The sequence below is a fragment of the Ursus arctos genome, unplaced genomic scaffold, assembly GCF_023065955.2.
Source record: "Ursus arctos isolate Adak ecotype North America unplaced genomic scaffold, UrsArc2.0 scaffold_23, whole genome shotgun sequence".
NCBI classification, from domain to species: Eukaryota; Metazoa; Chordata; class Mammalia; order Carnivora; family Ursidae; genus Ursus; species Ursus arctos.
In genome coordinates, this window is record NW_026622908.1 from 10,292,193 (window position 1) to 11,375,796 (window position 1,083,604).

The 1,083,604-nt window shown below is 41.2% G+C and overlaps 3 protein-coding genes and 1 pseudogene across 4 annotated transcripts; all 4 read left to right on the forward strand.

Annotated features, from left to right (window-relative positions):
* The first annotated feature begins 11,848 nt into the window (after positions 1 to 11,848).
* SLC6A5 (solute carrier family 6 member 5) lies at positions 11,849 to 62,754 on the forward strand. Its single transcript, XM_048213864.1, has 16 exons — positions 11,849 to 11,866; positions 12,935 to 13,471; positions 16,252 to 16,390; positions 19,028 to 19,159; positions 19,502 to 19,675; positions 27,510 to 27,651; positions 30,698 to 30,830; positions 38,559 to 38,693; positions 40,423 to 40,526; positions 43,417 to 43,541; positions 48,431 to 48,543; positions 49,262 to 49,393; positions 50,352 to 50,451; positions 56,271 to 56,371; positions 60,232 to 60,399; positions 62,599 to 62,754. Exons 1-16 carry the CDS (start codon positions 11,849 to 11,851, stop codon positions 62,752 to 62,754), a joined length of 2,409 nt encoding a protein of 802 aa, XP_048069821.1.
* Positions 62,755 to 79,655: 16,901 nt separating this feature from the next.
* Positions 79,656 to 898,044, forward strand: NELL1 (neural EGFL like 1). Of its 2 annotated transcripts, XM_057317500.1 has the most exons (20): positions 79,656 to 79,885; positions 87,773 to 87,901; positions 155,586 to 155,736; positions 202,299 to 202,469; positions 241,320 to 241,416; positions 263,152 to 263,224; positions 263,835 to 263,917; positions 270,590 to 270,724; positions 271,678 to 271,780; positions 279,934 to 280,007; positions 285,665 to 285,764; positions 300,129 to 300,257; positions 464,983 to 465,108; positions 562,273 to 562,395; positions 683,705 to 683,800; positions 854,969 to 855,109; positions 878,147 to 878,340; positions 892,303 to 892,479; positions 895,829 to 896,053; positions 897,549 to 898,044. In XM_057317500.1, exons 1-20 carry the CDS (start codon positions 79,831 to 79,833, stop codon positions 897,597 to 897,599), a joined length of 2,433 nt encoding a protein of 810 aa, XP_057173483.1. In that variant the 5' UTR covers positions 79,656 to 79,830; the 3' UTR covers positions 897,600 to 898,044. The 2 variants fall into 2 exon arrangements, with proteins under 2 accessions (XP_057173483.1, XP_048073633.2); XM_048217676.2 differs by lacking the exon at positions 854,969 to 855,109.
* Positions 248,967 to 249,415, forward strand: LOC125282568 (60S ribosomal protein L26-like; annotated as a pseudogene).
* On the forward strand, positions 608,286 to 615,791 carry IDH3G (isocitrate dehydrogenase (NAD(+)) 3 non-catalytic subunit gamma). The gene has a single exon (XM_057317501.1). The coding sequence runs from the start codon at positions 608,892 to 608,894 to the stop codon at positions 610,059 to 610,061; it is 1,170 nt and encodes a 389-aa protein (XP_057173484.1). The 5' UTR covers positions 608,286 to 608,891; the 3' UTR covers positions 610,062 to 615,791.
* Positions 898,045 to 1,083,604: the final 185,560 nt, after the last annotated feature.

Genomic DNA, 1,083,604 nt, shown 5'->3' on the forward strand with positions numbered 1-1,083,604 from the left:
CTCCCAATAAGGTCACCTTCTGAGGTCCTGGGACTTAGGACTACAAAATATTTTGGGGGAGGACACAAGTGAACTCATAACAGTGTGGATGTTTCCATAGCTTTCCTCAGTCTCAGAAGTATCCAGTACACATGCTTATACGTGCGTGGTCACACTTGCTTACAGAGATTAAAAATCCCCTCAAAGGATAGAAGCCTAGAAGGTGGGCAGCATTTAATGAATGGTTTTGGGGGGGGGGCCTTCCAAGTGCTAGGATTCTCATCTCAGTAGGCAGATGCCAGCTTTACGTAAGCAGTTTATTTGAAGACAGAGCCTGCGGTGGCAGAAGCACAGGCTGTAGATGGACACCAGTCTGCTTCGACACCTAGGCTCTGTACGGCCTCACGTAACTCACTCAACTGCTGAGACTATTTCTTGGTCTGAAAAATCTGCCAATCTTAAGGCTGTGGATACGAGCTACCAAACTCAGTGTCCTGACCCTAGCAGGCATGCAAAGACCTATTCTCCTGATGAGTGGGGCACAGCTAATGCATGGGAGCCAGCTCAACAGCAGCACAGAATACTGGGGTAGTGGCGGTGACTCAGCTCTGCCCTCAATTGGATACACGTGCTGCTTGCCTCTTGTAGGTGATCTTGGCAGGCCAGAAAATGGGGTTCAAGAAAAATGGCCCATTGTTCTTCCAATCAACCAGAGTGGCAGGTAATCCTGCAGTCTGTTGCAAGGACACTGCCCCAGTTTGACAGAAGACTCTTGCTGCCCACCTGGGGCAGGCTCAGTTTCACATTGTATGGAACATGCAGTGTGTTAGGTAGGTTAAGTCCAAGTTTCTGTAACAAAGAAACCCCAAAGGACAGCAGCTTAAACTAGGTAAACGTATTTGTGTTTTATGTCGTGCTAAGACCTGGTAGGCAGCCCAGCCAGTCTTAACACGTGGCTCTTACTTGTGGGTCCAAAGTGGTGAATGCAGCTCTCATCCTCTCTCAGCCAACAGGAAGGAGGGTATATGCTCAAGGCTTTTAAGGCAAGACCCTGAGGGTACACAGCATTTGCTCATACCCCATTGGCCAGAACTTAGTGACAAGGGCTCACTGAGCTAAAAGGAATATTTGGATATGCCATCTTTAACTGGATTGCCAGGTGCCCGGCTCAACTCAATTACTGTGGAAGAAGAAGAGAACAAATTGTGGGGGATACAGCTAGCAAATCACCACATCTGGTTCATGGGATCCTTTCCTCTTTCGAGGTCCGTCAGTGGCCCTGTCCTTAGATAAGTGACCTTCTCGGTCAAGGTCCTCTTCAAGAAACACCCTTGTTCTACAACAGACACACAGACATGGACACCTCTGTGATTCAGAACAGATCTGTGGGCCTCAGGTCCACGTACAGTGGAATAGTAGACATTCACGTTCTAGAACTGCATGCTATTTTGCAGTTTACTTAGCTCTCACCATTCTATTATTTGATCTTCACCTTGGCTTTGAGAGTTAAGCAAGGCTTATTATCTCCATTTTACAAATGTAGACATTTTTCCAGTGCTATGGAAACTTGCCCAGCTCAAGTGCAGAGTACCCAGAAGAGCTGGGGAGTAACACCCTCAGGAACAATCTTCAGCCAGTAAGGGATGAGAGTCTGTGACAAATCGCCTCCTACCTTCCTTGTCGCCTGGTGGGAGAATTCTCACTTGTGTTCTACATGGCACCTCACAGGGACCCCAGTGGGACTAAACTACAATTGTCCACAGTGGTAACTCACTCACTAGCACTCTCTTACTGACCCTTCTCCCATCCCTGTCTTCCTTTCCTTGCTCCCCCAGCTGGGACCCCCTCCCAAATAAACCACCTACGTCAAAGGCCTTGTCTCAGGTTCTGGCCTCTTGGAGTCCTTTCCCAAAGCTTCCCAAACTGCAGCCAAGAGGTAGCTATCTCTTTCCCCTTGGATGACAGTCTATAAACATGGGTACATAGAATTCTGGCTGAGTCTGAAAACATGGGATAGATGGACTAATGGGGTCCAGAACTCAGAGAGAGGATCCTGATGCTGTGGGCGGCCTGGAATCCAGCCCACCTTGAAGTCGGCTCCATTTTGACCTTGACCTAGCCATTACTTGGTACCTTGAGCTTTAAATAGCTTTGAGTTGGTTTCTGTCCCTTGCAAACAAAAGAGTTGTGATGGGATGATGTTTATTTTCTTCTTTCTGTTTATATTTTTCTATAATATAATTTAAAAAAATTTTAATGCCCAAAATGACAGAATAAAGTTCTTAATGGAAAAAAAAGGTATTAGAAATGTCTTTGACAGTGTCACCTTGAATAACCCATGTGAGGGCACAACCCACCTTTTTCTCTTAGTATCAGTAAAACCAGGCCTTCATGAAACAATGGAATCACTGAACCATGAGTTGTCATAGGAAATCACACTCCCCAAATGCTCCCACAGTGGTGAATGACTGAGGGTCTTTCCTTTGTCAGCTCCACCAATCACCCAGACTCTTAGAATGGTTTGGATGTAGCTTCTCATTTGGCCCCAAAGCTGTGCCCAAGTTAATGACTTGGAAAAACATGCCATCATCCATATAATCTGTAAAAACCAGAGAGAGCCCTGAATCAGGCATTTCCACTGCAGAGGAAGCATTCACAAATCCTGCACATTTCAATAATGTTTGCATTATTTCTCACAACTCTTTAATTAGATCCTGTGTAAACAGATGGGCTTATTTCTTTGGCCCTAATAGTTGTAAAATTTGGATAGTGTGCATACTGACAATTACAAATATTTGTAGTTACCAAGTAATATTCTTTCCTCTTAAAAAATTCCTTTATGCTACAGAGAAAGCTTATTTAGTCTTTATGGACACATACTATGGCTTTTTGTTCCCATGGCTTTTTTTATAGCCAGAGGTATTCGCAGATTGCTGGGCATCACCAGGAAGAGGAATGGAAATAAACCACAGAGCACGGTCACCCCCTGCTCAGGGCTTCGGGACATCTTCATATACAACTCTATGTCCATGTCTTGCAACAGACCTCAAAAAAAACCGGTCCAGATAAGATAGACCTAATTTTCAAAAATATGCAATTCTTTTAAATAGTAACTTATATATAATCTATAATAAATATTGGAGGGGCACCTGGGTGGCTCAGTCAGTTAAGGGTCTGACTCTGGATTTCGGCTCAGGTCATGATCTCAGGATTGTAGGATCGAACCCACATGAGGCTCTGCATTGGGCACGGAGCCTGCTTAAGATTCTTTCTCTCCCTCTCCTTCTCCCTCTGATTCTCCCCTCTTCCCTCTCTAAATATATGTGTGTGTGTGTGTGTGTGTGTGTGTGTGTATATAATTTATATATTTTAAATTTATATATTTACATTATTTATATAATATAAATATATAACAATATATACAATATATAAATATTTATATTTATATTTATTATATTTATTTATATTTATATATTTATATTTATTATAATATATTTATATTATTTATATTTATTTATTATTATATTTATTATATTACATATATATTTATTATATTATTTTTATATATTATACATATAATGTACATTATATATATAAAACAATCCAAATGTGAAATCATTGTTTATTAGTTACACTGTGGCATACTCATACTATGAAATCTGTGTGGCAATTAAAAATGAGTAAAAATGATAATGTAGATTTTATGGCAATGGGGCAGAGGTATATCAACTATATAAGTGGGGGGAAAAAAGCAGATCACAAAAGACTATGAACAGCATTATCTCAATTTTGTAAAAACAAAAGCCATCTTTCTATACATGGAAGTCTAGAAAGTCTTATAGCAAAATCTTAATAGGATATATTTTGGGGTGGTGGAAATATATATTTTTATGTTCTTCGAGCTTTTCCAAATTTTCTGTAATGAACATGTATTGACCTTATAATGAGGAAAAACAAAATAAAAACAAAAACTAATTAAAATACAAAATAATATGTTTTAGAGAAGGCAGTAAGATGACATAAGAAATCAGGAGGCTAGTCTATGATTTTTAAGGCACTCATTCGAAAACACTAAGTGCCTACTGGGTACAAGTAGACATACAGGGCTTTTAAAAAAATCAAGCTTTTCTGCCTTTGAAGTGTTCACAATTTAGCACAGCACTATCTAATAGAATTTTCTGCAGTGATGGAAATGTTCTCTGCACTGCCCAGACAAGTAGCTATTGGGTACTAAGAATGTAGTTAGTGTGACTGAAGAATGGAATTTTACACTTTATTTTATTTTCACTTAATTTTAATTTAAACTTAAGTAGCCACAGGTGGCTAGAGGCTTCTGTAGAAGGAAAGACACACCTGGAAATAATTAGAATGCACTAAGTGCTAGAGAAGCACACAGGATGGAGATATTAACTTTGTTCATTAAAAGCCTCTGGGAGGAGATATATTTTGGGCAATGGGTCTAAAGGTATAGTAAGGAATTCACTCTGGAGGGAGAGCATTTTGGGCAAAGGATACTGCAAATGCAGAGGTATAGACATGACTGGGCCTGGAACTTTTAAGAAAGAAAAAACCCAAAAAACAAAAAGTCACCAGGCAAAGATCATGTCCCATCAAGAAAAATAGGGAAGGGGCACCTGGGTGGCTCAGGCATCTGCCTTCGCTCAGGTCATGACCCTGAGTGCGTCTTCAGGCTCCCTGCTCCTCCCTCTCCCTCTGCCCTACCCCCCTGCTCCTGCTCTCTCAAATACATAAATAAAATAAAAAAGAAAGAAAAAAAGATAGGGAGAATGATATCTAGACAACAATCCAGTAATATTAGATCTACAGAAAGAAGTCATTTTGTTACTTGTCTAAGGCAATAGTGTCACAATTCAGGCAGTAACTTTCAAGCCCACTAAAACCTGATATCTCAAGGTAGATATCTTTGTCTGAGCCAAACACTATTCTAGAAGTTTTCATATACTCTATCTCATTTAATCATCACAGAAACCCTATTTTACTGAAAAGGAAAGCAGGGCTCACAAGATGAGTAACCGCCAAAGAACACACAGCTAGTAAGTGGATGAACTTGGATTCAAACTCTTGGTTTAGGTCTAACTTTAAATTACCATCAAAGGATCAACATAGACAAATATGTTAACCCCACCCAGGAAGACCTTGAGACTGAAAATAGAAACACTCTGAAATAGAATGGAGACCTTAAGAGATTATGTTAAAAGATTTCATGTATCATTTCTAAACTCTAATGGTGATATCCCAGGAGACAACTACCATCATGATAAATTAACTCTAGGCTGTCTTTCAAAGATGGTAGACTGAGCTGGCCATCGTTTGATATGGTCTTGTCCTGTATTGAGTGCTACAGATTAGTGGAACCAACAGTACCAAATTTGGTGCCAATGTCCATGGCCCCTTAGGCCCAATTTACAAGGAAGGGTACCACCAAGTGACAAAATCATAAGGTCCTGAAACTTCTCTGTGTTACCTACTGGTATAAAGAGTCTTGAATTTTCAAAGTCCCATGTACTGGACCATTGTCTTCACCACTGTGCCTTTCTGAACCTCGTTCAAATTCGACTCAATAGCCTTGGTTAACTCCATCAACTGCTTTTATAGTGATTCTTCCCAACATCTGTTCCGCTCTACTTGTGGGAATTCCTGCTAGGTTTGCATGACTTTGAACTCATTTTTTTTTTTTAGTCTCACTAACTAGGACAGCAACAGAAGGCCAGGGGAAAAAGGAACATCCAAGAGAAAACAGAACCTTCTTTACTAACACTGTAGACAGAAAACAGCAAGTTTTTGTACTCATATATTAGAAATTTCTTATTTCCAATAATGAATATATTTGAGACTTGACCTTTGTTTCAAGGCTGGTATCTCCCATTTTGGGGTTAGGGAAATTTGAGCAGATGGATAAACAGGGAAGACTTGAACCTGGAAGGAGAATACTAATTAATTAACCAAACATGTGCAATTAGTAAAGCAGGACTACCTGAAGAATGATAAAAAAAAAAAAAAAAAGGAGCAGAGGAAAGAAGTGAATATGTTGTTTACTAGAAAGCATCGATGTTGTCATTATGGAAGAATTAGAAACCAGAAATTTTCAGTTTAGTGTAATTTTAGTTTATTTCATGGTTGAATATACATTAAAAGGATGGGGGTGGGAGGTTCAGATCATCTTCATGTTTTCCAAGACCACGTCCTCTAACAGTTCCAGCCCAGCAGAGCTAGGAGATAAAAATGCCAGGACTTTAGAAGGAAAACTAGCCAAATATTAGTGGCTCAGGTTCTTAATTAACTGAATTCCTTTTTCTGAGCTCTGCTCCTCAGAGGAAGACAGTAAAATAGATGGAGGCTGAATACTTTCTAATAGAAGTAGCCTGTTTTGTGAATATCCTCATTAATTAAAGTAGTAGTTTCGAGGGCTGAATTTAAAAACATTGTTTATACATTTTTTACATAAATTGATAAATACGACAATTATAACCATTTTTTAAGTATGGTCTTCCCCCTCTTTTTCCTGTTTTTGTGTTTTGTTTTTTTTTTACCTCTTCCCCTCTCTCTCCTCTCCACCCCACTCACCCCAAAGCCCACTGGCCACCAGTATGTGTGCCTCCACATTGTACTGGATCTCTCTCTGTCTCTCTCTGTCCATCTCTCTCTTTCTCTGTCTCTCTGTCTCTCTGTGTCTGTCTGTCTCTCTCTCTCTCACACACATACACACACAAAATGGGATCATATTATACACCTTTTAATGCATTTTGCTTTTCTCACACAATACCTCATGAAAATCTGTCTGAGCCAACTGTATGATTCTAAATCACGCTTTTTAACAGCTACAAATCATTCTATATTTTAGCTATGCTATTGATCTAATGTGGATATTTTTTCCCTGGGCCTTCATTTATCAACCATGCTATAATCAGCATTCGTGCACTGAGCCACTGTTTCTTCCGGTAGATTCCTAAGAGTGAGATTGCTGGATCAAAGGAGAGCACAGTCCCTTTCTTTTCCTCTCCCTTTAAAAGCATAGATGCTACTAGACTTTGTTTCTAATTTGCAAGTGACCTTGAGCACTCACTTTTCCTCCCTCAACCTCTGTTTTCTCACTGGTAAGGGAGACATGTGGGACTACAGATGCCCTTGAATGTCCTTTCCAGCTTGTTCTAAACTTATCTGCATCTGCGCCTGCGCCCACTGCCCTGTGTTTTGCTGCAGTGAAGTGAGAATCATCCCTACTGCTGACTCAGGAACAAGCGTCCTGCCTGTCTGAGTCTCAGGATTTGGAACCTACATTTTGCACACCGTCTAGTCGCTTAGCTGAGCCATGATTTCCAACTCCGGACTCTACTCAAATGCCTTGGGGAGGGAAGCTGTCCTTGATGCGTTCAGTTCTCCCTGACACCGAGGTCCAGATGAGAACTGGACAGCAAAGCTTATTACAGAGCTCCTACCTTCTGTCATATTTCTTGAGATTTACCTTGATCCAAACAAAAGGTGTCTCAGGACACATTCATAGCAGCCTCTGTGTTTGGAGATTTTTTCAGGATGCTCCCAATTTTCTTTTAATGAAGATAAATACTCGATTATTGTGTGACCAAACCACTGAATGAGAAGGGAAAATGTTGCACAATGATTATCTACTTTGTAAGGCTTTCTACTCTGTGCATGTCTACCCATTTTAAACCTTCCAGGCCAGGGAGAAGTAACCGTTTTATTTGCTAAATCTGATGGACTTGGAACAGATCATTTTTCCAAACTGAATAATAACAGTTGCTTATTGATAGCAAACCAGACAGCTGAGCTGTCTAGGCACTTCACATGCCTCCTCTTATGTAATCCTCAAACAACCCTTGCGGTAGATTAATATTCTCATCATCCTCATTTTACAGATCAGAATTTACCCCCAAGGTCACAGAGGCTAGGAGGTGGTGTAGTCTGTTTGCAGAGTCCATATTCTTAGCACAAAACAATACCGCAGTGGAACTGGGCGGTAGTGGGCAAGTGGGACAAAAATACTGGAGGGCTTCTTAACTATCTTGTTAATGCCACCGGAAACCCACAGGGAGCCCTCGCATCCTCCATGCATAGAGGTTCAAGGTGTTTACGGCTCAAAATCATCCGAATGCCAACACGAGCGCTCACATTATATCCCGAGTGGTGGGGTGGCCCGGAGTCAGCACAGATCTGGGCTCAAGTCCTGGCTCTGACCGCTGGCCTTAGGCAAGTTTCTTCGCCTTTCTCTCAAACTAGCCCCTCCGCTCTTTCTCACCTGCTGTCCCCAGGAAGAGAGGAGGCTGGTACCGAAAGCGCCAGCTAACATCAGAGCGGGCGCTGGTCAAACGGCTCGGCTCCTCTCCTTCCTGTCTTCCCTCGTGCGGCAGAGGGCAGCCGCCCTCCAGGCCCTCTCCTGCCTGGGTTCCAGTTTGTCCCCCGTGTCGCGGCACAAACACCGGGTCAGGACGGCCTCTTCTTCAGTGGACATCACCCTCCTCCCCCGCAAATGCCGGATAGACATGGGTTTTCAAGAAAATAGCTTTTTGTTTGCTTATCTGCAAGGAGCGGGGGGCACAGTGATCGAGGGCGAAATCAATTACTATTTTTCATCTTTGACAAAGTAATTAAGGCCATAGTGACTGGTTAATTCCAACCGAATGGCTGCTTGGTGATGGATGCGGATTTACGGCCTCTTCCGCAGCGGCGCGCGGGCGGGATTATCACTCCAAACAGGCGCTATGGAGGGCGGCGGGGGGGGGGGGGGCGGTGGGGAGGCCCGAGTCCGCAGGACTTGCACCTTTTATTCTAATTCTTTTTTAATACTGCGGCTCCATCCCGGCGCTGCCCAAGCTCTGACACACAGCCGCACGCCCGACGAGCTGCCCCGGGCCTCCAGCCTCGCCACGCTCGCTCCCTCCCGCCCTCGCACCCCTACCCTGCTGCCCGCCGGGGCCAGCCACCCCGCCTCCGCTCCGGCATCCCAGCGACCCCTCTTGGACTCCCTGCCCCAGACCCTCCCTCCACTCGGAACGCAGCCCCTCCTTTCTAGAATCTTGCGGCTGGAAGTGGGGTGAGGTGGGGAGCTCACTCAGCGCCTCCACCACCACGCCCCCACCCCGCAGTCTTGGAAGGGCCTGACGCGTGACGGGCACCACGCGGGAACCCAAGTGCGCACTTGGCCGGGGAGGGTCCGCAGGCGACACGTCAGGCCTGGGGGCTGAGCGAGGGCGGGAGCATCATTTGTGCCCAGGGCCGCAGTACTGCCGGCTCCCGCCCCAGCCTGGAACGTCAGTGCGCCCCGGAACGTCGGGTTGCAAGTGGACGCTCTACCCGCTCCCATACACTACGGGGGCGGCTCAGCTGCACGAACAAAGGCCAGAGCCTTTCCAAGTCGTGACTGCGGTGGAAGTCTGTCCTGGGCCCGCAGAGGGGGGCCTACCCAACCCAGGGGCGCGCCTCGTGGCTCGGAAGTAGGGCCTGTCAGGCCTGCCCCTTACACTTCTCGCATCTCAGTTTGGCTCCTTGGAAACTGGGGTCTGTTTCGGAAGAAGCGCCAAGCAGCCTCGCTCTGCTTTCCCCGTGGCTCCCAGAGTCTAGGCTGCTTCGCAGCGCCCATCGAGGCCGAAATGCACGCCCCTGCGGGCTTTTGGGCCCCGCCTGCTCTGTTGACCCTCCTACTGCCAGAGCCCAGCACAGTCCCACCCCGGTCTCCCTTACTCCTCCTCCGCGAACTCGCCTGGCTTCCCGAGGTGCGGGCCTCCTAAGAGAGCGCGACTGGGCCCCCGCGACGTCCCTGCAGGAGGGGTGGGGGAAGATTTTTCGGGATTTGAAAGCGACTTTCTAAACCTCAGTTTCCCGGGCTTCTCAAAGGTTGTTTGCCAAAGCTAAGCGAGATAATTCATGGAAAGCCCTTGCACAATGGTTCAATATTGAGAGTTTAATAAATGTTAACTCGAAACTAAAATAAAAAGCTGCCTGAAACCCGCAAGGCGACTCTCAAGGAAGGCTTCATCAGGGAACCCATGCTCGTTCCATCCTAGTACATGCAGACCGCGGGTCCCAGCTGGTTGCCCTCGGATGGGCCAAGCGGGCAAGCCAGTGAGCGGCTGCACCGGAGGTCTGAAGGAGGCGGGAGGGGCCTCCGTAGTGCCCCCGGCGCTCACCGCAATCTGCCGCCGCAGCCTCCCCCTGCGGCCTCCGCGGCATTGTCCTCCTGCCGCGTGGGGACCGCCCAGCCGAGTGCGACGGAGCCGACCCCGAGGCGGTGGGGCGGGCGGCGGGCGTCTGGGAAGGCTCAAAGTGCCTTCCTTGGCTCCCAACCCCCGAGGCCAGGGGTTCCCCCAAAGAGCCCGGCCAGAAAGGAGAGAGGGGAAGACTTTTATTACGCATCCCTTTCCAGGCTTCTTTGTAAAGGTGTCTTCCCCTTCTTCTGATTATAGCCATTACTTTGTACTAACAGGAGAGTACATCTTTTTACCTCTAGGGTCACCCCTCACTCCGCCGCAGTACGGTAGAACGTCCTATTCTCCTGTGGCTTCCCGGTTGCCCAGCCCAGCTACCTGGTTGTTGGAGATCGCGATTTGGAGGATCTCTCAGACCTTGCGCTTCCACATCAGTCCTGGCTGTGGTGGATTTTTATTGAGAGGGCTATGAAGAAAGAATGGGTGTTCTTTGACTTTGAAAATGACCTAAGAACGAGGTCACTGTTGGAAATAATTCCCTCTTTATTTCTCGGAAGTATTTTCAAAGGAGCCTAAAAAATACAATGAGAACGGTCATAATTTTACTCAGAATTTCTTTTGTGTTAATAGAGATAAAATAGGAAGGCAAATATTAGACCTCATTTGTAAGTGAAACCCCTAGTTTTCTGGGAGGGCTGTCTGACAGCCCTCAAACACTGATTGTCTGCGAGGGTAGGGCTGTGAGGATCGGAAGTCTGCATATAACACAGGCAGGTACACCCTTATAAACGAGGAACGAGTGAGCACCGGCCATCCCAGAGCTGTGGCGCTACGTGCAGACCCTCGATCTCGTGGTAATATTGTGGAATCCGCTGCCTGCCGATCAGAGAGGCAGCTATGGGATCTAGAGGAAGAGAAAGATGGAAACATGACAGTGATTTAATTCCTTCCCCCTCTCCCACCTCGTAGCCCAATCCGCTCTGTTGGCGGCTGCGTCTCGCCTTGGGTGCAGTGGGACGTGTCCCTCCCATGTTTCCCTTAATTAGGAGGAGGCAAACTTCTGTCATCCCCTCCCGCCGGCTTCGGTTTAGTAATCAGACCCACATGAGTCACGCCGAACACGCAGCCCCCTCCCGCCGGAGGGACAACTGGCCAGCGTACTCTCGGCTGTTGTCCCTTTAAAACTCGAATCCAAGGGGGTAATGATTTATCAAACTTGTATTATCAAGAAAATGTCAAACGAAGGGCACCTTGCTTTGCACTGACGCAAACCTGGCCTTTCCCAAGGAGATATAGAAAGCGCCTCTCTTGCTGGAGTCAAACCCAGTCTTGTCAATAGCTGGTTTCACTCTCCGCCCGTTCAATCTGTTGCCCGTGTCAGACATGGTGAGTGTTTGCTTTTGTTCTTTTAAGAGGAGAGGGAGCTGCGGGTGGAGGGAGGGCAGATTCGTTTAGCATACTTCTTTTTGAAGTGTTCTGTGCATTTTGGAAGAGGAAGGGAGGGCAATTCTCGAAGCGGTAGGTATTTTGTTCTTGTGAGCGTCACCTGAGATGGAAAAGAGGTTTCTGAGGCTGTGGTGGTTGGAGGGATCTCCTAACCGCGGTCCCGGGCACTGTCCTTGGTGCTGAAAGCCAGGTGCTGGTCCTGAGGCTGGTCGCTCAGTGTACTAGAGGCTATTGAGATAAGAATGCTTGCTGGAGCCAAGGTACTTAATGAGTACTGATCAAGCAAATTAATGAGTTCGGATCTGTGCATTTATGAAAGATGGTTAGACGAGATATGCGCGGTTGAGGTGAAGGTTATATGATCATTCTTACAGTATAATAGTAAATATTGGTGCTAATATTTAGGGAGCCCCAGAAGATAACACCAGGAGAGAAGGCAGACAGAAAAACCACCGCTGGCATTTCTCTTCATTTGAAACTCAACTGAGGAAAAGCAAATGAAAATTACTACTGAGTTTTGGCCCCCTAGCAGCTGTAGGGGCATGAAGAACATTAGACTCCTGTGAATAGTTATTGGAGGGAGAAGGGGAATCGAAAAACTTTGCATGTTGTTTTACCTATCTGGGAATCTGTAAGTGTGTAGGTCGTGTAAGATAACAAACCTGGTTACTAGCTTGTGTTTTACATCTGGTTTATTATGGTTGTTGTGGGGTTGTTGTTCTTGTTGATCACGATCCTTACCCCTGCCTTTGCTACCTGGAGGGCGGGGATGGATTTGGGATTCGCACAACCGATTTGGCCTGAAATACTCGCAGGTGCCAGGGCATCAGCTTTGTAGCCACAGCTTGCCTATAGCTCATAAAAAAAAAAAAAAAAAAGGCAATGTGCATTATTGAATGACAAAGGAAATGGGGCGGAAAATTAAAGAATCTTTCTGCAATAGTGATGGGGAGGTGGGCACCCTACAGCCGTGATGTGAAATCCAAAGAGGGTGGGGAGCTCATGGCTGTAGGGCTATTTCCACCCTCCCCTTCTCCCCCCTTCAAAAAAACCATTTCTGTCTATTTTCTTAATTTTCCCACCATCAAGGAGAGGAATATTAACCGCTTTATGCCATCTGGTTATTGACAAGACGAGCTAATTGAGAAATACAGTTTTTCTTGGAGAGGGAAAAAAAAATCCAGATTCCAGTTTATTCCCTAGATATTGTGTCTGGCCCTGAGTGGTGAACGTCTTTATATGTAGATACAGGTATTTTTAAAGCAGCCGTGACTTTTTTTTTTTTTTTTTTTTTTTTTTTGTGCACGAACTTCACATTGTATTTGCAGGATTGCGGTGCTCCCAAAGAAATAAATAAACAACCAGCCAACAGCCTGGGGGCTGCGATGGCGCTGGGCCACCACGATGGCCCGTGCGCGCCCAAGACCAGCCCGGAGCAGGAGCTTCCCGCGGCCGCCGCTGCGCCGACGCCGCGTGTGCCCAGGTCCGCTTCCACCGGCGCCCAAACTTTCCAGTCCCCTGACGCGCGAGCCTGCGAGGCCGAGCGGCCGGGAGTGGGGGCTTGCAAACTCAGCAGCCCGCGGGCGCCGGCGGCCTCGGCAGCTCCGAGGGACTTGAGCGAGGCGCACAGCGCGCAGGCCGCCGCTCCTTCTGGGGCCGCCGGGCCCGGCAACGCTCTTCATTGTAAGATTCCAGCCCTGCGCGGCCCCGAGGGGGATGCTAACGTGAGTGTGGGCAAGGGCACCCTGGAGCGGAACAATACCCCGGCTGTGGGCTGGGTGAATATGAGCCAGAGCACCGTGGTGCTGGGCACGGATGGAATCACGTCCGTGCTCCCGGGCAGCGTGGCCACCGCTGCCGCCCAGGTAAGCAGGTCGCGCTCAGCCCGCGCCGCCTCCTGCTCCCTAGGCGTGCGAGGCGACCCGGGCTGTGGCGGGTGCACGTGTGCTGATGGGGAGACCGGTTGGCAGTGCCAGGTAATGGATGCGGGAGGCAGCTTTGGGGCTTCGGAAGCTCGCACTGCGCTGGGGTCCCCAGTTCAGGGCGCAAGGGCTGTAGTGACCCTGCCAGAGATATCGAGAACTCAGGATCTGCCACCCCCTGTCCCTCCCCATCCTCGGTGGTCTCGGACATTCGGGTGCAGCCTCATTGAGCAGTTGCGGCAGATAGGTTTATGAAAACAGGACTCCCCCTTTTGTCTATGACTGAGTCTTCTCTTTAAAATGTTTTCTCTTAATTAAACAAATTTAAAAAGGGGCACCTGGGCGGCTCAGTCAAGTTGAGCCTCCCACTGGATTTCAGCTCGGGTCCTCATCTCAGGGTCCTGAGTTCGGGCCCCAAGAGTTGGGCTCCACGCTGGCGGGAGCCTACTTTAAAAAATAAAAATTAAAAAATAAATACAGAAGAACACCCCTCCCCCCCCCACCGCACTACGGGGATTAACAGTTAAAGTACTACAGCCTTTTCACTTAGAGTTACCAGCTATCACAGGAGAACTCTTTGAAGAGAGATGGGTTTACATGAAGCTACTTCCAAAGCTTAAGCTTCAGGACTCTTCCAAAACCCGGTACCTAATTTTGTTATCATAACTTTGTGTATTTTTGTTTTTGTTTTTGTTTTTTTTTTAAGGGGGACCTATCTCAATTGAATAAGCTCCATACCCCACAAACCTGGACCTGCCTCTGGATTTGATCCTTTATGCTCAACCAGAGGCATGAAAAACCCACAGAGCAAATCCCAATCCTGGGTTAGGCAACTAATAATAACTGATTACTATTACCCTCTCTCAAGTGGGCTCTTGTCTTCTGCCATTTCCCTCCAGTCCTCCTCCTTCCTCTGATCTCTTCCTTTCTCTGTCCTGTCTCACCTGCTTTAGCTCTTCCCCTTCCACCCCCTGCCTTTCTGCAGTCTCCTCCCCTTCCCTGGGCTTGGGGGCTAGACATGCATCCAGTGGTGGGTGCTGGAATCAAAACACCTGCCTGCCTGAGATTTCAGGTTTATGCAACCCTTGTGTTCACGGTCATTCTAGTGTTTGTACACACACACACACACACACACACACACACACACTCATCCACAGGCCCTCATTGCGGGAGCCCAGCTGTTCGAATAATAACTAGAAATGAACATACACTTGCCCCTGTTTTTGGAGTCCACTTCTGGAGCATTTGTCTGTATATATTAACTGCCTCTGACAGCATGTGCCCAACAGCGTGACCCCAGGTGGAGGCAGAAAATTGTTTCAAATGCCTTGCTTAACCTCCGCACTGCGGCAAAGGCAGCTGGAACTCCCACCCCTTTAGCTCGGGAAGAAAGGGAGGGTGGGTGGGGCTGGAGGTGGTGTGCTTGGGAGAGGAGTGTAGGGGGGGATGTTGCAGATGTTCAGAGGAGATGAGGCCCGGCATTTGCCTATCTTCAGTTCTGCCCATTTTTCCGTGCTTGTCTTTCTGACAGCTACCTTGGCCCTTCTCTCTTCCAGAGACTTCCTCCTCTGCTGATAGCTCCTTCACCACCCACAGCCTGTGCAACAGTGTGAGACATACCAGGTTGCTAGAATAGAAATGAAGTATGACTGAGGAGGCGGAAGCCGGGCAATGACTTGGGTCCCTGGAACCTTTGTGTGGTGTCCAGGTGTCCTGAACATTTTGAATTTATTTGAAGTGGCTTTACCCCCATCCTTTCCTGCTTAGTAGTGAGGCATTCCAGAATGAGGTACTGCCCCTAAGAGAGCATCTTAGGGTAAAGATGGAGATGTGAGCCTCAAAGGTCCATAGATTACTGGAGCTGGAAGGTGCCTCAGGGGATAGTTATTCTGAACCCCTCGTTTTAGAGATGGGGGCACAGAGGCTCAGAGAGAGCAAGTAGCTTGCCTGGGATTATCCACTGGTAAAGTTTAGACCAGAACTCAAGGCTTTCGCTGTCCTGTCTTTTACCATATCTACCTTCTCCGTTCTTCCTCTTCTTTCACACTCACGTCTCCCTCCTGCCTGTTTCCTTTTCCCTGGTGTTGAGAGATGCCCCCCTTAAATTAGCTGACCAGGCCGGTTCTGCCTGTTGGCTTTGGCAGAGAACGTGATTCAGGGGCTCTGGCTGGCTTCGGGCATTGCAGCTCTATTTCTGGCCTAGCAGACTCCAGAGGGAGAAAGGGCTGAGGAGCGGTTGTGCTGAGGGTTTTGGGGAGGGAAGGGTTGGTTAGGGATCTGCTTGCTGGGGATTCTAGGCATGATACTGGGGGGGGGGGGGGCTGCTTGCCAACTGAACTCTTGGTCAGGGGTTGGGGATGGAGGGGCCTGCTTGCAATTAACCAACAGGTTCAAGGTTTGGGGAAAGCTGCTTGCTGGTGTGCCCTGACTGCAGGATTTGGGAAGGGGGGCTTTAGGGGGGGTCTGTTGAAGAGGAACCTTCAGACCAGAATTAGGAGCCTGCTTGCTGAAAGACTCTCAGTGCAGGGTTGAAGGGAGAGGGCCCTGCTTGTAGATGCATCTTCTCTTCCAGATTGGGGTCCTGCTTGCCAATGCATCCTCGGTTGGAAAATGGGGGCCTGCTTGCTGGGAAAGACCCTCAGCAGGGGGGGAGGGGCGGAATGGGGCCTGCTTGCAGATCGACCCCAGGGCTGTTATCCGACAATGTGCTTTTCCGCCCCCAGGAGGACGAGCAAGGGGATGAGAATAAGGCCCGAGGGAACTGGTCCAGCAAACTGGACTTCATCCTGTCCATGGTGGGGTACGCAGTGGGGCTGGGCAATGTCTGGAGGTTTCCCTACCTGGCCTTCCAGAACGGGGGAGGTATGGCTTTTCCGGTCTTTCCGCCTGCGGCGGGGGCGGGGTGGGCACCTGCGGGTTGGGGAGGCGCACAGAGCCCCGGCACTGGGCTCGGAGGGGAGACTCCAAGCAGCCTCCTCACGCTCCAGCCCCATCCCCAGTGGGCCTCAGTGCTGAGTCAGAGGGCAGGAGCCATGGTAACTGATTGGTGCTAGATCCAAGAGGCTTTTATCAGGGATGGAGCTCAGGGCAGAGGTGGGCCTCCGTGATCCCCCCCCACTGAAAGAGCTCGGGGGACCAGGTCCTGAGCCAAGCGGGCATTGACACAGGGGAGTTCAAACTCGAATTTAGCTGGTTAATATTCTGGTAGCAGCACACTCTGTGCACCCACACAGCAGTAACTGTGTGGTCCTGGACACCAAATTAAGGACAGTTTAAGATGATAACCTGGAAATCTGAGCCTACACGGGAGACTTTGGGAACGGGCATTTGAGTCATGCGGAATGCAGGCTGCAGGCGAACCACACGGTGTGAATGGAGAGATGCTGGGGGTCGTACTCTTGAAAACCTCTCAGAAGTACCCACGCACGTACGTCCTCTTGGGCACAAGCGGGGCAGCTTTTGACTTTAGCCAAATCGTTTGGCAAAAACCGGTTTTCGTTTCATTGGTCTTCACTGGGCGGAAGAAGCTGCTTTTGAAGGAAAACCATTTCTGAAATGGTGAGGATGGCACTTAGGGACACACCAGCGGCCAGGCCTCTAGAATCCCCTGTACCGCTTGTGTACCCACCATGGAGGAGGGACCTGGCACATTCAGGGGCCTCTTTGCTTGCCCTCTCCACCTTGAAGCGTCTTGACCAGCGGCTTGCCCACCCCCACATCGCCCAAAATGACAAGTTCCCCTCTCGGAACCAGGACTCCCTCCTAGGACCAAAGAGACCCTCACCCCATCAGGTTAGGGGTTTTGTTATTTTGTTTTCTCTTGGGTGGGCTCCAGACAGTAGACAGGGGCTGCGCCACGGGACAGAAAAATATGCCTTCTCCCCTCCAATTCCAAATGAGGACACACTGACAGGTACTTACGAGAACTGCAGATACTTTGCAACCAGAGATACCCTGGAAACAGAAGAACGTGTGCTGGCCGCACAAATGTAGGCACCCCAGCTGAGTTTCCACTTGGTTTTCTGCAAAAGTTCCAGCCCAGGGTGCAGGAAGTGGGCCGGAGATGCTGTAATAAGGTTTCCAGTGACAGGGAGCGGCTGGGTACACAAGATGGGACTAGGGAGGGAGTTCAGCTGGTGAAACTGCTCCCGTTTTGCTCCCCCCTTCCCCAGCCCAGGCATCTGCAAAGTGTGGTTCTGTGTCTGGCCAGGCAGTTCCAGGAGCTCCTTGTGGAGCCTTGCACGGGGAGGGGGAGGCAGACTTTTCCCGCACTGCGACTCTGCCCCCAGCCCGCGGCACTGGGTGGAGAGCTCGCTTTCTCCTTCTCAGGAGCAGAAGAGAAGGATTGCGTAACCCACATCTTTCTCAAAACCCCGTCAGGAGATGCTAGAGCAGGATCCCTGGTTTTACTCCCCATCAGTTCGAGGCCGCTGCTGGGGCCTTCCCTGCCTGGAGACGCCCTGGCGGGAAAGGTCCCTCTGCCAGACAGGAAGTTGGAAAGAGCGGACCAGAGAAAAATCAGCTTTCCTTCCATGGAGCACAGAGTTCTGGGCTCTGTTATCCCTGATGCCCAAATTGGCTTTGACCCATGCAACAGTCTTCATGGTCCAATCTTTTCAAGGATCATGGCTGCTTCCCACTGCCTTCCTGCACAATCTGAAAGAATCGTTGAAGGGGAAGAACCCCAGAGAACCTCCAGCAGTTTGTGGAGGTCTCCCCGCTACTACCGTCCTGATTGAGGGGGGGCGGCCTTCCAGGGAATAAAGAGATAAAGGGTTGACAACCTCAGGGAGCTCCCAGTCTAGATAATATACCAAGTAAATATTGTCAAATGCTTAGTGCCCGTGCCTGGGGAAGGTACTGTGGGAGGACAGAGAAGGGAGGCTTCTTGGAGGAGGAAGCATTTGAGTTGACCTTGAAGGACGGAAGGGACCTCTGTGTGGGGAAGGAAGTTGAGAAGTGCGTGGTGGCTGTGGTGGTGGGGAGAGGGATGTTCTAGCCACTTGTCTGGCAGAGCAGACCCAGCACCCTTGCCAGGAGGTGTGCAGGAAACTTGGGTTATCACACAGAAGGGCTCCTGGAATCTATCTTAGCAGATGTTAAGTCCTTGGACGGTAGAGCTGCCCTGAAGATTGTACCAAATCTGACCGGAGCAGGGAGTCAAAGGTGTGGATTTGTTGCCTGGTAGAAGAGCTTAATTTGGGGACATTGAAATGCTATGATAAGAAAAAGAAAAGAAGAGAAAAGAATAAAACCTAACCAGCACACAACCCCTAGTGACCCATTCAGTGGGAAATTGGGAAGAGGCGTGTGTTTATGGGGTACTCTCACACTTTGTAGAGGGGGGCTGTTAAATGTCCCGGGGTGCCTGTGGTTGAGCTGGAATGTCAAAGGTTTCCTGGAAAACGAGGGGGAGCCAGCTCCCACCCCAGAGGGCGAATGTAGTCCAAGCCAGCTTTGGTCTCCCAGGGCTCTCACTTCCCCCTGTCTCTTCCCAAGGTGCCTTCCTCATCCCCTACCTGATGATGCTGGCTCTGGCCGGGTTACCCATCTTCTTCCTAGAAGTGTCACTGGGCCAGTTTGCCAGCCAGGGACCAGTGTCTGTATGGAAAGCCATCCCGGCCCTACAAGGTGAGTCCACCCTGCCTTCCAGCTTTCTCAGCCCTATCCTGCTCTCTCTGGCACCACGCGGCCTCCAGGAGGGGGATCTGCTTTTGTGAACAGTAGAATTCACGTTTTCCTTTATTGATGAGTTCCACCTCTGGGACCCACTGAAGAATGGCCCAAGGTTGCCTCTGGCATTGTTCTGTTCCCAGCAGAATGCCTCAACGTCCCTGATAGACAGAGTCCACTCCACTGTTTGTGTATCCATCTGTAAAAGAGAGCCAAGACCAGCTCCCCACCCCGTGCCCAACTGTAAGAATTCCCTAGGATCTGGGATGGAATAAATCCCCGGAAATTTTGCTTCCGCAGGCTGTGGCATCGCGATGCTGATTATCTCCGTCCTAATAGCCATATACTACAATGTGATTATTTGCTACACACTTTTCTACCTGTTTGCCTCATTTGTGTCTGTGCTGCCCTGGGGCTCCTGCAACAACCCTTGGAACACACCAGAATGCAAAGATAAAACCAAACTTTTATTAGGTAAGTTTGGATATACCTACATTAAGTGGTGGGCACAGACATTAAAACAAACAGCCACATATACTTAATTCTAACATTTATTTTATTTTTTAAAAATATTTTTTTATTTATTTGAGAGAGAGAGTGTGTGAGAGAGAGAGAGAGCACAAACAGGGGGGAGGGGTAGGGGCAGAGGGAGAAGCAGACTCCCCGCTGAGCAGGGAGCCTGATGCAGGATTCGATCCCAGGACCCTGGGATCATGACCTGAGCCACAAAGGTGCCCCTAATTCTAACATTTTAAAGAGCTCGTGATTCAGAGGAGGAATAATCAAAATCTTGTTTGTTCATGAGTAACTGGAGTGTTTGCTAAAATGCAGATTTACAAGCCCACTGGATGGTCCGATACATTAGATTTGGGTGGGGTTGGGAAATTTGCATATTAGCAAGGTCTCCAGGTGATTCAATTTTTTTTTGCAAGGTACAAGTTGAAGCAATGGGGTCTTAGAGTCTAGGAGAGTAATGCATGTGATCCTGGGTCCACACTGAACAAAATACTGCTCAGTGCATGACATATCTATGAGAACAGCTGCTTGGCCTGAAGACCTCTGATAGAAATGTACATAATGCAGTGCCTAGAAATGGGGATGTCTGTCTGCGGGGAAGTCAGGGAGAGTTCCTGAAGGTCCCTTTCAGACCTGAAATCCCCTGGGGCTTGAAGGCTTAGGGGGAGCTGTCTGCTTGCTGGGTCAAAGGCCAGCAGGTGAAAGTGAAGGGGAGCAGAGCAGACTTGGGGGCAAGACCCTCTGGTCTAAATGACATCTCTGCCCCTGATAGTACATGGGTCTGGGTCAGGTAACTTCTCTCTCTGGATCTGCACTTTCGTCATTTGTCAAGTAGAAGTCATCATATTCTTTATTGTCCCCACCTCATGGGATGCTGTAAGCCTACAAGAAACAAAGGATATGGGAACCCTCCAGAAATTCAGGTGCCTCAGTCACCTGTGGTCTCTGGTCCTTTCGATGGGCGTCAATAAGCAAGTAGTTTCTTGTTTTCCCAGCATATCTGTTATTCCCCTTAAGCTCAGTCTGTGCTGAGGTCAGACTCCCGCAATCTCTACACGATGGGCTCTCAGTGTTGGCCTCCACACTGGCTCCTTTGCCCTCAGAGCCAGCACATTGCAGACCTGGGACATTATCCAGTCCTTCGAGTGTGCTAAGAGAGAAAGGTGAACTCTTCCCTCCCACAGCCCCTGAGAGACGCAGACCTGAAGGCAGAAACGTACACTGCAGCATGTTACACACACGTTTACGTACCCGCGTGCCATGACCCACCTCCGTGACCAACCTCCACCTAAAGAGGTTTTGAATAAGTCTGAAGAAGAGCTAAAACTAAAGACATGTGCCCATTAAATCCAAACCCTGTGTACCTGGAAGTGCTCGGGCGGGGGGGGGTTGTGGAGGTTCCCAGGTGTGTGGCTCACGGATGGTATGACCAAGAGTGAGTGTCCCTTAGACTCTCTGGGCATCTGTACGGTCTCCATGCAGATGGGTTCTTGGGTTAGGGCAGCAGTTCTCAGCCCAAGCTTCCACGCACCAGAATCACCCAGGGAACTGACAAATCAAAACATCACTTAGGGTCCACTTCTGACCAGTTAAATCAGACAACTGGGGATGGCATCTAGGACTCTGTAGTTTTAAAGTTCTCCAGGAACCAAAGAACCACTAGGTTGGCGTTTGCCCACACCCCTTCATTAGGGTGCCCTTAACCATTTTTGGAATGGAGTGCCCCACCTTCTTGCCCTGCAGTTTCTGCCAGCCCAGTGGTCACCTCGGCAAAGCTGCTCTCTGAGAGAATGACACTCGGTAGCCGTTCACAGGATCACAACCAAGAATTAGCTGCGGAAATGGTTTGCTAGAACATTTTCCAGCATGTAGGATCTAGAGTGCACAAATACCTCAAGGTCATCCCGGAGCCTTGCTTGTCCTTCCCAGATTGTGCCTGGGAGGGAAGTCACTTTTCAAAGGAGCACCTGCTGAAGATGGGCTGCTGGCATGATTCAGGCTCTGTGGGAAGTGCCCCTCGAGACTTCCATCAGAAGCCACGTGGGACATGGTGATCAGTGTCCTGCAGCTGTCCTCTAGGAGGGAGAGTAGTTCAGAAACAACATTCTCTTCAGCTGACAATATAGCACCTTAACACCTAATGATAATGGCTAGCATCACTTCCTACACACCAGGCACCATAGGTAACCCTTTTATGCATATTACCAACGTACAACAAGCACAAGCCAACACATGGCTTTATTATTTTTTCCATTTTGCAGATGAAAAAACTGGAGCTCAAGGTCATAGAGGTAGCTCTGTGGTAGACCTGGGGTTTGAACCCAAGTTTGTCTGCCTCCCAAGGCCACAGTCCGAAAGCACCAGCTAAATGCTCCCCCGTCTACAAAGCAGCTTCATAAATGATGTCTCTGCTCTTCCTAATAAGAGCCCTATGAGTTCCAAGGGGCCAGAGACATGATTACTATTTTGCAGGTGAGAAAGTGAACTTGGCTCAGAGAGTGGAAGTGATAGGCTGTAAGGTGAAAGATAGAACCAGCCCTGACATTTAGGTGTCAGGACTCCTGATTCTCTGCTTATCCAGGGTTCCTGAAGAGTCCATGCTCCAGCGGGTTCTGCTTCACCAGTCCTGGCAGAGTGACATCAGTCCATGTGCTCCCTGTTTGTAGCGGAGATTCTGTGGGGTAAAAAGAAAGCCTGGGTGAACAGTAGTTGACTTAGTAGTTCTATTTCTGGGGATCTATCTTAAGAGGGAAAATCAGAGCTACAGATAAGGATTATACATGATTGCTCACGGCAGCCTCATGTACAGTCTTGGAAAACACTAGGAGCAACCCAAAGTCAAGTAATTATTGAATAACCCCATGGTTCAAATAATTTATAGTACATCCATAGGATGAACTATTCTATAGTCATTGAACATGAATATTTCATAAAACATGGGGAACTCTTCATCCAAATACACAAGATGTATTACCAATTTAGGACCGTATTTTTTTTTTTTAAGATTTTATTTATTTGACAGAGAGACAGCCAGCAAGAGAGAGAACACAAGCAGGGGGAGTGGGAGAGGAAGAAGCAGGCTCCCAGCAGAGGAGCCTGATGTGGGGCTCGATCCCATAACGCTGGGATCATGCCCTGAGCCGAAGGCAGGCGCTTAACAACTGCACCACCCAGGCGCCCCCTAGGACCATATTTTCTTTTCTACCTTTTCTATGATAGATACATATTTACTTTATAGTCAGAGTATGTACATGTATATACACGTGTGTGTGTGTGTGTGTGTGTGTGTGTGTTCTTTTTGAAGCAAGCTGAGCGTGTTGACTGGGCCAGGTATGTGGGAGGGGCTGCCCCTGCTTTTGTGGAGTTTCCAGTCTGGCTCACGATAGCTCAGGAAACATTAAAGGCAGAGTAATGGCATTACACAGCCGAGTCCTAGTCGACTGGTACAACCCATAAAAACGATGCAAGGTCTGAGCAGAGATAGCAATAGACATTTTTCACTCTGGGTATTCCCTGGGAGCATACAGACAGGTTGGACAGATTTTTAGCTCATGCTTAGCAAGTACTTTACATTTTTTCCTTTTTTGTTTTTTTAAAGCAAGGGATCAGTCCCCATCTTTCTTTGTGCAGCCCCTCCCTCTGTTCTTCTCGGTGCTATCTGCACATGGGTGTGTTCCGTTACTGGGACCAGGCTAGCCCTTGTAGAAGTATTGGTCCTTCGGGGTCCTGGGCTGACTTCAAAAAGGCGATGATGGTCTGATTTGCAGAGACAGCGGCAGGTTTATGCCCCCACTGCTCTGATGGACAAGTCAGGAGTTCAGATGGTGAATATTCCAGACTCTTTCCCAAATGGCCATTCTGAGAGAGGCTTGCTTAGGAAATGGAAAAAAATCCCTTCCCCTAGTGCAGTGTTCCCCTAATAATCTCCAGGCTCAGCCTCTCCCCGTAACTGCCCGACCATGAGATAGCGTGCCACTGGTCGCAGGAGGAAAGGATTGGATGGCTCTCATTTACGTCCTTCAGTCCCGGCAAGAGGTGTCTGTCCCATGGCTGGCTCAGCATCACTGGGGTCCTATTGCTCCGGAGGCTCACCTCCCCCACAAGATGCCAGGACCCTCTAAACCACCCAGCCCTGGCTCTGTCCTTGAGTAGAGGCTAGGCTTGCAGCTTATTTCTAAGTTGTAGGTTATAAGAGAGACTGTCTTCCTTAGGAGGACTCAACCCTTCAGGTCTCTGTAATGGAGAACAGCTAACCCATGCCCTGACAAGGGAGATCAGCGACTGTTCTGTGAAATGTAGGAGCTGGCTGGGTCATTTCAAATGGGAACACCATAAATACCATTTCTATTTCTGGAATGGCTTCATTTTCATTATAAGTTTAATTAAATGATCCCTTTTCTCCCTAATCTTTCGTGTGCTTTCATTTATTAATAATTGCCCGAGTAAAGAGAATCCCATTCCAACAGCTTTCAATTTAGCGCGACCCTGATCGCTGTTCTTTGTTCGGCGTTGCTGGGCCGCTGAGTGTGGCCGACGCGGCCCACCGTTCTTCCCTCCGCCGGCCCACCTGAAGGCGCAGGGCGCTGGGAAGCACGCTCCTGCCACCCAGTGGTGGGAAGGGATACTGCAGGAGGCTTGAGGCTGCGGGGAGCCCGCCGCAGTGACGCAGGAATGGTGTGACCTTGCACTGCCGCGGCGAGCAGGGATCCAGAGACATCCAGAGCCGCTCTCTAGGGAAGCTGCCTCGCGTGATTCACAGTGCCAGTTCTGGAAGCGGTCGATGTGGCATTTGCCTGAATGTTAGCGATGTGTTCAGTCTTAAGGGATGGACGTACTTTTTGGCAGGAGTTCAGGAAAAAACTACTGTGCTTACTTACAAAGAAAGGGATGGAGGCGGTCTTCTATTGTCTTTATTCAGATCGCTGCTGGGGGAAACAAGCGCTTCCTCTGTAAATATTTGATAGTTACTAGGTCGGAATCCCTCTGGAACTCTGTCAGTTGATTAGACTAAAGAAGGTAATACAGACTAAGAGGGTAATTTGAGGACATTAAAAAGCAGTGGCTCTCAACCCTGGGAGATTTTTCAGGAGACATTTGATAATGTTTATAGATACTTGGGGTTGTCACAATGGGGATGGTGGGGTGGTGGCGGTGGTGGGTGGATGCCTCTGCCATCTAGTGGACAGAGGTCAGGGATGCTGCCAAATGCCCTGCAAAGCCCAGGACAGCTCCCAACGCAGAGAATTATCTGGCCCCAAAAGTCAGTAGTAACACCGTTGAAAACCCTGATCCAAAGAACTCATCAGAGGGAAGAGTTTCTTATAATTGTTATTTTTAACATTTTATCCGATATAATGAAGTATTCTGGGAGGATGGGGGGAGGCAGTAGGTGATTTATGGCTGGCAAGTAGCATTGTGGGAGAGGATGCTAAGTACTAGAGATGCCGACCCCATAGAAAGGTATAACAACGATGACTGAGTTACGGCTAAAATTGATAGAGTCCAGCGGTGCTCTGGGCATTGTGAGATTTTTTTTTTTTTCATCCACGATGTCACTTATTTTGACTTTTGCAACTATCTTGTGAGCTAGACACAACTATTATCAGACAGTGGAGGCTTGGACAGATAAAGGAACTCATCTAAACTCTCAGGGCAGGGGAGCCTCGGAACCCACCGCCTTACTCACTTTCCTTTTCTGCGGAGGGCATGCATTGAGAGTTAATGCACCAGACCCGGGTGGCCATGTGCTCTTTTGTTGTTGTTGTTGTTGTTGTTGTTGTTGTTGTTTGGTCCATGATATTTAAAAATAATTTGGTCTTCCAACATTTAAAAATGGAGAGGTTTCATGTAAATATCCAAATTTTCTGCGTCTTTTTCCAGAACACCTGGAAAAGGCATGACGCTGGTTGGCTGGAACATTCTCCAGTTTGCCAGAGTCCCCGCCTCCCCTTATTACCCTCCATTTTATGCCTTCATCATTTGTGTCACCAGCCTGCCTTCTGAAGGTGTTCGAGTCTATGGTCCCTGCTCTCGGCTTCATAGTAGAGTGGCTGAGAGCATGGCTTCCAGAGAGAGAGTGCTTGTTTGCCTCCAGGTTTTGCTGTGTGACCTTAACAAGCATCTGCTCTTCTCCATGCCTCAGTTACTTTATCTGCAGTATAGACAGTGGCAATACCTACCTGGTAGGGGTGATGTGAGGCCTAAATTAGTTGGTGCATATAAAGCACTTACAACAGTATCTGGTATGCTTCATGTAAGTGTTAGCCATTGTTACTGCTGCTGTTCACTCCTTTGTAAAATAGTATCTTTTAGGATAAAATAGTATCTTGGTGGACTCTACTTAAACTATCCGTCAAGTGCTCAGTATTTATAAAGCTGTCAGAGAGGCATTGTAATATGGTCAGAAAGACTTCAGCTTCTCCCTATTTAAAATGAGCATAATAGGGGCGCCGGGGTGGCTCGGTCGGTTGAGTGTCTGACTCTCGTTCTGGGCTCAGGTCATGATCTCACACTTGTGAGATCGAGCCCCGTGCTGGGTTCTGCACTGGGTGTAGAGCCTGCTTAAGATCCTCTCTCTCTCTCCTCTGCCCCTCCCTGTGCTCTCTCTCTCTCTCTCTCAAAAAAAAAATAAAATGAGTATAGTAATATACACCTCCCAGATTTGATGAGGATTTCACGGGTAAGCATTGTTGAAGTGTCCAGCACAGTGCCTGACATACTAAGAGCCACACGGTTAGTCACCTTTCCCCATCCCAGCTTAGGTCAGGCCTTCTCAGCCTCGACACTCTGGCCATTTTCATGGGATAATTCTCTGTGGTGAGGGGCTGTCCTGTGCATTGGAAGATGTTTAGCGGCATCCGTGGCCTCTACGCACTAGATGCCAGTAGCGCCCTGTACCCCAGCTATGACAACTCAAAACGTCTCCAGACATTGCCAAGTGTCCTCTGGGGCACAGATTCGTGCCCGGTTGAGAAGCACCATGTTAGGTCTTCCTGGAGGCTCACAAACACAAGGCGTGGTCGCCGCCCCCGCTGCCCCACGTGAGTGTGTGGCAAGCAGATGCCGTGTGTATCTTACGGCAGGTACCGTCTGTCGGTTTCAAGGTGAACTCCTTAGTAAGCTGTCTGTGGTAGTAGTCCTTCAGAAGCTTTGCGTATGTCTAATTAAATTTCAGATTGCAGATTTCGATTTTCAAATTTCAATTGCTGATTCACTTCTGCAAGCCATTTGCTTTCTTCAGAGTCATAAGGATCTGGGTTTGAATTCCAATTCTCTTTCTTATTGTCTGTGTGATTTGAGTAGAGTTACTCAACCTCATTGAACTTTTCCCTCGCTTTTTTAAAGTCTTTTTTTTTTTTTTGCATTTACTTATTTTTATTTGAGAGAGAGAGAGAGAGCAAGCAGGGGGAGGGGTAGAGGGAGAGGGAGAGAGAGACTCTCAAGGAGACTCCACGGTGAGCATGGAGCCTGACGTGGGGCTCAATCCGGTGAGCCTGAGATTGTGACCTGAGCCAAAATCAAGAGTCAGACACTGAACTGAGCCATGCAGGCGCACCGCCTCCCATCTTAAAAGTGGAGGTAATAGCACCTTCCACCGGGCTGTTGTGAACATTAATGAGATAACACATGCAGAACGCTTGGCACAGCTCTGGCCACATGGGGAGTGCTCCCAAAATGACAGCCTCTGGTATCAGCACGAGACACTGCTGTGGGTACCAGGGTCTCCTGTATGACGTGTGTGTATTTTCTGCACAGCTCTCACCGTGCTTCTGCTCCATCCTCTCTCGAACAGATTCCTGTGTCATCAGCGACCATCCCAAAATACAGATCAAGAACTCAACTTTCTGCATGACTGCCTATCCCAACTTGACAATGGTTAACTTCACCAGCCAGGCCAATAAGACATTTGTCAGTGGGAGTGAAGAGTATTTCAAGTAAGATTTTTTTTTTTAACTTTCTGAGGGAAACGCAGTGAATGAATGAATTTTCAAGTTGTCGTCTAGAAGTGCAGATGGCCCAAGGGATGGGTTGCTTCCCTCTGCACCTTCCCTACCTACTTGAGTGATTCGGAAGGAAGGTTCCTTCCCTGGTTGGGCTTCTGAGAGCAGATTGTTGGTCCTCGTGGCTCTGGAGAGTGGAGGTGACTGCATGCTCTTGGTGCTGCTGTCACTCCTGATGTCAGTGACAGAACACTGCAAAACCTTCAGCCAATGTGGTCAAAGCAGACCTTCAGTAAACTAGGTGTTGGGTTTTTTTTTTTTTTTCCCTTCCCTCTGAACTTGAGAAGGGAAGAGAGGCAAAAAGTAAAAAAAAAAAAACCAAGTCATCGTCAATGATTTAGTTTAAAGAACTATTTTTTTAAAAAACAGTTTGCCTTACTTTTGTACTTTCTACATCCATTTTTTCCAGTCTTTAAGGATTGAGGTTCAGAAATATGAGGAAATTCTCAGCCATCATAGGAAGATTTAATAAAGTTTATGGAATGATTTCTTAAGGTAGATGAATGTGGACAGAGTTCAATGAAGGGTAAATAAGAAACGTTCTCCCATTAAGCTTTATGTCAGGGTTTATAAACTCAGATGTGTCAGGGGCTTGGCAGGGAGGTTTTGAAGTATGAACAAGGCGATAGGGAATGGTGGGGAGTGTGGCAAACTGGAGAGCCTGTCTGCCACATGGGAGGGAGGCTGCTGCTACTCAGCTCCAAATGGTCGTTGTCTTGTGGGAAGGTGGGCCAGTGCTGCCAGAGCTTCCAATTTTATTTTATTTTATTTTATTTTATTTTATTTTATTTTATTTTATTTTATTTCATTTCATTTTATTTTATTTTATTTTTTAAAGATTTTATTTATTTATTTGAGAGAGAGAACCCAAGCACGGGGAGCAGCAGAGGAAGAGGAGAAGCAGGCTCCCCACTGAGCAGGGAGCCCGATGTGGGGCTCGATCCTGGGACCCTGGGATCATGACCCCAGCCAAAGGCAGATGCTGAACAGACTGAGCCACCCAGGTGCCCCTAGAGCTTCCATTTTATAAGAGGTTGGAAATAAAATCCAAATTTTTATGTGTCTCTCCCATTCTAAATGTTAGCAAACTAATTCTGATAAAGCACTGGGGCCAAGTAAAGTCCACGTCAATGGGCCCCTGGTTTGTGGCCTTTCCTTAGATGGTAAGAAGTGGTCATTAATATCCCCAGTAGTTCTCCCAATTGCCATTAATTCCTACTCTGGGTTTTCTCTTCTGTGTGCACTCAGAGGGTACATGGAACAGAGCCAAAGGGGGAGTGAGGCTGAATGATGACATAATTCTTTTTGAAGATAATGTAGCAGTGAGAGTGGCTCACCCTGCGTACTGGGAAGCTGAGTTTGACCTGGTGCTTAGATGAAATCTGATCACATCATCAATGTGGTTTGAATGATTTGTAGGTTGGCTTTTGGTGGTCTTTACTAATCCTCTAGGACCAGTCTTCATTTCTAAGAAGAAATGTTAGCCTTTTGAGAGGTCCCTTATTAAAGCAGGGTGCCCTTGACATGGCCAAGGTGCCATGGAACTGTTGCCTAAATGGTTTGCCCATGTAGGGAGTCGGACTCGGGGGAGAGCCTTTTCATTGCTTGGGAAACATGGTCCCTAAAGTTTAGGAGCTCAGGTCAGTTCCAACCTTAATCACTTTTACTCTTTTTTTTTTTTTTAAAGATTTTATTTATTTATTTGAGAGAGAGAAAGATCACGAGCAGGGGGAGAGGGAGAAGCAGACTCCCTGCTAAGCAGGGAGCCCAACTCGGTGCTCATGACCTGAGCCAAAGGCAGATGCTTAACTGACTTAACCCAGGCGCCCCACTTTTACTCAACTCTTGAGCCCCAGTTGCTGCAGGGGTGGAGACAGAAAGGAGTGGGTCTGTTCTAAAACACATGGCTGTGCACTGCCCACAGCCTCCCCAGTGCATGCTCACGAGCGGGCTGGAGGGCACTGTTGCCAGCGAGGCCAGGAGTGGTGCCACCTTCACGTCCCTCTGCAGGTCAGAACATTCTGGGCTGACGTTTCTGCAGTCCCGTGGAGTGTGGATTCCGGCCGGCCCTTTGTTGAGGTCACAGAAGAGCACCCAGCTACAAGCACAGCGCTTACATCCAGGATGCAGGAGTTGGTCATTGCAGAGCTGAAGGGATTGTCTGAGGCACCACTCCGCGTCCCTATGACTACCTCCTGTCCCCAGGAGTGCGGCTGCCTGCATGCCTGCCTGCCCTGCGGCCAGGCTATAAGCTACCGCCGGGGGTGTGGGGGCTGCCAGGCAGGCCAGGGCTTCTGGAGCAGAAACACAGATGACCAGCAGCCCCCTTCTGTTTGCGTGTTCTCAGTCTTTGACTACATTCCTTGAATAAGGGCCAGCCAGCCCTGCTTTTCCATTTCAGCCAACCTCGGCCGGCGGACGTGCCCAACGCAACTGGAACTAAAGTACAGAGCAGCAGTTTTAGTCATTGAGCCTAGTGACTCTGTTTTTTACATTGAGAATTATGCAAATACAATTGGAATACAGCCTCATGAAAGAGTAGAACACTACAGAAAAAGACACAAAAATCGTCCTTGACAGTTCAGAGTTCCTATTAGTGGTGTGTCCTTATAGAAAGACGTCAGCCTTGGGACTGCCTGTTGGCAGGCTGGGCTGGGACCCCCAACGCTGTTGGACATGTCACACTTGTCCTGGGGCAGGTCCGGATGCCAGTGGAGCTGAGAGGCTGCCCAGGGACACGAGAGGCTTCCCAGCACATAATTAGGAACCGGGTAAATCCAGCTGGCCTTTTTGCAGACAGCTGTGGACTCGAACCCAGATCAGAGCATCCCTCACCCTGATCTCCTAAGGTCCCTAACTGGGAGGGTGAGGAGGGCTGGGGTTTATTCAAGGCTCCTGGCTCTGCAGGGAGATGAAACCTGCAGACCGTCACTTCCCTCCCTCCTCATTCCCCTCCCTGCTTTCTCTTTCCAACTCTTAGGTACTTTGTGCTGAAGATTTCTGCTGGAATTGAATATCCTGGGGAGATCAGGTGGCCACTAGCCTTCTGCCTCTTCCTGGCTTGGGTGATTGTGTATGCGTCCCTGGCAAAAGGAATCAAGACTTCAGGAAAAGTAAGAACTTGTATTTAACAACAACAACAACAAAATCTCTGGGACCCCCAGGGATGGTTGTGTCTTGGAGCCACAAAAGAGCCCTGGAAAGAGAGTCAGGATACATGCGGGTAATTCTGACTCTGACCCTGAGTGGCTCTGGGGCCTTGGGCAAGTGACTTCACTTCTGTCTGTAAAACGGGATAATAACACCTTCCTTTCAGGGCTGTTTTTTTTTTTAATGCAACTTTTTTTTTTTTAAGATTTTATTTATTTATTTGATAGAGAGAGGCAGCGAGAGAGGGAACACAAGCAAGGGGAGTGGGAGAGGGAGAAGCAGGCTTCCTGCCAAGCACGGAGCCCGATGCGGGGCTCGATCCCAGGACCCTGGGATCATGACCTGAGCCAAAGGCAGATGCTTAACGGCTAAGCCACCCAGGTGCCCCTCAGGGCTGTTTTGGGGACCAAATGAGACAGATGCACACAGAACTCCCGAGGGACCGTGTGGGTCCTGAGTAGCTTCCTTCCTCCCCTGTCGGGGGCTGCCACACCATTCAGCAGAGGGGACCCATGTCCTGTGATTCGGTCGCTCTCCCTATGCTCCTTCTGGCTTTTTGCTTCGTGGTCTGGCCGCCAGTCATTAATTGCTTCTGCCGAGAAGCTGGAAAAAAGACCAAAATTGTGAGTTGGATTCCTTCTCATCACTCCCACCACCATGTTCTGGACTTTTCACGCCCTTTTTGCAGCCGCCCAGCCCAACAATTTTCCACTTCACGTGCCCAAAGCCCTACATGGTGGTGGTCCTGCCAGTGGGACTTTGGTTGAGTAAAGACTTGGCCACTCTTGCTGAGCAGTTGCTAGGCTCGCCCTTTGGACAGGTTGGAATTCCCACCCCAGGCTCCATTCCAAGGCACAGAAAACAAGGAGTCCGGGAAAGCTCAGGGCACACTGGACGTTCTTGTAAGGGTCACACTGTTTCCCTCATCTTCCTGCTGCTTTAGAGAAACCCCTTAAACAGTTAACCTGTCACTTGATGATAACCACTATTATTTAATCATCCTAAGACTCATTTGCGTGGCTCAGGATGAAACCCAAGATGTCTTTCAGGCCCAAGGAATGAGTGTGATGGTGGTGGACTCAGACCAGAGGTTGTGGGGTTGATTTGGTCTAGGTGTTCCAGCCAGGGCTCACTGTGGAAGGGTCTCAAGGACATACAGGTCTGTACCACCTCCCACCTCCCAGGTGGGCTCCATTTCCCCGCCAGGTGCCCAAACCTGGCACCCATCAGCACAGAGCTGTCTGTCCTCTCCCTGGGCACATGGTCACGCTCACAGGTGCCTTTGGATAACAACTCTTTCTGCTGCCCGCCCTGTAATCTGGAGCCACAGGGACTTGGGCTCCAGCAGGATCGTCAGGATTACAAGGGGCCGGGGGTGCCCCTCAAATCACATAAGGTTGGGGGAGAAGCAGCCTGGGGGTGAGGAGCTGGGTTCTAGTCCAGGGCTTCCCCTGGGCTTTGGTGTGTAGGAACATCTCTACCTGGGCCATGAAACCTGGCTGAGCTTCTGATTTGCTCTTAGCTTTTATCTGTTTTTCTGCTACAATGAAAAGCAAATTTTCCTTGATCCTCACTATTGCGGAAGTCTCCCCATTTCTAAAGTAAAGGCAGTCAGGCTGGGTGATGCCTAAGATGCTGTAGCTCCAGCATTATTCTGTCTGAACACTTGCTGGGTCAGCTGATCTTAGTTTTCCTCTCCAGCCTCAGTTTCCCCTTTGTAAAATGAGAGCTGGGATCAGGTGACCCCTAAGGAGCCTGCTGGCTCGGAATGAGTGGTTAAGACTAGATTGTTTTCCTAAGGCAGCAGGAAGATGGGGGAAATGTTGAGATGACCCTTACAACAACGGCCCGTGTGTCCTGAGGTTCCTGGACTCCTTGCCTTCTGTGGTTTGGAGCCCAGCCAAGTGCTTGCTTGGCAAGAGTGGCCAAGGATTTGCGCAAACAGATCTCGCCGGCAGGATCGTCACTTACAACTCGAGATAGAGACAGGGCAACCTTGACCATGATTGACGTGGCCAGGTAGGTCTCTAGCAGACAGGTCTCCCAGCAGGATAGGCTAGAGGGGTGACTGCAGGAGAGGAGGTGGTAGGTAAGGAGGGGAAGGATGGCCTGCTGGCTCTAGAGTTAGGGCAGTCTGAGTTCAAATCCTGCCTTTATTGCTTTCTCATTGTAAAACTCAGGGCAAACTATTTGACCCACGGAGCCTCAGTTTCTGCATCTGTAAACTGGGAATAACAGTATATACCACATAGGATCTGTATAGGGATTAAATGAGATCAGCCACGTACAATACCCGGCATATGGTCCGTTCTTCACTAGCATTAGCTTTTCTCATGTTTGTGATGATGAACGACTGATGTATTGGGTGGGCACTGCGCCACTCTGACATCTTGAGAGCAGTGGCTCTAGTGGGGAAATGGGGAGAGAAAGGGAGCTCTGTTGAACACTGTGTGCCCAGCACCGTGGTAACAGGGATGTATGCATCAGTTCATCCATCTGCACAACAGTCTGCCAAGTAAGCACATTTGTTCCCATTTTGTAGATACGGAAGATGACACACATCAGGGTAGAGCAAATTACCCGAGGTCACACAGCTTTTAAGTGGCAGTGGTGGGATTTGAACCTAGGCCTATTGCCCTTTAAAGCCTGGACTCCTTCCACTACATGACATTCTTTCCCCAGGAGGGGCTGTTAAGAAGAGATGAAAATGAGGAGCTGTGGAGGCATTGTTTGCACAGGGGGGAGGAAAGTCCCCCCACGGGGAGCCAGCACCCTGGCATTCCTACCCCATCTCTGCACCACCAGCTGTCATTGCCAGGTGGGCAAGTCACAGGAGGCACTGGGGCCTCATTTTCCACATCTACAAACTCAAGGGTTAGAAGGAATGTTCTCTAAGACTCTTTTAGCTTTATTAGTCCATGATTTTTTAGGACAGTGTTACAGCTAGTTCTTTCTATTGATTTAGGATTTAATTCTTGGTGCTAGATTTTACAGGCTTCTGGTATGGGGACTTTTAAGGAGCCCTGGGCAGGTAAGCTTTTCTTTTAGATCTGCTAACTTATCATCCTGCTTCATTGAGAAGGGTTGCCAACTAAGGATCAATGATCAATTTTTTTTTTTTTTTAATGAGGAATGCCACCAGAAATAATGAATCACAATTTGTTATCTTGCCCTGGGGTGTGCAGACATTGATCACGGAGCCATTGTTTGGAAGCCAAGGTGAATGCGTGGCTGAAACTCCTCATTAGGAAAGGCTCCTTTGTGATTGAAATCCCATGATGGCCGTCAGATTGCCATTTCTGAGCAGCAAGGATACCCACCTTCTCCTGCAGCAAGATGAGCTCAGTTCCTCTTGTGTGGGGCCCTAGGAGACGAGAATGGCCGGTTGCTTCCTATGAGACCTCAGTCTAGAATTCCAGGGGCAGGGGTGACCAGCAGGCCGCCTGAAGGTCAGACCCAGCCCGTCTGAGCTCAGGGCCCACTCTGCCTGAGCATTATGGCAACAACACAAAGCTAACCTAATTAGCTAGCTCAGGCTGCTGGGACCTTACCTTACCACCTGTTCGGAGCTCCCACTGTGAGGAGGATGCTGCCACGTGTCAGGCCGGCAGGCTCACATCAACTAGTCACTGTCACTCCTGCCAAGTAGACCTCATTACTGTTCGAGCTTGATTCCTCTGACATTACATCCTGAAACGAGCACATTCTGAAGGCCCCCCTCCCCGAGCCCCCCAACACAAGCTGTGCACGGAATTCTCCAGGTACACCCGACTCGCATTTGAATATAAATGCCCAGGATTTATACACCAAACCGTGGTCCCTTTCAGTTCATCACGTCACCACCCACAAAGTGAGCGCATCGTCCCACACACCAGGGCCTGGACCTGGGTGAGGCAGGCAAACGCCTAGGGTGGCAAAGTTTAAGGAGACGCTCCCTCTTAGGCTCCTGCAAGTGTGGGGTCAGCCCCTGAGAGTGAGTGCCCCCTTCAGTGTGGCCCCCTTAGAGCCTCACTCACTGCACCCTAGTCCCAGCTCTGCCTTGCTCATTTCTGATCACGTGGCCTGCAGGGTGGCCTTGCTGGGAGGAGCAGAGGCTTTGGAATTAGAAAGCTTTGGGTTTGGATCTCGGCTCCAGCTGGGAGACCTTGAGTGAGCTGATGCTTCACCCCTTGTGACATGCGTAATTGGAGTCTCAGTTTCCTCTTCTGCAAAATGGGACTACTCACAGCTGATCCATAGAAGGCGCTCCAGAAGCGGCTGCGTGCAAACAGGCTCTAGTAGGTGGATGAGAACAGGTGTCCCAGCTGGGGAGACTGGTGCCATGCAGGTGGTTTTCTTCTGCTGGTCCCCTGCTCCCTGGGTCACCTCTTCTCCCTTGGCTCCTCCCATCCTCACTTCCTACCAGCCCCCATGATCAGGAGGTGAAAAGGATATTCCTTCATTTGTCACCTGCCCTACTGTCTTGTTGGGGTGGGGAGGTCAGACTGGTCAGGATCTTCTCCCCCTCCCAGCTCCCTCCCACAGCCAGGAGGACAACCCCGGGGCTGTCCTGGGGTGGTGAATTTCTCCTGAGATGTCAAATGCCTTTGGGTTTCACAATGTCTCTGTGCCGAAGGACTTTGCTTCAAGGGAAAGAGAGGTGGGTTTGGTGGGGGGGAGGGGGCTGCCCTCCCCCACAGCCCCTGGCAATCACGTTCCCTGACCAGTGGCGTAGCAGTGCAGAGAAAGGAGACCTGCCTGTCCCTGCTCGGTAGCCAGAAAGAAAGACTTGACCTTGATGGTAGGTGGGGTTTAGAGGAAGAAATGGCCCCTCCTGTTTCCTTAACTTGCAGCCTGGCGCAGTGGGGACTCTACCCTTTCAGCTGCTGAGGCCACGCCCGTTGGGCGTATCCCTGACCCCTCTCTCGTTCCACATTGTGTCGTCAGGAACTTCTGTCACTCTTCCAGCAAAAGCATATCCCTGGTTGGAGGTGTCACTGTCCCTTGTCAGGAGTACAGTCCGGCCTCCTACCTGCTGTCCCTGCTTCTCCTCTTGCGCCCCTGCAGTATACCCCCAGCAGAGCAACCCATGCCCGCTGAAATGTCAGATCCTGTCACCCCTCTGCCCAAACCGCTGCATAGCTCCCTACGTCCCACAGAAAAGGCCACACAAGGCTCGACATGATCTGTTCTCCACCCCCCCCACCTCTCTGCCTTCCTCTCCTACCTGTGCTCCCGCCAGCCACACTGGCCTCCTCCTTGCTCTTACTACAAGTCAGGAACACTCTCTCCTTAGGGCCTTTACGCCAGCGGTTCCCTCTGTCTGGACTGTTCTCCCACATATCCAGTTGGGTCACTCTCACTTCCTTCAAGTCTTGGCCAACTCGTCAATGAGGCCTTCTTCCCTGTCTGCCCTAGTTATCTTCCAAACCGCCCTCCCCAGCATGCCCTACCCCCCTTTACCCTGCTCTACTTTCTCTGCTTCCCAGTGCACTCGTCACCTTCTAATAGGCCACGGATAATATGATTATGACCACTACTGGCTGTCTACGTCCCTAGCTAGAATGTCAGCTATTTGAGAGCAAGCGTCTTTGCTGTGTTTACTGATATACCCAAATGCTTAATGAAATGACCCCAAGAGTTATATCTTAGTCTCAATCCTAACCTTCCCTCCACCCACCTCTGCAAGTCCCTGAATCAGTCCTCGTCCCCTGAAAACCCAGAGCCTGCCAATCACTGCCATTCTAGAGCCTCCTGCCAGGCCCTGGGGTCTGGGCGGCCAGTGTGTGGTGGCACCGTGTCTCCCTCCCAAGGGACGGGTGTTCTAGGCACCCCAGGAGGGAAGGCAGCAGGTGGGAATGTGGGAATGGGGGGCTCTGAGCCCACAGTGCTTGACCACCTCAAGGATCAGAGAGGGTTTGGGGAGAGCCGAGCCTCATCCTTGTAAGGTTCTTTGATGCACATTAGGGTTTCAACTACCCTGTGAGCAGAGGGCTGTCAGTGTTATTACCTTAAGGACTGGCGAATCCCGGGCAAGACTAATGTGGCGTTTCTGTTGCCAGTGCCCCCAGACCTGTCCCATCTTGTGTGAATTGTGGCAGTGTACTCCTCCAAGAGTCCCGCGAGGAATATGCTGTCATTATCGCCACTTTGCAGGTGTGGACACTGAGACTCAGAGAAGTGAAGTCGTTTCACGAGTGGCCCAACTCATAAGTGACGGGCCTGGGATTTGAACTCAAGCGTGTAGGCCAGCGTCCTGATCCCAAGCTCTTTCTTTACCCAGATGTTTGATTGACAGATAAATCCCATCCAACCACAGTCCCCAAGTTCTGCTGATGTTCCTTCCCAAATGTGCCTTGACTCTGGGCCCTCCCAGGAGGGAATCCAGGAGCATCCAGAAACCAGAATCCAGGAGCGTCCTTTGATCGGCATTCAAGGCCTCCCATGGTGTGCCCAAATCGCAGTAGCTCCCTATTTCCCAGAGAAAAGACCCATGCCCCCAGGGCCCCCATCACCCTTAGCCTCCACGCTATGCCAGCCTAATAGTGGGTCATGAGACCCTCACCCGCGTGCCTTGCCCACTTTCCTCCTCCACCTGCCACTCCCCCCCCTCCCTTAAGTTGTCCTTGGCCTCTAAATCCGGCTCAGGGGTCATCCCCCTGAATCTTAGCAAACTTGCAGGTTGAGTAGTGCAACGCCCCCCTGGACTTCACAGTGTCCCGGGTGCGACGGCGTGGCCCGTGAAGCAGACATCGTCTCTGGATCCTCCGGGTTCTGAATCCCTTCATCTTTATGCATCTAACACCTGGCACAGCCAGGTTCATAGCAGACTGCCAATAAATGCTTGTTGAGCTTGACCGCATTGAACGGCCATCTACTATCAATCAGGCTATGCTAGTGGCTCATTAATCCACACTATTATTTTTTTAAGAAAGGTGTCATCATGCCCAGTGTACAGAGGCAGAAGCAGACTCAGAGAGCTTATTAGCTCGTCGAAGGTCTCACGGCTCCTCAGTGCCAGATGTGTGGTTTCATTTGAACTTAAGTGTTTCTTTTATTATTATTATTCTTTTAAAGATTTTATTTACTTTAGAGAGAGAGAGTAAGCAGGGGGAGAGGGAGAGAGAATCTCAAGCAGACTCCCCACTGAGCACAGAGCCCGATGCAGAGCTCGATCCCACCACCCTGAGATCATGACCCGAGCCAAAATCGAGAGTTGAACGCTTAACCACCTGCGCCACCCAGGCAGCCCTGAACTTCAATGTGTCTAAGATCATGGTCTTTGCACCTCGCCGGGCTGTGTCTGTATACACAAGGATGGAAAGCTTAAGCTAAAAGATTCATCTCTAATGGTGGATGTGGGGTCCTCAAGCAGAGGGTGGGGTCGGAGCTGGGGAAGAGGGAGGCACGTAGCTTTCTTCCCTGGGTAGTTCCTCAGGGAGTTGTCTTCTTAGCAGCCTTCGCACTGCTGCCGACTCACCCACAGCCTTGGCTATCGCCCCACGGACTTTATTTCCGGTTCTCCCTGCTCTTGGGTCCCATGGCCTGCCCTGCGTCCCCAGCCCTGGCAGAGTCTGGGGGGATCCACCCGGATGTCCCCACATCGGGAGCTTGTGTCCAGGTGGCCGATCGCAGTCTACCTCTGTGGGTGCCTCTGCGCGCGGGCACACCCCGCTGCTGTTCCCACTCGCTCTTCCGGATGGCTCTTGCAGGTGGTGTACTTCACAGCCACGTTCCCCTACGTCGTGCTCGTGATTCTCCTCATCCGCGGAGTGACCTTGCCCGGGGCCGGCGCTGGGATCTGGTACTTCATCACGCCTAAGTGGGAGAAACTCACGGATGCCACGGTGCGCTTCTGCTTTCATTTACACCCTGGGGATGAGTCCCGCTCTGGGACAGCTGGACAAGAGGGGTCAGACTTCCTCCCGTGGGGTGGCTCGCTGTTGGTCACTTTTCCAAGGTCCTGATGACCTTGGGCCGTCGTGCACTCAGGAAATCTTTCATGAGAGGTGGGCAGCTGGGGGTGTTCTGACTCCTGGAGTAGGGGTCCCACGTTGCGGTCCTACCTCCGGGGCTGCTGTGCAGGCTGAAATGAAGAATGCCATCCCCGTATTCCTAGCATCAGGCCCCCTCACGCCACTCATCTGGTACTAACTATAGTGTGTTGGGAATGGAGTTTTGCTGGTGGAAAATAACAGCACAAACCACAGCAGTTATCACTGAAAGGGCTCAGACGCATCTGCGGACTTGTGGCGCACCAGCCCGGGGCGAGCACGCCCTGTACTGCCTCTTTGCCTCTCTGCGCAGGCGTATCTTACTTTAAAATTCCCAGTCCCCAAACCTCCCAAGGAGGGGTTCTTTAATACGTGAATTTTCTCACCTTAAAGAAAAACTCGCTTTTACAGAGTACATTGAGAACACGTAGCTTGGATTGGGTTTGACTGCACGTAACGGACAATCCCAGATAATGACAGCGTGAACAAGAGAAAAGTTTATTTCCCACGTGTGCACAGAAGCGGCCCCGGGGTCCATAGTGAAGCATTCCACGTAGTGAAGGCTCCACAGGGTCCCAAGATCCCGTCTTTCCGTCCTCAGTCACTCGCTTCTATATAGTTGCCAGACGTCCTGCCATCATATCAGCATTCCGGGGAGCACAGGGGTGAGGAAAGAGGTGGACATAGGTCCTACCCACCCCTTCTTTGAAAAAGGAGAATTCCCAGAAGTCCCACATTGCACGTGATTTTCATATCATGGGTCAGAAACTAGATCACGTGATCATCCTCTCCCAGCCGCTCTTGCCCTTGATGCTGGGAGGCGGTCCTTGCGCTGGACGAAGGGCTGCCTTCACAGAAAACCGTGGCTTTGTTACTGAGGAGTCTGGGAGAACAGATGTTGGGGCAGGCACAGACTTGCCAGCACACAGCACGCTCTTGAACTTTCTCTGTGCATATTATAAGTACGATTTTAAAACTGGATTTAATTTATAAAAACGATGGGAGGTCTATTCTACAAATCATATAAATCTCTAGCGCTAACCCCTGAGTGGCCTTCTGAAGCCTTACGAGGACAATGCAGAGAAATCACCAAGAGAACCAAGAGGCATTGCCAGCCAAGTTCAAGAAGGATGTGGCAGTGTAAGAACCACTGTGGGATGGTGGTCGTGCTTGGGGGGGGGGGGACTGTAGAACTTCAGATGGTTAATAGCGGCTGACATCTGTAAGAATGTCCATCTAAACAGATCTTTATCTTGTATCCATGACTGTATTTTGCTGTTGCCTTTTGAGAGTGTATGCAGCAAAAGAAAGGGCTCTCCCCCTTCTGCTCAGCTTTCTACACAGCAGGACGTGGAAGCATGAAATGTGTGTAGTTTGAGTTCCTCACGTTTGCTTAGAATTGAGCAGGTAATTTCCTGCCCTTTTGGTTTCCAGCACAAATGATGTATGTGGGTGCTAAAGTCAGCTTTCTCCGGACTGCCTTTCCCCTGGGGAGGTGATGTGGTGCTGGGCGGGGGAGACGCCTCTCCCCTGGGCCAGCCTCCTTCAGTGACCCCGGATCTTCTCCCCTTTGGCCTCCCAGGTCTGGAAGGATGCTGCCACTCAGATTTTCTTCTCTTTGTCTGCCGCATGGGGAGGCCTGATCACACTCTCTTCTTACAACAAATTCCACAACAATTGCTACAGGTACGTGGGGTCACTTGATATCCCCGAGACAGCTGGTGAGTGGGAATGAGAGCTGGGGACAGATCAACGGACTGAGTCAGCAGACACCGAAGGCCACATCCTCATGCTTACCCTGCAGCAGAGCCAGAGGGTTGCCTCTGGCAGAGGGGAAGCCACCTGCTAGGGCCTAGCTGCTGACTTCTGGTGGCGTGGACCCCTGCTTGCAGGGCTGTCTCTGACACATGGGCTCAGTGGCTCTTTACGGGATGGAGCTGAGCCTCTCCTGAGTGTGCTGTGCTGCTGGCTGTGTCCTGGGATAGTCACGTGTGAGCTATGGAGGTAGTCAGGTGGTAGTCTCCGAAGTATGGTCACCGTCACTTGGCAAGTATTTTTCTAGAGACCTGTATAAGAAAAGTAGCAAGGTACGGTGGGGGAAAGAGAACTCTGTTGATGGATATGTTAACTAATGGAAGTATTAGTAGATGTGGTGGGGACCCTTTCATAGTACGTATGTGCATCAAATCATCGGGTTGTATGCTTTAAATATATTATAGTTTGTATTCATTATTATACCTCGGTAAAGCTGAAAAAACAATGCAAAATTTGAGTCCCTTTCCAGATTTGCTAATCAGAATGTCTGGAGGTGGGGTGGGCCCAGGAATCTACATGTCCATGGGATCCTCGGAAGATTCTGATACATGGTGAGAGTGAGAACATTTGGATGGTGTGATATTAGACCAGGGCCTCTGCAACCCCAAAGACCTCCACCTGGGAGAGCCTGACAGCTCCTGGAGGAGGTGACATCTGAAAGTTAAATACATCTAGGCAAGCAATAAGAAAATAAGGTCCATTTTCCTGGAGAGCTGATTCAAAATAGGAAGGAAAGAAGGGAGGGAGAAAAGGAGGGAGGGAAGAAGGAAGGAAGAAGAGAGAGAAGAAAGGAAGGAAGGAAAGGGGGGGAAGGAAAGAAGGAGGAAAGAAGGAAGGAAGGAAGAAAAGACAAAGAAAGAGAAGGGAAGGAAGGAAAGAAGAGAGAGAGAAAGAAAGAAAGAAAAAGAAAGAGAGAGTGCCCAGAGTGAGATGGACTTGGATTATGACTTCACCATTTACTAAATCTCGAGGTGTGGGCAAAATACTTCGCTTCTCTGAGCCTCTTTCCTCTCATCTGTAAAATGCAGCTGATGGTATTTTGTGGAGAGGTGAGAGCCATGTACTTCACACGTAGTAGGCACTCGATGACAGCTGCCGTTGTTATTATGATAACGTATGAGCTATTTGGTGAACGGAGAGGAACAGATTATAGTTAAGCTGTGGCCGGAGCGGGGATGGCTCCATAGAGGTGAGATCTCTGCGGGACCACGTTCTAGCAGGTGCAGGGGAGGCGGGAGTGTACGTCACGGGGCGGAACAGCCAGAGGTGGGCGGGAGTGATGGAGATGTGGGTGGGAGCAGGTCCGGGGACTGGAGCAGAAGGTCGAGGCTAGAAGGAAACCGGCCGGAGCTCGGCTGAGGCCAGGCTGGAGAGAGCCTGTGTACGAGCTTGCGAGGGCTGCCGGAACAAGGATCACAGAGCGTGCGGCCTAAACAACAGAAATTAATTTTCGCACAGTTCTGGAGACTGGAAGTCCAAGATTGAGGTGTTGGCAGGGTTGATTTCTTCTGAGTCTTCTCTCCTTGGCTGTATGGCCATCTCCTCCCTGCGTCTTCACGCGGTCTTCCCTCTGCGTGTGGATCTGTGTCCTCATCGCCTCTCCTTGCAAGGACACCAGTGATATGGGATGAGGACGCACCCTGATGACTTCTTTTTAATTTAATTCCCTGTGTAAAGACCCTGTCTCCAAACACAGTCACATTCTGAGGTACTGGGGGATTAGAACTTCAGCATAGGAATTCGGGGGCACACAATTCAGCCCATAACAGCTGGAATGTCAGCGAAGGTGTGTGAACTTCTTTGGTCATGGCTGCTCATTAATTTATGACCCAGGGACTGGTCTGAATGCAGGTTGAGCGGGACGCGTTGCTCCGCACTTTGGTAGAAAGGAGGCTCTGTAGTGTGGCAGAAGGAACACGGAGCTGGGCAGGGAGTCTGGATTCAAATCCTGACCCATCATGAATGAACCCATTTCCTCCTTCTGTGCCTCAGTTTCCTCATCAGTAAGCTAAGAGGCCAGACAAGGTGGGTTGTTTACTTAGCACAGGCTCTGGGCCAGGCTCTGCACACAACCACCTGTGAGAAAGGCGGGGTCATTGACACCATTTAAAATCATAGTGGAAAGAAGTGACTTGCTCAAGGTCATACTGCCAGTGGGTGGGAGGATCAGGATTTGAATTGCCTCTGAGGCTCCGTCTGGCTTGACCTCTCTTCCCAGTCTAGGTTGGCCAGACAGGCAGGCTGGGGAACCGCAGCTGTACCAGTAGAGGGCGCCAGGGTGAAGACAGAGGGCTGGTCTCACCTGCCTCACCCCCTGGGCTTCTGTGTGCTCCAAATCCAGGCTGTCCTCAAACCTTGGTGGCCTTTCATGGTCCCGCCGCCTCCTCTTCTCTCATATGTGGTACCTATCCAGGAGTCCTTGAAAGGCTCCAAACCCTCCGTTTCTGCTCTGATGGACAGTCCTGCCTCTGCCACTTTGATGAGAGGAGCCCTGGCTCTAGAGCACATGGGGCTAGAGCTCTGTCTGACCCAGAGGCCCCGGGAACAGGGCAGTTAGGAGAAATGTTTTTGAGCCTTTTGGATTTAGAAAATCGACCCAAGGGGGTCCTTGGTCAGGACAGTGAAAACATGTTTAGAAATGGACATGAACACATATACACGTGTGCATACGAACACACAGGCACGTTTTATGTGTGCTTCCCCTTGTCCCTTCCGACTCGCGAAGCACACCTAATGGCAAACTCTTGTCTCCTCCCCCCAGGGACACTCTCATTGTAACCTGCACCAACAGTGCCACGAGCATCTTTGCCGGCTTCGTCATCTTCTCGGTTATTGGCTTCATGGCCAATGAACGCAAGGTCAACATCGAGAACGTGGCGGACCAAGGTACGGTCACCTCATGAGCTCCTGACCTATGCTATCTTGGGACGCTGGCCTTCTGGAATAGCCGCAGGGGTAATGGGAGAGCCCAGGGCCCCTTTGTTGGGGGATGGCAACAAGCTTGAGTGGGAAGCTCAGGCGGGGTTAGAGCTGGCCGGTGCCTAACCAGAGGGGTTGTTATGACAGTCCCATTCCTGCTTCCCTCTCCTCTCCTTTCTTTCCCTTTCTTCTCTGAAGTCAGCTCCACCCTGAATAAGGAAGCTCTCTACCTGTTGCCCCTGTTAGGGACAGATAGAGGCTTCTTTAGATGCCCCTGGAGCCGGTGTGGGCACGGACTACTGCATGACACACTCCTTGCAGAGAGCTCTGGACAAACCCGGTTCTAGTGCTGAAAGGAGCACTGACTTCAGAGCCAGCCTTTTCCTGACAAAGCGTTTTCTGTTGGTCAGGTCGAGCGTGCTCTCAGGGCCTTCTCTTAGTTAGTAATGCAGACCTGCGGTGTTTGTCCCCCCAGTGGGTGGGAAGCTTGGATAACCATGGTGGGAGGGAACTACGATAAAGGTTCACTTTCTGTCCAAGTGATCCCTGTGTTAATGGCTAACATTTGTATGGTACTTTCCAGTTTACAGAGAGCTTTCATTTTTATCTCACTTCGTCTGTATTTCTCGCACAGCATTTTGTAGGTAGTGTTTAATATTTTTATTTAACTCTTTTTATTTCCACCCAGCCTTACTCCGTGAAGGATTTGGGTGTTTACTAGGTTTCTGTGATGAACGGATTTCACTGTGGCTGTTGCCTGTTATTATGATCATGCTCTAATCAGGTGTTCATGGGCTGCGTCGGTGTCGGGACCGGGCCAGGGATGGACGTGTGGAGACGTGACAGTCCGCAGTGTGTCCCTGTGAGCAGCTCTCTGTGCCATTACCTTCCTTGGAGGAGCTCACTGCAGTTCTCAGATAACGGCTTGGCTTGGACGCCAGCCCAGGAGAGAGCGAAGCCCTAGAAATGTCACCTTCTTGGTGGGCTGCCGGCTCTCTGCTGGCTCCCCAGGGATAATTAATTATGGCTTCACCGGTGGGGCTGGTGCACAGCGGGCCTCAAAGAGTTAAGAACTGGCATATTGCAGGGGGGTAATTACCTCTCCCGGAAAGAGTGTTAAACCCCCAGGGAGGTTTGGTTTTGCAGCACTGCATTAAATTGGGCGTTGGGGAGTGAATGCCCCTCCCTCATTGAGAATGCTCAACTCCTTGGGGAGCGTGGGGGGGAGGGATGGGGGTCCCGGGGTGAGGGGGGAGAAGAAGGCCTTGTCTGCAGGGGTGCCTGTGCCGCCCCAGCTGTCCTCATGTCCTCCCAGTGGAGTCGCTGGAGCTGGGAGGTCCTGCCCCACTTTCCAGTAGATCTGAGGTGTTTGTGATTTTTGTGACATGACGGCCAAGCTCACTGTGAGCCAGTGGCCACGTTGCCGGGGTTATGAGTCCTGAGATGTGGGGCCACTTTAGATCATTCTTCTGAGCTCCTTCCTGTCCCAGAAAAGGGATTTGGGGGCACATGTCACTAAAACCCAAACAGGAGTTTGTTTTTCCTATACAAAGAAAGACGAAGACAATTGCCCGTGTTTCTTTCTGAAATGTCCCCTTTCCAGATTTTATTCACTTCCTCCGATTTAAATGGGGAGGAGAACACTTCCTACAGGTTCTAACAGCTTGTGTTAGCGTGTGGCCATTTCTCATCGTCACCAGCACAGGGACAGGCCCCGAGGGGAGCAGGCGCTGGCTCGTGAGGCCTCCTGTCAGACCCCGTGGGGCAGCTATCCCAGTTCATCTGAGTTTGCACACATTCTTAGATGTGATTTGCAGGATGTCTCATTTTCTCAGGGATGATGGGGGCTCTGCAGAATCCGGGACAGGGATTTGGGGTGGGCCTGCGTCCGTGCCAGCCCCACTCCCTCCTAGCTGGGTCACACGCGCACACAGACAGTCGGTACATGTTTGCTGACCCAACGTCAGTCTCTGTGTTCTGGTCTTTAGTCCAAAACAGGTTCTCTTTAATGACCTAACAGTTCTATTTTGTTTACCAGCCCCTTCGAAGGGGCTGTTAGTGTCATTTCTCCAAATCTCAGCCGGTTTTGAGGGGGACGAGGGCAGGACTGGTGATGACACCAGGCCATCCTCTGCTTCCGACATGAGCATAGGGAAGGGGCCATGTCCTTCTCAGTCATCCACTCCTGAAAAGCACCGTTTTGGGAAGTCAACCTTTACGGTCACTTGCCAATCACCTTCCTTACTGCCTGTGGCGCTGAGACTCATGGTCCACACCTACCTGGAAGCTCTACTGACAGCAGACCTACTCAGCCACCCTCAGAAAGACTGAGTTAGACCGTAGTCAATGAACACAAATGTGCGTGTTGGATTTAGGGTCCCGGGTCTAGGTCCCTCATCGTTCAGAGACACTGCTGACCAAAATGAAGACTCTCAAACGGGGACTGACCATCCATCCGATTGTCTGTCTATCACCTGGAGCCAGTCCTTCCTTCCAAAACACAGGGGTCCGGCCGTGTATTCTCTGAGAACTTTTCCATTTGTAATAGGCTTCACAGCAGAGAGGCTCACCCAGGGTGCTGGGATCGCACCGTCCTGCGTTGACCCGAGCCCTGGTCGTGTCTTGAGTGGTTCTCTAGGAGAAAGGACGACAGAGACCTCCTGTCCACGTTGCTGGCATGCAGAACCTCTTTGATCCCCTCTCATGGGAAGAGTATGAATGATTTCTCTTTCCTAAGTCCTCACTAGGTCCGGGCATTGTTCTGAGCCCTTAGTTGTATCAATACATTTACTTCTCACAGAATTGAAGGGACTGTTTATCCAGAGAGAACAAGCAGCACCTCAAGTCCCATGGCTGGCAGGAGGCAGAGCTGGGTTTGCAGCCCGCGGGGGAATGGAGCCTGCCTTCCAGCCACGGGGCTATACTTAACACTGCCTCCCTGTGGGAGAGGAGAGGAGCGGGACTCGGCCTCTATGGGACAGATGGGCCTCGTCTGGGGAAAGCTCTGCCAGGACTGTCAATCCATTTTTCCAGTAAAAAAACAAAACCAAACGGAACTGTACAAAATAATACAAAAATGTATTTTAAAAATCCACTCCCCAGCCATCTTAGATACACTGAGTTTGCTGAAAGCGATCCCTTCACCTGGGTACTTTAGGGAAGCAGATGTAATTGGAATAGGCCGGATGTTTTGAAATTGTTTCCTGCCCCCTAAAAAAGCAGTAAAGTCCAAAGGGCCAAATCCTGTTAAAGCAATCAACGAGGACCTCCGGCAGCGGCTATTTCAAGACCTTCTTGTCCGCTTTATGGGCCCAGCTGTCGCCACAGCACCGGACTGGATTCCTCCGTGTTCTGCATCTGAGACCTGTTTGAACTGTAGCTTAATACAGACTTTAATGGCTCACATAGGGAGCCTTCGGAGGCTGGCCGTGCCATCCGTTCAATAAATGCATAACGTGGGGCTATGTGAGGCATTCAAGGCTTTATACTTTAAACACCCCAAGGCCCTCGGCAACATTACAAACGAACAACCTGATAAATTCTAGTTTAAAAAGGTGCTGCTATGCTTGAGTTATAAAAACTCCAGGTGCTGCACTATCTGGTTTCCAGGCGTGTGCTGGCCGCGGATCAGCCCGGCATTCGCTTGTCTCTGCCCGTCACCATTCAGTTTTCTGTTTACAAGGAAATGCGTAAGTGCCGGGTCTTCAGCCACCGTGGGTCACAGTAATCTTCCCTGCGAGGCCGTGAGGCAGGTAGGAACGGCTGGCAGGCTTTGTGAGGGCAGAGAAATGGCAGCTCAGACAACCTCTGCCAAGACCACGTGCCATATTTGTGGAAAACCCCGAATCGGGACGGCTAGTGTCCAAGTTCTTTGTCCACTCGTAATAAAAGCGAATATTCTGTGAGTGCTCACGACGTGACAGGTATTGGTCTCCGTGCTCTGCCTGTGCTCTCTCATTTGTTCCTCATAAATACCCTGTAAGGGACTCTTCTATTCCCATTTTACAGATGGGCAACATGAAGGCTTATAGAAATGAAATAACTTGTCTAGGGTTGCATAGCCAGTAAGTCATGGAGTCTGAATTTGGACCCAGATCTGTCTGACCATTAGAGCCCAAGCTCTCTTCGCCTTTACGCTTTGCCTCACGGCCCCTCTCCCTAATTGATTACCCATGGATTGATGTAGCCCCATCTTCACCAAGCCTTTCTAAGGCAAGATAGTAAAAGTGGTAGATGGACTTGTGATTTATGCAAAAGGCTTCTCCTGGAGGAGTGACTAGGGAGGAAATGATGTCATTCCGGGCGTGGTCTAGCCTGTAGAGCTGGGTCTCTCAACCTCAGCACTCTCGACCTTTGGGTTGGGTCATTCTTTGTCGTGGGGACTGTCCTGTGCATTGCATCCCTGGTCTCTGCCCACTAAATGTCAGTAATCTTCCCCCCACCCCAGTAATGAGAGTCAAAACTGTCTCCAGATATTGCGCAATGTCACCTGGGAAGGGGTGGGGCCTAAACTCAGCCTTGGTTGAGAATTACTGTTCTACAGGGTAATTAGTATATGCTCCCCCAACTCATCAACACAAAGATGGGGGTTTTTGTGGTATATGCGTGGGACACAGCCTGGCTTTGGACTCCGAGTCTGCTTTGGCACTATTTTTAGCCTCCCCTCTGAGGTCCCCGAGGTGTGGACCTGATGCCCCTGGTCCTTCCCTTCAAGGAACTTGAGGTCTAACTGGAAAAGTGGAAGGAGATGAGGGAAAATAAGCAGCATACAATATGCGGAAAAACCCCTGTGGGCTTCCAGGTAGAGGGGGCCTGGAGCTGGGCCTGTTCGCAATCATCTGTCTTGTTCCTTTCAGGGCCAGGCATTGCATTTGTGGTTTACCCAGAAGCCTTAACCAGGCTGCCCCTCTCTCCGTTCTGGGCCATCATCTTTTTCCTGATGCTCCTCACTCTTGGACTTGACACTATGGTGAGCCCCTTCCCCTCCCCCTCTGACACCCGCCTGAGGCTCCTCCTGAACACCCCCTCTCCTGGGCCCTGCATCCAGCCTGTGGCCCCGAATGTTTCCCCAGGCGATACAGGATGGTGAGGCCCCTGTCCAGGGCTCAGGATAGCTCTGTATTTGTGGGTGACTCGTGGGATGGTGCAAAGAAGCCATCCTCCCTCCGTTCTGCGTGCAGGTTTTAGCCCGTGTCCTTCCTGCTTGGGTGTCATTTTGCCAATGCAAATTCTGTGGGGCTGGATCAGGGAGGATAATATGAAGTCGGTTTTAGGGAGATTGCCGTGGGGCTGAGACGGCCACAAATCTTACTGACAGGTGCTCAGAGTTTAGTGGTTGGATGCAGAGAGGGTTTTTTTTCAAGTAGAAGATCAAATTCGAGATAAACTGGAGGAAAGGAATTTGCATCTCATGAATACCAAGTGAAGCTTCAGATATCATGATGGATGAGCGTGAGTGCAGTCTCTGGGGGCTGGAAAGGCAGTTTCTCAAGTTCACATCCTGTTGGATCCTCTTGCTGGCCTTGTGGGTTGGACTCGAACAAAGCCCTCTAGACCCAGCAGGGGATGCATTCCTAAGAACAACCCAATACACACACGGCTTTCCCTGGTGGGAAACACAAAGGACTTGGGGAAGCTTTTGGGTTGGGTGGCTTGTCTGAGCTGTTCCTTTCCTGGCCCCGTTCCAGTTTGCCACCATCGAGACCATCGTGACCTCCATCTCGGACGAGTTCCCCAAGTACCTGCGCACACACAAGCCGGTCTTCACTCTGGGCTGTTGCGTTTGCTTCTTCATCATGGGCTTTCCGATGATCACTCAGGTAAGCAGCCTGCTGGCCACAGGCGTGGGGACAGCACACGCGGGGGACCGAAGGCTCATCCTTTTACCCTTCGCTCTCAGACTCATAAGAGTAGCCAATCCCTGTCACGTCTGTGTAGACAGCACCAGCTCATTAGGGATTCTGCCCACAGATGGAAACATGTCACCTTGGCTACTACCAAGGTTACTTGTAGCATCTTCATAATTGAGATGTAGCTTTCTTGAGCCAACAAGGCAGGTGTGTCCTACTTCAGGAAAATAGAGTACAGGAAAATCCAAATTTACTGACCAGAGAAGTTTCCAGTTGGTAACTCAATAAACATGGGAGTCTGACAGCAATGGGATTCCTTCTAGTCCTGAGTGTCTCAGTAAATTGAGTGTTAGCTCACTCAGCATCTATGTTGCTTTTGCTCTCTCTGTGACCCTGAGCAACTCACTGCTTCTGGGCCTTTCTCTTCTTCATCTGTGAAATGATGAATTGGAATAAGAGGCTCTCTAAGCCTCATCTCTTATAGAGAGACGTAAGCAGCAAGGTAAAGATGCAGGGGGATGTGGGAGGAATCCCCATCAACACCTAAAGGTCATATGAAGGTCAGTCAAATGCAGCTTTATGGGTAGAGATGATGATCTATTGCTTAAGGCAAAAATGAAGTCGTCTGCCTGTTTTCACCTGTACATCTTGAGACGCTGACCTTTGCCCTTTAAGAGGGAGATGTTAGATCACTTTTCTGTGCTTGTTCTGTTGATTGGCTGAGTCTCTCGAGGGCCTGCTCTGCTAACATGGCAAGGCCACCAGCCTGTGTTCTGGACCAGGTTTCAGTTACTACTGTGGAGGGGAGGGGAGATCCTTTGATGCCTTGCTTGCACCTGACTCTCCCTGGCATGGAAGCATTGGCTGTTCTTCCCAGTGGGAAGAGCCTGGATCCAGGCCCACTGATGTGGTTTCTCTTTCCCTCCAGGGCGGAATTTACATGTTTCAGCTTGTGGACACATACGCTGCGTCCTACGCCCTCGTCATCATCGCCATTTTTGAGCTCGTGGGGATCTCCTATGTGTACGGTAAGGGGACCGCCGTGCAGGCTGGCTGCGGGGAGAGCTGGGGGCATAAGGCATCCAGGGCGAGTAGGTTTTCCAGATTTACTAAGATAATGAAAGGGTTTAATTGCAGTGACTTAGGAGACATAAGAGAGCTGTACCTTTTTTCCAAACTTGCCTCTGGACCACCATGATCTGAATTTATTTGAGAAGCAAAGGGCGGCTGATGATGAGACCCAGAAATGCCTCTTTGTTTCAGAAACCTCTAGGGCCAAGCCTTTGGGTATAGTCTGGCATGTGAACAGTTAAGATCTGGGGACCGGGCCAGATGAGGGAAGAGGAAGGCTGCTTTGCAGGTGTGAAATTATTTCCTGGTCTTGCTAAGCAGGCAGTCCTCGCCTGTGTAGCTTGAGTGAAGAGTAGCTTCGCGGCTGCTCCCCAGATAGTGTAATGAGAAAAGAGGCCACCAGGCTCACAGATCCTTAGGAAACTTTATTAACATCATGGAAGTCTGTGAAGCAAGAGCACCATTCCGCTTCTCCCAGGAATAAACTTCCAGTTTCTTTACAGTTTAGTCTGTCTTATTATCACCATAGCAACCTGCATCCCATAATCAGTGGGGCAATTATCAGGGAACAGTAGGAAGGTAAGTCGGTAGATGCCATCTTTGCCCTTTGTGTGGAGGTGTTTGTGCTTGGTGGGCTCTCACTGGGTGATCTCCGGGACCCCGGGTGTGTCACCCCAGCCGGTGACACAAGCATGCTCTGCTGAGTTCAAGGAGCTCACAACTTCTTTGTGCCTGGAAGTCTCAGAGCCATCCCCAGACTAAGGCCTTCCTAAGATAGTTAAGGTCTCCATAGCAAAGTCCAGGAAGGTGAAAAATGCCAAGTTAGACTATTTGTTTTGTAAAACCAAAGAGAGATAGCGACACGCTCTAAGCTAAGAAGAAATGCAGGAGATCCCTTAGAACACAGGATATGCATAAAGGACAAAGGCCCAGAAGAAGGGTCAGGCCAGAGGGCTCTATGGAGCTCCCCCTTTTAAACTGGGGGCCCAACAAAGCCCCCTGGACTGCCAGGTATCCTTGGTGGGAACATCTTGCTTTTAATGTAAAGTTTCTTTTGGAAACGTAGCCCCTCATGGGGTCACCAGATGGTCTGTTGGCAAAGTCAGGACGGCACTTCATTTGCAACCCTGGTCCACGTGCAGCTGGCTGCCTTGACCTCCTCTGCTTGCTCTCTGTGTTCTCGCTGCTAATTGCCACAAAAGGCACACCTGTACAGTTCTGTTCTCTAAAACAGGGCTGCCTGGTGTGGATTACAAGCGTCATTAAAATAGAAACCTTTCAAATGTTCTGTTTTTAGAAGTGAAATTGCATCCCCCCCCCCCCATAAGCCTGGGAGTCGATTTCTTGGTTCTGAAGGACAAAATAATTCCTGAGTGCTTTAGTCCCTGGGCTGGGTTAATTTTCTTGGGACCATCCAGGAAACTGCCGGACTCCTAGGGAGCTAGCGTCTGGACAGCCTCCAGAACCAGGCTGACTGTGCTGAGCTCAGGATGAGCGTAGGAAGTGGGTGTGAACCTCTGATGTGGACCTGCATAGAATTTTTAGAGGTGAATCTTAGAAGACATATTTGAAGTAAACTAACATAAGTGCTGGAGAAGAAAGGAAAAGCCTGCACATGCACAGAACTTGTACTCTAGAGGGTGGTACATTCGTTCCTGAGAGGATGAGGCCCGATCTAAGGCAAGGTTAGTGTTAGGCCGTTGAACACCGGCTTGTGGAAAATGAAACGTTACTGTCTCCCTCTCATTGAGGGTGCAGGGTCCCCCAGCAGCATTTGCTAGGGCTCAGTAAACGTTAAGAATGACAGGCTTCAGTCCATTAGTAACACACACAGGAAAATGTGTGTGAGTAAATGAGCAGGTATTTATTAGGTGCTTACTGTATGCCCTGTGTGCTCCTAGGAAAGTGCGGAGGTCCATTCAGGCACCTTACCAGCTAGCTGCTAGGAAGAGCAAAGCCACGTCACACTTAACATGGAGAGGAAGGGCCGGCCCAGAGATAAAGGTGGGCCAGAGAGCCAGGGAAACCTCAAGAACGCAGCATCTCAGAGATAAAAGGATATCGAGGAAAATAAAGACTTAGTGGGTATTGAATTTATTGCTAACCAAGGTGAGGAAAATCTGAGCCGACACACAGGGTTTTGACTCTGAGGGCTGGGGCCTTCATGTTAACTATAAATGAATAATGTGAGGTGCACACAGGACCGGAGACCTAATTTGTGGGACCCAGTGCAAAGTGGAAATGCAGAGCCCCTCGTTGAAAATGTACTAAGAATTTCAAGATGGCAACAAAAGACCATTCCTTTGAGGGCGGCACCCTTCTGGGCTCAGGGCTCGGTGGGAGTGCACAGTTCGCAAGCCGGGAGGAGACTGTGGCCACATGGGAGGGAGAGCAGCCCCCTGAGGACCACCTTCGGACCAGGGCAAGGGTGTGGTTTATAGAGAAAGGAGCTGCGAGGCTGCACAGGTGGACGTGATTGGCTGCTCGAAGCAGGTTTTTTATTTCTCCGTTCGGGATTGGTTGGTTGTCAGGAGCTTGTTGTGAGCCAATTTCCGAGCCCCAGGTCTGTTTGTTGAGTCCAGAGTAGTAGCCATGAGCTTACCATTTTTTTCCCTGCTGGTTTTCTGCTAATTCGGTGATGAGCAATTGCTCAGATCCCTTTTGGAGCCTGTCCCAGCCCTCCAGGCTCAAGGTCACGCAGCAGGCAAGTCGCCATGCACGTGTCTCAGGCTCCATGAGCAATTCTTTATCAAGAGCTGGGCCTTGAAGGTAAGAGGGCTTTGGGTCAGTGGAAAGGCCAGAGCAGGCAGAGGAAGCCACATAAACAAAGGCCTCAAGGAAGGTAGCCAGGGACTCAGTAAGGGAGTCAGGTGGGGACTTGGGTGAGTCAGGCCCCAGGAGGGCTGGGGCTGGACAGAAGTTGGAGCCAAGCTAGTAGAGGCTGGAAGGGCTGGAAAGCCTGGCTCAGGAATGAGCGGGAGGCAGGAGGATGCCTCGTGGCTCCCAGCTGGTGCCCCTGGGCTGTATCTGTAGGGCCTGCCCACGGGTCGGCATAACGGGCAGAGCAGTCACAGAACCTGGAGCCAGCTGGGTGTCCGGAGCCCTCATTGAGGCCCAGAGAGGAGATGACTTTCCCGACACTGAGCTGGCCCTGGGACCCACGCTTCCCCCATCAGTCCCAGCACCACCTCTCAGCACAAACTCTGCCTCTTGCTGGAGCTGAGCACCCATCGTCCACCCCTACCCCGCTCCGGGTCTAGCTCCTTGGCCCCTCTGGGGAAGCTTGAGCAGCTTTACCGCCATGCCCCTCCTCCTGTAGGAGGCCATCGCCATGTCTTCCTCGGGTCTAACCCTGAGCCCCATCAAATCAGTTCCCCAGTCAAGCTGTATGCTGTCATCTCTTGGGGATGGACTACCAGAGAGGAATAAAACAGGACTAAAAATAACAGAAACTTCTAGAATCTTTGTTTAAGCAAGGAGACCTGCCCTCAGTGTCTTGGGTGCATTTTTCAGGGCCTCTGCGTTGACTTCTATTCCTTTGAGTCTCTCCCCTCACGCTCAGACAGTCGTGTCCAGAGACCACTCACATGCAGATGTTTGATAACACTAAAGACCACGCACGAATCACACATCCGAAGATAGTCAGGTCAATGGTTCAAGGCGTGCACTTCTTGCCTGTGAATACAAGGAAGCAACTTGGACCCTGTTTGTGTCCCGGATTGATCTCTCCAGCCCGCCCCCACCCCGCCCTGTACACCTCAAAAGCTCAGAAGGGGAATACCTTTCCTGAGGTCACACAGGGAATGAGAGGAGAGCAGGGGGTCAGCTCTTTGGTCCTCTCTCCCCGCCCAGCATTCTTTCCACTGCACCACATTTGTGGTTGACCCTGGCCGGGCTTTCTTTAAGGTAGGACAGGAAGCTGAGCTGCCTCCTGAGGAATTTAGAGTGCGGTGATTCTGGAGCAGATTGCGGAGCACCTGCCTTTGGTGAACCCCTCCCACACTGTCCTCTGTGCAGCCGGCGCCATGGCTGACCTCAGGCTTGGCTGTCCCCCGTCATGGCTGTTGTCAGTGGCCCGGTGACTCACGGTCATGAGAGGCAGCTGACGTGCTGGGTCTGGCCTTGGCACGGAGAAGAAGCCAGTGGCAGGAACAAAGGGCCACAAAAGGTCTCAGGATGCATTATTTTGGTGATGGTGGCCGGAGTGGACTTGCAAGGGTAAACTTTAGTATTGCAGTCTGACGCTGTAGGTACAGGAAGGAACACATAACTGAGCATACAGTTGAATGAATTTGTGCCTCCTGGTAACCAGCATCCAGATCGAGATAGAGTATATTATCGGGGCCATTTTTTTTTTAAGGGGCTGAGATGAACCCTTTTGTTCCCTGAAGGAATACCAGCCTCTGCTTTCTACCCCAGCAAGTGAGTGCTTTTTCACGTCCCAACTTCCCAACTGCCATGCAGCAGAGAGCAGGCGTTGAGGGAGAAAGTCTAGAGGAAAAGTCTGGGCTGAGGCTGGGACAGGGGCGCCGGCCAGGGGCAGGCAGCTGGTACAGTGGTGCACAGGGAGGGGATGGCAAAGGGTAAGAGACGGCAAGTAAGGGCTGGGAGGGGAGCCTCAGACACGGAATCCCCCTGCTCCTTATGGGGCTAAGGGCAGAGGACCCAGAAACCCCAGGGGGCTGGGACAGCTCAGGAACAGGAGGAGCAAGTGGGCAACGTCTCAGGCAAGATGGTCTCAGGATGTGCAGGGGGTTATTCTCGATAGGAAGAGGTATAGTGGAGTGGGTGCTTTGCTTGAGGAGTGGGTCTGCCCCTCTCGACCTGTAGCGTACCCACGTTTCACTTAGATGGCCTGAGGATGAAGGAATAGGGAGATTTCCTCCAAGGCGGCTGGGTCCCTGGTCAGAGCTGCTGACTGTGACGGAGCTTGAACTCAGGGACCTTTCCTGTCCCGTCAGCATGGTAACAGTGGTAACCCGCTGTTGGGAGAAAGCTGTGCTTCTGAGGGGCTCAGGAAACAATGTGAGAAGCAATCCCATTGCCAAACCTTCCTCAGCAGCTCCTCCTTCCAAGGAGTGGCTTAAAGATCTTGGTAAACTGAGAGTGCGTGGGGATGGTGGTTACGCGTGGCCACGAGAATGTCTCCTCTGCTTGATACTTCAGTGAAGTGACCAACACAGCAATGCTCCGAGTTCCAACAAGTGGGCAATGACCACTTACAGGTTACGACAGTTTTTGCCTATCGTCGTCGTCTCACACAGAGTGAAGACACATCAGCTCATGGAAGAGTATCCTTGGGAGGGTGGGGACAAAAACCGACATGCGGTGGCTCTCGCTCTGAAGCCCCAGGCTTTCATAATACTCTGTGCGTATTGACCGCGAACGTAACTGTTGTTGCCGGAGTGGCTGCTAAGCGCATAAGGCTGTCTCCGAAAACAGCCGCACCGGTGCATAGGCCGGGCTGTGACAGCGCCGAGACGCCCGGGCCAGGCTGCCACCGAGCTTTTTAGATGTCACCACGGGATGACATTTTTGAACCTCACCGCAGAGAGTAGTTAATATCTATTGAAATGTTCAGTTTGCCCTAATCTTCCTGGCAGTGAATCATTTTTCTGATGGTTTCTTGCATAATAGGGGTCGTTGGTGACCAGGCTGGGGTCATCTCTAGCCAATGGCACTTGAGTGAGGGGCTCTAGAGCCTGTCCTGCACCCTCCCTCCCCCTCACTCCCTGCCACTGCACCTCATGTTCCATGTCCACTTGTCTATTTGCAGGCTTGCAACGATTCTGTGAAGATATAGAGATGATGATTGGATTCCAGCCAAACATCTTCTGGAAAGTCTGCTGGGCGTTTGTAACTCCAACCATTTTGACTGTAAGGATTGCATGCTTTGTCGTGCACACAGGACCTTGAGTGTGGGTGTGGTGCTTTATGTTTGCACAAAGTATATTATTCTTGTATTTCAGAAGAGGAAACTGAAGTTCGGAGAGGTATAGAGACTCACTTAAAGGGGGGCTCGGCTGTGACTCAGGCACAGTCTGGAGCACTCTGATGGAACATTCCCCAGTGTATCTGTCTGCCTCATGTACCGAGAGCAGATAACAATCACATTTCCCACGTGCTAGCCATGGCCCCAGCTCTGTTCAAAGAGCTTTCTGGGTATCACCTCCTCTCTCCCTCATGGCAGCCTGTGGGGTTGGTGTTACAATCACCTCCATTTTACAGATGGGGAAACTGACACCCAGATGTTATGGGACTTGCCTAGCATTGCACACCGAGTCATTAGCAACCACAGCCTGAGTTCGAACCCGGGCAGTTGGCTCCAGAACTCTTGCTCTTAACCATTATTCCATACAGCTGTTCTACAACTAATATAGCATAAATTGGACTTTTATTGTTCACTTTTAGTGTTTTTGAGAACTATCTTATCATCCTTGAGTGTGATGATGACATTTTGAGATCATCTGACATTCATCTTATTAAAGATCAGAGCCCTTCATGCGTCAGTAAATCTGCAGAGGGACTTGCATGCACATCCATCACCTCCTTTATTGTGGTGTAGGCTGCAGGCTTTGCCTTGATCCACCCTCCAAGCACAGTAATTGACAGAGACCCTGCCTTTGCTCCTCCTCCCTGGCTTGTGATGGGCGTCATCTTAGCAAGGCTGCGGGAAGCTGGCTGTAGTTCTCGTTGGAGCCAGCAGGTGGCGCTAGAAACCAGATTAAGACCATTGCTTCACTCCACAGCGCCAGGTTCTCTAAAGGAAAACAAGACAGGATGGAAGTAAAATTGTAAAGAAAATATATATTTCCCCCTTTTTTTTTTAAACTGTCACAGAGTGAGTTTTAATCAAAACACCTCAACTGCTTTCTGAAAAGACATAAGTTTAGACAGAAAAACCATTCAGTGTTTATCTCCCTCTGCACTGACACGGGCATCATACTGAGGCCCACATCAAGGCTCACATTTTAGAGGCTGTAATTTGTCCGAAAAGCCCCGTGAGATTTGGGCCATGAGGGGTGAAAAGAATTAAAATAGATTTTCCCGTTTCTTGAATTCAGGACTGAAATGTATATATGAAGAGCTCGGATTTAGCTAATGGGTGGGGAAAAAACCCGCGAGACTCTCCTGCCTGGAGCATTCTGTCCCTGCTGAGCTCTACCCCAGTTACTAGTACGTCTGATTTGTTCTTGGGTGAGACTGAGACGTGCCTTTGCTTCCTGTCTTGGAAGAGATTAAGCTTCAGAGACTTGTATTATATTTTGCAGAAACGTATGACACAATTACAACACCCCGCATTGCTATTCAGAGACAGTTCTGTTTAGAGGCGGACACTTTGTGGGCATTGTCCCTAAAGCTGCTGGCCACTCTGGTTGGTTGGTGATTCTTCCTCCCATTTTACAGTTGTGTGCACTGAGGCCCGCGCAGTCTAAGGAGCTTGACCAAGGCCACAAAGCTTATGGGAGGCAGAGCTAAGGCTTGAATCCAGAGCTGGCTGGGCCTCGATAAATTTCTCAAAACTCAGTGCTTTCCTCTCCAAGTGGAGTTTGGCCAGTTTTTGGATTTAAAGAATTCTAATCTCTGTGAGCAGAAGGTCAGGGAAAAGAAATTCTAGGGACCCACGGGCTGTGTTTTTTGAGAAAATTTCTCAACTATGGTGTACTTTACTTGATATCCATTATGAAGCTCATAGCAGAAACCTGTGGAGATTCCAGAAAATTTCCTGAACCAGATTCCCCTTCTGTGTTTGGGAGCTAGGGACAAGTAGAAGTGGTCAATTCCATCATCATGGTCCTTCCTTGGCTGCCATCAGCAAGAAGTCAGGGTGAGCCTGACCCAGTGGTTGAACTAGCATCAGTCATGGCCAGGCCCATCTGAGGGAAGGGTTTCATCCAAGCTGGCCTGGCAGAGAGAAATGTATGGCAAGAGCACATTTGCTTAAATAAGTTTGATGTGATATTTGTGCAACTGGAAATGGGTACCAAAGGACCAAGCCTAACACTTGTTTTTTGCCATTTGCCCTTCTGTAAAATGGATATTTGTAGGATGCTGGAATGAGCTAAGATTACGGGTTTAAATTACTTCAAAACCTCTGAAATAAAATTGATCATTTTTATATGTGCCTTCTTGGATTTACAGAGCTATAAATATTCTGCATGCAATTATTGTATACATAGTCAGATCACGTTACTGAATTATGCGCACCCATAAGCAGATGTATTGCTATTTATATAGTAAATGAAATGGAGCAACTTACCATAATTACATTAGGCCCTACTTCCAATAGACTGGTTAATAAAGCTTATAACTCTAGGGGCGAATGTTTAAAAAGGGGCCTAGAGTAAGGCCTCGCTTTCCATAGGAGCAGTGTTTTCAACAGTTGTCTTCAGGCTCACGTTGCTTTGAATCAATACATTAGATTATTGTTGCATTGAAATAATCACTTGCCCCAGCAGCCCGGGCTTCGCAGCAATAACGTGGCTCCGCCTTACACTTGTACAGGGCTTCGCGCTCTCCTGAAACACTGCCATACACCATCTTTCCTGACGTAATTCCCTCCAGTCATTTTTGGGCAGTTATTTTACTGCCTAAGATAGAATGAGAGGTGTGGGGGGGAACACAGGCTGGAGGTCTCGTATCAGGTACGTTGTTCTGGGCTGGTGCCACTATAGGCAGGATGAACACAGGCAAGGACCCCGTTGCTCAGGGCGATGCTGCTCCCCAGAGGCTTGGCAACAACACTTAGCAGCCCTGTTCTGTCTCTTCGGGTGCCTCTCTTCCCGGCACACGTGTTCCCGTGCTCCTTGGCCGCTGCACTCCCCGTGTCTTCAGAGGGTTCTCCCGGCCCTTGCCAGGAGATCATGGGTGCAAAATAAATCCTGACCTCTCTTAGAATTGAGGGGAGACTTTTGAGTAAATACCAGACTCTTGTTCGCAGAAAACCCCTGCGTTGTGTACGCGATGTGAAATATGTCCATTTAAAGTGGAGAAGTCTGAGACGTGAAGGTCCCTCAGCGAGTTAGTGGCAGAGCCGACATTGGCCTGCTGGTCCCCACGCTCTGGACCCGCCGTTTGGGGACAAGGCCCGTTTACCTTGAGTCAGTTGCAAGTGGGCTGTGCACCCCTCCTGTGTCCCGTGGTTTATTATAGGACTCAGCTTCTGGCTCAGTCCCCGCTTTGCAGACCGCTCACGTGTCACTCTGCCGGCTTTAGGCACAGTACCTGGATACGGGCCATGCCCCGTGCAAGGAGAAGGCAGAATTGATCCAACTCCTTAAAACAAATTAAAATACATAAATGTGAAGGATTTCATTCTTATAACAGAAGCTTGATTATCCCCTATGGAAAGTACAGCCCCTTCAAACCCTGATGGGTGACACTAGTCACCTCAATGCGTATCCTTTAAATTGTCTTCTCAGCCTGGGCGTGTGTGTGTGTGTGTGTGTGTGTGTGTGTGTGTGTGTGTGTGTACACGTACACCCGTACGCCTTGCTCAGCTCCACGGGATGGCAAACGCAGGGTCAGCCATGGGTCGGCTTCATCTCCCTGAAATTCAGTTTCTTCATTTGGAAAATGGATCATTAATAATACCTCTCTTTCGGGGTTGGTATGGGTGTAAAATGAGGTCAGAGATAGGAAGGCACCAAACTCATGGCAGGGGCTCAACACATAGCTGTCAGGAATGAATACTTCACATCACCAACCTAACACGTGTGTTTCTCTTTTCTTCCTAGTTTATCCTTTGCTTCAGCTTTTACCAGTGGGAGCCCATGACCTATGGCTCTTACCGCTACCCTAACTGGTCCATGGTGCTTGGATGGCTAATGCTCGCCTGCTCCGTTATCTGGATCCCAGTTATGTTTGTGATAAAAATGCATCTGGCCCCCGGCAGATTTATTGAGGTAATTCCATCAGCAACTTTCTCCTGCCATCCCCTCCCCAGGGAAAAGCTCTGAGAGCTCTGTGCGTGAAAAAACAACAGATTCGGTAAACTTCTTCTCGAGGGAGACTTGGTGATTAAGTGATCACAGTTGCCACCGTTTCTATTAAACCCATTTTTATTATGTATTATTCCTCTAATGGAGAGGCTCAGCCAATCCGCAGGCCAAGCTGTTATTATGCTATTTCTCAGCGCAGTGACAGCTCTGGGGAGTAAACCATCAGAGTCCCCTGCCCCTCCCCCACAGTTTAAATCCAGTGTTTGCTTTTTAACTACATGTCAGATTCTTCCTTTCCTGAACTTCCTCTCTGTCCAAGTCTTCCTCCAAACATCTATTACCATTACATTTTAAATCACTACCCCTCCCTGTTGCACTGGTATTGAGGATGCCTGAGGGGTCCGAGCTGATGAATGCTTCACCGTCCCCACACACGGTAACAAAGTGTCCGGGCATGGCTGGTAGGAGGTGAGACTTGTCTTTGTTAATCCCTTGCTCATTTCTAACACGAAAGAATCCCCACCCTGTCTCCAGGGGAGACGGGAACGGACTGCCGCTTGTGGAGGCACCAGTGAAGCACGGTCAGGCTCTTGCAATTTATGAACAGTCACTTGCTCAGATGTGCTGGGAACAGCTCAGCACTGTGTCTGTCTTGCAAAACCGGAGGTCGGGCCTTTTGGACCAGACCAGGGCTGCTCCGGGTTGGCCCGGGGACCAGCAGCATCGCACTCCTGGGAACGTGTGGGAAATGAACATGATCTGGCTCCAGCTGGGCTCCACTGAACCAGAGTGGGGGAAATGGGACGCCGGTGTCTGTAGGTTACCCAGTGATTCCGAGGCACACTCAAGTCTCAGAGGCGTTGGGATAGACCGAGGCCAAGGAACACCTGCCAATAGAGGGTAGTGAAGAACAGCTGTAGAGGCTTTGCTCTTGGTTAGTCAGACTGAGGAAAGGAAGAGAGCATCCCACAGAGGCTCTGGAGGCTCCGGAGGGAGAAGCAACTTGAGAATAAGGTGTGTGAGTAAATGCGTAACCGAGGAGGTGGGGAGGTGGCTTTTACCTTCGATGGACTAAAGATGGAGACAAAGTTGACAAAGGGAACGTGGGAGACCCCTCGCTGAAGTGGGATTCCAGTTTTCATCCTCAGGGAATTGTCTGCTATCCCCTCCAGGTAAATTCCTGTGGGCCCTTTTACCCAGCGAGATGCCTCCCTTTTGCCTCCGATGAACTTCCCACCAACTGGCCCAGGAATCTCGTTCCCTCTGAACAGAAGCTAGCGTAGCCTCTGCTACTGTTGTCTCGGGCCGGAACTCCCTAAACTGATGAGTTGGCTCTATACATTTATTATGGTTAATTTGGGACACAAAGGTTGCAAACCGATGATTAAGGGGAGATTAAACTAACAGCTATAAGAAGCAGCTTCACTTTAATAGGTAATAAACATGTAATTGTTCGCCCTTATGTCGCCAGAAATATGTTTTCTTTCTTTTTTCTAGAAAATGTTCCCATCAAATAATGCTTTCTGTAAAAAGTTCAGTTGAAGGATTAGAGACGTTCCCATTATTTCTAGCTCGCCTGCAAGAACCCACACTGCTGAACCAAGTCAGAAGTATCTATTTTTGTCAACGGATAATTAAAATCTTTGCTCACTCTTGGCGATGTGTCTTTGGGGTTGCGCTTTTTTCCCTTGCCATTTACATACTTTGGGGAAATATGCTAAACAAAATCCAATTATTTTGATGTAACAACCTACTGTTGAGACTACAGAACAAAGTAATTGAGCGCATGTCCTTTGCAGACTGTGTTTGGCAGTGGAGAGAGAAGCTCGCGAATTCCCTTCGTTTGGAGGGAAAAAATGTATAATTAAAATCTGGGCCCTTTATCCTCGATTCATCTTGTGCAAGGCAAACCCTGAGCAGTTGTAATATTGCTCGCAGGGTGATGTAAATAATTTCAAGGGAACCAAGCTCAGTTTCCTCTTTAACGTCCTTGGCCTAATTAACTGATAGGGCTGATCTTCCCAACTGCTTCTCCTGGTGGGGGACCTCTTGGCAGGGGTTCCAGCAAAAGTGGTGGCCAGCAGTTTGGGGATAGATGGGTGGTGTGTAGGGGAGGAAGGTGCATTACTTCTGTGACCCTGTGTATCTTTGGCTTCTTTGCAGAGGCTCAAGTTGGTGTGCTCGCCACAGCCGGATTGGGGCCCATTCTTAGCTCAGCACCGTGGAGAGCGTTACAAGAACATGATTGACCCCTTGGGAACCTCTTCCCTGGGACTCAAACTGCCAGTGAAGGATTTGGAACTGGGCACCCAGTGCTAGTCCAATGGCATGGGATGGGCCAGACTTGATCCTGTTTTTCCTCTCTGCCTCCCCTCCTGGTTTCCCCAGCTTTCTTCCCGTTTTCTTCTCTCTCCGCACATCTTGGTTCATGTCCTTGCATGAGAGTGGTTATGCAGAAGAGTAAGACATGGCGTTGCATGCTGTAGTGAAGAGATAGACCACTTGAGGCACTCTTCGCGCGTGTCCGTGGTGTCAGTTTCCAGAAGGGTTGGTCTCCTGAGCACATGCTTCACCTGGCAGGAGTGGGTCAGCCAGGTGAGTGCTACCAGGGACGTCACGAATAGGTATGCGAGACTTGGTCAGTGGGGAGGTATCCACTGTGTGTTGTCGTTGGTGGTGCCCTCGAGACCTATAGAGGACGGTAGACTCACAAGACTGGTGTTTGGACTCAGTCGTGTTGCTGAGCAATGCAGCCATTTCACAGATGCTGAAAGTTGAGGAGAGTATATTTGGAGCATCAGCAGTGGTTGCAAAATGTTTTAGAATAAGACAAGTCAGTGAATTTGGACACCAGAGGTGGTTAAGTTCACATTTCCATTTACAGTTGGGGCTCTGTTTTCCTTCATTTGGACCAACTCTTTCAAGTGTGCCAAGAACTGGTACTTCAGTCTCTGGACACTGTGAATCTCAGTGAAGAGTTCTCGTCCTTCACCTGTCTTTTTTTTTTTTTTTTTTTTTTAAGTAACCGTATGTGTGAGTTCCCTTGGTCATTTCCTCCCCCTGTGCACAAGAAGCCATCACGTAACTTGTGCCTAGATATAGTCAGAGTAGAGGTCCGTTCTAGTTTCTACGCGACATTTAGCGCCATGGTTCAGTGTCATGATTCCATGTTTCTTCTCTTCAGAATGTCTTTCTATGAGCTGTGGATACCTTGTCTCTTAACCTCTGGGAAAACAAGACTTACCCTGGTTCTGTCTCTATATGTTTTACATATGTAAGACATGACCTCTTACATGACAGATACCTTCTCAATTTTTACTCTTTTTCATTCACAGTAAATGCCAACTGTGATCATAGAGGAATCAAAGAAATGCAGAGTTTAATAGAAAACAACCATGATATTCACTGTGCTGGTAGTGCATTTTAGGTCACTGTATTTACAGGAATTTCTGATAAATACAGCTTAGGTAAGTAGCAAGTGAGCCAATTAAGACTATAGCTTTTAAGACTACATTTAGCCGATTCAGTTTTAAGAGTTCCCAATTCACAATACTCATAACTGCGCTCTAATGAGAGCGAATCACATGTCTGCAGAGATTGGCGAAGCCGTGACCTTTATTTACCTTCTTGTATCCTGAACATGCGTATATGAAATTTTTTAAATGTGCTATGTGTTCATGTAGTGTGTACGCGTAGTGGTGTTTTCTATCCTTATAAATATCATACGAATCACTGTAGAGATGGTGAGTTTAGAATAGTGTGTCTGGATTTTTTTCCTTACAGTAATAATATCTAAACCTAAAATTGTTTCCTTTAGGGGAGACCATTTCAATCACTTTCTTATTTGTTTGTCTTCATATTACAGGGTCTCAGGCAAAGTTTTCAGTTTAAATCTTGTATATTGATGTGACATTTTCATCCTGTTCCACAGCAGTGAAACCTAACAGAAGACTGCATTGTAACATGTTTTTGTAACATGTTTTCTTTTCTTTTCTTTTTTTTTTTTTTAATGACTTCATTTATGGAAAAAGAGGTCTCAACTCATTTTACTGAGCTCTTCTTTTTCTAGGGCAAATATCATTGTCATTTGCCAACAATGACGTGAATTTCTAGGTTTCAAGAATTGCCCATGGGAACTTTAGAAAAGGAAACAAAGATGGGTTTTGAACTGTAGGTTTTCATCTCTTTTACCTGCAGTGCATGTTTGTACTTTCCTGCCTCTCTCCTAAAGCTAGAGCTTACTAGAATCTCTCACACAAATTAAACTGAGCCTCCCCTAGATGCAGCATTAGGAAGCTGAGCTATGGCCTCCTGTGTCCCAGTGTCTCCCATAGTGACCGTCTGCCCTGAACACTGGTTTCCCCAAGAAAGCCATATTGATGAGAAGCCCCCGTTACTGTAGCAGATTAGACAGAGTGGTACCCAAAAATTAGCCTCTCCAACTGATAACTGGTGGAGTGGGAGAGGCAGGGAGGAATCACGTAGGTTTGGAGATTATCTACAGCCTTTCCAATTTGAAGGCTGAAGAAAAGAGCTGAAATCAATTAGCATTCTCTCCGGGACTGGCATGCGTGTGTCAGCACGAATGATGTTTGGCTTCCCTCTCTCGCCTCTTGGCAAAAACTGGAGTTGGATGCTGGGTACCAACCCAATTTCTGGTAATTATTGCTGTTGTGATTAAAAGAAGGTGGTGGTAGGGGGAACCCGCCGGCTGCTGCCAGGTCTGTTTTCTACGAACTGAAAGTTGACTTGTGAGGGCAGGGACCTCCTTGCCGGCCACACTGCGCAGTGTGTTTTGCAGTGGGGGCAGCTACCTCGGTGCTCACTGGGATTTGTCCACGTTAAGACCCAGTAGCTGTTCCCTGAACAGCCAGAGTGTTTTTCCCTTTCCCTACAGTTTCCAAGTTTCACGTAAAATTCGCTTCAGGGGGAAAGGTTCCGAACTTATCTGGAAACGGTGACTTTGTAAACTCAGTTTTACCCATTTCTCGAGCCATATTCCACTCTGAGGCTTTCCCTGGCAGAGAGGTGTTCAGCGTCCGAGCTGACTCGTCATCGTGCATCGACCTTGGCTGCACCCCCCCCCCCCCAGACTTGGCTGGACGTTTCCACGCTATGTGTTTTCTTCCGTAGTCAATTGGAAGAAAAAAAATATGAACGAATAAAAAGAAAATGAACAGCATTGTGACAAACTGCTACTTGACTGTTCTCCTTCAAACTGAGTTAAAAACCAAGTTGCTGAGGATAAACTTTCATTTGTTCACTGTGCAGCATCGTGGGGTATTTTCCACTTGTGAGATTATTTCCCAGCACCAACAAATGCCAGAAACCCATTCAGAGAAAAAAAAAAGCCATATGTTAAAAGCAGTAACCTTGTAAAATCCTAAAAGGAGAAAAAAATGTGTATTTCTTAACTATTGGTGTTGTGGCTTCTTATGCAAATGTTTGTCTTGCATATTAGTAACTTTTAATCTCTTTAGGGCTGTGTGTCTGTCTGTGTACATGTGTGTCCAATCTGGTCTTATTTTGTTTGTTTCTTTTTCCTTTATATTTACTCGTTGCATGAAAGCTGTGGTCAATGCAAAATCTCGATGACCTCAATGTCTTTGAAATTTCCAATGTGTTTTTAATGTGTAAGAAATGTAATCAACTGGTATTTCAGTGAGCAGCACTTTAAAAAGAATTTAACACAATGATCTTGTAAATGGATAAGACTTGGGTTGTCTTTATGCTAATATTGCATCAGACTTGAGTTTCCCTGAATGAAGTTCTTATTCTGCTATCTACACGTGCCTCAGTTCTTCCGGACAACCTTCACCGGTCAGCATGGTTTTCCCATGCCTAAAATTAAAAAATTTTCTTTCTTTTCTGTTCCCTTGGCCATCAGTCACTGTCCTCTTGCCAGAGACTTGCACAATGACTGTTGCTAAATGTATGCGTGACGGCAACGTCCGACCGCTGCTGCCGTCCCTGGAGCTGGGTTTGTGACGCTCTTCTTTGAGGCAGATGACTGAAGTGAGAGCGTGCTGTATAGCAGGTTGTCTTGCAGGGACCAAAGGCCAAGGCCAGCAAATGAGCACGTCCTCTGTTTCACCCTGGGTGGGTATCGTGCAGAAAACTTCCAGGGCGGGAGCAAAGGTCTGGGTGAGTTTAATCTTGGTAGTCATTTCTCCACGAAGCGTCCCGAGAATTTGTAAAAGCGAAGCTCCCTGTCTTTCCCAGATTTTGCTTCAACCATACAGAAAGGCCAAGTAATTTTGAATTGTGGTCTCAGCTGGGGTCACCTCTGAGCAGCTCACAGCCAAAGAGACAAAGTCTTTTCAGATTGGGCGTGCATCACCTCTGAAAGCAGTGGTTTGATTTGCTTGCTGTGGATTAAATACATCTTCAGGTAACCATTTGCCTTATAGGTGTATTTTATTGTTAGGGTGATACTTAGCAATTAACTAGGACCTGTTTTGTCTTTTTTTTTTTTGGTCTTTCTTTTGCACTTTATGGACCTATCATGGGATAGGTTTATTCTGAAATTGCGTACTTGGCTAATGTCCTAAATGCAGGCATCTTAAGTGGTACTGTTGCCTATGAATAAAGATATGCTCCCTAATCAGGTCCTTATATTTTTTCATTAACTGTACATGAAGAAAATATATTATGTTACAAATGATGCATCATATATATATCTTACAGAGTACATATTATATACTGTACACTATTCATTTAAAAAGTCATTATTCTTGAGGCCCTACCTCAAATTTTGTATTTATGTCTACAAATGCAATTTATTGTATTATATATTTGCCTATTATATACCGATATAAATTAGAATTTATCTTAATAATGTATGAGTTCACAAAACCCTAAATAAATGTCAGTGTTCAAAACATGATGATTATAGTATCGTGTCTATTACAAACCCATTACCCACATTCTCTCTTTCTTAACAAATGGCCTTCAGGTATCTCCAGGATTGATCTATTTTATTGGGAGGAATCTGGAACAGAAATGGAAAACTGCCCTCCTGGGAAAATGCGATATTGTGCTGCTGCAGAAACAAATGCCAGTTAAATTGTTACACTGTTAACCAACAGAATGCACTATTGTTTGCTGAATTATTAATTACCCCTCATGGGGAGGAGGAGAGGGAGCGGGAGAATCCAGGTGACTCTGAACAGAGGGACTGGGCGAGTAGAATCCTTGGGTGTGTTTGAATGACCATTTTGCCAATCTTCAATTCAACTTTTTTTCAATTCAGCAAAAGTTTAATGTAGCTTCTGCATTGAGTTAGACCCCAGGCAAAACAGAATAAAAAATAGAACAGTCCCAGATCTCAAGGAACTCAGAGCCTAGTAGAAAGACTATTTCTGTTAAACAAACAAATCAATAAAGGCCATTCCCCCACTTAAAGTGGGCATTCCCTGCCCAGAGTTCGGCCCTGAGTTCCTATGCCACTGGTGGCTGGGCATTCCTGTCTGATCCCGCCAACCCAGAAGCTTGACTCTGTCCTCAAATGAATATAACACAATCACCCTCTGCTTCCATCTTCAGCTTCTGTGTTGACAGCCTACGGGGCTTGGCTGGGCCACCTTTAGAGGGGAAAGAAATGCCCTCACAAGCTGATTCTGAAAACCTGCCAAAAGCATGCGTGTCCATCCCGTGTAATGGGAGTGACACACACCCACACTCAGCCTTGTCCATAACCTTGCACTCGAGCATGGAGACTGAGTGGCAAATCCCTAACTCAGTGTAAGACCTTATGGTGAAAGATGAAGGAAGAGAGCGTGGTGGGACCAGAATTTGGTGCGGCCTCATCCTCCTTGGTTTCACTCCTGAAATCCTCTTGCTCAGTTGTGTTTTCTGTTGACTTTTTTTGAGAATTCTCAAGCATACATAAAAGTGGGGAGTATGGAGTAATGAATTCCCATGTTTACGTCACTCAGTTTCAACAATTATCAACTCATGTCCAGGTTTTTCTCGCTTATCCCTGTCTCCACTCTGGACGGGAATCTTGCAGTATTTCTTCGGACCATTTCAAAAGATCTCAGAAGCCATAGAATTTTACTTGGAAATGCTCTGTTGTGTTTTTATACTCCCTTTTAAATCGTCTTTCCTTACACTTGTGTGATGAGCAGTGGGTCATATGTAAGTGATGAATCACTGAATTCTACACCTGGACCCAATTTTACCGTATATGTTGACTAACTAGAATTTAAATAATAGCTTCAAATAAATAAATAGTGGTGCCTGGGTGGCTCAGTTGGTTGAGCATTCAACTCTTGATTTCTGCTCAGCTCATAATCTCAGGGTCTTGGGACCGAGGCTAGCGTCAGGCTCTGTGCTTAGTGGCGAGTCTGCTTGAAAGTCTCTCTTGCCCTCTCCCTCTGCCCCCTGCCCCCATGCGCACTCACATGCTCTCTCTCTCTAAAATACTAAATAAATCTTAAAAAAAAAAATTTTTTTTTAAATAGTCTTTCTCTAAACTGGGATAGTAATAAAATGTGGGAAGCACAGAGCTCACGCACCATGGCAGAATCAGTCTACTCTGGGATGTTAAAGAGGGATGCAGGGCTCTGTCTGGGAGGAGCTAGTGTGGTGTTCGCACTTACAACTCTCCCGTCTTCCTCCACCCAATCTGTCCTCTTGTTTTCATTTGTTTGACAGCTACTGGTCCCCTGTACTTTGCAGCTATTTTCCTACGTAGCTTATTCCTTTGATAGTCCTCTGCTTTTGCTCATGCTTCCTTCCTCCTTCTCTCTAGATGTCTCTCCTGGAACCAGAGATTCAGAATCTCACAGTTGCATGGAAGTCCAAGGCCATTCCCTGCAGTATCTCTGATACACAAGTTCTCATACAATAGTCTGTTTTGTGGGAACTGGATTTAGAAGAGACCCATGTGGGAGGAGTAGTCACTGTCTAGAAAATTCACCATGGGGACTCTTTACAACAGGAAACTCCTCCAGTGTCTTCTAAAACACCTCAACTTTACAAAGATTGGGTTTACTTCTGTGATTTACACATTCTAATATGTAAAACAGAGACTATGTGCAGTTGGGACACTCCTTTCTTGCAGTTTAGTGTAATCTGTAATTTTAGGAGAATCGTGATTTTCCAAGTCATTTAACTTAGTCCCCTTCCCCTTTACAGCAAACTTCTCCAAACACTTGTAGGATTAGGAGAAAATAATGACTAGAATATAGTATGGATCCACACTGAAGCAGACTCACACTTCCACGATTCATTGATTCAGTCTCTCATTTATTTACTTTTCCACTCTACTCAGGGTCTTCATTATTTATGTTTCCAGTACCTAAGAGTTTGTGACACACAGTAGATACTCAATAAATGTATTTTTTAACTGAATGAACAAATATTGAGTATTGGCTCTGTACAAGGGACAGAGCTCAGTGCAATAATGTGCAAAAACAAAACAAAACAAAACAAACCCAAAAACCATGAGTAAGACTAGATCCTTCCCTTCAGGTTACTCAGGCTGAGTGGAGCTTTAAGATTGGTATGTACATTGCCATAATATACAGTGGAAAGTGCAACGTGCAACAAAAGGATTTAGGATAAGAATATATGAAGGAGGTACAGAGGAAGAGATTTCTTCTGGCTGAGAGGATTAGGCAAGATTTCATAAGATAGGGATCTGGGGAGGATGTTGACCACAAGGAGGGTGTTAAGATGAGCTTTCCAGGTAGATGAAAGCACGTAAGTGATGGCATGGGTGTAAGACAGACCATCTGTCTTAGAAGTGATGGATGAAACTGGAAGATACAGTAAATGCTTGTGGGAAGTGAGGCCTGAGGCTGAAAATGTAGTTTAGGACTTAACAGTCAAATTCCTTCAATGCCAACATAAAGAGTCCGGATGCTGTCTGACAGGCCACTGGGAGCCATGGAAGGTTATTGAATAGTGGAGAGAGATTTCCTGGCAGAGGCAGCTATGATGCCGGAGAAAAGCACTGTCTTGGGGTCAAGGGCCAGCTCCTTTCCTTGTTTACACAGTCTCCATATTCTCGCTTATAAAACAGGAACATAGTTGCTGAGACGATTCAACTGAAGTTTGTATGTGAAAATGTAACACTGCCAGTGAATGTTGAGTGTTTACTATTAGAGTCCGATTTGTGCATTTGGAACGTTGACCTGGTCTCTGTGTCAAGGATGGATGAGAGTGGGGAGGAACTTGAAGCAAAATCACTGGTTTGATTATGCAAGAAACCAGCCCTTTCAAAATGTCAGAGGTGAACTCCAAGACACCAACCAGGGTATAAGTCTAGAAATATTTGGGGTCTCTAGCAGGTAATCTCCTTCCTGACTCATGTGACTGGGGCCACCAGGGGTTACATTGAAAAGTTAGAGCACTCCACGTGGAGATGACATGAACCAATAGGAATAGACATGGCAGGGGGGCTGGAGAATGGTCCTGGAGACTCTTGCCCTGCTAAGTGCTGCCATGTTAGTTTCTGGATCTTGGCGCTGTCTCAGAGTCCAGGGCAGGTGCTGGGGCAGGTGTGGCTCAGGGGTTTCAGGACAGGCTGCATAGTGTTTCCTCATGCCTTCTCCTCTCACTCACTTAGTGGAGGCTGAGGGATTCTGTGGTTGTTTATGAGGGATGCTCATTTGCACAATTTGTCCCTCATGTCCATCCCATGTGGGGGTTGGGGACAGACGCTCAGAGAGAGCTTTACGCCCTACTTTCTGAGGTAGCATGAATTTGATCTTTCTTGGCTGAGAGCTTTGACACAGACCATAATAAACAAAAAAATCACTCGGCCCCACCTGCTCAAAAGTGGAGAGTCCTGCTAAGCACGAGCCCATGATAGTCTTGATGTGCACGCCTTCCCTGTTCTCGCCTTCTTGGGAGAGCTTCACAACCCTACACACCCTGTGTCTTGACGTGGGGGCAGGATGAACTGGCACCAAGCCAGTCCTGGTATTCCGCAAAGTTGGTACAGTGCGAGAGAGAGTGGTGGAGACTGAATTTCTCTGGATTCCTGTTCTTCTATTCTTTAGTAACGTCTTCAATTTTAACTAGGCTTATTGTCACTCGGCCAAATGTGACATTTCCCAGTCCCCTTGCAGCAGGTATGGTAGATTGGCTGCTGACTCTACTTCTTCACCCAACCCTGAATCACATCCGGGCCAATGTCCTCATCGTGAACAGATGGTATTTCTTGCCCCTTGCCTTTAATAGCACGTGAGCAGAAGTGACAGTGTGCCCGTTTTGAGTCTAGACCTTAGGAGACCTGGCCTGTTGCCACTTGCTCATTTGTGACTCCTTGTGCCATGAGAAAAACATGTCCTGGCTAACCCGCTGGTCCAAGGCAGATGAGAGGCATGTGGGAGAGAGCCACTCAACTGACACATAGACCCGCTATGAGAAATCAATCAGCTCAGCCACTGTGGCCTGAAGCGGAAGTGCCTAGCTGAGACCAGCCCAGATGAGCTGAATCCTAGCCAGCCTGCAGATATGTAAGAATACATGCTTGGTGTTGTATGCCACTGAAACTTTGTGGCTGGTCGTTATGCAGCAACAGCTAACAGAAACATAGGGAATGGCCGTATGACTAAGTTCTACGTGAAGATAAATAGAAGCGATACATGGAACTCTGAGGTATGGTCTTCTTCTCTTTATTCTATTCCATGTTTGCTATCTGGAATGTGGATATAATGGCTGGAGTATCAGCAGCCATATTGGATCATAGGGATGACAGAGCAGAGATCTGGAAGGAGCCTGGATCCCTGAGTATTCATAGAACCAGCGGATGAAACGTGGACTGCCCAGCTCTAGAATCAAACATCTCTTATTGAAGTTATTATTGTTTGGGAGATTTTCTGTTATACAAAGCCAGATGGAATCCTCAGTGATACAGGTCATTAAATAAACTAGGAGGACTAGAAGGAGACCTAGGGAACCACTGGGAAATGTGGGAAAGTTTAATGTTACTTTGTTGGCAAGGAGAATTTTTTGTGGCCTGTGACTCTGGAAAGTAGTCTAAAAAGCATTGGAAAGGACAATTTCCATTTTATGTAGCTGACAGAGCCAGTCTCATGAACCGATGGGATAGGTTGTTGCCTAACGTGACTAGAGTGAGCTCTCCTGGTTCTAAAACCTCTTACTATGCCATCCCAGGGCCTGAAATTCCTTCAGTGGCTATTCATCTATTCAGTGGCTTTGGGTCATAGACTTGCTCATGGAAGCTGTTTTCAGTGAGGACTTCTCCGTCTGTCCTCGCTCCGTGTGAGCAGGTATGAGAGGATGCCTTCCTCCTAACTTTCCCGCAGAGTGATGGTAACACGGTTGAGCACATGGGACTTCTAGTAGGAATAAAGTATTGTTTTAAGGCCTAGATAAGAAGACCGGGTACACACTTTTATGGGCAGCCAAGTGACACTTTATGAAGGAGACTTTATGGAGGAAAGTTTGAAAGTTGTGGAGGGGGAGTCAGTCATCTCTTCCCCGCACATTTGGTGTCCATGATGAGAAATTTTCCTTAAACTCTTTTGGCCTTTTATTCCACTCCCTTCCTACTCCTTACAGAGGAGAGGGCAGAGCCATTGGTCCTCATTTCTCAATGAATTCTCTTTTACACTCTTGCTTCATCCACACCAATGGGAGCTGATGGCTGTGCCAAGGTCCAGCCTAGAGATGGCCAGTCCATTGGACTTCCACAGTAAGCTAGTCTCTTCCAGCATTGTGTCTATGTTCATAAAACTCATGTTTGGCCCCCTGCTAACTCTTTTACTTATCAGTTGGTCAAAACTTATGCAGGGAACAGAACTGCTATTTACTCCTCTCCCACAAGACCTCAACAAGGAGACTGACTCCCCGGGCTTCATCCCAGGAGAAGCAGTAGACAGTTCTGAAGCTTAACAATTCAGCACACAGATTCTGTAGTCATGCTGCTTGGGTTTGAAGCTTGGCTCAGCTGCTCCTTTGGCAAATGGCTCAGTTTCCGTATCTGTAAAATAGGTATAGTAATCCTGCTTACCGAATTGGGTTGTCTTGAGGACTAAATCCTTGGAAAGCACTTCTCTTAGAACAGTAACCCAGCCAGAGTTACATGTAATAAATGGAGCCATTATTATTCTGGTCAGGGTTGGGGCAAGGCCTGTTTCTGGGGGGACACTCTCCTGCTGGAGGGTGGCGTGTCTGGTTTCCCTGGTCTACAGGAATGGACAACGTGTGCTTCCTGCATGACAGTCCTTAAAATCTGGGTATGTGCACACCTTGGTTCTTGTCATCGGAACCTTGCAACTCCTCCAAGATTATTGATGTTAGAGATTAGGAGGGTTTCATCTGGAGAATTATGAGATGCCTTTATCTACATGTCTCTCTAAAGATTTTTCTATCTGTCTTCCTGCAGGTTGATACCTAGCTTTGGTCCAAACAGTGGTTGAAGCTGCAAGACAGAAGGATAATAGTTAACTTAGCAAAATAGAAGTCCCTCTAATTTGAATGTCATTTAAGTTTGAATGTAGTAATCGGAAGGCGACATTTTTCATGTAGAATTCATATATTCCTCTAGAGACAGAAGTACGTGCATGAATGTACTCATTCAACCCCTCTTTATGAGGGGTTGCATGCGTGCTTCAGGAAATGAGAATACCCACAAAGGTTAGGGTGCATGGTTTCCAGGGGTGCTGGGGCTGCCAGCTTGTGAAGGAGACTTGGGGTTTTTGCGTTTTCCTAGGCTCTGCCCCCAAATTGGCACTTGTATTAATTTCTAGGGCAGCCATATCATAGCAATACGAACTGGAAGGCTTCACACAGAAACTGGGACTCTCATAGTTCTGGAAGTTAGGAATCTAAAATCGAGGTGTTGGCAGGGCCATCCGCCTTCCGAAGCCTCTGGGGGAGGACCCTCCCTTGCGTCCTCCAGCTTCTGGTGGCTGGAACACTTCACTGCTGGCCTCCTTTGTCCCATGGTGTTCTCCCTGTCTCTGTCGTCCCATGGCATTTCCTCTTCTTAGAAGGCCATATTGAATTAAGGCCCACACTCGTGACCTCATCTCGACTCAATGACATCTGCAAAAACACAGTTTCTAAACAAGGTCACATGCATACGTACTGGAGGGTGAGGATTCCGAAATACCCTTTTGGGGGACACAATCCAATCTGTAACAGCACTATCCTCTGATTTTCTCCAGTTTTATAAGGAAGCTTGTTATGTGTCCACAGATGTGAAGGTAGTTGAAAGGCTGTTTGGACCAAGGACAGCAGTTTGGGCGGGGGCGGGCTGAGGGGCAGTAAATGAGATGCAAAGTTTCTCTGCCTCGGATCTGCCTCTAGCTTGTGGATTTCGTTTGGATGCTACAAAGAGTCCTTCTTGCTTGCCCTCTGTGGGATCCACTGTCCCACAGAGTCAGCAGTGGGGCAGTGCTGGGGGCCAGTGCGATAAGGCAGTCCGTTGCCTTGGTGATGACCAGTGAGAAACGTCCGTTCTCCATGCTGCTTCCGGGAGACCGTCCACGGAGTCATTCAGCTCCTAAAATGTGCTAGGTACTGTTCTAGGTGGGGAGATATATTGATGAACAAGAAAGGCAAAAATCCTACTCCTGTGGAGCTTGTATTGCACTGGCGAGACAGAATAAATAAGCCAATGACTAAATCATTATTTCAGATAATAGGAAGCACTATAAAAATAAAGCTAGGGAAGGAGGCAGACAGAGACCACGGTGAAATGAGAAGAAGACCCTTCTTTAGGTAGGGGCTCCCAAGGAGCTGACGTTCGAATGGAGATTTGAGAGACATAAAAAGAGACTCACACAAAAATTTATGGGAACAATGTTCCAGGGAGTGGGAGCAGTCCATGAGGAGGGTAGGAACTTGGAATGTTTGAGGAATAGCAAGAAAGCTGATCTGGAGGGGGCAAGGGGTGGGGAGTGGGCAGAGGCTTACTTAGTGAGATGTTTGGATGTTTTTACAACATGGTGGAAAAGTGCAGGGGTATTTTTTGCAACAGAATGGGATTGGACACATGGTTTAAAAAGCAGACTATGACTGCTTGGCGGTGGGGAGTGAATTGTAAGCAGCAAGAGAGGAGGCAGAGGGAATAATTGGGAATTGATGGCAGTGGACCAGGAAAGGGACAATGATGGACTAGAGCAAGGTGGGAGTAGTGAGGGGCAGTGAGAGGTGGCTGATTTGGGGTTTTTCCTTAAGGTATACTGACAGGGCTTGATGGCTTGAATGTGGGGGTATAGGGAAAGCGAGTCAAGGATGACCCAGGTTATTTGGTTGGAGCACCTGGTGAAGGCTGGTCCCATCTCTTAGAAGGCAGCAGGAAGCAAGTTTGGGAGGAGGGAAAAATCAAAAGTCCTCATTTGGCCATATTATAATTTTTTCCCCCATGACATTAAAGTTTTTTTTTTTAAAAAACAGCTTTATTGAGATACAATTTACATACCATCAAGCGAAACTATTTAAAGTGTACAACTCAACGGGTTTTAGTATATTAATCTGTGAGTTCTTCATTCACCACCACAATCCACGTTAGAACATCTTCATTACCCCCCAAATAAACCTTGTGCTCTTTAGCTGTCACCTGCTAATCCTTCCTTCCCCTTCCCCTCAGCCCTAGGCAGCCACTATGCTACTGTCTCTGTAGATTTGCTGATTCTGGACATTTCTTATAGATGGAATAAGATGTAATCCCTTGTGACTGGCTTCTTCCACTTAGTATAATGTTTTCAAGATTCATCTGTGTTACGGCGTGCACGAGTACTTCATTTCTCTTTATTGCTGAATAATATTCCACAGTGTAAATACGTCACATTTATTTATTCATTCATCGGTTGATGGGCACTGGGCTATTTCCACCTTTTGGCTATTATGAGTAATGCTGCTAAGAACGCTTGTGCACAACTTAGCGTGTGGACATTTGTTTTCATTTCTCTTGTGTGTGTACCTAGGAATACAATTGCTGGATCATATGGTGACTTTATGTTTAATGGTTTGAAGAACCATTTTACATCCCCACCAGCAGTATATGAGGGATCTAATTTCTCCACTTCCTTGTCAACATTTATTATCTGTCTCTGATTTTAGCTATCCTAGTGGCTGTGAAGTGAGAGCTCACTGTAGTTTTGATCGGCATTTCCCAGATGGCTAATGATGTTGAGCATCTTTTCATGTGTTTATTGGCTTTTTGTATATCTTCTTTGGAGGAATGTCTCTTCAGATCCTTTGCCCAGTTTTCAAGTTGCGTTGTCTATTTGTAATAGCTTCTTAATAGATACAAGTCTCAATCAGATATATAACTTGCAATTTTTCCCCTGTTCTGGGAGTTGTCTTTTCACTTCCTCTGGTGTCCTCTCGGAAGCACAAATGTTTTTAATTTTGATGATGTGGTCATATTACATTTAACACCTAATAGGTAGTTCGGTGGATAAGCCTGGGGTTCAAAGGAGAGAGTGGGGCTGGGGATACACATTTGAGACTCATCCATTATAGACAGTACTGAAAACCATGAAGTTCGATGAGAACATGGAGGAGTGAGTGTGGCTGGAAGAGAAGAGGGCTGATATTTAAGGGTCAGGAAGGAGAGGTGGAGAGGTAATCAAAGGAAGCTCCTGGCTCCTGGAGAAACCACGAAGGAAGCTATTCAGAAGGGAAGGGGTGGGGCGCCACCTTTGGCTCAGGGCATGATCCCAGCGTTCTGGGGTCGAGCCCTGCATCGGGGTCCTCCACTGGGAGCCTGCTTCTTCCTCTCCTACTCTCCCTGCTTGTGTTCCCTCTCTCGCCGGCTGTCTCTCTGTCAAATAAATAAATCAAATCTTTAAAAAAAAAAAAAAGAAGGGAAGGGTAGACTCGTGATATGCCATTGGGTTAATGCAGTCTCATTGCTTCCTCCACTGAGCACGGGTCCCATCGCGATATCCCAATATAGCACCTACACAGCCACGTGGTCCCTTCATTGCCACTACAGAAATTTGCTGGGTGTATTCTGTGAAAGTTACCTTAGCCGAACAGGTCTACACACTCAGAATCCCCACTCAAGAAATGCACTTATACGAGGGGATCGAAGTACTGAGTTATGTAGGAAGATTTATGACCTTATTGAGATTAACTCTTGTTATTGTTAATGGATATGATGCTGCAAAGCTTTGACAGAACATATGTCTTGCTTTATTTTTTAATGGAACACGCTAAAAGCCCCATCCCACAGGACCAACTAATTACACAGACTTCAAGATAGAGAACGCTAAACGCCTTACCCAGACCACATTTTCCCTTTGCTGGGGTCACTGTGACTTCCAGGGATTCTAGGATTTCTGACACCAATGAAAGGGCCTTTGAAACAACAGTTCAAAACCACTAAAGGCTGCTCCTGTTGAGGTGTATTTAAAAAACTGCAGAGGAGAGAGGGGCCGTGGCTCTCACAACACAACGTGGTTTATGGGTATTCTCATTCACAGTCCCAACTAAACTTGAACCCTATTTTCTGCAAGATGTGTGATTTTAATGCTGGCTTTAAAAGTAACATGCTCCAGGTCGAAGGAAAAAGTCCCTACTCTATAATGAAAACGCAGAGTCAAGGCAGACAGATCCCCTCTGGGCTTGAGTTGAATCCCAGAAGAGTTGGAGAATCACTTTAACTTTGACATCAGTTTACCTCTTAATCTTTCAGCTCAACTTCCAGAGTACAAGATACACTTCTTTGTTGACTTCCCTCCTTCCTCCTCAGCCATCAGGAGCTCGAATTTACCTGCTTGTTCACTTTCTTTTTCATCTGCCAAGGGACCACAACGTGAAGGGCCAAGTGGGACAGTGGCTCGCATACAGAAATATCCAGAAAAATAGGGCAGAGACCAGAAGAGCATGTAGAAGCTTCTCTCTTAATAAGCAGCGCTGCTAATTTGGTGACCTTCAGTAGGGTCTCCTGGGGTCCTAGTCATGTGGGGATTAGAAATATGGGGAGTGAGAGGGGGTGAAAGAAATGAGAAGGGCAGATCCTTATCAGTGAAAAGAATTCTGAAACGTTGGGACTGGTTTCCTGGAGATGAGGGAAGGCTGTTCAAAGAAGTTTCCCTTTCCTCCCCAGGGATTGCAAATATTAAAGGGGTGGGGTGGGCTCAGAGAGAGGAGCCCAGTGAGGCCAAGTGGAGGAGCTTTAAATCCCCGGGCGGCTCATTTGGTGTAAATCAGAGGTTCCGTCATCTGATTTCACGATTCTGCATCCTAGCTATTAATAATATTCCTGGATGGAAGTGCGACAACACCTGGGATATCTTTATAGGGAAGGCCGGGGTCCGGAAGGGGGTCACAGAGTAGGAAGAGGCCTTCTCTTTTTGCCCACAACAAAGTCTAACTTTCCTCTTCGGGGAATATTGTTGGGGCGGGGGAAGGGTCCCAGAGGCACTGCGAGAGAGGCCAAAACGTAACTATGAAAGGAGAGTAGGGCTTTTCACAGAACCATCAAGTCACCGAGAAAAAAAAATGGTTAGGAATTTCCCCTATGTGGCAGCATTTGCCCTGCAGAACCGGAAGGTTTGCAGATAGACTCCCCTAATCCCCCTGCATCTCATTCCAGCTCGGGGACCCTTCTTCGGTGCCCCCCGCCTCGGCGGCCTCCCTCCGCGCTCCCAAAGCGTGTGCCCAGAGAGAGGGGGGGGGTCCCCCCGAGAGAGGAGACGGAGGTACAGGTGGTGAGCACTGACTCGGCCGCCATCCCCCTCAGCCCATCGCCCCTCCCCTCCCCGTCGCCCGAGCGAATCCCGAGTAATTGTTTTCCGGGGAGGGGCTGGGCGCGCTCCGTGGCGCCGCCCGGGTCAGGGTTCCCGCGGGGGGGAAAAGCCCACTCGCGAGGGCTCGGCGGCTCTTCGTCTCGGCCGGGATGAACTGTGGCAACTTCGGCAGCCCCCACGGCGGCGGCGAAGCAGAGCCAGAGACAGTGGCGAGGCCAGCTCGGCCGGGCTGGAGAGCGTGAAGCCGAGGGGGCGCCTGGCGTCTTCAGCGTCTCCCTATCGGCTGCGCGTCCCGGGACTCCAGTTCCGGCGCTCCTGGTGGTAGCGGCTTCCGCGCCTGCCGCCGGGTCCTCGCAGGTCGGCGAGCGAAGCAGGAGAACCCGATCCCAGCGCCGAGAGCAACCTGCCGGAGTGGCCGAGCCCCGAGCTCCCGCCCCACCTCCGAGGCGGGCGCAGCCGCAGCGGGGACCGGGACCCGAGCCCCGCGCCGCCGCCGCCCGCGGTGGGGGGCGGGCTGGGGGCGGGGCGGCCGGGGCCGCCTTGCGGGGCGCGATCCCCGAGCGCAGCACCCGGCGCTTGCCGAGCCACCTCCCCCGCCGCCCGCTAGCAAGTTTGGCCGCTCCGTGCCCGGCGCGCCTTAGGATCCAGGCGCATTTGTTTCCTCCTGGTTTCCGCGCGCCCCGTTTGGCGGGGACCCTCGGGAGCGATGCCGAGGGATGTGATTTTAGTTGTGTGGTTCTGTGTGTGCACCGCCAGGACAGGTAAGCAGGGTTGGGGCGGTCGGAGGCATGCCGGGGAAAGGGGGAGCCGCGCCGCTGTGCCCAGTGCCGGCACAGGCGTCGGGAGACCTGGATTCGAGCTCCGCGCTGGTCCGGGAAGGACGGCGCAGCGTGGATGGGTCCCTTGGATCTCTCTGCCTTGCTCCAGGGCAAAGCGTGAGAAGTGGGACTCACGGGCTGGAAGATGCCCCCGTGAGTGCCCCCTTCCTTGGAGACGCGGCCTCGCGGACGCCAGAGTGAGGGGCGCGGCCGAGCCGGCGCACCCTCCTGCTCTTAGTAACCAGCTTCCGGGTCGAAACCACAGCAGGTTCGGCCCGCGAGTCCCACACCCCCGAACTTGGAAGGTGCGGTGGAAACCGGTCTCCCGGCGCGGGGCCGGGCCGGGAAGGGGCAGCGGCGGGAGTCGCACCCGCAGAGAGAGCCCTTCCGGCCGGCCGGCGGGCGCGGCCGGGGCCCGGGAGGGCACGGCACCGGGTGAGGGCTGCAGGCGAACCGCGGGATTCCGTGGTCTCGCTGGTCTCCTCGGACTCTCCCCAGGAGAACTCCAGGAGCATTTTCTCCCTTTCCACCCTGTCCCCAAGGGCTGGACGAACAATAATTCGGGGGAATTAGAACCGTGGAGACAATCCAGGGAGATTTTCTCAAGCTCCCAACCAGTTTTCCCTTGCTATAATTGCCGGTTGGGGATTGTGGAGGGAGGACTAGGATAATTGGCGTAATTTCTGAAGTCCCCACTTCGTTCTGCCTTCAGAGACGCAGTTGTGAGGACTCTAAGAGCACCTCCTTCCATCCGCTCCCACTCACCCCCAGCCCCCATACCTCTTGGGGTTTGGAGACCCGTTCTCAGCCGTCTTCTCCACGGGTCTAATAGTAGAGGTGAAGGTGGGGTGGGGTGGGGTAGGCACAGTATGGGCAAAAATACAGCTCTCCCATGCTGGGGGTGGGGGTGGGCGCGTGGCCAATTTTTATTCCTGTGCTAGCCAGCCTTGGTACGCGCTGCCGACCTTGCACCCCAGAACCGGCGTGTAGTCAGTTCTCCCTTTATCTTTTCTTCTTTTACCACTAGCATTTCCCTTCTCTAGAGCCATAGCCTCCTTCCCAGGCCAGGCAGCAAGTTTATGGGGGAAAGGGCTGGGGAGGGTGCCGTGCCTAGGTTGGCCGGAAAGTTCCCTCCGCCTGCGCCCCAGGCGCCCCTCTTTGGCAGTTAGCCCGCCTGAGGATACAAAGTTGGGCGTCTCAGAGCTTCTTGCTGGCCTGTTCGTTTACCCAGGTCTGAGAGGGTAGCAGTTTTCCCTTTGCTTAATGGAACAGCAACGGGTGTGGACTTCTCCAGGGACAAAAGGAATCCTCCTTCCTTTCCTATCTTCATCTGAGCTTCTGAAGGCTGCAGGGACGCCAAGGCTCAGTCCAGATTAGAATAGTTGCTTCTTGGGTATGGGCACATCGGGATGGGCTAGGCTTTTAAAACCAAGAGCGCCCTGGAAGAAATGCGCCCCCAGAAGATCAGGACGGGCGAGGCTAGTGCAGAACATGGGCGATCAGTCCCGTGCGCGGAGAATCTGGTGCTGGTGGGCATCTTAATGGAGGAACGGAAGAGAGACAAACTAGATGGGGGAGGGGGCAGCTTCTTGGTCATTTCACATCCTCAAGTGCACATCGTCACTGGTATGCCTGTCTTTTTTTCTCGTTAGTTCTTTGAAAAGTAGGCAAAAAGTGCCTCCATCCGGAATGGACTGTGTCTCCAGGGTGTATTGCTAGTGGAGACCTTTAAAACAGTCTTTTCCCCTTTCCCACACCAACCCCCTTTAAATCTTGTAAAAATTCTGTTGTAGGGAAGATTCATTCATGTATTTATTCACTCATTCAATGAACAGTTAGTTGAGCGCCTTGCTGGGTGCCAGGATTGCTTATGCAGAGGGGAAGCGACTTGACCCTTGACTTCCAGGAACTTAAAGCTTAGCTGAGAATCTAGGTAGAAACTGGAACCCCCTCTCCCCCCCTTTTTTTCCTACAGCTTGATGGGGTGGGGAGAAGGAGAGGAGGGAGTATAAGAAGTTTCAATGAAAGCAATACAGAGAAGAAATGGTAGGAATGAATTATGGGGAAGGGTGGTTGGTGGTCAGGGAAGGCTTTAATCAGGAGGTGACATTTGAGAGTTGTGTCTTGAAGGCTTTGCAGGGAGTTTTCCAGGTGGGCAGAGTGGGGAAGGCATCCTAGGCAGAGGGCAGAGCCTGTGCACAGGGAGGGGAGCATGGCAGGGTCTGCCCTATTGGTTGTGGCAGTTGCTAGGGAGCTTGGGTTTTCTGTGCTCCTTGGCACTTCTGGAACACCAGAGGCCACGTATTTCTTCTACAAAAATTATCAGAAGAATCAGGATGGGGTGGGGGGTTGGAGTTATAGCTGAAGACCTTCACTTAAACGATTTCTTGTCTCTTGAAGGGGTATGGTCAGCAGTTTTCTGGGGGGCAGCCTCTTTGATTTGCCCAGGAGCCACCACCCCTGCATCAAAGCTCCATCCTCTTTGGTAGCAGAGGCCGGCTCGTGATTAGTTTATCAGGATCCAAACAGCCGCTTGGAAAGTTGATTTGTCAAGGGGGACAGTTGTTGTCTGGGCTGTTAACAGTCTGGGATGAAATAAACATGTGGTTCACTTAGTGAACTGCTCAGATATCACCGCCTTTTAATGGAAATGAATAGATGCTATCAGGCCCATTTTAATTACAGCAGCACTGCAGTGCAGTGGCAGTTACATATGAAAAGATCTAATGATAGGTGTCACAGGAAGCTGCTTAAAGTGCTCATTGTTCAGGGAACTTGTTTTAAGAGTTAAATGGAGTCCAGATAGGAGGTGCTGTTCTCCAGGTCTTGTTATTTCTGGGTGAAAGATCATTCTGGGATTTCCAGGTACATACTTAATAACGAAAATTTAGAAGGCTACGTCATTGGTGGTGATAACATATTAAGTCCATGAGTTTTCTCCGACGGCTTGGCCGTGTAATTAATAGAAGAATTCCCTTTCCTGTCTGTTTTGGTCACCAGGCCAGGGTGGTGGTGGTGGTGGTTGGGGGGGTATGTAGGGGGGCAGTGGGGAAGCCCAGGGGGCCCCTTTTGCTGCCTTTTGCTGCCATCTGCTGGAAAGGAGAGCTTCTTCTTTTTGAAGCACTTATCTGGCTCTTCGTTAACTCCGAACTAAGAGAGCTGTGAACAGAGCCCCCAGCTTGCAGGGGTGATATGCAGTGTTTGGCTGACTTGGAACAGGCATAGAACATGTTCTTCAAGGCTACTGCTTTTGGGGATCTTTGCAGGAGTCCGGGGGTCCAAATCTGATCAACTGGTTGTGAAATCTTGCTATTAAGTGAGGTCTTGGAGCATCTCGTCAGCACCCTATTCCTCTGTGTCGACCAGGAGAAAACAGCTGCCATCGCCGACAGTGAGCCCGGAGTAGATTGGAAGTGAGCCAGGCACTGGAAGATTCGCTTGGGAGCTTAGGCCCAGGACCCTGAAGGTGTACTGAATGGTCTTTGGGCCTGAGCACTCCCTGGGCGGGACTGTGGCGTGGGTGGCCGGCAGCAGCAGGTGTCCTGGGAGATTGGGGTAGAGGTTCTGCATCCTAGAGCCAGGCAGGCCTCAAGTGCTTCTCCGACAGTGACACGCTGCCTTCCAGGTTTTAAAAAATGTTTCTTCCCCGGAAGCTTTTTATCCTGCTTAATTCCCATTCCCAGCTTCAGCCACTTGCAGAGCAGTTGTGGCCAAAGTAGAGAACTTTAATAGCGTTTCCTTGGAAAGGGCAGGAGCTCCATGCTTGGACAAGAAGCAGAAACATTAAAATAAAAAAAAATTATTTTTATGGAACCAACGCTCTCATCCTACATTAGGTTCAGGAGAGGCCATGTAAGTGCTACCTTATGAATAGATTTTCTGATTCCCTAGGCAGTGTGTAAAGTGCTGTCTTTTACACACCCTGCTATTGGCACAAGGCATTTTCATCCTAAAGGAGACCAATTAAAGGGGGAGAAGAAAAGTGTATCTGGAAGCCTAATTGATTTCTCTTGTTCTGTTTTTATGGGATGTTTTCATGACAAGAGCAATACAGTCATCTTAACCAGGGAATCCCTTCACTTGTGGGCTGTATGAGGAGGAATGAGTGTAGACTTAATATTTAGATTTCCCCAAGCACAGCTGGAGAGAGAAGCCCTTCCAGGTCAGTTGGGCACATGGAGGGCTTGGGAGGAAGGGGGACAGCTGTATGTTTTGCACAATTCCAGTGGTGTTAAGGACCAGGGAGCTGTCTTATGAGAGACAGAAGCAGCGAAGCCCAGCTGGGCACCACATGCGTGCTAGGCGTGTTCACGTAGTTATCACCCAAACCTCAGGAGGCTGGGAGGCACGTATGATCATCCTCATCTTACAGATGAGGGAACTGAGGCTCAGAGAAGTGAAGTTATTTTTCCAAGAGTTAGTAGGGGGAGGAGACAGGGCTGAAACTGGCTCTTGGTTCAGTGTTGTTTCCACAACACTTTGTGGATGGAGTGTGCTGTGTTCTCATTTGGGGACAGGGATCCAAGGGCACCAATGGGGTGTTCTGCTAGTTCTCCAGAATCTATTTGGATGCCTTTTAGGCTTGTCTAGTTGCAGGGCCGCTAGTCTGGGAGTATTTTAAGGATGATGATGATAGTGGGTCTCTAGTCCCTGCTTCGGTCAACGATTGCCACAACACTGTTGCATAACAAACCATCCCGAACTCACTGGCTTAAAACAACATTTATTTTGGTTCACGTGTCTGTAGGTTGTTCTGTTCCTGGCTCATCTAGGTCAGGTTTGGCTGGGCATGGTGCCAAACTCACGTGGGATGTCTGCTCCGTGTGTCTCAGTCTCCTCAGACCAGTGGAGCAGTAGGGCCGTGTTCTTTTCATCATGGTGCAGCAGTACAAGAGAACAAGCCACACCCCACAAGCATGTTCAGGTCTCTCCTGTAGCATTGCTAACATCCCAAGCATCCCAGTGATCCAAACAGGTTATATGGCGAGGCTCAAAGGCAAAGGATGCAGAGGTTTACTTTCACTCTAATGGAAGGTTGCAAAGCCATGCAGCAAGGGGTGTGGATCTGGGGGGGGGCGGGTAAAGATTTGAATCCAATAATTCAGTCGACCACGGTTTTTTAAAAGGTCGTTTCCTTGGCCTGAATGCCATCCTGTCGTCTGGGGGCATCCCTAGATATGCGTATCGCTCGGAGGTCATTGACCTAAAGCAGTGATGGTGCACACACTCGTCAGTTAATTATTTAGGTCCTAAATTCAGGGCGTACCAGCTGTTAGCCCCTGAGAGGGGCACTGGGGCTCCAGGGACACTGGGGCTGCAGGGACACTTCTGTCTTCTCGTGTCCAGCTAAGGGCACATTCCCCAAATCACTTTCCGAATTCCTAGCCAGAGAAAGACCAGCTTGGAGGTCCTCTGAGATCTCTCTTGATTTAATTTCTGCCACATAGGTGTACCACACTGTAGATCAGACTGAAATATGAGTTCTTGCCCTGCCTTTTCAAGGTGATCACAGAACTTCCGATATCTGAGCTCACTTGGAGAAAAACATCACCAGTCCCCGCCAGAGGCTCCTGGGGCTATGACTCGGGCTGGTAGACACCCACTGGCTCAGTCCTTTGCACAGAGCCGGTGTTTGATCAGTCTTTGTGAACAGAGTCCGTTGAGGGATGAGCAGGTTGGAGGGGAACTTACGTGAGATCAGGATGTAAAGTAGGAGCATCTCCTCCTTGTCCTCCTCTCCAACACACACCTTAAGCCCTCCAATGATTCCTATTGCAATTGGAATAATATCCATCTCCTTGCTGTGGCTCGAAAGGCAGGCCCTACTCTTTGGCCTTGTTTCCTACCGCTCTCTCCCTGCCCGTTCTGCTCCAGCCACACTGGCCTTGTCTCTGTTCCCCGAGCACGCCAAGTCTATTCCTGGTTTGCAGTGGGCTATTCTCTATCCCTGGAAAGCTGTCCCCCCAGATCTTGCCACTGCCAGCCCCTGCGGGCATTCACGTTTCAGCTCAAAGGAACCTTTCCTGACTGTCCTTTCGAAAGCCCACCCAGGTTGCTTTGTACTCCATGACTCTGTTTTATTTTCTGCATGGCATTTATTGCCATCTCAAATTATCTTACCTACTTTTTTTTGCCTTCTCTTCGCTCTGTAGCCCAGGAATGCGTGCTCTGTGAGGACATCTCCAGTGCCCAGCGCTGTGGGTTACATTGTAAGCACTCACTAATACCTGGTGAGAAGGTGCTGCAGGAATGAATGAATGCAGAATGAATAGAAGGTTTCATAACGGCCTGCATTTGGAAGAGGGAATGAATGAATGAATGAATGAATGCAGAATGAATAGAAGATTTCATAACGGGCTGCATTTGGAAGGGGGAAATTGAACCTTTAGTCAGAACACAAGGAGAAACCAGACAGAAACCAAGAGTGCCCTTTACGCACCGTGCCTTCAGTTTAACCCTTCGTCTGCCTTGGCGATGACAGGCTGCAGCCCCAAAGAGCCTTCCGAGCCCAACGTTCTGTTGCTACAGCAGCTCCTGTTTTCCTCACAGGAAAAGAGTGAGGAGAGGGTAGATATCCTTCCCCAAATCTGTGGGGTAAGGGGTGAAGGCGGGAGGACAGATGAGGTTGTAATAGCTGACGATGTCCTGATGAACATTCGCTTAGTCTCTCTGGGAAAAATCGCCTTTCCAGATCTTGCCTTGGCAACCGCATTACCATCAGACAGAAGTTGACAGCTGTTGCTGATTAAAACATTCCCAACCGCGCGATCAGAATTGCACTACTGAGATGTTAAGTGTAGGTAGATGCTGCCTTTATGAATGGCTTACCCACAGTCCCTTCCAGGGATCTCTAGCCTTATTAATACATATAATGAGAAGTCACTTCGCAATCATGAGTGTGTCATTGCACAGAACGCCCCCCTGGGTAGAGACAGCCTTCAGCTTTTGCCTTTCTCAGATCAGGCGATAGGGGACTCACGGCCTTGTTTCTGTGCACTAAGGTTCTCAACAGAGTTGTCAGGGAATTTAACTTCCCATTCAGGAATCCCCTTGGAGGGAATCTTCATCTCTTGTTTCTCTCTTTTGGCCAGTCCCTCCGCCACCCTTCTCCAGCAGGGACAGGAGCCCTCTGCATTGCCCTCCTCGGTAGCACGGCCGCGGTGCCTGAGGCGGAGGGAGCACCTTGTGGCAGTGTTGACTGGTGACCGTGGTGCCAGGTTTTGCTACTGCATCAGTTTCGGAAACAGGTAGATAAGGGCCACTATCCTGTAGCCACAGTCTCCAGATCTGAGAAAGTTGGGAAGCCCGAAGTTTCTTCATAACTCACGTGATAGCAAAAGCTACCGTGAGCTGGACTCATTTGGTGGCAAAACTTGACCTCAGTTGATAGGAGGCTATGTCTAGTCTTTGTTTAGCCAACTAGAGGAAAACATCATGCTCCCTGGTCCAGAAATACCGTATTTGATTATGGGGTACTGACTCAGACTTTGCTTAGGGTGTTACTTAAAATGTATGTAGGGCGTATTACCTTTCCAATATATGATACATTCCGAATCTGAAATATATTTGGTCCTGAGGGTTTTGGATAAGGGATTGTCAATCCACAATGAATGGGGAGTGAGGGTGGGGGAAGGGACAAAGAAACTACAATATCATGGGGCCCATGGAGCAAAGAGTTGTTGTCCCTTTCCACTCCAGGAGGTCGCATCGCCAAGCACTACTCACTGGCTTCCTTGTATTCCCTGCCACTCCGGGCCCCTCTAATTTCTGTTCTGTATTGCTGCTAGCAGTCTGTATTTGAAGCCAAGACAGCTTTTTGTTCCTTTTCAGTGGTGGGCTTTGGGACGGACCCCGACCTGCAGATGGATATTATCACCGAGCTCGACCTCGTGAACACCACCCTTGGAGTCACTCAGGTGCCCGGACTGCATAATGCCAGCAAAGCTTATTTATTCCAAGGTAAAGGCACCTCCTCCTTCGCACGGAGGGGCAACCTGGGAGGAGGGTCTGTCCGGGGAGTGCTCATGTGCTGTGTGTTAGAGGATTATCTCCGCTCTTTCTCTTGCGTTATTGTCATAAGTATGTTCAGAAATGCCAAGAGTGTTTGAATAACCAAGGGGTGTTCTCAGGGTGGGATGGGGGACTGGGGGCATGGTTGTGAAATACTTGGTTTGGCAGTGAAATATTTCCTTGGGTCTTTTGGTGGGGATCTAAAGTTGAGCGAAATTGCAAAGGTCTTGAAAGCCATTGGCCAGTCATATTATTTTTACAGGCTATGCCTTCAACTGTTACCTGTATCTTTACCTCTATCTATACTGTATCTACATCTATTCTTTTTTTTTTTTTTTTAAAGATTTTATTTATTTATTCGACAGAGATAGAGACAGCCAGCGAGAGAGGGAACACAAGCAGGGGGAGTGGGAGAGGAAGAAGCAGGCTCCTAGCAGAGGAGCCTGATGTGGGGCTCGATCCCATAACGCCGGGATCACGCCCTGAGCCGAAGGCAGATGCTTAACCGCTGTGCCACCCAGGCGCCCCTACATCTATTCTTATTTATATATGTTCTCCCCTATTTAATGGGTACATGAGCACAGAGCATGTTTTATGGCTGCATTCTCTTGGGGGTACATCTTACTTGGTTCTCAATTATCAAGGGAGTGTAGCGCACTTCTTTTTTAAAAAATTAATTACTTAATTGTGAGAGACAGACAGGGCTAGAGAGAGAGCAGAGCAGGGAGGAGAGAGAGAAGCAGGCTCCCTGCTGAGCAGGGAGTCTGATGCGGGGCTCGATCCCAGGACCCTGGGATCATGACCTGATCAGAAGAGAGACGCTTAACCAACTGAGCCACCCAGGCGCCCCGTGTAGTGTGCTTCTTAAAAGCCCAACTGCCTGAGATCAAATTCCAACCCTACCACTTACTGGCTTTGCGACTTTGGGCAATCCTTTCGCCTTACTGTGCCTTTGTCCTCATCTAAAATACTGGTACCTACTTCATGGGGCTGTTATAAGGATTAGAGGAGCTAATCCAACGAAGTGGTTAAAACAGAGTCTGATATCTATAGTAGATACCCAGTAAGTCCTAGCTGTTAATACGTAACTCGTGCTGTGTACCACGCAACATGTTAGGAGTAGGATTACGAGTAAGATAGGGGCAGGCTTACTATGAAGGGGATGTATGGACTGCCAAAAAGAGTAGTACAGGGAGATCTGACTTAACCGGGGTGGAGAGAGAGTAGCCGTCAGGTAAAGGTTACCCTGAAAACTGATGTGTCGACAGAGACTTGAAAAGTGAAAAGCGAGCCTGGTGTAGGGTGGGGTGGGAGTTCACAGCACGATGGGCAGGGAAAAAAGTATGTATGAAGGTCTGAAGGCAGAAACCAATAGAACAGTTCTCGTGTGGCTAAAGGGTGGCCAGCGGCTGGAGAGGCAGACAGCGGCTGGGTTACATTGGACCCCGTAGGCAGAACTGATATTTAGCTCATATCCAGGGGCTTAGATACACTGATAATTTACGGCCACTCTCCATTCTGGTAGGTGGGAGGCCATGTATGCTTGTGAATGATTGTATTTCTTATCCTCGCTTGTAGTGCCGGATTAGTGGTTTCCTACTTTCCTCTCAGAGCGGTGGGGGCCCTTTTGGAGGTTGCTGCCGGGGAGTGACCTGGTTAGATAGGATAGTCAGGCAGCTTGGGTATTCCTCTGTGAAAACTTCTGGCAGGGTTCTTTTAAGTCAGCCTTTTGTGAAGATAGCAAAAGGATTATTTTAGAATGGCTGGACCAATATTAAGAGATGAGATTTACAGGGGCGCCTGCGTGGCACAGCGGTTAAGCGTCTGCCTTGGGATCAGGGTGTGGTCCCGGCATTCTGGGATCGAGCCCCACATCAGGCTCCTCCGCTATGAGCCTGCTTCTTCCTCTCCCACTCCCCCTGCTTGTGTTCCCTCTCTCGCTGGCTGTCTCTATCTTTGTCGAATAAATAAATAAAATCTTAAAAAAAAAAAAAGAGATGAGATTTACATATTTACTGTGGAAATCACCTAGACCTTGTTAATGGTATATAATAAATCTACAGATATATGATAATACAGAACAAGACTACAGCTATGCTAATTTCCATTTACTCTTACCAAGGAATTGGTGAAGTCCCTAAGCTGGGTGTGGTTAAGAGAAGGTAGATGGAATTACTTTCCTTTTTGCCTTGTACAAGGTCTGCTCAGTTACTGTTGAAAGGTCATGTTTGAGGAAGTCAGAAGTCATCTCTATTTAGATATATCCCTACATCCCTTGAACCAAGTACCATGCATGGCACATAGTAGGTGACGAATACACATTTTTAATTGAATTACAATTTCCTCTGTCCCATGTGCTCCATAAAAGGCTTATTGCCTATCTTTTTTTTTTTTTTTTTAAGATTTTATTTATTTATTTGACAGAGAGACAGCCACCGAGAGAGGGAACACAAGCACGGGAGTGGGAGAGGAAGAAGCAGGCTCATAGCGGAGGAGCCCAATGAGGGGCTTGATCCCAGGACCCTGGGATCATGCCCTGAGCTGAAGGCAGACGCTTAACGACTGAGCCACCCAGGCGCCCTGGCTTATTGCCTGTCTTACTCACTATTCATTCACTTATTTATTCCACAGTGTGGGCTTCTTAGGCAAGAATTCTGTTACGTTGGGAGTTTTTTGCTTTGGCAGCTACTCTGGGATGTCTAGCAGGCTCCAGCCATGGGGAGGGATTTTCAGCTTCTTTGGTGGGACGAGTAACTTCATTATGGGAGGTTGACTGAGGAGGACTTTCTCTTAAGCACCCTCGTGATTATAATGGGCCTACCTGGATGATCCAGCATAATCTCTCCACTTAAAGATCTGTAATTTAATCATATGCTAGAATCCCTTTTGCCATGTAAGGTAACATATTTACATGTTCTCCAGTTAAGACATGGACATCTTTGGGGAGCCATTATTTTGCTTACCACACCGTTTACGCTCTAGCCCCCAAAGATTCATGTCTATCCCACACGCCAGATACATTCACCTCATCCCAATATTCTCCAAAAGTCTCAACCCATTGTGGTATCAGCTGAAAGTCCAAAATCTTATCCAATCTCATCAGCTGAAAAATTCCAAATCTATATCTAAATAATCTAAATCAAGTATGACTGTGACTCAGAATGTAATAAATTTGGGGGCAAAACTCATCTCTATGGATCTGTGAAAAGTAGGAAATAGGTAATCTGCTTCCCAAATACAGGTGGGACAGAAGTAGGATGCCTGGAATACATAGCCCTGTTAATAGAAACGAAATGGAATTAAGAAAGGGGCCACCAATCCCAAGAAATTTTGAAATCCAGCAGGGCAAACTCCATTGAGTTTCGGGGCTTGGGAATAATCCTGTGTGGTCCTTGGCTCTGCCTTCTGGGCCCATGACTCATTCCTTTGAGTTATTCCTTTTCAGGCAGAGTAGTATATGTTTGTGGTTGAGTAGTTTTATCAGCCTGTTTCCTCCCTGTAGAATTTTCAAAGTCCGTCAGCTTTTTCTCATTTCATCCTCTTCCAGTTTCCTTCAGTCCAAGTTGGCAGTGTTTCTTTTTTTTTTCTTTTCTTTTTTTTTTTTTTAAAGATTTTATTTATTTATTCGACAGAGATAGAGACAGCCAGCGAGAGAGGGAACACAAGCAGGGGGAGTGGGAGAGGAAGAAGCAGGCTCACAGCGGAGGAGCCTGATGTGGGGCTCGATCCCAGAACGCCGGGATCACGCCCTGAGCCGAAGGCAGACGCCCAACCGCTGTGCCACCCAGGCGCCCCAAGTTGGCAGTGTTTCTGCTGGTATAACATTCTAGGAAACTTTACAGTCTCCTGTCCATCGGACAAGAGGCCCCCCCCCCCCAGATCTTTCTTAGATAATCCCATTTCTGTTCCTGACCTGTGCCGAGATGGCCAAGGGGATCCATGGGTCACATACCTGATCTCTTCAAAGAGCTCTCTGTGTGATTGAATCTTCTGAACTTTTGATCCTTCAGAGGCACTAACAAAAGGTTCTTCACCTACCTGTGGTTTTTACCCCAGAGCAGAATTTCATGACAGTGAATCTCCTCATTTTATTGTCTTTTGCAGTCCACCTAGGCTGAGAGTTCTTCCATTCCTCAGGCTCTAGTTTCTTCCTGCTCATCAGCTCATCTCTCCATCTCTCTCTTTCCTCTCATCTTTTCCTCTAAGCAGCAAGGAGAAACCAGACTTTGCTTGGAAGTCTCCTCAGCTAAATGTCCAAGTTCATCTTTCACAAGTTTTGCTTTCTATATTACTCCAGGACACAATTCAGCTAAGCTTTCTGTCACTATGTAACAAGGACCCTGGGTCTTCTAGTTTCCATCCCTTTTTAGCTCTTACTACCAGTATTTTTTTTTTTTAAAGATTTTATTTATTTATTCGACAGAGATAGAGACAGCCAGCGAGAGAGGGAACACAAGCAGGGGGAGTGGGAGAGGAAGAAGCAGGCTCATAGCGGAGGAGCCTGATGTGGGGCTCGATCCCATAACGCCGGGATCACGCCCTGAGCCGAAGGCAGACGCTTAACCGCTATGCCACCCAGGTGCCCCTTACTACCAGTATTTTTAATGTCCATGTTTCTACTACTGGTCTGTTCACAGTGATTTAAATATTCTCTAAGATGGTATAGGTTTTCTCTACCATGCTGTTTACTTCATTTTGAGTTCTCACTAGCACAGTCTTTAACGTCCATATTTCCACTCACAGTCTGTGCAGGCTAGGCTTTTTCTGTCATGCTCTTCAAATTTTTTTCAGCGTCTGCTCATTATTCAATGCCAGAGCCGCTTCTGTATTTTTAGTTATTTGTTACAGTAACATCCCACTTGTAGGTGCCAAAATCTATATTAGTTTCCTGTTGTTGCTGTAACAGATTACCACAAATCTAGTGGCTTGAAACAAAACAAATTTATTATCTTACAGTTCTGGAGGTCAAAAGTCCAAAATGAGGTTTAGGGGGCTAAAATCAAAAGTGGTGGCAGAGCTGTGTTCCTTCTGGAGCCTTTACAGGTATTTAGACCATTTATATTTAATGTTATTCTTGACGTGTTTATATTTAAATATATCTTTTTGCTGTTTGTTTTCTGCTTGTCCCATGTAGTCTTTATTTCATTTTTCCCACTTCTTAGCTTCTTTTGGATTAAAGTTTTTTTTTTTTTTAATGATTCCATTTAATTTCCTTTGCTGGCTTATTTGCTGTAACTCTGTTTCGTTATTTTAGTGGTTGCTTTAGGCTTTATAATATACATCATTAAATTATTACAGTCTACCTTCAAGTAAGAGTATACAACTTCATATATATTATAAGAACATTTCCATAGTTCTTTTCTCCCGGTCATCAATCTATTGTCACACATTTTACTTCCCATATGACATTGTTACTTTTATTTAATTAGTCAATTATCTTTTGAACAAATTTAGATAAAAGAAAACCAATCACATATTTGCTCATGTAGTTACTATTTTCTGTGTTTTTCAGTCCCTCGGGTGGATTCTTATTTCCATCTGGTGTCATTCTCATCCTGTCTGAAGGACTTCCTTTAACATTTCTTGTAGTGCAGGTCTGCTGGTGATGAATGCTTTTGGATTTTGTATGTCTGAAGTATTTTGTTTTCATTTTTTCAAAGTTATTTGTGCTGGGTGCAGAATACTGGGTTGAGAGGGTTTTTTTGTTTCAGTACTTTAAAGATGCACTGTCTTCTCACGTGCATTGTTTCCAACAAGCAATCTGTGTCACCCTATCTTTGTTCCTCTGTAGGTAATCTTCTTTCTTCTGATTTTGAGACTTTCTCTTTGTCACGGATTTTGAGCAAGTTGATTATGATGTAACTTGGTGTGGCGTTCTTTATGGATTTTTCTCTCTGAGATCTCTTGCACTTCATCAGATTTGGAAAAAATTTGGCCATTATGTCTTTAAATATTTTTTTCTCTCCCCATCTCTCTTCTTTAGGGACTCCGATTACCTGTATGTTAGGCTGCTTAAAGTTGTCCCACAGTTTATGGATATTCTGTTCATTTAAAAAATTATAGTTCATTTTTCTTTCTGTGTTTTTGATGGTTTCTATTGCTATACTTTCAAAGTCACTGAAGTTTTCTTCTGTAGTGTCTGCTCTCAGTATCATTTAGTGTTTCTTTTTTACCTCACGTATTATGGTTTCATCTCTGTAAATTTAGTTTTGACTCTTTAAAAAATATTCCATGTCTCCATATAAGTTTTAGAATAGATGGAACACAGTTATAATAACTGTTTTTTTTTTAAAGATTTTATTTATTTATTCGACAGAGATAGAGACAGCCAGCGAGAGAGGGAACACAAGCAGGGGGAGTGGGAGAGGAAGAAGCAGGCTCATAGCGGAAGAGCCTGATGTGGGGCTCGATCCCATAACACAGGGATCACGCCCTGAGCCGAAGGCAGATGCTTAACCGCTGTGCCACCCAGGCGCCCCTATAATAACTGTTTTAATGTCCTTGACCGCTAATTCTGTTGTATCAGTGCTGGGTTAATTTTGATCAATTTTTCTCCTCATTACTACTTCCTTGCATGCCTGGTAATTTTTGATTGAATGCCAGGCATTGTGATTTTACCTTGTTTAGTGCTTATAAGTATTCATGTTATTTTCCTAGGACACAGTTAAGTTACCGGGAAACAATTTGATCTTTTCGGATCCTACATTTAAGGTTTCTCAGATAGCCCAGAGCAGTGCTAATGTTAATAGCTAGAGTAGAGCTAATTACTTCCCATCACTGTGGCAAGACCTTCTGTGTGCTCTACCCAATTCCCTATGAACTCTGAGTTTTCAGCTTAAGTGGTGGAAATAGGTAGTATTCTCTGTCCTGTGCGTATGTTGAACACTGTTACCTTTTGGATGCTGGTCTGTGTTTTTGGGTAGTTTTCTCATCCACTGAGTACTGATCTTGAGAGAGATCCATATTTTTTTCCTCTCTGCTGTTGTCTCCATTCCTGTATACTGTCCTGTGAATTTTAAGTGCCTTGGTCTCCCCTGACTCTCTGCTTCCTCACCTCAACTCAGAGAAGTTGCTGGGCTCTGCCTGAATTCTTCCTTTGACACAGCTTGGGACCTCTCCTGGAGCAATAAGCTTGGGTAATTGTAGGGCTCATCTCTGTTGTTTTCCATTTTTCAAGGATTACTGCCCTTTAGTAACTGATATCCAGTGTCTTGAAAACTGCTGTTTCATTGAATATTCATTTTACATTTAAATTCAGGCTAATTCAAATTCGAATTAAACATTTATTTCCTCGCCCGCACTAGCCATATTTTAAGAGCTCAATTGCTGTGTGTGGCTAGGGGTTACTCTGTTGGACTGTGCAGGTCTAGAGAGGCTCTGAGACTTTACTCTTTTACCACACCACATTTCATATGGGCAAGCTACAAAATCCTGTCTTTCAATATTAATTCATGATAGCAACTAGCAAGCTACTTAAGCTCACTGCCTCAGAGTACTTCCATTTACTCAATGATAAAGTGGGGTAATCATAGTATCTGCTATATATGGTTGTAGTGAGGATGAAATAAATTAATACGTATAAAGTGCTACACCTGTATTTGGTACATGGTGAGCTCTCATTAGATGTGAGTTCATACATTTTTAAGTAATAGGGTATAACTTTGGCCTTCTTCTCCTATGTGTATCATTTGTCTTGTGTGTTATTAGTGTCAGCTTTTAACCTGCAGTGGTCAATTGGGATAGCGGGAAAAGCAGAGGATTGGGGAGGGGGCAGAAGATTAGGGCTCAGGACTTTATACGTAATCATTTTTATCATCCTCACTACAACCACAGAAGGTAAGTACTTTTATTGCCCCATTTTATCAATGAGTAAATGAAAGTACTTTGAGGGAGTACTTAGAGGTGCCAGTGGATATGTCACTTAATGTTCTCAAGTGTCAGATTCCTCATCTGGAACTGGGAAGAATACACAGAGTGGGTGTAAGGATTAAATGGCAGTGTACGAGAAGGCGCTCTGAGAGGTGTGAAGTGTAAAAAACAAATTCATGATTCTTTCCTTCATTTATTATTATTCCTTCTCCTATTTCACATCCTAAGTCCGGCTCTGAGTTGATATATATTAAGGGAGTGAAAACCTTCATTTCAATGCTAGCCTATTAATAATATTGATGAATTTAAATAGAAAGCTTACCTAACTGGAAACACTTCTAAAATACCAACTCCAAAGCCTGATAGGATTTATTTTGGGGCTGACCAGCCTTTTAAGGTTGTCTTTGTCACTGCTGTCCTCGTAGAGTGCAGAGAATTGAATAAGTAAGATTTTTATTCCCTTCCTCCTTGAAACAAATTATATTTTACTAGGGATTGGGATGGGGGCAGAGAGGATGAATGGCTATGTGTAAGACTGGCATAGATCTTCTCTAAGCTGAAAAACATCTTAAATACCGGCTTCAGAGTTTCAAAAATCATTTTGGAAAGTCTCTGCTTTGCCTTGCATTGGACTCAGAGAAGATTTGAGGGTTCGGAACTCTACTTCTCTCTGACTGACAGTGCCTTGCTGTTAAGGGCTTGGGAGCATGTGTCTGTCCATTCGTGTCTCCTTTATAAAAGTGAGTTAGGATATGCATGCATGCAGATTCTTTTATGTGTTGCTTTTATTTTTTTTTTTCTGCCAGGAAAATGCTACCTTTCAGGAGTTCTATTTTAGAAGAGTTTCTAAAGAAGAAAATAGTATCTTTCAAGTAGTATGTTTTACGTGACAAGATAGAACAAAGGCTAATGTGGGTTACTTCAGAAAGATTGAGGCTTTTAGCACCTATTGGATTCTAGGATTTATGCTGGATGTTGTGGGAGACACAGATGAATAAGGCAAAGATCTTGACCCCAGAGAGGTTATAGTCTAGAGGAGCAAACACGGAATGCCCGTGGACACTCTGAGCTAGAGGGGAAGAGAGCTGTCTTTGTCGTGGATTATAGAGTCCCGAGTATGTTGAAGAGAAACTTCTCACTGGATAACTTGGGGAGGGCTCCTTGGAGGAGGTGGTACCTGAGACAGACCTTGAAAAATGGCCAGGAATTAAATATGTCGTTTCTGTGTCTTAAGAGCTCTGCTCTCGTGTAATCATTTTCGCAAAAACGGTACTCAAAGCTTGAGCTATAGCTCTTAATGCTTAGAAAATCTGAATAAGATGGAGTTACCCAAAGGGTTTGTTTAATGCTGATCTTCCACATTTCCTGCCACCCACTATTGCCCAAGTCTGAATTGTTTTTTCTGTTGATTGGATGCGCCTAGTCACTAATTACCTCTGGGAGCATTTACAAGTCAACCTCACTCGGAGGGGAGTGATTTAGTATAACTTTGCATTTAATCAATTAGTGGAGTGATTCAATTCACATACCAGCATCTCCCAAATATAGGTATTTTTGTTCATGCCAGAGTAAAACTCAAGCAAGCCATGGGAGCAGAGAGGGGTTTCAAGTTCCTCTCTGGGCAGATTAACACCCGCACTGGCATATTCTGGAAAATCATTCGGTGGCTATGTGACTTAATGTATATCGTAGAGAAAATAAATAATTTCCCAAATATGCACCCTTCTAACATCTGCACTAAAATCTATTTTCTCAGTTATGCTCCTTCTCCCATCATAAGGAGAGCAGAGATGGAGAGAGACAGCAGAGAATGTAAAAAGATGATAATTCTTTTAGAAACTACTATGTATATGTACCAATTCCATATTAACATATGGACCTTGGGCAAATTACTTTACGTCTTAGAATGTATCTGTCTCAGGACATTGGGTAATAATGGTAATGTCTATGATACAAGATATTTTTAAGGGTTAATTTAGATAATATAAATTCATTGTAAACAATAAAAAATATTAATCAGTATTATTATTAAGAGTTCAGCAAATATGCATTTTTTTCATTAAATGTTGAGCAGGTACCTACTACTATGTGCTGGGCACTTTCAAGTACAAGGAGTATAGTGGTAACCAAATCAGACAAAGTCTGGCCCTTTAAGGGGAAACAGCTTAAAAATAAGCAAATAAGTATAAAGTAAGTTCAGATAACCTTATTTTTTTAAGTTCAGATAACTTTAAATAATTTATGCATGTATTTATTTTTTAGAAAGCTTTTTTTAATTTATTTGAAAGAGAGAGAGAGAGGGAGAGAGAGCATGAGCCAGGGGGAGGGGCAGAAGGAGAGGGAGAGGGACAACCAGACTCCCTGCCGAGCAGGGAGCCCTACTCGGGGCTCAACTCAGGGCTCGATTCCAGGACCCTGAGATCCTGACCTGAGCCTAAGGCAGACACTTAACTGACTCAACTACCCAGGTGTCCTCAATTTATGCATTTAAATATAGGAAACTATTTCTGTTTCGTTTTCTTCCAAAGAGTATTTGCAATTACCTACTGTACTTAATTCCTAATGGGGATGGATAACTGTTGTCTGAACTGGATTTTTTTAAAAAGGAGAATTATTTCAACTCCTAAAGTTTATTTGTCTTTAGTCCTTCTATCAACACTCTTACTTTTGTACTATTTTCATACAGTATCATGCAGATGAAGAAACAAGATCTAGAGAGTTCCAGGAACTCACATTATCAGTGGTGACAGACATAGGATTTGGACTCGGGGGTCTATACTGGCAGAGCTTGTGTCTCAGCCCCCCACTCCGCCTCCTGCTTGTTTTTCCCTAACGCGTGAGAGCAGGAATGAATAAATAAATGCAATGTGATAAAGATACAGCTTCTCTTAAGAGAAACCAGAGGACATCTGCCAAGATATCTTTTGGCAGGTATTTTAAATCAACTAGGACAGATGGTTGTCTCGTCAGTTGGTGAATTCCATTGACTAGAATTTTAGGATTCTTTCACTTGGGGGGCCTGCTCAATACCTGCAGACGAATACCGGGTAACGGGTTTGGCAGCCCCAAGAGAACATGCAAGATCATCAGAAGTAGCCACGGGGCTGCACTTTAATACGTAGCCATTTAAAATGTGGTCTCTGTGGCCTTTTGCCCCGGGGTTTTCTAGAGAGGGCATTGTGGGAGAATGAGATGAGCCTTGATGCAGTGCTCTTTGATGAGTGCTGTGATTCTTAATTGGGATTTATTTTAACATATTGGGGCTAAATTCTTTTCTGTGGGAACACAACTCCAAAATTAGAATGCAAATCAGTGGAAAAAGGAGATTCGAGATGCAAATATTTTATTTAAATACAACATTTTGTGGATGCAGCCAGTGCCTGAAGTGGAGCCAAGATGTACTAAGAAGCGAGGCTGGCTCAGTCCTCTTGCTTACATTCTCTTAGAAAATAAGGCGCGCAAACTGCCTGGCAGCTCGGGTTGCAGAGTAGGCATGGGACCGTGTGCCTGAGGAAGCAGGTTCTAGAATGGCTCTTTCGCTTGACTGCTGGGTCTATTACTTCTCTGGGCCTCAGGTCTTTCAAGTCATACAGTTTTTTAACTTGACAAGGAGCTATTCTGCAAAACAAAAGAAAAATACATACAAGCACAAAGGATAAGAGAAGCAACAATGCTGTCACTGTCCCCCAGAATCAGCAAATGTTAACATTTTGTCATATTTGCTTAGAGCCGTATAAACAATTACAGAATAAGTTGAAGGCTCGATGTGCCCCTCACAGTTCGTTTCTTTTTTCAACCTCCCGAAAGGCCTTGCTAACATAGTGGATGAGTATGCAGTACGTGTGTGTGCGTGTGTGCGCGTGTATTCCCACGCTTATATAATCGGGAGGGGCTATGTATAGTGGCTAAATGTATAGCCAGGCTGTACAGAGCCACTGGATTGAAGCCAGGCTGCTTAGATTGAAATCCCAGCTCTGACTCTTGCTGGCTTTGTAATGTCGGGCAAGTTCTTTAACTTCTCTTTGGCTCATTTTTTCCCCATGTGTGATATAGGGATAATAAAGCATCTCTCTCATAGGATTGTCCTCTGGATTAAGTGGGTTGATTCATAAAATGTGTTAGAACATTATCAGGCAAATAGTAAACATTCAGTGAATGTTAACTACTGCTTATGTAAATGGCATCACACAGTACGGATCTTTCTGAAACTTACTTCACTCACCATTGTCCTTTTGAGGACCTATAGATCTAGTTCATTAGTTTGAACTGCTGCAGGACACCTCAGTGCATTCATCCCTTTGCTTTTTTTTTTTTTTTTTTTAAAGATTATTTATTTATTTATTTGACAGAGACAGTCAGCGAGAGAGGGAACATAAGCAGGGGGAGTGGGAGAGGAAGAAGCAGGCTCCCAGCGGAGGAGCCCGATGTGGGACTCGATCCCGGAACACCGGGATCATGCCCTGAGCCGAAGGCAGACGCCTAACAACTGCGCTACCCAGGCGCCCCCATACCTTTGCCTTTTGATGGAACCTTGGCTTGGTTCAGATTTCTTTTTTTTTTTTTTTGGTAAAGATTTTATTTATTTATTCGACAGAGATGGAGACAGCCAGCGAGAGAGGGAACACAAGCAGGGGGAGTGGGAGAGGAAGAAGCAGGCTCATAGCGGAAGAACCTGATGTGGGGCTCGATCCCATAACGCTAGGATCACGCCCTGAGCCGAAGGCAGACACTTAACCACTGTGCCAGCGGCGCCCCTTGGTTCAGATTTCTGACAAACACTATTTTAGTGTGCATTTTTGTGCATGCCTCCTTGCCCATGGTTCTTAAATTCTTAATTTATATACCTTTCCAAAGAGAGGATTCTTTAAGGGAATCCTTAATTGTCCCACAAACCATTCGTCCAGTCCTGTGGTTGGTTACCTCCAATAATGGAGGTAACACTATATCATCAGGCAGCCCATATTATTTTTGGGACTACTCTGTCAGAAATAATTTAAAGGAAGACACATTTTGGCTTAATGCAGTGCCCTTCCATTGCTCCCTCACTCCAGTCACATTGACCACCTTTGGTTCCATGAGCACACCGAGAGTTTCCCTGACCCACTACCATCATTTCTCCTTGCAAAAGGTCCAGAAGACCTTGTCCCTGCACTCTCTGTACCTGGCTCTTACTCTTCAATGTCACTTCCTCCTTGAGGCCTTCTCCTACCATCTTACCTGTGAGGGTCACCTGTTTTGTTATCAGTCACCACTTCTGGTGTTTAGTCCTTCAGAGTTCTTACTGTACATTGAAATGATATATTTCTTTTTGTTTCCTTTAACTTTGTTTCCTAGTCTATCATAGATCACTGCATGTCTCCACTTGTTTTGTTTTCTGTTCTAAATCAGTACCCAGCACGATGCCAATGCCTGGCACTTACAGTTGGCACTCAAGAAAGATTTGTTCAGGTAGAGGCACCTGCGACCACAGAGTAAGTCTACATCCCCTTCCCGTGAGGTAGCCTCTCAGAGATTTGCAGGCAGCTTTTCAGGTGTTCCGTCCTTACTTTCTTCAGGCTAAACATTTCTGATGACTTGCGCAGTTCCTGATGGGACAACATTTTGAATTCCCCCATTGTTTTTTTTTTTTTTTTTTTTCCGTTTGAATACCTAGCTATTTGTCTATGTCCCTAATGATGTTTGATGTCTTGGACTGAACATGGTGCTTCCAATAGGGTCTGACCCGGACACAGCAGAGCATCCCTTTCTTGGTCAAGTACCTATGTTCCTATTCATATGTTTGCATGGGGCCCTGTCACAATTAATTCATGATAAACTTATTATGGGCCACGATCCCACGGAGGTCGGTTTGTTGTTCTCACTTACTACTGCTAACCTCTGAGTTCTCCCTTCTCGCTCTCGTGCCATTGGTTTTTTCGATTCATGTTTATATCCTTATGTTCGTTACCATTAGATTTTATTACTGTCTATAAAGGGAGAGGGCTGGATCAAATCACCAAAGTCAGTTGCAGCTCTTAAACATGGAATTGGTTATTCCAGAACAGCACTGTCCAATAGAACTTTATGTGATGATGGAAACCTTGTGTATCCGCACTGCCCAGTACAGTAGCCACAAGCCACATGTGGCTACTGAGCCCTTGAATTGTGGCCGCTGTAACTGAGAAACTGAATATTAAATCTTATTTAATTTCAAGCATTTTAAATTTATTTATTTATTTTTTTAAAGATTTTATTTATTTATTTGACAGAGATAGAGACAGCCAGTGAGAGAGGGAACACAAGCAGGGGGAGTGGGAGAGGAAGAAGCAGGCTCATAGCGGAAGAGCCTGATGTGGGGCTCGATCCCAGAACGCCGGGATCACGCCCTGAGCCGAAGGCAGACGCTTAACCGCCGTGCCACCCAGGCGCCCCTCAAGCATTTTAAATTTAAGGGCCATATGTGGCTAGTGGCTACTGTAATTGGACAGCACAGTTCTGGAGAAAAACTTTCAGAATTTTAAGAGATGAGATGGTGTGTGTAACATATATGGGAAAACCAGCGTGGGGATAGAGTGGCCTGTTCAGGATTCATTTACGCAGTCAGTGGTTTTTTATTGATTTAATAGATTTTTTCTTTTTTCACGGAGCATCAGCAGTGTGCTAGGCACAGTACTCGGTGCTAGAGATTCAGCTGTGGAGAAGACAGTCTTAGCCCCTGCTCTCGAGGGACTTTCTGTCTGGTGTGGTGGTCCTCAGCCCTGATTTCATATTAGAACCACTTGGGGAACTTTAAAAAATTCTGATGCTGAGGACCAGCCTTTAAGAGATTATGATCTGCTTATAAAATAAATACATCATGGGGATGAATACTACAGCCTAGGGAGTATAGTCAATAATATATGATAACTTTGTATGGGGACAGATGGTAACTCCACTTATCATGGCAAAGATGGCGTAACATAGAGAATTGTTCAATCACTAAGTTGTGTACTTGAACCTAATATAACATTGTATGTCACTTATACTTATACTTAAATTGAAACATAGAGATTATGATTTATTTGATCTGTCTACTGGGGGAGCCCACATTAGACTTTGATAGTCTTATAAAAACTCCACTGGGGAGCCTCATTGGTAGTCAAGGTTCAGAATCTTTGGTCTAGGGGAAAGTAAGGACCCTTTTTATAAATAGGGGAAGAGAATCATGTTTAAAGTTCCCCTTTGATGAGGAGGTTTCCTGCATATTCTAAAGTCTCCCACTTGACACCCACTTGACATGACCCAATCCTCCCTCCCCCAAAAAGAAAGCCTTTAGCTGTCTGAAACATGGTGGTCCGTGAAATCAGTTACATGGTCTTATTTGTCGGGTCATGGTGACAAACCTGCAAATATATCCTCAAGCTGTGAACTTTATCTTCTTGCAAAATGTTATTATTAGTCTTCAAACTGGGTTTCTCTACGTGGTGCTTGTTTCATGTATAGTTTTGGTCAGTTGTCCAGATTCTAGAACTTGAGGCTAGAACTCAGCCCCCGTGGGCTGAGAAGAGTGAGACACTTGTCCCCCTGCCTGTCTCTAGGGAGACCATGTAGAAATCTTATCCAGTCATGGCAATAGCGTCGAAGCCTAGGACCCTGTGCTGGGTCTTTATACTTATTTGGTTCCTCTTGCTTCAGATATGCATGAACACAGAAGGCAAATAATTTGCTTTCCATACACCCAATATATAATGTTAGGTCAGGGCTAGAGTAACTTACATTAATACTTTTTTTGGAACGGGGAAGGATGGGAGATACACAATTATAACAATTCTGGGATTTAATGGGGGAGATGTTGTAAGGGTCCTTTACCTTAGGAACTGGGCATGTTCTTTTGTGCTTTGGAAGTAGACCTCCAGGCTGTTGTTTTCCTTGACTCTTGGTTTCACTTCTTTGGGAGTCCCTATTCTTCCATTGTCCTCCTTGGTGGCCGAAGAACTTGTCAGTCCACTTCTTCCCCATAGAAGGTTGGGGGCAAAGTGTTGTTTTGTTTCCTAAACAGTTATAAACAGTTTCTTAGTTGAAGATAGTTTGATGTTTGATGTCTTGGCCTGTGGCTAATAGCAACAAAGACTGGTTTCTTTCTCCATGTTCATCACAGAGCACGTGGGGCTTCTGGAACAGGCTGACAGAGCATCCTTTATGTAGAACATTGCAGGTCGTTGTGACCAAGGGAAAAGAGAGCATGGCTCTCTTTGGCTGTAAAACAAGAATAAAAGTTAGTCATTTTTGTCATCGATTTAATTCCAGTTTGCTGTATGTACCAAGGGCCACACTCGCAGTTACTTCCGATTATGTTAAGCCTATCAGGTTTTCATGGAAGAGCCAGACTTTTTTTGCCATTTTCTCAAACCAACAGGATTCACTGGCACTATCTTAATTTGTTCAGATTTTTTTTTTTTAAAGATTTATTTATTTATTTATTAGACAGAGAGACACAGCGAGAGAGGGAACACCAGCAGGGGGAGTGGGAGAAGGAGAAGCAGGCTTCCCGCTGAGCAGAGAGCCCAACGTGGGTCTCGATCCCAGGACCCTGGGATCATGACCTGAGCCGAAGGCAGATGCTTAACGACTGAGCCACCCAGGGCTCCCCGTTCAGATTTTTTTAAAAAAATGTTTTACTTATTTATTTGACAGAGAGAGAGAGAGCAAGAGAGGGAACACAAGCAGGGGCAGTGGGAGAGGAAGAAGCAGGCTTCCCGCGGAGCAGGGAGCCTGATGTGGGGCTTGATTCCAGGACCCTGGGATCATGACCCGAGCCGAAGGTAGATGCTTAATGACTGAGCCACCCAGGCGCCCCTGTTGAGATGTTTTAACAATGGGTGGGGTGTCCAGTCCTTCATTTGATCGTCATCTCAGGGCCGATTTTTGATTGACCTGTTCAGAGTATTTCTCAGTTTTATCTGTCATTGTAAGGAGAGGAGGAGAAGTTGTCTCTTTCAACCTTGTAAGCCCTGGCATTGGTGACTCTGTTCCCTTTCATCCCCATCCACGAGGTGGCCAATTCTCTTCTCTTTCAACTTGTATCAGTTTGCCGGGGCCACCATAACAAAGTACCACAGACTGGGTGGCTTAAACAGAAATGTACTGTCGCTAGGTTATGGAGGCCCAAAGTCCACAGGCAAGGTGATGGCACTTAGTTCCTTCTGAGGGCTCTGAGGGGAGGATCCGTTCCAAGCCCCCTTACTTGACTTGTAGATGGTGGTTTTCTCTCTGTGTCTCTTCAGTTTTCCTCTGAGTGCCTCTCTGTGTCCTTATTTCCCCTTTTCACAAGAACATCAGTCATGTTGGATTAGGGCCCACCCTCAGACCTCATATTAACTTGTTACCTCTCTAAAGACCCTGTCTCCAAATACGGTCACATTTTGAGTTACTGGGAGTTAGGACTTCAACATTTGAATGTGGGTTTGGGAGGATATAATTCAATGCATAGCACATCTCTTTCCTCTGGTCCTTGTCGAATGCAGTCAGTAGTAATCAAGACACTTACTAACTTTCTGTTTTTCAAGCTCATTGGATGCCTTTCTCTTCTAGTTTATTTCAGATGGCCGTTTTGTCAAAAGTTTCATCACTGTAGAACATGAATAAACATCTTTCTAGCCTCTGTGAATACTTTCTGCCCACTGCCAGAAGCCAATGCCACATAGCCTTAGTTTTTTTTTTTTTTTTGAAGATTTTATTTATTTATTTGACAGAGAGAGAGACAGCCAGCGAGAGAGGGAACACAAGCAGGGGGAGTGGGAGAGGAAGAAGCAGGCTCCCAGCGGAGGAGCCTGATGTGGGGCTCGATCCCAGGACTCTGGGATCACGCCCTGAGCTGAAGGCAGACGCTTAACGACTGAGCCACCCAGGCACCTCCACGTGTCCTTAGTCTGTTGTTGTTATATTGCGGTAGTGCCCCAATTCTCGAACCACTGTATGTGTTGATAGGAAGGCTACATGTTACGGTAGACAACCTTCAACTCTTAGTGATTTATAATATCAAGAATTTATTTCTTGCTCATGCCACAGGTCCATCATGAATTGGCCACCTCTCTCCTTCACATTTTCCTCTCTCGGAGGCTGGGTACAATGTCTACCAGTAGCCTGGCCATGGCTGTGGCAAAAGGAAAACAAGGTGAATGGTGAAACATTCAGCGGCTCTTAAAGCTAAAGTTTGGAAGTGATACGTGTGCCTTCTGCTTTAATTTCATTGGCCAAAGCAAGTCACAGAGTTAAGCTTTAAGTCACGGGAGATGGAGAGTTCCACTCTCCCCCAGGGAGGGGCGTAAATATTTCTGAGCCTGGTTACAGTCTAGCATTGTAGGCTGTTTCGATATTTTTAGAGAAGCAGAGAGAGTAGTGGAGAAGTCCCAAGAGTTGACACCTTGGGACTAGGCAGGTGGGAAGACTAGAGCCAGGAGTGAGGAGAAAGACTTCGGCCTTGGCCCTAAGCTCTAACTGGAGTTAGCACCAGTCGGATCTCTCTTTCATCAGAGACCAAGTGGGTTAACCTGCCACGGTTGAAAGAATCCTTGCAGGGGGCATCATGGGGTTTGTATCCCAGACCTTCAAGTAGCAACTCTGTCACTTGGTAGCTATGTGACTTGTGTCCAGTGACTTGACCTGAGTCTCTGTTTCTCGTCTGTCAAAGGGGACAGCAGCGTCATCCACCTCACAGAAGTGTTTTGGGTATTTCTTCCCCCCCATGTAGTAACTGTGTGACCTTGGACATGGTGCTTTTCTATGCTTCGGTTTCCTCATCTGTACAATGAAGATAGTAGTAATATGTATTCACAGGGTCGTTGAAAGAGTTTAACGATGTAGAACATTTAAGTCAATCCCTGGCTTGTAGAAAATGCTCAATAAATGCTAATTGTTGCTGTGGTCGTATGAGCCGAGGGGACACACAGTGCCAGACACACAGGGAGCACACAATAAATACAAGGTGATCACTTTCTGCGCTAACGTTTGATTGAGGCGTGCAAGTCTAAGACGCCAGAGTCAGAGAAGTGGGGACAGAAACGGAGAAGGACAGAAGACAGGTATGAGGGCTAATTACCAAGCAGGCCCCACTTTCCTGACAAAACGGATTACTCGGAGAGGTCATATAGTCACCACATCTCCCAGTGGTCAGTGCAGGAAGGGGGAAAGAGAAGAATTTATCTGTTGACTTCCAGATGCCCTGGACGCAAGGTCCCTCCATGCAGCGTCTACGTCCCCAGACAGCTGGACTTCCTGCGCTCGGATGCCGTGTGCGTGCTGAGAGATCTCCTGCCTCGGCAGCGGCAGGGAGGCCCTTAGAGCCTGAGATGGGCAGGGGGTGGCGTGGGTTAGGAACGGTTGCAGCATAGATGTGAGCCACGAAAGGACCTGGGAGCAGTCTGCAGGGCGGGCTGGAGTCTGCATCTCGGGGGGTCAGCAGCCATGTGGCCACGTCACCAGGGGAATAGTGGAAGCACTTGCAGGGCAGTCGGGCCTGAAAGCAGAGCATGTGTGTGAATCTGGGGTGTTCTGTAAATATAGTCAGGATCTTGGCCCCATTTTCTCACTTTACAGGTGAGGAAATTGATACCCAGAGCGGGGAAGGGTTTATTTAGGGTGATGCAGCTTGTTGGTTACAGCATCAACGTTAGAATCCAGGTTTTATGAAGAGTGAGTTCTGAGGTTTGCTGATATTTAGATTTCTGATTCAGTTCTAGCTTCTCTTTATCTATCCATCCACCCGTCCATCCATCCATCCATCCATCCATCCATCCATCCATCATCTCTGTGCTTGGAATTCACTGAAGGCCTCCCCTCTACCTGGTGCTGTGCTGGGCTGGGCACATCTCGCAAAAGCCCAGGGCACTGGGAGAAGAGAGCTGTGAGTGGTCTCTTTCTCCTCGCTTTATGGCCTCTTCTGCTCTGGCGGTTGGGAAGGCAAGCTGTCTGTGGAGTTGAGCCAGCAGGGAGGAAACTGGGTGCACTTAGACGCTTGATAGATGGAATGACTGAGGTTGTCTGGGCCTGGGGAAGGAAAACCAGTGTTTCCATCTCTGGCTTGAGCTCCACTGTATTGGCAGTGGCTCTGAAATGTGGGGAGAAGATGGATTTCCAAGGAGGACATCTGGCTTCTGTGAATCCCCTAGGACCTTAGACGTAGCATCCCGGGGGAGCCAAAGCGTCAGAGAGGCCTGGTGGCTCGCTGACTGCCAGGCACTGTGTAGGAGCTGGGAGTCACAGGCCCGTCCACGTTCTGATTCCCATCCTTTTTCTTTTTCTTTTCCTTTCCTTTTCCTCTTTCTCTTTCCCTCTTTCTTTCCTTCCTTCCTTCTCTTTTCTTTCCTTTCCTTTCCCTTTTCTTTTTTGTTAAGTGGAAGTGTAGTTGACACTCAATGTTACATTAACGTGTCAAGTGTACAACACATGGATTCAGCAAATCTGTGCCTTATGCTGTGCTCACCACAAGTGTAGCTACCATCTGTCGCCATGCAACGTTATCACATTGGCTGTGTTCCCTGCACTATACCTTTTATCCCCGTGACTTACTCATTCCCTAACTGGAGGCCTCTATCTCCCACTGCCCTTCACCCATTTGGCCCATCTCTTCCCTCCTTCCCTCTGGCAACCATTAATTTGTTCTCTGTATTTATAGGTAGGGTTCTCCTTTTTTTTGTTTTGTTTTGTTTTTTAGATTTCACATGTAAGTGAAATCATATGCTAAAGGAAGTGAAAGTGTAGTTGGAAGATAAGCAAATCTGTAAAAGATTATTAATAACACTACATCATTCGTATTAATAGCTAATAGTTATTGTGCTTGGCTAGGAGGGTCCTGTTGTATCTCAGTGGCCTTGACTTAGACTCCTTGGACAGGCTTAGTGAGCCTGTGGACCTCTTAAATTGCACGCGCATCTTTTTCTTGGGAAAGGGCCCATTGCTTTCATCGCATTCCCGGGGATGAGTGCAGTCTCTCACAAACGTTAAGCGCTCTATGGCATTTCATTCTTAGAGCAGCCCCATTCTTCAGATGAGGAAACCAATACCTGGAGAGGTTAAGTGGCGAAATCAATGCTTGAACCCAGGCCTCTTTGATCTCAAACCCTGTGTGTGACCCTCTTTGCCATGGTGTACTCCCACTGTATTAGTAAGGGGAAACTGAGGCCCATGGTGGTTGGTCCATTCCGCCAGCTCTGATTTGTGCCCAGAAATGGTGTGTGACTGCTGGTTTGCACAGAAAGTCAGGGCTTCGGGGGCAAACGAGAGACTTGGCTCCCTCAGCTGGGAAAGCAGCGGTCTGAGGGTGTTGTGCCTCCCGTTGGGTATCACGAGGCGGGTCGCGGTGAGCAGCTGTCCCTGTCTCCACAGAGGCAAGGGCCAGCGCGTGGCCACACAAGGAACGCAGTTTATACCTAAGGCAGAACTTCTTGATTTCGAAGTGCGTAACTGCAGGAGGGGTGATATCCATCAGAATTGGAACTGTCTGGAATAGTTTTGTCTAAAATCAGGGGAAGGGTACAGAAGTCCCAGAACACTTCCTTTGGTCCATTTTTCTCTATGGTTCAAAGTACATTTTATTCTCCTGATGTCCAGAGGTAAGTGATGAGTTAATTGGTGTGTCCAGGCCTGGGTTCTCTGGTTTCCTCAAGCTGCAGCCCCAGCAGAGGCCTTTGACGCCCACAGCACTTAACTTTGCTGTTCACCTTGAGAAATGCGGTTGTGCCCGTGCGGAGGTGGAGGTCTGTACTTCTGTGAGGCCCCTGGGGCTTCCATTGCTTTGTGAGTTCCTTCACACCTTGACAAGCTGCGAGCCTTTAATGGGCTTGGTGCACTTGGGAAATGGCCAGTTGAGGTTGTGTTGCGTGAATTGAGATCACACGGGGAAATCATTCTGTGGGGTTTACTAGGCTGATGGCCCTGGTTGAACGGAAGAGGAGGAGGGAGCTGGAGCCTTGGGAACTCGTGGCCGAAATAAGCATCCTGCAATAGAGAACAACGGTTTGGTTGGGCTGGAAAGGGGATCGCGGTGAGTGGGGGCACAGAGGCGCTGAGTGGGACGTGTGAAGTATGTGAGCGAGTGCACATCTCTGGCTCTGGGAGCGCGAATGTGGCCCTGGGGCTGAGCCTGGGTGTGTGCCTAGGAATAGGGTTGGGTATGTGTAGTCATTAAGACCTAGGTTTGGGGGCACCTGGGTGGCACAGCGGTTGAGCGTCTGCCTTCGGCTCAGGCCGTGATCCTGCCATTATGGGATCGAGCCCCACATCAGGCTCCTCCGCTGGGAGCCTGCTTCTTCCTCTCCCACTCCCCCTGCTTGTGTTCCTTCTCTCGCTGGCTGTCTCTCTCTCTGTCAAATAAATAAATAAAATCTTAAAAAAAAAAAAAAAAGACCTAGGTTTGGATTCCAGACCCACTGTTTACAAGCTAAGTGGGTTCGCTAGTTTGTCTCTTTGCATGTCAGCTTTCTCATCGCACGGAGTGACTGTAAGGATCAAAATAAAAGCCATGGGTGAACAGTGCTGGCTACATGCCTGACATTGCTAAGTGTTCAATCAGTGGCAGCTGTTAGTGTTGTGATGGCCGCAGGTGCGTGCAAACATACATGCTCAGGGTGTGTCTGGGTGCACGCACTCACATTAGCTGTGTCCCCAGCCATCTCAGTAGACTCTGTGCCTACAGGGCTTTCCCTCCTGCAGAATCACCTGTGTGCTCTCCAGACCGCCTTTTCCAGAGAAACATTGCACAGTGAGTCCCCACGGGGACCCATCCTTTCTAGGATTTGCCCTGATTTTCTTTGGGATTGTTCATGGTTTTTGTACTTTTTGAGTCTTTTCCCCACCTGCCATCATTTTCCAAGTTCTTTCCCAGTGTCAGCGGTGGAGGGAGGAGGTGACCCAGAGGGATGAGTGATCCGATTTATAGGGGTCCCACCTGGTACCACCTGAGATCTAGACACAGATTTGCCATTTCCTCCTGCCCGTTCCTTCATTGTTCTTGTGCTTCGTGGATCTGAATGAATGGAAGAGGACATGTGAGTTACGTTCCGCCTTGAAACTTCATAGCAGCTTTTTGTGGTAGATATGAATACATTTTCTCTATTTCGGGACTCGTATTTACCTTTTGACGTGATCTTATTGTCTGCGTGCAGCCACCGAAGGTAACCATTTCTTATCCCTAAAGCTTTTGTTAAAATGCCTGTGCATCTTAGAGTGAATAGCTTCTTAGACCTCCAGCTCAGTAATCATAGTCTGATATTTCAGTAGTCTGTTTTGAGGACTGTGCCCCCAACTAAATTGGGGGCAACTGTGAGGCAGAAGGGATTGGTCATGGGTCCTGAGCAGAGTGTTGGCACATCGTGGGTGCTCTACACAGGCTGGGTTGAATGGGTGGATCGATAAGGCATGGCTGGTGAGTGTCAGTTCCCCCCTGGACTGTGCTTTTTGTCCTCATTGACCATTTATGGTCTGGGGTCTCACTGTAGTTTTGCTGCTAAGGTCACTACAAGAAGAATGTAACTGGGGAGACAGTGCAGGTACGTGCGAAGACAGGGAGCCACATGGGGTATTCCTGATGTTCCTGGAGGACGGTCGGGTGGCAAGTGCTGTTGGGGGGCTGAGGATTCGAGCTGATTTGGGGCTGACTGGATCTGGGAGGACTTGCAAAAGGAGGAGCAGAAGGAACAGGGTTGTGTTCGGCTGAGAGGTGGAGGAGGGGATGTATGGGGGGGGTGGCCTGAGCAAAGGTGCAGAGCGGGCACGGTCAAGGACACTCCACGGGACAGCTTGGCTTACATAAAAGGTTCATGTGAGAGTGTGTGGGAGAAAAGTCTGGAAAGCCAGGTGGGGGCTTGGCTGTGAAAAGCTTTGAATGTCAGGCTTAGGAGCTTATCGCAGGGAAAGCATGGGCTTTGGTATCCTTGAGACCTGGGTTCATTCATTCGATCTTTCAAGACGTCATTTATTGAAATGCCAGGAGCTGTTGCCCAGTGCTGAGCAGACAGTGGGGGAACGTGAGGACCAGCCGCTGCCCTCTCAGAACTTACCTTCCTGTGGAGTCAAGTCCTAGCTTTGTTATTTACTACCTGGGTAAACATGAACAGGCCACTGAAACTTTCTCATTTCGTCATCTGTAAAGTAGGGATAGCCATAACTGAATGAAATAATGTAAATCAAATTGCCTGATACCCAGTTGGTACCACAATAGTCTTAACTCTCCTGTCCTCTTCCTCCTTGCCATCTTCCTTTCCTCCCCTTCTTTCCACAGGTGGTGGGGAGCTAGTGGCTCGGCTCTGTGCTGCTTCTCTGGGAGAAGGGTGCCTCACCTTCTCAGCTGCCCCTGGGACTGCCTCTTACAGTTTAGCCATGTCCTTGGCACTTGGCCTCATACGCTTGCCTCCTGGAAGTGGCTATAAATTGGCATAGATCAAGGCAGTTCACCAGCAACAGAAATTAACCTACAAGCACCTTTGAAGTTTCTCCAGGCTGACCGCAAGTTCAGAGCATGGTCTGAGCTTACGTGAGACCATGCCTAGAGAGAACCAGGTTAGGAGTGCCAGCCATGGGGCTCAGGAACAGATGGAGATAGGAGGAGGAGTCTGAGGAGGGGAGAATGGGAGATGAGAGGAGATAAATGGCCCCAGGTCTAGGGGGAGGCTCTACAGTGTGTGGGTGGCCCCTACACAGAAGTTTATTTTTAACTCCTGTAAGTGTTGGCTGATGCCCACCATATGCCCGCCACTGTCTCGCTGCTGAAGCTATGGCAGTGAACGAGAGAACAAATCCCCTGCCTGCACGGGGCTTGCATAGAATCAGAAGAGACGGATAAGAAGCACATGAGTGAAGATATAACAAGAAAATGTTGAATAGGGATGAGGACCATTCATTCATTTATTTATTTATTCAACAACATTTTGAGTGTCTACTATTTGCTAGCTAGTGTTCTAGGTGTTGGGAACACAACAAGGAAGGAGACAATCTTTACCCTCATGGACTTTGCATTCCAGTGGAGACGTAGTCAATTAACCAGTAGACGAATAAATATATAATACAGCTCAGCTAGTGGTAAGTGCTATTAAAAAAAAAAAGAAGACAACAGTACAGGTGACAAGAGGGTGCTTTTTAGGTCAAGTGCTTAGAAAAGGCCTTTCAAAGGTGATAGTAGAAAAGACGCCCTCCTGAAGTGATGGAAGAAGCCATATCACAACTGGGGAAGAGCATTCTGGGTAGATGGAACTGCAGCTGCAGGTGAGTTAGAAGAAAGTCTAGAAGGTCAGGGTGACTGACGTGGGAAGGGTGAGAATGACAGCAGCAGGAATTACGGTCAAAGAGGGAAGCAAGAGCCAGATCATAATTGGCCTCGGAGGGTATGGAAAGGAGTTGGGTTGTACTCTCCATGGGCGAGAGGCTGGTGGAGGATTTTGAGCAGGGCAGTGATAGATGATTTGCATTTTTGACATATGACCTGCTGCTCCATGGAGGATGGAATGCGGAGGGCCCGGAGCATACTAGAGAGATCGGCTAGGAGGCTGTCGCCAGGAGTCCAGGGGAGATGATGGCCTGACTAGGATATCATGGAGGAGGAGTATCATTCAGGTTTGGGATATATTTTGCAGGTAGAGACAACAGGATCTGTGAATTTGCAATGGCTTGAGTATGGGCTGTGAAGGACTTGGTGGGGTCAAGTCTGCCTCCTCAGTATTGCCATTGGGAAGACTAGTGGGGGTCCTGCTTCATTCAGTCATATTAGGTCATATTGTGTTTGAGGAGCTTCTTGGATGTGCGCAAGGAGATGTTGAGGAGGGCATTGGGTTCTAGAAGTCCAGAGTTAAGGGCAGAGATGGGGCTGGAGGCGTATGTCATCAGCATGAATGCGGGAGGGGGTGAAGGGAGTGTGAGAAGATCCTTCAGAGCAGCCTCTCAACGTGGTGGCCCTGGGCTACCACCAGCAGCAGCACCTGGGGACTTGTTAGAAATCCAAATTTTCAAGCTCCTCCCTCGACTGAGTGGAATCAGAAACTCTGTGTCTGGGTCCAGTGATGTGTGTTTTAACAAGCCCTCCAGATAATCCTGGTTTGAGCTCAAACTGAGTGTTGGGGAGCGAGTGGAGACAAGGTCCAAAGATTGAGCCCTAGGTCCCTCCAACAATTAAAATGAGGAGGAAAGGAGGAGCCAACAAGGGGGACTGAGAAAAACGAACCTGGAACTTAAGAGGAAAACTCCATGCTTTGTGGCGGATACCGAATGTTTAGGAAGAAGGTGGTAGGTAGTTGGGTCACATGCTGCTGAGGATTGATGGAAATGAGGACCAACCATTGTCCAGTGAATTTGGCAACATAAACACCTTTTCTTAGCCTTGACTAGAGAGCGGTTTCAGTGCAGTGGCTGGAAGGAAAGCTTGTTTGGGGTTAAGTCGAAGAGAGAAAGGAAAGTGAGGAAGCAGAGACTAGAAGTAGAGGCAAGTGTTTTACCGGTTTTGTTGTAAAGAACAGTTTGAAAGGGGAAGCAGCTGGAAGGTGATTTGGGATCTAGGGAGGTTTTGTTTTGTTTTTTTTTCAAGGAGATATTATAACATACTTGAAAACGGGGAGGAATCCTGTCGTAGAGATGGTTAAGAATGATGCAGGACAGAAGGGAGCTGATAGCGGGGGCGGGGGGGGGGGAGGTCCTTGAATAGGTGGCAGGGGCTGGAATCCCATTCGTGAGTAGAGGGGCTGATGTCAGGAGCAGGGCGAGCTGATCCTTGGTAGCAGGAAGGAAGGTGGGGGATGCCCAATACAGAGAATGATGCATACAGAGGATAATGAATATAGGGCCACGAGGCTGGTAGACTCACAGGTACAAAGATGAGGTCTTTTTTTAAATTTTCTCAGTGAAGTAAGAATGAGGTCATCAACCGAGGGCAAGGGGAGGTGGTAGAATTTTGAGGTGAGAAAAGAAGGTATGAAATAGAAGAAAATAAAATGGGGTGATGTAATGTGATAGAGTATGCCTCCTCACCTGCTCTCCATGCTCTTGTGGGCACGTGAGAGGGCAGGGAGGGGTTAGAGCTTCTCCCACAGGGGCCATCTTTGCCCCAAGAGCCCCAAGAACTCACTGGCTGAGGAAGGCCACCTGTTAATACACCGGGATGGCACAAATGTAGATTCCAAGCTGCCCCCAGTCAGGGAAAAAGGGGGGCACTCAGCCCAGGGTTGAAACTGAGCCCTCTCACTGTGGTTTGGGATAGTCTTTAAGTTCTAGAACCTTGGGGCTCCTGGGTTGACTCAGTCAGTTAAGCATCCGCCTTAGACTCAGATCATGATCCTGGGGTCCTGGGATTGACTTGCTTCTCTCTCTACCTCTGCCCCTTCCCCTGCTTGTGCTTGCTCTCTCTCTCTCTCTCTCAAATGAATAAATAAACTCTTTAAAACAAAAATAAGTTCTAGAACCCTGTTGGCTTTTCTCCTTCTCTAGAGAAGACAGTGATGCGCTTGGTCCTTGGGGGTTCTCAGGGCTGCACCCCATTGACTGTTGTTCAAAATGTGGCATTAGTTTATTTACTTTATAGAACATTCTTTATTTATTTTTAAAATTGTATTTTCACTGTAACAAAGGAAATAATCCTAAGTGTATAAAGCAAAAGTTAATAATTTGTAGACCTTTTCTCCCTCCACCACACCTCCATCCCCCAGGCCTGCATGGTCTTCTCCCCTACTATTTTTTTTTTTTTTAATTGTTGTACTCTTTTATTATCTATCCCCCACCCTCCCACTCCAGAGCTCATGCGCACTCTTGAGTCTGAGCCTGGTTGGAGTCCTGACCCTCCAGCTTGCTATTTTGACTCTAATATTGTTCTTCATGGAAGGGAACTGGAGCTGCCTGGATGTCACTAATTGCAAAATTTGGGGCAGGGGAACTTCACAATGGCCCTGGAGTAGCCCCCGCTTTCAGACTTATTTGGGTTATCCCCCAAAATGGCCAAGGTGGGACAATGTACTTCTAGAAAAGCAACAGCTACTGCCGTCAGTTGATACAAGTTGTTTTGAGAAATCCGTGACTACATAACACGCAAGAGGAAGATGACCCCGAGCAGGTTCCTTGCCTCGATTTTTCCATCTGTAAGGCGGGAGGTAATAATCGCATCCACCTCTTAGGACTGTTGGAAAGACTAAGGAGTGTCATTCCTGCAGAGGCATTAGCAAGCAGTTGGCAAATCATGTTAAGTGTCAGTCCTGATTCACGTCATTATTCGTATTGCTGTTTCCATGGAATACTCTACAAGGTTCTATGATAAATATTCCAAGTGCAAAAATTTGGAGTGGGAAAAAAATCAAATATTTATTAAGAGCTGCCGTTTTCTAGGCGTTGTGCAGTGCTCCAATTTGGACCCATCAGGAGTTATAGTTTATATTTATATGTGAATCGATTTGGTGGTGTTCTTCCACGTTAGACATAAGCTCCATCAGTTTAGCTTCTTTGTGGTGTTCAACTGCCATATCCTAGTAATTGGGATGGTATTTGTTAAATAAATGAAGCAATGAAAAGCACTCGGTTGAATAGCAGAGAGAGGTATTTTATGCTCACTGTAAGCAGTGTGAGAAAATGTAATAGAGAGGATTGTAAGACCATAGCAAATATTTCTACTGCAGGTTGGAGGTGTGCGTGTGTGTGTGTGTGCACATACGTGTGCATGTGAGGACAGGAGTACCCCCTTATTTGGGGGGGATATGTTCCAAGACCCCCAGTGGATGCTTGAAACCGTGGATAGGACTGAAATCTATACATATTGTTTCTTCCTATACGTACCTACCCATGATAAAGTTTAATTTCTGTAGCTTAGGCACAGTAAGGGACTAACAATGAGAACTAATAATGAAATAGAACAATTATGACAATATACTGTAATAAAAGTTACGTGAATGTGCCCTCTTTCTCTCAAAATATCTTATTGTGCTGTGCTCACCCTCCTTGTGATGACGTGAAATGCTAGAATGCCCACGTGACGAGATGACGTGAGATGAATGATTTAGGCATGGGACCGAGCTTTAGGGTCCTATTGGCCGTCTGATGATAATGTCAGGAAAATCATCTGCTTCTGGTCCTGAGCTGATCACGTGTAACTGACCCAAGGGGGGGGCGAAACCGAGAAGAAGGGAGGGACTACTGTGTGTTTTCCAGGAAAGCATCCCGGGCGAGGATGCTCTGAGCCTTGGTAGGTGGGAGACGTCTCATCAGATTGGAAAGCAGGCAGGAGGCCTTCTGGGCAGAGACGCTGGTACGTGGCCGAGAGCTGGCACACAGAAGTGCTCAGCCCTGACAGACCGAAGGGGTGGATGAACGAGAGAGGCACCGAGGCGAGGCACTGTCGGGTCACTGGGCTTGCGGGGGCGCCCAGGGAGTACGGATGATGGGGGGCACTGATGGTTTTGAGCAGGAACGCCCCAGCTTCGACACAGGGTCCTGGGGGAGAATGATCTGAGCTGCTGTGGAACCAAAATCTGGGTCACTTGGCCGTTCGTATTCTTCTAAGAAAATTCCATGTTTTCAAAGAGGCTGTTTCTTGTGTCCTTCGTTCCCCTCTGGTAAAGTTGAGTAATAGCCTGGGCTCCGGTCTTGGATCTGGATTCAGATTCCAGCTTGGCCAGAGCTAACTTCGTGACCTTGGACCATGTTCCCCGCTGTACAAGTGGGGGAAAAAATACCTATTTCTCAGCGTATGATACATTGCCACTGAGACACTATCTGGCTTTGTAAACTAGTTAGGAGCTGTGGAGATGCAAGGGGTGCGGCTTATTTATTTATTCCTGGGGGTGGCACTGCACTTGGCCCTGAACCCCAGGAAGTGAAGCCAGACTTGGCTTAAATGAGTGGATTCCTTGGAAGTGTGGTTTCCATGGGAGGAGGAGCTCGCTGCGGTATCAGAACTGGGGACAGACGTGCGAGGGCTTTTGTATCACTTAGAGCTGTGCTGTCCAGTACAGTGGCCACAAGTCTGTGGCTATCTAAATTTAAACTCATGCAAATTAAAGAAAATAAAAGATGCAGCTTCTCAGTCGCACCAGCCACCTTGCAAGAGATCAGTAGTCACACTGTATGGGCTACCTATCGACCAGCAGAGCTGGCCTTCTAGAAGGCTCTGTTGGATGTGCTCCCTGTGCACTGGATCCACAGAGAGCACCTGCCAGGGCCTGCCGACATTGCCTCGTGTGGCCTGCGGAGAAGAGAGCCCTTGGGTGAGGAGTGAGCTCATGTAGATTGATGTCCCTCTGTCCCCCATGCTGTATTCGGAGATGGACAGGACACAGACCATATTGTCAGATTGCTTCTTGGGAGCCAAATGCTCACCGTAAATGAATGCTGTCTCTGGGCCTCCTGCTGTGCTCTCTGGCTCTTTCAATGATCCCAGCAGACAATACCCCACTCCTTGCTTGCCTGGTGGCCTGTATTTACATTTTCTGCCAAGACGTAGAGCGAGTGGGAGCCACAGCATGGTAAAAGCACTTTCCCATTTCTGTCATTCTCTTGATAGTGTCTTCCCAGAAACCTCAGAAAGGGAAGTGACAGGGGGCCTTTTGCTCCACTGAGGTGCCATGGGCTTTGGGTGGCCTTCAGCTGGCTGATTTCCAGTCTCGGGGATGGACGTCCTTCCCAGCCATTCCCTGGGCGCCGGAGTGAGGAAGGGACCTCTCCTCCTCTGCAGGGCCCCCAAGGGCGGGGGGTGCTTCATGTAGAGTGGGGGATGGAGTGAGAAAGAAAGTTGTGAAATGGTCCAGAAGCCTCAAGTGGTCTGGAGGGGTGGTTTTTAAGGGACTCCCTCGAGATAGACAAGGTGACAAACAGTAACCCTGGTGTGCTTCACCCCCAGGCACCACCGTTATGCTACGAGGAAGAATCAGAGAGCGAACCTTTCATTCATCCAACAGATAGGTATTGAGCCACTGCCACTTGCCATGTCCTGTTGCAGGTGCCTCTGCTTCCTGCAGTCACGGACACCAACCCCTGTCCCCGTGGAATTTATGTTGCAGGGAGGCAAGAATAGCCAACACGTACCTCACCATATGTCAGACCTTGTCTAGCCCACGCGGTGCCCCCACTCACAGCTCTACCAGAGGCCCACTCTCATTGCCCCTGTGTTTTCAGAAGTTACATAACTTGTCCAAGGTCACTCAGCCGGGGAGTGGCAGGGCTGGTCCAGTCCACGCCCTCATTCTCACCCTGAGCTTTCCTGCTGCTCCACGAAGCCGGGCGGTCAGAGGTGTTTGTGGGTGCAGAAGGCCTGGGCGGTCTCTGCCGTCTCTGGGAGCAGGAGCCCCGTGTGTGTGATGGGCTCTTTCTCCTCTTTCTTGTGTCATTCCGCCAACCTGCAGGATCCTGACGCTTGCTTGGCCTTGGGATGCAATGTTTAGGGCCCAGCAGCTTCCAAGGCCGCCCCCGGCCCTGGAATTCCTTCGATTCAGGAGTCCTTCTTTCCTGCCGCCCCTTCACACATCGTGCTTGTGCTGGACTCCAGGCTGCAGCACAGACCAGCTTTGCCTTTCCTCAGCATTTGATTTCTGCAGACTTCAGTAACTTTTCTGTGTCAGTGGTGTCGGGAATGTTCTTTTCCTAGCACCTCTTGGTCTGTAGAAAAGGAACCCGAACCTACTTTTTCTAGTATTTCCTTTCCCATTCCCTCTGGTGTTTCCTCTCCCCTTTCTGCAGGTTTACTGGTACTGAGTTCTTCCCTCTTGCTTTCTTCTCTCTCTTTCCCACCCTTCCTGTTTTGACTTCAAGACCCAAACCAGTTTTTAAGCTGTTCCAGTCCTTTCTGGGTGTCTGCTGTTCTCATCCTGAAGTGCAGGCAGTAGCTCTTTCTGTGCCCACTGCAATCCCTGGAGCCTTCGTGCCCCCAGTGATGCTCTTCCCCACGCCTTGCTGCACGTCTTACTCTCAGAGCCCGCATTCCAGTTAAGGACTTTTGACCTTGGCCTCCTGGAGCCTGGCTTTCTGCTACCACCACAAGGCTTCTTTTTCTCTCTCAAGAAGGTGTCACAAGGCATCACCTGGCAGAAGGGCTCCTGTTCCTCTCTAACTGTTCATAGATGCTGCCGCCTTCACGTCGTGATTGAACTGCCCCCCCCCCCCCCGATCTCTGAAGTCTGTGCCCATCAGGACCTTTTTAACATCCCCGATTAGGAGAATAGGGGGCAGAGGCATCTTGGAATCCTCCTCATTAAGCCACCAAGATAACCAGGGTCGTTCTTTATTTTCATCTCTGTTGGTATCCCTAAGAACTTTCCAGAGATTGGAGCTTCCTTAGAGATTGACTTCTGGAGGTGGTGGGTACTTCTGAGAAAATACAGAGTAGCCACCCAAACCCACGAAGGTTAATTCTGCCAGAGAACACTCCAAGTATTGTATAAACCTTTCTTCGTCGTCTTCTTCTCCTTTTTTTTTTTTTTTACAGATTTTATTTATTTATTTGTCAGAGAGAGAGAGAAAGCACACAAAGGGGGAGCAGCAGGCAGAGGGAGAAGCAGGCTCCCTGCTGAGCAAGGAGCCCGATGTGGGACTCGATCCCAGGACCCTGGGACCATGACCTGAGCCCAAGGCAGACAGTTAACTGATTGAGCCACCCAGGAGCCCCTGTATAAACCTTTCTAAACTCCTGGAATTCTGGTACCTGGTGCTCATAGAGATAGGATGGGTATCTGGCCAGGGAACTGAAGAGTATATAATCCTCTGCTCAACCACTCACCCCTCCTACAAGGCCCCCAAGGGACATACATTGCTGGAATCATGCTTTTCAAAGTTTAATGTGCATGTGAAACTCCCGTAGATCTTGCTACCATGTAGATTCTAGTTCAGTAGATCGGGGGTGGGGCTTGGAACTCTGCACGAGGTGCTGATGCTGCTGGTCCCTGGACCACACTTTGAGGAGCAAAACAGCAAAGAGCCAGCAGAGGAGTATTTTTATGATTAGCTGGAGTTTGGCCCCAATTCTGATGCATTCTTCTATTGAGGTGGAGTTTGCAGGAAAACGATTTCTTTTTCCTTCCCTAGGCATCAGCCTGCTTCTTACTTGGCTTTCTTGGGGGTGAAATGCTGTGGAAAACACATCTTCCCAAGCTGGAGAGGGTTCTGCTGGAAATCCTTTCAGGCAGGTGCAAACACAATGCCTTTCGTCTAGACTCAAGGATCCTGGCATCCGTGGCCTAGTCTTTATCTCTGGCGCAGCCTGAAAGCTACTCTCTGCCCTGTGGTATCACCGATCTGTAGCGATGCTTCTTTTTGGAGATGGAAGAGATGTAGGAGGAAAAGCACCCTTTGTATTCTGTTCTTTTCTGTCTAGAATGGCTCTATGTACACTTTCTGAAAGCTGTACGAATCAGGTGGTCCTTACTGAGCTAGTGTAGTTTCCTAACTGTATCTGGTCGGAGACTCTACAGAGCCCCAAGGGCTTGGAGAAGCCATTAAATCCAGTGACTCTGAAGCTTTTCCAACCAAATTCCACTTACACAGGGCTTAAGACCCATGGGTCCCCTGCCAAACTGATCCCTGATTTCTAGAGGAGCCAAGTCATAACAATGAGATACTCCTGTCCAAAGTTTTTCTTGGCCTTTCTCTATTTTCTTTTGTGATTAGATGCATATCTTCTTAACCAACAAGTCAGAGCTCTGTATGAATCCTATCTGAGCCATGATTCTTCTTTAAGTTTCTTGTTACTGCCCCTGCCTCTTTCCCCTTTTGCCTAGGCCCATATTTCCCTTTGTCCTTTGTGGACTTGCGTCTAGTCCCTACACTTCCAAATGTTGAACTAAGCTCTGTTCTCAGGTACCTTATCTTTTAACCTCTTTGGGTGATCTCCTCTGATCTCATGGCCTCAAATACCACCTATACACTGATGATACCAAATTGCGATTTCCAGCCTGCCCTGCTTTCCCAGAAAGGCAGAGTTGAATACCTAACTGCCTAGTTAGCATTTCAAACATGAGATACCCAAACCACCCACCCTCCTTACCCCTGACTCTGGACATCTTATTCCTACAAGACTTCTTCATCTCAAAAATAGCTCCATCATCTACTCAGTTGCTGAGGCCCAAAATTTAGGGATCATCCTTGAACACTCTTATCTTCATATCCCTAATCCAACTGGAATCTTCTCTGTCTCCAAAACATAGTTCGGGTTAGGTCACTTCTCATTTCCATAGCCACAGCCCTACTCTAAGCTACTATCAGTGGCCTTCTAACTGGGGTCTTGGCCTCCGGTTTTGTCCCGTTATAGTTCATCTCACAAACAGAAGCCAGATGGTGTTACTCGTGCTTAAAACTTTCCCAAAAACGTACCAATACACGCACATTTCACACTAGAAACCTTCCTGATAAAGCTCTGCCTTATTCGGCTCCATCCTGGCTCGTCTGTATCATCCCTGTCTTTCTTGCTCAGTGTTATCAGACCAGTCTGCTCTCTGAACGTGCTGTATCAGTCGGCTTGTGCTGCACAACACAAAATTGTTGTGCACAACAATTTCTGGGGGCACAAAATGAGAAGCATTTATTCTCACTGTTCTAGAACTGCTAGTTAACTGAATCAGCTGATCAAGTCTGAGCTCAGCTGGGAGGTTCTGCTTCAGGCTGGAAATACAGCTGGACTGGGCTCTGCTTAGCAGTTTGAGCGCAAGGCTGTTCCGTGTGTGATCTTTTGAGAGCCCGGTGGGGGTGGGGACATCTCCCCAGGGCATGCTCTTCTCCTGGCAAGGCACAAGCCCAAGAGGGTAAGCCTCTGCTCACATCACATCTGCTCAGACTCCTTTGGCCAAAGCAAAGGCATTTGGCCGCTGTCAACATCTGGGGGCAGGGAGTGTATCCTGTCCATAGTGGGAGGAGGGCAGGAATGCATCTGCTGAATGAGCGCAAATGGTGATACACATCAAGCTTGTTCTGCCTCAGGACCTTTGAATTTGCTGTCTCCTCTGTCTGGGATCTTCATGAGCCTGCCTCTCTTTCTTCAGTTCTCAACTCTGGTTACCTTCTCACAGAGGCCCTTGACGGCCCTTGGTCTTGGCTAAAGTAACCTTGTCATCCACTCCCTACATAACCTTGTTTTATCTTTTTCATCTCACTTTATCGCTACCTGACATTACCTCACTTACTTGCTTTGTTCGTGTGTTTATTGTCTGATGAAATGCATGGTTTGGGGGGAGAGAGCCCTGCTTGGTTTGCAGAAGTATTCCAGTGCCTGGAACAGAACTTGTCACATAATAAGTGCTCAATAAGTATTTGTCGTCTGGCCAGCTCTCCAATTCTTATATGCCTCGAAGCCTAACATTGAAAATTACAGGCCTCAAGCACTGTGGATACAGTTACGTATCACCACATGTGGTAGGGTTAATCAAATGACCCACGACAATCTAAATTGATAATTATGGAGCTTAATTATTATAAATTTAAAAGCAGTCATAACTCAACTGTGAATTTCTTACCTATCTAAAGACTGTTCACTCTAATGATTGAACTCCCAATGAGCCCATGAGGGTGGCAAGGGCAGATATTATCCTATTTAATAAGTGAGGAAACCAAGACCTGAGGGGCCAGCCAGTGGCAGAGTTCCACTAGAATCCGTGTCTCCTGAGTTGGGGATGACTTCTCTGGTCATGTGGACTGTGGCCACAGGAAGAGGTTATCTTTCAGCAGTGTCGGCGGGCAGAGGATGAAGCACAGGGTTTGTGGGACCTTTGACCTTACTCCTTAGAATGATCCATAGATTGAAGTTCTTCGGGAATCATTAGACAAAGTTCTCTGACCTTTTCAAGAACTCTAGGTGGCGTGGACTAGTGATTTGAAGTCAAACAGATCTATGTTCAAATCCAGCTGTCCACTCACTAGGTCAGTGGTCTTGGGCAAGTAACTTAACCACTCTGACCTTAAACTGTTCATCTGCAAAGCAGGGATATTATATTCTCCCCCCTTTAGGTATGTAGTAAGGAATCGAAGCATGTGACACTCAGTAAGTAGTGGTTATTATTATTTCAAGTACTATTAATCAGTGCCCTTTTCTGGTTCTATGTATGCCAAGTGGGACTTTCAGATAAAGATATTGAGAGTGAAATTTTATTTACATGTTACAACTTGGATGAGTTTTAGATCCCTTTTCTTTTCTTTTCTTTTCTTTTTTTTTTTAAAGATTTTATTTATTTATTCGACAGAGATAGAGACAGCCAGCGAGAGAGGGAACACAAGCAGGAGGAGTGGGAGAGGAAGAAGCAGGCTCATAGCAGAGGAGCCTGATGTGGGGCTCGATCCCATAATGCCAGGATCACGCCCTGAGCCGAAGGCAGATGCTTAACCGCTGTGCCACCCAGGCGCCCCTAGATCCGTTTTCTTGATCCACTCACCAATTTTTATATTACTTACTTGTCTGTGGTGGTTTTGGTCAGTAGAAATCCTGGATATCTAAGACATAGAGTTTCCAGCGTGGTTCGTTTTTGGTTGTCCGTCATTGACTCTAGAAGGCTGGAAAGAACCTTTGAAGGGACTTTGGTCCCCTATGACTGAAGTCAACACCACAGTCCTCCCACTCTAGGCTGCATCTCGACAGAGGACAGTGCCTGGGATCTTGTGATTGTACGGAGATAAGAGTGATCTGGATATTAGAGGACATCTTGGCAGAGGACAGTGCCTGGGATCTTGTGATCGTACGGAGATAAGAGTGATCTGGATATTAGAGGACATCTCGGCAGAGGACAGTGCCTGGGATCTTGTGATCGTACGGAGATAAGAGTGATCTGGATATTAGAGGGAAAACTGCAGTTCGTGAGCATGCAACCTTCTTGGTCCTGGTAGTTCAATGTGTGATTTCCTTCCCTTGTGTGTGTGGCAGTCAGTAGCCCTATGCCCTTATCTGTCCAGTCTGTTGGCATCAGTGCGTGAAGGAAAGGCTGGTCTGGGAGGTGATGGAGTTTATACTCTTAGTGATTTTCTTGGTGGGTTAGGTAGCTCAGCACCAGTTGTTCTTATTCTTGCCATTCCTGAAACAGGTTGAGCTTGTACCGAGAACCAAGACTGCAACATGTCAGCCCAGATGCAAAACCCTTATTCCATGGCCAAAGATTTCCTCCTCCTGCTTATCCAGGAGTTAGAAAACCTAGTATTCCTTCAGTGACTTCCCATTACTCTTGGGATAAAACCACAAATTTTTTTTTTTTTTAAGATTTTATTTATTTATTCGACAGAGAGAGAGACAGCCAGCGAGAGAGGGAACACAAGCAGGGGGAGTGGGAGAGGAAGAAGCAGGCTCATAGCGGAGGAGCCTGATGTGGGGCTCGATCCCAGAATGCCGGGATCATGCCCTGAGCCGAAGGCAGACGCTTAACCGCTGCGCCACCCAGGCGCCCCAAAACCATAAATTCTTAAATGGTCTGTGTGGTATGGGCCCTGCCTACTTGCCCAGTAGTGTCTTAACTGCCCTCTTTGGTTTCTTCACTCCAGCCACATTGCTGCTTCAGTTCCTTGAATGCCTCATATTTTTTCATGCCTCTTGTGTAAGTTTTGTATACTTTGCCTGCAAGTAACTTATAGCTGACACTCAACTGGCTTAGATAATAAGGAAGATGTACTCACTATCTCATATAACAAGAAATCCTAAAGGAGGGAAGCTCCAGGTTGGTTAATTCAGTAGTTCAGTGACATCAGCCAAAATCAAGGTTTCTTCCCCGCCCCCATCTTTTTGTTTTATTATTCTCTGCATGTTGGTTTTGCTTTCTTCCTGCATGCAGATGCTTGCCACAGTTCCAGGCATCACATGTAAACAACACAATATACAGCAGCAGAAGAGAACGTATCTCCTCTGGTATGCCTCTTGTTACCAGCCGAGAGATCTGTTCTGAATTCTGCCATTGGCTGTGTGACCTTGATCTCTAATTACTAAATTTCCCTGAGTCTCTCTCCTTTATATACTCATGGAAAGAACTGGACCAGATAATCTTTGAATATATTTTAATTCTTTCCTTCCTTCCATCCATCCATCCATCCATTTATCCATTTATCCATCTTTTATTTGACATATATTTACTGAAGGCCTCTTATGTCCCAGGAATTGTTATAGGCAATAGAGCTAGAATAGGGAACCAAACAAAGTTCCTATTCTCATGGAATGTATAATGTTACAGGAAAGATAGATATTAAAGAATTACAAATAATCCAAGATCGCTATGTGATTTGGCTATTCTGGGGATGTCTGACCTTGGCTGAGTGACAATTCCTGACTTAGTTTTAGCTTTGGGAGCAGGGATGGGACAAGTTGAATGTCTCAGGCTATAGTAAACATCAAGGATGTGGTGGGCAAGAAATTACTAATGTCTTTTGGAAAACAGAAAAGAAAATCCAGCTTTCCTGCATTAATTTTTCTCTTTTGTAAATTGAGATGTAATTTACGTACAAAAAAATGAACAGATCTTAATTTAGTTTGTTGAGTCTGTACAACTGTATACACTCATAAAAACCATCACCCAAAAACAAGACACAGAAATTTACATTACCCCTCCCTCCCACTACCCAGCCTGCCCACTGCTTAGCTTTGCCTGTCTTTGGACTTTAGACAAATAGAATCATACTGTACGTATTTTTTGTATGTAATATTTTTGACAGTCAGCCATGTTGCTGCTATATCACGGATATATTTTTATTACCAATTAGTCTTCTATTGTATGACTATGTTTTCGTTTCTTTTGGGTAAATATCCAGGAGTGGAATTTCTGGGTCAGAGGGTAAATTAACTTTAAAGAAACCACCAAAGCGTTCTCCGAAGTGGTTGTTCATTTTACCATTTACCATCCCATCAACAGTGTGAGAGGTCCAGTTGCTCTACATCCTTGCCAGTATTTAGTATTGTTAGTCCTGTTGATTTGAGCTATTCTAATATGTATTTAGTAGTGTCTTATTGTGGTTTGAATTTGCATTACTCCGATGACTAATGCCGTTGAGTATCTGTGTGTGTGTGTGTGTGTGTGTGTCCCTTTCTTCTATCTTTGTGAACTATTAAGGTCTTTTAGCCATCACATTTTAAAAAAAATTGTTGACTTGTAGGAGTTCTTTATATATTCTAGTTATAAGCTCTTTGTCAGATATATGCACTGCAGATATTTTTCTGCCAGTCTCTGGCTTATCTATTCGTATTCTTGTGGGTGTTTTCATGAACAGAAATTTTAAACTTTGATGAAGTCCAAGATATGATTTTTTTCTTTTTTGTTTTGCTTTTTGTGTCTTATCGAAGAAATTCTTGCCTACTCTAGAGTTATGACGAAATTTTATCTTCTAATAAAGATAGATTTATTTACGGTTCCAGCTTTTATGTGTAGGTCTGTGATGCACCTGGAATTAATTTTTGTGTGTGCTGTGAGATAAAAGTTGAGGTTCATTTTTAAAAATAGAGATCTCTACATGAACTGTTGCCATTTGTTAAAAACATTTCCCTTTTCCTGTTATATTAATGACTTCATCAACAGTTGTTTGACTCCAGAGTGTGGGCCTATTTTTATATTCTCCATCCTGTTCCATTCATCTGTAGTTTTATTCTGATGACACATACTCTTTTGACGACTGCAGCTTTATTGTAAGTCTTTTTTTTATTGTAAGTCTTGAAATCAGATAGTGTAGCAACACCAGCTTTGTTCTTTTCTACATGATTGCTTGGTAATTCGAGATCCTTTTCATTTTAATTTACATTTCAGCATCAGCTTTTCAATTTCTTCAAAAAATTCTACTGGGATTTTGATGTGGATTGTATTAAATCTGTGTCTCGATTGGGAATAATGCATATCTTAAAAATACTGAGTTTTCCATGAATCCAATGAATATTATGTATCTATCAGTTTAGGTTTTTAAACTATCTCTCATCATTATTTTATAGTTTTTAGTGTAGTGGTGTTGCACATCTTTCATTGGATTTATTCTTGGATGTTAGCGTTTTTTTCTGCTTTAAATGTAATACTATTTAAGCTTTATGTTTGTTATTTTATAGAATTGCAATTAACTTTTATATATTGATCCTTTATCTTGAGACGTTGCTAAATCCACTTACTCTGTTATTTTCTTTCACATATTCTATAAAGTTTTCTTTATTTACAGCGATGTCCTCTGTTGATAATGGCAGTCTTACGTCTTTCTTTTCAGTCTTTTGTCTTTGATTTCCTTTCCTGCCTAATTGCACTGATTAAAACTTCTAATACAGTGCCGAATAGAAGGGATACTGAACATTTTTGTCCCAATCTTAGGAGGAAAGCAACATTTTACCATGAAGCATGATGTTACCTGATGGTTTTTATTTATTTAGTTAGTTATTTTTTAGATGTCCTGTATCAGAATGAGGAGGTTGTCATCTATCCTCGTTTGCCAAGAGGTTTTTTTATTGAAGTACCTGATTCAATATTTGTGTATATGCAAAATGATCACCGTAAGTCTAGTTAACATCTGTCACCATAGTTACAAAATTTCCTTTTCTTGTAATGAAAACTTCCAAGATCGACTTGCTAAGAGTTTTTTTTTTTTTTCTTTTTCCCCCCTATCATCAAGAATGGTTGTTGCATTTGTGTTAAGTGCTTTTTCTGTATTTATTGAGATGATCGGGTGCCAACTCTAGCTTTCTTCAGCTTTGGGGGTAGCTATTTCAACAGCAGGACTGTGGGAGGTCAAAAATTTATAAACATGTCTTATACAAATGGCAAAGAGAAACTGATGCTTCTTTGAGAATTTTCTCTATTAAAAAGGAGTATAACTGATGAGATCGCAAAGGCATTTTTCACCCAAGTTATTGCCCTTTAAACAGAAGATTTCAGAGATACGTCTCATGTGTCAGAAATTACCTTGGCTTTAAGATCTTACCGTTAACTGCGTCTGGAAGAAGTAACAGGACAAGGTAGGCATGGGCACTCTGCTTGGAATTGAAAGTGTAAGATTAACAGATGACACAGGGACACTTTCTCTCATTTCAGTCAGTGGTCTTCATATAGGACAGTGTGGTGCAAACAGGAATAAGGGAAAATTACTGCCCAATTTAGTTATGAAATGGAAAGAGAGCCTCGAAGTGATTTCAACAAGTTTTGGCGCTGAGGCTCAGATGCATCTCATTCAGAGAAACATGATGGATTTAGTTTTTATCATCCAGACTCTGTCCTGTGATCTTAGGGAACTCATGGAGAATGAGGGAGATGCCGAAGGGCTGGATGATGATGATGGTGATGATGATGATGATGATGATGATGATGATGATGATGATGATTAATGGAGAAGTTGTGGATTCCAGAAAGCATAGCTTAGTGATCTTAATAGCTTTTCTTGGCAAAATTCTAGATTTCTTTTTTAATTAAACAGATGGGAACATAAGAAGAGAAATTGTTGACTCCCCTGGAGCTGGTTCAAGAATCCACTCAAATGTCCCCTTTCTCTGATGGCTTCTTGGACTCTGAAAGGCAAAATCAGTTCAGTTAACTCTAGCCCTGACCATATATTTTCTTGTAATTTGCGTCCTTAGCTATTTGTCTCCTTTACTAAACTACTTCTTTAAAGGCCAGAGCCAGGTTTATTCTCTGTGTTATCTCCGAGTTTAGCGCAGTGCCTGGAACTGTGAAGGTCACATAAATGTGTGACAAATGAAACAATAGGACTTGCCAAACTCACATTTTTAAAAGAATCTTATGTACCAGCCAAACTTTTGTACTTGCAATAGATCAATAGCCAACTCAGGGCTTATGTAAAACGGAGAAATTTAGTTGGCTCATGTAACCAAAGTTAGGGTTAGAGGTGGCTTCCATCTTCTTGGATTAAAGAGCTCTATTGATGTCCTAATGACTTAATCTCACTTTCTCCCTGTCTCTTAGCTCTGCTCTGTTTTGGGCTGGCTGTATTTAAGTAGGTTGCTCTTCTAGGGAGCAAGGTGGTCCCTAGAACCCCAGGTTTATATCGTATTCTTTCCGGAACTTTAGTGGAAAGGTGCCTCTTTTTTGGCCAATAAGGAAAACAAAAGTTTTGGAACTATGTCTCATTGGACTGTCATGGGTTATATACCCATCCCTGAGCCAAACGCTGTGTTCAGGAGGATAGATGATGCTGATTCCCCAGGCCTAGGTCACATGTCTACTCATGCCATTGTGGGTGCAGTCAACATCTGAACCATATAGACAGAGGGTTGGGGAGTGGTGCTCTCCAAAGGAAAACCATGGTGTAGATACTAAAAAAGGGGGAAGTGCACGATGAGCAGAAAAAAACATCCAGTTACCTCTGGCTTCTTGACCAGTTTATCCATTGTTATCTTGCAGACAAGTATACTGTGATTTTGGTAGGGCCTTCAGCACAGTCTCTCAGGATGGTCTTTGGACAAGATCAGTAAATGTGAGCTTGTTGATAGTATAGTTAGGTGGATTTATAGTTTCTTGAACAAACATATCCTAAAAATGTTGATTCATGAATCAGTGTTGACCTAAAGCGTGGTCCCCAGGGCCATGCAGTCTGATTTTGTACGTAGTTCTGGGCTGGCAGTTTTCATCAGTGACTCGGATGAAGACATCATGGATTACTTACCAAACATGAAGTTGATGGTTCCTGGAATTTTGGGTTTCACAATTTGGTAAAGTTGCAGAAACAATTTAGGAAATGATGCAGGGTCTTCAACTTTTTATTTTTGCCAAGGAGGGATGCAAATATATTAATTTTCATCTATTCATTTTCTCAATATTTTACTAAGAAAAGACATTGATTACATCAAAAAAGGAAGGCCATGATCTCAAAGAAAATGCAGAAAACAGCCCTTGAGTGCTTTATTCTGACCTTAAAGGAAAATAACGTAATGTGTAGAGCGCCAACTACTGCAATATAAAAATTCGGTTTTCAAAATTACAGTGAATTTAATTTCTGTAATTTTCTCTCTATAGGTTTGTCATTTTGGAGAGTACATTTGACAGTGCATCATACATGGAGCTTTAATGTGGACTTGACTGTTTTTTAGACTTTGTGGGAAGTTGAGAATCATAGCTCTGCTGACAAAAATAGAATGACACCCTTATGCTGTTTCACCCAATTCAGATATTTTGCGTTACACCAAGAGAGATTGGGAAACAGCTCCCCCACCCCCAAGCCGCATACATGCACGTCTCTGGCCTGACATACCTCAGCCATTTCTGCTGCCTTCTTTTCCCGGCAGGCCAGGGAGAAGCTGCATGTCTGGCAGCGAGGTGCATAGGCAGGATGGTGGAGGAGGCAGGAAGGATGCTAGGGGGGCTTTCTCACCGAGAAGTCAGCCCCTACCTGGGATGCTCAGGAAAAGGCCTTGATCACCTTGAGCAAAGCAGGCAGGAAAGCAGCTGAATGTTCAGGATGCTGCAAACGAACAAAATGGAGCCCTCTTCTCTCACCCTCCCCCCCACCCCCGGCCAGCCCCAAACAGCCCAGAACCCACTTGAAGACCCCTCACTGGGAGCTGCCGCTGGAATGAGGAGGAGCTGGGAGAAATGGCTCCTTCACCAGATGTCAGAAACAGGGCTCTCAGTATCTCCACGGGCTGGAACCAGAAGTGAGACTGACAGGACGGAATTTTGTAAGGATTCATGTAACGGGCTTCCCAGTGGCGCAGAGCCTCAGCTACAGGAGAACAAGCCTGTCTCAGGAGCAGCTCATGTGAAAAAGGCTTGGGGTTTTTCATTGACTTGAGTTCAGTATGAGCCAGAAGAATCTATGCCGTCAGTCTTCAGCTACTTCAGTGGAACGTAACGTCGAGACCGTGGGAGATAACGGTGGTGCTATAGCAGGGTGACTTTGAACCAGAAAACGACTCCTTTCCTACTTGTGTTTGTGCATTACCAGCATCCCTTGATGCCAGTAGCACTTCCCCCTGAGTGTGACAACCAAAAATACCTCCAGATATTGCCAAATACCCGTCCAGACATTGCAGAGATGCCTCCAGTGAGAAACCATGGCTCTGGGCTCTAGTCTGTACGTGCCACGTGTCAACTATTCAGTTCTGGGCCCCGCCTCGTATGGGGAGAATTCACAAACTGGGTGAATTCCGGAGCAGTGGGACAGGCCAGGGTGAGGTGTGTAAAAACCATGCCATTCGAGTTTTGGAGAATGTTTCTTTAGACTGGAAGAGAAAGGACTCAAGGGATGGTGGCGGTAGAGCTGTGTGGGGAAGGAGAGCCCAGCCCTAAATCCTTCCCTCTTCTCTTTTTCCTTCTTTTTCTTTTTCTCTTCCAACTGTGTTTTTCCCGTGTAACTCTTTCCTACTGTCCTTTTTCTCCTTTCTCTCTTCCCTGGCTCCATTTTTCCTTTCCATCCACTTTTTTGTATGCCATTTTTTTTTGTAGTGAGAAAATATAGATAACATAATTTTGTCATTTTAGCCCTTTTTAAGTGTATATTCCAGAGGCATTAGATTACATTCACAATGTTGTGTGACCATCATCCCTGTTTCCAAAATTTGACCTCACCCCATAGGGACTCCACCCAGTTTTATCTTCCAGCCTCATCGCTGGGCACAGGGGCCTCTCCTAGCTGCCTTGCTGTCATCCAGCCTTGGATAAATCTCACCATCCGGGCTCAGCAGGTGCGCATATAGCCTTGCAAATTCCTCTGAGCTAGTCTCAGCTGGGCTCTGTTTGTTTACCCTCAGGGCTTGTGTGTCCCACTTGGTTTCCTTCCCTGCACTCCCCAGCAGCTGCTTCAGACCATTCCCCTTTTCTCATTTGGCCTTCCTCTGTCCTCCTAGTATACCATCTCTACTTCACCACCGAGACTTCCCTATTTGGGTTTATCTAACATGAATTTCTTCTTCTTTTTTTTTTTAATGATATGTTAGTCACCATACAGTGCATCATTAGTTTTTAACATACTGTTCCATGATTCATTGTTTGCGTATAACATGAATTTCTTAAGCTCTTTCTCCTGCAGAATTTTACCCTATGACCACCTGTCTTCTCTTCCTTCAGGCATGGTCTTTCAGGCCATGTGATCTTATTTCTTTCTCAGGCTACCTCTTCCACCAGAGCATGTAGTCATGTCTCTTGCCTTCAGAACCTGGTGTGAGAACCGTGTCTTCTCTTTCTTGAAATTTTGTTATGCTCCCCCTGCTTCTTCATAGCATGTTGTATTAGTTTGGGCTGCTGTAACAAAATAACCATAAGCTGGGAGTCTTAAACAACAGAACTTTATTTCTCATAGTTTTGGGTGCTGGGAAGTCCAAGATCAAGGTGCCAACACAGTAGGTTCTGGTGAGCATTGTCTTCTTGGCTTGCAGATGGCTAACGTCTTGCCATATTCTCGTGCGGTGGGGCTGTGTGGGGGAGCGAGGTTGAGATTGAGATTGAAATTGCAGGGGCAGAAGCTCTCTAGTCTGAATTATAAGGGCACGAATCCCATCATGAGGACTCTCGCCCTCATTACCTCATCTAAACCTAATTATCTCCAAAGGCTCCATCTTCAGTTACCATCACATTGGGGGTTAGGGTTTCAACATATGAATTTTGGAGGAACACAATTCAGTCTAGAACAATCCCTCATCCTGATTTCCCCTCATATCATTGCTCGTCTCCCTCTTTTCTGGTCCACATGCCAAGCTGTGGCCATCGTAGCCCTCCCATAGGACCCATTATGGCCCTGAGGGCATATTCAGAGTGTGGCTTGAAGAATCCAGACTTCTTAGCATGACATTTGAGATCTTCCATGAATCTGGCTTCAACCCATTTCTCACTTCACTTTCCTGATTCTAAACCTTATCCATCCTACTGCTGACCTTTGTGTGTGTGTGTGTGTGTGTGTACTCTCATGATGCCAGTCTTCGCTCTCGGTGTCTTGTCAGCTAGAGATGTCCCTGTCTCTATTTCAGCCTCTTTAACTTCCTTCATGTGTCCCACGTCTTTTCTTGACCAATCTTGGATGACCGCAGTTTGAATTAAATGGGTTCTTTCTCCCATGGGAAGATTCAGCATATTCCTTAAAATTTTACCTAAGCCACATTTTATTCTGCCTTATTTTGCACTTTGTTCATCTGTCTGTCTTCTCAGCGAGGGTGTAAGATTCCTGAGTACAGGGGCTCTGTTCACTTTGGTTCTTCCCCAGGGCTTTGCACACTTAAGAACCTATAGTACACCTGCTACTTGAAGAATGCAGAAGGTTTTAGATTTATTCTGTTGAGAAGAAGAGATCAACAGGACCAACTGGCTGGAAGTTCTTTATTTTGATTTAATCTGAGGAGAGACAGTTTGAATTAGAGCTCATCAGCAATGGGTGGGTTTATCCCTGAGGGTGTTCAAACAGACGCTGGGAAGACCGTCTCTCTCTCGGAGATACTATAGAGAGCATTCCTGAATTAGTGGGAAGGTGGGTCTCCGATCTTCTTGGGCAGTGTTTCCCCATTGAGGCACTGCTAATATTTGGGGCTGGATAATTCTTTGTTGTAAGGGACTCTCCTGTGCATTCTGGGCTCTGTAGCAGCATCCATGGTCTCTACTGAGTAGATGTCAGTAGCACCCCCCAGTTGTAACAATCAAAAATGTCTCCAAACACTGCCATATGTCCCCTGGGGGCAAAATCACCCTAGTTGAGGTCCACTGTTTTAGGGTCCCTTGTACTGGTGAGAATCTATGAATGTAATATTTTGTTTTTCTATTGTTTATGTAACGACTATCTTAAAAGCAGTGGGAATGCTGTAGATTGGGACAATGAAAGGGAGGTAATGGGGGAAGGAACTGATCTTTATGGAGCCCGTCCTATGTCATGACAGTCTGTGAGCTCAGGAGTTTTACCCCTATTTTATAGATGAGGAACTTGAGGCTCAGAAAAGTCATGCAGCTGGCAAATAGCACAGCTGGGTCTCAAATGTGGACCTGCCTGAAAAACTTCTACTTCATGCCATGAATGACTTTCTCCCCAGCTTTATCGATTTATCACTGGCCTATAACATCGTGTACCTTTAAGGCGTGCAGTATGATGATTTGATATATATTGCAAAATGATTACCACAGTAAGGTTAGTTAATACCCATCATCTCACATGATTATCTTTTTTTTTTTTTTTGTGATGAGGACATTTCGTAGCCACTCTTCTAACAACTTTCAAGTATATAATACAATGTTGACTATAGTCACATGCTGTACAATAGATCCCCAGACTTAATCCTCCTATAACTGGAAGAATGTATCTTTTGATCAACATCTACTCATTTCTCCCACCCAGCCTCTGGTAACCACCATTCTTCTCTTTCTTTCCACGACTGTGTCTTTTTAAGTCAAAGTGAAATCATGCAGTATTTGTATTTCTCTGTCTGGCTTATTTCACTTAGGGTAATGCCCTCAAGAACCATCTATGTCATTGCAAATGGCAGGATTTCCTTCTTTTTTATGGCCAAATAATATTCCAGAGTGTGTATATGTGTGTGTGTGTGTGTGTCTGTGTGTCTGTGTGTCTGTGTGTGTGTACCACATTTTCTTTATCTGTTTATCTGTCAATGGACATCTAGGTTGCTTCCTTGTCTTGGCTCTTGTGAATAATACTGCAGGGAACACGGGGGGTGCAGATATCCCTTTGAGGTAGAGATTTCATTTCCTTTGTGTATATACCAGAAGTAGGACTACTTGATCATATGGTAGTTCTATTTTTAATTTTTTGAGGAATGTCCATACTGTTTTCCCAGTTTACATTCCCACCGACAGTATACAAGGAGCCTTTTTTCTCGACATCCTCGCCAACACTGGTTGATAATAGCAGTGATGGCTTGTTTTAAGGGAGACTCTAATGTCAGGAGGATTCACAAAGCTGTGAATATGAATGCAACCAAAATATTGCTAATGACCACGAAACACCTGTTCTTGTTCCATTCTGCCCAAGAAGAACATTTAACTTTCATGTGCAAAATCTCAGGAACCCCAAGTCTTTCTGCGGTCCCTTAAAAGGCCCCTCACCACTCAGTATGATAGCTTTGTCCACCATTGGGCAAATTGTTCCTTTTCCTCTACTGTGGGTCAGTTCAGGAATCTGCTGGGAGGTTTGTCATTGCCAGGCCTGACAGAACTCCTTATGAATCACTACTTCTGTTCATGCTGTCCTTGATGCACCAGAGATGCCAGTCTTCATGGATCCAGTAGGTGCTTTCTCTGCTTGAGGACAGAGCTCTTCTCCCTGCTTTGTCCTGGGACCCAGCCCCTTGGAGGAGCAGAACGTTCCTAACTTAAAGTAGGAGAAGGACTCTTATTCCAATTACTCCACACTTCGTTTCATGACCCCCAATTATTCTTGCTTTGCCCAGAATCCATGAAATCTCTCAAGAAAATGCCTCATCTCCTGTGAGATCTTATCCCTCTAGACATAGAAGCTCAGATCCCTCTACACAAATGCCCAAAGGCCTGGAGAGGAGGGAGCAGGCCTCATTCTCTACCTTCAGGCTGCCATCATAACAAAAATCTTCTTTCTTCTTCCTCAGTTGCCAAACAGAAGTCTCAGAACCTGGCATGGCTGTATGGTGTGGGCTGAGGAGAGAGCTTGCCCTTATTTGTAGTGTCTGGGTCTCTACTCAGTGGCCACCATGCCCCTTACACATATGAAAATGGGGGTTTAACACTCGAATTGAGAAATGCCAGCATTTTCTGTGCCACCAGTGAGCGGTTTAGGCTGGAGTGCATGTAGTTGTAATGTTCTCAAGCGTGCTTGACTCATCCTTTTGGTTGGCTTGACGAGTGTGGCCAGTTCTCTGCTGCTCAGGCTGGGCCTAGAATGCCACTGATGAGCTACTGTTAAAGTTGTGATTGGAGAGCCCCAGAAACATTTGGGTGCACACCGGAGTGGGCTCAAATGCAGATTAGTCTTGTGTCCCAGACTGTGAGTCCCTAGACTTTATCTGGAAAAGTCGACCAGAAGAATGTTGTACTTTGCCCTGGAGGCCTGGGTGGGAGAAGAAGGCAAATGGAGCGTGGAAGGTTGTGCGGGCCTGTGAAGGAGAGAGGGAGCGACCCATTAGGGCCCATGGTGACAGAAGTCAGTTCCCCACTCTATCAGGCAAGACCTTGAGATTTGTCTTTTGAGATCTTTTGAGTTAAAAATCAAGATTTGTCATTCATACTGATACATGCTTGGGAATCTTTTATTTTTCTTCCTTTTTGCCACTAAATCTGAAGTTCGAGGTCTAATCCCATTAACAGTGTCTATTGAAGGTTTACACGCTGCTGCCGTATTCCCTGGCCTCATTTGGCCTCTTTCAGATACCAGGTCTGAAGGAAGGCAGGCTCAGCCCAGCATCTCCAAATGGTCAGCTCCTCAGAGCTCCAAACACTGTGATTGTGTATTGTCTTGTGGAAACAAAAATTAGCTCTTTTTCCTGAGTGTTCAAGCTGCTGCCTTATTTATCTGCCAAATATTCAGACTTGTCTTGCTGTACAAACTGCAGGCCTGTCTGGCATAGAAGTTGGGGGTGTGGGGCATGGAGTGGGTGGCGTTAGTTTTCATCTGCAACCCAGCACCTTTGGGTTGCCCGATGTCATAAAGTGTCAGTAGGTGGCGAGGCGCAGTTCATAGCGACAGAAGACAGTGTGCTGAAACTCACCCCCTCAGAGGTCCCAGCCTCAACTGAGCAGCCACTCACCCCAGCTTCGGCTGGTTTTAGTGCGTAGACGGAGGCACTGGCGAAGCTTGCCTGGTGTTGGGCGCACCTGGGTGCAGTTAAAAACAACGTAGACCCATCATTTCCCAAACTCCGTTCTCACTGTGCATTTTGCCCAGTACACACAAGAAAACAACATATGCTTAAGCTTTTGCGTGCTGGTTTGCCTGATGGTACCCGGGTTCATTTTCTGGAGGAGTGTTAGAAACGTTTTGCAGCCTCAGCTTAATCTTGGCTTTGTCAAGCTCCACAGACAAACCCACGACTTTGGGAGATTGGCGCACTACTCCGTCTTGGAGGTCTCAATCCCCGTCCTTCCAGTTCTAGGCAAGCAGTGACTTTTAAATGTCTTTTTGCACTTACATATTTTGAAACAAACTCTGGGAAAAAAAAATTGTGTTTGCCAGGGAACTTGGAAGCTGGCTGGTTTTATACGTGTGATAGAACATCTAAGATGCTCAGAGATTTGCTTTAAAAAATGAAACCTTGAAACTTGAAGCCTGACATCCCTGGGGCCATATGATAAATGCTGATGGTTTTTGCAGAGGCACACGTTCTTTTCCTCTCCTTTTCACATTTATTTCTTCGAAAGACGTGCCAGAGCCTGAACTTTGAAGGGACCCGGCAGCCTCTGCTGGGGAGAAGGAACTTCTCAAAGGAGAAACTTGTGGGTGCTTTCACTGTCTTGCCAGGTGGGTGCAGTGACGTGAATGGTTTCAAGATGTAAGGTCCCACACTTGGTGTGCTAGTTTGTGGTTCTGATTGTGTCTCCTTGAGTCAATTGTTTGATGTGTTGTTTCAGGCCAGTTTCACGGTTAGCAGAGCGCCCTTTGGTTTTTTGATTTGTACCCTAATTGTTTAGAAATGTCCTCATTAAAAGACAAAGTAAACCCAGTTTCAGGTGTTGTGTTGAAGGAGGAACTGTGGGGTGGTGGGAGGGGGCCAGCGAGATGGGAGAAACGCATGGGGTCCTTCTCTGCGATAAAAGCCCGTCCCAGAAACAAAGGCAGTCAGAATACAAAAGCTGTTTGTACACGGAGCACGTCCGCTGTTACGGATGAACCCTCTCCAATGGCTGCTATCAAACTTGTCATATTTTATTCATGAGTTGTGGTGTGCTTGGATGAAATAAGAAAAGCAAAGCTCCAAATCATAATTATGACATAAAAAAGATAAAATAGTTATTATTGTGACTTTTTTGAAGAATTCTTAAATCTCTCCAATCATTCATTTGGGAAAGTCGCACGGAACGACTGGGTGTGTGGCACGTATTTGTGCTGGTTGGGGCTCCCGGGCTCAGTGACACCCGGCCCCACACTGACAGACTCTTTGCAGAGAGTGAAGAAGAGCATAATTAAGGAGAGGCCTGCATCAGTAGTTGCACATAAATAGAAACGCTGACACGCATCTTTGCATTTAGCATGCTCACGTTATTACTCTGTGCTTGATCAAAATATTGTGCTGTTGCTTTTTCATTTTTATCATTTTTTAAAAATAGAATATGGGCTCTGGATTGTCTGGTACCCCTAGTAGGAGGATTTGGGGGAATAGAAGCCAGAAAAGCCCGTTTAAAAGTATACCTAGACCCCGTAGATGCTGTGGGACAGCAAGAAAGAGTTTAAGAAAGAAGCTGTTGGTTTACATCATGAGTATGAAAAAGCAAGATGAACCACGTTTTAAAAAGATGTATCAACCATACTGGGGAAAAAAAAAAGGCCAACTGTTGTTCCATAGGTTTCCTCTGCTGACACAGGGCTTAGTTTCTCCTCAGTCACTCACCGATTTATCCAGAGACACCTGTCCACCCACGCCTTCCTTATGTTCACGGCCTCCCAACTGTAGTCTCAAGTATTTATGGATTCAGTGCGAGATCTTTATTCACTCGGGATTTATTTTCATCGTACTGGATTCTGTCCACCTGTTCACACTGCTAGATTGTCAGCTACTTGAGAAGCTGGTAGAGGAAGCCCTCCCAGTGTAGCCTCTGCATGTGTGTGACTCCCATGCCGGTCTCCGACCCCTGGCACTCAAACAGGGAAGAAGGTGACAGCAACAAACATTTTAAAACTGTTCGTGTAGATGATTGCATGTCTTTGTCGTGTTGCTTCTGTGATATAAGTGTCATGACTATGTTACCATTTAATGGGAGAGAAACAGAATTTCAGAGGATTAAATGACCGTCACTTAGATACTAAGTGTCAGGGCTGGTGGCACATTCCAAGTCTTCTGATCTCAAATTCTACGACAACACAGGGCAGTGTTTTCCAATCTTTTCCAGAGCTTGGCACACGAAGCAAATGGCTAGCTATATTTGTACATTTCACTGGGGAAAAGAGAGGGGCTGTTTTGTTTTGTTTTGTTGAGATTTGCCGAAAGTACTCTGGTCACACCAAGAGCTGAGAGGATCCCAGGCTTAGTGATTCCTGTTATCGGGGCCCCAGCATCTCCTAAGAAGCACCTGAGTGGGCCAGGAAGGGCCTAGAATGCTGGGGATGGAGGGGCTTCATGAGGGGGTGGGGCTGGGTATATATAGAGTGTGGGCAGTTAGCACACGCTGGAGATGTGCTGGGGAGGGGCCGCAATCCCAGAAGCTTGGAGGGTCAGCCAGGTAACAGCTGAGCAGGGGAATGCAGCCACCTGGTGACGTGGTGCGGTACCCTGTGTTGCCTCAGCGTCAGCATTCACTGCATTGTTGCCTGTGGGAATGGGGGCCCTATGTTGCCAGGTCACCTAATTTTTTACTGGAGATCTGGATTTTTATATGAACTCTCGCAGTTTTTATAGTGTATTCCTAACACACACACTTATTCACATTTTTGTAATTACATAATGGTCTTAAAATCAGTAGTGTCTTACAGTTCTAATTGACAGCTTTTTGTTTTCCTTTCTAGGAGGTGTAAAATAATGGTGTATCTTCTAAACTGTGGCACCTTGGACTTGATGAAGTATGCTGTGTTGGTTAGGAGAGTGATGTGTAATAAGGGGGCTAAACCAGTATGATAACACTCCATCTAGTCCGAGGCTGGTCCGCTTGCCACTTTTGACCTGGAGCCAGGATACCAAGGAGGACCCAGTTCTCAGCCATGGCTACTTGTCACAACAGTTGTAAGACCATAACAAATAAATTCTGATGCTGGGTCCACCTCAGGCTATGTTCCTGACTTTCTGGGGAGGGGAGTGGGGCACCTTAAAGGAGAGCCCGGTGAGCTGCAGGCATCACTGGAAGAGAGAGACCCAGCAGCCTTAGTATTTAAGCAGTTCGCTTGTACCTGTATCACCTGATACATTTCATGTATCAGCTAGCCACAGCTTCCTTTTTGTTACTTCATTTAAACAGCAGATCTCACCAGAGCGTCTGGGTGGCTCAGATGGTTAAGCGTCTGACTCTTGATTTTGGCTCAGGTCATGAGCTGGGGGTGTGGAATCAAGCCCCATGTTGGGATCTGGGCTCAGCAGAGTCTGCTTGAGATTCTCTGTCTACCCCTCCCCCCTGGCTCGATCTCAAATAAATAAATAAATAACAAATAAAATCTTAAAGAGATTTAAACAGTAGATCTCACCATAATGGGGAAGCTGTCCAGCCCACTAGTACAGGGCAGAGTTTAGAGAGAAGTTCCTGGGCTCCTGCTTTGAATTGCTTTGCTTTCAGCATGAGACTTTGGAATCCTTTCTCTCTCAATCTTTGAGTGACTTGCTGGAGAAAAATGGTTTCTTTTTGTGAGACTTTATCTTGGAAGGTGCGTCTGTAGCTCTTTTGCCTATCAATCAGTTGGCAAGCCTTCAGTGAGACTTGGCTCTGCTGCTCTATGCCCGTCCCTGTGCTGGGTCCTGATGGTACAGGAAGAGTTTGACAGACACCTCTCCTTCTGGACCCTAGGTCTGGGTGCAGGGAGGAGACAGCCAGTGGTCTATCGTATTCATTCATTCGTTCAACAACTATTTCTTGTAGCTCCATGTGACAAGCACTGTTCTGGGTGTCAGAGATGCCGCAGAGAGAAGGCAGTGGGTCTGTCTTCATGAAGCATATATGGTCAGCAGAGGTGGATGACGACAGTGTAAATTAGTAACTTTAGATAGTAACATGTACATGAAGAAAATAAAATAGTCTTGTAGAAAGGGCAGGAGAGGACTGGCCTTAGGAAGGATTGGGGAAGGCTTTTCTGCAGAGATGATATTTGAGCTGATGCCTGAATGGAAATTGTCACCCATGCAATGATAGTATTATGAATGATCACTTACGCTATTAATGATGAAGACTTTTCATGTGCTAGGCACTGTTCTGAATTCATTATATTCATTATCTCATTTAGTCCTTATGCTACTCCTACAAGGCACATGGGTGTTATGAGCCCCGTTTTATAGAAAGGAAAACAGAGGCGCAGGGAGGTGAAATCACTTGACCAAGGTTATAGGTCCATTAAGTGGCAGAGCTGAGAATTGAATCCAAGCTCTTCTGCTCTAGCGCCCACATTCTTAGAACAACTGTTACAAAGGCACCTTACGTTCAAAAAAGTTTAAGGGGCTCAAGGATGGCCAGTGTGGATGGAGGTACCAGAAGAGGCCAGGGAGCATACCCAGGGCCAAAGCAAAAACTTCATCTTAATTTCAGCCTCAGTTGTAGCACCAAGTCATGTGGGGTCTTGCCGGCCAATGGTAAGGTGTTAGGGTTTGATAAAATGGTGTTATGCAGAGTGGTGGTTTTAATAACGGCCCACCCAAAGATATCCCTGTCCTAATCCCCAGAACCTGTGAATATGTTGCTTTACATCATAAAAACAACTCTGTGGGTGTAATTAAATGAAGGATCTTTAGATGTGGCCATGATACTCGATTACCCAGGTGGGCCCAATGTCATCACAAGCGTCCTTATAAGATGAGAGAAACAGGAAAGTCAGAGGGAGACGTGGCATGAGCAGGGAAGCAGAAGGTGGTCCTGAGGTGCTGCACTGCTGGCCTGGGAGGTGTAGGAAGGGGCCATGAGCCCAGGGAACCCGGAAAAGGCAAGCTAAATGGATTCTCCCCTAGAGCTTCTGGAGGGAGCCTGGCCCTGTCCACACCTTGGTTTTGGTCTGGTGAAACCCATTTCAGACTTCTGACTTCTTTTTTTCTTTAAAGCACTTTTATTTATTTTTCAAAGATTTTATTTACTTGAGAGAGAGAAAGAGACAGCACAAACCGGGTGAGGGGCAGAGGGAGAAGCAGATTCCCCGCTGAGCAGAGAGCCTGACACAGACGGGGCTCAATCCCAGGACCCTAGGATCATGACCTGAGCTGAAGGCAGATGCTTGACCAGCTGAGCCTTCCAGGTGCCCCCAGACCTCTGACTTCTGCAACTGTAAGATACTGAGCTTTTATTGTTCGATGCTACCAAGTTTGTGGTAATTTGCTTTCACAGCAATAGGAAACTAGTACAGGCAGCTATTGGAGGGTTTAAAGGAAGGGTTGAGGTGACTGATACACTGAGTCTGAAAAAGATCTCCATGATTCTCTGATAAGAAAGTGAGCGAGAGAGAAATTCGGGGGAGGGGGGTGGGGCAGAGGTGTTCTTCTCCGCTCCCCCACCCCAGGAGGAAGAGGAGTGGAGGGGTGGGGGCGGAGGGGGCCTTTGAGGCACCCTGACATCTAACTAGAGAGGAGGCAGTGGAGAGCATGAAGAAGCCTCAAGATGGCCCCAGCAGTTGTAGGAAAACCAGAATGCCTCAAAGAGGAGGGAGGGGATAACTGTTAGGTTGCAGAGAGGTCAGTGGGGCTGAGGACTGAGAACTGACCGTTGGGTTTGGCAAGATGCAGAAATGTGAGATGTGGGCAAATAAGTGGGACTGGTCCAGATAGCTGGAAATGCTGGCTGGCTGGCTCCCTCCAGCCTGTGGGTGTCGTCTTACTGTCTTACTCCCCGTGGTACAGAGCCTGCCCCAGGCCGCAGAGAACATGTTCCATAGTAGGCGTTTGAATTTTGGAGTGGAGGGTGGAATCCCCCTGCAGCTGGGGCCCCAGAACTCGTGCTGGTGCGGGAACGGGGTGGGGCCCAGAGGGAGGAGCAGGGTTTGGATCTGCCTGGAGAAGGGGCTGGAGCTCCAGGTGGGAGAAGTCGGGCTGAAGTGCTCCATGCATCTCCCGTGCCTAGCGCTCAGCTCACCTGTGGCCCGTGAGGGCTCGCACGGGGAGGAACTAACCCCCTTCTAGGAAGGGGTCGTTCGGAGAGCCGAAAGGAATATCTGCTGGGCAAGTCAGACCATACCCCGATAGAGAGGACTCCTTGGGAGCCCGAGGAAGCACCCTCTGAGATGAATGATCACGAAGGGGCTCTTTAAAACAGGGAAGGAGTCACTTAGTGAAAACTGGCCGCTCAGGTTGGTCGCCCTAGGACATGCAGGAGCCAGATTATTTGCAACAAGGATAAAAGACCCGTTTTTCCCCAAATCGACCTTTTTGTTTCTTCAGAAAAGCTTCAGTAAATGGGGATTGTAATTTTCGCCCTTAGTTGTAGATCTTGTTTGGGAAGGTGGTAGCGGAAATTAGCCGAGAAGGATCTGCGAGCCAGAGAGCAATTATGAGTTCAGGAGTAAGCGTTTCCAGTGGTTCACTTCAAGGGTGACATTAATGTTTAATATGATTGGAATAAAATCTCTAAAGAGGAGGTCAGCTTTCAAAAAAGCACAGCAAGAAGCCACACCTATTTCTTGGAGCTTCTGTGCAAAGCCTGGAGTTGGAGGTGTCCACAGAGCTTTACTGTCCCTGCTCAGCGCAGGGCTGAAAGGCCAATAATTGCATGGTTTCCCCAGGAACCCCAAAGCACAGCAGACACCCTGTGGCCAATGCAGATAGAAAAATACTAAGGGAGACCTCCCCAGCAGTGACTCTGGAACTAATTAGCTAACTAGGCATGTAATTAGATTAATGCACTTGATCTAAGAGCTGATGGTGTGCTTTTTAGGATGGTGGAAATAAAGGAGCTGAGGAAAAAAATACTACACTGAATTTCAAATTCTGACCCCTATCAGAAATCTTCAGGGCCCTTGCAGTAATGGAGCAAAGAACCTCCTCCAGCAGCCCTGGCCAGCAGCAAGGGCTACCCTGACAGGTGGCGTGATTCAAGCTGGGGAGGGGAGGGGGTTGTTGCTGGGCAGGTGAGGGTACCTTATTCATCACTTAGTTCCTGCTGGTTTACTTAGGACTAAAGCTGCTTTATGATTTCTCCCTGTTTTAGAACATTGTGGAAAAGATTTTTTTCCTCCTTCCCATAGCCTAGTAAGCCGGGCCCATATTCCTTTCTTGGCATACATAGTGACCAGGCCTGCCCTAACATAATAGGCCAATTATTTCTGGAAGGACCCCCTGTAGCTAGCTGCCCTCTTTCTCCTTCAGCTCATTTGGAGAAAACAAAACTGCGTGTTTGAAGCTTGCCAAGCCCCCTTGCCTTTGCCAGGTGCAGACTTGTGCAATCCTGAGGCCCCATCCTTCCTTAGTATCAAGTCACGCCCCTCACCTCTGACCACTGGGATGCCAATAAAGTAGATTCTTACCTCTCTGCCTCCCCTCATTCTCTGCTTCTCATTCTTTCCCTCATTCTGTCTGCCGTAATGCTGCCCCGTTGGTCCCTACGTACCAAGTCTGTGCAGTTTGTGGGGTGAGCTAGTGCCCAGGCCAACGGAGTCCTTTCTTGCTGAACCTCTTGACAGTTTGCTAATGAACAGAATGGTGGTCATTACGGCCCGTGTTGAAGCCGGACATCAGTCCACTAAACCAACTCTGTTCCTTATGTGTGAGAGGAGAACATTTCATCAGGAGTATTCTCCTGTGGTTGACCTCTAGCTTTGCGGGCTGTGCACTTCTGGAGCTCTTTCTAATCTGATGCCCAGATTCCTGATGCAAAAGTTGTGTGAAGATACTCGAAGGTGAATGCAGGCTTAGAGCTGTTTGCATATCCCCACGAGGGGAAGCCAACTCTGTTTTGAGGCTGGGCAAAGAAGTAGCCAGTGCGCTTTTCTATCAGGCTGTACACAAGCTCTTCCAGAAGAGTGTTGCTTTCTGCTTCTCTGTGCCACGACTGTCTTTTTGCCCACGGAGCCACGGGAGCTTACCTTTCAAACATTAGCTGTTCACCCTAGTAATTGCTCCATCCTCTAACTTAATGAAAACCCATTAAACCGAAACAATAATTAAAATGAGACATCATCTCTGTAGGAGGTTTGCATATTAAAATCACTGTGCATTTCAATGCAGGCAGATTTTTTTTCTTGAAAAACCGCATTTGAAGCAACACGTAAAAATGATTTATAATGAATAATCCTAAATTAGAGCTTGGCGGTTAAACACGATGCCCTACTGTTTACTATTGAATTTGAGAAGGTACGGCAAAGTCAAGGCTACTACGGCATTTAAAAAGTCTTTTATGCCCGAAAATTAGGACTGTGCACAAAAGGGAACTAATTATAATTGGGTCAGCTTACTGCTCCAAACTTCGTGAGCAGGCTGGAGATGGCACTCAATATATGGAGGAGTTTAGGGTCTTGGAGGAAGAATTCTCTTGTCTTGATTCTGTTGTGATGAGGGAAGCCGTGCAAAAAAAAAAAAAAAAAAAAAAAAAATAACTGCAGAAACGGACTCAGAAGGCACATCTTTGCCTCTTGCTGAAGGTGGGGTCTTGGACAAGTCCCTTTTCTAGGAGTCCGAGGCCGCCTCTTCAATGCGAGGCTGTTAGTGTCCACTCAGCGGTTTATTAGGACTATGGGCTGTGATCATGTGTGTGAACACATTGGTGCCTGTTAAAGCCCCCCCTTCAGTGTGTAGCTCTCTGGGGTGCCTTTGCAAATCTGGACAGAAAGGTCCTCAAGGGCGGCCTGGAAGTCCCTAGGAAGCACGTGCTATGTGCCCGGCTTCCATGTGTTCTCTCATTACTTTTTATGGAGGCAGGGCGGGTGGTATTGCCCCTGTGTCCTGGGCGAGGCAACTCCAGGATGAAGAAAGTGGAGTTAACCCAGCTCTTTCCGCAGCTGTGTGGTGGAGCTGGCATTCCAATGCCAGCAGGGCTGAGCCCGGAAGATGGCACGGTGCGGCAAGGGTGAGTTCTGGTTGGCCCAAGACCAGGGTTTGAATTCCAGTTACGCTACTTATTAGGAAACTTCTTAACTCTTTGTACTTCATAAAGTGGAGGTAACATCACTACTACTGACCTCACTAGGCTTCGGGGAGACCTAAATTAGGGTAAGCATTCAGCTCGATGTCTAGCACGTAGCAAAAACGCAAATGTTCTGGGTGTGGGCTGGCTGGACCTCGACTGGAGTAGCTGGGAGCCTCATAGATGATGACCAGTTTTTAAGAGCAGAGTGGCTACGAACTGCCTCCAGCCACAGGTGGCAACCGCTGCTCAGCTCCCTGTTGCCTTCTGGGCCGCAGCCATGGCCAGCTGCAGTGGGAAGTGTCTTGTGCTGTGGCGGTTGCCGGTGTAACTTGGTACTCCAACCCTCAGGACCCAAGGCCTGTCTCTGCTGTGCTCCACGTAAAGCAGATATTGTCATGTGTGTCCTATGTGGCATGTACTGTATGAAGAGTTGAATATGTATTGAATCCTCATACTATTCCCATGGAGTAGATGCAGTCTTACTCCCGTTTTACAGATGAGAAATCCGAGGCACAGAGAGGTTAACTTGTCCAAGGTCCTATCTGATAGGTAGTAAAGCTGGAATCTGAACCAAACAGTTGGGCCCCAGAGCCTGAGCGCTTCAACACTATCCTCCACTGCCCCTTAGCGGGGAGAGCAAGTCTCTGAGGAGGAGCTTTGGTCCTGTTCCGGGTTATTTCAGCCTTGTGATGCCTCCTGAGCATGCCCCGTTACGGCTCTGAACTAAACCATTCCCCTTCAGCTACATTAGTGTCTTTAATACTGGACTCTTAGCCCCTCGTGACTAGAAGAGGTCTTAGTTTTGTGTTCAGAGGAGTGCTCAAACTTTTAAAGGTAGTGGGTGAACAAATGAATAAGTGGATGAATGGATAGATCCTAGGACTGCCCTCATGTCTTTTACAAGACCCTGGAGAGAGTCCCGTGCTGCGAACGATGTTTTTGCTTCCACTTGATGCCCTTTGGTGCATGCAGCTTCATACAGTATGGTGGGCATGCCTTTGGGTTTATCAGTCTTGAGAGTGCGGATTAAAAATGCTACCCAAAGAAGTCCTCTCAGTTACTGCCAAAATCTCCCCCTTCTTGAGCTGTCATGGGCTCAAGCTGTAATGGGTCCATGCTCTAATGCCCCAGCTGGCTATCCTGGGAGCTGACGGGTCCCCTCTATTAAGGAGGGGCATGGTATTCCATAGGAAGCCAGACCTGGTTAAGGTTGGCTGGAGGGAGCATCTGATATCCTCACTGATTTAAGAGACACAATTATATGATAAAAAGCAAGGTGATTGGTGTTTTTTTTTTTTTTTCTTTAGTAGCTTGCCCTTATTGTTTCTCTTCTGTTTTTATATGTCCTAACATTTTAGCATACATTTTTTTAATGAGAATTCTCCAGTTTGGAAAATTGAGATCTGTGCAAGAAATTTTACATTAGCTCCCAATTATTGATCTCTTGATGGCCGGTGGTCAGTCCTATGTCTCTGCCATGTGTCAGTAAAACTAAATCTTAACGTATACTTGCTATGCCGTACACGTGTGCAAGTTTGGTATCATTGCCTAGGTATTTCCTATGTTCTAATACTTTTGCTATGCTTGTTCTACGTAATTTTCCATTGGGTATATATAGTCTGATTTAACTATTCTTGTTAGATAACTTCTCTGGTATACAATGCGGTCATTTTTTCCCCCTCTAGGTTTGTTGTGCTGTAATTGATAACCTGGTTTCAGGTGTACGACATAATGGTCTGATGTATGTATATATTGCAGAATGATTAGACAATAAGTTAACACCCATTGCCATAGTTAAACAATTTTTTAATAACTTTTAAGATCTCTTCTTAGCCTTTTCAAATATACAATACAATATTATAGTCACTATGCTGTATGTCGCAGCCCTACAACTTAAGTATGGGAGAAATGGAAGCCTGAACCTTATACAAGGTAGTTTTAATCGTATTAACGTCTTTTCATCAATCTTTTGTTTTCTTGCCCTATGATTCAGGTAAAAGTGGTGTTCATGCTTTACATGTCTTTATTCTGAGGTGCCCAACTGAGATGGGGGTGGAGGGATGTGGAGCAAGGAGGAGATTGGATCACTGGTAGGTTACAGTGCCAGAGGAGGAGTGATCTTGCTATGCTACTTTCTTAGTGACAAGTGGGTGCCTCGATTATCCTTACTGGTATTTTTAAAGGTTTATAAGAACTTTCGCTGCCTTAACATGCCTTTCTAATAAGTGAAATTAGAGGCACCAGAATCTTTTAATGGAGCTACATAGTAATTATGAAAAATGTGTCACAGGATTCCTTAGGTTGAGCTCCCCAATGGAGGAGTTGGGGATGCTTAGCTAGCTTTCTTATTCCTGAGACAGCTCATTATTTTAATGTAGTTTTTCTCAACAGGTTGGGGTTATAGTTGAGTGTCTTTGGTAAACCTTCTTTGTTATACTGTGCTCCAGATTTTAAAGTCAATGTAGGGCCTCACACGTTTGTTGCATTAATAATCTACCATGTGCCAGGCATTCTGTAGAGTGTGGAGAATCTATCGATAAACCATTCCTCGTGGGATTTTACAGTCTGGTGGGCATGATGGCCATTAATGAAATGATTATACACAATAAAATGATTACACACAAAGCCTTGATGGCTATGATAAAGTGAACACATAGGGCATCTGAGCTGGCTTGGGGTGGTCAGAGAAAAATTAACAAACTGGTACCCAAAGAAGAGCAGACGGAGAGGGAGACATGAGAATGTTAAGTGTGGAGAGACATGGCCCTGGGAAGAAAAAGGAGGCTTGTGCTGCTGGAGTGCAGGAGTGAGGAGGGGTGGGAGCAGCGAGAGGATGACCAAGTAGGCAAGGGTGCCAAGCGAATGCCATGGAGTATCATGGCAGACTCTGCTGGGGCAAGACACCTTTTTTTTTTTTTTTTTTTTTTTAAATCTCCATTCACTTGCTGTGCGAAGCTGTAAAACTGTGCATCTGTTTCTTCACTTGTAAAAGTGGGGGGGGTAGATAATGATATTTAGCTCAGGGATTGTACAAATAGATTGCTCATAGATATTGCCTGAGTGACTACAAAGTGTCCAGCACTGGGTATATGATGATGCTTTGTCCCTTTTCCCTGTGAGTCAAGCGTGGCGCTCACACACCTCGGTGAATAGTAGTTGTCGTAGGGTGAGGACTGTAGTCTGAGCACCAGCCTGCCGCGTGGGAATCTCCCCATGGCTTCCTAGCCCAGTGTCTTTTAGAAATCAAATTCTGTAAGCTTTAGTTTTCTCATTTGCAGAGGAGGAAAAAGAACAGTGGCTGCTCCTAAGGTTACTATAAGTGGTATGTGCAGAGCAGTCAGCCTTCTACTTGGCACCACAGCAAACTGTACACATGTTTACTCCTGATTCTGGCCTCTGGAGCTAACGGAGGTTTAATGGATGTCATTGTGAATTTGCTAGTGAAGGTAGAAATCCCTTACGCGTTAACCAGGAGTCTCCTACCATCCCTACTACTTTCTGCTCATGATTTCCACTTCTTTGAAAGCTGCTTGGATCAATAACCTTAGACCTTCTTAAGGAAGGGCTGGACCTGACGGTGGAGCGTATGCCCCCTCCCCACAGCCGGAACTTCTTCTGTACTCGGTAATGAAAAGTTTCAAATTGACAAGTGTTGCTTTACCTCTGGGGCCAATCTTACCACGAGGGACTTAGGCTAGAAGGACGTGCCGTGTCTCCATCTGGATTCTGCCATATGTGAGGCTCTCTGTGTAAGCATGTTGTAATTACTTAGATGTTCCCCAAATTCTCCAACAGTCAAGGCTGAGGTGGGCTGCCCGGGTGTTTGTTTTGTCATGTCTCTGGCTGCTGCTGTTCTTGCCCCCTCTACTCGCTGATCTGTGGGGAGTTTCTTCTGATATTAGGTAGAATAGCTTCTGTCCTGCTGGACTTCTAGCGAGAGAGAAGCTTGCAGAGAAGGAAAAATGTCAGGATAATGGAAGACACATGGGGTGTTCACATCCGCATAGCAATCCTGCAACGAGTGCCCTCTTCTCCCCCCCTCTCCTGCCTGGTAAATGCTTATTCATCTTTTTTGCCTCTGGCTCAAAGCTCTGTCTTCCACCGTGTCCTTCCCAGCCTCCACTGGCCCCCTCCTTTGTGCATTGCCCTAACCCTACCTGTTGTCCCCAGGGGACAGCCTTGCTTCTGCAGCTGTCCTCAAGGGCAGGAACTGTATTTCTCCTGGTTTCCCTCGTGCCCAGCAAGCACAGTGCCTGGCGCAAAGGAAACACAGGTATGTTTGACAGTGAACATCCTCACCCTGTCATCAGGCAAAAGGGAAATGAAGCTGCTTCTGTAACAGGCAGAGAAGAGTGTGTGAATATCCTCATTTAATTTCTTCAATCTCCTCCCTTCACCCAATACTTTTTTTTTTTTTTAAATCTGATGCTTAATCATCATGTTAGCATTTTTAGTCTTTAAAAATGACTAGGTAGAGCCATTTCATCCTAGGAAAGAGAAAGCACTTAACCCTTGCTGCTGATTTAGCACTTCTAACTAGATCACGTAAAACTTCTGGATGTTTGGAAGGACGACTCTTTAATGTAAAATGTTCGCTGTAAGTGGTGGTGGTTGTGTGGGCAATGACCTGATGGAATGGTAGACTCCATGTCTTTTGCTCCCGGAGGTCACAAAACCGCCTTACCCACCAAATTCAGATGCTTGCATCATGTGGCCTATTAAATCCCAAATGTCCAGTAGGAAGCAGGGGAAAGAGATGGAGTAGGCTAGGTCCAGGCTGGCGGAAGGGTAGGCCACCCTACCGGATTCCTGGGTTTTGTGTTGTTCATGTGTTCAGTCTTTGCCCCCATCAGCTGCTTTGCTGATGTGGAGGTTACGTGGACTGGAGTGGTGGTTATAAAAAGGTGGCGTTCAGCAGGTGGGAGGTGCCTGGTGCCAGTGCGTTTCCACTCTTGGAGAAAGCAAGTGCTCTTGGTCCCAGCTGCAGCTACCGGTCAGTCTGGCGAGTAGTGATGGGTTTGACTGGCATCTCTCAGGCAGAGTACACATGGGGGCCAGAATGGGAATGGCATGAGTGTCAAAGATAGGTATCCGACTTAGAGATGACATAACTGTCATTTTGAAGGTGGTGTGATTTGTACATTATGACTTGGTTCTCCCACCCCATTCTATTCATAGGTAACATGCTTATTCAATCCTCTTTATCTGTGTTCAACACACTTAGGTTTCAGTTATTTGATCTATGTTGAACACGTTTTACAGGTTTCTAACTTGCTATCTTTAACACCTCCTATGAGCTTGATTCATCCCACATGTTTTTCTTGTTCTCTCTAGCAGAATTGAATATTCTCCAATGATACAGAAAGCACATTATAATAGTTGCATATGGCAGTACGATAGTCTATAGATTCTCATTAATTGAATTCATCGGTTGCTCGTTTAACTCCGGGGGTGGGGGAAGCAGGTTGCTGCAGAGTAGGTGACCTATCACTGGTTCCAGTAATTGACAACTTTACATTTATGTTGATTTGGAAAATCAGCAGAGGAGAGAACTGTAGAAGCTAGGCGTTTCATACGTAGAAAACACCTTCGGTCCTGTCCTAGCTGGGTGGCTAGGAGCAGGGTAAGGTGATGAACAGAAGTGAACTGTCAAGTCCTAGGAAGAGCTTGAACTCCATGGTCTCCAGTCATTTACATTTTCAGATATGGAGTGTGAGGCTCAGAGAGGTAAAATGTCTTACCAAGGTCACATAGCTAATTATCTATAAAACTTGGTAGTCCTCAGTCCCTTGAAAACCTGGTCCAGTGTTCTTGCCTCTGTGTTGTAAGAAGTGGAATTACTTTCTGGTGTTCTTTTAGCAGCTGAATTATGGTAAGCATTTACTTGAAAGAGCTTTTCTGAAAATGAGAATGGACATAAAGTCTCCCTGTATGAAAATATATGTTTTTTACATTTCACTCCGGTGACTGCTAATGGGGTCTCGTTATTTCAATGTGCCAGTCATTTACAAAGAGAAATGAGAGGCCGGCAGAGGAAATGCTCGGTTTTGTAGGGGGGGTTGGGTGAGTAGCAGTGTGGTTGTATTGGATTAAACTGTTAGGTGGGGTGTCCTCTAAATAGGGGCCGGATTGGCCCTGAGCATGCTTATACATGATAAAAATAAATAGAAAATAAATTCATTAAGTTTTGATTGGATACCTGTTTTATGCCAGGCACTGAGAGCTGTAGATACAACAATGAATAAGTCTGCCTGTCTTTGTGGAGCTTCTAGTCTAGAGGGGAAAGAAAGGAAATACAGGGAAAAAAAAACAAACCATGAAACAAGAGCATAAGCAATACAAAGAAAGATTACAATGATCAGGTGGTACGGAGAAAATAACCAGAGTGGTGTGTGTTATATTAATGGAGAGCCTGCTTTGGAGGGAGTGACTGGGAGGTTGCATTAGCAGTTAGAGCTGAAGGCGCCAGGCATGGTAAGAGTGGGGAAGAGCTCTGTGGGCAAAGGGAGGAGTGGTACAAAGATCCTGAGGCAGGAGTGGGCTTGGGTGTGGAAGAAGAATATGAAATTGGAGGGGAGATGTAGGCAAGTCAGATGGTGTGTGAGCTCGCAGGCAATGCCAAAAAAAACCTGGATTTTTATTCTGGGAGGACTAGGAAGCCATGGAGAGTTTTTAGCAAGAGACTGGAAGGATGCTGATTTAGGTGTTAAAATGAGCTCTTGGGTTGCTGTGGGGAATGGAGAAGGCAAGGCTATATGGAGCAGGGAGACCGGTCAGGAGGCTGTTGGAGATGCCCCAGTGAGAGATGGTGGTGGCTTGGAGAGGAGTCCGAGTCGAGTTGAGGGGAAGTGGACAGATTGCCGATGTGGGAGTCCTCATGATTCAGCTCTTGGGTTGGATCTAGAGGGTAGAAGAAAAGGAAGATTCAAGGACAAGTTCTGGTCTTTTTGGCTTGAACTGGCTGGTTCTATTTACTAAGACTGGGAACTCCAGGAGAAAATAGAGGGTTGGGGGTGGTGGTGGGGGGAGAACAGGAGAACAGGTGGGCATATACAGTCTGAAATGGATATTAGACCTTCATGTGGTGATATGAAAGATATTGAATGTGTCTGTTGCTTAAGGGAGATATTGGGGTGGTAAATAGACACTTGAGTGTCATTGGCCATGGAGCTGGGATGATCTCCGAGAGAACAGTGTGAGAGGTGAGGACACTCATCATTGATATGCCTGCTGGAGGAAAGAGCTATGAATATCATGGCTGACTGATCATTGCCCCATTGCATTGGGCTCAATCTTCAGAACCTCTGAGCTCTCTGGGCCAACACTGCCAGTCAGTTAATTCCTAATAGATGCATAAAGAAGGAAACCTTAAAAAGGGGAAAAAGGAAACATGTAGGTTAATCTCAAGAGCCGTGTGTGTGTTCATTCTCCTGGCACTAAATTCTAGGCGGAATGTGTTAGGACTTGTTCCCAACAGTAGTAAAAATGTTAACCAACATTTGCTAAAGATCTCTAGTTCACAAAGCTATCACTTCGTACATTTAATAGATCTTGACTATTACCCTGCAAAGTCTTTGGCTGGGACTTTGTAGAAGGTGTAGATGCATTCCCTAAGTGGCTCTTATCTCCACCCTTGACAAAAGCTAAAAGCCTGTCACTTAACAGTAGTGAAGGCCTTTTTTGGGGGGTAGAAAAGCAAATGTCCCAGGTGGGTTTTCTGTGGGTAGGGTGCCCCGCCTGGGTTAGGTGCCTCCAAGATAGAGGACCAGCCTCACTTCCTGCCTTCCATAGGCTAGACTTCTACAGCTGGAAGATTGTGATGTTCTTTTCTGTGCTGCAAACTTGAAACAGCAACTCGTAGAATTACACAAGGATGGAGAGGCCCTGAGAAATCCCCTAGTTCACCTCTCCTCCCCTACCCCCAACCCCCATTTTGTAGATGAGAAGACTGCGGCCCAAGGTCAAGACCTTGAGGATCCCCCCCCCCCGCCCCGGCATTAGAAGCCACTCTTTAGGATGAGGTTCTCCAAGGCCCACGTAGTCTGTGATATTGCTTGGGCCACAGAGCTTTTGAACGTCTTGGTTATTTCTCCAGCTACAAAAACAAAGTAGTTGTACAGAGGATGGATGGGGTCGGGGTATGAGAGGAGGAACCAAACAGACCTTTGGTATTCATTTGTCATCCTCTGGATAGTTTTCTTTAATTTTGCTCTGTTGGTCCGTTTCTGATTTGAGGCAGTGAGCTGTACAATAATGAGAACACGTAGTTTATCACGATTGGGGCGTGGGGGGAGGGTCGGAGTATGAAATGCTGAATGTCTCACTATGCAGAACTCGGAGAAAGAGACTGCTGGCCAGGAGCAGGATGGGCTGGACTCACATGCCTCTGGGCTTGCTGAATTGGCTCCACTGCAGTATTTCATGAGTAGAGCCATCCACTCCACGTTTACAGAGAAATTCCAGGCACCCTTAGAGATCATGAACATGCCTTGTATTCTTGAAGCAAAAGTGGAATTGTCTGGCCTTATTAACATCAGTAAATCTTTGCTGGGTACAGAGCAGGGACAGGTTTCCCTCTACACATCGCGAAGAGAAAGAAACCGAGTCTGTGGGGAAAAGTACAACTGGAGGCTGCTGAGGGGGAATTTGGGTCCTGCTTAAACACAGGTTCTCTGAATTCAGGATCCATCCATCTGATTGTCTCTCACCTTTTTCACAGCAACTTAATCTGTTGTAGTCTGCCACATTGCTCTGTGTCCTGTCAAAATTTCTGTCAGCGAATCACTGGCTGGCCAATTATGAATTTGTCAAAGTGACAAGTGGTACAGTGACAGAGGTGGCATTTCGGGGTTTTGTGCTGAATGAATGCTGCTGGATGGAGGGGTGGGTGGTGCCTGAAAACAAAGTATTGGTAAGGTCGGTGGGGGCAGGGGGGAGAATGAAAAAGGCAACCTGGGTTCTCTGGACATTTCTAACTGTGCATCTTTTCTCTTTCTTATTTTCCCTCTCCTTCCTTCTGTATTCTCCTCCTCCACCTCGTTCTCTGTCCCCTTCTGTTCCTGCGTTTCCTTCTTGACTCCTAGATACAGAAAGGGAGATCCATGCCGCCCCTCACGTGAGTGAGAAATTAATCCAGCTCTTCCGGAATAAGAGTGACTTCACCTTTTTGGCCTCTGTGCAGCAAAAGCCATCGACTTCAGGAGTGATCCTCTCTATTCGAGAGCTGGAACACAGGTAAGCTGTACTTCTGAAAGTGTACTTAGAATTAAGGGACCCTACAAAATGCCTTGGAATTGAGAGCTTGTATCTCTAAGAGAACGTGTAGCTAGCTGAGGCCTTGTTGCTGTTGAACATACTGATGCATTTTCTTTGCATTAAGAACTTACTTTGGGCAAAGTGGCTTTCCTGTTGACTCTTCAAGGACCACTCCTGAGTTTCTTGCCTATCTTCTGTCTTCTGGTAGACTTGGCTCCTATGAAACCACATCCTCTGTCATATTGGCTTGAGGTCCTCAAGCAAGTTAGACTTAACACCCTTCAGTAGGCATTTATTATGTGTTTATGCAGGGACTGTGCTGGACACTGGGGATACAAGGTGAATTATAAAAAATTTCTGTTGTAAGGATCTCATAAGGCAGTAGGGAAGATGAACAAATGTCACTAAGTATTGTAGATGCAATGTTAGGAATGTATGTTTAAGGAATAAAGGTAGTAATAGTGCGTTCTGAAGGATCGTGGTAAGCTAAGGCAGGCTTCAGAAAGGATTGTGGTGGTCTAAAGGAAAGTGAGTATTCATTTGACAGGCTGAATAAAGAGTAAGGGGTGGGAAGGAGGGCATTCCAGAAATCACTTGCTATGATTTTTGGGAAGGAGAGGTGGGTGGGGACAGTGGTTGGCACGTTGTATGTGGGCCGAGGGCTGAGGAGTCTGGGGTGGGCAGGGAGGAGTGGTACTACAGAGCTAGGTGCCTCTGTAGCCACTATCCAGAGAACAGACGTGTCTGGGAGTTCCCTTATCCCCCAGGCAGCCTGTAGTCAATGATGGACAGAATGTGGGAGTTCAGAAGCCTAGTTCTTTTGCCTTGGAGGCCTTAAGGCCAGCCAGCTCTGCAGCTTGATTAATTCTCCAGTGCTACCTGAGATTAGGCTGGGTCTTCCAAGCCCTGCTCTCTTCCCTCCCCCGCCCCCCATACTTCCTTAGGAAATCACTCTGAAGTTCACATGTCAGAGTCTGCTTCTGGGGAGCCTGAATTCAGATAAACCTTCCTTTACCTATTTAGGTGGACCTATCTAAAAGCAGAACCGTGTAAAAGCAATTCAGTACACTAGGTCGGTGGTTAAGGAAGACCAACAGAGTGGCAGCTGTGGAAGGGCCAGAATCCTGGCAGGCCAGGAAGTCCTTCTGACCTACTAAGCAGGAAGAACAGTGGGGACAGTCAGAAGAGAAATGCGGAAAAATGCGGTTTTGGGGGTGGGGTGGAGAGGTGCAGACAACAGACTGTGGCTGGAGCAGAGGATCTCCACGTGCCTTTTTAGCAGAGGTGAGGATCCAGAGTTCTCTTTTCAATGGTGAGGTTTGATCTCTGCCTCAAACGGATGTGATGGGCCCTGATCCTTCTGTAGGGATGTTGACACACCCAGAGAAAGCAAGGCGGCGTGTGTTGGGAAGCCGGGACAGGTTAGAGGCCAAGTGTTCTGTGGACTCGGAGAAGGCATGGGAATCCTTGGTACTCCAGGGTGGAGGTGTCCAGCCAGTCTCAGCTTCACGGACCTGGAAGGGTCATGTGCTTGCCCCGCTTGGGCAACATGGTGGGGGTGGGCGTGAGGGTGGCCTCAGTAGGAGGGCCGTACGAGTGACCTAGTATAGAACGTAGAGGATCTTTAATCTCCATGAAAGCCGAGGGGGAGCCCAAGGTGAGTGAGAAGCAAGTGGAATGGCAGTCGTTGTGGTAGAGTGTGGACTGCAGAGCTGGCCTGATGGAGGCTGGAATTCTAGTTCTTGCTCTGCGGCACTGTTAACTCTCCGAACTCCTCTCCCTTGTGATGAGGGGAGGTGGCCATCTACTTTGCAGGGTGCCGAGAGAGTGAAAGAAGATAGGGCCTGGGAAGTGGACTGCCCTTAAATACGGACTTCTCCTTGTCTAAGCATAAATCTTAAAGCTACTTCTTGGATTTCTCTTTTCTTGTTTGGATTTTTTTTTTTTTCCTTAAGAAACCTAATTCCTTTTAGGAAAGGTTTAAAAAACAACTTGTGTTGCCACACAGTCCTCTGATGCCACTTTCTCCTCCCTCACAGGTTTCTAATAGAACCTGAGGATCCTTGAATGGAGAATCATCTGAGCATTTTTCATGGTAATAGGAAAACCTCAGGTCTTGATTCAAAAATAATAAACATAAGGAAATGGGAAGTTTCTCTTCCCCTTGGAGTTCTATGGTGCGCCTTTCTCCATGTTTGTTTGGTCTGATTAAGGCTTGGTATAAAGAATTGCCTGAATCTGTCATGCACTGGAAGACCTCGTTTCCACACTTAAGCAGATGTTCATCTAGTTAAGGAGACCTGGAATGTAAGAGGGATATATGATCGTACATATTTAGGAATTAAGCTATTATAAGCCAGCAGTGTCCCCATCTGTAATAGAGTATCTTCAGTAACTTTTCAGATTTATTCTCAGTACAACAGTGTCTAGAGCAGCAAGTTGTCTTGGGGACATTGGTCATGGACCTCCAGCAAGATGTAGAAGATGACCAAGGATTATGAGGCTTTTGCTTCAGTAGTGGAGGGTTGTGGGACCGGATAGGTTAGATAGAGAAATTGGAATCTGTCTGGGATCTGACAGCCTGACTGGAAGGTGAGACTCCCCAGTGCGTTTCATGGTTCTTTCCTGTGTGATCCTTGCTGTATCACTCATGACCCAGATGGATTAAACGTGTCTGCCACAACTGGGATATGGTGGGCACTTAGGTTTCCGGATAATTTTTAAAATTTCTACATTTCACTGTTTTTTAGTATTTTCAGAGTTGTGCATTCAACACAGTCCTTGATAAATTTCTGTTGTCTCCCGTAGAAATCCCATGCCCTGAAGGTGTCCCTCAACCATCTCCCCCATAGCACCCCAACCTTAGGCAACTGCTCATGTATTTCCTGGCTCTATGGATTTGCCTATTTTGGACATCTCATATAAATGGAATCATAAAATATGTGGTGTTTGTGACTGGCTTTTGTTTAGAATGTTGATGGGGTTCTTTCATGGAAATAGTGTATCAGTAGTGCATTTTTAAAAATTACAGAATATTGCATTGTTTGGACATACCATGTTTTATTTATCAGTTGGACATTGAATTTTTTCCAAGTTTTTGGCAGTTAGGAATAATGCTATGAAATTTCATGTAGAAGTATTTCTGTGGGCCTATATTTGTATTGTCTTGGGTATATAACTAGGGGTAGAATGGCTATATTGAGTGGTAGCTTTGTGTTTGTTGAATTGCCAGAATGTTTTCCAGAGTACCCATACCATTTTACATTCCCACCAGCAGTATCTGAGAGGTGCAGTTTTCCCAAGCTTTAATAGTTACTATCTTTCTCTTTGTTACAGCCACCGTGATAGATGTGAAATGACCCCTCATTGTGGTTTTGAGTTGCATTTCCTGATGGCCAATGATGTTTGAGTGTCTTCATGTTATGTTGCCTGCTTATACATTCTCTTTGGAGAAAGGTCTATTCAGATCACTGGCCTGCTTTTTAATTGGGTTGTGTTACGATATTGTGAGAGTTCTCGATAGACACAAGTCCGTATCGGATAGGATTTGTATTTTTTCAACTTTGCAGATTGTCTTCATATAAAGCCCAATTTCTTAATTTAGTTGTCCAGTGTGCCTATTTTTTTCTTCATGCTGGTGCTTTTGTTCTAAGAAATCATTGCTTAATCGGAGGCTATTAAGACTTCTAGGATTTATTTTAAAAAGCTTTTATAGGTTTAGCTTTTTAAGCCTTAGGTATATTTAAGTTTTTTTTTTTTTTTTTAAAGATTTTATTTATTTACTTGACAGAGATAGATAGCCAGCGAGAGAGGGAACACAAGCAGGGGGAGTGGGAGAGGAAGAAGCAGGCTCGTAGCGGAGGAGCCTGATGTGGGGCTTGATCCCATAACGCCGGGATCACGCCCTGAGCCGAAGGCAGGCGCTTAACCGCTGTGCCACCCAGGCGCCCCAAGTTTTTTTCTATATGGTGTGAAGTGTAGTGGTTCATCTTTACCTTTTTGCATATGGATAACCAGTTGCCCCAGCACCATTTGTGGAGTCCTTTTGTCCCTTGTCAAAGATCCCTTGTCCCTTTATCTTGGCTCCCTTGTCAAAGATCAATTGACTATAAATGGGAAGATTTTATTTCTGGGCTCTGAATTCATTGGCCTCGTCCTTATGCTAGTGCTGTTTTGATAATTGTAGTTTTCTAGTAAGTTTTGAAGTTGAAGTGGGAGCCCTCTGACTTTGTTTTTCAAGGTTGTTTTGGATATTCTAGCCCTCTTGAATTTCGCCATGAGTTTTAGGACCAGCTTTTTAATGTCTGCAAAGATGTCAGCTGGAATTTTCAAAGGGATTATGTTGAATCTGTAGGTTTCTTTAGGGAGTGTTGCCATCTTGGCATTATTATCCATGGACATGGAATTTCTTTCTGTTTTAGGTCTTTAAACAGTGTTTTATAGTTTGAGAGTACAGGTTTTACATGATTTTTGTTTATTTTTAAAATTATAGTGGCATCAGAAAGGGAATATCATAACCTCCTCTTGTTTGCTCATTGCTACTTTATAGAAATGCACTTGATGTTTGTATGTTGAACTTCGTATCCTGCAGAGTTGTTGACCTCATTAATTTGACTAGTTTTTTAGTGGATTTCTTTTAATACGTTCAAGATCTTATTTGCAAATAGGACAGAAAGAAATAAAATGATCTCTACCTGGTTGCCTTATTTTCTTGCCTCACTGGCCTGGCTAGCACTTCCAGTACGGTGCTGAATAGAACTGGTGAGAACAGGTAGTCTTGTTCGTGCTCCGAAGAAGGAAAGCTCTTCGTTTTTCACTGTGGAATGTGATGTTAGCTGTGCAGTGGATGTTCTTAGCTAGGTGGGAATTCCTTTCTATTCCTGGTTTGTGGAGTGTGTGTGTGTGTGTGTGTGTGTGTGTGTGTGTGTATCATGAAAGGGAATCCCCCCCCCCCAAGTGCTATTTCTGCATCTGTGGAGATAATCATGTTTCTATTCTGTTATTGATGTGCTGTATTATACTAATTGAATTTTGGATGTTTAACCAAGCTTGCATTTCTGGGATAAATCCCACTTAGTCATGTTGTATAATCGTTTTTATAAATTCCTGGACTTGATAGTATATTATTGAGGACTCCTACATCAATATTCCCAAGAGCTACTAGTCTGTAGCTGATGCCTTTTGTCTGGTTTTAGTGTCTGACTTCTGCCTGACCTGAAAGCTATGTGGAGTAGCCTTCTTCCCGCACCCCCGACCCCGCCCTTGCAAACCAGCATTTGCTGATTTTGTACTGTGTGCCAGACATTTGAGTTGTATATTCTTTTTTTGATGTTCCTCCTTGACTGAAGGATACAATTTTATATTTTGAAAATGTTTCTCCTATTTATCAGCTATTCCGTTTTTGTCTTCCATTGTCTAGAATCTCCACAGTAGTGAGGAGTAAAAAACCAATTAAAGGTCCTTACAAAAGACAGGAAGACCACAGACAATCCAGTTTTTAATGTGTTCCTAAATCTGTTTGATATCTCTGGTAGTTTCTGATCTATCCGTCTCTCTTACATATATTTATGTGTTGTCCTCATGTGAAGGAAATTTAGCTTTATTTCTGATATACTGAAAGACCAAAAAAAAGAGAAAGTGGTTACATTTTATTAAATGTCTTTTCTGGGTACCTTTTTGAGATAAAACATAAAAGGGGGAAAATATGCAATTAACATAACCACATTAGAGTCCATAATGTTGAACTCTTCCTGGGGAAAATCCTTAAATATTCTTACTAATATTGTTGCAATAATCCTAAATACAACATTAATAAATGATAGCAATACTAATAGCAGTAACTAGTATTTTTGCACTGATAAAAGGCATTGTCCTAAATGCTTGACACTAAATTCATTACACACTTATTAACTCATTAACAAGTGAGATAGTAAGTTCTGTGTGAGCTTAATTCAAGGCTTTTGAGTTACTCTCTGGACTTTAAATATATATGTAATACCTCTTCCATAAAAGTTCCTGGTAGAATCAGCCTGAAAATTATATGAGCTGATAATTGTTTTTGGGGAGGCTGAGAAATCTTTCATTACTGAAATGTTCATTTTCCATCTCTTATGGTATTCTAGGTAATTTTAAACTCTTTGCCAACTTATGTTTTGTCAATCATTTCATTGAGCTCTGTTTTCTGGGGGCAGAGATTTGGACGTTCTATTTTTTGTTGTTATATTTGTGGTTATATCTTTAATTTGCAGTGTGAAATACATGTATTTCCTTCTTGGCCAGGCTTATCATGGGATCGTGTAATTTATTGGCCTTTTAAATGAAAGTGTTCTTAGGTTTATTGGTCAAATCTGTTTTTTCATATTAAATTCATTGATTTCTACTTTTTACCTTCTTTTTGATCACTTTGTGTATTTTTAGTAGCTTCTCGGATGTTTTCAATATGTAGCAAAAGCACTGAAAGCTTCATATTTTCTTGTATTTCAAATGCAGCCCACTGCCATTGCTGTAGTTCTGTACTTTGTCCTTTTCTGCAGTTGTTAATTTTAGTTTGACTTCCTCTTTGATCCAAGTTGGGATATTTAAGTATTTAATCACTTTGAAAATTTTAATGTGTGACTTCTGGTTTTATTGAAGAAAAACAAGTGTCGTGAGATTTATAGATTTTTGAGATTGCTGAACTCTTTTTCTGTTGACCTTATACGTGTTAAATATTGGTGGCACGTTTAAACGGATGGGTAGCTCTTATGTGTATGTAGATACAGATAAAACTTCATATGTAACACTTCCCAGTTGTGTTACTCAGTTTCTGTGTGCATTTATTTTCTACTTGAACTGTGGGACCTGAGAGCGGTAGACTCCTAACTTCTAAGATTAGAATTTTGTCCTATTCTCCAAGAGTAGGTTGAAGGGTCATATCTGGAAAGGTCTGTGCATGACGTGTACCACGTTACGTTGGGCAGGACTGGGTAATTTGGTTTAGCATGTGCCAAAGATGCGAGAACATAGGCATTGGAATAGCTAGGCAGTCTCGGTCTTGATTGTGTGGGATGTTTCCAATTTAGCCTGTGCCCAAATTAGGGAAGTACCCTAGGTGAGAGACTGTATCACAGGGTTTTCTTTTTTCTTTAACACGTAGTCCTCTTACATTCCAGATTACATGCATACTATGTATGTATCAAAGATTCATTTTCTCCGTCCCTGGTTAGGGGTGCTTAGAAATTTCATGGCCAGTTTCAAAGGTTCCCATGGAATCTATTGTTCCAGGCACAGAGACTGCCTGGGATATATTGCATCTTGTACAAGACCATGAAAAGGGTGAAAGTGTGTGAATCTGGAGACTGAAATGAAGAATACCTTGGGATTTTTGTGAGGATTAGAGGTATTTGTAAAACCCCTCGCCTAGTTCTTGGTACCTAATAGAACAAGTGGAATTTTGATACTGAGGGGAAAACAGGATGCTGAGGGGAGGCCAGATAAACATACGGTTCCTTTTCTTTCTTTAGTTCAATAGTTAAAGGAAAATGATGTCTATCACCCAAACTCTTCTGGTAGAGTTCAATTTCCAGTCAAAAGTCCCCCTTGCTGATGAAGCACAATGGGGAAACAGCATATTGGATCTGAACGCTCTCCCCAGCCAACGTGTGCTCCGTGGGAAGTCGTCATCCAACTGCCTTTTCCAAAGCCATGGGCCAGAAAAACTACATTTACTGTTCTGGGAATCCGTTTCCAATTTCTACTAGGCTTCTGGCTACTCTCAGGCAAGGCTGTTATTGAATTAATGGTGGAAGGGTTCTTTCAGTGGCTGAATTCTTTTCTAGCCAAAGGCTGGCATCTCTCTCAGCTGGTGGGGATCCAGCAGTCAGAGGTGGACCATTGAGGAGGTTGTGACGCCTTTAAACCAGGAGTGCACTTCTTGGCCCAGCAATATGTGGAACCTCCCTGGGTAACTGAGCCAGTTGAGTTCCCATGAAGATCTTAAATGAGTAGATGAAATGAAATGGAAAACGTAAGTGTAAGGAGGATTGAACGCGGACCTGCAGGTAGCAGTTGAAGTATGCTCTTATGTAATGGGCACGCTGTTGTTCTAGATTTGTAATTTGATGGGGGTTCTGTTTTGTTCTTGTGTTTTACGGTACCAATAGAGCACATGAAAAGAGCAACAAAGATGAACCTGTCTTACTGAACTTTTAATATCATTGCAGATTTAGAGTTTATTTTTCCTGTTTGATGTGTGTTAATACAGAGCTTTGCTAAAATGGAAAGCTTAATTAACATAGATTAAATCTAATTGAACATTCTGCCAGTGTATGCACATCGATAAGATATAATGGTAAATCTTCTGTTTTTCAATTTTATTCCTAAATTGCAGAAAAAATTTAAGCATCATTAGGAAGCTGAAAGCCAGGGGTCTAAGAAAAAGCTTTCTTTCTTTTTTTTAAATTTTATTTATTTATTTGACAGAGAGAGACAGCCAGCGAGAGAGGGAACACAAGCACGGGGAGTGGGAGAGGAGGAAGCAGGCTCATAGTGGAGGAGCCTGACGTGGGGCTCGATCCCAGAACGCCGGGATCACGCCCTGAGCTGAAGGCAGACACTTCACCGCTGTGCCACCCAGGTGCCCCTAAGAAAAAGCTTTCTGTGGAACAGTTCTAGGAGAAGATTAAGAGGACATTTTTAGTTTCCCAAGGAGGCCTCTCTCCGTTGTAAAATGAAACTTTGTATTTCAAAATATAGCTCTTAATTTCCAGAGTTCTTTCCACTTTGATGCCAGATACAGCCAGATTGAACGGAGGACTATCAATTCCCAGATGTGTGAGCTTTAGGAATTAGTTTGCCTCCGTGTCCTTTCATGTAAAGTGACGGTATCCATTAGCATGTCATGGAATCCTTGAGGGGACCAACAGGAGCACTGAGTGAATGGTTCCTCCTACATCTCCTGTCAAGGCCCTCAACAAATGTTGTTCCCTTCCTCTCATGGCTGCTTTTCGTTTACTTAATTCTTCCCCAGATACTTCAGTAGGGAAAAGGGGAGGTATTGGGACCTTGCCACCATTCAAAATAGTGATTAGGTTTTCACATCAAGAGATTGTTGTCTAAAATAATGGGTTGACCTAACAGAATACATACGAGAATTTCTAAGCGGGCTTACGTTCTTAATTACGAATGATCTAAACCAACATTTATTTTGTACTTTGACGTAATTGAAGAGTAGAATGGAAGGTAGGAGGTGAGGGGAGGAAATTCTTAGAGTGTCACATGGTTTGGTGAAGCCAGCCCAAGAGAACATTCTCCTGGGGCAATTGAAAGTACATTTTCAGGGGCACCTGGGTGTCTTTTGGTTAAGTGTTGGACTCTGGGTTTCGTCGGCTCAGGTAGGGACCTCAGGATCATGACGCTGGGCTCCGTGTCGGGCTCTGTGCTTGGAGTGGAGTCTGCTTAAGATTCTCTCCCTAACCCCTCCCCCCCAGGTTTGCTCACTTGCTTGCTCGCATTCTCCTTCTAAAATAAATCTTAAAAAAAAAAAAAAAAAAAATTCCAGTAATTGAACCTTTTACATAAACTTGAATGTATAAGTTTCCTCCAAGGAGATACAGTATAGGGTGTATTTAAAAATAGATGTTTTTGGTTACTGTGTGGCTTCCATTTGGGAAGGGAGGGAACAACATCCAACCCGGAATCTTGCCCTAATGCAGCTCTAGCCGTGCTGCTTTTGAATTGAAGTGTTGCAGACAAGTCTCCACCAGTAGAGGCTTTGGATTTAAAACGATGTTCAGTTTAGACTGTAGGCCCCCTTTTCAGCATTTAAGAAATGTTAATGAAAACACACCAAATAGTGTGTGTGAGGCTACATGCTGGCATGCAGTGATGACGATCATTCAGCACCAGAACGGTGGCTAATGCTCCGATGGGAGGAATCCAGGAGCACAGTGCAGGGGACCTTGCCTTGCTCTTCCGAAAGGGCTTGAGAAGTCAGCTCACTGGGAGTTAGGCTTACTGGGCGAAATAGAATAACTAGAAATCTGGGGGCGCCTGGGTGGCTCAGTCGTTAAGCGTCTGCCTTCGGCTCAGGGTGTGATCCCAGGGTCCTGGGATCGAACCCCACATCGGGCTTCCTGCTGGGAGCCTGCTTCTTCCTCTCCCACTCCCCCTGCTTGTGTTCCCTCTCTTGCTGGCTGTCTCTATCTCTGTCAAATAAATAAATCTTAAAAAAAAAAGTGTAAAAAAGAATAACTAGAAATCTGTCAGAAGATAAGTGCAAGAGGGTTCTGGTTGTGGTGTGAGTGAAGGGGCAAGAGATGAGAGCTCAGATGCCTTCAAAGAACTGAGGGGGAAATGCATTGTGAATGGAGTGGGGGGGGAGCATAGGTAGGGCAGAAGGGGCAAGGGGGGGAAAGAAGGCAACTTGGAGAGTCAGGCAAAGGGGAGGATGGTGAATGGCTCAGTAGGCACTGTAAAGGATTTGGCCTTTCCTAGAGCAACTGGGAGCCGTGGAAGTGACTGAAGGGCAGCTGTGGCATGAATAGGTTTTTGGAGGATCACACTGGCTGCTGAGGGGAGAATGGTATGGATGGGGCAAAGTTGGAGACAGAAGGCCAGTAGCAGCTGTGAAGAGCCCCGGTTGTAGCCAAGAGAATGGGTCCTAGATGAGGTCAGATAATGGTGTTGCAGATGGAAGGAAGTTGATTAAGAGATCATTAAAAGGTGCAGTGAACTGGGTGTAGTTCAGTGTAGGATGGTGGGGGTCAGACAGAGAGGAGTCTGGGTGATGCCAGTGGTTCTAGCTCAGGCTACTGGGCTAAGCAGGAAGGGTGGGGGGCGTGTGCATGTCTATTTTTATCCCTGTGTTCATGTCCCATAGCATAGTTCCTTGAGTTTACTTTGTTCTAGTTTTTAGTAGAATAAAAATCTAAAAAAGCTAAAGAGGGTAATAAAGAACGGGAAATAGTCTTTGATAAATGGGATCCCTTGCTTCTGAATGGAGGCAGCTTCGTGGAGGAAACAGCTAAAAGCTGAAAATGTGTCTAAAGATTCTGCCCAATGCCAGTAGACAAGAAACCTGGAATCTGGGTTTATCCTTTTTCATTTTTACACCCAGCAGAGTGTCAACACAGCTTCAAGGGAAAGTTTCAAGGCTGCAGTGTGCATTAGCAAGTAGTAATTTTCAGACAAACGAAAATGAGTGGAGGGATCTCATGTCAAGGAAATAAGGTTTTTCAGGACCACACTAATTAAGTTAAATTTAAATCTTTGTCGGAAATGAAGCTGTTCAGATGACTTTTGACCTTAATCGAAGACCAGAAGCATCCTAGCAATAGACTATAATGTTTTGGGCAAATTGCTCATTCTTGTATATATGCATATTAGATTTTGGATTGCCTAGTGCCTGAGAAATGGAAAAACAGCAAATGTAGCCATTAACCTTTACTTTTTTTTTTTAGTAAAAAGTCACAATTTCATTAATATTTATGCATAAAATCACTTAAGTTCAATGGAATTCTAGAAAATTGAAACGGTCGTCTTTGACTTTCCTTGGAATTAGTGGTTGTGAAACACTTGAACGTCTGGGTAATAGGTATTCATTCATTTGGCTCCGTGGAGAGAAGTGTGGACAGCTAGCTAAGCCTTGTCACGTTTGGAAGATTTAACTCTCTGGCTTGCTGAGTTCTGGGTGGAAGGCACTCCAGACTGTCAGTCCATTGAGGGGGGTGGTGCAATGGCAGCATTGCTGGGCCTGCAGTCAGAAGACATGGGCTCAGGTCTCTGCTCTGTCCATGAAAACTCAAGAGCCCTTGATCAGGCCTCTCCCTGTACCTCCTCTTACTTGTCAAATTGGAATTCATCACTCTTCAATGACTAATCTGCATTATATGTTAATCTGTAGGCAGAAACATCGGATTCTGCGGTGAAGAGGGCAGGCAATTGACTTGTCTTCAGGGAGCTTGCCTTCTAGTGGGGCAAGTCCCATAAGTGGGACAAAAATGAAACCTAATGACAGATGTCAAGGAGGAAAATAGAGGAGAGATGAGTGACAGGTCAGTGGAGAAGAGAGGGTGCCAAAGAAGGCTCTGTGAGGATGGGACACTTAAACTGAACCTGAAGAGCGAGCCAACTATGAGGAAATCAGAAAGAGGAGTGTCCCAGGTAGTGGAGACCGTGGTTCTGCAGCAAGAGCCAGCCTGCTGTGCTCAAGGGTTAGACTTGGGGCTGGTGTGTATGGAACTTCATAAATTGGGGGCGAGGAAAAGGAGTGTTTCTGGACGAGGAGAGGCTAGCAGTTATAGCTGTCTTGACAATTTTAGTACGGGAGTGCTTCATAAATGACCAGGTGTTATTCATACAGGCCATATAATTTCAGGTCCCAAATCCCTTATCGAGCGCCAGCCATATGCCAAGAAAATTTGCCCATTTGTGAGAACTATTCCTTGGAAATAAAAATAACTTCAAATAATCTGAAACTACAATTACGTAAATAAATGAACTCAACTAGTGGGCTTTCAGACCCACCCCCTTTATTGACTGAATTGGTTGCCAATAATCGTAGTCTGGTCGGACAGAATTGGCAGTTTACCACCTGAAGCATTATCGGGTCGTCTGGAGACCACCAGAGCAAGGTTATTCCAGCCAGTGATGGTCTCTCCTGAGAGCTATAGGGTCTCCTCCCAGGAAGAGAGTGGTGATGCAGAGACAGGGGGTAAGGGGTGTGTGGGAGGAGGAGGTTCTTATGCGGGGGGGTGTAGTCCGCAGGGCAGAAACTGCAAGGAGTCGCAGTGGTGACATTGGCTAATTCCCGATGAAAGGTGGCCTTGCAGGATTGGAGCATGGACTTCATCTTCTACGATAAATGTCACACAGCTGGCCTGTAGTTGGCTTGCACAAATGCTTCGTTTCCCTCTTGTTACAATGACCTCTGTGGTATTCTTCCTCTAAAAATGTTTTAAAACTTCTGAATTAGTGGCTGACACTTAAAATTTGAGTTATTTGGCTTAAAAAAATCCAGCTTTCTGGCTTTTCATGGAAAAATAGTACCTGTCTTCTTTAGGTTGCCAGTCCTTAGCTGTCCTGATAGTTTCTCTGTGACTGTGAGGCCATGCGCTGGTTGCTGGTGTTTTTTTTTTTTTTTTAATGTAGACTTAAGAAAAAAAAGTTCTTGTACTATGTTTTAATTAAAAGAGAAGGATTGCTTAATTCAAGGAAACGACTTGATTCTCAGCCCACTTCTGTCCTGGAAGCTGCCCACCTGGCCCTTGTAGGCGCTGGAGATGCTGCTCCCCTCTGTAGGGGTTGGGGTGCCGGTGAGGTGTTCCAAATGTGGTGGAGGGACCTGCTGAGATGGGGGCTTTAGCGCTAGAGGTCATCGGTGGCTGTGCAAAGGACTCCTTTACCATGTTGGCATCTTTGTCACTAGAGGGGGTGGCCGGTTCAGGACGTGTGGTTTGCAAATGGTGGTCTTCAAATTGGCGAAGGAAGAAAGAAGCATGAGGGCAGCGAGCTGGAACTCGCAGAGAGTTCCATGGGTCCCACACACTACGCTTTCCAAGCGGGATTTATTTCTGAAGCTGCCTTAGATCGTGTCCCACAGATTACCTCCAAGAACTTGTATTTTCCGACGGCCGTGGTCACCACGTTTTCTTAAGTCTGATTCGGGAACTTTACAGTCTGCCGAGGCATTTCTGGCTGACTTTGGGGATAACTTTTAGTTTGGAAGACAGGGTTTAGTTCCTGAAATCATGGAATCCTTGGGAAGTGTTCATGATCAACTGGGAACAGGACAACGAATTATCCTATGATAACTGCCCTTGAAAACCTGGCCCGTGTAGTTCTTGTTGGTTTGGTAGAATTGGCTTTGTAAAAACAGATCTGCACGAGTTTAAATGGGACCGTGAAAATCACCGGTGCTGGGACATTTGTTTTCTTTCATTCTGCCCTGATTCGATTCTGGGTACTTGGCTCTCCGCTTGAGGAATATGCAATAATTTCTCTCTGGATACTGTATATTCAGTGCCTTGAGTTCCCTTGATTCAAAGGAGTAAGAGGAAGGGATGCTCTGCAGCGGATTCCAGCATCTCTCCTTGGAAGAAGCGCACATGAGTTCCTTTGGTGCTTTTTGACTTTGGTCTTAGAATCTTGGGCTAGAAACTGTCTGTCTGATGACCCTTCCTGCTGACTGCCTTCAGACTGAATTTCAACTTCTCTTGAGACCTAGGGAAAGGGGAAAGATAGATACCTAGAATGTGCCACTTGTTCAACCTTCAATATCTTTGTCCCCATCACCACCAGGAGGTTTTTTCATCTTGGAGATCAGGAAACTGCTGTTCAGAGAGGTTGAGTAATTCATCCAGTGTTTTGCAGATTGGAAGTAGTAGAGCCAGAAAAGAAGGCCAAGCACGAGAATTTGAAATAAGACCCAGATGGTCCTTAAGGATTTTGACCCACTGTGTTTCCAGTGTAATTTTTCATCTCTTGCCTCTGGCATTACTTCATGGGCGTAGTTAGTTTTGGTGAGTCAGATGTGTTGAGTTTGTAATTCCAGCCTGACTCCGGGCACACATCACTGACTAGTGTGAGACTTGGCCCAGATACATTCCAAGGACCACTGGCCTGCAAGATAGGCTTGTAAAACCACAGGTATGACCTTAAATAAATTTGGAAAGAGGACACTCCATCTCTTGGAGAATCAAGATAAATATTAGCATATTCAAGACTCTTTAAAATCATGTAGTAGGGACTAGGGACTATATGATGCACTTGAAGTGTATCCTTGAATTGAATCCTTAGAAAATGATGAAATAGGTCCTATTATCACTTCATGGATGAGATTGTTGGTTGCTTTGTCAGGGGTCACCCGGGTGGTAAAATGATGGAACGGGGAGTCACACCCAGGTGTCTGGTTCCTCAGCACCTTTTCTTCTTTCTTCTTCTTCCTATAACGATTTTATTTATTTGACAGAGAGACAGCCAGTGAGAGAGGGAGCACAAGGAGGGTGAGTGGGAGAGGAAGAAGCAGGCTCCCAGCGGAGCAGGGAGCCCAATGCGGGGCTCGATCTCAGGACTCTGGGATCACGCCCTGGGCCGAAGGCAGAAGGCCAAAGGCTTAACGACTGAGCCACCCAGGCACCCCCTCAGCACCTCTTCTTAACCAGTGTATTGCATTGGTTCCTTGAGCTTGGTTAAGGAACTACAGCATTTCCTCAACTTTATCCTGGAGTGCTTTGGGGGAGTGTTTAATATCATTTGGTTGCACTAGCATTCTAAGTAACACTAGGAAATACTGCGAGTACAGCATTGGTTTGAGGCAACCATGTGCTGTCCATACAGAATGAAGCTGTTTGATGGCCTTGGAGAGTCTTAGAACCCTGGACGTAGTGGAGTAGGTCAGGGTGTCCGAACCGGCGGGTAGAGACCGAGAGAGGCCTGATGAGGTTGAACCCGGGTAAGGTGTCTCATCAGTCACTGGCCCTTGCACTCTGTCTCCCTGTGGCTGGCAGCGGGATGTCGGCTGAAGAAGGCTGCCGTTGGAATGCTCCGAAGGTATCCAGTGCCCAGCCAGTCTTTGCTGGGGCACTGAGGGCAGTGTCTGGGGCGTGTGCCACCTGTCAAGTTTCAGAGGAGGAAGAGAGGGGCATTGTCTGCTTATGAAGTGCCAGATGAGACTCCATAATGCTTAGTTTCATATGAGGGTAAGATGAATCACTCCTGAGCTGTCTAGGCCATGAGAAACACAACACACTGGCTTTACTGATCTCAAATTATCCTCCTTTAAGCCACTGTGGATCCCAGAAATCAGAAATGAGTGGACTGTGTGGGAAAAATTCAGACACTGTAAACTTGCAGAAAGCCATGAGAATTTATAGGAATCTTTTCCCACTTCCTTTAGCAGGGGCTCTAAAATATGGTAAGTATAGCAAGTCCAGGGATTCAAGATCACATTTCATTGCGCAAAGTACCCGGGGCATTCTAAGAGTTATGTGTGATGGCTGGATGGTACCTCAGGGATGAAGAGCTAATCTACCTCCTCTTGAGCCCCTTCCAGGGAGACTGTTCAGGAAGCTCTGTAGTGGGTATTAGGGTAAGATGAGCTGCTCAGTCCAAGCTGTAGTAGCGATGGAACTTGAACCCCACAACAGTATTGAATGCCGTTCTGACGGGCCAAGAATTTTGAGCAGGCTTTTTCGGTAGCGACTCTTGCTGTTCGGTTTTTGGGACAGGAGTGAATTGCTTATTTCTGTGCCTGGAGCTCAGTGGTATTTCTGAGTAAAGCCTCATGTGCAGTAGCCATGGGGACATGCAGAACTTGGGAGGCCGATCCTGTCCCGAGAAGGATGGGTGGACGACGGCCAGGGCTGTGTGCCCAGGTGTGCCCGTGGCCAGTTCAGGGTCTATTCTGTGCTCTCCCTTCTCTGAAGTGTTATTAAATGTCTTTTATAAACTTGGTGCTGTGTCGGTTGCTGGGGAGATTGAGTTCTCCCTTTGGGGGAGATGGACCCATCAACAATTACAGCAGCACATTGCTTCTTTCCTCTGCACCCTTCGGTGGCTTCAGGATAAGATCCAAAGCGTTGACCACGGCTACAAGTCTCTGTGTGCTCCGTCCCCTGCCTGCCCCTCCCACATGGTCACTCAGCCACAGTAGTCTCCCTGAGGTTTCACAGACCTATCCAGCTCCTCCTTGCCTTTGTCCCAGGGCTTTTGTGCATCATTCCCTTGTTCGAGAACGCCCTTCTTCTGCAGGCTTCACTCCTCCCTTCGTTCACATGTCCTTTCCTGTGTTTACATCTTGTTCCAGAAGCTGTCTCTGACGGTCCTATCTAAAACCGCCCCTCCCCTCCCCTGCCCTATCCCTGCCACCCTGCTGTATGTTCTTATAAACTTTATCATCTTCGGCAGTGTTAGATTAACTCAATCTGTTAGATTAACAACTGAGGTGCAGAAACTTCAGTTTTGTTCATTGCTACATCAAGCACCTTGAGCGATGCCTGGCACCAACCAAAGTTTACTGAATGAATGGGGCGGGGAAGTCCTGTGGTAACACTGGTAGGAAGCCATTCTTCTAGGGAGAAGTCAAGGGAGGCTTTCTAGAGAAGGAGGCATTTGACCTGGGACCGGAAGAAGGAGTTTGTTGGACCGAGGGTGCATGGGTTGGGGAGGGAATGGGGGAAGGGAAGGATGAATGGTGTCTTACTCCTTCCACTCTGCTCCCCCCTCTGGCTGCCTGTGACCTATGAAGGGCTAGTATCATTGCTTAGAGTTTACTCCTGAGCGTCTCGTCCTCACGCTCCCATACCACAGTAAGATGTGTTGAGTGCGTGACTGAGCTTTAGTATGATTGTGATGAGGTTGGGGGGAAGGGTAGATATATTCATTCTTTTGCAGTGAGTATTAGCAGCTTATAACCAGCTCCTTGTGAGAAGTACACAGGGGTTTCACATGCTGGCAGCGGGACTGTAAAACATCTTGAATTGATTGTAGGGTAATAATGTCCATCTCCAAGAGGACTTGTTATGATTGTAAAATGTCCAACTGTTTTCATACGTTTAAAACTCAGGATGAAGTTAGCTCTCCACTTGGGGCTTTTCTCACTTTGACACTTGGAATTTTAATTGAGCCTTGGTAGCTAGATCTTTAAAATGAGATAATGTTCAAACACTGTAATTAAATTTTTAAAAAGGGCAGCAGTAACCTACATACTAACAGACTCAGGCTGTATTCTGTAGTGGTTCACGCGCCGCTTCATCTGAATATCGGGGCTGCTCTGTGATTCATTTGCATGTTACCGGGGAGTACTTGCTTAGCAAATGAAGGTGAGCCACCAGAAAGCTCGTAAATATCCTCAAAGAGATGAACCGAGGGTCTCTTTCTAGATTCCCCTGGGTAGGCAGTAATAATAGGTCCAATACTTTATTTCTGTTTTTAAAAAATGTACTTTATTGGGGTATGACTGTCGAACAAAAAGTTGTACACGTTTAACATGACGAATTTAGAGACTGGTGTGCACCTGTGAAACCATCACCATCTAGGCCGTGAATTTAGCCATCACCTCCTAAAGTTTCCTCCTGCCTTCTTCATTATTACTGTTAGTTTGTGTTTGTGAGAAGAAGCTCTTCCAAAATTCCACATACAGGATTCAGTGTCGTGACCATAGGCCCTGCTGCCCAGCTTTGCAGGCATCAGATCAGGCCTGTGCTTCATCAGGGTTAGGCGGCCTCAAGCCCGGACTTGAGAGCCAAGTCAAGCCAGGAATGGACAGGAGTGGATGAGCTGGCAGTTGAGGTCAGACTTGGGGACACAGGTACAGGTTGGATTTTTCGGCAAATAGTGGTTTGGAAGCCAAACAGGAAGACCCCAGGGGCATGCAGAAGTTGAAAAGGTTAAGGTCAAAGAATATGGCTCCATACAGTGGCATAGCCAGGACTCCTAGAACACTTGGGTGCTAGATACCAAAGCCTCTGAGAAATCAAATAGTATAGTGGACACAAGCCATTAGCCACAGGGTAATTTCATCTTCTTTCCTCAGGCCCTTGCAGGGTGTGGCATGGCACAGAGGCCTAACAGGTTGATTGAATTAGTGAGACAGGGAGACTTTTTGCTAGGTCAGGTGTCAATCTTAGGGCAGGTCTGCCCAAGGCCTGCAGGTGTAGACCACGAAACACCTCAGGGAGGTGCTAATAGACTCCTGTGTTTAAAATTATGAAGCTCGATTTCCTGCCAGATTTCGACAGTTCACCGGTGTCAGGAGTAGGAACCATACTTTGAATCCTTCATTGTATGTTGGGGCTGAGTCTTTAAGAGTGGTTTTGAGTTGCTAGATATCCAGGATTGGAAGAGCATTCCAGGCAAGGGGAATGGTGTTGACAAATGCAGGGTAGGAAGGTAAAGATTGCAGATGAAGCTAGAAGGTTGGTGGTGGTCTCATCATTAGGAGTGCTATGTTCTTGACTTTGCTTAAAGAATTTGGACTTGTAATGATACATGCTGAATGAATGAGCTCTTTGTGTAGACCATGTGGAGTCAAGAGGCTTGAAGTGGGTCCTGTTTGCAATGTGGAAGGTGATCTTTGAGGTGCTTCTAAGGTGTGTGACCTGGAAAAAACAGCTTTGCCCCAGGGATGTGAGCCATGATATGTGAAGGGACTACTATATGAAAGGGAGAAACACAAGGTCTTGAGGGAGAAGTAGTGGCAGGGAATGCTGGGAAAGATCCTAAGGAAGCGTTGTCTGTGCACACATTCCTATCCCGGTAGACTTTAAACCACAGAAGGCATGGTTGAATGTTTTAATTACATGAGGAGCTTCTGAGATAGAGATTTTAAGAATTCTATATCCCTTGAATCTGAATCCCCGGGAATTTAGTAGAGGAATCTGTTTTACATAGGTTTCTAGGTGATTCTGATGCCAGCATTCTGTGGGCAAGTGTGTGGGAAGTGTTGTGTAAGGCATTTCCAACTATGCCTTATGCGCTTTCTTGAAAAGGCTAGAGAGAAGAAATAGTCATCCAGCCAGGACTGGAAGGCAAGCCAAAGGCTCCTGGAAATGCCCCAGGGAACTCCGTGCACCTGCCATGGGGATGCTGTACTGTTTGGAATACGGGTTTGGCTGAAACAAAGATCAAAATGACAGTGGTTTAAACAAGGTGGAAGCCTTATTCTCTCTCTGGCAGCTGTGTGAATGCAGGCAGTCCAGAGTTTAACGTGCGAACTTCACAGGGTTGGAGAACTTGGCTCCTGTGTACTGTGGCCCTGCAATCCCCAGGCTCCTGCCCTCTGCCCCATGAGTCACAATGGCCTACTCCCCCACCTGTGCTAAGCCAGCAGGGGCAAGAACAGAAGCGGAGAGTGTGCTTCTCCCATCCCCATGGCCGGAACTTGATCCCACAGCTACACCTAGTTGCAGGGAAGGTGGATCGTGTGGCTTAATTCTGAGCAGCCATGTGCTCCCCTAAGATGCTGTTACTGAAGGAAGGAGAAGAGAAGGTACACTGGGCGAGTACGTGTGAATGCCTGGAGAATTTTTGTTGCACGATTCTGGGCGAGGTGCTGGTCGGGGGATTAGTTCCCTTCTAGGAGACTCCCCCAGAGGCTGGCTGTGGTAGGAGGCTGGCTTTCGTGGAAGTTCTCACCGTACAACCCTCCCAAATGAGAAGGCGTTTTGGCTGGAGCCCACCTAGATATTGGACTGATAGTTTAAGTATGCTTATGCTTTGGAGCATGACGTTTGTGTAGAAGAGACGGACAGAGTGGGGGGTCTCCGGAGAGTCTGGTTGCATGGAGATAACTAGCGTTTGCTGACACTATGCTTTTATGTGTTAAATACTTTCCATATGGGGTAGTATGATCTCTATCCAGATCAGAATTTCAGACCTGGCAGTTGGTTTAACTGTTCAGACTGAGAGGTGGATGCCAGGATTGCCAAGTAACAGCCTTCGTTTTAGGGCTGGAGTGCAGAAGAAGAAACCATGGCGTGGGTTATCTGAGTCTGTGTCCTCATCTGTAAGGTCGAGGTTGTAATTGTGCCTGTGAAGATGTGGACATCAGTGTATAATGACTAATTCCATGGACCCCCTTACATTGTTCTGTGATCTGAAGAGCCTATGTCACCAATGTCAAAATTATTTTCATTCTTAGGAGGATTTAAATTCAAACGAGACCACTATAAAACTCTTTAGACACTATCAATCCTCATTATGTTCTCAAATGAAGTGGTGGGAAGCTTTCTCTGTGACTTAGAGGGGTTCTTGGGGCTTATTTTAGGGGGCTGTTTTCTCACTGAAGGTTTGCGCTAGGGGTGGTACTATGTTTGTTGATGGAATAAACGAAAGCAGGTGTTTCTGGTGAGGCAGCTCTTCTAGTGGAGGTGCGAAGACCCAAGCTCCATCCACTTTGCCTTCTTCAACATGGGGTGCTCAGAGTTGCTCTGGGGGTTATCTTTATTCCAGCGTCCAGAAAGAAGATTGCATGTGGGACGTTTAGACCAGTCCTGGTAACAGCATGTCAGTTCTGTTGACATTTCCTTTGGCTGGAATTCAAGTACATGGCCATACCCAAGAGCAAGAGAGGTTAGGGAATGAGTGTAGTTCTGTGCCAAGAAGGGACATGGGTTTGGTGATAAGCTAGCGGTCTTTCCTACACGCTGAGTTGGTTTGTACCATCTTTCTTCCTTCTGAAAACTATCTTCTCTGTGGGGAGAGTAGGGAGGGGGGTGAAAAGAGAAACTTGACTTGCATCTGTTGTGGTGGGCACAGTAGTTTAATTAGGAACACGTAAGTCCCCAAGGAGGCTTTGCTAATAGCTCCTGCCTTCATGTGACACAGGGCCAGTGGTCTCTGTATCTTTGCTGGTTCCAGGAATGTCATGTCCTCCACGATATCCTAGATAGCAACATAAGGTAGAAAGAACATCGTTATTGTTACTTAAATCTGGGTCCAAATCTTAGATCTACTACTTACTGTCTGTGTTGTCAAGGTCAGATCTTATAGCTTGTATCTTCGAACTTCAGCTTCACTGTGAACCAAGGATAGTGATGCTTTCCTTATGGGCTTATTCTGAGGATTTGAAACCATGTCTGCCACACAGTAGGCACTCAATAATGGTGGTGGTGATGGTGGTGGTGGTGGTGATTATGTAGCTACTGTACTTTCTGTTCTCAGACTGAAGGGTGTGGTTAAAATTTTCCTAATGTCTTGCTTTATCTTGTATAGTCTTACGGCATATCTATTGAAATCAGTCATGTTCGAAATGCGGTCTCTACATCTAACTGTGAACACTTGTGACTCATTAAACTAGTGATAATGAAACAAGTGTGTCGTCATCTTAGTGACAGGAGCCATTGGTCTAGCTCTTTACCAAGGTTTAGAATAGAGGTCTTGTGCCTACTCCATTCTTATTCAGGATAACTGGAGATGATGAAGGCTTTATGGAACTACTTTGGGGTTCCTCTCCCCCAATAATTGGTGATCTCCTGACTTGTGCCCACTGCCTGCCCTCTGCCTTCCCTGCTCTCAGAGAGCTATCCAATCTCCCCTTAATTTCTGTGTCTTGCTATCTTTACCTCCTCATCATTGTTTCCCCCAGATGTCTTTTCTAGTCCGTTTGTGTCTCATTTTCTAGCTGTTCGCTGTAAGGTTTCACTTTTCTGCAACTATGGGACAGGTGGAAGGTGGATTTCACAATTGGAACCAGGGCGAATTGGTGGCTTTCCTTGATTTATTACAAGAATGACCCAGTGCCTGGGGGAGATGAAGAGAAGCCATGAGTCAAGGTTTTTGAGAAAAAGCAGACTGAAGAGAGACTGTCTAGAGGATCCAGTCTTTTTTCGGAAAGTAGGAAAAAATGTGAAATTTTCCATTGATGTGTCAGCTGCTTGTGTGGCCTTCTTGGCTCTGCCTCTTGGGGGAGCAAATAGTACTTTATTCTCTTTTCCTTTTGAACTAATTTTACACTTAGGCGGAAGTTGCAAAAAAGTTTTTCTATATCCCTCACCTGGCTTCCTGCGTTAACCTCTTATGTAACCATGGAAAACTTAGCAAAACCAGGCAGTTGACATTGCTCCAGTACTATTAACCAAAATATACAGCTTATTTGAACTGTACCAGTTTTTCCGCCAATCTTTTTTTTTTTTTTTTTTTTTTTTTTTTAAAAACAAAACAAAAACACCCTGCTCCGGGATCTGGTCTAGCAACCCACATTGATTCAGTTATTCCTCCTCCAAAGCATGACCGTTCCTTACACTTTCCTTGTGTTTCATGACTCTGACACTTTTGAAAGAATACTGGTCATTTACTTTGTAGAATGTTCCTCAAGTTGTTTCTGACATTTTGTTGCGATTAAATTAGGTATTTCTTGGGCAAGAATACTGGAGGACTGATGGGTTTTCTCTATGCATCACGTCAAGGGGTTCCTGGTGTTGATCTCTGTCTGTTTTATTACGAGTCCTGTTAGCCTTGGTCACGTGTTTAAGGTGGAGCCTCATAGCTTTTTTTTTTTTTTCCCCTGTAAAGTTTGTTTTTCCTTTTGAAGCCAGTTCTTTTAGAAGCAGTAATTGATGAAGGTCTTTTCCATCCCTCAAATGGGAAACTGCTTTTGAGACAGTAGAATGAGGTGTGTTGTGGGGGGTCAGTTTGTGGAAGAATGGGATTGGAGTCGTGCCTCGGGAATGCCTAGTCTTCTCTTGGCCCCATTTCTTCGCTCATCTAACTTCTTTGTGGTTTAAGTCGGCCAGCAGGATTTCTTTGTATATTTCATGGTAAGGTCTTCTGTTAAAGGATTTTCTTAGCATGCAAAAGTAGTTTTTCTAGGCCTCTTGATGTGGTGGAAAGGAGGAAATTTTTTTTTTTAATCCTTAAGAATGTGTTTCCAAAATAGGTATTTTATATGACTCTAAAATTCCTAGTGTGGAAAACAATTACTCCATCTTTCTGGGAGGCTTGACTTTTTTTTTTAAATTCCATCCTAATTGTATTTATGTTCGGTTATCCAACATAGAATACATCATTAGTTTCTGATAGTGTTCAACGATTCATTATTTGTGAATAACACCCAGTGCTCATCACAACACATGCCCTCCTTAATACCCATCACCTGGTTACCCCATTCCCCCTCCCCTTCGCTTCTGTAACCCTCAATTTGGTTCCCAGAGTCTCTCATGGTTTGTCTCCCTCTCTGATATCTTCCCATTCAGTTTTCCCTCCTTCCCGTGTGGTCCTCCACTCTATTCCTTCCTTATGTTCCACTATTAGTGAAACCGTATGATAATTGTCTTTCTCTGCCTGATTTATTTCACTAAGCATAATCCTTTTCCAGTTCCACCCAGGTCAGTGCAAATGGTGGCATTCATCCTTTATGATGACTGAGTAATATTACATTGTATATATGGACCACATCTTCTTTATGCATCTCGGCTCCTTCTCTAGTTTGGCTATCGTGGATATTGCTGTTATGAACATCGGGGTGCATGTGCCCCTTCTGTTCATTACATCTGTATCTTTTGGATAAACACCCAGTAGTGCAATTGCTGGGTCATAGAGTAGCTCTATTTTTAATGTCTTGAAGAACCTCCATATTTTCCAGAGTGGCTGTACCAGCTTGCATTCCTACCAACAGTGTAAGAGAGTTCTCTTTTCTCCACATCCTCGCCAACACTTGTTGTTTCCTGTCTTGTTAATTTTTGCCCTTCTGATGTAAGGTGGTATCTCATTGTGGTTTTGGTTTGTATTTCCCTGATGGCTAGTGATGTTGAACATTTTTTCATATGTCAGCCATTTGTGCGTCTTCTATAGAGAAGTGTCCATGTCTTCTGCCCATTTCTTGACTGGATTATTTGTTTTTTGGGTTTTGAATTGGAGAAGTTCTTTATAGATCATAGATACTAGCCCTTTATCTGAAATGTCCTTTAACCTCTTCGACATTGGCCACAGCAACTTCTTTCAAGACATGTCTCTAAAGGCAAGGGAAACAAAAACAAAAATGAACTTTTGGGAGTTCATCAAGATAAAAAGCTTCTGCACAGCAAAGGAAATAGACAACGAAACTAAGAGGCAACCCATGAAATGGGAGAAGATATTTGCAAATGACATTTCAGATACAGGGAGACTTGCCTTTTGACCGTAGCATTTGAAAACCATAGCCCAGCAAACTCTTTGGTTGTAGAGAAAGTTGTAGTTCCAACTCCAAGAATGAGTGTCTGCCTTCTCTTACATCCTCCTGTCTAAGACCAGAAAAGCATTTACCGCCTAGATACTTCCTGATAGGATATGCAGGTTGAAAGTCCTAACTAAGGGCCCTATTCCTCTTGTAAGACCTTGCTATAGGCACGTGGCCTGCAGGCCAGCTACAACAGCACCTGGAGCTCATTAGAAGTGCAGTATCTTAAATTACACGAGTGAAGTTATACGGTATTTGTCTTTCTCCGACTTATTTCGCTCACATGTGGAATTTAAGCAAAACAGATAACCTAGGGGAAGGGGAGGAGAAATGAAAATAGGGAGGCAAATCATAAGTGATGCTTAACTCTAGGAAACAAACTGTGAGTTGCTAGAGGGGAGGTGGGTGGGGAGATGGGGGTAATTGGGTGATGGACACTGAGGGTACTTGAGGCACCTGGCTGGCTCAGATGGTTAAGTGTCCGACCCTTGATTCTGGCTCTGGTCATGATCTCAGGGTTCTGGGATGGAGCCCTACATCAGGCACCCTGTTCAGTGAGGAGTTGTCTTCTCCTCCTCTGTTTGCCCCTCCCCCCACTCACATGCCTGCACACATGTGTGCTCTCTCTCAAAGTCTTTTTTTTTTTTTTTTTTAAGATTTTATTTATTTATTTGACAGAGATAGAGACAGCCAGCGAGAGAGGGAACACAAGCAGGGGGAGTGGGAGAGGAAGAAGCAGGCTCATAACGGAGGAGCCTGATGTGGGACTCGATCCCAGAACGCCGGGATCACGCCCTGAGCCGAAGGCAGGTGCTTAACCGCTGTGCCACCCAGGTGCCCCTCTCTCAGACAAAGTCTTAAAAGAAGGGCATCTGACGTAATAAGTACTGGGTGTTGTATACAACAGATGAATCACTAAATTCTCCCCCTGAAGCTTATAATACGCTATATGTTAACTAAATTGAATTTAAATAAAAAACAACTGCAGTTATCTTAGACCTTAGCCCAGACCTACTGAATCAGAACCTGCATTTTAACAAGAGGTGTCATGGGCACTGCAAAGTCTGGAGCACTTTGAAAAAGAAACCATTGCTTTCACCGTGTGGCTCTACCTTCCCGGTGCCCCGGGGTGAAGACAGAGGCAGCTTCAGGGTGATGGTGGTCAGGAAGCTGCTCCTGCCCTTAGTAGGTGCGGTGGAGATGGGAAACTGGAATTCGGGCATTGCAGGAAAAACGGATGGGTTTTAAAGTTCTTTTGGAAGGTGGAAGGGACTCTGGTTAGACCGGCTGGTGTGGGAGACACAGCTCTGCAGCTGGTCGTCACCTCCTCTGCCCTCAGAACTGCCAGAGATTTATTCTGCTCCAAGTTTGTGCAGAATAAATTATTCTAAAATCCATTTACCTGACAGCCAGTTTACTTAATGATGATTTTCCCCTAATGGTACTGCTGACATAAAATTCATGTTTGTGAAGTTCATAACCATTCACATGTGGTAGGGAGGGAAATTGGTTTTCATCAAATTTGGTTTTAGATAAGGCTACTTCGGGTGAATTTCACTTAGCTATATTAACTATAGGTAAATTCATTTTTAGATCACCTGATTGGAGGCGTTTTCTTTTGAGGGGTCAGAATTCAGAATTCAGGTGGTATCAATCACCTCACCTCTGGAATGTTCTTATTTCTAGGAGAGATACTGTCAGGGAGGCTTAGTAATGGCAACTGGGCTGACTGGGAACCTGGTACATTTATCGTACTGGCCCCGAGTAGTTTACCGTATAGCCCACCACATGTCGGGTGCTGTACTATGGAAAAAATGTTACCCAGCTGATCCCCATCTTCTAGGCTCATCCCTAAACCTAATTCTTCTCAGTCACCCTATATGTTCAGGGGAGAGCGTTTACAACCTTAGGTTTACCCTATGCTTTGGTGGCCTTATCTCAGTGTGACTTAACACTGATCTGGCTTATTCATAGAACTATGTTGCTTTCCTTCATAATCCATAGCAGTCCTCAATTTCACATTTATTGTAATTATTTTTTTATTGAACTATAACTGACACAGTGTTACTAGTTTCAGGTGTGCAATGATGATTTGGCAATTCTGTACATTACTCAGTGCTCACCGTAAGTGTAGTTACCATCTGTTGTTATATATTGTTGTTACAGTATTACTGTCTCTGTTCCCTGTGCTGTACTTTGCATCTCCAGGACTTATTTTGTAACTGGAAATTTGTACTCGCATACCCTTTATCTATTTGGTCTATCTTCCTACCCACCTCCTCTCTGACAACCACCAGCTTGTTGTATGTATTGGAGTCTTTTTTTTTTTTTTTTTTAGATTCCACGTATAAGTAAAAAATATGGCATTTGTCTTTGGGTTTTTTTTCTTAGCAGAATACTCTCTAGGCCCATCCATGTTGTTGCAAATGGCCAGGCTCTCATTCTTTGTCTTAGTATTCCATAGTATATACCACTTTTTCATTTACCTGTTGATGGACACTTGGGTTGCTTCCATATCTTGTTATAAATAATGCCGCAGTAGACTCAGGTGCGTGTATCTTTTCAAATTAGAGCTCTTGTTTTCTTTGGGTAAATCTCTAGTAGTGGAATTACTGGATCATATGGTATTTCTATTTTTATTTTTTGAGAAACCTCTGTACTGTCTTCCACAGTAGTTGAACTGACTTACATTCCTACCAACAGTGCACAGAGTTTCCCTTTTTTCTTTCATCTTCGCCAGTACTTACTTGTTTTCGATACTCATTCTGGCTGGTGTGAAGTGATATCTCACTGTGGTTTTGATTTGCATTTCCCCGATAATGATGTTGACCATCTTTTCATGTGTTGGCTATCTGTAGGTCGTCTTTGGAAAAATGTCTATTCAAGTTCTCTGCCCATTTTTTAACTAGACTATTTTTGGTGTTGAATTGTGTAAGTTCTGTATATATTTCGTTTACTAATCCATTATTGGCTGTATCATTTGGAACAAATGGAAAGATATGCCTTGCACCTGGATTGGAAGAATTAATATTGTTAAAATGTCCATACTACTGGGGTGCCTGGATGGCTCAGTTGGTTAAGCATCGACTCTTGATTTCAGCTCAGGTCATGATCCCAGGGATGTGAGATCAAGCCCTGCATCGGACTCCATGTGGGGCATGGAATCTGCCTATGATTCTCCTTCTGCCTCTTCCTCTGCCCCTCCTCCCCTCTTAAAAAAAAAAAAAAATGTCCATACTACTCAAAGCAGTTTACAGAGTCAACGTGATTGCTAACAAAATACTAACAGCATTTTTCACAAGATTTGTATAGGACTGCAGAAGACTTTGAATAGCTGAAGCAATCTTTTTTTTTTTTTTTTTTTTTAAAGATTTTATTTATTCGACAGAGATAGAGACAGCCAGCGAGAGAGGGAACACAAGCAGGGGGAGTGGGAGAGGAAGAAGCAGGCTCATAGCAGAGGAGCCTGATGTGGGGCTCGATCCCATATGCCGGGACCATGCCCTGAGCCGAAGGCAGACGCTCAACCGCTGTGCCACCCAGGCGCCCCAGCTGAAGCAATCTTGAGAAGAGCAAAGCTGGCGGTATCCTAATTCAGATTTCAAGATATACTACAGAGCTGTAATAATCAAAACAGTCTGGTACTGGAACAAACAGAGTCATAGATCAATGAAACAGGATAGAGAGCCTAGAAATAAAACTATGATTATATGGCCAGTTAATCTATGACAAAGTAGACAAGAATACACAATGGGGAAGACTGTCTTTTCAGGACGTGGTACTGGGAAAACTGGAGAGCTATATGTAAAATATGAAACTGGGCCATCTTTAACACCATACACAAAAATAAAATGGATTGAAGAGCTAAATGTGAAACCTAAAACCATAAAAATCATAGAAGAGAACACAGTAATTTCTTTGACATGGGCCTTAACATTTTTCTAGAAAAGTCTCCTAAGGCAAGGGAAACAGAAGCATAGAGTATTAGGACTACCTCAGAGTAGAAAGCTTCTGCAAAGGAAACCATCAACAAAACTAAAGGACAACCTACTGAACGAGAGAATATACTGGCAAATGATACATCTGTTAAGGGTTTTATATCCAAAATACATAAAGCGCTTCTACAACACCAAAAAGCAATCTTAATAAAAAGTGGGCAGAGGACCTGAAAAAACACTTTTCCAAAAAAGACATACAGATGGCCAACAGACACGTGGAAAGATGCTCAACATCAGTAATTATCAGGGAAATGCAAATCAAAACCACAGAGTTATCTGTTACCTCTCACATGTCAGAATGGCTACGACCAAAAAGATAAGTGTTGATGAAGATGTGGAGAAAAAGGAACCCTTCTGCTCTGTTGGTGGGGATGTAAATTGCTACAGCCACTGTGGAAAACAGTATGGAGGTTCCTCAAACAAAACCAAAGCAAAAAAACCCCCAAAACAAAAAAAACCCCAAACAAAACCTACCCACATGATCCAGTAATTCCAGCATTGGGTATTTCCCCAAAGAAAACAAACTAATTCAGAAAGAGATAGGTACCGCTGTGTTTATTGCAGCATTAAGTACAATAGCCAAGATCTGGAAGCAACCTAAGTGTCCATCAATAGAGGAAGACATAAAATACGCTGTGTATGTATGTACAATGGAATTATACAGCCATAGAGGAGATTGTGCTGTTTGAGACAAACTGGATGGACCTAGAGAGTATTACTTCTAAGTGAAAGAAGTCTGAGAAAAATACCATATTTTTCTCATAAGTAGAATCTAAAAAAAATTATGAACAAGCAGAAAGTAGAATCCTTCTTAAAAATAGAAGAAAGTGATGGTTGCCAGAGGGAAGGGGGATGGGGAGTTGGGCAAAAGAGGTAAAGGAGAGTAGGAGATGCAGGTTTCTGGTTATGCAATGAATAAGTAACGGGCACGAACACCCAGCTTAGTAACCTAGAGATACCGTAGTAGTGATGTATCAGGACAGGGGGTAGCTACTCTGGTGGTGAACAGCCCAGTGTATCAGCTTGTTGAATCATGAAGTGGTACACCTGAATCTAATGTAATTTTGAGTTTACTTGACATACAGACTATCAGCACAGGGCATTCTGCTGGCCAAGAGGATTGGCACTTAGCTGCGATCACTTGATGAATGAAGAAAGCATTCATTCTCCTTGGGCATTTTCAAAGACAGCAAATAGCTCAGCTACTCTTGGCAGCCTCTCTAGGACTGCAAAGATAGCCTGCTTTGGGTTCAAGGCAACACATCGGATGGCAGAACAGAGAGGCCGACAAAAAACAAAACAAAACAAAACAAAAAACAGTCAATACTTGATAAACCCAGAAGCTTGATTATCTCTGTATTTTCCATCCTGTGAGTCAATAAACTCCCTTATTTAAAAAACAAAAACAAAAACAAAATCTCTCAATAAATGTCAGTTATGTCAATATTGCTTTTACTAAATTACCCTCACAAGAAACTTTTATCTTCTACGTTAGTGGTTCTTGACTAGTGTCAAAGCAGTTTGATGTCTCATAATCTGTGAGGTGTGCCGTATGTGGTGCATTACTATTAATAAAAACCTGAGATTTATTTTTTATTTAAATTTTTTAAAAGATTTTATTTATTTATTCGACAGAGAGAGAGACAGCCAGCGAGAGAGGGAACACAAGCAGGGGGAGTGGGAGAGGAAGAAGCAGGCTCATAGCGGAGGAGCCTGATGTGGGGCTCAACCCTAGATCGCCGGGATCACGCCCTGAGCCGAAGGCAGACGCTTAACCGCTGTGCCACCCAGGCGCCCCAATAAAGACCTGAGATTGGTGAATGTCATTAATTACAAAACTGTTAAGTTTCTATCATGTGCTAGGCTCTGTGCTCAGCTCTGAAATTACAATGATGAGCAAAAGCAGACATGGTCCATGTGTTCCTGGAGTTTACAATGCAGTGAGGAGACAAGCAGTAAGAAATTGACCACACCACCGTCCATTTGCCTTCTTGTTTTCTTGGTTTCCTGTGCTGTGTTGAAGCTCCTTAGTTTGGTGCAGTCCCAGTAGTTTATTTATTTATTTATTTATTTTTAAATATTTTATTTATTTATTTGACAGAGAGAGAGAGAGACAGCCAGCGAGAGAGGGAACACAGGCAGGGGGAGTGGGAGAGGAAGAAGCAGGCTCATAGCGGAGGAGCCTGATGTGGGACTCGATCCCATAACGCCGGGATCACGCCCTGAGCCGAAGGCAGACGCCTAACTGCTGTGCCACCCAGGTGCCCCCCCCCAGTAGTTTATTTTGCTTTTGTTTCTCGTGTCTGAAAAGACCTATCCATAAATATGTTGCTAAGGCCAATGACGAAGAGATTGCTGCCTGTGTTTTCTTCTAAGGGTTTCATGGGTTCAGGCCTTTAGGTCTTTAATCCATTTTGAGTTTATTTTTGTGCATGGTGTTAGAAAGTAGTCTTCTGTGGTTCCATACAAATTTTAGGATTCCTTGTTCTAGTTTTGTGAAAAATGCTGTTGGTGTTTTGATAGGGATTACATTAAATCTGTAGATTGCGTTGGGTAGTCTGGACATCTTAATGACACTAATTTTTCCTTGAGCATAGAATGTCTTTCCATTTGTCCTCTTCAATTTCTGTTGCTAGTGTTTGATGGTTTTCAGGTCTTTTTAGTGCAGGTCTTTTATTTCTTCAGTTAGTTTTATTTCTAGGTATCTTTTGGTGCAATTGTAAATGGAATTATTTTCTGTTTGGTTATTGGTGTACAGAAATGCTACTGGTATCTGGTTATTTTGTATCCTGAAACTTTGCCGAATTCATTTATTCCAGTTGTTTTTTGGTGGAGTCTTTAGGATTTTCTATGTACAGTGTCATGCAATCTGCAGATACTGACCGTTTAAGTGCTTTACCAATATGGATGTCTTTTATTTCCTGTCTCTTATGGCTGGGATTTTCAGTACTAAGTTGAACAACAGTGGCAGGAGTAGACGTTCTTATATCCTTGTTCCTGATCTTAGAGGAAAAGCTCTGTTTTTCACCATTGAGTATGATGTTATGGGTTTTTCATATATGGCCTTTGTTACGTTGAGGTATGTTCCCTCTAACCCCATTTTGTTGAGTTTTTAATCATGAATGGATATTTAGTTCTGTCGGATGCTTACTCTACATACGTTAAAACGATCGTATGACTTTTATCCTTTATTTTGTTGATGTGGTGTATCACACCGATTCTGCAAATATTGAACCATCCTTGTGTGCTGAGAATATATCCCACTTGATCTTTTTAGTATATTATTATATATGGTTTGCTAATATTTTGTTGAAGTTTTTTATATCTATGTTCATCAGGGATGCTGACCTGTGTGTGTGTGTGTGTGTGTGTGTGTGTGTGTTTGCTTTTTGTTTTTGTGATGTCTTTGGTTTTAGGATCAAGTTAATGCTGGCCTCGTAGAAGGTATTGGAAAAGTTCCTTCCTTTTCTACTTTTTGGAATAGTTTGAGGAGAATCGGTGTCAACTCTTCCTTGAACATTTTGTAGAATTTGCCAGTACATACATCTGGTCCTGGGCTTTCATTTTTTTTTGGACGTTATTTGAATACTGTCCAGTTTTGTTACTTGTAATCTGTTCAGATTTTCTATTTCTCCTGGTTCAGTTCTGGAACGTAGCAGGTTTCCAGGAATTTATCCATTTCTTCTAGGTTGTCCTGTTGGTTGGTATATTTTTTGTAGTAGTCTCATAATCCTTAGTATTTCCGTGGTGTCTGCTTTCTCTTGTTTCTGATTTTGTTTGGTTCCTTTCTCTTTTTGAGTCTGGCCTAAGGGTTTATCAATTTTATCTTTTCAAAGAAGCAGCTCTTGGTTTCATTTTGTTTTCCCCTCTACTAAGTCTGTCACTTATTTCTGCTCTGACCTTTATTATTTTTTTTCCTTCTACTCTTCTTGGGCTTCTTTTCCTAGTTCCTTTAGGTCTGAGTTTAGATGGTTTGAGCTTGTCCTTGTTTCTTGAGGTAGGTCTGTTTTACTGTGTAGTTCCCTCTTAAGAGCTGCTTTCACTGTGTCCCAAAGATTTTGGACCGTGGTGTTTTCATTTTCGTTTCGAATGTATTTTTTGATCTTTGGTTGCTTCATTGATCCATTGGTTCTATTGAGTTAAATCCCATTGTGAGCTTGTTACATAAAACATACCTCTCACTATTGAGAGCTCAAGTCTTGCTAACAGAAGCAGTCAGATCACTAGGCCATGTTTCCTATGAAAGTCACTCTAAGCCTTCAGTACTTGGAGCCCTCAGCACCTTGGACAAAGGAGGGTTCTTTCCTGGGTCTGTTTCTAACCCAGCGTGCTGGCTGGCCTTGTGCAGTACAGTTCTTTGCCCATGACATCAGCCTTCCCAGTGACTCCCGTGGTTGTTTTAATGATGCGACAGGTCAGGTGCGTCTGTTTTGATTCTCATGGTTTTGTTATTGGAGTCTGGCTCAGGCATCATCCTTCTAGTATTGTCCTTGATCATGTTACTTCAGTGTGAGTTTCTTTCTTCACTTGTTAAATGAAGGTACTAGTTCCCCATTCATTAGATTGTTACAAGAATTCAGTAAAATAGTGTAAATAAAGTATGAAGCTGGTATGTGGTAAGAACTTGATAAATATTAGCTATTATAAAATCATTAATTAAACGGTGCTTTTATTGAATTACTTTGGGGACTTTCATTTTCTAGAACAGTGATTCTCAACTTCAGTGTTCAAGCAGTTTGATCTATCACCATCAGCTGTGAGATGTGCCATATGATTTATTACTGTTAATAAAAGCCAGATTTTTTTAATAAAGTATTCCAAAAAAATTAAGTCTTTACTATATGCTAGGTCCTCTGGTAGACTCTGAAAATGCAGTGATGAGCAAAAACAGACCTGGTCAGTATGTTCATAGGGCTTTTAATCAAGTAGGAAAGACAGATATTAAAAAAATAAGTAAAATACATATTTAGAAACAAGTACTGTGTTGGAAGGGAATGTAGTCCCATGAAAAATCTTGGGCAGTGATGGGAAGTGCCTATCAATGAAGTCTTACTGGGGGGGGTGGCATACAAGGTGACAAGGGAAGGGTGAGTAGAAGTTAACGAGGTAAAGAATGAACATAAGAGGATTGGGATACAGGGTGGAGTGTGTAAGTGCTGTGTTTTGGTGGGAGGGAGGGGGTATTTTCAAAGACCTGAAAGAAGGTTGGTATGTAAAGAAAAGCATGGAGAGTGTACAAGCTGAAGCTGGACAGTTGGGCAGGGGCCAGAGCATGTGGGTTCTTGGGGGCCATGTTGAATTCTGGTCTTAAAATTCTAGTCCAAAGCTCAATAGCCATGAAGTTACTGATCTGTAAGCTTAGGGTGGGGGGTGTTTGGAAGGGATTAGTGAGCTGATTGGAGTTGTTTTTAAAAAGATGACCTTGGCAGTAGAATGGATTGGAAGGGAACAGAGTGGATTCAAGGGGACCAGTTGCAAAGCTACGCAGTTGCTAGTAAGAAGTGATGGTGGCTTAGGTAAGGAGGTAGCAGTGGAGGAGGTGAGAAAGAGTACTCAGAAGTAGAAGCCATATGACTTGATGATGGGTTGTACATCAGGCACAGGGGACAGCAGTATCAAAGACAATGCTTCCGTTTCTAGCTCTGATTTTGATGTAGGCTATAGTGGATGAGGACCAGGTTTGGGGGGAAGGTTAGTTATGTCTTGAGTTTACTGAATTTGGAAAGATCAAAGCGGAGTTTGAGTGGACAGTTGGCAATTCAAGTATAGAGCTCAGAAGACAGGTCTAGATTGGAGATAAAAGTTTGTGATTCACTTATGTTTAAAAAAAAATACCCTAATATATTGGAGTGGATTCAGGGTACATTAGAGCCACTGATCTGAAGTGCTTTCTGAGAGGAGGGAGAAGGGACTGAAGTTAAGGGTCATGTATTAGAAATTGACACCTGTGGAAGTGTTCCATGCCTGTGAAATCACCTATTCTAGCAGAAAATGGTGTGAGAACTGCTAGGGTGCAGGGTAAAGGCCACATGTCAGGGATGGGCTTTATGATTGTTTCCCAACTCTGTGCTCTGCTTGCACACCTCCTCACTGCTGTCCATACCTGTTCTTTTTCTGTTACCTGAATGCCGGACACACTTCCTCTTCCTGTCCTCCTTTATATTTCCCCTTCCTGATGCACCTTTCTCACCCTTTCCAATTTTTTTAAATTCAAGTATAATTAACAGTTACTAGTTTCAGGTGTACAGTGTAAGGATTCAACAATTCTATACACTTCAGTGTTCATCAAGGTAATGTACTTGTAATCCTCTTCATTGCACCCATTCCTCACCCACCTTCTCTCTGGTAACCATCAGTTCTTTGTATTTAAAAGTCTTTTTTTTTTTTTTCTTCCCCTTCTGTCTTCATTTTCTTAAACTCCACATGAGGGCAATCATACAGTATTTGTTTTCCTGACTTAATTCAGTTAGCATAACAGCCTCTAGGTCCATCCATGTTGTCGCAAATGGCAAGATTTCACTTTTTTTTTTTTTTAAATGGTTGAGTCTTTTTCAATTGTGTACAATTATACTACATCTTTCTCCCTTTATGTATGGAAGCAACTCAAGTGTCCATATCTTGGCTATAGTAAATACTGTAATAAACCCAAGGGTGCATGTATCTTTTCAAATAGTGTTTTTGTTCTCTTTGGGTAAATACTCATTACTGCAAATACTGGATCATATGATTTTAATTTTTTGAGGATTACTCAGATAAGGAAAAATAAATATCCAAATTGGTAAGGAAGTAAAACTTTGACTATTTGCACATGACATACCATGTATAGAAAATCCTGAAGACTTCACCAAAAACTACTAGAACTGATAATTCAGCAAGGTTGCAGGAGACTAAATCAAGGTACAGAATTGTGTTGCATTTCTATATACTTTTAATGAAGCAGCAGGAAGAGAAATTAAGAAAACACTATTTACAGTTGAACCAGAAAGAGTAAAATACCTAGGAATAAGCGAAGGAGGTGAAAGACGGGTACTGGGAAAACTATAAAACACTAATGAAAGGAATTTAAGATGACACAAACAAATGGAAGGATAGTCCATGCTGAAGGATTGGTAGAACTGATACTGTTAAGATGTCCATAGTACACAGAACAATCTACAGATTAAAGGCAATCTCTATCAAAATACCAACAACATTTTTCACACAACTAGAAAAAATCTTGTAATTAGCATGGGACCACAAAAGACCCCAAATAGCCGTAGCAGTCTTACAAAAGAATGACAGCTGGGGATATCACAATCTCAGATTTTAGCATACAGTACAAAGCGAATCAGAACAGTGTGGTACTGGCACAAACATAGACACCTATAAATGGAATAGAATAGACCAGAAATAAACCCATGCTTATTCAATTTGTGACAAAGGAGGCAAGAATATAAAATGGGGAAGTAGTCCCCTCTCCCTTCAGTGTAAATAGTTCTTCTAGATCTATTACCTTTCTGAAACTTTCCTGGATCACCATTCAATAAGGGGATTTTTTTCCCCCCTTTCTAAAAAAAGTCGGGCTTAATTTTTCGGGAGGTTTTTGTTTTACCCCATCAAATGGGCTATAAATTCCTCGAAGGGAGGCATGTAAATTAAAGGACTTCATACTACTTGGTGCTTACTAGGTAACGTTTAGTGCCGTCTCTTACATAGAGTTTTCAGTCTTGCTTCCACAGAATGTAAGCCTGGCAAGCCTTAAGAAAATGGGCCTTTGACTAGTTGTAGTCTGGATTTGTGCTATAAAGGGATATTTTTCTCTTCTGATATTTTGAATGGGAGAATATAAAATTTAAGGATAAAGGATAAAGAGCAAGTTTTCTGTATAAAAAGTCTTGTTACAGTAAGTCAAGAGGAAAGTATAGAGCAGTGAAGATAGTATACTATTACATGTTAGAAGGGGAAAGAATAAACTAATATTTGCTTTTAGAGCATTAAAAAGCCTCTGGAAAGGAGGATGGTCTTATCAAAAGATGCCAAAACAATTGGATGTCCTTATGCAAAATGACTTTGCACCTTTCACAAAAATTCACTCAAAATGGATCACAAACCTTAAAATGCAAAACACTAAAATTTCTAAAAGAAAACAGGAAAATCCACATGACCTTGGGTTTGGTGATGAGTTCTTTACAGTATCAACTGTATGATCCATTAAAAACAAAACAAAACTGATAAGTTGGATTTTACTAAAACAAAACATTGTGCTCTGCAAAAGACACTATTAAGAAAATGAAAACAGTCATATCTGTTAAAGTATTTGTGTACAAAATATACTAAGAACTTGTATAACTCAACAATAAGTCAGCAAACAGCTCAATTTAAAAACGGGCAAGAAGTCTGAACAGGCACCTCAGCAAAGAAGATATATAAAGGACAAGTATATAAAAAGATGCTCAATGTCTCCCCCCCCATATCATTACATACTGATTAGAATGGCTAAAATTAATCTGACAACACCAATTGCTGGTGAGAATGTATAACAACAGGAACTCATTCTTTGGTAATTTTACAAAGCTCAGCATAGTCTTACTACGTAATCCAGCAATCACACTCCTAGATTTTTACTCAGTTGTTTTTAAAACTTATTTTCACACAAAAACCTGAATACAAAATTTAAGCTGCTTTGGATGGATGATTTTTGGTAGGTCTCTACAGTGGGATACTATTCAGTGATTAAAAAAAAAAAAATCCAAAGACATGAATGAATCTTAAAATGCATATTACTGAATAAAGGAACCCAGTCTGAATAGGCTATATACTGTATGATTCCATTTATGTGAAATTCTGGAAGAGACAAAAATAGAAGGGTTATACAGATGAATGACTTCAAGGGGTTTGAGGGTTAAATAGGTGAAAACCAGGATTTTTTTTTCAAGCAGTGGAACTATGGTGTGTGACACTATCATGGTGAATATGGGACACTGTGCATTTGTCAAAACCCATAGGAATTTCTTTCTTTCTTTTTTTTTTTTAAAGATTTTTAAATTTATTTATGTGACAGACAGCCAGCAAGAGAGGGAACACAGCAGGGGGAGTGGGAGAGGAAGAAGCAGGCTCCCAGCAGAGGAGCCTGACGTGGGACTCGATCCCAGAACGCCGGGATCACGCCCCGAGCCAAAGGCAGACGCCCAACGACTGCGCCACCTAGGCGCCCCCCCCATAGGAATTTCTAACACAAAGAGTGAACCTTAATGTATGCATATTGTAACAAAAAAAAAAAAATTGGGAGATTGAGGGTGGAATGTGGAAAGTGACGGAGCAGTCTAACTGTGTAACAAATAGGTAGAACAGCCTCAATGAAAAGGGGTTGGAGAAATTGCTGACCTGAGTAACTTCAGAAACAAGTGGTGTCAGTAAGACTAAAGGCAAAAGGAACATAGATGTTTTGTTCTAGTCAATAGTTGTTTACATGAGGATACAGGTTAACAGTTCTAAAATTACTGTCTATGTATGATGGAAGTGAGTAATAGAGGGTAGATTGGTGGGAGGTTATGGATAAGTATGGGGCAAAGGCTAGAATAATCCATATGGTAACAGATGAGAGTTTAAGGCATCAGTATAAACTTAATTTACATGTAGATACATACACATACGTGTGTGTGTGTGCGCACGCGTGCACGCTGGTTATTATACCACATACACATCTTAGTTCTATCAGCTAAGAGGGCCTCGAAGCAATGATACCCCAGTAGCAATGAGCCCACCAAGCACCCAGATCTTGGTTTCTAATATCATTTTCTCATAACAGCTGGGTTTCTTTGGAGAAATGGCTGATTTAAGACCGAGTCAGGAAACCCATGAGACCAGCCTTGAACCTCTTGTACCATAATTGAAGGAGGTGCTGCAGTGAAAACATAACTCACAAATGATGGAAGTATGTCAAAGGGATAGAGGAGCCAACTGAAAAAACTTCCAGTGGTCAAGCTGGAAAACTTTGGGCAAGCAAATAAACTGATACTGGATGGTAACCCAAAGAATTAAACAACCCGGAGCATATAGAGTGTTAGGTAAAAGACTGAGTAAAGAAATAACTGTAGAGAGTAGACAAATCTTCCACACCGTAGAACTCCAGATAATTTTGATACTCCGCCTTTGAGGAGGTGGGGCAGTCCCCAGTAGGTGAGTGTGGGCTGCATAGACTTCCTCCCGAAGAGGACAGTGTGGAGACGGAGGAGTAACTTCAGAGAAGAAACGTGACAGACGCTACCTAAACCGGGTAGATTAACACCAAGATTAATATCAAAACTAGTAAGTCGTGTTGATAGTATGTATTTTAGAAAAGTCATGAGAATTACACTTCCTTACCCAAACCCACAACTCAAGTCTATACGTAAGACAGCATCAGACAGATTCTAACTGGGGGAATGCTGTAAAATTCCTCGTTAGTTATTTCCAGTTTTCAAGGTCCTAAAGTCTGAACTGTCACCACTATAAGGTGTCTGATGAGACCTGTCGATTGAATCTAATGTAGTCTCCTGAATGGGATTGTGGAACAGAAGGAGAATATTACGTGAAAACTAAAGTAATCTGACTGAAGTACTGCTTTTGGATAACGCTTTATCTGTAGTGGTTCATTAATTGTGATAAATGTACCATATAGATGTAAGATATTAATAGGAGGAAACTGGATAATGGGGTATATGAGAACTCCCTGTTCTTTATTTGCAATTTGAAACTCTTCTCTAAAAATTAAAAAGAAACTTTGGAAGGATACACATGGAACTGATAAAAAGAGTTGCCTGGGAGAGACATTGGGTACTTTTTTACTAAGTACCTTAAAGATAAATTTTTTTGAACCATGGAAATAAAAAATTCAAAATAAAATTTTAAACTTAAAACATTAAGACTTCACCTTTTTTGAGTATATTCCTTTAAGTCTTTAAGAAAATTTAGAAATATAGAAAGTGCTATAAAAACGGCCAGAGTTACAACTACTATTATTTTGGTTCCTTTTTCCTAGACCTCGATATTTAGAAACCTCTTAATTTTGGGTTCTTGGAGACAAGGAGCTCTACTTAGGCTTCAGGTAAGAGGGACTTGTGTGATTATAGCTCCTTGTCTTGGGCTTGTTTATTTAATACTTCCACTGTATTTGAAGGCCTCTGTAGTCAAAAACTAGCCTTCCATTCTTCCCTATGTGAACTAGCTCATTGGTTGCTCTTATCTTTGAATTTTTTCTAATTGGGAAAGGGAATTTCCTAACTTCCCAAGGTTCCATGTCTTTTCTTCTGACTCTCTGTATGTGGGAAAGGGAGAAGCCGGCCCTTAGTTCAGTAAGCACAGCGCGGCTATTCCCATGCTTTTAGACTGCAGTGGAACTGTTTTGAGTAGGTATGAAGAATTTTATTTTCAAATTTCCTTTAACAGTGAATGTTTTATTTTCAATTACAGGCAATTTGTAATTACTGTCACTGTTAATCTCTTGCTAGATGTTTGCTAAGAGGGTTGAGTACAGAACTAAATGGTAAGTTTATAACTGCAAATGAGATCACCAGGCCAGGTCTAAACAAGGGAAAGGTAAAGACAGAGGAACGCTTCCTGAGAAAGGCAGGATGCGTGCACCCTTCCAGCAGCCTCACATTTCTGAGACTGTAGATTTCCATGCATGCAGAAACAAATCAGGGAAATCCTAATCACTAGTGGACACTAGGCACTGGGTAGGGAACTTGCAAACATGGTATCACGTTATTTTCCTGAAAAGAAACCTGTGAAGTAGATACTCTCTTCTTGTAGGTGAGGTTTAGGGAAATGGTGTGTCTTGTCCGTATTTACCCAGGGGATTCCATGCCTGAGGCAAGGATTGAACACGTGTCGGCTGGACTCTGAAGGCCCTTGTATAGTAGGCATATGGTTTCTGCTGTTTCTACTACTCCATGTTGCTCTGAGTGGAGGAAATAGAATTTGGGAGCAATGGAAATTCGTTCAGGTAAATTAGGTTTTTTCTTTTAACTCAGTCAAATAGCTCTGTAGGCTGGAAGAGCACTGGGGCCAGAAGCCATAAAAGATAACTGATTTATAAATGGACCAGTGAGGTGACCACTTCAGTTGAGTAAGCATGAAGCTTGAGGTTAACATACTAGGACCTGATACAAGAGAAATAATGGATTACTGAGGAAGATAATAGCATATTCTTTTGCTATTTCTTTAGCTTCTGAGAAGCATGCATTTTAAGAGATGGTGATTTATTGATACTGCCTTGCATTTTTTGGGCAGAATTCCATTTTTGATGGAAGAAAATGCATAGTCTGTAGGGCTGTAAGCAGAAAATAGGCACAATGAAATTTGGTCATCTGGCCAAGGACCCTGGGCATTTAATAGGACATACCTAAATTATAGTTTGAATTTTTAAAGGCATAAACCAGTATGCATGAAGTTAGTGTTCCAAAGTCTATTGATGTGTAACAAACTGTCTCTAAACTTAATATGTTTGCGGATTCCATGGGTCAGGAATTTGGACAGAATCCAGAGGGATGGCTTGTCTCTCTTCTGCAGTGTAAGTAGCTTCAGCTGGGAAGAGTGGACAGCTGGGGAAACCATCTGGAGATGTTTCCGTTTATACATCTGGTGTTTATACTGGTGTTGGCCTGGATCCCAGATGGGGCTTCCAACCAGAGCGCTTACGTGTGGCCTTCCCAGTGTTGTTTGGGCTTCCTTACAACATGGCAGCCTCAGGTAGTTAGACCTCTTCCACAGTGGGTCAGGGCTTTAGGCTCAAGCGTTCTGACAACAAGATAGAAACCACATGAGGTTTTATGAACCAGCCTTGGAAGTGACCAAGCATTACTTTTGCCCTTAAAGCACTTGCAAGCCCACCCAGATCGAGGGGAGAGGACATACATCCAAACCTTTCAGTTGGAGGAATATCAATATACATTGGAGCATATGTGATACGGGAGATAACATTATTAGTGTTTTGGGAAAATACCATTTGCAAAACGATACTGGACCATGCAATGGGGGTTGTCCTACACACGATGAGAGAGGACTATATTTATGTCCCCTGCGATTTCTATTTTTAGTTTAACAGTAGCCTTAACACCATGGGTACTTCTCAGAGTATTAGATGAATTACAGAAATCTAGACATAAGCTGAACCCTGAAGACTACTTAGTTCAGCCGTTTCAGACTATCTTTGGAGGTGCATCTCTTTTATCTAAATGTAATCTTACGGGAAATTCCAAATTATACCACAGAGAGTGAATCTTCTCTGGTGCCTAATCCTTTCCTTGTGCCTTAGACCCTAAAGCTCTTCCAAGGAATGTTGGGATGTTATGGATCACATTTGATCATTTAACAGATAGGAAAAACTGAAGTACAGAGGGGACAGGGATATTTTTGCCAAAGATATCATAGTTTGAAGCAGGTATAAGTTTGAAATCAAGTCTTGGTGTCCTTGGGCCAGTGTTCTTTGCAATATTACTTAAAATTATGCTATTGCCTCCCCCCTCCCCCAAAAATCACATAGTCCTTGAGACCCCTGGCCTGAATTTGGACACGGTATACCTTCCTCGTGTTTTTGGCAGCTTCTCTTCATTATCCCAGCAGTAGGCAAAGGGCCAGAAGACGGAAGTGAGATTCTGTACGAACACCTGTAGCAGTTTTAAAAAATGGTGATAACTTTCTCATGGCAGGAGGAATGGGGCTTGTGCTTCAGTCTGCAGGGACGTTCTTTGCCAGGATGGGGCATCTTGGGAACTAAGGCTGGGCGGGAGCTGATTCTACCTGAATTCTCTTGCCCTCTGACCTTGATAGGATCATACCATTGTACCTGGAGAGGGATAGAATGTGGTGAATAGAACATGATTCTGGAACTAAGTAGACCTGGATTTGAATCTTAGGAGTTGAGTTACATGACTTTGGGCAAGGCACTTTATCAATTTTGAGCCTCTGTTTTTACCTTAAAATGTGAACTTAATAACTACTATTTAAGGTTGTTGGCAAAATGAGAGGCAGTAATATATTCTTGCATAGTAGAAAGTAATGGGGTGTTGCCATTGAGAACATCCACTTTAATGTGTACCGGACTGGGGTTCAAGTCCTAGTTTTGCCACTTACAGCTGTATGAACTTCAAATCTTAAATTTCTTTTGTCTAATAAACTAAGAAATGGATCCCTTAGTATAAGTTTTAGGGAAAAGGACAAAAAGTCCAATGAAAATAACTTGGCTGATCTTGATCTAACTATATTAATTGGAATTATTCCTGAATTTTTTTCCTCAACATAGCATGAAATTCATGTAGTCTTGTAGAACTTCAAAGTAACTTTGTTCATAGTACTTAGTGGTGGGCTTTGGAGAATTATTCATGCTGATGGTGAGATAGGGTCTCCCTAGCACTTGAGCAAGGGGGTAAGTTAAAAAAAACAACCTGGCTGTATAAATACAGGGTGGGAAAGATCACCTTCATGACATTTTGTGTGAAACGGTTTGCATTGTTGGATGATGGGAAGGGAGGTCCTTGCAAGCATTAGGACACACTCATGGTTCTGCACAGCCCTGATAGTGTCTGTGTTGCTGGGTGCTATGTTGAAGAGGGAAACCGATTCATTTTACTACAGCTAGAGCATGGTGACCCACATGGGGAAGGATCTGGAAGGAGGAGTAAGGCAGAGAATCCATGTCCAGGAGGGCCTTTGTGGTCTAGGTGGTGTACCGGGGTATAAGGAAGATGCTAGGGATGTTCGGTCTGAAAAGGAGAACTGTGTAGTGAAGGTCCTTGCTGTTTTCCGCTATTTGCAGGATGAACAGACTTCTCTGGGGGCCACAGCAGTTCATTAGCTGAGTACTTGACTGAGGCCCAAGGCTAAGGGGAGAAGTGCTGTTTACCAGTCTGGCTGGTGATTTTATCATTCGTATAATTGGTCTTTCCCCAAATCCACAGAAGACCTCTAAGCCCTTGAGGCCTGAAAGAAGCAGACTGGTCCGGGGCAGAGAGCTTACTAGACTCGACTCTACTGATCACCTCCAGGGCACTCCTCCCCCCTGACAGCATAGAAGGGCTCTTACTTGCCCATAGCATCAAATTGCTGCTTTCTTCACCAGATCCAGCTGGCCAGGAAGTAAAGCAGCACCTGGTACACTCCACTGTGGTACTGCTTAAACTTGAATGGGCACGTGAATCCTCTGGGGGTCATACTAAAATGGAGATTCTGACTCCCCTAGGCCCTGGTGGGGGCCCCACAGTCTGAATTTCCACAGGTGGTGATGCTGGTGTGCGGACCGTACTTTGAATAGCAAGGCTCTACTGCACATCATGAGTCGTTCCTCCGGCCAAATATCATCAGGCCAAAGGACCACCTCCAAGCTTTGAGGATTAAGCCTCACACCTCTGTTAGCAGAGGCTGCTGTCTGGAAATACTGCCTTCTTCCTGTCCCAGCACCCGTGAAACCATCTTACCCAGATAGAACTGAGCCCTGCAGTGTCATTGTCACGTTTAGGACCATTTCAGCAGTTACTTGATGTGTTTAAAACAAACAAAACCCCAAACACCCCATTTCGACTTCATCTAAGTTTGGAATACAGCACTTCCTGCATGTGTGCACGATGCTGTCAGAAACGTCCCCCTAAGACACAAGTATCTATTTTGCCGAACAATAGTGCAGATTTCTTCTCTTGGAGCTGAGGTTTGAGGCTACCCTGAGTAACAGCTCGCTCCAGTGCTTGGTACAGTAATCTTTACAAGGTATGCTTATCACGAGCCCTTGCTCAATGAAGCCATAACCCCAGGAGCAATGATTGAACCTGGTTAAATATATCTGCTTCCCGTTTTTTTTTAAAAATTCTATCAGGTGAGCTATAGGAGCCCTTCTGTCTTTCACATTCTTTGTAAGGTCCTGTCCCTTCCCGAAGCAGTAGCTTATTGGTCAAAATGAAGGTCAAAATGAAGTAATTGAGAGATTTCTAATGATCTTGGTGAGGTCTTTTACACAAAACCATGCTGCTTTTCTTTTTTTTTCTCTCAAACTGTGTGGTCTTGGGTAAAGTACTTAATATCCCTGATCACCAGTGAATTCTGTAAAACAGGGATAAAAATATCTACCTTGAAGAAATTAAATGAGATGACATTTATAAAAGCAGTGGGTCCATTCCCAGCATGTGAAATGACAGCTTCCTTTGTCTTCCGTGTGTTTCTGACTTTTTTGTATGAGGGCCACATTCTATTTCCTTTGCTGCTAGTCTCAAAGAATCTTGAGAGCAGGATCTATATTTTAAATCCTTTTTTAGCCCTTTACTATGTGTTCAGTAACAAAATGTTGAATAAATTAATGAATGACCAGATAATCTCTAAGGTCTTTCTGACCTTTTAAATTCTCAGATTTTGATTCTTTCAATGTTCTAGCTGCTTAGAAGCAATTCGGAGAATTTCCTTAAAATGAATGTCTTCATGTTAAGGGATTTTCTTTTTTGCAGTCCTATAAAAAATGTATTATATTGTTACTAGTAAGTGCGTATCTGAGCCCGGGATCTGGCTGTAGTAGTATAAGTAACCTCCTTGGTTTATGACCTTGGGCCTGATTCTGTGTAGTGTGAGGTAGGTAGATCAGAGTCCGGTCTTCCCCAGCACTGCTGTCTTGGGAGGATCCTTGTGAAGGATAAGCAGGAAATATGCATTTGTTCTTGGTCATGTGACTTGGGAGTCCTGCATAATAGAGGCTGAGTTTCATGATCTATTCATTTTGGTGCTTGTAGAAGATGCTTTTTGTGTTTTAGATTAAATTACCGTCTGGTCAGTGGGTTTAGGCCAACTCAGCTGATTAGAAGAGAAACAGGAAGTTCTTTCAAATCTAGGGATGGAACCTGGCTCCCTACACAGGCAGGTCGTTGAGTTGTCTGTACAAATGAATTGCTTGGAAACAGTGCCAGTTGAGGCCATCTTTACTAGTTGGTCATTGTGCCTCTGAGATCGACAGCAAGCTGGTAGAAAACGCATGGCCTGTCAAATTTAGACCTGAGTTTAAATTATGGCTTGGGTAGATTAATTCCAGAATCTCAGTTTTTTAACATTTTAAGAAGGGATAATATCAGCCTTCTAGGTTTGTAGGGGTGATAAGTTAGGTAGTATGTTAAATGCTTAGTGCGATGCCTGGCAGTGAGATTAGGCCTGATTTAATGACAGCAATGCTGCATTTCAGAAGAGGCTTCGACTAAATGGTCTGCCACTCAAAGTATCAGCCCTGGAGCAGGCCTGAGGAGTGTCCCAAACTTCTGCATTTTATGAGGAAAGTGCAGACTGCAGTGGTGGTGCTGAGTTTTTCATGGATCTGGAAAATGTACTGACAATCTGGGGGAAGAAAAGACTCCTTGCATGTTTCATGACATGGTAATTTGAAATACTGGTCCCTATGTGAGTAGCTTCAGCCATTCCTCTCCTACTCCTTATCTAGGAATTGTTGTCCACTTAAAGGTTTTTGTCCAGGGAGGAATGTGTTTAGTAAAGTTATCTCGATTTATTTCAGTCCCTGATAATCCAACATGATTTCTGTTGTCCTTTAATTCTTGAAAAAGTAAGTATGACAGTAATAAAAATAAACATCAAGTCCATTCCACATGAATAGCTTTTTTTAGACAATAGAGAGTTTTGAACTGTACTTTAAGTATTAGAAGAGACCTGGTACCAAGCCTCGCTGATTAGCTTGTGGCCGATCTCTTCACAGTGGATCAATCAGTATCCATGTCAGAGGCTCAAGGTGTCACGGTGAGGTTCTCCAACAACAGGTGAATTGGATTCCATGCAGTACAATTGGTTTTTGGTTAGTAGGTCTTTGTGTCTTGTGTAGCTAATTGTAGATTCCGAGAAAGGTGGTGGAGAAGTAGTGAGGATTGATGACTGTGAGATCCAGAAGTAAAACCAAGTTTTTGTTCCTTTACATGCAGCTATTTTGAACTGGAGAGCAGTGGTCTGAGGGATGAGATCCGATACCACTATATGCATAAAGGGAAGCCCAGGACCGAGGCTCTTCCGTACCGGCTGGCAGATGGACAGTGGCATAAGCTCGCGTTGTCCGTTAGTGCCTCTCATCTCCTGCTCCATGTCGACTGCAACAGGTAGGTCTGTGCTTCTGTTCTTTTGTGATTCTGTCCTTGAAATTGAGCAGTGGGAAGGGGAAAAATATCAACCCCCTTCAGGCCTTACTGGGAAATAAAAACCAAGGGACCCTAATTGTGATTTAACCTACCAAATGGGCCATTAGATGTGCTGAAATGACCAACCGTAATATGCTAAGAAAACAGTTCATTAAGATGAAACAGTATCCTGTGATTAGGAACAAACGTACAAAAGGTTGATTACAGATTGGGGAATAGTAAGTACACCTCCGCGGACTCCAGGCACCAGCTGAAATTCCATGGAGCTGTGATCACAGTTAACTGTGATATATTGTTGTTGAGTTCGTTCCACTTGGAAGCGAATGAGCCAGTCTACCTTAGGATGAAGCTGAGAAGCCTGTGCCAGTGAAGCAGCTAATTCTCTTTCACTTCATCAAGCACAGCTTTGCTTAACTATCTTTTCCAAACGGAGGCTTCTTAAAGAGGCTGTGCTTTGAATCTTGGGGAATTAATGCCATCCATTCTCTGCAGAGGAATGAGCCTTTCAGTTTGCAATGGATGGCAGGACTGTTGGTGGGACCCTGAGGGGTTTCATCGGGCACTGGGAATTGGGGTGGAAAGGAGATCTCGTCCCCCATGTATGTCACTGGAGTCAGGTTTGTTTCGAGCTGAAAAAAGACTCTTGGTCTCCATTGGATCATTGGTGGCTGGACAGCTGGCTAATAGTGGTTGAAGGGAATGTTTTGATCTCTCTAGAATCTACTGAAAATCCTTGTGGGGCGTAATCTTACAGAGAACGTTTTTGCATTGCTAGCCGTGCCCATAGATTGTTGGTTCTTGTTAATGACACTGTCAAAGTTGTTAAAATGATGGTTCAGCCACAGGATTTTGTTCCATTAGGCCCAGGGTAAGGAACCAGTATGCTGGGGACAACCTCCTCTCTGGAACTGAGCAGGAGGAAAAGTAATCTAGGGTCAGTCAGCTCCAGACTACAGTTCTGATCAGGAGGTACTCGAATGGGCTTGCAAGTCCAGCTTTGCAGTTTCTTTTGGAAAAGGACCTGGAAGGGCAGGGAACAGAAATTACCGTCTGGCTTAAGGGAACTTCTGCCATCTTGAAATGAGTCCTGGTCCATTTTCATTTATTTAAGATGCTTTCTGGACTTGGGAAGAATTGTTACTTCAACCAGATTATAATTGTGTCTGGGCAGAGTTCCCCTAGAACCACTGGCTCCTTTTCATCCCATTGCCTGTCCTAACATGGGTAGCCTGGAGAAAACGGGCCCTCAGCTGCCACACTCCTTTCCACCTTCAAGATCTCAACGCCTCCTTGAGTTTTCTAGAATTCCAGTCCAGGTATCATTCTTCTTGTTGCCCTGCTCCCATCTGTGTGTTTCCCCAAATGGGAGAACAGAAAGGTCCTGCATGTCCTATGGCACAGGTCAGAAGGGGGCCTCACAGCTCTGGTTTAGTAATTCCCACCTGAGAAGTCTGGGGGATACTGCTGGTTTCTTGCTATGCAGTTTTTTGCTTCCTCCTTCCAAAAGTTTTATCTTCTTTTTTTCTAATAATCTCTCTGGAGAAGGAAAAAGAGGAAAGGAGATACATCTTTGCTAATGTTTCATACTTCCACAGATTCTCTGTTTCCTATGAAATACTCTTTCCTGACCTCTTCAGCCACTTGCCCGCTCTGAATTTGGGCAAGTTAATTTCTTTGCATCTCTATTTTTAAAATTGTGAACTGGGGTAATACTTATAGATGGGAGTGCTAAATGAGATATTCCATGTAAGGTGCTCTGGGTGGTGCTTAGTTTTTGATGCTCAGTGCAATGTTTGTTGTCGATTCTGCAAACTTAGGGTAACTCTTTGTCTCCGAACTTTCATACACTGTATGTCCTTCTTGGCTACCTTTGCCTTTCTACCAGGAAAGTGGATAGATGATGGGAGAGCTGGAGTCCACAATATTTTATAAGGTCAGCCCCATTTATAAAGAATGAGCTGAGGGGGATTCTGAATATCCCTTCATTTCTCTTAAAATTTATCATATTTTAGTTCATGACCTCACATGTCCTTTATATATGATCTTGGAAGGAGAATGTAAAGTTGTTGCCAGTTAAGGATTCATGGGCCCAAACACAAATGAGGTTTTCAGATGGGTCACGGGAAAGAAAGCCCGGAACAACTGGGCCACAGGAGAGGTAAAATTGATTTTTGGTGTAATTCCCAAATCTGATGACACCTAAGAATTACTAAGGAACTTATAAAAAAGATTGGGTCACCAGGCCCCATCTCTGATCAGCTAGATCTGATTTCCTGAGGTTGGAAACTTCTGAGAAGCTTTTTTTTTTTTTTTTTTTAAGATTTTATTTGTGGAGGGGAGAAGAGAGAGAACAAGGAGGGGGAGCAGCAGGCAGAGGGAGAAGCAGGCTCCCTCCTGAGCAAGGGGCCCAACACGGGACTCGATCCCAGACCCCTGGGATCATCACCTGAGCTGAAGGCAGACGCTTAACCAACTGAGCCACCCAGGCATCCCTGAGAAGCTGTATTTTTTACAAGCTCTCCATGTAGTTCTTACGCAGGTGGTTTAGCCTTGGTATATGGAATGGTATTTCAAAACCACTGGTTTAGGTGGAAGTGGGGGGGAGCTGGAGAAGAGGCTAGGCTGCAACGAAAAATGAGGGACCTGGGAAAGCCAAGTACCTGCAGCAGAGCCCCCGGGAAAGAGGAAGAAAAGATTAAGGAAAGAGAGGGTAGAAGCCGCCTTCACAAGTTTCTTCCTAGCAGCACTAGCTGATCCTTGGGTGGTGGAGACGCTGGTCCATTTATCAAGATGCTGGTCTACTACTTATATAGGCCAGTCTCCCAGAGAGTGAATGTCACAAAGGCTGATGTTTACTCTTGAAGCTATGCATTTCGTACTCCTGAGATTCTTTTTTATGGCTTTTCCCCTTAGGGTACACTTTTTTTCTCAAACTGTCACCCACTAGAGTTCTGCTGGCCAGCTGATAAACGATGATGTGATAATATTGAGTGTTGACTTGTGCTAGGCACAGTGCTAAGCATTTTATATGAAGTAATTCACCCCATACTCTTGTTACGTTCTTGCTTTGAAATGATGGAGCTGAGATTACATTATATGTCTGCCATCCTGTTTCTAGGAAGTGGCTGTACTAGGATTTGAACTCAGATCTGATTCAGGAGTGTTCTAAGTGCTAGGCTGTTCAGTCCACCAGTGGGGGACCATGGCACTGGACTTGTAAGCTGAGGGAAGGCCAGAGCCTGATTCAGTGTGAGCAGTTTGCTTCTAAGACGTGCAGGAGGAAAATACTAGATTACTGATCATTGGAGTTGCTTGGTAAGATATGGAATCTTACTTATGAAACTGAATGCGTTAGCATGGGGGAGGGGACATACAGTTATTGAGCATCGACTAGAGGCCTTAGGATAGTCATGTGGGGACAATTTTATTAAACCTATTTTACAGATTTGGAATTAGAAAGCCTCAAAGATCAATAACTTAGTCTCAATCATGTGTAATAAACATGCAGCCAAAACTTTGAACCGAGATCTGACTCCCCAGCCATAGTCTTTCTGTCCCTGCGCATTACCTCTAAAGTGTTCATGACCTGTACTTTCCAGGACATAGTCACAGGCACACGAGCGAGTCTTCCCAGGGGTGAAATTCTACAGAAGTTTCCGGAACCATAAAAACATTTGCAATAGGAAGATTTCCTGGGCAATTCCATTGCTCTGAGGAACTGGTATGTGGTGAGATTTTCCACCTCTTTGAGAATTGAGAAACAGTCTTTTCAGACCTAATTACACTAATTGTCATAAGAAAAGTGACCGCTATTTTAGTTGGTCGTTTTACACTTTCTGCTTGCTATGGAGACTAACACTTTTCTTCCTGCTTCAGCTGTTTAGCTGGGCCTAGTTTTGGAAGTTCCCAAAGTGTGGGTAGCAGATTACCTCAAGCTGGAAACAGAAAAGGAACCATTCAGTTGGGTGGCTAGCCTTGGTTATCTCCATTGCCCTGGGTTTTTCTCCAGCTGCCTTTATATTCGTGGTTCCCAGCAAAGACCAGAATGAGGCCTGCACTAACCTTCCTCAGATTTGCTATCCCATTCTCTGCTCACCCTGTGGCCTGTTCCTATTACTCAGAGCCCAGAATCCACTGACACCCGGGATTTGGTGCATACGTGTTCTGTTTACCACAAAAGATTTTCTTTCCTCCCCTTTGTTTGGTAACTTTTACCTTTCAGTCAACTCCTCGCATTAATGTATTGGACACTCTCTCTGCCAGGCCGTGGAGGATGCAGAGAAATAAGTCCTTGCCATCAGGAAGTTTGTGGCTTATTCACTCAGTCACTTTTAATTCTGAAACAACCAGGGCCCCCCATCGTGGTTGGCTCTGGTCCCCAGATAGCAGAGAAAGCATGCACTTGGACTGAAGCCCTGTTAGTAGACTGAGATGATAGCTCGTGATAGCAGCTGAGCAATGGAGAGAACTGAAAATGGTCGCTCCCAGCACCTTGATCTGGAAGTGACTGGAGCAGATCTTCTCAATAGCTAAGGGACAGACTCAGAAGTGTTTATCATTCAAATGGCACATTCATCTACCCTTTGGCCAGCACTTTGTGCCATATGCAGGTGTCCCTACTCTAAGCCAACCTCCTGTTGCCTCACTGCTGGAAGAAGTCTCTTACACATAATGCAGCAGAGCTCTGAACCCTGACCTCATTTGTTCAGACTTGTACAAATGTGCACACACATGTGCAGCTTGTCACCTCTGACAGGAAGTTAATGGTGACAGTCTAGATAACAGACTTACATTTTACTTTTAACACATGCTGTTTGTTTACTGCGGAGCACGTGGAATTTTTGCCTACAACTGATTTTTGAGGAGCATGCAGAATTAGAAAAACACTTACTATAAAACACTGAACAAGACGGTAATTCAACATTTTCGTCTAATATTTCAGAGTAACTTCAGGATATGAGCATCTGTTTCTCTAGGTTTTTGTTTTTGTTTTTTCCCCAAAATGAAATATGTTGATAAGGCATTTTCTTCCCAGGGAGCTCCTAAAGTATTTACAAACATCTTATTAAACCTAAATTCCTCAAGGTAGTTAAGCCACATGTATAACATACTACATTGGTTTTTATAAACATTTCCGCTACAGTCAGGAGGGGGAAATTAAGAGATGAGTATCAAAGGCCACAGCTTCCAAAAGATCCTGGGCAAGACCCAGTCTCCTGGTTTCTCGACTGAATAGATGATTCACTTCATGAACGGGAACACACGCACACAACTTAGTGAAATTAAGCTAAAATTGAGAAGCCAGCATAAGCCTCACGTCCAGCTAACCCAGCAGCTCCAGATCTTCTGTCCAGGAAGAGCGGACAAGTGAGCTGGAGAGATAGGATATACCTGTGTGTAAATTTAAGTAACCGTAGAAGGCACTAGTACAAAGAGATTTTGTAAGGCTGTAAGTGATGGATTGCTGGATTCCTGGCAGAGACACTCAAGTTTGGTAGATCACAGGAGGGAGAGCTGGAGATGTGGAATAGCCTCTTACCATCCCAGGTGAAAATGCATTACAATTTCAGCAGCTTTACAGTTTTGTCACTGTGTGATTTGATTCTCTACCGGTCACCTGGGAATTAAGCATGGACTGAGGTTCGTCTTGTAAGCATTTCAAAGGCAGTCATAGTGCCGGTGAGAGAGGAATGTCTATGTGTGAGTAGTATCAAGTTGAGGGAAGGCTTGCAGGGAGGGCCAGAGAAGGAAGTATGAGAGAGGGGAGGGAACGGGAAGGAAGAGCTCTTTTCTGTGGATTAATCTAAACTGAAATGAATGCTGAATCTTTGTCTTGGTTTTGCCATTTATAAAATGAGATTTACATACATTATGCAGGAGTGTGAAATCAGGCCATTTGTGGCTTACATTCTTTGAAGAGTCTTAGCTTGTTCATTCACTCATTTGCCGGGAACCATGCTTGCATCTGTAAAATGGAAATAATAGTGACTCTTCTAACATAGGGTTGTTGTAGGAATGTAGCAAGAGAGGGTGTGCAAAATCTTGATAATTTCAAGTTGCTTTATACAGCATCATGAAGTACTATAGACTTATGCTATCAGAAAAAGATGTTAAAGTACATTGGAAAGGAGTTCAATATAGTGAGATTTTCATCTTTATACAAACAGTATATTTCCCCATTTATACAAACAGTAACTCATGTCCCATGGATGAGGACGTAGTGTGTAATGTGGGTCTGTGGTGCAACGTAGGCTTTGAGGACAATTGGGTCCTCGAAGTTACTCTGATTGCCAAATTTTAGGTAACATTCTCCAATAATTTTGGTTCCATGGTTGGTAGCACAGCACAAAGGTACTTTTTTTTTTTTTTTAAAGATTTTATTTATTTATTTGACAGAGACAGCCAGCGAGAGAGGGAACAGAAGCAGGGGGAGTGGGAGAGGAAGAAGCAGGCTCCCAGCGGAGCAGGGAGCCCGATGCGGGGCTCAATCCCAGGATGCTGGGATCATGACCTGTGCCGAAGGCAGGCGCCCAAAGATTGAGCCACTCAGGTGCCCCAAAGGTACATGGTTTTTATACCAGTGGAGTCCCTTTTAAAAAATATGTAATTGCAGCATCTCTTTAAAAACGGGTAAATATGATGAATAGGGAAGAAAACCTTCTCTCCATTGTGGTAAGGTCTTTTGTTGATCCTAGCAGGGCCTTGAGAAAGCTGTTTGGTGTCTTTCCCTTTTTATTTGTGTGAGAGGGGAGGTGCAGACATTTACTTCCCCCTCCCTGTCTCAGAAGCCAAAATTATCACAGCTTTTATGAGGAGATACACAACCTGGTGAAGTTTTAGTGAGGAAACTCACCTGTTATAATTTCCTAAACAAAATAGTTTTTGCTTTTCTACTTGGAAAATCTGGCTTTTTAGCACAAGAATGTTCTGGACTGCAAACTGGAGCTGAAAGAGATTGTTAAATTCATAGGGCCTTGAGGAATTTGTGTACTGTCTCTGGGCCTTTGCTCTCTAGGTACAGTAAGGGGCTATCGGACCAGGTGATTTTTAGGTTTCCTTTTTTTTTTTCAAATAATTTTTATTTTGTTATATTAGTCACCATACAGTACATCCCCAGTTTTTAGGTTTCCTTCTAACTCTGACCTTCTGGGCATGTCTCTGATTTACTTAGTACATGCTTTTCTTTTCTCAATCTTCAGGACCCTGGAGAGCAACCCAGCCGCCTTCTCTTCACAGGGCCCTTTCTGTAGTATAGATTAGCAGAGGGTTTGCAATGACCTGAATTGATACATGGGTTGACCTTACAGCATGCTGCTGGTGAGCAAAGACTAGTAACCGTAAATGCCCAATCTTTCTTTCTCACTTGTCTCTCCTCTTGCTGGAGTAGGTGCTGCATATGCATTATTAGGTACTAAGGGATGTTGGCTTCTTGTTCTCTCTCATCTTGTGCTTTTTATTTCTTTGAGGGTTCTGCCCCAGGCATGTGACAATGGACAGCCTTTTGGGAGTGCTGGCTGACCTGGCGGTGAGGGCCTTGGTAGATCGATGACCTACAAGATAGAACAGTGCACCATAGCCTGCAGATGATGTATAGTTGCGCTGTTGAAAAACATTTCTTCTCAACACTGAAGGAAGGAAAAACCTTTGCTGCCATGCTATAGAGAATTAATGGGCGAGACTGGATCTAAAGATCCAGGTGGCCAATGTTGTAGGTTCTTTGGCAAAGTGGAGAGTAGCTACTTAATTGTTAGGCAGCCTAGACATTAGAGTATTGAATAGCTCATTCTGACTGAGCCTCTCTCATTTCTACCCATGCTGTGTACCCTGTGGCTTATTCATTCCAACCTCGTTAGGTAGGTTCCACATTTGACTTTGCCTTGTCTTTTAATGACATCAGTAGCAGACCTGTTTCTAATTTTGTCTTTTCGAGAACCTTCATCTTTTCCTCTTGTTCCCTAGAGGGCTTAATGAATTGCACTCCGGTGTTTTTAGATTTGTAAATGGAGAAGACTACAAAGGAATACAATATAGTCTATCCTTTATTTGACTTGTTGGCTACCTGAGGCCATGAGTAGATTGACAAGAAGGCACTTTATTGCATGTATGGGATCCAAGATGTATCCGAATAGAGAGGAAAACAGCACTGCATTTTCAACTCTAGTGATTACATCTACATGCCTTCAGATACATCCTGAGTTGTCATTGTATTGCACGGACAGGGGTCTACACCAGGTAAATGGAAGGGGAAATAGGCTGCAAGAGAAATAAATTTGTTCTTGTTGGAAACCTATCCATGCTTGCATCTTTATTGTTACAATTTCATTGTCTCTTTGAAGGAAATGCACAGTTATTTTTTAAAAAGGAAAGCAAGGAGAGAAAAGTCAAACCAGAACAATACATGTGATGGAAGGAATCTTGTCTTTCTAAAGAATACATTTATATATTGTCTCTGTTCCTGTTATGATTCACTTGTTGGAATAGAGCATTGGGGAATAGAAAATGCATGAGCCATGAGGACTTTTTAATTGGAACAAAAATTCCAAATACCGCATTCGTTTTTTAGTTAGACCAGGGGTACTAATGTGGTCATTGAATAGATTTCCTACACCATTGTAAAGAAATAACTCTTTCTGGAAACCCAAAGTAGCCAGAGTGGTTGGATACAAAGAAACAGATGTATAGTTGTACCTATTTGGTTGCTTTTTTTTTTTTTCCTCTTTTTTTTGGGGGTATGGCAGGGGTGGCAATGTGAGGACGAGGAAGCCATTGTTTGCCCTGCTCTAACCCTAAATTCAGTTGACGTTTGTCCCTCAGCTTGTCCTTCTTAATTTCTTGTATTTATCTCAGCAGAAGTTCCAGAGCCACTAAGCCATCTGGTTGGTTAATGTGTCTGGGCCCTCACTGGAGGGTTTTCCCCAGGCAGTTAGAATAGAAATAGTTCCCCTTGTCTTTAAAAGGCCCGTGTAATGCTGTTGTCGGCCACTCTTCATCAGGAATGTCAGGTTGCATCTTTACTCATTAGAGTCTATTAATCTGAGAGTATCACTTTCCTGGTAACAAATTTCACACACAGGAAGTTCCATGCTTGGAGTTGGGGCCATCAACTGGCTTCTTTGAGACACTCAGCATGCCTGTCTTAACTGGAATGGAATTTTATTTCCGCTGGAGGTAAAGGGCTCCAGGCCGTGACATCCAGGTACGTTCTCAGCATAGCACTTGACTCACTCATTCACTCCATGCATTTTTGCTAATACCTACTCTCCAGGTCTTATGCTGTCTTTGAAGCACAGGCAAGGAAGGAGCTGGGGAATATAGGATTCCGATTTCTTGAATTGTTTGACCTTTTTTTTTTTTAAAGATTTTATTTATTCGACAGAGAGAGAGACAGCCAGCGAGAGAGGGAACACAAGCAGGGGGAGTGGGAGAGGAAGAAGCAGGCTCCCAGCAGAGGAGCCTGATGTGGGGCTTGATCCCATAATGCCGGGATCACGCCCTGAGCCGAAGGCAGACGCTTAACCGCTGTGCCACCCAGGCGCCCGGAATTGTTTGACATTTTAGCCTCAGAGGCCCAGCACCATGCTGGGGGAAGCTCAGACTTCTTGCTTAGTCATTAGGGAGTTGAGGTCAGTGTTTTGCATTTCTTTAGAGATGATTCCTCTAATCGCTGGATCTGCACTGTAGCCCTCTGAAGTAGATCCTATTGCATCTTCTAGGGGACTTGGGAGGTGCTGAGAAGGGGCTCATCCAGGAGTATATAGTAAGTCTATGCAGGCTGTAACCAGCATGCAGAGGTCTGTCCTTATTTCTTGAAGGAGGTTATTCTCCACCAATCATTCCATTTTTTCCCTCTTTTTTATTTTTTTTTTAACACCCTCATGTGACAAGAGAACACTTGTAACTTCTCACGGAAAAAGTACGATGTATTCCATTTATAAACTGAAGAAAACAAAGGCCAAGTTACATGTGCTACTTTCTTTTTTTTTTTTTTTTTTAAAGATTTTATTTATTTATTCGACATAGATAGAGACAGCCAGCGAGAGAGGGAACACAAGCAGGGGGAGTGGGAGAGGAAGAAGCAGGCTCATAGCGGAGGAGCCTGATGTGGGGCTCAATCCCACAACGCCGGGATCACGCCCTGAGCCGAAGGCAGACGCTTAACCGCTGTGCCACCCAGGCGCCCCTATATGTGCTACTTTCTAAGATGGGGATGCTAATCACCTCATGGGGCCATTTCCCTGTGGCATCAAAATCTCCCTGGTTGTGCATTCCAACCACTGTTGGTCTTCAGACTCTCGATGGCTTCTGTCGTATTGTTTTTAGACTCTCCTTCCTTCCTGGAATCTGAATGTTGATAGGCAGGTTCATGGTCTCAGTACCACCGAGAGCATATCGGGTCAGGCCTTCGAATGGCCCGTCATTCTCGTGTGATTCGTATGGCTTTCATGTACCTCCGTGCTGATGTGTAATGGCCAAGGACCTAATCTTAAATCATGACTGACTGCAAATGAACCATTTGGCCATTTCTTCAACTGTGTGAGACATGAATTACAGTAGTCTCCAGTGTTACATGGGTGGTTTTATACTGTTTTAATACAAATTCTGATATTCACCCTTTCAAGGTGATAAACTCTGTGTTCTTTAAGGTGACTTTGCAATCACAAGGCCTCATTAAAACCTACTGGCAGTGAAATAGAGTTGGGGTTGGGGCATCCCCATTAGGAGGACATGGGTCATTATTGCTATTTTTATTGGTATCTAATTAGATACATACTAGAGCCTGCAGGAGCTAATAAGAACGAGGTGCAGGAAGTAGTGAGCCCTTTAAATTCAGAGTAATTTTCACTGGTAACAATTTTTCATAGACATTAGGGCGATACATCAGGACTTCACTTTGCAAACCTGATTACCAACTTCCCTTCCCACCCCAACATGTAGGTAAGTGCATTTAGTGGCCTCCTGTAAGTTTTGGGATTAAGGTCCCAATCCTTCATAGAGTTTTGAAAAATTTTGGTCTGGTCCAAGTTTCCTTCTTCAGTTTCCTCTTGCACTGCTTTTCCTGCTTCTCTGATCTCAAGTTCTTTCAGTTCAGTTCAGAGGAGTTTTTGATCATTTCACTGATGTCTGCTTTTCCCACCGTCCGTAAGCACCCTGAGAACTCACCACTGTATCCCCAATGCATATGGTAAAGCTGTCATTGTAATAGGTAGTCAACAGATACTCGTGAATACCTGAATGAATGAATGAATGAATGAATGAATGAATAAATGGAAGAGTACTGGTTTAGGAGTCTGTATTTGTGGCTTCTGACCTGTGATCATAACCTTCTAGATGGTTCCATTAATTGAGCCTCCTTGTTCTTTGCCTCTGTCTCCTTTCTGGACCGAATGGGCATCATTTCTACCCAGTCTGTACAGGGTTATAGGGAAGATCCAATGGAATGTGTGCTGTAAATTTCGATGTGCTTTCTAAACATTAGGTGCAAGGAGTGGTGACGATGAAATAATCCTAGTATTTCTACTTTGAACTTCTGAGGATTATTCTTTCCTTGAGGAAGGCAGTTAATCTATAAAAAGCTTTTGGTGATTTCCTGGTCTGATTCACAGCACAAGGTGAACCATGCCTCACTCTCAAGTCGAATTTACATGTGTCCTGTGTCCACAGGAGCTTTGGCAGCCATGAATGAGTGTGGGTGATCTACACATGGAATATGAACATAAACCCATCACAGGCAGGATTAAGGGCCAGTGTGCCCCCTCTGCTGGAGAGCAAACATATTGGGTGGTGCATGTTCTGGTCCTGTAAGGTAGCTATATCACCAGTATAAAATTCTGTGGTCTGCTTCTTGAAACTGCATTAGTTGCTCACAGTAAGGGCCTCCTATCAAGGCCATTAAATTAAGCCCCGTGGGCAAGGTTTTGTATATGTATATATATATATATTTTAATGAGCATTGCATGCAATTTTGGTGTAGCCTTATTGTGAAGCTCAATGGATTTTTCTTTAATTTTTTGAGACCATAAAAGGTGCTTGCCAGATTCACAAAATAAAATGTGTATAAGAAGCTATGAGGACAGAAATTCTAGGGAACTATGTGAAGGGTGGGATGGAAATTTACAATATAGGTATTTTTTAGCTTTCTATGATGGAATAATTTATCAGTGCCTTTCCTATGTAATTCTATGTTACAGTACTGAATAACAAAAACGGAGAGGTGAAAGCTATTTAAAACCATATAAGGGTTATCACCTTACTCTTAATTCCATTGTGCAGAGGTGATCATTAACAGTTGTATTTCCATTCTTTAGGTTTTTTTCTTTGCATATACAAGCACCTTTCCCCTGAATGAGGAGCTGGGCACTTATCCTTCCTCAGCTGCTTTCTCATTTAACAGAACAAAGCCTTGCCACATCATTGGTGTGGAGAGGGAACATATTCAGGAGGGACGAGGGCTGTTTTGTTACTTGTAGGATACTCTGAACAGTATGTGCCTTGGCAGTATACGTAGCGGTATTCACCTGCAGACCTGTAGCTGCCTGCTTTGGGCTCTACACAACAGTGACCATAGAAACAGGGCAGGGAGCCAAGAGCCCCTGCCCTTGATCAGCATGTTTTGTCTCAGCTGTGCACCTAGGGGAGACTATGGCAATTAGCCTCTGCTGAGATGGGGGTTGCAAGATTGAAGGGGGTATGTGATGAGGGTCAGATGCTTGGAGCGTGGGCATAATGCTAACTGTTGTTTGTGTGGCTGAAGTGGAGCCCATGCTGTCCCGGGTCAGGCATTATGTGAATGCAATGAGAGAAAGTATAGTGGTTAAGATCACAAGCTTTTGGAGTTGGACAACCTTGGATTTCAACTTCCGCTGTGACACGAGTTGAAGGATTTTTGGCAAAGTTAATTAACTTTCCTGAGCCTCAGTCCTAAGATAAAGATAACGCCTCCCTCACTGGATAACTAGTATTAAATAGGACCGCATACATGTTTTGGACATTGCTGGCTGCAAATAACAGTGGCTTAAACTGTAAGGATAGATAATGGTCACTTAAAGAAGTTGAGATGAGGCAGTGCCTGGGAGGAGTTTGTGCTCTGGTCATCTGGGACCAATGCATCCTTTATATCTTTCTACTCTTTTACCCTCAGCATTGTCTCTAGATGCTTTCCACTGGCAAAGGGGGAAAGGGTTGCTACAATTCTCATAGACTAACCATTCTTCCTTCCATGGTGCTGGCACATTGTTCCAACAAAACTGAGATACTTGGAGCAAAGAGGGGGAAATGGTTCTTGGGCAGGCTGTCAGCAGTGTGGCCGTAGCACATCAGTAGTTGAGCACTGTGCCTGGTAAGAGTTCAAGACATACCCCCATGGTCCTTGCTGATTCTGGATTTGATAGTGATGGTTCCTCCACATCTGAGCAGAGCAGAAGTGAATAGGACAGATCCAAGGAGGTGATATCAGTATCTGGTGAATCAGTAGTCCTTTATATACCCAGCTGTTTCTGCCCTCAGGCCATCTTTAAGGCTGTGATCAAACAGGAGAAAGAATGATTGGCTCTAAGTGGCCACTGTGGCTCCTGCCTTGAGTCCATCAACCCTGGTGGCCAGGGCAGCTCCTGTTAGGCCTTTGCTCTGGCAAACCTGACTTGTGCCTGTTGCTGCAGCCCCTTCCCCATGAAGTGCCATGGCAGACCCATCGAAGCCAGTGCCTGATGGTAGCTACTACCAAGGTCTTCCTTTCCCTTCCTCACTTGCTCATGCTTCTAGCTCTTGCGCTCTTGGCCCACTGATCCTGGCTTCTGATGCCTGCTGCTTTACACATATAGTTTGGCAATTGATTCAGTTTTCTTCTGTTTACTGACCTCAGAGCTTCAGGGCACCCCTGTCAGCGCCACTGCAGGGCATATTCCTCTGGCAGGATAGCTCTTCCTGCCCTCAGGGGAGATCCCGACCTTGGCTTTCGCTGATTCCCTGATGCTGACTCCTTCCTGTACTTGCATCTTGTTTCCTTGCTATACTGAAGTGGCAGATGGGATCCCCAGCTTGGTGGGGATGCTGCTTACCTCGCTGGAGTTCGAGCCAGGCAGCAGTGGAATTGGCATTTGCAGATGGGTCTAGGGTTTTCACTCGGAGTAACTCTGAAATCAGGATTCCAGATTTCAGTGGAGAATAAAATACAACCTTGACAGAATCCGTGAAGCTGTTCAACATACAAATTATGTGACTGAGCTTTTCCCTAAAGCTCATCCTTGCTAAGTGTTGTGTGAAAAAGGTGATCCAGTATTTGCAAGAAGAGCAATCATGAGGCTTACCTAAACTGTCACCTTCAGAGGGAGTGTGCTTAGGGATTGGCTCCCGTCATCTGTCAAGGGGGAGACAGTGGGATGGTGGAAGAAGCCTTGGAGTCTGGGCAGAGTATCTTCCATTTGCTTTTCCAGAAACCATCTCTCTTGCATCAGCACGTTTCTTCATGTAGATTCTTTGAGTTTTCTCAGCAGCAAGAACAGGCAGGAGGTGAGGGAGAGGGAGGAGAGAATAGGGTCCTCCCTAGCTCTTTCTCTATGGGGTCACCTTGGGCTGACTGAGTGTCTTGACTGAAAGCTACAGGCCCTATCAGATGGCCCTTTTTGGGTTCCCTGCCTTTTCATGCCCAGGGAAGAGATTCCCTAGTTGCCTTTTCATAAACTCTGTGGTAGTACACCATCCCTTGTGGTTTATCTACTCTCTGTTCATCCTTCTATAAGTAATCGATTTGTCACATTCTCTGCAAATTGCCAAACCTCTGTATTTCCCACAGAGACCCTGATTGTTACAGGTTCAAAGTCAGAGACCCTGGATCACACTATGGCTTCACTACTTCGTAGCTGTGTGTCCTTGGGCAAGTTTCTTAACCTCTTGGCATCCTGGGTTGCTCATCCGTAAAAGTGAGGTGCCAGTTATCCTTCCAGTTCAGCAGGAAGGAAGAGTGTAAAAGGTACATGGTGAGGTGTGTGCACTGATTTGCTGGGAGTTTGGGGAAAGCAGAAAGCTTTGAGGATGGAGCATGGAGGTCTCCACAGGGGCTCTGCACCCTCACCCGATCCTCCAGCATGGTTAGGGAGAGACATATCTGACCCAACAGATGACCCTTTGAAGCTGAGCCTGTAAGACCTCCTCTTCCGTTCATCTCAGCCTAGAATTCCCACTCTTAGAGAATACAGATGAGATCCCCTCCTATTACAAATGGTTTAGTGATGACATTAGCCTCTGTAAGACGCGCTCTCAGATTAGGCCTTTGGAAAACCTAATTATGTGGTCCGAAAAGAGGAAATTGTCAAAATGGTGTTAAGAGACATAGATGAAAAAGCCGATCCTTTGGCTTTTGTTTTTTGCTATTCAGAGTGCAGTATTGGCAAGAGTAAATCCTGTTACTTGCCTCCATGATAACCTGACACTGGTTGCTAAAAAAAAAAATGGCAGTGACATTTATATTGGAAATTGCTTGGGAAGGTCTTGTGCCTGAGCTTTGAGAGGGACGTGGCTCTGACTCTCGCCAATGAGTGTTAATCAGGTCAGTCATCTCCTCTTCTCTTGTCTCTGAAGGACTTCCACCATGTGAAATCATCTTGATCTTTACCTGTTCACAGTTTGATGGTGTCTCATTTTCCTGATCCATAGCTCTGATCTCCAGTGAATAGTGTTAGCAACTTCAGCTTGTCTTATTTTAATGCTGTGTCCCCAGCAGCTGGCTGGATGCTTGCTTGAGCATTTGCTGAATCAAGTGGATTAACAAACCAGGGAAGGAATCCTTTGCCTAAGTGGCTGTGTTGGACAGGAGAGAGAATTCCAGGCCTTTAAAGAGCTGATGTCTAGTATTCTTCCCACAGCACTAAAGAGCTTGGCATGAATCCACAATTGCAAGATATGAAATGCTTAGGGCCCTAACAGAAGCAGTGACACAGGTCAACTGTTAGAGGATTTGAATATGGGAAAATTGACTTCCGGGGAAACGAGGAAGGTAGAATGCGGGATGGTTTGAGTGAGGTTTTAGATTAGAGCCTGACTGCTGTGTTCATGTCCAGATTCCCTGTTTCCACTGGTTTCCCTTTGCCTCCTTCAGTTGGGTCACAGTTTTCTTATTTGTTTAAAAAAAAAAAAAAATCCTACATTGGGTGTTCAATTGTAGTAACAGAGTATATAGATGTATGTTTGGCACGTAATAAGCACTTAGTCATTGTTGATTTTTATTACCGGTGGTACTGCTAACAGTAGTGAAAGGAGGAGGAAGACAATTTGAAACAAAAATCATTGAATGCTAGCTGGTAGATGGGAAGACTTGGCTCCTAGCTCTTAGTCTGCTACTCAACTTTGTAACCTTCAAATACTTCCCTTCTCTTGGCATCATGCCTGCAAAGTGGAGACTTTGAATCTGATGCTCCCTGGGTGGTCTCAGACTATGAGTATGTGCTTAGAACCTAGGTCTTAAGGATGGACAGTATTTGTTAGCACAGTGTGTGTGTGTGTGTGTCTAATTTTTGTTATTTTCATTTTTTCTAATGCTGTAAGGTTATTTAACAGAAAAGAAAAGCATGTTTCTTGTGCCCCCTTGTGCCCAGAGCACATACAGCTTTTGGTACCAAATAGGTTCTCAAATACCCATTGGTTGGTTGGCTGACTAGGTTGGGTGTTAGGGGGTTAGAGTCCAAAGGGATCCAGAAGAGCAAGGAAAAGGTGAAGGATCGTTTCATTCCTTAATTTTGGGATTGTCAGTACACATTGAGGTCATCCTCCCCCATGTATACTTTAGGTAAAAAAGGGAAATGGAGGGCAGAAGGTAAGAAAAAGTAGAAAAGGACAAATATTTCCCAGATGTCTACTTTGTGTTAGGAGCTTACATAGAACATCTCATTAGATGTTCAGAAGGAGCCTGTGAGATGTGGGAGAGATGTTTTTCGGATCTCTTCATTTTCATTTTGACCACAAAGAGGTAGGCTCAGGGAGGGCTAATTTCTAGGTCTGAGAAATAGAAGGCAGGTTTGAGGTGAATTGAAACCCAGTCCTGTACGGCTCCAAATCCATCCTATGCTCCTCCTTTGTGAGGTGATTACTCCACATCTCTTCCTCATACCCTTGACACTTAGTCCTCTCCCTCACACATTCCTGATGAACCTGCCTCCTGTCTGACCCAGAAAGTAAACAATCAGAACAGAACCTTACTGGCTCCCCCTCACCACCCCTGCTGACCTGTCTGCTTCTGTATCAATGGGCTCTGCGTTCCCTGTTACTGTGCGTACTTGCCATGTTCTTATGTAGGGCCATTTCCCTTCCTTTGCAGAGATTCCCTTGATTGGGATGTCTCTTCAACCATTTTGTCTGGTAGCGTCAGTTCTTCCCCTCAACAGGACTCTCAAGCAGCATTAATATGTTCTATAAATCCATCATACATAAATAAAAACCTTTCCTCAGTCGCATACCCTTTTCCAGCTGATGGGCCCCATCTCTCTCCTTATCTCTATAATAAAATCTCTAGAAAAGCTTGTAAATGCTGTGTCTTCACTTCCTCCCCTCCCATTTTCTTTTGAATCCGTCCTAGTCAGGTTTTTTCCCACCCTGTCATGGCCCAAAGAAACATTAAAGTTACCAAAAACTTCCGTGTTGTCAATTCCAAGGGTCATTCTTTGTCTTCATCTTATTTGGCCTGTCAGCTGCATTTGACACGATTTGTTACTCTCTCCTTGAAAATTATCCTTCCCTGGATTATTGGGCCATCAATTGAAGTAATCTTTTCCTTTGTGTCACACTATAACTATAATCTATTAGCAGATTCGGTTAATCTTCATAATATATCTAGAATCTGACCACTTTTCACCACTTATACAATGACCAGCCTGCTCCAAACCACTATCCACTGTTACTTGTGTTGTTAAAATAGTCTGAAACAGGTTTCCCTGATTCCACTTTGACTAGGTCCCTGTTCCGAGTCTTTTCTCACCTCCTTGGCCTGAGTGCTCATTTAAATTAGGTCCTGAAAGTCCTTTACTCAAAACTCTCCAAACCTTTTCCCATCTCGCTTAAAGTGAAAGATGGAGTCCGTCGCATGGCTTAAAAGTCCAAGGTGCTCTAACTCTTTGCGGCTTCTCCATTCTCCTCCCTCACAGTCTTCCCTGCTTCCTGTGCTCCAGTCACATCTGAGTCCTTGATTTTGCTTTAACATTTCACACATACTCCTGCCCTACGGCCTTTGCATTTGTTGTGCTGCCCAGTATACTTTCTTTGTACCTGCTCCTGACTTGCTTCCTCACTTCCTTAAAGTATTCAAATGCTGTCTCATCAATGAAACAATCTAAAGTAGAAACTCTCCCACTACGTTGTTCACTCTTCACTTTCCTCTGTTTTATCTTCTTCACATTTGTCACTTTCTGTATTTATTAGATTAAGTGTTTGTACCTTCCCCCAAAATGGCAGGGATTTCCCCATACCCGTGTCTTTAGAACTCAGCACAGTGCCTAGCCCATACTAGGAACTATCTGTTGAAGGAAAGAATGAATGACCACAAAATATCGCTTCTTTCGTATCTTATATGACACACTGTGGAGCTCTTTGAGTTAAATGTACATTTGCTTAAAAAAAAAATTCAAGCAGATGTTTGACTTTTCTGAGCCACCAAATGGATAAGAAGTGGGGTTACTTGGGCAGAGAGGCCTGCAGGGCCAAAAGGATGGGTCCGAGGATGTTTTGCAGTAGGTACAAAACAGATGATTGCCGCCGTGGTTGGAAGTGCTGCTGGGTCTCTTTATTACTTGGGAACTGATGAGTGATGGGGAGTCAAGTGAAGCAGATGGGGTGGAGTGGAGGGCATCGTTGAGAAAAGGTACTAAGAGCTACCATCTTTTGAACAGATACTGCAGCCAGTCTACATGATGTTACAAGTATTTTATTTCAATATCCCCTAGGAGACATCTATCACCTCTTAATTTTGCGAGAGATTAAATGATTCTGCCAAACTATACTAGCTCAGGGAATTAGAACAGGACGTTATGGCACTAAAATCTCATTGGTGGGGAGGGAAAGGTGAGGCATAAGGAAGTAGCCCTAGGGTTCTCTTCAGATCTTAGGTTCTAATATACAGCTATATGTCTGGAATATTTAGAATCAAATGGTAAGTTTTCCAAAAAGTATTTGTCAGGTCCTTCCCCCACCTCCTTTTGAACCAGTATGCTGCTATGGGGGATATGGAATTAACTACATATTATATCCTCCAAGAAGCATTCATTGACATGATTATTGTTCATTTATTATCTGTTTTGTGTTAGGTCCCATACTACTTTCTGGAGATTGAGGTAATGATGATGATGATAAGAACATGAAATTCTTACTATATGCTGAGTGCTGTTCTAAGTGCTTTAAATGTGTTCTCTTAATTCTCACAAGAACTCTTAATTCTCACAAGAACCATATGAAGTAGGGAGTGTTATCTACTTTTTTTTCAGATGAGAACTAGAAAACAGTGGTGATATAACTTATATGCTGAAGATTATATGACTAGTAAGAGGCAGAGTCATGTTCTAAATCCAGTTAATTTAGTTAAGAATAAAGTCCTAACCATCTATACTGAAGAGAAGGTTCAAGTTCTTAAGGATTCCAGGGCATAGTTGGGAGATAGGCCGGTGCAAATAAACGAGTCCTATACCAGTGTGGTAGGTGCTACCATTGTGGGCAAGGATGCTATGAGACTATAGAGGCGGTGCTATTAATTTTGTTTAGGGACGGGGCTTAGGAGGAAGGATAAAGAAAAGCTTCCCTCATGTCTTGATCTAGAAGAATGGTGATTACCTACATCTGAATCTCTCCACCTTCTTTCCAAAAACAAAGGTCAAGGAGAACAAATAAAAGTATACATAACCACATTGTCAATATAATTGGAGGCAGAGAGTAATGTAAATTTCAACATGTCCAAAAATAACATCTTATAAAATGGATGTAAAACAGCAGAGGCATATAAATATAAAATATTTCAGCTGATACAAACTCTTAAAAAAAAAAAAAACCCAAAAACAGAAAACAAACCCAAACTCAGAGTAGAAAAAATACAATATTCCAGCCTGAATCAAATGTCTTTTAACAAATCTTTAGGGATAAGAAAATCCACTTCTTTTTTTTTTTTTTTTTTTAAAGACTTTATTTATTTATTCGACAGAGATAGAGACAGCCAGTGAGAGAGGGAACACAAGCAGGGGGAGTGGGAGAGGAAGAAGCAGGCTCATAGCAGAAGAGCCTGATATGGGGCTCGATCCCATAACGCCAGGATCATGCCCTGAGCTGAAGGCAGGTGCTTAACCGCTGTGCCACCCAGGCGTCCCAAGAAAATCCACTTCTAACCAGTAATTCAGACTGGAAGTGTACCAAAAAAAAAAAAAAAAAAAAAAGGTAAAACATAAGTTGACTAATACAGGAACAGAATGAAATAGTATCATTTTAGAAATGAAGATACAATTACAAAAACCCCAGTGGAGAAGTTCACCTGAAAGAGCTATAAGGGACATTAAGGAAATGTGTTAAAATCACAAAATGAATATGTAATAAAAATAAAAATGACCAGAAAGAAAATGGTCAACAGAGTTAGGTAAAGATGATCCAACATACATATAATTGAAATCCCTGAAGAAAAATGATAGAATATCAAATAGAATATTTAAAACTAATAGAAGAGAGGCAAAATGATCATGAAAAAACTAATTGGAGGACTCAGTTCTCAACTGCAAAATTTACTACAAAACGCAATCAAAATAGTGTGGTATTGGCATAAGATAGACTTATCGATTAATGGAACAAAGATCCTAAACAGACCCTCACCTCTATCATCAACTGATTTTCGAAAAGGGTGCCCGTACCATTCAATGAGGAAAGGGCAGTTTTTCAAGACATGCTGCTGCAAAAACAGGGTATCTACTTGCAAAGGAATGAATTTGGACTCTTTCATGTCATCTGAAAATTAACTCAAAATGGATCAAAGACCTTACAGGTAAGAGCTAAAACCTATAAAACTATAAGAAAAAAAATAGGGAAAAATCCTTATGTGAATTTTGACAATGATTTCTTGGCTATAACACCTACAAGCCTGGCAATAAAAAAAAAAATCAATTGGACTCAAGATTAAAAACTTTTGTGCATGGGGCACCTGAGTGGCTTAGTCAGTTAAGTATTCAGCTCTTGTTTTTGGCTCAGGGCATTATCTCATGAGTCCTGAGACGGAGCCCTGCATTGGTCTTTAAACTCAGTCGGGAGCCTAATTGAAGATTCTCTCCCCCGGCCCCTCCCCACCACTCACGTGTGCACGCGCGCGCTCTCTCTCAAATCTTTAAAAATACAAAACAAAAAACAAAACCTTATGTGCATCAAAGATGGAAAGGGAGAAAAATATTTGTAAATCCTATGTCTAGTAAAAAATATTCAGAATAAAGAACTACAACTCTACAACAAACAGCTCAATTCAAAAATGGGCAAAGAATTTGAATAGACATTTCTCCAAAGAAGATACACAAATGGCCAATTAGAATGTGCAAAAATGCCAACATCCTTCAAGAATATACAACTCAGAATCACAGGATAGCACCTCATACCATTAGGACGGCTATGATTTAAAAAGGAAAGTAATGTTAGAATGTGGGGAAGTTAGAACCATTGTACATTGCCGGTGGGAATGTAAAATGGTGTAGCTGCTGTGGCAAAGTGTAGTCATGCTTCAAAAAACTGAAATGACCCCAGCAATTCTACTCACAGGTATATCCCCAAAGGAATCAAAGGCAGAGACTTGGACGGATGCTTTTATACCAGTGTTCAGTGTGACAATTTTCACAATAGTCAAAAGGCAGAAAGAACACAAATGTCCATTAACATATGGATAAACAAAACGTATATACAAGGGGAATATTATTCAGCTGTGAAAATGAATGCAGGTCTAGTGCGTGCTGCCACACGGATGAACCTTGAAGACCTTATGCTCGGTAAAATAAGCCAGACACAAACAAATGTTCTGTGATTCTACTTGTTTGAAATAGCTATAATAAATTCATGAAGACAAATTGGTTAGAGGTTAATGGGCTGAGCGGTAGAAGGAGGAGGAGTTACTGCCTAGTGCTTGCAGGGTTTCTGTTAGGTGTGACGGGAGAGCTTCGAAAATGGTGGTGGAGGGATAACATTGTGAATGTAATTAATACCACTGAATTATACACTTAAATAGTTAACAGGGCAAATTTTATGTTAACTATTTTACCAAAACTTAGTGAATAATGTACTATACCCCCTCAAACCATTGAGGTATGTATTTCAAATGGACAAATTGTATGTGAATTCTATTTAAAAATTACAAAATGCAAGACATCAAAATCTAAATCTGCATACTGAGCGGGCCCGTCACGAATCTGGGAAAATTGACCCGCAAAGCCAACGCTGAGCTATATCCTAGTAAAACTATTAAATTTTAAATAAAACTATTCTCATGACTTCAAGGCAAAAAGACTATCATTTACAAAGCAAAGAAATTCAGGTTGGCATCAGACATTTTGACAGCAACATAGAAGACAAGACAAAAGTTGCATTTTCAATAAAACTCGAGGAAAAATAGTATGAGAAAGACTTCCCAGTTTAACAGCTGAGTTCAGAGTCTGTGTTTAATAATGGCCAGATAAGTGCTAGGAAGGGGTCTCAAACCAAGGGACCAGAAGGATGGAAGCAAGAGAGTGCATGAAACTTCCAGGACTTGCAAATAGGTCGGTATGGCTGTCATCTCTGTAAAGTCCAGTGGAGACTGCTGAGGCCTTAGATTTAATCAAATAATTCATTTGTTCATTCACTTAATTGATACTTCTTGAGTATTAGTAATGCCCACTTACCTATGTGTTACTGAAAGAGTTGTGTGTAAGATCTATATGAAAAGAGGAGGGGGAAATCGTTCTTTCTGATGGCTGAGTAATATTCCATTGTATATATAGACCACATCTTCTTAATCCAGTCATCTGTTGAAGGGCATCTCGGCTCCTTCTACAATTTAGATTACCCAACATTTGCAGCAACATGGACGGGACTGGAGGAGATTATGCTACACTTAGCATAATAATAAGTCAAGCAGAGAAAGACAATTATCATACGGTTTCACTCATTTATGGAACATAAGAAATAGCAGGAAGATCCGTAGGGGAAGAAAGGGAAGAATGAAGGGGGGGGTAAACAGAAGGGGGAATGAACCATGAGAGACTATGGACTCTGGGAAACAAACTGAGGGCTTCAGAGGGGAGGGAGGTAGGGGACTGGGATAGGCTGGTGATGGGTATTAAGGAGGGCACATAGTGCATGGTGCACTGGGTGTTATATGCAAATAATCATGGAACATTACATCAAAAACTAAGGATGTACTGTATGGTGACTAACATAACATAAAAAATTATAAATAGGTTAAAGAGACTAGGGAATGCACAAATTTTCATTTATGCATGGAAATGGTTCATGGCATTTACTTGAGTGATGTTACTGTAAGCATCCACTTTCAATTGATAATGTGCATTTCAGCTTTTCCATTGACCTAGTATCGGAAGTACAGGTGAACAGTTATCTCACTTAAAAGCCAAGCCCGTATGTTCATTAGGAATCACACAATCATGGCAAGATGGCTGCGTCCAGCACCTGAGAAGACTGACGAAAGTGCAAGAATAATTGAAAACCACTCTTCTTGAGAGTACCTTCTGTGCCTGACACTGGTCTGGGTACTGGGGAAAATACTATGGCAAATAAGAGCTGGTTTTGCCTTTCACTTTGCCCACACATCCGTAAATTGCTGATAGCATTACAGGATGCAAGCGTGGGTAGGCACCAAGATGTGGGGAGAAGCTCACAAGTTTTATCTTACTATGCACTGGTGAGGGGGCCATCCAAAGACTTAGTGCCATTTTTCACCTGAGTGTAGAATTTTAACTTTCAGTGTCTCTTCCTATACACTTTCATGTTAAGACACTTAAGTTGTAAGTAACAGATATAAACTTGAATAATTATGGGCATGATTATAGAAATGTTACCAGAAGGAAGGGGATATAACTGGATTACTGGGAGGAGCTGGAAAACCAACATTCGGGCGGTGAAACACCTTTATATTTGAACCATTTCACATCAGTATTGGGCAACAGTTTTCAAAGCAATTACTTTACAGTATCTCATTGAGCCCCCAGAAAAGTAAGTCAAGCAGCTATCATTTTATGTAAAAGGTGAGGAAATAATCTCAGGCAGATGAAGTGAATTTTCCCACATGTAATGATTAAACCTAGAATTTAGAGTAGAAGCCTTCTGATGATTCTTGGACCTTTTCTTTTCCCATTAGTTGTCTTCAAAACATTCTTTTCTTACAAGTATGCCAGATGTTTTTCTATCCTTCATTTTGGTTCTGGAATTAAAGGACTCACCTGCGTGTCCTTACTAATAGGCTTATTTGAGACCTCTCTGAAAACTGGCTTAAATTTATACCATGTAATCTGAACGCGAAGGGGCCCCAGGGAAGGGGATAATTAAGGAGATTAGAGGGAGATCTCCGTTGTCTCAGTGATTTTCTTATTATCTTCCATGAAATGCCTTATCAGAAATAGGCCATTATAGTTTAAATGACGAGAGGAGTTTGAAAAGGGTTTGAAACTCCATCAGACACTTTCTGAGCTTGGAGTTGTAGCCTCATTGTTTTCCAAACTCCAATTTTTCCTTCACAATGAACAATAACTTTTTGATTAAACAGCTGGCAGTTACTATTGAATGCCTCACATTTAATAACAAAAGTCTTCCTTCAGAACAGGAAATTTTATCTAAATTGCTTTGCTCTTCTTCGGTGATTGTGAACTTCTAAAGTCTGACAGGACTGATAGCATGAAAAAATAAAAATTTCTCTCAAGAAGGTGATTACTTTTTAAAAGAAAGGGCCCCAAACTAAATGAATAATTCAGCGTACTTGCCGCAAAGCAGAAGTCAAGGCACATGAGTTGTCCTCTCTGTAAACATTATTAAAAAACAATCAAGTTTGTATTGACACATTTATATTGGGAAGACTATAGACAACCGCTGAGAGGAGAAAAGCGTGAGAGTACCACTTAGTCGAGGACCTGCTTCATTAGTTTTGGTCTTAATAGGAGCAACTGCCAGTACTCAGTGCTATGTGCCAAGCGCAGTGCTAAGTGCCCTATATGTTAGTACCCCAATGTGAGTCCTTCCTGCCCTCCTGCTGGCATTTTCCCTCGGCTGAAGCCAACTGGAATCAAAAGGGAGAGGGAGAGAGCCTATCCGTGTGCTTTGGCACAAAGCAAGGCAAAGAGGGGCAACGAGTGTATCTGGAGGGGGTAAATGGGGATATCCAGCTCACCTTAATTTATATTCATAGCATTTTCCACTATTTGAAATTAAAATGTTATTTGTTAATTGTTCATCTGCACTATAATGCAGGCTTCGGGAGACAAGGGATAGAATCTTGTCGAAATGTGAGTGCCTGCCTGTATATTATCTATCCTTCCATCATCTACATAACTATTAATGGGGCATGATCAGGAGAACTTTTACTTATTTATGGGCACTCCAAAAAGATGGGATGCTGAAGGAGTTTTCTTTATACTGCTTTCTTGTGTTTCCAATTAACTAGAAAAACCTCTAGAAACAGACCCACGGAGAAGTTCTGCGACTTTGCTGCTTAAGGGAATACACTATTCCAATAAGGCCTCCATCAGAGCTTATTTTCTATAGTGAGGTTAGGCTGGTACCTAGAAGTCTGATTTTATGAGGAGCCTAGGAATCTGTATTTTTGAGAAGCTTACTAGGCTATCGTGTCTACCCAGGTTTGGGAACTGCCTATGGACCACATTGGTGTTTTCCAAGGTCCTGAAGAAGTATAAAGGTCGAAAATACAGGTTCCTGTCTGCCTGAATCTTGGGAGTGCTAATGTTACGGGTCAGAGTTGGTCTATGATTGTATCAGGACTTCAGGGAGGGAGAAAAATATTCCCCTTGTTCCTTACCATAGCTGCTAGACCCTGATATATTTCACATGGATTGTTTGGAAATGGTCAATTATGAAGCCTTTGGGGAGACATCCATTTGTTCTGTGAAGCTTTCAAATGTTACATGAGGATGTCACATACACTCTAGGCATGACAGATGGCTTTTGGGTGTTTAGATATTAATATAACAAGTAGCAGATGGACGTCAGATCACAACACCTTCAGTGTCCTTTCTGACCCTGAGAGTCCTGATTACCAATGTGTGCTTTATATGAACAGCAGGCTTTCGATTTAACATAATGTTTAAGTTTTCATCTAGCTGAATAATAAAATGCAGTTAGACTGAATTATCACTCCGGAGTATCAGCAAGTATTTTGGAGGCAGCTAGCTTAGGGTATAATTGAATGCTATGAGCAGTGCATTTTGTCTTAACTCCTGGGAAACATGGGACCAATGACTATGGCTTCTGTGTGCCATCAGTGGCAATACATAGGGAGTGATTTAAGGGGCTCTTACCCCCCTTTCAAGTTGCTGCCGCTGTGTTCTTAAGGAAATTGGAAAGCTGACTTTTGGGTACTGTTCTCGAAGCAGTTGAGCCAAGTAGCTTAGATGAGGTTTTTGTTTTTGTTTCTTTTTTCCTGAAAATGTTTTGAAGTGTCTTTTGGATTCTTCCATGAGGATAAGAGCATTGATCTTACCTAATAGCATTAATTCACTTTAAAAAAAAAAAAAGCATTTATAATTTACAACATAGGTTTATGTAGATTATCTGTTTTATGTTCATTGAAAATCTGTGTAATACATACCATTTATTAAAAATTTGAAGAAACCGAGAGCCTAGAAAGGTTCAGTAACTTGCCCCAGGTCACAAAGCATAAATTGTTTAGGTAAGACACCAACAGAGGTTTTCTGACTCTAGTCCAATTATCTTTCTCTATTTCATACTATTTAACCCACTGTTGAATATTTGACTTTGTAAGTGCAGAATCCATAGAGGATTATAAAGCAATATGACATGGTAGAAATTTATACCTGAGTTTGAATTGAGGCTTCATTATTTATTGAATGATATTAGGCAGGTCACTTAATCTCTGAACATCTGTCAATTGAGTATAGCAATGCCTGAATTTTAGGATTGTTTCAAGGATTATAAAGTATGTAAAGTTCTGGCATTTAATAGGTACTCATAGGCAGCTCTTCTGACTTTCGAGGCAGTGTCTGAGTTTGAGTTTAGTTTTCCTTGCGAAGTAAGTGTCCTCCACTGCTGGGACACCCTTCAGAGCCTAGAAGTTCACTGCCTCCCAAGGCTGTTACTTCCCTCTATGTTTTCTGTTAGAAAATTTTTCCTGTCTTGAGCCAAAAATGCCTCTTTGTAGCTTACACTTATTGGTATATATTTTACCTCTTTTAGCTACATAGGATGAGTCTAATCCCTCTTCTACATGACAGTCCTCCAAATATTTGAAGACTTTATCATGCTATCTCTTAATCTTTTCTTCTTCAGACTGAACATTGTTTGTTCCTTCAACCATTCATCATTTGATTTGGTTCGCAATATTCCTTTTTTTTTTTTTTTAATTTTTTTTTTTAAAGTGTGTCTGTGCAGCATCTGAGAAGTTTCTACAACTAAATGTGACTATCTCTGGACAGGTTGGCTCAGATTATAATGAGATAATTATCTTACAGTACAGTTTAAGATCACAGCATCCTTTTTGACAGCCTTATCCAAGCTCACTGCTGACCAAAATGGCTAAATATTTTTGAAAATGTTTTCCTGTTAAGTATTAGATCTTAGATTCTGTCTTTGAGAAACATAGTCCCTAAGCATAGAACCTTTCATTTTTCCATGTTAAATTTCATCCTATTTGGCCCTAATTCCTTCTTATTAATGTCTCTTTTAACCCTCATGGCATTATCCTAAATCTGGTATGATTGAAACAATCCTACCAACTTCTCATTTCCCAGAAACTAAAGCACATCTGGTATTACACTGCCAAACCATAAATAAAAACGCAAAATAAGACAGACCTAACAGAGCCAGGTATCTCACCCAGATCCACAGTCAGCATCATATTGGGATGACATCTGAATCATGAACTTTTGGCAGAGAGTAAGGGTTGGTAAGAAGTAGTGGGAGAGAGAGATTAAGGGCATAAAATATGGTTAAGAAGGGAAAATACCTTGGTATAGAGACCTAGATGAGGAAAGAAAAAGGAGATGGTACAATTTATTTGATAGATAACAAAGGTATGAATTAAAAAAAATATAAGTATAATTAACATACAGTATATTAGCTTTGGGTGTACAACGTAATGATTAAACAGTTCTGTACATTACTCAGTGCTCATCCTAAGTGTATTCTTAATTCTCCTTACCTAGTTCGCACATCCCCCACCCATCTCCTCTTTGGCAACTACCAATTCCCTGTATTTAGGAGTCTGCTTCTCTTCTTTGTTTTGTTTCTTTTACACATGAGTGAAATCATATGGTGTCTTCCTGTGACTTATCATTATATCTAGATTCATCAATGTTGCAAATGGCAAGATCTCATTCTTTTTTTATGGTGCGTGCGTGTGTGTGTTCGTTCATCTGTGGATAAACACTTGGGTTGCTCCTGTACGTTGGCTATTGTTAATGGTACAATAAACACAGGGGTGCATATATCTTTTCGAATTAGTGTTTTCAACTTTTTGGGTAAATAACCAGTAGTGGAATTGCTAGATCGTATGGTAACTCTATTTTTTGTTGAGGAACCTCCATACTGTTCCTCACAATGCTGACACCACCTTGCATTCCCAGCAACACTGCGTGAGGGTTCCTTTCTCCACATCCTTGCCAATGCTTACTATTTCTTTTTGACTTTAGCCATTCTGACAGGTGTGAAGTAATCTCATTGTGGTTTTGATTCATGTTTCCCTGATGATGAGTGATGTTGAGCATCTTTTCGTGTGTCTGTTGGCCATCTCTGTTTTCTTTGGAAAAATGTCTCTTCGTGTCTGCTGTCCATTTTTAATTGCATTATTGTTTTGGTTTTGAGTTGCGGAAGTTCTTCATGTATTCTGGATAACTCAGAAAAGGTATGAATTTGATGAATGTTTTCTAAGTGGATGAAGCAGGTCATGAGGACCTGATGGTCTCTGAGAAGATCTCCTCTCTCTGGAGAGAACCTCTTCTCTGGCAAAGTCTCCAGAAGTATTTGCTAATCTCATTTGAACACCGTTGCCCTTTCATTTACTGCAACAAAGGTATCTCCTTCCAGATTGCAACTTTGCTGCCGCTTTTTTGTTTGCATTTGTACGTACTCGGCAGCCAGCTGGCAAGGAACAGTTTGGAAACCTGCTGAGCCCTGCTACTGTCCTCCCTCCTGAGCTCGGCATGGATTTAGCTTGGAATTCAATTCTTACATGTTGGGGGCATACTGTATTCATTCCTATAATCCATCTCCCTGACTGGTCTGTTTTCTCTTGTATAAATGCCAGAGGTGCAGTTTTTTGAATCTAGTCATTTGCTGTCAGCTGGTTTTGTTGGGCAAAACCCGATGGGCAGGAGGAGACTGCGGAGCTCCTCTTTGGGGCATTCCTTTCATGTTTTTCTGGTACTGTGTGATGTGTGTTCCGTGTTAGCAGATGATCGATAGCCAGGCATCCCAACATGGAAATTCAACAAGTAGCTCATCAGTGTACACAGTTAGCAAACATTCCCGTCATGGTAGGTTTCGAGGACGTGTTTTGTAGATTGTCATGAATGCTCAGCAATTGTCAGGACCAAGAATACTGCTAACGATACCATAGATGCCTTGTTCTTTTAAGTAGTGGTGAAGAACTCTTCTCACATTTGCCCTATGATGCCAACACTGGGAAGATTGTGTTATGCTCCTCTTCGCCTAAGACCGAAGAGGACTTAGTCTCCTGTGCAAGGTCGTTACCACCGCTTAGCGAGTGGGGGAACAGCATGGGAATTGCCTTGTGTTGTGTATAGGGCACTCTCTCCAAGGAGCACCTGGTACTCACGAGGGCCCGCGAAAAGGCAGTGGAGGGCGAGGCTCTGTCTGGCAAGGGAAGGTCATGGCAACTTTCCTCTTGAGGGAGAATGTGAACATTTTTCTTCAGTTGCAGCCAAAGCCCAATATAAACCTCTTCATTTAGCATGTAATTTGGCTTTGTATCGTCTTATTTTTTTTTTTAAAGATTTTATTTATTTATTCGACAGAGATAGAGACAGCCAGCGAGAGAGGGAACACAAACAGGGGGAGTGGGAGAGGAAGAAGCAGGCTCATAGCAGAAGAGCCTGATGTGGGGCTCGATCCCAGATCGCCGGGATCACGCCCTGAGCCGAAGGCAGATGCTCAACCGCTGTGCCACCCAGGCGCCCCTGTATCGTCTTATTGAACAGCAGCATGGTACACGTTGATCCATACGCTCTACATCGGAAATTCATTCTTTTTTTTTTTTTTTAAGATTATTTATTTATTTATTCGACAGAGATAGAGACAGCCAGCGAGAGAGGGAACACAAGCAGGGGGAGTGGGAGAGGAAGAAGCAGGCTCATAGCGGAGGATCCTGATGTGGGGCTCGATTCCAGAATGCCAGGATCACGCCCTGAGCCGAAGGCAGACGCCCAACTGCTGTGCCACCCAGGCGCCCCTGGAAATTCATTCTTGTATGCGATCGGGGAAGGTACCGTGGAGTCCCTTCGGAGGTCTGTCTTTGGGTAAATAGAAACCCAGTATTCCTTCTTAAGTAGTGCTGTTGAAGCATCACATTGCTTTGTGTCGAGCTCTGAGGACTTTATCTGTTAACAGAAAATCGAGTTCTTCATAGAATATTGACTGGTCTTTTAAGCAGATGGGACACTTGCTAGGAGGGCATTATTAACCAAAGTCATGAATAAAGAGATGTTGCACCTTGGGAAGAAAATTCCTGATGCGAGCCCTTGATTCAGTGAGTGACATTCAGGAGAAGTGTCAGTCGGAAGCTGTTTTCATGTTTGGAAGTTTAATTTTGCATGGTATTGTATTAGAAATGAGCTACATGTTAAAATACCAATGTATACTAATGACATGCAAAATTCCCATACATTTTCCCAATATAGCTGAATAGGCAGTGCCTCGTTTAAGTGCAAGGCCTAGAAACGTGACGAAGTGGGGAATTGGGTTTTCTTTAGCCATAAGGACGGGTAGATTATAGATGGTTGTAAATACAGGATTTGTATCAGATAGCCTATGGGAATATGATAAATTTGGTCTGATTATAATACAGTCAACTTTAGCAGTAAGTCATGTGCTTATCAAAAGGGCTGCACTTGATCTAATTAATTTTCAAGTTACTATTTCTCTTGTTCTTTCTGGCTTTCCTGTTAGTTATCTGCCTGACAGATTCAAACTAGCTATCCCTATCTTTTTCTTTTTTGAGGATGAAAAACTGAGAGGGGTTCATCTTGCTCTTTTGTTCAGGCATCTTGTGTAGATCTCATGAAATGGGGATGGTGAAGGAAGACCCTTGAAAATCATATTTCACTTGCTTTCATTGACTATAGTATCTGCAGAAAAATGTCAAGTTTGTCCACCTGTATTTTGCTGTATTACTTGAGAGCTTGTATAACTGTCTGTAGCCCTCCTATCCTGAAGATAGTATCAGGGAGCATTCACTCATTTATTCGATAAATAGATGGTGCAGGCACCTACTTTGACTAAGCACTCTTCCAGATACTAGGGATACTGACGAGAAGATAGATAAGGTCCCTGCTTCCAAGATTCTTGCCTCTGGTAGGAGGAGACAGTCAATCAGGAAAAAGCCAAGACAATTTTGGAGACTTACTTGCTTTGATGAGAGAATAAGCTAAGTGATGAGTGGTTAGTAGCTACTTTATATAGGATGGTCAGGGAGGGTCCAGGGGAAGGAGACCACTGAGCAGATGCAAGGATGTTATGGTGGGGGCTTTGTTTCCTGCCTGCTCAGCAGGTAATTGGTGGATGTAGCACTTAGGAATTCTAGGCACAACTTGAGGGTCTAAGTGTTGGGCCCAGAGTACCGGAAAAGACCAGTTCCTTCTTCCCTGGTAGGGAGGTCTGAGAGAGCAGACCTCCTAGAGGTCTAGAATCCTAGAGACTCCCGTGGGTAGTGGGAGGTCCCTGGCCTACGTTCAAGTGCTGCAGAGTAGGTCCAGATGGGTCATCCCACGTGGGGAGGTTCTCAGATTGGTAAAGAACTAACTTAAAGGGCAGGCACGATATATATTTTAAAAGGGATGTATGAGGGCAGTCTGAAGGAAGAATTTAAAGTGAGGGCCTCTGCTCACTGCAGTCATCTTCATTTTCCCAGAAACCTTTTCTATGGATTGGCTAAAACCAGTTCAGATCCCAAATGATCCTCAGAACGTGCCTAGTACTGGACTGGGCAAAAGTATTAGGAATAATGTCCTGTCCTATTTTACTCCTATAAAAACAGTGTATTTATCGTTGGTTAGGTTATTGTTTATCTAAACACACAATGTAATAAATTAGCAAATCCTCTACCTCTTTTTTGAGTCTTTCTCTAATCTTACGTAATTTTTTTTTTTAAATCCAAGTCTTTTTTTTTTTTTTTTTTTTTAAAGATTTTATTTGTCACAGGGACACAGAGAGGAAGAGCACAAGCAGGGGGAGCGGCAGGCAGAGGGAGAAGCAGGCTCCCTGCTGAGCAAGGAGCCTGAGGTGGGACTCAATCCCGGGACCCTGGGATCATGACCTGAACCGAAGGCAGGTGCTTAACTGACTGAGCTGCCCAGGTGTCCCTAATCTTACGTAAATGTATGTTGAACTTTGAACAAAAGTCAAACTTGTTAAATGTCAAAGAACTTCATACTTCGGAAGGATGTAAAAATCCTAAGATGTTTGTTTAGGGGGCTCCCGTGTGGCTCAGTCGGTTAAGTGTCTGATTCTTGGTTTTGGCTCAGGTCATGATCTCAGGGTCTTGAGATCAAGGCCTGCTTGGGGCTCCATGCTCAGTGGGCAGTCTGCTTCTCTCCCTCTGCTCTTCCCCTTGCTCGCTTGCTTGCTCTCTATCTTTAAAAAAAAAAAAGATGTTTGCTTAGAATAATGTAGAAAAGTTTGATTTATGACTTGAAAGAATTAAAAGAAGCCAATGAATATTTTAAAACTAAATGAAAATACTGGAATCTTAGGATGTCTTAGAAAATACTTTGTCCAAAAATTGTTTTTGATCTACGGTTTAGTATCTAAGTTGTCAGTTTGCTCCCTAACTGAAGAGGTTAGACAGCAACAGAAATGAATGGTGTTAATTCCTTTTTTTTTTCCTGTTACTTATTCACTTGTTCTAGCTTTTAAATTTCTAAGTGAATAGAAATTTAGTACTATAAAACTTTCAAAGTGGAGGAAACTTACGACAAAGTGGATGATACATTCTTGAATTTTGACATTGACACTGCACATCTTTAAATGCACTCCGTGTGACGGGTGATGTCCTTCCTTTGAAGTGTATTCCAAAGCACAAGCAGGAGTCTAAGATATGGGTAATAGCCCATTTCAATAGATTCAGTCAGTGGGAGATGCGGCCAGTGGTCTGCGGTGGGTCCTGTGACTGGCGTAGCTCTGCGTTCTCAGGCACCTGTGAGTTTAACAGAAAGGCGGCCCCTACTAGGTGCCAAGGCATTAAACGTATTGCATTGAAGCCTCAGGGCAACCCATGCCATCATCAATAATAGTTGGCTTTTTTGTTTTGTTTTTTAGTTGAGGAAGCTGAGATAGAAATAACCTGATTAAGGTCCTACAGCTAGTAGAATATAGAACTAGAATATAAATCCAAATCTCTTTTATCCTGAATTCATGTCGTCTCTGCTACACCACGCTGTCTCTGGTATCTCTTGGCTTCGTGTGCATGAAAATACATTGGTCCTCTTTGATTTTCAGTGGAGCGTTTTAGGGCAAATAATATTGGCCACACTACAGAAAATCTTTATCTAACATAGAATTTTATTGCTTAGGTAGCATGCAGTTGGGTGTGTCTAGCTGGCAGGTAGCCTTCCACGTCATTTAGGAATCGAGAATCTTCCATCTTGTGGCTCTGCCTGCTTCTGAGCCCTCTGTCTCCTGTAGTCGGCTGACAGGCAGAAGGTGGAGGAGGGAATGTTGAAAGATGCTTGAGGGAGATCTTTTTGGGGAAAAGGCAGGCCTGGAACGGTTACACCTCCACTCACATGACATGGCCACCCCCAGCTGTGAGGTCGGCTGGAAATGCAGTGTAGCTGTGAGCCCTGGGGGACTAGAAAAAGGGCTTCTGGAAGAGCTAACCAGTGTTGGCTTCATGCTTTGGCACATGAACTTGTTTTCTCCTTTTCCTTCCTGATGAGTAAGTCAAGTTAGGAATTTTAACTGACCTGAGTGAGTAACACAGTTTTGGGGGTCTGAGCTCAAATACAGCTCTGCAGTTTACAAATGGCTTAACTACGGGCAAGTTATTTAACCTTGCTGAGCCCAGAACATCTACCTGTTGGTGGTGTTGTGAAGGATAAGTGAATGAGTAGATGGAAAGCCCTGCACGTGCAAGGCTTGGCACGCACTCAGTGCTGGGTGAGTGCTGGCTGTTAGGTCGGCATGTCCGCTCCACTTCGTTTTTCATCCAAAAATGTGCTCTGATGATCCCTTCTTGGGAAGGTCTTTTCTGATTATGACAGACAGAATTCTGTTTTTCCTTTCTGCCTTCATAGATCATTGCACTTCACCGAATGATAAGGTGTGTGCCTGCGAGTGGTCTTCCTGGCTCAGGCATTTGACCTGAGGACAAGGACTTGGCCATATTAATTTTGCTGTGTGTATCCCCGTAACCAGTACCGTATCACACACATTGTACACAATCTGATATTGATGTGAAGGAAACCTCATTAACCCAAATCCTAGAATATCAAGTTTCCAGTTCATGACTGCCCGGGAAACCAAGGAATTCATTTTGTTAGCTTTGACTTTTCGTTGAGCTTTTAAATCTAGGTGATGCTAGATTTAAGTGACGGATCAGTGTGCCTTACCTGCCTACCCACCTGAGCCAGTCCACTGAAACTGTACCCCAGGGGTCAGCCCTTCCGTCACGATTGTATTTGGCATGTCGGTGGCATAACTCCCTTTGTAAAAGAGGTACAGATCGGGATGTGAGAATCTTCCTAGTTTATGATGTGTTATCAGCATTAGTCTGTGCGGTACTCCTTTTGTTCATTCATTCGTCTTTCAGTCATTCACTTTTTCCCTCCCCTTTGCCCTTGCCATTCCCTTAGGAAAACACTACCATGTACCTTATGTGAGTCTTCAAGTTCGTAGGTGTCCTTGGCTAATAGATAAAAAATTGTTTTGAGTGTGTGTAGTTTTAGTTTACATATATTAAAGATCCTAATGCTTTTTTTTTTCTAACTCTCAAAACTATTTTAAAATAATTTTAATCTTACAGGAAAGCTTTCAGAATGGCACAAATAACCAATCCTACACTCTGCCCAGATTCTGTTTTCTGTCCGCACAGTGTGTGCTTCCATGTGTCTGTATTTATACATATACACACTGTTATTTTGAAACCTTTGAGAGGAAGTTGCAAATATCAGGACTTTACCCCTAAATACTTCTGTGCTTATTTCCGAATAACAAGGCACTTAAATATACATGACCAATTCTCAAAATCAGGAAATTGAACATTTATACAATGCTACTATATAATCTACAGTTCAAGTTTCACCAGTTTTCCCACTAATGTTCTGCATTGGATTTTTTTTTTTCCTGCCACCAGCTCCAAACCAGGACCCTGTCTCACATGGAGTTTTTATGTCCCTGTGTTTTCTTTTAATCGGCAAATGTTCCTCAGTCTTTCCTTTTCATGATGTTGACATTTGAAAGAGCACAGGCAATTATTTTGTGGAGTGTCCCTCAAATTTGGTTTATTTGCTTTCCTTTTTTTTTATTTCTTAAATTCAATTTAGTTAACATATACTGTATCGTTAGTTTCAGGAGTAGAATTTAGTGAATCATCAGTTGCATATAACACTCAGTGCTCATTCCATCACGTGCCCTCCCTAATGCCCATTGCCCAGTTAGCCATCCCACCACCCACTTCCCCTCCAGCAACCCTCAGTTTATTTCCTAGGGTTCACATAGGATTCCTCCGTGTGGGTATTTATTTATTTTTTAACACTGTTGCTAAGCTCTCTTCATTTTGCTCTGTCTGAATCCAGCTTATTGATTCTGACTGCTACATGGAATTCTCCAGGGAGGGTCTGCCTCTTGGAGTGAATTGGCAGGGCTGGTGTGGAAGGCAGCAGCCAGCAGATTTGGCATCAGGAGGGGATCTGATGGGGGCTGTTTGACCCCTGAAATCACACCCCTTTGACACAGGCACCAGGTCATTGTCCTGCTTTGAGCTGATGGTTGAGAAAGCAAATACCTGAGGCCCACTGTTTTTAAGAAGGAGCATTGATACTTGGGAAGATAAGGCATGATAGAAAGTTGTTTGTTTGTTTGTTTTGATCCTTCATGCACTTAATAAACAGTGATTAACAGCCTACTCTGCTCATTGGAGCTCACCTTCTGGCATCTCGAAAACCAAAAAGAAAGCATTGAAATTGAACGCTCCTCTCTTTCCGACAGATGCAAATGTTGTAAAATGAAAGGTTCAGATAAGTAGTTTGACAGTATTTTCAATGTATTAGTAAAACAACCTCATAGAAAATTATGCTTCTGCCTCTTTACCTAAATACAGCGATTTCCATTTCTTTCTGGTCTCCTCTCCTCTGCAATTCACCACCGGGGAAAATAATTTTTGCATCCTTGTCTCCATAGTTCATAAATAATTTTGTATTCGACTTCCCTCCAGTGAAAATTATTTTGTCTGTACTTTCCCATATTTCATAACCTGCATATTTGTCACTCTTAATGACTGTCGTAAATTATATCAAGGTGATCTATAACTTATCCATTTCACTTTTGTTGTAAATTTGGCTTGTTTCTAGTTTTTTGTGAATGTTAGAAAAAATCCCTTTTAAAAGAGGTATACTATAGCAGTGTCTTGGGTTAAAGCGGTTTTGACAGATTGTTTCATCGAAAATTGTTCATTCTAACATGTGAAAGATGTGGCATTCCTGTGGAGAAAACATAGCCTGTCTTCTTAAGGGAGACTTAGATTGCCTTGGTTCTGTTTTGAGCATCCATTTATAATGAAAGGATAATTAGTACAGACAGACCAAAGATATTTAGAGCTTTCTCCATGGAAAGTATTGTCAGGAAACAGCACTCTTCCAGTGCGGAATGAGAATGATGGACAGTGTGGCTAAGCTCCAAGGCTGCTGCGTGACTGCTCCCAACAGCAACATCTGCTCCTTCACTGGCTGTTTCACCATGGGTGGTCTCGCAGTTCTGGCCTTCTGAGAGCCCCTGGAGGAACAAGTCGCTCTTTGGCAGGCGGCAGTCAGTTCCCTTCCAGCTTTAACACCTGATGAGTGTCAGACCTTTGGAAGTACCTGGAACTGATTCCTTCTGTAGCTGCTCTGAGAACTGAGGAGTGCAAGGAATGGATGGGCCATCAGGAGTCATTGAAATTCCCTGATGGTCTCTATGGCACCCCACCCAGAACCTTCTGAGCATCAAAGGACAAGTTCAATTCTCAGGCAAGCTCCTCCTTCCCCTTCTCAGCAGAGAAGGTGTGGAGAGGCACTTGTTGGGGTGAGGGGAGGCCTTGATCAGCTGGTACCGGGTGGTTGCAGGGTCTGTTTCTCAGGGGAGCAGCAATCTCAAGATCGGTGACTAGGGCTCGGGAGGGCAGAACAGTTGAGATTACTCAACTGTTGAGTAGTTTCTGTAGGTACCTTCAGAGATCCTGGGGCTTTTGCCTCCTCTGTATTAGTATTAATTATGTCTTCATAGATCTTGTGAAGATTTTTTTCATATACAAGACTTTGTTTTTTGCTCCCTGAGGGCAGGATTTTGGATGTCTGGTTGGTTGCTCTAGCTCTTGTTGCCTCATGTGGAGCTTGGAGCATAAAAAGTGCTCAGTAAATATTTGTTGATGGGATGATTTCAGTTACTTGGTTTTGTGGACCGAGCATGTGGGCAGCTGCTCGCTTGCTGGGAGGAGTATAGCAGTATAGAAACGGGTAGCGGCTGGGGCACCTGGGTGGCTCAGTCGTTAAGCGTCTGCCTTCAGCTCAGGGCGTGATCCCAGGGTCCTGGGATCGAGCCCCACATTGGGCTCCTCCACTGGGAGCCTGCTTCTTCCTCTCCCACTCCCCCTGCCTGTGTTCCCTCTCTTGCTGGCTGTCTCTCTCTCTGTGTCAGATAAATAAATAAAATCTTAAAAAAAAAAAAAAAAAAAGGAAACGTGTAGCGGCCAGATAAAGCAAAGCCAGGGAGCAGTAGAGTGCAAAGGGGAGTGCATGGGCTTTGCAGCCAGGCAGCTGGGGATTCGCGTTCCAGCTTGACTGCTCCTTGTCTTAGCTTGGTTGACTCACTTGTGTTCTCTGGACCTCCGCTTTCTCACCCGTAATGTGGATCAAACCACTTGACTCACTGAGTATGTAAGGTTCATTGCTCAGAGCAGACACTTAAAAATGTTACCTTCTTCCTCCTTTCCCTGCCAAAAGGGTGAAAATAGAAAGCCAACAGAGGCCCAGTTCATGTGTCCAAGTGTTGTCAAGAAGTAGATGTCTACATTCATGTTACCTGTCATCTAAAACATGCCATATATTGCCTCCATCTCTCTACACCGGGAGTAAAGCTGTGAGGACTTCAAACAACACACATAACTTTTGGTTCTGTTTTGAGCGAACTCTTTATTAATAACGGTGTTCTTCGTCCCTACAGGATTTATGAACGTGTGATAGACCCTCCTGAAACCAACCTTCCCCCAGGAAGCAACTTATGGCTTGGTCAACGCAACCAAAAGCATGGCTTATTCAAAGTAAGCACTTCTTTCTATTTCTGCCACGTGTGTTTCCCCCTGTGCTTGGCATGAATAATTGTCCCAACAGTTTTGAGAAGTAGGTGCTTGGAAACTAGACAGAGTTAAGTGACTTGGTCAAGGTCACACAGTTTACTGCCAAGTATGCATAATGTAAATGATCTTTTTAATGTTTCTTACCTAATTTTGAGAGGCTTAAGATAATCTTCAGATTGGTTTCCATTCTCAGAATCTTGGTGTGGCTAGGCAGCAGGTCTCAACTTCTGTGAGCTTTGGTTTTCTTATCTCTAAAGAAGGTAATACAATGACTGCAGTGCTGTACTTCATAGGAACAGGACACAGTGATAAAATGAAGAAGTTAAAAACATGAAATTTTAAGAGAGTCTTGGTCTTCAATAGAAATGGGAGACTTTGGCTTCTGGCAATATGGTAGAGTAGATGTCTTAAAAAATTCTACTTCAAAATGCCTATAAATGCTGGATTAAACAGAACAAAAGTCTTTTAAGACGCATCATTGCACTTAAAGGAAATTCTTAGAGGCCAAATACATAGAGAAAAGTGAAAACCATTACCAAGATGTTGGGAACTTAAGTTTCTTTTCTGTTATTCCAATTTGATTGAGAGATAATTGATACATAACTGTAACTTTAAGGTGCGTAACTGTTTGATATACTTGTATATTGCCTAATGATTATCAGCAGTGTTAACTAACACCACCCTCACCTCACATAATTGTCAGTGGCTTTTTTGCCATGAGGACATTTAAGATCTACGCTCTTGGTATATTTCAAGTACAAGTAGTATTCACTGTAATCACCATAATGTGCATTAGATCCCCAGAATTCACTTGTATTATAATTGAAAGCTTGTATACTTTGACCAGCGTCTCCCCCTTCCCCCTAAACCCTCGCAACCAGCGTTCCACTGTCCCTATGAGTTCAGGTTTTTTATAGTCTACATATAAGTGATATTGTGCAGTGTTTGTCTGTCTTTGTCTCATTTCCCTTTGCATAATGCCCTCAAAGTTGATTCATGTTGGAAATGGCGGCATTTTTTCCCCTCATGGTTGAATACTCTTCTATTGTATACATACCACAACTTTTTAAGCCATTCATCTGTTGATGTCTTGGGTTTTTTCCATGTCTTGTCTATTGTGAATAATGTGGCAATATATATGGGGATGAAGTGATCTTTTCGAGGTAGTGGTTTAATTTCTCTTGGATATATACTCAGCTTAATCCACCCAGATGTGGGATTGCTGGATTGCATGGTAGTTCTATCCTTAATTTTTGGAGCAAATTCCATATTGGTCATACCAGTTTACATTCCCGCGAACAGTGTACAAGGGTTCCTTGTTTTCCACACTTGTTATTTTTCTGTCTTTTCGATGATAGCCATTTTTACAGATGTGAGGTGATCTTTCATTGTCATTTTGGTCTGCGTTTCCCTGATGACTAGTGATGTTGAGCACCTTTTCATGTACCTGTTGGCCGTTTTCATATCTATGGAAATTAATCTCTGCCCATTTTTTAATCCGCTTTTTTTGCTATTGTGGGAGTTGTTAAATATATTTTGGATATTAACCTCTTACCAGATTGCTGATTTGCAAATGTTTTCTCCCATTTCAAAGGGTGCCTTTTCATTTTGTTCATTGTTTCTTTTGCTGTGTAGAAGCTTTTTAGTTTGTAGATCTACTTATGAATTTTGGATTTTATTGCTTGTGCGTTTGGTGTCCTATCTGAAAAATGACTGCCAAGACCAATGCCAAGGACGTTTTCCCCCTGTTTTCTTCTAGAAGTTTAATGGTTTCAGGTCTTGTGTTTAAGTCCATTTCAAATTTTTGTGAGTGGTGATACAGGAATCCAACTAGTTCTTAGTGTGGTTATCCAGTTTTCCCAGCACTATTTGTTGAAGAGACCATCCTTATTGAATATTCTTGACTCCTTTGTCCAATAGCAGTTGAATATGCAGGGGTTTATTTTTGGGCTCTCGATCCTGTTTTATTGGTCTATGTATCCGGTTTTGTTCTTGTTTTTATGTTTTTTTGTTTTTTTCCAAATCGCTTTGATGACTGTAGCTTTGTGGCATGCATTTGGCCCTTGAACAAAAGGGGTTTGAATTGCATGGGGCCACTCACACGAATTTTTTTCGATTAATGCAGTACAGTACAATAAATCTATTTTCTCTTTGGTTTTTCTTAACATTTTCTCTCTAGCTTTAGTATAAGAATACAGTATGTAATACATGCTGCTTACAAAATAGATATTAATTGACTGTTTATGTTACCGGTTAGGAATTACAGTCAACAGTAGGTTATTAGTGGTTAAGTTTTGGGTGAGTCCGAAGTTAGCTGTGTGTTTTTGACTGCGTGGAGGTTGGTGCTTCTAACCCCTGCATCGTTAAAAGGCCTAACGTAGTTTGAAATCTAGAAATGTGATGCCTCCGGGTTTGTTCTTCTCTTAACATTACTTTGGCTATTAGGAGTCTTTTGTGGTTCCATACAAATTTTAGTGTTTTTGTTCTTTTTTTGTTTGAAAAATGCCATTTAGATTTTGATAGGGATTGCTCTGAACCTACAAATGGCTTTGGGTAGTGTGTACATTTTAACAGTATTCTTCCAATCCATGAATATGAGATACGTTTACATTTGTGTCTACTTCAATTTTTCCATTGAAGTTTTGTAGTTTTCATTGTACAGATTTTTCTCTTCCGTGGTTAAATCTCTAAGTATTTTACTGTTTTTGATGCTATTGCGAATGGGATTCTTTTATTTATTTTTCAGATATTTCATTTGTAGTGAAGAGAAATGCAACTGACTTTTGTATTTTTTTTTAATGGTATGTTAGTCACCATCGTTAGTTTTTGATATAGTGTTCCATGATTCATTGTTTGCGTATAACACCCAGTGCTCCATGCAATACGTGCCCACCTTAATACCCTTCACCGGGCTAAACCATCACCTCACCCCCCTCCCCTCTAAAACCCTCAGTTTCTTTCCTGGAGTTCATAGTCTCTCATGGTTCATCTCCCCCTCTGTCCCCACCCCCCTTCATTTTTCCCTTCCTTCTCCTAACCATCTCCCTGCTATTCCTTATGTTCCACAAATGAGTGAAACCGTATGATAATTATCTTTCTCTGCTTGACTTATTTCACTTAGCATAATAGCCTCCAGTCCCATCCACACTGATGCAAATGTTGGGTTATCATTCTTTCTGATGGCTGAGTATATTCCATTGTATCTCTGGACCACATCTTCTTAATCCAGTCATCTGTCGAAGGGCATCTTGGCTCCTTCCACGATTTAGCTATTGTGGACAATGCTGCTATGAACATTGGGGTGCATATGGCCCTTCTCTTCACTACGTCTGTATCTTTGGGGTAAATACCCAGTAGTGCAATTGCTGGATCATAGGGTAGGTCTATTTTTAACTTTTTAAGGGACCTCCACACTGTTTCCCAAAGTGGCTGTACCAACTTGCATTCCCACCAACAGTGTAAGGGGTTCCCCTTTCTCCACATCCTCTCCAACATTTGTTGTTTCCTGCCTTGTCCATTTTTGCCATTCTAAGTGGGGTAAGGTGGTATATCAATGTGGTTTTGATTTGAATTTCCCTGATGGCTAATGATTTTGAGCATTTTTTCATGTGTCTGTTAGCCATTCATATGTTTTCATTGGAAAAGTGTCTGTTTATATATTCTGCCCATTTTTTGATTTGATTATTTGTTTCTCGTGTATTGAGTTTGAGAAGTTCTTTGTAGATCTTGGATACCAGTCTTTTCTCTGTAGTGTCATTTGCAGATATCTTCTCCCATTCCGTGGGCTGCCTCTTAGTTTTTTTGACTGTTTCCTTGGCTGTGCAGAAGCTTTTTATCTTGATGGTGACTTTTGTATGTTGATTTTTATCCTGCAGCTTTGCTGACTTTATTTTAAAATTTTTTTGGTGGACTAGTTAGGATTTTCTATGTCAAGTCCTATCACCTGCAAACAAAGACAGTTTTACTTAGTCCTTTCTGATGTAGATGTGTTTTATTTCTTGTCTGATTGCTCTGATGAGGACTTCTATTACTATGTTGAATAGGAGTGGTGAGAATGGGCACCTTTGTCTTGTTTTTCATCTTAGAGGAAAAGCTTTTTAATCTTTCACTGTTGAGTATGCTATTATCTGTGGGCTTGTCATACAGGGCTCTTATCATGTTGCAGTATGTTCCTTTGCCCAATTTTTTGAGTCTTTTTATCATGAAAGGAAGTTGTATTTTGTCAAGTGCTTCTTCTGCATCTATGAGATGATAGTATGATTTTTATCTTCCATTCTATTGGGGTGTGTCACATTTACCGATTTGCATACGTTGAACCATTTTTGCATTCCAGGGATAAATCTTGATTATAATGTATGATCTCTTAATGTACCCTTGAATTCAGCTTGCTAGCATTTTAATTTTTACATTTATATTCATCAGGGTTATTGGCCTGTAGTTTTCTTGTAGTATTACCTGATTTTGGTATCAGGACAATGTCCTTAAATTAGAGATTTTGGGAAGACTTCCTCATTTTTTGGGTAAGAGTTTGAGAAGGGTAGTTGTTAAATCTTATTTAAATGTTGGGTAGAATTTGCTGATGAAGCCATATGATTCTGGGCTTTTCCTTTAAAAATCAAGGTATAATTTACATAGAACAAAATCCAGCCCTTTAAATATACAGTTTTGAGTTTTGGAAAATTGATAGAGTCATGTAAATACCATCATAGTGAAGCTAAAGGACTATTTCGTAACTTCCAAAAATGCCCCTGTTGTAATGCTTTTGATTCATCTCCTCATCCTCAGTGTCCAGCAACTACTGATCTGTTGTCTGGCCCTATAGTTTTGCCTTTCCCAGAATCTTCTATAAATCATGTATGTATTTATGTTGCGGTTCCCCTTCAGTAATTCAGTCTTCTTTGGGTCCTCTAATTCTATAGTATGGAGGTACTACAGTTTATCCATCCCTCAATTCATGGACTTTTAGGTTGTTTTGAGATTTGGGCACTTATGAATAAAGCCACTAAAAATACTCACAGGTTTTTGTGTGAACACAAGTTTTCTTTTGAGTATGTAGAAGTGGGATTGCTGGGCTGTATATGAGTGTATGTTTAACTTTATAAGAAAATGCCAGTGTATTTTCTAAGGTGGCTGTATGATTTTGCAATCCCACAACAATGTCTGGAAGTCCCAGGTAGAGCCTTAAATTTCAACAGTCTGTGTGGGATGGGAGAAATGCCTTAGAGCTCATGAAGCATTGAAAGATGGGACAGAAACTTGTAAAACAACCTAGAAGACTACACCTCCAGCAAAAGGAGAGACAGAAGAGTCTACTACTTAGCCATGGGAATCAATCTAGTAGCTAGCGTTCTCTACCTCAGTTTCACATAGGAAAAAATAGTTTCCTGGGGAGAATTTGAAACCATAGCCCTGACATCATTCAGCCTTGAAATTTGGATTTATTTTGCCCATGAAGCTCAAGAAATTAACTTAAAGTGGTCCTTGGTTGGGAATCTTGGGATTCTGGATGAAGAAAATTACCTTTGGGGAAGGTTTTCTTCTATGCAAACCTAACAGGGTTTGCATAGTTTAAGTTCATGCAAAGAGGATTTTTAAGCCATCATGAGTGGGAGTTTGAAGGAGCCATAATAAATTAGCCTTCAAGGGGCTGCAGAAATTGGAATTACAAGATAAAGAATTATGAAAATTCTGATGTTTTAAAATGTTTAAAGAAACAAAGCAACAAATGTGTGAGGACTAGAGAATATAAATATGATGAGGGAAAACCAAAAAGAACTTCCAGAAATAAGAAATATGTTATTGAAGTGAAAGAAAAATCCTCAGTGAACCCGCTAAACAGTAGGTTAGATACAGGTGGGGAGAGCATTTGTAGGCGAGAAAATATTGTCAAAATAATTACCCTAATTATAGTGTGAAGATAAGGAGAGGGAGCTAGGAAAGAGCTTGTAGAGAAGAAACACAAATATAGAAAAAGATATGATAGATGTTTTTACTGTGTGTATATTCATACATGTATATTTGAAAACTCCAGAAGGTTATAGAAGAGATTATAGGTACTATTAGAAGTATGATGGCTAAGAATTTTCTAAAATTGATAAGAGAGATCAATTCTCATTATTGCAATAATGTAGTCAAAGTGTTATTAGCTATTGCTATCTTTCAAGAAACTTAGCTGTTTTTTTAAGCTTCTGAGTTCTTTATTTAGGTCACAATTCTTCATGTTGATTAGATGATTTTTCTGGTCTGGCCTGGCCCTGATGATGTCTACCAGCGTCTCGTGTTGTCGGTGGTCATTGGCAGGTCAGCAGGAGGTGGGATGATTTAAGATGGCCTTTTCACATCTCTGGTAGTAGGCTGGCTGTTGACTAGTGTACCTCGGTTCTCCTTCGTATGGTCTTTCATGCTCTAGTGGCGTAGAGGCTACTTCACATGGCAGTCCTAAGATTCCAAGTGTAAGAAGAGAGCAAGCTCTAGTGTATTAGGGCTTTTCAAGGTTCGGCTTGCCTTGTCACGTTTGGACAATAGTCCAAAGCAAGTCATAACCAAGAGCCAAACTCCTAGTCAAGGGGTAAAGAAATAGACTCCATCCCTTAAAGGACTATTCTGCTGTATCACATTGCGAGGATATGGATACAAGAAGGGGAAGAATTTTGGACCATTTTAATCTATTACTCTATTAATCTATTATCTTAAGTAAGATAAATAGTCACACTTAGATGTATTACTGGAATAGTAGAGTCCCAAAGACACAGAGAAGATACTAACGGTAACCCTTAAAAGGTAAATTTTCCGCAAAAGAATAACATAGATTGAGCAGCTGGCTTTTAATCAGTAAAAGCAGAAACCAAACAATAATTTAAAAAAAAAATGTTTTCAAAGTTTTCAGGGAAAAAAACTCTCAAATGTAGTAACATATACGCAGCTTAATTGTCATTTGAGAATGAACATGAAATAAGAATTTATAGACAAAACTCTCAATTTTATGACTGATCCTCATTAAAGAAACTTTGCAGAAGAAAGTCATATAATATAAAGTACAAGGGGAATTGGTGAACAAATGGGGAGTATACCTGAACCTTAATCATTGCTTGATTAAATAATGCCCAGTTTTGGAAAAAAATTAAAATATTAGATAAAATGAGGATGGAGTTATCTGATTTAAAGTACTCTAAGGCCTTGTAGTCCAAAAAAGAATAGAGAAATTGGCTAACTTTTAGACTAAGTTCACATGTTAAAAATTTAAACTAACATCAAAATAATAGAAATATTACTTCCAGATTTAAGTATTTGAGATTTTTTAAGAAGTTCTATCACCCCAAAATAAGGCGAGAAAAAGGTTAGATACAATTCCAGTTCATAATATTTACTATCAAGTGATTTATACTTAATGGTTGAAAGTATGAGTGCTGTATTGGATTCATACAACTCAAGTCCTGATGTATATTGTTTATATTGAGACAATTAAAGATGCCGTCTTTGCTTTTGTGGCCATTGCTGAAGCTTCAGTGGCCAAAATGAACTTGAGTCCCTTTGTAATTTCTGACTGGAGCGAGAACCGTAAAGGGCATCAGTGCCCCTTCCCACATTTGCAGAAAGCTTGTCTTCCCTCCCAAAGAGCCGAGACAGAAGTACGACGTGCGATCCATGCCCATCTGAAAGGAGGATGAAGGACAGGTGGTGTGAGGACACTACAAAGGTCAGCAAACTGGCAAAATCATCCAAGTTTACAGGAAGGAAAACGTCATTGACAATGAGTGTCGATGAGCAGCAAGAGAAGGCAGAGGGCACAACTGTCCACGTGGGCATTCCCTCTAGCCAGGTGCTTCTCACTAGACTAAAACTGGACAAAGACGGTAACAAGGTTCTTGAACGTAAAGCCGAATCTCGCCAAGTAAGAACGGAAGAGGGCAAAGATAAGGTAGAAAGAATTGAGGTGGCTCAGGAAGAAAGCAATCTTCTATAGGACTTTAAATAAATCTGAAAACGAGAAAGGATTCCTAAATGTTGATAGTGAAGTGGTCGAAGAAAAAAAACAGACCAGACTAAACAAAAGGAAGTGGTAGAATGTTCTGGTATTATCACACTTCAAGGCCCCCAGATTTACCACATAATATTACCATTTATTTTTTTTTAAGATTGTTTTAATATTACCATTTAAAAGATGCATACACCTAGTATATAACCTGAAAATATACTTTGCAGCATTACAGAATATCCTGGAAGGATGGTCTTTTCACTACCGGGTCCTTGGTCAACTGACTATCCCTATGGGGAAGTAGCTAATCTTGACCTCTATTGCACACTACATGCAAAATCAATTCCAGGGGATTATAGATCTAAATCTGAAAGGTAAACTAATAAAGCCTAAAAAGATAGCATAGGGAAATATTTTTATGACCTTGATGTAGGAAAAATATTTCTTAAATGAGACATAAAAGTAATAACTAAAAAGAAAAAGGTTGATGTATTGGAATATGTTACAATTTGCAACTTCTTTTCTTTTTCAAAATCCATAAGAGAGTAGAAGGGCATGCCCTAGAATAGAAGCTATTGAAAGTAGTTATATTCTACAAAGGTAGAAAAGGCAAGAAATTCAATGACTAAAATATCCAACCTAAGATGTTAGCAAATGGAAATCAGAGTGAACCTAAGAAAGTAAAAAGCATGAGAAAATTAGCATATAAGAACAGAAATGAAAATAATGAGTAGGATACAATAGACAAGATCAGGAAAAGCACAATTCGGTCATTTGAAAAGATAAATCAAAGTTTGAGCAGGAAAAATTAAAAAAAAAATCAAATATTATGAAGACTAAAACAGTAATCACTAATTTTTTTGTAATGGAAAATTAGAGAAAAACAGGCAGTGTCCTAAAAACATGTGGATTATCAAAATGGACTTTAGAAATGATAAATGGTCTTAGAATCAATAAGGTTTTCTAAAGGATTCATGACACACAGTCTCCATCAGTTAGCTTACAGTGCATAGCAGAGGGACTCGAAGCTTAATGGTTTGAAACCGCTTACAAGTTTGTGCTTTGGCGCTTGGGCCTGGGCTGAGCTGAACGGTTCTTCTATTCTGAGTGGGTCCACTCATCTATTTTTGGTCAGCTGCTGGTTTTCTGGGGGCTGGCTGTACTGAACGGACTTTGCAAGGATGGCTTATCTCTATGTCATGTGATGTCTCATTTTCTAGCAGTCTAGCCCCCAAGCGTGTTTACCTGGTGGTTGATCAGGGCTTCCGGAGCTGGAGCAGAAATGTGCACAGTCTTTTGAAGTCGAGGCTTGCAACTTACACATTGTTATTTTGCTGCATTATATTGACCAATGCAAGTTATGAGGCCAAATTCAAGGGTGTGGGAAATATTTTCCATCTTTTCTAGGTAAAATGCTACAAATTCCCATTGCACAGGGCAGTAATCCAGCAAAGAGCAAAGGATTGTGACCAATTTTCATAATTTACCGTGTGTCTCTACCAAATAACTACTGGGTTCAGGCCGTTTTACAGGGGAGTTCTATCACATCCAAGGAAATGGTTCTAATCTTATTTGTATAAATTCTTATGGAGAAGAGAATGAATGAGAACACTATCCAATACCTTGATTTCCAAACTGGACATGGATTTTATAAAAAGAGAATTGTATAAGCCAGTATACTTTTGAACACAGATTAGATTAAAAATTCTAAAAAAAAAAAAAAAAAAAAAAAAGGCGGGGGGAGGATGTGTGGGGCCAGCCAAATCTAGCTGCGTCTATCTGGATATGTGCGAGAGACCAGGTTGGTTATTTCAACCATGCAAATCTATTTTTATCAATAAATTAAAGTGCACATCAAACAGAAATATCTATGGTTAGCTCAAGAGGCACAAAAAACACTAGATAAGTTCAGTACTGACTCATGATAAATTCTCAGCAAAACATTAAACTGAAAGTGTGCATAAACACACAAATCATTTATGTTGAAAATATTAAAAGAATTCCTGTTAAAATCTGGAATCCAACAAGAAACTGTATTATCATAATTTATTTTCAACATACTGTAGGCCCTTCTGGGAAAAACAACCCCCTCTCCCCAAAAAAACCCCAGAAAACAAAACCTTAAGGACTATAAAAAAAATATAGTTCTTTACAAATTATATAATTGTCTATGTAGAAAATAGGATTCACAAATTATTAGAATTACTAAGATTGTTCAGAAAGAGTGCTGGATGTAAAAAAGACAAAATCAGTTACAGTGCTGAAAAAAGTAGAAGCAACATAAGTGCAGTTAAATAGAATATTTCATTTATAATACCAAAATTTAACAGTTAAGAACAAATCAAAATAGATGCATAACAATTATGGAACAAATTAAAAACTTTATTAAAAATCATTGGAGAAGACCTAATTGAGGGCAGGTATACTATGTTCTTGGAGAGGAAGGCTTAAAAATGTCACTTTTTCCCAAATTGATTTCTAGATTGAATGATGTAATAAATTCCCAACAGGATTTTATTTTCTGACAAAATCTACAAGCTGATTATAAAATTCATAAGCGGCGGGGAGGGGGGGGGCGCCTGGGTGGCTCAGTCGTTAACTGTCTGCCTTTGGCTCAGGATGTTATCCTGGAGCCCTGGGATTGAGCCCCACATCAGACTCCTCTGCTGGGAGCCTGCTTCTTCCTCTCCCACTCCCCCTGCTTGTGTTCCCTCTCTTGCTGGCTGTGTCTTTCTCTGTCAAATAAATAAATAAAATCTTTAAAAAAATAATAAAATTCATATGGAGGCGCCTGGGTGGCTCAGTTGTTAAGCGTCTGCCTTCGGCTCAGGGTGCAATCCCAGGGTCCTGGGGTCGAGCCCCCGCATTGGGCTCCCTGCTCCGCTGGGAGCCTGCTTCTTCCTCTCCACTCCCCCTGCTTGTGTTCCCTCTCTCGCTGGCTGTCTCTCACTCTGTCCAATAAATAAATAAAATATTTTAAAAAAGTAAAATTCATATGGAAAAGACAGTATTTCTGAAGATGTAAAAGGAATGACTGTTTCTTTGAGATATGAAGTCTTATTATATAAGGTTAGAACAATCAATAGAGTTTGATAGCCATGTAAGGATTGTCACATGAACCAAGCTAATAGTATGCAGAGGCCAGGAAGAGACTTTATATGTAAATACTTGGAAACTTGGTACGTAACTGAAGTGGCATTCCTGATCTATGAGGAGAAGATGTATTCCTCAATAAATGGTTAGAAAATCATTGATTTGAATACTTCATGTATATACTAATTGCTGTAACTGATTTTTGTGTATAGTGTCAGGAAAAGTTTTAATATATTTGGAAACAATACACAAAAATCAGTTAGGATTACAATTGAATTAAATACCTGAATATGAACTTTGTGAGTGTCAGAAGACAACATGGGAACCATATGTTTATGATCTCAAGGTAGAAAAGAATTTAAGCAATAGTAACTATAAAGCCGTTAAAAATAATATTGAGAAATTTAATATACAAAACAAGATTAATATGTTTATCAAAGATTTTGGCCACCAGATCAATTAGCAAAGAATAATATCCATTAAAGAAATGCTAAAATCAGTAAGAAGCTCATAACTGAATCAGAAATCAGGCAGAAGATACAAAAAGGCAGTTTTCCAAAGTGGAATAGCCAATGAATTTATTAAAAGGAATTCAATTTCAGTTGTTATTTCAGAAATGCAGATTAAAATAATTATAAAATACCATTTCTTACCCATTAGCCTGGCGAAAGTGAAAAAGAAAATCTGATGGTCAGTGTGGGGGAGGTTAATCGAGCCACTGTGGTGGAAACTTGAATTGGCAGAGCCACTAAGAGGGGAAACTAGGAGTTTTTGTAAAAAAATTTAAGGTGTGTGTATCTCATGACACAGGACTGCAACCTCTATACACATTGAAGAAACTGTTAGTCATGTACTCAAGAAGTTATGATGTACAGTCATCATCACAGGAACTTTTACTTTCAAAAACTTGGGGGGAAGTTATCAATCAATAGGATGATGTTTAAATTGTAGTAGAATCATAAACACTAAAATTAAATGAAGTTGCAGGAGAAAACTAAGATATGAAATAATTAAAAAATGCAGGACATTTCAGGGGTGCTTGGGTGGCTGAGTCAGTTAAGCGTCTGACTCTTGGTTTCTGCTGAGGTCATGATCTTGGGGTCCCGACATCAAGGCCCGGTCAGGCTCTCCACTCATCGGGAAGTCTGCTTTCCTTTCTCCTCTCTCCCTTTGCCCCTCTCCCTACTTGTGCTCTCTCTCTTTCTAAAATCTTTAAAAATATATAAACCATTTCAACATATTGCGTATTTATACATCCACATATGCAAAAAGATAAAGACATGGGAATAAGCACTAAAGTCATAAGTGTTCACTTCTAAGAGGAAGGAATGGAAATTAGGGATAGACGCTCAGAAGGCTTCAACTATAGTGATATTTTAGTTCTTAAGCTTGTGGTATATTTATAGGTGTTTGCTTTTTTTGGCTTTCAATTCTTTTGTCATAAATACTCAAACATGTCATTTTCAGGGTGATAACTCCTGTATTTATGTATATGTATGTACACATCCATACCCATCCACACCCATATTTGCACACACATGGCTTTTCCATTTTCCCTTATTTTCCAAGTTTTTAAGAATCAACAAATTTGTCCAGATGTTTTAGTTCCAAACTGACTCACATTTGATGCTCTTTCTTGTTGTGTAAGCTAGTTAATTTTTGGTGAAGCTACACTTTTCTTGGGGGCCTTGGGTCTGTAATGAAGTGTACCCCTGGTTTCCAACCCCAGAAAGACCTCAAAATCACATTGGAAGACTTTAAAATTCAAACTCCTATGTCTACCTTGACTACTCGTTGAGTGAACTGTAGAGCCCAATAATTTGTATATTTTTAAAGGACTTTCTTATTGATTTTGATCGTTGGAAGGCTCAGTTATGAGTGTACTGACCTAGACATGTGTTGATGGTCTAGATTGCAGTTTTAACTTGGTCTCTAGAAAGATCCATGAAATGTAATATATGGTTGATAATTAGCTTCTGTTTTAGTGACTTCTTAGATTAGTGGCTCTCCAAATTTACCATGCATCTGAGTCTCTTGAAGGGCTTGCTAAAAGATAGGTAGCTGTATGACGGCAAAATGGCATAGCAGGCAGCTCGCTTCCAAGCTTCTGTCCCCCCCACAGAAACATCAAAAATAGGCAGAAATTGTCAGAACCAACTTTTGTCAAAATTTAGGAAAATAGTCAAAGGTTTATAGCAACGAAGTGAATTCTCAATCAAGAAAAAAAGCAGCATTAAAGAGTGGGAAAGCTTTGTGGCATTTCTACCTACCCTTCCCTCATGCTGATCTCAGCTCAGTGGCAGTCTTGATGATGTCAGTCCATGTTCTCAGTGTGGGAGAATGGTCCCTGGTTCTGGAGGGAGCAGAGCAAACCTTATCTACAAATTATTTGATATGTCTGTTCTGTCCAGGAATGCCTGAAGGACTGATACAAGACACTTGTCTAACTCTGAATCTAGGAAAATGGCAGGTGTTAACCTGAAAATATTGCACACATGACAAATACTTTTCAGTTACCTGGGGTGAAAGAGTACAGTTGACACATCATAGACCACTAAAGCAAGGATGAAATGCCAAGGGGAGAGATTCTTTGAGCAACTATGGCATTTAACAGCACCTGTGCTTAGAAAACCCATATGTGTGCCCAAAGCAAGATGCATGTTCAGAAAAGACCAGAGGAACACCCTTAGCTTTGTCTTTGGGCTGATCCCTAGGATCAGTGCAAGCATGGCTAAGTATTGAAGGAGGGAGGCTTCCAGTATATCTCTCCCTCTGTCCTTTCCTCTTTCTGTCCCTCCCTCCCTCTTTCCATCTTCTCTCCATCATCCCCTCCCTCTCTCCACCCCCCACCCCCACCCACGTTTTCAAGAAAGTCTATCTAAAAACTATCTGAACACAAGCTCAGGGACAGATGTCAGTGACCAGACATGACAAGGAATATAGTCTCTGTAAAAATAATTAGGAAAGTCATTCAACAAGTGCACTATTGTAGCATTCAACGTGAAAGAAAAACTGAACAAAAACCCAGGAAACCCTGGGGAAGAGAGAGAATTCTATCTCTAGATCTCAAGTCACTGAAATATTCAAATAGCCAGTGTTCAAATAAAATCACAAGGCAAATAAACAGCAAGGTATTGCTATTCACAGGAATAAAATTAATGGACAAAAACCATCCCTGAGGAAGCCCATACATTGGACTTAGTAGATAAGATTTCCAAAAACCTATACTGTGTTCAAAGAGCTAAAGGAAAATGTGATGAAGCACTAAGAAATTAGGAAAATTAGGTTTGAGTAAATGAGCATATCCATTGAAGGGGCAGGAGTTATAAAAAGGAACCAGACAGATAGTCTGCAGCTGAGAAGTACAACTGAAATGAGAAATTCACTGGAAGAAAGCAGATTCGAACAGGCTGAGGAAAGAATCCTTGGACTTAGAGACCGTTGAAATTAACGGGTCTGAGCTGCGGAAAGAAAAATATGTATACAGGGAGTCATATCCAGTTGAAATCATTCTACCACACACTTTCCCACTATGATGCCTCCATTTCCTTCATCACTTGGTGTGGGCTCCGGTGAAGGCAGGGCTGGCTTTATGGGCACTTGCCTCAGGGTGCTGAACTTAGAAGGCCCCATGATCGGCTTCATTCTCTGCTGTTGCTATCTTCAACTTTTCAATAATTTTTTGAACAAGGAACTCGGCAAATTATGTAGTTGGTTCTGGGTGGAACTTATATATGGGTGTTTATTATTGAGGACACTCTATAGATTGTAAGCTTTATCAGAGTTAGAACTGAGTCTGTTGTTCAGCAAGTATTGAGAATAGTACTGGGTATGTGGTTCGCAGACCGTACACTCTTAAATCGAACATATCAGCGACATATGTCATTTTATTGGTGGAATGGCAAAGTTCTCTCACGAAGATAATGCAGGTTATAGAAGAATATATATAAAAAGCACCTGACACTTAGTGGTTTGCAACATGTGTCTCGTCCCTTTCTTGGTTACGTAACGTGTTTAATGCTCCCCATATGGTTAACAGTACATTGTAGAAGTGATTGGTGCTTTTCCTGCCTTTGAGGGACTTCTGTTTCAGTTGCAAGCTTGTGATGAACAGGGGACAGCAGTTAGTCCTGTTACTCAGTCCAGCTTTCTGAGCGTGTGATTCCTTGTGGATGACAGGCACCTTGTCCTTAAGAGCCTAGGGACCTGATAGAGGCAGAAAACACGAGGACTGATCCTAGGCTTGGACAGTCATTTTGCTGCAGAGGTGGGTGGTCGGTGGTAGAAGAGTATTGACAATTGAGTGCTTCCTGTGTTCTAAATCTTGTGTGGCCCTACGTATATTATCTCTGTTAATGAGGTTTCACCTGCAGAGCCTACTCATGAGGTGTAGCTATTATCCCTCTTGTGTAGAAGGGGCAGTGGGACTTGGGGTTGAACAAATTGTCAGTCTCACATAGTTTGTAAGTGATAGAAATGGGGTTTAAACTTAGCTCTTCTTAAAGTTCAGAGTCTGTGCTCATTCATTGAAGCATTCATTCAACATATATTTTTTAGGGGCTTACTTATCATGTGCTAGTCACTGTGTTAGATGGTGGACACATTTCACTTCACAATGTCCCATGGAGGAGACATACTCTGTTGTCTTTTCCTGGAGCTCCCCCCAAAGGAACACGTGGTACCAGTGAGAAGTACCGGAAGGGGGTTGGCACTTCCACACCACTCCTCTGGGGAACAGTGTGATTCTCCTTGTTGCCAATAAGAGGAGCCTCAAGAAACGGGTTTTTTGAAGGAACCTTCCAAAACTCCCCTCCCTCTTAGAATTTTGTATGTCAGCCAGCGTGCTTCTGGCTGTCCTTTGGTGAGATGGCGCAGGTAGGGCGCATATGTCAGTGTCTCTTTATGGAAATTATCTGGGTCCATCCAGTGCTGCGAAACTCTGCCTGCAGAGGAGGGAAGCACCTCTTAGGTGAGACTTGGAATATCTTCAGGCTCTTAATATTTATCTTGTAGAAGCTGCCTCCTGGGTCCCAAGAACCATGCCTGCTTTCTCACTCCACAACTAAGTATGCGTATGTGTTTTCTGGTTAAAAGATCATCATTCTCTATTTTAAATATTAATATGTTACTTCATAGGCAAAGTAAAAGCAAAAGCCTACTCGTGTCAAACCTAATTTCTGGGACTTGATAGGTCTTTATGGATAGCGCAGTAAAAGTGCTCCTGGTTAAAGAGTGAGGGAGGGAATTAAGCTTGGCGCCTGGCATGTGAACCTTTAGCATTAGGTGATTCCTATCAGAGACCCCGAACAAAAGGTGGGGATCTCTTCCCTTTATAATAGCAGCTGTCTGAGAAAATAGCTGACCAGTAATGACAGGCTTATCCGAATCTTCTGATTGTCAAAAGTTTTTCATTATTGAGATGGTTGACTACCGCTCAGTTTCCCTTTAACAGATTCCAAACTGATTATGTGGTGATTTTTCAGAGGGTAAAGAAAGAACAAGTTTAGGTGAATCACAGTGATGCTTGAGTGGTTTGGGTGTTCTTACATAACTTCCATTCCAAAGCCATTCACTGAGACCAAGATAGGCTCTCTGTGTCTGTCTCTTTCTGTCCAGTGGACTCGGGTCCGAAACCTTTCCCTTACCTGGACATCACTGTCTCCTTAACAGCTGAGCTGTCACTGGGAAGTGGAATTGATTACAATTTTTTTTGTGCCACAGCTGCTGCTGTTTTTTTTTTTTTTTTTTTTAACCTCATCTGGTTCCCATAATTCCACAGATGGTAAACATATGTTTATAGGCACATAGAAAAAGAAGCTGTATTGGATTCCTCCCATCTCTAATTCATATTTTTCCTTTCATGCAGAAAGTCAAAGTACAGAGCTGGGGAATCTTATACATTTGTAGATTAATATTTCTGTGCATTAAGACTTTGGAAACAGCAGGACAGCTAATGGTATGCTAATGAGCTGACAGTTTTTATTGATTGTAATGAAAGTCGACAAGTGTCTTTCTTGGCTTTTATGCAAGCTGGAATATTTTATTAACTGTCTTCAGGGCAGAAATACATAATTGGTTGCATTTTGAAAATCCTCCTTGTGAGTTTCTCAAGTCTTACTTTTTGTTAGCCTGTTGCCAAAGCTTGGGTCCTTGCCAGTTTATAAACAGAACACATCTTCCTCGGTATATTTACATGCCCAGCAGGAACTCTCCCCACCCCCCTTCCCTTTCAAAGCAATTTGTTTCAGTGTTTTAGCATACAAAAAGAGAGAACCATTTTCTTCAATGTAAACAGAGATCCGCAGGGAAATAAGGGCTTTAAAAAAATTAGCATTTGTTTGGTGGCAAAGCTGCTTTTATTTGTATCAGAAAGCTCTGAATGTTAGAAGGTCTTGCCTAATCTCACTATTCCATACATAAGAGGGTCCTAATGGTATAATTTTTCTAATCTTTATTGCATCTTTGTATATTTCTTACTGTGGAATGAGAAATGTTCTTGGAACAATGGAAACAACGAGCGTTAGTTCCCCAAACAAATACACATAAGGTACGACCTACCCGGTGCAAATTTATTTAGTAGTGCCTTGTGAGCTGAGTGTAGGAGGTGGAGGCTGGCAACAGGTGGATTCAACAAAGGAAAAAAACATCCATTCCCCCCCTTCACCTGTACTAATAATGAAAGTTTATTAATGTGGGCTTTGCACTTTTGGGATTATTTAGATTCCCAGCTTTTAGCATTGCAGGAACAATGAGAAAATGGATTGTTCAGCAAATTAATAGTGTAAATAAGATTGCAGGGGAGAATATTAAGCTACCTAAAAGGATCTCTTGTTTGCCCTCACCAGAACACTATTTCAGCAAACGGTTGGCATTTAATGCAAATAATTTATGTTCGGTTGATTAAGTATCTCTCTGTTAAAGCAATTAAGATAAAACCTCATTTTGACAACAGGACCTTGTTCTAGCAACATCTTGTTAGCCCATGTAACTATGAGACTTTCTCAAATGATCTATTTCTCCTTAAACCCTGTTAGAATAGCTTAGCGCTGGTTTCGGGGTTAGTAGAGCTGTAGTTAATGGCCTAAGATTAAGGTGTCCTTTAGGAAAGCTACTTAGGTTGCCAATGCCTTAGGTTTTTCATAGGTCAAGTGACCGGTGATCTGGCCCTGCATCAGTAGCTCTCATTGGATGTATCAAAATCAGCCCGGAAGCTTTTTCAAAACATATCTGACATTCTCCCCAACCTCCTCTAAAATTCTAGTATGTACCCCTAGTTTAAAAACTGATATCCTACATGATCTTTACAGACTCTACCAGCTCTGAAAATATTGCTCAATATTCTCGAATTCATAGCTTTTAGGAATTTGATGCTTTTTCAAGTATTTATTGTGCCTGCTATGTGAAATATACGATAATAAAAGCTGCAGGGGACACTGAAATGAAAATATGACTTCGCCTTCATTGTGTCTAAAATTGAGTAATTCTGTTGGTTGCAATTCAGCTCCAGATCAGAGATTTTATTCATATATTAGGATTTGGATGATGCTATTTTCACCACTGTGAACTTTTAATGAATAAAGCCTCCTGCTTCTCCTCCTCCCCCAAAAGAAAACCCACAAATGATTGACAATAGAGCAGGGTTTTTTAAAGCGGGACTCTGACTTTTCATTAGAATCCTCTTGGATAGCTTTTAACAATGAAGTTTCTGGGGCCCTCCACCCTCCTGAAACAGAGTGAGAGGGATGACCCAGGAATCTGAATGTTAAACTCAAGGTTTTTACTCAAACTTGAGGTGTTTTACTCAGGGCGATTCTTAAGAAACTCAAAGTTTGGGAAGCACTGCTATGATTAATGATGTGAAATACAGCAAAGGTCTGAAAAAACGAGATCAGGTGAGGCCCGCTTGTAAATGCCCTGCCAGACTTGCATTTTTCAGTTAAGTGTAAATACATTTAAAGTTGAATAAGAACAAATAGGAATTCTTGTTCTTATTTCATCTTCGGGAGAAGTTGCGGACTTGAAGGAACATTACCATCAATAGAAACTGTCATAGATGACTTTGCTGTGAGAAATAAGAGCGAGCTTCTCTATGGGTTTATACTTTGTAAAACGTCTTTCATTTTCTAAAGAAAACTACATGCTTAGCAAATGCTGCTTTTGCCAAAGGTCCAGGTACAGAAGAGTTCATATGGCAATTCAGTGCAAAACCTTCTTGTTTCTGTTCTGGGGGAGGGTGCTAGGATATATATGCGTGTGTGTGTGCGTGTGTGTGTATACACACACATGCTCAGACTTCTTTGGGTTGCAGCTGGTGTTTGTACAATGTATGGCCATCCTTCTTTCAGTCTAGCATGGAATTCCATCCGTTCAAATAAATTACATTTCCACCTTGATTTATTTGGCAAGAACAAGTATTCATGCCAGTATGTGGGCTGACCCCCATGACCTTTCCTCAGAAACAAATACCAAGTACTTTGAATTTTGGTGTTAATGGGCATTGAGAAGCTGTCAGCTCTTATTTCTGTTTGTGTTCAAGTCAACATCATTGACCTTCACCTAATGATCTGTGTAACACCCCTGTGTGGGTCAGATTAAAAGTGGAAAGGCAGAAATGATGATGGGGGCAGGTGGAAGAAAGGTGTGGGAGAGGCAATTTGTAATTTACAATGTAACTAAAATCAGTAGTCACCTTTAAAAATAGGAAAAGGAGAACTGGTATGTACTAAGTTACATTGCTACTGAGTGAATAGAGGGGATAGCCTTTTCAAATGGATTTTCCATTCATTTTTGGAAAGGTAATTAATACTGTGACAAGTATACTCTGGGTTTGAGTGCCATTTCCACGGCTGATGAAAAATAAGAATGATTTAGGTTTTTCTGATGAACACGTAATAGATGGGCCTGATTTTGCCCGGTACATGTGCTTTCTCCACTTCCACATCTCCTGCAGCGATCAACTGTCCCCTTGTGCCTATGGGTCTGTTTGAGCACTGGAAGTCCTAGGTCCTGGGAAACACTAAATCCTGAGCAGACCTGGGATAGTCGGTTACCATGAATTCACCCAGAGTCAACCTATTCAGATCAGACAGATGATTTCTGATGTGTGTCTCCATTCTCTATAAGGGTCTTTGATGGAAACCTAGAGCTTTGTCTAATTTTTTGTTTACCTTGAAAGGTAGTGAGAGCACGGAAATCTAAAGTGTGACCATCTTGGTTTGAATGCCTATTCCACTGACCCAGAGGTTGAGTGCTGGAAGGACCTTTAGCTTTTGCATCCAGCCTTTTTCCCCCCAGAGAAAGCGACTGAAGCTCAGAGAGGATGGCTGGCTGACTGCTTCAAGTTTACTCCGTTAGCTTGAGATGGATCCAGAACTTGAGCCCAGGCCTCCTGACTTCCAACCCCATGCTTTTCTCCTATTTCTCAAATGTGCTTGAAAGGTGCCCTGGGCACTCAAAGGCATGAACTTGCTTTGAGAAACTGAGCAGCTTTGTGCCAGGGAGAAGCTGATTGGCTTAGGTAGTGCTCCACGGATTGCTCTCTGGAATTCTCTACAAGAGACCACAAATTCGTATTGGGCAGTGGCAGGGGCTTCCTCCCCATGCGGAGGCTGTCTCCTCTTAAAATCACAAATACTGCATCATCTTCAAAGAGGAAAAGGTTAATAAACATATCCAGTTCTGAGAAAGAGGTCTTATGATCCTGTTATTTCTATTCATGTTTCCAATTCATATTTCATTTTGAAATAAACAAGCAGAGAACAGCATTTGTCAGTTTAGAAGATGAGCACATAAATGTTACCCCCTCTGGAAGACTTGCAGCACGATCTTAGGCCTATATTTTATTTACAGATTAAGCTCAATATTCTGAACTGGCTTCCGCATATTCCATCTGTTCTGTAATCTCTCTTCCGTCTAATCAAGAAGTAAAAAAAAAAAAATCCCCTAAAACCAAAACCTTGATGTTCAACTAAAAAAATCCAAAAGTCAAGTCATTATTGTCATTGCAAGATGGTAGTCTCAAAGACTTTCTTAAATCAGGGCTGTTCTTCCAGGCTAAGTTACAGAATTAAAACACCCCCTCCCCCCGCCCCGCCTTTTACTCACAGTGAGATGTTGAGCAAGTTTTAAGACTCACCAACAAACACTCATGTTACTCAGCAGAGAGCGAATATTGTATGCAGTTCTCTCCGTGTTCATTTTATTTCCTCGACTAAATCAAAAAACTTTAATATATTTGTATTGTCTCTTCTCCCTCGCTTAAAAAAATCACTTAAGTTAGCAAAATTTAATGTTCCAGGATGACTAAGGCATTGAGGAAATTTTTGTTTCATCAGTGCTTTTTTGGTTCAATAGTTGAAGAACATTTACTGGTAGATCCTTCCTGTTACAGTGTCATTAACATCCACCAGGGGTGCCTAATGATATCTTTCTCAAGATGCGCGTACTTTTCGAGATTTCCACAGGAGGATGGTTTGGAGTAGTTCATTGGAGACTCAGGCAAACTTACCTTTAGAGTGAGGATACCAGTATTGTAAAAAATAATGTGCCCTGCAGAGAGCATGTGACTACACTGGGGCCATTGGAACTGGTGACCGTCATCTTGTTCAACACCTCTCTCTTCTGTTATCAAGGGAATCATCCAAGATGGGAAAATCATCTTTATGCCAAATGGATACATAACTCAATGTCCGAACCTGAATCGCAGTAAGTAGCAACTTGAAGCATTTATATATGTCTAATATCATGTAGCTTATTGGTAATAAACATGTCACCCGAAGCATAAAACTGTTGACTTCTGAGGTAGTGGGGATAGGGAGATAATTTATTATCTATACTATATGGTTCTGTGTCTTTGAAGTTTTAAAAAAGCTTATGTGTTTGTAGAATTACCATTGGAAGGTAAGAAAAAGACTACATTAGCCATTTGGGTTCTGTGGGTTGATACAGGAAGAGAGTTTTAATATGATAGTATAAATAGTAAACATTTATTTAAATTGGTTGGCTAAGATATGAGTTTAGTTTCTCCTTTTCTATATAATTCACATTTTTCCAGTCACCTCTCAATAAAAACGAGGGCTTAATTTTAATTTAAAAATGTCCTATTGCCTTTTCAGTTAATAGTCCTTTTTTCCTGTTTGTTTCTTTCCTCTTATTAATAAAAGGAAAAAACCGAGACCTGAAATCCTGGGTGATTTCACTCCAATTGCAAAGTAATACTTAACCAGAAAAGCAACATAGCCAACCAACTACTATTGTAAAAATTTCTTTATTGTATTAGCACTGTATTAACATTTCTTGTATTTTCTCTATTGAGCTTGTCCAACTTGCAGTGATTTCTTAAGCCTGGTGCAAGGAATAATGGATTTGCAAGAGCTTTTGGCCAAGATGACTGCAAAAGTAGGTATCTAAATTTCACTCGTGATGTTTCATTTCTTTCTCCATCCTATGTGGAATTTCAGGCGATACGCTATAATGGAAACATTTTTAGCCTTGGCATCTGCAATATGTTACTATAAAAACGGTCTATTCTTACTTGAAATAGGGCTACCTATAGTAAACATAACCATTTACCTCTTTGATACTATTAGGCTGTATCAAAATGTTTACTTGAAGAATGGTTGGTAGAAAAAGGCCATATGTATCACTGTAGATTCCCTGGAAGAGGAAAAGGAATTTGCCCACTGGCCATTCAACTAGTAACACTGCGAGATGATATATGGTCAGAGGCACTGCTGCTTAAAAGTTAATGCATTTTGAATGTAAGAATAATTGCCAATAATCAGAAGGGCAAAAGAGCCATTGCTAGGAACAGATTACTGTCACGAGAAGGCATTATATCACTTTTCTAAGATGTGATTCATTTCAGGACTGGTCTTGAGTTACACGGTGGAGGAGGCAAAGTTTGCCTTTTAACACATTCAGTTTTATAATTGTACATCTTTTTCTCTTCTCCATCATCCAATTAACAACTGTCTTTCGAGGATCTGCTGTTTGCCAGGCTCTGTGTCAGACACAAAGGAGGTGGTAATGAACAAGACATGATTTCTGCTCCACAAGGTGTCGAGGGTGGAGCCCTAAGTGTAAACAGTTAGGGGCTTTAATATGTGAAGTTTAGATTCGTAATGAAAAGCCCGGAGCCCTGTGTTGACAGTAATGCTGTCGTTATGATACCAATCAGTCCTGGACGGGAGTCCCAGCCTAGGGCGAAGAAGGAATTAGTTTGGGCCTAAGAGACATTATACTCTGAGAAAGGCAGAATATTAATAACAGTGAAAATGATACATTAATCCTATTCCACCTGCTCCCAGCCATCAGCCATGGCACATGGGGAAAAACAAACAAACAAACAAACAAACAAACAAACAAACTGTTGGGTAAGAAACTGGGAGGCAGGGCTGTTCTGGACCCATCGGTTGTGCTGCCGAAGATAAGGTTTCTCTTTCAAACTAGGTTTTTGGCCAAGTCGTCTTTTGTCTGGAAAGGAGAGACGAAGACCTTTGTGAGAGACCGTAAGACTTCCGAGCTGAAGGATTAGCTTTTCAGTTCAGAATACGTGGAAATGTGAAATGCAGCCAATTATTTGCCTTCCCATCTTGTGGCATATAGAGACTTGTATTTTATTTTGTCTGGAACAGCTTGATCTCAATAGTGTTAATTATATTTTAGCTTGCTACCGAATTTTTGGAACAAGAAACATGCCACTCAGTCTCAGGTGATTGTGGTTCCCCGGCTTGAAGGATGCCCCTTTCTTTCTTGTTCTTTCCTTCTCAGAGAATGCCATTTTTCTCTTTTTAGCCATACATTATCTAGGAGCCACATTGAGCCCTGTCCTCCAAACATTATTATGTAAAATGGGCATTTGTGAGGCAGTAGATATCTAATTGTGGGCAATTGCAAGCAGAAAATGGTTTCATCCACCTTCTAAATCCCGCCTCTGGCACTTCGGAAGATTTATAAGTCTGTTTCTTCCAAACCGTGAATAGAATTATAATTAGAAAACTGAGAACTTCCATTTTCACTGCAAAATTTTGCAATCTACGATAATCTAGAAGAGGAACGTTGGTAAACTTTTTCTGGAAAGGATTAGCTAGTTAATTTTAAGCTCTGCAGGCCAAGAGGCAAAATAGAAAATATTACGTATATATTTATTTAAATATAGTCACTTAAAATATAACCATTTGAAAATGAAAAATCATTCTTAGCTCACAGGCCTGAGGAAAATGAGTGGTGGGCCAGATTTGGTCCATGGGTCTTAATTTGTCAACCCCTAATTTAGAAAAAGCTGGAAAGTCAGTCGTAGGAGGTAATATTTATTGAGTATTTGCTGTGTGTTAGTAACAGTGTTTAAATGTTTTGTATTCCCTATCACTTTAATCCTCACAACAGTCCTGTGAGTGGGATTGATTTATTAGCCCCCTTCCCCGATGAGAAGACTCAGTTCCAGGAATGTTATGTTAACATTTCCCAAGACCATGGATGGTGGAGCTGAGACTCAGGCTCAGATTCTGAAAGCTGGGACTCAGGCTCAGATTCTGACTAAGAAAGTTTGTAGTTGGACAAGGGAGGATGGGAAAGAGAAAAGAAGTAAAGAAGGAATGACAGATGGAGAGAGGCAGGTTGGCTGCTACCAGAGTGGGGATGGAGAGAGAGGTGAGAACAGTGAGCAAAGCAAATTGAGGAATGTGTGTTCAGATGGTACCTGTTGGGAGTGAAACATGAGCATTGAGCTTGTAGAAGCTTTTGGAGGGGGAAAGTCAGGGCAAGAACAAAGCTCCTGAACTTACCCTTTTGGTTGTAGTTGATTGATTTCCTTGGAAATCTGTTGAGATGTCGAGTCCTGGGTTCCCATGGTGTGTGTTTCTGCCAGGACCATGCAGGGCCACCTTATATTCCATGATCTCCTTAAAGGTTTTCAGATCATAGAGGCTGCTCAGAATCGCACTGCAAACCTGGGATAGGCCAGATGAATTCTCAGCCAAGAATTCTTCAAGAATTCTCAAGGAAGATAGTTCCCTCTTGCCTGTGCCAAGGTCTGAACAGGAAGGTCTTCTTTGCTTGGTGCAAACCTTGTTTCCTTTATGTGTACTCTTAAACTGAGGATACAGGCCTTGGGGGCCGCATCTTTATGGAGGAGTTTCCTTTAAGACCTCCCAACATGGGCAGACCCTGCTCCCTACCTCCTCTCCCCTGCACCCTGTGCAGCCATCAAGGTGGGAACCTGGAGGCTCATTGACCTTTTCTCAGTTGCTGTTTGCCTGTTTATAAAAGGGTGACAATTAATTTTGCTTTTATGAAGATATGAGACCAGGCAAGTGAGACTTAAAGGTCTGGTTTGGTGGATGGCACACAGTAGGCACTCAATAAGCTGTGGTTGTTCATTTTATGTTGTTAAACCTAGAAAAAAATAGGCAGCCACGAGGGGAAGATGGTCTCTAAGAAGATGCCCACCTTGCCTTGTGGCTTGACATCACGAAGCCTGGCAACAGCTGCGAGTTGCTGTCAGATTCTTGGTCTTAGAGTTAGGTACCAGGAGGTCTTGGGAAGCAGCGGAGAGTCCTTACATGGTGTCCTAGTGGAAAGCCATGGCCTTCTACCAGAGAGCAAGCCCAGGGCAGAAGCTGGACAGGAGTTGGTAGCCATAATCCCATCAAACAGATGCAGACATCAGATGAGCCCAGGGTCTGCCCAGGAGGGCCTGCTGTTTCTTTTCTCTCTCCAGGACAGGGGGTGCTGGAGAATGTCTGTGCCCTTGCTGAGTACGGGACCAGCTTGCGCATACCTTCAGGTTACAGGTCAGGGTACATAAGAGCCCTCTTTGAAGAATCCTGGCATTCTGGCAAAATGAACCTTTTTTCAGGGTGGGGAAGGTGCAGGGAAGCTGTCTTCTGTCACCTTCCCTAAGCCATGTCCAAGACACCGCCAATCCCTGCCTTGCTCTGGAAGTTCTCTCAGTCTTGACAGTGTGGGAACAACCCCATTGCTGGGCCAGGTACCGCAATGTGATGGGGTCAGGACCTGTCTTGCTCTTGCATCCCACCTGTCCTGTAATTGCATTCCGCCTTCACGCTCAGGAAGAAGAGATGCTGGAGACCGGGAATTTGATTACTTCTATTCAAATCTTTGACAAATCTATTTATGCAAATCAAGCAGCACTTGGAGTGGCATTTCAGTTTGTAACATATTTAATTTTGAGACTTTCATTGTTGCGAGGAGCTCAATAGTGATTTTTCTGGTTAAGCTTAAAGGTTTAACGCAATAAAAGATTTTTTCCCTTCAATGTAGCAAATGCCAAATAAATAGTATTTCAAAGAAAGAAAAGCGCAACCCGCTGCATGACTAATGTACTCATCCATTTGTTGACCTCTTACTTTGAAAAAGGCCTCTGATGTCTGTCTTCGAATGTGTAGACTTAAGAATAAATGATTCTGTCCGTGGTTGCTTAGATAAATGCGTGAACAAAGGTAAGACTGAATAGAGATGTAGATTTGCTGCTGGATCTATTTTGGATTTGTAGGCATTCTTGGAGGAAATGGCAGGTAGTGTAGAAATAGCTTTTGAAAATGAATTTGGGTAAATTCAGCATGCTAATACCAGTGACAAATTGTAATTCATTTTTTGGTTCAGAGTTGTTTTGTCCTTTTATCCTAGGATTTAGCAGGGGGAAAAATGAAGGCAAAGTTACATATTAAGAGTCTTTGAAAAATTAGCTTTTCGCCTTAATATGTCTTCACTTTTGTGTCTGTCTCATGCGCTTTTCTTATTACGGAGATTAGGGCTTTTTAGTGTTGTCAGAAAAGGCTAAATATATTAAAAATATAAAGAGCTCAACAGGGAAACATCTGCCCTGAGAATGGCTTCCTTTAACACCGAGGTTTTCTTGGTATTGAGTTTTGTAGGTGAGCTTTTGTAGCTCCGTTTTTGTTGGACAGTATGGGAAATTGACAATACTGCCTTTAGGCAAATTCCTGGGTTTTCAGGAAACTTGGGCAGTCACAGAATTGCCTTTCGGGTCATTTAGTCTTTAAGACGTTTTTGGAGTGGTGCAGGCAGTAGATTGTTCCAGATTTTCAGAGGGAGGCTCATTTCTTCTCACAAATACCCTGTTCTCAGCTGCTTTTAGGAGGGATGCAGGTCTAGTTGAACTCTTTTTCACCCCAAGGTCATCCATCAGTCATTACCCTTTTGTAGGAAGTACAGGGGCTATAGAAATGAAGTAAAAGTAACACGCGATAAGTTGTCACTTCTTACCACCTCTTATATGTGGTTTTACTCACTTGACCTCACCAATTTCTAAGAAGTGTATTTGATGTGTTCCCTAAAGAATTCCCAAAGAACTTAATTATCATGGATTCTAGAAACTCTAATAAAGCTAGAGCTTTACATGCATCTGAATTTTTGGAAGGTTGTGCGTATGGGAGGGTTCCTAGGAAGCTAATATTTTAGGCATAGTTAACACCGAGTTTTTGGGGGGCTGATGATGGTGCATATGGTTTGTCTAGCATCCTATTTGCTTCTTTCCCTGCCCATTGGTACTGCCCACAAAAGGCAGATGGGGAACTGTTCTTCTTGAGAGAGAAGAACAGAATGAAAGAAGAGAATGAAATAAATGACAAAAGCTGTGGGTTTCCTTTTTAGAGAATGGTGCTCGGCAGTGCTGGTAGGAGTAATTGAGAGGAACATGTATGGAATGGAACCGTAGTTAGAGAAAGATGTTGGGAGTCCGCAACCCATATTCAACCATTATATCCAAAATATTGGCTTGAAATAGTCTTACTTGGATCAGAGATTGGCTTGATCTATGTGGGGAAAATATTGAAGACACAGAGGTGTAAGTATGGTTGAGAAGGAAAATAGAAACTCCTTGGAGTTTTATAAAGTAGTATTTGTTTTTCAGTCACGGCAGTCTCTAAAGAAAAGGGGAAAATGGCAATACAGCTATTGGATTGAGTTACACTTGAGTATGTGTGAGATTCTATCAAAGCTGAATTTTTTTGGCACCATATGTTTGAAGGCAAGTGCAGTAGCTGCATGGAAAGTGATCAGGAGAGAGGAGTGGACTCCTATCATGAGAGCTGTTCAGTGAACCTAGTGGTACTGAGTGTGGCCCAGAGCAGGTGTGAAGACAGGCTAACGTCAGATGTTTGAAGAGAGTAGATTGCTTAGGATGGGTTATAAGGCAAAACTAGGTCAAATAGGATGAGTGGGGAGAGAGTTCACAGCTTATACCAAGAAAGGTTTCAAACATCCAGAGCTAACCAAAAAAAAGTTTTTAAGGGTAGCGTTCTGCCACTGTAGACCTGCAAAGAGAGGTTGGTGAATCACTGGAAGGGCTTACTTGTCACAACATTTAAACTTTATAACCCTTTTCAAGTCAGAGATGCTAAGGTTCCATGATCACTGATAATAGCTGGGTGACTTAGGAAAATGAAAAAAAAAAAAACTTCTCTCCAAAATCCTGATCTTACCTAAGGGTTTGGTTGCCTCTCCTCACCTTTGAACACCAAGGTGGATTCCTGGGGCATTCATTCTGGGGGATCCTACGTAGGGGAGAAACTAGATCCTTGTATGCATTTCCCTTTTCCTGGCCCCAGCTCCCAGGAATTTTTCAGAAGAGAGGAAGCAGTGACTTCCCAGCCTGAAAACTGTGACACTCTGGTTAGTGTGCAAACAGGGAGAGAATGGTGGGAGATAAATGTAAGTGCATTGGAGCTGCTGATTAGATCTCCTGTAAACATTGTAATGAGTCCTTGAGAACGTATTCATTATGAGTGTTTCTGTGTGGGCTTGAGCTGGAAGCACACATGTTTATGTACACCCATGAGGTCCCTGAGATACAGTTTAATGTCTCATTTGGTGCTCATTAGACCATAGGAGTCAATATGTCTTCAGCTTAGATTGATTCCACCTTTTTTTTTTTTTTTTTAAATCTGGCTAAGAATGAGTTAGCGGCTCTGAGCATTTTTTTTTTCCTCCTCCTCCTTGGATTGCCCACCCCCCCCATTGCTGTTAGCTTTGTTAGAACTTTGCAACTGAATGAAAGTAATTACACCTAGTAACTCTTATTTGCAGTTAAACTATGCAGAGACAAGACTTAGTCAGTTGGAAAACTGTCACTGCGAGAAGACCTGTCAAGTGAGTGGACTTCTCTATCGAGATCAAGACTCCTGGGTTGACGGGGATCACTGCCGGAACTGCACTTGCAGAGTAAGCCTTTTTGTAAATAAACATAGTTGTAAGGGGGCATTTTCACTACTTACTGTATAATCTGGTCTTGCAATATACAATGCTGACTTCAAGAAGTCCTTCGGATCTTTCTACAAAACTTCTGCCCAGCAACCTGAGCAATTGTGAGGGGAACCTGGAAGTGTCATTTCATCTGTAAATACTTGGAAATTAAAATCAGCTTCTATTCGACAACACACTTTAATATGACCTAACGTTGTTACTAACAAACTTACTTTTTGGAGTTTGAGGATTGAGAGTATCAGATGGAGGAAGGGACTCTTGTGATTTTTAAGCATCCTGACAGTTAGCTTCATTCACAACTTTTCACTACTAGAATACATTTTAAAAGGGGGTATAATTAATTAGTTTTTAGATGTTTTTATTACAGTTTACAAGGTATCTGTCATGTGTTTCAGAAACTCGCAAGGCTTGCTCTCCCCCCTACCCTCACCCCAACTTCCAGGGTATCCATTGTTTGTATACTCCATCTGTTTCAGAGAATTCAAGAGCACCCCCAAAATTAGTATGTCAACTCTGTGCCGCTGAAATTATTTGATTAATATCTGAAGAATGCCTTTGTTTGGGGAAAATACAAAATAGATTGTTAGAGCCTCGATAATGATTGACAGGGTCTGCGAAAGGTGTTATTTATGTTCTTGTAAAAATAGGCTTTTATTTTCTGCCTAATCTACTTAGCCCACATGGGCAGGTGGAATGAAGCCAGTGATGTATATCAGAAAAGTAATTGAGGTGGCACAGGTTCATTTGGGCTGGAGAAAATACTTCATTTGTGATCCTGGAGTAGACTGGGAATTCCTCACATTGCTTCTCTTTGCCTGATGAGGTTTCTGGGATGAGAAGTGAGCTTTTGCCACAACGGGAAATTTCCAAGGGCACTTCTGAGATTCCTTTCCCTGTCCTTCCTTCTTCAGAGTGGCGCTGTCGAATGTCGAAGGATGTCCTGTCCCCCTCTCAGTTGCTCCCCAGACTCCCTTCCTGTGCACATTGCGGGCCAGTGCTGTAAGGTCTGCCGACGTAAGTACTGACTGAGGGTCAGAATGGTCCTATGGGCTTTGAGATCCGCCCTCCCCCCCCCCCCCCCCGCCAATGTTCAGGCCCCAGCTGATGAATATTGATGACATGAAGTACCAGAAGTTGATCTTAAATGTATGACAAGAAAAACTTCTATATTTTAATCTCTGATGTGCAGATACTTTACATAGGCTATTAAAAAAAACCCCTCATATCAACTCTAATTACTATTCTTCCCATTCTCTGTAGAAAGAACTGGTGTTCACAGGGATTAACTACTTGTCTAGGGTCAAACACCTGGTGTAACGGGTTGTATTGATCTGTGAGGTCACAACTGCAAAGCTCCGTGTGCTTTGATCCCTACCCTTCTGAATGATGAAGTTTAAGGCCCAGATTCTGTATTTAGGGTTTCTGAGGTCTTGGCCAGATTTCCTGTTACTAAAAGGCCTTTGTTAGGAATTTCGAGGTGAGCTTCAGTTACGATACTGACACGACTGCCTTCAGAGTTGGCTTGTCCAAGCTACAAGATTTAAATATTCTTACTCTGTTTTACAAAAAATTTTATCTGAAATAGTGCAGTGAGCCTGGAGACCAGCCGTAAGAGCCAAAGCTGTCATTAATCATTAAGAACGCTTGGTATGTGCCAGTTACTATGTGGGTACCTCACTTATGTTCGCTTACTGACTGCTCCCTGCAGTCCTTTCGGGTGGGGATTATTATCCCTGTCTTAGAGGGAGCTTAGGGAAGTTAACTCACAGACCTAGTAAGTGACCGCGGTGAGCTAGGAAACTAGCGGTGCCTGACTGCAAAGCCCATCGTCTTTTCATCAAACTGTAGGGTCTTCTGTAGCAAGAGTCTAGGTTAGAAACATGTCCTCATTCAAGATCATTTCTCCACCAAAAATATCAACGTCACTGGGTCTTCAAAACATTTGAACTCAGAGGAGTAAAGATGATGGAAAAAATCTCTCCTAATAACCACCACTTGGAAACAGTCACTCTTGAAATTTCAGTGGATTTCATTTTTTAAATTCTATTTTTGTGTGAAGTTGAGATCTTATTGTGCAGATAATGTTTATCCTACTTCATTGACTTCTACATATGTATGTGGACTGTGCCCAACATGAGGCTCGAACTCATGACCCTGAGATCAAGTTTCATGCTCTACGAACTGAGCCAGTCAGGTGCCCCCATTGACTTACTATTATCACTTAAATATATTCCTGTGCTTTAAAGAACACTGTATAAACTTTTTAAAAAAAATTTATTTAAATTCAATTAATTAACATAGTGTAGTGTTAGTTTCAGAGGTAGACTTCAGTGATTCCTCAGTCTTCTAGAACACCCAGTCCTCACTGCATCACATGCCCTCCTTCAGTCCACCCCCCAGTTGTATAAACTTCAATGATCTTGATGGTGTTCCATTGTTTGGCTCTTGCTTGCATAACTTATTTAACTATTCCCCAATTTTCCCGCTTTTCACTATTATAAATTACTCTTCAGTAATGTGCTTTGTATAGAAGACACACTTTGTATTTTATATTTTCTTAAGATACTGCTCTCCAGGGTAGCATCAGTGGCCAAAACACTGCCATTTTCAAGGCCCTGGTTGTATGTCCCATTGGCCCCTCAGACGTATTGGGGATAGTCAGTTTTTTTTTATTCCAATTCATTTGAGAGTTTTAAGTTTTGAAAAATATTTTAGAAAGTCACACGATTTTACCAACATGCTGATATACAGCTAACTAAAACATCTTTTTGTTTTGTTTTGTTTTTGCTTTTGTTTGGAATTCATAGCAATTTAGCTAGGCAGTACTAATTTTCTCAGCAGCTCTGATTGATGGTTTGATATGCTTGTAAGTTTAACAAAATGGAAGTAAAAATAAACACTAGTTAAAAAAAGGTAAACCAAAAAGAAATGCTATAAGGCATCTCTGGAAATTTCAAAGGTTAAGAACTTCTGGCTTCAAGCGTTTTCATTTCTTCATAGTTTTTAACGGAAACATGCATTAGGCGGTTGCTGAGTGCTGGTGCCTGGGGTGGTGGTAAATGGGATCTCTCTGCTGCAGAGGGCTCACTTTCAAGTTAGGTGATTTACAGTGTCTAGGATTCTCCGTGCAGTCACATTAGGCACATGGATAAGACACTATCAGGACATAGACGGATGGCTTGTGGGACAGTGCTGGGGAGATTAGCGGGACATCGGTAGTAGGCCTGGGGTGCTTCCTGGAGGAAGTGGAACCAAGCTAAACATTTCTAGCCTTCTGAAAGATAACTGTGGTGGGTTGAACAGTGGAGTGGAGCAGAGAAGAACCAGGATTAATAAAGCAGAGTTCCAACACTACTAGTAGGTAGAATTTCTAGAAGTTTCAAATACCTTCATATCAGAGAAAGGATGGAGATTTCCTTTGGTTGCCCCTTTTGGATGAAATTTCTTACACCTCTGTTTGGGTTTGGGGGGAGCAGTGTTCTGGGAACTCTGAGAAAAACAAACGGTTCTGTTGGCTGATTTAGTGTTCATGCAGCACGTAAAGATGGGGGCTTCTCTTTGGAAATAGGAAAAAGAATTTGGTTTGAGTGTTCATGTCTTAGTTCATTGCTTGGAAAAAGTGCTTTTCCCTCTGTTATGAGCAAAAGGCCCAGACACTCATGAGGTCTCCAAGAACAATGTAGCTTTCGTCATGGAGGTCTCAGATCCTGTTACTATGAAGTTCTTCTCTCTGTTTTGGAGGCATCAGGAAAAACTCAGGAGAATCTTCTAGATGCCTCATTTGTGGACATGATGGTCCAGAAGTTTATTCCCAGGGCCCCACTCTGACCTACTAAATCAGAATCTCTGAACAGCGGTGCCCTGCAGGCTTTTCTTTCCATAAACAGACTTGAGAACTACCATCAAGGGTGGGGAGTGGAGAGAGGATGATGGAGAGGGAATCTTCTGCTGTGCCACACAGCACTTGCGGAGGAGAAGAGGTGGTAGAGGGAAAGGAGATATTCTGTTTGATAACAGGGGTTCAGTAGGCGGGAAGTAGCAATCTGCAAAGGTGGGTGTGGGGTGGGTAAGGACGATCCTGTTCCTTTGAATTCATGGAGCCATTCATACTGAGCTTCCTGTCCCAGCACTGTCCTTCCCTCTGGGTATAGCAGTGTGCATGTGTGGACCGTTTGTTCTATGTCAGGCACTGTGTTGAGCCTTTCCAATGAACCCCCCCCCCCCCCGACCCCGGCTCTGTCCCCACTGTCTTCCTCATTTTACGGGTGAGAACTTGAAGCACAGAGAGGTCACTTATCCAAGGTCTCTCAGCCTTGATGGGGCCGAAGTAACACCCAGGTGGTCTCTGGCTCCAGAGCTGATGCTCTTAACCCATCTCCTCCGCACTGCGGTCCCCCCCCCCCCCCCCGCCCCTCACACCGCGCAGGGAGCGGACATAGCACAGAGATGGGAGCGATTAACTCCATCAGAACCATGTGTGTGTTAGGAAAACTTCACAGAGTAAGTAACAGCTGAGTAGGGTGTTATCAAATAAATAGGAGTTTGCCATGTCATCAAGGTAGGTGAGAACACACCTGACAGAATCCTATGTGCAGAAACTAAGGACACAGACATTGCGTTGCCTTTGGTAGTCAAAAGCAAGATTCAAGGGAAGGGTTGGGACATAATCAAAGTGTTGGACTAAGGCCACTGCATTGGGAGAGCCGGAGGCAGGGTGGCTGGGTATGGGATTCAGACATATTCCAGGTAGAGGTGATGAGGCCGTCAGGCACCGCCCGCCCGCCCCCCCCCCCCAACCTGGGGAGATGAAAAGAGGGGATGGATGTGAGTGATGGCCTGAAGGCCTGGCACACAGTAGGTACTCCATAATATTTTCTGTATGAGGCAGATACATTGGGGTGGAGCGCCTGTGAGGGAGAAGTTGCCAGGTTTTGAACAAGAGCCTGTAGGAGACTCCTGTGATTAACAGAACTGAGACAGGTGGAGGATGTAGTGCAGGGTGTGGTACATTCTGTTGGGCATCTGTGAGTTGGAGGTGCTGGGGGGACAGCCGGCGTGATGTGGGCATTTGCTCAGAGAGGCGGTATCTGGAGCCAGATCAGTGAATGAACTTACTGGGGCATGGAGGGTTCCTGGGTGTTAGCCTTCCTGATCTGCCCACCTCCTTTAGAGTGCAGTACGGAGTGCTGATTGTGATATTCTAACCCACTGATGGCCACGGGGTGGCTGGAGTGTGTGTAGGGTACACATACTAAATAAAGACAGAGCGACCTAATGTCCCTATCTGACAGGGGTGCCCAGTCCCACCTGTCAAGTGTTTATTCAGCGTGCACCGAGATGGCGAAAGTGTCCAGGCATGGCACTGGAGAAATGAGGTCCAAATTGGAAGGGCCCCGTGTCTGTGGGTGGAAAAAAGATGCAGTTGAATAACTATTTCTCTAAATCGTCAGTACATTTGTTTCTGACATCACCGAGAAGTGTGTGTTGGTGCCAGATTTCAATTTCACGGTCGTACACTGTGAAATATTCTAGTTTGCATGTCCTCAATGTGATATGAAAGGCTTCAGGTATCCATTTACATTTGTACTCCTACTGAAAGCTGTTGGAACGGAGTCCCAGATGCCCCAGCCAAAGGCACTGGAGCCTGACTCACCTTATGCTTGAATGTCCTCAGACAGCAAAAGTGAGCCTTTTGGCTGTAGATCAAGAGGTGGGATAATGAGGATTGATGTCAAGTGTATGGAGGGCAGTGACAGAAGAGGAGGGGTACGGTCAGAGAAATGGGGATGAACACGAGAAAGCAGGGGATGTTCTTGTGACCTACAGTGGTGATGGTGAAAGCTGGGCTCAGATCATTTCGTGGCGAGTTGATACTGTCATCATGTATACATCCTGCAGCAGTGCCAATGGCCGAGGCATGCAGCATGATGTTGATGTCATTCGTAGCCCCCAAAGCACCCTGCTATGTGAGGACGTAAAGTTTAGTGGACATTTAATTTTTACACAGGACCGGTGCATTTGAGGGATGTTTCCCTGTGTGTGGCCTGAATATAAACAGTAAGACATTGCTGTCTGCAGACAGACTCCTCCTAGAATTGCTATCAGAGGAGAGGAATCAGGCAAATGTCTTAAAACAGGGTAGCAAGTGGGCTTATACCATTCTGTGGGGGACAAAGGGCAGCATGAGGAAGAAAAGTCTATTTCTTTGCTTCCCAGCCTGGGCCAAGAAGCAGATGGCAGATCTGACAGCAGTGCATTTAGCAGAACTGTCATTCTGGAATAAACTGTCTTGCCGCGTTGGCGGCAGCTGTGTTTGGGAGTGTGGGACTTGATTGGGCAGGAATTCCAGGCCCTTGGAGGATGTGTGGTCTCCCCCCTGTGGATAGATAGGGGAATCTACATCATCATTAGGACCAATGAGTCATGGTCAACTGATTGATCAACAAAATTGAGGCATACACGATGGTCATGGATAACTTTTTAAAGGAAGGGAGGAGGGGTTGATCTAGAAAATTCTCTATTTTCTGGTTTTTTTTTTTCCTGATACTCTTGATATCTGCTTTTAATGTTTGAAACCACATTAAATAGCAGAAAGAACTCTTATTTGGGAATCAGAACTTTTGACTGGTTTTCACTACCAAGTACAGGCACATTAATTCTAAAATTAGTTACTGTTATTAAGCCCAGAGGGGCGCTGATCCTGCAGCTGGAGATGAGATGATGAAATAGACCTAGACCCTGACCGCATGGAGGTTACAGTTAGGAGAGATATATGATGAACTGGGCAACTGAGAAAATGTGAGGTGTTACAGCTAGATCCAGAGTACTGTGGAAGCACCAAGTGATGACAGTTGGCCAGTGCTGGAAGTCACGCTTACATTGAAACTGATGGGTATAGAGAATGGGGGGTTGCCAGGGGAAAGCGGATGAGGCTGCCTCTTCTTGAAGAGGATGATGGTATGTGCAGATCCTAGATGCAAAGGAGGAGGCGTGGCTAGGGTATTAGTGGAGGTTAAATGTTTGGGGGGTTGGGGAATAACTGCAGAGGAATTGATAAGCTGTGAAGCTTGAGAGAGAAGGAAGAGCTACTTGAATGGCTTTGTTTGCTGAATTAAGGAATTTGTTCTATATTCTGAGGGGATTAGGGACCCATAATGATTTTAAAGCATGGCCTCATGTTTGTAATAAACATGTCTATTGTGTGGGGAAGTATGTCTATTGTGTGGGGAAGAACTGAATAAGGTTGGGACCAGAACAAGGGAGACATGATAGGAGGTTCTGGAGTACTAAAGAGGAGGGAATGAAGATAGTTGCAGGTGGTGGGGAATAGACAAAGTAGGTTGATTTGAGAAATTAAAGGAGGGAGCATTGTTATGATTTGGATACTGATTGGTTGTGGGGTTGAGTGAGAGGGAGAGGTTAAAAGGACCCTAGGTGGTAGGGTATGGATGCTGGGGTAGGTAATGGTGCCATTCATGAAGGGAGATACTAGAATGAAACAGATTCAAGTTAGGTGTGAGTTGTTGCAGGTCCAGTTCCAACAGGAAGCAGACTCTGAAATGGAGATTTGCTTGTCCTTTATTAGGAAGGATCTGTCCGAATCACTTCTGGGGTAGAGAGAGATCCTGAAGGAAGCAGAATTGGGCAGATAAAGAGGTTGAACTGCAATACAGTTACAAAAAACACTTCAGTCATTCCTCTACGGAGTTCTGAAGCTGGAATGATCTTTCAGAGTCACCCTTCGTTGGGGCAAGGGGTGAGGACTTTGCCCTACCTTTGCCAACCACTCATTGTATGTGGGCTGTTCTAGGAAGACCATTTGACCTTGGATGAGGTGGCTCTTTTCAACCAAGGGCAAGTCCTAGATCACTGTTCAGTTGAGCTGGTGGTCGTCAGTTTCCCCAGCAGCTGCAGGGATGAGTCCTTTGGCCATCGAGGGGGATCTGGGTAGCAGGTCACAGCATCCGCTACGGGGTCATGATGTTAAGTATAACAAATCTCTGGGCTTTCCTCTTCCTGTGGCTAACAGGAGGTGTTGGACAAGTTGATCGCTGAGATCTGTGTATACTTGAACATTCCATGAGAGTTGGAAGATTGTAGAACTAGAAAACTACCAAATTAACCTGTTTTAACAGATGCAGAAACAGAGACTCTAAGAGCTAAGGTGGCTTTTAGAAGACACATCGTGCTAAAGATGCCTTAGAGTGCATGTCTTCACTTCGGCTTCTCCTGAAGACCAGGGTAGAAGGAGCCTCATCTGTGCAGGAGAGGGAGTAATCAGGCCTTTGCTTCCCTGTTTCTGTTAATGTGGCTGGGGACACCTTAGGGTCAGATCAAAGTAACATACCTGCACTCGTTTTAAAGTGAGTCAGCAAGTTGAGTGGAGGACTGAGTCCCAGTGGAATCTAAACTGAACGGTGGGAGTTCCATTTATGCTTTTACCTTTTCTACAAGGCCTGTCTCTCCTTCATGCCCTCCCTATTAGCCTGCTAAGCTCAGCTTTCCAAAGACCGTCTCTCTAGCGCATTGGTAAGTGTTTTACTGGTTTGGTTTGTATTTCTCAATGCTTTTTGAACTTACTAGGAGCATGGAGTATAAGGGGATGCATTTCCCATGGTCACAAGAGAAAAAAATGGTGCCCTTCTGTATCGTGGCTGAGGTTCTGATGAATGAACATTGAAGTCCCCTTTTACCTACCTGTTCATTTAATGACTGAAGTGTAAGAATCAAAGGTACTGCTATTGTCCTCCATGGAGATGACCACTGCTGCTTCCTTGTTTTAACTTCTGACCACATCTGTTCATTTTCTAGTTCCTCTAGCAGCGGTGACATTGAAATAGCTGTATATCCTCAGTGTGACGGACTCATGGCAAACGTAGTGAAGACGACCATTTGACAGGGACCTGACACTTGTCCTTACACTCTCCCCATGTCTTACTCCAGACAAAGGTATTCCTATCGTGTTTTAGCCCCACACCTGGCTTCACACCCAGTGTGGGGCTTGAACTGATGACCCTGAGATCAAGAGTTGCGTGCTCCACTGACTGAGCCAGCCAGGAGCCCTGTAAAGAGATTCCTATGGCTTAGATTTCACTGAAGCTAAATGGCACTTGTGAGGTCAGTTAGTTGCATAGCATGACTGACGTGTTTTTCTCTTTTTGTTACAGCAAAATGTATCTATGGAGGCAAAGTCCTTGCAGAAGGCCAGCGGATTTTAACTAAGAGCTGCCGGGAATGCAGAGTAAGTTTCCATCTTATGATCCCCATCCCTTGGGAGGGGAATTACTAGATACATGGATGGGCTTTGCTAGGGATCTGGAGTGGAGCCTGGTGGCCGGAGTGGGTCCCTGAGGGGAAGGACTCTGCGGTGGGCTGCCGTCCAGGAGGGGAAGGTCCCACCCACTGTCATTGTGCTGCTAGCTTGTGGTCAGCCGTGGATCAGGCAGCCTTGGGAAAGCTATTGAAGGATGTGAGAAGGTGAAGGGAGCCAGCAGTTACTAGGAGTTAGGGAGCTTGGCCGGTGGCCCTGGCAAAAGGTTCTGAGTTGATTTTGGGGAAATCAGTTTGTGATGCCAGCTCTGGGTGGTACCATTTCTACTCCCGAGTGTCTTATAGATGGTGAGAAAATGCCTGTCTCCTGCCTGCCTCGCCCTTCTAGTCCTTGGAATACAAGTGTAGAAGCAGAGATCTTCAGTAACCGTTCAGCTAACATACCTTGTTCAGCTGCTACGTACCAGCGTGGTACTAGATTCTGGGTGTGTAACGGTGAACGCAGCAAAGTCCCTGTTTTTGTAGAATTCGCAGTCTAGAGGGGGAGGCAGATTATAAAATAAACCAAATACAATATAATGCCAAATCCTATAAAAAAAAAAACAAAGGCTGAAGAGAGAGAGAGCTTTGGGGTGGGTGTGGGTGGTCTGGGAAGGCCTTTCTGCAGAGGCGCTGTTGGAACAAAGTGTGGGAGCTAGCCGTGCAGTGACTTGGGTGGGGTGCCATCCTAGGAGCGCAAGAGTGAGAGACGGAGGGGGCGGGGGCACGCATACCAGGTGGTGCATTAGGGGCAGCCCAAGTCCTACAAGGAAGCGCAGCTGGTTTGTGGGGCATCTCCAGAGAGGCTGACAGGAACCACTGTGCCTCAGAATAGCCCATCCTCGTAAGTGCTTGTAACTGTACCATTTCATTTACTTTTCGTCACATCCCTGAGGAAAAGAATCTATTTTAAAGATTGAGGAGAATGAGGCACGTAGAGACCTGGAGATGCTCTGGAGGAGATTGAATCCAGTTCTTTATTGGGGCCTTGGTTGAGGGGGGTGGGTAGAGGAAAGGCTCTTACCTCTTTCCTGTCTCTGAGGGGCCACAGTTTCCCCCCAGGGGGTTAGCTTCCTTGGACTTCCCTGTTGTATTTCCCATACCCCCTTCCTTGGCTTGCCACTGGGAATGGCAGAGATTCTATTGCTGCAGACAGTCTGGTGGGCTTGGCGGGGCGGTGGTCTTTCTACATCAGCCGATGCTGTGCATGGGAGCTCCGTAGTCTATGGCAGACGGCGGCGTGGTGTGGCAGTGGTATGTGTGTGCCTATATGTGCGTATGTATGTGCCTGCGAATGATTTCATCTTTTAAAAAGTCATGAATTCGTTGCTACAGTTCTTTACTAAATGATTACTTTGTATACAGAGAAGAGTCCTTGACCATAAGTAGCATTTCTCGAGCTTTTAGCATTTTTCTGGACACTATTTGACACATTTTAAACTTATTTTCTCCTGTAAACCTCATCATTACCCTATCAGGTGCGTGCTATGATCATTCCCATTTTGCAGATGAGAAAATCGAGGCACAGAAGATCAGTCACATAACTAGTAAGTGAGCCAGCTGGGATCTGAACCTGTGTGGTCTGGCTTTACAGGCGGGGCTCTCTCAGCCTCTCCTCTGCCATTTCTGATGGTGTTAGACTTATTTGGAAATAATTCTCATCTCAGAATTTTTGAGGGGCAGATTCAGAAGCCCCTCTAAATTGAATGATCATTTTCAGTCTGTGTGAGAATACCAGGTTGTTCAGGCTATGGCTCACTGATTCTTTTGATAAAGGGGTAGTATTTATAACAGGCCATGGAGGAGCCTTGGGGTACATGGATGGTGTCAGCAGGGCGAGGAGGTGATGGGCATAGTATGCCAGGACCTCTACTGTCTTCCCAGCAGCCGTTCTCAAGAGTTAAGCCCTAATGCCCAGTGGCACCTGTTGTCTGTAAGGAATCCTAGGCATCTACACTGTAAGTTCTATCTTTGGGAGGACTGAGCAAATAAATAATTCTTGGTCTTCTGTGGTTCAAATGCAGATACCCCTTGTTGACAGAAGGGTGCCTAGATATCCATTCATTTCCATTTTCCTAGGATCATTTTAAAGCTTCAGCAACACAATCAGACAAGAAACAAACCCTTGTTTCAAATAATTTCACCTAGTGTTTTTAGAAGTTAATAGACTTTTCTTTTTCTTTTTTTTTTTTTTTAAAGATTTTATTTATTTATTCGACAGAGATAGAGACAGCCAGCGAGAGAGGGAACACAAGCAGGGGGAGTGGGAGAGGAAGAAGCAGGCTCATAGTGGAAGAGCCTGATGTGGGGCTCGATCCCAGAATGCCGGGATCACGCCCTGAGCCGAAGGCAGACGCTTAACCGCTGTGCCACCCAGGAGCCCCATAGACTGTTTTCTTTTAAACTAAGATGAATAAACCCTTCTAGTAGTCTTGCTCGATTTTGTTCAATTATTGCTGCCCTTAAACATTTCTTTAGCGACAGTTTTTTGACTTAATGATGTGAGTTTTTATATAATTAGAAATTCAGGTTGAAGCACAGTGATTAATAAAGAACTTGAAAGTGTTTCTATTTGACCAATGACACGGAGACTGTCACTCTAAATGAGAAAGAACGGAAGAATTATATTTTTCCACCAACACAGAGTTCTAGGGGTCAGAAAATAACATACTATAATCAGGAGGATTTAAAAATGTTAATTATCAGGTACTTCTTACAGAAATAGTTTTGAAAATAAAGTTAAAAAAGGTTTTGTGCCTAATTATGTGGCTGGACTAAATGGGTATAGAGGCACTTACGCTACTGTAATCACAGTTCATATTATTTTCAAAATCATGCAAAGGGGTTTGTCTCTATTGAAACATTTGGAATTATCGTGCTCATTAAATATGTTAAAGGTTGATTAGAATTGTCTCATTTAATCAGCAGACAAGGCAAGCCCTTGTCATAAAAAAAAAACTTTTGTGAGTGATGATTTTTTAAAGAAAAGTCTTCATAGCATTTGAAATATTTCTTTGAACAAAAGCAAATCGTACTCCAAATGCCGAAATTTTGAATATGGAGGAAGAAGTACAAGGAAGAAAAAGGAAATTGCTCCAGAATCTCACCATCTAGAGATAATCTTGAACGGTTTTATTTTTGGCAGCAAGAATGAAATGTATCTTACTGTTTTGGTGTGGGTTCTCCTAAAAGCAGACCCTGCACTAAGGATTTTAATATGAATGCTTGATTAAAGTAGCCCTCTCAGAAGCAACCAGTAAGGGTGTGGAGGATGCAGGATGGGGAAGGGTAAGGAACCAGCAAGGGTGGGATTTTGGGTGAAAGGCCTCCCATTGATTCTAGGAGGGGTGTTGGAGTGTAAATTACACCCCAGCTGCGGGCTCCCCTTGAGGCAGAGAGCCTCCCATGCCTGTCAGTCCCTGGCTTTGGGTTATGGCAGTGGGGGTGGAGAACTTGTGGGTCACTGTCTCTGTTCCCTGCATGGCTGAGTGGATCCAGTGTCCAAGGAATGCCATTGAGGATGGCAAGGATAAGCCATTAGCGGCAAAGCATTCAGAAGCTGGGGGATGGGCACACAGAACTCCTTAAAGGGATCTGACAGTGTCCATCACTCTTATTTATGCAAGGAGACAGTAGAAAATAAAATACATTGATGTTAAAAGATAAAAGTAGAGGCATTAATGGCGAGTGAGCGGTTTGTTTTCCTGTGCATTAAGGCTTATGCTATAGATAGTAAGGTTATGAATGTCTCTTGGTTTGTAATGGTTGGTTTGAGTCCCTGTTGCAGGAACTAAGGTACAGCTGGTAGGCACAGCGGCTTAGGACCAGTGCCAGCTCTTGAGGCCTGGTACCCCCCAATGTGGCCTGGATTGAGGGGTGAGAAGGGAACTTAGCTGTGAAGGAGACTGAGCATGCGTAGCAGGCTGTGTTCTCTGATCTTAGGGCCACTTTAAAGGTAGGGGAAAAGCAAGAGATTTGGACAACTTGGATCAGATCAAGAAACCAAGAGTGAGGAGGACAAGAAGGCACTACAAGGAATGTTAGAGGCAGGACTGTCAGGCTGAAAAAAATGAGAAAGGAGAGGAAGCCATGGTGCAAATTATCCAAATGATGATAGTTAGAAATCAAATTGGTATGTTTATAATTGTTGATGTTCATAATTAGGAATGGATGTGCCTGATGAAGTGGGAGTTCTTGTCCCTTGGTCCACAGGAAAGATAGCGTCTCAGAAATGGGAAACTCTCTATCTCCCCTGTCCCTCCTGGCTGTCCAGCTCCATCCTCTCCCCCCACCTATGTTGAGAAGTACCTTTTCACCTTAAGTGGGCCTCCTTTTCTCAAGCTTCATTCTTAGCTGACGTCAACAGCTTCTTAGGAATAGGAGAAAAAACTTTATAACTTAGGTAAAATACTCTCAAACCCCCTTTTTAAAAATAGTAATTAATGGACTAATTTTTAGAATTCAGAGTACAATTAAATACAGATGCTAGTGATGTCACCGAAGAAGGCCTTTGGTGAATGAGGTCATAAAGATTCACCAGGTGTGGGGCGCCTGGGTGGCGCAGTCGTTAAGCGTCTGCCTTTGGCTCAGGGCGTGGTCCTGGCGTTCTGGGATCGAGCCCCACGTCAGGCTCCTCTGCTGAGAGCCTGCTTCTTCCTCTCCCACTCCCCCTGCTTGTGTTCCCTCTCTCCCTGTCTGTCTCTGTCTCTGTCAAATAAATGAATAAAATCTTTTTTTAAAAAAAATAAAGATTCACCAGGTGAATATTTAAAGTTTTATTGTAAGCAATTTTATTTACCTACAGCGGAAAATCTAGTGCTCCTCTAACCCTCATTCAGTGCATTCCTACTTGGATACCTTGGCTCTTGCCTGTTTTGTCTGCCAGGAAAGTCTCTTCTTCCTTACTCCGTTATTCAAATATGCCATCGTCTTTATCGTTTCTCCCTACCTGGGCAGCAGCATTCTCTTAGGACACATTATCGTGCCTGAACTGTAGAACATATTTTAGCGCTTACCATACTGTCCTAGGGGTTTAGTTGAGATTGTTTGTTCTTCCCGCACTCCATCTAGGAACTCAGCAAGCACAAGGAAGATGTGGTCCGTAGCTTTGGGTTCGTGGTGCGTGTGGTCCAAGAGTGCTAAAGCTGACTCATAAAAGCTCATGAGCGCTCATTGTACATAACTTCCCGACTCTGTGGTCAGTGATACCATGTTGGGAATTCAAAATTGGTCATCATTGGGGTAGTCACGCAGAAATCCACAAACCCTACAAGTTAGGGCTCCCCATCCAACAACCCATTGTTCTCGTAGCGGCATACCACCGTTAGTGACCTTCTGCTGCATAGAAGTTACTCAAAAATTACTGGTTGAAGCTGAAGCTGTTTAGACATAGAAAAGGATGCTTTCTGTGCCGGGAGTCTCATCAGTTTCATTTGCGACTTTGTCATTATTGGGGAATTCCTGGGAAGTACTGTTAATTATTGAAGCTTGTTGTCACTGCAGGCTGTTAACAATGATGAGCCTTATATATTTGTATCATCAACTAAAAAAGACGAACATTTTTTTGTTTCCCAATGATTTGGCTTCCAGGGTGGAGTTTTAGTAAAAATTACAGAAGCGTGCCCTCCTCTGAACTGCTCAGAAAAGGACCACATTCTCCCAGAGAATCAGTGCTGCAGTGTCTGTAGAGGTAAGGGGCCTTGGTGGTGGGGCTGTGTGTGGGACGAGGGTGGGGACACATGAGGGTTTCATGAATAGCGTGAAGGTAGTCACGGGGGCTCGAAACTCTGCTCTGCTACTTCGAAACTTGCATATCCTAGTTACCTTTCTCAGCCATCGTCGCGTCACTTGTAAACTGAGGGTAATAATAGTCTACTTCACAGGCCTGCTGGGAGGGCTAAATGGGATAATATATAAGTACCTAGTCTCATGCCTAGCATGTGATAAATGCTCAGTAAGTGACAGTTCCTATAAGAAGAATGGTAGTGCCTGCGGTAATGGTTATTATAACCATCATCATTATTAGATTTTTCTCACGAGTGGCATTGGTAAGCATACTGTTTAGCTCTTTCTGTGGACCAATTCCTATATCTGACTGACAGAGCCCTATAGTGAATCTTTATTCAGAGAATTACATGCAATTTTTTTACTTCATGCAAGGAAAAACAGTGCTTTAGCTACGTAACACCTAACTGCTAATTCATTCTTTGGTAGAAATTGTTTTGCTTCCCTTTCCTGGCCTTTTCTTCTTTCCCAGATTTTGTCGTCTTCAAACCCTGGATCAGATAATCTTTCCTCTCGGAAAAGACTCACCCTGGTAGAATTAGGTGGATCGGGATAACCTAAAATTGATTCAGAATCTTACAGAATAAATCCAGTCAAACTCAACTCTGTGTTGTAGGAGCTACGCCCAGCACACATCCTTTTCCACATCCTCAAATACTTACGGAGTTGGGTCCTCTCCGGCTCCCCCTTAGAGGTTCCAGTGCATAGTGATTTAGCTCCGGTTACTCCATATTTCACTTTATCTTTTCTCTAGCACAAGAGGTGGCAGATATTTTCTGTCAAGGGCCACAAAGTAAATCGTTTTCAGCTTTGTGGGCCCGAAGGTTTCTTTTGCAATGACTCAACTCCGCTGTTTTGCAGAAGTAAGCGTCACAATAGGTAAATACATGGGTGTGGTTGTTAGAATACAATTTTATTTACAAGAACAGGTATCGGCCCATAATTTGTTGACCCCCTTCTCTAGCATCTTCTTATATATAGAGGTGGTCTGTGTTTTATCATGCAGTGTTGAGCTTCTGTGGAGGTTTCTCTGCTCGGTCATGAGAAAGCTAGCTTTTGATAAAAATTCCTAGGACAACTTAGTTTGTTGATAGCCAGGAGCGGCTACTATGCCGTCAGAATGTCTTCCCTGATTCGTCTGCCTTTTGGCTACACGCATATTGGCAGTTGAGATGCTGTAGAAACACTTCAAGATTGACTGGAATTTTCAGAGGGATACATTTATTAGTAACTGATAGGGTTGTAAGGTAGGTCTTATAATTTAATGCAAAATCTATCACTTGCTATTTGTGGAGGTGCCAAGTGAGACTCAGTTTATGTAAATCCTTCCTGATTTATGGTTTCATTAGAGCAGAATCATTGATTATCCCACAGAAACGCAAGAGGAATTTCATTGCTCTGACCCAATTTACAATAGACCTGGTGTCACTGCTTCTGCTAATACTTCTCCAGAATGTGTATACTTCTTTACCACTGAAGATGGTGAGAGATGGGACCTCCCATTGAAAAATAGATTCATTCAGGGTCCCACTGCCGCAACCTGGTGTCTTTTAGCAAACCTTGACGCAGTTTTGAGGGAAAAGTGGAAGGCAGGAATAAAACTTCCTAGATTAGATTATAGCGAGGACCAATTTGTGAAATTGAGGATTTTCTTCTTCCTCCTGATTCCTCCTTCAGCAGGAAACTACCAGCTTTGTTGGGAGGGGGTTGCTGATAGTTCTTTGGAGGTGTCTGTGTCTGAGAGGGTTATTTATTCTCTTTGACAGCTCTACATTTTGACAGGAACAAGACAGTGTCTTCAGAATAGATATGGTGAGGGGGGCCTTCTCCTGGGGGAATTGGTTGAATGAAACCATTCAGGTATAGGGATTCTTTTAGGGTTCTCTGGTTGACTTTCAACTCAGGGTTCAGACACGGGAACGGAGAAAGCGTTACTGTAGACAAGGGCCCTTTTCAGCACCACTTAGTGTTGTTACCATCCCTTCTGTTGACCCAAAGCAGAGCAGAGCCCAGAACCTCCAGCCCCCTTGTCCACAAGCTGGGGCTTGCCCTGCACAGCAGACAATCAGAAAGGGAAAGGCACATTATTTTCTGTGTGGTGGGTTAGTCTCTTTATTCTGAAAATGCAAAACTTCTATGACGATTGACAAAAGGGCAACTCAGGTGAGCTCCAGGGTGTATTGTCTCAAACTATGCTCTCCATCACTTTTACTCCAGATCTCCTAATTCCAACCATTTCCCAAGAGGATCTTCAGAAGTAGCATAAATAGTCTTTCATAACATTGTGGGAAATACTTTTCCCCTTGGACTTCTAGTTGTCTTTTACCTTTTCCTCTATGTTCATGTTTTCTGCGTCTTGCATGAAGAGGAGGGGGCTGGTTCATTTCTGTCCTGACAAGACGTGGAAAGCCCAATGGGCCTTTTCGAAGGCCTGTTACTCAGTTCTCCCCCCCCCCCCACCCCCTTTCCCTTCTCTGAAACAGAAAGTAATGACAAGGTGACAAACACTCAATTTCTATGTAAAGTAATTTTTAGCCTGCATATGGAGAGGCTGGACCATTTGCTTTGTGGACTGAGATTGTGTACTGACTGGCAGGCAGTAAGCGAGCAGAGAGGCGGGCTTCTGATGACCTGAGATGCATATTTCAGGGATGAGCACAGTGGTGTGATTTCTGCTGTTGGCTGCTGTCACCCTGCTGTTATTGATTACGGAAACTGAGGGGGCTATAGCCTTTCTCAATACCTGCACGAAGGGCCTTTAGTTAGCATATTTATCATCTCTCTCTGTCTTACCAGAGTGTCAGGTCATTAGTCCGAGGGAGATCACGCCATGAGAGCTTATCAGTCCTTAGAAGTCTGCATCACAGCCTTCTTCAGAAGTGGGAGTTTTCTGGCGTTTGTTTTCATTAGGACTCCGCTGAGCCGCCCTACCTGAGAGGTTTCGACTGGGAATTGAAGAAAGCACAGAGAGGGCTTTTTGCTTTCTGCCCCAACTGGCTGGCTATATAATATGTGTAAAGGGCTCTAACTTTTTTTTTTTTTTTTAAAACATTTGTTTCAATGATTATATTTTATGAATTCTTCAAATATAGGAGATGAGGTAGATGGAGATACATTCTGACCACATGGAATAATTCTGTCACTGTCCTGTCTGTGACTTGGAAGGAAATACTTTTTAGTACTAGCTATGTTGTTGCTTTGTGTATTTCGTATATGAAATAATGTTGAACCCATTTTGCTGAGTTATAACTGGTCAAGGTATAACTTGTTGCCTTGATTCTGAAACTATTTTTTATTGAGCCATGCCCATTTTCTTTTACGGTTACACAATTTGTCACTGCCTCCCCCTCCCCCCATGACTAATCAAGGGGAGAGATGAAGATTTTTACTGAGTTTTTCTCTTTGTGGGAATTAAACCCGAGACCATAGAGTTGAGAATAACAGACTCTGACGGACTTACGGTATTCACTGTAGCAATACAACTGATATCCAGACTAGGGGCTTGGGCACTTTGCGTCTTTGAATCTTGGGTCATGCCAAATGCTATAACTAATTCCTCTGCCCTTTGAAGAAAAATGAAGGTAATCAGGTGAACCGGTGGTTAAATCCATAGGGCAATTGGTGCAGCCAGGATGTCCCTAAGGAAGGGATTGTGGGACAGTTAGGGAAGACGTAAGCCAAAAGAATCAAAATGATGGATGTTGGCAGGAGGAGGCCATTCTGCACTTGCTGGGGCCCAAGGTATCCATTACCACCAGTAACACCCAGAACAGTCATCATCACCACTGCAGTTTCTCTCTGCTGCTTCAGGACAGTTTGTGCCAACAGCATGCAATTCACTAACCTTCATCATGTTGAGGCAATGGCTGTCGTGCGAGCCTGACCACTTTAAGGTGTGAGGCCATGAGGTGGAAAATGGGGAGTGGGCACCGGAGTGATATCTCTGCTCCTGCTTAGGAAGAAGTAATTAAAGTGTGAATGTAGCCTCAGAAGAAAAAGATTGCTCATGAATCGTCCGTAGGCTCCGTTAAAGGGGGGGGCAAAAAGCCACCAGTCTTGACCGGGCGTCCTCCAAATTGCTCCGGGAAAACACACCAATCATTTGGCCCATTCCAGAATTCTTGACGCACTCCTCGGGGTTTTATTCCTCTCATAATTGACTCTAATTGTAGCTTCAATGTCGCCAATGACTTTGGAGGGTTTTCGCTGCATGTTTAAGACTTAGGGTGTTGGGGAAAAAAGTTCTTGCCAACATCTGTTCCCAGTGTGTTTATCTGTAATTTTAATTCATGCTCACTTGCCTTGTCGTCTGGCCTGGACTGAGATGAGTTGAGATTATTTGTTCTATTTAAGATTTTATGCCCTTCAATTAAATCCTCCCAAGACTCTTGGCATCATATGATTTTTTTCCCCTGGTCTTCCTCATCATTCTAGTCTCCGTCAGAATTTGTAATTGAAATGGTTTTAGAGAGAGGATTTTCAGGGTATTTGAGATGAAAAGAGGCCTGCGAAAGAGGCACTTAATGAGTCTATTATCTAGTGCCTAAATAGAGGAACTGGCAGTTAGCAGCTGGGGCAGGTCATGTGCATACTGAGAGATAGAATGTGACCAGCCTCCCTGCAGGCATGGGCTGTTGTGGACTGGAAAGACGGGGTTCCATGCTTAATTGCTGAGGCTGGGAGAAGAGGGCATTTGAAGATGAGTACAGTCTCCGGATGTCCATGATGTCAGTGGCCCTGAAAGTGCTGCAGTGTATCAGGGCCCACGGAGCTTCTGGAAGGAGGTACATTGTCCCCGAGAAAAGATCTGAAACTAAGGTCAGGCTGCTTTGGACAGGAAGACCCTTAAGTGTAGACTACTGTAGAAGAAATGGATTGCTTTCTAAGATAGAACGTGGGAGAGCCTAGAGCTCAGTCTCTTCCGGGCTCATCCTATTGGCTTAACCCTTGTCGACAAGGAGGTAGAGGAATGTTCTCACACCCACGGGCCCAGGCTTCTATGGTATGTATGTTGGTTGTGGAGTATGTGTTGATGTTCAGTTTTCATAAATGATCTTTGGGCCATATCCCTCCTAGGAAGTCCATGGGTGGCGTTATCTCCATACCAATGAGGGAAGTGGAATATACTGTACTTAGTATACCTTAGTTCCTATGTAACTTACAAGGTTGGGCAAGCAGAAGTGATGTGAGAGCTGCTGGCTTTCTAGGATTTGAGTTAGGAGTGCATTTTTTGATTGTCCAGGTATATCATTTCAGAGGCAACTTGCCTGACCTGCAGGAGGACACATTAGGGGTAGCAGATTGAGGGCAAGAAAGGGTGCTCTCTGTGGAATCAAACTTCAGCTGCTTAAAGAAATCAAATCTTGCCCAAGGCTGGTGGCCTACTCATTCGTTGTTGTGGAAGTGCCAGTAGTGAATCATAAAGATGCTTGTCCATTACTGGCTGTAGAAGCCAGAGATGAAGCAGAATGGAGGGATGGGTTCGCTATCACTCTAAAGGGTGTGGAGTTGGATCTGAAGAGTGGCTGTGTGTGTGTCTCTCATAATATGTAGGGTTATTATATGCAGATGAGGCCAATGGCTTTAAAGACAGCAAGGTGTTAGCGTTACGGTCTTCCACCGACAGCAGAACCCTAGATACAGGACCACTAGGGGAGTCCTTAGTCCCAACTTCAAAGTGTGACCTCAGCATTTCTGTTGCTTCATTAATTTCCTTGAACATGATAGGGGCGCATGCTGCTTTGTGTATTTGGAACTCCTGCCCTTCGTCCAGTCAGCCTCACTCAGCCTTCATATTGCTTCAGATCTCGTATTAGGACCCTTGTCTATGATAAATTCTTGAAGCACCTTGGTCCTCTCTGTCACAATGTCTCCTTGTAACCTGATACTCCACATCGGTCATTTCTGCGAGCATGTTGATAACTGAGAGCATGGTTATGCTGTTCACGCCATTTTCTTTCTTTCTTTTTTTTTTTTCTTCTGTGCTTATTGCCCCTCACAGTGCCTGGACACCTGGTAGGTACTTAATAAATGCTTGTCATATAAGTGAATGGTACCCATGCTAGGAACTAAAATTAAGAAGGTCTTCTTATAAGACCTGGGATCTCATTTCTGTAGGTAATGTGTCCTCCTCTGAGGATCTGCTCATGTTCACCATTTGAGTGTGAGCTCCAAGTGGGTCTCACTCACCTTAGCATCTCATTCAGGGATGATGTTCCGTCATGGGATTAAGTTATTTTTCTTCTCACTTGGAGTCTCCCGGCAGCAAACTCCCATGGAATGTGTCCTGGAGAAAGGAACAAGGTTTGTTCTTTTGGAAAGATCAGGACATGTCACACGGACTAGAGAATGCTAATGGCTGGTGGAGTCCTGGTCTCCTTAGGCCAGGGTTAGCATTCCTGGGATGTCCCTTGATGATTAAAATCATGGCCTGGCAGTCATGAGGGGTGGGGTGGAGAGACAAGGTATTAGAATCGTATTTGGGTTTTTAGCCCTATTTCACCCATCACCAACCAGCTGTGTAACTAGAGGAGGTAGTTAACATCTTTGAGCCTTGGTGTATTTATCTTTAAAACACTCTTAATTCTTGCTTTGGGGACTGAGAGTATTTAGTCATTAACTAAACAAATATTTATCGACTGCCTATAGTGTGTTGGATATTGCCTTTGGCATGAGGTGACCAAACTTCACAGTCCTTTACCTTGAAGAAGTGAGCTTCTAATGAGGAGATAAGCTTTGCGTAAACACAGAAATAAATACATAGTAATTGTGATCACTGCTATGAGCAAGGATAATAGGGTGGTATGGAAGAAAATAATAGGGCTTTCTTCAGACTTGGGAGACAAGGAAGCCTTCTCTGAAGAGCTTATGTTTAAGCTGGGACTTGAAGACTGAGTGGAAATTACTGTGGCAGTGATGTGTAATAATGTTGTGAGTCGGGGGAACAAGCTTGGAAAGACTGAATCAGGAAAGTGGTTGGAAGACTAGAAGAGCTAAAAGAAAAGGCTGATAATAGCTGGAGAGCAACGATGGAGGGAGAGAGGGAGTCTTGTCTGTTGACTCAAGTCTAAGTTAAAGATTTTGTATTTTTTTTAAGTAAAATGGAAGCCCTTGGAAGATTTTTTAAGGGGGAGAGTGACATGATCCAATCTGTATTTTAAAAGGATCCCTTTGTGTGCAAAATGGATTAGAGACTGGTAAAAAGAGAGAATAGGAAGGCAAATGAGGCCATGTCCATTTGAGAGATGATAATAGTTTGGAGTAAGATGCGTTTTTCTTATTACCGTGAAGTGGAGGAGGAAATGATATGTTCAGGAGATACTAACAACATAAAATTAATATACGCGATCCAATTTGAGAACATGGAGTCTCTGCCCAGTTATGTACAGTTGTAGTGAATCGTAACTTGACCTGAGCAGGCAGCTTCTACTCTCTACTGCCCGCCCCCACCACTGCTGAGAAGTGTCAGGGTCTCATTTTCATGCTGTTTCAAAAATTTTCCCCAAGTTTTTATGTGCACTAAACATGGACTTGTTGGAAAGCTCTTCAGGAGTTCCATTTCCAGGATGGTTTTGTTGATGAACGTAAGGAAATTGAGGTGATTTTGGTTATTAGCAACTTAGCCTTGGGCTGGTAGGTCAGTGGTTTAAAAATAAAAGGTATGGGGCGCCTGGGTGGCACAGCGGTTAAGCGTCTGCCTTCGGCTCAGGGCGTGATCCTGGCGTTACGGGATCGAGCCCCACATCAGGCTCCTCCGCTATGAGCCTGCTTCTTCCTCTCCCACTCCCCCTGCTTGTGTTCCCTCTCTTGCTGGCTGTCTCTATCTCTGTCGAATAAATAAATAAAATCTTAAAAAAAAAAAAAAAAAGAAACCCTTTCTTTAAAAAAAAATAAAATAAAAATAAAAGGTAGAACCCTCAGAAAGTATAAAACTTCGAAAAGAAAATATTTTTCATGTTTTGGATGTATTTAAAAGATTTCTGTAAAAATTAACCCAGTATTTTCAATTTATATTCCATAGTAATGAAGCATGTGAGGAACGACCTGTAACAGTACCATATATTTTAATAATATCACAACTCCGTTTAGTGATAAAGGTTAAATTGTGTTAGAGAAATTGGCTATATATTTGCCTCTAGAGAAATATGGTGTGGTTCTCTGCGTATTTATAGATTCCTTTGTTCCAGATCACATTTACTTTGGCCCAATAGGGTTAAGTGTTTGAACTGACTTAGACTCTTGTCATATTAGGAACTTGGGCAGGGCCATTGTATTTGAGGGGTCAGGGCAAAGATGACTCCTAGTTTTCTGGTTTAGGTGGATAAAGGGGCTGCAGATGACTGAAGAGTCCAGAGAGCATGGATTTGGGAAGTAAGATCAAGAGTTTAGTTCTGGCTCGGTGACCTGTGAGTACCTGAGAGGACATCCAGATGGATTGTCAAGTGGCTGTTGGCTCTAATAATATAACGCGCAAAATGGGATATGCTGGGTAGTCAGTGCTATTTCCTATGCTCTTTAGAGTGGACTCTGAGCCTTTATTATTGTTTGTAGGGGACGGTTGAGGTTCGCAACCAGGATCCAGAAAGGATGGGGTGCAAGCATTGTCCTACAGTCAGTTTCTGCAAAGAGCAGATAGGTGGAACCTGCAGTTGGGTCCTAAGTGGACCTATTTAGAAACCTTTCATAGGACATAGATGGGTTATAATCCACTGAGTGTAATCATTAGTTGTCTAAGCTTCCAAGTATTTAAATTGCAGAAGAATCATTTTCTTAGTGTTCTTCACAAGACCTTCTGCCACTTCCTGACTATGCTAACTTGGATAAAAAAAGTTCAAGTCTCAACCACATTTTCCTAATGTGTAAAGTGAGGATAATGGTAATTTTTTGGAGTGTTGAAGGTTTTGTGAGGTAAGGTGTTTAATAGGCTTAGCACTATGCAGGCGTGTTGGAAGACGTCAGTAAATAGCAGTTTTTATAATGAAGATATTGTGTGTGTGTGTTTGGGCCAGTGCTAGTTAAAAGAATTTGCTATGTTTCTCTATTGTGGGAGAATTATTCTGAAGGTTCGAGTCACTTATTAAAAATAGTCCAGTAAAAAAAAAAAAAAAAGGTAGAAGAACATTGGGCTCTGTGTGTGTGTGTGTGTGTGTGTGTATTCCACAATCTGGTCACAATTTCTAATTTTTGAGAAAATGATTTAAGAAAGAGCGTGACTTTCAGGAGTCTCATGCATCAGACTATGTTGATAACCAGCTGAAGAAAAAATTACCCCAGGGACTAGCTGGAGGACTTGTTAAAGAGAGTGTGTTGGCAACTGGATCTGTACCCTAAATGTCATGCTATTGAGACACTTTGGGTAAGAAAGACAAATACTTTAGAAGGATTCTGAAATGTGGAGAATCGAGGATTTATGACTTGGCAGCCAACTCCGATGCTGGGGTGGGGTTTAAGGAATGAGGATGTCCATCTGGGGTGATGAAAGTATCCTAAAACTGGATTGTGGTTATGGCTGCACAACTGTAAATTTGTGAAAAATCATCAAAGTGTATGTTTACATGAGGTGAGTTTTACGGTATGTAAATTACACCTCAGTAAAAATGCTTCAAGAAAGAAAAATGGTGACTGGCAAACCAGTCACATTTGCCTTCCAGTTGGTTAAGAGGGTAGAGGCATTAAATGCCACTGTAGATTCATTCATCTGTGCATTCACTGGTTAATTTACCCTCCCCTGTTTCTGGCTGGCTGTGGGTCTATCCCTCTCTAAGCCATCCACCCAATTAGCCTTGTGTGGGAAGCTTTGGTTGAGGGAAATGTATCAGACATAGACCCTGACTTAAAGAAGTTGAACTGAAGTTAGGATTTTTTTTTTCTTAAAAATATTTGGAATTGCCTCATGGAAAATAAAGATATATTGAGAATGAGAAGAAACCTGAATTGTGGTCTGTTTGAATCTACACATGCACAGAGGAGGTCGTCTTTATCTTTTGGTTGTAGAATGCTTAGGAATTTGGTGCTTTGGGGAGGGCAGTGAAATAACCTAGGGAGGACTAACCTTGGCCCCAGACCTGGGTTCTGGCTTTGTGCATTACCACAGCTAACTTCTCCAAGCTCCAATGCTGCATCTTTAAAATACAGATATTACTTCAGGTTCATAGGGTTGTGAATAGGATGAAAGGGGACAATGCACGTAAAACACTTGGCTGAGTGTCTGGCATATAGGATGTACTCGGTAAATGTTTATTATTATTATTACATCTGTGCCAGATTATTTGACATTCTCCGGATGCACCCTTCTTCCTCACAGGTTGGAGTCCCATTCCTTTCAGTAGGATTTGCGCCTCACCCCTTCTCATGTTTCTACCCAGGATGAATCCAAGGTCAAGTTTTACATTATTTAGAAGTGCTTTCCCCTTCCCTGAAACACTGATTATTTATACCGTTCACATCTCCCTTAACACAGACTGCCTTGTACTTACACTACCCCTGTATTTGGCGTGTGTCCCCTTAGCTTGTGATTTTCCTTGTGGGCAGCAAACATGTCTCAGACATCTTTATTTTCCTCCCAGAAGCTTGCATGGTGCCTCAGTCCACAGAAGTAGATGCCCCATAAATATTGAGTATTCACTCCTGCAGAAAGGCAAGTGGGCAGTGAATAAATACTGCTTGAAAGAAGGCCTGGATTAATTAATGAAACACATGTTTTTGACACAGTGGTCAGGCCCAACCAAAGTAGATTTGACATTAAAGTTGGTTTGTCCCACGGGCCCTTCACCGTCCTTGAAATACAATTTACCCAACTCCCTGCATTGTGAATTGACATGGCATATGCTTGATAGAGATGCATTGGGACATCAGCATTGTTTGAGTGGCTTTTTTCCTGCCTGTCAAATGCATACGGAAGGAAAAGGACAGTTGCGGTCTCCTGGAAAGAAAAAGAAGAAACAAAGAATACATGTCATAATGGATGCACATACGACCTTGAGTCAGGCTTCACAATGAAAGAAACCGTGACAACTTAATTATTGATCAATTCTGACATGGGGAGGGAAGTCCAGGCACTTTCTCTGGCAACGAGAGCTGTGCTGTCTAAAAATTGTCTCTTCTGTAGCAAAAAGAAGTCTTAAAATTTGTAATGGTTAGTACAAGCCTTTAGAACCCTCCTAGAAATGTTTCTGGATGACAGAGGTTGCAGATTTTCAGCAAGTTAAGCTTTTGCTCTGATACTGATTGGGGGAAGTTAACCGGTCACAAGTAGTGAGGCTTCATGAAGCTGCTACTGTGCTCACCTATGGCCGTGGGTTCGCTCTCTGATGTCCTGAGGAAGAGCTGCACCCTTCACTTTGTAATCCCTAAGCTTTGCTATCGGAGAGGATGAATGATATGGTGAGGAGTCCGTGGGCATTGGAGTGCACCAGACCTGATTTAGAACCCCGGCATCTCCACTCACCAGCCAGGTGTCAGTGAGTTTGAGCTTCTCCTTTCTTGCCTAGAAGTGGAGGAGAACAGTATTACTAGGTTACTTTGAATTTGGGTCATTGTCGTTAACGCTATCATCATTGTTCTCCTCTTTATGGCTAACACTTGATCTCCTAGTCTGTACCAAGAATTGTTCTAAGTGTTCTACACAGGGTGGCCTGTTTCACTTATTCCACATACATTAGGAAGTAGAATGCCAGGCATGTTGTAGGTGCGTGAATTTTATTATTTAATAATAATTATCTTTTGGTTTACAGTTCTATTTCAAAGGCAGTTACAGAATGTCGTCACCAAAAGGATTTGAACTTGTAGTTTATATAGTTCAAAGATTTTTATATTTTTTAAAGCCAGAAACTGCTGTTCACATGGTATGTCAAAAGAGAAAAGCAGAGCTATCCTATTTGAATCTGGCGTGACAACTCATCTGTGCCCCAGACTCTGACCAATAGTTTGAAAATCCCTGATGTCCATTCCCAGTATATGTGCCTAGGCAGGTGAAGTGATTTATTGTGTTTGTGGCTGCAGAGCCTGAATTAGAAATTAAATCTTCTGGGGGAGCCTGGGTGGCACAGCAGTTAAGCGTCTGCCTTCGGTTCAGGGCGTGATCCCGGCGTTATGGGATCGAGCCCCACATCAGGCTCCTCTGCTGGGAGCCTGCTTCTTCCTCTCCCACTCCCCCTGCTTGTGTTCCCTCTCTCGCTGGCTGTCTCTATCTCTGTCGAATAAATAAAAATAAAATCTTAAAAAAAAAAATTAAATCTTCTGACTCCAAGAACGATTATTTTCCTTGAGACCACAATATGTGATCTAGCAATGTAGTTGTTCATTGCAATGTACAGTTGTAAACACAATAAAACACCTTCATAGACCTTACTGTATTTGAACTTAGGTGATAGGTATAACCTTTCCTCCTAGTTCACCTAGGAAATGCTGCATAATATATAAATCCTCCCCCCCCCAAATTTGATGAAGCTGGTTAAAGGAGGAAAAATTCAAGAGACCAGATATACCGAAACAGGGTGATTCCATTGAGATAAGCACATAGCAGTTGGGATTTGCCCTGAGGGCAGTTTCTAATCCCTGGTGGTAAAATCCGCCTTCTAATAAACGCTATAAATAGACAGGAGACAGAGCCTGGGGCTGCATGAGATGCATAAATGAAGAACCTGGAGGGGGAGAATCCTCAGTGGGTGATTACGAGAAACCCTCTCTGCAAAATGAGGCTTATCTTTCAGTCTTGACGCTACATAGTGGGTGTGGGGGAGAAAAAATTGCATTCCTGGAAGTTTAGGGCCTGAATTTATTCTCCCTGTGTGGCTCAATCCTCATGTGCCGAAGCAAAATGTGAAGTGATCTTGGGTTGATGGTTCCCTTGGGCACCTGACAGAATCAGACACAAATCCTCTCTGAAGAAATGCAGTTTTAAAAGCCAGATCTCGGTTCCCACAGATTAAGTTAGAGACAATGCGCTCACAAACGGAAGAGTCACTGAAAACACGAGAAAATAAGTCTTGCACGATACTTAGTGAAACCACAAACCAGAAAATCAGAGGTGTAGGGACTGAAGACACGGGAATCATCCATATGAGATACACACGTCTCATGTGCTTCTTTAAAAAAAGAAATTAAAAGGTGAAAATGAGACTACGAAATTTGACCAAGAAAACTGAAAGGTCATGGAGGAGAGTTTGAGAAGGAACGTTAATCTCATTGGAATTCCGGAAACAGACTAGGGAAAATGGTGACGAGAAGGTCTGAAGAGCTATTCCCTGAGAATTTTTCAAACTGATGAGATTTAATCTTTAGATTCAGGAATCCCAAGAAATTCTAGGAAAAATAAAAAGGAACTCACACCTAGCATAAAATTAAAGAACATAGAAGGGACATTTAGATAAATTAAGATGGAGTAGTCGCTTTCAAAATACCTCACTAAAGGAGTCCCCAGAGGGTATTTTAGGGAGAAAAGTGATGATCCTGGAAGGAATGGCTGAGATTCAGAAAGAATGTTGGGAAATAAATGTTGATCACATGGTTTGAAAAGGAAAGCATTCAAGGATGTTTCTTGCAGCATTGTGATTCAAAACCTGCAGGTCTTCCCAGTGCCTATCTGTAGCATAATGGACAGATGGTAGGAGAGTCATGCTACAGAATATTATACAGCCCTGATGAATGAACTATGGCTATCGGCATTAACAGGGATAAATAGAAAAAAAACACCGTAGAGAATATGTAAAATAGTATGTCTTTCATGTGAAGTTCAAAATGGGCAAAAACTGAATGATCTATTTAGAAATAAGTACCTATATCTGACAAAACTATAAAAACATGCAAAGGAGTGATTAACACAAAATTCAGGATAGTTATTTTTGATGGCTGGGAGGGGGACTCTTTGGGGAAGTGTCATTAAGGGGTACTGATAATATTCTGGTCGTATTTATTTTATTGTATATATTCACATAGATTCATTTTATGTGTTTTCTGTGAACCATAAATTTTGTCGTAAGGCAATTATAAAAAGACTGGTTATGTCAGAGAGTGGTGGGAAGGGGACTCAGGGTCAGCACAGATCAAAGCCTTCAGGAAGGAACCTACTTTGAGCATTAAGGAAATACCTCTCAAGCATGCAGTCGTCCAGTTTCCCATTCCTCCTCTCCCACTCCCTTCCTAGCCCACCCTTGCACCTTGCCAAGGTATGTGTTCATGCAAGGTGTTGATAGACTGAAGATAATTCCTGCTTTATGATTTGCAAGTCTTTTGTTCACTTCTGATGTGAAATCTTATTCACTTCTTTTAGGTCATAACTTCTGTGCAGAAGGCCCTAAATGTGGTGAAAACTCAGAGTGTAAGAACTGGAATACAAAAGCTACCTGTGAGTGTAAGAATGGTTACATTTCTGTCCAGGGAGATTCTGCTTACTGTGAAGGTAAGTAAGCTACTTAATACAGTCATTTGTGAGAAACATATTTCTGGTAGACGTGATTGACGGTTGAAAGCCATCACTCGGCTCTGGTCTTCTGGGAGCCTACAAGAAATTACATCAACTGTCTAGGGTGCGCTGTTCTGGTTTCTCCAGGCTTCGGAGTAGTGTGTGCAAGCAAGACTTTTGGAGGTTGTTCTGAAGCACGGCAAAGACACGGAAGTGGTAGGGCTGTGTCACATCCCACGTTCTGCTTTGACTGTCATTAATGATCACTAACAAAACCGGAAAGACATAATTTTCTGTTGTCTTTAGTAGATTATTCTTTACAAGTTCAACTACAGGTTACATGGTGGATCCTCTTTCTGAATGGTGCCTCGATCCTAGCTTATACCTAACTGCCTTTTTCTTCACCTGCCAAGGTCAGAATTTTTTTTCGGTGGGGTTTCTTAATGACTGATTCATGAGTTGCTAATTCACAAACTCTACTGAAAGTCACAGTGACAGATGGACTCATAACTTTGGCACTTGGACGGGTGCCATTACAGGGGTTAGTGGCTTCAAGCATCAGTGCTCCCATTTCCACTCTGGAGAGCAGAACAGCTCCTGTGTCTTACGTGAATGCCTCTTTCCAACCTCAGCGCTCCGCCTTGCTGGTGGCGAGCCTTGCACACTCCTGCTTTTGTGTGTAGCGTCCTAGTATCTGAGCTCATCCATTCTCAGGTCCTCACTGGCTCGCTCTTCTCAGTTTAGAGAAGTTCTAATAAGCAACGTGAATGGTGAAGCTGTTTGTGTCCTTGTTGGACCCAATCATTCCTGTCATCTTCACAATGTATTGAACTTTGGTGCTTTACTTGGGAAAGTAGATGTCTGGCATGGGATGAATGCTGCAAAACCTTGATTATGCTCTTCCAATTGGTTTGGTTCTCCAGTGGCTCAGGTATTCTTAAGGTAAAGACAATTCATGATGATAATGGTACATTTTTTTCTGTTTTGTATCAGTGACCTTTGCTTAGTTTTTTGGCTTTGACTAAGGACCTCTTGAGTTGTTAAGAATATGTGTCTAATCATCACTAATGCTCAGTATTTGGGTGGCCTGTGGTTCTGATTTCTCCTAAAAAGACTCTGTTCACATTAACAGTGACTTTGTTCACTTTCTTTCTCATTAACATACAGTATAACTAATAGGTCTTTTCCCTTTCTCCTTTACATCTTTTCTCCCCCCCCCCCTTCCCTTCCTTTTGTAGGTTTGAACTTGATTAGAGAAACATGCCAGTTGGGAGGATGAAGTTGCCCTTTTGCTTATGAACCATTTTTCATCTGTCCTTCAATATCCTGTTACTTATTTGTCAATTTTGAGGAAGACACTATTAATTTCTTTGAAGATTTATTTATCTTAGAAAGCATGCACATGTGAGCAGGGGGAGGGGTAGAGGGAGAGAGAATCTCAAGCAGACTGAGCAGGGAGTCCAATAGGGGGCTCGATCCCACAACCCTGAGATTCTGACCTGAGCTGAAATCAAGAGTCAGATGCTCAAATGACTGAGCTACCCAGGAGCCCCAGAATGCTATTAATTTCAGGACCTCACATTAATATCTATTTTTTATATCGTAGGCTGTTTATTTTTTGTCAGAAAATATAATTTCAAAACTTTAAAATATGAATATTCTCCTCCTAAGTTACCACAGAACAATCCTACAAACCAGGTAGTGGTCTAAAAATTTTACTCATTGTTGTCTCTGGGGCTAGACCATGAGCAATTATACAAATGACAGAAGGAACCTCAATATAATTTGTATCCGGGCTCACCTCCTGGCAGAATGAGCACATCCACCATTCTTGACTCCCTTTCACTGTTGAGACCGAGCAGAATCTGGGAGAAAATTCCTGGTGTGCAAGCTGTTTGGGACTCTGTTTCATTCCTCACTGATGACTTTTTTTTTTTTTTGTTAAACAGAATCAACTCCATGAGAAGCCATTTGTGATAGTAAATCTGCCCTTTGTGTGTGAATCCTTATAATGTTGAGTGATTTTTAGGTCCGAATCACTGTTTTCTTGGCCATATTTTTTTTTATTTTTTAGCCTAGTGTATGTGTCTGGTCTTTAGCCAGTGCGCTTTGAGGTGCCATCTTGGATAGTGGTGATGTGCTCAAGCTTCAGTTGTTTTTCTCTTATCGTGGAGGCTTTCCATAAGTTCCAGGAGACTCGTGCACGGAGAGGAAGAGAGCACCAAGAAACAAACAAATGTTAGAGCCCATGTATGGTGTAAGAATAGAACTCAAGAGAATAAAGCAGGGGTGAAATCCTGGCTATCTAGCGGAAGGCACAGAGAATGAACTGGAGTGAATATCCTCATTTAGAGGAAATTCCCATCTCTTCTCTCATTCTGTCATCTTCAGCACTTTGGACTTGGGGCTTATTTTCCTACAGTGGCTGATGACTGCCATACCCCTAGGCACAGTGTCCTAACACCAGTGTCACAAGCAAGGAAGGAAGGGGAATGGGTGAAAAACCTTCTCTGTGTGAGGTTCTGTGGGTGTTTAAAGACAGCTCTTCTTGGAAGGTTCCCTGTAACCCCTTGTCCCTGTCCCCATGCACAAGGTTTCTGCTTTCATATTTTTCAGACCCAGGTGACATCCTCTTCACCTCTAGACCAGTTTTTGGGGAAGGGGAATGAGATGGGTGTTACTGGTTTGGGTTGTGTTCATTTTCTTGGAGCTGGAGTAGGGGTTTGCCTTCCCTGAGACCAAATGATATTTGTCCTTTACCTGTACCACTTAGGATTGTGGCAGTGGGAGAGGGGGAGTGGTTTTAGGTGGGCAAAAAGCTATGTCTACCCCATTCTTTTATGGTTAAATGCAGCTTATGGTCATTGCCCCAGCTCTGTCATCAGAATTATGCTCTGTGATGGTCTGATAGACAAGATTAGAGGTCAGCAAGTGCCCACCTGGGTGCCAGGGACTCTCAGGCTGAGTTCATTGTCTTACCATAGTGTAGAGAGAAGTAGATACTTAAAAACTGCTTCAGGCAAGTTATTTTTTACTCTGAGTATAAATGGAATGAAAATGACCCATATTGTACAAACCACAATGAACAAGACTGCCTTGCAAATTAAAACAAAATATTACACACATTGTCCAGGCTATCTTGAAAAGCCTATTCAGGCTCTCAGTGGAAAAAGCAGCACAAAAGGCTTTCAATTTTCTTAACTTCCTAGGGTAGTAGCAGAGATACGGTGCATTAAAGACTCCTGTTCTGCAGAGATTGCCAGAGAAACCGCCACAGAGAAGATATCAGAACTCTTAGTCAATCAATAGATAATAAGGCCTTTTGTCCGCTATGATACAGTTCACAGGAGATCGTTTCATTTTTGCCTTGTCCAACTCAGCACCAACATTCCCCATTTTGAAAACAGTTTTAGTTGGATTTTGGAGTTTTATGAATCTGGTCTGCTGAGGATTTTTATCTCTGCGATGGCATTTTCAATGAGTTGCTCTTAAATAGTTCCTGATACCCTGGCTTAAATTAGAGGCAGTGTCTGAGGGAAGTGTAGCAATTGGGGGTCTACTCATGATCTTCTTGAATTTGGGGTCTGCATAAATAGCCTCATAAATGAGCTTTTTCTTGCTGTAGTTAAGTTATTTAGGAGAAAAAAAAACCGTGGAGCGTCATAGACATCATGCACTCTGCCAAGCATGGGAAGTACTACAATTAGCATTAAGTCATAATAATTCTTACTTAGAGACTGCTCCGGATTTTTCAAACTCTTCTTATGTATATTGTTATGTATATTGTACTCTTGGCGACTTAGAATAAATCTGTGAAGGAAGTGGCAGCATTGGCCACGTTAACTTCATTTTACAAATGCCAGATACTAATACTCAGAGAAATGAAGTCAAGATAATACTCAACTCCTTCCTACTCCCTAGCTTCTCCATCCCCCGTCTTGTTCCAATGTTGTATTTTTGTTCAAAATATTTCTGCCTCTTTGATCCAATGAACTAGGAGTGGATGTGACCTGTATGTCAGGATAGAAACTCTAAGACCTGTTCTAGGGTTCCACCTCATTCTCTTTTCTCTGTAACACAAAATAGGCTATATTCTAGAGCAGGACTTCTCCTTTAGCTGGGGTTCCAGAATGAAGATGGCCTGGAGCAGTGGGACAACTGACAGGTGATGGACGTGTAACATGCATGAGAAACAATTGTCCAACTCACAGAACTGCTGGAGGGTGCAATTATCTGAAGGTGCCAAAGCCTACCATATACCTTCCTGAATTAGTTGATGCAAATTTTGTGGTTTCAGAAAGATACTTCTAGCTCAGTGCTTATGACTGAAAGCACTTTTTTTTTTTTTTTTAATAGACCAAGCATTGAAGATTACTGGAAAAAGTGCCAATTGAGTGGATCATTAATAGTCTGCTCTGGCCCTGCTGCCATGGGATAGACTTTTTGCAGACCGCAAGTTGTAAATTAGTGCTTTGTTATGGCTAATTCCAATCTGGGAAATTGGATTTCCCAATTATGATGATAATGAAACAAAGCATGTCAAAGCCTTAGCAAATTGTCTGATATTCACTAAACATTTAATGGATCACAATAGTTACCATTATTGTCATCATTAACTTCTCTCATTAACTCTTATGATGATCTTTCTTGGAAGGCGAAGAGTGTGTCCTCATGAGGCCAATAAATTGCAAAAGTGGGCTTCCATCATTAAATCTTTTGGGAGAGAGTTCTTAGGTGGAAGGATCCAGTTTTATAGTTCTGCCAAGAGCATACTGTTGGCAGTGGGGATACCGAGTGTAATTTATAATGACAAAGTTTTTCTTTTTTTGTGAAAACATGAGTAGAGCTGTATTCAAGGAAATGTTTGTAACAAAATAACCTGTATTGGTATGAATTTAATTTCACGTAACAAAATCGCTGACGTGTCTGAAACAGCAACTATTAGCAAAGAGATTGATAACTTCTTTTGAATAAGTGGGTGTGATAAAGGGCCTGAGCTTTTTAGTGTTAAGAGGCTGGGGAGGGGCGCCTGGGTAGCGCAGTCCTTAAGCGTCTGCCTTTGGTTCAGGGCGTGATCCCGGTGTTATGGGATTGAGCCCCACATCAGGCTCCTCCGCTGGAAGCCTGCTTCTTCCTCTCCCACTCCCCCTGCTTGTGTTCCCTCTCTCGCTGGCTGTCTCTGTCAAATAAATAAATAAAATCTTAAAAAAAAACAAAAAAAAAAAGAGGCTGGGGAAGTGGCAGAACAGTCAGAATTCAACCAGAAAGTGGTTTCAGAATAGCTAAGGGGGTAGCTATTTATTGGTTACAGGGGCTAGTATGTACGCAATTCCATAGAAACAAGACCGTGTAAACTCCTGATTAAGAGAACGCATGGGAAAAGAGCTAGTTGCTTAATTATACTTCTAGTTATATAAGGATTAATCAGGTAACTCTTGTTTTGATTTTTATAAAATGCATGAGCTTCATGCTCATGTAACCCAATTTATACTTGTATCTGGGCTTCGGCCTCCTGAAGTCCTGCATTGGACTGCATAGGGATCAAAAGCCTCTCTTGATTATTCATGCTAATAGAATCTTAACTCTAAGCTCCAGCTCCCATTTATTTCCAGGGATTCAGAATGCATGAAATAAGAATACCCTGGGGTATTTTTTTTCTTCCCTCCCATGTTGCCTACATGACTAATGGAGCGATCTTTTGGTACCCAGTTATCTGTCAACATCCTGCCCCATGTCCCATCTTTCCAAGACTATGATCTCTAGCCTTTGCTTTGCTTATACCAAGCGAAATGTCCCCTCCTTCCTGGCAGCAGATACAGATGAACCTTCTCTTGGTCCTGACTTTGCTCTGCCTCCACTGCTTTATTCCCAAGGCTGTGTTGCAAAAGCATCCGCTCCTGTCCTCCCACCTACTTGAACTCTTGCCTCTTCTTAACAACCCTCCCTTTCCCCTTAACTACCGTCTTGGAATTATTAAAAAAGAAAGAAAAAACCCACATCCAAATCATGGTTATTATATTTGCGTCAAACCACTAGGTTAATTGTTAAGTTCTGGGCTCAGGAAGGAAGCCCCAGAGGAACCAAGTGGGGCAATGGTCATGCAAAGGTGAAAGCACTTTTGTGTGTCTTTAAACCATGTTTCAGAAGATGACTTGTAAGATACTGTTTGGAATTTTTAGTTAGTGCTTTGTGATAAAGTGTTACAGTGTTGATTAGGTTTCCAGGCTCACACTAGTAGCCTAGTTACCGCATCATGTAGCTGAGCTCTTGTAGGTCAAAGCTCTCCTGAGTTCAGGGTCCTGAGAACAGAGGACTATGCACTTGTCTCCCAATCTCCATTAATGGTACTTCCACCCACTTCATTCACAAACTGTAGAAGTCCTCAATCCTACTCTTCCCCTCGCCCCCAATATCTGCTACGTTAGGGAGTCTTGTTGGTGATCCCTCCAACCTGAATTTCAGGTTCACCCATGTCTTGCTGTGACTCCAGTCTAAGCCTCCTTTATCTCTTGGCTAGTGATTACAGTGATGTCTTAGCCTGCAGGAATCCATTCTCCAAGCATCGATCAACTTGGCCTTTTTAAAATGTAAGTGCCATTATGCCATCCTTTTGTTTAAAATGGTCTGATGACTCCCACTCCTCTTAGCATAATATCCCAGTTAGGTCCTAGGTAAGGCTGTGTGTGAACGGGAACTTGCCTACTTCCCTGTCTTCAACCCCTACCACTCTCTCCTCTGCCCGCCCCCCATCACACCCTAGTTCGCTGTGCTCAAGCAGGCTTATGCCGTAAAATAGTTCTTAGCCTGCGATGCCCTTCACCCGCGTCTTTGCAAATCTGCCTTCTAGTCGTCACTCAAATGTCACCACTTTAGAAAGGTCTTTCCTAACCACTCTCAGTAAATTAGCTCCGCTACTACCCTTAGCTACTCTCGAACATTTTATTTTCTTCGTAGCATTTATTCTCTAAAATTGTGGTGTTTTCCTGCTTAAAGGTTGGTGATCTTTTCCCCTTAGCATATAAGCTATGTGATGGCAGCAATTTTTTCTTAGTCACTGTATCTCTAGCGCCTGGAAAAGTGTGTAGGAAGTGGAAGACACAGAAAAATGTTTTTTTTTTTTTTTAATTTATGAATGAATGGATATCTCAAGCTGATTCTTACCTTTCCACATCTGACATTGCTTTCTTTCTTGAATCTGATTTGTTGTCTTAGTGTTGCTTAAGGGCTGTTTTTTTAAAGTGCAGAGTCTGCTCCTTTTGCTAAAACCCAGTTTCTGTAATCTTGAAATGCTGCCTGCTTGAGTCCATGTGAAGAAGACTCTGTGACTAATTCACTCTGTGAATTAGTTTTTAAAATAATGTTGGTCACTCGATAGCAAAAAAACGCCCCAAACAATCCAATTAAAAAATGGGAGGAGGATCTGAATAGATGTTTTTTCAAAGAAAACATACATGTGCCAGCAGGGATGTTTCACATCACTGATCGTCGTGGAAATGCGAATCAAAACCACGGTGAGCTACCATCTCGCACCCCATAGAGGGGCTGGTCTCAAAAAGACAGCAGGTGACAAATATTGGTGAGGATGTGGCAAAAAGGGAACTTTTGTGCGCTGTTGGTAAGCATGTAAATTGGTGTAGCCACTATGGAAGACAGTGTGGAGGTTCCTCAAAAAATTAAAAAGAGAACTACTGTATGATCTAGGAATTCCACTTTTGGGTATTGGAAGAAAATGAAAACACTAATTTGAAAAGATACATGCACCCTGCTGTTCATTGCAGCATGGTTTGTAATAGCCAAGGTATGTAAACAAATGGTCCACCGATGGGATGAATGGGTAAGGAAAATGTGTATTTTATATATATCTATATCTCTAGATATCTATATCTATCTATATCTCTATACATATAGATATCGATATCTATAGATATACATAAACACGTGTGTGTGCACTATATATATAACTATATATATAATGTGCGTGTGTTATATATATATAAATATATATATAAAATACACATTTACACAATACACATATACAAATACACAATACACATATACACACACATATATAATGTGTGTGTGTTATATATATAAATATATATATAAAATACACATTTACACAATACATATATACAAATACACATACACACACACACACACACATATATATACATATATGTATATAATGGAATTTAGCCATAAAAAAGAAGTCTTGCCATTTGTGACAACATGGAGGGACCTTGAAGGCGTTACACTAATTGAAATTAGACAGAGACAATGTATCATTTTGCTTATAGGTAGAATCTAGAAAACAAAACCAAGCTCATAAACACAGATTGGTGGTTGCTGGAGGAGCAAAAAGGGTGAAGGGGGGGGGTCAAAAGACACAAACTCCCAGTTATAAAATAAGTCATGGGGATGTAATGTACAACATGGTACCTATAGTTAATAATACTGTACTGCATATTTGAAAGTTGCTGAAAGAACTGGTCTTAAAAGTCCTCATTATGCACACAGAAAAAAAATATAGTGACGGAGTTAACTCTACACCTGTGATCACTCTGCAGTGTGCACAGATACCAGATCATGTTGTGTAACTGACCCTAATACAGTGTTATATGTCAATTATATCTCAGTACAGTTTTTGAAAGTATAGAAAACAAATTGTGTGGCCTGACCCAATAGAAGCTTTCATTTCCACTCATTTGGACATTCAAGCGGATGTTCATGGTTTGGAGGTGGCTTTCCTCAAACTTGGGATTCAGGAACCTGGGCTCTTGTCCTCTTTGGCTCTGCCCTGTATAACATGTGGTTTCTAAAGTTGCCATGGAAGGGGAAAGGGAATAGAAGGTGATGAATGGGAGGTTTTCGTAGGGCCAGCTGGTCACATTCTGCTGGCCAGAATTTAGCACTAGCTGTATGTAACTGCAAGAGAGACTTGTAAATGTTGTCTAGCTCTGTACCCAGGAGGATAAAAAATCTGTTTTGGTGAATAGTTTTCTACTCTTGCCACAGATACTAAATGAAAAAAATCCTGCCCATTAATTTTATGCTTTTTACTTTTTGTTTATTGCCTGTGTCCCACCCAAATGGAATTCTGGCTTCAGTTGATTGTATTAAAACTTGATCACTTGGAAACTTGGTAGGATTTAAGTAAACTGTCTCGTACATTCTTGTTTGTATTTTCTCCAGGCTTCTCTGTGGCTTCCACTATATCACCTCATCGGGATTTGTTGTGTCCCCAGGATACCTGTGCCAAAGTGACCCATCTCCTTTTCCTTCCATAGAACATTCACAGCCTCTCATGTGCTAGAATTTTGAGTTTTATGCTAGAAGGAAGGCAGTTCATGGAACAAGCTTATACACATTTGTAAAAGTTTGATATCTACATAATGTTCCCAGAGGTAAATGTATTCTTTAAAGAGGATGCTTGTTAATTAAGAAAATCCCCAAACTGTTAAATTTCAAGTAACATAGCAAAAGATAGTGAAAAATTAAAGCAGTGTGAATGTGGAAGAGAGCAACTGAGGAATGGGGACCAAACAGATTGTCCTGCCTGGGAGTTTGCCTTGGTAGTCAGTTATCCTTAAATATTCTTCCTTTCTAGCATTTTCCCTGCCTCCGTTTTTTTTGTTTGTTTTTTGTTTTTCCTTGAATACTCTCAGGGCAATGATGTAGTAAAAGAATAGTGAACTAAGGATAAGGAGATCTTGATTGATCCTGGCTCTACCACTTACCAGTTGGATGACCTTGGAAAGTCACCCAGTTCTTCTATGTCTTGATTTTTCTCATGGTCCAAATAGGACTTGAAACAAGGCTTACATAGTATCATTTGGTTATGAAGGTTAAATGAGACATTGAATGTGAAAACATTTTGTGAAGGCTAAAGCACTATAACTCACTACTATAACATTATTTATGGTAATTGTAATTATACTGGGTTTGTATCAAACTGTGATGGTTAATTCTATGTGTCCTCTTGACCAGGCTAAGGGATACCGAGATTGCTGGTAAAACATTGTTCCAGCATGTGTCGATGAGGGTGTTTTTGGAAAAGATGAACATATGACTCAGTAGACTTGAGGAAAGAGATCTGCCTTCACCAATGTGGGCAGGAGTCCTTCCATCCATTGAGGGTCTGAATGGAACAAAAAAGCAAAGGAAAGCTAAATTCTTATTGGTCTCTTTGAGGTAGGACATCCATCTTTTTCTGCATTGGGACATTAGAGCTCCTGGTTCTCAGACTTTTGGACTCTGGGACTTACACTAGCAGCTTCCTGGTCTTTAGGTCTTTGGGCTTAGACTGAGTTACACTATCTACTTTCCTGGTTGTCCATTTTTTTGGCTTCCATAATGGTATAAGCCAATACCTATGATACATTTCCTATTGGTTCGGTTTCTCTGCAGAATCCCGACTAGTACATCTACCAGTGTGTATATTGAGCTATTGTTTTATGTTGAACCCTCTGCTAGTCATTATGGAATTTATAGAAGTGGGGCTATCTGCAGTATTGTAGGTGAATGGCACCTCCTAGAATTATGCAGTATGAAGTCTTCAACGTTGTACAGAGTCGCCCTGCGAAGGGCATAGGGAAGAGTCAGACCTAGAGTCTTGTCTCATTCTTTCAACAAACATTAATTAAGCACCTACTCTGGCTGAGTCCCGTGTTGGGTTCTGAGAATTCAAAGATGATTAAATCAGAGTTCCTTTCCTCAAGGAGCTCATAGTTTAAAGGAGAAGAGAGAGTTGTAATCAGATAATGAAAATACAATAGGATCTGTTCCATTCTAGGCTTTGAATTGTGTCTTAGGCGTATACTAGTGAGAGCAATGCATTCTGCCAACAGGAATCTGCACAGGCTGCCCGGAGGAGGGGGCATTTGAGCAGAGTCCAGTTTTCAGGAGGAAGTATGAGGAAAGGCCCTCTCCAGCAGAGGGCTTAGAATATATAAAAGTACAAAGTGGAAAGTTTAGCATGACTGGAATGGAAGGAGTTTGGTAGGAGATGAGAATAGAGATTTGGCTGATGGTCAGATGGTAAAGAGCATTGTAGGCATGCCGAGGAGGTTCACTTTTATCCCATAGGCTGGTATGTGTCCATATAGGATGCAGGCATCACAGCAGGTGGAAAACTGGATCCATTGGCATATGGGAAAAATACTGGAACTTTACTTTCCATCTTGTTGTTTTAATTTTTCACTTTGGTGTAAGTTTTATAATGTACATTGATGTATTGTTATAGCATATATATTATATTAAATATTTTCATATAGAAGGTATACGCCCCCGAGTTGTTACCTATGTGGGTGTGTAATCAAAACTAGAAATCACTAGTATAGGCTGTTGAATATCCAGTGGAGGGTCCCAGGTTGGATGACATTACTGGATTGGTATGTTAGGAAAGTCACGCTCAGAGCCACATGGAGAGGAAACATTTTTGAAAAGCTGGAGTCAGGGAGCCAGGTAGGGCAGCATTGCTGAAATAATTGGTATCTTCTCAGGTTTGGCTGAGTTCTCAGGCTCGGCTGCATTGGATACAGAGGAGATGAAAATCATCACTGAAATAATCAAGATGTGCGTGTTTGGTTTTGCTTTGGTGCTTTTCCCCAAATCTTTGCAGACGTGTTCTCTCTGATTCCTGACCACGGCTTCCCTCTGAGAGCTCTGATGCCTGGCATTTTCCTGGATGAATGTTTCTTACTCTGCTCTTTGGAGAATTGGTCAGAGGGGCTGGGTGGTACCCAGAGGCCAAGCCTGTGAGGGTGGCCCTCTGTTATTTTCCAATGATGTACTTCCACTTTAAGAAATCACCCAGACATCTTTTGGCTCACTGTACAGTATTTTAGGATTTTAAGTGTCTCCTTGAAAGACCTAATGCATATATTTTATGTATAGTACTTAGCGTTTTTTATGTAGCAAAAAGAAGAAAGAGAAAAAGAGAAAAAGTCCCCGCTCCTTTTTCACTGACAAGTCCAAGTAGAGTTTTAAATGGAAATAGAAATTGAGTAGATTTAAACTTCTTTGGTTATTAAAAAAAATACCCTTTGAGTTATTTCCAAGATGCTTAATATCTAGAAAGGATTGAGAAAAACTCAGTTCGGGAAGTCCTTGCTGTTGTGACTGGTGTAGTGCCTGTTGTGACATGTGCTTCTTGATGAAATTTGTTTGGGCAAACAAGAATTGTACCCTCCAGATAATGAAGGAAAGATAGCAGAGATACAGTGGAAAGATCTGGCTTAGATTTGGTGCACCTGGGTTAGAAATTCTGGCTCTACCATTTTGTGAACATCAATCACTCTGCCTTTCCCCTTTGTAGAATCAGTGTCTAATACTTAATAGTGTCTTTAAAGAGTTAATAGAAGAACTCAAGAGAGTAAAAAAGTCTAAAGCAGAATCTAGTACAAAATAGGATTTTAATAAATGCTCAGACATAATTAAGTCTTCTATGGTTCAGAATGTGTGTCAGTGAGTTAGACTCTAAGGAGAGGGCTAATTCCTAGAATTAGGGTGAGAGACGCCATCATAAGGATCTTGAAAGATTGGGACAACAATGACTATGAAGGATGAAGGATGATGAATATGTGATGGGGAAGCATGGGTTACTATGGAGACTTGAGCGGAGACCATGGGTGTGATGGAGTTTGCAGAACTCTGGGAGGAATGGGCTAGGAGATCGTTGCTATAGCTGAGAACAGTCTCTCTCAAGGCCTGGAGGTGCCAGAGAAGAAGGCATCATTTAGTGTGTCTGGAATCCAGGGTGGGAGGTGGAGAGTGGGGAGTGCAGATCCGGGAGGCCTAGTAGACTTGACCAAGTTTGGATTCTGCTCTAACAGCAATGGAAAGCTGTTGAAAGGTTTAAGAAAGATGTGCTGAGATCTGATCGGTATCTGTGGAAAATCGTTCTGCCTGCAGCAGAGGCCAGAATGTAAAGCAGGAATTCCTGTGGCAGTAATTAAGGCAAGACGGAGTGGGAGGAGTGGAGGTGGGAAGAAGGCAGGAGGTGAAATAGGGGGGATCAGTTGGTTGATTGGATGTGAGGGACAGATTGGATATTACATGAAAAGTGAATTTAGAACCAGTTCTCTGGCTATTGTATTTATACCACATCAGAGTCTGATGGTGGGGGTCCCTCCCCTGGGCTCTGATACCACTTTGTTCAAACCTTTATTAAAGTACTCATCACAGAGGATTTCACTTTTTAAATGTTATTTTCTAGGTTAAGAGCTCTCGAAGGTCAGGGCTGCGTCTGGTTCATCTTTGTGTGCCCAAGATGCAGCCTAGGGCTTGGAACGTAGGAAGTAGAGGCACAGGGAGTACTTTCTGAATCAGCCAGTGAAGAAACCAAGGTAGGATTCCATGAATAAACTTGGGGCTCTACGCCTTCTTTCCACTAAGACATTCAGTATTGCATAGAGAGAAATCTTTCTTTTCCAATTTGCAAGTGGGGAAAGCCACCTTGAAATGTCTTTCAGCTGTGGCTTGCACCTCTTTACAAGAACCTTCCCCTCTTCCTTTTAGTATCTAAAGGATTTGCAGAAAGCCCGGTGTTAGCTACTAGCTTCTAAGGAGCGGCTGTAGAGATTCATGGACTTCTTCCCATTCATTTCTGGATTTTTATTTTCTTGCGGTTGAATTTTGTCTTTTGGTACTGACACTTGGCTTCTCAAAACTCTAATGGGAATTTCTCTGAGCCCAGTTGAAGAAATTGGGTGTATCAGATAGATTATAGTTTATCTGTCAATGCTTGTAGCACTGTACAAACTTATGTTTTGTGTTGGACAAAGTAATAAGTGTATTTGTTTAGGGTTGGGAAGGAAGAATGGAAATGAGCGTTGTCTTTACAAGCATCAGAATGTACACTTAGGAGGGCTGGGACTGTTGACTATTTTGCTCCCTCTGCTGTCTCTAGCACCTTGTACGTGGCCGGGTAGTGTGCTGAGCAGGTCTTTCTACTTCTTGAATCCTGTCTCTACTTGGTCAATAAAGAAATCTAACGTTGACACGGCTAGTAAATGACAGAGCCTGGATTTAACCTCAAGTCCTTGTGACACAAAAAGGATTTCAAAATCCTTCGCGGTGATGCAGAGAAGAACTATAGTTGATTCCCATTAGACATTTTTATTTGCCAGGATACGTCTGACTGGGTGTCCATTGCCTCCAGGTCTAGTCTATGGCAAATTTCTTACAAATAATATTTTCTCTGAGTGTTTGTTTTTCGGGCATACCAGCTCAGTATTTTACAGTGGGCAGGGTAAACAGAGCCTCCTTTTTCAATCACAGATAAGTTCTGATAAATAGCAATTCTCAGGATCCGTGGGAATCTTTAGTTAGCGCTTCCTTCTTGGGACGACTCTTCTGGGAATCCAAGGGAGACTGGGCACTTTCTCTCACATTGAGGCTTCAATATCTCCTATTGCTCTGGAATACAAGTAGTCAAAGGGAATCTACTTCCTGTGAAATTTGAAATTTTTAATTAAAAAAAGGTAAGAGGTTTTAAGACTTGGTATCTAAATACTTGGTATCTCAATCTAGTTCCAAAAAGTTGATTTTCCCCCAAACCCACTTGGGTGAAGTGTAATTCATTTATAGTGAATAATTACCTACTGTTACTAATGCAATTCCCATAGGTGGTAAAAAAATAAGGCTTTCCTTTTAGGGTTCTTGGACACATCTAAGTGTATTACATATCCTTCGTGCCCAGTCCAGTAATAGCTTGGTCTCCAGTGAAGACACAACTGAAATCTGTCACTTAATGTGTGATTAGTTCTGGTAGAGATGCAAAATAGATTTTCCTTAGTGTGTGTATCTCCATACCTATATATCCAGATATATGTGTAGTGTTCGAGTTGGGTTTTTCATTTAACACATTTTAGTACAGACAATGTGCACGAAACATAGTAGCCTGACCAAATTATCTACTGAGTCAAAAGCAGGCCATTTGGTATCTAGATCCTCACCCAGTGTGGTTAGTTACTGGTGACAGTACTGATCCCCTCTTGTTGAAAATCTAGAGGAATAACTTAAATGCTTCAGTTGTATTTAATGTAGCATCCTTAAGTTCATTACGCCTAAGTAGGGATGGAAAAATGATTTCTTATTCCAATATATGTTTAGAACACATTGTATACTAGATATCGAAAGTACATATAATGGTTTTGAAAAGCCTTTTTTATGTAGCGATGTTTAAGCATCTGTTAGTTAAGATGATTCCATGTACAGGGGCTCCTGGGTGGCTCAGTCATTAAGTGTCTGCCTTCAGCTCAGGGCGTGATCCCGGTGTTATGGGATCGAGCCCCACATCAGGTTCCTCTGCTGGGAACCTGCTTCTTCCTCTCCCACGCCCCCTGCTTGTGTTCCCTCTCTCACTGGCTGCCTCTCTCTCTCTCTGTCAAATAAATAAATAAATAAAATCTTAAAAAAAAAAAAAAAGATGATTCCACGTACAAATAACACATGAAACCTATGCCACGAAACTAGTGTCTTCTGGAGCACCTTGTGGAAAATGGTCCTTCATGTGTTTACTACGTTATTATCAGCTCTAGTAATATTTATAGGTGGAATTCCTAGAGATCTCTGGATCGTTACCTTACAAATGTAAGGATTTTTTAATGTGACTATACTGAGTTGTAAAAAAAAAAATTAAGGAACTTAATGCAAACTCTACAAAATCAGTTTATCTTTCATAATTTGCCTGACCTATGCATTATAAATTTAATTTTTGTGAGTAGTGATTAGAAGAGGGTAGTATGTCATGTTTTTCCTCCTCCGTGACAGTGTGGGTGTGATGATGCTGAAAATATGACCAGTAAGCTCGTGTGTACGTGGTAGTTTATCAAGTGCTCTAAAATACATTATTTCTTTAATCTCCTCTGAACTCCCATACAATATGGATTCTCATTTTTAGAATATTTTATAGACCAGGGAACGAAAGCCTCCAGAGAGGTGACGTGGCAAGCCCGGGATCCACAGCCAGGTATTGAACCCAGTTAAATTAAATCTTAATCCAAGTTTACGGCTCTTCTCGTGTTGTCCTGTCGTAAAACATCCTCACACTGTTTACTGAATGCGGGAAGTAGCCAAGATGCTTTTATTAGCGTGGAGCGCAGGCTCCAGAAGGTCAGGCGTTTCTGGTTGATTCCTTCCTTGTGGAGTTGCTAACAGTGAGCCTCACCCAGCCCAGAGCAGCTGCTGGATAAGTAATTGTCGGGGCATAAATGGGTGAATGAACCATGGGAATTGCTGCTGCTCTTGAAAACGTTATGTACGTGTCTATGTTAAATACTTTACATGGTGTTTCATCTTTTTCATATTATGCCTTAATACAAATACTAATATTTTCATTTTACCGATGAGGCACTAAGGCTGGGAAAAGTCAAGGGGCTTGCCTGAGGTTACCTGGCTAGTTGAGTTCTGCAATGAGGTCTCTGTGATTCTGTAATCCTAGCCCTCCGCTCTGCAGGAGAGGATGGAGGCACAGATGTGGTACTTAAACCTGTTCCTTCTTAGACCTCAACCGGCTGTTTCGGGACCAAACCATATCATTTCTCTAGATGTGATTCAGCCTTTTGGTGGACAGATGATGATGGGAGTGCCCCTGTTCAGTGAACATCAGTGTGCTAACCCTTTTATAGGGGGTGTTCCCCTTCATTCTCCCAGCTGTCCAGGCTAGGAACTATCATTCCCATATCCCCGTAAAGAAGGTAATTGACTTGCCCAAGGTTAATAGATGGGATGCCCACAGCCCTAATCTCAGATGAGTTTGTATCCATAAAAAAAAAAAAGAGAGACTAGGTTTCCAAGAAAATTAATAAATGTAATGAGTTTTGTTTTAATGTTGTCTGTTTTTACCTTCTTTCCTTGTAGTGGGTCCTGGGAACAGAATGTAGACATCTTAGATAGGAAATGGTTTGGGAACACTTGTCTCATGATCCTAAGCTACACAGCTGAGGAATAAGTCCCTTATTGTAGATCCAGGCCTGTTTCCTAGATCCCTTTCCCAGTTTCTCCCTGCGGAGAACTTCCTGAATACTCCACCTAGACCTGTCTGCCTTCCCACTGTCATCCGCTTCTTTCTCCCGCAGGACCCAGGAGTCCTCTGCTTCATCTTCCTCCCTAGATTACCCTGCAAAATCAGCTGTTCCCACTTTGCTGTCTGCTCCATTTCCTTTAATTTTTTATCCTGCCAGTCCCCTGATTTTCTAATTATTATCAGCATTATTGGTGCTTAGTGTGTGATAGGACACACTGTTAGTAATAGCCACATGTATTTCCAGTTTAAAAAGAATAAATGAGATTTAGTGCCCCTCCTTCCCCCCCCCCCCCCCAGCATATTTACTGGGTAAAGACAAAGGATTTAAATTAAAGGATTAATTGGAAACCTCTTAGGTGCACTTCATTTCTGGTTGACACAACCAAGCTCTTCTCTTGAAAGGTCAATGTGTTTTTCCATAATTTTAGCTGCTCTGCGAAAGGAACTGTAAATCTTTGTTTATTTGCTTTATAAATCTCCCTTCAGTTCATTTAGAATGGGGCCGAACATAATAAATCTGTGGCTTTCTTTTAGAAAAACAAACCATGTTACCGTAAAAGAAAGCGTCATTACTAAAACTGTAAGAAACTAGTACCAACTTTTCCTGCTTGGAAGACACGTATGTATGTGTGTGTTTTGTATTAGAAAAAATCCTACCACTAGGCCTGCTTGTGTTATCTTCTGTGTAAACAGCATATTTTGTAATGTTTCCCAAAGGAATGAAGTAATTGTTCCTTTGAAATTATATCTGCTTTAAGCCAGGCACCTTAAAGTTGTAAATAATGAAAACACAGTGAATCTGATTAATGATGTGCTCAGAGAAGGGCTTATTCTGGTTAATTGGGCTTTTTGATTATGTGAGGAGAATGTCTTAGAACCCCTTGTGTGCCCCCTTTACTGTTGAATAATCTAGTTTGAATTCCTGAGCCCATTTTCTTTTTTTTTTTTTTTTTAAAGATTTTATTTATTTGACAGAGAGAGAGACAGCCAGTGAGAGAGGGAACACAAGCAGGTGGAGTGGGAGAGGAAGAAGCAGGCTCACAGCGGAGGAGCCTGATGTGGGGCTCGATCCCACAACGCCGGGATCACGCCCTGAGCCAAAGGCAGACGCTCAACCGCTGTGCCACCCAGGCGCCCCCCTGAGCCCATTTTCTGGCTTTAGAGTACATGTGGGCATGTTCATTGTAGAATTTCTGCTTGGTAGAGGATACTTGAGTGAGGATACTCACAAGGCCCCTGGGCTAACATGGGCATTGACTGTCAGTCTCTTACTCGTAATGCTAGGTGTGTTTAGTGGAGGACACAGCTTTGGAGGTTATTTGCCCTATTTATCATTTGGGTCTTTCTTCCTGAAGTGTCACCCAGCAAAGGAAGAATGCGAACTTCTTAAAGTCAGAGGATGTCTTTTTCATTGTTGCATCTCCAGCACAAGTACTCTTCATGGCACCTTGGTCAGAAAGTGTTTTTCTGATTACCCAATGATTTAAAATTGAAATATTTGAATCACTGAGTTTTTAAATGTTTTGGATAGTTGATTTCCCTCCCTTTCTTTCCCTGCATTTACTAGGAACTTGTTTTTGACTACTCTGCCAGGTGCTGAGCCTAAGATGGAAGAAGATTCATACTCCCTTTTCACATCAGACATTGCGTTTGAGTGATTTTATATATGTCATCTTATCTAATGGTCTTATTAGACTATAGAATAGATCCCACAATTCTCATTTAAAGATGAGGATCTAAATTCCAGCAGAATTAGGGCTGGGAATGATCTTTAGGTCAGCCCTTTGCATACCTATTCTTTTATCGTGTGTGTGTGTGTGTGTGTGTGTGTGTGTGTGTGTGTGTGTTCCTGAGAGGGGGAGAGACAATGGGAGGGAGAGGCAGAGAGAATCTTAAGCAAGCTCCAAGTCCAGCACATGAGCCCAATGCGGGGCTCAGACTTACAGCCCTGAGATCATGACCTGAGCCAAAATCAAGAGTGGGACGCTTAACTGACTAAGCCACCCAGGTGCTCCTATTGTCCTGGTTCCTGAGTGGCCAAGGAGCAGAATCTCCTGGGAAGTTCTGCAAAGATTTTTGTTTCCTAGGACCCTTCCCTGATCCAGAGTCAGAGTGACGTCTTTAGAGACCCTAGCCACCGAGAAGACTGTGATGAATGCCTCCCCTAGGCAATTATTTTTGAAAATAAAATTATAAGCATAAAGAGGCCTATGAAACTCTTAACTTTTCTCAGGATAATAGCTTAAGAACTTTGAGAGTATTATATATCAATTAATCTTCAAACGTATTTCTCTGTCCTTCCCCTTTTGCGTTTCTGATGCCCTCCCCGATAGTCTGACTATTGGATGACTCTGCAATTCGCAGACCTTGGGATTCTGAGCATGGAGCACTTTGCCAGATAATTCTGGTTCTACCCCCTTCGTAGGTACTAAATGTTTGCCAGGGGACGGGTCGTTCTAGCCAAGGAGTTATAAGCAGAAGTGATGTGTGTTGCTTCCAAGCCACAATATTTAATTGTTGGGTAAGAACCTTTGCAATATTTTCCTTTGGGCAGTAACAACCAGCAATCCCAGGGAAGAGCTCTTTTGCCAGCCTAGGGTCCTGAGGATTACAGCCCAGGTTCCTGACCTGCAGTCGACACATGACAGGAATTAAACTTAGTTGTTTAAGTTACTGAGATACTGGGGTGGTTTGCTGTTTGGGCAAAACCTAGATAGCTGTATGTTGAAACCACCATTCTTTGTTATGCGAGACATTTGAGACCGAGTTTTAATGGCTAAGTAGGCTTTTGTGGAGCATGTAGGGAGGAAAGAGGAGGCCAGACAGAAGGAAAGGCATCTATATTTTGAAACCAATCAAATTCTTTTTTTTTTTTTTTCATTTCAGAAGCGATTTTAAAGGAGTGTATAGAAGTTGAGAAAAGAATTTCAATAGGGACTATGAATTACTTATCTGTGGGTATCTCCATAATCTCCAAGGCAAACGGGTGTGACGGACAATAGGTTGCTGAGTAAGGCGTGATGTGATGTTAAAATACCGTTGAGTTCATTACCTGGAATGTGAATTATACGCGGGCGAGTGGTAGAAGATAAGTAATTTAAGTTGTTAACTATGGCTGTGGACAGTGCCTAGTGGGTGCTTTTTGTCTTTGGGGCAGTATAGTGCCATGTGAGGCCCGCTGTCTTAATTTTATGAATACTTTGCAAGAATCACTGGACCTTTGACAAAATTAAGTCTACAATACTTGCCTTGGCCCTGTCCTTATTCTTCACTTCTGGTTTTCCTTTTATTAATAAACTAAGAGAATATAGATGTGTGAAAGATGCAGAATTGCCAGCCAGAAAATTTCCCTCTAAGAAACCCATGAAATGAGGAACCTGTGGTGGTGGTGAAGTGTGTTGATTGTACTGATTAGGTTTTTTTGATACACAAGTGGCAGAACTCCAAACTCAAAATGGTGTAGGCAGAGAAAATTTAGGAACGAAAATAACTGAAAATTCAAAAGCAGCCTCCAGGTGAAGCTGGATCCAGGGTGCAAACAGTGTCACCAGGATACTATCTATGTCTGGATTTTGTTGTTTTTATTCACAGGCAGATCTCTTCAACTACTACCACCAGCTTCAAGCTTGTCTTTCCAAGTGATGCCATTCATTTTAGCAACAGGCAAAAAATTGGGTCTCACTAGTCTGGTTTGGGTCTGATATTTGGCCCTGAACCATTCACGGTGTCCAGAAAGCTATAACATCCTGATTAGCCAGTCCTGGGTCATAGTCCCATGCCCAGAACAGCAGGGGTCACCTCCTTTAGTCCTGTGGGCTGAGAGCAATGATGGTTGCTCACAGGAAGCTCAGGGTGTTTTATCAGAAGTGCAAAAATAGATTCTGGGGAGGAAAAGACCATACCTCTCCTCTACTGTGATGCTTTTTCAATTTTGCAGATGAGGGCACTGTACAAATGATATGGTTGATAATGATTATGTGGTGAAAGCACAGAATGAAGATTGAGAAGAACTAGATTTAAACCTCCCTTTACTATTATCTGGTCCTGTGATCCAGTCCTCAGGTGCGTTACTTGACTGGGTGGAATGATACTCAGAGCAAGATGCTGCTATGAAATAACAGGATCATATGGTCACTAAGGGCAGGACTGGAAGTGGAGTCTGCCTCCCAGCTTGAAAGCAAGAATTTTGGGGCACCTAGCTGCCTCAGTCAGTGGAGCATGCAACTCTTGATCTCGGGGTTGGGGGTTTGAATTCTACGTTGGGTATAGAAATGACAAAAAAAAGTCTTAAAAAACCCAGAATTTTAGTAACAGTCATGAAAGTGCTCTGAAAGATTTTAAGAAATAGGCCAGTGTGATTTTCTATTTCTAAAAAGTTGTTAGTGTGTGGAATTTTGTTAGGCAAATTATTTTAAAGGGCAGACTTACTACTTACACGATTTCTATGATCATTTCGATCTCTTATGTGGAAAAAAAAGGGCAATTTACTTTGTTTTGGTAAATATTTATCAGACACAACCTTTAGAGAAGGTCAGGTCTAATTGTGTTATTTTAAGGCACAATCTTCATTGTCATCGTTACTAGCATACTGTGTTGGGAAGGGAACAAACTTGGGCATCAGAAAGACTTGGGCTGCAGTTCTGGTTTGGCTCTCATTAAGCCTTGTGACCGTGGGCAAGTTGGTGAGCCTCTGCGAGTCTGCAGGTGTTCGTCCTTTGTGGTTTTTTTTTTAAATTACTGCCGTAGCATTTTGCCCTTTTCAATTCTCACCTCATCTGCACCTTCTTGAAGACACATGCTGCTGTGACCTGACACTTAGAATTCTTGCTCCCTCTTGGCTCATGTTTCTTTCCCCAGGCATTGAATGATGGAGCTCCCCAAGGCTTGCTCCTAGATGTTGTCTGTGTTCACTCCCTACTTCCTTCCCCTCCACCTCTCAGTGTCAGTGCTTTGTCTGTTTAACTCTGATGGAGGAATGACTAACACCTTTACGTTGGACCCCCAGCCGAGATCTCTGTCTACACTTTATGCCTGTGTGTCTAATTACATTCTTGAGAGCTCTACCTGGATGCCTCAGAGGCACCTCAAATGCAGTGTGGCCAGAGCTGGTGTATTACCTTCCTCTGGAACACCTGCTCTCCTCCACGTATCTCCTCTGTCTGTGAATGATGCACTCACCATCCTGTTACACAAGCCACAGATTTACGGGGCGTCCTTAATGCTTTCCTCTCCTTCACGCCAGTGTCCAATCCATCACCCAGTTCACTTGATTTTTATCTACTGAATGTCTTTTCAATCCGTCCACTTCTGTTCACATTCCCTGACTCCCTCTAGACCCAGCTTTTTTTTTTTTTTTTTTTTTTTTTTTTTTTTTTTTTTTTTTTTTTTTGGTTTCTCATCCTGACTGCGGCGGTAGCCTCTTACCTTCACTCTGGCTGTAACTGGTTTTGCACACTGCACGCAGAAGCATCTTTTCAAGATGCAAAACTGATGGTGCCATCTCCCCTAGTCTTAGTGTGTGGATCCCTGTTGCTCGAACAAGAAAGGTGTGTCCTTATCACAGGCCTCAAGGAGCTTCAGGATCTCTCGCCTCGTCTCACTTTGCACCGTGCTCACCATTTCTCTCCACCCACGCTCGCTGTTTCCCTCTAACAGTGTGCTAGTCCTTCTGCATGTGGCATCCCTTCCTAGGTCCTTATAATGTGGACGTCGTTCTCTGCCACCCTTTCTTCAGATCTCAGATCAGTTACCACCTTCTCAGTTGAACTCAGCACCCAGGTCATGTTGCCAACATATACTGTCCTAGGGCATCTGTCTTTGCTCTGTTGTACTCTGATAGTGCTAATTATACATTTGCTTGCATGATTTTTTGATTATTTCATTCATTCCCCCTTCCTGCCCAGACATTGATCCCTAGCACCTAATAAAATGTCATATTAGGTAACAAATACTTGGATCTCATAATGAAAAGGCATGATCTCTGAAGCCAGGCAGACTTGGATTTATATCCTAGCTTCGTTGCTTAGTTACCTGATTTGAGTGAATTACTTGAATTATCCAGATTTTTGGTTCCCTCATCTGCAAAATGCACTAGTAATTCTGCATAGGTTGGAATCAAATGAGATAATGCCGTAAACTACCTTGTATGGGGCCTGATACACGGTAGAGACTAAAAGTAAAGTTTATTCCCTTCCTTCTCCCCTTAGAATATGACACGTTACATTTCACAAATGTTGGGAAGTTCTCTGTGCATTTTTCGGATCTTTACAGCTATCTTCTTTTTTAGCCCGGGCTGGTCATCTGCATGACTGTTACTGGATGCTGTTCAGTTCATTAGTGATGAGTTCGTCACCATCCTGTGTCCTCTCGGTGGTCCGTGCAGAATCACGTGTCACCTTAATGGCCAACATTTATGGTGATGGGCCATTTGCAGGGAGATGGGAGTAATTTGCTTAGTTTTGAAGGTACATTAACTTGCTTTGGTCACTAAGACTCGATGATTAAATTTCTTCTTGGAGTCCCTAAATAGCATCTGTATTTGAACCGTCTTTGATTTCAGATCCGGTCTGAATGAATTAAAACTCACTTGTACTGGCCAAGTTAGTGGTTTTCTTCCAGGTACACTGGTTTCTTCAAGGTTCTGGGTTGATGTAGGTCAGCTCCATTTGCTGGAAAAATATTAGTAACATATTTTTTAAAAATCGGATTTGCCTGGTCAACTTACCAGAATGATTACATTAGTGGCCTTGAGTGGCCTATGAATGAGCAGAATGGATGTGCATTAGGAGGAGGAGGAGGTCAAATAGTTACTTTTCACTGGATATATCCTGCTTCGTTCCAAGAATGTAAGCTGACGTACAAGGAGATAAAAAGCACAGTAAAATACTAGAAATAAATTTTAAACTAAAATCCCACTAGGGAGTGAAATCATAGCTAGACTAGAAAGATAGGGAATTGTATACGTGAATTTGTTGCCCATAAGGCTTACGTAATTTGTAAAAATGGGCCACACCTATTTATTGAGTAGGGGACGAGCCATGATTCGTTGCAAAATTTACACTGTCCATGCTCCAGAATGACGCCATTTCCTGGGAAGAAGGAGCCTTTTGGATTCGGGGCCAGGCTTTTGCTGCCACTGTCTTGTGAGACTTTACTAAGGGACTTCACCTCTTGGACCTCTGTTTCCTTCCTTGTCATAATGAAGCTGGAATCTAAATCGGAAGTCACAAGTTGGCATTCTGTGGGACATACTGGCCTTGCAGCCTTTTCTGTCCTACAGGGCACTTAGGAGAGACTGTGGTTTGATGCTTCTTACCGCACAGCTTGCAGGCTTGCAGTTGGCCTTCGGCTCTTTCTTGTAACACACCTGGCTCTCTTCTCTGAAAGCCAGGGAGCCCCAGGAAGGCTGGCCATGCGGTGCTTCAAGCTGGTTTCAAAGGAGTAGAGGTTTGATCAGGACTGTTGAGGATTCCAGGACCCTCCTTTCATGTTCTGCCACTTTACAGTCCTCCCCATGTCCAGTTCTCTCCCAGCGTGTTGACTGTCCCCATTCCAGATGGAGATGAAGGTGAGATTATCCAGAAATAGGGCACTTGTCAGGGCACCCTTTCCCCTCACTGGTAGTTGCTTATGCTGTTTTTCTTTATATGTCTTCTCCCTGTGAGCCTTTGGCAGCTGTAATCTTCAGGACCTGCTCAAGGACCCACAGGTCTCTGATTTTTCCCAGGTGCGAGTGGCTCACAGACTTCAGCCTTCATCACCATCATCTGGAGCCAGATGGCCGGGTCCCATACCAGAGTTTCTGATGGAATGGGTCTAGGGTGGAGCTTGATAGTTTGGCATCTTCACAGATTCTCAGACGATGCGGTGTCCTCCCTCATTCCTGATGGCACGAACACGCTTTGATAATCACTGTTCTAGAAATTCACTCACCTTTTTACCTTTCTGAGGCCCACATCAATAGAACAGATGACCGTAGACTTCATACAAGCCTTATACCACAATGATGGGGAAGTATCGCACCCAAAGAGAATCAGAAAATTCAGGGGTGGTCACGTGGCTCTTCTTTTTATCCTTCCAATTTTATAACCTTCGCCTTCATAGCATTATATGTAAAAGCGTTTTCCTATGTAAAGTTCAAAAATTATTAAAAAATATATTTAACAAGATTGAAGAGGTAAGTATTGTAAAGAATTAATCCAGAAGAAAAGTGCCAAACTCATAATACAATATTTGCCTCATGTGATCTCTGGCATATGGTCAGCAATAATCAAAATGGCTTTTTTACCTGAGAAGAAGAAACCCCATAAGGGTGAAACATTGCCTCAATCTAATGAAAAAGGCCGAATTCATTTTAAAGAGGGTAGATTTTGCTCTAGACATATCCTAATTATGATTCTCCTTTTGTAAGCCTCCTCAACTAGTGTGTCTTCTGTTATATGTATTCTTACCTGATAAGAATCGATGCAGCATGGGCTCTGGAGACAGTGTGCACAGGTCTAAATCTCTCCTTGACCCGTTACTAGGTGTGAATATTGGGCAAGTGACTTACCATTTTTGTGCCTCGTTTTTCCTCATCTGAGTAATGGGGATACTAATAATACTTACACTGTTGCTCTAAGGGTAAAATAATACATGTAAAGGGTTTGAACAGTGCTTAAGACTTTTTAATATAACGGAATTCTTGCCTTCCCCAGGGAATAGAGTATTTTACGGAAGTGACTTCTCGTTTCTGAAAACCAGGATCTGTGTTACCCACTTAAAGGAAACAAAGGTATAAGAAAGATTGGCATTTGTCTGTGCTTTCGAACACAGAACCGCCCCCAGCTCAGCCTCCTGGCTTGAGCTGCACTTCCATCTTGCATTAGAGACTGTAAATATGACGTGGTATCTTCACTCTGCTGTTTGGTATTTGGAATCCCCTGTCGTTCAAAGAAATGTTTCTTTCATTTGATAAATTCCCTCTTGCTATTTTTTCCTTGCTTTCCTTGCTTGCTATCATAGTGCATAGGGACGGACTGCATTTCAGACTTAACATCCCTTCTTAGCAAACGTTAGTCATTTGAGTCAGAATTGAATGACCTATCATGGTAAATAAATAGCTGCGAATATAATCCCACAAGCCCTATTATCATCTGTTTGTAGATAATAATGGCAACATCTTATGCTCATAATACTTACATATTTTCATCCAAAGCTTTTTCTTAATGGGTTGTCAGAACACCTCAGGGAGGATTACAGTTTTCTGGACTTTCTACCACACAAAGCTTGGAGTTGAACAGACGTGCGTTCTCCGGTTGACTCCCACTGGCTAGCTATTTGGCCTCAGGCGAAGTGCTTGACCTCTCTGAGCCTTGGTTTCTCCCTCCATAAGGGTAGTGCCCTTTCATGGTGTTGAAGTACAGGTTGGTTGAGTCGCTTGTCTACACTCTCATTTAGCCAACAAGTGGCAGAGCTGGTGTGTGTGACACAGAATCCTCTCATTGATGATCCTCTTCAGTTTCTGAAGAGGGGGTAGGGTAGATGGTTTGTGGTTTCTGATCCTAAGTGTTTGGGAGGTGAATGAAGCGTGGCGTGCTCTGGGGAGGAGCTGTCATTCCGGTGATTTGGTTGCAGCGGAAAAGCTAGGTGAGCCCTGTCCCTGGGCAAGGACATCTTCCAGTTCAGTGCTGGAGAAAGAAGCCTGTTCACGGACTCATTGCAAAAAGGGTGATCCATATAAACGAGGCCTGGGCGTTGAAACTTTTTAATTATCTTGGTTCTCCCACTTTGCTCTTACGTTTTCTGTTCCACTGCCTCCGTGACTTTGACGTTCATTCTAGGTCTTGAACTCATCCAGAATTAGGGAGAATTGGAGGTACCTGGGCAGCTGAACGGCGTGAACTCAGTTGGGGTGTAAAGCAGCTCGAGTCTCTGCCCTCAGTTGTTTCCTCGACAACACCCTGGGCAGGTTTCAATGCTTTCTAGAGACTTCTGTGTACAAAAAGCCCAGTTGGGATTGGAATCTCCTATCCAATTTAATGCTTTGCCTTGTTACTGATGCCCAAGCTTTGGCCTGAGGGAGTATAGCTTGGCTTTTCAATCCCGCCTCCCTTGGGGCACCCAAATACGAGTCCTGTCATGAGGCTGGCTGCATGAGGTCTGGGGCAGGGCCCCTGGGCCCTCGCTCCCATTGCCCGAGTCCCTAACAAGGAGATTCCCTCTCGCCTGGCCTCTCCTAGCTAACTGCCACTCCCTTTCTTCTTCCCCTTTGAGCTGTACACTCCGATAGTCCCTTGCTGCCAGGGTCTCTACTCAACTGGCAGCTCTTGGGTGTGGCCCAGCCCAAATGGCTCCAGTCTGGCTACCTTTCACGTGTTCCTGGACAGCTAGGAAGCATGCGTTCTCGGGTGCTCCGCTGCTAACTGCTTTCTCCCTAGCCACTTCTCTCCAGTGCTCTTCGTCCTCCGTTCAGACACAGAGGAGATTAGTAAGTTCATTGTGTAAGTAGATTCAGCTGAGCGGTAGCACCCCAGTCTCTCCTCCTTGGCAGCACCATCAGGCTCTTGAAAACCAGCCTTGAAAAAGCATTTCTCCCAGGCTAATGAATCATAACACCTCATCCTGTATCCCTGCTCTGTAATCCTTTGTTTCTACGGACAGGGGAGGGGAATGGAGTTATAGTATTTGGGTAGAAGAACCTGGAGAAGGGTGTCTGGCACCCAGTTGTTCTTAACTTTTAAAAAAAATTTAGTACCTGATTTCTTTCTGTCCTCTACTTTGAGACTGATTCCGGTTAAGAGGGGAAGGTCCTGGTCAACATCCTATGGCACTCGCTTCTCTGTCATGTCCCTAGCTGCTTCCTCAGCCATGCCCATCTTCTGGTGCCTTCTACTTCTGGATTTCTCAGCTTGCTGTTCTCCTAGCAAGCCCCTATACCTGAAAGGCAACTCCAGTGTTTGCCCAACAGGTTTTCCAGCTTTTCCAGTTATGCTCCAGCTTTTTGGAGAAGGGATTTTCTTAAGTTGTCCAGAGAGGTTCCGAGTGACCACTGGTCTGGTGAGAAAGCCTGGAGCCATATGCCACCCCAAGGTGAGGGAGGTCTTGCCTACTGCAGGGGAACATGCCCTAGAATGTCTGTCTGATGCTGTCTGATACCAGCATTTCTGGCACCTGATGGTTTTGTTGGAACACATTGTCTTTGTTCCTGTCAATCAATGGGCTGGGCTGACTGTATAAATCCCCTGTTTAATTGTTTCTGGGATTTCTGAGGTGCATTTTCAAGAAGGGAAAGGCAAAGTAAATTACCCTTCGTCATGTGACTTCTAATCTTCGTGCACATGTTCTTATTTAATTTTCCCAGTGACTGTGTGTGGTAGGTGATCTTACTTCCCTTTTACGGAGATGTAAATTGAGGCCCTGAAAAATCGAAGTCACGTGCCCAATCTGGCTAGAGTCTGGGCTAGAAGAAAAACTCCGGTTGGTCTGATTCCAAAATCCTTAGCTCTTTGCCCTCCGTGACAATGGAAAGACAGCAGAGGAGGCATCCTGGGTCAGGCCGGCACACTGGCTTCTGCCTCGGGGTGGGTGTTTGTAGAAACTGGCGTGGGCTGCAGGAAACAGCTTTTGGCCCTGACACTGACTGCCTGGGAGGACATGAATGGCTAGTTCCTGGCCCGAGGAGTAACTGCTCTTGAACTAGAAACGGAAAGATGCTTGCGACTCCACACTGGCTTCCACTCACCAAGCTTATCCTTATGCACGTTCCTCCCAGCAGCAGAGCAAGTTAATTTGGCAGAAGGAAATTAAACTCGTCTCTTACTCTTCATTCCCCCAGAAGTGTTACTGGAATCACGTTCCCAAGGTGACAGGTATTGTGCAGAAAGGACGCAGCAGCCTCTCTCCTTCCTTTGTTCCTTCAAAGCGTGTGTAGGGTGCAGGGAAAACATGCTGAAAATAGTTTTATTGAACCCAATAGCGTTTTTATGAAGACAAAGATATTTACATGCAAGGTTATTAATTCCGAGTTACAGGCTGCTGAATATGTAAGTAAAAACAGTTCCTGGGGCAGCTCTGTAAACAGGGCTATGCTGATGAGGAGGCCAGGCAGGAGACTGTTTTCATTTAAATGTGAGCTCAATTACTGTACTCCTACCTAACAAATCGAACAGGTTTCGGGATTTCTTGCTTAGTCTGGGATTTTAATTTCTGGCCTTTCCTTTAAATTGGATTCTTCATGGGTTTCATTGTTGCCCAGGTTGCTGGAAGCTGGGGTTTGCTGTCTGCCAGAGGGTTGAATGCTTCCTGGAAATGGAGTGCTTTCGCAATTTTTCGGCTCAGTCTGCACGTCTAGATTGGGAAAGGAGGTGCAAAGAATGAAGAAGCTGGGTGCTGGCTGTATTCGTCACTTACAAGAGGGTGGCCGCTCTGATGTACGGTAGGGTGTTGAGTATTAGGTGCAGCCTGGAGCAGAATGTCTGTTGTCCGACGGGCTGGGGCTCTTGCCACTGGATCAGAATGACCCCTGCTCCCCCGGCTGACTTGTCATTTTTCAGACTCAGAAACTGAGTTAAAGGCCTGGTGCTCATCATTGCCTCGCTGTGCTTTTAGCTTTTAGGGAAGGGGCTTCTGTCTGCCTAGAATGTCTTCCTCTCGTGTGCCCGGCAAACCCTTACCTGGCTGAATTTAGATGCTTTCATGAAGCCTTCCTTGACTCCCCCAAACACACTTCAATATTTTCTCGACTGAGTTTCCATTTTATACGTTCTACTTCCTATAATTCCACTTACTGTAATCATGATGTGGCTCATGAGGGACCCGTTATTCCCCGTAGTGGACTGTCAGGTTCTCGAGGGCACTCGTTAGCCTAGGGTTGGTGCCTTCGCCTGGTCGTTGACTAAATGAGTAGATAGCAGTGCTGGGCTGTGGCCAGGATAATGGCGAGACTTGAGCTGCAGCGCGCGAGGGAACTTGCCATCACTTCTAACTTAGACATTGCCACTACGGACTAGTGTCCATTAGATTGGCCACCAAAGAGAGTCTTAATGCACATTTCTAAATGTACTTTGTTGTAAAAAACAAAAAAAAAGCAGTATGAGCCGATGTGACTCTGCCCCTCGCCTTTCCTGGCACACTTGATAGGGAGCTCCTAAAACCCTTGAAATCTTCTAAAGTGATAAATGTCTTTTTGTATGCTAATGAGATGACTGGTGGCTAGGGCTCCTGGGTAGCCTCCTGTCGGGGGCTGGCTGCCAGGGAAATCAACCATATGATTAGAGAGTTGGAAATTTCAGTCCTATATGCCTTTTAGCTGGAAGGGGTTGGAAATTAAAGCCTCTATAAGAAACTGAATGGATTTGGAGAGCTTCTCGGTTGGTGAATAAGAACTGCATCCATGTACCGGGAAGACGACACCCTCCGAACTCCATGGGGACCATAGCTCCTATGCTCAGGACCCTTCCAGACCTCACCCGAGGCATCTTTTCATCTGGATGTTCATTTCTAATCCTTTAAAATATCCTCTGTAATAAATTAGGAAAGAAAATTAGTAGGAAAGAACTTTTTTGATTTCTGGGAGCCATTCTAGCAAATTGCCAAACTCAAGGGTAGGGGTCATGGGAATCCCATCCATCGCCCTGGACTTGCTATTGGTGTCTGATGTGGGAGAAGTCTCTTGTATGACTTAGTTCTTAACCTGTGGGACCCAACACTGTGTCCAGGTAGACAATGTTAGAATTGAGTTTATAGAACACCCAGCTAGTGTCTGGGGAGTTGATCAGTGTGTGTGTGGGGGGAATCCACATGTTTGGTGTCAGAAGTATTTTGTGAGTACAGGAAACAGGAGGAGTTTTCCTTCAGTTACATTTTTTCTTCTAGGCATCACCATTTTCTACACCCACAATGAAATTTTATAAAATGTGATTCCTCTGTCCTTTCCCCTCTTCAAAGACAGTAATGTAAAGATACATAAGCTGGGGTATTCCTATAACCTCTGTTTAGCTTACAAATAATGCCTTGGCTAATGAAACAACTTTTGAGGAGTCCAGTTTACTTTGTCATCGTTGCCGAGCATTTCGTTGCTGGGCTTGGAGACACTTCCCCCACAGAGAGCACACAATCAGAAACAATCATGGTACAAACTCAGCAGGCCCGTTTTGAAAATGAACACTGAGCACTGTCCTGAAAAAACATGAAGATTCCCTGAACAGCCCAATGCTGCAGTAAAAGCAATGTGACGAAAGCTCTGTGAGCTCGGGCAGGGCTGCATTCGGCGCACCGGTGTCTGCGTGGGCTCACAGTAGCATGCCTGTTTTTATGATCTGATTTATTGTTCACGGCGGTTGGAAGAGCAGAAAGCCAGTCCACTAAAAGCTATGCTTTCTAAGTACCCACAATTAAAAGTAAGAAAGGATAGCAAATGCGTCGCTAACGAACAGAAAGTTTCTCACGTTGCAACACGTCAAGCCTAGGCATGGAAGGTTGTGGGGAAAATGTGAAACTATGCGTGTTTCCAAAGTGGTCCTGAAAGGATGCTGATGCCCATGCTTGCAGTACATTGTCCATGTTTTCCAAATCTGCCGTTGTACTTACAAGTGAATTAGTTTAAACTTTATATTGCAAGTGCCAGGCCTTAGAAGAGCTAAACTAGAATTATTTGTTGTCCCCTGGAGTTACTCTAGTTATTTCGGTGTAATATCCTGCTGAGATTTATATGAAAATGAATTTTAATTTCTAATAAGGGAACCATATGCTTTGGAGGGCGTTGCACAAAGTGTCATAAATAATTATTGTTTCTAACAGATTCAACCATGCGACTCTCAGACCTTATTTTCACCACTCACGTTAGACCTGAATTTTAGCTGTTGCCGTACTCCACCATGCTTTCTTTGGATCTTGAACTAATAATAGGAGAGCTACCCTGGTGGAAACTGCAGGGTAGAAACCCGTTCCTTTCTTCCCTTCTAGGTTCTTTGGCTGGTCAGATAGTTAAATCAACATAAGACACATTAATAAGACATAATAAAGACAAATTTAATTTTGTGCACACAGGAGCCCCAAGGAGATTTAAGGGCAGGTTAGGCAGTGGAGGGCTTGTATGCTGTCCCTAAGGGAGGGATAAGGCCCTGGGGCTTCAAAAGGGAGGAGGCCAAGTTCACAGGACCATGAGAAGAGTAGATGTTGGTATTTGGAAGTTTGCCCTGCCATGCAGATTGGTCTTTTAGGCAAAAGTGAACTCTGGTAGTAGCTCTTTTTCTGGTATAGGCCCTCTATCTAAATTCTTTTAGGTGGTTAAAGGAGAGGGAGAAGTTTTTCTTGAGTGTGTTAGGCCTTAATTACTTTCAGCTCAAAATAATTCACATGCCACAGTGGCATATTTTTGGGGTCCTGTTTTCTCCCCCCTCAAAACTTGTTCTTTCTGCACACCTAAGTATTTTTAGAACCACGAGTTTGACAGGGGAGGGAAGGTATCCCACAGATTAGTGTTAACTTTTTTTTTTTTTTAACTCCTAACTGCTGCAAAGAAAACTGATCACATCAGGTACAGTGTGTATAAATTGTCCAGAGGAATTAACTTGGCTCATCCTTTTTCTGTGTTTAATAGTTATTAATTTCAGTAACTGTAAGTAAGAGTCAGAGGGAGCAGAAATAAAAAGAAATCACCTTCCATAAATAGTTTCACTTTCCATATCCCAGAAGAGCCGAGTGACTCCTTATCTAGGTTCTTCCTTTTCTATCCCTTCTTCACCATCTTTCTTCACCTTACTGAATGTCAATCAATAAGTCAATTAGCCTATATTTATGTGCTGCCCTGTTTCATGCTGGGCAGTGTTAGGACGGTAAAAGAAGAGTAAGACATGGTCTTGATCTTCCATAAATCAACTCCTTAGAGCTACTCAGGCTCACTGGAATGCCACAGAGTTTAAGTGGAGGAGAAAATTCAGACAAATGTTAGGCCCCTGAGGGCTGAACTAGGTGGGTTTCCTGAAGGTGAATTGAAGAATGAACAGGATTTGGATGGAAGGAGGAAAGCAGAGATTGTATGCTCGTGGTACAAGGGCTTTTCTTAATACGGTAATCTTCAGGCCTCGGGGTCGAAATCAATGCCCTACAGTTCAGTGTACTTTAGCCCCACCCTCCCCTACCCGTGGTTTCATTTACCTGTGGTCACCCAGAGTCTGGAAGGAGATGAGCCCCCTCCTGATGTATTGTCGGAAGGCCAGTAGTACCCTAATGCCATGTCACCATGCCAAAGTCCTTCACCCCACAACTTCTCATCGCGTGGGCATTTTAGCATCTCATGGCATCACAAGAAGGGTGAGCACAGTACAGTAAGCTATTTTTGAGAGACCACATTCACATAACATTATAGTACATCACAATTGTTTAATCTCTTACTGTGGCTACTTTCTAAATTAAACATTATCATGGGTGTGTGTGTATAGGAAAAAAAATGTATGTATAGATATCAGTACAGTTTGTGGTTTCAGGCATCCACTGGGTGGCCTTAGAATGTATCCCCTGCAGATAAGTGGGCACTACTGTATTAGAATCTATTTTCTTCAGTCTGCTCTAATTCTCATGACTTATTCTTGACAGAAGGAGGAGGAAGTGCCAACCCTTGGTCTCTGTTCAAAGTTTAAAGCACTCTCACAGCGTTTGGATACTTCCGTTTTCCCTTGATCTTCTCTAGGTGACACTTGTCCTTCTGGCAGATAGGTTGGGGGTGTCTGGTCTGAGCATCATTCTTCCAAGCTGCTGTACTCTAACTTTGGGTGAGATGTCGTTAATCTTTGGGAGGTGGTCTCTGTTCCTCTGCATCCTAGTGGAGGTTTCCATGCATGATGAGTGCTCCCAGGCAACTTTCCGTCTTGATGACTGTGGGTCCCACTTCTTCTGTCCCTGGGGCTGCTGATTGTCTGACACCTGATTGCGGCTCCCGCTCGCTCACCTGCCTGGGCAGCCCATTTGAGAATGAATTCTGCCCCTCACTCCTGTGGCCCCTTCCTGATGACCTCACTGGCTAGCAGGCTGTGTAAACTTTCCACAGTGGGGACCTAGGAAACTCTGGATTCCTTCCTGCCTTATCCCCAGGGTCTGAGAACCACTGATCCTCTTTCTGCCTAAATAGGCCATGCCACTATTTCTATTCTCCTGCAACTCCCCGTGTTGATGGGGAGCATACTGTAAGAGGACCGCTTTCCATATGTCCAAATGCCGGCTGAGCAGTGATTCTTTGTTCTCACATCTTCCCCCAACCCGTGTAGAGTTTTTATCTTCTGGATACCTGTGCCCCCACAAATCTAAGGGGCTGGGGGTATTAGGTCCTTGATGCCTTCATTCTTCATATAGCCTCTCTGAATCTCTTCTACCGCCATGCTGCCCCCACAGGAAAGGCTTCAGCTGCCTTTTTGTACCTAGCAGGAACTTCCCTGACATTATGCTCTTTGTCCTGCCTCATGGGCATACCTTGCCTTTTGCTTTGTCAAAACGCTCTTATCCTTAATGATGAGTAAAGCTGTAGGGAGAAGAAAAACTACCATCACAAAACTCGGTTATCAAGAGGAAAAATACACCGAGAAATGTTTCACAAAATTTATCTACTACAGAAATATAGTGTATGACCAAATGAGCCCAACGTTGTTTTTCTGATTTACAATTCAGTAAAATAGTGAAAGATGGCAGCCGCTTTGGATTTAAGATGTGTCCCCGACACCAAGTCAGTCGTGTATGTGGGACGTGACCAGACTAAATGTGAGGCATTAGCCAAAAACTAAAGGATGAGATAGGAGCACTCAGTGGTTCCTTTGCACTTCGTAACCCAGAGAACTGGGGTCAGATTAGAAGTCCATTTTCCGGGGCGCCGGGGTGGCTCAGTTGGTTAAGCATCTGCCTTCAGCTCAAGTCATGATCCCAGGGTTCTGGGATACAGCGTCTTGTAGGGCTCCCTGCTCAACAGGGAGCCTGCTTCTCCCTCTCCCTCTGCCTGCTGCTCCCCCTGCTTGTGCTCTGTCTCTATGTCAAATAAATAAAATCTTAAAAAAAAAAAAAAAAAAAAAAAAGGTCCATCTTCCCAGACCAGCCTGAGAAAGAGAATAATGCTAAATACAGCATGTTACCTTTAATGGAACCCTGGAAGAGAAAAAAGGCATTAGTGGGGAAAAAAACAGTGAAATATGAATGAAGTCTGGAGTTAATAGTAATGTACGAATGTTGGTTTCTTAGTTTTGACAAATACACCAGGGTGATGTAATATGTTACTATTAGGGATGTTCAGGAACTCTCTGCACTATCTCTGCAACTTTTTTAGGAGTTTAAAATTATTCCGTAATAGTTTATTTAAACTATGTTACTGTTACTTGTACCTGTGGACAGAGGCCGAAAGCAAGAGGCAAAATGCAGACTGTTGTATTTAGGACTACAACCTCGTTTCTTAACTCTCTTTGATATTTTCAGAATGTTTTTAAAATCATGAGAATGCTACACAAAAGCCCTTGTTTCTTTGTAAGTTACATACACATGAATGTGTATATACACATATATGTGTATATATAGGTTCATTTTTTTATTTACATGTGCTGTTCTCAGTGAACAGTCATTTAGACATGTAAAATAAATAAGATAGCTCTCTTCCAATACTTCTTTTTTTTTAAAGATTTTTTTTTTATTTATTCGACAGAGATAGAGACAGCCAGTGAGAGAGGGAACACAAGCAGGGGGAGTGGGAGAGGAAGAAGCAGGCTCATAGCGGAGGAGCCTGATGTGGGGCTCGATCCCATAACGCTGGGATCACGCCCTGAGCCGAAGGCAGATGCTTAACCGCTGTGCCACGCAGGCGCCCCCCAATACTTTCGATAGATTGATCCTCCGTGAGAATGTCAGCCATCCTGCACTGAAGTGATTCAGTACAGATAACAAGTTTTTTTTTTTTTTTCTATTTTCTTTTAGTCACGGCCGATTTTTTTGTTGCTGTTTCTGAAGTTTTTTTCTAAAGATGCAGTTTTGCACTCAGTGTACAGTCTTTTTTCCAAAACGATGATGGTGACAATTTTCATTAAGCACCGCACACACTGCCTTCCACCATCTTTATGTACCTCTAGTCCTGTTATTACCCAAATTAATCTTCTTTCCTAGGTGTGTAAGCACCGTGACACAAAATACATCTTGCGAGCCACTGAGCCGAAGCGGTGGCTGATTTAATAGCTTTGGCTTGGTCAATAATGTTGACCAGTAGGAAAACTTCCACTGTCTTCCATACTCCTGCTGGTCAGCATTATTAACTTGGCAGTCTAATGAGTGCACTTGAAAATTGCCATCCGTGTATACCTCTGTATAAGCGGAGATCGGATTAAATTCAATCCATTTAACGCCAAGGATGATGAAAATTGCATGTCTTACCTTTTTGTAAAGACTGTTTTTATGGAACTTTTCTTTCCGTAGCCTCACCTTTTCTTAAAAAGAATACACCTTTTCAGTAGGAATCAAAAGGACGATACCATCACTTTGCAAATTTAACTTGACACATCAAATGAGCGAGATTCCTATTATTTATTAGGCTAGACTCTGGTTTGCAAAGAGACTCATGGTGTCCGCTTGGAATATGGGGTAGTTTTTGGTAGAGTCTATGCTGTGTCTCTGCCTTCAATCAGTGATGGATGTCAGTGCCAGGATTAGGGTGCCAAGCCTGCAAGATGGGCAGAAACCCAGTTCTGGAAGAGTACTGTACACGAAATATGTACTGTAACCTGCTGTGTGGTTCTGTTTTTCTGCTTTGTCTCCTTGCCCATCACCGTTGGTGCTTTTGTAAGAGTTACGGCTCCATGATGCTTGAACATGATGCTACCATTTCATCCTGATGTTACTCCACAGCTTTGCTTTGGTCCACATGGTAGTTCTTGGGATCTTTTTAGAGGGGACAGCACCTAGAACCAGAAACACTCAACGCATTCGTTAGACTTTCCATCCTAAAAATTCATGCCTCAGTTTGAATTTTTTTTTTTTGGTTTCCTTCCCAAGGCCAGAGTGGGGAGCCGTTCAGGGGAGCTGGGGAGCATCCATTGAGTCCACTCTCCAAAATTAGCCCCCCCTCCGCGGTGGCTAAGTTGATACTAGTTCTACGAGTCTAACGATAACAGTGTCATTGGAAACAGGCGATTATTTAAGCATCATGTGCTTACTAATACTCTTCCTCTGGACCTTGTTCTGTTTGGTTTTTAAAAACTCATTGATAAAACTTTTTAAACCTCTGCAAAAAGCCCCAACTTCGCTTACTTGAGCTTCCCGGAGCTCTCAATTTTAAAGGACATAGGTTTTTTTATGGATTGGAGTTTTAAGCTGTTTTAACTGGAAACGTTTCAGCTTCAAATAAGGTGCTTTCTGTTGTTCTTTTGTTCATTATGGTATCAGAGTTTTAGATTCTGATCTGCCACCTGCTCTGTAAAGGACATCGATACTCCAGAGTGTGTCTGCTAATTATATTTGATTACTTGAAAGGTCATATGAAGGCTTTGAGTGTGTGTGTTTGGGTGGCAATGTTTAAAGTGTTGATGGATGATGTCCCTCAGGTCCCCAAAGGGCAAATAAATGGCGTTGGACAAAAGGTGTTGGCAGTGATTGACTAAATCACAGTGAAAGATGTGGATCTGGCTTTGGGAAACTTTTCTTTCCTAATAAGCTGACGTTCATCATTACTGTTTGAGCTTGAATAAAAACCTGAATCCAGTTTCCTGTGTTGCTGAGGGGTGGCGAGATTCAAGATCATTGTAAAATGTTTGACTGTAACCTACTTGAGAGCGTCTTCTTGAATTGTCCAGTCATCCAAATCCTGCCTTTTAGGGCTCAGAGTTAGAACCTCAGAGTTGTCACTGGCTTTTGATCTTTGGCCTTCATCCGCTGAAGGTGCTGGGAGTTTTTTGTCCCCTTAGGCGTTGGATTCTTAATATTCTTTCTCCTAGGAATTATGGACGTGCATACGTTAAAAAGAAAAAAACTGGGAAGGACAAAAATAGCTCTTAGTAACTTTGAAAATCTTATCTTTTTGAAATCAAGAGATTCCGTAGGAGAAAACATTATAATACCGCCAGTTCATCCTAACAGAGTACATTTGCCTGGGTTTATATAGATCAGATAAATGGCTTTTTTACAAGCTGCAGCAGAAGGTGAAGCTTTTGATAGCCATTATTTCTGGACATAAATGTTCTTTTTGTAGCAGGATAAAATACAACTCTTTCTGTCCCATGGAGGGAAGCTCACAGGCATAGAACAGAAGAAGAGGTGACAACTGCCTACTTTCAGGGAGAGATGTGGGACCAGTTAAGTAGGGCTTACGAAGAGGTGCCTGGGAAGTTATCTTGACCACCCACTTCATCTCATTAAAAAGGTTGGAGACAGAAGAAAGAAATCAAAGATGGGAGGGAGTTTTTTTTTTTTTTTTTTTTTTTGGACAGCGGTGTTAAATTCTTCCTAACTTTGGGAGGGGAAAAGGAGAATTTTCTCTTCCTCTTGAGCCTGGTGGGAAGAGCTTCAAGGATACCCCTAGGGAATTTGTGTTTCCGGGAGCTTGAAGGATGGTTGAAGGTAGTGCCTTGAGCAGCAGGGAAAGGGGCTCCGATTGAAAGACTTGCACCCTGAGTTGGAGTCACATTTCAAATATCCCTGGTGTGTCATTTAGGTTTTCTGGGAAGCAGATGCTGAAATAGAGTTAGAAGGAAGACTCCTTTATTGGGGAAGAGGGGAAGCCCTGTGAAAAATGGAGTGGGAAGCAGCAGCATGGGGTGAGGGTATCCACAGACCACCTGTCGACTTGGGGGAGTCTTGGCCAGTCACTGGAGAACTCTCAAATAAAGAGTGTCTGTTAGAGGAATCCCACTCTGCTCGTAAATGGACTTTGTGCTTCTGCAGTACTCGGGCCCTGGCTGGAGACAGCCCAGGAAGAATGTGGCCTCAGCCTTAATGCTGTTGCTGTGCGATGATGCAGATGGGGGCTCTCCGCTAACTGTGCTCTTCAAAACTAAACAGCAAGATCTTTCTTGAAGAGAGCTGAGCAACACATCTCCATGGCTACCAGGAATGATAAACCGCTTCTCCATACATTGCTTAACCATTCCGGCATCTCCGCAGATCACATTTCTGAGGAGAATCTAGGCCATAGGGCCTCAAAGCTTTGGATCCCGTGAATATTGGAGGCTAAGCAGGAATATTCTATAACAATGCCCTACGGTATTTAACCAACAAAAGGGAAGTCTTTGCAGAAATTTGGGCACTCTGACCATGCTGTCTCTGATAAATGTATCCATAGCAGTGAGTGGGAAATGCTGAAGGTTGGGGGGTAAGGAAACTGGAAAGTCGTCTTGCTTATCTGGACAGTTTATTCCATTTTATTGCACTAGAAAGCTTTAATTTTAATAAGTAAAGAGTAGACAGAGCAGAGGGAGGCTATGCTTTGAAACTTGTTCAGACAGAAAAAGGCCTGTAGGCTTGCACTGAACCTTCCTCCCATAATCTCCCCAACAGCCTTGCTGTTGTTCCATCCAGAAAGTGTCCTCTCAAGGTGTCATGCTCCATCCAAAAAGTGTCGCATTCAGTATGGCAGAAGGTGTTACTGCTCAGGGACTGCTTGACTGCGAGAGCGCTCAGCCAGTGGGAAACTTTCCTCCTCTGCTGAGCCACTTCGTTAAGGCGTACTGTCCTTAAACTTGCTCTTCTCCCGACCTGATGCCTCCGGCAGTTGTGCCCTGCTGTCTCCTGCCCTTTCCCCCTGCAGTGGATTCTCTTTTGCAGCCTTTGGCTACTCTAGGGGTCATCTTGAATGCTAAAATTTCTCCTAATGCCCCCCAATTCCTCTGCCCCTAGGAATTGCACTGAATCCTTAAAAGGGTGATTATAATTTTAACCACAAATAAAATGAGTATTAAATTAGTGTTTTACTCACTAATGGAATTGGTAACTTCTGTATTTTTAAATGTGCTATCGATTCTCATTAATTAATAACTAATAGCATAAGCATGTATAGAAGCCTCTCCTATGTCCAGGCTCTGTGCTGGAATACATTTGGGAATAAAGTGGTTTAGACTTAATCTCTGACTTTAGGAGGCCCATGAGTTTTGTACAAATCATGCTTAAAAACATATGCCTATGTTTTTTTCATTTAGGTTTATTGGTTCTTGGTTCTTTGACAGGATGGGGAATTATTTGGCTACCTCTGCACCAAGATGTGCTATGGAAAGAACAGGCCCGGAGAGCTTCAACAATGCGTTGGTGACTAAAAGGCCATTTTTCTAAGTCACATTAATCTTGTGCCCTGAATAGCCTGGAACGTTGAGGCTGGCAGGAGCCGTAGAGGTCATCTAGCTCGAGTCTTCATTTTAGGGCTCGGACACCAAAGCTTGGAAGGGGCAAGTGACTTGCCCGAGGTCACGGATCCCATAAATGAGCCACCTGGGACTCCAGCTCCTCCACACCCTTCGTGCTGACTTGTGTTGGTGCAGAGACAGCGGGCCTTGTGCCAGGGAAGCTGAAAGAGCGTTGGCTTGCCATTGCATGAGCTGCAGGGTGAGTTGGGTCCAGGATGCCCCAGCTCTGAGGAGGTTTGACTCTAAGACAGCAAGAATGGATGCCAAACTAGCTTTCTCATTTTACATAAATTATTAAATTAGTTGCCTCTAAACATTGTAGGCTCACATTTTGAGGTACACAAGTGTTCAAATACCAAATCTAGATGAATATTTCTCCTGGTTATTTGTGGAGTGAGAGAGGTGTGAAAAAGGAAAGGACCCAGGCATATCTGGGTCATGGGTTATAAGTCTATGATCCCACCTGGAGAACCGATGGTTTTCCCATCTGTGCTTCCACTCTACTTCATGGTGCCCGTTAGAGCGCTTGTGACATTGGAAATTCATTTTCCATTTTTATATCCTTCTGGTCCATAATAGGTATTCAGTATATACTAATTGAAATAACAAATCTAATTAGAATGGCATGGTAAGTTTACGTAATATATAGTAACAATAAACATTAATGCAGACCTTTTTTTTGATTAGAAGATATTTTTGTTTGTTTCCTTACTTCATTCTAATATATGCCCCCCACCCAAAGAGGTATTATTATCCCCATTGTTATAGGAAGGCACGGCATTAGAGGCGCCATTGTTATATAGTGTTATTTAATGGGAAAATGGGGATTCCAACCCAGGAATCCTAGCTCCATACTCCCCATGGAAATTTTCAAATACCATTCATGGACTGGTGCCACTTTGTTTTCACAGGTGCATGGTTAAATGAGACAAAGAGTGAGAAGTGAGCTTTCTATAATGCTGAACTTAAAGGATTATCCTTTTTGTTTTTGTCTTAAAACGTCCTTTTATTTATTTTATTTTTTTTTTAAAGATTTTATTTATTTATTCGACAGAGATAGAGACAGCCAGCGAGAGAGGGAACACAAGCAGGGGGAGTGGGAGAGGAAGAAGCAGGCTCATAGCGGAAGAGCCTGATATGGGGCTCGATCCCATAACGCCAGGATCACGCCCTGAGCTGAAGGCAGGCGCTTAACCGCTGTGCCACCCAGGCGCCCCTTAAAACGTCCTTTTAAAAAGTAAAGTGATGGTGGTAGCATATGGTATGTTAAATCTTTACTGTATGAGAAGAATATTGGCTACAATTTATGAGAGTTTTATTATTTAAAAACAGTGTTTTTGCAGTGTGTGTTACCAATCTGCTAAACTCCAAAGCTTAGGAACCTCAGCTACCTCAACCAGTTAACTTTTTCCATGCCTGTATTTTGGAAGCAAATGATGAGCAAACAAGCTCTTATAAAAATTTTAATTAAGACGACATCCATCTAAAAACCATCTAGGGCATGTCCTGTGATCAGAATACACAAAATCTATTTTCTCAAATTTGCTTTAGTTATAGCTCTGGAAAGCGAGGGCTCATACTCAGAATCCGTAGAGTCGTGTTATTCTTGTGAGCCTGTATTTTATTACTATGGTATTTGCTGGCGCTTAGGGGTGGTTAAAAACATTTATATGATGATTTTCTGCAATAAGATTTAAAATGAGGTTTATTGCTACTTCTCATTTAAGCCTCCTCTTAAAATAATATTCTATTTCCAAAACATGCTGGACAATTCCCTTCTTCTCTGTGTTTACAATACAGGTAATGCCAGAGTTTTCCCCCTTTTGCCGTGGAGGCTGGTAATGGAAGCAGAAGGTCAGTGTGGTTGTCTCCGTCGACGTTCCCACCGTGTGGCTTGGAGCCGGACTCTGGCAGAATTCTGCCAGGGAAGGAACACGAATGACTCATCACACTGGTGGCATTTGGAGCCCTTTCTCAGTGCAGGGGCGCTGCTGCCTGATCACTGGCATTTTGCTGCCTCTTGGCCCTTGTCTTTCTGAATGAGTAGCATGTATTTCCAATCTCTTCTTTTCTCGATCAAGACAGTGTTTATGAGCATCGGCATTGACGGCACAGTTTTGCAGCCCCGAGGTTAAAAGCTTTCCGATGTCTCATTAACTCACAGTGGCATTTCATTTTTAATATTGTCTATGTACCCTTGCTTGAATCATCACAGTTCAAATGACTTTAATTTGCAGAGGCAAACTTAACAGTGATGGGTGCTCTAGGGATACAACCCAAAGTGGCGGGTGCCACCTTGGTGGGCTTATTCTTGGCTAACAATTTTACATGACGTTAGGAACGTGTCCTGTGATGCGATACAACAAAGTGGCAAGAGAGCAGGTTTTGGACTTAGACCGACCTGGGTTTGAGGCCCACCTGGGTCAGTTGCCAGTGGACTTTGACAGCTCACTTAACCTCGAGTCATGGTTTCTTTATAAAATACATGTAATTGTACTAAGTTCATAGATTTGGGGGGAAGATTAAAAAAGAGAAAAAAAACACACCTAGTATCTGGCAGAGTCCTGGGATATGGTCTGTCCTGTGTATTGTCTTCCTGGTGACACGCTGGGAACTCATTTTGATTGAGTGCTTTGTTCGGAATGGCTGAGACTCAGAATGGCAGCAAGTGCAGACAATCAGAAGCCTTCCTGCTCTCCCAGTATGGTGTCCGAAGGCAGCGTCTCTACTCTTTATGGGGGATGCAGAACTTGGAGGTCTTGACCCTATCCCCAAATCCCTCTTGATCCTTCTCAAGAAGCGAGATTGTTCATACAACTGGGTCATATTGTACTTGAGTAATGGGGCCTTGTCTTCCCTCCGTGTGGTGACTTAGTCTGGCCTTGCTCTCTGAAACAGGTCTAGCCATCTTTGGTCTTCAGCCTGCTCTTTCCTCTTCTCAGTGCTTACAGTTTCTCAAGACCCAGCCTCTGATGGAGCCAGCTGCAGCAGGTTACGATTCCAGGACTTCTCTGGGGATTGAAGCCATTAACCACATGGCATTGATCTAAAAGCCTTGTGATGGAGTTTCGTCCACTATGGGACATGACTTCCTACTTGTCATTGCCCCTACATGACTGTTTCCCTCTGACAACTTCATGGGGAGGTGGGCGGGCTGAGCCAAAGTGAATTCCTTGGTCTTCGAGTCCAATAAGCATCATCTCTAGCAGCCTCTGACACTATCAATCACTAGGGAAGCAAAATACAAAATTAAGGTCAGAGTTAACTTGAATGGATGTCAGTCTTATTGGTGAGGTAGCAGGTGATATGTTTACGTACAACAATGCTTGGCGAAGATGGGTCGATCCTGCTTTATTCTTGGGACCAGAACAGAAGTTCACAGATCTCTTCTCTTGATCCAGGCAGCATTGTGTTCCAGACGTAAGCCTCCATCCTGTCCCTTAACTTGGGAAACAAGCCGTCAATTCAGCATCTCTCCCTCATCTTCTTATTGTCTGGTTACATTTTGTTTTCCCAAGTTGGGATGGAGGCAGGCATTTTTGAAATTCCTAGAACCTTTAAACTTGTTATGAATGTCGGTTCTTTGTGACATATTCTCCCCAGAAGACATAGTAACAGGAGACATATTGATAGGATTGGGCGTTCACAGCTGTGTGTATATATCGGGCGTGGGGTGAGAAATTGCAGCAATGATTGGGATGAAAGTTACTGCTAGCCTGGGGCTGCTCTCTGCTTTAACTGCTGCAAGTCTTGTTTGGAGCTTTTTGCCTGCACGTATTACACCCCTGCCAGCCTCTCTCACCAGCATTGTCTCCCTTCTCTTGGGTATTTCTCTGTTTTGTTAGCAACAAGGCAGCCAGATTCCATCTTCTTGGTGTCTCAGAGCTGGATACGTGTGGGAGGGATGCATGCATTCATTTGTGATTTAGGTGCTGTGCTGTTAGGATTAAACAGTAATTTCATCACATTCTCCAATTCTCAAAGTAAGGAATGATAATAGGATCAAGATGCCCACTTAAAAACAAGCAATTTTAAAAATTCAGGCGTGCTCTGCGATCGACAGTGGTTTCTGTAACAATGGATATGTAACTAAAGAGGTGACTACGAGTAGAAATACCCACTTTTGTTTACTTGCAAAGGTGCAGATGAGGTTTGTTCCCCAACATGAAGCCTTCTGTGACCTGTACTAGAGACACACCAAGGAGTTCAGAGCTGGGAGGGACTTGATCAGTGATTTCAACCACCTTCTCATTTCATGGTTGGGGGACAGGGACATGAAGGAACTGCCTCAAGCTCCTTCGTGGGGGAGGTTGAACTCACCAGCTCTCTCTCAACTCCCACCTGCCTTCTCTCAACTCCTATGGTGATTATAGCTCTGAATCCCCAAATAAGTAGAGATTGGATCACACATTCTGGAACTTCTTACATTGCTTATTGCTTCATATGTACAGACTTCTTACATTGCTTATTGTTTCATATGTACAGACTTGTCTAACCTACTTCACCGGAAATATGTTGAGAGGGAAGAGCTCTGTCCTAAAGCTTTTCTGTCATGAAGACTGATTGATTGATGCCAGTCATTTAGTGGAAAGATTCAGTAAATATTTGTTGATTGAACTATCCAGGTATTTTGTCTATGTGATTCTCAGTAAAAGGATACTGGGATAATTTTTAAAAAATTATTGGAATGTTTTACGTTCTTAGATACGCGGTCAAGACTGTGAGTGTCTTGGTGCAAAGGCTGCGTATAGTAATTTTTAAATTCACTGAGCCTGGCACATAGTAGGTGCTGAAAAGTTGAATAAATGAAAGAATGAGTAACTGAAAGAAAAGTGTGGGTAATGAATTAATAGGGGGGAAAAAGCTGGACAGAAGTATGGGGGAAGGGCCAAGTTTATAGGGAAAGGCTAATGTGTTAGAATACCCATGCTCATCCTCACGTGTCTCCTATGCTGGAGAGTGATTGTGGTATTGTCGTATTGTAGTGCCAGCCCTTCAAAGGTATTAGCCTTGGGCGTTTGAGAGGGAAGGTAGAATTTAACATGAAGGGGAAGGTGAAGCTCCTAAATCTCACTGTCCCATCAACTGAAGCAATTCAGAATGCCAAGGAAGGTTGACTCAACAGGCTCCAAGCAGGTTCATAGGATCAGGTGCAAATGTGAGAATGTATTTGGTGGGAGATGGATGTTGATAGCCTTAAGCTTGTGTGTATTTGGTATGTTCCCAAACCATCATACTTCAGTTCACTGTTGTAAACATGACAGCCACTTCATCATGGGTCCCAGTGATGATTGTCTCTGCCTCAGATCTGTCACCAGCAAAATTCCTGGAACACCAGTTCGCCCGATTCAGCATACTCCTTGGCATTGATCCCCACAGTTGTCTCACATCAACTTCAAAGTAGTCTCCCAGCATTTAGTATCACTCATTCCCTGATAATTGTTGACGGTCTTCTATTTCTTAGATGGAGGGCAAAAAGCTGAGGAGATGAAGGGGGAAACACATTGCCTGTGTCCGTGGTGCGCACTGGTGAGAAGACTAAAATAAGACTCCAACCCTTGCTTAGACTTTATAATACCTTGTATGGCAAACCTGGGGCTCACAGTAATCACAGAGCATCACAAGAGGAAAGAGGTGTGATGGGTGACCCAGAAATCCCATGCAGGGTGGCATTTCCTCTGGTGCGAATCACTGCTGCACGGGGCCTGCATCTTCATGCCTCGGAAATCTGATTCTGCCCGTTTTCGAAGACTTCCATCTCTTATGGGCACACTTATATTTGACATGTTCATAGAACTTGATTATGTCTGATATCTCAGAATGTCAATTCAATAATTTATGGTAACTGTCAGGCAATTCAGACATTTATCTCAGACAGACCAGGATATTCTCACCTTGAAGGGAAGGAAAAATGATCAGAGGGTTCTGTAACAAGTGTGTGCTCAGAGGAAGATTTTATTAGCAGCAGGCTCGGGTAAGCTGGTGAGTCTACGCGGACATACACATAAAACCCCATCAGGAGGTGGCTCTTCTTGAGTGGCCACCGGAGTCCTCTCTCCTCAAGATGTACCCTGGCTGCTTCCCCATCCTTTCCTTGTGTTCTGTGGATGTGGCTGATTGCCGTTCTTGCTTAATCGAGGAATGGAGGTGTCAAACATTTAGAGGAGTGGATTGACTGGCATGCCTTGGACACCGTGCTATATGAATATTTTTTCTCTTAGAGCATTGTATTTCATATTAATTTCTATCAAAATGTCTATTTTAAAGTAACATAGTGTTACTTGGCTTATGATGGTCAACAGTCTATGGCTCACCCCTTCCCACTGCTGCCTGATTCTTTCTGAATTAAATAACTTTGTACATCTATGCAATTTTGAGACAGCAAAAGGAGGTAAAAATCGCTGAAGTTTGATAGTAATTGTAAATTTTAAAGGCACTACTTTTCGTTTTCTTCAGGATTTTGTAAACCTGAGAAATTTGGTCTGTTTTACTTCTGCTTGCAACTGAGAGAAAGATTTGAGCTTGAAAGATCGGCATCTCCGTAGAGTTTGATGGATGTGGATGCTGAGTTTGATGACTCAGAAGATGTAAGAAGTCATAATGAGTTCACAGTTCTTGATCATAAGCTATTTTTTCTTAATGCTGTGCTGTATTTCTCTCTTCTATACAATTTTATTCATTATCTATTGCCTTTCTCTTACAGTGAATGAGGATTCAGCTTGCTAACTACTCCCCACCCCACCTTGTCTGCCCCTTCTCTTCCCTCCCTTTCCAGAGAACTAGGATTAACAGGAGACCTCAGGTGAGGGTTGAAAGGGCCAGACTTTGCCGAGTGTGCAGTTATAATCCCCGAAGACTGGGGCACAGCAGACCTGTTCAAACTGCCATGCTCTGACCCAACAACTACGACTGCAAGATAAGTCATTTAAAAACTTAGGACGTTGGGTTTTATCCTCCCCAAAATCAAAGTGGTAATCCTTGCCATCTAGAAATCGAAGGGAAATCATACACCTAGAATTGCATGCTTTAAAAATAGGCTAAACTGAGGGTAGACCTGAGAGGCTCTACAAAGCTTGACAAGAGACATTTTTTACTGGATAATTTAAAGCAGGTAAAAACACCCCCCCCCCTTCCTGACCCAGATCATTTTGTAAAAAGTCTCCGCAAAGTCCACACTGCCCAGCTTGAGTCATGTCGTCTCTGGAGTACTTTTCCTGCTTTGGCTGCCCAGTGTCCCTTCTGTTCAAAGTCTTTCTCTAAACAAGGAATACTGCCATTGATGAGGCTTTCCTTCTGCTTCAATTACAATCACACCGTAGTTCTCATTCCTTGAGACGGCTCTCAAATCACCTTGATTGGAGTTTTCAGTGCTCTTGAATTCCTCACTCATTTACAGAATTCTCCATGTCTCTTTTCTCCAGACTGCTAATCTCACGTATCCAATGTCAACTTCACACGTTTATTTCTCAGGTGTCAACCTTACTTCCCTTCTGTTTGCTTTCTTAGGATTCAACTATGTGCTGAAATCAACTTAAGAATCTCCTGTAGCTCCCAGTCAGGATATATTTGCCGTCCATTGTGTAGACCAGTCCCCTTTCTTCCTCTAACAGGTTTGGCTCTCTGGAAGCAGAGACCGCTGAGATGGAATTTGGGGTGCAGGATGTTTATTAGGGATCAACACCTGTGAAAGCAAAGGGAAAGAAGCAGGATTGGGCAGAGAGAGGAGTTATAGTGCCAACATCACAAAGATCTGGAGCAAACATACGTGTCAGAGTTGTACCATGTTAGACCAAAACGACCAGGCACCTGTATCCCCACTTGGCTCTGTCCCCCGTGCAGGCTGCCCTGGGAAGGGGACATGTCCTCAGAGCAGCCATCTCCCTGCAGCCAAGTGGACCCTGAAGGAGCTGAGCGCTGGGGACCGTCTCCTGACCACACTCTTTGCATCTGCACAGCAAGTCCCTCCGTCAAGGGCATCTTTGGTTTCCACCTTCATATCTCTCACATACGCAGAGCCCTCACGTCGGCTTCTTAGCCGACACCCTCGTGTGTAGTTCATCGATTACCCCTGCCTCCTCCACGGGACTGTGAGCTCCCCAAGCTCAGGGGCTGTGTGTGTTTTTGCTCATCTCCAGCAGCGAGTGCATCATGGGGATGCAAGGAAGACTCATAAATACATTCATCCTGTTTCAACTTCTGGAGTTGTTTCTAGTACTGTAGTCACTATGATCCGAAGAGCAGGAAATTTGTATTTCTTGAGCCCTGTTTGGATGCTGGCCACTGTTGCACCCCTGCAAAAGTAATTTCATTTTCACAACTGCTTTGCAGGATTAAGTTCTTGCTCCCACTTTACAGTTGAAGAGATGCAGTTGAGAGAATCGGGGCAACTCTGACTCCAGGACCTTAGAGTTTTCTAGTGTACCACATACACCCTGTCTGCTGGTGAGGGTGGGCTTCCAGGCACCATGAGGAGAGAAGGTTGAGTTGGGACCCGTGTCTCTTCTGGCTTCCATATTGAGATTCGAACCCAAAGGACACAGGCCTCCCCCACGTTGAGCACCACTGTAGCCACCCTACTTTTTCGTTGCTGCCATGCTAAGGTAGGAAGAGCCCCCTCCTACCACCAGAATGCTCTGTTTCTTACTGCAAGCATCCTGGGGCTACACATCTTGACCTGCTTTGCTCTTTCTGTCCATTCCAACCCTGAAAGCATATCCTAGCTCTTGCTGGTGTACTATGTTCAGAGCTGTTCACTTTGCCAACCTTGCATTCAAAACCAAAAAGTTTCCCCTAGGGATGCCCTTTCTTTCTCCCCAGTGGGCATTGTCTTGGAATGAGGGGCATCAGAAGTGGATACTCACTTGACTTAGCCTCTCCCTCTGCCCCCAGGTCTAGAAAGTGGTGCTGAGGGTAGTAATGCTAGAAAGACTAGAGAAATCTGGTGTTGGGGAGAGTGTAGAAAGGGGCCAGTTTGACTCCTAATCATGCGGCAAGTGACAAAAATAGTTGGCTGGAGGACAGGGCTGTGGGAGTGGCACAAAGGTGGCAACCCGGTAGAGGAAAACCTCAGCCTGTGCCAGGCGAGCTCAGCGGCAGTAGTCTCGGCTGGAGAAAGCTCTGTCCCTGGAAGTGGTGAGTGTGAATGGGGTGTGCAGAAGGGAGAGCACTTGGAGCGTCCGATACGCTATCAGTCACCGCGTGGTAACTAGAAGCACGGTCTGCAGTCACACTGGATCTGAATCCGGACTCCACCACTGTGTGACCTTAAGCAAGTTACTTTACTCACTGTTATAGTTTTCTCCTTCACAAAATCAGGAAAGTTAGGGTAGCTGTCTCATTGGGTTGCTGTGAGGATTAAATGGGCTTTACATTATCACACAAGGGTGTTTTTCCTTTCTTTTGTTCCTTAAGTGAACTTTTTATTATAGAGCAGTCTTAGATTTGCTGAAAGATTGCAAAGATAGCGCATGGAGTTCTCAGTTTCATAGTGTATTTGTTTGTAATTAGGCAATATTGATACATTTTGATTAAAGTCTATGTCCTTTATCTGTTAGAGCGTCCTGTCCCATCCAGGATACCCCTTATAGTCAGTCACCATCTCTCCTTATGCTTCCCTTGATGTGACCGTTTCCTTTTTTTTTTTTTTTTTTAACAGTAAAACTTCTTTTATGTTTATTTTTTTGAGTATAGTTATCACGCAATGGTATATTAGTTTCTGGTGTACGACATAGTGACTTGACGACTCTGTATGTTATGTTATGCTCTGCTCACTGCGAGTGTAGCTACCACCTGTCACCATGCAACACTGTTACAGTATCATTAACTCTATTCACTATGCTGTATCTTTTATTCCCATGACTTCCTCATTCTGTAACTGGAAGCCTGTGTCTCCCACTACCCTTTACCCCTTTCCCCGTCTCTATACCTGCTTCCCTCTGGCAACCGTCAGTTTGTTTTATTTATAAGTCTGATTCTGCTTGTTTGTTCATTTTGTTTTGTTTTTTAGATTGCACATATGAATAAAATCATATAGTACTTTCTTAGTCTGACTTACTTCACTTAGCATTATACCCTCTGGGTCCATCCAAGGCAAATGGAAAGATATCATTTTTTTATATGGCTGGGTAATATTCCTGTGTGTGTGTGTGTGTGTGTGTGTGTGTACGTACGTACACACGCATATCTGTATGTACCATAGATATCATTTTTTTATATGGCTGGGTAATATTCCTGTGTGTGTGTGTGTGTGTGTGTGTGTGTACGTACGTACACACGCATATCTGTATGTACCATATTTTCTTTATCCATTCATCTGTCAGTGGACATTTATGTTGCTTCCGTATCTTGGCGATTGTAAACAATGCTTCAATAAACAAAGGGGGGTGCGTAGAACTGTTTTTTTAAAAAAAAATTAAAGATTTTATTTACTTCTTAGCAAGAGAGCATGAGTGGGGGGAGCGGGAGAGAGAGAATCTCAAGCAGACTCCTCCACTGAGCATGGAGCCTGATGCGGGGCTTGATCTCACAACCCTGAGGTCATGACCTGAGCCAAAATCAAGAGTCTGTCACTTAACTGACTGAGCCACCCAGGCACCCCTAGAACTTTTCAAGCTAGTGTTTTTGTTTTCTTTGGGTAAATACCTAGTAGTGGAGTAGCTGGATCAGATGGTATTATTAATTTTTAATTTTTTGAGGACCCTCCATAGTGTTTTCCACAGTGACTGTACCAATTTACATTCCCACCAGTGGTGCCTGGGAGTTCCTTTTTCTTCATATGCTCACCAACACTCGTTGTATCTTTTTGATTTTAACTATTCTGACAAGTGTAAGGTCATCTCTCACTGTGGTTCTGATTTGCATTTTCCTGATGGCTAGTGATGTTGAGCATCTTTTCACGTGTCTGTTGGCCATCTGTAAGTCTTTGGAAAAAATGTCTATTTAGGTTCTCTGCCCATTTTTTAATTGCATTGTGTTTTGTCTTGCGTTGTGTAAATTTATATTATTGGATAGCAACCCCTTACGGGATAAAGTTTTTGCAAATAGCTTTATGGGGTTTCCCTTGTGTATAACTTTTTGCTTCTCATTCTTTTAAAATTCTCTGTTTATCTTTAACCTTTGATATTTAATTATTATGTATTGTGGTGTGGTTTTCCTTGAGTTCATCTAACTTAGGACTCTTCTTCTAGAACCTGGATATCTATTTTCTTCCCTAGGTTAGGTTTTCAGCTACTATTTCTTTCAATAAGTTTTCTTCCCCTTTCTCTTTTCTTTCTGGAAATGCTAGTTCACTTGATATTGTCCAAAAGATCCTTAACCTATCCTCATTTAAAAAAAATTTTTTTTTTCCTGTTCAGCTTGGGTGCTTTCCATTACCCTGTCATCCAGATTGCTGATACATTCTTCCGCATCTGCTAGTCTACTTTTGATTCCCTTTAGTGTATTTTCCATTTCAGTTATTGTACTCTTAAACTCTGAATGGCTTTTAAAAAATACTTTTCTCTTTATTGAAGGTCTTACTGAGTTCTTCCACTCTTTTCTCCAGCCTCGTGAGCACTTCGATGGTCATTACTTCAAACTCTTTATCAGGCATGTTGCTTATCTCCATTTCATTTAGTTCTTTTTCTGAGGTTTTATATTCTTCCTTCTTGTGGAGCATATTCCTCTGTCTCCTCATTTGCTTGACTTTGTGTTTCTATGAATTAGGTGGAACACGCCTTCTAAACTCGAAGGAATGGTCTTGTGTATATGTCATTCCTTCTGTAGACAGTGCGTGCTTGGTGACTTTTGCTGGCTGGTGGGAGCTGTGGCTGGTGGGGCTGTGGATCATGGGCACTCTGTGCTGGGTCTGCTCTGGTGAGATGACTGAAACTGGAGCATGTGCAGACTGGGGCAGCCTTGTGGCTCTCTGCGCAGGGGGTGCCCTGGCAGGACAGGTATTCTTGACATGGGTACAAGCTGAGGGGTCTGGGGTCTCTCCACACTGAGGGTGCCCTAGCAGGATAACTAAAGCTGAAGTGAGCATGGGTTGGTGTGGACTCCATGCAAAGTGTACCCTGGAAGGATGGCTGAAGATGAAGTGATTGTGAGGTGGGTGTCTCGGGGCTCTCCACATTGAGGGTGCCCTGGCCAGACAACTGGAATGGAGGCCGATGCAGGCAGTGGTGTGCTAGGGTGCTCTGTGCTGGGGGTTCCTTGGTGGGTTGGCTGGACCCAAGGCAGGCATGAAGTGTGGGTTCTTGGGATGCTCCAAGCAGGTGACACTTTGACAGGACTGCTGGATCCAAACCAAGTGTCAGCTGGGAGTTTTGGGCGTACTTTGTTCCATGGGTGCCCTACGAGGCATCTGAGGCAGAAATGTTGTGGGCTTGGAGTGTTTCAGGGTGCCTGACATCTGTGTCACCTTGGCGCCGAAGGCTGGGGCTGTAGTACGTGCTGACCAGGGTGTGCTCGTCTGCACTGCCCTGTGCCTGCTTGGGGGGGACGTTGTGACTGGTCTGGGCTAGGCACCCCGGACTCGAAGGCAGCAGGCCGGTTTGGGTGCCTAGATGCTCCACTGGTCTGTGCTTCCCAGGGGTTGGGGTATGTAAATTGTGTCTGCCAACCCCTCCCGTCCAGAGGAAGTCCCAGCAGTTCCCTAGCCATCTGGCAGAGTTCTAGGGCTTTTTTATAGACTAGCTCTTCTTTTATACCTCAGCTTTTTAACTGCGTTGTAAGGTATCCAGGGCGGGTGTGGCCTAGAGACCCAGGGTTGCTGAAGTGGCAAGCCGGCTATGGCATTCAGACCCTGCTCCGGTGTGTGCTTTCAGTGGGGTGGGGGAGCTTCAAATGCTCACCAGTCCTTCTGACCCAGAGAGAGTTCCAGTAGCTTTTCCACCATTTGGCAGAGTTTGAGGGCTGGTTTGGTAAACTAGTTGCTCTTTTAAACTGTGGCTGCTTTTTCTGTGCCCAGGTACAGACAAAGCTGCTCTCAGTCCTTCAGTACTCATCTCCCCCATTGCAGTTCTCAGCATCAGGGCTGGGGGTCCTCTTCATTACCATGTCCCCATCTCTCTCTTGTGCAGAAGGCGTTCAGTCAACCCTCAGTCCTTCTTCAGAAGGAATTGCTCTATAAATAGGTATAAGTTGGTGTGTTCTGTAGAGGAGATGAGTTCGGAGTCGTGTTCTGTTGCCATCTTGGGCTGGAAGACCCAGTAATTGGTAGTTTCCTTGTTTTTGATAGCCTTGACAGTTTTGAGGCGTAGTGATCAGGTAGGTCATAGACTGTTCCTCAGTTGGGATTTGTCTGTTTTTCTCATATTTGGACTAGGGTTATATGTTGGGGAAGGAGGACGCGTGGATATTTATGTTATAATTGGGGTCACCATCGAGTGTTACATTTTTTGGTTGCTCTAACTGTTCCAGCTTTGTCAAATGGGAGCTCTTTCAGTTGGCTACGGTGACAGGATTTCAAGTTTGATTTGGCTTCATCAGCTCAGCCACTTGTTTGGATTTGATAAAACAGGCAGCTGGGGTTCTGAGCAGGGGTCGCCTGTGCTCCCCCTGTTTTTGACGTGATTAGAGTCTTCCACTTTGCCAGAAGGCGTCAAGCCATGGCCCCTGCAGGTCTTTCTAGCCTCTAAAATGGAAATTCTTGGAGTAGAGTCAAACCTTTTCGGTTTGTTGCCTTACCTCGTCTCCCTGTTCACACTGTAAATTCTGTTTGAACGCCTGGCAGAAAGATTAATGAAGGAATGTAGTTTAATGTACCATTTTCTCAGCCCCACAATGCTAGCATTTCTTACAGTTTGAAATTTTTCCAACCAAGCACTAGACAGGCGGCTTTCTCAGGTAGGTTTTACATTCGTGGGGCTGATGAACCCATAATTCAATGTATGCATAACTCCTGGTTTGAGCACTTATCTGTCTATAATTATTTGCTTGCAGATTGCTCTAATCTCAGGAGAGTTGTGAGCTCCCGGAAGGCAGAGACTGTGTTTTATACGTATTGGTGAACCCATTGTCTAGCACGGTCCTGTAGTAGAGGCTTTACGATGTTGACTAAAGGAGGAACTCAGGATTAAGAAAGTAAATAATTTGTTTACCTAATTTGGTGAACTTAAAATCTTAGAATCAATTTGTATAATAAAACTTAGATTTAAGGAAAGTCATAGATTGTCCCCTTTTCTCCCTACATTGCAGTTTATTATCAACCTCTCAAAGTACTTTTAGAAAAAGCAAACAAAACACTGATTTTGGTTCTCGTTTTCTGTAGCTGAATTTCCCCATTGCGTTTGTCAGGTATTTTCCTCCTGGCTTTCCCTTATCACTGAACATACTTGTTCACTGACTTGAACTTTGTTTCTTCAGATCTCCGTACTTTTTTCGTGTTCTGTCAGTGTTATTTTTCTTAAGGTAGCCATCTTTTGAAGTTTTTCTATGTATCGTTTTCATTTCCTCCCCACCCCCCTTTTCATATTTTGGGAGTGTGTTGCTCAGTTTCCTTGAAGCTTTAACATCAAGGGTTTTGATGAAAATATTAGCTCTATTTATTGCTGGATGTCTATGTAAAGAACGTGCAAACCTCTGAGACCCAGGTGTGACTGAAGAAAGGTTGCCCATGAAGGACCCAGCAGAGGAGAGAGAGGAGAGTCGTTTCTGCTCTTGAAATCACTACTGTGGTTACTTGGTTTAAGCAAATTGTGGGCTCAGGACTCGATCTGCACATCAGCTCTTGCTTTCCTGTGGCGATAGCGGTTCGTACTTGGGAGTGACCTTGGTGATAAATGCCTGTCCAGGTTGTGTTGGCCTGACAATATATTAGCCTTTGAAGGTCATGCTTCTTTCTTCCTTTCACCGTATGCTTTAACCTGTTACCCTGAGGTGACTTTATTTGCTTCCCAGCTTTGTTTTGTCCTGTGGCCGAATCAATGTGGTTGTGAAAAGGTCAGCAGCTTCTGAAAGGGCTTTGGTGTGTAATGGAATGTAAGGCCCATTTTCAAGATTCCCCTCCACCCCCCTTTCTCCTTCCCCTCCCACCAAGAATCGATTCCAGGGCCCCGTCTGTGCTTTTCCTCTAAATAGTTCTTCTTTACAGGTGTTAACATTGCATTTAAGTAAAACGTGACATTGCCCCCTTTTAGGCAGGCACATCCTGTTGGAAATACAGTGTGTTCTCCATTCGCACAAACCTGGTAATTATCCTTGCATTGTCACCGTTTCCGGGTGACTGTTTGGCTGCATAAATGGCCATTTGGGTCCGATATTTGTGGATAGGACGTATGGAGCTTTTGTGTCCGGACACTGAGCTGCGGGATCCTGTGTGCATCTGCCTGTGTGCTTCCAATATTGGCAGAAAGTCACTGTGCCCCACAAATGCTGCATTGGAAAGAGGCTCTGCTATTGTGGTGCTTATTGGCATTACTGGACAGTAATGGATGGAGACCAGATAATATATCTGAACCTAACGTTTTTAGTTCCATTGTGTGTAAGGACAGACAGGGCCATTCAGGGCAAGGTGAGTGTAATTACCTTCTCTTTAATGACAGATCTGTTTTGGCTTAGTTCACCCAATTTCTCCTCCCGATAGCTAAGAATAAACAGATTACCTAGAAAACCTTTGGGATAAATCAGATAAATCAATGTATTGCTTATTCTTTCTTAGGCCTCGGAAGCATTTGGTTGGAATCACTTTGTAAACAAGAACCGATCATACTTTGAATCGCCAGTAGGCTCCTCAATCCCTCAAAAAGGCAGGTAGACGTGCCATGATTTAGTTCCACTACCTTTCTCGTTTCCTTTCTGTTCTCACCAACACACACTCTTTGTTCTCGCCATGGTGAAGAAATCAAGGTTCCTGTAACAAACCATGCCCTTCATCTCTTGGGGCCTTTGCACATGCTCTGCTCGTGTCTGGTTACTTTTCTCCAGTGTGGCTTCCCACTCTGCCTTACCAGCAGATAAACTCCAACGTGGCACTCAAAGCCCATTCTTATTAGACCTTCAGTGACCCTCTCCTTCCCCGCCTGTAGAATTAACTATTCCTAACTTCATGCCATGCTTCTGCTTGGTATACTGTTGCACTTGTCACCATACCTGGCCATTTTTTTGGTCTGTGTGTCTATCTAGGTCAGGGCTGTCCATTAGAACTTTCTTCAGTGAGAGGAAAATGCCCATATGGTAGCCAGCAGCCACATGTGGTTATCGAACACTTGAAATGTGGCTCGTGCAAGTGAGGACCTGAAACTTCATATAGTTGGTTGCTGCTACCATGTTGGATGGTGCAGGTCTAGACTGGTAGTTCTTGAACTTGAGCCTCTATCATAGTCACCTGGCGGGGGGGGGGGGCTTATTAAAAAATAGATTTCTAGGGCTCAACTGATTCAGGTGGTCTAGGGGAGGGCCTGGCAATTTGTATTTCTAACAAGTTCCTAAGTGATGCTGATATTTCTGATTCAGGGTTTTTTATTTGAAAACTAGCGGTCTACACCACTGTTGGCAAACGGCAGCCACCAGGCAAAATTTAACCAGATACCTGTCTTTGAATATGTTGTATTAGAAGATCGTATGCATTGTCTGTGGCTGTTGTATACCACAGTGACAGGGCTGAGTAGTTGTGACAGAGATCTTGACTTATGCAGCCAAAAATAACTTGCTCTCTGATCCTTTAGAAGAAATGTTTGTTGCTCCTTGGTCTCTGTGAACGTGCTTTTGTCATCTTTCTAGCTTTGGCCCTTGCGACAATGTCTGGTGCAGAGCAGTCACTGCATGCATGCATGCATGAATGAATGAATGAATGAATGAAGCATTTATATAGGATCCCCGTTGAGTATAAATACTGGATTTATTTATGATGGATTGTTTCAAAACTTATAAAAAGCCTGCAACAATCTATTTCCATTGTTTTTACTTGAGCCTTGAGGCATTTAAAATTCATGTCCCTTAGCAATTTGATCAAGGTGAAAGCTTTGAGTAAAGGACTATGAAATGGAGAAACCACATCATTCTGAAAGGTAGGAATATTGCCAGTTCAATTTATTATTATTATTATTAGTAATATTTTACAGTAATCTTATTGGAAAATCGTTTTACCCTGGAACTAGTAGGTAACCTTTCCTTGAGATTGGAAAGAATAGCTTTGGGGACCTGATCCTAACACCTCTGCTGTGCCCTTGTAGGGCAAAAATTAGAAGAGCTTTCAGACTGGTTTGTCTTGGTGCTCCCTCAGGCCACTGAGTGTCAGGTGTGCTGACCAATTTCAAGGTTCAGAGACCATTAACTAAGAGCTTTTTGGAATTACATTAAAGTGAAGATTGTGTAGCCTATAAGCATTTTTTTCTTTCCTGTTTCACATGGCTGATTTGGGCTAAAGAACAGGTTAGAATAATCTTAATTTACCAGCATCTAAAGCAGTTATCCAGTCTGAAACCTGCAAGTTACCCTTGATCTCTTCCTGAATTTCGCATAACAGCATAGTGGTTAAATAAGGAGACCTTGTAATCGGACTGCCTAGGCCCAAAATTCTGGTTCTACTCCTAATGATCTGTGTCCCCCTGGGAAAGTTACTTAATTCTTGGTAAAGTCGCCTAAATTTCCTGTGCCTCCGTGTAGACGCTGGATTCTATGTGGTAGATCTGCCACCAGCACCACCATCCCCTCCTAATGGTCCTGTCTTCATCATAGTACAGAGAAGAAAGAAAATTTTCCCCCAGTTCACCCTTTCCTCTATGATTTTGGGTTAAAAGCAGCCAATTATAGGCACTTATGTAGGTGTTGGGAGGCTGGAGAGAAGCCATTGTTCTCTGGAAGCATTTACAGCCAGGCACTGGGGTGGCGGTCAAAGCCACAGCAGTTTTCCAGGAAGCACTTGAGAGTGACCTGTTTGCCGCTACTGCAGCTCCAGGCAATGGGGAGAGTGACCCAGAGATTTTTTCGACTTTGAGTGGCTTCCTGGTGAGTTTTGGAAGTAACGGACTAGACTGCTGTAGTCTGAGATCATTAATGGTTACTTCCCAGATTTTACTCCCTTAGACCTTCCCAACCGTAGAAACCCCTCTAATTCTTTTTTGCACCTGGCATCCATAGAGTGGCTTCTGACTTCCTCATCAAACCCTGATACAGTATTCTCATCAGTTAAATGCAAATAATAATAGTGCCTGCCTTATAGTATTAGATGAAAAAAAAAATTATACCTGGAGTTCTTTGAACATATTCTGTATTTGTTTCTTAATTTTTGTGTGTGTCCGCCCCATCCCGTTAGGCTTTGAGCTTCCCTCCATTCTAGACACCCTTTTTGGATACCTCCTCTGCTTTCTGTCTTACATGCATAATGTGCCTGTTCCTTACATTTCCAGTGGATGGACACGTCTAAATACAAGTTGGATCAAGTCTCTCTCCTCCTTACTAGCCATAGCTCCCATTATCTCTTAGGTGAAGTGTGGAAACTAGTTCCATGGAGTGGAAGTCAAGTTGGCCATGATGGGGCACTTGTCCACTCATAGCCTGTGCTGTAGCCCTACTGAACTACTTTTTTAAAATTATTATGTGCAGTTATTTTATTATGCTCAGTTACCTACTGAGACTTCTTGATCCCAGACCTTTAGTCTGTCGTGCATCTCTGCCTTTGTACGTGCTGTTCCACCTGCTAGGGAGATCCTTCCCTCTTTTGTGCACCTGCTTAACTTCTCCATCTTTAGTATTTTGCTTCCACATCATCCCTTCCGAGATCCTAAGCACGACTGTTCATTTATTTCTCCTAACTTCTGTTCCGCTTTGAACTTATTTACCATGCTTACCTCAGGGTATTAAAATTAAATATTTGCATGTTTGTCTTTGCCTTCATTATGTAAGACGTTTGGGTCAAAAGCCTTTTCTGATTTCTCCTGGTATCTCCAGCCCAGGGACAAGGATGGAATAGGTTTCATTAATACACGTTCAATGTATAAATGATGAAACCTTTCATCTGAACACAGATCCTACAGCTTCCAAAGGAGTACACTTGGCCACGGGGAGTGGAGGCCATGGTGTTACAGATACTGTCATCCTGTAAAGCCTGTGTCTGAGGACATGGAACAATAGGAAATATCGTGGCCAGTGGATACAAAGGCTGGTCTGTTAAACTGATGGTGATCGGGAACAAGCTGCTGACGCTGTCGTGGCTCGAGTGGTGTCAGCTATTTGGGTTTGATCTTCCTGATTAGGAGACTGATTCTTCAGGGGATGCTGTTTTCCTCTCTGTCGGTCTGGCTATTGTCACTGGCTGTTTCAGTGTGGCGGACAGCTGAGATCATGACCGCCTGCTGGCAGAAGAGGTCTTTGGCTGCTGATGTCGAGGTGAGGCCGGTGTGGAACGTGCTGCTGTTGCCCCACGAGCGGGTGCAAGAGAAGATGTGTATTTTTAGTGACTCTTCAGCTCTACTTGGAAATTGTTACTGCAGGAACGCTTACGTCCATTATTTACCAAATGGTACAAGTTAGAGACGGGTGCAGTGTGGCAGAATCCTGATTCGTTCATTTCTCATTGGCACAGGCTGCTTGCAAGTCAGCTCTTGTGTTCCACTTCATTTCAAGTATTCCTAATGTTTGGGCATCTCCCGCTCTCTACTCAAGATGATTTACTCACTGCAAAGCAGTGGAGAAGTTTTCCCTTTCCTTTCTGCCTTAATTGGGCTTTTGAAAGCTTTACTCGCCTGGGGGCATGACAAGGAGCTTTCGTAAAGTTGGATGTAGAAGGTCTGGGCTTGTGTCTTAAATCTACCACCTGCTGGTTTTGTAACTTTGGACAACTTTTTAACCTTTTTTGAGTCTCCTGTTCATGCTCTTTTAAATGGGAATGATTATAATTGGTTGTCTTACTTCCTAGGGTATGTTAATCTGATTAAAGGCTTTCTAGTTCTAGGGCAAAACTAGAACCAGTTCTAGTTCTTCTAAATGAGTAAACCATTACACCGGAACATAGACTCCCAAGCAGGAAGACACTGCTGAACTTTGACACCGCATGCTCTCCTGCCAGTATCCAGTGGCGGGAGAAAGGTCGAGTGTATGGGGGCCAAAAGGGGTTTGGGGGTTAGGGATTCCCACCATTCCAAGAAGAGTATGGTTCACTCTGATGGAAGAAAAGGGAGAGTAGACTCATCGTATGCTGTAAGGCCTTGTCTGGTTAGGGACTATGTGTAATTTAGTGGTTTTCAACCCGGCGAGACTTTGCCTCCCAGAGGACGTTTGGCAATGTCTGAAGAGATTTTTGGTAGTTACAACCACAGGAAAAGGTGTGTGTGTGTGTATACGTGTGTGGGGGTGGTGGTGGTGATGCATCTGGCATCTAGTTGGATGGTGGCCAGGGATGCAGCTAAACATCCTGAAATCTACAGGACAAGCCCCCACAGCAAAGAACCTTTGGGTCCTACATGCCAATAGTGCTGTGGGTGGGAAACACTGAGGAATCCTCTTTCATCCCGTCCCAGAGTTCTAGGACTAATCAGGCTGAGTTGCATCAGGATGGCGAGAACCCAGAGGAGGTGATGGGCACGTTACTTTAGTCCTGTATCCCACTCCGGAACTCTCCCGGTTTTCAGCCCAAAGAGCCTGGTATTTGTTTATGACATGAACTTGCATTAGACTCTTCTCTGCCCATCGTTCACCCTGGAATCGTTTCTTGTATCAATATCATCTAACGATTCAGAATATGGACTTGGTATAGGGAATGCCTGCTTTGAATCCTGGCCTGTCATTCACTAGCCACACGACCAGAAACAACTCTCTGTGGCTTTACTTACTTGACTATAAAACGGAGGTATTAGTACCCATCTCAGACAGTTGTAGCGCAATGAATATGTGCAAGTAATAAGGCTACTTAATAAACACCTAGGAAGGTACTTGGCGCTTAGTGTTAACAATGTGCACCATCGTGGACCTGACTGTCCTCCAGAGCCAGTACACACCAGTATAGCCTGCCTGTGCAGTCCCCATGTTGTTTCAATTCAGTTGGTCAAAACTGTATTTCATGCCTTACTTTGTGCCAGACAGTGCTGAGCAGTGGCAGTAAAAGATTTCCTTTAGGCATCGTAGGCCTGTAAGTAAATGTACTTCTGTGTGGTCCAGTGAGTGTGCCAGAACTCAGGAGCTCCGCTCCGGCAGCTCCACGTCGGCAGTGGTCCATGCTGTCCACAGCCATCAGGGAGGAAAGTTAGTTGGTGGTTTATTTTGTTTTATTTATTTATTTATTTTAAAGATTTTATTTATTTATTCGACAGACTTAGAGACAGCCAGCGAGAGAGGGAACACAAGCAGGGGGAGTGGGAGAGGAAGAAGCAGGCTCATAGCACAGGAGCCTGATGTGGGGCTCGATCCCATAACGCCGGGATCACGCCGTGAGCCGAAGGCAGACGCTCAACCGCTGTGCCACCCAGGCGCCCCTATTTTATTTTATTTTTTAATTCCATTTTAGAGGTGAGTTTTTAGAAGATGACAAAGCAGATGGGGAGCAGGGCTTTCCACATAGAAAGCGGAAACTTCTTATTGTCTAAACTCAACACGGTGTCTCTCTTAAACCTTGTCCACATCTGAGCTTCTCGGTCTCCCTGGCTGGTATCACTGACTGCATCTCCCTGATCTGCGACTGCAGGAAGACGTCACTCCTTATTGTCTCTTTCCTCTTTTTATGCCTTAGTAAATAGGCTTGTGTCAGAAAAGACATCTTTGGGTAGGAAGGCCTCTGAACATGCTCCTTTCATCCCTTTCCTGCTTGGAAAGAGATACCACTGTAGGAGGCCCCAGGACAACCACTGATTTTGGGAGCCCATGCAGTAGACCAGCTGGACATAGTATCAAACAGCAGCGGCCTGTGGAGCTGCTTGATCTGCTGCAGCCTCATGATGATCAGGAAGAAGAGATCCTTCGGGAGGGATCGGCTGGCTGATAGTATAGAGGGAAACTTAGGACTTCAAAAAAAATATTAAAATTTTTTTCCTGGAGTTTTTAGGCCTTCAGAAAGGTATGCAAGCTGCCAAGTGCCCTTACTACAGAGAAACAGGGATTGTATTCGCTTGCCACTGTCTTCTAATGAGCTACACTTGCCTTAAGAGTTGAGATAAATGGTGTGTATATATGCAGTCTTACAGCCAGTCTCTCGAGCCCACCTGCACACCCTGAATGCAACGTCCAGTATTGAAGTTGGGCTTGATGGAGTTGGGGTGGGGAAGGGTGCGTGAATCCGAAGAGAGCTTTTAAAACTTTAATCCGTCTTTCGTGCTTATCTGAGAATGTGAAAATGTGAGTGAATGATCAATTAATTATGGCCCATACAGTTGTGGATAATTGCTCATTCTCTTTCAAAAAAAGTATGGTTCCCTGAGTAGTTGCTTGATTTTAGGCAGGGGGTTTAAAAATTCAGCTTATTTTTATCACGAGAGCAGGGCTCAGGGAAGGCAAGTCAGATGAAGACTTTATTATTGCTAATGATGATTTCGTACCTTTAGAGAAGCACCTGTGTTGATTGCCTGCGAACGACTGTTCTGCCTTGAATGCGTGCAGATTGCATTACGTACACGGTGCTTGGCCTCTTGTTTTCTTGCATAGCAAGTTACGTCTGCGATGGGAGATGGGACTTTCAGAGCGGTGACAGGCCTGTTTGCAGATTTGTTTGTGGTCGTTCAACTATCGGAAGAATGTACCATTTCACTTGAGTTCCAAAGGGACTGATTTCGTTAGCACTGTATTTGGGCTGACCCAAGATAGAACTGTGAGAAGCAGTCTGTCCTTGATATCATATCTTCTCCGTTCTCTTTTCTGCCTTAATGAAAAGTGCAGTTTCAGGGTTCCTTAACCCTGGCATGATTGCTGTTCTTCCATAGGGGCCTGTCCTGTGCATCTTGGGGGGTTTAGCAGCGTACTTGACCTCTACCCAGGACCGTCCACTTCCCCACTTCTGACAACTAAAAATGTCTCCAGATATGGCTAAAGATTCTCTAAAAGGCAAAATTGGCTGTGGTTGGAAACTTCTGTGCTATCTGATGCTTCACCAATACGGAAAAGAAGTGCACCAACTTTTCAATGCAGTTATCTACAGTGAACTATATGTACTGATTGGTCCACACAGGTCCTATTTTATACCTGTTGTCCCACCGAAATAATTAATAGTACCCCTGTTCACTTTCAGAATACATGTTTAAATGATAAATTTTCTAAGCATCTTAATTTTGAGGAAGATATAATTGCAGAAAAGGACAACAGGCTCAGAAATTCAAGCGACTTACTGAAGGTCAGGACATACAGCTACTAAATGCAGTTGCTGAACCTTGAAGTCAGGACTGTGTAAGCCCAAAGCCCAATGGGTGGTTTTGATTTTTTTCTGATTTCCCCACAGTGGTCTCTAGTAAGTCTCAATATTAAAAAGGTTTTAAGGGGCACCTGGGTGGCTTGGTCATTAAGCATCTACCTTCGGCTCAGGGCGTGATCCCAGAGTCCTGGAATCGAGCCCTGCATCGGGCTCCCTGCTCCGCTGGGATCCTGCTTCTTCCTCTCCCACTCCCCCTGCTTGTGTTCCCTCTCTAGCTGGCTGTCTCTCACTCTGTCAAATAAATAAATAAAATCTTTAAAAAAAAAAAAAGAGGGTTATAAGAACACCCATAGTAGAAGATGCTGGAAGAGTTCATCCTTCTCAGCATCCGGAAGGGAGAAAAGAGTTTAGAGTTGGACTATCCTAGATTCAAGTCTGAGTTTCAGCCATTTACTTTTCAGTAGCCTTGGGAATATCTCTTCTCTTTCTGCCTTTATAAAATAGAGATGATAATTGAGTAAGAGGCTATCATAAGGATTAAATTAGATAATGCATGAATACTGTGGTGCCTGACATATACTAAGCACTCAATAACTTGTTGGTAATTAGATTTCAAGATACAAAGGAAAGTAGGCAGGATCCTAGGACTGTGATAGGCAAGAAGGGTCCTGAGCAAGGGCTACTTGTTTCTGTCCTCTGGCTCCCGCAACAGGCCTGCATCTGGAAAGAATATTCATTGAAATTTTGTAACCCAAAGCTTAAGCTCTTCCTCCCTTCCTAGGATAATTCCAATTTACAGGAAATTGTTGAAAAGCAAAAAAAAAAAAAAAAAAAAAAAAAAAAGAAAAAGTACCATAAAGAACTGAGGTCATGAGTCTGTAAAGGTAGGATTTCACTTTGTGTGGTGTAGGAGAGAGAGTGCTAAATCTGGCCTTGGAAGCCCACTGCTGGTTCTGTTCACAGACAAGCAGCTGTTTGAACTTGAGCAAGTCCTGCCCCTCCTTTGAGCCATAATTTTCTCACTGTAGGAAGAGCGGAGACTAAGCCTTGATATCTTCCTACCCATTAAAAAACAGACTCACAAAACAACTTCATAGCAATGTTGAAAGAACACTACAGGAAGCTTCGTTCAGCCACATCTGGCGTCTCTCCAAATCCCTGGGGCTGTCACTTCTACTTGGATTTTAAAGTTCTGTGAATCTAAGGAGTTACTCTTGGCTAGTGGCAAAATGGGTGACTTTTATTTTTTTGTGTTTATTTGTATTTTCTAAATATTCTATTGTACACATGTAATCACCTCTCAAGTCAGAAAACATTTAATGCTGCTGACTTATTCTTTAAGCCTATGAACCTGCAAATTTTTTTCAAGAATGGTTGACACAAGATGTTACGTTAGTTTCAGGTATACAACATGAGTGACTGGACAAGTCTCTGCGTTACGCTCCGCTCACCATGGTGCAGTCTCCATCTGTCACCATGCAGCACTATTACGACACCATCGACTTTCTTCCCTTTCATCCCCAAGACTTAAACATTTTGTAACTGGAAGCTTGCGTCCCCCACTGCCCTTTACCCATTTGGTCCATCCCGCCACACCACTCCTCTCTGGCAGCCATCAGTTTCTCTATATTTATGGGTCTGTTTGTGCTTTTTGTCTCCTCATTTGTTGTGTGTTTTAGGGTCCACATGTAAGTGAAATCATATATTCTTTGTCTTTCTCTGACTGACTTATTTCTCTTATAATATCCTCTGCCTCATCCATGTGGTCACAAATGGCCAGATTTTATCCTTTTTCATGGCTGGGTCATACTCGTCTGTGTGTATGTGTGTATACACCACATCTTCTTTATCCACTCATCTATGGAGGGACACTTGGGTTTCTTCCATATCTTGGCACTGTGAATAATGCTGCAATAAATACAAGGGTGCATGTATCTTTTTGCCTCATTATTTTTGTTTTCGTTGGGTAAATACCCAGCAGTGAAATTATAGAATCAGAGGGTAGTTCTATTTTTTTTTTTTTTAATATTTATTTATTTATTTATTTATTAGACAGAGACAGCCAGCGAGAGAGGGAACACAAGCAGGGGGAGTGGGAGAGGAAGAAGCAGGCTCCTAGCGGAGGAGCCTGACATGGGGCTCGATCCCAGAACGCCAGGATCACGCCCTGAGCCGAAGGCAGACGCTTAACGACTGTGCCACCCAGGCGCCCCAGGGTAGTTCTATTTTTAATTATACTATTTTCCACAGTGGCTGCACCGATTTACATTCCTGCCAGTAGTGTACAAAGGTTTTTTTTCCCTTCACATCCTTGCCAACACTTGTTATTTCTTGTCATTATAATTCCAGACATTCTGACAGGTTTGACGTGATATCTCATTGTGGTTTTGATTTGCATTTGCTCATGATTAGTGACATTGAGCCTCATTTCATGTGTCTGCTGGCCATCTGCATGTCTTTGGAAAAATGTCTCTTCGAGTCCTGTGCCCATTTTTAATGGAGTTATTATTTTTTTTGTGATTTTCATTTATTTTTTTGGTGTTGAGTTTTATACGTCCTTTATGTATTTTGGATATTAACCTGTTACTGGTTGCATCATTTGCAGATATTTTGTCTCATCCAGTAAGGTGCCTTTTTGTTTCATTGATGGTTTCCTTTGTTGTGCAAAGGCTTTTTTTCTTCCTTCCTTCCTTCCTTCCTTCCTTCCTTCCTTCCTAACTTTTCTTTCCTTTTTCTTTCTTTTCTTTTCTTTCTTTTTGTATGTAGTCCCAATAGTTTCCTTTGCTTTTGTTTTCTTTGTCTTGGGAGATATATGTAGAAAACTGTTGGCTAAGGTCAAAGAAATTACTATGTTTTTTTCTAGGAGTTTTATGGTTTCAGGTCTTACATTTACGTCTTTAGTCCATTTCTGAGTTAATTTTTGTATAGAAAGTGTCCAGGTTCATTTCGTTTTGCATGTAACTATCCATCTTTCCCAGCAGCATTTATTGCAGAGACTGGTTTTTTCATCACTGTATATTCTTTTTTTTTTTTTTTTTTAAAGATTTTTATTTATTTATTTGACAGAGATAGAGACAGCCAGCGAGAGAGGGAACACAAGCAGGGGGAGTGGGAGAGGAAGAAGCAGGCTCACAGCAGAAGAGCCTGATGTGGGCCTCGATCCCATAACACCAGGATCACGCCCTGAGCCAAAGGCAGACGCTTAACCGCTGTGCCACCCAGGCGCCCCTCATCACTGTATATTCTTACCACCTTTGTCACACAGTGACCACTGAAGTGTCTATGTCTGGGCTTGCTACCCTGTTTCATTGATCTATGTGTCTATGTTTGTGCCAGTATCATACTGTTTTGATTATTACGTCTTTGTAGTATATCTTGAAATCTGAGATTGTGATATCTCCAGCTTTGTTCTTCTTTCTCAAGATTGCTTTGGCTATTTGGGGTCTTTTGGGGTTCCATACAAATTTTAGGATTATTTGTTCTAGTTCTGTGAAAAATGCTGTTGATGTTTTGATAGAGATTGCATTGAATCTATAGATTGCTTAGTGTAGTATGGACATTTTGATAATATTACATCCTGTAATGCGTGAACATGGAATATCTTTTCTGTCATCTTGAATTATTTTCATGAGTATTTTATAGTTTTCACAGTATAGGTCTTTTACCTCCTTTGTTAAGTTTGTTCCTAGGTATTGTTTTTGGTGCAACTTTGAATGGAATTATTATCTAGATTTCTCTTTCTGCTATTTTGTTCTTAGTGTATAGAAATACAGCCAATTTGAGACACCTGGGTGGCTCAGTCACTTAAGCATCAGACTCTTGGTTTTGGCTCAGGTCATGATCTCAGGGTCGTGTGTTCAAGCCCCACTTTGGGCTTCAGGCTTGGCATGGAGTCTGCTTGAGATTCTCTTCCTTTCTCTCCCCCTTCTGGTTCTTCCCCCTGCTCATGCCTGGGTGGGTGCACCCATGCTCTCTCTCTCTTAAATAAATCTTCTAAAAAAGAAGGAAATGCAGCCAGTTTCTTGATATCAATTTTGTATCCTACAACTTCACCGGATTCATTTATTGTAAAAGTTTTTTGATTAAGTCTTTGAGGCTTTCTATGTATAGTATTAGGTCATCTGTAAATTGTGACCGTTTAACTTCATCAATTTGGATGCCTCATATCTTTTTTTGTTTTGGTCTGATTGCTGTGGCTGTGATTTCCGGTTCTATGTTGAATAAAAGTGGTGAGAATGGACATCCTTCTTTTGTTGCTGATCTTAGAGGAAGAGCTGTTTTTCACTGTTGGGAATGATGTTAGCAGTGGCTTTTTCATATATGGCCTTTATCATATTGTGGTATGTTCCCTCTAAATCCACTTTGTTGAGAGTTTTTATCATGAACAGATGGCAAATTTTGTCAGGTGATTTTTCTGTGTCGATTAAGGTGGTGATAGGATTTTTGTCCTTCATTTTGTTGATGTGGGCGGGACGTTGACTGATTCACACATATTGACCCATCCTGCCATTTCTGGAATAAATCCCACTTGATTGTTGGGAATGAGCCTTTTAATGTATTTTTGAATGGGATTTGCTAAGTTTTTGCTGAGGATTTTTGCATCTATTTTTATTAGGGATATTGACCCATAGTTTTGTTGCACACGTGTGTGTGTGGGGGGGTATCTTTTTCTGGTTTTGGAATCAGGGTAATGCTGGCATTGTAGAATTTGAACCTGCAAATTTAAGAGGCCAGGAGGGAAAAACTACTCTCTATCTAGAAGAAAACTTCTAAGTCTTAAGGCTTAGAATATAGGCAGTGTTCAACCCTGCTGGGCTTCTGAACCGATATCTGAAAGCTAATGGATCATGGAACACGCTAATAGAGACAGTGCATACATGTTCCCGCTCTAAACCCCAACTCTTAGCTGCATGTGCAGAGGTAGCTGGTGTGGCGTCTTTATTCTGGCCCATTACTCCGGGGAAAACACATGTGATATGGCACTTTTCTCAGTTTCCTTGATGGGTTTTATATTTCCCTTCTGTACGTATATTAATAATTGCTTAGTGTTGCTCTAAGGTGATGCAGTATTGCCTAGAAGCTGCTTTACCAAAACAGTTGCACGTGTTTTTCAAGTTCCTTCTTATAAATAATGTCTATTTAGTCCTCAAAAGTAATAGCAATTCTTATCCTTTATAGAAAAGAAAAAAGACCTAGAGATGTTTTGATGTTCCACAGTGTGGGAATAGACACACTTAACTTCACTCAGAGATTCCCAAACTGTCGGAATATGTCGGTATATTTCACTTATACATTTATTCACACATTGCTGAACCATAAAAACAACTTGGAAAAATGCATTTACGTAAAATCAAGTAAGTCAGAAAAATGAAATCGATTATCACCTTTATTATTAATTTGGCTAAATTGTCTGTTTTATGGCTTACTTTCCCTGAGAGGTTCTTTGGAAATTTCGTATTTGGCCTGTGGACTCGCATGTTCTTTACAGGATGCATCGTGGTAGTTAGGGCTTTGGTTGCAGGGTGGAGGTGCAGGTCCCACCTCTACCACTTGAAATTGTACTTTACCAGCTTCTTCATTGATCAAGTGGAAATAATCAATAGTTTCTATCTTGTAGGATAGTTTGATCAGTAACGGCGTAAAATTGCTTGCAACAGTGCCTGGTACACAGTAGATCTCAATGACTGCGTGCGTTTATTCTTCTTATCGAAGGAAGTTGCTTTTTGTGGGTGACAAACATGAAACAGAACAAACTTCCCTAAAACCAGATTTAGCAAGGCACTAGGATCCTCTCTCTGTTTGGGTTCAAAGGCTGGTTCCCTAGTCTCAGTTGCCATCGTTTTTAGTAATCCAGCCCCCTTCCCTGTTCATCTTGCCTGTTTATATAAATAGTGGTTCATTCAGTGAGAAAAATGATCTCTGTCCACTTTAACTTGCGGTGATTTCTCTGCCACAAACTTAAAGTGTCTATTCATGTCCGTCTCTCATTCATTCATGGAACACTTGCAGCCCTGCTTGGCCCGCTTGATAATAATACTGTATAAATCAGACAGAAAAGGCCACTGCCCCCAAAGAGCTTGTCTTTAGGACCATGGTCTATATAATATTTTTGAAATTTCCATGTATCATCTTTCACTCTCGGCTAGATTTTATTCTCTTTCCAGTGCCCGACATGGTGCTTTTTGCATCCATTGTAGGAGCTCAAAAAGTACATAAGGAGTAATAATGATAGAAACTGTAGCCATTCTTTTTTGAGCCTTTGGAGTACCAGCTCTGTGCTTCATCTGAAACATCTCATTTATTCCTTACAGTCCAACGAAGTTCGTGTTACTCTCTTCATTTTAGAGTCGAGGAAGTTGAGTCTCAGCAAGTTTAAATAACTTCCCAGTGTCACAGATCTGGTTAGTGGAAGACTCTGCATTTGAATCTGGGTATATTTCATTCTAACACCCATATTCTAACATGTTTGGCTATACTAGATGGATGGAGGCACGGGTGCATGCATAATTAGGTGAATGAATTTGATCTAAAGGAAATTTCAGTTTTGTTTGTATTCATTGGTTTTCCTCATTGGCCACTACTTTTCAGTCACCCTTGATTCCTCCTCCCCTTCGCGAGCTCTAAACATTGAGGTGCCCTGGGGCTTTCTTCATGGACTTCTCTTCCTTTTAACTTTCTTGATGATTTCATCCAACCCGCTAGTTTGAAAGAGCATCTGTGTACCGTGATGCCCATGATTACACCTCAGTCCCTTCCTTATCCCTCCATCCTAGATTCAGCTATTTATTTTACTGTTCACTTTATATCTCCACTTGATGTGCAGAAAGCACGTAAAAGTTAACACATCCAAAACTGAGCTCCTTATACTGCCGTCCTCCCCAAACCTGCTTGTCCTTCAGTCTTTGTCATCAGTTAAAGGCAATCATTCCAGTTGCTTAGGCTAAAATGTCAAGTGTCATCCTCGATTTCTATTTCTCACATCACACAACGAATTCATCAGCAAATCCTACGGACTCAATGTTGAAAATCTATCCATACTCCATCTGACCACATCTCACCATCTTTATTGCCATTATCTGGTTTAAGCTGCCATCAACTCTCACCTCTGTTACTGTGATAGTGTCTTAAACTCCTCAGTTTCTGCTCTTGGACACACCTCCCCTTGCCCCGTCTCTTCTGCACACAGCCGATAGTGTGATCCTTTTAGAGTGTAAATCAGATCATGTCACTTGTCTTCTCAAACCTTTTCAGCAGCTTCCTGATTCACTCTGTAAATGCCAAGCTTTGGAGTCCTACCTCGTCTGCTATGCCCTCACCTCCCAGAGCTCATCTCCTCCTACTCTTCCCCGTACTTAGCCTCTTCCTGCCACACTGACCTCCTTGCTGATCTGTAAACACACCAGCCAGGTTCTTTCTCTGGGACTCTGCGATGACTTTTTCCTTGGCATGTCTCATTCCCTCACCTCTTCATTTTATTCCTATGTCACCAAATCAGTAACACCTGTTTAAAATTGCAGACCATTCTTCATCCCTGTCCCCCTTTCCCTCTTATGTTCTCCGTAGCAACATCACCCTCTTAGCCGTAGATGGTAAGCAATATGGAGGCAGGGATATTTGTCTATGGTGGTTATTATTCCAGCCCCAGGGCATCGCCTGGTACGTTTTATATACTCAGTAAATGAAAGAGTAATTTGCATATTTACTTGTTGACAGTCACTGTGCTGAGCATTTGGAATCATCATGATTCTTTTATAATTAAATAAACTTATTGTATATACTTTACAGATGAGACACCTGAGCTTGGAAAGATGAAATATTTTGCTCAACTGTAGACCTGGGTCTGCTTCACCTGCAACCCCCTGCTCCAAACAATTACATCCTGCTGTTTGTAGTAGGCCGGCCCAGGCCCCTCCTAGAAATACATGCCTTTTTAGCCGTCCTGAGACATTTCCTTTTGGTGCACTGTAATATGGGCATTTCTCAGTTTCTTGCAAGGGATTAACATGCATTCATTAGGGGAAAGGAGGAGATTCAGTGCTAGTGATTATTTTTCTTTCACTGAGCTTAATAAGGGAGTGGGTTGGGGGGGAGGTTTGGGATCAGAATTTATTTTAAACGACATTTGCTGGAAAAATGGTTAAACACCTGTTTCAGTTCTTGCAAGGCAATAATCTGCTATGTCTTCGAGTGGCAGCCCGTCTCCCTGGACACCTCTGAGGTGAGCTCAAAAGGCGGCTATCCGGCTTACTTTGGGGCCAGCCTGACTTAGCTGTTTCATCTGTATTTCTGGTTTTCCTTCCTACTTTTCAAGCTTTTGCAAGGCAGGGATTGTGTCTTCTATTAGTGAGTGAAGCGCTGGTGACTGTTAGCAAAAGTGAGCAGACCTAAGTTCCAGACTGGCAGAGTAAAGGAGCACATGACCGCGTGAAGTCCATTCCTGAGACGCCTCCTTGAGACTCCGCACACCAGGCCCAGAGCTGATCCCGAACTCAATGCCTGTTGATTCGGCCATTGCACAGTCAACTCTCACTGATGTCATGGTTCGCTCTGCACTGGGCCACGTCAGCGATAACCACCTCTCAGCTTCTGGGTTCTTCAAATGGGACCCAGAGGACAGAGGGTTTGTTCGAAAGCGCATTATTCCCTGACTCCTTATAGTCCCCCCGAAAGACCTGTTTTCTCCTGTTTTGAGTTTTAGCAGAATGCAGCCTAGTGTCCCTGAATCCTTTGTCTTTGCTCTGAAAAGCTCACTTGTTGGACCAATGTGAGCAGTTGAAAGGCGTTACAAGAAGTCGGAGTGCTGGCGTGGGCCTGGCCGTGCAGAGAGCGAAGCTAAGCTGTGGTCCAGGTGCCACTTCATGCGGAATTCTTGCTGCGGCTCTTTTCCAGTGGCCTAGCTCCTCTCGTGCTGACGTTCAAAAAACAGAAAAAGAAAAGAAAAAAAAAATTAGGTTGGATTTAAGTCTGCAGGGAGAACATGTCTCTATACTTGGTTCTTAGAAACTCTTTTGTTCCCTGTGGAACCCAGCTGAAAATAGAGACAAAACAAAATGTAATAATATAAAAATTTTATGTACCCAAGCTCCAGAAACTATTCTACATTATAAGAATGTTTTTCACCCAGCACATAAGATTTCTGTGTTCGGGGCAGTTCCTGGGAGATTTTGATTAAATTAATCCACGCTAGAGAGGGCATTGCTATTTGAATTGAAGGCTCTCCCTGTGAGTCTGACGTGCAGCCGGGACGGAGAGCTGCTGTTCTCAGCAGTCTCTGGGCTGGGTGTTAAGAGAATCCTTGCCTCCTGCAGAGTTAATGTAGTGCCTTAGCGAGAGAAAATATAAACCATTCAGAGCTTAAAAATCTTTAAGGAAATTTAGGGTCTTTAAATTAATGATTTCCATGCCAGAGACCCACTCAGCATGACAGAGAGCAGGGGTGACAGGTAGTGCCCACTGAAGAAATGAGAGGCCGGGATTGACCAAATCAGTTTAATTTATATATTTCTTTGAGCATCTACTGAGAATGCCTCCCAGGCTGATTTTATTCTAGCCCTCCCCCCCAATACTTCTCTCTCCTTTGTATCCACACTCTCCTCCTTTCTACCTTCCTTCTTTGATTTCTATTTCTCTATTTCCCTTGTACTGATTTCTCTTTTTGCCCAGAGTACGAGATGTGGTGTATTCGTGTTGTCTGCACTATTTATTAAGGAATTTATGCCCTCAGTGATTGATTTAAAAGCAGATTATTTGGACATTTTCTATTTCTTTTAACTGAAAAATTCCTGGAGTATTTTTTTAAATGTACACGTCCTCCTGAAAAGTTGGCATCCCCAGACTCTGCTCTTCCCCTCTTGTGAGTTGCTGCTAGACTCTTAATAGAACCCGATTACCTCCCTAAGTTAGCCCAATACAAGGTAAATTAGAATTACGTGAGCTGGTAACCACTCCTTTCTCATCCTCCATATCACGTGTGGATTCTTAAGTGTTAACTTTGGTGTTTCAGAAACAAGCACAGAAATGCACAGATTTTCCACTCGTCTTCAGAAATAAAGGGATCAAGTGAAACACAGAACAATTGTTGGCTCCCCTGTAAGCACCTTGTTTGGATGTCGGGGGTGTGTGTATTCTCCTTTACCTTCCTGACATTCATTCAAAGTGGAAAAGACCAGGGTTCTATTGTCAATAACTGGCAAAGTTAAGCTTATTTAAACTTCACATCATAATTAGGTCTGTACTGTCTTCCTTAAACTTTTTTTTGGCGGGGGGGGGGGTCAATTTGGTGTTTGAGTAACAAACTTGTTTTGTTTCATAGGTTTAAATTTGCTGGGTTTCCCAGTTCATACCACTTCTTCCTTGATATCATCCTCCTTCCTCTCTCCGTCTCCATGGTCGCCCTCACCACCACCACCACCACCACCACCACCACCACCACCACCACTGTTACCTCCCAGAGGCACTAGGAAAACCCAGCTGAGCCCTGAGTCTCTGTGCAAGAGCGCGACCTATCAGGCTTGTGTTTGAAAACTCCAGTAGAATGACTTTAACTAGATTAATCCGATTTTCTGAGTTCCAAGTTTATATTGACTTGAACTGCTTGCCGCCTGAGTCTTGGTTTCAGGCTCACAGTCCCAAGAGGAATCAGGAGAGGAAGGAAAGGAGCTGGGGAAGGGTTCAATAAAGGGCACAAAAGAACATATGATTTAAATAAAGGGAAGAATCACCTAATGCGTTAGCTTCCAGCGTTCAGATCCCCCTCCATCCGTTTCCCTAACACAAGAGAAATGGAAAAACCATTTGCTGCTTTCATTTTGATGGCAAGTACATTCTCCCTGAAAACAAGATTAAAGCTCTTCAGATGTCCCCGTCCTCAGCATGACCTCTCATGACCTGCTGACTAGGTACTTGACAGATTGCCAGCACAGGACTAAAGGAAGTGATCAGAAGCTCATCACAACACGGTAGGTGAAAGGTGTGCACAGGTTTGGGGAAGTAAAGCCTGTAGTGTCGGATGTTGGCTTGTTAATCGAACTTTCCAATGACATGAGCTATTTTTCAAAGAGTCCGGAGGAGACAGTCGGTGCAACGGGTATGTTCTGTAAGAACATTATTACTGCCCTTATGTGTCTGGGAGTAGGAACTGTGGATGGATAGGAAGAGTCCCTAAGTTGTCCTGGTTAAAGCCTTCTCACGATTGGAAGATTTGATGTACCTCTGTGGTTGGGTGGTTTGCACTTTTCGGAGACGCCCTTCGACCTTTCAGTTGCACAGACAACTGTTATAGAGGTAGGGTCTTGGGCTGGAGTGCCTTTTTTGTACAGCCTTTTGATATGCAGCTAATGCTATTGTTAAACCAGCAGCTTGGGGGCTAGGGTCCTTCTGTGTTTGGCTTTTAGTTCTATGTCTGAGACCGGTGAGCTTACTTGATGAAGACTCAGTGATAATGTGAAGCAGTGTCTGACCTCCTACAACTCCATTTCAGACATGCTTGGTCTTCGTTTTTTTATTTCTTTCCCCCTTTCTTTGGTTTTATTTCCTTGTAGCATGTTCGCTTTTACCTGTTTAACTCAGCGGGGGGGGGGGGGGGGTATGATATCTAAAGTTCCTGGGGGTTTTGTAAAAAAGGTTCAGAAACATACTTGCTAATTTTATTTTGTTCAGATTAGAGCAGTAATGTGTGTTCATTGTAGAGAATGATGATAAAAGTCCCCGACGATTTTCACCCCTCTACCCCAGTTAAATTACCGTTCGTCTTGTGGCACATTTACTTCCAGGCGTGTGCGTGCATGCACGTGTGTGTATCCGTATCTTCGTCGGTTTTTACATCAGCATCTATAGTTGAACGAAATGGCTGTCCTACTTTCAATACCACATTTCTCTTTAATATTATTTGCATTTTCCTAATCTGTAGATTTTTTTAGAAAATGATTTATAATAACAGTGTAACATTGCATTGTTCAGATATATCAATCTCTGCATTTCCCTGCTGCTATCTACGGAGGTCATTTTCAGCTTTCACTTTTATAAAGAATGCCTCAGTGAACAGCCTTGTATGTAAATCTTGTTTAAATCTCTGACTATTCCCTTTGAATATATTCTCATGTTAATACTCAGAATTTATTTTTTTTTATTTCAGGTAAAATACCATTTCTTTGGGGCTGGATAATTCTGTAATTTGTAAAATGTGCTGATAAATACGAGGTAGCATTGTGTTCAGGGAGAAACTGGATTTGAGTTTAGGAAACGTGGACTGAGGACAAGTTGTCCTTCTTAGCTGTGTGACTTCAGGAAGGTGGTTCAACACTCTGGTTGTTTCTTTTTTTTTTTTCTTGTTTGCACAATGCAGGATATGAAACTTGTCTTTTTCCTCTTCTTAGGATCAAAGGAGATAGTGAAAATAGCACTTTTGTATACTTCGAAGCACTTTCCTCTGTGAGGTTTTGGGTAATACATCTTTGTGTAGCAGGTATTTTCCAGTTGGGGGATATCATTTTTTTTGTTTAAGTGTTTTAGACAATGGGAAGATAAAATAAAAATTCATATGGGGGCGCCTGCGTGGCTCAGTCGGTTAAGTCTCTGACTCTTGATTTCAGCTCAGGTCATGGTCTTGGGGTTGTGAGATTGAGCCCTGCATCGGGCTCTTTGCTGGGCGTGGAGCCTGCTTACGATTCTCTGTTTCCCTCTCTTTCTGCCCCCCTCCCCCCCCCCAATTCATGTGCCTATGGTCTATTTTAAGAAATAAGACATTTTTTTTATGTACTAATTACTAATCTAATTGAGGCATCATACCCCATTGCAGTTGCACTGCCCCTCCCTCCCCCAAAGAAATTACTCTTAACAATTAAGTCCTTATTCTCAGTATGTCTTTAAAACTTCACTGGCTTTGAAGGTAGACATTTTATTTCTGTGTTACAGGTTGTCAACCTTAAAGTCGTAACATCCAGACTTAGCTTACCAACGTGCAAAGTTAATATTTTCATCCTCCTTCTGAGCAGACTTAGAATGCTGTAAATCCAAACACCTATTTCTTTTGTTACTTTTTCTCAGAATTTTAGGCCTATTTTGTTTTGTTACTACACTATACTATTTATGCTATATATTAATTTGATTCTAGATTTTCTGTTATTGTCTATCAGCATTTTAGAGGCATTATACCATCGTCTTCTGGTTTCCCTTTGTTGGTGTAGAGAGGTATGCTGCTGTGATCGTCATCGTTCTAAAAACTACTTTTTTGTAGGTGATGCTTTTACTTTACTTGCATAATCTGTACTTCTTTTGTCATCGGCAGTTTTAGTATGACTTATCCATGTGTGAATTTCTTTCTAGTTAACGTGTTCAGTATTAATTTCCTGAATTTGAGGATTGGTGGTAATCATAAAATCTGGCATATTTTCAGCTCTTCTCTTCAAGTATTGTCTCTTCCCTATTCTTGCTATTCTCCCTCCCTTAGAACTCCAATTTAGGTTTCCTTCCTTTGCTTCCGTGTCTCTTCATTCATACTTAGATACTTGCCATGGAAAGCACTGTGCTGCATTTTTGGTAATTCATTAGAATATACCTGCCAGTTAACGAATTCTTTCTTTAGTTGTGGAATTTGTGACTTCAACGATTACACCCATACATACATGCATACACAGCCCGCATGTACACACATATCACATATGTGTGTGTATACATACATGTATTTCTAGAAGTTCTGTGCTTTTTCAAGTCTACCTGATCCCTTTTGATAGCATGTTTTCCCCTTGTTATATTTTTGGATTCCATCTTCAATTTTGCAAACAACTTAAAACATACATATTTATAATATGTATTGGAAAATTCTATTATCTAAAGTGGATATTTGTCTCATTTAACTCTTGGTTTTTTATTTGCTTACTCTCACTCATGGTGCCTTGTTTCTTTGTTTAGTAATTGTGGATTGTGAACTCATTTTCAACAGCAATTAGCAATGGGAATCCTGTGAAGCCTGGATTAAGAGTAGATCTGCAGAGACCAGTACTGTTTGATGGAAATGTCGACAGTGATGAAAATGTTTTATTTCTAGCATGCTAGCCACTATTGTAGTCACTAGTCACATGTGACTATTGAACGCTTGAAATATGGTTAATGTGAGCAACTGAATTTTCAGTTTAATGTTAAAGTTTTCATTGAGTCACATATGGCTAGTGGCCAACTTCCTGGGCAGCACAGGGCTAGAGAGTATTTGCTTTTTGCTTCTTTCAGAAGCACCTGAAAACTACTCATTTGGGGCCCACTTTATGTTAACTTTGTGGCCTGAGGTATTCCATACTACACAGATGAGTACAGTTTATCCTGAAATGGTCAGTATAAGCCTCTGGCTATGCAAATTCAGGGAGATATTTTCTTATATACAAGAAGGGCACATTCCTTATCCATGTCTCTCTTTTGGTGGACAAAATTTTAGCCCGCATAGCTCTTTAGAAGTCCCAGGTTTGTTTAAAGATGTCATTTTTAATCTTGGGAAAATCCAGATCCTCCTCTTCTTCCCCAGACATTGAAATCTGCCAGTCATTTGGTCAGAAGTCACTTACAGGTCTGGTTTTTACCTCCCTTGTCTTTTTTTGGCCCCTGGAAATTTCCTCTACTCTCTTAAAAGCTCAGCTAGTCATTTGGAAGAGGATTTGTTAAATTTTATCCAGCATTACCAACTGTGATAAAATAGGCAGTTATCAGGACATTTATTCTGCCTTACTGTTGGAAATGAAAATGTTACCAGTTCTTTTTGTCTGATTTATTTGTACTGGACAGATACTGGAAGTCTTTCTTGCTGGGCATGAAGAGGTATTTGTCGGTAGTTAAGTAACGGAACAGAAATGTAAAGAGGTCTTTTCACAGTCCATTAAGTTCATGAACAGGGTAGATGAGACATGATACTTTGTATTGGAAACTAAATACTGTTTGTTTATAGTTAGTGTTTAGCATACCTAGTTTGTGAGTAAGCTGCAAGCATCTTCTTCCTCCAGCTGCATCAAGGCACATGGGATTATCGATTTGTGAGCCCTGAGTCCATGTTGTGAAGGTCAAATTACTTTATTTCAGCTGTATAAGAAACCGGGAGGCTAATAGTGAAATTCAATTAGCTAGGCGATAGGTTGCATATTTGTTTTTGGAAAAAGGATCTTGGTTTGATGAGTCTGTTGGTGATAAGTCTATTATTTCTATCCCTCTCTATTTTAAAATGCATATATGAATTAGATGCAAGTTAGTTGCTAGGAAAAGCAACTACATAATGTAAAAGAAGGCCAAGGGTAATCTGTACTAGAAAGAGAAACATAGGATTACTCTTTGGTTAATACAAGCCCTACTATGCAGCATTTTAGAAATACTCTGTAGTGTTGCACATACTGATTTCTGTCATTATAAAATCGATGATGTAAGTGAACGTTTTAGGTTGTGCTTTCTGCTACAAGTGTTCCCCCTCCCCCTCCCTGCCCCACCCCATAGTAAGATGTCTAGATGCTGGTTCAATGATGCCATCAAGGATCAAGGCTCTTTTTTTCCCCCTCTTCTCCCATCCTTAGCATGTTTTTTTAAATCTTTAGGCTTGCCACATGGTTGCAGGGTAGCTCTGTACTCTAGACATAACATTCTTGTTGAAAGTAGGAAGAAAGGAAAATAAATGTCAGTTTTGTCTGTCCCGTTAATCAGGAGAGAAAAGCCTCACCCTAAAACTCCCGCAGCAACAGTCTTCTGTCTCATTGGATGGTAGTATGTCACATGGCCACCCCTGGCTGCAAAGGATGTTGGGAAATTAGATGTCTCACTTTTTCCAGACTAGTAGAAGGTAGGCAAGGGAGGAGTAGGGAATAGTTATTGAAATAGTTAAATTAACAGTGCTACAGTGGGTGTTAGAGATTTAGGATGGGTGGCATCTATGACTCGGATGAGAAAGTCACATAGCGGGAGCCAGGAAGGCCCACTTGGTTCAGCTCTGCCTTCTGCATGCATATATTGGTGTAGACCTTGAGGACTTTTCATCTGCAGACCCAGCCCCATTCAGTGCGAGTCAACCCTGCATGCACCAGCTGACAGATAGGGTCTGGAATTAATCTTGTCCTAACATCAGGCTTCTGGAATGCATGGCTGAGACCTTAGCTTCCACTTGTTTGCTGAGTGTTCATGCTATCTCCAGGTGCCAAGGAGTTACTCCAATCTCAACGGCACGTTTTCAGCCGTTTCTTTTCCACTGAAGACTCTGATTGTCACCCAGCATGCTGGGTTGAGGTTCAGACACTTGCATTACTTTCATGCAGGCTTCTCCTCTTGATGCTCTTTGCCGAAGTGTGGCACCTTCAGTGCCGAGAAGCTCCTGCTGCTGGGCTGGCTGTCACGATTCCCACCGACGTATTAAATCAAGATGCCAAAGGGGCTAACTGAGGCTCAGTATGACTTGGGAATACTTATTATTTTATTTGCCCTCTTCTCAGGCTTAAGCTTTCCTGACGTTCACATCTTACCCTTCCTCTTGTTACTTGCTTCACTGTCAAGCCTGCCCAAGCTGTGTCAGTCTTTAGAACCAAAGCTGTCCGAAGTCCCTACTCCTTCCCAGGCCTGACACAGAAGTGGCCAACAGACTGTTTAGGTCTTAGTCTTCCAACCCTAACCAATTTTAACATGGCCTGAGAATTCTTGGATTATTCAGATACCTTCTGTTCTGCTTCTAAGATCTAAAATTCCACAACTAGCAAGTTCCTCATTTTAGCCAGTTTAGTTATCGGCATCTCCTAGGTTCCAGGCTCTGTGGTGGGAATACAGTTACATAACACGTTAGTGTCTACATTATAGCCTGGCGGAGAAGCTCAGAATCAACACAGTTACCACAGGGTGAGGGTTTTACGAAAGGAGTAATAAACAGTGGCGATGCAGGGCTCTGAGCCAACCTGTGAAGCTTGGAAATGCCTCCCTGAGGGACAGGTTGGGATAGTAGGTGACGTAGGGGGGCAGGTGGGTCAGGCAACCTATAGGTCCAGAACATGGGCAAGAGTGGAAGGGTCAGGGAACGGAGAGCACGGCCGGCTTCATGGGTGAGTGACCTGTGGACTTACACAGGACCCTACCTGGAGAACCGCCTCACCCTTCGTTTAATGCTCTGTTGCTGCCATCTTGAAATTCTTAATTTTTGAACAAGGGGACCCCACATTTTTATTTTGTACTGGGCTCCACCAGTTATGAGGCCGGTCTTGATTGAGAGGATCCAGTATGCTAAGGGTGGATGTCGGGGTAGAGGGAGAAGTAGGTAGTTTTTGAAAAGAGAAATACTTGTGGAAAGGTGACAAAATTACCTTTTCTTTGGTCATTTACAGTCAACAAATATTAAGTGACTACTGCACATTCCAGACAGTGTGCCTAGTACTGGAAACTACAGTGAATAAAACCACCAAACAAACGTTGCTGCTCTCAGGGAGCCCCCTTTGTAGTGGGGGGGGGGACGGGAAGTAACAAATAACAGTATGTCAAGTGCTCTGACAAAGAGATGCAATAGGGTAGGAAGAAATGATGGGAGGGTGTTGGTTATATGTGCTATTCAACATAAATTGGTCAGGCAAGGCGTGGTCATGTAGCTGGGGCATGGAGAGGGGGAGGGGTCAGAGGGGAGCCCAGAGAAGTGATCATGTGGGTCTTTGTTGGCCATGGTAAGTAAGGACTTCGGATTTTACTCTAAGATAGGCAGCCATTGGAGAGTTTCCAGCAGAAAAATGACATACTTGATACCCTAAACGTACTCTGTTGAGAATAGGCTGTTGGGAGGCAAAGGTAGAAGCAGTAAAACTCATTATGCTATTGTAATAATCTAGCATAGAGGATAGTATCCTATTAGTTTTAGTAGAAACATGGTGTGACAAGTGGTTGGCTTCTGGTTGGATATATCATTAAGCTGATTAGATTTGTTGATGTTGTGGATATAGTGTGTGAGAAAGGGTGAAATTGAGGTTGATCTCATATCAGTCATCTACATGTTAGTGTAAATAAGCACATGTAATTCCTCTCTGAGGGCAAATTTGATTAACCAGAATAAACTGTTTAGGGAGATGAAAAGGAAACAGAAAGGATTGGAAATATTTTAAACTTCATATGCTTACTGTTTTGCCTTGTTAACTTTAAGGAGAAAACTAGTGAAATTATATTTATATTATCTACAGGATTGAAACAAAGCATTTCTTTAAAGATTGATATACGTAAGAAACAGTGGGCTTGCCCAATGCCTTGTTTTTTAGAGTAATTTTATCATTTATGCATTTATGCTAATAGTTTTCAAAAGTTTAATGACAGATCCTGGCCTAGTTACATTGGACCCACCATTGACATGTGTTAACAAACAGATATCTGGGGCTCTTTGCTTCCAAATTCTGATGTATTACTGAGTGTGTGTGCTTTAGATTTTATAAAACTTGGTATTTGGGAAACTACTATCTATAATATTTCTTTGATGATACTTAACCAAAAACTCGATATGAAAATTTTGGACTGGCAAGAAAGCAAATAGTGTGAGAATCATGTATTTAATGAGTAAGCCAGCCACTTACAAGATGTGGGATAAAAATCTATTCATCTTCATACCTTTTGAAACCTGGGGGAAAAGAAAAGTTGTCACAAACATTGAGAGTTAAGTTGCATTTTCTTTTGATTTTAGGCAATATATGTTCTAATAATGTTCTTGGTGATTTGCTGAAGGAAAAAGAAAGAACACTAGATTAAAAAAATATGGTTTCTAGTACCAGCTCTGGTATAACTTGCTTTGGCAGTGGTGTGCTGGAACAGAGTCATAGTCGCTCCCGAGAGCCAGTTATGATATTTTTTTTAAAAAGATTTTATCTATTTATTTGACAGAGATAGAGACAGCCAGCGAGAGAGGGAACACAAGCAGGGGGAGCGGGAGAGGAAGAAGCAGGCTCATAGCAGAGGAGCCTGATGTGGGGCTCGATCCCATAACGCCGGGATCACGCCCTGAGCTGAAGGCAGCCACTTAACCGCTGTGCCACCCAGGCGCCCCCAGTTATGATATTTTTAAGAATCGTGAGAGCCACTTGTTAACATAGCCCATATTAAAAATTAAATTGTATAAATTATGTTAAAAACAAAGGTAATAAGTACTGAAAAACTCATTACTTCCTTTTTTTTTTTTTTAACATTTTACCATCACTGTCTATGATCTTGTAGTTGTGTGGTGGAAATGCTGTATAAAAGTTTTAAGGACTCAGTTGTGTTCTCCAAATATTGACGCCTTCACCTCCAGCACGAATGTTTGTAGATAGATATGGAGGGTTAAATGCTGTAATCAGGGTGGGATCCTAATGTGATAAGATTAGTGTTTTTATAAGAGACACCAGAGAGCTGGCTTTCTGTTTCTCTGCCTGTGAGGTCACAGAGAGCAGGTGGCTGTCAGCAAGCCAGGAAGATTGCTCTGCCAAGAAAGCAAAGCAGCCAACACCTCGATCGTAGACTCTCCAGCCTCCAGAACTGTGAGAAAATAAATTTCTGTTGTTTAAGCCATCCAATCTGTGGTACTTTGTTATGGCAGTTTGAGAAGACTAAGACGAATGGTGTGTTGCTGTGAATTTCTTCCCTGTTCCACGTATAGTGACATCATGTCAGTAACTTGAAATTGGCCATGGTAGAAGTATTTACATCACAGAAATTGGCAAATGCTACAAATCGGAGCTTCTATGATTTATTGTTTTGTTGACTGTGTAGGCTGGGGTTGACGAACGATGGTCCATGGGACAAACCCAGCTCGGGATGTTTTTGTATAGCCAGAGAGCTAAGCGTGCATTTTTCCCCCCGACGTTTATAAAAGGTGGTAACAACAAACAAATGAATAAAGAAACCCACATACACAATGAAGACTGTGGTACAGACATATGTGGCCTGCAGAGCCTGACATATGTCCTGTCTTGCTCTTTACAGAAAAAGTTCATTGACTTCTAGCCTAGACTAAACAAAGTGACAAAGTGTAACAGAGTAAACTTAACAGCTTTTTGTATCTATAGTAATTATTTTGTGACTAGTACAAAAAATTGAGGAAATAGTCTGGCATTCAAAAATGATTTTCCAAGCCAGCAAAGAAGTCTCTCAACACTGGGAAATCAATGGTCTTGAAATAGGTCTTTGCTGTTTCATTTTAATTGTCTCACTAGTGTAAATAAAATATCAGCCAACATTCTTGTTGGAACTTGACTTGTTCATCAGTTGCAGTCATAGGTTGGTTATGAATACAAGAATTCAGCAAAACCCCAAAAAATTATATTGTGAGAATCCACTGGTTACATAAATTTAAGTAAAGGCTATTGTGTATTTTATTACTTGCAGTACTATGTATTTATAGCAGTAAAACTATGAAATAACCCCCAATATATTTGTATTATTAGATACGGATTTCTACAGAATTTAATTACCCTGAAGCTATTGGCTTAAAACAGCATACATTTATGATCTCACATTTTCTGTGGCTCAGGAGTCCTGCACAGGTTAGCTGGGTTTTCTGCTTAGGGTCTCCCAAGGTAGCTATGTTGTGTTCTTATCTGAAGGCTCAGCTGGGAAAGAATATACTGTGATTGTTTGCAGAATTGATTTCCTTGCAGCTGTAAGACTGAAGGACATAGCTTCTTCCTGGATGTCAGTTAAACGCTGCCCTCAGTTCCTAAAGGCCACCCTCAGGTCCTTGACATGTGGGTTATCACATGGCCACTTTTACTTTTTTAAACTAATGTAAAATTGACACACTGTGTTACATTAGTTTCAGTTGTGCAATGTAACAATTCTCCCTATGTTAAGCTATAGCACAAGTGTAGCTAACGTGTCACCAGGCAACTCTATGACAATAAATTGACTATATTTCCTATAATGTACCTTTCATCCCTGTGACTTACTCCATGATTGGGAGCCTGTATGTCCCACTGCCCTTCACCCATTTTGGTGATCACCTCAGTCCTTTCCTCAGTGGCAACCATCAGTTCTCTGTATTTACGGATCTGTTTCTACTTTTAGTTTGTGTATTCTGCTGTTTAGAGGTCATGCGTAAGTGAATTTATATGGCATTTCTTTCTCTGACTTATTTCACTTATCCTAATACCCTCTTGGTCTATCCATGTTGTGACAACAGGCAGGATCTCATCCTAGTTTATGGCTGGGTAACATTCCCTTAGTTTACACACATACCCTACATCTTCTCTATCCGTTCATCTGTCAATGTACACTTTGTTGCTTCCATATCTTGGGTATTATAAATAATGCTGCAGTAAAAAAAATATATACATCATTTTAGATTAGAGTATTTATTTTCTTTGGGTAAATACCAAGTAGTGGAATTAATGGATCCTATGATAAATCTATTTTTAACTTTTTAAGGAACCTCCATACTCTTTTCCCCAGGGGCTGTGCCAGTTTGTGTTCCACCAATGGTGCACAGGTGGTCCTCTTCCTCCACATCCTCACTAGCATCTGTTTCCAGTGTTTCTGATTTTAGCCATTCTAACAGTGAGGTGCTTTCTCACTGTGGTTTTGATTTGCGTTTCCCTGATGGTGAGTGACGTTGAGTATCTTTTCATGTGTCTGTTGGCCATCTGTATGTCTTTTTTGGAGAAATGTCCAGGTCTTCTGCCCATTCTTGAATTGAATTGTTTTTGGGGTGTTGTATCAGTTCTTCATATCTTTTGGATACTAACCCTTTATTGGAAAGGTCATTTGCAAATATCTTCTTTCATTGAGCAGGTTTCCTTCTTGTTTTGTTGATTGTTCCCTTTGCTGTGCCAGAGCTTTTTATTTTGATGTAGTCCCACTAGTCTATTTTTATTTTTGTTTCCCTTGCCTCAGGAAACCTATCTAGAAAAATGTTGCTATGGCCGATATAAGAGAAATTACTGCCTGTGCTCTCTTCGAGGATTTTTATGGTTTCAGGTCTCGCATTAGGCCTTTCATTGATTTTGAGCTTATTTTTGTGTTAGAAGTAAGAAAGTGGTCCAGGTTCATTCTTTTGCATGTAGCTGCCCAGTTTTCCTAACACCATTTGTTGAAGAGGCCGTCTTTTCCCCATTGCATATTCATATTTTCTTTGTCGAAGATTAGTTGACCATATAATTATAATTGACCATTGGATTTCTGGCTTCTCTATCCTGTTCCAGTGTGTCTTTGTCTATTTCTGTGCCATTACCATACTGTTTTGATTGTTGCAACTTTGTAATATGTTTTGATACCTGGGATCGTGATACCTCCAGTTTTGTTTTTCTTCAAGATTGCTTTGGCTATTTAGGGTCCTTTGTGGCTCCATACAAATTTTAAGATTATTTGTTTTAGATCTGTGAAAAATACTGTTGGTATTTTGATAGGGATGACATTAAACCTGTAGATTGCTTTGGGTAGTATGGACATTTAAACAATATTTGTTTTTCTTTCTATGACTGTGGAATATCTTTCCATTTGTTTATGTCATTTTCAATTTCCTTCATCAGTATTCTATAGTTTTCAGAATATAAATCTATCACCTACTTGGAAAAGTTTATTCTTATTATTAGTTTATAGAAATTCAGTGGATTTCCTTATATCGATTTTTGCATCCTGCGACCTTGCTGAATTTATTTATCAGTTCTAGTTTTTTGGTAGAATCTTTAGGGTTTTCTCTACATAGTATCATGTTACCTGCAAATAGTGAAAGTTTTACTTCTCTATTTATTTCTGGTCTGATTCCCCTGGCTAGGACTTCCAATACTGTGATGACTAAAAGTGGTGAGAGTAGATATCTTTATCTTGTTCCTTAAATTAGAGGAAAAGCTCTCAGTTTTTCACCATTTAGTATGATGTTCTCTGTGGGTTTTTCATATATGGCCTTTATTATGTTGAGGTGTGTTCCCTCTGAACCTACTATGTTGAGGATTTTTATCACAATTGTCAAATGCTTTTTCTACCTCTGTTGAAATGATCATATGGTTTTTATGTTTTCTCTTATATCACATTGATTGATTTGCAAACACTGAACCACCCTTGCATCCCGGGAATAAACCCCATTTAATTGTGTTTGAATGATTTTTTAATGTATTGTTGGATTCTGTTCTTATTTTGTTGAGGAATTTTGCATGTGTATTCATTAGAGATATTAGCCTGTAGTTTCTTCTTTTCTTTTCTTTTCTTTTCTTTTCTTTTCTTTTCTTTTCTTTTCTTTTCTTTTCTTTCTTTCTTTCTTTCTTTCTTTCTTTTTTCTTTTTTTTTTTTTTTTTTTGTAGTATCTTTATCTGGTTTTGGTATAAGCATAATGCTGGTCTCATAGATTGAATTTAGAAGCTTGCTTTCTTCTTCTTCTTTTTTTTTAATAGTTTGAGAAGAATTGGTGTTAACTCTTCTTTCAGTGTTTAGTAGTATTCACCTGTGAAGCTATCTGGCCCTGGTCTTTATTGTTTTATTAAATGTTTTAATTTTTAATTTTTTATTACTGCATCAGTTTCCTTGCTGGTAAGCAGTCTGTTCAAATTTCCTACTTCTTCCTGATTTAATTTGGGAGATTGTACATCTCTAGGAATTTATCCATTTCTTCTAGTTTGGCCAATTTGTTAGCATATAATTTTTCATAATATTGTCTTATAATCTGTATTTCTGTGTTGTTGCTTGTTATTTCTCCTCTTTGATTTTGAGTCCCTCTCTTTTTTGTTTTTCTTTTTTTAAAAATATTTATTTGTCAGAGAGACAGAGCAATCAAACACAAGCAGGGGGAGCGGCAGGCAGAGGGAGAAGGAGGCTCCCCATTGAGCAAGGAGCCTGATGAGGGACTGGATCCCGGGACCCAGGGAATGACGACCTGAGCCGAAGGCAGACGCCCAAGCAATTGAGCCACCCAGACGTTGCCCTTCTCTTTTTCTTGATGAGTCTGGCTAAAGGTTTATCAATTTTGATGATGATCTCGAGGAACCAGCTCCTTGTTTCATTATCTTTTGTTCCTTTGTTTGTTTCTATTCCATTTCTTTCTTTTCAAATCTTTTTTGTTTCCTTCCATCTACAGCTTTGTTTTTACTTGTGGTTTTTTTTTTTTTTTGGTTCTTTTTCTAGCTCCTTTAGATGTAACTTCACATTGTTTGAGATTTTTCTTCTTGAGGTAGGCGTCTATTGCTACAAACTTTCCTCTTTGATTGACTCATTTATGGTTTAGTGACATGTTATTTAACGTCCACGTGTTTGTTTTTCCCAGATTTTTTCTTGTGGTTGATTTCTAGTTTCACAGAGTTGTGGTTGGAAAAGATGCATAGTATGACTCCAGTCTTTTTCAGTCTTTTGGGACTGGTTTTGTGGCCTAAAACGTGATCTCTCCTGGAGAGTGTTGTCTTCGCACTTAAAGTATGTGTATTCTGCTGTTTTAAATCTCTTTTGATGCTATTTATTAAATCTTTCTGGTCATACAAAACCACTATTTTCTTGTTGGTTTTCTATTTGGATGATCTATCCATTCATGTAAGTGGGGTATCAAAGTCCCCTACTATTATTGTATTACTCTCAATTACTTCTTTTGTTTTTAGCTGGTTAGGCATTTTCATACTCCCAGGTTGGGTGTATAGATTATTTGCAATTATTATATCTTATTGTCGGATTCTTCCTTTTATGAGTATATAGTGTCTTTTTTTTTCTCTTTTTAAACTATATTCCATGTCCAGTGTGTAGCCCAAAGTAGGGCTTGAACTCATGACCTGAGGTCGAGACCTGAGGTGAGATAGGAGTTAGATGTTTAACCGATTGAGCCACCCAGTGCCCCTATAGTGTCCTTCTTTGTTTTAAAGTCTGGTTTTTCTGATATAAGTGCCATTACCCCAGCCTTCTTTTCACTTCTGTTTGCATGATAAATGCTTTCACATCCCTTCACTTTTTTTCTTTCTTTTTTTAACCAAGGTGATTAAAATTTTTTTTTTCATGAAGAAATATATTTTTTTTAATTTAAGTTTTAGGAGGTTAACATACAGTACAAAGTGGTTTCTGCAGAAGAATTCAGTGACTGATTGCTTACATACAACACCTAGTGCTCATCGTAACAAGTGCCTTCCTTAATACCCGTTGTGCATCTAGCCCATCCCCCACCCACCTCCCGCCGTAAACCCTGTTTGTTCTCCATCATTGTCTCTTATGACTTGTTCCCCTCCTTCCTCTTTTTCTTTTCCCCATTCTATCTTAAACGCTGCATATGAGTGAGATCATATGGTATTTGTCTTTCTCTTACTTATTTCACTTACATAATACACTCTAGCTCCATCCATGTCATTGCAAATGGCAAGATTTCATTCTGTTTGACGGCTGAATAATATTCCATTGCTTGTATCTACCACATCTTTTTTATCCTTTCATCTTTTCATACGTCTGTTAGCTGTCTGGATGTCTTCTTTGGAAAAGTGTCTATTCATGTTTTCTGCCCATTTCTTAACTGGGTTATTTGTTTTTTGGGTGTTGAGTTTGATATGTTCTTTGTAGATTTTGGATATTAAGCCTTTATCAGATATGTTTGCAAATATCTTCTCACATTCTCTAGGCTTTTAGTTTTGTTGATTGTGTCCTTTGCTCTGTGTACTTTTTATCTTGATGAAGTCTTAATAGTTCATTTTTGCTTTTGTTTCCATTGCCTGTGGTGACTTGTCTAGTAAGAAGTTGCTATGGCCGAGGTCAAAGAGGCTTCTGCTTGTGTTTTCCTCTAGGATTTTGCTGGTTTCCTGTCTCGCATTAAAGTCTTTCATCCATTTTGAATTTATTTTCGTGAATGGTGTAAGAAAGTGGTCCAGTTCACTTTCAATCTGCATATGTCTTACGGTCTGAAATGAGTCTGTTATAGCCAGATATAGATCTTGGGTTTTTTTAATCCATTCTATCACCTGTGTCTTTGGATTGTGGTGTTTAGTCCATTTACTTTCAAAGTAATTATTAATTTTGTTTCCTTATTTATGGTTGTAGTTTTTCTCTATTGCTTCTTTTGCTGTCTTCTGTTTGCTGGCTTTCTTTAGTGACACACTTGGAATCCTTTTTCTTTATTTTTTTGCATATCTATTACTGGTTTTTGATTCGTGGTTACCGTTAGGTTTGTCTATAACGTCTTATGCATACAGCAGTCTGTGTTAAGTTGGTTGCTTAAGTTGAACCGGTTCTTCGTTCCTCTTCTGCCATGTTTTAGGTATGTGGTGTCATATTTCACATCCTTTTATTTTGTGAATATTTTGACTGGTTTTTATAGATATACTTTCTTTCTTTCTTTGTATTTCTCTTACTCCTACTTATGGTCTTTCCTTTCCACTCAGAATCCCCTTTAACGTTTCCTCTAGGGATGATTTAGTGGTGATGAAATCTTTTGAGTTTTGTCTGGGAAACTCTATCCTTGTATTTAGAATGATAGCTTTGTAGAACAGAGTAATTTGGGTTGCAGGTTTTTTTCTTTCATCATTTTAAATATATCATGCCACTTCTGTCTTGAAAAATTTCTGTTGAAAAATCAGCTGTTAGCCCTATGGATTTTTGTATGTAACTGTTTTCTGTTAACACTTTTAAAGTTCTCTCTCAGTGTTTTCTACCATTTTCATTATGTGTCTTGGTGTGGACCTCTTTGGGTTGATTTTGTTCGGGGCTCTCTATGTCTCCTGGACTTGGGGAAGGAAACAGAAATGCAGATTTTGGAAGTTTTCACTATTACTTCTTCAAATACATTTTTTGCTTCCTTTTCTCTCTCTTTGCCTTCTGGGGTCCCTATAAGCTGAATGCTGTTATACCTCATGGTGTCGCCGAGTTCCCTTAGTCTGTTTTCTTTTATTATTTTTTCTCTTTCCTGTTCTGCTTGATTCCTTTCCATTCCAGGTCACTGATTCATTCTTCTGCTTCCTCTAGTCTGCTATTTATTCTATCTAATGTATTTTTAATTTCATTTATAGAGTCCTTCATTTCTGATAGGTTCTTTTTTTATGTTTTCTATCTCTTTGTTGAGGGTCTCATTGAGGTCCTTCACTGTTTTTTCAAGTCCAATGAGTATCTCTATGACTATACCTTCAAATTATCTATCATGCACATTGCTTACCTCCCTCTTGTTTGGCTATCTTGCTGTGATTTTGTCCTGTTTTTTCATTTGGGACATATCCCTTTGTCTCCTTATTTTGTCTAAGTCTGTCTTTTTTTATGTATTTGGATAGTCAGCTATGTCTTCTACTCTTGAATGTAGTAGCTTCATGAAGAAGTGGTTCTGTAGTGCCCTGCAGTGATATGTCACTTGTTCACCTGAGACTGGACTCCAGGGGTGTCTCTGTGTGTATTGTGTATGTCCTATATTGTTGCTGAGCCATTTTTGCCTTTAGTCCGGTCATCCACAAAGGCTCCCCTTGCTTGCTGTGGGCAAGGTGTGGTCCCTTGTTTTGTCAGTGGGTCCGTCTGGGGCTGCCCTGGGCTTGAGTTAAGTCAGACCACGTGCTTACCGGATAGGCAGTAGCATCAGACTGTAGGTTGCTTTTCCTGTGTTATCTGCTCCAAAGCTTTCATTGGTGGGCAGGGCCTGCCTCAAACCAGATGTCTGCCTCTGCCTCTTACTGGGGCTGCCATCAGACTGGTGTGTTATCCCCCCCTCTCTCTTGGGCAGGAGTCATTTTGGAGTGGTGCTGGCTCCTGGTGGTGGTGCTTGCACACTGCTGGCAGGCTTGTGGCACTGCTGTGGATGGGCTGTGGTCATGGACATATTGGAGGGTACAGGTCTGAAGGAGAATGCTGGGGTGGGGTGTGTGGTATCAGCAAGGTTTGCACCAGTCTGCCATGGGTGTCAGCTGCCTTGGAAAACTAATGCCCAGACTGTGGTGGAGGGGGTTTTTCTGTGGGAGAAATCGGGTACAGGGCTGCTGTTAACAAGGTAGGTGGGGAGCGTTGATGTTCAGCTCGTTTCTGTAGTTGTCTGTGTGTCTCGGCTGGGGTATGGGGAAAGGAAATGGTGCCGGCCAGCGCTTTGGTTCTTAGAGAGGTCTCCCAGGGAGCCCTGCCTCTCTAGCCTAAGCTCTGAAGTTAGTGTACGAATCTCCCTCCTATATGCCCTGGGGGCTCTTCAAACTTCTGCTTCTATGCTGTATCTCCTTGGGGTTGTTTGTTGTGCTGCCCCTTAAGGGTGGAAACTTGCTTCCTCTTGCCATTCTGGCTATCAGAGCTGAGCTCACTGATTTTTAAGGTTCCAGGTCTTAAGCTCCACCGATTGTTGGGCTCTTAAGGTTTTCAAAGACAAATGTTATGGGGATTTTTCTTCCTCATATGGGTACCCTGTACCTGGGGTGCCTGGCATAAGGTCTGGTTCTCTTTACTCTGTCCCTCCCACTTCTAGACAGACAGTGGGTCTCTTCGGCTCTTAACCATGTCTCTGCCCTTCTTACGCTCTTTACTGTGGCCTTTTCTTTACATTTAGCTGTGGAGAGTCTGCTCTGCTAGTCTTAGGGTCATTTTCTGTGTTATTTATACTGATGTTGAGTGCTACCTAGTTGTGTCCATGGGAGGAGGTGAACTTAGGAGCCTCCTACTCTGCCATCTTCCCTGGAAATCCCCAAACTAAGTTTGGGGGCTACTTAACAGTCTGCATGTATTTTTGGTGTCATCTTGGATTTTTTTTTTTTTTTTTGACCCATTGGCTATTTAGTAGCACCTTGTCTAGTCCATGTATTTGTGTTTTTTTCTTTTTTTTCTCCTTGTGATTGATTTTAAGTCATATTGTTGTAAGTGGAAAAGGTATGATTTCAATCTTCTTAAATTTATAGCGACTTGCTGTGTAACATGTCATCTGTTCTGGAGAGTGTTGCATGTGCACTTAAAAAGAATGTGTATTGTGCTGCTTTTGGATAGAATGCTCTTTATATATCTGTTAGGCCCATCTCATCTAATGTGTCATTCAAAGACACTGTGTCCTTACTGATTTTTTTTTTTTTTTTGCCTGGATGATCTATCCATTGGTATGAGTAGAGTATTAAAGTCCTCTACTAATACTATATTACTGTCAATTTTTTAATCTCAATATTAGCTGTATTTAGGTTGATACTGGGTGTATAGATATTTACAATATTGTTATATTCTCTTGTTGGAATGGACCACTTTATTTATTTACTTTTTGGCTTCCATTTGCATAAAATATCTTTTTCCACCTTTCCCTTTTAGTCTGTGTTTTAATGTCTGAAGTGAGTCTCTTATAGGGAGCACATAGATGGGTTTGTTCTTTTTTTAAAAAATGCATCCTCCCACCCTTTGTTTCCTAATTGAAGTTTTATGTCAACTATTGATAAGTATGTACTTCTTTCCATTTTGTTAACTGGTGTTTTTTGTTTTGTTTTGTTTTTTGTAGTTTTCTTTTTTTCCCCCCAATTTTATTTATTTATTTATTTATTTATTTTTTAAAATGATTTTTTATTATATTATGTTAGTCACCATACAGTACATCCCCAGTTTCCGATGTAAGGCTCGATGATTCATTAGTTGTGTATAACACCCAGTGCACCATGCAATACGTGCCCTCCTTACTACCCATCACTGGTCTATCCCATTCCCCCACCCCCCTCCCCTCTGAGGCCCTCAGTTTGTTTCTCATAGTCCATAGTTTTCTATTCTTTTTTTCTTGCTCTCTTTCCTTGCGATTGAGAACTTTCCATAGTGCTATGCTTAGCTTTCTTTCTCTTTATCCTATTATAAGCACTGGGTTGTGGTTACCATGAGTTTCATATATAACATTCTTTTCACTTAAATTCAAAAACATACTAAAAGAAATCCCTTTTTACTCCCCCTTCCACATGTATTTTATAAATATGTGTGTATATATATATTTATCATATTTTACATCTTTTTATTAATAATTTTCTTCTAATTATGATTTTTTTCTTTTCAACTTAAAGGAGTCCCTTTAACATTTTTGTAAGGCTGCTTTTTTGGTAGTGAACTCCTTTAACTTTTTTTGGGAAACTCTATCTCTCTTTCCATTTTGAATGATAATTATGTCGAGTATTCTTGGTGGTGTTTGGTTTTTTCTTTTCAGTACTTTGAGTAGGTCATGCCACACCCTGCTGGCCTGGAAAGATTCTGCTAAAAAATCAGCTCTACCATCTTGGGGTTTCCCATGTACATAACTTTCTGATTCTCTCTTGCTGCTCTTAAAATTCTCTATCATTATCCTTTGAAATTTTAATTATTTGTCATGGTGTGGACATCCTTTGATTCATCTTGCTTGGAAATCTCTACTCTTCCTGTATCTGGATACCCGTTTCCTTCCGTATGTTAAGGAATTTTTCAACTATTCCTTCAAATATGTTTTTGACCATTTTCTTTCTCTTCCTCTTCTGGGACCCCTCTAACGCAAATGTTTGTTCACTTGATGTTGTGCAAGACATACCTTAACCTAGTCTCATTTTTTAATACTTTTTTTTCGTGCTGTTCAGCTCGTGTGCTTTCCTTTACCTTGTTTTCCAGATGGCTGATTCATTCTTCTGCATCTGCTAAAATGTTGTTTCCCTTTAGTGTATTTTTCATTTTAGTTATTGTATTCTTCACTGATTGCTTCTTCTTAAATATTTTCTTTTTGTTCAAGTTCTCACTGAGTTCTTTCTTCAGTCCAGTGAGTAGCTTTATGATCATTACACGAAACTCTTTATCAAGCATATTACTTATCTCTGTTTCATTTAGTTTGTTTTCTGAGGTTTTGTCCTGTTTTTTTCATTTGGAGCATATTCCTCTGTCTCTCCATTTTGCATGACTTTTCTGTGTTTGTTTCCATGAATTAGTGGGAACAGCATCCTATCCTAAACTTGAAGTATTGGTATTATGGATGTTTGTTTTGTGTAGACTATGTGTGCCTGGTCACTTTGGTCGGTGTGGGCTGGGGCTGCCCCAGTGAGATAGCTGGAGCTGAAGTGGGTCTGGCTGGAGTCCCAGGGCTGTCCACACATGAGTGTGGCAGGATGTGTGAAGCTGAAGTGCATGCATGCCAGGGTGTCTCAAGGCTCTCTACACAGAGGGCACCCTGGCTGGGTTGTTGGAGGTAGGTGGGCTCTATGGCCAATTATTTCTAAAAGCCAGTTACAGAGGAAAGCAGTCTCTAGCCTGAGTCTACTAGTAAGATGGAATCTTGTATAATGTAAATGAACCACCGAAGTGACATTCTATTACTTTCTTAAGTTACAGGCTCTACCCACCTTCAAGGAGGAATAGGACACATAAAGGTATGAACACCAAGAGATGGGGATCATGAAAGTCATTTTAGAGTGTACATATCTCAATATACATGTGTTCCTTGAGAATGGGGGTGGAGAAAAGTTCTTAAACCTCTACTAGCATACTAATGGATGTGAATGAAGTCACCAAACATCTTCAGACCTTACTATTTTCGTTTGTAAAATTAAATTGTTAAAAGCATATCTCCACTTGGGCTTCAGGTAATCCAGAGACATACAATGTGCTTTAGAAGCTGAGGTGTTTTGTTTTGGGTGGTTTAAACTTTTTTTTTTTTTTTTTTTTAAAGATTTTATTTATTTATTTGACAGAGATAGAGACAGCCAGTGAGAGCGGGAACACAAGCAGGGGGAGTAGGAGAGGGAGAAGCAGGCTCATAGCAGAAGAGCCTGATGTGGGGCTCGATCCCATAACGCCGGGATCACGCCCTGAGCTGAAGGCAGACACTTAACCGCTGTGCCACCCAGGCACCCCTGGGTGGTTTAAACTTAATTCAACTTTTCCCACACTTGCTTGCCCAGGGAATATTTCGTAAATGAAATCCCTCTAACAGCCTGTGGAGTTAGTGTTCTGTAGCAACCCTTTTGGGTGCTCTAGCCAAGGGGATGCCCAAAATTCATTTCGTACGTAATAACTCTGTCATACTTTTACTAAACTTTTGTATTGCACTTCAGGATCTTTGCACTCCCTGTTTCCTTTACCTGGAAATTCTTTCTCCCGATCTTTGCTGAGCTAACTTTTTCTTACCAACTCATCTGTCCCTTTCTAACAGAATTCTTTTCTGAGCATCCTGAATCTCACTACTCTCTTTGGTCTGTTGTCCTATGTTCTTTTATCTAGTGCATTTATCACTGAACACACTGAACTAGAATTTTAGAGAAAGTGGGAAGGGATAGAGCTGTGCAGCTCTTTGGTATGTGGACTAATGCCGATCGGCAGATGTTTACTAGTGTATGACAAGGAAAAGTAGCTTGCTCCAGAACGTAAATCAACAAAATCACCAAATATGCTGTTTATTTCAGATGCCTTTTTTTTTCTTTTTTCTCTTTTAATTTTTTTGGTAGCAAGACTTTGTCTATAAAGGAGGTAGTGTGCTGATTTACTTTTCCCCATATAAATTCCTTGACATGTGGACTCTAATAAAAAATGTACTCAGAATAATCATTTTGAGTAACTCCAGGTTAGAAGAAGGGTTGACAGATCAAAGAGGTAAGAAGGAGTTGGAGTAAGACTAAATGGAAGCGAGGTGGCAGGTCAGAGGTCAATGGAAGGTGCTATGTTTAAGGGGAATAGAGACGGAGGTGAGAGGAACCTCAGGGCTTTCTTTTCAAACCTCATATTTACTCTGCCTTTAGATTTTATATAAGACCAATAAAGAAACAAAGTTACCACTTTTGGATGATTTTCTATATGGGGAAAATTCAGTATTCTGGTGAAGAGCTGTACCACATCTAATTCTTGTTAAAAATCTCCAATGCCCTGATTGCCAACTGGTTCAATTTTCATTGTGTAAAACAAAAAGGGACAACAATATGGCAGGTTTGGCTTTATTGAGTCCCCATGCAGGGGATAACAGAGAGGAAAACCCTTCTCTAAAATTCATGGAATTGGAGTGTGGGAATTCCCAAAGGTAGTCTGGAGTCCTCTCTGAGGACAGATTCCCAAGCCTTTACTCCACTGACACTGTTCTTTCATCTTTGGTGCTACAAAGTCTTGTTTTGAGGGAAGGTCATCCCTTCTGCAATGGATGAAATTAATGTTAATAGTTTTGTGGAGGTTGTGTAATTTAATGTTTTTAGTGATAAAAAATTAATGCAATTACTTGAAACATACAGGAAAATACAGGTAAAATATGAGTAAAAAACATATTTCCTTCTGATTTCATTAGCCTAAAATTATCTCAAGTATTCATGTATTTCCTTCCAGCTTTTTTCTGTGCACCCATATACTTTCTTTTTACACAGTTGGGATCACACTGAATATTTACACCTTTAAAGAAATACTAGGCATCAAAAATAAAAAAAAAAAGGCATCATGTCAAAAACACTTCCCTGTGTCCTTAGAATTCTTTGTAAACATCAATTTCATGTGGCTGAATGATATCCTGTCACAAGTATTGAGTAAATTTTATGATCATTCCAATATTTCTGAACTTTTACGTTGCTTTAGTTTTTTCCTCTATTATATACATATGAGTTGAGCAACATCTTTTGACTCGTCTTTGTATACATTTAGAAGGAACTGAATTCTGTTAAGCAGGTGTACGCAAATGTGGCATCATGTGTCACAGCCTTGTAGTCCTCTAATCTTTACTGTTCTTGTGTTCCTGTATCTTTCATCTTTGTGTGCTGGGAGCTATGGATTTATTGGTAGTACGGGCTTAGAACTTTCGTGACATGAGCACAGAGAAGGATCTGGTGTACTCTCAATAGGGAATTTTTATGTCTGCCTGGACACTGGCATTTCTCTGTCAACAGTGTCCAGCCAGTCTTTGACTTCTTTTGCTCTCATAGCCAATATCGGATAAAAAGGTGAGCATGAGAAGTTCCCTAATTTCAGTGGAAATTCAAGGGTATCTATAATTTCATGGCAAAAGCTGAAACCACTATCACTCATATTATCTTGGGTCATTAGGAAAAAAAATAACTTGTTTTCTGACCTAATATTATTTCTAAAGCCGTCACACAATCTCTTTGCAGCATGAATTGATAATAAGCTTTAAAATCTAAAAGGATGCACTTGCGAGTGGAATGATTAAAGGAGAGAGGGAAAAAATGAAATTGTCGAGGTCGGTAATTGGTGTCCTTGCTTTAAAACTAATGTTTCCTGTTATGGCTGTCCAGCTTTTCTTTTTCAACTTTCTGTTGTTTTATAAGGGTGTACATTCTTTGTCAAGTAGTCACGCCTTTTCTCGTACCCATCAGCAAACCAATGTAATATCATACTGAAAGAATGTAGAGGACTTATTTGATTGTAATCTGGATATATTATAGTGAAGAGAACAGTGGCACTTGACGAAAAAGACTTGGGGAACGTGAGTCCAGACTATACCATTGATCATGTATGAATGGATGACTCTCAGGAAGTCTCTTAACTATTTTAAAATTTCCGCATCAGTAAGATTGGGATCATCATGTCTTAATTACTTTGCATAGTTTTTATGAGTTAACATAGTTAAGTGTGATAGAAATATAAAGGATTAATATCAATATAATATTGTGACATTAGCAGGTGACCACTCAATGGATATATGAAGTTCTGTTTTTAAGCTGATCTTATACAGCAGCAAGTCAGGGAGTCAATTAAAGGGAAACCAGGTTTTATTTCTCACCAGCTGTAGGCTGGGTGGTTAGCACATAACACATTTCGTGGACTTACAACCTGGAGAAGCTGTGGTTCGAAGGGAATGTGTAAATTGCTCTGTAGAGACACCACAGCACAAGCTGTTGGCAGAGCTGGGGTTTGAGCTCAGAGCGGTCTGATTCTGAACATGCTTTTTAGACTAGGTAAGTATTTACAAACTTTTAAAAGGGGGAAAAAACCCCAAAGTAACAGGCCTTGATTTATATGTTTATTCTAATAGTTCTTAAATATGTATAAACACAAATTAGGTATATATCCTAATAATTATAGCTCTTACACAACCGCAAAGGCAAATCAGTTTACTAATTAAAAATAAAGCCACGGCCAATAAAATTCAAATTAATTACGTTAATTCAACATGAGGAGGGATGGTATTTTGCTGAACTTAACACTAGCGATGTGTGTGTGTCATGGATTCTTCGGATCCGGCATGTGTGCACCATCCACTGGGACATGATGACTCATTTGTCTCCACTTTCTATATTTGAACCACTGTTAAGTCTTCTTTTATAAAGAGCATTCTGTACATATCGTCTGGCCTGAATCCTTTGTCAATCAAGTCCACTTCTTTGCCATTTGTTAACAGTACTTAAAATATAACCTCTTAACGCAGTGCATTGTAAATAAAAAAAAAAAAGGGCACAAAAATTGCATGGCAGTGCTCAGTTATGAAGACTACATCCAGATAATCCCAACTATAATGACATGAAAATGTTCGTATTATTGTTGACATGTATTGTGTGGGACTCCTAGACCCCTGAAAACATGTATACCTACCTGCCTGATGTTGGCAGGTGTACCACACCTGTGGACCCTTTTTCAGGACACTGGGGCAGACTGCTTTGCTTATGAGCCCACAGGAAAGACAGGGTCTTAGAGGCAATGGACCAGGGGCTAGGAAAATAAATATTCACCGGTGGTAATGAGCTTAGAAATGACATGGGGCAGTATCCATTGAAAGAGTCAACAGTGATCCTACTCCAAACAGTCTATAATCTCTGCCAAAACTTAGCCCGGACACATACCCACAAGTCAGCAGTCTGGGCACCAGGTGTCTGAAATGGAAGCCTGCTCTGCAAACAGTGGCTTCTTTGCTGCACCTGCTGTTCTTTTCATCTCTTGTTGGTGAGAGCCAGTCCTTTGCCATGCTGGCCTGGGGACTTGCAGGTGATGATGATTGAAGACATCTGATGAGAGCTGAATGGGCGGTCAGAGAACCCATGTGTTCCAGCACCACTGGAGACTGAATTTTCAATATTTGATGTACCATTGTGGTAGTAGCTCCGTGATACAGAACACAATTCATGGGATTTCATTTCACTGGAATGCCTATCTTTTCATTAGTTTTGGTGGATTCACATGCCTTTTGGTAAATTGAAGATCTAGAACAGATAGTAATTGCAGACCAGTGCATTGAAGTAGCCTTTGCAGTTGTTATAGGCACACTGAGAGTAGTTTATGTTACCAGTAATAACTCACCGTGGTGGAAAGGAGCATGGCCATGAAAACATGATCTTTTCAAAACACGTGAAGATGGGTGATAGCCCTATGTGGGGTGAGAAGAGTAAGTGGGCAAGGAGAGTACTTGTTTTCATTCACTAACTTAAAAAATACTGTGATTCTATAATGGCTGAGCACCTGTGTTCATTACAGCAGATATAACAGTAAAGAAATTGACATAGTCTGGCTCTGAACTTGTGGAAGTTATATTCTGGGGTGTAGGATGGATATTAAATGAGAAAATAAAATGGCTATGGGTTTTAATAATTATAGAAGTCAAGGCCTTTTGTTGGGGAAAAGTTTGGTGTGTTGTAGGGATTGTGGCTTTTGCTTGGAAAGAGGCACATCATGAAGTTCCGGAGGCTGGCAGAGTCCATACTTTAAAAGGCCTCGGGGCAATTTTAAGGGATTTTAATTTTTTTCCAAGTGTAAGGATTCACGCCTAAAAAATGCTAAGCAGAGGTAGAACACATGGTTTAGATTTTATAGATCAGTGAGTGTTTTATGAAGAATGAATGGGAGGAGGTCACGGTGGAAGCAAGAACTCCAGAGAAGCTTCTCCAGGGAGAGAGGGTGGTGATTGAATAGTGGCTGTGAGGAGGGAGCAAGGTGAATGGATTTGAGATATAGTTAAATAGATAATTCGTGCAGATGAATTAAATAGAGTGGAGTAAAAGAAAGGAGGAATCAAGGATGACCACAGAGTTTTGGAATTATTAATTGTGTGGATGATAATATCACCTAGAGAGGGGGGAAAATAAATTTGAGACATGTTCTAGTTGCTATAGCTGCGTAATAGTTATGTGGAGATGAACAGTAAGAGGTGGGCTTTGTGAATCTCAAGTTCAAAGAAGTCTGTACTGGAGACATAAATTTAATGAGTTATCATGACATAAGTGATACCTGAAACCATAAAAATGATTGAGTTCAGCAAGAGAGAATGACATGAGCTCAGACCAAATCCTGAGGAATCTTAAAGTTTAGACATGGGTGGAGATGGAGGGGCCAGCACTGAGGACTGATACATTGTGCTCAGTGAGACAGAAGGTGCCTTTAATGAGAAGGTAGGAGCCTAGGACAGAGTTTTAAAGAGGTGGAGATAATTCTGTCAGATGTTGCTGAGAAACATTAGGGGATCGGAAAGATATCTACTGGATTGGGCAGGTGGTCTGTTGTTGGTGATTTTGGCACAAGAAGGATGCCTGTGGGAGTAGTGGAGGCAGAAGGCTGCCAGGTGGGAGTAGGTTGAAGAGTGAATTAAAGGTAAAAATGAAAAAGTACATGCAGACACCTCTACTGAGAAATGTTAAAGAGTAACATAAAAATGGGCTGGTAGCAGAGGACAGATTGGGAAACAAGCTGAAGTTTGTTTCTGTTACTGTTTGCCTGTCCTATGCATGTATGTTCATTTATTAAGATGAGAGGTGTTAGAACATGTTACAAATACAGATAGAAAAGATCCAACAGAGGAGAAATTCATGTCAGGGAGTGTCCTTTAGGGTACAGATGCTATGCCATTTAGAGGACAAGTAGAGAAAATGCCCATTGATAAGGGGATAGACATTTCTTTTAACAAGAAGTGAAAGATGGCTGTGGGTAGGAGTGTTGATTTGGTGGTTGAAAGATGAGTGTTTCTACATGAGTTTGTATCCCGTATGGAGTGTGCAGTGGGGACATCAGATGGGAGCTGGAGCACATACATTCTTGGAATCTGGAGATAAGAGGAGAAGGTTTGACTAGTCTTCTCGGAGATGGGGAAGAGAGGTTGAAAGGCACGTCTCTGAGTGTCGTTTTGACCTTCCATAAATCATGGAGGTTGCGTAATTTTGTTTCTCTGAAACTTTGAAATGTTTGAAGGCAGAGAAGTGGAGGGTTGTATTCAACAGAGTTTAGGCTTTTGTCTAGACAAGCGTGGAGAGGAACAGATGGCCAACAGAGTTGAGGTCAGGGGAATGATGAAAAAGAAAGAGGTGGAATCTAAGCTCTGCAGAGCAAGCTGTAGGGGAGCAAGTGAAGAGTAGATCAGTGGGTTGATAGCCCCCATGAGGTGGAAAAACCATGGCAGGGGTGAAGCAGTGTAAGTGAGCGCCCGGGGTAAGAGATGGTGGTTCGCACGTAGAGGTGGGAAACGCGACGGTTGGCGGCAGGAGGCTTGCTGCTGCTGCTGAGGCGTGGGTGTGAGGCGTGGCGTGAGAAGGCTGAAGCAGATTGAATGGAAAGGGCTTTGAGGTCCTGAGAGTCCAGGAGATGTTCATTGGTAATATTTTTAGCTTTTCTCAAACTATGTTCTCTGGTGTACAGGATATATGTAGAAGAGCTTTTTTATAAGGAGGGGTTTCCTGTTCAAATATGCTTGGTAAATGCCACATTCTTTTATATCCATCCTCTTCCTTAGGCATAGGTCGTAGTTGTATATAAAGACTCTAAGAAGTTCTGTTAGAAACTTGTTAAATTAATTTATTTTGGAACTTTTTTTTCCCAGACCACATCCTCATTTCTTATCTCTTGCTACACTTTCTTGACTATTCTCACCATTTTATTCTTCTAGACCAACACGGTCACATTTCAGTAATAATCTTGTGTGGACTTTCATTGAAATTGAATTAAATGTATAATTAAATTTTGGAATAATTGCCTTTTAAGTATTACTTAGTTTTATCACAAATGCCTTTCCATTTATTCAAGTACTTTTGAGTCTCTAGGTAAAGTTTTATGTTTTTTTTCTCCCAACATATGTCCTTTCTGAATGTTTCTTGTTAATATTATTCCTGGTTATCATATGTTGTGCTAATATGGTGATTATCTTTTTTCATTATGTGTCGTACCTTTTTATTGCTGGTATTTAAGGATGCTATTGATTTCTGTGTGTTTACTTTGTATCTCTTTATTACTGAACTCTTTTATTAGTGTTAATGGCATTTTGATTGATTCTCCAAGGCAGTCTTTCTAAATCTCAGAAAAGTGTAGACCAGTTTTTAAAGGAAAAAATATTTTGAACAACTTGTGATCACTCCAATTATTATTTTTTTTTTTTTAAAGATTTTATTTATTTGACAGAGATAGAGACAGCCAGCGAGAGAGGGAACACAAGCAGGGGGAGTGGGAGAGGAAGAAGCAGGCTCCCAGTGGAGAAGCCTGATGTGGGACTCGATCCCAGGACTCCGGGATCACGCCCTGAGCCGAAGGCAGACGCTTTAACCGCTGTGCCACCCAGGCGCCCCCACTCCAATTATTTTTAAAGATAATTAGAATAGTATTCATAGAATACAAAAACTAAGAATATGCTTCTTTTATGGTAGCTTGTAATTATATACCATGAAACCATAAACATTAAGTTAACGGTGCTCATTACATGTGGTTAATAACTTTTTGTTGAATTCAAACCATTGTGTGTGATGTGACTGTGTACTGATTGCTTCAGCCCAGGGTCATTGGATTCAGCATCAAGTATCATGAACTTTGGGAAGGCCGAGTTCAGTCCCTCATTCTGGTTTTCCCCATCACTACGAAGCATTCGTTCATGGCATCACTCGATGAAAATGCAAAACTTAGGCTCTACTTTGTTCTTATCAGAACTCAACAATTTATAAACAGTAATACTCAGGGACGGTTGCGATCAAATCCTGAGGCCATTCAAAATTATCATCTGTGACCTGCAGGCCAAATCCAGCTTTGCCTGTTCCTTTACTCTAGATTTTTTAAAAGTTACTTTTCAGGTGACTGGAGAGATAAAAATATAAAATCCCTGTTGACTAGTCCAGGATCCCTGTGAGTGTACTCATGAATCGAGGGTTCTAACAAAAGCAAATATGAGAAATGTTGCTTTTGAGAAACGTAGGTAAAACAAAAATAAAACAGCTTGTATATTTTATGCAAAAAAGTTATCAACTGCATCTTTTCAGTTTCAGTTGCTGTCTTTATTAGCTTACTGTCAGAACTTTCTGAATTGAATGACATTCAAGAAGAATAACCAACACTCAGTTCAAGGGTGCTGTACTTGGTTTGTGTCCTGAGCCAGCTAACACGTAGTGTAAAGTTTATACGGCCACTGAGGATGCAGGTGAATGGATCCACTCCCTAGCGTCTCCCTAGTGTGCCAGGGGAGCATGCCCAAACTGGGGTGATCAACACACCCACATGGAAGTTGAATTTTCCAAGTCGGAGAAGCTCAGAGCTGAGGGGTGCCTTCACATTCCTAGGCTGAAGGAGAGCTTACATCCACATTGAAGAGTCTGTCTCTACCCTCCAAGGCTTGTTCTACCACAGCCAGGTGGAGCTTTTCTGTTTCTTACTGTTTCGTCAGCTCTAGAGAAGGCCTGCCTATAGCTCATCAGGGAGCATCCATTTTTTTTCTTTAACTTGGGACACTACATGGCCTAGGGGTGATTGGCAGCTGTAAGTTTTAAACAACTTTCTGGCGAAAGTAGGTCTAAAGCTTTTTTGAAAATAAGTCTGGATGTCTTTTCTTATACACGCTTTCTGATTTAGTCAAGTTTTATGCTTCTGAATCAATGTGTCATCATCTGTTGCCTAGAAGACAGCTTGTCTTCAAAATTGTCATATTCATTTAAAAAGTCAAAGTATTCCTTATAATATTCATGCCTTCAAGTCTTTTATTAGATTTTCATTTGTGTTCCTGACTATGAAGATCTGTGTCTTTGCCTCATTCAATCTTTTGACATCTTCCTACCTCTTACATTTCTCTTTTAGATAACATGACCATGTTCTCCTTGTTCTCTCTTCTAGCAGAGAAACTTTTCATCCACTTGGATCCTTTTGATTTTCTGGGCCCTGTGACTTAGCTTTGGCCTTTTTGACGTTGTGAACAAACATGATACTTGCATTCTCAGGGCTGTGAAAAACACGGGACACAGTCACAGGATGTTTAGCACTGTTTACCAACTACTTCTTTTCTTTTGGGATACTTCTTCCCTCTCTTCCTTTTCATGCATATGCAATGTTCATGCATCTGATGGCTTCTTGTCATTTTCCTCTGTCGGCATTATCCTGTTTTGTGATGGCTTCCGTCTGCGGTTGCCACTCTTATTCACACCTGGCAAGGCCATGCTTCTGAAAGTGCCTTGGATACAGTTTTCCAGAAAGCACACTCTGACTTGAAGTATGGCATGCAGGGATTTTATTGGGCAGTGTCTCCGGATAGATATATGTCAAGAAATGAAGCAAGTGGGACTGGAAAAAGGAAGAAGTTGAAATGCTGTTTGGTCACAATAAACACCACAGCCAATCTTGGGGATGTTCTGGAGCTGGGGTGGCTTGGCGGTTGTCTTGCTTTGAGATAAAAGGATTGCCTCAATCCAGCAGAGATGTCATTTGATGCCATCTTGGGCAAGTCAAGGAAGGGGATGTGACTTTGGGCAAGGCAGCTCTCCTTAGCTGAGGGACATGCCTAAAGAGAGAATCCACTAAAAACTCTAAGAACTATCAGCTGCCAACGCTCTTGGACTCTGAGGGAATAAGAGCCTCAGTCTTGAGAAGAGATCTGGGCAATGTAGTCCCTACAGCCATTACCAGAAGTCTCTCTGTTGTCCTTCTGAGTATTTGCTTTTTTTTGCTATAACTTTTCCTGGCCGGCCGTTTCTGCCATAAATTGTTTTCACATTTATCTTTCCCTCCAGAATTACATCACTTACAACAAACTTGAATTGATTTGGCTTCGAGATGATACCAGAAACTCTAACTACTTCAAATGTTTATGATTGAGGAAATATAAAGCAAATTGCCCTCAAGATCTGAGTTAGATAACATTTGATTAACATGCCTAGGTTTACACGTAAGCCCTTTATTTGCTAAACAGGGCTTCTGTCATAGGACGTATCTTTTGAGTTTCTACTGCCACATGGCCAAGACCACAGTTAGTGTGGTGGGGACTGCCCAAAGCTGTGTCTATCAGGAGGGACCTTATTAGGGGCATTTTTGTCAATGATCTACCACGGGTACCATCTTGAGAGGATGGGGCAGACTTTTTCCATCTTTGTTCAAGGATCTGAAAATGCTATGTCTTTGAGCCAATCTGTATGACCCTGAGTCCCCTTCATTATTTTTTTCCCCTTATGTGAACAGGAAACCTGGTGATCCATCCTCATATTCTTTGGTGTCTGAGGTGGTTCAGCACGTGAGATACGTTTTCTTTGTTCTTACATGGAAAGCTGACTCAGCTTGATTTCCGATTTTCTGCCTAGCAAAGTGTAAGCCATCAGTGCGTGGGGAATGGAGGAGTGGATGAAGGACATGAGTGAGTGAAAGGAATTACTGATAGATGGTAGCACTTGTTTTTTAGTAAAGAACAAAGCTTTTGGTCTTGTCCCTTAGGCATGATCCCACTGGCTTAAAAATGTCAGTATCTTGATAATGGGAAGAGATAGAAAATAGGGAAGGAGGAAGGGAGATTAACTAGGGGAGGGTCATTGCATGACTGCAGGGAGCATCGTTCACATACGCTCTGAAGTTGTGTACTGTGAGTTGCCCGGGACCACGCCATAGACCCACTTTTAAGGTCCCTCTTCTTGCCCCCTAGTTCCTTCACATTCTTCCTTTCACTAAAGTCAACTGTGTGGAAGCTTTCCGAGCTGCATTTTTAGGGCATATGTCTACATACAGTGCTTCCTGGGTATTTTTCTGCTAAGCCCACGGAGGGAGAGGGAAACCATTTAAGGTTGTACATCCCGTCACAGACATGGCTGTAAGGCTTCTCCCAAAGCTCACTGGGGCTCAGAACATACAGATCCATCCCCAACAAAGGTCTCAACTTTTTGTTGCTGCATCCAAGCTAGATCTTTGGAAGACGGATCTAGCTCAGTGATTCGTGGCAGCTCCCCGTGGCGTGCTTGAATTCAGTGCTTTAAAAGTTACAATGAAAAACCGCGTATTAATGAAATACTAGTTTGACAACTGATGCCACAAGCAAACACAGTTGTAGATGCCAGTCATTGGCGATGGCTGTGCTGCACTTTAAAACTTTCAGAGCCTATGAATAAAGATGTAATTGTCTGCCTTTGTTGGCAGCGTTATTAACTTGGCTTGCCCCTTTAGCATCGCAATATCAAGGGTAGGTGGGGAAATCAAAAGAAAAACCTGTAAGGTTTAAACTTGCTGCAGTCTTTCTTCTGTAAACTAATAATTTTAATCAGATTCTTGGAAGTGACAATGCGAATAGAGATTACTTAAAACTCATAAATTATATAAATGCAATTTTTGAGACAGTCTATTTTAAATTGGCTTCTCCCCCCCTCCCCCCGATAGTTGATTTAATAAGATGTCACGTGCATGTTAGACAGCGCAGGGTCTGAAGCGGCTGGCAGAATTAAAATATGCAGTGTTATCTGACTCAGACAAGAGGAATTATTTCTAAATCTGCTGTGATGCATAAATATGCAGACCTACATCCTGGATCAGCCTACAAGGCTTGGGTTAGGGTCAGGAAGAGTCTCTTTCTGAGATGAATGGGTTTTCAAAAGTTTTCTGCTTTAATGCTTGTCCTCTTCTCTAACTAGGATGAGGAAATGCCAGGGTGACCTCAGCCTCTCTGGCACTTAGTTTTCTTCCCTGTAAAGTGAGGGGATTGGACTCCAGCGCCACAAAGATCCCACCTGATTTTGACATTCTGTGCTTCTAAGGTCTGTTCCAAGACAGTCGGGCGTTTGTGCCTCTTTAGACTTGGGGGCTCGGGAGCTACTCCTTATAATTCCTCACCACTCTACTGGTTCACCAAGGTGCTGACAGCTCCTAAGATCTAAGCCCTGGTAATGGAAAGGGGTCTCTGTGACGGAAGCCTTCTAGAGGGACACCTTTCAATTTCTGGACTTTGCACCCAACAAAATCCAGTGGTTGCTTTTTATTAGCATCTGTTGAACTCTGGACTTCCTTCTCCGGGACGTGGCTTTTCACTTATAAATTCCAGGACGGGGGTGATAGGGGTGATACGGAAGTGGTCTTCACCACATTCGGCACAAGTGGTTCCAAAATAAGTACCCGTTCTGTTCCTCCTTCCTGTGGTTGGTTCTTTCCTTCGTTCAGTAGATCTTCACGGACAGCCTACAGTGCATCGGGCATTGCTTTAGGATGTGGGGGAGGAGCATAAATCAAACTGATAAAAACCCTTACCTCTGTAGGGTCCATATTCCAGCAATTGGAAATAGGAAATAATAAATTACAAGATGGTATGCATTGGGGAGAAAAAATACAGCAGAGTCAGGCAGATGGGCAATTCTGGCTGTGGGAAGGGTGGTCCTCCCGGAGAAGATGGCAGTTGATGAGACTTGAAATGAGTGAGTGTCTGGGGGGGAGAGAGTTGCAGGCTACAGAAACAGCCAGTGCAAATGCCTCATGGCCGGAATGTTCTTGGCCTGAGCAAGGGGCAGCTGGGAGGCCAGTGTGGCTGGAGGGTGGTGAGAGGGGGAGGAGTAGGTGGGGTGAGCAAGATCCCCAGAGCCTTCTGCATCATTGTAAGGACTTCGGCTTTAGCTCCGGGGAAATTGGGACCACGGAGGAGTCTGAGCCAGAGAGTCCCATGATCTGACCTATTTACACAGGTTCCCTGTGGCTGCTCTGTTGCGAAGAGACTTTGAGCAGGGGAGGTGGCACAAGGGTGATAAGGGTAGAAGCAGCCAGGTTTACTTGGGGGGCTACTGGGAAAATGCGGGAGGAGAGGGTGGTATCTTGGGCCACAGTGGTGGCAGTGGAGATTCTGGGAGTGGTGATGTGTCATATATATTTGGGAGGTATAGCCAACAGCTTATTAATTTAGGGAGCCAATCCACAAATATTTGTTGAGAGGTCTTCAGTATGCCAGCTAGAGCTCCGGGCATGGAGATAGAGTGAACAAGGGAATCTCTAGGAGTGCTGTGAGGAAAACCTGAGTGGGTTTTGTTTTGGACTCTCAAGAGTGAGTGGGTGAGAACATGGGACTGTTTAGTTTGGTTACCGAAGAGGGAGCAGAGATCTGAACGAGGAGAGGACCCCACGTGAAAGTCTGGGGGTAGAGCGTTCCATTGCCAACAGGGCCTCAGATGTGAGGGTCCCAGGGCAGGTACAAGCTTGGCCTGTTTGAAGAAGGAAGGAGTCCAGTGGGGGTAGGTGCGTCCAAGGGGCAGGTGGTGAGCTAAAAGATAAAGTTGGAAGGGTAGGCAGAGCCGAATCAGTGGGGGGTTGGAGATCTGAAGAGGGAGTTGGAGTTCTGAGGGTCCTTGGGGCAGAGACACTGGACAGCTTGAGGGGAGAGAACAGGCATCCGGTGGTGGGCATTGGAAGCATGCTGCTGGAGCTGACTGCTAGCTGTCTCCAGCCCGTGTTTAGGAAGGCTTCCGTCCCGTCTGACCAGGGAGAGGAAGCAGCAGCTACGGATAAGTCACAGCTGGGTGGGCTGGGTTCCTGTGACCCGTTCTGAACGTAAGTGCTCTCTCCCTGCTTAGAGCCTGTGAGAGTTCAGGGCAGGTGTTCTCCCCCCCGGGGAGCCTGGAGGGGGAACAGTCAGTACTGTATACTGTCAGGTTAGCCTACGAGTAGCAGAAGGTCCAGAATTAACTACCCGGAGTCCTGCACAGTGAGGGGTAGGAATCCATCAGCCGTGCTCTCAGTTGTTTCCACCACGTTCAGGAGCCTCCTGCCACAGTCTCCATCAGTCAAAAACAGAGGCAGTTGGAGAAATTGTCAGGCCTGGGAAGCTCTACCTAAAACATAATTGTTAGGCAAAATTGCTTTTCTTTGTATATGTGTCCATGTTTACAATAGTCTCCGTCAGGCTGCAGGGTGCCTTACTTGTGTGAATGTGTCTCTCTGATGAACTGGATTCTCGGTCAAAATCAATTCCTGTTTATATGAAATCTAAACAATAGGAGTAACAACAGCAACAGAAGACTTGGTATTTTTTTCCATTAACTATTTTGTAGGTTCTTCCTATGTATCTTTCAAAATATGATTGCTTTTCCAGATTTCAAAAGTAGTACATTTTTATTGCAGAGAAATTGAAATGTAGAAAAATCTCGAAAGACCGAATAAAACCATCTGTAATCCTTTCACCTAGAGATCAACCACAGTTAACATTTTGATATGGACTCTTCCAATTTCTGCCTTTCTCTTTCTGTATCTCTCTTTTTCATGTGAATACTTTATAAAAAAGAAAGGTAGTACCATATTGTGTTTACTATATGTTCAAATGCTTTTCCATTTAATATAAGCCCTAAATATTTTAAAACCATAATTTTATGGTTCAGGTGTGCAACATTACAATTCAGTATCTGTATACACTACAAAGTGATCACTCCCCAAGGTCTAGGTACCATATGTCATCCTACAATTGACTGCTTTCACCGCACCCCCTCCTGCCCTCCACCAATGTCTCCCCCTCTGGGAACCACCAATCTGTTCTCTGTATCTATGAATTCATTTTTGTTTACTTTTGCTTGTTAACTTGTTTTTAGATTCCATGTATAAGTCAAATCATCATGCAGTATTTCTCTGACTTATTTCCCTTAGTATGATACCCTTGAGGTCCATCCATGTTGTCACAAATGGCAAGATCTCATACTTTTAAATGGCTGGACAGTATTCCAGTGTGTGTGTGTGTGTGTGTGTGTGTGTGTGTGTGTGTGTGAGAGAGATGCACATGCCATCTTTCCCCATTCATCCATCGATGGACATTTAGGTTGTTTCCATATCTTGGCTATTGTAAATAATGCTGCAAGGGACAAAGAGGTGCAGATATCTTACTGACTTCGGGTCTTCATATTTGGATAAATACCCAGTAGTGAAATAGCTGGATATGTGGTAATTCAGAGTCTCCATAGCGTTTTCTATAGTTGTAACACCAGTTTACAAACCCACCAATGGTGTATGAGGGTTGCCTTTTCTCCACATCCTTTCCAACTTTTGTTATTTCTTCTCTTTTTTGATAATAGCTATTCTAACAGGTGTGAGGCAATATCTCCTTGTGGTTTTGATTTGTAGTTCCCTAATAGTGGTACTGAACATCTTTTCGTGTGCCTGTTGCCCATCTGTGCCTTCTTTGGAAAAAATGTCTATTTAGATGCTCTGCCTATTTTTAACTCAGGTTGTTTGTTTTGTCGTTGTGGAGCTGTATGAGTTCTTCGTGTGTATTTTGGATATTAGTTCCTTATCAGATGTGTGATTTGCAAACATCTCCTCCCATTTGGTATGCTGGTTTTCCATTCTGATGACAGTTTACTTTGTGCAGAAGATTGTGAGTCTGTGTGTGTCTGTATGTATTAGGGGAAACAGCTCTCCCTGTCTTGAAGGGAATATTCTGGTGTGGGAGGTAATGTGGGTTCAGAAGCACAATCTCTCTTGGCCTCTAAAGCCAGATGCTTAGGAGGCCTCCCCTTGTGTGCTCCACGCCCACCGGCTGTGTCAGGCCAGGTCGTGGCTGCAGGGCGGGGTGGGCAGGGCTGGGGGCATCCGACCAGCCTGGTTGTGGCACCGATGCTTCGTGGTCATCACAGGGCACCACGGGCTCACTGCACTTGCTCGTGGCACATCTGTGTGTTGTGACCAGGGCACGAAGCACACTCACTGGCATTTGCAGGCATTTTTGGTGTCTGACAGCTCCTTCACCAGTAAGTTAGAATGAGATTGCAAAAAATTGTGCCTGCCGCCCTCCTGTCTTCCTTGGAAAAAGTCACGGCAAATTCTTGCCTCTCTTGCAGCAACTTTATGATTAGTAAGTGGGTCTCTCACGTATGGTCTAAGTACTTTTCAAACCATTAATTTTACCGTGGAACTCAGGGCAGCAGGGTCTGCACCCAAACCCTTGAGAGCAGGTTCTTTGTTCCCTATAGTTTTATGGTTCCTGTGGACTTAATCTTGTTGATTTTCAAAAGCAGGCATTTGAGGGGGACTCATCTTTCTGGTGCCAGACCCATATATTGGGGTGTGTGATGGGGCACAGTCCCTTCTCGTTTTGGGAAGGGAAAGTTTCATATTTTGGGGATCCCTTCCCAATTGTGGGTCATTGTGCCTGGGGTGAGTTCCCGGGCAAGACTCTTTACCTCTCATACTTATTTCACGTCTTTATCTTTTGTTGTGGACACCTGTTCATCCAGTTCTCAGGTATTTTTCAGAAGAAAATGATTTCCATATGGAGCTGTGAATTTGTCGTGTCCATGGGTGGAGGTGAGTTCCGAGTCTTCCTGTGGGGCCATCTCGAACCCCTCCCCTCCACAAGGACTTAATTTTAAATGGCTTCTTGCGTTGTATCTTCTATGTTCTATAATTCTTTCAACTTCAGTATTTTTTAAACAACTGTTGTGACTTTGTATACACATTTTTAGAAGTATCTCTATTTTTTCATAGAACATAAGAATGTCTAAAGAAAGTAGATTTTTCTGTTTAAGGTTTTTGTAAAATATTGCTAAATTGTTCTCAAAAACAGTTTGTTCATTACTCATAGTTGACATAAGTACTTTTACTCTAGTCAGGTCATCTTTACTGATATTACACCTTTGAGTCTTTCTAACTTGATAGGTTAAACCGGTGACAGCTCACTGTTGTTTTAATTTATATTATTCTGATTAGAAATATGTTAAATATTTTTTGTTTGCATAGTAATATGTGCATTTTTTTCTCTCGTGACTTGCAAATTCATGCCCATTGCTCATATTTTTGTATATTCATCTTTATCTTTTTAATTTTTATGGCATAAGAATATGTCATCTTTCAAGTATGTCATTTGCCTTTTAATGTTATTTATGGTATTCTTGGATTGATAGATTTTTTTGATTGACATCAAATCTTTTAAATCTTTATCATCATCGCTTCTTTCTTTGCTTTTATGATTAGAAAGGAATCTTTAATTTCGGTGCTATTTTGCAGCTTAATTTTAAACAATTACTCATATACCTTTTCTTGTGGTGTGGGATAGGAGTGTACCATTATAATTTGTCCCTCAAATGTCTTTTATCATATGAAAAAATAGCTTATGTTACTATTTTTTGTAGTTTCACATTATATTTTTAATATCAGGCTATATAAGTTTTTAGCTTAAATTTTTCTTCCTCTCTCTTGATTCTTTCTTAATTTTGAAAGTTGTTCGACTCTTCTTCCTTATTGATTTTTTTTCAGAACATGTTTCTAACGTTGCTAATAATTGCAATTCCAATGAAAATGCATCCTTGAAATTTATTACATTTAGAAGTACTTTTGAGAGCACTGAAGACTTTATAGGAATACAGTATTTCTCTTTTGCAAGCCAATTTCCATATCCCTTAAAAGAGTTTTTAAGTTTATTTTCCGGTTATAAATTTATTACTGTATTAAACATATGGCTCACTATTAAGAATAAAACTTCTGTTATCTTTTCTAATTTATTGTTGGTCCTATTTAGGGGGAATATTGATCTGTGGTTTTATTTTTTTACTGGTTTCATCCTGAGTAGAGGGAATATCAAGGGGTAGATTGCTTAAATGGGCCCAGTTAGGAGCAGTGGCTTAGGGACGCCTCTCATAAGAGGAAACACCTGGACAAATATCATTTCTCCTTTATCCTCTGTTCCTCATACAGCAAGCTCAGCATCCTTCTGGGCACAGCACAGAAACTCAGTAAACACCGTTTGTAGGAAGTCCTTGTCAGTTATTCAAATAATCTGTTTTGACTTCTGCCGATAGTGAGATTAGGAAAGGAGGGGTTGAGGGAAAGGTTGATTTCTACTCTGTACATTTTGGAATGCTGTATTGTCTAGGTCAATATATCACTAACCCCTAACATTTGCTGAGGACTGTCCCCTGTCTAGGCATTGGGCCAAAGCACTAAGCGTGCACGAATGCATTTAATCCCCACAGCAGGCCTAGGGAATAGGTACTTCTTCATCTCCATGTTGAGGACAGGAATGCTGCTGTGCAAGAGGAGCAGTCATTTATTTGCCCAGGTCACAGCTGTCACAGCAGGTAGAGCCAGGTGTTGAAGCCCAGCAGTGTATTTCCATAGCCTTTGCCCTTGCATGCTGAGCTGAGTTACACGGATTCCTGGGTACTCCCTCCGGAACATCCCTTCCAGTGAATGACATGACCATCACATTAGCCATGGCAAATGACCTGATACTGGCAAATAATATGACCTTACTTGCTCCTTTCCAAAAGCCAACCTTTTTATGGTTGGGATGCATGCCTAAAGATGCAGCGTAGCAGAAGAATTTTTCCTCGGCGGCGACGAGGTTGGGGTCCACATTCAGCTCTTCACCTGACTCCCTGCGTGGCCTGTTAGTCACCTGCCCCTTCTTTCTTCAGGGTCAGCCTCTACATAAAGGCACGATGGATTACGTAAGCTTTAGGGAACTTTTTTGGTAACTGGAACAACCTGTGATAATGATAGAACATTCTGGGAGGCCTGCCTTTCAAATGGACATTCATTTGAGACCAGCTGTATTTTCATGCTGAGCAGGAAGTTTAATTTTTTAATAAATCAATTACTTGAGCAAGCTTTTCTCTCCATTAACTTTCATTTCATTCTCTGTTTAAGTTGAAAGCAAATGCTCCTCTGAAACATAAAAATGCACACCGATTGAAAACTTCAATATTGGTTAGTTCCTAGAATCACTGAATTTTAGAACAAGAAAGGATATTAGAAATTGCCCAGCACAGAGAAGGAAACTGAAACCCAGGGATGCTGAATCACTTCCTGAGATCACACAGTAACTAGTTGGCAGAAATGTGATTCAAGACCATGTTGGGCTTCTAGCTGCAGCCTATATTAGGTCAGTGATTTCCCTGGTAAAAATATTTGAGTAGCAAAGACCTGAAAAACTCAAATTTCAGGGGAAAAGGATGAGAAAAGGGATTTGTGGTTTTCATTTCACAGTGTGAAGGCTTTATTTTTTAATTTTTTCTTAAAGATTTTATTTATTTATTTGACAGAGGGAGAGACAGCGAGAGAGGGAACACAAGCAGGGGGAGTGGGAGAGGAAGAAGAGGACCCTTGGATCACACCTTGAGCCGAAGGCAGATGCCCAATGACTGAGCCACCCAGGCGCCCCTGAAGGCTTTTAAAAATAAAGGACAAGTAACAAATTTACAGTGTATATGACTGAGTATATCCTTAATATATTAAGAACTTTGTCAAATCATTAATAAAATCGAGAAGCTTAATTTTTTTAATTGGCAAGACAAAACCCATATGAAAATATTTCATAAAAGAAATATGAATGGCCCATTAAAATTGTTGATCTTGTCTGATAATTAAGTACATAAAAATTAAAACAATTAGCTGTCATTTTACAATCCATAAAATAAATCAAGATTAAGGTGAAAGGGGCGCCTGGGTGGCTCAGCTGTTAAGCGTCTGCCTTTGGCTCAGGTCATGATCCCAGCGTCCTGGGATCGAGCCCCGCATCGGGCTCCCTGCTCCCTCCCCTGCTTGTGTTACCTCTCTTGCTGCTGCCTCTGTCAAAAAAAATTAATAAAATCTCAAAAAAAAAAAAAAATGAAGGTGAAGATAGCTTGGGCAGGGAAATGGCCATCCTCACAGATTTCCTTTTGGGAAGTGGGAACTACCTTTTAGCATAGCAGTTTCACAGTGTTCATCAAACGTCTTAAAAATTTGCATTTCTTCTTATTTGCAAATTTTATTCTGGGAATTTAGGATGTGATTATGCATAAGTATGTCAATATATGGATGTTTACCCACCTGTTGTTTAAAATAAAGATTTAAACAAAACAGTGATAAGAACCTGGTTACATTTCATTAGTGCATATCCATAGAATAAACCTGAAAATCATAATATAGAAAATAAGCAATAAAAGAGAACTACTTGATGTATTATTCTATGTACGCAAAGCAAGCTGTAAATGAGGTGTTAAATGAAATCCCTCTTTTGAAAATTTTATCAACATTTGAAAATTTCATGCCCAAATTTTTAGACTATGAATGATTTAAAAATTTTTACCTATCTACATTTCTTTTTCTGTAATAACCAAAAGTTATTCTATTATCCAGGAAAAGTTGAGTACTTGAATTATTTTCAAAGAACTTTAAATGGTTTAAAGAAACTATATTTTCTTATGCCTTCCCTTAAATTCAGAAACTGTGTTGATTAAAACCTATTTCAGTTGTTTGCCTTCTTCCAGGCAAAGGAGATATAGTTTGAGCTCAAAATCTAAGCTATGGAAGATCCCAGACTCTAAGCAGTGTCACTGTGTACAAGACCAAGTCCTCTGTTTAAGGAGATTTTATCGCTTACCGCGGACATAGCTCCCGTAAGATGTAACTGACAAACTCATAGGTAGAGGGGCAGTTGTATGGGCATGGGTCTATGGGTGTCACGTGAAGCAAATTTGGACAGGCTTCTTTCTGGTTTAGGCTTAGAGATTTATAAGTTCATTATAAAAATTTTCTAAAGAAATCGAATACAATTTGATTTACTTCATCTAAAAATGTATTATCTTTATATGTTCCTATCTTCTGTTACAATAAAATAGTTTGGGGTCTGACAGTCATCTTCGGAAATGAAAACATGATTTAATGAAGTGGTGTTTTCCAGGCTTTAAGTGAAGCAAATGTTTGGATTAGCGTGTTTAAATTAAATTGTTGTTTTCTTTGGCTTTTATTAGCAAGCACACTCCGTGTCATTTCTTGTTTAACTGCACTGCATGTTGAGATTGGTTTTAGAAGCAGGGTGGTAGACGTCTCGGCATTTTATCCTGCTTTCGTGCTGACGCTTAGGCCGCTAATCGCCGAAACAGTAATGGTGATAGTGTGTTTATCCTGCACCAGTAAAGCAAGGTGATGTCCCAGATCGTAGTGGGAGCTTTACTTTTTCTTCGGCCACAGTGCCCAGTGCATCTTCTGTTGGTTTTGGTGGCGATGTAATTAACTCAGATGCAGCAGTGGAGTATTTGTATACATAAGGCTTTAAAGCTTTAGACCATCTTACGGAAATGTGACATCGAGTTTTCATGTGGGTGCTGGGTCTTGTGCGAGCATCAGAGGGACTGTGAGCCATGGGCTTCAAACCGTCTGGTAGGACCTATCCCCCACCCCCCCCCCCCCCCCCCGCCTTACCCCACTTCACTGTCGTGGCATCTTTCTGGTTTTGTGATGAGTTCCAGAATGAGATTCATGGTTTCTCTGCAAGGAGAAAATTAAATTTCATTGAAGATGGAGCCACAGCTGCTTTGGAAGGGCCATGGCTAGACAGTCCCCGTTTTATCTGGTCTCCTCTGCGTGAGTCCTGTTGACCATTGCATCCCCAGCACCTAATGCTTTGTTAGGCACATGATGAACTGTGAAACTCTGCTCGGCTTTCAGGGCTCAGCCCATATGCTCCCCGTCTCCATGGTAGAACAAGATTTCCCTTGTCTCTATTGCGGTAACTTTCTACATATACCTCTTCTTATGTACTTTTCACCTTGCACGGCAGTTAATTTTTCCTCACTCTCGATCTCCACATATATTCTGCCAGTTTCTGAACTTAAGGGCACAGACCAAATTTTACCCAAAATTTTATCTGCAGTGCCTACCCCATAGTCCAACAATACTTAGTGACTATTTGCTACTTCTGCTGAGTGGCACTTTGGGGATTTCTCCGTCAGCTTTGGGTGCTGCATTCTGAACCTTTCCAGGAGAGTTCCACAAACGCACACCTTCGCACCTGCCCCTCAGAGGACTCTTGCCTGTTCTCTTGGTTTTTAGTCCTGATGATACTAAAGGGCATCCCAATGAGAAATTCTTAAGGAGTTTGACGTGATATTTTATTTCACCGTAATAGGATTGCAGAATCCTATTATGTACCAAATAATGGAGCAGATGTAGGGAAGTGTAAAATACAAAAGAAGAAAAATGGGTATTTTACCAACTCAGAAATTAAGAGCTTTTTGCTTTCTGATATACACCAGGGTCTAAAAGTGATTAACATGATATGGCTAGCTTTCCACACTCTCCAGGTCAGTGGTCATCTGTTCTTTGCCCTGTGAGACCCAGGACAGTATGAGGATGAATAAATAGGTCTTTTTTCCACTAGTGCTTCTACCCTTGCTGCCACTGGAATTAAACGGAGTAGCCTATTGCTGGATCAGAGGTTGAATCTCTGTTTCTAAATTAAAAAAAAAAAAAATTGGTTCATCTTCTGACACCTTCAAGAATTTATCTGTATGGGCCCAGCAGGCCAGCTAGACTGAAGAGTGTTTTATGAGAGTAAACCACATAGGGTTGGGCACATGAACTAGGTGAATAGGACCTTCGTGTCCTTCTGCTTCTGCTGTGAAGGCCGTGTTCTCACCGTTCATTTCCTCGAGCCATCTCTGTATGTACCTCGCCTCGTGCACTGTGGCTCTGGACTCGTACAGCTCTGGGTTTGAATTTCGATTCTCTTTCTTCATAGCTTTGGAAGTTTAAGCAAATCACTTAACCTCTTTGAATCTCAGTTGTCCCTTTTGTGATATTAATTTATGTGTCAACTTCACTGGGCTAAGGGATGTCTATATAATTAATCAAACAGTATTTCTGGATGTGTCTGTTTGAGCGTTGGAATCAGTAGGCTGAGTAACAAAGATCACCCCTACCAATGTGAGTGGGCATTATCTAATCTGTTGGGGCTGGAACAGAACGAACAGATAGAGGAAGGGTGAATTCTGTCTTTTCTTGAGTTGGGATGTCCATCTTCTGCTGTTGGACATTGGAGCACCAGGTTCTTGGGACTATTGGGACCCTAGGACGTATGCCAGTGGGCCCCCCTCCCCTGGTTCCCTGGCTTACAGCCTCTGACTGGGAGTTACGCTGTTGGCTCTCCTGGTTCTCTGGCTTTCGGGGCTCAGACTGACTTACACCACTGTTTCCTGTCTCTCTAGCTTGCAGGTGGCCGATTGTGGGACTTCTTGGCCTTCATAATGGTGTGAGCCAATTCCTATAATAAATCTCTTCTGATATCTGTATATCTTACTGGTTCTGTTTCTCTGGAGAAACCTGGCTAATACGCCTTTTGTATAATGGAAATGGTAATATTTATCTCATAGAAATTTATGAGGATTGAATTATATAATGTTAAAGCCTTGGGAATTGTAAGTACTGAAAACTGTTAGCTGTTATTCTTAACTAATAACTTAGATTTAGTTCCTTACGAATATGTGGTTTGGTTATACCATCATATGGGGAGTGGTCTTTGCATGCATTTTTTTTTTAATATATTTCAACCTAGTTCTTGCCATACTTGCTTACATCTGGTAAAATGTTACATTATTGATTGCAGAATTCTGTTATGTACCAAATAATGGACCAGATGTAGGGAAGTGTAAAATAGAAAAGAAGAAAATTCTTTTTTTTTTTTTTTTTTAAGATTTTATTTATTTATTTGACAGAGATAGAGACAGCCAGCGAGAGAGGGAACACAAGTAGGGGGAGTGGGAGAGGAAGAAGCAGGCTCATAGCAGAAGAGCCTGATGTGGGGCTCGATCCCATAACGCCGGGATCACGCCCTGAGCTGAAGGCAGACGCTTAACCGCTGTGCCACCCAGGCGCCCCGGAAAGAAGAAAATTCTTGAATTATCTAGGACCAATTCTGTTGTCTTTACTAAAAGTGGTTCAGTTTGTGGACCTCTGATCTTTGAGATTGTTAATGTGTAAAATACACAGCAGATTTTGAATTAGTGTGGAAAAGTAGAACATCTTAGTAATTTTTTATGTTCCATTTTGGGATGACATTTTGGACAAAATGAGTTAAAAAGAAATAATTAAAATTAATTTTACGCTTTTCACTCTGTAAAAAGTGGTTACTAAAAAATTAAAATTACGTAGGTGTCTCAGTTTGAGGTTCACACATATTTCCATTGGCTAGTGCTGGTCCAGGATGGGGAGAAGACCAGGAGCTTCCCTTCACCCTTAGATCTAAGCTTCAATCCAGTTACTAATCCATACCTTTGATCCCTTTGGGCCAATGCTCCTTCTCTGTTTTATTAAGCTAGTTGAAAACCACACGGTAGAAAGAGCGAACTTTAGACTCTTTGTTTGAAGGACTGTATTCCTACATCAGCGTGTGTACTGCAGTTCACTTCTGGCACTGACCACTTGGAGTAAGCAGACCCGACAAGTTAAAGGGTACAATGCGCAACAGAATGCCCTCACTTCAGACTAACTGGCTACCGATCTGGGGGGTTCTTCTGGTCTTCCTCAGGTTCTGTAATTCACTAAACCAGGTCACAGTGCTCAGGAAAGTTCTGTAATGATGCTACAGTTTTATTATAAAGGATGCAAATCAGGAGCAGCCAAATGAAGGGACGTGGAGAGGGTGAGGTCTGGGAGGGTCCCAAACCCTTCCTTGTCACCTTCCAGCGGTGTCAGAGTATGTCACCCTTCTAGCACATCAGTATGTTCACCAACCAGGAAGGTCCCCTGAACTTTGGTGTCTAGAATTTTTAATGGGATTTTATGATTTCATTATTGGTTATGTGATTGAAGTCGATCTGCAGCCCCCCTTCTCTCCCTGGAGGTCAGGCTGGCTCAGGGTTCCAACTCTCTAATCGCATGGTTCGTCTTTTGGGTGACCAGTTACCTAGGGGCCCACCAAGAGTCACTTCATCAGCGTGAACTCAGGAGTGATACAGGCTTATGAATAACAAAGGCACTTCTTGGGAAACTCCAAGAATCTTAGACGCTCTGTGCCAGGAACTAGGACAAGGACCAGACAAATTATTATATAGCAGACTGAAAAGTTCAATGTGGAAGAGCCAAGAGACAGATTTATAGGTATATCAAGTAGCCAGGCATTGTTCTAGAAACTTAAAATATAGCATGAACATCGAACATCCCTGCCTTCTTGGAACTTACCTTCTAGCTGGGGGATACAGACAGTACATTAAAAGCCTAATAAATCAGTTATGGAGGATATTATCAAGTGGTGCTACGGGAGAAGCCGAAGTACAGTAGGGATCGCCAGTGCTGATGTGGTGAGAGTGGCAGTGATGGGTTGTCGTTTGTAGTATGTGGTCAAATAAGGTCTTGTAAGAGAATGATATTGAAGACAAGACTCAGAGGAGGTCGGGGGTAGATGTTAGCTCTGCACAAATCTTGAAGGAGAATGTTCAAGACCAAGGTAATAGCCAGTGCAAAGGCCTGAATGCAGAAGTGTTCTGGTAGGATCAGGAAACAGCCAGAGGGACAGTGTGAACAGAGCAACAAGAGCAAGTGAAGATAGGAGAGGAGAAAAGTAGAGGGAGCAAGGGGCCAGGTCCCGTAGGGCCTCCTATGCTGTCGTGCAGACTCTGGATTTTCTTTTGAATGAACTCTCTCATTGGAGAATTTTGAGCAGAGGAACAACATAAACTGACTTTTAAAGAGATTCATTCAGGCTTTGTGCTAAAAATGGAATATAGCGAGCAAGAATAGAAGGGAGACCTACTGTGAGCAATTGTCATTATCCAGGCAGGAGATCATGCTGGGTCAGAGCAAGGTGATAGCAGAGGAAGTGGTGAGAATAGTCAGATTCTGGTAGGATTAATAGAATTTCCTCAGAATTTGGGCGGTGAGGCATTGAGTGGTCCAAGATGAGACAGACAGGGAACTGGATGTTTTGTGTGCCATGGTAGGGAGTTTAGGTTTTATCCTAAGTGCACCGGGAAGCCAGTCAAGAGTGTAAGCAAAGGAGTTCCTGAATTAGGTTAGTATTTTACAAACATTGCTCTCAAGGGTCTGTGGAAGAAGGGGGGAAAAGGAAAGGAGGGGAGGCTGCTGGGGTCAGGGATGGCATTTAAACTCCTTGTAGGCATTAAGCACTCCTATCTTAGAGGACCCATCCCATTCATATTAAACATATTAAAACACACCCACATCTATTAAATGCCAATTTTTGCTGTAAATAATTCTAAGGAGTTTACTAATTTTGCTTTTGAAATCATTTGGCCTGAGTTATACATCTGATTCATGAGTGACTGATTTCTCAGCGGTCTTTATGCATACTCACGATAAGTAAAATAATCTAACCCGTGAATGGTTGTTAGGTTAAAGATATTTTGTAAATGCAGAAATTAACAATTTGTGAAGTTGGTGTAATAGTACATTTTGCAGACAAATTAATTCATTAATGATTGTGCTTAAAGAGAAAAAGCTATACATAACTTTTTTTTTTTTTTAAACAGGACTGAGAGTTTTTTGTTTTTTGTTTTTTGTTTTTAATAGGCTCCTAAAAAGCTTATAGGCTCATAAGCCTAATGGATTAAATGACCCTGGATGCCGGGAGAGTTAGTTAGGAAGCTGTTTCATTAGAGAGGAACCTTTCAAAAGGATCTGGTTCCCACGGGCTTGATGAAGGCAGGATTTTAGGGAAGTCCAAGTATATATAGCGTCCCAGGCTTTGTTTTATAATTTGTTTTTCAGAAGTCACCTTGTCTTCCTTGGACACACCGATCTTGGATTTGCTACAATGAGCCAGTGATTTTGCTACTTGACTCAATTTGCTATAATATGATCTGTTCATTTCACTGTGGAGGTATTTTCCACCCTGATTCCGTGAGGATGCCTAGAGAATTATTAAGGGGCTTAAAAAAAAAAACACAGAACATTGATTTTGTTTTTACCATCCTTGATAATGGATTGCCTTTTTATTTTCCTGGTAAGCTGGCATTGGATTGCCTGTATTGAATTCAAAGAGAAATCTCGTCTTAGCTATATTATATAGGGCTAGATGTTAACTGTGGAGTAAATAATTCTAGGGGGACACTGCTTGTTTTAACTCTGAATTCACTTGAAGTTATTATGAAACAGGGCAAAAGGTTTTGCAGTGAATCTTAAGTGTTTTTTTCCCCATTCAACTGAGTAAGTGGTTGTGTGATTAAATGTTCTGATATCGTGTGGTACAGAAGAAAGAGAAACTATCAGTTAAAAAAAATCAAACTAGCAGTCTTTAAAGATCAAGTATCTTTCCCTTATTGTCAGAATGCTCTGGCTAGGACCATTTATAAATGCTTTATCCCTTTGTAGGGGAACTCATTCATGTCTGCCCTAGGTGCCCTTAATTCATTTCTAATTTTGAATATTACAATTTATCTGATTTGTAGCCTTTTTCCTGAGTGGGATTTCTAGTTCTACTTTTAAATGAATATAGTTCATCAAATTTGATTGTTCTCTTGTGCTCATTTGCTCTGGAGCCCTGGCTAGTAATCAAACAAAAGGCTTTTCTGGCTGGATACCACACTGACAAATGATGACACCGTTCCCCCCTTTCCCTTCCTTCGAGCTTCCAATTTCTTCTTAAAGACGTTATTTCTCCCAGTTCTCTGTACACGGTTTTCATTGCTGTGATAGAAAACCTTGACCGACAGCACTGGGATCGCATTCCTGGGCAGCATGGGCTCTCCTCACATATTGCATTGACAGCCCTCCATAACAAGTGTCTTCCTTTCTTCTGTATTACTGGAGCCACTAATGTGATTTTATTTTTTTGCATTTGTTTTTATTATGTCATGAAATGGTACAACATGAAATAGTAGAAGAAATACAGGGTGTGGATTTAGAATTTTCAATTAGCAGCTTTTCCCTCCTCTCGGTACTTTGGGCCAATTTACTTCTCTTCCTGTGTATCACCTTACTGCTCTGTAAAATGACAGTTGCTGTCATTCAGTTGTTCAACGAGCATTTTTGAGAATGCCTGTGTGCCAGGCAGTGTACTAGGCACTGGGTATATAATCCTGAATAAGAAAGTTCCGGCACTCTTGGAGTTGACCTTTTATCAAGGCTTGAGTGAGGTAGGACACGAGGCTGCCTGACACATAATAGTTCTGAAATACAATGCCACTTCCTTGACCTCCCTCTCTCCACAGGAAGGGACTAACATACAGTGAAGGATTGATTGATTGATTTCATTTCTGTTGGTTTGCTTTCACATCTGAAATGGGAATTTGTGGTAAAGTCATAGTATTTATTTATTTATTTATTTATTTATTTTTTAAAGATTTTATTTATTTGACAGAGAGAGACAGCCAGCGCGAGAGGGAACACAAGCAGGGGGAGTGGGAGAGGACGAAGCAGGCTCCCAGTGGAGGAGCCTGATGTGGGACTCGATCCCATAACGCCGGGATCACGCCCTGAGCCGAAGGCAGATGCTTAACCGCTGCGCCACCCAGGCGCCCCTGAAGTCATAGTTTTTAAACATGAGAGTCACTAACAAGTACAAACGGAAAGCGAATGATCAAGGGAGGTTTGCGGACAGCACGTTAAGTCAGCTGTTCTAGATTCTGACTGCTTATGAGAGTTGAAACCTTCCAGGTGTGCAAACATGATATTTTCTGAAAGTCTTGCATTTTAGTGTTCTATCTCCCTGGCCCAGCCTGGGATGAAACACTGTGTCTAGGGTGCCTGAGTGGCTCAGTTGGTGAAGCGTCTGCCTTCAGCTCAGGTTATGATTCCAGGGTCCTGGGAGCCCCGCGTCAGGCTCCCTGCTCTGCCTGGCACTCCCCCTGCTTGTGCTTTCACTCACTCTCTCTGTCAAACACATAAAATCTTAAAAAAAAAAAAAAAAAAAAAAAAAAAGCGAGGAAACTGTGTGTGTTATTGGAGACATTCCATGTACTGGGAGGAACACCATTCACAATGCTCAGAGGAACATCTTCAGGAATGTCTTTGACCAGGGAAAAAGTGACAAAGAGGTTTTACAGAGAGGAGGTTCTCTCTCCTTCGAGGACAAATGCATTAACAAAAGCGTCTGGAAATGACCTAGAGGCAAATGCAAAATGTTTGGGGGAAGCACTGGCTTGGAATATATACCATGGATAAGATGTATTTCTAATAAAGTCTATATCCTTTTCCTCCCAAATTTGTCACTTTCCTTGTGTTAAGCCCTTACCACAGAGGGCGACGTGTTCATTCTAGTGTCTAGTGACTTTGGGTGTTTCCTAGATGTTTCACCAGGACAAAGGCAAGTCCTTGTGTAGAAGGAGCTTTGTTTATGGAACAAAATAATGGTGTGAGCAACGGCTGGCATTTCTGGAGTGGTCACTGTGTGTTCTGTTGCATACGGTTTACATGTATTACTGCTTTTAATCCTCACATAAATGTTCTATTTTAGAAATAGAGAATTTAATTGGCCTAAGGCCATTGAGTTAATAAATAAAGTCAGAATTTAAATTAGGACCATCTGAGTCTAGGGTATACTCTCTTCTGCTTAGCTAGATAAGCAATGGACAGTTCTGTAAGGATTAGAATCCACTGGCCAGCCTAGAATACATACAGAAATTGAACAATAGCTTGCTGTATGGGGCTGACTCATTCCCTCCTCACTTCTCTTTGCTTTCGACACACACACACACACACACACACACACACACACACACACGCAGAAGCACGCATATATTCAAACCCATGTGTTTTTCAGAGCTTTGATTATTCATCAGCTGAAGATAATTGGGTGCAGCCAGTGGGTGGGGCTGTGGAGAGCAGTGCCATCATCATCTCAACTCTGAAGAGTTGAAAGACGGGAAAACCATATGGCCAGTATGCTGGTAATACAGTCTACCTGCTCTTGACCAACAGGTTCAGGAGTCCAAGTGCCCACAATTGTTGTGCAGTTTGGCTGGAGGGGAATTGAATAAATCGATCTTGGGACTCTACTGATGGTGTAGGACTGCCTTCTGAATATCTTAAGTTTGCCTGAAGGAAACTCCCCAGGGTCTCATCAAGTGCTTAATGTTTATTAAATAAGACTTTTGGGGCCCCATGAGCCCCTGAACTCAGGCAGTGGCAGAGGGGATAGATTACTCTAAATCCACGTAGGTATAGGTGTGCATGCATTCCTTGGGAATCCTGAGGGACTTGAATTCTACAGAACAGAGCCAGACACTGCCTTCCATTTAGAACTTTCTTCTGGTAGCACTCATTTGGCTTTTATGGTCTGGAGTTGAAAACAGTGAATATCTATGTCCACTTGGCAAGAACAGAAGGCCTTAGTTGCAGAAACAGATGGATTTGTTTTTTAAGCTCTTTGAATAGTTTGTTGCATGGAAAATTATTACACACCATACCTCCCATTTGTGGTGATAGCTTCTAGAAGTTGTCAACACTAAATGATTTCAAGAAACAGAGCCTTCGGAATAATATTCCTGGCATGTAGCTTAATGATACTACCCTGGGAGAATGGGGTAAGAGGAGAAGCCATGTGAAGAGTAAAATCTGTATATTTAGCTCAGTAAGTCCCAATCTTTTGTCAGGTTGTAGTCTATTATTCAGGTAGGCCTGTTCATTCACACAATGGGTTGTGATGGCATACGTTTATTATTTAGTATTTTAACATTAGATTGCTATTCGGTTTGCAGTATTATTTGGGGCATTTTAGCATCTTTCTTGAGATGACTGATATAGTAGGCTGGGAATCACCTATTGAAGGCCAGTGGAATATGTTGAGAAGACATGCATTTTGGAGGCAGAAAATAGTCCTCTCGACTTGACTAGTTACTGTGTCTGTGTGACCCTGTATGAAGTATGGACACAAAGCCTAACACGCAGGTACTCTATAAATGTTCATTTTCTTCATTTCTTTTCTTGGACTTATAGGCACTCATAGATAGTTGAGGTGCTATCAGGGACGACATGGTCGGTTAAACTGAAGGAACAAATTAGTTTTCCTGCTGAATGAAATGGCATGTTTGTTCATTTCCCACCCCAAGGAGCTTCCTCACCTCCTCACTCCAAGACCAGGGCCAAAGGTATACCAAGAGTGGTTCCAACGTGCAGCATTCTGCTAGATGGAATGAGAGGACTTGAAGCTGTGTATACACTAATACCTGTACATATCCTTTCTCCTGTGGGCTTTCTCATTAAATAGGGATAGGAAATTCTAGAAATTAAGAACCCCTTCTAAACAAAGGAAGGTTTTGATATTGGTAAGCTTGGTGTTTGAGGAGCCTGGATGAACTTTCAACTAGAGTTCTTCATTCCCTCCAAATGGTGTTGTGAGACTAGGTTCTCAGTGGTTGTAGTTAAGGGCAGGTCATTAGAAAAACAGACAGTAGGGCTGATCCAAGAGCACTGAGAGTCCATTGCTGTTCTAGGGGCTTCATGCAGTTTCTGCTAAAATTGAACGATATTGATCTTTTTCTGATTTGCATAAAGGCGCATTAATATAAAGAATGTGTTTATTTGAAAGATTTGTTTCCATGCTTTCTCTTAATCTAGTAGCTGCTATCTTTTGTCTTCTATTGAGCTTGGTATGCACTAAACCTACACACTTCAGCACAATGTCCATTTGAGGATAGTATTTCAGTAGTTTACAAGAGCAAAGAGCCCATGACCTTAAGATTTGGAAGTTAAAGAACTCGAAAATCATTGTCCAAATCTGAGCCTGAAGATGCCTTAAAAAGCATCTCCAAGGAGGAGAAATTCTTAGGCAAGTCAACTATTCTACTTGCCAGATGGAAAATATTTGGTGGTGTTTTTCCTTCCTTCATTCTGACAACTGGAAACTCTCCTTATCCTGCTTGTTTAAAAACTGACGCACATGTCTTGCATTGTAAAGACACCACATACTCTAAGAGCTAACCTTGTTTTTCGCCTCCCGTATTATATGGCCTAGCTGTGCCTCAGAATCTGAGGGCATCAGCATAGCTAAGAGGTCAAGGACGTGACTTTAGAATCAGGGTCACTTGGTTTCACACTTAGTGTAAAATCCTGGGCAAACTTTGAGTGTCAGTTTCATCATTTGCAAAATATAATAGTACCTACCTGGTAAGTTTGTTGGGAAGAGTAAATGTATTACGAAAGCAGAATGTATGCTGTCTTCGGGGAACCGGTCGAGTCTGGTTTGAGTATCACTATGACCCCAGCGCCCATAATAGATACTCAATAAGTATTTCTTAAGGGAATTAATGGGTAGTGTATGTTAAGCATTTAGCAATATATCTGGCATGTATTGGTCTCTTAATAAATGCTAAGGATGATAGTGTAATATTGGCGTGTGTTGTATTATTAGCATTAAGTTAATGTATCTGTTGAAATAAAACTCTGAAGAACATTTTTATAGCTGAGAGGAGGACTGGGTACCTTTAAAATGGCAACTCTCAAAGCAGCCTATCATTCAGAGCCTTTTCATATCATCCGTATGGCTTTGGACAGGTCTCTGGATAACTGTCATTTCATCAGGCCAAACCTTGAGGGTGACTACTAATCTCTCTTTACTTAGCACTGTGTTTCTAGGCTGTTGAGGGTGGCCTTGGAAGTGGCAGGTGGCTCAAAGACTCAGATATTTGGACTCAAAGCTTGACTCCAAGAGGGTGGAAGATGGAAAGCTCTCAGAGTCCTTCAGCTGAATAGGTAGCTAATGAGATGATCACTTGGGAAGGTACTTCCATTTCCTTCCCTAAAGAAGGAGTGTCTTTGAATGGAAGTATCTAGCCCTCTTTCAGACCAGTGCCTTTGATATCTGTGTAGGGCTTCTTTTATCTCTGATGGTTCAGTTTGTTTCACCATAATGATTCAGATCTTCCTCACACTCGTGACAGAAGCCTGTGAGAACAAAGGAAACAGGAAGCCACAGTCTTCTCCTTGTCGGGGGAATAGGATTGCCTTGTCACCAATACATGTGGAGGAGAATGAATTTAGCAATTAAGGTATCTTTATCAAGGTTTGGTCTATTAACTTGCTTAACTTTGTGATGGAAGCCATTAGAGTCTCTAGCGTGGCAGGTGAACTCCTAGGTAGCTGAAGTGGCTAATAGCCAAATGGCATACGATAATCACGTCAATAAATATGGGAATTATCAAATACAAGTGCAATGGCCTGGAATAGAAACTGAGTGCTTGTAAATTGCTCCATTGTTATCTGAAGGAAAGGAACAATACAAGTTGAAATATTGAAACTCCATGCACCACAGTTCTCTCACTGTCGTCTCGTACAGGGTGATCTCTGTATTTTATTTATAATTCTCAGCTAAATTGCCCCCTCCCTCCCCTTGCAGAACTCTGACTTGAATACGATGTTCATTTTGAACATCAGTAGTTCATTGTGTAAGAGCATTCTTTGGCCTGAAAGTTCTTGGTGCTTTCTGTGAGGAATATGACACAGTAACAATTCTTTATATGGATGGGAGATATAAAAAATGGCAGACTAAAGATAGGTGGTTAAGTTGTAACAAAACCCAGCACACAAAGATTGCTTGGCAGAGATTCATACAAAGAAGCAGAACTACTGTTCATGCCAGAGAAATCAGTAGAGGACGTGAGAAAGGAATGAAGAACGGATGCTTCAAAGCTGTAATGAGACATGGCTGCCTTGGGCAACGTCAGTGAGGAACAACATGCCCTAATTTTGTTGTCTGAGAAGCAAAACATTTCTTTTTCTGTTGATTATTGAGAATATGTGCCATTAGCCAAATGTGTACATCTTTAGTCAGCAGTACGACCGTGGCCCACATTTCATTAACATGTGTTTTACTTCCTGCTCAAATACACAAGACGCAGGAATATGTCCCTGACCTTTTAATCTAGTTTGCTCTTCCTTCCTTCACTTCCTCATCATTTATAACAGCAAGGATTCCTGAGTCCTCTTTTCCTAGGTGACATCCCTCCCTTTTCCTCTCTGCTATCGACATTGGAGGCTGCTCATTGCCAATGTGGTCGAAGATGTCTTGCAGCAGAGCCTCTCAACACCTGGAAGTTATGTTGAATGTCTGTCTTGTCTCATCACCTTTGAGGCAGATAACAAGTCTGAATCAGCTCTAGCATTTTGCAAATAATCATTGGTAATCATCATGGGCCATCTTTGAATAATTGGCTTAGGATTGATTTGGACTCTCAATGCCTGGAGATTTTAAAGAAAGAATCAGAGTGTGCAATCTCCAGGATGGCTTGAGTCTGTTTCCTGGATGGAAGAGAGAAAAGTACAGATACAAACCAAGTTTTCGTCTATTGCTGTCTGACAATTTTTGGAATCTGTGGTTGGATATACATGGATGTCAGTAAATACAAACTATCGAATGAATGAGTTGATGATTTTCAAGTTAAGTCCTAGTGTAGCTGTTCAGTGTTGAGCCAAAGGAGATGCCAGCCCCTCAGATCTGCAAGTCTTAGTGGATAGAGAAGACTTTGATGCTTAAAGCCAACGCACGGCATCACAGCTGGAGGCTATCAAGAGCTACTTGGTGGGTCTGAAGATAATCCAGCAACTCACAGAAGTTAAGGTGGTTCGTTCCGAGCAAGCAGTCAGAGAGGGCTTTGTGGAAGAACTATGATGTGAGCCGAAATTTAAAGGAAGAAGGTGAAAGTAGTAAAAAATACTTCTGTTTTATGACTCCACATTTTAGTAATTATTTCTAAAAATTGTTTCTGTAGCTAGATTCAGCCAATTAAGTGCTATAAATAAGTAAATCTTTCATATTATCTGTTGAGAAATTTTAAAGAGGCTTCTTCTAGGCAAAACACAATAAAGGTTAGCTGGAGAGAAATGGGACGCTACCTTCTTCCAGTAGCCGTTGCATACAGAGTAGTCAGGGGTTGGAGAAAACAGACCTTTGGAATCACAGGTCAGAAAACTAGAGCAAGGCTGAGAAGGCCAGTCTTTTAAGCCTTATTAGTTGGGGGTGAGATTTAGTGGTAAATGGCACTTCTGGGAGGTCAAGGACCTTGCTACTCCAAGTGTGGTCTAGGACTAGTGGTGTCAGCATCATCAGGGAGTTTATTAGAAATGTAGACTCTTAAGACCCTCCCAGACCTACGGAATCAGATTCTGAGTCTTAACATGATTTCCAGGTCACGTGTTGGCACTTTAACATTTGGGAAGCACTGCTGTAGAAAGCAGCTGCGTTCTTAGCTGGGCAGCCTGTTGTAACGCAGAGGTACCCTGCACGCAGCTGGCAGTCATCCGAATCACTTCGGTAGTTGTTTTTCTGCTTTTGTTTTCTCAGCGGTCACTCAGATCTCATGAAATTGGGGGCAGATTGTGTAGAGATTGTCTACAGCTTTCTGCATACCAGACATTCTGCTCTCCAGCTTTGGAAGCTACTGACGTATGAGACCACAGCAGTGATTCTTCACCCTGGCTGCTCTACAGTCATTTGCAGTGTTTTGTTTTCTTTATTTTTTTGTTTTTTGAAAAAAACACCTAGTGCTAAGGCCAGACCTCCAGAGCATTAATACTGATTTAATTGGTCTAGGATGGAGTTTATACACGAGTATTTTTCTAACGGCCTTATTGAGATAGAACTTACATACCCCAAGGTTTCATATATGATTACTTTCTTTTAAAGCTTTCCAGATGATTCCAATGTGCAGCCAAACTTAAAAACCTCTGAAAGAATACCAGTAGGAGGCTATTATACTTTCCAGATGGAAGACACAAGATTTGAATTTGGACTGTGTCAACAAGTAAAGGTGTGTAGGCAGAAATGTAGGGAGAAATTAAGAGAATTTTCTGGGGTTTTAACAGGAATTAATGATTGATTTTTGCACAGGGTAGAGAAATATTTCAGGAGTCTAGGATTACAGCAGTTTCATTTGACGGACTTCTTTCTTTCCTACATAAGGTTATTATCTACAGTATGATCAAATTCAGGAGAAACAAGTTATATCATTAATAATTCCTGAACACATCATCTTTGCTTGCAGATTTAGAAGGTACTCATCTCCTTCTTGATCTCTCCATCATCTATTGCACAAACCCTTCTAAGTACCTTCCTGCATTCCCTCCCTAAATGTGAGTTAAGGTAACTAGTACAGGCACTGTTCCATTCTGGAATACCCTTCATTTATACATGCCTGTTTTCATTATAATGCCAAGCAAGAGGAGGGAGCTTTATGCTTGAAATAACCACGAGTGTTATAGGATCAGATCAGTCTTAGCCGAGACCTTACCTCTACAGTGTTCTTGGCTCATTTCACTCTGCAACTCGTAAGAATGTAAATTTCCTGCAGTGTTCTCCTTACCTTCCATTTTTCTATAATGGGTCATGTGGCACAGCGGTCAGAAGAAATATGGTATTGAGAATGGTAAGGAGAGAAGCCTGGTCCTCGAACAAGTGGGAATCTGTTAGTTTCTCTGATTCAGTCTCTCCTGGGTTCTTACCGATTCTGGACAATTTTTATGAACACATAAACAACGGCACTCTTAAACTGTTAACTAAAGATGACGAAACAGTTTTCCAGCATCTGGAGGAAATTCTATAGACTCCAATGCTTTATGCGTTGCACTGAGAAACACAGTTGTGAAGACAGTCTTTTTACTCTGTGTGTGTTGTGATCAGCACAGCTCATAGGAAAAAGATTGGAAACAGCCTCATCCCATCCCTGTCGTCAGTGTCTAGGGTAAAGGTAGAGTCGGCATCAAGCAGAAATGGGGCTGACCCTGTATGACATAGGTAGCCTGTTCTGAGGTAGATGGAGTTGAGTTTTTTCCTCAGCTGCCCCTGATCGGCTCCTCTCTTTGCTCCATTAGAGACTGTAACTATAGCTGTAACCAAAGCATGAGACCTTGCTGGCGTCTGTGGCTATTTTATATATGACGCTGTAGGCAGGGGCTGATGTAGAAAATGACCTGGGGTGGTATCTGTGCTAGGAATTACGGTTTCTCGTAGGCCGAATGAACGTGAAAGACTACAACCCATCTCTGTGTTCTAGGACAAATACCTTTTTCAGAATCACAGAGCCAGGCAGGGAAGAGTAAGAGAAGACACTGTCTCAGGCCAGGAGAGCCTTATTTGTGAATGTTGGCAGAAACTGGACTCAGTTTTTTCCATGTCACCCCAGCTTCCAATATTAGATGTGCGAGGGCAAATAACAACTACCCAAGGGAATAAAAGTAGGGATGGAAAGGGTCACTCGCAGCCAGTAAGCTCTAGTTCTGACTTTTTCTCTGTTCATTTAAAGATGTATGAAAAGGAGAGGAAATGAGCTTATTTAAAAATGCATCAGAATAACATAAGATCGTATTATTCGAAGGACTAGAGGAAATGCACACTCTTGTAAATGGTGCTCCACGGGAAACGGAGGGCAATTTCACGTGGTATCTCATTAAGACAGGAAAAAAAAAATGATCCCAAGGAGATATCAAAATGCTATAAAAAGCCAGTAAGCTGAAGTGCAATCTGATGTGATAGACCTACGGAGCAAGGAAACCACTGCAAGAATGATAACAATTAAAGAGCAGAATTAAAATTCTCATACTGTAATGTAAATAATATGGCAGAAAGGAGAATCACTGGTAGATATTTCAAACTTAGAAATAGTCTTAGAAAGCAGAGGGAAAGAACAAAAAGAAGTTAAGGTGGGTGAGAGGGTCATGGATAGAATGCAGCCGTAATCGTGCCTCAAAGTAGCATGGGTTAATGATCTAATAAAGGTTTATAAACCTAAAACATAGATTCCTCTGTAGAACAAAAGACTCTGGGTAACAATAACAGAAAGAGTCCTATGCTTAAGTATGTTCTGATGACTTGTTTCAAAGATAAAGAATTTTAAAATTCAGCAAAATCCCGTAGAGGAAGAACTAAAAACGAAGATAAGAGTATAGCCTCAAAGAAGCAAAAACCAGGTGGGTCCCAGCCTTCTCCTGAGCGAAAGGAGGTCTCAGAAGAGAAAAGGACAATTATGTTTAGATGGAAAAAAAAGCATGTGATCCAAGAAATACCGATTCAGGGGCGCCTGGGTGGCACAGCGGTGAAGCGTCTGCCTTCGGCTCAGGGCGTGATCCCGGCGTTATGGGATCGAGCCCCACATCAGGCTCCTCCGCTATGAGCCTGCTTCTTCCTCTCCCACTCCCCCTGCTTGTGTTCCCTCTCTCACTCGCTGTCTCTATCTCTGTCAAATAAATAAATAAAATCTTAAAAAAAAAAAAGTACCGATTCAGCCAAACTGTTCTACATGTATGATGACAACGGAAAGTCGAAGGGCTCAGAATTCACCCACTGAAAGAAGCATTCCACGTAACCAGAAGTAATTTAAAATAAAGAGCTCAAGAATGGAGTCATCGTTTTACGAAAGAACACAGAGGAATAGCAAAGCTGATTGCTCTTAGAATGAAGCTGAGGTCATTTTAATGTAAATTAATTGCCAAGGAAAAGCATATATAAAGCAAATGTAAACCTGAAGGGAAAAATGTTCCATAGAAAGTAGAAGTGAAAGCATAGTAAATTTTGTATTTCACGTGTGACCCTTAAGAGTTAGCTTGTCATACTCATCTACAGTACAATAACGTGGGAGACAGGAATGGAGAGAGGACTGTGATTCTGGGTTTGAAAATCTGAAAATACTAGTGGACTTAAAGGTTGAGGGTCAGTCTTCTTGAATACCCACAGAAGGTGTAGGCAAACTAATCACCGTCCTTTTAATAAAATGAACAGACAAATGGCAATAGAGCCTGAAACAGAAAGTCGAACACAAGATAATAGATTAAGCATATGGTATTCATTAAACATAAATGCTTAAGGCAAAAACCTTCTTTATATTTAAAAAATTAACTATATTCATATTTTAAAAGCTATAAATAAAAAATAGAATTACAGAATTGGGCCAAGGTATAACAAACAAATCTGAACAGAAAGAACGCAGGGGAGGCAATATTAATATCTATCAAAGTAAAAAAGCTCAATGCAAAAAACATTAAGAAAAATGAGGAAAGTCATTTAATATTGATGAAAGGTAAACCTATGATAAAGACATCACAGATATGAATCTGTGTTTACTATAAAACATCAAAACATATAAAGCAAAATCTGTTAGACAAACAAGGAGAAATTGACAGAAACATAACTCCAGTGGCAGATTTAATGTACTACTCTCAGTCTGTGACAAATAAACAAAAAATGAGCATAAGGATTAAACAATTAATAAAAACGAATAGATGTATATCAAATATTGTACTCTATAAAAATATACCTGTGAAAGCGGTTTCTGTATGAGGAGGGGGAAAAGGTGATTGTTAGAGTGATGGCCTTGGTTTGAACATGTTGGCTTGTGATTAATTACTATAATGTAACAAAGTAACAACAATAATAGCAGTTAATATTTTTATTACAAACTGGGAATGTGCTAGGCACGGTGCGAAATGATGTACAAATATTACCTGAATTAATCCTCATCATATTTTTATAATTGGAAGATGGTGCTTTTTGTTTGCTTTGCGTAACTCTGTCATGATGTATTTAATCAGACCACTACTGGTGAATATTTCACTTGTTTCCAGGCTTGCTTCGACAAAAAGTGTTTCAATGAAAATCCCTGAACTCATCTCTTGTGTGCAGGGTATGTGATTATGTTCATCTATAGAAAAATATCTTACAAATGGATTATTAAAAGTATATGCATTTAAAATTTCGGTAGATCTTGCCAACTTGCCTTCCAAGAAATGGTAACAAAAAAGTCTCTCATCTTTGGGATCCATAACATCTGACTATACCAACCTCTCCCTGCTCTTGCTATCAACTACTATTATTTTTCCCTTACCCATGTGTCTTCTAGTTCACGGTCTTTCTCTTTATGCCAGTTCTTGTCATGATTCTGGATAACTTCAACATCTGTGTGGTGAACCTATCCATGTCGATATCAATATTCATATACTGATGATTTCCTAGTCATACCCAAGGATTTGTCATTGGAAATGGGAACAGTTCTGAAATTTTAAATCATTTCACGCTTTAGGCAGAAAATTCTATACCTCCATCTTCCTTGCTGAACTACTGTGGCAAAGTTATTTTACCTCATTGAAAGATTTAATCTGCTTTTACCTCTTTCCCCTAATTCTTAGGTCTCCTCCTGTTTTTCCTTCGCTTCTTTGTACAAACTAACTTCCATCTGTACCATCTTGGTGCAGATTAAATTCCATCTGGCTCATCATTATAATCGCTTTCTGGAACATAGTTCCCAATGTCCTTGTTCTTCTCTTCCATATTGTACTTACCTTAACCTTGGATGAACTCAATTATCCAACTTCTCCACTTGTGTTCACAAGTAGCTGAACATTACCGAGAAGAAAAAATGCGACCAAGTGAACGGATTGCATTTTACACTTAGGATTGCAGCGTTTCACTTAGAAATTCAATATAACTCCGTAATCTGCTAACCCGCTAGTAAGTTCATTAGTTTCTCTTACTCCTCAAACTCTCCACCTGCCCTACTTATGCATACTCCCACCCTTGTTTTGTGACCTTATTTTTCACTAAGGAAAAATAGAAGTCTCTAGAAGAGAACTACTTCATTGTCCAATCTCCAGTTCCACCAGTATCAGCACCCAAATAGTCTTTTTCTTCCGGCTACAGTTAAGTGTCTCTCAACTTCAAAGGCCAGTCCTTGCCTGTGCTCTGCATCTCATGTCCTCTTAGCTTTCAGGGGATCTTGCTTCTTTGCTTGTCACCTCTTCCTTCAGTGTCATCAATTTCACCCTTTCTTCTGTATTATTTCCATCAGTATACCATCATTACTTTTCATCCTACAAAAAATGTCGTCTTTGTCTGCGTCCTGGAGGAGCTCCTGCCCCTATCTCTATGTACTGTCAAGGCCATTTCTCGGAATTGTCTCTACAGGCTGTTTCTAGTTCTTGACTCACATTCACTCTGTTCCAATCCCATTTCCAGTCCTACCACTCTGCTTTGACTTAGTGTTGCCAGATGCAAGGGACAGCTCCCTGTCATCTTTTGGATCTCTCAGCAGCATTCAATGTTAATTACTACTCCTTCTTGGGACACTTGCTCCTCTGTTCTTCTGTGACAACTTAATCTCCTAATTCTTTCCCCATCTCTCTGTCACTCCTTTTCTCACCAAATTAAAAATTTAATGTTTTCTAAGAGACTGGTCTCTTTTCTTCTTCTTCCTTTATTTTCCTTTAAGTTCATATTAGATGTGGTCATATTAGTATCTTCAGCCCAAACCTCTTTTGAACTGTGAGTTTGTATCCAATTGCTCAGTTACTCTTTCAATTTATAATGTGTCCTGAACTAAACTCCTGACTTTCTACTGTAAACATGTCCCTGGCAGTCTTTACGATATTATTATACAATTACCTGTCCAGTTATAATGCTAGAAGCCTGAGAGTCATTCTTGACTTCATCATGCAAGCCTCATCAACCAGTGGGTTGGATAGATCCAGTTTACCCAGAAAATCTACCTCCAATCCATCTGCTTCTCCCCACGTTCAAATAGCCATGATTTGTGTCGTGTCCTTGTGACGTAGCTTCCTTTTTGCTGTCTACATTTCCCCGTTGTCCTTATCCCACCTAGTCTGCACCCAGCACACAGCGACCTCTGTACAAAATAGAAATGAAGTCACACAAGTAACAACTATGTGTTAAATGGTTTACATGCATTATCTCATTTACTCATAACGCGATCTTATGAGGTCAGTACTACTATTGCCCTGAGGGAGGTTTAGAGGTTAAGTAATTTACTTGGGTCAGTGGAGATCAGGTGAGGGAACTGAGATTTAAACCTGGGCTTCTTGACTCCAGAACCCACAGTCTGAACCACCAGTTAATGCTCTTTCCCGGAAATATACCGTTTCCTCCTAATCGCATCTTGAACTCTTACAGTTTAATACCTCGTCTGCATCTCCTCTGGGGACCTTGAAAATACAGCCAAATTCTTTACAATGGTGATTGTTTTCCTGGCACGCAACATCAAAGGGAGGCTTGTTTTAGGAAACTGAATTCGGATAAGCTTACTAGGGCTTGCTTCATCAAACACCAGAGGACTCCATTCAGGGGAATGGGGCTTTACATAGACGATGAGGCTGTTGATGTGGACTCAGTATGACAACAATAACAAAAATTAAAATAAAAACAAACTTTTCTCTGAAATTGTATTTAGAAAAGAACCAACGTGTTTCTATAGAAATAACATATTTATATACTCTTTCTCTGCAGCGACAGAGTCTCCACTGGTCTCTTATCATTTAATTGTAGTCCTCAAAGATGCAGATGCAGACTGCTGTCAGTGTATGACAACTTTCTCATGAAGGTCTGCATAAAAACAAGCACTTTTAATTATTTTCCTGCAATCCCTCCTCCCTATACTGCCAAATTCATCTTTCTAAAGTACAGCCCAGATACAACAGTTTCGGCAACGTGGGGACCTGTGTGGCTTCCCTCTACCAACTCAACAACAAAGGTTAGGCTCTCTTATTTTGGCCTAAGTCCCTTTAGGATCTGGTTCCAGTGCTGTTTTTCCCCAGGCTTACCTCTGCCTATTCCCTTAATACATATTATTCTCTCAACAATAACACTAATTCCTTTTCCCTACATAAACTCTTATTTTTTTTCCTTTTCTCTATTTTCTTAGCTTCTTCAGCTTAAGATGCTTTGTACTTCCCAGTGTCTACACTTAAAAGTCCCTATTCAAGCTACAAAAGCATATGGCGTGGTGTTAGGTAGACATTATTGTTAGCTACTCTGTTTTTCTTACAGCATGTCTTAGTAGAAGAAGGGTCAGAAAAGTGGAGAACAAGGCAGGGATGGAGAGCTTCAGAGTCCTTGGTATAGGTTGGTTTGGTGGGAATGTGGAGAGCTGGGGCTGGGCTGGGCTGTATTGGGCAGCTAGAGCTCAGGCTTGGAGAATGGACATTCAGATGGAGGTCACTGAATCAGCAGACTGGCCAAGAAGAGTGGATATATGGCCAGCTCTCAGGTGAAGTAGAAAGAAGGGAGAAAGTTTCCAGATGATAACTAAGTCCGTATATATATTTTTTTATGGAGCCATTGGGAAGGTCAGCAGCATCAGGTGTAAGGACAACAGCATCTTAAAAGATAATGGTTAGGCGTGTGGTGGGCAACTGGTCGTGGACAGCAGGTTGCTTAGAGATTGTTATCGTTTGAGGCAGTAGATGAACTTGAGGTCAGAAGCTACAGGAAGGGTTTTTCCCAGGCCAGGATCACTCTTCCCAAACTTTCTGCTGAATTTCCTTCTGTAAGACACTTTTGGAAGAAAAAGTTGCTTGGAGACAATAAAAACTTTAGGTCACACTGCTGGTTGTACCCATTACGGTGCCACTGTCACTACAGTACACCCTACTTCTTAGAACGCCTCTTATTTGCACTTACATCATGAATTGTGGTAGGATTCTGGGCCTATCACAGAGTGGGAGGCCTATTCCTACATGACCTCTTATTCTGACTGTAGGCATTTCCCCGTGCCTACAGTAACAGAGACATTCTGACAGCGTTGGAAGGATGCTTCTCTCCTACCACTTTAAACTTGGGACTTACTACCTGACTCACTGCTGTATAGTGTACTATAAATTAACATACTTCAAGTTCTTAAAAATAATTATATTGCAAATGACACAATGAACACACACTGTTTACGTTGAAAGTGTTATTTTGTATAAGGTAAGCATTATTAGGTTTTATAATCCTATTTTGGAATTTCATTTTTGAAAAAATACTAACAGCCTTAAAAAAGAAAGATGGCAGGAAGATTACTCATGATAGTGCAGGTTGCACTTTGCAAAACTTCAGGGAGTTTGCTGTTCTCACTGTAGTTACTGTAGATTTGTATCGTTATAGTGATTTTCAGGTAGATGGCATTGAAGCATCTTGAGAAGGGGTGCCTTTATCTCCCTTTTTTTGTACAAGGTTGTGGTTGCATCTAGCAATGAGATTGTTTTCTGAGCTGCTCTTGAGCTTGGAGGTCCTGGGTATATGAATGTCAAGGTGAATTTCTTACCTATCACCTCAGTTTCCTCTTCCTTCTGGCCGTTCAACCAAGTTTTTCATCTAATGATAGAGTGATTAGAATAACACCTGTAGCATATGATTGTTGAGAAGCTGAAACAAGATAATACATTCTAAATGTAGCATTTGGCTCAAAAGGTGTTAGTGTATTGCTAGCTTGATTTATTGATTGAGATTGACTCTAAGTTGCATAGTTCAGGGATGAGAGTCTGGCTTCCTATATGAGGATCAAGGATTTTTCTAGCCCAAGGTGGAATGGTAGTTTGCTGGGCCAGTTGTGCTGGGATATCAAGTGGGTACAGGAACCGTGGTTATTTCCAGGTGGATGTCATTTGTTAGCAAGTGGTATGTAAGTACAAGAGACTGCTTATATCTTGCTGTACGTGACCCCCTTTGTCCTTATGGCACAAGGGCAGTGCACTTGGGGCTTGCAACTAATCTTTTCTTTGCAGTACTGTAGTTCGAGGGCTTGATGGCAACATATGCATAAATACAGACCGGTTAACACCATCGGGGACTTTCTCCTTATTCCAGTGACAATTAAGGGTCCATGCTCCAGAGTTAGGCCGTCTGGTATTGAATCCTAGATTTGCCCTTTATTAGCTCTGTGATTTTGGACTAGAACTTAGAAGTGCTATACTTCAGTTTCCTCACCTATACAATGAGTATAAGAAGTACTTACCTTTTACAGTGTGAAGATTAAAGGAGGTCTTTCAGGTAATATGCTTATAACCATGTATAACACATAAAAATAAACACCTGTTAGGTACTATTCCTAAACATGTGTATATACATTCCTTTATTAATTAAAAATATTTGTTGAGGGGCGCCTGGGTGGCACAGCGGTTAAGCATCTGCCTTCGGCTCAGGGCGTGATTCCGGCGTTATGGGATCGAGCCCCACATCAGGCTCCTCCGCTATGAGCCTGCTTCTTCCTCTCCCACTCCCCCTGCTTGTGTTCCCTCTCTCGCTGGCTGTCTCCCTCTCTGTCGAATAATTAAATAAAATCTTAAAAAAAAAAAATTTGTTGAGTTCCTATCATGCGTTAGATAGTCTAAGAATTGAGAATACAGTGGTGAACAAGAAAGATAAGATTCCTACTCTCATGGGACCTACCTGCTGTTGGAAGAGACAGACAACAAACACGACAAATGAGTGAGACCTGTATTTCAGGTGGTAGAAGATGACAAATGACTGGGGGAGGTGCTTCTTTATCCAGGTCTTCAGGGAGCCCTTTGAGTCAAGACCTGAAGGATGAGAAGGGACCAGCTCTGGGCCGAGATTATTCTAGATAAATTATTTGGAGAGAACCAGAAATGCCCCAATGCAGGAAGGAGCTGGATATGTTCAAAGAACAGATAGAAATTTGGTGTGGAGTTGAATTTGGGACAGAATTGTAGGAAAGACAGGTGTGAGTCAGGTCATGTAAGGACCACAGGAAGCCAGTTGGGTTTGATTCTAAATATAAAAGGAAATAAAGGAGAGTTTTCAGTAAGAGAGGGATATGATCTGATTCCATGGTTTAAAAAAAAAAAAAAAATTGGCTCAGGCTGCTTGGGGAGGAGTGGACTTTGAAGGCCAAAAGTTGGAAGTGGGAATACCATGAAGCTGATGTAGGTTTTTTTTGTTGTTTGTTTTGTTTTGTTCTTTATCTTTCTATCCTCCATGTTTAAAATGCAGTATTTGCTTAGGAAATGCTTGTTGGAAGGAGTAAATGGAAAGATTCGGGAACCTCGGTAAGTTCTGTCTGTGGGAGGCACCTTATCCTCCATGGACTTGTAGACAAAGGCTGTGTCACACCCTGGCACCTGCCCACACCCCCTTGTTTTGCTCTCAGTAATGCAAGTTGAGTGACTATTCCCAAGGTAAAAAAAAAAAAAAAAAAAAAAAAAAAGGCCAAAGCTTTAGAAAGAAGGAAAAGTGTGCTCTGTACCCTTTTTTTTATCCTCTAGCTTTTTAACCAATGAACTGTGTGGTGTGAAACAGTTGTTTTCTTTTTGGGCCTATGACTTTTTTTAGAATAAGAGGATTTTGATTTTGCAGCCCACTAAGATCACTAGTGTTTTCATTTAGCTAAATGTTATCTTTACGTTTGGAGTAGGTGAATTTGAGAGACTTTTCGGGTCATTCTTAACTGCTGCTAATAGATGGAATTTGGGCAAAATAATCATCTTGATGGAAGCTAATATGAACAGAGTACTTCTGTAGCTCTGCATCTTTGTTGTACATTTTTTATCTTTAATTATCACAATTACTCTGCAAGGTAGAGTTAGGTTCTCGTGTAAGGAAACTGGAGCTCAGATAAATGTATTTGCTTAAAGCAGCACATTTAGTGAGTATAAGCCCAGACTAAAAGCTGCGTTTGAGCCCAAAGCCTCTGTACGTTCTCTCTACCAACTCATTGCCTCTTCCTGGGTAAGCTGTACCCATAAGCTAGACAAATTCAACGATTTGTACTGATAGCAACAAGTCATTTTTCCTTCACACTATCTTATACTGCATGTACAGGTCAAGTAAATAATTTTTTTTTTTCCAGCTGCAAAGTGAGAGAGTATTAGTTTCTTACCTCAGACGGCATTCATAGCTCACGTCTAATTTTTTAAAAGTATATCTTCAAAATGGTTATAGAGGTCAGCGTTCACACTTCTTGGGAGATTTGCAGCATTTTTTAGGTAGGGAGAGACATCTTCCCATCAGAATTCTCATCAGGATTTAATTTTTCAAAGAGGTGCAAAGTCCTTCCAAATGCCACAGCTAAAGGTTGTTGGGGGCACGGGGAATTTGAGATCAATTATATGGGTAGCCTGCTCTGATTTATCATTTGAAGATAGCATCTATGTGAATTTAAAGAGAGGCTAGTCAATATCACAGCACAGAGATAGGACACAGCTGGTGCAAGAGTTTGAGATAAAAAGAGAAGTGAAGCCCCTAAACGGATGGGGGATGGGAAATAGATCGAAATGCTGAGTGACAGCTACTTTAACGTAATTTTTCCAAGTAAAGCAATGCTAAGGCAGGAATTACTCATTTTCATGTATCATAACCTTGTGTTCATCCTGGACCAATAGCAGAATCTTTCTAACAGATTGCAGAAGTACATATGTGTGTTGAGCGTATGGAAATTGGTTTAATTATATTAACATATCTCACTTTTTATTCCCATCTTTCAGGTGGGTGAAAGGGCATGTATAAAAAAATTAAAGTGAAATACATCTAAAAATTTCAACAGTATTAAATAACATTATCACTTAGATTAGAATGAAAAATAATTGCGGATGAATCTTTTCCCACCTTCAGACCATGCCATCCCTCTTTTAGCAGCTGCTTCTCGTGGACAGAAGGAATGGGTTATAAAGCTTGCATCAGACCCCTTGTTTATGATGCATATTAGTATTGCCAACTGTATAAATTCTGCAGGAAACAAAACTACGTCCAAGACAAAACAAACGAAGCTGTTTATTCATACACTCGTGGCAAGGGAAGACATCTGCTGTTATTTTCAGTTCTGCTCAAAGGATTGAAAAGTTTGACAAAGGGGAGTCAGTTTTATAGAGTCAAAAGAGGAAAGGCTGAGACAGTGTCTGATTGGCAAGCATTCTATTAAGGTAGGAGTTTGGGGAGTGAGGGAGACTTTGTAATTGTTCCGGAGCATTGACGGTCTCTGGTTGACAGCAAGAGAGCACTTTGGGAGTATTTTCAATGAGGAAGGAATGTTCGGTGTTAGGGATGGAAGGCTTTCTGTGGTGGTTATTGGCTGGAACAAATATGGGCTGAGGAGGTGCTTTTTATAGACAGATGGTCCCGATGGCTCTTATTTCGGGGAGGGGGCTGCTGTGGCAAGAAGTTTCTCAAGGCTCACTTCTCTCCAGCTATGGTGGAGGATGGGGGAAGCAGGGCTTCTCATGGAACATGGTGTATTTGTGCGTTAACTGTCTTCATCTCCTGTGGGAGTTCGACTTCCGTTCTGCCACTTCTTGGAGTTTGAGATGTACAGTGATAGAGAAAATAAAGAGAGTCCGCAAAGAAGACAAACGGCCTACGAATGGGTGTTAAATGGCCCAGAAACGTTTGGTCTCAGCTGGCTTTATAAAGGCTAGTTCATCTTCACAGTATCGAACAGCATCGTTTGTCGTGGGTGATAGTGTGGATGTAAGCCATAAAGTTATGGTGAACACCCCTTTCTAGGAGGGAGAGCAGAAGACCGCCATGATGTGACTCATAAATAATGGAAAAAGGCCTTGGGGTTCTCCTGATTTGCTTTCTCTCTCCAGGTCTAACAGAGGTATTTTGGTTAATGGGTTGGTGGCATATTTCTGACAAACAGCAGTGAACCTTGAGGTCATCATGTCTGAGATTCAGGCTTGGCTCTGTCCCTTTCCAGCTGTGCGGCCTTGAGCTCATGGAAGGGCCTGATATTTTGAGAAGGGCAAGTGAGGGATGAGAGGAGTACCATTAGTGTAGAGAACATCTTCTTAAACTTGGACTTTCTTGGGCCCGCTTACTTGCAAAAGAAATAAATTCTTTGGAAAGAAAGAAAGAAAGGTTCCTATGGACCTTTACAAATGTCTTTTCTCCTTCTTCTTCTTCTATTTTTTGAAATGTAGTTGACACATGACATGACATTAGTTTCAGGTATACAATGTAGTGCTTTGACAACTCAACATCTTTGAGTATGTCTGATGGAGGATATTTTCTGTTAGATGGAATTTGGATGTGAGGCAAAACCTCTAGGTCTTTGGGAGACAGATCACAGAGTTTCACTCAGATACAGGATCTATTGGTTCTGGTGAGAAGAATGCTATTGTAATATGTTCTCTCCCAGCCAGTTGTTCAATTATTAGGTATAATCTTTTTATGAGAATCATATATTGAAAGAGCTGGAACTTCAAAATAAACACAGATTGCAACCCCGGCTCTGCTACTTGCTAGTCATATGGTCTTAGGAAATTAAATAACTTTTCCAAACCTGACTTTCCTTTGCTATAAAGTGGAATCATGTAGACTAAACCAATGAACGCACATTTCTTAGCACATAATAGGCATTCAGTAAATTGTAGCTGTTTTTATATGACATACAATGTATCTTAGCCAACATCTGGCAGTTCATTTGTGACCAAATATCTTCTTACTAATAAATACTCCCTTCTCTGAAGGAAGACCTCTTTGGGGCCTGGGAAATATATCACATTACTCAATAGATTTTACCCCACTGTTTAAAAAGCTTAGATAAAGACTTAAGAACATTTTCTGAGCGTTATAAAATACACCTTAGGAATTTCCAGCTAAGTTGAAAACTGACCTTCGTATAACTTTGGTTTAAATAACCCCGTTATGTGAGAAAGGGGACTTAGTGAATAAATGAGGTTATTTCTAAAGCTGATAGCAAATGCACAAGACCATAGATAGGAGTGGGTGATAATCTGTGGAGGTTCATTTTCAATTTTAGAGGCAAATATTTAAAAAAAATATTTAAGCCTTCGATGAAGGAACTGGGCAGTAGAAAAAGTGTTCGTTATAGGACCAATTTTTATCTGACCATGCTTCTAATTCTGACTTTTATGTTAGTATCTAAGATACTCATCCTAGGTTTTTATCCATGGCTTTTATCCTTCCAGGTACCAATACATCCAGTTATTCATCCTCAATGACATGTTTTCAGATTTTATGTAGCTCATAGTTGATATTAGGTACTGTTTGTAATGGGTGTGAAGGATAAATGTAAGATAGCATTTGCTTTTGAAAAAATCAGGCCAGCAGAGGAGTAGACAAATAGATAAACAATGGTGATAAAATTCAACTTTACAGAAGTTAACTTAATAGAAGTTGAGGAGATATGGTAGTTCTATCAAAGTAGGTCCTGAATCAGGAATAATGTGTACAGGGTACCACAGGGGGACCCAGTAGAAAAATAGAGGATGGAAAGGCACGTTTTTTTTGTGTGTGTGTGTGGAGGGAAATTAAGGATGGGCTCTGGATGGTAAGTCTATGTTTGCTAAAAGGACAGGTGAGTAGAACACCCCATGTTTAAGGAAGCACATGCCCAGTGGCATCCAGTATTCCTAGGTGATAAGATTTGAATTTGTTTTTAAGCATATGATTTTCTTTTTCCTTTTTTTTTTTTTTAAAGATTTTATTTATTTGAGAGCGAGAGCATGCATGCGAGAGAGCGAGCATGATCAGAGAGAAGGGCAAAGGGAGAAGGCAAAGCAGGCTCAATCCCAGGACCCTGGGATCATGACCTGAGCTGAAAGCAGACATTTAACTGACTGAGCCACCCAGGTGCCCCTAAACATAAGATTTTTTGAAGAGCTTTATCATTCTTCAGGTGGAAGTCTGTTACTAGGTCACAGTAGTTCGGAATTTGGCTCAATAGTGACTTGGGTTTGATGGCAAATTAGACAGATGGAATTTCCATGGCGAGTAGGAGGGAAGAGAGTAGGGGATGGGGACTGTGGGGCAGAGAGCTCAGCAGTGGAGCGGTTAGTTCTGTAGTGCTAACTCAGCAGCACTCTGATGCTCACTGCCTGGCTTTGGGTGCTGGCTCTGGCAGGTATTAGCTGAGTAATCATTAGCAAGTTACCAAACTCTTCGGTGCCTTAGTTTTCCCCATCACTAAAACTGGATGAGCATTGCTCCTGCCTAAGGTTCTAGTGAGAATTAAACGAGTTAATACGTACGAAGAGCTTAGAACAGTGTCTGGCACATGAAAGTGCTTTGTGCTCCAGTAACAGCAACAGCCGTCTCTGGCTCCTAGAGCGAATCAGGAAAGCTGAGGCCCTTCTGCATTCCACGCACACATCTATAGACATTTTATATATTTGATCAATTCTCAAAAACAGTCCAGTGGGGGAGTATTTCTACAAAATAGCCATTTTGTAGAAAAGGAAATAGGCAATGAATATACCCAAGGTCATATACATAATAGCAAGGTATAAAGAGGCTCCACCTCCGAATCTTTGCATCTGCTGTTAATACTTGTCATGCAGAGACCTCATAGCCAGAGGACATGGGGGGGCCCCGGCAGTGGGAGGCTCTGGGATGCCCGGAGAGAGGTCTAGGGTGAGCACAGCTAAAGGTGAAGGAGCTAGGTACAGGCTCCGTGCAGAAGTGTAGGCAGGGAGGCTGTTCTCCTCTGGGTGGTCTGGTAGGGTCAGCGTAGAGAAGCACATCGGAGTATGCGGCATAAGTCGAGTTTCCCGTGAGCTATGGGAACAAGGGCAGAGCAGACAGTGGTGTGCAGCTAAATTTTTAGCATTGATTGGTTCCGAGATTGGGGAGCAGAGGGCCTTGCTCGTAGAGTTTGTTGATTTCCGTGGCTTAAACACTGCTGCCAGTGTGATGTCATTGACTAGCTTTGTAAACTTAACATATGGTCAGACCTCATGAGCTCACTCAGGCCAGCTGCAGCACCCCACTGAAAGCAGGACCCCAGCTCAAAACTCCAGATGACAAACGAGAGGGGTTATCCTTGCCACCCACAAATGCTATCTTCTAACACCTGACCAGAGTCCTCTTGTTGGGGATGGGGGGTGGGGGTGGGGGTTATTTAGTTATCATGGTCAAGTTGCCACTAGTTCTGCCCCCTCCTTGGCCAAAAAACTCCCTAGCATCCAGGTTGGTCCCTCGGCAAAGGCTGTACTTGTCAGCTGAACGGCTACACCAGGCCTTTGACATTGCCTGTGATCAGCTCCTGAGCCTGCGGGAGCTGTACTCCCTCACTTCTGTCATCTTGACCCACGGTGCAAACTGCCAGGACTTCTTATCAATGAGCTTTTTTAAGTGCCTACTTCCAATCCTGTGTTGGGTGTCCTTTGACCTGATCTTTCTTGCTGCTTGTTTTTCCTCCCATTGCACTGTGTTCCCTGGAAACTCGGCTGCCTGGTGAACAAACGCCCTCGACCTCTTGGCAGAATGTCCCTCCATCTTTTAGCCTTCTTGAATTCCTCTGGGGATACAGCTCTGCTGTAGTTCTCTGACCGGAGGTTGCGTTTTCTTCCACACCGAATGTACCTTGGAGCCCAAATATAGCATCGGCTTTTCCAAAGACAGCTTTGCTACATCAAGAGTAATATCTTCCGTCCTCATACACGATCTTCTTCTGAAGTCCTGGCCATCTGCTCCTAACACCTGCTATCCCTTCTAGTTGCTGTCAGTGACAAATGTCCCAGCCACGCCTCCTCACTCACTGAGGTCTTTGGTATCTAGCTGCTTGGGTTTCACCTCCTTGCGGAGCTATGCCATCGTTCTGGGCAAAAGGCCAGCCTCGGAGATTTTTATCTTTGGGACTAGAATCGCCTTTACTCTCATACCTCTTCATTATGCTCCTGGTCTTGCTTTCACTTAACTGCTCTATCCCTAAAATCACAAACTCCCGTCCCTAGGTAGACTTTCAGCCTCAAGCTTGTGCGCACCCTCTCCACTTACCGACCCACTGCAATCATACTGCTACCCCCATTCTACTGGCGCTGTTCTTAATGTGATCACCAATACTCCCCTGTCAGATCCATACTCTGCACATTGCCAGAAGGATCTTTTAAAAACGCATCAGTGATCCTATCATTCCTAGTGTAAAACCCTTTCATATGTCTGTGTTACTTTATTCATTCATTTACAGAACTAAGCAATGAGCTAAGCAGTCTAGAATTGCTGCTCTCAACACCTGCACACACCTCATTACTGTTTTATTTAAGAAGGAAATAAAAATATTTTTAAATGCCCCCTTCCCCCAAATTGCTACCGTTCAAGCAGCTTGTATTTTCATGCAGCACTTGTATCCCCCTTGACCTCAGGAACCGAGTGCACACTCCTTAGCATGGCATTCGAGACCTGCCTTGATCTGACCTGTGTTCCCCTTCCCCACGCTTTCCTGAGTTCTGTGTGGTTCCCCACTACCTTTCAGTGCTGCGAAGTCACGTGCCTGCCTGTGTCGTCTTCATGCCCTTCGTCTTCCCTTTGATAGTCCTTTCCTTTCCATGTTTTACTTCTCCTCTTATCGGTCTTGGGGACATTTCTGTGTTTTGTATGACCGCTTATGCCACGCCCTTTGCTACACAGAATTGCTCATTACTTTCCTGTGACCGTTCCACGCGTATTTCCTCTAGAGTGCGTGCAGTGTTCTGTCTCCACTTATGAACTGTGGAAGCCGCGGCCAAGCTGTCTTCATCTCTGTACCCACCCCACCCAGTATGGTTGGGCCCAGGGAAGCACTCTGTCCCTCAGGAACTTGCCGTGACAAGTCCCTGCCCTGTCCTCCACCCAAAGTAGCAGCAGCAGTCCTTGGGGAGACCAGTGGCACTTCCTAACCGAGCTTTTTAGAGAGACCTGTTGGTACCACTGGGTAAAAGAATCTTCACCCTGAATGAGGTGCTCTGGTGACGTAAGTGTGTAAGACCCTGAGGGAGGAGGCTGTCATTGAGCTCTGGCCCAGCTTTCTTACCCAGTACATTTTCGTAGATAAGCATTTGATATTCTGTGTTCTCCAATTCCATTTCCACCCTCCTTCTCTCTCTTTCTCTCTGTTCTGTGGAGGGAGGTGTATTTTAAAATTCTAAAAATGTGTTGGCAGCTCTCAGGCATGTCTCTAAATTAGACCTCAATATCTATCTAGAAGGATGGATCTCAGCACTTTTTAAAATCTAGGAAATGCTATTATTATCATTATTATAATTACTATATCATGGGTATTTAAATTTTCTTTTCCAAGATTGTTTATCTAAGGAAGACCAATGCATCTTTATCGGCCTTTAACGTAGTCAAGAATCTTCTTTAATTTTGCCTCTTCTGAAAGAGCCTTCCACTCAGAAAGCATACATTTTGGTGTTTAAGTGTAGACATTTTCATTTTTCACAACTCAATGGACTACGACCTTACAGAACACCCCCCCCCCCGCGTCTCCCCCTCCCTCCACCAAAACAGACCTTCGGCAACATCATGTGGTCTGAGCAGTTGCACCTGCTCTCAGGCAGGGGAAGGGAAAAACACTGTGGTCTGTGCAGGAGGTGGCAGTCCTGTGGCCAGTGGGGAGGGGGGAGCTGCAGGGCTTGGAGGAAAATGACTTGTTCTTTTTGTCTTGTGAAGGACCTAGTCAAGGGGCCTCGGCTGCCTCAGTGGACGAGTCCCTGACAGGCAGAGGGGATCGTAACTTGAGGAGATACTCACTATTGCTGGGGTCCCCAGGGCTGGCCAGAGAGGAGAGCCAGGCCTGGTAGCCTGTCGAGAAAGGCTACCTTTTTTTTTTTTTTTTCTTTTTTTTTTTTCTTTTTTTTTTTTCTTTTTTTTTTTTAATTTTTTTTTTTTAATTATTTTTTATTATATTATGTTAGTCACCATACAGTACATCCCCGGTTTCCGATGTAAGGCTCGATGATTCATTAGTTGTGTATAACACCCAGTGCACCATGCAATACGTGCCCTCCTTACTACCCATCACCGGTCTATCCCATTCCCCCACCCCCCTCCCCTCTGAAGTCCTCAGTTTGTTTCTCATAGTCCATAGTCTCTCATGTTTCATTCCCCCTTCTGATTACCCCCCCTGAGAAAGGCTACCTTTTAACCGAAAGAGCGAGAAGCAGCAGCTAAAGACATTTCTTGAGGTCCGATATGCTGTGCAGGGTGCATATGTGTGTAATGAGACCATCTCATTGAATCTTCACAAACACACTGTATTTCTCAGATGTGTAAAACCAAGTTCAGAAACATTAGGGGACTTTGCCAGGGTAACACTGATTGGTAGCAAGGCTGGGATTTGGACTAAGATTTCACGCATTTCTTTCTACTTCCGTGACTTTCAGCTACGCAGGGGCATACGTGTTTCCTCTTTCCTGAGAAAGGAGAATTGCAGCCTTGGCATTGTCGTCCCCATCCCACCCCCCATTTTTTAAAAACAACTTTAGGAGATAATCCGCATAGCATAAAGTCCGCTGATTTAAAGTATCCAAATCTTTGATTTTTGATACATTGCGTTATTTGACAAATTGTGGTAAAATTTAATGTATAACCAAAAATGTGCCATTCTAGCCATTCTTAAGTGTATAGTTTGGTGGCATTAATTACATTCAGTGTTGTGCCACCATCACCCCTCTTTATTTTGGAAACGTTTTCATCACCCCACAGCATCCCTGTAACTGCTAAGCAATAAGGGCTCCTCTCTTCCTCCTCCCAACCCCTGGAAACCTCCCATCTAGAGTCCAGCCACAATGGCAAACAGTTTCAGTTTCATGGTTCCTCAAAAACCTAAGCATGGAATTACCAGCTGGCTCAGTAATTTTATTCCTGAATATATACCTAAAGAAGTAGAAAACAGGGACTTGACCAGACACCTGCATGCAGTCCTCATTGCAGCATTGTTCGCATAAACTAATAGGTAGATTGTTTGCCTTTTCCACTTCATCCCGACCACATGCCTAAGCCTCTTCTTTACCATAGCAGCCCTGCTTAAATTTTTTTTAAATGCAAAACGGTATTTTAAAATACACTATCTGTGCTGTGCATTGCATCTCCAGAACTGCCTTTTCCAATAACAGGACATTTGTAGGTTTTGATTACCCCCCCTTCACCCACCTCCCTCCCCACTCTGGCAACCACCAATCTGTTTTCTATATGAATTTGGTGTTTTTTGTTGTTGTTTTGTTTTTTTAGATTCCACGTATCAGTGAGATCATGCAGTATTTGTCTTGCTCTAGCTAATTTATTTCACTTAGTATAATACCCTCTAGGTCCACCCATGTTGTCACAAATGGGAAGAGTTTTCTGTGATATTTCAGTGATCATGTACACCACATTTTCTTTATCCATTTATCCACTGATGGATACTTAGGTTTTTTCCCATAACTTGGCTATTGTAAATAATGATGCAATGAACGTGACGGTATATATATCTTCTTGCATTAGCGTTTTTGCTTTCTTCAGATAGATACCCAGGAGTGGAATTGCTAGGTCATATGGTAGTTCTAGTTTCAATTCAATTGAGGAACCTCCATACTGTTTTTCATAGCGGTTCTGTCCATTTACATTCCAGCCAACAGTGCACAAGTGTTTCCTGTTCTCCACATCCTCTCCAACACTTTTTTCCCCCTTAATTTATATTAAAATTCCAGTTAACATACAGTGTACTATTAGTTTCAGTACCCCACCCCCGGTAACCCTCAGGTTGTTTCTATAGTTAGGAGACTGTTTCTTGGTTTGCCTTTCTCTTTTCCCCCTCTTTGTTCATTTGTTCCTTAAATTTCACATTTGAGTGAGATCATATGGTATTTGTGTTTTTGTGAGTCATTTCACTTAGCATAATACCCTGTAGCTCCATCCATGTTGTTGCAAATGGCAAGATTTCATTTTTTTTTTGTGGCTGAGTAATATTTCAAATATATATATATATGATGAATATATATAATGATGAATATATATATATGATGAATGTATATATGATGAATGTATATATGATGAATGTATATATATGATGAATGTATATATGATGAATATATATATATTCATCACATCTTCTTTATCTCTTCATCAGCTGATGGACACTTGGGCTGTTTCCATTATTTGGCTCTTGTAAATGTTGCTATGGACCTTGGGGTACATGCATCCCTTGGATAATAGCCATTCACAGGTGTGCAGCCATACCTCCTTGTGGTTTTGATTTGCATTTCTTTGATGATTAATGATGTTGAGCCCCTTTCCTTTACCTGTTGGCCATTTGTATATGTTTGGGAAAATATTCAAATCTTCTGGCTACTTTTTAATACAATTTTTTGATGAATATTATAAAGTATAGATATTAACCCCTTCTCAGATAAATGATTTACAGATATTTCTCCCATTCCATTGATTGCCTTTTCATTTTGTTGATGGTTTCCTTTGCTGTGCAGAAGCTTTTTAGTTTGATGTAGTGTTTAATTCTATTTTGTATATTGAGCTTCCAAGTATATTGGGCTTCCAAGTTAGATAATATTTCAAATAGAGGCAGGTCAGTACAGAACAGTGTTTGTTGAACTTTTTTTCATTATCTGCCTCCTAAGGTGTCTTTGAGACGTTTTTTTCCTTATCACCCTCCCATGAAATTTTATTACCACAGATACTCCATATATCTGTTCATGTATATATATCCTTTGGAGAATCACAACTTCCCCCAAGAGCCACTTTTTTTTGTCCCTTATAGGTGATTTCAGTCTAGTTGAGAGTGGTGGCATGGGGATTAAAGCATCACCTTGGGAGCCAGATCTGCCCGGACTGGAGTTCTAGCTCTGCCCCTTACTTGTTATGTGACCGTGGGCAAGTTGTTTAGTCACTCCATGCCTTAATTTCTTCATCTGTACACTTGGGATGCTACAAAACCTACTTCGAAGGGTTATTATGAACATTAGATGAATTAGTGTGTGTGAGGGTGGTGCCTGGTGCTTAGTAAGAGCTACACAATATTAGCCATCTTTTTTTTTTTTTTTAAAGGGTTCTTCCATTTAAAAATAGTTTAAGACCAGTGAACTACATAGAAACGAGCTTGTCTTCCATTTCCTCCCTTTTGAATGATATTTTTCATTCTGTTTTTGGATTGTTTTTTCAGAGGAAAATGGGTTATGAGTCATTATTCTATGTTTATTTTTTCCCCTCTTCACATCCATTCATTTTTGTATTTTCTCAACAATCACATTGTATAGGAGTCTGGACTTGGTGATTTTTAAGAACGAGCTTAAATACTTTATGGTTTTGATTTTCATATTGGAGTAAATTGATTCAGTCAAATGTGTAAGAATTTGGAATTGGGAATATTGTTGATTTCTGTTCAAGAAGATTATTTCATCTAAGGAATCTCTCCACGTGAGGAAACACACAAGAAGTAGCTTGCCTTCCTGAGTATATTCAGCTGATAGTCATTCATTATACAGATAGGTGCTGGAACACAGGTACTGGTTTTATTGAATCTAGGTTGAGTTCATTAACTTCCTGCTCATTGGTCTACAGGACCCTGTTTGTGCAATTCACAGTCTGGTATTTAATCACTGGTTAATTTGGTGCTGTAGCGAATCAGATGTAAACTTCTGGCATCAAATCATTTATTTTTAAAAGACTAAAGCCTGTGCACTTTATTTGGACTGCATGGTAAGAGTGGTGAATAAATAATTTGGCCAATTGTGACTACAGCAAATTGCTATTTAATTCACCAAGGAAGGTAGATATTCTTATTAAGAAGGGGGAAGCTCAGGTGGCCTGTAGAGAGGAAGAATAGAGTAGATGCCAAGGTCATCTTCCAGCTGGTTAGCCTCTTGTGCATCCATAAAACAAAAATATTAATATGTGCCTATCTGTATGGTAATTGTGAAGATGAATACATGCAGAGTGCTTAAAACTGCTTGGCACAAAGTAGTGATCAATAAATTCTACTTAACTATAAAGAGTAGTTGGGGTGAGAGATAAAGAGGATATAGATGACTTTGCCGGTGGTATTGCTCTCTCATCTCGTTCACTCTCAGCTGACTTACCTTTATCTTCATAAAGCAGAAGAATAGTTGACCAGTATCTCCCCATTTATCCCACATCCCAGCCCCTGGTGACCACCATTCTAGCCTCTATTTCTGTCAGCGTGTGGCTGTTTTTTTTTTTTCCCCCCGATTCCACATACAAGTGGTATCATACAGTATTTGTCTTTCTCTACCTGACTTATTTCACTTAGCATGATACCCTCAAGGTCCATCCATGTTGTCTCAAATGGTAGGACTTCCTTTTTACTCATGGTTGAATTATATTCTTTTGTACATATATGTGTACATACAACATATTCTTTATCCATTCATCTTTTGATGGTCAAAGAGTACAAACTTCCAGTTATAAGATGAATGAGTTCCTGGTATTTGATGTGCAGCATGGTGATTCTAGTTAATGATATTATGTATTTGAAAGTTGCTAAGAGAATAGATCTTAAATCTTATCGCCACAAAAAATGTGGTGGTTATGTGACGGAAGTGTAAGCTAAGGCTATGGTGGTAATCATTCTGCAGTATTTTAGTGTATCCTATCTATATGTGATACACCTTAAAGTTACACAGTGTTATATGCCAATTATATCTTAATAAAAGTGTGGGGGAAATACAGAATTTTTGCCCAGTTCTATCAGTGGTAAGGTCATCAACATTTTATGAAGACATCTTCTTGCCTTCACAAGACTCAGTTATCTTATAGGTGAATTTTTCCCCAATTCCCTTTGTTGGAATTAGACATTTCTTTCTCTAGTAGGACTTAGATTGCCCTAATAAGGTTCATGTTCATGTGACTATCTCTCTGCTAGATTAGGTTCTTTATTGGCTAGTTGTTTTTTTACTTCGTGTAAAAGGAGACAAGGACCACATCCCACTGACCTTTGGATCTTTACTGCCAGTGGAATCCAGCAGTCTCTTAATACCTCTTGAATTTCCTTTCCCAAATGTAGGGAAGACCAGAGACCATGGTAGCTTCTACATTTCCAGTGTGTTCTTTGTTAGTCCGACTGACTCACAATTCATGGGAAAACCTTGGACCCCTTTGAAGAACTCAGGTTTTGTTGCTACCATTGGCTGAAGTAGAATTCAGATACAGATGGATTCAGATAGGCTGGGGCACAGCTTGAGGCCAAAACTGAATTAACTTTCATTCATTGTGCTGCTTTCCTTGCAGACATTCCACATCAGGTTATGGACACGCTCAAAGGTCAGAATGCCAGGCTGGGAAGAAAGTCTTAAGGTTGTGTCTTACAGTGCTTTTCCAATGTCAGCTAGAAATTGGTATGCTTTGATTTCCAATGGCACAGAGATATGCTATTTTATGACAGTATTTGATTCTGACATTGAGCCCAGCAGGGAAAATAAACATCCTGGCACGATTTTTCAAATATCTGACATAGCTGTATTTGGAAAATACATTTAAATGTCAGAAAACCAACAGCCTAATTTCTGCATTATGGTGTATGTAACTAACTCTAGGAAGACTTTTTTACTATGCATGGGATGACCAACACGTTACTTGGATTTTTAATCTGCAAATACTTGATTTGGCAAGCTACATATTTATTTGACAGCTGTCTTAAAAGATGATGTAAAAATCCATTTCACTAGGCAACAGAAACTTAAAGAGTCAGTTTCTTAGATTTGGAGTTGCCTAACAAAACACTGTAGAGTGGATGGCTTCAACAAAAGAAATTATTATTATTTTTTTTAAAGATTTTATTTATTTATTCGACAGAGATAGAGACCGCCAGCGAGAGAGGGAACACAGGCAGGGGGAGTGGGAGAGGAAGAAGCAGGCTCATAGCAGAGGAGCCTGATGTGGGGCTCGATCCTGGAACGCCAGGATCACGCCCTGAGCCGAAGGCAGACGCTTAACCGCTGTGCCACCCAGGCGCCCCAACAAAAGAAATTATTTGACTCACCATACTGGAGACTGGAAGTCTGAGATCAGAGTGTCACTGTGGTTGGGTTCTTGAGAAGGTTTTCCTGGCCTACAGATGATTGTGTTCTCCTTGTGTCCTCACATGGTAGAGAGCGAGCAAGGGCAAACTACCTAGAGCCTCTTCGCATCTTGAGGCACCACTGTCATCATGTCATCTCAACATGATTACCCCCCAGAAGCCCCATTTCCAAATACTACTGTATTGGAGGTTAGGGTTTCAACACATAAATTTGGAGGGGGTGCACAATTTAGTCCATAGAAGTTATCCAGGCACCTCCCTAGGTTGTCTTACCATTTCTTCCCCTTCTCTGTCTCCTTCCCTTCCTTCATGCCTCCTTGTCCTCCTCCTCCCTTCTTCTTGTCTTTTTCCCTCCCTCCCTCCTTTTCCTCCTTTCTTCCTTGCTTCTTGTGATAACATGCTTTAAGGCACAGACATTCATGGGTTGAATCCAATAGATACATTTTGCTTGGTTTGAAATGTTTGGGAAAACATTAGAACACAAATTCTAAAAAATTAAATGCTTGGATATGCAGCTTCTCTAGAAAGATCAGAGATCAAGCGCAATCTCCGAGAGGTAGTACTAGAGGGTTAAGAGTTGAGACTCTGGAGCCATTCTACCAGAATTCATTTCTTGGCAGTCCCATCTCCTAGCTATGTGACCTTATACAGTTTGCTGAATGTTTCTAAACTGTGCTTACCACATAGTAAGTGCCATGCAATGATGTCTTATTACTCCTTCGTGGCATTACCTTCTGGTTGTTCACAGTCTGAACTCTTGCTATTGTCTTTCCACCACCGAGGTTCAGTCTCACCTTCCATGAGTCATTGGCCTTGCACTGTGCTTTCTCCCTAAAAGAGAGAACCATTTTTGTTGTTGTTGTTGTTGTTCTTGGAAGTAGGGAAATGAGAGATTGATGTATGTTTTAAGAAAAACGAGAGACAATATATTTCTTTGTGGAAGGGACATATTTTGCATATAGGTCTTCTGCCTGGCTTCTGTTAGGCATTTGTTTTATATTCCTAGATTCTGTAGGCATTTGATTTTCTCCCCTTCCTTCACGAAGAAAACATAATTATAGAGAAACATGGAACATTGGATAAAGCACTAGTTTCAGAGCTAGAAGACCTTGATTTTGTTATCAGCTCAATGATTATCCGTCTACCTTTGGGGCTCTGTTTCTATCTTCTCTGGGCTTCTGTTCTCTCATCTGAAATAGGGCATAATAATCTATATATTGTCTACCGGACTCGATTTTTATAAATTCAAGTCAGAGATCATATAGACTTTAAAAAATATCCAGTCTGACACAGAGGGAGCGTATTGATAGTTCTAATATAACAACTGATGGCCAATGCCACCATGTTTTTATAACTCTTGATTTCTGCAAAGGCAGGAGTTAAAAGTCTAGTAGAATTGCTCTGCAAGTTAACTTGTCTATAGAGAACTTGCCCAAATCCATGCTTTTGTATGAATATATGTTTGCTAGTTCTAGCTGCTCTTAGTTTTCAGGGGAGATGCCAACTCAGTTGACAATAGGTATCAAGGAACAGTGCGAACACTTGGGTCATCTGAATAGTATTCTCTAGGACTTGTGTCTTGGGAATGTTTCTGGAACATCTGCAAGCTCTTCAAAACAGGAGGAGAGAGGGTGTGGCTCAAGAGAAAGTGCATCAGCAGGCTTTTATGATCTGTGAAAGAAAAAAAGTGAATATGTCAAGAAATTTAGAATGGGAGGTGGGCGGATGGTCTTTAGATACTCTCTGGTCCAACTTCCTGATTGTATAGTTGGGAAAACCAAGATCTAGAGAAGAAAAAGTGACCTGCCAGTGCTATAATTAGTTAATAGAAAATGCAGGAATATAACTTGACTCTGTCAATCCGGTGCTCTTGGTCCAGCAGTCAGAGTGGAAGAGTCACAGGGACCTGGGTTGAAATTCTAGGTACTCTGTATGTAGTTTCTGATGCGATTCCATGGGATGGAAATAAAGAGATGGGATATCCACAGTGCTTGCAACAGAGCACGCACGGTCTCATTAAATCTTGGTTTACTTTCCCCATTCTGTTTCCTTTTTAAATCTGTAGGAGAAGTAGCCATAAGCACCTCCCACCAACCTCCCAGCTCCAACCTTCTCCATGTTGCCTTTTTCTAGGAAATTCTTATAAACGAGTCTGAGTAGATCACACTATTTTATCAAGAGAATTCTTTGCATTTGCTTCTATCTTTGCTACCCAGACCCTGCACTCTAATTTAATGATGATAATGCCAAATTCGGGTCTGTGTTTGCTCTGAACTCTTATGCAGATGGAGGCTGGTGATATATGAAGAATCATTATGCCACATCAAGTTTCATTTTAACGTCCATAAGTATACCTTTTTAAAATGAAAACAAACTACTTCACCATCCTGGGGAGGGACATAAATCATGTATTTTTATTACCTCAAAAGACCACCAGAAGATGAGCTCCAATATTTCAAAGGTGACAAGCAATCTATACGAATGAATCGTAATTCGAACCCCATTATACTCGAGCTGATATATACTGCAGTGGGGTTTATAGATGTTTCTCGGAAAGTATTAAAAAGAAAAAAACAACTGGGCCTTTTGTCTCTAGTTTCTAATCCTGGAGGAGGCAATCGGTCTTATGCAATCAGCATAGAGACTGTATCAAGCTGTGGGTTCAAGGTGGGAGCAGAATGCTGCTACCTGTTTGGGGCTCTGGGTCACTGGAGTCTAAAGTGTGAAAGTGTTAAGATTGATTTAAAAGAGCCAAAGAACCAGTGATGCATATGGTGTAGCGTCGCTCTTCCAACAGAGTGTAATGCCAGCACAAATGTTAGGAACAGCACTGCACACAGACATAGCATTTGGAGATCTGCTTGTTTCCATATGCTTCCTGCCAGCATCAGACGTATGTAACGGAGTTATAGGATTGAATCCTTATTGAGGGCTAGAAATGGTACAAGTGAGAACAGTGCCAACTTTGAAGTCAGACCATGTGGATTCAGACCCAGGCTCTTAGGCTTATGACTTTGTGCCTTGGGCAAATGACCTAAGAATCTCTGAGCCACGTTCTCTCTTCATGACATGGCGCTACCTACTTCCTTCAGGAAGAATGAATGGAGGGACGAGATGCTACCTTGGGAGTGTATGATACATAGAAATGACATCTATGAGAAGTACTCAGAGAAAGAAGTACTACCCAGGTGCCAGGCTGCTGTTCCTAGTTTTACCCTCTGAGGTAATACACGTTGAACCTCATATTCTTCTTGGTATCACCCTGTGCCTAATGGTGCATAAACTCATTCATCCTTCCAGTAATTAGGTTAACTGGTTTTCTTATAAAATCTTCTTCGACTGATTGAGACCTTTAACTTGAACCTGGACTAGAGCTGTGTCCAGCCCCCACCTTGAGGTTCAGCCTCAGGCTGAGCCTCTTGTTGCCTCCTGGATTTGGATTGAATGTCACACCTGGGGAGACCATTGCTTGAGAAAGAAATCGGCTTCAGGCAGAGCACTGACACCACCTGGGCAAAGGTCAGATGGCTTTCAGGTTAAAATCTTTGGTGCTTTGGGCCCCTCAGTGAGCTCAGTTCATTCTTTCATTCAGGAGTTCTGTCTGGGGTTTGTTTGCTTGTTTTTGTAATTATTCATTACCTTTCAGAATCTCTGAACAATAAGCAGCGTTTGTCTTAGGCTCATTTAAAAAATCTCAGCTCACTCGTTCTCAAGATTGTTTTCTCAGGATATCTCAACTCTGAAGATGTTCGTTAATTCTGTTTTGATTCTTTCTATAATCAGATTTCCTTTTGAAGCACTCTTGAGTCCTTTCGCAACCGTCTGCGTCTGCGGGGGGGGGGGGGGGGGTGGTGACTCTCCCTGAGGGTGAAGAGACCATCTTTGTTTCGGCACATGTGTTGCTAGTCCATCCCCAGCCCCATCGGAAACCAGGGAAATTCTCAATTCTTTCCTTCTGTATTCTTGCCTCAAGGGACCCGGCTAGATAACTCTCAACACTTGACCATTTTTCCCCCTTCCCTCTGCATTAGTCACACCACCAGGTAGTTTTTATATCTGGTGTTTGCGTGATGAGGGATAAGCAACAAAGATGAGGTTGTAACAGCTTAATTTTCTGGTACATTTGTCAACTTTTCTGCTTATTTTGGTGCTGTCTTTTTCTGGACTGGTACCAGGAAATTATGAGATCTGCAAGAGCTCAAATTATCAATGGTATGAAGTGAAAATAAAACCAGCTCAGAGACATCTCGCTGGAGCAGCGGGGATGTGTGGCGTGGGGTCCTGTGTGACTTGTAGAGAGTAAAGGTTGGAGAAATCCATGTGAGAAATTCTCCCTGGGTTCTTCTAATCATCCCCTTGTCCTGTTTTTGAAAATGTTTTTATTCAGGGTCTTAGAATCCTCTGAAACAAAGGGATGGTTTGGCTGTTTGAGTCAAAATAAGCTTGTTACAGCCAAGTAACTCCTTCAAATCTAGATGACGCAGATACCTCTCATCAGTTATCCAGTGGCCTAAGGGAAATGAGCCAGGAGTTTCTCTCTGTGAGGAGCTGACAAGGGTCCACGACAGGGAAGCATTCATTGTAGTCTGTAGCTTGGTTGGCAGCTGTGGCCCGTGGGCTGAAGACTGAATTGCCTCTGAGGCAAGTCCTGACTAGTTTCTCGTCTTAAAGAATGTCTGGGCATCCTGGCAGAATGAGACGGAGTTCAGTGTGGCTTGTATCTCTGAGAGTAAAATACCAAGGTGATTTAGTCTTCAGCTTGGCCAGCTCCAATCCATTCTCTTCTTAGAGCTGAGTGATATTTTAAAAACAGAAATTGGTTTGTGCCACTACCTTGATTAAAGTCTAGACTCCTTCCTGTGGTCCACAAGGCTCAGCAGGTTCTGGCCTGAGCTTATCTTGCCAGTTTCACTTTAAATAGACAAAGCTCCTTCCCCTAATTCTTCTCCAACATTCTTCTCTGTCTGGTATGTTATTCCTCTCCCTTTCACCTGTTTCACTTCTGTTTTAGGTCTTCGATGAAACATCACGTCCACAGAGACTGCTTCTCTGGCCGTCTCAGACCACGTCCAATACCCCCCGTTAAAAGGTCTCCCACTCTTGGTAGAACTTAGAAGTTTCGCTCAATGTCTTTCCAGGCTGTGAGGTTTATGGTGGCATTTTGCTCATCCTCTGCTTCAGGGCTTAGTAGAAGGCTAATTAATGTTCATGACTCAATGATTCTCTTCCTTCCTAACTCTACAGAGACAAAAAGTTTAGCCTCCGTAGTTTCCCTGATCTTTCTCCACCTCCGGTTTCTACTTGGTGAATATCTGTTCATCTTTCAAGATCAAGCTTAATGATCTCTTTCTTTGAGATGCCTTTCCTAGTCACCTCTCTACCAGTCAGGGTGGGCTCAATGGCTTAAATGAACACAGGCATATTTCCAGCTCAGGCAACACGTTCATCAGGCTTGTCTGGTTGCCTACTCCTCACTCAGGGACCCAGGCTGAGAATGTTCCCATCTCTCTGCTTCCATGCTTTTCAAAGCAGGAACAAGAAAATGTGGTCAGCCAGGTGCTGGCTCTTAATCTTTCCCCCTAGAGGTGGTATGCTTTGCTCAGACATCATGCCCAGTCATATAACTATGCTTAACTTTGAAGAGGATGGGGAAGTACATTCGCATCATGTGCCCAGAAGGAGGAAAACTGGTAATGTTTGAAGAACAACACTAATGCCAACCAACTCCCTCCAATGCCTGGCTTCTCTTGATATTCCCAGTCTCTCACTTACAATGATCTCTTCTTCCACTTCTCCATTGTTGCATGAAAGACTTTGTAATCAGTAATAACTGAATCAGCTCCAAAATATTAATGTCAAGCATACAACTTTATAACCCCATCTCCTAGTTTTCTAGCTCATGCATTCTAGTACCCTCACAGTAACCACACCTTGCCTCCATTAGGATTCCTGCTCTAGTGTGGATTCCCTAAGAAGCAAACTCTGAGGAGGCTGGCATGCAGGAAGTTATTAGGGAGTGCTCAAGGGATGAAGTCCTCTGGGGAAGGGAAGAATGCAGGATTGGACAGAGGGAGAAGTTAGCTCAGTCTCATTGAGTGCTCTGAACTCTGGATGGTCCTTTAGAATTATCTTGAGCTGGGGTAAATGTGAAGCAGTCTTTGTTGTAGGTCACTCCCAGGATGAAAGTGTGACTGTGACTATATAGTCTCTCATTAGCCAAGGACAGTTTCCCTAAAAGGATAACAGCTGACAATCTTTAGCAGGCAGTACTCCCCTTAGCAGGGGGATTAAGTTCTTTAGTTCTGAAGTGAGATGTGAGAAGTGCAGCACAGTGCCCACCCCTAACACCCAGTCCATTTCAACTGTCTACCTCCATCTTCATGTCCTCACAGCTCTCCTCCGTAGCTGAGATTCCTTTATATCTTTATCATTACCTCTTTCTTTATCATTACCTCTTTCTTTATAGGCTCAATTCCCCTGTATCTCTCTTTACCCATTTTATCTGCATAAAAACTCATCTCTGGTTACACCAAACTTTCCAGTTACCCTTCTACTGCCCCCAGATACCTGAATGAAATTGGAGAAGACACATGGCCATGCTGACTGCTCTCCCTTAACTCATTCACGATCAGAAATCACAGCGGCTCCTCAGCCACCATACTATATACTCAAGTGCATGTTTGTTCCCTTTTTTTCAAAATGACTATTTAATACTTTCTTCTCTCGCCTTCAGTGTCTGATACCTCCTCTCTTTCTTAATTCTCAGGTGTAACCCTCTCTTTTCATTTCACTGAGGAAATAAAAATAATCAAAGGAGAGCTACTTCATCTTCACCCCACCGAAGATGCCAACCGTCCCTGTGCCTTCCCTTCTCTTGGCTTTGTTCATGTTGTAGAGATGACCTATTCCATCTGTGCCCTGCTTCACCCCAGGACTTGGCTCCTGCAATGATCACTCTCTCCTGCATCATCAGTTTGCCTCACTTATATTGAATCCTTCCCAACAGCGTACAAACGTACTGTGATCTCTCCCATCTTTAAATAAGACTCTCTCGACACCGAGTCTCCCCAGAACTACTACCCCATTTTTCTTTATGGCAAAAAAAATCTCAAAAGATTGACCTTGTTTCTCTGTCTCTATTCCCTCCTCTCCCATCCCATCTTTAATTGACTCCGTCAGGCTTTTCTCCACCACCTTCCCAAATCCACTCTTCTTAGGTCAAGGTCAGCAGTGAACTACTTCATGCCAAATCCAGTGCTTAGTGATGTCTTGATCTTATTCGGCTTCTTAGCAGGTGACAGAAGTGATCATTACTCCTTTCCTGAAACCCCTTTCCTCTCCACTTTTGTGCTATCCACTGGTCTGGGAAGTAAAATGCTTAAATGATGCCAGGTATCGACTTGTTAAAGAATTCTAATGCCTGGGTGCCAGAAAGATCTGAACGACATACGTCTCATGCTCACGTGCAGTTGCTATTCTGTCTTCAGTTCGTGGGAGAGTGCCCTTCATACCCCAGCTTGATATAATCTTATTATGTAGTTTTCATATTCCTGTTGTCCGTTTATTTTAATTGTGCATTGTCTTGGACCATTTTTGGGAGAACATGATCTTGTGTAAGTAGAACTCTTTGTTTTTTGCCTGAAGCCTTTCAGTAATTTCTGGTGTTGAGTTCTGACAGTTAGGAAGTCTTGCTAACCGTGAGTGTCCTTCTAGGACCTCAGTTACTCCACAGTAACTTTTATTTATGGGCTGACAGATCTTTAGTGAACATGGAAAGAATCTGCTTTTACTTTTAAAATAGAGAAGTGAGATTTCTGGTGCCCCAGGATAGTTGTGTTTATCCCATTTCCACACATGAAGTGCATTAGGACTTTGGTGATTGCCTCAATAGCAACACTATGGTTGACTATCGTTTTCAAGGTGCTTTCATGAAGTAAATCCTAGTAAATAAGAGATCGATTTCTGAGTTCAAATCCTGGGTAGAGCACATTCTAACAGGATGACTTTGTGCCACATGTTTAACTTCGCTAAGCCTCAATTTTCTAGACTTCAAAATGTGGGTAGTGCTGTACTTGGATCATGGAATTGTCTGTGGATTCCATTAGATAATGAATTTAAAGATCTAAAGCAGTAGGTTCAGAACTGGCTTGTATGACAAACTGATGAGAACCTTGGGACTCAGCATGGTTAAATGCACGTTCTGGGCTAGTAACTGGAAGAAGCAGAACTAGAATTCTCATTGTGTTAGGTCCTCATGCTGTGCTGCAGTCCCTTCCTCTCCATCTCCATAAGCACTCTGAGTAAAATGAACATAGAAGGCATTTCTGAAAACAACTTCCCGAAAGGACTAAAGTCTGTACTTAAGGTTGTAGGTTATTTGAGTTCTTACCATGAATGCTTATGAGGAAGCAGGTGATGCTCTGACCTCCATTTCAGAGAGAAAAGATCCTTTTTGTTGAATCAGCCCATTATTCTGTCACATGGGAAGGTTCTCCAGGTCAAGGGACGAAAGATGTCAGTTTGCATTAGACATCTGTTGTCTGTATTCACAATACAACATAGGAGAAACTGGCTGCACCATCATTTTTTAACAGATGGATTAAAGCATGTCTTAGTTAAGACACAGGAGCAGAGAGGGCTGAATCCCCTTGATCTCTCTGATAAAAGCTACACCATGTACAGCGGACACCTAATAAATATTAATTGGTATCAACTCACTGGACACAGAACTCAATGATTTTGGATGTTTAAATCAGCATCCTCCTTGGTGAGAGATTAATAAGAGCAAATTCAATCTTCATCCTTCTTGGTTTCTTAACTGTTACATCTCGCCATGCCCTTTTCTCGAAATACTTTCAGCTCCAGAGGGGTTCTAACGCACCCGAATAAGCTGAATTTGCATTTAAGTTTTTGTGTTTACTGCGTCTTACATTTTCTCTTAGCTTTGATGGGCGTCTGCCTTTTTAAATTTCGTGGTAAGATGATCACACTAAATAAAGTTCAACCATTCACCTAACTGTGATGTTGCTTCTTTTGTCTCCTTTAGATATTGATGAGTGTGCAGCTAAGATGCATTACTGTCATGCCAATACGGTGTGTGTGAACTTGGCTGGGTTATATCGCTGTGACTGTGTCCCAGGCTACATCCGAGTGGATGACTTCTCTTGCACAGGTGAGCACGCAGAAGCAACACTGGTTTTCAACCCTTCTCTGCATCCTATGTGTGTTGTTAAATTTAGCTCCAGGTGCACTCTGTACTACTGTAACCCAGCTGGTTTTTCTCTTGCATTATTTTACCCTCCCCTTTGGAGAAAAAAGTGATAAAAGAAATGTTACTTAAGTAATTGATTTCTACTCCCAGTGGACTTAGAGACATCAGTTTTAAGAATAGAAAAGTATCAAACTGTTTGCCTTCCATCAAACTATTTGCTGGAATGTTTTTGTAGATAAGAAAATGTACTTTGTTCCTGTTGGGAATGACAAGGATTAAATATAGAGGGGGAGCGTGGAGTGCCTGGTGGGCAGGAATACGCCATGTATGGGAGCCAGTCAAGACTCTGGATTGACATATGCTGATGGTTAGTTTCCCTGATATGGCAGGGCTCGCAGCACTGAACCAGAACTCTGGGGATGTGCGTGGTGCGTTCGTGTGAGCAATGCTGGCTTTGTGGGGCGTTTGGTTTGGGGGTTCTGATATACTTCCAATTATGTATGTGGAGATATGAACAGTAAATTGGCAAAGGGTGGTAGAAAGTTCTGAGTCTTTTTTCTTTTGGCCAAATGCCTTTAAATGACCGATCTGTAATCTATAAGAAAAGCGCCCCTTGAACACAAAATTTCAGTCATTTTGTACCTTTCCCTGACTACTGCATCTTTTTTTTTGTCTTGTTAACATTGGCCTATAAGCTGGATTTTTCACTCAGCATGGACTGCCACTCTTAGTGTATTTTATTCCCAATGACATTTTCAAAAGTGCAAAAAGTTGCAAAAGTTAGGGAAGCATGTTTGTTTGTCCAAGTAACCTTTTCCATTGATTGTTATATATTTAAAAGTTACTATTTTCCGGCTAAGGAACTGGATGATGTGAGAGTAATGCAGGTTTCTGATGGCCACCGATGGCCAATCTCATTCATCTTTTCTGTAGTATAACTAAAATTCCTGGAGGAAAAAGAGATTGCGTAAACACAGCATGCTGAGAGCTAAACATGTTAAGGGGGACACAAAAGTCTTTTGGACCTATAAACAAACAATCGAAAAATCTGATGTTCTGTATGACTGTTTCTTTGTTCTTATGGTTTACCTTAACCCTGTGATTAGAAGGAACCAGTGCATAGGCTCCTAACAATAGCAGCATATCACACAACCCCGCAAACCTTGATTAGGGCCCCACTGTGTAGAAAGGCCTTGTTGAAATCATAGCGGAATACAGCCCCTGCTTTACTTTTTCACAAAGGGAGGAAGACCGGAGCTCTGTGCTTGTTGAAAGCCTCTTAGGTTGGTGCCCTGCCTGGTGATTTATATAAGGAGCAACATGGAAAATGTATTATTTATAGTATTGCTTTGAGAAACTAAACTGTGTTATTTGGAATAAAAGACAAGGGTGTGGGTGTCAGTGGGTACCCAGGCACCCCCCCCAAAAGAGATAAGCTCAGAGTGACTTTCTCTGATTTACATAAATAGCTATCCATTATCTTATCACCTGATTCTAATTTTCTGAATATCACTTATCACCATGTAGAGTTTTTATTTTTTATATGGGATTTTCAAAAATTTGTCTCTATTAGAATGTAAGATCTGAGAGCTGGGACCTTTTCCCTGTTGTTCCCTGTGTTGGTTACTGAAAACATAAACTAGTTGGAGGAGTTGGGGGTGTAGAGAACATAGCCTGGCAGGATGCAGTGCTCAAAAATATTTATTGAATGAAGGAATGAACAAAACTCTTTAGCCTTGGGCTATTTAGTTCTCTAAATTTCATTTATAAAATATAGCTCATATCTGTTGGATCTGCTATGCCTGTTCGATGTAGCTCTTAGGTTATTGTGAACACCAGATTGTGTATGTGAAAACATTTATCATGGCACTTGGAGGTGTTTGCATCAGTCAGGGTACAGTGTTCTGCAGTAACAACCCCAAATATGACTGATTTAAAATAACAAGGTTTTGTTTTCTTTCACTGGTCAGCATGAAGGGTGCTCTGCTCGTCCTAATTACTGTAGGACACTAGTCACCAAGATGTGAAAAAGAGCCTGGAGGCTCTTGCAACGGTCGTTCAATGTTGTTATCAGGGAATGGCACATACCCTTTCCACACACTGCTTGTGACTAGAACTAGTCACCAGTGCCCAGCCAAGTACAAGGCGAGGAGGAATCGCAGTTCTACTTTGTGCCTAGAAGGGTGAGAACACCAGAAATATTTGGCAAGTGGTGCTAATGAGTACTGTAGTGACTTACACTTAATAGATTCTCAACAGATTTTTGTTCCCTTTGACAGGAGCTGTTTATTAAAATAACCTTTTTTTTTTTCTCCCAACAGTACACAGTGTGTTGGGGAAAGTGGTCACAAAAAATGATGATATTAAGCACATCTGTACTAAGTACTATGATGGAAGGATAAGCAAAATGCAATAAGAAAACGTGGCCTGATTTCCAGAATAGAGTGTTTGGAATGTTTTTGCCAGCCACGAGGTGCTGCTGGAGTTTCCTGAGGCCTCTTAGCATGCAGTGAGTGGATTAGGGTAGGGTTTTACAGTGTGGAATATGGATGGGAGTGAAGAGAGCTAAGAGACAAGCATTCTCCCTGCCATTTCTCCTCTAGACCAGATTCCAGGGCCTCCATTAGATGCTTGCATGGTAAGCTGGAACTCTGATATTTACCTTCATGTCCTGAAAGTACACCTGTTAGGCCAAAGGTGCTGTTCTCTCGCCAAGGTTGATCAGGTCCCCACCTCCAATCTCTGTCATTTCTTTATTGGCAAAGATTTCTTCCTCTAAGTGGCTATTTGTCTATGGTAAAAAGTAAGGTTTATAATAGATGTTGGCCACTGTAAGACATCTTTTCAGATGTTTCATTTTCCAAAGAACATTTTCTGGGAGAAATTGACAGACCTGAAGGCATCCTTTGTTTGCCCCAAGTTCCTGATACAGCATTTCTCATTATTGGCATTCCTGATTTCCAAAGATCATTGTAGACTCTGTCCCAAATCAATTAGTATCTGCTGCTGTTAAGTTAGTTTTCTAAGTATGTCAGGGTCACTGTTTTCTTTCTTTTAGTATGCCATTTAGCCTGACCCTAACTGCCCTAGAAGTCAGTAGTAATACTGAAAAATTATATTTAACTAAAAGTTAATGAGCCTAGCATTAAAGAAGATCTATCAGCTTTAGTAATAGATGATTGAATGATTGATTGACTCATCCATTTCATTCATTTATTCATCTAATACATCATTAGTATCAGCTGTGAGCATGAGGAAATACGGTCACTGAGAATAGTGATAAATGACCTCTGTGCCCAGAGAATTCATGATTAATGAGGCACCAACTTCACATGAAAAAACTCAAATGTATATTCACTATCAAAAATGTTCCAGTGTTTGCCAAATCAATCCCTCTTGAAAGTCTTGGTAGAATTGGGTGAGTATTGGGTGTTTAGTCCCATGTTAGTTGTTAATCCTTTATAAGGTCTAAAGAAGAAACTCTAAAACAGCCGTTCCAAAGTTTATGCTGATAACCACAGTCCTTTTAGAAAGAGTGTACCTGAGACAATAAGTAGATGTCAGACTCCATGCTAGAGGGGAAAGGCAATGTGTCAAACAGAAAAGAAGCTTTAACTCCTTCCCCCTTTTTTATCTAATTAAAAATTGAAAAAAAATCACATCTCGTGGGAAAATAAAGTAAGGAGGGTTTAACATTGAGAATACTTACCCACAACTTAAAATGTGCTGTAACTTAATTTTTACCCCTAGAGGCTGGGGAGTCCCTGACATGACCATGTGTTATACATGAGGCTCTGTATTTTTTTCTAGGAAGGTTTCCCTTGCTTTTTGAAAGGGTGAAATTGAAAGCATCTGACACTTGACACAGGGGCAGTTTTTGGCCTTAGGATTTGTGTGCGTCTATATGACTTTCTCTCCTGTAAGAGTGCTGGGTTGCCCTTGTTCTTTTATGAATTTCAGAACTACAGGATTCCCTGAAATTGGGCTGGTGGGGTACTTATTCTCTGTACCTTTTGATTTTTGCATTGGTCAGACTCCTTGACTTACCGTCCCTGACTTTCATTTATCCCTAGTTAAACTGCCCGTGTTTAGGTTGTTTGATAAGATGCTATCATTAGATACTTAGCTCGGAAGAAGGATACCTGTGATTTATGACAAAGCATGCAGCAATAAGACAGGTACTTGACAGTAATGGGTAAGCATTCATTTTTATGCCAAAAGCTTCCCATGAAGGTAAGAAATAAAGGAAACAAGTGAGACAACCTGTATCCCATGTGATTTCTATTACGTCACTCAGAGGATTTGTATTTTCTTGATATTGGCATGGAAGAAAGCTTGAAGGAAGTATATGTTTGAGATACTTCAAGTAAGCTTAGTTAAAATTAGATACAATAGTCTATTAATTTAGTGGTTTAAATTAAGTACCTTATAATGAACAGAGGTGAGGCAACAGTTTACTTAAGAGTAAAAGGTGACTGTTAGAAATTTTAAACCAGTTTTCTGAAAAAAGCTTTTCTCCTAAGGTTGATGATCGAAAGAACACTTTGAAATATGAGGTACCCGATGTCGTTTTATTGAGCAGAGCCAGATGAAATAGAGCCAAACAGGACATTCTCCAACTTGCTAGAGCGTGGCAGTACACTTTCTATTGATTATCCTTATCTTTAAAGCACGTGGCATGTGCTTGTTTTGGACATGCTTGTTCGTTCTTACTTTGGACTATCTGGCAGCATTAAAGGGATAAGTTACTAATTACTTGGCTCTCGGTCTCAGAAAAGGTGAGATAACTTTCAGAATGAAATTCCAGGCATAGTCCTGTGGACTGCTTCTGCTTGAGTGAAAAAGGCTGTATCAAATGCTTTAGGATGCAAAACTACCTTTGTTAAAGATGGCAGAAGGCGTTTATCAATGTATCGAATAAGGAGTCAAGACAAGACTTATGGTTCTGGATTTTCCAAAACCCAACTAAAAGCTGGAGACATTTACCCTTTGATTTGTTTGGCTAGTATGTCCCCTCTAGTTTTCTGCTTTCCTTTAAATAGGTGGTTGGCTGTGTTAGCCACCTCCTCAACCAGAGGAGGGATGTGACAGCACTGAAAGCAGGACTCCAAAATCCCGATTTTTTTGGTGCAGATTCAGGACATGGGGAGAAAAAGTTAATGTTGGGATATGCTCTTAGAGATTTTGATTGCATTTGGTCTGCGACTGAGACCTGGCTTCAGTTTGTTTAAAGGTCCAGGTGATTTCTGATATGCAGTCGACTTTGGTAAAACAGAGAAGAATCTGAAGGGAGGAGAACTGCCCTCCATATTATAGATAGAAAAACCAAAGTGGGTAATATAGGGTCAGGAAGTAATGAAGGTAGAAACACGAACAGTTCCTGGAGGAAGGGCCCTGCCTCCAAGGCTGCATTCTGACATACGTAAGACTCTGGAGAGAGAAAATCCTCAACAAAATACTAACAAACGGAGCCCACAATACATTAAAAAAAAATCATTCACCATGATCAAGTGGGATTTATTCCTGGGATGTAAAGGTAGTTCCATATTCACAAATTAATCAGCATGATACATCACATCGGTAACAAAGGCTAAAAACCAAACGATTATTTCAGTAGACACGGAAAAAGCATTTGACAAAGTACAAGATCCCATTGTGATGAAAACCCTCAACAAAATAAGTTGAGAGGGAACGTAATGAAGGCCGTATGTGAAAAACCCACAGCTCACAACAGACCCAGTGGGGAAAAACTGAGAGCTTTCCTCTTAAGGTGAGGAACAAGACAAGGATGTCCACTCTCACTACTTTATTCCACATAGTACTGGAAGTACGAGCCACAGCAATCAGACAACAAAAAGAAAGAAAAGGCATCCAAATTAGTAAGAAACTAGTACAACGTTTACTATTCGCAGATGCTATTATGTAGAAAAACCCAAAAGACTCCACTGAAAAATGGCTAGAACTGATACATGAATTCAGTAAAGTCTCAGGATACAAAATCAATATGCAGAAATCTGTTGCATTTCTCTACAATAATAATGAAGCAGAAGAAGGAGAAATTAAGAAAACAATCCCATTTACAACTGCACCGAAAGTAGTAAAATACCTAGGAATAAGCCTAACCTGTATTCTGAAAACCATAAAATATTGATGAAAGAAATTGAAGATGACACAAGTAAATGGAAAGACATTCCATGCTCATGGATTAGAAGAACAAATATTGTTAAAATGTATCTACTCCCTAAAGCAATCTACACATTTAATGCAATCTGTGTCAAAATACCAACAGCATATTTCACAAAACTAGAACAAAAAAATCCTAAAATGTATGTGAAACCACAAAAGACCCTGAATTACCATCGTACTTTTGGAAAAGAAAAGCAGAGCTGGAGGTATCAGGATTGGAGACGTCAAGTTCTTTACAAAGCTGTAGTCATCAAAACAGATGGTAGTGACCCAAAAATAGACACATAGCTCGATGGAACAGAATAGAAGACCCAGAAATAAACCCAAGACTATATGGTTAATTAATCTTTAACAAAACAAGAAAAAATATACAAAAGGTAAAAAACAGTCTCTTCAAAAAATGGTGTTGGGAAAACTGGACAGCAACATGCAAGGGAATGATGGACACTAGGCCACCTTCTTACACTATATACAAACATAAACTCGGATTGATTATGTAAATGTGAGACCTCAAACCATAAAAATCCATGAAGAGAGCATAGGCAGTAATCTCTCTGACATTGGCTGTAGCGACATTTTTCTAGATAGCTTTCCCGAGGCAAGGGAAACAAAAGCAAAAATAGACTATTGGGACTGTATCAAAACAAAAAGCTTCTGCCCGGGGGTGCCTGGGTGGCACAGCGGTTAAGCGTCTGCCTTCAGCTCAGGGCGTGATCCTGGCGTTCTGGGATCGAGCCCCACATCAGGCTCCTCTGCTATGAGCCTGCTTCTTCCTCTCCCACTCCCCCTGCTTGTGTTCCCTCTCTCTCTGGCTGTCTCTATCTCTGTCAAATAAATAAATAAAATCTTTAAAAAAAAAAAAAAAGCTTCTGCACGGCAAAGGGAACAATCAACAACTAAAATCAACCTACTGACTGGGAGAAGATCTTTGCAAATGACCTGCTAAAGGGTTGGCATCCAAAACACATAAAGAACTGATACAACTCAACACCTAAAAAACAAATAATCCAATTAAAAAATGGGCAGAGGACATGAAGACATTTCTCCAAAGAAGGCATCCAGATGGCCAAGAGATACATGAAAATATGCTCAACGTCACTCCTCATCAGGAAAGTGCAAATCAAAACCACAATGAGATCTCACTTCACACCTGTCAGAAAGACTAAAATCAAGAACACAAAGAAGTGTTGATGAGGATGTAAAAAACTAACCATCTTGCACTGTGGGTGGGAATGCAAACCTGTGCAACCACTGTGGAAAATAGTATAGAGGTTCCTCAAACAGTTAAAAAACACAAGTACCCTACGTTCCAGCAATCACGCTACTGAGTATTTACCCCCCAAACACAACAACACTAATTCAAAGGGATACATTCACCCCTATTTTTATAGCAGTGTTATTTACAAGAGCTAAATTATGGAAAGAGTCCAAGTGTCCACTGATAGATGAATATCAGTGTATACACACACACACACGCACACGCACAATGGAATATTAGTCAGCCATAGAAAAGAATGAAATCTTGCCATTTAGAACTGCATGGGTGGAACTAGCGAGTATAATGCTAAGTGAAATGATTTCACTCGTGGGATTTTTTTTTTTTTTTTAAGATTTTATATGTGTGAGAGAGAGCACAAGTGGAGGGGAGGGACAGAGGGAATGGGAGAAGCAGACTCCTAGCTGAGAAGGGAGTCTGACACGGGGCTAGATCCCAGGACCCTGGGATCATGCCCTGAACCGAAGGCAGATGCTTAACCGACTGAGCCACCCAGGTGCCCCACTCATGTGGAATTTAAGAAAACGAGCAAAGGAAAAATGAGAGACAAACGAAGAAACAGACTCAACTATAGAGAACCAACAGATGGTTACCAGAGGGGAGATATGTGGGGTAATGAGTAGAACAGGTGGTGGGGATTAAGGAGAGCACTCTTGTGATGAGCCCTGGATGAGGCACGAAATTGTCAATCACTATATTGTACACCTGAAACTAATATACACTTAACTATACTGGAGTTACAATTTAAGGAATAAAAAGGCTCTGTAGAGAAGGAGGTTATGGGAGGCCTCTGCAAGTGAGGCCTTATGGGGAGATTCTGAATCTTCAACTGTGACATGACTGCTGGGATGCCTAAAGAACTCTAAAGATAGATGACCTTTCTGGGGCAACCTGTGTTCTCTGGGACAAGGAATAGACTGCTCCCTCTCTGCTAACGTCTTGCTCATTTGGAATCCTCTAGAGCTGTGACACAACCTGATGGAAGTAGGGAATTCTCAAATGATCAAGACAACATTTTTACTGCTCCACTTGTCCAGAAGAATAGGAGAATCATTCATTAACTTAAACTGAAGAAATTACAGAAATCTACATTATTTGTATATACATGTTTGTGACTGGGCTTCTCTACCATGACAAGTGAAGGAAACAAGGTCATCTAAAGTAAACATAAAGGAAGAAATTAAGGGGCTCCTCCAAACAGAGATTATGTAGGGTAGAAACTCATGGAACATTTGGTGTTTCAGATTTCAGTTTTCTATATGTAATTCTAGAAAAGTCAAAGGTCAGATATTTATTGCATTTCCCAATAGTAGTATTAATGCTAAGGTTTTTTTTTTTTTTTTTTTTTAATCAGTAAATATTTCTTAGGATACCAAAGGACATTCACCATGAGGTTTCAGGATGAAAATAAGTTGAAGGATTTGTGCAGCATTTGGCTTCTTTGTTGGGTTTAAGTGGGAGTGAGTTCTTTGTATACCAGCGCTGTTGTAAAGGATCTAGGACCACTGACTGCTGCAGAGAAACTTGGATGAATGATGGAGGTGCCCCCAGGGTGTTGGTGTACAAACCTGTTAAGTACTGTGTTGCCCTTAATCCAAATTCATCCAAGAAGTTTGTTAATATTTCTGTACACTCTGTTGGAATTGTGCCTTCAGAATCACAATTAGGCTTCCACATAGAGGAGTTTAAGGTTGCCTTAGCATTTACACTGTAATTGAGGCTAGTCGTGCAGCCCGGCTATGTCCACATTTGGGTGGACACAATGCATGGGCATTTCTCTTTAATAACCTAATGAGCTATCTTATATTCTTCGTTTCCAAGATTTGGTGAATGCATATGCATAGCTATTTCTCTGCTTTTTAAAGGTATAGTGAGCCATCTTAGGATTTCTTCAAGATAATTGAGAACATATATTACTGATGCTTGGGCCAGAGTGAAAGCTCTACATTTTCATGGTTAAAAGTCTAGTGTATATATTTGTATATAAATTTTACAGGTTGAAAGCTTTGGCTTTGCCACTTACTTGCTTTATGAATTGGAAAACCATTTGAGTTCTCTGCTGCTTCATCAGTATCCTTTATACAGGCTCAAAGAATTATGAAGCATAAAGTGGGACAGTGTAAGCGTATCAGTTCAGATAATTTTAATGGAAATAATAAAAAAAAAAACGCCCTGACTCTACTGGCTTAAATGATAAGTATATTCTCTCCTAACAAAGTGTATAGGGACAATGTTTCCAGAATTAGTTAGTTCAGCTCCTCCATAACATCATCAGTGACACAGATTTTTTTTTCTGACTTTTTATTTTCAGCATGATAGTTTGCAACTTGATGGAGCTCCTTTCAAAGTCTCAGAATGGCTGAAGTAACTCCAAGCATCACATTTTGACTTAGCCGTGTCCCAAAGTCAGAAAGAAAAGAGTATTCCCTTTCTACAGTCCCTTTTTTAAGATCGAGGAGGACTTTATCAGAAGGCTACCCCCAGCAGATTTGTTTTCATGTCTCATTGGCCAAAACTGTTTAATATGCCTATTAACAAAATATATCTTAGACAGAAAGAATTAGCTTGCATCAAGATTTATCCCTAAGGTTGGGATAGGCCCCAGCTTTCTTTATAGTACTTGGCTAGCTAACTTCTATCTCAATGAAATTTGGGTTTCATTCTCAGTGGAAAGGGTGTGGGTGTGTGTGTGTGTGTGTGTGTGGGTGTGTGTGGTGTGTGTGTGTGCCAGGATCACGCCCTGAGCCGAAGGCAGACGCTTAACCCCTGTGCCACCCAGGCGCCCTGGGTTAGGCTCTTCATATGCTAAAACCTTCAAACAGGATCCTCTCTCTTGGTGTTATAAACGGAGACATGGAACACTGGCAGAGTCTCCCCAAGTTCCCACAGTTTATAAATGGCAGAGTTGTGGATAAAATAGGATTCTCTGGGCCCCAAGTCCCAGGCTCTTTTCTTCCTAATGATGGCAGTTGGTTACGAAGCTTCTGCAGACCACATTGCATGAGCATTTTAAGGGCATCATCAAAAGAGCTCTGAGATAGGCTGCAGATGAGTGCCTGGAGTTAGAAGTCCTGCACTCACCTCTTTGCTCCACTACTTTCTACCCTGTGGTTATGGGCAATCCCTTAACCTCCCTACGTTCTCAAGTCAGATTCCTCACATGTGAACAGCGATAGTAACGGCTAACATGTATTGAGCATCTGTGCAGAACCCTCTTCTAAGCACTTCATAAATACTATTGCATTTACTTCTTGCAATTCTGGGAGCAAGACGTGTCCATTTATCAGAAATTGATTCAAGGGGCGCCTGGGTGGTGCAGTCATTAAGCATCTGCCTTCAGCTCAGGGCGTGATCCTGGCGTTATGGGATCGAGCCCCACATCAGGCTCCTCTGCTGGGAGCCTGCTTCTTCCTCTCCCACTCCCCCTGCTTGTGTTCCCTCTCTTGCTGGCTGTCTCTGTCAAATAAATAAATAAAATCTTTAAAAAAAAAAAAAAAGAAAAGAAAAAGAAATTGATTCAAGGGGCGCCTGGGTGGTGCGGTCGTTAAGCATCTGCCTTCAGCTTAGCGCGTGATCCCAGCGTTCTGGGATCGAACCCCATATCAGGCTCCTCTGCTGGGAGCCTGGTTCTTCCTCTCCCGCTCCCCCTGCTTGTGTTCCCTCTCTCGCTGGCTGTCTCTCTCTGTCAAATAAATAAACAAAACCTTAAAAAAAAAAAAAAAAAAAGAAATTGTTTCAAGACAATACAGGTAACAAACGCCTGGAGTTAGGGCAGGAAACCGGGCCCATCTGACTCAGAACCTTCTAGTCTTTCCCCTTCTACACGGCTAGCTCTAGGTCACGTTATAGATCACCAACACAGAGATGAACCTATTTCGAAGCATCAGACACCCTACTACTTCTCCATTCTTCTTTTACCATCTCCCACCCAACGTCAAATCTCCTTCAGACACCTTCCTGTGGAAAATACATTTACCATGTAGTAATTAATGCCTTTCTTCCAGGACCAAGGCTCTTTCCCACATTTATAGTCCATAACTCACAATTTAACATTTAGTTATACACCCTATAAAATTATTCTCCTTAAATGTAAATTTTATGTCCCCCAAAGAGACCATAACCTCCTAGAGGTCAGGAACCATAGCTTACAGAATCGTGGAATTAGAATAGGTTTGCAAAGTTATCATTAAAAAAAAAGGGGGGGCTGAACTCTTTTAAAAAGAAAACTTGTTTGGAATTCCAGCTCCTCTGACTAAAAACTATTGAGTTAGTTAACCCTGATCTTTCAAAATCCAAAGAAAAACAATGAGTTTTTCATATAGTGAGCTGGTAGCAGGGGCAGGACTAGACTCCATGTTGCCTGATTCTCATCCAGTGATTGCTTTGCCATGGAAATCCCGGGCCTGTTCGGTCTCCTCTCAGTATCTTTGTCTTAGTCAAAGTCCAGAAAAAAACACTGGACGACACCATGAACCTGGAAGCCCTCCCACAAGGGCTTACAAAGAATAGGGCAGGTGGGACCCACCCATCAGGTCACCTTCCTGGATCCTCAAAGGAGGAAAAGAGCATCATAATTCTAAGAGTCCTTTAATTGCCATATTGGCCAATCAAATTCTCCAGGAATATGATGAAGCAGAGCCACTCCTTTAAATCTCTTTAGTTCAGATTCATAATCTAGGTCAACTAAGGATAAAAGGCATTAACATTACCAAGTCATAAACATTTGTAAAAATTTAATTTAGTAGGAGGAGAGGGGATCTGGACAAAATAAACTTAATGTCACCTTTGTCCAGCATTTTCTGTTATTTAAATAATATTTTTCTGACATGAAGACACAATGTAGGTTCAGAGCACTGTATTCCATTCCACAGAAAATGTGGAAAATAGTACACATAAAGAAATCATATGTAACTGTCCACTAAGATATTCTGTCATTTATTTGGGGGGCTATTTTTGCTTATGTTTCTAAGCATCTGTGTATTGCGTGTGTATGACTATGTGTGTGTTCATTTATAATTTGTATTTACTACTTTAATTGGAGAACCATATATATACTGATTTGAATATCATGGTATACAGTGAAAATTTTCCATTGACAGAGAATATTCTTCTAAAAATTATTTTAACATTCATTGCATTCCCATGTATGGATGTTTTGCTATTTATTTAATCAAACTTCCATTAGTTCCTATTTAGGCTGCTTTCAGTTTCTTTTCTTATAAATAATATATGGAATAAATGGCCATAATGAAAATCTCGGGTATGTAACGGAGACTGATTACTTCCTTAGAATAAGTTGCTATAAATAAATATTTCTAGGGGCGCCTGGGTGGCACAGCGGTTAAGCGTCTGCCTTCGGCTCAGGGCGTGATCCTGGCGTTACGGGATCGAGCCCCACATCAGGCTCCTCCGCTATGAGCCTGCTTCTTCCTCTCCCACTCCCCGTGCTTGTGTTCCCTCTCTCGCTGGCTGTCTCTATCTCTGTCGAATAAGTAAATAAAATCTTAAAAAAAAAAAAAAAAAAAAAAAAAAGAAGAGCCTAACCCAATGACTGTCTTTTCAGTACTGGTGCTCAGTATTGAAGCCCTAAAACCTATTTACTTATCTCCCTCACCCCCCCCCCCCCCCGCCTTCTCCTCAAACTCTTGAAGCACTTCAGAGGACAGCATGGCACGTTGGAATACAGCTGGAAAGCTGCTTGCCTTGAGAAACTCCATTTCTGTAGACAGTGTCCAGATTCTCTGGAAACACAGGCTTGCAGTCAGGTGATTTATGCTGATGGATTAAGGAGACCAGTGAGAAGTGGGTTTCACAGTGGTTTGTGGTAACTAGCAAGGAATACGTTATTTAAAGGGAAATACTGCATTCTGGAGTTACTAGTTTGTAAGGTGCTGTAGACCAGGGTTTTGGAATAAGTTCCATAAATTCTCTTTAAACATTTAAGTTTGTTTCCTGAGAAGCGAAGCCCTTTAAACTGAGAACACCACTGACATTTTTTAGCCCTGATGGCGGCATCTAGTTAGTCCTTTGGGGTGGCCACAGGACAAATTGCTTTCAGGAGAAGGATAGAAGGTCAGAAGCTCGGTGTAGGTTGGACTCCAGGATGAGGTCTTTGGCAGTTGAGAAATGTCCTTAGAGGGAATTTACACACAGAGATGTGTAAAGAAAACAGCAAGTTTAATAAGAATATAAAAGGGACTATAATGATAAAATAATATATGCATATTTTAGTAACATTACAAAATTCAGAAAAATAATAATAAAGCATGCATAATTTAGCTCTGTTTGGAATATTTCCTCCTACAGTTTTCTATGCCTCTATCTATATTCTATGTTGTGAAATTCACACAGCATCTACCAGTTAATATTTTAATTTGTCTACTTATTTCATGAACGTTGCCCAAGTTGGTAAAGTTACAACTGTTCATGGCTGCAAAACAGACTCTCCTATGGATGCATTGTTATAACTTTTACCATTTGGTGAAGGATTAACATCTAATTGCCTCTGTTTCTTCACTTGGCCTTCTCATATGCATGTGTTCATTCTTCCTCTGTTATGATAGTGGTCATTGTTTTGCTCAGGTGGGTTGAGGAGTGATTTATAGCACGACACTCAGAGCAGCTCCAAGCAGGAGGGATACCGTGCTTAGGGATTCATGGAGAGGGAGGTGCCAGCTTCTCAGGTGTTATTCATTAAGGGACATTTCAGGTAGAAGTAGGTCCCTAAAGAGCTGGGTAATATTAACACATACCTTGGATGGTGTAAGGACCTTGTATAATTACTTTACATAAGCAGACTTTGTAACTAGACAGGGGTGCTCCAGTGAGCCCTTGCCTTGTTCATGATGTATGTTTTCTAAATTTATATTTGGATTCTTTGTGCTTTAAAATTCAAAGAGGATGCATTTCCTAGGTCAGCCATTTTTTTCCTCCTTATGGCATTAATCTTCCCATTCTGATTGATAAGTTAAATGTAGGGAAAGCATTAAAGTATCAGGAGTTGCAAATAGCTGGGATGTAAGAGACTTGTAAGACATCAGAACACGCTTTCAAATTATAGTCATTTGATTCTGAATTTTGATGAATTTTTGAAGCAATGTGCCCAGAGAAGTCTTGCTTATGGATTATCCAAAACCTTAGGAATTTTCTCATCAAGAAAACTATTTTTTCCCCTAAAGCAGGTGGTCCATTTGACTTGGTTATATTAAAAACGTGGCATTGATCAGAGGAGGCACATATGATCCCTGCCTATCAATGAGGCAGGGGAGGGTATTGGGACAATTTCTGTCTCATCCAGAGAGTGTGTGACACTAAATGACATTGATGTTACAATAGCCCAGGCTGAGCAGCTTAAAGTGCAGGGGAAGGAAATAAGTGAAGGTAGACCCTGTGATGATTTTCTTGGCTTCATGCAAACCTTTTATTTATTTTTTGGGACAAAATAGCATGATATCGTGTTTACCTTTCTCAGCTGCTGGAGGTTTAAACTTACTATTATTTGGACATGACTTGTTCTATTCCATCTCTTATTTCTTTCTTCCTCTTGGCTCTCTACTTTCAAGTGTATTATAGCTTTTATCCTTGAATCTTATTTTCATTACCTTTCATATTTGCTTCTTTAATGTGTGTGTGATTATTTGTGGCTGAACCTGACAAGTGGTGGTTTAAATGAAAGACTGAGGGTCAAAAAATGCTGTAAAACAGCAGCAGGCAAGCGTACCTGTTTTGTGTACCGTTGGTGGGAGTGTAGAATGGTACAGCTACCGTGGAAAATTGACCCTTCCTCAAAAAATTAAATAAAAAATCATATCCAACAATTCCACTTCTGGATATATACCCCAAATAATTGAAAGCCGGGTCTTAAAGAAATATTTGCACACCCATGTTCATAACAGGTTTTCATTCACAACAGCAAAAATGTAGAAGGAACCTAAGTGTCCCTGGACAGATAATTGGGTAAGTCAAATGTGGTATACATGTATTATGGAATGTTATTCAGCCTTATAAAGAAAGGAAATTCTGATACATGCTACAGTATGGATAAACCATAGAGAACATTGTGCTAAGTGAAATAAGGCACTCACAAAAAGACAAATACTGTGTGATTTCCCTTACATGTACCTAGAGTAGTCAAGTTCATTGAGACAAAGTAGAATGGTGGTGGCCCCCAGGCTCGGGGGAGGGGAGTTATTGGTAAAGGGGGATATCGTTTCAGTTTTACAAGATAAAAAAAGTTCTGCACATGGATGGTGGTGATGGTTGCCCAGCAATATGAATGTCTTTAATACTACTGAACCATACACTTAAAACTAGCTAAGATGGTAAATTTTATGTTGTGTGTGTTTTAGCACAATTTTTACAAATTGGGGGAGGAAAGTGCCGTTGGGGAACTTTAGAAATAACATTTACCATGGTTTTCCTTAGTCCATATTAGATATCAGCTTTTTGAGCTCATATAATGACTTGTTCATTCCTTACTTTATTCATTCATTAAATACCAGTTGAGAGATCTACGCGTCAGGTATTGTTCTAGACAGCAGGCATGCATCAGTGAATAAAACAGAGCTTTGTTACCAGTGGAGCACATGTTCTCGTTGGGTGGAGTCACACAATAAACAGGTAAATATAGAGTATGCCAGACAGTGATCAGAACTTGGGGAGAAGTGAAGTGACGGAAGAGGGACGGAGGTGTGTGCTGCGTGGGCCGTGGTGCCGTTGTATGGGGTGGTCTGGAAAGGTCTCACTGAGAAGATGGCATATAAGCAAAGACACGAGGGAAGTGAGCGTGCACGCCACGCTGGTATGAGGAATAGCAGTCCCAGGCTCTGCGCACAGCAAGTGTCTAGAACAGTCATCTGCTCAGTGATTCAGGATTAGATAAGGAGCCTTGTTAAATCCCTAAAATCTAACCTGCTTTTTTCTAGCCTACAAGCGTCTCTCGTGTTCTCTGGTAGAATAAAGTACGTGGGCTTCACGGCCGTTATTTGCCTCAGAGACTCCTTTTCCAGACTCTGGGTCATGGCTGTCTTCCTAAGAGTTTAAGATGATAGAAGTCAGGCCATGGATAAATGAGGTGTTCCTGTACTTTTCCTGCAAATGGAAAAGAAAGCTTTAATGGCCCCAGACATTACTAGGACAATACCCCTTTTTGAAGAACAGAGTTCAGGAAGGGGTACTTTGAGCACAGCATGTAGGGAATTCATTGCCCATGTCCCATTACTGTTGATGAGGCCCCCATATTTAACTCTAGAGTCAGGGCCAAAAACTATCTCTAAGCAACCAGGGAGCTAAAAGAGCCTTGCTTTTCCTTTATGCTTACATCTGTGGTTTTCCATTTTCCCTGCTGTTGATAAATAATTCAGAAAAGAAAAGAACTTTACAGCCCCGACTTTTTAATGCAGAGGACAAATACATTATGCGATTGGTCTCCGAACACCCACAGGTTTTTAAGCAAGAAGGTCAGTAGTTTGTATTTGTTGGTTGGCAGTATGTTCTTTGAGGCTCTGCAATCAATTGCCTTTGTTCTTGTAACTGGAGAAAAGGGGAGGTCTATGTGGATGAAATGCACAGAACTAAGGCTGTCACGTTGTCATGGTCCCTAAGTGGGCTGCTCAGCAACAGGCCGGAGACTGGTGGGCTGTGCAGCCTGGCTCAGAAGGAAAGCGTATATGGGACATCTCATGACATCAAGTCATTGCCTTGATGCCACAGTGGGCAAGGCTGCAGTGGCACACTGAGCATCTGGGAACCGGTACATGCTGGCAGGGAGGGGGAGGGACCAGGATGCCTCATGTGGGAGGTTTGTTCTCGTGCAACTAGTATGTGCATGCTGACCCAAGTATGGGGTCTGTTTACTCCTGAAAATCATTTCTAATATAAATATACTTATGTATATAAAATATAAAATCAGAAGCTGACTTGGAAGCCTGACCTCTGTGGGTATAAATGGTGGGGTAATCCATGTTTAGAAGCAATGTTACCATGCATATATTAAATAATTTGGGTCAACATTCATAACGAATGCTGATGATTAGTTTGCCAAAGGAAATAGGGTAGAGGGGAAAGAATTGGTATTGGTTCAGTAGAGAGACTTATTTTAATCCAGACTAATACACTGCATGCCCTTGGGCAGTTCATTTTACCTCTTTGGGTCTCAACTTAATCATCCGTAATAGAATATTAGATTAAAAATTGACTTTCAGAGGTCCTATTAAAGTCTTATCTGTTGGAAGCCAAGAATCATGGCCTTGTATCTCTTTATCCACAGCGCTTGCCATGATGATAGGCACTTCTTCCCTTTCTTTTTCCTCCCCCCCCCTTTTTTTTTGACTAAATATCTATCTTTAATCATTTGGAGCATTGCAATAGCAATTTTGTTTGATTTGTAGAAATTTATTTTTAAAGGTGCCTTTAGTTTCTTATTTAAAGCTTTTTAACAGATTTTTAAAATCATGTGTGGACACCCTACTGACATTTTCTTTCTTTGGTTGCATTTGTTTCAATGAATATTTCTGTCACTTTTGCATATTGACTCAGGCCATAATGATGTTTTATTAGCTACTATTGACTTGTGGCTTGGAATTATCGTACACATGATCCAAGAACCTTCCTTTGCACATCAGGAGATTTCTGTGGAGGAGAACCATAGACGTGGGTTCAGGATGGGCAGCTGGTCTCCCCTTTGAAGTCCTCTTCGTGCCGAGTTTGTAGTTGCTTTTGTATTGTACACTTGTCGGCAAATGTCACCCATCTGCTTTGTTTAAACTGGCGCCCACAGAGCCAAAGCAGTGACACCACTGCTTAAAGTGTAATGGTAACGGGTGCCAGTCATGCTTTCCCTCCAGGACTGGCCCGTGGTGGGAGGGGAGGGTGTGGAGAAGCCGTGATGGAGGATCACAAAAAGTAGGAACTAAATATCAGAAGACCTACGTTCAAGTCTCAGCTTTGTCCCTTGTTTCATGACTTTGGGCAAGATGCTGTCCATAACTATCCTCTTCTTCTTGGTGAAATGAAGGAGGAGGCCTCTGGTTTCAGGTCTCTGAAAGTCTATGATTCGAAGTGTTGTGAGTTGTCAAGAAAGGTAGAGGGGAGAGTACTTGAGGCTGGGGTGACCGGAGAAAACTTGTTTGAGTTGGTAGTTTCAGAGCCGTGAAAGAGGATTTTGTACGGTGGTTGGCACTGTGAGGACGGACTGGCAGGAGTTGAAGCTTGGATGGAGAAAGGCCCAAGGCGGTGGAGAGTGTTTTAACTTCACGGGCACCGACCGCTCTTGAAAGTTGTGGGGGGGCACCCTTAACCAAAGACTAACATGCTGCTTTGGCTTCTCGGTTTTCAAACCCCTAATTCTGGCAGTGCTGATAATCCCTCATTCAACAACAAATACACGCTGATCATCAGCAGTGTTTCAGATCCTCGTTTATGAGCTGAGAATAAAGCGTAGAGGAGACAGGATTCCTGCTCTCATACAAAAAACTTTTTGGAAACTTCAGCTGCCTTTGTGATTCATTAGGACGTCTGCGCTACGGTATTGGCACAGATGTAGGAGGCATTTTGTCACACCATGAAGTATTGAGAGCCTATAAATAAAGGCTTCAGTAATAACCTATTTAAGAGAATGTGCTTTATCATGCAGAGTCCAAACACATGAGTACCGGAGGTGTGATACACAGTCACATAGTACTTAAAGCTAGCAGAACTAGGTTTGCTAACTCCTTGAACTTCTGCAAATTTCTTAAGTTATATAATGTGCATAGTATTAGTATTTATGTCATAGGGTGGTTTTGAGGATTAAATAAAATATAAATGTGCATCACTTTACCTACTTCTAGCATGTGATGCATGCTCAATACATGTTAGGTGTTCCTGTTGTTATTAATTTTTATTTTGTTTTTCACCTAATATTTAACATGTAGTTACAGTACCTCTTAAAGAAGTAGGGAAGCACACTATCACCTTTATTGCTTTCTATTAAACCAGGAGAGCCCTAGGCTGTTGGGAGAATGTGGATCAGATGAGCTATCTGTCTTTATCTCTTTTAGAAAGCGTCTCTCTGTAAAAATTTCTTGAGTGGTACGAAGGAAAGAAAATGATGTATCCCTTAGGGATGATGGTGATTGTATTTCTTAGGATGGATAGACTGGTCCTATGATTGTTAGCTTGTGAAGGACCAAACCAGAGAAGTGTGTCTGGTGTGGTCCAGGTATTCGAAGAACAGATGAAGATGCTTCAGGAAGCATTGCTGATATGACCAAATTTCCCGAGTGAATCGGGGGGACACATGGTGCAGAGTGGAGCCCAGGCTTTGGAGCCTGAAGAATTTGAATTTGAATCTTTGTTTTACAAGTCATGTGACCTGCAGCAGGCCACTTTAACTAGTCTGAGCCAGTTTTCTCATTTCCAGAACAAGATGATAATGGTGTTTTTTATCACGTGGTAATGTGAGAGTTAAGTGAGCTAATAATACTTGTATAACCGTGAGTGAAAGTATGGCACACAGAATCTGCAGCTAAAATACATAACCAGCTATCTCACAATACCAGCGACATATTGCTCAATAAATATTAGGCTCCTCTTTCCCCTCAATTACTTTATATGCTTTAATTTGGTTTTGTAGAGTTGAAGTAAAATACACTAAACCCTGGCTTTTACCTTTTGAGATTTCTCAGTTCTTGGTCCCTAAACTGAGTGTTTCATTCTTATGCCTAAATCCCCATCAACCGTTAGCGGATTCTAACATCTGTGCCTCTCCCCACTTCCATGGCTAGAATATCTTGTACCCACTTGACCTTAAGCAAAGGTGTTTAGTACTTTATTAGCCAGATGAATTTAAGGAATTGCAAGACACATCTTAATGATCTTTATATCAATCAGTCATTCCACAAATATTTAAATACCTGCTATGTGCTGGCCTTTGTTCAAGGTATTGATATATAGTAGGGTACAAGACAGACCCCATCCCTGCCATCATGGAGCTTCTATTTCCAGACAGGAGAACTGTTGATTAAAAACAAACCTTTTCAGTTTTCTGTGCTGTGAAGAAAAACACAACAGTGTATAAAGGATTAAGAAATATTTGGTGTAACCAAGAGGACTATTTTTTAAAGGACAGTGAGAGCAGGACTAATGAGGCACTGGCTTATTTGAACCAAAATCAGAATAAGGGGACAGTGCAAGCCATCCAAAGTTCTGTGAGCACATTGCAGTCAGAGGAAACACTAGTGCTACCTTCCTAAGGAAGGGTTGACCTTGGTCTGTTTGAGGAACAGGGATAAGGCTGTCTTGTCTAGTGTGACAGAGGTAGCTGGTAAGGTGAGAGCAGGTCCTATATGGTATGGAGGGCCATGTGTAAGTTTAGATTTAGTTCTGAATGTTATGGGAACTATTGATAGTTTATCCAACTATAGCAACTATTAGTCATTATTGACTGATAAATGCATTTATGTAGTGTTTTCTATATTTCCAGCAGTATTGGGGGTGGATAGGACTTGGGGGGCGGGGTTGTTCAGAGAGGTAGTACAGGAAATGCCTCTCTCCCATAAGGAACTTAATAAAGAAGTGAAGAGGCAATTCCAACACATGGAACAATTTGAAAGTGATGCTCTAAACCATAGTAGTGTCTTTAAGGACAAAATAAGATAAAAGAAGGACGATGCCTTGTGGTTTGGAGTGATTTGTAAAGAATGTGTGGGAAGTTTTGAGTAAGCAGGTGTGGAGGGCATATAAGTCTCCCTGAGTAGATTAGACATGAATAGGTAATCAGGAGCCATTATAAACTCCTGAACTGGGTATTTAGATGATTGATCAGGCAGTTCTATGCTTTGGAAGAAGAAGGATTAAATGCTCGGAGACTAATTTGGATTGCACAATAAACTTGTTCATCAAGGCCTGGATAAAGCTGGTGGCTATGGTAGCAGGCTGGGTAGAGGAGATTAAGGAGAGAACTATATTTTAAAAACTTAAGTGTTTGCACTTTGTAGGACTAGCAAGATGGCATTTCAATGAATAGAAATGGAATTACTGGAAAAAAAGGAGTCATTCTGGAGAACAGTATGAGTCACATTTATAGTGACCTTCGGTATTTATTCAGGTATTTCTAGTCAGTGGGGTTTAATAAGTGAAATGGCATTGGGTGATATTTAACCAGAGGATCAGGATTCAGTGACTACTATTACTTCCCATCGTCATCACCATCATTTGGGTCGGTGTCTGTTTTCTCCAGGGTATGGCTATTGTGTGATAAGGTATGTGGTATACAATTTAATCACAAGTTTAAGTGGAGACATCTTCACCAGTCAAGTCCAAATTTTGTCACTAGCTCTCCTTTTATGGACCAAAATGCCCAGTGCTTACCAGTAAAGAAGCAAAGAGAAGGCAAGGTGGCTGGACTTATCTTTAGATGCAGTAGCTCTGCCTGCAATTCACATGGCCCGACTGATGCCTTGGGCTATGACTCCATCTGGTTGGTATGCCCTACTCCTAGAGAGGAGAGAGGAATGAGAGTGGGGTAAAGAAAGCAGTGGAAATCTCCTCCTTCCCAAGAGGGGAGTTCATCCTGTAAGTGGATGGAAATACTGAACTGCATTCCATGTGGAAATGAGATACTGGAGACGGAGATGTGAGTCCTTCTGATACAGGTAGGTGAGTAGGGATAAGAAGGCATGTAGACAAAAGTGTGTCTGGGCAGTGTTCTGGGGGAGACCCCTATGTGGAGGCCTTGGGTAGGGGTTGGGGGGGAGAAGCAGCACTGAAAGTGGCAATAAAATTAAGAGATTATAAAGTGGAAATAAAAAGAAGAACGAATTGGTGTTTGGCAATACTGCTAGAGGATAAAAGAGGGAAAGTTCCATTATGTTTGACTCAGAGTCATTGGCAGTATTCCAAAGAACAGAATCATTGCTGTCTCCAGTAACAGGATTTAAAAAAAGATATTTTGGTAGGAATTTGGATGGTGGTTAGAATTTGGAGGATTTTGGCAGTGAAGCAGTTAGAGAAAATTGTAGAGAAACCCGAAGGAAAACCAGCAAGGCCCAGTGAAAGAGCTTGTTCACCGCAAGCCGGTTTTTAAGATGAAGACTCTTGGAAGGCTGTATGGGAAGAGTAGATTAAAGATACTTAGTGGGAAGGCGTCGCTGTGGGAAGATGGGCACAAATGGAGGAGCTGGCTTTGTGGAAGAGAACGGGAACGTTTTATCCTAACGCCAGAAGGAAGGGTTCCAGGATGGAAGCTGGGAGAGGGGTCTTTTGTGCAAGCCATGCAGCTCTGTAGAGATCCTTCCCTGGCAGGGCACAAACTCCAACTTTTCATTTGTAATTTTGCTGCAACACATTTCTCTTCCTCTATCTTTCCCAAGCCATGAAAACCAGTTGTAGTTTATGTAAATAGAAATGTAAGGTTTTCCCCCTCGAGGGACCTTTGAAAAATAGTAGACGCTTTATTGCTCTGTCACATTCTCTGTGCTTTGTTTGGTGAAGGCATTTTGTTATCTGAGGATGGGCAGCACCTGATGGCATTGTTTAGCAACCATATCTGGGATTGAAAGCTCTGCATGAATGGCATTTCATTCTTATTCCCTCCGTGTTCTTGCGGGGGTGGGGGGAATCTCCTAATTGCTCTCAGTTTCCCCATCTGCAGAACTGGTATAAAACCGCCCTTCTCCTCCTGAGGGCATTAGGGGGATTACGAAGTTAATGTTTTATAAATCACCGCAAAGATTCTAAATGTGAAGTGCTATCATTACCCACCTACTAGATATGATGGCACTCATAATGATATATTTATTACCTCATGTTCATTTCCGTGGCAATAGCCTGTGCATTTGTAAAGAGATTATGCCTTCTCTGCCAGGGCAAAAACGGAGGCATACCATCTATCACCCAGAGACGTATCAACAAGAAAACAAAAAGTGAATATGTGGCTTGTTTTGACCTAAATGTTGTTTTGGGCACAGAACCTGTTGTGAAATTTTCTCCCGAAAACAAAAAATCTGCCCCCTGCCTTGCTGGAAGAATACTTAAAATAAAATGAGACATGAATGCTTCTTGGGACATGCTGGGTTTGAGATGTCAACATATGAAATTTGAGATCCAACTGTGAGTAGGCATGATTTATGAATGAGTGCTTATCAACTTTTAAAATCACATATTCCAACAATAACGTCAAGAATGCAATGAATTGTAATTAGGAAGGTATGATTATTTCTGTTTGAAAGTAGAGCCAACGGAAGGGTCCTTCCTCTTTGCTGTATGTTGGTACATGGGGTCTCTTTGTGTGGTCTCATGTCAAGGCTCCTGGATGCCTGGTGATCCCATCTTGTAGCTCGTCTTACTCTAGGAAGCACTTGACTCTATTCGAGTTAAGCAACGGACAACAGTGCAGTTTGTCACGAGATGTCCTCACTGGAGTGCCTTTGTGAGAAAAACAGAGGCGGGAAACGTGGAGGGTTTGTGCTTCTAATGGAGGCTTAGTGAGTGAGATCATCTAGGTAATGAAGAGAGGACATGGACAGAATCAGAACAGAACAAGTCCACCCTACCTCCATCCCCTAAAAATACTGCCCTAAAGTAGGAGAAAGGACTGCCTTCGTAAAGTCACAGTTTGGTCTTTTCTGTATATTCTCTTAGTCTATTTTCTCAATGTGCTGTCATGCCCAGTGAGGCCTGAAATGGTACCATCAGTTCAGTCCCTGTCCTGCCTTGGGCCCATTGCACAGGCGTTCCCCTTGATATCTACGCCCTCACGCCTTCATTTCCCTCCAGCTTCTAACAGAAGTATCCAGCTCAGTGAGGCTTTCTTGGCCACCTTTCTGAAATTTCAGTCCCTGCTAACACTTTTTTGCCTCTCTCCTCAGTTGTGTTTTTTCCCCCTTGGAATGCGTCACTGTCCAACATGCTTTCACTCCCCTTATTTATGGTCTGGTTTGCCACTAGAACAGGCTGGATGAGGACAGAGATTTTTGTCAGTTTTTGCTAATGTTCTCTCCTAGCAGCTAGAATAGTGCCTGGTGCATAGTGGATACCTAATAAATATTTGCTCACATTGTAGGTGATCAGTAAATACGGCCAATAACTAGTCTAGGTATTGGGCTCTGTGGTAGAGGCTGAAGGTACACTAAGTTGCAAGTAACTGAAAATCCAGCTCAAAGGAGAGGAAGCAATAAGGGGGGTTAGTGGCTTACGTACACATACGTTTAGAGGTTGAGCCGTTTTGAGGGCTGGCTTGATAAAGACGAAGGGATGTCACCAGGCGCCTGGTTCATTTCCTTTCTTTCCATCTCTCTGCTCTACCTTGCATGGTTTCAACTTCATGCTTCAACTTCATGCCTCCTGGTGTCTCGCTGTGATTCTAGGGTGGGTGTGAACAGCAACCCTATCTTTCACATCTGGGGAGAAAGAGAATGGTCTCTGAGAAATCATACCAAAAGTGTTAGGAAGCTTCTTTCCCAGAAGCCCCAGCTCACATGTCCACTCCCAAACCAAACACTGTGGCCAGTGATTATGGTGATTTGCTTAGCTTTAGTCATGTGCCCCATCCCAAAAGCCTGGGTTGGACTTGGTGTCTCCCCAAAACACCTGGGCTGTGCGTGTATTGCGGGTACGTGGGTACCCTAATGAATACCAGGATACTGATAAAAAGAAAAGCAAGTGGATATAAGGGAGAGAGCTACAAAGTGCTCTAAAACATACAGGATCACCTGTTTCACAAAAATCTAAGATCTACTGAAGGAATTAATATGTAATTAGATATGTGCCCTGTGATGGGAATATGGATGTGAGGTTTAATGATATCACATATATAAAGCACTTAGAGCTGTCCGACACATTGGGGTTTAAAAACTGCTGCTGAAATGACTTGTGTTGTTATTTTAATACACAGAAGCCTTGGAAGGGTATTCTGATGGTCATGTGTCTTTACCATCACCAGCTTTAGACCAGGCTGGAGCCACCGCGCTGAAAGTCCCCAGTTAATAAACCCTAAGGCATTTGCTTCAGCTCATAAAGCTCTTACAGGATAAAATGTATCCAATTAGTTCCCGTTTAGGTCCTTTTCGTAGAAAGAAGTAAGAATTTAAATTCTTTGGATTCAGATTTATAATATGTTGCCAGTGAAAACCTCTCACTTAGCTTAGTATCAGATTGGAGACTTTTAAGTTAGAAAGGAGATTGTAGTTATAGAACTATCATCCTTACTTTATGAGTGAAAAACTGAGGCCCAAAGAAATTAATTTACCCCAAGTTTACATGGGTAGTTAGCAACAGAACTACTGTTTGAACCCAGATCATCAGACTCCGTTTTTTCCAGATTATGTATCAGAACTTTCTGTTACTGACATTGGAGAAAATACGTGAATGACTGTTTTTATAGACCCCGCAAAGTAGTCTTTCTGTGTCGCAAGAGAGCAAGAAACTAAGTGCTTTGGAAGATTTAGTTTTCACAGATGAAAAATGGCCGATTTTATCATTTTGAGATATCGGAGACTCAGTTTTATTTCATATTGTGCCCACACCCACGTCCATTGAACACACAATGCATTTGCAGAGGAAAATCTTGCTTGATTAAACTAACTGATCTTAAAAATCAAACTGGAGATCTCAAAGCTCAAAAGAAATAGAACATGAAAAAAAAACTCACCAGAAAACTTGGAATTTTTCATATTCAGTTAATTGTTCCTTCAAGGACAGAATTTGAAGCTAGCTGCCTCCTGTCTCCCCACCCACCCCAGCTCCGTAGGTTTGCTCGAAGCGTTTTAGCGTTGGGGGGTTTCTCTGGGAAGCACATACCATTGAGTTGGCATTTCTGGAGGTGTTTTATCCTCCGGTCTCATTGTGTGACCTTGGGTGAGCCAGCTAACCCCTCTGTGCCTCAGATAATAAAAACCAGTCCCTCCCTACCCCATCGATCAGTGGTAAAGATAAATTATGCTTCAGTGAATTTTGAATAAGAAATCTGTGAAAATAAATGGATGATAGTGTTTGAACCTTATAAATCCAAGGAGGGATGATAAGGGAGGTGATTAAGGAAACAGAACAGTAGCTTACAACAGAGGGCAAACTCCAAGTACCTAGCGACGCAAAAAGCAATGGTGAGGACATCATTCCATGTCCCCTTCTTTTACTTTCTCTGTCTCTCCTATCCTTCTTGAATACAGCCATGACTCAGGTCAGATGCTCTGAAACCAGATTCCAGTCCTGACTTTCTTTTCCATTCCTCTCCAGTGCTGCCAGGCTGAGGATATCAGCTGGTCAGCAGGAGATCTCCTGTTTAGGATGAGCCTTTCCATTCCTCTCAAGAAAAATGCATTGAGTGGTAATGTAATATAGTTGGTAGACAGTGAAATGCTTCGCTCAGTGCCTATTCTAACCCCCGGCAGGCATGCCTTCCTGTTATATGTTGGCCAGAATGCTAGAATCCATTTCCCGTGGGAAAGGGAACATTTCCCAAGTTCCCTTGTCATGAGGGTCCCAAGCATGACCAAGTGTGACTTAGGGTTGGCCAAGCAGATGAATTCTTGGAGGCTTTGATCCAAAACTGGGTTGGGTGGGAGGAAAGGAAATAGAAGTTTCCATTGTGCTGGCTTAAACCTTGGCAGAGACAGGGTGTCGGCCTCCTGCTTTTCCTGGCGACTTTGTGATTGGACAGCTCCCTGGTGCTGGAGGAGGTTGGGTGATGGTGGAATGACGGCAGCTTTCTGAGGCCGCGGCCTCGTGGCTGCAACAGGAGTGGCATCTCCTTGGCACGTTGGTTCTGTGGTATGGCTTGGGGAATGGTTCCTGGAAGCTCGGCACAAATATGTCTGCTCCCAGGCATGGGGGAACTGAGTGTGGCTCCTTATGGGTCCTGAATTGTACGTAAGTAACGTGAGGTTGAAATACATACCAGTGAACAGATATTCTCCAAATGGCAGCTTGAGTGGGTTATAGGGAGAAGAGGAGGATGTGAGGAAGGATTTATGGCATGACCATGTACATGAGTTTCCAGGCCAAACCTCCTCCTTCTGCCTTTTACTGTTTGCCTTCTGGAGTCTCTGTGTGGCCATTAAGCACAAGAGTCAAAGGTTACTTTGCCCTAATTCACTAGAGCTCAAGGACAGTTTTGGGTAAACTTGTGCAGTGAGGCAGCATTTTTATCATCTCAGTAGCTTGCGAGAGACTTCCTCTTAGGGATTTTTGCTTAGGAGAATACTTTGATAACCTCAATGGCCGGAATTAAGGGGATGGAAGGGGTAGGGCAGTCTGCCCTAGAAATGAACAGGAATGTGAAGTTGATGGAGAAGGAGAAAGGTGAGGGCAGAGGAGTGAAGTTGGGATGTGATGTGGGGGTGAAACAGCCAGCAAAAAATCCTCCATGGGGGAGCCGCCAAATGACTTGTAGGAACAAGGATATCTCATGTTCTAGGCATGAGGTTTGCACAGGTGGATGTCAGGCCCTTTTAAAAAGTAAATAAATATATCTGCTCACACAAATGCATATTACAAAGGTGCTTTCCCTTTTCCCTTCTGTCCTTTTCTGCTTTATTGCATTCTTCCAGAAATTAAGGGAAGGGCTGAGTTTCATATCTAATTTTGTTCTATGGGAAACAAAAATAGCATACCTCAAACAGTAAAACTATGCACAGGCTTAGTGAATTCATTCAAATTACATGCCTCAGCCTCAACCTGTCGGAATTTGCATAAATCTCCTGGTGGGCTTTGGACTCGTACAGTTGTGCAGTCGTGGGGTGAGCCAATCTGGAAGGTCAGGGAATCCCCAACTGACAATTAGGTTATGTTTTTTTCCAAGGAGCTGTTTATAGACACGTTCTCCATTATTAAGTCTCAAGGAGACTGGGTATCCGCTAATGTTTGATCATGGAGCAGAAGGTGAGGCTTGCAAAGGTGAGACCAGGTGAGAGAAGTCTGAGGTGAGAGAAGTCTCTGTCAGCACCGATGAAAGGACATGAAGCAAGAAGCCACCAGTGACAGAACGTGGGGGAAGAAAGATAAATAAGGAATAGACGCAGAATGGCAGGAAAGGTAAGTATAAAGTATAAGTTGGAAGGAAGAATGCATCTCACATCTCAAGATGGTATCTCAAAACAAGTGAGGAAGGGAAGGACAGAGGAGCCTTCTGGGGAGTCTCAGGGGAGAATGCGGGTGTTTAAGGCAACAGCATGTTAAGGGAAACAGCATGAGTGCAGAGTGGCGTACTGTGTGGCAGGAAACCTCAAGTGGGTCATGTGATGGGATGAGAGAGGGCACCGTGCTGTGGAAGGTAAAGAGCGCGCCTTGGGACAAGCTCCTGTGAAATGAAAATTAGAAGGCATACACTGTTTTTCTTATTTAATCTAAGAGTTGCGTTGTGATTGAGTCAAATAATTTGAGATCTGTGAAATAGGCATTCATGCTTACATTCCTGCATCTGTTTCTGTATTAGAGGCGACGAGTGAGAAAAGCAGCTCTTACCAAACAACACATGTGAAACTTTAGGTTTTCAAATTTGTCAATAATACAAAGAGAGAGCAGGCAAAAATAAGCAAAAGAGAACGAATACAGATTTTGGTGGTTCATTAACAGGAGCATTCTGTCTCTTACGCTGCGTCCCCAGGGCCTTAATTCCGGGGTGAAAGCTCCTGGGGACCAGAAGGAGCGGATATTGCACGCCAGAGGTCTGCTGCTTTTAGTGTGGCTGAGTCAGGGGCGAGGTAAGGGAAGGCAGCAGTCACAGCAGGTGGAAGGCCGTCATATATCCATTTCAAGAACTAAACTTTATCTGAAGGCTGAAAGAGAGTCACTGAAGAATTGGCCTGAGTGGAATGCTAAGTTTGAATATGGTGTCAGTAGCAGAACACGCTCTAATTGGAGAGAAGGAAGAGAAAGGCTGACAGGCCCTCAAACCCAGGCACGAGGTAGGGTTTCCCTTGACGAGAAGACCCTAAAATGCTGTTTTGTAGTGCTGTTTGTCTCAGGCTCTGGAATCAGGGAGAGTGGTTAGGAAGGCCTGCTCCATCAGATGTTGGCATGCACCTTTGGGCACATTCTTGCTGTTGGTTTTCTCAGTCACAAAACCTAAAGAATAATCGTAATAATACCTACTGTATTGGGTTTTTATGATGATTAAATGAGTTAGTACATGTAAAGCACTTGGAAAAATACTTTTTCATAGTAACATAGTAAGTACTATATAGTTATATGTTTGTTATTATTATAACCATTGTTTCTTATGTGCCAGGCACAGAGGACAGTGCTTAACATGGAGTATCTAATTTAATTGTCATAACAATTCTGTGAATAGGTATTATTATTGATGAAGAAAATGATATTTAGAGAAGTCAAGTAATTACTTGAAGTAGGATGTGGTGGAATTGGGTTTCAAACCTAGACAAGCCAAATCTAGACCATCCTGGTACTTAACTGTGTAAATTGCCCGGTGCCTAACACACACTAATGGCATGGCAAAAAATAGAAACTGTTGTAATTATTTGAAATGGAATTGGTCAGGGGTCGAGGGGGAGAGTTCATCCAAGCAATTGACATGGAAAGGCTTGGGTTGGTAATACTTACTACCGATCGGATGTCAGATACAGAACAATGTCAAAATTAACGTTTGGACACCGATTGATGGTGCTGCTGTTATCTTAATTATCCACTAACATAAGAGATACAATTCAAGAGCCAGATAAACTTGGTTTGGGCCAGGCGTTTAGATAGGTTTTGAGTAAGACAGATCCAGTAAAAAGATGGCTTTGGCAGCCCTGTTTGGCCTTAGTGGTGGACCTCGTGCTCTGCAGTGTGTTCTGTGGGAGCAATGTCATGGCCAGGGTGGTAGACCAGATGTATTAGGAGTCTGGTATCAGTCAATTCTTATTTTCCAACATGGAATTTCAAGAGTGAAGGAGTTTCCTTTTATTTAAAAAAAAATTTTTTTTTAAGATTTTATTTATTAGAAAGACGGCCAGCAAGAGAGGGAACACAAGCAGGGGGAGTGTGAGAGGAAGAAGCAGGCTCCCAGGGGAGGAGCCCGATGCGGGGCTCGATCCTAGGACTCTGGGATCACGCCCGAGCCGAAGGCGGACACTTAACGACTGAGCCACCCAGGCTCCCCGGAGTTTCCTTTTGTAACACCATGGTCTGTCTCTGTTTCTATTTTACTTTCTTTTTTTGGGGGGGGGGGTGCTCTTACCTACTTTATGTCTAGGGTTTAGCCTAGGGCTAGAACAAAGTAAATTCAGAGAAAGTATGTATAAATACACTGAGTGCCCTCAGACTGAATCTTGGGCTGCTACTCTTGGGCTATATAAGCGAACATAAGCTATTTCATTGCTTTTCAGTTTTATTTTGCTCATTTGTAAAATGGGAATAATGCTTATCATCAAAGGTTATAAGGATGAACTTGAATAGTGTGTGTGTGTGTGTGTGTGTGTGTGTGCGCACGCGCGCACATCCATGCACGCATATTTGCATAGCGTGGGTGGGGTGAAGGGCATAGAAAAGCAAAGTGAAACATTTTGCACAAAGCTTCTGCCATCTTCAGGTCTGAGGGATGATCAGAGAAGGATTGGTGATGTCAGAGGCAAGAGAGAGCCAGAATCCTGGAGCTGGGGACTGCTCAGGGAAGCTGTGGTTATGGAGGCATGAAGATGCTAACAGAAAGTGGCATGGAAGAAACAGGGAAGGATGACCCAGCCTCCCTCTCCTCCCCCCTCCGACTAGAAGCCAGCCAGCAGAGTGTCCAGGGTGACTCAGCACAGTGCAGAAAAGCGTGAGAAGAGATGTGGTTATGAGGTGGGTGGATGGAAAATTGGGACTCACCAGTACCCAGACCAAATAGTAAAGAAAACTCGTAAGGAAGAAAACACGAATGACTAATTTTCATCTAGAAAACCATCCTTTCCTGCTTTGTAGTACGACCAATCCCAAAGCATGGGCCTTCTTAATGTGGTTCTGAAGGGATTTACTTAGAATGCCTTTCAGTTACAGCAATAGCAGTTCTGTGGGACTTTAATAGCTAATATTTGGAAAAAGAAAAAGAAAAAGAAAACGTTTCCTATGTATAAATGAATGTGGGAAATGCTGAGTTGAACAAAGTAAGATTTATTTACGGAAAGGTTTCTCAGAGCATTTTGAATCTCCGTGTGATATAATGTATAGCAGCCCCCAGATCTTTTTTCTGGGAGCTTCTCATGGATACGCTGAAGGAAATTCTGATCTCAGAGCAGAGGGGAGATCTATGACCATCTTACCTCTGCTTCTCAAATGCAAGCTAGGGCTTAGACTTCCGGGTCAGAACCCTTAGTTGCCGTAAGTGGATCAGCTTCTCATGGTAGACACCTTTGCGTAAGATGTCTTTTTCATTTCTCTGATCCCTGAGGGAGGTGGTTGCTTTGGATTCATTTGACATCAGTTAAAAGTATCCTAACAGAAAGTGCAGCCGTGCCAATAGTGGCCTTCAAGCTAAGGCCTCTGCTGACCAGATGGTATTCCCATTGGACCTCCTCAGGGCCAGCCAGTTGTGTCCACATTCCCAGTATCATTTAGCAAGTATCTTAAATGTGTGTGACACTGAAGAATACAGAAAGGGTTTGACACCATGCCTGTCACCAAGGCACTGGAAATACTGCCATCAGGGGATATAAACGCATAAACCACCCAGAAAAGAGTTTCCGATCACCCTGGATCAAATTCTACAACCCATTGTGGAACCAAGGGATATTCAGTCATTGGCTGTAGTTGTGCGTGTGAGGAAAGAAAGCTTCTCAGAGGCTGTGAAGCCTCACCTGGGCCTCACAGGTATGAGCTTTTACTAGGGAAGGGGAGGGAGGGAGGGAGGGAGGGAGGGAGAAAGAGGGAGGGAGACAGAGAATGTCATTTCAGGCAGAAGAAGTGGCAAAAAAAGGGAATAAGAGGGTTTTTGTAGGTAAAGCATGTCTTCAGGTGAAGGATTCATGGAAGGAGAGGACCAGGCTCTGACTGTTTTAATTCCGTAGCCAAACTGATTCTGCTCTGGTGGATTTTGCTTCCAAGGGGTGTATGAGCCTTCCTGCCATCACTTCCTTGAGTTGCTGAAGAACAGTGTGTTCTCAGCTGCTCCCTGGGGGCTCTTAGTGTTCTTTTCACCCACTGAAACTTACTTAGTGGAAACGACCCCCTGCACACCTTTCACACTGATTCATCTGCAAGGAGCCAGTAAATTAGATTGAGGACCAGGGTGAATTTCACTCGAGGTATTTTCTTTCTGCAGAGAAATTGCCAAAATAGAAGCCTTCCGAGTTTCTGAGTTGGAACAGAAAGCCTTCCTTTTTAAGCTGTGTATATGTGATAGAACACTACAATAACATAACTCATTAGATGACATCCACTCGAGTACTACATTGCAGTCCCGGAACAGAACCCCTGGGTATGGAGAAATAAAGACTCACCGATACTTGGTTAGGTAGTTTGGTTTTGCTAGCTATTCTCAATCCGCTCTCTTTCAAAACCAGTCACAGCATATAGAAAAGCGCACCAGGGAAAATCGTGAGACTCCTGTGGTAGTTTTTACCCTGTTACTTAGGTTCTACTTAGAAAGGGAGGCCATATACTGCAGTTGTTAAGAACACCAGCTTTCTCACTGGGTGGACCTGAGTTGGACTCTGTTTTGTTGGTGGCCTGGCTCCTAAGGAAATTCAAGTCTGCATCTTAGTATTCGACTCATCCCTTCCCCCTGTAACACGTAGGTTTACATTTTCTGTCTCAGGTTTCCTAAAACCTAAAGCCACAGTCCTGCTTGTCATTGACTTATATTGTCCCATATTTATGGGGCACCCGCTGTGTGCCAGGTGCTGTCACCAGGGATGAGGATGTGGCCAGGATGCACGGAGTTTTCCTTCGTGTGGAGTTTATGTTCTAGGTGATGAGAGGAAACAGGTGAACAGGTTTACTTGTTTACTAAGGACATGGCCATCTCAGGTAGGGATAGTGACAATGATGAATTTAAAAATACCAGCTAGTGATAACTTGCTACGAAGAAAACAAATGGGTAAAGCTGGCAGGTGACTGGGGTTGGGGGGAGGGCCATGATAGTTCGGGTGGTCTGGGAATGCCTCTCTGAGGAGGTGGCTTTTGAGCTGAAGAATTACAAGAACCAGCCTTGCAAAGACCTGGGAGGGGAGAGTATTTTAGGCCAAGGGAAGAGCATGTCCAAAGGTCCTGTGGCAGTGGGAATGAATTTCCTGGAGTGTGGTGAAGTCCCATGGTTGGTGCTCAAGATTTTTCAATAAAGTGAAATTCACAGACATACCTTCATGTAGCACTTTCACTCGGAATAGATGTTTGAGTATAGTAACTCATTTGATTTTTGCAAAACACTCTTAGTAGTAGTTATCCCCATTTTGCTGATACGAAAAGTAGGACTTAGAAAGGTTAATCAAATTCATCAAGATTTCATCTTCATCATATAACTTTTATTAGCACACCTGACTGTGGAGAAATGCTGTAGGAGCCCCTTTGAACTAAAAGCAGGATAATGTGTGGTCAGCACAGTTGGGTCTGCATACGGTCAGGGGCTAGCCTTGCCTTGCCCTCAGCTAACTGTGAGTGCACAGGTGTCAAACATCCAGTGGCTCTTAACCCAGAAAGCAGACAAGAATGGGACTTCCCAGCCTGGCAGGTGGCAGGGAGGCCTCGGGCTCTGACCTGCTGAGTGCCATAGCCTGCTGGTTTGGTTCAGTTTTACAGCTTTAGGCAAGCTGGAAGGCTGCCACTCAGAATTTCCCTCGGCCCTGTTCTCAGGAATCTCTTCAGTTGCTGAGGAGCCAAGAGAGGGGTGTGAGGGACTGGTGGCATGGAGGCAGGGAGGTGGGTGGGCCCTGGCTGTTGCCTTTGCCACATTGATTGGTGACAGGTCTCATTTATGGCCTGGGGAGTAGGACCCCGAGATCCAAGTGTACCTGGAAGAACAGAGGCATAGTTCTCAGCCTTGGCTGCTTATTTGAATTATCTGAAGAGGGTGCTTTTTGAAATGCTGAGGCCCAGGGCCCCACCCTCCTACCCAAAGATTTCCAATTTAATTGGTCTAGAATGAGACCTGGACCTAGTGTTTTTCCCAAACTACCTAAGCGGAACGTCCCATGGCCTCACCCTGCAGCCAGGCGTGTACTATTGGTCTAGGGGGTTGTATGTTGCTGCTGTTTGTTGTTTCATTGTTTAGTTTTCTTAAGACATGTACCCATGTCTTTGACTTGAGAACCAGCGTCCTTTACCAAGTTACAAAGACCTGCTCCTCAGAGAGTAGAGTAGAGGGGGCATCCCAAGAACTTCTGGTAGCGACCTGCAGACGTGTGTGTACGTGAAAACACATACATGTGGTGTGTGTATAGTGTGAGGACATGGGTGCGTTGCATGTATAAGGAATGCGTGTTATGTTTATGGTATGTGGTTTGTGTGTGTCATGTGAACAGTGTATGTGACATCATTATGTCTGTGTGCATGGTACATTTGTATGTGGGAATGTGTGTGGTGTGGGGTATGTGTGTGATAGGTGAAGATGGAGTGTGTGCATGCTGCATGTGGTATGTGTGATGCATGTATGTGTCTCCGGTGTGATGTGTGTGGTATGAGTGATACGTGTGTAGATGTGTGCATGCTCTGTGTTTCTGTGGTGTGTATACAAGGTGCGTATGGTGAGGTGATATGTGTGCGTAGATGGAGTGTGTGTGTGGTGTACGTGGGGTCTAGAGTGTGTGTGGGGTGCGTGTGGCCTGTGCCTCTGGTGTGTGTGTGGTGTGAGTGAGTCGTGTATATTTCTGTGTGTATGCTATGTGTGGTGGAGCATATGGGGTGTGGATTTCTAGTGGATCTTGCAGACAGTTTCAGCCATTCATCATATGTAATGACCTTGGTTAAATTACTTTCCTTCAGCCCCAATTTCCACATCTGAAATTTGGAATGTCAATGGTATCTCTGCCTCCTATGTTTGCTTAAAGGATTAAATGAGAGCGTGCATATAAAATTCTTTAGCACGGTACCAAGCACAGTCAGGTGTGCTAATAAGATGAAGATGAAATCTTGGTGAATTTGATTAACCTTTCTAAGTCCTACTTTATGTATCAGTAAAATGGGGATAACTACTACTAATAGTGTTTTGCAAAAATCAAATGAGTTAGTATCCTCAAACATCTATTCCAAGTGAAAGTGCTACATGAAGGTATGTCTGTAAGTTTCACTTTATTGAAGAATCTTCTTCCATCTCTTAGGCCTGATTGCTTTGGTCCAAATAAATAGGGGTCTCTTCCTCTTTCCAGTCTTGACTGTAGTGTTGGCTGACAGTGGAGATGTAGATATGGGCACTAATGCTCCCTGAAGGTGTAGTGCTTGACTTAATGTGCTTGGAATATCAGGGTGTATAGACCCCCTTTGAAGGACATGGACAAATCTGTCTCCAGTGCTGTACTGTGCCTTGTCCCAGTTCTGTACATTTTATAGCAAAGGCAGGCAAGGGGTGTGTGCTTGGTGGGGGTTGGGGGGATGGGTGATAGCTTTTTGTTTGCACAAAACATTTGTTGTCCAGCAGTGGCAGTAGCATCAATGTGATTGAGAGAATTTATACTTTTCATCTATTTCCTGATCCCAATTCTCCCCTCGCCACTTCTCATCTCTGCCCTCTTCTCCCAATGCAGCCATTTGACAGGTGGTGTGTTTTTGCTCGACATTGATTAAAGTTCCAACTCCATTGCTCGAAACGAAGTGCATCCTAAATGTGGAACCAGCAAAGAGGACTGCAGTTTTGGCCGAGAGACCTTGTTTCTAAAACGTTTTTGAAAAATACAGTCTGCGTTTGTTTTCTTGTCGGAAAGGGTCTGGGCATGGTGGCGGGTGACGGAAAGAAAGGACAGAGCTGGGGCTTGTGATAATACTGACCTTGATATAAGCGCTGACAATCCTGCGGACTCTTAGATAAAAAGTTATGAGCATTCTCACCTTAAGAAGAGTCTCCAGCTCAGCTTTTGTCTGTGCAATTGACAGCTGAACGTGGTCCTTAAAATTAGAATTCCCTTAAATGAGTTTTTTTATAATTAAACAAAAATATGCAAATAAGAAACAAGAAGAGTGTTTTCCCCTTCCAAGAATGAGCATGAGAATGAAATATTTCAAGCACAAGGTACTTCATATCTTTATGTTCTTTTTTTTAAGCTGTCTGTCCCCACGGGCTTTTACCTAATTATATCCTGAGTGATTTTAGTGATTTGGCCTCAGCATCTTCCCTGTCTTTCTGTATTTATAGACTTTCTCACAGAAAGGTCTAATTTTAGGTCAGATTTGTTTTCTCTAACTTCCATTTGTCACCTCCTCATGCGTTAGAATGACCTTTCTAAATATTTTTCTGAAATTCATGAGATGCCTCCTTCCTGTTGATGCAGATGGTGCGGAGACGGTTGGGACTTTTTATGTTCTCCTTAACCTTCTGAAAGAAGATGGATTTAGTCCAGTACGATTGTGTTTTTATCACGTATTTTATAAATCATAAAGTTGCTAGTGTGTTAAATAGACACTTTTGATTTGACCAGATGGATCATTCATTAAGCCCATCTGAGGTGGAAAGCCAGGCTCTCAAAAATGAGAAGCTTGGTTTGGGTTTTGTGTATGAGTTAATGGTGTGTGTTTATACATGTCTGTGAGAGAGGGGACACATCAGTGCAGCTGGGAATAACTATGATTTGTTTTGGTGGGGGTAGGTAGAGCAGACTTGCAAGAGAATTCATTAAATAGTTCCTGAGCTCTCCCTATATACCAGGCACTCTACTGGGCACTGGGGATACAGCAGTGAACAAGACACAGTCCATCTGCTCTCATGTAGTTCATCCTCAGTAAGGCTTTTGGGAAATGAAACTAAGGCAATAGAAAGGATATATCATTTATTTAGTGCCTAGAATGTGCCTCTTACTCTGCTGCACCATTTAAAACATTATATCACCTTATTTATTATAGTTATAAATAATATCATAAGCCCGTGAGGTAAATCTTCATTTTGCTACTGAAGCAAATTGGGCTTAGAGATGAATACCAATTGCCCAACATTATACCACCAATAAGAGATGGACCTAGGTGTCCGACTCCAAAGTCTGTACCCCTTCTACCACACTGTGCTGTTCCTACCCCGTAGAAAGTCTACTTTCCACCCCTGGAGGCAGCCATTGATTTATGCAGTCTTTTTACTACGATTGAGAACCATGCTATGGACAGCATTAAAGAATTCACGTGTGACTAAACTCATGGCTCTATCTCCCCACTTAGTGGACAAGATGAAAAGAGCTGTGAAAATGGGATTAGATTGCCTGAGTAGTAAGCCATGTGGCTTATGCTGAAAGCTTCGATTGAGCGGAGACCTGTTGTGGGCAAAATGTGAGTCCTTTTTTAAAGGGCTGTTTAATGAATGAACTGCTACCTCTCCTGACTGGGGGTGGGTGGGGCTGGATAATTTTCAAGATCCTATTTTTAGATCTGTTGGAATCTTTGATCAAAAACAATGCATGCATCTTAGTATTTTCTCACCCTGCGGCATGGTGACATTGAATCTGGGTGGAAAGAGGATTGGTCCAGGACTCGACATGGCTAGGGAAATCTGTCTCTGCAAAACAAAACTGAGCTGTGAAACCCAGTTCAACCCATCCAACACTGAGCGATTATTATCTGCCAGACTTTGGGCAAAGTTCTAAGGATACAGAGATGAAAAAGCCACAGTGTCTTCCCTTAAGGAGCATATGTCCAGTTGGTGAGGCATACGTGTAAAAATAGAGGTTCTCTTTCCAGGTGATAGTGGCAAAAATACAAAAAATTGCCTGTTCTTAGATAGTGAAGAGGAGGAGAGATTAACAGAGGGAGAAAGGAACTGAAGAAAGCCTTCCTGGTGGGAGGAGAATGTGTAACTTCCTGGAGGGTGTTGTAGGATGACAAGAAATAAAGCAGGCAGTCATGGGACAGGTGAGAAGGTATTCTAAGCAGTGGAGACAGGATTTGAAATGGAGGACTTTACGAAAGGTTCAGGAGATGTGTGGACTTCTATGAGGTTAGTGCACAAAACGTGAAAACAGGGAAATGGTGAGGGTGGGTGATGAAACTCACCACAGACCATGTCATGAAGAACCTTGTCATTACATAGCGTAGTACTTACAGCATTGGGTTGTAAGCAGTTCATCTATGGGTGTCTTGCGGGTGAAGTTAGGGGGAGAAAACTCACATGAAAGGCTATTGAATTGTTTCAGGTAAGGTATACCAGACTGAATTAAGGCAATTTGTAAAAAGGGTGTGGATTTGGCCCAAGGTGAAGTTGCAAATCCCGGCATTGTTGTGGTATGGGAGCGCGTGAGTGAAAGTCAACAGACAATGATGTGTAGGTTCTGATTCATAGGACTGGGTGGATGGTGGTGCTACTAACCAAGAAAAGGGGAGTTTGATTATGGGAGGTCATTTCTTCAATTTGGACAGGTTGTGTGAGGGGAATTTTAAAAGCTGTTACAGAAATGATAAGGGTTGGGTAAATGGATGTGCCCGGAGCTCTAAATCACTAGGCATGAATATTTGGGAGGGGGTATTGTCAAGACAAGAATGGCATTTTAAAATGAAATATTTGAACTCACCTTGTGAGAATAGACAGAACAGAACTCTAGGAAAATCAGCACTTAAGGAGGAGAATTTAGCCCAGAAGACTGAGTAGTTAAGAGGTAGGAAAACTACCAGGAAGGTATTGTCCTTGAAATGAAGGAGAGGAGAGTTTGGAGGAGGAGAGAAGAGGGAACTGAGCAGTCTAGTAACATGACCGTAATTCATCCTTTGAGTTAGCATTTAGGAGTGCATTGTGACCCTTGCCAAGGAAGTGCTGGGGACGGGGCAGAAGCTCGAGCATTATATTAAAGGGTGGATGGGTGATCGAGAAGTGAAGACAACAAATGGAGACCATTTTTCCAAAGAGCTTGGGTAGCAAGAGAGGGATATGGGATAGGGAGGAGGGGTTGAGATTGATTATATAGGGAGAGACTTGAGCCTTACGTGAAGGCAAGGTTTCGGTAACAGTGCAGAGGCTGAAGACAGGACAGTCTTGAACACCACAGAGGTGAATGAGCCCACCTAACATGGTATTGACTGCAACAGGACTTCTTTGCCCTGGGAGTCAGTAGGGGAGGAGGAATTTAAGACATGGATGATTAGATTTGAAGAGATCCAAAACTTTGAAAATATATAGTGGTTATTGGGTCGTGCATAGAGACATTGAAATCATTTTGGATAAGTCTGAAATCTGGGGTAAAGTTGTTAGGGCAGCTCTTGATATACACCAAATTTTAAAAAAATTAAAAAATCCCGACCTCTTTTAAATATTTGCCTTTGACTAATACTATGTTTTGCCCTTGCCAACTCATTTGATCTAAATATCTCGCAGTATTTCATTTTCCTCGTCACATAGATTGAACATGTAGAATTAAATATATTTGTTTGTAATGGAAAATTATACAAGCATATAACTAACACACATTGTGTGTGAAAGCAAGTATTTGGTATTTGTTGAATGAATTAAAATGTTTATCATCAACTTCTGTGCATGAGAATTACATGTGGAAGATTGACACAGTACATGCATTTATCTTTATACTTCTTGGTACAGTAGTTCTTGCTGAGACATGAGAAAGCAAATTGTCTCTGCCTCAAATGAAAACTGCAATTTTAAACTGATTGTATTTGTTGGCTGTTCAATTTTGAATTTGCGTTTCTGATGTCTTTGCTCTTCAATAACATTTTCTTCTTTGAGAAGCATCACGGTCTAGTAGTTTAGAACATCAACTCTGGACCCAGGCTGCTCTCCTAGCTTCATGACCTTGGACAATTAGTTTAACCTCTTCGTGCCTTGGTTTTCTTATCTTTAAATGAGTATAGTTGCAAGGATTAAATAACGAGTCATGAGGATTAAATGGATACTGAAGACAGCATCTAACCATCGTATATGAGTGTTCCCTATTCTTAGTTTCTAATTATACTTTATATAAATGCGTAATCACTTGAATGCTCGGTGTGATTCTGCCACCTTGACATTCCATACTTTTACCTTGGTTTTTAGTCTCATCATGTGATGTGTTGGAGTCTCCATAGTAAATGAGCACATCTTTGTTTGAAGTGAACACATCCTCCTGTGGCAGAGTTTTGTCTGTGTTTGGAAAATACTTTTTTCAGTCTTCATGTCCTATATAGATTTTCATTCAAACTTCATGTAAGTATGATGGGACTGGGTGGGCAAGCAGTTTTTGATTTAGGTATTTTTATTAAATTAATATTTGTTTTAATAGTAATAAAATCTTGCTTTCTATCAGGATGTGTGTATTTTTTTTCTCATGTTTTTGTGTATATGATCTCCTTTGTTTTCTGAATTTTGAGCATAGAGTAATAACATTATTGACAGACTATAAGGTGGAGGAATTGAAAGGTTGTTAGATTTGTTCAAGGTCACATAATGCTCGGTATGTTTTTTTGTATTCAACATACCATGCAGAATGGTGCTAGTCTGGCTTTGACTCATGCCTTGGTTCTAATGCCTTTCTTAGTCTTGAGACCAAGATGGTGACTCTCCTGGAGCTCTGTTGGAGCTGGGTCTTGGCTTCTCTGCCAGAATCTCCATCTTGATAACCTGCCTGTTACTCTATATCCTCTTGGTACTTGAGTAACTGCCTTATTCTTACCAGTCACTATAAGTCCTTAGTCTTTGTCGTAGGGTTTGTTTGTTTATTTATTTTTAAAGATTTTATTTATTTATTTGACAGACAGCCAGCTAGAGAGGGAACACAAGCAGGGGGAGCGGGAGAGGAAGAAGCAGGATCCCAGCGGAGGAGCCTGATGTGGGGCTCGATCCCAGAATGCAGGGATCATGCCCTGAGCCGAAGGCAGACACTTAAGGACTGAGTCACCCAGGCACCCCTGTCGTAGGGTTTAAACCCCTTTGCCTGTTGGCAAACTTCCCTGAAGCTGCCTCCTTAGATATCTGTTATTATATAACCTTCTCAGTTCTCCGGTGGGGTTAACTTAATAGACGTGACTGTGATTGATCAGAAGAGAAATATATTGGAGGGAAATGAGAGTAGGTAGGTGGGAGATGTGACCCAAGGGAATAAATGCACCTCAAAGATCTTGCCTTAAGGTGGTCTGATTAGGATGCCATGGATACACTATTGCACTGGGATACTTGTGACTTTGTATCTGGTTTTGCCAACTCTGGACATTCAACATCATGACACTGAAGTCTCAAATCTAAATTTCTTCTGTAGTGCTTAAGTCTAATTGGCCAATGCCTCAGTTTCCCAAGAGCCCAAGGCCCTAACAGAGGTGATCTCTCCCAAAGTCACTCATCCATGGTCTAGTTGTCCAGGTATGGGGAGGGAAAATACTGTCCTCTTTGGCATCCATAGTGCTAGCTGGGGCTCTGCCTACAACCAGTCTTGAGATAATTGTCACAACATAAGGATGCTTAGTTGCTGCCCAATTAAACACAAAAGTGGAGCACACTAGCAAGTATTTGCTATCTCATCGCTTGTGATCACACCCATATCCCTCTCACCTGAGCCACCTGCTGAGTCTATTTTTAGGACTCACATCCTTTTTATCTGTTCTGTTCAGCTGTGGTCAACTCTCAGGACTGGATGATGTCTCAAGACCTAACAACCATAACCCAGTTTTTGCTTATGATTTTAGCAGTTTCCCCAGGCACCTCTTATCCTGCTAGCTAATCTACATGTTCCCCAAAGAACAGCAATGTTGTTTTTTTTCCAAAGAGAACTGCATTTGGATTTTATTAAGTACAACGACATATATCTCTTTAAAGAATACGGAGGATGCATATGTTAGTCTGTTCCCCCCACCCCATACACCTTTTTAAAATTGAGGGCAGGTGAAAGCTTCAGAGAATAATTTGAAATACCAACAATTGCGGTGTTGCAGCATGTGAGAAACACTGAGTGTCCTCGGCTGGGGACTGCTTCCTGTTTGTGGTTTGAGAACATTTTCCTCAGCTAATATTTTTTAGACCCTGTCACAAATGCCTGGGTATTGTTCGAAATGTCTGCTATTTGCAAATATCATCTGACAGGGTGTTCTCTAGGTTAATTATTCAGAACGGAAAACAGTTTTATTTAAAATCACTTTTCAGAGTGTGGTGTGTTTTAATTTTATTGTGTGCCCTTTTGTCCCTGAATAATAGTTAAAAGGGGACAGGATTTCCCCAGCTATACTGGATGCTAGAATACATTAGCAATTTGTATTTTTCTGATATTCCACAACCCGTGCTTATATCTATGCATGTGTAATCATAACATTTGAAATCTCCTTATTCTTTTGTTTGAGAAAAAAAAATGGAGCTTTCAGGGAAAGCAATTTATGAATATTTTAGCAAGTTTTGAGCAATAGATATTTTATTTCAAGGCAAAGGAAACTAGATTAATACTGTGTTTTCATGGAAACAAAGGAAACTCATACATTAGTATTTCTATAGTATTTGTAAGCCAATTCATGTTCTGTTTTAGCTCTGCTACAAATGGAAAGGTCATCTTTTTCTATCTGCATGTATTACTGCAATCTCTTTGGGACCTAAGGTCCTTTTAATCTAACATACTGATTTTTAAAATCTTATTCAATTTAAATGTGTAATTTTTATGGATATTCTGTATTAACTATGATTTTAGCTTCTTGTTACCATTCACACATAAATTGATATTTATTAGTAGCATTTTTTATTTACAAATTTATTTAGAAATATTTAAGATAGACTAAAAGGTGTAATGGATAATAGTATGAACAGCTCATCTCCGAAACCCTTCTGGTCTGCTCCCTGACCTTCTGTGACTGAGGAGCACTGGCCTTCTGTTTGGGTTATTGTTTATTTCTTCTGATCACTCTCTCTATCTTCTTTAGAGCTGCCATCATCTTCTCTCTCCTCTCCTTTAAGTTCCGTAGAACAGCACTGATCAAATATGTCATGTACATATACACACACACACATATACACAAACACACTTATATGAATCTAAATATATATAATACCTATTTATATACTTACTTAAATATATATTTAAATTTTTATTGGCCAAATTAAAAATATAATTAATTCTAATAATACATTTTACCTAATCTGTATTTAAAATATTATAATTTTATGTAATATAAAATGATAAATAAGATATTTTATGTTTTCGGTTTTTGTTTTATTTGCACTAAGTCGTTGAAACCCGATGTGTATTTTCCACTTAAAGCACATCTCGATTTGGACCAGTCACATCTGGCTGCATATTGGATAGTTCACCTCTAAGAAGTAAAATTCCGCTCTCCAATCTTGCCCCTGAGAAGAGAATCTTTATCTCACCTTTAGATCAGAGTTTTGGCTTGTTTTGTTTTTCTGCTTTAGTGTGAGCTGAATGGCAAGGAACTGGGGCTGGGTGGAGCATGGATTGAGAGGGAGACGTGTCTCAGCACAAGTGAGAGGACTGAAGGGACATGGTTTCTATTGGGGACTAGATTAATATAATTAAAGATCTAACCCTTCCAGGTGGACGTCACTGGTTGGTCTTAGAGTAGTACAATGTGTTTGTACGGTTATCTTTTTGTAGATAGGCAAGTTTTAGCATTCTGGATAGTTCTGTGTTCTGAGAAACATGAAGCTGTGCCCCCGAGAAAACACTGGGCTTTGGGATTTGTTTCTAAATTGAGTCGGTAGAGTCTGACCTAAAGCCCTTTAGACATTAGTGAGTCATTGGTAAGGCTGGGGGGCGGGTCTTATGCAGAGACTGAGCAGAGCCAAAATCTGTTTATGTATTTGCCACCTTTTGGGTACTGTGGATAACAGCTACTAGTTTAGGAATTTGTGCAATATGTACTTTTTGCATAATTGTATGTTTTAAATAATTCAGTTCAACAATGTAATTGAGACATGATGATGCAGAAAGACCTAAATCACAGCTGCTAAATACCCAACATGTTCATAGTGTAGAAAGGGAGACATATTCTGTGAAAATAGAATAATAGAAATTGGCATAATTTAAGAAGAGATTTACTGAGAAAGAAGGGTTGTCAAACCTGTGTTCAGGGAACAGTGAGACTTTATCGAGTTAATGGTACTGGTGTCTAGTTTTGGAAAAAAAGATGAAGGGCTTGAGAAATGGAAAAACGTAGTCTGAGCAGAGCAGTCAGGTAAGGGATGTTAGGAAAATTTCAAGTCAGCTGAAATCACAAGAGTATACAATGTCAGAAAGGAGGTGGCAGACAAAGAAATAGGAAGACAGGAGGACGCAGGACCTAAGGGGCTAGGGCTTCAAATCTCATTGTATAGAATTTAGTTTAAAACACTGTGCTTTGGCAGTTTCGTTGAGGATGCATGAAGACAAGGCTTTCTAAAGACAGATTGCTTTAAAGTTTTTGGGATAGTCTAGATGAAGGACAGTGATGGGCAGGAGTAAATCAGTGGTAAATACTATTGAAAATATAGACACTTAGGACTTGGAGACTTATGGATTGAATTATGTCCCCCCAAAACTTATAAGTTGAAGCCCTAACCACCTTGTGACTAGACTTGGAAATAGAGCCTTTAAGGAGGTAATTACAGTTAAATGAAGTCCTAAGGGTGGAGCCCTTATCTGATAGGGCTGGTGTTTCGATGAGAAGAGGAAGGGCCAGCTGTAGTGCATGCTCCCAGAGAAGAGGCCACGTGAGGAGACTGGGGGAAGTGGCCATCTGCAAGCCACAGAGAGAGGCCTCAAGAAAAGATACACCCTCAAGGATCTTGTTCTTGCACTTTCAGTCTCCAGAACTGAGAGAGAATAAATTTGTTCTTGGGGCGCCTGGGTGGCACAGCCGTTAAGCGTCTGCCTTCGGCTCAGGGCGTGATCCCAGCATTCTGGGATCGAGCCCCACATCAGGCTCCTCCGCTGGAAGCCTGCTTCTTCCTCTCCCACTCCCTCTGCTTGTGTTCCCTCTCTCACTGGCTGTCTCTATCTCTGTCAAATGAATAAATAAAATCTTAAAAAAAAAAAAAAAAGAATAAATTTGTTATTTAAACCACTCCGTCTGTGGTATTTTCTTACAGCAGCCATAGCAGACGGATGGAAGGGTTGATTTCAAGTAGATGTCATTTGTAAATAGTTTTCATTCATGGACCTTTTCGTTATATTCTGTACACTCTACTTTGTAAGAAGTCTGAGAAACAAGGTTGCTTAAATACCTTGTGGAATTTAAGAGGATAAATTGGCTGGAGTAGACAAGTTAATTGGATATTAGGACAGCTGTGTGAGTCCCGGAATGGTATACACAACATTTCCACTACCCCTTCGCAATCGAATCTGAGACTGTGAATGCCCACCTCAGGTACCTGGATAACTGTGGGAGAGTTTCATCAGCCTGAGGAGCTGGGCACCTTCATCAGCCAAGTGCTGTTGGTGCCTGGTATGCTGCGTGCACTGGATACCATGCTTTTTATGTCTTATCCAGAATCACCCCACTGACCCCACTTCTGGACAAAATCATGGTACCATAAAAATGCGTTAGTCATTTTGGCTTTTAAAAATAGAGTTAGGTTGAAAATGTACATTTCTTCTTTAGAGCATTCAGAATCTCCTGCTGTGATGGATTCTTGTCAAGAGGATGGAAGGAGATCTAAAATCCTCCGGTTTGTGCCGCATTTTAGAGAGTTTTACTGTTTCCATTATAAAGCCACTTCATGGGTTGCAAGCGGAATCAGAGATGAGGACTCATACCTATGTCTTATCTCTTGGTGCTACTCCAGATGATTTCATTTTCAGCACACTTTCCTCACTGTGAACTTTTTATTTTCTTCTTATTCCCATTCAGCTCCATAATTTTCTCACTGACATTTCCTTCTCATAGGGCCTTGATTCTTTATTTTGAATAATTGATCAAGTTCATTTGATTTATGGCATCCCATTGATAAAGCAGGTCTAACTATTAGTGTTGTTATTAATTTTCAAAGGTTGACTTCAGAAGATATCAAAGATAGTACAGTATTCTCTAGCTAATGGTCTCTTGATGCCATTATCAGAGGCAGACCCTTCCCTGTAATGATTTTCACTCTGGCTGCCTTTGGTGTGTCCTGTGGTTTTCTGTTCTTCATTCCAAACTGCTAAGGTCTATGGCCTGGGATATGTCCATTATCTTAGAGTAATAATAGGAACCTCCTTGCTCTGGTGATCTCATGTAGTTCATCTTTAATGATGTGCTGATAACTTCAAAATTTATACCTCCTACTTTGAACTCTGTCTTAGGATCTAATCATCTAAAGCCAAGAGTCAAATTGGCAGTTCTGCCTGAAAATCTAATAAGCATTTCAGACTTGTCTCATCCCTAAGGGAGCTCTTGCATTCCTCCCAAACTTTTGTTTTTTCTTCAGTGTTTCCTGTTTCTATGAATAGCATCATAATCCATTCAGGAGTTTATGCCATAACTTTTGATCAAATGAAAGAAAAAGGGTATGGCAATAGAAAACATGATAAATGTACAGATGAAGGAATAAATAAAATATATCACTTGGACACAGTATAAAAAAGATGGAATTGTTTTAAAAGAGACTTCTAGAGTAGTTTAAAAATAAAAATGTTAATATAACCATTCTATCCCAAACTTAGAAGTCATCAGTAGCTTCCCTCATTATAGGATAATGTTGAAACACTTTACATTGTGTATTAATCAGGGATCTTTATATATTGAGTAGTAGGAAACCACTCATACTGACTTAAACAACAAAGGAAATGTATTGACTCAAGCAACTGGAAAGTCCAGACATGGTACTGATTTTCAAAGTGTTGACCCAGTGAGTCAATGATACTATCATAAGCAGTTTTCTTTTTCTTCATTTCTTGGCTTCAGTAATACAGTATTGCCTCCAATCTGAGACTAAACCTCTCTTTGTACCTCTGAAAATGTCTGTGAGTTAGCCACATGTCTTTCAGTTTTAAGTCCTAAGAGGAAAGAGGGGTTCTACTTTTGGAACAATTCATACAAAAGTACTAGGATTAAGTGTTGTTGGTCTGAATTGATCTGAGTTGGGTCCTATGCTTTTCCACAAAAAGAGTAGACAGTGGAATGGAGCATTATAGTTGACTTTAAGCCAGTCAGGGCCCATTCCTGGAGTGGCTATTTGATCAGTTTTTCCCAAACACCAAGAACACAACTTAGTATATTGTTAGAAAGGAGGGAATAGCTTGATTGTGTGGTTGGCAATTGGCAAATACTTGTTACATCTTCCCTCAAAAATACTAATATGTCTCTTTCTGACTTTGAGGCTTCTCCCTTGTTCATTATTTTTTCAGTTGTGTTTCTTATCTTTTTATTCCTTGGACATTAGCTCATTCTTACTTCAGGACATTTGCACTAGGTGTTCCTTCTGTGTGGAAACCTGTTTCCTGCACTTCACATGGCTGGTTTCTTCTCATTCTTTAGATCCTAGCTTAAAATCGCCCTCTTAAAATACCCTTCTTTTGAGTACTTACCTAGAATAGACCAAATGGTGCATTCTGCTTACCTTCCACCCCACCTTAGTTACTCTACATTATCCTTTATTATAGTCATCAAAACCTGGGATACTATAGCTCATTTACTTAATATTGCAGAGAAAGATCTTATGTCTTATTCTGTGTTAAATTCTTAGCATGTAGAAAAATGTTTAAGAACATAATTGGTGTTTAATAAGTATTTATAAAGTAAAAAATAAATGGCTTCCTAAATCTTTAAAAATATGTGTTGGAGGGAAATGGAAAGATTATCTCTGACAAATGGCCATCCAGTCTCTGCCTTAACAATCCTGATGTCATGGAATTTACCATCTCCCCAGGCATTCCCTTTCAACTTCGGACATGTCTGACCATTAAAACACTCTTCTTTTTTTATATTGAGATGGTATTTTTTAACTCCTCTCAACCAGATATGCTGATACTAGTTCTATTTCTTGGAGTCTAATTTATATATGATATACTTTCAAGTTACTGAAGGCCTCTATCACTCCCTTCTCTCTTCCTATATCTTATTTTCTTTAAATTTCTCTAATTTTTTTTCATATATTATCTCAGAAGATTTTGACTTTCCTCACCATCCTGTGACTCCTCCGTTAGCATGCTCTGGTTTATTGTCAGCTGTGTTCAGTGGTTATCTCCAGTAGTATTCATTGTCCGTTGAAAGGGAACTTTCTCTGTCTTGTTTAAGATACTGAAATTCTCTTAAGTACTCCTAATATCCCCGACCTCTTGCTTTCAGTTGAACTTACGGTAAGTTAAAACTCCTAAGTATTTTTCTCAAGTGCTGCTGTCAATTCTTATAGCCATCAACTTGTAAAATTATGCATATTTTTCAATGAGTCATCTCTTTTGGTTGTTGTCGAAATGGGCAGAGAATTGTTTTTCAAGGAAGGTTTTGTGAGGAGGTTAGCTGGCCATTCAGGCATTTGCATTGGTTACATCCATGAGACTTGCCAGGGAACTTTATGGCTGCCTTCTTCCCAAATATTTGTCAGAGGGTATGATTCAGTTCTCTACTGGTGATGCAGTATATCCGCTCTCTGAATTCTGATGAGAGATAAAACCTTGACACGACTATTATATAATTCTTATCAAAAACTCAGGATGGCCTGAAGGGTATTCAGCCCATCCATCATTCCAAATGCTCTAAATTATACTTTTAACCTTGCCAGGTCATTTGGAGCAATGTCTAGTGGGACCTTGGTGCTTTTTTCTCCCCCCTTATAAAACCGCTTTTATCAAGTGGTGTTTGGGTTTCTACCAGTAACCAATACTGAGGGTTGCAATGGGGAATAACCAAGTGAAATTTGTTTCTGTGATAGGGATGTTATTAAGGATGTTGTTCAAGGCACCACATAGTACTTTTTTCTTATGAAGATCTGAGAGAGGATTTTTTCCTCATGTTTCAGTGTCAAAATGGAGAAAAGCTGATGCTCTCTTGAAGGGGTGGCTTGTTCTTATTTTATGATGTGGTATATCTGATAAATATCTGTGTTTTTCCGTTTCGTTTGAGTGTTGGGAAGCTTGCAGCTGCATTTTGGCTCGCACAGAGTCACTCTGCAGGACTCTGTGGTATGCATTTCTGTAGCTAATAATACTACTGACTGTTGTCATACTCCTATTTCTTTTCACATTAAAACATGAGGTTTGGTTTATAATTTTCTGTTGTGTGATGAGTTACGCCAATTGAGGTTTTACTCTGTCTGAACTCTCCTATGTCCTTTATTTCAGTATTTTTGGAGAACCCCTCCCTTACTTCATTTGTGCCTCATGGGGCAGCCAATCAAATTCCTTGGTCACTTTTTGGCATGGGGTAATGATGTAACTGGTCTGACCCTTGGCCAAATAGGTGGCCATTTTATCCAAGACAGATCAGGTAGAATAATCCCATACCAGCTATGTTGAAGACATTGGAAAAACTTTTTGCCTTTTTGGTTCATAACTGCAAGGTTGTAGGCTTAGTACCTCCACTGGCCATATTTCCTTCCATGTGGTACTCTCCTAAATCACTCATAAGGTGATAAGAGTATTAGGTCGATATGCAAATAGAAACAGGCAAAAAAAAAAAAAAAAATGGGAGAGAGAGAAAAAAATAGAGACAGAGAACACCTTGAAGATATAATTTGAAATTTAACTAGGGCTGAAGGCAGATCCGCATTTATGTCACAGTTCTATGCAATAATGTATACCTATTTCTCCTTTAAACAAATCGTGTCAGTTTTCTGTTATATTGGCCTAATATATAATACTGTCTTTTAAAATTTAACGTATTTGTGGGCACCTGAGTGGCTCAGTCATTAAGCGTCTGCCTTCAGCTCAGGGTGTGATCCCAGGGTCCTGGGATCGAGCCCCGCATCGGGCTCCCTGCTCCGCTGGGAGGCCTGCTTCTTCCTCTCCCACTCCCCCTGCTTGTGTTCCCTCTCTCGCTGGCTGTCTCTCTCTGTCAAATGAATAAATAAAATCTTAAAAATAAATAAATAAATAAATTAATTAATTAAATGTATTTGTGTAAGCTTTCTTAAATACTTTGTTGAAGGAGTGTCAGCATATATATATATATATATATGCATATATATATGCATATATATATATATATGTAGTGTATGTGCAATTGTTTTTTAAAGACAGAAATGGACAAATGTACATTTGCCTATACATAACTGCATTTTTGTGCACTAATCTCCATCCTCTTGACCTGCTATGATCCTTTTAGATTATCTAGTCCATTTAGATTATCTAATACTTTCTCTCCTTACTAACATGTTATCTGTCATGTGCGTATCTGATCAGTATAACTAGACTTAGATACCCATGTAAATCATTGACCAGAATGATAAACAGAATGGATTTGGACATATACATACTTTTTTGAAGATCACTGTATAGGTAGTTACAGCCTGTTGATCAGGATTAGGGTCAGCTTATTTTTCACTGGTGAATTCAAACATATCCAGCCTTGAGCTTATGGCTGTCCCTCAGTAAGTTTTCCAGATATTCTGAAGCATCGTGTTTTCTGTGGTTCCTCATTCTCCTGAGACAGTGATCTTTCTAAACTTTGGTATCAGTTCCTGGAGAATTCCTAACAAATGGTACATTTTTAAGGCTTATAGTTATTTTTCTGATCATAAAATAAATACTAGCTTACTGTGGAAGTTGTATATGATATAAATGTATATATAAATACTAGCTTACTGTGGAAGTTGTATATGATATAAATGTATATATAAAGAAGAAAGCAAAATTAATCTAGAATCCTGCCCTGAAATAACTGTCAAATTTTTTGGTACATAAACTTTAAAGTATACAGTAACTGGTGCATATACTTTTATGTATACAGAGGTATTATTAGCTTATGCCAGAGATAACAATTAACTTTTTGGTATGTATACTTTTATTCCTTTCTATGCACAAAATAAATGTTACTGCATTTTTTTTTTATGAAATCATGATAGATCCTTTTAGAAATTGCTTTTTTCACTTTAAAATGTGATCATTTCTATGCATTATTAGCTTTTTTGTTTTTTGGTTTTTTTTTTTTTTGAGATGAGGAGAGGGAAGGGGTTAGGGACAGCCTGACGTGGGCTCAGTCTCATGACCCTGAGATCATAACCTGAGCGGAAATCAAGAGTCAGACAGTTAACCAACTGAGCCATCCAGGAGCTCCTGCATTATTAGTATTTTTAATGTCATATGGATTTTCTCTATTTTGGGCTGTTTACATAAGCTGCACGTAACTCTTGGACAAGTAGTTTTCTTAGTCTAACTTTGCCTTATAGTCTAAAGCCCCTGAGGTTTGGGTTCCTTTGCATTTCTGAATCCGTGATATGTATGCTGCTGTAACTTTTTCCTTGAGAAACGTCCTTATTACTATAAGGTATTTCTCAGGGTCCGACGTGGAAGTTCTCCGTATTAAATTCAATACCACAGTACTCTTCCGGGGCTGCAGGGCATGCATTTGGACTTCTGACTCTCCTCCCTGCGTTTCCTCTCCCAATTTTTTCTCTAAATTAGACCAATCCCCCTTAATGCTTTGTTATTGCATTGACACTGATCATTTTTTAGTCAGATATTTTTATTACAATGAAAAGAATGAATTTTTCTTACGACTCGGGCAATTGAAATTACATTTGTGTGTTTCTGAACTTCCTTTGAACTTGGTGAAATGTGCTTCATGATGATCGGGTTTTCAAAGATCCAAATAATCGTGTTTCAGATTTGTTTTCAACCATCACTGCTCTGAAAGTCCAAGAGGGGCATTTTAAAATTACACCCTAAGGGCTTTTTTTTTCCCCTAGACCTACCTGTTGAGGATCATAGTGTCATTAATGCCTCATGCAGCCTATATGTCTCTTCGGCTCCTTCTGAATCTAAAATTCTACACTCCTTATTATTAGATTCTACTAGTAGCCATTCTGCGGGACAGTCCCAGGTCAGTGGACCAAGGGAATGCTGTTTCAGCTCAAGCTTGGTAGCTCACAGTAGTTTCTTCATGGCTTCTTGTTTTCTATATCCTGTGCGGACTGGTGGGGACGAAGCTGCGGTTCCACCAGCCAAGCCCCACGGACAATGACAGAAGGCTGCATTTGCAGTGTGTGCTGTCAGGTGATAACATGCTCCTTCCCCAGGAACAAAGGGTTGACACCAGCACTAGAACTGTCTCTTCTCCTTTCTTAGCTTTGAGAAAATAGCCAGTATTCCAGGTATTTACCCCCCCCCCCCCCACCGCGCCCCAAGTAGTTTTGCTTTCATATCCTACCTGGGTGTGTCTTGGCCTTTCCTGAGGGATTAGTCTCAGGGCTTTTTTGTTAAGCTCTTTTTTTCTATTCTCTTTGTTTAATAATGATCTTACTATAAAGAAGACCATTTGCAGAGTATCGAGCGTATGCCCCGCACTGTGCCAAATGCTTTAGGTCCATGGTGAGGGCTGAGGCAATTTCTGCACATTTTCAGAAATGTAACTTTTATATAATGCCCTTTTAAAGACAGTTTGTAGCTTACCCTAGATATTTCTGGGTAATGAGGGTGAGGAAAACTAGGTATTTTTTAATGTTGGCAGTTCACGGGGGCTTATAGGACTTGACTCGCTGACAGGTGTGTGTGTGTGTGTGTGTGTGTGTGTGCGCGCGCACGCACGTGTATGTGCGTAATGCCCCTTTGATTTGATAGTGTTCTCTGGAAACAAGTTCAGGTTTGGAAACAAGGGGGATTATAGAGTGTGATTTTCTCTATTAATGTATTAAATTCCCTTTACGAGGGAACTCACTGTGGGATATCTCTAAATAGCTATCTCCCCCCATGCATTTCAAATTTGATTAGATTTGCAAAAATTTGATTTACCTACAACTTCTCAGAAAGATGTGTGCAGAACAATTCTGTGGAAGGAGACACGCGGTGTTTGAGGCATCCTTGTTTAGATGAGTTAGTTTGACAGTAGGAGGCAGATGGGGTAAAGTTAAGGCTTCACTGTAGAGGCCGCTGAGGGAAAAGGTAAATTATAGACACTTTGGCAGATTTTCTGGAAATATTAATCTAACTTGCAGTTCTGTTTTGCTTAAAATTAAATAAGTACTGTTCTCTCAGAATTACAAAGCACTTTCACATTCTTTTTCTAGTTTAGCAGCTTATGTACTTTGTCACAAGGAGAATGACACTTTCTCTCCCTACTTATCAAAACCCTCCCACACTTTAATACCCAACATGAGTTCTACTTTCTTCGTGAAATCTTTCCTCATCACTCCAGGAGAAGGGAGTGATGTCCTCCATCAGGTTTTCCACCCTGAAGATCCTATGCAACTGAGATTGGCCCTTTTCAGCAATTTCTCCCCATGTCCCAGATCGACTCATTCTGGGTGGTGTACCCTAGGGAAAAAGCAGGGACTCAGGAGTAGGAGAACTTGGATTGACGTTTGTTGGATTCAAGTCTTGGCTTCAAATCTTTTTGGCCAGATGACCCCGGACCAGGTATGTTATCCACTCAGTGCTTCAGTTTCCTTGTCTGTAAATTAGGAAGAATGTGAGTACTTCATTGAAATCCTGTGAGGACTCAATAAATGTAAGTAAAGCATTTAGGGGAGTACCTGCCATGTAATAATAGACATAAGTATTACGCAGACCACAAGCCTAAACTTCTGGGCCAAAATTAGTGAGCATGACCCCAAACTTCTCACTTTCTATGAAAAAAAAATGTGATTGGCTAACGTAGATTGTAAAGGTTCAGAATACTGAGATGTCTTCCTCTGAATTCCTTTCGCTTCTCACTATAACAGTTTGGCTAGACTTATCATATTTTCACAAGATATATATTCAGTAGGACTTAACTCCAGCACCTTTAAAATGAGCAGGCTTAACCAATTCTCCACTCGGCTGACTGGTGCACAGGGTGGGACAAGAAGAGGCTGGGGGAAGTTTCCCTGGGGATGCAGTGCTTGATCTGAGAGCTAAAGGATGGCCGGTTAACTAGCCTAAGAGTCCTTGTTTATTAAATTCCACATTTCCTGTAAAATATTTATGAAGGCTTGCGAACACTATGTCTTACAGTATTCAAAGCCATTCTTCCCCATCCCCTTTCGCATCTGGCACCGTTCTGGGTGATGTGTGGAGTACATGGTAGATAGCTGAAAAATAGCTACACCTTAATGCCGAATTCAAGTAATCAGCTGGTCTAGATCACTATTTGTCCTTGCACATTATGAACTCACTGCTTAAATGCAGTATTCTCTATCTCAAACGATGGAAGCGCAGGACAGACAATGGGGATGGAAGGAAAGAGAAAATTGCTGTAGTAGTTGTGCCAAAGTACACGGGCATGTGGGGAGTTTGGAGGAGCAAGGAGAAAGAAACAGTGAGAATTCATTTTATCCATGTAAATCGGGAGACTGCTTGAGACCTGCTGTTCGTAGTCTTTTTTTGTGCTACAGTTCACATGAATACATTCCCTGGGTGTGCAGAGATTAGCTATAACCCCACATCATTTATGATTTCTCAATATGGGCTGCAGAGTAGATAGGAAAGGCAGCAGGTTGCATGTAATTAATCCCTGTAATCTGACTCCACTTCTTTCCCTCCCTCTCCAGAACTGAAAAGGCAGGTGCATGAGGGGGATCTTATAATTAGGATCAACTTGAATCCATTCGTATTGACATTCAAGAAGGAAATCATTCGAAGCTTCTGTGCCTGAATTATGAGTAGTTGCACATCACTTGTTACTTGTTTCCCATACAAACGGGCCATGCGGGGACCAATACGTCCTGGCAGCAGGTCTGAAAATCCTGCTCCAGGCTACAAGTGGACTATTTTGCAAGAAATTCAAGTTATGGAGTTGCTGTCTAAAATTGGAAGAGGATTACCCTGGCTTTCTTTCATTTTTAAGAGAACTATCCTATTTCCTTCCCTCTGTCCTATCAATTCTGCATTCTGGGTGGCTTTGTGAGCCAGTAGCCCCATTAGCACCTGTAGATGACATCTTGGTATTTGTTTGGTTTCTGGGCCTTTCTGCATGGCTGGATTTTTCATTTCTAACCATTCTTCAATTTCACGTTTGCACTCTTTCTCTCTCTCTTCTTTTCTTAACTTGAGAGTCTGTGTTAGAGCTCAATTTTATTGTGAATGCACATATGTTATATCCTGATACAAAGAGATATGAGAAGGGATTTTTGGCAAAGCCTACTTAATCACTGTAAATATTTCCTGTTCAAATTCATGATGAATTTTAATCAGGTAGAAAATGTCCTTAATTGGTCCAATTTAGAATTCAGAGGTAATCTACTGAAATAATATGTGACAGCGCTGGTTTTAAAGTTTTGCGTTTCTCATCTTTAAGGTGACAAATGGGTTGCTAGATAGAAATCAGTCTTTCTCCATTTAGCTTCTCTGCAGACGGACTGATGACACGGTAACTGCTCTGAAGCTATGTTGTGGAAAAAGCATCAGATCATCATGACAAGGGGATTGTCATGTATTTCTTCAATGGTGTTTTGTCTTTGGACACATTTAAATATTAGAACCTAGTGTGAACAGATCTCCTCCTGGGGATGACTGCTGGTACAGCCATTGGAAAAACTTATGCTTTGTGCGGTCTAATTCTGGCTTGCAAGGTTGGCGTTCAAGATCGTTAGTCAACTGATCCTTTGTGCCCATCTAACCTGAGCTCCCATGTTTTCTTGCATGACTTCCATTCCATTCCTTAATCTTTACCTTATCCTACCGTATTTACTCCAGCTTCTAGATCTTTACTGCTAAAGAACCCCCCATTCCCCATTAGAATTACCCTACTGTTTCCCTCTTGCTTATTGCAGGCCTCCGTATTTGCACTGAAAGGAAATAGATGGTAGTGATGAAAGTCTCTTCATCTTTTTCAGGGTGGCTGTGAGGATTAAACAAAGTAATGCAGGTAAAGGAACTTGTACAGCGTGCCTGGCACGTTATAAGCACAGCCTAAGTGGTGATGTCATGAAGTTTTGCTGTCTCTGTGAACTTTCTGCACCATCAAGTTCAGAATTCCAATACCTTCTTTCTCTATCTTTTTTTAATTTTAAGTTGTTACATTGAAGTAAAATTTGTTTCTCCCACGAGGAGAGGTGAGAGCATTCTCAAGACTGTGGGATTGTGGTGATTGAGTAGATGCTTGTCTCAAGAGTCTCTTTGTTTTCCTCATGGGGGACGCTGGAAATGAGACAACTGTTACATTCGTAAACCACAGGGGACTCTAAAACACTACTTATGAGCCCACCTGAGGTTTGGAGTACACAATGTTATTGTGTGACAGCTTCCTGTGGAGTGTCATGCAAGTGCCCTTGAACCAGTGAGTAATTGCTGTTGAATTGGAGTGGTCGTGATAGCGTTTTGAGGCCTTTAAATTTGATTCCACTGAAATTACTTCATGAAATTGAGGAACAAGGAAGGATTCTTTAGAAAAGAGAAAGAGGTGAGCCTGGCATCCTTCTGCACTTTGCCTACGTTTGTGTCCCATCTGGCAGAGGCAGAGCAAGCATGGGCCCTTTCTGTGTTGTCGTCAATCACAAGTTCAGCTGGCAACACCAGTGTCAATTTCTGATAATGTGGATCTTAACTAAAACCTTGTGAGACTCTTGTGTTTCTGTCTGTGTTTAAAAACTCCTGTAAGGAGCGGCAGTAGGAATGAGGAATTCCAGGATTGAGAGGTCTTAACAGTAAATCCAGGCATAATGAGCTCCTCGGTGAGAATAAAATTAAATTGACCTAAGATTTTGGCACTAAACTAGCAGTGTCAGTGGCAGCAAGACTCCGTTTCCCTGGCCTTAAAGATCTAAATGTGTTTTTTACCCTAGTGACAGGGTTATTGATGCAAGGCGCAATGAGACCCCTTGTAGGTGACAGTCGTGCTTGATATTGCCTTTTCCCCAAAACCAAGAGGCATTGCTTTTGGCAAGGACTCTAGATTCCTTAAGAGTTCTGTTAAAGGTCACAGTGGCAGTGATGCGCGCACTTGGAGTTCATCATCTTATGCAGAGAGCTTGTTGCAAATGCTGATTCGGGACTGTCCCCCAAGGCTTAGATTTAGTACACTGCAGGTGGCACCCGGAATCTCCATCTGAAAGATTCCCTCATGTTTTCGATACAAATTCTTTACACTTTGAAAATGACCACACCTAGGACTTTATAGCAGTTTTGGTACTTGCACTGTGGGAAGCACAAAGGCATATGCTTTTCATATTTGATTCCCTGTCATCAAATTCTCACTGACTCTTATAAAATGCATAACTTCTGGTGCCTTAGTCCTATCTGAGAGCTTGTGACTATGTGGCCCTGAGAATCCCTTTATCCTTTGCCTTTTCATAATGGAGGTGGACAGAGGCTATATAGATCTGTATTGGGCATGAGTCTGACGCTCTGCTCTGATTTTATTTCTGTCGTTTGTTTCACCACCACACTATGAAACAGGTACTACCGTCTCTGTTTTGCGGACCCAGAAACAAATTTGTAGAGGTCATAGATTTGTCCAAGGTCACTCAAATGATGAATCATAGAATTGGGATTCAGATCCAAATCTCCCTTCTTTAAAGCCCATGCCCTTTTCATTGTAAAGAGTGTATAGCATATTATTTACCTTCCTCTTCCCCCATCCTGACCCTTATTCACCCAAGGCCATGTTAATGGACTCCAGGTTGAAGGACTAATAATATGTTATCTGGTCAAGCTGAGTTCTTAGACACTAATATGAGTTACCTAAAAATGGTTAGAGACCTGATACAGGAAGTGCTACTGTTTTATCATGGTCCTACTTCTCTAATAAGGATTTCCTTTATTTCACAGTTTCGCAATTTTGTTGGCCATGATTTAGGCCACCGATTACCAAGTATTTAAGGAGATTTGATCCTCATTCTCAAGGAATTTGCAAATCTAGTCGAACATATGAAATTAACTGTGGAATCACCGAGAGCACTGCCCCCTCCCCCTCCTCATTCTGAGGAAGATTTTAAGTGGTACACCCGATTATTTTTCAAGGCACTTTGCTAAGGCGTTAATTAATAGTAGTACCATAGAGCACATTATGACAAATGACCATTTTTTTCCATTCTAAAATTTCTCTATTAGTACATTTAGTTAGGAAAAAAAAATCCACTTAAAGGAAAATATTAAGTAAATGATAGAAGAAGCTTTTATGTTTGTAAGGCAAAAATTGGAAGGTAGTGTGTGGTAGCTCTCAGAGGTAACGTTATGAATGATTCTGATTTGTGAAATGCTGAGGAGTTGTGCTGTGGGTGTGCAAAGAGAAGGAAAAGGGCATCATGTCACAGGTACATGAGCACTCTTTTTTTTTTTTTTTAAGATTTTATTTATTTATTCAACAGAGATAGAGACAGCTGGCGAGAGAGGGAACACAAGCAGGGGGAGTGGGAGAGGAAGAAGCAGGCTCATAGCGGAGGAGCCTGATGTGGGGCTCGATCCCATCACGCCGGGATCACACCCTGAGCCGAAGGCAGACGCCCAACCGCTGTGCCACCCAGGCGCCCCATGAGCACTCTTTTCAAAGTACCCAGCAACTTCCAGACTGGGAACCACTGGCTTATTGAATAGTTAATTATTGTCTGGGTTCCAGCCGTCAAGTAGCGGAGGAGTCATAGTGATGGTCTTGTGCTTTCTCATCACATCACGTCAGTTGCTGAGGACATGTCCCTGGAAAAGTTGTGCTAAAGCTAGGTCCTGAAAACAAAGTGTTTTGAATATGAAAGTGGTAAAGGATATCTTAGGCAGGAGACTAGCAGAAATATAGACATAGAGGAAATAATGTGTTTGGAGGGTATTAAAACAGAACGAAGGGGAGTGGTTGGATCATGTTCTGTTAGCTACTGCCACAATACCGATAGATCACAATACAACTCAAAACTCGGTGAATTTAAAAAGCAGTCATTTATTCTAAAGAACCTGTGGGTTGGCTGGGGCAGCTTTGCTTCATAATGTGGGTCTGCTCATGTGTGTCTGCTTCATGGGTCTCTCATCCTTGGGGCAGCAATCGAGCAAAGGCATGCCATTATTATGGCAAAGGAGAGTACAAGGCAAGCAGAAACATACATGTGCATGCACATTTTAAGGCTCTACTTACATCCTATCACTTAACATCCACTGGCCCAAGCAATCAACATAGTAGAGAACAAAAGAAAAGAGCAAGGAAATGCACTTTTCCTTTAGCAAGAAGACCTGGAAAGTTACCTGGCAAAGGACGTAGATACGGAGAGGTATGAAGAATTGGGACCAATAATGCAATCTGTGATAGACTTCAACATGTGATAGTCATGGGATATAAAACTGGAATGATAGGGCATATCTATTATGGCTACTGTTCGATAATAAGTGCTCTATGAGTAATAATAGATGTTTAATAAGTAAGTGTTACATGAATGTGTATGGATGAAACAACTGGAAGTCTGTGATGTTAGATTTAACATGAGTAACAGTGATTTCTAAGGTCGTTACTTGACCATAAGAATGGTGTGAAGAATACTTCCGAAAAGTGAATTTGATACCCATCCGTCTCCTGAATTGCTCAGTTCTACTGCAATAACCCAGCTGCTGTTTCTTACCTATCACTTCTTCTGAGCTGCCTCCTACGTAGCTAATTCTGCTGTGTGTTCTGCCGTTGATCCTTAAGCGCCTTACTTCTTACCCTTATTCATCTGTTTTTGGTTTTTCTGTATTCACATGTTTGTAAATATGCTGTTACTAAATGCAGAATGTATCTTCTGTCGGTGAATGTTTTTATAATTCGATATAGGTCTCTTTGGCATTCATGGTTTGCAATTTTGCTTCCCCCCACCCCCACCCGGCTGTTTCCTTCCTCAGATCAGTTGTTAAGGAAACTTTCTGAATTCTCTCCCTCTTTGCCTATAGGCAGGCACCTGCTGCTAATTCCTTCTTGTTTCATCAACATTGAGAGGATAGAACCAGAATGAGACTCTTGGGATTTATGCTCTAAATCTAGCTGATTTTAAGACTTTCTTGAACTTGACAACTTTATATTTTGAACTTTTGATAATTTTGGATTATACTCATCAGCTTCAAAGTCTCACATATATTTTGGTGAAAAATTAGTATTTGGCACATATAATATGTGTTTATATTTCTCTAATGAAACACATACAGTGTGACTATTTCACAGATTAGTTTTCTTTTATTACCTGTCTCTATTTAATGGAGTAGAATATAATCTTGAAAGGTTGCTTAGGTTTTTTGTTTTTGTTTTTTAGGATGCTCAGTTTCGATCAGCGTATTATTTTCTAGCTTTCTTGTATTTTGCAGAGGGATGGAAGAAGACAATTTGGGTAATTGTCTAAATCTCAAAGTTAAAAAAAGAACTATTAAGGGTCTCTTAGATCTAAATAACAAAGTCATTTGACCAACATCTCCTAAAAAGGGAACCCAATTTTATTGATTTATTTTAGATTTTTTTTTTTATTATGTTCAGTTAGCCACCATATAGTACATCATTAGTTTTTGATGTAGGGTTCAGTGATTCATTAGTTGTGTATAACACCCAGTGCTCATCACAACATGTGCCCTCCTTAATACCCATCACCCGGCTACCCCATTCTCCCACCCCTCCCCTCTGAAACCCTCAGTTTGTTTCTTGGGGTCCATAGTCTCTCATGGTTCATTTCCCTCTCTGATGCCCGCCCTTCAGTTTTCCCTCCCTTCCCCGATGGTCCTCCACGCTATTCCTAATGTTCCACATATGAGTGAAACCATATGATAATTGTCAAAGGGGAACCCAGTTTTAAAGACTGAGCTTATTTTTCACCAACTTCCAGTTTTCTATTCTTCCAATAGGTTTTGAAAAATAATTTAAAAAAATGATTAAAAGACTTGTATCATCTTGCCTTAAAAATACTGAGAAATTATCTAAGTTTGTAAATCAGTATTGGATATTATGAAGGTAGGAATCTTTCTAGGAGTTTCTTTAGAATAAATCATAACTTTCAATGAGGGCTACTACAGATTGTACTTAGAGGTGAAATATACAGGAAAAACCCAGTTCGTGAGTGAACTCAAAATCTGTTGCAGTACATGGAATGATGACAGTTACACGGAGCTTTATTATTATTTTTTCCATGGCTAGTTTTGGATAAAGATTATTCTTTATTTATGTGTCTAGGACCAAACTGGTTCTTGGGCTTCAGTAATGTACACTTACCTAGTGACTGTAGCCACCATCCGCCAAATTCCTAGACACGATGTGACTACACTAAAATTTGACTTGAAGAAGAGACTGTGAGTAGCCTTTGATATGTCTCCTTTAGCCACGTTTTGCACGTCATTTGAGTTAGGAGCGGTTTTATCCCTTCTCCCTTCCAACTGAAATATGAAAAGTGTCTATACAACAATTTAGGCTAAGAATGAACAGGCATTTTCTGGGAAGAGCTGGAATATTTATAGTAAATATTTTAGGCGCTCTAGGCCATACAGTCTGGGTAGTGACTACTCCAGTCGGGCGTGGTAGCTGCAGGAAAGCAACCACAGACTATATATATGTCAGCAAATGGGTGTAGTTGTGTCCCAATAAAACTTTATTCACAAAAAGATGTAGCTGACCGGAGAGCTGGATTTAGCTGGAGGGCTGCATCTTGCCCCAGGCAGACAAATGATTAGTAGGAGACAGCGGTGTGTACGTGGGCTTTGGGCAACATCATTTTCCTTTTTTTATAGCATTAAATTAACCTGTATTACCTAATCTCTGGTTTACATCCTGTCATCTGGAAGAAAAACAAATCTGTGGTTGCTTCCAAAGCTGAGTCTATGGTAGACGCTTCCTTTTTGTCATGCAAATTAGAGAGTGGTAATTGGAAAACAAATTTTTAGAGGGCTGAAATATGTTCTGATCTGGAATTACTAATTGGTGCCTGCTTCTGTTCGCCATGCTACTGTTCATGATTCTTATCAGAGAATTTACATAGAGATTCTCTTTTTGGCCTCTCAGAAAATACTTGAAGATCAAGGGCAGACAATTTTCCTTTCTGTGGAAGAGAAATGAGTTGGCAAATAATGTAGAAATAAATCACCCATTTCTATTTATTTACAGCTGGGAGCTGTTTCGGCTTCCATTTAGAAGAGGGATTTTTGTTCCTGCTCTGGCTGTGTATGCACTAGCCCAGTGCTGTCTCTACATTTTGTCTCAGAAGCTCTCTGGCTGTGATTTCTGTACTCCCTTCTATTTGTCTCTGGTCTGTTTCCTTCCCATCCCTTCTCTGGGTCGAGGCTTGGGCATCACTACCTTGGTCACATCATCTGGAAGCCCCATTGCAGTCCTTTGCCCAAGTTTCCAGCTCTTTTAAAGAATCCCTCTTCTGTGGTTTCCCCCAATAATTGAACACTTTATTTCATAAACTGTTCTCTGCTTAGAAAACTGTACTTTCCAGGTAAATCCCGAATCCCAACCCCGTTCTTATCTCCCCATTTATGTTGTTAGGCAAAGTCATCACTGTGTCCAAGAACCTTCTTAGAAAGTTGGGATGCACCGAAGGCCTGTACTTCCCTATTAAAGTCCACAAATCTTTGGTGAGCTGAATCTCGCTCCATGGTAACCTCACAGGAGCTGGGCCAGTTTTAGGCCTTTTAAACCTAATTTATGAGTCATCACTGAGATTCTGCTGGCTTTCATTTGACTGATGGGGGGGGATGAGCAATAATTTTATATTGCAGTTGTGGGGGAAAGCAAGAACAAATAGCACAAGGTGAAACTTGGCAAGTGATTTTATTCAGGGAATATTTATTGAAAGGAGAAAGGTAGCTGGTAGTCGCTGAATGCATGCTCAATGCCAGGGCTTTGAGGCTCTGAGCAATCTGAGCTGAGGCATTGTAACTTGGATTTGAAACCCAATTCTGACTGCAGAGCTCCTCCTTTTCTCCTATATCCACTGTAGCAGTACATACTGATTTCAGGAAACAGCTGGGGAATTACATCTCTTCTTTTACTGTCTCTGACCTACATACTCAGTAAGAAATTTAAATTTTGAGAATGTTGGATATAGAAAATACCTCCACTTAATTTTGTTGACATTTGCTCCTTTGTTTCTTCTCCATTGTAGCAAGCTTACGTGTTCACTCTTTCCTGGCTGGACCACAGCCAAATTGCAAAAATCCAGACCTACCTTTAAATAATAGAAAATGCAAGACCTTAAACTATCATCATTTCTTCCCAATAGTAGGGAACCAATAGGGAGAGGCTGGTTTCTGAGTGTGTGTGGTTCATCCTGTAAGAGTAGTAGCTACTTTTTTTTTTTTTTAAGTAGATTTCATGCCCAGCATGGAGCCCAGTGTGGAACTTGAACTCATGACCCTGAGATCAATACCTGAGCTGAACTCAAGAGTTGGACCCTTAACCAGCTGAGCCACCCACGTGCCCCTAGTAGCTACATTTTTAATAGTCATTCTATGGGTCATGCATTCTAATACTTTATTATATATTGACTCATTTAATTCCCACACCAACCTTACAAAGTGGGTACTACCGTTATCTCAAGGTAACAGATGAGAATACAGAGAGGTGAGCTAACTTCCCAGCTGACTTCATACAACAACTAAATAGAGGAGCTGATTGACCATATAATTGTTGGTTTATTTCTGGGCTCTCTATTCTTTTGATCTGTGTGTTTATTTTTGTGCCAGTACCATACTGTTTTGATCAGTACAGCCTTGTAGCATATGTTGATATCTAGGATTTTGATACCTCCAGTTTTATTCTTCTTTTTCAAGATTGCTTTGGCTATTCAGGGTCTTTTGTGGTTCCAAATAAATTTTAGGATTGTTTGTTCCAGTTCTGTGAAAAATGCTTTTGGTATTTTGATAGGAACTACATTAAATCTGTAGGTTATTTTGAGTAGTATGGACATTTTAATAATATTTGTTCTAATCCATGAGCCTAGAATATCTTTCCATTTATTTATGTCGTCCTCAATTTCTTTTATCACTGTGTGTTTTTTTTTAAAGATTTTATTTATTTATTCGACAGAGATAGAGACAGCCAGCGAGAGAGGGAACACAGGCAGGGGAGTGGGAGAGGAAGAAGCAGGCTCATAGCGGAGGAGCCTGATGTGGGGCTCGATCCCATAACGCCAGGATCACGCCCTGAGCCGAAGGCAGATGCTTAACCGCTGTGCCACCCAGGCGCCCCACTTTTATCAATGTTTTATAGTTTTCAGAGGACAGATTTCCTTGGTTAAGTTTATTCCTAGGTATTATTTTTGGTATAATCGTAAATGGTATTGTTCTCTTAATTTCTCTTCTACTTCATTATTAATGTATAGAAAGACAACAAATTGCTATACATTGATTTTGTATCCTGTAATTTTACTGAACTCATTGATCAGTTCTAGTGATTTATGTGATGGAGTCTATTTTCTATATATAGTACCATGTCATCTGCAAATGGTGGAAGTTTTACTTCTTCTTTAGCTATTTAGCTGCCTTTTATTTCTTTTTCTTCTCGATTGCTGTGGCTAGGACTTCCAGTACTATGTTGAATAAAGTGGAGATAATGGATACTCCTATCTTGTTCCTGATCTTAGGGGGAAAGCTCTCGGTTTTTTACCATTGAGTATGATGTTCACCGTGGGTTTTTCATCTACGGACTTTATTATGTTGAGAGATTTGTTCCCTCTAAACCTACTTTGTTGAGGATTTATCATGAATGGATATTGTACTTTGTCAAATTCTTTTTCTTTCTATTGAAATGATCACATGGTTTTTTATCTTTTCTCTTGTTGATGTGACAGAACGTGATGATTGATTTGCAAATATTGAATCACCCTTACATCCTAGGAATAAATCCCACTTGATCATGGTGAATTATTTTTTTAATATATTGTTGGATTTGGTTTGCTAATATTTTCTTAAGGATTTTTGCATCTATGTTCATCTTTTTTTTTTTTTTTTCTTGTAGTTCTATCTTTTTGTAGTCTTTATCTGTTTTTGGTATCAGGGTAATGCTAGCCTCATAAAATGAATTTGGAACCTTTTGTTTTTCTTGTTTGTTTGTTTGTTTGTAATAGTTTGAGAAGGGCAGGTATTAACTCTTTTTTAAGTGTTTGGTAGAATTCACCTGTGAAGCCATCTGGTCCTAAACTTTTGTTTTTTGGGAGGTTTTTTTTCCCCCCCCAAGATTTTATTTGAGAGAGAGAGCACATGCATGCGTGAAAGAGCATGAGCGAGTGGAGGCGTGGGGAGAGAGGGAGAAGCAGACTCCCCTCTGAGTGGGGAGCTCAACCTGGGACTTGATCCTAGGATCCTGAGATCGTGACTTGAGCTGAAGGCAGACGCTTAACTGACTGAGCCACCCAGGTGCCCTGTTGCGAGCTTTTTGACTACTGATTCAATTTGATTGCTGGTAATCAGTCTTTGAAATTCTCTATTTCATCCTAATTCAGTTTGGAGAGGTTTTGTTTCTAGGAATGTGTCCGTTTTTTCTAGGTTGTCCAGTTTGTTGGTGAATAATTTTTCATAATATTCTCTTATACTTCATACTTCTGTGGTATTGTTTTGTCTCCTCTTTCCTTCTGGATTTGAGTTCTCTCTCTTTCATGAGATTAGCTAAAGGTTTATTAATTGTGATCATCTTTTCTAAGAACCAGCTCCTACTCTCATTGATGTGTCCTGTTGGTTTTTTTGTTTGTTTTTAGTTTCTATTTTGTTTACTTTTGCCTTAATCTTTATACTTGTCTTCCATCTACTTCTTTTCTTTTCTTCTAGATACTTTTGGTGTAAGATTAGGTAGTTGATGTGTGATTTTTCTTCCTGATGTTGACTTGCATTGCTCTAAACTTCTCTCATAGACAGCTTTTTCTGGATCCCAAAGATTTTTGGACCATTGTATTTTCGTTTTCATTTGTCTCTGTATTTTTTGATTTCCTCTTTGATTTCTTTGATGACTCATTGTTTAGTAGCATGTTATTTTATCCTCCATGTATTTGTATTCTTTTTAGATTTTTTTGTTGTGGTTGGGCTTCAAGACACATGATATGACTTTAATATTTTCGGATTTGTTGAGACTTGTTTTGTGGTCTAACGTGATATTCTAGGGAATGTTGCATGTGCACTTGAAAAGAATGTGTATTCTCTCTTAGGATGGAATGTTCTGAATATATCTTCTTTTTTTTTTTTTTAAGATTTTATTTATTTGACCGAGAGAGAGACAGCCAGCGAGAGAGGGAACACAAGCAGGGGGAGTGGGAGAGGAAGAAGCAGTCTCCCAGCAGAGGAGCCTGATGTGGGGCTTGATCCCAGGACTCTGGGATCACGCCCGGAGCCGAAGGCAGATGCTTAACGACTGAGCCACCCAGGTGCCCCCCCCCTTTTTTAAGATTTTATTTATTTATTTGACAGAGAGAGCGACAGCCAGCAAGAGAGGAAACACAAGCAGGGGGAGTGGGAGAAGAAGAAGCAGGCTCCCAGCGGAGGAGCCTGATGTGAATATATCTTTAAATCTATCTGGTCCAATGTGTTATTCAAAGCCACTGTTTCCTTTTTGATTTTCTGTTTGGATGATGTGGGGTGTTAAAGTCCCCTACTTTTATTGTATTACTCTCAATTACTTTATGTTTGTTGTTAGCTTCTTTATGTATTTGGGTGCTTGCATGTTAGGTGCATGAAGATGTACAGTTGTTATATCTTATTGTTGGATTATTCCCTTTATGATTATATAGTGTCCTTTCTCTCTTGTTACAGTCTCTGTTTTAAAATCTATTTTGTCCGGTATAGGTGTTGCTACCCTGACTTTCTTTCACTTCCATTTTCATGATAAATGCTTTCCCATCCTTTCACTTCCGTCTGCATGTGTCTGTAGGTATAAAATGAGTCTCCTGTAGGGAACATATAGATGGGTCTGGCTTGTTTATCAATTCCTTCACCCTGTGTCTATTGATTGGAACACTTAGTCCCTTTATACTCAAAGTAATTATTGATAGGTATTTACCTATTCCTGCTTTGTTACTTGTTTTATGGCTGTTTTTGTAGTTTTTCTCTGTTCCTTTTTTCACTTTGTCTCTTCTCTCACTATTTTTGGCTTTCTTTAGTGATATACTTGGATTTCTTTCTGTTTATTTTTTGCATATGTATTATTGGGTTTTGATTTGTGGTTACCATTAGGTTTATATATAACATCTTATGCATATAGCAGTCTGTACTAAGTTTATGGTCACTTAAGTTTGAACCTGTTCTTTATTTTTCCCCACTCTGTTTTAGGTGTATGGTGTCAATTTACATCCTTTTGTTCTGTAAATCCCTTGACTGATTTTTATAGATACCCTTGACCTTACTGCTTTTGTACTTCCTCTTTACTCCTGCTCAAGGTCTTTCCTTTTCACTCAAAGAATCCCCTTTATTAACATTCCTTGTAGGGTTGGCTTAGTGGTGATGAAGCCCCTTAACTTTTGTCTGTCTGGGAAACTCTTTGTCTTTCCTTTTGTTCTCAATGTTAGCCTTGGTGGATAGAGTATTTTTAGCTGCAAATTTTTTCCCTTCAGCACTTTGAATACATATCGCTGCTCTCTTCTTCCCTGCAAAGTTTCTCCTGAATAATTAGCTAATAGCCTTATGGGGTTTCCCTTGTATGTATCTGCTTTCTTTTGTTGTTTTTAAATTTTTTTCTTTATCACTACTTTTTGCCATTTTAATTTAGTATGTGTTTGGTGTGGACCTCCTTGGGTTGATTTTGTTGGAGACGCTCTCTGCATCCTGCATCTGCATTTCTGCTTCCTTTTCCAGATTTGGGAAGTTTTCAGCTATTATTTCTTCAAATACATTTTCTGCCCCCTTTTCTCTTTCTTCTCCTTCTGGGATCCCTGTAATGCAAACGTTATTATATTGAGGGTTTCACTGAGTTCTCTTAGTCTGTTTTCATACTTTATTATCATGTTTTCTCTCTCCTGTTCAACTTTGTTGATTTCCATTACTCTGTCCTCTATGTTGCTTATTTGTTCTTATGCTTCCTCTGGTCTACTATATATTCCAATAAATTTCATTTATTGAGTTCTTCATCTCTTACTGGTTCTTTTTTTTATGTTTTCTACCCCCTTGTTGAGGGTCTCAGTGAGATCCTCCACTCTTTTCTCAAGTTCGGTGGGTATCTTTATGATGTTTACTTCAAATTTTGTATCAGACATATTACTTATCTTTGTGTCATTTAGCTCTGTCACTGTGATTTTGTAGTATTCTTGTATTTGGGACACCTCCTCATTTTGTCTACTCTCCGTGTCTGTTTCTGTGTATTAGGAAACTCAGCTATGTCTCCTGCTCTTTAAAGTAGTTATGAAGAAGAGATCCTGTGCCCTGCAGGTCAGTGTCCCCAGTTCACCAGAACCTGGTGCTTCAGGGTATCTCCTTTGTGTGTTACATGTACATTATTGTGGCTGAGCCCTATTTTCCTTTAGTCCAGTCACGTGCAATAGCTCTTTTTGCCTGTTGTGGGTAGGATTTGGTCCTTGTGTTGTTAATGGGCCTGTCTGTGGCCACCTTGGGCTTAAGTTGGGTCAGAACGGATGTTTTCCAAAGATGCATTAGCACCAAACTGCAGGGCATTTTCCTTGTTGTTTGTTCCCTGAGAAGCTTTGACTGGTGGGTGGGGCCTGCAGTCAGACCCACCATCCTTCCCTAGACCACTGCTGGGGCTGTGGTTAGATGGGTGTGGTTGGTTATCTTCCTGTCTTTCCAGGGCAGGAGTCACTTTGGAGTGGTGCTGGCTCCTGCTGGGGCTGCTTGCACACTGCCAGGCTTGTGGCACCATTTTGGATGGACTCTGGCCAATGGCCTATTGGAGGAGGCAGGGCTATAGGAGAACATGGGGCAGGGGAAGGGTGAATGTGTGGTAGCAGCAAGGTCCTCCCCCATCCAGTGTGACAGAGGACCTGCAGCTGCCTGGGAAAGCTCCTGCCTAGGCTGCCAGGTTGGAGTTGCCGTTAGAAAGCTAGGTGGAGAGTGTTGGTGATGTGTTGGTTCTCACAGGCGTCTGTGTATTTAGGCTGGAGGTGGGGGAGGGAAATGGCACCTGCCAGCTCTTTTGTTCTTGAAGAAGTCTTCCAAAGTTCCCTGCCCCTTCGGCACAGACTCTGATGTTAGTAAATCAATCACCTTGCCATGTAGCCCAGTAATTTTTCAAACTGCTGCTTGTATGCTATATCCCAGTGTGGCTGCTTGTTGTGCTCTATTTAAGGGCAGGGAATCTGCTTCTTCTTACCCTACTGGATCTCCCAGAGCCAAGTCCACTGATTTTTAAAGTTCTAAGTGCTAAGCCCCACTGAGTCTAAGAACTAGTGAGGCCAGGTCCCTCTGATTTTCAAAGCCAAATGTTACATGGATTCTACTTCCCAGTGTGGATCCCTTGTCCTTGGGGTTCCTGGTGTGGAGTTCTGTTCCTCTCCCCTCTCCATGCAATGGAGTCCGTCCCTCCTGCCAATAGTCCAGGGAGTCTGTTTATCTGCGCCCCCCCCCCAATCCCTGCCCTTCCTGCCTTCTTTGTTGTGGCTTCTTGTCTACGTTTAGCTGGGGGAGTCATCCTGCCAGTCTTCTGGTCATTTTCTGGGTTATTTATACCAACATGGGTGTTATGTAGGTGTATCCATGGGAAGAGGTGAGCTCAGTGTCCTCCTCGTCCACCATCTTCCCTGGGAGTCTGAAAATCATTTTTATAGGTTTCAGAACATCTGTTCATAAGGTCAGCTGAACAAATAAACCTGCGCATGAGTGTGTTGTTCAGGATATGGGTGTGTTCTGTCCCTGTGAATGCTCAAGAGAGCTTCTGTGTTTGCAGATAAATTTACAAAGATTTAAACAATATCCACTCTCTCTCTCCCCTGGTGAGATGATCATTAATTAAGGAAATGGAGGCATCGATCTGCTTGATGGCATTCCATCAGCAGAGTCATGGCCTTGAAAAGGCAGGTTAAGATTTTCATTTGTATTTCTGGGATGGTTCCCAGTTGGATGGTAGTATTCTGATCTCCCATGTTACCTGTCAGAGGATAATGGATGCCAGTAGCGGGAACAACACACACCCAATAGGTGTTCTTTCATTGTAATAATGTGATTGGAATCGGGTTTGTGGTGCCAAGTTGAACAGGATTAGGAAATCAATTATGTCTTTGAGCAATAAGAACAAAAGGTGGGTGTAAGGAAAGGTAAAGAGAAATAATTCCTTTATTCTGAAATGAAGAAAAACAGCTGCATTTCCATTACTGTGATTCTCTCTCTCTCTCAAGATCACAGATAGAATTGGTAATTTTCTGTGTGCTTTTTCCATGTTGGCCCACAGTATGTTTCCACATTTAGCGTGGGCCATGTGGCACAGAGGCAGCAGCACCATCCTAAACCAGGATGCGGAGCACGAGCCCAAGTTGTCCAGCAACTGCTGTGTGAGCTTGGAGAGGTCAGTTGGTTTCAGGGGTCTTCACTTTTCTGTTTTGTAAAGTGAAGAGGTTGGTGGTAATCAATATCCCACACCCCTCCCCCCGACCCTTCAGCCTCATCCCTTGTCTTGTTTTCCTTGGCGTGGTAATGTGTATTATTGCACATGAGTCAGTTGAGAAGAGACCCTTACGTTTTCAAGATATATGCCGGTGTCACTGAAAAACACATGCCATCCCCAAAAGAGTACTAGTTGTTTTTTTTTTTTTTAACAGAATGATTTATGATATATTTTACTGAAGTGAAGATTGCCAGTCCTACTGATGAGTGAGTTTTGATTGAAGGAAAATCATGTTTAAGAGATGTAGATTTGTGCCTTCTGTTCTCGTTGTCGAGATGGAAATTTTGAAGGCATTTAGTTGTGTAGTGACTTGTGAATTTTTTCACTCTTCTAAATATAATGTTCAAAAAAAAGCTCTATGCAATATGAAGTAAACATGTGTTACATCTTCAAACGGAAACCTCGGCTACAGAATTTTATTCTGTTTGAGGATTAGCACCAGTTGTTACTTACGCTCTAACAGGTAATCAGATAAGAATGGTTTTCTCTTGAGTCAAACCAATGGTCTGTCATCTTGTAGATCCTGTATCCATCCCTCCTGAGGGCTTATATCACACAGGAATACCCAGAGGTGATGTAAAAGAATGTTTTCTCTCTTGGTGTCCACTCTCAGATTATAAATAGTCCAAATACTAGGAGTTTCAATTTTTATATATATATATATATATATATACGTATATATATGTGTATATATATATATATATATATATATATATTTTTTTTTTTTTTTTTTTTTTTTGTAATTTAAGTGGGACACACTTGCATTTCATTCCAGGCCTTTTCATTTTTTTGCCTTCTCCTGGGCAAAGCAACCTTCCTGAACCTTGCTTTCAGTCTGTGAAGCTGAGACCCCACTTCCCACCTCGCAGAATTGCCCTGAGATTTAAGAACGATAGTAGGTGTAAAGGTCTTAGTGCAGTGGCTGGCATGCATCAGTTCCTTCCACTCTAGTGTTTCACCTACGTCTTGCTTACCATTGCTCATGAAAAAAGGGTTGCCTTTATAGTCCCATATCTGGGCTTTGATGAATATATCTGTTTTTTAGACGTATCTGAAACCGACTTTAACTTAAACAAGAGACTTATTGTAAAGCTACCAGGAGCTCATAGACTTGCTTCTTAGGATGGAGATACTCACCTAGATACTTCTTAGGATGGAGATACTCACCAGAACCAAGGAGGTTCCTAATGGCCAGGGTGTAGAAAAGAAGGAATGGGCTCATAGCAGGAATGAATAGGTGGAAGACCTAGCTACTTCCTCTGCTCTTATCTCTCTCTCTCTCTCTCAAAATTCACAGTTGAAGGGAGGAGGAGTCAGATTGGCTGAGGTTGGTCACATGACTTCTCCATGGCATTATGTAGCATGCCGAAAGGAAGGCCCCGTTCCCTCATATCCTGTAATAGGAGGGGAATTCCTGGAATTACCTTTCCACGACAGTACACACAGCATAGTGGTGAAGGACGTGAAGCTTCCCTTAAGGAACTTGAGGTACCAATAGGAAGGGGAAATGCATACTGGGTAATCAAAGTAGCAAATGTCAGTGACGGCATATGAGTGCTCATGCTGTCCACCCTGACATGTTTTTACAGACTCTGAATCTATCAGTTCTCAGTCTTTATCTTGGTAAACTTAAGGGTCTTGATTGATTTTCGTTCATTCTCCTAAGACAGCCTTTTCCCTTCCCCTGTGATGTTTTAATTGCTCGTCCCTGGACCTTCTCCAAGTCTTGTTAAGTCTTTATTGAGCTGTAGCAATCAGAGCTGCACAATGTTTGTGGGCTGATGTAGTATGATTGGTTTCAAGGAGAGGATAATGTGTTTGGTTTTATGTTCAATATCCTTAGTCAACACTAATGTTATTTATTGGAGGATAATAAGTTTCATTTTTATATCACTTGGGGCATCCAGCAGTGTAAGCCTTGCTGGCACTGGGGAGAACTAGCATTTTAGAAACAGAGGAGCATGAATAAACAATGATGTTATTTGGCGCTACTTGGTAGAAAGGGAAAAAAGTTAAAGATTCACATTTTCTACACACTCTCAATACATTCCTCCACCCTCTCCCCCAGCAAATCTGTTCTTTGAGTGTAGAAACCCTTTCGTTTGGGACTTAGGTCCATATTTATTTGGTTGTCATGCTGCTTTTCCAAATGTATGACCCTAGACAAGTCACTTTAGCGTTGCTGAGTTTCATTTGTGTTTTCAGTGAAATAAGAATAATAATACCTAGCTTGACAAGATTATTAAAGCCATGGCAACATACTGGGGCACCTGGTTGTCTCAGTTGGTTGAGTGTCTGCAGTCCGCTCAGGTCATGATCTTGGGGCCCTGGGATGGGGCCTCGTGTTGGGCTCCCTGGTCAGCAGCGAGTCTGCTTATTCCTCTCCCTCTGCCCCTCCCTCCTGCTCGTGCTCACTCTCTCTCAAAGAAAGAAAGAAAATCTTTAAAAAAAAAAAATAAATAAAAGCTTTGGCACATGGTAGAAATAAAATTTCCATGTCCCATTTTTCTCTTCCCCTTGCATCAGAGAGAGAAGAGAAATCTGAAATAATGGAAATCCCCTGACTATATTGGGGTTAGTCAAGGGAGACTTTACAGAAGAGGTGAGCCGAGAGCTGGTGTTTGAGGGAGAGGCATTGTGACTTCCCCCAGGGAAGGAGTGAGAGCATGAATGGAAAAGTGTCAATGTGTCTGAAAATTGGAAGTCAGGAAGATCAATCAGTTTTCCTTGTGATCGTTGGAGTGACTGGCTAGAAGAACATGCAGGAAGGTGCTGAGAGGCCCATAAAGGAGATGACGTTTGATTGGGGAGGTGTCTCTGCCCAGGAGGCATCAAGTCAAAGTAACACTTAAGATGATGAATTCAGCCATGAGAACCTGGCCTGTTTCAAAAAGTAGATTGACTAGACTATTAGGCAATGAATACTTTCATTTCAAGTGTTTGCTTGTTATTAAACTTCACGCAGTACCTCTGATAAAGGGTGCTGACTCTATTAGTCGTCACAGGCTGTATTCTAACCTCTTCTCTGAGTTGTCTACATGAATTGTAACTTTGTGTCTGTCCCAGGGTTGCCAAATCCCTATAGAATGTTCAAGATTAGGGGCACCCGGGTGGCTCAGTGAGTCAAGCATCTGACTCTTGAGGATTTCAGCTCGGGTCATGATCTCAGAGTCCTGAGATTGAGTCCCGTCTTGGGCTCTGTGCTAAGCATGGAGCCTGCTTAGGATTCTCTTTCTCTGCCTCTCCATGCTCATGCTTATGTGCTCTCTCTCTCTCTCTCTCTCTCTCTCTCAGGTAGGTAGGTAGGTAGGTAGATAGATAACAAAAATAGAATGTTCACGATCAGCTACTCTAATCTACTCAATTTTCAGATGAAAAAACAGAGGACCTGAGAGAGTGCATGAAGATGATGAGCTTCTGGAAGCCCCGTATAGTAGAAAAGCCATGCGTTGTAGATAAATTTCTGGTACTTTACTAAATGCGTGACCTTGGATATATTATCTGACCTTTGGAATCCTGATTTCTTGCCTGTATAACGGGGTCAATGATACCTGCCTGAAAAGGAGATCGTGAGGCTAACGTAAGAGGACACCTGACAGAAGGGCTCAATACATGTCAGCTCTTTCCCCTTTCTTGTGGAACAGACTCATGTTCTAGAATTTAAGGAAGGAGTTGTGCCATCCCTTAGGGGAAGGACACCAAGGGAGAAGTAGAATCAGAAGGAATCTAACGATAAATATGACCATGTTTTTTGCTCTGTTCTTGGTCCGCAGTCAGTATCACTTTGGGAAGGCGATAAACAGTATTTCCTCCTTTGTCATCGCATCTAGGGCTGGGACCCTTCTCATGACTCTGGTAGAGATTCAGGCTGACATTTAAGGGGTGAGACAGATGGCTGTCATCTCCATTAAGAATAACTGTACCCCAGCCCTTTCTCCGCAACCCTGCAAATGTGTTTGGCTCCCATAGAAGGTTTATGTGCTGGCGGTTCTGGCGAAATGATCCCTTACAGCCCAGGCACGTAAAGATTTGCCGATGGCCCTGTGGCTTTTTTTTCTCACCTTCACTTATTCTTGCAGTCTTGAAATTTATAGCCCTGAAGGTTACAGAGGCCGTTACGCAGAACTGAAGGAACTATTGAACTGGAATTTTTTTTTCCCTTTAATTAAAACCTCAAATTTTTTTCATTGAACTAAAAAGAACCAAAATTGAAAGCAAAGCATGATATGCTGTCAGGCACCGGGGCTAGAGAACATGTGTGCAAATTAAGCTGGATTTAAGTTTGAGAGTCTCCTGTTACCTGCTGGCTGTGGCCTCTGGCTGTGTGACTTTGGCCATTTGATCTTGACTGTTTCTACAGTCTGTTCCAGCATAAGGTTTTTGTGATACCATAAACTATTACAAACATAGAGAAAAATCTAGAGTGTAATATGATAAACGATCTCACCCACCATTGAATCTTCTCAAATCTTAATAAGTTGCCATCTTGCCATATGTATCTTCTGTAGGAACAGTCATCCCTAGCTTTAAAGTGCCTGTATATCCTTCTTGGATCTCATTCCGTGTCTTTTTTTCCCCTAGAATTTGATACCTATAATTTCCATGCATGCTTTTATACTATTATTGTCTTGTTTATATTTCTGTAAATAATATGTAGTATTGCTTGGCATGTTTTTAACTTTATAAAAGCAATATTATACCATATATATATATATACAATCACCATTTGCTTTTGTCACTCGTTGTAATGTTTTTGATCCATGTTCACATATATAGTTAATTGCTATATAGTAACCCATTATATGGATTGTCCACAATTTACTTTCCTTTTTTTTTTTAAAGATTTTATTTATTTATTTATTTATTTATTTATTTGACAGAGAGAGAGAGAGAGTGAGAGAGAGACAGTGAGAGAGGGAACACAAGCAAGGGGAGTGGGAGAGGGAGAAGCAGGCTTCCTGCCGAGCAGGGAGCCCGATACAGGGTTCGATCCAGGACCCTGGGATCGTGATCTGAGCCGAAGGCAGATGCTTAATGGCTGATCCACCCAGGCACCCCTTTACTCTCCTTTTTTCCTGTTGACTACTTTTGATAATGGTGGATGATGCTGGAATTAATACACCAGCATAGGTCTCCTTCTGTGTGCATCCTTAATTTGCCTTGATATTGTCAAATGCTTTAAAGGTTGGAGTACCGTTGTTGCAGTTGCTTATTCCCAGATTTACTTATTTTTTATTTACTTCGTAGCTGCAACAACTGTTAAGAATCCTAAATATAGTATCTTGATTTAACAAGCATTGTACGTTCTTTTTGGCGATGTACTACACTAAATATAAAAATAAGAAAGATCTGAAAACCTGGTTGCAATGAATCCTAGCCTGTACATGAGCCATATGGACATGTAATTATTACCATATATAATAGAATGTCTGCTCAGTCCATCAGGCTATCATAATTTCCTAGTGCCACCTTAAGTTCAGTGGAAGCAGGTTACCTTAAAATCTTTTGGTGTTCTATGTTGTATTTTCAGTTTTTTACTTGGAGTGCTTCTGGCATTATAAGAAATACATATTACTTGGGATACAGATATATTTTAATTTTTAATAAATTTGCCTTCATCATGAGTCCTTCAGTTATATTCTTAAGCTGCACAAAATGTAACTATTACAAGAAAAAGGAGACTGTCTGTTGTCATTTGTATTTAATACAGATGTTAGCTGGTCAAATTTAGCAGGATTGAAACTAGAGTCCCAGGAATGGCTCTTAAACGTGGATTGTGGAAAGATGCACAGTCATTGGTTGAACAAGACAGCAGGTCTTGTTTCCAGTTTGTGTTGTCAGTCAAATCCATAAGACATGACTGGTTTGCCCAGCAGCAAGTTTACTTAGCTTTAAGAAAGGATATAGAACAGAGGGTCCTGAGTAAGCATAACCAACAGCATCGTAGAGGCCTCAGCCACCCAGACACAGCTTCTGGTGTCCAATCATAGTGGGTGGTTTGTTGTGCTGCCAAGGTCTTGGGACTGACCCTAGTGTGGAGCACGTATGCACAGGGAAGCTGGAGGGTCATGGTCCTCCAGCTTAAAAACCTTGAGAGTCCTCTAGTGTCTGAGTATCCAGTTCCCATTCTGAAGTTCAGCTGCAGGCATACCTAACCACATCTTCTGACAACTAAATACAGCATGCTCGGGGACAGCCTTGTATCGATAATCAGTACATGGCAAACCTGGTGAAACCCCTGCTGATCTCTAATGAGTACGTTTCCTCATTTGGTGTTGGAAAAAATGCAACCAGCAATCAAATATTCCTCAAGCATTCCCAGAGGCTGGAGGAAGAGATGCTAGCCCAGTCATTAACTCTTATTTGCTAGGTTGTCTCGGATTATTAAACCTCAGCAATTGAGGGAGTAAATGGAGAGAGAACATAGTAGGGATGGCACTTTTGCCTCCCTGGCAAGGAAACCTTTGCATATCCTTTTGGGCCTGTTGTGAGGTTAGCAATTTAATAGAGTGGTTTGAGAGCCTGGGTAGCTCTGTGTTCAAGTCCCGGCTATACTGCTTCTTAGGTATGCGTCCCTGAGGTAGGCGGAATAGTGGTCCCTGTGAAGGTATCCGCATTCGAATCCCTGGAACATGTGAATAAATGGGGTTAGAAAGCAAAGGGGAATAAAGGTTCCTGATGGAATTAAGGTTGCCAGTCAAATGATTTTGAAATGGCTTCATTATCCTGAATTATCTGGTGCCTCCAGTGTAATCACAAGGGTGTTTGTTTATGAGTTGAAGAGATGAGTGGAAGAGGGAGGCACGAAGGAGACAGATGGGAGCCTGAGAAGGAATTAGCTCGACATTGCTGGTTTTGAAGATGCGTGAATGGGACCATCAGCCAAGGAATGCAGGCAGCCTCCAGAAGCTGGAAGAGACGGGGAAGTATCCTCTTCTGGAGCCTTCCTCACTGCCCCAAAAGGAATGCAGCCCTACATCACCTTCATTTTAGACTCGTGAGACCCATATTGGATTTTCGGCCTTCAGACTTTTGGCCTCCAGAGCTGAATGATCATAAATTTGCATTGTTTCAAGCCACTGAGTTTCTGGTAATTTGTAACAGCCGGAGTAGGAAACTGTGACAGTGCCCTTCACCTCTCTGTGCTTTAGTTTTTCATTTTGTAAAATGATGGTTATGACAGCGCTCTCCTCCTTTGGTGGGTGTAAGATGTAAGTGCTTGAGCAGGGCACTCTGCTTACTCCCGGGAAGACTCATTCTCTGGACTGCAAGTCAAGAGACATTGGTCACAGTCTCAGGCAAAATATTGACAATAGTAACTTTCTGCCTTATCTTCCAGAATCCATGTGAGAACCAAATATTAACCTCTATTTTTAATTAAAGTGCTGTTCATGTATAACTTTTTGTTATAGTGTAACTTACATGTTTCAAATGGGCTTATTAGATTGTATGTCAAAGATACATGAAGAAAAGGCAAAACTACTACACAGGAACCACTACTTGATTATAGGAGATAGTGTTGGAGTAATCGATGATATTAATTCGAGTGACTAGGACTGAGTAATATGTTTTTCCTTTTAGTTCTTTATTTATAACACTTTCCATTTCCTGCTTCTGTGGTAGTAATTATAGTTCTTTATTCTAAATCCCAGAGATGGGTGTTATCTTTTAATTGCAACCCCTGCTTATGATGTCTGAATGTAAGCACGATTATATTTATTTAATTTGACTGGGGATGAAGTTGGAAGCATCATGTCTTTGGCGAGGATATAATTATCATACCTCCCTTAACGACATTTTGAGTGTTTGAAAAGGTATATTAATTTTCAGTAAGTGAGATGGCAAAGTTCTCAGTGCACTGTTTGCTGCTGATTAAACATATCACAAATATTTTTGGTCAATTTTGATTGAATATACAGTTGAAAGGTAAATTCGGGCAGATGAAATTAAGACTTACTCATCTTGTTTGCATTCTAAAGTCCTCCTTTATTGAGGCCAGCAGTACGTCAGGTAGGTACGTGTGCGTGTGTGTGTTTGTGGAATGAAAAGTGAATGTGAGGCTTTTATTATAATTGGTTTTCACTATTTGTTTTCAAAGACGTGGCAGTATGTACTGTTATGGGTGTATTGTTTTCATGTTCTTACTTTCCAGATGACTCCTAGGCGTAGTTAAAGGGCACATTGTGTAGTGACAGAATTCAAAAATGGCTTTTTCCCGTGGAGAATTTATGAAGCAGCGGTTCATTTAGATTCTGGACCAGAAGCTTATCAGGAACACGAAGAGATGCTGAAGAAGGCGGCGTGGACGTGCTTTTCTGCATAGTCAACGGTGGTTCCATCAGAGCTCCCCTTTGAGCTGTTGCAACTCCCTCTGAGGGCCAACTTATCACAAAATGGACTAACCCATTTTTCGGTCCAAAGAGAAAGAACCAAGTGGAAATCTTGTAGTCTTTAATGACAGGGTTTTGCAAAACTTTCAGTCACTGTTTTTAAACCATGTATCCACTGAGCAATGGTAGTCATTTATAATATTTGAACAGTTAAAATGAATATGACTCTAATGCCTTCCCTGACAGTTTATTTCTTGTCAGTTCTTCTCTCAACATGAAGGCCAGGGGGGAAATCCGGTGTTATTTGACTACTAATAGGTGAAAATCCAAAAGTCAAGATCGAATAAGTACATGGAGTATTTTTTATTGCTGCAAATAGATGCTTTCTCTAATGTAAGAATAGGATTCCTTTTCAATGAGGTTGTAGGTTAGAAAAACTTAGTGGAATGTTTTGCTGTTCAGAAGTTGCATTGGGAAAACTTAAATTTGAAATTTGATAATCTCAAGTCAATCATAAAGAAAGCATCTCTTGATATTATACGGCAAATGGGAATTGGGTAATTTTTCAAGGACTTTTTAAGGAGTGGGTCTGAACGCACGCACCGCAGAGAGCACAGCATAAAGGCATTTTGTTACCGAAGTCTTGAAAAGTCAAGTCAATAAATATTTGAGAGTGTGTTTGCATTTTACAGCTACTCAGCATGTTTGGCACAGCCATAGCCAATAAAGAACATTTTAAAAAGGAGGAAACGTGTCTTTAGAGAGGAGAAAGAATCCTCCCGTGACTAACTCTGTAATAGCAGTGTCGTAGGAACTTTGTGTCCAGGAGATGCTGGGTAGTTTTGAGTTGTGTTTCTGCAAAGTTACCAAACACCAGAAAAGTTCACAGGTAAGAAGTTATTTCATTTGATGGTCCTGATTCTTTTTTTTTTTTTTTTTTTGAGTGACAGGGATAAGGGAAAGGTTTTAGAGACCATCTGCTGCTTTCACGTTTGGCACTGCAAAGGGAGAAGTCAATATCAGATTTTTAGATTCCAAGGATTTGTCCTACTTTTATGAAAAAAAAAAAAACACCTCATTATGTTTACAGTTGAAATCCTTAGCTTTGTAGACTTTACAGGATTAGATGCTAGCTGCACTGGGTTTCCTCTCTGGGGAGCCTCACAGATCTGGATCATTTCCATTCCATCTAATTTCATTCCTGTAGTTATAACGTCAGCGTCCTTCACATTGGAAGATTCTCCAGCTATGAAGCGAAGGACAGAGACTAAATACATATTGACCTTTAATCATCGTTAAAATGTCTCTGTAGGACAGACTGTCAGTTACCGGGTCGCATTTCTAGGGCCTCTGTCTCCTGCTGTACTTATCCCGTGGCCTCTGGACCCGCGAGCACCCACGCATTAACCCCCAGGCTGGAGCTCAGCCCTGGTGTTGAACCTGTCTGCAGTGAATCAATAAGGCTTGGCTCCTTGACTGGAATGGGCTTGGTGATCTTTTTCCAATGTTATCCTTCGGAATAACTAGAAAGGAGGATTAAACAGGAGGAGCAGAGGGCTCAGTGGTTCTCAACCTTCGTGTTTATCCTGGGGGAGATTTAAAAAATACTCTGCCTGAACCCCACAATAAAGATTCTAATTCAGTTGGTCTCCTCTAGGGCTGGGCATTGGTTCATTTTAAGAATTCCCCCAGATGTATTAATGTGATGTGTGGCCACGAAGATCTGGAAGCTGGATCAGACATACAATTGTCTAAGTGTGGTTCCTGGACCAGTGGTGTCAGCATCACTTGGGAACATTTGGGAGATCCAAATCCTCGGGCCCTACCCACAACCAACTGAATCAGAAACTTTTTAGGGGTAGGATTCGGCAATCTGTGTTTTAATAAGCCCTCCCTATTCTGGTGCATGCGAAGTTTGCCAGCTACTGGTCTAGACTAATCTACCAAGGTCAAGAAAGGGCTTGAGAGTATACTCTGCTGATGCCATTATATGCAACAGGTGGGTCAGCACAGTTGCACACTGACCAAACAGGCACCAGCCGTTAGGGAGGAAGTAGAACGCAGAGATCCTTGCTGGCAACCCAGCATCCCAGGGGGGTGTGGTATCAGAAGGTAGTGCCTGATCATGCCCAGTTGTGCCTAGTGAATGAGCTTTGAGAGAGGCAGTCCTGGGGTCAAACCTTGAACTTTTTTTAATAGCCTAGGTACCTAACCCTCTGAATCTCATTTTTCAGATAGGTAAGACAGGGATGGTCATTACTATCTTTCAATGTTGTTTTAAAAAAAGAATAAGAGCATGGATGAGGAATCTCCAGCCAGAGTAAATGTTCGGCACATGCCCAGTATAAAATGCATTCTCAAATTATTGATATTATTATTCTCATGCTAGAAATATTCATTACATTTTACATGGGTGTCACATTCTCCTCCCGTGTCCATGGCAAATATTATAAATTAACCCCAGAAATCTTCTCAGTGAGCTGGAACCTTGAGTGCTTTCTCATACGGCACTCCAGGCAACCAGTCAGATGATCAAACCTGGCCTTCAAGGTAAAGCCTGTTGTCCCTGGTTAAGAATGCCGAAATCTTCTGAGGGCTTTCCCTCTTCCTTTATTTATTTCCTGTCCGCGTTTAGGGAACACCTGACACGTAGGTACCCATTTGACATATAATGCTTAGGCACATGCATAATTTAAAATGTTCTCGTAGGCACATTAAGAGAATTATATGAAACGAGTGAAATAAAATTTAACCTTTTTTTTAAATGCAATATGTCCAAAATGTTGTTTCAATGTGTAATTGATATAAAATTATTGAGGTATTTTACATTCTTGTTTATGGAGCTAAGCCTTGAAATCTGGTGTGCATCTTACACTTAGAGCACATCTCAATCCGGACTGGCTGTCTTTTAAGGGCTCCATAGCCACATGTGGCTCGTGGATGCCCTATTGCACAGCGAAGCACTGGATCCTCGTGTCAAGGCTGGAAACAAGGCGTGTCCATAACCTCAACTAGCTCACTGTGTATTCAGCAGTGCAGTCACAAGCAAATCATAATATGTTCCTGCACAAAGTGTTGCTTCCTCCCAATCTGGATTTGCATGAAGAACAGAGTAATGTAGTCTGTGTGAGAGCAGAACGCCTGACATCCCTTCAGGCTTTCATTTCCCTGTTACTACATCTTGCATGTCTGCCCGGAACAGTCGGCTCCACTTGGAGCCTGCAGGTCTTATGCTCTCTGGCCTCATCACTTGCTTTGAGTGGGGGATTTGACTCAGTGCTGCTGCAGACAAGTGTGTTTTTGCTGTCCTGCCTTGGCATTTGTCCATAATAACTCGACAGAATAGCCACTTAATGAGCTTATGCTATAATATGCCAAGTGCTGTTCTAAGCAATTCACGTAGAGGGTGATGGGGAACGCACCATAGGCTTCTACCACACTTAGAATACACTCCTTATGGCTAAAAGGACCTACCTGATTTGACCCATAGCTACCTGGAAGACCTGATTTCCTACCGTCTTCCAGTCGCCTCACTTCCCTCCTGCCGCCCCAGCCTCCTACCCCTTCCTTCCCCATCTGAACTCTTTATATTCATTTTCTCTCTGCCTTGAGGGCTATTGCACAGGACCATTGTGTGGTTTACTCCTTCATTTATGTGTCATTAGAGAAGCCTATCTAATTTAACACCCCAATACTCCCCATCCCCTCACTCAGCTTTATTTTTCCTCATATTAATTATCGCCTTCCCAAATTATATACATATTTCTTGTGTACTTATTTGTGTTCCCCACTAGAATGTGATCACTACATGCCAGGGAAATTATCTTTGTTCACCATTTTGTTTTCTGTGCTTAGAATAATACAAACACATAGCAGGTGCATGATAAATATTTGAATAACATCACATACATATTATCTCATTTAATCTTTTTCCAGCCTTTTTTACTAAAGGAAAGGAGTGTGAGAAGCCACACATCACTCAGTCAGTAAGTAGCAAAGCTGAGACTTTAACCTAATATTGTGTGTGTCCAGAACTCTGATTTCCAATTATTTCATTTTCCCTCCTCTAGGGAAGCTGAAACTTGTCTCTGACCTTTGTCTGTGCTTCTGTCCTCCTGTAAATTCTCCAGGAAGACCTTTTAGTTTTGTTGGGATGATTTCCTTCCTTCTCTTATATTCATACATTATTAGACCTCATTAACCCAAGGAACTGAATGTAGAATGTAGTGACAGGTTTCAACAGTGCTATCCACATAGGCATTGATGAGCCCGGGACCATCGTTTAGTTGATGTTGATGAAAATATATTTTGATTGCTGCAGAACTGTGCTGCTTTGGGTTTGTTTTGGTCCATCTATGCTAAGTGATAACTGAAGACTTTGCAGTGTAAAGACCGAGTGCAACAACTGACAAGAAGTCATCCTTTCATACAGCTCACTTTGAGGATGGAAGTTGATCACAGAGGAGCAAACACAGTCTTTCCATGTGCTTTGCCTCATTTCAGCACAGTTCCACAAATCTCCTTGAACTCTTGTTTCATATCACACCACGGGTGCAGGGCCAAGGATACTGTCCTAGTTACCTATTGCTGTATAATTGGCTACTTCAAACTTAGGGTACAATGACCACCATTTTACTACGCTCATAAATTCTGTGGGTCAATAATCTAAACAGGGCCCAGTAGAGGTGGCTTGTATTTCCTTGATATCTGGGCCTCGGCTGGGAAGACATCAGTGGCTGGAGAGGCTTAGACACCTAAGAAATGGAATCTTCTGAAAGCTTCTTTCCTCACATGTCTGGTGCTTAGGTTGACACTCCTTGAAGGCTGGGCTCAGCTGGGTCCATTGACTGGACTATGTATACATGTCTGGCCATGTGTCTTCAGCTTTCTACAGCATAGCAGTTTGGTTCTAAGAGATAATCTCTTGAGATGGGGCATCCAGGAGCTCACAGACTTCTGACCTAGCCTTGGAAATCATGTTACATACTTTATGCTACATTCCCTTGGTTAGATACATGTTTTTAAGGGCAATCCAGATTCAAAAGAAGGGTAATTAGGCTGGACCTCTTGATGGGGAATGGTGAAGTTACCTTGAAAGTAGCATGTTTGGGGCATTCTTGGAATTTCTTCCATAGACACAGAAGAAAATGATATTTTATACTACCTGTGAGCACTGGTAGTTGATCACTAGAAGAGAGGTACATCAGATTTCTATCAGGCAACTTTATTTTTCTTTGGAAAGCAACACTGTCCTACAGCATACACATTATGTCTATAAGCAGGGTCATTTGCTCTGCCGTGTTTCCATCCCAGTATTTTACGGTTAGACAGTTTTCTTCAGAGTTCCGGGTAGTTGTAGAACCCCAAAAATTTGCAAGCTATCTTCTTCATAGTGGAGAGACAAAGGGCCTCAGAAAAAGGGTCACTTTGGGGATGCTTACAAGACCATTACATAAAACCGAAGTCTAACAACAGTTTTGCTTGTTTTATTCTCGTATTGGATATTCCTGTTGGACCAGGTGTTTTAAAAGAAACCCAGAGACATTGGAACTCAGTTCAGTTCTTCATCAATTTTGTAGTTTAATGATGCATTTCTAAATTATCCCTGTGGAGCAAAATTAACATTTACTGAATCCATATTACTTGGCTGGTGTGCTACTAGACACTTTTTCCATGCTTTCTCAGCTAATCTTTCCAACAGCTCTGTGTGATGTGTCTTATTGTTTCCATTTTTGGGTGATGACACTGGGGCTCAGAGACATTAAGTACACTTGCTGAGATCCCAGAGTGTGCCAGTGACAAAGCTGGACATGGACCGACGGCCTCTGGGGCATAGAGGAGAATAACAAAGCTCCTGGTAAAATCTTCCCATAATTACTGAGGAAGGGTTCATGGAAAATGCAGGCCAGCATTGCACTGTGATGATGGTGGTAGTGATCATGATGGTGGTGATGGTCTCTGCCATTTTTGGAGCACCTACTGGGTGCCCAAAATGATACCAGATGGTTTACAGAGTTTATTTTCATGAGCATACATTATATAAATGTTTCTTGAGCATCTCTTCTGTAGGAGAGTCTGTTCAAATGTGAGGAAACAGAGACGAAGCCAAGTTTTCTACTCTTTAGTCATAGTGTTGTCCACACAGAAACTGGAGCATGGACGGTAGCCCTGTCTCTCTAGAATGTGCATCCAGTGCTGTGATTTGCATTCAGATTGGTCAGCCTACAAAGCTTTGTTTTTTCTGTACAAACTTGGAGAAATCTGAAACCATTTCTTTCATTCATTAAAAAAACCCTGTTGTTTAGTAATAAAAGATGCATGTTTGTTGTAAAAAGAAAAGTTCAGAAGTATAAAGTGACTAAAATAAATAGTTTAAATGCCTCCCATTTATCCTCTGTTCACCCTCTCCCGAGTGTAAACCACTGGTAATAGTGTAACATACATTTTATAGACTTTCTATGTATGTACAAATATACATAAATGATTAATATACATTCTATGTAACATGCCATATTTAATATATAACACTGTATATCCGAGTAGAAAGGTACTTGATTGAGTTTCTACTTTGTGTTTTGTTTCTTACTGCTATGGGAAAATTGAAAAGGATGGGAACTAGTTCCCACTCCTCATTCCTACCTTTTCTCTGTAATCCACATGCCCATTCTGCTCATAACCCTACTCAGGGCTTTGAGTGAAGGACAACTTTCAGTTCTGGAGACCCAGTGACTCTTTGCCAATGGGCAGAGTTAATACACATTTTCAAAGAGACTGAATTACACAGAAGGAGCTGGGATTATAGGGTTGGTATATGAGGAGGTCAAAGGGGTCCAAGCTAAAGTTGCTACACCCAGAAGAGAGAAGATGGAGACCCATAAGTTCTTAAAGGGGTGTCTCCCAGAGTGAGGCCAGTTCCAATGGGGAGATGGATTTGTGGTGTAGCTAAAGAATCAGGTCCCTGATAATAGGGTACCTGCTCTTGCAAAGATCTTAGCACCTGAGCTTCGGGCATCAGTAGGACTTTGAGCTGCCTTTTTATGGATTATGGTAGTAACCAGTGTGCAACTCCATCTACTCATGAACTTTTGTCTAAACTCCTGAGAACCATAGTACGATCCTGCTGAGTACAAAGTGGAGTGGAAAGTAACCAAATAATGAATGAGATTTAGTGTCCATTCCATCAAATGGGGAGATTTGAGTTGTATTTATTTTGACTTAGAAAGATGTTTCTTGAATTCAAGCACCATTTTAGATTATAAATTACATATGTCCTTGGGCCTAAAGCATAGATTTTCAGATTTCACATTTAGGAACGTTAGGATCATCTTGTAATTGATGCATACATATTATACATAATTACTTTATCCCTCCCAAATATTACTATAAAATAGTATTTTCAGGGGCGCCTGGGTGGCACAGCGGTTAAGCGTCTGCCTTCGGCTCAGGGCGTGATCCCGGCGTTACGGGATCGAGCCCCACATCAGGCTCCTCTGCTATGAGCCTGCTTCTTCCGCTCCTACTCCCCCTGCTTGTGTTCCCTCTCTCGCTGGCTGTCTCTATCTCTGTCAACTAAATAAATAAAATCTTTAAAAAAAAATAGTATTTTCAGTTCAGGTAATATGGCATATTCCTAGGGTGTTAGCAAAATAATTAACATTCCTTATACTGGTTTCATCTGAGAGTGATTTCTGATGCGTCTTTACATCCTCATCCTAAAGTGTTGATAGAGAGGTAAATGTTAATAATTTTTTAAAACTTTATCGAGATACAGTTTTTATAGCATGAAGTTTACCTCCTTAATGTGTACGATTCAGTGGTTTTAAGTAAAGTTGCACAACCATTATTATAATCTGACTTTAGATCATTGTTATCATCCCAAGGAGAAAACCGGTGCCCATTCACCATCTTCCTCCATTTCCGCAAGCTTAGTCCTAGGTAACCACTCATCTGTTTTCTGTCTCTATGGATTTGTCTATTGTGGACATTTCATTGTAAATGAGATTACATAGCACGTGGTCTTCTGTGACTAATTTCTTTCACTTAGCAAAATGTTTTTGAGGTTCATAACATGATACATGTTGTAGTACATAGAAGTACTTCATTCTCTTTTACTGAATAATATAAAATAATATACAAAAATAATATTGTACGGATGTACCACATTTTCTTTATGGATTCATCAGTTGATGAATATTTGAGTTGTTTCCACCATCTGGCTATTATGAGTTTCATTTATATGAACATTTCTGTGCAAGTATTTGTGTGGACATATGTTTTCATTTCTCTTAGATATATACCTTAGAGTAGAATTGCTGGAACATGTGGCAACCCTATGTTTAATAGTCTGCAGAACTACCAAAGTAATTTCCAAAGTGGCTGAAATGCTTTATATTCCCAACAGCAATGTAGAAGGGATCCAGTTTCCCTACATTCTTATCACTTGTTGTCTGTGTTTTTTATTCTAGTATGTGTGAAGTGGTATCTCACTGTGTTTTTTGCTTTGGATTTCCATAATTTCTAATGATGCTGAGCATCTTTTCATGTGCTTTTTACCCATTTGTATATCTTTTTTGGAGAAATGTCTATTTAAATATTTTCCCCATTTTCCAAGTGGTTTGTTTTTTTATTGAGTTGTAAAGGTTTTTTTATATGTGCCTAATTCAAGTCCCTTGTCAGATAAATGATTTGCAGATATTTTCTTACAAGGCTTAGATTTTCTCACAATCCTTAGTCATTCCTTATGAAAGAAATGGCCTGCCTCAAAGAGAGCTCCTGAAACCACATCACTTTCTCCTCCTCCCACAAAGTCACTGTGATAAATACATCAACACATCAGTACCGGTTGTATTTCATTTTTGAACTCTTCTGAGTTATCCTCAACTGCCTGTTTCAATTTTGTCTTTCTTACCTTATTTCTCTTGGACCTCTCTGCAACTTTTGATGCTACAGGCAATCATATTCTTTTCCTTTTTTCCTCCCTCCCTTCCCTCTATCCTTTTCTCTTTTTCTTCCTTTTGTAAATAGTAAGCACATACTAAGTTTCAGAAGTTCTGCTAGGCGCTGGATCTAAAGTAAAGAAAGATAGGGGCGCCTGGGTGGCACAGCGGTTAAGCGTCTGCCTTCGGCTCAGGGCGTGATCCCAGCATTATGGGATCGAGCCCCACATCAGGCTCCTCCGCTATGAGCCTGCTTCTTCTCTCCCACTCCCCCTGCTTGTGTTCCCTCTCTCGCTGGCTGTCTCTATCTCTGTCGAATAAATAAATAAAACCTTTAAAAAAAGAAAAAGTAAAGAAAGATAAATTTGAGATACATCCCCAAGCATTTTATGCTATGGTAGAAAAGGCGTATATTAGTAAAAATACCAATACACTAATAAACATAAAATTGTAACTGATTACCCCTATGAAGGAGAAGTGCCGAGTGTCATATGAATAGGTTACAGGGGAAACTTACCATCAAGGAAATCAGGTGTTCTTTTCTGATGAGGTGAGGACTGAGTTGAGATAACAAGAATAAGCAAGCATTAACTAGGCGTAGAAGGAAGAACCTGTGAAAGTATCTGACCCCAGGAAAGGAGATAAAGACAGTGTGGTTGAGCAGAGCAGGCAAGAGTGAAAATGAAACAACATGGTGCTAGGCAGTTAGGTGGAGGTGAAACCATGATGGGACCAGGAGGACGGACATAGTAACAATGTCCACATTTTGAGACCAAAGTGAAGTAAAAGGATGGAAAATTTTAGCAGGTATGGCAAGATGATCAGATTTGAATTCCTAAAAGATTGTTCTAAATGTAATATGAAGAATAAATTAAAAGTGGGCAATAATAAATATGGGGAAGCTCCATTAAGAAGCTACAGCACTAACTTAACTGATAGCAGCTTAGATGTGGGTGAGATTGTGGTGATTTGCATGAGGGTGATGGCAATGGAAATTGGGATATAGGAATGAATTTGAGAGATACTTAGAAAAATCAAGACTTGGTGATGGATTTATTATAAGGGGTTGAGGGAGAAAGGGGTTTCAAGAATGACTAACAATGACATTTCTCTAATTCTTCTGTCATGGTTTGACAGTGACTGTCTTGGTTCGAATCTGCCACCTTAGAACCCTGGCCCACAGTCTCTCTGTTCCTCTTACTTCATATAGAAAATAGGGATGATAATAATTCTTACGTCATATGAATGCTAATATATTAGAGCAGAGTCTGTCTCATAGTATGTGCTCAATGAATGTTACTTATGAAAAGTTCCAATTATTTTTACTCCATAGAAAAAAGCAGAGGAGGAAAGTGACTAATTTCTTAAAAATTAAATATATGGAAGACTTTCGATTCTGACCAAGACAGACTAGCTCCATTTCTCCCAGGGCTTTTCTCCTACAAAAACAAAAGAAAACAAAAAAACCCTTGGATATCACACAACAAATAACCAGGAAGACTCTGAAAGGTGAAAGGAAGGTGAACTACCTGGGAACTTTGGGACTTGAGGAGCCACAAGGAGTAAGTTGCCCATTTTATTTTTGCATCTCGTATGTTCTAGTTGAGGAGCTAAAAAAGACTGCAACCCAAAACCAGCAATAGGCACATATTCTAAAAGGTCCAAGAAAAGCCAACTCTACTTCTTCTAGGGAAAAGGGGTATTAAAAGAACAAACAGAAAACCTTTTTGAAAATAGCCCCTCTAATTTAACCATCTGTCAATGGGAAACCTGCTTGGCAGAGAGAACCTGCTGTAGTAATGTCAGTGGGGTTCAGCGTGGACCTGGGCCTCCACTCCACCCAGCAGCTTGGAGACTGAACAAGGCACTGCAAGGCAAGGCTAATAGACACTCTACTCTTCCCAACTTCATCGTTAGTGGAGCTCACCAGGGAGCTGAACCTCCACCCAGTACTGACAAGGTATTATGAGATAGAACTAACATTACATTTAATAAGGAGAGACTGAACACTTTCTTTCTTAGATTGATAACAAACCAATGATGTCCACTCTCACCACTTTTGTGAAACATAGCACTGGAAGTCCGCACAGTAAGGGAACAAAATGAAAAAAAAAGCAGAGAGATCAGAGAGAAAGAAAGAAAACTACTTCTATTTATAGATGACATAATTGTCTATGTAAAAAATCATGAGGAATCTACAAAAAAAATTATAGAGATGAGTTCTGCAATGTCACAAGCTATGATACAAACACAAAAAAATCAATTATATCCCTATATACTAGCAACCAACATGTAGAAACCAAAATTAAAAGGGTAATATTATATACAATTGTTCCAAAGTAAAATAAAATGCTAGTTATAAAGCTAACAAAACATGTACAGGATCTGTATGCTGAAAATTACAAAACACTAATGAAAGAAATTAAAGAATAAGTAAATAGGTAGACATACTATGTTCATGGATTGGAAGACAATGTGATAAAGATGTCAGTTTTCTACAAACTGATTTGTAAGTTTAACACCATCCCTATTAAAATCCCAACAAGACTTTTTATAGAAATAAACTTAATTTAAAATTTATGTAGAAATATAGAAAAACTAGAATAACTAAACCAATTTTGACAAAGGAAGAATAAAGTGGGGGAAATTACTCTATCTAATACTAAGTCTTTCTATATACTTCCTGTAATTAAGGCAGTGTGGTATTTACAGAGGAATAGACACATAGATCATTAGAACAGAGTAGAGAACTCAAAAATAGACCAACATAAATATAACCAGTTGGTTTTTGACAAAGGTACAGAATCAGTTTAATGAAAGAAAAGTGGCCTTTTCAGCATTTGGCAGTATAGTAATTAGAGAAGTATAGGCAATAAATAATAAATAAATAAACCTCAACCTAAAGTTTACACCATATCTAAAAATTAGCTCAAAATGTGTCATAGACTTAAAATGTAAAACTGTTAAAAAAAATAGAAGAAAATCTTTGAGAGCTAGGGTTAGACAAAGAGTTTTTAGACATGACATTAAAAGCACCATTCATAAAATAAAAAATAAATTGAATTTCATCAAAAATAAAACCTTTTGCATGGCAAAGACTGATAAGATGAAAATACAATGTATAGACCGTGAGAAGATATTTACAAACCACAGAATAAAGGCCTTATATCTAGAACATATGAAGAATTCTCAAAACTTAACAGTAAAATAAAAATCCAGTTATAAATGGGTAAAGGACATGAGCAGTTATTTCACCAAAGACAAGCCTAAAATGAAAAATGAGCATGTGGAAAGATGCTAAACATCATTAGCTATTGGCAAAATGCAAATTAAGAACACAACGCAGAATCACTTACACACCCATCAGAATAACTAAAATTTTTTAAAGTGGCAATATCAAATGTTGACCATGATGTGGAGAAACTTGATGACTTATATATTGCTGATGGGTATATAAAATGGTATAGCCATTCTGGAAAATTGGCAGTTACTTAAAACATGAAACATGCATTTATCATATGACCTTGTATTTACACCCTTGCATATTTATTCCAGAGTAATGAAAATATATGTTCACATAAAAACCTGTACACAGATGTTCATAGAAACTTATTCATAATAGCAAAATACAGGAGACAATTCAAGTGTTCTTTAATGTGTGTATGTTGAAAACACTGTGATGCATTTACACAGTGGAGTACTTTACAACAAAAAGAAATGGACCATGGACGCATACAACAACCTGAATGGAATTCCAGGGAGTTTTATTTAGGGAAAAAAAAAACCTAGCTATAAAATTTACTTACCCTGTGTATAATTCTATTTATACAACATTCTCTTAATGACAAACCTATAGAGATGAGAACATGTTAGTAGCTGGCAAGGGGCAGGGCCTGGGGATAGGTAGTTGTGGGGGAAATGGTAAGTTACCTGAACTTATACACAGGATAATACTGCTTACAACTATACACTTACATACACACCCCTCAAAATGCATGTAGATTTTAAAAATGGTGTAGACTGAATAAGGTTCGTAGACTAGTTAATGGTAATTTACCAATGTCTGCTTCCTGGCTTTCATGTTCTACAGCTGTGTAAGATGGCACTATTGATGTAAGCTGGGACTCTTTGTACTACTTTTGCAACTTCCCCTAAATCTGTGATTATTTTCCTTTAAAAGTTAAAACTGTACTTACACTGTGGCCAACACGTTGGAAATTCCTTTGGATCATACAGTAAAGTGGAGTTTTGGAAAGAATGCAGGAGAAGAGATGAAGAGATGGATAGGAGTTTGAGTTCCAGACATACAATGTATTATCTATGTACTTACACTTCTTAGGTGCTTCAAATCCCAATTTCCTCATCTATAAAATGTGATTGGTGAGATGGGCTTAGCATCTCCCAGTGGGGGTCATTGTAATAATTTCATAAAATAGATAAGAGATTACTTTTTTTTTTTATAAGATTTTATTTATTTATTTGAGAGAGAGAAAGCATGAGGAGGGGAGGGTCAGAGGGAGAAGCAGACTCCCTGCTGAGCGGGGAGCCTGATGTGGGACTCAATCTCAGGACTCCAGGATCATGACCTGAGCCAAAGGCAGTTGCTTAACCAGCTGAGAGCCACCCAGGTGCCCCAAGAGATCACTTTGGACAAAGGAAAGCCACAAGCCAGCCAGACCCCAGGCATGGAGCATTTGCAGCTGAAGTGACTGTTACAGTAGCTGGTTTGGGTCCCAATTAGTCCGCTAAGGAAAACAAGGTGTTAATGGATAATGGCTATTGATTACATTTGATCGCAGTGTTACAGAGGTAGATTAGTCTTTCTGAGCCCTTCTGTGGAAGGAAAAGGAAAAAGAGGAGGAGAAGGGACCCATGTGATAATGACAGTGCTTCGTGAGTGCTCAATAAATATTAGCCAGCATTCCAATAATTATCATCATCAGTGGAGAAACAGCATGCCACCACAATCATTATTCTTTTTCCTGAGAGGTTGGATACTCCAAATACCCTGTAATCAAACCCAGGTCATACAGCAACAATTATAAACATACATCCTTCCCCTTCCCAATCTTGTCTCTTGTTTCTTGGGGACCATAATTGAACATAAGCAAATATGCATTTGGGTCCTCAAAGAGGTATTCTTATTTAATTGTCTTCAAAAGCTTGTCTCTTCCCAGCCTTTCTACCTGAACTACCAGCCTATAAAGGAAAGAGAGTGTTTTCTTAACCAATTTTAACTACTATCCAACAATTAAGTCTGCTCCCAGATAATTGCAGTAGCGATGGTAATAGTAATAACAATAATAAAACAGCTTACATTTATGGAGGGAGCATGTACTAGTTGCAATGTGCTATAAGCATTTTACCTATATTAACTAATATAATCCTCACGACAACCTCGGGAGATAGGTTCTATTATTATCCACATTTTCCACCTTGGGAAACTAAGACACAGATTGTCTCAATAACGAGTTCACACAGCTAATAAGTGGCCAACCCAGGGTCCCCTAACCAGGCTCCATGGTTCTGGAGTCTGTGCTCTCACCTGCTTTGTCATGCCACCTCTCCAGGTGCTTGTCCTGCACCTTTTGCAGCATCTCCAACAGCTGGAAGGGAATTTGATGTTTTTAGAGACCATTTCTTCTACCATTGTTTCTGTCCAACATAGGTCAGATCTTCCGTGGGAATTTGGGGCTAGTATAGAAAAAGGCCTTCTTCCTTTCTGGCTTTATGGAAACATTCCCATATGTCTTGGTTTAACTTCAGCCATGTCCAGATTTGCTTCTAAGTGCTCAGTGATGTGGTAACCCTGCTGTCCAGTGTCACAATTCCGAGCTCCCCCGCTTACTGGTTTTGTGATGTTAGGCAAATTATCGAATGTCTTTTTATCTCAGCTCCTTCATTGTAAAATGAGCCATCATCATATGAATCATAGGAGAATTAAATGATGTATGTGTAACATTTAGCTCAATGCTTGGCACACTCCGGGCTCAGGACCATTATGTGAAGTCATGATAGGCAAGGGGAAGATTGTATGAAATATGGTACAGTTCCTCTCTTCAAAGTTAATTAGTTAAGACATTAACGATAAAACTGGCAAATATCACCATGTATGTGATTGCCTCCAAGGAGGTAAAGATACCAAATTTGGGGGCGCCTGGGTGGCACAGTGGTTAAGCGTCTGCCTTGGGCTCAGGGCGTGATCCCAGAGTTATGGGATCGAGCCCCACATCAGGCTCCTCCGCTATGAGCCTGCCTCTTCCTCTCCCACTCCCCCTGCTTGTGTTCCCTCTCTCGCTGGCTGTCTCTATCCTGTCAAATAAATAAATAAAATCTTTAAAAAAAAAAAAAGATACCAAATTTGGCAAAAGTTCCAAGATAGTGTGGAAAGCAGCTATGCTAGGCTTTTATGACAAAAGAATGGGCATGAAATGGTGTTTGAAGACAGGCAGGGGTACAGATAGTCCAGTAAAATTGGGAGACTCTATATTGAGTCACGGAAACAAAATGACAAACTGGAGAGAGGTAGGAATGAACTCCTACCTTTGCAGGCCAGTGATGGGGCCACCTCAGCAGAGTAGAGGGTTTGCTTCAAAAATAATTGGAAGATAAGACCAGGTAGGATGGATGTAATAATTAACTTGATGAGGGCAAGTGTTTTACTATGTATGCATATAAGAAACCATCACATTGAGCACTTTGAATTTTGAATAACTTACAGTTTTGTCAGTTATACCTCAACAAAGCTTGGGGGGGAAACAGACCAGGTAGGTGAGGGTGGACCAGATGTTTGGGATGTTGCATAAAACCATACCTTTCTTTCACCTGTAGTGCCCTCGGTGGGCAATTCTGACTGAGAAAACCATGACCATTTTTAAAAGCCCAGTTCAAATACTACCTTTTGCAAGACCTTTCTCCCTATTAGCAGAAATTGCTTTCCTCCAGGGGACTCTTACTTCAGTTTATCTTTATTCCTCCTATCTAGCATGACCACACATGCCAGCTTACGTCGGTTATTCTGAGTCATGCCTGCTATTCCAGTGCGATTATTAACAGAGTCCCCGTTCAACTCTAAAATATATTGTTTGGTAAAATATAAGGTCACCCATTATCACTTCTCCCTTGTGTTCTGCTTAGTTGCATGTTGAGGTCTGGTGGCTCCTATTAAAATGTTCATGTGAGCAGAGACCATATCTACTCACCTTTGTATCCCCACCCAGTACAGACACTAATCATTATTAAATGAATTTCAATATTGAAAACTTGGGTGTCGAAGTCTATACTCCTAGACTTTTCTGTGTGCCCTGGTATTGTACCTGCGTATACTAGGTGCTCATAGATCTGTAAATTTGATCTGACATCCATGGGGTTATGCTATTTCTGGAGCGTGCTGGAGATGGCATTAGCACAGACTAAAAGTGAGTCGTCTTAAATCTCTTTGCCCTACTTCCTAACCTGTGCACATTTCTCACTGACCATTTGGGGTTGGTCTTAAGGCCAAAAGAAAAAAAAGTTGTGTTTTTTTTTTTTTTTTAAATCCAAGGTGTTAAATCAAGAGTCATATGCTTGTACTGTAATTGCACATGGGTGGCTAAAACAGCCCTACTTCGTAGAATTCAACCCTTCTCCTTACTGGGTCTCTGTTAGAAAATTTAGAATAAAAATGAATGAAGATAGATGATATTTCAGTTGATTGCTACCTTGATCTAACAGTACACTGTATAAACTATATTGAATTTTTAGTGTTGTTCAATTAGTGTTATTTTGGGGAGGTTTTTAGGTGGGATTTCAACGCTTGTTTTACAACCTCTTGTGAGTTAAGTAAACCCATTTGAATTTTCTTCTTAAAATTTCTAAGAAGTTATACTAGCAGGTGTTGGAATAAGGGCTAAACTTTCATACTGTTTATTGACAGAGTAGCTGTTTGGATGACTGTTTAAACATCCTGATTATGATGGGAAAGTGTTGTTATCTGTGAAGTCTTGGTTTCTAACTGGAGTCTTCCAGTCCATTTTGTAAACTGTTAGTCTGCATCCCCCAACATCTTTTGGGCTAAGGATGCCACAGCTATTTGAAAACCACATGGTTCCACACATGTGGCCCAGGGTTGTATGCTGACCCCTGTGAACTTGGGCTGCGTGGAAAACTAGAGTTCAGGGTCCCGCTGAAGGCCCTTGAAGAGAGATCCTAAGAATAAATCCCTTTTGGACTCAGCACAACCCCATGCTTGCCAGCATTTTCTGTGACCAATGAAATTCCTTTGAAATTCCTCGTTAGTAAATGCTTCTTTGCCAGGTTATATTAGCTGAGACTTCCTCTTCAGTTTTAAAGAAACCATGGAATCTCCCACGTGGGATTGTTTCTTTTTCCTTCTTTAACCTTAGAGGAAGTTTTCCCAACCTTGGTGCTGTTGACGTTTTGTACTAATTAATGTTTTCTTGGGCTGGGCTTTCCTGTGCATTGTAAGATGCTTAGCAGCATAGCTGGCCTGTATCCGCTAGATTCCAGCAGCACCCCCTTCCCAAGCCATGATAACCAAGGATGTCATCAGACATTGTCAGGTGTTTCCAGTGGGGAGGGGATGCAGAATTGCTCCCTGTTGAGAAACACTGCCTTGGAGCCTTGATAGAAACCTTAGCAGGACATGGCAAAGACAATGAGCAGTCATGTGATTTGCATAAGACACTGACTTCTCAGACCCTTAGTTTCTTTACCTGCAAAGCGGGGATAATGAGATCCATCTTTTAGAGTGGTTGAGATTTCAAACGCACCAGGCATAGAAACTGCCAGGTACATAGGAAGATCCCCATACCTGCTAGTCCCTGTCACTCTTACTTGGTAAGTCCCAGCTTACTTTTCCAACCCTTGCGATGGCAACTTACGAAAAGATGTCTCTCTGTTTTTCTCCCCCTGCGAACAGAGCACGATGAATGTGGCAGCGGGCAGCACAACTGTGACGAGAATGCCATCTGCACCAACACTGTCCAGGGACACAGCTGCACCTGCAAACCGGGCTACGTGGGCAATGGAACCGTCTGCAGAGGTAGGCTTGCTTGGTGCCTTAGGGGTGAGCTGAGAGCAGCTTCCCTGCCTGGGCTTCCGGTATTTATGGGGCAGACCCTTTTCGCCATGATGGTAGCTGAGCCTGGCCAGGGTTCCGTTCCTGGTCTGTCACCTGGTGAGGGCACTGAGCAGCAGAGAAGAAGAAAAAATGCTTCAAGTCTACATTTTGGATTGAATGCAAAAGGTATGCCTTTGGGTCAGGGGCATGGTTCCACAGCTGTGTATGGCTCTGTTTGGCTTTGCCTCTCGGCCTGAGTTTGTGAGGGACACTGTGTTTGCTGATGTGGGCTTTTATTCCCTGTGAGCTTTGCTCAGAGGGTGAGTGGGCACTGCCCGTGGCCATACTCGAGGTGTCTGCTTGGGTAGGAGGCTTCAAGTCTCTCTGTGTGCAGAGCAGTTCACCAATTCAGAGGCAGTGCCTTGGCTGCCATCTGCATTTAGAATTAAAATTAAAATTGCTCCTGATGGTTTATGAGAGCATTCAGAATCTGGTCTCTGGCTCCTCTCAGCTGGCATCTCTCTCTTCTCTCCCCCTCGTTCCTTCTACAACCAATATATTACTCCCACTCTTTCTCAAGCATGCCAGCCACATTCCTGTCTCAGGGCTTTGTGCTCGCTGTCCCCTCAGCCTGGATGCTTGCTTTCTTCAGGTCTCATGCAAGGGCCCCCTTATCACGGAAACTTTCTTTGGCCAACTCTAAAATAGCACCCCTATTGCTTCTTGGCCTCATACCCTACTTCATTTTTTCTTCACTAACACAACATGACTGAACATGGTACATTTATGTGTTTGCTTCTGTATTGTCTGCCCCCCCATTGGGATGGAAGCTCTCTTAGAGCAACCACTTAGTTTTGACTCCCTGGTCTGTCCGCCACAATTAGAAGGATGCTTGGCACGTTGTAGGCACTCAGTAAATACGTGTTAACTTACTGAATTAACCAAAGAGGAAAGTGACAACATTACATTGGAAAGGGGGCAAAATGTACATAGAACAGGAAATAATCCTTTGAGTTAGGTATTATTATAATTATCCCCATTTTAGAGGTGACAAAACTGAGGCACAGAAAGGTTGAGTAACTTGCCCTAGGATACACAGCGTATTATCAGTACTCCTCTGCAGAGAGGACATGCTGATGAAGAGACAGAACTAATGTACAATGACTAAGTAACCATATTCATGCACTCGATTGGGGAGAATTTTTAAAAATTGACTTTATTCTTGGTGCCCTGACGGAGTGGGTGACTCTGTCAGTTAAGGATCTGAATCTTGGTCTTGGCTTAGGTTGTGATCTTGGGGTCATGGGATAGAACCCCGAGTCGGGCTCCACATTCATCGTGGAGCCTGCTTAAGATTCTGTCTCCCTCTGCCCCTCCCCACTGCACTAGCTCACACACTCTCTCTCTAGTAAATAAATAAATCTTAAAAAAAAATTGATTTTATTCTCTGTTGGTGAGGTTGGGGTAAACAGATTTGTTTATTATTTGTTTACATGACTGTAAATTGGTGAAACTTTTTAATGGCAATTTGAGAAAATCTATCAACATTCAAAGAATGAAGAGTAATAAGTAAATTCTCTTGATTTTACCTTTTGAAATGTATTCTAGGAAATGCACATGTCATGGAGGGGAAATGTGCACATACAGTGATGTGTTGTGGTATAGTTTGTATTCACTGGAAGCCAGAAAGAACCAGAATATAATTTATTTCACATATCATTTCGTGGAATAGAATACAGTGGTTTAAAAGTCTATGTATGTACATACACGTGTGCCTGCACATATGCACACACTGTAAGATCTCCGAGACATATTTTTGAGGGGAAAAAAAATAAATCTGTAGGACAATACCTATATTATCATCACACATCTGATTTATTATTTACAAATATCTACATGCATGCTTATGTCAATGCAGAGAGACTGGAAACATGCAAACTATTCATTTTCTTGTCCATGGGGATGTGTGTGTGTGACAAAGAACATTGACCTTGGGGCGCCTGGGTGGCACAGTGGTTAAGCATCTGCCTTCGGCTCAGGGCGTGATCCCGGCATTATGGGATCGAGCCCCACATCAGGCTCCTCTGCTAGGAGCCTGCTTCTTCCTCTCCCACTCCCCCTGCTTGTGTTCCCTCTCTCGCTGGCTGTCTCTCTCTCTCTCTCTGTTGAATAAATAAATAAAATCTTAAAAAAAAAAAAAAAGAACATTGACCTCAATGAATTCAATGTTGTTTGCATCTTTTACAATGGGAATTTACACATATAATATCTGTGTGTGTGTGTTTTTTTAAATTCCTTGAGGCAAATAAAAATGCTAGTGCTCAGCTTTTAAAAGAAGACTGAAGATACTTCCCAAGTGAAACAAAAAACATTAATATTGATATAATTCCATGGATTATGAAGCCCACTGCTGGTACTTGCATGCTAATGCTAGGAGTCTGAGGAGCACATAGGGATTTGACGTTAATGCATTTTTTTTTCAGACTTATGTTACCTCATAAAATAACATTAATTGCACTAGTCCAGTGAGTTTGTGTTTGCCAAACCCTCGCATGCCGTTGTGATTAGTGGCTTCACCTTTGTGGAATTTGAAAGTCTGTTTGTTAAAAATATGAGTTGCAATAGTGTTCCTGGTATCCACAGGCTCCGAAAATACATCTACCCTTGAAAGTTATGAATCAAGGGCGATAATTTTCTTTAACGTGTTTCTCATGGTCACTTGTGTGGACATCAATAAGATAGGGAGAACCTCATGTTTTATAAATGTTGCCTAGGGGGGCGTGCAGTGCAGTTGAAGAATTGGACCACGAGGTTTCAGAGTTTGGGGTTAGACAGGATTTCCTTGCTGGTGAGTTGTAACTTCTTTATTGTTACATAGTAAAATTGGGTTAACATCACCATCTGTGTTTTTCCAACAACGTTATTGCAAAGAATTCTTTAAAGAGCGTATATATATCAATGTGTTTTAAAATATCAAATGCTGTAAAATGTAAAAACAGTATCAGTCATGGTGCAGTGAGTGAGGAGAAGGAGGAGGCTGAGGAGTTGGCTCGAACCTCAGCCTTCTGACTGAAGTACCCAAATTTGTGTCTCAGTTTCAGGGCACACATTTTATAGTTCTTTTTCCAACTGTAATTGAAACATTTACGGAGTGAGTCGGATAAGGATAGCTAGACAACTTGAACCAATTTTTTTTTTTTTTAAAGATTGTATTTATTTAGTTGAGAAAGAGCGAGAGAGAGAGAGAGAGAGAGCTCCTGCGTGCATGGGAGGAAGGGCAGAGGGAGAGAGAGAATCTCCAGCAGACTCCTCGCTGAGTGTGGAGCCAAGCTGGGGAGCGGGGGCTTGATCCCATGACTCTGAGATGATGACCTGAGTCCAGATCAAGAGTTGGGTGGGTGCTTAACTGACTGAGACAGCCAGGGCCCCAGAAAGATCCTTCTAAGTGAGAGAGAGAGAGAGTGAGCACACAGGAACAGTGGGGAGGGGCAGAGGCAGAGGGCGAAGCAAACTCCCCGCTGAGCAGGGAGCCCTGGGTGGGGGACTAGATCCCAGGATCCTGGGATCAGAACCAGAGTGGAAGGCAGATGCTTAATCTTTAGGGACTGAGCCAGCCAGGTGCTGCCCTTGAACTATTTTTTTTAATGTATAAAAGCTCTTCTAGAGGTGATACTGTTAATGGAATTAACTACATCTGCATAGAAATAAACACCATTAACACTATTCGCAAGCAAAACACAAGGCAGCAATTTCTCCAACAATACTAATTGGTGTGAATTCTTTCAGATGGGCTTTCCTGGTGGTCAGTGACCAGGGAAGATGTTTTTCTTTTGTTTTGTTTTGTCTTCATGTGGATGGTAAATACTTGTTCAGTTTCAACAGTTACCAGTAAGTGCAGGCTGCCTTGCTGAGTGTGTTCCCATATGTTACCCCACTGTATCCCTGGGAGGTTGATGGCATTGTTGCAGCTAACAGGTAAACCTTGAATAACACAGAGCTAAATCCAGTTTAACCTGGTAAGTGCAGCTGTCTTTAGTCCCCTTCCTTTATCTTTTCTGTGTTTCTTCTCTTTCCCCTTCTTCTTCCCTGGCTATTCATTATTTAACACTCTGTTTGTTTTCTTTTAACTAGAGGCTGTAAAGAAAGCAGAAAGGGAAGAGAGTAGGAGGGCAATCTATAATTTTATAATTTGCTTCCATTTTTTATAAATAGACTAAAATACTTTTGAAACTATGCAAGATTTGTTGCTAAAATTGGGGCTAAATGGACAAAACCCTTGCAGACTGTTTCAGATCTGAGTTGCACAACCTGACCTGAGGGTCGGGGCTGTCTGTGGGAGTGTTGATCTGCTTGCCCAGTCCTGCACGAACCCAGACCCGAAGGTGGGCTTTGGGAGCTGCTGCCAGTTAGTAGGTGGTGGACAAGGCCTTCTCCCTTGTCTGTCCCTTAGGGCTGGATAAGATGTGATGATCCTTGAGAACATTCTTGTTTTAATGACTGATAATATTGACATTTATTTTATAAACATAGAGTCGGTGTGAATTCTGTGTCTGGAGCATAGTTCTGGGGACCAAAAGAGTAAAAGGCACATAAGACAAGGTTTCTGGAGACGTCACCATTTAGTGTGGGGGAAGAAGATTTGAACAGATGCTTCCCACCCAATGTAATTATTTACAAAATGGTATTGTCTCATGTGAAAGAGGCTTACAAGAAATTACTCAAAATATATAGCCATGTGGAAAGCATTACTATGTGTTAGTTAGGACTCCTTTGGTTGCAAATAAGAGAAAACTACTGGCAAGCCTGGCTATGAAATTGTCAGAGCCCAGAGTAAAATGAGAGTGGGGAGAAAAAAGTAGGAAAAAAGGAAAAGTCTTCTGTTGAAGAGTACTAAAATATAAAGCCTTCTGCCTTTCTCTTGTAGTCTCTTTTTCAACTTATCATGGTGGTATCATGGTGGTTTTTATTTGCTATTTAAAGTCACTCCCCAGGGTGCCTAGGTGGCTCAGTTGGTTAAATGTCCAACTGGTTCTCTCTCTCCTTCTACCTCTTCCCCCTCCCCCAATAATTAAATAAAATCACTCCCTTGGCCGTGGGGATACTCCTGAGGTGAGTGTAGATGCTCAGAGGAGCTTCAGGCCCTTCCCCTAACTTGACACATGCACTTGGCCCCCTGACTGGAGGGCTCCTCTCTGCCCACACCCATGCAGTGTGACCTGGCTGGGGTAGAGAGGTTGAGCCGGGTTTCTTCCCTAACCTTGAGCCCTGCACCCCAATCTACAATGGATGGGCAACCCAAGGGACTGCAGTCCCCACCAGTTCCCAGATCACCTGAGTGCTGCCAGCTTGGGGTGAGGATGACACAGGCGTACTTTACCTGGAAAACCCAGCGCATGCATTCCCACCCCGACCCTTCCTGTGTCTGCACAGGACCCTGCTGGGGACAGAGGGCAGTTGTTGCTGAGTGGCAAAGACAGAGACTGTGAGGGATCAGGGCCCAGGGGTCAGAAGACGGGAGAGCTGAGAACTCATCCTGGGGTGGGTGGGGGCAGGGGAGAGGCCATGGGAGGTAGAACCAGACATGAGCTAGGCTCCAAGCCCCAGTGCATGCTCTGTTGTCCCATTAGACCGCATTTACAAAACACAAGGAAGGGGAAATTATTAAGAATGTTACGATGGTGGCACAGAGCATTAATCCCCAGATGAAGGGTCCTTCTGAGCTGGTTGCATGCTGGTGAAGCTGGGCAGGTCTGCTGGCCTTCGCTTTCCAGGTGTGTCATGTAACCTAGGGGCAGAAATGTGGTTGGGATTTAGGAACACATTTCTCCAGGAGCTCGAATGCTGATAGGACTGTCTCCTGCCAGCTTGCTGCCACGCTGTGGACGGGCTCCCTACTTCTGTCTCCTTACAGGCTGGCTTTGTGTTTTGTCCATGTGGTTAAAGATCAGATCCTCTGTTTTGTAGCTTCAGAAAGTTGGCCTTATCAGGCTACCTGAGATGATCTCTTGGGGACCAATATATTAATTTTTTTATGATAACTGTTGTGGTTTGAGAAGAGCCTAAGAGTGATACCCTTCCCCCCACCCCTACCTGCACTGGGGACCAGTTGAGAGGCAAAGAAATCACGCAGTGGAAACTAAAATCTCAATATGAGTACTGATAAAAAATTATACCGGAGAGCATGGCTTAGTTATTTGACAATACTATTCACAATGTTGAAACCCCAAGTCAGACTGATGTACTTATTCACAGTGGACCAAGGCGGCCCCGGGAGCTTCTCCACACAGGGCTTCCTCTGAGCCCTGGAGGGCAATAGAAGCAGCCCAGAGTGGGTGTTTCCTGTGTACCTCCTGACCGCTAGTGCATAAGCGAGGAAAGCACTGGGCTCTGCCTGTCCAGGTCTTCTCTCTCACTCACCAGCCTTCAGGGAAGAATGAGAGGGTGGGCCAAGGGTGATGAGGGAACCGAAGGCAAGCTGAGGACAAAGCAGAAGCTGACACCCTGCAGCGCCCCCCCCCCCCCCAATGGGATGTATGTGACATTCCTCAGGCACTCCTGGCTGCCCTAAAGGACAAAGAAACAGTCCTTACTACCTACAGCCCATCAACAAGTCCTTGAAACAGGCATGGTGACATTCCTCTAGGAACTCAGCTGCCTGGATGTTAATACTTTGCTAAGGGCAAAAGACAGCCCTAGCCTGACCCCCTCCCCTCCACTAAGATCCTGTAAGTCTAACATATAAAAATTCCTTTGGAAACTTCCTTTATCTCTAACCCCCCAAGATACGTATTGGCAATCATCCCCCAAGCATACGGCCCACCGATATACATCCGAAGGGTCTCATGACTAAGGTTTTATTAGACGGTAATAAATGACCCTTTCCCAACAGTAGCTAGACCCTCAAGGTCCTGGAGACCTTGCTCCCAAAATTCCTTAGAGACGTACGCTACCCCTAGCCCCCTCCCCACTTGAGGGTATAAAATAGGCCATTCCTCACAACCCCAGGGGCAGCAGCTCTTTCTGCCCACGGGTCCTGTCCCCGTGCTTTAATAAACCACCATTTTGCACCAAAGACGCCTCAAGAATTTTTTCTCGGTCCTCAGCTCCGGACCCCACCCCACTGAACCTCATGTATATTCCCCAACCTCATCAAAGGGGAAACCTTTTTTTAGGGAAATCAGATAAATAGAAGTCCCCCTACCCCCCAACTCCACCAATAACTTCTATTAAGCAGTGGCAAAATGTTGAAAAAAAAAAAAAGCAAAATGTTTGTGTGTAGTTTCACCTTCTTTCTTAGATGAAAGAGATGCAAGGAGCTGTTTTTTTTAAATTCTAAGTTCTTTTTTTTTTTTATAATTTTTGTTTTGTTATATTAGTCACCATACAGTACATCCCCAGTTTTTGATGCAATGCTCCATGATTCATTACTTGCGTATAACACCCAGTGCACCATGCAATATGTGCCCTGCTTAATACCCATCACCGGCCTGTCCCATTCCCCCACCCCCCTCCCCTCTGAAGCCCTCAGTTGGTTTCCCAGAGTCCACAGTCTCTCATGGTTCATTCCCCCTTCTGTTCCCCCGCCCCCTGCCTTCTTTCTTCCCTTCCTTCTCCTACCAATCTTCCTATTTCTTATGTTTCATAAATGAGTGAAACCATGTGATAATTGTCTTTCTCTGCTTGACTTATTTCACTTAGCATAATCTCTTCCAGTCCCGTCCATGTTGCTGCAGATGTTGTATAATCGTTCTTTCTGATGGCTGAGTAATATTCCATTGTATATATGGACCACAGCTTCTTAATCCAGTCATCTGTTGAAGGGCATCTCGGCTCCTTCCACGATTTAGCTATTGTGGACAATGCTATGAACATTGGGGTGCGTATGGCCCTTCTCTTCACTACGTCTGTATCTTTGGAGTAAATACCCAGTAGTGCAATTGCTGGATCATAGGGTAGCTCTATTTTTAACCTTTTAAGGGATCTCCACACTGTTTTCTAAAGTGGCTGTACCAACTTGCATTCCCACCAACAGTGTAAGAGGGATCCCCTTTCTCCACATCCTCTCCAGCAATTGCTGTTTCCTGCCTTGTCAATTTTTGCCATTCTAACTGACATAAGGTGGTATCTCAATGTGATTTTGATTTGAATTTCCCTGATGGCTAATGATTTTGAACATTTTTTCATGTGTCTGTTAGCCTAAAATTCTAAGTTCTTTAAGTGAAAAATCAGAGCTAAGGAGTTAGCCCGGGGGTTTTCTTCCCTCGTCATCTCACTACATCCCTTCCCTGGCTGCACCTCTCCCCAGCGTGCGTCTCCTGATCTAGGTGATGAGGACACAGAATACTCCTGAGGTTCAGTGGGGTGGAGACGCCGACGACCAAGAAAGAATTCTTGAGGCGCCTTTGGTGCAAAATTAAAGCACGGGGACAGGACCCCTGGGCAGAAAGAGCTGCTGCACCGGGGTTTTGAGGGGTAGCTGCTATATACGATGGGGTTGGGGGAGGTAAGGAAAAAGGGAGGCTGAGAAAATACTTTCATATGTTAAAGAAGATTCACAAGATACCCAAGGCCTTGCCATTGTCAAGTTAATATTGTTTACCCCTCTAGTAAGGCATTAACATGAAGATAGTTGGGAACTTCCTGGAGCCTGCGGATTATAAGGACATTTAATTGTATCTACATTCCCTTCCGGAAGCTGGGTTATTGATAGAAATGCTTCGTTCTTGTAAACTGCTAAGACATTTGTAAACTGAGGGAGACTCAAGTCTTGCAGGATTGTGGTATCTATAGGTTAACTATTTCTTTGTCCTTTAGGGCAGCCAGGAGTGCCTGAGGAATGTCACATACAACCCATGGTGGGGGGCGGGGGTAGCAGGGCGTCAGTTTCTGCTTTGTCTTCAGCTTGCCTTCTGTTCCCTCATCATAGGTTCCGTTCTAAACCCAGTGTGACGCCCTTGCTCACAACCCTCCAGCATTTCAGGAGACGGTGCTATCACACTCACAGTGTCCCCTCAATGTCTTTTTGATGTCTAGAGAAATATGTTAAACCCTGGACCAGGAAAGATTAGTTACTTGCAAACCAAGAGAGGGGGTTCTTTCATGAGTTTGCAATTCATGGCAGTTTACCTTCATTTTTTTCTTACCTTTCAATGCCGGGAAGCCCTCCCTGATCTCAGGCTGGGTGAGCACTCCTTCTCTGTGCTCCTACACACTCTCCAAACACTGCTGCAGTCCCTGTAACCCCATGCCACAGCTGACTGTTTACTTGCCTGCTTCCTGAGGCCCAAGACTGGTTTAACCAACGTTTAGCACAGAGCTGAGCATAGTATAGTGCTCAGAAGTTTCCTGATGAATGAACACATCGAGATTCCTTTCTAGCAGAGCATACACTTGTGTATCTAGAAGATTCTGCAGCAGAGCAAAATCTGTATGGGACACAGAGGCGCTTAGGCCACTCAAGCCTTGTCCCCAGCTGGAGATACCCCCTCTCCCAAAGGTAGATATGCAAATGGACTTTAGTGGGGAGTCAGCTTTGCTAGTGGAATGACTGACTTTCAAAGAAAATCATGACAATAAAATGCACTTCCCTGTAGAAGTTCCTGGAACATAGCAGCATGTTTATTCTGAGGCACCTCAGAATCTTTCTAGTTCTCTGAAGTCATTTATTAGGAGTGTGTGTGCATTGAGGTGTGTTTGCGGAAGTGCTGCTTCCCAGAAAGTTTGTACAAGAAAAACCCAGAAAGTCCGTTAACAGAAGGCCAGAGAAGGCTTGATACAGACAGAAAGATTAATGTGGCAGCGTGTGCTAAAGATGTAAATGAAATTCTGAGTTAAGTAACGTCGGGATCTTACATGCGTGGAGCTGCTCTCAGAGGTCCAGAGGCGCTGTGGGAGGAAAGGAGAGTCAGAGGCAGGAGAGAAAAGTAAGTTGTTTTACTACGATACCAAGATAATAAAGTTGATAAAGTGCTGGGCTGTGACTCAGAGAAGACGATGTTTAGGGATTTTGAAGCAAACGCAAGGGGAATAGGAAAGCCTTTGGCAAGAGTGCTCACAGCACTGCAGATGTCGTTTTGAAAGCGGTTAACGTAATGAGGAAGAATCCAGGAAGGTCCCAAATTTAGATGTGCAGACGAAATGTTGGAGAGAATGACGAGAGGCAAGGTTGACATTATGGCATGGCTTGACCTGTTTAGAGCCAGGTCCATTTGTAAAACACACAGTAGTAATGATAAATAAAGGTTGTGAATATTTTTAAGAGTGCACTTCTGGTTATAGAGCAATTTCATAACATTTCAAGGTGGGATTTGAAACTCTATCCTACAGGTGATTCATTTGTAAAATCAGGAAGCAGGTAGGTTAGAAGAAGTTCAGGATCAGACTCTTTCAGTAGGAAGAATCTTTCAATGAATGTAGACTGCACTTACAGCAGTGAGAGCCACTTAAAATTTTCCACCTAAAGATGATGTTATGGAATCTGTCCCTTTGGTAGTGGTTAAGGTTTGTGTTTGTTTGTTTGTTTGTTTTTTGGTTTTTTTTTTTTTCAGGATCATATTGAAATAATTGGACCAGGTCAGATTACTATAAGAAATGTGAGATAGACTGGTGATGGGTAGTAAGGAGGGCACATACTGCATGGTGCACTGGGTGTTATACGCAACTAATGAATCATCAAACTTTACATCAAAAACCAGGGATGTACTGTATGGTGAATAACATAATATAATAAAAATATTATTAAAAAAACAAAAAAAATGTGACTTGAGAAAAATTTTTAGGACTATTTGATGATTTGACCATGGATCATAAACATAAAGACAAGACTGATGTGGGTGTGGATGGCAAAATCGCTTTCAGTTATGTTCAGCCTGTTATCAGAAAGTGTTCTTAACACAGGGATACAAATTTGACTAAAGAAGTAAGAATAAGTTTATCAGGAACATACCCAACCATAACACCATGCTTAAATATTCCTAAAACCGAAGAGGGCGCTATAGAATGATGACAGTTTTCTACTAAAGAAGCTATTTTGTGTTGAATAAAGTCTACACTCTTCAGCAAGGCCCTCAAGACCCTGTGACAGCTTGGCCCTATCTGGCTATTTCAAGCCTCATCTCTTACAATAGCTCTGCCCATTACCTTACCATTACCAGTCACACCTGAGAGTTAACTATTCTCTGGCCAGGTCCGGCCAGGTAATTCATGCCCCCTTCCATCTCCTTGGGATCATTTATTTTACTGGAGAGACTTTTCCATCCTCTTTTTCTTCCAGTTGAAATCCTGTTTACCCTTCTTAGTCCCACTCAAATCCCATTTTTTCTTGATCTTCTCAGTCAGAATAAATTGTTTCTCTTCTCATTTCTGCTTGTATTTAATGCATTATGCCTTGTTAAATTTAGCTGTTTACGTATCAGCCTTTCTCACTGACAGAAAACCTTGTGCTTCCTCGGTGCTCAGTAAATACATATTGATGCAAAATGGGAATTGGCTAGTTCATCTAACGCAAATCCACTCTGCTCTTGTAGCCTCGTGTATTAATTACTCTCAATCTAGACCATCATTCAGATAATCAAAGAAAATTTAAAATTGTAAAGTAAATACTTGTGTACTATTTATTTTAATATTTTAGGAAATTATCAATGGGCTTGTTATTGAAATTCAAAGACACTATCTGTTGTACACAGAAAATTCATTTATTCTATGTTTCATTCCTATTGATACTGAATTCCCCATCGATACCAAATGTCCTATGGATACCGAATATAATTATACCAGAAATGATCAAATCCTTTATCCTCATTTAAGAGGCAATAGGCAGCCCAAATGTGGTATCTTTTTTGTATGTTTGCATCTTTTTTGTTTTGTTTTGTTTTGTTTTGTTTTGCATCTATTTCAAAATCTTCTTTAAATGGCTCCTGTTTAGACTCATTCACTTATTTACTCAGCAATCCTACCTGGGGCCAGGTGTAGAGCTGGAAGACACTTGTGATGGGCAGTCAAGGCAACTTGGGGAACATGAGAAGTTGCTAAACACAGAACTCTGCCCCTCATGTTCCAAGAGACCTCCATAGTTTCTCAGCATGTACTGTTGAGTAGTACGTTGTCTTTTCATGCTGTGTCTTGGCTCCCCGGTGATCACTGGGAAACATTTATGAGTCTCAGATCTGTATTCCACTGTGTGGCCCCAAACAGCAGGGAATCAGTTATTCTGATGGTCATATAACTTTGAACCATTGATAAACTTAGGATCACATTGTTTCATAAAAATGGAGTATTTCTCTCCCACTGCCTATTGGAGGTTTGGGGTGTCACCATTTTTTTCTCCATTCCTGCAGGTTCAAATCAGTACAAAATCGATATGGGACAATGTGGGAATCATAGTGTTGGCTTTATCTTGGGCTCTCTGGGACAATCAGGCCCCTCTCTAGGGCTCGCCTTTCATATCGTCTTTATTGTAAGGGCAGAAGCTGAAGAGACGATGCTTGGTCAGATCTTTGCTTTCCTGATTGCATACAGGTGGAAAGTTCTGGAAGTCTCTCTATGCCTGATACAGAAGGTCTCAGAGAAGAGATGGTTTGTATCATGTTGGAGCCACGGTCTCTGTGGCACACGTGTATCCATTTGTCACTTGCCAAGGAGACACTTCTCCTAAGGGAAACAACTAGTTTCTGTTTGAAAACAAACTTAGAACAATCATTCCACTGTTATTCCCTCCTGAGGACTAAAGAAGATAGCATGCTAAAGAGTCTCCTTCCCCATTACTCCACCCCCAGAAATGCTCACCTATTTTAAATGCACTATTACTGGTAGTGAAAGTAGATTGGTAGTCATGTTAACGTATCTGAGTCTCAACTGCAGTATTAGCTGTGTTAAAATAACTTCAAACCTTTTTGGCAAACTCACTATCCTACAAATGCTTACCAACCAGCACTGGTTGGTAAGCTGGTACTGGTACTAAATTTAGAAGTGGCTGTATTCGTTATAGTCCTAAAACAGGGAAGGGCACTTTTTAACACTGATTTAATTCTAAGAGAAAAAAAGAGTGTCTATGCCTAGAAGAGATCATTATGCTTAAAGTTTCAATAATGTTTCCTTTGAGAAATGTGACTGAAACTAGAAAATGAAACTGTGTCATAAGTTATCAAGAGATGTTCTGTTTGTCGGCTTGATAAAAAAAGCTACAAGCGGGCACAGAAGTTGTATTGCAGTCTTGAAACCAATACAGTGGGTTAGCAAGACTGGGCAAGGGAAGGAGACTTGGGTGGCATAAGATACAATATATTGGTTGTGTAGTTTGGCTTAACAAGGCAGACTTGATACAGTCTTGTCCCAGCCTTTAATATTCTTTTCCTTCAAGTGCATTTCTACTGGGCAGAAAGAGTCTCTTGGATGCACTTAAAGCACTTCCCATCACTTACCAAAGTCCGTGCTTACCTTTTAAAGTTTACAGACAGTAACTACATCCCTGGGGGCCTAAGGGAAACATGGTAAACCAGCTTGCATCACAGAGGGGGTGGAAATCTGACACTGAGGCAAGTGCTGGTTCTTTTGAGTGCATTTTGAGGTTGTACTTTGGTGAGTTACATAGATATTTATTATCCATAACTGTCACATCCGAAATGACTCATGAGATTAGCAGAGCCATATAAATATATATCAGTCAATTTTATTTTAAAACAGGCTACTGAACATTGACTTTCTGTTCAGAAATCAAGATAACACGATCTTTCTTTCCTAAGTAACAATTCTCAATGGACCAAAAGATGTTTCCTAATGTTTCTTTAGGCACCATTATTGAAGAGATCATAGTCAGTCTGTAGACCATCTTCTGGATTATGATCTGTTCAGGAGAGCAATTATTTGCAAAATATTCCAAGTATTTAACAGCTGGTACTACTCTAGAATGATGCAGCTGTACTCGACATACCCATACCAATTCAGAGTATGTACAAAGAGTATTTATTGTACATAGATCCAAAAAACTATAGTACCTGGTTCGGTGCCATATTTTAAGGCCAGGTTGGCCTAAATGGATCTGGTCTGTCTTAATGATGATTGTGCTATGAGAGCTAAGTAGTTAGGAGCCTAGGCCAGATACTGCTGCTGGGTCTGCGTGGCCCAGATACTTCTTTACTTTTCCTTAGAGACTGCTCTTGACTCAGATTTTCATTAAAGACACAAAGGACAAATGGAAAAACACATATAATGTGCAAATGTCGACAGACTTTGGGGGTATGGCCAATGTCGATCCTCCCGCAACGGTATATTGGCAGAATCCTTAACTACTACTGACCAGTAGAATGTGTTTGTGGTTCACACGTGCCTGTTTTGTATTTTTGCCTCATTCTATCGCAACACAATGATGTATTTCTTCATCTCAGCCTCATGAATGCTAGAATAAAGGTAGATATGCCCATGGCAGAGTGCCTCAGCTCTGTTGATAATTGCTCACAGCTTACTCCTTAAAATACAGACCTCTTCCAGCTCAGCCACACTGAATTCAGTGTCTGTTTTTATTGCATTTACTTCATCTTTTCATGTATGCCTAGATGTTGTTTGCTGGGGCATCTGGTTTACCTAGTGTCCGGTGATAACCAGTCACGTGACCTCTAGCTACTCATTTGCCCATTTGTTACTAGACATGATGAATTACACTTTCAAATTTCTTGTCACTCTTCACCCCTAAATGGGAAAACGGTAGTGTAAAATGGGTGATGCACACGAGATTACTTATATAAGGCAAGGAAACCATGGTACTGCTATGTTAGACGAGCTCCAAAGTTTCAGTGGGTCCAAAACAATAAATTATTATTACTCCCATCATTGCTCACAGAGCAGGTGGAGAGTGGGGGTGTTGCTCCACAGAGTAGGTCAGAAACCCACTCACCTTCCATTTTGTGGTTGCAACCTCTTCCTGGTTTTTAGAATCCTCACCCTTCCATCAGCAGATGGGGAAAAAAGAGGTCATGCAGGGGAGGTTTTTATGGACGAGACCTGAAAGTGGTGCATATCACTTTGGCTTCCGTGGCATTGGGCAGAACTCCATCCGTGGCCATACTCAATAGAACAGAATGTCTGTGTGCCTGGGAAGGGGGAGGATACAGCTGTCGGGGGACACTAGCAGTGTCTGCTATATTGCTGTAAATAAAATTCTAAGTGAATAAAAGTGGCTGCTTTATTATTTGTAGAAAATAAACCTCTGTGCAGTTCTGAAATGGATTCTGGCTGATGCACTCTGAAGATCATTTGTAGGCCTTTAGATAAAAAAGACTGGGAATATCCGGGGTTTAAAATTTTTTTCCAGCTGAGTAAATGCACTCTTTCCAACCATGTCATCACCACTTCTATCTGGCTTCAGTCAAATTAGTTCACTTCTTGTCCAAGCTTCCGATCCTTCCAGTTTTAAGAAAAATTGAGAAACTGCTTTATGGGTCACTTGAAGGCAGTGCAAAAAATTCAGAATCATTAAGTGTCTCTTGAGTCGAACTGCCAGTGACACAGTAAAGTAAGTCTCCACCTGAGCCCCGGACCTCTCATAATTCTACTACTTAAATAACTGATTCCCACATGTTACTGTGACAATTCTCTTCTTGGTGTCAGTAACTCTTTCTTCCAAAATTGTTAAGTTTTCCATTTTTACACTTAAGACAGAGGAATCATGTGTCCATTCTTTTGCTCGTGTTCTTGTACTCATTCGTAGGTAATACCATTTTTCATTGTGGCATATCCTGAAAGTTACTGGGAAGGAATAAGGCAAAACTTCAAGTATTTATTCAAATCTAGCTTATACTTTTAGGTTTGTGTTTGGAGTAAGATATTTTCTTATAGGTTGAATATTAAAATTTCATAAAATGGCTACTTAGCTTGTACAAGTAGCCATGTAGATAACAGAGGAATTCCAGATATCCCTCCAAAGCACAGCCTATTTTTGGAGCTGTGTCTAGATGAGATTGGAAAATGGTCAGCCTCCTAGACTACTGAAAGTTGATTCGTGGACATTACACAGATAAGGGTATTGAGTGTTGGTCTGTTCACTTTCAGTATCTCTTTGAAGACTATATTAAGGAGAAGAAAACCAAAGTGTAATAAATGTCTTGGAAGAGGATTTGCTTTATGTTTAACAAAACAGAGCAAAACATACATATTCACAGAAATGTGCTCTAGAATTAGATGTCCTGGCTCTAGAAGAGCATTGTCTAGTTGAAATACAATGTGAAACACACATGTTACTTTAAATTTCTAAAAGTTGCCTTAACAAAGGAAAGAAAAAATAGGCTTGACACCTCTCAGATCAGAGATTTCAGGTGCTCGGCAGTCACCTGTGGCTAGTGGCTACGTCAGCAGCTACAAACCCTTCAGTGTAGGTTTCAATTAATAAGAAAGTACGATGACAAACTCTTTAATGTGCACCCTTCAGCACATAGGGGAAATCTCTGAAGAGGCAGCATGGCACCCTTAAGTAGGAAATGGCATGATTTTGTTATATTGAAAGCCAGTTCTGACTCTCAGTTGATTGTAACACTATGGTGTTTATTAAGCAGACAGATGGCTGGAACCCATATACCGGGAGCTGAGAATATCTAATTCTTTCAACAGTCTATCATTTCCTGTCTCAGGATGGAATTTCACCATAAAGTCAGGTATTAAATAGAAATGGGTAACATTCATCAGAGCTCAAATGATACTAAAATAAGAGAGTAGAAGGAAAAAGAAAACAAGTCTATAACATTTACCTTTGTTGCATTTCAAGAGCAATTTTATATTAAAAACAATTCATAAAAGAGCAGACGTAATGCTTTTCCTAATGATCTGCTCACTGTGATGATGATGCTTATCAGCTTTAAATAGTGACATGCTCTGCAGTCTCTCCTTGCAGCCATTAGCCAGAGAAAGCTATGCAAGTCCTAAGGATAGGGAAGCATGACAATTTGTGGATGATTTTCTGATCTGCTTAAACATGTCGCTTAGTGGGATTACACTCGAATGCCGAATTTACAGAGAAGAAAACCTCATTATTTTAGACCCAGCTAATTGGGAATAGTATTGCTGAAATTAGCAAGAGGAAGTCCCAAACTTTGCAAAAACGAGGGCTTCAGAATCTGACACTCAAAATGAAAACTGACACATACCGTGTCATTTAGGGCAACAGCTCTTAACTTCTCTGAGTTTGATTGCTTGCCTAAGGAATATGGAGGAAATGATACCGTCCCTGTCTTTTCCATTCTGGCTGCTTTCCAGTCCATCCAGCACACATTCAGAACCAGAGTGATTTTCCATGGTTGACCTGCAGGCGGGATGGCAGAGTGGTAAAGAGCAGAGCTTCTATGGCTGGACTGCTTGGTTGGAAGCCTGGCTCTTCCACTTAGCTAGCTGTGCCATCTTGAGGTAGTCACTTAACCAGTCTGTGCCTCCCTTTTACAATTAGAGATAATCATTGTATCTACTTCCAGGGGTTATTTGCATGGTTAGATGAGGCGTAACTGCTTAGAGCAGTGCCTGGCGTGCAGTGAACACTCTTGAGTATCTGCCTGTCTGTCCTGACTCTATGCTGAAGATTGTCCTGTGTATCTACTTGACCTTCAGGATGGGATTTGCACTTCTTACCATGGTACGCTGGTCTCTCTGGATCTTCCCACCTACCTCTAGCCTCATTTCCGGCCACTTCCACTGCGATAAAATACGTACTTGAGTCAAAACACATACGGTGCTCCAAGTCTTCTTGCTGCGGAATAGCTTACTGGTCAAGTGTGTGGATTTTTGGGTTCAATCTGCTGTGTTCAGAACTGGTCTCCAGCACTTTGCAATTCCATGGGCTTAGAAGTTACTCAAGCTTCTCTGACTTGAGGGTTAAAGAGCATGTTCATAGTATGTTCTCAGTTGTCCTCATTTGAACGAAATATCTTTTCCCATCATTTTTACTTGGCTTTTGCTTGTACATCAAAATGAGGTTGAATTTTTAGCTCTTTCAAGCACTCTACCTTTGCCCCTGCTCTGTGTGCCCTGCCTGGATCTCCGTGTCCTGCTATTAGCACGTTGACTGTAACTGCTAATTCGTTTAACCTATTTCCCTCACTGGCCTGGGGAAGTAGACAGCATGTCCTTTTGATCTCTGCGTCCTTAAAGCTTAAGATGTAGGCGTTATTTAATAAGTGTTTGTTGAGGGAAACATCCAGTAAAATAGTTGTGAGGTTTAAGTGAAATAACCTATGTTGAGTGTTTGACACATAGTAGGAACCCCCTAAATATTAACGGCCTTTCCCTTAAAAGTCACGTTTAGGTATTTAAGTCATGTGTGAAATGGGTATTACGCTTTTCTGAGAAAACTAAGGAAGTCAATAAATGAGGATCTTGCTCAAAGCACTAGAATTCTACATTTGGTTTCTGTTGGGATGTGTCTTCGGTCAGCAGAATAGTGAACGGTTTGTCACCAGATTCAAGTAATTCCATTTCCTATAAATTGTATTTTCTTTTACTCCAAGAATGTTGCAGCAGTATAAAATGTAATACTATATGACCATCTTCCTACAAGCCCACCCCATGACAGTAGTGACAGCTAGCATTTATGCGACACCTGTGAGCCAGGCATTATGCTAAGAGCCTGACGACAAATATCTCATTTCAGTCATACCAGTTCTCAATGAAGAGGGTAGAATTATGTTCCTATTATGTATATAAGGCATCCGAAGCTTGGAAAGGATGATTGAGGCAGTTAGCTATGTAGGCTGGGCCAGGGATGAGGTTGGACAGTGATAAAGGGTTTTATGTAACTGCGGAGTGAGTTGTCATGTGTGTGAGTACAAGCTTGGCGAATGCAAACACCTTCCATGGAATGTAGGTCATGTGGGAATAATGTACTTCTGCTGAGAGTAATAAGGGAATAATATACTTCTGAGAGAGTAATAAGGGAAATGGGCTTTTGGGACATGAACAAAAGACCTGATTAGAGCTGGGTAATGGAAGAGGCATTCTCTGAGGTAGATGAGGATTTAGGGAAGTTTGTTTCCCATCAGCAGAAGCTCCAGAAGTCCTAGGCAGGATCTGTGGGAGAAAGGAAGCAGCAGAATCAATGTTGAGTTTGAACTGAGAACACAGGGAAAGATTGTGGTTGTCGAGTGTGTGTCAGTGGAGCCTGGTTAGATTCATCTTGACCTCCCAGTGGTGGTTCCTGAGGTAGAGTCAGGAGAATCATAGGTGCAGGAACTAGCTTACAGCTGACAGAAAATGAGGACAGCCAGAATAGAGAATTGGCTCCTGTTGTTGTTGCCACCCAGCATTCTTTCACCTGTTGGTAACCATTCCTCAGTTTCCTTCTGGAAGCTGCCTCTCCTCGCTTTCAGTTCATACGGACTTAGCACTGGAACCAATCCCCTTTCTCTGAGACACTTAGAGCAGTGCATTTTCCTGGCCACATGGATTAGTTCAGAGTTTGACGAGTCACTTAAGCAGATCCAGTTTATCACACCCCTCCCCCCACCCCCCAGCCCTGCCTCTGGTTATACTGTCTCACTTTTCTACCGAGGAAGGAACCTGGAAGGATATGACCAGGAGCAGTTGTGGCCATTTGGGAATCATGGGGAGAAGCTGTCTTAGAATGAAGCCAACACAGAATTGTGTGGGGAGACAGAGGTGTACTAGTTCCAGAAAATACAGTTGGAGTGTCTATACCTAGCCTGCCTGAAGTAGGACCACCCCTAGTTTTGATTAATCCCATTCAGTTGGGTTTTCTGTCATTTTCTAATGAAGTGCTAAATTCTGATATGGTAACTCATCTTCTCTGTGTAGGAAAGCAGTATGAATTATTAAGATGCCAGTGGAAAAATCTTTGTAATTCTTTTCTTTTTTTTTTTTTTTTAAATAGACTCCACACATGGAGCCCAATATGGGGCTTGAACTCAGGACCCTGAAATCAAGACCTGAGCTGAGAATGAGTCAGACCCTTAACTGTCTGAGCCACCCAGATGCCCCAAATTTTTGTGTTTCTATGAGAATAAGATATATTTGGAGTAAAGATTATATGAATCAGGGTGGTCAGGGTTCTAATTATTAAGCCAGACGGAGTGCAGTATTTTAAATGAAAGAATAATTAGCAGATTTGACTACAAACTTGTACATTTTTTTCCCCCTGAGGCATGGCCAAATTATCAACCGCAGTATTTTCAAATGAGTTTTTTTCTTATTCACCAAAAATGTTAATTACCATATAAACACATATGTGGGGTTTTGTGGATGCTTTTCTCCTCTCCACTCTACTCTGGAGCCTTTCAGTTCAGGTCAATAAAACAGTCACCATTTTGCATCATTCACACCATCCTCAGAGCCTGCAGGGTTCTTCCTTGCCCCTGGCTTGTGGAATTAAAAATATCATTTCCCTCTTCTTTAGCTTGCTGCTATTTTGATTCCTTGTCAGCTGACAGCTGGATTTGAAGGCCTACAGCCTCATCACCCAGATTGGTACGGGAAAGTTGTCATATTTTGTCTCTGGCTGATACGAATTAAAGCACAAATAAACTCAAAAGTGGTATCCTTTGGGTAAGATTAAACCAATGACTCTAATTCAGATCATTCCATAAGTTGTATTATCTTGAGCAAAACGCTCTATTTTTGACATTGCAGCTTATAAAAGTATGGGGGGGAAAGGAGTAAAAAGAGTAACTCTTTTATATCATGATATGCATAGAAATGATAATATTTGATAGAAGCGTGGGTATAAACAGATGAGGCTGCTCATTGCTGAAGATTACCTGGCTGGGCTGAGGGGATCATCGCTCAGCACACCGTATCCTATTCCTGGCACTCTGATCAGAAAGCTCCTGGATTCGGAACTATATGGTCCTAGCATGGCCACTAACCCACACTATATTCTTGGGCCATTCTCCTTCTGTATTCTTAAATGAGGATGTGAAGTCTAATCCAGATGTAGATGTCTGCATATCTGGAGCATTAATGGACCTAATAAATGTAGGTTTATGAGATGCACTGAGGCATTGAGCATGAAAACACAAGAAAGATCCTTATTTAGATCTGCTTAATTATTGCTTAGCATACTCTTCAAGAAAAAAAAAAAACCACAAAAGGAAAACAAACCTACATTATTTAAGATACCTGTAATGCAGTATATGTTGGAGAGTGTTAGGGCCTGGGTCATGCACACAGAGAATATTCATAGAATTTCTGAACTAAAAGGAGGAGTCGAGATAATTCCCCAAATACAAAAGAAGAGTCTCTTAAAATCTTCAGAGTATATTTACCTGCGGCATCATGCAAATATACAACTGAGGGTGCTTAGAGCCAACTTGCAGTTGTCCTTTGGTAGCATGAAAAGAAAAGCATATAAGTATATAATCTGCACATTATTAATGAACCTACTTTTCTTTAGTCAAGTCTTTAGCACATAGAATCAGAGACATTTCAGTACCAATAACCTATTAGCACCCAGCAGGAGCAGGACTGACAACTTTGATGGCATAGAGCAGCACTAAATCTACCCGTTAGGGATAATTGGGGGCAGATGATCAGAGGGTAAAGAAATAGAAAAGACTACCAGTGCCACCAGTGGATGTCTGTTCTGGTGGGCAAACCCTGGGTGCAGAGAGCCAAAAATTAGCAATCATAGTCGCACTTTTGGCAGTGGTGTGAGGGAATGCTATGGTCTGTGTCCCCCTCAAATTTATAAGTTAGAATCGTACACCCCAACGGTGATGGCATTAGGATGGAACCCTCACGAATGGGATTAGTGCCTTATAAAAGAGGCTCCAGAGAAATCTCTAACCACTTCCACCCTGCGAGGACACAGTAAGGAGAGGCTGGCTCTGAATCAGAAAGTATATGACCATACGGGTACCTTGTTCTAGTATTTGCAAGCCTCCAGACCTATGAGAATAAATTTCTGTTGTTTTTAACTCACCCAGCTTGTGCTATTTTGTCATGGTAGTCTGAATGAACTAAGACAGGGAGGTTCCAGCTGATGGAATGGATCTCAAGTAGATTTTTGGCTTTCGGATGGCCTCTTTTAGGTACTTGGTTTCTAGACACTAGGATGTTGTTCAGGAACAAGTTCAAGGATAAGGCTTCCATATATCAGAGGATCAAGGACAAGCATAAAACTTGCGAATGGGGCTGTGTTTATTGAACGTGGACACAAACATTAATGAATGTGTATAGTGCATTTAAGTATAAGGCTCTGTCCAGATGTTTACACACACACACACACACACACACACACACACACACACACACTTCCCTTTAATCCTTATCAAATCCCCAAATCCTTTCTACAAATACGACAGCCGAGGCCTACGTTACCAACTTAATCACCCTGTTAGCAAATGGCAGAACCAGGATTTGAACCCACATCCTTCTGACTTCAAAGTCCAATCTCTTTTCTCTGGTATGTAAGAGAGGTTAAGTAGCAGGAACCTTCAGAACATGGACCAAGGAAAGAAACACTGAATAAGATTTGTGGAATCTAATCAGTTTTACTACCCTAATACCGATCTGGAGGACATGAATGCCTTCTGCCTTAGGTTGGAGTTGATCTGTGGAGTAAAAGGGTCTGTGACCCACTTATCCCTGACATATCCTGTAACCATGCAGCAATTTTTTTTTTTGTTTTTCCAAATCTGATGCCACTGAGGAAAGCTGCAATTTGAAAATTTGGTGGCATGTTACATATTTTAGGGCATCAGACTGAACCCCACGACACACCCAGGTGTATGTTGGTATCCCATATTGAAGTTATTCAAAAGGAGTCAACTGCTTCTCCTGCAATTAGTGGACACTTGGGAGTTAGTTTGAAATGGAGCTTAAACAGAAGCTTCTCATTTCTTGAAAAAAATAGGTATGGTATGAGAATTTGCTTTTTTTAAAGATTTTATTTATTTATTCGACAGAGATAGAGACAGCCAGCGAGAGAGGGAACACAAGCAGGGGGAGTGGGAGAGGAAGAAGCAGGCTCATAGCGGAGGAGCCTGATGTGGGGCTCGATCCCAGAACGCCAGGATCACGCCCTGAGCCGAAGGCAGACGCTTAACCGCTGTGCCACCCAGGCGCCCCGAGAATTTGCTTTTATATGTTCAGGCTGCGAGTAGAGCTAGCAAAAGAAGGGAAACACTTGGAATAAGTCCGAGGGTAGGAAGAGCCCTATAAAAGCCTTGAGTTTTAGATGTTCATCTTTTTGAAGGCAGCTCGTGATTACTTCAGCATAGTTTTGCATTCCGTGGCCTCTCAGCACCTCCCTCTTGATCAGTAATTTCACCAACCGAGTAGTTCCTGAACTTAGAGTGTACAACTGCTAACAGGTGGAATATCGCAGCCTATGCTCAAAAGTATTGACATCTGAGTAAATTTATAAAAATCACATCATTTTAGGTGCGCCTGGGTGGCTCAGTCAGTTAAGCATCTGACTCCTGACTTCAGCTCAGGTCATGATCTCTGGGTGGTGAGATTGAGCCGCATATGGGGCTCAGCGTGGAGTCCACTTCCCTTCCCTTGGCTCCTCCCCCTTGCTCGCAAGTGCTCTCTCTCTCTAAAATAAATAAATCTTAAAAAACAAAATCACATTTTAAGTAAATAAACCATCTCTTTGGGTCAGGATTAATCTAGAAATGGGATGAAATATTCACTGATAGATAATCAAGACATTTTAGAGCTGGAAGCACCCATAGGGATCTTTTCTTCTATTAAAGGTCCGGGTGTGCTGGGGAAAGAACATGCTTATAATCTCTTAATAACAGAATGAGGCTAAGAACCCAAGTTTTTAATTCTGGGAGAGCTTTTCATTATTCTGTGGTACCTTCCTAGACTTTGTTTCACAACGATGTCAGTATACAACTAGATGTATACGGCTATAGTGAGGGAGTGAGAACCATGATTTTTGTAGCAATTTGCCTGTTTTCAAAGTAATCTTCACTCTGTTATTTCCCAGATAATCCTTGAGGGAGATATTGTCTTAGACCCTGCTTTCCAGATGATGAAACTGAGTTGAAACAGGGAAAGTAACTTGCTCAAGACCACACAACAAGGACGTACTAGAACTCCGACTTCAATGCAGATTCTTTGAATACAAAATATACTCTTTTTCCAACATTTGATTATAAGGGCGGCTGTGTACTGTCACACCGCTTTGTGACATTTTTGAGAAAGAGGGAGCTTATTAATGATTTCACTGGTAAGATAGTACCCTTCTTAGACAAACTGTGATAGAACATGTGGTCCTCTTAAAATTCACCTTCAACTACTTGGTCATCTAAGAATATGTCAGATGGTTAAAATCAGGGATGTAATGGTCGAAACAAAATCTTGGTCTTAGTTTGGAGATTGGAGGCCTGGGAAGGTTTGAACAAGTTATTTTTAAGCTAACAAATGAGGATGATTAGACAGAGGTCAGAGGTTCGCAGAGGGGGTGGCGTGGGGAAAAGAGAAAGATGTCTGTGTAAATGGAACAATGTGGACCAGTTGCAAGAAAGAGCATAGAATGTGTATGGAGCGACTCCCTTTGCATAGGCTTGGTCGTTCAGCTACCAAAGTTGCATCAGAATCGTAGGCCACAGGTCTATGCCAAGAATTTCTTTCCATAGCATTAGGCAATGAAAGTGCTAAATGTGTCTGTGAAGTCAGCCTATGTTAAATATAAGACTAATTGCAAGACTAAATGGAACACTCATGATGGTACCTGGAGAAAATGTAACAATGGGAAAAAAAAGCCAGTTCCTTGCTACCCAAGGAATTATATTATGGAAATCGTACCATCAGAATGAATTAATAGCTGGCTTAAAAAAATTTAGTGCCCAGTGAAAGAATGCATAAATTAAGCATCTTGAGTAAGGTGAATGTTAAAGTAATGTTGCTCAGTTTGTAGAAAGAGGACTTGGCGTGGAGGGAATGGGGTGAGTGAAAAGGGAGCTTGGAATTTGGATAGCAGGAGAGCATGCACGCGCCCTCGGGAGCTGAAGTCTTTTGAACTGCCTGGGTGTTCATCTTCCCCCAGCCCTTGCTGGTAGTGTCTGGACAAGCTTGTCTCTGTCTCTGTTGCTAACCCCTTGGCGGTAAAGGTGGCAGACGCGCTGGTGATCACTGATGAAAAGACCAACAAGCCGAACTGTGCTGTCTGGTTGGTAGGCTGCTGCTTTGCCATTAAGTGGAGTTTCACCGGGTCTCTTCTTTTCACGGTACGTTTCACAACCATTTCTGGAAGAGCCCGCTGTTCTGAGATGGGCACTCGGGGGGATGCCGTGCAATTGTATGTAGCTCAGGGATGTCTGAGAGCTGCTGAGCAGGCCTCGTAGCCTTCGGACACTTGCAGCATTGCTTTCCAGAAGCACACGCTTTCACCTTCCTCTGACATGGGAGGGAGTGGAAGAGAATGGTCATGATCTGAAATGGCAGACATGCTGGATGGGGATGAGCTAATTTACAGGGGGGAAGTACGGTCTACAAATGAAGAACAGAGAGAATAAGGGCTGCGGGGATGGTCTTGAGGCCTCTAATGGAGCCTAGTGAGAGCATCCTTAGCAGTGGGTAGATTGGTCTTGGAATAATGGTTTGGGGTGTCAATATTTTCCCCACTGTGGTTAGCAGGGGTTTATCCTACCTGTCCACAGAAACTAAACTTCTAAATCTGGCACCTCGGCTTCCGGAAGTTGGTGGATAACCTGTGCTCTTTACACTTTGTTTCCAGGGAAAAGTAATTGCCTTTTTTTTTTTTTTTTTCCAGTGGTTGAAGCACAGAGCTGCTCTCCTTAGGAAGCCCCGGGATATATTGTAAGGCAGATAGGATCACCTACTACACGGCTAACAACTAAACTCAAAGTTTCTTAGTAAAATGCCCTTTCCGAAATAGATTTGGAGGGAGAATTGGCTTGCAATTTGACAAGATTATAGCCAGGCAAACATCTGGGGTGGGGGGAGGAAACGAGCTCAGTGTAGGTGGGAAGCAGGACATGAAGATGTTTTGTTAAAGAAGTTGCCTTTCAGCCATTTGTGTAGTAATCAGTCTGTGTCTCCTCTCCCCTCCCGTGTCTTGAAACAATCTGATTATTGTGTTGCCTGATTGCAGATTATATTCTATTTTTAAGTATGTTCACGAAAATATGCCAGCAAAATGAACTTTAAAACATACCCAGTTCTTTCTTAACAGGTTTTATTTGCTTGTGCCTATCTGTTCGGATTCATCATTGACCCTTGTTACCTCCACTTCTAACCTGAATCACCCCATGCTGTCTACTTTTATGCTTTCGTACAGCTGCTATTTCTGCTTGGAATGTTCTCTAAGTTTTTAACTGTTGAGAAAAATTTTCCTCCTCTTTTAAGAATCAACTCAAGATTTACCTTCTCACTGAGGAGTTTCCCAATTTTCATATCACACAAACATACTCCTTCCTTTCTGATCCCACTGCAAGTAATTCTGAAGTCCACACTGACACTTAGCACATTCATCATAGCTTCTCTTCACGGAGCTGTCGTCGTATCAGGCTGTGATTCCCTCCAAGGCGGACAGTGCTATTTTCTCTCTTAGGTCTGTGGCCTAGCACTGTGTTCAGTACATAAAGAGCGCTTAATGAGCAGATGTCCAATATTATCCATTTATGTTAAGGGCATTTATTTTCCAAGGTTCTCTCATTTCAGACCCATGACATGTAATTTTTACCTCTACCGAACAATTTCTGTGTACTTACATATTAGCTTTTGCTGAAAACCAGAGATGGATACAAACTGGTGTGACTTGGCCTGAACACATGAATGCTACGTGGGGTGGATTTACTTCTGTACTCTGAGTTAACAGAAGTGAGGAGCTACTGATGTGAGTCTGAAGCTAGGTAGAAAATGAATCCCACTGGGTTGCCCTTCGTGGTCACAGTTAAGATCTGGAAGACAGATACAGTGTCTGATCTACTAACATTGGCATTTTTCTTTCAAAGGCAACAGTACTCTTCACTTTGGCCTCCAGAGGTCACGAGTAGCATAAAGCATCACCATGCTTTGACTGCTTGGTCAGCCTGAGATAGCAGGTCTCAGCCTGGCTCCCTGGGATCAGCTGTATTCATGCTATCAAACGGTCAGTGACCTAAAAGTGCTCACTTTGCTAGACTGTGGAAACTGTGGCCATCACAGTGGGTAGCTGACAGCTCTCATCAGTGACTACCTTTCCTAAAGGCTCTTACTCTGGCTGTGGATGCAAACTTAGCAGAAGGACTTGGAGTGTCAAAACAATGATAAAGTAGCAGAATGATTAAGAGCATAAGTATATCTGAGTTTGGGTTCCCCCGGGGGCAGACTATGAGAAAAAGATTTGAGTTCTTGGGTTTTTATTTAGGAGCCAAGCCCAGGAAACACCGATAGGAGATTGGGAGAGTCAGACAGGAAAGGGAAGACGGTCACTGCTGGGTGCTTCATTTAAGAGACCTGAGTTACAGTTGTGGGCAGAGGAGCTTATTCCCAATGGGACAGTGTCCTCTAGATTTATCTCACCCAGCAGGTGAGTCATTGGTGGATGGTTGCTCCAGGAAAGATTAATTTCCAACACTCGTCTCCTGCCAGCTTCCTCTCAGGTGCAGAGATGCGGGTACCAGAAGTAGGAAATCAAATAGGTATGTGATAAAATGGTAAGGCCCAAGGAGATGTGGGAGAGGCACCACGAGCATATACTACAAGAAGATATTAGAATGGGACTCTTCATTTTCCAGTGTGACCCCAAGATATACAGTCAGTGTAAATTTCAAAGTGAGATGCCCGACCACTAAGTGGATGCTTCTAAGTAGATATTTTAGAGCCAGTTTCAGGACTCTTGAATTCCTCACCCACTTGAAGGATATGGAAAGTTCAAGGGAGTGTGGTTAGGATTTCTTAAGGAGAATTTTTTTTTTTTTTTTTTTGGAGAAATCTGTCCTGTGAGCCTCTTTATTTCCAGATGTGCTTGCACCTTCTCTTTTATCAAGCCGGGGAGCTCCGTTACTAGATCCCGTGGAGAGCCTGATATGTGTGTTCTGAAGTTCGGTTACACAGTGAACTAGAATCTCAGTCCCACCCCAGGAAACCTAGAGTTTTGAATAGACGAGCTCGTGAACTGCTTTGGAGTCGAAGCAAATGTGAGCTTGCAGCTGTGACGGGAAGTAACAGCACTCTTTGAAAAGAAGCTAGAAGAGGCATGAGTGTCTCCCCATGGCTGATACGCTAGACTGGAACCATTTTAAGTGTTTTTGCTAAGAAAATTGCAAGGAGGGGCGCCTGGGTGGCACAGCGGTTGGGCGTCTGCCTTCAGCTCAGGGCGTGATCCCGGCGATCTGGGATCGAGCCCCACATCAGGCTCCTCCGCTATGAGCCTGCTTCTTCCTCTCCCACTCCCCCTGCTTGTGTTCCCTCCCTCGCTGGCTGTCTCTATCTCTGTCGAATAAATAAATAAAATCTTTAAAAAAAAAAAAAAAGAAAAGAAAATTGCAAGGAAATGGCAATGGAACAGTAAGAGTGTAAGGGGATTAGAAAAGAGAGAGGAGTTGAAGCTGTAGTGACCACCTGAAAGACAGGGCCCATCCATGGCAGTGATAGGAAGGGAGTACCCATGAGGAAGTCCATAACTCTGCATAGGCCACTGGATATCCCTACTTTAAGTGGGAACTGCACCTGTCATCAAATACATGCCCTCTTCTCTTAGTATCCTTTGTCAACCTGATCCTGGCTGGAGAACAAAAAATTAGCTACCTGGGGAAAAGGGAGATGCATAGGTGGGGAAAGAGAAGGGAATATGTTCCTTTCTCCCACTGTAAGTGCCCAATCACAGCAGACCACCGCAATGACTAGATGTTGAAGCAATTTTGGAGTCTGCATTAATGTGTGTTTCTGGACAGTTGTTCATAAGACTTTTTCTTATCTAAGAGTAAGGGAAAAAGTTATGGGACTCGACAAAGACTTTATCCAGGGACAAGGGGAAAATCTTTCTTTAGAGTCGGGGAAGAATGAAATTTGTTTCTTTATTATATCCCATGGGTGGTGTTTATTAAAGTGTAGACTTTGGAAATAGAACTTTGTTGAATTTCTTTTTCTGTAGTTTATTGGCAATGTGCTCTTGGTAAAGTTCCTTACTGTATTAGAGCTCTCCAGAGAACCAGTAAGGGACACAAACACACACATTTAAAAAGAGATTTATTATAAGGAATTGGCTCACATGATTATGGAGGCTGGCTGTGTCCAAAATCTGTGGAACCAATCTCCTAGTTGAAGCCCAAAGGCTGAAAGCTATTGTAGAATCAGGAAGAGCCAATGATGTCTTAGTTTGAAAGCCGTCTCTCAGGAAGAAACTTCCAATGTGAAAGTTGTTAGGAGAATTCCCTCTTACTTGAGGGAGCGTCAGCCTTTTGTTTTATACAGGTCTTTACCTGATTGGACAAGGCCCACTCACATTATGGCCTGTGGTCTACTTTACGCAATGTATTGATTTAAACATGAATGTCAACCAAACACATTCTCACAGAAATACCAGAATAATGTTTGACCATATATCTGGGCACCTCCTGGTCTAGTTAAGTTGACATATAAAATTAACCATTGCAATTACTCTTTGTGAATCAATTTTGTTACCTCATGGGTCGTGTGGAGATCAAATGAGAAAGTTTATGCTTTAGAGTGGAGCCTTATGTAGGCAATAAATTCTGTGATGCGATTTATCAAAATTGCCATCAAATCCTTTAAATCTCTTATGAAGTGAAGCTCAGTGTAGTTTCTTGGTTCATTTAGTCAACAGATCCTTATTGAGTGACAGAATTTGTTCTAGAAATGGTGGGTATAGCAGGAAACTAAGGAGATTGCCTGAAGCTGGAGAGTTAGGCAATACAAGTAAGCAAAAAATATACGATCTGTTTTCAATTTAGTGTTGGGTACTAAGAAGAAAAAAAATAAAGCAGGATAAGAAACTAGAGTGAAGGATAGAGGGAGGATGTTCTTTGATATAAACTGATGATGGTACCTGAGAAAGACTTGAGCTAGTGGGGAGGCACGTTACATAGGTATCTGAGAAGACCATTCCAGGCAGAGGGAATAGCTAGTGTGAAATGCCGGAGGGCAGAGGTGCTGAAGGAACTGTGAGTAAACCTAGGTGGCTGGTGCAAGGGTTCAAGAATAGTAATAGCAGATACATTCAGAGGGTTGAGGGCTGGATCTCCAGGCACTTGCAAGTTTTGGTAAGATACGTGCTTTGGTTTTTATTCTATGCATAAAGGGAGGTCATTAGCATTTTCCCTAAAAAGGGTAGTGATATGATTAGATTTGTCTTTTTATTATTATTATTTTTTACTTGAGTAGAAATTTTAATCTGACTTTTCAGTGCAGAAGCTCTATAATTTTTGCTATAATGTATTTTTTGTTAACCTATAATGTATTATTTGTTTCAGGGGTACAGATCTGTGATTCATCAGTCTTACACAATGCACAGTGCTCACCACAACACATACCCTCCCAGTGTCCATCACCCGGCCACTCCATCCCTCCCACCCCCCTCCACTCTAGCAACCCTCAGTTTGTTTCCTAAGATTAAGACTCTCTTATGATTTGTCTTTTTAAAAGGATTACTTCTGCTTCTGTGAGCTTTTTAGACCACGAGGAGGCAAAAGTGGAAGGAGGGAGACCAGATAGGAGCACATTGCAATAGTTCACGTGGGAGATGATGACGGGCTTTGGTTGTAGCACTGAAGGTATTGAAATTTGGGCAATATTTTGAGGTTAGATCCAAAAGGATCTATTGATGAATTGAGTGTATGAGAGACAATGAGATGTCAAGAGAGATGCTCCCAAGGCTTTTGGTGAGAGCCAAAAGGAAAGAACTACTTATTGAGATGGACAAGATGGCGGAAAGAAGAGCTGTTAAATTCGGTGAGTCCAGCGCAGCCAGGTTTTCCTGAAGAATCAGGAAGAGATTGAGGTTTCTTTAGTCAAGTACCCGATGAAGGTATTGTGTTTTGGAGCCATAATGAAGACAACCAGATATAAATATTATGTCTTTCAACATTGAAAATACATTCAGTAAAATACCAATGTGATTAGAGGCATAAAGGAATAATGGAGACTGCTTTAGGCAATAACAGATTTCCATCCTTCAGCTCAAACTCTCATTTTATGGGAAAAACTCTTCGAAGTGAAGGGGACTGGCAGAAGGAATCACCTACAGTCTGCAGTATTTCTCCCAATGTTTTCTTCCTTCTTCCCGCCCTCCCTCCCTCCTTCCAAACTGTCTCTACTCCCTGCTATGCCCATAATAGTAAATGTACAAATATTACTCCACTGTGACTGGAACCTTTTTTCTTGGTACACTCTAACAACGGCCATGATCGAGTTAAATGCTGCAGTTGAGGAGCTAGGATTTCTGCACATGAGATGAAAGTAAAATGCTCTTCTTAATTTTCAGAGGCACAGTCTGACACTTATCTCCATACACTTTATGTAGATTAAGAGCTGACGTACAACTTCCCAAAATGTTTCTAGCAAGCAGTACCCAAGTAGTCTGCAAGTATTAGGAAACACCTGTGACTAAATTTAATTTTAGCAAGACTGGCATGTTATATATTCCTCTGGAAATACTTAGTTCTATCACAGTGTTCTTTCTGACACCCAGACCTTGATGAGCACCATTGACGATGTCTCCCTGTTTTGTTTTTGTTTTGTTTTTTGTTTGTTTTTTCAAGTGGACTACTCTATTGCATTCACTTCTCATTGGCTCACTGGGGACATGTTAACAAGGTGCTAGACAAGTGAGAGATTTCTGTTCTTTGCTTGTAATTAGATTTGACAAGCAGTATTGTAGGCTGCCTCGGGAAACAGAAAGATTACTGTCCATGAGGCTGCTTCAGTATCATGAGAATGTCTTCCTTTGGGGTCCCTTTATACAGCTGGAGGAACCCAAGAGTAGGTGGCTGACACCATGGGTATTCAAATATGGCTCATTACTACTTGGAGCATTCTGATGTATTTCAGTTTTTTAAAATCAAAGTATAGTTGAAATACAGCATTATATTAGTTTCAGGTGCATACGTAGTCATTTAACATTTATACACATTATGAAATCATGACAAGTTTAGTTACCATCTGTCACCATACAAAATTATCACAATATTATTGACTGTATTTCCTATACTGTCCTTTACATCCCTTTGATTTGTTTTGTAACTGGAAGTTTTTACCTTTTAATCCCCTTCATCTGTGTTGCCCGTACCCTGCACCTCTCCTCTCCGACAGACGTGAGTTTGTTCTCTGTGTTAAGGATTCTGTTTCTGTTTTGTTCATTTGTTTTTAACATAACACATGTGAGTGAGTCATACAGTATTTGTCTTTCTCTGACTCATTTCACGTAGCATAATACACCCCAGATCCATCTGTGTTGTCACAAACGGCAAGGTTTCATTTTTTTTAATAGCTGAGTAATATTCCATTTGTGTGTGTGTGTGTGTGTGTGTGTGTCTTCTTTATTCGTCTGTTGATGGACACTTAAGTTGCCTCTGTAACTTGGCTATTATAAATAATACTTCAGTGAACTTAGAGATGCATGTATCTTTTTAGTTATGTTTTTGTTTCCTTCAGATAAATACCCAGTAGTGGAATTGCTGGATTGTATGGTAGTCCTATTTTTAAGTTTTTTGAGGAACTTCTGTACTGTTTTCCACAGCGACTGCACCAGTTTACCTTCCCCCCCCAACAGTGCTCAAGAGGTCCCTTTTCTCCACATCCTCGCTAACACTTGTTATTTCCCGTCTTTTGGTACTAGCCATTCTGACAGATGTGAGATGATTTCTCCTCGTGGGTTTGATTGCATTTCTCTGATGATGAGTGATGTGGAGCGTCTTTTCCTGTGCTACTGACCATCTGTATGTCTTCTTTGGAAAAATATCTATTCAGGTGTCTGCCCATTTTTTAAATTGGATTGTTTGGCGGGTTTTTTGTAATGTGTATTTCATTTTTAACACTGTCTCTGGCAGTTTGGGACAAAAACCATATAAAACACTCATCTTCAGTTGACCACTTATGTAGGCACATTCTCGTCCTTTGACATCTCATACCAAACTGCAGCTCAGTGAAGAGAAGTGTTTTAAGTTGCTGGAGAATTGTCTGTCTTCTAGCTGGTAACCCAACAGGATTAATAAATATGCAGCAGATAGAGTCCTCATCTACATGAGGGAAAATGATATTCTGTCTTGAGGGCTATTGTGAGGATCCTTTCCCTTTTTCTCCTCATACTTTAGTTGAATGAATTTTAACTCACATGTATATTGGCCCTAAAAATACTAAAAGATTAGTCAGTGCTTAGAAAATATGAAGACAGCTTTTAAAATAATTTCTTTTTGGTAAAGGGAGAATTGTAAATGAAAGTTAATTCATTTTCCCCTAGAAGACATATTAATACTTTCCATCAATTTCTCAAATTGCTAAGTAGAGGAAGGTTAGAATATTAAGGGCTGTAAATATTCTTTAAGTGGATGGAACACTAAAGAACCTTCTATACCTTATTGAATAGACATTGAAGAAGTGTCCATACTAATCAACTATTTTCAGTTATCAAAGGGTTGCCTAATAAATCACTTGCTACTTAGAATATTAATTCATTGGATCTTAGAATTTTTTAAATTATAATTTTGGGCCAATAAATGTAATATGGAATTGGAATGAAATTAAATGACATACTGTTTTAGTTTCATTCCTTTTATTATTTAGACTGATATAGAATTCCCTCATATTATATTTGCACAAATAAAAATGACTGTAAACATGCATTGAGCTAGGCACTGTTCAAATTGCATATATTTAATCATCAAAAAACTCTTTGAGGAAAGTATTTTAACCCTCATTTATGAAATAGGAAATTGAGGCAGAGAAACTTTTTTTTTTAAAGCAATTTTCCCAAGGCCAAATAGTTACAAATGAAAGAGCTGGGATTACAACCCAAGCAGTCTGCTAACTTTTAACCCTCATACTTTGCTGCCTTCAGTAAAAAAAATCTATTAATGGATGTTCAAAAATTAATGTGTATTTCTGTGAAATTTATACATACATGTAGTTTAAAGAGCCAGATGGTTCTAGAAGGCTTTATAAAGATGATTAATCTCCTTGAAAAAATTCCCCATTTCTTATCCCTAGAGGCAACCACTTTCAGTGCTTTTAACAGATTCTTTTAGTGTTTTCATCTGTATCTCTAAATCGCATGTTTCTTTGCTACTTCTTCATATTCCCAATTTTGACATTTTTTTATTGACTTCCCACCATATAAGATAGGGATTTGGCTGTCTTAAATACCCCTCACCACGCATCTTTTTGTTAGACTAGCATTCTGTGCTCATGTTACAATGACTATGTGCATGCTACTGATGAGTGAATTAGCAAGTATACTTGGTTTCTTTTCTTGCACAGATCTTTGTCCCCTGTCATTAATAATCATTGTGTTCACAGATTTTTTAAAAAAGATTTTTATTAATTTAACAGAGAGCACAAGCAGGGGGAGCTGCAGGCAGAGGGAGAGGGAGAAGCAGGCCCCCCACTAAGCAGGAGGCCAGATGTGGGGCTTGATCCCAAGACTCTGCGATCATGACCTGAGCCCAAGGCAAATACTTAACCAGCTGAGCCACCCAGGCTCCCAAGTTCATAGATTTTATTGTGCAATATATTATGGATTTATCATAATTTATCCTCAAACTCTTAACCAATTGTATAAATACTCCTAAAGACATTAGTACTTTTGTGTTCTTGAGTAAATTTCCCCCAAAGGTTGGTTGATTTCCAGCATGTAGCATATATCCTGGGAATCTCTCTTCACCATGATGCTGGGAATCCTCTTTGCATCTTCCTGGGATTGTAGCCCCTGTTTCTATAAATCATTCACCTCTTTCTTGGTTTATTGCTCTCACTTGATGGAACACATTTTTCCATTAATTACGTGAGCAAGGGTACATGGGAGAAAAACTTTTGAGACCTTGTTTCTGTGAAAGCTGTCTTTTTTTGGTTAAACGAGTTGATACTTTAAAAGTTGCTTGGAAAATGGGCATATAATAACTAAAAGGTGTATGTCTAGTAAATCATTTTACCTTCATCCTTGCCTGATAATTTGAAAAGGCATTGTATTTTAGGTTGTAAAATTTTTTGGCCTCAGAATTTTGGGGGAATTGCTCTATTGTCTTCTAGGTTCTGTTATGAAATTTGAAAAATCTAATGCCTTTCTGCTTTTTTTAATCCTTTGTTTTGAAATCCTGTTTTGAATTTCATGATGACAGGGGTACCGTTTTCCTTCATTCTGCTGGGCACTCAGTGGACCTTTTCAATCTAGATATTTGTAGCTTTCAAGTGTCTTTGTATTGTCTTTGCTGACTTGTCGCCTACGCTCACCCCTACTTCCTGGGTCCCCTCTTTCTGGCTCTCCTGTTGTTTTGCTGCTGAACTCTTTGGTTGTCCAGTTTTCTTCTTCTTTCCTATTTCCGTGTATTTATCATTTTTGTCTGAAGTCTGAGGATATCTGCTACTTTGTCTTCCACCCTTTTGCTGAGTTTTTCATTTCTGCTGTCCTTTTTATACTCCAAGACCACTTTTTCTATGTTTTTTCATAGCATATTGTTTGTTTCATGAATGCAGTAGTGTTTTTTCTCTGATGACATTAATGATGGTTTACTTGAAGTGTTCTTCTCTTAATGGCGTCCTTGTATCTTCCTTATTGCTTCTGTTTATTGATTTGCTTTGGCTTCTGTCATTTATAATAGAAGCTTCCCCCACATGTTTGAACCTGACTCTTCACTCCTACTTAAGAGCTGGATAAAAAGACACTAATTGAGAGTGCTGTGCAAATGGGGATGTGGTGATTATCTGGGCCATTCTTTTGGTAAACACCAGATTGTCGGTATCTTTATTTTTAGTTGGTTTCCTTAGAAAATACTCTTCAAAGCTCCTGCCCAGGGAAGCTAACCACAGATTTCAGCATTCTGTTTGCTCTATGAGTTTTCGCTAATTTTCCTGAACTCAGTATGGAACTTGCACTTGGTTGTGAATGGTGTTCCTCAAGATAGAGTGTAAATGTCCCACGTTTTCCTCAATTGGTGGAGGGGCAGTCATGCAACAGAATGAGAGAGAAGACGATCTGGGTATCTACCTACTTCTTAAGGAGACCTTCAACCCACTTTGACCCACTGCTGTTGCCAATTCCTGAGCCTTCTGGGTTCTGTGAAGCAAAATAAATTGTTCCTTGGTTTTTCTCAGAGTGGGATTCAACTTTTTCAAATCGGAAAAATCAGTCATCACTCCTTCATCTGCTTTCCAGCTTCCTGAATTTTGCTCTCCTATCATTTTTATTGCTCTTATAGGTATACAATTTTAAAAATTTAAAAACTCAAATAAAACTTCATTGGATTTCAAGAAGGAGCTGACGTACATGCATTCGTTTAACCAATAATCTTGGAAATTTTTTGTGGGTGTTTTCAGTTTTGTATAATTATCAGTTTATCTGTTAGATGCCTGAAGGTCTATCATGGTGATTGAGTTTTTGTGTGACACTCTTCCTTCCCTTCTCAGGGATGGGAGAGGGAACGGGATGGGGAGGGGACACATGGAATCAAAAAAGCACAGACGAAAAGCAGTATGATGTAGGGGAAAGAACACAAGCTTATGTGGAAGAGACTTGAGTTTGAATCTTTTGCTGATTTAATAGGAATTATTAATCGACCTGGCATATCACTTTCCTTATTTATAACACAATGAGAATAACACTTACTTCATTGTTGCCTTTTTCAGATTGAGATAAAGTATTACTTAGCACACAGTCTTGGATATGGTGTCAAGGAGAGACCATTTTCCATCTTGAATTAGGGAGGGCATTTGCAGGCAGGGAATGGAGGGAATCCATTTGAGAACATTTTTAGATTTGCCTTATTACACCTGCTTAGTAATACTGACCATAGATAAACCAGTTGGCTAAACTAGAAGGCTTCAGAAAGCCTCCTCTAATGTCCAGAATCTGTAGTTATTATGGTAACCTTATTAAAAAAATGGTTTCAAGAAGAGTAGGATATGCTTTCGAAACTATGATTTAAGGAATTGAAAGTGGGACTTTTTGAGAAAACCTGCATTGTATGGGTGTCTGAGCTGCTGTCAACAGTTACTATAGTCTGTGTCTGTTTTGAACTAAAAATTGAGATACATGTAACAGGACTTCATTGACTTATGCATCCAATCATTGTTAGCCCAGAGAGATTTTTTTCTGTACCCTGGTTAAAAGGAAAGCCTCTGAAATGCACAGCAGTTGAAGACAAGTATAATAATGACATTTGTGAATAGTCCTTGGAAGACTGCAATCCTCTGGATAGGGAGAAAGAATTTAGAGTGGCATAGTCAAGGCCCTAGGTAACAGAAAAGTATTTAATGGAGTTGTTCATGTGGCTGTAATGTTTAGTTAGAAGGGAGGATAAAAGATAAGTTGTTTCCAACTTACCTGTAATCTTGTCTTTACCGGTCTTCTTTCTAAGAAAGTCTAATGTCGCATAAGTGTCAATTTCATGACTACACTATGAACTTCACTGTTCCAGACAAAAACAAAAATAAACCTCATGAATAATGTGAACTCCCCACCCCCACCTCAAAACCTTTTTACTAATGAAAACTATATCCAAAAAACTCTTCTTAGTGCAAAGGGAAGTGTAGCTCTTCCTCAAACAAGGGCTGCTGCCGTGGATTTGGTATCTTATGTGGATTCTCGTTTGGAAAACAAGGAGGGCATTTTTGGATTACTTTAAATCTGGCTTTCCACAGTTCTGTAAGAACTGTGCCTCTATTCTTTGGTTATTAGATAGTGATAGAATGACAGGAGGGAAATTGCAGTAATGGTACAATAGAGAAAATGGAACAAATTAAGTCTCAGGGCATTGATCTTTTTAGAAAAATTATTGATAAAACTGTTCATAATCAGTTGATTCTATAGGACAACATGAAGTGGATTTCAAGAGTTTTCTTAGAGTGTGTGTTAAAATTTCTGCTTTCAGTGAGGCAAAGCTTTGGCATAAAGTGCTCTTGGGGGTTGAAAATTTACTGTCTCTTTTTTAAGTGCATGTTTCCTTTTTAAAGTGGTATCTTTCAATACCTTGTTTTTTTATTTCAAAAACCTGAAATGCTTCTCTGCTGCCCTCAGGGTATCATAAATTTCCTTAGTTTGCCATTCAAAGTTTTTGACCCTCTGACCCCAATTTAATTTACCCCCTTGTCTGGCACTGTTTTCCTACCTAAACCCTTCCTTTCAGCCAAATGGGAATGCGTAGTGTACCCTACAGGCCTTTCAGTTTTGCCTCCATCTCAGCAATTCTCTCCTCCATACTTATCTACTGGTAGCCCTTCTTTAAGATTTGGCTAAAGCCCTTTCCCTCACCAGCCCAGCTCAGGCACATGGTCAGTTCCTCTTCTGCTCTTCCGCGTCCCAGTTGTGTTACTCAGGAACCAGTTAGCATCAACTTCCAGTTCACATTCTACCTACATACATTTTGTTTAATTCTGCCTAGAATGTAAGCTCCTTGAAGGCAGGAGGTTTTATGTTTGTTTCATAGCATTTCTCCTGACATTGAAAGATCCACTTGTGTATTGCTTGCTTGTTTATCTATCTGCCATGTATTTTCTGTTGTCTACTCTCAACTAGAATATAAGTTCCAAAAGGGGTCATGAATGTTACAAAAGTTACAAAGGTCATCTATGGCAGGCAGTTTGGCCCTGGAGCCTATTCTCTCAATCACTAATTGGTGCAGCCTAATGGTGGTTGTCAATGAGTCCATCATTGTCACTTCTAATTTTACTTATTCTGTCAACAGGATATTGACACCGTTGACCACTCATTCCTTGCATGTTTCACCTCTGTTGGCTTCTGTGACATCCTTTTATTTCTATTCTCCTCCCTCCCTCCCGGAGCACTTCTCCCCAGTCCTCTCTAGGTGTTCAGATGTTGATGGTCTCTAGTTTTGTCCGCACCATTTCTCTGTGCTTGTACTATAGTCAGCTTACCAGCCTAGTATTCCTTCACCTCAGTGGTATGACGCATTACTGTGTCAGAATCCATCAGGACATAAGTCAAAACCACTCACTTATTCATAAAGCTTTAAGTTACAAGCACTTGCAAATGATTTACTTTTTTAAATCGACTCACCTCAGAGTTACCATTATAAGGATGTCACATGAACTCATTTGCATTTCAATAGTGTGGGCTTGTTTGTGGGGGGAAAGGAATTTGAGTTAGCTGGAAGTGAATTGCTTATAATTCATAGCTATTTTGTATTTGCTGTAAATATCTGTGAACTGTGGTTATTGATATGTCATTGATAGTTACAGTAATTTTAAGATGTTATTTGTAAACTAGGAATTTATAGTTTGCTATTTATAGTTTGTTTCCTTGATTTTAGCCATGGATACATTTTTAATGATGAAGGGAGGTGAAGAAACCATGCATATGCATCTATCGCTGCATAGCGTAGAAATGAGAATACGGTCTAGTTACAGACTCCAAATCAAAGGCAATGTGATCAGCCAAATGACATGTGCAATATTATGTATATTAACATCATGAATACATATAAATATTAGGTGCTTCACTTTTTAATTATGAGTTATTTTTCTTTATCTTTATTAGTATATGCTTTTATTACTCGTGGAGGTCTGGATTTGATTTTTAAAATAGGGTTTTACATGTGGCGCCTGGGTGGCTCAGTCGTTAAGCGTCTGCCTTCAGCTCAGTGCTTGATCCCATGGTCCTGGGATCAAGCCCTGCCTCTGGCTCCCTGCTCCCTGGAAGCCTGCTTCTTCCTCTCCCACTCCCCCTGCTTGTGTTCCCTCTCTCGCTGGCTGTCTCTCTCTGTCAAGTAAATAAATAAAATCATAAAAAATAAAAAATAAAATAGGGTTTTACATAGTTTTTATGTTAGATTAGTCATCTGTATTTTTTCTCTCAAAAAACGATGCTTTGAGATTATCAAATAGATAATTTTACTAATCATTTACTATTACAATGCTTTTGAAAATATGACCTATAAAAACAGCATTGGGAATGCTTTGCTTTATTTGGTCAACGACCTTTGTTCATATGTGTGTGTTTGGTTTTCACTACGATCTGAGTATACTCCTGGGAGTGTGTCTCCAATGAATGCCATTCATCATCTGTCCTAGCAGAAGAAAAGTTGAAAACCTCTGCTCGAGGCTATATCATATACCCTTGTGTGGTTTACTCTCTCCCATATGTAGGTGACTCCTGAATTTCTGTCATCACCCACAGTCTTTTCTCTGGAGCTGCAGACTCACTTATTAAGCCACCCACTGGGCATCTTTATGTGGGTGTCCTACAGGCTCCCCAGACATGTCATATCTGAAACTGACCTCATTTTCTATCCTAGTCCCCTGACTCAAATGCTCTTTTTCCAGTGTTGTACATTTTTATCAATGATATCATTCACCCAGTCTGTTAAAGACATTAAGGATAATATTCAGTGCCTCCCAGGTCATTAGTCTAGTCCAGTTTTTATCTCCAAAATATCTCCGAAAGTATATCTCTCCTTCCTCACTGCCTTTGTCTTAGTACAACTGCTTTTCATTTCCTATTGGGACCATTTCATAGCCCAGCAATTCTCAAACTTCAGTATGAATCAGAATCATTAAAACATAGATTGTTCGGTTCTAACTCCAGACTTCAGATTCAGTAAGTCTAAGGATAGTCCAAAAAAAAAAAAAAAAAAAAGTGCATTTCTAACCAGTTTGTAGTAATCCTGATGCTGCTAGTTTGGGGATCACTTTTTGAGAACCGCAACGATAGCCTGGTAATTGGCCTTCCTGCCACCAGGCTAGCCACCTTCCTGTTTATCCTCCAAAGGATAATTTTAAAAAAATATATTTTATTTATTTATTTGACAGAGACAGCCAGCAAGAGCAGGAACACAAGCAGGGGAAGTGGGAGAGGAAGAAGCAGGATCCTAGAGGAGGAGCCTGATGTGGGGCTCGATCCCAGAATGCCGGGATCACGCCCTGAGCCGGAGGCAGATGCCCACGGACTGCACCACCCAGGCGCCCCCATCCAAAGGATAATTTTTTAAATGCAAGTTATATTGTCTCTCTCCCTGACTTAAACCCATATACTGTCTTAGCATTACACTTACAATAGACTTCGTTGAACTCTTACCCCTCCACTGTGTGAAACCACGGCACTCTTGTTATTCTTAAACCTGTACAATATATATCTTTTCTTCCACTGAGTTTAAGAACTTTTTCATTGTCCATGTACGTTTATAGATCAGTGTGGCTATTAGAATCTCAACCACCATCCATTTTACAATCCCATTCTCAGGGCTTCCTTCCTCCTTCATTCACACCTTTAAAAGGTTTATCTTCTCCCCCATGTGAGGAAGATTTGTGTGTATCGTTATGTAACAGTGACCCATTGGTAGAAACAAAATTGTGTAGCTGAGCCTGGGTCATTTCTCTTCCATTGTTCTCTCTTGGTATTATCATCTGCTCTAGCCTCTGGCCCTGGGGACGGACAGCTATTATCTATCTTATGTGACATATTAAGTGACCAACAGGTACCCAGCTGGCTCTTATGCTACAGCTGTTTTATATCAGTTTTCAGGAGGAGGAAGCAAGTACTACCTCCTTTTTTTACTCCCAGTGGGCTGCGTCCAACCACACCAAATGCTGTAAGCACCTGGCTGCACCTTGTGAGGAGGTAAAGACAGGCCCTTGCTACTCAGAACGTGGTAAGGGGCCAGTAGAATCCGTATCACTTGGGAGCTCTTTAGAAATGCAGAATTTGCACTCTTCCCTTAACAGAACTGTTGAATTAGAATCTCTATTTCAATGAGATCCTGCGGTGATCAGTGACTGTGTTTGAGAGCACTGGCTTAGGCCTCTAGGAGCCCTGGGTATGCTCACCTTAGCTGTTGCCATTCTCTGTTAATTCATAATGATATGAATTTGTCAGATCTGTGATATCCAGTGTCTTCATCTGTAAAAGGGGGACTGTAATGCCCACCTTGGTAGATGATGATGGTGTATGGAGAATAGCCAGCACAGCACCTTAGATGTGGTGAGTGTTCTATAGTGGTAGCCATTATTAAGTCTGTATCTTGATCTTCTTGGATTTTGACAGCCCTTTGGAAGTCTTCATAAGTAAGTTCCCTCCCTCCCCCACCAATGACTAACCTGTACCAGGGGCGTTGGTACCTGAAAGTTAAATGAGAATGGGATTATAGCTGGTTGGTAAAGAAAGATATGCCTGATTTTCAGTTAAGTGGCATAACTGGGATGGCTTTGGGAAGCATGGAAGTTGCCTGCTTTGCAGATTGAATGGTTGATTTCTAGAAACACCTAGATGTTAATATTTCTAACTCTGTGGTAGGAAAATGCATTTAGAGACACTGATCATCACCGTTAGAAAGGAAATGCAAATCAAAAACAGTGAGATACTACCACCACACATTAGAATAGCTAAAATTAGAAATACATATCGAGTGTTGGTGAGGATGTGAAGAAGCTATAATTCTCTTACATTGCTGGCGAGGATGTAAAATAACGCAGTCATTGTAGAACAGTGCTCGGCAGTTTCTCAAAAAGTTAACAATAAAAAGGAACAAACTCCAGTAGGCAGAACACGAGAAAGGACAAAGTTGAACTAAACAACATCATCATGACCCGGGTGTAATTGACATCTACAGATTATTTCACCCAACAAGAGCAGAATACATGTTTTTCTCAAACTCGCAAGGGAGATTTCCTGAGACCACATTCTGGGCCATAAAACACACCTTAACAAATTCAAAAGAATTGACTCAAATAATGTCTGCTCTGAGATCGCAATGGAATTAAACTAGAAATCAGTAACAGAAAGATAGCAGGAAAATCCCAAAATAAATCTGGAGTTTAAGCAACACGTTTCTAAATAACATGTGGGTCAAAGAAGAAGTTCCAAGAAATTTAAAAATATTTTGAACAAAATGAAAACGAAAACACAGCTTATAAAAAAAACAGCTTATCAAAACTTGTGGTATGTAGTGTAAGCTATGGTTAGAGGGAAATGTATAGTGATGAACGCATATAATAGAAAAGAATAAAGATATGTAGTCAATAATATAAGGCTCTACCTTAGGAAACTAGGAAAAGATGATGATATCTAAAGTAAGCAGAAAAAAAAGAAACATTAAGAATTGGAGTAGCAATCAGTGAAACTGAAAATAGAAAATCAGTAGAGGAAATCAATAAAATCCAAAGCAGCCTCTTTGGAAAGATCAGTAAAATTGATAAGCCTTTAGAGAGGCTAACAAAAAAGAGCAAGGACCTAGATTGCTAATAGCAGAAATGAAAAAAGGGACATTACTACAAATCCTATGGACATTAAAAAGGATAATAAAAGAATTTTATGAGGAACTTTATGCCCACAAATTTGATAACCTAGATGAAACAGAACAATTCTTTGAAATACATAATTTGTCACACCTCACATAAGAAGCAGCAAACTATCTGAATAGACCTACATGTATTTTAAAATTGAATCAATAATTTATAATGTTCCAAAACAGAAACCAGGCCCAAATGGGTTCACGTTTAAGAAAGAAATTATACCATTCCTCTACAATATATTCCAGAGGATGGAAGCAGAGAAAATACCTTTAACTCATTCTGTAAGATCAACATTATTTTACTAACAAAACCATACAATGACATTACAAGAACAGAAAATGACAGACCAGTCTCTCATGAGCATAGATGCAAAAATCTTCAAAAAATATTAACAAATTGAATCCAACAATGTATAAAAGAATTATACAACATAATTGAGATTTATCACAGGTATGCAATGCTGATTCAACAATCAAAAATCAATTAATATAATCTGTCACTTTAATAGGCTAAAAAAAAGAAAAATCACATGATCGTACCATAGATGCAGGGAAGGCTTTGACAAAATCTAACACCCATTCATGATAAAAGTTCTCATAATTTAGGAATAGAGGAGAACTTCATTAACTTGACAAAGAATATACAACCTGCAGTCAACATCATACTTTGAGAAACACAAAGCTTTCCCACAAAGATCAAGTACAAGGCAAGGTTGTCTCCTCTTACCCCTCGTTTTCAATATTATACTGGAATTTCTAGCTAATGCAGTAAGACAGGAAAGGAAATTAACGGTATACAAATTAAAGGGAAAAAATGAAACTGTTGTTTGCAGATGACAAGATTATCTCTGTAGAAAATGTGAAAGAATCAGCAAAACACTACTGAAACTACTAAGTGATTATAACAAGATTGCAGGATATAAGGTTAATACAGAGAAGTCAATTATTTTCCTATATACAAGTAATGAATAAGTGAAATTTAAAATTAAAACTTCAATATAATTTATGTTAGCATCCCCCAAAATGAAATACTTAGGTATAGATCAAAAATATGTAGAAGGTCTAGACGAGTAAAACTACTAAACTCTGATGAATAAAATGAAAGAAGACCTAAATAAATTGAGATGTTTTCTATTCATGGATAGGATGTCTTAATATTGTCAAGATATGAGGTCTTCCCCACCTGATGTATAGATTCAATGCAAAATTAATCAAAATCTCAGAAAGTTATTTTTTTAGTATCAACAAGCTGATTCCAGAGTGTATATGGAGAGACAAAAAACCCACAAGAGCCAACCAGTATTGAAGGAGAAGAGGAAAACTAGAAAACTGAAAGTCCTCAACTTCAAGACTTACTAAAAAAGCTATAGTAATCAAGATAGTGTTATTGGCAGAACAATTGAATGAATCAATGGAAGAGAATAGGGAGTCCAGAAATACAAATAGTCAACTGATGTTTGGCAAAGAAGCAAAGCAACATAATGGAACAAAGACAGTCTTTTCAACAAATGATGCTGAAACAACTGGATGTACACGTGAAAAAAATTAATCCCACACAGACCTTAAATCCATCACTAAAATTAACTCAAAATGGATCATAGCCCTATATGTAATGCAAAACTATAAAACTCTAAGAATATAATATAGGAGAAAATCTAGATGACCTTGGGTATGGTAATGATTTCTTAGCTATAACACCAAAGGCAGGATCCATGAAAGAAATAATAAGATAGACTTTGTTAAAATTAAAAACTTCTCTAAAAACAAAGAAAAAGTCAAGAGAATGAGAGGTCAAGCCACAGATTTGGGGAAATTCTCTGCAAAGGGCACATCTGATAAAAGACTGCCATCCAAAAAATACAAAGAACTCTTAAAACTCAACAATAAGAAAACAAACAACCCAATTAAAAAATGGGCTAAAACCTTGACAGATACCTCATCAAAGAAGATGGCAAATAAGCATATGAAAAGATACTCCACATTATATGTCATCAGGGAAATGCAAATTAAGACGATGAAACACCAGTACATGCCTATTAGAATGACTAAAATCTGGAACACTGACAACAAATTCTGACAAGGTTGTAGAATAATGGGAATTTTCATTAACTGCTGGTGGGAATGAAAAATGGTATAACCACTTTGGAGGACAGTTGAGCAGTTTCTGGCAAGACTAATCATACTTTTACCCTAGGATCCAGAAGTTGTGGTCCTTGTTACTTACTCGAATAAGTTGGAAGTTTCTGTCCACACAAAACCTGCACATGTATATTTATAGCCGCTTTATTTATAATTATCAAAACCTGGAAACAACGAAGATGTCCTTCAGTAGGTGACTATGTAAACCACTGTACATCCAGACAATGGGATATTATTCCGTGCTAAAAAGAAATGAGATACAGTCCATGAAAAGACACGGAGGTGACCTTAACTGCATATTACTAAATCAATGAGGCCAATCTGAAGAGGCTACATACAGTGTGATTTCAATTATATGACATCCTGAGAAATGCACAACTGTGGAGACACTGAAAAGATCAGTGGTTACCAGGGGCCGGAGGGGAGGGAGTGATAAGTAGGCAAAGCAGAGCAGATTTTTAGGGCTGTGAAACTACACTATATGATACTACCGTGGGGTATACACCCCATTATATATTTGTCCAAACTCCGAAAGTACTACACTAGGAGTGAACTCTAATTTAAACTATGGACTTTGGGTGAAAATGTTATGCCATTGTGGGTTCATCCATTGTAACAAATGTACCACTCTGGCGCGGTATTTTGATAGTGGGGGAGAATTTTATGGGATGTAGGTGTTGTCTGTGAAATCTCTGTACCTCATATTCAATTTTGCTGTGAACCTGAAACTGCTCTAAAATATAAAGCCAATTTTTAAAAAATATATCATGCACAGCTTAGCACATAGAATACATATATTTTCTATTGGATACATCACTTCTTGGCTAGCTCTCGCTCTCACTGCAGTAGAATGTCAAAATAGAATACAAGGAAGGAGAGACAGTTGTGACCTAGCAAGAATTATGGATCTAGAATTCCACCAAAAGGAGCCAATTCAAAACAAGAGGAAGAATGCGTATTTTTACATAAATTACTCTCTACTTAATGATCATGGCACTGAAGATGCTGACAGCTGCCAATTGCTTTGTGAAGGCCATGTTGCGACCTTCTACTCTCCGCCATTCTTTGGGGATTTTATTTGGCCATGAAACCTCACTAAGGAGCTTCTCTTTTAAACACAGTATTCCTCCATCAGCCAAGTATGGTGGGCGACACACTGTGACTCTGATTCCTGGGGATGGCATTGGACCTGAACTTATGCTGCATGTCAAGACTGTGTTCAGACATGCATGTGTGCCTGTGGACTTTGAGGAGGTGATGGTTAACTCCACTTCCAGTGAAGAGGACATTCACAATGCCATCATGGCAGTCCGTCGAAACTGCGTAGCTTTGAAGGGCAACATTGAAACCGACCACAACCTGCCACCATCTCACAAATCCTGTAACAACAGGTTTCGCGTCACTCTAGATCTCTATGCCAACGTCATCCATTTTAAAAGTCTGCCAGGTGTGGAGACCCGGCACAAGAACATAGACATCTTAGTCGTTCGGGAAAACACAGAGGGTGAATACAGCAACCTGGAGCACGAGAGTGTTAAAGGAGTGATTGAGAGCCTCAAAATCATTACCAAGGCCAAGTCTTTGCGCATCGCTGAATACGCCTTCCAGCTGGCCCAAGTGATGGGGCGCAAGAAAGTGACAGCTGTACATAAGGCCAACATCATGAAACTGGGAGATGGTCTCTTCCTCCAGTGTTGCAGGGAAGTGGCCTCCCACTATCCTCAGCTCACCTTTGAGGGCATGATTGTGGATAACACCACCATGCAGCTGGTATCCCGGCCCCAGCAGTTTGATGTGATGGTGATGCCCAATCTTTATGGAAACATCGTCAACAATGTCTGCACAGGGTTGGTTGGGGGAGCGGGCCTTGTGCCTGGTGCAAACTATGGCCCTACATATGCAGTGTTTGAAACAGCTTCAAAGCAGTCAGGCAGAAATTTAGCCAATAAGAATATGGCCAACCCTATTGCCATGCTGCTGGCAAGCTGTATTATGCTGGATTACCTCAAGCTCCACTCCTATGCCACCTGCATTCGCACTGCAGTCTTGGCATCCATGGAGAACAAAGGTGTCCATACTCCAGACATTGGAGGCCAGAGTACCACATTGGACATCGTTCAAAATATAATAAGCCACATCAGTACTGTCAATTAAATGGTCAGTGCCTCAGAGGCTGAGCTATCCCCCAAGTCTCTCCCACCTTTACCTTCCTCTTCTCACTTAGAAACTCCAGCCAGCTCGGTTGATGTGGACTCGGGAATAAACTAGCTCCTGCTCCAACTCAGAAGAGACAAGAGAAGTAAATCAAATCTGATTTTTTCTATTAAATTAAAGCATCGTGAATGCCATAAACATTGCTTGCTTAAATTAGCCAAATCTATTGTGTTGTTTATGTATTGAGGAATTCTTCTCTATTTTAATCCACAGTTCACACTTCTCTATGGTATGATACACTGAATAAATCAGAGCTGTTTGTAGAGTCCTGGGGCTTTCTCAGAACATGGAACACTGATTTTTTCTTTATCTGGGTCATTAAAATTCAGCAAATCAGCCCGCAGAGAAATCTGGCTTCTCTCTAGAGGTTGTTAATGAGTTAATTAGTGCAATAAAATTTGCCTACAAAATATACATTGTAACATTAATAATAAATAAGGTACCATAAAGCTGAGGTGATACAGAATGCTTCCATTCCCTCCTACATATCTCATCTTTTTCCATGGTTGTGTTTATGTTCTGAAGGAATTTTCGCTGGTATAATTTTTCACATGGGGACATCCCTGAGCACTGCAGCTCTCCTGCATTCTTGAATTCCTTCCAGTTGGACTCAAGAGTCTAGAGTTCAAATCCCCAGTTAACAGGTCTGCAGGGCCCACGTTTCTTTGCTGTACAAATGTAACGATGGACTGTAAACTCCATGTTCACTGCTTCATGGTCTGTGATAGTTTACTTTCTTTTAATCTCTTTTTTAAGGAAAGTGTGTACATAAGAAAATGAAAAGCGCTGAACTAATTTAAATGTTTACTGTCATTTACTGTCATTTTATTACAATATATTTTATTTACAGTATTTTTCAGGTCATAGTTGGGAAATACACAAACATGATAATTTTATTAGAGCTCAGACATTGTTATTACCCAAGTTGGAAACAAAAACAATGATTTTAAGACAACTTTCAGTGGTTTCATCTGCAGGAATGGCCTGCAGATAAAAGTGAGATTGAGAAAAACAGTGAATCCTTAATGTATTTTGGTAACTTTTGTGTCTCAGCTTTAATGTTCGGGTCCTGCTGTGGTTCATGAACCACAAGTTAAAGACAGTGGACTTGTACGCTTGAAAAATTGCTTTCGGTTTCCGGAAGTCTCAGCCTTCTCATGGTACCTTATCATTTTATGCTCATTATGTATCAAGTCAGGGCCAGAGTTTGGAAAACCAAAAGCTAGTTTGAGGGGATTTAGTTTGAGGACTTCTACCCAACTAGAAGTCTCTAAGAACAAGGCTAGAAGGAAGAAGTTAGTTATAAAATACTCGTGGTATTCTTTTAGTGGACATTGGACATGTCGTTGACCAGGGCTGTCACTGGCACACATGGTGCCTTGCTCTGGGCAGATAGATCTAAGACCTGCACTAGAGGCATGGTTTGATGGGTGGAGCAAGGGGTGGATTTTGGCTTGAAGTCCTCCCACCTCCACTGCCGCACAACCCCATCCTACCTTAACACACACTACCCGCTCTGTACCTCTCTCTCCCATGACTGGGGGAATTTGTATATGGCGCAGCCAGCCCCATATAGGCAGTAACCTGGCCACTGGCTTCTGTTTGACAGTGAGTGTTTATGCCGATGTATGTAATGTATGTAGCTCAAATGTACATTTCATTTTCCCCTCTCTGATTAAAGGTGGTTGTCTCCAGAGTCTTCCCACAGTTCTTTGTCCAGAGCTATGATGGCATGTGTTACTCTATAGTGGAATTTTCCATTTATCAGTGTTAGATTTGTCCCACTTACCTATGAGTAGTTTTTAAAAAGTTTTTTTAAAGATTTTATTTATTCATTTGTCAGAGGGAGAGAGAGGAGAGAGAGCGCGTGCACAAGCAGTGGGAATGGCAAGCAGTGGGAGAAGCAGGTAGAGGGAGAAGCGGGCTTCCCACTGAGCAAGGAGCCTGATGTGGGACTCAATCCCAGAACCCTGGGATCATGACCTGGGCCGAAGGCAGATGCTTAACTGACTGAGCCACCCAGCATCCCAACTATGAGCATTTCTAGGGCAAGTGCCATGTAATCTATTCCCTTGTCCTTTGTGGCCCCTAACGTAGTGTCTGATACAAGCAAAATAAACAATATTTGTTTATCGAATCACCCCAAAAAAATGAATGACCTGGCATGTACTGCATCATATTTCTTAAAGTGAGAGATAATCATTATACCTACCTCATAGGGTCATTGGGAAGACTCAGTGAGAACATACAACGCTGATAGCACTGTACCTGTCACATTTGATAAGTGCTTGCTGTGTTTAGAGATTATTCATTATTATCCCTTTTATACCATTCTAAAAGATAATTCTGAGGTGTATTGGGCAAATTATATTAATTATTGTCATTGGACCTTACTGGATACGTTGCTTAATTTATATTATGCATTTGTAACTCACACTCAGCAAGGGGACCAAATCATACCTGCTTATTCATCAAGTCCCCTTATTTCTTTCCTTTTTTATTTCTTGATTCCCGTTACCTCTCTTCTTACTCTCTGACCCCTCCTTTCTCATTAGACATTTTCGTTATTGGTAACTTAACACTTTCTGTTATTTCTAATTTGTGTCCTTCCTATGGTGTTTAGCTCCTTTAAATCTATTTTCTACAATGCCCTCAGTAAGATCTTTCTAAAAGGAAAATAGGTTCATGTCACTTTCCTACTTATGGCCTCTCATTCAGCAGCTTCCCTTTGGCCTTAAGAGAAGGTCAGCTGAGCATAGCGTGGGAGACCTCCCGTGTCCTGAGATCTGCTTCCTCCTCCAGGTTCACAATTGCCGTCCCTTCTCTTCACCCTAGTAACAGCAGAGTGTGGCACTCCAAGGGAGTGCAGACAGAGTTCATGGTTAAACAGCTATAGATCCTTTCTAGGTCAGACCTTTGCAAGTGGCCTCGGTTCCTCTCCCCTTCAGGAGATGATCTTTTCATCTTAGAAGACTACACACTTAATCATTAACCACCTTTGGGAAGTTTCCTTGACTCTTTTTTCCACTCTCTGTTGGGATTGAGGGGAATAGCTCTCCCAGTTCTCCCAGAGCTTGCTGTATATCCTACCTAGTGTGCCTCTCTCTGGTTAGCATCACATGCTTTCCTTCCCATCAACCTTCCTGTCCAATGCGTTCCTTGGCTACAGGAATAATGGGTCGTTCATCACTATAACCTCAGAACCTGGGGCAGGGACAGCTCTTACTTTATGTGCACTCTCAATGGAAGGAAGATAGCAAGAAAGGTAAAAAGATGGGGGAAAAAAAAAAGAATGGTCTGAATTCATAAGCAGGAGTAGAGAACTAGAAGAATGACTCTATTGCAAAATACTCCTGTCTGGCTTCCGTCTATGAACTTTGTCTACAAGACTACTCCTCCCTAAAGAACCACCAAACAGGTGGTTGGCAGGCTGCCTCTGTTTCTTGAGATTTCTGTATATTTATTGGCTAATTTTACCTCAGGCTTTATCAGTTTACTCTGCATCATTTAAAGTCCTGATATTGTAAAGAACAGTAGGTACAGATTGTCTGATTTTTCTCTAAATTAACTCCTCCTCATTATGGCTCGATTTTAGTTAATGGCCTTACCAGCAGTTCAGGTGGCATAGCTGCCATTCATCTCAGCTGTTCCACGTAGGAGCTCGGCAACACTGCACAAGTTGCTTAAACTCTCTGATCTCCAGTTTGCTCGTCTGTAAAATAAAAGAGTAGATACTTTCCTTCATAGATCGTCAGAAAAATTAAGGTTGCTTTAGTTGTTTATAGCTGCATAAGAAATCACTTCAAAACTTAGTGGCTTAAAACAAGTAATTATTTGTCATGAGTCTGTAGTGTGACCAGATAATACTTCTCTCATCAGTATACTTTCTTGAGGACTATTAAAAAGGTGGTCTAATCTCAAATTCTGATATCAGTGAAGGTCAATAGAAAGTTGGGCAACTAGACTACATCACTCCATAATTATCTGCCCCCACCACCATCTACATACATAGACATTTATAGAAGGATGCTTTAACATTCTGACTTCAGCTTTCCTCAAGGTCTCTGGGATGCAAAATCTTGTGAGGGGACAGTTCTGAATTTGGGGGAAAACAGTCTGCTTAAAAGGTCAACAGAGAAGATTCCTCTCAGAACTGAGGACCAGGAGAACTTGATTTTCACCATGAATTTGGGTCCTTCTACCAGGTTATGTGAGGTATGAGAGATTCCCCATTATCTTGGCTACTAGGAAGCACCAAAAAAAGCCATGAGAATTGTTTGTCTATGAATTATTTCTTCTCATTCTGTTACTTAATTTAATTTTTTACTGTATTCCATTTTCTTATATTTTATTTTACCATAAGCTGCCTAAAACACAAAGAAACAGAAAGAGGAAAAACTGGGTTCTTCACCCTCACATTTTTTCCTTCATTCCTCCATTTTAATATTGACATCAGATCAATCTCCTTAAAGCAATGTTTAGATTGCCAGTAGTCCGTTCCATCCCCCTCACATGTTCAATTCGAAATGTGTTCAAGGGCCTCCAAAATTTTAGCCCATGCTGTCTTCGACTCCTAGAGGTTTTGATTTTCCTAGTTAGTCCATTCGTTCTAGTCAATGTATATTCTTCACTTTCCTAGATACTTCCTTTTCCTCCCACATGGTGCTATTTCTCTCATTAAGGACATTCCCAGTTTATTCTCTGCCTATTATAAGTCTACCCAAATTATTCAAAGTTCAAATAGCAACTCCTTTTGAAAAGGTTTCTCATTATCTCTATCCTGCTGTACTCCCTTTATTCTTTCTGAATGCACACAAACATTTTATTGGACTTTTGAACTCGTTCATTTCACATTTTGTCTTGTATTAATTGTTCATCTACTTGACTTGAGTCTTAATAAATTGTTTGCTTCTTGAAGGTAGGGGACATATTTCGCCAGTGTTCTGGATCTTGAATGACTCGGCATGCTGCCCCGCATATAGTAGGTATTCACTAAACATATACCAAGTTGGAGTGAAGGTCATGATTATAGCTAGTATAATTTTTTGTGTTTCTGTATAATGTGCCAGGCATTATTCTACATGCTTTGTATGAATTTAATTCTCATGTCAACCCAATTAGATGATGATGATTAGATTTTATAGAAGAGAACACCGAGGCACAGAGAGGTTAAGAATTTTGTCTGAGGTCACACAACTACCAGAAGGTGAAGTTTGAGTTCTATTCTGCCCGTGTATATCTAGAACCCAAGTGTTTAAGTGGTCATGAGGATTTGTACGGTGTGAATTTTTCATATCTTATGTGGAAGTGGATTAGGTTTTGCAAAAGATCAATGGTTTCCTTGTGAAAATAATCCTGTAGGTTTACAGACTTAAAGAAATTTTTATAGAGCTCACTCATTTTGCATATTAGCCCAGGATGAGAAAGGCAGAATATCCAGGTAAATGAGACCATCTGGTACCTGAACCACGTGTCAAGTGTTGAAGAGAGGTGGCATTTCAAAAATTGATAAATACTCGGGACGCCTGGGTGGCACAGCGGTTAAGCGCCTGCCTTCGGCTCAGGGCGTGATCCCGGCGTTCTGGGATCGAGCCCCACATCAGGCTCCTCCGCTGGGAGCCTGCTTCTTCCTCTCCCACTCCCCCTGCTTGTGCTCCCTCTCTCGCTGGCTGTCTCTATCTCTGTCAAATAAATAAAATAAAATCTTTAAAAAAAATTGATAAATACTCAACTTCTTTGTGGTAACGACAGATGGGGACAAAAACTTCGAAGATAAATGATATGCTGTTGAAACAAGTATATCTAAAATAATGATATTGTGGAAGTGGAAACAAACAAACAAAAAAAGTGGAAACAAACAAAAAAGAATGCTATATTGTGCAAAGAGGAGGAGAATTTTGAAGAAATTTACCCAGTTCTGGACCATTACAGAGGTTGGAAAAAAAAAAAGTATTACCATAGGTTCAGTTGGGAATATGAAACATATCTGCAGGAAGCTGATTACAGAACTAGACATTTTTTAGAGGAAGGCGCTTGGTCCTTGGAGTTTCCCTGATAATTTGAATAACATAGGAGCTTGGTGTGGTAGCGTGTTCTTTATATCAAAATGAATTTGCTGGCACTGATATGGGAAGCTACATATACTGCATTTGTGATTGCTTCGAGAAACAACAACAACAAAAGTAAGTCGATATATTTAAAATGGAAAAAAAATGGCTCTTTACAAAAGCAATTGAAAAAATTGGAATGTCTGGTGACCAATGTTGCAAATGCTTAAAACCAACATAGCCTGAGTGTAAAAGCAGTATCTACAGAGGAAGACTCTAGACTGAGCTCTAATCCGCTTCCACATCTGGTTTGCTACCCTTAGTGCCAAATCTACTTCATGCAAAATAGATGTAAATGAATGAATGTTGCCACAAAAGAGAGAGAATATCATGTATGTCCAAATACAAGGCACTTTTCCTCTTTTCTATCCCTCAGGGAAAAAAAAAATTGCCTTAAATTCAAGTCCTTATAAATGTTCTCATATTACCAGGTATTCTCAGTTCTTTTGAACAATAAGAAGCTATTTGGAGGGGTGGGGGGAAGGCACGAGATTTGCTAGTTTAGGATTTTTGTAGAATTTATCTGGAGAATAATGTTGAAACGGGCAAAAAAAAAAAAAAAAAATCCCTCAACAAAGAATTAGTCATTATTCTTGGGAGTGTGTTCTCACAATTGCAAGTATTGAATTGTTATGTATATGCCTTTTAAAAATCACTTAATAACACAGTTCAGTTTTTGGTCACCATGTAGGGATCACAAATATTTACCAGTAAGACAAATGGGAAAACAAGAAGTCCTAACATTATACGATTGGATTCTTGTGACTTCACTTGAAATTTCCAAAGAAAGCATCAAACGTAGATTCAAAAAGTACTTTATCTCCAACAACTTAGACAGATGGGATGATGATAGGTTTGGAAACTTTTAGAGAACTTGAAAAACGACTCTATACTGGGGAAGCCCTTGAAGTCAAGATGCATGGGAAGAGATTAAATGAAAGTACTTCATATCATGGTAAAAGAAAGGCTAATATTTCTAAATTGATCTATTTTATGTAACCTGTTAAGTAATATGTTTAATACAACTATGCATAATAACTGAATCCATCAAACAATTTACATAGATGTCTATTTAATATGGTCCTCGAAGTTATTCAACTTTGCCCGGAATATTTTTCCTTCTTTTTTTTTTTTTTTTTGATCTTTTAATTGGTAAAAGGGGAATCATTCTCCTTATTTTTGGGGTTGCTTCCTATTCAGGCATTTACCTTATCTCTTAAATGGAACATTCTGTGGAAAATAAAAGAGATTTTGAAGGTATTGTGCAGAAATCTAATAGCAAAGGAAGAAGTAGAGATTTCTGAACGTACAGGTGGTACTGTGGAAAGAAATGCAAAGGAATTTCAAATGAAGTTACATTGGACCATTTAAGGCTGTGGCTAGAGCACACCTAAGATACTTCATATAGTTTTGATCTTTCAACATGATAAAAAATGTAATTTCTGTGAAAAGCTATGATGCCCAAAATCAACTTTATGCCAGGCATCAGAATAAGATGTTAGAAAGCCTGATTTGTGAAGAACTCATTTTCTCCAGGGTAAGAAAAGTCTGTGGGATTGATCCTATTCACGGTATCCACGCTGTGATGGAATTAGGTTATTTTGATCCCAATTTTATTCTTGCCGGCAGCGAGATCCTTGTTTACCTAGTAACTTCATTCATTTGTTCTTTCTCTTATTCCCTTCTTTCACAGTGTCGTTTGTCCTCCGCTGACTTCTTGCTTTGAGCCGGGTGCCGTGCAAGCCTCTAAGGCTGCAGCTTTGAGAGTCCATGTCCTTTCTCTTGAGGCCTGAGAATCCATAATCATCGGGCAATTAAAATGGAGCGTGCTGAGTATTGCAGTAGTGACATAAGCAGAGTGCTATGAGAACACACAAGAGGGGACAATCAGAAAGCTCCCCAGAGTAAGTTGTGCCTCCATGAGTGAGTTGGGGAGGGGGGACAAGAGAGGAGGAGGATGGCATATGGGCACAGAGACACAGCTTCTAGAGCTGCCATCATTAGCAATCACCTGATATTTAAAGCTTTTACTTTTCCCTCATCATTATTTTTTAAGATTTTATTTATTTATTTGACAGAGAGAGAGTACAAGCAGGGGCAGGCAGAAGGAGAAGCAGGCTCCCCGCAGAGCAGGGAACTCGATGGGGCAGTCAATGCCAAGACCGGGGATCATGACCTGAGCCGAAGGCAGATGCTTAACCGACTGAGCCACCCAGGCACCCTCCCCCATCATTTCTTATTTTGTATACAATTATTGTTGAATTCATTTTACCTACAAAAACTTGCCCTGATTATCTGTAAGGTGGGATTTTCTGCATTTAAGGTGCACATCTGATTTTTCTATGAAGTGATTTTTTTTGGAAGGATAAACCCTTTACATAGATTAATTAACCTGATTAGATCCCTCATCATAGTTGGCTGTAAGTCTTGTGATTAGGAAGGTTTTTTATTAAGCTACTTTGCAGCCGTTACTGCCTCTTCAGAGCCTTTCTCTTGTTTGTGTTTCTGTCAGTCACTCGGTGAGCATGTTTCATCATTTTGTTCTTTCTGGCACACGTCTTGTTTCCTCCATCTCCTCTCAGATGTCTCCTTGATAGTGAAGTCGATCTCTAGAAACAGATCATCTTCTCTTCTGTGGTCCGGAGTTCCAGAGTGAGCCCCCTGCTCTGATACAATCTTGATCTCCTACTTCCTCTGGAAAGGGGCTTGACGATCGTTCGAGATCTTATCTATGACCTTGTCTGTCAGCCCTCATTCTCCTGCCGTTGGCACTGCATACTGCCCTGATTGCCTCAGCCTCTGCCTGGGGTCTCTCATGGTTCTAGTCACCCCTTGTCTGCGGTGGTAGCAGGACACATGCCAGCCACACTTGCCTGTGGCCAAAACATTCACCCAGCTGCTGGATTCAAGTCAGTAAGCACACTGCAGCGACAGCTGCTTTCCTGATGAGAATGACCCTGTCGCTCACCCACCTGATACTTTCATCATCCTCTTCCAAGAAGCCACCTTTCTGCAAAAAGAGTTGTCAACCTCTCCCCATCTTCTCCTATGAGACTCTCTGGTGTCTCTTTAGAGCACTCAAGAAATGGGCAGCTAAGAGTATTAGCATTACTTGACCATGGTTATTGTTCTCATCCAGATGGACAGATGCTTTTTATAGTCTCTGGCTGAATTTCATCTGAAAAGAGCTTAAAATGCACAGGAGGAGGAAAGTACTTCTCTCCTAGGATCCCCACTGAGCTGATAACAGTCTATGGGAAGTCATCTATTTAAACAGAAATAAACACGCCTTGGGACGCCAGGAGCCTATTTTCAGCTTTATTAAGCTATTTTCAGCTTTATTAAGAAATCTGTGTTTAATTTTTCCAAACATCTCAATTCCTGTTCATTTAGCTTTTCACTGTGTGTGGATCCATTAGAACACTTGATGAGAATGCAGACGTTGCATTCTGCTCCTCACAGAAATGCAGTGCGTTTGGAGAAGAGGAAAGAATCTGGAAGACTTCCAAGGGCCTTGTCAGAAACTTGTACTTAACTGGCTTTTTGTGGGGACAAGTATTCTTGGTCAGATGTTGCCTGAATCCTGGGAAATTTCCCTTTTGGATATTTTTTCCTGTTAAAAAAACTCCTTGGACCCATATAGATTCGTCAGACACTCGTCTAGGCCATGGTCAGCTGTGTGTGTGTGTGTGTGTCTGTGCATAGAGTCAAATACTAAATACTTTAGGCTTTGTGGGCCATCTGGTCTCTGAGGCGGCTCTTGAGTTCTGCCATTTTAAAGCAATAGGAGGGGCGCCTGGGTGGCACAGCGGTTAAAGCGTCTGCCTTCGGCTCAGGGCGTGATCCCAGCGTTGTGGGATCGAGCCCCACATCAGGCTCCTCCACTATGAGCCTGCTTCTTCCTCTCCCGCTCCCCCTGCTTGTGTTCCCTCTCTAGCTGGCTGTCTCTATCTCTGTCGAATAAATAAATAAAATCTTAAAAAAAATAAATAAATAAATAAAGCAATAGGAGCCATAGACAATAAACATGGATGTGTTCCAAGAAGATGTTATTTATGGACACTGACTGTAATTTAAATTCGACATAATTTTCACATGTCCTGTAATTCTGACTTTTTCCAACCATGAAAAAATGTAAAAGCCATTCTTTGCTCACGTGCCCTAAGAAAACAAGCCTGTGGGCTGTAATTTGTGCACCTTTGCTGTAGGCAAAGGGACTCAAGCAATGAAAAAGACAGAAGCCCAGTTCTCACGTGAGTTTTGTTTTCCAAGGGGGAAGACAGACCATGAACATGCAAACACACGAACAATGAATATTATGTCAAGTTCTAAGAGCTAGGAAGAAAGGAAAACAAAACAATAGTAGATATTGTGACTGAAAGCAACTAGTGGTAGAAAAACTGTGGGTGGGTGTTGCTTTAGGTGAAAGGAGAAGTTTCTCTGACTTGGCATCTGAGTTGGCCTCTGAATAGTGCCAGGAAGACATGTGAACATCTTGTGCAAGTAGAAGGAATGATGGATGCAGGGCCCTGAGTGAGGATGAGCTTGAGGTGTTTGAAGATGACTGGCCTAGTTGGAGAGGACATTGCAGAGAGGTGGGAAGGCCATGCCAGGAGAAGGATACAGTGACAAGTCCATGTAGGACTCTGGGCCAGATGAAGGGCTTTGGGATTTATTCAGGTTTCAGTGCTAGGATAGGGAGATTTAAAGCTGGGGAGGGATGGAAAATGGTTTAGGACTTTGGATAGGTCACTTTGGCTGCAGAGTGAATGAGGGACAATGGTGAGGGGACAAGAGTGGAGGCCAGGAGGGCAGTCAGGAGGCTAGTCCAGAAGAGAGGCTTTTCCATTTACTTCTAACACTTGATGTGTGAATCTGATAGAGACCAAGGAGAGGGTGAGAAGTAGTGATATAATAGACAGCTTGGCTTGGACTAATTTGCATCAATAGCACCACAAAGAAGTGAAGTACATATTATTTATTTTACCTTAGTAATGCTTACAATGGCGGCTAACTATTTTGGGGGTACTTGCTAGCTGTGGCATTATTTTATTTAATTCTCACAGTTCTGTGAGGAAGGTGTCTTAGTATTGGAATACTAATAAGGTCTGCAATAGGCCGAAAGGTCTTAGAACTGGCAGGTGGCAGAGGGGGTCTAGGACCCATGTTTGTCCAGGTCTTAAGCATGTGACTTTTTCACTTATGTTTCAGTTATCTAGTATTATACATCGAGCCAACCCAAAGTGTTCTGGCTTTAAGCAAAGATTCCTTATTTTTTATGATTTGAGGGTCGTCTGGGCTCAGTGGTGATTCTGAGCGGTATTGGCTGAGATCATGCATGAGGCTATGATCAGATTGGAGCTCATCAGAGTCTGGAATACCCAAGATAACCTCATTCCCATGGCTGGCAATTGGTGCTAATTGGCTGGCATGTCTCCGTTCTCCCTTATGTGATATCTCCTCTATCATCAGGCTAGACAGGCTTTCTTACCGCATGGTGGTTGGGTTCCAAGAGGAAGCATTCCAGAAAGACAAGCTCCAACATGCAAGTAAGTGCTTATCAAGCTCTGCTTATATTACGTTTGATGTCATTAGCTCAGCCAGAGCAAGTTTTAGAGCCAAGCCCAAAGTTGAAGTGGAAAGAGATTCTGTATGGGAGGTGGGTTTATTAGGATCTGCTAGTACCGATGACATTGTTATCCTAGCTTCTGCCTTTATACAGAAATGTATCGAACTATTTCCTTTTTTGTGGTATATCAGCACTCTTCTCAACAATGATAAGCTAGGGCATCCGGTCTGTATTGATTCACGTGTTGACTGGACATCATCAGTTGCATTCCTGGTGTGAGTGGAACACTGTGTTGGGAACTGTGGAAAAGGAAGAGCTAGATAAGATATGGGTTCTTCCCTCAAGGTGCTTCAGGTCTAGAAGAAAATATTACGCTTTCAGATGAGTACCTGAAAAAGCACAGATGTATGTTTGTGGATAGAAAATATACCCTAAGATATATTTCAAATTCCTCTTCTTGAAGGCCTGGATAAATTTCAGAAAGATGTTCTTCCTATAAAATGGATACTGTTCTCTGGCTTACTATAATTTTCTATATTATGGAGGAAATTGAAGCATTTGTTCTTCCAGAAAATTAGAGGGCATTGTGAAAAGTCAGTGTTTCTCAAAGATGAACTTACGTCCAGGTCAATTCAGTGTTTGAAGAAGGAGAATTTCATCTGCCACCATGACCTCCAGCTTTGTTTGATCTCTGACTGGTTTAGGTCACTAAACAGTATTGATTTTTTTTTTCCAGTGAAACCTTCCAGGAGTCCGCTTTCTATAAAAAACAACATAAAATAGCCACTGGCATGAAAAGTCCCAGTCTACTCACGGTGTGTATAACAGATGTCTGAGCAACAAAAACTTGCACATAATAGATGCTCGTTTAATGTTAATGTTGCAGCTAGGACCCTACTGTTCATTGTTATGATATAGGTGTTTGGCATTCTAATGACATTAAGAAACAAAGCTACAATACCATTCAGCATGTACTGATATTTGAGACACTGTTTAAATGCCTTCTATGTATCATTTCCTTTTATCTTTGTACGTGTTCGTGATTGTAGGTACCGTAATTATCTTCATTTTCTAGATAGGAGCATTTTAGACAAAAGGGTTAAGTAACGTGTCCAAGGGACAGAGCCAAGGCTTGAATCCTGGTCCTTTGGTTCCCAAGTCCATTCCCTTTACCTCCGTGTAACACTGAGGTAACAAAGGAGAGGGCATTGGAATAGCCTCCAGGAGAGTTGAGATTTAGTCCTTAAGACTGAACTCACTAGCTGTGTGATCTTGGACAAACCCACTTCCCTTGCCTGAAAAAAAAAAAAAATTTACCTCTTTTCTGCAAAGCACAGACATCTGCAGCCCATATTTCTGTGCTAATTTAGAGCCTCCATTTTCTTTACAGCTTACGTCGTGTATCCTGTGCTCCTGATCTCCTGTATGCTGTTCTGCTCTTTCTTTCTTTTTTCTTTAATTAGCATTTACCCCCCTCTGTTATTCTAAACCATCTACTCAGTCATTCTCTATGGTCTGTCTCCCCTGCTCTAGGATACAAATGCCAGTGGGGGCAGGGATCTTCGTTTATTTTGCGTAGAGATACATCCCAAGTGACCTTAAAACTTCCGGGCACATAGGAAGCCCCAAGAAATATATGGTGTACTTATTTCCTTATGGAATATTGTTGTGGAAGATAGGAGGAGGCATTCCACAATGAGGAGTACGGTGTAGGAAAGGACAGTAAGACTTTGGGTATCTTGGTCTTTTAGGTGGTTTCTCTTATGTGAAGAAGCAATGAGGGAAGACGACCGGATTGTGGGTAGGTTACAGTATGGAGAGGGTCTTCAGTGTCACACACAACTCAGATTTAATTTTTTGCTGATAGCCAGTTTGATCACCAAGACTTGCTAGGACACCAAAATTCCAGGGGCGTGATGGTTGGTGCCAAGAGACAACCCTTGACGCTTAATACTGCATTTGGAAGTAACATTTAACTTTCTGCACAAATGTATGGTCAATCTTTTCTGGGAAATGACAACAGCCGTCAAGAAAATAAGAAATGATGTTGTTATACTCTGAGCTCAGTGAGAAAAATGTGCAGATGCAGATGTGTTATTCCTTATTTATGGTAATTGAATTTTAAATTTAATTTAGCAGGAAAAATCTGCTATTTAAAGGATTGTTACACTGTAAAAGACTTGAGAAGCACATAGATTCTAGGGGTACTTAGAGAATCATTTGATGCCTGATGGGTGGCAAGCATAAATGCATCCAAATTAATCATAATTGCCATTCTAGCACATAAAACGCAGCAATGTGTTTAGCAAAAGGACATTTCCAAAAGATATGAAAAGAACATGATAAATATCAGGGCCAAAGACTTATGTTACAAAGCCATGTGATGAACAGAAGCTACCAAACTGTATACACTGCATAGTCTAGGGGATATAGATTTTGGGTATATATTACATTTATTATAAATATTTCATAAACCTTTTAAGAAAATAGCTGCATATTCTATTTTGAGCATTTACAATAGTCTTCTTAGCCTTTTACGCACTTTTGGACATTTCAGCTTTCAAATTTTCATAATTCTAACTAATGTAATAAATTTCTTAGTGCCCCTTCTGTTTTCCATATTAAGAATTGTTCTCTGGAGAGACCGTACTCACAGTGGAATTACTGGGTCAAAGGATATGAATTACTTTTTCATCAGTCTGTCGGCTAACGTGACTAGTGAAAATTGGTCTTTGTTAACATTTCCTTTTTTATTGTTTTTAATTGCTCATGAGGTTGAGATTATGTTTATTCGCCAGTTGTTTCCTCTTCTCTGAAAAGCCTGCTTAGGCCCTTGGACCTTTTGTCTGTTGGAGCCTAGTGTTTTTCATTTGGACCTCACACTCAGAATTCTGCATATGCAAAAGCCAAGTCTTTCAGTCAAGCTAAATTGTGACGCTACTGGAACAATTAATCAATTCATTGGAACAGCTGGTCAATCTTCTGACGTGATGGGTCATTTCATTCGTACCAGTGGGTCAATTTAGTGAAACATCTGGTGGAATAAAGGTGCACCCAATAAATCATGTTAGGAAGTAGAGCTGAAAATCAAAGCATAAACTAGTTCATAACTTGCCATGAGTTCACAGGCACCTCCTTTTTGATTCTTTCCAAAGTATAATGACGATGGAAAGTTCAGGAAACGTGGTGTTTCTCCACGTACACTAGGACCCTCTGCACTAATTGCAGTATGTCAGTGCTTTTATCTTCTTTCTAGTGGAATGTTCCGAGAACAATCTTCCCCTTGAAATTAACAGCCTGGATTCTCTCCTTTCAGTGACCCTTTGCCAGATGAAAACTCTCATCGACTTAATTTAATAAATGAGGAAGCTCGTTCCCTCATTTTTCATAGATTGTCCTCTGCAATTGGATTCATGCCAGATCTAGAGATAAGGAGATTATAGGAAACTGTCTGAAGTAATGAGTGCAAGGTGACCACGCTTGCCGCTTGCGGTGAAAGAAGGGGATAGTTTTATTTCTACCTGGGTGTGGAAATTTTTCATGAGCAGTGATATCGCCTAACTTTGCCACCTAATAACATTCAGGGGCACTGGGAGTCAAGGTCAGCAGGCGTAAAAGCTGTCTGAGTTCTCTAATGTTGTCCCATGCCATGAATGGGAATTAGATTCTTTCACTACAGATTGTTTCTGTGAAGAATTAGGGTGTGGGGTTAACGGTGAACCTTTTCCTCTGATTTCCTATTCAATTATATAGTTTATTTAAATAATGTTTTTTAATTTGAAAATATTTGCTCTAAAAATAGACATCCTGACTTCATTATTGCTCTGCTGGAAATGGTCTCGGTGACCCTGGATCCGGAGATACCATTTTCTTCTGGCAGGTGTCATGGCTGTCAACATTGACAGCTCTTTGGGTAATTAAAATGTAAAAGATGCTAGTATCCATGTAGCTTTAATAGGGTTATACCTCTCTGCTGTGGGTGAAAGAATTTCAGTCATGGTGTGCAGCTAGCCCCAAACACGTACATATATGCACACACACGTCTGTTTTCATAAGACAAAACTCAATTCAGGTAACACCCCTCCAAGGAGCCCTGGCTCACAATAAAGGTATAATTGCTTTGAACCCAACCAGGCACGGTTTCTTTCTAGGCTCTCTGTCCTGAACATCCAACAGCAGTAATGACAGACCTAAGCACATCCCTCAAAACTCAGCCCCAGGGCAGAAACACTGGTTCTATAATCTGTACTGTGATAAAGTATAGGGACAGATCTCTCTGGCTTTAATTCCAAATGAAAAGCCAAAGCCCTTTCATATTCTTTCAGAAGAGAGGTCCATCAGAACCTCTGCTTTAACAAGCAGATTACACTACGGTTCAACAAATAGCTTGGCTGACACAGATGATCAAGTTATACTCAAGATCACCTTTTATTTGGTGAGTGATGGAAACAAGTAAACCTTACATTACTATTTTTTAATGATTAAGGGAGTATGGTTCTCTATTCTTATTTCACCTCAGAAGGATTCAGGGCTGTTTGTCATAGATAGAAGCAAGCTAAACAAAAAGTGTGTGTGAAACCAAACACGAGGCACTATTAAGCATATGTAGGAAATAGCATGGGTCATAAAGAATCCAACAGCTCTAAGTTGGAACCTTGGCCTTTTCACTTTCCACTGAGAGACTTCGAGAAAGTGACTCAACTGCTCAAGTCTTAGTATCTTCGTCCATAAAAAAGGGATAAAACAGTAAACATCTCGTGAGATGGTTGTCAAGCTTAAGGAGATAACGCAGGTAAAGGAGGTTAGGGTGTATCATGGTGTAGGGAGTTATTAAAGGTAACAATGTTGATGAATATAGCACCTGCATTAAAGGAAACCAACCAGATTTGAAAATCTAACACACCAAGAAAGCATGCTGCTGAGAATGAGGGCAAGTTAAGCCTCCCCAAGCGCTCCTTCGGAGAAGGCTGAGTAGGTCATCAGGAGGACTGTAGGCTGTAAAACACTGCATTTCCTTGTTAGCCTTTGAAGAAATATGTCTAAAGAGCTTATAGGTCTGGAACTGTGGGGAGAGCAGCATGAACTCTCCCTAGAAGGAATAATCAATAAATGTATTATTCTCTTATCATAAAGCCATGGTTCCATTTCCAAGATTACTGTGTCTTCTAGAAAGAAAGTTTTTTTTTTTTTTAAGAGAGGGAGCAAGAAGGGTGGAGAAGGAGAGAGAGATCTTGAGTAGGCTCCCAGCCCAGCACAGAGCCTGACTCAGTCTCACGACCCTGAGATCTTGACCTGAGCCGAAATCAAGAATCAGAGGCTTAACTGACTGAGCCACCCACGCGCCCAGGAAGAAAGCTATTTTTGAAAGGGACATCAAGATCTTATTTTTTCTTTCATCCCCCTAAAATTCTATTTTCGTTTTCTCCTTCCTCCCCAACTCACTACCAGTCCTTCAGCTTTACTTTGAAGTTTATCTAGCAGTGGGAAACGATTTTCTGATGACATTCTCTTGTGATAGTACCATAAGCTGCTGACATTATTTCTAATTATACACACAGTAAATGGTTTAATTTCCTTCTTGAACCACTTCTGTACTGTATGTCAGACATGTTTCTTTTGATCATCCCGTGGGATTAATATCACATTATAGGAATTTCATTAAAAGGAAAAGAGATTGGGAGCAAGCAGACTTTAAAATGCCTTGAAGAGGGGCGCCTGGGTGGCACAGCGGTTAAGCGTCTGCCTTCAGCTCAGGGCGTGATCCCGGCGTTCTGGGATCGAGCCCCACATCAGGCTCCTCCGCTATGAGCCTGCTTCTTCCTCTCCCACTCCCCCTGCTTGTGTTCCCTCTCTCGCTGGCTGTCTCTGTCTCTGTCGAATAAATAAATAAAATCTTTAAAAAAAATAAATAAATAAAAAAAAATGCCTTGAAGAAAGCAAAGTTCGAGGTAGAGTTTACTTTCAGGTAGGCCCAGGTAGCTGCCACTTTCTAGAACATTGTGTACCAAATACCATGTTAGACACTTAGCATATACTTTTATATCAGTTTTACCTCAGTTCTGTGGAGCCAAGTGTATTATCCTTATTTTGTTGAAGTATCAACTGAACCCAGAAACTTGCGGTAATGTTGTCATGGTGACCTAATAAGCCGTGGGTATGCCCTTCTTTGATTCCAGGTCCAACTCCAAAGCTCTCTACCTCATCCTGTACTGCCCCTTAAGGCCTAAAGAACACTCTAAGTATAAATATAAACGCTCCTGAATGAGTGACACTTTCCGTCATTCCTTACCATTAGTTGTAAAATGTCTGACCTTCCTGTTCTTCATTACTCAAGTTCTACCTCAGTGAAAAGAACTGATGAGGATACAAATATTTCATCAAGTTCATCTTTAACTGTTCCTAAATGGATGAGTGAATGGGAATTTTTAGAAAATATAAGTTATTTTTTAATCTTTCATGATAGAGACCAACTTTCTCTTCATTCTGATCACTATTCTCATGTTGTGTATGACCTTAATGACATAGTTTATTTTAGACAGGTTAGAGATAGGAGCTATAATTCCTTACTCTTAACATAAAAGCAGTTCTACTTAGTGTTCGTAATATATAAAGGGCTATAATAAGTGCCTTGTACGAATTAAGAAAAAGAACTTCGCAAGAACTGTGAGAGAAAAACTGGTATTAAACCTAATTTAATAGAGGTGCTAGGCTGGCTCAGTAGGTAGAACGTGCAACTCTTGGTCCTTGGGGTCATGAGTTCAAACCCCACATGGGGTGTAAAATTTACTTAAAAATAAAATATTAAAAAAATCTAAATAGATGAGAAAAATGAGCTTCAGAGGAACTATTTCCTTGTTCAAGGTATATAAAACAAGCAAGTTATAGGGGTGGTATTGGAAACAGGTCTACCTGGCCCTTAAATGTGTGCATTTTCTTTTATGCTTATCATAATAACTAATATTTGGGTTCACTCTCACTGTGAATCAGCGTGTCGAGATGGGCTGATAGTTACAATAATACTTTGACATTAGGTGTTATGTCAGGAATAATAGAAAGTGAGCAAATAGTCAGAATGGCTACTATGTGTTAGGCATTATCATAGGCAGAGGATCCAAAGCAAAGCAGAGACAAACTTGGTTCCTGTGCTCCTGGTCCTTATAATCTATTGGGAAGACATAGATCCAATCAAATAACTAATGACAGTTGTGATACATTCTGTGAAGGAATGCGGGGTGTCAGGAGAGCGTATGACTTGTAAATTTGACCTAGTTCCTGGGTCAAGAAAGGCTATCATGGGGAAATTAATCATAGGCTGAACTAAGAGTGGTCATTAGCTGATGTCCCTTTTGATCTTTTGATAGTGTTGATGTCATTTCATAGGAGTTTGACAGATGGTGGTTTGGAAGGATAGGTGGCCATGCAGAGAATGATGTTATGGTCTCTGTGCAGGCTCAGAGCAGGAAGGACTTTGCATGTTGGAGCGCAGGGGACAGGCTGATGGGGTAGCAGGGCTAGAACTGCAGAGCACTGGGTGCCTGTGAGGCAACTTCATCTGTATCTAATGGTGCTGGGAATCCATTGAAAGGATTAATTTGTATACAATCTGGCATTCAAGTTGACTAAGCTTTCCTTTTCAACTTCAGTATTTGGGCTGCAGACACTGGGCAAGTAACCCATGTAGTGGCTTTATGAGCTGAAAATCAATCTGTGTGTTTCAGTAACAAGATCTGTAGCTTTACTCATTCCTCACATAGTGTTTAATGACTCTGAAGCAGCCTATTGATGCTATCAGGAAACTGATACATTTGTAAAAAGAAATGCATTATCCATGCTATAAAATTAAATGTTGCATTGCAAAGCAATGTACTAAATATCTTTTTAGTCAATTTTTGTAAACTAAATGTTATAAAATTATATTGGAGCAAAAGGGCGCCTAAGTCCATGGGGAATATATATATATATATATATATATATATATATATATATATTTAAGATTTTATTTATTTATTTGACAGAGACAGAGACAGCCAGTGAGAGAGGGAACACAAGTAGGCGGAGTGGGAGAGGAAGAAGCAGGCTCATAGTGGAGGAGCCTGATGTGGGGCTGGATCCCATAACGCCGGGATCACGCCCTGAGCTGAAGGCAGACGCCTAACCACTGTGCCACCCAGGCGCCCCGGGGAATATATTTCTTTAAGAAGTTTATTTAGTTGCCCTGTATTGATAGGCAGGTTTTAATTACCTTTGTACAAATGTGTATTTTCCATGCATGGGAAAAGATGTACATTCTTTTACCCACATTGTCCTTCAGGCTTCCATGTGTTTATTTGGGGCTTTGAGGGCAAATTCATTTTAGGAATTACTTTCTTTTGGTTAAAAAAAGTAGTATGAACTCAAATATTTTTTTTTCTTTTATCTTCCTTTACACAAATATTAACATGTCCCTGTGTAGCCAGGATTCTGTTTTAAGAACCTTTAAAATGGGTCATGGCTATAAATGCCTACATTAATTTTCAATGCAAACATTGGAGCTATCCCCAAAGCATTCTGAACATATCCTGTATGTGGTATAGTCCTAAAATTTTGCATAAGAAGAAGCTGAATAACCTCTTACATCTAAAACAAAAAACAATGACAACAAAAAACCCAAAACCCACAGCATTGCTGAGCACCTTCTATGTCTTAGACATTTTTCATATGGTGATCATTGAATCATCACGAACCAAGAGGCTAAGTACCATTATTACCCTATTTTATAGATGAACAAGGCACCGAAAGGTTAAGTAACTTCTCTTCTGTCTCCACAGCTCGTAAGGGTTTGAGTTTGGCTATGAACCCAGGCAGCCTGACTGGAGAGCCCATGTTCTTAGCTTGTATCTGGCAGTGACCATTCCAATGTGGGACGGTTCTTTTAGAAAGGATGTTTTATATGATCGTTTTTTCTGTCTCTTTGGAATGACGGCTTTGTACAGCTTGATGTTAACACCTAGCCCCTCAAATAAACTAACACCTCCAGAAAAAATAATGGAAAAAATAGCACAGCTGATGATAAAGTAGCAGCTACCATTACTCAAACCCTGATCACATACCAGACACTGGGCTCAGTACTTTACATTTTCCCATTTCCTTCTCAATTCGAGGAGAAGGTTTAAGTATTCCCTTTTTACATATCAGGACTCAGAAGCTCAGAGGATTGAAGTAAACTGTCCTTAAGGTGGCAAGATGAGAATGTTAATGATGTCTGAGCAACCTACAAATCCATGCTCTTAACCCAGTACTCGAAGTTGTCTCAACTCTACACACATTTGCATGCAGTGCGAGGATGGATAGGAGTGAAAGGCAGGGATAGGCAAGAGAAATATTTTATAGTTTATCAAAATATGAAGTCTGGCACTGCCGTTTTTTAAAGATTTTTTTATTTTTAGAGAGAGAGATAGGGAGTGGGGATGGGGATAGAGGGATAGGGAGAGAATCTCAAGCAGACTCCACGCTGAGCACAGAGCTTGATGTGGGGCTCGATCTCACAACCCTGAGATCATAACCTGCGCTGAAACCAAGAGTTGGATGCTTAACCAACTGAGCCACCCAGGCGCCCTTGGCACTGAAGTTTTTTAAAACCCAAATACCATTGCATTTAAGTAAGCCTTACCTCTTACCTCTCTGGGGAAGTGAGGATCAGAGGTCATGAGCAGCCCTCTATCTTAGGGGTTCTCCTCCCCAGCCTCCCTTTCTCTACGATGAATGAACCTGAGTCCATTCATGTCTCTGTATCCATTTGATTTTTTTTTTTTTCCAGTTAGCTTATTTGTCAGCCAGTTCTCAAGACCTTGGTTGTTTCTTCAGTTTCCTTTTTAATGTTCAGATTCTTAAAATCTTCTCCAACTGGTAATGGAGCCTGACAGTCTGACGACCTGTCCCTGAGCACTTGCCATGAAACAGGCCCAGTGTCAGGTGTCACTCATGATTCACAGAATTGTGAATGCAGTGTGATACCTTCTTCTAAGGCGCAATCAAATTCAATGAAAGAGATAGAAAAACCCAGAGTATATGTGACCAGTTGAATCTCCTATCAGGAAGACGACCTTAGATCTTCTGCACAAGGCTTTAGCCTTTTGACTTTGATATTTTCAAGCCATTCCAAAGCCTCTAATGTGAGATCATTCTTATTTTGCGGATATACTGATTTGGATTTTTTGCTTCTGAGGATCAAGCCATTCGGCGCTCTGGAAACAGTTATTCAATTAATCCTTCAATGAACACTTACGGAACATTTCTCAGAGTGGCTGAGAACATGTACTCTCCGGGGAACTCTTTCCTAGGTTCAGATCTGTCCTGTTCCTAACCCTGCAACCAGGAATAAGTTTCTTGGCTTTGTCAGCCTAGTTCCCCATCTGTGAAATGTGGATAGTAATTGAATTGACGGCATACCACTGTGGTGAGATAATATATAGGACGATATCTGAGGCACAGTAAGGGCTCAATAAATGTTAGCTGTGACTATCAATAGGAGCATTTTCTAGGTACTCCACAGGGTGCTGGAATAAAACAGGCAAACCCAGATGGGGTCCCTGCTCTCAGGAAGCTGGTGTTCGAGCAGCTGGAAGAAGACTCAGCATGACCGGAGCACAGAAAGCGGGGGAAGTGATGGTAGATGAAAATAGAGAAGGGGATAGGGACCTTAGAAATGTAAAAATTAGCCTTAATCCTTAAAGCAATGGAAAGCTATTAAAGTGGTTAAGAAAAGGAGGTGACGTTTTCTATTTATATTTGGAAAGGTTCCTGGCTGATGGATGGATGGGTGGATCAGGAGAAGGGAACAGGTGATGCAGCCAGAGAGCTCTCAGCAGGTACCTGGAATTGCCTCAACTATAGACCCTTGTATGCAGTGCAGATATGGACAGGTGTAACAGCCAGGGATGGAGAAGATAAACATTTTATAGTTTATTAAAATAGGAGTTGCCCAGTGTCACACAACTAGTAAGTAGAGAACTAGGTTGGACCCGGAGTCCATGCTCATCGCCGCATGATCTTACTTGGTTCACTGATGTAGGCAGGACATGGTGGGAATTCAGACTAGTACAGAGGCAAGGATGACGGAGAGCAGTACGTGGACTCAAGAAGGGTTTGGGTCCAAGAACAAACAGAACTCGGTGAGGGATTGGATGTAACAGCCAAGCCAGGCTGTCTCTGTGTGATTCTACTTAAACATTGAATTATGTTTATAAAGGGTCTGATGGTGGTCACTGAAATTATTCAGCTGTCACCGCATTAGGTGAGTTCAAATATGTTGTTAAAAAGATACTTATCAATGTTGGAGATTTGCAAAAGTCTTAGGACATCCTCTCTCAATGGTTGGCACATTTTGGAGAATATTCAGAACCTTTTAATTGTTTTTCCACCAGAGTTAGTCACTCTTAAAGTTGGATTTAATCAACAACATTTCCCCCCAATGTATTTAATGGTGGAAAAATTTTTTCCCTTCTAAACATGTTTCAGAACTTTCAAACTTTTGAGCCAGTTTTAAAAGTTTGAGCCAGTTAAAGGAATTACTTTATATGTTGGTTTGTTTTTTTTTTAGTTTTCTTATTGTTTTTTGTTTATAGAGAGGTTTGAAAGACATTAAGTTACAAGTACAATGACTTTTCAGCTATTATACTCTTACCACGTGGATGCATTAAGGTTTCTCCTCATTCTAAAGGATCTGATGTTTCTCAGTACACATTTGGGGCATTTTCTGAACTTGCGTTTGTCAAAAATTTGTTGGCTTTTAGTAATATCCCCAGTATGCCAGCTTTCTCTTCCCTTTATGTCATCCATAGCCCTAATCCTCTCAGTTCCCACTGCTAAATCCCCAATTTTTATTTTTTATTTTTTAAAGATTTTATTTATCTATTCGACAGAGGTAGAGACAGCCAGCGAGAGAGGGAACACAAGCAGGGAGAGTGGGAGAGGAAGAAGCAGGCTCATAGCGGAGGAGCCTGATGTGGGGCTCGATCCCCTAACGCCGGGATCACGCCCTGAGCCGAAGGCAGACGCTTAACCACTGTGCCACCCAGGCGCCCCCTAAATCCCCAATTTTTAAATCTGATACACAGGGGACTTCTTTTGGAAAATTTCTAACATGAAATTTATTTGACATCATGCCATCTAAACTTTCAAACACTTGGAGGAGACACATGCTTTTACACATTTAGAAAGTTTATTTTCCCCCATTATGAAGATTAGTATATGACCAGTTAAACAAATGTTGAAAATCCTGAAGAATAAAAGAGAGGAGAAGAAATCACTCCTAGCATAGTGCCACTGTTTAGAGATGGCCGCTGCTTACATGTTGATAGGTTTCTTTCCAATCTTTATTCTGTGTTTAGTGTCACAGTTGGGGAGATCCAGCCATGGGGGGAGAGGGCACATGACGTACTTCTCTGTCTTGGTGAGAAATCTCAAGTTGATTTTATCTAGTCTCACCATGGTCAGGTGCCCCCACTCTTCTTGCAACCCTAAGGTACCCAGAGTTCCCTTCTCTAATCCTGGGGACTGAATTGTATCCTAAATCATTAAATGGAGTGTTATCCCATAAAAGATGGATTAGATGTGAGCTGGGGGAAAGTCTCAGGATACTGGCAAGTGGCATTGCTGCTGGATTATTTTCAGGAAAAGTACTGGCAGCTGGCCTTCACTACGGCAAAGAGAGAGATGCGTAGGTGGCCACTTCTGCTCAGAGTCTGTGGTTATGGGTATGGCTTCCTCCTAGGTAGAACTGGGGGAAGGACAGAAAAGCATGGGCCCTCAGGCAATAATGAAAACATTTCATGAGCACAAAAACTAGGATGGGGACACATAAATTATAGGTTGATATAATGGTTTCTTTATATAGTTATGATCATGATCATAATATCAGTATCATTATTTAGCTATATAGTGCTTTATTCCTGTCAATATATTCCATGTAGTATAGACATTTCATTTTCCTAGGTTAGCTTAAATAATGGCACTGATGATAATAATCATTATTTATACTTCTATAGTATTTACGGAAATTTGCCCAATATCACACAGCTAGTAAGGAGTGAAGCTGAGATTGAAACTAGTATTCCTGCCCTTGCCACTAAATGCTACTACCAGATCTCTTTGCAAACATAATTGTAAATCACTATGTAATAGTTCAGTGACTATATAAATTAAAATTTACTTAACCATTCTTTTACTGAAATAACTATGGTTTGGGTTTAATTTTTCTTCCAATTATAAATAATGCTGTTGTTGTCATCTTAATATATAAAGCTTCATTGATGTTTCATTGCCTTAGATTTTTTTCCTTACGATATATTCATCAAAATGGGATTATTGATCAAATTTTATACACAAGCCTGTGGCTTTTGATATATAGGCCAAAGTGCTGCTGCTTGTCAGAATGGTTTAATTCACACTGCCATCCAAGATTTGTGGGGGTTTCTCCTTCAGATTGTTGTCTGTGGCATTCCTGCTCTCTTAGGTGGGAGGCACGCTGCTGGCTGTCACGGAAGAGTGTTCATATTTCCCTCAGGGAATTAGGCATTTACTTGGAACATTTGGCAACATATAGGTAAATTTGGCCATGGGAGGTGAGGGGAATGGGGGAGGGAATGAATCGCAGGCAGAGAAAATATGAGCAAAAACAGATGCAAAGTAAAGCGCTTATTTTCTGAACACGAGTTTAATTTGACTTAATGTTTCTGGGTCAAGTGACTCGAACGAGGGGGTCTGATCTCCAGGCATCCACTTAATAGGCTATAAAGCCGACAGATTAGATTATTTGATTACAAACTTCCTCTTAGACTTCTAATATTAGTTATTCTGTAACGGTGTAAAGTAAATAAATAAAAATCCCCCTTATCTCCAAACAGAAATTCTGTATGTTGCCTGAATTCTAAAAATACATATTTCTTATGGGGTAGGAGGTAGAGGCTCCCTACGATTTCAGATGAAAGCTGTTATTTCCAGAAGATAACTAATAATCCTGGAAGATTCATGGGGTAGCTAGATATCAATTGTGAACAATTTAAAACTTTAAACTTCTTGTTCCTCTCTACAGCCTATAAGGATATTCATTTGTTTCCCTGACCTTGGCTGGATTCTCTAGCACAGCGTGTTCTTTCTCTTGTACTGTAGAGAGAATTTCTTATAAAATTAGGGGAAACATAAATCAAGTCAAACCTGACATTGGCATACAGAGATAGGGCAGTGTGAAATCCATGCTCTTAATCCAGTAGGCACCATCTGCTCTTTGGGGTCAGGGAGGCAAGGCTTTAGGACGGCTGCCACCGTCCTCTCTCCTCAGAAGTTGTGTATTTGAAGGGCACAGAATAGCTCCCCTCTTCCTAGAAAATAACTTCCAGGGGCTTGTCCGTCTTTCTGAAGTAACGCCCTTTGTAATTTATTTGAAACAAGGCCATTATCACGTCCTACACGTCTTATGCATCCTTCAAGTCCCCGCCGAAGTGATCTCTCTCCCATCAAGGAAGTTATCCCCATGATATTTCTCTTATTTTGTCACCAGCTTGTTTGTTTATTCTTCTCCCTCACTCGTGTGTAAGCTTCAAAGCAGGATGCATCCAGTTCATCTGTGCATTCCCAGCACCCAGCACGTAGTAGCTACTCCATAAATGTTCGTTAAGTGGACACGGGAATAAAGGATGAATTCATTTTCCCAGGAAGATTTATTCTTCCTTTTTGCTCCTACCGTGCTCTGTTTCTGTTAGAAGTGAAAGCTAAGAGGTCAGCGTACCAGCCCTAGATTCAGCCTCTAGGCTCTGGCCTTTGAATCCTGGCTCTAGCTCTTAGGAGGAGCGTGACAGACCATGACAAATGGCTAACTTCTTTGTGCCTCAGTTTACTCATCTGTAAAGTGGAACTGAGATTACTTTATAAGGCTCTTCTTTAGATTAAGTGAGAATACTTCAAATGAGCGGAGAATGTCGTGTAATGTTTTTCATCATTTGTAGGCATGTTAATATCATTTATTAAATTAGCCTCTTTACAATAGAGCCTGATCCAGCTTCGAATCTTCGTTCTCTGCTAATAGGTCTCAGTAATAGTTACTAAACATAATTGGCACAGTAATTCGGAGCGTTCATCTTGTCAAAGCACTAATAACTTAAGTTTGTTAACCTTGTGAACTGCTTTAGACTGCAGACCTCATGAGAGCTGGGATTGCGTCTTTTTATTTTTTATTTTTCTATTGTATACCCAGCGGCTGACCTATGCTTGGCATATACTGGTCATGTACTAAGTACTCGGCTGATTGCCATGTGCCAAGCACTACGTTCAAGACCTTCAGGTATGAAAGACCCAGTCCTTGTCTCCGTGGCACTTAAAATAGCTCTTAGCTGAGCTAGTTAAGAAAATTCGGCAGGAAGCGGAGAGAATAGAAACTGGGAGTATGGAGTCTGATGGGAGGAAGGGGCTAATGGGGCTTGGGATATACCTCAAAAGCCCCCCCAAAAGATGCTGTCTAGTAAATCACTGGGCTTCGTGTCTCCTCACTCACTGCAAATATGTCTACTCCTGCCAGAGCCCCACTGCCAAGCCTGGGCGGTCTGACATCCCCTTTCCTCTCCTGCAGCTGACACAAGTCGTGTTTTCATTCACAACATTGGCTTGAGGTCCTTTTTAAAGCAAATATATTTGAATAGGAGCCTATGTCATTGGCATTATTTATAGCAATTAGGATAATTATTTTCATTTACCCTCTGGAAATCTAATGCTAAAGGGCCTCAGCAAACTGCTCCAGAGAGCATGGGAAGAGTGGGAAGCCCTCATCCTTCACTGAATCACTTAACACCTCACATTATGCACTTACATCACCCCGATAGTCCGAGAGGCACTCACAGCTTCACGGAGATGGTGATGAAGTACCAGAATAAATACTGAAAATATTGATATGAGTACAATGCTGTGGTGACAAGGAACTCTGTGGACTTTCTCATGCATTATCCTGTCCTCACAATGTCCCCGGAAAGTAGACAGTGTGGCTCCCATCTGACAGACGAAGCTGCACTGAAGAGGTCGGCTCAAGCGGCCGGGTTTTATCCCAGCAAAGCCAGCATTCTTAATGGCTCTCTCGGAGTCTCTGACTCTTCCTAGCAGAGAGCGCACCCCTGTATTTGCTTCCATTTGGTCCCATTGCCAGCTGAAGAGCAGCATGACACACCTTCTCTTACCTGACAAGAAATTCTGACTTTCCTTTGCTGTTCTCCAGGACAAGCCCCCTGAAAGACGCTTTCCATGCACACTTAAATATTTTATGTTAATAGTGATTGAAGTCAGATTTCAAGTAATACTTCCTGTGGTTTATTGGCCCAGTTAATTTAACATTAAGAAAGAAACGAGAATGAATAAACAGCATTGCACATTTCCATATGCAAATGTGTGCCTGGAGGAAGCTGTTAGACGTGGGGCCATCAATAAATTCCAGAAATTTAGTAGAATTGCACGTGACTCTGACATTAGTTCCTGCCTATTCTGGGGTTTGTTTTAGAGCTCCTCCTTCATCTGTTGTCTTCCTTTATGGGACTCGATGTTTCTTCGTTACTCCGAAGCTCCCTGGCTCTGAGAATGCATCGTCAGTGCTGTACATGAGCAATGGGATGCTGTCTCCAGGGAGATTTGTAATTATGTGGCTCTGAAAGGTGCTCATGGCAGGGCTTCATTTCCTGTCTGGCCTCAGCTATCCATAACCGCCTCAGCAGTAATCCTGCCAGGAGAGGGAAAGGTCATGGCTCAGGGGAGTAATTTTTGTGCAGAATTCAGATCAACCCTGGGATTCCTCGGAGGTGATTCAGGGGCTACTGTTGGCACAAGAGGGAGGCCAGCGAGCAGAACTGTAGAGTTTTGCTTTTCATCTCTTATACATTTGTTATCTTAAAAAGGGGGCTGGGTTCTACTGAGTTAAAAGTCACCAAGCACTCAGGAAGAAATACAAGAGCTAGTTCTAACAGTCGTCACATACTGTTGGCTATAGTCTGGGCACTGAGCTCAGTTCTGGATCTCTCTTCTCTCACTTGCTCCTCTCACCCTGTGAGTATTTCCATTTTAGAGATGAGAATGCTGAGGCTCAGAGATGGGACATCACTTATCCAGATCACATGGCTACTAAGTGGCAGACCCAGGGCTTCTTTCCCTTGTGTCTTTCCCACACATCTGCACAGGGCGCCGCACAGTCCCACAGGTGGCGTAAAGCATTGAGGGTCCAGCTGTATTCAAGGAGGGTATGACACCATCTTCACGGGGCTTATTGTCCGGTGGGATTTGAACCCAGGTCTGTGTGACCCTGGCGCCTGGGCTCTGAACTCTTAAATCATATTGTTTCTAAATACCAAACCCTGAGAAGTCCTCTTTGAGGGAGTCTCTGGGGAAGGCATGAAAGATTGAAAGGAACAGATGCATCCCAAATGAATCAGACTGTAGTCACTTTCTGTGGGATGTGTGGGCAGGGAATATCCTGTGGGACGATGGATTCTGTGTTCCTAGGGTTTAAGACACCTCCCCTCCTTGGCAGCAAAAGGAAAATGCTTGGACATCTGATTCAGAACAATTTCTTTCCAGCGTTAAGTTATGACTTTACAGTGTAAAGATCACTAGACTGTCATGTAAGGAGAACTTGTTTCATGTCTTGAACCCCTTGTCTTGGTAAAGTAATTTTACTTCTTTGGCTCATTCCCCTATCTGTAAAATACCATGTTTAGATGGTTTCCTTGGTATCTTCTAGCTCACATGCTCCAATTCTGAGTTTGTAGTGAAGTATGTGTATGCCCTGGGATTGGAGAGCATATACCCATTGGTCTGCTTCAGGATGGGGTGTCCCCTGCAACAGTGCCTTCAAAATTTTTTTTAAGTATTAGTAATAAGAAACACCTTTTACATTGTGACAGTACACAAGCATACACACATATACATACATATCAGAAAGGAGTTTTCATAAAAATACCATTACTTACGTGATATACTCTTAATCTATTATATTCTGTTCCAGTCTTATTTGTTTTTGTGGAAGCGTTGACCCTGATCCAATAAATTCATTTCCTAATTGACTTCATAGCCTACTAGCTGTGCTGTTTCCATAAAACCAGGCCGCCAAGGAGAGTTACTCAAGGTCAAGCTACATCTGCCTTCCACTTGCTTTGAAAGATTAAAAGATACATATATTTATTCCTTGGACTGAAGAGCAAATACTCCATTGCCCTCTGGGATGGTTGTTCCTTCCTCTTTGGCTAAGCAGGCAATCTCTCCCAATTTCCTGCTCTGCCTCCATGATGCATTAGACCCTCTGCGGTCCTTTACGTGAATCAAAAGTGCCCCCTTAGGACAGAGGCACAAGCCGTTGTTATATGAAGCAGTGATAGGCCAATTCAGCCTGGAATAAAACTGCTTCACTCAGTCATCAAAGAGCTCTTTAAAATTCTCTAACGCATGGGGCTTAACTGGAGAGGAAAAAAAAATCACCCCTATTTTGTCAAGATACAACACCACAGCCAAGCACTTGCAACTTGGGAAATGCCTTTATTACTAACAGGTTGGTCTCCCTTTTGCTTGATAGAGAAATTATTGTGCTAACTTAATGGATTTGTAAACTGAGGCTGAGAGCCCTAAAAACTAGGGGATCTTAGACAGTGACTAGATTACCTGATGGGGTAGAACGATATGTTTAAAAAAGCTCACTAGCTGCTCTCTCCGTGAAGTGTTTTCTCACAAAACCTCCTTGTGAAGCTACTAACAAGGTCGGGGGGAAGGAAGTTGTCATTTAGCCAAACCTTGTGGAATATTTTCATTTCTGGTGGTCTCCCTTATTTCTCTTCATCATGGAGTCCATTTTATTTTCACCCCAGTTCTTAGCGACGTAGGAAACACCTTTAAATTTACTGAGACATTTAGCTCTGTTGGGTTTTCTCCTTTAGCCAGGGCACTTTATTTCTGGTAGTGCCTCTCATTTTACCCCTGGCATGGCTCCAAGATGACTCTCCTGTTTATGTCTCAGCTAAAGTGTCACCTCGAAACAGCCTCTACTGACCAGCTTGTTGGACTAGCTTCCAGTCTCTCTGCTATCTTACCCTCTTTTATTTTACAGCACATTTTTACCATCTGAAATTTTCTTATTTGTATAAATGTTCGTTATCTGACACCTTCTAGTAGCCTATGAGTTCCCCTGGGAGTAAGGACTATGTTCCCCACTGTATCTTAGAACCAAGATGGAATCCTATTAAGTGATTACTGTCCACCCCCTAATTCCAAACTAAAAATAATCTTTCCTTTCCTCAGTTCCGAAACAACTTGCTCTGACACTGCTTTTCGCCTTGGATGGTCATTTCTTATGTAAATATTCGCATCTTCTGCCAGATTATAAGTTCCTAAAAGGAAAGGTCAATATTTTATTTAAGAAATTAACATTTCTTGCCTGCCTCTGTGGCCATCGTGGTGCTGGAAACTGCTAACACTGTGTTAATTAATCTTTACCACAACGCTACGGAATACTCTTTATGACCCCATTTTGCAGGTGAGAATCCCAGGCTTAACAACTTAAGAGATAGGTCCAGTGCACTTAGCCAGTAAATGGCAGAGTTGGGATTCAGACAAAAGAGCATTTGGTTCTCCTTTATTTTCTCTTATATCCCTTTGGGCCCTGCATGGAGAATCATCTGAAGTGTTTCAAAAATTAATGAAAATTTCAAAGGAGCTTCTATCTCAGTTCTCCAGAGTAATACTAATGACTTCCTGCAAGGGATCTTAGATTTACTTCTTTTTTTTCTACCCGGTCTTCAGGTAATGCGGTGCTGATAGAAGCACCTGCTTCCCAGAGAAGCCTGAGTGGCAACTTCTTTGAAACAGAAGACAGTTTTTCAGTCAACGTCCATATTTAGTAGGTACCCCTAGGTTCCAGACACAAGCAATAAAAGGGGCAACACAGTAGGCAAGTGGGAGGGGGAAAAATGGGTGAGAGCCAGAAGTTAGAAGAGGAAGACAAATGTTAGAGAAGCAGGTCTTGGAAACATTTAATCTTCACTGAGAAATGCATTTTCTTTTCCCTTTAGGTTGTGTCATATTACCCTTCTCTTCCTTGTCTGTTGAGGATTTGCAAATCACATTCCCTCCTTTGCTTTTTATTTTGTAGCGTTTTTGCATTCAAGTTTTGTAAATTGACTCTGGCTTTCTCTTTATCGGTCTGCCTGTGTGTCTTCTTAAATAGGAGTTTCTTTTCCTTGGAGAAATAGAAATCTTTGAGAAAACTTGAAAAATACAAAAAATTACAAATACGACTGTAATTTCATCATTCAGAGAATATAATACTGTTAATTCCTTTCCAGTCTGACTACTTTTGTCTTTCTGTATGTCATGTTTGGTCATAATATAAATGTATAATTCTGTTTTCTGACTTTTTTCTCTTGGAATTTATTAAGCACCCAGGTTGTTTCCAATGTTACCCAATTTTAAATAATGCTATCGATGATACCTGTTTATGTTAATCTTTGTCTGCGTCTCTGATTTGTTTCCTCTGAATAGATACTTGGAAGCAGAATAATTTGATCAGGGCTTTCCACAAAGGCTAATGCAATTTACTTTCTCACCAGTGTTGCATGAGAATGCCTGTCTTGCCACCCTTTTCAGTGTTGCATATTTTCTCGTAAGGTTGTTGCTGATTTAAAAAATTAGTAGTCCCTTGTTTTAAAGTGGACCCTTTGATGACTCATGGGTTGATATTTTTTCCTATTTGAGTATTGATCTTTTGCATGTTTTCTTATGTTAAACTTTTTTTTGCCTGTTTTAAAGACATTTTTAAATTGAGGTGGTATTTGCATACAGTTAAGTACACAGATCCTAAATGTATTTTTCAACCTGTGAAAAATGCCTACACTTGTTTAATCGCATCACTGTGAAGCTATAAAACATGCCTGTCATCCCCAAAATTTCTCTGTGCCTCTCTTCAGTCTCTGACTGCACCCAGAAGCAACCACTGTTCTGGTTTCTTTCACGAAAGTCTTTCCTATCCTGGCACTTGGTACGAAAGAAACTATACAATGTATAACTCTTTTGTAACAAGCTTCTTTAGCTCAGGGGAATGTTTTTGAGGTGTACCCATGTGATTCTGTTTATCGTTTATCCCATTTTATTGCTGAACATTTAATTGTGTTTAATTGCACGGACATACCAGAATTTGTTTATCTAGTCCTCCACTGATGGACATTTGGGCGGTTTCCAGTGGAGTTTTCTTGGCTATCAGGAGTGAAGCTGGAATTAACACTCATGCTTAAGTCTCTTTCCAGGTTGAAATTACAGTCTTGCTGTTATTTTCTGTTTGTTCTACCTGTTCTTTACTCCTTTCCTTTCCTGCTGCCTTTTTAGATGGATAGAATCTCTTTTTTAAGTCTTTCAGTGGTTGCACTATGGTTTGCAATATGCATCCTTAACTTACCATGGACAAACTTCAAATACTACTCTTCTGGTTCATGCTTAAAAGCTTCTAAAGAGTATATACTTGTTTCCCCCTCCCAACATCTTACTGTTAAATATTTTACATCTATTCATGTTGTAAACCCTGAAATACACTATTGTTATTTTTGTTTTAAATGGTCAATTAACTTGAAAAAATTGAAAATAAGTTAAAATACTTTGTTTGCCCACATATTTACCATCCCTGAAAATTTTTATTCCTTTTTTTTAGAATGAATTTTCCATTTCATATTTTTCTTCTTCATATGTTTCATCTATTCACATTTAATGTTATTTTTATAGTTGGATTTATATCTGCCATTTCACTTTTTGTTTTCTGTATGTCTGTGTCCTTTTTAAAAAAAAATTTCTTATTAATGCTTTCTTTTGAGGTAAGTGAATATTTTCTAGCACAACATTTTAATGACTTTCTCACTAGATGTTTTGAGTTACTTTTTAGTGGTTGATCTAAGACTTACATATGCATCTTAGGGGACTCTCTGTCAGACTTATACTCATTTAATTCCAGTGAAATGTTGAAATGTTTCTTATACTTAGCCCTATTCCCTCCTCCTTTTTGTGCCATTATTGTTATACTTATTACATATATGGCAACCCAGCAAAGTACTGTTATAATTATTTCTGTATGTAATTTTATATCTTTTAAAATGCCAGAGAAGAAACAATTTTATATAGAAAGAGCAATTATATGAAGTATTATATTAAATTATATAATAGTATTTGCCATATTTTGGTTCTCTATTCCTGTGGATTTGAATTACCATCAAATATAATTCCTATTCACCGATATAACTTTGCTCCCACTCACCTTGTTTGTGTGGTTACTGTCAAATACATTATAGTTACATACTGTGTAGGCCTGATGATAGAATTCCATACGCATTGTTTTATAGAATTGGTGCTTAAGAGAAAAAAAGGGAGAATATGCATATATACTTATTATAATTGCATAAGTATACAGTTTTTTATGTGAGTTAGAATTCCACTCTTCCTTTTTTTTTTTTTTTTTTAATGTGGATAAGAATTTCATTTGGGGTCACTTGCTTTTAAACTGAAGAATTTAATAGTTCTTGACAGTGACTTGGTTAACAACAAATTTAGTTTTTTGTTTTTTAAAAATCTGGGGTTGTTTTTATTTTCTTCAGTGCTGAAAGATTTTTTCTTTTTAAACATTTTATTTATTTGACAGAGAGAGAGAGGGCATTGGGGGGGGGCAGAGGGAGAGGGAGAAGCAGGCTTCCCGCTGAGCAGAGAGCCTGACTCTGGGCTCAGTCCCAGGACCCTGAGGTCATGACCTGAGCTGAAGGCAGACGCTTAACGGACTGAGCCACCCAGGGGCCCCTGAAAGATTTTTTCTTATCTAATCCTTTTTTCCCTGGTTTTATTGAGAAATAATTCACCTAGATCACTAATTTCAGGTGTGCAGCATGATTGTTTGATTTACATGTATTGGGAAGTGATTACCCCAATAGCTTCTGTTACTATCCGTCATCTCATATAGATACAATAAAAAGGGAAAAAAATTCTCCTTGTGATGGGCACTCTTGGGATATGCTGTCAACAGCTTTCCTATATACCACACAGCAGTGTGAACTGCAGTGTTCATGTTATACGTTACATTCCTAGTACTCATTTTCTAATTGGAACTTTGTACATTTCAAGTGCCCACCCCCATGTCCCCTTTCCCTCACCCCCCATCTCTGGTAACCACAAATTGAATCTCTTTTGCTATGAGTTTGGTGGGGTTATTTTAGATTCCACGTGTGAGACCATACAATATTTGTCTTTTTCTGACTTATTTAGCATAATGCCTTCAAGATCCATCCATGTTGTTGCAGATTCCAGTATTTCCTCATTTTTATGGCTGAATAAAATTCCACTATGTATATGTATATGTGTGTATCTCACAACCACTTAGTCCACTCATCTGTTGATGGACTCTTAGCTTGTTTCCATGTCTTGGGTATTGTAAATATGTTATGAACATGGGTATGCAGATATCTTTTCAAGTCGGTATTAGTATTTTTATTTCCTTGCCGTGTATTCACAGAAGTGGAATTGCTGGATCATAGAGGAGTTCTATTTTTAGTGTTCAGAGGAATCTGCATAGTGTTTTCCATAGTGGCTGTACCAATTTGTAATCCCACCAAGAGGGCCTGGGAGTTCCTGTTTCTTCACATCTATAACAGCATTCGTTCTCTCTTGTCTTTTTGATGATGGCCATTCTAACAGGCGTGAGGCAATATCTCATTGTGGTTTTAATTTGTATTTCTCTAATGACTAGTGATGTGGAGCATCTTTTCATGTGTCTGTTGGTCTTTTGTATGTCTTCTTTGGAAAAATGTCTATTTAGGAAATATTTTTATTGGCTACAAGACTGTTTGACACTTTTATTCTTTTAGCACTTTAAATATGTCCTCTCACTGTCTTCTCATCTCCGTTGCTTCTAAGGAGATGTCAGCTGTTAACCTTACTGAGCTTTCTTTTATCCTTATACACAAGTCATTTTCCTCTGCTGTCCCAATTTTTTCTTTATCTTCCTCTTTCAGCCTTTTTTCTATGATCTGACTAGTATGAATTTCTTTGCATTTATTCTCCTTGGAATCTGTTGAGCTTTTTGGATGTGTAGATTAAAATTTTTCATCAGATTTGGGAAGTTTATTTCTTCAAATATTTTTCTGCTCCTTTTTCTTGTTCCTCTCCTCCGGTACTCCCAATTATACTGATATTGTGCACTTAATAGTGTCCTTTAATTCTGAGATGCTTCTTTTTTTTTCCCCCAGTTATTTCCTCTGTTCTTTAGATTGCATGATCTCTTTTGATCTATCTTTAAGTATATTGATTCTTCTGCCAGCTCAAGCAAGTCATGTTCGAAGAACCTAGCACATTTTTCATTTGTTGTAGTTTTCCACTCCAGAATTTTTATTCAATTCTTTAACTGCTTTATTGATACCCTTTATTTGATGAGACATTGTCATCATACCTTCCTTTAAAGGCATGGCTTCCTTTGAACATATTCATTATAGCTGCTCTGGAGTCTTTAAAACTTTAGTCTTCTCATTGTTTGTTTGTTTGTCTGCTTTTTTAGTATGTTTTGGGGGTAAGGGTTTCACTTTTTTCTTTTTTTTTTTTTTCTACTTTTTTTATTTTCTTGAGTGTGGGCTGTCTTGTGATGTTTTGTGTGGAAAGTGGCCATTTCGACAATAATGTTGTAGCAGCCTTGGGTATCGATCCCCACCTCCAAGGCTTCTTACTATTTTGTTGTTTGCTTTTTTATGTGTTTAAACCGTTTCGGTGAAGTGAATTTCCCCTGCAGTGTGAGGTCTCTGAAGTTGCTCCTCGGAGGTGTGGCCTTGAGTGTGCTCATTGTCACCCTGGGAGAACAGTTGTTTTATTAGGGTTCTGATTTCTCTAATTTAACTCTAATTTCTCTTGTAAGCTTCGGGCCTCTATTGGTAACACAGGTAGCAGGCTCTGCTGATATCTGGTTGATTGCTCTGATTTTGACAGTGCTTTTGAATGTAACTTGTTCTTCAGTTTGATTCAGTTAATTTCAGACTCCTTGGCAGGAATATTTTGAGGCCAGTCTTTGAAATCTCTTCTGACCACAGGCAGTCTCTCCTTTGCTGTCTCTTCCCTGATTCTCTCTACTAGACTTGCTGACCTGTGTTTAGCTCTGTTGCTCATATGGAGGTATCAACCTCCTCTTTATTGCTTACCATCCAAAATCTCCTTTTTTTTTTTTTTTTAAGAATACCCTAAAGCTTGAAATTTTCCAACTCTTTTCTAAATGAAACTGTTCTTTTAGGCAGTTCTTTGGTGTTCCCTCTTCCTATGGCCTGTTCTGGTTTTTGGTTTTTGGTTTTTGTGTTTTGTTTGTTTGTTTGTTTGAAGATTTTATTTATTTATTTGACACAGAGGGAGGGACAGCCAGCGAGAGAGGGAACACAAGCAGGGGGAGTGGGAGAGGAAGAAGTAGGCTCCCAGCGGAGGAGCCCGATGTGGGGCTCCATCCCAGGACCCTGGGATCACGCCCTGAGCCGAAGGCAGACACCCAACGACTGAGCCACCCAGGGGTCCCATTCCTATGGCCTGTTGTGGCTTGTTTTAAAGTTTATTTTGAGTGATCTAGTATAGCCTCTCCCCTAGGGGTCAATTAACCCTATTCCGAAGGCTGGTCTTTTGGGGGACTCTACTTAATGCTCTGAGTGTTCAGCAAGATCCCTCATATTTTACTGGTCAGAACGGAAATGTCTTCGAACCCTATTAAACTGCAGTCAGTTCTTCAGGTTCCGGTGCTCCGTTAGTTCTTCTTTGGCTGGCTACTTGGAGTCTTTCTCCGAGGATGCACAGCTTTGTGTTCAGAGATTCAGGAGGTCTCCAATACAGATTTCCAAAACTTCCTCTGTTCAGTTTCCTGCTCTGGGGCACTCTGCCCTCAAATTCTAGTCACCTCTACTTCCTCAAACTCTGATCTCTGTCCCGTAACCCTAGGAAGTGTTCTGAGCTCTGCTTGAGTTTCCTTTCTTACGCTATTGCCTACAAAGTAACTCCAGGCAGAAAATTGAGGCAATATTAGAAATTACTTTATTTATTTTCCTTCCGCGAGGCATCATCTCCTGTGCTTCCCATTATTTGAAATCTGAAAATGGTTTATTCTGTACAGGCATAGTTATTTATGGCAGAAGGGATGGCCTTATGTTATCTAAACTTTAATTACAAGAAGTCACCCTGTCCATCATTTTTTAACTTAGTGTTTTTCTTATTTATTTATTTGAGTAGCACTTTAAAAATCCGAAAACTTGACCTTTGTCTGTTGGATTAGCTGACATTTTCCTCTTATGTCATTTACCTTCCAATTATTTGGTGCTGTTTTAGGATCTTCATATTTTAATTTTTACATAACTGAATCTGTTGGTGTTTTCTTTGTAATTTCTTCTAACTAGGGATTAAGAATTTGCCTAGAGTTTCTTTCATGGAATTTTTTGAGGGGCTTCATTTTTTTTTTTTTCATTTAATTCTTTTTTTTTCATTTAATTTTTTTCATTTAATTCTTTTTTCATTTAATTCTTTTTTTTTTCATTTAATTTAATGCTTAGTTTGGGTATTGTTTTAAGATGGTTTTGTATGTCTCTTATTTCAATTTTATTCATGTCATTTGTAGAAAAAATGTTGTACAAAGAAATTAATTAAATAACACTGGGAAGTGGTTAGATGTTATTATCGATTATTTTAGAGTTCATGCATATCCTGTGTCGTAGACTTAAGGTCATTCTTGGGTAATATGAGATTAAGACAGATCATACTGTAAGCTTCTTTTTAAAAGATTAAAAAATGCATAAAATCAATAAAAATGGAAATGAGGACATGGAGACTAGGACAAGCACTAAGGAACAAAGCAGCAGCCGAAGTGGATAGTTGTAATTTAAGGCAGTGGTGACAAATGACCAGACGCAGTGAGCAAAGACGCAGGTTTGAACTCTGGCTCTACCACTTACTACCTCCGTGAACTTTAACTGCATTCTTTCTAGGTTATGTTTAAGGTGACATCAGACAATGTAGGTAGAGCAGTTCCAGACACATCGGCACCACGGCCACTACTACTGTTGCGATTGTCATAAAGAAAATCAGAAATATAAAAAGACGGAGATGCAGTTTGAGTGATGTAATTGGGCAACGATGAAGGCGTATGTTTTGACCTTTGCTCTCTTTATAATAAAACAAGCAGGATAGCATGCATTATGTGCTTTTGAGCTTGCTTCCGTGTGTGTGTGTGTGTGTGTGTGTGTGTGTGTGTGTGTGTGTGCGTGCATGCATTCCGCATCACTGGGTGACTCCCCTAGATTCGTCTTTTTCTATTTACTGTTTCCATGAGTTTCCATGTAATTCAGTTCCTGACCTTTGTACAGAGATTCACTGGGCACGGAAGCATTGGATGAGGAAGCAGCTGGAGAGTGGGGAGAGAAAGGAAAAGGACAGCAGGCAGTGTTTGCTTGGCTTTGCCTACCCCAGTGAGTTAGTGCTCTGTCTGGTTTATCCGTTCTCCATAGATCCGTGTGTAAACCATATTAGACAGAATTGGCGCTTTCCTCCTTTGCTCAAAGGCAGCTTATAGTGAAAAGGCACTGCAATAAGGGTATGAATCTCTGAATTGAAAATTCTTTTTCTCCACTCTTTTGCTGTGTGACTGTAGGTAGGTTCCTTCTCTTTGGTTTCTACTTTGCTGTTAGGACATATAATCACTAGGGCCAGGGAAAGTCCTGCATGTACATTAGAATTCATTCATTTATTAACTTTTTAATCAAATTTTTATTGAATGATTTCTTTGTGTTAGGGGCTGTGTTTGGTGCTGGGGACACAGCTGTGTAAAAATCACAGAGCTTGTCCTTGTTCCTACCCTCAAGGAATGTGTTGTCTAAAGGGATAGATGGACAATAAATCAATGAGTGTATGTATAGTGAATGCTACAAAGGAGAAATGCAAAGGTGTCATGGGTGATAAATAGTGCAGGCCAGTGGTTTGCAAACTTTATCTGCAAAGGGACAGAGAGCAAATGTTTTAGGAATTGCAGGCCAATGCATACAATGAGTAATTGTTCTCTCCAAATAGCCAATAGTCATCTTTATATTTTACATTAAAAAATGAAAAACGATCCAAAAAGAATAAGATAAAAATGAAAAACCATCCTTAGGTCATATGGGTCTTACAAAACAGGTGGCAGGCTATAGTGTGCTGACCGCTAATTAGGCAAAGTAGGCAGTGCATAATATAGTCTGCTGGGTGTTGTATCTCTGCCCAGGGGATGTTTATGGTTCCTCTTCTCTTAGTTAAAGGATTTGTGGGAGAGACAGCTCTCTCTCTCTCTCTTTCTCTCTCTCTCTCTCTCCCTCTCCCTCCCTCCCTCCCTCTCCCCCCTCCCCCCACCTATCTGTAACTCCATTTATCTACTTTTGTATTGTATCCTCATAGAGTTCAAAATATGAATGGAATACATGCAGTCATGCTTACCAGTACTTTTCTTTGTGTTTTAATTTGGCCACCTGTGTGTCTCCTCCGAGAAAGGATTTAACGACGTACTTAGTTTCCATGAGATGTTCCAGTGAGTGTAGTGCTTAATGCAGGTGTAGATTCTGTGACAGCAGCTAGGTTTCTTCATCAGTGTGCCGGGCTCTATCTGCTGAGGCAGCTGGAGAGAGGGGGCTGGAGAGCAGATACTGAGGGTGCAAACCGAGGAAGAGAACAGCTAAACTCCCTAGTTTCTACAGCAGCATTAGCAAACATGCTCGTTTGACTCTCCATTGTTTCACAGGTTAAAAAAAAAAAATCTATTTTTACTTAATAGAATCAGAGGCCTGATATCCTCTGTGGACACACTAAGCTCTCTGGAAAGGCCCCTAAATAGGAATCAAATTCAATTAGAAAATAAGACAATATCTATTATATTTTAAAACTCATATTATTAATAATATTGCCAATACAAAAGCCAACATTTTTTTAAATGGCCCTTGAGGTGCCTGAAACACTTAAAAATGTTTTGAATTTTATTCATTCTACTATAAGCCTATCCTCAGGTTTCAGTGCAAACATTTTTATAGATACCTCTAAATATAGTTACACCAAGAACTAGAAAAAAAATCCAAATAAATTCAATTACCAAATATTTCCTTTATTTCTCTCTCTCTCCCCCTTGCTCTCTTTTTTCCCCCCTCACTTTCCCTTTAATTGTCTCAGTGTCTGACTTTCTCTGATCGTGTTTTATTTAAACTAAGAAAAAATGTGACTGGGGAAAATGCCAAAGATCTAATCAAGGAATTGTCAATAATAACCATGTGACTCAAGCCATAAATCACTTTGGATTAAGCATCCCCCTCCATCTGGGTGTGAAATTTTCAATACCATTTATTTGTTATCTGCCAATGGAGATTAAAATGTCCCCTTCCCAGGAGCTCTTTCAGAAACGGATGGATTGTCACTGTCAGGGCAGCTGGGAGGCTGCCTGCCTGAAGAGTCAGAGAAAGCTAATGGCATGCTGGGTCCTTTTCTTCCCTAAAACTTGAATCCATTTCTACACAACATCCAGTTTAGAAAGTGAAAATTTGGTCAAACCATTATGTTTTGCATATGATGGCAAATGCATCTTAACAAAAAGAAGAGCAATTGATTGATGATCTTAACATTGTATGTGTGGTGTGTGTGTGTGTGTGTGTGTGTGTGTGTGTGTGTGATTTGCCATCTGGATGTATTTGTTTAACAAAGTGAGCAAAGAGCCTTTCCATGAAACTCCGGCAATTGAAATAATAATAACTAATATTCTGAGCACTTGCTGTGTTCTAGGCACTAATTCCTTTACTTAACATGTGGTACGTCATTGGATTTTCCCAATTGCCCTATGAAGTAATTCATTCTCTCCATTTACAGAAGAATTTCTAAGGTACGGAGAGGTTGTCAGCCCAAAGTTATGCCATTTATAAGTGGGAGGGCCAAGATTTGAACCCAGTCTCCACAGCTTATGCTTTTCAACACTGTACCAGCCCCTGTCTCCTTCCTTCACAGAGATTTTCAGATTTGTAGTTCCGTATTTCTTTGTGTGTCTTTTTATCATGTCCCTCTGCTCCCTAGACTGTAAGTTGCATGCCTGCAAGATTGTAGTATTTTGTTCACTGCTGCGTTCTCAAAGCCCTAGGAAAGTGGCTGGCACACAGTGGGAAAGCAGTGAGTAAATATCTGTTGGAAAAACGAATGAAAAATGTCCTACAGGCATGGTGTTGGCGAGCCATAGTACCAAAGATAATATTTGTATTCTGCTTTGTAGATGACCAAGCATTTTTCTCACAGTTACCAGGAATTGCTGGGCGGTGGCTGACAGAGCTTTTGAGTATCTTTTGACCTAATGATTCCAGATGCCACCATGAGTACTGGCTTTACCCCATCTGTAGCCCACCTTAGAGAAGGAGGCATCCACACGGGTTCTCCAGATGAGCCTCCTCCCCCCAATTCCTCCCCGTTGCCATCTACCTTCTCTTCATTCCCCAATGGGAGGGAGAAGTGAAAGCTTTTATTCTATCCTTTGGAGAGATAGCATATAAGCTGGCTTATTTTTGAAGTGAATTTTAACCTGCCCTAATCATCATAGTCCCCACATTGCTTACTGACTATAAGTCAGATACTGTTCTCAACATTTTACAAGTGTTAGCTCGTTTAATTCTCATAGGAACACTATGAAGTGGCTATTATTATCCCCAATTTTTAAGTAAAGATACAGCGACAAAGACAGTTTAAGCGTTCTGTCAAAATTAAGCACCGCATAAGTCTGGTTTCAGTTTGGTTCCATCGTGTAGTGTTACCCCCAGACTACTACAGTGATAACTCGTAGGACTCCTGGCCAGTGTTGATGGCGGCAAGTCCAACCTCTGCTAAGTGCTTTAGCTTTCTTCTTTTCTATAGTCCCCACTGTCAGCAAATTCGATACTACTAATTTCCCCATTTTGCATAGAAGAAAACTGAGATTCATAGATATTAGTTATATGAACTTAGACATACTGCTTTAATCAGATCAGTTCCTATGTCGAATCATAATTAAGCCCAAAGGCAGAGTTGATAGACTCAAAAGCCTTCCACTCTTAAGCAAAGCTTGCATCAGTTCTGTTTGAATATTAGGTCTTACCACAGTGTATCCCAAGTCTTTTTTAGTGCTAGTTCCATGCAAAATCAACTGACATTGATGTAAAGTAGCTAATGCGCATTATCCCATATATTACAAATATTTCAATGTTCTTTAGCCATGACCTTTATTATCAGAACTGTAATTGGGATAGCAAATCCTCAGCTTCTTATAAACTTCCTCAGGTATGACATAAACTTGCCCTTGAATATTAACTAGAACCTTTGTATGTGTGTATGAGTAATAGTAATACTCCACATCTGCGTAGCAGCCAGGCTCTTTGTCAAACCCTTTTACGTTGTATTATCTTATTGAATCTTACTGTATGGAGTAAACTTACCCCATTTGTACACCTGAGCCACTTGAGATTTGTAGAGGCCAGTGACTTGTCTAAGCAAGAATCAACAAATGGGGAAGCAAGGTACCATTCTTGAGACTATGCAATTCAGAATTTGCAGTCTTGCCTGGTTCTCCCAAAGTTCAAAAAAAAACCCAACACAAACAAAAAACAAAAACAGCTTAAGTGATTGCCTCAAGATCACAATATTTATAACAGGCAGCAATAGCACTAAAATTCAGGTCAACTAGATTCTACTGTGTTGGCTTTGACACTACTGTTACTGAGGCTCATACTTGTGCACATAGTCTATACATATATTAAACACATATGAAAATAAAATATTTCTTATTGAAACTTATAAAAAATTTTATTGTCTGCTTTTCCTTGCTGTACTCAGGTGACCCTTTAAAACTTCCAATTGCTGAGGTTATTACATTTACATTCAAGGATTAGGATCGTAACAAGACCAAGTTAAATTCCAAAAATCACAGGAAATAAAAGATATTCCCCTTGATGATCTTACTGAGACTCTGATAGGGTAAAAACTTAGAGATAACTACGTCAAAAAACGAGACCAATTTTGCATGTGAAAACTCAGCAAGTATTCTCAGTTCAGCTACATGTGATCATTAGACGATGTTGTGAGAAGGGACTCTCCTGTTGTTTTAGTGCAGAGAAGTCTTCATGCGAGCTGAGATGGGTCAGGTGCTTAGGGGCTACTCAGTGAAATGGCAATTTTCAGGGTACTTGGCTTGGGAACATTGAGCACAGTATTTCCTGAAACTGGACCTGAAATGGATGGAGCCAGGGAGTACTAGTCAGTCTACGTAATTGATCTCATAATAAAGTAAAGGTTCTTCTCTGGATCGTTTTTTTTTTTTTCTTCTACGATCAAAGATAACATGAAAAATCCATATAACTCCATTCATTACATTTGATGTGTCATTATATTAATCAAGATAGAAAGACTTCCATTCCAATAGTAAACCACACGATCTCAGTAGCTTAGACTGTACAAGTTTATTTCTTACTCTCATGAAGTCTGATGTGCGTTGAGTCACCCTCGTCTATATTATAGTTATGCCATGTGTTGCATGGGGCTTCCAAGATCACTGTGACAGCACAAAGGAGGGGTAGACAAGACACCCCAACTCTTATGATACCTGTCACGTCTGCTCGCAACCCATTGGCTGACACCATTCACATGACCCCAGCCAACTGAAACGGAGGCTGAGAAAAGTAGATTCAGTGCTCATTTGGTGAATGATGTCTCTGAACCCTTAACTATGAACTCTTCCTGTACTCGATGCTGCCCTGCTTTTTCTCCTCCCACTTTTCATTCTTCTCATCCTGTTTTCTTTCCAGTGCTGGTATGCCTTCATCTTTTCTTGTTTTCCCTTCATTGACACCCTATTGAACAAATTATATATTTATTGTGCAGGGCACTTGAATGATTCTAAGAGTGAGTGCCTCCTTAGTTATGTGCCTCACATATTTCTCTTGCCTCGCCCTTGTCCCAGGGTAGCTACTCTGTGCCAGATGGTTTCTGAATTGAGGTATATATATGAATTAAACATGATTCCTAACCTTGTAAGAGAGATGTGATAAGCAGACAGTGCAGTATTGTAAAGAAATGCACGTCATACAATTTCTATAAGTAGTGTACTGTGGGCATTATTGTTCTACACTCAGGAGCATTTGCTTAATGCTAATCAGAGCACTTTGTTAGATCCCGTGTTAAGGAACTGAAGTAAATGTAATCCTCCTTTAGAAAGAGCAATTGCAATTGAAGGATATTAGCGAAAAAAGGAAAGATCATGCACACTTGAAATAGGTATATACATTGTGTCCGAGGTTCTCAGACTTGGCCTGGATATGGGGTTCTGAGTGAAGCCTAAAATGTATGAGATTATCTGGTCCAGAGCTATCGAAGCTTCTGAGGTTATTTGCCCCACAGTTTCTGGGGAGTGGATGCAGACACTGACTGCTCTTCTGTTTCATGAAACTTTACCCCAGGCTTATAGGAACAACAATACTCCAATTTCTCAGAAAATACACAGCATCGTTTATCCCTTGAAGTGGCTGGCATTGATAGTCTTGCAAGGAGGAAAGAAGCATTTCCTTTCTTTTTTCAATGTCTAAAGAGAGCTTTTCATGCCACAGGACTTGGAAAAGCTCATAAAACTTGAGTGAAATGTTAATAAAGCATGGAAATTAATAAAGCTGTAAATTGGCAAAGTTTGAAGAGATCTTGATCAGTTGGGACAGAGATTAGTTTCAGGGGTTCAGGGATGGGCTTCAGGAGGCCTGTGAACCCCCGGACACATTTGTATGTATTTAGTTTTATACATTTTATGGAGAAGGGTCTGTCACTAAAATATTAAGAGCCACTAACCTCATTTTACAGAGGTGGAATTTCCAGTCTGAAGAGATTTAAAGACATACCTGAGATCGAGCAAGTAATCAGGAATAAATCCATTTTTAGAATCCTATTCCTCTTAGCCTCACTGTTATGGGTTGAATTGTGCCTCATCCCCAAATATTCCTGAAGTTCTGACCCCCAGTACCTGTGAATGCTGTCTTATTTGGAAGTAGAGTTTTTGCAGATGTAATCAAGTTAAAATGAGGTTATTAGGATGACCCAAATCCAATATAATTGAAGAGGAAAACTCTGTGAGGACAGGGACACAAAGTAATTTGGTAATGTGAAGATAGGGACGGTGATTTGAGTTATGCATCTACAAGCCCAGGAATGCTGAGGTTTGCTGGCCACCACTAGAAGCTGGAACAGGCAAGGAAATATTGATCCCTAGAGCCATTGGAGAGAGTATGGCCCTTCCAGTGCCTTGATTTCAGACTTCTAGCCTACAGAACTATGAGAGAATACATTGCTGTTGTCTTAAGCCACCATGTTTGTGGTAATTTGTTATGTCAGCCCTAGGAAATGAATACACTCACTCATTTCTTTTTTTTTTTTTTTTAAGATTTTATTTATTTATTTGACAGAGAGAGACAGCCAGCAAGAGAGGGAACACAAGCAGGGGGAGTGGGAGAGGAAGAAGCAGGCTCCCAGCAGAGGAGCCTGATGTGGGGCTCGATCCCAGAACGCTGGGATCACACCCTGAGCCGAAGGCAGACGCCCAACGACTGCGCCACCCAGGCACCCCACACTCACTCATTTCTGATTTTCCATATCAGTATATTGGTTTTCATCAGATTGGTGCCAGTGCTGATAATTACATTTTGCTGTGTTTTTAAATACATGTTTACCATCCTAGTTTATGTACCTCCCCAGGCACTCTGGGCCCATCTGTTCTCTGGGCCTTGGCTGCTTGCTGTGCTTCCTGGCTTGAATAGCTGGGCAATGGCTCCTGTCATTCTCACAGCCTTAACATTCCAGCCACGAGTCATAATTTATTGATTCTCTCACCTATTTTGGGGTCAAGTGCTAGCTTTGGGACCTCTATCTGCTGGCTCTGGGAGCACCTGCAGCAGCTCCCATGTCCAAGTCCAACCTAACTAGACCCATGGAAGCTCTAGCTTCCCCATTTCCTCCACAGGGGCAGGGTAACATCAACTAGAATTACTGAATAATGTTCCTTGGGGCAAACTTTGACTAAAAGAAGACAGGGATTAAAAGGAGATAACCCGTGAATTGTTTTCAGTTTTTTTCCCCCCTCCCCATCATCTAGACATGTTCTAAGATGCAGAGGTTCTATACAGTTTTTCTGACCTAGTCCATGTCACCAAGAAACCATTGGTATTTTCTTGGGAAGATATGGTCGGATCGTTGTGCATAATGTTCTTTGGCTTTACCTACTGTGAACAAAGGACTCCCGTGTTTCTTCATGACTCTGTCTATACTCCTGACATTTCTGGTCACCAAATGGGTGTGTGGTGGGGGGGTGTCCCCATACCAAGCAATTCTAGCTGTATGTCTGATGTTGTTCACCTGGAGATAGTGTTAAATCCCCCAGGGTAGGAGTTCAGTCCCCAAAAGACTGCCCTCTCCACCACAAGTTCAGATGCCAGTTACAAGTCCAGGGTGTCCCCTGTGCTATAAATCAGAGGTTACCATGACCCCATCCTCAGGTTTGCTAGAGTGGCTGCCAGAAATCAGGAAAATGGTTTACTTCTTAGATAGCTGGTTCATTACGAAAGAGCACAACTCAAGAATAGTCTGAACGAAGAGCTGCACAGGACTCAGAGCTGCACAGGACGCGGTATGTAGGAAGGGGTGTGGAACTGCCAGGCCCCCTCTGAACTCCACTCTTCCTGGCCTTGTGCATGTTCACCAACTGGAAGCTCTCCAAACCCTATCCTTTTTGGGCTTTTATGGAAGCTTCACGTAGGCGCAGTTGATTAAATCATTGGCCATTGTCACTGAACTTCCTCTTCAGCTCCTCTCCCCTCCCTAGACGTGGGGTGTGGTGGGGTGGGGCAGGGCTGGACGTTCCATCCAGCTAATCATGTGGTTGCTTCCCCTTTGCAGCCAGCCCCATCCTTAGGGCTCATTAACATAAACTCAGGCGTGATTGAAAGGAATTTGTTATGAATAACAAATGACCCCAATTTCACGTTTATGCTCTGGAGCTGGGAACAAAACTCAATTTTTTTTTTTAAAAGATGCTCCTATAGCTGTTATATAGGAAATTACAAGCGTTGTAGGAATTATGTTCCAGGAACTGTGGATGAAGACCAAATACATATTTTTTGTTATACCGTAATATCACAGCTATGGTTATGGGTTGAATTGCATTCCCCCAAAATTCATGAAGCCCTAACCCCCAGTATCTCAGAACATGACTTTATTTGGAAATAGTATCATTGCAGATGTAATTAGTTAAAGTGATAATGGAGTAGTGTGGGCCCCTCATCTGATATGACTTGTGTCCCTATAAAAATGGGAAATTTGAATACACAGAGAATACCGTATGAAGATGAAGGCAGAGTTTGGGGGGACATTTTTACAAGCCCACAAATGCCAAAGATTGCCGGCAAACCACTGTACGCTAGGAGAAAAGGGCATGAAACAGATTCTCCTGCACAGTCCTTGGAAAGTACCTGCCAACACCTTGATCTTGAACTTGGAGCCTCCAGAATTGTGAAACAGTAGAATTTTGTTGTGTAAGCCATTCGTTTGTGGTAACTTTTTATTGCAGTGCTGGCAAACCAACACACTTACTTCTCTAGCTTATTTCTGTCTCTCATTCTTTTCTTGCTTTCACTCGATTGTACCAACTCCCTGTTAGAAGCATTCAAAATTGTCCCAGGCTATTTTTCCATAAACTTAAGCTAATATAACTTTGACTCCTATTTTGATTTTAATATGTGTGTGGTTATCCCTGGGTTGAGTGCTGACTAATAGAGAAGAGATATGATATGTCCTTTTTCTGGAAAAGCTCATGATTTTAAGCAAGGCCAGTCTAATTTGTAAAATCCTAGGAATCCATTTATAGCAGAATGTTGCATAGTGTACATCTGTATTGTGACAGTTCAGGAAAAGGAGAATCACATCATAAGCTTCTAGAACTGCAAAGTAAACTATTAGCTATGGGGAACCTTGTGTATCTGTGTGGCTTCCTAGCATCACCAAAAACCACAAATTCATATTCAGTGAATGGATTTGTGGTACGCGAAGGGAAGTCTTATTCCAAATGGGAGCTCAGGCATTTGTAAATAAGACCCCTTGTTGGTGATTCAGACAAAGTAATCAGGGTTTATGACTGTGGGAGTCTGAAATAGATGTGATGAACAGTATTAATTGGGAATGATTTGATACTAGAGGGTAAGGAGAGAGAATTTCTCTAGCTAAGTACACATGGCCAGTAGCTGAAACTATTCCCCAGACCAAGCCATTATCCCCTTCAAAAGGCATTTATTAAGTGCTTATTTGTACATCACACTGTGCTAAATGCCAAATCAATTAGCTGTTGAAACCCACTCCCTGTCTTGAGAGAAACTGAGGCACAATGAAATTTATAAGAATTGATTTAAGCACGTATCCGTTTGAATGGAGGAGCCTTCTGCAGGCAGGAACTAAGGGAAAGGCTTTGGTAGAGCACACATGGAGGCCAAACAAGGGAATTATTTGATTGGCTATAGCTTAAGTGCTTGCCTTGTTTGGGGAAGCCTACTTGGCTGTTTGTGATTGGTTACATTTGGATTTCTTAACCTTGAAGTGTTTACAGGAATTGACTCTGGCTCAGGTTTTCATGCTTATGTAGTCTGCTGGTACATTGATGTCACCTCAGTCCAATGGCTTCCTTGTTTGATTACTTTAACAACTTGACAGTATAATCCATGTGGGTTTGAAGGAGAGAACAACCAACTTCACATGGCGTTTAGTGCTTCAAATAAAGAAACTGTATATTTAATAATACCTTTTGTTTTTTTAGAAGAAACCAATTGATCTCTTTCTTTATTCATTGTTTCCAAGTATCTCCGTTGTTGGGAGGCCACGTGAGCTTGTTTGTGTCCATTAATCATCAGAATATGGAATTTACTCAAAATCTCTCATTTTTGCTTCCAAAAATTTTTACTCCCACTACCTTAAGGGAGTTATGTCCAGCAGTACCATGGATTGTAACGTCTCTGATGCCACAGCTAGTTCCAACCTGTCTCCACTGGATCCTGAGTACCTGCAGAAAGCTTAAGTGAAAGGAGGTATATAAAATCATCTGAGGAATGAGAAAGCCTTCCCTTCTGGCTGGATTCAGTAAGGATGATGTCTCAGGGCATTCCCATAAGGGAGACACCAAAACTTTGTTGAGCACCAGTCGTGTCCCAGGATCCTTACCAGGGACTTTGTTTATATAATCCCAAGGGAGACCCTTTCCTTCATTTTAAAATGGGTATAATTACCTTTATTACTTACTTACAACTACAGAGTTACATAAGAGTATATATGTCAAGAAGTTGGCACTGTGTCTGGCACAGGGCACATTTTTAGGTATCTTTCTCCTCTTCCCTTTATTACAGTCAGCACCTACCCAGCAGGCTTCCCGGTGATTTTCTATGCTCCTGCTTAGATTAGGTGCATGAAAGCCCACCAGAGACATGGGCTGTGTTTTTGGTTATATCGTTTTTAAGGAAAATACATGTCTTCCTCTTCTCTAGTCTCCTCCTTTAATAATATTGAATGGAACCTTTACTGAGAGCAGAGCCTAGACCCCAAAGATCTGTCATTTGGACCATTGAATTACCTCCAAAGTCAAAACTTATAATTTTCTCTTTCAATTCATACTCCTTTATTTCATTTTGTTATTTTTTAAAATTTCAGTATAGTTAATAGACAATGTTCTATTAGTGTTGGTGTCCAATAGAGAGATTCAACAGTGTTGTACATTACTCAGCGCTCATCGTGGTAAGTGTACTCTTGAATCCCCATCACCTGTTTCACCCATCTCCTCAACCACATCCTCTCTGGTAACCACCAGTTTGTTCCACATAGTGAAGAGTCTGTTTTTTGGTCTCCTTTTCTCTTTGTTCATTTGTTTTGTTTCTTAAATTCCACATATGAGTGAAATCGTATGGTATTTGTCTTTCTCTGACAGGCTTATTTCGCTTAGCATTATACTTTCCAGATCCATCCATGTTACTGCCTTTTTGCTCCAAAAGAGAACTATGCAAAATATGAAAATTACTATCCCCTTATTTAATCCCTTCAGTAGCCTAGGATTTCCTATAAAGCCCAGACCCCCACTATAACATATTAGACTCGCTGTGACCAGGTTCCTAGCTCGCCTTTGAGACTTCTGTAGTTCAGGGGCACCTATGTAGATTGCATTTCCATTCACTGGCATGCTCTTGTTCTGCAGTTTTGCATTTTTCCCTTTTACAGGTGCTTCTGCTTGTAGCTTCCCTCTCTTTCTCGATCTTTCTTCACTTAGCCAACTCTGTTCATTCTTTCAGAAACAGCTCATGCTCTTAGGCTCCTCCTGGCAGCCTATGGAAAGCCTCGGTACTCTTCTTTAAGGGTTTCTTACAACTTGTGCTCCGTCAGGAATTTGAGATATTATATTCAAATGCTCCATTAGTACTGTTGCTCCCACAGCAGTCTAGCTCATGGGTCAGCAAAGTTTCTCTGTAAAAAGCCAGATCATAAGTTTTTTAGCTTTGTGGGGCATGTGGTCTCTGTCACAACTATTCAGCTCTGCCACCCCAGCAAAACAGCCAAAGATAATACGTAAGTGGCATTGACTGTGTTCCAATAAAACTTTATTCACAAAAATAGGCCAGATTTGGCCTGTGAGTTGTAATTTGTTCACTCTTGATAATGAGAATCCAATCTTATGTTGCTTAGTAACTCCAGTGCATAGGATAAAGAGCTTGCTCAATGTTAATTCAACTGGGAGTGTTAGCCCCTCCAAACCATCGCATGCCAAGTCCTTATTCTTATTTTAATTGGAAGTACAATCAGGTTGCTGTTAAATATTTTCGATTTTGTATCCAGCAGGTATGCCTCATTTGGGGCCCAGAGGCAAGGTCCTATTTACTAAATTCCCAGGTCACATGGCAATAGGGAGATCCGAGCATTCTGCCTGAGCAGCTAAGGCTTCTTGCTCATTTTCTCAGGTATACCGTTGCCCTCCAGTCTTTCAGCTCTCCTTGAAGCAGCCACAGGGCCGTCTGTGACCTGTTTATTGAAAGCTGTGTAACTAAGTACAGTAATAGAATTTTTCAATCAATACCCAATTGTAGCAGGAGCTGGTGAAGAGATTTCAGGGCAGCCGTAACATGCTGAGATAACTTGGTGTCACTAAGAAATCAGGCAGCAGAGAGCAGTATTAATTGAGTTCCATCAATCACACATGTGGGCACTGGGCCTGAAATTTGGTGTAGAAACAATAGTATTGCATGCTGTGTATTTGGTTGTGTAAACCCAGACAGCAAACTCACCTGAACTCTGCTGAATGGCACTCGGCTGGTCTAGACCTTTCATGACAGCTTTTTTGTGTTTTGGGGTTTTTTTGGTTGGTTGGTTTTTGCCCCCTATTGAGAAACTCCAAAGTCTCTTCTGTGTATATAACATAAAATGAAAAGCCCTGGCACCTAGCAGTAAGCCTGGTACAGTGGCAGCCATGAGGGAATACAGCCTAATAGAGACTTGGAAGTCAGAAGACCCAAAATTAAAATTTCCACCTGTTCCACCTACTATGTGCTTTGAGTGTGAGTCAGGTTCTATCCAGAGCATCAGTTTTCTTACCTCTACAATGGGGACAATGCCTGACTGCCTCATCACAGTGATTCGGTGAATTTCAAAGCAATTTTTGGCTGTGAAAATGCTGTGTAAGGATGGTTGTCGTATTATGAACACCTCAGTAATTCTGCTTCTCCAGGGAATGATGATGTGTCAACTGTAAGTGAATTTTCTTTGTAATTTAATCTGTTAAGTGCCAGAAGTTTAATTTTAACAATTTTTATGGAAGTATTTCTCAAAGAATGCACAATGAGCTAACTGCTTTATTAGACCAAATAGTTGATGCAAATTTAACTTATTTGTTGTTCACAATTAACATTGGGAATTACGCATCTGTTATCCATGTTGTCTCTCTAAGTGCTGCTGGCTCTGGTATTTCTCTGTGATTGGGCTCTGACTTCAGAAGTAGCTTGGCTTTTGCCTTCCAGAAAATCCCAGTTTGCCACTTTGTTCATTTGGGCAATTTGCTTCTTTCCATGAAGGGGGAGTGCAGACTTGGAGAATTACTGAAATAATGTTATAGTTGGAAGGAACACCTCAATACCATTGAGTTCCAAGCTCTTCTTAAAAAGAAGTAAAATGAGATCCCAAGACTTTAATGACTTGATCAGAATCACAGAGAAAATGATTATCCTCAAAACTTATCCTCAATCCCTGATCTCCTGACAACATTAACAGTAACAGACTTATATAGAACTTTACAGTTAAGAAAGCATTTGCACATCCATGTCTTATTGGGACCTCTCTGAAACCCTGGGAGGTTGACAGGGTAGGGAGTCATTCCCTGTGTTTCATAAGTGCTAAGGCCACCTGTTGGTATGTGATCAGGAAGAGATACTGGGGACATGAACACATACCTTCTGACCCCGGGTCCTAGTTTTATTGAAAGCCATCGTATTTCACACTACTGAACTGTTTCCCGCCTACTCTAGCTTGCAGTTTCAATGCTGCATGACATCTGGGGCGGTGTGGGTTTGCTGACTACTCAGTGATCTTCTTCAAAGAGATGTCTTCTCCCAGTGAGTTCCTCATGTTTCAGAGCAGTTTCTTCAGTGTGGCTGGTGGTGTGCTCTGAACTGTTCCCAGTGCCTCAAACCTTACCTGGAAGGTCCGTACTACTGGCAATAGCAATCACAGGCACCTTGATAGCACATCAGTTTATCTGCTTAAACTCACAGTCTGCTTCTGCCTCTTTGCTCGTCTCCTGTACTTTAGGTCCCACCAATACTGAGTTAGTTAAAGTCCCCAATACTTGGAAGCCCGTTTTTTGCTGTGTTAGTAAGAAATAGATCAGAGGTGATACTAACCCAACCCAAACTGGCTCAAGCATACCAGGGAATTTATTGGCTCATTAAACTGACAACACAAGGATAGAAAAGGCATTGCTGGACTTGAGGTTTCCAGATTAATATAAAGAAAACCGCTCTTTCTCCCCATTCCTTCAGTCTAAATTTTTCTGTTAAATTTTTTTTCTCAGGCAGCTCTCATGTAGAAGGAAAGATGACCGCTGGCAGTTCTAGACTCCTCTCAGTTAAGCAATTCCATTGAAATGAGAGTACTTCCTACTACCCCCAACCCCACAATAGCGTAAAGAAAATGTTCTCTTTGAATTGGCTTAGTTATATATGTCCATTCTTAGAACAGGACATGCAGCGAACTCAACCCAAGCCACAAGAACTAAGAGCGGGGATACAAGGGATTTTGGAAATTAAAATAATACGTGTGCTAACCGTCAATGGAGAATAGATGCTGGACAGGTAAAAGCAAAACGATATTCACTACATGCATTAAAATGCCTTGCTCCGTCTTATTCACCTAAAAAATTCCTATTTATCCTTCCACATCCTACTCACAAGAATATTCTAGGCAAAGGGAATAACAAATGAAAAGACCCTGACTTGGGAAAGAACTTGGCTTGTTTAAGGAATAGAATCATAAGAAGATATTCACCAAAGATGCTATTTCTCCCAAGATATTCAGTTTTAACTTTTAACAGAATTCTAGACGCACATAACGTTAAACGCTGAGTCATTATTGTTAACAAGAAATTTCTATCCATTTACGCTCTCTTCTCAGGAGTTTTGAGCTAAGGAGCACCTGGGTGGCATAGTCGGTTGAGTGCCCAACTCTTGGTTTTGGCTCAGGTCGTGACCTCAGGGTTGTGAGATCCAGCCCTGCCTTGGGCTCAGCACAGAGTCTGCATGGAGCACTCTCTCTCTCAATGTCTCTCTCTCTCTCTCTCTCAAATAAATAAATAAATAAATAAATAAATAAATTTGGGGCACCTGGTCATGATCTCAGGGTGGTGAGATTGAGCCCTCAATCAGCTTCCATGTTCAGTGGGGAGTCTGCTTGAGATTCTCTTTCTCCCTCTGCTCCTCCTCCCTCTGCACTCTCTCTCTTTCTTTTAATTTAATTAATTAATTTTTAAAAGGGAAGATTTGAGCTGAGCTAAGCCCATGTTTTTCCAGGCAGAGTTCTGGGAGCCCGAGTGTAGCCTGTTTACCAGGTGCTTTACATTGCCAGTGATGGTTGGTGGAGCCTATGGAATAAGACGTGTCTGGAAGGAGTACCCAGGTTGTACTTTGGATAATTAGTCCAGAGGAAGGTTTACCTCTTAAGAGCTGGAAAGAGAGTGGAGGACACAGCTTGCAACCTGAGCAGGTAGATACAACAGGATGTGGCTGAGCATGAGGTACTGAAATGACCCGCTATGGCTGGGAGATCAGGGCAAAGAGAAGTACAGCTGTGCAAGTTGGGTAGAAATGTCTCCAGAGAGTCATCTTTCTGCTTATAGTAAGATCTTTTTCCTTCGATGGCATCATTAAGGTAACATTGAGGTAGAAACATGACCAACTTTGGTTCTGTTTCTTCAGTATGATGAAGACTGTCGACATGAAATACAAAAACAAGGTAGTAGGGGTTAAAACAGAGAAAGTTCTTTGTACTTGTCATCCTTCCAGTCATTAGACACACGCTGTCCATTTATCTAATGTATAGCAGGCCCTGTTCTGGGCACTGGGAGAAATACACAAATGAGGATTTCAGGGCTCTTGTTCCTTTGTAAGCTTGGGTAGTGGTAAATTACATATAAACCAGTCCTTTGAAAACAATGTGAGAGGCACTCCACCACTCAAGAGCTATGTAAATTTGAAAGGTCTTTGTCCTCTTTAACTCTCTATTTCCTTGTTTATAAAGTTGAAATAATACACCTACCTTACGGCATTTTCAGGTGCGATTAAAAGAGATAAACAGTGTTAAATGATTAAGGCACTATCTGGGTATAGTAAATGTGCAGTACTTTTTCAAAGGGCTATGATTACAGCAAAGATTCAGGGTAACAAGGTGGAAGAAATAGCTGGGCCTGGAAAGTTCCTATATAAGGGATGCCATTTGAACTGGGTCTTGAAGGATGAATTGGTAAGTGAGGGAAGGGCATTACAAGGTGGAGAATCATGTGAAATACTAGAATATTCTAGGGGATTTTTGTTTATGGTAGAATTAGGTAAAACATCTTGAGAAATACTGGGGGGGAAAAAAACTTTAGGAAATCAGAGTAGAATCAGATTATGACCGCTTCATGTAGCACTCCAAGTCTTCCAAGAAGACTTCTGTGGATGATAATGAGTCTTCGTAAGTGTTCAGGCAGAGTGAGGTACTTGGAAATGATCTGTGTCTAAACAAGTACCAGTGAAATGGGGAGGAGAGGACACAAGGACACGGTGACTGTGTGCGTATGGAATGATGGAGGGTGATATTCATTTGGACCCACAATTCTTAGATGAGTTTTGAAAGAATACAGCAGGAAGAACCCAGTGTTTCTGCTTTCAGAGCAGAAGGTATACGTGCGATGCTGTAGAGGACTGTAATTGGTGAAATTTACCACTCATCAATGATGATTTTTTTAAATGGAAATTGGCGGCATTGACACATCTGAGAATAGTCAGCCTATCCATTGTCTGTAGACTTGCAGGGAAAGGTAACTCACCAGCACCTGCTTGAGTCTATTTGGCAAGTATTGGCTGCATTGACCTTCGTTTTATCAGCATGAGAAACTGTTCAGTGAATGCACTACATTCAGAAAAGAGGTTGCTGGGGGGCGCCTGGGTGGCACAGCGGTTAAGCGGCTGCCTTCGGCTCAGGGCGTGATCCTGGCGTTATGGGATCGAGCCCCACATCAGGCTCCTCCGCAGTGAGCCTGCTTCTTCCTCTCCCATTCCCCCTGCTTGTGTTCCCTCTCTCGCTGGCTGTCTCTATCTCTGTCAAATAAATAAAATCTTCAAAAAAAAAAAAAAAAAGAAAAAGAAAAGAGGTTGCTGGAACCCCTAGAAATGGCTTTGACATTGCATGTTGTTCTGGTTATTGTTGTTTTTATCCACAATGCTTTGTCTCACTCTGAAATTCTTTGGGGGGGAAAAAAACCCCAGAACTTTATTGTATTTGCTTAGGAAAATATTTCCCCTTTGATTTAACAGCGACCCAAGGTATAGACTGATTTTGATCCTTTGAGTTTGGGAACATATGTATTAGATGATAGAGGTACTTCTTTTGTGTTCGCTGCTTTGTAAGGCTACAGGGTAGGTCTGAGCCAATGACTGTCACAGTGAAGCTTGATGCTCTACCGTAGTCAGCATCAGTCTGAGCCCCTACACGGTCATTGCAGCCTCAGTATCTATCTGGTATTACTGATTACAGTAATGCTCTATGAAACCAATAAGATGATTTGGCCTTGCATTAGATGCTTTACAGTCTGCTAGATGATAATCAGTAGCATTTTCTCTATGGCTCTTGAAATAAGACCATCCTTTTACTTGCTGCCTCTGTATAGCCATAGGAAGTCTGATAGATAGTGGGATATCTCAGCAGTCATGCCCAGGAGTTTGCTCCCATGAGCTCAGGACACTCCTCGTCTGAGAGACTGGATCCCCTCTATCTTCCCTCTCTGTGTTCTTCTCATCTTCATGTTCAGAAACGTCCTCAGCCCTCTACACCCTGCTTCTCATCTTTGGCATGGCTTCTGTTGTGTAGCCACTCTCTGCTTCTCTCCTTCCCTTTCTTTCCTGTCTCCTACTTCTCAGGTTCTCAGCTTTCATATCTAGTGATCATCAATTCCTTTTTCCTAAGTTGAGACACAATCAAAAGCTCACTTTGGGTTGATAATCTCATTCACGTCACCTGGCTACCTTTTCTCTTGTGCTTACTGCTTTGAAACTATTTTCTCACTCTGGTAATTTCTTGAGTATGACTATTGGATAAAGTGTCATTCTGGATGTTGAAGGGTCCTGATTCCACTCTCAAAAAATAGCAAGCAGAAAATGAAACACCGTGAATGGCTGATGAATGAAGGATGGGGCGCCTGGGTGGCTCAGTCAGTTAAGCCTCTACCTTCAGCTCAGGTCATGATCTTATGTCCAGGAATCTAGCTCCGGTCAGACTCTCTGATCAGCAGGGAGTCTGTTTCTCCCTCTCCCTCCCCCTCCCCACACTTGTGATTTCTCTCTCTCTCGCTCTCTCACTCAAATAAATAAAATCTTAAAAAAAAAAATGGAAATGATTTAACTGATGATTTAAATGGTGTAAGTGTTGAGGTAGACTTTATAGATTTTTTTTTTTAGATTTTAGTGTCTTCTTTAAGCCTCTCCTTCCTTATTTATAAAGCTGAAATAATACACCTACCTTACAGCATTTTGAAGACAACTAATATTGAACAAATGCCTCTGTTCCTGTGGTTAAGAATTCTTCTCTGGCACCTGGGCGGCTCGGATGGTTAAGTGCCTGCCTTTGGCTCAGGTCATGATCCCAGAGTCCTGGGATCCAGCCCCTTGTCAGGTTCCTACTGAGTGGGGAGTCTGCTTTTCCCTCTTCCTATGCCCCCTCCGCACTTGTGCATGTGCGCTCTCTCAAATAAATAAATCAAAACTTAAAAAAATTCTTCTCCATTGCTCAATGCGTAGGCGTATAATTCCATTTACCCTGTATTCCATTCTGTTGAAGAAGAAAATAGAAGTGAAAGCATTTGTAAAAGCCCAACATTAGATGCAAACACTTGAGTGTCTTCACCAGCAATAATAGGAAGTTTAAACAGCCTGGTGATACTCAGCTAAATTGTTTGCTGGTTTTAGAAGTCTACTCTGTGGTTTGTAATTTATTTATTCAATAGGGAACGATTGAGTATGTATTATATAGGAACTGCGCTTGGAACTAGAGACAGAGAGATGAAAGACATATTTGCTTGAGAAGCTCAAATCTATTAGGACGAACATATTAGCAAGAAGGCAGTTAGAGGACAGTATGGTAAGTGCTATGATGCAATGCACCACCCGTCCTCTGGAGGAATCAAACAGGAGACTTATAGTGGGTTCAATAGTGGCCCCTAAAAGATATTCTAAGCCCCCCCCCATAGTACCTGTGAATGTGACCTCTGGAAATAAGGTCTTTGCAGATCTAGTTCAGGATCTCGAGGTGATGCCATGCTGGATTTAGCATGAGCTCTAAATCCAGTGTTTGGTGTCATTATATGAGAGAAATGTGACTCCTTTTCCCATGGGGAAAGGCTTATAAAGATGAAGGCAGAGATGGGACTTAGCTTCCGATCACCCAGAATTTCTGGCAGCCAACAGGAGCTAAGGAGAGGCACGGAACGTATTCTCCCTCAGAGCCTTTGGAAGAAACGAATCCTGCCAACACCTTGATTTCAGACTGAGGAAAGAGAATTTTTTGTGTTTGTTGGAACTTACCAGGTCAGTGGTAATTTGCTATGGCAGTCCTAGGAAACTAATATGGGCATCTAACCTAGATGGGGGTAGGAAAGGGACATCTATTATAAAATGATTCCCAGTTCAGGATACCTTTCAGCTGAGATTTAGAGGCCAACTAGGAGTCACCGATTTATCAATGGGGAAAAGAATTCCACGCAGAGAAAATACATAAATGTAGCTCATGTTATTGCCAGGAAAAAAAACTTCTCTAATTCCTGATTCTGTAAAAGGGCAAAAGACATGCTGCTTACCCAGTTCTGTCTCCTTTGGGCAAGGATCTTGCCTTTGCTCTGCAGAATCTACTTGGGTCATAGATGACTGGGGGAGTCGTTGACCGCTCTCACACCTTGACTTCTGTTGCACTGGTCAAGGGGACCATCCATTTCACATCTGACTTACTGTGATAGCTTTCTAACCAGTCTGTCTGCTTTCACCATTGCTTGTCCAATCCCATGGTCTGTTTTCTTCAACACAGCAGTTAGAAAGATCTTATTAAAACCTAAATGACATAGGACACTCTTGAGCATAAAATGTTCCAGTGCTCTTTATTTCATTCAGTGTGAAAAAACAAAGTCTTTAAATATCCTAAAGACCCTGGAACTGATGTTCCTGGAGTCTTCTGTTGTGATCTGTGTTTCAGTCGCTGACTCACCTGGCCTCCTTGCAATTCCTGGACATACTAGGTACGATCCCATGTCAGGGTCTTTGCACCAAGCTGTTCCCTTTGCCCTAAATGCTTATCACCTCCATCATCTGCCTGGCCTGCTCTCTCTCTCCCTCTACGTGTCTGTCCATATATCAATCCATTAGGCCTCATGGCTACCGTAAGTGTAAATAGTAACCCCTCCCCTAGTGCTGTTTATCTTCCTTATTTACCCCATAGAACTTACTATCATCTGACTTTTTGTACTATTGTTTAATGTTTTCTTTCTCTCCACTAAAAGATAAGCTTCATAAGATGAGGGACATTTTCTGCTCTGATCTACGTGAAGGGCCTAACAGGGTACTTGGTGCATTATAGAATCTCAACTGATAGTTTTCGAAAGAATAGATGAACAATTTTTATATTTTTTTTTAACTAAGAACTTCATAAAAGAAATGAAAACTTTTGAGATTTGCTGAACTCATGCTTTCTTAAAATAAATTTTCAACATAACATTATAAAGAAATTACTAAGGCCTGCTGTGGGTTCTAATATTAATCTGGTGTTCCTTCCCACTAAAAAAACCAAACAAATGAACAAAAAAAAAATGAGGCATGATTCTTAATCATTCTTAATCAAATCTACTTAATAGTAGATTTGATCCGTTTGGGAACCTGCTCAGTGGTGTTCTGGTCCCTTGTAGGCTCGTTTCTGTTGCAAAGTACTTTTTTTTTACTTGAGCTTCCTCCTCCTCACTGACGCAAGGAGGAACATTTGAGGCCCAAATGTTATGGAACGATTTCCGTGGGAAGCTTCGCATCTCTCCTGTGTACCCCGCACGCACACCAGCCGGGGCTGTGAGAGGCCATCTTTCCGTCCCTCCGGCCCGGGTCCTCTCGAACTGTTGTTTCTCTCCTGAGATCGTAGTAACTGGGCGGATTCAGCATCCGTGCACACTGTGGCTAGGGGAGAGCGATTTGAAAGTTCTCTCCGTGAGAGGATTCCCTTCCAGCTGAGAGTCTGAGCTGGGCAGGGAGATGGACATCATGGAAACTCCCGTACAGCGCCCTCAGGAAACAGTGGGGCAGCTTGCCTAATCCCTGCATGGTCAGTATCGTGCAGGTGCCCCAGATGGATATGCAAGCGAAGAACACCGGGTGGGAGAAGGCTGCTGGTGACAAGTGGCGGGAGCATTCTGCAGAGGGAGGCAATGCACAGGCTCTATGCCGCTGGCCGTCATATTTACCCTGTCACCCTCACCCCAGCTTGCAGAAAAGGTAGTCCTGTTTCCTCTCACAGGTGGGCAAACAGAGGCTCAGAGAAGGTTAGTCACTTGCTGAAGGTCACACAGCTAGTGATGTAATCCAGGCTTCTCTGATTCCAGGGACTGTGCTCTTTTACCTCCACTGTGCTGCTATAAATTAGAAATACATTCTGGGGGACTTGAGCCTAGATATTTCAAAAATAACATTAGCTCAGGAATGAGGGCAGCTCATGCTGTAGGTGATATATAGCTAAACATCTAGAAAGACAGATAACCAGGCAGTGGCGAAGGCTCGAGGCCCGGCGGGTATGTGCAGCACGAGCCCAGCCATTAATCAGACAAGCTCACTTAAGAGGACCCTGGCTTTTGACTTTGAAGGCAACCAAAGAAAGGTCAAATATATGTTTTTGAATCCTCCAGCAAGCAGGGCTCTTAGGAATGCTTTGCATTCTGCAACATGATAATTAATAGTTCTAATTCTGACTTTCTTGCTTTGGGACCTTGAAGCACGAAAATGAAAAATAGCACCCCTTCCACAAAATGCAAACAACAGCCTGGTAACGCTGTGAGTGAGGGTCCCATTTACCTTTAGTTGCCCATGTCAGTGTCTTTTTCCCTAGGTGGGTTTCTCCTCTGTGTATGTAAGTATATAACTAACGATAATAACGTTGAGAATTATTAATATCCTTTGAGCACCTGGCTCTCAGCGCTTGACCTGCAGTCATCTTACCCCTCACAACAACCGTATAAAGAAGGTGCTGCTTTAATTTCCCATTCTGTCATGAGGAAAATGATGTTTGCAGATGTTTCTCCATAAGCTCTGGGTTACACAGCTAGAAAAAGACCTGAGATTTGCACCCCGGCAGGCTGTGTCCCGGAGCCCGTCATCTGACCGTCAAGGTGTCTGTGTTAGGTATTGAAAGGATGGGGATAGGGAGAGCAGTGTTTGCTGCTGTTTGACCGCTAAGACAGTTCTTCTTCTTCCTCCCTCCTTTTTCTCATCTTTCCTTCCTCCCTTATTTCTACCCTCTTTCCTTCCCCTCCCCGCTCACTCCTTCAAGAAGCCAAACAAGCTTTCTCCCACTGGGAGAAGTTGGCATCACTTCTCAGGTGCTGATGCTGTGTCAGAATCCCAGGGCCTGGGATTCTCAGTCTCTGCCTCGTAATTGACTTTTTCTTGGCCAAGTCATTGAGCGTCTCTCCTCTCTGTGTCCCCATTCATTACAGAATGAAGGCACCATTACAAATTGCCTTTTAAGATTCTTGTGCAGAACTTTTTCAACAAAAGCACAAAATGCTTTACGAATCTGAGAAATTGCTCCGATTTCATGCTGGAGGTAGGTAGGAAATGGAAAAGCCCTCTCAGGAACTCTGGTCCACCCAAATGACCCAGCTACTATCCCCGCAGCCTGGATTCATATCTCACTCAAGATTTAACTCCATGTGGTTATATAAAATCACAGAATGCTTTTCCCTGGGAGAGCTTGCTGGAATTTATTTCTTAAACGTCTCCAGACTGTGACCTCCCAGGGTAATCCATGTCTTGGCTCCAATATGGCCGTGCAGCAGGAAACCTTCTGACCCCCTCACCCGGCATTCTCCTCAGCTGCTTTCCACGGAGAGCACTTTCATGCTTCTATTTCTTAGCGCTCCTGTAAATGCAGAGCACCAAATTACGACTGCTTTCAGAGTTTTTGTTGCAAAGATACTCTTTGACTGTTTGCCTTAGTTTTTGCATCGTAGGGGGTCCTTAACTAACTTCCTGAATTTTGCTTTTTGAATTTTGCACACCACCTCTTACTCTGTTCCTCCTCTTAGGTTTTTGTCTTAATCCCTCATTATTTAACTTGCTATTGATTCTAGTCCTCGACAAACTCTCAAACCCTGGCATTGATTTTTACACCAGTTAGGGAAGACCGACCACAAAGAATTTTCATATTTGGGGAGACATTGCTTCACTATGTTAATTCACCTGGAGAGAAAGAGACTGACAGTTTTAAGAGGAACTAACCATTATTGAGCACCTACTGTTTGTGGGCACTGTGACAAGTACTTGATATGCACTACTTATTTAATGCTGGTAATACCAGTATGCCCTAGGTTTTCCCATCGACTTAACGATACAGTTAAGGAATTTGATGTTTAATTAAGATTAAGCAGTATTTAATTAAGGTCCTGATAGTAATCCTTTTGTGATATATAAATGTAATAAATCAATACATTTTTCACCTTAAACTTACACAATGTTTTATATCAGTCATACCTTACCAAAGTTGAAGGTTGGGAATCAATCAGCTAATAAGGGCTGGAATCTAGATCTGTTTCCAGAGTCTTAACCATTCACCAGGCTGTAGGCTCTGCAGGAGAATTACCCAGGCACCTGTGTTTGGGTAATGTGTCAATGATTGACCCCTTTGTGCACAAAATCAGGGCCGAATATTCCTCATTCCCAAGTTTTTAGAGATATCCTGCAAAATTGCTCTTCCTTTTATATGTTTCATCCATTTCTACATTTCAGAAAACTCATGAAACTATTCATATTGAACATTTGAAGGTGCCTTCCTAGGCAAAAGCCACCAGTCTTACTCTGAATGAAATTGGAATTGCAGGAAAAGAAGACAATGTTGGCCATCCCTAATCCTTCCTAAGAGCTGGGACCCCAATAAGAAAGGCAGAGTGGGAGTGGCTCTTCAGTGAAATAGCCCAAAGCCTGGGTTATTCGAATGCCAGCTCCAGTCACCCCTTCTCCTTCCTCACGGTCTGTCCTCTAGCAAGCTCAGTCCTCCTTTGGTTCCACCAGTGGTGCTCCATGCCTCTGTCCTTCTGCCTGTGCTGTTCCTCCCCACCCCTGACTTGACCGTCCTTGGTCCCAACCTGCCTGGTTAGTCACTGTTTTTCTGATTCAGCTTAGGCTTCCACTGTTGTGTGGACCTCTCTTTGACCTTCTGGGAAGAAGCAGTCCTTTCCTTCTCTCTGCCTCCTTTGAGTTTGTGTAGGCAGTATTGCTGGGATCTGTAAAGCACTACATGATCTGTACAACCCACACCTCAGGGCTTTTGCACGTGCTGTAACCTCTGCTTGGTACACTTTTCTGCTTGATGGCTCATGCTTTCTTTCTCCGCTTGGGTCTTTACTCATACGTCACCTGCTCAGTGAGGCCTTCCATTACCCCCCTGTTTAATTGCAACCTTTCCCCCTGGCACAGCCCCCGCTCCCCTGCTCTCTTCTGTTTCTCGCTGTGTCACCTTTCATCTAACTTACTGTGTCACTTACACATCTGTTTTGTTGTTCTGTATCTTCTCCCACTAGAATGTAGACCCATAAGTTGAGATATTTTTATCCCTATTCTTTGTAATCCCTGGTTCTTGGAATAATCTTTGGCGCAGAGGGTGTTCAATAAGTAATTGTTGAATGACTGAAGGATTGTCTACCTTTTCTAGCCTTTGGCGCTGTTGGCATTTTGGGCTGGATACGTCCTTGCTTTGGGCTTGTCCTGTGCACGCAGGCTGCTCGGCAGCAGCATCCCTGGTCTCTACCCACGAGTACAGCCGCCAGTGGCTCTCCCCCGTTTAGGACAACTGAAAAGGTCTCCAGACATTGTCAAATATCCCCTGGGGAGGGGAGGATTGCCCTCAGGGAGAACCACTGTAATAGACTCACAGGTTCTGGAGGGCAGGGATCATCTCTTATTAGAGTATCTAGTGTCTTAATACATAATAGATGTTTGAGACATTTCTAAAACTGAATTGATCTGACTTGGTCAAATGTTTATCTCAAATTTCATGATACAGTTCATGACACAAAACTGTCTTATCAAATGTTGTTTTGTTTATATAATTTAATTTACAAGAAAATAGAGGTTTAGCATCACCAGAGTTCCAGATGACGTAGAGGAAGGAAGAATTGCCAAAAAAATATGGCCCTGGTCCTTAAGAATCTCACAGTCCAGTTAGAGAGGCATATATATAGCAAGGCCCCTCAAAAAAAAAAATGCAAAAGGATGCACTGTGTCTCCATTCAACCTGTGCCATTCCCATCTAATTTATCCTCTGTAACAGATTTTCCATGAAGACCCATATAGTGAATAATTTGACTTTCCAGACCAGAGGGCCTCTGTTACAACTACATCCACAGAAAATAGCAGCATTACAGACATTTTCTTATATCAGTGTTTCTAGAGCTAAGACCAAAATCTCAAGACTAATCTAAAAGTGACTGTACCCCCCCACACCGTCACGGAATGCTATGGACTAGAATAATACAGTGATTACCAAGGATGTATGAAATAAGGGCATAGTTTAAACTGCAGGTTTAGTGGGCTAGGGAAGCAAGTCATTGGATCGTAGCTATATTTTATAAATAATAGAGAACAGAGTACAATACAAGGCGATACGATGGAAGGCAATGTAATAGAAAATACCGAAATGCATTACACAGACTAAGAGTCAACCTTAGATTACTGGTTGTGTGTATGTCAACGTTTCTGATATAACTTATTTCTTACTATTTAGTGTAGTAAAAAAATATTAGCAAAGCATGATCTTAAACCAGATAACTAGAATGATGGACAGAATAAAAGAAAAGTCTGTATGCAGATGTCCAGGCAGTACATTACTGGGCCGGAAGGTCACTAACAAATCCGGGAAGTGGATGGGAAATAGGAAGATGGAGAGGATGGCTCACAGATTCTAAAATGCTCCTGCTTGCGTGCATGGCTTACTGCATTCTCTGCTACTGTTTGGTCTCTGACCTTGACGTGAGTTGTAAACGCTGGCTCATTTTCATCTTCTGTTCAGTACCTTTCTGCAGGACAAACCTTGACCTGAACTGTCCTTTTTCCTATGCTTCTCTACTTGGCAAAAATCCCATTCATCCTTCCAGAGCCAACTCAAATGCCAGCTCACTTGAAAGCTTTGCCCCAAGTCCACTAGGCAAAATTTATCATGTTCTCCTGCATGTTCTCTCAGCACTTTATTCATACTGCTACTGTAGTATGATGCTTGGTTTTATATGTGCCACTCTCTGTCACTAGATTGTGAACTTCCTGGGGATGGGGACCATCTCTCACCTAGTTGTAGATTTCTCCGTATCCAGCATGCCATCTGCACATGGTAGGTGGGAAGGCCCCAAGTGGATGGCTTAGAGAGGTGGTTGACATGGGACTCGAAACCCAGGCTACCACTTCATAGCATTGTGACCTTCAGCCTCTCTAAGGCAGCTTTCTCATCTGACAATGAGGATAGAATGACTAATGCACAGTGCTGCTGTTGTTAGCATAACATGGAATATTGTCTATAAAGTACATAATAGGTCTTCCAAAAATGGAATTCACCATTACTATTGTTAGTACTGTTGAAAAGGGGAGTGTAAAGGCCTATTGGAATTGTGGACACAAACACAGATGGTAAGTGATAGGGATGAAGGCGATTTAGGGGCAATAATTAAATATTAACTTACACAATATATTGTGTGCTTGAGACCAGAATGATATGAAAATTGAGAGTTGAAGACATCTGGATGTTTGGTTTTATGTATCAGACTAGCCACCTGGATGATTCTACTCTTACTTTTTCTCTGTATTTTAAACTGTTTTTTGAGGGGAGAAATTGAGAGGGGAGAAGTGGGGGGGGGAGGTTAAAATAACAGAATTTTGCTCCTGGAGACACCTAGTAGGCTTAAACTGTGTTAAGTTGGAACACACTTCGTCAGTCTCAACGCTATTGACATTTGGGGCCAGATAATTCTTTGTTATGCAGGGTCAACCTATGCATTGCAAGGTGTTTAACAACATCCCTGTCCTCTACCACCAATTGCCGTTAGCACACTGACCCCACCTGCCATCTTCTGACAACCAAAAATGTTTGAGGGGGTCTTTGATAGACACATAAACCAAAAAGCAAACATGGAGGTGATAACCCCGTTGTTACTGACAGAATGGAGTTGAAGAACATAAGTTTCATTCTGTAAGGCAAGGTCGTTTGCTAAGCATGAACACAGTATAAGGCCAACTTACCAACCACGTCCCAGGGAGGAAGGTGTCATTCAGGAGGTAAGGAAAATTCATTCCATCTGATGGCAGTTTACTCCCAAGAGAGATGCCAGGTGGCCATAGAGTTTTATTGAGCACAAATAGTTTTATATATTTCCTCCCCCATCCTTTTTGGATTTTAGGTGCGCATAATCACCTTAATTATAATCTTTGATTCAAGACATCCTGTAATCATCAGTCCATGTGGTCAGCTATCATTTATTTAGACACTTTGGTGGTTATTTTTAAATGATGTTATTCATATCTAGTAACAAATTATCCAGAACTAAATTAGAGATGTAACAGTTACATACTTCTATGCATATGGTGGTCCTCTGCCTAGTCTCCTGCTTCTCCCACCTGAGAATCATCATCCTGATACATATTCTGCCTACATTTACCAATAGAATTTAATTCCTTTACCTCCACAGGGCAGAGCGAGCAATGCTGGAAAGAGAGGTCAGAAATGAACTTAAGGAAAGCTTCCTCAAGGAAACCAGGAGGGAAGCAAAGGGTTTCCTTTTATCAGATGGTGCTGAGACTTGTATGTTCCCTTGTATTTTTGTCAGGATACAGGGTGTCCCTAGAAACTAAATATACGCCCATAAAACTTTAAGAGGATCCTGCAAAGTGTTTAGAACTTGAATGGTTGTGACTTTTTTTATTAGTGTAAAACTACTTTTGTCAAATTAAACACATGATGATGATACTGGGCACCTACAAACTGACATCTGCAAACCCACATTCTCATTTTGTTCCCCTTAATGCCCAAGTTTGTTGTTTCACATGCTGAGAATTTTTTAATGAAAAACAAGTAGTCTTTCTATGGATTAGTGCTCCCTCAATTTTGAGTTTTCTGATTTTATTTTCTTGCACAATGCAAAGAGTCCTTTCAAAAATAGAATAATACCATTTCAGAGTTGATCCAGTGAAACATCTCCCCCAGGATAGTACATTAATAACAAATGACAATGTGATGACAGATTCAGGTTTATAATTTCATTGTATATTTGTAATCTATTCAAACCATGCTTCAGAAATAGGAAAGTGGTTGACAAATTGCAACATACCCACGATGCCTGAGTTTTTTTTTTTGAGTTTGCAGAGGAGCTGTGGCTCCAAGTTCTACTGCAAACCACATGATACTACTAAACTCATCAAGTCAAGGAAGGAGTGACAATGAGCCCTCATTAAAGAATAAGCTCCACTGCACAGGGATCTTTTTCTGTCTAAGTCACTGCCACATCTCCAGAATGTAGCACAAAAACGGGTGTGTAATAGTATTGTCATTTGGAAAACCAGAATCCTGGTGGTAAATAACAGTCAAGTCTAGTTCTTGAGCACATTACACCTGCAGTGCCCTGTGCTGGGTGGTCTACTTTGGTAATTGAGTTTATCCTGCACAGCATGGGTGTTATTAGCATTATTGCTTTGTTCTTGAGAAAACTGAGGCCCACAGGAGTGAAATAATTTGCTGTAGGTGACACAGCCAATAAATATAGAGCAAGGATTTGAGCCATGTAGTTCTACTATCCTGTCTTCTCATAAACTAGAAAGACATGTAATGGTGACTTGGCTTCTTGTTTTGGTTATGCCATCAGCAGAGTAATGCTGCACAAAATTATAGGTCCCCTGAGTATCAGAATGGCTTTCTTGAAATGCTAGGTTGATAATTGGTCAAGAAGAACCAGATATAAATAATCTATTTATAACCTTTAGTCTCGGATGCCAGTGTAGTTTAACATCCTTTAAGGTATTCAAAGAACACTTGCATTAATCTTGATTTCAAGTAGTTTAAGTTTTGGGTGGCATGCTCCTTCTTTATTTGTTTTTGTGTTTTGTTTTTTAAATTACTTCATCATAATCTTTGAGGTTCAAGTAGGTAATGAATTTCTTTTTTATTCCAGATAAATTCTGTTAAAAATCATATGTGCCTGGATTTGGGCAATTGTGATGTGGCTCAGAAAAAATGGAGATGAGATAAGACATACATGAACTTGAAGAGCTCCCGACCCCCCTTTCTTCATGCCACATGTGCAATTAGGACATATATTTTTCTTTCAATGTATAGTCGGTTTCCTTAGCCCTTATAGAACTATTGAAAAAAGAATAAAGCTGCCCACGTAAATACTGGATTGCAGATTAACCTGCCCTATGACATATAAAGAAAAGGCAAGACTTTGTAGCCAAAGAAGTCTTTGCTTGAATCTTGACTCTACTGCTTTGCTACCTGTATGGCCTGAGATGGGGTACTTCATTTTTGAGCCCCAGTTTCACCTTTTCTGTAGAAGAAATAGTAAAACCTACCTAATAACACCACAATAAGGGCCATACTACTATTATTAGAAATTAAAGCACAAATAACAAGGAATGCCTTTGACCCATCCTTGGTGAAGCCAAACACCTTGTTGGATGGGTCTGTGTTGTTTAGGTGTTTGATGATTTGTTCTTGGTCCATGTTTCCCAGCCATAACATTATGGCTGTCAATCAAATTTATTTAACAAGATACTTCCTTAACACTATGTAGCACACACTATTTAAAGACCCTTATGAATATTAACTCATTTCATCCTCATAGCACCATATTTATTATGACATCTACGTTCTTAGAACATCACAAACATCTCATGCTTTCTTTACAAAATCTCATTTCTTCTTAAGAGTTGAGTATCACAATGCCGGATTTCGAGCTGTACTACAAAGCTGTGATCACAAAGACAGCATGGTACTGGCACAAAAACAGACACACAGACCAATGGAACGGAATAGAGAACCCAGAAATGGACCCTTGGCTCTTTGGGCAACTAATCTTTGATAAAGCAGGAAAAAACATCAGGTGGAAAAAAGACAGTCTCTTCAATAAATGGTGCTCGGAAAATTGGACAGCTACATGCAAAAGAATGAAACTTGACCACTCTCTCACACCATACACAAAAATAAACTCCAAATGGATGAAAGACCTCGATGTGAGACAGGAATCCATCAAAATTCTAGAGGAGAACATAGGCAGCAACCTCTACGACATCGGCCGAAGCAACCTTTTTCATGACACATCTCCAAAGGGAAGAGAAACGAAAGATAAAATGAACTTATGGGACTTCATCAAGATAAAAAGCTTCTGCACAGCCAAGGAAACAGTCAGAAAAACTAAGAGGCAGCCCACGGAATGGGAGAATATATTTGCAAATGACACTACAGATAAAAGACTGGTATCCAAGATCTACAAAGAACTTCTCAAACTCAATACGCAAGAAACAAATAAATCAAAAAATGGGCAGAAGATATGAACAGACACTTTTCCAATGAAGACATACAAATGGCTAACAGACACATGAAAAAATGTTCAAAATCATTAGCCGTCAGGGAAATTCAAATCAAAACCACACTGAGATACCACCTTATGCCAGTTAGAATGGCAAAAATAGACAAGGCAAGAAACAACAATTGTTGGAGAGGATGTGGAGAAAGGGGATCCCGCCTACATTGTTGGTGGGAATGCAAGTTGGTACAGCCACTCTGGAAAACAGTGTGGAGGTCCCTTAAAAAATTAAAAATTGAGCTACCCTATGACCCAGCCATTGCACTACTGGGTGTTTACCCCAAAGATACAGGCGTAGTGAAAAGAAGGGCCATATGCACCCCAATGTTCATAGCAGCATTGTCCACAATAGCTAAATCGTGGAAGGAGCCAAGATGCCTTTCAACAGATGACTGGATTAAGAAGTTGTGGGCCATATATACGATGGAATATTACTCAGCTATCAGAAAGAACGAATTCTCAACATTTGCTACAACATGGACGGCACTGGAGGAGATAATACTAAGTGAAATAAGTCAAGCAGAGAAAGACAACTATCATATGATTTCTCTCATCTATGGAACATAAGAAATAAGATGATCGGTAGGGGAAGAAAGGGATGAAGAAAGGGGGGTAATCAGAAGGGGGAATGAAACATGAGAGACTATGGACTATGAGAAACAAACTGAGGGCCTCAGAGGAGAGGGGGGTGGGGGAATGGGATAGACCGGTGATGGGTAGTAAGGAGGGCATGTATTGCATGGTGCACTGGGTGTTATATGCAACTAATGAGTCATCGAACTTTATATCGGAAACCGGGGATGTACTGTATGGTGACTAACATAATATAATAAAAAATCATTAAAGAAAAAAAAATAAAGTGCTACACAGCTAAAAAAAAATAAAAAAATAAGAAAAAAAAAGAGTTGAGTAAATCAGGAGCACACATGTATTATGAATCTGACCTATACCATCTGTGTGTATACATGTGTGTGTATCTGGATCACACATTCTTTATTTCACTAATGAAACCCAAGCTGAGCTTCTTGTTTCCAATCCCCTGTCTTCTTTTGGGGTCACTTGAAACTTTGCTGTACCAGTTTCCATCTGTCATTTTCAGCTTGCAAAAACACTTTATTTTATTTTATTTTTGGTTACCAACATTGATGCAGAGCTATATGTTAGATACCTTGAAATGGCAGTCATCAGAGCACAAATGTGTGACTTGGGGGGACAAAATTTGTACACATTTGTATGCACATATTTGTATACATATTGATTTTTGATGAACATACGAAGGCAGATGTTGTGTAAATGTTTTTTGCATAGTCTCAGGGTACTAAGATGCTGGAAAATGGGAAATGCTATTTGAATAGCAAGGTATACACTATCTGTCCTCTGGCAGACGCATGGGAGCTGACAATTAATTACTAAGCTACAGAATATTAAATTATCCAGGGGATAGGAGATGATGTGGAGAATGACAATATTGTGAGAAGTTCTATGTACCTGAACTAGTGTTGAACTATCCAAAGACGTGATGTAGCTTTTTAAAGTTAAACCCATATTATTTATGTGATGATGACAAAATATAACCATGGCATCTTTCCAGGGTGACATGTTTCTAATTGCAATTAAAAACGTTTGCTCACCTAGCTCTCATGTGAAAAAGAAACTCTGTGGTAACAAGTTGCAATCATCTTCATTAATGAGAAATTTTGCAGTTTTGGTACACTGAATTATTGGTTATCCTGCAAGGCTTGATAACAAATTATTTGGCATGGAAGTGTTGAGGAATTGTTAGAATAGAGTTTTCTGATCAGAATAATCTGCAAAATATAGGTGAATTCATTCAGCAACTATTTTTAAGCATCTACTGTGTTCTTGCGTTCTGAAATTGTGGTACAATGGCGAACAAGAACAATCCCAGTTACTTGTCCTGATGGGTCTTACGGTCCAGTGGATGAAACAAAAGATGGTAATCAATTACATGTAAGTGGACAAAGGTAGTTAGTACTGCAAAGGAGAGGTTCCCAGAACTATGCTGTGCTGGTGGGTAATAAGGGAATGTAACCTGGTCTCAGAAGACTAGCAGGGTAGCACTGAGATGGGGTTGGGATCATTTTTTGATGCTTATCAAAAGGCTTATCAGGGCTGCCTGGGTGGCTCAGTCATTAAGCGTTTGCCTTTGGCTCAGGGCATGATCCCAGAGTCCTGGGATTGAGCCCCGCTTCGGGCTCCTGTGCTGGGAGCCTGCTTCTTCCTCTCCCACTCCCCCTGCTGCCGTGTTCCCTCTCTCGCTGTGTGTTCCCTCTCTTGCTGGCTGTCTCTCTCTTTCTGTCAAATAAATAAATAAAATTAAAAAAAAAAGGCTTATCAAAGTCCATACCCTTTGAAACCCCATTTTCACAATGAAGCATTTCCCCCAAAGGAATAATTTGAGGTGTGTTAAGCATTTTAGCTATAAGGACAAGGCATTGTTTTATTATAGAATTGTTGAAAATATCTTAAATATTCAAAAGTAAGCGCTTAAATATATATTATCGGAAATTATATCGATTACCTGGGGTGCCTGGGTGGCTCAGTCAGTTAAGCATCCAGCTCTTGGTTTTGGCTCAGGTCATGATCTCAGGGTCGTGGGATCAAGCCCCAGGTCTGCCTCGTGCTCAGTGTGGAATCTGCTTGAGATTCTCTGTCTCCCTCTTCCCCTCCCCCTGCTCACATGTGCTCGAAAGAAGAAAGAAGAAAGAAAGAAAGAAAGAAAGAAAGAAAGAAAGAAAGAAAGAAAACCTTAAAAAATTATATTGACTACCCTAAATCTTTTAAAGTTATGGAAAATGTTTTATTATAATAAAAGATGCTATAAGAATAGTTACAAAATAGTATTTTAAATGCTTTTGCCTTTACCCCTACCCTGTCCTTTCTTGTTACTGAATTTATCCTATTTGATTTCATGTATATCAATAATCAGAATAACAGCACCAGTAATAGCTGCTCATACGAACACTTAGGACAAGCCAGCTGTGTGCAAAATATTATTTCAAATGATCTCATGTAAACCAGTGAAATAGGTGTAATATTTCTTTTTGTATATCAAGACTTTTAAATATGTTAACACAGGTATGTATGCTCTATGCACCAAAGAAAGAATTGTTTCAGTGTTCGCACTATTCACCATAAGTTTCCTTATACCATCTTATCTAAGAGAAATCTCTTCTTTTTTGTGTGACAGCGTTCTGCCAGGAGGGCTGCAGATATGGTGGCACATGTGTGGCTCCTAACAAATGCGTCTGTCCTTCTGGATTCACAGGAAGCCGCTGTGAGAAAGGTAACCTTGCCTGTTTTGTTCTTTGGGGGGGTAGGGAGTGAAGATAGAGAGAGTGACTTCCAGAGAGAATGGATCTGTCTCTCTGGGTATAGTGCTGCAGGATGGCTTGATATGTCATGTTTGGATGATGGATATACCTCTCCCAAAGTGGGTATCTTTTGATTACTGCATATTAGGCACCTTCCGTTTGAAAATAGGGCTTCTTTTGCTCTTCCTCCAGTGTGTCTAATTTAGCAAGGTCCAGTCTTTTCTCTGCGATAGTTTGCAGTGTGCATTTTTAGTGCTAATTAGAGATAAAGCCTCACGAACTGACCTGCCCCACTTATCATCTATTGGATAGCATCACACGCAACTATTGGAGTTTTAACAATCCGCTGCATCAACGAATCTAAATTAGAACCACATGCTCCTTGCGTAAAAGCATGTTAAATAACTCCAGCAGGTTTATTGGTGTGCTTGGAATTTTATTCTAATATTGGTTTATTACAAACATTATCCTTCATGGACCTGGTAATATAAGCCGATTAGTATTGGTAAGATTCCACTATGTGCCCCTTTCTATTTTCAGTAAATGTAGTGTTTACACTCGGTGCTATTTGGTGAGATCCAGCTCTGTCATTAATTGAAGGAGTCTTCCTACCTTTGTGTAAGTGAAATTTGACATTCAATGTGAGTGTGCCAGTGTTTGTAATCAACACAAGCAATGGGTCTATACCATATAAAACTAAATATTTCAGTGTATTTGTCCATGAGTTTTATTAGGGTAAAACCGCTGTACTGTATTTTTCTGAGAAGGGAAAAGCACACCTGACACTTACCATAGGACAGTAGAGAAAAGTGGAAATACGATGTTGTCATCATCATTCCTATTATTTGATGAAGGGGAGGATGTCTTCATCTAATGCCAAAGATCTAAGCAAAGCTCTTTTTTCCTTCGTGTTTAAAGGTTTCATTTTTTTAATAAGCCTATTTATTATGCCCCAAATTGTCCAACATATTACATTGTGCTGCCTGTATATTTAGAAGGCAGCCCGATCCTTTCAAAAACATGTCAAAATTCACATAAATTATTCAACAAGGAATTCAACAATGTGCATGCCATTGTTTCCATATTTTCTGATATTACCAACAAATCAAGTCACGTTTATTAAATAATATTAATCGGCTTATCCTTAAAAAGAGACCTGTAAAGGAGCCAAGTTCTGCCTCTGAGCAGCGTGAGAACATTACCACATGGAGCTGAAATATTCTTGCCAAAAGCAAAGAAACTTAATGGTAACTTAACACGCCTGCCTTTATTGCAGTACATTGGATTTTGATTAGGTTTTCTGAAATGAAAAAAAAATCTAAAGGTTTCGCCTTATTTCCGCTAGAATTGCTATGTTTCCCTAAAATGAGTATACAGGGATTCATGGGGACAGGATGGTGATGGTGATGTTGATCATGACGGATACTACTACTGATATACGATCTATCATGTACTAGTTCCGTCTCAGGCCTTGTAAATGAATGCTTTAATATTAACAACAAACGAGATTGATATCATTACTCCAGTTTTATACAGATGGCAAACTAAAGCTTTAGCCAGGTGAAGCAATCTTTGTAATGCTAACAGAGCCAGTATTAGAACTGAGAATAAAACGTAAGTTGCATTACACAAAGCCTGCGTTAGAAACCCTTGTGTGTGTTTCTCAAGGATAATACCTGGACTTCCTGTTAAAATCCAGATTCCTGCACTTCTGCCCCATACCTGGTGAATCAGAACGTCTGGGAAGAAGGGTCCCCAAATCTGTACTTTCACCAAGCACCTCATGTTGCCTGTTAGAAAGCAGTTGTTATATTATTATTGAGATACTTAACCAGAACTCCTGTGAAGTTCTCACTCTTTTTACCTTTTAAAGAATTAGGGGAGAGCATTGATCTTAGACCAGGGTCTGAGTCAGTGGCAGCTCAGGAAAAATTAATTGTGGTTTCTGATGGCTTGTTCAGTTGACCTCTGGCCTTTTCTCTGCTTAGTAAGTGGTTGGTTGAATCAGTGCTTACATTCTGGTCCATAATGTGGAGCACGAAAAATAGAGATAAAGGAGGAAATCAAGACCAGAGGGAAAAATAAAACAAGGCCTGGCAGGACATGGGTTCCTACCTAAATGTTACAAATATACATGTTGACTTTGAGGTTGAGAATTGCATTTTCTTGAATATGTGCACAGTTATTGTAAGGTTAAAAAAAAAAGTTTCTCCACTTGAGATGCTATCTCCCATCAGTAGGAAAGCCGTTCTCTTTGATACTAGCCAGTATTCTAATTCTGAAAGATTTTTTGTGAGTAGAATAAAGTACATATTTTCCAGTCAATTGTGTGCAAGGGCTGTAGATGAATTGTAGGAAAATACTGAAAACCTATGCCGTATCTTATCTGAATTACTTTGTCATGTTGATCATTAGTAATAAACATTAAATAATTCTGTTTTCCATTGAATAGTGATGTTGGATGCCTTGAGTCTCAGGGTACAAGGGAAAAATGCAAATGCATTATGAATGTCTCATAGCATGATTAGACTAAATCTTTTGTTTCTTTCAATTTTAGGGCTAAATGGTCTCATTTGAGCTATATGGAATTCACTTATGTTTAGTCTCAAAATGTTTCCTGTGGTCCCCATGGTTATTGGTTTTATCCGTTGTGATATTCAGCCTTTCAGAATACAAGCACATTTAGTTAAATAATTGAAATCATTTAGTAAAGAAAATGCCTATCTAGAATTTAATGATGGTAAAACACCCACCTGTGTTTGGTATAGAACACAAAGATGAATAACTCTGCATTTATTTTATATTGAGAGATTTTAGTAAATGTAAACTTTTCATAATCCCACTCAAGATAAACAAAATTTAACCCCCTTGGTTTCTGGACAGTGCGTTATGTTGGCTCTTCTCTGTGCCCTTACCTTTGATTTGGTTTCACCATAAACATTGAGATGTGTAATGAGAGAGAAGAGTGAAGAATGAGAGGAGTAGTTTTGCTACTTTTAGGATAGAAAGGGCTGCTGGAGAAAGCTTTCTTGTTGACCTAAGAATGCTAACAGGACATCATGCCACACTGACATAATGTAGCCAAACATAAGACAAAATGAAACAACACAAGAGACTTTTCAAATGTGAAATCAAAGAGCTACACTAAATCCAAAAGTAGGTTACCTACCGTAAAACAGAGCACCATCTTTTGGGAACTGAATGAGATTAAGTTTTCTACTTAGCATTAAGCAAATCTGCAAGCAAGAACAAGTCGAGATTACATACAAGGTATCAACCTGTGTGTAATTAAGGGTTTCTTAACCTTGACAGTATTGACCTTGTGGCAGATAATTCTTTGTTGTAGAGGGCTGTCCTGTGCTAGGATTTGAAGCAACATCACTGGACTCTATACCCACTAAATACCATTAGCTGTGTCATCCCCAGTCATGACAAGCAGAAATGTCTCTTGATATTGCCAAATAGTCTCAGGGAGGCAGAATTAATTCCTGTGGTCAACACTGGGTTTAAATTAGCATTTAAAAAGTCTTTTACAAAAATGGTATGTGTGTATATATGTGTGAGTGTATATGTATGTGTGTGTGTTTATGTGTGTGTGTCTGTACACACACATGTATGGTTTAGGTAAATGTATCAGTGTTAGTTGATAATATAAAAATTATAAGCATTTTTTGCTAGAGAAAATATTTTAAAGCATCTGTTGATCATTTTTAGAAGTGCCTAGAATTGCTGTAATTTAGAACATTCTTGACAATCAAGAACCAGAGACTGGCTGATACCCATCATATGGTATGTGAGGCACACCTTCTTGTGGTTCTAGGAACAAGGTTGATATGGAAGCTGGGCTGGTTCTCCATCCACTTCCTCCCAGTGACAGTGTAAACACGTGAATGCTTCAACCCCACCCAGGAAGCACATGACCCTAACCCTTGTGTTCTCCTGAAGGAAGAGAAATCCTTTATTTTCTTTCTTTCTTTCCTCCCTCCCTCCCTCCTTCCCTCCCTCCTTCCCTCCCTCCTTCCTTCCCCTTCTTTCCTTCTTAGCATGTGCAAGCGGGGGAAGGGGCGGGCAGAGGGAGAGAAAGAATCTTTGGGGCTCAGTCTCACAACCCTGAGATCATGACCTGAGCTGAAATCAAGAGTCAGACGCTTAACTGATTGAGCCACCCAGGTGCCCCTGTTCTTTCCTTTTTTTAGAAGAAAGTTTTCAATATATGTAATGTGATAATGTCTCATAGTATAAAACTTAGATACACACATTTTAAATGGAATTTTCTCTAAAATGATTTCTCTCTGACAATACTAGGCAGTCACTTTTAGTAGGTGTTTTGACTGGGATATAAATGCAGGTGTTTTGTGTGGTGGTACGCACAGGACAGCTAATTTTACTGCCTTTCCCTATTTGTATATTCCATGAATTCTAAATTGTATAAATCCTGGCACTCATAACCAACATCTTGTGAATCAGACAGTGAGAACTGGGCAGTACTCATCAAACTATAGGCTAGACCATAGTGTAATGTAAAAAACTGGGAAAAAATATGCTGGTATTATAAAAATAGCAGACCTTAATCTGCAGGCCTTTCCAAAGCATATTAAGAACCTGATCAAAAATATTCAGGGACATCAATAAATAGCAAAAAAAAAAAAAAAAAAAAAAAAAAAAAAAAATTCCCAAAAAACAAACACGTTTGACAGTGTTATCCATTGGCAATATAATTTCCAATAGCTATTGTTTTCTTATTGTGGTTATCTGGATTTTCTCATACAATAAATATTCTTCGTGTTTATTTTAAACTTGTAAAAATCATTACTACAAAGAACATAAAAACTCACAAAAAGGACTTCATTTTTCTCAGTTCCTGGGGGTCTTTTACCTTTTCCTTAAAAGGAAATGACTTTTAGCCAGATAATTTATTCTGTTCCTTTCCCTGTGCCTCAGGAACTTGAGATAGATAGACAGAGGGTAGCAGTTTGCCCTGAGTATGTTATCCATCCACCAGGTAAAAAGAATGGTCAGAAACAAAGACTTCGTATCCTTCCAAATTTTAAATACTGCTCTGGGTTTGAGAGAGCTGTACGGACATTTATCTATATGCATTTTCTCTGCCCTCCCTTGTTTCAGGGAAACGTTTTAAGAGCTTTTAAGAAGGTGGGTAGTAGTTCCATTCTGTAAATGGAGAAGAGAATACTTCTTTTTCCTCTCCAGGTGTCACAGGAAGGCATGTGGGAAAAGGATGCGTGCAAATGTGCCTGTTCAAAATCCTAACAGTTAGGAGACTTATCTACCTTTTCTCAGCAGGAGCTTTCTCTGGTGGGCTGGCACAGGTGCAGGCTCAGGAAATGGCGGCTTCTGTTACTAAGGTTGCTGCCGTCACGTAGCCAGTAGGTGCTGGAGTAAACAGTGTTTTGGTGGCATCATTTAAAAGGGAGATAGGAGGATTTGAGGTTTCGCTGAGTCGACCCCACCAAAAAGGAATGCACACAGATGCTCTGTCAAAATTTCATTGAAGTCATCAGAGTGTGAATTTGCTTGGGGAGCTATGACCTGCTCCGGGTATTTCCAGAAATAGAGACTAGCAGAGGAGAGGCATTGTAGTGGAGGAAGAGGGGAGCCCAAACCCACTAACACTGAGTTCATTCACCTCAAGTACCTTGTGTAGTACCTTCTTCTTGTCCTCAACTCCACCCACTCACCTTTTCTTCTTTTTTCAGCGATGGTGGAGAAATTGGGTCAGAGGTCCAACACACTTCCCCATGGCTCCAAAATGGGATTGCCACTTAACCTCAGAGCTGCTTGGCGCTATTTCAAAACCCTGTCCTTGACCGGCCAGGATCACCATTTTGCCAGATTTCAGGCATAGGGAAAAATACCTCCAGGCATTTTTCATTCTCATCTCCTTGAAACAGAGCGCGTTTTCAACTCATTTAAGTACAACCATAAGGAGTGATACCTTTTGTTCACAAACAGGGACTTGGACTATACATTAGGGATGCGAGCTGGGGATGGGGGAAAAGACTAGACTAAGGGACAGAGGTCTGAGTTCTGATACTAGGTGTGCCTCATGAAGTGTTTAGCCTCTGTGAAATGAAATTTGCATTAGCCTACTGCCCAGCTAAGTCCCCAAAAGTCTGCATCTGTTACTTCTTGTGAGGCAGCTAGTTTCACCCTTTTGAACACGGAGGTGTGTTATTCAGCCAGTCACTAGTGGAGTTGGGGTTCTAACCCATGTATGGCTATTCCAAAGTTCATACACCTTCCAGTCATGTTTTGCCTCTTGATTGCATTACCTGTGTCCAAGGGCACTTAAACGAAACAGATTCTATGGAAGACCAGATATATTTTGTTCTCCTATGACGAATGAGCCATAATTTCCTGCTTCATTATGTGCATTGTTTTTACGTATTCCTTTCAACTTCTTTGTTGTGCCTTAGGCAGGAAGAGAGTAAACAAAATAGGGGTTAAGGGCACAATCTCTGAAGCCACACTAGCTCATTTTGAGATGGGGTTTCAGAACCTATGCTAATGGGATCAGATATATGTAATGTTTCTAAGCTTGATAGCCACTAAAAAGAGGGCTATTAGTGTTATTTATTTCATAATATTATGGTGAGATTAAATGAAATCATCGATTTAAATCACTTGATAGATTCCTGGCATTTAGGAGGTGTCTGGAAATGATATCTATCGTTAATTCTGTTCTCAATTTACTAGGCGATAAAATTGAGACTCAAAAATCATAGGCTACTTCCCCAAGGACACTCGGCAGGTAAATGGTGGAGCCATGCCTTCTGTTCATCTGCTACTACCAAGGTCGCTAGTCTTTCTGCCAGCTCTTGTGGCCTTGCACCGTACCATTCAAATATAAAGTGTTTTTATTCACGTCATCTTTAACAATTCATATCCTCTCTGGTCCCATAAACATTTTATATAATTTTGTATCAAGCAAACACATTAATTTATGCCCCAGAGTTTTGCTCTGGGGAAAGAGTTGAGTTAATTCACTTGAAACAATGGCATGAACTAGATATGGTTCTTGGAGATGATATTTTCTTGCTATTGTTTCCCATTTGTTGGAGTTGAGATTGAAGACATAACACCAAGTTCTCATTCCATTATTGATAGCATAGGTGGCTTTGTACCTAGGCAGAGGTGAGACCTCATCAAAAAGGTTACCCACTGTTCCTTCTACAAATATTTCCTTACCCCTTTCTTGATTCCCCAAATTCACATAGAAAAACAACATTGTGATTCTCAGTTTGGCACCAGGAAACCTGGATCCTCTTCCCAAATTCCACTCCTGACTATCTATGTGATGGGAGCACCGTCAGCCTTTCTGTATAACATGGGAGTAATCCTCTTAGCAAAACCTTAACATGGTCCAAGCTCATTCATCAAACTTCCTTAGGAATTTCCACTGAGAGAATAATCAGAGATGGGTACATGAATGGGGTTTGAGGATATACTTAAAACTTTGAAAGGATGGCATTTGAAATATTAATACACCGGAAGCAACCTAGGTTTATAACAATAGAGAATTAGTGAAATAAATTACAGGTAATGATTGTCTGGAACCTTTAAAACCTACGGAGGAAGAGTATTTAATGAGATGGGAGATGTACACTTAAGAATATAAACTCTGGAAGCATACTGTCCAATTCTGCAGCCTTGCTCTGTTATCTTGGGAAGTTACTTCTATCTTTTGTGCCTCAGTTTCTTGCTTGAAAAAATGAGAATCAGAAGAGTACTGCCCCAATGGAGAATATTTTTAAATTTTCCTGGATCTGGGGAGCACGCTCTATGCACTAGACATTATAAAGTAAAAATGGCATGTTCAGTATGAGTCCAGTTTTTATGCACAGACACACAGGCACTGTGCACAGAAAAAAAAAATGCCAGGAAGATGCTGATCTCACTATGGCTTATCAGATCCTTGTGTTATTTGGGAGCTTTCAGGACTAAAAAAAGTCTCAGTTAAGCAACTAAGTCAATATTGTATTAACACTAAGTAGTAACTTTTTACTGTCCCCACTCATCTGGCTGCCTCGATCTAAGAAGTCTACAGTGAGAAGCAGGTGTGGACAGTTTCCCTTTTTTTCTTTCAGTATGCTATTTTAAAATTCATAGGTGTCCTGAGTCTTACCCAGGGTGAGAGTGTTATGGGAGAGAGGATAAGGCCTCATAGAACCAGTACGGTGGTCTTCCAGCATTGAGGTCTTCTGGATGGGAGATGTGCAGCTGCTGGTTCTTGCTTCGTGAGATGCTTTGGTGAAGGTCTTCAGTCACTAGGGCTTTCCAAGTGAAGTTCCATTGACACGGACAACCTTTTCATCCTTCTGTAGCTCTAAACTTGTGAAGGTCCCCTCCTCTCTTGTGACTCCTTGGCCCTGTAAGATTCACAGATAACTAGGTGGAAGCTATGACACTCTTCTGTAGGATCCCCACAAAGCAGATACTGTTCCCCTCCATCACCCCAACTGCAGCCTTCTCTTAATGTGGTTTTTTGTTTGTTTGTTTTTGCTCTGCCATGTGGCTGAGGCAGCCACAGATCCAGGCATTAACTTTTAGATTTCTGAGGTATGAATCAAATACCAGTTGCTATGTCCTTCACTATCCGGAGGACATTTGTGTGTGTCCTTGAAGTCTGTCACCCATCGGCGAGCCTTCAGAGGAAGGTCTTCCCTCTCTCCCTTCACTCCCCCCCCCCCAAAAAAAAAATTCACCTTGAGCAGTTAGCATGCCAGAAAAACTTTCTCGAACAAAATCCTTACTCTGGGCCTTGTCAACATACCTTGTTGAATTTCTAGACCTTTGTTTACAAATCTGGAAGGTGGTTAATGGTTAACGTAGGCACAATTGATTTTTGGAAGTATTGTAAAATAATCTAGCACTCAGCTTCGGAATGCAGGGATCCTTAATGCATTATCATCTGCCAGATCTCTGGCATGGGAGAAGTCCAGTTTAAATACCCTATTACATTTGAGTTCAGTAAACACTTGATAAATGAATAAATGAATGGGTACAGGGAAGGACCTTAAATTTCACATGGTCCAGTCTTTTCATTTTGTAAATCCCAAGTCATAATAACTCCAATTGAAATCTCATTTAAAAGACACCTAAGTCAAACTATATCATTTTGGGATGGAGGACAGAAATGCCGTTAATATAAAAATTTCGTGTATTTTAAGTAGCTCTGTCAGCATGCCTTTCGAGAAAGCAAAGTGAAGGGAGCCAATCTTTTTAATAGATTGGTCTTCCCCATCAAATAAACGAAAGCTATTAGGTATTACCTTGTCTACTTAGTAAAGCAAAAAATAATTCCTGACTCTTTATATGACGAGCAATTCTTGTTCCCCACCAGGAAAGCTCACACTACTGAACTGTGAAAGTCAGGAGTTTGGTTCATATACTCATTTTTAATCCTATACCCTGGGGAATACAAACACCACTGTAACTTGAAGCACAATGGCTAACCAGAAAGGAAGTCCAAGTGTCTGTGAAAATATGACCAACCGGAACCCAGAAATTACAACCTTTCTCTAGTAACCAGTATCTAAGAATTCTTTGTATCCCAGAATACATACTGTGCTATAGATCATGTGGAAAAAAGACTAATTGAAGCCAATAGACAGACTGAGAGGGAATATAACTCTTGCGATTTGCATCACTCTCTCCTCATAGAATCCACTGATTAGAAAAGGTAGTTGCCTGAATATGTTCAGTCGGGTCCAAAATATGATAAATCAAACATCAGCATGTATGCATTCATTCTGGTAATGGTTGAAGAGATAAGCAGTTTCTGGCTTGGTGGGCTAATGTGATTTTAAAGCATTCTCCAGTTTAACAGAGACCTTAAAGTTATCTGTGGGTGGCCACAATTTTAGCTAAAGTAGATTGAGTCCATGAGGGGACACTTTATCTTATAAGCACTGAGGAGGTACTGAAAGGTTTTCTTATCATGATTTCATTTTGTTAAGGAATACCGTGCTGAGAAAACCTTTCATTACCTTCTCAGTGCTTAGGAGATAAAGGCAAATTCCACCGCGTGATATACAAAGAAAGACCTCGGTGACTGGTCTTACCTCTCTAGCTTTATCTCCTCCTTCTCCTTCACATAATCTACAGTCCTGCCTGTTCTAAACTACTTCTGGCCATTGAAATGCACCTTTTATTTATTTAGTTTTACCAATCCCTGAGCTTTTCGTTGTAATGTTCTCTCTGCTGGCAGCACACCGACTTCCATGTTGCTCACAGATATGTTAATTTAAAACAATAGAAAAGAGTGGTCATTGAGGCTCTCCAGTAATCTAGAATACCTCTGATCCTTCTCCGTCTCACGTTGCTCCTCCTGTGGTCTCCCTCATTGGTCTTCCAGTCGATAGCAGGGATCTATCCTTTCACATTCCCTGGATCAAGATCTTGAAATCGTTCTTAACTTTTGGTTTTCACTGCATATCTAAATCTTTGCTTGGCCTCGAACATCTATCTGGAATCTAAATTACACATCTCTACCACTATCATTCTCGGACATGACCTCATCATCTCTAATCCAGATGAACGTAGAAACCTGACCTACCTTCCTTTCCCGGTGGTGCAATTATAGTCTCCGTTCAACAAAGTAATCCAGGGGACATTGTTAAATAATTTAGATTTAGTCATTCCTCTGTCCCAAATCCTCTATAGTTCCCTATTTTCACACAGTCGAAGTCATTACAATGGCCTGTGAGACTACACACTCTGGGTCTCCCCCCCTGTTACCTACCTGCCCCCTTCAGTTCAGTGTGCTCCCCTCACTTGTATGCCATCTTTTCCAGTCATAATGGTCTCCTTGATTTTCTGAGAACACAGTAGTCCTGTTTCTTTTACTCTTTGGTTTGCTTAGAATTTTCAGCTCCCTCATGTTACGTATTTGTTCAAGAGTTATCTCCTCAGAGAGACACTCATCCCTAACTAAAATAATACATGTCCTGGGGAGCCTGGGTGGCTCAGTTGGTTAAGCATCTGACTATGGCTCAGGTCATGATCTCAGGAACCTGGGATCCAGCCCCACGTCAGGCTCTGCATTCAGTGGGGACTCTGCTTGTCCTTCTGCCCCTCCCACTGTGCACCCCCCCAAATAAAATAAAATAATACATGCCCTCCTCCTGGTCACTGTTTTATTGTCTTCGAAGGCTTTGTCACTGTCTGATATGATCATGCTTTTCTTTGTATGGTCTGATGGCCTGCCCAGGATTTAAGCTCCATGAGGAGGGGCTTTTGGTCTTATTGCCACTGTATCTTTAGTACCCAGAACAGTGCCTGGCACACAGCAGTTGACCAAAATATTTTTTGAATCAATAGATAGTAAGGATCTCTTAGTTTTTGTGGTAGTCTCCAAAGACACAACACTATTTTCATGGTATATCTTGGGAAGAATAAGAAAATTATTGTTGTCAATCACACACCCTTATTCCTGATATTTTTAGGTCATATGTAGTCAGAATTATCCTTGATTTCTCCTTCACCCTCACTTCCCCATTAGTTACTGCAGTCTTTTTTTTTTTTTTTTTTCCTCTCCATCCTACTGCCTCATCTGAATCATTAGAATGGTTTTTGCCTGGAATGGCTAGAAGGCAAGTCTTTAGACCCCAAGTCCATTTCCTCCCTCAGGAAAAAAATATTCTTCCTGCATTGCAGCCAATATCAACGCTGTAAAATACAAATACGATCAAATTACTTCTGTGCTGAGAAACCTTAAATGGTCTCCAGTACCTGTGGCATAAACTCCAGCTTCCTTTCAGTAGTATTGCTGACCCACTCTGAGCCACTTCCCCATGCCACGTTATAATCAATCCCTTCCCACACTGACCTTTTTCAGATTTTCTCAAAGCAATAATCTTTCTACCTCAGGCCCCTGCCTGTGGTATTGGCTCTATGTGGAACTCTTTGCTTGCTTTCTCCACTTTCCTTTTTACCCCACCATAACCAGTCCTCAGCTTCCCTTGTTCTTTCACACAGATCTTAGCTTAAGCTGTTGTTCAAAAATATTTTCTGCCTCCTTAGTCAAGGTCACTCCCCTTCCAGCATGCTGCACATCAACCTGGGTTTCCCTTTCCTAAAATGTATCACACGTGACTGCCTGTTGACTTGTTTTCTCTCCCCTCTCTTCCTACCACCCATCCCTGTAGCATAGCTGACAGACATAGCTTAACTTCTCTCCCTTGCCCCGCAAAACCTACAAAATATTAACTTGATATTTCAATTATTATCCCACAGTATCTCCAAACCAAAATATGTGTCCTAATCACTTTTCTTTCATCCCTGTTGCTACTCTCACACCAAGGTGTTAATGATAAGAAATCGAGAAGAGATCATATGGGATTTGTATAGCATGTTTCTGAATGACAGCAGCACTGGTATCTATGAGAAAAACTTTGATACGTAAACTAGGTGGTTCATTTTAAGATAAGTAAGTTCCTCTTTCCTCCCTGGCCTGTCAGAGCATATCCCTGACCCTACTAAGCACAGCCAGATATGGTGATTCCCAGGTTCTTAAATTGCCAAGCAGTCCTTCTGGATTGGACTGCTTGATTAGAACAGTTAAAGGCTGTAAATTGCACTTTTAAGCACTTTCTGATTTACTCTCAGCAAATTATTATGACACTCTCTTTCATTAAAAATGATGTCAAGCAACCAATGACAAGCTTTAACTTTTCTAGATGTTTGGTCTTCAGATATGTGGAAGTACCACAGTCACTTGTGTGTTCCCTATAAACTCCATGCATTAGTATTTTGAAGACATTTATGGTTGTTTTTATTTTTTTATTTAAATTCAATTAACTAAGGTATAGTACATCATTGGTTTTTTATATAATATTCAATGATTCATCTGTTCAGTATAACACCCAGTACTCATCACGTCATGTGCCGTCCTTAATGCCCATCACCCAGTTACCCCATCCCACCACCCACTTCCCTTTCCATAACCCTCAGTTTGTTTCCCACAGTCAGGAGTCTCATATGGTTTGTCTCCCTCTCTGATTTCTTCCCATTCAGTTCCCCACCACCACCCCTACTGTCCTCTGCACTATTCCTTATGTTCCACATATGAGTGGAACTATATGATAATTGTGTTTCTCTGATTGACTTATTTCATTTACCATAATCCCCTCCAGTTCCACCCATGTCCAGGTAAATGGTGGGTATTCATCCTTTCTGATGGCTGAGTAATGTTCCATTGTATTATGCATCACATCTTCTTTATCCATTCATCTTTTTTTTTTTTAAAGATTTTATTTATTTATTTGACAGAGATAGAGACAGCCAGTGAGAGAGGGAACACAAGCAGGGGGGGTGTATATTAACATCTTGAGGAACCTCCATACTGTTTTCCAGGGTGGCTGTACCAGCTTGCATTCCTACCAACAGTTTAAGGGTGCCTGGGTGGCTCAGTTGGTTAAGCATTTATGTATATAAAGAACATTCCAGCAAGAGGGAACACCACGTGCAAATTTCCTGAGGTGTTTTTCTCTACATAATTTTTTGCCGTCTCTGGCATTGTTTCTCTGATCTCTGAAGATTGGAGTCAGAATGGTGAAGGAATATTTAAATACTTATCATTTAATGCTTAGGCTAGATCTTGTGCTAAGTGTTTGACATATTATGTTATATAAACCTCAACTCAGAAACCAGTCATTGATCAGCATCTTCCAACCCCATATCGCTTACCTAATTTCAGCAGATAACTCTGTAGTGTTCCCACTTGCCATCTTTCAAGCCCATAAGCACACCTCAGGAAATTTGCACGTGGTGTTCCCTCTTGCTGGAATGTTCTTTATATACATGATTTATTTCTTTACCTCCTTCAGGTCCCTACTCAGATATCACTTGTCAGCGTGGTCTTACCTACAGTCTGTTAAAATTGCAGCCCCACCTGGCTGGCACAGTCAGAAGACTGTGCAACTCTTTTTTTTTTTTTAAAGATTATTTATTTATTTATTTGACAGAGATAGACAGCCAGCGAGAGAGGGAACACAAGCAGGGGGAGTGGGAGAGGAAGAAGCAGCCTCCCAGCGGAGGAGCCTGATGTGGGACTCGATCCCGGAACGCCAGGATCACTCCCTGAGCCAAAGGCAGATGCCTAACGACTGTGCTACCCAGGCGCCCCAAGAGTGTGCAACTCTTGATCTCTTTGAGCCCCACGTTGGGGGGGGGGGTAGAGATTATTAAATAAATAAAAACTTTAACCGACTAACATTTCACCCCCCAAATTTGCTACAAACAATAATAATTACTCCTTTCTCTGTTTTTTTACCCCCCTCACCGTACTTGCCACCATTTAAGGCATTGACTGTATCACTTATCTGTCTTGTTTATTGTGTCTTCCTCCCACTGAAAGGCTGACTACATGGATGGCAGAGACTTTTGTCAATGTTTGCAACGTAGCTCCAGCTCTCAGAAGAGTGCCTGACACTTAGCGTGCACTCAAAAAATACTTAGTGAATAAATGAATGATTATCCTCATTTACTGAGTCAATTGAGATTAAAAACCGCCAAGTAATATGCCCAAGATTATAGGGCTAACAAGTGTCAGAGCTGTGATTTGAGCAGTTCTTTTTGCCTCAAAGCCCAGGCTTTTAAACACCATCCTTCGCAGTCCTTTTCAAAAAGGCGAAGCTGATTAAAAGGGCTTTGACACTTTGCCAGAGTACATCTCTTGCGCGTTGTTTTTCTTCACTGAACTCTGAATTCTGAGTGTGCCACTGTGATTCCTCTGTATACTGTCTACACCACATTGATGGTTTGAGAGACTAACTTTCCCCATAGTACTTTAGTTAATACTTTGTTCTTTAGAATGGGACTGGCATAATAGAAATATTTCGTGTAGGACAGGTCTTTACAATGTCAAATGCATGCTTCCAGGACCCATGTCACCTCTCTTTTAATCTCATAACAACTGCACAAAGGATGTATTATCATCCTGGTTTTACAGATGATGGAACAGAAGCTACGAGATTAAAGAAATTGCTAAAGTTTGTATAGGTAATAAGGAGGACATCTGGGACTTGAATTCTCTGGCTGTTTAAAATTCCATGCTTTTTAAATTTTCTTCATTATTCTGTCATGCCACCCCTAGTCTCTCCCTTATAGGAGTGTTAATTTCTCTTCCCCCAACTCATTAACATGGAGGTTTAATCTTGAAAGTGCCAGAGGGGTGCCACTGTAATACCCATAGAGCATTCTTACACCGGGATAGTGGGGCACAGTATAACCTTTCAAGCTGGACAACCTCAGCTACTCTCCATGATGTGTCATTGACCAAATTATATAGCTTCCTGAGCTGCAAGGATCTCTCAATGTTCTAAGAACTAGAGAAAGTCTACTTAGTAAATAGCAGATGATAATAAATTAGTAGGTGGTAAAGAATCAGCAGTGCACAGACTGTCATTTATAGCCTCTATATTTGAGAGCAATGTTATCCATTGTAGCTAATACTTAGAACTCTTCATAGTCACTGAATCTCTCCAAGCCATTTTCTTTTTAGAGTACCTCAAGAAACCATTGTGAAATAAGCGTCATATCCAATTTACAAAGAAACATTTTCAGGTAGGTTCAAATGAGTTTTCCAATTTCAGAGAGTTATAAACATTGAGCTGGTATTCCAGTAGGGGGCTTTCTGTTTCACCATCCAACCTCTGAACTTGAAGTGGAATAAAAGCACTGTTAGCCTCTCAGTAATGCCACTCCGACCGGGATTAATAAATATTATCTACAATAAAGCACCTCTCACATGGTAGGGTATGGCATGACACATCCTCAGAGAAGTGAAATTTGAAAAATCAGAAGGAAACAAGACCTCTGAACAGATGTTTGTAGATAAGGATTGTATGAGATCTGAAGTCTGTTTCATGTATGCCTGCAGATCTTTTTCTGATTTAACAACCCTCATTTTTTCCCCTCAAGGAAAACTTATTTTAATGCCAAATAAATACATTTTCATGATCGGAACTATCTTATGTTTTGGTAGTTATTAGCATACAAGTGCTGGGCGACTGAGAGAAGGACGTCCCCTTTTCCTCAGTCTATGAACATACCTGTTGCCAATATTTTTGAAGTGACTATGTGCCACCCACTATGGCAATTACTTAAATGGGTTGGAAGATAGCTAATACTATTATCCTCATTTTATAGGTGAGGGAAAGGAAGCTCAAACAGCTTGAGATTGGAATTTGCTTCTACAGCATGATAGGTAGTTTCTGTTGTTCTCATAAGTTCTCTGCATTGTTGAAGGAATTTCTGAAGAATCATTTCTCTGTCACATTCCCTTGCTCTGTTCAGTTTCTGTATTTTTTTTAAAAAGACTATTTATTTGAAAGGGAGAGAGAAGGTGAGCCGAAGGTGGGCCAAAGGAGGAGAGAGAGCATCTCAAGCAGACCCCCCACTGAGCATGGAGCCCTACATGGGGCTCAATGTCATGACCTTGAGATCATGAACTGAGCTGAAGCCAAGAGTCGGAGGTGCTTAACCGATTGAGTCAGCCAGGCGCCCCCGGTTTTTGTAATCCTTCGCAGACTTATCATCTACTAAAACCTTTTTTTGGTAAATGTCACATTCCATCCCCTCTTATTTAAGGGTGATCTTAAGGCCCTGAAATAATCCTAGAAGTTCAGGAGGAGAAAAAAGCAGAAAGTCTGGAAAACATACAGAAAGATAATAAGCTTTTATTTTGTTGTAATATGTAGATAGAAAAGCACACAAAGCATAAATATATACAACTCAATGAATTTTCTTTAGCTAAGAAAATCTTTGAAACCCAAACCAAGATTAAAAAGAAGATTAGAAGATTATCTGTATCCCAGAAGCCCTGTCTCCTATCCTCTTCCAAGACCCCACCAAGAGGAGCCATTGTCTTGACTTCTAACACCATAGACTAGTTTTGCCTGTTTTTGAACATCATACAAATGGAATTAAACTATATGGCCTCTTTTGTTTGACTTCTTTTGTTGGACATTCGATTTGTAAGATTTACCTTTATAGCTGTGGTTTTTAAATTGTTCTGGAATAGTATTCCATTTTGTGGCTATGCAAAAACGTATGCATCCATTCTGTTCTTGGACATTTGAACTCTTGACAGTTTTGGTTATTTTACTACAATAAATGTCCTTCTATATGTCTTTGGGTGCCTGTATACAAATATTCCCATATATGTGTATATCTAGGAACAGAATTGCTGGGTATGCTTCGGTTCAGCTTTAATAGATACTACCAAACTGTTTCCCAAAGTGTTCGTACTTATATTCCCAGTAGTAATAAGTGGAAATTCCAATCATACCATAGCTTTGTCAGTGCTTAGATTCTTTTTTATGTCAGCCATCCTGCTGTTATGGTACCGTGTTCTGGTTTTAACTTGCACTTTTCTGATGACTACTAGAATTGAATGTGTATTGCATGGTTATTGTGCATCTGATTTTACTGCTTTATGAAGTTCCTCGTCAAGTCTTGTGCTGATTGATCTATTGTACTGTCCTTCTCTGATGCACATAGTTTTAAAAGTTGAGTGGCTTTACATGGCCGCTTATGAAGGAACAGCAACTCTTTGCTCTGGTCCTACTGCATTGCTCCTCTCCAGAGTACTTCATCTTCTTCCCCATATCTCTCATACGCATACACTTATTATCACCATTTCTTGGTTTCTCAGTTTTAGGCATTATCTGTGGACCACCATGGAAAAACAAGATTGATGTCTTTCTCAACTTCTCACCCACAGTACACACACAGACAGACACGGGCACTTCCCATTTCCCTCTTCTTCAATTGTGATGAGACCAGTATGCAGTGTTTACCTTATTATGTGTATGTAAATACATTTACATGGGAGCCACACAGTTAGCTCTCCTTAGTTCTCCTATATTACACAAATGCTTTCTTTATCTGGATTTAATTATTATCTCATTTCGTTACTGTTTATTCACCCAGTGTTTCATTCACTCAGCCTTGATTCAATCCTAAATTTTCCTTGAATAATCATCTCCTCCTAACATGTGACACGCATTTTATATTTTATAACTTTCACTCAAAAGAAGTTTTTTCCAAAGCCTTCTGACCTCCTCCATTCTATACCGTTAGCCCTTTAGGTTTCTGTCAGAGCCCTTTTCTTTGGATCTCCTTTCAACATCATCTCTTTCTTGCGGAATCTCCTGTTTCCTGAATCCTGCCTGTTTCTCTTCTTTGAATTACAACCTCATTTTTATAGGACACATACTTTAATTGGCTTCCTGAGAAAGAGTGCGTGGAAGATAAATTGTTCAAATGTTTCAAATGTTGCATGTCTGAAAATGTTTTTACTCTACCTTCGTACTTAGTTGATAGTTTGGATGGGTTTAGAATTTTAGATTAAAAAGCAATTTTCTTAAGAACATTGTAGGGGTAACTCTGTTGTCTTATTTTTCAGTATAACTTTTGAGAAGTGCAGTGTTGTTCTATTCTTGACTATTTGAATGACATCTGACTTTTCTTTTTCTGGAAAATTCTAGACTTTTTAAAATTCTCAGTGTTATAAAATTTGATGATGATGTGCCTTTGCGAGGGCCTGTTATGAAACCAGTGTACTGAGAATTTTGAAGAGCCTTTCAATTTGAAAATTCCTGTTTTTTTTTTTTTCTGGGATTAAAAAAAAAAATTCCTTGAAATTTTACTCCCCTGAATTGTCTTTGTTTTCTGTTTCTAAAACTCCTATTATTTGGGTGTTAGACCTTTAGATTAGACTGATTGTTTGATTACTTCTGCCTCATTTTTCATCTGTTTCTCCTTTTATTTTACTTTTCTTTGTTGGGGAGGCAGAGATATTTCATCATTTCATCAACTTTATCTTCCAAAGTTATTGTTGTTCATTTCTGCTATCCCGTTTTACTACTATTTCCTGAATCTTCTTTTTATATTGTTTCTAATTCTTGTAGGTAGTAATCTTCTTTGGTATTTTTGAGCAGACAGCAACAATTTTTGAAGTTTTTTTTTAAATTAATATCATCTGTTTTCTCTAATGTGATTTTTTTACTGCTAGTTCTTATCTCTCCCTTTTCTCACACATCCAGTAGCCTTAGCTATCTGCTCACTTTTATGAGTGAGACATTAAAGCATTGGTGGAAACCTCAGTTTACCTATGCAGGGTATTGATGTAAAATGATTTTAGGTTCATTCTTTTTGAGCTGTTCCAATCTTATAGAGAAGATTCTTCCAATCTAATGGAAGGAATTAAATTTCTGGAGAAATTATACTCCATTGCTAGCATTCTGAGAGCCAGGTGGGGAGGGTAAGGCAAAGGGTTTTCAAAATTCATTATATAGATTTTCACTTAATCCCCTTTATCTTAGTATGGTATTGTCAGGCAAGAAGAATTTCTTCTGCCCTTCAAGATCCTTCTAGCTGGACTAAGAATCAAATCGACATGACTGATTCATAAGAGAAAATCAAATTTGATTTCATATTTACAGGCAATCCAACAGACATGAAATTCAAAGACATTGAGGCAACATGAGGTATATATGTCATTCTGAACTAAGGAGAGGGAGGAAGTAGAGATTTGGGACTTCAGAGGAAAGGAATGCATTTCATGGGAAGATGAAAAAGTGTTAAGTGTTTGATAAACAGATGTTTGCTGGGCTACTTAGAAACAAAGAAGACTGTGATCAAACAGGCCTTGCTAGGTTCCTCCCTGTCTACCATGCCTAGTTCATATCATAATGTAGTTATCTGTGGTGATAGCTCTCTTCCTGAAGCTGGTTCTCTATCGAAATTCATTTTAGGCAGTTGAAGAGGAGGGAAAGAACTTTTCTTGAATCTTCTGGGTTTTGATTGCTATTTAACATAAAATAATTCTTATGCCAAAGTGGCCCATATTGGGGCGGCTTGCCCTTGGCCCCACAGTATCTTTGCTCTCAGCTGTCTTCCAGTTTTTGTGGTACCCTATGCTGGAAATAAAACTGTGGCCTTTGATGGGGCAGGAGAAGGACAGCAGGCTGAATAGGGTGAAGGAGTGGCCCTGAGGAATCTGTCAATGTAATTTCCAATTAATTTTCCCCTTTGCCTCACAGCCATTCCAGAAACAGCTGATGCTGACAATTTCTGAGTTTGGTGATGCAAGTCAAGTTGTTTCTTTGCTTCCTCCATGCAGGCTATGAGTCATTTTTCCCATCTCTTCTAAGTGAGTTAAACTCATTCATCTCTTTCCTAGCTTCCAAATTTATGTCTCCTTTGTCTCTTCTCCAAGGTGCTTTGTCTTTGCGGCTTTGTGACCTTCATAATTTGTCTCTTATATTATTTTATTAGTGTTTGATGGAGACAGTAGAGGCAAATGCGAGTATTGAATCCAGTGTCTTTAACTGGAAGGTAACCCCTCCATTCTAAAATTCTTACCCGTAGATGAGAAGTCATAAGGGACCCTGGCCGATATAAAAATATATATATAATAATAGTATTATAACAGACTGTGAAATTAGATGCTATAAAATATATTTCTGTTTTAGAAGAAACAAGATTGGGAGAAGAAACATAGTTCATAAGTAACTATCCCATGACAGCTGCTCTCTCAAAAAATAAAAAAATTTAAAAAAAAATCAGAAGAGGCTTCCTGAAAGGATAGACATTTCCCCTTTGGAAGTAGACTATCTATTTAATTTCAAAGACTGATAGAGCATTATTTAAACGTTAAATGTTTGAATTGTTCCATTAAATTGGCAGGATGTTTTGGGAAATTGGGACTATAAATTGCTGCTCCACTAAGGATAGTTAAGTCAGGTTTTAAAAAAATCAAGAGCTATTTCACATGAAATTTCATTTGAAATACAATTTCAAATGATTTGTAAGTGAGCCCTTCAATGGCTTGGGAAATGACCAAGGGAATGTAAATAAGAGGAAATGGTAAAGGGAAATGTAGTATATAATTGGGGTTGAAGGACCATCAAGATACCACAGAGATGAGCACTGGGCGCAGACTTATTTAACAACTTCATTAATGATCTGGAAGAAGAAAGATTCAACAAGTTAATTAAATCTACAGATGGTCCTTAGTGGAAGTTACAAATACCAGGGAGAACTGAGAAATAATACAGAAAGACCTACGGGTCAAAAGCTTTGATAGCTTTGGGCACAGAAGAGCAAAATTAAATTTGGGGAGGATAATTACAATTGAATACACTTTGTTTGATGAAAAAATAGGAGTTAAATTGCAAACAATTAATCCTGAATAAAAAATTGTAAAGCTAAAAGAAATTCTGTGGTTGATGAGCAAATTATTTAGACAAGAGCAGAGCTTTGTGACTCTAGAAATAAATTCATTTTAAAAATAAAATGCACTTTTTAATGTATTTGTTGTCTGCCTAATATTAACAAAACATTTAGTCACCAGCAGGTTGACATTACAAACACAAGAGTTGCTCTAACCTTCAAATGTACTTACATTTTCATAAGGTATGTGGACTAGAATCTCACAAATAGACTGCAATGTATTAATGAGGTCACAACTAAGAAATGAGGGGCAGAATGGTATGATTCAGGAGGCAGTACTTAGAGGGGACTATGTAGCAGTTGACTTCAACTCTTAAGGGTAGACCGTATTGATTTGGTGGGAGTTTGGGAAGACTGGTGGATAATTTTGTACCCTATCCTAGTGGTAGCATTCACAGTAGGGAGCCCTCCCAGGACTGGGTGTTGGAAAAGCGTGTTGGATTTCATTGATACTGTTAATAGAATTCAACCAAGGCCTGGGGGCAGTAGAGCAGCCTGGAAGAAGTTAGAGGGGTAACCGTTAGAGTGGTCTTCCTCTATTTGTCAACCACCGATTGAGTACTTGGCCCATGTCAGGATTGTTCCAACCACCTTAGTAAAAGAATTTCCTTTAATTCTCACACTAGTTCTACAAGATTAGTCATTATATTCATCCTTAATCTGCAATCATGAAAACTGAAGCTGAGAAAATGTAAGAAAATCATCTCAGGTTAAGTGCTAATAAGCACAGGGAAACTGGAATTCAAACCAAGGGCTGCCTGCTTCTAAGATCTGTACATGGTTATTTTTGTTTTTTTTTTCAACTGTGCTACACCATCTCTCATAGAATATAAGCATAAGTAATATATGCAGAACTCACGTGTATGGGTATTTGTCTGTTCTTTAGAGTTTTAGGTGCTTGTCCTAGGCAGAGAAACATTTTTTTCTGCGACTCGCATTGACAGAGCTATTATTGTATATAAAGTATGTGAGCAGAATTCACTGTGCAATTTCCAGCACAAAATCATCTTAAAGGAGGAATGTTTTGTACCTGGGTTAATTAATTATGTGTCTTGAGAGGGAAGACACATAGGCTAGTTAACATGTAGCAGAAATTATATAATTTGATAATGCCATCCCTGTTGTCACCCAGAGTAAACTCCTAAGAATTATCATGTTTTAAAATTTAAATATCAATATTTTCAGGAGGTAATGCTTATATATGTTAGAATAGTCAGATATTCTACAAATTTAAGGAATTACATTGAAAGTCTCTATCCTCCAGCTGCAAGTTTCCCTACCTAGAAGGAATAAGAATTACTAGTTTTTGTCATATAGGCCAACAATTTTAATAGGACCAGATGGTATGGGTTTGTTCAGAGCTGATGGTGAAGATATTTGGTGGGGTTAAACATGAGGGGAATTAAGGGGATTGGAGAGAATTAAGATGCACTATATAGTTTTACTTGGAAGCAGCTAGACTGGGAAAACTCCCCGTGAAAAGTGTACTGAAAACCACCAAGAAATAGAAAAGTGGGAGGATAAAATGTACGCAGCTTTACTAGAAAGTGAACAAGGTATGGGGGAGAAATCCAGATGAACACTGAGATGTCTATGATGACTGCTCAACCCTCTTCATGTCTGCCATCTCTTCAGAATGAATCAAAAGTCCTCAATCCTGGAGAATATGTCCAGGTGAGAAGAATTCTGTGTTTGTAATAAAGGTGAGGTGGTTTGAATTGAAACTTAATCACATTTAGGAAAGTCAAGTATCTCTTCTGGGATAGATCAAGCAGATTATGAAATGACTTTAGCAAGCTAATACCCAGATCTTTCTAACTTTTGAAATCTATGTTTGGCCAAATAAAACACATAGGAAGAAAAATCCTGTTTTGATCCCTGGGGCAAGAAACCAAAGAAATCCTTCTAACATTGACTGAAATGACTCATTCAATTTCTAGGCTTCACTTCCCCCACTAAAATGGCATCAGTGATTGTGGACCAAGTTTTTCATGATAGAGTGGAATCCCTTCTATTGTTCTAGTAATAGTAATTCCTCCATTATTTAACACTCTGTGGGAAATATCACAGGTCATGTTACAATGTAGAGCCTTGAAAAGCATGAAATATTAAGAGCATAATTCTACTTTTTGACACCAGTAGAAATTACATTGGCCTCTCTGAAAATAACACCAGAATCAAAGGCTCAAAGATGATGGAGGCTGAAAAAATAATAAAAAAGAAACATCAATCCTCGAAATCAACCAAGTATGAGAATTTATTGATTAGAAGAAAGGGGAAAAAAAAAAAAAAGAACCACACTAGCTGAGAAGACATCTCATCTGGAGAGACCAGGTCAATTCATACAGGCTTTAAATGTCTTTTCAGTACCTTCTTCAATTCCAGGGACATGCAGTTGCAAATTTTAGCAGAGGCAGTTTTCACGTGCACATACCTGATGATGAAGGCTCCTTCATCATGCTAATGAATTTTTGCCCTGATACGTGTCATCAGAGCATCAGTAATTCAGTAAGCCATACCCCGTGAACTTGCTCATCACCTGCAGTGTAACCTTTCCCCTAAGGAGAAAAAATGTTAAGAGAACTAAACTTGCGGAAAGGAAGTGTGGGATGCAGATATTTTCTAAAGCAGTTTGTAACACCAGTAACCAAAATCACTTTTATAGAATTCCCTAAACTTGTTCATATATAAAACATTAAAAAATAAGCTGTGATTCCTTTAGTAAGTAAAAATCGGCTTCAGAAAGCTAGGTAAAAGAGCAGAAACTTATTTCAACCCAGTAACCCAAAGGATTTCTAAAGAAAGGGCTAAAGACATACAAAACCAGGCAGTTAGGGGCACTTGTGAATTGCAGAATCGGCGTGTGTTCATTTAGCCCATAAATGGTTACCAACTACTTGCTGTATACAAAAGTGGCTTAAAATAAATCCAGATCACGAGCTACCATGGGAGATAAGAGAGGCACATAAATAATTATTAATCCCTCGTCTTAAAAGGACAAATTCTGTATGAGAGCCATGAAGAGCTCTGATAGGACTTCAGTGGAGGGGTATTCCTTCTGTTTAGGGGGAGTGGAGGAAGGATCGAGAACATTGTCGTGAATGACAGGTGTTTGGATAGAACCTTAAGGAATGATTCAGACATATCCAACTCAAAGTAAAGAAGTGGCATTCCAGGCAGAATGGCATGAACAAAATTTTGCAGTGTGAAATTATGGAAACATCTGGGGAGAGCTGATCTAGTTTGAAAGGTAGGTGGGATCATGCTTACTTGTATTAAGCTCAGATGCAGGAGGATGAGTTAATCGTCTCGGTTGCTGCACACCATCGTGCTATTATTGTAAGTTCTCTCTCTTGTGTATCTATTTAATCTCTTGTCTCACTGCTCCCTATTCTCATTCCCCACTCCACCACACAGACAACCATTTAACGTACCAGATCGGTCTCTTGACGCATCTGTGTTCCCTTAATGTGAATTTCTGTTCTTTGCATTTTGATTTGCAATTTATTTAAGTGGTATGATGCCATGTATTTTACCATGATTCTTCCCTTTTGAAAACTCAGCACCTTTGTTTAAATGTAAAATTTAGATTGCCCTGTTTGCTTCAAGTTTGCTCGGGCTGGCAATGCTTCCTCGTGCAGGAGTCTTCCTATACTTCTATTATGTTCTCATCCCTTTCCCTCTAAATAAAACCCAGATGACCACAGTCCCCCTCACCCACAACCCATTACTGTCAACTGCCTCTTAACTGTCCCCTCGTGGACTGTGCGAAAATCTCCCTGGAACATACACCGAAAAAGGGACCAATAGGTTAAAATGCATATATAACCTTTATTGGATGAAGTACTAACAGACTGTTTCCAGAACAGCTGCATCAGACCACACTTCTCTTGACAGTGCAGGATTCTGCCAGTGTATAGATAGCATCGTCCCGGTGTCTGTTTGCCAATCTATGTAAACGATAGATCATTGTTTTAGGTTTACAAATTACAGATGAGTTTAGTATCTCTTCCTATGCTTCTTAGCTTTTCGATTACCTCTTCCTTAAATTATCTATTGATGTATTTTGCCCACTTTTCTGTTGTGGTTTCTGTTTTTCCCTTGTTGATTTTAAGATTAGAATGATGTTAAATAGTGGCAGAAATGGGACATGCTCATTTTGTTCCCCATCGTAAAATACTGTGGCATAAGTATTTTTTTCATTGATTACAATGCTTGCAGTGAGTTTTTGATATATTACTTCTGGTACAGAAAGTTATTTTCTATTCCAAAGTCATAGGACATGAAAAAATATGTGTGGGTGTGTGTGTGTGTGTGTGAGAGAGAGCACACATGACCTCACATAATTATATATGTATAATAAGTATGTGTGTATATGTATATATATATATATATACACACAGACGCGAACGTCATACAATTATATAATTGTGTAATAAATGTGTGTGTGTATATATATATATGCATATATATGAGGGTTATAAAGACCACAGTAAATATTGGGCTCATATTTTTGTGCGAAGTACATAAATAATTTATAATTCTTTTAAAAATTAATATATCAGTGTAAAACAAGTGGCTCATAGTATTAGGCATGAATGGCTTCATCTTTTTTCACGTGTCTTTCTGTTGATTTTTGTGAGCTAAAAAAGTGATACATTTTCATTGGAAATATGGGAAAATGTGGAAAAGTAAAAAGAACAAAATTAAAATTATTCAAATCTTTATACCAAGGGAGGAAATAATCATGATGCTCTATTTCCTTTGACTTTGCATACTTATGTACACTTTTTTAAAAAATTCAATTAAAGAATATGCACATTTTATCATTTTAAGTCCTATAAAACATGTCAATTATATAATTAAATGTCCATTTACACTAAATCTTATGTAACTATACAAGTAGTATTTTATAGCCACATGTGCTCTAAAACCAGATTTTAAATTACCTAATATCATGCATATTAGGGGCATCTGGTAGGCTCAGACAGAAGAGCATGTAGCTCTTGATCTTGGGGTTGTGAGTTCAAGCCCCATGTTAGGTACAGAGGTTACTAATAAAGTTTAAAAATCAAAATAAAATTATGCATATTAAACATTAATGTTGTATTTATATAAGGAATATAAAAATCCATATAAACTTTAAACATGTATTTGTAATTAACAAGGTAACCCATGCTATACATATTAGACTATATCTTATTTTTATATTAATGATAAATCATTAACTATTTTTTACAAAAGAGATTAATAATAATAATAATAATAATAGACTTGGCTTACTCACTGTGTCTTCCATTGGAATGTCCACGGTTGGGCTTTATAACTGTACACTGTAGTTCCAAGCACCGGTCTCTGAACTTGGCTACAAACTATGTCCCCTGAGCCTCTCTGTTTCTTGAGATGTTCATTAAAAAATATGACATGTATGGTTCCTCCTTTTCTAGCAACCTGAAAGCCTTGTGTGATTTACTCCCTATCTCTGCTGTCATGTTGGATGGCTCATAAATGTGCATAAGTTCAGCTTTATGGAAAGTTTGTGGAGCCATGGGACTAGACATAATTGCCTTGGTAAGACAGAAGATCTAAGAGGTACCACCAATTGATGTTGGAGAGAATTAGAATCAGCAGGAAGATCAAAGGAGACTGGCCTCAGGCAAAGGCAGGGATCCTTGTAGAGCCTGAGAGGTCCAGTGTGAGGAGAGCAGGTGGAAGGAGCACAAGGTTTCATTACAGCAGAGAATAAGCTTGTTTTACCAGTGACCCTTATGGGATCTGGTACACAATAGATGCTCAAGAAATGGCCTCTGAACTGAATTCTAAGTTCCTTTGTGTGGTGTTGAAAAGCTACTTTTGACTCCTATTTGCGTGCTTAAAAAGTTTATTCCTATTCCATTGTTACCTTGTATGATCATTTTTCCATTTCTCTTTCCTTCTGGTTCCTTATAGTTTAAGTGGAGAACATATACTCAATGATTTTCATAGCATTAATTGGAACTAATAACTCTCAAGTGATCCAGTTATTCAATAGTAGTTAGAAACGCTACTCAGAAGGGTCATTACAATATTTTGATTTGTATGTCTCTAGAAATAACAGTCATCTCTCTTTTGAAGGAAAAAAAAAAAACTTAGATGACCTCAGCAGGTGTAACCAGCTGTATTTCCACAGGCTTCTCTGGAAATTCGCTGGAAAGGCCTAAGGAAAATCCAGCATAAGGGATGTTAATGGAATGTGAAACCTGCTTATTTCAGGTCAGCCGTATGTGTCCAGGTGGACAAATATTTCATGATTGGAGGGTCGTTAAGAAACAAAGAATTGTGTGTTTGGTTTCATTATTAGTAACTAGGTGTTTTGTCAAGCTGTGTTTGTTGTTGACAGTCTCATTTTGATGGTATCCAGTTATGGTCATTTGGTAGAACTTGAGGGGAGTAGGTAAGAAGAGCGTGGGTTTTCGGATAAGGCTAGACATGACTTTGGATTCTTATTTCAGTGCTTACCATTATAGATCACTGGGCAAGTCTCGTAACTTCTTTGGGTTTTACTTTCCTCATCTGTCAAGTTAGAATAACAATGGCTACGTGAATTTTGGAAGGATAAGTGACAATAATACTAGACAACATTGATTGAGCACGAACTCTGTGCCAGATGCATATTGAAGGGTTTTTCCTTGTTTTTGCTGATGTGTGGATCAAAATGCAGACAAGAGGGGCGCCTGGGTCATTAGGCGTCTGCCTTCGGCTCGGGTGATGATCCCAGGGTCCTGGGATCGAGCCCCACATCGGGCTCCCTGCTCGGCGGGAAGTCCACTCCTCCCTCTCCCACTCCCCCTGCTGGTGTTCCCTCTCTCGCAGTGTCTCTCTCTGTCCAATAAATAAATCAAATCTTTAAAAAAAAATGCAGACGAGAGATTTCTCCCATTTTATAGATAAGAGATAAGGGATGAGGGAACGGAGACAGAGATAATGAGCAGTTTAACCCCCGGTGCAGGTGGAATGTGGCAGATCCAGGGTCTGAGTTCAGGCAGTCAGGCTCCAGGGCCTGCATTCTGCGGCGCTCCACTGCCGGTCACAGTGCCAACGTCGGTCACCTGCAAGGGCTCTGCTGCTGATGGGAGGGGATGCTGCTGAGGGAACATAGTGGTGATGCTGGTTCGGGCAGTTCACAGGGGTGATGGTGGTAAGGAAAGAACATGACTGGCCTCCTTACCCTGGACAAGTCACTTTCTTTCTCACAGCTGCTTCAGTGTACCATTGCCACCTAGTTGAGAATTTCACAGATGGAATATCTGTGCAAATATGAAAGATTATTTCTGTACCTGTTACTGGTGGGCTACTCCGTGATTCGATGCTATTGAGAATAAACTTCTAGTTTGGTGTTTCTGTTTTCCCTTCATTGTCACGCTTCTTGAAGAAAGTCACCTTTAATAAAACTCTGGTTTAGGTCATAGAATCCTTTCTAGAATCTTAAGATTAATGTCAGATCTTCTCTCATTCAATACCTACCCCATCCCCCACTCTCCCCCTGCCCCAAAGCTTGTTTCCTTATGAATTCTTTCTAGTCTGTTTGTGGTGGGGGTGGGGGTGGTTTGTTGTCTGTGAAAGGGACTCATTCCCACTGAAGCAGCATATGTCATCAAATTTTCATAGTCATTCCTATTTTCAGGTGAACTCTTACTCCTTATAATTCAGCTGTTGGTCCCTTCCATGTAGCAGTTTCCCAGCAGCTGAGTGACTAATCTGAAACTTTTCCCCCCATATAAATTCCCCTTTGGGATTTGACAGATAGATCCAGGCTTCTGAGTTCATCGAAGGGGTCATGTTTCTGCCACCCTCTGTATTCACAGCCCTCCTGCCAATTTCCTGTTCTCTCTTCAAGTGGATAAACATGCAGCCCTCTGTGTGTCTCTCTGTTTCTTGAATTGAGGGAAACTTTCATTTGTGCTCTGCCCAAATCCGATCCCATTAGAAAGCTCAGTGAGCATGTACTTAGGACTGGTCTAGGCCACAGATAAAGGAAAAGTGAGACTTGTGGTGTCATTAATATGTCACCCTTTCGCATGTATCTTCCCGTATGATTGTGCCAATTTCAGCTCTTCTCTCTCCATCCGTCCCCCCGTTTCATGGTTAATGGTCCCTGTCCACATCCCTGCGGGTTAAAGCACTAGGCGTAGAAGTCAGAGAAAGGCAGAGAATGTTAAGAAGAGAGATGAGAGGGAGGGAAGCAGGTGGGGGAAGAGGGAGAGGGAGGGAGATACCGACTTTGAAAGGGCCTATGTCAGTCAAACAGAAAATAACACATTTCAGACACCAGTGATGGCAGCAATGACAGATTTCACAGTGTATCTTTGAATGTCACAGAGCTATAGAAAGAATATGGCAAAGAAAAGCACCAGTTTAGTCTCTATTCCTTTCTTTCTACTTCAAATTATACAACCCTTTCTGTAACATTGGCTGTTAAAAGCTGAAATACCACTTGCTATAAAGCAATCTTCATAGAACATACAAAGCGTCTTTTCAGTGAAAACGTAAAAGATTTTTATTGGATTGACGATAGAGAATCTGCAGCCAGAGCTCCTTGAGAAGAAAAATATATATTTTAACCAATGTAAGTCACCTGCAAACTGTAAAGCTGTCCAGGGTAATTAGAAAAAAAAAACCACAGATAATTAAAAGGGGCAATTGGGAAGACTTTATTTATTACTTTGAAAAATGTAAAACAGAATCTTTTTTCATCCCGAATTCTTAAATGCAAAACACTTACCTGGCAAGCGAGAGCCCAGGGGAGGCCTGGGAAGGCCTGTCACATGGAGGCTTTAGTTATTGGTCCTGCATCCCACTAACATCAGCAATTTAGGTAAGTTCTACTAGGGGACACTCCCCAGAAAGTGCAAATTGACCTAATATTCTGAGTTCCTTCTGGAGGCCAGTGTAGTTCAAAACCTCAGAACTGTACCGAGGATCTCTTAGACTGTAGCTGGCAGGTGGAAACGTGCATCACTGAAACAAGGAAATGGTTTGTAGCCTGTTTTGTCAGAGGAAGCAAGGCAGACTCCCTAGCATTTCTGATTTAACCCATTCACAGGACACAGAGCACTTTTGACCTTAGCACAGGCTGGAGCGGAAGGAGAGTGAGTTTCAAGTCAGGTGTCCTGGGTGTGCATCCTTTCTCCACCTGGAAGTAACTGTGATATTTGCAAACTCATCTGATTCCTCTGAACTTACACTAGAAAATAGGATAACAACCTCTACTTCACAGCTTTGTAGTGAGGAATAAATATGACAATGTGGTTGTAGAACTGTGCCTTCAAAATAAGCATTTTTCTTCAAGACTTCATTTATTTTAGAGACAGTGTGAGGTGAGAGGGGAGGGGGGGCAGAGGGGGAGGGAGAAGGAAAAGCAGGATGTGGAGCCAGAGGAGATCACGATTTGAGCTGAAATCAGGAGTAGGCCTCTCAACCATCTGAGCCATCCAGACACCCCCAAAATAGCATATTTTTAAATACAGTTTCCATCCTTCTTCCTTGATTTAATTTTTAAACAGGGAAAGAGTCTGCTACTTAAATGTTAGAAAAGATATACAAATCTGATCTCAGCCTTAAATATTTATACAGATGTAGGCTTCTGTAATTCACCTTGGCTTCTAGTCCTTCTGGTTGTCAAGCAGTAAACTATCATGCTCGATTTCTCATCTAGCTTCCTTGGTGTCAACTGTACTGAAAATCCCATGCAGGTGAGCTTGACAACCACATTCTAGAACAGATCTTTTGTGGTCCCTATCCATATTTTCAGCACCCTCTTTTCCTTATTCTCTTCCTATTTGGGGAAGAAAGGAACCTTATACTATGATCTGTAGGAAAGTATTGGAAATTTTAGGCAAGAGATCTACCCATAATATTTGCATTTCATAGAGATTAAAGTTTTGGAATGAAATGCCAGTATTCTAATGGTGAAATCTGAGACAGTGTCACAAATTTATGCTGTGCCAGCTATAGCCTGGGCACCTAGATTTTCCTGTAATGTAGTCTCACTCAGCATCAGGTTGTCAAGTGTGGCCATCCAAGGAGAAAGGCAGAATTAAGAAGGATAACTGGAACTAGAGAGTACGCTAATGCTTGTTGGAAATAACCATTCTTCTTCTTTTTTTTTTTAATGCACCTTTAATCTAGAAGACGTCCTTGGTATATTGGTCTCTGCCACTCTACTGAAAAGTAAACAGGCTTTATCTCCTGTGATGTGAGGAGTCGCCAAGCTACAATTCTTTAACCTAAGAAGGCATCTGAAGAAAGGCCCATCAGCAGCATGTAAAGCCTATTGAAGTTTCTAAACCCTTCCCATTCACCCCTACAGTCACCCTGAGATAGAGCTGACCGTTGCAACTGTCTTTTAATTGGATAATCATGAAAGGGTGAGCGCAGCTAAGAGCTAGCTAGCCCTGTTGATATTGGCTGATGCCTGAAGAATTGAGCACTGGGTCAGTTATCAATATCTATAGGGAAGCCACTGACAGAATCGAGTAAGAGGTAGCTGACCTCCTGTGGAGGGCACTCTTTGCTGCTGAAGTGGGTGTTAGATTGTTCTACATAGAATCAGGTATATAGGAAAAGCCGCATACTCTATTTTTATTATCTTAAATCATAACCCTCTTCTGAGCCCCCGTTTCATAGACTGGTGGGAATTCAGTCCTTCCCAGGTGCTATGAAGATCGTGGGGTCTCATAGACCCCAAAAGCATTTGAGCATGTCGTATAGTATACACTGGACAGTGCTGAGATATTGATAAAGGTGCTCAAACAATGTCAAGAATCTTTCTTTCTCTCCCATCTGTTTTCAACTGGATAATTTCATTACCAGCATGGTGAATTGTATGCTGCCTGCCACCCCACTCGCCCATCCTCACTTGCTGGGCATCCTAGGGGATATAAAAGAGTTCTTTAGCTCTTCCAACAAATGTGTCCTTAATTGGGCCTCATTGCAATGTTTGGGTTAAGTGTTGCTGGTAGATCATTCTGCATGAATCACCAACTGAGGGAGGGAGAAGTCCATAATGGAAAGTCAAGAATGTTATCAGAAGAACAGGAAATCGATGTTGGACATGCAAAAATAACCAGTGTCTATTTGGGCACAGAAAATAGGAATCTTTTCAAAGCTGGGAGCCCAGTTTTTAGAGTCCTGTCTCCCCAGGCACACCATTCAGCTATCTCCATCAACTCTAGATCTGTCCTTTTTGTAGGGTGCTGAGAATGAGTGAATATAGGTTCCCATCACCTATGGAATGCACCGTCTTCCATCTATTTATCTGTATCATGGGAAAGATCTTCCTGCTCCCATCTCTGTAATCAGAAGCTCTGGGCTTCTCCCCCCACAGGTGCATTTGTTCAATCTCCTTGCTAAACCTCAATTTTTTCACAAAGGGCATGTGACCTGCAAGTTATTTTCTCAGGCCTGAAATCTAGAAAGAGCCTGGCTACTCTTAGAAGAAGTGAAGGGCGGGGGGCGCCTGGGTGGCACAGCGGTTAAGCATCTGCCTTCAGCTCAGGGCGTGATCCCGGCGTTCTGGGATCGAGCCCCACATCAGGCTCCTCCACTATGAGCCCGCTTCTTTCTCTCCCACTCCCCCTGCTTGTGTTCCCTCTCTCGCTGCCTGTCTCTGTCTCTGTCAAATAGATAAATAAAATCTTAAAAAAAAAAAAAAAGAAGTGAAGGGGGAAATACAGATTTTCCTTCCATGTTTGTTAATTTGTACTCGTATTTTCTTCTTCTCAATCCATAGTAGGTCACACGCTCAGAATGGACCAGAAGACTGACTTAATTACTGCTGTTCTTCAATTAGTTACTTTCATATAGAATTAAGGGACCAGAATAGTACAGTTCAAAGCCTTCATCAGGAATTTTTGAGTATGTGGCCCTTACCAGAACAATAATAGTAAGATAGGATTTTCTGATTTACCTTGTCCAGTTCTGCTTCGTAAACCCCTAGAAATTCTGATCTGGGTTCACCTAGTCCTAATTTCTCATTTCACAAAGGCAAATTTGAGACCAAAGATGCTGTGACTATTCAAGAAGCAAGTCGACTTATCACTACTTTCCTCAGGGTTTGCTGTGATGCCAGGCACTGTAGGATGACTCTTCTAACTACTGAGTTATCACAATAGCCCATGTGAAACAGAAATCATAATGTGAGGAGAAGAGAAATGATAATGATGAGGATTAGACATTCATCGTGTAGCTGATATGGCCCAGTACTGAGATTGAAACTTGATTTTTTTTAATCCAAAGCTCACTACCTGAAGCTTAGCACTGCTGCTAGGATCTGGGTCCCCTGGGTCTCCTGAATTTCAGTCTGGAAGTCTTTCCTCAGTGGCCTGTAGGGGATCAGTCACTGTCATTGTCTTTCAAATTCTGTTTCTTGGTAAGTTTAGCAGAGTCGCCTTACTAGGCACTTGGGGTGGGTTGGGAGCCAAATAGCTTACTCCAGGTCCTTCATTCCCACTTCAGCCAGAGGAGCCGTACCTCTCATCTCTTAGGTTAGGGCATGGCGAGCAACTTTGCATTCCAAGAAAGATTTTGCAGTAAAAATCTGAAGACCTTTAGTCTCATGATCTGTAGGGCACTTTCAGTATGGCTTCTGATGGCTGTGTGGGCTCTGGGCCCACCAAGCCCCTCTTTGGTCAGACAAACCACCTTGCTGCACCCGGCCTTGCTGCTTCTTGGCTTTTTGACATTGCCATCAGGCGTTTTAATGATTGCTTGTTTAGGATCCCAGCAATGACCAAAATGCATGGCCTCATCTAATTTTGCAAAGAATATAGGAATATCTTGGTTTCGGTTAGTCTGTTTTGCAGTTTTGTTTTTACTGTTATAAAAAGAAACAGGATTCTGTGTGTGTTTGTGTGTGTTGTATTTATTATTTCAGACCTGTCATTGCATTCTGTACTAACAAAACACAGAGGTCTGTGGCCTGAGGTAATCGAGGTCAGTGGAATTGTTTCCAGTGAAGATAATATAAGAAATCAGATTGTGGGGCATAAGAAAGCTGGTGAAAACCAACTGTTCTCTTCAGGTACTATTTCTTCCCTGGGATTTTCCTTAGCTCCTCTGAGCATCAATTATCACCTCCTAAGCATTTGGCTCCCCGATCTGTACTCCTGGACCTAATCCTTTCCAAGCTCTAGATGCACATGCTGCTTTGAAATTGGTTTCTCTGTGTGTTGAAAGACCCTTGACCCGGTCAAAAATGGACATATCATCTTTCCTTGTCCTGAATTAATTCTTTCTGCTAAAAGTTCCCATTTATTCTTCTCACCAACTCCCCATTTTTTGTAAGCCTGCCCCTAGCCACAGCCAGGAATGGTGGACCTGTGACCAAATTAAGTCCTGAGACCCAGGATGATGCTTACTGAGCCAAGATGGACACTGAACACCTATTGAGCCAACTGGATTCTGTCTTCTGGGGAAATTTCAAAACAGGATGTAGAGAATGAGTCAGTAAGGCTGTACTGGCCACCCAGATTTTAAGGTCATGTGCAGATAGAAACAGAGTTGATGCTAGGAAAATGAAATTCACAGAGAAGCAGAAATAAGAGCTTTGCAGTGGAAGCCAGTCTTCAGCAGGCGAAGAGAGAAGACAGATAGGGAAGAGTAAATTTCTTGATTGCTTGGTTCCTGGGAACATCAACAATAGTTGATACCATTAGGTTCTGAAAGTTCTCTACATGTTTTTATTTAATCATACTTTCCTTTGAAGTTAAGTGGGGTTTTGTCCCTTGCAACCAAATTATTCCTAATTGAGGCATCCCTTTTCCTGAATCTTCTAATAATTACAAGAAGCAGATCATTTAGTGATTACTTTTCCAGTTGTCACACTACTTAGAGCTTTACCTTAATTAACTTCTCAATCTCAAAACACCCTTACACGATAAGGAGTATACTCTTTGTATGATGAGGGAGTGAGGTTTAGAGAAATCGAGCATCTTGTTCAGGGTCATATAAAACTATATCTGATGTCAAAATTAGGCAATTAACCATCTTACTAAAGTTACCTTCTTATTTCTGTTAATTCTACTTTTTATCAGGATCAGAAGTTAAATCTTTATAAAAAGTACTTATTTTACATCATAACATCCAGTAAATTCTCTGAATTCTCACATGAAATACTCTCTTTTGCTCAGCATTCTCATACCCCTAGTTCACAGTGTTGCAGTGGTCAGGTCTATTTTCTATAAAGATCTCCATCAAATCTATTCTGTGAATTGTTTGCCAGATTCATCATTCCAAAGCCCAGCTATAATTATATTACTCCACACTTTGGAGTTCTTCAGTGGCCCCATTACCTATCAGGACTGATAATAAACCTTTTACACTATGTCAGTGCCTAATCTAAGATCTCTCCAAATTAACTTTCCTATCCCGTCTCTCATTCCTCTTATGTTACCTTGCGCTCCTTCTAAACAAAACTATTATTTCTCCAAATAGTCCGTGGGCATTGCTACTTCTGTGTTTTGTTTCTCAGTTTCCCCTACTCCAAAAGACTTTTCCTCTTCTGTTACTTTCTATAATCCATTTGAAATGCCCTCTCCTCTATAAAGTATTTGATGATTCTTCCAGTTGGGTGTGATTACTCACTCTCTCCCTTAGACCATTAGAATGTCTCTTAGATGCTTCCAATATAATTCCCCTTCCTTTTCTTGTGATACAGAGTTGGTAATTGCACCTGTAGTTACTGGGATCCCGGGTACCACCTTAGAATCCCTCTAACATAATTCTCAAGGAGGACGCTACCAACCAATTGGAATCATCATGCAAAATGAAACTGGACTGGTTTCCTCATTATAGGAGCTCCTGCTACTCTTCATACCTGGTCCTTGGCGTTGGACTCATCACAGCTGTAGAGAATGTTCCAGAGCCTTTGCTGAGGACTGCTTATCTCCTGATTCTCCGTTTTCTTTGGTTAGGGCACTGTTTTAGGCTGAAAAAGAAAGGAGGACAAATGTTCTAAGACTTTGACTGCTTTTGCTGCACTTTTCCCACTAGCCCCACTTACAGACATACAGATGCTGGATCATTAAAAAAGCCTATAAAACGAGCCTATTAAAAAAAACCCAAAATCTAAACATGTGTTTTAATGTGAGCATTGATTTCCAATCTGCAGATGAGAAGGTTGTTACTTTGACATGTCATTTATTCCCAATACAGCTGCTCAGATTTTTATCTTAGGTGAGCAGACACTGGCCTAGATGTAATCTGTTCCCTTCTTACAGGTCATAACTTGACATTTGGAGACACATGTTGTATGTCACTCCCTCATACACACACACATACACACACGGCAAGGAGCATACAACGAATGAAAGTATGCAAAAAAAGAACAAATGACGACAGGAAAGGGACCATTCAAATGGGTGTTACATTTTAAAATTTAGGATGTAAAATTATTCTGTTAAGATTTCATTTATATTAAAAGTAATACTTTTAATAATTACATCTTTCAGATGAATGTTTAAAAAAACAAAATGAGCTTGCTTTATCACTGTTCTTAACTACTTTATGCATTACAATGTTTTTCCCCTTCTTTTTTATGTGGGACTCTTTTTTTCCTTCTGATACAATGGAAATGTCAACTGCCTTTCCTTTTTCATTGTTCCATCATGTAGATACAAGAAAACAAACCCGTTTGAGAGAACATGATGATTAATGTCTATGGTGCACTGAGTACTCACTACTTGTGTACTTCGTTTCATTTCCATTCTACAGTAAATGGAGAAGACTTCAGTTATTTGGGAAAGTGCATTGCCAACGGAGGGAATACAGCCTGAGTAAATTTCAGGTTCCATCAGGTTTTACTTTAAAACTGAGAGAGGGAGTGGGGTGGGGAAAAGAAAGGAGAAATTTCTTTCTCTATCTTTTTTATTTATTCTTTATTTCTTTTTTAACATTTCCTAGTCTGGGCTCCATTCCAGCACTGTATTCACATGATTCAATAATTTATAACCTAACATAAATCAGATACCCGCCCCAGTTAAGTGTGATTTGTTATATGTGTAGATTTCTGTTTATGGTATCTTTATTGAGATTTTCAGCAATAAGATGTAATATGTAATCTCTACCTATTTAAAAGCTTCACGCTGTTCGATCACAAAAATGATTTGCGTCTTCCTTATCTCAGTAGAGAGACTATTTGATACAAGTTTGCCTACCATGAAGTCCCCGTGGTGTAGTGTGCTTGGCAAGCTCCCCACGCCGCACTGGAGCATACGGTGTGCGTTGACTTGCAGTGGGATTGGAGACACTATGCGCCGGTGGCTGGTAAACAGCAATTTAGTCGTGGAGAGAATTAGCTTAATATAAACCCAGAATTTCTTCTCCCCCTCCCCCAGCAGATGGCATATATGGTGATATTTTCTGAAGAGAATATAGCCTGGCTATTTTGTTTCTCTTAATATACCAGATGTGATAGAGATAGTACCAATTTAGGGGTCAAATTACCCAAATTCGAACATTGGTTCCCTCACAAATGAGTATTATAACCTCAAGGGAGGTATAGAACTTTCTGCTTCTCATTTTCCTCATCTGAAAGTGAATAGAATATCTAATTTTTAAGTGAAAGAATTAAATGGGATTCGTGTAAAGTGCCTAGCATAATATCTGCCATACAGTAGGCATTCAAGAAAAGGAAAGTGTTGGCATCCTGCCATGTATGGGGGGAGGGAAGGGGAGACATCGTCCACAAGTGAGCGAGCAAAGGACATTGGTTTCGTGGAGGTTTTGTAAACCTGTTTGCGGGCTTTGCTTTGTTTTAAAGTTCTCAGGAATTCCTTTGTTGAAACCACAATCTTGAAGAGTGTTTGCTTACTGTTCATTCTTCTTCATCAGTATGTGTCTAGCAATAAGTAACAATCAACCCTAGTTGGAGTGGGGGAAGAATAAAAATACTTCAGTGGAGATGTGTGTTAAAAATGATTTGTGGGGGTGCCTAGGTGACTCCGTAAAGTGTCCAACGCTTGATTTTGGTTCAGGTCATGATCTCAGTCATGAGATCAAGCACAAATAAAAGGTTCAGCTTTATGTAAATATTTAGCTAAAAACTTGATATGTGTTAACTATAATTTATATTTTGCCTGGGTCAGGGTTGGGGTGGCCTCTAATGGAGGCACTTCCAATCCTTTGAGGGACTCCTCCCACGGTTGGGTGGGGCACCCCCCCCCAAGCTCTGCACTCAGGGCAGAGTCTTCTTGGGATTCTCTCTCTCCCTCTCCCTTTGCCTCTCCCCCCACTTACACGCTCGCTCACGCTCTCCCTCTGTCTCACAAACAGATAAATAAATAAAACCTTAATTTAAAAAATGATGTGGTCTACAGCAGCACTGCAAGGCGAGGTGAAAAATTTAAGAGGTTACCAAAAAAAATCGCTAATGTTCTGCGGACATCTTGGGCAGTGATCCTGGCCTCTGACTGTGGTACGTTTGCTTACCTCCCCCGTGTATATGGAGTGTAGTCTTCCGGGTAATCCAGTACTTTCGATAATAAAAAAAGTTGCCGTAACAACATGCTTGAGAAACTTTATTAAATCTAATAAAATTCTAATTGCCAGTTCAGAGGGTACCTCAGTCCGTTGCAGTGGCTTGCTGTCACTGTTTAAGTGTCAGCATCAGTATGTGACAGCCGGTGAGGACTGCTGAGTCATCCAGAATTCTCAGAGATGGGACACAAGATAAACTATAACCCGGGATGTCAAATCTGGACGAACCACCTACTCCAGGGGTCTTGAAAGTTTATTACACAAAAATGACAGGATTGCTGGGGGCAAGAGTGGGATGTAGTAAACGGGCTTTCAGCCTCCATCCCACGCACATTGGAAGAATTTTGATTTTGGAAAGATGAGCTTAAATCTTTAACCAGTCCCTATTTCCCCATCTTTTGTGAAGTCCCAGGGAGGTTAAGTGTTTTGCCTCAGCCTCCCATTGGATTTACTAAGGAGACTGAAATAGGAACCCAGATCTTCCGACATTTGGCTTCAGGTTTTCCCCTTATTTGGGGCTATATTTGTCTGCATACCTGTTCCAAGGCATCTGAACTGCCTTGTCACCTTTCCTCCTCAAGTATTAGTTGTTTGTCATCTGTGTGGAATGGCAAAGCAATTCCTCTGATGTAGAAAACTATTTTTTGAGGCTATGGCGAGATATCAACATCTATTTCCTCCTATGACCTGTCACAATTTGAATCAATCCTTCCAGAGGTAAAATGCAGGACATACTTTATCAGCTGTCAGGAAGTAAGGGGTCTCAGTGGGGGCATGTAAACGGCATTTTGGTTTATATTCGTGCTATAGAAGCAATAATAGCATGATCAAGGCTTTTGTTGCACACGATGGTAGTAAAATCTTTACAGCCCTCCATTTAATGACAGACTGGTCTTTCTGAAGCCTTATGACACAAACCTACCCGGAATTAGAGATTAGGGAGAAAGAAATTCATGAACTTGAGCAACCATGATTATCGTCCACAGAGACTAATTATATGTTTAATGAGCTCGAAGCAGGTGGAAGATGCATGAGAATTCTGTGCCACTGGGTCTGGTAAAGGGTCTCTGGAAATCAAGTTAATTTGAATATATTTATGAAAGAGGGGGAGGGGAGAGGGTGGGTCAAGGAAGAAAGAACTGGTGGGAATAGAGAGTATACAGGATATTTGGGTTTTTTTACCCTCTTTGATTTTCTCTCTCTCTTTCTCTCACACACGCATCCCGCTTTGGGAAGTTGATCGAAGCTATGAATAATTGCCCCAGAAATATTTGCATATATACCCTGAACAGGTTTGAGAATGAGTAAGGGCTTTAGTGACCTGCTAAAGTCTATCCTGTAGGCATCCATGGATCACAGCCTAAGAATCACTGATCTAGCGAAAGACAGACCAGGTATGATTTAGTTTATATTATGCTGGATAAACCCTCCTCTTCTTCTAAACTCCTTTTGTTTTAATAAGAAACCTCCAGATCTTTCATGAATATGTTAATCTTATCTTTTTATTGCTTTGCTTCCTTTCACTGCACCCTTTGCATTTTAAAGGACATTTTACAGAGTGGGAAGAGGGCTATTTTAAAATGGGCCTTTGTAATCAAATCTCTTAATATGGGTTACTTTGGATAAAGGGACTCCGCAGATCCTTCTGGAATAGTTTCAGCCTGTCTCAATGCAGGACTCTCTCCCCCCACCCTGAGCTTCTAATGGATGACCCCATTTACTAGGGCAGTGTGCATCTCCCCCTTCCCCTTGTTCACGCTCACGATGAGGCTTTAAAGAATAAAAAAGTGTTTGCAAAGAAAGACGTCAGCAGAAAATTAAGACAACCAGAGGACCAAGTTAATCCCCAAAGCCCCTTCTGAATTAATCAGTTAACCATGCCGAGTAAATGCCATTCACTCTTTGAGGGCTGTTCTGTCTGAAACTAGAGCGAGTTAGAGCTTTGACGAAAGACGCTGAACTTGTCTGAGAAACTCATCACTGAAAGCACGGATGTAGCATCATCGCCTCCGCCTTCCCTTGCCCTGGCTCTCAGCAGCTTTATGGAAAGCAAGAGCAGAGCCATCAGAGAAGGTGGCTAAATGTGCCTTTGCTGCCCGCTGTGTTCAGAGGTGCGTAGCCTGTGGCTGCCTCAAAGCCAGTTACCCTGGAGAGAAAGAAGTGGTTTAGGCAAGGTGGGCTAAGTGCCTCTTTCTCAGACTTAAAAAGGATTTAATTTGTCAGTATGAGTTTGATAACACCAGGCCATCTCAGTTTTTTAGAAGTTCGATAAGTTTCTCGTTTTATTGAATCTGTGTGCGTCCAGATTAAAAATGTAATGACGCGCTAGGATTATTGATCTCCGTTTCTTGTGTGTGTCTGTTTTCCCATTTGTTTCCTTTTCTCCCGATCTCTTTTTTAAATTTTTAGAGGGATGCTCTCGGGTAGTAACTGTGTCACTACGATGTCCTTACTTTTAGTGACAACTGAGCGTCCAGGCTGGGGTTTCGAATCCCTCACTTTGCACAAGAGTGTTATTGCCTAACGTTTGCCTTTCACTTGCCTTAAAGAAGAGGAAGCAAAAGGACAAGGGTTGGAGCGTTTCCATCCTCTGCCACTAACCCTTGAAGACGGGTGTAGAAGCCGTGTGTTTGGGACTTGGAGACCCATGCCAAGGGACATTTTAGTTGTGACTCTTTAGATTCCATTCACTGGGTTTGCACAGTCCTCAGCGAGGAGGTGACTGTGGATGTAGGGCCGCCTCTTAGTAAACCGACCTCTGGTGCTGTGCGCATCCAAAGAAATTATGCCCCTTGCAAACACTGAGCTATGCAGCGTTTTGGTCTCTTGGAGTCCTGCTGCTACGACATTCCAGGAGGCAAATATCTTTCTTCGGAGAGTAAATAAAACTCTAAGTAAGGTGACTCCAAATGCCGATTTTCTACTAATAACAAAGATTATTGTCAGTTTTTTCTGCCTACTCCTCGACTGTAGTTGACCCTCCTCATTCAGGCTTGGGAGTAAGTGAAGATACTTAAAAAATTGGTGCTCTTGGAAGGGTGATGGGCTAAAAGGAATATTGCCTTGGATGGGGACAATTTAGTCTTCTAGCCTTGGGGTGGGGCTCCCTCCCTAGTAATTAGTGACGTAGCTGGCTTCATAAATGTTGGCCTGTGTAGATTTTCATTTTCCCTTCGAAAGTCATTTGGCCTCTGTTCCTTTACTCCCTGCATTAATTAGTCATTTGCAAAGGAAAATGGAGAGGAAAAAAGGAGATAAATTTGACCTTTGATTACAAATATCTTCTCCGGATTTCATGTAATAAGACCAGAATTCTTCGAAGAAAATTCAGGTGATGGAAAGATAAATGGATTTTCTATCTTCCCACTTCCCTATTCACTCTAACTGGAAGATGTCAAAGTGGTGATTTTTAGACACAGAACCTCCCATGACTGGGAGACCCCAAAACCATATAATGGGGATTGGCTCTTCCAAATCGTACATGTAAACCAGGGGCTGGTGACAAGCGATCCTGCCAGCATGGCCCTGGAGGCAGCGTGTGGGCAGCTTCACTGCTCTTCACTCGCTGGAACACATGTGCACTAACTCCTAGGCCCTGTGTTTTCCTTCGAGATTTACTTGAGTCAGGACAACAGTTGGGTGAAGTGCATTGTAGTTCATGTTGGTGATTTCTTTAGCCCCTCTAATCCTCACAAAAATGAGTTTATCCCTTTTCATGGACGAGGAAAATAATGCAGTATGGAATTATGTGATGTGTCCGAAGTCTACAGCTGGTGAGTGACAGAACGGGAACACAAAGCCATACAGCGTGGCTCCCAAGTTCATGCACCTGAACAGTATTTCCCACCGCCGCTTAGTACCGAATACGTCGTACGTGTAAAGAGCCTAGTAGAGCCCCGAAACGTGCTGTGCTCTGTGTGGCGTGTGAGCATTCGCTCTTCCTGCTGCTGCTTATTCTTGGGGCTGCTGTTCTTCCTGTTCTTGCTCTTCCCGACCTTCTCCTCTTCCCCCTCTTCTTCTTTTACCTCCTTTTTCTCCTTCTTCCTTTGACTCCTCTTCCTCCTGCTCCTGCGCTTTATAATAATTATTATGGTATTTAATGTGACAACGTGATCTGCCAGACGCACATGAATAAGTTGCTGCGTTTAGAACCTTTTTTGCGACATTTACTCACATTGAACTAAGAGATGTTCCCGTTCAGTATTGGAAGTTTTATATAGATCTCATGTATTTGGTGATTTTTATATCCGAGACCTTCTTGATTTTTAAAAATTCAGGGGGCACCTGGCTGGCTCAGTTGGTGGAGCATCTGACGCTTGATTTGGGCTCAGGTCATGATCTCAAGGTCGCGAGATAGAACTTGGCATTGGGCTCCACGCTGAGTGTGGGGTCTGCTTGAGGTTCTCTCTCCCTCTCCCTATGCCCCTCCCTCTACTCACATGTGCTCTCGCTCTTGCTCTCTCTCTCTCAAATAAATAAACCTTTTAAAAAATTAAAAAATAAAATAAATAAAAATTCAGAATCCTCATTTTAAGGAGCTTCCCAAACCAAAAGATAATAATTTGCTTATCTCCCAAATACGAATCTGCAGGTTATTTTCCTTTTTGCTAACAAATCATCTGTGCTGTACCTGTTGAAGCTGTTATGAGTAGGACTGGCTGTATCACAGGAGGTTCATATATTCAGCATTTAAAGAGCAACAAAGGAGAGTCTATGGTTTGGAAAAGCTTGATTGATTATCTCCAGGATTAGGCGATTGTCAAGGGTAACTCCCTTCTCCTCACTCTCCTCATCTGACCCGATGCTCCCTGTCCTGTTTGATTTCTTACCATAGCCAGTCCTGTGTTTTGTTTGTTTTTTTCATTGCAGTGTAGTTAACCTCCAGTGCTATGTTAGTTTCAGGTGTACAATGTAGTGATTCAACAGTTCTGTACGTTAGTCAGTGCTCATCATGATACGTTTACTCTTAACCTCCTTCACCTATTTTAGCCATCCCTCCACCAGCCACCCCCCTGGTAACCATCAGTTTCTTGGTTTGTCTCTTCTTTCCTTTGTTCATTTGTTTTGTTTCCTTAAATTCCACATATGAGTGAGATCATGTGGTACTTGTCTTTCTCTGACTTAGTGTATGTAACATTATAGTTTCTAGCTCTATGTTGTTGCAGATGGCAAGATTTCGTTCTTTTTACGGCTGAGTAATAGCCCATTGTAGATATGTACCACATTTTCTTTATGCATCCTCCTGTTGATGGACACTTGGGCTGGTATTGTAAATAATGCTACAGTAAATGTAGGGGTGCATGTATCCCTTCAAATTTGTGTTTTTGTACTTTTTGAGTGAATACCCAGGAGTATGATGACTGGATCGTAGGGTAGTTCTATTTAACAATTTTGAGGCAGCTCCCTACTGTTTTCCACAGTGGCTGCCCCAGTTTGCATCCCCACCACCAGTGCTGCAGGGTTCCCTTTTCTTCACATCCTCACCAATACATGTTATTTCTTGTGTTTTTGACTTTAGCCATTCTGACAAGTGTGTGATGGTATGTCACTGTGGTTCTGATTTGCATTTCCCTGATGATGAGTGGTGGAGAGCATCTCTTCCTGTGTCTCTTGGTCATCTCTGTTGTCTTTGACAGAAATGTCTGTTCATAGCCTCTGCCCATTTTTGATTTATTTGGGGGGGGTTCTGTTATTGTTTTTGTTTTGCTCTTGAGTTTTATGGATTGTTTATGTATTGGGGACTTTTAAAAAAGATTTTATTTGTCAGAGAGAGAGAGAGAGCTCAAGCAGAGGGAGAAACAGGCTCCCCGCTGAGCAAGGAGTCCGATGGTGGGACTTAATCCCAGGACCCTGGGATCATGACCTGAGCCGAAGACAGACCCTTAACCGACTGAGCCACCCAGGCGTCCCATGTAATGGGGATATTAACCCCTTGTCAGATACGTGATTTGCAAATATTTTCTCTGATTCATGAGGCTGCCTTTTCATTTTGTTGATGATTTCCTTTGCTATACGGAAGCTTTTCAGTCTGATGTAGTTCCACTTGTGTATTTTTGCTTTTGTTGCCTTCGCTTTTAGAGTCAGATCCAAAAAATCCACACCAAGAATGATATCAAGGAGCTTACTGCCTGTGTTTTCTTCTAGGAGTTACAGGTTTTCAGGTCTCACGTGTGAGTCCTTAATTCATTTCGAGTTAATTTCTGTGTGTGACGTAAGATAGTAGTCTAGATTCATTCTTTTGCATGTGGCTGTCCTGTTTTTCCAACAGCATTTATTGAAGAGACTGTCCTTTCTCCGCTGTATTGTCTTAGCTCCTTTGTCATAAATTAGTTAACCATATATGCATGGGTTTCTTTCTGGGCTTTCTCTTCTGTTCCATTAATCTATGTGTCTGTTTCTATGACAGTACCATACTGTTTTGGTTACTATGGCTGTGTAATCAGGGACATGATGCCTTCAGCTTCATTGTTCTTTCTCAAAATTGCATCGTCTGTTAAGTATTTTGTGGTTCCCTACCAATTTTAGGATTGTTCGTTGTATTTCTGTGAAAAATACCATGGGAATTTTGATAGAGATTGCATTGAATCTGTAGGTGGCTTTTGGTAATACAGACATTCTAATAGTATTCTCCTAGTTAATGAGCATGGGATATATTCAGTTGTGTCTTCTTCAATTTCTGTCATCGGTGTCTCTTAATTTTCAGTGTATAGGTCTTTGATCTCCCCAGTTAAATTTATTACTAGGTGGTCTTGATGCACTTGTAAATGAGGTTGTTTTCTGAATTTCTCTTTTTGATAGTTTGTTGTTAGTATATCGAAATGCCACAGATTTTTCTCTATTGATTTTATACCTTGCAACTGTGTTGAATTTCTTTATTCCAACAGTTTGTTGGTGCAGTCTTTAGAGTTTTCTAAATCATGTCATTTGCGGATAGTGACTGTTTTACTTCTTCCTTTCCAATTTGCCTTTTATTTCTTTATCTTGCCTAATTGCTCTGGCTTGGACTTCCAGTACTATGTTGAATAAAAGTGGCAAGGGTGGGCATTCTTGTCTTGTTCGTGATCTTAGAGGAAAAGCTCTCAGCATTTTACCATTGAATATGATGTTACCTGTGGGTATGTCGTATACAGCCTTTATTACGTGAGATACGTTCCTTCTACACCTACTTTGTTGAGATCTTTTATCATAAATGGATGTTTAATTTTGTCAAATGCTTTTCTGTATCTATTGAGATGATATGATTTTTAATCTTCATTTCGTAATGTGTATCACATTGATTTATTTGCAGATGTCGAACCATCCTTGCATCCCTGGAATATATCCCACTTGATCATAGTGTATAATCCTTTTAATGTATTGTTGATCTTGGTTTGTTAACATTTTGTTGAAGATTTTAGTATCTATATTCATCAGGGTTATTGACCTGTAATTTTCTTATTTTTATGTTGTCCTTTTCTGGTTTTGGTATCAGGGTTATGTTGGCCTTTGAAAATGAATTTGGGGGCCACCTGGGTAGCTCAGTCAGTTAAGTGTCCAACTCTTGATGTCGGCTCAGGTCATGATCTTGGGGTTGAGGGATCGAGCCCTGTGTCAGGCTCCATGCTCAGCAGGGAGTCTGCTGGAGATTCTTTTTCTCTTCTCCCTCTGTACGTCGTCCCCCCCCCCCCCCCGCTCTCTGTCTCTCTCAAATAAATAAAATAAATCTCTAATAAAAAAATAAAATGAATTCGTAAGCATTTCTTCCTCTTCAATTTTGTGGAAGAGATTGAGAAGGGTAGGTATTAAATATTCTTTGATTGTTTAGTGAATTCTACTAAACACTGAGGCCATTTGGCCCTGGACTTTTGCTTGGTGGGAGGTTTTTGATGACTGATTGACTCTCCTAACTAGTCATTGGTCTACTAGGATTTTGTATTTTTTCATGATTCAGTGTTAGAAGATTGTATGTTTCCAGAAATGTATTCATTTCTTTTAGGTTGTCCAAGTTGTTCACATATAATTGCTCATAGTATGCTCTTATTATCCTTTGTATTTCTGTGTTAATAGTTGTAAGTTCTCTTGCATTTCTGATTCTATTTATTTGAGCCCTCTTTTTCTTGGTGAGTCTGGCTAAAGTTTTGTCAATTTGTCTTTCAAAGAATGAGTTCTTAGTTTCATTTATCTTTTCTGTTGGCTTTCTAGTCTCTTATTTCCTATATTTCCATTCTGCCAGCCCTCACTTAAGGCTATCCTTCCATGATAAATGTAAGCAGTATATCTCTTCACAAGAACAATAAAATCTTTTTGAGTCATTTTAAAGAAAATAAAAGAATTTGATTCCCCTAGCCTATTTGCTCCATACAAGCAGATGCTGTGTTTTTTATTTATGTATAGTTGGTTTTCAGTGGCTTTTAAATAAATGATGTTTGTAAGAATGAATGAATGAATAAATGGGCGGATGAACAGATGAATGAAGATATGCTAGAACTTATGTCTTCTCTGGTAATGCCATTCAGTCCCTAATATTTAAGTAAATATTTATTTACATCAGGTGCTGAGTTTGATACCACGGATACAAGGATGAGTAAGAAAGCATCAGTTTCTTTCAAGGAATTTAGCAGGGGACAAGGGCAACTATAATTGGGCAGCTTGGAGACTTTTTATTACTTAAGTCAAGTAGTTGAGATCAGAGACCCAAGTCTTTTTGTCTTATTTGAAGAAAGGCTGTGTCTTTGCCTCAGTCCAGAAAATCAGTGAGGACCTAGGGCTGCAAAGTAAAAAAAAAAAAAAAAAAAAGATATCTTCTTCTCTGTAGGAAATTATATTATTAGTTTAAAACTTGTTCCTTCTCGGGGTGCCTGGGTGGCACAGCGGTTAAGCTCCTGCCTTCGGCTCAGGGCGTGATCCCAGCGTTGTGGGATCGAGCCCCACATCAGGCTCTTCCGCTATGAGCCTGCTTCTTCCTCTCCCACTCCCCCTGCTTGTGTTCCCTCTCTCGCTGGCTGTCTCTCTCTGTCGAATAAATAAATAAAATCTTTAAAAATAAAAAAATAAAAAAAATTTGTTCCTTCTCTTTTTTGGGAGGGCCCTTTCCTTCTGGGCTTTTGTAAACCATTCCTTATTAGGCTTCTCCTTATCAAAGAATTATACTTCCCACTCTGATGACATCATCAGCCATATGACTTGCTTTGGCCAATGGAATATAAGTGGGAGCCACTTGTGTCACCTCTGATATAAAGCTTTAAAAGTCGTTGCATGGTTCAGCTATCTCTTTTTTTCTCTCTGCCGTAAGGATGGCATGTCCCAAATATAGGTTGTTTGTTCTGTCTGGATTCCAGAGTGAAGAGGATTAGAGCAGAGCTGCAGCCAACCTGCACAAACATGTAAAATGGATGAGAATTAAACCACTACTGTTGTAAAAACAGAGATGCTAGGATTATTTATTACTGCAGCATGCCTACCCTAAGATAATGGATATATTTCCCAAGAGCAGAGAAGGGGGTATTTCTACCCACTCTTCCCCTTAATGATCCCTGCTCACATTTGCCTGTTCTGGGAAGTCTGAATGAAAGAAGAGGATTTTGGGGGTACTGGTGGATACTGTGTTCCTTTGGTTTCAGTGCACTGTAATATAACGCCTTGGACCAAGTCCACTTGTACTTGAGGGTTCGTTGTTCTACCCAAGCACATAAAATAGAGGCAGCAAATCTTGGTAAAGGTAAAAGGTAGTGAGAGAAAGGGGTCTCTATGAAAACAAAGCTCAAAATGAGTTTTTATAATCCTGCTGAGGCCGTTTTGAGAGTTCTAAAATTGCCACACAAAACTGAAAAAAATCCTATCAGCAAGTTTCTCCATCAGTTGTCATAGAAACCATCACTTTTTTTTTATAATGCTGAGACAATTAAATGTTAACCTGGGTATTAGTAGAAACTGCTAAATTGCAGATCGAAGAGCTTTTGATGAGTCACAGAAATAGAGTCCCAATCAGTCATAAATTCAACTTTTCTCATAAAACTTGCAGCATTGCCAACAAAGGTATATACTGCAATTCGCTGAGGAACCTGTCACTCTTCTCTGACTATTCTGTATTGCTGGTCTCAAGGAAGAGAAGTTTTCACCAAAGCTATTGATTTGATACGTGTATTTATAATATGACTATGGAATATAATTTTATTCAGTCCTTGGGGGAAAAAATACCTAGGTTGTCCATTGGATGAATGAAAAGGGAAGTATGTGAGTAGGAGTACACATAGGGGATAACACATATATAGCTTTGGAAGTTGATAAAGAGATTAATTTATTCAGTCTACGAGAAATTCAGCTTTCATCGTATACAGATCATATCTCAGTAAGAAGTCTGTCTTTGAGTCTTCCTTTTCTGTAAAATGAAGATATGCCTGCAATATTGACCTACTCATTTAATATTAAATTCAATGTGAGAGGATTCAAGTTAAACATTGTTGATTAAACATATGCATTTATATTTACATATCTCCTCATATCCCTGAGAAAGGAACAAAATTGTATAAATGACAGTAAAGGGATAAGAAAAAAGGTAGAAATACACAAATATAAAAAGGAAAGGGGATAGGAGTGGCTGAGAATGGAGGATATGGAGTATATGGACAAATAACAGATCACAGAAAAATGAAACTTAAGTATTTGCATAGTTACTTACAAAGAAATTTGGAAAGACTTAGGAATTGGCACCATAAGCTACTGCTGAAGATGAAGGTCAAGTGTAGGGATAAGCGGAGGAGGATTAGATGAAAACCTGTTTAAGAAGCACGGGGCGCCTGGGTGGCACAGCGGTTAAGCGTCTGCCTTCGGCTCAGGGCGTGATCCCGGTGTTATGGGATCGAGCCCCACATCAGGCTCCTCCACTATGAGCCTGCTTCTTCCTCTCCCACTCCCCCTGCTTGTGTTCCCTCTCTCGCTGGCTGTCTCTATCTCTGTCGAATAAATAAATAAAATCTTTAAAAAAAAAAAAAAAAGAAGCAATTAGACCCCAGGTCCCTTTCCCTCCCTTTTGCAAAACATAGGCTTCATCTTTGAAGCTTGAACATTTGCTTGTGTGAGAAATTGTACCAGAAAACCTACAGACATGGGAGAACAGGTACAGCAAAAGGCAGGGTGAGGATGTATAAGGAAAATCAAAGAAATTAAGTGTAAGGAAACCTCTAAAATTGCAGCATCCCTAATTCCTTCCCCTTACTTGGCAGTCTGGCATCTACTTCTCAAGGGGATGAGAATGATTGTTCTCTAAGAACAATGAGTGCCTCAAAATAAAAGACCCTGAGGTATACTAGAATTTGAATATCTTATAACAAGTAGCCAGAAAAGCCTAAAAAAATGAAAGAAATAAAACAATCAAAATGGATAAAAGAAATCCACAGAGAATGAGTGTGAACAGAAAAAAAAAAATGCCCAAGGAAAATCTATAATATTTGCAGAAAGAGGAAAAAAATTGCACTTATGAAACGGTAACATGCTATAAAATGAAACATTCAAAGAATAAGGAAAAAGTTTTAGAAATTAGAAAAATGATAGAAATACAAAAGTTCAGTAGGCTAATTGGAAGATCAATTTGAAGCTATCTCAAGAAAGAATAAAAGCCAAAAAGGGGGGAAAAAAAAGGAAAGGAAAATAGGGAAGGAAAAATAAGAAAATTAGAGGACATGGTCAGAAGGTTAATTCTGGATAATGGAAGTTACAGGAAGAGAAGGCAGAAAACATTAGGAGAAGAACATTAACAAAGATTTAATGAATAAAATTACCCCCAATGCAAGAACAAGAATTCCCATACACGAAGAGCTCACTAAATATCTAGGTACAATTAAAAAAAAAATCATACCATTGTAAAATTTTTAAACAGAAAAAAGAGAAGCTTCGAAATGCTTCTAGAAGAGAAAACAGGTCATGTATGAAGGATATAGAATCTGAATGGCATTGACTTCCCACCTGGTATTAGAAAAAAGAAGACTATACGAGAAGGTATTAAGAATCTTGAAGGAAGTTATAGAGTCCATAATTGTATACCCAGCTAAATATCAGTTGGTAATGAAAAGTCTTGTAGACAGACTAATGTTCCCCCAAAGATGCCCAAGTCCTAATTCCCAAAACCTGTGAATATATTACTTTCTATAGCAAAAGGGATTTTGCAGATGTTATTAAATTAAGAACCTTGAGATGGGGAGATTATCCTGGATTATCAGGGTGAACCTGAGTAATCAAAAGGTCCTTAGAAGAGAGAATATTAATCAATTATAAAGACAGTGCTCAACATTGAAGCCAATTCCCAAAAGTAGCTCATGCCTTCTATCTTATGAAGCTACTAGAGATGTGTTCCTCCAAAATGAGGATCTAAACCATGGAATACGTGGAATTTGGCAAAATGAGTATGGACACAGGGGAGAAATTTTAAAGGATGGGATATAATAATTATAAAATCAACTTGTGCCAACCGTAAACAATGTTTACATAGTTATAATATAAGCACTAAATTTTGGCAGACTAATTTGTGCATAAACTCTGTGAGGGCATGCAAGTAGCAGAAAACAAAAAGGTGTCTTCATCTTCCAAACAGGGACATCAAGTAACAATGTTAAGAATTAGAAAAATCAAGAAATGAGCATTAAGCACAAGCTCTCCATAATTATGGAAGTAAATACCAGAAGATCTAGCTGAAAGGGAAGAATATGCTTGCCTTTGGAGGCTGAGAGTCAGAAATAGGAAAGAGTTGACACTTTTAAAACACAGATTATATATTATGTAGGACTAGAAATACATGAAAAGAAATATGATGAAATTGGAGAGGAGAAAACCTTTTGGTCACTTTCTCCTTTTTCATCCTTTTTCAATAATTCCATTTCTCCTTTTTCAAGAATTCTACTCTTCCCTGATACTAAGTTTTCCATTGGACTTTTTACATTGCAATGTTAAATGCCTGTGTGTGGAACTGTTGGCTGCTGTAAGCCCTGAGCTCTGCATTCACAGTACCAATACCGTGGCATGCAGTTGCCATATGACCTACTCGGGCTGAATTCTGCGTCTCATTCATCATTTATCCCAGAATCTAGTAAAATCCCTGGCATACAATATATAGTGGTTGAATAAATGAAATTCTGGCTGAAAAATGAATGAATGCATAATCATTATTACAATTTTATGAGCATCATAAATCACAGATTAATACAAGAAAAGAAGATACTTTTAGAGCTTTTCATGTGAAGTGGGTGTTTGAAATGTTCTTGAGGAGATCATGGTAGCACAAATTACATATCTCTGTATGGGCCCATATACTGTTTTCACCCCCCGAGTCTCAAAGTTCATTATATAATTATGCACACTTTTAACAAGGTCCCTTTGTACTGTATTCGACAGGTTTATTGTGCAACTGAATCACTGTGGTGACGTCAGTCACTAAACACAGTACCGTACTGCCTGCTACTGGGAATAGACTTCCCTGTGTAATTGTGATGTACGTCTCACAACAGTTGCCGTGTGCTGACAGTGATATGAACTGTCTAGGATGATTACAATGATTTTGGTCGACTAGAGCAATTATATAATACTTTTAAAGTAATTTATAGTTCTCCCCTGCTCCTGTGATTAGGCTGACCAAATCATCAGATGCCAAAACAGTGTAAATGGCATCCTGGACTTGGATTTGAAGAGCTGGATGCAAATCCCATCTTCCTAAAACTTCATTAACTGCTGTGAGTGTATTTGTCAGTTATCGTTGCAGTAATTCTATGTGATAAACAATTCCTCAACATAAGGGCTTATGGCAGCAAACATTTATTTTTCTGACTCACCCAGATCTGCTGGGTTGGCTTGGACTCTGATGGGTTCAGCAAAAACTGGCTGGACTTAGCTTCAGGTAGTGGTTAGGTTTAGATATATTCCAGGTATTGATTCACAGGGTTCAGTTAGGGGGAAAAAAATTGAGCTATTATAAGTATTATGGCAATGGGGGTTTTATTACAGTGCATTGATCTTACACCAGTGTGGAAGAGCTGTTCGATTAAGGTCTGGTAAAGAGGTGAAGAGGAATCAGAAGCAGCCACATATGGGTGAGAGAAGGTTACACGGATGAATCTGACTTGGTTTGTGCTCTCAGATAAGTAGCTAGTGCTGAAGCTAGGTAGAAAAAGCCTGGTATACGTGTGCTTATAATCAAAGGTAGAAATTGTTGTCTTCCAGATAAAATGATACAGATTTCAGTGAACAGGCTTACTTGAACAGAACTTTCTTGAGAGAAAAAGGAAGGGAGAGTTAATAGAGGGCTAGAACTATATTCTGTGGTTGAGGGAGAACATGCAGAGCTAACATCTTTTGTCCGCCATTTTCCTAGAGTGCCCAGTAAAGCCAGGGTTATGGTCTATCATGGAGAATGATCATTAGTACAAATACTTTTCTGGCAAAGGAGTGAAACAAAAGGGTTTTCTGCTGTCATTCTTAGCCAATTTCAGTCTTTGAAGTCATGAATTCATTTGGAGAGTTTCTGATGAAATCATTATTCTAAATCTGGGCCAAGGATTTGGATTCAGTTACTGATTGATAAACATTCCAAGAATGCTTATTTCTTTCACTTCCCTCCAGCCTTCCCGCTTGGTTTTCTCTGACAGAATGTTTCAGATGGGAAGGCAACAATTACCCTGCTTCACTTGGAGACCTCAACAAGACATCTATTTCTATAGGATTTTTACTTAGAAACCTTCTGCTTTTTTAAAGAAACCATAAGGACTACCTTTCATAGCTGACCTGCTGCTGTCTAGAAGTGTGGTGATCTCTGTGGGAAAGTGCTGAGGAAGAAAGAGAAGGAAAACGCATCTAATTCACAAATGATAAAGTACTAGTTAAAGCACATGCCTTGTCATCTAGGAGTTCTAGAACCTATGAAAGGCAGCACCATGAAAGGACTTTGTTGTCTGTGATAACCTCGGAAAGACCTACGAATGTTCCCATTGGGTGTCTAGACCTGTTACCATTGCTGCTAGAATTTGTGTGTGGGAAGTAATAGCCTCATGGTCACTTCCATGATAAGTCTCCATATTGCACTGTCTGATTCATAGCCAACACTTGAGGCCTTGGATTCCAGACCAGTTCATTTTGATGCTCTGGTCCACTAGCTCCTCATGACATAGAAATTTTAAAGCGAATGTGAGTTCCACTTTTACATTCACAGGAAGCGTTTTTAATTTGCTCATGCAAGAAGAAAGAAATTGGTTTAATACTTTGATTGCTTTGTTCACTGAAATAGTGATTTTAAAACACTTAATATTAAACTGAAAAAGTCAAAAATGTTTTAAAACATCTTTAAGACAATTATATAAAGCTCATGGGCTTAAATATTAAAGTGACACTGACAAGTTGGGAGGAATGTAATAAGATGATTCAAATGTCTTAGCTGATTTTCAAAAAAAGGGCTTGAATCTGAGTTTCCTTTTTTGCTCTTCAACTGATAAGGAGAAATTTTTGACTTTTTTTAAAACCAGCATATGAATGTGGAAGCTAATCTATTATGAGCCCGGAAACCACATCAGGCAAAGAGGCTTCAACCCTGTCTTGGCTGTAAACATGACTTCCGTGCAGCGCACAGCAGAAGTATGCCTTGCCATTCCAAGAAAGTTTGCTATTCCAGTCCTACACCTCTGAGCTGCATCAGCTTTGAAATTCAAATGCCGCATCATTTGGAAGTTGCTTTTGAAGGGGAAAATATATTATGAAGCGTTTTCCCTTGTTGCTGGGATTAATGACAAAACCTTTGCATCTTTACTGGTTAGAAAAGGCAATGAGCAGGATCATCTCTTACCTGTTTGTAAGATAAATTGACCAGCTTGGTTGGTTTAGGATGTGGTTTTGCAAGATTCCAGAGAGCATCTTTGCCAGTTACCCTAAAAACCTCAGGGACACCATCTCTTAAGAGGCACGAGAGGATCCCAGTGCTAATATGCCTTATTCTCTTGATTTGTTGATCTGTAAAATGATAAGAATAATATCTATCTTAGTGACTTGTGATGGTGAGATTAAAGAAGCAAGATTTCTGTACAGTACTTGGGACATCTTAGATGCTTGTTACATGCCCACTTCTTCCATCCATTGCACTAAGGAAGCCATTAGGCAGATACCATGAATCCATGAAGCAAGTACATGGAAAACAAAAGATATTAAGCTATTAGTATCACAACTAAACATAACACCTGCCTAGATTCACTGCCTGTTAAAATTATCTACTGACTATACTTGACCTATCTTTCTAGTGACAAGCTTATTTGAAATCCAACCTTTTTGATCACTCTTGTGTTCCTTTGGTTTTCTACTATATTTTGACATTGTGGGTGCATTTTAAAGTTGTACTTATTTTGGCTAAAGACACCTCCTACATGATATATATATTTGGGAGTATTTTATGAATGAGAATGTTTTGAATTCTTGGAGCATCTTTTTCTACTCCATGCACGTTGGAAAAGAGGACTTTTAGTCATTTAGTGTAAAATCTTCTACAACTAATCTTTAATTTGTTATTTTACTTTAATTTTTAACATTAAAACTCGTCTTAGGGGAACCTTTTTTGATGAAGTGATCTGTTACCACTCAGATATGCATTCAATCCCCTTTAAAAGAACCTGGGTCTTCTGAGACACAGTTCGGTGCTTTTTAGATCATAGAACCTGATTTTTGGGATGAAATAGGGTCACCATTCAGGCTTCATGAACTTCAGATAATAAGTGGCAAAATAGAAAACTCCTCAACCTGCAGCATAAGCCAATAGGAATCCTGCCTGACTTCAGTAGGAATGTGCTTATCTCACCGTTCCTCAGTCCCCTGCAGCATTTTGATATTTGTTTCATCGCTTGTCAAGCTGTGCTCTTATGGTTATTCCTCCCCGACCAGACCGAGCAACTTGAAGCTACTTATCAAGTCCTGTTCATTTCTATATCCTTTAGATATGCTATATACTATACAATGGAGTATAGTAGGTCTTCAAAGAATTTTGAAACAAGAAGCAAATGATTAGGGGGAAACTGTATGTATATTTTTAAAATCTTTGGGTAACTTCTAAATAGAAAACACATACGATCTAATTCTTTCACCTTAGGGAGCAAACTACATTTTAATTTAATGGTGCTATTGATTCAGAAGGATGTTTGAGATACCTGCTCACGTCCTGCCAATATCTGCTTGGCTGCATTCCTCTACTTTCTTCAAATTTTTGCTTCTACCTTACCTTCTCAGAGAGGCCTGTCCTGACTTCCTATTTAATATTGCAGGGTGTTCCCCTGCCTCACTCTTTGCACTCCCATTGCCTGCTGCCTATTCTGTATTTTCTTTTTCCAAAATCCATTTACTTTCAAAAACTCTACATTATGTGATTACTGATTATAAATATCATTCACTCTCCCTATCCTTCAGGGAGTACGTTCCACTGGGGCAGATCTGTTGATGTGTTTTTTTCATTGATATAGCCCGTATATCTTGCATGATGTCTAGTACATAGTAGGAATTCAATAAATCTTTGTTAAAGATATGAATACAAGATTCTTTTTTTTTTTAAAGATTTACTTGAGAGAGAGAGGAGAATTTGCAAGAATGGGGGTGGGGCAGAGGGAGAGAGAGAGGGGAAGCAGACTCTCCACTGAGCAGAGAGCCCCATGTGGGGCTTGATCTCATGACCTAGGATCCTGACCCGAACATAAACCAAGAGTCAGATGCTCAACCGATTGAGCCACCAGGTGTCCCTGAATACAAGATTCTTAAAAACAGTTCTTATGCCTATAATATGTCTCCAAGGCAGGAGTTAGGATTTAGAAATTTTATACAGATTTACCATAGTAAGGTTAGAGTAGTAAGGGGTCTATTATCAGAAAATACCCATTTATCCCAACTGTGATCTCCTGAAGTTTTGCCATAGTTGAGAGAGAGATTTCCTTCTGTATTAGCACTAGTGGGGCATCCTGGCCTCTGAGTGGCCATCAACATTGTCCGGCCTCTTCTCCCTTCTCCCTTCGTCATTTAGTTCAATCTACTTTTACACACTTTCATGCGTAACCATGTTATGTCCCGTGCTGTTAGCTGTCTTTCAGTAGAGTAAAGCTAAGTGTTTATGAATGTGGGCTCTGAATTCGAACTGCTTGGGTTTTTGCCTTAAACTTACCTTTGCTTACTGGATGTGTGACTTGGGGTGTTTTTCTTTATTGCTCTGTACCTCAATGTTCTCATCTATAAAATTGGGAAAATCCTTGCATCTTCTTTGTAGGGCTGTTTTATGAATGAATAAGATCCTACGTAAAGTGCTTAGAATGGTGTCTAGCATATAGTAAACTCTCAAGAATAAAATGGAAGCGCTTTTAGTTTTGGCTTAAGTGTACTATAAATTTGAGGGTAGGGACCACCCAGCCTTCTTACCTTTTTGTGTATGTCCTATTGAACATAATACCAAACATTATGCCTATCTACTGAATGATTCTTTGACTTTTCAGTGCCCTATTTCGTTGATTCTAACAACTGTGATGGTAAATGCTCTAATGTCGTCTCTAAAGATAGGTAAGAAAATATAAAACAAAACAAGTTTCACACACTGATGATATTAGTTCTTATTATACTAATATTTCTTTGAGGAATCTGGAGTGAAAATACTTGGCATTGTTGCTTCTTAGAGCTATTAGCTTCCTGACTCTCAACCTTAAACCTTGCATCACTCAGCTCAAATCCTGACAGTTGTCACTGTCCACCAGCTAAAGGACACCAAGATACACCTGTAGTCAAGTAAAGTTGGATTTATTACTCACTGCAACAAGGGGTATTGGACATTACTGGAAATAGTAGTTATCTCAAGAAAATGTTAGGGTATGGTTTTTATGTGATTTGGGTTCGTGTGAGGTGATTTGGGGAGGTTTCAAGGAAGAAGGTGTCTATTCTGGGTTGAGTACTTTAATGAGGAAGGAACAAGTGCATGACTTGGCGTAGCTTAATAATTTTCATCCATAATTTAGTAGAAATTGAACAGAGATAATGTCATAATTGGTAAAAAAAAAAACAGTACTCACTGTTACCTTGGGATTTACTTTGTTTGCTCTGTATTCATAACTGTACTCATATATGACTCAACAGGGATGTTACTTTGGTCTATCGGGATCACTGAACAAATTTATGTGAAATTGTTTAGGTTCAGAAGGAGAACACCATTCCCTAAACGTTAGACCCAGAGCAGATATCAGGTGAAAGTTGTCAGACTTCTACAACCTTCTGTGGCTCTTGTCAACTTTTCTATTACATTCCCCAAACTCCCAGGAATTAATTTTGATTTTGCTCTGATATTCCAGTCATTCCCAACCACAGACATGTAGCCTGGCCTAAATTATCTGTTCCTTAGACTTTATCATGTTTTCAGTGCCTCACCCCACAAATGCCCTTTCCCTTCTAGTATTAGGTAGTCACAAATTAAGGTAAACGTTGTTTCATCTCTTCGGCTATCTGGACCAGATTAGTGACTTCCCCACTTGAGAGGAAGCCTGGAGGCCCATCAGCTTCTCCCTCTTTCCCACCAGATGGTGCTGACAAGACTTTAGTAAATCTTGTGGGACACCTGCCCAACCCATGAGTATTTTTTTGTGTCTTTTTTGGTCATTTTGATGTATCTTTTATCACCCAAACTAGATGTTTGTGTATTTTAGACATATCTTTTATTACCCAAACTAGATGGTGTTTTTCACACGCAGGAACCAAGTTTGTTTTTATCCCTCACAACATGTGATATAGTAATGAGCATGCCAGGACAATCAAGAAATAGTTTATAGAATGATTGGCAAGATTACCAGAAAACAGAAAAGCTTATTGTCACTATGAGAATAAGCCACATTCTACACAGTACTTGTTCCATGTAGCAATTATTATATTGCGGTTAAATGTGGGAAGGCAAAAAAATAAAAAATTAAAAAAATTAAAAAATTAGCTTAACTAATTGTTCTGTTACTTTCTTTCTTGCTTGCTTTCTTGCTTTCTTGCTTTCTTTCTTTCGTAATTGACAAGATTTAGCCCTTGGTATAGAATTTCTATTCTTATTTTCCATGTCCTATAGCCCTGTATTTTCTGTAAGCTTCTCTATTCCCCATTAGTTTATCATAACTCATTAAATAGAACCTAACTGCTGACACTATGTACTATTTTAGAATTAGGCTCTAAAAGTCTTTCCCAGAGCTTGTTTGAAATACTACTATGAGCATTCCCCATTCATACCCTCTCTTCACATCTTAGTTAGGCAAAATCTTCAATTTTCCCTTAAAAGATTCAAGTAAAAGTCTGGTTGGTTAATTTTGCCCTATTTTTGATATTTTGTATGTATTTACAAAGAAAAGAAAGGAAAATAATAAAATGAAAGCCTTCTGGAAGGAGAAGAGACTTTATCCTTACTATTGTTTCTGTAAAACAATAATCTTGCCCACTATTGGAAGCAAATTTTTTTTAAAAACTATTTTTATTTGAACTCAAAATGCATAACTTCTCATAATTCACTGGATTCACTAAATTCTTGGTATTAAAAATAGAGACAATTTCAGCAATGTACAATTATTATTTGGTTAAAAACATAATTTCTTTTTCTTATCTTTTACCTGCCTCCCACATAATTTAACATAATGAGGAATATATCTTTTACAATGCATCAATGCGTCCTTTTAAAACTAAATAGCACAAACCCTTTTCTGTGCCTCGGTAAGGTCATATATATGTGGCTATGAATTGTTAATTCTCCTTTTTACTTTTTCCACTAAATTTTATGTTGGTAATATCACTGATAATGACTGGATCCAAAGAAAGTCAAATAAGAATTCCCTATCTATCATATCATAGACTTGTGAGGTTGGTTAATGGGAGGCAGGCCACCATTGGAGAGACTGAAATCCAGAGACTGTCCTATCAGCCACAATTTTGGGTTTAGGCAGGACGGAGACTAAACTTGGAGTAATGAAAGGAGGTGGAGGTATGGCTCAAATGGTGAAGATAAGTGTTTGAGGGCATGAGAACACTTCACAAGTGGGAATCTATGCTATAGAGAAGTCTCCTGAGAAATAATTAGACCTAAGATGCAGTAAAACACCATGACATGGAAGAAGAAGGTAAGTGGATAGTCGGACAGGTAGGAGGACACTAAACGAACTGCTAGTCTTCATTTCTGAAGATAGAGCCTAACCCTGGATATTGTAAAATATTAGGAAATGAGTAAGCCACAAGAATAAAACATATTTTAATCTAAGCCATACATGGAAGAAGAGGGAAAGGGCCAAGGGCTGGGTTAGAGGGAACATGGCTCAACATAATGAAGGCCATATATGAAAAACCCACAGCTTAACACCATACTCAATGGTGAAAAACTGAGAACTTTCCCTCAAAGGTCAAGAACAGGGATGTCTACTCTTGCCACTTTTATTCAACATAGTAGTAGAAGTCCTAGCCACAGCAATCACACAAGAAAAAGAAATAATGCACATTCATATTGGTAAAGAAGAAGGTAAATTGTCACTATTCACATATGACACGATGCTATACCTAGAAAATCCTAAAGACTCCACCAAACAACTACTAGAAGTAATAAAAAAATTCAGTAAAGTAGCAGGACCCAAAATTAGTACCCAGAAACTGATAATGTTTCTATACATGAGTAACAAAGTAGCAATAAGAAATAACAAAGAAAAATTAAAACAACAACAACACACCGTTTACAATTGCACCAAAAAGAATAAGATACCTAGGAATAAACTTAACCAAAAGGTGAAAGATTTGTACTCCAAAAACAATAAAAACTGATGAAAGAAATTGAAGAAGACACAAATGGAAAGATATTCTGTGCTCATGGATTGGAAGAATTAAAAAAAATTTTTTTTAGATTTTTATTTATTTGAGAGAGCAACCATGCTAGAGAGAGCACAAGCATGGGGAGGGGCAGATGGAGAGGGAGAAGCAGACTCCTTGCTGAGCAGGAAGCCTGACAGGGGGCTCAATCGCAGGACCCCAGGATCAAGACGTGAGCTGAAGGCAGACTCTTAACCAAGACAGAACCCCACCCAGGTGCCCCAAGGATTAGTATTGTTAAAATGTCCGTATTACCCAAGGCAATCTACAGATTCAGTGCAATACCAATCAAAATACCAACAAGCATTTTTCACAGGACCAGAACAAATAATCTAAAATTTGTGTGGAACCACAGAAGACCCCATATAGCCAAATCAATCTTGAAAAGGAAAAGCAAAGCTGGAGGCATCACAATCCCAGATTTCAAGATATGCTACAAAGCTGTAGCATATCAAAACAATATGGTACTGACACAAAAAGAGACCTATAGATCAATAGAACAGAATAGAAAATCCAGAAATAATCCCACAATTATATAGCCAATCAATCTGTGACAAAAGAGGCAAGAATATACAATGGGGAAAAGACAGTCTCTTCAACAAATGGGGCTGGGAATACTGGACAACTACCTGCAAAAAAATGAAAGTGGACCACTTTCTCACACCATACACAAAAATAAAATCTATTAAAGACCTAAATGTGAGACATGAAACTATAAAAATCGTAGAAGAGAACACACACAGTAATTTCTCTGGCATTGGCTATAGCAACATTTTTCTAGATCTATCTTATAAGGCAAGGGAAATAAAAGCAAAAATGAACTATTGGAGCTATGTGAAAATAAAAAGTTTCTGCACAGCAAAGGAAACCATTAACAAAACAAAAAAAAACTGAATAGGAAAAGATGTTTATTTGCAAATTATGTATTCAGTAAGTGGCTAGTATCCAAAATATATTAAAGAACTTACACAATTCAATACTAAAAAAAAAAACTGATTAAAAAAATGTACAGAGGACCTGAATGAAAGTATTTCACATCCTCTGTGGAGAAGCAGGTTTATTTCTGATCACTGATTGGTACCATGTGTACAGGTAGGAGTCAAATGGCACCAGCAGAGGCAGGCAGAACTCATTTAAAGGGGAAGCAGTAAGGGCCAAATGGTTATTATGGTCACCTGATTAGTGTTAACTGAGATAAAGCATAATAAATGAATTGATGACTCTGGAGCCTGGGCTCCTGCTTTAAGGACCATTTCTTGCTAATACTGTACCTTCTTGGATTTAGCCAAGGAGGAGGAGCATTCCAACTTCGACCATGTTTCAACTTCAGTATTTTAGGTGATGGGTATGACTTCCATGTGGTTTTCATCCATTCAGTTCTCCAAGGAAGTAAGCATTTTACTAGATTTTTATCCTCTTCTCTTTCTGGAATTTCCTAAGACTGCTTACTTATGACCATTTCTAGTAACACACTCTACTTATTTTGTCGACCTATTAAGCCACACTGCTTAGCTGCCTCATGATTTGGTGACTAATACACTAATTAGAGCACAAAACTCAGCTTTCTTGAGGAAGAAAAAAAATGAGAAATATTATTTGCCTTTAAGGAGCCTTTATTTTTTTAGGAAGAATCATGATAAGAATAAAGAAGAGCTTGCCTCTGTAAAGCATGGAAAGTACGTTGTTAGGGACTAGAACGCAGTAGGTATGAAAATGTTTATGAATTCACTGTTAACGTGTCTTGGAAGCTAAAGAATTTGTGCGTCAAGAAGGAGGCAGTGACAAGCAGCATCCAGTGCTGCACAGTCAGGGAGAATGAGGAGGGAAAAAAGCCCTGAAATTCAGGAAAAACAAAGACATGAACACACCCTTTGTGAGAGTGGTTTCTACACAGCTTTGAGGTCACATGACTGCTTCCCTTCCTCAGAAGAGTTGCAGCTTTCATTTATTGCTTATCCACCAGAATTAGGTTACAGGAGTTTTAGCTCTGACAACCACATTTACCTGAGTGCATTGTTAAAAATCTATAAAATTTGTGAAAAGCAGGAATTCTGGTATTATCTGTACTTAAGAGTTCTACAGAGCTTGCTGTGTCTTTGCAAATGTCTGGGACCCCTTTGTTCTTTAAATTTCTGTCATCTTACCTCCCACATCTTGCTTACTTACTAGGATCATTTCTAAACCACTTCTCTTTTCCCAAATCAAACTTTGGCTCCCCTTGTTTCTTCCATCTCACATGTCCTCCCTGTTCCTCCTTTCAGAAAATTGCATAGTTTGAAATTGCGGTTTATGGTTTCTCGGACAACAGTGAAACACCATAGCTTCCCTCATCCTGGGCCATGTGTGTATGTTTACCACTCATTTGTCACCTGACATACTTTGTTATGTTCTAGATTTAACTTTGGTGTGTTTTATCTTCCCAGCTGTAACACATAGTTCTCTGGAGTTAGAATCATGCTTTATACTTCTTTGTATTTTCATTATATTCTGTGCTTATATGCATAATCATTAAAGGCTGTGTGATGATGTAGCTTTTAGCATGAGAGAGATCTGATATTTTCTTCTTTAATTTCAATTCCAGTTAACCTACAGTGTTTAATTAGTTTCAGGTGTACAGTATAGTGATTCAACATTTCCATAGATTGTGCTCATCACAGCAAGTGCAGTCCTAAATCGCCATGACCTATTTAATGCATCCCCACCCGCCAAAACCCCTCTTCCCTCCAGTAACCATCAGTTTGTTCTCTGTAATTAAGAGTCTGTTTCTTGATTTCTATTTTTTCCCCTTTGCTCATTTGTTTTGTTTCTTAAATTCCACATACGAGTGAGATCATACAGTATTTGTCTTTCTCTAACGGACTTATTTCACTAAGCATCATACTCTCTAGCTCCATGTTGTTGTAAATGCCAAGATTTCATTCTTCTTTATGGCTGAATAATATATACATACACACACACATACACACACATACATATATACACACACATGCACAACCTCTTTTTTATCCATCATTCAATGGACACTTGGACTGCCTACGTAGCTTGGCTATTGTAAATAATGCTGCAGTAAGCATAGGGGTGCATCTATCCCTTTGAATTAGTGTCTTTGTATTTTTTGAGTAAATACCCAGTAGTGCAATTGCTGGATCATAAGATAGTTCTGTGTTTAACTTTTTGAACAACCTCTATACCGTTTTCCACAGTGGCTGCATCAGCTTGCATTTCCACCAACAGTGCTTGAGGATTCCTTTTTCTCCACATCTTTGCCAGCACCTGTTGTTTCTTGTGTTGTTGATTTTAGCCATTTGACAGGTGTGAGGTGGTATGTCATCACTGTTTTGACTTGCATTTCCCTGATGGTAAGTGATGATGAGCATCTTTTCATGTGTCTGGTGGCTGTCTGAATGTCTTCTTTGAAAAAAATGTCTGCTCATGTCTTCTGCCCATTTTTTAATTGGATCCTTTATTTTTTGGGTATTGAGTTTTATAAGTTCTTTTTTTTAAGATTTATTTATTTATTTGAGAGAGAGAGAGAGAGACAGCACACATGTGTGCAGGGGAAGGGGCAGAGGGAGAGAATCTTCAAGCAGGTGTCCCACTGAGTGTGGAACCTGATGTGGGGCTCAATCTCATGACCCAGGAGATCATGACCTAAGCCAAAACCAAGAGTTGGACGCTTAACTGAGCCACCCAGGCACCCCCTTATAAGTTCTTTATCTATTTTGGATACTAACCCTTTATCACATATGTCATCTGCAAAGATCTCCTTCTATTCCGTAGGTTGCCTTTTAGTTTTGTCGATTGTTTCCTTCACTGTGTAGAAGCTTTTTATTATTTTGATGTAGTCCCAATAACTTACATTTTTGCTTTTGTTTCCCTTGCCTCAGTAGATATATTTAGAAAGAAGTTGCTACAGCCAGTGTCAAAGAAGTTACTGCCTATGCTCTCCCCTAGGACTTTTATGGTTTTGGGTCACACATTTAGGTCTTTAATCAATTTTGAGGTTATTTTTGTGTATAGTGTTAGAAAGTGGTCCAGTTTCATTCTTTTCCAGGTAGCTGTCCAGGTTTCCCAACACTATTTGTTGAAAAGTCTCTTTTTTCCCATTGGAAAATGGTTTGTTGAAGATTAATTGGCCATATAATTGAGGGTTAATTTCTGGATTTTCTGTTCTTTTCTATTGATCAGTGTGTCTCTTTTTGTGCCGGTACCATACTGTTTTGATGACTACAGCTTTGTGTAATATAAATTGAAGTCTGGAATTGTGATGCCTCCAACTTTGCTTTTCTTTTTCAAGATTGCTTTGGTTATTTGGAATCTTCTGTGGTTCCATACAAATTTTAGGATTGTTTGTTCCAGTTCTGTAGAAAATGCAGGTGGTGTATTGATAGGGATTGCATTAAATGTGTAGATCACTTTGGTTAGTATGGAGATGTTAACAGTATTTGTTTTTTCAATCCATGAGCATCGAATATCTTTCCACTTCTTTGTGTCGTCTTTCATTTCTTTCATCAATGTTTTGCAGTTTTCAGAGGACCAGTCTTTTCACCCCCTTGATTAAGTTTATTCCTAGGTATTTTATTATTTTTGATGCAGTTGTAAATAGGGTTGGTTTCTTCATTTCTATTTTTGCTGCTTCGTTATTAGTGTATAGAAATGCAACAGATGTCTGTACATTGATTTTGTATACTTCAGCCTGACTTAATTCATTTATCAGTTCTAGTAGTTTTTTTTATTTTTTTGCTGGAGTTTTCTGGCTTTTCTAGATATATAATATCATATCATCTGCAAATAGTGAGCATTTTATTTCTTCATTGCCAATTTAGAGGCCTTTTATTTCTTTTTGTTGTCTAATTGCTGTGACTAGCTCTTCCAGTACTGTGTTGAATAGTGGACATTCTTGTCTTTTTCCTGATGTTACGGGAAAAGCTCTGTTTTTCACCCCTGAGTATGATTTTGGCTGTGGGTTTTTCATAGAAAACCTTTATTATGTTGAGGTATCTTCCCTCTAAACCTATTTTGTTGAGGGCTTTTTATCATGAATGAATGTTGTACTTTGTCAAATGCTTTTCTGCATCTATTGAGAGGATCATATGGGTCTTATCCTTTCTCTTGTTGGTGTGATGTTTCATGTTGATTTATTTACAAATATGAATCACCCTTGCATCCCAGGAATACATCCTACTTGATCATAGTGAATGGTTTTTTAAATGTATTGTTAGATTTGTTTTGCTAGTATTTTGTTGAGAATTTTTGCACCTGTGTTCATCAGGGATATTGGTCTGTGTTCTCTTTTTTAAAGGTGTCTTTATCTGGTTTTCGTATGAGGGTACTTCTGGCCTTCTACATGGAATTTGGAAAATTTCCTTCCTTTTCTTTCTTCTTTAAATGTTTGATGGAATTTGTCTGCGAAGCCATCTGGTCCTGGTCTTTCATTTATTGGGAGTTCTTTGATTCCTGAGTCAGTTTCTTTTTTGGTTATCAATCTGTTCCAATTTTCTATTTCTTCTTGTTTCAGTTTTGGTAGTTTATATGTTTCTAGGATTTTATCCATTTCTTCTAGGTTGCCTAATTCTTGGCGTATAGTTTTTCATGATATTCTCTTATGATTGTTTGTATTTCTGTGGTGTTGGTGGTTATTATTCTGTCATTTGTGATTTTATTTATTTGAGTCTTCTCTTTTTTTCTTCTTCTTCATAAGTCTAGCTAGAGGTTTATCAATTTCATTGATTTTTTTTTTTGAAGAACCAGCTACTAGCTTCATTGATCTATTTTTTTTTAAGTTTCTCTATCATTTATTTATGCTCTAATTTTTATTATTTCCTTCCTGCTGCTGGTTTTAGGTTTTGTTTTTGTTTTTGTTTTTTTCTAGCTCCTTTAGGTACAAGGTTTCATTGATATTTTTCTTGTTTCTCAAGGTTAGCCTGTATTGCTATAAACTTACCTCTTCAAACAGCATTTCCTGCATCCCAGAAGTTTGGGACTATAGTGTTTTCATTTTCATTTGTTTCCATGTAGTTTATTTCTTCTTTAATTTCCTGGTTGACCCATTCATTGTTTAGTAGCATGTTATTTAACCTCACTGTATTTGTGGTCTTTTCAGTTTTTTTCTTGTCGTTGATTTCTAGTTTCATAGCATCGTGGTTACGAAATATACATGGCATAATTCAGTCTCCTTTAATATGTTGAGCTTTGTTTCATGGGTAATATGTGATCTATTCTGGAGAATGTCCTATGTGCACTTGAAAAGAATGTGTATTCTGCTGTTTTAGGATGGAATGTTCTGAATATATCTGTTAAATCTGTCTGTTCCAGTGTGTCATTCAAAGCCACTGTTTCCTTGTTGATTTTCTGTTGAGATGATCTGTCCATTGATGTAAGCAGGGTATGAAAGTTCCCTACTGTTATAATAAGGATTAGTTCCTTTATATTTGTTATTAACTGTTTATGTATTTGGGTGCTCTTATGTTGGGTACATGAATATTTACAACTGTTGTATCTTCTTGTTGGATTGTCCCTTTTATTATTAATGCGATATCCTACTTTGTCTCTTGTTGCAGTCATTGTTTAAAGGTCCCTTTTGTCCAATATAAGTATTGCTATTCTGGCTCTCTTTACATCCATTTGCATGCTAGATATTTCTCCACATTCTCACTTTCAGTCTACAGGTGTCTTTAGGTCTAAAATGGGTGCTTAGAGGCAGCATATAAATAGGTCTTGTTTGTTTTTTTTGTTTTTTGTCTTTTGTTTTTGGGGTTTTTTGTTTTGTTTTGTTTGTTTGTTTGTTTTTAAAGATTTTATTTATTTATTTGACAGAGAGAGAGACAGCAGCAAGAGTGTGAGAGGAAGGAGCAGGCTCCTAGCGAGGAGCCTGATGTGGGGCTCGTTCCCAGGACTCTGGGATCACGCCCTGAGCCGAAGGCAGACGCTTAATGACTGAGCCATCCAGGCGCCCCTGTTTTGTTTTGTTTTGTTTTTTTAATCCATTCTGTCACCCTATGTCTTTTCATTGGAGCATTTAGTCCAATTGTACTCAAAGTAATTATTAATAGATATTTATTACCATTTTATTATTTGCTTTGTGCTTTTTTCTGAAGATTTTCCTTGATCCTTTCTTGTCTTTCTCTCCTCCATGGTTTACTGATTTTCTTTAGTGATACATTTGGATTTCTCTCTCTTTATTCTTTGCATATTTATTAGTAGGTTTTGAGATATGGCTACCATTAGGTTTGTATATACCTCTTATGCATATAGCAGTCTCTGTTATTTTGATGATCATTTAAGTTTTAACCCATTCACCTCTCCTCCCCATGTTGTAGGTATATGTTATTATATTTTTACATCTTTTTTGTGAGTTCCTTGACTGATTTTTTTTAATAGAAATACTCATTTTTACTGTTTTTGTGTTTCCAACCTCTGTGCTGTCACTTCTGGTCTCTCCTTTCCACTCAAAGACATCCCTTTAATTTTTCTTGCAGAGCTGGTTTAGTGATCATGACCTCCTTTAGTTTTTGGTTGTCTGGGAAACTCTGTATCTCTCCTCCTATTCTGAATGATAGCCTTGCCGCATAGAGTATTCTTGGCTGCAGCTTTTTTTTTTTTTTTTTTTTCCCATCCAGCATTTTGAATATATCATGCCGTTCCCCACTGGCTTACCAAGTTTCTGCTGAAAAATGTCCTGCTAGCCTTATGGGTTTTCCTTTATATGTTACTGACTTCTTTTGCCTTGTTGCTTTTAAACTTTTTTCTTAATCACTATATTTTGCCACTTTAATGACAATATGTCTTGGTGTGAGTCTACTTTTAATGATTTTGTTTGGGTTCTCTGTGCATCCTCATTCTGGATGTCTGTTTATCCAGATTAGGGAAGTTTTCAGCTAATACGTCTTCAAGTAAACCTCTGCCCCCTTTTCTTCTCTCTTTTTCTTCTGGAACTCCTATAATATGAATGTTAATACGTTTGATGGGGTCACTGAGTTCCCTGAGTCAGTTCTCCTTTTGCGTAATTCTTTTCTCTCTCTTTTTTTTCAGCTGTCTTGCTTTACATTACTCTGTCTTCTAGGTCACTAAGTCATCCTCTGCTAATTCCAGCCTGCTATTCATTCCATCAAGCATGTTTCTCATTTCATTTATTGTGTGCTTTATCTCTGTTATGTTATTCCTTACCTCTGTATTAAGGGTCTCACTCATGTGTTCCACTCTTTTCTCAAATCCAGTGAGTATCCTCATGATCATTGCTGTAGATTCTTTATCAGGCATGTTACTTATATCTGTTTTGCTTAGATCTCTGGCTGTGGCCTTGTCCTGTCCTTTCATTTAGGATAAATTTCTCTGTTATCTCATTCTGTAGGACTCTCTGTGTCTGTTTCTGTGTGTTAAGATAGTCTGCTGTGTCTTCTGCTCTTGAAAGTAGTGACTTTATGAAGAAGTAGTCCTGGAGTGCCCTGCAGCATAGTGTGCCCTGTTCACCAGAACCTGGCACTCTAGGAGAGTGTCCTATGTGTGTTGCTTTCACTCTGCTATTCTGTCTGAGTCACTTTTCCTTTCAGTGCAGTCATCTACACTGACTCTCTAATTGTTGTAGGTTGTGCTTAATCACTGTGGAGTTAGTGGGACTCGGGCAGACCTAGCTCTGAGGGGGTGTGCCCACTGGGGAACATGAGAGTGGGACGATAGTGTTAGCAAAAGTTGCATTGTGCCACGTGTCCTACGCCAAATCCCCCAAAACACTGCATGGCCAGGGCCTGCATGCCAAGTCAGCCAGGGACTCAGGCTGGGCACAGCTGCATTTAGCATATGGCAGTGGCTGGGGTTGGTCTGACAGCTGGTTGCAGTATGCAGCAGTGGCTGTGCAGCTCACAGTTGCGCATGGGGCACAGCAGCAGCTAGGGAAGCGTGCCTGAACACAGGATGGCAGATGTGCACTGCGTGTGGTGACAGATGTTTACTCAGCAGCTGGCATGGTGCATATATGGCTTTCACAAAATTTTCCCTGAACCCAAGGCTGAGGCTTGCAGTCTTGGAGTAAGTGAGTCTTCAGGAGAACTTGTGGGCATGGGACACTGTTAGTGGTTTAGGTAGCAAGTGTCTGTGCAGCCCCACCTCCTGCAGCAAGTGTCTGTGCAGCTCTGTGTTTATGTGGGGGGTTTGGGGGAGGTAAATGGTACCTTCCAGCTCCCTCATTTTTGGAGTTCCCCAACATACTCCAAAGTCAGTATCAATAGATCTATCTCTTCTTTGCCCCTGGTGTTGTGTAACTGCTGTTTTTGTGTTGCCTCTCTGTGCAGACTTTTGTCTCTTTATGGTCAGTGACCCAGCTATCACTCACCCTCTCAACTTGCCCAGTGCTGAGTCAGCTGATTTTTAAAGCTCTAGGCTCCAGGTCATAGTGGTTTTATGAACTCATAGAATTTGGCCCTCTAGTTTTTAAGGCCAAACATTATGGGGCTTACTCTTCCCCATGTATCATCCCTAGTGTGAGGGCCCATTTCTCTCCCTTCTCCACCCATGCAGTTCCCTCCCTCCTGCAGGCAGCCTCCCCCTGCCTTCCTGACCTTCCCAACTTTTCAAATGCAGCTTCTTCTCTGTATTTAGTTTTGGGGTTTGTTCTGCCAGTGTTCAAATCACTCTCTGGTTTATTGACTTGGATGTGGATGACACCTACTTGAAAACATGGGATCAGTTCAGCTTAGGGCCCTCCCACTCTGTCATCTTTTCAACCTTCTCCTTGACAGAAATCTGTATTTAAATCCTAACTCCCAATGTACTGTATGGTGACTAACATAATATAATAAAAAATCATTAAAAAATAAAAATAAAAAATAAAAAAATAAATCCTAACTCCCACACCATGGTTTTCCAGCTTTAAAATGGGGATAGAGGGTGGGGGATGAGGTAACTGGGTGATAGGCATTAAGGAGGGCATGTGATGTGATGAGCACTGGGTGTTATATGCAACTGATGAATAACTGAACTCTACATCTGAAACTAATGATATACTATATGTTAATTTAATTTAAATAAGATTAAAAAATAAATAATAAAATGGAGATAGAGATACCCGCTTCTCATAGCAGCTAGGAAAATTGAAATTCGGTATGTTAATTATTTGACACTTGTGTTTCTTTACAAATATTCTTTCCTTGTATTTAATTTAATAAAGTTGGCATCAGTATGTGGTACATCTTTAACAAGATGTTTTGTTAATGCCTTGGCTAAACAAGTAGTCCTGCAGTAAATTAAATTGACCTTGTTTCTTCATTGGATACACAGTGAGAAGGGTCCAACTTCATGGAATATATGGAAATTTTGCCATTACTTTTATCATTCCCTAGATAGATACTTTAAAAATATAGAGAAATGATTTAATTAAAATAACTAGTAAAAGTAGTAATATCTGTCTAAAGGTCCCTATAATAGTTCATCAGGAAATTCTTTGCTCTGATCCTAAGTCATCAGAAAGTACTTTTATTTCATTTACTGAAATAAAAAACAGAATGATTTTTAAAATGACTTATGGCCTTCACCCAGTCACCCTGTGTATTTAGTTAATGCCTATTCATTCGTCAAATGTCAGTTTAGATAAATCTATTATAAGAAGCCTATTCTAATTGCCTAGGGTTATGATTCAGAACCCTACTTCTGGAATCCTATGAATCAGCTCTTTATTAAGCCTGACCAAATACTTCCTGGTTTGTCTGTATCCAACAATAGAGAATAAGCTTCATAATTGCATTGATCCTGTTCATTTTTATCACTGATTATTCTCCAACACTTAGCACCGTAAACCCCTCAAAGGGGGGGCACTCAGCAAGTACTTGAAGACGGTAAATGAACAGTCAACAGGAAGGAAGCCAGACTAAATGAATTTTAATTAAACAAGAAATTGAAATATTTAAGGTAGTCTACCTATATGAAGCACTCCCTGTCTTTGGGGCATTTATATATAGTCCCTCAAATATTAAGCATATTGAGTTATTTCATATATTATGTGCATGAAACTGATAGGTTCAACAGAGGCATCTCATGTCCTCAGAGATATTTTGTACAAGTCTGTGCTTAGCCCAAGATGGAAAGAAGCCAGACTCTAAAGCACCATTGGAGCTGAGGCACCACTTGACAATGACATCTCAGCACCACACTGGAGAGTTTACCTAAATGAGAGATGAGGCCAGCAATGTAAACAGTGAATATGGATGAAGACAGGAATAATTTAAGACCCTCAAGTAGAAATTTACCACAATTAGCTTTACTATTCCCTATAAGAACTGTTTGTTGTCTTTTGCTTTTTTGTTATTTGTTTCTGTTCTACCATTCCTTTTTGTTCGTTAGTTATAAACTAGGATGGCTAGTGCTTAATGAATGATTTTCAGTGTTTGTGTTATTGAATGAGTGCAGTTGTTCACATAAAGACCTGTTGAGAAGCGAAACATGATAGGCATGAAATTGAAGGATCTTTTGTCTTTTTTATCTTCTTCATAATTGAAATGGTGGGGTTTTTTGTTTTGGTTTTTATTTCATTTAAAATCAAAAGTTTTTTTCTGATTATAAAATGTACTGTGGTTTTATTGTAGAACACTTGAATCACATCAAATCCTAAAAGGAGAAATAATCATCACTTTGTCCCTTCAACAAGAGATAACCTAACATTTCATATGTCTAATTATATTTTCCTTCCATATGTACACATACACACTTCTCTCAATAGCAACCTCCAGACACATGTAAATTGATAGCACATTTTCAAATTAAAAATGAGATCATGCTATGAAGAGTTTAAACTTTTCCCCCTTACCAGAATATAATGAATATATTTTTAGACAATAGACCTACATTGTCATCATCCTAAGTAGTTTATTACTGTTGAACAGCAAAGAAAAATTTGATGCCTTACTAGCCTAAGAAGACTTGGCATTTATGTACTTCATCTTTGTCCATTTTTTGACCTGATCCTTGGATAAAATTTCTGGAAATTGTTCCTTGGCATGCACAAATTGAAGGATCTTATTATTCGTAACCAAATTGTCCTTAGTAATACTTATTAGTACTTCCCCCAACTGGATAAGAGACTGCCCATTTTAACACCCTGCCAACATTGGATAATTTCATTATTTTGAGACTTTGCTAATATTACAATTAAAATTAGATTGAAAACATATTTCTAATAAAAGAATCCCTCTTACTGATCTTAGAAATTTTCATGTTACTGTTCATTACATTTCCTTATATTTTCTTTGCATTTTGTTCACATTTCATTTTACCCAGTGTGTGTATATATATATTTTAAGATTTTATTTATTTGAGAGAAACAAAGAGACAGAGAGAGAGAGCACAAGCAGGGCAGAGGGAGAGGGACAAGCAGACTCCCTGCTGAGCAGGGAGCCCAGTGTGGGACTGGATCCTAGGACCCTGGGATCATAACCTGGGCTGGGCTGAAGGCAGACGCTTAACCAGCTGAGCCACGCAGGCACCCCAGTGGGTATGTTTTCTCTTTTAACCTGCAAATCCTTCTTAAAATCATAATATTAGGGGTGCCTGGGTGGCGCAGTCGTTAAGCGTCTGCCTTCGGCTCAGGGCGTGATCCCGGTGTTCTGGGATTGAGCCCCACATCAGGCTTCTCTGCTAGGAGCCTGCTTCTTCCTCTCCCACTCCCCGTGCTTGTGTTCCCTTTCTTGCTGTCTGTCTCTCTCTCTGTCAAATAAATAAATAAAATCTTTAAAAAAGGTCATGTTATTATAATCTATTTGTGATTAGTACTCTAGTGTTACATCTGTTGACCAAATACACACATACATATATATATATATATATATACAGAGTTCGCCAAATACACACACAAATACATGTATGTATTATTTTAAACGCTTTATTGAGGTCTAATTGCCATAGAAAAAACCAGCTATTTCAAGTGTACAATATGGTAAGTATTTATACAGATATGTACCTATAAAACCATTACCAGAATCAGGATGATAAAAATATAAATCAAACCTAGAGCTTCCTCACTTGTCTGTAATTTTCAATTCCACTCTTCTGTGCCTCCCCTCCAGCCAAAGACCACTCATCTCCTTTCTCTTACTTATATATTAGTTGGAGTTTTCTAGAGTTTTATATCAATAAAACCATCAATATGTAATCTTTTTGTCTGATGAATTTCACTCAGAATAATTATTTGTGGTGTTTAGTGATATCTGCTTTTTTTTTTTTTTTTTTGCTATTCATGTATCTTGGATTGTGAAGTTTCTGTTCAACTCTTCTATTTTTTTTAAATTGGGCTTTTTTTAAATTTGAGTTTTGAGAGGTCCTTATACATATGGGTAAAATCCTTTATCTGATATATACTTTATAAATATTTTCTTCCACTGTGTGGATTTTCTTCTCAGTTTCTTTGAAGAGAAGTTTATAATTTTGATGAAGTCTAATTTATTCTTTTATAGGTTGTGCTAAGTAATGTTTGATTAACCATTGTCACAAAGATATTCTCCAATGTTTTCCCCTAGAAATTTCAATGTTTTAGGTTTTATATTTAAGCATATGATACATTTCGAGTTAATTTTTTTAAATGAGGAAAAGTATGGACCAGAGTTTTCTTTTTCTTTTGCATGTGGATATTAATTCTTCCATCATCATTTGTTGAAAAGGCTAACCTTTCTCCATTGAATTGCCTTTGCACCCTTGTCAAAAGTGAGTTGGCCACATGTAAGTGCATCTATTTCTGGACTCTGTTCTTTTTCATTGATCTATTTGTCTATCTCAAAACCAGCACCATATGAATATATCAATGTAGCTTAATAATAAGCCTTGGAATAAGGTGGAGTGAACCCTCCATATTTATCTTCCTTTTCAAAATTATTTCATTTTTTTAAAAGCTTTCAAACATATTTCCCACTTGCTTTGTTGGTGACCTGTTAACATTAATGAAAATGGATAGTTATGCATCTGTAGCTTCTGATAGGTCAGAAAAAGTAGAAGTCTATTATTGTTCATTTAATTTTTAAAAAATAAAATATCCACCCCAAAATATAGAGACTCTTTTGATCTGATGGCACAGCTCAAAAAAGAAGTGAGCCATCTGTGTCCTTCCTTTTCAATTATAACTTATTTCGCCATAATCACCCTGAGGGATAAATATGGGGAATGTTCAATGAATTTTCTGCAAATCCTTAAAGAAGAAGAAAACAAAGAACAAAAACATTGTTAATTTAAAAGAAAAATACTCCAGACTTAGTCTGCTAGAGTATATTTTGATTGATATTTATAGCTGTAGAAAGAAATATGATTTATGCTATTGAGGGATAAACTGGTGTAATTGATATGTCACCTGATGATACTAGTTATAATCTGGATGAAAATTAGAAATAGTGGAGTTGTCACTTAGATATCCTAACAACTTTGAAAAATAGAAAATAATTGAAAAATAGAAAAAGTTACTATTGCACCAAGCCACTAGAGATACAAATTCTATCCTTTGAAGATTGTATGATGAGTTTGGAAGAAAGGCTATATATTGACTCACTTACTTGTAGGAAAGCAAAATTTGGACCACAGAAAAGGAAGAGTGGAACTATACACAATGTGGGTCCCTTTAAATCTATTATTGCTGATAAAATATTTTTAATTCCAATATCACAACATAGAGTTCTACACTAGTTTCTGGTGTAAAATATAGTCATTCAACTATTCCATGTATCACCTAGTCCTCATCACAAGTGCACTCCTTAATCCCCATCACCAATTTTACCCCTCTCCCCACCTATGTCTTCTCCGGTAACCATCTTTTTTCTGTAGTTAAGGGTCTGTTTCTTGTTTGTCCCTTCTCTCTTTTTTCCTTCGCTCATTTGTTTTGTTTCTTAAATTCCACGTATGATTGAGAACATATGGTATTTGTCTTTCTCTTACTCACTTATTTCACTAAGCATTATACTCTCTAGCTCCATCCATGTCCTTGCAGATGTCAAGATTTCATTCTTTCTTTGGCTGAAATAATATGCCATTGTGTGTATATGTGTATATGTATGTATATATGTAGGTGTGTGTGTATATATATATATATGTAAATATACCACTTCTTTATCCATTCATCTGTTGATGGACACCTAGACTGCTTCCATTATTTGGCTATTATAAATAGCCAATAAACATATGGGTGCATATATCCCTTTGAATTAGTGTTCTTGAATTTGGGGGATAAATACCCAGTAGTATGATTACTGAGTCATAGAGTAGTGCTGTTTTTAATTTTGAGGAACCTCCATACTGTCTTCCAGAGTGGCTGCACCAGTTTGCATTCCTACCAACAGTGCATGAGGGTTCCTTTTTTCCCACATCCTCTCCAACACTAGCTGTTTCTTGTGTTGTTAATTTTAGCTATTCTGACAGTTGAGAGGTGATATCTCATTATTGTTTTGATTTGTATTTCCCTGATGATAAATGATGTGATGTTGAACATCTTTTCATATGTCTGTTGGCCATCTGAATGTCTTCTTTGGAGAAATGTCTGTTCATGTCTTCTGCCATTTTTTCATTGGATTCTTTGTTTTTTAGGTATTGAATTTTATGAGTTCTTCATATATTTTGGATACTAACCCCTTATCAGATGTCATTTGCAAATATCTTCTCCCATTCAGTAGGTTTCCTTTTTCTTTTGTTGGTTGGTTCCTTCACTGTGCAGAAGCCTTTTATTTTGATGTGATCCCAATAGTTTATTTTTGCTTTTGTTTCCCTTGCCTAGGGAGACATATCTAGATAAATGTTGAGATGGCTGATGTCAGAGAAATTACTACTTGTGCTCTCTTCTAGGATTTTTATGGTTTCAGGTCTCATATTTAGGTCTTTAATTGATTTTGAGTTTATTTTTGCATATGGTGTTAGAAAGTGGTCCAGTTTCATTCTTTTGCATGTAGATGACCAGTTTTCCCAACACTGTTTGCTGAAGAGACTCTTTTTCCCATTGGATATTATTTCCTGCCTTGTCGAAGATTAACTGATCATATAATTGTGAGTTTACTTCTGGGTTTTCTCTTCTGTTCCATTGATCTGTGTGTCTTTTTATGCCAGTGCCACACTGTTTTGACTACTTCAGCTTTGTAATATAACTTGAAGTCTGGAATTGTAATACTTCCAGCTATGTTTTTCCTTTTCAAAATTGCTTTATTTGGGGTCTTTTGTGGTTTCATATTAAGTTTTAAGATTCTTTGTTCTAGTTCTGTGAAAAATGCTAGTGGTATTTTGATAGGGATTGCATTGAATCTGTAGATTGCTTTGAGCAGTATAGACATTTTAACAATATTTGTTTTCTGATCCATGAGTACAGAATATCCTTCCATTTCTTTGTGTCCTCTTCAGTTTCTTTCATCAGTGTTTTGTAGTTTTTAGAATGCAATTCTTTCACCTCTTTGGTTAGGTTTATGCCGAGGTATCTTACTGGTTTTGGTGTAATTGTAAATGGGCTTGTTTGCTTAATTTCTCTTTCTACTGCTCTATTATTGGTGTATAGAAATGCAACAGATTTCTGCACACTGATTTTATATCCTGGGACGTCACTGAATTCATTTAACAGTTCTAGTAGTTTTTGGTGGAGTCTTTTAGGTTTTCTGTATATAGTATCATGTCGTCTGCAAATAGGTGAAGTTTTACTTCTTCCTCCCCAATTTTGATGTCTTTTATTTCTTTTTGTTGTCTAACTGCTGTGACTAGGACTTACAGTACTATTTTGAATAAAAGTGATGGGAGTAGACATTCTTGTCTTGTTCCTGACCTTCGGGGGAAGCTCTCAGTTTTTCCCCACTGAGTATGATATTAGCTACGGGTTTTTCATATATGGCCTTTATGTTGAGGTATGTTCCCTCTAAACCTGCTTTGATGAGGGCTTCTTGTCATGAATGGATGTTTTATTTTGCCAAATGCTTTTTCTGCATCCGTTCAAATGATCGTATGAGTTTTCCCTTTCTCTTATTGATGAGATATATCATGTTGATTGATTTCTGAATATTGAACTACACTTGCCTACTGGGAATAAATCCCACTTGATAGTGATGAATGATTTTTTTTTAATGTATTGATGGATTTGGTTTGCTAGTCTTTTGTTGAGGATTTCTGCATCTATGTTCATCAGAGATAGTGGCCTGTAGTTCGTGTGTGTGTGTGTGTGTCTTTATCTGGTTTGGGTATCAGGGTAATCCCGGCCTCCTAGAATGAATTTGGAAGTTTTTTCCTTTTATTTTTTGGAATAGTTTGAAAAGAATAGGTATTAACTCTTCTTTTAATATTTAGTAGAGGGTTGCCTGGGTGGCTAATTCGGTTAAGCATCTGACTCTTGATTTTGGCTCAGGTTATGATCTCCAGGTGGTGAGATTGAGCCCTGCATTGGGCTCCATGCTCAGCAGGGAGTCTGCTTGAGACTCACTCCCTCCTTCTCCCTCCCCAGCTGCCCCCACTGACATGCTCTCTAAACAAACAAATAAATAAATACTATCTTTGAAAATATTAAGTAAACATTTGATAGAATTCATCTGTGAAGCTCTCTGGTCCTGGACTTTCGTTTTGGTAGGTTTTCTAGGAATGTATCCATCTCATTTGTTTGCATGCAGTTTTTCATAAAATTATTTGTATTTCTGTGATGCTGGTTGTTACTTCTCTTTCACTTGTGATAAACTCTGGCTAGGAGTTTATCAATTTTGTTGATCTTTTGAAAGAACTAGCTTTTTCATTGATCTGTTGGGTTTTGTAGTTTTTACATCATTTATTTCTGCTGTAATCTTTATTTTTTCTTTCTCCTGCTGGTTTGGTGTTTTGTTTGTTCTTTTCCTAACTCCTTTATGCATAAGGTTAGGTTGTTTATTCGAGGTTTCTCTTGCTTCTTGAGGTAGGGCCGTATTGCTATAAACTTCCCTCTCAGAACTTATTTTGCTGCATTGTGAAAGTTTTGTGTTTTCATTTTCACAAAAAATTGTGATTTCACTTTCATTTGTTTCCATGAACTTTTTGACTTCTTTGATTTCATAGTTGAGCTATTCATTTAGTAGTCTGTTATTTAAACTCAATGTATATGTGGTTTTTCCAGATTTTTTTTCTTGTGCTTGAATGCTAGTTTCATAGCATTGTGGTCAGCAAAGATGCATGGCATGACCTTGATCATTTTTAATTTGTTGAGACTTGTTTTGTGGCCTAATAAGGGATCTATTCTGGAGCATGTTGCATGTACACTTGAAAAGAATGTGTATTTTGCTATTTTAGGATGGAACATTCTGAATATATCTGTTAAATCCATCTGGTACTGTGTGTTATTCAAAGCCACTGTTTCCTTGTTAATTGTTTATTTGGATGATCTTTCCATCCATGTAAGTGGGGTGTTAAAGTTCCCTACTATTATTATTTTAGAATCGATTAGTTCCTTTATTTTTGTTATTAACCGTTTTATGTGTTTGGGTACTCACATGCTGGATGCATGAATATTTATAACTGCTGTATCTTCTTGTTGGATTTTCCCCTTTCTAATAAAAATTTTGAATAGTCCCTCTTTTGGCATTCTTGTTATGATGATCTTCCCTTATTTTTTATTTAGAATAGATTGATTTCTGAAATGCAAATATTTTATTGAATAGCTACATATATGTTTTTAGAAATAAATGGTAGGAAATGAATAGAAGGAATGTTTTTTGCCATGCATGTGCTAAACATTTCATTTGTATCTTCTGATTTAATTATTTGAACGACATTAGCAAAGCCAATGTCATTTTACTGATTATGAAGTTAAGGTTGAGATCGACCAGTTCAGGAACTCAAAACTAGTGTTAGAAGTGGGATTTAGTTTGAGGATATTATGATTCCAAAGCCTATGTTTTTCCTAAAGACAATTATCCAAATATGTTATTATAAAATAACCGTGGGGCACATTATAAATAGACTCTTTTTCAGAGGCCGTGTTCAGACTGCCAACTTGGGAATTCCATTTGTGTTGAGTCCCCACAAAGAAATGTAAATGATTCTGGGAAAATAGGGTCAGGAATTCACTTTAAGTGATATTTGGTGGACTAAAAGAGAATGACATGTGTTTTAACTCAGCCTGACAGGTGCTAAAATGTTTGGAGCCAACAAATACTTTAGGGAGACTGCTTTTTCTCCCCACAAAATAAAATGCTTTTAATAAGTTTCTTAATAATTTCCTTTGTGGGGTGTGCATGCATGCATGTGCGTGTGTGTGTGTGTGTACATGCTTACACACATACATGTGTGTCTGTGTTTATGTGAGAGATAGGACAACATTGTCTAAATGTAGTACTTAATTTCATTCAGAACTAGTTTTGTGCCTGAAGTATTCTGGGGAAAGCTTTCATAGTAATACACATAAAATTCTTTACATTATTTTGGCATGTAGAAGTTAGTTGTTGCCAGCAAGGAAAAAACAGAAGAGGGGAAGTTAAGAAACATTTATTGATGTTTCTGTTACAGTAGAGATTTTCACATATAAATCCTCATTTGTTCTTCACAAAATATCTGAAGTAAAAAATCCTTTTATTTGAAAGTTGAAAAACCTCAATGCAGAAGATAATTATTGTCATTCAGTGTGTGATATCTAATGTCTAGAAAACAGTTGTTTCATTTATTTTGCCTGGATATTTTGGTTGTAGCAGGTGGGTAAACCTAGACCCTATTACCCTATTTTGGCCAGAAGTGAAAGCGTCTATACTTTTTTTTTCTTGAATGACCTTGGTAGTTGGTGTCTTTCAAGGAATTATTCTTTTGATCTACATTGCTTAATTTATAGTTGTTTATAATATCACCTGATTATTGATTGACCTCTCTAATTTTGTGGTTGTAATTTGTCCTTTCTTTTTTCTTCATAGTTCTGCTTAGAGGTTTATTGATTTTATTGACCTTTTCAAAGAATTCGATTTTGAAGTTAATTTTTCTCTATTGGTTATCCATTTCTTCTATTACTGATTGCTGCTCTTATCTTTATTTCCTTCCTCATGCTTACTCTGAATGTAATTCTTTTTAAAGGTTCTTAGGGTGGAAGCTTAGATCATTGATTTGACATTTCTTTTCGTAAATGGCTGTTCGGTGCTTTAAATTTCCCTTTAATTCAGTGCTTTAACAGAATTCCATAAATTTTCAAAATTTGTTTTAATTTTCATTTATTTTTAAAAGTTTTTATTTATTAGAGAGAGAGAGCATGAGCGGGGAGAGGAGCAGAGGGAGAGGGACAAGCAGACTCCATGCTGAACACAGAGGTCAAAAAGGGGCTCAGTCACATGACTCTGAGATCATGACCTGAACCAAAATTGAGTTGGATGGTCAACCAACTGAGCCACCCTGGTGCCCCTAATTTTCATTTAATTCAAACTATGTCAGTTTAACCTGTGACTTTTTGATCCATGGATGTGTGTGTGTGTGTATTGAATTTCCAAGTATTTGGGAATGTTCCAAATACATTTCTTTTACTTCAATTTTAATTCTGATTTTGTCCTAGAACATTATCTATATGACTTAAATATTTTTTTAATTTATTGAGAATTATTTAATAGTCTAGAATATAGTCTAACCTACTAAATGTTCCGTGGTGCTTCAAAGGAATTTGGGATGGAGGAATTTATAGATGTCAAGTAGGGCGGTTGGTTGATAGTGTTAAGTCTTCTGTGTCATTACTAATTTATTATCTACTTGTTCCATCATTATTGAGAGACTATTGTTACTCTAGCTTTCTTTTAATTACTATATGCATGGTAGATCTCTCCATATCTGTATCTTTACATTTCAGTGGCTGAATTTGATAGCATATAATCACATCTTGCTTTTTTTTTTTAAGATTTTATTTATTTTGAACGAGAGAGAGTGAGTGAGCGAGCAAGAGAGACAGAAAATGAGTTGAGGCCAGGGGGTATTGGGAGACAGAGAAGCAGATTTCCCGCAGAGCAGGGAGACCGACATGGGGCGCGATCCCAGTACTGCAGGATCATGACCTGAGCGGCAGGCAGACCCTTAACAGACTGAGCCACCTAGGCACCCCAGGTCTTGCTTTTTTATCCAGTCTCACAATCTCTGCCTTTAATTGGACTTAGTTAGGCTACTTGCATTTAGTGCAATTATTTTTATGGTTGGGTTTAATCTGTTATTGCTATTTAATCCATACTGTTATTTGTATTTATTTATACCATTGGTTCTTCATAACCTTCCCCTACTTTTACCTTCTTTAAGCTTGTTTTTATGATTCTATTCTATTCTCACTATTATCTTGTTAGCTGTAACTCTTTATTTTTTTAGATGGTTCTCCAGGGCTTACAACAGTATTTTTAACTTATCACAGTCTACCTTTGAATAATACTAACTTCACATATAGTGTAAGAAGTTATCACAGGTTCTTTTATATTTTATACAATAATAAACATCTATTTCCCCTTTCTTTCCTCTGTGCTATTTTTATCATACATTTTCCTTCCACATATGTTGTAAACTCCAAAATATATAAATATTCGGTTTTTAAAGCCAACTTATCCTTTCAAAGTTAAAAGTGAGAAAAAGTATCTTCATGTTTATTCATATGTTTACCATTTCCAGAGCTTTTTAATCTTTTATCTTTCAGATTCAAATTCCTTCTGTGTTAAGAATCTCCTTAAACATTCATTGTTCTGTAAGTCCGTTGGTGATGGATTCTCTCAGCTTTTGTTTACCTGAAATGCCTTTTTACATCTTCCTTATTGAAAGATATTTCACTGAATGTAGAATTATAGGTTGACAGTTTTTCCTTTTAATACTTCAAAAAATTGTCTTTCGGTTTGAATGTTTTTTGAAGAAAAATATGTGATCATTCTTGTTTTTCTCTTATATAATTGTATGTTACTCTGGTTGATTTTTAAGATTTTTTTTTTATCCCTGGCTTTTATTCATTTGATTAATATGTACTTTGGTGGGTTTTATTGTTATTGTTTTTAACGTCCTTCTCCTTTGGATTTGTTGAGTTTTTAGATATGTAATGTTATGGTTTTCATCAACTTTGGAAACATTATGGCTATAATTAAATTATTTCTTCCAATAAGTTATTTTCTGAGTCCCTTTCACCCATCTTACCTGGACTCCAGTTGTCTATTAGACTGCTGATGTTGTCCTACAGGTCACTCAGACTCTATTCATTTTTTTTCCTCTTTCTTTGCTTCTTTGTGGGAAGATTTTATTGCTGTGTCTTCAGTTTTACTGATTTATCATCTACAGTGCCTAATCTTCTGTTTGGTGTATTCTCTTTCTGTGCATTGTGGCCTAAATACTGGCAGAATGCTGGGGGAAATCACATGACTTTCTTTTTCTTCTCTTACAGTTCACTGCCCTGCACTGCCTGTTCTCTGTAGTGTGTTATTTTGTAAAAATAAAAAAAAAAAAATTCAGTTTAATGCAGGGAGTGCATTTCTTTTTGGGGTAGAATAAGATTATTCTCTGAGTAGATTTTGATAATATCTTCTTCATATTGATCTTATGTTGTCATTTTTGACAATCAGCTTTATGAACAAATATTCATTGGGAATCTATTAAACTGCACGTTATAGAAACAAAAAGATGATTAAGAACTTAGGTGTGTCCTCAAGTAGCAATACAACTATGTAAACCAAAACATATTATAAAATAAGTCAGGGTTTGTGGAAGAAATGTTTAAAGACTGCAGTCAAGAGTACAAAATTAGCATGGTGGGGAATATTTATAGAAATATATACGCAGTACAGAGGAAGATATACCCCTGTTTTCTGTGAGATTGTGAGACCAGACAAAGTTGTTGTTTTTTTTTTTAAGGCGATTTTTTTTTTTAAGATACAATTTCTTTTAACCTGATATACTGACTTCAGAAGGCCAGGATAAATTCTGTAATCCCTTGAAAAATCCCTTCAGTAAGGTTACAAAAACAAGCAAATGGTGCTTCCCTCAAGGGGCTAGAGGGTAGCAGAGGGGGAAAAAATGTGTAAATAAATAAATTTAGGGAAGTGTTCTAAGACTGAATAGGAAGAGATATGTAAGTGTTGGATTTCAAGGACAAGGGAAGAATAGGCCAGTTCTACCTGAGCAAGCAGAAAGTCTTGATTAAAGAATTTTCTGTGGTTCAGGGCGCCTGGGTGGCTCAGTCGTTAAGTGTCTGCCTTCTGCTCAGGGCGTGATCCCGGCGTTCTGGGATGAGTCCTGCATCAGGCTCCTCCACTGGGAGCCTGCTTCTTCCTCTCCCACTCCCCTTGTTTGTGTTCCCTCTCTCGCTGACTGTCTCTCTCTCTCTGTCAAATAAATAAATAAAATCTTTAAAAAAAAAAAAAAGAATTTTCTGTGGTCCTAATTCTGAAAATTGAGTAGTTCTTTGCTAGGTAGATTGATGTGTTGTATGTTGTGTGGGTAGAACATCATTGAAAAAATGGATAAGTAATAGATACATGAATCAGATTCTTGTGCTCCATAATATGGAAAAAATTTAAAATGCGAAGAGCCCGGAGTATTATGGAGGTAAATGTAGTTGAAGATAAGATTGAAAGGTAGGGTTAAACATTATTCTGTAAAATTCTATTGGTTATTGGCTAAGAACAGTGACGTATATTCATTACTTCCAGATTCCTTTCCCAAACATAGGCATGGACAGGGGTACCCTTCACCAAAACAGTCAATATAGTAGTAGTAAGTTTGGAGGGGAAAAGTAAATTTAATTTCAGAGTTTCAGACCTTAAGTTCTCAGGGATATCAACTTAAAGGAATCCAATAGATATTTGAACACAATGTTCTTGCTATAGTGTGTGGAAGAAATTGGACTAAATGTAAAGTTTTAGGATTTATCAGCCACAGTTTGTTGCCAAAGCTATTAGTGTTGATTAAATAATCAAGAGGAAATGTGAGGAAGAATAGATTGCCTACAAGAGGAAAAGAATGGTTAGGAAGAAATGAGCAAAAAACAGAAGAAACTAGTGTCTCAGAAACAAAGGGAAGTGAGAAAAAAGTTAACAGTGTTATATGCTTAAATTTAATGTGTGGTAAGTGACAGAAGAGTCTGCTGGCCTGGGTAGTTAGAAGGTCAGTGGTAACATTTGTGAGAAGGAGAAATGAGGGCCCAATTAAGATGACAGTAGGAAGATGAGGTAATAGAGATGGAGGCTGAAAACTAATCACTCCCCAGGAAACATGGCTGCAAAGGGAAGAAGAAGATGATGATGATACCCAATGAGAGACACTGTGCAGGAAATTATTATTTTTAGGAAGTAAAACACTTAACTATATTTTTAGCGTCTGTTGTAAGAACTAGTAGAAAGGGAGATGTTGAAAATTTAGCAGGAAATATTCTTAATGACAGTGTGGGTATGGCGAGACCATCTTTTTCATACACAGCTGGTGGGTGTATAAATTGGTATAATCTTTCTGAAAGGCAATTTGATAATGTGTGTAAAGAGCTTTAAAAATACAGTTTTCGACCCTGAAAGTCCCCTTATAGAATTACACACTGTGGGTAGAATCAGAGATGCAGATAAAGACTTATGTACAAGGATGATACTCACAGCATCATTTGTAATAACAAAAAATGGAAACAATCCTTATGCCCAACAAAAAAGGCATAGTTATATAAATTATAGTGTATTTGTAAAGTATTAAACAACCATTGAAAATCCTATTTTCAATGACTTACAAATTATTGGGCAAAATGCTCTTGCAATACACTGTTGAGTGAAAAATGAGAAACAAAAAAAAGCTGAATATAGAGAGTGATTCAAATGTTGAAAATAGAAATATAACACTTGAAAGAGAAAATATAGAAATGAGTAGGAAAAATTAGAAAATTGAGCAGTGTTTTGGCATACACTTAAGAAGACTAGATTACAATAGTGACCTAAAAGATCAATTTAGGTACAGAGGTACCTCTATCTAAATGGGAGAAATAAAAGGATATTTCTGGATGTGGGGAAGAAAATGAAAAGACTTTTTTTTTCCCCCACTAAGTGAAAGGCAAATCCTTTTCCAATATCATCATCACAACCTCCCGGTGTCAATAACATATATTGAGGGTTAATTTTGTGTCATAGGTTATGTTACATGTTTTTAATATTCACAGTAGCTATTATTAAATATAAGCAAACCAAGCCATGGAGAAAGTAAGAAGTTGCACATACTAGGGCATGGTGGAGCTGAGATTCATGCCCAGTTCTATTTGTCACCACAGTGTAGTCCCCAGCCTTCTGCAGAGAGGAATGGGCAACCTTGACAAGGAGACACTTAAAACATATAATAGTCACTGGAGAAATTAAAACAAGCTGACCTGAGACAACAAGAGAAATAAATGGCTGAATGGTACCAAAGGTCTTCTTAAGATCACTTATTTGGAGTGCCACCAGTTCAAAAAATTACGTTAGTTTCTCCAAATGCTGTTGTATGACTTGGTGTAGGAGAGGAAAGGAGAGAAGGTTGGATTAATTGAAAGTTAGGCTTAGTAAGGAGAGTCAACAAAAAGAATAGGATTTGAACGTTTTGAAGGTGTTGACAATAAAATGAAGCTAAATACGATCTAAACTTAGTATGAATTTTAGAGCTTTTGCAAAGGGTTAGGAAACAGGTTAAAGAGAAGGCTGGAGGAAGAAACTGCAGGACTTGAGGGGGATCAGGGATATAGTGAACAGGGCTGAAATAGCACGTTGATACAATCTGTTGGCAACAAGAAGGTTGAGGACTTTGAAGTTATATGGTTAGATGAGCTGTGCAAAATTATATGAAAAAAATGAGTAGTTAAACCATCTTTTTGATGGTAGAAATCAGAAGTGGAGATAAAAGACTGTGAGGTATGTTTCAAAGTGCTTAGTAGATGAAATGGAGTCACCAGAAGATCTCTAGATGATAGAAATGTGAGGGAGAGCAGAGGTAGGCCAGCAGAATTACATGAACTGGAGCACCCGGGTGGCTCAGTTGTTAAGCATCTACCTTTGGCTCAGGTCATGATCCCAGGGTCCTGGGATCGAGCCCTGCATTGGGCTCCCTGCTCAGCAGGATGCCTGCTTCTCCCTCTCCCACTACCCCTGCTTGTGTTCCTTCTCTCGCTATTTCTCTCTGTGTCAAATAAATAAATAAAATCTTTTTCAAAAAAAGGGGGGGCGCCTGGGTGGCTCAGCCATTAAGCGTCTGCCTTCGGCTCAGGTCATGATCCCAGGGTCCTGGGATCGAGCCCCGCATCAGGCTCCCTGCTGGGCCGGAGGCCTGTTTCTCCCTCTCACACTCCCCTTGCATATGTTCCCTCTCTCGCTGTCTTTTTCTGTCAAATAAGTAAATAAAATCTTTAAAAAAAAAAAACAAAAAAGAATGACATGAACTTCAACGGATGGAGGAAGTTTACATGAGGACCAATGAAACAAAGATCTAGGATCAGCAAAGAGCTCTGGGAGAATGACCCTGGACTTTATTAGCATTGGAGACTTAGGGAGATGGACTTTCCTGGGGAAGCAGGTTATAGTCCCATCCTTAGCACATTGCCTGATGCATAATTAATGCTGAATGTCAACTCATTCTCACCCTATAGATGAATGGATGTAAAATTTAATGGGTCCACCAGGAGGTAGAGGGATTGGGAAGAGCTGAGGATGTGGTAGGATGGGGTCTATTGACCTTGAAACAGGGTTTCCAGTGAGCATAATGGAAAGTATTTGTAAAGACCAGAAATAGGTGAAAGAACATAATGGGGAAATGCACAGAATGATGGGTGGATGTGAATCATAAGATGTTTGTTAATTAGATGGACTCGTGTACTGTCCATTGACTGAGGATGGCAGACATGACAGATGTGGCTCTCACTGACTCTGCTGACTCTGAGACTAGAACAACTAAAGCCTAAGTATAAGTATTCTGAGAGGCCAACAATATTAGAAGTCTGCTGTCTTTGCTCAGTACTGAAGTGGCAAAATGTGGAGATGCTTTTATGATGTCTTTTTTAAAGTTAATTCTGCCTTCATTTTTGGAAATGGTTAGCTGGACTTTAAACTCCATTCCCAGAAGGGTTGTTGGTTTGAGGTAGGTACAGGGCTTTTTCCAGACAGGAATTACGTATTACAGAGCAGCTTAGGTAAATCTGCCCTTACGTAGAGCTCTTTTTACATGGCTGGGGATGAATTTGGATATTTTCTCCAGTGCCTTAGCCCTGAGTGGTGTAGAGGCATACTTCTGGTTGCTGAAAGCCTAAATCATGGGTCTGATTCTATTTTTCTGCTCCAACAATTTGGTGAGAGCCTTTGAGGTACTATAACCTGTCTCCCGTGGCTTACATGTCAGTAGGATGCACATAAAAATGACAATATGTATTAGTCCTGAGGCACATACAGGTGAACTAGATGAATTACTTGGGGAAGGAAACACCCACAGCTCCCTCACATTGTCATTGAGGTAATATAATTTTTTAAAGGAAGAATTATCGACGTGTAGTGAAATGTGAAATCAATATCTGTATTATTTAGTGAACACATGCTGGGCATTTTTACCAGAATCATTGGTAAACATCTTCAGTCATAAATTTCCCAAATTCTTGGATGGATTTGTGTTTTAATTAACATTCTTAGCTGGAAACTAGAGGCAGATGGGAAGTATTGTTAATAATTCCATAATTGATAACAATCACTTCTAAAACACAGAAACAACTCATAGCTCACTAATTATTTCAGAGGATAAACATTCTGAATTATTAAGAGAAGCACTCAGTGACATGGGAAGTCAAGTCTTTCAGGGGGTGAAGACTGGGTTAGAGGCAGACATTTCGGGTTTGAATTCCGGCATAACCACTTACTAGCATGGACGTGATATCTGGCTTCCTTAAGCCTTAGTTTCCTCATCTATAAAGTGACAATAATTCTTATTTTCACAGGGTTGATATGAAAAACAAATTAGGAAATATATTTGAATAAGCATTGCACAATTCCTGGTACCAGGCAAGTTCTCAGAAATTCACTTGAAGTTAACAAATGAAACATGAATATGAAACAGCCCTAGAGGTTATCAGTATACAGTTAACCCCCCCCCCCCCACCCCATGTGACAATTCAGTTTTTTGGTTTTTTGTTTTGTTTTTTTTTAAATTCTTAAATCTCTACCTAGAGGATCAAGGATAATCTGTTTTTTTAATAAAGGTGTGGGTAGTCCTGAATTTGTCCAGTTTAACTTAATGTAGTATTTCCCAACATGCTTAATTTAAGCTAGACCTTTCTCCCCACAAAAACTATTGTCTTAAGGAATCAAAGTTTCTTAGAACACTTTAGGAAACACTGGAAAAAGGGTTTCAATCCCCTTCTCATTGGTGGGTTGGAGTTAGCAGCAGATTGCCTCATTTGTTTGTTTTTTAAGTAGTCTCCATATCCAGCATGGAGTCCTTTGCCGGGCTTGAACTCACAACCCTGATATCAAGACCTGAGTTGAGATCAAGAGTCGGATGCTTAACCAATGAGCCCCCAGGTGCCCCAGCAGATTGATATTTATTAGGTGATCACTATGAGCTGAATTCTGTCTCTGGACTTTTAACTATAAAATCTTAATTCTTACAACATCCTTCAGAAGTCAGTATTATTATCCACATTATTATGAAGTTGACAAGACAGAGGCATGGAGAGTTTAAGCATCTTGCATAAGATAACAAAAAAACTAAGAAGCAATGGAAGATGATTTGAAAACTGCCAGCTTCTGTAATCACAATGTTAATTTGGGATTTAATCAGCTAGTGTGATTTAGCAGATGCCAAGTGGAAAGTGAAGACCAGGAAACCAAAAAGGGAGCCCCATGGAGTGGTATACTCCCAAAGGCCAGAGAAAGTGTACAAGTCAGGGAAAACTTAGGAAAGTACAGAAGCAGAGCCAGAAGCAAAAGCAGTGAGCTGAGAATAAACTGGGAGAGATGTGGGGCATTTTTTTCTAGGCTGCTGGATGCTATAAGTGGCTTGCTTTTATCTGTCACTCACGGTCTTGTGTGTGGGTTAGCCTGCTGAGTTTAAAAGAGCAATAATAGGATGGACATCTTGGTTCAAATGGGAGAGTTTTATTAAATGAGGCCATGGAACTCTATTCAATGTGTAGATGCATACAATTAGAATTAAATAAAAGAAATCATACTGAGTCAAATAAATGTAAGTAGGAAGGCAGCAGGCATTGCTACATTTCATTTGGATTTTTAAAGTTCTTTTATGTGAAAGAATCTACTTGCTACATCATGGTGGATACCAGTAACCAGTGCTTGCTCCTTGGCTTAGGCCAAACAGCTATTAAGTAGAGTGCCCTATTTTAGCTGCGTAGTTTTGTGAGTTTAAGGAAGAATGATTAAAATGAATACTTTTTTCCCTCTAAGAGCTGGCATTCTCTCTGATGTTAAGAAGGTTCCTTTACTGGGATATGGGAACCACATGATGGTCAAAGAAATAGATTTGATTCAACATGCAGGGAAGAGTCATATAGTTTGGAGCAAGACATCTGGACATGAGGAGGAGCTCCTGTGGAATCTATCACTCCATCTTACTCCAGGCTTGGTTTTTTTTGTATCGGTTTCTTCTTGAAACTTTATCCACCATGGGCATAGTTTTGGAAGCTGGATTCTTAGTCAAGAATGGTGACTTCTCAGAGTTAAGAAGGCCTCATGTTCCCAAGAAGCTGTCTGCATCCGCTAACATAGGCTAGTGTGCACATTCCCTGAGACCCAAACTTGACCCAGTTTTGAGAGTTCGGTGATTTTTCTCCTTTATACCCCCATAGAAAAATTCTCTGAAGTTGCCAAAGGTAAAAACTCTTGTTGCAACTAAGCACCTGTCCCTGAGTGGAATAGCAGTTTGACTACCATTTAAGCTGGACTGAATGAGGCAAGAAACCACTGCCTCATGTGTGCCTGGAATGCATTGTAAGTTCAAATGGGCTCTTTGAAATATTAGCCAAGGATAAACTTGCTTAGTAATTCTCTAGAACTTGTCCAGAATTACCTTAATTGCACTACAGAGTCTAGCTCTAGGAACCTCTTTTCTGCCTGCCCTTCCAAAGCATGGTGCTGGATCTCTGTCTAGAAGTGAAAATGGACGAGCAGTGTGCCAAAAGGGGAAAACCTGTTCTGTCATTTCGGTGATCGTTGGTTCTACTTCCTGCTTTGTATCAAAATGAGAGCAGTGAGCTTTACAAGACCTAGTATAAGGTATTGACGGTTTTTGGAGAATTGGTTATTTGGTAGGTTGATTTTTAATAATTTGATTTGTAGCAAATTAATGTTCAGCTGTATTGAACTAGAGCCCCATCCATATCAGCCTGCTTCATTAATGAGGGTTACAGAGCAATATGGACAACTGTGGGGCTTTCTTCTTTTCCAGTTCAGGACTCTTTTTTTTTAAGCAAAAGTTATGCTTTCTAGTCCTCAGGGACTGAGTATCTAAGTCATGGGGAATTTTGCAGAGGTTCCTTACTTCCATATCAGATGTGTTCTCTCTCTTTAGTTTGGTAGTGTCTACTCAAGAATGATTTCTTTTCTGCATTCCTAAGCTAAGGGATAAGAACTATACCTGTCACTGAGAGCCTCTTCTGTTATTTTTGTCATCTATTGCTGCATAACAGGTCATGCCACCACTTAGTAGCATAAAGCAATGACATTTTAATTCTTCTCCTGGCTCCTTGGATCAAAAATTCAGATGAAAGTAAGCAGGGGTTCATTGTCTCTATTCCATGATGTCTGGGGCTGCAACTAGAAAAACTCTAAAGACTGGATGTGACTTGAATGACTGAGTTTGGAACAATCGGAAGGTTTCATTTCTCACATGTCTGGAGCCTGGGCTGGGATGATTTAAAGGCTGGGATCAGCTGAGACTACTGACCAGTGCAACTATACATGGCATCTTCATGTGACTTGGGCTTCCTCACAGCATGGTGCCCTCAGAGTAGTTGGATTTCTTCTGTGGTGTGCAGGGATGCAAATTAAAGATTTTAGAAACAAAGTAGAAGCTGAGTAGCTTTTATGACCTAGATTTGGACACCACATAAATTCACGCCTGTTCATACTCCAAAACTAGAAGCAGTCATAGCCTTCCCAGAATCAAGAGTAGATAAAATCACCTCCCACCACTTGCTAGAAAGTATCAAAGAATTTTTGAATTTTGTATTTTTTTATATTTTTAAATTGCCACATTTGATAACTATTATCCTTTAACCCAATCTACTTTGGTCCTAGACATATATTCTAGGGATATTTCCAAGGCAAAAAAAAAAAAAAAAAAAAAAATCTCAGGATAACAGCTCAGGGCCAATTTGGGAGGCTCAGGAGAGCACCAGTCTCATTAACTTGTAGTCATTCTCTTTGAATGTCACAAGGCATTCCCTAGCTTTACCATATATCTTGATCACTGGACTTCACAGAATGCATCTTAGCTGTCTGCAAATTAGTCAGGGGCTTTGCTGTCTCTGAAAATATTCACCATAAAGTGTTAGAACTAATAAGCCAATTATAATTGAGGATTATTGAACATGGGTGTTGACTCTGGCTGCTGTGGGACCTTGCAAAGGGGTGCTTACTTACTTAAATGGATTCACCACAGTCTGAGCTCTTTCTTCATCACAGACTTACAGAATCTAAAATTTGGTATTTGTTAGCACATGCTCTTAGTGATGAGATCATGTGAAGCTAGTTGCAGAAGACTAATGTATAAGCACATACTGATTTAATAATTTGTATGGAGAACTATAATTACCTAGGGATACTTTCATTCACTGGCTTCAGGCTTTACCTGAAGGCCTCCTGCATGAAAAAGCGAATTAGAGGCCAATTCGGTAAGTATTGGACAAAATTCTGGAAGGGCAGGTATAACGTCTTGATTATGTTGTATATTCAGTGCCTACCACTGTCTGGTGTGGATGAGGCTTACAATAAATGTTTATTGAATATGTAAAAGAATAATTTAGAATAGAAGAGGCCTTAGGGGGATGTAATCTGATGGTTTTCAAACAGTCCTAAGGTTCTTAAAGAGGTGATCTAGAAGCTACCTTGGGAGTTAGTGGGCAGAGAGTAGCAAGGGCCTTAGAGCAGCTCCCCTTCTGTTTATTTCAGAATTTCAGACTCTTAAAAAGAAGTAAATTTTGAGAAGTGTTCTACTGATACAAAATATCAGCAGTTGATAATAGAAAATATGATCAATATTAATGTTTGTCAATAAGGAAACTGAGACCTGCAAATATATATATGTAATTTGCCCAAAGTCCCCCGGTTAGTAAGAGACTAAGCTGGCTCTCAGATTGAAGCTTCCCACTCCAAGCCTTGACCTGTTTCTAATATCCAACATGCTAATGATTCCCTGGAAATTCAGCCCCTGATTTTCTATGAAGTTCTCCTGCCCATCTCCTGACAATAGCATTTGGCATCTGTCCAGAATTTATTACAGCATTTTCATTTTCTTTTTGAGAAGCAACACTTGACATTTCAATCATCACCTTATAAAATTCCCTCCTGCCTAAGTTTTTTTCCTTCTTTCTCCCTGAGCCTCATTCATTCACTTTATTTTTTTTAATTCCTTAGGCAGCCTCACAGTCAAGTTATTTTCTGATATAAAGAGGAAAGGAGGAAGGAGGATGCATCAGACAAGTAGACAATAAAGTCCAGGCAAAAGCTCATTCTAAAACACATCTTCCTTGAAGCATTGTTATCACTGCTATTGTTCATACCATTCTGTCTGTTCCCTTGAGCTACCATCTCCTGCTGATGCTTTAAAGAGATCAAAATAATCCTAGTAGTTTACTTGCATGTAAAAAATGCAAGCATTAGCCCAAGAAAAGTATTTCTTGCTCATCCTCAGCTAACTGCACAACTGACCTTGCCTTGGAGCTGTACACACTACCTTTCTACCCACAGTTAACTATGAGGATTAGAGAAGCGGAGAGGGTCAGAGATGAAAAAGGCTCTGGGAACCTTGAAATCCAATTTTATTTTACACATGAAGAGACTGAAACCCAGAGAGGTAGAATAATTTGCTCAAGGCCACACAACTAATTAGTGGCAAAGAACTGTCTCTTTGGTCTAGGACTCTATTATAAAGCAAATTTATTTTTGCTTCCAGCCCAATGCAGTGCCCTCCAGATGAAACCCTAGTGGCAGAGCAGGCTCCCTTCATTACATAGGACCACTGAGATCCAATGGACAGATGTGGCACCCAACTAGCTGAAGTCCTGAGGGGCACACAAGTGTGGAGCCATGCACAAGTCCAGTGGATATCAGTCAAGATAGAAACACAATCAGCAGCATCAGGGGCTGAGTTCTCTAGCTGTGCCTGTAGCTTATCACAGGAACTCTGTTGTGACAGTTGATTGAGGCATTAGCAGTGTATTCTTCTAGAGAAGACAGAAACAGGCAGTAGAGACTGCAGACAAGTGTTTCTATTATTCCCACTGAAAAGACATGAACAATGAGTCCTAGTCTGGAGGAGTATTTTAAAACTTTTTTTTTTTAAGTAGGAAAAGATTTTATTTTTCCAGGCAAAATCTTGCGTAGAACTACAGTGCATAAAATGAATAAAAACAAAGCTGCTCTGGTTGAATTTGGGAAGAGAATAAGTTGTCCTCTGAGGCTCCAGGAGGCAACAGAGTTTGGAAATTAATAATCAACAGGAGGAGAAACTGCTACAGGCAGCAGTTTTAGAAATCTGTGGTGATAATTTTAGTTTTCATAGTGATTAGAGGGGGTTACTATTGTTATATAGTGGGTAGGAGCCAGGGATGTCAATGTCAGATGTCTTGCAATGTGGAGGATGGCTCTAGACATTGAAGACTTATCCCAATATCCTACATGATGGTTGTTGCTGGGGAGGAAAATTTTTTTCTCTTTTAAAGTTCTTCTAGCTGCTCTAAGAATCAAATTGACATGAGACAGATTAACAGGAGAAAATCAAACAAAAATTTCATAACATGTATAACTAGTGCATACATGGGAGAGACCCAGGAAAACTAAGTAACTCACCAAAGGGTCCAAAGTTATCCCCTTAAATACCATCTCCAACTAAATACAGAAGATATTGGGAATGGGGAGTCAGTTATGGGAGGTTACCAGGAAAAGCACAGTAAACGAGGGTAAAGTTGTTAGGCAGATTTAAGTCCATGCCTTCTCTACTGATAATAGTTTCTAGAGATTTAGAGTCATCCTATCTGGTACTGAGGGAAACACCCTTACAAACGGAGATTTCCCTTATACATGTAAATGTCTCTTACAATGGGTAACTTCTCAGTTTTTAGAGCTTCTTTTGTGTCTGCAGTTTCTTAAAAATAACTAGTTTAAGCGGTATGCCAGAGGCCCCTGGAGGCTCAGTCAGTTGGGCATCTGCCTTTGGCTCAGGTCATGGTCCTAGAGTCCCGTGCATGTGCCCTGCATCAGGCTCCCTGCTCAGTAGGGAGTCTGCTTCTCCCTCTGCCCCTCATCCTGCTCATGCTCTGTCTTGAATACATAAATGAAATTTTAAAAAACAAAACCGGTATGCCAAAGAGGTTTATCTTGGGGTGGCAAAATTCATCCCCTACAGTGTGACTATTTCTCCAGATATTCATGTAGATGAAAAAGCGGTTTGTAAGTAGCTGAGCCTGGAATCTAACCCTATTTTACATAGGGCAGGTAGTATTTATTACACAGTTTAAATAGACTTTGCATTTAACCCAAAATGCAACAACTGGGTTAATTGGGGGAAGAGTGTATTTTTTTGTTTTCTTGGGAGCTTTACCAGAAGTTCCTTACCAAGAGACTAACAGAAGGGTAAAATCAAGAGTTTTGGAGCCAGACTGCCTGGAGTTGAATCCTAGATGCTATACATACTAGCTGTGTATGACTTTAGCCAGGTGCTTAACCAGTCTGTGTCTCCTTTAGCTGTAACTTGGAGACAGTAAAAGTATCTGTCTCTCAATGTTGTGAGAATTATTTGAGTCAATAATGTCATGTGCTTAGAGCAGTACTTAGCACAAAGTAAGAGTTCTAACTTTATCTTAGAAAATACTACCTGATCATTCTTGGTGATTACGAGATATATATATATATATATATATACATACATATTTATGTCTTAAAAATATCAACTGGAAGAAAAAATATTGAAGATCAATTAAATGTTGTCTTATTTCACTTAAATACGAACTTAGCAGGAATAAACATCTAACTGCTTAATTATAATTTTCTGGGACAGCCATTCCTAGTCTTTTGCATATTATGTATTATAAATTACTTTCTTTTTATATCTTAAATTTAGAGTTTATGTTGATTTTTTTTATCAGAATAGGTGTATAGGTAGTTTACATTATTTTGAAATTTCATTTCAGGGTAGTAAAGAAAGCATTACAGAATGCTTGTTAAGAACAGGGTGCATCAGGTATGATCAGATGGAGAACCACTGCAGCAGGTGAATGAGAAGAATCTGGGACCTGTGAGTTTATATCTAGTGAAATTGGAGTTGTTCTGGGTAAAGCTGATAACAAGAGTTTTCTCCAGCCCACTTTGTTTCTTCCTAAGTCTGTGTATAACCTTTAAGGCTTCAATAAACATAATTTGAAAATAACTCTAGGACCAGAGATGCGTGCACACTCTCTCTTGCTCCCTCTCACTCTCTATGTCTTAAGTTTCACTGGCAGGCTCCCTAGGGGACTAGGAAGAAACCAACAGTGGAAATGCTCTCAATGGCATAGTAATTAACAAGCTAAAAGACTTTTTTATTATTATTAATGATTGCTAATGATTACTTTATGGTAAAACTAGACATTTCTCAGGTTTGTTCAACAGACAGTTCATCATTACACTGAGATATCTGGCTACCACCTGGCCATGTTGAAACACTTCTCAAGTCACACAGACAAAATTCTCAGAATTTGAGGAAACCGTTACCAGATAAGGGTCCATTGCCTGCTGCTAACAGTAAGCCAAACACCGACAGTGGTTTTGTGACAGAGAAAAAGGGTTGCATTGCACTGCACCAAACAAGGAGACAGGAGAAAACTCAAATCTGTCTCAAGAATAGGGGAGCGTAGTATCTATGGGATTTTAGAGAGGGGTGGGGTTTTGAGGGGGGATGTAGGTGACTGGAGGTTGGGAGAAGGTGAGGTAAGAGGAAACCAGCGGCAGCACAGGCACCGAATAGTAACATAATTGTACATAGTTGTATGTACAAAAGATGGCAGTGCGGGTGTGACAAACGGGGGCGGGCGGGGGGGAAGCTCAGCTTATGTATTCACTTTGCTTTATTCTTGGTCCCTTATGTGCAACTGCAAGAATTCTTCCTGGTTTGTTCCAGTCTTAGCTAGTCTTATCAGTGGTCTGTCAACTTCTGCAAAACCGGCCCATAAATCCCGGTTAACCAGCGTTTTCTTTAGGTAGAATGGTCAAGCGTCTGTTAACGTTGATTTCAGAATAATACTTGTTCACTGAATATTACAGGGGTGTTAAGCTGATTATGGCTCATAATTACTGTTATTCTTGATTATCTGCAAGTCTTTATCAGTTATATCAATACCAGTTTTGTTTCTTACGATTTTTTTTTGCCTAAACTTACATAGTGATGCTCTTTTGTATTATTTGCAGCCAATAATTTGCCAAGAATGAGATTTTTAGGTATTTGCATTTCAGTTAAAGTATGAATTGTCTAGACCCAATCTCAATTTGCTTCTAAGAGTGGTGAGTTCATATTTGTCAATTCAATAACAAGTAACTACCTGAAAAAAAGATGAAGTGGGTTGGATAGAATCCATAGTCCTACCTAAAAGCACCAGGATTGATAACATTTAAGAGACCCTCCTAGACCAGAAAGGTATACCTGGGGGTCAGGGGGATACAGAGAAGACCCAGGAACCATGATGCCCTGCAGGAAAGGTAGAGAAATTGGATGCCCACCCAGAGACCGGTTCTGTTAATGGAAGTGAGTATTTTTTATGCGAAAGCATGCTTGTAGAACACAACAGGCATGCTAAACTGACAGATGAACCCAAGTTCTCCTGAGAAATTCTGCCAGGAAAGACAGTGAACAGACAGGTCAGATCTGAAATAGCACTTCTCTGCTTTCAGACGCAAGATATTTTTCTGTTGGGAATTCTGGGATTTTTAGCTAGATTCCATTCATCCATGAGCAAGAAAAACAGGTATTTCCAGAACTTACCAAGCATGCCAAGGATCTCTATCCTAATAGAAATAGGAGTACAGATCCGTCAAATTATAGATAGAACTATATGGAATTTTTAGGGGTCTGTTACCTTCCCATCAAAACACATCCAGAACCACTTTTTTTTTTTTTAAGTTTGTATACTTCAACCAGTTTTCCTTATTTCCCCCACCCTCCAACTCCTGGCAACCAACTTCTCTCTCTGAGTTCTACAAGTCTGACATCTTTGGATTCCTTATATAAGTGAGATTGATGTGGTTTTGAAATATAGATGAGGTTTGGAGCCAATGACCAAGAAAGAATTCTTGAATCGTCTTTGGTGCAAAAGGGTGGTTTTATTAAAGCACAGGGATTGTATCCCTGGCAGAAAGAGCTGCTGCCCTGGGGTTGTGAGGGGTGGCTGATTATATACTCAGGAGTTGGGGTAAGTAAGGAAAAGGGAGGGTTCGAAAGACCTTCTATATGCTAAAGAGGACCTGCAGGATAATGGAGGCCTTGCCGTTGTCAAGTTAAGGTTGTTTACCCCTCTAGCAGGGTATTAACGTTAAGACAGTTGGGAGATTCCTGAAAGAATGTCACACATATCCCACCCAGGAGTGGGGGGGGGGGGTTGCAGGGTGTCAGCTTCTGCTTTGTCTTCAGCTAGCCTTCTGCTCCCTCATCAAGATCATGTAGTATTTGTCTTTGTGTCTCTAGCTTATTCTACTCAGCATAGAACGAGTAGGTTGGGGAGGAAAATATCTTCCTGTATTCTGTTAAAAATCAGAATTCAAGTGAGTAAATCTGAGATCAAGTGGGTTTACTCAGCGATGAATGAACGGTAAAGCATCCCATCTAGCAAGTAGATGCTCCAAGAAATTATACAAAATGGATGTTTTTTTAATAGGAAAGAGGGTGGGACAGGAGTTATTAAGCAAAAGAAAAAAAGGAATTGTTTTAGACAAGATCACCTTCCCTTAAGGGAAAGACAGAGAGTCTTAATATGCAGATATGGATATTGGAGGCCCCACTATTGTCAAGCCAAGGCTGTTTACACTATCACTGTGTCCTTATCCATGAGCTGCAGGTCCTGTCCTTAGTTTTAGGGCAGCCAGGAGTGCCGAGGAATGTTGCATACATGGGCGGGGTGGGGGGTTGCAGGGTGTCAGCTTCTGCTTTGTCTTCAGCCAGCCTTCTGTTCCCTCATCAGACGTGAGACAGATTCAGAGGAAAAAATGAAACAAAAATTTAATAACACGTATACCTCTGTACACATGGGAGAGACCCAAGAAAACTGAATGACTCACTGAAGTGACCAAAGTCATCACCTTAAATAGCATCCCCAGCTAGACATTAGGGGTAGGGAGTCAGTTATGGGAGGTTACCAGGAAAAGCACAGTAAACTATGGTAAAGTAACTTTAAGATTTAGGTACATGCCTTCTCTGTTTATAACAGTTTCTAGAGATGCAGAGTCATTCCCCTCTTCTTGGTACTGAGGGAGACACCCTCACAAATGGAGATTTCCCCTATATATGGAAATATCTCTTACAAAAGGGTAACTTCTCAGTTTTTTTAAGCTCTTCTTGTGTCTGCAGTTTCTTAAAAATAACCAGCTTAGAATTAGTAATATGCCAAGGAGATATATCTTGGGCTGGTAAAATTTGCTTCCCTACAACCATAATATCAAATCCTGTGTAATTACAGTACATTTTGGTTTTTTAGTAGGTTTCGTATGAGTCCTAGAAGTGAAAATGACTGTGTTGAATGAACTGCACTTGCAAAGAAAGGTTTTACAAAAGTACCTAGTACCCTCCCTCCACTTCAGCAGAAAACCATGCAGCCTCAGTTGGAAAATGGCCCTTGGATTTGCATCTAGCTCTAAAATTCTATAATTTCCAAAGAAATTAATGAGAGTCCTACTAACCTCGTTCCGCTCATTGAAACATTTGCCATAGCTCTTTGTAGTTTGGGGCAGAACCTAGAAAAATGTACTTCATTTCCCATTCCCCTTCACTTGCATTTTAATTAAAATGTGAATTATCTCTACTCATTAAACTAAAGAGAATTGAAGACAGTCTGTGTGCCACACATTTTTATAGGCTTAGGGATGCAAAGATAGTGAGCCTGATTTCAACCTGCTCAAGGTCCAGGGCTTTTTGGTACAGACAAATGAAACACTGATGATAATGCAGTAGAGTAAGCATTGTGTTTGAGATAAGTAAGGTGCACTAAGGGACTGGAGGGTGTTGGGTTGCAGCATCTTGAATTCAAAGGCATTGTGAAAGTAAAGTTCCCCTGCACTGTTTAAGGAGAGATGAGATAATTCTTTGTGCATTTGCAGATTGCCAGATTTCTCCCGTTTGTAAATTAGACTGGGACACACAATGAGATGATCTTTCTGAATGCAAGTGTTATCACTGATGACACGCATCATCCCTTCTTTGAGTTCATCCGAAGAGTTTAATGAAGAGCAGAATTTGGCTAATGGTTTTCAGCCTTCATCCGTAAAAGGCAAACAACTAACATTACTGATCTGCCAGGCACTTGCCTATGTGGTTTTCTACATGAACTCCTTTAACTCTCACCACTACGTTAGGAGGTAAGGACTCTTTTCATTCCCACTTTAGAGATGGAGAATTGAGGTGAAGAAATGTGCAGGGCATGACCAAAGCTGGTACAAAATAACCTTACCTACTGTGTCTAAAAAAAAAAAAATGCATCTAAAATTCAGATATGATCCTATCACTCCAGTTAAAGCCTCAATGGCTCCCTTTGCCTAGGCTCAAAAGGGTAGAATCCACTGTCCTTAGTGTGATATCTTAGGCTTTCTGGTGTGGCCACTTCTCCAGTTCATCTTTTGCCTTCTCTTGCCTTTAACTGTGTATTTCAGCCATACGTATGGGTCTCCCTTAAACCTCTTTTCATATTTTTGTCTTCATCATTTTAAATTGCCCGATATGTACTTCTTACTGCTCTGCTCTTTGCAGATCTAGCTCCACGGTCACCCCTTCTAGTACATTTCCCCACTAGTTCCAGGTCAGGGGTAGTGCCTGTCCTGTACTTGGCAGTCTATGCCTCTTCACGACCAGAACTTACCACACTGAGCTGACATTCATTTAAGTGTTTCTCCCCTGTAGAGCTGTGAACTCTGCAGGCCTTACTCAGTCTGGTGCTGCCAGCATCTGGCACAGTAAAGCAGATGTCCGTAACAGTCACTCCGAAATATTGTCAGTAGTCCTCATCATTATTCTTAGAAAAGAGCAGACCCAAACCTTCTAAAACAGAGCATATCTGTTTAAAACTACAAAAACTTGCAGAGAAATTCTTCCCAGAGTTACAGCTTTGCTGGCATTTGTCCTTCCTTGCAGTCAGGAATCTGCGAGGAAAAACAGCTCTATACCTGAATCACATTGTGTATCACTCTTTTCTTTTTTTGCCTCTCGCTCTCTTTTCAGTGGTCTTTTTCTCTGTATTTGAAAAAGATTACAGGTTTGGAAATGAATTCAGAAGGTTTAGAGAAGGTAGCCTGGGGAAAATGAATAAAATTGAGCCTAAGATAAAATTGTCAATCTTGCCACTTTTTCAATCTGGACCATCAGAACAGACTTTAATAAAACTATTTAGGTCTGTGTTCCTTTCTGATTTATTCTCAGGTCTTTTTGATCCAAAGATCCATGTTTCCTAACTGGTGAGCTAGTAGCATGATATTTCCCTTAAACAGTAGACTTTAAAGAACTGAAAATGATTTCAAAGATTAAATGAATATGTCATAATATGATAGCTGCCATTTTTATTTTTTGCTTGCCGTGATGAGCACTTTACGTTTCTTTTTCTTTTTTTTTAAAGATTTTATTTATTTATTCGACAGAGATAGAGACAGCCAGCGAGAGAGGGAACACAAGCAGGGGGAGTGGGAGAGGAAGAAGCAGGCTCCCAGCAGAAGAGCCTGATGTGGGGCTCGATCCCAGAACGCCGTTATCACGCCCTGAGCCGAAGGCAGACGCTTAACCGCTGTGCCACCCAGGCGCCCCTGCACTTTACGTTTCTTGTAACATTTAACAATCACAACAATTCAATGAAGAAAGTGCCGTCATTATTTTCATTCTAAAAGTAAGGAAATGAGGCTTGGAGAGCTTAGGACTTTATCCCAGGTCGATGGCTGTAAAGAGGCAAGCCTGAGACACTAAACCAGTTCTGTGTGATTCCCAAGTTCATGGTCTTCATTACTTCACTGACTACACACATATAGACATGTTTATACATGTGCACATGTGAAAAGCCAATAGATTAAGGCTCCTAATTGAGTATTTAAAGCTATAATTGAAATATCAAAAATTTAATTTTTTATTTCATATGAAAAGTCCCTTTTGACTCTGATGAACAAATAGAAAAGAAACAAGGTTTAAAACACTTATTTTAGCCTGGTCCCAAAGACAATGGCATTCAATTGAGTTCAATTTTAGAAGTGACTTTAGCAGTAGAGTCAGTGGAGAATAAGACTGATATTTTTTTTCCTGATGGCCTTCGAGCTGTCTAAGCTCCCAGAAGCAAGACACAAGGCTCGCTGTCTGGTTCGTTTTGTTCTGTTTTGTTTCCAAAACTTCTCTCCCCATCTATGGCTCACTGTTGAGTAATACTTCCAGTCTCCTGAAAAATTCAATTCACTCTTTTCCCTGATTAGCAAACCCCCTTCTCCCTTCAGCTCAGTTCATCATTAGTTTGATTGTATTTCCAGATACCTGAGACACTGTCTGCTTATCAGCTACAACTTGCTTTCCCTTAACCTACGTTGTTGAACTTTAAAGATTTGGAGCATTACAACATTATTTTAACTCATGCCACTAAGCACATTATTCTTTCAATTGTTATTGAGTCATAAATCACTCCTTGCCCTTTACCCACTGCCAAGTTTCCAGTTAACTATTGAGAGCATATTCTGAGATGGCTTGTGGAAAATAAAACTTCTACTTGTTTAGTTGTCTTGTTATCTCATTATACTGAGAGAAGGAGAAGGATCAGTGTAATATTTGAATCAGGTCAGATGGGTTGGTATGAAAAATTAGGGATCACTTCTTAGGAAAAAAAAATGACAAAGCTTTGCTATTCTTGAACAATCTGAAAAATCTATGTTGTCGATCTCTGCTGAGGGGGAGAAGCATCGGAGAAGAAAGAGTCAAATAGGAGATGTTTCTAACAATTCCTTTTTTCTTCCTTCTCCCTCCCTCCCTCCCTCCTCCCTTTCTTCCACTTAAATCATCCATGTTATTACCGGTTATTAGATATCTACTATGGATAAAGCACTGTGAAAAGCTCCCAGATATAGAGAATAGAGACAAAAAGATTAATCAAACTTAGTCTTAGCCTCAAACTGTTGTTATAATACTAGGGGAGGTAAAACATACAGAGCAGAAAGGTGACTACGATCCAAGGTGGGAAGTGCTCAGTGCCATAGAGAGGCACAGGTATGCATATAGAAGTTCAGATGAGAATTCTTCATGCCTTTGGTACCATTTGAACTGGACTCCTAAAAAAGATAGGAGTGTTGGATGGGGCCAACATTCCAGGTAGAGGAACATAGAGGAATGAGAGAAATCTCATGTTTCTGTCAGTTCCCTCGTTTCTGCCCATGCCTCTGGGGCTCTAGGCCTGTATTCCTTAAGCCCTAACCTCTTCAGACCCTTTTCCATTCATTTTCCCAGATCAAAGACATTTGTTCTGTTTTGGATGAATATTCAGGACCTTCCAGGTGATGAACTACCTAATCTCTTGATTTGTCCACAGTAAAATATCACTGGTTTTCTATATCATTCATTTACTTATTCATATTTTAACAGGAATTTCTGAGATGTGAGCTCAATTTTATACACATAGTATTAGATTAGCAGGTACCTGTTACTGTGTTAAGGAAGGAAGGAATATTTTCAACATTCCTTCAGGTTAGAGAGCACTCTATCCTCATAGCTAACCTGGCATTCCCTTTGTCAGATGTTACTGGGCACAAGAAACCCAGAGCAGGATCTGATTTTTGTGAGCAAGATAATTTGCATGTAACAAGTTCAATTATTTGGCAGACAAATGTTGGGGGGGATGGAAATACAAGGTTTACATGGGGTACCCTGTAGTTTGAGTCAATCAAGGCCTAGAAATCTGCTGTTTCTACTAAGCATTAAGAAAACAAATTATCCCTTAATAGTTGCACAGATCTGTGTTCCAAGAGCCTCATGGCTCAAAGTGTCTGTCCACGTTTTCTAAAGGGGTGCTTTATTTTACCATGAGGGGGCCAGAAAGGCAAATAGATATTTCTTAAATTCCTAAGTATTTCTTGAATAACATTATGTACCATGTACTATCTGTAGGATATGTCTTTAGAAAAACTGCCTTGTGCTTATCATCCCTCTCACATTAAAATGTAATCTCAACCTGAACCTGTGAGATCCTGCACAGTCTGGCCTCTTTGTTCTTTCTCATCTATCATTATCTCCATGGATTAAATTGCTTTAGTCACATCAACTTTCTTCATTGACTATAATAATTGTGTTGCTTCCTTGAGGCTTCTGCACTTCCTGTATCTTCTGAGTAGAGGGGTCATCTCTTAGCTTGTGGCTGTCATCTTCTGTAGAATAATTGTGGAGATTTTACTGCATATAGTAATCATTAATACACCAAGTGTATTAACTTTAGCTAATGCTAATATTAATTCTCTATTTGACAAAGTTATTTTTTTTTCACATCTGTTATCTCAGTTCAATGCATATCTGAGCTGGAAGGCGTCTTAGAGACCCAGAGTGGAAAGAAATTCTTGCAGTGTCATGTATATCCCCGTAGTGGGTCTCCATGTTCTTTCTGATTTGACCAGATGCCTTACAGCCTACAAAGAAGAAAAACAAAAGGGAAAAAAGCTAAAAGCAAAATCTATCTTAATGTCCTAAATTTTTCCTTTGCCTCATGTTAACATTTGTCATAAGCAGATTCCTTAAAAGCTCTTCCATTTATTTTATCAATGTTTTTCAATTATATGAAGATGTGACAGAGCCATATCTCTGTGTCATGTTAACTGGAAATATTGATGTCTAAAGTTGCTCCTTGCTGGGCAGATTTTAATTATGGCCCACATATCCCCAACCTGAATGGTTCTGTGGTAAATTGTAATGTTTATCATAGCTCTCTAATTCCTTTCCACCCCTAAGAGGAATACACATTTGGAGCCTTCGTCACATCACTTACAGTGCCTCCTGTAGGCACCATTGGGAATACTGGCCTTGTGACTTGCTTTGGCCATCAGTATGTGAGCGAATAGCGTGTAGGTGGCATCCAAGCAAAAGCTCCCCGCTACTGGAAGAAGCATGTTGTACAAAGGGTCTGCTCTCTCATCCTGATATTCCGAACGGGAAGATATGTGGAGCAGATTTGTAGTAGACCTGGAACAAAGCTTGACTTGCAGCCTTCATGTAATATGTGTAAGAAAAAGTGTTTTACTGTTGTCATTTCGATCTATTAAGACATGTTGAATTCATTTGTTAGCATAGCAAAATCTGACTAATAGAGGTTCAAGAATGTACAGCAAAGAATTAGAACAGCTCACGGTTGAAGATACATCAGAGGTCAGTGAGTTCTGACCTCTATCCGGTATGGGAGTTACTACACAGAGTATCATACCAGCCATCAGGCCACTCAGTGCTTTAAAGTCGTCACTCCCAAGAAACTATCTTATCAACTACTCAAGCATTTTGGAATCTCAGCGTGTCTACATAATACCTTGATAATGTTGCTGCATCTGTGACAGCATCTGAGTTGTACCTGTACAGTTAATTACTAGTAATTTCTTTTTAATTAATTTTTATACTTGAGTAAATTTACATAACAAGGATACATTTTATCACTACCAGAAATGTAAACCCATTTTCTCTTGCCTTACACAGAAGATCATTAGGTAAATATACTTACATACTATAGATATGAAGCAAAATTATTAATTCTAACTATGCTCTATCAATTCCTATAGCTATGGGCCTTTTTCTCTGTTAACAAGAATTATTAGGAAGGATTAGAAATTGATCCCTACTCCTTGTTACCAGAAAGATGGACAAGGAAATTAATATAGGGTAACTTACTGTGTGACTTGGGTCTGTTCAATCTGTGCCTTTTTGTGGGCCATCAGGAAGACACACAAGAAAATAGAAGGGTAAAGCAAAAGGAGCATCACTTCTCTCAAGGAAAATTAATCATAAATGAAGCCTTTTCAACAACTTCTTTTATGATAATGATATCGTGGGGATTGACTTTGATGAAAAGACAATCAAATTCTAATTCTCGTTCTACTTCTACATCGACACCTCTCCCCGCATTTCACCTTTTCCTTGTGTACTATGCTTTCTATGACTCTCTGCCAGTCTCCCTCTCCTGGCTGTCTTCTTGTGGTTCCTTCACTCCAGTGCAGAACTTAGCAGAACTCATTTTTGAACAATTGAATTGGTCTGGAAACCTCTTGTGTAAAATTCACTTTTTTTTTTTTTTTTGTCTCCCAAAGTTAATTAGGGACTTAATGGGAGACTTTGGAAAACAACAAATGTCTAATAATTTATTCTCTCTGGTACAATGGCAAAAATCCTTCCCTTTCTGAAATAGCTTTCCTGAACCTTTTAACTCTTAGCTTTGGGATCAGCAGAATTTTAAGCTGTCCTAAACCCAGTGCTAGTTTTATTTTAACCGTTCCATTACCGAGACGGCATCAGGGGTGCTGTTCCTACAAATTGCCTTCCTGTTCCCATTCGAGAAAAAATGCAGATCAGTCAGGTCAGAGATTGTAGCAGCAGCACCTAGCCAAATAGAGTAGGGAAGTAGGACAGTTTCACTGTCAGGGAAGAGCCTGTCACGCAACCTGGCAGACTCTTTTGTAAGTAAAGGTATTAGACTCTCCATTTGGCTTGACAACGTCAGCCACAGACATGCTAAATTGTCACACTTCTCTAGCAAAAAATCCTAGGCAGTAATTCCTTGAGTTAAAATAGCCTTCAGGCCTCTCTGGCTACCATGAATTTAACTGGATTGCTCTGCAATGAATGCCTGATTAAAGCTTCCCTGTGTGTGCAGCGGGAAGGAGTCCGTTCTTCACCTCCACAAATTGCTCATTAGTATTATACATGTGTCTAACCAATACCACTGAAGAGGAGGGAAATAACCAGTTCAGCCAATTATAATGTGAAGAATTAAGTCCCCCTCCAATGGCTTTGTTTTAATATTTTCCTTAAGATTTCCCTCCTAAGCCAAGTAGAGTGATATGAATAGTCAGGGAAATATCCCTGAAACTGATTTTCCACTGTTGTGGCTTGCTGCCTTTTACTTCTTCATAGCTGCTTTTCTGTATTCCTGGTTCTATGGTCTTGGACAGATCTGCCTGTCTCTTAACTTCTTCCAGCCTTAGCTTATTCCTCAATAAAAGGGGAATTTACAATGCCTTTCTCCAATGGCCATTGTAAATATTCAGTGAGATGACATGGAAAGACCCCTAAGTTACTGCCTAGCACATAGTAAGTGCTCAATAAATGGTGTTTAAATCAGAATCGGACTGTACAAAATATTAAATCTTGTTCCTCTAGTGTGAATGCCTTGCAGGTGAAGTCCGTCTTGATTCGAAGAGCCTGTAAGGCCAGCTACGAAGACCCCTCATAAAGGGCTTATGTGCATTATTCATCATTTCTATTCATACAGGACTTAACGACTGTGGGAGAGAGCTCAGAAAAGAACAGTGAAAATGATGAAAAGTCCATAAGGTCGTTGCTCTGAGGAAAAGGTTAGAGGAGATGGGTTCTTTAATCTGGGCAGGTGAAGATTGCAGCATGACTTAATAATGGTCTTCAAGCATGATTGATGTTAGTAACTGAAAGAGTAATGGAAGGTTGCATTAAAGTGGAAACACATCCTTATCACTCTCCCAAGACCTGCTGGATATTTCCTAAGAGCGCAAGCAGATGAAATAGATTCCTCTTGCTAACAATAGTAGATATTGAGGCTGGAGTCAACGAGAAAACTCCCTTGCCTTCGTTCTTGTCAGAGGCAGGATCCAGACAGCTGGTGGCTGGGTATTTTTGAGAATGTTCTGCCTCATGGACTTTAGACAATTTCATGACATCTGTTTACAGATTGTGATCTTGCCTCTTAATCTGGGCTAAGCCCCTGGTGCCCAAAACAGTGCCTGATTCACAGTGAATGTGTGACAAGTGTCTGCTAAAGAGCTGCTCCTCTTTTGAAAAATGGAGGAGATACTATGCTACCCTTAGGGTTGATGCACATGACATATGCTAACATGGTAAATACTAGCTTTCTTTATACAAAGTATTGTAGTGGTAGTAGTAGGAGGACAAATTGCACGTTAGGAACTGGATAACTTCTGTTTTCACCAAATTATGAACTCCATAAGGGCAGGTTGCTTACTCTCCAGTGTTCGAGCTCAGTGGCCCTCAATCATGATGGTACCTTAGAATTTCCTGGGGAGCTTTAAAATAAACTCTGAAGCCAGAGATTGAAGCCAGACTATTGGAATCCAAATCTCTTGGGTATGGTGCATGGGCACTGATGTTTTTTGTAAGGTACAGTCAGGTTTGTGAACTGTTATTCTAGCTGAATGCAAAAAGAGAGCTAGGAGAGTAGTGGGTGATAGCTAGTATCCGTTATAATTCTTATCTCATCAATTGGGAACTCTTATAAGTTCTAGAACCATCCTGAAAAGAACAAAAATGTAGTTTATTTAGAGTACCTTGGAATTTTCTCTTAACACTGACTCTCCATGGAAAAGGGACACCAGAAGGTTCAAGGTGGTCTCTAACTTTTGTTTTTTACACCCTGACATTTTAACTCATCTCTCATATAGATGATAAAAAAAAACTGCTTCTTTTATCTGTACAAGGAAGGAAGGCTTTTGATACCCATCTTTTACAGAGTTTTATATACTTCTTGACTTTTATGCCAAACATTTCCAACAAAGATGGGAACATCTCATATGTTCTGGAGCCAGGAACAGCAACTCGTGTTGAGGGTATGACATTACCTCCATTTATATGCCGGGGAGATATCTGAACGTCTACTAGGGTCACAGAAGTCTGTAGACCATAATGATATGGATGGTTAATATCTGGAGAATCTTAAAGGATGAATGAGCATTTAACAAACAGATAAATATCCCATATTGGATGTTCAAAATAATTAGTACAATATTTAAGAAGGGTAAAAGAAATCTGCATGCAGCTGTGGTATTCGGATCATTCTGTCTTAAAATAATTATCGAAATTTGGGGAGTGAGGGGAAATGGAAAGGTGTTCTTTCTACTTCTTCTTGACCTTGTGATTTCCTTAGAATGTGACCAAGCTTGTCACAAGGGTCAGTTACTAATCGCAAGAACCGTTACTTAAGAATCTAATGCCTCTTTCATGAAAAATACTGCAGTTGCAATTTACCACTGCAAGAGTGTGTGGTGTCTTTTTACCTCAGGAACATGCTATTTTTAAAGGATTATCATTGAGTGAAAGCAGAACAAAACAAAATTGTCATACAACTTTTAAACATCAGAAAATTCACTCCAGTACACCCCTGGATTTATAGATCCCATTTGATGAATGGTGGCTGGCTTTATTACGTTTCCCATTAGGCTTCTATACTGTGTATAGATAGTAAAAGAATGCCTGCCCCTGCCTTTCCAGCATTTATGTTCAACAATTCTAGTGAGTAGCTGTAGTACAGCTGTTCTGTATTGATGGCCCAAGTCAAAGCCAGATTCAAGTGCCTTTGAAAATAAGATCAAATTAACCTTTTGTTAGTGTAAAAGAACTCCACTCGTTTAATTACCTAAAGGCCAAATCACTTTAGCATGAGTGTGGTCGGACGGGCTGCTTCCAGGGAAAGCCAATGTTTTCTGTGCACTACCCCATACTTCCAAGAAAAAGAAAACAAAAAAAAGTAGCAAAAATTTCTCGTTTGAGGCACATGCCAGTATATCTTCCTATAACGTACACCTACAACAACCTAACTGAATGAATTGTTACACACGATTATTTGTGGTTATCCACTAAAATGTAGGTCTGAATCTCCCAACTACAATGGTCTAAATACTGTCTGACGCAGAGGTGCTGCTTTGGGCAGTAACCTACCAGCTGGTTTAGCTACTTGGTAAAGGGCTAGGAAGGCAGTTCTGCACTAAGTATCAAGATTTTTAAAAATCTTCAGACCTTTGGAGTCAGGATTCAATTTGTAAGAGAATTTCCTAGGGAAACAGTATACACTAGTATTTATATGGAAAATGTGCCTTGTACTGCTCGTCATTAATCAAAAGAGAACAAATGAAAAGTAACCAAGTGTTTTTTAACATTAGGTATAATGAAGTAAATTAGGATGCCCAAATAATGAAATATTGTATGATTATCATATTTTGGTATAATGTTAAATAACAAAAGTATGAAATGGAATATATGGCATATACCCTCATTATGAAAGAATGCATACAAATATTAATAGTGGTTGGTTTGGGTAATAGAATTTTAGGGCGATTTTCTTCCTATTACTTTTTTTGTTATATAAATGTCCAAGCTTTCTATATCTTTTCTTCCATGATGTAAATGGTCCTCTTTTTTTCCTAAAACAGCAACAAGGAAGAAAACACTTGCTGATAATATATAATTCAAACATAAGCATCTGAGGAGAAAAGTAAAATTCATTTCCCTACACCCTGAGAAACCACCCTCTTTTTTTTCCGTGTAGGCATGTGCTATATACTCTTTTTTTTTATAAGGTATTTATAATTCTGGGTTATGCTGGGCAACTTTTTTTTGAGTGTTTTTTTTTTTAGTTTCTTTTCTTTTTCCCCTTTTTTTCACTTCTTCCTGTAGCTGGACCTCCTTCCCATGTAACTACCACACGTACACAGTTACAAATATATACTTCAAGATTATGTGGGTAGAAGTTTGTATATACCTATGTTTGTATTATGTACATACATAGGTATATATGTGTGTAGCATGTAATATCTATGTCCATATAACCTATGTAAGTATATATTATATTTACAAATGTATGAATATCAATATGAAATTCCAGTATTCAACTGCTTTTGACTTAGAGAAATGTCAGCTTCATATGATATATTCTTCAAGTTAATAGATTCATTAATTTTAAAATGATATTCTATGGTGTGGACAAACCACAGTTTCCTCAATCTTTGCCTTATTGATAGTGTTCACTTTGTTTTCAGTAAAAGCAATGGTCCAGTGATCATCATTGCACATATATTGTGAATACTCAGTGCTCATTATACCTAAGTGATATATTTTCTGTGTGATAGAGATGTTTACCAGAGCTATTTACATATATTATTAACAAAGACATTTTAAATAATTTGTTCTGCTACTTATAAAACTTTTAATTTTGTCCTTTTTTTTGGCTAAAATGTAAAAAAAAAAAAATCCTACTAAATAATGATAGTGGTCTTGTCTGACTTTTTTTTATTTTCGAACAAATCTCTTTATCCTTTGCATTTGCTGCTGTTTTTTAGTAGACAGATTTTAGTACAGCTAGCTTGTTTTCTAATTCTATTTTGTTTAGAGTTTTTATTTGGGATAGTTACCAAATTTCATCAAGTGTCTTTTAAGCATTTATTGTTTTAGAATATTCTTACAGAACAGCATTTGTAATGCATAAATGTGGTGGGAGGCATATATGGTGAACATTTGCAAATAAACCATCCAACTTAAAATGAAAAGAACAACAGTACCCATAATTTGAAGTTATCTTATTTTTGCTCATTGCTCACTGTTCTGTCGTTTTGTCCCTTATCGTTGGGTGCAAAGTCTTTCCCGAATTGCATATTTATTATTCCCTTGCATTTAAAAGTATATAATTTCAAGACAAATGCACGGACAAATAAATATAGGTTTTTTACTTGTTTTTGAACTTTAAAAAAATGGCATCATACTATATATTTTGAAAACTAGGCACATATCCTGCCACCTAGGAATCCGATTCTTTGGTTTAGCCTAAAGAGGCACTTACCAGAATGTGTACTGGAGACATGTAAGACCTATCTCCTCAGTATTATTTATAATGACAATAATCTGGAAGCAGTCTAAATATTCATTAATGGAAGAATAGATGAATAAAGTATGGTATAGTCACACCATGTAATATTAGAAATTAATATTAATTAATGCTAATGTAATTATTAGAAATAAACAATGTTATAAACATACTTTTCATTGGAAAAAAGCAAGTCATAAAAGTCTGCGTCTGTTGATTTCTCTCCCATAATGTACTGAGGTTGAGGACTGTGTTGATTATTTTCTTTATTAGGGATGTAGACTCATCTCTTTTATTCTTTGAGTCCACCTTATTCATAGTGTATTAATTCTCTTCTTTTTAAAAACTTTTAAAAAACATCTTTATTGAGATATAATTCAAATACCATGAAATTCCGCATATAATGTTTATAAGTCAGTGGGTTTTTCGTATGGTCACAGAGTTGTGCAACCATTGCCCATTTCTAATTTTAGAATATCTTTATCACCCCGAAAGAAACCACAAATCCGTTAAGCAGTCACTTCCATAACCCCTTCACCTTAGCTTCTGGCAAACACTACTTTCTGGCTCTCTGAATTTGCCTAGTCTGGTATTTCATTTTAATAGAATCCTACAATATGGAGGCTCTTATGTCTGGCTTCTGTCAGTAAACAAAATGTTTTTTGAGGCTGATATCCATGTTTTAGTATGTATCAGCACCTCATTCCTTTCCATGGCCAATTAATACTCCATTGTGTGTATGTGTGTGCATGTGACATTTGTTTTTCAGTTCATCAGTCAATTGATTTGGGGTTGCTTCCATACATTTATTATGAAAAGCCACTATAAATATTTCTGTCCAAGTCTTCGTTTAAATATATATTTTTAATTCTCTTGTGTTTATACCTATGAGTAGAACTGATGGGTCAGATGATAATTCTACGTGTAACCATTTGAGTAACTACCAAACTGCTTTACACAGATGGCAGTACCATATTACATTCCTCCCAGCACTGTGTAAGTGTTTCAGATTCTCCGCATCCTTTACCAACACTTGTTATCTGACTTTTTGATTATAGCTGTCCTAGTGGGTATGAAGTGGTATCACATCGTGGTTTGGGTTTGCATTTCCCAGATGGCTCACAATGTTGAGCATCTTTCCCGGTGCTTTTTGGGTATTTGCACATGTTCTTTGGAGAAATGTCTATTCAGATCCTCCATGTTTCTGCATGTAATTTTAATATATTAAGAATTTTCATCTAAGAATTTAGAATTTTCATTCTTACATGAGCTACTCTATGGTTTTGTTATTTATATTTGGTGATGCTACTTTATAAGCTACATTTGAGAGCTGTCATTTCTTACTCTTAATATGGAAACGTATGTATTAAGATTAATTGCTTTTCAAAATGTTAGTAAACTTGTCTATATAATCATGTGATCTTCAAGCCTTTGAAAAAGATGGATTTTTTTCACTTTTCCAATCTCTTCTAAGACGGGTTCTTCTCAATACTTCTTTTATGGGCAATTATAGTAATTAATACTTTTGAAAAAGTATCCATTCCTCAGGGATTTAGAAGTCAGTTACCAATAGTTTCTCCTGTAATTATTTTAATCTTTTAATAGATATGATTATGTCCCTTTTTCCATTCCTAGTTGTATTGATGTATGCTGTCTCTTTGTATTCATAATTAGGCTTCTGGGAGTTTCTTTTTATAGATCTAGTTTTTGATTTATTTGTTCTTATTTCAATTTCACAAATTTTAGCTGTTAAGCTGATTCTGTTTTCTTAGCTCACTTAAGATTTTTTTTTATTTGTTAAAAAAATGACCAGAATTTTTTATTTAAATGTAGACCTTTTTCTGTACTCATATCCCACAATTTTTAAAGGTTTCAACTTTCTGTTTTCTGGGTAGCTCACAATTGCAGGTTTGAGTTTTCATTTGGTGCAAAGCTTGTTGAGGAAAGTCTTTTGAAGTTTCAGGTAGTTAATTAGTATTAAATTGTTTTAAAATCCATTATTTCTTATTTAATTTATTGTATTAGAAAATATGAACTTATAAAATGTTTTAAAAATATTTTAAAATTTAATTCAATGCCAAAGAGACCTAATCAACATTATATCTCTCACACATAAAATATCTTTTATTTATAAGCTATTAAGTAGATGCAAAATATATAGTATATACACATATAAACTGAATTTTTTTATAATCAGTATTTTTCTCATATATATTAGATCTGTCTGGTTATTAAGGGAGTATTGTAACATTTTCAACAATAAACTTATGTTAAATTCACTTGTGTTCATACTTGAATTTCCTCTTTACAATTAGTTGCTTTGTTTTATGCTGTACCCAGGTGTGTACCTGTAATAAATATATTCTTATCAGGATTTGTCTTAATTTTTTTATTGTATTGTATCTTAGGTTTTATTCTTAAATTACAATTTATCTGATATTAATGTTACCACTACAACTTTGTTTGCATTGCCTGGTAAATTTTGGCCTGTTATTTTAAATCTTTCTTATTTCACATTTTAATGAAACAATACAACTTCACACACACACACACACACACACACAACACAGAGAAAAGTACAACAGATGCCCATATACTAGGATTCTTGTAGTAAATATTTAATATTAATATTAAACTATATTTGCACCAATTTCTTTTTACTAAGAATTACAATATTGAAAATTTCATTAAAATTGAAGTTCTCTTTGTTTTCCTTTTTTTTTTGTTAAATATTTATTTAATTATTTGAGAGAGACAGAGAGTGAGAAGGAGGAGGGGCAGAGAGAGAGAGGGAGAGAGAATCGCAAGCTGATTGTGGAGCCTGATGCAGACCTCAGTCTCATCACCCTGAGATCATGACCTGAGCCAAAACCAAGAGCCTGACGTTCCCCCAAATAAGCAACCCAGGTGCCCCTGTATTCCTTCTTAATCCCATTCCCTCTGCCGTTTTCTCCCTAGAGATTAATACCAATCTAAAACTGATATGCGTTCTTCTTGCTTATATTTTTATTATTTTAGTACACATACGTATGTATATTATCATAAAAGTATATAGATAGTTGTGTTTGTATTTAATCTAGAAGGAATCATGTATGCTTATCTACATTTTTTTAAAGTTTTATTTAAATTCCAGTTAACATACAGTGTAATATTAGTCTCAGGTATACAATATAGAGTGATTCCACTATTCTGTACATCATGTGGTATTCATCATGACAAGCGCACTTCTTTTGTTTTTATTTATTTTTATTTTTATTTAGAGAGAGAAAGCACCCATGAGCGGTGGGGGAAGGGCAGAGGGAGAGGGAGAAAGAGAATTTTAAGCAGCCTTCAGACTCAGCATGGAACCCGATGCAGGGCTCGATCCCACCACCCAAGTCAAAAATCAAGAGTGGGACACTTACCTGACTGAGCTATCCAGGTGCCCCATGAGAAGTTCATTTCTTAATCCCCATCACCTATTTCAGGCATTCCCCCCCCACACACACACACCTCCCTTCCAAGAGCCATCAGTTTGTTTTCTGTAGTTAAGGTTCTATTTCTTGGTTTGCCTCTCTCTCTTTTTTTTTTCTGTCTTTGCTCATTTGTTTTGTTTCTTAAATTCCACATATGAGTGAAATTGTCTTGTATTTGTCTTTCTCTGACTGACTTATTTCACTTAGCATAATACTCTCTGGCTCCATCCATGCCTTTGCAAATGACAAGATTTCCTTCTTTTTTATGGCTGAGTAATATTCCAAAATATTTATGTATATTATATATATACTACCTCTTCTTTATCCATTCATCAGTCAGTGGATACTTGGGCTTTTTCCATAATTGGGCTATTGTAGGTAATACTGCTATAAACATTGGGATGTATGTATCCCTTTGAGTTAATATTCTTGTATCCTTTGAGTAAATACCCAGTACTGCAATTGCTGGGTTGTAGGGTAGTGCTGTTTTTAACTTTTTGAGAAACCTCCATACTGTTCTCCAGAGTAACTGCATCAATTTGCTTTCCCACCAACATTACAAGAGGATTCCCCTTTCTACACATCTTTGCCAACATCTGTTGTTTCTTGTGTTGTTGATTTTTGCCATTCTACAGGTGTGAGGTTTTATCTCATCATAGTTTTGATTTGTATTTCCCTGATGATGAGTGATGTTGGGCATCTTTTCATGGGTCTGTTGGCCATCTGTATGTCTTCTTTGGAAGAATGTCTATTCACATCTTCTGCCTGTTTTTAATTGGATTATTTGCTTTTTGGACGTTGAGTTTGACAAGTTCTTTATATATTTTGCATACTAACCCTTGATCACATACGTCTTTTGCAAATATCATCTCCCATTCCAAAGTTTGCCTTTTACTCTTGTTGATTGTTTCCTTTGCTGTGCAGAAGCTTTTTATCTTGATGAAGTCCCAGTAGTTCATCTTTGCTTTAGTTTCCTTTGCCTAAGGAGGCATATCTAGAAAGAAGTTGCTACAGCTGATGTCAAACAGGTCATTGCCTGTGTTCTCCTCTAGGATTTTGATAGTTTCAGGTTGCATGCTGTGGTCTTTCATCCATTTTGAATTTACTTTTGTGTATGGATTAAGAAAGTGTTCCACTTTCATTCTTTTACACATTGCTGCCCAGTTTTCCCAGCACCATTTGTTGAAAAGCCCATCTTATTTCCATTGGATATTCTTTCCTGCTTTGTCAAAGTTTAACTGACCATATACTTGTGCATCCATTTCTGGGTTTTCTCTTCTGTTCCATTGATCTGTGTGTCTGTTTTTGTGCCATCTTCAATTTCTTTCATCAGTGTTTTATAGTTTTCAGAGTACCGATTTTTACTTCTTTGGTTAGGTTTAATTCCTAGGCATGCAGTACACTTGTGAATGGGATCAATCCCTCGATTCCTCTGTTGCATCATTATTGATGTATCGAAATGCAAGAGATTTCTGTATGTTGATTTTGTATCCTGTGACTTTACTGAATTCATGTATTGGTTCTAGTAATTTTTTTGGTGGAGTCTTTTGGGTTTTCTACATAGAGTATCATGTCATCTGCAAATAGTGATAGTTTGATTTTTTCTCTGCTGATTTGGATGCCTTTTATTTCTTTTTGTTGTCTGATTGCTGAGGCTCGGACTTCCAGTACTGTGTTAAATAACAGTGGTGAGAGTGAACATCCCTGTCTTGTTCCTGACTGTAGAGGAGCTATGTTTTTCTCCATTGAGGATGATATTAGCTATGGGTTGTTTTTTTTTTTTTTTTAATATATGCCCTTTAGTATGATGAGGTATGTTCCCTCTATCCCTTCTTTCTTGAGGGCTTTTATCAAGAATGTTATTGTAGGGGCGCCTGGGTGGCACAGCGGTTGAGCGTCTGCCTTCGGGTCAGGGCGTGATCCCGGCGTTATGGGATCGAGCCCCACATCAGGCTCTTCTGCTATGAGCCTGCTTCTTCCTCTCCCACTCCCCCTGCTTGTGTTCCCTCTCTCGCTGGCTGTCTCTATCTCTGTCGAATAAATAAATAAAATCTTTAAAAAAAAAAAAAAAAGAATGTTATTGTACTTTGTCAAATGCTTTTTCTGTCTGTTGAGAGGATTGTATGGTTCTTATCCTTTATTTTATTAATGTGTATTATGTTTATTGATTTGTGAATATTGAACAACCCTTGCAACCCAGGAATAAATTCCACTTGATGGTCATGATTTTTTTAATGTATTTTTGGATTCAATTTGCTTTCTTTTATTGAGAGTTTCTGCATCTATGTTCATTGGGGATATTGGCCTGTAGTTCTCTTTTTTAGTGGTGTCTTTATCTGGTTTTGGTATCAGGGTAATGCTGGCCTTATAGAATGAATGTGGAAGCTTTCCTTCCTTTTCTATTTTTGGAACAGTTTAAGAAGAGTAGATATAACTCCTCTCTAAATGTGAGCCATCTGGCCCTGGACTTTTGTTTCTTGGAATTTTTTTTTTATTACTGATTCCATTTCTTTTCTGGTTATCAGTCGGTGCAAGTTTATTATTTCTTCCTGCTTCAGATTTGGTAATTTATATGTTTCTAGGAATTTATCGATTTCTTCCAGGTTGTCCAATTTGTTGGTGTACAGTTTTTCATAATATTCTCTTATAATTGTTCGCATTTCTGTGATTTTATTAATTTGGGCCCTTTCTATTTTGGTAAGTCTGGCTAGAGATTTATCAGTTTTGTTAATTTTTTCAAAGAACCAGCTCCTGGTTTCATTGATCTATTGTTTTTTAGTTTCTATATTATTTCTTTCTGCTCTGATCTTTGTTATTTCCTTCCTTCTACTGTCTTAAGGCTTCATTTGTTTTTCTAGCAACTCTGGTGTAAGATTAGGTTATTTGAGATTTTTCTTCCTTCTTGAGGTAGGCTATTTCTAAAAACTTCCCTCTTAGGACCACTTTTGCCATCCCAAAGGTTTTGGACTATTGTGTTTTCACTTTCATTTGTTTCCATGTATCTTTTCATTTCTTCTTTAATTTCCTGCTTGACCCATTTATTGTTTAGTCACATGTTGTTTAACCTTCATGTGTTTGTAGTCTTTCTTGGGGTTGACTTCAAGTTTCATAGTGTTGTGGTCAGAACAGGTGCATGGTATGATTTCAGTCTTTTTGTATTTGTTGAGGCATGTTTTGTGACTTAGTATGTGATCTCTTCTGGATAATGTTTTATGTACACTTGAAAAGAATATGTATTTTGCTGTTTTAGGATAGAATGTTCTGAGTATGTCTAATAAGTCTGTGTGGTCCAGTGTGTCCTTCAAAGCCATTGTTTCCTTGTTGATTTTCTGCTTAGATGATCTGTCCATTAATGTAAGTGGGTTATTAAAGTCTCCTACTATTACTGTGTTATTATCAATTAGTTCCTTTATGTTCTCATTGTTTTACATATGTGTGTGCTCCCATGTTGGGTGCGTAAGTATTTACAATTGTTATATCTTCTTGTTGAATTGTCCCCTTTATGATTATATAATGCCCTTTGTCTCTTATTGCAGTCTTTGTGTTTTAAGGTCTAGTTTGTCTGATATAAGTATTGCTATTCCAGCTTTCTTTTGACATTCTTATGTGTGATAAATGTTTCTGCACCCCCTCACTTTCAATCTGCAGGTGTCTTTAGGTCTCAAATGAGTTTCTTGTAGGCAGCATCTAGATGGGTCTTGTTTTTTTCCTGTTTGTTTGTTTTTGGGTTTTGGGGGGGGTGTTGGTTTTTTGCCCATTCTGACATCCTATGCCTTTTGGTTGGAGTATTTAGTCCATTTATATTCAAAGCAGTTATTGATAGATATGTATTTACTGCCATTTTATTACTTGTTTTGTCATTGTTTCTGGAGTTTGTCTTCTTGCAGGACTGGTGTAGTGGTGATGAATTCCTTTAACTTTTGCTTGTCTGGGAAACTCTTTGTCTTTCCTTTTATTCTTTTTTTTCTTTTAAGATTTTATTTATTTATTTGACAGAGATAGAGACAGCCAGCGAGAGAGGGAACACAAGCAGGAACACAAGCAGGGGGAGTGGGAGAGGAAGAAGCAGGCTCACAGCAGAGGAGCTTGACATGGGGCTCGATCCCACAACACCGGGATCACGCCCTGAGCCGAAGGCAGACGCTTAACCACTGTGCCACCCAGGCGCCCCCTTTCCTTTTATTCTTAATGTTAGTCTTGCTGGATAGAGTATTCTTGACTGCAGATTTTTCCAATTCAGAACTTTGAATATATTGTGCCACTCTCCTGGCTTGCCAGTTTTCTATTGAAAAATCTTCTGTTAGCATTATGGGTTTTCACTTGTAAGTTAAGGACTTTTTTTGTCTTGCTGCTGTTTAGATTTTTTTCTTTGTCACTATATTTTGCAAATTTAATTACAAGATGTTTTGGTGTTGGCCTGCTTTGTTGGGGTTCTTGTGCCTCTTGGATCTGGATGTTTGTTTTCTTCCCCAGACTAGGGAAGTTTTCGGCTATTATTTCTTGAAATAAATATTTTGCGCGTCTTTTTCTCTCCTTCTTTTGGGACTCCTATTGTACAAATGTTGTTACATTTGAAGGAATCACTGAGTTCCCTACATTTATTCTCATGTTGCAAATGTCTTCTTTCTCTCTCTTGTTCTGCTTCATTATTTTCCATTATTTTGCCTTCTAGGTCATTAATTTCTTCTTCTGCTTCTTCTCCCAGCCTGCTGTTCATTGCATCCAGCCTATTTCCAATCTCATGTATTGCATTCCTCATCTCTGATTGATACTTTTTTTAACTCTTTTATCTCTGTGGTCAGGGTCTCACTGATGTCTTCTATTCTTTTCTCAGCCCAGTGAGTACTTTTATGATTATTGCTTTAAATTCTTCATCAGGCATGTTACTTATATCTGTTTCACTTAGATCTCTGGCCGTGGTCTTATCTTGTTCTTTCATTTGGGAAAAATTCCTGTGTCTTGGCATTTTGTCTCTGTCTCTGCCTTCTTCTCTGTGTTAGAAAAGCCACTTAGGTCTCCTGCTCCTGAAAGTAATGGCTTTATGAAAAAGAGGTCATGTAGTGCCCAGGGCCTAGTGCTTCAGGGAGTATCTCCAGTGTGTGCTGCATGTACTCTACTCTTGTGTTTTGGCTGCTCTCTCCTTTAGGCCAGTTGTCTACAGAGGCTCTCCTTGCCTGCTCTTGGCAGTGTTTGGTCCCTGGCCTGCATGTGGTGAGTTTTAACTAGGTGTGCTCTGGTCTTCTTGTGAAATGAGACCTGATACCAACTCCACCAGAACTGAGTCCCCGCAGAACTCTCTGGTTGGGAAACGTGTTGTGGGCATGCATTTGTGCTGGCTTTCTGGGGGAGGGGCCAACCTCACTGGGACTGAGAGTAAGCTTGACTCAGAAGGCTTGCCAGCCTGAGTGCAGTGGGTAGGGCTTGATGTAAGCAAGTTAGGCAACCAGCTTAGGTGTTGTACTGCTTCCAGCAGGTGGCTTTATGTTTATGCTGAGGGACAGGGAAGGGAAATAGTGCCAGCCAGCTCCTTTGCTCCAAGAGAAGTGTTTCTGTGAAGGCTGCCTCTCAAGGACATGCTCCAAGAATAGTGAATAATGTCCTCCCTGTGTGCAGTAGGCATTCCTCAGATCACTGCTTCCATGCTAGCTGCCCCTGTGTTGTTTGTTTGCCTTCTCTCCAGGAGCAGCGTGGTGCCCTCTGGGCTTTATCCCAGCCCAGCCTGCTGACCTTTAAAACTAGAGGGTTTATGCCTCACTGGTTGCCAAAACTCATGAAATTTAGCCCCTCTCATTTTCCAATCCCATGTCTTTGGGGAATCATTCTTATGTTTTCCCAGTGTGCTCCTTTGTCTTTTGCCATTCTCCATGACTATGGTTCCCTCCCCTTCACAGTACCCTTGATCCATTTCTCCTTTAAACCATGTCTCAGAACTTCCTACCTTTTTAATTTGGCCTCGTCTCTCCCTTTAGTTGCAGAGTTTGTTCTGTCGGTCTTCAGGTTGATTTCTAGAGTATTTAGGATGATTTTGTAGTTATCTAGTTGTGTTTGTGGGACAAAACAAGTCTAGGGTGCTCCTACTCCCCCACCATCTTGGGCTTTTTCTATATACAATTTTCATTCACTGTTTTTATAGAATATATACATATAGACACATGTATTTCTAATAATATGTTTTAATTGCTGTGTAATATTCCATTTCAAGTAGATACTATTTAGTTTCCATTTTTCTAGTGGTCAACATTTAGGTTGTTTCCATTGTTAATATTACAAAGAGTGTCATAATTAATATCCTTGTGGAAGTCCCCTTGTAAGCTTTTGCAGGAATTTCTTTAGGGTACATATCTAGAGCTGGAATTATTGAATTGTAGGATAGTGCCATCATCAATTTTATTATATGTTGACACATTACTCTCCAAAGGGTTTTACCAATTCATACCAATGTATGAGAGTTGATCTTATACACATTTCACTAATATTTAGTATGAACGGATTTTACATTTTTCTAACCTAACGTATACATTGGTTTCTTATTGTGTTTATTTGCATTTCCTTGAATGATACAGAAATTAAGCATCTTTTCATCAATTTATTGGCCATTCTATTTATTTCCAGTCCATATTTCTATTGTGTCATTAATATTTTTCCTGTAGATTTATAAGATTTTTAATTGCACAGTGGATACTAATTCTTACTTTTTTATCATCCTTGCAAATTTCTTAGCCCATGAAACATCTTGTTATATTGTTAATGCTGTTTTGTTATTTTCTTTTAATGAAGTTTTCTGTTTACATCATATTTCAGAATTCCTTTCATACATGGTTCATGAAGGCATTATTTTACCTTTTTTCCTGAGTGTTAAATAATTTTGCATTTGTTGTTGAGGTCTTTAATAGATTAGAGTTTATTTTTATGTTTTGTGTGGAAGTAGAGATCTATGTATTGTTGCTGCTCTATAAAAAGAGCCAATTATCCCATGTATTTGACTGGTGCACCTATACTCTGATACCATTTCATTGTAATCACATTCATACATATTACTAAGTCTCTTTCCAGGTTTTCCATATTCATTGGTCTTTTTTGCTTCATTGATCTATTTGCTCTTCATACAACAGTAACACTATAATTTTGAAAAACTATAGGTTATCTGGTAGCATGCATTTCCCACCTTCTTTTAATTTGAAGTATCTTCTTAGTTTTTTCTAAGAATCCAAGTCCAGTTATTGGGATGGCTAGCTGTCTCTGCTCCCATTGCTGCAGATATTGTGAGTTATGGCAGATTGTAAGTTAACTATTGAAGCACTAGGAGGAGTATTCTTTGTGTTGGTCAACTCTACTTCTCTTAGCCGTGGCATGAGAGGATTCAGTCCTCCAACTCAGCTTCTCATGATTCTCAAGGACAGGGAGTGGCAGGTGCTTCAGGGTTATTGGTGTAAGTGTAATAAAGTCCTCTTCCTATGGGTCCAAGGATCTTTGACTACTATAGGAATCATTGTGTTTTCATCCTTGTCCCAGGGCTATCCTGCACCAGCCTAATTACATTTCAAAACCAGGATGGGAAAGCGTATTTCCACAATTTAATCTGGGACTTTAGATCCTGGCATAGCTTGCTGACATCTACAAGGACCTGACTAGTTGCCATAACCAACCCTGCATTCCTCAAGAGAAGAAGACATGGTTGGATTGGAGTTGACAGGAGGGCAAAGAGATATGTCTAGGCCTTTATCTTTCTAGAATCTTTTCTTCCAAATTTTATGTAATGATAATTTGCTACTTTGATCTGAAAAAAAGTTAATCAGTGAAGGATTATCTTCTTTTTTGTGGCATCCATCTCCCCAAATAATTAGCCTGAGTAACTATGACTACTTAATAAGAATATAGTACTTCCAAAACCTTATCGAATTTGGGGTTTCACCTCTCATAAGAATTCTTACTTAAACTACTTTAAAGTATACTGTTCGACCCAAAAATACTTCCAGTAATGATAAATTTTATACATAGCCTTAGATAATTTCTCAATTCTCACCAAGTACTAAAGCAGTGTATGGCATCTAATTATTAGGTCCCTTTAACTTGTTTTGTTTACTCTTCATGCAAGGTTTATCGTAGGAACCCCATGATTTTTTTTTTTAAGATTTTATTTATTTATTTGACAGAGAGAGAAAAAGATAGTGAGAGAGGGAACACAAACAGGGGGAGTGGGAGAGGGAGAAGCAGGCTTCCCATGGAGCCAGGAGCCTTATGCGGGGCTCAATGCCACGACCCTAGGATCATGACCTGAGCCGAAGGCAGACGCTTAACGCCTGAGCCACCCAGGCGCCCCCATGAACCCCACCTTTTTGATTTGCCCTTTATGGCTTTAGTATTTTATTTTACCCACAATATTTATAATCAGAACTGCAGTTTCCAGCAATTTGCCTTATCATTGAAATGTATATACGTTTGGGTGGAAGTTATTTCAATCTTCTTTTTTATTTCTAGTACCCAGAACCACTGCTCTAGTCCTACTGTGGGGTCTGTCCATGTTTACCTCTGTTATCATTTATCCTTATTAACAATGATATAATACTAATCCTCTTATGGTATTGTTGGAAGGTTTTTATAAGTTGTTTACGAGGTGTTTTCAGACATCTCATTTGAACTTAATTCTTACTCTATAAAGAAAGCATTTATTTTCTGCATTAGAGGAGAGAAACTGAGATCCAACATCATATTTACAATTCTTAAATATAACATAGGATTCAAACTCATATTTTCTGACTTTTATTTCAGTATTTTTTTCTCCCCTGTGCCAAATTCTAGTGTACAAAATGTTAAAATATTTTACCTTTTATAGACGGTTAGTTTTTGTCAGTAATTGTTCTGATGGTGGTAGAGGATGTGTTTTATACTGTTTACCATCTATGAATATTGTCATGGAATAATATTTTAAAGTCCCTGAAACTAAATATGACTCTGCCAGTATGCCTAATGTTTAGGTCTTCGAATGTATGTCTGTGTGTGTATGGAGGGGTGTTTTAGTGAGTTCGTTTTAATAACAATGATATCTCAAAACTTTTCTATGGTTAGAAATTTTTTGTCTCTATGGGTTTGGTAATTTAATGATGACTTGTTCGATTTCCCTATCATTTTCATTCTTCTTCTTCCTTCTTCTTCCTCTCCTTCTTCCTCTTCCTCTTCCCTCTTCTTCTTTCTTCTTTTTTTTTTTTAAATGGAGCCGGGCATGGAGTCAAATGCAGGGCTTGAACTCACAACCTTGAGATCAAGACCTGAGCTGAGACCAAGAGTCTGATGCTTAACTGACTGAGCCACCCAGCATACAGCTGCAGTGATTGTCTCACATGTGACCAGTAATTAGGTAAAGGTTGACTCACATTCGTTGGATACTGTGTATAGAACCTCACATTAGCAAGTTACATAGAAGGGCTTGCTTTTTCTTGGTATTTATTAATATGGACAACATTGTGACAGCTATTTAATTTCATCTGCATATCTCATCTGATTATGCTGTGAGGCAAAAGAGCAGGAAACCCCATTATCTGAGTCCTTAACAATGACCTGGACAATATAGTTTGCGCATGATTGGGATTTAAATTGATTTATCCCATCTGCTATAATTACTATAAATCTGTCATGGAAGACAAAAAAGAGTTACAGCTTATTACTTTTCAGCCAATGATGTTTTGAAGTAGGTCAGGATCTCCACTTTGTGGCCTTAACTCACCATTCACCTAGGTAATGATCTGTTTGTGATGGGGTACATGGAGTAAGTGCAGTCAGACATAAATAGTGTCTAGGAGCCAATATATTTACATGTTATAGCTCCTCTTACTGCACCTCTCCTTTTGCCAATATTTTGTACTTTTCTTCCAAGTCCCAAAAGTTTAATCTTTTCCAACATCAGCCCTGGATAAAGCTCATTAACACTCTTGCCCTCCTGTCTTTGGGAAACAGTAACCATAGCTTTGAAATCTTCTCTTCTTACATGCGTCGCCTGCCAACTCTCCCAGGAACAGAACTTGCTGAGGTCTTGGAAGGCAGATGCTGGTGGCCTCTGATTTACATTGACTGATTTCCTACAGGTGCCACTCCATTGATTTATTATTAATAATATTATCAATTATGGAAGTAGGAGGTGGTATGTTCAAAAGTCACAAAGAATGGAGAGGTGAATAAGAATTATCAGTATAGTAGAGGAGGATGCTACTATGGATAAGTAACTAGTCTTGACTGAAGGACTTCTATGAATTACCTGGCACTGAGTTAGATGGGAAAACTGAGGAATAAAGAGGACACATAACAAGGAAGTGGCGGGGTCCTAGTAAGATCTTCTGTCTTTAAAACCCATATCTTTCCATTGCAAAATACTGCAGAGCAGTGCCTGGGTGGCTCACTCGGTTGAGTGGCCAACTCTCCAACTCTTGATTTTGTCTCAGGACATGATCTTGGGGTTCTAGGATCGAGCCCTGCATCAGTCTCCATGGTCAGCCAGGAGTCTGCCTGAGGATTCTCTCCCTCTCCCTCTGCCCCTCCCCCTGCTCTCACTGTCTCCCTCTCTCTCTCAAATAAATAAGTCTTTAAAAAAGACTATTTTTTTTTAAAGAAATACTGCAGGAAACATGAGTTTGCTTTAAAAACTGGTTACTGCATTTATTCTCACCCTGATTATTGGGACTTTCTCCACCAGGCTCAGGCAACTCTATTATCATCAACATTTACCACATGGCCCTAGTTAAGTTAAGCACTTCTGGTGTTTCTGGAGCCTGAGTCATCAGAATCTTTTTCAATTTTGTTTTGAAGGAAGTTCTGCCAGAAATATATCTATTGCCTTTTAGTACCTTGTTCTTCGTGGTCTTCCTGCCCCTCAGACACTTGAAGTTTAGGATCCTTTGGGAAGGAGATATATCACAGTGACCCTTTCTGGCAATACACCCACAGTATGACTATGCAAGGAAGTAACAAAACTGGTATAGCAAATGCTCATGGTTTTCCTCCTTGAGCAGATTGTTGGAAATCTGGCTGCTATTTATGTTCATAGAGTAATTCCTTTTCTGTTCTTTGTTCCCAAAGAAAGAACACACAGAGCATATCTTGAATGATAAATAGGAAATTGAAAGAAACAGGAATGAGTATGAGGAGAGACTCAGGTTTCTGCCATCTTCTCAGAGTGCATTAAGATTCCTCTATCAACCACGTATCAGTCAAGATATGGGATTTAAGACATGTGCATATACCAGTGTTCTAATCAAACAAAGAAGTGTGTTTTTCAGTAAAAGAAATAATCAGTAATTCTGGATATGTCTTGTTTTATCAATATTTTTGCTGTGTGTCTTGGGCAAGTTCTCATATCTGTATGAGCCTCAATTTCCTCATTTGTGAGAATCCTCCTTTGGGTTATTTTAAGGTACAGTGATTAACATGTGTCATTACAGAGCATGATACTTGATGTAGTCTCCTTCCTTCATCATAAGCATATGTAAACTCGAGACACCGAATCTGATGATCTTGAAGTTTCCTTGAAGTTCTAATATTCCTGCTAAACTCTAGACCTGTGCTGTCCAAAATGGGAGCTACTAGCCTACCATTCAAAATATGGCTGGTGCGACTGAGCAACTCAATTTTTCATTTTAATTAATTTGTTTAAAGTTCTAAAACCTATGCAGTCTTAAATATTTTCCCTTTAGCACAACTTTATTGTGCTTAGACTACATTTCACTGTATTACATCACGTTGAGATGATTGTCATTGTTACAATATGACTGTTGGCTTATGATGTTTCTAGTGACTCATCAATAAATGTCTCACATTGATTTCATGTTGAAATGATAATATTTTAGATATATTGAGTGAAATAAAATACATTATTGTAATTAATGTAACTCCTTTTAACTTTTTAAATGAGGTTTCTAGAAAATGGGAAATTCCACATCTAGCTCATATTATATTTCAGTTGGACGGCACTACTCTAGATAACACAGGAGGGTGCCTCGACATGAGGGTTGACATTTGCAGCCCAGAGGACAGCTCTATATATGTCTGGAGTGTTAAAGGAAAGGTCCCCATTTTTGCTTATTATAAGCCTGGGGTCAATCCCTTATTTGGTCCAGTTCCTTTCTGAAGGGCTCTCAGGTAATAGATAACATTTACATTACTTCTCCACTTGAGTAATTGAGTGTAAATCCAGTCATGTAAAAGCTATTCTCAGTCAGTGAGATCCTGCGAATAATATCCAATTCAGACTGTGCCTCAGTTCCTCGGACTCTCCATATGCAAGGTACTTCACTTGGCCAATCAAGTTCTTAATTTTGGATTCTGTTTCATAGGTATGATGCTTGGCTCTTTTTTTCTGTTTTTTGACATCCAGTAATTAATCCTTGAACCCACTTCACCTCCATATTTTCCCTTAATTCCAACTTTGGTTTTGTAATGAACACTGTGACATTACCGGGAGACATGTCTTGTGTCCCTTGCCTGGTGCTGGATCCAGGAACTACTGAGCTGAATGTTCAGCAGGGATTTTTCTCTTGCCAAAGCCACACTGAATTAGTAAATAACTTGTGGCTTTTTCTTTCTCACTATGAGAATGCTGGCTCCGTGAGAGCTCTGTGACAGCTGGGACCTTGTTTGTCCTCCGGGGCTTAAAGCAGCTGACTGGCACGTGAGTGTCCAGTAGATATTTTGACAGGGTAATTGGACGCTAGGGTGGTTTTTCCTAAGTGCATATAACTTTTATCATGATAATACTCTCATAATAATAATTCACATTTGTCAAGGGTTTTGTGGTTGACACATGCATTCACATCCATTATCATATTTGATCTTCACATCAGCACCATACAGGGATTATTTCACGTTCTCGGATGCAGAGAAAGAAGCTCAGAGAGGTGAGTAAACAGTGGGGCAGGAGGTGGAACTTCATGTCTTTTGATCACAGACCTATTTGCTTTGCTCTACTTACACAGCTTCTACCATCTGACTCCAATGTTCGTGCATAATTGAATAAGCTTGCAGGGTGCTTTTGTAATGCTTGTCTTAATTAACTTGATGCTAATCACTATGTACCTGTATTAGGCTGTGGGAAACTTGGTTTTCAAAATTGCTGATTCTCTCTCTTCCTGTCTTTATCCGAGTCATATGCATTGGTCATTTTTCGGCTTTTCCTCTGGTTTCCAGAGAGGATATATACTACTGTAATTTTAATTTCAATGAGTTTTTAGTTATTTTAAACGTATTCACTCTCTAGCTTGAAGCAGAGATTCCAAAGTCATGTTCAGGTTCTCATTCTTGTCTCTCCCCAGCCTGCCACTAGATCCTATTGATTCCACTCCTACATCCCTCCTTTCAGCAGACTCTCTGGCTACCACCCCTGGTATCTCTTGCTCTGATGATTTCAGTATGGTGAGATTGAGAGTTAAGAATTTTTATACTAAAGAGTTTTCTAAAATTATCAATAAGTGTCTTGATACATGGGTCGATGTCACCTTATATGAGATCTACCTCTATTCTAAGGCCTCCTAAATGATTTCCCTGTTTCCAACCATTCTTCCTCCAATCTTTGCTAACCCATGTCTCCAGAGTGATCTTTTCACAATAGAAATGATTGCCATGCTCCTGCTGCAAAGCCTTTGGATGACTTTCCACTGCGTACATGATTAATGGTAACTAAACTCCAGTGGAACTTCAATTGTGGTCCTTTGTAGAGGAATCCCATCTTATCAACTCTCTCTCTCTCTTTCTCATTTTACTCTTCCTTAAGCCCTGTATACCACAATGTTTCCTGAACACTCTGCATTTTTTCCTGCATCCAGATTTTTTTTTACACACAGTATTTTCTGGGCCTCTCATGCTCTTTTCTGTCCATCAGGTAAAATTCTATTTGCCTTCAAGGTTCAGCTTCAATTTCTCACCCGTGCAATCTCTTTAATTCTCATCTCTCCCAACCAGTAGTTACCCTTCTAAAATAACTTGAATCATCCCCTCTATAACTTCTAGACTACTGATATAATTGTTTGTCTATTTCTCCTCCACCAGACTATGAAATCTCAAGTGTGGGGACCATGGCTTTTCTCTGTGTGTGTTCTGTGCCTTGTTCTTCGTTCTAGTAGCCTTTCAATAAATGAATGATTGACTAGAGATTGGAATCCTAAATTTTCTCCTGGGTGCCTACACCAAAATTCCAAAACCATCTGGTCAGTTCAGGGCCACCACCATGCCAGAGTCTCCTAATACAAATATCTTAATATGATAAGATAGGCTGAAAACTGATTTAAAAAAAAAAAATCATGCCAGGGGCGCCTGGGTGGCACAGCAGTTAAGCGTCTGCCTTCAGCTCAGGGCGTGATCCCGGTGTTCTGGGATCGAGCCCCACATCAGGCTCCAACACTAGGAGCCTGCTTCTTCCTCTCCCACTCCCCGTGCTTGTGTTCCCTCTCTCGCTGGCTGTCTCTATCTCTGTCAAATAAAATAAAATAAAATCTTAAAAAAAAAAAAAAACCATGCCAGTATATGTGTGAAAAATACATTTTTGCAAATTAGGTGTACTGTCTTAATGATTTTTTAGAAAGATCACTCAAAGTGGGTTGGATTATTATACTTTAAAGAATTGAGGAGCTAAGATGACAGAGTAGTAGGAGAACCCTAGGCTTGCTTCATCCCTTGAACACAGCTAGATAAATATTAAATCATTCTGAAGACCCAAGAAATCAATCTGAGGACTGACAGAACAAACTGCACAACTAGAGGGAGAGAAGAGTCCACATCATGAAAGGTAGGAGGTGTGGAGATGTGGTTTGGGGGGCAAATGGATTGCAAGTGCTGTGGAGGGAACCCTGGTTGTGGAGAGAGGAGAGAGAGAGAGAGAGAGGGAGAGAGGAGCACACGGGGAATTGCATAAGAAAAACACTTCCCCAAAGCCATTGACTGGGAAGACAAGAGGGCTTGATTTTCAAAAGTTTTTGCAACCAACTGTGCTCAAAGACTAGAGTTTTAGAGGTCCATGGCATGGCTGGTATAGAGTCCTGAGGGTCCTGCAGTGCTCCTGTAGAGAAAACAAGCAGGTAACCCTGGGACAAATGGTACAATCTGAGGATAGCTGAAGATGAACTGGAAGAGAGACAGTTCCCTCTTCTAGGGGCACATCTAAAAGAGGGGCATTGCCTCTCTGGGGACTAAAGAGCCAGTGGGTGACGTTTTCCTCCCCTGTCCCTCAGCATAGGTGCAGAAACACCTGCTGAGGGTGGCTTACCTGGATACTGGCCATTTAAAGGTGTGCTTTGCTCCAAACCCCATTCTCCTGTGCTCTGGTTTTTTCGTTTTGTTTTGTTTTAAAGATTTTATTCATTTATTTGACAGGGAGACAGCCAGCGAGAGAGGGAACACAAGCAAGGGGAGTGGGAGAGGAAGAAGCAGGCTTCCAGCCGAGCAGGGAGCCCAATGCAGAACTCGATCCCAGCACCCTGGGATCACGCCCTGAGCTAGAGGCAGACGCTTAACAACTGAGCCACCCAGGTGCCCCCTGTACTCTGGTTTTAACTGCCTTTCTGCATCAGACCTGCCTCAATCCCAGCATCACAAGACCCTCCCCCAGAAGACCAGCACAGGTGCCCACCACACCAGGTCCCTGAAGTTTGGAGTTTTAAACCTCAGCTGGTGTGGCTGGGATAGAGCCCAAAATGCACTGCACTGCTCCAGGCTGGCAAGCAGCCTGGACACAGTGTGAAAACAGCAATCTGAAAAACACCTAGGACACATGAGGGGAAATTATTTCCTCTTCTGGGAAGTCTTTCCTGACAGAAGCAAACACAGACTCCGTCTCTAGGGATGAGGGAGCTGGCTAGAGCCATTTCCCTCTCCTGCCCCTCAGCATAAACTAACTTCAGTAAACAGCATAATGCCAACACTGGCTGCCTAAACTGCTTTACACCAAGCCTCACCCCTTGCACTCTGCTGGTACTCTCACTTGCCTGAGAACCAGTGCAGTGAACCCCTACCCCAGGAGACCAGCACAAAACCTGGCATGCACCATCTACCGACCATAGAGTTCTGCAAAAGCTTAAGCTTTAGGGGAAATAGCATCGGGTCTCTTTTAACAAGCAGACCAGAGCACATCTAGTTAAAACTGGCCACACTCTGGCCAAGGTCCAAACACTCCCCACTGCAGGCACAGAGAAACTCTACAGAGGACTGACCTGAGGAACAGAGTAGCCATAACACAGTAGCAGAGTGCACACAACATACACCAGACACTTTCTGAAGCACCAGTCCCTGGACATTGTATGACCTCTTCTTCATAAAGCCATTACTCTCAGGAGCAGGAAACCTAATAGGCTTTCCTAACGCACACAAGAAAGCAGAGACCTAGACAAAATGTCAAGATGGAGGAATTCATCCCAAAAGAAAGAACAAGAAAAGGTCATGGCCAGGGGTCTAATTGAAACAGATACAAGTAATATACCTGATCCAGAACTTAAGGCAATAATCATAAGAATACTCACTGGGCCTGAGAAAAGCATAGAGAACATCAGGGATACTCTTGCTGCAGAGATGAAAGAGCTTAAAAACCAATGAGGTGGAAATGAAAAAGTAATAAATGAGATGTGAAACCAACTGAATGTAATGACCACAAGGGTAGAAGAAGCAGAGGAACAAATAAGGGATATAGAAGATAGAATTATGGAAAATAATGATGCTGAACAAAAGAGAGCAAGAAAAATCTTGGATCATGGCAGTAGACTTAGGGAACTCAGTGACTCCGTGAAATGTACTAACATTCATATCATAGGAGTCCCAGAAGAAGAAGAAGAGAGAAAAGGGGGCAGAAGGTTTATTTTAGGAAATTATAGGTGAAAACTTTGCTAACCTGGGGAACGAAACAGACTTCCAAATCCAGGAGGCACAGGAAATCCCTTCAAAAGCAACAAAAGCAGACCAACACCAAGACATAGTGTAGTTAAATAAGCAATATACAAAGAAAAAAAAAAAATCCTAAAAGCAGCAAGACAAAAGAAGTCTTTAACTTCCAAGGGAAGACAAATCAAGTTAGTGGCAGATCTCTCCACAGAAACTTAGCAGGCGAGGAGGCAGTAGCATTATATATTCAATGTGCTGAATGGGAAAAATCTGCAACGAAGAATACTCTATCCAGCAAGGCTATATTCAGAATAGGAGAGAGAGAGAGAGAGGTTCTCAGGCAAACAAAAACTAAAGGAGTTATTGACCGCTAAACCAGTTCTGCAAGAAATATTAAAGGAGACTCTTTGGGAAAGAAAAACCAAGAGTGGCAGTGACTGGAAAGGAACAGAGAAAATCTACAGAAACAATGACAAAGCAACTAATAAAGTGGCACTAAATTCATATCTATCAATAATTATCCTGAACGTAAATAGACTAAATGCTCCAATCAAAAGCCATAGGGTGTCAGAATGGACAAAAAAATAGGGACTCATTTGAGAGCTAAAGACCCCTATAGATTGATAGTAAGGTGGTAAAGATAGTAAGGAGAAACATTTACCATGCAAATAGACATCAAAGAAAGCCAAAGAAGCAATACTTATATCAGACAAACTATATTTTATTTTATTTTTTAGAGAGAAAGAGTGCAAACATGGGTGGAGGGGCAGAGGGAGAGAGAGAATCTTAATCAGGCTCAGTGCAGAGTGCAGAGCCTGATGCAGGGCTTGATCTCGTGACCCTGAGATCATGACCTGAGCCAAAATCAAGAGTTGGGCACTTAACTGACTGAGTCACCCAGGTGCACCTGTAAAGAACTTATAAAACTCAACACCCAAAAAACAAATAATCCAGTTTAAAGAATGGGCAGACATGAATACACATTTTTCCAAAGAAGACATACAGCTGGCTAATAGACACATGAAAAGATATCATCAGGGAAATACAAATCAAAACTACTATGGGATATCACCTCACACCTGTCAGAATCCTAAAATTAACAACACAGTAAGCCATACATGTTGGTGAGGATGCACAGAATGGGGAACCTTCTTACACTGTTGATGGGAATGCAAACCGGTACAGCCACTCTAGAAAACAGTATGGCAGTTCCTCAGAAAGTTAAAAATAGAGCTACCCTAAGATCCAGCAACTGTGCTACTAGTATTTACCCTAAGGATACAAAAACAGTGACTCAAAGGGATGTGTGCACCTTTATGTTTGTAGGAGCATTATCACAATAGCCAAATCATGGAAAGAGCCCAAATGTTCATCCACTGATGAATGGATGAAGATGTAGTATGTATATACAATGGAAAATTACTCCACCGTAAAGAATGAAATCTTAGCATTTACATGGACTTGGATGGAGCTAGAATGTATTATGCTAAGCAAAACAAGTCAGAGAAAGACAAATACCATATGATTTCACTCATATATGGAATCTAAGAAATAGATGAACAAAAGGGGAAAAAGAGGCAAACCAGAAAAGAGACTCTTAACTATAGAGAACAAACTGAGGGTTGCTGGAGGAGAGGTGGGCAGGGAGATGGGTTAAATGGGTGATGGGCATTAAGGAGAGCACTTGTGATAAGCACTGGATGTTGTATGTAAGCGATGAATCTCTCAAGTCACCTGAAACTAACTAACTGGATTTAAATCAAAACTTGGCAAAGAAAAAAAAAATACTTGTCAATTTGGCTGTCATTTTCTAATTTATGAATTTAATTTGACATTCTGAGAAAACTTAAAGCAGCCTGATAATGGCAATCCAGAACTGCAGAGGCATGGTTCAGCTGGTGTTCAGCATGGTATCACCCCTGATTGACCCAACAATTCACAGGCCCACCTTTGCCCAGAGTCATGGTGCTCAAACATAGTTGGGATGATGAGTTTGTGACTTTCTAGCCTAAAAGATCCTAAGGCGCTTAAGAAAATAATACCATAGAATGACTTTGTACTGTCAAAAGTTACCTTTTGAGACTTTTGAAGCAGGATCTGAAGTCAAATGGCCTGTGCTTTAATCCAACTTTGATGTGTTCTCACTGTATGATTTGGGACTTTAATTTCATCATCTGGAAAATCAGGCAAATACTTCTTGCAACTGATGGAGAAATTAAGGAAGGTAATATATTCAAAACATACAGGATAGTGAGCACTATTATCTCAAAACACTTACCAACCTGAGTCCATTAAATTCTAACCCTCGAGAAAGGTATTAGACTCACTCTAATGTTTCCTACTGTGTAATCCTGTTTGTCAGTGCTTAGTATGGAGGAGTAGTTAATAAGTATTTGTTGAATAAATGTCATGATTTTTAGGATCATGGTCAGCGAGACAGTAGACCAGAGGTCCTTTCAACGGCTGCGCATCATTCGGTCTTACACAAGGAAGAAATGGAAGAAGACCAGGCTATCATATCATATATTGAACATACATTATTTTCCAGGCACTCTGCTTTGTGGATTCATACTGTGTATGTTTACTTCACTCTGTCAATGTAATACGTTCTCCATACTTTAAGACACAAATAACCAGGCTCACACTATAACTAGTATAAGAAACTTGTTCAAGGTCACATTTTGGAAGAAGCAAAGTCGGAATTGACTCAGGACTGTTGAGTTCTTTCCATCAAGTTAAGTGCCTGGGACATCCTGAACAAAATACATCTTCGGTTTTCTAAAATTTTTTTTCTTCTTCATTGACTATCTTCCCTTCACAAAAAACATATTCTAGAAACAAAACAAAACAAGTCTGGATTCATGTTACAAGTGATCTGGGAGAAACCAAAGCTTAAACATTAGGTTAAAGACGTTTTGTTTTGTTTTTTGGGTTTTTTGTTTTGTTTTGTTTTTGTGGGTTGTTGTTGTTTGTTTGTTTTAGAGATTTATCCTCCTGGGATATCTGGTGGAAACAAAAGCTCATTCTTTCTGGAGGAACTCACCACCAACTCTACTCCCACCCAGTTCCCACAGATACAGTGCCATTGAACACAATCTGCCATTCACAATTTCTAACTAAGAAGAATGGGAGTCAGAAAAATAATAAACAACAGATAACATGTACAAGAGCTTCAGAAAATAGATTTTTAGGTCCCAACAGATATTTTAGGAATTGTAATAGGTAATTAAGTTTGTTGAATACAGCTGATATAGTTTTTTTGCGGTACCTCAGATCTTTTGTGTGAGTAGAAGGCAAAAATTAATGATGAAAGCATACAACTTATGATGTTAACAAAAAGAACCACAGAACAAAGCAGAGTGAATCAAAGGAGAAAACAATAAAGATGATAGCGAAAATAAATAAAATGAAAAATGAAAATATCTAAATCATCAATGCTAAAGTTATTTTTTTTTAAAAGATGCATTTTATAAACCAAATTCTAGTGTCACTAATTAGGGAAAAAACAGACAAGGTACAAAAATAATCATGATTAGGGGCGCCTGGGTGGCACAGCGGTTAAAGCGTCTGCCTTCGGCTCAGGGCGTGATCCCGGCGTTACGGGATCGAGCCCCACGTCAGGCTCCTCCACTATGAGCCTGCTTCTTCCTCTCCCACTCCCCCTGCTTGTGTTCCCTCTCTCGCTGGCTGTCTCTATCTCTGTCGAATAAAATAAATAAAATCTTTAAAAAAAAAATAATCATGATTAGAAGTAAAAAACTGGGACTTACATAAAGATACAACAAATATTTCTTTAAAAATAACAATTTTATATTATAAGTTGAAAACTTTCATGAAATACACATATTAATGGAAAGATATAATTTGCCAAATGACTCAAGGCACTTTTTAAATGAGTTGATATATGACAACTAAAATTTTCAATTAGCTAAATTCTATATTCACTGAGCCATACACATAGATACTCAAAACCCAAGTACAGATAATATACAGCAAGTCCAGTTAAATACCCAGGAAGCGTATGCTGCTGATCTTTACAAGATATTCCAGAAAATAACAAAGAGGAAATATGCTTCCTAATTTCACTTACTATGAATAGCAGAAAGTTGTTACAAACTAGTCAGCATCAATTCAATAAAGGAAAATCAGAGTTTTATATCACTTATATTTTAAAATTCTCTTCAGAACAGATGTAAGTAAAACAACCTGAAATGATATTTTAAAAATCTCATTAACAGGTTGCCTTTATCCTAGAAATTCAAGGGTAATTTAACAGTACTTAAATATATCAATATAATTAATTGCTTTACATGATACAAGGAAAGAAATGTGTAGAATCACCTCAAAGAGGAAAAGCTTTCAATAAAATTCATTCACTATGTTAAAGAAAAAAACTTAGCAACTGAGATACAGAATCTAAAAACCTGTAGCAAGTGTCATATTTAATGGGGAATCAATAGAAAAACCCCTTTAAAAAACACAGCAAAGGGGAAAGATTGAAAATCATTTTACATCAGCATAAATTACCTTCTGTTCATCAAAGAACCCATCCTCTCAAAAAAGTGACAATAGGGGCACCTGGCTGGCTCAACTGGTTGAGGGTCCAACTCGATTTCGGCGGAGGTCATGATCCTCAGGTTCGTGAAACTGAGCCTTGTTTTGGGGCTCCAGTGGGGAGTCTGCTTTGGATGGTCTCTCTCCCACTCCTCATCAGGCCTTCTCTTTCTCTCTCATAAATAAATCAATCTTTAAAAAATGAAATTATAAACTACATAAATGGAGACAAGATATTTGCAAAATATATAAACCAACGAAGGTAACATGTAGAATATATAAGTAACTTTTTCAAATCTATATAAAAAGAAAACAAAATGGACAAAAATTATAAACATTACTTACAGAAACAAGAAAAATCCATAAAACTATGGAAAGATGTTAAGTTTCACTAGTAATCAGGGAAATCTAAATTAAACCACAGTGAGATACTATGACACACTCACTGTGGTACAAAACTGACAATGCCAAGTGTTGACAAAGACATGCAACAGGAAAAATTGCACACTTTTGCTGGAGCATAGATTTATATGAATTTTAAGCGTTTTGGAGAATTGTTTAGTAGTTTGGTAAGGGTGACTGTGCACATACTCTCCAACCCAACAATTTCACTTATAGGCATATATTTGAGAAACTCTTGGACATGTACACAAGAACCCAAAACAGGAAGGCCCATAATTTCATTGATTATGATTGCAAAAATCTGGGAATAAAATTTCCATCAAAGGATGAAATAATAGAGAAATTGAATAAGTTAGGCTTACTCCTTTCAACATCAGTAAATGTCAAAGCAATGTTTAGTTATAAAAGGAAGTTATAAATATATGTGTGCAGCCTGACGCCAGTTACAGCATTTAGCACACTGTATGTTGTTTAGGGATTCATGCATAAAGAAGTACACGGGAATGATAAAACTGCAGTCACAATGTTGGTTAATTCCAGGAAGATGTGATCAGGTAGCCTTATGGAGGGGTCTTCAACTGTATTAGTAACTTTTTTTTAATGGAGTGCTGGGATACTGGTGCTTTTATTGTATTATCTTTTATACTTTTGGATTACTGTGGCATTTCATAAAAATGACAGGCATCTATATAAGTGAGCAAAAAGGATTATTGGTTTTCTCATTGCCTTCATGGTGATTAAAATTAATTCCAAAACTGCTGTGGATTGCTACTACAATGTATATTATGAATCCTTGGGTTTGATCTATTAGAAATGGTAGGAAATGCATGTATGCAGTGATAACCTATGAACTGAAAGTCTCATTGTGAAGTCCAGGGACTGAGGCCTAATTAACATCTCAGGCACTTGTGTTGAATGACAAGACCTCTCCAGCCCTCCAGGAGTGGGCCAGGGTGATTTTTCATGACTCTGTAATGTCAGTGAATGCACGACTGGTCACATCTTGTTTCCAATTATAGATCATAAGCCATAATGGATGCCTTTTAAAAATTGTATTTATAAATGTGCAGAGAGGCAGAGAATAGTGGCTGTATTCAATAAACACCATAAATAACCATGCTGGAGTGGAGCACAGAATCCAAATGCAATTTACATATTCTCTATGGAATTTGTAAAGCATTTTCTTAAGCACACCTGGGAAAATTCCCATTTCTGCCCTTTACTTGAATTATGTAGAAGCATGTCGAAAAGCGCAATCTAATCTTTTTTCTTGGTGTCAGTCTTGCCCTTCTCACAATTCTCTGGTTCAGCTAACATACAAACATTTGTTGAGGGCTAAACCCTAACACAGTTTCAGGAGACAAATTGCAGTTCATTTCTTCTTGCGTAAAATGCCACGATCCAGCCTGGCAGACCAGGTTTAATGTGTGGTATGAATTCTTGGAGCACAAACCTGCGTGTGAGCACTTTGGTATTTTGAACCCTCTCAAGAGTTCTTTATTCACCTCAACCCCTCTGGCTTGATTACTTACTGTTCTTTTAACCACCCTGCATGTGACCTCCCTCTGTATTATGTGACCTGCCCTGCATCTTCTCGACTTGTCCGCTGTACCCATCTCTCTTGGCTAAGACCTCCTTAGCTATTCTCTTTAAGAGTAATTTTTATGTGTGTTTGCTATTTCCATGATTTGATTTGAAACAATAGTTTTAGTTAAGAGAATGGAAACAGACTCTCATGGTTTACATCTCACTTCCTTCATTTCTTAGGTGGGTAATCTTGAGCAAGTCCCATAACTTCTGATCTATAAAATAGCGGTAGTAATAGTACTTATATCATCAGGTTGTTGAGAGAGTTAAGTAAGCTAATACCTGTAAAGTGTTTGGCGGAGTAAGCATTTAATGAGAGCTAGTTGTTGTTGCTGTTATCACTATCATGCTTAAGATGTTATCCCCAATATACTCAAGCGAATGTGTTTACTGCAATCATCTCTTGCTTAGGTTTTCCAACCCACCGTAGTTTCCTACAACTTTCTTATTTATACTTCCCTCTGGAGTTACTACTTGGCTTACTCTGGCATGCCCCAGCAGGCCCCAGGCCATGACCCAAAGCAGCCTTGCATTGAGCTTGCCATCCTTACCAACAACCATCTGGAAGGCTGTGGCGGCGTGGTGGTAAACAAGGCAGAGGAGTCCCTGCTTTCATGAGCTTATATTCTAGTGTATAAACACACATGTATATGCCCGATCACCAGATACTGACTAACGCTATGAAGAAAAGAAAGCGTGATCATGGACTAGGGAGAGACTGAAGAGAGAAGCCTGCTTTATAAAGGGTGGTCAAGGAAGGATTCTTTGAAATGGTGGCATTTGAGCTGAGACCTAAATAACAGAGAGAGCAGGTTGTGTTTATTAACAACGTTAACAGGGGACCACTAGTACAAAATCTCTACACTAGATGATGGACTGGAGAAGACTAGGGTGTCCACAGTGCGATGGGCCAAGGGGAGAGTGGAATGGAATGAGAAAGAGGGTAAGGAGGGTCCAGGTCTTACAGGGAATTGTAATACAGTTCAAAGCTTCTATTAAAATCTAAATACGATAAAACCTATGCATTGGGGAAAGTGGGCTTAAAATATGAGCCTGCCCAGGTTAAGCCAGCTCCAGGATTTAAATTCATCCAGACCTTGCTGCTATTTGGTGCCATCTGGTGGTGATTGTCCTCAGGCCTCAATGTCACTTTGAATATGCTTCTAGTTCCTTGTCTTGGCTGAACGCAGCAGCTGTTCCAGAAACTTCCTAGTGAGTTGGTGCTCATTGATGACAGTTGATGATCCCAGAAGACGGAGCTAGAAGAATATTGAGTACATGGGGCTCATTCTTATTCCCAAAGCTGGGCTAAATTTTATTTACTGCTGGCCATGCATTCTCTTCTCTCTCCACCTCCCGAAAAGATAAGCACTTTATTCCACCTCTCTCCGAAAACAAAGGCTAGTCAGGGGCGCCTGGTGGCTCAGTTGGGTTAGCCTCCAACTCTTGATTTCAGCTCAGGTCATGATCCCAGGATTGTGAGGTTAAGCCCTGCATCAGGCTTGTGCTCAGTGCAGGGTCTGCTTGAAATTCTCTCCTCTCACTCTGCCTCTCCCACTGCTTGTGCTCTCTCTCCCTAAATAAATAAATAAATAAATAAATAAATAAATAAATAAAATCCTTAAAAAAAATTAAAAAGGAAATACAGGCTAGTCAGAGAATGAGCACCAATTACCACTCAGAAATCACATTATATTTGAAACCATGTTATCAGGGAGTATGTCATCCCAGGATTTTACTGATAGGATGACATTGGAACTTTGGTACTTACTGCATTTGATTTATAACTATATTATAATACCATCTAATATTTTAATATATGTACTTATCTAATATATGTACTTGTATCCTTCAAAGAATGTGAATCTCTGCAAAGCAGGAAGAAATCTTATTCATCTTTCCGCCCTGGTAGCAAAGGTGTATAAGAAACCAACATTTTTATTCATTGACTACAAAAAGTAGTACAAGTCTCATTTAATAGTCACAAAAAGTCTATAAAGCAAAAATTATTATATCTGTTTTAAAGATGAGGAGGATAAGGATTCATCCAAAACCGTACAGCAAGGGAAGAACATTTCTATGAATTCAATCCCAAACCATCTGAAAATATAAGCTTACATGTCATGGGGGAAAAAAAAATCTCTGCAACAGATATAAACCAAAAAGCACATTTGCAGTCCACTTCACCAGATCCATTGCCTTGAACACCCAAGCAGGTTGCTGGTATGTGGCTGATGTGCAAGAGATGATTGATGGGTTATACATCGAAAACCTACTTGGTCATTTTGGAGTAAGAAAGTGGGGTTAATGACCCCTATTTGCCTAAACAATGTAAGCATTCGAGGTGATTGGATACCAGATTTGTTCTCAAGCTCTCAGTCCACAGGCAGCTGAGGTCGGGGACCCCAGGCAGCCCTGCTGATGCCGCCACCGCAGACGTACTTGCCAATGCCAATCAGTCAGTCCCTGCTGTTCAATTAAGTTCTGACTTGTGATTCTCTTTCCTCCCTCATCATTTGACTCAACACCGCAGTCAACACCGCAGGAAAAATTAATGCCTCTGAAATAATGTTTGAGTAAGGGGAAGGGAAGCTTTACTATGCAAACTATTCACATTTTTTAACTGGGAAGGGCATTATCATTTTCCCAAAAATAGTATGAAGTTGATCTTTTTCTTTTGCACGGTCATTTCTTGATGAATGTGTCTATGTGTGTGCATTGGGGAGGGGCACTGGTGGCTAGATATCTGGAAAAAAAAAAAAAAAACTTTGGCTAGATTATGACCACGCAATTCTTTATTAGTTCATTGACACAGTCATCTTTTTTAATTTTTTAAAAACTATACATATTGTAAGCAGAAAAGGAGGAAGTAAAAGAAAAGTGTCGAGCTCTCACAAAGAGATGCCCAAGACTGAGTCCCTTAGAGATAATTGTGTTGTTAATTAAGTGAAAATAGAATGGAAATAATAAGACTTAAAAAAATAAAAGCTGATATTGAACATGGGCTCAGAATTCAGCCATCAATCTGCAGGAATCTTACTGAAATATCCCAGTGATACAGTCATCATTTTCCCCTTGTCAGTCCCACGGACTGAAACAGATAATACCTGATTTTTTAACCTGGATAAGGCAGAGTCAAAATTCAAGCTTGTTTCTAGTTGACTGTATAACATGTGTTTTACAGTCTGAGCTGCCCTGATTCCATTGTTTCTAGTAAGTATGAAATAAATGTGATGGGGCATTTCCCCACTGTCCTACGGCACCAGGCTTGTACCTCAGGAGTGGTCACATGAACACGTTGGTATTGAAATACTAGAATTTCTATTTCTATTTGTTTTTATTTTGTAAAAGAAAAATGAAACTTTACTAATTTTTAATTCTGAATTATGTAATTGCAAGCAATTGACCTGGCAACATCATTTAGTTAGCATATAAAGTGAAACAAGGTTAAGAGAAAGGGGCACCTGGAGTGGCTCAGTCGTTTAAGTGTCCAGCTCTTGGTTTTGGCTCAGGTCATGATCTCAGGGTTGTGAGATCGAGCCCTGCATCTAGCTCCACACTCAGTGCAGAGTCTCCTTGAGATTCTCTCCTTCTCCCTCTGCCTCTCCCCACACTCACACTCTCTCTCTCTCAAAAATAAATAAATGAAATATTTTTTAAAAAAATTAAAAGAAAGATTTTCAGAATCAACTAAATGTATTCCATCATTTTGCAAATATTAAAAATAATACATTTCAGCAACCATTTTTTGAAATTATAAGTGTAATTAACATTGCTAATTTAAATTGTTAATTAAAATGTTTTGCCTTATGATTTTTAATTTTTAACCTTTGTGTATGTTTGGTATTTAAAAATGCTTCTATGGGGATTGCAGGCTAAAAATATTCACAATGTCAGAGGTGTATCATCCAGAAGTTTAGAGATTTTGCTGCCCTTGCCAACACGAGGGCAGCCTCTTCTGGCAGGTGTCACAAACTTGGGTGTCTACACCTGTCAAACGTGAGTCAAGTGAGCCAGGAATGGACTGGTCGGCAATGAAGAGTCCATGACCATTTAAAGGTGGCAGCCAATGCTCATCTCTTGCCAGTTGTTGCGACGTGGAATGTGGATCCAGGTTTGACAGATGAACTTTTTTAGAAGATGCCAGGAATCCAAAATTTTATGTGAAAAGTGCAGGTTCTTAATACTGGCAGTGGTTCCGTTGTTAAATATAACTCTCTGTGTGCCAAGCAAAAACATACAATGTGTGGGGGCTGTTTCTTGTCCCAGGGCTGACTATTTGGGTCATCTGTTGTAAGGCTGTAGGAGTAGTTCTGGCACATGGAATTATGCAGTTTTGTTTGTGACAGGAAAGCCCTGCCTTAGGATTTGGGAAGCAGTGTTCATTTTATTGAGGACTGGCTTTCAATTTATTTCTTCCTTTGCCAATATCATTGAGAAGCAAGGAGTTAAGTGATGAAGGTGGTACTAATGAGTGTGATGACTGCAGTGGGTGATAGAATCCTTCTTAGAAAAGAGGTTTCCTATAGCTTAAAGGTTAATAGGACTGAAGGTAAAGCCACAAAAAATGGTAAAATGCTCTGAAGGATGGCTTGACTCTTCCTGGGCAACCTTAATGGAAACTGAAATCATTTAATAATTCTTGTTTTCTGGACATTTGCGTCACTTTTACGGGACTAACCTTCATATAGCCTCAGTATAAATCATCTGTGGACTTCTGTGGCTGCCGTGTTTCTACTTGCTTCTGAAAAATCTCAGTCTTTAGGCACAGGACAAGGAAGAGGGTGGAGCCAATGGCAGTAACTTAGTGAAGACTGATGAAAGAGAAAAGACCCAAGAATAGTGAAAGCTCAGCTGACGGGGACGGAGCCTATAGAAATATCACCAGTCGGAGTCCAGCTCCCCTACAGCATGTTAACTAATTCTCTCTCGCTCTCTCTCTCTCTCTCTCTGGGGGAAAACTTCCTCTTGTTTCCTCCACTAACTTCCTTTCCCTTCTCTCCCCAAATGGCTGAATATTTAGCAGATTAGGTTACAGAGAACATAGAGCTAGGATGAAGGGCTTCTCCACTGTAAGCACTCTCTCGGAGACTCTGTTTCGTCATGTTTGAAGGGACAGTCTGAATCCCAGAGTGCCCACCTTACTGTGGTAGTGTGTGGATCAAACAAGATACTGTACGTGATACCATGTCAGATATGGTTCTGTGCTGTGCGTGTCCTAAGGGATCATTATTGCCAAGCCTACAAGGTACAGCATTTCACAGCAGAAAGACTCTCTTAGACACTCCATGGTCTGAGTTTGAAGCCAGAACATTCTCTAAGATAGCAAGGGCTACGTTGGCCCCTCCACTTGGTTCACTGCAGGTTAGGGAAGGAGAGAAAGTGAAGCTTTACTGAGCTAAGTAAGGAGCTTCCTGAGGACCTGGCTCTGGATGTATCCCCACAAAAGCTATAGTTTCTCAGTGTGGTTGGCACTGAGTTTCCCTCAGAGAAGCTTTTATCTCTGTGTGTCTCCCCCAACACACCGTGAAGCCCTCAAGGGAAGACGCTGTGTGTGGTTACTTATGAATTCACAGAAGGTGGAAAAAGAGGCAACATTGCATTAGCAGGAGGGCAGAGTAGTTGGCCTTAGCTAGACTTGCGCTAGCGTCCTAGCTCTGTCATGCACTATTCTGTGGCCTTGGGTAAGTGACTACATTCCTGGATTTTTTTTTTTTTTAATCTGTAAAATGGGGAGAAGAGAGAGTAAACTGTGCTTCTCAGGGCTGCCATGGAGACTAAAACATGGTGCCTGAGCACTGAGTAGACATTGAAGACATATTCATTCTCACCCTTTTTTATATTCGGTATATTGCAAAATCTCTGGACACACGTCAGGTGATAAATGTGTGTGCGCACGCATAAAATATGTCTAGCAATTTGGCATTGCTACTCTTTAAACAACCGTTGAACTGATTCATGCTGTTAGGGATTTGTCTAACCAGCTAAGAGAACTTAGATACACCTCTCTCATGGGTACTCAGTTTTCCTACATGTAAAGGATGGTCATTGAACTCAGAGTTTGCAAGCTGAAAACTCAAGTTTAATGAAAACGTATTTCGTTTACTCTGTCCAGTGTTGGCCCAACTGGTGTTTTAAAAAAAAATAAGAATAAAGCCAACCTTACAGCCAGACTTAATCAGTGATGAAGGATAAAGGAGCAGTGGGCAGGGCATGTACTCTCACCAGTTTACTAATGCCTGGGCTGCATCATTCACTTAGATTGCCTGCTTGAATCTTCTAATTTGGGGGGTGTATGACCTTGATTATGGTAGCATATAAAAATTCCATTCCTTTGTTCCTCTGTGATTCAATCATTTCCAAGCACATGGAATTTAGAAATTCGTCATTATCATCAATATTACAGTGGCTAACCTACAGAGTTGAAAGGAGATGTTGTTTCTCTCTAGGCCCTGGAGAGGGGTATATGGCAACCATCGGCAATGCCACTATCCTCTAACTCATTTCTGAATGATCCTCCTCCCATGTAATCTACTCTCTGAGTAGTCTGTCTTCTCTGGATACCTAAACAGTTTCTCAAGTTGAGTGATTGTTTATTCAAAGGAAATGATTCGTTTTCTTTGTTTCTGCTTGTAGTTACTTGGTCTTGGCTCTGAGCTTCCCGAGTCATAGATTATCAGTCAGGTTGACTCAGTGGGGGCCGGCTCTGGCCCCGGATCCTTTGATAGCAGGATCAGTCCTACAAAGACATTTTCAAACCAAATGTATCCAGGATTCTATGGAGCTATGAGCAGCCAAAGCCGCAGAAGTGCTTTTGGAGTATCTTAACCCCAGGTCCTTCTATGTTTCAGAGTGGGCTTGAATGTTCTCTTCTGAATTTTTTCTCCAACTCACAGAAGAGAGAAAAAGATACTTTTCTCCCTTTCAGAAACACAAATTTTAAAACTGAATTTGATTTGACAAAAGCTTTTTTCCCCCAAAATAACTTTTTCATTGTGATGGTTGCTTGTCTGCCGTTACACAACATAAAAGAATTTTCTCTGGGTATAATCAGATGGTGACAGATATACAGTGAAGCTTTCTAGAAGACTGATTCAGGTTCTTCAGAGAGAGGCTGAAGCCTCTCTCTTTTATTTGGAGGTAAAATATCTTATTTATCATGTCTACATAAATACCTCCACTATGAATAATGCAGGCTGTTGGAATACTCAAAGTAAAAGGCATGGACCTGTCCTTAAAGGGATAGGTTTAACATCTTGCAAGAATAAATTAAATACCAATTTGTGTTCTTCCTCCTTAAAAGCAGGGCAACAGAATTGTTCAAGGTGACTTCACTGTCTTAACCAAGGATTCTTAAGTCCATAAAGATACTCAGGATTAGATATAATGACAGGAGGGTGAAAAGTAAAACATAGCCGTTTTGGTTCCCTGGTCACATCGGGCATGCAGTTTGGTGAGAAAGACAGTGTGGCCTATTGAAAGGTAGAGTAGCCTATTGAAGTTTTGGAATCTGGAAAAAAAAGTTTGAATTTACCATAATATGTACTAGATCTATTGCTCTATGGAAATTATTCTCTCCCTTTTGGGCTTGGTTTTCTTATCTGCAAAATAGAATGTTCTATTGACTAGAATTGCTTTTGGCTGCAAATAACAGAAAACTCAGGTAATTGTGACTTAATAAGAAAATTGTTAGTTACATCTCATGATAAGCAATCTGGCAATATGTAGCTCCATGGTTGGCTTAGCAGTTCAATGTTATCTGAAGGCTAGTTTGGTATGTCTATGATTTTATTGGATTTTCTCCCATGGTACCAAGATAGCTATACTTCCACTTATCAAGTCTTCCATCCAGCTTGCTAAATAAAATGAGTTGTGAGAAATTCTGTGATTTTACCATGAAAGGCAACCCCATTTTCATTTCCATCCCCAGAAGACTTTACTTCTCATTGGCCAGAACTTGGTCACATGCCCAGGTCTAGAGAGGTCACTGGGAAAGGGAGAAGGATAACATTATTATCGTAGACCAAAGTATGGTTCTTGGGATGATTCTGGCCAGCTTATTAAAATACAAATTGCTGGGCTCTACCCCCAGAACATTTGATTCATTATGGCAGGGTTGGGCCTGATCATTTTCATTTCCACTATGTTCCCTGCTGATGTTACTGCTGCTAGTCCAAAGATCACTCTTTAGACCACTTATTTAGATGAAGAGTGATTCAACCCCTGGGGCTGGGATATGGGCCTACTTTTTTCCTGAGATTAAGGAATCAATCACTGTCCTTTAAACACATCAAAGTTCTAACATGGGAAGGGAATGGAGGGTGGGGTATCAGTCACAATCTAGATGTAGATGATTCTGTGGAGAATATTTAATAGAATGAAATTTTTGCAAAAGGGTTAGAAGAGCTTAATGAGCAATTGGGGGGAGTAGGAGTAACCTAGAAATGACAGTCTCTGGCAATCACTACCGTAGCTCGGGCTAAAGCGGTGTATCTGTTGTCAGCGATGCCACCAAGGTGGCGCATATGGAAGAAATGTCCTGTTTCTCTCCTCCTTCCCTCCTCCCTCCCCCCACCTCCTTCTTTCCTTCCTGCCCACCCAAGTCACTAGCGCCTCCAATCAGCCACACCTAACCAAAAGCCAGTTAGCAAAAGAGTCTGAGAAATACAACTCTGAGCAGGTACCAAATCAATAGAAACAGATGAATGATGAGCACAGGGGTGGGGAGGATGGCTCACCATGAGTCAGCCACAAATGCTTGCTGTATATAAGGTTGATAGAATAATTTAAAAACATTTCAAGTAGTTAACACCATACTAATTATACAACAAGTTTTCAGTAAATGGTGGTGATGGAATGAAATGATAACCAGAGAATTGCCAGAATGCATTATGTGACCCTAAGGTTATGAAATGTACTCTGCCACCTTCCTAGAGTCCTCAAAGAGGTTTCTTTCATACTTAATTCAGAGAATGATATTGAAGGCTTTATTCACCTTTAACATTGGACACAGATATCAAGAACTTTGACCAGATACCTAGAGGAGAATAGAGAATTGAAGGTGTGCTTTTATCCTGAGAAGCATTCCAGAGGGAAGCTTGAAGATTGTCCTGAGTAGCATGGTTGCATGAGCCGGTATATCCATCTCACGTTCTGCAATTGTAAAATAAATTCTCAATTAAACTCCGTTCTCAGTTCAAAATACCTCAAGTGTAGCTGATTTTACATCTTGCTCCAGGAATGGACTGATAAGGTGGACATGGCCACAGGACTTACTTCAGGACTCAGCAAGTGACCAAATTGAGACCATTGAAGCAAATCCTAGAGTTTTGACAGTGCTTGTTAGGAATCTCTTTTCCACAGATTTAGAATGATGTTAGTCTAGACCAGCTGGAATCACTACCTGGAGAGGCTCTGGCTCCAAACGAAGCTAATGTGATGAGGAACAGAACAGTGAGAGGACAGGGGGTTCTAAATCCTGATGATTATTGCTTGATTGTATCTAGATTCCATAGATCCTAGAGCCCCTGGACTTTCCCATTATGTGAGACAGTATGTTTGTTTCAAGGGAGGGGGTGTTAAGGTTGAAGTATAATTTGCAACTAATGATCTGAAGTCAGAAAGTATTTTGGCACAACTTAAATTCAAGTACTCATTCCTGCACCTCTTTCCTGTGCCCACTCCTCACACCCCATGCTGACCTGCTTTCTGTTCTCCTGGATCTCTATTTCCCAATTACCTCTCCAGTCCTTGTCCATGACTCTTCCTTTGGTTGGGATGCGCAGAACCATATTTTTGTGTTTTCTCCAGTTCTTAGTATCAAAAATTTGTGTTTGGCTTTTCTGCCTCAGGGTTATGTTAAGAAATATCCCTTCTAGTTTAATAGTCTGTGAGATGTTCTTATGTTGTCACTAACCCTACCTCACATACTCCAACCCTGTGGGCAGAACCAATATAGTATAAAAACGGATTTGCCTGTCTTTTACTAGTTTTTTCAGTGGAAAGTGACATCATTGGTTTTAAACTTTTCTTTTTTCTAATATAAGCATTGTAGCCATATATTTGTTTCTAGACATTGTTTAGCTGATTCCCACCAATCTTAACATGTTGTATTTTTTAAACTCAACTCACAATATTTCATATTTTCCTTGTGATGTCTTTTGTAACCTATGGGCTTTTAGAAGTAATTTCTGAATATTTTCACCTTTTATGGATATTTCATTGTTATTTGATTTCTAACTTAATGTCATTGATCAGAGGACACTGTAGGATTTCAGTCTTTTGAAATTTTTTGGATTGTTTTATTAAACAACATTTGTATTGTATCTTGGTCAACATTCATGTGCACTTGCAAAAAAAATCTATGCTGCAGTCTTTAGATATAATGTTCAATAAATGTCAATGAGCGTTGTTTAGGTCTGTATTCTTACAGATTTTTTTCTGTCTGGTTATTCTATCAACTGAAATAAGGATATTAAAATCTCTGGATTTGTGTATTTTTCCCTTCAGATCTTCAGTTTTGTTTCATGTATTTTGAAGTTTTGCTATTAAGAACTTTTATTCTTCTTTCTTTTTATTATGATGTTATTAGTTTTTGATATAGTGTTCCATGATTCATTGTTTGCATATAACACCCAGTGCTCCATGCAATATGTGCCCTCCTTACTACCTATCACCAGGCTAGCTCATTCCCATACCCCCCTCCCCTCTGAAGCCCTCAGTTTGTTTCCCAGAGTCCATAGTCTCTCATGGTTCATTTCCCCCTCTGTTTACCCCTCTTCATTTTCCCCTTCCTTCTCCTACCAATCTCCCTGCTATTCCTTATGTTCCACAAATGAGTGAAACCATATGATAATTGTCTTTCTCTGCTTGACTTATTTCACTTCCAGTCCCATCCATGTTGATGCAAATGTTGGGTAATCATTCTTTCTGATGGCTGAGTAATATTCCGTTGTATATATGGACCATATCTTCTTTATCCATTCGTCTGTTGAAGGGCATCTCGGCTCTTTCCACAATTTGGCTATTGTGGACAATGCTGCTATGAACACTGGGGTGCATATGGCCCTTCTCTTCACTGTGTCTGTATCTTTGGGGTAAATACCCAGTAGTGCAATTGCTGGGTCATAGGGTAGCTCTATCTTTAACTTTTTGAGGAACCTCCAGACTGTTTTCCAAAGTGGCTGTACCAACTTGCATTCCCACCAACAGTGTAAGAGGAATCCCCTTTCTCCACATCCTCTCTAATATTTGTTGTTTCCTGCTTTGTCCATTTTTGCCATTCTAACTGGTGTAAGATGGTATCTCAATGTGGTTTTGATCTGAATTTCCCTGACGGCTAATGATGTTGAACATTTTTGCCTGTTAGCCATTCGTATGTTTTCATTGGAAAAGTGTCTGTTCATATCTTCTGCCCATTTTTTTTTTATTTGATTATTTGTTTTTTGGGTATTGAGTTTGAGAAGTTCTTTATAGATCTTGGATACCAGCCTTTTAGTGTCATTTGCGAATATCTTCTCCCATACCTTGGGTTGCCTCTTTGTTTTGTTGACTGTTTACTTTGCTGTACAGAAGCTTTTTATCTTGATGAAGTCCCAAAAGTTCATTTTTGGCTTTTTTTCCCTTGTCTTTGGAGAACTTTTAATATTTAAGATTGGTATATCTTTCTGATGAATTGACTCTTATGAGAGGTCTTTTTTATCTTTGCTAATTTTCCTTTTCTTTCCTTATATTTCTAATATAAGCATCTTTTCATGAGTCTGTTTGCTATCTGGATGTCTTCTTTGGAGAGATGTCTGTTCATGTCTTCTGCCCATTTTATAATGGGATTAGTTTTTTTAGTGCTCAGTTGTATCGGTTCTTTTTATTTTTGGATACTAACCCTTTATCAGATATGTCATTTGCAAATATCTTTTTCCATTCAGTAGGTTGTCTTTTTGTTGTTTCCTTCACTGTGTAGAAGCTTTTTATTTTGATTTAATCCCAATAGTTTTATGGGTTTTTTAAAAAGTTTTTTTGTTTGTTTGGGTTGTTTTTGTTTTTATTTTTTAGAGAAAGAGAGAGAGCATGACAGGGTGGGGGTGGGCAGAGGGAGAGAGAATCTCAAGCAGATTCCACACCGAGCGCAGAGCCTGATATGGCACTCTGTCTCACAACCCTGAGATCACGGCCTAAGCCAAAACCGAGAGTTGGGCACTTAACAGACTGCGCTACCCAGGCACCCACCAATAGTTTATTTTTGCTTTTGTTTCCCTTCCCTAAGGAGACATATCTAGAAAAATGTTGCTGTGGCAAGTGTCAGAGAAATTACTGCCAGTACTCTCCTCTATGATTTTTATGGTTTCAGGTCTCATAATTAGGTCCTTAGTCCATGTTTTCTTAATTTCTCTTTCTCCTGCTTTATTATGAGTGTATAGAAATGGAAAGGATTTCTGTAATTCTGATTTTGTATCCTGTGACCTTACTGGATTCATTTATCAGTTCTAGCAATTTTGTGGTGGAGTCTTTCAGGTTTTGTATATATAGTATCATGTCATCTGTAAATAGTGAAAGTTTTATTTCTTTTTTACCAATTTAGATGTGTTTTATTTCTTCAGGTTGTCTAATTGGTGCGCCTAGGATTTCCAGTACTGTGTTGGATAAAAGTGATAAGAGTGGACATCATTGTCTTGTTCCTGATTTTAGGGGGAAAGCTCTCAGTTTTTCCCCATTGAGTATGATATTCACTGTGGGGTTTTTCATATATGGCCTTTATTATGTTGAGATATGTTCCCTCCTAGCCTACTTTGCTGAAGCTGCCCTTGCGTCCCAGGAATAAATCTCACTTGATCATGGTGAATGATTTTTTTTGAATGCATTATTGGATTTGGTTTGCTAATGTTTTGTTGAGGATATTTTATACCTATATTCATCAAGGATATTGGCCTGTAGTTTGTTTGTTTGTTTGTTTGTTTGTTTGTTTTTGAAGTGTCTTTATCTGGTTTTGGTATCAGGGTAATGCTGGCCTCATGGAATGAATTTGGGAGCTTTCCTTCCTCTTCTATTTTTTTGGAATAATTTGAGAACAATAGGTATTAACTCTTCTTTAAATGTTTGGTAGAATTCACCTGTGAATAACCTGGGTTATTTACACTGATGTGGGTGTTAATCTAGTTGTGTCTTTGGGATGAGGTGAGTTTAGGATCCTTCTACCCTGCCATCTTCCCTGGAAGACCATATACAATAAATGTAAATACTGGTATGGTTGGATTTGGGTTACCATTTTGCAGTTTCTTTTCTTTTTGTCTCTTTTGCTTTTTATTTTTCTGTTCCTCTTATTTATGCTTTTTGGGAGCATAGAATATTAGATTTTTTGTTCTATTTTCATTATTTTTAGTGGTTATCTAGGAATCTTCTAAGCGTCTTTAATTTATCCATCTACTTTGAGTTACTAATGTACTAGACCAGTATAGTTCCATTTTTCACAAACTACTTAGAATTTACATTGTAATACTTCAGTATAGTTTTATTTACTACTCACCTGTTATTACTTATAAATCTTTTGTTATTTTATTGGTGGCTTTTGTGTTTATAGTATACATGTTTAAATTATTATAAATGTCTACCTTTAAGTGATATTATACTACCGCATGTATAATATAAGAAACTTATAGTAGTACACTTCCATTTTTTTCCCCTGTTGGCCTTCTTGATATTGTTGTCATACATTTTATTTCATGTTTTAAACTCCAGAATATATTGTTTTGGCATAAACAGCTAAAATTCTTTAAAGAGGTTTAAATCATAAGAAAATAATTTAAGGGGCACCTGGGTGGCACAGCGGTTAAGCGGCTGCCTTCGGCTCAGGGTGTGATCCCGGCGTTCTGGGATCGAGCCCCACATCAGGCTCCTCCGCTATGAGCCTGCTTCTTCCTCTCCCACTCCCCCTGCTTGTGTTCCCTCTCTCGCTGGCAGTCTCTCTCTCTGTCGAATAAATAAATAAAATCTTTAACAAAAAAAAGAAAAAAGAAAAAGAAAATAATTTAAAACTAAAAATCTTAAATAAAAATAAATTTTTAAGTAAAAATAATGAGAAAATAATTTTCTTTGTTTCGAGTATCCTTCATTCTTTTATGTACATTTGTATTTTTATCTGTTACCATTTTCCTTCGGCCTGAAGAATTCCCTTTAACATTTTATGTAGTGCAGAAAGGCAAGTGATGATTTCTTTCAGCTTTTATCAATCTGAAAGGTTTATTTTTGAAATTTATTTTTGCCAGGTACAGAATCCTAAGTTGACAGGCTTTTTTTTTCTTTCTTTCTTTTATTGCCTTAACACTGTTACTTCAGTTTTTTTCCTGGCTTTATTTTACCAAAGAAATCTGACATTCTTATCTTTGTTCCTCTGCATGCAACATGTCTGTTTTTCTGTGTCGCTTTTAGGATTTTTTTTTTTTTTAACTTTATCACTGTTTGGGGGAGGTTTTTTTATGATGTGCCTTCATGGTTTTTTCTCCATGTCTCTTGCATTTGGGGCTCATCGAGCTTCTTGGATCTGTTTCCTTATAGTTTACAACACATTTGGGGTATTTTTGGCCAATATTTCTTCAAGTTTTCCCCTGTTTTCCTTCTCCTTATTTAAGGATTCCAATTACACATATATTAGGCCACTTATTTCCCCCCATAGCTCATGGATTCCCTCTTATTTGTTTTATTTTTTCCTTTGTATTCATTTTGGGTAGTTTCTATTTCTATGTCTTGAAGTTCACTAATCTTTTCTTCTGTAATGTCTCCTCTCCCAAAAGCCCCATCCAGTTTATTTCTCACCTCCTGCATTGTAGCTTTTAAGGCTAATAGTTTGATTTGGAGTGTGTGTGTGTGTGTGTGTGTGCGCACGCGTGCGCTACAAACACGTATCTTATTTATAATAAAGAGCATGTGTGTGCATACATATATACACACAAACACATATACTCTATCTCTGTGGTTAGATTTTTAAACATATAAATATATGTTCTGTCCTTTAATTCTAACATCTGTGGGAGGTTTGTGTTAGCATCAAATGATTTATTTTCCTCTTCATTTTGAGTTAGATTTTCCTGTTTCCATTCATGCCAATAATTTTTGATTGGATTCCAGTCTATGTTGATTTGACCTTGTTGAATGCTGGATATTTTTATATTTCTATAAATATTCCTAGGGTTTTTTTCTTAAACACAGTTAAGATACTTATACACAATTAGGTCCTTTTGGATCTTGCTTTTAAGATTATTGTTGGGGCCAGAGCAGTGTTTAATATAGGACTAATTATTCTACACTACTGAAGCAAGATGCTTTAATATATTCTATCCAGCGTTATCCAATGAATTAGAATTTCCAGTCCAGCTTGTGGAAATATGCACTCTTCTCTCCTTGGGTGAGCACCGGGTGCTATTTCTCTTATCCTTTCTGGTTGTCTTTCTCCAGCTTTGGATATTTTCATCACTCTTATTTTCTGATTAGTACTCTACTAAGTACTTGGATACGACACCCTGTAGAACCCATCTTTGTTAAAATAAAAGTCTGTTCAGTTTTCAACACTGTATGTTTTCATTTTCGTCCTTGGACACATTGTTTTTTAAAGTTCTGTGTACCAGAACCTGGATGGCTCAGTCGTTAGGCGTCTGCCTTCGGCTCAGGGCGTGGTCCCAGGGTTCTGGGATCAAGCCTCGCATCGGGCTCCTTACTCCGCTGGGAGCCTGCTTCTTTCTCTCCCACTCCCCCTGTTTGTGTTCCCTCTCTCACCGGCTGTCTCTTTCTCTGTCAAATAAATAAAATCTTTAAAAAAAAAAAAAAGTTCTGTATACTAAATCCAACATCTGGGTAAGATTGGAATTGGTTTTTATTATCTGCTTTTTCTCTTTGGCATGGGTCACATTTTTATTTCTTTAGGTGTATAATAATTTTTCTTATGTATTGGATATTATGTTCCTTCTTAGTAGAGGTACAATTTTTCTCTGAAGAGCGTTTATTTTCATTATAGAAGGCAGTTGAATCGGTTAGACTCAGGCTCCAAATTCTTTTTTTTTTTTTTTTTTTTAAGATTTTACTTATTTATTCGACAGAGAGAGAGACAGCCAGCGAGAGAGGGAACACAAGCAGGGGGAGTGGGAGAGGAAGAAGCAGGCTTCCAGCGGAGGAGCCTGACGTGGGGCTCGATCCCAGAACATCGGGATCACGCCCTGAGCTGAAGGCAGACGCTTAACGACTGAGCCACCCAGGCACCCCTCAGACTCCAAATTCTGCTTCTCTGTGATATCATTGGCTGAAATCTCCACTCAACTATTTCACCAGGAAATCTTTTGCTAACAATGAGTTAAGGCAGCTGCAGGCCTAAAATGGTGCTTAGCCATGGGCGATGTTAAAAAAGAAGCATTGTGTGAAGCTACCATGAGAAGTTGACAGTCTGCAGTCCAGAAGAGGGTTCTCACCAGAACTCAAGCATACTGGCATCCTGACCTCAAGAATGCCAGCCCAGAACTGTGAGAAATAAATTTCTGTTGTTGATAAGCCAGAAAGGGGGCGGGGGGCTGCTGCTTCCTTTAAAATACGCAGAAGCTATATGGTATAATGGTTAATAGTATGTATTTTTGTGTTTAAATTCCCACTCTGCTGCTATTAATATGCTTTACTATGAGCATATTATTTAAATATCTAAGCCTCCATTTTCTGTAAAATTAAGGTTGTTCAAATTATGTCAGCTATTCAGAGGAACAAATGAAGTAGTGAATGTAAAGCATTTTTCAGAGTGCCTTTGAGACAGAAAATTATTAACAGGTAGAAATTTAACCATTTTATTTGGTAGGGGAGAGACTATAGCAAGAAACAGAATATTCTAAAAAAGAGTAGATGAAAGAGTTGAATAGACAAGTAGATCTTTTAAAACTTAGGAATTCCAAGAAAAAGTGGACTTCTTTGTCTAGTTAATGTTTGTGCTTGGATTTTAATTTTAAAAAATTGCTTGCAAGGTGGGAAGCTTGAGGTGAAATTGCATATGGAATATGTAGATTCCAAGGCTACCGGGCCAGAGTGTGCAAAGTTTTAGTACTGAAGACCTCTGAGAAATAAAAGCAAGTCGGTAGCTAAAGTGAGGTCAGATTATTTATGCTTCGAATGCCTGGTGGGAGGCTTTTACAGTAATGATCATTTTAATTACTAGAGGAATGAGATACAATAAAATCACAGAATCATAGAAATTTCAGACTGGAAGTGAATATGATCTCGTTCATTTTTTTTAAACCATCAATGTTCATAAGCAGTGAAATTTTAATAGATGTGTGCTGCAGAAATGTATAGCTGCTCAGTGATCCCTCAAGGTGACTCTGTCTTGGAGATTCAGCTGTTCTGCTTAAGGGAACCATCATGGAAACCTAGTACTCTCTATAGTTCTGGCTGAAAAACATTGGCCTGTTTAATCTTTGCTTATCGTAAAAATAAAAGAATTAATGTATTGAGTTGGAAAGGGACTTACCTAAGCTCAAGTAGCTATTGAATGCCAGAATAGCTAGTGTTATTTTAATTAAGTTTGGCTGAATCATTCGTTTTGGGAACATTAGCCTAATATTTCTATAGACATTAGAGAGGATAGGGACTGAAAGACCCTCTAGGAGACACTGAAGTCATTCAGGTCGGAGAAAATATGAAACTGGAGCATGGAGTTAGCAACAGATGTAGAGAGTGGATGCAATGCAGATTTTTAAACCACGTCAAAGAAAATTTCCAGTGCATCTTCCTTCCTTTCCTCTGTCTTTCCCATATCCAGCAAGTATTCATTTTTGCACGCACTAAGTTCTAGGTCCAGTTCTGTCTTCATATTACCCAGTGGGGCTTATGTTCTTACGAGGGGAAGGAGCCAGAAAACAAGTGAAATATTCATGTCAAATACAAAGTAGTTAGGTGGCAGTAAGTGCAAAGGAGAAAAACCAGCAAGAGAGAGGATAGGAAATATTTGAGTTGGGGTGAGTAAGAATGGTTGTCATTTTAGATACAGTGGCCAGGATGGGGCTAGCTGAGAAGATGGATATTTGAGTGAAGACTTAAAGGTTGAGAGATTAAGCAGTGGAGCTGTCTGAGAGAACATTGTAGGCAGAAGGCACAGCATATATGAACAATGTGCGAAGGCAAGAGCATGCCTGGTCTGCCTGAGGAATAGCTAGGAAGTCAGTGTAACTGGGTAAGCCAAAGGAACAGTGTTTGATGAATTCAAAGAGATAAGAGCAGGCAGATCATGTAATTTTGTAAGCCATTATGAGAACTTTGACCTTTTATTCATTGATTGTGAGGAACGAGAGCTAGGAAGGTGTGCTGGGGAGAAAATGAGTTTGAAATACAGAAAGATGCTTTGGGCACAGTGAGTTTGAAGAGAGACCTCTGAGGTTAGCTAATCTGCTGGTCATAGTAAATGTATATATGAGCTTGTGTTAGAGGCCAATTTAGAGATGTGGACCAGAGAGCCTCAGGACTAGAGAGAAAAGTTCGAGTGCAAATAGATTGGCTTTTTATGGAAGAATTTGGGAATGACTTGTTTAGCCAAAAAAGAAGGACTTCAGAGATAAAATTGGAAGGTTTCAACCAGGAAGAGGCTGATTGTCTTGTGCTAAGTCGGTAAAGAAGACTTACAGAAGGCAGAGAGCCGTATCCCCAATACCACTGACACCATTATTCACAGCTGGCACCTTTAGGTTTAATGGACTAAAACTAGTTGGTAATCAGAATTTACAAAGAAGAAACAGAATGATGTCACCGTATATTTTGCGTAGCAGTTATTTGACTTCCAGAGTTTCTTCATATCTTATTGGAGCTTGGTTGGTGACACATACACAACATGCATTTTTTAATTTGTCTAATGAAGAAACTGCAGTTACTTAAACTTACAGCAAGCATTCAGTTGGTTAGTAGCAGATGAAAACCTAAGCCCAAAGCCCAGTTCTCCCATCTTCTGGGGTGTTAAACCTGGAAGAGCCCTGAAATTTGCTATCACAAAATCCTTTCATTTTACGTACAAGAATTGAGGCTGGAGACTTGGACTGTCTTGGCATGGACACATAGCTCCTCTGTGACCGAATGGGGATTAGAAATTAGAGAATGCTAATTATTGCAGGCCTAATGAGTTCCTGCCTAGCTCCGTAGAGTAGCTTTACGTTGATCTCGTTCAATCCTTAAAGCAACATTATGAGCTTGGTAAAACCATCTTCATTTAAGAACCAAGGAAACTAAAGCTGAAAAGCGATAAATAATTTGCAACTAGGCATTAACAGAGCCAAGACTCAAACTCAGGTATATCAGACCACAAAGCTTTGTCTCATTCCAATACAAAACTCCTCCCACCTCTTTAACTGTCTATGATTTGTGATTGGTGCTGAGCTGTTGTTCTTGTTTGCTCGTTTTTATTTGTAGAGATTGTGTCTTCCCCTTAATATGGAAAGGGGTCTATCAGAAACAATTAGGAAATTTAGCTGCAGCAATAAAGCGGCCTCAAACTGTGGTTCCTCAGTAAGACAGAAACGTACTTCCACTCATGGAAACAGTGGAAAAGACAGATTCAGGTCTGCTCCCCACTCTACGTAGTCATGCGGGCTCTACCATTTTTAGGATGTGGCTTTCAAGTTTTCCCTGTACCGTAGCCTCCAATGGGCAGGTGAAATAGCATGGAGGTTCATGTAAGACATTTGTGCGGGCTTATATGAAATTACAGTATTTCTAGCTCCAGAGCTAGAACTCCGTCACTGGGGCTCACTCATCTGCAAAGGAGGTGTCCTCACGACACACCCTTGGGTGCCCAAGGAAAAGGGGAGTTGAAAGAGCTAGGCTGTTTCTATCACACAGTCTCTCTGTTTCACTAATTTATCTTTTTATTTTCCCTTACACATTCTGATGCATGCTATATGCTCAGGGAAATCCTGGAATTCAGCAAATGTTAAATAATCATCAGCTCTGTGTTTACTATATTTTTGGTACTTTATGTTACTGATTCCACTTAAATTCATGTGACTTTTTGGGGGGAGAGAACCCATGTTTTTATGTGGTGTATATTACAGACTCATAGATTCTATTCCCCAGTGTTTTGCAATGTGACAGTTATCTCAAACTCCACATGAATATTTTTAAGGATCCAGAAATTACCTTTGTCCTAACCAGTTTCTTGATTACAAGTTAATATTAATTTTTGTCCTGTTTTCTGCTTTTAATTTTTTAAATTTTTTATTTTTTTTTCAATTCTTATTTAAATTCTAGGTAACATATAGTGTAATATTGGTTTCAGGAGTAGAATTTAGTGATTCATCACTTACATGTAACATCCAGTGCTCATTGCAACAAGTGCCCTCCTTAATACCCATCATCTATTTAGCCCATCCCCCACCCATCTCCCTCCATCAACCCTCAGTTTGTTCTCTATTGTTAAGAGTCTCTCACTGGGGCGCCTGGGTGGCTTAGTTGTTAAGCGTCTGCCTTCGGCTCAGGGCATGATCCTGGCATTCTGGGATCGAGCCCCACATCGGGCTCCTCCACTGGGAGCCTGCTTCTTCCTCTTTCACTCCTCGTGCTTGTGTTCCCTCTCTCGCTGGCTGTCTGTCAAATAAATAAATAAAATCTTTTTTAAAAAAAAGTCTCTCATGGTTTGCTTCTCTCCCTCATTTTTTTCTCTTCCCATATATTCATCTGTTTTGTTTCTTAAATTCCACATATAAGTGAAATCATATAATATTTGTCTTTCTTTGATGTATTTTGCTTAGCATAATACACTCGAACTCCATCTACTGTCTTCTGTTTTGTTTTGTTTTAGCAGCATATAGAGTTAAAAGTTAATATTCTGCACAACAGGAAAAATAGAACAGATTGTGCTTATGAGTCTTTTGTTCATTAATCCTATAAAATTTGATTTTATTTTCCCAAAATCTACAGATGAGAAAACAAAGATTTGAAAAAAGCTATACAATATATGTGTGTTGGTGAGCAGGAATTTGAAGTCTTGTCTGTCTCCACAGTCCATGTTCTGTTAACCATGGTTACTTTTTTACATCGCAGTTTGCCCTCATAGACTGTAAGTGCCTGGAGCACAGGGACATTTTCTTTTCATCTCTGTATCACACGTTGTGATACAGCATTTCCTATATGTGTGCTCAATAAAGTTTTGTCCGGTGAATGAAAGTATCAAAATTTTTCCGATGACTCAACTTCCTCACTGTTCAAATCCTTAGAAAAGATAAAATCCGGGGCACCTGGGTGGCTCAGTTGGTTAAGCGCCTGACTCTTGATTTCAGCTTAGGTCATGATCTCAGGGCTGTGAGATCAAGACCCATGTCAGGCTCTGCACAGGGTGTGGAGCCTGCTTAGGATTCTGTCTCTCCTTCTTCCTGCTGCTTGTGCATGCTATCTCTCTCTCTCTCTCTCTCTCTCTCTCTCTCAACAAAACAAAACAACATTAAATCTAACTGCTTCTTGAGCCTCTACCTCACTGTGGACTTTAACCCATTAAAATGATACACAATACTATATCCTTGAAAATAAGCTTTGAGATAAACTTTATTGATTTTATGAATTTTCAAATAGCATATCTGAGACAGAAAAGATCAGACAAAGGAAGAGATTCATCTAACTCAAGAGACAAGAATTTTGCAAGAATCCAAGGATCTGTTTGCAAATGGCTTTTAATAGTAAATTCATTGTACATTCCAAATAGGATTAAATGTGTTCCTTAGGACACATGCTATGGAAAACCAGTCATCTGGTTTTCATTGTGATAAAAAATCTCAAGGTACAGGTAGGATTGTTCATTGAAGGCAGGTAGAGCTGTGGGTCTTCTTGCCTATTCCACCTTAAAAATCTCTGAAAATTAGGCATGGCAACAAAGTACTAACTAGAAACTACATGTTTTCTTTTCAAGGTAAATGACATATAAAGCTTAAACTAACCCCATTTTATTATTTTTGTGAATTGATATTGTATCTTTGTGATTTGCAAACAGCCGGAAATCTTTGAATCTCTATTGCGGCACTTTTTCATTGGTCCTTTCATTCAGTCCATTGTCACTTATTTTTGCATTCATGTTCACACACTTTTATTGGATACCTTCGTATTACTTGATAATCACTTACTATCACTAGAAATATAAATCTAAGATGATGTCTCTGTTCTTGGGGAAATTTGCATTTGAGTGATGGACATAATCGGGGGATTACGGTGACAGAGCAAGATATGTGCTTAAATAGATGCGCACATATACACTGAGCCACTAGGGGAGGGAGGACCTGTGGGTCTGGAGGAGTTGGAGAAGGTGATACTGGCCGGGGTTTAAAGGATGCTTGTATACACCTCCTCTGCTTGGTCATGAGTGCTTGTATTTCTGGAACCGTATCTTCTGCATCTGCCACAGCACAAATAGCCTCTTTAGCATGTCATGTTTTCAGCTCAACAGATATTAGAGAATTGAAGAAATGCTGTATATTTGTGTAAATCTACCTTTCTTCGTTTGTCGACAAGATGATTTGATAGAGTAGTGACAGATACAATTTCTACCTAGTTCTGAACTTAGTTTTGCAGTTTGTTACCTGTGTGACCTAGGCTATAATGTGAGCTATTCGTAGCAGACACTTGGCACTGAGGATACAGAAATAAATACTGTAGGTTCCACTTTTAAGAATTCCCCATCATCTGTTGTTTCCTCTGCCACATCTTCAGATCTGTGCTGGATTAAACAAAATTTAAATGAATTCTGGGACTTGTTGGAGGAAGGAAAAAATGATATATATTTTTTGCTTGTTTCCTTTGGAATGAGTAACACATTGTGTGATGCAGCCAGGCTTTTGGTTTGCGAGGTGGCCTCTGTACATGCAGGGCAGGGAGAGGCAGAAGAAGGAAGCAAACCACTGCAGGTTAGTAGGAGGCAGGTATAATACACAAAGGAATTCAACGTACAAGGCTCGTCTTGAGAAGCTGCAAGATGAGCAGATCTCCACACCCATCTACCAGAATCTTCAAAGTTTATATAGAGGCCTTCACTGGGTTCAGTCATGTATGCTGTCCAGATGGTCTCAACAACACATTGCTTTCTGAAGGCTGTGTCCTTGAAAACAGCTCTGCCTGTGGGAACTGTGGGCAGAATGTATATTCCAAGTGTAGGGGAGGGGCTAAGGAGCCTCTGATTACCTGGGTCCAGCTTTCTGGTCAACCTGCAGTTATGTCCTGTCAATGACCTTCCCTAACACGGGCTCACTGTAATTCATGAGAATTCATTGAGAGAGTGTTGGATTCCATAATGAACTTGCTGAGACCAAGGCATCTGTCTTGTTTGTCTGTGGCAAGTGCTGACTGGGAGACACAAATCTCTGAGGACAAAGGCAGCCACGACCCATTTATAATTTTTAAAGTCCCCAAAATGTCACTGAAAAGTCTGTTTTCTGTATTTGGGTTTGTGGTGGTTGCTTTTAATGCTACTGTGACTGTGTAGAAGAAATGGCCAGTATTATGAACACAAAATATGAGCACCTCTCAACTGTAGTCTGGGTGCATATAAAAATGAAAATTTTGGCTTCAGTTGTAGACCTTACAGAACAAATGTGCAGCTTTGTTACCAGGTGCTGGTATGTGAGGAGTCCTGGTTATTCCCAGTGAGTTGCCAGAATCCGCTATAGGCAGTGCATCTCCCAGGCAAAGGACATCTCCACTACTTTTCTCATTTTTATTGCAAGCCAGGGAGGGATTCCCTGGTGTCTCTGGGGTATAACGGCTTCTCCAGAAGCTTTGGAAATCAGGGTTTTAGATAGAATTTGTTGCTGCTCCATTTCAGAGAGTTGTCTTTCAGCCTCACGTGGAGAAGCTGTCTCTGAAAATCAGTCTTCTCATTACACTTGTTTCTCTTGCTGACCTGTATTTAAAAATACTGAATTGATTCCATAAGCTAGGGCCAGCTCTTCCTATCTGTGAGACATAGTCTCAAGTTACCTATTTTAATTTTTGAAATTTTAAGTGATCCAAGTTGTGTCCCACAAAATCACACATCTGTAAAATTTCAAAAATTATAATATAGATGTTTAAAATTCATTTTCTGGGAATTTATAATACATGCACAGACAACCTGACTGCAATAGCTGAAGGCACCCCTGGGTCCTGTGGGCTTATTACATTTAGAAACCTAAGGGATGTGATTGGAGTCTGGGAAGATAGCTGAAGTAAGAGGACCCTAATCTCACCTTGTCTCATGGATACAACTAAATAACACATCAGCATAAATAACCCAAAAAAATGACCCAAAGACTGGCAGAACAAACATAACGAACAAAGGCAGAGACTAGGGCACATAGAAGAAGGTAGAAAGCATGGAGATACAGCTTGAGAGCAAAATGGACCTTAGCTGTCTGTGGTCCAGAGGGAGGATGGGTCTTTGAGAAGGATGAGAAACAGGCTGTCACACCAGGGAACCCATATGGGGAAGACATTTGGCTTTGACAGTGAAGGGGGCTGAATTTTGTGAGTTCTTACAAGTGGGACTTAAAGCCTGGAATTTTAAAAATCAGCAAGTTCCATTTTGGGATAGTCCAGAAGGCTTTAGCAGGCTGAGTCCCCACCCTTAAAGAGATAGTACAACAAAGAGCCAGCAGAGATATAGCATAGAAATAGCAGTAGGGACACACTGGAGGAAGAATGATTTACTCATCTCAGAGCCTGTCCCAAAGAAGCGGGGTTCACAGGGAGACCCCCTCCAGGAACAAAGGAGCTGGCATGTGCTATTTCACTCCCTTGCCCTTCAGCATAAACACAGGACCACGTGCAGGAACCAGGATGGCACCAACACTCACTACCCAACATGCTTACACCAAGACCTGCCCCTTGGGTGGATCTGCTCTTTCAGCTAAACCTTTCCTCAGTCCCAGCATTTCAGCTCCCAGAAGACATATACAGACATCACCAGTACCCCATCTCCTGACCAGCATCTTTTGCAGGGCTTCATTTCTGGCAGTGGTGGTGGCAGGTTGCATTTCTCAAGCAGACCAGTACATACCTTGTTAAAAATGTGCCCCACCAAGCCAGGGACTAGACACTGCCCATAACAGGAAAAAAGGGCCTCCATGGACAACTGGACTGAAGGAAAAGAGGCCAGGACTACAGCAAGGCACACACAACACACATTAGAGACACCCATGAAGCACCAGATCCTGAGGAACAAGGTACACTGCACTGCAGGGCACTGTAGGACCTCTTCTTCATAAGTCCATTACTATCAAGAAAAGATGTAGCTGACTTTCCTAACATACAGAAACAGATACAGAGAGTTAGACAAAATGAGAAGGCAGAGGAATATTTACCAATAAAATAATAGTACCAAACCACAGCAAGAGACCTAAGTGAAACAGAGATAAGTAATAATTAATATGCCTGATAGTTTAAAGTAATGATCATAAAGATACTCTTGGACTTGAGAAAAGAGTGGAGGATGTCAGTGAGACATTTAACAAAGAGACAAAAAAAGAACCAATCAGAGATAACACAATAAATGAAATTTGATAGTACAGTTGATGAAATAAATAGCAGGCTAATGGAATCAGAAGAATGAATTAATGATTTGGAAGACAGAGTAATGGAAAGTAATCAAGCTAAGCAAATGAGAGGGAAAAAATTATGCAAACTGAGAATAGCCTTAGTGAACTCAGTGACTCCATCAAGTGAAATAGCATTTGTACTATATGGATCTCAGAAGAAGAAGAGAAAGAAAGGGGGGCAGAAAATTTACTTGAAGAAATAATAGCTGAAAACTTCCCAAATCTGGGGAAGGAAACAGATATCCATATCCAGGAGGCACAGAGATCTCCCCAAAAAAATCAGCACAAAGACGTCCCCAGTAAGACACATAGTAATTAAAATGGCAAAACGTACTGATAAAGAAAAACTTTTAGAAGCAGCAAGAGAAAAGAAGTTACATACAAGGGAAATCCCATAAGTTTTTCAGCTGATTTTTCAGAGAAATTTTCCAAGCCAGAAGGGAGTGGCATGATATATTCAAAGTGCTAAAAGGGAAATATCTGCCAAGAATACCTGTCCAGCAAGGCTATCAATCAGAATAGAAGTAGAGTTTCTGATACAAAAACTAAGGAAAGACACCTGCAGATTGAAAGTTAGGGGATGGAGAACATTTATCATACAAATGGTTGGCGAAAGAAAGCAGGGATAGCAGTACTTCTATCAGGCAAAATAGACTTTAAAACAAAGACTATAACAAGTGACAAAGGACACTGTGTGATTTAAAAAAAGGGTCAATCCAACAAGAAAATAAACAATTGTAAATATTTAAACATGGGAGCACCCAAATACATAAAGCAGCTAATAACAAACATAAAGGAAGTAATCCACAGTAACACAATAATAGTAGTGGACTCTAATACCCCACCGACATTGATGGACAGATCATCCGAAGAGAAAACCAACAATGAAATAGTAGCTTTGAATGACACACTGGAACAGATGGTTTTAACAGATATATTCAGAACATTCCATTCCTAAAACAACAGAATGCACATTCTTTTAAAGTACACATGGAATATTCTCCAGAGTACATCACATATAAGGCCATGAAACAAGTCTCAACAAATTCAAAAAGACTGAAGTCATACTATGCATCTTTTCTGACCACACTGTTATGAAACTAGAATTCAAGCATAAGAAAAATTCTGGAAAGAGTACCACACTGAGATTAAACAGTATGCTACTGAACAGTGAATGGGTCAACTAGAAAATAAAAAAAGAAATTAACAAATACATGGAAACAAATGAAAATGAAAACACCACGGTCCACACTCTTTAGGATGCAGCAAAAGCAGTTCTGAGAGGGAAGTTTATAGCAATACCTGAAGAAACAAGAAAAATCCCAAATAAAAAAAAATCTAACTTTGTACATAAAGGAGCTAGAAAAAAAAAGAACAAACAAAACCTAAAACTAGCAGAAGAAAGGAAATAAAGATTAGAGCAGAAATAAATGAAGAAGAAACTGAAAAACAGTAGAACAAATCAATGAAGCCAGGAGCTGGTTCTTTGAAAGGATCAACAAAATTGATAAACCTCTGGCCAGACTCATCCAGAAAGAGAGAGAGAGGGGGACCCAGATAAATAAAATCACAATGAAAAAGGAGCAATACCACCCCACCCCACAGGTATATAAACCATTATAAGAGAATATTATGAAAAATTATATTCCAACAAATTGGACAACCTAGAAGAAATGTCTAAGTTCCTAGAAATGTATAATCTAACAAAACAGAAGCAGGAAGAAATAGAAAATTTGAACAGGCCAAATACCAGCAATGAAATTGAATCAATAATTTAAAAAACTGCCAACAAACAAAAGTCCAGGACCAGACGGCTGAACAGGTGAATTCTACCAAACATTTAAAGAAGAGTTAATACCTATTCTTCTCAAATGATTCCTAAAAATAGAAGGGGAAGGAAAGCTGCCAAATTCATTCTATGAGGCCAATATCACCCTGATATGAAAACCAGATAAAGTCAAAACAATAAGAGAACTATAGGCCAATATCACTGATGAACAGAGGTGCAAAAATTCTCAACAAAATACTAGAAAACCAAATCCAACAATACATTTAAAAAAAAATCATTCACCATGATCAAGTGAGATTTATTCCTGGGATGCAAGTCCAGTTGAACATTTGCAAATCAATGTGATACATCACATCAATAAGAGAAAGGATAACCACAAGGTCATTTCAATAGATGCAGAAAAAGCAGTTGATGAAGTACAACATCCATTCAGGATAAAAACCCTCAACAGAGTAAGTTTAGAGGGAACAAACCTCAACATAATAAAGGCCTTGTATGTAAAACCCACAACAAACATCATACTCAATGGGAAAAATTGAGAGCCTTTCCCCTAAGGTAAGGATCAAGAGAGGATGTCCATTCTCACCACTTTTATTCAGTATAGTACTGGAAATCTCAGTGACAGCAATTAGACAACAAAAAGAAATAAAAGGCCTCCACATAGTAAGGAAGAAGTAAAACTTCCACTATTTGCAGATGACATGATTCTCTATATGGAAAACCCTAAAGACTCGACCATAGAACTACTCGAACTGATAAATGAATTCACTAAAGTTGCAGGGTACAAAATTAGAGTACACAAATCTCTTGCATTCCTATTTACTAATAATGAAACAGCAGACAATGAAATGAGGAAAACAACCCCATTTACAGTTGCACCAAAAATAATATCTAGGAATAAACTTGTTCAATGAGGTGAAAGACTTAACTCTGAAAACTGTAGAACACTGATGAAAAAAAGTGAAGACGACACAAACAAATGGAAAGGTATCTCATGCTCACGGATTAGAAGAAAAAATATTGTTAAAAATGTCTATACTACCCAAAGTAACCTGTAGATTTAAAGGGGTCCCTACCAAAATACCAATAGCATTTTTCACAGAACTGGAACAAACAATCCTAACATTTGTATGGAACCACAAAAGACCAAAATAGCCAAAGCAATCTTTAAAAAGAAAAGTGGGTGCCTGGGTGGCACAGTCAGTTAAGCATATAACCCTTGATTTCAGCTCAGGTCATGATCTTAGGGTCATGAGATCAAGCCCCACGCTGGGCTCCACACTCAGTGCAGAGTCTGCTTGAGTTTCTCTCTCCCTCTCCCTTTGCTCCTCCCCTCCATGCACTCTCTAAAATAAATGTCTTTAAAAAAAGAAAAGAAAATCAAAACTGGGAGGTATCACAATTGCAGAATTCAAATTGTATTACAAAGCTGCAGTAGTCAAAACAGTGTGGCACTGGCATAAAAACAGACACGTAGATCAATGGAACAGAAAAGAAAACCGAGAAATGAACCCACACTATATGGTCAATTAATTTTTGACAAAGGTGGAAAGAATATACAATGGGAGAATCTCTTCAACAAATGTTGCTGGAAACTACATGGAAAAGAATGAAAGTGGACAACTTTTTTACACCATGCACAAAAATAAACTCAAAGTGGATTAAGAACCTAAATGTGAAACTTGAAAATCCTAGAAATGAACAGAGGCATTAATATCTCTGATATTGACCATAGCAACATTTTTCTAGATATGTCTCCTGAGATAAGGGAGTTAAAAGCAAAAATAAACTATTGTGACCACTTCAAAATAAAAGTTTCTGCACAACGAAGGAAACAATCAACAAAACTGAAAGGGCACCTATGGAATGGGAGAAGGTATTTGCAAATGACATATCCAATAAAGGGTTAGTATCTAATATGTATAAAGAAATGATACAGGGGCACCTGGGTGACAGTCCGTTAAGCATCTGCCTTCAGCTCAGGTCATGATCCCAGGGTCCTGGGATCAAGCCCCACATAGGGCTCCCTGCACAGTGGGGAGTCTGCTTCTCTCTCTCCCTCTGCTGCTCCCTCTGCTTGTGTTTTCTCTCACTGTCTGTCAAATAGATAAATAAAATCTTAAAAAAAAAACCTGATACAACTCAACACCCAAAACACAATCCAATTAAAAAATAGGCAAAAGACACGAATAGACATTTCTCCAAAGAAGACATACAAATGACAAATGAAAGACTCATGATGAGATGCTCATATCACTCATCATCAGGGAAATGCAAATTAAAACCATAATGAAATATCACCTCACACCTGTCTGAGTGGCTCAAATCAAAAACACAAGAAACAAGTATTGGTGAGGATGTGCAGACGAAGGAACCCTAATGCACTATTGGTGGGAATGCAAAGTGGTGCAGCCACTGTGGAAAACACTATGGAGATGCCCCAAAAAGTTAAAAATAGAACTACCCTCTGATCCAGTAATCACTGTACTGGGTATTTACCCCCAAAACACAAAAGCACTAATTTGAAGGGTGTATGTGTCCCTTGCATATACCCCTATGTTTATTGCAGCATTATTTACTATAGTCAGATGTTGGAAATAGCCCAAGTATATGACGGATGAGTGGACAAAGAATATATATATATATAAATGATAAAAACCCTCAACAAAGTAAGTTTAGAGGGCACACACATACACACACATATATACATATATGGGATATTATTCAGCCATAGGATGAAATCTTGCCATATGCAATGACATGGTTGGAGCTAGAGAGTATAATGCTAAGCAAAATAAGTCTGTCAGAGAAAGACAAATACCATATGATCTCACTCATATATGGAATTTAAGAAACATAACAGATGAGTAAGCAAAAAAATAGACAAACCAAGAAACAGATTCTTATCTATAGAAAATAAACTGATGGTTATTAGAGGGGATGTGGGGGGGGGCGGGTTAAATAAGTGATAGGGATTAAATAGAATACTTATCCTAATGAGTACTGAGTCATGTATAGAATTGTTGAATCACTCTATTGTACACATGAAACTAATATGTTGTATATTAATGATACTGAAATTAAAATTAAACATTTAAAAATTAAAATCTTAATTTAAAAAACCCTAAGGGATGCTATGTGTTAAAGAATTATATGGGCTGAATGATAATAAGTCGTAAAGGAAGAAACCACAATGAGATACCACCTTACACCAGTTAGAATGTCTAAAATTATCAAGACAGGGAACGACAAATGTTGGTGAGGATGTGGAGAAAGGGGAACCCCCTTACACCGTGGGTGGGAATTCAAGCTGGTACAGCCACACTGCAAAACAGTATGGAGGTTCCTCAGACATCAAAAGTCGAATTACCCTGCGACCCAGCAATTGCACTACTAGGTATTTATCCCAAAGATACAGATGTAGTGAAAAGAAGGGACACGTGCACTCCAATGTTCACAGCAACAATGTCCACAATAGCCAAACTGTGGAAGGAGCTGAGGTGTCCTTCAATAGCTGAATGGATAAAGATGTGGTTCATATATACAATGGAATATTAGTCATCAGAAAGGATGAATACCCACCATTTGCCTCGACATGGATGGAACTGGAGAGTATTATGCTAAGTGAAGTAAGTCAAGCAGAGAAAGACAATTATCATACGGTTTCACTCATCTTTGAAATATAAGGAATAGCACGGAGGACCATAGGGGAAGGGAAGGAAAACCGAATGGGAAGAAATCAGAGAGGGAGACAAACCATGAGAGACTCTGGACTCCGGGAAATGAACTGAAGGTTATAGAAGGGAGGGGGATGGGAGGAAGGGGTAACTGGGTGATGGGTATTAAGGGGAGGGCACGTGATGTGATGAGCTCTGGGTGTTATATGCAACTAGTGAATCGTTGAACACTACATCAGAAACTACTGATGTACTATATGTTGGCTAACTGAACATGAAAAAAAAAGAAAAAATAAGAAGATGGCAGTTGGCAGGAAAAAAACGGAAGGGAGGGAGGAAGGAAGGAAGAAAATTTTAAAAAGCTGGATTTGCCCAGTATAAAGAGCTACACTTTTTCTCTCCTTACTTGGCTGGAATGCCATGAGATGAGACTGACGGGTTGCAAACTACATTCACCGCCCTGTGCACAGCTTAGGACATGTCAAGGTAATAGAACAACTGGTAGCTGATTGCCCCTGAGCCAATGACTACAGCAGGGCACTGCTGAAAAAGACTCCAAATGTGTTTTATTCATTATGTGTTATATCCCAATATTAATTAGATTCCTATTTGTTGAAGACTGGCATAGTTCAGATATTTCCAGGAGAAGAAGAAAAAGATTTGTAGCCAACAATGGCTATATTCCAAGAACCAATTACATGGAGAGATTCTCTAAGAATGAGCTGACCCTGGCATAACATTTGACAGCTTGTCTTCCTGCAGTGGTGTCAACTGCTTCAGCTCAGAGGCAGGCCTTTGGGCTAGAGAATCTAAGCCTGATCTAGGCATTTGCTTATGCTAAAGAGTCAGATCCTAGAGCAAACAAAGCCCGGAATGTGACCTTTCATCAGAAACAACTGAAGACTGAGGTTCTCTGATTGCCCATCATAAATCAAGTCCTTAAGCTTGGAAAGAATTAGAACAGTAGTTCCCCAACTATGCTCCCCAAAATGGTCTCACAGGACTAATCCACCCCTCAGCCAAATACATTTGGGAAACAGTGCATATTATTCTCCTCCCTAAGTTTTGCAGGGCGTATGATAAGTCTCTTTGATAGTGCAGTATAAAGAAACCAGTTCAGCACACTCTTCAACCCAGTTTCCCAAGCTTATTCATTCATAGAGGTTATCAAAGAATAGCAAATAATATCTGGAATTACTATTTTGGAAACAGTGAATCCAAAAAAGTTCCTGTATACTCAATACCAAAAGTGTGCCAGACATCAGTTTACTCTTTGGTTAGGCAGAAGCCAACACATTTGTAGTTAGAATGTCTTCCTGACCGTCAGCTCTCGTTTGTTATTCAGTATATGAGAACCCAGCTTTCCATTGGTTTGGATTCTGGAAAAAAATGGGATTTGATTCTTCCTGTAACTTCCATTTCAGGTGACTAACCACTTTTAACTGATCTGTTGACATGAGCATGGTTTAGGTGTTCACTGAAAGGTTAGTGTCAAAAGAAATTAATGTCCTGGTGGGCTTGTGTTTTTCTCTGAGGCAGATATTGATGAATGCACAGAGGGAATCATTGAGTGCCACAACCATTCCCGCTGCGTTAACCTGCCAGGGTGGTACCACTGTGAGTGCAGAAGCGGTTTCCATGACGATGGGACCTATTCACTGTCCGGGGAGTCCTGTGTTGGTAAGCAGCTTTTAGCCATGCCCTCCATCCTTCTGGCCCTTTGCAGGAGGGGCAGTCTGCTTTGGCACTCTCGTCAGTTCCCAGTGTTAAAATATGACCCCTCACGGGCTAAACTCATCAGTTTTCAAATTTCCTCCCTCAACAATTCAAGCAGGAGGCCAGGGATTATGCAGCGTGGGGTTTTCGGATTTTTATATGGAAACTGGGGCAGTCAGAGTTTCAAAGCCTTGGTCTGTGTGCTATGGTTTCTGGTTCTTTTGAAGTAAAACCATGTTGGCTTGCTAAAATTTTTAACAGTTTGAGAAACAAGTGGGAGAAGAAATACTGGTGGACTGAGAAAGTTAAGGTTAAATACCAACCTTTGTACGGAAAAAGGCAAAGCACCTCTTTGAGTCTTTGTCGGTGAAAGGGTAAAAATGGGATAATAATATATGTGTGTTGCTAGGATTAAATGGGATGCCACACATTTAGAGATTGTAAGCTTTCCGTTGTTGGCGCAAACGTAATAGAGGTACATTAACCTTATTATTGTTATTACCACCATCATCCTTACAAAGTCTCCTTTAATCACTGTTCTGCTTGAGGTTCTGTTAAATGCTGAACATAGGAAGCTAGCAGGTGGAGTTTTTTACCTTTAAGACCCTACAGCTTTCATGACATCCAAACAACTGATCAAACCTGGCATTGTTTCCATGAGAAGCTTAGCCAATGCACTTACATCATGTTCTGTGAACTCAACTAAATTCTTCATGCAGGTTTGGACAGACCTATAGGGCAAGCCTTCTGACCTTGCGTTCAGACTGCTGAATTAGAAAATGGGAATGTGATTTTGAAAATTCATTGTCTCTGCTCATTGCATATATATATATTTTCTGAAGGTTGCTACTGAGATCCACCTAGTGTTTTTCCAACATCCCCCTTAGGTTGTTTTAAAGTAAAGATAAATCAGGGAACAGTGGGCACACAGCATGAACTGTCCACCACTCCTGTTGAGAAGCATGCAGTATAGTTGTTAAAAGCATGGATCCTGGGGCGCCTGGGTGGCACAGCGGTTAATCGTCTGCCTTCGGCTCAGGGCGTGATCCCGGCGTTACGGGATCGAGTCCCACATCAGGCTCTTCTGCTATGAGCCTGCTTCTTCCTCTCCCACTCCCCCTGCTTGTGTTCCCTCTCTCACTGGCTGTCTCTCTCTGTCGAATAAATAAATAAAATCTTTAAAAAAAAATAAAAATAAAAATAAAAGCATGGATCCTGGAGCTAAACTCCCTGCTGTCAAATTCCAGTTCTTTCATTTCTAAATAGGTTCCCTGTGGCAAGATCTTATCTAGACCATACCTCACTTATCCATCTGTAAAATGGAACTGTTGCTATCTAGGTCATATGAGCGTTGTGAGAATTAATTGAATTGACACCTGTTAATGTTCAGTAAATGTTATCATTATCTTCAGTGTCCCTGCATATTCAGCACTCTGCCCTATCCATCGTTTCTTTTATTCTTTTTGTTTGTTTATTTTAGGGAGAGAGAGTGTGTGAGCTGGGAGGGTAGGGGGTGGGATGGGGGGCGGTGCAGAGGGAGAGAGTTTCAAGCAGACTGAGCTCGGAGCCCCACTTGGGGCTGGATCTCATGACCCTGAGATCATGACCTGAGCGTAAACCAAGAGTCGGTCAGATGCTTAACTGACTGAGCCACCAAGGCACCCCTCTTTTATTCTTTAAATAATGATTTGTAACCATAGGGACAGGTTTGCAGTTATCCTGGGTCTTCAGATACTTCCTTTACAAATGGCCAAGAAGCTCTGTAGGTGTGCAGCTCAGTGTAAACAGATGTTACATGAATAGGAATACATAGAATGGCAGTTGTGATTGAGGAATGGACATAGAATATTGGCCTTATGTGGTATTACATTGTGGCACTAAAAATAAAAATCTCATTTTTAAACACTGTATTTGATCTCATTAAATGGGTGACTCAGCTTTTTATTGCATGAAGGATCTTAGAGATTACCTCGTTAAACCAATTTTATAACTGCCTGGACCCGCCATGCTCTCGTACTCTTAGATGCCTTTGCCCATGCTGTCCCCTCTGGCTGGAATGGAACAGAACTCTGAATCAAAGATGACCCTCTCTTTTCCTTGATCATCCTGATTCACATGGGAATTTCTGATCTTTTTCCTAATTTCGGCTCATGTTCCACCAGGCCCCCACGAGGCATTTTTGGATGTTTTCATAGGAGTCATCACTCCTGTCCTCTGCTAACTCCAATTTTCTCCTGCTGTATGTTTCTCTGGCTTGTACCATGGAAACTTGTACCGCTGTACAGTTCATCTGCTCTCCAACTAGACTGTGAGTGTGAAATGGACTTTATTCTTCTGTCTCTCCAATAAGACCCTTTGGTAGTTGCTGTTTAGTCAATGAGAAAAATGCAACCACTTCATTGGCTTGATAAAGAAATTCAGTCTCAGAAAGGGTGACAGCTTGTTCCCAGCCATATAGTTGGTTTGATACGAGTTGAGACTCAAGCCAAAGTCAAGGGTGACTCTGCATCCCAAGTATCTGGTGCAGTTTCCGTTTACCTGTTCTGATGTAATTATCCACAGCACCCTGCCACTCTCATAAATGTCCCCCTTTGGATGAAAGATGTCCTGGTCACCTCACCTGCAGATATTTCTCTGCCATGTGGAGTGGTCTGCCTGGGAGATCGAATTTGCTGCCCTCTGTGAAGAAGGACTGTCTTCTTCCATGAACGGGTCCCTGGTCTGCACAGGAAAACTATAGCAAATTGGATTCTTTGGCAAGACAATAGAGTTGTTTTTATTAGTGGCATTTTTAATTAGAGTAATTGTTAATCCGAATGCCCCTTCATTTCCACACTTTTGGAGATATCTTTGTGAATGGGTCTTAATAAGAATAGAAATCTGGCCATTCTCCAGTTTTTCTTTGGTAGTTGAGAGCACTCTTAGTTCAGAATATTTCATGGTGCAACAGATATATATGTCACATCATGTCATTTTCTTATGACAGTGCCTTCTAATGCCTTCCCATTGAAGGAAAATAAAATTCTGACTTCTTCATGTGGCCTTCAAGGCTTTAGGTGATATTGCCTCTACCTGCTCCTTGGACTTCACTCCTACAGATGCTCACCTTTTTAATCTTTTCATGCCTTGAACATGGCAATGAATTCACCCCATTTCGGAGCTTTTGCCTTTGCTGTTCTGTCTGGAACACCCAAGGCCTGTCTTGTTACAATGCCTATCTTCTTTCTTTATATAAATATCTCAGCCCAAATGCCACTCTCTGCCCATTGTATCTGAAGTAGTCTTTTTCTGGTGACTTCATTATATCACTCTCTTTTAGAACTTTGGTAGCATTTTTAAATTCTCAATTTACTGGATGTGTCTGTGTGTGTAATTGTCTCCAGCCACAGGGTACAGATTGAGGACAGAGACCTTGTTTAGGTTTTGCTACGGTACTCTCAGCCCCTAGAGCACTGTGGGCACAAGCAGGGCATTTAATGCTTATATGTCGAATGTTTGAAGGACTAGATAATCACACCATATCAGGTCAGATTTATTTTCTCCCTGGTTTGACCTAACTAGTTGTGTGTGTGCAATGATTATAACATAAGATGTTAAGTATCACAAAATCATGTGAGTCTTTACTTCAGGAAAAAAATTATCGAGAACAGTCGTCACACCAGCACTGTGTTAAGTTTTCTGGGAATGTGGATATGAATCAGATAAGATCTCTCTTCTTGAGGGATTTATGACCTGAAATATTCTGAATCATAAAAATGCACCATCATGGCACTGAAAATCATCACATCAGAATAAGCCCTAAATAACATCATCTAATGCTTACATATAAAGAAATAGCAGCTGAAAGAATCTTTAAAATTCAAAGGTTTTTTAGCAACATGTAGTCAGCTATGCTTTTTCCCAGAATAGTAGTGGGAATGGCATATGTCAGAATCCAAAATGTGGCAGTTGAGGACAATTGCATGCCACCCTGTGCCAATTTCTCTTACATGAGAATAGTAACACCTGCTTTGTTGACTTCATTAATGACTATAAGCCTCAAATGTTACTGATGTCCTAAAAAAACAGCACACATGCGGGATTTACTAGTTCATGAGAAAAATGGTTACGATTTGCCTCTTGCTCCTAAAGATCATATTATTGAAAATGACTAGTATTCGGTAGAGGCAGACAGAATCAGCATTACTGAGAAGTTTAACAGATTGAGTGTCTGTCTGTCTGCCTCTTCCTCATATGTTTGTGTGTTTTCATAATTCCAGGAGAGATGTGCACACAAAAATTTGCCGACTCGTATTTGCAGACAGGATGACAGTGATTACCTACAGCTGTTACCATAGAGTGCAGGGCACTCTGGGTTGGGATGTGGGAGTTTGAGTTGGTGATTCTCAGTGGTAACATAGAAGTTATGAGCAGTCGCTTTTTTTATCTAGACATAGTTATCTGGGTCATCTAGAAATGAGGCCTAATGTATAATTAACAGTGGCATATGTCAAGAGCAGGAGTTCACATATTTTGAAAAGGAGATTCAAACTCCCTCAACTTCCCTCTGTCTCCATGATCTTGCTCCTGCAAATGAGACTTTATTTTCCTCTGCTCCCTCTCGTACTGTGCATGGATAGATCCACAAGCCTGCTCAGATCGTTCTTCCACCTTCTTAGACCCTGGATTTTCTTTCCTCTACTTTTCACTTGTGTGCTTTTCCCTGACCATCCCTCTGTCCGCATTTCCAGATGTCAAAATCCTGATGAACTTCTTAAGTCAGTGATTCCTTTTTTTTCCCAAGATTTTATTTATTTATTTATTTGAGAGAGAGAGAGAGAGCACGCGTGCGCACAAGTGAGCCAGAGAGGCAGAGGGAGAGGGACAAACAGACTCTCTGCTGAGTAGGGAACCCGACAGAGGGGTGGATCCCAGGACCCTGGGATCATGACCTGAGTCAAAGGCAGATGCTTAACTGACTGAGCCACCCAGGCACCCCTAAACCAGTGATTCTCAAACCTGTTTTGCGGTAGATTCACCTAAGTAGCTTTTTAAAAATACTTATGGTGGGCCAGGACACTCTGGAGATTCTGACTCATTGACTTCTTGTGGGACTTAGAGGTCATTGTTTAAAAAAAACAAAAAGTCTCTAAACGATTAGAAAGAATATTGAATTATTGTAGAAAACCACTGTCATAGATTTTCTCCAATAATAATAATAATAATAATAATAATAATAACAATCCCCATAGCCATTTATTTACACCTCTCTTATGGAACTTGCCAAATCAGGCTTGTCTTCTTCATCAGTCCTTTATAGCCTGCAGTACAGTTGAGGTGTTTTGATTTCCTTTTTACATCTGTGCTGAATTAAATTGTATTGGTCAAACACTTGTTATTGAACAGAATTTTCAAACCCCATTAAAACTCGTTTTGTCAACGGAGCACCCTGACGGATGACAGACGGCTGTTCTTAGGGAGCACGGCCCCTAGGCCTCTATTCCTGCTGCCCCCACAGGACCTGGTTATGTGCGGCGGGTCCCCGGACCCCGGAGTCTGCTCTCTGATCCCTGGAAACAACCCAGCGAGGATTTACTTGTCCGAACAGCTGCTGAAACTGTCATCAACTTGCAAAGCAACATCAAACAGCCAAAAAAGGTGCAGTTGGAATCCCTTGGGAAGATTTCACATTTAACTGTCTGGTAGGTCAGGACTGATTGAGATAGTCTGAGAATGGTGTGTCTTCTGCTATCACTGCCCAGGGCCTGGTTCTCCTAGGAGTGGAGATAAAAAGGGCTAGGACCTGGAGACGCTCCTGGAGGGGCTAAGAGTCACGATGGCTTAGCGGGTGACAGTGTGATACGAGGGGAGGCAGTTTTCAAGTGTACGTAGGGCTGGAATCGGATCCCAACTCGGCCGCTTCCTAGCTGAGCGGCATTTCGCCAGATATTTAACCTCTCTAAGCCTTGGTTCCCTTGGCATACAAGGATTAAAATAATACCTGCTGGTGGAATTTTTTGTAATATAAGTGTTCTCATATGCAAATATCCTGGCAAGGAGTAGATCATAATAGTCAACATTTAACCTCACTTCACCTCCAATCCCTCACCTGTCAAATGAAGACGGCAACAGTAATACTAATAAGAGCTAACATTTATTGAGCGCTTACTTGGCACCAGACACCGCTCTAAGCAATTTACAGAAGTGCCATCCTCCTCAATTGCTGTGGAGTCATGGCGAGGATTAAATAAGCTAACATGGGGGAAAGCACGCAGCCCTTGCGTTTTCAGTGCTCGGTAGCTGTTAGCCGTTATCGCGACGCGAACACCCACACTGTGTGCCAGACCCGGGCCGGGGAGTCGCAGGCATCACCTCATCCAGTTCTCACAAGTGCCATGGGAGCAAGGCCTCTCACTATGACCATGTTAAAGATGAGGGAAATAGGGGCCCCTGGGTGGCTCAGTCGTTAAGCGTCTGCCTTCAGCTCAGGGCGTGATCCCAGGGTCCTGGGATCGAGCCCCACATCGGGTTCCCTGCTGAGGGCCTGCTTCTTCCTCTCCCACTCCCTCTGCTTGTGTTCCCTCTCTCGCTGGCTGTCTCTCTCTCTGTCAAATAAATAAATAAAATCTTTTAAAAAATAAAATAAAATAAAATAAAATAAAGATGAGGGAAATAAGGTCCCAGGATTAAGATAACTGTCCCAAATTCCACAGCTGAGATATGCACAAAGAGACCATAATGCGGATCTGTTTGATCGCAAAGCTTCTGCTTTTCCGATGTTAGCACTGAGATGCTTTCTGGAGAGAAGGAGGCCGGCTGTGAGCCCGCGGTTGAAGGAGGTGTTTTAAGCAGGGCAGCTGGAAGTCAAGGAGACACAGCAAAGAGAGAGTGAGTGAGACCCAGACCAGATGGACAATTGTTTCATTCTGTCTGAATCAAGAGCACTGGTGAATTATTTTATCCAGTGGATGCACGGTCTGTGTCTTGGTGTTTAAGACAGAGGCATACACCCCAGTCTTGGGACACCTGGTGGATTTTCTGTCTTTGCAAACAATAAAGAACCCACCATGCACCCCCATACAGAAAGTATTTTCTTTTTTTTCCTTTTTTTTTTTTTTAGATTTTATTTATTTATTTGTCAGAGACAGAGAGCACACGCAGGGGGAGGGGCAGAGGGAGAGGGAGAAGCAGGCTCCCTACAGAGCAGGGAGCCCGATGTGGGACTCGATCCCAGGACCCTGGGATCATGACCTGAGCTGAAGGCAGCCGCTCAACTGACTGAGCCACCCAGGTGTCCCCAGAAAGTATTTTCAGTTAAAAGGCCCCTCACCCTTCCTTGATAATATTCAGTGAGGTCCCATTAACTTCAAAATTGATATTTGTTGCCGAAGAACTTCAGAAACTTCAGATTTGGTTTTCCGCCAAGAAATAGATTCTCTGTTATTGAAGAGCCTTCCCAAAGGCAGATGCCACCTGGCCATGGAGCTGTTTACATTGCTTTATGCTTCTAACTAGAAACAGTAGGAAGTATATTGGAGTGTGGTTTGGGGACTCAGCGGACCTCAGCTGCATGGCACACAGCTGACGCACGTCACTAATAGGGCCCAGATGGACAGAGCAGTCACGGACAGCACCCGGGTATGGAATGGATATGAAGAAGGAACAGGAGAGGCAGGAGACAGGGTGGAGAGGTTAAGAACACTTGCCAGTCTCAAATAGATGTGATATTCTGGGTCCCTGAGAATGGCCTGACAGTGGACGTTAACACACAGTTGGAGTTGTTAAATCAGGTGAGAAGGGAGTCCCACCAGATCCTCAGGAAGCTTCCTGCTCCCTTTTCAAGTCCAGCCACACATACATACTTAAGACCGGAGCTGATCAGCCCAGAAGGTAAATTGAATATGTTCTGGGGACTTCTCAAGGAAGGCAAACGCGCCTCCTCGGTTTTGGTGACAAATACTTCGCAAAATGACGTCAGACTAGAACTCCTTGCACCAAATTCAGGTATGAACCCGAGGTTCGTCGGTCCCCGTCAGCCTGTCTGTGCGGACACGACAGACCAGGGACTGTGCTCCCCTTGAGTGTGAAACTGAAACCAGACATTTCAGGGAACTACCCTCACAGGATCGCAAACTAACTATAGGGTCCATTCTGTAAGCCACCTGGGCCCCGTTTAGTATCTTTTCAGTGACAGTGTTCACACACCTTCCTCAAGGCACCTGCAGTCAGCCGGAGAGAAGAGGAAACAACTCTGGGCCGTGCTTTGAGGCAGGGCTTAGTGGATGGGGAATCGGGGAACCTCAGTTCTCGTCCATGCGAAGATCATATGGGCAAAAAGGAAGAGGAGGCAAATCAGAAAGCTATTGAAAGAAACAAGCAAAGAAAACCCTCTATAAGCATACGAATGTTGTTATAAGTTTTCTCTCCATAAAAATTAGCCTGCAGTGGTCTTAGCACCGAGATGGGCGGGGTGGAGGGTGCAGAAATTCCTTATCTTAGGGACTATCCTTTTTGCATCCCACAGGCACTTTGAAACACCAAGTGGAAGGTGAAAATCAACGTACATGAAACAACCAATAGCATTCTGAAACAGGTTATAAGCAACCACAAAATGATGTGGTCAACGCTATAAGATAGGTAATTAGGGAAGAGAATGATCAGAGGGAATCAAGGAATGGTCATCGCAACCACGTGGGGATGATTACACTTGAAGGGCGCGAGGGTTTGGGTGTATTATTAGTAGCTAACTTGATTACTTCATGTTCTAGGCAATTTTCTAAGAGCTTTACGTTTCCTAACTCATTTCATCCTCGAAACAACTCCGTCAGGTAAATATGGATATAATCTCAGAATAGACTTTCTGTCTATGATTTTCTTTTTTACTGTGGTCATTAAAAATGCAGATCATTCCATGCTACTGTCCTCTAATTGAGTGATCTCCTAAAGCCTTATTGGGGTATTGCTGGTTTGTCCCTAAGCTACGTGGCCCCGGTCTTTATATTTTTGATGAACATATTTCTCTTTGGAATGGGTATTTTTGTCTCCTTTTCCTATTGCTCGCCTAACTTCTAGCTTATTATATGGCATAATAGACACACTGAGGCACACAGAGATGGTCAATAAATCATTCATGATCACACAGCTGTTTATTGGTAGAGTTCTTTTTCCAGAAAGCATTAACATCTTTTCTAAGAACCGTGTACATGTATTAATATTTTTATCAAGCAACAAAATGTTGCTTTGTGGCCTGCTAAAGTCTTGCTGCGCGAATGGTAATATAAAAGCCATAGTTTTATTTATCAAATGCCAACCGTGTGCCATTTGACCTTCAAAACCCTTTATGAAATAGGCAGCAAATGAGGGGAAATACATCAGGTAGCGTGGCCGTGTGTGAAATGGCCCATGTTCTTCTTACTCTCCCAAATGCCTCGGTCACTTGTGTATTAATTGAAGATGACTTATGAAAGAATTACATTAAGGGACGATTAATCAGATAATCATGTCATTTTCTACTTCATTGTAAGCTCACAGATACATCAAGCCCCCGATTTTTAAATGTTGTTTATTTTACACGTGTGGACAGAAGAAACTAAGAGTTTACTCCCTGCTGGTGTATTCCAGGGATCATCACACAGCTCAACAAGAGAGAGAGCTAGGTGGTGGCCATCTGAGAAGTCACCTGAGTACATCACCATGCTTCTCTGCTGAGCGGTGGCCCCACGGCTATGGGAACTTCTCATATTGCAGTGTGATGTCCAGTTGGGGCAGTCATGCGGGATCAGAAGCTCATGAGTCAAAATGGCAGGCATACCTTGAAGACCTATAGCAGCGTCTGTGAACAAGCTGGCTCAAACTCTGTGCAGCAGCTGAGGCCCGAGTGGTTTGCTCTGTCCTGTCCCCAGCTGCATTGAACTAAGGAAGCATGACTGTGCTTTGTAGGCCCTATATTTTTTTACGGGGTTCTGGGTTTTACCTTGCATAAAGAGAGAAATAACAAAGTGATTTTGACTGATTGAAGCTCTCCCTCCCACCCCCCGTGCAGTTGGCCACAGTGGTTAAAACCCAACTGGGGCAAGACTTGGAGCAGAACATTTAGCAAAGTCTAGATCTAGACACTAATGCTGGGATATTTTTCAAAGAAGTGTTTTATTAGCAAATATATTTGGGAAATTCTAAATGAGATATAATTAACCTGGTTTTATTAACTGCAGGACTTGTCAGAGCCTTTGCTATGTACATTGTTAGTGTTCTGAATTTATTTGGCCTTAAAACCTTTTTTTTTTTTCTCCCAGGCATCTTGTGGATTTGGTACTCTGTAGAATAGACTAACTGAAAACTCAAGGAGGAAAATAGCCTACTCTAGGAATTTCTAGAAAATCTCATTTATTCAGTATCATTGAATAATGAGCTGCTCAAAGGAGGGCATTTTTCAAGTTCTACAAGAAAAGGTTATTGAGCACACTACTTGTCCTTTTTATACTATTATTGAATTTTGTTGCAAAGAATGGGACTTTCTGTCTATGATTTTCTTTTTACTGTGGTCATTAAAAATGCAGATCATTCCACGCTACTGTCCTCTAATTGAGTGATCTCCTAAAGCCTTATTGGGGTATTGCTGGTTTGTCCCTAAGCTACATGGCCCCGGTCTTTATATTTTTGATGAACATATTTCTTTTTGGAATGGGTATTTTTGTCTCCTTTTCCTATTGCTCGCCTAACTTCTAGCTTTTTAATAATAACGTGGAAGATTGCGTTCCTTCACAGGGTAGTAGATGAAGACTTGGTAATGGGATGGCTCAGGCCACAGCAACTCGAAAGCAGTACCTAGATGCCAGGTGCTTACTTAGACTCTGGGGATGTAAAGAGGAATGATGCAGTGTTCCAGAGGCCCTGGAGGACAGTTCTGCATTGCGTGGACAGGCCCAGTGGGAGTTCTGAGAAAAGGAAACAAGCGGGGATAGGAGCTGTGAGGATGGCCTGGATGGGAGGGTCCAGCCATGCCTGGGCTTCCAGGCGGAGAGCAGTTGGGGAAAAGGCTGGTGTGTTTCCCTAAAAGGTGCTTTGCTGTGCAGTTATGGTTTCCTTTAAGTCCTCCCTGTCATTGCGAACTTGGCCTTTTTTGGAAAGATCGAGTAACAGTAGAGGCACTTTGATTTCCTCCTGCACAGGACCTTGAAGCCTGTAACATGCAAAATCTTCTTTATTACGTTTGAAATGACTTGGTTTGTCTTTGTCATTGTTGGTGTTGTGGTTACTTCCTTCCCGAACAGTTGACAGTCCCAACTAGGTGACAACAAAATGAGTGTGGTATTCCCAAAAAAGAGTTACCTGACATTACTGTCCATGAACTCAATTCCATGTAGCTTAGGGCAGTAGTTCTAGAAGTACGATCAGCCAGCATCAGCATCACCTGGGATGTCCTTGGAAAGGAAAACACTCTACCCCACCCCAGACCTACCGGGTCAGCAGGTCTGGGGATTGGGCTGGTGATCTGTCTTTGAATGAGCCCCATTTAGGTGATTCTGGTGCCCACTTGTGTTTGAGAATCACGCTGCCTTGGAGGTTTTGTTGGAAGCCTTCGGACGGCTGCGTGAGTGCCCCGAAACTGACTGCAGGTTTGTGTATATGTGTGTTCCCTGCATCTTTTGGAGGAAGTGGAACCACAGTTTGCACTGGGGCCTCAGATCTGACCCCAACAATGTAAAAGCCACCTGGCTGAAATACTGGGATCCAGCCTTGGTGTTCCCAGTCACCACCCTGATTTACCTTCTTGATGTTTTTCACCTGGGCATCCGCAGTTTGATCCCTGGGGGTGTTCCCCTGCCTTTCTCCGTTTCTGAGCACTCTTTGGTATTGAATGACGTGTACGTACCAGCTTCCCACCTCTTGAAGCTCCGTGGAAGCAACTGTTTCATTACAGAGACTTCTCGCTTGAATGTCTTAGAGCCAAAGAGCATGTCTATGCAGCAGCTCAGGGATGGGCGTCTACAGCCTCTTTGAAATAAATATTGAATTGTTTGTGTTAGTCTGAGGTTACTCATGCTGCTGTGAAATATTTACCTCCAGGTTTCTGACCAGGGAATTTTAAATGATTGTACTCAAGCCAAACAAAGCACTGTCAACAAAAAAAAAAATCACCATTCACTTGTTCGGCGAGCATCTGTTAAGAGGGTCTGGTCTGTGCTAGTCCACGTGCTAAGTCTTAGACACACAACGAGGCATATCCTTCCAGTCTGGAATGGGGAAAGAGGAGGGGGTAGGGTTTGGGGAAGGTTGAGCTGTGATTAGATATGTAAGTAAATGGAAATCAGATTCTAAGGAAAATATTACTAATTCCTTCTTGGGTCGGGGCATGTGGGGATGGCAATGTACATAGGAGTCTTTCACAGAAAATATGATTTTTTTTTCCCACTGGGTCTATAGGATAATAAGGAATTTTTTTTCTGGGAAAAGTAGATATTAAGGGAAATATTCCAGGCAGGAATAGCAGCATTCTGATTAGAGCAGAGTCATGAAAGAGATCTAAATGTGTCCAAGGGATGGTGAAATTTCCGGGCTGGATAAAGTACTTGCTATCATATGAGAGTGTTGTAGGTGGGGAACAACAAGAAAGGAGCCCTGCAAATAGAGGTGGAAACCAGATTATAAAGGGTCTTGTGTTCTGGGCTAAGGAGCTAGAAGTTGTGAATCTTACTTCCTAGTATCAATATCTCGATGTTGTTAAAATACTATTAATCTGTATAAATTGCTATGTAAATATATTATTTAGCTCTAAATACAGTAATGTTTCTCACACACTTTTAAACCCTCTATCATACATAGTTCACTGCGATTTTCCACACCTGTGCTGTTTTGCTCCTCCTGTTTTTTCACGTAGAATGTCTCTTCTGAGAAACGTGAGGCCATCAGAATCAGCTGGCGATTGATCGTGACCTGTATCGGACAGCTACTGTGCGCTAACATCTTGTTCTGTAGTTCTCACAACAGCCCTTCCAGTTGGGTGCGATTCTGCATTCTACAGAAGGAGAAAATGAAGAACAGAGAGGTCTGTTCTCTGCCACAATGAAGCAATTTCTCAGCCGAGAAGTTGTGAAATGACTTACTAAAGCAGTTAGTTGGGGACACATACACGTAAAATATGGTTTTAATTGCACAGAAGTTTAATTTTTTGCAAATTCCTACATATATGACCTTGTAGCAATTCCAGCTGCATCATTTTCCCGTGAAAAATCCTTGAGGTGAGAGAGTGGTATGATCAGGTTGTTCACGTGGCTTCTCTTTGGAGAGATGTAGGCAGAGAAAACAGTAAGATGCTTTTACAGGGGGCTTGAGCCGTTAGGGATACGCTCTTGCATGTAGAGGCCATGCTAGTGTTTGTTCAAATGTTTTAATGTGGTGGGGGTGGGGCACACAAAATCGTTTGTGCTGAGAGTGCAGTGTTTCTAGGCCAAGGCTGAGGCTTCATCAAGAGGAGGGCTCAGAGGAGCCTGACTGGAGTTTGCTCAAAGGGAGAATCTTTGTCAGTTGCCTCCTTTGCTTTTCCTTGGAAACCAATTTAGTTTTGGTCTTTATAGTTTTACCTCCCTTATGGTAAGAAACAGAAAAAAGAAAATACAAAATAAACAGAACTTGCCACCTGAAAGTCTAGAGCAGAGTGGGCTGTCCTTGCTTCATTTTCCCTTGACTCCACAAATGCCTTCTAGATCTTTCTAGAGAATAACTCTTTAAAAGAAGATAGCCCCACATCTACTTTTACTAATTCAGTTGACTAGCAGAAGAAATATGAAGAGAGGAAGAAGATCCAAGAGAACAGGTCGTCCAAGAGAAGACATCATGAGGTGGCGTTAAGATTTATTTATAGCTTACTAGTTCTCTCCGTAGATACTGCCCTTCTTGGTACAATTGTCCAAATTGTTATCCTTCGTCAATGTCCTAACTCTCCTTCTACTGAGAAAGAGTTTTGGGAAGAGCTTTGACAACTTCCTCGAAGTTAGGGACCAAAATAAGCAAAGTGGTTGAAGGAGACAATAAATAACAGGCAGCGTGGAAGGTCCCTGAGTTCTTAGGGGCTGTAATCTGACTGTCTTGTTTAGATTGAGACCTGGTTTTAGAATTGTACCATTGACAATGTTTTTTTGACCTTTGATTTCCATGTAAGTTGTAGGATGTTTGCAGTAGTAAGTGAAATTACTTTGTAACCTCTCTGTGAAGAAATTATTTCTCATCTGGCAACTTGTTTGAAAAAATGATTTGTCAACACAGAGAGTTAATTTTGCTTTTCGCCCCACCTGGATTCCCTATGTGTATTTGTCATCAGGACATAGAAAAACCATGTTTCTCTCCTCATTATTTTCTCTCTTTGGCACCTGCTTGTAAACTCTCATTAAGAGAGAGAAGACATGTTGCAATAAATATTGACTGTCCAAGAAAAACTGTTTAATTCTAAAAAATCTTTGTCATCCTGAAGCTGGGTTCTTCCATTCTCCTCTATCCTCTCCTCCATCTACAACCACGCATAGTCTAACACTGGAATTACAAACTCAGTCCCACAAAGATGAAAAGTAATCCTACGAACTGGAAATGGACAAGATCTTAGAAAATATTTTATGCAGCTCCTGTACTTTAACAAAGAGAAAACAGAGATCTCCAAAGGACAAAGGTTCTTTTGTAAATCACAGCTCAACCAGATTCAAATTGAACACGTGTGCATGCAATTCATAGCAGGTAAGAGACACTGTAAAGGTGCTGTGAGACACACAAAGATAAATAAGACCAGAATATTCCTTCTGAATGAATAAGGAAATTAGAAAAGTACGTTCACAGCTCCGCATATGACGTAACATAAAGGAGATATAAAATTAAAGTGCAAGAAGGAAATTATTTTCGGTTGAGGGTGAAACTTTCTAACACAATAAAATGAATATAACAATAGAATGCATATGGCCCAGGGTTAGGCATTTAGCAGATTGTAAAAGCATAACTGTTCTACTCAGGGGTGCACATGCAGCTCTCCCGTAACCCACCCTCTCACCTATAAGCAGGTATATAAAAACATACATCTGGGGTTGTTGGCATCAACACTATAGCCTCTCTGCAGTGAAATTCTCTTTGGATAGCAAGTATTTCAATATTTATAGATTTTTTATTTTCTTCACCGGTCAGAATTATATTGATTTTAAACAGATTTAATCACTAGTTAAAGGAGCGTGAGTTATTCATGGCAGAAAGTAAACCACCCTGGTTGATTTAGAAAGCTATTCTGCTTTTATTCTACTCTTGTTTTCTCACTTAGAAGGAATTGTATTCTCCATCTGCAGTAGAGCACCTAAATTTGTGACCACGGTAAGTCCATGGAGTGTCGAAAAGCTATATTCTTTTAATGTTAGTCACTTAATATTAACACCAGATTTACTGATTAGGGCTCAGAGAGAGCTTACAGTGTTAGCATTTCTGGGTTTGGCTGGCCAATGTACTGATCAAATCCATGAGAATTTGTGTGAAAATTCAGAATTCAAGTGGAAATCCTCAGTGAACAGATGAAGGTGGCAGCTTAAAAAGAGCTCAGGACTGGTGGTGTGGATTTGAGTATATCCTGAAAAGATGGGACAGGGGAATTCATGAGATGAGATGAACACTATGAGAGAAAAGATATAGACCCAGTATGATCAAGAACAAAACAGCTAATCATTTTTGAGAAATTACTACCCGATAAGCATTGTGTATTACATGCTTACTAAAATTACCAGATTATCCCAGGAGTTATTATTTATCCTCATTTTTCAAATGTAGGACCAAGGTTCAGCGATGTGAAGTAAATTTACCAGAGTCATAAAACAATAGTTGTAGGGATGGGACTGGGGTGCAGGTGACTCATTTGTCCCCATTTGCCTAGAAGTTTCCTAGTTGTAGCACTGAAAGTCAGCTATCTCAGGGACTCCCTCAGTCCTAGGCAAACTGGGACAACTGGTCACAGTAACTGACACCCAGAGCTGCTGGATTCCAGAGGTAAGGCTTTTAGTTGGTATGTTATACGTCTTCCACTAGGTGAAAGAGAGCCAACGACCAGAGGCGGAACCTTGGGAAATGCTAGCAACTTCAAAAATTGGGGAAGTCCACAAGGTCCTTATTTGTAGGACCATGTCTGTATTCTTTGTTTTATTCCCAGTCCCTAGCACTATGTCTAGGACAGAGTAGATGTTCAATAAATATGTGTGTAGTTAGTAAATTGATGATCGGTTATTAGTGATTGGATGAACAAAGAGGTAAGAGGATGAATAGGGCAATATCATATCCCACAAGGGCCAAGAAGAGAACACTTAGAATGAAATGACAAATATTATAACAAATATTGTTATTGATTAAAGGGTAACGATTTTGTAAAACTACTGGTCATGAGAAACTTCAGGACTTAAGACGTTGAAGAGTGGGTCGCTTGGAAGCTTACACACATTGAGGAGAGGATGGAGACGCAGAAATATAGGTGCCTGCTAGTGGTACACACTGGGAAGCAAGAGCTGGCTCTAGGAATAGGGAAGGAAAGGATGAACCCAAACAAGCTGCTTTCTTTTCTTTTCCTTGGCTTAAAGAGAGAGGCTACTCAAAGGAAAGGGGAAGACTCATTGGAGAGTAACAAAATGACACACTGAGCAGTAAGAGAAACACCGTAGGAGAGGGTTTCTTCCTGACTCGAGAACGTTGGAAGCTGGGACACAGAAGAGTTGACACTGGAAGGACACTGGGACTTCTTCCTAAGAGATACATAATGGCATCTCAAATAGACCAAGCTCCAGCTCACTTTTCTTTTAGTCTTTACCTTTTCGGTTGGAACACCTCATATTTCATTAAACTGAGATGAGTTTAAGCCCCTCATTATGCTCATGGATCTCTTCTGATGGGCCCTGTGTGTGTCAACCCCATCTTTAAAGGGAATGTGATATCCAAGTACAGTCTGACTAGCACACAGTAGAACATGGCTATCACCTCTCTTGTTCTGGACCTGCAACTTTCTGTGCAGGTTACAGTTTCATTAGCCTTGGGTTTTGCAAGCCACTTCAGACCTCAGATTTATCTTCTTGTTTCTTTCACTTATTTTGCTGATGTGCAGTGTGTATATTTTTCCCTGTAATTTTCTCTCTGCCACCGTAAAAGAAGCAATATTGCTTTAGCTATGAGAGAGGTATCTGCATCCTATCTTGTCTATCATTAATAAACCCCCAAGCTCTGTTCCCCTTTCCAAGCTCCTAATGCCTGGTAATGATTTCCAAGTCAGAACACACACAGCTGGATATTCAAACCCCAGGTTAAATTTTGTTTTCTGACACATCACCTGTTTTGAGTTTGGAAGTAAGACTAGATGTGTTATGAAAGTTATTCAAGAAAGTGGAATATGGGGTAATGAAAAATTCACTCCTTTAACCAAACTGCTACCAAACCCTTGACAAAAATGCTTCCCTTGATCTCTGAAATCAACCTGCAGAACTTTTAGCTCCTGAGGCAGGTACCATTACAGTTGTTATGCTATTAAAATTTCTGTAGAGCCATTTTTCTTGAAGGGTAGGAAAATTGTTTGGGGCTAGGTTGGGATTGGTTTGATTGCTGCTGATATAAACATTTCTGAATTGTGTTTTCTTACATGCCCAAATAACCTAAGAACCTCAAATTAAAGAACAAAACAGATTGACTAGGCACAACCAGACTTTTTTTTTTTTTTAAAGCAAAATTGAGGACAATAATAACAGCTTTCAGAAATTGTGAAAATGTCAATGCAAGAAAATTAGTTCTAATGTAAGCTTAGCCATAGAATTTTATTGAGGAAATTCTCATCTGAGCATGGAGCATTTAAATAATGAATTTACAAGGAGAAACACAAGGAAATCACAGAAAGCCATTACTTACAATAAGAAAAAACAAGTACACTTTAATGATTATAGATTTGAGTGTGGAATATTTTGCCTGATTTTTGTTTCATTGCCTCTTTGTCATTGGAGGCCTGTCAGATGATTTGGGTAAGTATCATGGGTGAATGTCTTTGTGTTTGCTCAGCAGAGAACAACAGTTGCAATATGTAAATAGGGTGTCTCTTCCCTTTGGATGCCTTGGGATATGTATAATAGATTAAGTTGGCTTTGTGCAGAGCAAACAGGTCTGTATTACCAAGAATATGAATGATGTCGGTTTCCATAATTGCTAACATCTGGCTTTCCATAAATCTGTTAAATTGCATGGAAGCAGAATTAGATTTCTGTGTCATAAGTAAAGCAATTACATGGAACTCTGTAGGCAATATGGCCTATATTCAACTGTGAAATCCTTTCATTTTGGAGCAGCAAAAGCAAATCCAGGTTTAGTCCCCTGTTTTTATTGCACACACTAGGTGTGTTCATCGTTATGCTCAGGTTTCTTAATTGATGAGAGGAAAACACTGCCCCTACGCTTGCAACTCTGTAAATGCAAAAATAACGTTAAAAAAATCAGGTTATAGTTGGCCATTAATTGCCGATTTCGAGATGATTTTAGAGAAGACCACAAGTTAAAGATTCTTTTGTAGCTACTGGTTGAAATCTTGAAATGACTCTTCCAAACAATTTCTGAAGTGCTTTGTGAATGGGCCTTCCTCTGTCCTTGTGCTCAAACATTTGACAGAAAACTAGAGTGGGGAGGGAAGAAGGAAGGTTGCCTTCCTATTTCAGTGTGGTTACTATTTTGCTGTATTTTGAATCAGACTTATGGGCTTTCCCAGATGAAAACTCAACAATAAAATGTGTTCCCTGAAGGGGAAGGTTGCCGTTATGTCTTATGCTTACTGAACACCCATGAGAGCAAATTTTTGTAAAATAGGCTTTATAATAGTAATGGTTTATAAACTTCCTAGATTTAAGTAAGTTAAATGAATACATTATACAACCACAGTGCATTCTGGTGTACTTGGCACTGAGAAGAGAAAAAGGAAAAAAGATTTAGTCCTTGCCCTCAATGAGCTCACTATCTATCTATGGAGATGGGTTTATTAACAATGTAACTCCTAAGAGATAAATGCAAGGATAGCATTGTGGATAAAGTAGAGTCAATAGTGACTGTTTTGCAGAATGAGGAATGGTGATGCTTGATCCTGATTTCGAAGACTGCACAAGAATGAAGATAGCATAGGAAGGGAAGTGCTTACATTATCAGTTAATTTGTATGCCAACTCATTCCTCACAGGCTAAGAAAAAGTAGAGTAGGGATGGGGAGAGCACTACCATAATAAGAAAAGGCATATATCCAAGACACAGACAGAGGAAACAGCATGGACTGTTTGTAGATAACCCATTGCTTTTGAACAAAAAGGGGATGAGACAAAAGCTAACAATTGAACTGTTAGATCAAGGCTTATATGATATGCCAGGAGTTTAAATCTTCTTTTTAGACATCAGAGAACCACTGAGTGGTGGTAAGCAGAGGAGTGACATGGACAAATTTGCTTTTTAGAATGCCACTCCCCTGTGAAAGGTATTTAGAGCAGTGATTCTCATCTGGCTGAAGAGAGCCCAGATGTCTGGATCCTACTTTACACCAATTAAATCAGTCTCTAGTGGTGGTGAGCCTGGGCACCAGGACTTTGTAAAGGCTCCTCAAATGTTTCTCTTGAGCCCACAGTCCAAAATCACGTAATTAGAGTGAGAAGTGGTTCGAGTCAGGGAGACCAAGAAGAGGCTAATGCAATAGGGACAAGAGTGAAGAGGCGAGCTAACACAGAGGGCAGAGAAATCTGAATTTTATTTTTTATGATTACATGTTTATAGATCAGTTTATCTATCAATTTACTCTCTATCTGTATCTCCTAGACATCCAAACTAGATTGTAAATGTGATGAGAGAAGTGTAAGACCTAATATTTTAATTGTCATTTCCAGCAAAAACCGAAGAGTGAGAATAATGCAAACGTATCCCGTTAGTATTACTCCAAGGTAGGATATGCACCAACGTTGTCACTGCGATGGGAGTTCAAGGAGGTGAATGATTACTGTGAATTGGCATAATATTGGGAGATGTTAATTGAGGACGTAGGGCTTGAACTTTGTCTTCAATATCCACGTTCTTTAAGTCAGGAAACAAATATTTGAGTTCTTACGTTATCTACGGTTTTATTTTGAAAAGACCATAAATTGGGGCGCCTGGGTAGCTCAGTCGGTTAAGCCTCTGACTCTTGGTTTTGGCTCAGGTCGTGATCTCAGAGTTGTGATATTGAGCACAGCTCTGGGCTCCATGCTGAGTGTGTGGAGCCTGCTTAAGATTCTCCCTGTCCCTCTACTTTTGCCCCTTACCCCTCCCCACTCGTATGCACGCTCTCCCTCTCTCTCAAAAAATAAAATAAAATCAAATGAAAATAAAATAAAATAAATGAAAATAAAAATAAAAGACCATAAATTAGTTGGGTATGGTTTTAAACAGGTGGTAAGTGTCAGAGAAGCTAAATAATGTGACCAAAGGCATAGAGTCATGTGTGAAATGCCTTGTATGTAGTAAGCACTCAGTGTAAATAGAAAAGCATGGTTTCAAACAGGGGTCACCTGATTCCACATTCAATGCTGCTTTTAATTGGGAAGAGTTAAAGGAAGAAGACCAGGGAGATGAGAAAGCTTTCTAGGTAGGAGCACCTTATGGTTCAAATGTGTTAAGAACAGCATGGGCACAATGAGGCACAATGAAGACATAGCTGAGGTCAGATTGTCGTTGACTTGGGATCTAGGTATTGTAAGTTGGGTTCATTTCCACAGTTTCAAAGGAGGAATCATTTTTCATTAATTAAATGTCTTTACTGAGGCTGCATTTGATGGGACAAAGACAAAAAAATAAATCTTGGAATAAATTAACTTCTAAAAATATTGTATGAACTCCATAACATTTTCTACTTTGTCCCTCTGCTGTGAAGCCAAGCTTTATACCAGTAACAGTGCATGCAGTCGGCAAGGAAAGATAGATCATTTCTTTCTCATTATTTTTAAGTCACAGTAGTTTCAAAATTCTAGCAAATTTTAAGTCCTTATGTTCTCAGAATTTTGACTAAAGAGAATCCATAAAAGATCTTATCCTTGAAAATGAATTGCAATACCTAGATGGTAAATAGTTGAAAGTAGATAAAACCGCACAACATTCTAGTATTCTGAAGGGTGACTTTAGACCTTGAGTTGGCACAGAGAAGAACTGTCGTGTACGGGTTAGAAGGCCCAGGATACATTCCTTGCTATAACATGGTACTAAATGTGTGACCACTTATTCATCTCTGTTCCTTAGCTTCCACTTTTGTAAATTAAAATAACTATTTCCGTCTTGCAATCATATAGCATAACTCATAGAAAAGCTTTGAAAAACTTTGAAACAATATATAAGTACAGTGTACTACCAGTAAAATTGATAGGCCTTTTAAGCACCTTATTGCTTTGATTACTTTAAGAGAAAATGCCACTTACCATTATTTTTTAATTTAGCCCATAACCCTTAACCAAATCCCTATAACCTTGTACATATTTAACTCAAAATTTAGGATGTAGAGTAAATTAATTTATACTGTTCTTAATCTAACTTACTATAGAGGTTAAACCTCCCAATCAGGGGGCCCTTGGGTGATGCAGTCGATTGAGCCACTGACTCTTGGTTTCAGCTGGGGTCGTGATCTTGGGGTCATGGGATCGAGCCCTGCATCAGGCTCCACGCTCAGCGGGGAGTCTGCTTGGGATTCTTTCCCACCTCTCCCTTTGCCCCTCTCCCCCAAATAAATAAATCTTTAAAAAAAAACCAAAACCTCCAATCAGAAGCCTACCAATAGTTGTCCCTGTGTACCTCTGTGTTCCCCCTTATCACCATTGTAAGGACAGTGTTTTATATGTCATCATCAACATTTATAATACCCAGTGTGCAAAGAAAACTTGTGTGTACAAGACTTGGTAAAAACATGTTGGGCTCAGTGTTATCATCTGAAGGATATCTGAAGGACATGGCAGTAGATTAATCAGCGGAATAGAAGACTCTGACAGACGAATGACCAGGATCTTTAAATAGTGTAAAGACTGTCATAAATAAGAAAAATCAAGTAGACTTTTCTTGAGTGGTCTCAGAGCTACAACCAATAAGTAGAAGTAACTGGAAAATATATTTCACTTCAATTTAAGGAAGACATTTCTAAAAGAGTGGTTCAGTGATGGAATTGGCTGCCTTTTGAGGTAATAGATGGCCCACTGGGAAAAGACTCAAACCAGGACTGGACAGCTCTGTGTTTGGGATGTTGTTAAGGTCGCTCAAGCTTTGAATGTCAGGGAAGGCTGGCTGGATTTATGCTTTCCTTCCGTATTTAGCTGTCATTCAAAAACAGCAAAATATATGTGTGTCTTCCATCAGCATCCACGCCATGCCTACTACAGCTCTCAGATGGGTTTTTTTGTGGGAACAAAAATGCTTTTGGTCCTTAGGATGAAGAGGATTTGATTAGGCAAGGCACCTACCAAGAATTATTCCCTCTTCTTCCACCCTTGGCCCCAGGATCTGGGGACAGTCTAATTGGTTCAGGGTTGTCCTAATTGCCCACTTGTTCTTACTCAGTGGCTAATCTATTCACACCTTTACTAAAAGACCCAGATCTCCCTAGGGTGTATCCCCACTGTTAATGAATTAGCACTGTTTATGGCCTGTGGATGATATAGTTCTTGAGAATATCCTGAAACCAGTTTAGAGCTGCTACTGGATAATTTAGTAATTGGAGCCCACCAGCTGCAGGTTTGAGTATCAGACCCGCCACCAATTAGCTGTATGACGGTAGGCATGTTATTTCCCTTCTGTGAGCCCCAGACTCATTATTTGCAGAATAGAAAAAAAGATGCTCCTACGCAGAGCTGCTTTGCAGAGTAAATGAGATGATGCATGTGAGCAGCTGGGCACAGTACCTGGCACAAGGTACACGCTCAGCAATGTTAATGCTATCTTAAAGGACTACTGTTTTCTAATCACAGTCTTGGCTAGATTCTAAAGCTCTGTGCCTTCTTCATTGCAGATATTGATGAATGTGCCTTAAGAACTCATACCTGTTGGAATGATTCTGCCTGCATCAACCTGGCAGGGGGCTTTGACTGCCTCTGTCCTTCTGGGCCCTCCTGCTCTGGTGACTGCCCCCACGAAGGAGGACTGAAGCGCAATGGACAGGTGTGGACCTTGAAAGAAGACAGGTGTTCTGTCTGTTCCTGCAAGGTGAGGCTAATAGAGTGCCGCAGGAATTGTAACTGGTCTTTTCCTTCCTTCACTCTTCTCTTCCACCCCACCTCTTTCCCCCAGGTGTTGATTTGTGGGTCTCCTGTCGTTTTTGAAAACACTTCTTCTGTTCTCATCAGTGCTACAGCTAATGATGGTGCTGAGTGGCAGGCAGACCTGTGTTGCATGGATCATGCTATTAGTGAGAAGTGAGGTGTGTAGTTGAGAAGAGACTGCAGAGCGCAGGGGGAGTGGGGCAGAGAGGCCAATGTGAGTCCTCCCACCGAAAGCCTGCAGTGCCTTTCAGGCTGGTTGGGTGAGAGCTTTAATGAGCCCTCATCCCACACTTACACAAACTTGCTGATTGCACCTACTCTTTGCCTGAAATGATCACCTGCATGAACTCACTCATTTTTGCAGTGGCATCATCCGGAAGAGCAAGGCTCACAGGCTTGCTTCCAGTGATCAGAAACAGGCAGGCCTCTATTCTGAGCAAATGGTAATAATAGTATGAGGCCTTCTGGTAACTGATGTCTTCTTTTCATTTTCATTGCTGGGCTGGCTATTCCTTACATTAAGTTGTTTGGAAAAGTGAGTTTAATGTTTATGAAAGTAAAATTCTGCCATCACCTGGTTTTGCTTTATGCTTTGCAAAATGGGCCTATTAAAATGTTTGATTTCCTTGTGCTTTATTTCTTCTTTTGTTGATCCTGCCTATTCATTTTCCTTTGATATTACTTTACTGTAGCTCTTGCGTTGTAGTTTTTTTAATGTCTGTTGGGATGGGACTTTTTAATCTTGTGCTTTATGGGCATGGGAACCACAAGAAATTACTTGTTTAGTAGCCTCTTAGGGAGCTGGTGTCCTGATAAATTCAGAGTTCTCTCTCGAAACAGAGTTGAAAAGTCATTCAGTTCATTCACCTGCCTTCAAGTCTGCCACACCTGCCAAAGACCTGAGGGCACCTATTTAGGAAAGCTAAGCCAAGTGTTTAGATCATCACCCCGGGAGGCTCATTTTTTATCTTATACATTCGTCTGGTTCCACACATCCAAACATAGGTCCAGTGACCCCATTTACTGAGTACCTCCTATGTTCCAAGCACCCTGTAATTTAAAAGTAGCATCACACTTAATTCATATAACACAACTTCAAAAGATTAAGTCTTAAGCTCTAGGGCAAATAATGTGCCCTAAATATCACAAGATATAAATATCTAAGCAGGGAGTTGAATTCTACTGGCTTGCCCCAAATTTCATAGTTTTCTTATGTAGCCACATGTCCTATAACACTCTACAGATGGATCCCTGTTGATATATTTAAAACCAATTAAGCGGTCAATCCAAGTTGACTGAGCTCAAACTCTAAACTTTGTACTGTATTAATGATCATGTGGGGCACTGACTCAAAAGGCAAAGTGTTTAGAGAAGGAAAAGCTTGTTGTGGTTTAGAATAGTTGAGAAAGTTTTGTGGAAGAGGTTGGCAATGAGGTCTCCATTCAGCCAGCAAAACAATAATGAATTCCTTTGTTAGTTCTTCTCTAGAAAATACTGTTTTCCCCAAACTTATGAGGATGATCACAACCTGACCCCAAATCCTTTTTAGGCTTTGTAGGTCTCCAGTCCCTGGAACAAGAAAGAGATTTCAGTTGAGTCTTTTTTTTCTTTTTTTAAGATTTTATTTATTTATTTGACAGAGAGAGAGACAGCCAGCGAGAGAGGGAACACAAGCAAGGGGAGTGGGAGAGGAAGAAGCAGGCCTCCAGTGGAGGAGCCTGATGTGGGGCTCGATCCCAGAACGCCGGGATCACGCCCTGAGCCGAAGGCAGACGTTTAACCACTGTGCCACCCAGGCGCCCCTCAGTTGAGTCTTGACTAGTATTGAAACCAAAATTTCTTTTTCAGTTTTTGTTTTATTTAAGCCCATGGGAGGGAACTTACCAATCACTAAAACTTCCCAAAATTTCATTAATTAATCATGCTAATAATCTAAGCAGTGTAAGTTCATATATTCTGCTTTGACTACTAAAATCTCTCCAAAGTCATGAGAATTTGAAATTGCCACAAGAGATGAACAATCCTTGTAACCTATACTTTTAATATAACTCACCTCCACTACCACCCCACCCCTTAATGAATAAAGTACAGGAAGATTTCTTTACATAAATCTTTTGTTGGTTAATTTTCCAATTGCATCTATTACTCATTAATAGCATAGCTTCAAGAGCTTGTGGAGGGAGAAGAGGGCCTGGATTTAGGAGCTAAATTAAAAACCCTAAATCAAATTCTGTAGGCCATTTCCAAAAGCTGAACTTATATGTGACCCTGCTTTTTTCTTTCCATTATTTGCATCTGAAAGTGCCTTATTCCAATTTCATAAGAAATAGCTTCAGTACTTAAGCATCCAAAGGGACTACAATAACATCAACTTGGAGACTAAGAAGTAAAATAAAGTTTGGGATGTAAGTCCTGGCTCTTTAACCATACTCTTGTCTCAAATTCAGATAAAACCAAATCACATAATAGCAGAATTACACAAGCCAACAAAGGGTCAAGGCTTACTGTTAAAAGAAGCAGAGACAAGCAGTCTACAGATTCAATGCGATCCCTATCAAAATACCAATAGTAGTTTTTCATAAAACTAGAATAAATAAGCCTAAAATTTGGATGGAACCACAAAGGAATCTTGAGAAGGAACAAGGCTGGAGGTATCACAGTCCCAGATTTCAGATACATCATAAAGCTATATTGACCCAAACAGTATGATACTGGCACAAAAATAGACATAGGTCAGTGGAACAGAATAGAGAGCCCAGAAATTAATCTACACATAAGTGGTCAGTGAATCTACAACAAAAGAAGCAAGAATATATAATGGTGAAAAGACAGTCTATTTGATAAATGGTGTTGAGAAAATTGGACAGCTACATGCAAAAGAATAAAACTGGATCACTTTCTTACACATATACAAAAAATAAACTCAAAATGGATTAAAGAACTAAATATGAGGCCTGAAGCCATAAAACTCTTAAAAGAAAACATAGGCAGTAATTTCTTTGCCATCAGCCTTAATAACATCTTTCAAGACATGTCTTCTAAGGCTAAGGGAAACTAAAGTAAAAATAAACCATTGGGACTGTAACCAAATAAAATTCTTTGGCACAGCAAAGGAAACCAGCAATAAAATGAAAAGGCAACCTACAAAATGGAAGAAGATAGTTGCAAATAATATATCTGATAAATGGCTAACATCCAAAATATATAAAGAACTGAGACTAAACACCAAAAATAATCTGATTAAAAATGGCCAGAGACCTGAATAGACATTTTTCCAAATAAGACATACAGATGGCCAACAGGTGCATGAAAATATGCTCAGCATTAGTCATTAGGGAAATGCAAAACCACAATGAGATACCACCTCATACTAGTCAGAATGGCCAGTATCAAAAAGATAAGAAATAACAAATGTTGGCAAGGATGTGAAGGAAAAGGAACCCTTATATATTATTGATGGGAATGTAAATTGGTGCAATCACTGTGGAAAAGAGTGGGGAGGTTCCTCAGAAGTTAAAAATAGAAATGCCATATAATCCAGTAATTCTACTACTGGGTATTTACCCAAAGAAAATGAAAACAGTAATTCAGAAAGATATACACATTCCTGTGCTTATTGATACATTATTTATGAACACCAAGATATAGAAGCAACCCAAGTTCCATCAAGAGATGAATGGGTAAAGAAGATGTGGTATACATATGCACATATAGAATGATGGAATGTTACTCAGCCATAAAAAAGAGTGAAATCTTGCCATTTACAACACATGGATGAACCTAGAGAGTATTATGCTAAGTCAGAGAAAGATAAATACCCTATGATTTAACTTATATGGGATCTAAAAAACAAATGAACAAACAAAAAAACATAACTACAGGGAACAAACTGTTGGTTGCTGGAGGAGAGGGGGTTGGGTAGATGCGTGAAGTAGATGTGGGAGATTCAGAGGTGTAAACTTCCAGTTACAAAATAAATAAGATGGAGATGAAGAGTACAGCAAAGGGAATATAGTCAATAATAATTTATGGTGACAGGTGGTGACTATACTTATTGTGGTATTGTGTAGTGGTATTGTGATATTTTCTATATTGAGTAATGTATAGAATTGTCAAATCAATATGTTGGACATGTGAGACTAATATAATATTGTATGTCGACTGTATTTCAATTAGAAATTTAAAAAAACAATGCTTAGGTTATCAGGCGAAAAGGGTGATGGCAGGGTGATTGCATCATGAAATTCTGTGAGGTTCATGTAGAACCACCTTCACTTGATGAAAAAAAAAAAAAACACGTGGGATTTAGGTATAAATATTACAAAAATGGGGGTGAGGAGTACAGATTAAGAATGCCCACTTGAACAAAATTAGATCACACAATTGAAGAAACATTTAGATAAAACTTCTCTAGACCCTCAAATTAAAGCAAGAGCTCAAACAAAATAGGCAAAAAAGGAAGATCATTAAACAAGAGAAAGAGAAGGAGAGTGTGGCTCTTAGAGAATGAATTGAAGGGGAAAGCTATGCAATGTGAAGACTACCTCAGAAGCTTCTTGGAATCAAACCTGTACTGATGCCATGGAGATGAGGCCAAAACCCATCAATTTTGAGGGGGAAAGGTGGAGAAGAAACATGATTACATGATGGATATGGAATCTGACAGTAATAATGTAGCACACAGTGGGTTTTCCTGAAGAGAACACAACAAATGTAACAAAACCAATTTTATAGATAAAAGAGAAGGATGACTGTGATTTGTACACTGAAAGGATTCTCTTACTATAACAAGACCAATCACTGTAAAGCCATCAGGACCAGTCCTAGTTCCATAAGCATCATCAGGGCAAGATAAGGTCAGCATATCATGGGAAATTTCAGATTGGCTTCAGACTTTCCTCCAAAGCTCAAGATGCCATTGTCCAAAAGACAATGGAACAATTATTTGCAGGCTACGGTGGGGGAAAGCCTTTGAGATAGGAACTCACAAATACTTCTTAATATTATATGCTATAGTTGGTAGAATACATAGTAAAAGAAGAATCAATTTATGACTATGAAGAAAAAAAGAAAAACCATACAAGCAAGAAGTCAGAAGCCACTCGGTCTCATACACAGGGTTGTCATATCATAAAGAGGTTAATAACTGTGATGTTTCAAGATTATCCTTCAGATGGAGACTATAAATGAAGCCTGTACTGGCATGCTAAAGGTGACATTAGTGCATTTATTCCTAGATTTTTTTTTTTTGCCATAAATTAAAATCCTTTTATCTTCATATTTTGACCCAGGGCTTATATTATCCAAGGGCAATAAGCCTCTTTAGATAGTATTCAAAATAAATACTCTGCTGGAGCACCTGGGTGGCTCAGTCATTAGGCGTCTGCCTTCGGCTCAGGGCGTGATCCCAGGGTTCCAGGATCGAGCCCCGCATCAGGCTCCCTGCTTTGCTGGGAGCCTGCTTCTTCCTCTCCCACTTCCCCTGCTTGTGTTCCCTCTCTCACTGGCTGTCTCTCTCTCTGTCAAATAAATAAATAAAATCTTTAATAAATTAATAAATAAATACTCTGCTATATGACTCCTATATTATACTTGGAATATAGAGTATTCTCTCCCTCCTTTAGACTTAGGAGAAAGTTGAATTTAAAAGTTGACAAAGCCAGAAATCAACCTTTCTCATCTTAGACTCTTATTCCTGGGATCTGTTCCCTTCCCTTGAACTCCTTGGAATTTTGAACTTCCAGGCATTCTACCAGGAACGAGAAGACCTGGATTCTATTCCTGGCATTCCTAGTAAGTGGCTTTGTGACCTTGAGCAGGCGACTTACCATCAGAGCCTTTTTCCTCAGCTATACAAAGAGAAGATTGGCTAGTTTATTTCAGAAGTTCTTTCCGGTTCTAAAATTCTGTAAGTCTGGAAACACCTGCTAGTGACATTTATGCTCTCAGTATTCCTCTTTCACCCTTTCCAAAATGTTTTAGTTTGGGGCTTAATATCATTATTCATGTAGACCTTTCAGAGCCTTTCCAGGATTCTCTCTTTTCTTTCTTGCCAGCAGCTGGTATTTCTACATTTACTTTACAGTAAGTATTATGTATACATTTCTTTGAATATTATACATTTAAATGAGATTAGTATGTCCTCACATACAAATTATTCTTTCAAATTCTCTAAAATACAAAGAGTGATAATTTGGTTCAATTTCATATTTGAAGGTTTAAATATTTAAACAGTTTAAAAATAACCTGGATTACACAACAAATTGCACTTTTCCACAAGGTTTTCAGCCCTTCTAACACCTGTTAAAAATGTCAGGCTTCAAGGTGTCTGAATATCACTATAGGGCTGAGTACACCAGCATTAGTCTTTTGAATCCATTTGTTTAATGTATATAACCCTAGGAATTTTTCTTAAAGTTTTCTTGAAACAGAAGTTTTACATGAAAAGGTTGAACACCTATGCTGAGGTGTTCTATCATCTAATTGTGTTATTTTATCCCTTTTAGATATGAAATACAGCATACAATTTTAACTTTATATAAATTATTCAACAGAAAGGGTTGATTAGTAGAAAAAATGGTAGAGTTAGAGTGGAATTCTTGTAAAAGTTTTTCCCTAGTTTTTAGTTCTATATATAATTTCAGGGCAGCCTTACCATGACAAGAAGTGATGAAACACCTGTGATAAATAATTAGGACATCCATGAAAAAGGACATTTAAATAGGTACTATTGAGTGATAGTACATAGTATAGCCCAACGTAATTTCTCCTGTACCTTAGCCACATGTTATCTAAAGAAAAGTCTTAATTTGATTTATAAAGGACACATGGAAACGAAGAGACCCGGTGTGGAAGAGAGGGTAGGGGAAACAATGTCATTGATAATTCTGTATAGATAATTTTGGGCAATTCCTTCCTCCACCCCAGGATCTTCCTCCTGTCATAAGAGTGGAGGTAGAAATGAGCTAACATTTCTCATGTTGTCTGTCACTCTAAGTATCCCCTCATACTTTGACAACAGCCTCAGGAAGAAAATATAATTATCCCTTTACAGAAGAAACAGAAACTCAAGTTTCACACGAGTCAGTGGTGGCAGTAGAAGTGAAACCAAGATATCCATGACAGAATTCCCAGGTCTCCATCTGGAGAGACGGGTTCCCAGCCCTACTGTCCTGCCTGGGTGTGGTTCTGTGAACTCTGCAAGGTATCTTACATATCGGAGCCAGGGTTTTATCAGTAAGATGGGGTTAATTTCTACGGACACATGTGCTGTGAGAGTGAACTAAGATAAAGATATATTTGAAGTACTCAGCTCAGAGCCTTGCAGAGAGCTGTCTCTCCATGAGTAATCACTTACCAAAAAAGAGTTGAAGTTATTTTAAAGCCCCCCCCCCCCCCCACCGCCAACCCTGGGTTTAAGAGTCAATACACCAGGTTAGCTACTAGTGTTAATAAAAAAGAGGTCTTGAAATATGTCCACAACTTAAGGGAGTTCAACAATAAAGCCAGGCCAACACAAATGGATTTGGGCTTTTGTTGAGATGCCATATGCTTCCTGGACAGTGACAGTGATTTTATATACCTTTAGACCACTTAGTTGATTAGGCACAGAAAGATTGCCAAATTGCTTGGAACCCATGTTCTTCTAGCATTATCCAGACTACAGATACTCAGAGTGAAAAACGATTCTCTCTCTGGGCTTGACCCCTAAATCTTCGTTACAGCCCAGTGCTTTTCACAGATACCCATCTGTGGTTCTTCCATTTATAAATTTGTCGAGGGCTTTTGGAAGACATCTTTATTTTCTACCTGTGCTACATGGGAAGAGAGAGAGGTCTCAGGTTTATTGGCTTCTAGAAAACTGCAGCATTTTAGTATGACTCTAAGTAGTGGTCATATTTATATTGTTGATTATGGAAATGAGCAGGAAAATGGATACACATGTCATGCCCTGGTCGAGTCATGAACTTCTGTTATAGGTACATAGAAAGGGGAAGTATACCCTGTCCTAGGAAGATACAGAAAGAAATAAGACATCACAGAGGAGGTGAAGTTTGAGAACTTCAAGGATGAGAAATTTAGCCAATGAGAGATGTGTGGAAAATGAATCCCAGACAGAGGGAAGAGGGAGAACAGGGAGGCAAAAACATTGCATGTGTTCTGATAAGGAAAACCTGAAGTAAATGATGAGCTTAGAATATCAGAAAAAGGGGCGCCTGGGTAGCGCAGTCGTTAAGTGTCTGGCTTCGGCTCAGGGCGTGGTCCCGGGCGTTCCAGGATCGAGCCCCACATCAGGCTCCTCCGCTGGGAGTCTGCTTCTTCCTCTCCCACTCCCCCTGCTTGTGTTCCCTCTCTCGCTGGCTGTCTCTCTCTGTCAGATAAATAAATAAAATCTTTAAAAAAAAAAAAAAGAATATCTGAAAAAAAGGAAGAGTATGGGAAGGGAATAGCTGACGATAAGCTTGGAGATAAAGCCTAGGGACCCAGCCAGACGCTGGAATTTAGACTTAATTTATGGGCTGCCAAGGATCATGAGTGACTTTTTGTTGAGGATGGGCGTGGCCCGGTCAAGGTCTGACAGACAGCACATTAGAGAGACTGAGGAGATCAAAGCTAAATAGAGGTACCACTTAGGCTGAAGTAAAGTTTCAGGAGAGTACAGATGAGAACCTGAAGGAGGGATAGAGAGGTAAGATCACGTGAATGATAACACAGAAATGAAGTGATGAGTCCTGATGAATTGTAAAGTCAGACACTCAGCCTCTGTGGCAATGTGTGCCCTCATTCTGTGGGCAGGAAAGAAGCTCCAGAACGGCCTGTTTGAGACTTAGCTGCCCCCATTTTCTTGGGCAAAAGATTTCAGGTGCCACTGACAAGAGAAAGAGCGAGGGTTTGCAAGTTAGGCCGGTGCACACCAGATAAAGCTCCGACACTGTATTTACTCCTGCACTTTTACCTACTCCGGCTGCTCTTAGTAGTAACTGGAAAATCCAGTGGCAGAAAAGCACAAGCTGTGCAGGCCAAGTTTCATTTCTGTGCTTCCTGCAGCATTCCTTTGTTTTGTTCGCTTTCTTAATTGCAATGTGAATAGCCTTCATCCTGAAACTCAATGTAGTACTGAAGCCTCGAGCAATGCCAGGTCTTAAGTTTTTCTGGCAATGATGGAGGTGGATAGGGAAATGGATACCATAAATAACCAGTCACCCTCCACGTCATCACAAACAGAAGGAGGGTAAAGCGGAGAGGACCTTTGCCATGAGATTGTCTGGAATGCTGGCCATTTGACCTGGCCTCATATAAGCCTTCGCCCAGAAACTGAGGAAGGTGGCCACGGTAGGGAGACCTAAGGGGGTTCGTGTGTTTCCTTCAGGCAAGAAGAAAGCTCTATCTGCACGGAGCAGACCATAAAATAACCCTGCCATTCTCCATGTGGCACTCACTCATGGAGTGAAGAACAGGGATAAGTCAGTTTGCGCCTGGGGCCAGAGTAGAGGTTAGCTTTCTGAAATCCTGCAGTTTACTCAGAAAAATATTCTGCTTTGCTCTCTGAACCTAACCAGGAGTATTGTCAATACCTTCCTCTCTAGGGTGTTCTTGATGGCAGGAGTTGGCTGTGCAAGCCCTAAGATTGTGTTCCCTCTTCTTTGAAAGATGAACAAAGTGGCAAGTTTAGTTCCCCTCGAAACTCTAGGGGTCCTCTCAAGGAAGAGGGTCTTCTTTTCCATTCCCCTGACTTCATACTTCCACTGTGCAGTTCCAAGACCTGCCTTTCGTTGCAGAACCTTGAGGGCTATGCCATGCTAATTCCCCAGTGGACTGGGTTACCTTATTTCTCCATCAGACATTCTCAAACTTTCCCTTGCACCAGAATCCCCTGGAGGGCTTATGAGACGTCGATCACTGACTCTACCCCTAGACTCCCTGGTTCCGTAGATTGGTTTAGAGCACAATAATTTGCATTTCTAGCTAGTTCTCGGGAGATTCTAATGCTGCTGGTCAGAGGACCACACTTTGAGAACTGTCGCCCCAAGAATCCTTCTGATTTCAGTTGGTGCGAAGCCCTTGTATCCTACCCTTCAGCTTCCTCATGGTACAAGGAAGCAGCATATTAGAAAATCATTGCTATAAAAGTCCAGAGTAAGGTCTAGTTCCTATTTTGTCATTAATTTGCTATGTGGAAAAGTCCCTTCCCCTCTCTGGACCTGATTTCCTCTTCATTAAAATGAGAGAGTTGGATTCAATGACTGTTAAAGGTTTTATTAGAGAGGTGCTAATTAGAGAGGGCTAATGGACTAGTTGTGGGATGTAACCTGGAGGCAAAATTAATATTTTGTAAAGAAGATTGGATAGCACACCACAATAAATTTGCATGTGAGAAGGTAGAACAGATGGGTGGGTCTAGAGTACCATTCCTAATTTTACCCTTTATATCAGAGATCAAAACATGTTTTCCGTGAAGAGCCAGACAGGCTTTGCTTATGTACGGTCTCTGTCTCACATACTGAACCCTGCCATTAGAGTGTAAAAACAGCCACAGACAATATGTAAATGAACAAGGGAAGCTGTGTTCTGATAAAGCTACAGAAACAGGCCACTGGCCGAATTTGGACTGTAGGTATCAGTTTGCCAAACCCCAGGTTATATTATTATTCAATTTACCTCAATAATTTTATCTAAGTCCATCTTCTTGATTTAAAAGTTTCCAAACTGTGGCGGAAAAAAAACAGTGATGTTTTGCAATCTGGAGTAAATAAATTAATGTGCCGACTATTCAGTAATAAAATGTGTAATTTATAGTATAAAACCTATAACTTGCCATGGCATTATAAGAATAAATTCATTTTTTATTTGCTAGGAACGTGTATGTCCCTGCTTCTTAAAATTCAGGAGCAATTTAAATATTACAATGGTTATTAATTGTTTATAGCTGAGCTTTCATTATAAAACTGCAGAAAAGCATTTAGCGTCTATGGCAGAAGGTTAGGAAAACACATCTTCTGCATATAAATGGGGCTTGTTCTGACCACCCCCGCTGGGACAGGGGTCAAGCTCTGGGAATGACCCCAGAAATCGACCATGGGAAGGATTACGCATCATCCCTGAGCTCCATTTTCTTTCCAAGTTTGGATTCTAGCGTGGCTGTGTTCTGTGAGCTGAGGTTTTGTAATGGCATTCTCTCCGAATTAATGGAGCCACCTGTGACATTTTCATTATTAAACATGATTTTCTTGACAGTTACTCTGTCATTCAAAAGGCAAAATGAACATAGCCATTGTTCTAAAATATGTTAGAAACGAAGAGGGGCCCGTTTGGCATTTTCACATAATTGATGAGATATGAAGTCGCTTTATTTTGCACTAGCCCTGGAGGCTATCCACTTACTCATTCTCTGAATCCCCACATCGAGAGAAACCCAACATTCTGATTGTGCCTCATTGCCTGTGGTACAGTAGCCTGTCCCTGTTTGATACGGTTTGCGGACATAGCTATGTGGGTTACTGAGCCCCAGTCCTTCTATACTTGGGGAGAGTAATATTGTGACCTCAGTAGCTGAGCTGACCAAATGGTTTTATATTGTAGCTACCATTACTTTTCTTCTTGGCTAAAATAAATCACTAGGGAGTCATTCTGGGCAATGATTACACAAGCAGAAAATGCTAGCGAGTTAAAATAAAGGCCTATTATTGGAAGATGCCTAGAATCTGGACAGTTCTTGGTCCGGACTAATTATAATCTCTGACTCGATGCACCCGCTTCACTGGAGTGTATGTGTGGGTTTGTATAATCTTTTACCCCTTGGTTTTTGGAAAATTATGATTTCCTGTCATTTCTCACAGTCATAGAGAATATGCACACGCTTTGAGGCAACGCATTTTTCAATCCGTTGTGTTATTATATATGAAGCTAGCATGTCTCCTTTCCATTCTCCATAAAAAATGTGAAGCACTTAATGATTTCCACTTCATCTGACAGTAAACTTGTCTCAGCAAGCCCTGTCCTGTTCACCATTGCTATCGATGAAGTAGAGGAAGACCCCTAGGCAGGTCCATCAAGTTTGCCGATGTCACAGATCTGTGAAGGTGGAAAAACTATGGTGAATGACAGAAACAGCATTTAGAAAACATCGTGACAGGCAGGAGAGATGAAATGGTTTAACGAGGTGTAGTACAGTAAGGATAAACATCAGGCTTTATCCTTCCTGCCCCCGAATAACTAAGTGCCCAAGATGGGAATAGGGCTTAATGAGGTTTTAGTCTTCATTAAGCTCAATATAAATCAACACCATGACATAACCATAGTAAGGAGGGAAGTAAATACTGAAATCAGGCTACATTAAAGAAAGTACAGTGCTTAAAACAAGGTGACCATGAGTCCCAATTCACTGTGTTGGTCACACTGTTAGTGAAGAACTGTATTTAGTTCTTTTACTCAGCTACCTCATTTGAGAAATGGAGTATAAATCATACTCCACAGAATTATCAAGACCAAATGTGCTCATGCGTAAAGGCTTAGCACAATGTATGGCCCAAAATAAGTGTTAAGATTATGATAGATTGTTATTAATATTATTACTATTGGAAATACTTGAAACTGTTGAAGATGAGGCAACTGTAACAGTGAAAGGACTCAAAACTAGTGGGACCGGTCAAAAAATCAGAGATGTTTAATCCAGAGATGAGATGATTCAGTGGAGACATAAATGCTGTCTTCTAAGAACAGAAGAGTTGAAAATGTGACAGAAGGCTTTGGGAGTTCTGTGACTAGCAACGGTGTGAACAAGGGTCAGTGGATAGAGGCAACAAGACGTCCAGTTTTTAACATACAGAGATATATTCTTCAAGTACCTTCCATAGTGGTGCTCCTTGAGACCATTCTCTCACAGGCTTGATAACTTTTGAATATAATTTTTCTGGAGAAGCTTCAGTGTAGGTCCAGGAGGCTTGGTTATGTGTCCTCTAAGGTACCACTGGCTCTGAGAGTCTTCGGTTTTGTAAATATTCAGCAAAGCAGTAATAACCATAAATGGTGGCCACAGATCTTACCTTACATTTTCAGCGTCTTTATTGTCTGAGGTGAGAAATTACGGTGAGCAACACGTGTGTGGCAGGGACAGGCTGCAAATGTGCGCTCTTAATGTTGGAGCGCTGTTGAACCACAAGTCTGTGTGAGTATGAGTGTTCAGGGCCATTACTCCGGAAATTGTACTGTGCCTGTTAGTTGGGCAACCGCCTCAAGGTGGAAAGTGGCACCTGATCAGAGCAACCCAAAACCTGTCTTATAAAGGAAAAATCGTTTCGAAACCGGAAGCCCTGACAGTGTTCCTTAGAGATCGCTAATGCCATCCTCGATAAATCATTTAGCATCTCTGAGCCTCAGTTAATTCTTCTGTAAAAAGGGTATGGGCAGACTTCCTCCCAGAGTTGAGAAGGGTAAAACTCAATGAATGCCTTTGAATGCATTTCGTGGTATCATTGTGAACTGGGAAAAATACAGCAGCACGATTTTACACTCAAACAAGTTCTTGAGCATATATGCATTTTTAACTGCTTAGTTTAATTGTAATTTCACTTAGAAATGTGATTTTTTGGGAAGCGTTTAGGGGAAAAAAAAGTTTCAAAGAACATATTGACTTTTTTAAACTTCAAACCATCTCCGTTTTTACGTGGGCTGCTCTGCAGGCAAGGTCAGGGAGAGGGTGTGTGTGTGTGTGTGTGTGTGTGTGTGTGTGTGCGCGCGCGCGCGCGCGTGCATCTGTTTTGAACAAAATGAAAGGTGGCCAGGGGAGTACTTTGACTCGAAGAAATCTTTCCTGTGTGCTCTGAAAGTGTTTATAAGGTTTGCTTTTCTTAGTGCTGCTACCTTGTTTCCCTAATGATGTAACCTCCTTCACCTCATTTCTAAACAGGACGGAAAGATATTCTGCCGACGGACAGCTTGTGATTGCCGGAATCCAAGTGTTGACCTTTTCTGTTGCCCCGAGTGTGACACCAGGGTCACAAGTCAGTGTTTAGATCAAAATGGACACAAGCTGTATCGGAGCGGAGACAATTGGACTCATAGCTGCCAGCAGTGCCGGTGTCTGGTATGTCCGCTTCCCTGACGGGCTGTTATCCCTTTACCCGGGAAAGGTTGCAAACTGAGTTGCCTATAGGCTTAAGTTTCCTGCTATTTACGATCCTATTCAGGGAGCTCGAGTCTCATGGCTACTAAGGGGCAAAAGTTCTGCCTGAAGATATTCAGATTCTACTATTTAAAGCAATATACAAAGACAGACCGGGGAGATGGGTAATAGAGGTGATGGGGATTAAGGAGTGCACTGTGATGAGCACTGGGTGATGGATAGAAGACTCAAATCCCTATATTGTACACCTGAAACTAATATAACAGTGTATGTTAACTCTACTGGAACTAAAAACTTTAAAAACCCAAAACAAAAAACAATATGCAAGACAAAAAGAATGTGTTTATGGGTCAGATTTGGCCCAACTTGGGTTAGTTTCCAACTGCTGCTTTTTGGCAAATCCAGATCAAGAAAAATCCGCCCACGATAGAAAGTCTTCAAAGCCTTGACTGGGACCTGTAGTTCTCATAGAGCCCAATCTTTGATTTCTTGGGACCTAACCATTAAAAGTTTCAATATGAGAGATAACAGAACATAGCAGATCTATCAGGGATTGAGTCAGAGAGACCAATAATTCAATCTCGCTTCTCCCACGTGCTAGCTCTGTGCCATTACTTTGGGCAAAGTCTTCGCATTGCACCAATCGTTCTTTCCTTCATCGTACACAAGGGGAACTACCTATTTTGTAGTTCTGCTCTGAAGATAAGAGAATATATGTGAAGCACAAATACAGTATTTGGCACATAGAATGTACTTAGTGCACAATAGTTACCATTGATAACATTTCCTAGATTGAAAACTCTGTTTCAGATGCTCAACCTTCATATGGAAAAAAATGAAGGTAATTTTGAATCTTAATATAAAAATACTAACGGTATCATCAGTTTGAGAGTGTCCAGGGAGAAAAACTTAATTTATGGATGTGGTTCTCTCTGTTTCAAATCACACCACATACAAAGCGAAGGATGCAAAGACGGTTGGGAAATACAATCATAGTGAATATGATATTCCATCTGTGAGGAAGTCATAGCTTCTGAAACCAAGTCACAACCAAGTCAACTTATAACAGAACCTATTAGCTGCATTCCATAGTTTAACATTCGCTGAAATTAGTGGTTTAGTCTATGGATACTGTATGAAGGCAAGCATTTAGAGAAATTGTGCTGTAAATTGCTATCGGATTTTCGAAAGTCTTGTGAATGTGCAGATCATCTTAATAGAATGCATTAGTCTGACTCCTAATACTGAGGAGTATAACTCAGATATATTCAAATCAAAGCCATTTTTTTTTCAAGCTTCCATCCAAGGGCAAATAAACCCAATACAACTATAAAATTAACTTCCATATCAGTCTGGAAAATTGCATTTCTTTTTCAAGAAGCCGGTCATCAGGCACTTAGAAAAATCAGGATTAATTTCAGACATGAAATTTTCAGAACATTTCAGAAGTGTTTCCACTTCCATTCCCAGCCCGAAGGTTAATATTTCCTGGGAAAACTGAAGTTGTTGAACATGTAGCTTAATAATTACTTGAGTATAGTGTGGGTCGTATTTAATAAATATATCAAGACTTTGCATGTGCTAGACTCTGGATGATATAATGATGAGCATGATAGATGTGGTCTATCACCAAAGGTCATTGTCTTTTTTTTTTATAATATTTTTTATTATATTATGTTAGTCACCATACAGTACATCCCTGGTTTTTGATGTAAAGTTCCATGATTCATTAGTTGTGTATAACACCCAGTGCACCATGCAATATGTGCCCTCCTTACTACCCATCACCGGCCTATCCCATTCCCCCATCCCCCTCCCCTCTGAAGCCCTCAGTTTGTTTCCCAGAGTCCATCTCTCATGCTTCATTCCCCCTTCTGTTTACCCCCCTTCCTTCTTCCTTTTCTTCTCCTACGGATCTTCCTACTTCTTATGTTCCATAAATGAGTGAAACCATATGATAATTGTCTTTCTCTGCTTGACTTATTCTGCTTAGCATTATCTCTGCCAGTCCCGTCCATGTTGCAGCAAATGTTGAGAAATCGTTCTTTCTGATGGCTGAGTAATATTCCATAGTATAAATGGACCACATCTTCTTCTTTTTTTTATAATAATATTTTTTTATTATATTATGTTAGTCACCATACAGTACATCCCTGGTTTTTGATGTAAAGTTCCATGATTCATTAGTTGCGTATAACACCCAGTGCACCATGCCATACGTGCCCTCCTTACTACCCATCACCAGCCTATCCCATTCCCCCACCCCCTCCCCTCTGAAGCCCTCAGTTTGTTTCTCAGAGTCTGTAGTCTCTCATGCTTCATTCAAAGGCCATTGTCTTATGAAGCTGACCAAATAATTAGACATGAGTTTGCGTAAATTCTAATGACTTGTCATGATAACAGAAGAGGCTGCCTCGAGATACAGTTACAGGCAGCTCAATGGAGCCACAATGGCCAGATTCTGGAACACACAGAGGTTTTATCTGAACTGTAACACCTTGCTACACGTTAGTGATGTTACGAGCTACAGGTCACATTCCAAACCATTCTGAAATAGTTCTCTTGATATTGCCCAATCTCAATTTTAAATTTGATACGAGGAGCTCAGTTTATGATGTGGTTGAAATATTATAGTGTTTCAAGTTCCCCTTTGATCTCAGGCATAATTAATTTCTCTTTAAACACTAGCCAGCACCTTACCACCTATTCACTCATTGCTCTTGATGAGCATTTTTTTTAAAGATTTTATTTATTTATTCGACAGAGATAGAGACAGCCAGCGAGAGAGGGAACACAAGCAGGGGGAGTGGGAGAGGAAGAAGCAGGCTCCCAGCGGAGGAGCCTGACGTGGGGCTCAATCCCATAACGCCGGGATCACGCCCTGAGCCGAAGGCAGACGCTTAACCACTGTGCCACCCAGGCGCCCCTCTTGATGAGCATTTTTGACCAAACTGTGCTAAGTACCAGAGAGATAAAGCAACAAGCCCAAAGCCTGCAGGCTCAAAACTTAATCTGGAAGTGTACTGAGAGCGATGATAAGGATCGTAAGTATGACGATTAAAATAATTAGGGACTGCCATTGGCACACAGCGACCCTCTTTTTGGGCTGCCCCAGGCAGTCAGCAGAAGCTCCTGGAGGAGGCGATATCTGTGGTAACTCTTCAAGGAGGAAGCATATTCTACCCATAAAGGTGGAAGTTAAAACATTCAGTAAGGACAGTGATGAGAATCACTGCCCCCACTCTGGGACTTTGGGAACAGAATTGTGCATAAGAACATGGATGAGCCATTTTTGGCTTTCTCTCTACAGGAAGGAGAGGTAGACTGCTGGCCGCTCACCTGCCCCAATTTGAGCTGTGAGTACACAGCCATCTTGGAAGGGGAGTGTTGTCCCCGCTGTGTCAGTGACCCCTGCCTGGCTGATAACATCGCCTACGACATCAGAAAAACTTGCCTGGACAGCTACGGCATTACAAGGCTTAGCGGCTCAGTGTGGACAATGGCTGGATCTCCCTGCACAACCTGCAAATGCAAGGTAATTGGATGTCCTGAGGACAGGTGGGCCTTGGACAGTTGTCAGAGTACCTGCAGGAGGTCCATTCCTGCTGTTTCTGAATGCACAGATTCGGAGGGGCGTGGTGAAAGCACAGGCAGGCATTTACTTCTCGCAGGAGGTTATATGTCTGAATGGATCACAGCCGCACTGTGTAGAATGGCAAACTCCAAATGAACATGGAATAAAATAGTCCTCTTTCTTGCCTTTGAACTACAGAATTTTAACAATTGACACTAGGACCAATTATGGCTGATTTAAGCTATTTTGACCTGCATATTAAAAAGAAAAGAAAGGAAAAAAAATCTCTTTTCTTCCTGGAAAATTTTATAAGCTCTTTCATGAAACTGTCAGTGTTAGAAAAAAGTGTTCTATGAAGTTGTTTGCTTTGTTTAATTATCACAGGGCCTAATGCGGGAACCTGAAGCTCTTGCTGCAGGATTTAATTAATTGTGATTATTTTCCTGTCTTTTTAGAGGAGTTCCCATGAGGGATCCTCATATGTCTTTGAAATTAAAAACTGACCCCTTCCTCCTTACAATGCTTGGGAAGAGCTATGACTATAGCCAACCTGAAACAGGGGTTAGACAGTGTCAGATCTTTGCCAAAATATCTGTTTAAGATTCCCATGATTAAGCATATTTAAAATATTAGTCTGTTTGGTTCTATCAAATCCTGGCTCAGTTCCAGACATCAGTGGAAAGTTCCCAACTCATCTTTTTATGGCTGTTATAAACGCAGGTTAGAAAGTGCCATCTTAAGATTCAGCCCCAGTAGAAAAAGGCCAGTATCAAACTTCACATAGCAAAAGAACCATGGTCCTGTGTATATATACCTTCAGCCCCAGCAAACAAAATGACAAGAGGGGGTATGGAAACTGTGTTATTTAGTAGTATTTCTTTGAGGTCAGGTTTGAGATTCATTTGGGGGGATTATAAAGGTATATTTACATTAACACACGTCCTTGATTTTTAATGGCTTTCCAGTAATTTATATATCTAAATATGTACTGTTCCCTTCATAGTCACCATGAGAGACTCTATTCCTAATATACAAACCTTTCTGGAAGCCGCTTTGGAGCTGCCTTCAGGTCCTTGTGGTACTTTTGATTAGCTTTGTTAATGACAGATGATCGTTGAGCAGTTATTTTTGAAAACAATTTTATCTAGAGTAAATCCAGGGAATAAGTTGTGTAAACAGCCTGGAAATATAGGCGAGGAGTCCCAAACCTGGTTTGAGCTCAGACAGAGGTATAAGATGATGCTGCCAGCAGGAGCTAGCAGGAGGGACTCAAGAGGGTCTCCTATGTCCTTCCTCCCTTTCCACTCCTTCTCCAGCACTTTTCTTAACTTTTCGGTAGCATTCACGGCGTTTAGGTCAAAACATAGATATGGTCATTTTGAATCTGCAAATGCACACTGCTGATTGATAGATCGGCTCTGTCTCAGTCGGCTAACTCTTATGTCTTGATGCACAGAATGGAAGTGTCTGCTGCTCTGTGGATTTGGAGTGTCTTCATAATAACTGAAGCATTTAAAACAGACTCATCATCGCGGGAGAAGAATGGATGAAATGACCATCCAGCATGGTGAAGAACAGGAGTTGGTGTTGGTTTTTTGTTTTGTTTTGTTTTGTTTACCACGGACAATTACCAAAGTCTCCATCCGAGGAAGGTGTTTGGGGGTTGCCTTTTGGACCTACCACTTTGTTCATTCTTGCTAACCTAGTCTAGGTGACCTACAGTGCAGTGCTTTTAAGTCTCTGGTTGTTAAAAGAAGTTTCCCGTGTTGTAAATGACATGTTTCCCTTACCAAATCATTTGCAAATACATTTAAATGATCTCATGGTAAACGTTGATGTATTTTTTGGCTTATTTTGTGTACGAACATAATAGAGACTCAGCTCCTTTAATTTATTTTTTTCTTGAGTTTTGGATCAAATTCTACAAATAAAGTTGCCTGTTGTGATTCTGTCCTGGCCACTGCATACTTAGTATTGCGATCCCTGTGAACTGGTTTGATGAATATATGTATGTAGTCTCACTGCATCACACTTATATTTCCAACTGCTGAGCACGCTTAGATGCTCACTCATTCAGCCTCAACAAGGTGAGAGAAGTGATGACATATTAAGGAGGGGAGAGACCACAAAGATAATTATGTAATCATTTTTAAAAGAACCTCTCCTCCCGGGGCGCCTGGGTGGCACAGCGGTTAAGCGTCTGCCTTCGGCTCAGGGCGTGATCCCGGCGTTATGGGATCGAGCCCCACATCAGGCTCCTCCACTATGAGCCTGCTTCTTCCTCTCCCACTCCCCCTGCTTGTGTTCCCTCTCTCGCTGGCTGTCTCTATCTCTGTCGAATAAATAAATAAAATCTTTAAAAAAAAAAAAAAAAAGAACCTCTCCTCCCTTTTGCAAACAAAATGAAACAAAAGCTTAAGTCAGAATTTAGAAGTAGCAATGCTTACCACCTTTCCAAGCATTGAAAGAGAAAGAATCTTTGCATTTGTTTTAAATAGTAATTGATAACTTACAAGGGACCCGCATACCTACTAATACAAGCTATCACCCTAGCACGGGTGAATGGTGTTATTCCTACATTACGGAAGAGTAAATGAATGTATTCTAGGCAACCAGCTTGTTCAGATCTAGTTGATTTATAGCATGTTGGGACTGGTAACCAGGTCTCCTAATGCCTGTCCAGTGCTGCTTTCCTCTAGACCACACAGCCTCTCAGATGGTAGAGGATACACTTTCAGGAAAAGTTATTTGTATGCTCAGTAGTTATTCTAGAACAGCGAAAGTTTTCATTTGAGCCACCACCATATTTCTGAGAGTTGGCAGTTATCGAGTGATACAGAATGAGTAAAATGTGTAAATGACATTTTATCTGAGCTGAGAATTCAAACTTAGGTTGTAGTTTCAGGTAAATCACATCTTAGTGGTTTGTAATACCTGAGGCTCTTGAGTTCTTCATTATTCTGAATCAAGTTGGTTCATGAAGTTTTGTGTACTTTCCCAACATTGAAAAAAGATCTTAAGTCAGTTGTGCTAAAAATATTTTCAATCTCCCAAATTAAATTATTAATTACAAATTACAAGCCCAGATGACCATTATTCATTGGTATTTGCCAGCGGTGATACTCAGTATCATCAAATGTTGTAAAGGACGGACTTTACCACATGAAATTAATTTCATGTGCTGAATTATGTCCATAGTAGTGTAAATACCACATTTGACAGCTACTGCTAAAGTATGGTAAATTAGAACATATCTCCACTTATTTAACTCCTTACATGTAATCTTGGAATGGAGAGTTTGAAAATGATTCTTTTGAAAATCTTTAGACCCAGCATTAAAAAATATCTTTAAATTTTCATTGGATAGGCTGGTGATGGGTAGTAAGGAGGGCACGTATTGCATGGTGCACTGGGTGTTATACGCAACTAATGAATCATCGAACTTTACACCAAAAAAACTAAATAAAAAATAAATTTTCATTGGAAAAACAAAGACATGTACAGGAATCATTAGTAACCATATAGGTCAGCGTTGGTAAACTGTGATCCCTGGGCCAAATCTGGCTCTATGCCTTCTTTGCTGGAACACAGTGGTGCCCGTTCATTAATATATTCTCTGCTGCTAACGAGGTAAATTGGCAGGTCTGAGTAGTTCTAACAGAGACCATGTGGCTCACAAAACCAAAAATATTACCATCTTGTCCTCTACAGAAAAAGTTCACCGACTTCTTGTATGGAAGGTGACTGAATACTGGTGTGTATTTCAGAATGTGTTTCCATTTTTTCCAAGGAATTTTCAAACTTTAACCATTTTCTTTGAATTTGTATATACTCATACTTTATTGCAGAGCCATTAACATTGATGGCTCATCCTAAAATACTGGTATTTTTACAGCTACCATCATAAAAATCAGTATTTTCTTTTTTTCATTTTAGATCTGATGGGTAAATGTAATCTGTGCTAACTTGGTAATAAAATGTTATCGATACTTAGTAGCACAATTTACACTACTGCCAGCTCCTATCAATAAGGGGTTTGCTTCCTATAAAATAATTGACATTTTCTTATTAAAAAACTGAGTGCTTTATACATAAGATTCTCTGCTAAGCTCTATGTGGGAAATAAAGGTGAACAACATTGTCTTTAAAGATCACCATTATGGGAGCCTTTAGGAGGTGTTGAGAATCTTCAAAGCCATTAGGGTTTCCAGTTGAAATAACTGCCAGAATAACTTCTTGATCCAGAAATGGAAAAAATAGTTACTTCTTTAAAAAATATGGTAAATCTCTTGATGGAATTAATACTTAAGTCTCATGCTATGATTTGCAGTGTAAAATGGATGTCCATTTAATGAAACAAAGCAGTATTTGACAAATCTGTCTCCTTACAGACCATAACCATTGTCTGCACCATCACAAGTGTAAAGAGACTAACACACAGTCTGGTAAGAAACAATGAGGGGTACATCAGCAATGATGTAGTTACCCTTCAACTACCTGTAGCGTGAAAACATTGTGATTCGGGAGAGTAGAACATGAAGGGAGATGAAAGTTCTAGTATGAACTAGACACATCTATTAAACACAAATTTTACCTCATTTCCTTCTCGGGTGCATATGAAATATATATGTGCATATGTATTATATATAATGTTTTATATGTAAGTAGAAGATCAATATATAATATATTCATGTGTAGCCTGTAATGCATATATGTTAATATGTTAATACATTCATATGTTATGTGTCTGTACATGTATATACATACATATACATACATATACGTACACACACACATATATTCATACATACATATCCCCAGAACTTCCCCTCTTCTGAGCTTTATAGTTCTGTGCTTATGTCACTGTTGTGGACTTTTACTAGACACCGTATCTGGTTACAACAGACTATAGGTTAGGCCATGTACAATATTCACCTTCCAGCACCCAGCATGTGCCTTGCATAGAGTCTGTCTTCAATTAATTTTAAAAATTGAATTCATACTTTTTTAGAGTATTGAAAAGTTACCATTAGATAGTGGAAACAGTCCACCCTAGTGGTGTTCAAATGTTCTGAAGCAGTAAAACCTGTTTGAAAATTCAAATGTATTCAGTGCTTCAATATAAAAATTCAATCAAAGCAGTTTCTCTGTTTAGAGCAGGGGTTGAGAACTCCCTTCCCATGCATCACACCAGAGCTTACAAACTTCAACAGAGCACAGCTTCCAAGTCATTGACCTAACCCCTCATCTTCACTCCTACAAATGAAAACAACACTCAGAGAGGCTAAGTGACTTGCCCAGAGTTCATAATTAGTCTCGGACCTAGAACTACCACCCAATCCCCACTGTGCCATCCTGCTAATGGTCCCACATGTTTTCCCATATTTCAATTTCAAGTGAGCTTTCCTTACTCTTTCTAAATGGATGCCATTAAGAGACAGTCCTGGATGAGCTTCAGTATCTGGGATTGTCTCTGTGTTCCATAGCCCTCCTGATTGTGATATTGCTTATGAATTTCTGATACTAGGAACTGAGAAATACTCAGATTAAAAGCCTGACAGCATATCTAAACCCACAATAGCAACAAACCATTTACCCAATCACCCAATCTCATGCTTTATAGGAAAATTTAAAAATACAATTACTCCTATTCTTAAGGTTAAAACACACACACCCCCCAAGAATACAATGAAATCTGGCACTGAAAGGCAATCTTGTGTACGGTCTGTTTTCTGATATTGTTATTCATTCATGCATTTCTTTTTTTCTTTAATTCAGTGACTGTGGCGGTCTGCAAATACAGAAGTGAATAGACAGACTTGGTCTCTATCTTCATGGCATTTGTGGCCTCATGTAGAAAAGACTGACAATAAACTAGAAAATACATAAATGAGCAATAGGACTACAGACTGTATCAGAACCAAGAAGAAGAAAAAGGGCAACTGCAGAAGCCCATTTTAATGAGGTGATCAAGGAAGAACTCTCTAAGGGAGCCATAGACAAGCTGAGATCGGGAGAATGAGAAGGAGCCATTCATGTGCTGGGGGAATAACTCCAGAAATACGTGCAAAGGACTGCAAAGTGGAAGGACGCTTGGGGTGCTGAAGGTCGTGAGTGGAGCCAGAGGCCAGTAAGTGAAGGGTAAAATGATATGAGGTTGGACAGGTAGGCTGCAGCCAGATGTGACAGGCCACACTCACATGAAGGCCAGAGTCACTTTTCGTTCTGAGATCAATGGGAAATTATCAAAGAATTAAGTATTTGTTTACCTTTTTATCTACTCAAATATTTATATGATAAATATTTTTAGCTATCCATTTATATTTAATTACTGTTCAACAAGCATGAAACTCCTGTTGTATACCTAAAGATATGACAACATTGTCTTTTCCATTAAAAGTTTATGATCTAGATGGGGTTATCACAAAGCAATAAAAAGGACATGCATGGCATGTTCAGAAATAAATTCAAGGAACATTTATAAATAATCAGATCCTCAAATCAGTTTAATGCCTCTATTCTACCCTCTTGATTTCTTGGTTCTTGCATGTTGGAATCATAATCAGTTCTGTGGTTCATAACTGTGATGTCATCATGTTATAGCTTCAAACAGGAGTAATGGACATTGAGGAAGAAGAGAATCTGTCTGATTAATCTGAGAACATAACAACCAGCACTACCGCTATCACAACAACTCTAGAATGTAGTAGTCAGCTCTCCAAGATGGCACCCGCCATGCAATGCCAAGCTTTTGGGGAGAAATGATTTATCAGGAAAATAATGTTTCTCTAATTTGCAGCAATTTTTCAATACTCGAAGTTATTAAAGTGTTTGAAAAATATTATTGAAAAGGGAAATCAATATCTTAGGAACTGAGAAGCCAAATAGATGTATTTAAACACATAGAAATGCAAATTATTGGTTATTGGTGTTGGTATGCCAGTCTCACATGATAAAAAAATCAACTTTAAAAGGAATATTTCACACTCTTGTAGTACTTTAGCACTATTGTTTTAATAAAGAACCAAATGAATTCAGGGTGGGAAATGGGAATGCTTCTTTTATGTGCAAAATTAAAATACATTCTTTTGATCAAAAACATCAAACACTATGCAACTTGGGAAATGACATTTTAAAGAAAATAGAACAAAAACCTGGGGTACTACATTCCATGATGTTTACAAATGGTGAAGCATTGCTTTCAATCATGTTCATGAACAGAGTTCTATCAGTTTATTGTGGACCAGGGAAGACTTTATTTAGATAATTTCACATATAAAATTTGAAAATGACATTAACGTAATGAGTAACTAAACCAGGAATCAGAGTGACAGGTTGTAAACAGATTTTTAAGCACCAGCTCTTCCAGGGGACAATGTAAAGAAGTACCCAGGGTCGGTTGGAGGGATTCACAAAAACTGCAGTGACGTCAATATTGCATCTCAGAGGTCTCAGTAGATTGTGAGCTGATTGTTGCCAGGTGACAATATGGACCCAGTATTCCCAAGCTTTTCAATTTTTCAAAAGAAGCCATAAATTTGGATTTTAATGTGTGATGTTATGAGTCTTAAATTCTTTTTAAGATTTTATTTGAGAGGGGTGCCTGGGTGGCTCAGTCGTTAAGCGTCTGCCTTCAGCTCAGGGCGTGATCCCGGCGTTATGGGATCGAGCCCCACATCAGGCTCCTCCACTAGGAGGCTGCTTCTTCCTCTCCCACTCCCCTTGCTTATGTTCCCTCTCTCGCTGGCTGTCTCTCTCTGTCAAATTAATAAATAAAAAATCTAAAAAAAAAAAAAGATTTTGAGAGCACATGAGAGAGAGTGAGCAAGAGTTGGTGGGGGGGAGGCAGAGGGAGAGGGAGAAGCAAGCTTCGGTTTCAGAAGCAACTGAATCCAAGTTTAAAGGAGTGAATTCAGGCCATGCAAAACATGTGGGTGGACTGATGGGGCTCATGGAATCAATTTGTCACAGACCTCTGGTTTAAAGCCACAGGAAAGCCTGGCGTTAACTAATGCTCCCTCAAAGTTTACAGGTCAGTGAAAATTGCTTTTCTCTTTACCCTCACCTCACCCACCCATTTATCATTCACTTTAACCATGTGGCATTTATTAAAGTCATCTAAACCCCAGAATTCCTCAGTATGTTCCATATCTGCTTCTGCAAAGCGTGTATATTGACATTTCTATTGATTGGTTCAATTCTACTGGAACAAGAACGCTTCTTAAATGGGTGGAACATCAGCATCCTACCGTTTAGAAGGCATCATCAGTAATCTTCCATATTTCCGTTTCTGAAACAAATGATGTGTTTGTAGAAACTACTCATTGGGAAGGCTTAAAATTGAAATGTATTACTTTTTATCAAAACTGTTCTTTCCCAGACAACAGATATGGATTAATTCACACAAGTGTACTGATGAGGATGATGAAGTGTTGTGAAGCCGGATGGAAGAACGAGACAGCTGGACCCTGTTCTTTCCCGTTCCAACTTCACTCTGATTCACAACCAGACAAAACACAGCAGACCAGGGGAGCCCAGGTAGGCTAAGACAACAGAAAGCATATGACCTGCTGGCAGGATCTTGGAGTGTCATCTGCAGAGATGAAGGGACACCCAGAATACCTTCTCCTCAACCATGGCAAAACATCTGGACAGCTGCAGTAGATACAAGAAGGAAATGTTTGTCATTCCTCTCTGTTATTCGGCCGATAAAAAAAATGCAGACAATAAATCTAAATAAAGCAGACTTCAAAGTCTTTGTAATTGAAGACAGTGAAAAGGGACCCCATACTGGAGAGTATCGGAATGAGCATTAGCCCTGGGTGTTAGTCTTCCACGGCCACGGTAACAAATCATCACAAACCCGGCGTCTGAAACAGCAAGAATTTATTCCTCACAGTTTGGAAGGCCACAAGTCTGAAAGTGTCAGCAGAGACTCTCGGAGAGAATCCTTCTTTACCTTTTCCAGCTTCAGATGGCTCTCCTGGGTCTGGATTTGTGGCTGTAACGCTCCATCCCCCGCCACCATGGTCACACTGCCGCCTCCTCTTCTCTGTGTGTCTCTATTCTATGTGTCTCTTTGAGGGATTTTTGTCATTGAATTTAGGGTCCACCTGATAACACAGGAGATCTTCTTGAGACCCTGAATTACGTGTGCAAAACCCTTTTTCCAAAGAAAGCAACATTCTGGGGATTAGGGCGTGGACATAACTTTCTGGGAGCCACCATTCAGTTTAGTATACTTCGATTAAGAAGGCTAAAAAAAATCTTGATTTAACCCTTGTATGTATTGAAGAGCTGTGATTTCCTTTCTAATGCACTGGGGTAGATCCATGTCTGTGTAATTCTCACCCCCATTTAGAGAAGATGCCCTTCCATGTACAGTGTAAAAAAGACCAATAGACTAGAACTTACCACACTCCAGAAATTATTTTCTAGAAAAAAATTAAAGTCTCAGAGAGAAAAAATCATGGATGGAATTGAGGACACAATTATAAAAATTAAGGGAATGATGAGGTCATTGATGCTTGACTTTGGTCCCCACTGCTTAGATAGTATTTGGTGTCCATTCACAGTCCATCACCAACATTGCAAAAATTCAGAAGTAGAAAGTTCATCTGCATGCTCGTTTCTCTTTTGAAAAAGGACTTTTTGGGGAAGAAAAAAAGACTTCTGGCCATACAACAACAACAACAAAAATAGTCCATCAGATATCTATGTGGAATTTCAAGCAGACCGTAAAAGCTTCATGAATTCCATGAAACTCAATTTCAGGTTTCCGTCTCCTACTTGACAGTGTTCCAGATAAAGCTTGAGACTAATGGTCTTTAAGCCTTGTAAGAATATGTTGCAAATATCTCCCTTTGCCCAGCAAGATAACAGGTCTCCCTGGTATACCTGATGGCACTACAGCATATCAATATACTTTATCACACATTCTTCCCTTCATTTCATTCAAAGGTAGTTTGAAAGAATCCATCTCTGGGCATTTTGAAGAAATGTGGACATTTTGTGCTCAGAAAGTAGACTCACATATCCACTTTAATTATCATCAAATGTTTAATGGGCAACCTACAAGGATCTATATTTTTGGAGCTGAGAGAAGAGGACTAATAGAAAATTCGTATACTCTCTCACAAGGATGGTACTAAGCGTTACACAAATGTTGTCTTATTTCATACTTAAACTACTCCTAAAAGCCGGGTGTAATGATCCACGTTTTCCATGACCGTGTCTTACAACACACAGCTGTGAGTAGAGGTTCTGTGCTTCTGAAGCTAACGCTATACGGAGTAGCCAGGAAATACTTAGAGAGGAAGACTTGAAGTTAGGAAGGATTAGAAACAGGAAGTCTTTCCCAGAACAAGGATAAGAAAATGAAGTAACCCGGAGGACAGTGGGCGCTGAGGGTAAGCAGCACAAGTGAAGATTAGAACAGTCTTTCATGTCGGGCAGAGTGATTTGGACTGTGTTGCCCAGGACCTGAGATCCATTCTGTCTAGCAGGACCCCCATTTTGACTGTAATTCTCAGCAGGACCGTGCTGTGCTCCATTGGGTGAAATCGTATACGCCTGGCACATGCGTGACTGGAAGGACCCTCTGGCCCCGTGATTCAACAGCTGTTAATTTTCACTTCCACTTTCTGGGTGAGGTGGGTAATTACATTCAGCTGTCTGCAGCCGTCCTGCTGCTTTCCTGCAGACCTGTGACTCTTCATTTGTTCTCATGAGTGGGGTTGCATTGTGAGCTGTGAAATGCATCCAGCTGTTCAGTCCCTGGCAGAAGCCTGTTCATCATCTCCCCTTCTAGTCTGGATCTAGATGGTTCAATCACACTGCCTTTCAGTGGGGACATTTATCTTTCTAGTCGCTTTACATAGCCATCTAAGAAAAGATGAGAAATCACTCTCACTCCACAATGGGCAAAACTAGTAAAAATGCCCACTGCTGGAGTGTGAAAAAAAATAATATATTGTGAAAATTCAAAATTGAAGAGTAAAACTGAGGAACTTAGACCAAGAAGAAGGTTTAACTGGCCTTTGAGAACTGCCCATGACATGCACAACAGCAAAAGTGGGAAACAGCACGAAGCGACTGAAATGCTAGAATCAGTGTATTTGGCTGAAACTTTGGAGCCCCAACACTAAAAATGGGAATTGCGGTGTCTTGAGAAGGTCCTCCCTAAGCGCATGCATATATCTTGATTCAAAGAACTCTCTTCATTGTAAAGAAACCAGTTGCTCCTGGTTATGCTTTTCTTTTCAATCATTTATGAACTTATGCTGGGTGTTGAACGTTATTTTACTGAACTCCAACTTGGACAATGTCATTTGGGAGAACAGAAATGAAAACAGCAAGGTAGAGGCATTCAGATGAAACAGAAGTCACTTCCAGACAAAAGGGTACGATACACAGTATTACACTGTTGAAGAAAACATTGCTGGATAAAACAGCTCCTCAAGCTGGGAATTCACTTTGCTGAAGTTTAAGACAAAGAAGAGGTGAGCTATTTTTAAGGAGCCGTAAGAAGCAGGGTATGAGACGTAACTGGCTGTGGTGTCCCATCACAGTTGGAGCTAGACATATGCAGCATTCCTGAAGACCCGGCAGCATAAGCGGGGTGGGACGGGGCGGGGGGGCAGTCAGCAGGTGTGTAGGAGGCTGGGGAGGTCAGCAACAACAGAAAATGCGGCAAGAAACAGATGGTGTCAGTTGAGGTTCGAGGGTTTGCTGACACTTGACCAGGTGCGTTGCACCGTTTTAAGGCAAGAGGTGTCTAACAGGAAAGATTGGTACGTGGGGGATGACGTGACTGCCCACGATTTTGATGCCGTAGTGAGTCATTTGAATGAAGCCACCTGCACGACTGAGAGTGGGGAGCAAAATGGCAAGCAGAAGAAGAATGAAAAAAACTGTACTCGAAAGACACAAGATAAAGTGGAGAAAGCACATGTCTTGGAGCCAAACAGACCTGGGTTTGAATCCCAGTTTTTTCGCTCCTTAGTCCCGTCAACTGTGAGCAGGTTACTAACCTGTCTAAAAAGCAGCATCCTTGTTTATCAAAAAAGGAGGTTAATACCACACACCTTGGGGGGTTTTATGAAGTTCATAAACTACCTGGTTGCTCAATGCACAATAGTTATCATTTAGAGAATCTTCTTTGATGCTTTCTCCTACTGATGCCCTCTGATGCCCTGCCCTCTCTTGCCTCATTATCTTAGGCACCTGCATAAATTGCTGGCCAGAGATTGGGTTATGCTTTCCTGGAGAGTTCAAAGCGTCTTAGCCATACTGATGAGCCATCAAGAAAATACACAGCTTACCCAGTTTGCATTTTCCCCTCCGAGGATACGAATGAGTAACTTAAACATCTGAAGGTGTTTTGAGGGAGAAAAAAAAATCCTGAAAGGATGACGAACTGCTAACAAGCCGGGGAAATCTTACAGCTGCTCAGCACTTGAATTCTGCTGTCAGGCTGTGTGGGGAAGCGGAACGATGATAAAGGGGTGTGTTGGAGATAGGCGATTACAAGCAAGTGGGTAATGATTGGAAATGATTACCTACTGGCCGAAGGACCAAAATCTAATGGTGAAGAGCAGTCAGGTAATTTGAAGTCATTTGATCTGATAAATATTATATAGCTGAAAAGGCCGGGTATTGTTTCCCTAGGAAAATCTGCAAGGAAAGAAACATTTTACTTTAAAGGTACATGCAGAGTACCCTATTCCTCTACACAGTTAAGAAATGGAAGGAATTTCTGAAAAAATAGTATGCTTGGTGTGCCGGCACTTTTCAAATTACATACGACAAAAAGAGCTTTTTGAACCACAGAGATTTTGCGTAGATTGATTCAAATTTCCCCTATTCAGGTGGCTTCAACAAATCTCCCAGTTTCTGCCATGTATACGTTCGTGTTCATGAGGGCTGTTCGGGGGTCTCTGTTGCAGTTTGTTCAGTCAAGCCGGATCCACCAGTAGTCACTGAGTGCTCATGACTTAACTATAGTCCATAGAAATTGTTAAAATCCAAAGTTAGGGGCTCCTGGGTGGTACAGTTGGTTACGCCTCCCACCTTGATTTCCTCTCCGGTCATGATCCCAGGGTCAGGAGATCGAGCGTGGAGCCTGCTTAAGATTCTCTCTTTTGCGTGCGTGCGCATGCGCGCGCGCTCTCTCTTCCTCTGCCCCTCTCCACTTCTGTGCCCGCCTGCACTCTCTCTCACCAAAAAACAAAAACAGAAAAAAACAAGAGTTCTGAATGAAGCCTTGCTAAAAAGCGCCAATGAGCCCCACCTGCCGAAAGAGGTGAGTCATTTCCTTTCCCTCCCAGATTTTAATACTCGTTATCATAAGGCAAAGAATCAAAACCTGTTTTATCCCAGGGATAGAATTAGATAAAGTGTAGGTATTATATTGTCTTTAAGGGAAGGAAGTAACTTACATAATATTAAAAAGGCAGGCACGAGATGCTGCAATTATCCTTTCCTGATACAATTATCTAGGTAATTTAAGGAAGAGACAACAAAAATAAGTACTTAAATTATTTACATTACAGGGGGGAAATTGTAGATTGAAACTCCAGGGCTAAAATGTTTTGAATGCATATTTTGACCTACTTTTCAGCCAAAAGTATTTATTATGTGCCTATTGTGTGTCGGTCAGAGAAGGAAGAGAATGAAAGAACGCTGGCCCTTGTTTCTAAAGAAGCTTAACATATGTAAGGGGTCATAGATTATGACTTTAAGAGCAATGTGCTAACAGTTGTGATTGAGGTCACCATAAGATGCTAAGAGACTAGAAAGGAAGAGCACCTAACTTCTCCTTTTGGGGTGAAAAGTTGTCAGGGAAGTCCTCAAAAGGACTGAGATGAAAATATCCAAGGAAATACTCCAATAGATAGTGTTCCAGAAGATGAGAACAACTTAAGAAAACACACGGGAGAGTGATTTGGTGGCCTCCACAGGTGGTTCCATACTGCTGGGACATAATTGTGAAACGGAATATAGGGGAAACTGGTAACAAGGACATCTGAAGACAGTAGCAGGGGCCAAGTTTTGAAGGGTCGTGTATGTGAACATATGAAACAGTTGGATAATGAGCAGGGAAAATGATTTGAGAATCCAATTTTAAAGTTAAAAATGGGGAAAAAATTCTTTGTTGACTTTTCAAGTAAGGTCGTGATGACCATGACAACTTCCCGGACCTTTAGCACCTGCCATGGAAGTGTTAAGTACTCTAGAATTTTCAGGTCTTTTGAAATAAAGGAGCCAAGAAGAGTAAAGAATGATAAGTCAAGCATAGGAGAAAAAGCAACATTATGGAAAGCAGAGAACAGATGATCCCAGAAGAAAAGACTGACCAAGAACCTTTCTGGTTACAGTCCTTCACAATACATTCTTCTCACCTTGGCCTCTGTCCTATGTCCTTGCGACTTTGGGTTTCTAAAGTTCTAGTAAAATATTGGGTTAGAGGTGAGAAAGTGTGTTTTTGCCCTGCCCTCTCTCCCTCTCTAAAAAAAAGGTGTGGGGTGTTGTCTGGGTGGCAAAGTCGGTTAAGCATCTGACTCTTGATTATGGCCCAAGTCATGATCTCAGGGTTGTGAGATGGACTGTGTCAGGCTGCACTGGGCATGGAGCCTGCTTAAGGTTCTCTCTCTCCCTCTATTCCTATCTCCCCCCTTCCTCTCTAAAAAAAAAGAAAAAGAAAAAGAAAGTGTGTTTTTGACTAAATGGAAGAATAAGAGAAAAGTGGAGTGAAAAATAAAATAACCAAGGAAGGTGTGAGTAAATGGGGCACAGATCATCTCCTCTCCAGTCTTCATTCTAAGGATAATCAGTTGTACTCCTAAGATTGTCTCTGAAGATATGAATGCATGTATTTACTCTTTCTTTAATATGTCAATTTCAGGCATACATTTGTTTATTCTTTGGTGTAATTTTTTTTCTTTTTTTTTTATTATGTTATGTTAGTCACCATACAGTACATCCTTAGTTTTTTATGTAGTGTTCCATGATTCATTGTTTGCATATAACACCCAGTGCTCCATGCAATACATCTATTCATGTATTATTCTACTTAAGATAATTTTAATATCTACTTGTAGCTTAAATAAACCAAAAATAACCAAGGAGCTCCTAAGTGTCACCAGGGCACTAAAAAGGTAAAAGGTCCTATTCTAACTACCATTTATTAATGACTTGCTATGAACTAGCATTGCTGGCAATTTCCTTAATATTCACAATAAACCTATGGCAACAGTACAATTTTTAACACCATTTTACTAATGAGGAAACCAAAGCAGAGATAAACTAAATAATTTGCCTTAAGGTTGCAGAGTTCCCAAAGAGGCAGATTTGGGATGAAGCCACTAGAGGAGTTAAATTTTAATTGACCAGCTGAGCTCGTTACACTTTTCCTCCTTCTACACTAGAAAATAACTTTTCCATTTTGTTTCTTCTGTTCACCTAGATTATTTTTCCATTATGTTACCCAACCTCACTTTGTCCTTTTTCCTCTGATCGCTAAATGTTTCATTCGGGGTCCAGAGAGAGAAAAATAAAACAAAACAAAACAGGAACCACTTTAGCTATGTCAAGCAGAGGGAATTTAATACAGGGAATTAGTTACACATGTGTTAGAAGAGCTCGGAAGCTAAAAAGAGGAAGCCAAGTCAGAGATTAGCAGCATCTGGAAGCTTTTGGAAGGATAACAAGAGGACATAGTGTTTACTAAAGTACAGGAACCAGAACTAGGGCCAACTGGCAGAAGCTAGAAACAAGGTGGGGGCTGCCATGTTGGAATAGGAACCACAAAGAGCCAGCCTGTCTGGTGAGAGCTAGAGTTACAGAGGACATTGCTCAAGGCAGAGACAAGAGAAAAACCTGGCTTCTTCCCTCCTCCTACCTTGTCTTCTGATGCCTCCCTTTAATTCATCTCACCTGCAAATCAGAGAGAAAAGGAAGTTTGGGAAGTGTAATGCAACAGTGGAAGAACTGGAGAGGAATGTGAGAACAAACCAGCAAATGGCTGGTTCCCCTAAGGGCCAATTGACCAATTTGCTCCAGGAGCCTATTTTGTCAATCAAACCACAGATATTGCCTGCCCATAAGTAGTAAAAATCAAGCATTTATTTTCAAAGCTATGGTTGGAGATACACAATACAGATATGTATGCTCTTGAAAGAAACAGGGTCGCCTTTCCCTTGGATGGCAGCCAGTAATCTTTGGCACTTATATAAGTTAGAAAGAGATAAGAAACTGGTACTTTGTGGGAATTTATGACTAAAGGAAGTTAGGTCTCGCTTTCAACGCCACAGTTAGATATCTTGTGTCCTTAACCTCTTTACGTATTTCCCCCACAACTTCTGAAGTAGGCTCTCACTGGGTATCACTATTCATGGCAGAACTGATTTATATTTTGTCCTATTAAACAAAATGCCAACTCATGCAACATTTCATATGGGCATATATGTGAAAAGAGAAATATAGCGCCTGAGTGAGAGTTAGTAGGCACCTGTTATCGCAGGATTGATGGTATACTGACGCATTTGACATGGAGCTAGCTACCTTCTTGAAGAGTCTCTACAGTGCTTAAGAGGCCGCAGGGGGTCTGAGATAAAACTTAGTAAGGCTCTCTCTCTGTTTCCTCAAAAATTGGTATTCAGCTACTTCCACACTTTTGATTGTCCCTGGTGGTGTGGCTGTCACTCAAAGTTCTGATTCAAAAAGTCTGCAGTGAAGTAGGCCTCCTACCAAACCTCCTTATTAGCATTACATTACCCTGGGCCGCCACCTGATGCTGTCCTTCCTTGTTTTACTTTCAGGGCCTTTCATTCCTAGTTGTGTTGAGCATGTCTTGAATGGCTCTGAGTTCACTAGAGTCCTTTCCAATCCATGGTCAGAAGTCTCTATGAAGGATACAACATTTGGGGGGGGTGGGTGGGAAAAGAGGGCCCCTGGGTGGCTCAGTCGGTTAAGTGTCTGCCTTTGGCTCAGGTTGTGATCCCAGGGTCCTGGGATTGGGTGCCACATTTTCTCCCTCTGCCTGCCACTCTCCCTGCTCATGCTCTCTCTCTCTCTCTCTCTCTCTCTCAAATAAATAAATAAAATTCTTAAAAAAAATAAACTTCTTTTAAAAAGGATATGGCACTTAGGAATATAGACTATTTCTAAGGATAACTTAGAACGCAAAGAGTAATTTGTTCCATTAAATCCCTATTATGTTCTTAGTAGGTTGACTCTTTCCCTTTATGCCTAAACTTGCCAGATGAGTAATTGCTACATCTCTACATTTCATTTTGCCTGTGTAGACAGCTTGAGGACATTTGACATGGTTGACTATGGAATGGGGAAAAGCTTACAATGCAAATTTGTTGAATTTCTTTTTTTTTTTTAAGATTTTTTTTATTTGCGAGAGAGCAGGTGGAAGGAACAGAGGGAGAAGGTGAGGAAGAGAACCTCAAGCAGACTCTATGTTGAGCATCAGAGCCCAATGTGAGCCTTGATCTCAAGACCCAGAGATCATGACCTGAGCCAAAATCAAGAGTCAGACTGAGCCAGCCAGGCACCCCATATTGACTGAATTTCTAAAACACGAACCTCTTTTTCCTTTCCCCCCTCAGCTTTCTCAGTCTGGTTTTGTTTTTATAGAAATCCATAGTTCTAGTCATTGTGAAAGTCATTGTAAAATTTAGCCATTTGCTTAAAAAATATACCTTGGTACCGATAATGCATATCAGTGAAAATATATAGACAGACCAAATACTTATTAAAACTGGTCTTTGCCTGAGTTTAGAAGCAATTGAGCAATACCAAAGAAACAAAAAAAGACACAGATTTAAAAACATTTGATTATTACAGGTAGAACTGTTTGGAGAATCTAACCTGGGGGCATAGCAGTAGTGGCTTCATAAAATTAATTCTCAGAATTAAGTAGATTTATTACCCATGTAGCATTGGACCATAGCAAATCTCCCACACAGGTAGAGCTTGCCCCTGTGAAATTTAATGCGTGGAGAAGCAGGGTAGAATGTACATTGTCTGCAGGGAGACCAATGCCAAAATGCAAGGAAGAAGGAAGGGACTGAGCTTTGCAGGCACTCGGCTTCTTTCCTTAATGACTAATCATATTAGTAATTCCTTCTCTGTTAGGAGGTAGCAGGTAAATGGGCAAAAGAAGCCAGGTGCTTCCACAACGAAGGAAGATCAAGAGTAGAGTAATACATTGTCTGTCAGTTTCTTCCTTTATTCAATTTACAATTTGCTCTCTCCTCCTTCCTTTTCCTCTCTTTTTTCATTCTTCTTTCTTCTCAATTTTATTTCATTCATACAGCAAATATTTCCTGAGTACCTGCTTTCGGCAGGTTCTATGACAGGGATCTTCTTATTCTCCATTTCCTGCCCCAAACTTACCTGTGCTTTATACCTACCTGTTGCCTATGTGTGAACTGCCCAATATATTGAAGGAAACAGTGAGGGAAAGCCTATATACACACATACATATATATATATATATATATATATATATATACACACACATACATGTATATATATGTATGTATATATAGAGAGAGAGTTATATATAGATATATATATAGAGAGAGAGAGAGAGAGACACTGAGTTCTTTGTTGGGTATTATTTTTAATTCATTTGCTTAATCATTCAAAACATATTACTGAGCATTTAGAGTGTGATGCTTTGTAAGTGTTGGGGATAGCACGGTAACCAAGAGGGGAGATGTCCTTGCCTCAAGGTGTTTATATTACAGTTAGGGAGATTGATAATAAGCAAACAAATAGACATATAATGTGACACAGATATGAGTGCTTTAAGGATAATAACAAAGGGTAGGGAGAGAAGATCTCTCTAAGGATTTGATCTGTAAGCATAGATCTGAGTGGAATGAAGTAGTTGGCCATGCAAACGTATGGGAAAAGAGCCTTCAAAGCAGATACAAGGAGTATAAAAGGCTTGCAATAGAAACAAATTGACCTAAAAGAATTATATAGAACATTGTATTCCAAAACCTCAGAACACAATTTCTTTTCAAGCACACCCAAAATGTTTATGAAAATTGACCATATGTCGTTGGTTCATAATTTAAGTCTCAATAAATTTTTTAAAGATTGGATTTATATATGGTATATTGTCTGGACACCATGTAACTAGGCTAAAAATCAATTTAAAAAAACATTACCATGTGTTTGTAGATTAAGAACTATTTCTAAATAGCAGAGAGATTGAAATAAGAACATCTTATTTATCAGAATGGATATCATAATACATATCAGAATTATTTTGAACTTAATAGAAATACTGCATTTTAAGATTTGTGACATACAACAGTTAAGTAGAGAGAACATTATAATCACATATATATACATTCTAAAGAAAAAGATAAAATTTAACAAAGTAAGAACCCATCTCATGAAGGTAAAAAGAAAATATCAAAGTAAGACTGAAAATTAGAAGGAGGGAAATGATAATATTTAAAAAACTGAAAATAAACAAAAATAAGGCAAGCATTTAATAATTTTTTAAAAGGCTGGTAAGACTACCAAACCTCTGATGAGATCTGCCAAGATGGGAGAGAGGAGAAAAAACACATATAATTATCATCAGAAAAAAAAGTGAGGGGCGCCTGGGTGACTCAGTCGATTAAGCATCTGCCTTCAGCTCAGGTCATGATCCCCGGGTCCTGGGATCAAGTCCTGCATCAGGCTCCTTGCTCAATGGGAAGCCTGCTTCTCCCTCTGCCTGCTTCTCTCTCTCTTTTTCTCTCTCTCTGACAAATAAAGAAAGAAAATCTTAAAAATAAATAAAAATAAATAAAAATAAATGACATCACAAGAGATGCTGCAGTCTAAAAAAAAGATGTTACAAACAGTTATAAACAAATATTATTTGTCAAAGCTGACCAAAGAAGTAGATAACCTACATACTTTATATCCTTTTAAAAATGTAAATTCATGCTCAAATACTTCTCAAAAACTAACTCTCAAAAATTAACCTACTTGGTTTCATTAAGAGATTCTCCCAAGCATTCAAGGAAGAAATAGCTTTAATTATATATAAACTACTCAAAAAGTGGAAAATGTGTGAGACTAGCATTAACATTAACACTAAAACCCAACAAGGATACTATAAAGAAATAAAAGGACAAAGTCACTGTGAGATAATAAGAAATATGTATTGGTCTCTGCCCCCAGTTCCTGCCACAGAGCTCCTGAAATCCTTGCAATTTACTAAGTGTTAAAAGTACTAGGAGCATCTGTTGTTCTAATATTTGGCCTTTGACCCCATCCCTGACTATCAGCGGGGACCATTGAGAGGATGTGACCATTTGTTGATCTGTGAGCTGGACCCTGGCAATTGGAGGCTCCTCATCTCCTCCCCTTTCCTAGGAATGTGTGCTCTATCTACCATCCCCATACTGAGAGCTGTTTTAAGGATATGGTTTTGAGAGAGTCAGGTGTTGTTGAGGCCACTTGGACAGTACCCATGACTGAACCACATTAAGTCCTCTACATAAACTTTAAAGATTCTTGTGGGCTGGTACAGACATCTACTCATCTTGCAACTGCCCAAGACAAGCTGCCTATGTTATGTCCCCTTGCTTATGAAGCCTGCCACCATCAATCTGGAGTGGCCTGTCTTTCCTTGTATAGGGCCAATTTTCAGATTTTATCCAGGGAACTCCCAAGATTGTGAACCAACACTGACACAGGATTCCTAAAACCCCTGTAAATTCCTAAGTGATAAGAGCACGAGGAGCACCTTTTCTTCTAATGAGGCTCTGGATGGGCTCCTGGAAGCCTCCTGGATGGGGGCTGGTCCCAGAAGGACCAAGCCATGATTAGAAGCTTAGAATTTTCAGCCCCACTCTCCATCCTCCAGAGAGGGCTGGGAATGGAGTTAATAATTGATCATGCCTAAGTAAGGAAGCCTCCATAAAATCCTAATAGTATGGGGCTTGGAACCTTCCAGGCTAGTGAACATATCCACATGGGGTGGACGATTTGCCCCAACTCCACAGGGACAGAAGCTCCTGTGCTCAGACCTCACCCTACTCTTCTGAATATTCATCTATATCCCTTATCATATCTTTAATAAACTGGTGAACATAAGTGTTTCCCTGAGTTCTGTGAGCTGGTCTAGCAAATTGATCAAACTGAGAAGGGGATCACGGGAACCTCCCGTACGCTACCAAATTGGACAGAGGTTGTGGATAACTCAGGGACCTATTACCTGCTGTTGGCATCTGAAGTTGGTAGGAAGAGTCTTGTGGCACTGAGCCCTTAACCTGCGGAATCTGACACTAGCTTCAGGAATCGAGTTAAATTATAGGACAGTCAGCTTGTACTGTGGAGAATTGCTTGATGTGGGGAAAAACCTCACACATTTGGTAACCAGAAGTGTCAGAGGTGAAGTGTTCTATGAGAGTAACAAAGGAGACTCCCAGGAGAAAGACTCATAGGAGGAAAAACTGAGTTTCCCTTTTACAGTCACTCATAACTGATCTTAAACACAATATGGGATAACTGAATCCAGAAATATGTGAAATGACGATGTATCTCATCCAAGATTAGTATCTCAAGAAGGAAAACTCACTTAATGATAGCAAATAAATTGGTATAATTCATCTTATTTACAAATTAAGGGAGAAGAAGCATATCTCAATGTCTCAATAGAGGCAGAATAAAATGCTTAATAATATCCAAGATCCAGTCACATTAAAAGAAAGTACAAAACTAAGAATAAAGGAGAATTTCATTGCTCTGACAAAGCACATCTACAAATGAAGTACTGTAAACATACTATATGGTGAAATGTTAAAAATTCTCCCTTTGGGGCCAGGAACATGACAATGATGTGCACATGACCATTTCTATTTAGCTTCGTATTTGAAGTCCTAACATTAAACTAGGAAGAAAATGACACAAAAAAATATAAGAATTAGAAAAGAATGTATATTAAATTATTAACATAATTTTCATTAATACTGAATTCATGGAAAATCCAAAAGAATCTATAGATGAATCATTAGAAGAGGAAAATTATTAAATATGTTTTTTAAAAATAAGTTTTTATAAATTATAGATACATTATTAGCATATAGTTTAAATTATAAATCAAGAAAGTTGTGCAAAGTTTTTAATTATAAAATCAAGATGGGGGCGCCTGGGTGGCAGAGTCCTTAAGCGTCTGCCTTCAGCTCAGGGCGTGATCCCGGCATTATGGGATCGAGCCCCACATCAGGCTCCTCCGCTATGAGCCTGCTTCTTCCTCTCCCACTCCCCCTGCTTGTGTTCCCTCTCTCGCTGGCTGTCTCTATCTCTGTCGAATAAATAAATAAAATCTTTAAAAAATAAATAAATAAAATAAAATAAAATAAAATAAAATAAAGATAGAACAATAAATTTTAATACCACATTCTAGCCATGAATAGGTGAAACAAGAAACAACTAACAACTAAACACAACTTATAGCCCCATAAAAATCAACGAAATATCTAGTAGAGTCTAACAAAAGTTTTGAAATTCCTCTAAGAGAGAAGAATAAAATAGTACTGAAAAAAATAAACACAAAGTGAAAGATGTAATATGTTCAAGGATATGACGAGTCATGGTTTTAAAGTTATCATTTTACCTAAGTTGGTATAAGGCACCAATATTATCCTAATCAAAACCCCAACATATGTTTTAGCAAGATAATTCTAATATTTTTATGGATATTTAATGACAAACAGTAATTAAGATATGCCTGAAGGAAGAAAATAATAAGGTAAAAGTCTTGTTCCATCATATGTTGTTACTTATTATAAAGCAAAAATAATGAAAACAGTGTGATAGTGACAGATAAATCAATAGAAGAGAATAACAGTCTTAGAGATAGACCCAAACATATATGGATTCAAATTTTCACAAAGGTGGCATTGCAGAGCAGTGAAGAGATGGACTTTTCAATAAATAGTGTTGAATTAGATTTTTTATTTTTTCAGGAATTACATATTCATATGAAAAAAAAAAGTTGATTCACTACTTTACATCATACACAAAACAAATTCCAGATCAGGGATCCAAATGGAAGTGTATGAGAAGACCACCCTAATTTGGGAGATAAGCTATGAAAAGCACTAAGCATAAAGGAAAAAATGAAGACACTTGGTCATATTAAAATTAATTTTTTTTCTTCCTCATAAATCACTTTAAAAATGTGAAAAGGCAAGTAAGGGAAAAGATATTTGCAACATGCATAATCAATAAAAGGGTCTCTATTCAAAATTTATAAAGACACTTTGTGATCCATTAAGAAAAAGACAGGCACCCAAAAGAAAAATTACAAATAGACTTGAATGATCCAAAGATTAAAGTCAAGGCCGATAGCATGTGAACGTGGGCTCAGTCTCATTTGTAGTCAGGAAATTGCAAATTAAAGTCACAAGGAATGATAGCTACGTCCCTACTTAGATGGCCAAAAATTTAAAAATCTGACAAATCCTAAGAGGTGTTTAGGGTTGTGAAAACAGTCCTCTACTACTGTTGGAAGGCTACATTTTTAGAATTTTGTAAAAGTTGGCATAATCTTCTAGTATTAATGATCTGTATATTCTATTTCGACCCAGGAATTTCAGTGTTAGATATTTACGTTAAAGAAACTTGTGATTATATGCATGAGGATACCTGGGTAAGAATGCTCATAACAGCATTGTTCGAAATATCCTCAAGCTCGAAATGTACCAAAGATCTAGCAACACTAGTGTGGATTAAAAAATATAGTATGTTTGTATAAAGTGAAATTCTGTACATCAAAATAAATAAATGAATACAGCTGCACACAATATAGCTTATCTTAAGAACATAAATTTGAACAAAAGAAGGAAGACTCAAAATGAGACATACAGACTGATTCTATCTACATAAAGTTCAAAATACACAAAACTAAAATTACGGCATGTGTCTATACACATACATTTAATTAAATGAAGTTATCTTTAAAATTAAGATTATGCCCATAAAGCGAGGAAGGTGTTTGTAATCAGGAAGGTAACAGAGGGACATCAGGGTCTCTGATAGGCTTACATCGTTTTAACCTTGATTGGTATGGTTTTATACATGTTAATTCATTCATTAAACTATTCACTTCTATGTTAGGATTGTTTCAGTGCGTGTTTTATTTTAAATAAAGATTGTATCTCCTCCCTCCAAAAAAAAAATAAAGGAAAAGCTGCAGGCTTGCCCTTGAAATAGTTACAATCTGATAAGGGACAAAGTTGAAAAAACAATTACTTTTTCCTAGTTGAGTATAATATAGGCTATAAAGATAGAGCTATCCCTTCTTCTAAGATGTCACAGAGAAATGACCAATTAAAACGAGGCAGGAGTCTATTAAAAAGTTTGCAACTTTCATGCAACTAGGGCACCTATTGTGTAAGGATTATTAGTGTAGGAAACAGAATAAATATTCCAAATTATTGAATCCCACTATCAAAATCCCTAAGCAGTTATAATTTAGGAAATACTAGAAATTATATGAGATCATAAAGACAGTTTTTTGTCCCCTTTTCTGCTCCCTATCTATAACCATCTATAGATAGATTCTGTGGCCTGAAGCAGAGAATCAATTGGACAAGAAATGAGGGGTAGCTAGCTGATGGTCTGTCTCTATATTCCAACAACATCTTGCGAATCTCAGTGAAGAGAGGACCTGTGCCTTCCTGGTCTTGTCTGGATCTGGGGCTGTCAGAAGCTTTCTCAATGTCTCTTGTGTCATGCTAATATGAAAACAATAGAGAGATTCAGGGTGGGGGCAGTGTGAGTGTTTGCTCCGCCCTGGATCCACCCACAGTCCCAACAACAGCCTTTGATTCTTCCCCCGCCTATGGAAAGGGGATGGAAGTTAGCTGTAGGAGAGAGCCAGCACACCAGAAGGAGAGAGAACCTGAAACATAAATGGAACTTGACAAGAAGTCACAAAGATTGGCTCATCTCTGTGCCTCTGATTCTCCATCTTTGTGCACCACCTGCCTGAAAGGAGCACGCTTGAGACAAGATATAGCAAGCAGCATCGTAAAAGGTGCTTAAAAATGTAAAACAGAATACTAAGAATGGATGCCCTGCTCTCCATTTGTAATTTACAACATTCAGAACTCAGTAATGGATGCTGGCAAGAGGAAAGGGAAGACGGGGTTGGGGGAGGGAAGGACAGAATTTAAAATGTAAATTGACTAAGAACACATAGAATCATAGTAAATCTACATGGAAGTTGCTAGTTGACATTTTCTGTATCAGGCACAATGGAAGCTAAGAATCACCAATTAAACTGAATTATATAAAACAAAGAAATTATTTCATACTCTCGGGCTTGGGGCCATTATTTTTTTTTAACCTGCAATCTGTACAGCAATTTCCATTTTAGTTTTCAGGATTGCGTGTACTTGATCTCAGTGGCTGCTCCAGAAGCAGTATCCCACAGCCTGTGAAAAACTACTGTCTACTTGAACGGTCTTGGTTCAGAAAAAGCTGTGCAGGATGGACTCCGTAATTTGACAATGTAGCAAAATCCTTCTCTTTGTTGATACATTTACAATGCCTTGTAATTTTGGTTTCTCCTATTTGCAAAGAAATTCTTTAGCCCTTACCCATTTAAATTTTGGAGAAAGGTAATTAAGGAATAATTTTCCCAGGGTGATGTTTGTGGTTTTATCAAATGAATCAGCTTCAAGCATCGCAGTAAAGGTTCCGTTCAAACTGAGCCTTTTTTATAATAATGGAAGCAGATGGTTTACCGAGTTAGGGAATGAGAACTGATTATTGATTTGCTATCCTTGTAACGACATCAGTGGAGAGTGATAATGGACTGTACCACTTGTAACAGAGTAAATAGCCATTTTATATTACTTGCTTTCTCGCAAATTGGCTACTAGCAGTGAGAGTAAAATATATGGCCGTCTCATATCTCCAAGCACTAAACAAATTGCACCAGACGCATGTAACAAAGCGCGGTAGAACATTTGCTGGTATTTATAACTTGAGCTCAGGCTACGAACTCCACATTAAAAAGTTCACAATTCTCCGCGTTTATTTTTCAGCCGTTTAGGTGTTACTTCCTCAAATCTTAGCTTCTGCGGTTATTTTGGAATAATGCATAATTGGTTTTCAGCTCACAATGCTAAAGATGTTCTCTGGGGTTCTTAACAATTTGTCATTTCCAAGACAAAATATAAGCTACTTTCTGGGCTTGTATTTCTTGAAAAAGGAAAAGTGTCCCTAGCAAAAATAATAGAAAAGAGTGTTAAGATACAGAAACGCAGCTTTTAAACGATTCTTGAATGAAGACTGTGCTGATTTGAAGCAAAGCTGGGGTTTTTGCTTTGTCTTTCTGCTTTAACCCAGGCTTTCTTCCCACCCCTTTCTCTCATGCACTTGGCATTCAGTCAGGGAGGGCTACCTGATGTATTCATCTTGGAGTCACTCCTCCAACATTTTCTCTCTTCCTGTTGGATATGCTCTGAGCCTCCATACATTCTGCCATTGATTCTGTTCATAAGCTGGATGATTCTATGTGATACTGGGCAACACAATCAATTTATGCCAAGACAAACAGGTGTTTGTTTCCATGCTTGGCACCCACAACTCGCGTAGCTGGAGGGGGGTTACTTTAAATATGGGCAAATGTCGTAGCCTCTCACCAGAAGAGTGTGTGTATATTCAGAAATCAGTTTGTGTCTACGGCCATACCATCCCGAACGTGCCCGATCTCGTCAGAAATCAGTTTGTTCTGCAGCTGCACTGTTCAGAACAGGGTTCTCCAACCCTGTCACACCCACCTGCTGGTCCATGTTGCGTCCTCAAGCAGAGAATCTGTGTTGTTTTAGAGCGTTCACACTTGCCCTTTCTCCTTTATTCCTCTTGAAGATCACTGAATAAATGAGAAAAAGTGGAGTATGAGGAGAAGAATCTAAAGGCCATATAGAGGGATGCAGAGATAACAAAAAGTTTACTCATTCTGATCTAATGGTGGTAACTTCCTGGAATCTTCTATTGAAAAGGATGCTGAGGACACATGCAGGCTCACTGGGAAAGCAGTACCATATTGGATCGTGGTATCTGCCTCGGCATAGAATATAGAATGGCGTGTGTCACATGGTTCCCACCCATGACGCGTAAGAATTCCTTGCATTTGTTTGAAGTTTCATAGCCGTTGGAGCATCACTGCATGTTGCAGACCATCTAGTTGACGTTTTTTGGTGTGTTTTTTTTTAAAGATTTTATTTGTTTATTTGACAGAGAGAGAGACAGCCAGCGAGAGAGGGAACACAAGCAGGGGGAGTGAGAGAGGAAGAAGCAGGCTCATAGCGGAGGAGCCTGATGTGGGGCTCGATCCCAGGACTCTGGGATCACGCCCTGAGCCGAAGGCAGACGCTTAATGACTGAGCCACCCAGGCGCCCCCATCTAGTTGACATTTTAAATAGAAATCATATGGTCTCTTTTCTAATGTAAACCTGAAGGTGGACGGCTTAGGACATACTACCAAAGTGATACAGATATTACTTCGTAATGAAGAAATTGCTATATTCCTTATAACCAAATATCTGCTCGTACAATTAAGCTTTTCATATGTCCATAAACTCACCATGGGTGGTTTGTTTAAAAAGGACCAGATCCTCAAGGAAACCTGAAGTAGAGAAATGCCCTGTATATTTAGTCTTATTTTAATGTATGGTTTCCACGTGGTCCACTCTCTCCTTCTCTGGAGAATTGTTTGGTAGCACTTATTTTCCTTTGGAGATCAATGGCTATCCCTTATTGATATTTACATTATCTTGAATTCTAGAGCTTGTTTGTGACAGAAAAATGTGTTTTTATTTAATTTACTATGATTTATTTATTACTTTGCCCTGTCATACAAGTACTATTGTACATATCTTCAGCCAGAAATAGTAATTATTGTTGGACAGGTAGGCATGCCCTTACGATAAAACCCAGACTATTTTATAATAAAAATATATCTATCTAGGTACACTGGTTTTATAAAAACATGTTTCTTCATATGGATCCGTAGTTTACAACAGGGGGTGATTTTGCTCCTTGAGGGACATTTAGCAATGTTTGGAGACAAGAATACTGCTAAATGCCCAGGACAGCCACCCATAACAAAGAATTAGCTAAAATTCAGAGACCTGTTCCAACTCAGAGTGTAAAACACTCACGTTGTAAGTCAGAGTTGTAAACATGTTTTTACTGGTCTTCTACTTAGTAACCTAATTAAAGAGCACAAAAATCTGAAATCAGCCATAAATCTCTATTGAAATTTAGCATTATAAACTTAAGGTGTCAATAATCTTTATCACTAATATTTACCAAAATAGACTAAATGCTGTGACACAAATGAAGGCTTAAGAAATTTTAAGGATGAAATCATAGAATATATTCTCTGACCACAGTGAACTAGAAACCAGTAATAGAAAAGTAAGAGGAAAATCCCCAAATCTTTACAATTGAATTAAAATACTTCTAAATTACCAATGGACAAAAGAGGAGATCAAAAAGAAAATGATAAAATATTTTGAAACGATTAAGAAATAATGAAAATATGATGTATTCGTATAAAGCAGTACTTAGTGGGCAATTTATAGTTTTAAATGCTCATTAGAAAAGAATAATGAAAAATGAATAAACATTCACCTTGAGAAGTTATAACATAACTTAAAAAATTATATATGAAATCCCAGCATATATAAAAAGGCAAATACATTGTGACTAAGTGGGGTTTATTCTCTGAATGCAAGATTAGATTAACATTTGAAAATCACTCAGTGGAATTCCCTACTTTAATGGGAAAAAAATGGGAAAAAACATATGGTCATTTCAATATATGCAAAAGAAGCTTTTTTTTTAAAAAAAAGATTTTATTTATCCATTTGAGAGAGAGAGAGAGAGCACAAGAAGGGGAACGGGAGGCAGAGGGAGAGGGAGAAGCAGACTCCTCAGATGCGGGGCTGGATCCCAGGACCCTGGAATCGTGACCCATGAGCTGAAGGCAGATGCTTAACCAACTGAGCCACCCAGGCCTCCTGCAAAAGAAGCTTTTAAAAATAAAATTCAATACCTATTCAGGATATTTAAAAAATCTCTCAGTAAATTAAATTTGAACTAGATGTGAAGTTCTTTAGCCTGGTAAAGAATACCTATGGGAAAAAAAAAAAAACCCTAACACTAATATCACATTAATAAAAAAAATATTGTATACTTTCCACTTGAATTTGGGATAATGTCCATTGTTACAACATCTAATTGACCTTGTCCTGGAATTCTTGAGGCCATGCTTGCTTCTTAGGTTTCTTTGTTTTTTTAAGTGATTCTTTCTCTCTCTCAATGCTTTTTAACTATTGTTCAAACAGGTTCCGCAGAGTAAGTAAATAATGAATTACTCCACCTAAGATAACATACACTGAAAATTATCACATATTGATGAAAGGACTCGAAGAAGACATAAATGGAAAGGTATCCCCATGTGCAAAGCTGAAGTTACAAAGAAGACAGTTGATAGAGGGAACATAAGAGATCAGAAGCACAGAGAAGAAAAAGCATCATGAGCTGAACTTCATACAACATTTAGATAACAATAATCACACGTACCATCTATTGTGCCTTTACTTTATGCCAAATTTTGTTATACAGGTTTATTCAGTCTTTATGGATTACAAACATCGAGATCTTTCAGTTAGTTAAGGCTAAGACAGGAAAACACAGTCATTATAAGTACTAAGGGATTAAGGCATTAGTTATATAAATTGGACCTTACACAAATATGAGAGGAGCTGAGGAAGTGAAAGTCTGGAAGAGGAGGGTGTGAGGAGACCAGAGAAAGCTTCACTGACCAGACAGCCTGGAGGACTGGTATACAGATGGACAAACCAGAGCTTGCAGATCATTGCAAGAAGCCAGGCACATCTGGCCACTGAAATCAGGCTGCAATGGGGAAGCTCCATGGGATACGTTTGCCTCTGTGTAGCTATTCCTTTTGTGAGTCCATTGCCAAGCACCTGGTTGTAGGCCTGCAGCCACTGTCGATCAGCAGGGCCAGTAACTAGGAAAATAAGTTAGATGTGGAATGGAAGAGAGAAAGGACAAGCCGAAACTGCCAGACATTTCCACACTCATCCTTGACCATGTCTGATCATGGCGATCTACTAAAAGTAGTGACTTCTGCTTCGCTTCGTCTTCCAATCCCAAGAAAGTTCTTCTTTTGGCCACCTGGAACCTGGAACCATATAGTGAAGAGGATCTTGGGAAACACAGATCCTAGCTTGAACCAAGTGTATATAAAACAAAGCAATGCAATCTACTCTGCCTATTTTACAAATGGGGAAAGGAAAGCTCACGCTGGTGAAACAACTGGCCCGAGGTTGCTAACCCTTGAGTAGATACTGGACCTGTGATCCAAACCCAGGTGCACCTGCTGCGAAACTCTGACCCTTGCCAGCGCTCTCCGGTAAGGATAAGCTCTCCACTTGAAGGGTTTTCTGGTCAGGTTCCACACTGTTACATTCACTTAGTTTTCTTGAGGGGTTTTTATGTATCTTGTAACCAAGCAACATCATATGTGGTTTTAGCGAAGATTAAATGTGTCTGTTAGAATGAGTATTTAATAACACTTTGCCCTGTGAGCTCTTGGTTCCTTGCAGCTATTGATGTAATGATGTCTTTGATGATGATGATGAAGGGTCTTCACCTTCAACAGCTTCATAAAGGGAAAAGCACGGGTCAGGATTTCCGGACAAAAGTTTAGCTTTGCCACTTAATCTCAGCTCTAATCATAACCTGTGAATTTCAGTTTTTTAAATCTCTAATGAGGAGAATACTCTCTTCTCCCCTTTCTAGGGTTTTTGTGAAAATCAAATGAAATGATATAATTTTTCCAAAACCAAGATAAAATAAAAGGATATTCACAAAACCCAAGAAACTGTGTTTCTTGATTCCTGGGCTTGAGCTTTTCCAGTTAGCCTTTAAGAACGATTGTCCAGAATGAAGCATCTAACTGTAATAATCTCTACTATCCAGGGAGGTTTTGAAAAAGACACAAAGAAAATGTGTGCAAAATATAATCTACAAACCAAAATGAAGCCTTATTATTATTATTGGATCACTTCATTTTTAATGATTTCCTTTTGAAAACGTGGAAAAGGTAAGCTTGCTGTTAATGGCCACCCGCCACCCCCACCGCCCACCCCCGACGAAAGCTTTAGGCTGAGCTATGCCTGCAATCTTGCTACTGTTTTGGCGCTAGGCTTCAGCACCTTGTGCAGAGGGAGATTTCAGGGTGGTTATCTCTCGAGTTCCCCATTCCTTTAAGGAAGCTGTATTTCTAATCTGTGGCGTGAAGACCTTTTGCTTACCCTGTTAGATTAAATCACAGGCCTTCTTATCAGCACAGAGCTGAGAGAAAGCTTGCAAACCGAATATAGACTTTACCTGTGAGCAGCATGAAAAATCAACGGAAACTAGTGCATCCTGGCAAGGAACATTCGTTGTTGGTCCAGATGTTTCTCTAAGCACAAACCTGCCTTCGAATTGCAATTAGGCCTCCTCCAAATTAAGACCTTAGCAACATCTCAGCTTTAAAGAACTCACAGACAAGAATCATTTGCGCTGCAATCTTTGCTGTGGTTTAAAAGGGGGAAAAAAAAACTTTTAAAAGGGAAATGTGTGGGATATTGCATCATCCTGTATAGCCAAGGACTTCTATCTGGGCTGGTTTCCCCCCAGAAGAGTTGATGAGATATGAAAGAAGTCAGACCCAAGACAAGTACCCATAGTGTGAGTGGTTTTCCTTACCAACCTGGGCTCCCATACTTGGCACACCCTGCAGGGTGGGTGGCATGAAATAGTGGAAAAGGTATGAGTGATTTGGCCAGTGAGACCTGAATTTGGTTCCACACTTCTTTTCTGGATCATTTTAAGGATAACCTAATACATGTTTTTCTTTTGGAAAATATTGCCTACCTTAGAGTTTCTTTTTTAAGAAAATTTTATATTCTGATCTCTCTGCTTCTTCCTTTTCCTGCCTTCCTCCTAGAAAGCTACACATGGAGAGACCAGCTTTTGTGAGCTGCTAATTGGCTTGTGCTTAATGCCCCAGGAACTTCTGAGAAGCTTCTTAAGAACTCTTGTACTTGAGCCTCTGGACCTCTCAGGACAGAGTCGATCCAGGCTCAGAACAGAAACGATGCTTGTGATGATACTGAATGTAGACCAAAGACGGAGCAGGTTGTGCAAATGGTAACATCTGCACCCATAAGAATGAAAATTTGCTTAGGTCATAACTGAACTCCCAGTAGCCCCCAGGCCTCCTAACCGGAGAAGTGGATTATCAGATCTTCTCCAAAGATGAAGAAGAATCAGGTGTTAGATAACTGAGCTAATTACCGATAATGACCACCTGGGGCTAAATCAAGTGTTTTCTGGTCAGCAGTCAGTGCAACAGCTCTAATCTAGTAAACTGATGAGCAGAGAGAACGAGAGCAGAGAGAAGGGAAAGGCCCTGTTTTGGTCCTAGGGCCCTTCTGAGGCCAGTGACCAGCCAGGCCTTCTCTGTCTCGATGACCTGTGTGCCCTGGGGCTGGGAGAAGGCTCTGCAGAGATTGCCTGGAACTCTAAAGCCTCTTAGGGAAGCTTTAAAAGGAGGGTAGTCAATTAGTTTGGGGTGAGTGGTCTAGGTGCTCAGCCTAGGGAGTGGGGGACCACAGTAAGTATCTCTCATCCGCCGTACTGATTTGTCCTGCATGACATTCCTGGGGCAGGTGATCTGTTTCTGTCTTTCAACAACTTCTATGCTTTGCTTTATGACGGGGACACTTGGTGCAAACTCTCTTTTCAAGAGTGAGAAGAATGGACTTGTTCCTTCAGAGAGGGAGACAAACCATAGGAGACTTTTAACTCAAGAAAACAAACAGAGGGTGTCTGGAGGGGAGGTGGGCGGGGGCTGGGGTAGCTGGGTGATGGGCACTAAGGAGGGCACTTGATGGAACGAGCACTGGGTGTCCTATGCCACTGATGAATCACTGACCTCTACCTCTGAAACTAATGATATGCTATATGTTGATTAATTGATTTTAAATAAATTTTTAAAAAAGAATTGACTTGTTCCTTTCTGTTTTCTCTTCTGATCATCACACCATCAATGCTTCTTCCCAAAGGAGCAGTTGCATCTAGGTGCAGTCTTAGAAACAGTCACAGAAGCAGCCTCATGAAGCTCCCTAAAGACTCCCTAGCAGCTACCCGGCCTTCCCTGCAGAGAGAGATGGGTGCAGACTCACTGAGTCAGCATGCCCAGCGCAACCCAGGTAAGCGTTCTCCTCAGAGTTCCGAGTTTCCACTGCACTTTAATGAGTCTGACCTCTTGCTGTTGTCCTTCGTTCCAATCAGAGTAGCTGCTTCCGGCTGTCTTTTACCTTGCAATGATTGTTTTTTACCCTTCTCGTCACCTAGTTAGCTGAATACCTAGTTAACCATTTTTCAGTGAATTCTTTCAATTAAAAGTGCTAGTATGATTTATTTCTCCTTTTACAGCTATAGCAATCGGTACCAAAATCCACACCATCGAGATGAGGTTGCAGATAGGTTTGGAAATGTCCTTGAATTTGAATGCCGAGTTGGACACCTTGCCAGTGGCAAACTGAATGCTAGTAGTGCATGGCATGCAGGGGCATCACAATTAATCAAATTGTCGCCTGCACTAAATGGTGACAATATGCCTACTGATATTTCTGCGTCCTGTTGGGACCCTAGATAATAGAGTTTATCTGGCGGATCTGTAAGATAGAAAATTTTACCTGCATATGGCTTTCCTGGGCTCATAGAATAAAATCCGAACTTCATCCCATGGGTTTGACTTCTCCACAGTATGTTGTCCCTTTCCCAAATTGTCTCCTACTCATCATCCCCTTGCTTACTAACCTCCAGTCCTCCTTCTGACCCTCACAGGAGGAAACTCTCCCTCACCTAAGGGCCTGTGCATAGTGGTTGACTACCCCCTGGGATGCACTTCACCCCGGTCTTTGTGTGGATAGCTCTTGTTCATTCAGAATGTAGCTCTAATGTCACTTTATTGCAAAGTCCTTCCATGATCAGATAATCACTGTGTCTATCTGGAAAAGGTGGCCAGCACCTTGATACTTGAATGCCACTCAAATCAACTGAGAAAAAATAGAAATATATTCATCATATTTCAAATGGAGAACACTGAGGAGAACATACAATTGCAGGTCATTGTTTAAGCAGTCAACCCTCAGCTACTTAGTTTCAGATAAGTGTTCTTTTACTTTATTTGTATATTTCCTTTTCTGTAAATAGAAATGTACTTTGCTTTGGCAGAGGACCAATAAATGGCATTATGAAATCAACAATACTTATCAGATCTTTATCAACATGTTTACTGATTATTGTCCTGGTCATTTTTCCAAAACAGAATTGTGCCCCGAAGGAATGCTCATTGCATATGAAAATGTGTAGAATGAGCATTGGTTAGAATTCTGTAAGAATTGTGCATTTTCAAACTTAAATTGAAAAATTAGAAGTAATTAAATAACATAAGAAAGTACAGAAATATTAGGTATTTGAACTGGCAACATTGAAAATGGCCTTTCAAATGGTAAATGATTAACAACACTCGAAATTCACGACCTCTCTTCATAACAGGACGGATATAAAAAATAGATGAATTTGTGGATGCTTTTTTAATATTAATATGAGGAGAAATTTGGCTCTACTGATTTAGAGCCAAAGTATTAACAAGAGAGAGGATGCAATTTTCAGTTAGAGTCTCTCCTTGCTTCTTGGCTGCCTCTTTGTGTCTGGCAGCTCCTGACACCCTCTGAAAACCCCAGCACTCCCCCAGAAGACCCTGGCCTCACTTCTGGATGGTCGTCACACACCAGATATAACAGGGGTAGAGAACACTTGGAATCTTGCACTTGACACACCTGGGAAAGCTGGGGGCAACCAAAGCAGAGAGAAGCAAGGAAAGGTCGGCAATTAGAAAAGGTGAACACAGCTTTCTTGGCAGGTACTGGTGAGATGATAGACGGTAAGAGATTCCCTGCTCATTCACTAAGCCCAACTGCTCAGCCAGGCAGCCTTCTATGTGGCCAAAAAGCCAAAACAGAATTCAGGGTGATAATTTTTTTTCTTAGTTCTGGAAGATTTCTAAGGCATAAGGCTGTGATTTGCTTTTCTCACAACTCCTGAGATTTCACTGGGCATACCTCAGAGACATTTTACATAAACACAGACACGAAAGCTTCCTGGATTACAATGTCCTTTTGTTTACATTGGGACTGTAGGTCATTTCAGTGACATGAATTAAAAAGCTGATAGGATATTGAAAATGCTAGCCTAATCCTCCTCTAGCCACCCTACCACCCAAACACACACACACACACACACACACACACACACACACACACACACGATAATGCAATTATCTGAAAGCAACTCAATGTTCCCATGTTGGTTACTTGGCTTGGAAACCTGGTGGTGAGCCAGTTACTTCTTCACATTAATATGGAACAGACTTAACCCAACGTCTTCCTTCCACATAGTCTGACTGAATTGGATTAGGACTAGATTTTAAAATTCACTTCTGAGAGAAAAGTCCCCTGAGCAGAAAGAGACAGCAGATGTATTAAGTGTTCATTAAAAAAATAAATAAAAGGAAGGAAGAGGGAAAGAGATTTATATCTCTACTAGGCTTATTTCTTGCTGAAAATATTCTGTCCTTCTCAACATGTAGAACACATTTTCAAAGGAGAAAACTTCCTTGGGAAAGACACAAAAGAAAGACAGGTTAAGAAAGAGTCTGATGGTGTCTCATAGACCATCTCTGAGTTGCACGGTTCCCATTTGTTCTACAAAGCTGGTACTTGTGGTTTCAAAGTGACTAGAGACTGGAGAATTAAAAAACACTAAAGCCATCCAAATTTCTTTCTGAAATTGGAGGACAGATCATTTTATTTTCAAGAAAAGAAGAGCCTCAAATCAGATATTTTAGCTTATAACCTAAAGTATACAACCTTCAACTTAGATTATTTTTAGTTTATCAATTGGTTTGAACAGAGCCCACCTTGATCTCAGAAAGATTTGAGATAGCTAAAATAATGCTTACATTTTAGTAGATGCGGGAACTTTAAATAGAGAAGAAAATTGAGGCAGAAGGAAATAGAGGGTGGAAAATTCAGGTAGGATGAAAACTCGAGTTTGCTTCTTGCATTGGGTGGAGAGCCCAGTTGTCTTCAAACTTTCTAGCAACCAATGGGCATAGAGAAACATTGCTGTCTACATGGTTCAGAGTGGCCAAAAGACAGAAAATGAACCAGTGGCTTCAAAAAAGCAGCTTTTACCTGCTATCGAAGGAACACATTTTCTTCCATTTTTTAAAAAAGAAGGGATACCCTGTACTATAATGACCAAAATCTTTTTTTCTGAATACGGAATAAGTTTAAAAGAACTGCTTCACATAATGCTTCTCAGTGTAGTCTGGCAGCCATCATTCCAATTATGAGCACATTAAACCCCTTAAAGTTTCCCAGAGAGAATTGGAAGTTGAGGGATATGATGCAGCAAGAGAGTGAGACTCTGGGGAGCCAGCTCAGAGCAGAGGCAGGTAACACACAGTTCAGAACAGCGGTTCCTGCCCTGACTGCACACGAGCAACATGTGAGCTACTTTAAGAAAATACTGCTGAACACACGCCATCCCAGCTAAATTAAATCACAGCTTCTGCAACTGAATCCCACAAAAGGGGACTTTTTCGAAAGTTTCTCAGATGAGTCTGATGTGTTTCCAGCAACAACTGAGAGGAGTGAATGAACTGCAGAGCCTTTGGTCAGTGGCCCATGAATCGTGCCCTTCAGCCACATTTTGGAAATTGAGCCATGGCGGGTCTGAATTTTTTCTCCATAAAAGATACCAGAAGCGCATCTAGTTATATTGCAAGATGAATAAAAAGCCATGTACTACAACTGTTTTTATCTAAAACTGAAGGATCAAGACACAGCTCTTCTGTGCAGAGGGAGACCCATCTGGACAAAGCCTAATTTCTCGTAGGGAAAGGGCTACTGGTAGAAACGAACGGATGAGTGGCTGCTGGTTTCCCTCACATTAGAAGAGCTCTTTCCTGTTCGTAAAGCACTCTCACACATAATGTCCATTGAGCCTCTTAAGAGCATTTGAAACAGGTGCATCAGCATTTATATTTCATCAATTGTTTAGCTGAGTTCCAAGAAGTAAAGTAATTTGCCCAAGATTACTTAGCTAGTGACAGTCCAAGGACTAGACCCCACCTCTGAGGACAACTGATCCAGTACTCTCTGAAGCAAGCATTTCGTTCCTCTAACTTCAAACCTCCAAAACTTGCTCTAGTGGATAAATCCTACCGAGGGTGCTCAAGAAAGAGGACAACGAAATAAATCTTTTTTGATTCTACATCTTCTTTCAGCCACCACCCCATTATTCTGCTCCTCTCTTCTGTTGAACATCACAAGAGCCTTATCCCTACTTCCTCACCCTTGACTTTCAGTTCATGGTACCCTAGTTGGGCTTTAGTCCCCAACATAGCCCTGGACGGGTCTGGAAAAGTCACTGTGGTAGCCAGGCTCCAAGGTGGTCCTCCGTGATTCCCACATCCTTCTGTCAGGTAGCGTCTATGCCCGCCTTCTGCACTGTCCCAGTGTTGGTCCCTTTGACTGGTAACACATAGCAGAAGTTATGGTAGGTCACTTCTGAGATTGGGTTGTAAATGCTGTGGCTTTCATGTGGGCTGTGTGTGTTCTCTGTTTCTTTCACTCACTCTGGGAGGAGACAGCTATCACATGAGGACATTCAGGCAGTCTATATGGAAAGCTGTCCACATAGTGAGGAACTCAGGATTCAGGCCAACAGGTAGCGAGGGACTAAGGCCTGTCAATGTCCACATAAGTGAACATGATATCACATCCTCTGCTGAGAACCTTCAGAAGACTAGGGCCCCAGCAACCTTGTGAGAGACCATAAGCCAGAACCACCCAGCTGAACTGTTAGAATCCTGAGCTCCAGAAACAGTGTGAAAATAATATTTATTGCTTTAAGCTACTAGTTTTTAGGGTACTTTGCTTTGCAGTGATAGATAACTAATATAATCATCGACATTTTCAATCTTGCCAAATGCAACGATTAATTATCTTCAGCCGTATTTCTCACAGTTGATCACTCTTTACTTAAAATGCTTTAATCTCACATAAACAGACATTTCTCCAAAGAAGACAAACAAATGGCCAACAGACACATGAAAAAATGCTCAGTATCACTTGGCATCAGGGAAATACAACTCAAAACAACGATGAGATACCACCTCACACCAGTCAGAATGGCTAAAATTAACAAGTCAGGAAATGACGGGTGTTGGCGAGGATGCAGAGAAAGGAGGGCCCTCTGACACTGTTGGTGAGAATGCAAACCGGTGTAGCCACTCCAGAAAACAGTATGGAGGTTCCTCTAAAAGTTAAAACTAGATCTACCCTACGACCCAGCAATTGCACTACTAAGTATTTACCCAAAGATACAAACATAGTGATCCAAGGGTCACATGCACCCCAATGCTTATAGCAGCAATGTCCACAATAGCCAAACTATGGAAAGACCCCAGATGCCCATCGACAAATGAATGGATAAAGATGTGGCATACACACACACACACACACACACACACACACACACACACACTGGAATATTACTCAGCCATCAAAAAGAATGAAATCTTGCCATTTGCAATGACATGGAGTGAACTAGAGGGTATTATGCTAAGCAAAATAAGTCAATCAGAGAAAGACAATTATCATATCATTTCACTCATATGTGGAACTTAAGAAATAAAACAGATGATCATAGGGGAGGGGAGGGAAAAATAAAAGAAGATGAAATCAGAGAGGGAGACAAACCATAAGAGACTCTTAATTATAGGAAACGAACTGAGGATTGCTGGAGGGGAGGTGGGTGGGGGATGGGATAACTGGGTGATGGACATTGAGGCACGTGATGTGATGAGCACTGGGTGTTGTATGGCACTGATGAATCACTGAACTCTATCTCTAAAACTAATAATACACTGTATGTTAATTAATTGAATTTAATTAAGATAAAAGTTAAAAAAATTCTTTCATCTCTTGGATTTCAAGACACCTTAATATCCTGGTTTTCCCCTCTACTTCATTTATCTCTTCTTATTCTTCTTTGCTGTCACATCCTCTTTTCACCCCAAAAAGTCAGACCCCTTAATTTTCAAACCTCTTCCTGATTTACACTCTATTCATAGATAATGTCAGTCAGCCACATGGTTTAATATTAGCTCAATGCCATTGACTCTTGAATTCGTACCTCCGGTCCTGGTCTCACGGAGTTGTAACTCCAGCCACCACCACAAAGTTTCCCTCGAGTATCTAATGCTCAAACTCAATGTGTTTACAGTAAACATCGATTTCTGTCCTCACACTGATTCCTCCTTCAGGATTTTCCATCTCAGTGAACGGCACCAACACTGCGCATTTGTTCAGTCAAAAAACTGCGAGAGATGCTTGATTCTCCTCTTTCCTCTCCCTTAGACTACTATTTAGAGGACGAATTGTTTTCTTGAACATAATGGCATTAACATCACGAAGGAACTTGTTAGACACGCAGAATCTTAGATCTCTTGCCAGACCTACTTAACCACCATCTTCATCTTAACAAAACTTTTAGTTGATTCCTGTGCACAGCTACACAGGAAAAGCACTAATCCAGATTTTGGATTGGTCAGTTATGTTGACTAGTTATGTTCTATGGGCCAGTATCCCCTTAATCTGCTCTTTAAAATTGGGGGGGGGTGATTTTATAACTTTGGAAAACACTATATAATGCATAATTTAGGTTTTCATATTTTCTTGGTAATAAAAAATAAATTGAACTCTGTTTAAGCCTACTTTTTCATCTTAAAACCGGTTAAAATTCTCCTTCCTCCCTCCCTCCCCCTCTCTGTCTCTCAGTTGCTTTCTTCGCCAGCGTATATTAATATTCATTGGAACCACTACTCCATTCCACTGAGAAACATTGTGCCTGATAGTCTGTCAGTTATTATTGTTTGGTCTCAGATTTTTAATTCATTTGTTCCCTCGTCTATTATTTAACAAATATTTACTATTCTGCATAGAGCCTACTCTGTGCCAGATACTCTTCTCTGCGCTGGGGTGAAAGCAGTGTCAGTCAGAGCCGCACACTGTCTGTGCAGAGTGTGCATGACTGGGTCGAGTCATCCTCAGCCGAGTGAGATGGGGGGTCACGATTCCACATCCCACCACTGGTGACCTTGCCGCCCTCAGGGAACAGTTGGGCAGGGACAGCAGGGTGGCATCAGGAACTAATGTCCTTGTCTGACATCTATCTAGGACGGTCTGGCTCTGTGATGACAACACCCCACCCTCCTTCCCACGCAGCCCCGTTGGGCACCTTGTGGCTTTCTGTAACATTGTCTTTGTTTCTTCTGAGCTTCTGTGGCCGATCCTGACTCCTCACATTGGATTGGAATAAAACATTAATGGGTCAACACTCTTACAAAGTTTCATTTGTTTTTCCTGAACCACACCCCTGTCTTGGGCTGGTCGTATATGTCCAGGATTACATTGTGAATGCCTCTTTTTTTTGCAAAATGTTTTCCCACTTACTTTCACTGGATTATTTATGATTATTCAGGATTCAACTCCAGCATCTTCTCCTCCAGGAAGCCTGTTTTGAATTCCTTCCCCTGGGCTCTGCTGTGTTTGCATAGCATAGCCTCCCGTGTATCCTGGTCATATTCACTTATCACATTAAATTGAAATTCTCTCTGTTTATGTCTTTATATCTCTTGCATGAGCTCTTAAGTCTCTCAAAGGCAGAGATCCTCATTTATTCACTGTCAGAGCAACATTGCCTAGCTTACTTCCGGGATCATGGTAGGCACTCAGGGTATTTGATGAGTTAAGCTGAAAACTGTTGTGTAAACTAGAACAATAAGTTCCTTTGTCTGCCTGTAGATGAAGACTACAGGATTTGAGTAGCACAATTACAGCTTTCTTAAATCTCAGAGTGTTTACTGAGGGCCAGTAGGGGTCATGACTATAGGGGCCAGACGAGTAAGGTAAAGGAGGGACACACAGCTGGTTTAAGGCAGTGAAGAGTGATATAGAATGTGAAAAGTGTATCCAAGATGGCCAAACCCTATGCCTTTAAAAAACAAAAAAAGTAGGGGCGGCTGGGTGGCACAGCAGTTAAGCATCTGCCTTCGGCTCAGGGCATGATCCCGGCGTTATGGGATCGAGCCCCCCATCAGGCTCCTCCGCTGGGAGCCTGATTCTTCCTCTCCCACTCCCCCTGCTTGTGTTCCCTCTCTCGCTGGCTGTCTCTCTCTCTGTCAAATAAATAAATAAAATCTTTAAAAAAAAAAAAGTAAACACACACACACATAATATATTATATAAAATAATGTGAAATTAACCCACTTTTATTGCTTTCTAAAATACTGACCCAAACTGCCAGTGAGCTTATGGCCTTTGGAGAGTTTATGGGTTTTTATAAGTATACCTTCTTTTTAAAAAAATGCTAATTTTCTTTATATCCCATATAAAAACTCATTGTTGAAAATCTAAAGAGTCCAAAGAAAGATATAGAAGACAGCCATTATCCCACCACCTAGACCTATATATGCCCATATATTATTAGATTACATATACATTATGTAATATATAATAGATTCCAATTTCAGATTTTCATATTTTCTTTTAAACATTCAGACATGAAGAGTACTTTTGATATGTCTCTAAATATTTACATATTCATTCAATGAATATTTACTGATTATCTTGAATGTACCAGAAACGTGATAACACATCCCACTATTTAATTAATCTCTAATTGTTGGACATACGAATTATGCCAGTGTTTTGCTTTATAAAAGCTGATGTGGCAAACATTCTCTTCCATAAAATTTTGTGAAAGCTTTAATTTTCACAAGCTCCATCATTCTTTGTTGAGAGATAGCAAGTTTTTAAAAAGGGAAAAGATATCCTTGAGTGGGAGCTTCTTAAATTATGAAAACTTGCCATCTAGATTAATGAAAAAATTCTGACAGTTGCTTTAGGAAAATGCTGCAGCATTATTTTATATAAAATTCACATTGAACCACAACTCCCCTTGTTTTGTTTATTTTTTTGCTAAAAGGAATGAGGACTCAAGAGAAGTCTCCGGTTGGAGACCTCGGGCACTTTCCAATATAAACGCAGTCCAGAGCATGAGATAGAAATCAGCCACCTGATTTACCACCCACCACCCAGGGCCTTTGAATCACAGTTGACTTGAGAGGTTTGTGGCAAAGAAGGAAAAGAAAAGAAACTGTATGAAGTGACTACTATTTAGTTGGAATTATGCTCGATCCTTGGGGCTCCTGGGTGGCTCAGTCAGTTAAGCATCTGCCTTCAGCTGAGGTCAGGATCCCAGGGTCCAGGGACCAAGCCCCAAGTGGGGCTCCCTGCTCAGGGGGAACTTCTCCCTCTTCCTCTGCCTCTTCCCTACCCCTCATTTGTGTGTTCTCTCTCAAATAAATAAATAATCTTAAAAAAATAAAAAATAAAAACACCGTGCCTTACATATAACAGGTATTCAATAAACCATTCTAAAATAAAGAGCTGTGATTTTACTAGCTCTCCATTCTTGGAAAACTAATTTACCATCTCATTTTCCTTGTCTGTAATGGTATTATCTGTAAATTCCCACAAAACCCCTCTGGAGGTTAGACAAATCTTATTTTACATATGAGAAAACCGAGTCTGGGATTTGCTAAGAGACTTGGCCAGGCTCATCAACTAAATCGTGGTTAAGCTTGCACTTGGATCACAAGATCAAGTCTGAGAATAGCTCACCTCTCTTAGCGTTTTCTTATGGGTCAAGTTCATTCACTTGCCAGTGATGCTGACATTGAGGGGGGCATGACACCTCAGGGTACCATAGGACCCACCTGGAGTCTCGCTAATGGCTGAAGATGTTGAGGGACATTGGGCTAGTTCTGGTGTTTCACTCACCCACTGGTATCTTCAGAGTCTCTAGTTCAAACCCAACCTCCTCTAATGCATGCATCCCCAGGAAAACAGCCTCTCCCTGTGGTTATAGCTTCAGACATGCTGGTGCAGATCCTTAGGTAGCCCCTTGGATCTCTGGCCTAGTCTAATCTCAAAATTCCCTGTTGGATTTAATCAAATCAAAAAAACCATGCCAGGGGCACCTGGGTGGCGCAGCGGTTAAGCATCTGCCTTCGGCTCAGGGTGTGATCCCGGCGTTATGGGATCGAGCCCCACATCAGGCTCCTCCACTATGAGCCTGCTTCTTCCTCTCCCACTCCCCCTGCTTGTGTTCCCTCTCGCGCTGGCTGTCTCTATCTCTGTCAAATAAACAAATAAAATCTTTAAAAAAAAAAAAAACCATGCCAAAAATCATAAACAAAACAGCATCCACTCCATTTTTGAGAATGCATATAGCTGAGGTTTTCTGCTAGGTTTTTAATTAAATGAAGGAATTTAATTAAGTGAATGAATTAATTAAATGATTTAATTATCTTATGAAACCTATGGGATAGATACTCATGAAAGCTGCAGCTTAAATATGACTTTGTTATGATTAGAGAGTTAAGACACAGCTACATCGATGGTATAGGGAAGATCTGTCTGATTCGGAAGCTGAAGCCCTTAAACACTGGGCTGGAGTTGTGCAAACTTCAGGTGTTGACCCCTTAGTATCAGGGTCACTGTGCTGCACTGTGCAATTCCAGGGGCGCTATCCACTTCTATGTATCATACAGGGGACCTGAGTGCTTATGGAATTAATTTTGTGAGTCTCAACTTGAATTAGACAATGCAAAATAGAAAATAGCCAAGTGCATCACACACAGTGAAGTAGTAGAAGTGGTGTTCTATAAAAGTGTGTGTGTGTGTGTGTGTGTGTGTGTGTGTGTGTGTGTGTATAGCAACATCATATAATGTCTGGGAGCACAGACTCTGGAGCCAGATTACTTGAATTCTGTTGCTGGATCTGCCATTGGCCAATGCAAGACCTTGTATCACTTACTTGACCTCTCCATGCCTCAAGTTCCTTATCTGTAAATTATAGTTAATAATGGTGACCACCACATAAGGTTATTGGAAAATTCAAGAAATTAATGTATATAAAGCACTTAGCATGTGCCTGGCAGATAGTAAGCACTCATTACTATTTTTAATTTTTTTCTGCAATTTCTACTACTAGTATTATTATGTGTGTGTACTGGTTTATGATTTAAGATCTTTTTCTTACTATAGATCATGGTCAAAAAATTTGAAGACCATTGACCTCAACTCCTCCTCCTTTATAAGTACATCCAATTCAATTTGCAAATAACCAATGACCCTCTGATAATACATCACTAAATGTGACTGCTCTTGTGGGCCCAGAGAGATTAAGTAATTCTACTCGGGCAGGCAAAGGGAAGGAAGCAGTGCTTAGGTAATCAGGAATAATTGGTGCAGCCATTATTACTAATAGCCCGATGGGAACTATTGGGATAAAAGAGGACCCATAGAGAATGTAACTGAAAGGGGCAATGGAAATGAAACAGGACAATAGATCTTTTGAGTTTAAGTCTGTCTTCCCATCCTTATCCGAACAGAATCCCTAATTTTAGTAAGAGACTTGTGTACTTGCTTTCTGGCATCGAGTAAGAGACTTGTAGAGTTGTTTTCTGGGATTTAGAAAAAAAACATTTTCCATGCCTCCAAATTCAGAGGGCTCTCCCCAACCCATATCAGACTTAGGGAGTGCAATGTAATATGAGACAGTAGATAAACAGTGGCTCTTATATATGGAGACTGGGGCTGGAATCTCGGCTTCAACATTTCCTAGCTGTGTGGCTGTGAGTCGGTCAGGCAGACTGCACATCTCTGGGACATCTCATTTTTCCTTTCTATAAAAACGTACTATACTATTTCCTGTCCTTTCTATAAAAATGTATTATACTGCTCTGTATACTATCATCCTCAAAGGAAGGTTGTGAGGATCAAATAAGAGAGTATATTTTAAAATATTTAATATCTGTAATTTGGAGGATTTTTCTGAAACACTATGGAGTGAAATGCCACACTGAAATCTTGATCACAGTATAATGTTTCCTGACATGGACTCACCTACCTCTTCACATACACCTCTCCCTCCTTTCTCCCTTGAACTCTATTCCAGCTGCATACAGACATATGACGGGGGACATGACATTTTATAAAACATATATATCAACAAATATATAAAACATATATTTCAGTTTTATAAAATGCCACGTTCTCTTTCATGTCTCATTTTTCACACCCACCTCTCTATCAGCCCAGAGCACTTTTCCTACTCCTCCTTCTCACCATGCCTCTCTAATAGATATTACCTTACTGTGGAAGCACTTTTGGGTCCCAAGTCCATTTATGTATCCCTTTGTAGAATCCCTGTATTTCCCTTGCTAAGTAGTATTATATTTGTTTCTGGTCATAATTGACTCTTATCTGTACTAGTCTGATAATGGCTAATTTGTCACTGACTTCCAGTATCTTTCAGCGTGTGGAACATAATAGTTGCTCAGTAAATGTGTGCTGATTCATAAAAATAAGGTATGGTCTCCTCTTGACTGATGGGGGCTCTAAACAAGGAAAAAATTGTTGGGCGATCAGGTGTGGAGATCATAAATTGGGAGAGCAGGCCAAACGGAAAGGAGAAAGCCATTATTCACTATAGCAACAGTGTAGGCGAGAGGCGGAAGGAAAGACACTTAGGGTTTCATTTTCCGCAACAGAACAACACACACACCAGGAGGGTCTGCCAGCCGCACAGCCCGGTGGGGGAGGTGGGGGAGGGGCATGTGTTCCGGCCGGGGAGCATCTAACAAGGTTGCTGACTTTTTATGGACTGGGGGGTTGGGAGGAGGGAGAGGGGAGGGCTAGGAATGAGAAAGTACTGAGTCTGGGTGGGGAAAAGTGGCCCAGCTGAAGCCTGAAGGAGGCCTCTGAATAGAAGTATGTGGGCTAGGAACGCAGCCCAGCATCTCAGCTCAGCGGGCTGGGGAGCTCACGTCCTTGACCACAGCCCCCTCCAGAAAGCTGCAGTGTGCTGGCTGGGTGCCAAGTCTGGTGTGCAGAGGGCAGCTTTCCCTTATGAGGTCAGCCAGGCAAAGCCTTGTAATTGTCAGTGGTCAGGCCTGGAGGAGATCACACACAGGAAGCTGGCCTGAAGCTGGACTCTTCACAAATAATATGAGTAGGTCCAAGATGAATGAAGAGACAAGGGCGGACGTTGGAGGGAATTAATTGTTGCAAATGGATCTGAAGCCAGAGTCAAATGAGGCTCCTGCACTGTCAGTTGGACAAGGAAAGATGGCCAAGTAGGTATAATATCCAAGAATGAGAACCAGCAAGCCCTAAGGAGGCTGAGACCAGATCCAGTGGCAAGTAGGACAAACACGTCAACTGGGAAGCCCAGATGAGGATGTTGAAGGTGACTTTCACATATCGGTTAGGTCATTCTTATCATTGACTCCTAAGGAGCATATAGTTCCTAGCTTCTAACCCCCTTCCCCCTTTGATCAGAAACATGCAAGCATGTGTGTGAAGGATGCTGTGCCCAGTAGCGTTGACAGCCTGGCAATCTCTTCTCCAACGGTGCTTGGAGCCCATACCAGACATCCTAGGCAAAGAACGCATGCCAACGATTATGAATTCAACAGAGAAGGGAGGATGGCCCAGGAAGAAAGGAAGAGTGAAAGAGATATTGTACAATTGACTGAGCTATGAGCCTTGGCACCTTGGTCTTTAATTTTAAAAGCACTGTGTAATGTGCTGTACCGACGTAACTTGTTTTTGCTTTCTTGGATTTCCCCTAACTCATTTGCCACTGGTCTCAGCACCCCGGGAGGATAAAAATAACTTTATTTCTGCTGCCTCAGGTTTTCTTCCTATAAATAGTTGGAGAAAAATCAGGAAAATCATGTTTTATTTTCTTTATGAGGCTATCATAGGATTTGTAGCCGCATAACCACAGAACTAAGTGGTAAGAAGTTAGGGAATACAAAGCATCCGCCACGAAATGAAGGTTCTCAGGGGGGATTTGAAAATGAATGCAGCTGAGAAGATAAGAATCGACAGAGAGAATATCAGCTCCTGCTTTGGTCCTGCTCTGATCATCTTTCTCATCAATTATTTACAGCAGAAAGATCTACATTAAAATTAATCATGAAATCCCGAATTCCTCCTTTACATTAATAATGAAACAACTGCACCAAAGGCAAACAGACACCGATAATAGAGTATGAAATAATGCTTAACACACCGAGGGAAAGGGTCTCTTTACGTGAGACATGGAGAGGCTAATTATGGTACAGTTGTGAGGGCGCTGGCCCGTGACCCAGACTGGCTGCCGGCACCTGACAAACACATGCTCGTGTCTGTCTCGCCTGCAGTTGTCCTACTTAGATCTGTGTTCAGAGCAGCCCCAACCAACTAACTGAGTAGTTGCTCTGCGAACAGGGAGTTTGGGGGGCATGTGAACCATAGCTTTTGCGTCAGTGCCGGGCAGAGATCGAGGTCTCAGGTGATGTTATGACACGGCTGCTGTCACTGTCCTAACGACGGGAAGAGCTAGGCTGAGCACATATGTACATTTGAGTCTCAGGCAATTAGAATCTTAAGGTTTCTGTTTCTCTCCATGAACAGTTTATTTATTTGAAAACAATCTCTGGTGGGACCTGTTATGCGCTCTCCGCACGCGTTATGCTACAAATCACGCATGTCTCACCGTGCTGTGGTCAGAAGACTTAAAATGTCCTTAAAAGCCATTCATGGCTAACGTGTATGCCTGATGGAGGATTGAGGAAGAAAATGTAATGTTTTATCCAAATTTGGAGGTACGTACAATTACCTATCTACTTCCAACGCAGCAACCAAAGGTTAAGTGATGAAATCCCACAAAGGTGACAAAAAGTGTTGACTGATTAATGGAGAAATGCTTTCCCCAGGATGAATGTTTCTCCCACAAGTCATGGGTCTTGTGGAACACACGAATGGTCCCTAGGCTAATCTGTGGTCTGGTGGAAACAGGTTTCCTGTGTTCTTTGTGGTGTGAGTTCCCTTGCGTTCATGTTTCTGTAGTGCAGGGGGGGGAGCTGCGAATTGTCAGATTGTCAACTGGGGGAAGTCGCCGTGTGAAAAGTGATCCACACTCGATGTTACATGGAGCGAAAGTCAGAGGGGCCATAAACCCTTCTTAGGGGTGCCCACGAACACCACACTCTTCCTTATCCATCTGTTCATAGCAGTTGGAGCAAAAGTCTTCTAATAAACAGGCAGAATCCTTGTTCTCACCCAGAAAGTTTACGACTTCTCTCTGAATGATGCCCATACACACAGCAACTATCTGTCAGAAGCATGCAAATCAGGTCTAAAAACGCGTCCTCGTTCTCCCACTGCAATGTTGCCTTGAAGCACTTTGCTTCAGTGGACACTTTGCAGGACTCACGCCCCACAATGCCTTCGGCTGACCCATCTCTCCGCGGCCCACCCCTCATTCTCTGGCAGAGCTGCTGCTGGGCAGACTGGAGCAAGCGGAGTTCCAGACAGAGAAGGGGAGGGGGAGCGGGCTCCCAGCTGCTCCGCTCACATGTCTAGACTGTGACTCTGGGGGTAACTTAAGGCACAGTTTCCCAAAGTGTGTGCTCTGGGATGATATTAGATGCTGTGACGAAGAATGCTTTCCACAGTCCGGTGGTCCTACAAGTTCGGAAAATTCTGGGCTCTATGAGGTTAAAGAAATTTTATAATGGAAGCATTCTTCAGAACCTGTAATGTATTGATGCATTATATTTCAGTAGTGCAAGAAAATCAGCTGGTCTCTTGGCTAGTGCAACCTTTAGTTCCTTGGAATCATTTCTGGAGTGTTAGGCTAAGAAACCTCAAACAGTCCAGTAGAGGGAGGAATGGATAGAGAATTTTTCTCCCTAGATTCCTTTCATTTCTCTCGTCTCCTACTGGTTGAAAGTCTTCTTTTAAGGAGCTATTCGCCCTGTAGTTCAGCGTTACATCATCCAGCTAGATGGTAAGTGGCAGCCAGGTCCCCATGCTGTCGTGTGGTCTGACAGGAGCGCTCGGAGACTGATCCACAGCTGGTTGGCCTTGGGTGATGGAACGGCAGAGCTAGTGTGCTACCCCCATCCCTGAGTCACAGAGGCAGCCAATGAGCAGCCATAGCCTGGGAGGGAAAAGCACAAGGCTGGGCGAGAGAATCTGAGAAGGGTATGCCTTACTTGACTCTCTTTTCCTTTGTGACACATGCTAGAAGCCTGGTGTGAAACAAAACCATTGACAAGAAGAATACAAGGGGATCTCAAGAAGGTAGAAAAGATGGTGCATACGTGCTCTTGCTTTCAAGGAGTCTTAGGTGAGAAGGTAGCATAGAGAATAAGAAACCACCAGAGAAGAGTCTAGGAAAATACATACTGGCAAAGAAGATTCAAATCAAGTTCTGGATTGTGTATGCTAAGCCTGCAAAGTGAAGGCTGGTTCTGTAGGAATTCAGGAAAAGAGAACACATAGGATGCCTTTATGCAGAAGACCTTGAATGAGATACGGAAGTCAGATTGGCCAGGAAGTGAGGTACTCCTAAAAAGGTGGCATTTGATGAAATCCAAAATGAAGAGTGAGTTTTGTTTAGGATGACTTTCATGAAGACAACTATCCAGCTGAAATTTGCTTTCTTTGACCCAGAAATAAGTATTTCTCCTTTGCACCCTCATATGTCCTGTACATCACGCTGCCGTTTGTTCCATGTTACCTGTCCACACCTGGGCTTGTGAGAGTCCCCCTCTTTCTTCTACCTCTTTTTCCTCTTTTACCTGAGTCTTCCCCATTCAGTTAGTGATAACCCCATGTCCACAGTTGCTTAAAATAAAACATGCAGATTCTTCCTTGATTATTCCCTCATTCTCTGCATTCATTCCATTGGGCAGCCCTCCAGACTCCCCCTGAAAAAATTTCCCAGAATCTGGCAACGCCTTCCAGTGTCAGTGTAGGGACTCTCTTTAAGCCGCCACACAGAATTATTGTGCCAGCCTCCAAACTGGTATCTCTGCTTTTATTCTGGTTTATTTGTAGTCTGTTGGCCACTCAATGGCCAGAATGAGCCTTTTAAGATCCATGTCAATGACTTTTCTGCTAAAAACTCTTCAATGGTTTTCTTTTTCGTTTAGGGGAAGAGCCGAGCTCCCAACAATGGTCTTCAGTTGTACATGATCTGGCTTCTGTTTACTGCTTGGAGTCTTCTCCTGTTATTTCTCTCTTGCAGCCCCATTTGTTGTGCTCTAGCCACAATCAGTGGGACTACACTTCTGCTAATCATATGATACCTCAGGGGCAATTCTTTTTTTTTTTTAATTTTATTTATTTATTTATTTGACAGAGAGAGAGAGAGAGAGAGAGAGAGAGACAGGCAATGAGAGAGGGAACATAAGCAGGGGGAATGGGAGAGGAAGAAGCAGGCTCCCAGCAGAGGAGCCTGGTGTGGGTCTCGATCCCGGAACGCCAGGATCAGGCCCTGAGCCAAACGCAGACGCTTAAGGACTGAGCCACCCAGGCGCCTAGGGACAATTCTATTCAAGGTCCGTGCATAGGCTAATCCCTCTGCCTGGGATGCTTTCCCCCCGATATCTTCATGACATGTCCCCTCCCCTCCTTTAAGTTTGCTTACGTCAACACATCAAGGAGGCTTTTCTTCACTATTTAAAATTGCAACCCTTGCTCCCAAGCCTCCCTATTCCCCTTCCCTGCTTTATGTTTCTCCCTAAAAGTTATCATCTTCAGTATATGATCTGATTCTTGTCCTGCTTCCTTGCCAGAATGTAAACTCCATGAAGGCAGGGATTTTGGGCTACTCGATCACTGCTCTATTTTCAGTGCTTAGATGAGAGGCTGATTTATAGCAGGTAATGTATAAATACTTACTAATTAAAGAAAATTTGGTTGTCTACTGTCACAAGTCTGTCTCCTAACAGGTGAACTTCTGAAAACACAGAATATTCTATCTTAATCGTTAGCACTGGGCACTGTACTTGTCTCTTGGTAAGCCTCAATAACATTTTGGCCATGAAGGAAGGGGCGGATGCTATATAGAAACCGTTGTTTGAAGAAGATGGGTCCCAAAGGAGGTGGATGAAAGGGAGGAAACAAACATTTGTTGAAGAATTGCTATGTAACTTACACATGTTTTCAGAGTAACTGCTTAAGATGGAAAGTGGTACAAGCCCAGTTAACAGAAGGGACAAGGCACTCTCCGAGGGTTCAAGTACCATGTCCATAGCCACACAGGTAGAGGCAATGCCCTTACACTTTGTAGTATGTTACATGATGACAGTGTGAACTGAGGTCTACCCCAAGCCAAGGAGAAACTATCCCCAAGTATAAAATATCCTTCAGTTTAGGGGTGCCTGCTTGGCTCAGTCAGTTAAGCATCTGGCTCTTGATTTCAGCTCAGGTCATGATCTCAGGGTTGTGAGATCAAGCCCTGCATCAGGCTCTGTGCTGGGCATGGAGCCTGCTTAGGATTCTCTCTCTCCCTCTCCCTCTGCCCTTCCCCACTCCCCCATCCCTCTCAAGAAAATAAATACATACATATATACATGCATACATTTGATTTAATGTTTGGACCAATTGTTTCTTCCCCTTCGTGGATTTTCTCTCTCCAGTGAAGGAAGTCAATTGTGTATTCAGCCAAATTTTAGATTTCACAAGATAAAGGTTCAGGTCTCTTAAAACACTTATTACTCAGTCTTCCCTGCTTCTCTGGTGATTTTACCTCCATCACCATCAAGGATCTTCCCCCAATTATTTGCATATTTTGTTATTTATGATTAAACTACAACATCATCTTTATTTAATTTACGGAGGCTTGTGGGAGCTAGGAGCAAGCCAGACGTGTGCAATTAGGTCAAAGACCACAAGGAACACCCCATTCAGCAGCATGTGGGCTTCAGGCTTGCTCATTAATGTTTCTCTTTGCTTTCTACAAGTTTATGTCTGGCAGTTACTTTGCGGAAGAACTGACCTGGCAAAATGAAGGTCTTTATTTTTTTAATCCCAACTATCTTTGAAGTTTTCTGTATCACCTCACTCAGTTGGGAAAGGAACAGTCATTAGTTCTGAATTAGAGATTGTTTTACTGGGGGTGTTGTTTTTGAATGAGATATAAAAATTAAGCTCCTTCTCCAGCACACCCTCCCCCATTCCAATAATCAGAGGTAAGAAAGGAAGGTCTGAGCAATCAAGTCCATGTGCTTGAATAATTACATCACATCACCTCTTCGTGCAATGATGGTAGAGATGCATTTAGGCAGAGTGACTCTTGATCAGGATCAAGGCAGTTTTTCAGAAGAGAGGCATGTAAAAGGGAATTACATGGAACACAGCTGAGATCTAACTGGAGCATATCCCTGGAAAAAAAATAATTGGAATTAAACAGACCATCTGTACTACCCCTGATTGGAGAAAAGGAGTAAAATTCAATTTAATTTTACAAGATGACCATGGAAGGAAAAACGCTGTGAAGAAGCACGTCATTAAGAACATGAGGGAAGGGGCGCCTGGGTGGCTCAGTCAGTTAAGGGTCTGCCTTCAGCTTAGGGCATGATCCTGGGGTCCTGGGATCGAGCCCTGCATTGACCTCCCCGCTCGGTGAGGAGCCTGCTTCTCCCTCTGCCTCCAGCCCCCCCTGCTTGTGTTCTCTCTCTCACTGTCTCCCTCCCTCTCTCTCTGTCAAATAAATAAATAAAATATTTTTTTTCAAAAAAGAATATGAGGGGAGACTACCACATTTACAGTGACCTTTGTTTTGACAGACTTAGCAGAGAGAGAGGAAAAAAGTGTTTGATTATGTAACTGGTGACTTGCTTTCTCTATGACATTGTCATTTTTCTCCAAATGGCTGGGGGTGCTTAGTTTCAAGCACTAGTCAGTGGATCATCTCAGGGAGTGGATTATCTAAGAGAGGTTAGATGAGCCAGTGGAAAGACAGCAGAAGATCTGAAAGTGCTCCAAAGTTTTTAAGGAAAGTTGAGAGGGGATGCCAACAGCAAGCCCTGAGTTTAAAAAGACCTACTGGGATTGTCAAAGTAGGAGTATAGGACTAGGAAACAAACAAAACACTCATACACACATGGGGATAGATTAAAAACAAAAAACAGGGGTGCCTGGATGGCTCAGTTGGTTAAGCATCTACCTTTGGCTCAGGTCATGATCTCTGGATCTTGGGATCCAGTCTTGCATTGGGCTCCCTGCTCAGCAGGGAGTCTGCTTCTCCCTCTGCTCCTCACTCTGTTCGTGCTCTTTCTCTCTCTCTCAAATAAACACATAAAATTTTTAAAAATCTTTAAAAAAAAATAGCAAAAAAAAAAAAAAACCCAAAGCAATTTTTTTCATGCCAAATGTAATGTTCTTACATGTATTTGCATATGTTAATCCTCTGAGGGAATTTATGAACCACATATGTATTAGGACTGTCCAAGATACAGCTGAGGGTATCAGGAATTAGAGAGGCTAAAGAATTTGCCTAAAGCTCATGCAGCTCTTAGGTAACAAAACTAGAATTCCTATCTAGATTGATTTCATACAAAAGCTCATGTTCTCCTTCAGTGTTTTTTTAAAAAGACTTTATTTATTTATTTGCCAGGGAGAGAGAGAGTGCACTTGCACAAGCAGGGGGAGCGGCAGGCAGAGGGAGAAGCAGACTCTCTGCTGAGCAAGGAGCCCGAGGTGGGACTCAATTCTGGGACTCTGAGCTGCAGGCAGATGCTTAACCCACTGCGCCACTCGGCTGCCCCCTCCTTCAGCATTTTAAATGGTCAAGGTAAGAGAGTCCTGAGTAATTTCCATGAGCACTGTTTAGATGATTGTAACATATATCTTCATTTGTAAGTGACTACCAAGATTGGGTAGATTAATTCGGCTTGAAGATACATGGTTAGAGTCCACAAATATAAAGATGTTAATAAGTGGGGCATCCCAAAAGTCAGAAATTATGAACTTTACTCCCTGCTTTATGACAGATTTTTTGAATTAGGAATGTCATTTCCTCTTTCTAGGTCTCAGTTTCTCATTTATTATGATAGGATGGAACTTGCTTGTCTATAAGGACCCTTTAAGAATAAATATACTATGAATTTGCCATGTGCACTCGGATGTTGCAGGCCTCCCAGATCATTGGGGCTTCAAGTGATTGTGAGCGGTCCAAGTGGTTTGGTCCATTTCATAATATGCACTAACATTTATTAAGTTCTTAGTATATATATTAAACTATTTTAAATACTTTAATCCTTTTTAAAAAATCGAGTTGAGTTTTATTATTACTCCTATTTTACAGGCACAGAAACTAAACACTCAAAGACTGAGTGAATATCCCAGTGCCATATGACGAATAGTCTTAAATCCCAGGATTCATGTAGATGTTTTAGTCTGAGGGTTTGTGCTCCTAATTATCATCCTTCTCTGACTCTGTCATCACAAGATGACTATAGCCCATTATCTCTCTGCAGGGTAATGACAGCTTCTAATAAAACCTAAAACACAAACAATGGGGTCGTAATGTTATTTAGATTATCACCTTGGAAAAAGCTATTCCTAAAACATTGTTGAGGACTGACTTTAAGTAGTAGCTTGAATTTCATTTGGGTGATCTGAATCAGTTTAAACCATATGCCAAAGATATTAACATAGTGATTTCCTACCTAGGGGCAAAATGCTTACTTATAAGTCCACTCATAAATATAGACGCAAAACCCCTAACGAAATACTAAGTAATAGAACCCAGCAATATATAAAAATGGATTTATCCATGGCTATGTGGGAATCTAGCTTAGTAATGCAAGGTTGGTTTAATATCTCAAAATAAATTAATGTGACACATCATATCCATAGAATAAAGTACAAAGACTTCATGATCACCTCAATACACACAGAAAAAGTATTTGACAAAATTCAGCACCCATTCATATCTACATATGGAATACAATTTTGCAATAAAAAAGAAAGTACTGATACATGCTAGAACATAGAAAAACCTTTAAAAACACTATACAAGTGAAAGAAACCAGTCACAAAGGACCACATAGTTTATGTTTCCACTGCAATGACATGTTCAAAATAGGCAGATCTTTAGAGACAGAAGGTAGACAGTAGTTGTGTAGGACGTGGGCAGTGATGGGATTGGTGGGTGGGGTCTAAAGTGAGGGTTTCTGAGGTAATAAAAATATTATAAAATTGGTTGTGCTGATGAATATACATTTCTTTGGCTATACTAAAACACATTGAATTGTACCCTTTCAATGGGTAAATTGTATGGTATATGAATTATATTTCAATAAAGCTATTTAAAAATAGTCCAACACGTTTGACAGAAATAGTAATACTCTACCGATTTCATCACTGTTGGTCATTTTTACCCTTTGAGACCAATTGTGCCTCAGAAATAAGACCACTCCTTCATTCCTCGGTTCTATATGTTAGACGCATAGTCTGGAACTAGATAATCTCTATTTCTTTATATTTTTTAAAGATTTTATTTATTTATTTGATGGAGAGAGAGACAGCCAGTGAGAGAGGGAACACAGGTAGGGGGAGTGGGAGAGGAAGAAGCAGACTCCCAGTGAAAGAGCCTGATGTGGGGCTCGATCCCCGGACTCTGGGACCACACCCTGAGCCGAAGGCAGACGCTTAATGACTGAGCCACCCAGACATCCCAATTTCTTTATTCTTTTAAGATTTATTTATTTATTTCAAAGGGAGAGAGAGTGTATGTGTGAGTGGGGGGAGGGGCTGAAGGAGATGGGAAGCAGACTCCCTGCTGAACTTGGAGCCCCATGTGGGGCTCGATGTTCCGACCTATAGATCATGACCTAGAGATCGTGACCTGCGCCAAAACCAAGAATGGGTGCTTAACCAACTAAGCCGCCCAGGTGCCCCAACAGTCTCTATTTCTTGAACATGATTCCTGGTTTTGTTCAAAGAACCCAGAAGGAAAAGAGAGAATATTACATGAGGGAGGAGTTAGCACATGTTTCATAGAAAAAGTGTCCTTTTTTAGAAACAAAATCTCTAGGTTAGGAAGTATTTCAAAATTTATATTATTTGTCCCATTTATTCTCTCCTAGGTCATTGTCAGAAGATGTCAATTTACATCTCCATCGCCAATTGACCATTCAGTGCTTTATACTTACCTCCCAAGTTGTCCCACTTTGTTTTCCACTATTCTAAAACACAGTTCTTTTTATATTTAGCAGAAATCTATCTCAATAAGTTGAAACTTAAAATGCTTTTGGTTTTATCCCTTAAGGCCAACAGATCAGTCAGATTCCTCCTTTCATCATGACTACCCTTCATTGATTTGCAAGGACCTATCATACCCAGAAGCAAAGATGTGTGATGGAATAAGCACAAGAATTTGATCCAGATAGACAGACTATGGGTCTTGGGCAAATTATTTAACATCTCTGAGTTTTACTTTCACGTCTGTGAAATGTGAACAATAAAACCTACTTCACAGAATTCTTAATGAAATTTGTTGGATAGCTTTTATTTTTAAGTGCCTAACAGAAGGTCGGTGTTCTAGAACATTAGCCCTCTTGTCTTCACCATTGCCTGCTTCTGTCTTTCCAGTAAACTTTTCCAGTTAATCCAATCGTCTGTTATGTAAAATGATAATAACTGAAAGGTGTAACCTATGCTTGACTTGTAAACATAGGTTAAAATGGAGAGCGAGCAGAGGGGTTCCTCTGACCTCATAGAGATTTAGGCAGCCTACTTTGTAGGGAATTCATCATACCTTGTCAGCCACATAGACCGAACATGCATCTCCTTTCCTCTGGCCATTCTTAAGAAATTCTTGCTCTGTAAACAAACCCCCAACTCACTCGTTAGGCTCATTATGCTAAGGAATAGAGACTTCCTAAAAATCTCTGAATTCCTCCCAACCTTACAGAGAGTTCGTGTTTTGGACCTACGCAATTCAGAGTTTTGCTTTCCTGCTCGTTCTTGCCCTTATTCCGTCATAGGCAAGAATCTATTCCAGAAACAAAACTGCACTAAGGAGTCTGGCTATAGAGTGCAGCATAATCAGGCATGATAGTATACAACTTCTAAGGTTAGGAGGAAACGCAACTTTCTCAAGCACTTTCAGTGCATGGAAACACTGTGAGCAGTACTTTCCTTGCAACAGTTGTAAGCATTTACCATTATTCTGTACATCCTACATAGGAGAAAGCTGAGACTCAAAGAGGAGAGAGCTGCTGGTCTCAAAAGCAATGCTATTCTGTTTGTGAGGCTTCCCTTTCCAGTACACGTGGGTATCCTGATTTCATATAAAAGCAAGTGTTAGCCCCAGCAAAACTCCTGAATTGAGTTGTTGTGGTTTGACTCCCTGTACAGGAAAGTAAAAATGAAATATATGAAAGAGTACCTGGTTAGTGGATCAGGAAATCAAAGTCCTCATTCTGACTACGGCGTTGAATGACTGTGGGATCTTTTGAAGAATAATACTAATAATTATATAGAAATCACTATATAAAATTGAAAAAAATGAATCATTTTTTAAAACCCTCAAATCTTCCACATTGTCCTTGCTCTCCTCTCTACCTATTCTTTTTTTTCAATACTAGTTTTTAAATTAATTAATTAAAGCTTTAGTTAATGAACCTACAGTGCAATATTGGTTTCTGGACTAGAATTCAGTGATTTATCCCTTACATACGACACCCAGTGCTCATCAAAACAAGTGCCCTCCTTACTACCCATCACCCATCTAACCCATCCCCCACCCACCACCCTCCATCAACCCTCAGTTTGTTCTCTATTGTTAAGAGTCTCTTATGGCTTGTTTTCCTTTTTTTTCTTTTCCCCTTCCCATATGTTCCTCTATTTTCTTTCTTAAATTACACATATGAGTGAGATCATATGATATTCGTCTTTTTCTGACTGACATATTTCACTTAGCATAATACACTCTAGCTCCGTCCACACTGTTGCAAATGGCAAGCTTTCGTTTTTTGATGGCTGAGTAATACTCCATGATATATATATCATGGAATATATATATGTATATATTACATCTTCTTTATCCTCTCATCAGTCGATGGACATTTGGGCTGACTCCATAGTTTAGCTACTGTTAATAATGCTGCTATACACATCGCAGTGCATGTACCCCTTTGAATCTGCATTGTTGTATCCTTTAGGTAAATACCTAGAAGCACAATTGCTTGATCATAGGGTAGCTCTATTTTTAACTTTTTAAGGAAACTCCATGCTGTTTTCCAGAGTGGCTGTACCAGTTTGCATTCCAACCGATAGTGCAAGAGGGTTCACCTTTCTCCACATCCTTACCAACACCTGTTGTTTCTTGAGTTGTTAATTTTAGCCATTCTGACAGGTGTGAGGTGGTCTCATTGTGCTTTCGATTTGTCCTTCCCTCAAAATGAGTGATACTGACTGTCTTTTCATGTGTCTGTCAACCACCTGCATATCTTCTTTGGAAAAGTCTACATTCATGTCTTCTGCCCATTTCTTAGCTGTATGATTTGGTTTTTGGGTGTTGAGTTTGATGAGTTCTTTACAGATTTTGGATACTAACCCTTTATCAGATATGTTGTTCGCAAGTATATTCCCCCATTCCATAGGCTGCCTTTTAGTTTTGTTGATTATTTCCTTGACTGTCCAGAAGATTTTCATCTTGAAGTCCCAATCGTTCATTTTTATTTTTATTTCCTTTCCCTCCAGCGATGTGTCTAATAAGAAGTTGCTACAGCGAGGTCAGAAAGGTTGTTGCCTGTGTTCTCCTCTAGGATTTTGAGGGTTTCCTGTCTCACATTATGTCTTTCATCCATTTTGAATTTATTTTTGTGTATGATGTAAGAAAGTGGTTCAGTTTCATTTTTCTGAATGTTGCCGTCCAGTTTTCACAACACTGTTGAAGAGACTTTTTCCCACTAGATATTCTTTCCTGCTTTGTCAAAGTTTACTTGAACATAGAGTTGAGGCTCATTTCTGGGTTCTCTATTCTGTTCCATTGATCTATGTGTCTGTTCCTATGACAGTACCATACTGTGATGACTACAGCTTTGTAACAGAGCTCGAAATCTGGAATCATGATGCCTCCAGTTTTGTTTTTCCTTTTCAGAATTGCGTTGGCTATTCAGGGTCTTTGTGGTTCCATACATATTTTAGGATTGTTTGTTCCAGCTCCGTGAAAAAATGCTGGGGGTATTTTGATAGGGATTGCATTAAATGTGTAGATTGCTTTGGATAGTATAGACATTTTAACGTTTATTCTTCCAATCCATGAGTATAGAATGTTTTTCCATTTCTTTGTATCCTCTTCAATTTCTTTCATAAGGGATCTATAGTTTTCAGAGTATAGATCTTTTACCTCTTTAGTTAGGTTTATTCCTAGGTATCGTAGTGTTTTTGGTGCAGTTGCAAATGAGATCAATCCTTGATTTCTTTTTCTGCTGTTTCATTATTGGTGAATAGAAATGCAACAGTTCCTACACATTGATTTTATATCCTACAACTTTGCTGAATTCATGTAGTGGTTCTAGTAATTTTTGGATGGAGTCTTCTGGGTTTTCTATGTAGAGTATCATGTCATCTGCAAATAGTGAAAGTTTGACTTCTTCCTTGCCAACTTGGATGCCTTTTATTTCTTTTTGTTGCCTGATTGCTGAGGCTAAGACTTCCAGTACTATGTTAAATACTAATTTGACCTATCCTTTAGGGATGATTGACATTGAAAAGTCATACATCTGCATAATGGTTATCCTTTTTAATTTTTTCAGAATTAATTAGGATTAATTTACCAAAGACTGATTCCAGGCAGGTTTCATGCCAGAACAGAAGTTAGTCTCCTGCAGAGCTCCTTGGAAACCTTCCACAGTCTCAAAGTGTGGTGCTAAATCCCCAGGAACCCTAAAACTCTCTCAGGGGGTCTGCACCATCAGCATTATTTTCATAATAGTAACTCATATGTTATTTGCCCTCGTGACTCTCACTCTCTCATAAGCGCACAGTGGGGTTTTCCAGAAACTGCCTAACATGTGATATCACAACGGATTGAATGCTGAAGTAGATACAAGAATCCAGGGTCTTCCAATTAAGTCGGACATTAAAGGCATTTGCTAAATAAATAAAGACATTTGCAAAAAAGTTTTAGAAAGTCACTGATTTTTTTCTTGCTTTTTTTGTTTTTAAAATAAAATTATTCATTAAAATGTTATTGCTTATGTTAACATGAAAAAGGGCTCATTGTTTTAAAATACACGAATAAAAATTTTTGAAAATTTATCAGTTTTACTTATTTCTAGTATAGTAAATATCAACGTATAGAACGACATAAACATATATTTTTAGAGTTTTCAATAACTTTTAAGAGTTTAAAAAAGTCCAGAGACCAAAAAGTTCGAGAACCACTGGTCTTAGACAATCAACACTGATGTAGTGCTGAGATGGACTTAGGCTGTAGCCTTGCTCATGCACGGAAGGGGCTGATACTTTTTTGAGACTCACTACGTTCGATATGGGCTACCCCCAAATGCAATGGACAGCAGAAAAAAACCTTTATCTGCTATGGCTCCTAGCTCCGTGACTTTCCACCAATAAACCTCTTCGAGGTGGGGGAGGGATTCACATTATTATTCATCATTATTCACACATGGTCATTCAGCAACCCTGATTTAAAATTTCTGTTTAACAAATGTGAGTCCAAATATAAACTACAATTAGAGGTCTGAGAAACGGGTGAATTGAAATAGATGAAGAGCATATATGTTCCCAATTTAGATTCTGAAACTTTAGATTTTGTTTTGTTTTATATATGAACCAAGGAGAATCACTGACCATATGAAAGTATAAGATTATAAAGCCTTTTGATAATGTTCTCATTACTGTCAGTCCTAGAAATGGTTACTATGTTACATTGGTAGGAGGAAGAATGGAGATTGCTAGGAATATATGATACTTTGTTGCAGTAGCAACCTCTAATGTTTACCGCAACTAGCATCACTCCCTTACAGAAGCTGCAAATATACTAGATCTGGTTTGGCCACCTGGCTTGCTTAAGCCAACGGATCAGTGGTAAATAGGATGCGAGTAGAGACTTGAGTATTCACATTTAAGCTTATCCTCTTGGTGCTCTAGGAGCCCCAAGACACCTTGTAAGCAAGAGTGGGCTGGTTGACTAGATAGTGAGAGACACGTGGCATGTGACCCAGTTATACCCAGTACCCCAGCAGACAGCGAGTCAACTGTGACATGTGTGGGTGAGGTTATTTAGGACCAGCTAATGACCAACCATCCCACATTTGACCCTAGACGCATGCGTTAGAGCAGATGAAAGCCTTGAGCATACCGGAACTGTCTAGCAGAAGGGAAGCCAAATAAGCAGCCCTTGTTTAAAGCTTTACATTTTGGTAGGCTGATTAAACAGCTGTCGTATGTGATACGGAAATTTACTATAATTTTAATGCTTGTAAAAATCCTGATGGAAACTTCTTTGTGACAGATTTAGTCTCACATTATCTAACTTCTACGAAGGAAGCAAAGGAGCCAATAAAATCTCTCAAGGTTTCTCTCTTAATTTGTGTTACCCCTGAGCCTTGGAAGCGTTTGGTGTGAGTGTGTTGGTGGGGAAGACGGTAAGAAAGTGGGTGGGTAATGATCCAGAGTTTGGAAGAGGTGCCTTTGTTGGGTTAACTGTAGGAACTGTCTCACTACAAGCTTTGGTTTTCTCCAACGGTAAGTTGAAGGACTGATACATTCATTTTATTTCCCCCAAGAAATTTTGAAAGAAATTCTCTGCTACAGGACAATAAATAATAATGAATTGATCGTGTAAAGGTTACATGACAACATAGAGATAAATGGCTTATTAAGGATATCAAACTGGAAGCAAGACTTAGAGCAGTAAAAGGCAAAATGGAGCCATTAGGAGCGAGCTGTTAGCAGCGATTCAGGCTGGAGGTACACTGGGAGGAACCACAAAAGCTTAAGTCTTCCTTAGGAACGCTTGACGAAGGTCAGGCACACCTGCGTGAAGCCGTCCAGATCCAGAGTGATGCGCGAGAGCATCAGGTAGCCAACCCCCAGCCTCACAGAAGCCTCTTTAGAGTAGGAACAGAACCATTCCCTCTAAGCTTACGTGCCTGGACACAGAGCCCGTGGGAGTCAGAACTGAATCTCAGCTTCACCACTTGCTGGATGTGCGACCCTCTCCAAGATGTATGAAATGGGATAATAAAAATACTTACACTTGAGAATTATGAAAATATGTGCCATATTTTTTTTCTTTCTTTCCTCCCACCCTCCTTCCTCCCTGTCTTCCTTCCTTCCTCCCTTCCTTCCTTCCTTCCTCCCTTCCTTCCTTCCTTCCTTCCTTCCTTCCTTCCTTTTCTTTCTTTCTTTCTTTCTTTCTTTCTTTCTTTCTTTCTTTCTTTCTTTCGTCACACTATAACCTATTTATACAAAGAAAATGTAACTTCTTTTAGGGTCACGTATGACTTGTGGGTCCCTAGGGAGTTTTGCCTTTGTGGACCCTTGCTTCCATGAAAACATACTGAAAACTAATTTTATGACTGCGTTGGTATAAAAACAAATGTAATCTTTGACCTTAATGGTTAACTTTTTTCTTTTGATTGTAAAAAAAGTTAAGACATTTTTGTGGGATCATGAATGGATTCTGGCTCTTAGCTGTTGTGTTTACTGTGCCTAATGGGTATGTCAGCCCCGGCTACTTTGTTTTCTACGGCTGATCTCTTCTCCCTTGTGACGAGCCCCCGGCCCCACCTCCCCACACACAGGCGTGTTCACACCACTGAGGAGCGGTGGAAATACGTCAGCTTTAAGCTTGCCAGTTATCCTGGCTCTTACACATTAGTGCCTTTCTCATAAATAGTTGGTCAATGAAAAAATTCACCTTCGCAAATGGACTCTCTCCACCCTTTCTACTCCCCGACATCTTGACATAAGCCCTTAGAAATTCTATTGTTTCTTTTTCCGGGTTTATCAAGGGGTAATTGACAAATATAGTTGTATGTATTTAAAGTGTACGATATGATTTAATATACATACACATCGTGAAATGATTATCGAGATTGAGATAACACATCCTTCATTTCACATAGTTAACTATTTTGTCTTTCCTCTCTTACGGTAAAACCGCTTAAGATCTGTTGGGTTTTTTCCTGGAGCCAGAGGATGGTAAAAGTCATGGTCTGTTCTCTTTTCTACAGTAAGTGCTCCTTGGACTCTCCTTGCTGTCTCTGCCCTCTGCATTCACCTCTAAGGTCTGGCAGTGACTCTCACTTGGTCCCTAACCTGAGGGCATGACCGGTAGCCCTCACTGTGAGATCATTACTTCTCTCATGGTGGCTGCCTCGGGAACCTCAGGTGCTCAGCCCTCTTCACCTCCATCACGAGGAGGCATCAATGAATGTCGAAATGACATTTATACCTTTATTCTTGAAAGTGTGGTTTAGGTCCCAAGCAGCATCACTGGAGAGCTTGAAGAAAGGCAGAATCTTCGCCCTACCCTAGAACTCTGTTACCGCCATCTGCATTTCAACTTGGTTATGCGCATGCTCTTGGTTATGCGCATGCACAGTAAAGTTGGAGAAGCCACACGTTGACATTTATGCTTAGGGGAGTGGAGAGCAAAGGACAGTATGAATACAGCTTCTCTTCACCTCTAATCATTTGGAGTTGCCACTTTTGCTCTGCAGCTGTTGCCCTCATATATTCACAAACCCCCTCTACGTCCTGAGTCCCAAGCAGGAAAGAGGACAAAAGCTTCTATATCCCCAACTTCTCCGCAGCGTTCTGGGTCAGAACTTGGGTTTGCCAGCAAGTCTCCCGGGGATGTGTCTTACCACCTGCTTCTTTTGCCTCCGGCTGCCGTAAGGTTGCCCAACTTCCTCCTGCGCCTCTAGAACTGGTGCCTATTTCCGGGTACTGGTGTTTATTTTCCAAAGGCAGCTTGTTGTCTTCTTCAGCTTCTTTCACAACTACTGGTTCAGAAAAAGTCTTCTTGGGTCCATTGTCCACAGTCTTGATCTAGATTTGCAACATTCTATGAGGAAGGAAATACTAAAGACAAAAGCAAAAAAAAAAAAAAGAACTAGAAAATGGACCACTAAATTACCTCAACTATTAAGTCTACTCAAGATCTAGATCTTTGGAAAAATTATTAAAATATATACACTTCTGGCAAATACATTTAAAAAAAGAAAGAAAGCACAAGTAAACAAAGAAATCACAGGGAGAAAAATCATGCAAAACAAAGCATGGGAAATTATATACCGTGTGTACTTGGGAAAATCCTAACAAAATGGAGTTTTTTCTGTTTATTAATATAAATTAACAAAATAGGATAAAGTTGAAAAACTGAATACATGAAAACTCATGTAAAATATATTAAAGGTTGTCTAAGAATTATTCTGAAAGTCTTTTAAGGTCGGACATTTTTATTTTGGAGTCTTTCAAACTCGTAATAGTCAATTCCTATGCTATATAAACTTATTTTTCCCAGGAATATAAAAAATGTAAAGCTGCTCAATTCACATCATGAAGCAAGTACAACTGATTTCAAAACATTACAAAGATGGTGCATGAAAGGAAAGCATGGATCAAAGAGACTTACGAGCATTCAAAATAAAATGCTAGGGGATCAAATCCAACAGTACATCAAGAGGATAATGTACCAAAAAGAAAGCAGGGTTTGCTAATGCATTGCAAATAAGATTTATTGTTCTGGAATCTAAATCATGTAAATAGGTCAGAAAAGTAAACATCCCAATTGATTATTAAAAATCATTTGATAAGTTTCAACTCTTACTCTGATTTAAAAAAAACCCTAAAAATATCAAAATTACTATAAAATAATTTAATTATGATATCTATCTGAAAATAATCACATCAAAGTTAAAGGAGATATATTCAAGGCCTAACCACTAAATACCGAAAATATCATTGCACCATTATTTTATAATGAAATATTTTATACATACAAAACTATCAAAAATATACACATAGGGGCGCCTGGGTGGCACAGCGGTTAAGTGTCTGCCTATGGGATTGATCCCGGCGTTACGGGATCGAGCCCCGCATCAGGCTCCTCGGCTGGGAGACTGCTTCTTCCTCTCCCACTCTCCTGCTTGTGTTCCCTCTCTTGCTGGCTGTCTCTATCTCTGTCGAATAAATAAATAAAATCTTAAAAAAAAAAAAAATATATATATATATATATATATATATATATATATATATATATATATACACATATGGTAACTTGTACATACAATGCAGCAAAAGAGAAAGAAAATGGTTTATATTAAGAGGGTTCCCTCTGATTTAATTTCCCTTTTCGATCATCCTCTTCTCACCAGACATAGAAGCTATCTTGAATTTTGTATTCATTATTCCCCTGATAGAAGACTAAACAATGCACTGGCTAATTTTGTATGGGTTCTGTCTCTGTATAAATCGTATCATACTGTAGATACTACTGGCAATCTACTTTTTAACTTAATATGATGAGAGTCTCTCATGCTTGTATGTGTAGCTGATAATCTTTCCTTTTCACTGTTGTTTACTATTATACTCTGTGGGTCAGCCCCAGCGGATGTTCCCTTATTCTGTGGATGAATATTCAGGGTATTTGCTTATATGTCCATTTGATTGCTTTACTATGAACATTCTTGTCTCACACTCTTGGTGCACAGTGTCTGTATGTCTGAGTAGACACAGTGCTGTCCAGTAGAATTCTCTGATATGAAATATTCTACAAATCCGCGCTGTATAAGAAAAGTTAGGGCAGTTATGTTTATTATCATTATACACATATCTGGATTTTTTTTTCTTCTGGAATCACAAATAGAATTGTGTTAAGCTTTCTCATACTATCCACATGCCCTGATGTCTAATTCATGGTTCCCATTTGATCTTTTCTTTGCCTTGCTTTTTCTCTGCTGGTTTTGTTTTGTTTTTTTTTTGTTTTTTTTTTTTGCCTTCTATTGCTCCTCCTATTGCCTTCTCCATCATTCATGGTACTTCTCTTCTCTTCATTTCTTTTTTTTTTTTTTTTTCTCTCTTCCAACTTTTTATCTCTGGTTCCCAGTTATCCTTGAAATATCATCTCTACTTAATTTTGCCAAGTCTAAGATTTATCATTGTCTTTTCTATAGCTCTAAATAATAAAGGGATTTAATAATTCTTTAACTCTGATTACTCCATTCCATCCTCACACTGTTTTTCATTGGCATTTTTGTACTCAATTTAATATTGTTGTATAGCTTCTCAAATAGGCATTAATTTTATAGAACTGAATTAAACTAATGAAAAAAATCTAATTGCATTGAAATTTTTGCATATCGTTGGTATTGTTTAAGGTTCTGTTTTAAAGTGGGCCTTAGGAGAATCCCATTTCATTCAACTTGACTTATCTTTAAACCTCCTTATAGCTGGGATGCCTGGGTGGCTCAGTTGGTTAAGCATCTGCCTGCAGCTCAGGTCATGATCCTGGGGTCCTGGGATCAAGCCCCACATCAGGCTCCTTGCTCAGTGGGGAACCTGCTTCTCCCTTTGCCTGCAGCTCCCCCTGCTTGTGCTCTCTCTCTCTCTCTCTCTCTGACAAATAAATAAATCAATCTTTTTAAACCTCCATAGATCTGGATATACATGTGTGAACTAAAGGAAGTTCCTTGAAACATATTCCAACTGATCCTCAGAATTTGGGGAAAATATCCTATTAGAAATTTGAATGTATGTTATGAGCTAATGAATTATCGGAAGAACTTCAAGATGATGATTCTGTACAAAATAAGGTACCTTTGATAGGCCTTGTTTACGACACCATCTGCACCTTTATTAAATCCCCTTACTTTTCAGTTATTTGCAAAGGTGCAATAAGAATCTGACTTCATTTCTACCAGGATCTAATTGGAGAAACCAGATTTATAACCATAACCATGTCAGGAATGTCACCTTTGAGAGTAAATTGTCTTTGATTAGATGGGACAAGCCTGTTATTCAGGGGCAAGAGCTTCATTTCTTATATGGAAAGAGGATGTTTTCAAAGTCCATCGAGGAAATCAGGCCGGTACCTGTTCTATGCTTTAGAGTTATATTTCATAAACAATGTAATTTCTTAGTAGGAAAGAAATGTCGATAAACCTGGAGAATCTCAAAAAAAGAATATATCCATGCAGTTATAGATTCTGTCGTTGAAAGCTGAGAGAGGCAAATTGGATAGTTCTTGCTTTTTGAACACGTGAGGGCAGTAAAAAAATACATCTACCCCTAAAAAACGATCAAACGGATGACCCTAATTGCTTTACCTAGCCACCTAGCCTCCAGAAAGTTCACTTTCTTCTTGAGCTCTGTTATGCAGGCAGCAAGGAGTCTCTTATGTATAAATCATCACCTCCTGTTACCTCTGTGTAAATAAAATGCATGAACTAGAAGAGAACATGAAATTAATGAAAATCAGAACATTGTGGAACAAGCTTTTTGGGTCACATTTGTTCTTTAGGTGTGGAGGTTGACAATGGAGGGTAGAAGTGAGGTGGGAGGGAGGGGGCAACGGAGGGTGGAGCTGAAATTGTTAACTAACACTTTCATGAGCATGGTCTCTGTGAGCCTGAGAAAGGCACAGTACTCTCCCCATTCCTTCCTACCAAATGTAAGAAAACGGAGCCCCTTCAGCGATGGTACTTGTCCCTGGGAATTCTGGGATCTTTGCTTATCTTTGCAAGCTCCTATTTTCTTTGTTTTCAGCACCCACCCATAATCAGTACTGTCCCCAGCATAGCTGGCATTTTAGCACTCCGTGACAATCTGAAATGTATAACATAGGTTGGTAGGGAAAAACAGATCTATTTCCTCTTTTCTACTTGAGAGATTTCTTTATGCGATAGAGGGTCTAGAGATATCTTCGTGAAATCGAGATAACAACAAACACTTACAGGGTAGTAATTCTCCAGGCACGGTTCAAACATTTTACATATATTCGATCCTCCCCCACCCCCCCCAGAGTTTGTAAGGTTTCAGAGGCAGATTTACCCTGGAGTTAATGAAGCTTAAATTTCAGAATCAGGTCCCTAACTGTATATTATAATTTTGTATTCATTTCCCTAAAGTTTACTTTCAAAATCCTATAAGCCTTAGACCCCAACCCCAGCTGTGCTTTTGAGGGTAAGGAAACCCATGGAGAATTTAAGCACCTTGCCCAAGTTCCTACAGCTGGTCAAGGTGGCAGAGGCAAACTCACTTCCAGGCTGTCCTGATCCAGAGTGTACCCTCTTTTACTCTGAGTGGTCTTGGAAAGCTATAGAGGAAAGCCTATATGTCCACGCCTAGACCTTCCAAGCCAATCTGCTCTGAGTCATTTATCCCATTTAAGAGCGAGGTAAACCTTAAAAGTTTAAAATTCCTACTTTACTTGAATTTACTATAATTCCATTTTAATACTAAATATATGATTACTATTATGATAAATCAACAAATACTGATAGAATCCCGTTTTTCAGGGTCTTGCCAACGTTAAGTAGTTCTCTGAAAATTATGTCAGTTACCTGTCTAGGAGAGAACCTGTGATTTAAATTCAGGCAAATCTGGGTAAAGCTCATATATTTAACTGCTATGCAATGTTGCCTAAATTCAAGAGCTTGGAATTTGATAGACTACTACCATTTTCATTTTACTTTTATTTGCCATTTATTAAACACTATGGTGTGTTAGAAGCCACGTGTGTGTTTTTGTAGCTGTCATAACAGCCCTTCAAGGTGGCTCATTCATCCTCACTTCTGGGGGGTTCGTTGAGATTTGAAGAGTTCAGTAACTTGTCAGTTGTCCCAGACCTCGTAAGCGGCAGCGGCAGGATTGCCCAGGAGACCTGAACCTGAAGTCCCGATTTTCTGCTACAGCCGCCCTGTCGTGGGGGATTGGCATCAGTGACACCTTATTAACCATCCACGTAAAAAACTCGTTCCTCCACAAAGCTGCCTCTTGTGTGTAAGCTAAATGGAGAATTCCCTGCCCTTGAAAACTCCTTTTATTCTCTAACTTTGGTTCCAAAAGATTTGTGGCATTTTCTAAAAGTCAAAGAAACACACTCCTACACTATAAAAATGTATTCAAGATTTGAGAACCTATTCCCCAATGAGAGTTCCAGAAATGGTTTCGGGCACTCTCCGCGCCACTGGAGAAAATGTAGAGGTTCATAGGGTGCAAATGTTGTGATGACACGTGTACTAACAATCACATTGCTGTCAAAATTTACCCTGTACAAGTATTTGCATCTTCTCCTTGGGACTATTCTATTGAGTAAGACATGTCACCAGAAAGAACAGAAGGATTTTTCTTTGTCCTTAAATGTGGCTTGAATTGATTTTTCTAAACTGCTCCAAAGTGTGTGTTTTCATTCTATAATCCATCCTAAGTGTTTTAAAATAAAAGAACTATCAAATCACTTGGCAGAACGAGGCCTATCGATGCCCAGAAAGGCCAATTTATATTCAGCGGGCGCCCTGGCAAGCTGCATGATTGATATCATTCAGATTTGAGACCCCGAGTGATAAATAGTTACACATGACCAAGCGCCACACTTCAGGGCTCATGGGCCCCTGGTGAGTTATTGTTTTGTTTTGCCCCTGGTTCTTGCAGACTGAAAACTTCGTTTTCATAAATTAATCAGCAATGGCATTTTGCATTTCTGATTTGTTGCCTTTCTCAAAAGGCCTTTCCTTGCAGTTTATAATGCTGAGTGGCACAGTTTCAAGCTGCCCAAAGAGATGGGAAACAATGGGATAATCAAAAGGTTTTCTGTTTGTTATCGTGGCAAATAAATAAAGCATTCTCTAAAAGGTGCATTTGCAAATGCAAGGACATTGAAGTGCAAAGACATTTAAAAATGTTTTTACTATATCTTGAGTAGAGCTGAAATAATTTTTATAAAGATATATGTAAATTAAGAGAAATAACAAAGGAAAACCTATATTCTAACCATCCATTTTAAAGAGAAAAAAAATCCCAACAACCAAACAAGTTCCTTTGAAATTTCCCCTCTGCTTCTCCTAGATTCAATTCTACATCCTCCCTCACAGAAGTAACCATAACTGGAGCGCCTGGTTGGCTTAGTTGATTAAGTGACTGACTCTTGATTTTGGCTCAGGTCATGATCTCAGGGTCCTGAGACCAAGCCCAGCAGGGGGCTCCCTGCTCAGGGCGGAGCCTGCACGCCCCGCCTCTCTTGTGCACATACGTTCTCTCTCAAAATAAATAATTAAAATCTTAAAAAAAATAATAACCATAACCATTGTACTGAATTTTAGGATTATGCAAAGTATTGTTTACTTTAAAGGTTTTCGAATCATACTGTGTGGATTTTTTGGTGATTTCTATGTTTTGTTTTCCTCTGCAGCATATTTGCAATGTTTATCTGTGTTGATATTTATAGCTATAGTTGATTTATTTTCATTACTCTATATGATTCATTTACATGAACATACCACGATTTATTTATCCTTTTCCAGTCAAAGGACATTTGCATGGTTCCTGTTTTTTGCAATTCTGCTATGAATATTCTTATGTATGACCATTCCCACATACATTACTGGGAGTATATGAGTAAGAGTTGATGTATATTTATGATATAGTCATGCATTTAGGTAACTATTTATAGATGTGTGGGTTCATGGGGTAATTTACATCTTCAAGTTTATTAGATGTTGACGAACTGTTCTTTGAAGTTGAGTTTGTACATTCTTTCGTATCTTCCAGTTTCCCCAAGGCTTGATATTGTCAGGGATTGACATTTTTGTGCGTCTGAAGGATGCAAAATAGAATAATGCTAGTTTAATTTGCATTTACCTGATTACTTATAAAAAGGAGCACATTTCTGCATGTTTATTGACCTTTTATTACATGTTTCTCCTTCAGTGAAGTGTCATTCACTATTGTTCTATTGAATTGTTGGTCTTATTAGTTTGTCATTTTATATAATGAAACTATTTCTTCCTATTTTTCACTTATCTTTTTATTCTCTCTATGATATTTGATGAACAAAAGTTCCTAATTTTATGGTGGGTAAATCTTTCAATAATTTCTTTATGCTCTGTTCTTTCATTTGTTATTTATGAAATCTTCCCTGGGCACATAAAATGCCTTTTATATTGACTTCTAAAATTGAATACTTTTGCCTTTCAAATTGAATTTTTGTACCCTCGTTGTAACTGATTTTGTGTGTGGTATGGTGTTTGAGTCCAGTTTCATTTTTGGCTTAATATACACAGTCACTTGGCCTAGCATCCTTTATTATAAGTTCCTATTTCTTCCCTTACATCCAATGCCACCCCTGATATTCATTTATTCAGCTCATGCTCCCTGGGTGCTTAATATGTTCCTGGCACCACCATAGGGATTAGGGATCCAGAGGAAACAAATTAGATTAAAATGCCTACTCAGATGGGGCCTTCACTTCAGTTGAGGGGAGAGATAACAGCTAATAACAAATATACAAACAAAAGTAAAATTGGCTTTTTTGATGATAATCAATGCTGTAAGGAAAATAAAAAGAGGAGAACAGGAAATGTGGGCCTGGAGGGTTTTATTTTAAGGGGATTATCGGGAAGGACTTTACTAAGAAGCTAGCATTAGAGGAAGGATTTGAAGAAAGTGAAGGAACAAGTTTTGTAAATATCTGGGGTGGTGGGGTGACGTCTCACACACACAGAAGAGCAAGTGCACAGCTCTGGAGGTAGACGTGTGCCCGGTATGTTCCAGTCAGTCTCTCTGGAGAGCGTAAGCAAGGCGAAGATAGAAAATGGGTTCACAGAGGGAACATGGGGACAAGTTTATAAGACAGGAAGCCTCTGAATTATGACATGTTCAGAATTACATTTTTGAAAGGTTCATAGTATCAATCAGTAATCAGAAGATCATTGTATCATCAATGAGTATCACCCAGAAATACTGTATTTTGGTAACAAATAAACTCATAGTCTCAGTGGCCTCAAACCATGAATGTTTAATCCTTGCCCATGTTACACTCTGCAAGGCATCCAGGTGCTACGGTCCACATTCCTCTCACTTGGGGACCCAGACTGTCACAGTAGCTACCCCTACGAGTGCTGCTGATTTCCATGACAGTGAAAAAAAAAGAGACTAGTCAGACATGGGCCAGCCTCTAGTTTCCATTCGTATGTAATGTGTAGAGGTTTCCACATCATTTCCATTCTCATTTTCTTAGCTATTGTAAAGGATATGACCATTTAGGCTTCAAGGGGACAGAGAAGCACAATCTTCCTGCACACTGGAGAAAGAGCAGAAGTATCCAGTGGGTAGCACTGCTATCTACAAACGTCTGGCTGCTGTGTTGAGAATACACTGTCGGCGGGCAGAGGCAGCAGGAGGGAGCACTGTTTGAGGACAAACAGGAAGGTAGCAGATGATGGGGTAAGAATTAGCTGGGTTCTGGGTAAATTTTGAAGGCAGAGCCAACAGATTTTTGTCAATGGATTTGACGCAAGCTTTGAAAGAAAAAGGAAGCAAGGACGATTCTGAGGATTTTTGGCCTGAGCAGCGGGATGCTTAGGTGTCATTTACTGTGATGGGCAATCTTTCAGGACAAGCGGGGTATTTTTGGTTTTGGGGTGTGTGTGTGTGTGTGTGTGTGTGTGTGTAATCACAACCTTAGAATTAGATTATTCCTTTTTTTTTTTAAGATTTTATTTATTTATTAACAGAGAGAGAGACAGCCAGAGAGAGAGGGAACACAGGCAGGGGGAGTGGGAGAGGAAGAAGCAGGCTCCCAGCCGAGGAGCCTGATGTGGGGCTCGATCCCAGGACCCTGAAATCACGCCCTGAGCCGAAGGCAGACGCTTAACAACTGAGCCACCCAGGTGCCCCAGAATTAGATTCTTCCAATCTTTCTAACATCTTTGTCAGCATTTCCCTGTACTAAACTTTTCCTGTTTTTAAACATCTAGGACAGTTTTGTTTTACTCGCTGGTTCCTGACTGACGCTGAGGGTATAAGTATTAAAGAGCAGTGTAGGAAGAGTCTTTCCAGGAGCACACAAAATTCCCTGGCTCCATGCTTGGTCCAGCCAATGGTGACGTGGAAGCCTGAGAAGGACTATTGCATTCAATTGATCTCTTAAAGCCAGAGTGCAAGGAGCTGTATTGCTGCCTTTTGGTTCCTGCCGATTACAAATCAACTATTCCATTGATAGTGGCTCTGCCTATCTTTGTCCCAATATCATATTGTCATAATCAGTAAAATTTTATAAGTTGTGATATTTGGATACGTTAGCTTTCTGAACCAGAAACTTTTCCTTTGTTTTCAGGAGTCTTTTGATTCTTCCTGGCCCTTTGATCTTTATTTTAAATTTTAGGATCACTTGAGAAGTTAATACAATCAAACAAGAACAAATCTCTTGGGATTTTTATTGGCTTTACATTGAATTTATAAATCACTGTGGGAGAATTGTACCTTTACAATATTGAGGCTTCCATTTTAAGAACATGGTAAACCTCTCCAACTATTTCAGTCTTTTATTTTAAGAGTCTTTAGCTAGAAATTTATAGTGTTCTCCTATAAATGGTTGGCACATCTTGTATTAGATCTATTCTTAAAGACTTATATATTTATTGTTAATTGTATAAATTATATTTTCCAACTATAAATTATATAAATTTATAAATTATATTTTCTAACTGTATATTTTTGTGAATTATATCTTTGCAAATTTTATTTTCTAACTGTATGCTGCCATTACAGGGAATTGAAATTATTTGTATATTTTTGTATATTAATTTTATTATTATGTTTTAGTTGTGTTTCTTACGAACAGCGCAGTATCAGATTTTTAAAGTAAAATAATTAGTCCATTTACACTTATTGTAGCTGCTGAAATAGATTTTGTTTTCAATTTTACTTTCAGCTTTCTATTTGACTCATCTTTGCCAATTTTTGCTTTTTCTTTTTTTCTTTTGTAATAATTAGATTTCTTCTCAATCCTTCCCTTTTCTTTTAGCTATATAACCTGTTACCCTGAAGTTTTAACATACACACTTCTCTTATGAGAGCCTATGATTAATTAACATCTTTTTCTTTCTTTGAATAATACAAAGAAAAAAATTTTAATTCTTTTCACACTCTCCCTGCTATATACTCTTTTCATTGGATATTTTAGTTTTCTCTCTTCTTTTTACAAGCATAATATCACTATGATTGTTTTGTATTGTGTGTGTTTATTTGGATTTACACAGATAGTATCAGTTTCTTTGTTCATAATTCCTTTTTACAGCTCTGACTTTCCATTTGGAATCAAGTTGTTTCTGCCTAAAGTCTGTGATGGAATAAAGATGACTGTAAATTCTTTCATACTCCTATGGAGAAGTGGAGTTAATTTTCCTCCCTTGGATCTGGGCTGGCCTGTGACAGTTCTGTTCAGCAGATCGTGGTAGAAGTGATACATGCCAATTCTGGGCCTTTATGAGAACTAGAACCTTCTGTAATGGTCTCTAAGAGCCCTACACTGACGTGGAGGAAGTATGCCTACTGCCCGAGAGACCACATGTACAGGATGGAAGACTACATGGAGAGGGGTGTGGTCTAGCTGAGCTCAGTTTTCCAGCTCTTCCTCCACCCCCAAAGCACCAGGGAGGTCATCTGGACCCTTCAGACCTGCCAAGTCACAAGGTTAAGTATCACCATGTGACTCCATTTTATGTCAAGAAGAGCAGAATAGTCACTCTAGCTCATCATATTCCTGACCCACAAAAACTGATATAATCATATAGTTGTTGTTTTAAGTTGCTACATTTTGGGATAATTTATTATGTAGCAATAGTTAACCAGAACAGATGCCTTCAGTTTTTCTTTAACTGGAAAGTAGTTTGCTCTAACTCTTGAAATACATTTTTACTGAAGAAAAAAGGTGTATTTGTAGCTATTTGCTTTCAACAATTGAAAATATTTTCTGGTATCCACTCTTGGCTGTTGAGCAATCAGCTCTTAGTCTATATTTGTCCTTTACAAGTGAGCAGGTTTTTGTTTTATGTTGTTTTGTTAGAATTTTTTAAAACTCTCTGGTTATTTTTTAAGATCTACTCTTCTTCTTTGGCTTTCCAAAGCTTCACTAAAATGTGTAATGGTTTTTCTCTTCTTTCTTTGTTTAATCCTAGAAAGGATTCACTGGTCTTCATCCTACTTCAAATGGAATTTGAATTGATTTCCATCATCAGCACTCATTTGCATGGAAAATACTCATCCATAATCTTCTCAAGTATTATTTGTACCCAATTCTCTCTTCTTCCAGAATTCCTTTTTTTAAAAGGACTGTATTTATTTATTTATTTATTTATTTATTTATTTATTTGAGAGAGAGAGCATGCGAGCACAGGAGGGGAGGGGCAGAGGGAGAGGGAGAAGCAGACTCCCCACTGAGCAGGGAGCCTAATGCCAGGCTTCATCCACAGCCCTGGGATCATGACCTGAGCTGAAGGCAGACACTTAACCAACTGAGCCACCCAGGTGCCCCTTCTTCTAGAATTCCAATTAGATGTCTATTAGACTCGCTCTACCCTCCATGTCTATTAATCTATCTTTCATGATATCATATAATGGTCATGTATTTATCTTTTCAGGTATATCTAATCTCTTATTTAAAATTGTTTTTTTACTTATTAAAACCTTATTTAAACTTTTAAACTAATTTCTTATTAAAACTTAAAACTATCATTTTATTTTTTCAACATTTTACTATGAAAATTCTTAAACTTCCACAAATTGAGAGAATTTTGTAACGAACACCCCCATACTCAGAATTAGATTCTATTGCCGACATTTTGCTATACATGTGTCACATTTCCATCCTTCTATCCATCTAACCATCATCTGATTCTTTGCATATATTATTATGAAAGTTACAAATATACTTTTCCCTAAAGTATAGACTTAAGAAAATATTTAAGATTTAAGAAAAGTCACAAGGTACTACAGGGATTTCTCATATACCCTTTCTTCTAATGCTTAGGAGATTAGCTTCCCCTAAGGCTACTATCTTCTGTAGCAACAGGATAATTGTTAAAACTAGGAAATGAACATTGGTACACCACTCTAAACTAACCTAGAGAGCCTGTTCAAACTTTCTTTAATGCTTTTTCCCCTCTAACATCCCTTTTATGTTCTTAGTCTTCTCCAACCTGTGACAGTCTGTCAGTCTTTCTTCTCTTTCATGACCTGACACTTTTAAAGAGTACCGGTCAGTTCTTTCATCGAATATCCTCAAATTGGATTTGTCTGTTTTCTCATGATTAGGTCAAGGTTGTACAACTTTGGCAAGAATACTGGAGAAGTGATGTTGTGGTCCCAGTTTATATCAGAAGATACATGATACTGACATCACATTATTGGTAATGTTAATTGGACCATTTGATTAGGGTACTGCCTGCTTACATGATTCTTCTAAAAATTCATGCTAATTTCATTTTAGTTCCTTATTATAATTTTAAACATGTAAAAGATTTATTTTATATTCCATGTCCTTTAATTTCAGTATTTGTAATCTTTGCAGGAACCATTATGGCCCAGGTTATTTTTGTTTGATTTGAGCTAATTTGAATGAAGATGGGACTCTGGTACAAGCTGTACTACCTCTAGTTTATAGAACAGTGGAAAGATGACAGGATTTGCAGCCAGACTGATGAGAACACAAATCTACCATTTGTCAGCTGTGTAATTATGAGTAACTTAGCTTATCTGAAAATCAGTTTTCCTGTGTGTAAAGTAGAAAAAGGCATTACTTGACTTATTTGTGACCAATATTTAAAAGAGTTTACAAAATAAAATATCTATCCTACAGAATTAGGAGATTCAAGAGGATAATATTCTCTTGAGTCAAGCTAGCCAGTTACCAATATAAGACATTTATCACTAGGAAAAGACCTTTAAGGCCACTTCTAAAGAAAATAAATTTAGAGGGTCCCCACACAGAGTAATGCAGGCACTTATGCTGTTATATCAGGAAGAACTTGTTTGAGTGAAAGCAACAAAGGAATTCCCAATATAAAGGTAGTACTCAGTAGTCCACAAAGCAAATTCACATTCATTGTTTCACATGGTGAGGTATTTGAATTTCACAGGATGTGGTAAATAGATCTTATTGTCCTCATTATACATATAAAGATACTGAGCCATAAATATGTCATGTAACTGCATCTAAGGTTGCTGTACTAATAGGTAGGTAGCGTGGGGAAGATTCAAAAACAGATTTCTGGAGTCCAGGGCCAGTATCTTTCTACCAACTATGCAATTTCTACCATCTAATGCCCGTGCATATTCCTATCAACAGCCTTTCCTTAACATATCTGGATGCTTAGCAACATCCCAGAGGACTGAATCAACACCTCTCTCCCCAGCCAGGTCTATACGCCAAGAAAATTCCTCAATCTCCGATCACTCTTCCTTATAAGTCATTGCCCCTTTTCGAAGAGTTATTAATCGATGGCATGAGTTAACATAGAACCAAATATCTCTTAATGAAGTATGAAACATTTTGTATAAAAACCTTTTTCATACACAATTTTATAATCGGTGCTTAGTCATCTCTGCATGCTAGCCCAATTCCTTGTCTCATTGGAAATGAAGACAATGTTTAATGTGTTGTATGTCCTCATAAAGGGGACTTGGATGCTTTAATGTAGAAAAAAGGGCAGATAAAATGACTCTTTTCAGATATGAGGGGTTGATCTGAGTGCTATTGGGTACCTTAGACCCCAGCCCACCTGCTGGTGTGTCTTAGCTTCTGAGTGCCTTAGAAGGACTATGGAGGACCAAAGATTGGTATTTCGGTGAAGTTAGAGAAAAACTTCTTGAACACTTGAGATAATTCCTTAACTCTTACTTAACGCAAAAATGCTACATTAATTCTACTCAGAGGAACACAGTTAAAACAATGATAATCACAGTTAACTTTCAGTGAACACTATATGTGGTCATGAACACTATACACACACACACTATATATATATATATATATATATACATACACACTATATATAGTGTTCAATGACAGATTAAATATATAATTTTAAGTGCATATTATAACGTTTTTATTGAGATACAATTGACATATAACATTGCATAAGTTTAAGATGTGCATTGTGTTGATTTGATATACTTATACATTACAGTATGATTACTTATTTCCATAAGACAACTCTACGAAAAAGATATATTTATAACCCCATTTTAAGGATGGGGAAATTGAGGTGCAAAGAAGCAAGTTAAATTCCTTGAAGTTGCATATCTAGTAAGCAGCAGGGCCTGCGTTTGAAACCCATATACGTTGGTTCTGCGGCTTTATACCGTTGGGTGGGGCCAGAAAAACATTCAAGAGTAGGCTTCAACCAGAAAACTCCATCCCATACAAATCAACTTCGTCCTCCTAATGATAGGAAGACATCACTGAAATCCCTCACGGCTTAACTCAGAAATTTGCACTACCAAAAGTTCACTTCTATAGAACAATCCAATTGCCCTTTTTTTAATTTGGAATTCTAATTCATCATCTATACTTAAAATATTTTTAGGGGTGCCTGGGTGGCTCAGTCAGTTAAGCGTCCAACTTTTGATCTTCGCTCAGGTCTTGTTCTCAGGGTTGTGAGTTCAAGCTCCATGTTGGACTCCACACTGGGTGTGGGACTACTTAAAAAAAAAATTAAAATGTTTTCCAATTTTGAATAATTATAGATTTACAGGAAATTGTAAAAAATGTATGGGATCTTTCTGTGTGCTCTTCACCCAGTTTCCCCCAGTGGTGCCCCTTTGTATAATACAGTATAATATCGAACCAGAAAATGCATATTGGTGTAATCTACAGACTTTATTCAGATGTCACCAGTTTTACATGCGAAACTGTGTGTGTGTATATGTGCGTGTGTGTGTGAGCGTGTGTGTAGGAGTTTAGTGCTGTAATTCTACACAATTTCATCACAAGTGTAGATTTGTGTAACCATCACCACAATGAAGATACAGAACTGTTCCATCACCAGAGGCTCCCTTATACACCCCTCTATACTCACACTGACCTTCCTCCTACTCATCTATAATTAACGATCAACATTTAAACAAAGCCTATGCACCTATACTTAGTGGTTGCCTAAATAAAGGCTTAAAAAAGAAAAGTAAGCAAAGTATAAACATGGCAGTTAAGATTCTGCACAAGCACTAGCTGACTCCACAGTTTCTTGATTTGGACACTTTTTTTTTTTTTTTTTGGTTGTGCTTGGGCATAGAGTACACAAACTTGTGCTTGGAAAAACTGAGTTTTAAGCCCAGAAGAGAGCAGTCGGTGAAAAAAATTCCTCCTCATCATTAGAATGGAGTGGGATGGGCAGCTCATCATTCAGTCCTCCATTGGATTAACGACCAGAAACCATGGACAAGTGTCCTGACTCTATCACTTCTGATCTTACGACTGTGCACAGTCTGAGGCCTCTGTTTCCGTCCTTGTTGAACGGGGATAATGCGTGTGAGATCACTTTATAAAGACGAAAATCCGATGTTAATATAATAGAAGATTATTCAAGGACTCCTCTCTTCTTCTACATACTCCACTTAGCAGTGACCACCCACCCTCCGTTTAGGAAACATCTACAATACTGTTAACTTGAAACAAAGTGCCCTGCTGGGAGACAGTTGAGGGATGACAGGAATTTGGATTTCTGAGGCACAAAGCTATGAAATGCCTGACAGAGAAGAACAGTTCGTGTCAGACATGCTTGATTTGTCAGAGAAAACTGAAGGACACTTCCCCCCGGCTCAGATATTCATCAGTAAGTGGAGGCCACACAAGTAGCACGTGACTAGCTTCTCCTAGCCAGTCACACACAATCAGAGCTGCGAAACCTTGCCATTGTCCCCGGTTTTAAGTTCCCAGTTCTGAGGAAAAGCAACAAACAATATGGATCACAGCCAGTGGATGTCTCATTTATTCTTTATAAAATTAAGAAAGAGCTCTGGTGGAATAGAGAGAACTCTGAACTAAGAAAGCAGAAGATATCCATTCCAGAAAAAGCCCTGTCATGTTAATGATACGAGGTCTCATGGAAATCACTTGACCTTTTTTATTTATCTGCAAGATGGTGTAATGTTTACCTGCCCACCTATCTTACATGTTGTTAAGATGAGTAAAATGAAAAAAAAAATGTAAAAATGCCGTTTGGGGGGGTACCTGGGTGGCTCAGTCAGTTTCGCATCTGACTTTGGCTCAGGGCATGATCCCAGGGTCCTGGAATTGAGCCCCACGTCGGGCTCTCTGCTAAAGTGGGGAGCCTGCTTCTCCCTCTGCCTCTGCCTGCCACTCCCCCCCGCTTGTGTTCTCTCTGTCTGTCAAATAAATAAAATCTTTAAAAAAAAATGCTGTTCAAATTGTCAAGTGGCATATAAAAGATACGTGTGTATATATGTATGTGTACAATGTATGTGTATATATGTTGGATACATATGCTGTGTATATGTACACATATATACATACACAGGAATTGCCAAGTGATATACTTACGAGATTTATATTTATATATGTATGGAGTATACATATGGTGTATACACACATATTAGTTATCATCACAATTACTATTGTTATTTTTCAAGAAAAGAAAGCTGTATATGTGGAATTGTTCTACTCCTAACAGTTCAGAAACCAAAAAGGTATTGTCAGGTGAAAACTGGTGTGTTGTGACACTCAGGATATGTGATAATGACAAAGGCTGTTTTTCCTAGGAGAGTGTGCAGGATATAAGAACTCAAAGCAATTTGGAGCCAGAACAGAAGTGAGAGTTTAAGTCTCAATCCCCTCATTTAACAGATGATTAAATCACAGCCCAAACAAAGTGACTTCTCCAAATTAGTGATGGACACCAGACTATGACAAACGAGGGACAGGAGGAAGACGAATGGGAGCACCAATTATGGTAAGCTCAATTCTGATAGGGAAAGAAGGTGTGGAAATAGGAGGTACCATTTGTATAAGACTTTAAAAGATGGATATCAACAGGGATAGATTGTAAGAAGGACACTCCATGTAGAGGGACCAGTGGGAACCGAGACCCAAAAGCAGGAAGGAGCCTACAGATATGCTAGTAAGTTCTCATTTTAGTGATATACAAGGTACGCCATACTGTATTCATGCTATGCTTCCCAGTGGGAAGAGGAAGACTGGCTCCTATTTGTGAACCAAGAATATCGAAGTGTTCACCTTTCTTTAAAAAAAAAAAAAAAGATTTTATTTATTTGTTTGAGAGTGCGTGAGAGAGTGAGCACGCACACCCAAGTGGGGGGAGGGGCAGAGGGAGAGGGAGAAGCAGACTCCCCGCTGAGCAGGGAGCCCAATATGGGACTCATCCCAGGACCCTGGGACTGTAACCTGAGCCAAAGGTAGACGCTTAACCGACTGAGCCACCCAGGCACCTGAAGTGTATACTTTCCAGGAGAAAACAAAGACACAAATCATTGATTTCACTCTGGTTCTAGAAACTCTCACTTATTTAATTTAAGGGAATGCTTCTCAAAGTTTACTGTACATTAGGATTGCCTGGGGATTAAAAGAAATACTGACACCTGGCTACCACCCTCAGACATTCTAATGGCATACCAATTATGGGGTATGGTACGGGGTGCAACCTGAGCGTGGAGATTACTTAAGTTCCCCAGGTAGTTTCTACTTTGTAGCAAAGTTGGGAACCACTGGGTAAAGGAGCAAGTAAATAAAGGCACTGCTACTTTAATACGCAAGCTGATTACATAAGAGAGATAGCATTAATCCCCTATTAATACCTTGGATGTATTAATTAATTAGTTTAGCAAATCGTTAGGAATGGGACACTAGATAGTCAAGTTTTAATTACAAAGAGGCTAGATAAGTCTTGGAAAATCATAGAAAAAATTTTTCTACTGTGTGATTTTACATGAAGCCCCATGCTGGGAGTCAAATTGGCATTTTATAAGTAAAGTACAACGCGTGTATTCATTATCAAGTTGGTAAAGAGATGAGTAAACAAATTACCACCAGGGGCACCTGGGTGGCTCAGCTGTTAAGTGTCTGGCTTCAGCTCAGGTCATGATCCCAGGGTCCTGGGATCGAGCCCCGCATCGGGCTCCCTGCTCAGTGGGGAGCCTGCTTCTCCCTCTCCCACTCCCCTTGCTTGTGTTCCCTCTCTCTCTGTGTCTCTCTCTGTCAAATAAATAAATAAAATCTTAAAAAAAAAAAAAAAAAAGAAATTACCACCAGCACAGACCCAGAATTTGCTAAGGCATTAACTAATATGCAATTGAAAACTTAAAGAACTTTAAATCTACTAATTTTGTTAATTAAATCCTGTCATTTATTCAATAAGTGCTTATTAACTATGTGCCACATGTTGTTTGAGCTCCTGGGGGAAACAGTAATGAAAAAATTTTAATAGCTCATGCCTAGTGGAGCTGAGGCAATATTTGAGAAGAGACACAGATTTGGTTAAAAAAAAAAAGGTCAACCAAAAGATTAGAGAAAGAGAAAGCCTTTCAGGAAGATAGGATACCTAGTACATCACTTCGAGAAGAGGACCATACTCCATGTGTTCAAAACAGCAAACAGGTCAGGGTACTGGGCCCCAGTGAGGAGTGTTAGCTGATGAGAAATGTGGGGTCCTTTCCCTCTCTCCCTCTTCCTCCCTTCCCTCCTCCCTCCTTCCCTCTCTTCTCTCTTCCTTCCCTTTCCTCTTTCTCTTCATCCTCCTCCCCATCCTCGTCCTCCTCCCCTCTCTATCACGATCCAGTAGAGTAGGAATAACTGATGATATAGAAGAGAAGAAAATTGTAGGAGCACATGAAATTACTTTCGTGAGCACAATCACTTCTGGCCCAACTTCACAGTGAGACAACTTTTATCCCACTCATTTATAAGGCGAGGACACCTACACTCAGATTCTGAGCAATTCATTCACAGACACATAAGTGGTATAACTATGAACTCAATTATGCCTTCTGACTTAAATCCAGTTCTTTTTTTTCGTTCTAAATATCATTTGCCGGATAAAATAGAGAAAATGTGAAGATTATCCCCAAGTCGAAAGGGCTGCTCTATTCTCCATGGCCGCTGGGATATTTTCTATATTCTAATATATGGAGTTATCTGATGTCAAACTCTGCTGGGAAGTAAGAGTTTTTCTTTTTTGTATCTAGGAAAATCAGGAAGTTTTTTTTTTTAAATTTAATCCTTTGGGAGAGAGAGAGCATGAGCAGTGGGGAGGATCAGAGGGAGAGGGAGAAGCAGACTCCGAGTTGAGCAGCAATAAAGGGCTCGTTCCCAGGATCTGGGATCATGACCTGAGTTGAAGGCAGACGCTTAATGGACTGAGCCACCCAGGTGTCCTGAAAATCAGGAAGTTCTTTAATGCATGTATCTTACCCAAGAACCCATATGAGGAGTTTGAGTAAAGACTTTGAGCAGATGTTTTTGTTCTATCAATATTGGAAACAGCAATATTCTCTAGATAATAGAGTATGGTTAGGGTACCAAAAGCTTGTATTAAAGAAGAGTCCTGAGTAATTGGATTCTTGTCCTAGGTCTGGACAAAGACCTACTAATTACTAGGAAAAAAAAATGTCAAACTTTATTTTTTTTAACACTGGAGTTAGAACTGGCGGAAAATTCAGAAATACTAGTCATGTAGCAAGGTGATTTTTATTACAATTTATCATTATTTTGAACTGTATCCAATGACGTGTCTAGCAAATAAATGTTACTTCCCTCACTATAGAAATAAAATCTTTCCAATCCTCAAGAGCGAAGATAAGTGAAATGGCCCTAATTGAGGATCAAGTTGGGCTTGAAACTCTCATCTAGGCTCTGTTGAGTCCGTAGGGCTCTTGCCTGTGGAATGCAAGAAATGTCCCCAGCATTCATCAGCTCGTTCCTTCCTTGAATCATTATGTTAAAAAAAATAACCAGGGGCGCCTGGGTGGCACAGCGGTTAAGCGTCTGCCTTCGGCTCAGGGCGTGATCCCCGGCGTTATGGGATCGAGCCCCACATCAGGCTCTTCCACTATGAGCCTGCTTCTTCCTCTCCCACTCCCCCTGCTTGTGTTCCCTCTCTCGCTGGCTGTCTCTATCTCTGTCAAATAAATAAAATCTTTAAAAAAAAAAAAATAACCAGTAGGTAAAAACTGAAAGAAATGTCACTGTTTAAGACCAGAATGAAATGTTCAGACTCTTCTCACAGGCTTATGTCCAGGTAGAGTGTTTTTACCATCCATACACTGGAAGACAACACAAAAAGGACAAACTTTTGTGATAAACGGACAAGTTCAAGTCTTATTCCATCCATTTCTAGCCGTATGCTTTTGGGCATATTGCTTAATTTCTCAGAGCCACTGTTTCTTGAGCTTTAGAAAAATGGTGATGAAATAAAGGTCTTGCAAGCATGAAATAAAATCATGTATTTGTAGTAGACATCTGTCTTCCCAAGCATTTTGAACACCCGTTCTAGATTTTAGTACTTTGCCATATTATATATTCTCACAACCTAAGGTGACACATTAAAAAGAAAGCAAAACTCCTAGGTTACTTCGTGGCTAAGATGCAAGCAGGGGGTCTAGTTTCTGTCCATCACATACTTCCATCCCCAATGTTTTTTCAGGGCTGACCTACAGGGGGAAACAGGCTGGGTCCAGGCCATTATGAGAGGTCTCAGAGCAAGTGTGGCCCCAGATTGATTTGGAGGAGGCAGCAGCTTCCCCATCCTGGAAGGTGGCTCTTGAAAGTTTAGACTTGAGTTTGTTTCCCCAAACCTTCCAATACTTTTATGAAATACAAATATTCCTTAATAAATTTATTTTTCTTTAACCTGGATGGAATGGATTCTATTATTTGCTTCTAGGAACCACAAAAACTTCAATAATAAAATAATAGCATAGCTGGGGGGCCCCAAAGTGCTCCATCAATGTTACTTCACTTGCCTCTAACACGGGAGGAAAATTGAGTCAGCAATTTCCTCCTGTTCTCCACCTGCATTTGTTCAAACGCTTTCTTGCTTTCAGTCACCCTATGGATTGTACCTCTTTGAATTCCTATGAAAAACTAGACTGAGGAAAGGGAGGTGGATGGGGGGATGGGGTAACTGGGTGATGGGCATTAAGGAGGACACATGATATGATGAGCACTGGGGGTTATATGCAACCAATGAAGCATTGAACACTACACCAAAAACTAATGATTAAAAAAAACAAAACAAAACACCTAGACTGAGGAAAGTCTAATGAAGTGTTCATATCATTAACTCTTTTTTTTTTTTTTAATGTATAGTCCTGAAAATAGCTAAAGCTTTAGAGAAAAGAAAGTGAGTCACACATAAGACAAGGGGAGATCCTTGGAAAAATGATTGGGGGGTCTGTAAAGACACAGGAGAAAGGCCATACAGATGGGAGGCCGCCCTGTAGACTTGGGAATGGGAAGAGATTCCTCAGAATCAGAGCAGACCTATGAGTAGGTCAACGGGCCAAACAGGAGTGTGCTGCCTTTTCTCTCTGCAAGTTCCAATTGAGTATTCTAAGTAGGAATTGGCAGATCTGAAATACAATTTTCATAATAGCCTGTGACCTAACTTTTGTAATTGGATAGGACAAAGTCAGTCTGAATTCTACTCCCCTCCTCCTCCCTGTGTTATCCTTCTTATAAATCTACTTTACCTTTACTGGTACTGATTTTTAAGTTTTATTTTTATCTATATTTTTTATTTTTCAATGTTTAAATGGAAGTAACATTTAAAAACAATGAAATGGACTTCAGTTAAGTGCACATTTCAGTGAATTTTGACAAAATCCCACATCCCAAGCAAAATGTATAATATTTCCATCACCCCAGAAAGCTGTTTCTTTCTTTTGTTTTTTAAAGATGTATTTATTTGAGAGAGAAGGAGAGAGAGAAAGAGAGCAAGAGTGAGCGGGGTGGGGGAGAGCAGAGAGAGAGGGAGAGAGAGTCTCAAGCAGACTCTGTGCTGAGTATAGAGCCCCATGTGGGGCTAGATCTCATGACGCTGAGATCATGACCTGAGCCTTAACCAAGAGTCAGATGCTTAACAGACTGCCACCCGGGCACCCCACCCCAGAAAGCTCTTTCATGTCACTTTTCAGTCAATCCATCCTCCTCTACTCAAACAGGTAGCCCCTCTGCTCTTTCCAGCACTAAAGGATCAATTTGCCTATCCTAAAACTTTACATGGCTGTAATAATAGGCATGTATTCTTCTGTGTTTGGCTTCTCTGGCTCAATGTGTTTTTGAGATGTGTTAATGTTACACGTATCATCATCTGTTCCTTGTAGTACTACTAGTATTCCTTTGTAAGAATACACCACAGTCTGTTTATTCTTCTGTTGTTGGATATTTAAGTTCCAATTTCTATTGACTGTGTTTCTTTTGAGTATAGGTAAAACTTTCCTCCCTCTTTACATGTCTCAGAATTTTTATTATATTCTGGACATTGTTCATTAAAGAATATGTAAAGTATCACATTTTGTCTTGTTTTATTTTATCTAGTTTATTTCAAAGAGACTGTAAGCCTTTATTCTCTGGCAGTTAGGACAAGAGGCTGTTCATTCTGGTTTCTTCTGGAGTTGAGGTAAACGGGGCTGGGCTCCTGTTGTAATCATATTGAATCCATCTGTGTTTAGCTCAACACTTACCTCCTATGTTACCAGCAATGCCCTTGTCATCTTGCTAACATCCAGGAGGGGGAATGGGCTTCAGTTTTAGATAATTTTGGTTTCCTTGGAATCCAATTCTGACAGACAGTCTGAATCTGAGCTCTAAACTATATGCTGAAGCACCTGATTACTTTACTCATTTCCAGTTCCCTTCCTTCTGGTACTTTCTCAACATAATTTTGTAAGGCATGTAGTAGAGGGGAGAATTGTTGGGCTGAGTGGTTAATTTTTGTGTTTGGGCTTCTTCAAGGGACCAGTCCGTCCTATATCCTACATCCATTATAGCCCACACTATAATTTAATGCTCAGTCTCCCTGTGGCATGCCCACTCATTGGCCAAACTGTACCCAACCCAGGCATTCGCTGCCACCAGTATGGATGTGAATGACTTCTTGCATGCCTATGAAGGCTTATTTCTCATGGGAATTTAATTCAGCAAGCTTCTTTGCATCTACCCATAGACTTTGCATCTAGTCCCATAGAAATGGATGTTTTTGTTTTTGTTGTTGTTGTTGTTGTTGTTTTGGCTGGCTTTTCTTGTGTCAACAAGAATGAAGATCTGGTATGTTCTCCTATACTCTAACTTAAAGCAGACATTTTTGTTCATATTCCTATTTAATTGTATCTATTTTAATTTTTTTATTTAGTTACTGCATTATTTTTAAATAAAGAAGATAAGAAAAATATGAAGGAAGGAAGGAAGGACATAGTGTAAGTCCCATGAAGGCAGGGACCTTTCGCCGATTTCATCTATTTTTTCCAATGCTTTGTCCCAGTCCCTAGAACTTTCCTGGAATATAGTAATTACTCAATAGCCAGTTGCTTAATAAATGTATGAATAAGAAAATGAATGAATAACAAATTAGACATAAATATTTGATACTTTCAGTATCAAGTATTAGAAAGTATCAAGTATTGATCGGAATGAAATTGATGGGAAATGAAACAATTGATGGAAATACAATATAGATTACTTCTTAATTTGTTCATCAATAACTGAGTTTCCAGTTGTATGTATCAGACAGCTTTGTTGTACCTATCATCTTAACAGAAGCAGAGCTATTCTAATTCTACCTGTGCTCACTGGTTGAATAGACATTTGAATCATAATTGCCACCATGTACGGTATGGAATAAGAGCAGAAATCAGCTTGTCTCTGGGCATGGCTGCACCCCATGACTGAAATGTATCTGCAATCTGCAGCTGAATGCTAACATCTGAAGGGAGAAATGGAATGTTATCTCTCAAATGTCTTTAACAAGTTCTTAGGGCTGTTATGATGAACGGTTCCCTGTACATTGTACAGCTTACATGGCTGCATATGGTAACCCTGGTTAAGGTAGTGAGTCCAATTAGGTGTTTAAACTTCCTACTCAAGAGCACTCCTGTTCATATTTGCTCTCTGGTGCTATAGAGTTTGTTCATGCTAGATTTCTACTCTTGAACACATATTTTAAAGATTAAAAACAATGGGGATGATCAATGATCATGAACAGAGTTTATAAGGGCCTAGAACATAAATTCCCGCAGGTATTTTTTCTCTGGTTTTTCTTAGCTTTATCGAAGCATAATTGACAAATAACATTGTAAGATATTTAAAGTGTACACCATGGTGATTTATGTTTACATTGTGAAAGGACTCCCCCCTTGAGTTAATGAACACACTCACCACCGTATAAAACTTTCTCTGTGTAGTTCACTGCTATATCTTCAACAGCTGAAAATAATGTATGACATGTTACGGGCAATTCAATAAAGGTGTCAAATTTCTCAGTGAAACTATCTTGAACCAGCTACTTAAATATGTTTCCTTTTTCTTACTACAACTCTATGAGTTAAATGTTTTTATACAAACTTATGGAAGAGATAATTGTAGAGATTGAATAACTTACTGTTTTAGTCCATTTGGTCTGCTATAACAAAAGTACCAGAGACTGGGTGGCTTAAGCAACAAACACGTATTTTTCATAGTTGTGGAGGTTGGGAAGTCCAAGATCAACATGTCCGCCAATTTGGGTTCTGATGAGAGCTTGCTTCCTGTTTCATAGATGCCTATCTTCTTCCTTTATCCTCAAATGCTGCCCTCTGGGGTCTCTTTTAAAAAGGCACTAATTCCATTCATGAGGGTTCCACCCTCATGACCTAATCAACTCCCAAAGGCTCCCATCTCCATTATATTGGGGGTTAGGAATTCAACATATGAATTTTAGAAGGACATAAACATTTAGTCCAATCACTTGCCCTGTGTCCCAGAGCTAGTAAGTGCAAGAGCAAGGATTCAATTTTTGTCTCTGAATCTCACACTTAAACTCTTGCTCTATCCTATGCTGTCTCTTTAATACAAACCACTCTCCTAAGTCCCAGTTAATCTGCCCCATCAGTAATAACTTTCCCATGTGGATCAATTATTTCAGAAAATCCTACAACACTCAAGAGTTAGCAACCATTAATCATCACCAAGATATTTATTTTTATTTTGCCATATTATTGCATTTTATTTCATCTCTTAACAGAACCCAAACTCCCTCATTATAGAGATAATATCTTATCACTGGGGAAACTCTCAAAGTTTCCCACATGGTGACTAGGTACCTATAGAGGAATCAATGTAAAGCAGATCTGGCCTGCTGCCTGTTTGAGAAAATACAGCTTAATGCAAACACTGCCAGGCTTGTTCATTCATGGATTGTCTACCCCTGCTTTTCTGCTCCAACATCCAGTGCATGGGAGAACACCTGAGTTTTGTTTCTGGTATAAACATGCACACTAAGCAGAGCATAGAGCTTGGTGTTAGGGCCCTCTTTGAGAATTATTGATGTTATTCTCCTCCTGCAGCTACTGGTTCTCCATATTAATAATTGACTAAACATCCCCTTTTGATCTAAATCTAGCAGGTGAAAGATTTTAGCAGACTCCTATACCAGAAATGAATTCAGCTTCTAGTTCACTATAAGCCACAACAAGGCAAATAGAGATATGTAAACAGAGGAGAATTCCAGAAAGGTGAAAAGAGTCTGCAGTTCAAAGAATCTTCTCTGAAGTTTCAGTGAAGTAGTGTTACACTAAAATAGACTTGTTTCATGAAATTGTGAGGTTAAGAAAAATTTAAAAATATATGGATTCTTAGAAAATATCTGATGTGCTTTGGAAGGCATTGCTAACTGCATAAATGGCCATTTAGCTAGGTATAGAATTGTGGAGTCCCACATATTTTCCTTCATAGTTTTGTAAATGTCTTCAGACTCTGTTTACATAGGAAAATTTGGGGGTTGACCTAATTAAATTAATTTTTATTGGATTTTGGTGGTTCTTTATCTTCAAAGGATAAAGATTCAATCACTCTGTATCTAGAAACATACTCTCTTGTTCTGTTATTTTCAAGAGTCTAATGTACCTCTCCAGTTTTTGCCTGAAGATACTTCAATTAGGGAACATCATCAAAAAGATGAGACTACTGATTGACCCATGAGCTGGACCCAGGCACATGGAAGCCCCTTACCCACTCCCCTGTCCTTAGAATGTGGGTTCTGCCAGCCTTTCCAGTTCCCAGAGCTGCTCCAAGGGCACAGCCTTGGGATGATGATGCGGTGTTGAGAACACCTGCATGGTATACGTGACTGAGCCCAGTTAGGGCCTCTTTATAAACTTTTAAGATTTGGTTGACTGGTGTGGGGATCCATTCATCTTGCTGCTGCACAACACAAGCCTCTTATGTGAGTTTCTTTTGCTATTATCAAACATTGCCATCTATCAACCTGGAATGCTTTGCCTATTTCTTTGTTTTCTCCGTGCCCTTTGAGGATAGGGACCAGCTTCAGATTATACCTGGGAAGCTCCCAGGAGGGTTATGAACCAACTTACATGGTAGCACAAAGATTTTTTTTCTCAAACCATCAATCTCTTGCTTAATGATTAAGCTCTAGGGGCACTTTCAGTAAAATCACAAAGAATAACTCTCTTACTTAACACTGCTAGAGGTTTTAAAAAGTGAACTAAGACATAAAACAAGGAAGAAGGCATAAAATGATCTTTTTTTTTTTCCCCTCTAACTTTTCTAAAACAGACAGAATTATTATTACTTGCAGGAGATTTAATTGTCTTCTTATAAACCTCAATAAAACCAACAGGAAGAAAATTATAGGATTGTTTAATACCTTGAGTGAAATAAAATCTACACCCAAAACCAAAACCAAAATCCTTTCCTATACACTAGCAACAGAAAATTCAATGAACTAGTAAAAATAATAATTCTAACAACAACACAGAGGAATACAAACAATTACGGTAATATGAAACATATATGAATTACATGTTGAAAACTATAAATACTTATTAAGAGGTATAAATATAGACTCATATAAAGGGAAAGCAATCATCCCAGGAAAGAACAAAGCAATAACTAGAACAATATAATCCTAGTTATGTGCAGTGTTCTGAGGAGGGGAGGAAAGTGATTTTCTTCTGCATGAAAGGTAAACCTCTTTTTTCCCTATCTTTGCCTTCTAGCTCTCTTGCCAGCTATATATTTTAAATTGTATTGGTCCAGTCACCCCAGATAGTGATTGGACTTCTAATTATCTAATTATGTATCTGACTATACCTTATAACTCTATTAAGACATTTGTATTCATAATTTTTAAAAATCTCAAGGAAGAAATTCTCCAGTCCAGAATTCTTTATTGGTCATAGATTCACAGATTTCTGATGGAAATATAAAATGGTACAACCTTTCTGAAAAAAACAGTCTGCCAGCTTCTAAAAAAAACTAAACACATAGCTAGCATACAAGTCAGGGCTTGTACTTCTGGGCATTTTTTCCATGGAAATGTAATCTTACGTTCACACAAAAACAGGTATAAAATATTCATAGCAGATTTACTCATCATAGCCCAAACTGGAAACTGTCTAGATGTTTTCCACATGTGAATGCTTAAATGAGCTCTGGATCGGCCATGCCATAGGATACTACACAGCAGTAAAAAAGCATGAAGTACTTAAAAAAGCAACAACGTGGATGAATCTTTAGAAAATTATGTTGAGTAAAAAAGCCAATCCCCACAGGTTACATACTATGATTATCCCACAGATATTACATTGTGAAGTGACAAATTTGCAGAAATGAAGACTAGACAAGTGGTTGCCAGGGGTTATTAGAGAGGGTGGGCAGACTGTGGTGGGTGTGGCTGTAAAAGGGCAGCACGTGGGGATCTCTGTGGTTGGAACTGTTCTGTATCTTGATTACATCAATGTCAATATCCTGGTTGTGACCTTTTACTATGGTTTTGTAATGTATTTCCATGTGGGGAAATTGTGTAAAGGTTCTATGGGAGATCTTTGTATTACTTGTTACAACTTCATGTGAATCTACAATTATCTGAAAATCAAACGTTTAGTTAAAATTTTAAAAGGATGAAGTAAAAGTCACGGCAGGAAAATCTGTATAACAGGTTATGAGCTCTACTTTCACCAATAAAAAGCAAAGATTAAGAGACATATGCCTAAGTATTTCAAATGGTTTCTTTTGAATTTATGGAAGTATTGTTTTTTATCCTTCTTTACAGCTGAATGTACTTTCTAAATTTTCTTAAATGAGCCTATGCCATTAGAATCAGAAAACAAGAATGATGTTATGTACTGAGCCTCAAATTTGTGCCAGGCACTACTCTAAGAACTTCATAAGTGGTATCAGGATTAAATGGATTCATATTTGTAAAGGGCAAAGAATACAGTCTAGTATATAATAAACACTATAAACATATTTTTAAATAAAATAATAATAAATCATATTATTTAATTTTCACAAAACTATACATAAGGAAAATTATTGGCATCACTTTGTAGGTAAGAAAATGAAGGCATAAAAGGTTAAATAATTTTCCTATGCTTATACTGCTCGTACGTGCTAGGAAAAGGATTCAAAGGCAGTCAGTACTCTTTAAGTCTGTACTCTTTACCACTACAAATGTAATTGATCCCAACTGTGGTCTTCGGTTCATTCCTGGTAGTTGTACATCTCATCTGATCATTTGATCTTACAGCTTTTTGGTTTGTTTGTTTGTCTTAACATAATTTATTCTCTTGCAGGAGGAATGAGATTAAGGACATTTGCATTTTTTCTCATTAGTGTTAGGCACATAGGATGAAACCAGGAAAAAGTTAATATGCCTAAGTCAGCAAAAAATAAATGAGCCTTTCTTCACAATCAAGCCGCTGCTCCATATAACAGTGGAGAGTCTAATGAATTTGTCCTGCCCATCATAGTCAAGGCCGTGATTTACAGCTTCATGTTGACACAGGTGTCCTTGCCTTTGGAATTTTATCTCATCACATTTCCCAATTTACAAAATTTGGTATCTCTAATAACTTGTCTATTCATCAGAATGAATTAACAACCATCTTTTTTTTTAAAAGAATTTATTTTAGAGAGAAGGAGAGGAGAGTGTGTGAGTAGGGGGAGGGGCATAGGAAGAGGGAGAGAATCTCAAGCAGACTCCCTGCTGAACAAGGATCCTGATGTGGGGCTTGATCTCATGACCCTAAGATCATGACCTGAGCCAAAATCAAGAGTTGGGTGCCTAACTGACTGAGCCACCCAGGTGCCAATCAGCCATCTATTATTTTTTAAAGACTCTCAATAGTCACTGTTTAAATGTTATTAGCCTAACAATCTTTTACTTACTACTCTTAATTGCTGTGGACAGATGAGGATATACCCTTATTAGAACAAAGTCAATTAGGATGTATTTTACAACTGAGAAGAAATTAATGCTAGCATATTGAATTTTATTCCCTATCCTTTGAACATATCATAAAGAATCATCTTTATAGCCATAACCAAAGATACTTTAACATTTCTGCATGGTGGTATCAAGACAAACTAATGAGAAGTAATGTAAAAACTTTAAGTATAAACCCACCATTTCATTCAATAGGAAATGATAATAGCAATAGGCTTATAATAGCAATAGAAATAATTGCTAATATTCATGGAGCTGCTACAGACCTGACAGTCAAGCAGCATGCAAGTTGAGCAAGCGCAGGTCCTGAGTATCAGGCAGACAGTGGTTCAACTCCCTACTGCATCACTACAGACAGTGGTAAAGCATAGACTTATTACTTAACATAGTTTTTCTTTAGTTTATTTTCTATTATAAGTATAATAGCCCCATTGAGGTATAATTGACATAAAATAACCTGCACATACTTAACGTGTATAATTTTACAAGTTTTGGCATCTGTATACATCTATAAATCATCAACACAGTCAAGATAATGAATATATCTATCACTCCTCCAAATTTGCTTTTGCCCTTCTTATCCTATCCTTCTGACCTTTCTTCCTTGCCTCTTCCCTAGCCCCAAACATGGATTTTCTTCCTGTCACCATAGATTAGTTTGTATTTTCTAGAGTTTTATATAAATTAAAATAACTATTATTATATAAATTAAAATATTACAAATTAAATTATATAAAATAATTTTATATGAATTAAAATAATAGTTTTATAAAAATTAAAATAATAAATTAAAATTTATATAAAATTAAAATAATACTATTATATTTTGTTGATATTCTTTCAGTAAACATAATTATTTTTAGATCTATCCATGTTATTTTATGTATCAATAGATCATTCTGTTTTATGGCTGAGTAGTAGTCCATGATGTGGATTTTTCATGATTTGTTTACTCTTTCATTTGTTAGTGGGCATTTGAATTGTTTTCAGTTTTGGCTATCACAAATAAAGCTGGGATGGTTAGTTATGTATACTTCTGTTCCTTATAGGTATGTCGGATTAAGCTTTAAAGAAATTTCTAGTTTTTCATAGTTTTTATGAGATTCCATATCCCCACCAGCGCTCGTAATTGCAATTGTCCTATATCCTTGTTAATGCATATGGTTAGTTTTTAAAATTTTAGGTAATCCAATAGATGTGTAATGTATCTTATTGTATTTTCCCCCATTTTTTATTGTGGTAAAATGTTTAAACATAAAATTTACCATCTTAACCATCTTTATGTGCACCGTTCAGTGATATTATATACATTCACAATGTGTTATCATCGACACCATCCATCTTCCAAACTCTTTTCATCTTGTAAAACTGAATTCTATATGCATTAAATAATAACTCCCTTATCCCTCTTCCCTGCAGCCCCCAATGACTACCATTTTACTTTCTGTCTCTAAGACTTTGACAACTCTAAGTACCTCATATAAGTGGAATCATATAGTATTTGTCCTTTTGTGACTGACTTATTTCACTTAGCATAGTGTCCTCAAGTTTAATTCATGTTGGGGTATATGTCAGTTTCCTTCTCCTTCTTCTTTTTTACCTGTCAACAGAAAATTGAGTTGCTTTAATATTTTAGCTTGGGAATGATGCTGCTATGAACATGGTTGTACAAATATTTCTCTGAGATCCTGCTTTCAATTCTTTTGAGTACCTACCCAATTGCTGGATCATATGGTAATTTTATTTTTAATTTTTTCTGTAATCACTATACTGTTTCCCCAAGTGGCTGTACCACTTTGAATTTCCACCAATAGTGCAAGGGTTCTAATTTCCCTATATCCTCGCCAGCATTTACTATTTTTCGTTTGTTTGTTTTTTGATAGTAGCCATCCTGGTATTAGGTAGTATCTCACTATAGTTTTGATTTGTATTTCCCTAATGACTAGTAATGTCAAGCATCTTTTCATGTGCTTATTGGCCATTTGTGTATCTTATTTGTTCATTTTTGAATTGTGTTGTTTGGGTTTTTTTGCATTTCCATAATGACTAAATGATGATGGATATCTTTTCGTGTATTTATTTGCCCTTTATACATCTTTGAAGAAGTGTTTATTCAAATTTTCAACCATTTTTAATTGGGTCACTTGTTATTTTAATTACTGGGTTTTCGGGGTTCTTTATATATTCTGAATACCAGTCCTCTATCAGACAAATGATTTTCAAATATCTTTTCCCAGACTTGACTGATATTATTATTTTCTTAAGAGAATATTTTGAAGAGCAGACGTTCTAATTAGTCAATTTTATTGTGCGTAACTAACATCTTAATAAACAAAAGAAAAGGGGGTAAGCAAGTCGATTTAAAGGATCTGAAGAAACAGAATATTGTGAAAATAATCATCCTTGACTCTAGTCTTATTCAAAATTCTGCTCCCATGTCCTTATTGAAATACTTGACCTTTCACCTTCCTCCTGATGTCAACCACACAGTGGCATTGTCGAAGCCATATTCTCCTCCTTATTAAGGATGGGATTTCTCTCTCTTTATTGTTCTTAACAGGCCCTGAAAAGATTCTTCCTTAATCTCAGTCCGTGGTTATGTCTCTGCAACCAAATCATCCCGTTCTTGGTTACCTTTCTCTCTCTATATGCAACTAACTCATCTTGCCTCTTGAAAACTTACTGATCCCTGGACCTTTCTGATGCTGACTCCAGACCTAGGTACGTTTTGGATTTCTTCCTTCTCTCCTCCCTCCTTGTCCACCTTCCTTCCTTCCTTTTCCTTCCTCCCTTTCTTCTGTCCTCTTTTCCTTTCTTCAGTAATTATCTGAGTATCTGTTATGGCAAGAAATTGTGATAAGCACTAGGAAAACAAGAACAGAGTATCTGTATTCCTTGCCTTCAATAGAGAGAGGTGAAAGAGAGAGAAAAAAACCACAACTGAGTTATAGGGAATTACAGTCCGCTAAGCTAGTACATAGCAAAAGTGCATTACATAACTCAGGATGGGCAGGAAAATTGTCCTGGAGGAAATAACCCTAATTCATTACCTGCTGCAGGAATGAGGCTTTTTGACACTATTTGCATCACTGTGTGAAGCTAGGCCCCTCCTCTTGTAGGGAAGGATCTCTTTATCACTTTCTAGGCCATAAGCTCTACTGGCCCACAGCTTTCTGAAGCATGAACTGCCTACAAGTTCGCCCATAGGACAAGGAGGACTTTCTGGGCCGGCATTTCTGACTAGCACTTGACTGTATAAGGCACATAGTTCCTGGAATAGGGGCCCTAAATTAATTCCACCATTTTTACTGTCCTGCTTCAATTTTAATTCAGTACAAAAACATAGCTAGAGGTGGTAGAACACATTTAATTAAATATTGTGTGCAGCTGATGAATGTATACAAAAGCATCAGCCACGGGGTATAGATTTTTATAATGAGCCTCTTTCTTTGACTTTCTCTGACTTCCAACCCCTTTTTGAACTTCTGCTCTGAGAGGCCAGATTGCTCTTCTCTTGTACCTTCAATTTTACAATAGGCTTTCTTAGAAGAGCTGAGCTGGTCCCACTTGCTGTTAGCACAGCAAGGTCTATCCTCATGATGCTTCAGATCTCACAGTTATCCCGAACTGGCAAAACAATTCTTGACTATCTTAATGAGACTCAGCACCCCAGCCCTGATGTCAAAGCGAAGCTCTTTCTAAAGTGTTGGAGCAGCGTCGAGTGAAGATCTTACTGTGTGCCATATTGTCAGTAAAAAGACAAATACTTCCCATAACCTAAGCAATGACCTTGAATTTACTAAGGAAATTAACTAAAGCGTGGTGTACTTGGCTATGCTTTCATTGACCACCAGGGACAAAATAAGGGTTGCAAGAAAGATGACTTCAGGATGCCGTTTTTTTCTATAGGGGACAAATATTCTCTCTTTATTCCTACCTCCATGAATGCATTTTCATGTATTTGCTCTGTGATTATAAATATTAAAACTTTACGGATACACTATCGTCCTACACTACAGGTGACTTAATTTTAGGGAAATGGAACATTTCGTCATCATTTTCTTCCACCTGTACCATCGTGCTCCGTATGAGCATTCGTGGCTCATCAAGGTGCTGTAGACGGAGGCTGGGCTGCGCTGTTTGAGTTTATCCGACTCCTGACCTGCTCCGGGAGGGTCGACCTGGCTGTAATCTTATCTGAGATGCTTTTGCATTATAACTCAGACTTTATTGCACTGCTCAAGTGGTACACTTTTAAATCTGTGTTTCAAAGTATAAGGGATGATACATTCAATGTGGAGAAACCTTGACGGGACTGGGGCAGCTGTCCTACAGAACGAAGTTTCTCAGAACTGGTCAGACAGGGACTGGGGGAGAGCCATTTTCACAGAGTCTCTTTTTATCTGGTGAGTTTTGGACAAAGTTTTCTGAAAATCCCCATGCATGCAAGTTCCCAAAGGAAGGACAGTTCCAGATGAAATATTTGCTATCTATGAATTCTCTCTGAATCACAATAGACAGAAATAGACCGGATATCCTCCTTTTGCCCTCTTTGTGAATATCAATTTTTATTCCTATTTTCAAATGACGTACTTAGTTTATAATTCTGGCCAACTTCAGCTGAAAAGAAGTTTGTTAAAAGACATTGAGTGACTCAAAGAACGCACGGGGAAGGGAGATGATGACGTTGGGGATGGAGCAGTAGCTAAGTGTTGGTTTGCAACGCCCCCCCCCCCCCAAGCTTCCTGGTGTAATCCACCATGGACCCCTCTGCTCAGAAGGCACAGACAGACTGAAGAAAGAGGCAAGTTATTCCTGGTGTGTAGGTGGCAATTTTAATAAGTGAACAGAACTAACAAGGCTTCTCTTGGGAGGCAGAAGACAAAAGAATCCCCATGCCTTCTTGTCAAATCTTCAAAGTCTATAAAGAGGGGGTGCCTGGGTGGCACGGTCAATTAAGCATTTGGCTCGATTTCTGCTCAGGTCATGATCTCGGGGTCCTGGCATGGAGTCCCATATCAGTCTTCATGTTCAGCGGGGAGTCTGCTTGAGATTCTCTCTCCCTGGGGCGCCTGGATGGCTCTGTCGGTTAAATGTCTGCCTTCAGCTCAGGTCATGATCCGAGAGTCCTGGGATTGAGCCCCACATCGGGCTCCCTCCTCAGCGGGGAGTCTGCTTCTCCCCCTCCCTCTGCTGCTCTCCCTGCTTGTGGGCTCTCTCTCTCCTTCTCAAATAAATAAAATCTTTAAAAAAATTATAAAAGGACTCTCCCTCTTCTCCTCTCCCCACTCCGCCCCCCAATACATAGATAAATCTTAAAAAAATAAAGTTTATAAAGAGGCCTTAACTAGATTCACCAGGTATACCATGCAGGTGTTCCCAACATCATATCACTATCTCAAGGTCATGTCCTTGGAGCAGCCTCTGGGAGCAGGAAAGGCCAGCAGGACCCCCAGTCCAAGGACAGAGTTGGGGGTGAGGAGGCTCCAAGTGCCTGGGTCCAGCTCATGGGTCAATCAGTGGTCACATCTTTTCTGTGGTGTCCCCAACATTAAGAAACCCAAAGCCATGCCCCTGGAAGAGTGAGTAGAATTCATTGCGGGATCTCACTAGCAGATCACCGCTGATCTCGCTGTGGCACGTGGGAAGGTGGCCATGCTGCTGCTGCCAGGAGTAATCTCTAGGCTCCCTACACCTTTTTGCATTGGCAGTGTCAGGCAGAAGCATCTGATTACTCAGGCGTAGGTCCCATGCCCTTGCCCTAGCAGCCAGGGATATCTGCCCTTCCGGCAACTTCCACAGTGGGAAGAAGCCCTGGCTTCCACCTCTTTGGAGACTTAGCCTGAAGATAAAGATGTTTAGATAGAAGATACCCAACAAAACAAACAAAAGAGAGCGAGAGAAACAAGTGACAACTCTCTACTAACATTTTGTTGTTTGTAATCACATTTTATTTACTCTATTTTTAAGAACAGTTAGAAAATAGAGTTTAATCATGCTCTATTTTTTAAGAACAGTTCAAGAATTGCCAGGACCGCACAGCTTCTAAATGCCAGAACTGAGATTGTACTCCGGTGTGGCTCACTTCCAAAGTCTGAGCTTTTCCCACTAGGCCACTACCTCTTTGTACTTGACTTTTCCTCTTCAGACCGTAGACAGACTGGGATCAGTCATTCAACAAGATTCAATTCTCGAGCGCTGCCCATCGGCCAGAACGAATGCCAGGTGTTGGGGATAAAAGCGGTGAGCTCAGAATAGTCCCAGCACTTTACAGGGCCTGAAATCTGCAGTCAGGTAAAGCAACAGGTGATTTCAATACAGAGTTGCTAACGCGAGAACCTCTCCTGCAAGTAACGCTCCAGGCTTCCTTTCCAGAGGAGGCGTGTGGCTTACCTGCTAGGGAGGCCTGTGAAAAGAAAGTCTTTGGGGCTCTCCAGCTCAGCTTTCTATCAAGGAAGAACATGTGTGCTGTCCAGCCCTGAACTGTGTGGTAAGTGGGCACACAGGGCACACAGTCCCTGGGGTGGGGGAGGGGTGCGTGTGGGGGGGGGGGCGGGGTTTGCTGCCACAGTTACCCAGCACCCTGTGTGTGTGTGGGGGGGGAGTTCAACGCTGGGATGGAGACAGATGTGAATCCAGATTTGTCGCTTAGCTTTAGCCATTATCAAGTTGATATTTTGATTTCTGTCTGGCTGACTTCAGTGACTATCTCTCAGTTGGTTTAAAAATTTGTAGGAGAATAAAGGGAAGTTAGAATATCATTTATCCAGTCTAAACCTTGGTAAAAGTGAGGAGTTAAAAGTTATTTGAGTCTCTCTTTTCCCCTCCCCTTTGTCTTCCTTCTAATCTCTCTTCCAGAACTTTCCTCCATAACATCCTCCCGCTTCCCCCTCTTCCCTGTCCCGCATCTATTCCTCTTTCCTCACTGTGTCTTGCTTTTTTCCCCCTCCCTCTCTCTCCCCAATCGCTCTCCTCCCAGCCCAGTCTGTCCCCCATTTCTCCATTCTCCTCCCTTTCCCTTCTCTTTCCAACCCCCTCCACGCTCACCCCAACTCTCTCCTTGTTTCTAGTATTCCACAAATGTGACCTTAGTGTTTTTATGTGAGATTTCCCTCTGCAGGCTGGGTACCCCAGTCTCATTGGTGGGGAATGATTGCCAGAATAATTAAACAGGAGAAAGATGCATGGAGCGAGTGCACTGGTCTGGGAGAGGACAGTGTGTCTTGGTGGAGACCACGGCCTGGTCTTGTTACTGCTGGTGAAACCAGTGGGTGAAGTGATCACCTGGAGGTAATTTTCCCTTTTGGTTCTGACCTCCCTCAGTCTCCTGCTTTCGGGAGAAGAGCCGCACACTGAGTAGAGGGTAAGGCGAGGTATACAAACAGATAATCAGAGCTGCAAAAAACTGCAGAAGGCCCTTAGTGCCCAAACGTTAATATACTATGAGAAGGACTGTCCTGAGGTGGGAATTTTAAGGCATGGCAGTTAGTCCAGAAGTTTCTCTCTCACCTTATCTCATGCTGGGTCGGAGTCCTGTCCCTTATTCAGTCCAATACTTATATTGTCTGACGGGAGTTTTAGGAGTTTAAAAAAATCCTTTTGTTTATTATTATTATAATATTTTTTTATTTGGGTTTTTACATGTCTAGCCTAGTATCCAAAAAGTTGCTTTTTGTCAAAATTGGTTGTCTGTATTATCTCTTAAGATTTATTAATCTTTTAGTTTGAGATAATATTGGATTAGATCTTTACCCTCTTTTATCATTTCTGAAAGAGATAGAATGTCACTGTAATCTCTTCCAGTAAATTCACTAATTTAGCTCTAGAAATTCATACGATTGTAGCCCCAATCTCTCTCTCTCTCTCTTTTTTTTTAAAGATTTTATTTATTTATTTGACAGAGATAGAGACAGCCAGCGAGAGAGGGAACACAAGCAGGGGGAGTGGGAGAGGAAGAAGCAGGCTCATAGAGGAGGAGCCTGATGTGGGGCTCGATCCCAGAACGCCGAGATCACGCCCTGAGCCGAAGGCAGACACTTAACCGCTGTGCCACCCAGGCGCCCCCCTCTCTTTTTTTTTTCTTTTTTTTTTTTTAAGATGTATTTATTTACTTGAGACAGGGTGAGAGAGCATGCATGCATGAGATGCATGAGAGAGAGAGCGGGAGGGCTGGAGTATGGGCAGCAAGGGTGGAAGCAGAGGAAGAGGAAGAGAGAGTCTCAAGCGGACTCCACGCTGAGCTTGGGGCCAGTGAGGGACTGGATCTCATGACTGTGAGATCATGATCTGAGCATAAACCAAGAGTCGGGTGCTTAACCGATGCCCAGGCGCCCTGTAGCCCCAGTTATTAACAGTACATACTTCGTCCTGGTTGCAGCCTTCCTGTTCTTAGAATTGAAAACTTCAGAGAGGAGCAGAGTATTTATTTATTACAAAGATCTTTGGAATGCCATCCTAAACTCATTTAAAGAAAACGACTATTTCCTAACACACGAGGGAGATAAGAAACAAGGGGCGAAGGGTTAGCGAGGCTTCCTCTCAGGAGGCGCTAGGAAAGAAGCCATTCAGATGGATGTGTATGCCGTCAATTCAACACGAACTGTGCTTTCAAATTATTTAAGAGCTGTCATGTGGAAGAGGTAATTCGGATGGTCTAATTGACCCCAGAAGGCAGGATCAGGGCCAATAAAGGAATATGACAGATCTATTTTAATTTAAGACAAAGCAGAGATTTCTAGAGTCAGTGCTTCCCAAATAGGAGAGAGACTGCAGGAGAAGCTGGGAATATTTATAGAGCACTTGCCAGGTGCCACGTACGTACTTCACTAGGCGCGGTAGCTCTTTGCGTACTTTGGTGAGTTGAATGATGGGACCCCCAAAAAACAAGCCCATGTCTTAATGCTCAGAACCTATGGATAATGGCTTCTTGTTTAAAAATTCTCTTTTAAAGATCTTGAGATGAAGAGATCACCCCGATTTTCAGGGTGGGCCCTAAATCCAATGACAAGTGGGAGACGCAGAGTAGAGAAGGTTATATAAAGATTGAGGCAGAGATCGGAGTGATGGGACCATAAGATGGTCCATCAGACGGGGAAGCCGAGGAAGCCTGACAGGTACCAGAGAGGATGTTGTTTTAGAGTCTCCAGAGGAGCACAGCCCTGCCGCCTCCATGATTTCAGACGTCTGGCCTCTGAAACTGTGAAAGATGACATGTCTGTTATTCTAAGCCATGACGTTTCTGGCAGCCACAGGAAACTCCTAGCAGGTACTGAAACATGCATTAGCCCCATTTTGCAGCAAAGGCACCAGGGACACAGAGGTTAGTAACTTGTTGAAAGTCATGGTCGAGCAGCTCCAGTGGCAGGATCAGGGCTGGGAACCAGGCAGTCTGGCTCAGAACCTACATTCATGGACACAACAGCAGGTTACTCTCCTGGTAATGAGTTCCCTCTCTCTCAGGCTATTCAGATGGAGATTGGAGCATTAAATAAGCAGGAATAACTAGATTAGGATTTCCAAATACCAGTCCATTGTATCAGAGTTAAAAACAAAATTCAGATTCTGAAGTTCCACTGTAACCATCTACAATTCAATAGATTGAGGGTGTTGTCGGGAAACTGCATATTTTTAAAATAGACCTCTTTCCAGTTAATTCTTACTCTATATTTATGTTTGGGAACCAAGGGCCTTTTGCAGTTTTTTGCAAGCCTGAGTATCTGTGCTCCTATTAACCTCTCCTCATCCTCTACTCATGGTGTGTCTCCTCCCCAAAGGCAGGAGACTGAGGAAGGTCAAGGCCAAAAGGGAAAATTAATCACATTTTCTTCCATTTTTCTTGTCTCATCCATGTGGCTTAGGATTGCAGAGTTGTTCTTTGACTTTATGTTGCTTTATGAGCCAATATAAAGATCTAAATTACTAGCTGAATAAGTTCACTGTTTTACTACTTTGATGTTTTACAACAAAATAAAATAAAATTAGACATGTCCCAAAAGTAAGACTAGAGGAGGGGGAATGTGCTTTCCTGGTCCACAGATAAGAAACCTAATAATCACAGATGGAAATTCACTGTAAACAAGAGTCTGGAAATGAGACAAGACACTAGGATTTAACTGCTCTGGTGTCTTGCAAGCTTTCCAGGAGACGTCAGAAAGTGTTTTTGTTTTTGAGAGATGGTTTTTCATGTATGTGTAGACCGCAACAGAATTGGACTCCTAGAATGCAATAGTTGAACTTATTTTTTAAATAGGAGTCCGGGGCTTGAACTCACGACCCTGAGATTAAGACCTGAACTGAGATCAAGAGTCAGACGCTTAACCGATGGAGCCACCCAGGCGCCCCTTGAACATTTTAATCAGCAGAATCAGAATTCCAAAAGTAAAGGAGTAAGACGCAGAAAGATGGTGACTTTTCCCACAGAAACAGAAAGGAGGGACCAAATTGAAAGGGGCAATTTGTCTTTATCTTCTAAGCACACTCCGCTAGATCACAGCTTCCGAAACCTCATCCAGCTTGACCAAGGCGGCACAGCTACCAGGCTTTGGAGCTGGGATTTGAATCTCTTTTAAAGACCATGCTCCTCCTGCTACAACCAGCGGTTCAGTGACCGAGCACACATCAGAATCTCCTGGAAGGCTTGTTAAAACAGATTACTGGGTGCCACCCCCAGAATTTCTGATTCGGTAGGTCTGTAGCAGGACTCAGGAATTTGCGTATCTAACAAGTTCTCTGAATAACTGTTCCACTTGGGGAGGACTTAAGAATTGCAGCAAATTGTTCCTCCTGTTAAAAGGGCTCCCCAAACAAAAGTTTTGAGACCACAAGTTGACATCTGATGATTCTGGACATGTTCCTTTAACATGATTACTTTACCATTGTTTAGTTGTCAATATTATAAATCCAGAGATTTCAGAAAGAAATCTTTTTCTGGAAAGGATCAGAAGAACTTCATGGCAAAAGTCAACTGAAGCTTAGTGTTAGCATCCTGTGTTAGAATGTGAATCTTCCTGCCATTTCAAGTAGTTACTTTATCTGCCTTGCCCCACACTAAATAATAATTATAATTGATTGCATTTATTGGGTTATTAAGCTCAATTATTAAGCAAATATTGTTATTTGCCAGTGTCCAAGTGCTTTACCTGTATTATCTATTGAGCCCTCACAACACTCTAGGAGTGTTTTACTCAGAGTTAGCCTATGGGAACAAATAGAACAAGCTATCCTGGTTCACACAACAGAAGTCAATTTCCACAGCTCATAAGTTATCCTACTTTGCAGATGATAACGGCACTGTTGGCAAGCACTTTGTGTACGTTAACTCATTTAACCTTTATAACAACACTGTGAGGCACTGTAAGTACTTCCATTCTACAGAAATGGAAACTAAGGCAGAAAGAAATTAAGCAACTTGACCAAGGGCATAGAGATGGTATTAGCAGAACAGATACCTGAATCCCGGCCACCTGACTCCAGAGTTCGTACTCTTAGGTTCTGCTGTAGGCATTTATTTTTGTGACTCTGATCTAGGCCAAGGCCTCCTTTATACAGGTAAAGAAACAGAGTATCTGAGATGTAAAATGACTTCCTCAAAATTGCAGAATGAATTAGCAGTAGGAGTCATATGCGTACTCATGAGTACCAACAAGTATGCTAGCCATGACCCTCGGTGGGAGTTTAGGTTCATTGTCGTTTTAATACAAATGGCAAAGAGGTTAAATAAATGTTAATAAGATTCTATTCATTCTTTTATCTAAGGGTGATCTCAAATGGCCACCCCAATTATTCTCAACCTGACTGCACAGTGGAAGGTCTCACTGAGAAATTTTTAAAAACATGATGCCCAGGTCCCGCCCCAGGCCAATTAAAGAAGAGTGAGAGGGATGAGTCCGTGACCTTTTTTTTTTTTTTTTTTAGTTTCCCAGGTGATTCTAATGTGCAGCCAGAACGGAGACATGCTGGATTACACTGTCAGGATATGCAGATAGGGTGCAATGGCGGGTAATGAGACATTGATGCTATCTTCTTCTGGGGGTTGTACAGGTTTCTGTAAAGACATCTGGTTCCATGTTCGAAGCCCACTGCATCCCTATAACTAAATGCATTATTGCTTGTTACTGATGTGTGTCCATGAATAATTGAAGAGTCTTACTTTGCGCCTGCTCCCATTAACTTCTGTGACTAAAGGAACCTGGGCTTCTCCTGTAAGAAGTAAACAGACTTAATCTGTTGAATGCTGCTGGCTTTTCTTGGTTAATTTCCATGTTTATTACTCTTGCCTCTTGTCCCCATCGAATCTGACAGTTCTTTCTGCTGCTTACATGTGACCGACGTGTGAAGCAACACTACAGAAAGTGTCATTTGAAAAGCTCTCCAGTCCCCAGGCTAGCTCTGCTTCTCAGGACAACTATGCGATTGGTCGTTGTCAGTTCAATGGGGGGAAAATTAGGAAATTTTGAAAACACACGTTCGGCTACACTAGTAATTTCAAGTTCTATTCCAAGTCCTATTCAGCCTTCCAGAGGTAAATATAATGAGAATTGTCCAAGCAGTGCTTTGGCAGCAAAACAACATTAATTTGAATAAGCATTTATAGAGCACTTTCTTCCTCTTCTATAATATTCACCACACTTTATTATAGCTGTCCTTTTAAGGACTGACTTTTCTGTGAGATTTTAGGCCCTGTATATACAGGAAACATGTCGGTCGCCTTCATCATTATTTTCTAGCACATTGTAGGTACTAAATAAACATTTTCTGAACTTAAAAATAGTTAAATGAATGAATAATTGAGCTGGGCATTAAAGACCAAGAAAATTAAGACAGGATTTCTGTCATTGCAAAGCTTATAAGATTAGGAAGGAGATAGAAACATTCAAGAATTAGAATTCATTGTGGTAAGGGCTATAATAAAGGGAGGTGTAAAGAAGGAAAGGTCTCCTGTATGCTAGCAATCTATATAGATCACTTCTGCCCCCAAGATAAGAATGGCCATAAAAGTTAAAATTTCTGGAATGTACTTCATTTTATGGATTTGATTCTGGGGCAATGTAAATAATCTACAGAATTCTGAAATAACATTAAATTTAAAAAATGATCCCTAAAATTAAAAGAAAAAAACAAATGAACCTATGGGTCAAGTTCATGGCATAGCAATACAGAGAAATCACTTAAAAATGATTTTAAAACCCAGCTATTTGCAAGCACATATTAGTTGAATATACTAGGGATGGGCTCCTATAGATTTACCTCTTAACTCTCTGTGGTGTATTAATGCAGAATTGGTCCTGGTTTGCTCATGCCTCCCTGTACCTACCCATGTTCTTGGTCAGTCCTATACTGATCTGGACTTGGTATGTGCCTTCCTGTATTGGTCTGCGAGGGCTGCCATACCAGAATACCACAGACTGGGTGGCCTGAAAACCAGAACGTATTGTGTCACAAATCTGGGGTTAGATCTTGATCTGAGATCAAGATCTCAGAAGGGCCATGTTCCTTTTGAGGGTGCCGAGAAAGGATCTGTGCCAGGCCTGTCTTCTAGTTTCTGGTAGTTCCTTGGCTTGTGGCAACATGATTCCAGTCTTTGCAAGGTGTTCTCCCTGTGTGTGTGTGTGTCTATCTTGGAATTTTCCCTTTTTATAAGGACATAGTGAATTAGGTCCTATTTTTAAGGTGCTATTGGATTGGGTGCCCACCCTACTCCAATATGACCTCATCTTAATTTAACTGATTACATTTGCAACAAACTTAATTCCAAATAAGTTCACATTCTGAAGTATTGGAAGTTAGGACTTCTACCTGTGAATTTTGGGGAAGACACCAGGAAACATAAGACACTTGCTTTGTTCAGGGAGATAATAGCAAAGGTGACAAAGCAGAGGTTTGAAAAGTGCTTGTACTTTGGGGCTTGCTCTCTTTTACTACCTTTAGAAACCTGCCACCATCTCCAGGACTAGGCTGCCGAATGATGAGAGAATCGTGGCCATTTGCCTCCATGACAAATTCACAGCTGACCTACATAAGCAGACACACCCAGGTGACTGGGGGCTGACCTCGGTGAGAAAGTCCAGCTAAACCCTATTCAAATTGCATTGTGACTTAAATAATAGTGAGTCTTTTTTTGAGTATAGTTGACACACAATGTTACACTAGCTTCAGGAGTACAACGAGTGATTCCACAAGTTCATACATTATGCAGGGTTCACCACAAGTGCAGCCCCCTCACTATGAACAGCATCACCGACTGTATTCCTCACGCTGTGCCTTGTATCCCGTGACGTATGCATTCTATAACAGCAAGCCTGTACCTCCCACTCCCCTGTACCCATTTTGTGTTGCGTTAAACTACAAAGTTTTGCCATACAACAACGTATAACTGGTTGTGTGTTAAGGATGTGGGGAGAGAGGAATCCGTTTCCAACCTTCGAATGTTGAAGCTTTTCTGTGAAGAACTTGCTATTACCAAAATCGCTGAGTTTGGTCTGGTAAATTTAGACACTACTCAAGACTTGCCTCCTTCCTTTTCACTGTTTGCTGTCTCCAGGGGCTTCCTGGAGTGAACATGGGGATTAAAAAAAAAAAAAAAAAGTTTGTCGATAAATTGCCTTGCTGTATTGTTAGGAAAGAAGGAAAAAATGAAAGGCTCCTTTCTCAACACTCTTCTTTCTTTCTATAGCTTTCATTTAAAGAATTGTCAGTTGTTCATTTATTTATTAATTAGCAAATCCTTAATTGAGCAAGTTTTTTTTCTTTTAGCACCTATAGGCAACAGAGTGCTTGTATAAAGGATTTTGGATATGCTAGCTCTATCTTCAATATAGATATATATTTTACAACACAGACTTATAATCTCAGAGTTGGAAAGGACCCTAGATGCCACTTGTTCTAATTTCTTACCCATGTAGGAATATTATCTATAACATTCCCAGCAGGCAGTCTTTCCTCCTCTGCTTGCATGCTCCTCATGATGAAAGTCTCATTACCTCATGTGGAAGTGGATTTTGTTGGAGAATAGCACCACTTATGAAAAATATTTCCTTGTCTTGACCTCAAATCTGCCTCCTCCTAATATGCTCTGCCTGCCCAATTTTCTTGAAGGCTCTATCCTTTTGCCCATTTTGCTGCTAATCCTAGGAACAGCAGATCTGTCCTCTTCATTTGACAGACCTTCAAATACTGGAAGGCACACCACCACTGCCTTGGTCTTTCCTTGACTGTAAGAATAAAAATTCTAACCTGTATAGACAGGATGATGTTAAAATCTATCTTCTCTAAGAAGAAAAGTTCTAAGTCTAGAGTTTACCACCATTCTTTTTTTTTTTTTTTAAGATTTATTTATTTATTTTACAGAGAGAAAGAGAGAGAATGTGTATGTGCAGGGGTGGCGGAGAGGAGCAGAGGGAGAGTGAGAATCTCAGGTTGACTCCCTGCTGAGCATGGAGTCCAGTGCAGGGCTCGATCTCATGACCCTGAGATCATGACCTGAGCTGAAGCCAAGAGTTGGACGCTCAACCGACTGAGCCACCCAGGCGCCCCGAGTTTACCACTATTCTTAAACAATTTCTAGAGCAAATGGAGAGAGCATTAAAAAGAAGAACTTGGGGAGAAAGCAGAATTCACTGCAGACAGAAATAAAACGAAATAATGCGGAACACGACTGTTACGTATGCCCTTTCTGGGAAAATATTAGTGAGGTCGTCAAAAGAAGTGAACTTTAAATCCCATATAGTATCTGTAACAAGAATGGTGTCTTACAAATTATCAGGATAGCTAGGGATTTAAAAAAACAAAAAAACACTTCACTTCGTTCTCAAGGTGAGTGCATTTGAGAGGTCAGTTATTGGGCATGATAAGATGACCGTATTTCCTGCTCACTTTTACTGGACAGTCAGAACCCTGTTTCTCCGGCTGTCTCTGTCTAGAGAGCAGATCAAAAGGAATCTGTCAATGAAGAGCGTAGTAATCATTGTTTTCCTTGGTCGCTCACGGGACCTAAATTGCATCTAGCCGAGGAGGGCATCTATCCTGGACCTTGCTGGGAGAAAAATAGCGACTTTTTCAGAGAATCAACAAAGATTAGTCCATGTTTTCTCTCTTCTCCATGCCCAACTCACCTTTGAAACCGTTAAATTAGGAAACAGACTCATAAATCAGCATATTAAGGTTGTAAGTTCGCAAATTCTTCAAACAGGCAGAAAGAGGTTCAAACCCTGGCTCTTCCACTTGCTAGTAACGTAAGCTTGAGTGAGTTATTGAATCATTTTTAGTCTCTGTGCTGATAAGAAAAGGCACAGAGTCTTTGGTAAGCCTGAATGAATGTTTCATTCTTTGAACACGCACACACATCTTGAAGCAAGGGGCAAAGGCCCTGTACTTCTTACAATGATTATTTATGGTCAATTACTAAATTATAAAAAAAATTCAATACTGGAAGTCAAGATGCTTCCTTAGGACATCAGAAACGTAGTTTATCCTTAACCAAGGCAGTGATGCTGTGTCACAGGTGTATATTATGCTGGTGAAAAGTGGGCAGGACTGAAGAGAGCTTGTTAAAGATGACAGCTCAAAGCCAAGGCACCTTACTTTTGCCCAAAGAGCTCGTGATAGAGCATCACGTGATTAGGACTTGATTTCAGGTCTTCCATCTAAGAGCTAGAAATTCAGACGAATCTGGATTTCAGCCTCCTTTGTATACTATGGTTCTTTTAGTACGCTGGGAAAATTAAATCTTCTTGTTCTTTCAGTCTGTCTTTTGATTATTCCCAGAGTAAGTAGGCAGGCACATGTGTCTTCAAGGTTTTGAGTATGTAAGCCTTGTCTCCTTGGTGACAGCAATTCTCTTCTGTTTTATATGATTTCTCTTTCCCACTGCATCGAGAATCAGGGTGAGGCCAAAATTCACAAGTGTTTTGTAAGCCAATGCAGGATGGAACCGATTATGCCGAGAGAGATTGAAGCATGCATTAAATTCTTCCCTCTTCAAACTCCTATCATTCAATTCATCACTTAAATGGCACATCTTCATTGAAGATTTCCTCTGCCAGTGTCCTCTGCTTCCCACCAAACACACACCACACCGTGCAACAGCTTCAGGACCAGGTGCTCAATTTTCTGTGTGTCTATAAATGGTTTAGCTTTAGTAAAGTATGGCTTGCCACTCAGTTATTGAAGTGCTGGTCACTTTTCCTAGATTTTGAGAGTTTGGGGGGAAAAATGCACGTGAATCCTAGTACATAGCTTAGTACCTGGGACTTAGAAAACTATTTATTAAATGAATGAGTAATGATAATGCTGAGGATGAGAATCATAGAAGCTAACTTTCTGAGTATTTTCTGTTGATTAGGCATTTTTCTAAGCTTTCTACATGAACGAATGACTTTATGGATACAGCCCCTCTATGACAAAGGTGCTATTATTTTTACCATTTCGTACATGAGAAAATTGAGGCACGGAGTATTAAGTAACTTGCTACACAGCAAGATTTAGAGTCTGGGAATAAACAGGACATTCCGTTATTAGCGATTAGTCGTTAAACACTCTTCTATCTTGTAAAGAAAAATTTAATGAAAGAATAAAATGGGCACCCCCGTACACACATATATACTTGATTATTAACACGCTGACCTGTGTCTGACCCGAAATCTCCACGTCTGTGGGGTGGGTGATTGCTTCCTCAGTCTGACTTTGGAGCTGTAGGCAACATAGTTAACTCTAAATATGAGCCCCCTTCCTAATCCCTGGAACCTGTGAATATGTTGCTTTTCATGACAAAAGGGACTTTAAGCTGGGATAAAGGATCTTGATAGGAGATTATCCTGGATTGCTGAGGTAGACTCAGTGTCATCACAAGGATCCTTATAAGTAAAACTGAGAGGAAGAAGGGTCAGAGAATTGAAGATTATAGGCAGGTGACTTTGAAAATGGACCATGAACCAAAGACTGCAGGTGGCTTCTGGAAGGTGGGAAAAGAAATACATTTTTCCCTAGACCTAAAAGAGAAACAGCCTTTTTGACGCCTGAATTCAGCCCACTGAAACCTAGTTCAGATTTCTAACTTCCAGAACCATAAGAGAATACACTTGTTTCGTTCTAGGTCACTGAAGTTTGTGGCTGGGGGAAATTTGTTACGGCAGCCATGGGAAGCTAATAGGTCAGGCATAGTGGCCTCTGATGGTATATTTAGGGTCAGACTTGAAGGAGTTTGGTTTGATAGATTAGTTGCTTCTTGGCTAAGTAGAGAGTGTGATCCTCCCTGTGGGAATAACAAACAGATACTGATTTTGATGGGAGAAGGGGAAAGTAATTAGTCTTGGCTCTCTTCCTGGCAGGAGTTGGAAGGCAGTCTGCCTTGGGTGTATTTTAGTCACTGAGCCATTGCTTTGGTTTGGAAAGAGGCTCATTTGGAGAGTATGTTGCCACTTCTGAGGCAAACGTTGTTGAAAATTGAGAGTGGATGGGTGGACACAGAAATGACACTGCAGAGATTAGGAAACCGATCCAAGGGAGTTGGGTAGTGACTACTACGCAGGGCCCGAGGGGAAACGGTGGGCTCTGGTGTCATTCATTCAGGGGGCATTGAGCAGGCCTGACTCAGCTCGGAGAACACTCTGACAAGACTCTCAGCCCTAGGAACATCTGAATTGAAGGCAGTAATCCTTCCTGCTGGGGCAACCTCACTGTGCGAAAGGAACAGCAATAAATCATCTTCATGGGTGTGTGTGTGTGTGTGTGTGTGTGTGTGTGTGTGTGTGTTTTCAGAAGCATTCCCAGCCAGGGACAAAGAGAAAGATTATTCAGGAACTGGTGTTGGGACTACTGATTAACAACACTTGGGGAAGAATTAATCCATGATGTTTTCTACAGTTTATCAAGACTATAAACCGTGGATGGATGAAGGGTTAAATACATAAAAAGAATTCATATAATCTTTTCCTCAACTGGGGAGCTTCTGAATATTGACGTCCGTGGGGACATTCTAAGCTTAAAAGCTACAGAATAAGTGCAAAAGACCAGCATTTAACTAACCAAATTTAAATTTAATAACCAAATTTAAAAGGCAGGCAACAAATTAGGGAGCAACAATGCATCACATATGACAGCACATTTCTGTAGAAGAGAGCACTCATGCAAGGGAGAGAATAGAAGGCCCCTAACAGATAAATATGCAAAAGACGTGGACAATTCATAACAGGAAATTCAATTAAAAACAAGTGGAAAAATAACCTCACTAGTAATCAAAGAAATGCAAATGAAAACAAGATACTGTTTTTGCTTATCAAATCAGTAAACATTAAAAAAATAAACCTTGTAATACCCATAAGAGCTTTCATAAGCTGCTAATGGGGTATAAAATTGCACCATTTTTGAAAATATAAAGTCTAAATTTGAAATTTTTTCTAAATAAATAATTGTATTATAGAAAGGTCTGATACACAAAACTCTCCATCAGAGTATTATTTGTAATATGAGATCACTTAAAAACCTCTTGAATGTTCAAAAATACAATGAATGTTTTTTCAGAGAATGGATAATGTCTAACCAATAGAATATTATTCAACAATTTAAATATTCATTCACAAAGTGTGTGTTACCGGTTACAAAATAAAGCATACACAATTATATCTCTATAATTATTTTAAAATGTTTTTGGAAACCTTTGTATAGGAAACAAAACTGGAAAAATACACCAAAATGTTAACGTGGACAGAGTACTACAAATTCTTGCTTTTCTGTGTTTTCTTTTCCCTGGTGGTCCCATTTTATTTAATAAGCACGTACAATTTTTGTAATCAGAAAATAAATATTAAGCAATTGCTGCCTGGTTCTATTTAAAAAGGAGACATCATGTAAGCTTGGCTATAAAATGGAAAAGGAAGATGTGATTCCATTAAGAAAAGACAGGCTGAAAAAACTGCAGAGAACCACAGCTTAGATCTAACAGGAACATGTAAGCAATACAAATAAGTTTCAAGCAAATGTTCAATGGGGAGCAGAGAAGGCTTTTGTTTTAAGAGTACAGTACTGTTTCCTTTGGTAGGGAAAATGACAGTGTTTCTTCGCCGAACCTGCTGCCACCTCTCCTCTCTTTCTGCTTATTCCAATTATGTGCAAAACACCCAGAAGGAGATTACTAGCCTCTTGATTGCTTGTCTTGCAAATTCAAACCTATAAATTGATAGAAAATACCACCTTATCAAGGAGAACCCAAGAATGCTTAATTAAGTCTCCATAAGATTCCTAGCAAATGGGAAAATGTACAGAGCCATAGTGTCTACAAGCTCCTTGATTTCCACTCACCTGTGGCATTTTATGAATTATGAAATGAATTTCATTTTAAGTTACTGCATTTGCTGTAATAATTGGCGAGGAGTTTTGCAGTGAAGACAGTAGACGTGGAGACCTGGGTGATTTCAACAACTACCTGTTGCCTGATCCTGAAAGTAATCCAATTAGAACAAAGCCACTTCCGTTCATGCTTTGTACAGGGCTGCCAGAGGTGGCCCTGGCTCCTTTTTCCAAATAGGAGGCATACACATAGTGGGGAGTTGGTTTTCTTCCTCCTCAGGTAGGGCCAGAATTAGAGGGCTCCACTGGGAAAAGATTGGGAAGATTTTCTAAGCTGGAGTTGCGGTACTGGTAATCAGTCAAGCCAGCTGTGCACATTTATGCCTCTATTCACCACCCCCCCCCCCGCCCCCGCCCCCCCCCCCCCCCCCGCTGCCACGGCTTGCAACAGGTGTTGCCAGTTTCACAAAGCAGGTGCATCTAAGGGCCATAAACCACCCACTCTACCCCCTGCATAATCGCCCATCCCACAGAGCTCATCTTCGGGTTTTGAAATCCCCAGTCCCTTTTAATGCATCCTTTGCTTGTGAAGAATTGCCTGGCAGCACGGGCTATTATAATGGGCACACCATATTCAATGAGATTGTCGCCATCTGTTCCACCGTCCAATTACCAAAGCACATGGAAATCAAAAGGCAGAGACCTCACAAATCCTAGATAATATTTTCTGTTCATTATGTCTTTTTTTTTTTTTTTAAGATTTTATTTATTTATTTGACAGAGACAGCCAACGAGAGAGGGAACACAGCAGGGGGAGTGGGAGAGGAAGAAGCAGGCTCCCAGTGGAGGAGCCCGATGTGGGACTTGATCCCAGAACGCCAGGATCACGCCCTGAGCCGAAGGCAGACGCTTTAACGACTGCGCTACCCAGGCGCCCCTGTTCATTATGTCTTTTGCCTGATGTGGGTTTTAAAAATTTCATTTGAAACATGCTGTAGGATGAAGCACACTTTCTTTCTATTACTGAGACACGATTAGAATGTCGGGATCCAGCACTGGGAGAAAATTACTCCACACGAGATACACATGGACACAGTGCCCAGACCTCCAAGATGTAGTTCAGCTTGTGAAACTCACACGATGTTAGGCATGAAGGGATGAAGTAGTAACTCCCTGAGCTTCTATTGCCAGGGCAACAGGAAATGGAGTTGTACGAGTCGGTATTGTGGCATCAATGTTTCCATGTTTCTGCCCAACAGGCAATGGGTTTTCATCAAGACTTAAAGCAAAAAGTGGCTATTCCTACTGAAGTGATGTGTGTGTATGTATGTGTGTGTGCGCGTGTGTGCATGCAAGGGAGTATTGAAAAAGAATGAGGACATAGGTCAGGGATGGGAAATTGATGCTGATCCTGAAAGACAGTTAAAACTGAAACACTCAAGTTGAACAAACTGTGCTCTCGCAGCACACAGCCAATCTGGGGATTGACAGGAAATGCCCTAATGCAAGGAGCAGACATCGTAAGAGCCACTCGGCCCAGAGTATCCACACCAGCGGGATACGAAATGTTTTTAAAATGGGTCAGATATATATTCTTAGCTCTCTGTGTTACAAACCCACTTTTCTAGGTGAAGGAAAACTGGAGATGAGGGTAGAAGCACGTCGAACATGGTTGAAAGCTGGTTGTCTAGCACTCTGCACGATTAACATGATTCTCAGCGTAGTGTCTTCATCCTCAGTAAATGGTTCTCTGTTCTTTCCAAAGTCCTATGCTAAGGAAGCCCTCTGGTTATTTCTAAACTCTGCATAGTTGACTTAGATTGGGTAAAACCAATCTTGCTTCGATTAGGCCCACGTTCAGTGTTCCCTTGTTTTGTTGAACATCTTTCTTCATGTACATAAATGGATTATGCATTTCCTACCTAGTCATTCTGTCCCCAAAGAATCGGCATCACCTGAATTGTCAGTACTCACTCCCGAGTTAGCCCAGTTTGTGGTATGTCTAGCTGACCAAGAGTAGCATAACAGTAGGACTGTTTTCAGCATGGGTATTCTTGCTAGCTTTAACCTGCTGATGATAGTAAGACAGACCCACTTGTCCTATAAGTTTTTAGAAAATTCCCATGGAGAAATGGAGTGCATGGATATCTTTGATAAGGTTAAAAATTGGGAGCCTAACCATAGGCTCCTACTCATTACCAAATCACTATTATATACCTGAAATTCTTTCCCTCTGCACAGCCAATAGGATGGGTTTTGGTGGCTCATATCAAAAATGCTATTTGCTGTTGTGTGTCAACCATACTTCAGTAACAGAATAAATAAAATAAAAGATGCTAATTGCTGGCTATCTTGTCCTTTCTTTTTGCTAATAGTAAGAGTTTGTTTCACATTTTATCTGGATGAAAAGTCATTCACAGCCATAAGTTTGGGACCTGTATTTATTTATGTATTTATTTTTTAGTTACTCGTGTATTTTTAAAGACAGCTTTATTAAGGTCTAATTGAGATACAATAAACCGTACGTGCTTAAAATGTACAATTTTATAAATTTTCACATGTGTATACTCTTGTGAAACCAGACCATAATCAAGAGAATAAACATAATCCTCATATCCCAGAGTTTTCTTGTTCTCTTTTCTAGCTCCTCCCCCTAGGCCCTCCCCTCTCATCTTACCTAACAACCACTGACTTGCTTTTTGTCAGTATAGATTAGTTTGCATTTTCTGGAGTTTCATGAAGTGGAATCATACAGTCTGCATGTTTTAAAAAATGTGACTTCTTTCATTCAACCTGATTATTTTAGGATCCATTCATGCTGTTGTGTGTCTCAATAGCTCGATCGTTTTTATTGCTGAGTGGTAATGGTGTAGCTATTCCTGCAGCTTGTTTATCTGTTCGCCGGTGCATGGATGGCTATGTGTGTTGTTTCCAGTTTAGGGCTATCATAAATAATGCTGCTTTGAGCATTCATCAACAGGATGCACATTTTAATTTCCTATAATTTTTATATTTCACAGCAGGAACTCAAACTAAATCAGCACTTTCCTGGCATCTGGAATGGACATATATGGCTTTCCTGGAATTTATGAAACCGCATAACAGGTGTCAGGTAAGCAGAAATTTGGCTCGTTTAGTTGCTAGCTCTTGTTCCCTAATGATTTTTTACATGAAAACAAAGACATTGCTGTTTAACCAATAAACAAAAATATATTAGAACAGCCACTAAATATAGTCTCTGATTCAACCCTGTAAAATAACACAGAAAGGACCACAGCTCAAATAGACTCTTTTTCAGTAAGTGATCCCAATCTTCAATTTTAAGATGCATGTTTTGCCATATTTTAACCCTTTGAAGACGTGGTTGCCTCTTCTAATTGATTTATACATTTAATGTATAGTTTCTCTCCCCCCCCCAACGTCTACCAACCGATAAATGGGTAAACATAAATGGTACAGCCATATGACGGAATATTATTCACCAATAAAAAGGGATGGAGTATTGATCTGGGCTAGAACAGAGATGAACCTTGAAAAGATTATACTAAGTGAAAGAAGCCAGTCACAAAAGGCTCGTAAAATGTGATTCCATTTGCACGAAATACCCAGAATATGCAAATCCATAGAGACAGCAGATTAGTGGTTTTCAGGGAGTAAGGGAAGAGCAAGTGCGTGACTGGTTAATGGGTACAAAGGTTCCTCTTGGGGTCAGTGAAAAAGTTCTGGAACTGGATGGTGGCGGTGGTCGCATAAGAACATTGTGCATGTACTTGATGCCACTGAATTCTTACTTCAAGTGCTGAAAATGATTAATTTTATGTCATGTGTATTTATTTTATCACGATTAAAAAAAAGGAAAAATGATCTTAAAAGATATCTTACGTTAGAGGGTGCCGTATAACTGATGAGAAATTGAACCCTAGGACATGGGAAGACTTAGCATCGCGTGAGTGGCACGCGGGTGTCGCGTGTGCGGCAGGCGGGTGTCGCGTGTGCTCACATGCACTGTGTGTGCTGCCTGAGTCTCGAATGCGCTGCAGCTAAGTTCCTGCCTTTTACAAAGAAAAAGTGGGCTCCATTACATTTAATGTTTTGATTGAAAAATACATACATGAATCAAATAATACCAGATTTATCCCTGTGTAGTGCAAGAGGAGGAGAGTTTTGGGGGGCTGGCCATACTAGTTTAAAACCCAGGATAAGCTGTTGCCAGTTCTGTGAAATGGTAGCCTCTCTGATCTAACATTTAACCTTGCAAATGTGACACGAGGCTAATATGGCTTATTTCACCGGAGTGAATGAATTATATGTATAAAGTGCCTAGCCTAATGCCTGGGACATAGAGCGGCTGCTTAACAGATGCTCAAGGTTTTGTCTGCCACCCACTCTCCTGAAATACATAGCCTTTAATTACACACGACAACACAACACGTAAGTATCTCTCTTGCATGGAGGAACTTAACACACCACATATGGTGGGGACATCCCGCTTGATTTCCAGAGTCTCTACTTATCAGATACATTGCGTGCTAGCTATTTTCCCCCAGTCTACAATTGTGTCTTGTAGGGGAGAAACTCTGAAGACCTAATACAAATAAATGAAAGGTACTTTGATTCAAATACCTAGGGTAAGATAGAGACTCCTAAAGAAACTTAATTAACATCTAAATCAAAAGGGAAATTTGACAGGGGACTGGGATCTGGATGTCCTACCTTATAACAAATAAATATTCAGTTTCAGTCAGGAATTAACTACTATGAAGCTTAGTAATAAAGAATACAGGTGCAAAATCATTTGAAGGTCTACTCTTCTCTATCCTGAGTAGAGCCCTCAAACCAATCCAATACCATTTATTCGCTGTAGTTTATATCCCCAGGGGAAAGAGGGGCTTTATATTTTCGTTAGAGAACTTGCAATAGGAAACCATTAGTGCCCAATCTCCCCACACCGTGAGCAAACAGGACGTATATTTCAGATTTTATATGAACAAAATTCATTTATTCTATTCTTCTCTATAGAACTTAGGTTGTGCTTTTTTCCAGAGGAAAATTTAGGACACATCCATTTCTTATTTATCTCCGTTGTACTGTTTAAAATTTCTACCTGCATCTTACCTGCTCTCTTGGATCCTATCAACTTGCTCTACTGGTTTTTTTTTTTTTCTATAAAAATGATCTCTTTTCCAATATAATATGTATTTTGCTTATTATGATTATTGTTTACTGTCTGCCTTCCCTAGACCTCAGCTAGAGTATTATCTCTAAAAGGGTAGGGATCTATGTGTCTTTTTGTTCACTGGTATACTTCAAGTGCCTAGTACATTGTCAGTGCTCACTGATATTTGTTAAATTAACAGTCAGTGGATAACATAAAAGGAAATAATAAAAACTTAGTTTAATTTTGAGGAATGTTCTTGGATCATTATAGATTTAGTTCTTTTGGAAGTAGATCAGGATTCATCACCACTTTCTGTGTGATATCACTGGCTAAGTTCAGTGTAATAAAATGAATAACTAATATTCATATAATGCCTGTTATGGACCAGACATTGTTCTAAGAAATTAATAACCCACGAGATAGTAGCATTATTATCCACGTTTTCCAGAGGAGGAAACTGAGACACAATGAGGTTAATTCACATCTTCAAAGTCAAAGCACTAGCAAGTATTGGAGGAAGGATTTAAACCTAAGCAATTTGACTCCAGTGACCATGCTCTTGACCTCTGATTTCACAGTATTGCTGTGATCATTGAGCACAATAGATAAAGAATCTAGCACATATTTTATTTTATACATGATGGGAATTCAATATTGTTCTCTTTCATATTCTTCTCTGGTTTGCTGAGTCTACCCTAGTCCTACAATTCCTTATTAGTTAATTCTTTCTATTTCTTCATATCTATCTATCTACCTACCTACCTACCTACCTACCTATGTATTTATCATCATCTATCTGTCTTTAACATTAAGGCACAGGCACTGTGGCTGTCATGTGCACACACACACACACACACACACACACACATGCACACACACACAAACACACACTTCCAATGCAGGAAACATTTTATATTGATAGACCAATATTTCTAGTAGCACAGATGACTATTAAATTTCTTCTTTGGGTCAGCTTCAAAGCCAGTTCTGGTGCCCATCAGGGGATGAAATGGAAGGCAGGAACTCATTTGAGTAAATCTAGAAGACTCTAACCAGAGCTCATAATCTGATGATTCAATCATCTTGTCCCTAGAAATAGTAGGATTTGAGCTGTGTTCCTTGGGCTGGAAACCAGAATAAAGTATATGGAAATTCCAGTGGAAAGATTTCTGGGTTAGGGAATTTCTCTGAAGTGGACTAGTAAAAGAATTAAGAGGTTCATGGAGCTACTCGTTAGAGACAGATGGTAGAGAATTAAATGGTACCAACCATGTGCAAAGAATCTGGAACATTAGTGATTTTGGCAGTCTTGACACTGAAGAGAGAGTGATGTGTATCACGGGACTAGCCACTCTTCTAGCTCCCTCTCCTACATGCCCACTCCCTGTGCCCGTGGCAAGCCTCACAGAGCTCTTCCCCAGCGTGGCCACAGGACACTACTCCACAGAATGTTCCTCATGGCCGCTGGTCATTCTGTGGAAGTTCATGTGTAAGTTGTATGTATTCCTCAGCTAGAATCAACTTACTGAGAGTGCCTTCTGTAAGCTGAGAACCATGTGTGTGGGGAGAACCACGTACATTAGCAATATGATGATGTATTAGAGAATCTTTGTATCTTCAAAAAATTCTATATTCTATTCCTCATAAGTCCCTTGAATGTGAGGACTAGATTCTGTGGTGTTTGAGGCTGTGGTCTCCTGGATACTTATCTGTGTAGGCAGCTAAGACCCACCTGAAGGGATGTTCTTTATCTGCACTGGGATCTGAGGCCGACATCACAAAGGGCCCCTCTTCTATGAGCTCTTTACTTCACTGAGTCTCAAATCTAATGTCTTGGCATAAAACCTACAGTGTTATCTATAACTATGACCTATTCAGTGATGGTTGAACTGATCCATGGGCTTTGGAAATAGATAGTCTGAACATGAATCCTGTCTCCTCAACTTACTAACAGTGGGAACTTGGAAAAGTAATTTGTTTTCTCTTGTGCCTCTATTTCCTCACCTGTAAAATGAGAGCACTAGATTTATCTCACCATATTTGGGGAAGGTATTAAATAAGTTAAAATGTGTAATGGACTTAGAGCAGTGCCTGAAACATAGTAACTGTCCATCTAAACTTAGATCACTTAGCTATGTAACATAGTTTGTACTAGTGGTAATAGGGCATTGACTCCTCAGTAAAACTGCCTGGAGTCATCCAAGCTTTCGTTCCCGTTACTGCTGTAAACTTGGACGTGTCACCTAATCACTCAAAGCCTCAGTTTGCTTAGCTGTTAAACGGAAACAGTAGTGCATGCATTTAAGTTATTGCAGAGGATTTGATTACATATTTGATGTAAAATGACCACTGGAACTTCAAGCACGAGATACTTTTTGATAAATTATATTTTTGATGATTGTTGTGAAGATAGAGTTTGTGATGATAATGATATAAAGACACCGAATAAATCGAATCTGAATTGGTCAAGGATTTGGGAAATTAATGAAACATGGCTCATGTACTTTGAGAGAATCTTGGAAGGGTGTGCCGAGAGATTCTCATTTTATACTGCACGCTATGTGGCTCCAAAAATCTCCTGAGATTTTTCTGTATTTTTTGAAGTTGCCTAAGGATGCTGAGAGAGCCACAGGATCCAGTAAAGGAGAGTGGGTCACTCCTTAAGTTAAATCCTCTGTATCCAGAATTAGAGGTAATGAGAGGTAAGACCTCAGCTACCAAAGAATTTATAGCAAGGAAAGAAAGGAGCTCTGCTTAATACCACAGATAATGCCTGAGATAGCCCTAAAGAGATCTTGTGTTGTTTGTCAAGTCTCTGACCTAAGAACTTTTCACTCTTTTCCTCAACTATCTAAATTTAACCTTTCCAGATTTTAACAGCACAATAATTATATATTGAAAACTACATTTGATTGTGTTCTCCATCTTGCTGGACCTGTAGTCTTTTCAGATATTACATCTCTACCTATAGCCTCATTTGAAAATTATTTATTCCCTTGTATTTTGGGGAATGTAAAATTTTTTAAAATGAAAAATATTTTCAACCTTGACAAAAAGCTTATCCAACAGATACTACCCTTACTACAAATAAGCTAGTTCCCTTATCTTTTCAGATAAAGTATCTCGCTGGGTTAAGGTTCTTATTTTCTCATTATTGAAAGTGACTTATGAGACCCTCATGAAGATAGCACAAATGTGTAATAAAGAGATAATAATTTTCTGTTTTAGTTTTATAACACAATTTTCTCCTTTTCAACACACACACACGCGCACACACACACACACACACACACACACTTATTAGGACATTTAGAGAGTATCTGTGAAGTAATAGCCATACCATACCATGATTGTTGGAATAATAAATATAAAGAAAGAAATCACTCTCTCAAAGAATAGTCATCTTGGGAAAAATTAAAAAAGAAATCCTTTTAAATTATAGTAATAGTATGGATTGTACCCTTTGTTGAAAGATTCAACAGAGCTGAGATTTATCCTATTACATGACCTTGGATGACAATTTGACCTCTCTGCGACTCTGGGTGTACAAAGGTGATAAAAAAAACTTGGCTCCTTTATTTAAAGGTATGTTACAGGGGCGCCTGGGTGGCACAGCGGTTAAGCGTCTGCCTTCGGCTCAGGGCGTGATCCCGGCGTTATGGGATCGAGCCCCACATCAGGCTCCTCCGCTATGAGCCTGCTTCTTCCTCTCCCACTCCCCCTGCTTGTGTTCCCTCTCTCACTGGCTGTCTCTATCTCTGTTAAATAAATAAAATCTTTAAAAAAAAATAAAGGTATGTTACAGATTTAAAGAGTTTATTTATTTAATATATTTGAACTAATCACAACACGAGATGAGTAGAAAACTGTTGCTAGTATAATCTCATTATATTTACCTAATAATTTGCTGAGGAAAAACTTAATGATACTAGTTTAAAATGTTAGCAAGGGATATATAGGTTTCTATGTAGATAAAAATATCTGAAATTTAATAATATTTACTCCACGTACAAGGTTGTTGAGTGGTTTTGAGAAAAAACCTCACTTTGAGACAAAAAACTGACAGTATGTAGCCCTCGCTGCAAACCCTATTAGATTCCGCTCACCCTTCTGCAGCCCTGACCTCTTAGCTGAAGCCGGGTTTGTCTTAACTATAAACGCAGCTGCGGTTAAGTTAGCCTCAGCTGGGTAGAGCACCACCTGCTCTGTGGACTCACTTTCACGTTTGGGTTAGATCAATCTTGACAAGGTGTGCCACGGTACTGCTTGTACTTCTAGATTATGCTTTTCTAAAACTCATGAAGAGTGCCCTAATTCAGATGATTATGTTTTATTTGTCCTCATACCCTTCTCTGAGGTTTTCTTCCAGTGTCTTATTTGAATTTCATATTTATTTAACGTTCTGTGACTCTTGAAAAATCACCTGAGATTCTTCTCCTTTTTTTTTTTTTTTTTTTTTTTTTGAAGTTACCCCAGGATGCTGATAAGGGCCAAGGTAGCTGAGAAAAGGAAGATGAGTCCTTTAGGCTAAGTGCTTTGTACTCATACCTGTGAGAAAATAAAAGGTAGATCTTGGTTCCCAAAAAGTCTAAGAGCCCTGACTTGCTCTTCCTACCACCACACCAAGACTGCAGTGAAGCCCCTAAATCATAATTCTGTAGATGAGGTCTTAGGGCACATTAGCACAAGCCACCCCTATGAGCTTTCAAGTCACTCCTATACCAGATTAGTTAGTACTGTTCTCGCTCCATTTTTAAAACCCCAATGTCCTCCCAGATTCCTTATTTTTGACTGTCATGCAAGTTAAGATTGCTATACCTTGGACCCAATAATTCGCCAATGAGCCCTCCTAGTTAGTGTCAGTATTTTACTGAGTATTGCCAGTTCCTGGCCTGTCCTGGTGAGCAGCAAGCCAGATCCGGTGCAATCTTGAATTAGGGCAAGGATGACTTTTTTTTTTTAAGTGACAGAATTAATTTATTAAAATTAATCTGCAGCCAACTGTAATCTAAGAATAAAGTAAAATGATTTTAGTTGTATGTCTATATATGTCAATATCCAATAGCAAATATTTGATTTTATTTAAAAAGCATGTCTGACTTATTTTGAGCAAATATCGAACTGTGAACTAATGAAGAGGCAAAGATAAGTAAGAGATGGTCTTCATATTCCAGGTGCTTTCAATCAAGTGACTGGGCTCGTTATAAGCAGGAGTCATTCAAATGCAAGTCCTACGAAGGATATATGGATGGAGCACTTACTGAGCACTTACTTTGTGCTAAGCTGTATACTGAGCATTTAAAGATATTATTCAATTTAAGTCTTAGAGCAATCTTAAGATGTAGATAAAATTATGTCACTTTCACAAATGGGAAAACTTCATGGTGAAAGTTCAGTAACTTGCCTGAGGCCACAAAGCTCTGGAAACTTAAGAAATACAGATGCAAGTTCCCCTGGCTGTGAGACTCATTTCCTGAAAGGCCTTTTTTCTCCATCCCATTAACTTCTTAGTGTCTGATCTTGTTTGTTTGATGCCTAACAAGATTTGGAACATTTATTTATGAGGCCCTCATCTGCTGAGCTCTTCATACCAAAGTAGGGGGGATCTGTTTCAGAGGTTGGAGCAGTAAATAGGTTGAGAGGGAGGACCTTCACGGAACCTCTCCATTACCCTGGAGGGTGAATACGGAGAATGAAGGTCACCTTTGAAATCATTTATCACTTTGATGTTTTAAATTCCCTTTCCCACCTATTACATAGGCAAACCCTAGTCTTTGAGGTATCCCTGTCTTAAAGTATTTCTCTGTGACTGTGAAGTGGATAAAGATGACATCCAGATGCTCATTAGCAAGGACCAAAGAGAGATGCGTATGATGAAGTGTCAGGGTAGAACTTAGGGATGACTTTAGATCAGCAGTTTTTTCTTCTTCCTATCTACCATCACCTTTCCATCCACCTTACTGCCTCATTAACCCCCCCAGCATATTTCTGGGGTCCTCTTCCAACAAACCACTTCTTAGGCCAAGCATTACTCAACATGCTTGCGTATACTTTATCCTTGTAAAGTCCTATTGAAGTAGATAACATGTCATCCCCTTTTCCTCATGAGGAAATCAGAGTGCATGTTTGTTAAGAAACAATCCTCAAAGTTTGAATCAGAATGTGGGCTGATCGGAGATATGGATCAAGCAAACTGACTGCAGAAAAAAAAGACAACCATAACTCCATGGAGAGGCAAGAATGGGCTCCCCTGCAAATGCAGTTACCCTGTGCTTGTCCTCATGTGGAAGATTCTCAGCATCTTCCATTTATGTAACTAAGACCTCTCACTTGAATGCAAAGAAGCAGGCATCTTATTTTTTTAACCCATTTTTTGGGGTATTTTTTGTTTGGTTGGTTTTTTTTAATCTTATTTTATTTAAATTCAATTAATTGACATATAATCTATAATTACTTTCAGATGTAGAGTTCAGTTATGCATCAGCTGCATAGAACACCCAGTGCTATTATACCACGTGCCCTCCTTAATGCTATTTTGTTAAAGTCCACTCTTTTGTTTAACTTACTGAGAACGGAGAGTATTCAAACACAATTAGAATAAACTTGGCTGGATCTTGAGCTTGAACAGCACAGGATTTCTATTACTGCCTCTGTGCTTTTATGGTATTAGAACTATGAATCTGATATTTTCCCCTAAAATGCAATAGGTTTTTTTTTTTTTTTAATCATAATGACTATCTTCTTCACTCTAAGAAAAAGAAAAAGAAGAATCTTATCTCAAGGATTGGGGCTGTAGATATTCTTGCTTAAGGACAGTTATAACCCATTTTGATTAGTAGTGTAGATAAGAGAAAGGCAAATAATGCATATTCCCCTCCACTGGCATTTTTGATGTTTGGTTGTTGGACTGGGGAGCATACGCAGGAAGGCATAATCATCCTTGTGATTCTTGTGGTAATTCTGGAATGGTTGGAGTCACAAAACTCCAGAAAGAAACAGATGCTCTGAGGGACAAATTTCAAAAGTCTTTCTCCCTGCTGTGTACTACTACCTGAAGGATGTGGTTGGTCAATTCTCTGCCCTTACCTTCTTTGATCTATCTTTTTTTTTTTTAACATTTTTTTTTTAAAGATTTTATTTATTTATTTATTTGACAGAGATAGAGACAGCCAGCGAGAGAGGGAACACAAGCAGGGGGAGTGGGAGAGGGAGAAGCAGGCTCACAGCGGAGGAGCCTGATGTGGGGCTCGATCCCATAATGCCAGGATCACGCCCTGAGCCGAAGGCAGACGCCTAACCGCTGTGCCACCCAGGCGCCCCATGATCTATCCTTTTTAACTTAGTTGCTCACTCCTTCCTTCTTGATGTAAGTTCTTCAATTGAATTCAAGGTAAAACAGTCTCTAATTATTTTCCTATAGAACTGGCAACCAGTCCTTACTCTTCTTTGCTTATTCTTCCTCATCCCCCTAATTATTAAGACACTGAACGACTTAGTGCTCAGACTTAGGACCTCTACTTTGTTTACATTTATCTCCTCGGTGATCTCAATTAGTGGCAACGCTGATGGTCTCCAGGGTCTGATCTCCAGGACAGGCTTGTCTCCTCTGAATTCCAGATTTGTAAATCCAATTGCCAGTTCAAATCACCACTTTGATATCTAATAGCTAAAACAGACTTAAGAAGTCCAAATCAAACTCCAGCTCTTCCCTGAAACCTGCTCTTACATCATCTTCTCCCTTCCTGGACGGAAACTCTATTTGTTTAATTGCTCATTGTCAAAGGTCTTATAGTCATTTTTCTTTATCCTCCCTTTCATATCTGATATATGGCCAAGTCCTTTTGGTTCTGTCTACAGAATATATCCAACACCTGACAGCTCTTTTTCCTTCCATTGTTCCATTGTTCTGATTCAAGGAACCATTTTCTCTTACCTGGATTATATCAATCATCTTCTAACTAATGGTCTTTCTTCCATTCTTTTCTTATTTCCATCTCTTCTCTCTCCAGCAGCCAGAGTAATTGGTGTTACCATATTAAATTCTGTTCTTGACGTTACCCCTCTACTCACAGATCTCCCATGGTTTTGCATATAAGTCATAAGATCTGAAGCTCTAAGAATGATCTCTAAGATCCTGCACAATCTGGCCCCACCCCCATTATCTTTCTAACTTCATTTTATATCTTCTGTCTCATTCATTCTGCTCCAGATACACCAGTCTCTTTGAAGTTCCCATAACATCTTCCCAACCCAGAGCCTTTTCATGTGCTGTTATCCTCCTTAAATGTTCTCCCCCCCCCCCCCCCCGAGATATCCACCTCCTGGTCTTTGCTTAGATAGCATCTTTTCAGTGATGTTTTCTCTTATGGAAAATTTCTTCTCTGGCACTCCTCTATGTTTTTTCAGAGCACTAATCATAATCTGACAGATTTGTAATCTGAGATCTACCTTTTTAATTTATTTATTGTCTCCTTACTCTCATGAAGAGATAAGTTACCTGAAGGAAAAGTTTTTTGTCTCTTATGTATTGAGGAACTCTTATGACCTAGAACATTGTGGATATAATAGATTCTCAGTATATATTTGCTGAATAAATAAATGAATCAAAGAATAAATGAATGATGTGATGGCAGCACAGCTATTGGAAAAGATTGTGGCATTGGGATCTCCTCTGAAACAAACTTGAGGATATCCTGCCATGTATCAGGTTAATTAAAGAATTGGTGAACTATAACGATCTTATTTTCTTTATATTGTCAGGGTCATAAGAAGGCCCAATGATGGGAGAAGAATTTTGACATGGGTAGTCCCTTCTTCTATATGTTACAGCCCTAACCCGTACTAGGTCAAATATAGGAATAGTTGCAGCTATCCCCTTGAACAACAAAATTGTACATGACATTCGGTTCTTCCCAACATAGCCATTCTGTACATTACAAAATATAAATCTGATTGTATCCCCAGCAAGTTAAGCCTTTGGTAGTTTCTTGTTGCTTTTGTGATAAAGACTAAGTAACAAGAGACACAGGATTTTATACTCTGACTTCCTCCAGACCCTTATTTTCTCAGTTTCTTTTCACATGACTCTGACTTTTGCCTTCTTGCTCTAGTCATGATTTCCTATTGCTAGGATACAAAATGTTCTCTCCTGCGTGTGCTTCTCTCAGATTGGAGTGCCTAACTCAGCACCTCACTTCACCCAAACAATTCCTATTTATTCCCCAGAATTTTGTTTCTCAGTCGTCGCTTCCTCACGTAAAAATTCCCTCATTTGTTGTCCAAATCCCCCTATTTTTACAAACATACCTTCTCTTGGATCCAAGTGGCAATTTGGGGGTAATAATTTGTCTATTAAATTTCTCCGTTGCTAGACTTTCAGCTTCATGGAAACCGAGACTCTGTTCTATGTCCCCACCATAAGCAGCGCAGTGCCTGGTATGCAGTGGTTAGGAATGTGTTGAAGGAGTGAAGGAAATAACATTCACATGCCTTCACATCCTGTGATTACATGCAGAACTCAGGTCCTCCAGAGACAAAGGTTGATTAGCCAAGCTGATGGTGTATTTTAATAATTGTTGGTGTTGGTGTGTCATATGCTTTCTAAACTCAACATTTTCCTTATAATTACTTCTATTTTAGTTTTTTGTTTTTTGTTTTTTTTTGTATGGGGAAAGCTGTATGATCTTGAACAATAGCTTATCTTCTATGAGTCTAATTCTTAATATATACTAAAAATTCATCTTAGGAGTTTGTAATGAATTTAATGAATATAAATGAGATAATGAGTATGGTTTAAAATAATAACAATAATAAGCCAATAAGATTAGCTCCCATATTTGGGAGCTTTCTATGTACTCAACACTGTATCTTATTTCATCCTTCTAAAAAATCTATTGACTAATTTAATAATAACTATAATTTATCGAGTACTTCCTATGTGCCAGGGCTTGCCTAAATTATTTCCTCTGGCTCTTTCATCTTTGAGAAGCAGTATTAATATTCTGATTTTGCTCGTGAGGGACCTGAGGCTTGGATATGTTTGAAAAGTTTTTAAGGTCACGTTAGCTTATCAGTTTCAAGAAGGTTGCTGAAAGTAACCTGTGCATTTCTAAGTTTCTTTGTAGACAAGAAAAGAAAGAAACTAAACAATAAGCAATGTTCAAGATTATGCAACTTGAATGCTGGTAATATGAAATTCAAAGTGACCCTGGAGATCATATAATCTAATGTCAACCCTAATTTTACAAACCTTGGAAATGAGATTAATTGGTTTGATCCACTATAGCATAGGTACTTTGAAGGTAGAAGAGATTTCCTTTTTATTCTTAGTACCACCCATATTGCTGTACATGATGTAGGTACTTAATAATATTTATGTCATTAAATTTTTCAAGTCATCAATCAAGACAGAGCCAAGATTAAACCAAATCTCCTGACCTCTAATATAGGGTTCATTTTCTTGAATATAATACTAAAAGATTAAGCTCTGTTCAGTGCTTTCTTTTCTTTTCTTTCTTTCCTTTTTTTCCTTGAGAGAGAGTATGAGGATTGGGGGGAAGGGGTAGAGGGAGGGAGAGAGAGAGAGAGAGAGAATCCTAAGCAGTCTCCATATCACTGGAAGCCCAACATGGGGCTCAATCCTATGACCCTGAGATCATGACCTGAGCTGAAATCAAGAGTCAGACATTTAACTGACTGAGCCTCCCAGTCGCCCCTCCATGCTTTCTTATTAAATACCATCATTATTATTAATAACAGTGGGATTAGAACATTGCACAGGTGATATTACCACTACTACTGTATCTGTAAGAGAATCTGTGGCTCTCCCTGGGGACTTTATTGCCAGTTGCCTCTTTGTATCATTGGCTTCCTGACAGATACATCCTGACACCAGGGGTCCAGGTTTCCTCTTTAGGTCTTAAACGCAGCACAGAGGAGAGACATCGTTATAAATCAGTTCAGGGGATGGCTCAGTTTTCTTGGTGGCAGCAGGTTGCCGGCATTCATGGAACCCCAGAAGAGAAATGCTATAGCAGTTAGCAAAATAAATGAATATGGGTAGGTGTTTGGTGATGGTGGTGGTAAATCCTACCATGTGATTAGTTGCATGGAGACTGAAATGTTTGCACAGAGGGAAACATGCAAACAAGATGGTTGTGAAAACATTAAAGGGATTGAGTTTGTTCAAACATGTAAAGCAAGGAGCCTAATTAACAATCTTCAGGAGATGACTTTGCTTTATGACCTCAGACAGCGATGTCCAATGGCTCTCAATTCTGTCAACGAGAGAAGAATATGAAATACAAAGCACAGCAGAAGAGACTAAGATATGATAGATGGCGTTCCTATTGTTGAAAACGTTTCCTCCCTGAACTTGAACAAGAGCAGCTGTTAAATATCTTTCTCTGGACAACTCTAAAGAAAGATACCCTCGCATGTGTGGGATGATCAAAGCACTGTCCTGTTCAAAAAAAGGCCTCAACTTACCCCACCTCAATAACCTGATAGCATCCCTTTTAGATCTAAGATCATACCATTCTAGGCCTCTTATTTATTTACATCCTTGATGACATTTGGAGTATATCAGTTCCATCAAAGCCATCATTTATCTATTGAAAGACCACTTTATTCCAGAAATTTGAGAAAGAGCATCAGAACTATTGAGTTTGGTCTCATATAAATCCAGACCTGGTTTCATGTTAAAATAAGAATTGGATGACTTGAGTATCACCTGACAGACAGTGGCATTGGATATCTGGAGTCAGGGCCTGTTTTATGTATCTATGACTACGTGGTCCTTGTAATTCTCAGGTTACTGAGAAATTTCACCAGCTTAAGATATTCCTGCCATCAGTCACCCATTCATTTCAATTAAGAAATCACTAGTCTTATGCATGTGTTAAGACTATAAGTGCTTCTAGGATAGTTAATCTATTCGAGAATTTTCAAACAATAGCTATCAGTCCGTGCAGTGAAAGAGTGGATACTGTACAGCTTAATTTTGATGGGAGACACAGCAGGCAGCCAGATGAATAGTATGCAGTGCTGACAGGAGCAGACGGAAAGAAGATGAGCCCCCAAAAGCCAAAAGTAGAATGAAAGCATCAGGATGGGCTGCTAGGGCTATCTCATGCCAACTCATAAGAGCAGACTTAAATTTTCAGGAGTTTTGAAAGCCAATTTTAAAGCATAGCCATTATTACAAATTAACAAATATATATAATATAAACAAATCCACATTAAAAACAAAGTCCATAAATACTCAAAATGTATTACCTCTTAATTATTTTACTATTATCTATGCTCTTTTGGTTACTTACAAGGAAATACTGTGGAATGATGAGCTAAAGAACATTTCTGCCCAACTCTATGTCTAGTGACGTCATATTGATAGCTTGAAATTAGCCACAGCAGGAGTACTTACACCATGGAAATTGGTACGTGTGGCAAATCAGGGGACTCTCTTCTTTTTTTCCGCAGAGGGCACTGTTAAGGACTTACCAGCCCACCACGACTGTTGTAGAATTTCATGAAAGTTATTAGCTTCCCACAGGAGTGAGGAAGTGTGGCTGGTAACTGTGGAAAAAGACAAAGCTCCCAGGCCGAAGCAGTTAATGACAAAACATTCTAAATCCTCTAACACCTGTTATCTGTGGATGATCAGTAACAAAGAGTTCATAATTTTTGCTGTCCTCCGAGTCCTTGCTACATTGTTAACAACGTGTCTTCCACAAAAGTATTGTCTCACCAGCTAAACGGGAACATCTGGAAACATCCGAAGCATTTTTCGTGCTACGTGTTTTCCTCCTATTTTTAGTAATTCTTTCAAATGGGTTTGCTAGGGCTCTTGCAGATGTACCTATCTGAGAATAGGTTTTCCTTAGGTAGAATGTTTCATCAAGTGTTCAGCACAAAAACGTGGGGAGTCAGAACATTTCAGTGGTACTCACAGCTGGGTGTGAATTTTGGCTTGTCGTTAACCAGATGCGTGACCTCAGACGAGTCACTCAACTCCCTAATACTCAGCCTCCTCCCTCTTAAACCAGAGCTGGTACATCTTATGTGGCAGTGTGAGCATGAAGATTTCATGAGATGATGTATGAAAAAGTAAAAGCATAAAAGTGCCTGGCCTAGAAAGGTGTTTATGAAATGTCAGTCCTTTTTACTATCCTTTTCTTATCTTTTCCACTAAGCTAGAGAAGCTTTCCTGGGTGAGGGCTATTCCAAGTGCAGGAAAACCATGAATTGCCCAAACCAGCCTACTGGAAAGGAGTATGTGGATTTCAAAGTCCTGTTTGCACACTCACAAGCTAAAAGTTATCTTTGATTTCACAAAGCCCCAGAGACAGCCTGAAGAAGCATTTTGAGAAGAGCAGATTTCTAGGGGTACTCTTCCTTCCCATAGTTGAAAGAGACTTTTGAATGTGATCTTGTCTTTTGGCAATAGCTTGGGGCCTTGGACAGGGAGAAAGGAAGGAAAATTGAGTTCAAGTTTCTATGATCGATTCATCCAGAATTAGCAGCTTTTAAATATTTTGAACATTTATCTTAAAAAGGTTATACCAGGTCAGACAAGGGCCGTGATTTCTTTAATTCCTATCATGATCTAACCAAAAGGTTTAAATTAGCCGGGTTGGGTCTCTCCTGAGAGACACTGGTAAAATGGAAGGCTCCTTTTCATTAAGCCCGGAGTCTGGATGCACCCCTACACTGAGCTATATGTTGCCTTCTTAACATGATAAATGAGAGGAAAGGAGACCACATTGAAATATCTGTTGCCCACGAGGTTCCCATAAGCCTTTGGGGTTTACAAGCTCAAGTGTTCTCCTAAATTATTAAAATCAGCTTTTGTTTTGAACAGTGGGTGGCCTGAACTGCCCTGTAATTAATGGTGTCTATAGAAGGAAAATGATAAAAAGAAAGGAAGTGTGAGGTGGGGGGTGGAGGGAGGGCAAAATTGAAAAGTAAAAAAGAAAAAAAAGAAAACATTCAGGGAAGAAGGAAAGAAGAAGGTAAATAAAATAGTCAGTCCTCTACACTTTTTTATTGATAAGCTGACTCTGCATTTTCGGAAGTGTACTTATATTTGTATTATAACTCCAGAGTTGTAATTTCCTTTCTAAGAATTCAGAACATTACTGCTGGAACGCAAATTTATATAGTTTTTACTACAAAAAATGCTCCAAGGTGGGCAGCCAGAGTGTACTAGTGACGACCAGCCTTCATCTCTGTGTATTTCTCTCTCTCGGCTCTACCACTTATGTTCCAATACATTTGCTGAACACTCTCTCTGGATAGCTCAAAGTACCTTAAACTGACACACCGAACAATGAATTTGCCATTTATTTTCAAACTTACTGGCCTTTGCTCAAACCAGCTTATTTTTCTAGACTCTGTGTGTGTGTGTGTGTGTGTGTGTGTGTGAGAGAGAGAGAGAGAGAGAGAGACAGAGACAGAGACAGAGACAGACAAAGAGAAAGGTTGGGGTGACCAACAGACTGACAGGAACAGAGAGAAAGAGAGAGAAATGCCCCAATGATTCCTCAGCTGTCCAAGTCAGAACTCTGTAAGTCCTGGCAGACTGTATCCTCTCTCTTTTCCGCTCCTAATCCCAAGTCACTAGGATCTGTCTGTCCTGCTCCCTGAACACTCAGTACGCCCTCTAGCTTACACACAACTGCTGGCTCCCCATTGTCCTAACCTAGGCAGTCATCATGCTTGCCTGTTGTACTGAAATAATCAGATTTCCTGAAACAAGTCTCTTCTCCTCCTTAAAAGCTTTCCCATTCGGTCCCCAAGAGATCCTGTTAGAATGCAAATCTGATTATGATTCTCTTCTGCTTAAAATCTGCCCCTGTCAGAACAGATTCCGAACTTCTTATCATGTACACAAAGCCCTAACCTGGCCTTCCACTCCAGACTTCACTCTGTCCCAAGATACATTGTTGAATAAATAAAGCAGTAATGTTCTAGCTCGGATACATCACATGTTTTTTAGTTTCCGAATTCTTCTGTGTTCTCTTATACCTCTAAGAGTTTGAAAGTGCTATTTTCTCTGCTTGAAAGTACTTTCATTTCCTTTCTTTCCCTGCTTTACTCTCTTCTTTTCTATAGGCAGCTGAAGCATTGGGGTTTTTTTCCCCCAATGTTTTCCATGTTTTTTTTTTTTTTCCATTTCCAAACTGTCACTAGAATTTTCTAGACTAAGAATACTTTTGATATTGATACCACTAGTAATCTCCATTTCTTGGGTAGCGACACAGAGCAAAATGCACCAAGAGATAGGGAGGAAAAAACCAGAAGGACGTGGACATTAATGTTCTTTAAACTAGTAACAGCTTAAGTTTTAGATGCAACAGTCATTTTCTAGAAAGACTCAACAGGAGGCAGAATGGCAGGTATGAAGATCTGAAATGGGAAAGAGCGAGGAACCAAACAAAACTGAAAGGCTAGTTTGACAAGGAACTAAAAGGCTTAGTTTGGCTGAAATCTGATTTTCTCACTAACACTTAAGTACATTTTTCAGATGACAGAACTTAGGAAAAATCATATCCTGATGCTGAAATGCTTATTTAAAAAATCGGCTTTCAGCTTCTCCCCAAATAATGTTTTTCCCCCCTCACACTCTAAAATATTTCAAAACATTCTCAATTTAGGGGCGTGTGGGTGGCTCAACTGTTAAGCATCTGCCTTCAGCTCAGTTCATGATCCGAGGGTCCTGGGATCGAGCCCCACATTGGTTCCCTGCTCGGCGGGAAGCCTGCTTCTCCCTCTCACAATCCCCTTGCTAGTGTTCCCTCTCTTGCTGTCTCTCTCTGTCAAATAAATGGATAAAATCTTTAAAAACAACAACAACAACAACAAAAAAAAAACCATCCTCAATTTAAATACATAAGATTTTGCTAATTCTAATTCTAATTTTCACAGGTAAGGGCACGGGCATGCAGGCTGGCAATCTTTCATGCCAAATGGTACACCTTTTTGGATTCTGGCTCTTCTGGACCCTGCTGGAAGTGGTGGGGTAGATTGTAGTTGGTGAATTTCATGATAGGGATATCACTTGTAAGAGCCAAAAATTCATTCCAATCAGCTTAAGCAAAAAAGGAACTTTATTGGACCCAGGGACATTTCATGGAATGCAATAACAGAAAGTGGACAGTCTGGATTCAGAATGAAGTGAATCAAGGAACTAGTAGGTTAAACCTGGAGGGACTCTCCATCTCTCTCTGGTCATGTGGCCTCTCATCTCTGCACTTCTGAAGGCTGTGTCATTCCTCCTTTTGTCTCTGTACACCTGGTTGCTTCACTTCTCATCGTCCAAAGGCTGGTCTATGTGATCTACCAGTCCCAACACACATTGCAGACTAACGAAAATTTATATCCCCATTCTAAATCCTGAGGGGAGAAAATCTGATTGGCCCTTTTTGTTGTCAGATTAAAGTTGCCAGATTTAGCCAATAAATGTGTGCCATGTAACATTTGAGACAGATTTATACCAGAAAATTTTATGTTACCTGAAATTCAAATGTAACTGAGTGTCCTGTGCTTTACCTGGCAATCCTATGTCAGGTACTATCTATCGGTCCCTCAGCGTTTGCGGGCATGGGGACAAGGCAAATGGAGCAAAGGATGGGCTTGCACTTCTGTTAGTTAATCGAGTGATAGAAAATTCTTAGGAAGGGAGATGTGGACTTGTTATGTATGTGAAATAATCTATTGCATCTAGGGTAGAGTAAACGAGAGAGAGAAATTTGGTTTTACGAAAGGGGCAGGATTCAGATAATAGGCAAAATATTTGCCTGTTGACTCACAGAGAACAAAATAGTTTCAACTAGGCAAATTTTTTTAGATGATGTATATTTTTAATAATTTATGACATGTACTGAAATGAAATGTCATCAATGTGCTTGATTGAGATTTCATCCCATAAACATTATCTGAGTGCTTCTCTACTAGAATCTTAAATCTGTTTTTTCTTTTAAATTTGGATGCACATCCTGAGAGTTGACGTCATCGTTATAGTTCTGCAGTTGGGGACATTGAAGCTCAGAGAGGCTATTATCTACTGATAACCCAACTAGAAAGCAACAGAAGCAGAATTTGAAGTCAGGGCTGCCAGAAGCCAGAGTTTCCCACTGTACTGTGTTGCTTCTGAGTATGGTTGCTTTATACCCCAACATCAGCATTATTCCAGGCTGCCGCTAAAGACCGCTATAACTCTTTTGTTGGGATCTTAAATCAGCAGCCGCATTTTATATGGTTAAAGGCCTAGGGACCACTTCCATATGGAGCACAAGTAAGAGTGCTTGGCTTCCACCCAGTATTTTCCCTAGAATTGCTTTCCAATATCCCCGTCTGTTTTCTAATCCTAAATGAGTGTAGCGCTGGTTGAGGTGCCTTCTATACTGTTGAGAACAACACCTGATGCGTAAACTATGCATATTCATGAGTGGAATTATAGCAATGCATAAATGCCCCATAATCAACATCTACTTCCTCTCTTTTTGTTGTTGTCATATAAAATAAAGGAAGGGGGCTGGTAGGCTTAGTCACTAATCAAAGATAATTATACCATTGCCATCCAAACATTTTTCTGGGCCTCTGTGAGGCGAGCAGGATTGAACCTTTAATGTACTGTTTAAAGACAGGCCCTATGTAAAGGGTAACAAGAGTGATGGTAGGATCTTTTTGTGAAAACAATCAGAGAGACTTTCTGGGAAGAACAGGCAAATTTAATTCAGTGGTTGGCAAAATGTTTTTTCTGTTATTAAGTGCTAAATAATAATATTGAAATGAATGAATGGATTGTTCTGAATAAAAGCAAGATTGCGATAAAATTGAAATATATGAATGGGATGAGGGCAAGATTGTGATCCTTCCCAGGAAGGTTACCCTTGAAACCTATCTTTTATACTTGGAGGCCACTTGTTTTCAGTACATACTGGATACTAAACAGCAGTCAGTAGACAAAGGATAAACTAAATCACAGTTCTTTATTGTGGCATGAAATGAAGTTTATGTTGATCCTAAGACTAGTCATGACTTGCAACAATTTTTAACATCTTTCTATATGTTAGGCACTGTTCCAGGCATTGATGGGACAATGGCTAGCAAAGACACCTGCAGTTCTTATCCACATAAACCTTAGGTGTAGTGTGGGAAGACAGGCCTTAACAGAAAAAAATCAAACAAATACATGCATAATATGAAAATGGGATATGAACAATAAATGAAATTTACATGATGCAATGAAAGCACAAATTAGGCCTGATGAACTCCACCTCATCAGGAATTTGGGGGACAACCTTCCCGGGAATTGATAGTTGAAGCAGATACCATTTTAAGTGGGTTGAGATATATGATGTTGCTGAAAATTTTAGAGATACAAAGCACAGATATTTTTCAAACATCTGTCTCTTAAAAGGAAGAGAGAGATAAAGTGGAAGAAAAAGGAAATGGGGTTGGGTTTTATTTTATTTAGTTTTGATAGAATTGATGTAATTGATTTTAAAATACTCATAGGAAAAGCACATTAAGAGGGATAAACTAAAATGAGAGAAAATTGATACTGTAAATATCTAGAAAAAGTGAGAGAAGGCAGCCTCCCAGGAAGGGTGGGAAGGAAGAGTAAGTAGATAGATTTATTTTAATAGGAAAAGCTAAGAAAGTAATAGGTTTAGAAGTAGTTAAATTTAAGGTTGTGATAGCAAGAAATTGAGGGAACTCTTATCTGGTGACTTTGATTTTCCCCATAGAGCAGGTAAAGACATCCATTGAGGATGAGTGACAAGTTGGGAAGGGTAGAGGTTTGAGAAGAGAGAATTTTAAAAAGTCATTGTAGTAAGAAAAAACTAGGCTAACCAACAAAATATAGTGGTATTACAACAGAGTGTTGAAGTTGCATTTGCTGATTATGATCAAGAGAATGTAGCAGTTCCTTATATCATACACAAAAATAAACTCAAAATGGATGAAAGACCTGAATGTGAGACAAGAATTCATCAAAATCCTGGAGGAAAACACAGGCAGCAACCTCTTTGACCTTGGCTGCAGCAACTTCTTGCTAGACACTTCTCCAAAGACAAGGGAAACAAGAGCAGAAATGAACTATTAGGATTTTATCAGGATAAAAAGCTTTTTGCACAGCAAAGGAAACAATCAACAAAACTAGAAGGCAACGTATGGAAGGGGAGAAGATATTTATTTGCAAATGACTTATCAGATAAAGGGTTGGTATCCAAAATCTATAAAGAACTAACCAAACTCAACACTCAAAGAACAAATTAATCCAGTCAAGAAATGGGCAGAAGATATGAAGAGACATTTCTCCAAAGAAGACATACAAATAATGGCCAATAGACACATGAAAAATTGTTCAATATCACTAGGCATCAGGGAAATACAAATCAAAACCACAATGAGATACCACCTCATACTAGTCAGAATGGCTAAAATTAACAAGTCAGGAAACAACAAGTGTTGGCAAGGATGCGGAGCAATGAGAACCCTCTTACGCTGTTGGTGGGAATGCAAACTGGTGCAGCCACTCTGGAAAACCATATGGAGGTTTCTCAAAAAGTTAAAGATAGAACTACTGGACGACCAAGCAATTGCACTACTAAGTATTTATCTAAAGGTTACAAACATAGTGATTCAAAGGGACACATGTACCCCAATGTTTATAGCAGCAAAGTCCACAATAGCCAAACTATGGAAAGAACCCAGATGTCCATCAACAGATGAGTGGATAAAAAAATGTGGCATATATACACAATGGAATAATACTCAGCCATCAAAAAGAATGAAACCTTGCCATTTGCAATGACGTGGATGGAACTAGAGGGTATTATGCTGAGCGAAATAAGTCAGAGAAAGACAAATCCCATACAATTTTACTCATGTGGGATTTACAAAACAAAACAGATGAACATAGAGGAAGGGAAGGAAAAATAAGAAGAAAACAGAGAGGGAGAAAACCATAAGAGACTCTTAATCATAGGAAACAAACTGAGGGTTGTTGGAGGGGAGGGGTCGGTGGGGATGGGGTAACTGGGTGATGGACATTAAGGAGGGCATGTGATGTAATAAGCACTTGGTGTTATATGCAACTGATGAATCACTAAGTTGTACCCCTGAAACTAATAATACAGTGTATGTTCCCTAAATTGAATTTAGTTTAAAAAAAAAATGTAGCAGTAATAAAGTACAATATTAAGTAACTTTCGCCAGTATCACTTAAATACTTTAGTTCAGACACAGAAAAAATGGATAGTTGGGTTCATGGAGCGGGTGTGGGAAATTGCAGAGATATGAGAGCTTTCAAGTAACTGGCAAGGATCTTACTAGAAAGCTAAGCTATGGACTCTAAGCTGTTTTAATGAGCTACTATTTTATATTGGCATAAAATTGTAAGATTAATAACAAATTCCTTTTATGCTGCCCAAAATTGTGATAGAAAAATCTTCATGTTGCTTTTGTTAGGCATAAGTTTGATTGGTCGATTGACAATTCAAAGACTGAATTCCTACTTCGTCCTTTTACAAGGATATTGCCATGATCTTATATTCTGGTTATTTTAGTTTAAACTTTGCTGCTATGAGTCCCCAGGATCAACGTCATCCTGTCCTCTGGCTCCTGCTTCCAAGTTAATAGTCTCTGATTTTACTTTGTGCCAGTCTGGAACCATTGGTATTTATTTATTTATTTATTTATTTATTTATTTATTTAGCAGAAAAAAAACTGTCCTCCAATACTTTAATGCCAGTGTAGACTGAGATTCCTTTCAATAGATGAGGTAGGACAACCTCACAACATAAACCACAGTTAGGAACTTTAGAATCTCCTTGGTCATTTCTTTCTCTCCCAGTCAGGGTCTCTTTATAGCACTCCACTCCATCACCACCACCATGACATCTTGTCTCCTCTCATTGCTTCATGCAGATCTAAGCTCTTCCTTCCCACTTGTTCTTCCTCTTAAATGCAAAAGAAATCTCTTTGCCAGGCTCAAGCAGAGAGCCTCTGACTCCCTTAGAGTCTAGGTACCAAGAAGTCCGTATGCAGACCCCGGAGGCTCAGCTTCCACACAGAAGCAGGTGTATCACAACATCTCCAAAAAAAGATGGGTCTCTCTCAGCAAGGTGTTCTCCTAACCTGTTCACCAAGGGAGAGGGATTTTCTCCCAGTGGAGCCTTCTTCCTTCAGAGGGAGTGCAGCCCTGACTGATACCTGGATTCTAGACTTCTGGCCCCCAGAACTGTAAAAGATTAAATTTCTGTTGTTTTAAGCCACCAAGTTTGTGATCACCTGTTGCAGCAGCTCTGGGAAACTAAATCATATATGGAGGACGACATATAATGTGACTTTTGGGCTTTCCTCTGCTTCTTCATTTATTCATATCCTTGGGGAAGAGAGTGAAGTCTGAATGTATATTTAAGAGTAGCATCTGGGTCTGCATGGCATTGCTTTTTCCTCTTCCCCTTTTCTTTGGGAGCTAGTTTCTATCAGAAACCCTGTCTTTTGGTCTGCTGTTCCATGTTCCAGGTTATAGGAGAAGTATTTTTCCAGCACAGCTATGAAGGGGCAGGCAAATATGTTTACTCACTAGGTCCAGTATTAGGAAACCGATTGTTGCCACGCACACCCCTAAGCCCCATCTCCTATTTCAGTGCCATTGGTAAGAAAGGTGATGGGATTTTGCTACATCTGTTGTTCGCCTCAGATTTTATTTCCATTTTAGTCAATTCTAAAATCTCTTGGAATTTACTCTTTACTTGACTAACCCAAAGTTTTCTACAGCCCTTTCCTCAGCTTCACCCACCTGAGATGATTGAGGAAACAAGATAGATTTGTGCTCTCAGCAGAGTATTTTGTAGACTCACAGGACCCAAAGGAATAAGAACGATTTCTGACTTCTTAAACTCAGAAACCTAAAGACGATAAAGCCACATATTAAAAATGCGGACAGAAAATTGTTTTTCAACCTAGAATCTGAAACCCAGCCAAAATATCCATTAAGTGTGAGGGTAGAAAGTCATCTTTTTTTTTTTTTTTTAAAGTCATCTTTGTAGCAGGAGAATAGTGTGGTTAAGGAGTTTATTGCTGAGTGACTGTCTTATCTGACAGACTTGACGCTTGAAATACTACATTGACAGTTTTTTACAGACTATTGGAAGGAGTGAAGGTATTTGGCCAGAAGTATAAGAAAATTAAAAATTACTAACTCCAGGAAATAATTGAAAGATGTTCAAGAAAGGAAAATTGGTTCATCAGTAAAAAATAGTTACAGTTATAATAATTAAAACACTGAGTATTGACTTAATTAACAGTTACAATGACTTTGAATGGACGAGGCAGGGAGTGAAAGGTATAAGAAAGGTAAAATTTTTACCTTATATCTTTACTGTGCCATTCAGTATGTTAGATAATTCATGAGATGAGGGTGTGTGTGTGTGTGTGCATGTGTTCACAATTTAAAAAGTAAATAAGAGAAGAAGCAATCTAAGGAAATAATTGGAAGGAGCATTTTCAAAGGCAGGAATAGGAGAGTGATGGGAACAGCTATATTTGTTATAAGCTTTTGGTGTATTATTTAAGTTCTTAAACCATCTGCATGTGTTACTTTAAGAATAATAAAAGTTGATTTAAAATGTATAAAAATAAAAGTCCATAAAATTCTTCTTATAAACTTGATTTATTAATATATATTCATGAAATAAATATAACTATATAGCGAAAACAACTTAAGTCTCACCCTACAGTTATATATTGTATGCATTTCTGTACAATTTGGTGATGAGAAGCAAATGGGCATAAAATAAAAATTGGAGCCTTGGGCTTCAATCTATGAGTGAAAATTAAATATACATATAAATAAAAATATAAGGAAAACCAAAATTGAACTAAAATACTAGGCAACCATAAAATGAAAGATGCAAGATCGGAAGTAAAGCCCTGGGTGCTTATATCTTCTAGGCAGGAGGAAAAAGAATTGATGAACTTCACATTCTTTAGCTAGAACTTGGTGAATATGTATAAAGTAGCAAGTTATTAGACTTATGCATATTTTAAGGGTCAACCATATGTAAGGCACTGTTATTTTTGCTGAAAACAAAACGAACAAAAATCCCTGCCCTCATGGACATTATCATCTCTACAACTAATTTCAAGTACACGTGAAAAATTTGTAAAATTTACCACACATGAGAGCCCAATGGTTAGCTTAGAAAGAAGTCTCCAGAAATACCAAAAAATCAACATCATATTAAGCAGGTGCTGTAATAAAAATGCTGTTTAAGTAAAATTAATTTGAAAAGAGAGAAACCTATCATCAGGTTTGAAAATGAAAAAAAAAATCACCTTTCTAACTAGTTCATAATCTGCAAAACACAATGGAAATTATTAAAAATTTAGCTAAAAACAACGAATGCGTTGTGTACACAAACTTTGGGGTGTAACAAAACAATACTTATAAATTTATATACTAGAAAACAAGAAAATTGCTAAGCTTTAAAATTAAAAAACAACACATTAAATTACAAGAAGTAAAAGGAAGGAAATAATAAACGCAAAGGTAGACCTCATCAAAACAGAAAACAAAGAAATTTTGTAGAAGATGATACATTCAAATATTATATTCTTTCATTGGAAAAATAATTGTGAAATTGCCAAAATTGACCAAAATATAATTAGTGAAGATATAAATCAACAATATTAGGAATGAAAAGAAGGCTATACTTTCATATGCAGTTGAGGTTTTCTTAATCTTTCAAAATATGTTGTGTACAACTTAATGCAAAAAATTAACATTGCGATACAGTGGTTATCTCTTAGAAAAATAGAAATCACCAAAATTTACTTAAGATGAGTGAAAATAGGAAAGCAGTTCAACCTGGGAGTGTAGGGAAATCCCAAACTTAACCTCCTCCCAAGGAAACAACAAATTTACAACTACATATGGAATAATTTCCTCTGAAAATGTGCTGAATACTATATAAACAGAACTTCCATGGTAAAGGAAAAAGGGCCATATCAAGAGGGGTAGGAGTGGCAGAGACAGGCTCTCACCAAAAACCCCACTCCAGGTGTGGCGACATACAATCAGGAGGGATCTCAAAAATATGGAACTTTTCCAAGGAGCAAAGGACTAGTCCCCACCCTTAGGTACCCCAGCCCTTAGGTCCTGCACTGGAGAGATGAGCCCCCGAAACCTTCGGCTTTGAAAACCAAAGGGAGTGTGTCCAGGAAAACCAGAGAAGAATAGGGAAGAGAGAGTCCTCTTTTAAAAGGCTTGTGTGCAGACACTTGTCCCAGGACCCACAGCAAAAGCAGCATCTTGAAAAGCTCCTAGACCATATGTGAAAGAGAACCATTTACTAATCTTAAAGCAAGTGCTGGGGAGGCAAGACTCTTTTGGGATTCTCTCCAGGAAAGAAAATGCTAGTGGATGCCATTTTGCCCTCTCGTTCTACCTTGCTATATCTGGTGCTGGTGGGCACTATTTTGGCAATCTCCCTCTAACCTGCTAGCACTGCTGGGCACACCCAGCTCCCCTGCAGCCACAGCTCTGCCACAGTGGGTGGTTATACACAGCCCACACAGGGGATGCCCCTTGAGCATCTGGCTTTGGTGGCTGGGGCGGGGGCGGGGGTGTTGCACTCCCAGGTCTCCTCCTACACAAGGTCACTCCTTCCAGACTGGGAGAGGTAGCTCTTTTGCCTAATGCATAGAAACTAACACAGATAATCAAAATGAGACATGTAATATGTTCTAAATGAGAGAATACGACAAACGCTCATAAAAAGACCTTAATAAAATGGAGATAGGTAACCTACCTGATAAAGAGTTCAGAGTAATGGTCTTAAAGATGCTCACGGAAGTTGGAAAAAAAATGGATGAATGCAGTGAGAATTTCAACAGAGAGAGAGAAATATAAGAAACAGAAGTTACAGAGACTAAGAATTCAATAACTGAACTGAAAAATACGCTGGAGGAGTTCAATAACAGACTGCAGTGGAACTCACCCACATAGAACATCAAGAAGAAAAAAAGAATTTTAAAAGGAGAAGATACCTTAAGGGACCTATGGAACAACATCAAGTGGAATTACATTTGCAGAGAGAAAGGTGCATAGAAGTTATTTGCAGAAACGATGGCTGAAAACTTCCCGTAATCTGAAGAAGAGAACAGATATACAGGCCCAGGAAGTCCAGAGAATTCCAAATAAGGTGAACCCAAGGAGAACCACATCAAGACAATATAATTAAAATGTCAAGATTTAAAGAAAAAGATAATTTTAAAGGAGGAAAGAGAAAAACAAACTATTAAGTACAAGAGAAATGCCATAAGCGGATCTTTCCATGACAGCTTTGCAGGCCAGAAGGGAATGGTATGAGATATTCAAAGTGGTTAAAAGAGAAAAACTTAGCTGGGTAGAGTATCTTTGGTTGGAAGTTTTTTCAACATCTAACTAGTGTGCTGTTTTGTGAGACAAAAGTAGTGAAATTTACTTAAACTACAATAATTAGCTAAGGGATAAATAAATAAAAAGATGTGAAATGTGCATCAAAAACTTAAGAGGGGGAGTAAAAATGTAGTTTTGGAATGTGTTCAAATTTACATGGCTATCGACTTAAAGTGGACTGTTATAGACATAAAACAGTATATGTGAACCTCACAGTAATCACAAAGAAAGTTATAGCAAATACATAAAGAAAATGAGAAAGTAATCTAAACATAACACCAAAGAATGGTATCAAAACTGAAGGAAAGAATGAGAAGAAAAATGGAACAGAGAAGAATTACAAAAATAGCCAGGAAACAAATAACAAAATGGCAATAGTACATACTTATCAATGATTACTTTCAATAGAAATGCGCTAACTTCTCTAAACAAAAAGACATACAGTGATTGAATGTATTAAAAAAACATGACCCCTGGGGCGCCTAGGTGGCTGAGTCTGTTAAGTAGCCGACTCTTGATCTCAGCTCAGGTCTTGATCTCAGGGTTGTGAGTTCAAGTCCCACACTGGGCTCTTTGCTGGGCATGGGGCCTACTTAAACACAAACAAAAAAAACATGACTCCTTTATATCCTGCCTATAAGAGACTAACTTCAGAAGTAAGAACACACAGAGTGAAACCAAAGAACTTCTAGAAGAAAACAGACTGTAAGCTTCTTGACATCAGTCTTAGCAATGTTTTTGTATGTTTGTTTGTTTTTGGATCAGACTCCAAAGGCAAGGGCAACAAAAGTAAAAACAAATACGTGGGGCTGCATCAGATTAAAAAGCTTCCACTCGGGGCGCCTGGGTAGCGCAGTCGTTAAAGCGTCTGCCTTCGGCTCAGGGCGTGATCCCGGTGTTCCGGGATCGAGTCCCACATCGGGCTCCTCCGCTGGGAGCCTGCTTCTTCCTCTCTCACTCCCCTGCTGTGTTCCCTCTCTCGCTGGCTGTCTCTCTGTCACATAAATAAATAAAATCTTTAAAAAAAAAAAAAAAAAAAAAAAAAAAAAAAAAAAAAAAGCTTCCACTCAGCCAAGGAAATAATCAATGAAATGAAAAAGCAGCCTATTGAATGGAAGACAATATTTGCAAATCATATATCCAGTAAGAGGTTAAAATCCAAAATATATGAAGAACTCATACAACTCATTAACAATGACAACAACAAAAAACCCAAACAATCTGATTAAAACATGGGTAAAGGATCCAAATAGACATTTTTCCAAAGACAACATACAGATGGCCGACTGGCACATGAGGCAATGCTCAACATCACTCATCATCAGAGAAATGCGTATCAAACCAGAATGAGATATCACCTCCCATTTGTCAGAATGGGCTATTATCAAAAAGACAACAAGTGTTAGAGAAGATATGGAGAAAAGGAACCCCTTGTACACTGTTGGTGGGAAGGTGAATTGGTGCAGCCATATGGAAAACATTATGGAGGTTTCTCCAAAAATTAAGAATAGAACTACCATATGATCTAGCAATTCCACTGCTGGTACCTGTCCAACTTAAATGAAAACCATAATAAAAACATATATATACTTTTTAAAAAAATTTAGAGCAGGGGAGGGACAGAGGGAGATAGAGAATCTCAAGCAGAGTCCGCACTGAGCATAGGGCCCGACTTGGGGCTCGATCTCATGACCCTGAGATCATGACCTGAGCCAAAACCAAGAGGCAGACATTTAACTGACTGAGCCATCCAAGTGTCCCCAATACATACATACATACATACATATATATATATATATATATATACACACACATAAAAGTGTATATATATATATATACACACATAAAAGTGTATATATATATATATATATATACACTTTTATGTTCATTGCAGCATTATTTATAATAGCCAAGATATGGAAACAACCTAAGTGTCCATCAATAGACGATTGATAAAGAAAAAAATATATATATATATATAATGGAATTCTACTTAGCCATAAAAAAGAATAAAATCTTGTCATCTGTAACAACATGAATGGACCTTTAGCGTATTATACTAAGTTAAATAAGTCAGACAAAGATGAGTACCACATGATTTAACTTGTTAGTGGTGGAGTCTAAAACACCAAACCAAACCCAGGCTCCTACATATAGAGAACAAACTTGTGGTTATCAGAGTGGAAGGGGATTGCGGTAGTAAAATGGGTGTAGAGGATCAAGAACAAACTTCGAGTTACAAAGTAAGCAAGTCGTGGGAATGTAATGTGCAGCATGGGGAATATAGTTAATAATATTGTATTAACATTTTATGGTAACAGATGGTAACTAGACTTACTGTTGTGATCAGTTTGCAATAAATACAAATGTCGAATCACTATGTCGTATACATGAAACTAATAGAATGTCAATTATGCTTAAAAAAAAAAGATCAATGAAAAGTGAGCTATATCAATATTAACACCAGACTGGTTAACATTTACCTAGCTCTGCATTAAAAGTTCACAATATAGTTTTATCCAGTCTTCATTTGAATCCAACTTCATATTTAGGAAAGTTATTTATATTTAAAAACCTCTGTCAAATATTTGTTCTCCAGGGAGACTTCCATAATTGCAGGAGACAAGGTTATTTTTCCAACAAATTAAGGCATTTTGACTTTAAGCAAATCCGTTAACCTCGCTCAATTTACTCACTTTCGTAGCTAATTCCATAAGATTATTGTACAGATTATCTGAGATTAACACAAGTAAAGCATTTAGCCCTGATTCATAGTAAAAGTACATCAATTCGTAACCATTGTTATTGCATCTAATGGTGGATTAATTGGTAACTACTAATATTCTCTGCTCCCATTACACAGTCTCTTTTACATTTAACGCAAATAATAGTACTTAATCACTTTCTATATCTACCTTTCCCACTATATTGAGTCCTCAAAGGCAAGGCAGAGACTCATTTTTAACTTCTCTGATTCTAGCAATGGACAATCAGTATTTCTTAATTACTAAAGGAATAAAACAGTAATAAATCAATTATTCCATCCATGTACCCATCAGTTTATCTATATATACTAGGTGGAAAAGCCTGCATTATTTGGCTTTACTTTGCCATTTGATAAAAACATGGGTATATTATATTTTTGAGGTATTAAGTGAAAACGTATTTGATGAAAACATAATTCTTGCAAAAACAGTCTTCAGATGAGACTGTAAACACTTTTTTACATTGAAGCTAAATTTTATTAATCTGATGATCCATATTAAAGTATGTATATATATTTTTTATATATTTGTTTAGTTTTAATTTAACACATGTAAGTACATACAAAATATATTTTTGTATAAACAACTCTACAGGTAAAATATATAACATACACATATAAAAAATAAAGTTTTATATATTTAAATATATCTAAAATAAGTATATTTATATTACATATATAAAAAACTATAACATATAAATATACACGTATTTAGGAAAAATATATATACAAATTTTTTTAGTATTTATATCCTGCTTCCATGAGAAGATTTGGCTTGTTTAACAATAAAATATAGATATTGACTGGTGCTATTAAAAAGAATTATGTAGTGATGAGGTCAGAATTCTAGTTGAATCAAAAATATAGACTAAGTTGAGTTTTACTAAACATTTACCTTTGGGTCGCCTGAAGTTAAAGTTCAGCCCCATGTTGCTCATCTTCTCTCACTTTGACTTCCTTCAAGTTTTCTCCCCAAAGCACTTTGTTTCACAAGAGAATCCTCTGTAGCAGAACGCCCACCTCAGGTTCTGTTCTGGGAAAGCTAACCTCATACATCTATCTTGTTTGAGCTAGCCTGTGGGCAATCTGATTTGACTGAGTCTAGTCTGACCACCGCAGAATTCTTAGAATTCATGTTTAAACGCCTCTTTTTCTTGACGGAGGTATCCCTGATGGTTATCACTAAGTTCATTTTGTATCTCCTTTTCCCCGTAACTTCTCATCAGGCAACGTTGGTAGTATATAGGTAGTAATGATCTGGGGTTGGGTTGCTTTAAACATTCCAGTCTCTCTGGCACAACTGAAGGACGTTTGGGGCTCTTAACCTGCCACTACCCTAGGTTATTCTGTGTTTAGGAGACTATATAAGGAGGAGTGAGAAGTTGTTCTTAATTTTTTTATAACCACGAAGGACTGAGGCACCTGGATGGCTCAGTGATTAAGTGTCTGCCTTCAGCTCAGGGCTTGATCCCAGGGTCCTGGGATCGAGCCCCACATGGGCTCCCTGCTCCGCTGGGAGCCTGCTTCTTCCTCTCCCACTCCCTGCTTGTATTCCCTCTCTCTCTGGCTGTCTCTCTCTCTGTCAAATAAATACATAAAATCTTAAAAAAAACACAAAACTACAAAGGACTTATGGTTAAAAAGGGGGAAGTTACATTTAAAACTGCATTTGTAGAGAGAGAACATTTTTGCCTCATAATTTCCGTGAACTCTCCCTCCTTTCCCTATTCATCCGTTGGTGTGTCAATTTTCTTTACAAATAGTTTTTAAAAAATGGTAGATTTTGGGACATCTTGATGGCTCAGTCAGCTACGTGTCTGACTCCTTATTTCGGCTGAGGTCATGATCTCAGGGTTGTGCGATTAGGCCCCATGTTGGGCTCCATGCTGGGCTTGGAGCCTGATTATGATTCTCTCTCCCTCTCCCTCTCTAAAAGAAAAGATAGATTTTGGCCTCTTCCACATCATAACCTATCCAAATGAGGTGGTACTTTTTTTTCCCCCAACCATGAAAATCTCAGCTCTTTATTGTAAAGTGAAGACCCCAATAGGATTGACATCTTATTCTTGTTAAATGTGCACACTCGTCGAGGATTGTTAGCCTTCTCATTTTGTTCATCCTGGTGATTGAGGTTAGAAGGAGCAAGCATTATGTTAAGGCATGGGGAAGCAGCACCGCATTGTAGAGTAATAACCATAAATTACGGCAACTCTGGGATTTGGAAATTAATGGGGGGGAGGGGTTAAACATGAATTGCATCCATTAGCGCCACAGAGGCTTTTTATTGCCATTTTCCACCCTTTTTCTAGAATGCCTATCATTCAGGGGCATCATAATTAGATTCCACTGAAAATGAGAATAAAAAAGGACTTTCAGAAATTGGAGTGGCATCCTCTATGTAGGACTGATTATATTATTTTCTTATGGGCACTGCTTTTTCAGTATTATCTACATAATTTTTTACTATGACATCAGATTCTGTTGCATTTGGGCTCCTATGTAAGCCAAAAGGGATGGTGAAACAATCTGTTATTCTAACATTTCAGACCGATAATATATCTACTGAATAAAATCCAAGAACTTGGAACAAAGATGTGCTTTGTTGTTCACAAATTGAAATGGGGTCTAAGTGGTTTCTGCAGAAATCAAGGAAAAGCCCAGAGGAGAAGCCTCTAATAGCCGCAGTGTCTCTGGAGTCTGATTTTAAAGTCTTTCATCTGTACTATGGAGCCAGTGTCTCACCCGGGAGCTGGGAAAATGGGTAGCTCCATCCTTGGTACATACTCAGCACCTTTCTTGTCCCACCTTCATTGTTCACTTTGTGTAGTTTTAAATTTAGGAACATGTCTATCCCACACACTAACTTCTTAGCTCCTTGGAGGGCAGAAGTCAAGCCTATTTCACATGTATGTACATTTTTGAGGCTTTGGTTTATTAGCTGTGATGAATTAGGTTCATCATGTTCTAATTAATAATGTACAGTGTGCATGCAAACGCTCAGCTATGGTACATGTACACCTACCCAGGTCTCTAAACATGGAGTTCAACCTAGCAAATCTGCGCTTCTTTGTCTTGAGCTCTGTATTAATTTTCTTTTGCTGCGTAACAAATTACCACTAGCTTAGTGGCTTAAAACAACACCAAATTATTATCTCACAGAGTCTATGGCTCAGGAACGTAGCACAGTGTCACTTTTTACTGGATATTTCATGAGGACATCCTCTTTAGCAACGAATCCAGTTTTCCATACCCATCTCTCACCGAGCTGAGCTCCTGAACATACTAACCCAGGCATTTACTTTGATCCAGCTTCTTGGTCCGAAAGGCAAACCGAATTTCAGCCCAATTAATAATTTAAAAAATAGCTAAGAGAACAATAATTTCCACTTTTGAGTAATTACTCTTTTTCAGGTCCCGCGCTGAGCATTTTATATATATTATGCCTTTTCTCAAGATAAGGAAACTGAGGAAGAAGGAGTTTTCATCACTTGCCTAAGTCACCGAGCTAGAAACAATTAGAGGCTGAACTGAAATCCAAGGACCTCAGAAACCAAACTTCTGCTCTAGCGCGATTGTTAAACTCCTCTTAGGATTTTTCCATCTTACTAAATATCAAGAAACCTATTCCATCCTTTTCCACTGTCATTCCTCAGACTCCCAGAAATATCATCAGATCAATTTCTAGTTAACTTGATGAATTAAAGTTGGATGCTTTGATTTATACCCACCAGCGTTTCATGCATCAATTATTAGTTACGGCAAGTTAAAAGTATTTAAGCTTATCATTTACATTTTTATGCATAAATACATTTAAAAACTCCAGAAACCAGAATTAGCTTTGATTTTGGCATTGCCATCGAAAATGTATAGTATTCATTTTTTACATATGTGAAGTAATAAAGGTGATTATTGCCTCACTATTGTCATCATTATCAACAGAAGTATAAGCTCTAGTCTGTGTCTGATATGTGCTAGTCTTTACATAAAGTTTACATAGATTACTTAAATCATTTTAGTGTTATAAAGATTTTCAAAATAAATATTAGCGTGGCTCATTTTATTGATGATGAAACTAAGACTCAGAGAGGTTAACTTGCTGAAAGTCCTGTCATTAGTAAGTATTAAACTGGAATTTGAACTTCCTACTTCTTTCGAATATGTCCTGCTATCTTCCTAAAAATAATATATATTAGTGGTCTGGAGGGCTGGGACCATGTTTTACCCTTCTTTAGTATTTTTCCCAATGCTTAGCATGGTGTTCTGTAAATCTTTGGTGACAAAGAAATATCTATTTATTGAAGCTTAGAGGCTGAAAATTCATAGAAATTAATCTTGAAGAGAAAAAAAAACTAGTGAACACTACAGACTATTCATATCACTTATTTCCACAAAGTATGTTTTGAAAAGAGTTGGAGAATTCATCTCAGCAAAGTTTATAAACATGTTGGCAATACCAACTGTTGCTGTTGTCATTGAGGAGAGATGATAAAAATTTGCATCTGGAGAACTCAAAAATTTTTGACATATTTTGACAATTGTCTTCAATTAAGGAATGGTTTTCAGTAATAAAATCGTAAGTGCATCTTCCTACAATACTATGCTAATGAACAGGAAGGAATGATTACCCTACCCTGGAACACGAGACGTAAGTACACGAGAAAAACTCAGCCCGCAACAGGACATACTTCACCTAGTTGCTCTAACGTTTTGTAAAGAATCGATTTGGAAGTCCTCCTGCTTAGCTAAGTAGGCATATTTGGGTGCAGTGAGCTGTTTCAAGCAAACCATTTCAATTATGCAAGAGTATAAACTACTTTAGAATTACATTGTAAACAGCATTTTCAATCTTGTATTGCAATTATACATTGAATGCAGAATCAAATCAGAATATAGAAATCCCAGAGACTGCTGGCAGAAATAAAAAAGGACCTGATTCTCTACACAAGGGCACAATTTCCCAGCAGCTGGCTTGGCTTACCCAGAAGCCACTCAGTTAAGTTCTTGCTGCACAGGCAAGTTCCACAGAACAACCCATTCATGGAAAAACCCTGGCGCTGAATATGTCCATTAGTTTTAACTTTTTCCCTCCCTCTTAGAATTAACTCTGAATGCACAGTAGTAGAGCATGGGAGGCAACAGTGATGATGTAACCAAAAGCATGGGTATTATAATTGATCATTCTGGGTGTAAGTCAAAGACCTGGCACCTAAAGGAGCTCAGGCAAATGACTAAACATCTGTGGGCTTAGCCTTTTCCTCTATACAATAGGGATAATATGACTAGCTGCTTCTTGGGATTATTTTAAGGATGCAAAGATATAAAAGGATGAAAAGATCTTATCTCAATGCTTGAAAGCATAATTCCTTAATAAATATTAATTGCTCTTAGAGCAATTCCAGATTATTGGTATAAGGAGTTCCATCCAGTTCCTGAGAGAATGACTAGTGAAAAATATTTTTTATTAAAATCTCTTTCTAAATCTCATTTAAGGAGGGCACGTATTGCATGGTGCACTGGGTGTTATACGCAAGTAATGAATCATGGAACTTTACATCAAAAACTAGGGAGGTACTGTAGGGTGACTAACATAATATAATAAAAAATTATTTAAAAAAATAGGGGCGCCTGGGTGGCTCAGTCATTAAGCGTCTGCCTTCGGCTCAGGGCATGATCCTGGTGTTCTGGGATCAAGCCCCACATTGGGCTCCACCTCCGGAAGCCTGCTTCTTCCTCTCCCACTCCCCCTGCTTGTGTTCCCTCTCTCGCTGGCTGTCTCTATCTCTGTCAAATGAATAAATAAAATCTTTTTAAAAAATTATTAAAAAAATAAAATAAAAATGCTCCCATTTTTGGGGAAAAAAATTTAAATGAAAACACTAATTCAAAAATGTATATGCACCCCATGTTCACTGCAGCATTATTTACAATAGCCAAAGTATGGAAACAAGATATAGAAACCATCAATGGATGAATGGATAAAGAAAATGTGGTGCATACATAGATGGAATACTATGCAGCCATAAAAAAGAAGGAGATCTTGCCATTTGTGACAACATGGATGGACCTTGAGGGCATTATGCTAAGTGAAATAAGTCAGGGAAAGACAAATACCCTATGGTCTCACTTATATGTGGAATCTTCAAAAAAAAAAAAAAAAAAAAACCCCAAACTCATAGAAACAGAGAATAGATCGTTTGGTCACCAAAGGCAGGGGGCGAAGGGTGGAAACAGTAGGTGAAGGATGTCAAGAGGTACCACCTCCCAGTTATAAAATAAATACATAATGGAGATGTAACATACAGTGGGATGACTGTAGTTAATAATATTGTATATTTGAAACTTGCTGAGAGAGTGGTTCCTAAAAGTCCTCTCTTTGAACATATCTGTTATAGTTTCTTTGAACTTGTAGAAAAGAGATATAGTGCCTCAGCCCCTCAGATTTATCCTGTCTACATGTGGATAACAGTATGATTCTCAGAGTTTCATGGGTTCAAATAACATCTCCACCAGTTACCACTCTGATTCTGGAAAGTAAGTGGAGATCTAGGCCCACTCCTTTGTTCTTTTAAGGGGGTACTGGCTATGTGGATATCTGTGGAGGACTGGACATTAATGGCTACTACCCCAGCAGCAACAGAGTGTCATACCATGGCTGAGTTTGAGATTAGAAGAGGACTAAGGTATGGAATTTATCTATGTAGCTTGTTCAGAGAAGCAGTGCCCAGCAGACAATAAACAAACAGCACTCCACAGGAGCACTGTGTAGCAGAGAGAACAATAGTATTGGTGGTAACTTGCTAAGGGCTAAGAACTGCCTACTCTTCTGTTTTTCCAGAATAATAAGCTCCAGGGGTCTTATGAAAACACATAGGTGAGGAGAACCCTAAAACTGTCTTTACTGAGTAAAGAAATGTGATGTTTCTATGTCTGAAGTTCATCAAACAAATTCCTACCCTGATAATTAAGAGATCTTCACAGGTGGTTTCCTTCTGTGTCCTATTGCTTTCACTGAAGATCTCTAGTGTCTGGTCTTGACCATGGATTGTGTCAAATCCCCCTCTGTTCCAACGCCCACATGAGAACATGAGGTTGCAATGCTCAGATCATTCTCTCCTGTTCTTATGCTTCTTTTCCTCCCTCCCCATTTCCTACCCACTAAATCTCTAGCCATCTTTCTTTTCTAGAATTATGGTATTTATTTTAATAATTACAAAGACTTCTAGGTCCTGCAGTATGAATGAAAACTCATAGACATTCTCTCCCCATTTCAGAAGATTCAGATGAGGGGCCACACCATGAGGTATGGAATCTCACTGCCTAAGGGGTTGCCAAGTGGTCAGACTACACAATCCAGAACTGCAAAGGATTTAGCTTACCATTAGGGTAAACATTATTTTTCAAAGGATTCCAGCTTAGATAAAATTTTGGAAATATTGGTCTACATGCAATTCTGTAGCTATATATATATGTACACACCAACAGACAGCACTTTACTAATAAACACATGCACACATTTCACGGGTACACAGCTGAGTGGAATACTGAGGCAATTATCAGTTTAATTTAATGGAAAAAATATTCTGCAAGTCTGATGCTTCATGGGAAATTGTTCCCATGGACCTGTGGAAAGGAAGCATATGCAACATGCATTTTGAAGTCACTTAGAAACCTCATGTTTTAGTATGAGGCATAGAAAAGGGCAGAGATTTTTCTCAAAGCCACATAAAAATTAATGGCAAAACTTAGGGTTTTTTTTTTCCCAGTGATCCTTTTGACAATAAATATACATGTGGATCTGGGGGGGGGGATCATCTTAACTGGGACAGGCTGCACATCCCTTTGAGGTGCTTATATAGTACGTGTATAGCATTTCAGTATTTAAAAAACCAAATCACTAGCTTGCCTGGTATGAGCATTTGTAATAATTACAGTATAATATTCTCCAGGATCCCCCAGATGCAGAACGTACAGATGTAGCAATGATTTCGTGTTGCCATTTGCTGGCAAGCTGCAGCATAAACAAAAAGAGTCTGGAAATTGATCGCTTTGGTGAGAAAGTGATTCAGATCTTCAACTATGAAGTCTAGGCTGACAGGGAGGAAAACCTGAGCTGGTGGGAGCGTGCAAGCCGAGAAAAGATGGAATGATGAACTATTAGAGGGTGAAGGAAATGGAGGACTACATACAGCGGAACAGTAAGTCTGTTGGAGAGACCTAGAAGGACAGGAGGTTGTAATTACACTTTTTTTTTTAAGATTTTTAAAAATTTCTTTATTGGACACAGAGAAACACAGCGAGAGAGGGAACCAGCAGGGGAAGTGGGAGAGGGAGAAGCGGGGCTCGATCCCAGAACCCTGGGATCATGACCTGAGCCGAAGGCAGATGCTTAACGACTGAGCCACCCAGGTGCCCTTGTAATTAAACTTTGACATATAAGTCGTAAGGTTTTGTAGGTAGAAGACAGCCCAAGGATGGCATGTTTTAGGATTTCTCTGGTTGAAATGGGATGGAATCAATGGTCAGCAGAGTCACTTAGAGAAGAAACAGTGAGCTGGGTGTTAAATAGGTTATCCACCTAGAATTTTAAAGGCTCTAAGGAAGATAGGAATACTTGAGTATGAAAAAAAATATGTCAGATAGCAAAGTATGTCAACAGAAGACAGCAATAAGAAGGGGTAAAGACTAGTAGCACACAGCAGCATACACCTTGAAGGAAAAGGGAATTTTACAAAAGACAGGAGGAACATTGTTCTGGAAGCCATGCTGAAGCAGAAGGTATGTGGACTGATAGAGAATGAGCATTTCTCCTGAAATGGGGGCAAAGGGGAACAAAACTTGCAAAGAGGGAGCCAGATTTTGTTAGAGCAAAAGGGAAGGTGTATCTTATATCAAAAAATTAAAATAAGGGTATTTGCATTGTAGAGGGTTCCAGAAGGCATAGTAGAAATGGATGGGGGGAAGAGAAGGAGTGAGGGGAGGATAGTCAAAGAGGAGAAAGTACCTAGAAGCATTGGGAAGGGAGTCTATAGGAGTATAGATAATGAGTAGAAGACAGTGTTGCATTTTAAATATACACTCCACAGGTAATCCACCTTGGTTTGAATCCTAGTTCCATGGAGTCACTAGCTGTGTGTCCCTGGTCAAAATGCTAAACTCTCTAAGCCTGTTTCCTTATCTCTCAAATGGGAAAAATTGAACAAGATAATGCGTACACGTTTTTAATCTAAAGCCTTAGACAAAGTAAGTGTTCATTAAATTATCAATATAGGTGCATTATAACTTCAGGAGACTAAGGTTGTCAGATGTGTGAAATATAACAGAATTAGGTAGCCTGAAGGCTCATGCTTTCAAATAGATCTGTTGTAGAGTTATACGGGTGCAGGCTATGATCCACTGACGATAAGGAAAAAGCCAGATGAAATTTTGCTTGGTGAAATAGACACTTTTCTTGTTACATGAACAGTGTAGTTGTAATTTCAGTGCAGGGTGGAAATGTGCTATATTAGAGAGTCTATAGGGAGGTATAGGTGCAAAGACGAGTGACCGATTCTACCTGTGTGGGAAGTCAAGGAGGGCTATGCCTAGGACTCACTACTGAAACCGAGTCAGAGTTATGAAGGTGGGGTAGGAAAAGAGAGGGAACAGCATGTGCAAAGACATTCAGTCATGAGGGGCACAGGATGCTGGGCTGAGAACATTGAGAAAGTCAGTGGGATGAACCCTAGATGATGATGGGAAAGGAGTAGGAAATTAAGCTGGGAAGTGGGCTGATTCTAAAGAGCAAGTAACAAGGAGCCAAAGAACAGTTGAATGAGTAGTTTCGGGTCATTAAGAGAAATAAACTGTGCAGGAAAGTCTTCCTACACTAGGTTTTCCACAGGAAAGATGTTACTGAAGAAAGACAGAAGAATTCTGAGCAAACAAAAGCAATGGACAAACTAGATACCATCCACTTTGAAGATTACATCCATAAGCATTCAAGGAAGGGTATCTCTAGAGTTCAGAAACATAACTTTCAAATCAGGGCCTGAATTCCATCAGCGTGTCATTCTTCATTCTGATTCTTCTTTAATTGTCAACCCTTCACAAAATTAATTCACACTAATGTTTCAGTGACATATTAAAAATTTACCAGGTCCAATCCCTCATTTCAAGATAAGGAGACTGAAGGTTGGGAAAGGTTAAGTCCCTGGACCAAGGATGCAATGCTGGCTGGTGGCAGAGTTACAACTTGAATTGCAGCATTCTGAACACTAGTGTAGGGAGCTTTCCACAAGACCACACTGATGTCAGTATAGTCCTTTCCTCCTGAGATCTGTGATGTGGTCTATATGTGTATAAAGCCTAGGGTGGAGAAAGGGAATAGAGGAGAGCAACTGAAAAGCCATGAATAGGAGTATAGAAATGGCAGAGCAGGGAGAATATTGAATTGTATTTAGAGCATGCCTGTATGTGCTGTGACAATGATTTCTTGGTAAAGCTGTCTTAGACTTTTTAGTTCAAACAATTATATAACTGAGACGCTCATGAGAATTTCCCTTTTTTTAAAAAAAGATTTTACATGAAAATATTTAACATAAGTCAATAAATTCTCTTACAAGAAATTATAAAAAATTGTGACCTCTGGGAGTGAAAATGTAGAGTTGATGTATAATTTCAGAGATCCAGGATTTGCAAAAACATCATAAAGAGATGGAAGAACTCAATGAACTTGATCCAAGGGATTAACTTCTCCATAGAGGAATGCATCAATTAGGAAGCAGCTTATCTGCGAGGAAGTACAGAAAGGAAGAATAGGAGTGGTAAACGTTGGTAGTACCTATCCTCCCTGATCTACTGTGAGGCAGTGTCCTGATACAGCTCCTGATATTATTGTCCCTGTGGCAAACTGATCTCTATTGTGAAGATGGTTTCATTAAGACATCAAAGAGTATGTCTGGTGATAACTGAACTCAAAATCATACAACTTACTCACTGACTTGACCATTTTCCATGCTTAGCAAGCAAACTCAGTGAGTAATTTTGTTTCCCATGAAGATTTTCTTAGTGGGAGAATGAATTGGTCATATTGTTGCAAATGTGCTCAGCTTTATGACAGTTAAATTTCTCATTGTAAATCAATATGATAGCCTTTGCTTTTTACATCATTCATCTGGAGCTTGATTTGTGGGAATTCATTCCAAAAGACAGAGATGTTCTCGATATGCTAACAAAATTGTGTCTGTAAGCTGGCAAGGCTGAAGGCCAGCCTGTGGACCATGGTGAATTCTCCAAGCCAAGGACATCTTGTGAACCCCTTGGCAACCAGTCAGCTTTTTCCTTGAGGTCCTTGATACATCTGTGTCCTTAGTTTCAAAACTTTACTATCTCCTACCCAGAAACATAATTACGGCAATCAAAAGATTTTGTTCAACTTCCCAAGCAAAGATAAAATTCCCTTAGTAGGGTTCTTTTTTCCCTCAAGCCCAGGAAAATGCTAACTAAAGATCGTATCAATTATCAAAGAAGCACTACAGAAAAACAAGTGAATTTTTTCTTTCCTTAAGCCTTCAGTTACATTTTATTAAGGTATCAAATGAGCTTTTTTTCCTTTCACTGTGGTAACATTATGTAGAAAGGAGTCTAGAGACAATAATCTATATTTCCAATGACATGCGCTAATGATTATAGTAAATTGCCATAAAATTATTGCTGTTTTAGTCAACACTGTATCTAAAAGGTATCCTCTATGTTTCAAAGCAGATAAAATAAGCTCATTTATGCTAATACCTATCTTAGCACTCAGAAAAATTTTCCTAATGCATTAATTATGACTCCAGATAGACCGATGATTATTTCATATATTCTAATTAGGAATCCCTTTATTCAGTCAGCCATACACATCAGTAAACAAGGAAAATGAATTCCTCAGGGAGGTGATAAAAAGACAATTATTTCCTTTGCACTACAGCTTAGAGAATTTACCCCACAATCAAGGAGTAATTAGAGAAGAAAACGGGGAGTTAGAAAACATACTTGCAGGTGTGAGCATTTGGCAAGGCTGTTTCTTTGCAAGGATGAAATGAAAATGGACATCTTCATTACTAATCATATATGGGGAAATACATTAGCTATCGTGGTCTCCTTTCAGAAGTAAGCAAAAAATACAATCAAATTAGTTGCTTTTGTAGGAGAACAAATTGGAATGTAATCATCTCATTTAAATGCTAGGTTCCCAGAAGGGAGAAAGATGAAACCAACTCAGCACATTTCTAATGATTTATCCCTTTATTAAAGAGATTTATCCCCTCAAGATCAAGCTACTTGATATTAATTTTTGATGCTACCATTTATAATAGGAGCCCTCATTCCAACTTTTGGTCCACGGTCCAGTGATTAAAATAAGGAGCAGAGGTGGTAGTGGAAAGAGAGAGAGTCATTTAACTGACTGATTTAACTAGTTTATGTATTCGGACTTACCATTTATCATCCTTTTTTTAGTTGTCAATGACATTTTCAAAAATTACTGTGTAGAGGGAAAAGGTATGGCTTTAAAATACATGTATTTGTTATATATATAATTTCAAGTCTGTGTCACAAATACAAGCTGCATTCTTCAGCTTTTGAGTTAATTTGCTCACTTTCCAACTATTGTTACATAGCCCCAGTAAATACAGTCTCATAACTAACAATGATCCACATTACTTAAGGTGAAATACTTAGAGGTCCTTTAGTTCACATTTGGGGCTTAGAAGTAGAACATTTTAATTATCTGGAAAGCAGTCAAACAGCAAATCAAACATTAAAAGACCAACAGCATCTTTATAAAATTACAATTCAGCTTCTGGGCTTTCATAATAATTTGTGCCTCTGACCACGGAAAGCCTTTAGAGAAAGTCAGCAAGTCATTCTATTAGTCTTAATGGAGGAATAAAGTCTTGAACTCATGAACAACTGTGTGAAATAAGGGAGAAAGGTCCCAGCTTATTAAAATTAGTGTCAATCAGTTTAGACAGGTAATCAATAACTGTCCACTTATATTGTTCAGCCAGCCATAGTACTCAGAAATAAGCCTCATATCTATTTTAGGTTCACTGACACTTTACTAGGAATAAATTGTGGGTGGGGAAGCTGGGTCATTTCAGAAAACCTTGGGGAAAAAAATTGTCAGAATAATAAGCCTTGTGCCTTTGGCTGGGGTTCTCCTATTATGCTAACCTGGACAATCATGAGATGTTAGGGGGAAAAAATTGGAAGAATAATGCTCAGGGGCATAAACTTTGACAAGGTCTTTTGAATGCTTAAAGACTTACTTGTTTAAATATATTTGCTAATGGATTATGGATTTAGGATACCATAATAAAATATGTTCCCAAAACAGGATTTATTTCAAAAAGATCATAATTCTACTTCTAAGAAGGTGCATATTTAGAGATAGGGCAATTCTTTAATTCTTAATTCAATAAACTCATGAATATAAAATATATGGTAGCTCATGGATGATGTATTGAATGGGTATGACAGATGATGGTCTCCATATGGTGTTTAGACTACTGTATGGTTCACTTGCTTCCCAATTTCAAGTCCTAATTTTCAGATGCATGTTCCTCAAAAACCATTAGAGGAAACCACCGGGAAACTGAGACTCTTTTACTCTTGAAAAGTCTGCAGACATATGAGATTGAAAAAAAGAAAGAAAAAAGAAAAGAAAGAAAAAGAGAACAACAAATGTATTGATTGTACATTGAATATCAGTGATAAGGGGATACGAGAATAGATGTTGGAAAGGACAGTGGAGGATCTAGCTCAACACCTTTATTTTATAAAAGAGAATACAGATTTTTCTCCCCCCAAGAGCATCAGTTACTTAGAGGCAAAGCACAGATTTGAAGGAATGTTTTGGGGCTTCCGATTCAGTGTTCATTCCCCTGAATCCAGGAACCATATTTTTTCCTGTCCCTATAGTAGATATTTCCATTTTCCCTTAAACATTTTTGATATACAAATAACTTAATGAAATAAGAAAGCATTTAAGCCTGGAATTAGGTTATCTCAAGCTTTGGCTCACTTAGAAAAAATCATTTACCTTGGGTGTGTGGATTTCTCCTCTCAGATTACTTAGGTCATAATAACAAATATATCTCACTAAGACAAAATGCTGTCCATATTCAGCGAAATTTCATTTCAACCACACTTTAAGAATTACCCCAGGAAGTTTTCAGCTTTCCTCCTCCAACAACCTCACTAAAAAGGAATAATTGACCACCCCCTGAAGGGTGAAAATCACTATCCCCATGTAATCTCCAATTAATTCCTTTTTAATTTGGTTAATACTTATCCAGCACATGCAGAAGTCTCCTCAATATAAAACAAAACACTCATAAACATAAACTTTATTATAAGCCCTATGTCTTTTAAAATTAAAGACATAAGAGATGTTAAATACCAAAGGTGGGTGCCCTGAATGTCAGAGCATTCAGATCTTGGTTGAAAATGTGACCACACTAATTATCCTACTTAAGTTTGAATCTTGGCTGCCCACCTATTAGCTGTGTGATTCTGCTTCAGTTTTCTGATCTGCGTAATGAAACCAATAATGGTACCTCCCACTGGTAGGGCTTCTGTGAGAATTAAATGGATTAAGAAATAAGTTCTGTAAATAGCACACAGTAAGCACTCAATAAATACACGCTGCAATGACTATTGTTATTTTTGGCTTCCTGTCTTCTCTGCACCGTCCCATTTCTCATCACTTAGAGACATTTGATCTTAGCAGCAGAAGACTGAAGCATTGGCCAAAATTAATCATCATCTTTCAAAAAGAAAATCAGGGATTGCAAGAAAATGGGTAAAATATAGCAGGGCACTTGATTTAGTTGAACCTAACGTGTGTTTTTCAATTTCGAGTCACACTGGGTGCCCTTAAATTACATATTATGGTGAATCATGGACAAATTAAAAATATTATGGAAGACACAATTCTGAACCCAAATATAAAATTCCTTGGCTAAAACATTCATTCCAAGGTTAAAACTATAGCTTTGCTTTGGATTTAAATAGAAAAACAACAGTTTGTGAGGCATCTTGCATTAAAGAGGATCTAGTTTAAATTTGGCGACAATTTAATGCTCGTGCTGCATTCCTCTACAGGCTCAGAAACCATTTACAGACATGTACTGTATCATTATCCTCGTTTTGCAGAGACTCTGAAGCATAGGCGGAGATTAGTGTTTTCAGGCAAATAACCAAGCATTTCTTGGCCTGCTGCTGGGTACTGATGAGTGTCCTAGGAACTAAGGTATATCTTCAAACGTCTCATTTACTGCCATTTTCTTTAAAAAATGCTGATTGAAGTAGAAAACGAGTGAGTCATACAAATTTAACAAACATTTGTAAACCTAGAGCTATAATAGTTGCATTGGGGGACAGCAACGTGATTGAAATAGGATGCTTTTCCTCAAAGAGAGTATAATTTTGCTGGGGAAATGATCATCATGACGATGGCTAATGTATTTTGAGTGCTTACTAGGTGTCAAGCACTATAGTAAGTTCTTGATACACATTGTCTCAAATTTATTTTTATAACCACTGTAGAGCTAATCTACCCAGTTTGTAGTAAAACAAAACAAAACAACAACAAAAAAGAAGAATTAGAGAGGTTGAGACACTTTCCCGAGGGTACATGATGGAAGTTGGGGGAGGCTACTAATACATCTGCCTCACCACAGGGGGGCCTTCATGGGTCTCCCCATAGATGGAGCTCTGAACTTTCCAGTCCAGTAGCCCTGACCTTCTGGTACTAGACACAGTATTCCTTCAACAGCTTCACATTTATAACCTCATCTCCTCCTCTTCTTTCTCTACTTCCTTAAAGATTTTTGTGTATAGATCAATATCTTAGTTCTTGATGGTTTCAATAGCTTACTCTCTTCCAAAGTTCTCATCCTCCATTCTGTTCAGTAATCCGTTCACTGGCCTGAAGCACCAATTTCTTGCTTTCATAACGGCAATTCCAAGTATCACACTCCCCAACTGCCACCTCCTATCCTTCTTGCCTATTGCCTCAATTTTTTCAATCCCATATAAATGCAATCCGTTAAACAACCCCCTTCTCCCCTCCGCCTACCACCTTTTCTTCCTCTCAGGACCCCTTATGTTCTCATTTCCCTTCTTATCCAGTTTAAATTTCACTGTCCGACCTAAATACCTTGTTCCTTCTCCTTATGTAGTTTCTTGGCAAAATCTAACCTTGGGTAAATTCAGTTGTCCCTCTACATTTTCCCAGTGCTCAGGACATCTTGGATGAAAGAAAAACATAAAAATACTGACTTCATTTTATTTTTTCCCAGTTTTTTTGAGATATAATTCACATATAACTTTGTATTAGTTTAAGGTATACAACATAATGGCTTGATATATGTTTATGTTACAAAATGATTACTACAATAAATTTAGTTAACACCCATCACCTCTCATAGTTACACATTTTTTTTTTTGTAATGAGAACTTTTAAGATTTCTCTTAGCAACTTCCAAACTTTTTTTTTTAAAGATTTTATTTATTGTCAGAGAGAGAGAGTGGCAGAGGGAGAAGTAGGTTCCTTGTTGAGCGAGGAGCCTGACATGGGACTTGATCCCAGGACTCTGGGACCATGACCTGAGCCAAAGGCAAACGCTCAGTGGACTGAGCCACCCAGGCATCCCAACCTTCAAACTTTTAGACATACAACACAGTATTGTTAACTATAGTTATCATGCTGTACATTACACCCCTAGACCTTATTTACCTTATAGCTGGAAGTTTGTACTTTATGATGATCTTGGCTCGTTTTCTCCACTCCCTCCCTCCCCTGCCACCAAATCTGGCAACCCCCAGTTTGTTCTCTGTTTCTGTGAATTCAGTTTCTTTAGATTCCACATATTAGTGAGATCACATGGTATTTGTTTTTCTGTCTGGCTTATTTCACTTAGAATAATGCCCTCAGGTTTCATCCATGTTATAATAAATGGCAGGATTTCCTTCCTTCTTTTTACGGATGGATATTATTATATGGCGTGTGTATGTATGTGATACATACATACAAATATATCCACATATTTCTTTATCCATTCATTTGTCAGTAGACACTTAGGTTGTTTCCATGTCTTGACTATTGTAAATAATGCTGCCGTGAATATGGGGGATGCGGATATCTCTTTGAGATAGTGATCTCATTCCCTTAGAATATACACCCAAAAGTAGAATTGCTGCATCTGATGGTAGCTCTACTTTTAATTTTTTTAGGAACCTCTATCCCGTTTTTCACAGTGGTTGTCCCATTCATATTCCCACCAATAGGGTGTAAGGGTTCCCTTTTCTCCACATCCTCCATAACGCTTGTTGTCATTTGTCTTTTTAATGATAGCAATTCTAACAGGTGTGAGGTGATGTCTCGTTATGGTTTCAAGTTGTATTTCCCTGGTGATCAGTGATATTGAGCATCTTTTCATGTACCTGTTGGCCATTTGTGTATCTTCTTTGGAAAAATGTCTATTTTGTTACTCAGCCCATTTTTAAATTGGATTGTTTGGTTTTTTGCTAATGAGTTGTATGAGTTCTTTACATAGTTTGGATATTAACCCCTTACTAGGTATATGATTTGCAAAAATTTTTCTCATTCCATAGGTTGTCTTTTCATTTTGTTGATAGTTTCCTTTGCAGTGCAAAAGCTTATTAGTTTCATGTAGTCACACTAGTTTATTTTACTTTTGATGTCTTTGCTTTTGGTGTTAAATCCAAAAAATCATTGCTAAGACCAATGTTAAGAAGCTTAACACCTATGTTTTCTTCTAGGAGTTTTATGGTTTCAAGTCTTATGTTCGAGTCTTTATTTGCATCATGTGTAAGATAGGTACCAGTTTCGTCATTCTTTTGCATGTGTCACTCCAGTTTTCCCAATATCACTTATTGAAGAGACTATCCTTTACCCATTGCATATCCTCAGCTCATTTGTCATAAATTAATTGACCATATATGCATGGGTTTACTTCTGGGCTATTTTGTTCCATTAATCAACATGTTTTTACACCCACAGTATACTCTTTTAATTGCTATAGCTTTGTAATATAATTTGAAATCAGGAAGTGTGATGCTCCCAGTTTTGTTCTTCTTTCTCAAGATATTTTTTGGCTGTTCACACCTCTTATGGGTCCGTACAAATTTTAGGGTAGTTTTTTCTGGCTTTATTTTAAATGCATCATCATTCCTTTTAAGAGAACTTTGGTGCTACAGAAGAATCAAACTAAATTTCCCTAGTTCAATCGTTTTCAAACTTTTCTGTTTCAAGACCCTCTTCTCCTAAAATTTATTATAATTAAGAACTTCTCTTTATGTGGATCATATCTGCCAATATTTGTCACATTAGAAATTAAAGCAGAAAAAGTTTAAAACATTTATTAATATATTTAAAAGCAAAGTAAATCCATTACATATTAACAAATATTTTATGAATAACAACTCTACCTTGCAAGAACAAAAAGGTTGATGAAAAGAGTATCATTTTGTATTTTGCAAATCTCTGCAGCATCTGGCCTAATAGAACACAGCTAGATTCTTGTGTCTGCACCTGCACTGAGTCTCCTGCAATACCATATGTCACGCTGTCTTTGAAAATTCCAGTGTATACTGATGACACAATGAGAGTGAAAAACCAAAATATATATATATATATATATATATATATTATATTGAAAATGGTTTTGACCTCCCAGGCTCCCTTAAAGGCTCTTGGGGACCTGTAGGAGCCCCCAGTGGCAACTTTAAACTGTTTCTCTAGTCACTCATTTCCCCATTCAGCTAGATAAATAATTTCTCACTGTTCTTTCCTCCTCAAACCTTCAATACTTACTTTCCTCTCTTTGCTCATAATTGACATAAATATAACATAATTCCTTGAAAAGTAGAAGCAATCAGAAGAGAATTTTTGTACATTCCTACCATTCGCTACTAGCCTACTTTCATCCATACCTGTATACTGTACGCAACCCCCGCACCCTACCTTTACTCTGAAGGAGGTCCTTCCTCTTTTCTTCCCACTATTTCTCCTTTTGCCTCCTCAAAAATATTGCTTCAGCTTCTGCATGACTTTTTTTTTTTTTTAAAGATTTTATTTATTTATTTGACAGAGACAGCCAGTGAGAGAGGGAACACAAGCAGGGGGAGTAGGAGAGGAAGAAGCAGGCTCATAGCAGAGGAGCCTGATGTGGGGCTCGATCCCATAATGCCGGGATCACGCCCTGAGCCGAAGGCAGACGCTTAACCGCTGAGCCACCCAGGCGCCCCTCTGCATGACTTTTTACTTCTTTATTGCATCATTTCCAGCAATGTTCTAATTTGCTTCAGAAGATTGAAAAGTAAATTTTTCCCCTTAGTTCCACTTCCCTGTACAGCTACAGCACCGTTTTTCTCTCCCCTTTGACAGCAAAACTTTTGACAAAGCTGCCTATCTACCCTATCTCAAGTTCCTCTGCTTCCATTCTCTCTTGAATGCATTGTTTTCTGACTTTTCTCCCACCATGCCTTATAAAATAGCTCTTGTGAAGATCTTAACATGGCTTCCATGTTGTTAACTCATCGGACATTCCTTTGCTTTCACCTTATTCAACTAAGCTGCATTTGAGACATTTGATCACAGCCTTGTTCTTAAAAAAACTTTCTTCATTTAGCTTCTACAGCACTGTTCTTTCCTAGATTTTCTCCTGCCTTACTAGAGACCCTTCTTAGTCTCCTTGTTCATTCCTTCTCATCGCCCTAACCACTAATCATGGAAATGATTCAGGACACATTCCTTGGATGTCTTCTCTATGCTCTCTCCTAATGTAATCTTGTTCAACTTATCATTTTTAAAATCATCCAAATTTACATCTACTCCAAAATTTACTTCTCTACTTGGATCTTTCCACTCAGCTCCAAACAGTTATGGCCTACATAATATCTCCTTTTAGATATCTAATATGCCTTTCAAACCATAAGATCCAACTCCCGATTCACTATTCCTGTCTATCCAAACTTATTTTACCATCATCTTCCTTAACTTTGTCAATGGCAATTAATCCTTTAGGTTGTTCTAGCCAAATAAAATCTTGGAGACCTCCGAACTTAAGTCAGTTTTTCCCACTTCTCAGATTGCTTCATTGGCTTATCTCACTCATGAAAAACCAACGTCCTTCCATTAGCCTACAAAATCCTATACAACCTGGTCCTGTACTGACTTCTTGGCCTTATCTTCTGCCATTCTTTCTCTCATCCACCCAACTCCAGCCACAATGGACTTCTTTCTGGTTCTTGAATGCCATGCTATATGCTGAGGGGTCTTGATATATTTCATGTGTAATAGGAAGTCATTGCAAAATTCTTGCTCCACACCATTACTTCAAATAGATCTGTCCTTGTTCTTTTGGAGTCTGATCAACCCTGGGAAACTGAGGCAGCGTCTAAAGTTTGACACAGTGGTTCTGATGATCTAAAACTTTAATTCTCTTAAAAGAACATTTTTTACACTTCACTGGATTTCAATGCCAATTAGAATCTCTGAGCTACATGGTGTCTGGGTATCTTAGTTGGTTAAGCATCTGATTCTTGATCTCAGCTTAGGCTTAGGTCTTGATCTCAGGGTTGTGAATTCATGCCCTACATTAGGCTTCATGTCCAGTGTGGAGCCTACTAAAAAAAAAAAAAAAAAATCTCTGAACTGAATATTGGGTGGTCACAGTTACACTGAGAGAATTTGATTGCAAGGAGTAAAAATACATGTGTTTGATGAATGGCATGGAGAATGAAAGCTGTGGAAATTCATTAAAAAAATAAATATGAGGTCAGAAAAGGTTTTATGGGGAAGATAGCTTTTTAGCTGTATTTTGAATAGTGAGTAGTATGTGGGTAAGTTAAAATCATCATAGGGATAGTAACGAGGCTGAATTTTTGAACAGGGCAAGGAGGCAAGATTTAAGAGCAGGGCATCATGAAGGATTAAATCGACTGAAAAAATGAGTTTACATTAGATGGTAAAGTGCATGAGATGTTTATATTCAGCTCCTCTAAATTTAATGAGTTTAATCCTTCTACATTCTGAAGGGTCTATAAATTCAAATCCAGATAGCTTCCATGATAAGATTATGGCAATTTGTGTGTCCTTACACCTTCTTGGCCTGATTCTATTTTTTAGAGTAGAATATATTTATTTTCAAAATATGCAAACTTTCGGTTTCAATAGTCAATCTTTTTTTTTTCTTTTTAAGTGGAATAGTATTCACAGCCACATTGAGTTTAAAGGTCAAGAAAGTCTTCAGGTAGTACTTTTCCTACAATGAGTCTGATTTGATTTTGAAGCAGAAATCAGATAGTATCGGATTACCGTTTGACTTCTGGGCAGCACCATTGTAAGATAAAAAGCCATCAGAGAAATATGTACAAAGTCTTAGTCTCTCCCATAATGCTCTCAAAAATGCACTTTCCAATTCATTGTTCCAGACTAAAAAAATAAAATAAAATAAACAAGCATTAATGCTCAGAAACATTATGTCAATGACTCAGTATCAGTATCCTTCTCCACCATCCATCAATTTTTTGTTCTGTGTCAAGCTCTGTTTCCATAATCAATCTTTGGCTGTTTGTGATTAGGACTAAGCACCTTTTGTGCTTTCAAGATATTGCAAGTAAGTGCAAACCAAAGAGAAAACAGATTGTTCAAGCACAAGCTTTATTTATGCTCGGACACCAGTACCCTTGCCTTCATCTTCTTCCATGCATTGACTGATTTCCCAATATCTACTGAGAAGATAAAAAGCTCACCTTGGCAGGTTTTTGACAGCACAATGAAAATTGGTTTCCGGAAGGGAATTTGGCCCTCTTTGCTAAATTCTTGCATTTTAAGTCCCATTTGCTTAAAAAGAGAAAATTTTGACTTCAGAGCCATTTAGAATGTATGACATTTGCTTTTTTATTTGCCTTTTTTAAAGCATGAAAACAGAAGTTCAAATTTGGAGACAATAGTTTTCTTCCGGGATCAGAGGAGCAAGTGATTATATACCTTGGGGTTGGGAGAAGTAAAGATAAGGGACATTCCAAAAGGACTTTCATATGTTAAAGAAGACTCAGGATCTTGAAGGAATGTCATAATCTGCCTTCCTCAAGTATTTGTCAATGGGCCCCAGGTTTTAAGGAGATTTAATTTTATCTACATTTTCTTCTGCCTTTGTTTGCCACGTCACTATGAATATTCATGTACAAGTTTTTATTGGAAGATATGATATAAACTACGTTGATTAGATGCTTTGAGTGGATTCAGTGACTCATACAACAATGCTATATTTACATGTAGTAGGGAAAATAATAGCGATTTTCTGGGCAGAACTTGAGGAGCTTCGATCTTACTCTTTTCCTTCCAGTGGTCCCAGACTGCTGGTTTTCCACATGATTTTGTGGAGTGTCAATTTTCTAGGTTGGTGTGGAGCCCAGAAGAGAAGGATGGGACTAGGAGAGGTTAAAATACTATAAATCTTATTCTTATCACTATTGAGATATTTTTCTTGAGTAAATTCCCCAGGTGGCTGAAAACTTATACTTAATATCCAGAGCTCTGAAAACATTGATTGGTTTCTGCCAGTGTTCTCATTGCTTTTATGAATGATAGGATTTTTTGTTTTTAAAGATTTTATTTATTTATTTATTTGACAGAGAGAGAGACAGCCAGCCAGAGAGGGAACACAAGCAGGGGGAGTGGGAGAGGAAGAAGCAGGAGGAGCCTGATGTGGGGCTCGATCCCATAACGCCGGGATCACGCCCTGAGCCGAAGGCAGATGCCTAACGACTGCGCCACCCAGGCGCCCCTGAATGATAGGATTTTTGAAAGTCTTTACTCTGCTACTTATAGCTGATATCACTGAGCCCCTAGTTTTTGCAATAATCGATTCCATCAAGGCATGTAACTTGATCTGGTCCTAAGAAGAATGACTTGACTTGTGCGTGTGCCGACGGTCTGAGGTCTCAGTATGGTAGTGACTTGAGGTGCGCTGCCCAAATCCCCAGGGCCTTCTGACTTCAAGCTTCCAGTTGTGGATATTTGCATTTGTTTTGTGCCTTAGAGCCTTCCCTAAAGCCATTTTAGTCTGTTCCAACTTCACAGACATCAGCCTGGACATGCTTCACATAAACAATAACCAATACCAGTTGGTATACGAGCGTCCACTCTTCCTGCTCCTTCAGGTAGTATAAATCTGACCTGTTTTACAATGGTGTCCGAAGTCTCCCTGCAGGGTTGAACTTCAGTTGCTGACGCTGGTAGTTGATTTATAATGTACTCCTTATTTGTTCCTTTACCTTCCCTGTCCTGCTTCCCCCAGTTCTTACTGACATAGCCTGTACTTCTCAGGTAAATTACTTGGTCTTGAAACTTTTTCTCAAGGTCTGGAGCGAACCCAATTTAGAGACAATGTATGCCTGGAGCCCCCAGCAAGGAACATATTCTATAATAAGAAAGCTGACCTGGGAAGAGGCCATCTGGGGGTAAAAGCTGAGACAGCAGAGCTTGAGCTCTAGTGACAACGTTTAAACTTCCCTATTAAGTCCTTATTCTTTCTGTGGACCTTTAGTTACACGGGCCAAAATATTCTCTGTTTTGGTTTCAAATGAATTTGACTTAGCTTGCTTGCTTGCTTGCTTGCTTGCTTTTTTTTTTTTTTTGCCTCTGAAAGAACTCTGCATAATATTATATTATTGACTGTGGACTTAAGGGGAAAAAACCCACAATAATAGATTTAAGTAAAAAAAGGTAAGTTTATGAAACCAGTCGATAGCATCCTGACAGAGCCTTAGTAGTCTCTCACAGCGAGAGATCAAAGATGTTTATAAGATTTCGGATCTAAGCTCCAGTCATTTAATTCAGGTCTTTCAAGGTAAGTAACTGTTTGTGATTAGGACAAAAACATGACACGATTGGTTAAGATTGGTGACACAGCACAACGAGCATCTTGAAGCAAGCCTTGATAAGTAAACTGCTTGTTTGACAATCAAGCCATTTGCCCATTTGAGCAATCCATTGTCCTATGAAAACTATTTGCCCAGATGAGCAAACTGTTTGTTCAGATAAATTGATATGCAGGAATATCCTGAAGCAAACAGTGAAGTTATTTATCAGTTTAAAATCTTCCTGTAATAAATAGTTAAGTCTTATTGACACAGGTGTTCTCAGTCCTCAATCCTGGTATTTAAGCAACATGATGCAGGTGGCACGAGTTCTCGTAAAGAGTAGGAATTGTCTCTCTGGGGAAAGGGTCAGTGACATTGAAGGAATTCTAGGCAGAGGAGAAAATAACAACATAAAGTAATGAAGAACTGATGAAATATTAACAGTGCTAGAGCTAAGTAAATAGGAAATTAGCTATGAAAGGGTATTCAGATGAGATGTATAGAACCAGGAACCACAATTGTCCTTTTAGAAATGAGGAGTCTTTGGGACAACTGGGAGGCTCAGCTGCTTAAGCGTCTGCCTTCGGCTTAGGTTGTGGTCCCAGGGTCCTAGGATCGGGTCCCGTATTGGGATTCTTGCTCAGAGGGAGCCTGCTTCTCCCTCTGCCTGCTGCTCCCCTTGCTTGTGCACGCGTGTGTGCACGCTCTCGCTCGCACTCTCTCTCTCTCTCTGTCAAATAAATAAATAATTAAATCTTAAAAAAAACTGAGGAGCCTCTGAAAGTTATAAAACACCTTACTACTGAAAAATATTTGTGTTTGGATTTTTTGTTTGTTTTGTTTTGCTAGGAAATCTTGCATTTTAAGTGGTCACACTTAAATATAATATACCACCAACTGAGGAATTTGTAATTTCAAACTTCTGTTGAATATTGAAATCTTTTTCATATTTTAATACTAAAGCCTGTGCTTTGAAGGTTGATTAGAAAATGAGAGCTAAATCATTATCTGTGAAGAATGATAGCAGGGGAGTGAGACTGTGAGCATTTTGGCTTCCATCTCTGCATATTGTGGGGCCAGAGAAAGGGCATTATCTATTCATTATGTAGCTGAGGAAGAGACAGTCCAAAGTTTCACTTAACATTTGTCAAATAACACTGCTTACAATTTACGGTAAAAGCTCTTATAGTCACCAATATCCTTTTCTTCAGATTCTGAGGAAACCCAGCAAGAACACAAAAGCAGCTACTATTCTTAGACTAATAATAAGCTTCACATTTAGACCAGTGTGGACTCTTATCCTGACTCAGACACTTAAAAGAAAGATGACTTTGGGCGAGTTAGCATCCTTGTCCCTCAGTTACCTTATGCAAATTGTAGGGCAAGATAAACTACCTCATGACTGTGATGTGAAAATCAAACAGTGGGCAAACAATAGAGACCGACAGAGTTCGGCATGAAGTTGGAAAGCATTAAAGATCGGCTTTGTTTTTGCCTTTTTCCTTGAGTAGACTTCTATGAAAATATGCACAAGGGGAGCGAAATAAAGGTCCAGGCCAATTTGTAATGGAGGTAATGGCTGACTTCCAAGCCTTCTAAGCTCCAGCTTCCCACTCTAATGTATTTGTTTCCACGGTAAACCTGCCTTCAAACTCTTCATAGGAGCGCCCAAGGGAGGTTCAGAATATAGGATTTCTTCTCCTAGGGAGATCTGTCCCTTAATCAAAGCTTTTACTTCAAAGAGAGTGACTGCAATTTGACATTTCAGCATCAGGAAGAGGAAGTCACTCTGTTTGTAACTCTTGCACTACGGGGAAGGGTGAGGAATTTGAGGGCTAAATTGGAGGGGACAGGCAGTGAAGTAGCAATGAGGAGATAGAAGCTCTGCTGCTTCCCACAGACATTTAAGTATGTGTCGCAACTTCTTGAAATCTCAATTTCTTCATCCATGAATGGGAGACTTTGCAAGTTCACCCGAGGATTACATGAGACAAGGCTGAATGAAGTACTTTTAAAATTCTAAAAAGATATACAAATATGAATTTCAAAAATTCTTCATATTACTTTCCTCTAGATACTCGAAGAGATGCCAAATAAAAGCCATTAAATATGAGGCAGCAGCAGTCAGGCCGGGAGGTGATCTGAGGCATAGTTAACTGCAGAGTCCTTTCTACCACGGGCACTATGAAACTAACTGGTAGTGGCATGGAGAATCTTCCCGGAAGTTTCTAAGTGCTCAGTGCGGAAGACTACAACAACGGGATGCACCAAGCAAGAAAGAAGTCCTCTTGATACTCTTTTTCACATCTTCTTTACAATGTGAAAAGGCAAACTTGAAAATTTACTCTCAATCTTGGTTTCTTAGGAAAAATATTGTATTCTATCATTAAGCAAGTCTTTACTGAGCACCTGTGTGCCAATATGTTAGTTGTCCTTTATGGAAAGACATCTATATGCCAGAGATCATAGAATGTTCTTACCATCTTCACATAATTATTGAAGATAAAGTAACTTCACGAAGATGGAGCCTCGGTAGCTTTTGGCGGAAGGGAGGTTCAAGTCTGGGTCTGCACCATTCTAGAGGCTGTGCACTCAAACACAATCCTTACTGACACTCATTTGTCCTTGAAAGTCTTTACTCTTCTTCAGCTGATTTAATTAAATTCCATAACGTTTTCTAAAACAAGCACAGAGAGAAATTCACTTCACTTCAATTTTTAAAATAAACTTGCTTCATCCAGCATTTTATGGACCAGAATGGGAATGAAAATGGGATAAAAAAATAATTGAAAATTCCCATCTGGAAAGTTCAAAGGCGTTTTTGTTTTACATTAAATCATGAACAATAGAAACTTAAACACTCTGCTTTACCTTCCAAAATATTATAGTTGGACATCAGATGTTCAGAATGTTTTCTTTGTGCTTTAAGACAGAGAATCTCTATCTGATATTTCTTGCAGTCAGGCTTATTCCACTGAAGTATTATAAAATATATCTGTCACTTAGAGTTGAAAAAAAAAATGTCACTTCTGTGATTCCAAGTTTACATGGAATGGAATGCACGAGAATGCCAGAGAGCTGCTGGCTGTGTGAGACAGGGAAAAGGATGCAAAAATAAGCAAATGGGGGACAGAAAGTGAGTCTCTCTGTTCAAAACTCTCTCGTCAATCATACTGAGACACTCAGATGTTGAAATGGAAAACCCATGAACTAAAAATATTCAAGCCCAGAAACCACTAACAATGTCATCAAGAAACTTTATTGTGTGCATAGTTACACATAGAAAGAAAACCTGCAAGCCACTTAAAAATAGGGATAACTGTAGATCTTAAACTTGGTTCCTTAAAATTCTTCCAAATGAGTATTGTGAAGGAAAAGGTTTTGTTTCTTGGACAAAAGTTCTGGAGACCTACAAATGTTTCCCACTGACGTAAACATACCACATAGGCAGGCAGCATACCTCTATCTGGCCTTCCATTTCTTTGACAATATTTTTTTGTCACAGCAGAGGATCTCAGATGGTGCAGAATTGCTTGTATCCCAGCAGCAGGCAAAAGCGAGGGGTTGTCTGGCGAAGTTGTAAGCGCACGTATTCTGTGGTGTAGCTGAGAGACAGCTGACTCAAGAAGCATGTCATGGGAAATTCTAAGGCTGATGAAGTCAGACCCCACTCTGCATGGATCCGAGCAGGTCAGCGCTAGAATGAATGTGGCTGGCTGCCATCCCTAAGAGATACTTTGCATTTGAAGCTGAGCTTTTTAATATTATTGCAGTTGAGGGAGTGTGATTGAAGGAGTTTATGTATCATATCCATAGCAGGAGAGGAACATAAGTCAATAAGTCTAATTGAGATGGCTGACTGTACTAGCCTGTGACTAAAAACACCGGGAACCATTTTTAATCTATAAAATCAGCTAGGTTGTAGGATTTTCAGGCAACAAAGGTGATGCAACCATTCTAAAGAAAATTTGGCAATCCATATCAAAAGCCTTAGAATGTCCATATGCTTTCTCCAGGCAATTTTTATCCTAGGAATTAATTTTAAGGAGGTTGTATTTGAAGTTTTGTCCCAAGAATGGTTGTTCATGACAACATCAGTTATAAGAATAAAAATTAGAGCCAACCTAGTTCCTATATAAAGAATTGGTAAATAAATTACCATATGTCAATAAAAGGAAATATTATTCAATTATTTTAATGATCACTGTACATTATAATTATTAGACATTGAGGGGCAGAGACAATTTTTAAAATTAGATGAATACCATGGGCCCTCTCCCAGTCTAAAATTTACATAAATTGACCTAAATTTATACTCAGAGTTTGGCTTAAAATGCCAGAAAGTTCATAGATCCCCCCACAGTGTATGTGGGGGATACTAAGTTAAAAATTCAACCAGAATGACCACCGGATTATAAAATATTCATAATGCATTAACTTTAAGAAAACAGAATATGTGACATATATATAGTATGATTCCTCTCTAGGTATATATGTCTATACACGAATATTATATTTTTAGGATCCCTAAAGCAAACCTATTCAACAGCATAGGCTTCCGGCCCCCCATTAAGGGACAGAAATCACATCTTAATATTTTACTTATTTCCTCAAAAGTTCAATTTTTCCTTTTTATAAGTTTTTCTAAGCAAATAAAAGAAAATGCTCAACTACCTATGAATTAAATCTTAAAAAAGAGCTTTATTACTTTTAACTAAAGGGCATATATTTCAACGGAAATACTTTATACATAATGTTAAGTTTCAGTTTGGTAGCTTTCTGTATCTCTCTCTCTCGTGTGTGTGTGTGTGTGTGTGTGTGTGTGTGTGTGATTTAAACTTCTTAGCTGCAATCAATAGAAACCAACTCTAGCTCATTTAGGCAGAAGAGGCAATTATTAAATGAAATGAGCTAGATCACAGCCTCCAGAATGACAGTATAAAGAATATGAAACCACTCTGCAGCAAAACAAAATGAAACAAAACAAAAAACCAAAGCCTATAACTGGTAAAAATTATAAAAACAACAATAATATTAACTATTTAATCTTTAAAAATGTCCCTAAGATTTTACAGCAAATGAATGAATATCTATTCAAGAAAATCTGTACAGTCTTATAAAATAGTAAGAGTCTACAAAGAGTCTATGAGAGTCTTGAGCCATGATTTACTTCCCCACCCCAATTCAGCATGATAGAAGTTCCATTCCAGGTAAGTGAGGCCAAGAAAATGGGACTCCCACTCCCCAAATTTTCCATTCAAGGACTGTGGTACCTCCTTCAGAGAGACAAGTTGCCATCTTTTCTCATTTCCCCAAGCTCCATGTTGCAAAGGTCAAATCCAGGTTTATGCAGCTGAGAAGTCAGGAACTCCCTTCTCCACACAGCCCTCATTCATAGAGCAGAAGCTTTGTGTCATGTATGACAGGCTGAGAATACTGTGTTGCCAATTGAACTCACCCTATCTCACTTGTAGGGTTGGGGTTTCACACAGGGAAAGGCAAGATGAGAAAACCAGACTTTAAAAGTTGATACCAGTGACCATGAAGGACGTTATATAGTAATAAAATGAATCAATTCATTAAGAAGATATAGTACTTGTCAACATAAATATACCTAACAAGAGAGCTCCAAAATATATGAAGCAAAATCTGACAGAATGGAAGAGAGAAATGGACAATCCAATGATAATAGTTGGAGAAGTCAATACTCTAATTTTAGTAATGGTTATAATAAGTATGCAGAAGACCAACAAGGAAATAGATTATTTGAACATTACAAACCTACTTGACCTAACATACATATGTGGAACATTCCAGTCAAGAACAGCAGAATACACATTTTTGTCAAGAATACATGAAACATTCTTTAGAATACACCATTGGCCAGGTCACAAAACAAACTTCAGTAAAATTAAAAAGATTGAAATCATACGAAGTATTCTCTCCAACCACAATAGAATGAAATTAAAAATAATGGAAATAAGTCTAAGAAGTACACAAATATGTGGAAATTAAGCATCATACTGCTAAATAATCAATGGACCAAATAAGAAATCACAAGATAAATTAAAAAATACTTCAAAATGAATGGAAGTTAAGACATAGCATGTCAAAACTAATGAGGTGCAATGAAAAGAACCATGATTGGAAGGAGATGCATAGCTATACTAAGCTATATTGAATAAAATATCTCAAATCAAAAACATATAGGTATATATGTATATGTATTTTAATGTCTATCTATACATTAAAAAGTTCAGAAGGTTGTAATACCAAAATCTTATCAGCTGAGGCATGTTTTTTCCCCTTCTTCTATTTAGTATTTTACAAATACTTTAAATAATGAAATAGCATTTTAAATAGAAAACTATTTTAATTATTTTTAAATGATACTAAAGTCCTCTTTAATCATTGCTTTGTATTTTTATAACTTTTAATTCTTCCATCTGGTCAGTAGAAATATCCTACTTGGATACTATAGGCATTCCTCCAATAGCTCGTTTTCATTAAATTTCTAGTATCATTTCATGGCATTTTGGCAAAGATTGTCTTTTCACCTACGCATTTGTGAAAGCCTCACCTGTTACCATATCTGTCATTCCTGGTTAAATCACATTCTCATAAATCTTCCATGGACAGTGTAGTCTATTTCTAATGAAAGCCTTCAGCTTAGAATAAGAAGCATCCAACTGAGGCACTTTCAAAGTCTTCTTTCATTCAAATTGCTGAGGAAGCTTTAAGTACCCTGCTGCCCAAATGACTTAGGGAAATTAATGATCCAAAATGAAAGTTAAAACCTCTATAGTCCTTTCTGGAAACAAAATCAGCACACAAAGAGCTGAGGGAAAGCATGCCAGGGAGGTCTCACTATCAAGTCAGAGGTACCAGTGCTTTTCTAAGGAGCCAATAAATCAACATAATTTCAAATTCCCAGGGTTCACTGAAAAGAGCAATTACGTTAGTCAAAATAATAAGGTTGAGGCTGGGATCTGAATTATATGCCAACTGTGATGGGAATATATGTATTGAGGATCCAGGACAGCAGTATAATTTTTTTCAAATGAGATGTGATTTTGTGATGAGGTTAAAAGCCCAGGCAGTGCAGTTGAACAAATATGGGTTCATATCTGAACACTTAAGAGTTGTATGACCTTGGAAACTGCTATAGACAGAAACCATTTACATGGAAACAGGATGCATTAAAACAATTAGACAATTTTGTGCCTAAACCAGAAAGATAAATGACTTGTATATGTCTATAATTTTATTCCACAGGCAAATGGAACAATGAATTCACATAATTTAATAAATATAATTAACTTTCAAGAGGCTCCTTCCTGTGAGTTATTCATGTATTAATTATTTAACAAATATTTACTGAGCACCTACCACGTGCCTGGCACTCTAGAGGTCTGGATGAGTGTGGTAGCAGAATGAGGGATCACGGGGAGGAGAATGCACGTGAAGGTGCTTGTTCTCAAGTAGCTCATATTACTGGGGAAAACGGGAATTGAAGAACAGCTCAAAAGATGCACGAGAAAATATCATATGCATACATACTACTTATTCACCAAGGTATACAGTGTCCTATCATGATTATTAAGGGCTTGGGGAGTCTAGAAGAGAATCTGTTTCAGTTTCTGAATTGGTTTAACACATTACAACTTCTAGTAAGTATTTCAGCCATATGATCACTGAGGCTTTGCCTAATCTGGAGATTTTAAGATAATATGACAATATATCAGTCACATCAATAAAAGTGAATAGGCTTAAACTATCTATTAAAAGAAAAATTTTCAACTTGGCTAGGAAACAAAGACCTAACTACAATCTGCATTAAAGAGAATAACCTAAAAAATAATTCAAAAGGCTAAAAAAACCCCCAAAGAATGGACAAAGATACACTAGGCTAATGGAAACAGCATTGTTCTACTGATTTCTAAACAGAATTTACATTAAAAAGTATCAAATTCAAGTACACTTTATGAAATCAATGCTAAAAGCCACAATTCAGAACAAGTTTATAACAGTTATGATTATCTATACCAAAAAAATGACAGCAACTTTCTTTAAAAGCAAAATCTATAGAATATACAAGGATACATAGATAAAAATATACTAACAATAAAACGATTTTGTTTTTTATTTTTTTAAGAGATTTTATTTAGAGAGAGAGATCAGGGGGAGGGGCAGAGGGAGAGGGAGAGAATCTCAGGCAGACTCCACACTGAGTGTGGAGCCCACCATGGGGCTGAATCCCACAACCCCGAGATCATGACCTGAGCCAAAATTACAAGTTCAACACTTAACTGACTGAGCCACCTGGGTGCCCCAATAATAAGACAATTTTAGACACCACTCTGTACAAAACAGATCAAGTGGCCAGAAAGTAAATAAGAATATGGAGGACCTAGCACTGGGCGTTATACGCAAGTAATGTATCATGGAACTTTACATCAAAAACTAGGGATGTACTATATGGTGACTAACATAATATAATAAAAAATTATTATAAAGAAAAAGAATATGGAGGACCTAAACAGTATGGTCAATAAGGGCAGTCTTATGACTGTACATTGAACTGGATGTCCTGATAACAGAGAACAGAACTCATCTCAAGAACACTTGGAACAGGGGCAAATGTGTGACTCTGTAGGTCAAGCATCTGCCTTCAGCTCAGGTCATGATCTCACGGTCCTGGGATCAAGCCCTGTGTGGGGTTCCCTGCTCAGTTAGGAGTCTGCTTCTCCCTTTCCCTCTGCTTCTCCCCATGCTCATGCTCTTTCCTCCCTCTCTCTCTCTGTCAAATAAATAAATAAAATCTTAGAAAAAAACACTTGGAACAAAAATTAGTCATATGTAGGGCACAAAATGCATTAGTAAGCTCTGTAAAGTAGAAATAATACACATTGGTCACAATGTCATAAAACTAGAAACTCACAGCTATATAAAAACAAAACAAAACCCTCCAACCTAAAAGAATTAAAAAGGCATGTAATAACTCATAGCTGAAAGGGAAAATAAGAAACAAAATCACAGAATTTCTAAAAGTGAACAATGAGGTGAATATGCCACCTATCAGAATCAATGGGACATAGTTAAAGAATGACCCCCCCCCCCAAATTAAACAAACTCAATATCCAGTGAAGGAAGCAAAAACAGTGAATTAAACCTCAACTGAAATGCCAGGAAAAAAAGGGAACAACAAAGTTAAAAAAAAAAAAAAGTAGAAATAAGCATGTGATTAAATAAAAAGCAAAAATTGTTGAGGTAGAACCTAGAAAAAACAATAGATGTAACTTAATAAATCAAAATCCTGTTTTTTGATTAACAAAGCAGGTGAACTACTAGTCAATCCAAGGAAAAAGAAAGCCCCAAATATACAAAATAGGAGGTGACAAGGGGAAAAGAAAGACTGAAACAAAAGGCATATATAAAATCATGAGACTACATAGATCATTGAGACGACAGTAGAGGTGGAAAAGCTTCACCACATCAACGCCCAGTGAAGAAACAGTGTTTTAAAGAACAAATAAACTCAGACCTCGATGGTGTCCTGGAAGGATTCTACCATTCTCTAAACAGTGGATAGTTCCAATGATACACTAATTGCTCCAGAGCCTACAAAACAAAGGACACTTTCAAATTCCTTTTTAATATTAATACCTAAACCTGATAAAAATTGCAGAAAGAAGGGGTGTCTGGGTGGCTCAGTCAGTTCAGCGTCTGCCTTCGGCTCGGGGCATGACCTCAGGGTCTTGGGATCAAGCCCATGGTGGGCTTCCTGTCCACTTCTCCCTCTCCTCCCCACCTGTGCTCTCTCTCTCTCAAATAAATAATTTTTAAAAATTGCAGAAGGAAATTATATACTGACATCACTTAAGTAAAAACAAAACAAAACATTTTTTAACAGCGCCCAGCATGGCAAGAAGAAACTAATACCCCGTGATCAAGTAAGATGTATTAGAAGAATGTGGTATTTGCTCACTATTTGGAAGCCTATTAATATGATATATATTAACAGATCTAAGCAGAAAACCGATATGATCATGTCGATAGATGTTGAAAAATCTTTTGAGAAACCCAACCCCATTTATAATTTAAAAAATACCCCAAAATATCAGAATTGGTTATTCTAAGGACATTGGAGGTTATTCTGAGTACCATGGGAAGCCAAAGGGGAATATTTAAGCAAGGCAGAAACATCTGATTTATACTTCAAAGATATCACTCTGGTTTCAGTACAGCAAATAGAGCATGGGAGGGGCAAGAGTAGACAAACACAGGGAGAATAGTTGTAGGTACTTCAGTAAAGCCCTGAAGTCTTGACCTGAACCATGAGGGACAACATTCCAGGGAAGGAGGAGAAACAGGTGACTTTTCTAGAAGTAGCCGTAAGAAAAGTCCTAACCTATTTTCAGGCCCCAGGTTGGAAAGAAAAGCCACCACAAATCCTAGGGAAGTTAGTTAAACATTATGAGCTATTTTAGGAAAAGTTCCTTTTATATAAAAGTGCAGTTGACCCTTGAACAACATGGGTTTGAACGGTGAGGTTCCACTTACACACCAATGTTCTTTTTTGAGAAATACAGTACAGTACTGTAAATATATTTTCTCTTCCTTATGTTCTTCATGTTTTCTCTTCTCTAGCTTGCTTTATTGTAAGAATGCTGTATGTGACACATATACAAATATGTGTTAACTGTTTATGTTGTTGGTTAAGGGTTCTGGTCTTAGGCTCTTAATAGTGAAGTTTTGGAGGAGTCAAAAGTTGGATGTGAATTTTCAACTGCATGGGGGTCCGTGCCCCCAACCTCTGCATTGTTCAAGGGTCAACTGTATTTTTTGCACAGGTCTGTCTTCAGACACTTCAAATCAATGTATAAATTATTATAAATTTTCTAGGAAAGAACCCTCACAATTGTGTTAAACATAAACACAAAAACTGGCTCTTTTCCTTCAATTGTTATTAAACTGTTTTACAGTGTTAATGTGGCTAGCCACAATTGCATTTTATTGATTTACATTTTAATTACACATTGCATGACTGAAAGTTAATGTGGTGATGATTATCCATTGAGTAAATATTGAGAAGTAATTGGAAGTTGAGAGAGTCTCTTGAGTAGTGGTAGGCAGGGAAAAGGGATCATTCTCTCCAGTATAAATAGTAAAATGGCCATAGGATATAAAGACTGTGTAAGAATTTGTTAGCGAGCGTATAGATCAGGTCTTACCATGTTTCCATCAGAAGCCCCAAGCTTCAGGAGAGAACTTGACAAGCAAGTGAATCTGGAAGAAAAGATTTGACTAACTGGACATGAACACTGAGGTGTTTTTAAGGTAAACCTTCAAAAATAAAGAAAAACAGCTCCCACTTGCCTTTCAGTTAGAAAAGCCTTTGGGATTAGAGATATCATTTTCCTTACTTTTTTTTTTTTTTTACTGATAATTAATATGTCATCTGGACTTTTTATGTTGCTCATATTTTTAATCTCATTGTATGTAAGTTTATTTAAAAAATTCATACAAATGGCTCTCAAACATGCTTCAAAGGGACATTTTCCCTTTTTTAAAAGATTTTATTTCTTTATTTGGAGGTGGAAAGGCAGAGACAGAGGGAGAGAGAGAATCTCAAGCAGACTCCACACTGAGCACGGAGCCAGACGTGGGACTCGATCTCACAACCCTAAGATCATGACCTGAGTCAAAATCAAGAGTTGGGACATTTAACCCACCGAGCCACTCAGGTGTCCGGGACATTTTCCCTTTTGATTGAAATTCTGTTCTCGTCCCCTCAGAAGAGGCTGAGAGAGACCCATTTTCTTATTCTCTCAGCTGTTGCCCAAGCCCCAAACTGTTTTCATCTAAAGATGTAATCATGTTGCTTGTTCACTTAAAATCCTTCAAAATTCCTCAGCAGTTACAGAATAAAGTCCATGCTTTTTAGCATTGTTTCCAAAATCCCAAACCTCATGGTTACCTTACATCCCTGAATCTTCTCCTCTGACCCTTCTCAGCTCTGTATTATATTGTGTCACATTTTCTCCTTACCTAGAATAGCGTTCCCTTATTTCCCTGTTTGGTGACCTTCTATTCATCCATCAAAACTTAACTCAAATGTTTTTGCCTTTGTCCCAAATTCTCTGGCATTGACATTACTTCTATGTATCCATAGCATTTGGTCCCACCTTTTCATCAGAGGATTTATAATATTATTTATTTGTTGTTTATGCATTTGTCTCCACCCCAATATAGTGAGATGCTGGTGTTGGGAGCAGAGTCTTCATTTTTCAGTTTTTTGGTGTGTTTTTGTTTATTCAACAAATGTTTGTTGAGTGTCCACAGTGGAGCCAGGCATGAGGTGACAGGGTGATGTAGATGGAAAGAAGCAGCATTAGAGCAGGGACGGTCTCTCTGCGAGGAGGACCCTTGAAACAAGATCTAAGGGATGAGAAGGAGCCAGACAGTGAAGCTCTGTGAGAGGAGAGAGAAGGGGGGATGGTCTGACACAGAAGAAAGTCTGGCAGGTTTGAGAACAGGAGGCCAACAAGACTGGGGCAGAAGGAAGCACAGGGAAAATGGTAGCATGAATGAAATTCATGTCTACTTTCATAGACCTTATGCTGAACCTGACAAACAGAAGATCTCAAACGTAATTTCCTGAATTAATATTGTATTGAAAATTAAATTTTAATTCACTAGGTTGTTTAGAATAACATACCTTGAGACATGATGGGGTGCTTACAATCTATCAAATCATATCTTTCATCACAAAGGGGAAAAATGAGGCCTTGCCAGACCCTGAGTCTTATATTCTAAGAGAAATATCCCATGAAATCTTTCTGAGAAATTAAGCAAGAAAGTGGATAATGCTTTCAACTGCAGTTCTACTGAAGATAAATGTTTGTCATAGTTGCTTCTTATGCTGATCCTTAATTAAAACTCAAGGCATATTAAATTACTGTTCAGTGATGTACTAGAAATCAATTTAATAAAGCCCAAATATATAGCTTTCTCGTTATCCAACTTGATCTAAAGATACGTCCTAGAAAATCTAGAAGTGTAGCTTTCCAATCAGGCAAGCCCTAATATTCAGGGGAAGTACCCAAGGGGTCCCAAAGCGCTGTGGGCCCAGCTAGAAGGCCAGGTGGCACAACCCTGAATTTTGCTTCTACCTAAGTAAGATCAGTTCTCCTTTTATCCTTTATGTATGAGATTTCTGCACATGAATCCCTTGAAGAAGGGCTTCACTATCAATGGAAGTTAGAAAACTATTGATCTAAAAAAAATATTTAGTTACTGCCTAACTATAATGTCTCTCCAAGCCGTGTTAACATCTACTACATTCTTGTCCTGGACCCTCTATACTGGGTATGTGCAAGCACATACTTACCATAAAGTCTTATTCCTGAACCTTGTTCCTTCACTTTTCTTTACAAGTGATTCCAACGTGTTACTGTCTTTCGTGACACAACCAGAACATTTAATGTCTCATTTCTGTCCTGTCTTGCCCTTTGGACTCTGTATTTTCCACCATTTTCCTAGCTACAACCTCTGACTTTGACTCTTCTCTACAGCAGTCCTGCTTTTCTCCAAGTTATACTGCTTTGGATCGCTGCTTCTAAATGCTTTTATTATTTTAATTTAGTGGTGCAACTTGTCTGACCCTGGCATAACTCCCCGAGATGGTGCTTCCACCAGCCTGGTCCAAGCCTTCATTGAGAATGGTCATAAACAGTCACTCCGAAGCAGGTAGGATGTGCTGAAATGCCAGTTTTCTACTTGACCCTCACTAGAATTGACTCTTCTTGGATCCCCTCCTTTCTGCTTTTTGCTTTCTCATTTTTGACTATGAGATCATGGGTGCCCAGTCATTGTGCACGGCCATCTAGTGATAGAAGGCATGGGTTTCCGTCTGTAGGATGTTGAACAATCACCAGATACATCACATCATCTCTGTATCATCCCTATTTCATGTTTCGGAATGAATGATATGGCATCATGTTTGTGAAAACAACTTAGAAAGTACTCACTGCCACATAAATTGTTACTTATAATGGTGTTTTTGGCTATAGTCTTAGATTCCCAATGATTTTTCTTTATAGGTGCATTTTATAGCAGTTTTCAGTCTTTCTCTCTCTGAAGACACAGATCAAATTTCTAAGCCCATCTTCCTTTTGAAGTTTGGAGCAAACCCCCTGGGTATTATCCCATTCTTCAATCGCTATCTTTACCTATCCCACTGCAGAATCGAGTAGATTTCTGCATTTGTATGAACAGCCCCATTAACAGTATTGAGATAAATTCAGTCAACGTGCTTATGCCCAGTGTTCATCTAGCATTGCCTAAGATTAGCTGCTCCTTTAGGAAAAGTTATTGGAGGGACTAACTGTAATCCATGATTAGAGGCAAGTTATCTTGGACGTTTTCTTTCATCTGAAGTCTGACTCATTCAGGAAATTATTCTAACTTTGCCTTTATTTGCTACTTTGTTTTTGAATGTTTACTTGGATAACCTCCTTCGACTATAAGTAAAAATCTTTATTTAAAATGGTACCACTTACAAGAATAATAATGACACTAGTAAGAGAAGCAAGGAAAGTTACCTTTATTTGGGGCCTGCTATGTCATAGAAGCAATGGATGCCAATTTTACAAATAAGGGAATTGAGACTTAAAGAAGTTAAGCCGTAGCAAAATTTAGAGAGCTGCTTAGTGTTTAACTGTATAGGAAAACAAATGAAAGCAAATACTCCATGGCAGTATATAGTCGTCATAAAATAGCACAGGATATTAGAGAGTGGTTATGACCTTCCATAAAAGGTATTCTTTGGAATAACAAAGTGGAACATCTCGAGGTAAATTCAGATTTGGGGAGGTCTAATGCTTATAAGATTTAGAGTCCCTATCTAAGAAAAAGAATATAAAATTATAAATTCAAAATTAAATATGAAAGCAAATATTTATTTAGACTAAGAAAAATTAATTTTGTAAAAATATGACAAATATTATAAAGATCATAGAAACAGAAAAATAATATTTTGTTTTATTTAGCAATATTTTTATTATCTCACATACCTCTAGTAGCTTTTTCATTAATTATTTGCTTCTATACTCATTGATTACCTTTTGATATAATAGTGGTTTTATAATATCATTTTCCACAGACAGAACCAAGTAGAAAATTGCTAAAGATAGTTTAGTCTTTTCTTAAGCATGATTGAGCAGAAAAAAATTTAATCATAGTTTGAAAATGTTTCTTTCAGCTTTATGCTTTGTTTTGGTTGTGTTGTATAAATGTTTGCAAATTTTTGTCAAATTGGGGAATTAATGGTCAAGTATCTTTTATAAATGAGCTGACATATTTCAAACCATATCAAGTTTTCTTTTACTTAAAGTGACTGGCCTTAAATATTCTTTTAGTTGCTCACCTTCATTAGAAATTTTGTTGTCAAAGTCTTTATGTCGTACTCCTGGGTGAGCTAGCAGAGTGGGTGGTAAGAATACACCTGAAAGCTATTTTTACCCTGGGATTATGTGTAATAACTATGCCCAGACGTGACTGTAAGCCACTATATACATCACACTGAGTCCCAAATAAATGGATCCTCAATTCAACTTCCACTCTACCGTATTAAAAAATGTTCCATAGCTCCTCCCATCCCACCCAGCATAACAGAGGGGAAGTTAGAGTGAAAAGAGACAACACTCTTAACCTATTGCATTAAAATACTTGATTTTAAAAATTTTATGAAAATTTATAACCTGTTGTGGACATATCATGAAGGCCTCTAGGGCCTTGAAAGGGGTAAATGGGAGGCCCTGAATTTTTCTTTAGCTTCATAATAATTCCATTTCTGGGGAGAAGATTGAAAGCTAAGGTAGATATGAAATAGCAATGGACTGCTGATCTTTGAACCTTGAGACAAGAACAGCTCACCCATATTCGAATTGAGTGTTGCTCTACCTTCATCACATGCAGCCTCATTGTATTTGAAAAATATTCACGATGAACAGTTGTGTATTTGAATGGCAGCCAAATGAGAAGAGACCTCATCCTTCCGCAAATCTGTCTGCCCAATTTCATAGCCTGAGATGATGCAAAAATGTCAGTCCATGATCTATATCCCATTTTCTTATGATTATCCCTAGAGCTTGTGAAAATCTCTGCACTTTTTCCGGTTTAATCCTATCTAGTTTCCGTTACACATTGATTTATTTGAACAAAATCTATTACATAATAATGCTTGGTGATTATTGCTTTTATAAACCCAATTTTA

Excerpts from the sequence above, each read along its gene's own strand:
- SLC6A5 (XM_048213864.1), top strand. Across the intron at positions 40,527-43,416 it reads TTCCACAACAATTGCTACAG|GGACACTCTCATTGTAACCT; the intron begins GTACGTGGGGTC and ends TCCTCCCCCCAG. Across the intron at positions 56,372-60,231 it reads TAACTCCAACCATTTTGACT|TTTATCCTTTGCTTCAGCTT; the intron begins GTAAGGATTGCA and ends TTTTCTTCCTAG.
- NELL1 (XM_057317500.1), top strand. The coding sequence starts at position 79,831 with ATGCCGAGGGATGTGATTTTAGTTGTGTGGTTCTGTGTGTGCACCGCC. Across the intron at positions 79,886-87,772 it reads TGTGTGCACCGCCAGGACAG|TGGTGGGCTTTGGGACGGAC; the intron begins GTAAGCAGGGTT and ends GTTCCTTTTCAG. Across the intron at positions 683,801-854,968 it reads AGGAAGCCGCTGTGAGAAAG|ATATTGATGAATGCACAGAG; the intron begins GTAACCTTGCCT and ends TCTCTGAGGCAG.
- IDH3G (XM_057317501.1), top strand. The coding sequence starts at position 608,892 with ATGATCATGGCACTGAAGATGCTGACAGCTGCCAATTGCTTTGTGAAG.